At 40.7% G+C, this 1,153,433-nt stretch overlaps 1 protein-coding gene and 2 long non-coding RNA genes across 17 annotated transcripts; all 3 read right to left on the bottom strand.

Annotated features, from left to right (window-relative positions):
* Positions 1–210,862: 210,862 nt before the first annotated feature.
* LOC120502768 lies at positions 210,863–237,323 on the bottom strand. 2 transcript variants are annotated; one of them, XR_005627589.1, is made up of 4 exons: positions 237,128–237,323; positions 227,748–227,817; positions 217,877–218,022; positions 210,863–212,827 (listed from the first exon to the last, which is right to left on the bottom strand). It is a non-coding gene; the product is annotated as an uncharacterized LOC120502768 (long non-coding RNA). The 2 variants fall into 2 exon arrangements; XR_005627590.1 differs by lacking the exon at positions 210,863–212,827 and adding an exon at positions 216,723–217,180.
* Positions 237,324–245,828: 8,505 nt separating this feature from the next.
* Positions 245,829–247,460, bottom strand: LOC120502795. Its single transcript, XR_005627594.1, has 3 exons — positions 247,312–247,460; positions 246,914–247,121; positions 245,829–245,960 (listed from the first exon to the last, which is right to left on the bottom strand). It is a non-coding gene; the product is annotated as an uncharacterized LOC120502795 (long non-coding RNA).
* Positions 247,461–257,978: 10,518 nt separating this feature from the next.
* ADGRL3 (adhesion G protein-coupled receptor L3) lies at positions 257,979–748,170 on the bottom strand. 14 transcript variants are annotated; one of them, XM_039710495.1, is made up of 27 exons: positions 748,049–748,170; positions 660,560–660,626; positions 574,289–574,534; positions 521,893–521,913; positions 520,952–521,165; positions 467,664–467,773; positions 433,951–433,965; positions 431,378–432,178; positions 401,029–401,109; positions 362,876–363,181; positions 361,099–361,202; positions 352,045–352,230; positions 349,298–349,336; positions 336,536–336,719; positions 335,595–335,717; positions 333,250–333,458; positions 332,393–332,569; positions 322,789–322,998; positions 322,073–322,293; positions 315,233–315,299; positions 313,749–313,840; positions 300,859–300,885; positions 297,324–297,492; positions 294,465–294,590; positions 291,771–291,867; positions 276,091–276,219; positions 268,195–270,624 (listed from the first exon to the last, which is right to left on the bottom strand). In XM_039710495.1, the coding sequence occupies exons 3-27, from the start codon at positions 574,341–574,343 to the stop codon at positions 269,819–269,821; spliced, it is 4,569 nt and encodes a 1,522-aa protein (XP_039566429.1). In that variant the 5' UTR covers positions 574,344–574,534; positions 660,560–660,626; positions 748,049–748,170; the 3' UTR covers positions 268,195–269,818. The 14 variants fall into 14 exon arrangements, with proteins under 14 accessions (XP_039566442.1, XP_039566429.1, XP_039566431.1 ...); XM_039710497.1 differs by having other exon boundaries at positions 332,393–332,566; XM_039710496.1 differs by lacking the exon at positions 748,049–748,170 and adding an exon at positions 747,885–747,987.
* Positions 748,171–1,153,433: the final 405,263 nt, after the last annotated feature.

Genomic DNA, 1,153,433 nt, shown 5'->3' with positions numbered 1-1,153,433 from the left:
ATTTACATCTCCCAAGAGCTGAATCAGGCCTAGCTGCCACACATGACAGTGCAATTTACATCTGTGGAATGTTGTGTAATGCAAAATGAAATAAGATGGACATTGGGAAAATGCAGTGCTCAAAAGGAACCACAATAGCTGTGAATGTCATTGGAAAAAGGGGAACCTGCAAATAATCCCCTTTTTAGCATTTTAAGTCACTTAAACCCAAATGAGGTAGAGCTGAGCCAGATGGAAAATAATCACATTTTATATCTGTTTTGTCACACGTGTAGCCAAAGCACTAAAAGAAAAGATACCTACTAGGGAAACATTTACATTGGATTCACAGCAAGAGAGGGGACCAGAGTTAAAGTGACATCAACACCTGCAATTATTTAAATATAGACCAAAAGAAACCAAATTAAGCCACACAAGGTGGTACTCAATAGCTTTCACATAAATTTTCTTGTAGGGTACTTGAAAAGCTAAAGGATCAAAAGAGCAAGATAGGTCTTGTGAACTCTGACACATACAAAGACCTTATTCAGAAGGCTGCCTAGATGGAGGAGCTCTCAAAAGTCACTTAACTGCCTGTCTTTCCTTCCCTGTAAAAATCTAGCTAGACTTGGGGAACCTCAATGACAACAGGACAATCATGTTTTTCACTAGGAGACAATATAATCACTACTTACTTTTTTTGGTATAATTCAGAGGCCTTATGAATTGTGGGAAATGAACATAAGGATGTAAAAAAGCCACCCAAATATTTTTCCATATCATGTTTCCTCTGATTAATACAGGAGGGATTGAAATCAAGAGCAAAGCTCCTCTGATTAGCAGCAAGGACAGCATGCTCCTGTCAGCTCTGCTGTCACTTACCACATGTTCTGGTGCTGAGTGTGGAGAAAAGTCACTCCCCTTACAACAGCTGGCGTTGTTCTTGCTAGAAAGGGCTCCTTTAGGGACCAGCGTCTGAACATAGCCTTGGAGGCCAGGTGGCTTTTTGAGCCTCCTTTGGTGGGGCTGGTACACTTCAGAGAAAAAAACCAACCAACCAACCGAAGAAATAAACAAAACAAAAAACTAACCCCAAAACTAAACAAACCCCACCCTAAAACTGAAAAACCCAGAGCTGCCATAACTACTGGGTTAGTTAAAAGCAGCAGGAGTTAATGAGAGTTAATTTCATTCACTTTGTTCTGGATTCATTAACAACTGTGTAGAAGGATGGCAAAAAGCCAACAACTTTTCAAGCTGTGTACCTGTCTGTAAATTTTCTTCTCTCCAGGAGCAGGCCTCTCCTCCTAAAACAACTTTCTGTCCTTGTTCTCTATTAGAAGTGATTTGTTGGACAACAGGAGCTGTGGGGAGCCTTCTCCAGCCTGCTTTGCAGCCCCCTAGCTCTTCTGGAGATTACCACAACAGGGAGCCAATAGAGCCAGACAAGCAGATCTGTTGCTGACATCCCTTCTACCTGCTTTCTCAGACTAGAGAATCCCCTCACCACCATCTCTCCAGCCAACTTGATTTTAACTCTTCAAACTGTCTATTTAGGATCTATCTTGGGGTGTGGGAAGGGACAAAACACCACTGCTGTACTGCTGTCGTCCTTTAGTCCTGGTTTATGTCAGCTCCATCTTTCCTGCAAGCAACTGAATCCTGATTTAGGTGGGCATTCTTCTGCTGGAAGAAAATTCCAGTTGTCAGAACTTGCAAGTCTCAAGAAGCCAACAGTGCTAGTTAAAATGAGCAGGGGCCACAATCTGCATTATTTCTTTATCTGTGGAGTTTTTCCCTAGGTTTCTTCACCTGAAACTATGAGAGTTTGAAAGAATGTGCACATACATCGGGCCCAGTGAGTAACAGAGATCTTCTGTGCCTTTACCAAACCCTCGGCTCTACAGGAGTTGATGCACTTATGGAAAAGAGCCAACCTCTATGCAGAGATTACATTAAAAGATTCCAGGGGGAAAAAAGCAGCAGAGAAAGAGAGGAGGAAAAGCTGTTCCCTACCCAAGAGGAATGTATGCTTGCTTCCTCTTTCCTCCTGCCTGCAAAGGGAATGCAGGGGATCTTTAAGCTGCTTTCCTCCTTTCACCTATCTTTCCACTGACCTCCTCAGGACCAACGAGAGGGCACAGCAACCCTTCCATTATCCCTTAACACAGTGATTTTCTGAACCATTATTTCCCAGATGGGTTTCCTCATTTTGCAGCCTGATGCACATGGCAATGGTGTTTTACACTTTTCCATGCTGCTGGAGCAGTGGCATTTACTTCTCCTTTCCAATTACCTCTTTCTGCTAAGCAGCATTCTCCAAGCCTTAAATAGTATAACCTTCGCTGAAAAAAGAGCACTTTGAAGTCCAGCTCCTGATTCCTCCAAAACAACTAATGCTGCTACCTGAGTTCTAATATTGATCTTCTCCCTCTAGCTAAATTTGTAAATAAGAGACTGCAAATTCAAGATTTTAATATGTGGAAATAATTCCTCTGCATTTTGGTACTTGTTTTCCTATCTTTTCCCTCATCTAGCAAAGCATCTGACAGGGAATGTTTTTAAAGTATTTCTTGCTTCATCTCAGCATGTGGCAAACTTCGAAGAAACAGCTGAAGTTTCATGTGAGAAAATGTAAGCAATGTTTCAAACACATATTGTGTCAACACCTTCCTCTGTCTCCATAAACCTGGGCTAAGGCACTCAATGCAAATCATCTCTCAAGCTGCTGAAAGAACTTTAATATGTTGACTGCAGTGTAGGCTTCCTCAGATTTGTAAATACAGATTTGTTATGCTTTGTTTTACTGCGTGCTTCAGAGGGAGCGTGCCCACATGCCTGCCAAATAAATACTGCTGCTCCCTCTCATACAAACATTGAGAGATTAAAATTAATTTTGTTTCACCCCAAAGGATCACAGATGCCTGAAAGATTGATTAGCCTCTTCACATTCACTTTTTATATTCAAATAAAAATTAAATAAGTAGCTCTAAAACCTCACAGAAGCAGGATCTTTCACCTATGGGGAGATTTTTCTGCCCTATCTCTGCCCATCAGGTTGGAGATCATAAAGTTCCTGACTATATGTAGCTCTTTTGTTCTGAGAAGATAGCTTGACAAATCCAATCATATTCACAGGAATGTGTGTGACCCACAACACTCACAGGAAACAGTTCTCAGGTCAGAGACAGTGGAAAGCTAGCAAGCAGGCGAGGTTAGGAGAAAAAGACTCAGCTTTGCTGTGTGTTTTAAGGTTGAACTGGACTCAGCAAAGAGTTAAATTTGATTTCTAAACCCCATCCAGGCTTCCTTTACAGCGGACTGGAAGAATGTGCTGCATTATAAACAAACTTCGGCAGCAAGCCCTGAGCCCCCGCAGGCTGCCCTCCTAATAACAAGCAGTCTGTGAACTTCCCAGCCTGCTTTCCTGCAGCGTGCTCCCATCCAGATCCTCCAGTGCCTAATTAAAGTAGCTGGGCTCCTGCTGCCCTCTTCTCCACTGTGGAGACATCAATTTGGAAGTCATTCTCCTCCACCACATCACGAGCTCTCAGTTATGTTTCAGGAACATTTCATTTTCCAATCCCTGCCCTTCAGCTAACTTTGGTTCTAAGTGGCAAGCAAATTCAAACACTGCTGAGGGAGCAGGGAGTCAAACAGCCTATGCAGCCACATGAGCCCTGTATCTTTGGGAAGATGCTCCTAAGTGTGGCTCAGGGACCTGCTGCCCTTCAGAAGTGGGACTTGCCTTCCCTCATCCTGTCTGTACCCTCTGTCACCCTCTGATTTCACAGCAGCCTGTGGCCCTGCTGTGTGTCCAGCATTTCTCCAGGTTTGCTGAAAGGCAGGGAGCAGGCAGGCCCATGTCTGCCCGTGGCACCAGGCTCTGAATTAATCATTTTAGCAAGGATGGTACAGGCTTTAAGGAGCAGACAGACACACACTGCCATGTGGTCAGCAGCTGGTAAGGTACCATGGCTTGCTCCAAGAAACATTTATTTCTTTTTGCAACCAATCTGATCTGTTTTAGCACCTTTAGTCTGAGTAGGAGAGACCAGTCAGTGTCACCATGTGCATCCACCTCCTGGGTGACAGTACAGCTGGCCAGTTACTAAGGGCTGGATCTGACAGTACCAAAAAAATGCTACCAGTGCTTTTGGAAAATGGTGTGGCTGATAATTTTCAGAAGGAAATAGACCTTACTTGTCACCTGTAGCTTCCTGAATGAAACTGCATGTGCAGAAGTCATCTTAAGGCATTTTCAAACTAAAGAATTCATCATTTAGCAGCCTCTTTTTCATAGAAATGCTTCTTCTGGGCCCACAATTTACGGTCCATAATTTCCAAAAGAAAGCTTAAACAGTATTTTTCAAGTTTTTCCCTGTGTGGCAAATTCTCCTCTCCTCACTAAGCCTGAAAATTTACCTGCAGGTATCTGAATAATCAGAGGAATGAAACCTACTGCACATACTCAGGTTGAAATCTTACTCCAGACTGGATGGGGAAACACAGCTGCCGGCCTCAGAGTAGATTCCTCTGGCAGTTTCTGGATTAGAGTTATTAAATTATGACTTAGGGTCTCAACTTAATGAACTGTTGTGATATATTTAAAAGGGCATTTTGCAATGGCATAGCTTCAAATTCCAAAACATGCCAATAAACAGAAAACTGCTATGCCACAGCATAGAGTGACAGAAGATTATCAACTTGACTTGCTTTGTTCTTTTCCCCGGTGGGGGGGATTCCACATAGCCCCGTGTGGTTTCCATTTAATAAGTAAACAAACAGGAGTACAAAGGGGTTTGATTGAGCTACCTGTAATTGGAAGGATGTGCCTCTAAACCTGTGGTTCAGTGCTGTCTAGCTGCTTTAATTGCAGCCAGCAGAAAAACTCCCTTTGATTTTAATGGGAACTAGCATGACACTGATGCTGTACAAATCTCTTCCTAGATCTTGTAATATGGTGATTGCAAATCATATAAAATCTGTAGATGCAGTATGAGAGAAACTGTGCTGCATAAGGCAGCCTTTTATTACATATGTTTACAATACCAAAGTATTAGTATCATGTTTTCAGTCCAGGAGTTTCTGTTAACCTAAGTTACATGACACAAAATCATTATTTAGAAATCACACAGCAATTTGACATGGGTAGGAGGGGGCTCAGTGTCTGCCTAATGGTCTCAAACAGCATGAACAAGAATTGATGAATAGGAATCGTTAGCTTATTATTTACACAGCATTTCTCAACACACCAAGGAACTCTACCAACTAAATGAAGACAGCAAACTGTAACACAAAGAAAGGAAAAATAACGAGTTTTAAAAAGAAATTTAAATTATTCAGAGAAATCTCAATCCTGCTGCCTGCAGAGAACACCAATTACTACTGGTTTGCATGCACACAGCACATGAATTCTTGTCCTAAAACAAAACATGTCTCCCTCAAATTCTGCCATCTTCCTCAGCTAATGCCTCATTCTGAAACACCCCAGTATGTTCAAAATTATGGGCACACTGAATGGCATTACTGCATAGGAATTAAAGTTCCAAAAGAGAGATTTGCCTCATACAATGATCTCAATGCTCTGAAGAAAAAAACATTCAGAAGAAGCAAGGAGTGTCAATGATTTTAAGTAAATTTAAAAAAAAAACAAAAACAAAAAAACCCCCTTCTTTTAGCATAATACATCCCCTGCCCAATGAAACAGAGAAATCTGAAACCAAAAAGAGGCACAATATTATCTTCCTGGTTTGGACTACAGTGTAGTGTACAAGTTTATAACCCTGGATTGCAGGAAAACTGTTTTCAGCTGAATTCAGATTTTGCACTCTTGGTGTAAAACTGAAAAACAAAAAGAAAAAAAAAACCCAGTCTATGCACCAGGCTGGCAGGGACTGTCACAGCAGGGAGAAATGCCATTGTCCCAACTCCATTATAAGCAGCATAGGGGCATCCAACCCACCAGAGCTCAGCTGCCTGACTGGATCTCTGCTCTCAGCTACTTGCTACCCAGCCCTCCACAGGCAGAGAGGCAAGATCTATCTGGGTCACCTGCCCCAAAGCAGTGCAGTGGCACCTTGCAAGTAGGGGATGTAGGTGTCTTATCCTTGGATGCTTCATAGCAGGGGAGATGAATGCCCAACCTGAGTTTTATGTCAGAGGGAACAACGGGGAGAAGAAAGCCTGATAAGCAATTCAGCAGATGCAGAAGGATGATCTCCCTGCCAGAAAGAGGAGATACCCAGCAGTGCCTTCCACAACAGGTACCTGGCCCTGAGGTGGAAGCCCGAATCTGAGCAAGAGAAAGAAACAAGCAAAGCTGTGAAAGCTGCCCTCACCTCAACTAGTCTGCCTCCTAGCAAGGGCTCAGCTAGTAATTGATTTTTTGGTTGAATAACTGGACTGGAAACCTCTAAAAATGTTGGTATGTGAAAGCATGTGCAGAAAGATGCTGATCCTAAAAAAGCCCATTAGTTTTGCACTAAAAATATTTCTCCTCAAGAGTTAATCTAAAAAGTAAGAAAATATTGTACTTCATTCCCAACTTGCCTTGTTTACTTTTTAAATTAAAAACTAAACAAATGAAATCTTAAGCTGAAATCAAAATATTGTGAAACACAACAGCATAATCTTTTGTTCTGAAAATATTCATATCACATGGGGATTTTTCTTCCATTTTTCTTTGCATTTCTGTTCTTGATAGTCCACAAATGCCATGATTTTCAAAAATTAAACTGCCTAAAACACTCATTTAGTAGTTTTAGTTTACTTAATGCAGCATCATGTATAACAGGTAGGTTGTGTGAGACACCCCAAAGAGCCTGAAAGATGAAGGTGCATGATCAGAAACCCTCCAGGCTCCCTCATGCTGAGACACCTCTCCAGTGCCAAACTCCCAGTGCCTTCACTCATGCTGATTGCAGTAACTAAGGCAGCAATAGCAATGACAAAACAAATGGTCAGTACAGGGGAGAATTTTCATTTCAGGCAAAGCTTGCAGCATCTAAAGAGAGCTCAGCATGTGCTTTGTGTTTGCAGTCTTAGCACAACTGCCATTCTGATTTCTCATAAATAGTCTGAGTGCTTGCTTTCTCAGAAATGTATCAAAGGCTGTAAAAGAAGGTGCTAGAACACTTAACTGCTAGGGCCCAGGCAAACCAGTATCATTGCAGTGTATATAAAAGTCTCCTGGGGGATAGGTTGGACATAAAAATTCAGTTGGATCATTAGGAACCGATGATTTAACTGAGAAAGCAGTATAAGTCTCAAAGTTGGCAACAGAAAGGCATAAACTGAGTTGGAGGAATTATTTAATGACTAGTAGACCAATAAGGGAGATATTTCATTGCACTGTAAGATCCTCCACATCGTAAGAAAACTGCAATTTATAAAATATGAATTGTCAGGGTTTTTCTACCCTGCAGCTAATTCTGGTCACGTCAGTGGCCTAAAAATGTTAAGACAAACAAGCATGAGCTGAAGTCAGAGAAGGCCAAAAATTAAGTATTAAGCCTCTCTGGTACCAGTCAGAGAAGAAGACTTTGGGGCCTGTATAAGTTCTCTGTAATTTTGCACATATGGGAACTTCTTTGCACCCTGTACAACCTGAAGATGTAGAGGATACCAGTGTCAGGTGCCTGAAGGCTGCATTCAAGTCCCCAGAACCACTGGATGAAAAATTGTGCCTTGACTCACCCAGAGTCTTGTATCTCATTAATCTGCATCCCAGGACATCTGCTCCAATTTCTTGCCCAAGTTGTGCTGCATACACACCTCAGCAAGCTGGGCCCTGAATTGGTGCCATGCAGATGTGCAGCCTGGGCTGCCACACCTCTTGCCCGGGGCTTCAGGAGATAGCAAGTCCCTGAACTACTCTTCCTCAACTTCCCCATCCCTACGCACAGAGAAAACTGGCAATGCTGCAGAGCACGGAGGGGAAATGTGAATGAGGTACAGGCTATACCTAGTGCATCACACTCAGCACATTTAATTAAGACAAAATTATAAAAGCTGCCTTTTTCTTAGACAGCTGCACAAAATATACGCTCAGTCAGATCCCAGTGGCTTTCAATGGGAATATAAGCCCAAATGTCACTTTAAGCCTTTGAGAATGCCACCCCAGAAAAAAACCAAGTATGCAAACACACAAAAAGGCCAAATAAACAAACAAACACCAACCCCTCATTATTTTTTTCCCCCACCTATGTACCAAAGATTGGCAGGACATAGTAGCATTTTCAGATCCTGTCTTTTTCTCTCTGGTCCAGAGGAGCAAAGAAAAGGACAGTCCCTGTGACAAGAGCTCCTGGGTGCTGAGACAGTGAGAAATTCCCTTGCTGCTCACACCACAGAATAAAAGAAGGATGCCACAAGAATTGGGAGCTTTTGGTCATGAAAGCCAAGTAGCCCAATTTGGCTGCAAAATAATCACACTGGAGTCCTTGGTTTTGGAGCTCCATGGTGATTTCTTACTGTCTGTGATGCTGTTAGGTTTTCCATGGCCGTTTTTGAGCCAGGTCACTCTCTACTGTACATTCTTGACTCACAGCGATGGGAGGGACATTGAGGTAGCTAAATGTTATCCAATGGTGTGAGGGGGAAGTTTTAAAAATGACCAGCATTAGTGCACTGAGTCCTCTTGAAGTCACTCTGAATTTCAGAATCAACTTTTAATGGAGATGAGTGAATGCAAAATGGGAAATGGTACTCTGGGAAGAAACCTCGAACACAAGACTGCAAAGAAGAGCACAGTCTCTTCTGAGCTATTACATTTTTCCCCCTGTCCTCATCAGGGAGGATTCTTGGGAGAGAATAAATTGTTCCTACGAACCTTAATGGGAAAAACCCAAACAATTCTCTTTGCAAAACACCCTTGGTTCATACTCTTTCAGCCATGCAAACATTTAATGAGTTCTGTGAAGCCTTCATTCCTGGCATTTTGAGGCTACCAGATGCTGTCTTGGTAATTGAACCATGACTTAGATTCCCAGAAATCTATATTAAAATGGGAAACATGTGAGCACTAGAGAGACCAGTAATATGAATAATCATACAGAGCACAAAATTATCAAAGTACTACTAGCAATATGCATGTGACAAAAGAGATCTCGGAAGATTAGATAGGAATATCCCTATTGCTCATAGGAGTATTGACGATGACAAGTCTGAATGGAAAGGTTAATTTTCTACATGGTCCTTATTGCTAAAGGTGTGTGTTTTGCTATTTGGTCAGTAGTTGCTCTACCTAGAGCTAAACCTTTTGATTTGGGAACTTAAAACTTCATTAATGACTGTATGGATTTAATCCTCTGCAGACTGAGATGCTACTTGCCATCATTCAAAACACAAATGAGCTGACATCAGAAAAAAAATGATGGGCATTTGTTTTTACAAAAACAATGAAGATCTTGCCATGTGCTTACCTGAAAATATATGTTCTTCTGGGATGGGCTTCCTGCATGTTTACAGCTTCAAAGGTGAGCATGCTTCTGTCTAACATTGATTGAGAGGTGCATTCTTCCAGAGAACTTTCCCGTTTATTGCAATGGAAATTGTTATCAAAAGACTTCCTGTTAAAATAAAGTTTACAAAACATTTCCTTTTAATAGACTTAAAGAAGGATAGAAGAAAAAGAAAGTTATTAAAAAGAAAGTTTTCTGTAAAACATTTAGAAGTGCTCCTGTTAATTTAAAATACAGTCTAAACTGTAAAGATTATTTTAGAGTAAACAAATGCTTAAATTCATTGTTATGACTTTGTTTGCTGAAGTTGAAATGTCTTGTACTACACAGGAATAACTTATTAACATTTGGAACAATAATTCGTTGCCTTCCTTAAAAATCTCCAAAAAAAATCTTTAAAACAAACGTTAGGGTTTTTCAGTACATTCAATGACAGTAAGATTCCATCTTCTGCTGGAAAATATATTTAAGAAATTAAATGCACCTGTTGCTTTAGATTGTTATTTGATCTCCACTTGGAAAATTAAAATGCCACTGCTACCTCAGAAAGGCATGTATTACTATTATCACACATTAGGACTGAGTTAGTATCCCAAAACTCCCAGTCAGGACCAGACCATACTGTAGAAGATTGTGTTAAAACACAATATTGTACATAATTCGTATGTACAAATAACGTACAAATTTTATGGTGATTTACTGCCTTTTTTTTCCCTGTGCTATAATGTCCACAGGTTTCTTGTGTTTGTTAGGTTTGTGTGACCAAGGGAAAAACTAAATTAAGTCAGTACCTAACTGGAGTAAAAATCTCTCTACTCAGCAGTTGCTTCCTGTGTACCCGAGCTACTATATTGTATTGCAATCTTTTCTTAAAACAACATTAAAAAGGACTTGCTAGTTTTTTTTCTAAATAATCTAATAGAAATGGGTTCTGGTTCTGCCTGGGCTAGAGTTAATATTTTCACAGTAGTTGTTATGGGGCTGTGTTTGGGATTTGTGCTGGAAACGTTGTCAATAATTCTAGGGTATTTTAGTCACTGCTGAGCAGCTCTTGCTCAGCATCAAGGCCTCTTCTGCCTCTCACAATGCCCCACCAGTGGGGAGGCTGGGAGTGCACAAGGAGCTGGGAGGGGAACACAGCCAGGACAGCTGATCCCAGCTGACCCAAGGGACATTACATGTGGCATCTTGCTCAGCACATAAACTGGTAGGAAGAGGAAAGAACATTTGGAGTGATGGTGTTTTCCTTCCCAAATAACTGTGACACGTGATGGAACCGTACTTTCCTGGAGATGGCTGAACACCTCCCAGCCCATGGGAAGAGGTGAATGAATTCCTTGCTTTGTGTGTGCAGCTTTTGCTTTACCTATTAAACTGCCTTTATCTCAACCCACAGTTTTTCTCACTTTTGCTCTTCTGATTCTCTCCCTCATCCCACTGGAGTAGGAGGCAGTGTGCAAGCAGATGTGTGGAGTTTGGTTGCCAGCTAGGGTTAAGCCACAACACAAGGTCTTCAAAATCATATGAAAACTCACAACTAAGGGACACTTCGGTTGTTAGTTATTAAGATAACACTCCAGGATCTGAAACATCAGAGAAAGCAGCTAATGATTTAGTTTTTCCTTATCATGGTATGACTGTTCTTATGGTCTGGTTTCACAATTAATTTATGAATGTGTTTGAATGAAAGGAAAAGCACTTTCCCTTCTATGTCTGCTAGATGCAACCAACAAGCACCTGGATGTTCCAGATTTTGAAAGATTTTTTACCTTATAACAAAGGCATTGATTTAATTTGGGCTGGATTTTCACAAATATATATCTACAGCTAGATTGAGAGGTGCTTTGTATAAAACTCCTCCAGCTGCTCCAGACAGAGGACATTGCTGCCTGGGGAGGTTGTGGTACAAGAGTAAGCTCCATCACTCTGGTACCAAGAGACTGGTGTAATAGCTCTCTGGCTGGCCTAAGACAATTCATCCTCAAGACAGGATAGGTTTTGCTGCCTTCCTGCTTTTCTATGTTACATTTTTAACATGTTATACAGGGAAACTTTCAATTGGCTTTCACCATTCTTCTTTGGTGTTTGCCAGAGTTTCCTAATAAATAATCTTTTGTGTCTTTGTTTGCCCTAGACTTTTCTTTTCCTCTTTTTTAAAATTTTTTTCCATTGTGTAGTGAGGGGAGAGTGACGTGTGTGTGTTTGTAGTGCCTGGAATTCTCATTTTCTTCTGCTTCAGAAAAACTGAGCACAAAGAACAAAACATTATTACTGTAGTCAATTCCTTCAGTATAGCTATTAGAGCCATCAAATATTTGCAGTTCTGATAGCAAATTCATTGCTTTTGCTGCAAGGACAGATCAGGCCTTGCTGGAGTGAGATTGGTGTTGTTCCTGCTGCTACATACTGGTACAGTGTGATTTTTATTTAGTGATTTATATTAACAAGGAAGAAAAATGGACTTGGAACTTTCCAATGACCAGACTGAAAGGAGCACAAGCTGAAATACATTTCATTGTAATAGGATCGGCCTGGCTCAGTGTTGCTTGCCTACATTGTGTTAATATGCATGCAGCAGGTGAACTTGAAATGGAAGCACAAACATCTCCTCTTCCTGTTAAATTTTCATGCTTTCTAACACAGTTTTAACCCAGGACAACCACTTTGCAACCGAGGAAAAAAACAACCAAACAATGAACTCCACAAATAACCAACATATCCGCAAAACAAAAACTTAGGGTCTCTGTGTTCTCTGTCAACTCTTGCCGCACTCTCTGCCTTCCTCCACCAATGGCAGAGATCTCTGACCAGATACAACAGGATGCAAACCTTCCCTAGCTCCCTGCCACCTGTAAGGACTTCACCATTGCCTGTCTCAAACACTGGTAGGATCACAGAAGGGTTTTGCTGTGAGAGAAGCACAGAATGGAGGGCAGGGTGGCCTGGCTTGAGGCCTGGCTGGCACATCCCGGGCAATGCATCCAGGCAAGCATTCCCAATGTGGCAAACTGCATGCAGTTTGCACCCACTGCCCTTGCACACATCAGCAGTCTAACAAGGCACCCGAGTTAGGGGAGACATGGCATCGTGTACCAGCAGAAACCCCCATCTGCCTCCTCTGCATATGAGTGCTGCCCTAGGCCCGGGGGAAGAGGAATGAATCTCTGCAAAGAACCCACACGGAAAGGCACCCCAGCCACCTGCTGAGGTCAGCTCCAACAGGGTGGAAGGCATTCCAGCAGCGGAAGATTGCTCACAACCCACCAACTCAAAGAAACCTAGCGACTCAAAAGAACAGAAAGACCGAGCATGGCACTATTTATCATTAGAAGCAAGAGAATAATTTCAGCAATAAATTAAGAGAACCGTGTGTTGTTAACTCCCTTGTTTGCCAAGAGGTATAAATAGTGAAAAGTTCTTAGCAGCCTTGGGACCCCCACCACTGAGAAGCCCAGGGTGAAGAAGGACCAACAGGATGCCACTGGATCTGTGGGTGGTGAATACCTTCTGCTTTGTCTCTGTCTCTCTGTGTCTCTGCTTCTCTCTCCCCATCCTGTTTTCTATTTCTTTCTATTTCTCTCTCACACATTTTATTGTTAAATAAAATCTGTGCTGCTGACTTTGGCATATGTTCTCATTTGCACCTTTATTTGGGTAGAGACATCTCTCAATTCACTTTACTCTCAAGTCCATATATTCCTCTTTATATTCTTCAGAAATCATAATCCATTTGCCCCACTGAAATTTAAACACACAATGCTGGCAGAATTAAGACAAAAAAATACCTCAAGCTGTGTGACAGAAAGAATCATAACCACAGCTGATGTGCAAAGAGACTCTCTCATGTTCTCACGTTCAAATTTGCCACAAGTTACTCATGCCTGTCAATCTTGTTTTGATTAGAACAGCTTCCAGGGCAGTCCCTGAAGCATTTGTAAATGAATACTTCAAACAAACAAATATCTCACTGATGCCAGTAGTCCAGTTAAGTCCATTTCTCCTCTGTGGAAATCTCTCTAAGCTCTGAAACCACCAAAAGCCATGGCAACTCAGACAAGACACACATGAAATCTCTTCTTCAAGCTGTTTTGGGACTGAACAAAGGATCAGATGGATAATAACCTTTTAGAGAGTTAATCGAAAAACAGAATACGAAGTGCCTGATCAGGGAAGATTAATTGGGTTATATCCAGATTATGCAGCTGATGCTGGAGAGAAATGAATTGTGCTAACACGTGTGCTGGGAACATTCCTCCTGCCCCTCCTTGAGCAACCAGACATAGACAACTCTTAAAAATACTCCGGCAGGTTTCTACAGGATTGGATCTGCAGGTCTGAGTACAAGGACGGTGCTATAAAGAAAATGTAAAACTTCATGAAATTTTGTTCTGGAGCAGACAATAAAAGTAGAAACAGCGAGGGTGTGGTTCTTGACAGATTAGAGCTGATCACAACATATGAGAAGCAGAAGAATTGACACCTCACCTGGAACTATATCAAAGAACTTTGGCACCATGGAAAAGGACTCAGCACAATTACCTAATTCTGAAACTTAGTTTAAAATAAAATTAACTACTTGTCTGGGGTCTATTCCAGGAGATGACTCAAGTTGGTTGCCGCCAATCTGAGGCAAAACCCAAACCCTTTATTTGGCAGGTGAAACTGTGCTATTGCAGACTCTCAGAGTGGTCCCAGACAGCACAGGAAGGCACAGGATTAGGTTTATCACCCCAAGATAATTCCTTGTGCACCAGAACATCACATAAATAACAAAAAACATGCCACCAAGTTCCTTCTCTTCAGACAACTAGGAAGCTTTGCTCATGGTTCTGAAATCCATTCCAAATACCAGGCTGACTTTTAAGGCACTTATACCCCTCATTGGACATCGCTCCTGATGAATATTCAGGACTGATCTTGAAATACAAGCTAAAGCTTATACCAGATGTGAGCCTAGAGATTTGTACATTCAGACTGGAAGTTCTGAAACCTCAAGATGAACTGAACAAACTGTTCCATTGCAAAGTCTTCTACATATTCTATCTCTGGTACTAGACATTCCATAAATACATTAGAGATGAGAGCCGTATGCATGCAGCTTGTAAACTGTAGAGAAAAGAAAGTATTAGAGAAAGACACATCCTGGATCTCTGATCCACCATTCCCTGGGCTGTTTTTGTCCTTAAGTAACTTTGAAAACCCCAGCCTTGGTCTCTACCACAAGTTCCAAATTTCCAAGTAACCTGTAAATAGCACACAGAAAGAACAATGGGATATAAGCAGTGACAGGACATGAAAACCATGTGGCACACAAATCTAAGAAAGGATGGTCTAATGTTCTAATACATTAGCTTTGCCTGAAAAAACTAAATAGCAAATTGAGCATTTGTGCTAAGCAACTAAGAAACCGTGCCTTACCCTAAAAAAAGAGGCCAGCAACGTGGCAGAAATTTAGGCTGCCTAGGGAGGAATACATGGTACTTGTCATGTTTTAGAGGGTACAATTATCTTTCAGATTGGCTGAAAACTTACTTTGCTGGAGGCTGAGGAAACACATGTATGAAGTTATTCCCAAAATGCAGCATGTGCATGTTTATACAGTGTCTTGACTAGAATGGGTAAATGATAGAAAATTGTATACATCAGGTAGAAGAGAAAAGGCCTGTTTGATACAGAGAAATTCAGAACACCCTCGAGATTGCAACCCAAAGCATGCCATTGATGCAGACATAGCAAGCACATGAGAAGCAACAAAACAATCCGTGGGGACATTGTGAAAGAAATCTGAAAATACCAAGGTTTTTTTATTATTGTTACTATTCAGTTTCCTAAGCCTTCAAGTTACTGACAAAATTTAATCCCTTAATTAAATTAGATTAGGTGTTACAGCTAATTTGGAGAATGCAATCATATTAGTCTGTCAGAAGCATGGGGTTTACTGTTGGCCAGAGGACTCACAGTGAAGGAACCTTGCTTGCTGGAATTACACAGGGTCTGCAAAGTGCCAACAGAGACTATTTCAGACTTCAACACATCAGAGTAAAACACAGACCCAGCACCTTGTCCAGGGCAAGTCTCTCATCCCAGCATGGGATCTGCTAGTATAACTTCAACTGGTCAAAAATCATGGCTGCTGATTCTCTAGAAACTATTTTCCACAAAATACGGTTTCTATTTCATTGACTCAAACCTAAAACTCAAGAAAAGTTGAGTGAAGTAGAAGCTCCCTAGGAACTTGAAATTGATTAGCAAAATGGATTTTCCGGTTTCCTCTAATTCTAATCACAAAACAAACACCAGGATTTCTATTGAGAAACTAAAATAATATTGGACAGGGAGGAAGGTGTCCACAAATTCTTCCTGGTATTGATTATTGTTCGTCAAAGGCCCCAAATCCTTAATGAATTGTTTTTGATTCACCAACATTTCAGTGACTGCCGGACACTTCAAATTTAAGAAATCAACACTTTCCAGTAAAACTTCATTTTTCTGTGGAGATTCTGGCTCCCCAGAATTACAGATATTTTTGTGAGAAAACGTTATGAAATGGCTCTTTGATGCTGATCAAAGAAAATCGATTGGTGGATATTTCTTCCTGAGACCACTAACAGAAACACTATCAAAATCCATTCCAACAGCTTCAGACACAGCAGAGAGACCAAGAGCTAAATAAACAGGCCACGAGATTCCCCATTTTCCTTTTGCAGATTGCTGCGTGGCACAGCAGCTGTCCTGTCCTCGCTTGCACAGTCCACTTTGCCTCTGTTGTTTGTGTGAAAGCAGGGAGTGAACCTGCAGGTCTGTGGTTCCAGTTTTCTCTGTGAGGAGGAAATTGTTTGACAGTGCCATAGAGTCTGCAGTATTAATTTTATGTCTGCTATCTCTACTCCACTCCTCTCAGTTAAAACAATGACTGACCTTGATAACTAAAATAGGTTGGTGAAAGTAACATGGCTCAATCAATGACCTCAAACAGAGCCCTCCCTGGCAAGAGGTACTTCATATGCACAACAGACTAAAGGGGTAGAAAAAATAATGACATAAACCTCCAAGTTGCCCCTTTTAAGCTCCATTCCAAAATACCACATTGATGTGCCAAAGAGATGCAGTGATTAGATTATCACTAGAGAATATGGTATTAGTTTGGGGAATTGTGCAGACATTATTATTTCTTTTATGACAGCAGTTAAGGAGTTCAAATCATGCACTGTGAGACTTGAAATGGTGATTATACAGAAAGAAGGAAGAAGAAAAATCCCCACCCAGGGAGTTTACATTCTAAATGATTCTCAGATACACTAATTATTAGGTTGCCTGACATTTAATCAATCACTGAACAATTTAAATGCTTGACAGAAACGAAATATCTGTCTTTGATTTAGTATGAGCCGATTTCTAGCAGGAAAAACTTAAAACTGAATAAACCAATTATTATTCCCATTACCTCATCCTGAGTGACTCTCTGGGATGATAAAGCCATCTTATTGGACTTATAGCTGAGAAATAGACTTCTAAGGCATAAAGTTCTCCAGATGGATGCTTTTGGGGAATTAGTTGAATAAGGGAGATTTAATCCATCCAAAAGTCAGTATACTTAAATACATGATGAACATAAAAAACTCTCTGCTAATCCAAAGTGACAGGTACTAATAGGGTACTTAGTAGATTAATAGCTAGCAGGCTATGTTTGGGACCATGCTGTTTATTTCTATCGTATGCTTGAATGGATGCAGAAAATAAGCCCAGTCCCTGAGGCACATTTAATTCAAGTGGACAAAAATGCATGATTGTACATCTAAGCAGGCAATTGAACCTGTAAGTTTATCTTTAAGATGCCATATTCCTTCCAGCTCTTGGGAGAAAAAGTCATAAACCAACTCTGGAAGAACTTTCTAATCACTGAATGTGGGGGTTTGCTGGTTTTCATTGCACTGCCTTTTGTCAAAGGGAATTTTTCTGCTTTAGGGCACTGTCTTTTCAGGTCTTAATTAATACCATGCACAGGTGCCATGCAGGGTAATCACAGTAAATCACCCAAAGGGTTATGAGTCTCTGAAGGACTGTTATTAAAGACAGTCACATCACAAAGCAGTAGGCTAGAAAGATGAAACTGTCACACACTACCCATTTTGGTTGGTGCTTCTCATGTCTTCAATCTTTCCTTCTACAGAGGGAATCAAATTTATTTCACTAGGAGCCCAACCCTTCAAAAAAATGGGGAGATGGACAAAAATGCCTGAAAAGACTGTGTCTCATTAACACTCTTCTATGATGTACACTGCAAACAGTGCACTTGATGAACAGAAGATATTCCTCATACTCCTGCAGCATTTTTGCAATTGCAGTTTGGATGAAGATGGTGTTAGAGCCCAAACACCAGCCTCTGAAATCCCTCAGAAGTTACAGGGGACTGGTGAATAAAATTTTTCCTTTTCCTCCTTTTCTCTGACTGCACATTAGGGTTCCAAATCCACAAACCTTCACCAATTACAGTGCATGCTTTCATATGATCACACACTGCAGAAAATATTCAGTATAGCAATTTCTTAAAAACTGACAGTCTGCTCCCTGTTAGCACTGCAGCTTGACAGACTCCCCAAAAAAGACTGAGCCAGATATTGCAAGATCTTCCATGTTTAAAGAATTAAATCAGGCTTCCCCTGTTGTTGGAAGAAGAGTTAGTAGGAGGATGCTCAGTGCATCTCAGTGTGCTCTTGGGAAGCTGCAAGAATCAGTCTCTCTAGGCTGCTCTGCTCCCTGGCAGGCTGCTCTGAACAGCTCTACAAATCCTTGGGAAAAAAAGGCAATGAATATCTTTTATTTTCTCTAGGTACCATTTCGGGTTTTTTCTTCTCAAAGGATATTTTTCCTCCTGCTAAGAAACTTTGTCCTTGAAACTAACAGATTTTCCATGTAGTGGGAATTCCTGTTTCAGCACACTCTAAGCAGTACTAATGCAGTAACACCAGAGGATGCATAGAAGACCGAAACAAAGAAATACCAATGATGATAAAAACAACCACCAAAAAATTTCTCCCTCAAAATCTGTCATTGGAAGCAGAAGCAATATTTGTAACAACACACCAAAAGTTTAACTATCCCAATTTTCTGTGACCAGAAGTGATGAGCAGAAGATATATAAAAGGGAAACTGCATGAATTTGTAATTAATTTTAAATGTTTTAATTTGCTCTGAAGAAATGGGAACGGAAGTAGTAAAGACTTTATCTACATTTGGATTGCTTCCACTTCTATGGTTCTCTAACACGTGTGCAACCATTGCATGCTGCCAAGGGTACATTTTTAAGTCTTAGAATAATTTAAGTTTGAAAATACCTGTAAGATCACTGAGTCCAAATAAATATACCGAGGTGGAGATCACAAATTTACAAAAAACCTCTATGCAAGATGCTTCCTAAAAGTAGAAAAGGAAAAATTGGTTTGCCAAGGGTCATGCTGGACGTTTAGGACAGATTAAGGAAATAAGCATTTTTTTCTTAGGTACTATTATGCTGCATTGACTGCCAAATCATGTCTCCTTTTCAGCCATAATGGAAAAGTGAGGTGCAGAACCATTAACAAGAGCAGTGGAATGTGATCACTCTGTCATGAAAAGGAGCATGAGAATGAGAACCTCTTGACTTCTGAAACAACAGTAAACTAACAAGGAAGCAAGGAGGCATTAACAAGTCAGGTATGCCATGCTTTCCAGGGCTTGGGTTTTTCAGGTGTTTATAAACTAGACACTACATAAACCAAAAAAACAACAAAACAAAAGCAAAGAACAAACTCTGAATATCTGCCAGATTCATTATATGGAAACAAAGAATTCTCTTTGCTTATGCTGAGAAAATAGAGGAGCTAAGTAAATAGGCAGAAAAGGTTTTAAGACAGTGTCATCAGAGTTCAAGCATGAGCAAGGGGAAAGAAAGCTCAGTTCTTACATCAGAAAAGCAAAATTCTCACTGTACAGACCCACAGTGGCATAAAAGTATAACAAAACAAAACACAGCTGAGTTTTCATCAGATAGCATTAGCATACCAGAAAAGAAAAGCTAGTCAGGAAAGCTTTTCTATTTGCTGGCCATACAGCTGAAAGAAAGTCATAAGAATTGCTAGTTAAATGAAAAATGAACTCCCAACAAAACAAAACAAAAAATCTGTGACTGTGAGTGAAAGGTTTATGATTTCCTGTTTTCAGTAGATACCATATTTTAATCAGCTTGCAGGAGAAGACCAAATTTTGGAAATTTCTATACATAGTTCATGGAGCAGAAGTAAAAACACATATACTGTTAAGGAGATTTTTACAGAACTACACCCAGGTATTTATAATCAACAGACTTAAGACTCTGGAAGCAAACTCTGTCACTGAAGCAGAAGATGCAAAATTCCATCACTGCAATAGATTTCAGTCTCCATGTGTCTCAAATATTTCTCCCTACAATGGAGACCATGATCATTTAATCCAGTGCTCAGTGTCTAAAATCTAAGTTGTTGAAAGGCATCTTTTCTCAACTTGAATGGTTAGATTTTTTTTTGAGGAGGGTCTACGTATTCATCAGTGAACAGGAGCCCCCCCCCGCCCTCCCCAACCAAAAGTTTACTTATGGAATTACATAAGTAATTAACATGGAGTTTCCAGGTAAAACTAAACACAAGTTCCAAACACACCCTTTAAAATGTTTCATTTTCCGCTGCCCCATGTTCAAGTGCACACCAATAATCACACACAAAAACCTGCTTTTACAATGTCTGGCTAATAACCAGATTCTAGCAATCTGCTTCTTGTGCAGGTGGGCAAACAGGATGGGGTTGCAGAGATGCCCAGGACAGTCTGACAAACAAAGATTCTATAAACAGGTGTTTGCTGATTTTTCTTTTCATGATGCATAAAGGAGGGAAAATCTTGCCAAAATTAAGGCAGCTGGTTTTGTAAATCACACCTTCTAGAGTCCAAAGTGTGAACAGTCCTATTCCACATAGAGGTATGCATCACAAAAGGTTTGGAAGGAAAAATTCTGCAGTTGGGAGAGATATCTATATTTTCCAATCTAATCTTAGTGCAGCTGTTTTGCAAGACTTTTCCTACTTTTTATTCTTGCTTCCTAAACGATCTTGTAGAAGAAGAGACTTTCCTTTGCCTGCCTCATTGACACACCAGGTTTTATTTATCTAAACACATAGGAAACAAGCACACCACCTTTGCTAGAAGATCAGACTCATCCTCTTCCTTCCAAAAAGCTATTTGGTGAACGGACAAAGTACCAGTTGTACCATCACACCACTTTGAAGGAAGTCAGCAAGTACAGCTCCTCTTCAATGATAATCTACTCAACCAAAGACTACACACTAATTAGGAAGACTTAAGTATGTTCTAAAGAAACTTGGTTCAAACTGCCAATTAAATGCAACCTGAGCTTATTACAATTTTCACAAAACTAGGAAAAATTGGTTTCAATCAGCTTTATTCACCTTCACTGTCCTTTTTCTGTTTTGAGTTCTGCCCAGAGATGAGAAACAAAGCAGCAAAAATGCTATTAAAGGGGCAAAATGCTGTTCTTGCTAAATTTATAATACACAAAGGGTTCATTACCTCAATCACTCTCATTCTCAAAATGACCAGTCTCTACCAGGCCATACCAACCTTCTCTCTAATTATAATTTCTCTTAATTTAGGGAAAGCTTTGGTATAAATCATCAAGCTATAGCTCCAAGGCTCCCTCGAAGAGGTTTTAAATGTGGCAAGACAAAGAAGAAAATTGTTCTAGTACTTCCTGATTGCTTTTTAAAGCAATTTAAAAGCATTGAATGGTCTCTATTACCAATTCCCACAGAGAAGAGTAAAGCACTGGAGCTACAGCTCTACTTTCCTTTCTTTGGGTGAGACAGAAGTTAAGAGTGATTGGGCATCCCTCACCCTAAGGGCATTAGGCAATGGTAACACCTCTCCTATGGAAATTATGTAGCAGTAGCCTGCTTAGAAAGCTGAGAGATCAAACACATCTTTATGTTTAAAGTCTATAAAGATCAGGAACTCATAAGATCTGCTGCCCTGAGTAACAGAATTTCACTCACTGAACCAAGAAATGCTATTACAAAAGAAGAAAACAGAACCTGAGTAACAGAATTTCACTCACTGAACCAAGAAATGCTATTACAAAAGAACAGAACAAAACAACAACAACAAACAAACAAAAAAAAAAAACCAAAACAAAAAACAAATCTACACCTTGATCTGAGAGGACTTTCACATGAAGAATCTTTTCTTATACTTCCATAAATCCTGTTGAACATCCTCACTCTTCAAACTTGTTCCCTTTACCAACAGGGATTTCTCCAACATGAACTTCTAGTCTGTCCCTGGATAATGGCAGACTGATGCCTTGACAGAATTTTTCTGTTTCATCTCCACAGTACAATTCCAGCTGGCAAAGCTTTCAACTAGCCACAATCACAGCTCTGCCAGCTCAGCATGACACTGTTTTCTCCTCTGTCTGGAAAAGCTGGTAATGGACCAGAAAATGGGTTGATGCAAACTAGACCAAATCCCAGCATAAAGAAATAGCAAACATTAATTAGATCAGAACAGCTTAAATGTTCTTTTTACCAGACTGTAAGTTTGTTCATAATTTCTTACAGTTTGTTGAGGAAAAGTTCAATTGCTGTGTGTTCAATCAATCTTGGATGGTCAATTGTGATTATCTCATAGTTCCCTTCATTGTTGTCTATTACACTATTTGAATTGTCTTCAAAATTAAACGCATCTAATAAAATGTCTAAAGCCATCCAAACCCAAATACTATCAGAAAAATAAAACAAACAACCCAAACAGTTCCAGGTTAAAACAGCCTGGGAAACATAGCTGCATGAATCCCATAATGGGACCTGAGGTTTAAGAATTACAGGACACATGTTAGGGGACCTAGGTCCCCATCAGTTCACTTACATGACAGGATATAAGAATCATGAAGATCAGATTCTTATGCTAAATGCAGCCATCCCAGTTACTGAAAAGTTGAAGCGGTTGTAAGATCTCCATAGGCTTTCCTTAAAGAAATCCACTTGTTTAATTGTTTGCACTAAAATCTAGGACCACTTGTTTCTATCTTTAGATGTTTTTGTGCAGAAGAGATAAAAAGAACTTTCTTCCCCCCAAAAAAAAAAAAAACCAACCAAACAAACAAAAAAACCACAAAAAAACCCCCCACACCCCAAAAAAACCACCAAAAAATCTAACCAAAACAAAAAGGTGATATCATTCTATACATGTGGTAAATTATTGATTTGAGCTTTTGCCATTCTTCAGTGCTTAATTTGTGAGGATTTGTCAAAAAATGAAACACTTATAAATTTCTGATGAGTTCTGATTTTCCAGGGATGAACCTAGAAATGTCCCACTGGTTAAAACCCAGGATTTTTTTTTGTGTTTCACAAAACATTTTACATTCCTAGCACCAATCTTATGCAGACTCTCTGCAAGTCAAAAAGCAACACTGTGAATTTAAATAGCCCTGCAAGTGATTATTACTTTTTTTAATTGCTGTTCCACAGCTGGAAATCTTACCAAGGTCACCTCGGTAAAATTATACAAGTGACTGACAAGAAAAGCAGAAAGAGCTACCTACAATAACTCAAAAAAACCCCACCCTGAGTAATCTCAATTAAGTATCTCAATCTACTGGAGGTACTTAACATAGCAACAAGCTTCAGAAACTCAGAAGACAGAAAAACAACACAGTCTGAGGGGAGAGGCTCATCACAATAGAAACTGGCAGGTGATACCAGCTTCATTAGAGAAACAGCTAATTTGGATTCAAGTGTCATAGTAATGAAACTGTCCTCCAAAACCTCAGTCAGTAACTCCAGTAAGGTTTGTACAGAACTTTCTAACCTGGAAATCTTGCAGTTTGAATCATTCCAAAGCTCTGCATTGACTTTCTAATGATTTCCTTCTATAGGAGCATGCCACATAGAGACAAAAGCAGAAAAAAGATTAATTGCAAAATTTAAGTGAACTTTTTTACTGCACTGTAACTGCATTTCCTTGGAGTACTGGCAACATGATGCTTCCCAGTGCAAAAGGGACTTAAAAGTACTAGAGAAAATTAACTTGCTATACCCACACTGAAAGATAACTCACTTTTTCTCATGAACTGTATACAAAACAGCACTGTTCATTGAAAAGCAATTCCTTAAAAGCTGAAGGCTTGAAGGACACTGAGTGCAAACGTTACATGCCCTAAGCACAGCTATTAAATGGCAGGTCTGGATCTGCCAAACATACCATTTTTGTCACCATTTTTGTTTCAGTGAAGAGAGCCACACTTTGGGCTCTGGATAATCCTGAACCTCACAACAGGGTTGTTCTACACACACTGGATGCATATTGCTCTCCCCTTAAGCACCCCCTGAAGTCAGTGCAAGTCTTTGCTCTTACCTCAATGACACAGTGGCAAAGGCTGTGGGGCTCATCTCTGGTAACAAGGACAGAACTTGAAAGCTCATTGTGGATGGATAAAAGCATTTTAGGCATTTGATAGTACAAATGCTACCCTATAGTGCTATACTGTGTCTCTCCTTCCACTGGGGTTATCATATGGTGATTATTATCAGGAAAAAAAAGTCCCATCTCCAAAAGAGTATGGTGTCCAAACAGGCTGTTATGATGAGCCTTCCCCTGACAAAAGAATCAGGAAAAAGGTGAATAATTTCTTGGAACTCACATACTCTATATCAGACAGGAACATATGAAAAATACATGTATCATTGCTGTGAAGAACCCTTTGTTGTGTTCCATGCTTTAAAAAAGAGCTAGTTTCATCCAACCTAACTTCTTGCTTTTCCATTCAGTTTCATCGCTGACTTGAGCACAATTCAAGAAAGAGCCATGCTTATCTTTGAATTCAGAGCAAAGACTGCTCTGTCTGGAAGTCCTACTGCTCCAGCACAAGTATGCCTTGCTCACAGCACATATATTCAGTTCATGTATCTTATTTATTCATTTCTTATTCTCTGCTGTTTTGACCCTTATTGCTCTCTGGGGGCACCAAATGTACTTGCAAGAGAAAATAAGTTTCCACAAGACAGGTAGCAGCAGCTCTGGGTTTCTAGGTCCCTGACAGAGAATTTAAACCTACCTGAATCGGATGTCTAGTGAATTTTGTAAAAAATGGAGTGAAGCTGTTCATGTTCATTCCTACTGAAATACAGATCTAATTTAAAAATAGGACCAGCCTGGTCTTTGGATCATCAGGGCTGTTTAGAAGAAGCCTCCCTAGCACTTCTCACTGCAAATCAAGGATTGATTTCCTTCCTTTAATTTTTTTGTCTCCCTCTAAAAGTTACTTACAATCAAAACAATAAACAAGTAAAACTCCATTACTCTGGTCTCACTCAAAAAATCCGAGGGAAGAAAGGCAATGGGAAACCCAAGTCTTTGGTGAGACTGAAATTTCTCAACGATTTCCCAATTTCTCAACAGTAACTGACAGCTAAGGACAAGTATTCAGTGACATTTGGAAAATAACCTGATTCAACTTCACAAACCAACCAGCTTTGCAGCCTACCATTTAAAGCCAGTGGGATCTAGTTGGATTAGTGGAAGACATTTAAATCTCACATGAGATTAGCTTTGCTTTATTTTGCAGTTCCATAAACACTCAGGCAGCAACGTCTCTGATCCATGCAACAGGCATGCTTTATAAAAGGGTGTTGGTCTCTTTTCCCAATTAATAAGTACCAGAATGAGAGGAAATGGCCTCAAGCTGCACCAGGGAAAGTTTAGTTTAGCTATGGGGAATAATTTCTTCAGTCACCATCTCTGGTGGTATTTAAAAGATATGTAGATGTGACACTCGGGAGTGGTTTAGTGATGGACTTGGCACTGTTATGTTTATGGTTGGACTCAGGGACCTAAAGAGTCTTTTCCAGCTTGAATGAATCCATGGTAACAGATTGAGCCAATTGCCTGACACCCCTTTTACACTATTTTTCAAAGAGCTCTTTCACAGCCAGCATTCCCTTCTGAAGGGGCTCTTTTCACTGATGGGGAACACCCTGAGAATGACACAGCTCATCATGCTATCCACAGGCATGGCCAGCAGGCCATGTCAGGTTGATTTTGCTCTGTGAAGCTCAACTCCAGCCTCCTAAGACCTACTGAGGTGTGCTTGGCTTCAGGACTTGGCACTGTCTCACCTCTGGAAGCCAGGTCTCAGCAGCAGTATCTGTGCCACCAAAGGAAACACAGAGCCCTAGCACAGACACAGAGCCATCTACACAGTGCAGCTATTGGAATTGCTTAGGCATGGATTTGGCCAGGCCAGTCAGAATTGTGGCAGATATTTTCAGGACACAAGTAGGGCATTATCAGGACCTGTTGGTGGGTTTGATGAGGCCATCCAGTATGGTGAGAGGAAGATTTAGCAAACTGTGAACTGATCCATGGCCCTCAGCTCTACTTTTATGCCTGGGGAGTACACCCCAGACTAGTTTACTTAAAAACAGGCACAGAAAATGGACACAGTCAGCTGTTGCAAATTTTGACCCCAAGACTAGGTCTGAGCAAAAGTCCAATAAAGGGGTCTGAAGTCATCACTGCTACAGCTGCTGTTCATAAATCTGCACCAAAAGAGTGCAGAATCCCTTGCTGGGATGGACCTAGCCATCCACAAACGCTGCCATAAAAGTGGGGTTTGTGGCATTTCTCCATGGTCTGCTGCAGTCTGAGCTGACTGCAGTCACCCAGCTTCCTGATGCACTGGATCTTTGGGCAGCATCTGGGCAGCACCTGGGGGGAAATTGTGTTCTGCCCTCACTGCATGTGGTAGGGAGTAGCCAGCTGCAACACAGAAGCCTCCTAGGCCTGGTGGAACCAAGGTCTCAGGCATTTCCTAAGGCAACTGGGAGGTCCATGAAACACACAGACATTTTTCTGCCTCTGCCCACAGCCCTGAGCGCTGAGATCACAGCTCTGCAGCCAGCTCTAACTCATCTCTTCATCTTTACAGATCCTCCCAACCAGCACACTCTGCTGCAGCAATAGCAGGGCCCACGAGCATTCCTGACCAGCGTTCATTTTTCTTCAGAAAGATGCTGGAGCATAAACATCATTCAACATGAGCAGCCTTTTCTTTCCTTTCCACAAAGAGGCATTTAGCTAGGCTTGGCAGAGGGAGGTAAGCCTCCGGGAAGACATTATCCTGACAGCAAACACTGGTGACTGGCTTTGTGTGTATGTATGTGTGTGTTTGGCAGACTCTGGATGCTAAATAAATATGGGTTATTAATAAAGTGCTAGCTGGAGATGGAAAATAAGATTGAATGTTTCGTCTTCCAAGAGCTGTTTCAGGATCTTAGGGGGGAAATAAAGAACTAAGACAATGGAAAATGGAGAGCCACAGGGGAAGAAATGGGGTGGAGAAGGGAATTCAATAAAGAGGAAAATAGCAACAAGGAGGCAGTAAATTTGGTTGGTTGTAAAAGAGGCTCAAGCAAAAAAAAAAGGGGTAACAAAATAGCACTGGTATAAACAAAATGTCAACCACCTCTTGCCCTGCTGTCATTCAAAACACGATATGAAAACACACTACATTGGCCAAGAACACTTGTGAGAAACTGGACAAGGAGCAAGAGACAAGCAAATAATCTGAAATGGAAAAACGAAAATGCAAGAAATCCAGGCAAAATATGCCCAGAGTGAAACCAACTTTGAGGAATTTAGAAATTTTAGAGGAGCTAAGATTTTTAGTTAGAGATAAGCTTTATTTGAGTTAATTAAAATAAATAGGTAGGCCTTGATGAAGTTAAGAGTTAGTAGTTAACTAATAACTGATGGCTTGTCAACACAATGTTTGGTTAGCTAGGTTTATAATGAAGAATATAGAAACTGACAAATAGCTTTTAGTAACATAGGACAATTGTGGGCCTCCTCTGTTCTGAAACCAATTGAAGACAGGGAATGGGAGTTCTACCAAGGGTTCATTTGTCATATTTGCATTGAAAAAGTAGAAAGGTCAGAAGGAGGAAGAATTCATTTACTGCCTCATTTTGGGACCCCTCCCCATGAAAGGGACCGCTGACCCATTTCAAGGAAAAAACTGTACATTGAACTAATTAGCATATGAAGCGGGGAATGGGATGAACCAAAATTATGAATATGTATTTGTATTTTGGGTATTCAACACTTGTATAGATAAAAGGACTCCGTAATCACCTGTAAAGTGCGGTCTGTGTTTGGGAGCTGTCCCACACGCTGCCCGGCACTGCAATAAACACACACTTTCTAACTTTAAACTGTTAGAGTCTTTGTCCATCACAGTTGGATATCGGTACTAGATCAATATCCACATTTTTTAATAAATCAAGAGAAGGAGCCCCCATAACACAGAGGGACTTTAAAGTGCTGCAGGACTCCACAGAAATGACATGAGCCCCAGAAGGGCTCTGCTCCTCCCTTCACCCATTGACAGCCTACTCAGCACAACCATGGGTTTCACCTTCTCTTCTGTGCCCCGAGTCAATGCCTGTACTTGGGAGACAAGTGCCAGCAAGTTTTCCTTCTACTTTGCCATTTTTATGACCTAGTCCAACTCACGTACTGCACATACCTTGGAACCACATCATCTCCACATCATCCCTCCTAGGAGCTAACCACACTTCTTCTGTGGCAGCCCTGTACTGTCATACAGTCACACTACAATAACCTAACTTTGCAAATTTCTAATAAAAGCATTTTGTACTACAACAATCCTTAAACTCAGACTGCATGGATTTTGGCCTAACAAGTCTTTACATTTTATACTTCTTAATTAAGACCAGGGCTATTTTTCTGGATCATCACATGACAAACTGCTATATTTACCTTTTCTGGATCATCACATGACAAACTGCTATATTTATCTTGACATAGGTGTAATTTTTTTTTTTTTTTTGCCAATTAACAAAGTGACAAACTGCTATATTTACCTTGACATAGCTATAATTTTTTTTTTTTTTGCCAAGCAACAAAACACTTCATTAATTAGGTCTCTTGAGCCTAATTTTCTTCTACTTGTGCTACAATAATCCTAAAGCTGTCATACAATTAATAAAGACTACAGCTCAGAGTTACTGTCATATTTTTGACCACGACTATAGAGTGTTTCAAATTTGGCTGCTTAGACTTAATGGTCCCAGTGAGCAGTATTCATTTTAGAGACAGCATCTAAAACTCTCCTGGTTTAAGTGGCAGGTTTGCAGACATAGGCAACACAGAATCTGCATAATTTACATTCTTTTTATGTAGGAGTGGAGACCCTTACCTCCTAGGGCTCCTGAAGGCTAACCTGCAGCTATTTCTTTAATTCTCACCACCATAACTCACCAAAACCCCTTATTTGTTTTTTGAAAAGCATATCATATTAGGTGTCAACTCAACTCGTGCAGACTTTTATCTATCACCTTTGTTCTTCAACATGAGATAGAGACTGAGACAATCTTTCAAGACAATAGCATCAGAAAAAGACCACATTGTAAAATAAACCTATTAATTCCACACTGCTCAATGCACACGTTACATAGGTGGGCTCACTGACTCATTTTGCAGAAATCCATACATGCTTCTTCAAAGAACACTGATCCAATGGGACATGAAAAACTTATCAGCACATGCACGCAGGGGCCAGGACGTGTGGGATGCCATGTTCTGGCTTCATAAACCTAGGTCAGCTGTGTTTGTGTGTCAGGGAGATGCCACAAATCTATGTCAACCACCAGAATTCAAACTACTCACTGCTACCCAGCAAAGATAAAGGGTATAAAAACCTAAAAGGCAGGGCAGTAGGAAATCCTCCTACTGCCAGCCTTACTCTGGAGCACTTTTACCAGCAGGGGCTTAGTGAAAACCTGCTCACACTCCAACAAGTGCTGTTCAGAGAGAGAAAATATACTATTCCTTTGCCTTCCCCCTCACAGCAGGAATGCATGATAGCCCTGTAGAGACAACATGAAATGGGGCCCTTCTTAAGTGGCTTTCTGACTTAGATCTCATTTAAGCACTCACTCATTTCTACCCCCATTACTGGTGTTTTCCTCTTCTTAGGTATGAGACCCTGGCATGAAAACACTACGATTCAATTTTTCAAGCACTGTATAATGCAGTATGTACTTCATGCCTCTTAATTTAAAATATATTAGTGGGTGCTTATAGTAGGTTTGTGGAGAAATATGAGCTGATTTCACAGAATTACGTGAATTTGTACATATTTTGATAAATACATCAGCTGAAATAAAATATGTTAATAAGGCAAGCATTCATTATCCCACGCCAGCTAATGAGGTGGTCATTTGTATTTTCAACTAGTTGTGTCTATTTATGACTCAGAAATCAGTCTTATGCATAACAATTCTGTTTGAAATGACATCAAAAGCCTGAAATCAAGGCATTGCTGCACACAGTGTGAAGGCAACAATGACAATTCTGTTTTGTTTTATTATTCAAAGAAAGAATTTCCAAGAAAAATGCCACTGGAGGCTAAAACACTATTAGAGATGTCTAGCATACAAAAAGCTCAATTCTGTGAACACTAAACAAGGGGCTCTGCAAAAATAACTGTTACCTGCAGAACTGATTTCAATCTTTCAGGCAAAACACTTGAAATACCTTTTGCACAAAAAACCAAAACTCTCATTGACAAAGGATCTCTTCTGCAAGCTTTACTTACAGTTCTGTCCTTTGTCCAACACAAAGACAATTTCTCTCTTCAACAGACAAGGAAAGAATAGCTCAAAACCCATGAAACTGAAAAAGAAAATCTTCCCCTCTTCTAATTAAATATCAGGGTACTTCAGCATCACTACATATAAATATTTTTGAGCCCCTCTTATATGTAGCATGAAGGATTGCAGCTAGTCTTTGTGCAACAGCTTTCCCTTCCTTAGCCCCTTTTCCCTGGGGTCATCTGTATTTCCTGATGGGTGAAGGAAGCAACCATTGCAGTTTAGAAAGCCACATCAGCAGCCTACTCCCTCACCATGGTCCTGCAGCTGCTTTTCCTTGGTGGCCCCCTTTTGTTTTTTAGGGCAGAAGAAAGAGGACAATGTCTCCTGTTTTCCTCTACTTCTGCTGGTTTGCTCTTCAGGAAGGGAAAGAAGGCTTTTATGTGTATTTCTCCAACCCAGCATAGGCAGCAGAGCCCTGCTATCCTGCAAAGTCCAGGCCACAGCTGCCTGGGGCAACAAGGGTGAGCGTGGAGATCCCTAACCCGCCACCCTGCTGAGCACTCCCTACTTGCACTCCTGAGCAGAGCTAAGGGCAAACACTCCAGGTGAAGGGCCTGAGCCAGTCAGGCAGCCACTCCTGCTGGCAGGAGAAGTTCTGCTGCAGCAAAGGGATTGTGCCCATGAGTACAGACTGCTCCTGTGACACAGAGCTTGCAAAGGGAGGAGCTGTGTGAGACCACTCTGCACGTCACATGCAGCCATTCTCAACTACCCTCACACCTGAGGACATGCTGCTGCCATCACCAAAATCTGTTTTCACTTCAGGCATTTAATGTTACACTCTTCCTGCCAAACAGTTCCTGCAGCCAAGGGATGAAATCCACTTTCTTCTCTTCCCTTTTTTTTTTTGTTTTTGTGTTTTTGAAAATTAATCTGGTTACTGGCAAAGGCATGAATATCCCACAGAGTGACATGCAAGGAAAAACTTAAGAAGATTGCTGATGAACCCCAAGACACCCTTCTTCCAGGTATTCCACCTCAAATTTCATCAACTTTGGAGCAGATGCTGCCTGCAGTGGAGAGCAAATCTTCAGATGATTCATGGCTGGGGATTTCGAGCTGCCACTGCTTGTCACCACATTGCTCAGAGGAGCTTATAAGCTTGCTGAAGGCAATAAAAAGCTTCCTAAACCCTGCTCATTCATAGAATTTCTACTTTGGTACCATGAAAGAATCTACGGCCAACACAACACAAACAGAAGAAAATTTTCTCTACACTTTAGCAAAAGAGTTTTCGGTGTTGGAATTCAAAATGTATAACAAAGGTGAAAAGGCTTGGTAGTTGCTCAAAAGGATTCCCTCTCTGGGATAGGGTGGGATTTGTTTTTCGTATCCATGCTCCCTGACATGCTGTGGCCTAAAACTGTTCTTACCCAGCAGTGTTGTTTCCTTGTAATATGTCTTGACTTTAAAAATCTCTACCTGTGCCAGTGAAGGAAGCACAGCTTGATGGAGAAAAGCTGGTGACAAGCTCATTGAAGAGGAGTCCTACATGGCACAGAAGGCTCAGCGCTGATAAATGCTGTGTCCAGGCTCCCCAGAGCACACCTGTGCACAGGGTTTACTCATGGAGACAACACACAGGAGACCAGGAATCAAGGGCAGTGGCAGAAACACAGTCATGCTGAGTGATCCCCTTGGTGGACAGGAGACCCTGTGAGAAAGATCCTGTGAAAAAACCAAAAGCCCAAACCAGCTATCAAGCTTTGCATATCTCAGGGATCTGATCCAAAGCATCCAAAGTACTTAGTACCACTTAGTACTTAATGTTACTAAGTAAACTAGCTGCCTTTGAAATGAGGGATTATTTCAAATCTGTTGGGGAAAAATATGTACATCCCCTTAATACTGATCTCAGTAGGCAACTGCAAGTGTAACTGTTTCTGCCTATTCCTTCCCATTCCTACAGATATATTGAAGCTTTTATAAGCAAATAGGTTCTCTCTACTGATGGGAGTATTCATATTATGAAACATATCTCACAAAAGAAGGTTGAACATGAGAAGCAGAGGAATAGCAGCACCTCAAAATATTATTCCTGGGTAGAAGAGCATAGGCTGTATATAGGCTCTGCATGAAGCTGTACCTCAGAGTACAGAACATCTTGGGAGTACAAAGACCATCTGTTTGAACCCAGCCAGAAGTTAGAGCAGACACAAAGGCCAGACTTTCCTACCACTATAAAAACCTCAGTCTGTGCATGGGACTCTTTTAAATGCAAAATATTAGCTAAAACCCGATAGCAACATTGATCTTCTCTATACCTTCAATCAGCTAACAGAGCTTAATTCTTTTACCCTCAGTCTTCTCTGTACCAAAATGACAGCCTCCCTTCCCTAATCCTGCATACTGCTACACTTAAAAAAATCTCTGAGCCCATCACAAAGATCCCACAGCCACATTCTATCTCCATATTCTCCTCTCTGCTGCACTGCTGGATGACCTACAAGTTCCCAACCTCTCTGACCCTGGGCCACAGAAGCTTATCAGGAGTAATCCCATGTACTCCTAAACACAATGATGCAGTGTGCTGAAGTCTGTACCTGTGTGCCACCGATCCTTCTGCTCTGACTGAGGAATCAGCTTCTCTAAACCGCTGCCTGGGCTTCTGACAGCAAACATCTCACAAAACCAGGTCACTGGATCTCTGCCATAGCAGCTTCCCATGAGAACATGCACCAAAAATGTTGGATGCAAAGTGACAGCGTGTGACCTCTGAGGCAGTGCCTGCGCAGTGTTATCAGAGGGATGGCACCACTGCTCACTGTGCCAACAAATATGTCATTCAACAAAGACTCAGCAGAAGAGTCTGCCAAGTACACCCACTCCCAGAGCAACACCACCAGTGCTTTGTGCAAGAGATTAGATAAATTGAAAAGAGTGCTTTTACTTCATGTGCTTCCTATCTCAGTCTCTGGGCTTATATCTGCATTATCTGATTAAGTGACTGTTAAATAACCCAAGCTGCCAATACAGGCTCAGGAAAACTCTTTATCTTGATCTGGAAGTGTTGAAGTAATCTCCAAATATGAATTGCAACAATGAAGAGCATTATTCAAGGCATAAATGAAGCTCTGCACTAAATCAAATCTAGTTACATCTGATAAAGTAAAAAGGGAAAAATACTTCAAAGGAAGATGCAGCAACTCCCTTGCATATTGTCTCTTTGCAGTACTCAAAGCAAGTAACAAAACTCAGTCCAGTCCATGTTACCAATAAGGGAAAACATATTATTAGAAAAGGGAAAAGGTTTGTAGGCAGGAAAAGGAATTAGATCCCCTCAACCACCCCAAATCAGTTGTTTTCTTCACCTAGGGAGAGCAAGTCTCTAAATGTCACATCTTCCAATGCAGGCAGAAAGAGGAAAAATCCCCAAACTCTCCTTAAGAATATGAAAAAAGTCTTCAGAACATAAGTTAAAATATTCTTATTACCCATAAAAATGCAATTCCCTTTGAAAGAACATGAAATGATAAAACACTATTAAAATATTAATGGGGCACTAATCTGGAAAACAGTTTCATTAGGAGAAAACAGCATTCATGGGAAAAAAAGTGTTTCTTCTTATTGCTCATTCTGAAAGGAATTAAAAGCACAGCTGAACAACTGGTTTTGAAAACATTTGCTCCACACCTAGCCTTAAGTCTCCGCCAGCAAAGACACAGGAAAGCATTTGTTCTGTTTGTGAAAGCAGAGTGAGGCTTTTATCCACACAGTTTGGCAATGGTCTCTGGTTATATAATTATTTCCATATGCTTATCACATCTGAACAAGAGCAAAACAGCACGGTACCAACTGGTTCTGTTTACATTATCATTTAGCCTTACATTTGGGGTTTTTTGTGGGTTTGTTTGTCAGGGGCAAGTGAATGCTTTTCAAAGTACCTTCCACTTTCTAACACCAAAATCAAAGCCATTGCCAGTGAGAAAGTGAAAAATCTAGATTCATTAATAAAAAAAAAAGGTTAGAACAGCATGAACAGAATGCTGGATAATATAGAAGGAACTGGCAGTTACACCAATGTTTGCAGTGGTCTGACATAGCTCATGGTAAGGCTTTGTTTTCAGTTACTCACAGCATTGCCAAATTAACTAGTTGGCCAGCAATTTCCTTTACTAGGTGTCTACCCCAGGCTGGGAATTTCATGTTTTGTTTTTCTTGGGAAAATAAAAAAAAAAAAAGAAAGCTTGTTCAATTTGTTTCTGAAAGTTGGAAACATTTTATTGTAAATCCCGCATTTGCCTCTTTTGAAAATACACAAGCAAATCAGATTTGAACAACTTTCTGACTGAGCAGCAAGGTTGTAGAACTGGACTTCATAATTTTGTGGATGCAGTTCTGAAGACAAGTTTTAACTGATGTCACAGGAAATAAAGATCCTGTGAAGTAACATACTTGGTTGAGTCTTACAGAAATTCAGCAGCATCTTGTGCTTTTCACCCAGCATTCATCACTGCCCTGTGGGATTTTTGTATTTTATAGTGCTATAAATAATCATAATAAACAAAGCTAAGGAAATGACACATGAACATGCCTTTGAGTTAAGCACTCAAAATCTAAACAATGCAACTTTAAGCTTCTTAATGCAACCTTGATAAGGCCCTTTTGTGACACTGCCTTTGCTCTACAAGGTACTATTACAGCTAATTTCTGTTCTCTAGGACTTCTGAGAGCACCACAGGCAACATTTGCCACTGTGGCAAGCACTGAGGGCTGCGCTTAACCCATAAGACGGGCTTTAGGAAACGGCAGGAGCTTTAAGAACTACAGCTCAATGCCAACAATAGCTCAGGCCCAGAAACTTTTCAGACTACCCCAAAACAAATCCTTTCCTTTTGATTTTTTCCCCAAATAAAATGATAACCTAAAAGGCACTATCTCAGAAAGAAAAGACTTTGATTCTCAGCACAAATAAAGACAGAATTACGATTGTCCAGACACTGAAGAGCTGAATGCAAAAGTCAAAGCACACCCAGGAGCAGAGAAGTGCTCCTGAACTGTGTAGCTTGGATCTGGTTGGTGACCACAGAGGGAATGTTCAGGTAATTTGGCTGTGTCAAAGCAGGCAGAGGACAAAAAGCAGTGCCTCAATTACTACAAACATTGGGGTTGCCACTTCACTCAGAAGAGTCCTCAAAACATCTTTTTACATAAATCCAAATTGTACCACCCACCCACCACACTAGATTAACTTCAGATGCCCAACAAAAAAGATCACAATCCACAAAAATAATAATTTTTTTTTTTTTTTTTAATGCAAAGCTGGTGAAACTGAGCATGACAACCATTTCCTAGGGCAAGGCAACATCAGTAGACTTCTGACATGGAAATGCCCACTTGATCCTCTAATCAGCTCAGGCTGACAGAAGCTTCAAGGAACACTTAAAGCGCTGGATCAGCTCTAACATGTGGAGAAGTTCAAAGCACTGCCATGTTTTCTCCAATTCCCATCCAGATGGGACAGCCACAGCAGCAAGAGGTACTGTCCCTACACTGAGCACACCTGGATATGGAAATAAGTTGCAACAATCAGATACAGCCACAAATGAATTCCCTTCCTGTGCTCTGCTCTGTTAACAACACTAGCAAAATTTTTTGGAAAGGATTAGAAGTGTTTGCAAAATGTTTTACACCTAAAAGCAAGCATCTCCTGCAGCTGTCTTTATAGCAGGAAATAAACATGCAACCAAAATCTTCTTCACAGTCTCTCTGAGAAAGCATTTTTCCAGTCTGAAAGGGGAAGATCATGTTGTTGCTGGAGCACATTTTCTGTTTTCATGCAGTCCTAAGACAGTTCTTAGCACTGCACATAAAGGAACAGGCTGAATCCAGCATTGCTGGTGCTGTGAACTAAGCAAACATTTTGGGGATTTTCATTTCTACCAAGCAAAACCACTTAATTATGGCAGCAGAGGTAATGAAGAAAAGAAAGCCCATTATCAGAAGGCTGAAATTTACTCAACTGGAGTCCACACCTGCACTGGAAAAATTCCAATGATCTGCAAATTGAGAGGGTTGTAAAGTCAATACTAGAAAAAAGCACAGGTGTAGAAAAAAAGAGAGACAAGCCTCACAGAAGTTACTCACTAATGTGAGAGAACTGCCCTGCTCCAGAAAGCTCACCAGCCAAACAAACCTGGTGATAGAGGGAAGAAGGGCTTTGCTAAAGGTATGAGCTCCAGCCAGTGGCAGAAGAGTGACCCTGGGGCTTTTAGTTCCCAGATCAGTGATGCTGATTTGATCCCATCAATTCATATCCAGAGAAGAGGACTAGAGCAATAGTTTACACACTGCCTGCTTGTATAATCTACTGGAAAAGGTCTTGTATATTGTACATGATTGAAATGCATCCATATACAGTAAGTGTTGTATGAGAGGCCCATCAGCATCCATTTGCACACCAAATGCACTCCTAGGAGTTGTGCTGCTTACTGGGGGTCATATCAGGGAGGTCACCAAGAAATTGGAGGCTTACAGAGGGGACTCTGGATTGCAGAGGGGCCTTTTTTATCAATCCTCCCAATCAGAGGGAAGGGGCTTGAGAGGACCAGTAACAAAGGGAAGTAGGACAGATGCCACAGCTGGAGTTCAGCCATGGGACTTGCTAGGAGAAAGCTGGCCTGTTAGGGACTGATGAGGCCCCACCTGTCAGAGAAGGGAAAGAGCATCTTCATTCATAAGCTTGCCCATATGGTGAGGATGCTGAGGTTTTAAACTACAGTTTCTCAGGAAGCTGAACTTCATCCCATCCCACTCTTACAAGTGTGACACCACACACCACTACAACACCTGTGACAGTGAAAGATGCCTAGAGCGTGGAGAGGATCACAGGTCAGCAGGAGAGCCCCTGCAGAACAGCACATTGGAATCTCAGCAGCTCCAGCCACTGAGTCAGCCTCATCCAAGTCCCAGCTTACATGCCTCCATGCAAACACATTTAGCATGAGGAATAAACACGAGGGGTTAGAGATGTGTGCACACCTGCAGGACCATGGCATCATGCAGACATGGTGGGATGCCTCCTGTGGCTGGAGTGTTGGAATAAAAAAGTAATTGGCTCTTTAGGAAGGACAGGCAGAGGAGACAAGGAGGGTGTGTTGTCCTCTGTGTCAACGACCAGCTGAAGTGCATGGAATGTCACCTGGGCATGGATTAGGGGCTGACCAAGATCTTGTGGGTCAGGACTAAAGGGAGGGCAGGGACAGGTGACATTGTAGTGAGGAGCTGCTTCAGGCCACCTACTCAGGAAGACTGAGCAGATGAATCATTTGCAGAGAGCAGCAACCTCATGTCCACCAGCCCTGGTCCTCCTGGGGTTCCTTCAGCCACCTGGATATCTGCTGGAGGGACAAGCAGCAGGGAATAAGCAATCCATGAGATTCCTGGATGCATTGAGGATAAATTCCCTGTCCAAGTGACAGAGAAACTAACAAGGCGCAAAACCTGGGAATAATCATTATCACAAGTATACAGTGTTTAAATAAGAGCCAAAGCAGCATGAGCAAACATGGATGGAAGGAATTCAGTGAGAGCTGTGTCCTGTTTGACAATGAATTCCATACATATGAATACACATGGAAAAAACTTAAGTTTTGGAAGAAATCTGCAACAGAGAGAGGAAGAAATTCAAAAAGTAGTGACACTCAAGTTCAGAACTTTCCTTCCTGACCTTGGTACCATAAGCCAAGGTAGATTTGGGAGCCAAGCAAGACAGAACAGAATCTCTCACAAAGGGTCTTATAATAGGATGAACTGATGCATCCTTAACATCTGAGAATGTTTAAAAGTCTGGCCCTTCAAATAAATACAACAAGAAACTGCATATGTCCTTATTAAAATTAAACACATGCTACACCTTAGGGAAATGAGGGTGCTGGAAGAGGTTAATACACTTCCTTCAGTAGTCAGAGTGTTGTGACTCCTTAGCTGCAAAGGCAGATGGCAGATACCTGCCTCTTGTACAGTCAGCCCAAAGTATGTTCAGTGCCCCTGAAAAGCCTCAAGTTCCAACACGATAAGTCAGGCACAGGTCAAGCCCAGCATGATTAGTGAAAAGAAGATCTGCAGCTTTTCCCTGACTGTTTGAACATCAGTCTTCAAAGCCCTGTAGTTTCTAAGACTTTGTTAGAGCCATAAAATAACCACAATTAGGCAGCGCAGATGCGAATGGCTAAATAACACCAATCCAGGTAAAAAGAAATGCAAAAAAAATGGTAAAAATCCACAGATTTGGTGGAAGAAGTAAAGCCTGAGTCACAGGTACTCAACAACTACTGCTGCACCTTACAAAGGAGTAAAACCAGCACCTTCCATTTTGTAGTAGGTGGCAGAGATAGACCTGAAATCCCAGAAGTTTACTGGGAACTGGAAGAAGCTTCATTCATGTTATGTATCCTGGAAAGGACAGGAGCTCTGGCAGGGATTTGTGCTTCTCAAGTCCCTTCTGAGGTGATGCTTTTGTTGACTGTACTTTAAACAATGTTTATTTAGACATTGGCTGACAATGGCAAGGGAAGGATCAGCTGGGCCTGCCTTGTTTTACACAGAGGAACACTGTGGTCTCTCGTGGAGATATTTGAGGGGCTTTCCAGTATTATTCCTTATTCAAAATGTGCCAGGCTCCTAAATTAAACCCTTTAAGGAGATTATGGAGACAGGAACTACATTCAGACCCTTGCCCTCTTTCAGAAACCTAATTAAATGGTTGAAACTTCCTTCCTTCTCATCTGTGATGGCAATGGCAGGGAATTTTACACTATTAGTTCAACATTTCAAAACCTTTTGAAACATTTTCCTTTTCTAATTTTTTTTTTCCCCCCAAAGCAGATATTATCGCAAAATCATACTCTAAAACATTACTGCATTTTTCTACTATGGTTTAAGAGAGGCAATTTTTAATGAAAACGTGCATTAAGAAAAAAAAGGCTCTGAGCTTTTCATATGAAGAAAAGTTCACATTAAGGGGGGAAAACTGAAACAGACTATTTCTGCCAGAGCATGGAAACAGTGTTAAGGCTTCCCTCCTTAACACTAGTGTCTGTGAAAACAAAACCAAAAATCAGAGCTTTTCTAACCTATTTGAACTACATAAATTTTTCCACTACTACTATTTTCTTATGGAAACAAGCTACTGCTCTCCCTGGGTGTTTGGAGAACTTACATTGAGGATTAATTATTAAATTGTTTTATGAACAATATTCAACATTTTTAGGGCTTCATGTAAGAAATAGTTCCAAGACTTAACATTCCACAGAGACTCCTCTACTTTGAAACTATCCATGACTTTTAGTTTCATATAATTAATGTTTCTTCATTTCAAGTCAGTTACTAATATGAAAGGTAATTTGTGAAATTGGGCACTCCATTAGAAGCACTGATTTTTCTTATCTCTCCCAGGATATCAATACTAAATTCACAGTCAAATGTTCTTTCCTTTGTACTTTTTTATAAAATACTCTATTCACCCTCATAGATTATTCTGGAAGAACTATGTAGTAGTAGTTCAGTTCAATGCTACTTTCTTCTCTAAATATACATTTCTCCTAAACAAACTTACAGAAATAAGTACTTACAGAAATAATTCAAACTTACATTAAAAAACCTCAGCAAAGCACGCAATAGAGGATCACTTAAATGTTACTTGAACAAAAACAATTACACCAAAAAAAATTCAGGTGTTTCCCACCACAGTATGGGTGTTTACCATACTGTGGTGGGAAAAACACCAAAAAAAATTCAGGTGTTTACCACAGTAAAAAATAAGTATTCTCCATAAAACATTCCTTTTGTTACTTGCAGTTTTCATTGGTGTGGAGTGTTTGAGTGACGAGGAGAATACTGCAGAGCTCCAGAGAAACAGATCAATAGTGCAGTCCCCAGCAGATACAGTTTCCATGTGCCTCAGGTAGGGATACTGAATTCTCCAAATTAGGACAGAGCTGCAATTTTCTGCAAGAGTTTCAAGGGCTTAAAGCACCAGGGCTCTCCATAGTGTTTCTGAAGCAGAACACTCTTGTATAAAAAGACAGGGTATTTCAAATTTCAGCTTCTTCCCAGTCAGGATAAATCTTTGCATAATGATTTCTGTTTTTCTGCTTTATATATGAAGTTGTGAACAGTATCTTAGCACACTGGAAAAAAATGCATTTTTCAAGTAAAGCATTTGACCTTCAGTTATTAATTTTCTTTCAGTAATTTTTAGTTTTATAGAATATAAACATTCTTTAAACTCATATAGGCATATTGAGAGAGGATATAAAGGCTGTATTCTGAACCCTACTCTCTGTGAAGTCGGCTGTTCCTGGAGGGACTTTAACTTTTTGGCATCTAATGTCACCAAAACCTGCTAGTTTTCTGTGTACTCCCTTATAAACTGACCAAACCGGGCACAAGGAAGAGCACTTGCTGACACATAATGACTAATTCTTACACTTGGTTATTTACAAGCACATTCTCCACTGAAGATTTGAGCAGATTGATGGTTGACTCTATTGGTTGCAATAAGGTGTATTATAAGAATTTCAACAAAATTGAATAAATAAGTTTGCATCCGATATTCATCTCCTTTTTTGTTTTGAAGTATTGCATATTGGATCAGCCCTGGCACTAATGGCAAAGCTACCTTTATAAAACCTGACAAGACACACAAATTATTCAGGAAAGTAGATTCCATTTTCCGGTATGACTTCAAATGACCTTCAAGGTAAATTTAAGTACAATGTAAGTAAACATCTAATAAGATGGGGGTTTTTTTCAAGGATGCAAGGAGTTAAAATATAGGAATTTTTTCAAGCTTTAGATGAATGTTTAGACAACCCCAAAATGCTCAAAAACAACCATTCAGAGTCCAGATTTCTCTACCAAAAACTGTTCTTGTCCTTCAGTGTTATTTTCCACCCAAGCTGTCAGATTATCAAGAAGACTTCCAGGAAGGTCTTCCTATTCCTGTATTATCCTGTGCTATGGCTGACAACCTAGGCAACCGAATACAAAGTACTTTTCTGAAATCCTGCAGAATTCAAAAGAAAATAATTGTCAGTAATAAAAGGTGACTCCCAACTAGCTCTAAATAAGTCATAATACAGATAAGGCAAATGCTACTCCAGGGGATGCAAAGAGAGAGTACCCAAATAGGTGGGAAGCTCCTGATCTCAGCAGCAGCAAGGCCACAGCAAAAACACTCAGCAGAGTTTAGAAAGGATATGGACACAGCAGGAGGAGGAGAACAATAAAAATTAGGTATGAAACAGGTAAGGAAAGTCTGCAAGGATACACATGTCTAGGCCACTGCTGGGAAGTTGCTAAATACGCAAAAGGTTGTTGCAAAGGAAATTACCTATTCACCACAACCATGGGAGAAAATTCAAGAAACCACTGCAGAGATGCATCAAGCCCTAGGGAAAATACAGCATCAATAAGTAAATTCAACTCTTCAACAGCCAGACTTTGAGCTGGGGGAGTTTAGAAGGCTGGTTCAAACATTCATATGTGCACAAAGGCAGAAGGAGTGTTGAAGAGACTGGGAACAGGAGAGAGAGCATGTGAGAAGAGAGACCCAAAGAGCCAGCACTGCAAGGATCCAGCAAATCAGGGCCAGACTCCTGTCTATAACATATTTTGCATGTAAAAGCACAGCTTAACCAAGAAGGTTTCACTGGATTGTGTAAGCAAATCCTCTCAAAACCAAACCATAAAAATATATGAAACTCCTTTTTTACATAGCACTGTCCCCACACTAATACAATTGAGATTTACAGTCCTACTGAGCATCCCTCATTATTACAAAGCGTTTTCCAGTTGTGACCACAGGCTCAGTTAATTCTGTTAAATATTTAACCTTTGACAATAATTAAACTGCCTTTTGTGCTTCTAAAGTTCAGAGTGAAACTGAATTGTTCTGGTAGAACACAAATAATCAGCTCAGGAGAAGATATCACAGAGAATGCACAGTCCTACTTACTATGCCTTCTTTGAATAGCCACCTGATTTGACAACATCAGATTTGGCATTTCCTAGTTATAAGTACTGTGCATACTGTCACATTCAACATTTCAGTACTGGTCACTCCATCACTGGGCATGGCCCTGTGACTTTCCTGCTTGCCTACTTTATTGCAGTTCTACTGTTCAGCAGTGCTGCTAGTTTTTTAAATCCATTATGTTAAGGACTTCCTAGTGAAATCCTGCTATTAACCAGTCATTTTCCACAACTTCTGTAAATAAAGTAGCAAACTGTCCATTAAATATGTCTGATATTGCTGTTCCCATCTTTTCTTTAGCAATTTTTCCACTTTCTGCTAACACCATGAGGCTATTTAGGAAATGAAGGTATGAGTTCCAATCTGTAGTCCCTCAGTTGAGGAACGCTGATTTGTGACAGTCAGCTCCTAACTGTGACTTGATAAATTCAAACCAAAGGACCTGCCTGTAAAAGATGGTGAAAGCAATCCATTGTCAAACACATATGAAACCAGTGCAATGTGGACCAAAAACTCCATGGATGCAGAAGCAGATATTTGGACTTTTCCAGGTGAAAAACTGCCTTGTAGTTTCAAGCAGTTTATCAAGACATAGCCTTGAATGGAAATAGTGCATCTGAAATATACACATAGAGAAACCAGAATTTATTTTGGACAATATAGTTCAAAGATCTCTGATGCTAATCAGCCAAAGCACTAAGATAGCCAAGTCCCTAAGTATATAAAACCCAAGTTAAAAACCAGCAGCTCATGCTCAGTGACCATAGTTCTCTTCCCTTTTCATTCCTGCATTCCCACTGGGGACAGCTTTCCCACAATGGTAACAAACATAAATCTTGCATGTCCTCTCAAACCATTTGGTATCATAAAGTTAAGGAAGAACTACCAGATGAGAGAATAATCACTTACGTCTTTTCAAGGAGTGCAGAATTGTAATATATTGGTGTACAGATGAGTAGTACAGGCATACAGAAAACATTTTGAATAATATAGGGCATAAATACTCGTAAGCTAATAAACACATGCTGTAACTTAGTTATGACACATTTTAGAATCTAGTTATGGACATTTTAGAATCTAGTTTTCAGCAATGGTAGTGCTAGTCACATTGATATAATGGATGCAATATTTTCCATATACTGAGAAATCCAGAAAGAGTAATGAGGAATTCAAGCAATGCTCTGAACCACGCCCAGGACAGATATGCAGATCACTTTCATTGTCTTCTCCCTAAGACAAAAACAAAACTTAGCTTACTGAGAGACATCCAAGCATAGGAAGGACATGGATGTGTTGGAGAGAGTCCAGGGTAGGCCACTAAAATTATAAGAGGGATGGAACATCTCTCCTGTAAGGAAAGGCTGAGACAACTGGGATTGTTCAGCTTAGAAAAGAGAAGGCTTCAGACTGACCTATCTGTAGTCTCCATTACCTGAAGGGAACCTGCAAGAAAGCTGAAGAGTGGCCACTTAAAAGGGTGTACAGTGACAGAACAAGGAGGAATGTCTTCAGACTGAAAGTATGGGTTTAGATCAGATATTAAATTCTTTACTGCAAGGATGATGAGGTAAAGGAACAATCTGCCCAGGAAAGTTGTGGATTCCCCCATCCCTGGATGCCTTCAAAGCTAGGTTGGATGGGGCTATGAGAAACCTGGTTTAGTGAAAGGTGTCCCTGTCCACAGCAGAGGAGTTGGAATTAGATAATCTTTAAGGTCTCTTCCAACCCAAACCATTCTATGATTCTGTGATTCACTTGCAATTCCAAAGTGGTCATATCACCCAAGTGCAGTGCCCAGATTTCAAGCCTTGGTGATGAGAAAGAGTGATGTAGTGAAAATTCAGGAGCTTCATGTAACATTGAGTATGATATTTAAAGATAACATTTCTTTACCTTGCTTGCTCTTAAAATAAGCCTTTCACTGAATTAAGAACTACAGCTACAAACCAGATGTATTTTCTTCATTAACATATTTTTTTTTCCATCGAGAGAAAAAACACAGGGCTTTACTTTCAACTGTTATTTTTTCCTTACACAAAATCATGCCTGGAGAAACAATTCAATCACTGCATCATTGTATAGGGGTGTTACTTTTATTAAGAGATTTCTCAGAAGTCTGGTAACATTTATTGTTTAAGGGTCATTCCTTTACATGCAAAGTGCATTAATCGCCTACTCCAACTTCATCATGCTCAGAAAAATCACAGCTGGGTAAAATCCTCAGCTGCTAAAGCTCTTTTATAACAAGATGTTAATTACTTTATTTTGTTGAGGGGTGAAAGCTTAATTATTATGGATTTGTAACCCCACATTTGGCACTTTGGAACAGAATTTGTAGTATTTCTTTCAATCATCAGGGAGTCAGGCTATGCCATACACTAGGGAGTAGCATAAAACAAAGGCAGAATCCTTTTGGAAGGCGTGTAGAAGTAAAAAACTCATACAGAAACAGAGTGGTCTCTGGTACTCCTTTCCTGCCTCTCACAAAACTCATGTAGACTGTGGATGCACATTTTGGATTACACTCTCCACAAACATAAGTAGCTTGTTTTTACTGACTTAAGAGAGTAGTGGCAATTTATATCCACTCCATGTCTGAGCCAAATAAGAATACTGAAATGCTACCTGTATTTACCCATTCTACAATGTTCTCCCTTCACCTATTTAAGCATCCTCCATGCAAACACAACAGGAAACTACCTTATTCCCAAAAATCCACTCCTTTACTTCTTTTCCGCTTCTCTTGACAGATCCATTAGTGATCAAGCTGACTTTACCCATTATTAACTGGAGGGTCTCAAGGGAATAGTGTTCTGTGTGATCATTCCATATATAAATCCTGACAAATGATCTCTGGATGATGCCATGGCTGCTTTCTTACTGGATTTACTATAATCCTTATGCTATCTTCTTCCTGTGTTTAGTGTAAAACTCACCTTCCAACATAAGGACATTAGAGATATAAGGAGGGGAAAAAAAACTTAAAAATGAGTACAGTGCATAATATTGCTGGTGGATTTCAAGTGAAGAATTTACACGCAAGTCACACATGTCTGAATAATAGTAATTAAAAAATCACTACTGGCCATACTGTTTGCATTTTTGCTTCATTTTTTTTTGCTGCATACCCTCAGCAATCTACTCCCCAGCTAACCACGAGACTTAAGGTTTGGCCAACAGAGTAAACCCTGCTGCTTCAGAGACCTGTGGAAGGTACAGTGTCACATCCAGCTAGCCTAGAAATGCAAAAAAAAACTTAGTATCACTTTATACACCTGTTAACTGTGTTTGCACAATCTGTAAACACTTTGTATTCTTCCATGCTAAACTGCCCACGTGTAATCTTACTGTTATTAGCTGTTTTGCTGCCTCCAAGGGGTTCTGTTCCTCCACGTGGGAAAGATATATTATACTTTCAAATGATGACCAGGGACAGAATACAGATGCCACCCCACGCAGATAGGGTAACATTATTTATTTCCTGTTATCTTCAGCTGTGCAATTTCAACCCTCAAAAAGTCCTTGGTATGAAGAGTAGGCAGGAGGCTTTTCCTTTACAAACTGAATTAAATTCAGCAAAGGGGGCAAATTATAAAAAATCAGGACTGACAGAATATCTTCCTCATTTTTAGCTGAAAGGATTTAACACAGGTTCCTACCATTCCCTAGAGAGACTAATGAACCTCATTGTTAGGAAATCTTACTTGACATTTTCTTTAATTCTCTTTCAGCCTATTTCTATGAGTTACTTCACCTCAGCACAGCCCAAAAAGCAATTCTTGACCTTTCCTCCACATTAAACTCTTTAATTTCATTTTAGAAACACTTTTTCAGAGGCAAGTTGACCTCTGGCAAACACACACACACAGAGAATCAAGCCTAAAAGCCAAACACAAATCATTTCATTTGAAAGCACAGTCTGTAGGTTCAGACCATCAAGCCTCCATCCTCACCAAAAGCACAGGTTCTTTGAGGAACCATGACTCTTTCTCACCTGGCAGCACTGTGGGGGGGGTTGTGGAGGGTGGATTTGCAGAAGAAAACAGGAGGGTGAATCACCTGCACAGCAACATCCATTTAATGGATGTATGAATTACTTGTTCAGGACTGCAATAATGATGCAAACACAAATCCTTTGAAAAACAAAACAGCTAACCCTACCAAATACATTTTGTTTGAGAAAGCAGTCAGATGGAAGAACTCCAAACTGCTATAATGAGCACCATATCTTGTAGCTCAGAACTACACATCTGTGTTACTTAGCTAAAAGGCAGCTGTGTGGAGTCACAAATGGACAGACCTGATCAGAATAGCTGTGTCATCCAACCAGCACAGAAAGAATTAACATCTGCAAAATGAGAATTGGTCCCTTGCTTTTTATGGGTTCCTTTTCCTCGAGTCTTTTGTCCTTTCCTTGCAAAAGACAATTTATCAGGTTTGTTTCATGCCAAATAGAGCATTATGAGCTATATCATGAGACAGCAAGTGCAGCATAACAACCACTTCTGAACATGACCTTTCTCATACAGGTACAATTTATAATATATACACAATTTAAGAAAGTTTTCTGGAACTCATACTTCAGAAAGCAAAGGTGAAAAGCGTCACCATGGATAGCAATTCTGCTATTTTTAAAGAATGTATTTTCTGTAATAGATCTATTCTACCTTAACTGAACCCTGTGCAAGCTCCAGTTTTACCAAGTCCATGTGTTCATTTAATTAAAAAACATTTTTATTTTAAAATATTCTTCTTTCCCTAACTCTCCCTTCAAATCATCAATATTTCAGGTGAAGACTGTATTTTTGTTGTAAATTTAGATATAGTGACTGCGAAAAGGCATCCTTGTCACACATCCCCTTTACAGTATAAAAAAACAAGCAGTGAAAACCTCACAGCTTTACATTTGGTGCTATTCTTCAGTCCTCTACCTAGACAAAGCACCTCTTTTGAGACATTATATAAAAACTCCTTTTTAATGAGTTTTCTCATTTCTATTTAAAAGCTAAACACTAGATTGGTGATTTATTTTTTCTTGTGTTAGTTTGCATGTGTACGTGGGGGGGTGGGAGTTTCTGTGGAAAAATAGCCACTGAATAATTCTGCCTCCAAATACTGGAAGTTTATCATTTTAAGTAGAGTCTGTGCTTTACTTGGGGCTACAGCAAGAATTTTCTCCCCTAACACTCAGCAGAGTATTTGCTTTCCATACTTATTAACCAAGACAAAAAAAATGCTGTCTTGCTATCATATCATTCCCTGTGTATTCCATGTAGATTCCCATTATCATGGCATTTCTTCCCCCACAGGCTCTTCAATCTGTGTATTTCACAGTAACTCTGACTAGCTGGTACAATGGCTTTGCAGGGTTTTCTTTCCATTCTCAGGAGAAATTTAATCCATAAAGATACTTCTTGATAGCTCGCTTCCTTCACCACAAGCTTTCCTTAACATGCAACTTCACTTCCAAAGAATTACCTGCTCTATCATTTCTATAGACCTCATACCTAAAGATAGCAGTGCCCCGTTTTTTAAAATATTCCGCCAACTTTTGAAAAGAGCCGTTATATCACTTCCTTTAATTATAACAGATATTTCCTAGTATTCTCAGGTAGGCCACATATATTTGAGGTCCTGATGGTTGTGTCTCCGTGTCCCAAAAAATTGAGACTCAACCTTTTTAAACTTTTTGTTATTCTTTCTCTTATTCTTACTAACTTGTGTCCTAGTTTTGTTCAGAAACTTTAACTTCTCCTTGAAAGTATGTTTCTCCCCTCAACAAGTCTACAATTCTTAGCGTTTCCTTGCCTTTGGTTTTAAAACCATCTTAGAATTTTTTTTTTTTCAATTTTCATTTCAAACACAGCCTGGCTGGCTCTGCATTGGCTCTCTCTCCCCATATGGCCTCTATCTATTCCAATTTTTCCTAGTTTTCTAATGGGTATGATATTCTTCCCCTGTATTATTTTAATTTGAGGCATGACCCGAGATTCCCCAGCTCCATCTGTCCCTGCACATGACACGTCAGAGAATGCCATCTCATAGACTCCTGTTTCAAATCTACTACCTAAAATCATACTATTACATGCAAAACTTCATCATTTCCTTCCATACAATGGGAAAACACAGGAAGCACAACTCGTAGCTCCACTACAACATGACCTAAAATTTGTGCCTGCTGTGTTCACACACATATCAAGGGAGTCCTTGCACAGCTCAAAATGGCATTAAACACCCTGGTGCCTGCATCCCTCATGGATTCCCAGTTCAATAATTTGTCTCCTTCCAACAGCTGAGATTTGTCCCTGGGTGTGTGTCCACATTACATGGTAATGTCATCCCAAGCTGTGGTTACTTGGGCAGTCTTGCTTCCTGCTCACCTGGCTGCCTTCTTTTCTGGAGAGTTTATTCATTGCCACCAGCACAGGACCTGAAAGCCATGTCATGTGAGGGTTAGATTGCTCCATGATGCCTTCAGGTCTCCTTCACTTGTTTCTCAAATTCTCTGAATTCCTCTTGTTCATCTCAGCTAAATCAGAAATACTCTGAAGGCCATGAGCTGCTGAGCACTGACTTAATGTAAAACCCATCTACCAACAAGGCAGGTTCCATTCAGGATTGCAGCAGTCACCCAACACCCTGAATGAAACAAACTCATCGGTATTTCTTCATAAAGTAGCTTTAATGCAACTAGGCAGATGGAAAAGCTCAATTCATCCACTTCATCTTTCATTAGATGACCTTGTGGTGCTTTAGGTTTTCGCTCTTATATTTTTCAGATTCTTTGCTGCTTTAGTGTGCAGTTCTGAACTTCATATTAAGGGATGGTAAGCTCTCTTCACAGAGTAGGTAGACAAAACAATTCCTTCTCTATCTGGGGACCAAGGACAAATGATCCAAATTTCAGGCCCAAGAGCATAAACAACAGTGGACCAAAGAAAGAAAAACAAGAGGGATGGGACTTCATGGGCTAAAGCTGTAATTGGACAATTAACTCCAATATGTTAATATAGCAGAACTTATAAAAGTGAGAGACCTCATGACTGGTTGTCCATTTTGTAACCATCTTGGGTGTAACTGTGGCTGGGCTCTTGTACTGCCCAAGGTGGATCCATTGAGGCCTTTTAATAAATACCTACTTTATTCTTTAACCCTCTTAAGCCTCTCTTTTAAGTCAGCCTTCTCAAGACATGGCTTGTCAGGTGTTACTTCTAATCTCCTAATGGAGAAGGTGTTGTTTCTCCATATGCCATCAGCCCTATTCCCTGCTCACAGGATTTTATTCTTTTAAGGGTGCAGCTGCCCTTTCTGAGACTGTCATTCTGAGGGGGTGTCACATGAACAGGAAATAAAAACAGAAATGAAGTGAAAATTTCTGAGATACGTATATTTGTGGTCTCCACAGCAACAGAGCAATCAAATCAGTGCCCCCTGTGTTATTTTGAAAGGACACAAATATTGCTTGAATAATATGTGGCTGTAGAAGCACCCACCACACATTTGTTTGGTTTGAAATCAATGCTCCCTTAGCCTCCTTTCTTCAAGATAATTAGTCTTGCTAATGATAATACCGAAAACTCAACCTCCTTCCTTTGCCTTTTTGGTTTAACTGCTCTATTCAGACTCTCAGGTATGAATGGAGTTCTTCTGTCAGTCATAACATACCCAAGTGATACAAGCCACTCGTAAATTGGTCAGAATTCTCCGAAGAAGAGAGAGTTTTGAGGTCTGGCTCATTTCTGCTAATATTTTCAAACACACAAAAACAGTAGCATTAGAAATTATATCAGAAATCACAGAATGAATAAGGCTAAATTAAAAAAGAAAGTTTTGAGGGAAATGTGGGCTGGGATTCTTATGACAGACAAATGTCAGTTTTCACCAGAGGGGTGTTTGATGAATTTTTTACGTTATCTGATAAAAGCATAAAATTAGCTGTTCTACAGCAGACTGAGCATAAAAAAATATACATGATTACTAAACCTGAGATATTAGCTAAAGTGATAGATGGAATTAAAACATAGGGATCTTAAAAAGGAACTGTTTTTTGCCATATTTTAACATATTTTAGATGGGTAGATGCAATCTAGAAGGGGAACTCAGCTTTCAGAAATTTGGAACTCTTGCCATTTTGGATTCTCAGGTTGCCCAATTAAAAAAAAAAAAACAAAAACAAACAAAACACAAAAATACAAAAACAAACAAAAAAACCCCCCAAAAACCAAAAAAAAACAAAAAAAAAACAAAAATACAAAAACAAACAAAAAAAACCCACCAAAAACCTAAACAAGACAAAAAAAAAAGGACTCAAAAATCAATAGTCTTTCTATCAATGCTGATCTTAAACACCAAAGCCATATAATACCAGGAGAGCAGGCACAGTGTGCAAGTAAGCTGGTATGTTTGCAAGTTAGTAGACACCAAAAGTCTTTGCATGCAAGGAGGAACACTTCTAAAATTACCCCTTTCAGTCATCAATATCACTGCTGCAGGGCTTTGCTAATCTCTCCTTTCCAAAATCACAGTCACCTACTGTAGATCACTGCAATTAGCACCAGATGTTCATTAACACCTTCAGAGATCCAGGTTAGTAAACTGAATGCTTCTGTGCTATGATAATGTAATTTTAACACCCTTAGCAGGCTTCTTGTTTCCTTCACCTCCCTATTTTAAAACCTGCTGGCAATTTTAATCCAAAAATATTACACCCAGAGCTCTAGAATAAACTTCAGTCTTCAGTGTTAATTGTTGGTGTCACCCAGGTTCCTTAAGGCAGGTGATCATCATCACAACACATCCTAGGTACCAAAAACATCTACTCACAGCTGACAAATATAAGACAGATCTGGGAGACCTGCCCTTTCTGGGTAGCAAAGCCTATTCAGATAAAACAAACTTTCTCTGTTACATATGTCAAACACTTCTCTGCAATCTTGCATAATCATAAGGCTGAATGATATTAATTTTTCAAGTTACAAGAAGCTGAAACCTCAGTACAATGGCAGGGGCAGATTTTTTTTGGCAGAAGACACGAGTGTTACAATTTCCAGATTTCCTACAGGCTGAGTCCTGGTGTGCTCCAGCACTTCTGAGCATTTTAGGATAAACTATTTCTTTCTGTAGGTTTCTAGGCTGAGTGTTTCCGACACCCTTCAGTGGAAACTGAGGATGTAGTCTCACACTGCCTCAGAAGGTGTTTTCATATAATTTGAGAAACCAATTAAGACACTTCTCAGTTGCTTTGTTGGGGATTTTTCAAGTTCAGTTTTTACCCTTCATTTTTTAAGTCTCTTCCAAAGCTCATTTCTCCTACCTCTTCAGATATTCTGTGACACAGAAAGCCCCCAGCTACTCAGAGCTGTCTGATGCGTTAACTCTGCAGAGGTTAATGCTGGGCAGTACAGAGTAGACACAAGACCCTTTTAGGTCCCTGTCAAGTCTAAGATTATTGACAAAACCTAAGGTCCTTTAGTGGGGGCCATGAGGAACAGTCCACAACACACATTTCTCAAATCAACATATGGAATGACAGGCATTTGATGAAAGCTTTAGGACATAAGAAGCAACCTTACTGATCTTACAAAATCAGCAACTTCAAGCTTCACATCACATTCCAAGTACCTCATATACAGAAGGGGACTTTCTAGAATTGTTTGCACACAGTCATGACAAGACTCCCTCATGCTTTGGATTGAGATGTGTGACTGGAGTGGACATTAAGATGAGCCTGAGAACATCTCAGTACACAGAACATTCACCTCCCTTTATTTGATTCAGACTGCCTCTGTAAGAATCAAAAGTGGGTTCACTCAGGCATGGATAATAAACAAAGCATTCTCAAAAAAATAAGCAAGCTGAAGGAGCTCTCTAAAGTGCCCCAAGATTTACCAGCCTGGGAAGTCAGTCACCAGATTACAGGTTTGTAGAACTGGGCACTTCTGCCTGAAAAAGGAGACAAAATATGCAAAAGGAGGAGAGGACTGATGATCCACAGCACACTTTCAAAGGGATGAAACCACATAGCTAAAGAGTAATGTGGAGGTTTTCACTGCAAATAATGGGTCATGTTACAGTAGTGAAAATGTAGGCTTAATATCAGTTGAAAACTAATGTTATACAATAATTTCATAAAGGAAACAAGAAACAGGTTTCCTGACTGGCACACCTAAAATTAGACCAGATTAAACTTTACAAAGGATCATCCCCTTAAAAAAGCTCAGCATCCAAGAGCTCCCAACGGGTCTTCTGGAAAGCCACAAAAGAAATGCTGGCACTGTTTAATTACTTTCAGCATGGAATGCATTGTGCAAGCTGGCCCCAAACAAAACTATCCAGCCCACATAAAACTCACTTCTCCAGCCAGTGTTTTACCCCTAAAATGAAAAACAAAACCCTCAGTGAATTGTGTGATGGTGCTGTTTCTTTTTCCCATCACAATGTTGACTAACTTTGATTAAAAAGAATCAAATTGTATGTGATGGAGAAAAAACTGCTATAGATTTAGACTGACTTTGCAATAACGTGTTCAGTTTGAAGATAACGATTAATTAGATAATTACATTGCATTGAAAGCATTATTATCACTGAAAATATCTTCTCTAGAGCAGCCAGCCCTGTGAGTATGAATACCTGTTTTTTCAAGGTTTAAACCAATGGTGAACACAAAGATGCACCTTCTCAATGAGTTGCTCAGATGCATCAGTCATTGCCTTTGTGGCCCTGCACACAGAGGCAAACTAACACAAGATAGAACATTATTGTAGCAAATTGTCTCAATATCTTTTTTTATAAAAATAGCAGGAAAGGGTTAAACCATGAGCACTGAGTCCCATGCCCAATCTTTAGCAGCAGCTAAGGCCTGGCTCCTCAGAAAAAAATGCAAGGAAATTTTTTGGGTGTACATATAGGATTCATCTTTCCCAGCTTTGAATGATACCTGTTGTAGTACTTTCCCTCTTCCAAAAGCCTTGCTTGCTTACTTTTTTCTCTTACCAGTACACAATATAGTTATCCCCACAAAATCCCAGTTTCTGTTAAAAATGTCACCTATCAGCTTTTTGACAAAATGAGTTTCATAAGGGAAATAAAAGAAATTGCTGCCTTTGTACAGGGTTCTGCCAGGTTTGTTACAATGGTTTCTTGTGTCAAAAATTCTGCTGGCCTATGCACAGCTTTATAGCAGAGAAGAAAAGTCTTTTCTGGAGGAGTTAAATCCTCTCTGGGGAGATCCTGGAGGCTTTTCAGCGGTCAGCTCTTAGGCTGCACATATCATCTTCCTGGCACAATGACAAGCCTATGACAAGAAGAAATCAGTCTGTGACACTCATTTTGGGGGCTTTCTAATCTTGGAAAGCAAAAGGCTCAGACTGAGCAGTTTCTGAATTCACTGGGCTTTTTTGAGGTAGTATTTCCAAAGATGGGAAAGCGAGGTGTGTTCATGCAGAACCAACCCTGTGATGCTGGACCACAGAAAGGTTGTAACAACCTGCTACTTTGCATTTATTAGGAGCACTTTTATCACACACACACTAATGAAAAAAGGCAGAAAGGCCAGGCACTCTTCAGATAAATAGCTAGTAATTTCAAATAACATACCAAATAAACAATTAAAAGGCTTTGGCAATAAAAGCTTAACAGATGATGCACCGACAAACCACTACAATTACAAAACGTATTTTCATCTAATATGGTTAGCATAATGTACTTTGCAAGCATTAATGTAATACCAAGGTGGCTGTAAATCACTTTATCAATTATTGAACCACAATAAAATATTTATAAATGGGCTCTTATTATCAAATGCAACTGTGATACTTCTAAACTGTGGCAAATGTAAGGGAATGTTCTTATCTTTTTCTTAAAAGAAACTTGTGGGGTGTTAATAAATGGCTTTGCTTTAAATCATGCTTTGCTTGCTTTGCATCTGCAGTAGTTCTGCATTAGTGGAATAATACAACTGAACGCTGACTCCATTTTTCCACAGTCTGTGCAATAAAACAGCCCATTTATTGATGTGAATTAGAGCCATCATGTATAAGAAGTCTAACTGGTTTAAGAGGTTTCTTCCATGAAGACAACCGGGACTGAGTACATTGCATAAAATTGTCGAATGGTCTTCTATGAACTCTTTTGTCATGTTACAGTAAGAACCGGCTTTAAAACATGCTTTTTAAATTTAATTTTAGGGCAATCATCAGAACAAAAAGAACATTTTTAATCAAATGTGTGTCTGAAACTAAATCCAGTTTCCAGAAAAGCCAAGGGTTTGGCAAATAGCACCCTGAAAAGCCTTAGGGGGTCCAGGGTGCTTCCCTCAGCCTGACTACTACCTGACAAAAAAATTCCCAAAGCAAGGATACAAAATACACAAGTTAAACCTGGACCTTCATTCCAAAAAGGAAACTTTGGCCAGAAGTCTGTCTCCCAAAAAGCCTTTTTAAAGGCTCTACTTAAGTTCCAATAAAAAACAAAATCATTTTTGAAGCCTTGAGGATCAGCACCACTGTCCAGCTACAGTAAAAATGATTATTAAGAGAAAATTATAATAGTAGCAGTTAAACAGGTGTCTCCTGAGTCCCTGAATGGAAATCACATACTTGCTTTTTAATGTTACAAGGTTAAAATTTTGAGGTTATTCTTTTATAGCATAAGATGAAGAAAGCAGACCGGCTGGTATTACATTGCCCTTATGCTGCCAATTGCAGAACAAAAGTGAACTCCATTACCAAGTTGTACTCTTCCAAGCAAAAATTACTGTGGGTTTTAGTAGGAATCTCCTGGTGTTTTCAGCACAGGGGGTGTGACAGGCCTGTACTTACCCTGCTCTTAGGCCAAGGAAACCATATTTTGGTTCATAAAGAGGGTATGCAAGGAAAGAGGGCTCAGATGCCCAGTGATACAGCAGGTAAGGAACCACTGTAGATATGCAGGTCTGACAAACACCTGAAGTCACTGACAGACTGCCAAGGCACACAGCCACACAAGTTCTTCCTGTGAGGGTGAGGCCTTCAGCCAAAGTTCAAATACTAATTGCAAGATGTCACCGTCAGAAAAGGTGTTGTTACCTTTGCTGCTGCCACTAGAGCCACAGAATTGCAGCTGTCAGAGCGCTTCTGAGCTGTAAGCCACCTAATCACATTCTGATTGCATAGTCCAAACATCATCTAGAAACGCTGAAGTGCTGCAGACAGCCTTGTTATACTTCACAGAACAAATTGCTAAATACAGGTCTACTTGATAGGGCCAAATCACTACATTAGAAAAGCCTGTGTTGCACTCCTCCTGCCCTCCCAAATGCCAGATGAAAAACACGTTCCTCTCACAGAGGCTCAGGAAGCTCTCTGAAACACAGGGCAGACATTGTCTCTAATTTATGCCCATTTGGCTTATCAAAAAAAAGAGAGTAGTAATTTTACTGAGTGCTGGTTGTTTTTTTCAACGTTTCCTTCAAAGCATCAAACCTTGGAAAACCACAGCTGATGTAAGAAGACATATCTGAGGTTGTCTGTTGCAGAGAAATGCTGCTTATGAGCTACTGCCAGCAAGGTTCCTACAACCCACTGCATCAGCAGCCACTTCTCAGCACCTGCCAGCTGAGCTCAGGGAGGGTCACAACAGGGGACAGAGCAGCTCCCTCTGGAAGAGAACAGGAGGCTGTCAGCAGTCTTTGAACCAGCCAACAGGAGGGGTTACAGATGTGCATTTGTCCTGCAGCTCCGCACTCAGCACAGGGACGACTGGGAGCTCTCCAGTACAGATCCATCAAGTAATTCCTTTCTGAAGGCCTTCCCTGGCTCCATGACCAACCCAAGCGAAAGCCTGGGGCAGGGGGAGGTGACAGCACTGTCACTGTAAGCTCTTCCCTGCAGGGAGAGCAGCAGCATATCACAAAGCCTGCAGGAGAAAAGCTCTTGGATGAAGGGAAGGTCTGCTCAAGCACAACCAGAGCAGCCTAGCCCTGGCAGATTCACCCAGCCCGTTTTGCCTGCCAGCTTCCGGAAGGGTGTCACATCTGCTGGGTACATCTCACATTCAGGAGTACCTTATGAGTAAAGTAAACCTCCTGTCATTTTGTCCCTTGGAAAGGCTTCCCTTAATGTCCTCCATTTCCATCTCCAGCCAAAGAATCACGTTTTTAAAGGGGATAAGCAAGGCAAGGACAGAAAATACATTATGGCCACTTCATCTGGTCTCTTAAACACTGGGGCTAACTCAATAATCCTTCATTTTTGTTGCTAGACAATATACTTTTCAGACCACCCCTCATCCTGACCAAATCATATCAGTAATAGTAAGCTAACCATGTTCCTAAGGTAAGTTTTTCCAACAGTTAGGAATCTTTGCATGTAAAATTTCTACATGTATTTAGCTTTTGTGTCCAGCCACTGAACTGTCATATTTAAGACAACACTTTCAAAACACAAAGTAATGAATTAACTTTGTTTCCACTGAAATTCACCCTGAGGCAGTATGACCACACATCTATATCAATTACTCCTTCTCCCATCTGTACTTACACCTGGGATTGCTCCAACCCAGGTACAGCACTGTGGAACTTCTTGAGACTCTTGTGGGCCCACTTCTTGAGGTCAGATCCCTCTGAACAGCGTCCCTTCCCTCTGTTGTGCCAGCAGCTATGGTAAAACAAATCAGTGTCCATTGCCCTTCATGCACTAAATGGTGAAATATAAACTTTTCAGGTAATTTCACAAAAGCTGCAGCTTCTCTGCAACGGCACAGCAACCTCAGGGTGGGAGGCATAATAGCCAGGGACAGCAAGACAAGTGTGATGCCTGTATATTACAAGGGCAGATGTGCCCTGCCACTCTGCATGACAACTTTCAGTCACACAACCTGACAGCCAGGCAGCCCCCAAAACAGTCCAAATCACCAATGTACAGTGCATGCCCAGTCACAATGAATGGGCTGAAGACATTGAAGCGCCAGTGTCACTCTGCACACAGAGGGTCTGCAGCTGGAACAGATGCTTCCGAGACGTGTTTTCACTTACTGCCATCTCCCTTGTCATTGTCTGCTCCTGCCAGCACAGGGTGTTTGGGAGAAGGGCTGATACCTGTCAGGGAACGTCATGCTGCTCATAAGCCCCAGTCAGAGATTAACCCAACCCATAATCTTTAGATAGCTAACTTGCTGATGCACTGTCTTCAGGCTTGTTGTGGGGAAAAAGCAAACAAACAAAAAACCAAAAACAAACAAACAAAAAACAACAAAAACAACAACAACAAAAAACCAACAAAAACAAACAAACAAAAAAAAAAAACAACAAACCAAAAAAAAAAAAAAAAAAACCAGAATGGGCAGAGAGCATACTGCCTACCACTACAAGGCCAACACCCACACAGCCTTTCAGTTGCATCAAGAATCAAGAAGGACATTCCCTTAGAAGCTGAAGACTTAAAAAATTACTATCCTTGCAGTTCCTCTCCTTTTTATTTGGGTTTGCTTGTTTGTTTTTTAATTAAACCTCTGGTCTGAAATCCTTTTTTTTCTTAATACAGTATTGTTGTTTCGCAAGCATCACAAAAATAACTGTCTGCAATTTCCTAAGTGGAACAAAGAGTCCTTTTATTTTCCTTTAACCACTTCTGCAACCTTTGTTAAAGAACTCATTACAGAAACAGCTCTGAATGAATGACAGGACCTAATAACATTCTTCATCTACCATCAATACATGAGTGGGACTAATATTACTTAATTCTTCTGCAATAGTAGAGAACCCCTGCCACAAAGTTATGCTAACTCAGCCTGGTCTCTTCTTCCCTAGTTATTACAGTGACACTTTAAATGCAGATCTTAAATAAACCTAACAATTATCTACTGTTTACCTAACAATGGCTGCATGATAGGCACATTATGCAGTAAAGACTTTGCATACTTTTCATTGCAGAAAAGTCTCTGCTTCACTAGACAATTATTAAGTTAGAAAAATAGTCTTGTGTACTTAATGAAAGTACAGGAGGAAAAAAACTGATCAAGCTTGGTATTAAAATGATCCCAGCCTAGCGGTTTTTCATTTTCTGCTTCTACTTTTACTTCTTTTTTTTCCCCTAGCAGCTAAAATCAGAATTTCTTTTCTTTGTTGGAAACATTTCTTTAAAGTTAAAGAGTTATTGCTTTGCCTCAAATGCCTGAAGTTTCGAGAAAAACACCAACAAAAAGCACAAGTTTAAAAATAAATCCTTTGATAACCACTGGTGCTTCAAACAAGCTTTAACTCACAGTCTGGGAAGGCAAGGCCTTGGTAACATTTCCTTTCCTCTAAGACCTATGTAAAAATGTTCTGGCATGGACAACTCCTGATGAGGGAGGCATGTGGAAGTGCAAGGGTTCTGATGCACCCAAACTGATTCTGCACAGTGATGTTTAAATACAATGCTTCAGCTAAAAAAAAACAACATGCCATTGAAAAGAAATCATCCCACTTCCTAAACAACATACATTTCTAGAGAGAAAAGATGTGTTATACTTCCTCTGCTTCAAATCACCCAGTAATGTTTTAAGTACATAAACAAAGCTTTTTAGGATGTCAGTATTGAAGGCACATTTTCCTTGTTCAGAGTAATCCCATTTCTTGTCTGCTCACTGTTGTGATAAGTCTCAACTGCTCCAAGTTAGGAACTCACTGTGCCATATTTCTAAGCCTTGGGTTGGAAAGTCTGTAACAACCCTTTGAGAAATAAATTCCGTAATACTTACAAGTCACTACATAATATGACAGAAGCTTTGATTTCCCATTTTTTCCCAGCCTTTCCCAGAATGCCATTTTCTCCTCATTAACAAGTTTTTATCCAATTCACCTCACCTTCTACCCTTGACACATTCCTCCTGTTTCATTAGGTATCTGTACCTTCATGTTTTATAAGATAAGGACACAAAACAAAACTTTAGAGATAGACAGAAAAAGTACTTCCATGAATAAAGAAACCACAATAACATCTGTAGCAGCCCAATGCCCCATACAAATAACAAGAGGCTGACCAGTTTGAATGGTCACCAAGAGAAATCTGTCCACCCCAACTGGCCTTTTTTCCCCTTTTTCACTCTCACTTATCTATAGGTAGGTATGACAGGATGCTCATTAAAAACACAGAAACACTGATATTCAGCTACAGATATGGCACAGTCATGGGGTAGATCAAGCATTCATATATTCAGAGTTTGTGACAGAACACTGTTAAGGAAACTTTGATGCATACATTAAAGACCACATTCAAAATATTCACAGTTTCTTGTGGATCGCAGTCATGGATGTTATCCATGTCCAAGCCCTCCTATTGTCACTAAGCTGACTGATCCTTAGACCCTTCCATTCCGGTCTCACTGAATCTCTGAAATGCCAAGCAAGTACTTTTATAAACCTGACTTTATTCCTTGAACTATCATCAGCACCTGGAAATCAGGAAAGCTATAACATAAGTAAATCTACACTAAAACTTTTATTATATTCAAATGCCTTATTCATAAAGCTTCACAGTGCATTCCAAAACCTTCAGATCACACAAAAAGACTGTTCAGAGTTCCTCAAGCTGTCCTTCTGCCATGTTGCCACTCTGAAGGGTTAGATGTGCTTCAAATATACAATGTGTAATTGTCAACAATCAAAACAGTTATTAAATCGGTTTATGAAGAAAGGAGCCTTGAGACCATGCAGCTTTGCTTTGGTGTTAAAACCAGGTCTGCATGAATACAAAATTCTTCATAGGAAACAGCACGTTACTGGAAAGGAAACAAACAGCTAACACACCATAAAGAATCATACTCCATTGTCCCTGCTTGCATTGTGCCTCACAGCTGGAGAGCAGTCTTGTGGAATAAAGATAATTGTCTACCAGCAAAGAAATAAGATGTATACAAGCAGCATCCACTAGCCCTAGATGTCTAACCATTGATTTCCCTTTCTCTCACCATGCAAAACCGGAATATAATTAATCAATTCACTTTTGTGTTCAAAAATGGTGACAGAGAAGAAGAGAAAGTGAGACTGTGTGGAAAGGGATGTACATATTAAGTGGGTATTAAGCTTTGAAAACTCAAGCTGCTTTTGTTTTTAAAAAGCTGTAAATTCTGAACACAAGTTACGGGAAGTAAAGCAGTGCCAGCTCAAGGAGGCATATCCACGCTGTGGTCGTTTCAGAGCCATTTTCTCACAACCTAAAACAAACATTCTGTTTCCACAGCTGTTAAACTACAGCCTGCCTGTTAAGGGAACCTTCCTGTCTAAAAATTCAGGATCTACTCTGTCAGTCACCTTCCCATCACCAGAGACTGTCATTACTGGGACTGAGGCCCCTTCACCATGGGAGGCTTCAGTGATGGGTGCTTGACTCCCTGCACCCCTCACACACACAGACAGCTTTCCTTACTCTTTGTTAATGGGTCAGTGACAAGTTTTGGCCCCTTGCCGTGGGATCCAGTCACTTCCCAACATCCTCAGGATGGAATGCATCTTGCATTCCAACACCGAGCTATCTGCACGAGGTGTATTCCACAGCAATGTCCCAGCCTAAGGAGCTATGCCACTCAGGAATGTAGAGCCCTGGACAGATGCAGGACAGCTTGGGACAGTTGGGACAGAGGATTCTGTGCATCTTAGGGCTGTGATGCTATTAGAGGTTACAAAAGGTGAGTCCAAGAAAAGGTGACCTACAAGAGAAAGCAGGAAAATATAGCATAAACAGGCACCCCCGAAGCAGAGAATGATTGGCATCTGACTCCATTGATTCAGAATGCTGAACAATCGCTTTATTAAACTATATTACGTTACATTATACTACACTATATTAAAGAGGTACTATACCACCAAGAATACTAAAGAATGGCAAAGAAAAACCCGTGACTGTCTTGAGACAGCTATGACACAGCTTTGACCTAATAGGCCAATTAATATAAACAGCCGTCACCAAAGTGCAATTAAAAACTCCCTTCAAGTAAACAGTCTTCCTAACACATTTTACATGTGCAAAACAACAGGAGCAGAGAATAGAGATAAGAATTGTTTTTTCTCACTCTGAGGTTCCTTGCTGCAATTCCCAAGAAATATTCTTAGGAAGTTGTGCCTGCCTGCTCTCTATGAAGAGAGCTGCAGTTACAATTAAACATGACATTTAAGAACAACAACAAAATCCTCTCTTGTAAAAGCCACATAGACTATATTTCAGTATTTCAGTAATTCCTCACAGCAATATGGGCCTTGTCACTGTCTTTGTTCTTAACATTTATCCTGTTCCAATCAGGAATATAAATATAGATAACTGAGAAGGAAGTTAAACATCTGATCTCCCTTTAAGACATTATCACTCAGGATGCATAGCAATTTCTAATGCAGCAAGACCTTTGTGATCTGAGCTTTGAAGTACTATTTAGCTTTTCTAGCCACATGCTTCTCATCACCAGAGAAGCCAAGCACTCTACAGCACTAAAGCAGATATAGTCCCAATATTATTTTGAAGCAGAGACTTCTAAATATCCTTCTAGAGTAACAGCCACGTCATACATTTCAGTGTGGCACGACCCTACTCAAGATTACCTTCAGAGAGTCTGCCTTGAATGAATGTACCCGTGTTTTACAAAATACCTCAGTGCTGCTATTCCCAGGCCTGTGTAAATCTCTAAGGTTTTTTTAGCCATATACCAGGGCCTGATGGCTCTAGATCTGTACTAGCTTCTTCCACCTTCCTTTCCAAGAAAGGTTTGAGATGGAAATGGAATGCAACCCTCCGTCCTACACCATGACCACTGCAGCAGTACCTCAGAATCACTTTTAAATCTATTTAGTGTAAAGGGCTGATGAAATGGTTTAATATCTCCTGGTTTATGGGGCGATGCAGCACAGAATACACACTTAAGAGACATGGAAAGCTCCCATGGAAAGAAATAAGCCCAGACAGTCATTGAATCTGCACCAAGGCACTCAGTGGAACACATTGCCTAAGTCTCCTGTCCAAAATCACATAGACAGATGCACTAGCCACAAGCACATCTCCAGACCTTCCAAGATGCCACTCCTATTCAGAGATGCTAAAGCATCTCATGGAAGCATTCCCTCCAGGAATCATCCTTCTCTATTGTGCAGCTTTCATCTCCCTGACAGTTGAGAGTGTCTCTGTAACACAGTTAAAAGTGACAAGGTCACCCAGGCCTTGATGTGAATCCTGTAATGAGGCACAGGGATGCCAGTATGTTTTCTTAAGGCTATTTCAGAAAAGGAGACCATAATCAATTATCGTCAGCTCTGGAAATGAGGCTGATAGAGAAGATGAAAGAAAACTGCTAAAGAAGCACGAAGATCCCCACTGCACTGTTTTTCAAAAGTCTTTTAAATAGTTTCATTAGAAGGTTTTTTTTCTTTTTTTTCACTCCTATAATAACACTGAAATTCCAAAGACTACTTCTTTAAAGACAAGATGTCAGCTTTGATAGGAGATTAGTTCAGACATTCAGAAGTAAGGATACTTAAAAACAACCAAAACCAACCCAGCCATTTTCCACAGCAGGAATAAAAGAAAAACATGAATAAAGAAAGGGCTGCAGGCAACTGGGCATTGCTAAGATGTAAAGAAAATTTATAGCCATGTTTTTAAGATATGCACCTTAGTAAAAAAAAAAAAAAAGGCAATGAAACAATCCCAAGAGAAATCTGCTTTAAATTCTTTTGACATGTATACAAAAAAAACCAAAAAAAATCTTAATCAAGGAAGGAAATATGCCAGGGGCTATTCCACCACTACTAAATCCCAGGTACTCATCCTCTTTCTTCTTGTGATGGGTAAGTAAAAATGGACGTGAATTGAAAGGGGGGGGGGGAAAAAGCTCTCCAGAGGTTTTGTTGATTTTCAAACTGGCCTGTGATTTCACAGTAGGTTTATTTTAATGCACGTTCAAAATGCAGAACTTGTGATGATGCAAAAGTATTAATTTCAGACTATTTTCCAATACTGCTTAGCAGTGAAAACAAATAAGAAACAAGACAAAAAGTCTATAGTTTGGCTACAATCCAAGTTCTTAAGATAAGCAGGCACTAACTTAGCATGGCAGTGGAGCTGAACCCATTTAAACTGTCTTAAACTCAGTTCCTCATACACACCTTAGCCAGTGCAATTGCAAGTGAATGTTTCAAAGTGGCACTGAAAAGGAAGCCCATTTCTGTGGTAAAGCCAGCCTGAACAAAGCAATAGAACTCCTGATTAATACTCCTTTGAAAGAGGTGCTGAGGATTCTTAGACCATATCCAGGACAGAAGGTAACATTTACAAATTAGGCCAACCCTTTCCCTGAAACAAACATTTCAGGACATCAAGGAACTCACAGCATTTGGGAATTTTAATGCACCAAAATTTACAGATGCCATCAAACAGAAAAATTTTCCCCATATAATTTCTTGTGCAAACACAGAAAACTGAGCATTTTGATCCATCAAATTTCCATGTTCAAGCTGAAATGGGGAAACTGTACCAGGACAATAGGTTGTGGGAAGCACAAGTTAAAATACAGTTTCATTCTGCTTGATAGTAAAGGCTTCAATTTGCTGTGGTCTAAGAACATAAGTGTCACAGCCCAATGAGTAGCCTGACTTTTTAGTTGTTGAGCCAATCAGCTGCAGCATGGGGCAAGTTTTTCCCAGAATATTTTGGCAAGCAGACTGAATGTAAGCAGCTCTGGTCCTCTGCTGTCAAACAAAGCCTCCTGTGATGCTCCTCTCAGAAATTACAGAGTCCATTTTGGAGACTAAACCAGTGCTTATTTTTATCTGCAGTGTCAACACATCTGTCTTGGACTGAGCAGTCCAAACTTAACACTCTGGACACTAAAGTCTCAGGGTGATCAATGAGGAGAAAGTCATTCCCATATTTAATGAAAAGGCAAACTGCAAACAAAACATTTTGGAAAATTCTTGATCACAGGTATCCTATTTTAACTACTCTCTCTGATGGCCCTCAGGCATTTGATTCCCTTAGGTTCCTTGAAAAATTCCAGCAGATGCTGCTTAAAACAGATCAATTGGCATATATCACCAGAATGCTGCAACTCTGCTGGAACCCTCATCCTACTCTTTTATTCCTTCAGAATGTGATAAACTCCATGACTGATTGCAGCTGGGCAAAACACAGACCTGCAGTAAGTGACAGCTCCTCCCTGCTAGCAGCACAACTGTGTGAACTGAAAGTTCCTCAACAAACTGCAAAACCTGTTGGGAGCTGAGGGTGAGTTTGTGTGTGTTAGCCCAGACTGATCCTGAGCTCTCATCCTTGCTTGGCTGATGAAACACAACTGGACCCTTCACAGCTACTTGAGCTGCACCAGGGTAGAGTGAATAAAACCCAGATAGTCACTGTTTTAATGCATAAGGTTTTGAGAACAAAACTATAAGCACAGCACAGAGCTCCCTTATTTTGGGGTGCCTTAACAAGCAAACAAAATTTCCTTTTATAAAGCCTTTGCAATGGAAAAAGAAAGTTACAATACATCAGTTAAAATGAGAAAGAAGCATTGCTTGTTTACTGTAAGAAGAAACAGGATTAATGTGTTCTAACTCATGATGTCAAAAGGGAAAATTCATAATTCATAAATTCTTATAAAAAATTATCATCCCATGATAGCTGTTAGCTTACAGATGACATGCCTTATTGCTCAAACCCTCCTAAAATAAGACATTAAGTTGATATTTAGATCCAAATCTGTCCTGTTTTGCATGCACTGTTTTATACATTAAATAAGTAATTTTGCTGCCAGTCTTCTCCCAAGGATGGTCTTTGCTGCTCACAGAATGTCACACCTTTCTTTTCATATAAATACCATGTAATTTTTATTTATTTTTGTTTTCACAGACATTCTTTTCTCTATTAGAGCTGCTATGCTACATATACTCAAGCCTTTCTTGTTAGATCAATCAATATTTTATTTACAAGAAAAATGCCTTATTTAAAGTGTGGGAGAAGCAAGATGATTGCTGAAACATTGGCACATAAATAAACTGCTGAAGAAGCCTCCTGAATAGGAAATTTTTCTCTATAGAATGCTGTTCCATGGGGAGTGCAACTGGTGTTGTAACCAAATTCACTGGATGAGCATGACTTCACAAAACTGCATCTGCCTTAGGGGCCTCCCAGCCTGTATCATAAGCAGTGAAAATCCATCTGCTCCAACTAAAACCTTGCAACAACCAGCATGCAGAGCTACCTTGGCATTTTCCCTACAGCTCTCCAGGAAATAGTCTCTCTACCCTATGACCCTCTTGAATTTAGATATCTTCTGTCCTGTATCTGAACAGCATGGATGGTTTTCAAAGGGTCTTCTTTGTTTGGAGAAAACTTGTTTTTGTGAGAAGGTGTTAATGATGTAGGGGTGGGGGGCAGGGGGAAGATCAGTATAGAAAAGAAGGAGGAGAAAATAAAAGAGTAAAATAAAAGGGTCAAGATGTATTTCCCAGACCAGCAGGTAGCTTAGCTGATGACACATTCCCTTTCATAAGGCAGTAGGAAAACTCCTATGAACTATGTGCTATGACAGCATGCAACTTTCCTTTCCATACCCCATACAATTACCCTACTTCTTTTGCCACTCCAGAAGACTCATTAGTTTGGGCTTGAACATACTTTGGAGCTTGAGAACTTCTCATCAAAGGAATTTTCAAAGACAGTACCTTCCAGGTATCAATTCAAAACCACCTCATCAGAAATTTTCCAGTCAGTTTTAATTCTGCTACCTTATAGTGCCAGGAAGATATGATGTAGACATTACTGAAATCAATTATGCAAGATTAAAGAGTCCACTTAGTGCCTAGTTTCTCCTTCCCATAAAGGTCCTTTGTTGGAAATTAGGTTACTTCCAACTCATTTTTGTAAGCTGGAAAGATGTAGTTCTTTAAAACTCTCACTTACCAGAACCTTTCTCTAACATTCGGTCCTTTTCTTTTTTTTTTTTTGTAGTTGTTTCCTACATCTTCTCCAATTTTTTGCTAATTTTCATGGTACATATTTGAGTACTCAAATGAGAACTTTAAAGGAATCTGTCATAAGGGAAATTTAACAAGGTTTATGTTTAGGTAATTGTAATTAGTGAAGAACCTTGCATTATGTGTAGCTTGACTTAAGCCTTCCAATGTACTGCACTGCAGTGCATTTCTCACCCTACAAGTATTTATGTTTATATATATACATTACACATAAATATATACATTTTCCAGTGTTTACTCACTGTGTTTTATCAGCTAGCACAGAAGCTCTTGACACCATTTTAGACCCAGCTTTGAATAATGTGAATAGTTTACATTGGAGGATCTACTTCCTCCAGATTTTAATGTATTTGGTTTTTAAGTCTTGTTCTACTTTTTTCAAATGTAGCATATCTTCATATCTGTGTTCAGACTAAGTACTGGGAGTCCTGTTTCAAGTATTTATCAGAAACTGTGACATAGAAAAAACTATGCTCTGTTTCTTAAACCAGTATCTGCCTATTCCATAGGTCTAGTTTTCACATCAGGACCAGACTTTCTAGAATACACACCGTTCCTAATTGTTGGATTCTGTTTGCAAGTGGCTAGATGAACAGGATTATGATGAAATATTTAAGGAACCATAAAAGTGCTGATGAATAGTGCCATTTCCCTCAATGAACTACTACAGACACACACAGTTTTTGATGCACAGGTTCTCCTGCTGGTTGGGGGTTGCAGCAGATCAGGAGAAGGAATAAAAATGCTTTTCCTATGCTTAGCATAACAGGAAAGCTCCCTGGATTCTCTGGTTGTTGCATGTAATAGCATAAAAATCCAACATGGCTTTACAATATCTCAGTCTCTCTTAGAAGGGAACAATTTAACAAGAAGTGATGTTACTGTCTCTTTCATAAAACATTTTCTGATATCAAGGGGCAAGACACAATTGAATAATGAACTGTGTTACATCAGATGTGGCACCTGTGGAATTCTGTAGCTTGGTCTCAAGAACTGAGCTCTCTTCTGTTTGAGAAAGTAGTAAAAAATGAACAAGCAGGAATGAGTGGAAGATGAGTTTATTATATTCTGCAGGAAATGGAGTTAGCAGCATCTGAAAGTACCCAACAGTGAATCCCACTGCCTCTGCTCCCCAGATTTTAGCCAGAACAGTAAGAGGAACTTGTAGAGGTAACCTCATTTCACTTGCTAAAATATTTGCAAAAATAAGGATCTGCAAAAATACCGCCTGAAATTTTCCAGGGCTTTAGGTTCCTACTTCTGTTTCTCTACTACAAGCAATATGTTTCCCTTCTTGGTGATTTGATAAAAGGCTCTAATCCTGGTGGGAGTTTCAAATTTGCCAATGGAATGGAATATTCACACATGGAGTTCTGTTATTCTTGTTGGCTGCCCTGTCTGCTATTCTGTGAAGACTTTGTGAGATCTTGGGAGCTAATCTAACAGCAGCTTGTCTTTGGAAGCAGCAATAATATAAAAAATTTTGATCATTAGGATGCCAAATGTTTTTTAGGCAATTTTGGATGCTCCTTGTGCCAACAGGTAAAAGGAGCACTGCTCAGTAGCACATGTATTCAGCTAGGAATACAAACCTGAGTGACAACAGAATGTCTAGGACTTGGCAGGGGGATGGGGCTCTGCAGGATGGTGAGCAGAGGGCCATCACAGTGCCAGCAACCTGTGTAGGTGTCACCTGAAAAGTGAGGACACTGGGACCTGGAGTTGTTCTAGAAAACATCAGGTGCTTAGTTAAAACCACTTAAATGAGAATCAATGCCAATAAAGAGTAAAAGTGGTGTGCTGAACCACCCTCTGAAATGGCCAGAAAGAAACAGGACACAGAAAGGAGTCCACTTTCCTCTATGCTAATAGAAGGATGAGCAGAGCAATGCAGAAGTGCTCCCACTGCTAGCTAAAGCACTCCCAGTTAGGAATGCAGCAATGGATGAGACAAGCCTCAGCTCACTGCCCAGTGCTCCAGGGACACCTTGGTGAGAGACAATGCCCTGCTGTAGCCCGGCTACCTCAAGGCATCAGCGTCATATTTACCACACAGGCACAGAGGACTTAAGCAGCAGGGTCTACATAGCTGAAAAGCAACAGCCTCAGAGGTCAGGGGAAAAATAAAGGATCAAGATATTCATGGAAAGACTTATATTCTTAGACTATCCTCAGTATATGATGGAGGTTCAATGTATTTTTCTTTTCCACAACTCAGGAACTGAGACTCTGGGAAGGATTCCATTAGACAATCCCTTCTCATTTCCTCCACTGCTGCAGTAAATGGCTGTGAGAAAATTAAGCTCAAATGGTAAGTTCCTCTTCAGGGCCTAACTCTGTGGAAGGCCATGTCTTCTTATGAAAAGGAAACCTCTCTGACATCCACAGCCAGAAGTGTTAGCATCTTTCTTCCCTAATTCACAAGATAAAGAGCCCTACAACCTCTAAATGCATTGCAAATGGACTTCACTGTTTATGCTTTATCTTTACCCTGGAGGAGAATGCAGGCCACAGCATCTTGGTGAAATGACCTTTAAAATCATCTTATGCTGCAGTGGAAAGAGACAAGATGCCCCAAAGCAAAGCTGAGAATTCTCTGGCTCAACCTCTAAAAGTTCACCGTGGCAGAGGGAATAGAAGGCAAGAAAGAGTGCAGAAATTTGCAGGGGAGCTGGGAGAAATCAACTGGTCTGTCAGGATGTTTGAGATGGGCTCCCTACTACAACATAAAATACAGTGGGGGATATTTTGAGTGGGCTTGGGTTGAGAGTATAACTTTCTTCAGAGAAGGTGAAGAAACTTCAGACAGAACTGTTTGTTCACCAAAGCACTTTTCAGGCAGCCAAATCCAGGAATTTAAATCCCCCTGAAACTGGAAAAGACTGACTATATCTCCCAGCAGCCTAGCAAGTGCTGTGCACATGAAACCCTGAGGGAAGCTAGGAAGGATCTAAGAGGACTAAGTGTGAAGTGAGGACAGTTTTTTGAACTGGGTCAGTCCTGGACATGAGAGTCACAGCTATAGTTCCCTGAAGTCCTTAGGGAAAAAGAAAGCCAATACTTAAAGAGGCAACAACTTCGGTGCTTGCATTCAGCCAGCAGCTTTTTGTAATGACGTTTTTGGGCTCTGATCCCTGAATTACTGTGAAGTTTTGCCTTCAGCACCTAAACATATTAAGAGGCTCTTTCTGTGACTCAAGGCAGCTCAAGGCTCCATGAAGGACATCGGGACTTCAGAGTGCTTGGTGCAGAGATCTCTTTTCAAAATAGGACAGAGACTTCTATAAATAGCCCTGGGCAATCAGAAAGCTTGGGCCATTACATATGTTCTCTACACTAAGTCCTCAGCAAAGGTTTCAATCAGCATAAACCAAGGTTCAATAAAGGGTTGAATCAAAGGCCTAGCCCTATAAACAGTCAATTTTGTGCCATGAAAGATGACATTTATTGAACTCCTATTTCTGTCCAAGCAATCCTATGGTGCTTGAATTTTAATCCATTCCTCAACGGATGATTGGAGCAAGCATAAAATAAAATGTCTGAATAAAACAGAAATATCAGTCATCAAATCTGCTGTCAAGGTTTCTTGCAGCCAGTGCAACAACAATAAAGCTGAGGGTTATGTCGAAGTACACTGGAAATTTGCTGCAACCAAGCCATTTGTAAGCAGTGTTCTCTAATAATGCCTCAGGTTTCTTTTTCACCTTACAGAGGACAGTTTCAGAGCATTATTGCAGTGGCATAGACTTTGTTCCCTTTGTCACTGCAAAGCTCCATTTGTAACAGGCAAGCTTAGAGTCTCTGAGACCATTTTCTACTGTGAGTTGTCTGGCATTTTCAATTTCCTATGGAGATGTGATCAAACCAACAGAAGTTGCCTATGGCATCTATTTCTCCAACTGGCTCTGAGAGGGCTGCAAAAAATATGTAATACATAGCAATCATGGCACAAAAAGATCAGTGACTGAAACATTTGCAGCTCTCAACAACCTGCATCATTCAACAATCTCTCAGCTACAGTGCATCTGCATTATCTGTTGTGCAGAAGCATTGCACACCCACTGCATATGTCCTTTACACTCTACCCAGCTTTGGGGTCAGTTCATGGGTTATTCATGCAGCCCCAACAAAAGCACAGACCTGTCAAGCTTTCAGAGGGACAGATTTCTAGAGATGTCTCTGCAGGGTCTGTGGAAAATCCTGCTCCAACTGCTGTGACTCTGTAGCTGCTAGGAATTAGCACTTGTGAGCAGGGGTCTGTTTGGAATGAAGGATTCCAAAAAGGAGGAGTCAAAAGATGAGCCCAAATACTTGCTTTTTCACCCTGGGCCAAACAAAGACTATCCGCAGGGTGCTCATTGCAGTCTACTGTAATGGTGCATACAAATAAAACTCAAGTAGCCTATCCCTCTCTCCTGAAACCTACTTCAGGCACACTGGTCACTGGAAAGCATGAGGGCATCTGCTGTGCCCAGCAGTGCCAGCTAAACCATGCCCTGGCACATCCTCAGGGAGAGCTGTCAGAGAAACTCTTTGCTACATCATTCTCATGGGTTATTTCAGGGCCCAACAAAGAGTCCTGGAGAGAGCAGTGCCTGCACAAAAGGCTCTGGTACAAAAAGGATGTCATAGGCCTTCTTCCCCTTCTCCCAAAACTGAAAGGAAACAGACCCAGCAGCAGCTACTGGGCTGGACAAGCCCAGCAGAAGTAGCTGCCTGAACAATATACAAAATGGCACCAACCAATCTTTTTCAGCTGTGCAGCAGGGTAAGAAGGTAATGATCCCATTTCAGGAATACCAACAGCAATTATGTGTTTGACATCAGTGACATATCAGACCCTTGTATTTAAAAGGCAGCACTGATTGCAGACCCCTTCCCTGTATCATTAACAACCTGGAAGTTATTAATCTACTTAATTGCAAGTGTAGCTTGGTGTCTGAGGACAGGACTTTGATCATTAATATTTGATAAGCACAGACTTGTTCATTATTTTGTTTTGGAGTTAAATTGAAGTGTTGAAAATTGATGGGCAACTCTTAAGCCACCTCTCATTGCCTAAGGGAGATATTTTTTTACCCTCCAATCTGAATGTCCTATCTCCCAGCTCTTATCCTGGAACAGCATTCCCGTAATAACCTAGTGGAAGAACAATATTCCAGCATTCATTCTCAGAAATATTCTTGCTTATCACCTGACCCTCCATGCCAGAAAAACCCCAAAATAACCAACCCTAAAAAGAAAAGCCCAAACCACTCACAACAAATTAAAAATGGTCAGTTGAACTCTGCTATCAAAAAATACACCAAGGATAAACAAAATTCAATTTTCAAACTCCAGCAGGTATGAAAATTCAGCATTGATATGAACTGAGATTAAGATTCAGTACCACATAAAATTGTATTAAGAATCATTTAACATGAAAACAGCAAAGCAATCAATTGTTAGTGTGTCCTTATGGGATCAGTCTTATATAAACCTTGTGGAAAAGGTTACAACAGACCAGCAATGAGTACTCTGTAGCCTGTGATGTTCATTCAGAAATCCAAAGCAGCAAAGAAGGACCACAGGCAAGGAAAATCTACAAGTGAACTTTTCAACTGTCCAAGTAGGCAGTGTTATCAGGGGAAGAACAAGTCAGGATTTGATTTTCTGGCAAACAACCAATTTTCATATGGGATTGAGAAATTTTTCATTTCAAACAAGAGAAACAAAATTGAGTTCTGAAGCTATATTGGAAATGTCAGAGATAGAACTAGGACCCAAATATTAAGACAGTATTAACAGAAGCCTTCCCTTTTTAAAAAACCATCAAAAGGTGGTACAAATATGATTTTTTATCTTCTTTCTTTTTAATGTAATGGCCACCTGACTTCCCAGTTGCTTGAAAGAACCATTACTTCCTGCATTTTTTATCCTTTTATTATTTTACTGCACCACATGGCTGCACACATAATTAAGGATTTAAATAATGAATAGATATTAGCATTATGTAAATCATCATTTTCCATTAATGGGAACTGGTGGTAACTGCCTGTGAATCACAAGCATTAGAAGCCACACAGACTTATACATTTTTAAATTTGAAACTATATGCCTATTATAAATTACAATCAAAGCAGATCTTTTGACTACCCTTAGATTGTTCCCAAGTCAATCTGTTGCACATCTGTTAGCTAAACTTTATGTCCAAGGCCCTTAAGAAAATATGGAATATATTAATACCTTGAATTAGGAGAGCACAGAGTGCTCAAACTGTGATTATCCTAACCAAAATTAAAACCTCCAAGTTAACATTATGTATGTCTATTCAAATTACACTTAGCTAAGGTCAGTTATGAAAAACAATTGCCTTCTCACCACTTACTGCTTTCATCTGTCTTTTTTAATAAACTCATTACTGAGCTATAATTGGAGCGGTTCACTTAGGCCAGGTCTGGACAGCATTGCTGTTCTTAACTCTTCTTGCTCTGCCTATTTCCACTGAGGCTTGGGGCTTAATGCACTGACACTCCAAATAATGAATTCAACAGCAAGGCAAGACATCAAAGTCTATTCTGAATGGTACACTGCACGCTTTTCTTGTTCTACATAAACACGTTTTAATACCAGTGTCAATAAAATACATAAATCAGCAGCCAAGGCTAATAGGACACCCTTGTACATCACCCTGGAGCAGTCAAGGGCCAGCAATGAGGTTCATTGTGCAACCATCCACACGACTGAGATATTAATGACGAATGTTCTTAAGCTACATTTCTTGCAACATAATTTCTCTTCACATTTTGTGCAAAGAGACCAGAAAATCCAGGGCTAAAAACATGGACTGCTGATGAAAAGAGGATTTGGAGGACACAGTCTACAACTGGAAGCCAGGCACCTCATCTGCTCCATCTCTTCAGCTTCTCCCAGCACAACAGTGCTCCTGTTCTGTAGGATGAGACTGGCTGTGGAGAAGTCTCTTGGAAGAAGTTCCATATTCCAGCTACACATGTTTACAGACCTTACAGTGGACACACTAATATTACTCTGCTTAGAGCTCCTTAATGTCTCTCAGAATATTTTGTCCTTGCTACACTTCCTCCCCATTATTCAGTCTATTTTTCAAACATCAAAAACCAAGATCTGAATATTTCCAAAAATACCCATTTCCTGAATATCAGACAAAGAAATTAACTTATATTTAAAAGAAAATATATCAGTCAACAAGCAGACAAGTAGCAAAAGACTTGCCTAACCTTTGTTTTTACTGAGAATCATAATGAGAAAGTAAATATTAGCTTTGGAGTGCTATGGCAAGGGTAACTTGGCTGTATTGTCCATGGCTGCAGACTGATATGAAAAGAGAATTGAGATAATATTCCCTGTTCAATGGCATATATGATACATGTCAGTTCCTCAAATCTTATCTCACATCTGCTTTGATAAAGCAGGACAGCATTCTGAAATCAGAGCCATGAGAACCATTAAGACAGTATTGAACTGTATTACTTGCTGAAACAAACTCCTTGCCCATCAACTCAGCAACCCAGTAGTACTACTGGTAGTACTACAGGTTGGCTTTACACCTGTGGCAGATGGACTTGTCTACATGACATCAGAAAAAGAAATAACACCCAGAGAAATTAACAGGTTGAGCTAAGGAAAAGCAGACATTAGATGCTGGCTCCTAATTTAGGCTGCTGCTTCTCCTGACAGAATTCCCATACCTGATACACAAAAAACACCAAAGGCAAGTTATGCAATCATGCTCCAAATGTTACACGGGGTTGACTGCCAATAATGTGCTAATTCTAATTGGGAATATCAAAACAAAGATTTGCAAAACGTCATTCAATGAACCAGTGTTCCATAAGCCCCTGCTGCTTGTTAGGATCTAGATAGTTCAGCCTTTCCAATTTAGTTTAGTTTGTCCTGCTCAGGTGAAATTGCCACGTTAGTGAGTTTGAGCAGAAAAGAAGAGCAGACAGATGGTGATTGATAACTTTAGCCTTTAAAAAAAAAGGCAAAAAACAAATGGAGAATGTAGTGGTTTATTCAAAACATAGGTAAGCCATTTGAATTATTAAAACCCAGAAGCTGTGACTGAATGACTGAAGGTCATTCTGTAGCATAGATTGTCACATTTCCTAATTCCACATAAACTGGCTTATCCCTTTTCTCCTTTTTGTAAACCTTTCAGGCTTTTGTCCATAAGGATGGTAAGACTGGGCTCTGTATGTTTAATGTTTCCTTTACCCAGAACATATATACTCAATACTGATGGGAGAATGTATCTGCCTTGTGTTGACAACCCATAAGGAACACTTACAATAAGTTCCAGAAGTCCTGAAAAAGACCCTGTAGGGATGGGACACCCCTGTTCATTTTATTTCAGAAATTGACTGTTTTTTTTCTGAACAGAAATTCTGCTAATAGAACAACTGCAGTTCTCACTTGTCTGCAAACTTGTAGAGTGAGAAAAAAAGGAGGTCTTTGGCTTCCACAAGATGCAAGTATCTTAAATGTCCTAGAATCCATGCCAGAACACAGCTCAAAGGTGGTCTTTGGCTGCAAGAGGAGCAAGATCAGTAAGTGGCCAGTCCTTTCAGAGCAGCCCTCTTGAGATTGGCCATTGCCCTTGGCACTGGTGCCAAATGAAAAAGAGAATCAGCCCTCTCCAAAACAAATCCAAAGGCTGCTTCAGCTCCAGAGAAAATCTCATTATCAGCATGGTCAGAAGCACAAAGGCAGTATGGAAAGTTCCACTTCTCCTGCAAAGAGCTAATGGATCTGCCCTGAAGGTCTCCTGAGGGAAGAGCTGTTATGAGAACTGGTAATAGTCACAGCCACATCACCTCATTCAGAGGGTTCCAGTACTTCTGTTTCTGGACCTGGAATTAACCCAGGACAGCAGCAATGGAAAAAGGAATGTTAATAAACCTGTCATCAATATGAGATGCATTACTGAGTCCAGGGAGGCCCACACCAGCAGCAAGGGCCATCCTCCCCAGCATCATACAACTAAATTGACCTTTCCACACATACAAGCTAGGCCTCAAAAACTACAGCACACAGCAGAAAGAGAGCAAAAGAGGTCAAAACTACCCACCAATGTTAAGAACTCTGAAATAGCAGGGGAGTTGTTAAATGAAAATGCTTGAGCAATCTTGGCAAGCAGACTCAGATACCACTTTACAGAGAAAAGAAAGCAAGTTTGGACTGGCATTCAGCTGAGACATTCCCAATATTGCATGGGACTAATAATTTTCTGTATGAATTTTTATTATTCCCTCAGAGTCATGGAAAGAATAAATATGAGGTTTCATTTCACTTTAATGATTTTCAGAACGAGGCTCTGAAGACAAAGTCAGAAAGCAAAAATTAGTGTTTAGTTATCTCTTGCAGTCTGCTTTGTGATGCTGCCTCTAATCCCCAGTCCTGGGTGAGGAGTTCTGTGAGCTAAGTCATCAGCTTGGAGATGGAAAGGGCCTGCCCCACGTGTAATCTGTTAGGTAGGCAATGGACAGACAACAAAACCCAAGGGAGCAAACTTGTCAGCAACATTTGGTGGATTGAGCACACCATGGGGGATACTTACATCACCTTAAAGTGTTTCATTAAGAGCCCTGGATAAGTAGAATGAGAAAGACAATAGTATTTAGGTGCCTTCAGTGCAATAAAATCAGGATATAGCTAAACCAGATTTTCCTTTACACTGCCCTGGTACTGCAAAACTACTGAAACCAGTTTAAGTCCAGATTGTAAACATAATATTAATGTAATGTTTTTAAATACACCTATCGTGACTTTTGATGAGATCAGAAAATGCTTAGTGATGGATGAATGCTTATCACTGCATCCCTGGACAGTACACAATCAGGCAAACAATTAGCTTCAGTCCTCCCTGTTGAATGTGTACCAGTGGTAAGTGAAGAATTTATAGAAACAAAGTGAAGTCCCTTAAAGCTGTGAGAAAAACCTCAGCTGGTGACAGAGAGCACCACTCAATGTCTTTTACATTTAGGCCAGCTCAAACCCAAGGCCTTTGAAGATGAACAAGTAGATTGAAAAAATTCGCTCATTTCACACAGAATTACTAAGATTATTCTCACACACAATTACTCAGATTATTTTTCCTCTAATGCCACCAAGTCCAAAGTCTGAGTCTCCATAGTCCAGAAATCTCTGGGACAATTTTCAGGCTCTGAAAGGTCACAGAATTGGAGGATATAGCAGACTAGAAAGGAGGTGAAAACAAGAATACCCCTCTCTTCCCATTTCTGTGCCTTCCCCTCCCTTGCCAGTCCCTCTGGCAGGAGCATGAAAACAATGAGTGTAGCACAAGTAGCACTCAAGGAAAGCTCCGTGCACTAATGGCTGCCTTTTCCACAAGCCAGACACATGGAATTTGATCTAAGGATGCAACATGCCAGTGGAGGGTTTGAGGGTTTTTTTTGACTGAGTTGACAGAAACAAATGAGCAGGTCATGTATTCAATCTCTCAGACAACATAGGAATGCTTCATTTGCTATAAAAGTCAAAAACAGTGACCTGGTTAAAGGCTAAGTGTTTTTCTAAAGGTGAAACACTGACAAAAGCAAAACATCATTTATTTTTAATTAACTACCAGAACGGTATTTGATTCTTCTTGAAACACAACACAAGCACACTGTACCTCCTTATCTCTAGCAAAAAGGTATCACTGCCTTCAAGTAATAATCTAGTGATCTGGAAAATGCTCTACAGGCAACACCAAGCAGAGTCACTGCTGATGGAGGAGCTCCTTGTCACCTTCCCAACCATCTCAATTCCCTGGGGTGAGCTAGGCACAAGAGTGGCAACAAAGAGCGTTCCATGTGCTTAACTAACAGCTTTTCCAGCTTTGCTCCAAGGCCATCTCTGTGGCAGCTGTACGAGAGATGGGGCCAAGTGGCAAAGAGGCCAGGTCCCATAATGGGGAGAGGGCTGCCAGGCTCTCACATCCCAGCTGGGTGGATGCTCTAGCACTAAACACAGAGGCAGGACCCATAAGCCAGCAATTTGCATTTGTCCAAGATTAATCAACTCTGACAAGAGATGCCAAAAGATTCACATTTAAAATAACCAGCTGCCCAAATCTGCAGGAGCACTTGCAGTATGGGTACATCCCACGCTCAGTCTCTTGTTAGGGCTGGTTCAGAGTTTGGGTCTCCCTAACCCCAAGCCAGTCCATCCTAGTGTCTGGTATTCAACATCTGGCTAAATTCTAACAGCCCTGAATTTCAGAAGCATTTATTCCTCAAAAACTTAGCCAAAGTAGATAAACTAATGAAACAAAATAATATTTTTGGCAAATCAATATTTTCTATTTCACTAAATATATCCCAGACAGCTCAAACTGTGAGACTGTCTTCAAATGCTGCTTGTATCTCCTTGGGAGAAATATCTTTTTGTATTCTTCTCATGAGGCACCAGATTGTGACTTAGACCTTGAAACTCTGCAGCAGGGCTGAAAAACACAAGTATTTAATATAGATGCATAGGCATATGCTCAAAGCTCTACCTGAAATTTAGACTCATCCAGGTGATGCTCAAAATTACTTTTTATAAGTTTAAGTATTAGAAAATATGAGAGGTAATTCACTGCACTATACTGCATATTGGCCACAATGCTGATAAGAATCACAATGCCTTTTAAAAAGGGCCATTTTCCTTCTGTTCTCAGCATTCTTACAAAGAAAATCTTATATGCAGATTTTGATCTACATCCCACCTAAAACCAGCTGCAGCTTGCTATCCCATCTTATAAAGAAAATACTGTTCTGAAACTTGGCATTCTTATGACAGAGTATAATTTTTTTGAGAAATGCAACATCTTGGAATCTCACAGAACCTTCCCATCCGTAAGCATGAAGGAGGGGACATTTCATGCCCCACGACGCCTGGAGGAACAATCTAATCTGAATAGCTACTCTTTCTGTGACAATTTGCTTGCATTCAGACAAGATTATTTCCCTGATCTTGTCAGGCCACATGAATACATGAAATAAGCAGAGACAGACAACAGCTCACATAAATATTGCAGCCACAACCTGTGATTAAAGGTGTCCCAGACACATCTTTGTCACTGCCTGCATTCAATTTTAAACATTTTTCCCCCAAACAAACCTTGTCTCTTCTTCTCTCTCCTTTTATTTAATTAAAGCTTGTCTTTTATATAATCTTCAGATACACCAAGGAGTACTCCTCTCTGGTATTTTATTGTCAAGCAATGAACTACTCTTGGTGGTTTCCCAGATCTCATGCCAATGTAACCATGGAGACCTTGCCAGCTGCTGCAACAACTTGAGGAATTTTGTCTCTCTTACTTAGCTTCCCCCATGGCAAAATCATTATCCAAAACTGACTGCAGGATTTTATTTATTTTTGAAGCACTCACTAGCTTACATGTTCATTATGCCAACAGCTGGATACGTTGCTCATTATTAAATAGCAGTATTTGCTATTTATGGAATAAGAGCATGTGGAGGAAATGTACAGATGTTTTCAGGGAAATGCCAATATTCTAAAGTATCTAAGGGCCAAGACTCCATTTCATAAGACACCCCAAGACACACCATTTTCATAAAATAGTAGCTAAAAATAAAAATGCCCAATTAGCTGAAACAAAATGCTGCCTACACCCACTTTTAGATGATGTCAGAGCACAGCCACTGAATGAGAACAACACGCTCTACTGAGTCAAAAGATACAGAAGCATTGCCAGACTTACACTTAACTGCTGCACCTACAACCAAAGAAACAGGTCCTGTTTACCTCTTTTCATCATTCTTCATTTGGTGAAGGTCAGAAGGAAAATTCAAGCAGGGTGACAAGAGGAAATAAAGTTGAGGAAAGGAGAAAGAGCACCATTCATTCTCTTAGACCTTAACTCTCATACTTTTCCTCTCCTTCTCTTACAGTTGTCTCACCAAGAGTCTGATCCCATTACAAGGCAAAGAAAGAGAAGAAATGAAGGGGAAGAGTGAAAGGACTAGACAAAGAGAAGAAGTTTCTTACTGCTCATTTACTATTCCACAGTAAGGGCATGGCCTCCCCAAACCAGATGGAATCTTTTGCAGAACTTCTATAAACCAATAGCTGAAAGTACAGCAAAGAGCAAAACTTTAAACACCCCAGCAGAACCTCGTCTGATCTTTGTTTGGATGATGGACAACAAGTTCTGTTCATTTCTCCAGTGCTGAAGTTGCCAGTTACAGCCAACACCAGGTGCAGAAACCAAATTTGCTTCTTTTGTTGCTGTTATCTTAGCCCCCTAAGAGGCATTTATTTGTAATTCCTTTCAAGAAACATGATCATACTTCAAGAACAAGAATTCCTGCAGTGTTATCTCATCTCACCTATTTTGTGTCCTTTTTCAATTTTTAATTTGAACAAAGGCTTCAAAAGTATCCTTCTTCTCAAACAGCCCTAAGAAAAAATAAAGCAAAAAAGCAATATTGACTGATTATGCCTTATTTGACCCTTTACATTTCAAGCTCTGCAATGATCTTTTTTTGGCTTTTCTTATTGCCCTTATCAACTAGAGGTAGCAACTATTTTTAACAGGCATTGAAAAAGAACAGAAAAAAAGCACCTTCCCCCAAAACCCATTATAAAACATCCTTACCTAAATCTAATAGCATCTCTCCACAGCTTGGCATATTTTCATATACGATCCAGGGGAACTAATCCCACTGGCCTGTGGTTTGAGAGCCAAGAGAATACAGATATCTTCAGATCCACTTAAAACACATCAGAGAGACAGTGACAGGTAAGGGACAGAGCATTCCAAACACTCTTAACGAGTTTGTGGTATATGGAAAACTTTTCTGGCATTGCTGTGCCCAGGGATATTGACAGAAAACAACGGAAGAGGATACTTGCATGGAGTGTAAGGAAAAGACCTGTCAATAAGTGTTGGTAGCCTGAAGAGACTGTCAGGATATCTTAGTCTTTGGAAAAGCTGAAGAAAATTCCACCTAAGTGAAATCAAAACCAACCAGTTTTCTGCCAGCATTTCTAGTCAGGTATGTCACAGAATCTGCTGGAATTACTAAACACTACTGCTAGTTCATGACACTCCAGATTTTACATATTGTTTCTTGCTAGATATTCTGCCATTCCCATGTGGTTTTAGGCAGACTATAAAGTGCACAGCTTCTGGGGCCTTTATAGCACTAACAGTGCTGTCCAGTGAATGGCACTGTCACTCAACAGCCCAAAAACATAGGGCTGGGTATCTTTTACAGGTAGTGGAACATTTTCTGGAGACCTAGTTTTACTTTCAGAGTACATGAAGATACCTAGTTACTGCCAGTTTTATGGGATAAGTTTAGAATCTCTTCTAATGCAAGATATAGTGTTCACACTGTACTAACATGCTGCAGTGATGTAGAGCTGTCCAACTTAAAGCAAGCCTTGTTCTACTTTGAAGCTCTCAAAAAAAGCTGAAGTACACCTGTTAAGTGCACAGCAGCTTGTTAAGCAAGGGCAATCTTTGCTGAAGTAGCTCTCTGCCTGCATCTTATAAAGATGTCCATGTCAGTCAAGAAGGAAGAAGGGGGACACTACACCTATTTTTAAGGCTCAGAAGGAGAATGTGCTAAATAACAACAGCTCAGAAAGTTCCACCTCTCTACCAGCCTAGCCTATTTCACTAATTTATTATTGCAAAACTTTGACAGTGATAGTGTGAACAGGCCCCTCATGCAGCATGATTAGTGGACTACAGCAGTAGCCTCAAATTTTGAGTTAGTTCCTCCTTCCCTCAAACCTTCCCCATTCCACCCTGTCATAGGATCTGTTCAGAAACAGGAGCCATGAATGATCCTCACCTACCATAAATATTATACCAAATGAAGTTGTTTAATTACTTTGATGAGAATCTCTAAGTTTAGGGTAGGGAAAAACCTTAATACACACAGCTTTACAAGTGGAAGAGAGCAGGCAAACACCTTTCAACAGTTCAGTCGTGTCCTGAATGTGTGCACATCAGGGCAACCAGGTCACCCTTCCAGGGAGAGGAAAATATAGTAAAAGAGAAGGGAGGGAGAAGTCAAAAGTGTATGCCGAGAAAGAATCAATAATCTGGAGCAAAGGATGAGAAATTGAACAAACCCCTCTGAGCATATTTTTCCTGCTCTAGCCAAGCATCTTTACTGAAGAGAGAAGACAGAGCATGCAGTAGGAGCAAGCTTCCTGCCTTGCATAGCCTGGCATAAAGTCCAAGTTTTCCAAGTGGACACAGAGAGAGCCAGAGGCTTACCACAAACACCTTTCAAATGTGATCTTGAAGTGAAGTAAGCATATTGTTTCTTCACTTTTGTAACTATGAACACTTTTTACACTGACTGTGCCCCCTTTGCATTTCATAAATATAGACACATTTCCTTTAGATTTTAACTTCGCCTGAACTAAAAGTTCTGTGAAGGCAAACACATTTGTCAGTGTTTCGTGACCATTCACAGCAGATATGCAAAGGAGAAGCAACTTATGGTGAGATGCATTAGCCATGAAAGGTCTCTGACAGAAGTGGGGTATCAGGTAGAACACCTAAAAACTCAGACTCCTAGGAGAGTTTAAACCCCTTAAAATCATTTGTGTTTTTAGCGTAAAGGGTAAAAGGCATACTCTTCCACTGCAAAAGCAAAGAAACACACATGAAAAAAGCAAACAAAACCAACAAACAACAGAAACCCAACAGGTCCTCTAAATACTCTCAGCCTGGGACAGTTAATTTTCTATTACAAGAGCTTATTTTTAGAAGGAGAATAAAACAAGACACAGTTTTCACATTTCAGTGAAGGTAAACGCTTCATTTTAACTCACCCTGCTAACTCATGAGAAGATTAAAAACTGCTCTGGCATTGCTGAGCTTTTTAGTGAAGTTCACAGCTCAAATTAAGAACAACCTGTCTTCTCCACAGCACCACCCACCTACCCCACACACACGTGTCAGCAATGGGAAGAAGCCATTCTACTTTGAGAACTGGTGTAAAGGGGCTCCTCACAGTGCTCATCTGCAGCCTGCCGGGGCTGCTAATCCCAACAACTCCAGTGAGCACAAAGCAGCACTAAACTCACTATTTTGTTGCCTTGTCCACACAAAACTATTCATTGTAATTAGCATAAACCAGCAACTTTCACACTGCCCATGTCTCCTAGGAGTAGGCCCCACCAGTCACTAATGTAGTACAACCTGGGAACTTTTTCTCATCAATGCATATAATCCACAGAGCACAACGTGAACTCTAATAATTAAACCAGAATTAAGTTAACATGTTAAATCTGGTGGGTTTCTTCATTGTGAAAATATCAACTGGGTAATGTCAAAATGTTTAGAAATGTGTTTGAGCAAAAGATGAAAAAAATCAGAAGAATTTAAGGGAACTTACATTTTCGATTACTTTTTGTTTCAAAATTTCTTTCATTTAATTTTTAAATTAAATAAATATAAAAAAATAAAAACATAAAAAAAAGTAATTTAATTTTAGGTTGTCTTAAGACAAAATGCAGTTTGTCCTGAAAACAATAGCCCCCTTCTATTCAATTCAGTTTTTTTTTAAATGGATGCAGATATGACAACAAAAGAAACTGTCTGGTTTTTCCCCACCCAGCATGAATAGGAAGAGAACATGTCAAGTATGCCAAGGCCATCTGAGCTTTCTTGAGTTAAAGGGTAGCTATGTAAAACATATTTCCAACATATAATATTTTTATTTGCAACAGATGATAAAGTGTTAATCAGACTTCAGGAAAAAAATGCAGAGCTGAGCTCCAGATCAAAACCTATCCTGAAAGAATTGGCACACTCTCCTTCAGCAAACTTCTGATTTTGCATCCCTTTGGAGCACGTATTCTCCAGGTGTTTATTGCTGAATTCACAGCAAATGAACCCCTCATCCGTTCTGTCCAACTTCCAATCTTATTTTCTACCTGTGAGCTTTCCCCAAGTGATCACTAGCTCTAAACACTGCGGCGCTTGAGTTTAATGGCACTCCAGCTTAACAAAACTCTTCATGGTCATTAAGACAAAATGAGTGAATTAATTCAGAAACTCAAGAGCATTCAGCTGAACTGATATTAAACCTCAAAAATACATGAGCCAAAGTCCATTTAGGAAAAAAGAAGGCAAAAATGAGTAATAAGAAATAGGCACAATTCAGTTTTAATCTAACTAAAGCAGCTTAAGAAGAAAACACTCTAATGAAGCACTTAATGACTAGTTAAAATTATTTTAACAATTGATGAGTTCAGAGAGAATTTAAAAGATAATTTCCCTATCAAAAGCCTTATGTAAAGTCCCACCTCTACCTATTAAGTCCAAGAGTTTGGGTTGAGTTTCTCTGCAAAACCACATCACAGAAAAGAGACAAGCAAGCAGTCTAGGGAAAGATAACATTCTGCATTTTATGCACACACAATATGCAAACAGAGTTAGTTTCATAGAGGCATAAAATTATCAGACCAAATATTAAGCCCAGTTCTTCTCAATCATCATCACAAGACTTACCAGGCTGAGCATGGCCCAGAGTAGAAATTAATTCCAGACTCTCCTTCCTTCCTATCCAAATCTCACAAGCCAGAAAATTTCTCTCAGCACGGTATATAAAAACTTTAAGTATATAAAAATTTTAAGTAGAATGTGACATAGAATTAAAAAGGATCAAGAATCACTAAAATCCTTGTAATATGACAGACTTTGTCAGAATGAAACACTAAAATATTTCTAGCAATGAACCAAGATTGACGTTACAGAGAAATCTTGCAACCAATTTCAATTTGAACTTATAGCACCCTGGGGCTTTTTGAGCATGTATAAGATAAACAAGGTGCCTACTCCCACCTCTTTTCCAGGTGATGCCAATATGCAAATCTTTCCAGGAAGGAGGTGGGGTGGGGGAACCCCTACTCTTTAATGATACTTCATCTATGTGGCTGCAGCATGCTCAAAATAATCAGTCAATTTCTACAAGTAAACTCACACTCTCAATTCCAATCTGAGCCCTGAGCAAAATATTGACTACCTCCTCCTGTACACATTTTCTTCTCTCCTGTTCCTCCAGTAGCTTAAAAAGTGAAATGAAGAGAGGTCAGAGGTCTACCCATACCTACTTGGTGCACTGGGTTAGTAAGTGCAATACCTGTTTCCATAGCAATGGATAAATCTGACCAGCACTACAGCTCATGCTTGGTGCCCTACCCCCAAATGCCTTGCTTCTCCTTCACAGCTGCAGATGGTTTGCAGCAGGAGGTGAGGTCACCCACCTGAGATTCTCAGCACGGGGCACTGACCCACCACAGCCACTGAGAATGCAAGTCCCACATGGTGGCTCCAGATTTATTCCATCAGCCTAAAAGGAGAAATTGTTCCTCAGGCCCAACATTTGCCTTTTTTGCATGTTGCATGGTAACCTATTCTCTTTTGTGTTTCTCCTAAAAGGCAGACAGTTCCTCCAATCCTCAAGCACAGCCCTGCTCCCTCTAACTCTAGTCATGTTATAAAGAGTTTAAGTCTTCTTCCTAATAACCACAGGGCTTGGAATTTTGCTGAATGTGGTTAGCTCAGCTCTGCTTAGGCAAGCATCCAAGAATATGGACTCTAGGTATCATAAAGTTGGCCCTGAGCTCATGTGTTTGCATTAGAAATATGTTCTGTTACTTCACAGTATGAGAAACGCTGCTCAGCAATTCAGCTTTTCATCTAAGCTGGCCGTACTAAAGCGGCAGCTCTGATACCTGATTCTCAGCAAGATAATTCCTTTACAGATGTTTTCATGGCCAACTGATTTCCCTCGTGTTTCACTCCAGTTACAGTCAGCATTGTTAATTTATTTTTCCTTCTACAAGGCAATAAACTGTTGCACATTTTCCCTGGAAGGGAGAGATATTACTGATTTATTTTGCATAACGGGAGACTATGATACCAACCCTTGATACAGATGAGCAAAACCACTGCAGAATCTTGAAGGAATCAACAGGGCAAATTGCAAAATATCACCAGCTTATCACATGACAATAGTATCCTCTGCCTTAACTTACTTCTTTGGTATCTTCAGAGCAATTTACTTGCACTACGTAAGTACTTTAACTGTATCTTTAGAGAAACCATGATGTTTAATGTTTCACGATTGCCACCTGTCTGGAATTCGGATTGAAAATATACAAGTTACAGTAGCTATTCATAGCATAGTTCCATAAAAAGTTGGATTTGCCATGGTTGCAACATACAGGTGCCAAGGGCATGTAAAGCACTAACACAGAAGAAATCCTCTCTGATGATAATGAAGAAAGCATCATTACAGAAAGTGAAGGCTTCCCAGGGTCTTGAAAGACAACAAGAAAAATTACTTTCCAAAGGACCTTTCAATTCACACAAGGCAAACTGCATTGAGGAAAAGCACTCTTCACTGACTGACCAGAAAAGCCTCTATTTAAAGCTCAGACATTTATGGTATCCCACAGAATAGTGAAACTCTGCATCCCCTTCAAAACGCCCATGTTTACTCCAGGTACTGAACAGATGAGGTAATAAGAGGGACTGGGGAGGAGGAACTGATTTAAATTGTGCTTGCTGCTAAGACAGGTTGCCTTCTCAACAGTAGTCAGGTCCTTTAATTATTTATAATTACATGGAATTGCTGTTCTAGAACAGCACACAGAACTAAAGAAGTGGGACCAGTCCATATGCTCTGTGGGAGGAAGTCACTTGAAATGTTTGTACTGTGATGACACAAGGTTAATTCTTTGGATTCACAGAGTCATCCTAGACCTGCTAGAAAGCAGCCAAGAAGCAAATACAACTGCTGCAGATGAAATATTTCCTGGCAAGCACATGGTAAAGGGCTTCTCTCCTCTGTGCCTGCACCCAGAGGACAGGCACACAGCACAGACACAGCCTGCTGTGCCCTGCTTTTCAGATAACAAAAAGCACAGTGGATAGGGAAGATTTCATAACTAGACCAGTTAAAAATGTCTAAAGTACTTCTTTGAAAATTCATCAGAAATAAGAGAGAGAGACAGAGAGGGAAGCTTCTACTGTTGGAGTATAATACAAGCAAGACTATTTCTTCCAGACTTTTCCCTTCTGATTATTTGCAATAAGAAAATAACAGCAAGAAAAGTGAGAGCAAAGGCAACAGATGACTGAATCCAAATCATTAATCTGACAATATTTACATTTTTGTCAAACTATTTTGTTCCAAAAATCTAAGAAAAACTTCCAATACCTCACAAATTTAATTTCCCAGAAAAATGATTTTTCAAATAGAGTATCTCACCACTAAACCAAAACATTGCATTCTGCAGAAGATGACAAAGATGAAATTACTGATCTGTTCAAACAGAGATTGTAGAGTTATAGTGTGGAATTCAGGGCCTGAAAACAGTAAGTTGTCTGAATTCATCAGGAAAACTCATGGCAAAGTCAGATGGTCTTTAGAGCACCTATTTGAAAAGTCATGTAGGCTTCATCTGGGCAATTCACCCAAGAGTTCTCACACTCAGTCTTGTTCACGTGATGCTGGAGTCACAGTCTCCCATGTATGTCCCCTGGATCATCAGCATAACCAAAAAATATTGTAAAATATATGCCTCTTGGAAATTCAAGTCACTAACACCAGCATGCCACATAAAAAAGTAGGCAAATAACAATTTGGCCTTTTTTCCTTCTCCGGTTTTATAAAGCAAATACTTCAAAAATGCATACCTTTTTGTAAAAGTACCAGCAAAGACACTGCCTTCTGTCCATACACAGTGAGCCAAAGAAGTTGATTGCTCCCATTATAATGTGTTATGTTCTTTCTCCATGCCCCAAGGGACAGAAAAGTTCCTACAATCACACTCTCTGTCCTAACCCTGAGTAAGTTCTCAGTCCATATTAAACAACACCTGAGAGAGGTTTCAGAGGGACAGATCTGCCGGAGGGCAGGAAGGCCCTGGAGAGGAATCTGCATAGACTGGATCAACGGGACAAGGCCAACTGTGCAAGGTTCAACAAGGTCAGGTGCTGGATCCTCCACTTGGGTCACAGTCTCATTCAATGCTAAAGGCTGGCACATGTGGCTGGAAAGCTGCCAAGAAAAAAAAGACCTGGAGGTGCTGTTTGACAGTCACTGAACATGGGCCAGTGTGTGCCCAGGTGGCCAAGAAGGCCAATGGAACCCTGGCCTGTATCAGCAATGGCGTGTCCAGCAGGACCAGTGATTGTCCCCCATGCTCAGCACTGGTGAGGCCACCCCTGAGATCCTGTGTTCAGCTCTGGGCCCCTGAATACAAGCAGGACATTGAGGTGCTCGAGAGAGTCCAGAGAAGGGCAACTGAGCTGGGGAAGGGTCTGAAGCACAAGATTTAAGAGAAGTGGCTGAGGGAGCTGGGGTTAGCCTGGAGAAAAGGAGGCTCAGGGGTGACCTTATCACTCTCTACAACTACCTGAGAGGAGAGTGTAGGGAAGTGGGGGTGGGTCACTTCGCCCAAAGTAACAAGTGACAGGACAAGAGGAAAGGGCCTCGAGTTGCTCATGGGAAGGTTGAAATTGGATATTGGGAAATATTTCTTCACTGAAAGGGTCATCAAGCACTGGAACAGGCTGCCCAGAAAAGTGGTTGATTCACCATCCCTTGAGGTATTTAAAAAGCTGTGTAGACTTAGGGACACCACTTAGTGGTGAACTGAGCAGTGCTAGGTTAATGATTGGACTTGATGATCTTAGAGGTCATTTTCAACATAATCAGTACTATGGTTCCATGATTATCGGGTTTGCAAGCTTGAATTATTTAAGCAATCTGCATGAACCTCTCAAATATGCAACCTCCAGCTTCCACTTAGGATACCTAGAAGACAGATGACATCCTTTGAAGCTGAGTTCTACCCCAAACCAAGGGCACTATGAACATAAAATTCTGTCCCACAGTGTCCCCAGACAGATTAAGGATTCTGTGCTATCAGCATTTTCCAAAACAGTACTGAAGGAGAGAAGTAACGTCTAGGTCTATAAATTTCCCTGGTTAAAGAGGAAAATGAGACTAGAAAATAACAAGGTGAAGTGAGCAAGCTCAGAGATTCAGCAGTGGAAGAGAGCAGAACTGCCTCAGAGATTTACCATGAAGAACATGGTGCATATCTTCATTTACCATGAAGAACTATGGAGCAGAGCCATCATCTCCATGAAAACTGTACCAGAAACAGCTTATCCTCAGAGAATCTTAGAGAAGTAACATTTTGTGCAAAAGAAGTAGACCAGGTGTTCCTGATGCCCAGGAGCTGCATCTAAGGTGACCTTTCACTGCAATTCCCAGGTAAATTCTTTGCACTGTGGGAATTATGATAACTCAGAGTTCAGTGAATTTTTATGATGCCGCAGCTGAATCATGAGAGGAAGACTTACAAGCAGTGGGAACACATTCAAGCAGTTATTAGCTGGCTGTGAGAAAACTTGATCAATAAGAAGATAAGACAATAAGAGGATTCCCTTTGCTCTGTTCCACTGCTCCTTGTTTACTTATCCACCACCATTTTGCATTGCTAATTCCCCAGCAGTGCTATTGCTACTTGTTCAATGTACTGTTTAAGCAACATGCAGTACTTCAACACATCTGACCATTTCACATATTTTCTAGGAATACACTGTAAAAGTAAACCAAAAACCAAGACTGCAATCCTTTGCTATCATGGGTCCTGATGAATTCAGAATCAGCTTTAATAAACTCTGCGAAAGACAATCAGCAGGCTCAATAACTCATAAGCAAATAAAATAAAAAGGACACTTTCCACCAAGTTTTTGCATTGTTTCCCTTCTAATAATATTTTTTCCTGTGAAAAGAGAAAGGGTGGGCAGGGAGTCTGAGAACATAGTGTACTTTCTTTTAATTCATGAATGCTTGTCAAACTGTGTGCTGTCCTAGTAAACCCTGCTGTGCTTTGTGTACCCAAGGCTTGTGGGATAATCTGGGATGGAACATTCACTATATGAAATATCAACATCATCTGCCTTGGAGACTGGGGTGTGACACAGCTGTCTGGAGCATTCTAGAAGAACCAAGTTTATTATTTCTATGTTAAACTCCTTGTGACCACCTCAAAGAGTGCAGCTCTTCCCTCTTCCTCTTAAAAGCTTTTTCTTATGAATTCGATCTGTATGAAACTTTAAAGGATTACTTCAGGTTTCTCCTAGAGCATTCCCACAAAATTCAGTGCAGCTTAGTCATCTCATAGCCTGGACAAAATGGCCTGTACTGATGAAGAAAACAAGGTCCATAGCAAGCTCTGAAGCCAAGAGCACCAAAAAGCCTCCTCCTCCTGCATTGCTGACTATAATACATTTCAAAAACAAACAAACACAAACCAACAGCAGCAGCAAAACCACACAAAAAGCCACAAAACAACGCCCCACACCACTGAACTCTTGTCTTGCACACATTCAGTTGCTCAACACCGTCCCTGAGGAGATGCTAATTCAATGGCTGGCTCGATACTGCCTTAAAAGCATGGCATGGAGCCAAAGAACATAAATTCAGCCTCCAGGTTTAGAGCTATGCTGACATGGTTGTACTGCCTTCAGACTTGGTGATAGGTCTGTCAAATCTAGCTCCTTATTTCTGCTTCACAACTTGCGCACGGTGAAGGTGTGTCCAGCATCTGCCAACACACGGTCATACAAGTTTGATTTTACTTCTGGTGAAATATTTCATTGTTCCATCAAGTGGGTGCAAAAAAGAAAGTGTGTGTCTAACTGCAGTTCACAAATCAGCTCAAGTACATGTCTTCCAAGCTGGAATGAGCCAATTTTGACCAAAATTCATGGGCAGACACTCTCCTCTGAGACATGACTACATTAAAGAGATATGTAGATCCCAGGACTCCTGCATCTCAGCTCTCTCCCCCATTCCTTTTGCTCCAGTGAGGTTATTATTTCCTGATGGCTTATAGCAGAAACAAATCTCCCCACTGGGTAACTAGAAAAGTACAGTCAGAGACCCCATTAATCTTCTTTTCCCACCCTATGCACTTTTCAACAGAGCCCTGCATAATCTGCACAGCTCGTGCAGAATCACAGAATCAACAAGGTTGGAAGAGACTCTCAAGATCATCTAGTCAAGCCATCATAATCACCCCTGAAACATATCCCTGAGTGCCACATCCAGGCACCTCCTGAACACTTCCAGAGACAGTGACTCCACCTGTCCCCTGGCAAATTTATTCAAGTGCCTAAACACTCTTCCAGTGATTTTTTTTTCTTTTTTTTTTTTTAATAAAATCTAATCCAAACCTCTCCTGGCAGAGTACAAATATGGAAGTGAGTTTCTTACCCTGTAACCCACTTCACAGTATAGCTCTGGCTGATGTGATGCACTTAACACCAAAGTTTATCAACACTTCTGTGAATCCTAAATAATAGAGCAAAGATCAGAAGGCAGCATATCCCCCTGGTACTACTGAACACAAAGAATCTCCTTGATTGCAGGGCAGAATATTTTGCTCTCATCTCAACTTTACATTCAGCTACATGCTGAAAGAAAGGGCTGAATGCTGGCTCTGCCCTGACTGTGCACCCACCCACATCACTGTGCATCACAACAGCTTCTTCAGCCAGCCATGCTTTTGAGTCTCACACAAAGCATAGGAAGGAGTGAGGATCTGTAGCTCTGCCACTCACATGACAGCCCATACCTGCATCTGCCTCACCGGTAATCTCAGCTACAGCTGCTCCCTGGGGCTGAGAGCCTCCCTGCCATACACAGGCACCATCTAACCTGCAGCAGTCCTCATCTCCACAACAACTTGGGGACACTGCAGATCAATTAACAGCTTGGGAAAGGCACTCCACAGAAACATGGGGAGTCTTGTGATCTTCAGTGTTCAGTTCCATGGGGATCCGAGCTTTTCCCAAAAAGGAAACTGCTAGTTTGCCTGTTTGCAGGGAAATCTTGAAGACATATTCTGAAGCTTGAAATGTCAGAGAAATTATAAATAAATAAATGGTTTGGAGGAGGATGAGTTTTCAGTGGGTTAGTATTTTGTGTCAGTCAACTACTTGGGATTCTGTAAGAGCAGAGAATAAATAAATAAGGTTTTTGATCAAATATTGGGAAGTTCTGACTAAACTGATATATTAGAAACAAGGAGTGCTTCCAGAAATGCAACATAAGGCCACATGCACCCTGTCACATCCTGTATGCTCCAGCAAAGCTCAGGAACTGGTCTGGGAGCATTGTCACTTAGGCACCATGTAACAGATGAGTGCTTTGTACCAGGGCTCCCAGAGGGCAAAGACAGTGAGGCTGGCTATTATTAGCACAAAGAAAAACAGCCTTCTTTGAAATATGTGCCTCTCCCCTACTCAGTAATCAAGGCATGGGTGTGGAGTGTGTTTGAGTTATTTGGTTTGGGTTTTTTTCATTTTGTTTGGGGATTTTTGGGCAGGGGGGTGCTTAGATATTTGCTTGCCTTTGGAGTTTTGGGGTTTTTTGTTTGGGTTTGGTTTGAGGTTTTTTTTAGAGAGATGGTGAACTGCAGTTCAAGATCCAATTACAGTTTTGCAAAATTCTGCATGCAATATTGCTACCTTCTCTACTTCAGTATTCCTTTAACTGTGGAAAATTATGTTGGCAACTCAGTGAGCTGGAGCTCATGATTTATTACCCATGCTTGGTAATTATGGGATCCATCCCCAGTTCAAGTGTTTCAGCTCATTTCTAGAGACAACAGGTGCAAGCAGCTGGAATTTCAGAGCCATTTGAGCCATGAGAGTCCATCCATATTTAGTCTAGCAGTTAAAAGTTCATTTTTCTGAGTTCATTCACCAAACTGATAAAAGCCATCTTGAATTTAAAAAAATACCTAGTTTATGAATTTCATGAAGCATGGATTATGCTGCTGAAAAAAATTCATTTTCCAGTCTGAAAAAGGTGGTTTCTCACCATTAGAACTTAAATATATATATCTCATTATTTTATTGGCCTAAGGTGATGATTTTTAAAGCACAGAAATTCAGGAAAACCAGAATTTTACTGAAAATTAATTCTGTCTCACTCAATTTTCCTTTTTAAGAAGTTCTGGGTTTTGGTGCAGAACTGACTTTTGACGTAAAACCTTCTCAAAAGAACATAGTGCTATATCATCTCCATTCTTCTGTGTCAAAGAAACTGAAAGTTATACTTGAAAAGGACAATGAAGACAATGAAGAGTTAAAAATATGCGCCATTTCCTGAGAAAAAGTGTAGAATTTCTGTAGAGAATAAAGTATAATTGCCAGGCATTGATAAATTGTGTAAGAAATGCTATTGATGATTCATACCAGTAGAACTTGCTGCTAAATAAACTCTGACCTTGATACTCAAGAGACCCACTTAGAACATCCTGCAAGACAATGATATATTTCTCCACACTAACCTTTGTTAGTAGTCTGCCTCTTCAGCTCCTTGAAACAAGCTAGTTCCAATTAAAGAGGAGAAGTGGAACTGTTTCATACATTTGTTTTAGTGACAGGACACATAGGGGTTATGATGTCATAGTGCCAAGAATATTGGGCAAGAAAACCTGGGTTTGGGTTTTCTTTAAGTTTCAGATATATATCATTGCAACACTGCAGAAAGTATTTCCTTCTTTATTTAAAAAAAAAAAAAAAAAAAGGTAGAGCAAAAACAGCATTAGAAGCTGAAGATTAGAGCTGAAAGGAGCCCAGTTGTGGCCACTATCCCAAACAATTCTCACCATGCCGAAACAGGGACATTATTCCACAGTTCAGTTTCTGAACTAAAATGTGGAGAGAATACAAAATTTCTCTGAATTCCAGTTTGTTAAGTCTTACCATGTGCATGGGGAATTCACATACAACTTAATTACGATCTATCCCACCCAAAGGGCAAGTCCCAGTAAAAGAAGAGCCACCAGAGAAGACCACCACGAGATGGCAGAGTCATCAAGGACAACTCAAAGAGAAAACAAGTCCCTCCTGCTGAAGGCAAGACAGACACTGGGGAAAATGAGAACAGAAAAAGATCAGCACATTTTGGATGCTGACCTGAACTCTGAAGTGGAGTGAATCAAGATTTTGAAGGAGCACCTACAGCAATTTTCTATAGGAGAAAAGACTCCACACAGCTCCTCATCTGGTTCTTCCTAGTGGCATTATTTTCCCACAGAATATTGAAGATTCATGTCCAAACAGCAGCAGCAGTACAAGTAGAAATCATTATTTACCAGTCTGGGAACTGAGGAGTGAACGATTTCATTGACTCATCCATGTCATTCTGTTGAAAACACTGTCCACCATAGAACACAAATCCAGCAAGTGCTTGAGAACCCCACTAAACACGTCACAGAACACTTGACAGCACCAAACCAAAGCAAAGATTTCCCAGCAGTCTTTGTACAGACCTTTAGTGCAAAACACCAAAAGCCACACCACTGACAATAGAACAGGAGAGGTGCAGGGTGGCACCTATAGCCTGTGTCACTTTTCCTTTGCAATTGGAAAATTAATCCATAAAATTCTTATTATATGTATTTAAGGTCCTCCATTCTTTGTTTGTTTCTGAGACAATCACAGAAGAGAGACAAAAGTTACAGTGGGGGGAAAAAGTGAAGACTTTTAGACACACTTCTTAATCCCTGGATAGCAGCAAGAAAGGTGGAAGTATTGAATCTGCACTCTGCCATGTAAACTTCATCTCTGATGAACAGAGACTTCATCCTTTGAGGAAGAAGTTCCTGAGGAAGCAAGCTGTGAAACACAGCCTTTTATCCTAGAGCTTCAGGCAATTTAGGATCAGGATGCAAAGAACAGCCAGGATGGACTCACTTAGTGTCGAGCAGGGAGCCCACACAGCAAGTAGAGGACACAGGCAATCCAATCATGGAAGTGAACAGCTAGGGAAGTATGGCATGGTGCAGTTTGCCAAAGGAGATGAAACACAGAGGGAGGCAGGAACAAGGGAAGAAGCAGCAGTGATGGAAGCAGATGGGATATAGGGGATGTTTCATAGGGTAGCATGAGAGACATTAACATGTTTGAAAGCAAAGAGAAAAGACAATGACTGGTGCAGAGAGGCACTGAAGGGATGTAGGAAACAGCATGGCTGGTGAGAAGAGGGAAAAAGCAGAGTCAAGGGAGTTGCTTTCATCCTCATATATGCTGAAAGGAAGTCTCAAAACATTTAGTTTTTCCTGTGAGGGAAACTTTGTTCTCCCATCACATCCAAAAGGGAAAGCAAGCCTGGTGAGGAGTCAGTTCTGAACTTCCCCAGTGTGCAAGGCAATCTGCTTCAGGCTGACTTCCCTTTGTTTTTAAAGCCTGAGCAGCATCCTGCTACGCCTATGACTATCAAATAATGATGACAGAATCAAATCACAAATGAAAGAACGAAAAAAATCCCTTGTGTTATGGCATTTCCTTTATGAGTAATTGGTGCCTGCAAATGAGGACTACTTGCTGTATTCCCAATACACACGCAGTCATTAGCATTTCTGGTTCTTGCCTCAGTTGCAGTCAAACTGAAGCAGGAAAAACTCAGCTATGGGAAGAAGTGATGAAGTTAACTGACAACTGTTCTCGTTACCTTGCAATTTATTTTTTAAGATCGGTCCTGCTTGCTATTAAAAATGAATTTCAGGTATTCAGGATGGATTCCACAGTAACTCCATTTGTTTAAGTGAAATAAATGAAACTCTCTTTCTCCTGCAAGCATTCAGTGATGAAAAAGGCCAAAAAACATTGATTGCTTGTTTTACATATAGAGCTGTAGTATGCATAAACAATATGAGCAGTAAATAAAAATTTCTTCCTGGCTGCATAGAAAAAGTAATTTTATCCAGTTGAATATAAATCTCTTTCCTTCACCTCACATGTTTTGCTTTTGTTAAGGACACTGCAGGAAATTTCATTATGAAATGAAGTTGGTAAATGAAACTTCAGTTAGTTTCTGTAGAAGAGAACCACTGACCTCTTTGAACCCAAAGGCTCTTATTACAGACACTAATTGTTGCTCTTTCCTACTTTCCAGTTCTGCTGTGCCATTATCAGAAATTAATTCACCTCATTTGTCACTAACCCTTCTCAGAACAGACTTTTATACATTGCTGATAGTTCAAAAGCTGCTGCAGTAGGTTTCCACAGTGACTTTTATGTCTTTAAAAGAAAAAGTGCACTTGAGGAGGAGTACATATAATGCACAGAAACCTACTATTAAGCACAGGCTTTTGGGTAATCTTCCACATATTTTAAGAGATTGTGCATTTTCCATTTCACTTTATCATAATCTTCAAATCTTACAAGCTTGTGGATTTTGCACTCATATGTATTAAAGGGAATAGACTTCCTTATGCTACAAGTCTAGAAACAAGACAAGGACTAAAGGCATCTCTAGCTCTTAGGAAACCACATCTTGTTGAAACTTCAGTTTAAGATGCAATATTACAAGATGCCCATTTTTCAATAGGGAATAAAATATGTTTCTATTTCCACAATATTGTTATTTCCAGTATATATCCTGTAATAAAACCAAAACATCTCACCAGTTGCATCATCGTGGTAGTGGTAAACACAAACACCACCACATGTATACAAATATAGTTCAAATAAACAGCAAGAAATAGTACATTTTGTTCTGAACTTCATCCTTAACTCCACCCTCAAATTAAAGAATTCTGTAGGCCAGAAACTGTGAGACACGGACTACATTAATATTTTTCAGAAAGGTGCCACAGTATTAGCATTAGCTACATCCAGACCAGCAAGTTCCAAAGCTTCCCAGGTACCTGCCTTATATCCCTAATGCAGTCTGCAGTGTCCTTGGCTAAAGTACAACATCCCTACAACAACTTTAACATATTCCCACAATATTCCATGTACCTCAGCTGCCTAATGTCAGAAATTAGTGTTAAATAAGGGTCAGAGATATTCATACCCTATAAACTGGGGAAAAGGTAATAATTTTAGTGTCAAAAAATGGAGACAAAACTATCTTTCATGTCATATACTTGAATGTACATAATGCAAGCAAGTTTGCTAACATAAACCCATCAGACTGCAGAAATGAAAACTATTTCAGATAATCAGTAAGATACAAAGAAACTTCTATTTTGACAGTAACATAATTACAGTATCCTGCCCAAATGGGTCTGCACAAAGCAGCAGATGCAGGTGCCATTGTGATCCCAAGGAAATACTTCGAAGGGGAGATTTTTCTCATATTAATTTATCACTTTGCAATAAAAATGCAACACCTTTGAGGCAGTGCATATCTTACTACCTTTTATTTTGGGGGAATAATAACAAAGTACTGGACCTCTTAGAGAGTTAATTTAATACAACATAAAAATTATTATTCTCACAACAAGAATAATCTATAGAGATGAAATAATGAGGCACAATGCAGTGAATTACAGACATTATATGAATAGTGTTGACATTATTTGTGATAATACTGTAACATGCATTTCACAACATCATGCCCTAGTTTATTACATCAGAGAAGTGAATCTAATAAAAGCAAATCAGCTCTCACTGGACCTGAAAATATTTTTCATTCCCCAAAGGAGTGCTTCAATCCTTCAAATCTTCTCTTTAAGGCTAGATCAAAATTGCTGTTAGGAAAGCTTGCCAAAACAGTGTTGACAGCTGAGGAAATGTTAGGGGCTGGAGTTGGAAAGTAGAGATACTTGGTGGGTTTCTATTTCCTTTTAAACTGGGTTTAAGCCTGAGTTGAACACAACCTTCTCCCTTACAGAAAAATAAGGTGCCCACATGAGCTCCAGTTTCATGCACAGACACAGGCAGGGCTAAGGATTTGTGTCCCCACTGTATCAGTTCTACAGAGGTCTGCCACCATCTCTCAAAGCTACTTGCCCTTCATCCAGGGACCCCAAAAGTCCTGGAAAAAACCTAACAGCTCAGAGAAGCAGTGTAATTTCTTTTCTACATCTACTTTCAGTCCAAGCCATAAAACACAGAGAAGGCAGCATGGCCAGTAACAACAAACAAGAACATTTGTCTGCCATCTCAGAGAGTTTTGAAGAGGCATTGTAGAAAAAGGTCAGCCCCTAGTGATACCAGTCTTACATCCATACTAACGAGGCCATATATATGAATTTGGTAATGTTTGTCCCGGAAGGACAAGCCAGACTCTCATGGGGACTAGGTTGCACTGCAGCTGGAGCTTTTACTTTCAGAGACAAGAGAGTACTCAAGTAGATAAATGTCCCTCTATTATAAATCTCTTTCCTTTATGGACACAGTCTCAAAAACTGTGACATGAAAGATTTAATCCATATGTAGCTATGGAAACAGTGGTATATTGTTTCTTTCCATAGCAAGAAACAGCACAAGGACAGAGAGGAAGACAATAACCTGGTCATGAGCAAACCTACATTTGGAGAGAAGGCAGGGTATGGTCCTCCCTGTTGCCCTGCTCCGCTGGAAATATGGTACAAGGTCAACACAACAGAGTGCAATGCATCTACTCCCCTTGCACCTCTAACAAGAACAGAAGTAAGGGGAGGGAGAGGAAAGAAGGGAAAAATACATATGGAAAAAGAAAATGAAGCAAGAAACAGATGCAGCATGGCCTGGTGGACTTCCTTTGTCAAGCATACTCACTTGTGCTTTCTGACTAAGCCAATTTATTTTTATGCATTACAGAAAGAACAGAGAAGACACCACAATTATTCACTAGATACAGACATGGAATAAATTGATCTTTCCACATCATATCACTTCAGACTTAAAACACAGAGAGACATGTGATTAAATCAATATTCTCAAAGGACACAACACTCTATAATAGCTGACTTTAATAATCATAATTTTGCAACCCACTGTGCTTTGAACATAGGAATGAATTGGCCACATCAGAGACAAGTACTCACAGGAAGAAGGTAAGCATTAGTCTAACATAGTCTTTTTTCAGCTGCGCAAATTGAGGCCAAGGGTTTACTGGCAGTATTTACAAAAAAAGGAGGCACTTAAATACCATGATGCCCCTAACTTTCAGTTTACTCTTACAAGAATAAATGTCTTCTGAAACCAAGGATTTCAGGAAACAAAGCCTAATAACACAATTTCTCTAAGGATGATGGAAATCACTCAAGATACAGAGAGTCATCTGAACAGAAATTACTTCTTTAGCTGTCTAGTACTGCCAGATACATTATTAACATCTGTTACCTTTAACAACACACCTGACTCTTGAGACCAGGTTACCCCATGCTTTAAAAACCATTACTTTTTCTCTGTCTCATTTGCAAGACACCTTGCTAGGCAGCCCTGGACACAGAGTTTAGATGTGTGGTGGCAGTTCCTGTTGGTGAGCCTCTCTAGTGTCAATGCAGAGATATGTACAGCCTGAAAGCTCAGTTCCTTTCTTCCACACAACTTCTTGCCCCTCAGTCTTGACTCTGAATGCATCTTAGGTGTGTAAACCAAACAGCTAAAGAAAAACATCTTTACACACCTAAGGGAAAAATCCAAGCTGTGTGTACATGCAAGGTCTGAGAAAGAAGGAAGCAAGGAAGATGTCATCCTGGAGGTTAAAGAGCAACTCAATATAACAGGGGACTGTAACTCTCAGGTGATGATCTCTACACCAGCACACCATGCTTCCCAAACATTTGCAGAGCAGGAATGACTGCATATTCCCTTCCTCTGACAGTGTCTTGGCCTGTAGTGCTCAGGGACCTTCATATTCTAACACTAATATCTACATGACACTCAAGCACTTCTTTTTCCCTAAATACTTTGTGAGGGAAACAAACACTGAGCAGCAACCAAATTCTGGGGGTCTGTCGTTGCCAAAGAGGAACATGCCAGAGATACCTGTCCTCACTGTGTCTAGGCATGATGTCATATTACTAAGCTCACGGCAGTTTGCTGAGAAAGGTCTTGCTATGCACCCTTCTTGATTAACCAACAAACTCCCTCCTAGAGGCATCTGAAGTAAGAGCACTGCCTGTGAACTGAAACTGGATTTATCTGGCTTTCATTTTTTTCCCTTATCTCCACTTGAATTATGCATTCCAGTCCGGAGCTGCACTCACGGAGGCTAATCTCCTACTGGTTCCTTTGCTAGGCAGCTCAGACCCTATCTCCAGTTTTAATAACTATCAGCATGTGACATTTGTGGATGAGGATGTAAATAGACTTAATGAAAGTGGCACCAGAGCAGGTAGATTTCAGAATAGAAACAGCATTACCAGAAAATTTATCTGAAACTTTCTATAAAGCTGACAAAAAGAACAATAAAAGTCAGAAAAGCTCAAAAAGATTCTAAACCAGAGCATCTTTACTACACACCACACTGTAAAAAACCTTCACTATCTTCCATAGGGAAATGTATTAGTAAGAAACAGTTACATCTAGGAAGATTTTAACTATAACACAAGAAAGCAAACATTTTTTGTTCTTGCTTTGTCCTTTAATCCTGAGCTCAGTGCTGCAATTTTTTTGCAATGCAGATTACTTGGGAGAATGTTGGGTTAGGATGCACAGGACCCCAGTTCTCTCCTTGCTCTGGGCCCAGTGTAATTCTTGCCTTGGTGTTAAATACTTCCTTTGTCTCTTGTTTCTCTAGTATGGCCTTCCTCTTTATCTTTTAACAAGCACCACGATAAAAGCTTTAAGAGTTTAAGAAAGAGTTTAAGACAGATTCTTTTGTAAATGCTGATATTAGGATGATCCTGCTGAGACATGCTGAAATTACAATGAGGAGGACATGGCAGCCAGCTCAGAATTCAGGCACAAATACCAGTGACAGTACAATGAGCTAATCATATAATTGTTTTTCAGTAGTTAACCCCAGCTTTCTGGTTTGAGAAATTCTTGGACAGGGTGCCTGTCTTCCCTAGATATGACCATCTGGAGAATTAGAAGGGAGGCAGATACCAGCTGTGACAAAAAGTGGGGGAGCCATGGGGAATATTTTCAGGGAACATCTGCCCTGTGCAATTGGCAACAAACAATTTATCTGGATGAGAAGAGGTTGGTGTCTGCAAGCAAGCAGTAGCAGACAAGAACAAGCAATAGAATCACATTTTCAAAATGAAATATTAATCATATAATATAATCTCCAAATTATCTATCTTTTAAGTACAATTTGATCCTGTATGTGTTCAATTTTTAATAGTGCAGATAAGTTTCCAACACATCCAAAATCTCTATGTGTATTCCCTGACTTTAGAGCTGAAATTGTTTGAGGTGTTCTGGCACCTGGTAGCAAATGAAAGCAGCAAATGTTCTGTAATCTCTGCAGCAGTGAAAGATCCCACTGAAGGAGCCTGCTGCTATGTCATGGACATTTGCAATAATCACATTTAGGAAGGGAATGTGACACCACTTGTTCAGAGTGATTGAGCTGTTGCAGAGGTTCGTGCTAGCTAATTAATCACCAGGACTGCTGAAGGGGAAGAATCTTTTCCAGACAGATTTCAAAGCATAGCTGGAACGAGCCTGAGAACTTTTTGTGCTTTGCCAGTGTGTGTGCAGAAAGCAGCAAATTGTGAGGCTGGCATTGGTCCTTGGTGATCAGCAGTGGGCTAACAGTGAGGTACTATTCTGCTGGAGCTGGAAACCCAACCCCAACACCGAATAAACAATACTGTGTTGTGAATTTCCTCTGCAAAAAGAAAAATCAAGACAGAAAAATAATAGTACATATTCAGCTCTGAAGTATAGTGACAGGTAATCTGTGCAGTATTTAAAATTTTTTTAAAGTCACTGTTTTTCTAAAGATCCTGGGGTTTTTTGTTCTCCTTAAGAAATACATGGATTGACAACTTCCTGTCATCAGTTTAGATAAGGTCTTGTTTTGTTATCATTAACAATTAGGTATGATGAGTACATTAAAAAAATTTTCCAAAACACTTTTCAGCTCTTAATGCCCTGATCCTACAAAGCTGTATTCACATGCATGATGGTAAGCTTACAAACAGTGCTTCTCTGTGCAGCAGAAACAGGAGTAATTCAGTTTTCAGTGCATTCCTGTAGGGTAAAAAATATTCTTCTTAGATGACTCAAATTCTACTTGGTAGGGGTTTTGAGCTGCAAAAACTGAGTGTGTTTTCATCAATGCAGTAATAGCAAAGCAGGGAAAACACCGTATCAAAGAGGAAAAGAGAAAAAATGCTTTCTAGAAAGGATAAACACCCAAGCAACAAGAGTCTGACACCAGCTCCTATCTTTGCTCAGCAAGCTGTGTACACACCTACAGCTCTCAAAAGGCTGGACTGCTTGGAACTCATTCCATCATCTTACAAATCCAGAAGGAAGTTCTCCTATTGAATTAAGTGACAGCAGATTAGATTTAGCACTTAGTAGACTACTTATTCCACATTCCATGAGACGCCTGCTACATTGAGCCACTAAATCAAAACAATTTGGCGAATCTAGTAAGTATCAATAGAGATACAAAAAAGTAGACCAATTGCCAAAGCTTTGGGACTCTGATGGAAATGTCTTTATTGTGATTCCAGGGAGACTTTCCTGATTAGTCCCAGTGTACACATGTGTTCTCAGCCTCTCACTCCTCCTTTCCCCTGGCTGTTACTGCATTTATGGACTTCCTCTGAATTTCCCTTCTGGCAGTTATACCTTAAGAACACTGAATTTTTGATTTTTTCTTCAATCAAAATTTCCTACAACATCCCAAAGTGGAACTTTTCTATCTCCAAATGACCACTGCTGCTTCAAAACAGACTGTACAAATTCTGATTATAGAAACAACATGTCTGATTTTTAAAAAAACCTGACAGTGTTTTCTCAAAGAGGTTGAACCTGTCTTGGGACACATCAATTGTAATTTTTTTATTAAACCACAGCAAAAATATCTCAGGGTTTCTATTTTCTTTTGGATTTAAAATACTCTAACAAATTGGAAATGGAAAGAAGGGGACGGGGAAGTCCATATTTTGTTGCTCTTTACTCTTCCTTCCCTCACTGTCCTGAGGTGAGGACAATTTGCCCTAAACCCGGACAAATACCTAACACCACTATTCTGTACCATTCTCCAGCTGAGGACCATGAATACCTGTTTGCTCCTGAGGCTCCAGGTAGAAATTAACATGCCAAAATATATATTTACCTGAAGGCTAATTCCAAGGAAGCATTCTGTCTCAGGGAAGCAGTAAAGAATTTGCCTGTTCCAAAGGGCATCATTACATGCTTCGGTAACTTTCTTACACTGAGGTTTGAAGGATATAAACTTTAAGAAATTCTCATGCCGATATCTAAGTCATTTTCCTAAATGACAAAAGATATTTGCTATTTCAGTATGTATTGCATTCCATAGAAGGTTAAACTGGATTCTTTCTGAAGAATTCTTTCTTTTCCCCGAAGAAGCACAGATTTCCTTTATCCAGGCACACTGATTTGGCCGCTGAAGTGGAAAGACACTATCCAAGTTATTGATCTAACTCAGATGAAGCAGGATCTCCTCATCCCACATGAATCAATCCCTTCATCAGCTACCAGCAATTGCAGGGAGGAGCACAGGAGACACTTCTTGATTTCATTCACAGACTCCTGTCTGGATACAAGGGGATTATGTTGCACCAGTCTTAGGTGCACTGGAAGATACCACATGGGATTCAACCCTCAAACCATCTGTATGAAAGAAGACAATGCATGGGAAGAGTTTCTATTCCGGCTCCTTAACCCTACCCCAGAAAAAGGCAATTATTTTAAGTGTAATCCACCTTTTGGGAGGAAGAGGAGAATTATCTGTGTTGCAAGGCACAGACAAGGTGACTGAGGTAATGGAACATTCTGTTTGGTTTCCACCAAAAAATCTGTAGCATAAGAAAGCACCTCTCCCCAAGAGAAATCTTTGAAGTGTATTTAAGATGCATTTGAGGATGGTTACAATCACATTTCTGAGCCTCCTACCAGTGGCAGCTATCAGGATGAAATAGTATCAGTGACACGAACAGCATGACAGCATTATGTAAGAAATTATGAAGCAGTTTCAAACCTGCTTTGATATGGCATTAACAATCAGTAGGAAAAACTTTGTTTAATATTTCAACAACATGTTTAAAAGTTAAACACTTTCATTCCTCTGATGGTGCAAAAGCCTGAGCAGTACAGAGACAGGAAAAGGAGACATTTCAAGTATTTTGCCTACAGTGTAGGACTATGACAGAAATCTTGTAAGAAAACATCCTTGCATCCCAACAAGATGGCCAGCATCAGCACGAGACCTGATTTGCACCCATTTCCAATGAATTTCCTTATGGGCACACACTGTTTTCCTATTCATTCTCATGACTTGAAAATAAAGTTTGAGTTTAGGCAAAGAGAAGCAATTTTATAGACCACAAATAGGGACAGGAAACCTGCCTCTAGGCTCCGATATCTTGTGGGACTGGGGCCCAACCATGGACATAATTTATTTCCTTGATAACCTGTAGCTCTCATATGAGAAGGACTTACTCTTCCACCTCAGCAAAATCTGAAAGACAGTAAGAGGGCAAGGCATCATATAAAATGCTGGGGAAGACGGGACAAGAAAATGTACCCCTTGAAACATATTGGAGACAAATCAGTCAGCTCCATGCTTAGAGACTGTGAAACCATAAATCAGTCTGGGTGAAAGTAGAGTACCATCACTCCTTTTAATGATTCCCTTTCTCCACAGACACACTGGCAATTCAGGGCAAATATTTAATCCCCTTACGATGTCAGAAATTCTTCCAAATATCCTCTGTATTTAACACAAGGCATGCTTCCTGTTCCAAACAGCTCCTTTTCTTTTCCAGCTGTTCCATGCTTTCAAAATGAAAGCACAGAAATACTCTGAAAACACAGACAGACTTTTAGAGGAGTAATGATGGAAGTAATGAGGCTTAGATGGAAGCTATGAGTCATGGCAGTGCTCCACATAATTTCCTACAAATGCCAGATATGATGAGAACCGTTAATTCTGGCCGTCATATCCGCAGCCTCATCCAATGTGTGAGAGATGAAGAGTATCCTCATGGTATCTTTCAATCAACAGGCTTTTTTTTGCCCCATCATCTCCTTGGACTGATCCCCTCATTCTAGATGATAAGTACATACTCTCTCAGTATTTTAACCATATGAAAGGCAGTATCTGTTTCAAAATGGTGTCAGACATTTTTAAGCAGCCCGATAAACTGTATGACATTCTGAAACCTTTAGACCTGACTTCCTACCCAGAATTTCATAACAAAATGAGAGTAACCTATAGATTAATACATGGAAATTTTCTGTTACTGTAAGTGAATAATAATAAACCAATGAGCCCACACCATCAGTAAAGTTTACTACTGTCAGGACATGTTATCATCTTGGGATTCAAAGGACCTTTCAGATCCTTTTCTCTTCAAAAATTTAGCATATCTGAAAAATTGTTTCTCTCCTTGGCATAAATCGAGCAAAGTAAATTCATGCTATTAACATGAAGTGGTCTGAATTTGTTTCATTACTGTTACCACTGGAATTGTGATTACTAGAACAGAGATCTACCTCCTGCAGAAAAGGTCACAGGTCTGAAGTCTAGATCCTGGTGGGGATTAAGGAACACCACTGCAAATATTTCCCTGTCATTTACTCATGGAAACACAGCCTCATCTTTTCAAATGTAGCTGTCATACTCTATTCTTGCACTCTATTAATCAAAATCATCAGTCACAAAACATGATCACATTGTTGTACAATTAACCAAGTTTAGATAATTTGGGTAATGACTGCTGCATTATTTGGGTATTGTTACTGCAAGGAGATATGTGAACAGTCAATTTCCTACTGAATGTTTAATACATTTCTAATAGGCTGTTTATGCAGTTTTTGATGGCACACTAAATCATCCAGTATTTAACTGTGGCACAAAGATTGATTCAGCTTTGCAGTGGGAGTAGAACAACTGAATCCAAGCAAGAGCTAAAAAATGTGTAAGTAAAGATAGAAGGCTAGCATGCTAGACCTCAAAAGAATATGGAATCTTTTCCAATAAACCGAAGATCTAAGATAATCAGTCATGGCCAGGATTCTTGATGTGCTCCTGTTTCCTTTCTTTCTCTCCCCTCCCAGTCTGTCCATTTTAGGATACCTTTTATTTTCCACAAACTGATCTTCTTTTGACAACATGCCAAGTAAGGCACAGGTAACTGTTAAAATATTATTAAAAAAAAAAAAAAAGTATTTTCTGTGTTATTTGGCACTTCCTAAAAGTCATGCCAGTGCCTTTGGCTACCTCAGTCTCAGCTGTGTAGTTGGAGGCAGCAAAGACAGCAGCAGGTCTGTACTCCTCCACCAGGACAATGCCTACGTGGCACGTCACAAAAAGGAAGCCCTCTCTGTGCAGAAAAGGCATCACTTGGATACAATCCCACCCTGCACCCTGCCCCAGCCTGGTTGGCATCAGATACACAGGGTATCCCAGCACAATGCTTTACCTAGGGCTCAGCACACAGTAATTACCATCACACAGGTTCTACTCAGCTCCAGGTAAAACTTGAGCAGAAATCAATTATGCCTTTCTCATGCCACATCAACAGGCAAAATGAGTGGTTTCAACCTCCCTCACTGCCTTGCTTGTCAAAATGATTTTGTTGCCTTCCACCACCTGTGTCTCTCTACACCTTGCCTTGATATCACATGGGAATATGCGATCCCAAGACAGGAGCATCAGCCCTGTCTCATCTAGAAGTCTCCCAACTTCTTCTATCTTTCTATCCTGATTATATTAGGAGCTCAATATCTCAATGATTTCCAAAAAAATGTTTTGTTTCCCCTACTTCACAAGAGCATGTAGGACAGGAAAAGGCTTAATGGCTTCAAACTGAAAGACAATATGTTTAGATTAGATATTCGGAGGAAATTCTTTACCGTAAGGGTGGTGAGGCACTGGAACAGGTTTCCCAGAGAAGTTGTTTGCTCCATCATTGAAAGTCTTCAAGGTTGGATAGAACTCTAAACAAGCTGGTCTAGTGAGAGTTGTCCCTGCCCATGAACCAGATGATCTTTAAGGTCCCTTCCAACCCAAACCTTTCCAGTATTCTATGATCTTAATGATGAAAGTGCAAGCCCTCAATGAGAATTAAGGAAATTCTGATGCAGCAGTGCTCTGTGCGTATCACAATCTTTATGTGCTGCAGTAAAACATCACAATTCACTTGTACAAGGGCCACATTCTGAGAGCTATTTAGATACCAAACTGTTGCCTATTTACCAAGTGCCTAAATATCTGGAAAAAGATACCTACCCTTAACTGTCAGAGCATAGATACTAAGCTGTACAGCTAGCATTCCTACTGATTTCACTAGGAGCTCTGTATAGTGAAGCCTTCCCTCCTCCACTGGCACATTTTGTATTTCTCTCCTAGGGAGCTGAATTGAAAATGTCAGTCATCCCCCACTACAGAAAAGCTTTGACACTCTAGGTTTAGAGAATGCACAGAGAGAGTCAGTAATTATTTATTCATTTATGTATCTTTTATTTTTCATCCTTTGATTTCTGAGAATCACCAGCTAGATTTCCTGGCACAATAATTATAAATACTTCATGATAGTGTATGGATGTAAAAATTCTATTTGAAGTTTTGATGAGAGTCTGTGATGAAATGTTGGCGCATTGTTTTACTCATCTAGGGACTTCGATGCTACAGTAATTTTCAGAGCATAAAACTTCTGCATTTATACATTACTTCCCACTTCCCTCATTACTTATCATTCACTTTTTCAGCTCAGAGTGTCATCTCCCAGCAGATAATTCCACCAATGTTTTTAATGTGGCACATACTCTTAAAAACTAGAAGGAATAGAGCCAGACGAGGAGACATATACTTGGCAAGAATGCACGCATATGAAAGCTTATTGCAGCACTAGAAACATCAAGCAAATGACAAGCTGAAAGTTACCTGTACCCCTGACAAGCAGAGAATGCTGTACAGCGCAGGAGGGAGATGTAGCCCACTCTGTACACCGCTCCACAGAGGAAAAGAAAAGCAATTTCCAAGACTAAACTGCTGTTTAGCCCTGAAAGTCACCACAAAGGTCTATACTTTTGTTTCCTACATTTCCCCCTCTAGTTTCTAGAGGCTGGATGACAGGGTTCTTAAATATGTGACACCAAAAATCCAAAATAAAGTACTTTTTTTTTTTTTTTAAGTTGCAGCTGCTGAAATAGAACTATAAAGTTATCAGCAATGCAAGGCTGGTTTTCAGTTCTGAAATTCAAGTTGGAGAAGCTCAGACTGTGGCTGGAACTAGAGTCTATCACCTCCCCTGCACAGCTCTTGCAAAAAAGCATTCAAGAATTTTGAGAAGAAAACTCACCCTAAGGAGCACCTTGGACTAGAAAATTACAGCAAAACAGTGGAAACCCAACAGCCTGGCAAATGCAATATGGAGCAAGCTACAGAAGAAGGAAAAGTATACACAGAATATAAACTCCTAATCTTTTGTCACTGAAAAATGCATGCAGCAATTTACTCTATGCTGAAAAACCTGCAATTCAAAGATAAAAAGACTCAGGTTTTAGTCATGAGTCCTCTGACACAGCTGAGAAATATATCAGAGACAAGACAGAGCAAGATAGTGCTTAGATGCAGCTCAGGAAGAAAGCAGCAGAGATCAGATGAGCAAGGAGAGCAGGGTCAGAAACTGAGGCAAATCTGGCCCTACTGCTCTGCAAGTACAGCTTCAGCTGAACCAGGATGAGAGGTGACTTCCTTGCAAAACAGGAAAATCATCTACTGGCTTGCACAGTCACCCATCTTGTTTCAGAATCAGACTTTTGAAGAGATGGTGCTAAAGCCGGAGGTGAAGTGAAAAGTTCAAAAGCAGCCCCTGTGTGCCTTGTCTTTCCCATTCCATACTTAACACCCATTCATCGGGAAAACTTTGCAGAACACACAAGCAAACAGCTTGAAGTAGGGATGCAGAACTATCAGGAACTCTCTGAAGAGTTATATCAAAAGCATTGGCAGCAATGAGCTACAGTAAAAGGAAATGTTACCTTAAACAAGGACAATGACAACATGGAATTCAGGAAAAGAAAAAAACCTCAGTTTTACATCATCCCTTTCAAAAATCACATCAGTTATTCTGAGGCAGAGACCAAAGTGTATGTGTAACTAACTTTATATCTCTTCCCACAGTCAGAGATTTTATTAAAATTGTCACCTAAACTTAGTACTTAATTTTTACGTTTTACTCAATATTTATGATTTGCTTACAATGGTGACACTTTCAAATCCACAGAAAGAGATAGTGTAAAACCAATACAGAAACTTTCAACAGAAAGGTAACTAAATTTGCCAGAGTTCAGGAAGAAAGGTGGCAAGAAACAGCTTTGCTCATTTCACAAATTATCTCTTTCTGCTTCTTCCCTGAACTGATCTACCTCAAATGTGCTTTTTAGGCTTGACTCAAGAAAACATTTCCATCACTTTTAACTTAAAATAATAAAAACAGTTCCTCCTTTGAAGTCTTCATTAGCATGCTTTATACCAATTTCCAGCACAGAAGTGACACTGACACTTTTAGATTTTTATTACGAATGTCAGACTCAGAAACTAAAAACCACAATGAGTTGACTCAATTTGAAAACACTCTTTAAAAATAACAGACAGAGAAATTCTGATGAGAATGGTGAAAAAACAACCAGATCTTGATGGGAGAAAATGTTATGCAGAATGAAAAGAGGGAAAGCTGTATTAAAAGACCTTTAAAATCATACAGTTGGTTGCAATTCAGTTGTTTTCTGTCTGAGTCTTGAAAAGTAAATGCTCAATATCATATACATCAAGAGTGGAAAAATCAGAGGCACTTTTTCTTATAAAGCACTTGATTCACTGGACCTTTACATAATTCACTGAAAATACAGAGGCTATCCAGAGAAGTGTCACTCAAGACATTTTCCATTGCCCCATTTGTAAAAAAGCCCTTACATGGGATTATGTAAATTATATTAATATGAACAGACTCTTATGTATGGACACAAACCTGTGCCATTTCTAAGGCTCACATACCCTCTCACATTTTTTATTTCATGAACACAAAATCACAACTGCCAAGTTTTCAAGTTATCAACACTACAAATGAGCTTTTTCCATTTGATCATTAATAAAAAAAATAGAAATGGCAATAAAAAATAGAAATGGTAATGGAGTATATGCTACTCTCAGCCCATTTAAAAATACCTTTTACTTGATGCATTATGTTTTTATATATACCAGTCAAATTAAGCAGAGGCTGGCAACTGCATATGGCAATCTGATTAATGCCACAATATGATTTATGTGCTTCATTTTAGTACATTGGGTCATTCTGATTTTTTAAACATATTCCTACAGATGTGAATGAGCACCACATTAAATTCTGTCTCAGACAAAAATCTCCCATTGAGATTGAAATGGCTGAACATTTTCATTTAACGGGGATTGCTTAAGGGACTTGAGTCAGATATTTTTTTTTAAGGCAGCCCAACTGCCATCTAAAAGAATTTTCAGAAAAGGCAATACTAGCAAATATCAGACATTTTAAAGACACTAAATAGCCACTAAACTGTGCGTGTAAGCACATGAAATCTGCAGAGGATCCAGATATTTTCAGCCTTGTCAGTGTTCTGGGGCTGCAGCGATTTGTACCAAAATCCACTGGCATTGGTTTATCCCAGATGAGAGACCCCAGTGCATTTTAACATTTGCATGAGCAACAGAGCCAAAGACCATGCATTCCAGACAAAGATGAGATTCAAAAACCCTCAGCACTGAGACCAGCTAGCAAAGGCATAGAGGTAGAACCTCATTGTATTTCTTCCCCCTTACAGCTTACTAATAGCACAAGATTAATCTAATGGATCAAACATCCCTCTTCATCCCTCAACCACTTTCAGCTACTGCTTGTACTAAACACATGCAGGAACCTGTCAAGATGGAATGGAATACCTCTTTATACCGCTGAGTTCTTAGAATGTTAAGAGAATTAATAACTCAGAGTAATTTTTTTTTTTTGGTATGAGATTCTGTCGAGAATATTTTCTTAAATTTGTTAATTATTACTATTGTTAACAAGTCCACAAAACTGAAGGAGAAGGAATAATTTTCTAGTCCTTGGAGACTTGGAGTTTTCAGCTGACTCTTTCTTCTCATGCTGAGTGTTAAACTGAATTAAGCCATTACTGAGAGCTTTGGAAATCCAGCTCCCTAGTAACTACTTGAATCATTCAAATACTTTCTTATTAAAATAGTATCAGAATTTACATGGGAAAGTGCACTAAAAAGAGATTAGGAATGGATAATCAAAACATTTGTTCGAATTCGGAAAATTTTCAACAAGCCTCTATAACCAGGGGATGGAGGGAGACAACAGACTAAAAATGCATCTAGACCATTCTGTTGACATTTTTTATTTTATAAATACAGGTTTTGTTTAATTCCAGATATTTCTGTTTTAAAGCACGAGCATGTCACATTATCTTTACACTATCCCTGCAAAAGCTTCCCATTTTATCTCTTCCTCTCATAGTTTTATAAATGTTTAGGCCTATCTGATATAAAGACAACTCAATTCATTAACCTTAATTATAAGGGATTGGAGTAGGGAATTAATTTATTGCTTAAGTGTACACAGTAATTATTACTGATGTTAAAAAGGATATTTAATCACTAAGAGGCTCCTATTGAATTATTGCTGGCAGCATTGGCACCAGATTACCAAAACTGTGTCTTCAAGGTTCATCAGGATCACACAGACATATGGGACTTTTTCATCTCTTATTTTTACATTTTTCACTTTCCCTTGTATTGTAAGCCAACAGAAATTTTGGCTCCTTGCTGCTGAGATGCCACTGCCAACCACCAGCAAAACCATCCCTCTCTCCTTTAACTGTGTAAATAGTATCTGGTTTCCCAATTCATTCCCTATCATTAATAAAATTCATTATTCCTATTTTGCTTTTCAATGCTTTCTCCTCGAAGAAACTCAACACAAAGTAGTCAAAGCAATACAATCTTCTCTCCAGTATATGTTATTTTGGACTGACTGGTAAAAGTTGTGATCTCTTGCTTATTAGACATATCTGAGTTAATTAAAGGATCAAGAGACTATTGTATCAGGAGACACAACAGAAAGTTATTACAGCTGCTGAAAGTAACATGTGCAATGTCTCAGCAAGACCAAAATTTTGGACTGTTGAGCAAGCAAGAGGTTACTCTGACACACTGCAGTGAGGATCATGCATGAGGAATCTACAGTTCACCCTTTTATTCCCTTTCCTCTGTCACAACAGGAAGTTATTATCGAAATAAGATAATTTCTTCCATGCCTTGGAACTTCCAAAGTGTTTATAATAAGACCATTATGATATTGCCTTTTTTTTTGTCTTATAAGAATGATGTAATATATATCCATTTCAAAAGGCATACATGAACAGAACTTCACATATCCCAGTCTATCTTGTCTAATTTTGTCTAGGAGCTTTCTATCCAATAGATACACAAAGCTGTTTAGGTTCTAGAAAGCAGAATTGTGTTTGCAAGGTCTTTCTCTAAGAAGAAGACTCAATCAACCCCGAAATCAGGATGCATGTTAATATTTTAATGCAAAACTAGAAAAGTGCATCCTTCTTATGCAGCGTAGAATTAAGGGTGAGGTTATTTAGGGAGTGTGTTCTTACAGCAGGAAATGCTCCACCTCACTACTCCTCTATTAAGTTACAGAAACAGTTAAAAACTGTTTTAAAACTTTTAAAAAAAGAATCAAGAATGATTCTTTTACTCACCTGTTCATCATAAACTTATTTAACTGGTAGCAAGCTGTCTAAAATACGTTATTACAAATAATGGTAAGCCACTTTACAGGCATAAGTATTATACAACATTTATAGATTGTTTTCCCCATGAAAAAGAGGTTGCTTATTTGTTTTATTTAAAAAAATATAAAAGGAAAGTAATTCTCAAAAAAAGAGTTTTTAATATTTATGAAAAATCAAACAAATAGTCTTTTTGATTTGCATATATAAGGAGACCAATGCTAAACTAAATCTTGCTTTTCTTATTATTCTTTAACTACTTCTAAAAGCTCTGTTGTATTGAGATAATTTTTAAATGAAAAAATATCCTGATTAATGCAAGCAACTAAGATATTTCTAAACTCCTTCATTTCATTTCTTTTAGCTTAGCTCTCTAGTCAGCTCAGAACATATCACTTCCCTTTTGGGGAAGTAGAAATGCTAGACTGTTGCATTCAGAAGCAGAAGATCTAGGAGAAAATCCCTAAAACCCATCCAGATTCTCCATCTCATTTCCCTTTCCCTGGAGACTGAGCACTTGTGTATTTTATCTGGTTTTCCTGCAGATACATGGCACAGTTTCTCAGGAGACCATGAAATTGCTTAAGCCATGCCTGTGCCAGCCACAGGAGGAGACTGGTCAGTTCTTATGGGAGTAAGACAAAATGGAAGCCCAGGCCAGCTATTCCTGCTTCTGGCATCGAAACATTGTTTGTAGAGGCTTTAACTTATCTCTTCTTCTGCTCAAAACCAGATCCAGTTTGCTTCCACTCCATCCCGGCTTTGTCACGTGCCACTAGCATGATTTTCCCAAAATTTAGAATAGGCAAGGAAGGCAGTGCAAAGGTTGTGGCAATTCTCCGGCCAGAGCCAGCCCTTCCTCCCTGCACTTTTGCTGAACTTGAACCAATATCAAGCTTAAGTGCCTGGCTATGAACATGATATGTCTTTGGCAGACAAGTTATTTTTCTTCAGTCTTCTGGAAATTAAGCAGGGCTTTTTTATTTAGCCTAATAAAGATATGCCAAATCAGAAACAAAAATATTACTCTGGGACAAATAAAAAACCCTAATTGCTCATAAAATGGCGTCTTACAAATAAATAAATAAATTTTTAAAAGTGAAAAAAGAAAAAATAATATTTTACCCAGTGGATTCCTTCTTTCTATGTTTTATGGGAAAGTAAGCAAGTCAGTAAATCTCAATAGGAAGCAGAAATCACACTTAGAAATCACAGGGAATAAGAAACTCTGCTGCAGGGAGTTTCTCACAAAGCCTTCCAAGCTTAGGAATCAGCATGTGTATGGTATTCCAGTATTTTCCAATATGCCTCAAAGTGTGCAGAGGCACATTACAAAATTGTGCTTCCCTATACCTGTGTTTTCTACCACAGCAAGTACTAATAAAAGAGAACTATTAATAGATCAAAAAAATGAGATCACCACCAGTCTACTATTATCCTACAATTCTTGTAACTGGTTGTTATCAAAGTGTGTATTTCCTACACACTACACAGCCAGCCTGTCATTTTTGAGAATGCTTTTTGGGAAAACACAGACTTGGCAAGGCAGGCCTACTAGATCTCCTCCCAGAGGTGACCTGTTCCTACCCATCTATGCTCACTCCTAGTCAGACTCAGTGTTTGCTATCTTACATCAGGAGGCAAACCTCTGACATTGCTTTGAGAACTCCTTTCATCAGATGTGAATTTCACCTGTAATAAAATTCAGGAGAACACAAAGACGCCTTAAAGTTTCAAAATGGCACACATGGAAAAGAGGAGTTGCCTCCATTAAGTATGGCTTGTGTCACTATGCATTCACAGGAGAGCCACATGACCTTCAAGTGCACGTTACCTATAAACACATAAAAATTCAGGAAATGAACAGGGTCTAAGATAAGGAAGCCACAAGAAAGTGATCACCATCTCCTTCATCTGATCTTTTTTCATTCCACCAACCATGGCCACCACCTCTCAAGTTCCAGACAAGCTCATGACATTTGTCAGATCCTTAGCAGCTACTTTATAAAAAGTTAAGAGACTTCATCCCCGTTACAGTTAAGTTCTGCTGGTGCTTAATTACATTCCCTGCCAAAGCAGTGTCTCCCTTATTCCTAGCTTCTGGCTAGTTTTTGTTCAGCAGAATCATGTAAACTTCAGATTTTTTTTTGTTGTTGTTGTTGTTATTGCCAAGCTTTTTTGTCTTCCATACGCGAATGAATAAAATGCATCCATTTAATTTGCAAAAAGGCTCCTATTGGAATAATAAAACGTCTGTAATTCCTGAAATTCCTGTGCTGAATTGCACATCCTGGATGAGGACAACACTCAAGCAGCCAAGTTGTGGGGAAGGAAAAAAAAAATTAACAAAGTGATTTGATAAAAGTTGCAAGTGATATAATTTTTGCACAGGTCCCAGTGACTTGGAAATAAGTTTGATTAATTATCTTCACTTGTCAATATTTTTAGAGAAAGTGTAAAATATGTGCATAAAGTGTGTAGATTTTATATAAATGCACATACTTGGCTATATAAATGCTGTCTTTGTCCCCCACTTAAGAATGAAGGCGATAGCATCATCCAATCAAAAGAAGAAGCAAGAGCAGTTCAAGGGGAGAATTATTTTTATTGTAAATTTCCAGAGGGAATTAACCAATTTTCTGTATTATGATAGAATCAGCATATTGTAGATTGAACCTGTAGATAATGTCAAAGCAGAAGAGACGCTTTCAGCTTTGTGTGCCTGCTGAATCTCAAACACAAAGGGCTGCCGTGCTTCTGTTTGCTCTGCAGTTTTCTCATCAATGTGCACATTATTGGACCTTACTGTGGTTGCAATGCACACTTCAGCCTGGCTGATGAAAGAAGTGAAAATACCCCTTGGATCTCATACGATTCAGAACTTGGCAATGACCGTCCCTCACTTCAGTGCATGTGTGATGGTGAAAGAACAGGAAGGAAATGAGATCATGGTCATATTCAAAGAATTTTTTGAGCATGGATATATGCCATGCTGTTTAAAATATTCAGAAAGTCTTTTTTTATTATTATTATTGCTATCCTACAATCTAATGCTGAATATGATTACTTCATACAGAAAAGAAGTTGGCAGGGAACTGACATGAAAATAAGGGAAATACTGAATATATAGGAAAAGCAAAAGAGAGCTCATAACCTTCAAATCTTGCTTCCCTACATTCAATTAGCATACACATTTTAATATGTCTCCTGCAATGCTCAGGAAAATGACACAGTGCCCTTCTGGATATATTTTATTGAAATTTGTGGCTTCAGTCCTAGATGTAATGAAATAGGCATTAGAGATGATATTTTACTCTTCGGGTTTGAATTAATTTTGAGAAAAGCAGGTGTGAATGGATAGGAAAGAGGATGGTATAGAACTACTCACATAGCATGCAGGTAAATTTGGTTTCACTGCAGAAAGGGGATGCCTCCCAGTTTCCTACCGGAGTTCCTCCTATTTCTACCTGTTATCCTGGTTTCTTAAACAAGCAGCTATGGCAGACCACCACAGCTGCTAGTCTTAGGGGCACTGAGATAGGTCCAGTTTTGTAGGGCTGGAAATAACATGATGCATTATGTATCCAGGAGGCTCAAAAAAAAGGGAAGAAAAATAAAATAAAGCAGCCCCAGCCTCAGGGACTACTTGTTAAGTACTGCCCCCAAGACTCCGGTATTACAGCTGTCTAGAACCAATTCTACTTTCTAGTTCAACTGTGGTACAACACACACTCTCAAAGCTTCCTTATTTAATCTGCAGTGTGGAGTGAATATGTAATTACTCTTGAATATTTCAGTCATTAATTATCTTGATCATTCAAAATGAAGCAGCGCTTTCAACTTTTCATTACTGTATGTTGTTGTTCCTTCGCTTGAAGGCTGGACACCTGTTACTGTATTTCTCAAACATTCAAAGACACATTACTAGACTGTGATCAGACTGATCCAGGTTTTCTTTGAGGAAATATAATTCATAACCAAGCATGTTTTTAAATAATAGCTTGGTTTTCAGGTCCTTAGTTATCTGCCCAGAGTTCTCAATTTTCTCACTGATTCTTGAGCTATCAACATGAAAATCAAAGACGCATTCCACTAGTGGTCCTGCAACAAAGGACAATATAAACCTTGTACCCCTGTGGTACAGTTGATCTTTATACACTTGGAATTCATGTAAGTATCTTGACTCATAAGCACTGTAGGGCATCCATCATTCAATGTCCCATTCATAAACCATCAGAGTCCCTAGCTACTCTCTGGAGATGTGATGTCCTAGGATAGAACCCCCACCCATGCATGTACAGGGAGCATTCTGTGCCTTTTCACAAAATTGTACTGGAATGTACAATGTTTGCAGATCTGGAATAAGCTGCATGCAGACTGTTATGATTTCCACTTATTTTTTATTTGCTATTCCTTTAGCCTTAATGTCATCTGTAGATGTTATCAGTAAGGATTTTAGCTTTGTTTGATGAAAATGTCATACAGGCACAGCCGAGGACTAACTCATCCAAGCCCCTACCCAACAATCTTAGATTTACACTTTCATTATAAGTTGTTTAATATCGACCATATTGATATTACTTATTTCTGCTTCTTAAGTAAAATGTCATGCAATACCATGTCTGTACTCTATCTTTTCTGCAAACTAGATATAGAAACACTTTTCTGCTTTTCAGAGATATGAGAGTCTGTACTGAAGCTCTTTGATACTGTGACATTAACAGGCAACAAAGAAATGCAGATATCTGCTTTTAAACCACGACCATTCAACTTTCTCACAGGAAAGTAAGTGTTGAAAAGCATTTACTGCCTTAGCACAAGACTTTCTTGGTGGGAAAACAGAGTGAAGATATCACTATTTCTGAACAGTCAGCCCTAAGAGTTTCTGTAAAGAAAGAGTCCTGAAATGAGAGAGACCAAGAACTGGTAATAAAGCAAATACCTTGTCATGTCAGAGTGCAAATACTGGGGGAGAAATATAAATATGTGGAAGGCTGGGGCTTAAAAATAGGTATGAATGCAGCAGGCCTGTACTAAGCAGCAGTGATAATTTTTCAGGCTGGAAACAAAACTGTTCTTCAGGTCCTGGATTCTTGGAGGCATACTTTCCAGTGTGCCCTAGTTTGCCCAACTGAGGAAAAATAAGCATCAATTCAAATCCCTTGGTGTTATTGCCTGCTGAAACCAAGTCTTTCTACTGTAACCTTCAGAGAGAATCCTTAACAAAATGCACAGTGTAAAACTGTATGGATGAAGTTTCAAAACTGCTCAGCACCTCAGAGCTCCCTTTGTTCTCCATGGGGGAGCTCTTCTCCCTTGTTCTGAGCGAGAGAAGCTATGAGCACTTCCAAAAGACTAGTCCATAATCTCAAAACCACTTCAATTTGCAGGATCAAAAATAACTTCTGCAGTGCATGTGAATTACAGTGAAATGGGTGTAATTCACACGAAAGCTGGGTAAATAATTTCCTAATTCAGTTATTTAGTGTAGCCTCTTAAGCAAAGTAACAAGGCAGTTTTAGTACCCAAAAATAAATTCCAATAAAAAAGTAATACAGTAGACACTACAATAACAGAAATAACTGAAAAAAATCTTAAAACTTTTTTTTCTGACATACAGTGCATAAGCTTGCAGAATTGCTTCAAGCATAGCAGTTGTTTACTGAAAGAAGTGATTACCATAAAAAGACAGGGGCATTTCTAACATCTGAGGGACTGTGCATTGTCCTGTCCCTGTAACAAAGACACAGGAGAAATTTCTTGCAGCCTCCCTGATCAGCAGCATCAAGAAGTCATGCATCATGCTAGCAATATAACTGGAAAGAAAACACAGGCCCTTGTATGCACCCATTAGTACTTTGTCCACTAATAAATCCATAATTCTGAGAGGGCATCATCTCCTTGAAGGCACAGAAAGGCAGAGACACAGGGCTACAAAGCACCTTAAAAGAATGCCTAGAGTCATCTTTATCCTCTGCAAAAGCATGTCCATGTTTTTCCTACAGCATCTCTGCTGCCTGAGACTCTGCATCATACCCAGGCAGCACAAGCCCTTACCAGTCTTATTGTTAGAGAGTTTCACCTAACATCTCATCTAAATCATCCCTTTTCAAGTTCAGCCTTATCACTGCTTGTCCAATCAGTGCAGCAGCCTTTCATAAACCTGCAAACAGTTACAAGCTCTCCTTGATTTTCCCTTCACAGGGAAACCCTTTCCCTTCGCCAGTGGCAGAATATTCCTTCTTCTGGAATATTCCTTATTCTGGCAGAATATTCCATCTCCACAGTGAAACAGAAGAACCTATGAAATGAAACAGCAGAAGATGCAGTAGGTAGGACAAGTGTCTTGCTCCTCTAGGTCCTGTGATGAACATGCTTTCTTTGTGTACAGAACCGAGTACTCAGGTACTAATACTCGGCTAGTGTTTCTAGATGTCATTTTAGCAAAAAAAACAACCCAAAGTGTAGGTTGGTGTTTCATCCTAGCTAGAGAATCGTGACTGGCCTCAAGTGGCTGAAAATCCTCTTTAGCTTGTGATACACGCAGGTCCCACTCCCACAGAGCACTTACAGAAAGTCAGGCAGAGCCAATATTTACTTAGGAAACTGATTTTGTTTCTACTTGGTTCCCTCCACAAATTCCAATATAGTCAGTTTCTATCTAAATTTTTCAAGCTAGAAACATTACACAACAATAAAATTGGGAGGTGAGGGATGTGGTGGGGGTGGAGAGGAGACAATTAGTTCAAGAATCCACTGTATAATATGCAAGGTATATGAATAAGCATGCTAATCCTTTCCTGGATTTCTTTTGCAAGAACTCAGCACCAGCCTATGCAAATGCACTGTAATTATTCTTGTAGTCTACAAAGAGCTCAGGTGTCAGTATCTGGTAGAAAACCCACAGAGCAGGTAGCTGTGATTTTTCTCTCTTGACATGTTCCTTTTTGCTAAGGATTTTTTTTTTAATTGGAAATTTCTCTGGTGCAGGAAAAATGTTTTAATCAGGCATCAATCTTCAACTTAAAGATATAAAGTAGAAAAAATGAATTCTGAAACTAAAGTACTTTGACATGATAAATTTCCAAATAGGACCATTCAGGGAGAATATATGAGCAAAGATTTATATATTTAACTACCTTTTTTAAAAATTAAATAATATGTCTTCTGAACATCTTGCTTTTCCTTCTCACCTAGCAAAATAATCTATGGCATATTGTCTGCACATTGTCTCTTATCTCACTATGTGGGTAAGGAGAGCTATGATTTTAAAGACAGTTTTAGGTGAATTTCCAAAAAAAAAAAAAAAGGAATAAAGAAGATATCAGTTACCCTCATAATCAGGTCTGTAAAAGACAGGTACATAGATTGCACTGTATTGCAGGAGACAATCTTGCTTTGGGCAAGAAATCATGCTTGACATTCACAGCTCTTCTTCTATATCCAGCCAGTTTTATAAAATCACTTTGCAAATGGGGTTTTCCAGTGTAATTTATGGCAAGCGGCTCACAGTCAATTCTGGGGGCTTTGGAAAATTCCTCCAGCACCACCCATATCTTCATCAATCATAAAGTAGCTTTCAGAATCTCCTGCTCTCCTTACTTGTTCTGCAGCATCTCTGCCACGGCTAACAAATTGAGGTTTTCCTGTGGCTGCCAAGATATAACTTCACCTTTCCCCACAGCAGTTGGGCTCAGGGAAATCCTTTCACCAATGTGTGTAAGGACAGGTGGCCATACAGAGGAAGAGGGAAAACCATGTGATTTTGTTTTCCACCTTAGATACAGCCCAAATGTTTGACACATGGAATGTCTAGAATATCAAATATGCTCCAACAGCATTTTGGATTCTGGGATGAAAGAATCTGATTACCATAAAAACAAATGGGCTGTGGAGCTCCTCAGGCTCTGATCCTGATAAGAGAGCTGCTGCTCTAAGGAAGCCAGACTACTCTCAAACTGGATTTCATCAATTCATCTTGCTTTGGAAACTAATTTGAGGGTTGTTTTTGTTTTTTTTTTTTTTTTCATAAAATAGGAGATCATGGGAGTGATCTGAAGCTGAACAACAATGATAAAAGTGTAGTCATTTATTGACCGAAGCTCAACGTGGCTGAGAAAAATTTAGCAGTGCCAAGTACCAGGGCTGCTATTCCCTTGTCATGCTGCTTTAGTGCCATTACACGTTTCCTACAACAGATGACAGAAGCTGGAGCTAATCCAAAGAAGCACCGCCCAGGCCAATGGACACGACCTTCACATCCCTGGATAAACTAAAATAAGGGAGTACAAAGACAATGAAACCGTAGGCAGGTTCTTCCAAGTGCTCCTGCCCCTGTGTCCCTACCTTTTATCCCTTTGGACCTCTCATTCAGCACCAAGCTCAACAAGCAGCCTAAGCACAGCTGAGGAGTGCGTGAGCACCACTGAGACACAAGGAATAACAGGAGCACAGAAAGCTACAGGGAGAAACTGAGGGCTGGCAGAAAGAAATGCACCTCAGGTGAAGAGCTCTACTGTTGCATATCAGAATGGCAGGAGCCAACCAGAGGTTGCATGCAGCTCAGGACTAACACAGGGAAGGCACAGTGATCTTCAGAAGGAAGTTATCAGTCTAGAAGACAACACAATGTTCTATTTGTATAGCTAATCCATTAATTTAAACAGTAAATCTGGAGATGAAGTACCAAAGGACACCTCTTTATCTCTGGAGTTCATTTCCACAGTCTCCTTTGAAGTTCTAGAGCCAGACTTCAAAGGTACACAAATGCAAAAATCATATTCCTACTTGGGCAATTTTTAGAATTTTACCTTGTGACAGTTAAATGCAATCTAGGTTTTGTGATTCTCTGGAGCCCCTTTTTAGAGGCAGTATTTCCAAAGCATTTAAGTAATTTAAGAACTTGGGTAACTTAAGGTAAATATATTTTGGAAGAACTAGGAGGCTTACAAAGCTTAGATTCCATTTGAAAAACCCACCATCTCCACACAGCAATCTGTTTTGATCACTATCAACAATTTTCTATTGTTAAATTGCCTTGTCAAAAGTAGCAAAGTAACTAGCTTTGCAGACAAGGCACTGCACATATCAATCATTTCAAATTGCTGTGCTAATGCTTCTGCTCAATCTGTGTAACTCATCTCAGCATAAAAGTCTCTCTGTTTGTAAGGACAGGGTAACCAGTGCCAGGAAATCATAAATGTTTGTGAAGAAAGATACGCAGATACCCAGGGGTTGAAGTTAATCCTGATGAGATTTGACACATTGACACAACAGAGAGCTGAGAATATTTTTCCTAACATTTGTCTATTTGTTCATAAGAAATACAGCAGCAGCTCTGTTTGCAGATGTGCTTAATTTATTTAGATTTCTTCACCTGTGATAGAGACTTACAGAAAGTTCTTATTTGGAAAAATGAGCAGATGAAATAAGTCAGCATGGAATAAAGCTGTAAATAGTGCTTAACTCAGATAACATGTAAATGCAAAAGGAGAGAGTGATCAAGTTGTTAAGAAGCTAAGCAAATACATTATTCAGTCATCTGTTATCTAATTCACCCTCAATTTTTCCTCACCTCTTCCCAGGAACTGCTGGAGCCAGCAGTTAATTTTGATACACATCCCCACCAGACAGAGGACTGTCTGATGCTGTCAGATGGAACTATCCTGTGTGGGACAAGTACAAGCTTCCCATTAGGAACCACGAATGTGCCACCAAAAAGGTAGCTAAGCTCATCCACATTGTATATGTATTGCACTAAGAGAAAACTCCCTCAGCCACAGAAAGAGCCCTGACTGTTGGCTTAGATGATGTGACCAGTACTGGGAGAGAAGAGTTTGACTCCTGGTGGCTGAATGTGCTCCCTGGTTCCTGCAGTATCAGCTGGGACCATCTGCTGCCACCATAGCAGAAAACTGATGGGTCAATTCCTACGGCAAGGAAGAAACTCTTCCTTGAGCATGGCTTTTCCTGTACTACAGCTCTTTTCCAGCTGTTCTTCAACATGCTTCAATTTTAGTCTGGAGTGTACACAGGGAGAAAATGACCTCTGCAGTGCTTCACTTATCCTGAAAATTGTTAAAACTCCCTACTGCTTTGACTGCATCTAAAATCAGTGTACCACCTGCACTAATAATAGGGGTTTTTGTGTGCTTTCACAGTAGAAGTATCACCTCACATCAAGAACAACACTTTCGTTCAGTCTTGTTACAGTGCCATTACCAACTTTCCAATGCATCAGAATATCATCAGCAAACCCAATGACTTAATCTTACTTGCAATCTAACACTAAACCATGCCACATTTCAGAAAACTCAGCTCTTCCACAGTAGTTTTTCCCTTTGCTACAAGCCCAGGTTGCATATCTGCAAGGCAGTAAAGGTGCATGGTTCTAACCACTCCATGCACCCTTCTCCTCCCATCCACTAACCAAACTAAGAGAACTTTGGCAGACCATCTCCTGGAAAATAAAGACACACTTCAATAAGTATGCTTGTGATGAATGAGGCCTTGGAGGATTCCCACATCTTATAAAAACTTCCGTGGCTTATAAGGAAAAAAATGTATAAAGGGAAAACACATATATGACACAAAATTATAGAAGCCATTCAGGCAGGTTTCCATATATCTGAGTTATTACTATATGTTAATGGTTTTTGGTATTATTGCCCATTTCAGGTTGTAACACAGTACTTGCATTGTAATCACTTGCCTGTAAAATATGCTATGGGACAAATCACCACATTTGACCAAGATCAGCTGTGCTGTGTTCAAGAGAACAACATGTAATTACAAAGAAGGGCATCAAGGACTCCAAACTTGTCAGGTTGATTTTACAATGGGCACAGGCAGCTGGCCATTTCAAAGATGCAGGCCTTATACACAAGGCAAAACAGATGGAACTGAGACACAAAAACATTCTTATCAAAACCTAATGGGAAAATTTTCTGGATCAAGTCAGATCTCCCAAAAATTGGAATGTGATAGCAGAATCAAAGCCTGATTTTAGTCCCTCCTTTGGTTGTTTTAAGGCAGATAATTCCTTGCAGTACATCATTAACTACTGTACACAGAGATATATGCTGACACCCTGGACATGACAGAAGGGCTGGAAAAGCTGGTTTCAAGGAAAAATGAGGTAATTGCATCAGCTTCAGCGGGACCAAGATTTTCATCCAATATTGAAGGGATTGCACTCAGAATTCAAGCCTTGTTACAACAACTTGTTACAAACACCTACTACTCTGGTTTGGTACTTCAGAAACACTCCACTCTACTCAGAATATCTAAAATTAGTAGGAATAAACACAGAATGACTATAAAGCTACTACATAGTGCAGTAATATAAAGCAGGCATGCTTAAGCAACAGTTTAGGAAGACTGGCTTGCTGCCCACTGTTTTTACAGTGAAAAACACATAACATGCTTCACCCATAAAGTGAGCCAACAAAACTCCAAATTTTGAACTACTCAAACAAAACCATCATGCAGAGAGCTGCAAGAAACATCTTCTCACTGACCCACAATGAAATTCACTCCATTTTGAGCCAAAGAAGAATTCAATTCTATCAAAACACCACATTCCAAGTAGTGCAGTCTCTTGTGTCTCCTGTGAAAGTCCTACTGGTAAGCCTAGAGCCTCAAAAGTTTCAACTTTTCTTTCTGACCTAGTAACATTTACCCAAAGCTTAGTGGTTTTTTTTTAATAGGAGAGTCAGCTGAGAAAGTCAAACAGCATAATCTTGATTTTCAAGAGGAATGAGAAACATCTTTAAGATAAACTACAGAGAAAAATATTTTTTATGTACCTAGAGACCTATGCCTTGCCAGTGCATCCTCCCTGCCAGTGGCACCAAGAGAAAGTGATGATGCTTGGGTGTGCCACAATGCAAAAATCACTATGAAGGGCTTTCAAAACATATTGAGGGAGAAGAACTGGAAATACTGAAGCAATTAAACATTAAGTACCTGCTGTTAAAATGACAGAGATTGGCAGCAGGACTTTTGGGCTCAATTGCCAGTCAGGAATCCACAAGTTCATTAGGAGTAAACTTGAAAGAAAAACTAATCTTTTCACCCTCTCTGCTGATATAAATGCTCCTTTTCACATTTGATTATGTACAGTTAGAAGTGGTTTTCTTTTCTAATTATCCTTGCAAAACACTTTTGCAGGGTGCTTTCTTTGGCATTGTTTGATATTTGAATAGCACTTTTCAGCTTTTCTTCATCTGTTTAGTCTATATTATTAGATTAGATAAGCATCTTTATGAAAGATTCTCCAAAGCTGTCTCTTCATCCCTGGCTTTTCTCAGCACTTTTAAGTACAATCTAGAACCAAGTTAAGGGAAATGGAGCTATTGATTATGGCACTGTAACCACCAATACCATCTCTGTAAAGAAAACATGTTAACAAACTGATCTAAGGTCAAAATTGACAGGAGGGGCTTTGCAGTGCAAAGTGTGCCCACACATGCAAGGGCTAGAGGGCCCACACTGTTCACCTGCAGATTTACCAGTTATGCTGCTATGGAAATCAACAGAAAATCCCAGGCAGCAGCCTAAGAAAGGAGAAAGAGAAAAAATTGAGGCAGAATGAATAAACTAAAATATCTGGAGTGTTGGTGCTAGGTACCCACACCATTTTGTTCTTTCCTTCTTGGATCCTGTTTCACAAAACTGAATGTGCACTGCCATTATCCACCTGAAAATATTCCTCCCTAAAACCTGAAGTACTATGTATATCTTGGGAGAAGCAGGAAGAAAGAAGTCCAGAATGAACACGCTGCTTTATTTTACTCCGCGGAGCACACAAGGTTATGCAACCCCTGATGCACCAAAAGCACTACTCCTTTCACATCAGCTGTAAAAACTGCTGACCACTCAGCACTATAATCCAGGCAAGGAGACACACTGAATTGACAAAAACCTGCTGGAAAACTGTACTTTACAGCTTTTTATTTACTGGGATGAATCCAAATGCATGCAAACCTTTGCAGCAAAATACTCTAAACCCAGCAGCGGTACATCAGCCAGCTGCTCCTTTTTATGAGACCAACAGTATTTTCAACTAATAAACGTGGAACTCTGGTACCAGACGAGGTGAGTGCTTGCACAGCAGGCAGCTCAGGGTGCAGAGGCTGTTTCTGTGTGAGGAGTGTGCTGACCTCCCCACTGGTGGAATTAACTCCGCAGCAAAGTCAGCGTGAGAACCTACCAAGAGGTGGCACTGGAAGGACACTTTATGGAAGGAGCCCGGCAAACTTCTGCTCCACGGAAGGATGGGAAGAATCAGCCGGCACACACAGAACCTCAGGAACAGCCCGCGGTTCATCTCTTTCAACAGGCAGCCTTTCTACCTCGTTCTACAACTTCATCACACTAAGCCTACTGGCAGAGAACAATACAGACACTCCTCCGCCCCCCAAAATATATCATCAGGACCGTTTTCCTGTTTTCATACACTGCTGAGAATGAATTGAAAATAATAAAGCCACTAGCAAAATGTTCACGCATTAATTCAAAGCTGGTACCAACTTTGACTCTCTGCAAATCTCTGACAATTCCAACAACCACCAGGAAGAGCAGGCTTGTTTTTAGAGAGTTTAAATCTACTACACATGGGGATCCACATTTCCCATGGAGAAATGCTAGCAATCTACAAATAACAGAAGAAAGAATAAAAAATTGCCAATCACGGTATTAGAGGAGTAATACTGTAATACTACATATGGTACAGCACTCATGTTTGTGGAGTGTACTTTCACACATATCTACGCACAAATCTATAAATGCATTATGTAAATTCAATTTTAGACACTTTCCCAGTGAAACACTTTAATACTACCCATAATAATATGCATAATAGTCCTGAAATAATATATTGGATATTTGTATTCTGTGGGAGGATTCAGAGTCAAGTTTTTCTTACCAGCAGGTAAAGGACAGCTCTCATTTTACTCTCTCCATCCTTCAGAATCTCCTCCAAAGGGAGGAAACAACAATTTCTGGTTAGCCTGGTTTTGTTTGTTTTTACCCATGCCAAAAAGCCAATTTATTACAACGTATTCAAGGTTGAGTGGATTTATGCACACTTTAGTTCATTATTAAGTAACAACCTGCTGCAGTCCATGTACTCATAAGTAAATCTAGGTGTGTATATTTACATGACTGGAGTCTAAAATTAGGTTACTCAAGGCAAAAATTTGGCTAGCTACAATCTAATTGCTTGTAATATCTTCTGCATATAAAGCATTGGAATTATTTTGGGTAGTTTATTTCTGAATAAAGGTCTTGTGTGCCGACTTGTGTGCAGTGGCCCAATCAGTCCCCAGACATATTATAAGACGGAAGTAAAAAGGACTTATTTTAACTGACATTTCACATAAACTTGGTTATTCTGTTTCATTGGAAAAAGCTGTAACAGTGTTTACAGAGGTTTACTGAATATTGTACAACTCTGGAGTCTTTAGGTGCCTGCAGAGGTTTACAGTTCATCACAGCCAAGAATTACTAGAGATCTTATTTGTAAATACTACCATAACATACTTGCAATGGCACAGTTTTGAACTGACACAAGCTCATTATAGTCTACATCTAAGTTGCTAACGTGCTTTTAATTCTGGTTTACTGTTATTGGGCAGCAACAGCTCTGTTGCTGGATTAATTAGCAGGGGAAATTGAGGTTTATTTGTTTTTTCTTCCATTAGACATCATAGTTTAAAGAAAAATTAAGACCCAGTGCAAAAAAATTAAAATCCTCATAAGTATCTGTATGTCAAGCAGCTGAAAACTCACATTTCCTTTGCCTTTATGAGAGCAAAAAAATACATCTGCGAAAAAAGTTGAACTCACCAATTTGTTCCAACAAAATGTTATCAGAGTCTGTCACATTTCAATTACCTGTGTAATCAAATCATAAATGAAAATCACACAGCATTCAAAATACCTCTAATGTTCCAAGTCAAAATATATTCTTTATAGAGAGAGGCAACTCACATCGTTATGCTTCAAATTGATTACCACAAACAGTACCTATAATTAGATATAACTAATGCAATTTAAGGAAGAGAAAACTAATATTTAAAGCTAAACACTGAAAGTAATCTTGTTGCCTTGAGTCAGTTACTATGCAGAAAATTCACTGTCTCACTAATTTATTATTATTAGAAACATCAGACTCTTAATCTATTCTAAGGACTTAGCAACATATTTAAGGTAGTATTTCCCAGCTGTATTTCTAAACAACAAGCTTGTTTGATTTTTGCTGAAATAAGAAGCACAGAACTCCTCCACTATTACTATAAATGGATGAACCAGAAGAGGTGGAGTAGGACCCAACTGAAGACCAATGCAGTATAACTAATCAACAGGATCTCGTTTTGGCTGTCTACATAGAAACAAGGAAAAAAAAAAAAAAGTATAGCCTTTGTGAAGTGACAGGCATTATAGAACCAAAGCAACATTTGGCATAATTTCAGCTAATGCATCTTAGGATCCCCAATTTATTGTTGCATCATGCAAATGACAGGACTCACAAATGTGCCCACAGTATTCCATGGCAATGCCCCCCTCCAAGTCTTTGGAATTCTGCTCTAGCATTCTCAGATGCTAATTTTACACAATTAGGCCTTTACCCACCCACAGTTTTCCTTCTTACAGCAGGCACTATAGGTCCTACTACCTTCTTGCTGGCCTCATTTTATGTTTTTATCCACTCAATAGGCTTCTACAGATAATGTCTCCACATGTTTATTGTGGAGACTCATACCACAGCCTCCTTCTCTCCAAATAACTCCAGGTGAGCACATGCTTTATGGTCCCCCTGGCTGAAATAGCAGGCAGAGATATTTCCCAGTAACTGCTCAAGTAGGAGGATGGGCAGAAGTTCCCCACCACTAGGACAACAGTAACAGCACCTACTAAGGGTGAAGGTTTCCTCCTCCTCTTAGCCACCTCCCAAACCCTGCAGAATTCTCTCCTTGCCCTCTCTCAGCCAGGCTAGGAATAATAGCAGAACATGGAATCACTCTGTTCTCCTCTGAGCAGCAGCTGCTGTTGCTACTCCCTGCTGCCTCCCAAGGGCTTTTCTATCTGGTAACAAAACACAACACATAACCCAAGGCAACGAGGCAAATAGAGCTACCTCAAACTGCAGTTCTCTGCAGCAGCAGTACATGAAATTTCAGCATAACCTCAAGAAGTGAGTGTGCTTGCCCCAACACAATTTAGTTTCAATCACACAGAAGAGCCTCACTGATGGCTTTGTACACATTTGCAATGTGGTATTTTTCTCATTTATTGCTAGATGATGGTAACAATATGTCCCTTCCCACACTCTAGGAATCATCATCCCTGTCGAGTTGCCCAGCGACAGAGAAAAGTCACATAAATATCATGTACCACTAGTTACCATGACAAAAGGAGCCTAAGAGGGAGGCAGATGGAGGTTGGTCCTGTACTTCAGACCTATCCTGGGAAACCTTAAGAAGAGCTAGAACTTAGTCAGACTGGATTCAGAAGACTGCAAAAACACAATGCTATGTTATCAATGCACAACAAGAGGGTCTGTTCATGCTGGCACCATAAGAGTTCTGTTCCTTAGAGCTAAGCTTCTCCAGCTCAGGGACATGGGAAGCCTCCCCTACAATCTCCCAGACTACTTGCTGTGCTGTTACACTCATTGCTGTCTGGTGGGCCTGAGGTACTGTGGTTTCCAAGGTGATTTGTGGGCTGAAGGCCTCGCACGTACAAGCAGAAATACCAGTCATTTAAGTTTGCCTTATTTGTCTCAACTTCCAAGTCCTGAAATTTCAAGCCCACGATGCAACTGCACTTCATACTGAGCATGAGTCACCCACCTGTAAGGAAATGGTCCAAGATCACTTCTACAGAGGCCATTAAACAGCATCTTCCAGGAATTAACTCACCAGCATGACTAATTGAAGCTTTTGACATCACACCTGATGCCTAGTTTTGTCACTGCTTATAATAGCAACAACATTCTGAATAGTATGTTCACAATCTTTATTTAATGACCAGCATGGCATGCAGAGCCCTCTTCCCACACAGTAGGAAGTGGAAGAGGAAATCTTATTACAAAGAGGACTGTCATATGAACAGTAGTGAGCTCTTGTAAAGATACAGAGTTCACTTTAAAAACCAGTTCTACACCACCAAGAGAAAAAAACTATGTTTTTCCACACAGAGCTTCACATTCTGTAAAATTTAACAGGAAAGAACACTACTGTGTGGATGTTTAATTTCTTCCCTTACGCAAAGTGCCCAAAAGAAGACTGTTTTGAGGAAACAATCTGGATTTGGCAGCAGGACAAATCATTCAGTTAGAAATCCTTCCTATTGCACCTTCATGGTCTGATCCAGCATCCAAACTAAGGTATTTTCTGGAGGTGCTTAGTGCTCCCTTTTTTACTCTGCAAGACTAAACACCTGACAATCCTAAAAGGAAAATAGCTGCAGTGGCAGCAGCAATTCTGCAACCTTTACTGTAATGTGAGCTTCAGCAATTTTCCTCAACTGACCCACAATTTCACATAGTGCCATCAGCAGCTCTGAGTAAACACCACTGCCTGCTGCCAGGCCCAAATCTAAAGCCTGCCAAGTCACAGAAGCATTTAGGTTGGAAAAGACTTCCAAGATCATCTAGTTCAACCTTTGACCGATCACCACCTTGTCACCAGACTATTGCACTGAGTGCTACATCCACCCATTTCATGAACACCTCCACCACCTCCCTGGGCAGCCTGTTCCAACGCTTAGCAGCCTTTCCATGAAGGAATTCTTTCTGAATTCAGCTGTGAGCCTGTGTCATTTTAAGAGCAGGGAAACTGCCAAACAAGAGCATGTGCATTCATGTTCACATGTGCATGCGTGCACATGTTTGAGAACCACAGATGTTGACATGTACAGATTCACTCTCTGTGCTGTAACTTCAGTGTCAGCCTTGGGCAAAGTGCATACAAAAGTCATGCATGTGAAAATCTGTTAGAAAGCTCTAAAAGATATCTTTAGTCCTCTCATTTTTTAAAGGCATCTAAAGGTTGTACATTTAATATAAGTTCTTGTTTCTACTAATGTATCAAAAACGTTCAGAAGAGGAGAATACAAGAGTGCCCTGCTTCCTGAAACTAGGCATGCATAAGGGCCAAGGTACACCATTCATCCTCTCAGTACCTCAGTTCCACTCTTTCCCTGTGGCAGGAGGTCACACAGATCTAAGCAGGTACTGAGGAAGTCAACTTAGCATCCATCAACAGCTTTTCTGCTCTATTGGATTCAATCCCATGGACAGCAAAGTAAGAAACACAAGAATACACTGGTACAGCCCCAAGCTGAAAATCCCATTTGTCTACCACCAAAGAAAAAACCAAAACATCACAAAACCACAAAGCAGCACTACGCAGGTACAGATCATTTAAGAGATGACCACAGAGATATGAAAAAAATTAGGCATCATGCACTGATATGAGGAATGTAACCAGAACTCTGTTGAATACGAAAATATAATTTTCTTTTATATAAATGGGGTGCAGAGGAACAGCCATGGAAATGTCCTCCAGGGGAAAAAAAAAAAACAAACCTGGCATGAAAGATGAAAAAAACTACTGAGGATTGTTACTGCTCCAATACTTAATTTGGTGGTGTTACCACTGAAGTTCTGAGGAACTGCAACTTGTCAAACTTTAATACACTTTGTCAATCTTGTGAACAAACAGACCTTAATCCAACTGAAGGTCACCACTCAAAAAACCAACCCCAAACCAGAGATTGCAATTAGGGACTACAGACAAAGAGGAAAAGCCAGATGTGGAGAAATTAGCGTTATGCTTTTATAGCTCCCATGTTGATACTCAACAGCTGATGTTGAGTTTTAGTGGACACACCATTGGTTTGTTAATAGCAGCAGTCATAAAAGCCCTAATGAAGCCCCATGAGCACCCTGACCACACAAAACCTTGTATTCTCGCATCAGCACCTTGGGAAAAAAAATCACATCTTTCCTCTGTGATCTGCCTTTTAATTATTATTTTGCTGTGGTGGTTGGGTTCTCATTCTGCATTCTTCCACCTGTCACTACCCTTCACTTCCAGTATTCTGACATCTTGAACTGCCAAGAGTCAATGTGTAAAAGCTCTCAGACTTGATTGTCAAAATACTGAAACAATTTTCTTGTGTTTATCTTCTTTGCTCTCTGAGTGTTTGCAATAAGCCTGCTTCCAGATTCAATGTTTGTGTTTAAGAGGCTGTAGTATTAGCTAGAAAGTTTCAGAGTGCAATCCTAGTGGTATTACAAACTATGAAGCAAGCACAAAAGAAATAACACAGCTTTCTATAGTCATTTTTTTGCCATGTAACTTAGGAACAAATACTTCTTTTTCTCTCACTCTCTCTCTGAGACAGTTCATTAAAAAAGCATCAGAAATTGCTTGCTTTTCTTGTGATGGATTTTGTGCTCACAAGAAGAGACAGATAATGCTGGTAGCTGCTGTTTAGTCTCTGGGATGTTAGTCTGCCCAAGAAGCCATCCCAATTCCCAGTCAAGCAGGCAGGTTTTAAACTGGACAGTGGCAATTCTTATTAAATGAAACAGTCTCAACACAGGACAGACTAGTTCACAGTCACGATGGCCAGGTAACATTCACACACTCTGATTTATGTTAATTGTAGCAAAGCCTCAGTGGTGCCAGGCCCTAAACCACAGCATGGGGTTGCAAAATGCACTTAAGATGTTCCTGCCTCCTGAAGAAATCTAATAATTAAATCAGTTCAGGTTTATATGATAGTGTGGAGGTAGAACAGTGCTTGCATTGACCTTCTCAGCTGGTTCATCAAATCCAGCTTTCTGCCATTGTAAACACAGTGGCATTAAGTGATTCAGCTCCATTTAGAAGTGGTTTAGCAAGCATGTTGTCCCCTTTATACAAACATACTCACTGGGAAGCTGTTTTAGAAGCTCATTCCCTCCCTCTGCTATATGAAAATTTCTACCAGTTTCCAGTCTAAGCTAAATTTTTAGGCATTTATGGGCTTTTCTCCCACTACCAGCTGCTGTCATAGGACTTGAGTGGTTCATTTCTTTCCCCAGCATTTAACTCCTGCTATTTAGATCTTTTTTTGTCTCCATGTCATAATATTGTTGGTTAGAAAGTCACTTTTTCTAGTTCCATAAAATGAGGACATTCTTTCCTTCCAGCCTCTTTGTCCTTGCTCTGGAATCCACCTTCCTTGATCAAGAGACCAGCCTAGTGCGGGTGCACACATTTCCCACATCACCCCTTTCTCCTGTGTTTCTTTTGTAATTACATCATCTATTGAAGGACAAAATGGCACACTGGTGGAAAAAAAATAGTCTTCAGTTGTGGAACACACTGTGAAATTCCTACTGACCACTGATAATTTTTCACTCCACCAGCCTTTCCCATACATAACTAGTGTAAAGAACCTTGGGCTTGCCTTTTTGGGACAAAATGTCTCAGTTAAAGCTTTTGGATTAGAAGTGAGGAAAGGGCTGGGAATGAATTCCTGAAAGAAAGCAAAAGAAGATTTGCACTTTTAAAAAGATAAAAAGCAGCATCTTGAACAAAACTCCTTGGAAACACCTGCACATGGAATCTCCTGCTCAATCTTGTTCCAGAGCTGTCTCTGCACAAAACAAGGCAGTGTACACATGGACTCAACAGTACAAATGTAGCTTTTCTTTGCATAGCAGAACTGAACTCAAGTAATGGACAAGCACAGATAGGCTGGGTTCAAACCACGGAGATAAATCAGAACATGGATATAATCTAAGTTGTCTAAATGACAATTTTTTTGTCATTTGTGATCACTTTATTAGAAAAGTATTGTTATCTGCAGTCAACTTCCCTGGAACCACAGCTCCCAGCACAGGATATAAATGTTAGCTACTTCAACCCATACCTGAGAAAACCACATAAGGTGGTCTGACTGCCGTTTTTTTTTCATCTATCAAAATTAAAGTGGATGTGTGAAATGTTCTTTTTTCTCCATATGAGCACTTTAACTTTAGAATGCAGGAATCCTTAAGGTACTTCTCATTTATCCACTGACACCACAGCAAAATTTTGAACTGGTGTCTCACAGAGACTAGAAACTGAGTACTATTTACACTGTACAGGCACAGGTTCACAAGCTCTGCACTTTGTCTTTAAAGGCAGCACTCCATTTATCCAGAGCTATGGAGTGTGCAGTTTCACACATCCATCAGTCAGAGTGCAGGCTGCAGTGAAGTGCTGCATTTTCTGAGATAGGAACATTTTGATGAACACTGTACGAGTGACTAGTGGGATCACCTATGTGTCCAAACAGGATGTATAGCACTCCAACTCACATCTCATCCAACTCACATCTCATCCTTAAGGGCAATCACAGAGCATGGAGGGAGCCCCACAAGTCACTGCTCCCACATCCTACATGGCAAACAGTACAAGTGCTTAATATGTTTGGTTACATTTTGTTGTGAAGGTGAATACAATATCTTTATTTTTACCTATTTTCAGAACTCTCCCTTGCATCTAATTTACCTTTTTAGAAAATAAAGGACACTTTCTTCCCTAAGGGTGATTGAGAATGCTCTGCAAGAAAGGATGATGAGAGACCAAATAATCAAGAAGAGAGGAAGTCTGTGGCATGCAGTACAATTTCATGTACATCCTGTAAGGATCTCACTGCACTATTCTGTCCTTAGCAAAACAAAGCCATAAGGACCAGAAGTCTTCACTTATTATGCCCTTTCTAAAAAAAAAGCCAATCAGAAGTTCAGGATATATCCATCCTAGACAGGATAAAATAGGGTGGGCTCAGTCCCTCCTTGTGCAGTGTACTCAACATGCCAGAGCATGTGGGCAACATACTTTCAGTGTTAAGGTGAAGAAGTTTTTCCTAATATCGCAAGTGCTTAATATGTTTGGTTACATTTTGTTGTGAAGGTGAATACAATATCTTTATTTTTACCTATTTTCAGAACTCTCCCTTGCATCTAATTTACCTTTTTAGAAAATAAAGGACACTTTCTTCCCTAAGGGTGATTGAGAATGCTCTGCAAGAAAGGATGAGGAGAGACGAAATAATCAAGAAGAGAGGAAGTCTGTGGCATGCAGTACAATTTCATGTACATCCTGTAAGGATCTCACTGCACTATTCTGTCCTTAGCAAAACAAAGCCATAAGGACCAGAAGTCTTCACTTATTATGCCCTTTCTAAAAAAAAAGCCAATCAGAAGTTCAGGATATATCCATCCTAGACAGGATAAAATAGGGTGGGCTCAGTCCCTCCTTGTGCAGTGTACTCAACTCTTTTGCCAGAGCATGTGGGCAACATATTTTCAGTGCTTAAGGTGAAGAAATTTTTCCTAATATCAAGCTAAAATCTCTATTGCTTCCAATTAGATTAATTACTTCTTCGCTTAACCTCAAAGAGAGGTTCATTTTTCATTGTTCATTGGCCTTCTCTTGTGAGTTTTTTTATGCATGGGAAGAGATTTTTTTTTTTTTAACTGAACAAGCAGTTTTGTCTTCTTAAAGGTAACATTTACAGCTTATAGTTCTTGGCAAAAATGATAAGGAGTCACCATGGGACTCTAAAGATGAATCTCCATGCTCTCAGGAATACTTAAGCCAGTAACACAAACACGTTCACACTATTGTCAAGTAGAGCAGAATAACTACAACTATCTCTTGCACCTGACATTAACCACTCCTGTTAACATTCCAGAATATCAACAACTGCATTTCCTGCAGTGGCATCATCTTGTTACCTCTAGTGTGTATGCAAATAAAACAAAGAGATGGTTCTCTCTCCTCACTCCATATCCCAAACAGTTTTGAGATTCCAAGGGATCACATGTGTCTGAATAGAAAACAAATGTCTAAATGCCTTTAAGTTCACACCCTCTCTGTGGCTTCAGGTAATTGTTTTGTACCACTCATCAATTTGCAAAGGCAAAAAGCAAAGCAAGAGCTTCTTTATACAAGGAAATCTAGAAAGAGCATGGCAAAAATTGATGGTGTAGCTCCACTTAAATGCAATTTTTAGCAAGGAGTGCTGTAACAATTCCTTCAAAATAACCCATAGCTGACCACTCCTTAATACTTGTCAGACAAGATTCAGAGCTAGCAGATAAGTTCACTTGGCCATTTTCTTACATTTATTATGTGTCCACAGAATGCATGCTAGCAGATGTCAGGAAAAATATCTTCACCAATAACTAAATGAGTTCTCTAAACCCAGTTCACTTACCTGTCTGAAATCAAAACAAGACTTCCCAACCTCCATGTTTGCAAACTAATGAGATCCCTGCAACTTCAGTCTCTTCTTCTATTGTTGCAATGATTTCTCTGTGGGCTCCATTTAGAGAGCATCAAGGTAGCTGTGTGAAATAGCCAGCAGTCATGCTAGAGAAAAGCTACATCCATTTATTCTGCTGTGAACAAGTAAATTGGCTGGGAAGGTGTCAAGTGTTGAAAAATAGTCCACAGGAGTTTCACCTTACTTTGAAGAATGCATTAGTCATTTGATCTAAGGTTTTAAAAACAATGAGATTTTTTTAAATATCAGAAATATACACATTCTTCATTTAGACACATGACATATAGTCCAAGTATTTGAATGAAATGAAATCAGTTCTCAGTGACAAACCAGATTCAATAATCTGAAAGGCTCTGTCCTGTCACCCTTTAGAGCTAGTTGAACAACCATGGAAAACAACCCTGGAAAACAGCCCTACCCCAATTACAGTCCAAACTTGAATTAAACCACTCACAATTTAGCAGCTGGGGTTGCCTCAGAGCAGAACCAGAGTGCTCTGAGTTTTACTGCAGTTCAAAAGGCAGGATGTTCTGGCAGCAGGAGCTGTTAGACACTAGAAGATGACCTTTTCCCAGTCATCACCTTTCCAACTTCCCACCTCAACAGCAGAACGCTACAGAAAGATGAAGCCCAACTATACAGCAAACTGTGGCCCTGGATTCTGAGGGGCTGAGCAACACCCACATCCAAGCCCACTCTTATTTGTTGTACCAGAGAAGAGACAACATTCAATCCCCACAAGTGACACCTTTTCAAGCTTCTGTCCTTGTGACACTTTTGTGAAACAGCTGAGAACTGCTACCCCTTTTTCATGTGGGGCAAATAACACAAAAAATAACTCAGCCACATTTTAGGATCAAGAAAATATAGAAACTTATAGGTACTTAAATGTATCAGTGCATGACTGGTACATTTAAAAGCCTATGTGGAACAAAAGAAGAAAAGGTTTTCATATGCTGTAGCTGTTCTGCAAGATAATGAACAGTTTTTCACTCCTTGGCTACTCACACATCACTCACTGGCAATTTCCCACACAAAATCCAAGTAAAGCACCTGCAATCCATAAGAAATCTGTGCCAAATCAAAGGCAAATGCCAATATCCCAAGGAAAGGCCATAAGTACCATGATATCTTTCTGTGCCACTCAAGTGTGTACCAACAGTACGTGGAAGGTTCCTAGCTTGGAAGTCTATTTGTAGACCAGTTCCAAGAGCAAGGCTCTCTCTTGACCAGAATAGTCTGTGTGCTGCTCCAGGCAGGTGAATATTGCTCATACGACAGCAGTTTCACCTTCTGAAGCCTCCTATTTTCACTGCAAATAAAATTCACAGATAAAAGGCTTGTAGTTACAGCTTGATTTATGAGGCTTGATTTATACTGATGGCACCAGAAAAATCACACTGCAGGTGTTATGCAAACTCCTCAAAAGGGAAAGGTAAATTGAGACTTAAATTTGAGGTGTTAGCTGTAGAGCAGATTTGGACACATTTCCCCTTTTTAACTGAAGATTGTTAATGTCAAAAGTTAAGCAGCTCATCATTAAAATCAGAATTTTAATCTGGCCTCCTAACCACTACTGATATAAAAAAGACAGGCAAGAAACTCTAAAATGTACTTTGACTCCTCATTATTATAATGCAGAGCATTTAAAGGCTAATTTCTCTCAAAGCACCACAAAGGTAGGACCCCATCATTGACACAGCAGAGGCCACTCAGGTGCAGAATCCATCTGATCTGTCTAGAGGATCAGGGAACACAGCAATAATATCCAATACTTTGGGAAAGTTTACTGTGGACTTCAGCCTGCTCATACTACCCCAAGCAGAAGGAAGACCATTTCTGTGTGGATTAGATATGTGAGATGAGCAAATGACAATCAAGTGCAACATATGGGCTCCATAGTCTGTAACTTGGCAATGAGTAGTGCTGCTAGAGGGGCTAGAGAACTGGATCTGAAGGACTAGACATGAGCCTCCTTGGCTCTGTTTCTAATCCGTTTATATGCTCACACTTTTTGTGAGGTGGTGCCTAAGCACCAAACAGGCTCCTGCAGGACATGCCAGTGTCAGATGCACTGCATGCAGATCTGTCTCCATGTGGGCCTGATATAATTTCCACTGTGGGATCTAAAAGGAGGCAAGTTGGTGTTTTCAATGCTGTCTCAGACCAGACATTGGAACAAGAGTCCAGTTAATTTTAGAGCCCTTATACCACTGAAAAGCATCTAGCTAAGAATGATTTCTTAGATGGCTTCAGCTGTGGCTTGGTTTTAACTAAATTAGGACTGTATTTCAAATACAGAAATTCACTGTCCAATGCCACTGCCAAGCACAAGAGAGACTTATCCAGGGAAAAGATAATTATCGTCACAGCCAATCCTACAGAAGACTTCCTGAGGCATTACCTCAGGGTAATAAGGTTATAATCACCAGCAGTGATAATTACACAGCTAACACAGGACTCCAAAATGCAAGCATGCCTTCATCTATCCAGCATCACCAGTCTCAGGTCATTGCTATTGACAGGACATGATAATCTGGAAGAATTAAGGCATTTCAACACTACTTCATCACAACATGCTTGAATTATTTAGATCAAAACAGTTGCAGCATGTAAATAATTTCTACCATAAGTCTTCTAACAGAAGGGATTTTATTATTGCTAGTTAATACATGTGGCAGTCTCCAAGGTAGGAGTGTAGCATGCAGCAAGTTGCATCTGTATCCAAGCTATTTCAGCCCTTGTTTAGCATGTTTTCTTCAAGATCTAAGTTTCCAGAGGTGTGATAACAGAAAGAAGCAGAATTTTCCAGTTCTCAGAGAAGGAACACTGAGGCATATGTAGGTGAGAGGCCCAGGGGAGGAGGGGTACATCCTACCTGTGGGGATGCAATTTTAAACATCACCAAGTCCTCAATCACAGTCATCTGTAACCCTTCATTCCTGATCACTGATTGCTCCTACGTTACATGGCATACAGAGCACTTGATAACAAATTATCCCCTTCATCTCCGTGCCAGAAGAAGAAAGACATCAGTACGTCAGTATACAGTACATTTACCATAGAAAACACATTTGGTCCCTAAAAAAATGAAGCCTCCTTATCCAAGTTTAGATAGGACCTGAAAAAAAAAATCTGCCATTCACCTAGCTCAGTTAAAAAAAAAATTAAAAAACTAAACAAAAAAAAAAAAAACACCAAAACAAAAAGAAAACCATTAAAACTTTGTTGACGTTTTGGCTATTGAAGATATATAATTAGATTCTAATATCTCATGCCTGAGGCATGGATTGAGTAGTATACACTCCCAAGGAATACATGTCAGAAAACATACCATATTAAAAAATTGACGAGATGAGAATGAAGAGACAAAACAAGCCTGTCATTCCCACTCCTGGTATTGGAATGCTCAGCATTTGATCTCAAGAACTGGGCAAGGACCAAAGAAAGACTTGCCTTTCATTCTAGTTCCATTGCCTTGGAAATCATTCTTTTGCTCCTCAGAACCAAGATCACCCTCTGGGTGAAGCAAGAGACTGACACTGAGCTATGGGAAATGAAAATTTTAGTCCTGTGCCAGGTGGGACTCGAGGACATATTCAGCCAGAGACCTCTAAGACAATCAGTGGGGACAGAGGATCTGCCAGCTCTTTGTAAATATCCCATTTAGTACTTCAGACTCGTTGATTTGGTCTGTCTGTTTACACACAAGAGGATCCAGAAAATCCAGAAGGAATGTATCAACTCCTAAAAAATATTGTGCTGCCTCATGACCCCACTGGAGGGGGGATATGCAAACTGTATTGAACATCTTTTTATTGCAGAAGAAAAGAGGTTGATACAAAAGAATACAAAAGGATAGGCAGAGGTTTTGAGGTCCAAAAGGCCTCCCCCACCTTGAGCTTGAATCAATGTGCTCTTTGTAGGCAGTAAGGGTCAATTAGAGGATGTTAACATTACGATGCTGGAGGATTCTGGTGAGTGAAGGAGGCTGGGGGAAAGTATCAATGCCTACCCAGCAGATCCTGTACTTCCAATAAAGCTGGGGAACAAAGCAATAGAGCTTTTAATAGACAGCAGGGCCTCACATTCAATAATAATGAGCAGTAAAGGCCTGTAAGTAGTGTCACAATACTGATGGTTGCAGCAACGGGAAAGAGAACTTCGCAGCCATTCTGGCAACCTACAAAATGTACAATGGAGACATTAAACTGCCTTATGAGTTTATATCTGTATATATATATATGTGCCAGTCCTTTTCATTGTCAGGATGCAAGTTTAAATGCTCAAAAAAATTTTTAAGAAGTCTGTACAAGTTATACCTCCCACAGGAAACAGCACAGAAGGCTTAAATCTGTTTGCTAATGGACCAGACCTTGGATGAACCTGAGACTGACATCCCAGATCCAGTAGTGAATGTGGTAATCCCTCTGGGGATGGGCTTCAGAGAAAGCAGGCAAAGCAGGGAACGTGAACTCCACTTCAAGTAGAGCTGAAGCCAGGAGCCCAAACAGTGAGGGTGGATCAATACCCTATTAGACTGGAAGCGTGTAAAGGATTGGAGCCCTTGATAAATACTGCCATGCAGTAGGGACTGCTTGGGGAGTATCAGCCTGAATTAAATACTCCTATTTTACCAGTAAAGAATCTTCGTTCTCAGGAATATGGACTAGCACAAAAGTTAAGAGTCATAAACCAAATAATTATCAACACACATACACAAATACCCCACCATACCATTTCTTACATTTTGATAGCCTCCATTCCAGAAACAAATGTTTATTTTACCAGTTTTGGATTTAAAAGGTAATTTTTATTTTTTTTAATCCCATTAGACAAAGAAAAACAGGTTTTGCCTTCAAATCAGAGAATCCCATAATGGGAAGAAAGGTGCAGCTGTGCTGTACTGTGCCACTTCATTAATTAAAAACAGCTCTACTCTGATGGATAACGCATTAGCAAAAGCACATTGCCACTGGAACAATGGCAAGGTTACAATAACAATGTAATTTTGTTGGAATATGTTGATGAAAGAAGAAAAATCAATCAGCAGAAATACCAAAATATTAGGGAAAAAAAATTAGAAGAATGGTGGAGAACTCCAAATCAACACATTCCCAGAACTGCTGAAATGATGAGATCCGTCTCAAGAAGCTACATGAATAAATTCATGTGGGAACAGATGTCCAAGGAGTATCAAATTTTCTGCAGTTTAATGGGATTTACATCTCTCTGTAGGCCCCAGCCTAGCATAAATGTAAAGAGGATGATTGAAAATGAAAACAACAAAATTTTTCAAACTTTTGCCTGGCAAGTCAGATCAAATGGGTAGATCTCTTGCTGACCACCTTGATGAGACTCACTTAACCAGTCAGTGAAAGAGCGAGTCCTTTTGAAGTACTGTAGTCATATCCAGCTAAAACATTGGGCATGTGAAGCAATCAAATGCATGTTAAAGGGGAAAGAATGAAAAAAGGCTATTTGCTGTCTGTTTTGCAGATTTTATGATCTTTACATAGGTACTTCAGCCAGCGAGCACCTTTGTCCCCAGCCCTGCCAGTACACAACTTGCAAGATGGAAACTTCATATTCACACTTGGAGAGATGAGCCACGGAAAGAAAAGGAAAACAATCTTACATTGCTCTGGTGGTTATATAGACAGCTGTAGGGCCCTTAAAGACTGTGTTGATGCACTGTGTTGATGCACTAAATCAAAAACTATGTTTATTATGTTCTTTCTGGTTACAGAATTAACTGTGTTTTTTTCCAAACACAGGGTGTGACTTCTAAGAAATATTCTGTGGCTATGCCTATAAGTCTCAAAGGGGAGAATTTGATGTCAGCTAAGGTTAAAAATTCACAGAGAAGTTCACAGTAACTCTGAGCTGGTTTTGAAACCATGACAACAGTGTACCAGAGCAATGGAAGAGTGAAGAGTCCCCAGGAAGAGAATATTATAAATCCTTATTTCACTGACAATTAATTGTTCAAATAGAATCAAGCAGAAACTGTAATTGAGTATATGATTAAATAATAACTTGGTGTTAGCTGATAGGATGAAAATATAACCTCAAGTTACCCCAGATTATTGTAATGCTAAAAAACACACGTTCATGGAAATTTATATATGAAAATGATAGCACAATGAACAAGACCAAGCCCACTACAAGTGCATAAAGAATTTTGTTATATAATTGTGAGTGACCAGACCCCTCTTTCTGTATCATTCATTCTTTATTCCCTTTTTGGATTAAAGGCTGCCTACTTCCTAGAAGGCCTGCTGGCAGCATTAGATGCCTGGCACCCTACTCTGCAGAATGGTAATTAAATCAAATATCTCAACTCCTTTTGTAGATTGGCTCTTGAACACTGGGTGAAAGAACCCTGCTTTAGAGACAGCAGTATTAACTGGTTGCCTGTTGCTCTATTCAGTGGCTCCATCAAAGCAAACATCACAGCTGGATACCTCACTTTGGTTCCAAATCAAAGAAATACACTGAGAAAAGCACCAGTGGCTAGATCAGGTTGGCCACATTAAAACAGGAGGTCAGAAATAGAGAGGTTTATTTTTCATAAAGCATTGTGTGATGTTCTTGTTCAACAGGAGCCAAAGATGCTATTTTTTGACTGCTACCAGGAGCACTGCATGGTTATTTCCTTTTCCAGAAAAATTTTGGAGGATGCACGTTTCCTGAGTCAAAGCCTGCTGTTCTGGGTACCCTACCAGCAACAACTGCTGCAAGAGCTCAGCATATGGACTGGAAAGACAAAGGTGTCAAGCTTAGCCCTAGTCCTCCTGTGGTCAGTTCACAATTAAAAAAACCAACCAAATACCAACAATTTTTTTTTGCTTTTGTTTTGCTTCTGGAAAAAAAAAAATCTGCTAAATCAAGAAACTACCTCTGATTCTGTTTTTATACTGAGCTGTTACAAATGCTAAATAGTTATCATGAAACTTTTGATTTTTCTTGACATATACAGACTCATATAATATACACTCTCATATAATTTCCAAATAGCATGTAATTCCTGAATCACTCTCCTCTCACCTATTTCAAAGTTTATTATGTTCTAGGCTTTATACCAAGGCCATCAGTTTGCACACAATGTAGATGTTGGGCTCTTTTATTGGCGTTTCTGAATGGAAACTTCTCTTGACTATTGATTTGCAAACTCTTGAAAAATCTATACTTTCTTTAGCAGCTAAGAAACTGAGACAATATGGTTGACACAAACACTTTATAGTGTCAGGTACACATAACTATTATTGTGGAGAACTGTGTTTCAGTGGCTTTCAGTCTGGACTTCATTCAGCACAAATCCTCGTCTCTATGTCTTTCATGTGTTCAGCATTTCCCCTGAAACCATTTACTTAAGTGTCTATAGAAATGTAAACAAAGCCATGAAAAACCTCAACAATTACTGTACCTGACCTTTAGAATGTTATTCTTCTAAACTAAAGTACACTTGAATGAGGACATCTTGTGACAAAACATCTAGTAGGGATTTAAAAATGTCCAGGATCAGCGATTTCACCAAAGTCTTTGGTAAATCATGCTGTGTCCCATTACCTGCAGTAGGGTTCTCCATTAAATGTCTCAGAGAATCCTACAAACAGCACCAGTGCTTGGCCTTTCCATTCCAGTTTGCTACAAGTCACACAGCTTGAAATGTGACTGCACTGGTGACCATGCTTCAGCAAAGGAGTGCTTGAAATAAAGGGGTGTTTGAAATGAGCTTATGAAACATGTGTTAAATTACTAACTCTCCACGGGAATCTCAGAGCAACTGAATGTTCAGCTCTCATACCTGGAGAGGACCAAAGATTACCAGGACATTCCTGAAAAATTGCATATTCACCAAGACAAGGAGACCCCTAAGTGAAACATGCCACTTCCCAAATGCGGCTGGCAATTCCAGAAGATAAGAGATGGTAATGGACTGCTGACCCAGGAGAACAGCCTGACTTACTACCTTCATTTCTTGAGAAAACTCCTCCTCCATCTTTTTCTACACTCCAGCTTTCCTTTGTCCTTTTATTTCCTTGCCTCCCTTGAAGAATTTACCTATCTACCCTGTAATCATATGTTTTGTGCAGACAACTTGTGCTTCATAATTTATTTTTCTCTGTGGAATATGCTACTAAGTAGCTAAGGATGGGGACAAGAGCAACAAATAAAAGCTCTGGGAAAAAAAATTTATCTCGCTGAGAGCAAGGTAGAAAACAACTCCCATTCTAGTCCAGAAATCTCTTCCACTAGAGCTGAAAGGGTAGATAAAGAAATAAATAATAATAAATAGTCCCATGCATTTGAATGAATGAAAACATAGGTGAATGCAATGCCACCTTTAACATCAATACCAAAATAAATATTTTAAAAGCAACCCTCCTAAGAAGTCAGGAAAACATAAGGATCCTTGTGAATAAGTGATCCTATGACACCCACAGACATAAGTAGAACAAATCCCTGGATCTAGCTGCAGGGTGCTTCATAGCTGAAGAACCTTTCCAAACAGAAAGGGATTCAGTTACCGCTGGGGTTCAGCTGTGAAACACCCATCTGTATCTACAAACTGTCAGAGGCTGCGAACTTCAGTCTCAGGAAACACCCTGATATTTTGGCTGATGCCAGCACTTCAACTAAACCAGCATGGTAAATAGCAAGGACTTATGCAAGGAGAAAGGAAAATGTATGTCTAAAAACAGCAAGAGAGCCTAGGGCCTGCAAGTCAATCAGCACAGCACCTCCACTGAAGCCTCCACACACGGAATGTTACAGATGGACCACCACTGCTCTGTGGTAGAGGGATGGATTTAAGCACATGCATTAAACATTTTGTTAAGCTTCAGCCTGACCTGCTGAGATGTATAAACAGACAGCTTCCACTCTGTTTAATCCATTTAAAACATGTCTGACACCTTCAATGCTGTTAACTTGTCTTCAGCTGCATCGCTCAGCTCCAGTGGCTGAGCCAGCACCCAGGGTCCTACACATATATAATTATCTCTGCTAAGAAAAAGTAAGCACAAGAAAGCCCAGCTGGCCTTGGGAGTGGAGCTGGGGGGGGAAGTCTGGTGGCCTAGAAACCAACCTTTTTTCCTATTGCTGTGTGCACACAATTCCACCACCACCCCTCTGATTACTACACAAAAAGCCTTCTATAATGGGTTTACTTTATATCCTTCTCTTTTCCCGAGAATTCTTGTTAAGGAATCTCAATGCTCTTGTAAAACCAGAGCACAATCTGGTTTCTGTCACAGAAATCACAGTGCAGAGATGGATTTGTTTTCTGTTTTGTCTATGTTACCTCTTAGACTATGCTTTGTATTCTTACAGATACTTTAATTTGGCTTATAATTAGACCCTGCCTCCCTACCTTTGTGCACCTTTTCCCTGCTTCCTTTTATGAGTGCGAGATCCTAACAATATTAACATTATCCTCTGGAACCTCTTGAGATCTTAGCAGTAATTTCATGCACCAATAATGTTTTACTGAAAATAAACAGACCTAAAACATTGGTAACCTGGGAATAATCAAGAAGTCACACGTGTCCTGATACAGAGGCAGGCTGCCTGGTGACCTCTGTAATTCTGTCACTCATTACCATACCCCCAGCCAGCCACTTTCCCTCTGGGTGATGGAGTGCATACCTGTCCAGCTAAGCAGACTGAAAGGGTGTGACTGACAAATCAATGAAACCTAATGGGATGGAACCCAGGTGCCACAAAGGTTTAGGCTCACTGGTTTTGTTGTAGGAGCTGATGATCAGATTCCAGGTGCTGTAGCAGGAAACTGATTTTTACTCTGGCTCAGCTCTAACGTTGTACATTTCAAAGGATTCAAGGCATCTCTTGCATTCCTACTAATCACAGGTCAACCTCAGTAACACCATTCTGGACACAGGCATGTGGGTCTCCACTACTGCCTAAAATAATGCAACTGTTCCCCTAAAAAGCACTGATGCTTCCATATCCAAATATCTATCCACAGGCAAAAAAAACCCCTTGGTCATGTGCCAAGGAATGTGCAAATGTCAAAATAATGTGTTTAAGACACAACCAAAATGAAACATCACACCTATACACACAATACACCATGCACCTGAATTTTAATCCTGAAAACACTGAGACAGATGAAGAATGAGACAGTCTTCTGTCTTGATACATACAGTAAATCTCTTTGCAATACCAAAACACTTCCAGGAATCCCTTACAGCATAGATGCCTGGTAGTTCTTCTACAAATTACAAAACTTGGCACAAGTGCACACAAAAAAAGCACAAGTTAGCTTTTTAGTTTCAAGACCATCTTCCTAATTGCAACTGGAAATACAATGTGCCAGAGACCCCTGAAATAGGGAAACAAATTATTCTGTGGTATTTGGAATCTTGGCTGCTGGCAGGTTTTTAAGAAGTTTTCAAACAAATGTGCACCAAAAAAACCCTCACAAATATATCCTCTCTCAGATAGGAGGAAATTAGTAACTAACCATTGATTCATCCGTGAACAATTTTTCTGGGACTCCATGCAATTACCAGAAAAAAAAAATATTAAAAACCTAGATGTGCAATATTTATTTTCCCAGAAATTATTCCTTGTTTTCCTAAAACTCAAATGTAACACATTTCAGTCTTAAGCATTCATGTCATGAGGATTAACTTTCTACTCTAAGGTGGTCTATAGAGTAGGAAAAGCTACACCAAAAGCTACAGTTCATTCATGGCCTTATAAGACACAGGTCGAATCATCCTCTGGGACTGATCTCTCCTGTTCACTGGCTTACACCAAAATCTAACTGCAAGCACAAAGGATCTCTGTTGGTCTGACTAAGTCAACAAGAAACTGGAAAAGGTTTGTAATGCTAAAAGGCAGAGAACGATACAGTGCTCTCCATCTTCAAGCAAATTACCTTATTCATAAAATATTTTAATTCAGTTCTCTTTCTTTGGTCTTAAACACAACAAAGTCACTTGTCTTGATTTCAGTGAGCAGATATATTTCTGAATTGGCTGTTAAACTAAAACAGAGAGTGAGTTTGTGGTTTTCAAAGTTGGGGTTTTTTCCCCCCTTGTTTTAATGGCTTGTTGAAATCCACAAAAGAACAATAGTTTGCTCTCATTATGTTTCAGTCTTCAATTATAACATGACAGAGGAGCAATCTTATTTCCAAATTACCTTTTTAATGGGAATAAGTCAATCTCATAATTTATTGAATTCTCAAACTTCAGTTACAATGGCAAACTCTGTACATAAGTTAAATCAAGATAACAAATTACAGTAAGCAATATAAAACCACAGAAATGTAATTAGACAGTTTCAACAGTTTTTCTTGTCAGGGCAATGGAAAGCATGCAGATGAATCTGAAAGTATACTGAATTTTGTTCAGCCTACAAACCACCTCATGTGATAGAGTCAGAGATCTCTAGTCTAAACCTTGGGATCAAGCTATGACAGACAACAAGCACTTCAGGAAAAGCTGTTAAATAGCCCTCACTTCCAAGCCTTCATAGATTCCTTCCCATTGGCACAAAATGGATTTTATTTCTCCTTCTCAGCTCTATTAAATACCACCATCTTGGGTATTAAAGACCAACCTCCAGTCTGTCATTTTGGCATTAAGAATTCCAAAAAGATGGCAACTCGGCTCTGCCAGAGACTTTGCTACAACCCTGAGCAAACTATTTTATCTTCTTTCTTCTCTCTTTATCACAGAAACTTAGATTGCAGCTTCTTTAGGAAAGAATTCCATCTTAGCAGACAAAGTAAGCGACCCTCAACCTAATTTGATCCTCTAGGCACCACTGTAATTACAAAACAACAATAATCAGGGGAAATGATCAAATAATTAATGTGAAAAAACCCCAGAGATGCATCTTCTAAATTATTCAAGTAGCTGCAGTTATTAATAACTTCCTAGATTATTGAAACCAAGCCAACAATAAAAATCAAATTTATTTTTGCTACCACTTCCTTCTGTTACCATCACCCTGTAAGACTGAAAACTACAATGGCACATTTAACCTAAGCGTGGCAGCCACTACTGCCAAGTGCTGCCTTTGCACAGAAAACCTTGCAGGGGAGCTTTTCCATCGCAACGATTTGCAAAGTCATAACAATATTTCTATGTCCATATTAAATTTTATAGAAGCCAATTTTTTATTACCAAATGTAAATTTGGGGCCTCTATTACCTGCCACGCTGTCTTAAAATAGTTCCAAGGTTATGCTGTCATCTCATAACTCTAGAAATTTGTAACCCTAATTCAAGGGTTGGAAATATAACACAGAATGTACAGCAAAAGAAACAATGTAGCACTGAGCACAATTTTCTACTACAATAAGCTGGGGAGTGTCTGAGCAGAAAATTCATCTTTCATATTGTACGCATCAGTAGCCAATAAGTGAAGATCTCACTTCTATCAAATGCTCGAGTGGTAATGGCTCTTTGTGGAGCCACTTCTGAAGTGTCAGAAAACAGCAATAGTTTTCTGAAGTCCAGAAGCTAATTGTTTGGCTATCTGGAAATAAATGTAACAGAGAAACCTGCTTCTGCTCCCATTCACTTGGTTCTCAGTGTACCCAGTCTTGGCTCCAGGTCCTCTACCCTCAGCTTCATGTGTGACATCAAAGACAAAGCAGCACTCCTAGAAGATGCAGCTCTCAATCCAGTACAGAATAATAGGAGAAAGCAGCAATAAAACTATACATTTCTCTAGTTGCCAGATATTAAGTAGAGCCGGGAACTTTGTTGGGCTTTGAGTACCAAAACTGCTAAAAGGTCAGGAGCTCCACAGAAAATACTCCACAGCCACATTGTCTGGCTGGCAGCTTGTTAAAGCTCAAGTTTTGCCAGAGCAGGACAGCCCTTGTACTCAGCATTTCACAGCCCCACAATTCAGGTTGCTGTACAACAGAGGGGACCAAGGACTCGAGACTTCTCTTGTACAGCAGCCACCACACACAGACGAAAAGTAGCGTTCACGAAGCATCATCACCTCTGTATCACAGGGAAATATAACTCCACTTGGTGGGGAGACAGCAAGGCACACCAGAGAACCTGCTGGCAAGCACGAGGCTCAGCCAATAATTCACAAGCAGGATAGCAATGGACTGCAAAGATCTAAATAGACTCCCATAAAGCAACAACCTTATTGAACACGTTGGCCTCTGGATGCTATCCATTTTTGCACAGTGAAACAGCGTGATCTGTGTCATGTTAAGAGCTCTGTGCACAGGTCTGAAAGAGATGGCCCATTTGTACACATTTCTCCAAGACTGAAACAATTGTAGAATACTAAAAAGGAAAACAGGTGAAAACATCTGATAACTCTGTTTTACAGAAATTACTGAGTCAAAATCTTTGGCTGCTCCACTATTCTTAGCAGTCTTGATTTCATAACTGTACATAAAACATGCTCAAAATGGACCTCAGAATAGCATCTCTGCCTCCATCCCAAGGCAGTAAAAGTGTTATTAGGTTGTTTTTCATTATCATGCAGGAACTCTAACTGCAGGAGTAGGAAGGCCAAACCCTGACCACCCACAAAAACACAGGGAAATCACAATAAACAGAACACAGGAAATGAAGCAAGGGAAAAAAGCTCTGCTCAACGAGACAGTTGAGCAGAACCTAGACACAGTAGTAAGAGAACTTACAGTCTTACATCAGAAAGGGCACTCTTTCATGAGTTACACATGAGGACAAGCCTCTGTTCTAACACTACTGTTTCCTACAGCCCCAAACACCTAAGAGAAGGTAGCTAACAATTAAAAAAATCCATGCCGTGAACTCTGGGCAGAGACTTGTTCGCAGGTCTAACATTAGATGTACTGAAAAATAGTAATACAATTGCATTCCCCATCTTTTGCTTCAGTCTGTGACTTTGCTTTAATTTGTTGGCTATGAACATACACCCATGAAATAGCACACATTGTGATATCACCCTTTTCCCTGGAGTTTCTTTTCAGGACTGGGAGGAAAATAAAATACAGTAGCATCCATATCATGGCTCTTTCATTTTTGTCCAGTAGGATCTTAGTGGCATGAAAGAGAGAGCATGAAGGCCATGACTTGGGACACTACATTTTTATATGCATTATCTTTGGCAACCATAAAGTTTTGCATGATTTTTAACAGTGTGAACTTCATTTTCTGAAGACCCAGGTTGAGCCACCTTGTCAAAGAACAGCAACTAACTCAATCTTCTGCGTTGCCTAGAGACTTCTGTTTGACACCACAGCAGAAAATAAGGATTTGCACAAGCAAATAACTGAATTGAAACAATAAATTTACATTTTTACTGATTTTAGCATATCTGTCTCTCTGACTGTGCCTCACGTGCAGAGTGAAGATGATAACAGTGAATTGCACTCACTGATAATTTAACTGGTTATTCAATATTACTGCAGGAAGCAACACTGGAAGTAACTTTTGGAAAATAAAGATGCCTTGTTTTTATAGCAATATACAGATGGAGTAAAGAATGTACAGGGACTGATTTTGAGCAAGAAGAACAACCAACAGTAGGCTACTACTAGTTCTGAAAGCATTGCTCAGGCTGAGATAGGGGTTTTACAGGGAAAACACTAAATCTGGATCGTTCAGCTAAAACTCCATGAGAAAATATACATAGAAAAGGACAAAAGATCAACATAAACCCATGCAGAATTGAGAGTTTTATAAGTAATTAGCATTTGATTTGGGAATTTATCTACCTTTCCTCTTTTTTTTTTTCCTTCTTAAATAGGTCCTCAGTTTATTAAACATATAGCTTATTCTCTGTATAGGGAGACAAAAATCACACATATCCAATGAGAAGCAGCAGCTGTCAGGAAGATAGTTCCATGTAATATGGACTTATCATGCACCCACAGGGATGGAAGGGACCTCTAGAAGTTACAGGGCAAACTTCCACTTCAAGGCAAGCTTGGTTTTGCCCGTGTCATTCCTGATCAATGTCTCTGCCTGAGTGGCAATTAAAGAGCAGCCACAGAGACTTCAGATCCTGAGCAGAAAGTCTAATACCCTGTCCTTTTCTGATGGAATGCTTTTTCTTAATATTTTCTTCCAAAAATGTAAACAAATTCCCATGTTATCCACTACAAACCTGGGGTACAGTGAATGAGTTTCCTCCTTTCTTTAAAAGGAAGATTATTTCAGATATATTGATATTCTGATAATCATCACTACCCTTAAGGTGGAGAAATATACCTGGGAATTGTAATACCTCTTCCCAGAATCCCAGTTAAGATTAAGAAGGCAATGAAATAATAATTTCTGGGGAATGTCCACTCTATTTAAAACTATATTTTCACTATTGTTAAAAAATAAGTTTGTACATCAGGGTTTTGACTCCTATGATTAATGCCACTTATTTTCTGGGCAGCATAAGATCTGTTATGAAATCTATTTCTACAAGACAAGATATATTTATACTAAGAATAAAACAGAGCCATTTCATGCTAGAAACATAATGCAGCCAGAAGATTTTGTTCTGCTTTTAGCAGCAAATGCCCCAAAAAGACTAAACATCTTTAGCTATTTAAACAGATCTTTACATCTTGGAAGATAAATTTTCATTGGAAACAAGCAGGACTAGCCAACTTTCTCATCTGAAGGAATAAAAAAACAATAATGAAAAATCCTGAAGAGAAGCAGATCATAAATAATGCTCCTGCTTGCTTTGCTTTCACTGCATGTCTCCAGGGGGTTCAACCAAACCTCCAAGGCTCTCTGCAAATTCTGTGTGAGCCTTGGGGTCCCTACCATGTGTCCACCTGTCACAGCAGAGGCTGAATTCTGCATTTCCTCCCTGCATCCTGCAGACCCTCTGGTGACCTTCCCTCTTCTCTGCAGCCTGAAGCCTTCTAGCTTTCTTTCCAAGGAAGATGAGTGTCAATTCTTTTTACGGGACTAATTCATGCATGCAAGAGAAGGTAAATTTCTATATGCATTTGTATAAGCAAGTTCTGGGTAAGGGAAATGGAGAGGGGGATTTGCTGGGAGGCTTACTGCAGATCTGAACAGAAACAGAGTTAAGCCAGTGATCTCTACATCACAAAATCCACCAGTGTTAATTGTAAAACATAGCACCAGTAAAGCCAAGAAAGCTCAGTGAAGATTAAAGGAAACCATTTTTTAAGAAAAGCTATCCACGCTGTCAGTTCTCCAAAGGATCTAATAAACCTCAAGGCAAACAAGCAGTCCAAATTCTGTCCCTCTGGAAAAGTTAGAGCAGCAGATTCTGGGAATTTTGTCACATATGTTGTAAAAAGACTAGCAACATGTCTCAGACTTGACTTACGTCTACACAGAAATGGCAACAGGCCTTGTTAGGCAGAGTTTTTCTTCTTGAATCATCATCAAAACTCTCCAGGTCCAACTGAGTGGTCTAGAGCCAGGAGTATTCATTGCTTAGATGAGGTCTTTCCCCTCAAAAGCATATGCCTGGCTTATTTAGCCAGACCCATTCCTCTGGGGGATGGAACAAAAGCATCCTTGTACAAAAGCAAGAAAGAAAGACAAGCATTTCCATCTTGAAGTAACTGCTCAGAAATACATTTGCGTGTGAGGATGAGCTACACACAGCACATGTATAATTATCCTCAAGAAGCAAGAATTCAAGAAGCCTGCTTTTACGAAACAAATGTGGAATGGCACAATCCAGCATCAAAGACAGCTGTGCTACAGCTGGCCCAGGGCCACAAGGGATGGACACCCAGCTCTCCACCTTCACCACCCCAGTGGTCTAAGTCCAGGCGCACATTGCATCCACTGCATCTGTAGTAAATCTCACTGGGACAAGAGAACTCCTCACTGAGACAATTCAGGCCTTTAACAGCTTTAGTAACAATATTTCAGCATTCTGAATGACAGAGAAACATTCCAACAGTGCTCAGCATGAAAACTGTGAGCTCTTGTAAATTTCTGCATTGGGAGCAATGGCAATATCAGCTGGTCCCCAAAGAGCCAGACCCAGTCAGCCACCAGGGAGGGGAGCGTTACCACAAGAAAAAGCTTTCCCATTCAGAAGGCAGTGCACTAACAATTTACTGACATAAGAAATGCAATACTTAAGTCAAGGGTACTTATTTATAGACTATTTGATTTGGAGATCATAGAAAAGAGAAAATAGTGTTTCTTTCCAAATATGACCCTTGACCAATCTCCCAACTGCATTTTAAATTTGATAGAACCCTTTTTTCAAAATGAGGTTGTAGTGATTCAAGATTATCTTACATTAAGTAGAAACTCCAGATTAGCTTTCAGTCAAAAATACCGTGGGACTGTGGTTCACAGTTCTACACTCAGCTTGCAAACATACTCTGGAAATATAAGACCCTAAACAACAGATGATATGGCAAAGCTAGTGGTTGCCACATGGCGAGACACACAGCCGTCAAGGAAAGAAGATGTCTCTTAAGAATTTTTTTTGAAATGCAGTACCAAAAATTGACTATATTTATTTCATACTCCATAGGATTTGGTTCCATTCCCAAATGTTGCTATTCCAATAAATCCTCCTTTCCCAGGAAGCTGCAGCAACACAAAGGATAGAGGAAATGACACATAAACAATCTGTGTGTTGACAAGAAGGCAATTTTGTAATATGTTGTTATTTATGGCCAACACTTCAGCAGATGGAAGATGCATCAAAATGAGAGTTTCATTTAGAACATGCAGGCCAGGGAGAAGTCTCTGCAGGAGATGTGCACCATGGGAAAACATGATGCACTTCAAGCTAGAACTGCCTTTACAATCTTTGTGGTGACATGCTGCAAACTAGGTAAAGATGCAACAGAGAGTCTCTCAAATAGGTGGCAAAAGGAGAAGTAAGAAGTGAAACCTTATTCAGAAGCACGCATACCCTGAGCAGCCCTCTTGCTTCCTGAAGGAAGTGGCATATCCCATGACCTGTCCTGCTGGAAGTCTGCCCTTTTGCTATTCCTTCCCCCAGGACTGGTGACATCCCTCACTTTTATGGGCTGAGGTGCTGAACCATGATGATGAAAAGCAGCTGCACAACTTGGCCCTTGCTCTTTCTGCTGACCAGATTTGCATTTGTCACCCCACCACATTCATTACACTTCCCAGAGGCCTTCTGCCTGGGGCACTGCTGTGAGCACATGGTGATACAGTGCAGGACAGGAATGGACTGGCCACTGAGTTATTTCCAGCCATAACTCACAGCACAGCACGCAGCTCCCAACAAATGCACTTATTTTAGCTGCATCACTTTCCATCGCATTAGCTCATGCACAAAAGGGGAAAATAAGTTAACAAGGGAAAAATATTTATGCCTCCTCCTCTCACTCCCCACTATTTCATTTCATTCTAAATCAATTTGGAAGCCCTGCTGGCATCAGGGCCCTGCAGTGCTGACAGCCTCAGGGAGCTTTCACTATCTGAGAGTCCAACTCTCTGTTTTCCTCTTGACTGGCAAGGCCCCTTGGTCATACCATGGGACACAAGATGGAGCAAAGCAGTTTTAGAACAGCAGTCTTTCTCTAATAACTGATTTAACTTCCCAATTAAAGCTGAAGTTTAGGAGTTTCCCCACACACTGAGGCATCCCCATGCATCTTAGGATAATAAACCCCTCACCTCCCTCCCACACCCGCTGGCAATTCAACTCCTCATGCCACATGACTGTTCTCTCCAAGGATTAGTTTTGTGGTTTGGCTTCCAAAGCAGTTAAATGCTCTGTATGTGCCTTTTTGCCTCCCTCTGCTGACTCTGAGCTCATTAGCCAATTTCCGTTGCCTTTGGCAGAGAGGAAGCACCCTCAGAAACATTCGTGTTTTTTGCAGGAATTAGCAGGAGAGCAAGTGAAAATACTGCTTAAGACCCTGGCTGGGAGAAGACTGCACCATGAATGCTCCCACTGACCAAGCCCCAGCAAACCTATGTGGAGCTGCTCCTCAAAATACAAACACATAGGAAATTAGGGTTCGTTATCTCTGCTTCCCTCTGAGCTATTCAATTTTTTTTTTAGGCTTCCTACAGCTTCATCCAAACTCCATGAAGCTCACCACAAATTCTGCCTGCAATTTTTATCAATATTCTCTCTTCCTGGCCAAGTACCAAGGTACCATCCCTTCCCAGCACCTCACTGCCTGAAGAATGTGGATATAAGCACTGTGTTCCTGCAAAGATGTACATAACAGGGAAGACATTCAGCACAAGGGATCACATGAGCAAAACAAGGGGCAACAGGTAGAGGTTGCACCAAGAGAGGTTCCATCTTGATGCAAGAAATTTCTTACAGTGAAACAATCAGCCAGTCACTGGAACAACCTCCCCAGGGCTGTGGTGGTGTGTCCATCACTGGAGCTTTTCAAGGTACAGTCTGACAACATGATGGGTAGTCTCATCTAGGTTCCCCCTTTCCTCAAGGGGTTGGACCAAATGACCATTTAACTTTTGTAATTCTCTAATGACAAAAGAAAGGGTCAGTCCCTTGCATCAATACCCAATCCCTCACACATCCCCAAACACAACTCATGCTGGGACAGAAACACTATAAAGATATCAGGGAAAAACTCAGGACTAGGGAAGGGTTTCTTTGCTTCTGGTGATGCAGGTGGCTCAAATGCACAGCAAATTTCAGTTTCAGAGGTTATTTCTGGAGGTCATACCTCAGCTCTGTTATACTAATAGTTGCTAGACAACAGTCTTCATATGAATATAAAAATCAACTACCAAGCAAAAGAAGTCTAAAATATTGTTCTGGTTTATCTAGTAATATCTGAAAATTCAAACAAAATTAACTAACAAGTATGTGCAGGTAAAAGTAGAAATGAAAACATTCAAACAAACCCCTTTCAAAATTAAAGCGTTCGGATATTTCTTTCCAAAATGTTTCTCTCTCCTCTGAGAAGTATTTTCTAGTTGGTTTTGGTAAAGTGCACAATTTTCTCCTTCCTTCCACTGACTGAAACAATATTTCACCTAATACTTTTTCCATATTTTGATTGGCAAAAAGGCTGCACTTCCTGCTGCACAAAAAAATGCAAGAATAAAAATTTCTCCACTCAGATCAATGAGTGTCTTAGGCATTTTTTTTTAAGAGAAAAGAAATCTGCAATTCTGTGAGAGTTTCTGCTTCTTTCCATACAGCTCTTCACAACTTTGCATAGTTAAACTGCAAATTAGGCTTGGAAAACTTATGACTTCTGCTTTGTAAAAATGCAAGCAGGACATTTTTAGGTCTGAAGCTTCAGCAGGCTTAGCTTCACTTTAACTGGAGCTAGGTCACTCTCAGTGTTGAGACTGCAAGGATACAAGCACAGCCAAAAGCATGAGCTACAATAATCAAGCTGAAATGAAAAACTTACAATGTTATGATAACAGCTAGAGTGGAAAATACAGACATCACAGCTTATTAAAAAGATTCATTAAAAAGGTTATTTAGAAAGCTTGCCGGAGTTGTTTTGGCAGTGAACACACTGATAAGAACCCTCAAGGTGAATTACAGCAATGCTGCTGATGTCAGACAGACATTTTGCAGAGAGCACTGCCTGATGGCAGAGCAAGGCACCCCACCTGGGCTACTTAGACAGCAGCCTAAAATGTGCCTAAGAAGTTAGCATAGAATAGATGGAGCAAAACTAAGGTAGTTTTTTGTTGACTTCTTTTTATTACAAGTCCCTTTTTCCCTGGGGATGATTATCAAAAGCCTTATTTTGCTAATTATAAAGGTTAACCTGATTTTAAACCCATGTTAATTAATCAGGATTAAATTTTGTAAGCTACCTTGTCTTATTATCCTACACATCTTGCTAGCCCTGACTGCTTTGGCTTTTGCAAGACTCAGGAACCCAGTCACCACCATGACAGTGCCCTAGTTTCAGCCAGCCCACACAACCCATCTCTTTCTTGGTTTTCCTGCAACAGCTCCAGAGGCACCTGCTTGGAGGAAACCATGTGGTGCCTGCCCCTTTTTTGAGGAGCAGTGCCACCCTCAGTCTCTGTCAGAAAGTGGGCTGGTGGCCCACTCAGCCAGGGTCCCCAAGGTGCTAGGTGCACACAGCAGAGCAGCCATGGGGGCCTCAGGAAGTTTTCCCAAGTGACAGGAGTCAGAAAGTCTCATTCTCACCCCCTCAAAATTGAGTAAATAAACAACCAAAACCTTGCACACATCCCCCCTAAAAATATTGTTTTTACACAACTTCTCACCAACTCTCTACAACCACCTCCATGATTTTTCATAGTTGCACTTCCCTATCCTGGAAATCTTAAGCACTGAGATGTGGACAGGGAAAACCACAACAACCAAAAAAGGCTCTAGATCATGGCTGAAGCCAAACCAATGAGTTGCTCACTTTGAACCTTCAGGCATTGCAGCAGCTTCCATGTGTGTAAAACAGCACAAGGGGAGATTCATCTACATGTTGAATAGAAATGAAAATACTTCTGCCAACGAAACAGCCACAGAAGCAGACGAACCAACATATTTTAATACAAACAGGAATTTAGCTGTTTTAGTTATTTTCACCTCAAGGATTTATAGCATGCCCTGTCCCCCAAGTGTGTTTCCTTCTGCAATATAACTACTAGCCAGAATACTATGAAAAGGTTTACCTAAGGTTTTCAGATGAAAAAAATCAGAGAAGAGAGAAGGTCACGCTCTGCCCATGCACCCAGCATCTCACATCAGGCAGCAAGCGGGGTTGCTTCCTCCCCATCCCCTCTCTTTTGTTCATCACGCCTGCTGTCCCAATTTTTCACATTTAAAATGCACAAGGCAATTTTTGGAGGATTAAACCAAGGGCCAGGATGTAGGGAGAGCAAGCTGGTGTAAATCCAGAGGTGTCATGGAGCCGTGGTGATTTACACAAGCTGTGCCCAAGGCTCGCTTTGCCTCCTCCGAAGCGCAGCACTACTCGTGTGACCATAAAACAATAAATAACAATAATAAAAACGCCCTCCACACATTCTGACTTGAATAATTGCTTTCTGTCTCTTTCCATTCCCCTCAAAGTGGCAGCAGGACACAGCTACTCCCATTACTTGCTTTGCTAACCCAAAGAAAACCAAGCTCTTAAAGTCAGACATCCCGAGAAACATTAGGAATGTGTTTACACAACAAAGCAGAGGCACCTTGGCAGCAAATTCCAACATCTTTGTGCTGCCTTGAAAGATCCAACAGGGACACAATAGCAGCAAATTAGGTTTTGGCACATTAGCAAAGTACTAATTTCTGATGGAAACCCGAAAGGCTTTCAGCACTTGCTCTAAATCTTCACCTCTTTCTTCTCCACTTCCAGTGCAGAACCAGCATGTTGACCCAGACACCTGTAAGTGCCTTGCTGGCTGGTCACACCAGACTAGCCTCCTTAGGCACCAAAACATATATCCAGCTCACTGGAAGCATTTGTACCTTGGCTGTGGGCATCTTGCTGGTACACCCTCAGTGGCTGCCTTACCCATGTCAATGCAGTACCTAACCATTTGCTTGGGTTTGCTGTGATCACACTTACTTTGCTAGGAAGAGCCAAAACAAAATTGTCTAAAAGGTCCAGACAGAGAAACCACTGGCAACCCTGTCCTACAACAAGCGCCTCATTACGTGATGACAAATGGTGACAGTGGAGTCTGCTGGTTCGCTGACCTCCAGCTGTTGCTCCAGCCTGACCAGGATCAGGAGGACAGAATTGGTATCTCAGCTCTAGAGGTCTAACTTTGGCCTAGGACATTCACAGTTCCTCTAATCCTTTCCCTTCTTTTGACTCAGCTTCCTGACCAAAAATCTACTATAAGGGCAGACATGAACACAATGAAAGGAAGAAATCAGTGAAGACCCCTGGGAAGCAGAAGAGGAAAGACAGTTTAAGGGCCAGAGATTCATGGATGTAAACATTGCAGAGAAAAAGGAGATGGGTAACAAATGGTGCTAGGAGGGGCAAAAAATCCTTAAAATCCATGCAGATTTATACTGGACTGCAGCTGGGAGAAGCAAGGCAGGCTGTCAGACTGGTCTGGCCCTTCTATTTATCTCTGTGATAGTGCTCTTACCAATACCAACCCTTAGGTTAGTGGTAAAGAGCTTAGGAGCTCCTCGCAGGGAATGTGCCACATAGATTAAAATGAGAGTGCAGAAGTGGAGGAAGAGAGGCTGGAGAAAAGATAAGAGGAAGAACAGAATCCTGCTGCTCCAACAGGCATGTGTCCCTGTGTGATTTTACCTGCTCAGTGACATGCTGTTAAATTTCCTCTCTATCTTCCAGAATGGGAAAGTCCATACCTATGCAACCATGACAACAGCACACAAACACAATTATCTGCACAGTAAAACATGAGCCTTAAGAGACTGATGAAGTCTGATAAAATACTCTACAAGGTTTGCAGCATGAGTCTCTTCAGCCACTGGATCAACCAGTATGAAGTCAACCACTACTTTATGTTTAGAAAAATTGTAGAGGCTCATTCATTATAGTTGGGAACAGCTGAACTTTTTTGGTACGTCTAAAAGAAGCAAGTAAACAGAAAAAACATCCAGTAATACTATGCTATCACTTTTCTCCAAACTTGGAAATATATTGCCATTTTTGGTATTGTTATTATAGCTTCACACTGGTATAAGTCTCAACATCTGGAATAACTGCATTTATCCATACACCATCACCTGCTGCCAGAAAAAGTTATAAAAAATACACTAATGGCACTTAGCTTCGTTTGAATACTGTAGGAAAAACAAAAGCCACCTTCCCCAAGGTGAGAAACACCACAACAATTCAAAGAGTGCAGTTTTCCCTCTGGCTACAGGACATCTGGCAGTCGTGGTTTTAAGGACCTAAGCTGATTTACTGATGGCTCAAGCCTGCCAGAAACTGGTGTGAAAGTACAGCTCTGCATTAGGCAGAAGTATGTGGAGCCAGTCAAATACACCTCAGAGACGACCCTTCTAGGACTCTTTGTGGGAATAGCTTTGCTAGGCTGTCTGTAATGAGTTATTCTTGCTAACCTTTATATTGCTTTAGCAATCTAGAAGCTCTGAGCAAGATCAGGGCCCCACTAAATTTTTGCACAATATTTTCAGGCAGAATCCCTGCTGCAAGCCTCTGGCTGGAAGCCTGGCACATTTCAGTAGAGCCAAGACACAATTCTGACCCAAGCAGAGAGTAGAAAGCCACACAACACTGTAAGTCTCTAGAGGAGCTTGACATAGCGTACAGGACTCCAGATTCTGCACCCTGCTGCACTGCCTGGCAGACCACCTTCCTTCACAAGGCCCACATGCTGGGTCAATAGGGTGACCCCTGTAATAGCAGCTTTGCAGAAGGGCAGCACTGGGCAATACAGGTAATTCTCATGAGCACAGAGACCTGAAGTCAGGCACCAAACACCATCTGTCCCTGACAACTTCCACATGATAAGTGCTTCCCAGCAGGGCAGCTCCTATGCCAACACACACCTTTTGCATTATCTCACCACAGGGTGCTTTACATTTTAGTGTCTCTGTGCAATATGAGTTACCATGGCTTCCAAGATACTATATTGCTGTTTTAAATATCACCATGTCAACTAAAACTCGAGAAGGGGCTGCTGTGTTTCTCAAGGGGATTAGAAGTCCATGCCTTATGACAATAATTATGAGTTTTTTCCTGCCATTGGTATACAGTGAAATGCAAATCAGAAATGGCACCATGCACAAAATTGCACTTTTGGGTTTTCAAGTCACCATAATTATTTTTCATGCCTTGTCATCCTTCCAGATAAACCATGTCACATCCTCCTCTGTAAAATTTAGCTACCATATACTGATAATTTTATATTACACAAAGGAAAGGATGTTGTTCCTATGACAATAGAGTGAAAAAACTAAAGGGTGACTTCCAAGTCTGTGTAAACCCTTCTCATTCATCCTCATATCACTTCATATTTAAGGCACAAGGTTACTAAGAAGGTGCACTTCTTTTAAAGCCAGAGAGGGGCTGAAGGAATGTACAGGCATTACTTGCAGGACCAGGACATTAAAACTTGGGAACTCAAGGAGGGATTTTCAAAACAGCTCAGCTCAGCTTTGGAACTGCTCTGCTTTTAACACAGCAGTGATAAGACTCCCGTTGTCTACAAAGTAGGAAGTGCTACTATTTCACTTGGAGAAAGAGGATCAGCAGCATGTGATTTAAAAATGCCCAGCAGTTTTGAAGTTCTTGGTACCAGGAAAACACATTTTACCACTTCTTATGCAGCCAGCAGGTTGGGAAATGTGGATTTGGGATGGCTACCTTGTTTTAAACATGAAAGCTCAGAGCCTCACTGAAACACCTGCCATAAGAAGATGGAATACTGAGCTGACCTTCAACTACTGAGACATCATAAAATCCAGAAAGTCAGCAACCATAACAGGGGACTGTGATGGTTCATAGAGGCTTGTTCTCTTCTTTTCCTCAGTCTTCTTTAAGCTAATTCCCATTGCTATGCTCCAGGAATAAAAAAAAATTAAAAAAAAAAAAAAAAAACAAACAAAAAAACCCCAACAACTCTATATGAGAACATTGTGACATTATATTTTGTCCTCTACCTTATCTTTGGTAGAGGCAAACAAAATGAAAATAATGGAAACAAAAGTCCTTAGCCTCCATGTCTTTATGGGATAAAGTCTTTTCTCTACTTTTCTAACCCAACAGCTTCTTGGGCTGAACCAACTCTATCCATTGCTGAGTGAAAAAAAACCCCAAAAAAACAAACAAAACCTTGCAGAAAAATTGAGAAAGAGCAGCCGAGCACTGTTAGCAGCAAGTGATTTTATACTGTAGCCAACTGCAGGGGTGGGGAAAATCTTTCAATGGCAATGTGGTGAAGAGAAGATCAAACAGAAACTGGTAGGAACAATCTTCTTCTATTCCCAGCTCTGTGTCCTATTACACAAAGATGGCAAACCTTGATCAGCATAAAAAGATGTAATAAATGGAGGAGCTTCTGCTCCTGGAAAAGCTCCAGGTTAGCTGACTTGGGGGAAAGGTAGTAAAAGAAGCCTATTTGTTTTGATATGTTAATCCATCTATGCAGTTTCTGTCGAAGATCAAAGACAGAATTCTGGTCCAAAAAGATTAGTGGACAAGAAGGCTTATCAGAGCACAGAAACTGTCAGACAGAAACAATTCTTTTAAACCGCAACCTAGGGGAGTGTGGTCAGGAGGGTGCACATCAAAACATGAGACCAATTTGCATCTGGTGAAGGTGCAATTTTGCTCACTACCACAAGCTACCCAGCTGCACCTTCTGCAGTTACTGTCTGGATGGCAGGCACATGGGAAGCAGAAGCACAGGAAGATGGCAAGGGATCACAGAGGTCCCCCCCAAGGGGGCCACCAGATGCACGTTCTTCCATCTGAGCTCAAAAATGCCTGAGAGACTTAATCCACTGGTTTAGCACTAGTGATGGGAGATCACTTCACAGCAACAATGAGGGATGTTCTGGCAAATGAGCTTTAGTTATCCTTCCTTCTCCAGAAGGGATGAACATAGGCACACAGTAAAACCACACCTGCAAACAGCCCTAACAAATGCAACAGAGATTCTTTACAGGCAACCAGCTCCACCCACAGCAATAAATTTCAGAGAGCAGGGCCTGAGCAGACAGCTCTGGATACCATGCTCTGCACCCTCAGAAACACAGAGGCTGAAATTAATAGGGCAGGAGAACTTACTCCTTTTTTAATGCCTTTATTAAAAATCAGCTTGAGTGAGGAAAACTGACAGATCACGCTCACACTGGGCTGCACTCACGCCATCGCTGCTCCAGGAGTGGCACAGAGGATGAGGATGAGTGCAGCTGTGTCTGCTAGTGTAGGGGGAGCTTCTGTCCTCAAGAGAGCACCAGGAAATTCCTGGTTTTCAGTTTGACATGCTAGGCCCTCTTTCTAGCCAACATCCTTAGGTTAGGGTGAAAGTTAAAAGGATCTTAGCAGACACTGGATTCAGTGCCTCACCTCTAGACTTAGATTTCTTAATCATGTAATCATCTAAATCACTTAGATTTCTTAATTCCATGGTGGCTCGTTGGTTTAGGGTTTTTTCTTGCTAGATTTGGCAAGGTGCCTCCTCATTTGCATACCAGCCTCAATGTCACCTGCCCCTCACAGTCCCAGGTGTCATTTTCCAGGAAGCAGCAGGGGGATACCAAACGGAGAGGGATTTCTAACCATCAACAACAGGTAATTAAAGAAAAACTATTAACAACAGGTGATTACAACATGAAGTTATTAACAACAAATAGTTAAAACTCCAACTTAGCAGCAATTGGTTTAACTTGTTAACTCTGCAACTTAAAAAAAATGGACAACTCTTCCACTCATAACAAGGCTACCACAGAGCACGGTCCATAACTTGGGTCAAATGATATCCATGTCCTGTTGTGGCCATAGTGGTGGCTTCTGGGTACCTCAAATTCCTGAATAGAAGTTTTGTTTCTTTCTTGTTGTTTTCCCCTGCCATATCCTTACAGTTTTTGCTTTGTTTGCTTAAAAGAAATGAGCCTAAGGCTGTGCTTGGTTTCTGCATATTTTATTTGATCTTACTGTACTTCAAGTATTACATGCCTTCAGTGACATCAGGCCTCAGCAGCTCTGCTGGAACTCTCTCACACAGAGACGACAGATTCACTGCCTCCTGTATTTTCAAAGGAATTTTTCCTCTCCTTTCACTGAGAATTATGCAGGAAGCTCAGCAGAACCCTCATATATTCTGCAGAGACCTTTAATTATAAGTTTCTAGTAGGTTTCCAGCTACTACATTGTATCACCCAATGACAAAGTAAGAGAACTTGGTGTCCCTTTGCCCTCCCGCTTATACAAAATCACTTTGCGTAGTTGAATTAACACTGCATGTCTGCCCTTAAAGGAGTGCTCCATCTTTAACCTTGAGGTATGTGCATTCCCAGTCTTGTCTGGGCAAGCCTCTCGTTCTCACCCTAAATGCAGCCCTGCTTAGCTTTATCCAGTAAATTAACTAGGCATTTTGCACATGTGATACGGGATTTTTTAGCTTGTCCCCAGTGCCAAGAAAGAGAAGCCTACTCTACCTCATGTTATGTGGATTTAAGACTAAATATATGCTTTGATCCATTACCATACGAAGTCATGGAATTAGAGACTAAAGTTTTGCCTTGATCCATTACCTTTGGAGATCAAGAGCATTGCAGAACAAGGTCACTGTGAATTCATTCCTAAGGTTAAATTTTGATCTTGCCTTCCCCCCCTTTTTTTTTCTTGTCAGACCAGATTTATTTAGATATCCCACATATGGCAGATAAAATATTTAATTTTGAATTTACTTGTTTAAATATAGTTGGTATCACATGGCATTTCTGATTTAGTGGAGTAATAGAAAATACAAATACAATACAATAAAATATAAATGTAGGTTACACTTAGCAAACTATTGCAATACCCAGTCCAGTCACAATTCCAACACGACTCCCCCTGTTGATCTCTGTAATATGCCAGCTGGCATGACAACAGACATCCCTGATCACCAGGAAGGAGAACGTGAGTTAAAGCCATCTCAAACCCATTGCACTCCTCAAAACTCTTTTTCTAGTTGTCAAGTTGTATTTTTTTTTTAGTTTATGTTGGGCTGAACTATAGATTTGCTCCTCCCCCCACCCCTCCAGGTGATAGTTCCCTGCAGAGAGAAAATCTCTTTTAATGAGGTCAGGGAGAAATTCTAGAAAAATGGACACACAATACCTGTAGCTTTCAAACAACCTGATAGGAAGCTCAAAATACAGTGAAAATAAGCAAAGCCACGAAGAACAACTTTGGAGAAGACAGAGGTCTAAGGACAAAGGAAAACAAACACAAAACCTGTCTCTTATCTTTTCCAATTTCCAGCTGCAGCAAGAAGCTGCCTCTACCTTGAAGGCAGAAACAGCCACTCTAACAGCAGACAGCAGAGTGATTAATACTAAAGAACTCCAAGCTAAAGCAAACTTTCAGGTGCTCTTTGCAAGAGCATGCAACTACAATTGCACCATGGCACACATACATTAATTTGAGATCTTCAAATCATTTATGTAGGCCAAAGAGACAAGTTTAAGGGACACCAAAGAATAAGAAATTATAGTAGAGATCTAAAAATTCCCACTGCAGGATGCAAAAGTTACATTAAAATCCAAAGTATTACTAGTGGCAATCAAAACTAACAGCTAAGAGCACTGGTACCTAACTGGCTTTTAAAGCAAACTTGATTCATATGCTAAAGTCAGATTTAGACATTAAAATCCAAAGTATTACTAGTGGCAATCAAAACTAACAGCTAAGAAAACTGGTACCTAACTGGCTTTTAGAGAAAACTTGATTCATATCTAAATTCAGATTTATTGAGTCAATTCAGACACATCCTCCTTTGCATAAAATAGAAATCTATACCAACACTTCACCTTACCTGGTGGTGCCAGACAAGGAGCAAAGATTAGTCCAATCCCTGAGAGTCCACAGGAAACACAAAGCTGGTTGGGAAGCAGAATTACACATTCCAGAGACTGAGGAACTTTTGCTTTATGAGACCTTTGCTCTCAACATCAGTACTGACCTCACACAGTCACACACTCAAGTGAGAGCTGGACAGGGTTTTCTTTTGCCCCTGGGACCACCAGCTGATCACAATCAAATTCAGGTGAAAACAATCTGCAGAAGTAATGCCCTTGCTGAATCCTAACCCTTGTTGGGATCACCACCTGATCACAATCAAGTTCAGGTGAAAGCAATCTGCAGGAGCAATGCCCTTGATGAATCCTAACGCTTGAGAGGTCTGGAAGGAACCTAGTTTAACTTATTTATAATGCAGGGCAGCCTGAGATGAGGTTAAAAAATTATAGGAAATAAGATTTCATCAGTTCTGCTTATCACAAGTTACACATCCACAAATAAGAATTTCACTGGAAGATCTGATGCGCCTTGTTATCTAGATAACTCTAGGCAAAAGAGCTCTGCTAGAAGTAACCAAATCCTTAAGGGCTCCTCTTGTCTGTTTTTGAGTTGAAATGACCTGAAATTGATTTCCTTTTTACATTATTGAAAAACTTAATTCTGTATTCAAAGTGGAAACACTGCTGGTTTGGGAATATCTTCCAGGCATAACAACAGGATGAGCTGTAGCCTTTGGGAACTAAGCACACCTGGAAAAGCAGAATTCCCAGCCTCCCCATGCCCATTCCAAACCACTTTTGCTTGCAGCTCCATGGGGAAGTTCCATACATGCTCAAAAACTCAGATAAGAGGTGGTTTACTCCCACCTTCCATTTCTATCAGATTAAGTTCATTTGACTAATTTTGTTTCATTTTGTTTAGTCATTTCATTCCTACTACTCCTCATTGGGTGATTTGCTTCCAAAAGTTATGCATTAGAAGAGTTTCTTCAGGAAAAGGAAATTTAATCTGTGATCCATAGACTCTACTGGTCAATACCAAGCACCAGTATTTTTCCTAACAAAAACACTGCTCACTTGAAAAACTGGCAGTTCCATTACAAAAAAATTAACACATGATTTTGGTATAACTAGAACAGAACTGTAACTAAAAAGCTTATCTGTATAAAGAGTGGTAATATTATGGAATTATATTGTTGCTACCACAGAGTTGAATTTCACAGTATGTTGGCTGCTGCATTCAGAGATTAACTATTTTCTCATTTTGTGTATTTTGCAGAGACTCAAGCCACACCTCATAGCTGTAGGTTTTGCAAGGAAATAGAGGGAATTTTTATTTCCAGCTTATTAGGAAATATGAAAAAGTCTAGTTTTAACAATAAATGCTAGTAGAAATAATATCAGTTACTGAGAGCAACTAAAACTGGACTAAAATTCTTAATCAAGAACTAGAACTGAAATTCTTGATACCTGAACTAGGCCTAAATTGCAGGATGTGAGAAGAGCAGGTAAAACCATGTGGAAGAAAGAACAGTGAGAATGACCATGAGATGAAAGGGAGGATAAAAATGGCATCCTAGTAGCATACAATACATAACCCTCTTTTTTCCTTCAAGCTGTCCCAATAATACACACGAATATTACTACAACAGAAACTCAGGATTAGAAACCTATATACCACTGCCTTTGTCACTTTGAACACTGCGGTATACAGAGAGCACAACAGAAATGTTTTCTCCTGCCCTCTTGTTACAGAGCCTGCATTGAAGTGTGTTCTGTGGGCTCGGCACTCAGTGCTGCTGCATCAATCCCTGCATTAACCCTGAGGGTTAATGTGCAGAAACTCCCAGGTTAAGCCCTCCCTGTCTCAGTCCCTGATGTCAATATACGACAGAGCCATCTCATGGCATCTAAACTTGAATTGCTCCACGGGTGGATGAACAGCATAAAGCCCTGTGCCGGGTCTGAACTCAGCCTCACACTTTTGAAATTCTTTGGGGCTTCCAAAACTCTCTGATGGATTTAGATCACCAGCTTTCCTGAATGGTTTCAATAATAGCCATCCAGAGACTGCAGTCAAACTCTAAGGCAGCCTCTGTTACGCAAGGGCAAATATTTTGGGTAGATTTTAGATTTTAACACCAAAAATTTGCGTCACACCTACATGCATTTGCCAGTTCTACTTAAGTGTACGTGTCTCAGAGATGATGTGTTAAAACAGCATCAAGGAGGGGGGTGAATAATTATTACTTATCTTTTAAGATTGAATGGTTTTGACTTCAGGGAGAAAAATACAGCCACCATAGCAAATCTGTCTCCAAATGCTGCAATGTGATTACAATCTGTGAGGTCAAGTTGGCCCTTCCTAAAATAATTAAATTCTACTCTCATCTGGAGGGAAAAGTTAGTGACCTATGGCACAAGATAAAGAGGGCTCTAGCATATATGTTATTTTATATTGTGAGCACTTAGCCAACCTATATGGCAACTTTGTGTTTAGCATTGTAACTATCTCTGTACAGCCATGCAAAATAACACAATTTTCTTCGGAGGTAAAGGCAAACTGTCAGCTACATCAGGGGAGTTGCTATTAATTTTTGTGATTAAAAAAAAAACAAACACTTCTCTCCACCAACATATTTGATTTTAAAATTCAAATTGGAAATTCCTCTTTGGAAACCACTGCTGTCAGTAATCCTTTTAATTAATAGTATCCAGAATAAAAGAACTTCTATATTCCGTACCTTAAATCAACTGAACCCTTACATACTGCATTTCTTTCGCAACATATTGACTTTCTGGTCAGGTGCTCCAAAAGAATTTAAAGATGAGGAGCACTACCCTAAGAAAAGCAACAGATAATGCTTTAAAGTCAATCTTCAAGACACAGTGTGGAATGAATTTGGCATCTACTGGATGTCAATGGAGGTCTGCATTTTATCTGTATGCAGGAGATGGATGTGTGTTATTTTAAAACTAGATCTCATTACTGATTTTATTAGGATAATTTTGCAGGTTTTTAGAGGGGATGGCTCTTTTCCCAGTATTATTATTCAGTGCCTTCTGGTAGCTGATAGAGGGAGCTGTTATCATAAAATGTCAAATGCCAGTAATGCAGAGACAATGTCCATTATCTCTCTCACTTCCACTACAGGACAGATTCAACAAGTTTGGTGCTCAGTCAGGACTGGGAGGTGCAGGAAATAGTGAAGGTAGTTGCAGGGATGGCAACAGTGAGACCAGCATGATGAGAGAGAGGTTTTGCAGTGAAGTGGAACATGCCAAACTGACGCTTGGAAACCAAGAGAAGTATCATATTTAATTAGTGTGGCTGTGCAAATGATGTAATGAGGCATTTGAGAATGAATTTGAATAGCAGTTGGATAAAAAATTAGTAATCAGGATGTCTGCCGTCCGTCAGAGTCCCAAGAGAGGGGTGCACAAGACACATTGTCACACGCATCAGAAATGTCAAGATATGGAAATACACACTGACACAGGGTGCTGCAAAGAGATGGTGAAATAGTGGTGGAATAGCCAGTTGTAAGGAAAATCTGGGCAGCTGCAAAGTGGAAAACTGAGAATGGGGCAGGACCCCATAGCACCTAGAAATCCAGTAGTCCTTGATACACCAGTAGTTACCAGTGTGACAGAGCCCAGCTGTGGACAGCAGCTTATCATGGCAGAATTCAAGATTTCAGAGTGTCTTATAGAAAACGCTATACTTCAAGGAATTGAGGGATAAAGGATGAGATTTGCACAGAGGCAGCTCAGTGAGGAAATTGCAAATTGCTGCTCTGCAGAAATTTCAAAGTGGTAAAGGTTTCATGATTCATTCACTAGCCAAAAGCAATGGCCAAAATCTGGCAGACAGCACCATCCCATTGCTCTGCAAGGTCTGCAAGTCAAAACAGATAGTGAGTTATTTGGTGAGGGAGGGAATGTCTTTATTAATATTAAATAAATTACACCACACCTCTGTTAGAATTCAGCCGATGGGCAATGACCAGACCGAGCAACAGTGATTAAAAGACCTCATTCATATCTAATGATCACACAGAGTAATAATCTCATTGTAAAAGGCAATCAGACACTTGTTCACTCTTCTTATCTCTGCTCCACATTTGTAGTTACTAAGAAAGGATCTGCCTTTGATCATCTTTTCCTGTGCTGCTCTTTAAGCCATTTCATTAAAGGGCCAGTTTCCTGGATTAATGGCCATTTGTCATTTCCCCAAATCAATCTTGCCTTGAGTCTGTTGAGACCTTACAAACATTTCCTGAAATGTTTTTTCAGAATTACAGTAGTTACTAATGCTGTGCTCAGATGAGGAGGTTTTATTTAAAAAGACAAAAAAACCAAAAACAAATAAAAAAAAACAAAACAAAAACCCTGCCAGAGCAGCTTCTATTTTTTATTTGAAGGTATGGAAATCTTGACCAAACTTTTATTTTAAAAATAAATAAATATATTGATTGACTCCAGTTTTGTCTGCAAATGTAAGAAGTCTTAATTCTTTCAACTTTTCAATCTGATTATATTTTGTAGTTGCCTCCAGAGCCTGGGCTCAGCCCATCTGTCACTGTTGAGCTCTTTACTATTTCTATTTCATTTATATCCACCACATCTGCTTTTTAGGCTCTAGTAAACTGGTAAACTTTTTTTTAAAGAGCCAAATATTTTAATAAAATCAGTGCCATGTTAAAACCTCTTTTTTTTTGGAAAGGAGAAAACTGCCACCTCCCCTGTCTCAGGGAAGCATAGCCATTTGGTTGTTCATAAAGGAAATTCAGTTGTCCATACCAGTGGATGGCTGAAGTTCAGTACCAGAGTTTTTCAGCCTTTAGATTTACCTGGGAGCTGATACTACTGCCATTCTAGGCTGAGGGGGAATTTTAGTATTTAGCAGGGATATGAATTTTGATTTGGGGTTGTGGCTTTTTCTTCTACAGGCAGAAACAACTTTTGCAGTTTTTCAGTGGCACAAGACCATGAAGTGCCATTGGTCATCCCCATCCTTTGCCAAGATTGCTTCCCATGCAACTCCAGCACGCTTGCTAAGAGGCATGACAAATTTAATACAAACCACACAGAGACCTCTCACCCTTTGCAATCAATCCATGCGCTCTTATTCAGCAGGTATAATTTACTCCACTTTCACTGCGGTGGTCTAGAGATGACAAGACACTAAACATTCAGTAATTGTGTCTCAGCTCTTGGATACTAACACAAAACAGTGCTCTTTAGGCAATTCCTTTGCACATGGATTTTCAGAGCTGTTAATGTGTTAGTCATTAGGGTGACACCAGAGACCTAAGTGAGGCTCTCAAAATGGTAATTCCAATGTTAGGCTATGACTGGTATCAGCTAAGACTATTAACAGGCCTTTTTCTTAAGCAATGAGATCCGGGCAGAAACATGCTGGGCCGTTCACATTCAGCTGAAGCTCCTTCAAGTGACAGGTATTTCTCACCTCTCCAGATCAAGTGGATGTGTAATTGCTGCACAGTTTGGACAGGGGGGTGCCAAAGGCGTAGCCTTGGTTTGAGGTTTTAGGTCACCACCCAATATTCCTGTCCCTAACTGGGTAAAAGCACACATGCTGCTCCTAGCAAGCAGTAGTGGACTTGACAATTTGACTTGCTCCTGGCACCCCTCTTTGGTGAGCTTGTGCCTCAGAGGAACCCACACACTCATCCCATTCAATGTGGGTTGGCCCTGTTGAAAAGTGGGTCTGTCAGAATTTGCTCCTGCTCCACCTCAGCCCTGTGCAAGCCACAACACCACATTCTGGTTGTCTAATTAAATACCTCCATCAAATACAGCAACAGTCTGTAAATGTGATTGCGTTGCTTTGATTTTTACTCTTTTAATAGTAATTCACCTAAGTGACTCCCGCTCAATGGAGAGGTGTACACGGGTCACGCTTCATTCAGCTGGGGCGGCTCGGTTCGATCAGCATTCAATTCTCACAATGAAACCTTCCACAATTAGGCTGGCCAGGACCTGCAAGGTGAATTTGTCATAACAAATGGCATTCTTTTTGAAAGAGGCCTGAAATGCCTGACTGGCAAGACAGAAGGCAGCAGAGAGCTGAGGAATCAAACCTCACAACAGCCCTTGTTAAACCCACAGTGTTTCAATAAGATGCATGGTAGTTACATCAATAAAAGCTGTTTTATATGGATCCAAAAAAACCAGGGGGTTCAAGGAAATGTTTCTCACAGCTGAGTGGGTATTTCCCAGGACTTGTTGGTTTTATTACCTCATCTGTGTCCTTAGCTATGAGCAAAGTAGTGCTGAAAGCTCCCCATTTAAAGCAGGCCATAGCAAACAGAGATTTACCATCTCTCTAAAGCTTGTATAAATTTACTGTGGGCACAAGCTCAACAAAAGCTTACAAAAGAGGTACCTGTGGCTCCCAAATTAAGCCCATTTTCTCTAATTAGCCTCCTTCTTCAGAATTTTCCTTTTTCCTCCACTCTTAAAACAGGGGGGGAAAGCAATAGCAATACTGTGAAGGCCATAAAAGCCATGTGCTTACACTGAGCAGGGACTTGACATGTTGGAGTTTTGCTGGAAGAGAAGTAAAAATTTCAACTGCAAAATGGAGAAGGGAAATTGAGCGTTCTGGTTGACTTGGACGTGGTTGTGAGAAATCTTATCCATTTGCCTAACATTAATTTCCTCCTGGTTATATTCTGAGGGAGTTTGTCCTCTCCTTGGAAGTTAATTCCCAGCATAACTGTTCATTGTTTACATGCCAGTTTCTTTTAACTCCTCCTGCTGACAGAGCAAACCCTCGTTTGATCCTTTAATCTGATGAAAGTCTTACTGAAAGCAACTAGCACAGAAATAGTTTGTGGCAAATGCTGTCCTTGCTAGGTTATCATTGCAAAGAGCAGGGACGGGTAATTTGTTTGTTAATGTTAAGCAACTGCAAATAAAATATTTCTTCTAGGACCGTTCTGTAACAGAGGAGCTCTAAGCTAATAATTTTAACAAGTAGACTAAGAAGAGTGAATGGCTCTAGTAATTAGAAATTATTACAGAGCAAAGAATGTGGTCCACCTACCCTGTGCTGGGCTCAGAATTAAATCTTGACTCTCCACAAGCTCAGTTCATCTAGCCCTGCTTTAAACCCTCTCTACAGCATTGGGACAGGGTGTACAGAGAGTGCAAGGTGAAAATCCTCAGTTATCTTTGGCTCCCTGTTTGAATTCTTCAGGACTAAGTGCATCTCATCTTTCCCAGCCCTGTCACACAGGCAAAGGATACCTGCTTCCACTTCCCTAGGGAGCATGAAGCATAAATTGGGCAACCCACAACCTGTACCAAGCAGCAGAACTATCCTATCCTTTATTTTCAGCAACTTAAAATTTCAACCAATTCTCCTGGAATCCTGGAAGACAGTGATATTCAGGGATCAGAGAGATGTGGGTGGGGGGGGAAGAAATTCCATCTAAGACATGGACATTCAAGGAGTTTGTAGTTTCTAAATCCAGATTAAAGGGCCTAATAAAAAGTTCTTCAGATCTGAACAATGGCCCAAGCACTGCACTAGGAATTATTCCTGTGTTTTATTTAGCTGAGTGAGAGGCACGTTTCTCTGGAGAAGTATGCCAGTGCCTTAGACAGATCCTGCTCCTAAGTAAGGATCTCAGAGAGAAAATTTCTCTTCATCCTCTTGCTTGGCAGATTTATGTACACTTATATGAAAACTTCCTTTGTGTTGTGCATGCACTGCTGTTTGCCTCAAAAGAAGGGTGAGCACGGCCATGGCACCTGGACTTGTTAGCACATCAGTTCTTGGCAGCAGTTCTGCTGTCTGGAGAGGTCAGAGCCCTTCACCTCCCCTCCTTCTCCCCACTGGGGCAGTGCTGCAGCTAAGCACAGTGTGAGCAGCCACCCTTTGCTGCCCATGCTGCTCTTGGCTGAGGCAGGGTGGAAGGTACAGTGATGTCCAGGTGGGAGAGGATTAGCCAGGGCAGGCTGGCATCTCTGAGTGCAGCACCTGCAGCCCCAGGGGCTGACACAAACACACTCCCAGGCAGCCAACAGGCATTTGTCTCCACAAAGCAGTGAAAAAGCATCGTGCTTTCAAACAGTCCCCTGTCCTGACTTAATTGCAAGAGGGGAAAAAGAAGTTTTACCAGAAGGACAGGTAGCTGAATCACTCACAACTTACAGCCTGCAGGGATGAGCCTGGATAACCAGGGACACTCTTTCTGCTTCTAAATACTCATTGATCTATTCACTGCATGCTGAAAAACTTCAAGCTTTTGTTCTATACCAGCAAACCGTGCTGTCATTTAGGTTGCAGCAGATATTTATCTCTTTCCTGCCTCTCCTCAGAGACATAGTTAGTGTTATGAATGCAAAGAAAATATCTGTGAAAAATAAAAGATCTCACAATCAGTGAAGCCCAAGCTGAACTAAACTTAACAGAGCAGGCCAGGAAAATCTTCAGTTGTCCATAAAGACATCATATAGAGGCAACACACATATAACACAATACTTGATGGCTTGTTTGTTTTACCAAAAAGAATTATTATCAAATTACTCTGAAATGTTTACACTGCATGTAAGATTTTTCTCTATTTATTTGTTGTGTGCAAAATATGGTCATCTTTTATCTTCACACAGAGATCTTGATTTTTATCTTTATCCAAAGTTAACAAGGCTAACCCAAAAATTAATTCAGTGAAGGTGCTTAATAGGACAATAGCAATAAATTTCTTCATAATAGCTGGAGAAAATAAGGACTATTAAGACATGGAAATGATGGCTCAGATAGGGTTTAAGTGATCATCTAGTAGTTGCTAAGCCTAATTTAAATACAAGAAGAATATCACGTTTCATCAGCTTCCATCTTCAGACTTAAGAGTTTCTCAAGTCCTCATTTATACCTGAAGTGTCACTGGCACATACATTAAAGCTGACAAAATCCATTTACTGCAGCAAGCTGTTCAACTCCTTATTTTCTCCAATCATGTTAATTTTCCTTTAGTGTTCTTTGTTTATAAAAAGAGAAACAAACAAGCACTTTGTGTTTATTAGTCTGAAGTTCTTCCACAAACATTTACATGCATTTAGAAGCTGCACTTGTGAGCGTTGCTGGCATTCAGTCCAATTGTTCTTTAAAATTGCCAACTGTCTGATCCTCTGGACATGGCTGCTCCTCATCTCACAAAAAACCCAATCCACCAGCCTTATAAAACAACCTGCTCCAAATAAACACCTTTCCTTAAAGGATGCTCAAAGTCTTATGAAGCCTGTGGCCATCGATGCATAAACAGAAAATTAAATGAGACCTTTATCTGAGGCTCGTAGGCATTACTGTTCAAGGAATGTCATGCATAATTTCTCACCCTCCCTTAGCCATGGGAAGAAACTCTGGAGAAGAAAACCCACACCTTTTCCAGGACCCTCATTATAATCCTATTTTTTTTCCCTAAGAATAGTAGAACTTTTTCTGCTCCTGTCTGGGAAGCAGAGACAGCAGAAACTTTATTACTTGATTCTTTGGTATCTAGCAAAGCACATGCTTCAAAGAAAGCTCAGCACTTGTTTCCTGTCCCTGCTTGGGCCCTAGATGCCATGAAGCCAATATCCTAACACATCTGCCACCTCACTTACATGTGTGTGAGTCTGACCAGCTTGGAAATATGGTCTTGGGGAAGGACAGGAGGGAGTCAGACATAGAAAAAAATGTCATAGCAGCCTCATTTCCTCAACACACAGACTTAAAAAAAAAAACAACTTTTTTTTTTAGAGAATTAGTCAGAGTGGTCAGACTAGTCCATCCCAACACACATATGAAGAAAAACAAGGAAACTTTTTAAATAGTGTGAATTCATCACTGCATCTTAACCTCATTGCTAGATAAAGCTGAGCACCTTAGGACAGCTGAAATACTGGGCTGTGTCCCTCACTGTTGTTAATTAGCTGCCCTCTGGTGATTTATGCTGGCTGTCGTTGCTCCATCCAGCCGTATTTTCAGTGCTGTTAAGAACACACTCCTGGTAAAAAGCTTCAGAAATTCCCTGTGTAACAAGACCATTTCTCATCCAGGTATTCTATCTGCAGGTATAAATCCCACTGTCTCTGCACCAGCACCCCACAGCCATCTCTGGAACCCCAGTATCCCCCAGTACCTTTGCAAGACTCTGTTTTCTTTCTTTTGTTCCTTTTACCCTGTAGTCTCACCTCTCAGTCTACCTTTGCCCAAACTCACTTGTCTATTGAAGGGAGCCCTGCTCATCTCTCCTCATTCTTTGGCCCTTCTTCCTTAGGAACTCAGCAATCAGGTGAACTTGAAAATGGTTCGTTGCTGGATTTTTTTCACCCTCAAAGACCTGTAAAGTATGTTAAATCTTTTTCTTTTCATTTACCTCCTGGTGGTTGTACTTCTGCGTGAATGAAAGCCTACAAGGGACCTGAACAGTGGGCATCTCTACCAGCCATACCATGCGTTGCTTTGAGCAGAGACCTAACTCTAAAACCTAATACTACATCCTAGGTCTTATTATTTGTGCCTGTGGCCACGGCTTAAAGCAGTGGTGCATTCCTGCCTTCTCTATCACCTCTCTGCTGTGCTTCCTCCATAAAAATCTTGGCTCTCCAAAATGTTCATTTCTCTCAAGCCTGAGCTTGCCCCTTCCTCTCACACCACAAGCCTTGCTGGGGTCTCTCTCACTGTCAGACCACACATGTGAGAACACAGTTTGCTTGCAAAAATGATGTTACTAGGGAACAGTTCCTCTCACTTACAAGGGGATAGAAAAATGAAACAAAATCTAAACAAAACCCACCAAACAAAGGGATCTTTTGCCCCTTAACTTTTTTCTGTATTTTCCTAAAAATTTCCTTTTTCCTTTACTTTTTTTTCCCCCTCTGTATTTATTCAGGGCTCTTCTCTTCCTGCTGTCTTCAAAACTGTTATGCTCAGATCACATGTAGATCTATCTACATGTCTGAAGATAAGCACCAACAGAAGTGCTCATAAAATCAGCACCCTGACGAGATGAGATCATTTCACACATGCTGTTTGTTTCCTGTTATACTCAGGAATTTACAGTGGCTGCTGGCCACTATAAATACTGAACCATCAAGACAGCTTTTTCATATATTTCACTGCAATCGTCATTGCTGCATTTTTGTCCTAAGAGTAATTTGATTTGTTGTAATCGATTTGGGTGGGTTTTCATTCCTAATTAACTGCTGTTATGATGCAATGATGCAATCCTTGTTCACAAACCAGAGGCTAGAAATGAAATTCAGAACAGAGTAATAGAAAGAGGATGGAGGAGAGCCTTACCTGCCAGGAAGGTGAAGCAGTGAACTGAGGAGCCAATTAGCCACGCTGTTGATTGGTGTGCTCTCATTAATGGCGTGAAGGGGCAAGCTCAATCTTCTCAAGCTTGTGGCCAGCATCCTGCAAAATTAATTTCTTTGTAAGTCTTCGTAAAAAGGACATATATCAGTAAGAGTTCCCTAGTGCTGTTTTGGCAGACTCTGCCTTTTGCTGCAGGCTGGGCAAATCTGCTCATCCCTTGGGTCATGTAATGGAAAGCTGAGGCCATGGAACTTTGCGAACACACATCCACTGCCACCTCTGCAAAATCCTCACCTGCAGTCAGAGCCCCCAGCTGCTCATGGACACATGCAGGGCAGAAACATCTCCCACCATCAATCTGTCAGTCAGGCCAATGCACTTACCTTTGTTACCCAGAATTTATGCTGTTATATCTCTGCTCTTTTTTGGTATTTGTTTGTTTGTTTTCCTAAGACTATTAAGGCTGCTTAAAATTTCTTAGCTGGAACCCTTTTCAGTTGCCAATCTTGATTTTGGGCGTGGACTGAAATCAGGAGTCACACAAATTCTTCCAGCATACATTAATCGTGAGTGTTATCTCAGAGATGCCATTTGGAAAGATTGTTGTACAAGTCAGAAGGTTCTGTAAGCTCAGACTTGAGATGAAAAGACTTTATTGGCAGCACTCTAAAATTCTCCACTTCTTCTGCAATGCTGTTGCAGCTGCTGCTGTATTGACACAAGGCGTGTTCTGTTAGTCTTTTCCTGGTATTTCTGCTTCAATCAGATAGCAGTAAATGCAAAAACACCTGTGTATACCACTTGAGGAACTAAACTGGGTATTATTGATCACAAACAGCACCTAGTTCCCCTTTCTTTCTCCGCCCCCCCTCCCACCACCACCACGGAGAAACCAGTCTGTGAAAACTAGGTGTTTTAATCAAACCAGAAAAAGGTGTGCATTTGGAAATGATTTTTTGTATAGGTTTTGATACCCTATGGATCAAATGCAGTAGGTTGTCATTCTTTTCTGCAGAAAAAGCTCTAAGCTAGTTTTTATGAGGCACCATAAGGTCAGGATGTTCATGATGCCACTGACCTCCCTCCCTGCTCAGGAGTCAAGAGTGGCTACACAGATCAAGCCAGGTAATATGTGTATCTGATCTTTCCTGTTTAGTCCAGAATTGCAGTTTCCATGAAGTAAAAGAGAAGTATTTATAAATATATTTCTTTGCGGATTTAAGCCACAATATTTCTGTTTCCCACTAGAATATTCTAATACACATTTTCCACAGGCTAGGAAAATAATCTTGCTGAAAAAAACCCCACAATAATTTTATAATCAGTCCTAATAAATAGCTCTGGGCACAATCTTCCTTTGCCTAGAATGTATAATGTCATAGAAGTTTTTTTCCTCCAGTTTCAAGAAGATAAGCTGAGCTAAGATAATGGTAACTTTTCCAAAAATCACAGCCTCCAGGACATTAGCCATTTTTTATCTTTTATGGGGCTGTCCAGGTGAGGAGTAGACAGTTGTCCTCATCTGAAATATTAATGGACTTACAAGGAAGAAGTAGTAACATTAACAAATGACTCAAGCCATGTGTTGTAAGGAGCATAAACCATGCTTTGCTCTTGGAAAAGTGTCTGTTTTGATCCTGGGTTTCAAAATGCGGCATGTTTGTGAAGGAGGCACAGAATAAATAAATGCAGACACTCTTGCTCTGTTTCAGACCTGAAAAAATGCTGCTTAATTAAGAGCAGCATCTCTCTTGCATCTCCAATGAGAAGCTGATCCTCTCTTATTTTCTTTTGCCTCACCAATTCCTTAATAGCAGATGGCCTCTTGCATCTCCAATGAGAAGCTGATCCTCTCTTCTCATTTTCTTTTGCCTCTCCAATTCCTTAATAACAGATGGACACAGAGGTGTTAATAATATTCCCAGCATGCCATGGCAATACTGAAGAGATCTATATGCTGCTATTTACATTAATTGGCAACATTGCCCCGATGGACAAGCTATTATCTCCCTAAGCTTTAGTTGTCTCTGTCTGAATACTTATCTTTATCCAACCAGTAAAGTCAAGGTCCCACTCTATTGTTTTCTCCCACAGAGGGTGATTTATTTGATAATGTGGTTTCAAACACAATCTCTTCCTAAATTATCCTATCCATTCCATTATTTCTTTTCTATTATCCTGAAAGTCCAAAAGACTAGGTAAAAAATTAGGTGCCAAATTCACTGTAAGTTTAGGAACTCAGACTGACATCTCTAAATCCTTTTGATGAGATTTTGTGATGTCATTCTGTCTTTCCAATTAACTTGGAGTGGTGTACTGGCGATAAAAAGATTTGGTCAGTATTTGTCTTCCAGATATAGAGTAAATACAAGTCTCTTTACTTCATCTACACTTTGTTGCAGAAGCAATGAATATTTTTTTTTATTTGATAAAGGTCATACTTACTTTCTTTCCATGCCACAAGAACACATTCTGTATGTGTGGAAAGTGTCATAACTGAAAAAAAATAAAATAGTCTGGAAAAAGACTAGTCAAGAATGCTCTTGGGGAAAGCAGTTACATTTATACTATCAGGACAGGCAAGTCTTTTAATGCTGTGATACTGTCATAGCAATTAAAAGCTAAGCCACTTTATAAATATTAAATTCCTAAGGAAATAGAAATTCATGGTGTACTAGTTTCAGAACGTTACTTCCACCTGTCACTTAGATGCTGAATGTACGGTCTCTGAACAGCAAAGGACTTTTCCAATATTAAGATGTAGGTGTCAGGTATTTCCTTGTAGCTATGTATAAGAACTTCATTTTTTTTTTGTTGCTCTGCTTTTCTCCTGAAGGATATGTAAACTGCTTTCCTCTCAGCATCATCCTCTGCTCACAAGAAGTGATCTGGGGCCCTGTTCTGTTGTTGCATATCTCAATTAGCATCTAACATCCAAGAATTAGCAGAAATTAATAAAAACTCTCCTGGCTATTCAAGGAACGGCTATTTGAGGCCAACACTCTTTGTTGACCAGTGCTCAAGGCTAAAAATCAAACCCATTTTGTCTGGCTAGCATCACAGTGAGCAGGCTGAAGTCTGTGGATCCTGCAACATTGCACCTTTGGCCCTGTTCACTAAACTGTGCTCAAGACAACCCATTGCAGAACAGGCAGAAGGGCTGGCAAAATTGCATCTTGAGATCTCTGCAAAAATACTTGCGCTACCATCCCAGAAACAGAGTCTTACAGAAATGTCCTTTTGTTGTCATATGTGTAGAGTTACTCGTAAGGGGACCTCTGACTTGCCTGACCAGCATGTGAGCACCTGCCTGAAGAACAGCTCTTAGAAGCCTCATACAACTCGTGTCTTTTACTAACACAGTCCCCAGGTGCACTTAGTTTGTCCCTTTCACATAGTCACCCTGAAGGACTTAGTCTATTTATCTATGTAGTGCTGAGTGAAACTCTTTGTTACTGCCTCAAAAGCTGTGAAATAATGCCTTACTACTTCTTGTCTGGGGTAAGAGCCTTTCTCAACTTCCAGGCAACACTTTGCAGACAGCCAAGGAGAGATCTGTGTGCTCAACATCTTGTAATAACTTGAATTCTTTGCCTCGAACCCACAGCTTTCTCAAGAGCAGGGTCACTGTACTGAAACAGAAGAGAGCAAAGCCCCAAGCTATCAAGCAGAGTACAAGCAGATTAGGAAGAAATGAAATTCATCAATACAGTGCCCTCTTGGTCAAAAGTTCACTAAGAGAGAAGGGAGCTGTACAATGCACCCATCTCCTTTTAATTGGCTTGAAGCTGCTTCCTACCACGCTCAAGCAGATGTGGTGTCAATGGAAGCCATGCTAAGGCAGAAACTTTTAATTATTTTAAAATAGTCTACTTCATCTTTAGGAGCTGTGGTTAGTACTTGACAGGGAGAAAGAAAGAGAAAAAAGAAAAGAGAATGGGCTAATATTTTCGGGAGTAAATCTGAATTTACTTCTAAAACTCTTGTGTCCAGTGTTTATTAGTGCAAAGCTAAGTTGTTCAGCAGCAAGGAGGAAGAAATAAAAATGCTGTGAACATTTTTGAAACCACACATATTTGTGGCTAACTCTTGTGTCATTATATGGGATTTATTTATCTCCTTAAAAAAATTGCATCTGTCAAGAGGAAAGAAAACAGGCAACACAGAGCTTATAACAAACCACAAAACAACTGGCTGTGGATTGGATATTTGAACCATTAGTTATAAGGCAGAAGTTAGACTGAAATACTATCACATATATATGACAACTATTATTCTTGAGCAGACAATGTCTCCTAGATAACTGATGGACAAAAACAAATGGTAGCTAAGGCAATTAAACCTGTTGCTCACCATGAGTAGGTCTGCAGTGGATAACATGGGTTAAAATTATTTTCATTACTTTCAATCTCCCAAAGTATTGTGTGGGGAAGCAGAGAGGGACGTACACTTTTGCTGAGGTACAATTGCTGTTCTCTGAGCCTCTCCTTCTCTCTGAAAAGGGCTGTTCATGATCAGTGAGGGGTTGCTACCACAGGGCAAAGATGTATTGGCACTCTAAGTCCTGGATGGCAGGGAGAGTCCAGAAGGCACTAAAGTAACTGAAAGAAAAAAAATGTTTGAAGACACAGAAAATAACTTTGTAGTTCTTTTTACAACCAAGAGGCAACAAAAAACTGCTGGCCAGAAAGAAAACCCTCTGCAACAACATCCTATACAGGGCAGAAATGTTTGTATAAACTTTGTTTATTGAATTTTCTCTTTTAAAGTACAACAGTCGTAGATCCACATCTAACAAAGACTAAAAGCTGAAAATAAAAGCCACAGGACGTGCCTGGGATCTGTTCCTTTAAACCTACAGTTCTGGAAGACCCATCTTAGAGATGATACCCTTGTGGAATGGATCACAGGCCCATGATATGTTCACATGGCAAGTTTTTAACTTTGCTACAGATACCCCATGTAGTGATGAACATCATGTAGGACTTAGCATGGTCTATAATGTGTGACAAATGTAGAGTTAATAAACGTTAAAAGGCAAAACCAATTTCCACTTTACTATGCTGTTACAAGTTATTTCACATGCTGATTTGGCAATTCTCTCTAATATTTTATTGACCCAACCTTCTTGGCATGGTGAAATTAAGCCACAACTGATACCCTCTGGTAAAATGCAGCTCCATGTCCTACATTGTTCTGGTACCTATAAGCAATAGACTGTAAAAATAAAGTGTTTACTGTTGGCATAACTCACCTTGCACTGGTGCTACAGGGCTTTATATCCTTGAGTTCAAAAAGAGATTGAGACTAGCCCAGGGAACTTTGACAGATCCCAACCTACCTTTGTTTTCAGTCTTATGAAGCAAGAGTGAGATCAGAGGAAATACTTATTGCTAATCAAATATTGATGTATTACAATAAAAAGAAATCTGGCCAATTATGATGGCCTGTTTGTCATGTTTTTGCAGGGCTCCTCTTGGTACCTGTGCCCACTGGGATTTAATTTAGCACATCAAAGTGTCTGTCAGGATCAGCATTTCTTCATAGTGCTAACAGGATCAGTTGAACACTAATTCCCCTTCAGTGCACACGTGTGGAGCTCCTAGAAAAACATTTCTCATTTAAAAAAAAGTCAAATTTGTGCTGCAAGGAGAAATAAGATAGAAAAAATAGGAAAAATCCCTGATTGCTAGGACCTAACTGACCTGACAGAATTAATGACCACTTGCTACAAAGTCCCCATAGATTCTCTCACATGACAAATACCCTCTTTTTAAAGCTCAAAAGTTACCTCTAACATTCTGCTTTTTGGCAGCACCATGTAGCCCTGTACCATCTCAGACAAGTCTCATATCTGCAAACATCCTCACAGCAGACACCTTCTGGCAAATCCTTCTGCTCTCTGCAGACCATCTTGACTATCCAGATGGAGGAGAAGGTGCTCTCCTCCTCATGGGCTCGCCATTCTGACACCACAGGAAGTTGCCAGCTGTGCTGAGCCACCCAGATGGGTCTTGGATGGTCTCTAGGTGCATCCAGTGGTGCCTGAGCTCAGACTCATAGCTCACACATCTGAGCACAAATGTCCTTTCAAAGACAGCCCTGGTGGCATGGGAGAGACATGGGCTAAGAGCAGCCCTAATATCTCAAGTGCAGGACATCCTTAAGCACTCAGAATTAGGGCACTGCTTGAACTAAATGCTCATTATCATCCTGAAAGCTGAACTGCTCAATGCTATAAATAACTGGTTTCCCTTTTCCCCTGTGGCTGTTGCTGCATTTCTTCAAGCTTCTCAGTTTAAAGTAAGCACAGACAAAAACAATGTGCTCAAAGGTGCCAAACTGTACATAAGGGAAAGGCATGTGCAAGAGAGCAAGCTATTCCTCAAAGCCTGACAGACTCATGCAATGTTTCCCTCAGTTTAATAATAAATAATCATAACACTCAAAGCTCACGTATTACATTAACAAGCTCTGGATGACACAAAAAAAACATGCTCATTTTTTTTGGTTGCTGAGACTTAGTTACACAAACTACTTGCCAGAACTGACAGCTAGAAATAATATGAGATACATCTTCCTGGATCTTGGGAGCCTTTAATGTAATTTCCAACTACTGCGGGTGCCTCTTATTTCACTACACTCTTCTTTTGACCCATTTAAGTTCATGTGGCTTCTGGAGTTATGTGATGAGGATCACTAGGGTAGATGGAGAGATTGCAGCTGAGTGACGACCTTCTAACCCAGAAGAAAATCCAATAACTCAACCAAGGTGCAGCTAAGGCCAGAAGTCTGAGCAATAAGGATGGTCTGAGGGTACCCAGTGGTCAGGAATGGTCAGGGATCTTCAAAATCATCAAGGAAGGAGCAAGGCAAACACACACTCTTGGTAAAGGGAAACCACGGAGAACACAACATAACAGAGTAAAATAACACAGATAAACCAGGTATGAGGAAGAACAAGCCTTCAGCAGCAGAACGCAAGAATAAAGACAAATAAAGACTAATCTACAGAAATGCAGCTACAACCAAATAGTGGATTGAGCAGCCCAGAGAAATTGCGATTTCAGGGGAAGTTTTGTCAGACTTCTAAAGGACAACAGAGGCAACATTTTACGCTCCCAGGTTCTTTGTTCTCTCAAGTTGTGGAGCTTTGTAGATCAGGACATAAGCAGATGGCTTCTGGCCCCTTTGGACACAACATCTGTTATCCATGACAGCAAAAGTATTGACCTGTCTGTGACGAGGCTGTGTCACTGGTTGAATTTCAATCCACAGAATTGTGTTGCTGCTACTTTGAGTATTCACTGAAGACAAACACATCATAATGCACTCTTGTTCTTGTCCCACATCTTCTAACATTCTTTATGGTGTCAGAGATCCTGGCAGCATCCAGTAGTTGCTGCTCCCAATTCCCCTTCCTTTCCTTTTCCTTCTGGGTTTTCTTCCAGCTCTGGAAATCAGTGCGGCCATTTTTTTTTGCTCCACACATATGGCTTTGCATTTTGTTAGGCAGAAAACCATGCTGGCATTAATGCTGAGTTTGTTTTATTCAGCTGTTTTCCACTCCCATATGTACAAAAAGCTGCTTTTAATTCTCACCTTTCATTTTGATGTTTATATATGCCTCTGCTTTTCTGAGTTATACTTGCTTTATGACCTTCTGCTCAGTCAGAAAGTTGGCAGGTATTTGCTGCATTCCTATGAGGAATATTTCTCTTATCTTCAGCAAAACTGCCCTGGAGATTTTTATCTGGGTTGCAGGAGATTTTTATCTGGATTATACCTATGAACAAGTTGTCCCTGTGAAAGAAATGGGAGAAAACTCACTAGTGCTGGACTGCTTTCTGGGTCTGGATTTCTCAGTCAGTTTCAGAAGCTAATGAATAATGAAGACTTGCCTCAAACAACAGAGACCAACAGGTGTGGAGGAGAACACTTCAGAGAGGGAGTGAGGGAAGCAGGAATACTTTTGCCTTCAGAAATGAATGCTGAGAGTAATATCATGCCCTGACACTTTACTGGCCGCAGCTGGAAAACATTCTGCTGCTTTTTAAATATGAAAGTCATTGTATAGTTATATTTCATAATCATGTACACCTTACATTTTTAACATTGCCGGGAAGACTGTTTAAATGTCTCAGCACAGAGGGAGTGTTTGCCATAATAATGTCTCCTGAAGAGACATAGCCCACAAAGCTCAGGATGGTCTTTGCTGCCAACTGTCCTTTTAGCAAATGAATTCCCATCTGTGTGGGGTGAGGGCTGTGCTGAAGAATTTCATAGAAGGATCAGAAGATATTTCTCCACCAGCTTTACAGTTCAATAAAATTTGGTGTAAACTTAGTGTGTCCAACTTAAACACCAGCTCCTCAGTTTTGCTAACTAGTTTGTCATAGTTATCATACACACACGGTGCTTTGTATAATTTCTTTTAACCTTTTCAATTACTGAGAACAAAAATAGTACATTGAACTTCAGATTTTGCAATCAGAGCTGCTAACAGTAATGCTTCCCTACTGATTTCATACCATTTATGCTCAGTTGTACCTTCCATGCTTTTATGTAAGAAAGCATGAGCACTATTGTACACTAGATTTAGATAATGCTTTGAATATAAACCAGACTAGACAGGAAGCTTGTACACATTTCATGGTAGGTCTGAAGGTCTTGAGCCATAGTGTGGAGCATGACCACATTACCCACCAGGTAACTTTTGTAAAAATGGAATCCCATCGTTTTGGGTTCCCTCACCTTCACACTAAACAAAATTTAAGCTGTTCCTGCATGCAGCCTTATGGCTACAGCATTCATCTAAGTCTTCTTTCTATTCTTTAGTCTGAATCAGGGCAATTTTTTCTCTTTGGATGACTGCAACTTGGAGGGCAAAGGTATGAACCTGATTCTTTCTTTTCATCCAAAGCTGGTGTGCTAAACCCCATGAGCATAAGAAAACAAATATGTGGAAACATCTCTAAAAGCAATACAGAGCTCAAAAAACTTATGATGTGGCATACATCATATTCTCACAGCAACTAACTCGATCAGAAATGCTCCTACTGGTCCCTATATAGTTTGTCTGAGGGCACCTCCTGTAAGCATCAAAGGTGGTTATTGAATTGCAGACCACGAAACAATTCCTTTGGTACAGAACAGTAAATCAGGACATCTCCATGCAATTTTACCAGTTGTATATCTAACCCAAGGTTTTTCCCCCTTTTTCTGTTACTTATTAAGCCAGAGGGTGAAACACAGATATTTTGAGGGTGAAGTGTATACTGTATTAAGTATGAGTAGCCCACAAATGCTTGCTTGCATCCCTTGGGTATTCACCCAGTGGCAGATTTGTAGTTTCCATTTGGAGCTGACCCAACTCTGAGAAATTTGCCTGGCCGTGACTCTCAGCTGGGTTCCCCATTTCAGTCAAAAGCAGCTACACTCCCAAAGCCATCCAAGTTTGTTGGGAAAAAGACTCCACATTCTGCTTAAAATAAGTTACACAGACAGAAAAATACAGCCCAGGTCTTTCATCATTTGTTCACATCATACAGACAGGAGTCCTTAGCATGCTGGAGCAGAGCTTGGAGTACCACGGTTTTACAAAGTCAGAGTAAATTAGAAATAAAATGGATAAAATCCCCTCATAGTTCACTGTTAAAGAATAATCATACAGCATCTGCCTTCATGTCTATAGCTGCATTACAATGAAGGACACAATCAGTCTCTCAAACATACATTGCTAGCTTAGCTTATCATCTCCTACCTCTCAAACTGATCCTTCTGCCTCTATTAAGTAGTTTTCCATTGACATTTTCTGTTCTTTTTCAATACACCAGGAGCTTTTGATGACATTGGCTGTTAGAGGACTTTCAAAACTCCATCTTTTTTCATATGAGGAAAATCTGACTTTCTGGTATCTTTTCTTCTGCATTTATCCTTACATGGTGCAGGTTTTTTGAAAGGACTGAATTTCTCTTAATGGATTTCTCTGGAGTTTCAGTCTGCTTCTGTAAAGCTCAGAATGCACAGGTTGGGAGGAGGAGGAAGGTAATGCTGAATATGAGCCTTTTTTGAAATTCACCCTCTTAGGTTGGGGAAGTGAGGTGAGCTGATATTGCTGAAATATTTTTAAAACCTCAGGGATACAAAACTTTGCATTTAATGACATGTTTTAATGGGGCCTTCTGCCTATGAAGCGTCCATAACCTCTCCTTCTACTTTAACCCTCTTTTTACCTCATGTATTTATTTATTTATTTTATCTAGCCGGTTTCTCTTTAACATCACCTATTATGAGGAAGGCTATTAACGTGTTATAGATCAGCTGAGTAATTTTGCCCCCCCCCATCTGCTCTTAATAATATTGCAAGTCTTAAATTGATAGTAAGTAAGTAAGTCATTCTAGACTTCTTTTCCCAGGTATTTTCTTCTGTCATGATGCTGTTTACAAAACTGCCTGGCTGTTTTCAAGCAGTCAAGATTTACATGCTGGGTTACAAAAAACAAAAGGCAGAGTTTCCATAAGAACGCCACCCCATTCCTCTTTAGGCTCACAATGACACTAAAAGGAAAATACACAGAGATTTTCCAAGGCTGTAGGTCTTCATCTCCATGTGCAGTGCTCACAAGAACAGAGTCCCTTACTCTTGTTGAGCTTGGGTGTTTTTAGGAGCAAGGGGTCAGCTAGCACTCGGGAAGGACGAGCGTGGCCTGCAGCTTGGATGCTGTGCTCCTCTGAAGGGCTGTGGCACTAAAACCCCCAGCTCATGGCATTTGCTGCAATCTAAAATGCAGTTCCCCACATGCTGCTTAAGGTCACAATCAGCAGACAGCAAGAATCACAACTCCTTTAGTGATGATTCCCTCTCCATGCCCTAGCTATCTTGGTAATAAGCCTCTGTCCTGGATTGTGGTGTGTATCTGTGATTCAAGGCTGCTGTTTACTTCTTCGTTAATTGTCAGCATCTTGTATTTGTGCAGCATTACCAACATCTATTTGGATGGTGTTACAGAATAGGGTGCAGCGTGGCCGGTAACACTTCAAAGCCTATTTTCTCTTAGCCATCACAAAAACACTGGTAGATTGAGAACTGCCTTAACAGCGTATCTCAGGGCTGTGATCAGTGGCACAGGGTCCACTTGGAGGCCTGTCACTAGTGGTGTCCCACTGGGGTCATTACTGGGCCCAGTTTTGTTTAACTTGTTCGCCCATGACTGGATGAAGGGGCAGAGACCTCCTCAGGAAGTTCACTCATGACACAAAGCTGGGAGGAGGGGCTGATTCCTCAGAGAGATGTGTAGCCCTTCAGCAGGAGCTCAACCGGGCAGAAAGGAATAGTCTGAAAATCAGCAAAGGCAAGTGCAGGGTCCTGCTCCTGGTAAAGAACAACCCCAGGCACCAGCACAGGCTGGGGGCTGGCCTGCTGGAAGACAGCTCTGTGTAAAAGGACCTCGGGGTCCTGGTGGACAACAAGCCATCCACGAGCCAGCTGTGCCTTGGTGGCCAAGAAGGCCAATGGTATCCTGGGGTGAATTAGGAAAAGCATTGCCAGAAGGTGGAAGTGATCCTGCCACTATGCTCATCCCTTGTGAAGTGCATCTGGAGTGCTGTGTCCAATTCTGGGCTCCTCAGGGCAAGAGAGACATGGAGCTCCTGGAGTGAGTCCAGTAGACAGTGACAAGGATGATGAGGGGACTGGAAAACCTCTCTTAAGAGAAAAGACTGATGCAGCTGAGCCAGTTTAGCCTGGATTGAGAGGGACCTTATCAATGTATGTGATTAACTGAAAGGACCATATCAAAAGGATGGAACCAGACTCTTCTCAGTGCTGCCAAGCAATAAGACAAGAGGCAATGGGCACAGGAAGTTTCACCTGACTATAAGTGGGTTACAGAGCACTGGAGCAGGCTGCTCAGAGAGGTTCTTGAGCCTCCCTCATTGGAGATATTCAAGAACAATCTGGACATAATCCAGAGCACAGTGCTCTAGGGAAACCTGCTTAAGCAGGGAGGTTGGACCTGATGACCTCCAGTGGCCCTTCCAACCTTAAATCACAGCATCTCAGAATCAGTAAAGTGTTGACATGTAGGAATCAAAAGACTTTGACTCAGAAATGTGGGACAACCAGTAAGGACATGCCTAAATACAGGCATATGTTTAAATACCCCCCCGAAGCTGAGCCCAAACATTTGCAGTTAGAATCTGAGCTGATTAGTACCCACAACCGTATAAGATTTCTACTGAGCCCATAATAAACTCCTCCTTAATGCTGTGGCAAGGGACTAACATACATTCACTTCTTATTCAAACACTTTGGAAATTATTTTGATTCCAGAACTAATTAACTGGACTATATCTTAATCATTCCTACTAGTATCATACAGACATAAGCAAACTATCCTATGATTCCCCACCAGCCTGATATATTTTCAATTTCAATGTAACTAAATAATTGCAGTACCAATTAGTTAAAATGTAAGTAGGAAAAAACATTGGATGGAGACATCTTAATTTAAATATAATCCATTAAGTAAAAACTGCTATTCTAATTAGTGATAATGTAGCACAATTAGGAAATAAAATTTGATTGGTACATTGGAATTTAAACTTAATTAGTGACTGCTATCCTAATTAGTAAATGCAATACGGTTCGAGCAGCGTTTTGTTGGGGGAGAAGTGCATGTACAGTAGAGAGGATGGTGAGGAAAGGCGTATTGAGAGAGCTGAGGTGGGGGCTGTGGAGCACAGGAGTTGAGCCAGTGTCAAGCCCAAAGTCCTGCTTCTGAACCAGCACTGACGTCAGAACAGAGGAGCTCGATCTCACTCAAAAAAGTTGATGTGAGGGATGGTTTGCTGTCACCTTTGGGCAATCTCTCCCTGCAGTTAATTACTTCCACTGCCCAGATGGAGTGTCTCACTTTGACATCTACAATTTGCTGTGTCCAGATCTGGACTGGAAAATTTTCATAAACTAAGGAAAGTAGATGTGGAAGTCAATTAAATTGAAGAGCTCAGCATTTTGAATTAGGAAAATGCAGAGTTGTCTGCATAGTGCCCTTTATGTAGACATAAAGGCACTACAATACCATGGGTCTGCACTCTTGTAACACGGAGGATATTGGAGAAAGGAGGTTGAGACCTAGCAGGATCCATAGCTTTCTTATAAAAATATTGTAACATTTCTTTCAGTGGGAGAGGGGAGGTGAAAAAAAAGTTTTGGCTGTTGTTTTCATTGAACTCACTGTAATTTCAACCTCTTTTTCCTGGAAAAATATTTCACCTAAGCCCCTTATTATGTGCACATACTTAGCACCATTCTCCATTGTATTACTTTACATTTATTGACACTGGATTCTGTCTGCTGTTTTATCAGCCAGTCACTTAATGTCTTCAACATTTCAATAGCAAGTTTAGATTTGTGTCTCTGGACTAGCATGAAAATACCAGGAAATTTCATTGCTTCCTAATCACTACTTTTGCAATCACCTGTGACTATGCAGACCATACCAGGTTCATGGTTTAGGAGCATTGTATAGACTGCCATTACCTCTTCATTTTGTTACTTATCTTTTAGGATAAAAAATGTGTTTGGAATAAACTAATTGCAAACAATTAATACATAGGAACAAGACACACTAACCTTTTTTCTCATCCCCTGATAGTTTTAAAAGACTGGTCAGAGAATCTCTGTCAAAAGTTTTTAAAAATCTGGTATTTTGTATTTATTGGATTCTTGTTATTAATACACACATTGCAGACAGCTTCATTAGATTTGTACAAATAGATTTGTATATTTTTTATAAAAACTGCACAGTTGTGTTTTTTCCTTACTGGATTAATTTATCCAAATGCCTACTCATTCAATTCTTAATTACAGTTTACACCAGATGCTCCAAGACTTTACTTCAAAAATATTTGTTATATTTACCACTTTCCATCCCTGTGGTACCAAGAGCTATTTAAAGAGTACATGAAAAGAACAGAGCTGGTAGGTCAACACTTTCTTACTTGCATTCCTTGACACCTCTTGTGTGAATATTAATTAGCTTTTGCAATTGGTTATTGTTCTTCCTTCTAATTTACTTGGAAACATTTTCTATCAGTAATTTAATTAGAGTTAGATTGTCAGAAAAGCACCCCAGAAAAAGATGTTGCAATATGAGAAAGCTCCCTCACTTTACTCAAAATGAATTTTTTTAATGCCTTTTTATTACATAGTCTGATCCTCTCTGGATGCCCCTGACTGTGCCTCAATCATTTATTATCCCTACAGTACTGACAACAACATCCCTTTTTCTGATGTATGTAGGAGGTGGAAAGTGCATTTAGCAGGCTGAGCATCACGCCCAACCCCCTCTCCCCATTTTTTTTTCCCCATGGCTCTTCTTCTTAGCGTTTAGCATTTAACTTTCCAGAATTTGGGCATATCTTTTTGTGCGTGTTGAGCCTTGAAGCATAATTTCTAGCTTTCCTTAGTGGGGTTTTTTACTGCACTGTTTGACTGTAATCCGTTTAATTTTTTTTTTCTCATGGGTAACACACAGTTACTCTGAGCATCTACTTAAAGCATTTCTGCTGTAATCCAACAATTCGACCCTTTTGACTGTTCCTTTTATGTATTTATTCCTGTCTGGTTTGCCTAGATGGCTAGAGAGTAAGCTTTTTCATTCTTCCACATTCTCTTTTAATTCTCCCCTTTGAAGTTAAAAATGAAGCAGTACATTCTCTTTTCCTGAATGCAAAGGTGGAGAAGCAAAACACTAGCACACATCTGCCAAGTACAGTGTGGATGTTTTCTCTGTTCAATGTCTTCATAAATGGGTTACACAAATATCAATCAGGAATTTTATCAGGATTACTAGATTGGCTTTGAAGTGAGGATAAGGACTACTTAACCATGAATGTTTCCCTGCAATGCTGGTTTTCTGTAATTTTACAAAATATATGAGGGCAATAAACACCAGGGGAGAAGGAAAAGCCTCTCGTGCTGAGGGTAAAGGCTGGTACAATTGCAAATACATTCACCTAAGTCATGAATAAATTAAGACTGGCAATTCAGAAGATGGTTCATGTCTGTGAATAACAGATTTCCAATCAGAAGAATAGGTTAGGAAAATGCTAACTAGTTTTTATAGGGGATTTCTTAAATCCTTGGGTAAAATCACAAGACTCCCTTTCTGTAGCAGCAAGGGCTTAATTTGCTAACTGAAAAAGGTGAAAACTTCCCTAGGTGGTTCAGGACATTTTTGTGCCCTTTTCTCTTAGAGGATCCTCCCCTCTGAAAACTTTAGTTTTTGCTCCCCAGCTTGAAAGACAGTTCAAGACCTGACTCCAATTTGGCAGTGACTTTGGCAACACAGATTACCACTGTCAGAAAAAAAAAAATTCAAAGGTTTCTTTTGCTTGTATCAAGTCTGCTACTCTATAATCTTACTTGATGTTCTGGACTCCTGAGTTATAAGACCAACCAACTTCCCCCTCTCCACCAAACTACTTCTATAATTTTCCCATGTATCTTCCTCCCAGACACCTTTTTTTTCCCCCCCACACCAAGCAGCCTTGGACCATTTAATCACCTCTTAGAGGAAACTGCTCCATACTACTGATAATCCTTCTTGCCTTGTTTTGGAGGTTACCCAGATCTGCTAGATCATTTTTGAGCTAGACAAACAAATTTCATGCAGCACTCAAGATGTAAAAACACCATGTATTTAAACAGCAGCCTGAGGGGATTTTCTATTCACTTTTCCTAATAATTTTAAGCATAACTACTAACGAGGACCGAGCAGATGTTGAAGCTCTAAAACCTCTTTTCTCACTGGCAGCAGTGACTTTAGAGCCCATAACCACATGTGTAAATCTTTGAAGGTTTTTTTTTTATCCCATGCTGTTGTTTCCAATGTGTTTTTCACATCCTGCAGAAAAAAGGCTTTGAGTCACCCTAACTGGCAAACTGTCATCTGCAGCACATCAGTCCCTCCCTAATACACACCAGAAGCCATTCACAGACAGACAGCTGCACCCACCCAGTGCTCCAGAGAGCTTATCAACCCAGATTTGGGATGTTTTCCTACTGCAGTACCCTCTCAGATTTCCATTCAAGAAAGTCATGCAAGCATCTGTTTAATACCACTTTAGTTAGCTAAATATTTAAGCACAAAGCAACTATTACACACCTAACAGATCCTTTTCTCTTCAACAGGATTTCTGCATTTGTTTGAATTTAAGTATAAACTTTGGCATTTTTCTGAGTGGAGATGCCTTCTTGAGCAAAGCTTTTATTGAATGAATTAACCAAATAAACCAAGGAGATTTCCTAAATCCTGGGCTTTCACCTACTGGAAATGGGTTGTGTGCAATGCTTAAGAAATAAACAGATGTGGGAGTTGTCCATCAGAATTATTTTCTGCCAGCAAACATAAACACTGCTTTATTTTTCCTATGTGTGAATTGAATTTTATTATTTGTGCTTCACCTGAGTCAAGCTTCACTGAGCAAGAGATGCAGACCAAGGGGAGGTCTGGAAGAGAGAGGCAGTAGCAGCAGCCCACCAAGCACACACATTGCCATTACCAAATTTGAATTGAGATAAAACATCAGCATTTCTCCTGAGAATGCCTGTCTGACCTTGGCTTACTGCCACAGGAGTCCCTCGAGGTGCATGCACATCCTATGAATTGCACTTATAGTTTTTTAAAAATGTAATTATTGAGCTTTAGATTTCCTCTGATAAGTCAGTAATAAAGCCTGAATGCTGCCCTGCAGTTCTGCCTGCCCTTTGGCTGAGAGAAGCAAGAGCCATTTAATCTGCCAGCTTGTGTTTTAACAGGGAAGTGTTTCCTTCTGGTCTTATTGTACTGCCCAGGACATGGAAAACTACACTCTGCTTTGGGACCTGCTGTAGCCTGGAGCAGAGACAGAGGTCTTCCTGCAGGATTTCTGAGTGCTGACACCATGGTACAGCTGCAGCCAGCACAGAAAACACAAAAGTCTTACCAAAGGGGAAGGTGTTGCTGTGACTGGCAGCTGGAAGCCCGCTTGGATTACATACGTGTATCTTTGAACAAGCATCAATAGTTTTACCAGTACTGTATAGAAGTACTGTTATTTACAAAATCCTTTTTCATTGTGCATTTTTATAGCCTCTAGTGCAACAGGGTTTGAGCCCCTGACCTCAGCTCTTAGGTAAAAATCCTGATTCAAAGACCTAATGGGCAGCGAACAGGTCCTGCCAAACTGGCAATGCTTTTCTGCAGACTGCCAGGGACAGCAGGGGCACAGCTAAGTGGGAGTAGGGGGCTCGCTCAGAGTCACATCATGAACTAATTCTCAAGGGAAGAACATTATCTGCTGTTCTGGGCTGTACAAATTGCATTTCTGCTACATCTGCATGAGCAGAAATTAGAGTTTGCTTCATACAATGGACCTGAAATAAGCAGAGTGTTCACAGTGAAGGGCTTTTACCATTAGGCCCTAGTGGGTGAGTAGTATTTGTTCCTAGAAAATGATGGTCATGCCCTCTAAACACCCTTTACTATAATACATTTTGATGAAGCATTCTGATAAATCCCCTGATGAAGAGGCAGCCTGCCCTCATGCCACACTACACACTGTGGAACAGCTCAGCTAATTTCAGCTGTCAAAAAATTAACTACTTAGACACAGCAGTCACTGGGGTAGGCTGTGCTCAGGAGAGATTCAGGGCTCGGGCAGGCTTCATTTCCCTCAGAGCTACTGCCTCACCACAGGAGAGGGTGATTCATCCTATCCTAAAATAGGTATGTAAACCTGGGATTTGCATCACGCTCTGGTAATGCTTTTCTCTCCCTCTCAGCTCCTGATGACTCTCCTGGGAACCCAGATATTCAGCACTGACCAGCCCTGGGGCCAGTAGGCTGATTTAAGATAAGTGCCAAGCAATAAGCTTTCCCACCCCAAGTAGCCAGCCATCTAAATTAACGAGTAGATTTTCGGAAGAGAGGTTTGTGGCTGTCAGGTCTGTTCCTCTGTGCAAGACAAGTGCCAGCCTTCCTTACAGGCAGGGCTCTGAATTGCATTTCAGACAAGATTTTCTATCCTCGTCTCTGCCGAGCCACAGGGGGATGTTCTCATTTAAACATACAATGGAGTGTGGCTTTGGCATGTTCTGTGCAGAGTGTATTTGACATTTTAATTGATGCCATTTGTTAATTAAGAAGGATAAATGATGACAGGGAGAGAGGAGGAGATCTTATAAAGAATGAATAATAACCTTGTTCAAAAGCAGGTAATGAGACACTGGGTTAAAATTATGTAAGCACTTGCAAAAATGTCTAAATGTTTTTCAGAAATTAGGAGCTGCCCATCTTTTCCTTATCGCAGAAGTGTCAGGGAGTGAAATTCATCAGCTACTTACAACATGTGCTCTGTACTGAAGGATTTTCCAGCAGAAAAAGCTGTGCCTCCCCGAGTTAAGCAGCAGCTGGTCTCCTGCCACGGTGTGGACAGGAGCTCACCATTCCCTTTGTCTCCACTTGCCATTACCACAGCTACCAGCAAGCCAGAGGACAGGGTCACAGCACTGGCAGCCTCAGTCTGTTCAGACTGGGCTGACCCCCAGTTTTGCACAGCAAAATTCCAGGTTTGTTTTTTGTTTTTTTTTCCACAGCAAAATTCCAGGCAGCAGCAACTTCCCTCAGCAGTGAGGAAGAAAGCAGTGGAGTTGGTAGCATGATGCTCAACACCGATCCCCTTTTCAGATACACCAGCAGCTGTGTTTGGGGCTTGTTTTCCCTAAATGCTGTCTGTGTGTTGTGCAAAGCCCTTTAATAGAGGAGAACAGAGCAGAATCTGTTAGCCAGGAGAGCAGCTCTGCAGAAAAGCAGATCCAAAAAAGCCTTGGGTCTAGCTCCTTTCTGTGCAGATGCACATTTAAGCAGAGACAAAAGGAAAGACCAAGCAGAGGCTGGAGACACAGGAAAAGCAATTTTCATCATCTGATGTAGGGAGTAGAGAGAAAAGCCGTCAGATCCAAATTTCCAGTGTCAATCCCTGGAAACAGAAAACTCCCAAGCTTGGTGTTCTGGACTGAGAAGAGCTTTTGACATCTAGCAAGAGACAGAATTCATCTAGACTTTCCTGTCCAGTTTGAAGTGTCATTTCTGTCTCCTGCACCTCTGCCCAGCCCAGCAGAAGCACTGATATCAGCATCTGTGCAGGGCATACCATAAGTCCCTATATCTGATAGACACCAGGAAAACTGTACAGCTGTGGCAGCTATTTACTGCGGTCCATAACAAATGTATTGTGTGTGTCTCCTAGGATGGAAGGTGAGAGTTGACAGAGTTTCCATGTCCAGGAGCTCAGCAGCCAAGCTGCAATTTTGGAGGAGCCATCAGAGCACCCAAAAGAGCCCCTATTCTGACTCTCCTGCAGGATCCAGGTTACAACATGAGCATGTCTCCTGCATTCCCCAGCTCTCAGTTTGCTTCGGGGGGGTGAGAAGGCAGCAGTGAGCATTACAGCAGCCTTGTCTGGACTCTGAGATGAGCACCAGTTCTGGGGCAGTGGCAGGGATTTCCATACAAAGGTATGCTGCAAATTTGCTAGAAAAGTTAATTTTCAACTTCCATTAAAAAAAAAAAAAATCTGAAAATTTTGGGGTGGTGATTAATACTAGCTCCAGACTGGTGCAGGCTGATTGTTTGTAGTTTTTTCCTATTTGTTTTAGGTTGTTTACTCAACACACTCATTTGTTTACCTTGTTGTTTTGCACTCCTTGCATCTGTTCATTTGTTTAAGTATGAGCCTCTGTGTTTTCCACTTCTGTTTCCTCTCATTACAGTGGAGCATCTGCTTAGCACTTAAAAAAATAAATCAAAAATGATCTTATACCATAGAACAGAAAGTTTTTGTAAACTATGAGTGAAGAATGATTATTGTCTACATAATCCCTTTTATTATTACTATTCATTTAGACTTCATCTGACAATAATCTGCATGACCTTGACAAATATTTTTGGGGAAAAAAAGATAGAAATCACAGCCTAAGAGAACATCTGAGAGAATCAGCCCTCCCTGAAAATCAAAGAAATAAGACTATTGCCTTTCCCTCCCTCTGCCAGTCATTTAAAATCCAGTTTTGAGTTGGGGATAGCCTGAAAAGGTTTACATTTTTCCCTGCTAGCCAGAAATCCCAAGAGAAGATGAACATGGCTAGATGTGACCCGGGTGCAAAACCTCTGCCGAAAGCTCAGACTTTTGTGCAGTGTGTCACAAGAAATGCAGCATCGCTGTCATTTTCACCAGCCCCCCAAACCTGACTAAAACTCTCCTTTCTTCCTTTACCAGCAGCTGCTCAGAGTCCTGTGCACTCCTCTCTCCCTATAGGAGGGGAGCTGGGGAAAGCATCCCCATGCCCCTTTGCCTCCCTGCCTGCACTGACAACCTCAGCCCTCCCTCGTTCTTCACCATGGGGAATGTCATTTGACCAAGTGACATTTAAAGGAAATTGTCTTGCTGATTAAAGGTAACATGCAGTACCTGTGGAAAAGATATCAAGAGCACATGAGGGAGTGATGTGAGGCTGAGTGTCCTCTCGCTAGCAGCTGCAGGCAAGAGTTATTCATTAATGTAATCAAATCCCACAAAATTCCATGACAACGTTGGGGAGTTTTGCACAAGTGATTAAACCAAGCAGCAGGTAGATGAGCCTCTGTCAGGTTTTCCAGCAACTGCCTGAGTTGCCTCTAGGTTCAATTTTAGGTCTAAGAGGTGATTCTGTTACCAGCAATCCGTCACAAGTGACTCTGAGTTCCCTTTCCTCATCTCTCCCTGGTGTTACTGCCATCCAATAAATCTTAAAAAAAGCAAGCAAACAAATTAAAAACAACCCCAAAAAACCTCCCACAAAGCAACACCATTCAGACATGATCACACTAGGAAACCCCAGTGCCTATGATGAAAAATTCAGATAAAAAGCACCTGGTTTGAGTTGAGGGTGGACCAAAACCTTGTGAATCAAAATAAATTCTGTGTGTGCTCCTGCCTGTTTATGCAAACATTTCTTTCTCCCCTCGCCAGACACAAGAAAAGGAAGAGTTTCTACAAAACAAGATAATACTTGTTGCATAAAAGTACTGTTCTTCTAATTAGCAGAGATATTCATGGCAGTGAGTGGAAGAAAGCTTTTTTTCCCTTGCCCTATTCTGCTGTAAAGATGTGCTATCATTTAGAACATCACTTAATTAAATACTAGAAACGAGGACACTTTGGAATTGAATAATTCTTTTCTCCAACAACTTTTTCTAGTGTTCAAATATTGGTCAGAAAAAAAATCCTAGCCTTGTCACAGTCATCTGGTAGTTAATTGGTTTTTTATTTAGTTCAGTATTAAAGCATGAACTTTGAGGAAAAAATTAATTCATTGCTCTCCAGTGTGGACAACTGGCAATGAGTGATTATATGGAAAGAAAGAAAACAACTTCAAGCCTTCTTAAAACCCAAGATCTGATCTTGGTATCATTTCTCATCTTTTACAAAACTCTAGCTGACACGGGAAGTACATCTTTTCTCTGTTAGCATTAAAAAGTAAACTGAAAGTAGGATTTTTCAAAGGCACTTACTTCTTGCTGCTCTCTTGATTCCCATTGAAACCACCAGCTAAATTCTTTACTCCCTGCCTAGAGACCAGAGCATCTGCCAAGCAGATCTGAGCACCCCACATACACAAAAAATCAATAAATGCTGGTTTGTATCATCTAGAGTGCGTCAGGTCAATGATGTGGAGAGCCAAAGGTCACCTTGACCAGCCAAATCCACTGGGAGGGGACTCCTCCCTTCAAGTTGCCTCTTTAGCCCCACCCCACAGCTCTTCTCATGGTGCCATTTTTTGGGAGGCAGGAGAGATCCTGCTGGTGCTGTCTTTTCCTTTCAGCTTTGCTCCAATTCGGACAGTTGTGGAAGGGGATAACCAGGATTCCCCATGGCAGGAGAAGGGAGTGGTGGGATTACTTTGGCCTGTGATTGCACAGGGCAACATCAATCTCCATGCCAGGGCTGGGCAGAGATACTTGGGGCAAACTGGGAGTCAATTGTAGGAGCTGGCAGGGAATTTAGGGCTGACCCGAGGGGCCATCACTGCTTTTCTTTTAGACAGCAGGCATAGGCACAAGCCAGATCAGTTGGAAAGTGATAACAAGACTAATATTGACACAGGAAGAAAGGGTTTAACACAGGGGATAAAGGGCAAAGACCATCTCAGGCATCCAGGGAAGCTTGATTTTATAGAGCAGCTGTCGTCCCCATCCACCCCTTGCAACTGTCTCACACAGATGTGTCACAGAGATGCTGGTCCCCATCCCACTGATGCTCCTGCATCACTGGAGTCCTGCCAGGCAAGGGTGACTGAAGGCAAATCACATCTGTGAGACTCTATTAACTGGAAACAACCCTGACAGCACATGCCTCTACCAATGTGCGTTTAGGAAAAAGGCAGCTTGATAGGGGTTTTGGTCCAGTGCTAAAGCCAGTTTAGCAAAGACAAGGTGAGTCTCATGTTCTGGACACCTGTGGATCACTGTAATCATTAAAAGCTATTTTTTATTTGGCTGGTTATCATACAGTAGCTATCATGGACTGGGGACAGCACTAGTGAGAGGGAGTAAGGGAGGGAAACAGGGATCAAAAAGATGCTGCAGAATCAGTGGAGAGTTAACACACAAGGAGACTGCAGTCTCTTCATTAGCACCAAATAAGAGCAGTTTTGAAACACATGAAACGCTTTGCTGCACCATCTGTTTTGTCCAGCTAAATTCTCACATTAATCATCTTCATTCCTTGTGAGTAATTCCCTTATGGGAAATCTACTGAGCATGTTTAAATTTATTAAAACTATCACAGTTTATTAAGAGTCCATACCCAGTGTCTTCTGCCTTACACACCTGATGAAGGGGAAAGAAAAACAGCTGTAATCACAAAATGGTTTCTCTCATCTTTGCACCTCCCAATGTTATTCATGGCAGTAGTGGGTATTGGTTGCAGTGACATTTCTTGCATGCCCATTGCTGTTTGCCAAGCATCATGTTTCTCCAAAAACCATGTGCCAAAACTTTTAGAAGAGATGCAGATGTGGTTACATATGGTTTAAAGAGGAAAGCTCTCACCTGCTCTCCTCTAAGCTAAAGTACAGAAGCCTAACTTTTAACACAGACAGATTTACCAGCCAGTCTAGGTAGATATCAGCCACTTGATCAACTCTGGATCACATCTCCCAAGACAACAAAAAGACTTTTTACCTTCATTACTCTGTGCAGGTAACCAATGGGAGGCAAAGAACAAGGCTGGCATCATGAGGAACCAGGGAACATTTGATACATGGCAGGACCTGTATCTCTGGTATTCCAGAGGTCCTCAAGATGTTCATCTCTGGTAGCACAAGGAAATCCTGAAATGGTTTCCATTAATTTTGTGTTGCAGCTGCATCAAAAGACAGGGAGTTTTAACGACAGAACAGTGACTCATTTTTCTGGTGTGAATCATCACACTATCTCAGTTTCCTCACTTATATTAGGAATAACAAAACAATTTTTTTCTTATCAGTAATGGAAATTACTTAATGTGTATGAAGGTCTGTCAAGCCATGGCCGAAGACTGAGCAAGACTGCAAAATCCAAGCCCCTTCTCTTAAGCCCATCAAACCCACAAGTGCTGTCAGAGGAGGAGCTGTGCTACCCCATCAGCCTCACTGGCAACACAAATCCATCCCACAGGGACAATAACTGCTTCACCATACCCTTGGCTGGAGCAAGGGCACTGCAGGGGCATGGCTCTTTCTGCCCACTTTGCACCAAGGCAGGTAACCTCTGAGAGCTGCCACGTCCCAAGTCCCCAGCTTTTGTCCTCCCTAGACCACAGCCCAGAGCTGCTGGCCTCATGCACACTTTAGTAAAGCTGTCTCAGCTTGGTTTGCGTGGCACAGAGAAATAGGAAACTTGAGCACAGCCAGTTTTTTCCAGCCAAAAGCAAACACAGAGGCAATTATCCCTGCAAAACTCCCTTTGCAAGCTGAACACACTCCATCCAGGCAACCTCTTTAATCTCTACTGGCTAGTTACTCCCTGCTGAATAAGCTTACTTCTCCTTGAGGGGGTTGCCAGCCTAACTCAACTCATGTGCCTAAACTGGCAAAACCCACTGAAGTGTAAACAGTCCATCCAGGGTGTTCAGAGACCCATTCCTGGGTAATTGGCTTCCATAATGATGCATACACACACAAACAGGAAACACAGGAAAGCTTCCCCTCAGGTTTGCTCAGAGTACATACAGCTTTTCACCTATGATGAATAATAAAGAGCTTGTCCTTTTATTCCCCTGCCCATGAATTAATCAGGTAAGGAAAAAGGGGGATCTGGATGAGTGCCATGGGCTAAAGGATAAAAATCCCATGCACACACACACGGAGCAGGGACATGCAGAAGTGCCATATGGAGAGTAAACAAGCTGCAGTGACCTTCTCGGGCGTTATCAAGTATTCATGGGAAGCAGGCTCATGGGGATACAAAACTAATAATAATGAACCCACCAGCATCCTGGCATGTTCTGGTTCTCCCTCTGGCAGCGTTGCCTCCCCATTTGCATGCCAGATGCCTGTCAGCCCAGCCTGCCCGGTGGCCTTCAGCCCTGTGCTGTTACTTGGAGCTAAAGCAAAGGAGCGTGCAGCCATGTAGAGGATTTCTTTGTATCCAGGCCTTTTTAAATAGAAAAGGGCAGACAATGTCAGACCTTCAGGGAGACCTGGTAATCCGTGGACTCTGCTAATTTAAAAGGTGAAGACCAGCACCTTGCAACACCAGTGTCAAGTTTTATACTCTTGTGCCTTCAACAGAGACCGTGGGGTTTTTTTCCAGCCTCTGAGGAGCATGGTCATTAGGCACTTTCTGGAGATCAGGGACAGCATATGTTACCAAGTTAGTGACCTCAGACATGAAAGGAGTCATCTTATTAGAAGCTGGCCATTCAACCATAGCAAATTACATTTCTTGAAGGATTTCAGCCTTGAATTTTCATTTCACAATATATTTCAAAGGAAAAATAGGACCTCCTAAACAGATAGCTGGAAGAATGAACTATGCAAGATGGGATGATTTTTCTAAAGGACAATGATCTATTTAAAAGCAACACAAATACACTGAGTGGAAGCGATCCAAATTATGTTGATGTGACTACTTAAGAAAGCTAAATGCAGGCAAATCTTTGCATCATCAGTGCTTTCAGTTTTAATCTCTCAGAAGTATAGAGAAAAAATGGCAATGTTGTCATTTCTTGAAAGGCAGTGGCAGTATCTTGATTTTGGTATTCTTTGCTTCCCTTTGAACTGTTTTTTTTTCTCTCCTACATACTTCAGATCTAAAAAGGTTATTTTAAAATAACAGATGTAATTGCCCAGAGGTGAGATAGAAAGGAGACCTGTATAAAGACTGAGGGCAAGAATGGCTGGACAGCCTCTATAAAAACAACCTGGTCACCAATAAAAACAGAACTGAAAGTTTTTGAGGGCTTATATGATGCAGAAGGCAACGTAGGTCAGTTGCAGTAACTACCTGAAGGTGAAGATTACAGCCATTTCAAAGAGATTTGGTGAGCTCAGAAAATATTTACAGCTATGTAGGGGTAGAGCCAAAGCTTTCTGGAGCTGCCATGCCCCCAGCCTTGCCCCACTGGGCAGCAGGGGTTTTGCAGGGTGAACAAACCACTCTACCACAGAGCTGCTGCTTTGATTTCCTCCCTATACTTTCAAGTGACTCTTGTATCTCTCACTTTTTCAGGCTATGAAGTGTCCCTGTGAGAAGTTTAACAGTGGAGCTGTTTAACACGGATCTATAATTTGTGCTTGGGTGGCTGGGGGTAGGGTGAATGTGTGTCATGGGATAAACTGCATTTCTCCTGTACTTTTAACCACCTCCCTCATGCTCAGCCCATTAATCCAAATATATGAACAGACTTCTTATATTCTGGGCACCTGAACAGGTCCTGGCTGCTTATAAAAAACCCAAACAAAATAAAGAAACAGGGATAAAAGCAGATTTTTTTTTTCCCTTTGCCCTCATGCAAAACTTTTTCAAGAAAACCACATTCATTTGCGTTTTATTGGTGAATAAGTTGGTATTACGGTGCTGGGAAATGCTAGGTGAAGAAGGCCAAAAGGAGACAAAACAAACTCAGCCCTTCAACTACCTAAGGGAGCAAAGCTTGAGGAGAAAAGCAAAGAGCAGATGGCAGGAATGGATGGAGATCTGTGAGGTTCCAGGGCTGAATGGAAAGACAAGAGCAAGGAGGCAGCCGTACACTAGAGGCAGTGCAACAACACATTAGTGATTATGACACAATTTTAACCCTCAAGGTGTTTTGCTCTTACTCATTACACACAAGATTTTTTCCTCATGGGCAGGCACAGGCACTCAGGCACACATCTACATCCTAACTCAAAACCAGCATCCACCACCTTGCCAGAAGCAGTCTCTGCCTTTGGACTGGCACACCAGCACTTATGTTATAACAACATCATGCTACAATTCCTTATTTTGTCCAAACCAGCTCACCAGGGGCTCCTAAACACAGAGTTGTATCCCACCTGACTCACAGGAACAGGACATGCTTCGGTTTTAATTCAATCCAACCTTTCTGCTTGCTTTGGTGTTCTTTGCTCAATGTCACAGCAAGAGCAGCTTCCTGATTGCCTTGCTACATGTTTATAATTAATTTCTCTCAGGAGGATTACAGCCAATATTATTACCAAACGCATTTCCTAAGTATTGAAGCAGGATTGGTTCCAAAAAATACATGTGATTTATTTTCTCCCTAGGGAGCAGACATTTGTAAGTAGCAGATTACTGACATGCCACAACCAGAAAGCAAAACATAATAGCAATTAATACAGCATTGTGAAGGAAAGCCTGCCTGCTGCAGAGACCTCTCAACAGCAGCAAGCTGACAGCACCCGTGTCACAAAATCTGTTGTGGGACTCAAAATACCAAGAAAGATTAAGAATAAGAGTGTGGGATTTAAACTCCTTGCAGTAGAGACTACTATCCTTTTATTCTGCTTTTGAGCAGCACTGGGCAGGCAGAGGTCCTGCCTTACAATAGGTGCCACGAGCATCAGCACAAGGAATGAGGGCTAATGCACACCCATATTAAAGCACTGTGGGTATTTCAGAGGAACCAAGGCCTTTTGATGGGATAAGTTTCAGAATAAATTTCAATTTTCTCCTTTTTTTTAAACCTTCTTTTTTTTTTCAAAGAGGAAAATAAGATAGATTTTTTTTCTTAAAAATTCATGAAGTGCCCCCTCTTCCCCTGCTTTCCATACTCTTTTTCTTAAAATTCCCTCAAATATGTGACACAGTAACTTCAGCTGAGATTGTCCTTAGGCAAAAGTAGCTTATCCTAGCAAAATTGGCTTCTGGAGAATATACCTTTGACCAGCCCTGAAGGAATAAAACAAGTGGCCATGGCATGATTTTAAATCACTACTCTCTTAACACAAATCATAGGAAAATGTGTCATGGTCCTACACAGTTCAATGTTGATTTTAAATCACTACTCTCTTAACACAAATCATAGGTCATGGTCCTACACAGTTCAACGGCCATTTAGCTCTATGCTTCCTTGATTAGCCACTCCATGAAAGGAGTAGAGGGGTCTTGTTTAACCAAAAAAACACTGCCTTGCCAGCCCAACCTAAGAGGTGCTCGCCAGAGGCACCTCTGCACACACAGAGAGAACCACAGCATTAAAGCAAAGCTTCAGCTCACCTGGCCTCCCAGCCAGGTGTCCCCTTCAGCACAGCTCCAGATCACATCCCAGGCTCTTCAGTGAGGGTCGTCCAGGAACCAGTTTGTGCACAGCTCATCTTCTCCCCCAGGGCTGCCTTAATGCCCTGCAAAGGGCACTGCAAGGTGCCTGTGGCTGACTTGTGGACCTGAGCCCTGCAACTCTCCAGCCTCTCTCCCTCATTAGCTCCAAAGACAACACAAGGACGGGGAGGAGCATGGGGCAAGCCAGCCACCCTGAAACCCAGAGCTGCAAAAAGCCATGTTAACGAGGGCTGGCAAGCCCCTGCTTGTGGGAGATTTGAAAATCAATTCCTAATTGCCCCTGCAGGTATGACCTCAATTGTTTCCCAGACAAAAAACTTGAGATCTTGTGCAAGACAACTGTTTTCACTGAAAAATTACCAGCAAAGATTTTCAGCTCTTCCCAGCAACACATGGCCAGCAGGGTTGAAAAGGAATAAAGAGGATCTGCCAGAGGATGGGGAGATCCCTCCCCCTCTAATTTATTCACCCACTTGTATAAACAGCACTTAAAACTTTACTGTGTGAAGAGGATAGTCTGCAAATGTTGGTAAAACATTTTTCAGGGCTCAGACAGGAGACTGAATCAAATTTTTTAAAGTGTGATTTTCCCTATTCCATTGTAGCTTTTACAATTGTTTCTATGGACAAGCATGGGGCAGATGATAATTGGGGCTGTGCTTGTAGAAATTCTGGACATTGTTGAGACCTTTTCACAGATATCCCAGTTATTGCAGCATGAAAACTTTCACTTAAAGAAGGCGTTTCTGCCTGTGAAAATAACTTTCTGAATCTTGAAACAACCATGATAATAGATATAGAAACTTTCCACCTATGCTTTCCAGCATAATGACCTACAAGGTTTTTAGAACCTAATTAATAATGTTAAAGTGTCAACAGCCTTAACCTTTTCAGTGCCTGATGCAGAATATCCCACCTGGTGCTGGCAGCCTGTGGTTGCCACACGTGTCTCTGATGAGCCATGCATTTGAAAGGATGGCATGCTACAATTAACTCTGTGGGCCTGAACTATGAAAAGAAGTGCTGGGATGGCAGGAAAAAGTGAACTCTTCACCTCCAAATTATACTAGCAGAACTGATTATGGTAATGCCAATTTAATAATACAACAGTAAGCTTGTTCTTCCCCTTTCCTGACTCAAAAGTCCACTTTGTTTCACAGTGTCTTTATTTTGATAGCAATGAACTTGGAGCCTGGCTCTCAGCCAGGTTTGTGAGCTTTTCCTAGCTTTTATTTTTTTTTCAAGTAAACTTTACTCAGTAATGAAAGTAAATCCTTGTTACAATCATGACAACAACCCAGCTTTCTTATATAGCACTGGCTACCTTCAAATTATGGCTATTTAACTGAAGAACTTCTTTGGTCTTAACTCTTGGAGTACTAGCTGGGAAGATACCACTGTGTTCAAGTCTGGTTCTCCATCTTCTTCTCCCATTTCCTTTTCAATTGGGACAGTGGGTCAGGTGGACCTATTTTCTCACCCTGTAGGACAGTTCTTCCAGTTTTCAAGACAGGACAAAAGTCACTGGACTTTTGTTTTGGCTTTAAAAATTTTTCCAAATGCCTCATAGTTTGCCTTATCCTTTCCTTAGTTTAACTAACAGAAGATTTTCCAGTTTGTGATGTCTTGGGTTATGGCACAGGCGTGGATTCTTTTTGTACTACACAGCAGTGGCTACAGCTTATCAGAAGTGTACAAGTGCAAATGCTTCCCTGTGTAACCTATAAAGTAGGGGAAACTTGAAGTCCTTAAGGACAATTTAAAAAGAAACAGATTTGTTAATAACTCAACTGCTTGCCTGAAAGCCTTAGAAAAATGAATTTCTGTGTTGTTTATTAAGGCACGGCAAGAAGTGCTTGCTTCCTCAGCACTGTAACCCTGAATGTCTCCCAGCAGCAACAGAACAGTTTTATATTGAAATTTGAAGTCATGAATAGCTCATGTTTAAAACAACAAGTTGGTCCTCCCAGAATCAGAAAAACAGGGCATGATTTCAAAAATAACACATTTTGGGTTGTCTGAATCAGTCAAGACATCAATATTTTGGAACCACATATTTGAGTTTCCTTCCTACAGTGTAAAAGCAGACCCCTGGCTAGCAGAACCCCTAAACTTTGGGTCTTCCTACCTCCTGTCTGCACTTGTAGCATTTCTAAAAGGCTAGAGACATGTAGGAATCCTTAAGGGTGAGGTGGGTTTTTAAGGGGTGCCTCTGGTGGATATGACTGCCAGTCTCCACTCTCCAAGTGGTAAAGCTATTTTTGCACTGTGTTTCTCTGACTTAGGTTCATAATTCCTGTGGGGTTTTTTTGTTTGTGGGTTTTGAGGGTTTTTTGTTTTTTTTTTACCCTCTGGCAAATAGTTACCAGGACAGAAGAATGAGGCATGTTCTGTGAGTATCTCTGAGAGACACCTGCACTCTTTTTATCATATGCTGACCTGATTAATGCTTGTTACACCCAGTTTATTCCCTCATTTATAAGTGAAGGCCCACTTCCCTACCTATTCTCTAGAGAGCAATACTATTTTATTAATTTCTAGCTGATTTTATGTACTGATACATAAAACTTATTCTAATTAGTCCCAGCTTTAATAAGAAAATGAGTCAAAATTCAGCATGTTAAGACAAATGAAGCTGGATCAGTTGTAATCTATGTCAAGCATGTACATTACCCCATATAGACCCATCTCATAACCATAACTGGCTAATCTGATTGCTTGAGTCCAATTATTTTAAATACTCCTGGCAATCAATAGAAATTCATCCTTATAAACCTATTTGACCCCTTTCCTCAGCGAGACATGATTACACACATAACAGTCCTCTATTAACCTTTGACAGAGGCAGGAATTAGTGATCAAGTCTGACATACAAGTGGTGGAAAGTTGCCAAGCAGTCCCAAAAACATCCATCTTCAGAATGAACCCAACATTGTGGCCTTCTAAGAGAATAGAAATTCACCTCACAAGGTGGATACTAAAAGATAAGAGAGGCTTCATTGATCTTTCATTTCTCCCTACTGCACCATTTTTAATTGCAAATGATAAGAAGAAGAGCATTCTACATAAGCAAAGCTTTTCAATATTAACCTCAATAAGTGAATTAAGAAGCAATACCTCACATAAAATTAGAGATCACTAATGGGTCAAGAAATGCAATTCATTCTCGCTCTGGGCAATCAGAACTCTGTGATGACAGACCTCTGCAACTTACAAGGAGCCTGGTAATTGCTGCCCATTACTGCAATAATCAGAGTCTGACCTCAGGGATGAGCCATACCAAACTCTTGGGACGAGCCACACCAAAATCCTACTGGATTTCAGTGGCATCAGGGCAGCAGACTCCACCAGCAGTTCCATCCTTTGAAACATCCCAGTCAACAATTCATCCTGTGCTCTTGAATAACACTAAGTCATTTAAACTGCTTCCAGAAGAGCAAGGGGTTAAATCCATCCCGAGGCTATCCTGTTGAAATAATGATAAATCTGGAGCAGTGTTAATTAACAACTGTGAGAGATTCTTTTCCTATTAGCAGTAAAAAACCCATGACTATTCAGAGGCAGCTGTATTTCAGCAGTAAAGGTATAATTGATATTGAAAATTTCCAGTTAGCTTCTGAATCTCTTAGGCATTGCAGAGCACAAGGGAGAGAGTAATTCTCTTTCTACAGGGGAAGGCATCAAGAGCAGCTGTGCAGAGGTCAATGAAATAAAGCTAGTGGAGAAAGAGACACAAAGCCTAGAGTAGTAAATATAATCTTATTCCCTGTCCCAGTGCAACTTGGTTTTGCATCATGGAGAATTTGTCATACCTGATTCAAAGGTCCAGTGACGCCAATAAAACAGCCTTAACAGAAGCCAATGTATCATGCTTTGAAAAAAATAGAAACACCCAGAACCTGTGAAAGTACTCAAAAACCCCCACCAACCTCTGCTTCCTGAGAAAAAGAGAAAGAACATACTTACAAAAGTATATTGCAAAGTAGGAAAATTCCATCACAGCCTCTCTCACGTTGACTGTGCTGGACACTGGCTCACACAGTCTCTGAAGGCTGCTGCAGAGCCCTGGGTGCAGTGTGAAGAAATGGGTGAGTGCCCGGCCTCATCAGGAGGGAAGATCTAATCGATGGGTATTGAAAACAGCTGGAGCTACAGAAGCACTGCTTGTAGCAGCTGAAGGCTTCTGCTGGTGCCTCTTCTTTATATGGCCCTGAAGGAGGCAAAGGAAGACTGGAAGATTTTTCTAATTAGATTGATGGTGCCACCTGTAGAAGGACTTCAGTGACACACATGGAGCAATGATTTTGTGCTTGGTTTGGCTGTCAGAGGTGCAAAGCAGCTGCAATGTTCATGAGTTTTGCATTGTGATGGTACCTGTAAACTCGCATGTTATGGCACTGAGCCAGTAAGGTCAGTTCTGTGAAGAGAAGCCATAGGAGAAATGTTAACCTCTAAGGTAAAAAAAAAAAAATTAACAGAATCTTCCTCACATTTGAGTACATACTTTAATATTTGGGCTGAGCTCTGAACAGCAGATGAGCAGTAACTTGATCCAAATTATTTTCCTCATCTTGCACAGATTAGATCCTTACAGTTCTGCCCCAAAATCAGCTTGATAGCTCACATATTGTTGATGTGCAGTGAGCTTGCTGTCCTTTCCAGTGCCCTAACCAAGTCTGACAGTTTTGATATTTATCCTCACATCACCCCGTAATGTAAATCACTCCTTCCTTGCACAGGTGAGAAATCCATACAAAAAAAAGGACCAAGCACAAAAAAAAAGAAACAAAAGTGTAGGCTATCAGGTATATTTAAACTGATGGGAGCTAGACACTTAAACAGCTGGGTGAATTTGGACATTAAAGAGTCATCTACCATCCAGAAGTAATTCTTACTAATTTACAGATTTGAAGGGCTTCCTCTCCACTTGCTCTATTTTATTTTTTTTATCCTGCCATCTTGGATTTGGACACAAACAGTGGGACACAAAGAGTGTGCTGCTGTGTTTTAATGACATTGAAATCCTGGAGCAATTATCTGGGACCATGCGAGTTCTGGGATAACCTGGAATAGTTCCTGCTATTTCCAAGCCATCCAGGATAAGAAACCATACTAAAACTCTGCAAACTAGGGAAATGCTGGACTTTTTGTCTATGCAAAAACAAGGGATTTAGAGGGGCTCCATCTCACTTTTTAATTCTACAGATATTTTGCGTCCTCAATGCTGCTGTTTAAAACATGCAACACTGTGCTTTCAGTATGAACACTCATGTTGTGCTTGCAGACTCATGCAATAAAACTGATGGTGCCCTCAAAAAAACATCATCTAAAAGTTTATTTCCAGCAGTACTTTATAAAGAAGATAGCAGGGTAACAATTCTAGAATTCTACTGTGAAATAATTACATGTTTCATACCTTTTATCTTCCTCTGACATTGACCTCGTGGGCTTCAACATAGTGGGGTTCTCTACAGTTGAGTGGCATGAATATACAAGCATAATTTCTCTCCAGCTTTCTAGATCTTATAACCTGCAGTGGCCACTTACATTTGGGATGGTCACAGAAGTATCCTTGCTGATGTTCAGAGAACATGTTGTTCACCACAGCAAGCTCTGCAGGAAATCAAAGAGCTGTTTTACATCCACCTGTCTAGTGCTGTTTTGTGTATATGACTAAATCCCCTATTAACTTCCTATCTCCAGTGTCCCAGTTTCATCTCCCCCTATTAAATTGTCTCCCTGCAGTCAGTTATGATTTCAGAAAAGTATTTCAAAATGGGATTTTTTTCTTTGGAAATCAATTCTCTCACAACGGATCAAGTGGGGAAAGCAGGCGCAGGATGGTGGGAAGTCTCAAGGGAAAAAGAACTGAAAGAACATGTTTAAAAGAAGTTGCTTATGAAATTCATTCATTTCATACCTGACTGCTTCTCTTCCAATAAATAATCGCAGTATGCCAGAGACAGGAATAGGTCTCATTAGATCTCTTGGCTCTTCAAAACATAAAACCTGCATAGCACAGACATGATTCATAAAGGGCTGTAAGGAAACACAAACACCTTGGCACAACAGGAGACTCAGCAACATGGTTGGAAGCACATGTAGAAATCATGACAAAAGCACATAATGAAAGCTTCCCAGAGCTGTGTGTATCCCCACCTCCAAAGTGGATAATAAATCCCTTCTGCAAGATGTGTGTTCCTCCCTCCCTGTTTGCACTCTCTGCCCCATTGCCTCTCTTGGAAAGGACAGCAATTCATTGTGTGTGGGCAAGACCAAAGGTGCCTCAGGAAACTGTTCTTTCACACACACTTGTGGTGTTTTATCTCTCCCAGTCCTGCACATTTGATTGCATTTTACAGCTTTCAAGAACTTCAGAGAGAAAGGCTCAATACCTCATCCCTCTAAGTAATGCAGCTTCCAAACTGCTTTGCTTTTTCCTTATGTGATGCTCCTCATCCTATCACCAAACTGGTAAATTCTTTTCCCTCTCATACATGTAGACAGATTCAAGTACTGGGCAGCAATGTCCTAGGAAGTCCCAGGATATACACTCATTATTCCATGTTTTTTGCAGCCTGTGGCACTGTACAACTCCAAATAGGGTGACCCAAGTTGTCTAGGGCATTTCACACACAATTAATCTCCCCATCCATTTTTAAGGACATTCCTCCTCTTAGCCTTTATGTGTGTGCCTATACATGGGCAATCACTGATAGGGGTCATTCCTGAATTGCATTGGGAAAATTACATTCCTGAATTGAAAGGGAAAAGAAAATCAGGCTCAAAATCCAGTAGGTGCTTTGGGCTCTTCTGACAGGTACTAAGTGCACAGCCATTTTATTAGTGAGTCACACACCTCTAACCAGCTTTCCACTAAGTGGTTGTTTTAGTATGTTTTGACCCACAAACAAATGTCATATAATTAGGAAAATTATCAACTGAAGTGCAGGAACAGGTGTCTCTGCTTGGTATTCCCCCATGCTGCATGATATTTAGATGGGAAACAGCAGATGTGTGTGTGGTGCAGCCTGTAACAGCCCCAGCATCATTGTGGAGGAAAATACTCTTCTCAGGAACAACATACAGAGGTGGGTTGGTCCCACTCTCTGCAGACCCTTTTCTTCTCTCTTAGGGATCCAAAGCCCCAAGGCAGGCACCTTCACTTCTCTCCCTGTGTTTCACTTTGGAGATCAATCAGACCAGACTAATCTTCCCTGCCCATTGAAAAGCAGTGTCTTGGGTCCTTTCTAGCACATGCCCATGCCATTTCAGGGATTGCAGAAGGGCAATGGCCCTGTGGCATTCTGACATCACCCTGCCCATGCTGAAATCCATCCTGCAGTTACACTGTGACTGCTGCCTTGGCCCACCTCACTTGGGAATAACTGATCACAGGACTGGAGAAATGCTTCTGGAGCTCCTCCTGCACCCAGAAGGGTGGGTTTTCAGAGCTGGGAGCAATACTGCATGATAACTAGTGAAACAAAAAACCAAGCTAATTTTAATCAAACTGTATTAACTACACTAGGGAGCTGCTTGAAGCATATGACTTCTGGCCCACAAAGTCTCACCAGTCCATTCCTGCTTCCTTCTCAATTTCTTACACCACAAAATTAATTTCTTTGGAAAGAGGAGAGAATTGCCCTTTATACTGTGTTTTAAAGATGACTCTGTGATTAAAAAGCAAATCTTATTTACTTTCAGATCCCAGCAGGATAGAAAGCTATACAGTTTCCTGTGCCTTGTCCCTGTTTAAGTACCCAAAGAGATTCTATTTAATCTTGTAAAGTACTAAATAATGGGTGAAGGATGTAAGGTGATGTCACTTTTCAAACCTGCTGCTAAAAGGGAAAATGAAGGTACAAAAGCAAGATTCAGCAGCAACTCCAGGCTGTCCCTGACATGGCCAGTGCAACTTCTCCCAGTCCTTCTTTTTAAGGATTCTCCATTCAGGTCAGGATGAGAGCAGCACTCCCAAGTAGCCCTTCTCTGAGGAGAAGGCATTTATTTCAGAGCTGCTTTTGTCTCCTGCTTGCACAGAGTAGAGGGGCAGTGGTCTGTTAGAGGCCACTAAATACAAAGAGAAGGGATGGCTGCAGCTTGAACAAAAGACACAAACCAGGAGGTGGCAGATGCACCAGCCTTCCTTCCTGGACTGTGTCCTTCTAACTGTGGCATCTGTTGTCAGCAGGCATCATCAGAAGCTGAGAAGTAACATGGAAGAGACTTAATTTCTACCCACTGTCAGCTATTTGAAAGGAAAATTGGGTCTGTTTCTCTCATCTCCACTGCCAGCAGGATTTCTGTTGAGCTAGCTACAAATTTCAGACTGCTTTTTTGACATGTTCCTTGCCAGGATCTAGGAGTCCCTTGGTTTCTCCTTTAGCTTCAGCTTCTACTTAGCTCTTTAAAAAAGAAAAAAAATCAATCATTCAGATGCACAGTTCCTACTTTGGACCTACCCTACTTGGTTGATGTCCTGGGGCCATAAAGGGCGACACAGTGATCAGACAACAGCAAAGCTGATCAGGTATGAGATACATCTTCAGCCATACAAATGATCCCACAAATGTTCTCCCCAGAGGCATCTTTTTTCTGCAGAGCACTTCCAAGATGCTTCACCAGCTTCCCTAGAGCCTGCAGTGCTTAGCTCCTTTGGGGAATTGTTCTCTGTCAGTGACATTACTCCTCACTTATTCATTCCTATTCAGAAGCCAGTTAAAAGGGCAGAAAGATTGAATTTAGGAACAGGGAGCTGGAAGATCTGGCTTCCTGGTCTCAAGTCCTGCGGTGTCTGGACATCAAAGGAAGGGCAGGTCAAGCTTTGTACTTGTCTCCTGAGCAGCAGCAGCTCCCACGCACTCTCCTTCAATTTACCTCACTCACCAGCCTTGATTTCTCCATGACTTCTTTCCAAATCTGTCTTCACATCAATGTGTCACTCACTGAGCCACTTTAAATGAGCAATTGAGCAGCTTATACCTGCAGAAATCTATAAAAAAAAACAACTTTGATCCAAATTGATAGGTCATTTTATTTGTACAAATGCAGAAAACTTTCAAAGTAACACCTGAAATCTTCAGTAATGGTGTATGAGATTTCTAGTAAGCACTACATTGGATCCACACGGTTCACTACAGTTCAAAACACCTCTGTGAAAAAGATGACAATCTCAGAAACAAGTTGTTGAATGGACTTCAGAGAGAACACTTGTTCAGGAAAGAATAGATCAAACCTTTAAAACCCAGACCCTGATGCTTCCTGTTGGAAATGCAAATGTGACTGTAATTGGAAGCTGTCAGCTCCCAGGTAATAGTGGCAAATCAGGGTGACGAACCAAGGTAAGAAAGTGAGGTTATAAATGGAGACACACTTTGCTGTCGGCAGGCTGACACAGTCATATGTGAAGGCTGCATTGCAGAGCACTATTTATAACAACACTCATTTGGAATAGCGCTTAACACTATGCCAGGTAGATTTAGGTTTAAGAAAAAAAGAAAGAAAAAGAAAATGGTAGAGGGTGTATTTTTTCATTGAGTTTCCTTCAAGTCTCATTTTCTCCCTTCCACCCCCACAGTGGAATTTTTCCTGTGCCTCTGCTGTGTCTTGTTCCATGATGTTGGACAGGTGCCTTCATGCCCGATTTCAGTCTTTGCCCTCCATCCCTTGTTTATGCAGTGCATAACACCGGTCCCACATTTTTTCTTTGCAGAAAAAAATGGAAAAAATGAAAATGGAATAATGGCTCATTTTCCTCCAAAAATCTGTTTTAAATACATATTCACACTTTAGGGGCTTGTGGTTTAAGCTAGAGCATATCTTAGCAAGATCCTGGTTTTCTGAAGGAGGATCAGAGGGTTTTCATGAGGCACATATCTGTAGAAAAATAATACGACTACCTTCTCATTCTCCTTTAAGCATTTTTTCTCAATATTTGGCCCAAAATGAGTCTGTCCATTGCATGAAAACTACTATGGATAGACAACCTCTGAATGCTGTTGAAGATAAAGAACATGTCAGCAAACAAGAAAAGACAGACTTGAATGGGCCAGTCACAGTAACACTGTGGGCAACACAGTTTGGTGGTGTTACCACCCAAACAAACCATCTCTGTCCAGGCCCAAATTGTGCCCCTGTGGACACACACCATACCTTTGGCTGTACAACAATTGCTCTTAGAGGTGCCTTGAACTTTGCATCAATCACGTGGTGACCCTAAAGGCCCATGGGGTAGAGTACTATTAGATGGCTCATATTAGGTTAGATGGTTCCAGTGTTTTGGCCAGGCCCAAGGTCTCCTGAATTTCAATAAAGTATTTTCTCTGGCAGTTTGGGCTCACACGCCATTAATGTGGTGCAGTCCTACCAGTTTAGTACCAACTTGGCATTGCAGCATTTATGTGAGGAATGAAGCACTGGAGATGGGTTTCATTAGGGGAATTTATTGTGGGGGACAGAACCCTCCTCCTTCTAGGATGGGACCACTGTCATGTTCAGCCTCCTTGTTTATGGCTGGAAAACATCTCAACATGGCAAGGCTATAATACTTACAGAGAAAAGCTACACAAAAATTTATTAACACAGTAAAGTACCAATTTCAGGGTACATTTTATTTGCAATAATAATTACTAATCAGTTAACTTGCTATTTTGTATTACAAGACCTGCATTTACCATCCACTGTCATCTGCTCCCTAAGGCTGACATAGGTCAGCAGTGCAACTCTTGCTTTAGATGGTGGTGCACATTTCTCCAAATTTCCATTGATTATGACTAATTAAGAGTTTATATCATAGAAAGACCAGATAAAATACACTTTAAAAAAGCCATTCTAAAGCTTATGACAGCAGTAAAATATTTTAAATTAAAACTGAAGACTATTTCCTGCAATATATTACTGGTTATGTTTTTGGGCTTCCCTGCTTTAAAGAAATTTATTAAGCTGGAAAATGTCCAACTTTGAGTCAGTTTTATCCCAGATTAGTTATGTGTAGATAATTATATAGGCAGAAGGGCTTGCAGATGCACGTTCCCATGGAGTGGCTAAGTCTCTTTAGAGGGTGACACAGCAGTAGCAAGCTTTATGGAAGGGAGAAAACTCCCAGAAAAAAAGAGAGAAGTTTTTGTCTTGCCCTGCAAGTTTGTGCAACTTCTACACCTCAGCTGGCCACAATAAACTGGTCAACACTGGGATTTCACCTTAGGAGCCAGCAGGAGACCTGGTGTGCATTTCTATCCCCTGCACACTTTATTTCATTCCCTTCTGCTCTGTGCTAATACCTCAGCCAAAGATTTAAATGAGCTGGGGCTGAGAATGCCCCACCAATCTCTGTGAAAGGAATAACACAGCTGTGGTTTCAGGGGATTTAGCAGGCAGGTGCTCTGGGGAGCTCTCTCGTCTGGCATGGAGAGGAGCGCGTTTCACCGCTGCTTTGATTTTAGCACTGGGCTTTTTCTGGTGGAGGTGACGGCCCTGGGGCTGTGGCTTTGGCTCTCTCAGCACTTTTACATCTCAGCCTCAGGCTATCATTCTCTTCCGGTGAGACCTGAGCTACTTAAATCCTTCAATGGTTTCTAAAAACCATAAGAAATACTCAACACCAAGGTCTCCACAAACTCTGTTAGGTTGAAGATCAGACTACAGATGGTGTATGAAGGTCTCTTACAGCCCTAAATACTCCTATTGTGCTTATATTCTTCCCTTACTTAAAGATAATGACAGAGTACATCTCAAGTCCATATTGTTCATCCTTGCCTCTTTTCTAATTTCATGTCTCTTTCTCTCAGGGCTAAGCACATGGCATGAAGGTTTCAACAAAAAATTTTGCTCACATGTTGCATTTACAGAGCCCCACAGGCTGAAGGGATCTCATCATAAACATCTTCACTCACTTTGTTGTCACTATATGCCAATTTCCTGTTTAATTTTAAATATCTCTTCCTTCCATATTGCATAAAACTGCAATAACCTCTACCATTCCTGTTTTGCACATCAAAAGTTGCGTCAATTTCTGACAGCTTTCCTTGGTTTACTGACAATATTTAAACAGTGCATATTCCACAGCACTTGCGGTTACTGAGCTGAGTTTCAAAGTGTTCAGCCCCCCACATTTGCCTTCTTGAACACAGTGCTAGAGGAGAGCACAGCCCACAGGATCTTGGGTCGTGGTCACATTTTCCACACAGATCTCAGCAGGTTTATGATCCATCATACAGCCAAGGGTAAGCATAGCTTGATTTATTTTTTAACCTATCTCTGATCAGGGTCACTCAGAGTGGTTCCACTTTTTTTTGTTTGTTTTCTTTTTGTTTTCTTTTTTGTGTTGTTTTGTTTTGGGGGTTTTTTTGTGGTTTTTTTTGTTTGTTTTTTGTTGTTGTTGTTGGGCTGACACAAAGCAGAAGGATGTACTTACTTGCTTTACCCATTGCACTAGGTTATGCACTTTTTTGTCCCAGGCAAAAAAGCAAAGTATGGCATCTTCCTATAGTTCTCACCCCATGAATATTCTGCACTCAGGAGCTCTGTTGTGCAGGTTTTGTGAATGGATATAACTTATGTTATTTTTCCTTTAGAATTTTTGTTTGTATTTCTGCTGAGGAGATTTTTCTAAGCATCTTTTTCTTAAAAGCCTAAAAATATGTTCAGGCTATATGTACTGGGGCGTGTTTGTGCATAGACTGGGAATGCTGCCACAGGACCATCCAGGAAACACTTCATGATCATATTCTTTCCAGTTCCTCCAAATGTACAGTCCATAACATCAGAAAATGCATCACCAGCAGCTTCCACAAAAGAGACATTTTGTGCCTTGCACTGCCATTGTGATACTGAAAACTACAGCCCTATGGCACAGTCCTGAAGGATATTTATCTAACAGACTCCATAAAATTACTAGTTAGAATTTCTAATTGTTATCATGTGGAAGACACTTAGAAGCCATGGATGGCAGTATGATACCAAAAAATCAAAATTAAAATTCAAGCTCAAAATGGGTACTGCAGAGCTCAAACTCATTCATTTTCTGGTGCATTGCAAAACAACTTGTTCTCCTTCAGAAAGACTTCCTCCCCAGGAGACTGCTGCCAATACTATAGCAGAGGAGGTCAGACTGGAAGGAAGCATGAAGCAGGCAGGAAAAGGTGCAAGAATCCATGCCCATCTCTATTCACAATGAAAAAGAAGCAGATTTTTCTGAACATAGTTACAACACGTGCTGGAGCCTGGGCATCCTGATGTGGGTGAATGTACCTTTGCAAAAGCAGCCGAGAGCCTTGCCAGCTATCGGGCCTTTCTCACAGCAAAAAATGATTGCTCTGGCCCTCCAGTGTCACCTCCTTGGAGCATCCTGCTGGGAAATATCATTAATGCAGCAGCCCCACTGAGAGAAAAACCAGTGTGGATTCACCACACAGGGCCAGTGCCTCGGTGCCAGGCACTTCTATCATTGGCTGCAAACATCCCCTTCCAGTCTGATTTTTCCCTGAAAGGAATCATTATGGTATCTCACTGTGCATACCCTTGCCTGTCTACCCAAGGGTTTTTAACCTCTCTGGTAATTTTTAGCTACACACAGCAAATGGATCTCTCACACACTTTTAGCTACTAGACATGTGTGACAGAGCTGGGTTGCAGGTAGGGAAAAATTCCTCTCTCCTTAGCCCCTGGGAAAATGGCTAATGAGTTTTATTAAGCATCAGCATATCTGCACAGGAAAAAGGCAATGAAAAGCAGGCTTTATAACTTACAGCATGTGCAAAGAAGTCTGGTTTAATGTACCTATTTGCAATGGTCTGTCTGTGCAGCCCAATCCTGGAGTGTCAGTGGATTAACTGTGCAGCATGGATTATATAACTGTGGATTATAAAGATGTCTAGCCTCAGTGGATGGAGATCCTTAACTTCTGCACACCTCCTCTGGTTTTTCAACACACAGCTGTGAGGCTGGGCTTTGCAGTATGATCACAACTAAGATGATGCTAACAAATCCCCTAATGTAATGCACAACTTGTGTTTATTTTGCCCGATCTAGCAAAAGGCTTTACCTGGATAAAACGCTGATTGGTTCTGATGAACTCTCTGCACATATCTAAATAGAAGCAGGGGTCCAAGGTTGTAGTTCTGAACACAAGAAGTTTCTGTGCACTTTAGAAACCCTCATGGTGCTTGTAGCAGCAACATGTCTGTGACTCTGGAAAAAAAAGACAGCTAGTTATACACAAAATATCCAAATAGTAGAATATGAAGATGATGGGAATGTAAGACAGGGTTTATCAAAAGTCTATTGCAGACAGATGCTGTGCAGTTTTCAGCAAATACTTTGCATTTTGGTTCTCTTCAAATGCAGCTCTGTAAACAGTGAATAGTCCCACTGTTAATGACTGGCTTGCTGTATTTATAGAAAGCCAGATGTTATTTAGCTATGGTGGGATTTAACAAGCAGCCTAATAACTGGGGGCTTTTTTTTTTTTTAATTCCCAGCAACTAAATCAGTAAAGCTTTGTTGCACCAACAATCTCAAATGAGAGGGCATCTACTCAAAGTTCAGCAATACCAGCATGACACAAGACAAGGAGCTGATGCTTTTTCTAGAATAAGTTTTGCAATTTGGAGAAAGAAGACCCAAGTGTAAATAGAAACAAATGTTCTAATCCTGCAGTGATTCATTGTAAGATAATTAATCCCCTCTCTGACTCTTTCCTGCTTTCTCTGAATAGAGGCAGTGTTCCCACAACAGATACACAGGAGTATCAGGCACATTGGGGCTCTACTATTGACAGCATCATTTGACATGTCTAAGACACTGATAATAATAATTTTCCTCTTTTCACCAATCCTGCTGGGTGTGGTTTCTCCTCATTTATTTGCTGAGAAAAGGATTTGAGGCCCCAGCAGCTCTGGGCAGCTGTTGTCCATTTCATGCACTCTTATTCCAAACAGGTAGTGCCAAGACTCACAACAGAGGCAAGGAGCAGACTAGAGGGTAGGAAAGAGTAAACAAGTGAACAGCAGAGGAGAAGAGGTCCTTCTGTTTAATTTACCCCACACTACAAGAGAGAAGAGGAGCAAACAAAAACAAAGGTCTGCTGGCTCTGGTGTAGACTGGTTAGGTATTACTTTGATAAATGTTGATGGCAAACTGAAGAATATAAACTATTAATGCTCTAAATCTGAACCCTACAGTGCCATCCTTAGGAGAGGTGGCAGCTTCCGTGCTGCAGGAGCTGCAGCTGCCCATGGCACCCAAGCAGCATTTTCTTCATGACCTTCCTGTCTTCCTAACACAGCGCCACTGAACTATAATGCTCTCCGGAGGCCAGGGCCAACTCAGGCATCTTTCTAAAATGCCATTTCAGCCTGTTACAATTACATGGGAGGCAGCATTACTTCTTTTAATAGTGGGAAGAACATTAGCTCTTGCCATCCTTCTCCCACCCACAGGGAGCAATAGGTTAGGGTACAGTCACTTTTACTTTTGAGAATGCACTGACAGGCACTTCCTCTACCTCCTTCAAGGCCACAGTAAATTTGCCTTTTCAGATGCACACCTCAGCCTTTTGTTAATCATAATGAGCAGTCCTGCTCTGGTTGAGAAGGGGGTTTTATTTTCAAAGAACTAAACTTTTTAAGGAAAGGCTCTATCTCCATTTACTGGCATTTGCAAGGCTCTTTATACCAGCTTGAGCTCCTTCATTTGGTGTGTTTTCTTTTGTCTCCTCTAGAAAGTCCTGCACAAATATATTCATGGCATTTTGTCCCTGCTCTGAGCCTTGCACACTGGAAATATTGCTTCTTTTTCTCAGTCAGCTTCTGGCTGGGTATATGAAGAAATTGAGCTCCCTCTTTCACAACCTGAAGCTGATTCCTTTCCTTTGCACAAGAAATACCCCAGCAGATATTAGCACAAGGCTGACAAGGCTGCCTTTCTTTCTGGGTTTACTTTGAACAAAGCAGAAATCCATACCTCAAATCTGTGATATATGTGGCTCACACTATCAGTATGTTAGCCTGGATTTAAAGGAAATACTTGATCACAGCTCCCCGGGGATCATGAAGCACAAGCTAGGAATGATAGGCCATCTGTCCCAAGATCAGGGTGAAACCTGATGACAGGAGCTGTGTTTGCCCTGCTACCTTCAATGTCTCATTTTGCATCCTGTCTTTCATTACACTCTTTTCCTCTGTTCCTTCAGACTCCAGCACTCAGGCTTTTTGTTCACTCCTGTGGCAGGTAGGGTACACTGGTGCCCCTTAGCACACTACCCCTACCCATGGGAGAAGGATGTCAAACAGCAGCCAGTCTCTCTGGGTTCTGAAGGTGCTAAATATTTAATCTATTTTTAAATAAATTATGTGCTCAGTCTGCAGGGCAAGGCACTGAAAAACAGTTTAGAAACTAAAAGGAAGCAAAGCAAGAAAATGTAGATGTGGAGTTGAAGAGCCTGCTGCCCTGTTCCACAGAACAGTACTTTCCTTGTTGGGCAGCAAGTCATCTTTGGACAGCTTCATAACAGCAGCTATTATTAGCTGGATTGTGCTCCTTATTCTCAGCCTTCTCCCTCTTTAAGCTCAGCTGATTTTGCTACTCACTGCAGAGGAGTCACAGGCAGATGAACCTGTTGTTGTTAAGAGCCCGGTTTCCAATCTTGAAACCCTCTGTTCATGCACCTACATCTGCACTTAGACCTAAAATTGGCACTTGACACCCACTGTAAGAGGTAAGTGCTGACAGGCTTTCTGAATAATCAGTGTGCAGGTGTTTAATTGCTGAATTAAAAACCTGATTTTGAAAATTGAGCTCTAAGTATCTGTATTTCTGTAACCAACTCTACTATCAACTTCAGACATGCATCTTGGGAAAATAGTCTGGCTATGAGGGCCAATTCCAACACTTTTGAGTGCTCAGCCTCATTTTTGTGCCTCTCCCATCCCATTTTCCTCAGGTGCCCTCCCCTTTCTGCCTGCTCAGATGCAGGGTTGAAAATGGCAAAGGGAATAACCAAAAGCAACTTAAAACTCTCATCACTTCTGCTTCTGAAAGTCTTCCCATGGATTCCTGTCCTTCCCAGCCTATGTGAAAACTTGGGGGAAGCAGGTTGAACTGGGGTTCACATCTCAGTTACCATTTCAGTGCTGCTTTTCAGCTGCTCTGAATGGCCTCTTTTTGTTGAAAGACTGCAGATGGCATTTGAGCAACCAAATTATTTTTTTCTTATTTCAAAGACAAAGCCTTAAGAACACTCCTGATTAAAATCAAAGCTGGAGGAGGTCAGCTAAGAGTGGAGTACAAGATTTCTAATGGCAAGAACCAGTAAGCAGCAGACATTCCCAGACAACACTGTGACTTCTCTTTTTGAATTCATTTAGTCAGGACTATTGATCTTCATGGAAATTATGTTTTAGGTAAAGAAGCTTTGCCAGGTTCACTGGCAGGAGGAGCAGAGTGTTTTCTCTCCTATGTTTTGAAGGGGGGTCAGCAGATGATACTGGCTCTATTCTGGCTCATTTTAGCACTCCACTGTAAAGAAAAAATTGTTCTGACCCAAAAAGTACTTAAAAGAAACAAAGCCCACTTCACCATTAAACAGAAGAAGATTTCCAACACTTATCTGGAAGAAAACTTTATGATCTGCCTATGAATGTTGTTTTGCCCAAAGATAAACTGTCTGGAGACACTTATTATTAAGAGAAAATCTTGAGATTCAGGTTACCCAAAAGCTAATATAAATAAAGCAGGGGAAAGGAAGGAATATTTTAGAAAGGAAGCTAGTGATATGGGTAAGAGTGTGCTACAACAAAACCAAAACCATCTGTACAGCTGAACGTGATCTCAGTACAGAGAAAAAGCCTTTTTGTTTAAATATCTTTTTCAAGGAAAGGAACCAAAACAGTTTTGCTGGCATTGAGTAGGCACATTTGGGAAAAACTAAACTCCAAGTGCTAGAGATGTGAGTACATAAATTCCTGAGCATCTTTGCTCAGAACATTCCTACATCAGACTCATATTTTGGATGCTGACAGGTATCATAAGTCTGGTTTTGAAGTTGTGTAGCTGTGAGTGTTTTGGAATTTTTTTTAAACTAAGTACTGGCATATTATTGGCCATGGCTGGCCAATCAGCTGCTGAAAAATGATATTCTCCTGTTTCAGAGTTTGCCCTTCCTCCTACGCACACGCACCTAAGTTTAACAGCAACCATGGCAGTATTGCCAAGACTTCAAAGGATGTAGACAATAAACATTCTTGGATTCATTAAACACTGAAAACAAAAGGCTTAATTTACATACTTAGCTTTACACATGCACTTAAACATACCTGAGTGGAGTAGACCTCAGGTTTCATATTGCAAGGCCCCTGCAGATGGTTTAAGTTTAGGGCAGTACTAGCCAGCTGCCAGGAATATTTCCTCTTGTTGCCATAGAAAACTGTCTCTCCTTGTCCCATCCACAATGCAGAGCACCTCCTGCCTCTTCACAAAGCCTTCATACCTGGCCACACAGCACATCTTAAAGACAAGATGAGAGCAAAACATGGGTCCAAACTCTGGCCTCAGTCACCTCCTGAAGCAGCATAACTATTACCTAACACAGGCACTACGTCTCACAGTGGAGAGTCTTCCTCCATCAGACCATTGTGTGAGAGTGACCACATTTGACTCTGTATTTTATATTATTCTCTTCTGACCTTTCTTTTCAAACAAGGAATTTTTTCTACCTTTTTAAGAAATGCCCTTCCAGTGCCACTGTATCATGCTTTACTATTTTACACAATTGCCTTTGTAAGGAACAGTCAATAAAACCCACTCTGCTGCTACAGATATTTCTTCCCATCCTGCATAGCTCCTACTCAAGGTCCCAAAGGATTTCCTCATCCCCACATCTTGACTAGTCCTTTCAACAAATCACAGCTCCCTCCTTTATGCTTTTCTTCCTGTTTTGAGCCTGAGCTTCATCTCTGAAATTACTCCCCACAGTCTCCCAAATGGAAAAATTCTGAATTTTCTCACCAGGAAGTGGCAGATGTGTTTGAAGGAGAAACCAAAAAAAAAAAAATAAAATAAATGCATGGCACAGGTCCAAAGACTTGTACTAGTCTTCCTTGACTTCTGAACAACCCTTGGGGACAGAATCCTAATTCCAACTGCCAGCCCCAAGATTTTGCACCTGCTCCCACAAAATAGATTAGATGTAGTTATATAGACATCATGGCATCTGACACCAGAGGACGTGCAGGGAGTTGCCCCAGAAAGTGACAGCAAAGCCCTGCCCAACCTACTGGTCATTGTCACTGTTGTAATGCAATGGCATGGGACAAAATCCAGCTCATTTATCTCTGATTTAGACTGCTCACTGAGGTGTGAGGGACACATACAGCCTCTTAAAAACAAAAAACTCTCAGCCTTGGAGATGAGGTACAGCTCTTCTACCTGGACAACGAGATCAAGGCAGTCTTGCACACAAAGTCTTTTGAGCCCTAAAGACTAAATTCACAGTCTTTTTTATCTTTTTCCCCCCTCTTTCTAAACAAACTGTTACCCTCTTTCTCCCAAGCACCGCCTTCAGTTTTCCTCACTACTGCATGCTCCTGGCAGTGTCTTAACTTCCTGAGACAGACTTGAAGAGTTTGTCCCTTAGCCCTGAGAAGGTAACTAATAATTGCAATAAGCAGTGAGAGTACAGTGTGGTTTTTTACAGTGTCTTGTTGCTCCTTCCTCCATTTCTAAAGCTATTTTAATACAAATAGCAAACATATTTCTTTTAGTAACACAATGCAACCTATTTTGATGAAATATGTACTAAAATTATTCCAATTATTCGTTGCTATTTATTTTCTAGTAATTTTTTCTATAAGGAATACAAGCACGCTTTATTGTATATGGCTCACTCTGCATAGTAGTTCCTGTTTAAATTTAGCTTAGTCTTACCTTATACCCATTTAACTTTTCTGAAAGTTTCAGACCAGAGATATCACTTATTCCCTTTGTTGCTTACACAGATACATGTCTGTAAGAGCAGCAGTGAAGCTCAGACAGTGGCTAATTCAATCTTCTGGGTCCTCTGGAGCTTTGATGTGTTGTCAGAGCAATTGGAAAGCCATGGCTAATCTGAATTTGGTAAGGGATTTAATATCAAGCTTAGATGAAATAAATCAGATGGAAAAAATATGGCATCAAACACACATGGTGGGGTGATCATGGGGGTTAATTGGCAACCTTTCCCTTTGATCATGATCCAAGCATCATTGAGCCTAAAAAACCAGATGTTTGGTTTGCTACCTTAGGAAGAGGCATGGGGTATGTGTAGTCATAAAAAAGAAGTCATGATTTTTTAAATACTAACTACAATGCAAGAACTTTTAAAACTTTCTTTGTACAAGTCTTGTCAAAGACCTTTGAAATCAAGCAGGCCATAGATGAGGTGAATTTAATTGATGGTTTGGGTTGTGTGCAACTTTTCTACATCAAAGTTCTCTTTGGATAATAAAACATTGACTACTTTCATTCCCTTTGGTTCATATTTTTTTAATTTTGAAACTTCACTATTCTTGTCAGTAAGAAACTTTTTCAGGTACACGTGTGGAATCACACGCCTAATTGTATTCTGAGGACAGAAATGCAGGAAGAAATTCTGCATTGTGGTCCACCAGCAGCTCTTCTGTCCCAGAATCCACACACTGTGGTGGAATTTCCTTTCAATGACTCTCATGCTGCTCAGTTTTATTTTTCATGCCTTCCTACAGCCAACAGTTCAGTCATTAACACAGTGACTTGCATTGCTCTATAGGAAGAATAGATATTTATGATGGTAAGATGGGACCAAAAAATACTGCTGCACACACCAAAACCTGGCAGAATAGTTTGAGTTGAAAGGAACCTTAAAGATAATCTAGTTTCAATGCAGGGGAAACTACTAGCAGCTTCTCAGACAAGCCACCCCTGCAGCCTCTTTGCTACCAAAACCTTGTCATACAAACTTAATCCAGCAGGTTTCTCTGATTCATCCAACAAGGCAAGATCAGTAACTGTTATTCCAGAAAATACATAGACTAATTCTGTCTCCAGAAACAGGGGAATCTAAATGCTGCTTTAGATGGCAAATTCTACCTGTACTCTCACAGCCAACCTCCTCCCCTTTATTTATGCCTGTTCTGGAGACCATGCTTATAAGAATTCATTCACTGTCTTTAAAATGCACAAATTGAGACTTATAACCTATTGTAAGAAGACCCATGCAGTGTATCTCTAAAACAGAGCAATTGTAAGACTTCTCATGAGATATTTACAAAAGAGGTCATAACAGATACAAAAGAAATGCTCAGTCTGCATAAAATGTCTCCTAGAACATTTTAGAGGTCTGAACACATGACACACAGGGTGGAAGCCCCAGCCTTTTTCTGGCATGCAGCAAAACACTGGTTATAAGATCCCCTTAGACAACTCCTAGGCAATCTGATAACAATCTGAGCTTCTGGTGCTCATCTGAACTGAGGCACCCCAACCCTTTGATGTTTTCTCATCATTAATTAATTCAGCATCAATGTTAATTGCCTACACAACACACAGAATTGACAGTACATCGAGGACTCAGCCTGCCTGTTTCGTAGCTGGCTAACTGGGGATGCAAATGCTTTGCTGCTCTCATTACTATTCTTGTCAGGCCAGACATGAAATAAAAGCAGTGACACTCTTCCCCCACCAAACACAGTCTGTTGTGGGTGCAAGTCAGATCTGATAGCTACCAACAAGAGAAAATGGACTCAACTGGCATCACGACAGAAATCCACAGACTATTTTTTCCCTTTTAATTATTAGCTTCAAAAGATAAACACTGACATTAAGGCAGGCTTAGAAGATGCAGCACAAAACCTTTGTACAGACTCTCACTGCGGGGACTAATTTGCAAAAATTAATACAAACTGGAGACAAAATAATAATATTTGACAGATGTAAAGCAAAACCATCCTGAAACGAAGAAGAAAAGACAAAAGACTTCTGCCTTCACTGCAAAGAAAGTGCATCATTAACACCATGAATCACACCAAAGTTAGTCCAGGCTCAAACAGCTCCAGCAGCCAGCACAGTGACCCAGTGTGCCATACACCTTGAATTACAGCTCCCACACGGTCCAGATGTGCAACTCCCTGTGCTCTGCCCAGCGAGGTGATGGCATTCTGACCCACAACGTGCACATCTCACAGCTCATGGCTTCCTGTGTGTCTTCCCCGTGCTGAATTGCTGGAAAGTGTGACTCCACAGTAGTTCCCCATTCCAAACTCCTCTCTGGCAGCTCAGACTGATGGAGGCTCTGCTCCTGTGCAGACCTGGCTGATGTTGGGTAAGGTAACCCCACAGTCAGCTTAGCCTCAAGCTCCTTTGCTTTTTCCAGCAGTCTCAAATCATCATCCCCCAAACCATTTTAGGGCTGGGCCATCAGAGACTGACCAGGTAAACAGGTTTATCTTGATCTGTATATTTTACTAAGCCTGACTGGGTGCGATTACACCGTGGTTGGTGGTTGCCTTGGCTGCATGAAAAGAATGAATGCCTGGCAGCAAGAGGTGAAGAGAGGGGAGGGAGCCCAGGATGGGGGAGTGAATGGCTTCATCCATACAGCTGCAGCTGGAGCAGGATGTGTGAGCACAGCCTGGATCCTGTTCTGCAAGCCCTGTGCTCAGCCATTCCTAACTCAGCATGGCAGATGAATAAAGCAAGCAATACTGAAGCTATTTCCTTCTGCAGAGATTGCAAAAGGTTGGCAGCCTGATTCTCTTCAAATAACCAAGTCAATCTTTTGCCCTGGGAAGCAAGGTTTCAATCTTTCTGGAATCTAGGAGTCTAAAATCCCACTAATGTTTGTGTGCCTGGTGGCAGGGGAATGCAAGCTTCAGAGGAGATTTTGACATCTTTTATCTATTCCTTTTAGACTCCAAGGAGAATGGCAGAGATACTTTATGGTATAATCAACTTTCCCCTGCTGTGAGAAAGGCATGGTGGGGCAGGTCCAAGATGCCCAGAGATCATCAGAAAAGCTGGTTTCAACAGCTAGACAAGCCAGCACACTGTACTTGAGGACTCTGCTTGAATATGCTCTAAATGCCACAGCAGCTAGCACAGGAACTACTCAAAGCCCTCATTTTCCTGCAGAAAGGCAGTGTTTCACTCAATCACCTGGTAAGCCAGCAACATTTCTCCCTACTCCAGAGACTTTGAAGACAGGTTTTCTGCTTTCACTCACAGTACAGAGCAGATCTATTCAACTACCTCTGTGTCAGTCCTGTCCCTGTTTGGCTTTGGAGTTTTCTAAGGCTAAAATTGCAGAATCTCTCTGTTTCTGCCCTCATGGCATCCTTAATGCACAACTAAGAAGCAAACACACACTCATTGCCATGCTACCTTCTTCCAACACCACATTTTTGTGAGCCAAATGTGGCTCTTTGCAGGACCATCCCTCTTACCATGCCAAATGCGTGGGGAAGTGTCTGAGAAGACACAAGAATTTCACTAGGCATGGCTCAAACACTTTGACACAATCTTGTTACAGATTAAATCCCTGTAAAACTGGGCTGACTGCTGTAAGCTTCGGGTTTGTGACACTTTTCTCTACTCCTTTCCTGCTGTTACTAAATCAAGTTTCCAGATCATTGTGTCAGTTTCTGTTTAGATGCTTAGAAGGCCTTGAGGTTTTATATACTTTAATCCATCCCAGATTTTGGGGGGGGGTTCATCTCATGTATTCTGGCTCAATAGCAAGCCAGCAAACATTGCAGCCCTGAGGCCGGAGTTACTTTGAAATCCCACTTGTGGTGCCTGTGAGTGTTCAGCAAGTAGTCAATAACTAACTGCATTCATTTTCCCCAGCCTAGGAGAAATCCCAGTTTCAGCTTGACAGAAATTATTAGCAGAGGTTTTAGGCATACCTTTTTTCTTGCTTTGGTTTCAGGCTTTTATCATCACAATGCCACTTTGGTCAACTTTGTATCTCCTGTGCTGCAAACAAAGAAGGTGATAATTTGCAATGTTTGCACTTAATTCATCACCTATAATTGTTTGTGTCACCTGAAACCTGTGGCACAGCATGGCATCAGTTTCTCCACTCTTGGCAAATACGAACCACACATACACTGAAAGAAATACCTGTGAGCATTTCATTTGGTGGCACAGTGTAATTTCCTAAGTGTACTCTGAGCAGGAGAGAAGAGTCCTTAACCTTCTCTTGCAGCAGCTGCAAAGCCGACATGTGCCAAAGCAGATGAGAGAACTCTGCCCCAAACAACACAACAGCCCAGGCAGATATCGAGTGTTGAGATAAAGTTTGAGCACTCTCTTCCCCTTTTTCCAACATGTGAGCATCCAGTGAGGAGTCACTGCATTCTTCCAAGTCCCTTGTCCCCCATTCCTACACATCTAAACCAGCCATGGACGGATCAGCAGTCAAGCTTCCTGGGCAAGGGATGAGAAATTAGAGCTACAGTACTAGGCTGCAAGCCCTCAGAGTTTCAGCTCTAGAAATGAAGCTGTATCCATAGGCAGGATGGACAACCTGCACGTTTGGACATAGAGAGAGGCCCTGGCTTGAGGACGAGGGGACAGAAAACCATTCTGGCAGGCAGGGACTCTGGAAGCTTGCCTCAAAGCAGAGTGGGTACAAAAAGGAGGACTCCAGTAAGCTCAGAATAAAGTCACATATAAAATACACACTTTTTGAATCTTAAGCAAGCAGAGATCCTGTTCACCCACTTACTCTGTTTAGGAGCAGAAAATCCGTATCAGAGTCTGTTCTGGGAAATACCTGTGTGCCAAACCTGTAGCTCCACAAGAAGGAAAACTTTTATTTATGACTCAGTCAAAAATGGCACTAAGCCCAAAGTCATTATCAGCCTACTTACTGGTCCATGCCCACAGAACCAAAACAACCTTCCCCCAAGAAAACCTACAAATCCACAGAGGTTAGCTCCAAACCAAGGGACTATTTGCTGGATCAGGTGCTGTCTGTCCTCCTAAAATGAACATATCGTGCTCCCCAACTGATTTAAGGGAACTCTAACCTCATGTATGGCAAGGAGATCCTACAGCACTCAGGTTTGGTACAAATGAGTGAAGTCACCACCATACTTACCTGCCAAGGCTTGCTGTAGTCACAGAAATGGATGATTTGGATTTCCAGGAGGATGCACCTGCTTCCCTTTTTTGATTAAAAATTTCGTATATTACATGCCTGAATTCTGTGCGCCATGATTATCCCCTTTTGGGAGGTACAGTCCCTTACAAATAGGTATCACCATTTGAAAAAAAAACCAAAAAAAACAACTTGAAAAGCCAAGGTTAAGTGGCACAGAAAGGTAAAATGCCCTCTCCAAAAGCATCCAAGGAACCAGTAACTGTGCCAAGTTATTGCCTGTCTTCTCTTCTGCCTCATGCTGCCTTGCAGCATGAATTAGCCATCTGGCCTTCCCTTTTCCTTGTGCTTTGCTGTGCCAGCAGAGCTCGGCTCCACCATGTGTGCAGAGTTATATTTAGAGAGAAATTACTTCAGCCCTGTCCGGCCAAACAGGCAGGAGCAGGGGTTTTTGATGCCTTGCTCCTACACAATTAGACAGGGACAGCAGAGCTGGCCCTAACACTGGGCATGCTCCACTTCCAGCCCTGCCAGTGCCTGGGCAGTCATGAGATGGAAAACAGTGTGCTAGCTGATGTAAAAGTAGATAAAAAATGGGGGAGGAATGGCAAGAAAGGGCAGTGGCTGTCGTGTGCTTTTCCAGAGAGCTCTGGGGAGGAGGCAGCCTCTTGTTGCAGCCCTCAAACCATTTCACCTTCTCTCTGCACCTCCACACACTCAAAGTCTCTCTGAACAGTAGCTACCTGCTTGGACTGTCTCATGGTGTCACTACACATCTCCCCCTGCCCTGGGAGGGTTTTTCCTTTCCCTTAAATCCTGCTCTTGTGCCCTGCCACTCTCCATCTCCCTCTTAACCTTTGCAGTATGAGCACTTATGCCTGCAGCCTCTCTCAGCTTGTTTTCCTTCCCCTGTCCAAAGCTCTGCACCCCTTGCACTTCACTCCTAACGGGGTTTGCAGCTTTGCTTTGGAGCAGGAGGGATAACAGAGTAGGTTCCTGCCAAGCCAAGCACAATGCACACAAAAGAAGGCATAGAGATGGCAGAGTGCATTTGCAAGCCTGAGAGACTTCACAATAAAATGCCTTTTCTTCTTTCTTGTTTTGTTTTGTTACAGGGAAATAGCAACTGGAAAGGATTCTCCTGCAACTTTTGTGTGCTATGTTTGCTGACAGACAGATGATGTCTTGATTTTGAAACCCAAAGACCACAAACAGCATCTGAAAGGCCTTTTTCTCCCATTTTATGCAGCAATCTCCTGACTCTGAAAAACACATGCAATCAGAGAGGCAGTTGTCAGCAAGCACCAGTTCAGGTGCTGAATTACAGCCAGTGGCCCATATCCCTGCAAGCACCTGCCCTTCCTGCTGGTGGAGGGAACATGCAGGACATGACCTTGGCACACCCCTGGGACCCTGGCAGGACCTTGAGTGTGCCTGCAGAGGGTTAAGGGTGCTAGACTTGCAACAAGGGAATTTCATGCTCAGGGAAGGACCAGTGTGATATTAAAGACATGCATATGGGGCCAGGAGTGACTTCTACTGGGATTCTGCTCCCCGTATGCTGCCTCTTCTTCACTTTTCCTCCTGTCCCTGAAATGGATTGTGAATGTTCTGGCGATGGGTATTCTCTGCATTCTCTGCCCAGAGATGTTGATAGAGAGCCATTTAAATGCAAGATGTGCACCTCAGTGCAAGCAGCACCTGGCCCCTTCCTGGCAGCAAGCAGGAAATACCATGCTTCAACATAAGTAACAAAAGAATTTTAAAAAGTTATCCCTGGTTTTCGCTTTTTGTGCACTCTTACCATCACACTATATTAATGTAAAGTGTGTGAGCTTTGAAAGTCACAGCAGCCCAGGCTATGCAGATGGGTCTCACTGCACTAATTCAGGCTCATCTCACATCTGCCAAAGATTTGTCAAGTCCCCTTTTCCTTAATGCTTTAAAAACCTCCAAAATTAAGGAAGTAAAATGCAAAACCACAGCAAAGTAATGAGTACAAAGAAGGATTTATCCTTTTCTTAAGCATATGCACCATCCTTTTCTCTTTCCTTTTAATCTCTCAAGCTCATCTGACTGCAAAACTCAAAAGGCTACATTAGCCTAACTTGTTCTGTTGTTTCCCTTTCTCTACTCAATCAGCAGACATAACTTTCCTCTGGAGCAGTGAAGCTTTACAAGCTTTTGCAAACTAATTCCTAATAAGGATAAATGAGCAGGCTGCCTTCTCTTTCTCCTCAGGCATCTCCCAGGGTATTTTCAGAGGCACTTCTGTGGGTTTGAATGGAACACAACACCACACCCTCTGCAATAACCTCTCTCTCAGGAGCCTGGCACAGCCCAAGGGTGAGCAGAAAGCACATGAGATCCCAAGGCCTCACATGTCACCACTAACCCATAAGGACCCAAAGCCATCAGTGCCCCCAAACCTTGCTTCATGGGTTTACCTCCTGTAAACAGGCATTTGGCTCCTGGGGACTTCTCTCCCAAAACTCTTGCCTGTGAACAGGCAATATCAATTTTGTTTTCATATCTTTTTCCAAAGCTGATGGTTTTGTTCTAAAAGCTCAGAGAACCTTCTTAATTAATTTAAGTATATGCACCAACATTCAGCACTTAAAAGACACCCTCTAGCTAATTTGGGTTTTTTCCTTTGAGGTTGCCAGGCAATATAAGCACAAATTTCTCTTGAAAACCCAGGTGAAGATGAGTTTAATGTGAATGCACTCCAGAAGGCACTAAGCCCTTTGCCAGCTGAAGGCTGGGCTGGCTCTAAAGCCTCTTCTCCACCATCCCTTGCAGTTTCTGCTTGGGGGGTAGCTCACAAACCATTGCTCAGATGTGTTCTTGCTCTCAAATGAGAGTGTGAGGATCATCACATCACTGATATTAACCAGATGTTCAAAGCACGATGCAGGTACCCTGGCTCCCCTCTGCTTCCTCAGAGACCAACACAGTTCATCTGAGGAGATGGGCAGCAAATCCTGAGTAACCAACAGGCAAGGGAGACATGAAACAACCTTCCTGAAGATGCCTGAGACTGCAAGCTGACAGAGCATTAATTTCACTTTTTAATCAAAATGAAAGTAGCTTATAGGATTTTTTTTTTCATACTCAATTATGCAAGCACGGTCATTTTTAAAGAAGGGTATTAGGTTACTAGTGGGTTTTTATTTTAAAAACATATCTACCTGATATCACAGAACATCACTGCAGAAAGCATATCTGCAGGGTCAAATGGCATTTGAAATCTGAGTAAAAAAAGCCCACTTCGACAGTTGTTTTCACTGAGCTGCAAATTGATTGACAAATTATTCATTGCACACTCAGACATGTCTATCTTTCAGAAAAGAGAAGCAAGTTCTCTGTTCTCTGCTGATTTTTATCCCCAAACTATTTTCTCCCCAAAAGCATCTTGCATTCAAAGAACTCCGTGAACAGAAAAGTAATAAAATACCACTTCTGCTGACTTGTATTAAAAAAACCCTTTTAAAAGGTTCAAATTGTGATTGTAGAACTGAAATATTGCTAGCCCACAAGCAGTTGGGAAAAATACATATAAATTGCAGTTTGGTGTTTTACAACAATTATATTTTAGCTCTTAAACTGACTTGCAATCCCGACAGATTTACTGCACATTCAAATTAACATACCATAGCTGAATCTTACTATTGCCATAACTTTTATTCAAACAGTCATATTTCTAATGGCAGGAACTATGCTTTTACTGTTGGATAATTTTTGCTAAGTAAAATAAATACCCTGTTAGACTCAGGCTTTTCCCCATAACTCAGCTGGTAACAGTGCCACTCAGCACCAAAAGCTAAATTGCTCTTACAAAGAAGTTGTGGCATCATGTGTTTTTACTCTTTGGGGGATGGAGGCAGTAGAAATTTAAGAGTGGAAAGGGGTCTGGGAGTTAAAACCAATACACTGTTCTGGCTTGGGGGCCATTGTCTACTAACATAAAAATGAGTGATGCTTCTGGAGCACCTCAGTGAGACCCCACAGGTTTTTGATCAGCTCAGCACAGTGCCACCAGTTTTCCTTTTTGGTCAAATTTTGGGTGTAAGGACAATCTTGAATGCATTTCGGTTATGGCAATACACCTTGTTACCATCAACCAGATCCAACCCTAAAACCAGCCATGCCCACCAAGATGCACTTAACCCCAGTGGTAAAGGGAAAATGCAGGGTATTGTGCCTGGGAATGGGCAAAAGCACAAGTGTGGAGAGTGACTTCTCTCACAGACTATGCATTGCTGTGAATTTATCACATTTAAACATGTGCCCATTTAGTTTTCCTCTGAGCTTTTACACAGCTGATGTAAGCTCTGATCCCTGTTAACCTTTTGCTCTGTCCCTGCTCCTCACAAGCAACTTTGGTTTAAGGATTTGGCTGCTCTCAGTCTACAGACCAATAATTGTAGTTTGAGGTAATTCCCACTATAAAGACTTCAAAAGTATTGAGGTGCAGTTTCACAATAATGCCAATTTATTTTTAAAAGAAAAAAAAAAAGCCCACAAAACTTTGAAAAGTATGTCATACCTATGACAAGCTGAAACCTTCTAAGGCCTCTAGAGAGGCTACCTGGAACAGAGGCTGGACAGAGTTAAAGGAATAAAGTAGGTATTTATTAAAAGGCCTTCAAAGGATACACCTTGGGCAGTGCAAGAGCCCAGCTGTGCCCATCCCACCCAAGATGGATGACTAGTCACAAGTTTTCACACTTTTATAAGTTTTGGACCATTTATATATTGGAGTTAATGGTCCAATTCCAGCTTCAGGTTATGAAGTCCCATCCTCCCAGATTGCTTTCCTCAATTTGCTGTTGTTTGTACTTTTTGGACCTGAAGCTGCAACGGTGTCCTTGGTTCTCAGGCTGGAAAAGGATTTTTTTGTCTAAATAAACTGTGGAGAGAACTTGCTAACACTTTATATGAAGTTCAGAGCTACACAATAAGGCAGTACAGAATCTGAAAAGTATGAAAGCAAAAACTTCAGACATCATCTCAACCGCAGGGTTAAAAACTAATATTTACAGTTCACCTGGCCAGAGCTACAACACAGTGATACACATCCCACAAAGATTAGTGATTTGACATTTCACATCGAAGTCATGGCTCACAAGGCAAAGTCTGCTCTCTTCTCCACGAACCAGCTCAGCCACACCTTGTAGCACTTACACTTGAACTAGTGAAAATCAAGGCCAGTATCTGAAAGGATGTATAAAGATCTCATTTGTCCCAACGCAATGCACAGACTTGAAGTTAGCAAATCTAAAATGCAGGTGACTTTCAAATCTCACTGTTTAGGCACTCAAGAACTAAAATACTCAGTATCATCAGTTGTTTAACATGATTGATGTGTTCCAAATGAAAAGAGATAGCTTTGGGGTTTTGGGTCAGGTACAAATGCATCCAGCTTCGCTATAAGAATAAAATAGTACTACAATGATTTGACAGACACTATTGCCATACCCGCAATCAAAATGGGCACTTCCTCTAGCTACAAAGACTTTCTTTGTCTTCACTGCTAAGAAACATCACTTCATTACCTTGGGCCAATGCTGAGAAAGGGGAATTTATTATTAAATTCAAAAGATGACTTCATTATAACCTTGCTGGTCTGTTGATAGTTCATACATAAGCTACCATACACATACATCAGCCAATTTTTACCATTTGTCAATTTGGATGTCCCATATATCAGTACAGATGGGAGAAAAAAGTTATTATGTCCAATGTCCCTTGCTTACACAAAAGTTCATACTGAATTTGATGTTTCAAATCACACACTTGACAATTTTATTGTTGTCAGTGATAAAGGCAAAAGCTCAAATGAAACCAGTGTCCTTTGCTGTCAAACACAAGGGTATCTCATGTCTTGAATGCCATCACAGGCAGGAAATTGCCTGCCCTGGTTTCAAAGAGAGATTTCTGGAAGAAGAAGGGAATGACTTCTTGACAAACCGCACTCTTTTTGAAAATTGTCTGTCAATCAAGGAAACCAAATCTCTGATTAGATGTTAACTCTTTCAAGTTGTCCTAATGTTGTCCACACAGCATATTTAGGTGCTTTCTTTGGGACAAGGATATTTGTCAGACAGAAGCTTAGTCTCAAAAATGTTACCAAAGTTTTTCAGCCAATGACTTGAATTTACTAAAAAATTCCTTGTCTGCTTTAGCCACCATTTATTTATCATCTCCTGTGCCAAATGTGTTAATTCCCTCAATGCTCAAATAACCCTTTGATTTGACTCATAAACCTGTGAAGAGGCCACAACAGTATTCACAGCTCACACCACACTTATGGAAACATGGGATACAGGAGCCAGCTGGCAAAGGCAAAACTCAGTAACACAAGCCTGGACAACAGGAATGCTCAGCAGGGAGGCTGTGCAATAGCATCTTAGCTTTAAAAAAACCCAAACCACACAAAGAAAGAGGATCCCAGCACAGGGAAATCAGATCATGTGTGTTTGCTTTGTGATTGCAAGAGCACACGTCTCCCATAGGCAGCAGCTGGATCAGTTTTGGCAAAGCCCCTCTCTGAAAACCTGCCCCTTCTGTTTAGGAACCCCACAGCTCCTGTTCCCAAAGATGTGATGTTTGTTATTTGTGTTTGTACAGTACCTAGAGGAACAACACTAAGACTTTCACCAGCAACATCTCTAGGCATGACTTCAAAATAAATTTCAGCACTGAATCTAGAAACTGTGGAGTTACAGAAGAGAAAACAGGGAAGTTCACAGCAGCCCTTCCCTCTTCTCTCTCTGGGACATCAATTAGGACTGACCAAATTGTGCTCCAGGGAAGGTAGAAGGGAGATTTTTTTTTTTCAAAATCACACAAGATATTATTGAAGAAATTGTAAACTTGAAGGCAGTGCTAAAATGAGCAGCATGTCATACAGCAAAAAGAGTTAGGATGTTGTCTACAGTAAGATGTTTAAAAAGTCAAAACAAAATCAGGGATCAGACACTTGCGCTGCACTTCAAAGCTGCAACAACAAATACTAACAGGGTTATATAACCTTCTGCTTCAGGATTTAAAGTAATCTCTATGATAAAATTAATACAAAGGTCAGATTAACCAGTTTCTGCCCACTCCACTGTCTCCCAAGGCAACTGGGTAAAGTATTCAGAAGACTCTCAGACTGCTGGGAGGTAACTTTTCACAGCATGCTCTGGGTCTGATTGGAAGTGGGATTTCAGCCCATGCATCATTTAGCTGCTTTTGCAATTTTTATCTGAGTTGCTCTCCACTCTGAGACCACATCTGGCAATATCTACAAACTCTCTCTACTCATGAAAATGTGATGAATACCAGGGTTTGCCAAGGAGATTCATATTAAATCTAACAGCTTTATAATAGTCAATAACCTACCTGTCAGGTCCAAGTATTTTATTAAAGACCATACTAATGGCTTTTCTCTAATATTACAATATTGAATTCCGTAGGTGGGCTGCACCATGAAAAGAGAGAATGTCACCTTTTCTATTTTTGTAGCTAAATAAATACATATATGCGCAGGGGAAATCTACATTAGTTCACTGCACACTTTTGAAACACCACATCTCTCCTGACACACAGAGTGGCATTTATACTCCTCCACATACTCTGATTTCTGGGCTGCCTCTCTACACGTTCCTCTCTGCTGAATCTGGTCTGGGACAGTCTCCTACTGAAATTGCTCTGTTTCACTCACTGTCAAAAATATTTTCCTCCACTTCCTTTCCAATATGGTAGCATTACTCTTGGCTAACACCAGCGGCTGACTGCATGCTTTTTTGAAGCATCCTGAAGTGGTGATAGTCAGTGAGACAAGCATGGGATGGGCACAGCTGGAATCTGGAAGTGCCGTAATTTAGGCAGCAGCACCTTGCTGTATCTCGTAGCCTAGTCTCTCATCACAGCACCTAATCTCACACTACTGCCCAACACAGTTAACTCCTCCCATCTCTGACCCTTTCTGGTGAAAAAACATCTTGTCCTCCCTTGAGGTTGCATTGCAGACTTCAGCTTCCCCAAAGGGCTCAGATTTCTCCCCAACAGGCATCCCAGAGAAGAAGGAAGCACTTGCAAATGATTCTTGAGTCACAAACACCACAAAACATCACATCATGCTCATAAACAGAACAACTGCACCCTACAAACCCAGGACAAAGAAGTGCCTACCTTAATCTCTGCTTGTGTGGCAGGCAGCAGACCAAAGGCTCAGCCACTGGACTGTAGCATTGACTTGCACTCTCACACCACCACAAGCAAGAGGAAATGCAGCTGCTCTTGAACTCCCCTCCCTGACATTAAAGGCTCACTCAACCTACATAATTCCTGGAGGAGACAAGTACATACTCCTACAGACTCATTGCTCCATAAGTCATTCCTCAGCACCTTCAGCCATGGCTAGGGCCAGGACTTAAGCGGGTGATATGGGTGGATACCACAGGCGGAGACCCAGGTGAAGCTGGAATAGGCAATTAGGTGCCCATTAATTAATGCCATGGTGCCCTGATAACTTTCTACACATGGTGCACAAGCCTGGTACAGCTTGGACATTTTATTTTAAAGCCTAAATATAACAGGAGATGCTGCAGAAGCCAAAGTTTCAGGCTGGAGCAGAAAAACAGTGGCTGAGATCTAGGAGGCCACCTTTGCTGTGGTGGTGGGTGGGTCCTTCCATTGCCCCAAAGCAAATTCCTTGCTACAGTCTGGCACCAAGGGCAATATGTGTGGCTCCATCTGTCAAAACCATGTTTTGCATGTAATATAATCATTACATCAGTTTTTTTGCTGATAGCCAGAAAGTTCTTGCTCATTTCCACCAGACACAGATAGCATGTAAGGATGAGCAACAGCAGCTAGAGAAATTAGTCATACATGGAATAGGAATAATAAAAGGAAAATAAAATAATAAATGTCAAGGGTAATTTTTTTGATGCTACAAAAGTGTGAGTCCTGCCAGCCCCTTCTTCTTTACTCCCTGTGGAGTCAAATTCTTCACATGCTTTGCAGAAATAGTGTGTTTTGAGGGGCATAAGAAGGAAGAAAGAGATGCTTTTCATTGCAAGTTGCAGCTGAGTTCTGCTAAATACTGCATGCAGTGGTCCCAGATTGTCTCCCTGACTGACCCTGACATGAATAGCTTGCCTGATATAGGGCTCATTTGGAAATGCAGGTGTTGAAACCAGGCAGCAACACTAAAGACTATGGTCCCTGAGGCAGCAACAGAAAGTGCCACATGACACAGCCCCTCAGGATGCTACCCAAAAGCTGGCAGAAGGAAGCCTGCATGTTTTCCTGTGGGTACAAGTGCATGCATGTAGGTGAGTGTATGCACGTGTGTGAGTCTGCACACACACAATCCTCCTGTGTTGCTGTGAACAGCATGAGAAACACCAAGCCTTTGAGACATCAGTCCCAAGGAACAGAGCAGCCCACCCTGCAAAGGCTTAGGGGAGGGACACATCCCTGTCCATTTCCTAAGGTGCCCTCTCCAATAAACAGCAAAATGGAGACCCCCCTATAGGGCTGTTGAGTTGCAGGGGTCCCCAGGACCTGTTGATGCACGTGTGTGAGTCTGCACACACACAATCCTCTTGTGTTACTGTGAACAGCATGAGAAACACCAAGCAGGTGTTTCTGTCCCAAGGAACAGAGCTGCCCACCCTGAAAAGCCTTAGGGAGGGACACATCCCTGTCCATCTCCTAAGATGCCCTCTCCAGTCAACAGCAAAATGGAGACCCCTTCATAGGGATGTTGAGTTGCAGGGGTCCCCAGTACGAGTTGATGAGAGATGAGTGAATCTGACTCTGTGTTCTTAGAAGGCTAACTTATTATATTATGATATTGAATTAAAGAATGCTATACTAAAACTATACTAAAGATAGAGAAAGGATACAGACAGAAGGCTTACCACGAATGATAATGAAAACTCGTGACTCTCCAGAGTCCTGACACAGCTGGACCATGATTGGTCATTAAGTAAAAACAATGCACATGAAACCAATGAAACAATCGGCTACCACATTCAAAAGCAGCAAAACAGGAGAAGCAAATCAGATCATTGTTATTTACATTTTTCTCTGAGGCCTCTCAGCTTCTCAGGAGAAGAATCCTGGGCAAAGAGATTTTTCCAGAAAATATTATGATGACACAGGGAGGCTTCAAACAGAAGCAGAGAATAGAGACTAAATGCAGGCCAACACTCCTTTTCCGCTCCTCTTCCTAAATGCAACAACAGAAGGTTTCACTGAGGGCAAGCCTCCTCCTTGTGATGCAGTCCTGACCCCAGAAGCAGCTGTGTCTGGATGAAAGGCAGATGTTTGCTCCAGCCAGCTGGGGTCAGTGATTCAAAACAGCTGCCCACTGCCAGCAGAGCCCATGGGAGTGAGCGGGGCAAACCTCCACAACAAAAAAACTAGTAAAAATATCCAATGAGTAGACTTCCCAAGGCTCCCAGCAAGCCTTGTTGCTGTGCTGGGCCTGCTCTGCTGCTTTTGGTGGAGCAGCAGTGGGTCCTGCTTCCACCATTAAGAGGGAGAAGTGGTTGGAGTTGATTTTCTCATTTGTATTCACACTCAGAAGCAAAAAGCTGATCTGTTCTTCTGCATTCACATCAGGTATCCAGCCAAACCACTGTGTGCCCTTTAGATGGATTAATCTACCTGCTCCCAGCATTGCTCTGCAATTCCCTCTCTGCCTGAGCTATGTGGTATTCCTCATCATGCCACAGGAGTTGTGTTCTCACTTCTTCTCCTGTCTGAACACTCCCATTGGACTGCAGGACACAAGACAACAAAAGCAAAGAGCTGTGCTGGTGCTGGAGGCCTTTTTCCCAATGTAGCCAGCAAGATTTGTTGGCAGCACGCTCCCAGGCCACCCAGCCCTGAGCTGATCAGCACGGCATGCTCTTTCCTTCTCCACTTCCCAAAGCTAATGCCAAATGAGCCATCAAAACTCACAGGAAAATTTTGAATTCATTTTGCAGCAACTAAATCTTTCCTTGTTAAAATGCTATATAGAGAGAATAATTATTTCTGAAAGGCCTTTTCATACTCCATGGAGTATTAAATAGGCAACACTGGATTTCCCTTAGCTGAAATTGCTTCCTCTGTGAAGGTAAGCCCTATGCTCAGCCCCCCTCAATCTCATCTTAATTTTGCTGGCTTTAGCAGGCTGCTTCTCCCTAAATGAAAGTGTCCACTGTAACTAAATCAATCATCCATCTAGAGGTGGATACCTGCATTTGTTTGTCTGGATCAGGAATGCTGTAGATAATGGGTCATTAAAAATTACACTTCTCAAGCCACAGGTATCATGAGCCTGACTGGCAAAGATTGAGCTTTTAGATAAGAAAGGAGGTTTAGGAGGGTCAATTAGGTTAAATTGGCTTGGATCATCATCCTCTGATACACAAGCTTTATTAAAGCCTGTAGTTGGAGACAATAGCTTATCTTCACTTCAGCACAATTATTTTTAAAATGTGGCTGCACAATTTGGGGATTGCCAACACACGATATCCACTACCAACAAATCTGAGATTATCAAACATTTGAGCCCATCAGATTACAAAGGCAAAGGTCATTTTGTAGAAAATATAGTGAGGACAAAAGCACTGTTCTTCTGTCAAGCTATGCTCAAGCCTCTGCAGAGCATGGCTGGCTCGTGAAATAAAACACTGCAGGTCTGAAAGGAGCCAGTGAGCCATGAGTTACCTGAGCCCTGCAGCTGAGCCCTTCCCCTCAGCACTCAGATGGGGTTTCCCTAGCCTGAAAATGTTTCAGTGGCTCCAGCAATACCACAATGCAATCTCCTGTTATGAGCATTTGCTCTGGGGAAGGAGAGACAAACCCCTCTTAAGTCTTTCTCAAACACATTTTCTCATCTGTCTTTCTAGACATCTGTTTCTAAGTAAAAGGGAAAAATATGCTTGCAATGAAACTGGCCATTGAGCCCAAAGCCAACGAGCTGCTCATATGGTTCTCTGTTCCCCAGGGCAGTCCCACAGCCCTTTCTTTGACAAGACCTGCAGAAGAAGGGTTCCTCCTTGTTTTCCTACTGTCCATCATCTGGTTTTGCTGGAAGGTGCCTCACTGCCCCTCCTCTTCCCTGCTGAGCCCTGCATCCTTGCTCTGTGGGATCTGGCAAGTGCATTGCAGATGATTTGCTGTACCTCTCGCTTTCCAAACACCTGAGGCCCACCCTTAGGTATTTCAGACAAGAGGGAAGCCAGATTGCTCGAAGGGAAGCATCCAGAATACCATCAGAATGAGTACACAGCACCTGGTGATCATCAGCAGCATTTTTCTTGTTGTGCTGTTGCTCTCACACCTCATCTTTGTGTGACAGGATTTGTAAGAAAAGCATGGGAAGTGGGAGCTCTTGAATCCCAACCTCATTTCTGCCTCCCTGCTTGCCATTTGTCTTGGAGCAAGATATCCATAACCTTACACATCCACTTCTGAAGGCATCACGAGGACTCATCAGACATCCATGTTTATAAATAATGGCTTCTACACACGGAATTGTGTGGTTTGCAGTCAGCACAACAGTGAGCTTGGAAAGGGCAACACAGCCCTTCTGATAATCCAAGGAATCCTGAGGACCATCACAAATAAATCCTGTCCTTGGAAAGAGACTCTAGGATGGGCTTAGAGAGTTTCCTGTGGTTTTGTTTTATTCATTACATTCCCTCCTCCGCCCCATTTCTCACATGCTCTTTTAATATTGGGGGTGAAAACGATTGCAAAGATCTATCATTTTTTTTGTCACTAGAAAGGGCAAAAAATTGTTGAGGTCTACTCCCTATTTAATTAATCCTAAAAATACATGCATGATATAAAGATCAGAGCATGAAAAAAAAGTCTCTTCTTTATAGAGAAAGCATGCAGTCATAGAACAAATTTTCTGTTATAAATATCTGCCTTTTTGCCATATATTTTAATAATCAGTCAGATACATCTTACATGTATGTGCAATAGGCACACATTTAAAAAGAGAGAAAATGCATGCATTTTTAACCCACATTTAGCCTGAAGTGGCTTCATTATTTATTACTTCAGTTTGCTGCTGCTGTGATTGAGAAGTGGAGAAAGGGAAGCCTCCAAGCAGGGATCATGGGAATATAAAGGGAATTGGCACTCACAAGTTGCTGAGAAAGTCTTGGGCTTGTGGCCTCATTTTGACTCCTATCAATGCCAAGTGTAAAATAATAGTCCGATTCAGAGCTAAATACCATCTAGATTTCCCACTGAGTCCATTAATTCTCTTCTTTTATTGTGGCAGAAACATTAAATACCTCAGATTAGAATCAGGGTTTCATGCAGGATCTGTATTCCAATTACACAGCATCCTTTCCCAATGCAAGACATTGTATTGATTTGTTTGGGGGTAGGGGGGATTTTTTTTTCTGCCAACTTAAAAGAGCAATTTATTCTTTCTTTCTTTCTTTTTAGATCAAATTGCAGATGTTTTTGTCAAGCTGCTTCCTCTCAGAACTGGTGCGTGAGCAAGGAGAGCTGCTGCTCATGAAGGAATATGTGAGTAATGGATCTATTTTGTCTGGACAAATCACCTCTCTGCAATCTTTGAGGATTATCATCACCAAAGAGTTCCAAAGTGACACCTGCTAGGCACTGTCTAGCTAATTATTTGAAGCTCTTCTGTTTCTGCTGAAGTTTTGGCAGCCAGCCTGTAAAGTATGACTCTGAGCTGTGTTTCTACAATATAATGCTTCTAGGAATGAGACAAACTGCTTTTTCTAGCCAGTGCAAGAGACATTTGCCTCTCTACCACCACAAAAAAACAATATTAAGCAGCTGCTCAGTGCTGCTTTCTGAAGGCATTTCTGTCACTGATCAGCAGAATTTAATAACATCCAGATTTAATCCCTCAGACTCAAACTGAGCTCCCAGCAGAGGCACAGGGTGTATCAAGGGGGTATTTTGAAATTCAAGTTCTCTCACAGGCAAGTGAGCAGCTGGAGCTATTCTGGGTTGAAATATTTAGCCAGGGCCAGATGAACAGATTTGACAGGACAGTGGCAATTTCTGCTTTAAAGTTTACTTTTTTTCACTTGGTGCTTCACTCTTGTAAGAAGCCCAGAAAAGAGTTCCCTCATCAATCTTTTTTTTTTTTCTCCTTTCATTTGGCAAACTCAGGGTCTCATTTGAGAAATGCAAGGAAAAGGACTAGTTTGGCTAGAAAAATGAGCTGTCTAGATGATGCTCAGCTTGTCAAGAAAAAGCATCTTTGGGGTGAACATCACCAGTTTCTGTGAGGGGGCATCATTCTGTAGCATCAATGAATTTCCCAGCAGATGGGAAGTTGCTCTGAGTTGTGTAAAACAGCAGAGTCACCCTTCCAGACTTTGTGGTCCTTGCTAGGAGGTGAACACCTCTGAGGATGGTCAAGGCACTCAGTGCTGTCCCAGGCTCCTAAGCTGGGTGCTTCCAGTGATGGTGAGAACCATCCATGTCTCCTGTTCCACCTCATCCTTCTCTGCCCAGCTACTAAATAAATAAATAAAGTCATACTGACACCAAAGTAATTCAAAAAGACGAATGGCCATTAGCTACTCTTCATAAAATTGTTTCTGACTTGTGGTGGAGGCTGTTTCCTAAGGTGGGTGGGAAGAAATATATGGTTATGCTGAATTATTCATAGAGATTTGCATAAAGCCCAATACATATGTTACCAAAAGATGGTCCTATAGGACACATGGTATCCCTTTTCCTGCTTTATTTTTTGTCACTTTGACCCACAGCATCCTCTCTCCAGCCCTCACTTTGCAGTCTGTGCTCTACTCACTGCTTCCACAGTTATGTTTGCTCTCTCTCCAGCCCTTCCAAATACTGACCAGCCCTCAGTAGTTGTTGTCAGCTCCCAGCTGAACCTCTTCACCCAAATCTCTGTTTCTCCAGCCTTTCAGGTGACCTGTTTTGGGTCATGGTCTTGTTCTTACAGCCATCTTATTGCTCAATACACCTCGACTCCTCCCACCTAAAACCAGGAGTGTTTGCCAGGTTGGACAGGACTGCACCTCACCTGCACCCTACTGTGAAGGGAATCCTGGAGAAACATCTCTCTTCACCTCAATGAACATATAAAAAAACCTCAAGAGCGATGCTTTTTCAAAGTTTATTTTAACAGTGAAATAGTTTGCAAAACTGATACTCTCAGCCAAGCAAGGGTTGTTCCTTTTCATTCCTTACCCTGTAATAAATGCCCTGCTGGCAGGAACGCTCAGTCTCGGGTACAGTGCAGGGTTTTGTACCCTTCTCCCCCTTAGCTGAAGCTCCTTGGCACAGCAGAGCTGAGCCAGATGTCCTTTTTGGCTTGAAAACAGGCTTCCTGGGGGATATGGTCCAGTCCACAGGCTATTTTTATAGGAAGGAGATGTGGAACTAGAGAAGAATAAGACATGAAACACCTCCAAGGAGCCACCTGAGGAAGATGTATTTTAACCTGAAAAAATTATCTGGTTTTTTTTTTTTTTTTTTTTTACCCCACTATTTTGGTACTTTTTCCTTATTTTTGGGAATCTTAAAGCCTACCTTAGACACCTGTTCCTTTGCTCTCAGTGGTTTGGTAAAGTCATGCCACAATTTTGACATCCTTTGAACGCAAACTAAAGATGCCAAGTACCTACCTCAGCTGTCCTTCACTAGCCATATTACTTAATAATTATTCTTAGAAGAGTGAAGTGACTTCTCATCACTCAGAAATAAGCAAGGCTGTAGGTTTGGTTGGCAAAAGTAATTTATCCTTGTTTCCAAAACAAATAAGCAAATCTGCATACCTTTTTCTTAACAGTACAGAGAGAGAAGTTCAGCTAACAGCAGCTGGTATAACTCCATGGTTTTCACTGGAGCTGAGACAATTCCCACTGCTTGAGTAATGAATTGTCATGAGTGAATGAGGAGTGATCAAAGAAACATTTGGTTTCAGTAACATAAGATTACAAGTGACAGATCCTCGTTTGGGAATTTGTTTTTCCTCTTTCAGTCTCAGCCCTCAGAGATTTGAGTCAGAGATTTCTGGGCTTTTGCAACCATTTATTTTTTCCCTATGAGCTTGTGTTCCACCTGCAGATAATGGTCCCTGAAAATTCTCCCCCAAAGAAATAATAAATTCAGCATTCGAACATCTCTCAGCAGTAGATGGCACTGCAGGGACTGAAACCTGAAAGGGAAAAGCCAAGACTCAAATTTTGCTCTCAGAAAGGACTGTCAGGATTATAATTGCTATAAAATATCCCATACATGCAGGTTACCCTAATAAGCATGTATTGATTATAAATTGTTTCCATAATTGCAATTTTAATGTGTGGAGTTTTTAAGGGCTTTGCACATGCTCTGTTGTGGAAGAAATAGGTTGCATGACTGCAAGCAGATGGGAAACCTACTAGCAATTAAATTTTGATTTGTGTATTATTTATCACAATACATACCTTATAGTTAAGCTTTTTTGGAGCATTTATCTGGCTTAAAAGGTAATGAAGGAGCTTGCTATTGTGGGAAGCAATTGATTTATAGCCTGCAAAATATTCTTGCTCTTACATAACAGGATTACACTGAGTTCTTTTCTCGGTATAATCTCTATTAGGTATTGTTATAAAATGCTGTTATACTTTCTTTAAGGCATGAACATGTGTAAAAGTCAGATGGACAGAAGCTGTTAACTCAATGTGCTGTATCTCTTTGAGAAAAGCTGAGAGAAAAAAGGGTTCCCATGATCTAATCCCACAGAAAACAAGGTGGCTTCCCATCATAAATGTGGGCTTGTCCCCACACTCACAAGAGACCTCCATTTTATTTCAGATTCAAGTGATTCCCCATCACCTGGTATTTTAAAGCAAGCCTTTCTCACAGCTCAGCTGCAAACCTGCAAGGTCCATTTCCATCAGTGTGGGTAATTTTGGGGTGATCCCAGCCATACTGATGTGCTAGCAAAGCAGCTTCTCTATCCCACGAGAGCATTTCCTGCTTGGATACTTCAGCAGTGCACCTAGAAACCAGGGGCCAGAATGTACATCAGGGAGGGGCTGTGCTGGCTGCCACCGAGTCTCTGAAGGGCAGAGCCAGGTTTGGAGCCTGGTGCTGGAGTGACAGAGACATCACAGCTGAGGGCTCACTCCGTGTGAGTGCAGCTCCTCTGTCAGGAGCAAAGGCTAAAAGGTTTGTGCTGGGGCCACATCCACATCCCAGATCAGCACCTTTGTCTCCTGCATCTTCCATTTCAGTGCTTTCCAGGGGGAGATTTCAAACCACAATGGTCAAACCTGTGAAGAACCCAGAGCTGAACTGGCAGATGTTTGGAGCTGAGGAAACTTGGAACCTGCAGCTGCCATTAAGGCAATTGCTCTTACACACCTCATTACAAGGATTCTCTTCCATTAGTTTGATTTCCCCAGGATTTTAGGCTTTGGGGCAGGCAACTAACACCTCTATTTGGACCTAAAAACCTCAAGTCCAAGGAGAAGCATATGCCTCCTTTGCAAAACCATACACGAAAGCAGAAGAAAGAATTAATGTACTTCTCTGTGTCACAATTGTCTATGCAAGTATCAGGCTGTGCTAGTACTTGGTAAGCAAGCATTTGCTTAGAAGAGGTGGGGTAAAAGGTTAAAAAGCTGGAAGTACTTCCTCATATCTAAAAATAATAAAAAAAAAATATTGAGCAAGACATTTTTTCAGCAGCACAACCCTGCCTGCATTTGCAGCTGCAACATGTGCAAAAACAAAAAGCACCACTTAGGGCAAACTTTTCCAAAATAAGATAATTTTATAAAATATGCACTGAAACAAAAGGAAATTAAACCAGTGTGCTCGCTAATGATCTGTGTGCCAGCAGCTCACTCTCCTAGGTGCTGCTTGCAGAAGTCACTGGAATATAAACAGAAAGCAGGGATCAATCCTGCACTGCTCAGGGGTTTAGCTGGGCATCCCACATGCACTCACCAGCAGCACTAGGCTGAACACCAACTTTGGGGTTGCTCATCTTATGCCTGTACCAACATTATCCATCCCTTTGCTGCTCATCCTCGTTTCTGAGGAGCTGGAAGGGCTGCTCAAGGGGGTGGGACATTTTGTACCAGCTAGGACATCCAAAGTGGGTATTTTATTATTTCTTCTTCTATTTTTCCTTTGCTTTTCAGTCTGTGAGATCCTGAAATTGTGAAAGAGACATTTTTGTGTTACAAACATAGCTGTTATTTAACAAAAAAAAAACCCCAACAAACAAACAAGGCAAAACAAATCACCAAACATCATTCTGAGCACACACTGGTAACTTTTGTCACCATGCCAGCACACTATTAAAAACAACGCAACAGAAATTACCTTTGAAAATAACTTACCATTTCCTCTTCAATCTTTTCATCTCCTTTCACTTTGTTTTGGTTGAAAAGCAACAATAGAATGTCAGAGGTGGGAGGAAAGGCATTTTTGTAACAGAATTGTGGAATATGCAGCGGGTTGGGGAAAAACGCTTCTTGCCAGTCTCATTTCTATTCAATAACTCAGTAGGCTTTCCTCTTTTTATGTACACATATACATGTACAAATGTGCAGGTGGTGCCAGGATAATTTCCTGAGAGCATTTCCTACTTTGCCTTTGTCATCCTTGTTTATAAAGAATAATCACTATCCCAATTTTTCATTTGAGAAGCAGGTCATACCAGGAATGTAAAGATGATGGCAACTCGTTACCTGTGATCTTAAAATAAAAACTGAAATGTTCTGCCCTTGAATTGTGTTGCAAGAAGAAAAAGAGTGTAGTGTCGTTGCCTTGTTTGAGGTCTGGATTTCCCCTGCTTCCAAAGGAATAAAGGGACTGAAGCATTAAAGGCAGCTGGGTAGCATGCATTACTGTTGTTGTTCTCAAAGAACAAAGCCTTTCTTTTAAAAGATTTTAATGTGTTTTACCTGCTTCCATCCATCTCCCACTCTCTTGTTCCTCTGTCTGCCCTAAAATTTCACAGCAATATCTTATGCAGAGGGAGCTTTACTAAATGTCATTTCAGAGTGGATAAATTCAGCCAAGATCTGAAGCAACACATGAGGTTTTCAGGTGTGGAGATTCAATCACATCTCTTGCACCCATTTATCAGACCAAAACCAAACCAGGGCACTCAACTGGCTGCCAAAACATGAACTTGGAAGTCTTCATATATATATGTATACATATATATACACACATATGTAAACATATATTATAGGCATATTTTCATACTATATGTAATATAATACAATATTTGCTATATACATTACAGATTTTATTTTATAATACTGAGCACAATTTTAAGGTTAGTTGCAATCTAAATCAAAAAGTTTTAATTTCATGGGGAACTGGACAGAAGAAAATGAGTGAGAAACCTTTCCTTTTTTCATTTACAAAATTCTACCCTGGAGAGCTCTTTTTGATTTTAGTGGGGTTATTCCTCACTAAAATTTACAGGAGGAGAGGGAAGTAGTGGAATGTCCATGGTGGGTGTCCCTGGTAGGACAAGGTTTTCCTTGCTGTCCATGGCACATCCTCCCTACGGAGCAATGGGGAGATGGAAGGGAGCTATTGGCTGTGTGGGGAAATAAATGTAGCTAATGACTTTGAATTTGTTGGCAGATATTTTGGTGATCTCGCTTCTGGCGATGTCCTTTACACAACTTTATCCGTGCCTGTTCACACGCATCCGCTGCTTCCCATTGGTAATTGTGATTCAAGGTGACTTCAGCACAAATCCAATCCACTTCCAGCAGCACGGTCTGGCGAGTTTAGCAGTGATGGGCCAGATGTTGGGGTAGGTATGACACTAACAGCTGTGAGATCCCCAAATCTACCACAACACCTGGAAAAAGTACAGCAATCTCAGCATGGGTGCTGGCAAACACAGAATGAGAGATATTCTCCTAACTCACCACTACTCTGTCCCCATGACTCCTCTTGCTCCCCCATTGGTGGGAACTGTTTGAGAGGAGCCAAGACAAATGAAGAGGATCTAATTCCTCGAGAAAAAAACTATAGTAATGTGCTAAGCAGTGCTTAAACACTTAAAAATACTTTTCCAGATCCAGATGTGGGCAGCTATGGAACAAGCTAGAGTTCAGCCCAGCCATAGGTGCAGTACTGAAAAAGCTCAAACATGGGGAAGAGCAGACTCAAGAGGAATTGCACATGGCACCGGAGCTCACAGCCTCACACACACTGGGCATCCCTGTGCTGCCAAGTCCAGTTATGGTGCAGACAGAGTGTAATCCTCACACTGATAAGGAGCTAGATACCAGCTGAAACAGTCCACCCCAGATCTGGAAAGCTTTCTGAGTGCCTCAGAAAGCTTAACTTGAAAAGTAACGTCTTCACTATATTTTATCCACAGAAATATATATCTAATAATAAAAAATATGATAAATGTATTAGTTTAGGAATCAGCAACAATTCCAGGTGAAGGCACAAGCAGAGCAGGTAGTCAGATTTCACAGTGCCCAACGAATGGTCCTGTCCCACAGACTCACCTATAAGAGCAGATGGGACTTCTTCTGCCTTGAATGACTTCAGCTTTGGCTGACAGCGAGTGGGGATTTTACCCCTGATAGCAAACAGGAATACAGCTACATCAGTGTACAACAGTTTTTACTAATCTTGCTCATGCTGGACGCAAGTGCAAGTCCTCTCCATCTTGTTTCTACAAGCATTGAAAGGTACTTAATAGACCCAGAAGGTCAGGGCTCTCTTAGCACTGACCAGCCATTAGAGCCCCTAACCACCTTACTCACAGAGGACTGCAGATCCAGTTTTACATAAGATGAATAGCAAAATGCTGAGCCTTTGGCTTGTCAATTTGCCTCGTTTCCTCATGTCCCTGCATCTGTAACAAAGCAGGGGATAATACACCTTTCCTGCATCCATCACCTGCTGGCTCTCATGGCTCTTGCCCAGCCCATCTAACAATCCTGGCACCCAGCCTCCCCTTCGCTGCAGTGGCCTCTTTTGTCACTTGTCAACTAATTAGACCTCGCAGGCACATTACCAGCGTGGGCAGAGAAGGCCTAGAACAACTACAGGTTTTTTTATTTTTTAAAAAAAAGCTACCAGATGTTTACTGAGTCTTATCCAAAGGGATTTAATGGCAGCCTCAGCATGTTCCCAACAGAACAGCATCTGCAAGTCTCCAAACAGTGTGATTTCATTAATTCCTCAACAGGCTCAGGTTTCTACCTGGGGTCCAGATTTTTCTTGTTTTCCTCCAAACATTGTGACAGATATAAACAGAGTGGGATTGCCACTCATGCCACTTTGAAGCTAGAACATTTTTGCAAAGTTTTAGTGCATCACTTCTCTCCAGCATCAGAACCCTAGTGAAGAATGCCATTGAATTTTGGGACTGGCAGGATATTGAGTTTTTTTATGAGCGTTGAATTGCACCTGCCGGATGAGAGACTAATTGGAATCATCCATTAAAAACAAAAAAGGCTAGAAACTAATATGAAAAAGATTACAATCACTAAAGGATGTGGTGGTGAAGGAGGGAAAGGGCACAAGACATATGGCAAGGTTATGGTCGGTACAAATCCTCCAGTCCAGTTCATTAGCAAGGCAGTTCATCTCACTAACAGTGCATTATCACCCATTAGCATGGAGCAAGATTAGTCAGCAAGTGAGCAAAAAGAAAGAAAAAAAAAGGCACCTGTCTGTAAAGTATTACCTCTGTACACCAGTCATATGCCAAAGCTGTGATCCCAGGTCTCCTGACCATTCCCAGCCTCCAGCAGCTCAACATCCTCCATGTCTGGACTGTGAGCTTGGACTGCTCCGTGCTTGGACTGCCCGGTGGTGGCTACTGCAACACAGCTCCGATGATTTATCAGGTTAAACTGGCTCAGGAAGCCCCTGTTTGTCCACAGCAATATTCACACCTCTGTTTCAGGCCAGGGAGACTGAGACCAGGCAATATCTGCTACGGCAGGGCCCAGAAAGCCAATACTGCTCATAAATCACTGCATCGAGGGAGAGGCCTTTATCAAGGCAACCCCTTTGTCTCCTCTGTATCTGATAGCCATGATTCTGCAATAAAGGCAGAAATACCGTTGCCTTCCACAGTAATTTACTACAGGGAAAAATCAGGGGCTAGGTTCAATACAAACTTGACAGTTATAACTAGTACTCAGCTGTGTGCTGAGGAAGCTTGACCTTCTTACCCCACAGGAAGGGAAGACAGGGCTGCTTATGGTGTTTGCCTCCTATTCCTCATCTGTCACTGCCCTCCTCATTGTCTCCCATGTTCTCTTAGATTTTACATATATAGCTTTTGGCACTTCTCTTTTCTCCAGACTTTTGTCCAAGAGAAGGAAGAAAAAAACACCTCCCAAAGGAAGGATTGCCAGACAGCTTGCCAGAGACAGAGATCTGTGATTTCTGAGACTGGCACAAGAGAAAAAGAGTGGTGGCATCCTTAATGTGAAATGTGCATGCAGAACAGGAATCCAGGGGGCCAAGAGGACACAGCTAAGTTCAGGTATACCTTCCCGGTGGAGGACTACTGAATACTTTATTGAGATTTTAATTAACTTATTACAAGCTCATGGTGATTAAAAAAAAATCCTATTCTGTGGCTGAAGCAAAATTTAAGCTTACCTGCACATGTCTTTTACCTGATAACTGGTGGGATATCTACCTCATCTGTCACTGCCCTCCTCATTGTCTCCCATGTTCTCTTAGATTTTACATATATAGCTTTTGGCACTTCTCTTTTCTCCAGACTTTTGTCCAAGAGAAGGAAGAAAAAAACACCTCCCAAAGGAAGGATTGCCAGACAGCTTGCCAGAGACAGAGATCTGTGATTTCTGAGACTGGCACAAGAGAAAAAGAGTGGTGGCATCCTTAATGTGAAATGTGCGTGCAGAACAGGAATCCAGGGGGCCAAGAGGACACAGCTAAGTTCAGGTATGTCTTCCCAGTGGAGACTGCTGAATACTTTATTGAGATTTTAATTAACTTATTACAAGCTCATGGTGATTAAAAAAAAATCCTATTCTGTGGCTGAAGCAAAATTTAAGCTTACCTGCACATGTCTTTTACCTGATAACTGGTGGGATATCTATGGTAAAGATAAATGTTTTCCTCTCCCTTGATAGTCCCCCATAATTTCCTTCATCTCAGCACCTTCTCTCTGCTTGCCTCTGCTCCCGTAAAGCTTTCTCCATGCAGAGCCTCTGGCTGCACAGAAAAACTAGAAAAGTAATATCTATATCTAGAATGCATTTCATACCCTGCTGGCTGCTGTGTGGAATGTTTTTCCACCACATCTGTAAGACACAGTTTGCAGTATTAAAAAGAGGGAGGTCCTCTACAGTCAGAACATCATGATGGAAATTACACATTTTGATCCACAGGTGTTCCACAGACTTATGCGTCTCCATGCAGGTTTTCTGGGGAAAAAAAAGACAGGCAAAAGCTAATAAATCATGGGATGCTTTTGGGCAGACTGAATGAATCACTTGTCTTACAAGATGATTCAGTGGTAAACACGGATGGAGGGAGGGTCAGCAGAGCAGTTGGGTCTTGACATGGTGCATTTGATGCTTTGTATGCCAGAGGAGGAGGGAGTTGATCCCATGGGTTCCTGAAGTGCTGTATTTCACAATGTAAAGCAGGCCCACACTGTGAAAAAGCCAAAACTGTGCCCACCCTGTGCCAGGGACCAACCTTAGTGCATTACGAAAAGTGATGACCCAGCTGTGCTTGGCTTCCAGCACAGGACCCTGGATAGCCTTTGGCCTGGCAAAAAAGCATTACAGGAGGCTCAAGCAGTACCAGTCTTTTCCTCCTGTAAATTCTTAGCAGTTGTTTGGGGACCAGCTTCTGATATCCCATTTCATTTAGAAGTGAAGACACACTGAAGCACTGCAGGCTCAAGCTCTCTTCTTCAGAAGAGGTTGTGATGGGAACAGCAGCTTTTAGCCTCTGAAACTGTCTAGGAAAGGAAATACAAAGTCATACTTTTCCTCAATCTGTGGTTTGGCATCTTTCCTTTTCCTTTCTTTTCTTCAGAGGCTGAACCCAGGCCTCATTTGCCGCACTTGAAAAGAAGGGATCTTCAGAAGATGATCCCAACCCCTACAACTCTCTCCTTGGCTCCCAGTGTGATTTCTTCAGCTGATGGATTCAGGGCAAACAGCATTGCAATGGCTGGTAACTCTGCTCCTACCTCCTTGAAGACGCTGAGGTGCTTAAGGAGCACCTCTTCATCTCTTCCACTACTAAAAAGTGCTTGTGTGACAGCTTTGCAAGGAGAGCAGAATGCAAGAAACCAGCAGGCTGGCACTAGCAGTTCATCACATAAGCTTTACAATGAGAAGTTAACGGAGGGGAAGCAGGGAACTGAAAAAACCTAAACATTTTCAAGACCTAAATCCCTCTCAGCTCATCACTGGCAAATATCTATCTCTGAATTATGACAAAGAACCATCCATCCTCCTCTTCCTCATGCACACCAGAACAACAGAGGGTGGAGGCATTGCAGCTGATCTGCTTTCAGATATCTAAGAGCATAGCTAAAAAGTGCTTGTGTGACAGCTTTGCAAGGAGAGCAGAATGCAAGAAACCAGCAGGCTGGCACTAGCAGTTCATCACATAAGCTTTACAATGAGAAGTTAATGGAGGGGAAGCAGAGAACTGAAAAAACCTAAACATTTCAAGACCTAAATCCCTCTCATCTCATCACTGGCAAATATCTATCTCTGAATTATGACAAAGAACCATCCATCCTCCTCTTCCTCATGCACACCAGAACAACAGAGGGTGGAAGCATTAGAGCTGATCTGTTTTCAGATATCTAAGAGCACAGGTGCCCAAGGATCTACAATCAGTGCAGAGAGGGGGCATGTTCAGGGGAAATCGAGCCCAGCTGGCTTTGGACCCATCTCAGGACAGCACTGTGACCCTCAGGAGGGCCTGGTCTCACCACTGGGTATCAGAGTTGGGACACGGTAGTCTCCTCATGTGCTCCCTACCACAATAGGGGCTGTGAGGATCTGCAGCTCTTGTAAGGTCTCGACACTTCATCCACCTGCCAAAGCAAGCAGGCTAAGAGCCTTGCTCTTCAGGTTAAATCAAGAAAAAATGAATGTAAAATTGACAGCAATAGCAATTTCAGTGGAATGGTGTATTACTAGCAGTGTTATTGCTTCCACTGCCTTTATTAGAGTGTATACACAGTGTGCAATAATGTAATTAGATTTCACAATGTGTAATAATGATTTTTATGCAATGCAACAACAGTGCATTAGAGAGGGGAATTGGTTCCCATTACAGAGCCAGCACGAATCTTGGGCCAATACTTCATACCTGACAGTGCATCTGTTGGGTCTCAGGTCTGGGCTGTAATCCAGTAAAAGCTGGAGAACAGCCTAGTGCAGGGTTTTTTTCCACTGTGACTCCAGAAAAGCCTCTGTGCTTCCTCCTGCCCCATACCTTCCTGTACGGGCAGCATCACCAGAACCCAAGAGAACCCAGAGCCCCGCTCCTTCATGACTGGAATGCTCACAGGAGAAGACAGCCTCTTTTTGTAGAGTAGGGAACATCTTCATCTACATTGGAGAAAACTATTTGCAAGCTAAGGTGTAGCCACAACACATGAGCCTACCCAGGTGGGAAGAAAATCAGCAGCACAGCCTGAGATGAATGAAGGAAGAAGAACCAGCATGAGACTGGGCAGTACAAAGGGCCCATTACAGAGATAATGAGACAAAAGGTAGAGGGATATTAAAGTGCTCCTGACCCACAGATATTCACTGCACCCAAGTGCAGCTGCTGATGTGTGAATGGGCTGACACAGAGCCTGGCACAATTTACCCCTTAGCACAGGTGGGGCCAAGTAATTTCCAGCATCAGCTCTCCCACTTTAGCCCCTGGTGACTGGGCTAGAACACCTGTGGCATGTGCTAGAAAGGGCACAGCAGTGGGCACTCAACATGTCCTGCAGTGCAGTGGAGAGCAGCAGCAGAAATGCAGCCCTCGGCTCCAGCACATCCAGAGCTTGGCTTAGCCCTGCCTGGACAACAGCACCCAAAGCATCGTGACTTGCTCTTGAAATCCAATTGTGACAACAAACATTTGATGCCTTCAGAATAAATGATTTTCACTTTCCCTCTGAGTGGACTTGTTTTAAATGCCACTTACTCTGTCTTTGCCATTAATGAGCACAAGTTGACCCACTTATTCTCTGCTGCATTTTCCACAGCAAATCATGACTTTACCGCAAAAGTGCAGAATATTAGAGACACAATTTCATTGGCAAGATTTTTTCACTTATGAACCTGTTAGTATTTTCCCTGAACATTTTTTCCTCCCTCATCTTGCTAGAATAGAGAATTGCTCTTTTGCAGGTCTATTCTCACTGCTATTCCCTTGGCTTGAGTGAAATATATATGAGATGACTCAGAGTTTGAACTCTCAGTGTATGTTTCTAATACAAAGTCTCTGTGTGTCTGGGGACTTAAAACAGATATTTAATTTTAGATAAGAAATGCTGGTGACATCATGCCTTTGATTTCTTTGCTGGATATCTGTGCAGCCTGCACATGGTGAAGCTGTTCAGCCATAACAGCCCCATTGCTTTTAGGAAGCTGCTTAATATTCAGCAGAGGTGCAGAGCAGCAGGCAGCCACTGGTCCTCACAGGTGGGGCTTAGGGGGAGCATACCATACAATAATACATATGTAAGGGTAAATAAAGGATATTGCAAAGAAAACCAGAGTCTCCAAGTCTCATTTTTGTGCTGCTGCTGTGCCCCCAACACAACAAAGCTCTGAGCAGGGCACATTAGCTTGAGGGTCAGCTACTCTTACCCCAAAGCCACCTTGCAGATGTTGGTTTATGCCCCCTCAATACACACATTGGAGAGGTTTAATTTAGCCTCACCATTAGTGACTTCAGCTTCCCACAGCAGCAGATGCTGGCAAGTGCATCCAAGCAGAAGGAAGCATGCACGTAACAGCTTCATTTTTAGCTTTACAGATGAAAAAAAAAAAAAAAAGGCATGTCTTCATCTTATTTTGAAACATGACTAAAAGCTCATATGCATGGAGGGAAGCTTGAGGAAAAAAAATCAGACTCCTGCAGCAACACCTTTTAGTCGAGACCATTTTGATGACATTACGGTGACAAATATTCAGCTCTCCCTACAATTTTATACCTTCCTACACAGCAGGTGCTATCCAAGAAGATCTAGGAGAGCTATTAGCATGGATAAACAGGGTGTAAGACAGGAAATAAAATTTAATTGTTGAGACACGAGTCAAACTACCATACTAGCACATCAACAGAAACACTTAGCATGTGGGGTGTCTTACCAAGGGGTCCAACAGAGTGATCATTCTTCAGAAGTACAGTCACTCTTGAAACATCTTCCTCAAGTTTAATCTCCAGTTCAGCCAGGAGTTGTAAAACTGCTGCAAACAGTATCAGCTTCATCACTTTGGCCTGCACAAAGAGACTGCTCCTCAGCACACACCCTCGATCTTGTTAAGGGGGCACTAAGAAACATCCACAGGTGTTGCTATTACTTCTCCAATGAAGGACCAGAGTTACATCCAGGTGGGCACAGAGCTGATTAAAGCAGCTCCTAGCCTTCATACCACATACTTATATTGTGTTTATTCTTTCCCTCCCTAGCCTTTGTCAGGTGCTTCTCCTGATTGCTCTAAAAGAATAATGAACAAACCATCAGAGTGAGAGAATTTGGTTTATTTGGTCTGTAAAAGGGAAAATTTAGGAGTAATGTAATAGCAGCTTTCTTGTACCTGAGGGAGCCAAAAAGAAACATGGAGAAGGACTATTTGCTGCCACCAGTTCTGCAGCGATGGGTTCAATGGTTGTGAGGCACAGTAACCCCACAGCATCACTCTCTTATGATCCCATAGTCTGGAAAGCACAGCCCAGGGTGCTGACATGAAAGTTCACTCCCCTTTTCACACTGCCAGCTGGCAAGTAATTTTCCAGGCCTACCTAATACTATTGTAATTTTTTATGTTAATAAAATATGGTTGGGGGAAAAAAAAAATCACAAGTGTGAAGTATGGCTGAAGACTCAGCAGGGGTGTTTCTGCAGTTCCTCAGGGAGCCAGCAATTCCTTCTGACCCTGAAACAGGAGACTGTAGGTGACAGCCTTCTCTTTCTTTTACTTTTTTTCCCCCCCTTTCATTCTTTAATCTGTGAAACAGCATAATATCTTACTAAAGCTCATTGTATATCACTTCACTGGTGTATTGGGTCAGGGAGTCCGTGGGCTAATCCTGTGATGGGTAATGAAACATTACTTATAACTACATTTAAAACTTCACCTCTTCATTGCTCCACATAGTGCCACTTGCTGTATAACCTATGGTGAATTGCAGCACTCAATTCACCTTCTCTGGACACTACTCATTATTTTATAGGTCTCTAACATGTCACTTCTTCTGTGCCTTTGCACTAAAAATATTTCTAAATGGCTCCTAACAGGAAAGTCTCTGCTTTCATTTAATAAATCCTTTATGTCTCCTTATTCCTTGGTCCCCAGGACAAGCAGCGTGGTCCAAAGAAAACACATGCAATCGATTGGGAACCTGGGATTAAGCCTCCTTGGAATGTTATACCCTTAAACACTCGTGATAGCCCAGCCACCTTCCCAGCTGCAATGCACAGTGAGCAGATGTTTTCCTTGCCCTCTTTGACCAGGCTTTCCTCAAGCAGGGGACATGACCCACGTGACTGAGACACAATTTACCTGGCACTGGGATTTTCTTGTAAGATAAGGCAGCAGAAATCACCACACATGTCCACGAGCCTTTGCACTGGCAGGCTGTTGTTTCGTTAAACCTTCAGCATTTGTAAGCATTGGGATATTTATGTTGACTTTGACACACTACCACTCACATCTCCCGTATTAGGGTTGCATTGTTTTTATGTGAAATATTGCAGCAGCTAATTGCAATTACCAGAAAGCATATACAAGAGAGCTTGTTGATTGCCAATAGACAAAGACACTTTGGAAATCTTGGATTTTGCTATAGATGAAAGCCTATAAATTTTAAAATAGAAACCACGTTATCGTTTACAATTTCCGTTTGCGAACAAATTCTGCTAAACAAAATTGGCGGCTGATTAAGTAAACATTTATACATAAATAAAACAGTGAAGATCTCTTCAGTTGTTGAGATGCAGCCAGTTCAGTCTCTTGTAAATAATACAGTGATGAATTCTGGCGTTACAGTGCATGATAAAGCTACCTAGCCTCAAAGTCTTAGGCAAACTAATCCATACGCATGAATCAATCAGTTCATTTTAGTCATACCAGCGTTATATAAATGTCACCAAAATCAATGCCTGAAAGATAGAACAGATTAATAAGTCCTCATGCGGTACGTCTAACTGGGATGCAAACCTACAGCAGATAACTTCACGCTGAACACAGCTATACAAGTAGTTTGAATAAGTCATTTTAATAGAAAACTCAAGGGCAGGCCTGTAATGAGCAGGCGTGGATGAGAAAAATCTGGTGCATTATTAATTTCAGACAATGCCGAGTTCTTTTTCATAATGTACATTTTATTAATGCTTTTTGTGATAGCTTTTCATACCAGTTCACCACCAGGAGTACAGTAATTACAATGTATTAAGATTCATTCCATGCCTGAGGAGTAAGGAAGTCCAGTTATGATATGGAAAGCAAGTGAAATGTCAATCAGTATTGACTCAGGGCTGGATTAAATCAAAACTCTGCCAGGTGGGTTTGGTAACAGCACCTCCCACACACAATTTTCAGTGATTATCTGCCTCCCCCTCCTCACTGCTCATCTCCACGTGTGACCTGTGTGCCATCAATATGGATGCAGTGGATTGGATTCATCATTTTTATTAGGACTTGGGGTTGGTCTGGCTCATCTTCACAACTGTCAGTTGTGGGGTGACAGCCTCTTTTAGGGTTGGAGAGAGAGAGAAACTTTGAAGGTTGTTGTAAACACCTCCAAGAATAACTTCTAGACATAAAGGAAAGGGTTTAAAATACAGGATGATGGGATTGTCTGGGAAGAGGAACTAATAGTGAGTGCTCCAATGAAAAAAATCCACCACTCAACCCAACTAGGGGAGTTCTGCTTTCCTGCAATCTAATAAAACCAGGGAATATTTTCTTTCCTGTAATTGCTGCCCCTAAGTTTTCCCCATGCTGCACCTCAAACCTCCCCAGGGTCAGGAAGCCTTGGGTTCAGGATTTAGCATTGCCCTTTGGGGCCCTAGAAACCACAAGAATGGTCCCCTCATATCTGTGAAAGATCGTGAACTTTCAAACATTTTGGAGTTACTTATTTTGCTTAATACACTGGCTGACTTTCAGCACATTTCTAGCACAAAGTCAGCGTGTGTTGTTCATATCTTTCACTATTTTTCTCCCTGGAAGAAAGGCTAACAGCCTTCACTGGGGAGGAAACCACATCCCCAAGATGATGGTCACCTTGCCTGGGAACACTATACAAGGCTGGAGAAGTGGGCAAAGGAAGAGGTGTCCACATGTGGCAGATGAAAGCACAGTGCCTCCCATGCACTGGTTTGATAAATTAAAAAATGTCCTGATAAATATATAAATCACTTGGCACTGGCAGTTTTTAGGTGTTAATGGTAACACACACAGCTGGATGACAGGAGGTATTCAAGTATTCAAGTGGAAAAAACTCCCTGCAGCTCACCTTGGACCACTGCAAGCAAATTACTACTCTACATGCCTACACCCCTCAGGAATTTGAGGCAGCTTCCAATTTCTGTTGATTGCCCACTGCCCATTCCTTGCAAAGGTAAAGGGGCTTTGGCCCCAGTGCTGTGCTAAATAGTGCAACAGTTGTTTCATGCTATCTGGCTTTTTCATGGGGAAGACACTTCACCTTGGCATTGCTTTCCTGCAAAATGCTAAGCTGAAGAGAGACTTCTATGTCCAGAGAAAGTTATTGGGGGTAGTTTTCAAATTTATCTGTTTTCTTCTCATGTATGGGCTTTTTCTTAATTTCAGTTTCTAATTTCATTCTCTTTTCCTAATTTCCCTGCACTGCATGAAGCCGAACAGCTAGACTCAAGAGTAAATAAGGCATAAGTAAGCTTTGGGTGGTGAATGATGAAAGGGAAGTCCCAAAGCTCCTGTCCAGCTTCCAGGAGGTACCGTCCTGCCAGCGCCCGAGCTGGAGTGCAGCCCTGTTCTGCTGGCGGTGTTTGCAGACGAGCACTGCTGTGCCACAGCAGGGGACAGGGGATGACAACTCAATGCAGAGCAGAGATTTATCAGCTCTCACTCAGCTAACACCACCCCCCTGCCTGCCAAGCCTCATTCCCTGGAGAGGTGTGGACACTACTCCGCACTCCTGCTACTAAAGCTGGACCTAGCAGCGTTACTTACAACTCCTCAAATGTGTTTGGGTGGATAAAGGGCAGTAGAACACACACATCCATCTTCTCTGCTCTCTCATGGACACAGCTACACAGACACAGGGACCTGCACTGGCTGGCAGCCCCCCAGACCAGACACAGCCTTGCACACGCGTTTGCACAGATAGAGAACTGCACAGACAGGCACTGGCTGACATGAACACAGAACATGTCTAGGCATGCCTCCATTTACCCAGCCGAACAGTTGGCCCAAAGCCATTAATAAGCTTTCAGGGTTTGTTTTTTTTTTCTTTTTTCCTTTTTTTTTTTTTTTTAAAACTAATGCTAAAAGCCTGGGGATCACCACGCTGATGGGGTTTGCATCCCTCTCATGATTCCTGCCCATCCCACCCTCCCTCCTCCCACAACTGCACCAAGCAGTCCAAGTCCTCTGTGGGCTATAGCTGATTATTTACATCAGCGGAGACCATGGGACCGATGAGTTCACCCTGTTGACAGGGACTAGGGAGAAATGTCTGCTGAATCCTCTGCTGGACAGGTCCATCCTCCTTCAGGTGTCTCCTGCACCTGCGGCGATGGCAGAGCTTGGCTGCGGGAGCCCACGCCAGCCTCCAGCAGGCAGATCCCGTGGTTCCCATATTTCCATCCCCAGCTGAGCTGATTGAGAAACGCTATCTTCAAGATACTAAGGCTCATTTTTTTTTTTTCTCAAAAAAATACTTCTATTTACACAAGACAATAAAATCTGAGCAGCTTTCCCCCGAGAAGCTTTGGCCAAGTGGAGCTGCTGCTGGACACATGCGCCTGTCCCTATTTACAAGCAACAGCTTCTCTTGACAGTACTCTGCTGGCACGTTCAGCTTCTTCTGGTGTAAGGACTACTTCTCTGTCCCTCTGGTCCTTCCCTTGTTGGCTCTTCGCACTGACAGGTCTGTATTTACAACAGCAACCTGGATCCAGCAGGTTCCCCTTTACACAGCCCAGCCTGAGAGCATGGAGAGAGGCTCAGGATGGTGGATTAAGCACACTCAGCCATTTTTTAAATGTTATCAAGTTGCAAAGTCAATGTTCGCAGCAGGTGAAACTGATTTCTTATTACAAAAGACAATTTTCACCTGTTCTGCTCATCTTCGAAAAAGAGACGAGCGGCCAAACACCGAGGGCACATCCCAGGGGCTGCCATGCACGGGGCAGTGGGAATCTCAGCTGGGCTGTTCTCTCCTTGGGGATGCAATGGTTTGCTGAGGGTTTGGTCGAGGCCAGCTTCTCCGGCCTCTCCTGTAGCGCGATCCCAAGTGAGGGACGGGTGGGCTGAGGCACAGAGGAGTGAGGGTGCACTGGCACGGGCTGGCCGGGGCAGGCTCACGGCGTCCCCAGGCGCTAGATGACACTGTCCTCCATGGTGACTCGCCTGAAGACCGGCTCCTGCTTGGGCGTCCTTACGCCTTCTGTGAAAAACAAGGGGAGAGCAGGTAAATCACTGGAGCAGGACGCCGCAACCAATACCAGCTGTTTTCAAGGTCATTTCCATCCCCAGACAAAGCAGAGGATGCCTTGCTTGCCTTGAAAAGGAAGGCTTGCTCAGGGAAAGTGAGTGTACTTATGGGTGAGCATCCCATTGCAAACCTCCTCCCACCCTTTTTGCTGAATTTGGTGCTACAGTTTTGCCTGGCTTTGGCCCCACATGAGCCAGTAGTTTGTTGTACAGCAGCATCAGTGCTGCTGCCCACTGCTCTGCAGAAGAAGAGTGACACTGAGGTGCCTCTTTGCTCCTGTGTTTAGCGCATCACTGAGCTGCAGTCGCCAGCTTGTGTCAACACAACAGGGCAACCTGCATTTTCTGTTGTGTCCCCCTCACCCCTTAATAATAAATATTCAGTATAAATGACTGCAGAGTAAACAGATTTGTTTTGATATCAGACATTATCTGAAGGGCACTTTACACCCTGAGTGCTCTGCTTTACAGCTGCCTTTATAATCACTGCAGCCCAAGGGGGCAAAGCGCCTCCTTTCACAGGCTCATGTTGGGAGGACACAGCCACACGCACTTTGGGGTGAACTCATGCAGGCTTTTGTATAAATAATATTTCAGGGAGATCTTAAGATAGGCTAATCACATTCAAGAAGAATCAAGAGTTATTCTGGAGACATTTTCTAAGCATAAATAATTTTACTCTGTTTCTCACCCTCCCAAATATATGTTGCTCTCTATGGCATCAAAGGCAAAGTGTGGGGGCAGAACCAGGAACTTTTCAGGCATCTCCCAGCTTGGCCATTTTGGCTGATCTTTTGGGGTTTTTCTGAGGAGGAGGGACTTTCATCCTTTCCTTGTTGCTCATCTATTTTTCTTCTTTTTTTCCTAAGTAGTGGGATGCATTTTCTCCTTTTGTTTCCACTGCTGTTAGTTCAGTGGCCTGCTTTGCACTGCAGTACAAGCTGCTGGCACTGGAAAATGCCTGGGTGCACAGTGTGTAAAGAATAAAGAAAATCAAAAGTCCCACCTATTTAATATGTAGCACTCTTCCTGGCTGATATCAACAGCAGCTTAAGCATTGAGGCCCTTTTATCTCTAAGTTTGAATAAGCAAGCAAGGAAGTGGGTGAGGGGAAGGTGACCAAAGGGCAGAGCTGAGGTGTTTGCACTGAAAAAATAATCCTCTTCTATTTATTAGGAAGGAACCCTCTTAAAAAACCAAACCAAACCAAACCAACAAAAAACAAACAAACAAAAAAACCCCCCAAAACAAAACAAAAACAAACAAGCAAAAAACCAAACCAAACCAAAAAAAAAAACAACCAAAAAACCCCAAACCCAATCCAAAAGGCTGCTTTGTGGCAAACCATTTAAACTTTTTTTTTTTTTTAAGGTGAGGAAACCAGAGACTGGCCAGAACAGGCACTCAATAGCCACAGCAAAACTTCAGCTTGCCTCAAATATGCCTTCAATCACACACGGTTCTAATTCCCCATGACCTTGCACTTCTCTCCAGCTGCCTACAGAAAGCACCTGATAAACTCTTTGTGGCATATTCCAGCCAGAGGACAAAGCCTTGACAGAAATTAGGGACCCTTTCTTTTAGTACCCCCCAACTCAAATCCATTTTCCCATACCCCCTTTTCAGCTTTTGTGCAACCAAATCCTCAGAGATGCTTGGTGCTTCTGCTTCCCAAGTGTAATACCCAATTCTCCACCCAGTTTGCTGACTGCTTGGTTTTCAACATTCATCCTCCAAAGCCATTTTTCAGTGGATATTGCCAGACTTGTTCCCACTGAAAGGCAAAGCCTTTGCTGTTGGTGGGACACAAAGGCTGCAGGGCTGTTGTCTGGAGTGAGGTTTTCTGCCACAGGGACCCAAATTTAACTCTGCCTGAGATGCCTCCAGCAGAAGTGGGAGAAGATAGGCTGAAAACAGTTTTATTATTGCCATAATTTACCCACCAAGCACCCTTCTGCTGGAAATAACCTTTCCAAAGCTGTAACACAAGATGCAGTCCATTGTAAGTGGCAGTCTGAGATATTTGGTCATCTGTACAAATATTGCCATCACACCAGCTGAGAAGGTTGTGCAGCAGCTATGTTTGTGTTTTCAAAGTTGCTGTTTGGGGTTTTAGGCAGCAGTGCTAAAATACCAAGCATTTGCTTCCAACACATAATAATTGCTCTGTATACCAATATTTTTTGTTTATTTATTGAGGTTTTAGCTTGGGTTTTTACATGTGTACAGTGTACTTAAGGATTAGAAATATAAGAAAAGAAAATATGTGGAAGGTAAAGAAATGAAAAGACAGAAAATACTTAGGATGATTTTTTTTTGTTCTTGGCATTTTCCTGAAGAAGACTATCACCATCTGTCTGGCGTACCGAATACAATAAACAGTAAGCACCTGTAAAAAGCTATTTTGATGTGAAAAAGGAAGATTTCCAAGCTATCCTGGCAAGCCTTGATATTTCAGCTTTAAACAGACTGCCTCTTCTGAACTGGGATGATAAATGATCTGTTGTATGACCCATTCATCCCCAGGGCTTGCCAAAGCCTTTGGAAGAGCAGAAGTGGCCCTAAGCCAGCTACCTGTGCCGAACGAAATGTCCCTCAGTCGGGAAAGGGGAGTGCTGCTGCCTCTCAGGGGAACTGCAGTGCCCTCCCCGGACTGCACTGCTAATGCCCCCACCCAGGACAGTCACTGAACAACCCATGGCTGCCTTCCCTGGAGCACTAATCACAGATTTCATCTGGCTTCAGCTTCACACTGCAGCATGTCCTCCACGCCGTTACCAGAGAGCCTGCAACAACATGACATTTATATAATGTTCATGAGCCCAGACTATTTAAACCCTAAATATTCATTAAATAAAATTTGCATAGAGTGTAGCTGAATGCAGCAGATAGCTAAAAATAAAGTACTTTTCTTTCTAAAGGTAAGGAGGAGGTCAGGGTGTGACAGATGACCAAACTTGTGCTCTTAGGCTTTCCTGAGACAGGTTTTTAATAACATGAGCTGTCTTTCTATCCCTCTTGACTAGGCAATTCTGCAGGGTATTAAATTCTTCATAACCCAGTGAGATCACGGGCACGCAGGGGTGTGACAGAGAGGCCAGCTGGTCAGGGAAGGGGGGATGTAGGCAACAGGGACACACAGACACAAAAGGACCCCCAGGAGCTTAGTGCCTATCACCACTATTTGCCCTGGCCCTCTGAAGTATCCACTCCTTATTACCTGGGGCAAGGGAGGAAAGAAAAAGATTGGTAAACAACTAGAGATGTCGAGGAATTAAAAGCAATCAACAGGCAGAAATGAACAGGACCATGGTAAGCACTATTGCCTACAGAGTGCCTCCAAAGCTGTGATGAATACCCCCCATTCCCACATGATCTTTCTTGGCATGTCTTTAGCCTTGTATTTCTCCTTCACGTTTCAGGGAGATCTTACAGTCTCTTCTGGCTCTTGCCAGAAAATGGGTGGGAATTTCCTGCTGTAGTCAAGGTATCCTTAAGCAGTAAACTGATGTGTCAGCTCTCTATGGGGTAGTCTGCAATGGGATTACACAGGAAAAATAACCCAGTCCTGCACAAATTAGCAGTGAGTGAAAAAAGGGATTCATAACTTGTAAAGCATCCTAAGATGATTTTCAGGAAAATGCAAAGCATGGAGCCTTGCACTTCTCCACCCCACTCTCCCCACCTGCAAGAAAGGCTTTCTGAGGGGGCAACTGCATCAATGGATCAACATTAACAATCCTCACTCCAAACATGCCTGGCAGATCAAGCTTCTCAAAGGTGGCCCTCTGTTTCAGGAAACGCTCTGTGTATCAGCTGATGTTCTCATCAGATCAAGCACTACCTATTTGCCTCTATTTTGTCTGTTTTCAGCTGAAAGTGGGATGCTTGTTGCACTTGAATGATGAAGCTTTAATCTTCTCCCTATAAGGCAAATCTGGTTTGGTTTTCTTTCTTTTGTTTTGTTAAATGGAGCCCTAGAAAAGATCCCTTGAGTACAGGGCTGATTATCCCCTTCAACCCAGCCTACACAGTAATGTGCCCCAAGCATGAGTATGGATTTAACATCATAATCACTACTGCATTTTCATCAAGCTTTTTTCTCACATTCTTGCCTTGGCTCAGCATTAAGAAATGCCTTAGAAGTTTTGCAGCTCTCCCTCATACCCCAGGAGAATTGTAGGCACTGAGGACTTAACAGTGAGTTGATTTTCACATGCTGCAGTCTCCACAGAAGACGCTGTTGCCAGTCACATAAGAACTGTATGTAGTGAGCTACTTATCAACAACCTTCACCATGCCCATAATCAACTATCTGACAACAAAATCTGTTCTCAAGGGGAAGAAAATGCCAAAAATAATCTGTTTCCTGCTCCCCTTCATAAAACATCACCACTATATTACAGTCTTAAACCATTTTTGGCTTAATAAAATTAATAATATGTGTTTTCCCTCTGTTTTGTGATCCAGCTGTTTCCTGAGCCATAAGAAGCACCAGCAGTGAATCTTGTGATGTCAGAGCAGATTATATCTGGGAACAGAAATTATCTGGGAACAGAACCAGCTTGAAAATAAACAGCATTTTTTTTGTAATCAAAGTGCTAATAGGCATGGGTAGGCTGGCAAAGAGAAGGGATGGAGAAGAGGGGAAAACCAGCCTGCACACTGACAACCCTAAAATACACAAAAGGGCTGGGGAAGAATGACCATTTGTAGTAAAAGAAGGTAAAGATTTTTCAGTAGGACAAAACCATCCCATAGCAAATCCACCACTGGTTTGTTCCTGCAGAGTTTCAGAAACACTGGTAAATGCTGTGTTCATCACCTGCCTCCCACTTTACCATGATATTTGCTACGGTGTATCTCACCCTCTGCATGAACTCACTTCCACCATACCCCTGAAAAATGTTTTTGAGTCTAATACAATAAAAGAGTTTTTACTTTCCCCAAAATAAGAGGTACCTGTTATTTAAAGCCTCAGCAGCCTCTCTTGGGCTGCTACATGAATTGCTGTAACCACACGGGTGTGAATAACCTGCTGTACCTGCAAGAGTGGATCCACCATGCACTATGCACTTCCATTGCTGCTGGTATGGAAAATAAAATGAAACAGGGAGGCAGCATCAAGAGCAAGAGCGTAACCTGGCTGGCCAGTGGCTACTCTGCTATGAAGCTGGGTGATTCCCCGATATTCCAACAGGAAATGCTCCCTTGCTGAAACCTAGGCGCAGCAAGAAGCACTGCTGTGATCAGTGCTTCATCCCACATGGAGTTTCTTCCCCAAGATGTTTTGGCCAGAGTGCTGCAGGAAGGACTCAGGTGTCTTGAACCAGAAGGCCATGAATATCACCAAATATCACCACCCCTGGTTCTCCTGCCCAAGGAGACTGCTGAGAAGCACCAAGCAGCACTGCCCCAGGGCGAGGACAGCCCCGGGATGGGGCGGAACTGCTCCACTGATCTGCTGCTGCTGCATTCATCCTCCAGCACTGGGAATATCATGTTCAACAGGTGCCTCACCCACCTGCTCCAAGCCTTTTGGCTTTCACCCAGCATGATAAGACTTGGATAGGCACAGTTTAGTTGGAGGCAGCACCAAGCTCCTAAGCCCAGGCCATGGGAGGGCTTTGAGAAAAATCACTGAAAATTCATTACCAATCATATCCAGAGGTGGTTATTTCCCATGTCAACCTTTCCAGTCTATTCTGTAACTTTCTGTATTCCTGATTGCACTCAAGGGATTTGATGGGGAAGGCTGGAGGAGAGCAGCAAAGTGCCAGTGGGCCATTGGCAGAGGTGGGGTGGGAAGCACGGTGTGGCCAAGGATGCTGAGGGCGTTTGGCATCGGCCCGGAGCAAGAAAATAAAGAGACAGCAAACAACGACCAAGAAGGCCTAACGGGGACTTGTTTTACTCTTTGACATGCTACCAGCAGTTTTTAATCTCAGAAAACCCAAATTAAAAAAAAAAGAAAATAAGAAAATTAATAAAAGAAAAAAATTACAATGATTAAAAGATATGACATGTGAAACACTATACTCAAATCATCCGTGTGTCATCGGCTACTTTATACAGTAGGCACAAAACAGACCTAGCATCACCTGCAACAAATGTCAACCAGTGTTGTTCTTGCCCCTAAACAAGTACCACCAGCCTGATTTTTCTAGTCAGCCACAGCTGCATAACCTTTGTGCTTAAATTTCTCAGCTTAGGCCTCCTTTCTTCGGCATTGCTCACCCATGCTGTAAAGGAGTGGAGACTCATACTGAAGACATTAATGGAGAGAGGAACAACAACGACAAAAAAAAGAGAGATTAATTGTACAGTACATACATACAGTATCTTCTAAATTGTGATCAGTTGTTTATTGGTTGGCAAACAAGCTTCACTTTTACAACAAATATTAGTAATGAGGTCATTCAACTGCTGAGACCGTACAAAATGGATCATAAATTAAAAAAAAAAAAAAAAAAAGAGAAAAAGAAGAAGAATTCATACTCCGTGCTGCTAATTTACCTCCAGAAAGCCTATGTTACTTAAAAATCTGGTCCAATAAATAAATTTCCTGTTAGGAAAAATAATGAACGGAGGACTTTTTTCTTTTTTCTTTTTAATTAAAAATCACCGCAAAGTACTTTTTAGTTCACTACGTGTCAATCTATTTTCTTCTTAACCACTGCAGTACAAGTGCTTAAACCGGGGACCAGACTGAGCCGAGAAGGCCCTTTGCTCCTCCAGGGAAATGGCCGTCTCCTGTAGAACCCCCACTACAACTACAGAACCTCCTCCCAGCCCCTGGATGTGACCCGCGGGCCTGGCTGAGGGGCTGTTGGCCAGAGATGCTTCACAGGATTATCGTCACGATGGGTTGTGCACTGACAATGAGGAAGTTTGCCCTGCTCTAGTCTGCCAAAAGGACTGCTGGCAACATGCCGGCTGAAAAAGGTTATACAGCGAGGAAATTAAAAGGCTGCCTTGGCTGAAAAGAAATGGGGATGGTGTTACTAAAAATGGTCCTTAGAAAGTGATGTTCGGGGATTTTTTTTTGCCCAGTGAGTTTTTTTACTGGGATGGAAGGGGACAGAGAGAAGGAGCAGTGGACAAGGCAAAATAAAATTTAAAATTAAAAAAAAAAAAGGAAAGAGTTATGATAAACCTTGCTCCTACTGGTAGACAAACTTACAAGACCAGCACAACAGAAAAAAGTTCTTATTTTTTTTTCCACTACATTAACAGGGACGCAAGTTCTGGAGGAACAGAAAGCAGACTATATGTGCAATGCTAGTATCTGTACATTACATAGAAATTGTTCGCTTCTCTTTTTCTGCCATTAGTTTTTATCATCCGTTAATACAGCAAAATGTAAAATATGCCTTTAGCACAGGATTCTAGGATTCCCTTCCGTCTCATTAAATTTGTTTACGTTTTGTTTGCTCCTGCAGCAAAGGGCGCTGCAGTGAAACCAAGTTGTGAGTGACCATAACCCATGGTGTGACCTGGATTGGTAAGAAAGAGTTTTGCTAGCTTGTTTTACGCAGCGCTCCCACCTAGATGCGTCATCGCTACTAGCTTCAAATGCACATTTTTGGCCTTTTATTATTTTTTTTTCCCTCTTAAATCAGGTCCTTGGTATTTAGAGCAACACAGCATCAGGGATTGTTTAAACAAACACGGCATAACTTGAGAAGGCCACGAAGTGTGCCGTTATCTATCTCTTTCATTAACATAATGAAGTCTGTCTGGAGGGAAGAAGGATGGGAAGATAAGGGGGGCACAGCAGTTACTGTCCTCTCCGGGCCGGCCTAAAAATTCCAGTAAAAAAAGTCTGAGAATTTCCTTTTGAACAGCATGAAGATTTAGGAGTACACACAATATTACCACTGTTTGGATTAACTCAGAACAGTAAACCGAGTGTTACGGAGAGGCTTTTAGTTGTCTCTTTGCTTAATTTTTGCTGAATCTTCTATAGACTAGTGACCAAGTGAGCGGGTCCTTTTGCATTGCCGTCCGGAGAGGTTCCCTCTTTGTTTGGCGGGACTATAAAACCGTCGCTGCTGCCTCGACCTAGCTGGTAGTAAGTGTGTAGCTGATGGACGTGGTTCCTGGAGCCAAGATTGGGCATGCTTTTGTAGTAAACGTCGTCAGCATCGCCACCGCCGCTTTTCGCTGGTGGAGGATCGGTCTGGGTGCTGGCGGTGACGCTTTCCGTCATGGGCATGCCAGCCAGTGCGGGCATACTGGTGTAGAGAGAATCCCTGTTGGGCGACTGCAGGTCGTCCGTGTGCTCGTTGGTCAGCAAAGGGAAAAAGCTCTCGCTGTTGTCTTGCGGGATGCGACGCCGACTGTAGAGGTGGGGCTGGTGGTTGTCCGCCGAGTACACCCGGGGAGGCAGCAGCGGGGCGTCCGACTCCTCGTGGATGAGCTCCAGACCCAGGCTCTCCTCATGGGTGAAGGAGGTGGCATCATCCAGCACGATGGCATCGTCCTCGCTCCCGCCGCCCACACTGTTGACGAGTTTGTTCATCAAGTTGCGGCTCTGCTCGCTGGAGCGCTCATGGTTGTTCAGGTAGGAAGGGATGTAGTTGGAGGTGAGTTCCTTCAGGATCTTTTTCTCGAGGGCGTTCTCCGTGTGGTTGTACCCACGGTCAAGGATTTGCACGCAGTTGCTGAGGTACTCGCCGCTGGCGATGCTGTAGCTGTTGCCGTGATTACCATTCAGTGGTAGAGTATCCGTGACACTTGTATCCCTGGCATTGTTCAGAAGCCCCTCTGAAAAACATTACACAAGAGAGGGTGACTTGTACAAACAGGACACTCATGCGGGATGTGCACACTCAAACCCCCTTCCTAGGCTGCCGCAGCTGCTGGGGCTGGGCAGCAAGGAGAGCATCGCAGCCAAAATGGGAGGGCGCAGCTCCATCTAACCAGCTGGTGGTCAAGGGCTTCCCACCAAAAAAAATGGAAAGCACTGTCAAGTGTGTGACTTGATGTAGAAACATCCAGCTGGAAGGATAACCTCTCCTGGCCAGCATTCTCCTACAGCTCTTGCGCTCTATGTATTCCTGGGGGAGCTGAAAAATTCATGACCCTGGGCTGCTCCCAGCTGCCCTGGCTCTAGGAACTTTGGAGGAAGGGGGCAATTCCTCCCAGCTGAGGCAAAAGTATTTGCAGCCCCGGCTAATCACTACCAAAACTTTGGGAGTGTATCCTTCCTAGAGGAAAAAAAGTCTGCTCTCCTCTTTCACTGGGCAGGCTGTCAGGATAAAGACACAAGGACTGAAGGGCAAGATTCAGGGAGTAGCAAGGGGGAGGCACAAAGTGCTTCCTGGCCCAGGATTTTCTAAATGCCCTACCTCTTCTGGCTTAAGGGCACAACCAAAATTATTTACTCCACACTGGCCAGGTGGGGATTTTCTAATACAATTGATGTTGGAGGCAGCTGTTCTGGGGTCTTGTGAAGCCTTTAAAAACAGCTCCTATTCCACCTGCAAAGTTAAAGCAGTGGGTTCAGCGGAGGGTACAGCAAGTACCATCACTGCCATGCTATGGTGGGCTCATGGAAACCTGAGAGGAGCAGCAGGGTCTTGGAATGTTCCCCCTCTAACTGCCTATTGCATCTCCATAGGTGTCTCAATGCTGACAACGTGAGGCTGGAGCTCATCTCTTTCCCAAAGCTCTATGGGAGATGGCCGGGAAGAGCTTTGAGAGCAATGCCAGCATGGGTGGGCAAGGAAGAAGAAAATCAAGCCCAGCAGTTAAGCCACCATGCTTTCATTTTTGGGATCGCTGGTCTCCTTGGAAGGAGAGCAGGCATGGGGATGCATGAAAAAACTTATTGACCTCTCAGCTAAGGGCTTCAGGCATTGCCAAAAACTGGCAAGCAACTCCCAGCAAGGCACAGTGGATCAGAGAAGCCATTAAACTGACAATTTCAGATGAACAGTTGCTCATACCATGCTTAGTACATGGCATGTGTACCTTCTGAAAATACAGGATTCAGTCTATATCTGCGATGGAGTAGTTGCTGTATGTCAAGGGCTGGAAAGCGCTACTGAAGGCTTCTTCTTGCTTTTGAATGAAATGCCCCAAATGTGCCGGTCACCTTTTGGGTTTCTGAAGCTTAGAGGGTGCTGCTGTATCCTGGGTTCCCCAGAAAACGAGGGAGCTATGCCAAAAAATCAACTAGCCATCACAGACATAGAGCAAAGCCGTTGATTTTCACGGTGAAAGCTCTCCAACCGAGTCACGATGCTTGGGGAGAAATGAAAAGTGAGCATTTTTGGGGGAGGGCTGTATGTAATGGGTGACAGGCACAACAGCATCTGTTTGATGATTACGTTGAGTAACGTATGCATTGGGGCAGGGAGCACTGCGCTCCTGCTGCCAATGCATGGATCTGGGGTTTGGTGCAGAAATAAAATGGGAGGCATTGCAGGGGAGAACAGAGTGGGGGCTGCAATGAAACACACCGCATAAAAATGCCATGACCTCGCAAATAAAAACATGAAGTGGGGGAAAAAAAAAAAAAGCATACACAACTAAACGAGAAACTATGCTGGGTAAACGATACCACAAAAATGAGAAATAAACAAAGGAAGCATCCTCTAATCTCATCTATATATATATATGTACACATACATATATATATACATACATCCATCCACACGCATACACATATATATACATGTCTATTCATAGTCTTTTGATTTCAAAACTGTGAGATTAATTTCCTTTATTAACTACATCATCTATATGTGATGCAATAAAAGTGAACTAAAAAAAATTACATTTGATATGCAATGTTTAGCTTTACTCCCATACTTGTCTCTCTGTAGGGCTCTAAACGACAGCATGAAGAAAAGGAAAGAAAAAACAACAAGTAAGCTTACAGCGACAGTAGGAGAAACATGAGTAAAAAGCAAATTGATGATATGCAGAAAAGAGAGTTAACGGAAATAATTTCCACTGCCCAGAATACATGAATTTGTTACAAGGTTTATTTCAGGTTAAAAATATTGACATTTTAGACAGAAAAAAAAATATTTTTCGCGCAATATTCAATAATCTACATTTTTATTTAAAAAAATTATCACATTTAAACTGTTTTCCAATGCCATTATAAAATGTTCAGCGTGCAACACAAATGAAGAAATAATGCCAGGAAATTTAAGAAAAGTCTAAAGCTGGTAACAGTCATGCTTGAAAAGACAGGCACTGTCATTGTCACTTCCAAAGTTTTAAAATGAATGGCTTTACTTACTGTTAGGTATAATAACCCCTGGTAGCTGAAACTGAAATCTGTTTCCTTGCTAAAAATGTTTTGCCGTCCATCTTTTGCAACAGTGCTTTGTAAGAGTATGACTTTGCTCATCATGGGGCTGCTGGCATTTTACAAACTTTGGTAAGTCTGATTTTTGCTTTAACCAAACATATGGCAAGCTACACGGACTTGGCAAAAAAAGAAACAAACAAAAAAAAAGAGGAATAGTAGTTTGAATAATGGCATTGCTAAATGAAACTATTAAGAAAGGCTTAAAACAAGAAAAGTCAGAGAATAAGATGAAGAGGCAGTGATAATGCTCAGTTTACCACTCTTCAGTGGTCTGCTGGATTTTAAGTAGAGCTTGATAATGGTCATTAATGCTTGTGAACACCTTCTCCCAAAATTAATTCTGACAAAATGTGTTGGGTGTTTTCCTGCTTTGGAGAGACTGAGCCAGTCTATGTCCCTGAGCTTCCAATGACAGTGAGCACTCGGCCCCTACCTACCACCTCCTCCTTCCCTTACACTTTGTGTCCTGTCAAGGAATCACTTATGCCACTGGAACATAGGATTTTGGCCTTTTAGGGTCTGATTCCTCACCTCTTTCCAAAGGTAATTTTTAGGACTTCCTGCCCCTGGTAATTACCTGCCCCTGATGTGACAGCTTTGGCTTAAGCAGAGACAGTATTTTAAAATATGTGACTGGGGAGGGAAAAAGAAACAGGTGGACCAGATCAGTCCCTGGTTCCTTAGGCTGCCCCACCCATGGCCAGCACCAGAAGTGATAAATGTATGAGCAAAAATAAAAAATCACAGCCTTAGTGATGTGGAATGAGTTAGTTGGATGGTGTTAGCTAACAATGCCTCACTGCACGCCAGCCACAGCCAAGGCACACCCAGAGATGATGACAGCATCTACTTTTACAATGCACTCTCCTGGCTTTATAATTCCTGCTGCTGCAGCATCCCCAAAGGGCCACTAAGACCACTAGGCCTGGTTGATTTTGCCACCCTTCATTTCTGCCATGAGATCTCCTAATATTCACAGTTTGCAATTGTCCAGGGACCTAACCAGTTTGAAAACTAATAGCTATACCAGTTCTATGGTCATTAATTAACTTGCAGCCTCCTGAAAAGAACGGGTTGGGTTCTGCTCCCTCTGAAGTCAATGGCAAAGCTCCAGGAGCTTAAATGGGACCAGGGTGGTCCCATGCTCTTTCTTCACCTCCCATGGACGAAGCCTGGATAGGTTTCTCTGTTACTTATCTGTGTTGAACAGAATAGGACTTGCAAAAAATTGTTATTTTTATGGAATAACATTCTGTTAGCTCAGGTAACTGTATCAGATTCTAGTACGAAAAATTTGAAGAACAGAAAATTATTAAAATACATGTAACACACATTTCTGCCCAAATCGCCTGTGTTCAGTTGATGCACCCAAACCTGAACATCAGGACTCTTCTTAAGGCAAATGCTGACCCAGCATTACCTGTTGCCATTTGATTTAAAAGACTCCCATACATCAAAGTTATCATGCAAGAAACTAGTCAGAACACCAAAGCTCATTTCCACATTTGCAGTATGCTGAAATTCTTAAAATTCAGAGCATTTCATGTTTAACAGTAGCCCCTTTTCAAAAAAGCATTCTTATAAACAAATTTATTGCACAAAGTTAGCATAGTTTAGGAAATTAATAAACAGCAAAAAGGTCAAACACATGTGCTTTCCTTGTGCTTTGAATGCAAATATCCTACTGATGCAGTTCAACATCTATTTCTGTCATAAACAACATGCTGCCATAGAGTACAAAGGGGGCTCTCCTGCTTGCATTATAACCATCATTATTTTCCCTCTCTTGGATATCCTTTGCTGGGAAGTGATGCCTTCACTGAGAGCTGACAGAGTGCTGGCACACTTGCACTGGAATGCAGTGCTACTCTGCAGTGATTCAGCCACCTCACAAGTAAGACCAAAAAAAACAACACAAAAAACATGGAAAGGGCAGAGCAGGGTGGAGCCACCAAGAGACTGGAGCTGTCAGAGCTCCACACTCCCCATCTCTTCCTCAGGCCCTACTTAAACACATCTGCCTCTCCCTCACAGAAGCACCAGAACATCAGCTTACAAACATTGTCCCTTCCCACAGAAGCCAGAGCAGAGACAAACATGTAGGTGACAAGAGAGCGATTTCCATAGCAGAAACCTCCATTAGGTACAACTGACTCTACCTCTTTTTTGTTGCCAAAAGGAGGATATCAATTATTATCTAGTTTCACTACACCTTCTTTTGATTATTTTTTCCCCTAGCAACACAGATAAAACGTATAAATGCAAACGGCAAAACATTTCTCATCTCAGCTCTGCTCTTTGGAGCTGGCCTACACTTCTTTCTTCAACTGTTATTTTTCTTAGAGATCAAGGGCATTTTTGTTTTATTTTGCATTTTACTCCCTGTGCAAACCAGTGCACTGCTGGCCACATTCCTGTAGGCCATTTCAAATGAGAGCAGCTTTGGTGGCAAAGGCCAGTTTAGCTTCACTTACCTTCAGCGGTGTTCCTGTTTCTGAAATGAATGGTTTAACAAGGAAATGCGCTGACAACAAAGAGAGGAATGGATGTGTCCGACAAAACACACACACACACACACAACTACAAAACAATGCAAAAGCAAGGAGACTGAAAAAAAAATCGAAATCAAAATACTATGAATGCTTTGAGTAAAACTGACAAGAGTCTTTCAAAGTGAATTGGATTGCTCATGGAAAAATAGCATCTGGAAGATGGAAAGATGCATTGAAATGAAAGGGAGGGGAGAGGATCTTTTTTTTGTGCCCGGTTCAAAAAAAATAAAAAAGGTGTGTGTGCGTGGGGAGAGAAAAAGTAAAAGGAAGAAAAAAAGAAAGAAATGGGCCAAAATAAGCCACAGAAAATGGAATTCTCACTAGAAAAATTAGAGAGAAACTCCAGCACACCTTGTGCGTTGTACATGCTGACAGAAGGGTTGTTATAGACCGCCGATTCCCCGAGCAATGTATTATAAGGGTTGTTAGTGCCATGAGGACGAAGCAGAGCATTGGTTATAAGATGATTAGCCATGGCTCCTGGAGCAGCCCGATAGAAAGACAGAGAAAAAAAACAACAAAAAAGGTCAATCAGGCAAATGTGGTATTAAAAAAAAGGGAAAAAGAACATTCAGAATGACAACAGTTGAAATAGTCCTGATTACAAGCAGCCAGCTAATTAGACTCGGAAAACTGTATGCCACTAAAGCAGAACAGATGTTACTGACGATGCACAAATCCAAACCAACGCAAAAGAAAATGTATCAGAAAGCGGATAAGCTACATTTATGGTGGTTCCCCAGTTGCTCGGAGTGTAAGCAAGGCTGCGCCCACATGCTTGCTACAAAGAAAGAAAGGAAGATGGCAGCCTACACAATGTGGGGGGAAAATCTCTCCAGAAAGTGCCAAATGAATAAAAAAATATATATATAATGACTAACAGACAACAGCACATTGAACTCCCACTATGTGCTAGGATCTCTTTTACCAGTCCTTCACAACACATCTAGATTAAAAAGGCAGAATTAAAGAGAAAGGATGGAGAATGCAGCCTCTCCAAAGGCTCTCAGCATTTCTCAAACAGCAGCTGTTTCTCATGTCTAAGAGGGCAAGTTTCACTTCAGCTACTTCTCTGATATCACCATCAAGAACATCCACAACCACCTGAATCCATCCTGGAAGGTGAGAGCACTACAGCTCTGCCACGCATTTCTATCAGGAATGAGAGTGGCCAGGAAGTGCATGTCTCAAGGCTTTCTGTGTGCCCCACAAACACCCTGCTTCACCACTCCAGCACCTCTTTGCTGCTGTTTCCAAGCACTCAGCCAACAGTTGTCCTTTAATCTTTTGTTTATCCCTTGGAGACGCAGCCTCTGGACATGTGCTTTTTGGGATCATCATGGCTTGGCAGGTGGCTGCCAAGACCCACCTCAATTCCTACTGCAGGCATCAACGTAGGAAGGAAAGTCTCCCCCTACCTTTTAGCTGACCTACAGGATGAAAAACCCTTAAACCCTTGCTATGGACCTCTTCTAATCTCCAGAGAAGTACCAAATAAAAAAACCCTTGCCCTTCAGGGCCATTCCTACTGAGTTCTAGAGCAGGAAGGATGACGATGGTTTTTAACCTCCAGGACTAAACTGTAAAGACAAAACCTTTTCACCAGGAAAGTAAGTCATTGGTGGGGCAACTAGAGCTAGTTAGGACAGGACTGTCACAGAACTCAGATGACCTGGCTGCCACCAACATCCGATAGCCTCAACCCAAAGAAGTAACTGAAGAGCCAATCCTCAAAACCAGTAACCCTTTCAGGAATGCTTTCACCAGTGTCTGAGGCATGGAGACCCCATTTGCCTCTTTTAGGTGTGGAGGTGGCCCCGTGCCGAAGTGAAGGCATTTAGGGCACTGGGTACAATCTCTTTGGATGGAGTTGCTGAGGATATAGAAGCCCTGAGGACCTCTGGCTAGTACAAATCCCCTTAGCAGGGAGTTCTCTGAAAGCCCACACCTACTAATTATTTACAGAAAGGCAAAAACTGGCCAAACCTCAGGCTAGGTGGAGGCTGCCTCCTGCCCTGCTTGTATGCAGGCCTGGGATGACATTTCCCCGTGGTGTCTTTGCAGGTAGAGGAGGGAGCAGACAGTTTCTTGCCTCTCCCCCACCATTCCCCAGCACTTCCCAGCCCCAGGCGTATGGCATTAGCAGATCACTTAATCGGTCTTTTGAGCACAGGACAAAGTAGAAGGCAGTGTTGTATGGGGGCTGCATGCCAGGGAGGCTCCTCGACACATGCAGCTGGAAAAAAAAGACTTGTTTTCTCTCACCTGATATTTTTGTCTATGCTGATGGAAAGCAAGATGAGCTGCTGTGTTTGAAAATAAGGAAACAAAGCTGTCTCCTGTAAGAAAACATTATATGAACGCTTAACTAAGTAACCTTCAATGTAACTATTAGGTAAATGAGTCAATTCTTTCTTTCGGGTAATGTGTTTTCTCTCAGTCTCACATTCATCTGGGATGAGGGACTGCAGGAACAATTTCTCTTCTTGCGCTAGTTTTATACCAGTGAGCACTAAGGCCATTAAAATTGTTTCTGCTTTCATCCCATTTTTAATCAAGCCAGGCCATAAAAGATTCAAAAAGGGGCTCACTTTTATACAAGTAATGAGAAAGTCCAGAGTTAATGCCAGCCATAAACTCAAAAGTGATATAATCCTCCCATTTGAGATTTAACCCCATCTCCAACTCAGTCCCTATGAGAATTGATATCAAAAATATACCCACGGTGGGCTTTAGCTTGAGGTGTCTTTAAATGCCAGCTGCTACAAAGAACATCTCACCCTATATATCCATGGCCTGATCTTGTCTAGTGAACCCCAGCAGGCAGGAACAAGATGATCCCACCATGGCTGGGCAGGAGAAGTTGTTTTACTCTCAGACTGTGACAAGAAAGAAGGGATCAACCTGTGTAAGCACGTAAATAGAGGTTTTGCTTGCCTTCATTTACCAGCATGGTGGGCTCTCAAATGAACTGAATTCACACACATAAGGCTCTTTCAGCCAACTTTTAATACATATCCATGATTCTGACTACAAACTTGACAAAAAAAAAAGTTGAAAATACAGAATAAGTAAGTAATTTTTGCTCTCAGGTATGTAAAAGATAGGGCTTGGTACTATAGCCACCCATTCCTGTATGCAGCAACTGAGCAAAAAAATTCCATCTTCTGCCTTCCTCTCCCTTGATTTCATTAACATTTTTTAATTTACTGTTCAAAATGCCACTTTCAGCGGCAGTGCCGAGTAAGTCTGGTGCAAATCCAAAACAAACCCTCTGCTAAACATGTTCAGAGATCTTTCATTACTTTCAGAGACCAAACCGGGGCCCAAAGCACTCTGAAGCTTAGGTTCCTATCATGGTGAACTGGCAAAATTCTTACCCTGTGCACAACACAATAAATGTAACTTTGGCATCTTAAATTCACAATTACATGTACCCTGTATTCATAAATTTGTGTTCTTGTTTCTTACTACCTACTCTTGAGTTGCAAAATTCCCTGAGAGGATTGCATCCATGGTCCAAAAACCCCATCGTTAAAGCTTTTGAGAAAACAGTAATACACAAAAAAAACCCCAAAACCCAAAAAAACCAACCAAAAAAAAAACCCCAACAAAAAAACCACCACCTCTCATTATTTGGTTTCTCTTTCCCAGGAGAAAGAAAGAAAAAATGTAATACCAGACATACATTTAAGTATCATCCTGGCTTTTTCATACCACTTTATCATTGCTATAGCAACCAACAGGACTATTAGGAAGAAGAGATTAGGACTGCAGATGAGGCAGGAGCAGAAGGAGCAGGTAGACTATGGAACTGTAACCTCATTTGCATGAAAATGGCCTTGGTAATAGAAAGCCAACAAAACCCCAATAAAGTAAGCACAGGATCATAGCAGCATGCTCTCCCAAAACACCATGGGGGGCACCAAAGAGGTTGATTCTGCAGTCCTGTCTGTGGGTGTGAATCACTGGGGCTGCAATTACAAAGGTCAGTGCATGTCCAGGGGCCCAAAAACCAGAAAGATCAGAGCTGCAAGTGCCTGTTGACCAGCTGGAATCTCCTCCCTGTCAGAGCACTCTTGGGATGAGATCCCTGGCAGCTGGTGTTGGCAATGTGCCTAATATCTTCAGCAGGCAGCAGTTACCATCACTTACTTTTATTTGATCACTTACTGCTGGATCCTTGGCTCTCAGCATCTGCAGTGCAACACAGACCTCTCCCAGCACACCCCACAGCTCTGTGCCATCCTTGCTTTCCTACATTCCAGCAATAGCAGCCCCTATACAAACCCCTCCTTTGCCATCTGCTGCACCACCTAAGCCCAGCACACAGCCACCACTCTTTATTTAATTAGGGGAACTGCCTTCCATCCAGCTGTGCTGAATCACCTCCAGTTCTGCTAGTGAAAGGCACCCTACTGAAAGCAAATGCATTCTGTCTCCAAACCCCTGTCATGTTGTATCCGTGTGGGGGCATGGAAAAAAGACGAGTTCAAACCCACAGGTTCACCTTTTACAGCATGATTATATCATCACAACCAGCAAACATTTAACAGCAGAACTTGCACCTCTACAAAAACATTCTCTGCAACCACACTGGTACAACTACAGTCCCAAGTTCTCCCTGTTTCCACTGGTATTCAACCAAAGTTCAGAGCAAAACACAGCTACCAGGTCAACTCTAATATCCAAAATTGCATTCAAATTTGGGTTTCTGGAAAGGCCAGTGCTCAGATCAAGGCTTCCTGATGCTAGATTTCCTCAAGTGAAGGATTTGCAGGCTGTGATCACAAGGAGAAAGAAATTATGGTCTTTCAGAAGGCAAGTATTTTCTCCTTCCCCTCTCACAGCATCGATGATCCTCAAGATTCAAGCACCACAGATCCAGCCATGCTGGATTTAAAAGGCCAGGAGAAGCCATGGCTTGTTCTCAGGGTGCAGGGGGAGATCTGGAGGGTTGCACTTTTGATTTGCAAACTGAGAAAAACTATTAGGAAAACCAACCAGGACAAAGAAGATGAAAATCCCACAATTTTTAACATCACTGTAACCAGACACAAAGGATTCAGATAGCTACACTTAGCTACTTTCTGTGGCTATGAAAGCAGGTATTATTTTAATGACACTATGGAACCAAATGGAACCTTTTTCTTTCCTTTCTAAGGTAGAAATTGATGTCTTTGATGCAGCACAACATTGAATGTAGAGATAATTTTTTGAAAGAGATTTGTGTAATGACTGTATGGGAAAACTGCACCTTGTTAAACACAAGTGTGGTTTATTCACTCACTGAAAGCAAAGGATGAAAATTATGATGACAAGCACATGTTGCCAGACTCTACACTGTATCACCCAGGAATAAAATTTTAAAAAATTTCTTGTGGGCAGCTAGCTGACAAAGCTATACAGGTTACCTTGAATCATCTGCCTGGTCTGCCCAGCTGGAAGAGAAATGGATTCAACTGCTCCTCCAGATTTTCTGAATAATACTGTTACTCACCATGGCTCTGCCTGTCTGGAAGGGTTTGAGCAGCACTGCTTTAACTGGGATAATCTGTCTGCAAAGGCAACACCATCACCATGTATCTTCCTTGACCTCTGCTCTTTTCAATTGCATACCAAAATAATTTTCGTATGTGCATTTTGACAGGGGATTGGAGAGATTCCCCCACTGTAGAGAATATGTGACAGAAGAGCAGTTTTGCTGAGAAAGGAGAATGGAGCAGCTTACAAATTTAATTTGATGAACAATTCAATGCTTTAAAAATGTCCATACAAAATCAGTATTTTCCAAATTAAATGTTTTCACTTTTTGTTCCAGAAGAGTGGCTGGTATAAAAGCTGACTTTGACTTCTTGTATTATTTCAACTTTTTATTAGAGTAGAAACAGAAATAGTTTAGAAAAAGCACATCTGAGTCATAACAAAATGTTTCATTGCCTCTGACCCAGCAATTCCAAAATTTACATTTTCTTGGGCTTTTTTTGCTTGTTTCAGGAGGAATTACATGCCCTGCTGTGTTTTCAATCCATCTTAGTCCTGTTTCCTCCCTATTTTGCCAGCAATGTGGCTCCCTTTCCACAAGGTAAGCGCACAGTGCTGTACTCCTGCCTGCTCTGACTCCTGGAACACCCATCTTATCTTGTGGTTCACATCCATCATGAACCAGGTCCCTCAGCTTCTTGCACGTCATGTCCTTGACTTCAGACTGCTCTGCAGGGACAAGTGACAGCCACGAAGGACATGGACCATTCCCTGAAGGTAGAACAGCTCCTGAGCTATCAGGAGACATGGTTTAGCTTGGACACCAATGATGTGGTAAGACCTCAGTCTTCCTCTAAGTGTCCACTAAAACAACCCCATAACACACGCTGCCTCACCCAAAATGCAGTGAATAGCTCAGACTTAAATGTCACTGGAACGGCCTCTCTGCAGTGATTTCAGTTTGTAAATTCTGTCTGTTTTCATTCAGTATTAACTTTTTCCATTTTGCTCCCAGGGAAACAAAAGTAGGTTTGTAGGAGTCAAAGCTCTAGTTTTCTTTGAGACTTTCCTCACCAGCATTCCACTGTGTCCTTTTCTCTGCAGGTAGAGCTTTCAAGTATTTAATGAATCCTGGTCTTCCATGTGTTCAAAATTTGTTCTAACAATAAATGCAATTATGATGAGCAAATTCACAGATATTTGCTGGAGGACAACAGGTATTTTCAGTATTTTTCCAAGTTCCTTCCAACAAATGCTCTGACATTTAGATTTATCAAGCTCTGTTCTTATAATAGCCAACAGGATTCAGTTAATAAACTTCAATAAACTTCCCTATTAAATTTCTCTCAAATAGGTTTGTTGTCACTTGCAGCATCTAATCTATTCATTGTGAAGCTATTAATACTGACTGCAGTGAAATGGAGTTTCAGCAAATGAGGTTGTTAAGCTCTGGGCCATCTTCTGCTACATGAAACATCCTGTGCTTTTATGCAAAGACAGAGGAGCGAAAGTATTTCTTTGTCCCTTTTTCCCCCCTTCCTTTCTTTGGCGATGATTTCAGATGACAGACCTCTGCTGGATTATAATCTGCAGGCCATGTTCAAAACACACAGCTAGTGTACATCCATTTATAAGTATTTGCTCACTCATTAGTTACTTCTTCACTGTCTGGAGCAGAAACATTGTCCCAGGATGGGACATTTCTTTACACCACCACTACCCCTTACATGAGTTTACACCACATTGTATCTTGACTATATGAACATGCATTATCCCCAACTGCTCCTGTTCATGATTACTTCTCACTAAACATGAGGCCTCACCCAAAATGTGCAGAGAGCCCTGCCTGTGATGAAAATTGGACCATGCTTCCAGGAATCTATAAAAGCAGCCATGCTTTCTTCCTTCCTCCTTCACAGTCACCATATTAAGCCTGCTCTGCAGCAGTACTCTGCCAGATCTAATACTCCCAAAAGCCTGCTCTGATTTCAGAAATTGCCTTGCCCTTACTTTTCCTCTTTAAAGCTGATCCACCTAATGACTGAACTTCCAATTATATGGCTGTCAATCCTAAAATCAAAGCCAGTTCATAATATCTCCCAGAGGAAGAATGTCATGTCACTCACTGAAATCACTGCAACAAATCTCAGCTAACTCAGTTCCAGGCAGCAGAGAGGCAAAATAAACCAGGAGAATATCAACAATGGGATTAATTTTGCACATAGGCAGAAATAAGAGTTAAACTCTCTAAGTTTTGATCCTTGATGCAGAAAATCATATTTTTTCTAGCATAAAATGTACAGCTGATTGAGAAGGGGGTGGGGAGGGGAGAGATAAAAAACCACCAGAAGCAATTTGCTAGTCCAAAATGCTGATGACTTTCCCTTAGAAAGAGAAAATATTCCTCTGCTGTCACCTACCTGCAACTTCTCTTTACTTCATATATGATTATCAGGGTGGGTCATTTTGAGGCCAGTTGCTGACATTTAGCCAAGCCAACAGTTGCTTAACAGGGTTGCAGAAATCTTTTGGCTTACAGACAGCAATCCCTTGTGACAGAACTGGTGCAATGGCATGCGGATTACTCCCTCCAAATACACCCTCCATCTGGGCAATGGGTCCCAGGAAGGGGAATCCATGGGGTCAGGGGAGGGTAAGTATGTCTGTAAGAGTTACAAGAGGGAACCAAAGAAGCAGAAGGGCAGGGGGGATGAAACCAAAGAGCTTCATTAGGAAATTGCCTAATGGTGGTGGGGAGATGGGGAGGTAAAGGAACAGCCTCCTGCAGTGGGTAAACTGGAAGTTTTGAAGTCCTGATATAAACTGACTATGCTATTTCTTTTGCAGGCTGTTCCTGGAGGTGTGAGCACTAATACAAGCATGCAGGGTGCTGGGACAGTGAGCACCCTTGAACACCAATCTGCCCAGTGAAGAGTAGGAGCTGCAGCATTTGAGCGGCTGTGGATGGATGAGATGCTGAAACACAGGCCACAGGCTGCCTTTGGATTAGCAGGGAAGTGCTGTCAGGGATCCTACCCTGCTTATTACCTATTGATTTCCACCAAATAACCAGCACCTCCAAAAACCCCCTTCTCAAGTAGCAGCCTTGAAAAAAAATAGAAAGTGAACATCTAATCATATTCCAGAGGGAGAAGAGACCAGCACTGCTGCTGCTGATCGTGGCTAAACCAGAGGCCTCCAGGCTCCAGGACTGATGGACCCCTTGAAACACAGACTAAATTTCCCAGGACCAAGGGCTTTTCAATATGAAGGATGATGCTCAAGGGCAAGGACTGCTGCATTCCTCAGGTTCATACAGCAGGTTGCCCCTGCCAACTCAACAACATTAGGCACTGACACATCTCAGCACTCTGCACAAAGGGACAGGCTGGGGGGAGAGTGCCTTGTTTTAGATTTGAAGCAATGACAATGAAGAAGTGAGATTTGCACATTGACAGATGATGGTCTCTGAATGGTCACTGAGGCTGCTGTCCCTGCCAAAGGCCACTCCAGGTTCAGCTTTGATAATTCCTCTGCATTTACATCCATCAAACTCTGAGCATGACTGAAAACAGAGCTCAAAGCTTTGAAAGCATCTCCAGGGGGTGTTCAGTTTTAAACAGACGTGGCTCTTGCTCGGCACCACATAGCCAGCTGTGCAGTGATGGTACTCACAAGACCAAGGTGTCTGCAGAAGACAGACACTTTTCTTTAGCCCAACCGTCTTTGAGCTGTTAAGTGCTCAGAAGCCAAGAATAATGTGTATTTTTATATCCATGAATATTTTGGTGAGTTCCCTTTAGGTATCTACAAATGCATTCATGAACAAGGAGAGCAACTTCAGGCACCTTGGACATCCTCTGCACTGAACCTGCTTATCCCAGAACCACAACTGGAACAAGAAATAATGGGGAAAAAAGTGACCATTAACACTGCTGCCAACATGCATGTTCATATAGCCACAACTCATTAATTTAAAATTAGTAAGTCCCCACAACCTAAAATGATCTCTGAAAGAAATTATATGAGAGCTGACTGACTTAACAGGAGAAACTGGGGCACTGTTTGCTGCCAACTGTAAAAAATTACAACAAATGGAAAGAAACGGAGGAAGTATTTATTCTCTGATGTCTTCAAGCCACAACAAAAGCCATAGGTGTTACTCAGAGTAGGTAAGAAGTGTGTAGACAGACTGTGATAGATGATTTTGTGGTGTCCTTTGAATATTCTATCAAGATGAGCAGAGGCACTTCCACCTCTCCTAGAACCTGGCTGCTTGCTATTTGTTTTATATGCAACATAAATTTAGCAGAAATCTCTGTCATGCTGGTCGCATTAATACATCAAGGAGCAAACAAGCATCTTGTGAAAGGCTGATGCATGACAACAGTAGCACTTCCACTGTCCAAATTTCCACCTTCTCTCTGCTTCATCTAGGCACCAAAGGGTCAGCACTGGCAAATGGGTTATAATGAGCAGCAATTGCACTTTGAAGTGTACCAGGGATGGGGTTTGAGATCCCTGGGGAATCCAAATTCTGCTCCTTTCTTTTCTTTTCTTTTTTTCTTTTTGCCTCCTCCCCTGCTTGCCTGTGCTTTTTACCACACCATTTTCCACCCTGTTTTCATTGCTGTATTGGCGAGTTATGTCCACACCATAGCACCCACCACCCCTGCAGACAGCTAAACTGAAACTTCTTGATCTCACAGCACTGAGACACATCCAGCAGCCCTCATCTTAGCAGAAAGGGCAGATTTGGTGACCAAACCCTGACTCACCGCACTGCCTCAGTTCTAACCTACACCTCCTATCTTCCAGAGTGACAGTCTCCTACCAAAGAAAGAATTTAACCTTCTACTGGTGTTTTCTAAACAACTGCTTCTGAAAAATGCAGGAAAGTAAATCCACCTGAAAACAATTCTGCAATACACACAGTTGTCCCTGCTGAATTCACAGTGCAGATATGATTTCAGCCTGGAAGTCACAGCTTAATTATATTTTTGGGTGGGTGGAAGGAATTTGATGGGAGATTTCATTTAGGAAACAATCAGGTCTCGGTTGGGTTAGAAATCAGGATATTAATGTTCTTCATTTTAATTTTCCTCTCTGACTCAGATTCCCACTGTTTGAATTTGAGCTCAATTTGTTCTGTTCATTATGAAGAAATCCACATGAATTTGACATTAAACTGCTTACCTCTGAAAACAGTAGCAATAATTTCCCTTTTTCCTCTGTGTGTTTCAGATTAAGTCTTTGTGGTTGACATAAAAACACAGAGGAGAAATAATAAAGCAAAGGGAAATAAAGTATTTATTCTGGAACACTACCCAGAAGAGGAAACATGCAACAGCACTTATGCATTCAGGAAGAAAAAGCAAAGGGGAGGGACAAACAACACCCTCATTTCCATTTCCCATTTCAGCCCATTTGCATGGAAGCAAACAGGGAGTGAATATGGCTTTCCTAGCCAGGGATAATATCTGTTGTGCAAATACTGGGGATCCGAGGGCTTTGTGGTGACCCTGATGGGGTTTGCTGGCAAGGGCCTTCTCCCTCATGAATGGACCCTTAGGGCCACATGGATGAATTTGTATTTAAGACATACCATCCTTCAGGAAGAGCTGCCAGGGGTCCTGGGCTCCAATGTGGAACAGCTTTTGAGGTCCTTAGGACCCCTGCAGGCCTTGGTGATCTCGATGAGACCCGCCAGGAAGCCACAGCCCTGCTCGGCTCTGGGCACCCAGTCCTTGCCTTGTGTCTGCCCCCTGGCTGGATCCTGGACCTGTCTTGTAGCTTGTTTTCCAGCCCTGTCTCTGCCAGTATCTCCTGGTGGTCTGGACCAGGTTCATCCCCTCACCTTGTCCAGGGCTCCTGGCTCAATCCCCTGTGGCACAATGAACCATCACTGGGGGTTTGGATTGGGCTTGACTCTCCCTCAGCTCCCAGGTGTTCTCCCTCAAGAAACAGCTCTGCTCTTACAGCTCCCTGCTGTTTCTTTTCTTTCACAGTACTGGAGCAGCAGCAATGCAGACCACCAAGAAGTGCCTCCAGGAGACCTCCATGGATGAGGGCGGTGGGGATGGTGATCAGTACTTTGCCCATGGATGGACATAAAGCATATATATATATATATATATATATATACACATATATACAAAAGATGCTCCTGTTTCTGTTATAGCAGAGCTGCTATTGGGATAAACTATCAAATTTGCTGTCTAGTTTATAAACTAAGAGTCAGTGCATTACAGCAGGAGAACAGCACTTGACCCAACACAACACACTTCTGGAGCAGTTTCTAATATCTATGAAATCTGGTGGCTTTACCTCTGGCCCAGTTATTTTCCTCAAGAGGGAAAAACTACTATGTGCTAACTTGAATTGATATACACAACTCTATCTGAGCATTTTCCTTTTACAAAACACTGCCTTGCACCAGTGACACAGTCCTTTGTCTCTGCTGCTCTTGAGCCTCAAGGCTCAAACAAAACAAGGAACAGGCCCTTCTTTAACAGATAACTTCCACTTTTCCTCCCCCCTTCCCCCAGCTTGAAAACCTGCAGGGTAACAAAGTACCACATAGTTCATAAAGATTTTTTTTTCTCACCCAGTTTTCTCATATCTAAAGAGAGACACTAATTACTGTATTGCCTCTCACCTAAGACATGGATAAAAATAGGCTGGTGTCACATTGCTGTTTCATGCTATGACTGCTTGTGTGCAAGGCTGGCTGAGCTATCCCAGAGCTTTCTGACATTAACACTCCAAAGGTGCAAACAGACACATCTCTCACAATCCTGAGGTGCCCAACTGGATGTACCCGAAGCTCAGGCAGGCTCTGTTGCTCTACCTTCATACATTCCACTTTTGAGCCTGCAAAGCACTAAACTCCAGCAAACAGTCCATCTTACATGCATTCCTTTTGTACTACTTTTTCAGCACTGCATCCAAGTGCCTGCATTAAGATCACACACCAAACACCCTGCAGGCAAAGGGAAACTCCTTTTTCCTACTTATGAGGTAATCAGCTTGGTTCAGCTTTTACACCTCTGAAGTTTTCAGCACTAGGAAAATAAATGTGGAGCACAGGTTGGAAGTGAAATACACAGAAGAAGTATGCAGCCAGACCCAGGGTGTGAAAAATTGGACAGAGTTGCACAGTGGAAATGCAAGGAGCAGGATTCCCCCTGGACCCTGAAACTGAGACCATGGTCATGGGCTGGACAGGTACACTCTTCATTTGACAGTAAAAAAGAAAATCCACAGCCAGTTTCTCTTCCCTTCCTCCTGATTTCAGTGGTATAACAACCCCAAATCCACATCACTACGAAGCCATAATGAGCAGCAAGTGAAAACAAAGCCAGACATACTTTTTATTAATCAATAATTAGATGCTACCTTCAGGAAATATCTGAAATAGTCTTTCTTATATGCCTTAGGAGAGAGTAAAGCTTTCATTACTGAACACATCACATCAGGTATATGCCTGAAATTCCTGGTGTGATAAATTTGAATAAGTAACATTATGGTCAATTACCTTGGCAGGGAGAGGGGGGAATAGAAGATAAAAAAGAATATGAAGCTGAAAAGAGCCATGAGCAGTATGTTACCTGCTAAATCAGAAAAGGACATAGCTGTATGTCTAAAGGAGGGATGCACTAACACAGACACCATATTCCAGACTGATGCCCAGGAGGCTCATAAGGAAGAAGGGATGAGATGTCATACAGAAATGCAGGTCATCATACAGGAAATATGAGTCTTGCCTGGGATGTTACCATGTGGCAGGAGGCTGTGAATATGATGAATAGTATCAGGGTAAAAAAAAGGTTTCAATGAGATAGTACCCCAGTTAGTGGGTGTCTCACTGCTTTCTGCTCCCCCAGCAGAAAGGTGAAAACTCAGTGCTGGCCCAGGACATGGAGAAATGGAGTTAAGCTCCAAGACCTGGATGCTAAGACAATTCTGGGGACAAAGGATAATTTTCTTCCTGTTTTAAAACACAAACAGCCTGATAAGTGTTTTAGTGTTAAAACACAGGCTGCTCTCTAAAGCTCTGGGGAAAATGCCAGCACGCATAGAATATTTAACTTGGGCTGATACAGATAGTTTTGTGCAAAAGGTGTCTAGGCTGAGAGGGCTAGAGTGGAAGTTTTGAACAGGAATGGGACCCTGTTGTATCAACCTCAGGCTGATCATACAGTTCAAGGTTCACATTTGAATCCTCTGAGTCTTAATAGCATGCTTGTAAATAAAACATTAATGAAACAGCTCCTTTAAAAATGAATATATATGTAAATATTAAAAGTAAGACAAGAACTGTGAAAAACATTGCCCCACTGCTCTGTTCAGGCTGCAGTTCTCTGGAGAGTTTTCTCTATGGAAAACCTTAAGACCATGAATGTTGCTTTTCAGCTGAAATAAACAGGATAAAGGGACAAATACCTGGAGTCCCGTGCAGCTGGGATTACTGTTGATGTCAGGTGTTTTTCCATGTGGAACTGACCACCTGCTGCTTTGGAGATGCCATCGCCCATAGAAATATTTTTAACCTCCACTTTGCAAATACTTCTGTTTACCAAACAAAATCCCTCAAAACCCAACAAAAACCAATATTCTGCCCGCCTGTGTGAAAAAAAGGGATGATGACTATAGAATTGTAAAACTTACTCAAGTCACTTCAGTGCTCCACCTAAAAGGCTTCCCTTCTAAAACACTTATCAGGCTGCTTGTGTAGCCAATAGAGAGATTCAGGCCCTTCAGGTGATTCACCGTATCCAGTGTCACACAAGATAAACAGCTGGAGGAAACCTGCATTGAAGATGCTTCCCCTGCCAGTTCATTTCCCAACTGACCTTTAAATAACAGGCACATGTTTTAACATGCTCTCACCACACTGGGTTGAAGATTGTCCACTTGAAACCTCTACACTTGTCCCAACTGACAGTCATACTTCCCTCTTGGCACAGAAAAAAGTGCACAACCAAAAAAGGAGAGATACCTTTCTTTTGCTAACAAGCCCAGAAGATCCCGTTTGCTAAAACACACCCCTTGATAATCTCAGCGGCATCGGAGAGCAAGTTCAACTTCTGTGCTAACTAAAGGAGCAAACATTTAATGCATAACACGTTTTGGTTTGCCACTGAGATGGAGCAGTGGGATGGATGGCTGAGGGAAACAGTGGCTCTTGCTGGAACCTTTGTGTGACAACCAATTCCCCCCTCCATTAGACCCAGACTGCTGCTCTGCAGTCTTTAATGCGGAGACAGAGAGAGATGTGAGGGCAATGTATGTGGATAAATCAGGCATTTGCAGTAATGGAATCTTATAGTCAACTTTATTAATGAATCTTCAGTGCAAATGGAAAATATCCTGACACACAAAAGACCAGTGAGTTAGAGAACAGTACAGCTCCATGTTGTGCCTTCCCCCTTTGCACTAATTTTGGCAGTTTGTATAATGCTCAGAGAACAGAATCATATACCCCTAGTTCCCCCAGCACACAGCACTCAATACTACTCAGCACCAGTCAAAATCCTTCAAGGCTATCCTCAAGCAAAACTCACCCTAAAATCAGTGGGAATTCTGTGAGAATAAAGAGTGAATAGGAACCAAAGTCCCAACTCAATTCTCAGTTGAGCTTTGCAGACTAACCACCAGGACTGGAAATATGTTTCATTTTCATTATCATGAGAACAGCTAGGCCAGTAATCCCAATTCTACCCTCTCTTAATTACAGCATCAACTGGAGAGATAACACAAAACAGAGTTTGGCATCTGATTGCTCAAGGTTAATTCATAAAGCAGCTGTATGGAAGAGAAAGGAGACAACCTCTGAGGCTCTTTTTCTGGTATTTTGTTACCGCCGCTTTCCTACAACTCCCTGAAAAACACTTGGTTTAAAAAAGCTGTTCATATTTCCCCTTGTGCCAGACACCACATTTTGTTTGGCATATACATTTCTGATAGCCTTTCCTCCACAGATGTCTATAAAGTTCACATCAGTCACTTCTTCAAACTACGTATATTAACACCAACACAGACAATTTTGTTCCAAGCACAGTTTTTCCTTACGTCTATGTTCTGCTGTTCACTTTTGCTTCTGTAAAGATGACAGTATTGCTACATATGCAGGACAATCGGGGCTCCTGTGATGCTTAACACAGGCTGTACAGTGCTGTAATGGCCCATTTTCACTGTCAGCAATGAGGCCTGACACGTCAGCAGCTTCTGGCACTAGCAGCTTTCTGAGGGAAAGGGGAGATTTCAACTTAATTTCATTTCTCTCTTTCACTTTTTCTAACTTCCTTCCAGAAATGACAATTCTTGAAAATGCACGTGTAGAAATAAAGAAAGAAAAGAAAAAGAAGGCAACAACCACCATAAAATCTCCTCCCATTTATCACTGTAACATTTCTTGGGTGGTAGAACAGGGTCCAGTGACATTTGGAGTGAGGAGGAAAAGGCAGGGGGCAAAGAGGCAACATATTTCAGACTCCTTAAAGCCATCAGAAGAGTTACAGATATGAAAAGCCGTTTATAATTACCTCTGTTGAGTGAAGCTGAACTGTTTATATCTCCAGTAATAAAGGAAGACTCGGACTGCTTTCGAACTGTGTCATTCCACATCCTACGAATCCGGCTCTGAAGGGGGATTGAAGCACAGCAGGCAATGAATTTTTAGCAGCTGTAGAGAGGTTTCTTTCTGCCTCACTAAGGATTGCTATTGGCATGTCTAGCTCAGGATGAGACTTGCTTCTAGCCAGCTGTAAGCAAGCAGTTTGTTTTGTTGCAACCTGCCTCATGCATGCCAGACCCTGCCAGACTTACTTCGTAACACAAATGCCTACCTCAAAGAAAAAGTGTATAACTGAATTGCTTGCATCTTAATTAAAAAAAAAAAATCATGCATGAGAGAAATCCAGACCCCATGCCAGCTGCAGGTTTACCAATATAGCACCAATAATGGAAAAATAACCTACACACGTGTGCTTCTCATACTCAGACAACTTGTTTCTTATTTTTTGTGAACTGTAACAGAAGACTTGATTTGTATCTTGGTGTCCCTGAATGAACAGAAGTTTTCTATAGCTATTTTCCATCTTGAGGATTTCAGGGGGGCAAAAAAATCCCCACAAATGAATGGCTTCTGTTCCCATGCTGAAAAATCTGTGATGGTTTTGCCATCTGTGGTATAGCTTCTGCTACTGGCAAAAGTGTCCTGAATATGTTGGCCTTCTGTTTTGTTCCTCAAATATGCTGTGAAGTATCTGCCTCTGTGGCATTTACATTGCTGTCTCACTTCTCCCCAGCTATACCTTGCAAAATATCAAAAAATCAGCCAAAATGCATCTTGTGAGCAGTTTGGTCCCAATCCCAGCATGAAGGTGACTGGAGAACCCAGGTGTCCCAGGGAAACTCTGCCTCACCTCATGTCTGTGATTCTGATGGACCTTTTCCCTGGCTGTGTCAAAGTGATAGTAGGTGGTCTGGGGGACTGAGAAGACTTTTTTCCATTATGACAGACCACACTTTCTTAAGTGCCAAAAATCCAGTGGTTTCCATAGTGAGATTTTAGCCATGAGAGATTTCCCAAGGCCTAATCATATGGTCCCAGACTGAAAAGTCCTGAATTACTCATTAACTATGGAATAACAGCATCTCCTAATAATGCATTAGCCCTCTATAAATGGAAGTGCCATGTGACATGAACCTCATGATCTTTTTACAGTAATTATTTTTCACCTGGACATTTAATTAATTGTATTTCTCTGACATGATCCAGTGTAGATTAATTATTCTGTTTTCTATGTGCTTCTCAGAGAATAAAGGGATCTTAGTAGCTTTCCTCCTCATGGTCTTCTCTAGTTAAAGTTTTCAACAACTCAAGAGTTATCTCCAAATACTCTCCATCACCTATGTGAGGTTTCTCCTGGCTACAACAGGCCTTTGGAACTTCCATCCTTTCAAGGACAGGATTCTGCAGGCAAAATAATCTTCCTTGGTGCCTCAGACCTCACCTGACACAAGGGGACTGCTGCCACAAGACTCAGTTCACCCTCAAAAGGGCTTGTTCTCTTGTGCTGGGACTGGTGAGAGGGGGGGACCATGAAATCAACTCTTCTTGGAGAGGAGGGCACCAGCACAGCAGCTAAGTTTTGTAACACCAGAGGCTTTCAAATGAGCCACCTAAATGCTGCTGGATATTTTGAGTTTTGGACATTACTGGGATTTGATGGCCTGCTGGAGAGAGGGTCTATATTCTATTGGTTTTATTTGGTCTGCATATCTACCAGACCTTTGAAAACACCGAAGCAGAACTTTTGGATGACATCTTGGAAATCACTGCAAATAAATAATGATTTGCTCCAAGACATAAATTGCAAATTAGGTTTTCCTGGAAAGTTATAAGCTGTTACTCACTGCACGTCTTTTATAATTTAATAGTGGAACTGTCATGTATAATTACTTCCATTACTAATACTGAATAAATTTGTGTTTGGTTTCTATTGATTAAGAAATAAGCTTCTTCATTTTATATGAACTCTTCATCCATAAATCTGCATCTCTACACACAAGTTAGCTTCAAAACTGCTAAATGCACAAACTACACAAAACCTGAATTTTCAGGTGATCAAAGGCAACAAATCTAGTAGCTTAGTGAGATAGTCTGAACCCAGTGGCTTGCCCTAAGAGGTCTATAAGCTAAGATAAATTGTGTGAACAGACCAAACCACTGAATGTCAGAAAGCCAGCTCTTTCCCTGGGAAGTCTGCTACAAGACACTTGTAGCCTTTAAATATTTTTTACAAGAAAAACACTCGGGGCTTATAGCAACATTCCTGTACATGTTAATAGTTAATAGTGACAACCTTCATCTCATGATTAAAGGATGTACTGGAATGTAGCACAGCTGACAAAAAGCTCCCACCTCCTGCTTCCCATGGAAAGCAGGCAGGACACTTCAGGTGATAACTACCCACCTGCCTCTGCAAGGCAAGTCTGCACTTTTTACTCCCAACAGAGCTATTCAGAAGGTTCTTGGAGAGGCATTTAATTGCCATCATATCTCAGGGGAAACCACTGTGTTGAGTGCAGGTCTGGAAGTGAGGGAAATCTCTGCAGGTGCACTAGGGAGCGGCCTAAGGCAGCTCCTTTGGTGCCAAGATGAGCTTTCTTCCCAGAATAGCTCAGAAGGGTCTTGGCATGGCATTGGGACACAAACAAAAAGCATGGGTTACCTGTGAGCCTGTGGAATATCTTCCAGGTGTCCTTGACCCCGAGGTTTTTCCTGAGCCAATGGAACTCTCTGTACTTTTCCCACTACAGCAATGCGTGCGCAGGCATTTTCCATACTCTTTCCGTACCTGGCCAAGGAAAGAGCGGTGGTGGTTAGCAGGCAGCTCCTCCTCCAGCCCACTGCCTTCTGATTTTCAACACAGCCCTGATTTTTCCTCAGTGTTAAGTTGGAGCAAAACCTGCTGCAGTGTGTGGGAAAGCAGTCTCGTACCCCTTGCAGCTGAGCTCATGGCTGAGGATGCCACAAGAGACTGCTCCCATGCAGCAAAGCTGCTTGTGGGCACCAGCTGCTTACAGCATCCTCTGAGGCACATCAAAGGAGCACGGGAGATTTTGCTATAGGTACACTATTTGTGGCTGAAAATTAATATTGTTGTAGATTTGATATAAACTAGCATATTGGCTCATCAAGGTACTAAAAGTTATTGCTTCTGGCAGGGGACTAAGAAAGAATTCCAAGAGAAACATATGAAAGCTATTGATTTTTTTATTAAAAAAAAAGTTTCTTGCAGTCAAATTGAAATTTGAGGAAACAGCAGAACCAGCAGCATCAGAGATTATATTCCCAATGCTCAGGGATGACTGGAACCTGCTTTTCCACAGCACTGTGCAAGCCAGTCATGTTTTAAATGGGCACTGCAGTCAAACCCTTGCCACCTCCTTTGTTCAGAGGAACTACGCTGACTTGTTCCAGAACAGGATCTAACCTTCCACCAAGCTTCAGGTGTGACTTTCTATGGGCAGCAATACCCACAAAGCAGATGGGACAGGGCTGAAGGTGAGCAGACTGTACTGAAGAGCCAAAAAAAAAGCCCCCAAACCATCATGCATGTCCAAAACACCAGTTGGAATTCCCTGAAGCACATGGTTAGCTGTACAATTTTGCCGAACTCTCCATGAGCATTTCACAACTCTGTGCAACAACTGTTTAAATAGCAAATTACAGCTTTTTCATTAGGCTCTTCCTTAAGCGCTTGAGACAAACACATACCACAAGTGCCCAATATGCTCGAGTGCCTAATCAATCCTTTGCTGAGAGAAAATAATTCAATTGCTTTAATTAGCCACCCACTGCTTGCCTCTCTGCAGCGCTTTGCCGATTTTCTAGGCCATGATAGATAGGAAAGGAAAGACTTTTTTTTTCTCCCTTTAAATAATACCTCCCTCAGCTCTTAGGTCAGAGAGGTGCATCCACTCCACATCAAGGTACCAGCTGCATTCTCCTTCCCTCTGTGCAGCCGTAAATCAGGAACAATTCCACAGTCATCAGTGGTGATTTAAGGGCGTAAATTGGCTTAAGACAGAGAAGAGAATGGTTCTGTCATGCTGATTGAGAACCCCATGAGCCAAGGAGGCCGTGGAGCAGTACAGGGCTGCTGGGTTAGGAACTGACCCTTTGCAGGGTGCATTGGAGGTGAGGGGATGTACCAGTCAGAAGGGTGCAGAAATTCAAACGTCTCACAGAGAAGCACCTGCTAGTTTAATAAGCAATGGTGATGCTTCCTACACTCTTTTTATCATCTTGCCTGGAAATTCTCTAGCTGAAAGGTTTGGGATCATCAGCAGGAAGTTGCATCTAGATAAAGCTTTAAAGCTTCTTAAGACAGATAAATTTGAGATGCAACAATAAAAGTCTTCCTTTGGTTTCAAGAATGACATTTGCACACAGTTCTGTAGATCCTTAAAAAGGTATCACTTGCAGTGCTCACTTTTTGTAATTTTGATTATGTTTTCATGGGTCAGATCTCCCTTGCCTGCATAGGAAAATGTGAGTAACAGAGGAGCAAGCCTATGGCTCTCAGACGGAGGACAGATCTGAACATGGACCTGAATTTACTCAATAAGCCATTTCACCAAAAGATACTGGCTACCCTGAGAAACTGGCACCAGTGTATCCACATAAAGTCTTCCCTACTGGTTCAGTAAACTGCCCTTTGAAACTAAAATGTACATAGCAAATTATCAGCAGACATGCACAGAATTGGAGAGATCTGTATAACAAAATTTAAGCAGAGAATAAAAAGGTTCTTAAAAATACTTATTACTGATTGTCAGAGGCTGTAAATTTGATCTATGTAAACACAGAATTTTTATTCTGTTGAGTTTATTTTTTCCCCCTGGAGTTTATCTAAGTTCCTCCACTGTTATCTTGCAAATGTTAATTGGGGCATACTTCAATTTCCACCAAGAAGCACTTGCTGTGCTTGCTTTGAGGAAGATTTCCAAAACACTGCATCAGACCCAAGCAATACAAAGGCTAATGAACTGCTGCAGAACACAGGTCCTTCACTTCTTCAAAAAGAATAGGGAGAATAGGGGAAGCAGCTCCTATTACATCCCATCAACCCACACATGCTGCCATGGAAAGGGGCAATTTCCTGCAGGGACTGCAAATGAGGATGTAAAGCTCCACTTTGCTGTGAGCACTCCGCCACGTGAGCACTTTCTGGATCCTAGTGGATTCTCCCTCCTCTCACACTGGCACACAAGGAAGGAAAATCTGGCTGACAGCAGGAAAAGCCCTGACAGCAGGACCCTGCAAACTGACAGCTGCCTTTTCCCCTGTCTCTGACACATCTGCCAGGGCCCTTGCTGCTGAAATGCCACTGCCACATGTCCTTGTCAGAACCTCATTCCCCAGCATCTTGCTGGTTTCCAGTCTAAATACCACCCTTATTAGGTGCACAGAGATAAATCTGTGTGATATGAATTCAGGGCACACAGACGATGCTATGCTGTGGTTGTTAGGCAACAAAACACCTCGTTACCACCTCTCTTGCTGCTGGGAACCATCATCTTACCTTTTTCTGGAGGACACAATGGAAAATGAATATAAACATTCCCTGCAGAGAATTGAATATGGTGAAGAGATACGCCATGATGACTGTGCTTTCATTAATATACATGAGTCCGAATGCCCAGGTCAGTCCTAATAGGCAGAGTAGGGCTATTGCACCTATAACCCAGGACCTGTCAGGAGAAACAAAAAAAAAAAAAAAAAGAAAAAAAGAATGGGATTGGTTTTTCATCTACATAAAAGAAGGCATGTGCCTATAGGCAGGAAGATTTTGCCCCTGGTTTTAGCAAGAAGAAAACAGCATATCAAAATAAATCATAGGGTGCTTTTGTCTTCAAGCTGAATGCAGTTTACAAATCTTCAAGCTTGAGGAAATACAAGGAAATGGAAGTGTTATGAGCATAGAAATTTATCATAACCAAAGCACATTTGTAACCACAATGTCTCTTTTATAAATATGTAAAAGCAGTGTGGATGTAAATGACATGTAGATGTTATTTCTGCAAATGGAGGGAAAGAAAATAAACCAAATGAAATGACAACTCTGATTGTCACTTTTTTTAGTGTCCACTGGTTTCACAGGACTGCCAGCTGGATTAGCTTCTTTATTTACACTTAACACCAAGACACATGTATTGCTGCATTTTAGCTAGTCTCCCATATGCCTGTAAGCCAGATAAACAGCTACAGGCAGGTGGGCAAGCCTTCCCTGCTTGCCAGACCCACTCCACACAAGGATGTTCTTTGCAATGCTGCTTCACACTTCTTCCACCCTGCGATGAGGGGAAGCGTGTGTACTTGTACAGGCACTCACACACCGCATTTGCCAGCGTGGGAGCTGCTGCCACACTTCTGCCTGGAGAAAGGAGGGGCAATCCTTCTTCACATGGGCTGTAAAACTAAGATTATCACTTGCTCCATCTCAGGAGGGCAGTGGGAGTAGAGGTGTAGCCACTGCTTGGCCCCAGGTGTTGTTCCAACAAACAGGGGAAGCAGGAGGTTTTTGCCTGCTTTCTCCGACTGATTTTCTACCTGGACAAAGGTAGCTGGGGACATGGATGACTGCTGCATGTCAGGTTTTTTGGGTGGTTTCAGGAAAGCTGGAAGCTCTGCTGGGATGGCAGGAGGAGTATTCCATGTTACCCTGCTAAATAACATTTTGTCATCTCCTAAATTACCTTCTCAAAGACCGATCTTCAAATACCAGGACAAGAGAAGAAGTGCGAGAAGCGGTATATGAACTCCGTCCTTCTCCTAGCCTAGTTTTCACATGACGTATTACCTACAACTTTAAAGGAATTGCTGCTGCACAAGAGAGGGAGTCAACTTCTAGCTGGGAAGCAAGCAGCACCTTGAATATCTGTTTGCCCTTTACCTGAAGGCTTTGGTCTTCTTCTGCCATCCCCTGTTATCATTAGGCATAACATCATGCAAATGAATGCATTGATATCCAATTTTTGCACTTCTTCCTCCCTGTTTAGCCCTTGTATATACCAAATCAGACAGACTGCAGTGAGCCAGCACCTCTGCCTCCTTGTCTGCCCCAAGGCCCCCTGAGGTGCTGCAAAAGGGCTAGCAGGGACAAAGACCTGCCTCTGCTTCCAAGCCCCTTCAGCCTTGAGGGAATGTGGCCTGGGTTTGGGCATGTTTGGGTTTCCATCTGCTAAGCAGAGCATGGGGCAAAGGGGGAGAAAGATGAAGCAGCAGCAGCTTGGGGGGACAAAGCAGTCCTGCGGAGGTCAGACAGACAATCTCCGCTACGGAGATGCCATGGCAGCTCACAGCCTTGAATCCTCTTCCTTTTAGCAGGGCTTGTCACAAACAAAAGCATACCAATGTTGTATTCAAGTCTTTTGTTGTTTGGTTTTTTTGGGGTTGGTTTTTTTTTGTTGTTTTTTTTTTTTTTTTTTGTTTTTTTCCTTTAGGTATTAGAATGAAAAGGCAGCATGAAGTCTTCCACTGAAGTTTATAAAATATGTATTATTTAACCACATGACCAGAAGAGCTCCCTAAGGTAACTGCTTATTAAGACAGTTCTTTAAAAATCACTATTATGGACCTAGCAGACCAGAACAGCTCCTTTGAAGCATTTCCAGTCAATCCCACTAATAAATATTTAGCGTGATGCAAATTGAAAATACATTCTCACAATCCTTCAGAAAGGTAGTCACTAGATAAACTTTACAGCTTTAGTCGCTTGGGATATTTTTCTCCCCAAGATTCTGCCACCAGTGAGAGCATGTTATTGTCCTAGCTGCATACCAATTAATAAAATACAAATAATTTTCTTTTTCACCAAAAAAAAGAAGAACAAATTAAGTGGAAAACCCCCCTTTTTTCCCCTCTTTCCTCTTTTCTCATCCCCAGATAAAAGCTTCCTGTATTTCCAGAGTCTTTCAAAAATTATTCCCTGGAAATCAGAAAAGTATTCTGCTCTAAAGCACAGCCCATTTTTGAATGTGATAAAGAGCCTTTGGCTGCAGAGGTGTGCAGGAATGAAACAATTATTTAGTGAAGATATGCTACCTTCAGTGATGGAAAGGAATCTGTGGGTTAGAAGACCCCCGACAGTGCAAACTGCACGCATTAACAGTGTTGTGCCTCAGAAAACAAGACCCAGCAATAAGAGGACATGGAGATTACTGTGAATAGCTCCATCCCACATCCACAGAAAAAACCAGAGCCAAGCGATGAAAGAGAACATGGGAATGGTGCTGAAAGAACGAATACAAAGGACTCTTCACCAGAAGAACAAACTGAAAGTCTACTGCAAAGCTCATTTGCTTCTATTTTGTGCTACTGCACATTAATTTTTTGGTTGCAGGAGAAAGAGTGTGGATGCCCTAAGGCATATAGTTTCTAGGCATTTTTCGCTTTTTTCACAGGTTTGGGGTTTGGTTTTGGTTTTGGTGCAGCTTGAGGTTTTTATCTTGCTTTTTGTACAGACTTGCTGCCGCTTTTCCATGGCTTTTCTTTCTTGTAGTGGAATTTTATTGCAATAAAGAAAAAAAGTATCTGTTTTTTTGGTGCATTTGAAAATCAGTGGTTTACAATTAGGGAAAATTAGGAGGTAGTCCAATGAGTAAGGAGCCACCAACACACACAGATTTGCTTGCACTATTCCCATTAACTAGAAAGGGAATCATGGGGAATAGCAGCCATGCACCTTTTTGAAAATTTGCTTCTGTATTTATACTACCATAAAGCAATCCCAGTGACAGAGCACAGTGGACCAGAGGCTGCTATTGGTAGAACAAGTCTGTACTACGCAGGATTAAATTGGGAGCTTTCACCTCGAATTTAAGTAACATCCAATTAAAAAATATAAAGCAAATAAGGTGACAACTGGTTGGCAATACACATGCAGCACATTTACTCTGCACCTTAGCTGTATGCCTGACCATTTTCCTGCACAGTTTGCTCTTCTGCCTCAAAAGCGAATGACAGAAGCTTCAATGATTTTTCAATATTGATCTGACAGCTGGTTCATGAGACCACACTGATAAATGAAATTTATCAGCCATTCAGGTCATTCTTACTTGATGAAGGGTCTGTTATCCTCATAGCTAAAGAATGCATAGACATAAAGACAAGAACACCAACATTAGAAATATAATGACATAGAGAATAGAGTTTACTGCTTGTTCCCCTCCCTTCTCCCACCAGACATCACCAAAACCAAAGGGGGACTGGCACCAGGTGTGCCTGAAACACACCAGCCAGCCTGGCTTGCTGCCCCAGAAAATTGAAACTTGACTGGGAATGCTGGCTAAATGCACAGAAGTAGGCATTGCTAGCTGTGTGCTGAAGCTACCCCTCCTGGCCACCATCCCACAGCTATCAATAGACTTTGAAATAGCTCTCAAATGTCACGGCTGTCCCTGGAGAAGACAAGTTTTGAAACCCCAGCATAGCCACCATGGTCAGCTTTCACATGTTCAAGTGGCAAAACTTCACCACGCCTCCAGCCTGTGGGGCTGGAGTGTGTTACAGGATTATCTTCACTGCCATTTGCTTTTCCAAAGTGGAACTTCCAAGTTGCCACATTATGAGTCAGACTGCAGCATTCTTGAGGTAATGGGATCAGGAACTTCTAAAGCCCTGAGTGACACAGCATGAACTTACTTACTACCATGTCATGGGGAAGAGCAAAGGCCTCTGCCAGGCAGGGGTGAAAAGCAGCTCACTGCAGTGGTGAAGAAACCAGGCTGGATCACTCAGCTCCTGTCACTGCGGGGACACAAGATTAGCTGCAGCCATGTTCCATGGGGAGTCTCCCTGACCTTCTGGGACAGGCAGTGTGCCTAACCCTGCCTGTGTGGCAGGTGAAGTGCAGCAACTCCCAGGCCTGCTCTCCCCACTGACTCGGAGCTTTTGAACCTTGCAGAAACCCCCATGGGTGCCAGAGATGGAGGATGGCTCAGTATGTTCATCTCATTACCCCTAGCAACACAGCCAGGGCCAGTCCATCCTGCTGAGACCTCCCTTGGTCAATACTGGCAACCTGCAGCTCCCCTACAATGCAATTAAATGAAATGAAGATATGAGACAATCTGGAGCTGTTAGCCCAGTAACGTGGGCAGGAGCAGCGCCTGGATTTCTGTTACTGTGTTTACAAGCATGCAGGTTGTATGGTAAAGACTTTATACTGAAAAGCAACCAGCACTAGATTATAAAAGTACAGAAGAATTAGAATGCTTTTTTATATTGTTATTACTATCCAGACAAAGTTTTTCAGCAACCCATAACAGCATTTCTTCAAGGCAGCTGAAAGTTCCATTTCATCTTTGTATAGACAAAATGCAAAACTGGTAAATTCAGATTCCCTTTGAGCTTGAGGCTAACACTTCAAAGCAGCTCAGGAGAAAGCCACCAGAAAGACCTTAGCAGTTTTTCCCCTATTTCTAACATGGATGTGTCTAGGACCCACTGCTCAAAGCAAACAGGTGCCTAAAGAAGTGAGATTTTAAAAGATGCCTCACTCCCAGTTTAATTCTCTACACACAGGGGCCATAGAATTTAGTGTCTGGTAGCTTTCATGAAATACAATCCTTTTCCTTTTACCAACTAAAGTGTTGTAAAAAGCTTAACTCTGTGTTAGCAACAATTTCTGACAAAAATTACTTCAGAATGTTTTGGTTTTTTTTACCCCTGGTGAAGTCTGTGAAACCTATCAGTGCTGCAGTAATACTGTGTCATTATCTGCAATACATAAAACCCATCACTTAGACAAAAGAAAAGCCTTGGAAGAGCCTCAGTTCCCAACAAAATGGAGGTGCTGACTGGACAACTGAGATTATATTCACTAGTAGTAAAAGGAAATAATAGTTGAAGCAGAAACTGTTGGAAAATCCAGCCTAGCACAGCCTGAGATGCTGCATCTGAAGTGCTATCTCCAGATTTGGTTAAATTCATCCAATGGCTGGCAGTAAGGGATATAGCCCATTGCATTTAAATTATGTGACTCTGCTCCCCGCCCCCCCCAGCCCAGCCCAGTTAATGTCAGACTAGTACCCCCAAAGAGAAATCTATCCCTTAAAAGAACAGGTATTTAAGGTAGGCGGGGCTTCACCATTCCCTGAAGAAATGCATTTCTCTACTGACTGCAGAGGAAACCTGAATGATGGCTTAGGTGGAGGCTTCACTTTCAAATACCTGAAGGTAAAAAGCTGATCTTTAGTGGCTGCATTATTCATTGAACCTGTGAAATCTTACCTCACCTCCCTTGTGTTCCTTTGCAGCCCAGATGATGGATAGTGGATGGTCTACCAAGCTGTATAAATACCTAATTCATTTTCTAATCTTAAAAAAGCCCTGACTTTACCTTGGGGCAAAGACTTCTTAAGGTTAATTACACATCATGTAAAACTCTTTCAAAATCTTATTTAAGTTAGATGTCTTTCAATTTCCCAGAGTACCTTCTCCTTCAGTGATGAGAAAGGATAGTTCAGATTACCTTCTATATTCCTATACTTGGTCTACATTTCCTGACCAATACTTTTTTAAAAAAGTTGTTAAAGTTAGCTACTTATACCCTTGTTTAGATGCTTAAGGAATTTCAAAATCAATTCATCCTAAGCTTAGGAACCCCTTTTGCACTACCTATCTTTTTAAAACCCCAAGAAATAAGTTTTTGTCACCAGAAGACTGAATTGCTGGTATACACATGGACAGCCCAAAACAGTTACAGCCCATCTGCAACTTATATTACATGAAGCAAATGACTTTCATGTACCTAGATTAACAATATCATGAAATGCTAAAGCTTTCACTTTTTCTGAAGCAGGAAAAGTAAGTCAGGAATTTACCTTCACATGAAGATTGGTTCTAAAATGCTGCTGAGCAGAGAAAGTCTGTTTTCAGAAAGCAGCTATTCAGCTTTCATTTAAAAAGAATAATGGCTGGTCTTCTTATGCTTTGAAAGAGCTTTTTTTTTGTTTGTTTTTAAATTTAACAAACTGTAGTTTTGAGCCACATTTAGAGTAAACCTCAGCCTTTAATAAAACCCTACATAACTAATTGACTTTACATATTATATTTTTTTACAACCCTTTACAGTTTAACTTTACTTAACTTGAATTTATCACTCTTTTGACAATTCCAAGTATTTCCCCATGTCTATGATAGCAGGAAAAGGCTCAGTAAGCACATGGACTGATGCCTTGGGCCCCAGAATAACTGTTTGGATAGCAAGGAAAAACACCGAAGTGAATATACAGGACCTTTAGTAGCTGTTAGGGGTGATGAAACCCAAATAAAAACAGATGGATGATGTGCCCCCACAAAAGCATTCAGAAAGACCCATGGAATTAATTTTAAGATGGTGCAAATAAAGCAGAGAGGCAGATGTTTCCTGCAGGCAAGCATGAGGGAAACACAAAATAAAGTGTGCTATTGTGTCTCCCCACTGCATGCCAATATGAAGTAGTAGGGATGTTTTGCTTTTTCTTTTTTTCAAATTTCAAGGATTAGAAAAGATTGATTTATTGAAGGAGTTGGAAAGTCCAGCACTCCCCTCATAAAGCAAACGGGTTCATCGTTAATTAGTGAAGGAGCATCTTCATGGCGAGAAAAATCAATACCAAGCAATAAAAGAGTGCTTAAAGGATTTTGCCTTTGCATTTCGTGACAAAGTTACCACCTTGATGGCATGAAGCCAAATGACTTCCTAATCTCCTTCCTTAGGCTGCTGGTGTTCATCACGCAGCCTTCCAAGTCATCATTTACCAGTCTCATTTCTGGCTCCTGCACTGTCTTTGACAGTAGGTAGCCAGTCCCCTCAAGATATCTGTAACCATCTCAGGGGTCAGTGAGCCTGCCACAGCCTCATTTGCAGGAGAAACTCCTGCCTTTACCTGCCTTGAAGATCTGTAAAGGTTGGGGCTTTATCACCTGGTACAAGGGTAGTTTTATATATATTGAAAGCCATAGCCACTTTTGATTTCCACCAATAGATCTGCAAATATTATTCAGACAAACGAGCCCAAATCTTCCTTGGCCCTATGTGATGCCTGAGCTTATGATTTGGGGCAACCAGTGCCTAGACTTTTCTGCCAAAGGCAAAGCATCATCCCTTTCCGCTCAACTCACCCAGGGAAGTCATGTCCTGCTTCCTCAGACTGGTCCTTAATTATTGCAATTGGAAAGAGCAATTCTGTTAAGTTCATCTCATTTTCTGTAAGTAATTAATTACCCTCAGAATTGCTTACCCTGTTTATTTCCTTCCTCCTCACTTTGCAAAGGCATGGCACAATTATTCAAGTCACACTGATGTGTAGCCACATATCTAATTGTTTCCACACTATATGGATTCAGCAAAGCCTTTAGACACATTTGTATTATCCAAATAGCACCAGCAGGGCTTGCTGACAAAGTGCTTAAAATGCATGGCCTTTTAGAACAATAATCATGATTTATGGGTTCACAGAAAGATTGTAGGTATTAAATATCTTCCAGGACACACTCTCAAATCAATAACCACTGATTGATTTTTTTTTTTTTCTTTTAGCAAAAAGGACAACACTTGTCAGTGGGAAGATTAGTGCTTTACAATCACCATTCAACATTAATACAACCATCACAAAAACACAGGTAAACAACCAAACCCCCAAACCAAAACAATCAGATATCAACCAAACCCTCCTGTGAAAAACTCAAACAGCAGCAGATTGCAACAAATGAAATCAGATGCTGCCATCAACATCTCTGTGGGAAAAAGGCACGCAGACAAAAGTGCAGTCTCAGATGTTTTTCCAGCACTGGCAGGGTTTCTGCCTCTGAGGTGCTCATAAACTCGGCCCTTGGGCAAAATATAAATGTGCCATACCTTTTCTTGGTAGGAAGCTTGTACATAATTTGTTTTGTGCCAACTCCCAGTGGTTTTTCTGGGTTTGCTTTAGGCTGCCTATTCAACTTTGCTCATGCAGAGATGCAGATGAAGGTTACATAGGAGCAGCACTGAGTTAAGCAGGAGACTAAAAGGCAGGGTGCTTTCTTACACAGGATCCAGGGAGATCTGGGACAACTTTTGGCTTCTTCAGCCTGATAAGGAGAAGGCTGAGGTGAGACCTCACAACTGTAGTTGCAGCTTCCTTGATAGAGGAAGAGGACACTGATCTCTTCTCTGTGGTGACCAGTGACAGAACCCAAGGGAATGGCCAGAAGTTGTGTCAGGGGAGGTTTAGACTGGATATCAGAAAAAGGTTCTTCATCCATAGGGTGGTTGGGCACTGGAACAGCCTGCCCCAGGGAAGTGGGAGATGCACCACCAGCATCAACCCTGAGAGAGCACAAGAAGCCTTTGGAAAATGCCTTTTGGGTGATCTTCTGTGCAGAACCAGGGACTGGGTTTCAATGATCCTCAAGATATTCTGTAAATCTATGATTCATTGACCATCTGTCTGTGAAGACATGGTACTCTCTCTAAAGGCCATATGAAACACAGAGATCATGGCCTGAACTCTGGGACAATGAAAATGAGGGAAGATGTTTCTAATGCCCAGCTCAGTACTCCATGGCTAATATCTGAACTTTGAAGAGGTTTTCCAAAGGAGGAAAGAGCTATTCCCCATCTTCCAAAGGGCCCAGATCATTTGGTTATCCTTGCAAAACACTCTGCTTAAGATTTTTGGTAACAGAGAATGTGATGTCTGCATGTCCCAAGCACTCTTTAAACACACTTGCTCCTCATCCAAATTTATCCATACTCAAACACTGGCTCAGGAGTTCTTTTGGTTCCCTAGGATCAGATTGTCCTCTCCATGGATGATTCCTTTCCAGAAGCCATCCCTGGAGCTGCTGTGCTCTGAGTCTGCTGTCCTCAAAAGTAGGAGGAGTCCAAAAATGCTGCTTATAGCCCAGCTGGGCAGGAAGGTGAGATTTTTCAAAGCCCTCTTCCTGAACAGCCCACTCAGTTAATATTTCTATTTTGTTAGTAGGGCTGTATGAAAATCTTTAAAGACAGCTCACTCTGTACAAGCACTGTTGTTTTATTTAAGTTATAGGTGATGTCCAGTCAGGACATGGAAGCATGAAAATTTCCTCTCTATGCCTGTGCTCCTAACAGGGAGTGTTCATGTTGCCAGACTCTCAGCCCTTATTCCACAAATCTGAGAAATCTGAAGAGAAAGGAATGGACCTTTTGCACCTAGATATTATGCTGGGCAAGCTCCCAAGAACTGGACCCACTCATTGTACCGTGTCCTCTCTGCACTCCCAAGCAACCACAAACCCAGAGGTAATGAAGGATTAAAGCGTTGTTGTTCTGCAAGTCCAGTCCCTTGGGTGAACATAATGCAGTATTCAGTTCCAGACCCTTTGTCATCACAAACTATTTCCAAATTGAAGCATTTTATGATTAGACAAGGAAGACCTGGAAACCAATAGAGGATCTTAAACCTCCATAGAAAAAGCTGGAATAACCCTTATTGTCTCCTACTTTGTTTTGTTTCTGAAAGGCTAGAACAAAGCACAAATTAATCTTCCATTAGTAAAAGCATACCTGCTACAAATTATTGTTCTTCATTGGCAATGTAAGCTCTTCATATCAAAGGAGAAAAAAAATATCTTGCATTTTCAAAAGTCTAACTCATTCCCCACTGCACCAAACCCAGGATGTTTACTTTTTTCTGCATTTCAATCAGTTGAGTAAATAAAACTAGACTGGTAAACTTCTGTTCCTGCCAGCACAATACCGCTGTGTTGAATCAAGGATTTAATTTAAACATTTCTGCAGATGATTTTTGGAAGTTCTATTTAACCTTTGTTTTCAATTTTCTACCTAACTCAGGATTTTTTTTATGGCTTAAGCAAACCCACAGCACTGAAACAACAAGCTAATCTGGGGGCTGGGATTAGTCATGTCTCTTTAAATAAAATACATATGCTGAAGCACGAAAATGAGCAGATAATCACTTACACCCATACAACATATGGGGAGAGCGGGCTATGGCAACAGTTTTAAAAGAGGCATATCTTCAAAAGGGGCTTCTCAGTTTTGTGCCTGGTGCTCCCCATCCTTCACCTCCCACAACCTGGGCCAGACTCCCTGAAAGAGCCCAGACTGAGATTTGCAAGGTTTTATATAGTAATAATCAAGGTTAAATCTTTATGTTTGGCTCCTACTTTTGGCTGTTAAGTTGTGCATTCTTAGATTTATTTCTTGCAAACCTTTGAGCAAGACTTCTATGGAAAGAAAAACCCCACAAAATAGAGGAGTACGGTGTGAGTTTTGTTTCCACTTAGAAACTTGAGAGAACACATACAATTTTGTTTAGTCTTTAATTCAGGGCTGTGTGCCTTTACCCGTGGCCATTTGAAACTTCCATGGCAGCCAGCAAGCTGAGGAGGGCTCATTTTGGTCATCTGAGGATTGATTTCTGAAGGCTGCAATGCAGGACATTTCTGCTTTGTCCCTATTAGTGGGATCTGAGCATGTATTCTTGTGAATCTGATACAATGCCTAAAAACAGTATCTCCTGTGTGCTCAGAATAAATACATGTTTTTCTCCAGAATTTCATGTTTTTCGTCTTCAATTTCATTTAATTTTTAATCTTCCATTGTGGAAGATGGGATGGGAGCAGTTTTCCACAAGAGGAAGAAAACTGCAGCACAACTACAGTGATTAATGCCAGGATTAAACTATCTCAAGGTCCTTAATTAATAGTGCCTCTTCAGCAACAAAAGGCACTCCCAGCTAAGACCCTGGGCCTCCCTGTCTGAAGGAAAGAAAATTAAATTTCCAGGATGACTTTCAGGTGAGATTCTACAGCATTAAATGAGTTTTTCCAATAAACCCAGGACTACAGCATCACACACTCCTCTTTGAAGGGGTCCCCACATCTTGTGCTTTCTAAAGAGCATGCAGGTGGCCTATGGCACAACCCAAGCTATACCCTGACTGAAACAATAGCACAATAAAATGAGACAAAAAAGAGAAACAAACTGGCAAAGCCCTTTGCCTCTTGCCTTCTTTCTTGTGGGTGTGCAACTGCTCTTGGCAGCTACAGCTGATGTGTTGCTCTTCCAAAGTAAACAAAATAAAATCTCGTTGCCACATACTACAGCATAGAAGAATGTCAGGAAGTCTGGTCTGGCCTGGGGAAACACTAACAGACTCAACCACAGCCAGGCAGCACCAGGGAGAGAAGGGAGGGATGCCTGTGGGAACTTCAAAGGTTATGTCTGTAAGGAAGAGAAAATGATGGCTTCTGGTCTCTGCTGAGAGACATCCTCTCCCCTCCAGCCATTTGGAAAAGTCCACTATAACTTCAGGTGCAGCAGCTGCTCGAGCCCCATTGATGAACCTTCTTAATCTGCTTGTAGGACTTGCCTTTTGTTAGCTGAATGACTTCTCTCCCCTCCCAATTTTCCAGCAGTTTCCCATGTCATTAACTAATGAGCCCCACACAGTGCACAATGAGAGCTTGCAGCAAAGACAAGAGCTCAGATTCCACTAGATATCCTCAAGAGTGTATCAGTGTAGCTCTTCTTTTTTTCCCTTCACTATAACCACGATAATTTGGATGAGCAGTATTTAAATGGCTGCAGAACAAGCACTGCACTGCCACGCGATGCAAAGGCTTTGCCTGAAACCCTCTTTTGCACACAGAATGGTGGTTAAGCATCTGGAAATGGGGATGGTTTGTTGAGCTGCGGCATCTGGCATGGGCTGGATGGGAACCTGGTGTGCAAGCTGCCACAGTGCACACCTGACTACCTGGAAAGGAGTTGATGGACGGAAAACAAGAATTGTGCTGGACTATTCACCTGCAATGTATTTTCCGTTGTCTCACAAGGTTTCCTACAGGAATGTGAATATGGAAAAGATTCAGTGTAGTCTTGTCTGTGACAATCTGAGACATTTTGCACATCCAGCATCTTCCCAGCACAATGGAAAAGCACGAAGGAGAGCCTCTGAGCTGCTTGGCTCCACACAGCAGCAACCTCCGGTAAAACAGCCTCACAGCTGCTCCAAAGAATTCCAGCTGCTAACACATCCTCATGAGGAGCCATCTGCTAGCAAGAGTGCATCAATACTGTGCTGATATGCCTACAGTCTCCACCTCACAGGCTACAGGTGCAAGCAGCACAGCAGGCCTTCGCCATCCAAAAAGTTTATGTAGTCCCTGGCTTGAAAGATGTGCCTTCCCTGCAAGCTTTTAAAGGCTGGGGGAATCAATCTTCCAAAACAACGCCTTCCTGGGTACATTTGTTGACAGTAAATTAGTTTGTGCTCAAGAGCCTTTTTGTGCACCCTTTGCATGCCACTTTTAGCCTCAGATGGGTCAGGAGTGAGATACGTGTGACACGGGCAGAGCTGCCAAGGACTAAACAACGCTCCTCTCTGCCCATCTCTGCTCACCTGTGTTTGCCAGCAAGCCACACACAGATGAAAGAGCAATGGCCACAGTGGACTTCAAGCACCCAGAAAAAGCCATTGTAAAAGGCTGGGAAGGAAAATCCCCTCCCAGTCTGTGTTTGGAGAGGCATGGTGAGAAGCTACACACACCACCCAAGAGGCAGCTGTTTGGGCATTCTTGTCTGTGTCAGTTCATACTAAAGAGATCATTAAAGGGCAGAAGAGAACCCCATTCTGGATGAATCCTTAAAAATTCAGTGTAAATATACTGAAGGAAGACATCAAACAGAACTTTTTCATAAGGGCCTATGTAAAAGCATGCTACTTTTGGGGATGGCACCTCTTATGAAATGGAAGCCAATATCTTCCTGGCATCAGTGGCAGGCACGGAAAACTCTTGCAACTCTGAACAACATATCCCACATACACAGTCTAACATCTTTTCCTGGCTACATGCCTCAAAAGCAGGACTAGAGCACAAATCTTGCTGTCTCAGTGGGCACAACCCACTGAATTGGCTCAGTAACAACCTGTCATATAGGGAGGATGCCACTGGCACAGGGTGAAGGACCCACATATGTGGTTACCCTACTTCTCTTTTGAAATGCTGGGCTAAGCCAGAAAAGTTGACAAGGACAAAAGTAAACCAGCTCTGTACATATCAAATCTCTTGCTGGGTAACCCCTGGGTAACCAGTGCCCCATTGCAGGAATGTCACAATCTCCCATGCTGGCACAATAATCCAGGGACTGTTCCTGAAGGTTAGGGAAGTTTATTTTTACAACTTTGCACAGTGCCTACAAATCTATCAGCCACACAACATCTGGTTCAGGCACTGCCCTTTGAATGGTTTTTCTGTTGGTGCAGTAATTAAAGGTATCCCAGGTGACACCTGATCCCTTATCAAGTTCATTAATTTAAGTGGAGTTATTTGGCTCTTTATTTTCTATACTTCATAATGTATTTCTAACCTTTAAAGTGACATAGGCAAGGACCAGATTGCAGGGGCTCTTATTAACAGCCTATTAAAATATTTTATGGCCTTTATTTTTACGTTGCCATAGGGAATCAAGTATTTTGCTGTTGTTAAACTGGCTCAGGATTTATGTTGCGAGAGCTTCACCACAGCCTAACACAGACTAATGCTAGGAAATGAGCTGGGAGAACAAGCTCTCATTCAGCTCTCCATGTGCTGTAAAGCTGTCACATGCAGATGGCAGCAAGGGGCCCTCCAATGCAGGCCCTTGGTTTGGTTTATTAAATATAAACTGATACAACAAGACACAAGGCTCTTGGACCTGGGTGCCTTTTTACTAACCCTATAGACCCATGGAGGGTAGCTCAGAGAGGATCTTTGTGGTCTCCTGTGAAATAAATATTCTGTGGCTTTTTATTCGAGAGCTGCTGTAGCACATCCATGTTTTGCAACTGACTTGAAGGCAATGACTGTGCAGGAAGAGCATGCATGATCTTACCTGCAACAAGACTTTGATTGTATCTAGAAGACAACTGTGATCTTACTGAAAACTTTTCTCAAGATTGCAAGCCCCTTCTTCCCTAGGAAACCTCCCTCCAAGGTGAATTCCCCTCTCTGTTACAAATTTGCACCTCCTCCTGACTCAAGCACATCCAACACTGAGACAACACATGTCTTGAATTTAGAGAGTTAATGATGTCCTGCTTAGTTTTTCAGAAATTACAATCAAGTCTGTTCTGAAATGCTTGGTTTGATAAACTTCCTGGGGTGAGCCTGGGGTCTTCCCGAGTTTATATTATGTTGCTCTTATTTTCTCAAGCATAAAAAGTAATTTGTAATGAAGCAATGCATTTGGAAGAGTATCAGCAACATACTTGAAAGTATTTTAATTGCTTGTGTTTTCAAAATGTTTTAATGAAGTCAAATCAGGAATAGACACTCATCTGCCAAAGAACCTATAAAATATTTTACAATGACATTATAATTGATGCAACTGGTTGTATAAATTCCTGGCATTTTAAACAAAGATACTAGAGATTAGCTTAAGAAGATTATTCAATAGGCATTCATTATTTCTGCTTTAATTATAAGGGTTTTGTTGTTTTTCTTCTTCCCAGTTTTTAATTTAAATGTCATACTGTAAGATGATGTTGTGTGGGTAACCTTAGAGAGACTGTTCTCAGCAAGCAATCCTATAGCACTAATGCATGACAAGCAGCTATATTAATAAATGTTATTAAATGCACCATGCCTTTAATGCCTCATCCAAGACCAAATGACAGACTATCTTTCTGGGATCAATCCTGGACATCCAGGAGGGATTGCTCCTCTAATTTCATTTTATAGCAGAGCAATGGCAGGAGAAATTGAGGCTCCCTGCAGAGCAGACTCCCTACAACCTGGTTGAATGAGGGCTCTGAGGGCTTCTGAGCTCACTGGGGTCTCCTGCATTTGTGCAGACTCCAATTCCCTTTCCTCCCAACCCTTGAAGGAGAAGCTGCACCTAAGAAACTAAAATTTCACCCAGTGGACCATGCCAGGTCATGACACACCAATGGCACTGCAAGCCTTGCCTGCTGAGGAAGTTTTTTGGGGGCCCTGAGCTGGTTTAAATTAAAGCTGCAATTATCTGCAAGAGCAGCTCAGCAACAAGAACAACAGCCTTGCTGAGAGCTGCCTTGCAAGTGTGCAATTCAGACATCTTCTAACGAGCTCCCCTTACGCCTCTTCTCCCTCTCCTACCAGGAATGAGAGAGCAGAACCCACTTCAAGCCGCGTTGCACCACGCTCTCCTTTCCTGGGTGAGCAGTAAAGCGCTGACTCCCAACAATTTCCTCCTCCTGAAGCTCATTAGATGGTTTTATTAATTAGCAGGCTCCCAATCTTATCATGCGCTGCACCTGAAATCTGGCTGGTGTTTTTGAAGAGAGTAATTAAAGCCAGTGGTAGTTGAATAAACAGGCACTGACAGAGACAAATACTCTATCAATATAATGAAGCAGTTGCTAGACAGTAAGATGCCCAGGCTCAGTTGTTAACCCAGTGCAAGGGCAAAACATGCTTTGGCTGCCAAGCACATCCACCTGCTGATGTGGGCACCCCCAGGAAAATCCTCCATAACTTTGCTGAAAGCAATATCAGACTCCGGGGGAGAATTTAGGTCATGGAATCTGTCAGGGGCCAAAACAAACAGAAAGCAAGTAAGGCAGACGCCCTCAGAGAACACAGAAGGAGTAATAATCGACAGTTTCAACACCTTCCCTGTAGAGACTGCAATAATTATCTGGTAATTATGGGGCAAAATTTCCTTTACGTAGACTAGAAGGTTACCTGCTTCAAGGACAGAAAACATAGCTTTTCCTCCTTCATGCAGAACTGAACAGAAAATGCCAACAATTGCAGCCAAATCCTGGTATAGTGCTTCATTATCAGCCACTTGATATCTTATGGAAACCACTCTGCAGTGCCATAGCCCAAGGTATCACCCCTGGTCAGCACTGCTGCTGGCAGAGCTGGTTCCCCTGTTTCACACCTCAGAGGATAGAGGGAATAAACAGCAAAAGACAGAAACAGGCAGAGAAAAACCACTTACTTGATATTGTCAAGACATCCAGATTCAGGTTTCAGTATGGCAGTATGATGAAACATTTTATAGAGAGCAATCCCAAGGAAGATGACATTAAGCTGTAATGGAGGGAGAAGGAAAGAAAAAAGGATTATGTGACACAGCACAACATGATGGAGAGAAAGTCACCTCCTTCTCTGTAACAGATAAGTGACTGTAGGAAATTAGCTCACGGTACAGGTTTATAGTGACAAAATCACAGAAAATTTCTAAGCATTTTATAAGGTGACCTGGCCAGTAGATTACAGGACTGGTGATGTCATAGCCTTACCACAGCTGTGGCAGTGCTGATACAATGCTGGTTCTAACCTCAAGTGCTTCAAAGAGCATTATGGAAAATTAAAAATACTTGCTGTAAGGGCTTCTCTGTGTCTGAGACATGTACAGTTGTGAAAAGTCACTCCCAGCATCTTACTTAGCCAGCCCCATTGTAATGAAGCATAAAAGCATCTTTTTTTCTGTGAATACACCTTTTAAACACATGGTAACGGGGCAGGTGGGCAGGGAAATCACAACTGATGCTTAGCACAATGCAAAGTTGAAAAACAAAAATAAAAAAGGGTTTGATTTGTTCTGTAAAAGATGGGATGGTGTTTCCATGCCTCAGTGTTCACAAGGCAGCCAATTCCTGGAAAGGAGTTTCCCAAAATACCCAGTCCAGGATTTGAGACATAATCAAAAAGGGAAGATATCTTTTTATGAATGAATTGCTTAAGGGAAAAAAAACCCCAGGAGTTGTAGTTGGTGGCATGGCCCCCTTCCTGATGTGGAAAGCTGCTCCCAGGTTGCAGGAGAAGCAGAAGAAGGAGAGACAATGTCTGCATTGAAGTGAGAGTGCCTGGTTTTCTGTGCTAGCCAAACTGTAGCCTAGTCAAAACAAAGGATGGTTTATTTAAGCCATATTGTAGCAATTAAAGTATAAGAAAACTCCAGCTGTCTCTAAAGTTGGGTTCTCTACCTTGTTGCTGTGTTAGCTGATATGCTGGCAATGTGCTAAACATGAAGTCACACAAGTTTCAACTTCTGCTGGTTAGGAAAAACCCTCATCAAACTTCTTTTCCAGTTTTGGACTTTTCTTCATCCCGCCTCCCCCGCTTCCAGATTTTCCCTTTTTTTTTGGTTTTTGCATTATTAATGCAAACTTCACTCTGGAATTCAAAAAGGGTGTGAGCAGTGAGTGGCATCAAAAGAGTCTGGCACTTCTAAATGTCCAGTGGTAGAAACCAAATTCTGCAAGTGCCCATTCTGAAGCTCTCTGGTCCGTTTTGATCAAGTATTTTGCAATGCCAAGAGTCTCTCATAATGAGGGTCTAATTGCTATGCCAGGTAGGGTCAAAGAAGAACATGCCTGCCTCAAATTAATCTGTGTAAATTAAAGATAAAGAGAAAAGGGACAGCAAAAGTTTTATTTCTTGACCTGAGAGATGGAGTAGTTAATTAGGAGTTCTTACCATAATTATCAAGGTCGCCGGTCCTATAAAGCTCCAAATGAAGTAGGTGTCAAGTCGGAGCCAACATCTGTAATGAAACACAGGGGAAAGAAGGCATTCAAGGACTGCACCCAGGACATACATCAAGAGTGAGCGAGTGACAGAGAAGAATGTGAGCTGCAAAACACGCCGGTGGGAGACAGGAAATATTACATTGCTTGTTCATTTAAATGCTGAATTATGTGCCCAATTTCTGACAGCGCTATTGATGGAGTAAGATAATTACCTCTAGAGGAAGCAGGGAGAAAATGGCACAAGGCCTATTTGCTAAGGCTTTCTGCATCTGTTGGAAAAACTCCTTAAACCATGGGTTTTTTTAAGGAAGGGTTCTGATGAACATCGACAGAGCTTCTTCTTTGCTTTGTGCTCCTCTTTGCTCTCCAGCTCTGATGCAATGCAAGCTGTCTGTCAGCTGTCAAGTGAGATGACATTTCTCTAGCAAGTACATCAGAGAAACTTTGGTGCAAATAGGAAGCATGAATTGGATAACAGAAGGCTGAGGTTTAATTAGGTTCAGCAACTTCCCCTTTAAAGTGTTTTATTTCCCTGAACCTCCTGAGTATTTTGTTTCCACTAATGTTTCCAGGGTTGCATATGGTCTGTGCTATCACAAGAAGTTGATTCATGGCCTAAAACTAAATTATTAATCGCTTAATTTCAACCGCATTTAATACTCCCCACATTTTTTAAAGCCCCTGGGAAATTACATTTCCATTCCTAGTTCATTCCAGGCGACAGGAAGATAAAATGGAAGTGACTTGTTACAAGACAGACAAATGTAAATTCCAAGAAAGTTTCACATGATGTTTAAAATAATAATATCTTGTCGTCTTTGCAATGCTGCAAATCACAGTTCCGTTTATACACAAAGGACTGAAAAGGCATAAAACCACTCTTATACTAAACATCCGACAGAATTTCATGATTAGGCAAGTGACAGGAACTGTATATATGAATTTATCACGGTGGTGGAGATAGCAGCTCTCACAAATGACAGCTCTAGTGTATGTGCCTAATGCTTTTTCCCTTCCAATGGACTTTGCAACAGGCAGAAAGGTCTGTGCCAGCAGCCCCGTGGGAGATGATCAGCAGGAGATGCCTGACGAGAGAATAAAGCATACCCTGATCCTCTGTGCCTGGGAGAAGCCAAAATATTAATAAATTCAAATATGCAGAGAAAACTTCTCACTTCCCTTCCTGACCATATAAATTTCAGGTCTCATCAGCGTTGGAGATGCATAGATATATTTACACACACTCATAAGGCTATTTGTCACAAATTAAAATACTGTCACTTCCGTAACTGTCATTCCTGAACTGCCTCTGCAGTTGCTCATCCAGAATCTTCACGTGATAGCAGCAAAACCTTAATGCAAGAGGCAAACAGAGGCTTTCAAAGCAATTGCTGGGAAATCTTGTTTCTTCCGTGGCTGCTGAAGTTCAAGGTGATTTAGATGCAGCTGGTAATGGAACAGCATAAGTGACTCGAAACTACTTGAGTCTGATTCCCTATAGGAAAAGGTTTATGCGATCATGACATCTGTGTATCACCCATAACAACATCTGAAATGTCACCCAATTGCAACTAGATTTGACAAAGGAATAGAGTTTTCAAGGATAATGAAGTCCCTGTAAAAAGTGCCCCCCCGTTCCTAAACAAGGATGTCTGCATAGCAGCAGCTCACATATTTACACGGTGTTTCAGATTTTATACCTACCCCATCCCCCTCAGGAAAAATGAGTAACTGGTGCTTATGCCTCAGCTGCTGCATATAAATCACAGAATATACAGCCCCATCATTTTTTTCTACTGATAATGAGTGCTGGTGTGTGGGAGAGGACTCAGAGGGTTGTGGGGGTTTTATTTTTTTTTAATGAAAATATTTTGAACTTTTTTTTGACATTTTAACATTCAAAACAACCTCCACGCCCTGCTGCCCAGAAGTTGGGAACACTGCATTTTAGTCACCATCAACTTGGTTTTCCTTCAGCATAAAGAGTGACCTGGATCTTGGAAAGTCTAGGGAAGAGGAAAAACATAAACCCTCTCTTTACTTCTTGAAGCACGATGATCACCCTTCAGTCACATCTGGTGCTGCTGGTTTTGAATGCATATGGATTGGGACATGGGCAAAACCAGGGAAAAGCTGACATACAGAATGAGCAAAAAGCTGTGCCCGGCTCAGCAAAGAAGAGCAAAGCCACTGGTATCTTTTCCAGACAGCAAAAATAATGAAATTTTCCACCCCACTTCCCTAAAATATCTGTCTCTTCATTTGTGGAAAACAACTGAGGATGCTGTGGATGAGAAACAGCAGAGGAACCAGGTCCTGCCATCAGGGTAAGTGGGACCCAGGCATGGAGCAAAAGGAACCCTAGAAGAGATGGCTTCACCCAGGCTGGAGCACAGCTTGTGAAAAACAGAGAAGGCTTTTTTTAGGCCTCTCTGCACACTTCAAAGAATGCAATGTCATTTTTTTATTTGTTTGAATAGAAAATTTGCCTTTCTATGAAACCGTGTATCATACTCAGTCTTGCGGGACTTAAAAAAAAAGCTGGGGTTTTTGGGGGTCATCAGGAAGAGATGAAACTCTGGACCTGTTTAAGTCATACCTCATTAAAAATGCAAATTAAGACCAAAACATCAAAACACAGGCATCCCGCCAATTGCGTTGTGGAGCTGTAAATTGCTAATCAGACAAGAACCCACTGAGCTTTTCTTGCCTTAGAAGACAAAAACCCACATGCACAATGAGCTGCATAAATGAGCTCCTCCAAACAAGGAAGCAATCAGACAACTCACTTCCCAGAGTTGCTAATCTTGGGCTGCTGAGTTACTTGTGACCCTCCACACGCAGCTGCGCTGTGAGCACGGACTTGCCACGTTATGAGTTTAGGCTGTGTTGCCATTAAGCAAACAAGCTCCTTCAGGGCTCAGTGCAAGGCAAAAGATTCTCAGGAAATGTGTGTATGTAGGGAATACTGCTCAAAACCCCATTGCTTCTTCCAGGAGCCACCCCAGTGCATTCAGTTCTTGTGACAAGCTCTGTGGCACCACTCTCCTTTACTTTTTAATTTCCTCCTTTTCCACAGTGGCAACTCACAATATTCACCTAAAGCTTTGCCCAAGTAATAAAGACTACAAAGAGTTTACTCTATTTTCTGCATGAAGAGAAATCAAATACTAAACTATCCCCAGTGTGCATTAAATATAACCAATAAACAATCATTAGCTGCCATTGGACCATAAAATTTGAAGAGCCCTAAACATATCATGTTGTTCATGGGAGCTCAGTGGTTTGTTTCATGTGGCCGTACAGCCTCCTTGTCAGGGTGCAGTAATGGGATATGTATGCACCAGACATGCCTTTCAAGGGTGCAATATAGGTTCTGCTTAATGGAGTTCAGCATCCACATAGCTCACGCTTCCTCCTCCAAATACTGGCAGCAGCACTGCAAATAAAACAAGTTCAGTGGAGCCACCCAAGACAGACCACATTGTTAGATGCTATTTTCTGAGCAGCATTTACATGCATGAAATGTCGGCGCCTGGCTGATGGACTCAGAGGCTGTGTACATACACAGGGCTTTCATTTTGCTTTCTGACAGCTGGATTGCTTACCATGTATATCCTGCTTTATAGCATTCCAAAAAGGGGGGAGGAAGGGGGGAGAAACAAAAGAGAGATCCCTGCCATGATGAATTTGATCACCAGTGAATGAATATACCTACAAGTTTCTAAAATATATTGAACCACTCAAAGCCTAGCTGCTTTCCTCTGCAATTTGTGAGAGGCTTTGATATGAAACCTAGGGAAGTACGGAAATATGAAACAGCTTCTTGTTGCTGATTTGGGATGGCCTGCTTCTAGCATGAGTCTTCTCAAAGGCTGCTAAACCCATAATTGAACTTTTACTGAATTTTAGATGCAAGTTATTTTCAAACACTAACTACAAATGCAAATACTATTTTCTATACTATTTTCTCTGCATTTTGCAGCATTGCCCACCATGACCCTTGACACCATATCCATTGAGCAGATGGATGGACTTGGTTAACACATGGGATAAGGCAAATGATCTACCTTTTAATTTCTTTTTAAGTACAATTCCAGTATCTTCCTTTTTGCAGCCACACTTGAGCTGTGGCCATTTAAGACCCAGCAGCTGAAGATATGGCCTGTAAGAAATGGTGACTTGGAAGTTCATGAGAGCGCTGCCAGAATCTCTGGCAATGTGGGGAACTACACTGTCTGCAGTGGGGTTTCCTGCTTTTCACCTTCACTTGAGAGGTTAGAATCACAATGAGGTGAGATGCAACATTTCTGATTTATCTGGGGGCAAAGGACCAAACACAGTTGTGCTAGCCTGAATGGGATGATCTTTTAAGGGAATCACTATGCTGCTGCTTAGTCACAAAAGCAAATTAATCTCCTAATATAAGGGGTTTGAACTGTTCTAAAACCAAGAAAAAAAAAAGTAGGAAAAGGATCAATCCCTATCCTTGAATTAATTAAGTATATAAGAGTATCTTTAAGGAACAGCTACTCCAAAATGCCAATATGAATAATAGGACATGGGACGCTTCAGGAAAATCACAAGCACCAAGTGATGAGTAAAGCAACAGAGGGAGGAACAAATGCCTGTTCCTGGCTATGTAATCTGGGCATGTGTTATAGGAGGGTTGGATTTAGAAAGGAAAATGAAATCAAGAAAACCCTACACTGCGTGTTTAAGCAAATCATTCTGAGATGTATGAATGGTGGCACCAAATGCCAGGCAAAAAACAAATATCACTAACAGCTCCATAAGTCCTGCTTAAACAAATGCAGTAAATAATGGAGGGAGGCAAGTAATATATTCCAGAGGATGTTTTACAAAACCTGGCAAAACCAAGCAACTTCTTGCAATCAAATTATGTATGCCTGGCATATAGTTCACTACAAATTCTAATCAGTTCTACCCTTCTAATAACATTATACTGAAAAATACATCATCATCCATCAACCAGATGGAGCATGATAGTTATACAAAACATATTGTATGGTTTTTATTTTCCTCTGTGAGAACGTGATAAAATTGTACATTCTGGAATTAAAAATTATAAATAAATATTTTAGATTTGCAAATCTCTGTAAATATTTATTTGCAAAATATTATATATACATGTTTAATCATTTAAAATACCACTTCGTGCTGTGGTGAGGGAGACATATTTTATTGGCACACACACAGGACTGCTGCCTCTTCAATGCCAAGAGCGAAGTGTTCGCCTTCAGTGAATTTCAGCCAAACTTTCTGCCTGTACCTTCCATGCCATGGAAACATTTTGGCAACCAAGGTCTATTTGCAAAAGCCAAACAGGGTGAACAGTGTGGAAAGGAGCCACAAAATACTATACTGTAAACTGGGCAGGTTAGGACAGTGCTCCAGAAATGGCAGATGTGCTGTCCTTTCCAGACTGCTGGAATATTTGAGGGTCAATGTGCCCAATGTAGGCCACTGTGAAAAGCTCTGTCGTCCACAGGAACACCACAGTTAAGAATAAATTTGTCTAAAGGGACAAGGCAAACTGTTTCCATACCTGATTTAATAGGTGCTTATATAATGCTCAAGAGGGGGAGTGAATAGAAGAGCTTGTTGGGGCAGGAAGCAGGTGGCAACCGATGGAAAATCTTCCTCAAAAATGGCAATCAGCTGTTGTGTTACCTATTCTTTACCCTCTAGGCCTGTAAAAGTCAGTTAAACTACTTTGGATAAATTGGTAGAGATCCTTAAAACTTACACCCTCCTACCCTTATCTGTGTGGGCCATTTCCTTTCCTTTCCATAAAGTGTGACATTTACACAAATTCAGGTCGCTGCTCTCCTACTCATGGGAGGAACACAACACAAATACCCATCTGGGATCCAAGCCTGCCTGCTGGCATGGTAATGGATCATGAGCAGTTCCACTGCTCTACCAATCTGCTTTTTCAAAAAATAAAGGTTCATATATGTAATAAGGTTTCAGGCAAAAAATCTGCAGTTGAACCTAACAGAAAATCAAATGCTGCCATGGCCTAACCTGATCTATGCCAACGAAGAGCTTCAGAACCACCAATGGCTCTTTACTATATATGCCTTCATATTGAGCCCTTAACTCAGTTAAAGTGAGATTGGAAAGGCAGACTAGGACAAGGGAAGAAGAAAAAAGGTCAATAAAATCACATTGTTAATCCTATTGCAGCAAAGACAGCAAAGAGAATCAAAGGCTCAATTTTCCCCTTGTTTTCCATTTGATGGTGTTGCATGATAATCTAACTTGTGCTTTCATACCAGCTTCAGCAATGTTGAAAACACTTAAGAATATTCATAATGATAAATGATATAACTGTTCTGATTTGCAAAGAGCCTAATGCACTCCACAGTCACCACCTATTTTGCCTGCAGGCTCTGTTAATTTGACAGAACAGTTTTAAAAAAAGAGGAAGAAAGCAGTATCTTCATCCAAATAAGAAATACTCTTTGATTAGATAAGGAGGATCTTACTGATATAGTACCAAAGTGAGACTAGGGACAGTCACCTCTGCTGATGTTATGCAATGATGTGAAAAAAATTTTCCTCAAATGACTTCCCTAGAAAATACCTTTGCAAATCATTTCATAGTGGGGAATTTGTCCTGCAAGAAACACAGAGATAAGGCAAGGCATGCCTCCTGGCTGAGCTCTGCCTGAACAATTCCTCTGGGCTCCTCATGTCCATTTGTTGCCCCCATTCCCATCTCTCCTGAGCAGGTCCAAGCAATGCCAAGGTCACTCACACTTTGTCCGTGCCGTAGCTCCGGTAGTCCACTGCTGCCGACACGGCCACAATCAGCGCAGGCATGCCGTAGCCCACCAAATAGAAATACTTCCTCCGGGAGTGCTCGCTCTCAAAAACCTCCACCAGCATGATGTACAGCTGCACCCCCTCCAGGAACATCCAGGTGAAAGCTGCCAGGAAGAAGAAGTGCAGGAGGGCAGCAAAGACGGCACAGGCAATCTGCATGAGGATTGAAAAGAGCAAGGGAAGGTGTTTGTATCATGATTAATTAATGCAGCAGTCAGGAGTACTCTTACTTGGAGGCTTAATAAAAGTAAGGGTGTTCTTATCTTCCCTCTCCAAAGGAAGAATTTTTTCACTTGGGAAATGTGTGAATGATTTTAAAATAGTATAAGCATATATAAGTGATACTGAAAGATACAAAGGTAGGCATGTACACAATCGTGCAAATAAACACATGAAGATGTACATGGCATAAGCTCATTTTTACAACCTGCTTATTACACATATACACACATTGACAAACAACACACATACAGCCCCTGAAATCACAGCAGGCATCAACATTTGTGTCTCAGTTATCTGAGACGCCCAGCCCTGTGAGGACTCATGCATGGAATGAAGACAGTGCTGGAATGTCTCTCACTGGTCAAACACAGCAGATGCACTGGGACAAGAGCCTGTGACAGAAGCAGAAAGTGCTTTGTCTCTTACCGGCTGGTCAGTCCGGTTGATGCCGATGAGGAAGAGGAGCTCTGCCACAAAGAGGCTGATGCACAAGTTCTTGTGAATGGTGTTGCGGTCGCTCTGCAGCCCACGGAAGAAGCAGAAGGTGAAGATGCAGATCAGGAGGCAGACCAGTGAAAGCAGGATGCCAACCCACGTGATGAAGTCCAGGAGCAGGTCATGGACCGCATCGCTGTGCTGAAGGTAAAACAAAAAGATCTCATCAGGTGCATGACACGTGACTGCTAATGCATCCCAGACACAGAGTAAGGGTGTCTGTGGCACAAGCCACCAGTAGCAAAAAGATTAAATGCAACTAAACTTCAACCCTGCAGCAAGAAAGCTGCAGCCTGAAACAGACTCCAAAGCATCTTGCAGGTGCCCTGAACAAACTCAGACCCCAAAACCTTGCAGAAGCATAATGCTGTTGATGAAAATACTGAGACATCAGGGCTAGTCTTGCGTGCGGCTCAATCTTGCACAAGCATGGTGAAGGAGTGCCTGGACACACAGTATACAGAACCATTGAACAGAGTGATTCAAGTGTAAAAAGGCATTTCATGCTAACAACATCATGTCCAACAACTGCAAGTCCATTACAACCATTTGCCAACAGTGAAAAAAGACTCTCTTTAAGTGTTCAGAGATGTATGAGCTTGGAGGCTTTGGAAAGAAAGAGATTGCTTAATTTTTTTTTCTTTTTCCACAGGGGAAGGAGAAAGAAAGCTTGATTTTTCTTTTTCAAACCCTGGAGTTATATTTTAGAACTCCTGGGAAGTCAGATTGATCCTGAGAACATTACCCAGAAAAAAAGACAGACCTTTTAACATGAATTTGCTTTTAAACTGTAACAGAACAGTGATTTTAAGACAGCCTGCAAAGTGACTGATTCCCTGTGATGAACTTTTAACGTGGATGTACTTCAAAACCATGCAAACAAAGCCAGTGCAAAACTAGGCAAGAAAGTTGCCTGAGAGTCAGGATAGGTGAGACTTGGCTCTGCTGACAAAACACTCCTGCATTGCTCCTGAGCTTACACTGCATGTCCCTCATGGAAAGAGGAGGCACATGATGAGACCCTCCTGGTGAGAGAATCCCACTGCCTTCCCTATTCAGGCTGTAAAACTCATCTGTAATTCCCCAAGCTTCCACCAGATGTGGTGAAATTATAGACATCATTACTTAATAAAATGTAAATAAAACACAAGAAACACAGGGTAAGCCATGAGATGACTGCTTGGGTATAAGTCTTTAGAGTCAATGAGCTGGGGAAAAGACTGGCTGAAAATCTCTGGGGGCATTTCACAAAGACCAGAGCAGCTCGAAGCCCAGCTCTGTGGTCCACCATGTTGTGTTATAAATGGTAATCACATTCTCCACCATTTCTGGCATTTCGATGACTTGGGCATTATGTAGGCTGGCAAATACAAAAGTGTCACACTTCAAAAAGCCAGAGCAAAGTGGAAACATTTTTCTCTCCATGGGATAAAAGCTTATGAGAGATGGAGGGAAAAGGTGATTCATTCATCCATTTTCTTTGCCTCCTTGCCAATGATAAAGCCACATCAAATGTCAGGCCTTTCCCGATATACACTCTGCTGTGTCGGAACCCACAAGAAACACCTCAAACCTTTCAGCTCTTGGGCTTTACCAGCATGAGTGATAGGCATCATAATGAAAGATGGGGAGTGATTCTCTGCTCCATCCCTTCCATACTGGAAGTTTTGTCTCCAGGAAGACTTGGAGGTGGAGAGATGGAGGCCTCCTTTGACCAAACCCCCTTGCATCTCTTTCCAACTATTTCCAATACCTAAGGAACTAGAGGTCACAAGTCCAATGCGGAGACAAGAAATCATTGTGTGCTTTCTGTGGCTCATGACAGAAATGCCTATTCCAGCCAGCTCATCCAGCAGCGCCCAGAAACCTGACAAGATGAAGCACATCATTTCCCTGGCAGCTGCGCATTGCTTTATCTCAGTGTCGTTCCAGATCATCCATCCCTCTTAACTCTGCGGAAAAATGTTAATGCAAACCTTGCACCTTGCAAATCATTCATTCTTTTCTCAGAGGCTGCAGGGGAATGGCAGGAGAGCGTCTCCCTGAACAAGCCCTCATCTGATTTGATTGGCCTGCCAGGCTGAATGGACCAAGAGCTCTTGGGCTGGGCAACACCTAATGCAGGTGGATGCAGGAAAAAAGAAACCAGGCAGACTTTGGCCAGATGTACACACCCCAACCAGATGTGGCCAAATTCATCCATCTCAAGACAAATTTAGCATGGTGCAGGAAAATTCTCCAAAGGCTTCTTCTCTCATGGGTCCCAGCTCCTCCACCTCCTATCACAGTAGCACAACTTTGCTAAATTTAAGACATGATGCAGGAATTACAGGTGGTTTTTCTCTTGGAGAGGGATCCTACAATCTAGGTTCTTTGCTTTCTTCAGGGAAGGGCTGCTTGCCCAAGAAGCTCACCATGCTGAGCAGTAAATACGCTTCATTGCTGTATCATTATTACTACTATTATCACTCTTACTGCTTTTCCTTTTAATATTAATCGTAAAGATAATACTGATTTTATGTACGTAACACTCATCCCTGGAGTGCTGGGAAACAACCATAAAAACAACTTCTCCATAATTACAAACTCCCTCCCCAAACTCAACAAACTCAAGGAAGAACAAACAGAAAGGAACAATAACAATGAACTGGGAACAAGAGCAATTTAAAAACACCTCAGGGGAAAAAAAATATGAATTTGTAGCTTTTCTACTAAAGTCCAAGAGAAGAAGTGAGCTGAATTTTAAATGCTGGGTACACTCCAGCCTGTTTGGGATGCCCAGTTTCAGGTGCTACTGCAGAGCAAATGGATCAGGGAAGACTTGATAAGCACTGGCATCCTTCCCATGGCAGTGCCAACTGCTCCGTCAGGGCAGGCACATCCAGAGCTTGTACACCAGCAAGTACAACAAAAGGCAACTTGCCTTTGCTGGAGACTGAAACCTGTAAATTACTGCACTGTTACAGAAATCAGAATAATATGGGAAAAGGAACAACAGGTAAACCTCTCCCAATGCCATGAGGTTTTCCTTGCCATCACCTGATCGCTGTGTGACAAACAAGGAGCAGCATATCCTGGCTTACACAGTTGGTATATGGAGTTCCAGGGTTAAACATGATATAAGGCACACCGAGATTTTGTATGTAGGTCTCAGCCTTCAAGCCTGGTCTCTTAACCACAGAAAAATGCAAGAAGAGCAAATTTCCTCTTTACCTGTCCAGCATTGTTCAAAACTCCCTGACTGAGGATAAAACAGCTCAGATGTGCATGCTAACCACTGAGACACAGCATGGTGAAGGGGGAAGGGACCACCAGTGGGGTCATCCAGTCCAACCTCCCTGCTCAGGTCCAATTGGACTCTGTGCCACTGATCATGACCCTCTGGGATCTGCCATTCCAAGAAAATCCCTAGGAATATCTTGCCAGCACAATGAAAGCCCTAGGGTCTCTAAAGCGTGCAACATACATCTGAGACCACCAGTGTATTGACAACAGTCACCTCTTGCTTTTCAATGATCTTCCCAAATACCTGGGCAACCAGAAGAGCTGATGAGAAATACCACGTATCCATCCAAGAGACAATTTCTGACAGCATCAACCAAACAACTCCTTGCCCTAATGCACCATGGCTCTACAGACTGGTGCTACATGGCATAGCATGCAAGACACTTAGGTTTGTTATGACTGAGCTACGCTCGCTTCGCAGAATAAGCTGACACACAAATTATTTTTAGCACAGGAACAACTTACTAAATTGTTCCTTACAAAAAACAATACACTTCAGTGACAGGGTTTCTATAGTAAGTATGTTTTATATTTATGATTTTGTAAATGCAAAGCCCAGTGAAAAGAGATGTCTCTGGCTTTGGGATAAAGACCTGGATTTTTTCCAGCGGGGCCAAGAGCAGTAGGAGGAGAGTGCTGACAGGGATTTGTGCAGGAGGAGTTACAGGAACACTAGTAGCAACCACAGCAGGGTGAGCAGGCAGCCCCAATATTATCCAGGCTGGGAAAATCAATGAGCAGCTCTGGCAGTGCCTGTACACCACAGCTGAGCTAATAAAAACAAATCCCAGGGAATGTCAGCTTATGACAGAATGGCTCTCCCTGAGATGAACAGCCATTTCCTCCCTTATTAAAAACATCAGCAGAAGAAAACAGCAGCCAAACCAAGCTGCCAGCAGCAAAGGACATCCCTTTGCCTAATCTGTCCTACCAGGAATGGAAGAAGTAATATCTTTGGGGGTGGAAGAATAAGCAAGCAGTAAATAAAAACACAATGTCATCAAACTAGCTCAAATATGACTGCCCTGTGCCTGGTGGGAGCTGGCAGAGTGCTGGGCTGGGCAGAAACCCAAGTGGGACAGGTTTGAACTTCTGTGCATTGCTGATGCTGCTTCTTGGATTTGCAGGTCTTTGGAACCATGCGGGGCCTCTCTGCCCTTTCCCCCCCCCATCTTTGGTGGTGAGAGGATTTACTGCTATGAACTGGCTGTAATGCTTTGTTGGCTATGTGCAAAGGGTTACTGAAGAGGCAGATGGTTTTGTAGATGTGTCAAAAGCACCAGATGGGGTACACGGACTGGGAGGAAACCCCAAGGATTCCTGAAGTGCATCCAAGCTGGCTAAAGGCATCACCTGCTGTGGCTATGAAAGCATGAGAGGCTTTAAGGGAGATTTTCCCCTTCTGTGGCCAAGAGGAATATGAGCTGGGGGATCCCTTTGCTTTAGCACCCATTCTCTCCATCTTCTCCAAGGATGCACCCAGGAAGGTAGGCAGCTGTGCTCCACAGTGAGTACAGCACCCATTGACCTGGTACACATTTCCTGTGGGTTCTGCAAAGGTAATGTGATCATTGGCACCATCAGGTCCTAACCCAGGAATAAAGAGAGCAAAAATTCCCACCTGAAGCCCCTGTGCAACATTAGTGTCTTCTGACTTTGGCCATTCACAACAAGGCTTAGATCCCTGAGTATTCCTACAAGGTGGGTTAGTCTCTTTTCTCTCTTTGCCTTAGTCCATGAAGCTGCCTTTGCATGTTCTGCATGAGCAACACAAATGAGCTTCCTCCTTTTCTACCTTCTTCAGCAAGATGAAGCCCTCCTAGCAGAACTCTCTCCCACAAACTTCTCCCCAAAAGTGCAACAGCCTTCCAGCAACTGCCAGAAGCAGCAGCCATTCTAAGTCCTAGAAACCCCCGTGGCCAGGACAAAGCTGTATGGGGACAGGTGTGCATAGAGAAATGGCTATAGACCTCACCTCACCATGTGCCACAGACACCACTGCAGATGCAACACGTGGCAAGAGCCCACTATTTTCACTGTAGTAGCAAACCCCTCTGCAACTGAGAGGCAGCTAAGGTCAGATTCAGCCATGGAGAGGAGGTGAAGCTTAGGAATAATAATTGCATCCATCATGCTGCTCTCCATGGCTGGATTTAGGCAGCTCTGATTACTCACATGGCATCTCCAACCCAAGAAATGAGCTACAGAAGTTGTGCCAAACATGGTGTAGACATCCACCCAGCCAAACTGCCAGAAATGTGAGTTTCTGGAAAAAGCCTGGTCATCAGCTTCTGCTGTCACAGCAATGGTTCTACTCAGCCCAGTGCTGAGAGACAGCTGGAACACGGTTCCACCACAGCACAGCCACTACCTTTGCTTTGGTCCTCACATTCACCCTGCTCTTGGCCAGAAAGGAAGGGTGCAACAAGACAGATCAAGGCTTAGCACTTGCCAGTGTGAGCTATATGAAGTTTGGAACACAGGCTCAGCCTGCAATAACTCCAGACTGCTCCTCTACTGCTTTAGGCAATGGACTGCTATATTCCACTTAGACTTCATATATTTTTATTCCTTTCTCTCCTTAGCTTGCCTTATGCTTCCACTCCCCAAATAATTAGCACAGTGTAATCTGTTTGTGGTAAAGAAAAACACCTGAAACTTTCCTATTAATTGTAACAGTAAAACACCTTTCTTTTTTTACTCCTTTCTATTTGTATTTAAAAAAGAAGAGTAAGATCTGGCACTCACTACATACTGATAAGCAACATTTATCTACCCTGGGGGTACCTTTGCTTATTCTGGTTTGGGTGTTTTTTTTAATTGCATTTTCCCACCATCTCTGAACTTGTTTTCTGGCTGCATAATTTTCCCATGATACATTTAAGATGCATCTGCTATAATTAGTATGATGCAAAGCACAAGCTTATGAAAAACAACTTGTAAATTTTGAATAATTCTACAGCAATTACATAGGTAGGATAGCTTATTTAACGATGGGATTTGTTCCACAGCAAGGGAGCCACCACATTTTTTTTTTCAGTGGCTGGAGGGGGACCTACAGCTGAGGGTCCACTGCTGTTCCCCGCAGTTATGCATCCTGCTTGTGTACACAGCCAGCTCTTGGTCTTGGGCACTGTTATTTTACCCCAGTGGGTGAATAAGAAACTCTGAGCCCAACTTATTTTAACAGGCAGAAAGCATCTTCAAATTAAATTCTCCTCTTAATCAGGTACTGTCCTAGTCAAGCCAGAATTGATTCCAGCAACTTCTACTCTTCAAGCACACCAATAAATCCCTGCTGCCATGGTCAGCTGGTGGCATTTTCTGTCCCTCTGTACAAAGACATATTGCTTTTCCACACTGGAGAGCCAGATGGCCATCAATCACCTCTCCTCAGCAACACTACCTGCCAGCTCCACCCTGCCACACGCACTCTGCTAATAATTAAACAACGGCCCAGAACTCACAGAGCAGCCACCGAGACCCCCTCTGGAGGACACGCTCTTGTGCCATGTTACCAGGCAGGGAGATCATTCATGAGCAGATGTGACACTTGTCAAAGTGGTACTGGTTTTTGATTAGCAGGACTATGATGTCTGCTCCCCATGAAGCCCACTTTTCAGTCTCATTAGGCAGGGTGCTGTGGATACTCTTTAAGGCAAAGGATGTTCCCTATGGATCCAAAAATTCAAACAACTGAAGTCAGGAAAATACAAATCTCAGTCATGGGAGAAAATTGTTTCAGTTGCAAAACTCCCAGAATATTATTAATTATTATGGGTATAACAGCTCTTTTTAGAGATCTTGGTCATTGCCAGAACACTGGTCTAAGAGGTCTTGCAGAAACACACTACATCATTTCCCCAAGGATCATTTCACCTCCAAAAACACTAACAGGTCATGGAATGACTGAGGAATGCCTTTTTGAACCAGCCACAAGATAAAAAAGTGGCTGAAAAGCATATCTATGAGCAGTGAGCATGAGTCAATGAATGACAACAACCCCCATTTGTTTTTAAACCTCCACTTCTCCAAACCAGCAGGTACTGTGCTGCCAAGACTTTAAAATCAGCTCATTACAATGGCATAAGAAATGTCACATAAGCCACCTTCTATGCCAAGAGCCACATGGTCACCTCCACCATGGAGTGAGACAGTGCCACCAGGAAGAGCAAGGTGACAAGCAGCTGGCAGGACAAGTTGCAAATGTCTGCATATTTATATCTGAAATATGTGCCTGTGTTCTGTGGGAGGAAACCCTGCCCTGCCTTTGCCCTCAGGCCAGGATGATCACTGAAGTGGACATGCCAGGAACCTGTCCGGTTGTATCGGAGTCAACAAAGTGGAGCCAATTTGGCTCTTACAGCAATGGTACTTTGGCTGCAGCCAAATGATAAAACGTGACCTGAAAGTCTTGAGGGCAGTTGTTAACACCCAGAAACAGCAACTAGCTAATAGCACACTGGCTTTGCACTCTGGAAGCTTCCAGCTGCAGCTCTTTCCAACCTGCTGGATGAACATGGGCAACGAAGGGTCTTACATACTTCTCCTGCAAGCTGAGATAACAGCAGCTCTACTTGTCTCACGAGGTTTGGATGGAAAGTGCAGACAAGGCTGACCCATTTGCAGCCTGAGAAGAGGCTTGTTGAGCACTGGGCTGTATCTGCACCATGCAGTAGGCATTGCCCCCATTCACACCAGTGGAGCAGATCACTGTCAGCACTTCCCAGCTGCAACCTCTGACTTCAGTGACTCAGGCATATCTGCTAATTCCAGGTGGGTGACAATGAGCCAAACACACAATTCTTATGAAAATTCAAGCAGTTGTAGGAAACTGGCAAAAGCAGACCTGGACTGCAGAATGCCATTAACCTGTAAATGTGTGCTCTGAATAGGCCTTTTCTTCAGGCATCTCCCAGGACAATGGCACAAACATTTAATGGCATGTTTCCTGGACTAGGACTGACTCCAGCAGAATGAAGTGGTTACCATAACTTGCAGGAGCAACAGACATATCCTGCCCCTCTCAGCTGGACCCAGCTGCTGTGTGAAATGTGCCCCCAGGCTCCCATTTCTTGTTTTACAGAACTTTTGTCATACATGATGCTTATTGAATATATATTTTATTGCAGCTCTTCACATTCCTCTTCAGATTATTAAGTGGAACAGAAACACACCAAGCAGTGACACTGGAAGACTACTTGAGAAAATACCATAATAGCTTTTGTGGTTATGGTAGTCATGGAAGTGAATCTGAAAAGTTCTGCCTGCATGGAAGATGCCAGTTCCATATCTAGCTCAGAGCTGAGGATTTTGCTGCTGTGCCAGGCACATGAAATGGAGACACCATAATGAAGAAAATTACTAGGCCAAAATCTATTGGGCAGCAGGGCCTTCTCTTCTTTCTCCAGCAGTTTAGATTGTTCTCAACCAAAGATGGCCAAGGCAGCTCAGGAAATGGAGAAACATCTCAACCATTCTCCTGTTCGTGTGTAAAATCCCAAATGTGTGCTTCACTCCCAAAACCACTGCTACCATGGAACATCTACCTTCGGGATTAACTTATTTAGCTCCTGTGGGGTTAGTCATGTGAAAAGCCAGATTTTTACCATGGACATAAATGCAGGCAAGAGAATCAGCTGGTCATGTACTGGCCTCAAGTAGATGCCCAGATTATACAGAATGGTATCAGAAGCTTCCCTCTCATGTGTCACACTCTGCATCTCTCTGTCACACAGTGAGATGCAGACAATGTATTTTCCCCTTAGCTGGAAGGAGGAAAACACTGTTGGCTCCGCACACAAACCTCACACAAACACGTGTGGCAGTGTGTCTGCAGCTGCTGCCAGCAGGACACCCAACCTTGCACCCCACGAGAGGGACTGCACACTTCTATCCCCCCATCTTGCTACTCCCTGGTGACAGAGGGAGGACCCGATGAGAAAGAACCCAGCCAGGGGATGTTCTGTACTAATTAGCAAAGGACAGCAACAGCTAAACCAGCTCACTCACTATCCCCAGCTCAGAGCTGCCCGTGCTAAGAGCCCAAGACAGGCTTTACATTGGTGTGAGTGTTTCCTGTTTCACTGCAGAGCAGAAGGAAGACTGACACCAGATGGTTTCTACTTTCAGAGTTACTGTCACACAGCAACTTCTCAGCTCAGCTCCAACAGTAGTAACAAAATGGTGCCACACATTGCCCACTTTTCCTGCCCAGTGCATTGGCAGCTTGGGAATCTGCAATGCCTACCTTAACTTCCACATGTGCCATCAGGACTGCAAAGTTGGTGAGGTGGTTGCAGGAGCACGTGGTGTGTGTCTTGTTAGTTGTCAGGAGACGACAGCCCTGGGTGGACCAATACCCTGTCATCGTACGCTTCGTGTAGCTCCAGAATGAACAGTTTGGGTTAAAATTTTCTTCTGACTGCTGCAAGGAAGAAATGAATAAATGCAGTAACAATGATAGGCTCTCAGAGATTTCTAAATGCACTATTGAGGCTCTTTGTAACTCTCACCCTTTAATTTTAGATAAACAATTAGCAGTGGTTTATACATCAAGTATTACTTGCCAATACCAGAGAAAGTTAGATTGTTGCAGCACTCTTTGCTAATGCAAACTTAGTTCTTTGTTCTTGATTAATTTCAGACATTGACTAAATCCAGCTCTTCAAAACCAGACTGCTTCATTTGCATTGCAGAGCAGAGAAATTAATTGCTTTAAGCAATCAACTTTTGCAACAACCGAGCTTGGCTAGCAGGAAAACTAGCTGTCCTTTTTCACTGTAATTCCACTTCCCTCTAACATCCCCTGCCACCATGATAAAATAACATTATGGTCTATTCTAATTTATTGGTAGTTTTTAATTACAGAATGATGCGTGTCAGCAACCGAGCAATGGGCATCAGCTCAAAGGAGACACTTTCTTTACTTCTATTAATGCAGTGTAAAAGACACCTTCTCCATAAATAACACAAAGTGCAAAGGAACAAAAGTATAATTCAAAATCTAATCAAGGACTGCTGGGGGCCTCACAGCAGCCAACTTTTGCATCATTTCATTTCAGAAACCGAAAAAAAAAAAGAGAAGTGCTTTTTGAACTCACACACCTTGATGTGCTTGACAGTAAACACCACAGGATCAGCCAGGTAAACCTTATTGCTGAACTCTTTATTTATTGCTGCCGTGATGACAGGGGAGTTGACAATGACGGAGTGATTGGTCGACATCGCTTCTGTTCCCAACTTCATGCTGGCATTCTCCGTGGAGAGATAGGTGCCCAGGTTGTTGTACAGCACAAAAGCGACCCTGATCTCACCTAGAAGAGAGGTAACAGGTTAGATAGCCAGGTTGAGTCACTGGGGTGGCTTTTTGGTTTTTTTTACATTGCAAATCTTTTCTCTTAACCAAATTCAAAACTGCTCTGAGAAAATGTGAAAGGACCAGGATGTGGCACATGAAAACCCACCTCTTGCCAATTTCGGTGAGCACCAAGAGGTGCAACAAGCAGTCCTTGGATAAGAAGGGCAGAGCTCCTTCTTCCAAAAGAAACTTTTATAAGCAAACAGATGAGCAGAAGACAGACAGGAAAGGTGGGCTTATTTTTGGCATCAGAAGGTGTAACTGGCTTCAGAAAAAAAGAGGCCAGGTGGTCAATTTCCCACCTGACATCACTTTATTCTCCTGGATATACCTGGGAAACATGTTTCAAGCTGACATGTTGCACAGATGCAGTATAAAACTATAATTTAGTCTGGTAATAAATTAAGACTATCTCAGGATAGGGGCGAATCTTGGAGAAGAAATCAAAACCTTTCCAACAGAACTCCAAGCTCACGTGACAGGTAAACCAAAATTTTAGAAATTTCATTTAAAAATACATTTATTCTCTTAATTTGCCAATCAGATAATCAGAAAAACACCATTAGAGAGCCTTCAGAAATCTGAGTCTACCAGCCAAGTGTTTTTAACTGAAACCATCCAGTTTGCCTTCTGTTTTGCACACTATTTCACAGCCTATAAATAAGAATGGAATGCGATTAGTTCGCCTTCATATGTATTAGTTGTGGAGAGGTATGTTTTTATTTCTATATGAATCACCACAGCATCTGAGAGGCACTGATGACTCCAAAGGTTCCTCTCAGCCTAAATCCTTTTATGATAATTCCATTTGTAGCTCTTTGGTGACTCTGGGCATGTGTCAAGCTGGTGAAAATTGATGGTGTTCTGCTTTGAACACTACTCCAGTGATACTGTGTTTCGAAATACAAAACCTTCCTTTCATTGCTGCCAACAGAGAGCAGAGTAAAAGTCTTGCCCTGTCAGAGTTTTGCTACACATCTTGAGTTTTAAACTGTCTCTAAAAGCGATACTTCTCCTCAAATCCTATGTGCAAACAAGAAAATGGCAAGACTTTCCTTCTGAACCACCAGACCAAACTTTGTCTAAAATTTTTAGAAATTTTAACAGATCTGGTCTGGCTGTAATGCTGCCCTATCATTCAATTTATTTTTTTTTTTTCTTTACAGAGAGGAGGGTGAAGCACTGGCACAGGTTGCCCAGAGAGGCTGACAATGCCCCATCCCTGGTAGTGTTCAAGGCCAGGTTGGATGGGGCTTGAACAATTTAATCTATTGGAAAGTGTCTCTGCTCCTGGCAAGGGGGGTGTAAGCAGATGACCTTAAAGGCCCAAAGCCTCTATGATTCTGTGTTTTGCCTGCAGTGACCAAAGCCTGTATATGAATGTTGTCCCCTGCACACAGATTAATTTTTATAGAAACTCAGAAACAGGACCATGTTGGGTCCACCAATAGAAGCCTATGAGTTTAAAGCTGGTCTACATTGAGGCTGTAGAGTTCAACAAATGTGTCTGTTCAAACTCCTGATCTGGAAATAAATGGCTTGGCAGGATGAAGACTGTTCACATATAACATCATCTAAAATTTATGCTGTATCAGGAGGTTCATAAGATACAGAAAGGCACTAAAGATTTAGACTCATAACAATTAATCAACCTTTTCTGCCATGTTGGCTCATTATTAATATTTCTACCATTGTTTCTTCCCTGTACTTTTTCAGATATTTGTATGGTACCCTGCTGTGAAGTAGTTTACTCAAATGAGCCTCTTATCCCATCTGAAGCCTCCTACTGCAGAAATCAACAGTTAAAAGCACTTCTCTGGATTCAGCACTGTGCCCCAGAAGCCCCATAATTTAAGGATCTGATGCATTTTTACCATCACAAAATACTTTTGAAGGCTGTGAATCACTTAGCAATATAATACATTCCCAGTCAGCCAACATAGCTCACAGTCAAGGGCATGAGCAAATGATACCACTGTTAATTAAATATTAACATAGCAATTAATACTTTACTTATAATGGTTAAACACAAAACAATGCCTAAGGCATGGCTGCCTCGTGAGGCTGGCGTGGCCTGAGGTGCCAGACCTACCATTTCGACCATTTTGTTTCAAGGTATTTGCTGACAGCTGAATGGCGCTTCCATGGCCCATGTTCTGGGGAAACTTCAGATCTTCCAGATTCCCATCTGTGCTTAGTCTCGCAACTTCCAGCTCTGTGTGCAAGAGAGACAGACACTAAGAAAAAAATCTCCGCTGAAATAATCTTCAGGATGGTATTTCAAAGCTACAAAATGGTGTTCCAGACCAGCTGAGAGGAGGGGAATTAACTTACAATGCTGCATGCTAGAATGTGTTTGGGCTCCTATTTCTTTTTAAATCTTTGCCCTGAAGAAGTTTTAAATTTAATTAAAAAAAAAAGTGCACAAATAAATTCTACTCTCTGTGGAAGACAAAAGACAACCAGTTCTTGTAAACAAGAACCTCAGGATATTAAGGACAACGGTTAAAATGAAAATCTGAGAATACTAGTTCTTTGCCACTGGCGATTGGTACTTTCTGTAAATGTTATCAGTGCTCAGGATCTGTATTCATGGAAATAGAAAGAAGAGTTGTTCTCATTTTACATATGCACAGTGGGAGTGCTGGTGCTTTCCATCATGCTTGTTTTTTAATTAAAATCAACAATCAGCTGAATAAAGACACAAATTTGTATGAAATGAAATACAATTGCCTTACGATGAACAATCCCCCTGTGAAGCTCTGCTCTCGTTGCTCTAGCACAGATTATACCCTCAAAGCCGGGAGTAATAAAAGCAGGTCAGGCGCTCATTTTCCATGGGATTTCAAGGGTAGAGAGCTGCCTTACTCCTCTAGGCTCTTTTGGAAAGACTTTGAAGTCCTTCAGACAAAGGCCCAAGACCTATCTAACAAATCGCTCTCCAATTAATCTAAGGACCAAGACCAAAGCTGGGCTTCACAGCCTTTACTCTTCCACGGGCTGCTCTCGGTACTGATGGGATTTGCCCCTTACGGATGTTGTCAGTGTTCTCCCGGACGATGTCTGTCTTCAGCAGGTTGTCAGCCAGCACGAAGGCACTGTCCTCCACTGTGTCCAGCAGCTTGGTGGCCGCGCGCTGCTGCTCGCTCGCGTTCAGGTCCCTCCAGGCGTTCAGAGCCTGAGGCTGCAGGAGGTTGTTCACCGTCTCCACCATGGCCTGCAAGGCGGAGGGATGGAGTGAGAAAAGGCTCCAGCAAACCTAAAGCACCACACTGACATATGCTTAGTCACATCCTCCACACACATCACTTTACAGGGGGACGACAGCATCTCCTTCCCCCACCCATTAGGGCAGCCTGCAATGGAGCAGAACAACTTTTATATCATCAGATATAGGGACAGGGAGGAAATACTGATAGTATAATAAATGTAGGCTGGGAATGGTGCTTTTCCATAATCATCAGCTCTGGGCTTGGAAAAAGGAGGAATTAGGGCAGGTGGAGAAGGAAGGGTAGGAGGAAGGTGACGGTTAAGGAAACATGCAGGAAAAACCCATCTGCAGCACCAGAACTGAAGAGTAGGGCTGGGACACTCAAGGAAGGTGTTTGGTATCTGCAAAGGATATGCTCCCTAAAATATTTCCCACCACATAACCTCTGGCAGGCAGCCATGAAGACACAGAGATAGCTGAGTTATACCACTTCATCCAGAGCAGCAGCAGCAGGTGCCCGTAGATATTTAGGTAAGACGCTACATTTCAAATCACTGCATTCAGGAAGGAGTGAGCCCTGCGGAAACTGCTTCAGTCCCTCCTACAGTGCACCTTCTGCCCTGGGCTGCCACACACAAAGAGCTCTCCCATGGATAACTTCCCACAGGTTAATCTGGATGCACATACAGGATCACACAAAACTGCACTGGTCTCATGACTGCAAAATTACTGCAGTAGAATTTACCCAGACTGAAGGCTTTTCTCAAGCTAAGTCCTCCACTTCCTTACTAACCAGAGCTGACTCAACCACTTTTCAGCGAACATTTTTTAATGAGACCAGCTGTACCAGTTGATAGAAGTGATTGTGCAGAGGAAAAGGATGAAAAAATAAGCCACTTTCATCATGCTTTCTTCAGCTGGTTAGGGTCTAGTCACCAGGCAGGCCTACCCCAGAGAGAAACACCTCCACTGCCAGCTAAGGCTGACTGCAGAAACCAATCTCCCATTCAAGATGAAATTGCTGTTCATAATAATTTTCTGCATGCTGAGCACAGAGGCATCAAACCCACACCGCTGCTCTGCAAGCTGATGACAGTCCCATGGGACTTCAATATTTTCCAAGCCTAAAGTGTGCCCCATGGGCTAACTGTCCTGGGAATACTTCAGTATTTATTCCTGATACTGTTTCTAAACCCATGGGTGGAAAGAAGCTGTGGCACAGCCCGTTCTCCAGCAGAGCCCTCAGGAGGAGTGCTACAATGGCAACACGCAGCACAGAGAATCCTGACTCACTCACCAGTCATGGTCAGGTGCAAATGAGCAACGGGAGGATATGATCACATCAAACTGGAATTTATTGCTATATCCACATGACCTTAACAGGCATTTCAATTACAGCAAGGTTCGAGGAGAAGAAAGGCAGCAGAACTGCCACTGTTGGTGCTTTTAATCCCAACAAAGATACCTTCCTTAGTATAGAAGGTTTCTCACACCATCAGGTTTCCTGTTGGGAGACTGCACCATAATTGGGCTCCTCTGACAGCACAAAGCTCCTACTTTCACAGTTACATTTATTCATGGTCAATTAACTCATTTGTTCTTATGCCAAAGCTCTCCTATACCATAAACAGAATGCCTTGCTCATTTGGTCTTAAGTGGAACTTGATAAGTATAAAGCAATTTTTTAAACTGATTATTAAACTGATTTTCCTGAATAGTCTAAAAATTATCTTAACACATTTGCTATGCACTTGCAACAAGCTGGTTAAAATTAGTAGTCAAGAAGAAACAGAAAAATCCATAGCATTTAAATCTAATATTTTTCTGTGGTTTAGAATTTGGAAGCATGATCTCTGCAGCTCTTAATAAAATTCTGTAGTATACTTTGGTAGCTTATCTCTTCACAGCCAAAAAAATAGGTGGTGCTCTTTTCCAGTGACCAAAAAGCTTAATTAGTTTGTGGTGCAGCTTCTACACAACATGGTGTAAAGACCTTTTATGCCTGGAAAGCAGAAAATGAGGATTTTTCTCCCCTTTCAATGTTATCACACAATTTGCCTTACCTCCATTTAGCTCAGCTCCTACCGGTGTCTTAAATTCTCTGCTAAAACAACATCCTGCATACTTTTATCAAATATCTGAATGGTGGAAATGTCTTTGCAGCAGATCCAGCTCCTGGCTCTGGACAGAAAGGTAATGTCTGTTCATCAGAATATGAAACAGATGCTGAAATATTTGCATTACAGTGAAACATCTGCTGCAAAGACTTTACCCCAGAAAAAATACTTTATCTAATGCATTACATTTTTTTGTTTGTTGTAGATGTGCACATACATGTGCATGCAAGTTTGAGAGAAAACACCAAATAAGCCTAATGTACTGCTTACTGCATCATGTGCACTCCCAATGCTGAGCATCCGCCCTCTTGAAGTGACTAACCTGAAACCAGCCACTTCACATCACTTTGGGTCTGGGGTCAAACACAAAAGCTCCAGGAAGATTTCCAAGGACTTTGGGTCACATCCTTACCACGTATCTCAGCAGAGCTGGTAGACTGTCTTTGTTGGCATTACATCCGAGATTAATTTAGTCCCCAGCTTTTCCCAGAGGGTCATTCCCCTCACCTGTCTCAGTGCATTAATCAAGTGCTCCCCACATTATATTTCTGAGTGCAGCACTTCATTATGGCCGAGTGCTGTGGGCTGAAGCCAAGGAGATGAGGTGCTAATGAAATGTTTGCATTTTGGACAGGAGCTGAGGTAGGTGTTTAAATGAAACAAAACAGCTGTTATAGCAACAGTGCCTTGTGAGACAGAGATGCCAACTGGGAAAAGTTGGGCAGGGGAGTTGGAGTTGTGGGAAAGCAGGCACACATGACAAGGATAGGCCCGTGTCTTTACATTTAAGCTGAGCCTTTGTGATTTACGTGGGTTTGGCACCTGGTCCAATGACTTTGTAGTCTGATTTAGCTCCAGCACAGAAGAAACAGCTGTGCCAAACCTCCAGGAAAACCTCTCAGTGACCAGCTGGAGGAGGTTTAGCCCTGAGAGAGAACCTTCAAAATGCAGAAGGCATGGGATAGGTGTGCTTGGGAGCTGATGGCTCAATAGGTTTTGCCTGAGATCCCTGGGTATCCTGGTAAAGGTGGGGACTTTCAGAGATAGGAAAGCTCTGACTTAGTTTCATCCCACCCTACTTCTAGAATTTAACATGCAGCCAAGTAGGGAGCCCAGATACTCTCCAGTTTCTCTCTCCCCACAAAAAGTAGAAGAAACTACCCCAAGGATTATCCCCATTTTACCCAAAACCACATGAGATTAAAGCCATCCATAAAGAACCAAACATCTGTTACAGAATGCTGCATGACCTCTATTGAAGACCCTGTCCTTGCTTCCCAAGCTAAAGAACTACATATCTCCTGTGGTTTTCTTTTCTTCCTCTGCCTGATCCGCCTTGCAAATGCAACTCAGCTGAGCTTCCTGCAAAATAAAAATGTGGGGCATGGAGCTCAAACATACCTCAACACCATGCACAGCACAGCACTAAACCAATGCTGTGTCTACTTAAAGAGTAGACAGCACAAGCACACAGATGCACCAGGAGAAGGACAAAAGTAACTCAAATTAGATCAAGAGAAAGCTTTCATAAAGCACAGCTCGCTTGTTTGTAGGCTAAGATCAAATGAGGGAAGAAGAGCATGGCAGAAGAGAGCCAAGAGGGCAGACTTTCTATTTTTCTGTGCTGAGACACACAGCACAGCTTTATGCTCTCTGTGATGTCAGGGTATCTATATATGCCAAGCCAAACCATCTGATTACCAGCCTGTAAAGAGCAACCATCCTGGGTCACAGAATTTTAGACACAGTGGACCTTTCATGTCCCCAGCAGTGACTGCAACTGGACATCGAGAGAAGAGCAAGACCCTGCTGAGCACAAAAGACAAATCCCATGATGGTGATGCCTTTCATTATATGGTTATACAGAACCACAGCTTGTATGTCCAACACAAATAAATGTTAATAAATTGTAGACAGAGGTTTTCCCCAAGTGCATGTGCTCATGGTTTCTTGGTTCTATCCTGAGGTTACAAAGAAGAATCAAAATGTAAACCTTCCTTCTTAGACACTTACAAATTGGTATTAAAAGATGCATTGTAAAAAGGAAATTAATTAGAAGCCTTACAGTAATTATGCATTACTAAAAGGCCAGTTGTATGTATCCCATTGATTTCTTTTGTGACAGCTGCTACATTTCATTAAACTGAATTTTGCTTGTTCATTTATTCTTCTCTTCTCTTCTCTTCTCTTCTCTTCTCTTCTCTTCTCTTCTCTTCTCCTCTCTTCTCTTCTCTCTCCCCTCCTCTCCTCTCCCCCTTTCCCTTCTCCTTCTCTTCTCCTTCCCCTTTCTCCTCCCCTTCTCCTTCTCCTTCTCTTCCTCTAGAAACGTCTGGTGAAAGCACCTGGCTATGTGGCACACAGCTAAAACCTAGGAGGTTTAAACTCTGTATATATGCAATGGTACCATATCTATTTAATTTTCTCTCACTGTACCAACATCCAAGACTTTGATTAAAAATAATTTTGATTAAAAATAATTTTGCAATGTAAAATCTTTCTTTAACTGGGACTCAACACTGGAAATCACGAGATGTTAGAGGTACTCAGCTCACTGTCAAATTTGGCACCAGACTGCAATGTGTCACGGTGCTTAAGCATAGCAGCCCTAACCTTAGAAAAAAAGCAGCTTTCCTAGAGTTAGGATCTCTTTAAACCTTTATTGTTCATTTTGGTCTCTTGCTGAGTAGCTGATGGAAGATCAAAAATCTCAACAAACCTATAGCTGGAGAAAATACTGCTTTATGGCAAGTGAATACCAGCAGGTCCTACAGGCAATATTGGTTGAATCCTTCTGTTGAGTAATTTTCAAATATGCAATTTGTCCTTCCTTACAAAGGAGCATCTCCTAAAGAAGAGACTGAACACACTGTACACTTTATTTAGCAAGAAACTTACATCAAACACTTACCTCCTATAACAGCTTTGCAAGAATAAGGACAGTGGCACAGGGCAATAAAGTACCACTTTTGCAATGACATCTCTAATTAAAACATCTGAATTTTATGACTTGTAAAGCCCTGTCTCATACACTGCTGATGCTTCCTTGATCTCACAGGAATATCTCATGCAGTGCACTTTCAAGAGTTAGGATATAAGGAGCTACAGCCATATGGCTTTGCATAGGTAGGCTAAAATCATGGCTGGTGCATGAAGCAAGCAGCGCTTTGGTACCCCTGTGCCAAAGGTGTTTGCCAGCACAGACTCATATAAAGAGATTTGTTCCCCTTCCTGAGAACAGCAGTGCTCAGCCTGCAGAGTGCAATCACACAGGCACAGCCTCAGGCCACGCTTAAGGCCTGAGTTTCTGGTCCTGCCTGAGGTCTCCCCACAGAGCTCCAAAACAAATGCGTTGTCTTTATCTGAAAAATGCAAACATATAACTCACCCACTTTTTATAACAGCTTGAGGTTTTATGGCAAAATCATCAGAGAAAAAGAGCACAAAACTCCTTTCAGGCCCACACTTCACAGCACAAATGAAAAACCCATCAAAGAGCAGATGCACTGAAATGTTGATATGGTACAATGATCACAATGCTATGCACTTTTTTCCTTTTTTCTGACTGGAAAGCAGTGGTACTTGAAAAAAGCTTAGTTGTCTCCCTGCTCAAGAATAGCTGGTTTTGCTCTGTATTCATATTAAACACCCAGAGCTAAAACAAACCCTTTCCTCAAGCTATCAATATTTGCAAGCCTCCAAACTAATTGAGTTAAAGGCACAATCAATGCCATTGACGACAAATTCTGCTGGCAAGTTCTGCTGGAAGTTGTTTGATTCTTGCCTCTGGCCAGAAGAACTACCAGTACAAGAGAAACTCCCATTAACTCTGAATGTACCTGGTACAGTAGGAGGAGAAGACCAGCATGAAAGTATGGATGTGGGAACACAAATACTTCTGGAAAGGTTATTGCATTGAAAGGGACCAGATGACGAAATGTCTTTTTGGAGTGGCAAATGAATAGCACCTCAACCCCACTGCACAGGCGTCATCAATCAAATGATTACACTAACTGCTGTGTGGGACTTCAGGACAAAAAGAGATGCACATGTCATTTCTTCAGCTGCCTAAACAAGGAAAATGTCATTTGGCTACATGATGGCTTTAAATCCTACTTCTTTGCTGAAAAGTGCCTTCAAATCTGTCTGACAAGGCTCTTCACTCTTGGATGATTTCTTGCCTTGCCATTTATTCTTTTAATTCAATATCAAAATTTGTCTCTTGTCAAAGCATCAGTAAGTACAATGGAGACAATTTCTTACAGGGAAGCCACTGTCTAATGTTTTTTAAAAAGCAACACGGTCATCACAAAACTGTTGTAATATTCAGTGGAATGTACAAACATATTTAGACTGAAAGGAGCTCAGCCACAATGAATGCTTAAAAATAAATAAATCCTTAGAATATCTACTACTAATCTTTGCTTCTGTCTTCAAAACTAAGCCAGAAGCACTAGCCTACATTTGGTACCAGAGTGGTGATTGGCAACAGATGGTATCAGTTTTGGTGAACTGAGACAAAGCCTAGTACTCATGGCAAAGGCAGGAAGAGAACTTCCCATGACCATGCAGAGAAATTTCTAAAATTGCTCCCCAGATTGAGAGCAAAGGCTCCCAAGAGAGAGTGTGCAACTCTCTCTCTTCAACTATACAGAAAGTGTTTATGCTGTGGCTACAGGAACTGTACTGACTCAGAAATGGCCTGAATTCCAGCAGTGCTGAGAACTCACTGTAGTGAGAAGAAAGGCACTGACCTTTATTGAAATTAGGCCATCTACGAAATGCTTAACTATGGAATTAATGGTCTTTTACTAGGTATGCAAGGTTTGCAATCTTGGCCTTGAACTACCAATAATCTCCTAATGGGAGCATGCAAAAAATAATAGGCGATATGAGAAAGAGAACAAGGTTACAAATTACAGGTTATGGTTTTGCTTTAGTTACTATACGAGGAAGAATATTTTAAGGTCAGAAGGCATCTGTAGAACTGACATAAAAGGAATTGATTGGGAAGAAGGAAATAACATACGATCTATTTCATCTAATGAGATCTTCCCTGCAGAATAAGCTGAGAACTGCATTTATGAATCATCAGTATTTGCTGCCCTACTGTTTGGGATTTGAAACCATACAGGCAACTGCTAGAGTAATTACACTAGGGAAGCAAGCAAGGCTGTAGCAAGAAAGGAAAATGCCTCTGACAGGATATCCACAGCCTTCAAGAAAACTCCTGGGGAGTCTGTGAGACTCATCCTTTCCCTCCAGTGCCTCAAATCAAAGGGACATCTCCCGCTGCTCCCTATGGCAATTTACATTCAGACTTTTTACCAGTGACACCAGATACCACGAGTGACTCAGACTCAAGCAGAGAGTAAGCACAGAACAACACAGAAAACACGGGATTTTTTTTCTCGGTTTTGCCATGTGAAAACCTAACCGTAGGTGTAGCTGGGTTGTAGGTGGATGCACATGGGGTCACCTTCCTTTTTAACATTTATGCGATGAATTTTAGAGTCTGGTCGCAAACCCAAGGCTGCTGCTTTGATCCTCCTCTCCCTTAACAACAGGCTCACTGCAGCAGAAACATGCAGGGTGAGGATTTCTAGTTTCACTCTTGCTGACACAAATCAAGTGCAGGTTTCTCAAGCTGTGAAGTATATTAGGTTCACAGAGTTTTAACAAAGGACTACCAAACCACTGAACCTCACTGCGAGTCACACTTCTTTCAGATGTCCTTTTAATTATATTAAATGAAAGTTTTAGGCACTTTGATGCTGATGGGCAAACATCTCGATCTCTTGAAAAAGTAGCTAAAAGTACTCCCTGTAGCTATAGTTAATATACAACATTGTATGCTCACTGCTAGCCAATTTATTCCAGCCACTTTAACAACGATACCTCGCCTGACAGGCTGTGCAGAATAGCATCAGGAGTCAAGCAATGCACAAATCATCAGAGAACTCTCAGAGTTGTTTGACACACACTGCAGAGCTCTTTGTCATACAGCCAATTAAGTGACCAAACAAGGAACTTGAAAACCTTCATTAATTTGCCTCTTTTTTTATATAAATGGAGGTTAGAGTCTTTCTTGTCACAGGGGCAACAAGAACACAAGCAAACACAGCATAATTCAATTTGTGCTCCTTCTCAGAGCTGCAAGTTTCTTTCGTTTAGTCTTCATGGAAGCTGTGACCAATCATGCAAGCAAGAGAGAAGTAGGACAAACAGAATTAATCCACTTTAAATAGTACTGGCTAAGTCCCAGATGCACCTTTTATCTGATGAGAACTACTAGGTTAGCAAAGTAAAAAAAAAAGTCTCTTCTGCTCAGGTCTAAATGCCTTGAATCCTCTGAGGAAAGCCTTTCCATTTTTGCTTACTGCAGCAATTCAAACAGCCCATGTTTCAAATAAGAAATGTTCAGAAAACTTCCAGGAGAACCAGAAGGACAACTCTGCAACCTCTTGCCACTGCTACCAGGAGCCTGCTATCCTCTCAGCGCTGGCTTCCTGTGTGGCTCTGATGACACCTGCACCCAGAAGCTCTTGTAATTATCAAGGGGCAGGTGGCATCTCCATCATCTTTGCCATTTGCTATCCAGACCAGTGCAGACCTACAAAAGAAGGCAAGCTGACTTACAGGGCAGCTCAGAGGATGGCAGGAACAGAGAGCAGCAAACTCCATTAGATGAGGAAGATGCTGCAAAAGCAACCCTCGCCTGCCTCCCTCCACCCTTTCCACAAAGCTGCCATTCACACTATCCGTTGTATTCACCAGCCTCTGGCTTTAAAACAACTCATACTGACTTTATAAAATAAACCAAAAGAATGGGAACCCTGTGAAGATTTTGTCTTCCAAGATCCTCATCCCAAAAGCAGCACGCAATTTCACATGGGAAGAGGCCTCTGGTTTGGCGCTGAAGGGAAATTTATTGGCCTCCTGATGCCCCAGAGCTGTAGCCCACAAATCCAAGTGAAGCAAGCAGGTGAGCTCAGACTTTGCAATCAGATGCATGAACATGATGAAGAGACTGCAAGCATGGGTGTGGTATGAGCCTTTAATAAACCCTGTGTTTCCAGCTACTAAATCAGCAAAATTCTCTAATTTTTTCCCCATGTTTAAGTTTTCTGTTTTAATACAGCCTGACTTAGTACATTATGTGAGTACTTAGAATTTTTTCTTTCTTTTTTTTTTTTTCTTTTACTACCCCATCTCTGCTCTTAGAGGACAGGAGAACTGCATCCATGGCATTTTATGTTGGGGAGCTGAAAAATACCAAGCACATGACAGTTGCTGAGGGGCACATGGAAGAAATCTGTGACACCAAACCCAGTTTCACAATCCCCAAAAGGCAAATGATTTCTGTTTTCTACAACTCCAGTGCTTCAGATTAAGGACAACAACTTTTGGAAAATGAACAAACATAAATACTGAAAAAAACTGAAGAAAATTCATAACAGCTTATATCACAGCCACCAAACCAAGCTATGCTAATCAAATGCATCACCCATTGTGACTCATTCTCCCACATGATGACTTTTCCATCCCCTTCCCAAAACAGAGTGCAATAACTTCAGAAAGGTGGGCAGAGGAGATGTAGATCTCTGCTCTCTAGAAGGCCATCCTCTTTGCCAACAGAGCATCTTGCTGAGGCCACTCTGCTACCTTTTTATACACCCTGGTCAGCTCAGTCTCAGCTGACTATTAATTAGTATCACAAATTAAAACCCACTTAGCAGTTTCTTAGCTATCACCATGACTGAAAAATCTTCCAGCAACTGTCCAGTCATTGTATTAATATATATTCATCATGCCACCTCATGGGTTGGTTCTTACTGGATTTTTGAGAAAAAGAAAAGATCATTTACTACATGTGAAACTAAAGAAGCAGCATTTGTAACCTCTATCTCCAGTCAATAAAATCCCTGAGCTTTTAACTCAACAAATTCTGTGAAAATGAACAAATTAAATCCATGTTTGTTTTAAAGGTACCCGAAGAGATGAGGTGATAATCTGATAATGCATTCCCAGTTTTACGTTTGAATAACTTGCAAAATTTCTCCATCCACTTTGCATATTTATTTATAGTAATTTATTCTGGGCTTAAGAGGACTTTACACACCAATTGCTACAGGGACTCTGTCCTGGCTACTTAAATTGGTTAGCCTAAAGAAAACGGTAAGACTGATTTTAGCAATTATTATCTTCTCAGGTCACCCTCCTCCTTCCAAAAAAGCACCTTTCCTCAATGGCACTTTTGATATTCACAGTTTCTGGACATCTCTTGCATAAACTTCATACTGCACCTTCCTTTGTCTAGGGAGCACAGAATTGAAGGTACACTTCCAGCCCTCTGAGCCAAATTCAGCCAGGGATGCTCTTGACAATAATGGGATCAGCATGAGGAGATCATATCAGCAAAGTTGACTACTCTATTTCTCTGCCATCAATGCCATATGTCCCAGTGACTTCCCATGTTCCATTGACTTTACAAAGCCCAGGGGGCCATCACCTAAGATTTGTTGAAAAATCTCTACTAAATTCCCTCAGCCAGCCCAGACATTTCCTGGTAAAGGATGAGTAGCCTGTAACAGAACTATCTGCAGTCACATCTAATTGCTATTACAGACAACCTCTCCCTCACCAGATTTTTTGATGACTTTAGCCACACAATTTTCCACATGGAAGCATACTGTATGAAAATATGTCGAGATACGCTACTTTACCCCCATATAGTACAAAGCAGAGCTGGAAAGGTTCAATTAGGTAATCTAATTCATTTTTCAAGCCCTCTTACAGGACTGTCCTCTTCAATACATATACCAGATTTGTCCATACCCATACTTAACAGCTCAAGAAATGAGCTTTCATCAGTTTTTATCTACTGAAGAAGTAGATGCATGATTAATGCTTAGACATGCAAGCAACCTTTCCAAGTGAAAGGAAAGGAGTCCTTGAAATTAAGGGTAAGCTGAAGTTTTTGCAGAGAATTCAGGCTTTATTCTATCAAGGCCAAGCTTTCTGTAGAGTGTGTTAAACTCACCAATCACTACTGTTTGAAAAAAGACAGAAGAGCAGAAAAGTGCATTGGCTCTGTGGAGAATGCCTCTGCAGCCAGGGGGAAGGACAGCTATGGATCATGTAGCACCCAATGTCCCCAACAGGACTCTGCAGCCCAGAGTCAAAGCAGTCTCACCACATTTCCAGTGGCACCAGTACACAAGGCAGCTAGCTTGGGAGTGAGCACTGCACTGCAAACTTTCCTAAATTCCTTCAAATGCCTGCTAGTTGCTTTCTCTGGGATCCCAGGCAAGGGATATGTAACTCTGTAACTCATCTTTATCCATTAATGTATATAGAAGGGAACATGTGACTTTATCTCATGACATTTTCCAAAGGGAAGACAGCCTACCAGCACAGAGGGGTACCGTTTCATTTCTAATAACCTAGAAATCCAGACCATCTAATCCCATTTGCTAAATTAAATTTGTGCTCACAAAATAAAGTCAGTACAGACTGTAGGAAGTGAAATTTTGCAAGAAAATGCAGGTATAGACAGCCCCCTCCAGAAATAAATTCATTTACGCACATTTCACATATGCATATAAATAATGATCAACCACCCATAAGAACAATATCAACATTCACAAGCACAAGACAGAGATTAGAAAGTAAAATATTCACATTTCTTAGAACAGCTTTAACTGACCTACAGTACACAAACAGATTTATATAAAAAACCACTGGAGCAAATGCTATAAGGCAAGGTGACAGGATTAATAAGATAGCCTGAGGTCCCACTCCTGAAAAGCCCACAAGTGTGATCTTTCCAGAATGCTGAGGCTTGACTTTGTTCACATCAAACACAACATAAGCCTATGAAAGTCAGGCCAGACCTGGGTGAACTTCATGGGATGTTATGTTCATCACCCTGTGCATTGTTTGCAGCACTCTCCTCCTTCCAACATCTCTCTGTGAGACACTCTGCATTTCATTCCAATCCTGCCTCCTCCCTCATGCTGAGTGCTGCCACTTTGAACTTTTCTGAGTTTAGAAGTGTAATAGTGGAAGAAGGAAAACTAAGGAAATGCGGGTGGCAGCAGCATGAATGACATGCTGTAAGCAAAATCCAGCTGGTCTGGAGACATCTCTGTGAGCAGCAGTTTTGCATTCTTTACTTGCACATCTCCATATTGTCCTGCTCATTCAGATGGCCAGATGAAACTTGTCAGATCTCTCTTGTGTTTTTTTCCACTTTCTGGTTCAGAGACTTTGTCCCAAATTTCAGTCAAGTCTGAGAGAAATGAGACAGGTCGGTGAGGTAAAAACCTACATTATTATCCTGTAACCTTAACCTTAGAACTTGCTGCCACAAAGGTGGTAATAATCAGATCATTCACAGAGACAAGACCCACTTCACAATCATTCAGTCAAACAACTGGACACGTGTATTAAAAACACAAGAAATACCTGTACATAGGCCCTGCAAGAGCGCTCCCTTTTCTGAAGCTGAGTCCATAAAGAGAGCAGATTAAAGACAGAATAGAAAAAACAAGTTAGTGACAGAACAAGGGAAAAAAAAGAAGAAAATGCCTGTGAAAAACCCCTCATTTCTCTCTTAAACAGCTCCTGAAAAACCAACAAAACTAAAGGAGTAAGCATGAGTTAGTCAGCAGTGGAAAACTGGAAGGGCTGGCTCCAGAAATGTGGGTTAGTCCTTTTTCAGTAAAGTGCAGCACAGACTGGCAACTTTGCAAGAGCAGCTGTTAGATGGTAGAAGACTCTGAAGTCTAGTAGAGATACTCAAGACGTGATGTTTTCCTTAGAGCTTGGAGATCACATGTGACATTTCCATGTCAAACAAGGTTGAAAAGAATGAGGCTGATGATTATTTGCCTAAGAGGAGTGCGGGTTCTGCAGTCAGACAGTGCTGACACCACAGTGAAATATAACCAAGCTTCAGATGAGCAGGACCAACCCCAGGGAGCAAGACTTTTGCAGGACTGCATCCTGATACAGCCTGGATCTGTATGGACCCATCCTGACAGACCTGGGGCTTGGCAGGCAGTCTGCAGCAGTGAGCTGGAATTGGTGAGATCTGCATCACTGCAACGAAAGCTCAGAAAACCAGGCTGTTCAGAGCCACTGGCTTGGCTGGGTTTGTTTTTGCTGATGTGCCTGGTTGGAAATTGCACATCAACAGAGATTCAGGACAACTTGTGCTCTCAACACACAGCAGTGCCATCCCATTAGCGCAGCTGAGAGCCAAATTTGTCCTCGAGAGTTTTGAGGCTCTGAAATAAACAAAATACACCCAGGTATCATGCAATGCCTAATTTCAATTTCTAATTCATCAATTTGGAACATTAGAAATCTTCCTCTGGGTAAATCTGGCCAGTATGAAAACTTTACAGAAACAAATGGAGATCAAAGAAAGCCTTGCTGAAAATTACAGAGCTATCCACTTGGGGGTCTTCCCAGTCTGAAATGGAACAATTATCACCTTAATTAAGCCTGATCCAGTGGAAAGCATAAAGCTTTTAGTGACAGAAAAGTGGTTCCTGAAAGATGACAGCTTTTAAAAATTCTGATTATGCCAGTTTATTTCAATTTGTTGTACATCAGCTTGTAAAAAACCCACCAGCACAAAAGAGCACAGGTGATTACTTTCAGATCCCCAGCACATTTCCTTTAATGATTAAAAGGATATTTAATAGCTAGTGCTTACTTTATTTCTTCTTTCTGACTAAACAGCACTAAACCAAATTCTTTGCAAATTACTTTTTTCCTATTTTTTTTTAAATACTCTTGATCAGTGAAGAGGAAAATGGAGCAGTAACTCTGCTGCCTTTTGTTTGCCCAATACTACTTCCAAGTTGAATTCATGCATTCTTAAATGAACACAGAGCAGTTGCTCTTCTAAAGAATTAAGTGGGGAATGAGAGCAAGTAAATTACTGAGCCTGTCATTTGGATCACTGAGTCGCATCGCTGTTTTGCAGGACTTCACGTGGTCCAGAATTTTAATGTGGAATGCAATTGATTTGTATGTGTTGCTTGTGCAAAGCTGATGGCAGGGGGAAGAAACCTGCAGCGGGGACCCCAGAAGTGACAGCTGAGCCGAGGAGCTCTGCCTTGCCCAGTCTTCCCCTCCCCTCAGAAATTCATTCCTGCCCCCATGATACAGCCCCATTTCACGTAACTGAAACAAATATCCTAAGATGAGATAAAAACAAAGATGAAAAATATGTGCTTGCAAAGCTGAATTGACAAAATGTTGGGTGTGGCTGGGATGCACCCAGAAGAACAAGCAGACTACAACCATGAAACCTGTTAGTAAGTGACATTAATTGCTGGATTTACCTAATATTGTCAGACACCACCATCATTTCAACAAAGAACCAGGGTATGATTATAACAAACAATGTTATGCTGATGTAACAGTTAATACAATTATCACCTATGTTGTTATAAAATGGCTGGAAGCAGCACTAATTAAAAGCATCAGGATAACCCAATTCACAGCACATGCAAAGCACACGAGATGCAGGAGTTCAGCTCCCATGCAACTGAAATCTCAAACAATCCTGAAGCCCTTTGCATTTAAAACAGCATCAGTCTGCGGTAACAACTTACAAGAAAAAATACCACATTACATCTCTGAAAAGCATTTTTCTTCATAAAACACCTAGGAAATTTCAGGTTTAGTTGGGATTACTTATTCCTCATATAATCTTGGGACCAAGTTCTGTTCATGCTTACATGAAAGCCAGAACTGTCAGAGTCTGATATGCAGCTGAAAACAAAATTCTGTGTCTTTTTTTAATTGGGTGGCCAATATAACCATGTGCTCATAGACACCAGGGTCCAGCTGCTCTTTGTCCTGACAACCAGGCCCACACAATTCACCGTCATAATCCTAGGTAAATCCCATCCCATGTGTTTACATGAGATTCAGTGATGAAGAGGGCTTTTCACTAAGGAAACCCTCAGCTTTAAGTGCGTTCTTACAGAGTCCACAGCTCATGTTTCCTCCCACAACTGGAAACTCCTAGCACCTTTAGTGCTATGAAGCAATTCCACTTACTTCTGGAAATTACAAAAGGACTAATAACTCTTCTTAAACCGTGGGCACAGAAACCACACTGCTGCAATGCAGTTAAGGTGCTTCTGGGGCTAAGAGACAGGCTGTGACTAAAAAGCCCCCGTCGCTCCCACCTTATTCAAGCTGCGCGCAGCGCTGTCCTTCCCGCCGGGAGTCAGGTTGCGGAGCTGCACGTCCAGCAGGTTGACGAGCTGGACCATAGCGGACACGGAGTAGGCGATGTCCCCGGCGTACAGGTGGTTCCTGGTGTGCTCCGCCAGCTCCCGCGCGATGTTGGCAGCCATCTCCCCCGACCTCATCTGCGGGGCAGAAAGCAGAGGGAAAGGTTGTCCCCGGCTGCCGGTGACATGTCACTCCAGTGCCTTCCAACCCCACATCGTTAACCAGCTCAACTCCCCTCAAGAAGAAGAAGAAAAGAGAAGAAGGAGGAGGAGGGACGAATAGAAGCATTTCCCAAGAAGTCAACTACAACAAGAGTCTTTGTGGTTTGATCACGAATAGTTTTTTGAGTATGGCTTTTCCAGTCAACTAGAGTGGCTTCAACAATTTCTTCTCACTGGGCACTGTTTTCCATGGGTTTTCCGTGCTAAGGAAGGCTTCAATTAGCTTGTCCCATTGGCTTACTGTGCCACTTAAAAAAAACCCAATGTAAGTAGCTTCTCCTATCAAGAAAAAGCAGTTTCTGATTCCAGAATTTTATGAGGTGATTTTTGTTACAGCTTCTGCACAGAAGTGTTCCTTGTAAAAGGAGCAAAAATAATTATGTAACCCAGAGACAGCTGAGCAAAAAGTTCACTATTTCCATCTTATTTATTTAATGATCAGAAGCTAATTTATCACTTGGCATCACTTGCCACACTAGCCACTAATAATGAGGCTAGTGACTCTCAGCACATGTGAAAGCATCCTAACTCTAGAGCAAACAGCTCAAGCAGAGATCCACTAGAAGGGAAAAGCCAGCAGGTGGGTTGGCTGAATCTTCTACTGAAAGACTTGTATCATCTAGTTGAGCCACAAGACTCACAAATAACCTGCAGGGAAATTAACCGTGTAATTATTTGGGAAACTCCTACTTTTTCTCTGTGGTTTTCCCCCTTTCTTGCTCTGCTTTGCTCTCCTTATCTGGTACCCCTTTCCTCCTCTGTGACATGGGTATTTGGGGCAAGGCAGCTTGCCCCATCTCCTTTCCATGAGCAGCCCACTACAAAAATACCAGGTTTCCGGTCTTTTATTCATTATCTACCAGTCTGTGATCTGGAATGCAAATCCATGTGGAATATGCCTGGGACAAGAAGAAATTATACAGGATGACACATAAATGAATTTCCCATTTCTCTGTCAGACTCAATGGCAAACTCTGCTGTGCTTTTCATATGAATTTTCAATTGTCTTATCTACTAACAGCTAGAAATCAGATATTTCTCTTGTTCCCTCACTTTCGGGTGCTTATTATAAAAGCAAGATTCTAGGGAAAGATTATAGGCTGAGCTTCTACCTCTCTGTAAATCAATTAGCTGAGTTATAAATGAATAACTTACTTCCATCAATTTGACAGCAAAAGCCAATCTGATTTAATGAAATCTAACTCAAGATGTTCATATGCTCATCTTCAGGGAATTAACGCATATGATGATACAGAGAAGATAAATAAAGGAGATAATGTGTTGTTCTTCCCATTAGAGCAATGATAAGATATATTCAAAAACTGAATTATTTCTTTCTTGTTACACAGAAGACTAATGCCATAGAAACCAGATCCTATTCTTACAGCTGCCTGCTCTCCTAAGCAGCTGAAGGAAGCCACACATCAGCACAGAGGCTGAATTTTGACCTCTGCTGTTGGCTCTCAGAACATCAAAGAATGACTGCATCAAATCCCTTTACATAAAGAAATCAATTTCAACATTTTCCTGCAGTTCACTGCTGAAGCTTAGCATGTATCATGACACATTGTGTTTGTGTAAGCTCTGCAGAAAACTGAGGGAATTCAAGATATTTTTTATAGATACAGTAAAACCAAAAACCCCACTACCCAGTATTTGATGTTCACATTTTCCCTTGGACCATACACCTCTGCAAACTGGCACACTCAGAGAAAATGCAGCTCAGCTACTGCAAAGGCAAACACAAGGATTTTCTTTCCCTGCAGGCTGCTGCTGCTCCTATCTGCCTGCAAAAGCGATAAAGGCTGGTCACTAATTAACCCTTTTCTTTTTCTCTTGGACTGACCCTAAAAACTGTAAATCTGAGGCCAAATAAACAACATAAAAAATAGGCAGCAATGGAAGCAACGCCCGAGAAAAAGGCAGACTAAAGCTCAGAGTTTTTGAACTCCTGGGACACAGAAATATTTACCCAAAGTTATCTTACACACCCAGGTTTCCTGAAAACACATATGGGCCATTCTTCTGGGAAAATGTTTTTGGCTGGCAGGTAATGAAACTACATCCTAGGGCTGACAATTCCACACCTACATATGGTCACACATAACATGCAGCTACAAATCACTACAGCAGCACTGAGACACTCTTTCCACTCTGGCATGAGAGGGATGTCTAGAATGATGGCTGTGTGACACATTAATCCTGATTTCCCCAATTCTTTTGAATTTTTTTCACTGAAATTGAAGTGTCTCCTATGCAGTGTTGTCAAACCCAACTTCTCTTATGAGTTCCACACGCTGGCTGAATATTCCAGGGCTAAGATAAGTATCTGGTCTCTTATAACAACAGGACTGCATCCTTTTACTTTTTTTTTTTTTTGGTTAATTCTATATAATGCTCACCTAAGCTTACTGCTACCCAAGAGGATGCATTACTAACTTACTTCCTTTCTATAAATTACTTCTCCACATCTTTCTCTTCCTTATTGCTGCATGAAAGATGAGCTCTTTATGTTATTTCTTCCAAAACATGTAATACTCTTCAACCCAATTACTGACATAGTTACAGATGAATACAGGAACAACCCCTGGAGGTTCTCCATGGCTCAAGTCAATAGTGAGAGGCAAGGAAGAAGTAGGGAAAAAATGTGTATCTGACCCTTCTACTGTGAGGCTTGAGAACAATAAAGGGAATTTAAAATAATACATCTCTCCCTGATATGAGACTACTTTTTAACATTTTCTACCCTGATTAGGAAAAAAATAAATTTAAAATCTAAATAGGATTCTGGGATAAAAGAAAACATTCTGTTCAAACCAAATTTGAAAGCAGATTTTTGGTTTCTGCGGTTTTTTGGCCTATTTTTTCTTACCTTTTATAAAGAGATTAAAACCAGTCTCAGAATGCTAATTTAAAGGAGTGAAAGCATGTTTCTTGCCAATAATGCCAACATACAAAACACAGTTTTATAGGCCTGCCAAAAAAAATTGCTCCCCTCTTCCATTTGGGAAGACAGGATTCAGGCCAGATTCACAAATGATCATTGGCACACCTGAAATCCCTCTGTGGAACACTCTGCTAGCATTTTCCAAGTTTGTGCCACTATCTTGCACCTTTTTATGAGGGAAAGGAGCGTGAAATAATAGTCTTTGGAGAGGACATATTCTCCTGCCTGTTTCATATAGGCCAACAAACAGAAGCAGGGAGTCTTGTCTGGAAAGACAAAGACTTTCTTGCAGCAGTGCTTGCTGTTTCAGCCTTACCTTTCTCAGAAGAAACCCTACTGCTAAAGAGGACAGTAGAATAAAAATGAAAGAAATTGCAAAAAGATAAGTATTTAGGGAGGAAAATTCAGAAGAAATAAGAAATATGCTGAGAAGTGAGCAAATGAACTAAAACACCAGTAGTCATAAAGGCAAAAGTATTTTCCTGCAGCCTCTGAAGAGGCAAACTGATATAAAAAATAAAAAGATGGCATGAAAGACTGAACTAGGATTTTTAAAAACAGTAACGTACAGATGGACTGGTCAGCTGGAAAGACCACGAAGTTGATGCTGTTTTCTGGAGGAACAAACATCTGACAGGTTTCACAAGGCACCATTAGCTCCCAGCAGTCAGGTAGCAAGCCTGTAAGAGGGGCTGTGGGCTAACTTCTGACACTGTAAAGCTTTCATGGCATTTTTCCTTCCCTAGCAGAATTTCAATATATGTGTGTGCATTCACAGATAAGAGTCAGAGCATATCTACCATCCTTTCCTTTTTTATTTCTGAATCACAGAATCATTTAGGTTGGCAAAAAACCTCTAAAATTACCAAGTCCAACCTATGACAAACACCAAAATGTCAGCCAGACCATGGCATTGAGTACCACATCCAGCCTTTCCTCAAACACCTCCAGACACAGTGACTCCACCACCTCCCTGGGCAGCCCAATCCAAATCACCCTTTCTATGCAGAAATGCCTCCTGATACAAAAACCTAAACCTCCCCTGGCACAGCTTGCATCCTCTTGTTCTTTTGCCAGCTGCCTGGGAGAAGAGACAATGCTCTCCAGAGAGTACAGCAGACCCAGAGAACACTGAAAAACTGGCTTTGAAACTATGGTACTCAACCAACTCAAACTGCATTTAATGACCCTTTAATAAGCCACTCTCTGTGGCATCTTCTCCATCCAATTGATGATGGTGCTCTGAAAGCAAACTGCCAAAAGCAGCCTGGATGGAGGATTTCACCGTTCTGCCATCAGGACTGCAACTGCACCCTCAAGACCTGGGACACAACGATGTGGGGATGTCCTCCACAAAACCTCACTCTCCTTTTAACACAGACCAAAGCAGATTTACAAGATCTCAGGGAGGTGCTACGAATCCTAAGGTTCACCTGCTCTTTGGGAGTGCATGATCCAGCCGACTCAGGAGGGCATGGGGGGCAGGTGCGTTAGATTTACAGATTGAGGCTTTCTGTGCATTTGTGAAGAGCACACATTTTTCTGTTCCACTACAAAGGAGGCCTCCTCTCTTCCAGAGGTTTGAAGCTGAGCATTGCAGTGCCTGTCCTCCCAGGCAGCACCCACAGCTGAAAGCTGCAGCAAGGGAGAGAGGTCTTCAGGCAAGTCACATGCTGAGCTAAGGATGGCACTGATGAAAGCAAGAGGCAAAACAAACAGGCAGAGACTGAACGTGTGACCTCATGATCAGGATGATGCAATGTTTCCAAAGCTGACCTTTTTGCTTCCTGTTACTGCTTGACTCTAGAAATAACCCGGGTAGTAGTGCATAATTCAATCGCACTGGCAAGTTCATTCTCCCGCTCCGTTACGAGGGCATGGTAGGCACCAACAATAAAGTTAAAGTAAATGTCAGGAGGCCAATGAATTGCTGAGGAGAACATTTGTTCTGATCTTCCATCAAGCACAATAACTCTAATGGAAGCTAGGAAACGGCTGTAAAACCTAATACCATGATGCAAGCAGGCAAACACCCAATCTACAGTCTGAGCACAGCAGGAGAAAGAGAAGAAGTAATCATTCTTACTTCACGACACAGATATGAAAGCAAGCACAGCATTTCCCTACCATCCTTTCTGGCTTGGCTGAAATCCCTCCAGGGGACCCATCACCGTTCTTCCTGAGCAGTTTGGATCCTGCAGATGTCAGATTTTTGGGAGACAAAGCAGACTAGGAATGAAGACATGCTGAGCAGGTATGAACCCTGGCTGACAAAGAAGTATTTTTACCCATTTTGTCAGCTGTGCTGCAGATGCAGCTGCAGTGGGCTGAGTGACCAGGAGAGCTGGGGATGCAGGGGAGCTGAGCTGCAGGGTGTAATCAGCCCTGTCCTCACAGCACAGCTGGCTTGCTGCTCCCCCTAGCTGTCCCCACAGCAGAAGCAAGAGAAGCTGGCTTGACTTAGAGGTGGAAGGCTCCTTTTTCATCTTCAGAGAGACACTGGAGCAAATCTGCAAGCTTTGGGAAGCATCCCATTCACAGCAGGGATGTTAGAAACCATGTGATTTATTTATGGATAAATCAGTTCTCCATCTTTAAGTGCAGTGATGATTTTCAAGCCTCGTGCTTGGGCAGGGAAACCAAATGGTTATTTCATATGTAATTTAAAACTGTATTTAGTGTAAGGATCCTACTGAATCTTTAAGGCAGGACATACCCATGTGGCAAAAGATGAGCTGGTGGGGAATAAGACTGTCCTGGCTGAACAGAGAGCTTTGGCTAGAATGAGAAAAAAAATAAATAAGGAGAGCTTATGGCCTCTGGGAAAGGACAGGTAACAGAGGACTACAAGCATGTTGTGAGGTTATACAGGAAGAAAATTAGCAGGGCTAAAGCACAACTAGAACTTTGCCTGCTGCAATTTCATTGTCTGCTGCAATCAAAGACAATAAAAAATGGATATGAGGGAAATATAGTGACAAAGAATGAGGAAACAGTTGAGGTGGTAGTTAATGCCATCTTTGGCTCAGTCTTTAACAGCAAGACCAAGGTACCCAGGTTGTCCTCAGGGTACCCAGCACCCAGAGCTGGAAGATAGGGATGTGGCACAGAAGAAAACACCCACAATCCAGGGAAAAAAGGTCAGTGACCTGATACACCATTTACACATCCACAGGTCTATGGGGCTGGATGAGATCCACCCAAGGGTATTGAGGGAACTGCCAAAAGAGCTTACTGAGCCACTTCCCATCATTTATCAGCAGCCCTGGCTAACTGGGGGTGTCCTAGTGGACTGGAAGTTGACAATGTGCTGTAATATCATGGAGCAGATCATGCGGAGTGCCCTCATGTGCAGGATCTGGACAGGCTGGATCAATAGGCCAAGGCCAATGCTATGAGGTTCAACAAGGCCAAGTGCAGGTCCTGCCCTTGGGTCACAACAACCCCTGTAACACTACAGGCTGGGGAAGGGTAACTGGAAAGCGGCCCAGCAGAAAAGGAGAGCCAGCTGTGTGCCCAGGTGGCCAAGAAGGCCAATGGCATCCTGGCCTGTTTCAGAAACAGTGTGGCCAGCAGGTTCAGGGCAGGGATTGTCCCCCTGTACTGGGCACTGGTGAGGCTACACCTCAAGTGCTGTGTCCACTTCCACTGGGCCCCTCACTACAAGCAGGACATTAAGGTGCTGGAGGAAGTCCAGAGAAGGGCAACAGAGCTGGGGAAAGGTGTGGAGCACAAGGCCTCTGAGGAGCTGCTCAGCCACCTTAGGCTGTTTAGCCTGGAGAAAAGGAGGCTCAGGGGAACCTTATCTCTCTTTACAAGTACTTGAAAAGAGGTTGTAGCAAGGTGGGTGTCAGTCTTCTCTTGGTAAGAAATGACAGGACAAGAAGAAACCACCTGATGTTGCACCGGGGAAGGTTTATTTTGGATGTTAAGAAAAGTTTCTTCACAGAGAGTAGTCAAGCATTGGAACAGACTGCCCAGGGAAGTGGTTGAGTCACTATTCCTGGAGTGATTTAAAAGACATGTAGACATGGCACTTAGGAACATGGATTAGTGGTGGATGTGGTGGTGCTGGGTGCATAGTTGGACCCAATGATCTCAGAGGTATTTTCCAATATAAATGTTTCAATGACTGCAACCCCCAACACAAACCCCTAAGCAAGCCTTGCAAGGCTTTCCCCTCAAAAGTCACTCCTGAAAAGTCTTGATGTTTTGTAACAGCTGTCATTGAGGTTGGGTCACATATCTCAAGATCCCAATGAATTCCCACTCACACAAAAAACTTAGATCCAGGGTCATCTCATAGATTCCCCTAGTCCTTTCTACCAACTGGTAGAAGGTATTCAATGCTGAACATAATTAAATTCCTTAAAAAAAAAAATCTAGTCCCAGTTGTAACCTGCTGGGCATTTCTGAAAACTTGCCTGTTCCATTTTAGCCTGCTTTGAAAGCACGTAACAAATTAAATGGGCCCATTTGTTAAGCAAATGATAGCTAGGGTTTCAAATAAAATAAGCCTAACCTTGATGGAGATTTCATCAGTGCAGGCTATTATTTCCCTCTGCTAATGGCTAACGGCCTAGTCATCTTCACCAAGCAGCAAGAGGTCTCCCAGCTGCCTGGGTGAATTATGGCTGGAGTAAGTAATATTAACCCCTCCAGGGTAAGTACGTAGGTCATAAAACAAGGGCTGCACACAGCTGCTAATGCCAGCAAAGGCAGCCTGTGTTCATCAGCTTGCTGGGTGTATGGCAGGAGAGGGACAGAAGGACCACGGGCTTTGTAGTGGCTGTGCCATATCACAGCAGTCCCACATTAATTGATGTTTTTCTTTGTGGAGGGCTGAGTACAAGCACAGACAAAGCAAGACAGGGATGACCAGTGCTAACAATTCACAGATTATTAGGCCTCAGTTTAGATGGGGGGCAAAGTGGAGAATGTTCAAGAGTCTTGTCTTTTGGGTGATCCCATCCCACTGACCAGAGGTTCTTTGGGAGTTCCGTGTCACTATTGTGCAGCAGCACAGCTCACTTGCAACGCCAGGACTTGCTCACTCTGGCTAAAGGAGTGAATAAATCCCCACAAATTGCTATAATAAAGATTCAGCCCACAGACTCCGTGGCGTAAACACACATCTGGTCTCTGTTTGTAATGAAATCAGCTGAAAGCACCATTGTGCATTAATAACAAAAATGCTCAACATACTGCTACCAAATAAGCTCTGCTTGTCTTGAACTTCTATTGTCACATGTTAATGCACTTTTAACACTGATAAATGATGAAGTGCTAGAAAACATTCATCATGGGACTTAAGAGTCAAAAGATAAGCATTACTGCAGCATTGTTTTCTATTCCACCAGTTCTTTTATAATTTGGGCAGAAGTTAAAAACAGAAAGTCAGAGGCACAAACCAAACATTTCACATTGAGCCTGCCTTTCTTTGGTAAAGATTTCTTAACTATGGAGTTTATCCTGTGCTTGCGTGACATGAAAAAATCCTTGAGGATGCATGAAAGGGCGTTTCCGTTTTCAACAACTCAGTACTTTCCATATGTCCACCCACCTCCTCCTCCCTCTTCTTGCCACGAACAAGAAATGTCATTCACTCTAGTTTAATTCCACTCTTTAGTCCTTCTCCTTTGCCTTCCCTTACCCTCTCTGCTTTAATTTCCATGAGACACTTGCTTTCTCCTTGAAATTCTTGGCTACTATACATGTATGGTTCATGTTTTATGTGGGACTGTTGATCCTTTTGGGTTCCTTGTGTAAGAAAACCAGGGAGCTGAACAAGCTCACTGTGCAGACTCAGAGTAGTCAACACATGGGAAGAGTTTTACCTTTTGAGTGATGTGGTTGATCCAGGGTGAAGAGCAGTTGCTAAGATCAGGTCCTTGGGGTTCCCAGATACCGTCAGGTGCAAGACACCGGAAAGTTGCAACACCTGTAATAGGAAAGTTGCTGTGTTCAGTGGAACTGGTTGCATTTTGCCCCTAGCACCCCGTGTCAAAGGCTTCTGGAAGCTTATTAGTCCTCAGATCTTGAGTAGCACATTTCTGAGTCATCTCAGTGTCCTAGTCTCCCATCATCTTGGTCCTTTAAGGGCCCTAAGACATAGAAGAACCATGATGTTTTGCAGGAATATTATTCCAATTTGGCAAACAGCAATTACAGACAGAGGACTTGCAGGAAACTGCCAGCTACTAAGAAATCAGAAGTAGATCTCAAACACTGAGCCAGCACCTTGAGTGCTCTGCCCCACCATTAGTGATTTGGGATCAGACCCTGTACCTCATCTTCCTTGCTGCTTTATGAAGATTTTATGGCTCTGAATCATCATTACAACATTTGGGTGGAAACACACAAAAGTTTGAACTCTACAAACGCCAAGATATAATGCTGGGGCTTACTGTCAGCCCCCAGCTGTCAAAAGGAACTTCAGAGGAGAGTTTTGTTTGAGAAGAGCTGCCCAATCCCTGCTGGAAAAGACAGCAAAATGCTTCAGACCCTTTCAGACAAAGAGAAGTGCATCACTGCTAATGTATCACAGCTTTTAACACGTTGCGTGAATCACTGAAATTGGAGATGGGAAAGGCTTATTGGCCATCCCCTATCCATAAGTTGGGCCATTATCTTTTCCTTAGTTATTTTCATCCGGTCCTTAGCTCTTGTGCTTAGGAAAGGACTCCCTGCATCCAGCCTTCATTTTCCATCTTCTTTTCCTTTTTACAGCTTTGGTTCAGAATATCTTTTCCCCTCTCTGGGAATCACATCATACTTTTTGCATTAATTTTACCAAGCAGGCCTGGGAAAGACAGCAAAAATGTTCTTTACCTATTCTCACCCCTGATGCCTTTCCATGCTCCTCATACTTTAACATATATTTTATCAGTCTTTCCTCACCAAATTCCACACTGAGTCAGAACTCATATACACAGGTGTGAATGGCTCCGCAGGAGTGGAGAATTAACACAGAGTCTCCCCTCTGCAATCCAGATCCCTTCAGCCCTCATTTTCAGGCAATTTCCTCCACTTTTAAGATTTCTCCTTTGAAAGAGAACTTTTGGGGCTGGATACCAAGACTAGCATGAAAAATAATTATTTTTAGAAAACTGCATTTGTTAAAACACAGCAAACTGAACCGTATGCCAAAACCCATTCTTAATGTGATTAATGTTTCAAATTGAACAGAAAATTTCCAAAAGCAACATTTTTCAAGAAAACAATTGTGGGAAGAGCTGAAGAAAAGGAGAAAAAACCAATAAGTAATAAACCATTTTGAAAGATTTGGCTTTGTTTCTCCCCCCACTTTCCCAGCTGGTCATACTGGATGCTGGCTGCAGTTTAAAAAAATCACTCACACTGGATCAGGAGCTTCAAAGTACAAGTTTTGTTGCTTTCCTCCCCTGTCTCCTCTCTTCCAAAAACAAGCAAAGAATTAGCCACCAACACATCAGTCAGCGAGCCCAGGGGCTACAAATACAGGCAAAACCAGGTAAGGCGCGTCATACACAACTTCTGGAAGCAGAGGCTCTTCCAGCACGTTCCGAAAAGGTTGTTAGCACTGGCTGCACCCTGAGAAGGTGTCACAGGAAGTGAAGCCACCCCTTGACTCACCTATGGAACCCAAGGGACACGGCTGCTTCGCCAGCTGGCCCTGCCGAGTCCGGGACCACATAATGTCGCGCGCTTCCGTGGGGTCGCAGCTCTCGGCCCCGGCCGGCGGCAGCTGGGAGGAGGCGGGCGGCAGGTGCGTGGTCATTTCCTCGGGGACGTCGGCCATGGGGGACGGCGTGCTGGTGCTCCTGTTCCTCCTGCCCGAGGCCGACGTGGTGGTGCTGCGGCCCGTGGTGCTGGTGGCCGCCCGCGGCGTGGTGCTGGCAGGGGTGCTCCCCGGGCCCAGAGCCCCCGACGTTGATACTCCTGAAAGCAAGGCAGGGCTGGTTAGAAAGAGGAAGGGAACAGGACTCAAGCCTAGGTCCGGAGGATGTCTCCTCTGATGATTCCAGGGCCCTGTAGGGTGTAACTCGAGCTGCGACTAAGGAAAGGCTTTCTGTTCAGACAGAAGCTGGAGCAAACAGTGAGAGAAGCACACAGGGGGGTAATGATCACTGGAGCACAACTGATTTTCCAAAAGCACTAGCATCTGATGAAAATAAAGCAGCACTTTATGCCATCACCATTTTTCTTCCTGGCATTTTAACGTAAAAATCTTATTTCCCATATTTTAGGGAACACCTAGCAGAGAAGTGCTTTTAATTGTTCAGTGTTGCTGAAGACCCAGCTGGTTTGGACAGAAAAATGTTTTCCATGATGTAATAAAAAAAAGAAAGCAACAAAAACCAGCAAAACCCAAAACCAAACCACAAATCTATTCCCAAAATCAAAAGTGCACAGAGGGATGAACACAAGGCTGCACTCTGGAGCAAGCCATCAATTTTCTCTGAGGTTTGTGCTTTGCTGCACCATCCCAAGAGCAACGCCTGGCCCCTTGATCTGGAGGCCACGTGACACAAGCAAAAAAGCACGCCAGCCCAGCCAGATCCTCAAGATTTAATGCTCAGTGGGCTGACTCATTGAAAACCAGCAATGAGCAGTCAAGCAGCAAGAGGTGGGGAACATGCTTTAGAAGTGCATTAACCCACTGTACATCCTGCAATAGCTGCACCAGGTAATGAGTGTGTGGGGAATATTGAGGGATACCCATCTCACAATTACCTTATTTAACCTCCTATTTAGACCAAGGGGCTTGCAAAGACTGGAGTTTCACAGGGATCTATGGCTTGGCCTGAAATATCAGGTGGGGAAACTGAAGTAGGCTGCTCCCAGCTGCTCCCCCATCACCCCTGGCATGCCATGTCACACACAGCTCATGGAAGAGCTTGCTTCTCCCATCTCCTTTACCTCTCTCAAAGACAAGCACCGTGCAGTTTCTCTCAGCATAAAACTTTTACTCCAGTTCAACGCCAGATATTCACAACTGCCCCCTCAATCCCTGCCTGAGAAAATGTTGGGGCTGACTGTGAAATGCAGGTAAGGAAGCAATACAAAAAGGCTTGTCTTGATCCATTCTCACTCTAATTTCCATGCTGTAACACCTCACTATCATCCCACCTCTTCCAGCATCCAAAAAGCCTTTAGTCACTGCTGCCCCATGTCCAGCAACAGGAAATGGACTACACTAATTCACATGAGCACCAGGATACCAATCTGAAAATAGGTCTCCAACACTCAGTGATCAGATTTTTCCAGCCTTCTCCTGCCACCTCTCTTTCACCATACCCTGAGTTTAAATGAACTCTGAAAAATACAATGCAAAAAACATGCAGATCCTGCATTTTTCTGCAGGATTTTTTATTTCAATTTCTTCCAGTTTCTGCTCAAAGCTGCACTAGGTCACCAAGCAATGATTTCCCCCTGATGTTACAGGGAGGACTAAAATTTGTAGAGAACTTCAGCAAATATTACACTTTTACTGCAGCAGGACAATGCAAGTATGTTTTATTTCTTCATAATATAGATTAGCCTGGTAGATAGCAACCTGTAAAATTTTTCCCATTTACTTTTATAATAACAAGTCATTTTCCTTCTGCAAAATTACCTATGCCACACACAAAGGAACTGAGTAGATACGGTGGATGCAGTTTCAAAGTCAAAGCTAGCAAACCCTGCTTAAAATAATTCTCACAGTCATGTGTGAGCATATAGAAACATATACTGAGCACCCTGGAGCTCCCCTTGATCCACACACAGGAGATCTGCATTTTTAAGCCTAGTTTTCATTGAAAATCATTGAATATCCCACGGCATGCTGTTTTTTGAATAGCTCTGGCAAGTTTACTGTAGCAGATAGGCACAAGGGATTTAATGGCATTTTCCTTCAGCCATAAAAAAAAAGAGCTGTTTTATCTTTCATAAACCCCCTGGTACCAGTGTCAAAATCTCTTTGAAGGCTTGTTCTTCCAATTTTTTTTCTTGTTCCACTGGGCTTTCTTGCTGCTTTTGAAAATAAACACATCCACCATTTCCATAGGACAAGTTGTAAGACGACATGAAAGAGCTGCCTCCAAGTTGCCTAACGGAGGGAGACGGATGGGATACCACTGAACTGAGTTCAAAGGTTTGATTATTCAGAGAGTCAATTTGGTAATGAGCTCCAGCAATCATGATCACCATGCTAACACCACCCAGTTTTTCACTAGGAAGCACCACTTGCCAATTTTGCTCACACAACTGTGTGCTTAAAAAACCAAGTTAATTGGGAAGTAGGAAAAGAACAGGGGATCAGGATCATTTACGTATAAATTATTTTCAAATCCAAGCAAAACCATGAAGAGACCGCAACTGTGTAAAAGCACCAAAATCCCACAGCACAGACCAGAGAGCAAACCTCCAGATTAACTCAGGCTGCCAATAAACTGTGAATTTTTAACTTGGGGGAAAGCAGCACTGCAGCACTGCTTCAGCAGAGGGATTCTTCAGACTACGTTTCACAATCTTTGTTCCAAGACAAGCACCTTTAAAAAACACTGACACTACTACAACTAGAAATGTATAAATTTAATTATTTTATTTTACTGTTTGCTTTTACCATGCATTGCCATATCAAGACCTAAAGTTCTTGGATAAGACTCAGTTTTTATTCCTTACGGATCCAAGACTGCTGACTTTGATTCCATGAAGCACAGCACTGGGATAGGAATTTTCAGTGCTCCCAAGAAAGCAATTTATGGCTGTGGAAACATTTCTTCCCCAGAAACACCCCAAAGTGATATTTCACTTTTTTCTTCCCTGCTCTATCTAGAGTGCTGGCAGTAATAGCAGAAGACTAAGTTTTGCCATCATTCAGATTAAAGCTGCAGTCATAAAAAAAAAAAAAACAAACCCCAAAACATTTCCAGCATCCACAAGGGAGCAATTGCAACTCCCAGAGGAGCCTCTCTCTACAGAGGGCGCATTTGACTAGCAAGAAAACAGAAATTTTAGGTTTTTCCCTTCCCTCTTTTATTTCCTAACCTCCACATAGAACTCAGGCTTGTGGAGGCACATTTTTGCTTGGTGGAAAGAAAATCATGATAGGGATTTGCTCACAGGGAAAAAATCTCACATAAATAATGGACTGTCTTTTCCTCAATTTCTCTCTGTTCCCCTTTCCTGAAGTAGTGACATGATAAGTGACCAGCACTTTGTATTTGCCATGAAGAAAATCCACCACATGCCATATAACCACAATGTGGTTAGATGCTCTGCTCCCCTCTTCCTGGTGCTCCCAGACATAGGAGACTGCTTTCCCAAATAAGTCTGATTAGTGTTTTCTTATCATAAAAGCAGCTTTGATTGCAAAAAAGGCTATTTGCTATATTTTCTCTCATTCTTCTTAAATTTTGGCACCTAAGTCATCAACCAATGACCTGGTGTACTCAATAATACTTAATAAGAGACATCATGCACTTTCTGTCCCATGAATGAAGATAACTAGGTGCCCCTCGAGCAGAAATTGCTGAGAGGATTTCCTGGGTGAGGCTCACTCATTTGGCAGGGTAAGGGATGACAGGAGACATCCATCAAGCTGTCCCCCTGGGGTCACAATCCAAAGGTTCAGCCTGCTGGCTGCGTGCTACGAGCCAGCACTTGCTCACGTAATTGGAAGGAGAGGCTGCACTCCAAGTTCCACGCTCAAGGTCCAAGCAAACCATGATGACTTCACTGTCTGGCGAGTGCTGCATTCCTGAGCCTGCTGCTCAAGGAGATGGGATGGGGTACTGCCAGCCAGGAGGCCCTGCCTGCTCCCCCTAAAGCAGGGCTGGACCAACTGAGGTACAACTAATCCAGCAGCTCAACAGCAGCAATGCCAGTGCTCTCTTGAGCACGTCCGGACTCCATTATTTACACGTTGCTGCTGCACGAAGGCAAATGAAGCACTGAAGGAGTCAGGAAGGCTGCAAGAAGCACAAAACCTGGAGGTCCCTCCCTTTCCTCCCTCCCTGTAGTTTTGCCCTTTTCATATTGGGCAACCATATCCTTTGCTTGCAGCATCCCTTTTATCATTCTTCTACTGAAAGACGGTGCAAGTTGTATTTACATAGCAAATAAGAAGGTTTAGGCATGCCTTGAAAGAAGCAGCACAAACCCCCACAAACCTAATACAATTGGAGGATTCTATCACAGCTGTTTTTCTCTTCCCTGTCACATAAATGCATCTCATGGGAATTTATTTTCTATAGGCATTTTCAAAAACATTTAAGAACATCTTCTGAAACTCCCTAGAAAAACAGTAATATTTGAAAGTAAATATATTCCCACTTTCTTTTGCCTTTTCTGTTTTCATACGGTTTTTTCAAAAAACGCCACGTGAGGTGACAGAAAAGGATGATGAAAAGAAGCACCTACACAGACAGCACCAACTCATTAACACACTGTTGGATTGCAAAGTTACGCTGAGTCTATCTTAAAGACATCACCCTGCAAAACCTTCTCATGGTAAATGTCTGCTGGAAGACCAAAAGCCACATGCTGGTGCCACTCAAGAGCCGTGGGCCAGGAAATTGACAAGGTGAGATTAGCCCCTAAATTATGTACAGCTCCTTCCACGTGTTTGAGAGCACCTATGATTTATTTTTACTGCAGGCGAAGGCCAAGTCGGCCTCACATCAAACATCTGAACAGTTCTCCCCTCTGCTCACACATGCCATTATTTTGGGAAGCTGAGCCAGAATCCTGCGTGTGAACATAAGTTCACAGGCTGCTTTTGGGGAAGTTGGGATTGTGGAGCTTTATTTACTGACACTGACAAAAGGCTTGCAAAACCCATTGATGGAAAGATTACATATGTAGTGGCCCCAGAGTGCTCAACATGGCACACTGTCTTCAATAACACAACTGCACACAGCCCTGTGCTGTGAAAAAGGCACATGAAGTATGATACACAGCTCTTCCTTTTCCTCCCTCTTAACTAACACAAGGGAATGAGGAAAAGCAGAGGAGGAGGATGCTGCATCTGAGAGAAGGAGGATCCATTCCCTTGTGGACAGCCGACAAATGGAAAATCACTTTCTGGATTTTCTTTTTCTCCTACGTCTCCTAGCAGGGGATCAGTTTTTGTGCCCAAGGCTACTCTGCCCACATATGCCTGCTCTGCTGGGCTTGTGCAGATGCTGCAATGGATATGGGCCATATGTTGAGTTCCTGTGCTAAGAGGAAACCTACAGCAGCAGTCCAAGACATGGTGCAGACTCAGTTGTTTCAAGGCACTTCAACCTGGAATCACTTAACATGCTGGGACCTTCCTCTGAGTCTCAGTCTCAGCATTTAACATAAACAACTGAGAATGAGAGCCAAAGTGGGAGAAATCAGCACAACAGGCTCAAGCCCACTCAAACTGCCCCAGCTCATCCTTTTCACTGCAGCACCACTCTCAGCAAGACAGTTAATACACTCAAAGAGCCACTGAATGCATTCATTTTCTACAGGCAAAAGGTATGCAGCCCTTTTGACTCAAAACTCTGCATTTCTGACAACGATCAACAGCTCATTCCACATGCTGGAATGCTACAGATTGCTACAGAAAGGCTGTTCTGTCAAAAACATTCTCAGCATTATTGCAAATTTCTACGTTTTGCCTGAAAAAAATAAGAACCCAAACAGCAGCCTGACTGCATTTTCATGAAATATCAACTTTGATGCTTCTGTGGGACTTTTGTGGGGGTGTGCATGTGTCAGCACTTAATACTTTTTCTGTCTCCAAACAGCTCTTAGTGTCAGGTCCCCAATTTAGCTGTCATTTGAATAAAAGAAGATACGTCTTTATTTTCTTCTTTTTTATTTTCTCTCTGACCCATTCTTCTCCAAGAAACTGCTAGATCCTGCTAAAAATATGCAACTTCTGAGACATCACACTAAATTTTAACTGTTATTTTACAGCACATATCTAGCAGCACCAGGAGATGAATGGGTACAGCACAGGAGCATCACCCGATGTCTTCACCATGGCCCTCTTCTACCAGAAGACAGTTCCTAAAGTTTTATCTCCGGTTTCCTGCCCAGGACCTCTGCCAAATCCAAATTTTTTGAACCATTTGTACCCTTTGGCAACTATCCAGTGAGGGTTTTAAAGCCTTTTTGCTTGTTCCAGACTTTGCAACCGATTCTGAATGCAGAATGCAGAAATTTACCTGGACCATTTTGCACAAGACGCAAAAAAATTGAGCATTTCTTTCAAAATCATGATGTAATGCTTTTAGAAATGCACACGAACTATGCCCATAGGAGAAGATTACAGAAGAGATGATCTAATAGACAGTAGATCAGGATTTATTATAAATTGACAAATCTAATAGTTTTTTAGAGTTCAGTTCAAGGGCTATTTTTAGGCACTCTAGCTTCAATTCACTCTAGTTCTCAAAAATACTGTCAGATGTGGTTGCAGTCACTTTGAATTTCTGGATTTGAATGTATAAAATCTGATTTTCTTTTTTTTTTTCCCCAATCCACATGTTGTTTCACACGGGGGAAAAAAAGAAGCATACAATCTTTTTTTTTAAGGACATACCAGCTGTGTATTATTACTGGATGTATGGAATGAACTTCTAACCTCCCAAACAGACACTGTCCCTTGGCATGATTCACATCTATCAGAGCCAGTGGTGCAGATCTTATGCACTGTCTTCCAAGCTGAATCCTTCAAACTCTATTAAAGAGAAGCCTGGAAGGAATTCCCCAGTATCCCATTGTTAGAGAAACCACTTTTGATTTGAGTAACAGGTGCTGTCAGTTTTTCATTCAGACCACATTAGTGTGCAGACACGTGAGCACTGCATATTCACAGCTTTAAGAGATTTACTGGAGGTCAGATTGCCAGCTTTTTGGGGTTTGGGGGTTTTAAAATCTTTTAATTAATTAAACCATGTATGCTCTGTCCACGCAGGCTGAAACATACCTTTTAGTTTCTAGGCAGAATAAGCAAATGTGTAGCTGGTAAGAGGGAAACCTGATTTTTTCCATCTGTATAGCAACGGATGTAGCTTCATCTAATGTGCGTTTCCCACTTTTTGCCTGCACTTCTGCATCCTTAATCGAACAACTTCTGTGCACTGTGCAGAGGCAGTGCCAGATGGAGCCAGTCTCTCTCCAGCAGTTCTCCACCTCTGCATTTGCAAAGAATGGAATCGAGTGCAGGAATCATAAAGTGACTGTTCACGCCCCAGCATTTTCTCATCTACCCAATCAATGTGACGAGTCCTTTGCACAGCCACAGGCAGCCAGCTTATACCACTGTCCAAAACATTTCTTCAGTTGCAAGCTACAAACACAACTTAATAAGGGAAAACCATCATCTTCAAATAGTCTCTGTTCAACTGTGTGTGTAATATCTCCAATCTCGATGTTAGTCAGCAAGATGGCCAATTGCATTCAGACAAATGCCCTGGACTTTCTTAAACATATCATAATCTGCCTGTGAAATGGCTGGTTAGTTGCTTTCCAATTTGTGAAATGGTTCAAATGCTGTAAATAAAAAAGAAATTGGACAGCTTTCAAAAAGGACAGATTAGACTTTTCAATTCTCACTATTCTGTGCTTCCAAGCTACACTCCTGTGATCTCTGTATTAATATTCAGAACCTGACTGTGTTATGGTGCTATCTTGAGGAAGAGGCCGCAGTACAATTGAGCCCAAGGAGACAATCCGCTGCAACTACAGAAATCAGCTCCCTGGCCCCACAGCACACATGTGTGCAAGGGGTGTCAGGGAGAGATGGATGAAAATTTGCCTTGTCCCACTTTCTCCTGTCCAGCTTGGCAGATTAAAAGCAAAAAGGCTGCTTTTTGCATTACAATTAACCCCCCTTTGCACCACTATCCCTTGACCCCAGCTTCTCTGCGGCTCAGGATTTGAGGTGCCTCTCGCATTCCTGTACTGGGCTTCCAAATCAGCCCCAATGCCCAGTGTTTTAAGTGTAAACACACTCTGAGGGTGAGCTGGTCAGCTGAAATCAAAGAGAGGAAAAGGAATCAACCATAAAATATCAAAGGTGGAGTTACAGTTCCTCACAGTCTTCTTCCTCTAAGCCGTGTCAGGATTGACTTCATTAGCATGCAGATCATATTGCTTTCCCAGACATGAACTGGAGACCTGACAGCAGGCCCTGCTGACTGTACAGTACATGTTACATCCATAATCAGAAATTATAAACCTGCCAGCACAACCTCACCTTTTGCCTTTCACCAAACCCATCTATTTTCTCCTCTTGCTACCCACTAGCTATTTCAAACATGTTTTTAAATTCAAAATTCTTCTCTCCAAAGCTACCAAAGGTGCTTCCTCTCTACAGGGCATTTGCTCTGCTCAGGATCTGACCTGCATTGGCTTCTATTTTATTTATTTTTCCATTTACTCTTGTTCCTGTGAGGAAACCAGCCTGAACTGTGAAGAGTACTGACCACTGAAACTACCAGAAACACAGATATGGTGAGAAAGGCTGCTCTTTCTCATTCTTTGAGCATGTCCAGGTGCACCTGGGTATGCATGTGCTGTCAAGACCCCTCCTGAAAATCAGAGGGCAGGAATGGCTTCAGCCTCTTGGCCACATCTTGGTTTGGAGCTCGGGTTAGTTCACTCCTCTCCCCAAACTTACCAGTGGCTTGCTTTCTACCCCTAGAGACAGAGATGGAAAGGAGCAAGAGAAGAAAGAAGCCTATGCTAAAAAAAAAAAAGCTTAACGTAAACCAATCCTAGGAAGCTGACAAAACTGCCTTGTAAGAATATCAATATTCAGCTACTTTCAGAAATAAAGCAGTTTCCCTGAAAAAACATAAAATGCTGCTCAGCTCTCTTTCTAAACTCTTTATTGCTTATGTAGAAATGTCAATATATTGTAAAGCTCAATTCTAATAGCTGTATTCATCCTGGCTCAGGGACCTGCCTAAACAATACTTAACTACAGCACTGGTGTCTAAATTTGTTTTATAGATATCTGACTTATGCAGAGGGCTCCAACAACGAGAACGCCATTAATATTATGAAAAACACATTTACTTCAGCAAAGCAGATTTATAACAAATAAACAAACTGTGCAATAGACAGGGTGTTTTAAGGTGAAATGAACTGGGTAGCACTTTCAGGGATCTCCAGTTTTCCTAACAGACTTGAGTACTGGACACAGCATGGACTTGATAGCGCACCAAGCTGCCTAATATCCTAAAAAGCCTGGCATGCAACCAGCTCTCACCCATGTCCTAGAGGCTAATTTTTCATTTGAGGGAGGCCACTGGGGTGCTGGTAGCAGTGGTGAATATTCATTCATATGCTCAGCGTTTCAGATTTCCACCCTGAAGGCTCCAGGGCTAGAGGCATTGCCATGGCCAGTCATCTTAGTTGAAAAGTCACAGCAGAAACCAGAGAGGCAGGGAGGAACAGCCTCCAAAACATCAGAAAAGGAGGTTTTACCTAATAATTTTTCTCTGAAACATTAAGGGCTACCACCTCTCATGAAGTCAGCTTTGGCCAAGCTGTAGTTTCAGACTCTTAGCCGAGGGATTGATGACAAGATGACAATACATAATCCCAGGATGGAAAAACTTTCAACATTGATTTGTAGCTTTACATCTGTCACCTGTTCTTGTTAATGGATAGCTCAGACCAGCACATTGCAAGGTGAGCATGTTTTCTTGTGTGAAGCCAAAGAATATACCCACTGACCTTGTAAGACTCAGAATTGGGTCCACAAAACAGAAGAGACATTAAAAACTTACAAGAAAGTGAATAGGAGTACTGGAAAGCAAGTATTTTAGGTCAAAGTTGTATGCCTGCTTCCCCAGGTTTGGCATGTGGTTTTTACACGCAGTCAGGTGCTAAAATCCACATGCCCAGGGGAATTACTGGTACAAACCAGACACCCCAAATGAACAAAAGAATATCCAGGTGCTGCTGTGCCAGACTAGGGATTTTCCATAATGTACTCTTGGCCTGGAAGCCTAAACTGCACCTGATCCTCTTGGGCTACCAACAAAAGCATTGCACACCCTCACAAGCAACTGTAGAATCTCAGGAAGCTGGGAACTGGTAGGAAAAAAAATCATATAGGATGACACAGAAATAAAAAAATCAAATTGTATCCTTTAGAGATTTTTAAGCTGTGTAATCTCCTTGCCTTTTTATAATATATACATCCATAAAATGAAGTACCTGATGTCAATGCAAAGCATAAATTTCATACTTTGAACAAAAGAATGATGTCTCTCATAAGGAGAAAGAAAAAATACACATATTCAACATGTGAAAAAAGAGGAGAGAGAGGAAAGAAAAGAAAATCTGACCTGGTCCAATGCACATGTCTTAAAAACATAACTGCTAAATAGCTACATTTGTTTTATAGACAAACACAGACATACAGACTTAACTAAATGTGAATGCATCTCCATAGGACAGCAAAATTCAAAAGCATAACAGAAAAACAGGAAGGGAAAAAATAGTCAAGCAGTAGGTATTCAATTCTGAAATACAGCAGAATGCATATATACTCACAGATGTTTTCTTACTTTCAGTCTAGGATAAAACTACTGCTACAGTGCACGGCCAAAGAGCTGCTCTATGCTTCTAGCACACAGCCTAAACCTCATTTTACAGCTCTCACAGGTAACATAAAATAAATGCACCAGTCTACAGTGATTATTAGCTTTCCCTCTCTTTGGTATCAAATATGTTCAAATGTTTTTGTTTTGTAAATTTTTTACAGCAGACCACACTTAGTACATGTGTTGAGACCTGTAATGTTATTAGCTCTGAGCCTTTCAAATTCCATGCATACATCAAGAAGCTTCATGAATTTGCAGGGAAGAAGTATATTAGTTTTTCTAGTCATTGCAGTGCTTCACAGGTACTAAAAACTCAAAAGCCCTAATATTTTACATTATCCAGCCAGAACTCTCATTTTGTAATAATACCAACCAAAAATCTAGCTCACTTATGTCATCAAAAGCAACTCTTCTTCCATTATCTTAAATATAAATGAGAAAAACCATGCAGCTGAAGCAGACAGAATAATTTATAATGAGAGGAGATCTGTCATGCCAGTAATACTAAAAAAATACAGCATAAGCTTGAAGTCATTTGGAATTGAAGGAAAAAACCAGACTTTCTAGCGTGGTGGTCAGGCTCAAGATGAACAAGGAGGAAGAGGGTAACTTGTGATAGACCTTCAGGGTGAGCACTGAGCAAGTCAAGAAATGCTTAAACCCTCAGATAAATACTAGACACATTTTGTTGCTTTGTCTTCTTTAGAGGCTAGAGCCTAGCTGACCACAGATCAGAGACATGGCATTCATTGGCATAGCATTTAACTTGGAGATGGCTCAGCAAAACACAAATTCCAAGTGCAGGTACTGCAGTGGCAAGCAGCTCATCCACTATGTTTAGCTCCCACAGAGATTGTTCCAAGGCAGAGAAAAATGTGGTTTCTCTTGAAGAAAAAGGGAGAGATTTGATTTAGGAAGCTGAGGCAGCCAGTTTAAAGACAATAAAAGGTAGCATCAAAAGCCATTCAATTTGTCCAAAGACCCCAGGTGCTCTTTGTAGGTGCAGGAGCCTACAGGTTGGTGCAATGCCTCTGCCTTCACTGTATCAACATCTCCACGCCTGAGCCTCGGCTGAAAACTGTGCCATCCATCAGCAAGCAACCTGGGACCTTGTAACCCTGAAAACCTCAGTGTCTGTTACAGCAAATCTCCAGGCCACAAAAGAAACTGCAAACATCTCAACTATTTGCTTGCCTGTCCTTGGGGTGTTTAGTTGGTGCTGGGGGAGGCTTAAGCCTTTGCATGGATAACCAGAAAATCCGGAACTACGGCACAGATGCTAAGAACAGAGTAATGGGAGGAGGCAGGGGAAAACTCCACCTCAAACAGCCAACCTGATGTCCTTATTTCCTTCTCCTCCTGCAGAGGACATTATTCATCACAGTCCACAACACACTCCTGGGAAGTGCTGAGATGTGCCAAGGATTACAGTAAAAGAAGAGGTGGACAGGGAAGGCTTTGATCCTCCCGTGTTGTTGCATGAGGAAATTATTTGCTAATGCAGAAGAATAAGCCCTTCTTTCGATCCAGGTTATTCCATGAGGAATCTCATTCTGCAAAGCCTGAAGCTCAGACAAGGTATTGGGCTTCAGGGACCAGTCTTCACATCTTCTGTGCCAAGCTCAGCATGTCCACGGTACACTTCTGAGCTCAACATGCAACTCCCTAATCCTCTTGGCAGCAGTCACTCCTACAAGGTCAGTCCCCCTTGCCTATGAGATGCCTTTCCAAATTAATCTGTTATTTTCCCTTATTAAACATCAGATTTGAGCTAAAACAGCATCACTGATTCAGTTAAACCCTTACTGTCTGCAGCTCTTGTTCGGAGCAGAGTGCACAGAAATCTCATAGAGACCGAGATGCCTGGTCAAACAGACTCCAGTGAGTTGTAACTAAGGGAGATGCAACTTTATTTTAGCAACATGAATCATTCCAGGTCCAGGGACAGCAATGTGAATTGTGCTTCCTGGCTGAGCTTTTGTCTTCAGTAATAGCAGTTTGCATGCTGCACTGAAGACTCAAGAGCATCTCCAAGAGTGGCCAATAGACATTGCTACCTACCAGGGCACCCTGACCTGACATTATTTGCCACAGATGGCTTTCAACCACTGGCTGATTTATGTGAGGATAGGGATGTTTAGCTCAAAGAGGAGATACTATCCACTGCCATTTGCTACCTGAGGGAAATGGGTAGAAATTAGGAGGACAGTCAGCTCTAGATCCAGCCAGCTTTTAAACAAGACCAAGCAGTCATTTGATTTAAAATCTTCTAAGCAACACAGGGTGAGTATGTTCTAACAGAAAGGAAATGTTAAGTGTGTGTAAAGAAAACCAAATAAAATGCATAAGAAAGGGACTGAATTTAAAAGCAGATATTAGATTTCTTTTCTCTCTTGCATGCAAAGCAAAGACTGTTCAAGGATGCTTAGCAATCTGTTTGGCACCTGAGGGGTGCAGGACTCCACTAGCAACATAACAGAATATTATCTGTCCATTTCTGTCAAGCTGAGGCAAGCTCACCTTGTGGTGTCTGCCTAAATGAAAACCAAAACCACGATGGAACTGACCCAGGCCAGCCTGAGAGTATGCTGGATGGGATGGGGCAGAGATGAAGAAAAAGGGAAAGCAGATGCAAAGGGTGTAAAATGAGAAAGAAGCCAAATGCAGGGACCAAGCAGACTTGAAAATTCCTTCCTCCTGCAATCAATGGTTGGGCCTTTCTAGGTTGCTTTTTCCTTTTTGATAGTATCTAAATCTTAAAACCAGCCTGACTGGATGAAAGCAGTATGAGTCAAGTCAGCGTTGCTGAACATTTTTCCTTTGGAGACAATTTCTTCACAAGGATCCTCCAAGTGGTGAATGCAGTGTTATATTTTCTTCATCAGCCAACAGAAACATTGCAGTGGTGAGGCCAAGCCCTTGCAGGTGAGAGGATCCCTGCTGGAAATTCAAGCTAACATTCAGAAAACTCCAGTTTCCCTCTTATCCAGATTTCTCTCCCTGCATATCGAATAAAATCTCATTCATGTGTAACCTTCATTACAGCTCTCTGGGCACAGTGCTGGCTCACCTCCACTAAAAGGGACCTTAAATCTCTATTTTTAGCTCTTTTCCTCATCCCAGGTCAGTTCCAAAACTAACCCCTGCCTGTCTCACTTGTCATTGCCTACAAACCACTTCTACATCTGCTCCTTGGGTAATGACCTGCTCCTTCCAGTTTTATTTCTCCATTGTCTTCCGTTTGCTTTCCTTTCCCGGAAAAGAAAAGCGAACACATCCTCACATGGAGCTTTCCTCAGCCTCATGCCCGCTTCTCAGTTCTCTGTTCCCTTAACTCCAAAATAAAGGAGTCTCAAGGTAAACGATTATCTCCTTTACTTGACATCTGATGCTACCCCATGACCCCTCTAAAAGTCCAGTGGGCATGACTTGCAGTGTGGGGTGGCATCTTTCCAGCTGATGCGCCACATCCCAGTAGTAATATTTGCTGAATTGCCACTTTCTCCACCTCTGGAGAACCATAACCAACAGGGAAGTGTTAAAGTCTGGTTGCAGGGTGGAAACTTCATTCATTTCCCCACACCCAGAACTGCCAGATGAACTACATGTGTTTGTGTGGATGTGTTAGTATGTATTCTTCTTCCTCCTCCACAAAACAAATTACAATTAAAGTTAGCTGCATCTGATCAAAAAGCACATAAAAAAGATGTCATAATAGGTTTGCACTCAAAACACCTATCTCATTATAACTGGCATTCTTTTAAAGGGTTTTTTTTTAAATAGACAAATTAGACCAAAATTGATACCCATAAAAACATTTGTGATTTGACCTTCTACAAGTTATCTGTGCTCAATCAGAACTGCAGGCAAAAACCTGTTTTTTCCAATGATAAGCAAGCATTCTAGAAAAAAAAAAAAAAGCAATATCTTATGAGACACTCAGTTCTCTAATAACCCAACTTGAAGTCAAGGGCATCCTTCCTAGGCCAGACTACATTTTATTGAACAAAACTTTCAAATTAATTGCTGACAATATAACAGCTGTGTCAGCAAAATTTTCCACACTGCCTGTCTCTCCTTGCCACTCTGCCATGCAGCAAGATGGGAACACAACAAAGCCCTGATTAAACCTTCCTTGTTGCAGGGCATCCTCAGTTTTCTCAGTGAAATATGTGTTCAGTCCCCACCGTCCTTGGTGGCTGAGGTTAGGCCATCTGCAGCAGGCGTGCAGCTGGCACGTGGAAATGGCATGAATGATGATAGGTAATGATTTAGCCAATATGACCCATCATTTGGGCAGTCAGAGACACAGATAATGATCAGTCTTACTGCATTCATGCACAGCAGCTTTAGGATGCAGCAGGAGCAGCTAGATATTTATTGAAGGCCTACAGTGTTTGAGGTAGCATGAGGTGCTGCGGAAGAAAACATCACCACATACCTGGCAATACCACAGCATCCTCCAGGAGCTCTGAGGTAAAGAAAGGCTCATTTTATTACCAGGCTTGTAGGCCAAGGATGGAAAGAGCCATGGAGAACTAAAAAAGTATTTGGGTATAAGCTACCCAAATGGTGTCCTTGAGAACATCAATAGGTTGAGACAGAGATTGTGCCAATGGAGAGAAAGTCAAGTGTGTGCTCCCTGTGGAGCTCCTGCTCCATGGGTTAGTGAAGGAGCTGGTGAAACAGACACAAGTTGAGTTACTTTTGTTGTTTGCAATTAGTCCCTTTGAAGTGTTACAGTCCTAACCAAATAAAGAAACTTGCCTGGGCACTGAATATTTAGGAAACCACTGTCCCACTGAGAGCAAAACAGCAGGAGGGATGCAGGGGGAATGGGCTGAGCTCAGTACAGATTGAGTCCTGTGCAGCCTGTGCCATTACAAGTGGGTCAGGCAGGACTTTGCAGACTTCCCTTTCTCTTCATTTTTGCACTTCATTATTTTCCCCATAGGAAAAACACAATGCAAACACAGTGGGTAAGACATTTAGGTCAAGACTTTCATAAACAGGATCCCAATGTTGGTCTCTGAACAAGTGACCTGATTTTTAAAAACACTAAGAAAGCAGTATCTCCCACTGCCTTAAACAAACATTGGCCTTTTCAGTATCAGGTTATTTAGGGGCCCCAGCCTTACTTTCAAATCAGGCATCATCTTCTGATATCATAGGCTCCGTACTGACTCAAGAGTCCAATCTAATGAAGCTGCACATGGGAGATCAGATCTAACATGAATCCTAAAAAAATAAGACTCCCAATTCACTCAAGCCAGCTGGGAAATCCTGACTGCACATTAGCAAGCAGTGACTGATGTATTTACATCACACCTCAAATACCTATAATATCCAGTTAACCACAAACATCCTCTTCATACACCTACAGGAATGCTCGATTTTGCAAGGTGCTTTCCCTAATCTCTGTCTGAAGGTGTTCCTCTTCCTTGGTGGCAGAGGGAGCACATGGGATGGTTTAGCCCATCAAATTTTAAATAGCTCAAGATGGCTTAAATCCCTCCCATGGCTTGCTACCCCTGTACACGTCTCTTTGTATTTGCTGGACAGAATCAGAAGCAGGGATAGCCTTTATTACGGTCAAGTTAGATTAGTGCTCGTGGTTAGAACAGTGTCTCAGGGCTAAGGAACATCTGCTCCAGATTTGCTCTGAAACACCCAAAGAGAGCCTGTGCTGCCCTATTTCTCCCCACTCTCTGGCACAGAGCCCTGCCCCAGCCTACGTGTACCTTCTGCCTCCCACGTCACTGTTCGAGTTCCAAACTGACTGTCTTTGGTGCTTGGGGAAAAAAAAATCATCTCCTTTCTTATCAGCTTTTGAACAAGTTTCACTGCTGGAAAAAGAATCTCTATCCATGTATTTCTGAAAATAGAGAATGTACCCTATAAATCTTTAAAAAATATTATGTGAAATGGAGCCTTAATGGGTTTTGCATCTGAACTGAGAGTGACTGACACTGAAGCATTTTGCTTTGCCTTTTTACAATAAAAACAGTATCAATTATTAGCAATAATACAACACATAACTTAGGAACATGGAGTATCATGTACCAAACTTGTTAACCTGGTAGTACATAGTCCCCAGTTCAGTATGGCTTTTATATCTAGACTTAATAACTTAGGAACATGGAGTATCATGTACCAAACTTGTTAACCTGGTAGTGCACTGAATGACAGTACATAGTCCCCAGTTCAGTATAGCTTTTATATCTAGACTTAGACTTAAAAGCCTAGCATGGATTTAACTCATTTCACAGCCAGAGACACAAACTTTTAAATCCTCATTTGCTCAACTTCCCAGGAGACAGAAGGAAAAAAAGCCACATGAACACCAAAAGATGAGGCAGGACTAGCAGAGGGATCCAGCATTTCTCCCAAGCAGTGCTTACCTAACAACAAAGATCTGCCAACCTCAGGCCACATTACAGAGGATGAGAGCATGTGAAATGCATTTTGCTATACACTAGAGAGCAAATGAAATAGTATATAAGGGATCAAATGCTGCAATAGCACAAGACTGATCCTGGTCTATCTCTGTGCCCCATCAGCTCAGCTCCAACAAGGGCTGAATCTGAGTTAATCTTTCACACTAACACCGCCAAACATTGTTTCAATTGAAAAAGGCTTAAGGTGAGATTTCCTTTTTCCCATAGAAGTTCCTGCCACAACCACTGTCAAGACTCTTGCATGCACTAAAAGATGACTGATACTAAATCATGAAGAGTGTTATATTTCTTTTCAAACACAACTAACTAGTTGCTTTGAAAAAGACTTGCATAATTCTAAATTTTATTTCAGCTTGTTTGTCTAAAACAGGCATCTTGTTCCTCTGCCACTGTGCTGTAGTTGCTGAGGTTTTCCTAATACTACACACAGACAAGTCGATATTTTTATATACTTACAAAAAAACAGAACAAGCTTTCTCAAACCCTGTTAGTGTTTGTCCCCTCCTTGCATCAGGAGCACATCCTGGCAACAAAACTAAGCAGAGCTGAAGGTACAATGCTGCAGACAATGAGCAGTAGGAAAGAAATATGTAACAGAAATAAATTAGTCTCTTAATGAAAAAGGACCCTATTTCTGAATAAATGTCCTCAAGAGGAAAGAAAATCTGCAATGAAAACATAAGTTTTATAAAACATAGCTAATTTGCTAAATTGCCTCAGAACAGACTGGTATTTTTTTCATGAAGATTTCCATGGTGATACCAGAGTTCCTCACATAAAGCACTCCAAAAGCCAATAATATAATATCTGCTGCTTTTACACCTCACTGAGACACCTGGCAGACAGCACTTCATGACCTATGCTTGTCTTCCAGGTGCTGGAGGTGATGATCCAGCTTTTTGGCTGTTTGATGAGAAGAGATCCGTGTCCAGTTCTTGCTATTTCCAGTTTTGTGATTTTTCTTTCAGCTGCCAACAAATTTTCAAACATATGATATGCCACAGATCTTGTGGTTTGGACTTCCTCCAACACTTCGCTAACATCTGCCAAATTCCTGTTAAATCCAACACTGGTTGATGAGCACTTTCGAATGGTGTGAAACTTAATGCAAGTAACTAGTGGAAGCTTGGGAGCAATTAAATTTTAATCAGAGGTAAGTTCAGTTTTCAGCATTGTGAGTTATCTCTAGTGTCTAAATAGCTAATATCTATAATAACCCTTTTCTCCTCTTGTGATCAGCAGCACAGAGCCAGAGAAAAGGAGAAAAATAACAGTTTAAGAAGTGCCCTCCCCAAGAAAGCCACTCACCATATTAATAACCTATGCAGTCTTTCTCTCTGACATGCCATCTGTATCCCAGATTACTCAGTTGTGTTTTCCAGACAGGTCCAAGCATCTGCCCCTCTCCTGGCTGCCTCTCCTCAGCCTCCTGCTCAAGATGGGCTCCCATGCCCAGCTCTGTTAGCAGGCTTTTTGTCTCTCTGCTCTTCAATGTGTGTCAGGCCAAAGGAGCAGGGCTAATATTTCCTTTTGAAATCCCAGACAGCTTCCTTTCACCCTGCTTCAGCACACACCAGGTCCTTGATTGCGAGGAAACCTGGCTTTTACCTGGTTTCTTGGCCTCTCCCTCCAGCTGTGCCTGGAGCAGTGGGACACCCCCAATCCGAATCCCTTCTCCCTGCGGACTGTGAATTTACAGATCTGCTGCCAAAGTGTGCCTAATCCACAGCCTTCCCCATGCTTGTAAACATGCAGGACAGCACGATGCCTTCTCTTGAAAGAAATGAAGCCTTGCTACTGCTTGGTAAGTGACACATGCAAGTTACAGTCCTTTTACTGTACTGCCACAGTAGGTTCAAAGCTTTCCCACTGTTCTTCCAAGTTCAAAAATCCCCTGTGGCCAACCTAGAGCTATTTCTTTATGCACTCCAGCAGGACCAACATAGCAAGCAGAGCTCAGCACCTCCCAGGCTGTTCTTAATGGAAAACGTACGCCCCAAAACAGAGTTTGGTGGCTGAGGTCTGGGAAGCATTCAGAGAAGTAGAAGGATCCCTGCAAAAAGGTATGAAATCTTTGTTAGAAGGTGGCCACACCATCAGAGCCAAGCTTCAGGGAAGCACAAAACACAGCAGTGGGCTCCCTGGCCTCAGATGGCTCCATAGAAAGCAGAAGAGATAACAGAAGCTGGTGATTTTTTTTTATTTCTTTGTAAGTGAAAATATCCTAAACACCCTCAGCATGTGCAGCCTGGGGAAGTTAGATGAACAGCTGCCTGGAACTGAGCACTAATTCATCCATTTTGCTCTCTGTTAATGAATACAGACAATGGAAAATCAGTAGATGCAAAAACCCCACAATTTTTATGGATTTACTGACTGATTTTCTGTACCTCATCTAGTCATTTTTATGCCTGTGCAAAGTGATGGCACAGTTGGTGTAAGTACTACCAAATTATCATAGGGATATTTTTACCCTCCATTTCCACTGGTACGGCAAATGGCTACAGGTGTCAGAGGCAATAGAAAATGTGGCTTTTAGCAGAGAAAAGGAATATTCAGAACAAAAAAATGAAATTAATTTGCTATTCCCACTGCTGTCTCCAGATCACATGTGTGGATATGTACTGCTTTGTCTATAGAAAACTCTATTTACCTCTCTACCACTGCCTCAAATGTTTCACATTTAAAGTAGTGTGCGACCTGTTTAGAGAAAATCAGGAGGAGCATCAGTCCCAGCTGCAATCCTGTGTTGGAACAGCCTCTTTCACATTTCTTACCTGGTAGGACAAACACTCTGCTGTGCATTTCTCTTCCTACATTACAGCCTGCAGCACAAATCCAGCTGGATTAGTGACAAACTGCACTGGGTTCAAGGGGGGATTGAGCACAGAGTGAACAAACCATGCTCTGACTCACACAGCCTCTCCTGGATTCTGGTTATAAATTTTTTAACCAAAAAACCACTGTGTAGGGTAAGAGAAACATCTTCATGAAGTGTGTGTGCAGTTACGAGACAATTTTCTTTTTTCAGTTAACGGCAAATTTTAAGGCCACGGTTATTATGACAAGACAAATATTCCCATGTGCAAACGCAAAATCCCTTTGAAGCTGAATATATACACCAAATCCCAAGTACTGCTAGGAAGAGGGAAGGGGAAATGTCATTTCCTGCCAGCCAGCAAGGATAATGTAGCCCAGCACAAAGCTATTACAGTATGCACAGTTGAATAAACTATCCCTCTTCGAAAAATATACACAGAAACTCCTTGCACTGCTTCGCAGACTTTTAAAGCAAGAAGGCACCGGGAATCATCTGCTCTGACCTCTGTGGGAACCAACTGGTACTGTTTCAGCCCCTGTGCCAAAAACTCAGGCTCTGGGGCTTGCATCACTGTCAGATTGGTCCAACTGCTGAATCTGTCTGCTGAGAAAGCAGTGACTCTCAGCCAAAAATTGGCTTGCCACCCTTTATCTTCGACACGGGCACTCAGTGCACTGAGTTACTACACACCTACGCCAGCCAAACCTCAGCATTATTAAGCAGAGCCCAACAGACTCACTATTGATCTTATCCGGCGACATTTCTGCACACACACACACAAAATCCATGGACAAACAAGCAGCCCCACAGAAACTGTAGGTCAAGAACAAAGAGACAAAATCTTCCCTTTTGAAAGAACAGAAAATCCCACCACTCTTCCAGGTGAAATTAGCTGTGTCTATATTCGAAATCTGGAATGCAGTGAATACCACTGTCTCCAAAAACCATGGCAACCTGAAAAACTGAGCAATTTTTTTTTCTTTTTCTTTTTTTTTTTTTTTTTTTTTTAATAGTTCTTCACACTGCTGAAATTCCTGCCTTGTTTTTTAAGATAACAGTGTGGTGCCTTGGAGGCGCCAACGTGGAACGTGGCTGCTGGATGAGCCATTAATAATTTCAAGGCTTTGGGAGATTTTGCACCATGTTTCTTTGGTTTTTTTCACTCAACTGCATTTAATCAAAGACTGCAGCTATTCCTCACTCACAGCCAGTATATCCATCTGTGTGCATTCACCTTTGGAAGGTTTTGTATCTAAGAAATAGTCACATCCAGCACTGTGAGGTGTTTGGACAGCCTTTTTTTGGTTTTTTTTTTCCCTAGTGCTATATAACTTTCTTTTCCCAATAATTTTTCTTCTTTTACCTTTGTCCACTCAAAGGTGAAATACCATCAAACAAAAGCCAAGCAACAACCTGCATTAGGGCAAGAGCCAAGAGAAAGTAGCAATTTACAGCTCTCTGCCTGAAGCAAGGGTAGAGATTACTGCCATTTAAACCCACTTCCACCTTGCAATTTCCACCATTTCCTGCTACTTTGCAGCCTGGTGTATTAAAAACCAAGACACCAGAGCCGACGTCTGACTTGAAGAGAAGCCCATCTTGTTCTGCTTGGGAATTACATCATATTTCAAGTCAACGTACTCTTGCTGTGGACAAAATTAAGTCCAATAAAACCAATTTCCGCTCTGACATTATTTAAACATGGCCACAATCAAATAGAGTAGAAAGCCAAATGAAAAACCCAAACACTAAAGTGATTTCATAGATGAAGGCTGAAAAGCTCCACTGATTTGAACCCCTCCTGCTAAAGACGGATGCCCTGCAGTATATTACGGTCTGTGCACTGTAAAATTCTGTGGATTTTTAGCTACACTCTTAATTTTAAGTGGATCATGTACTCCACACTCCCTTCTGCAACAGCTCAAATCCTGCCATCCGATTATCTTTTCCTGTAATACCACACTTTTCAGAATAGCAGCACACCAGCTCTGTGAATAAACCCCAACAAAAGAAATTTAAGGACAAAAGAAGCATTGAGGGATGCAGCCTCAATAACTACGCAGTGGTTCATTCTTGCTTGCGGCTGCTGCTGGAACTGTGTGAAGTTCCTTTGCCTTTTTGAAAAGTGCTGCATGAAAAACTCTCAGTTATCCAGTCAGTAATAGCAGCTTCTTTATAGATTTCTGATAAACTGCATTGGTCTTTAATTGGACACAGAAGGAAAAAAAAAAAAATCTTAGTTTCTTTGGATCTAGTAAAAGTTGCCTGTACATTTGTTTCTTTATTCTTCACCCACCTAGCTGCCCACAGAAGCTGCTCATCCCCTGAGGCTGCAATAGTGGCAGAAGAAATTTTTGCTAAATCCTTTCTGATCTCACAGTGATTTGCAGTCCCCAACTCCAAACCCTCTCATCTAGCTCAGTCTCAAACCCGCCCCCTTCGCTACTCATCCCGGCGACCCTGACAGAGCTTAAGGAAACAAAGCTCACGAGCAGATGCATCCGTGTCATTTAAACACAGGGATGTAGGTACAACAAACCTCTGAACAGCAAACTAAACGTCAGGATGTGCTTCCTCCTCCCTGCCAGCCGGGCAAGGCAGTGCATGGGGAAGCAGTAGCTGCACTACCACCCTGAGGACACAAAGAGCAGAGCCAAGGCTGCATCTCAGCCTTGCCTGCAGATTGCAGGGAGTGTGTTCAATCCTTTTTTGTTGTCCTATTCCTTTTTTCCTTTTTTTGTTTTTCCCTTCTATTTGGTCCTCCCTCCTTTTTTTTTTTTTTTTTTTTTTTTTGAGGGGGGTGTGTATGAACAAATGATAGCTCTGTGAAAAAAAGAGAACAAAGGGAAGATCAAAGAAGCAGGTAGCTAGATCATTATGTATCCCAGCTGGGACAAGAGTTTAAGCCTCCGGAGCTTACTTGCCAAGTTATTTTAGAGTTATGCCAAGAGAGCTGTGCCCTCTGAAGCTTTCTGGCATAGGAAGTGTTGTGAGGCAAAGCAATGAGGTTTCCAGTGCTGCAGGAGGGATGTCAGGCTGCAGGAGCCATCAACTACACAGGCATCTAGTTAATTCAAGTGCAATTACGGTCAATAAAAGTTGCTGTTACTTACATTTCTTTGGCATCTGAGTCCAAGAGATGCAGGTTTATGTACTGAGGCCCTCTGGGCACATGGTGGGGATTTTGGGGCAGAAACTGGGTTTGCCAAAGATTCAACTAACAGCTCTGAGGTGCTCACAGAGCACTCGCTATGCTGCACCACTCCAGGGACAATCAGTGCCTCTGGGAAGAGGCTGTAAGTGGACAATATGTTGGAGATGAGGCTGGAAATGGGGATCAAAAAAACACCCTATAAATACTACCACACTCCTGATGGGATCTGGCTATGGCAAAACCCCAGGACTGTAAGTGCAGCTTGGGTTTGTCACTAGGAGCCCCTTCTGCTCTGCTTTTTCTACCTCTGTTTGGAATTGCTCAAAGGCACTATTTTGATGGATAGAAGAACCTGGAGGATGGAGTTCCCCCATTCTCACTGCTCATACACTGTGCTCTCTATTTTCCCAGCACCTCTTGCACAACTGAATTCAACAGCCTCTTGTTTTGTCCTGTGTTGCTTTTCCACCCACATTTTTCTTCCTTTCCTCTTCTATTAATTTTTTTTAAGGCTTGTAGCTTTGAGCCACCTACAAATGAGGGTAAAACGCTCTGTGCTAAGATATTTTCCCTCCTTCTCATGCCAGTGTTCTCTTAAACCCAAACCCACGCCTCTGGGAACATGTTTTCTGAATCTAATTTATAATTGTCTGCACAAAGAGAACAGAAGGAAGATGTTAATTTCACTAGCTACTGATTGCAAAAGTCAATACTCCTTGAGCCATTTGTGCCATTTCTCATCTTGACAATTCTTCTGAAAAAAAATAAATGTCAAAAAGTGCAAAATATTTTACCTGTGTGTGCAGATTATCAACAATGGTGCCTAGAGAGCGCAACAAACAAAAAACATTTTGAAGTATAAATCCATTTCTTTTCTGCATGAAAAGGACAGGACATGTATTTCTGTCATTAGCTGCTACTTTTGGAAATATTTGTACATTAATTACACTGTGCCAGCAATAATTGCCCAGCTCTGCAATTGCCTTTTCTCTTTCCCTTCAAACCTAGAGGTTCTACAGAAACAAAACACCATTTCCCATTACTCAGAATAGTACATGAGAAAAACAGCCACAAGGTTAGGGGGTGCCACAGTTAAAAAAAATCACTTTTTACAGAAACTAGATATATGTGTGAGTGCATGACATGACTAATCCCACAATCAGCAACAAGGAAATGTAAAAATAAAATCTGGTCTCCCAACAGCAGGCAGTGGCTCCTAGGCCTTGCCTAGCTTTCCCCACTGTTTGGAAGGAGCAGCCCTTTATTAAAACCATGCCACAGGAAGGTTGAGGACTGTGTGGGCAGAGCAATGCCTGGAGATGGGACTGGTCACATTGCTCCTACCAGGACTGCCCAAGTAAGAGGGATCCTGCTTTAACTATTGGGGCATTCTGTCATTGCTTTAGGAATCACAGAATGCCTCTAAAAGCTGTTTTAGCTCTTCTCTTGTGTTCACTCCCATGTGCCTGGGCAAGCACAAGAAGCAAGAGAGACTGACAGCCCTGTGGCAGGCTGGTCCCTACTCCATCACTGTTGCCTGCTCCCCAGCACCTCAGCTCAGCAGCAAAATTTAGCATCACTCCCCCAATTTCCTGCAAGATAAACATGTTTATATGATTAATGTGTGCTCTACAAACACTACACCAAGACCAGAGACTTCAAGTACTCTGACCACTGTGATGCCAGCAAGCAGGAGAGCCTATCCTGAGCAATGAGGACAGCAATGTGTGTGCAGGAACTCACTGCTCCACGGGGACTCAAGAAGATGGCACTGGATCTCATTAAATATTTAGGATCTTAATTTTTTAGTGATTTCCATGGGCAGGTAAGCATCAAAAAGAAACCAGTCATCATTATGTATAAGTCAGGTAAGAGTTTGAGGGTCTGCCTCAGCAGAGAGGTCTCTAATTAAGTGCATTAAGTGAGCAGCCAGGACAGCACAGCCCTGGTGCTACAGCAGAACCTTCAGCTGCCCCCAGGAACCATTTCACTGGAAGCAGCAAGTGGAGGAGAATTGACAGAGGAGTACTGCAGATGAAAGCAAGGCCCTGAGATTTCACTGTGAGAAAAAAAAAAAAAAATCTCTTCCCATTTCCCTGCCACTCTCCTGTCTCCAGCCTTTGTTCACTCCCGTAATGAACACCTTTGTACAAATAGCTGTAGATTAGAAAAGGAATTAACCTCCAAACAAAGGAGAAGCTTAATTAAGCATTGCACTAAAAGAAAACAGAGAGGAAGTACAGGTTTAAAAAAAAAAAAAAAGACAAGACAGCTGCACAGACTTAATTCCATTTTCCATTTTTTCCTCTTGTAGGTCATTTTATTCAATCCAATTTCCTTTCTGTATTTGCACGATTTTCTTGCTGAGGCACTGCCCATCAACACAAGGGTTTTTCTTGCTTTCCATTCACTTGTACCTTTTTTAATGCTGTGCATTACAAGCCCTCCATGAAAAAAAAAAATAAGCAAAACAGATTTAAATTAGACTTTGGGAGTATGCCATTTCATATCCTTCTCCCCAGAGAGCTTCAGCTAATTAAACAAATGATTGCAAAATACTCACAATGTCAACCCTGTCAGCTTATACGCAAAATATCTACACCAAGGCGTGGTTATTTAACCAAACACAATGTGAGGAGCAATGTCCTGTGAAGATAAGCACAAACCTTAGGCTGTAAGGGGACACTTTTTAAAACCATGGGTGGATTATGGGGAGAAGACAGACTTTTAATATCCCAGGCCATGGCCTCAGGAGCCAGCAGGCACAGCCACACCAATCTGAAAGGGACAGGAGCTGAAGATTTGGGTGGCCAGGATAAGGAGACTTCAACCCATTCCAAAAATGGATGAGCATACTAAGCTGCTCTTGACATTTAGGCTGAGTTCTATATTACTGCTAGGAGGACAGTAGTTAATGATAATGAAGGAAATATCTGGATTTTTGCTGTTAAATTGCAGCAGCTCAGAGCAAAAGCTGGAAAGAAGCAAGCAGATAGAAATAGGTGCCTGGAGTAGGAAAGCAGGAATATAAATGTTATGGTGATTAGTCTGTGCATAGTTGCTGGAGGCAGTGAAAGTCTCAATTGTCTAAAGCTAAAGGATTTTAAATTTCTCTATACATAAAATTTTCTTAAAATCCCCCCCCCCCCAATTTTTTCTATGCCATCTTGCCTTCCTCTACTCTAAACCATGCAGCTTGCTCAATAAGCTCTCCATGTCCATCCTCTGTGCACAGACGCTGCTACCTGTTTCTAACCCCTGCTACTCTTTATTCCTCCAGTTTTTTTTCTTTGCAACACACACCTCCAGCATGAAGCACACACTCACTCTCAGGTCTGACTATTCCATTTCCTCTCACTCCTCCACCCTGCACATGTCTCAGACTGTGTTTAATTTGCCCAAGAGACAGGCACCTTAGCTTCCAGAAGGATTTTATGACCAAGTGCATGCAACAAGGTCTAACACAAATTATTGCAGCCTTAGCTAGGAAAAGGTAATATTAACTTTCCTAAAGCCTTGTTTAGGGTTACAAAATCACACTGCACAAGGTGTAAGCAAAAAGGACAGTGAGGATAAAGGTAGGAAAGGCTGCTGTGCTCATCATAGCAGGGTCAGAGGCTGAAGCTGATGTTCAAAAGCACTAACAGAATTGGGATGCTGGCAAGCCTCCAGTGGGTTTCCCTGCCTTACTTGAGGATCATTGCTTGCTGTAGCTCTGGCAAACAGGAGTGATCTCAGCTGGGTGGACCTGTGTGCTCAGCACCCCTGGATTTAGGAGATGAGATTAGCAGGGGATAAGCCTCACCCACCTGATCCAGGTGCAAACCCAGCTCTGTTGTACCGAATGTTTGCAAATGTGAGGCAACTATTATCTATTTTCAGGTGCCATGACCATGATAACCCTGAGAATGGTCCTGAGGATACTGTCCTGGCTGAATCAGGTGCAAGGCACAGCAGAATTGAGGCGAGCTCCTACCCACTCCTCTGTGGTTGCTTCATGCCTTGGCAGCAGTATTAATGAGAAAACAGTTTTGAAAGGGGAGACTCAGTTCAGAACGTTCCTTTAGGAGAAATGCCAAAATCCTTCCTTGTTTATTTTACTTGTTGTGTAAACATTTTCATAATGCTTATCAATACAGTCTGTAGAGTGTATTTGCTAAAATAACCAGCATGGACATCGGTATCTTGCCCAGGACTCTGGCCTTTTCTCTAACTCCATGCACTGGAGCTAATCCATCATTTACCATTTTACTTGGTGTATGGTGTTGGCCACACTGCAGGCTCTTAGTGAATCAAGCTAAATGAATGAGAAAGTAGCAAAATCACATAATAGACACCAGCACTGGAAATGGTCAGGAAATAGGAATTAAGGAGAATTCTCTGTTTACATGATCCAAACACATTAAGGCGTGAGGAAGCTGTGAAATTCTTCACTGTACGTGTTTGGTAAAAGCATTCAGCTTGCTTCTGCCAGATTCCCTCTTAGCAGTACTGGTTCCAGATTCCAACTGCTGAGCAATTTTAAAGTTCAGTGAACAAATTGTTTCAATTGTTTGGTTTTCTCCCATTTTCTGTGTGAATTATTCTCAAATTCAAGCTTAGTTTTTGCTTCTAAATGTGAGCAACAATCTGAGGAGGCTCTAATCAAAATGGTGCATTAACTTCTCCCCTCACACCAACTTCTTCAATGTACATAACCCAGCCTGCATAGTTATGGTCACAAAATATTAACATAATGTACCTCTTCCTTAGCAACAGCTATAATGTCAGGGGAATGTAGCCCATAATAATACAGCTTGATCTAGAAGCACAATAAAATATAAATAAGCTTGTTCCACTTCAGTGGCACACAGGATTCCACTGTGAAGGGCCTTCATGAATTTAGAAACCTCATCTTCTTTTTACTCTCCAACACAGATTATTTAGAAGAAGATTTATGGGCACACATTCCCTTTTATTCCTGAAAATGAAATGTAATTGTTTACTCAGTAACAGTGTTATTTTGCTGCATGTCTGCTAGTAAATTTGTAGGCATAATACAGTCACACACACACTCATCTGTGGAAAGCAGTGCTCATAATAAGATAAACACGAAACCAGGACTTTGAGAAAATCTAAAGGGGAGACTGCCATGAGAACATCCACAGTTGTGGTCATTTTATAAAGAAGAAAGCCCAAGCAATTTTCTGAAAAAAAAGCCTAACAAAACAAACAGCTGCAGTGAATTACCACTAATTAGAATGATTAATCTCTAAGCCTTTCCCTGTACCTATCTGCAAAAACCCCAGTATCCCTGGCTGGGTAAGAGCAAAGTCTTCTTCCTGCCCCAAGTCCAGCTGTTTTTCTCCATCCCTGAAAGCATCTTGGCCAACAGCCCCACGGCTGCTGCACCCTCATGCATGCTGGCCCTCTAGCCCTTATAATTACAGCTAATCAACCTCAGTGTCTGCTCTTACAAGCAGTAAGATCTTTCAGATACTGCTTCTTGTGAGCTTTCATGGAGAACAAACTACATCAAGCCAATTTGAAGGCAGCAACAAACCATTTGGAACTAGAGGATAGCAGTCCTTCTCTTCTGAGCAAACACTGTGGTTTTCAAGCCAAATTTACTTGGCTGAAAATCATAAAATATGAGGACTCTTATGAGGGAGCCAAGTTACAATCTTAGCATGGTGTTCCATAATCAGTAAATCAGTATTTAGTAAGCATTTATTAAGGCTGGGATTTCCAAAAGCACTTTTTAAAAGTGAGGTATACAAATCACAGGTATAACTTTCCCTCTGAATGGATTATATCACCTCCCTAGGATTCCCTGCAACAAACTAGGATTCCCTCAACAATCTACTTTGAGGAAATCCAGGGGCCAAAAAAGGCTTGAAATCCAGATATTTTATAAAACATCAGATCACTGTCTCTGGTGGAAATCTCTCATTTCCAATAATACCTTATTCGGCCAAAGATGATACAAGAGCCAAGTGCCGTAAAAAAAAAACAAAAAAAAAACCCACAACAACAACAAAAACCTGCTTACCTACAGAAAATTCCACTGCACAGCTGAAGAGCCATCAAATAAACACAAAACTCTTTGACTCAATGCTGTCAAGAGTAGTATGTCTGAGCCTAACATGATTTGCTTGTATGGGAAATCATTTGCCTGCCTTTCTACAGCAGTTCATCTGCTGATGAACTTCTACAAGAACATGATAAACTGTATTTCTGCATTTTACTGCAAGACAGACAAACTACACCACTGGATAGCCTAGGTCTTTAGAAGTTGTTGCTCCTAACTTGTCATTAACTTGTCATTTTTTACATTTTTAACATTTCTTCTGTAAAGGTGATTTGTTTTCTGTGAATGTATCATCCACATAGTATAAAATAACAGCAACAGAAATCAGACTCATAGAATAGTTTGGGCTGGAAGGGACCATAAGGACCATTGGGTTCCAACCCTTCTGCCATGGGCAGGGACACCTTCCACTAGACCAGGCTGCTCAGAGCCCCATCCAACCTGGCCTTGAGCAGTTCCAGGGATGGTGCATTCAGAGCTTCTCTGAGCAGCCTGTGCCAGTGCCTCACCACACCCGCAAGAAAGAATTTGTTTCTCATCTCTCTTTCAGTTTAAAGCCATTATCCCTTGTCCTACTGCAACAAGCTATGATAAAATGTTTGTTCCCATCTTTCTTGTAGGCCCTCTGAAGGTGCTGGAAGGTCTCCTGGGGGCCTTCCCTTCTCCATGCTGAACAAACAACGCCTGCTTTCATAGGAGAGCTGCTTCAGACCCCTGATCATTATACACTATAATACATTATAACAGTATCACATATTAGAACAACAATAATAAAAAGGTATAGAAGGCAATTTTGCCAACCTGGTCCTTTGAATTTGTACCTATTTGTGAATATACACAAGCCCTCCACTGAACAACTGGGATACTAGGTCCCACTCCAACACACCCATACGTTTCCAGAAGAATCCTCTAGAAAAACAGGGTTTTCATATCCTCCACCCTTCCAGGTGATGATGACACACTTCAGTTACGTCATGGAGCCCTTCTCTAGATAAGCCCTACATGACACAGACCAAGAGACGATACAAAACACAGCAAAGGATGCCAGCAGCACGGCTGCAGTGGCAAATCCTGGCTTTCCAGGGGCTAAGCTCCTTGTGGCAGAGGGCTCCCACAGGAAGTGCTACCTCATACTGTGCGCCTTTTCAACATCTCTGGATGTGTAAAATGAAGGCCAGTTATGCCTCTCAATCAAAGACCAAACTGCAGACCAATCCTAGTCTCTTTCACACAGGCATGTGGTTTAGGAAATCAGTGAACCTGAAATTTGATCTCTCGTATGATTTATTTGCCATCTTCTCCCATTACACAAATATAAATATAACAGGCATTTTTCTGCAGACCTGAAATGATTCAGAATTAATACCAGATGACAAAATGGACCATGTACCAGGAGGGGAAAAGTTACAGTAAAAGTTCCTTCCCATTAATGGGACCATTCATTCATATGCCCACTATTCCACAGGGGAGCTGGATATAAATTATGTATTTGACATCTAGTTATAGACGATTATATCTGACATAATGAAGTTATAATGGAAGGAGTTTGCACATTGTTTGGTTATTAAGTGCCCATTTCTTGTCCCTGCACCAGGTGCAATGGTGATAGGCCATACAAATCATCCAGAAGAAATGCCAAAATGGGCTCCCTTACTGATAAAGCACCACACATGTTTATTAATTTAACAGCTTGTCTTATGTCTCCCCCATCTGCTCATTTAAAACAGTTATTTGCCCTATAAATATTTCAGGAAGAGAAGTGTAGCCAAAAATTAGTCTGCCAGAAAAGGAAAAAAAAAAGTTTGAGAAAGGGTCTGATGCTGTATGCAGCACTACACTCGTCTTTTCACATTGAACTGGTTCAACAGCTTTTTTTCAAGCTGGTAATAGGACATTCACTTTAGATTAGTGATGCTTGAGGGTGCACCACCATAGCTGACTCTACTTTCCAGCTGTTGCCACTGTCAGGTGGGTTAAAACCTCCACCACTGATGGCAAGTGGCAAAACCCAGTGCAGCGGAAAACGAAAGCCACTGCCAAAAGAATCTCCTGGGTGCATGTCCACGTCCATTGTCATAAATGACAATATAGTACTGGCTTTTGCATTTATGTATTAGCTTTTGCATATCATTATTAATCACAAAGATTTTGGTATGGTACAATTTATATTTCCTTTTAACTGCTTTTTGGTACAGTATAATCTGTCAGTTTATGTATGCACCATATAGTGTACATGAATAGTATTTTGATAAATATATCTTAGGTGGTAGCATAATATTAAAATAGAGACTATGTGATGTTAAAATGCTTTTATTCATGTAACTAACTGAGACAATAGTGTAAGATCATTAGGTGGTTCCTCACATTTGTGGACTATCTTATGATAAGATACCAGTGACAAAAACCAGAACACCACGAGAAGAATTTACTGACTCTTCAGGGAGTGTAAAAACAAGAGGATGGAGCCACGAGAAGAAATAAAATACATTGATTTCATCTGAAGGATGGCATGCAGACAAGTCAAAGGTTAAAACCAAGCAAAATAATTAATGGAACCCCTAAACTCACAGGAATATCTGATTATATATATGATTATATATATCTGATTATACTTATGAATATGCATGTACCCCCTGTAAGGTAACAGTGTCTAGAGAACATTGTTTTAAGCTAACGGTGTGTTTTTTTGCCCATGACCAAAAACACCCCAATGCTGGTATTTGTCCCTTTTTATCCCCTATTAAACTTAAAAAAAAAATCTCAAAGAGTGAGCACTGTTTCTCACATCCATTTTGAGCTTATCAGGTCATACAGTGGCTTCAAACGGCCTACAAGGAGTAACATCTCAAGGCATCCTTAAATCACAGTTCAGGCTGATCTCCATAGCAAAACTCCTTTACAAGGCCTTAACTAGCTGGTAAAAAGAAGCTTCTTAAAAAGTGCCCTTTTAAATTTTTTTTTTTTCAAGTGACTAAGAATAATGGAAAAGGTGTTCACTATCACTCAAGACTGTTCTTTCCCCATTCCCCAAAATCCTTAAATAGTGTCAATACTTTGAACAGTTTCCACCAGCACACAGGAGTTCACACTCCTCTTTGAGAGACTTTGTTAGCTCCAGCTTTCTGCTAGAGCAAATGCTGTTATCTTATCTTATAAATAAACAGCAATGCCCCAAGGTGCTCCTGTGCAGTGAAAACACACATTCCAGAGAAATCAGAGCAACAGTTCAGCACCACAGTGAAAACCCAAACGGGTGAGTGGTGTGCAATTAACTCTGACTGTGGAGAGCTGCAGGATGCAAGGTGGGACCTCACTGATGGCAACACGCAAACAGGAGAAGTACAGGCTGGCTGCAAGATTTCCAGGAGTTCTGGTTGTGATACTTGTTAGCCCCACACATGATACCTAATGACAAATTAATAAATATAGAGCCTGGCTCACGTCAAAGCAGCTGTCTGCCTTAGGAATATCAGTGTAATCCAGAAAGGTGGACATCACAGTACAGACCTGAGCCACAATGGGAGACTTTCTGAGAGCTCTACATAAAACTGAGAAAAGAACTGTATCAGAGCTTATCCATCCTGTCATCACTTTCAGGACCCAAAAAAGATCCATATCTGGCAGTAGATTCCTGTATCCTCCTGCATCCACATCTACCACCCTGCACAAAACCCACCACATTGCAATGCTGATCTGTTTGAAGATGGATATCCAGCCTTGAATGAAGCTGCCTATCACAAGGAGAAAAAAAAAAAAAACAAACCCAAAAACCAGAATTCAAACGAGAAGCAAACAAACAGCAAAGGAACACCACAAACAAATCTCTGCAGACAGACTCAAAACCAGACTTTGAAACAAGGCAGCTGCAAATTCACAGTACACATGAGGCTTGTAGTAATTGCAAAACCTTTCCACTGATGGTGCAGGTGTGGTGACAGTCACCTCCCTTCCACCTGAGGGGTGCAACACCAGTTACCTGCATGCCTCTTACACACTGCTTTCCTAAAAGCCACATGGGATAACAGGGTGGTGCACTCACACCCCATAATGGAATGAGGGGGATGCTCTAGTGGGCTCAGGGCAGTCACAAAGGGGAAGCCCTGAGAGATGTTATCCTTGAAATAAAGCTGAGCAAAACCAAAGTACATGACCAAGAAAGAGCAGGACACAATACGGCACCACAGAATTGCACAGGGAAAAAGTAATGAGGGTCCTGAGCACAGGAGACCCCAAACAGCATTCCCTGCATGATCTTTTCTTGGCTTAAACACATCACATTAGCCTCTCCCCTGGACTCTTCCACCTGAATGATGTGAGGAAAATAATATTGCCTTAAGAAGCTGGAAACATAGCTAACTCAGAAGGAGCAGGATGAGTAAAGCAGAGGGACACTGCAAAAGGACTCCTGAGCTGAGAGAATGCCTTCCCCAGGGGAACTCCATCAGAAAATGAAAAAGCCTGGAAACAGAAGGTGCCTGGCCAGCAGTGGCTCACAGCAGGGCGTCCTGGACAGCACTCCTCTGAGCGCTGGACCAGGGGAGGGAGAGGCAGGCAAGCTGGTGTCTCGGGGCCTGGTGAGCACGGGATCCGTGACCCCGCGTGTCAGCTCGAATTAAGGCAAGGAGCGCCACTGGGCCCCGCTGCCCCGCGCCCCCCTTCCTCTGGACCTGGCAAGGAGGACTGGGGCTGTGCAATAAGCCCAGCTGTCAGATCCTCCTACATCATCTGCAAAGCCATCGACCCTCTCGGGACCTTTGGGAGGGAAGAAAAAACAATAAATAAGACCCAGAATGCATACTTACAAAAAGCCTACTCTATTTTTGGTTATAGGAGTTCATTGTGCTTCTGCTGGTCAGGAAAGGTTCTCCCTCAGAGACTGCAAATGCAAAGCGGGGAAATAATGGCAGAATGGATCTGGGTTTTGAAGAAAGAAAGCACAAAGGGACATCTTCCACTAAGATGGAAAAGAAAGGTGCAAACCCAGCAAAACCTCTGGCTTCCTGACGTGCTGTCTAAGGACTAGGGCCAGATTCTGTGTTTATGGAATATGAAGCTGATAACTGAGGTTTACAGGAAAACCTCCCACAGTGCCTTAACATGGTGCCATAACAACCTCCCTGGCTAGAGAAATCTGCACAGAAGGGTAAGAACTTCCTGTGCCTCCTTTATTTGCTATTTATTTCCAGAACTGGGGACCAGTCCAGAGTTTTGCTTATCAGTTAGTGTTTAGGAAATGTTCTGACTTCAAGCATATCAATCTTCAAGATAACTACTACTCTCTGGACTTCAGCTTAGAAGGAAAGCTTTATAAAACATCAGCTCAACAGGGCAGGTCAGCTTCTCAGGCTGCCTACCTTTAAATGCCAGACATGCATTTCAAGTTCAATATGATTCTACATATAGGTTAAAATCTGATTCCACACAGCTTTATAAATTATTTTAGTGCACATATTTGGTGTTTTTAATTCACTGCTTTACTGTGTTTTAGTGCCTGGCAGAATTTGAGTATAAACTTTTAACTTAATTTATTGCCATATATGATAATTCTATAAAATCCCTTTCTAAGCCAGGGTATCAGTGTGACTCTCATCTATGAAACTCCTTGCTATTGTCAGTAACCATTTTTAAACACAGGTGTAATCTTCAGTCTGTAATATCACAACCTAAAGTCTCAGCTATGCCTGGAATTATTCTGTAAGAGAAGTTGTAAACACTTGCATAAAAATAATGTAGTCACATCCAAATTGTTGGATTGAAAGGAGGTGTAAAAATGGTAGTTAACAATGCTTCATACACAGAACTAATTTTACAACAGCCTCAAATTAAAAAGCGGGTGGGGACTAAGAGGTGTCTTGATGAAAAATGCTGATTCAAAGCTTCATTTCTATTCAGTGATGTACAGTGTCATTACTGGGTGGCTGCACAGAGCAGTGGCTCAGAGTAATTACCCTGTAATGCACAGTGACACTAATGTACTAGTAAACTACTGCAGTTTATACTCTATTCACCACCAGCGTCAGGACTCTGAAAGGCAGGTAAAAATCCCCTGCATGCATAAACAATGTGTGTAAATGTCACCAGTGATAAAATTTTTAAAAAGGAGAAGGAAGAGGCAGTTACAAATAAATTTGTCAGCTGAGAATTGCAACTGCATAAACCCACAGGAGTACTAAAGCTGTATCTTTTTTTGATAATACAGGAAGGAAAGATGCTTCTCTTAAAGCATCCTACCCAGGTTCTATTTCCATTTATTACAATTAAAACTGTAGGGTGGCTGCTTCTTTTTGCCACTCTGAGTGCAAAGTTGGCCTGAACCTGGTGCTCAGCTTAGTGCAAGGGTATGCACAGAGGCAAAATGAAGAGTGTCAAAGGAGTAGCCAGAAGCATTAATGGTTTATGCTAACTGTCATAATGCTGCTCAGATTTTAGAGATATAGCTACAGGAAATGTGGAGGAATTCAAGCTTAAGGACAGGTGTTTTTGACTCCTTTGTTTAAAACAGCTCTTCTGGATGAAGCCTGGAACGTGACCCAAGCATGTCCTAAGGTGTCAGAAAAAGCAGACAAACAAAAGGAATTATAAGCCTAATATACTTAGGGGGGAAAAAAAAAATCACAATACTCTAATGGATTTTGGATGCTGAAACTAGATATGAGGCAGCAGAGCTACACATCCCACATCCCAGGGCCAGAGGAAAGCCTTGCTGCTCCCGCAGGAGCCAGTGCCAATTACTATGTTTTTAACAGCCCCTAGTCACCAGCTAATGGATTGATGCCTCCAGAGCTGGCTTTCTCTCTGGCCCTCTCCTGTCAAGTTACACAAGAGTATTCAAGTCCTTTTACCAGAACACAGCAGCAGTAATACCAGTCCTTCCACCATGAGCAGTGCCTTCTTTAAGATCTCTCAACCAGGGCAGTGGAGGCCCTGTGAAAGCTGTCAGTGCAGCAGTTTATGTTGGATAAACTCTATTTTACCCTCTCTGAAAGCACTGCAACTGTTCTGCCTGACCCACGTTGCCCTGCTCCTGGTGGCACTGCCATTTATCTTGTGGAGGTAGCTCTGCCCTCATGAACAGCAGATCACTGAAGAGTTTTGTTAGTCTTTAGCTCTTGCAGCTTGGAGAAAGCAAGACACTGATTCTCTGTCCTGCTGCTGCTCCAGCATCCTTCAATTTCCTATAGCCTGTTCAGATGCCAAGGCAAGGATTTACATTGTCCTATTCTAAGTAAGCTCTGATTCATCGCCTCAATGACAGACTAGAGCAAGAAGGTCCTGCAAGTCATAACTGTCTCTGCCTCACTAGAGTACTCTGCCGTAAAAGCAAGGCAGTAAATTTTACCACAGAACTGGAGGTTTTCAAATGACTTAGAAGAAGTTGACGATCTCAAATGCACATGTTAAATCCCAGGGTATTTCACTTAAAGCTGCATGGAGGTTGTGGACTGCCAGAAGATTGTGCACGACCAGCCTGACTCATGGCAAGACCAGATTTGGAGAGAGAACTGTGAATCTGGCATCCTCACACCACCCAGCACATGGCTCCACCTCCCATTTTTCAATTAAGACCAGTTAGAGAAACGTGCACACACAAACACACATCAACAGCCTTCAAGTGCTGTGGCAGAATGATGACAATCACCACACAGGTCAATTTGGTACTCTTTCTGCCACTGTAGCACCCTTTCAAGAGTGGGAAAAAGGGAAAAAACCCAAACCTAAGGTATAGAATATCTCCAAGCTATTGCACTTTGGCTGTCCTCTTCCTCCCCTTCTTTTTTTCCACAACATTCCCTGGGTTTAATGTTAATATTCAGTTGCAGAGTTGACCCAGAAATCCCTTCATAATCCTGTATGATTTTTGCTTTGCTATCATCTGTTCCAAGAAGAACAAGCTATTTACTTCAATATCATACCTGAATATTGGCCAACCTAACCAAAAGGAGCAAAGGGAGGTGTAAGAAGTCTGCACCACCACATATGCTTGCTTTGGGGACAACCTCATTTCCCCAGGCCTCAGGGGCAAACACTGGGGGCTCAGCATTAGGGAATAATGCTCCAAATGGGGCAGAGAAATCAAGGGCTCGCATTCATATTGCTTTATGTGCACCAGTCAAGCCAGGTACCTGTCTTAGAAGGCTATTCTGGACTTACTCTGTACATATTGGCTACTAGCATCACTCCCAGGGGCAATCAGCCCAACTAAAATTTAATTCATCCTCTGTAATGAACATCTCACCAAGTCTAGGAAAAAAAAACCCTCAAGCAACAGCAATGAGGACTGAATATGGGCTTGAACCACTGTAAAACCCATCTGTACCCTTTACTCACCTGAAAGGCAGCTGAAATCTGCCCTTTTGCACTCTGCCAGCAACTCCCTGCACCTTTGCACCACCATCAGGAAGGAAAGGTGCAAGACAGAGGGCAGGACCTAAGGTGTACCTGTCCCTGCAGGAGTAAACTGTGGGGAGAGCAAACCACCCTGTGAAGTGATGGGATGTTCAAAGCTATGTAATGGGACACATGGGACACGGTCATCCTACATACATCTCTCCTGCAGGAATTAATTTGCTCCCCAGAGTGTCCTTGGATGGAGGGTGACAGCTTGGCCACGGAGGCTCAGTGAAGAAGTGAGTGAAATCCACCCATGCCTGTGGCTGGTTTGGAATGCAAGTGAATGGAGACTGTCCCACTGACTCACCCTTGGATGATGGTCTCTCCAGATCCGAATCCAGGTGGATCGGTGGGGCAATGTAGGAAACTTGCCCGTGGTGAGCCTGCCCTGTGGACAAATAAGTGGTTTAGTTCTGCTGTTTCCTACACAGATCTATCAGGGCTACAGTCAAATACACAGCATTTGGATTAAAAACAGCTTCACAAGTATTTTGTTCTGTGTTTTTCACAATGAACTTCCATTTGTGGAGGCACCCGGTGACAAGCTGAAACCACTTCCATCTCTCACTTCTTCCTTGCAGACACAGGTACGCTGGTGAACTTTAGTTCCACCTGCTTTACCACTACTACATACACTTTACACCACGTTCTCTTGATATGTGTTCTCTCTCTCTCTCTGTCTGTATATATATATATATATGCCATGGAAGAGAACCCAATTTCACACAAGCCCATTCAATCTGTTAATCTCACTTCAGGAGAGAAACAAGTGTTCCTATGTCACAGGCATTTCTGAAGGAAGCATGGTATGAGGCACAATCCCACCTGTTTGTCCCACCTGCAGGAGACACAAATATAATTTTTCAGAGCTCAGCATTGCTTTCAAATGAGTGGAAGATTTTTTTGGTTCCTAACACCATCATGCAGTTTCTCAGCTGCTAAAAACTCAATCCTTCTCCAGCAATTTGGAGGTAACTATATGGAGAAACTTCTATTTATAACAAAAACATTTTTTTTATAATTCATCTATTTACTGTACCAATTTACAGGGTTGTTAATCTCTTCTTCTAAACATGGAAAGTTAATGATACATAGATTATGATAACAGTTAGAGTAACCTTCCCATTTCAAGTAATATTCGTTCTGCAATAAAAGCAGTTGATTCCTCTTAAGAGACACATTCCAAATAATTAATACAGCTCCCTGTTGACACTTGCTGTTGTTGCTCCAAGCAATTTCCAAGCTAGCGTCACAGGCAGAGGAGCAGCAGTACAGTCTTCAGGCTTCTTTGTAATGACATCCAGGAATACCACAAGCACAGTATGCTGGTGCACATAATATGTTGAAAACATCTCTTCAGGGAGATAAAATATTAATGAGAAAGGGGAGAGAAAGAAAAAAAAAAGAAGTGTGTCTGAATGTGCAAGTTATATTTACTGCTTTACACTGAGGATGACTCAGATAATTTGCATTATTAGCCATTACAACAACTGGACGTAATTCAGGTTTAAAACCTACCGACACATCATAAATTCTGTATTTGCTTTTAAGTGCTTTAACATGGGAGATTTGCTTCAGGCGAACCCATAGCAAACAACAAGTCACTCTGCTTTCCTCTTCTCGTTTACATGTTAAAAACCCATTTGATGTCATTAGTGAGCAAAAGTCATCATTTAATAGCTGCTCGGTTCTGCAGCAGAAACAAGCAGACGGTCTTCTCTCACCCCGAGCTGCTCAGTGTGCAGGATGATCAGTGCCCTTATAACCACAGAACAGTCTCCTCATTTGCTGCATCAAAGATACCACTGAAATGTAAAACAGCTGAGCTTGGCAGGAAACTCTGGAAATCACCTAGCCCAGCTCAAGGGCAGCAAGAGCCCACAGCAAGTGTCCAATCTGATTTCCAATATCTCTAAGGATGGAGACTCCACAATCTCTCTGGGCAATCTGTACCAGTGCCTTGCCACCCTCATAGGAAAAGAAAAAAACCAGAAAAGCTTTTCCACTATCTGCCTGTAAGAAGAGCCTGGCTCCATCTTCTTTATTCCCTGTCATCATGTACTTATACACATCAGTAAGATCCCTTGGATGACCTGGTCCAGGCTGGATACTCACAGCTTTTCAGCCCATCCCCACAAAGAGGTGCTTCAATCCCTTTATCATCATTATGGCCCTTTGCTGGACTTGCTCTGGGCACACTGCTGACACATGGTTTTTGGGGGTGGTTTTTTTTTTTTGGTTGGTTGTTTTTTTTGGTTTTTTTTTTTTTTGTTGGTAGTTTTTGTTGGTTTTTTTTAACCACCTGATCTTCCTGGGGGAAAACAAAAAAAAAAAAAAAAAACAAAAAAAAACAAAAAAAAAAACAACAAACAAACAAAAAACACCAACAACAAAAAAGAATGATTCTGGAGGCTTAAAGGGCTAGGCTGGAGAAAATAAGACACACCCACATTATATGAAAGACTAAAAAAACATCTGTGAGTTTGTTTAGACACTCATTACAATTGAGTAATAACTATAGAAGCTTATTATTGCTTTATTAAGGCTTTTACTTTATATGGAGGAAGCAGTAGCGTCAAATGCTCTCTAGTGATAAATGAAACAAGTTGCAGAAAGCTTTTATCTATCTGCTGATGCAAAACAGTACTTCCAAAAAAAAATCAGACTTCTGTTACTACTACTACTACTATGTACTACTAAAAAAATTCCCAGACTTCTGTTAAGACTGCACACTTCGCACAATGCTAATAAATCAAACTTTGGGTTATAATATTCCTTCTCCAAAAAAAGCAATGCAAACAATTGCTGTGATTCTTTTTCTGGCCATGAATGCCAGCTCACTTGTTCTTCAGACTCATCAGAGTGTTCAAACTGGAGAAACAAAGGGTCTCCACTGTTACCTTATGAATACCTTTAATCAACATAATCAACATTTTTGGTTTTACCATTACTGCCAGTGGTGACCTTTGAGACAGTTGAGGGAAGGGAGGCAAGGGGAGGCATCTGAAGCAAGACCTGGCAGTGGGGCTGGTACACAAGCACATGGTCTTCTTGGCTTTAATGACATTAAAAGTGCTGCCTCTCACTCAGTTACAAAACAAAATTTTACCCAATGGACCAGTGAAAGGTTTTGAGACTGATATCACTGGTACAGCTCAGGTTGATCTCAAAGGCTGACAGAACGAGCTTTCCCAAGTGAGGCTGACTGACTCCCAGTCCTTGTGCAGTGAGTTTTGCAGTTTCAGATGCTGACTGCAAGCCTCAGCCCTAGGAATGAGGGACTCCCTCTCTTCAGTTCCAGCTGCTGTAGAAAAGCACAGATGTGAGAGCCTTAAAAAATAAATAAATAAAAGGCAGAAACACTCCAACACTCCATACCTATCCCTCCAGTCTTTCAGCTGTTTTCTCTGCACATTGAGTCTGAGCTGACAGTGGTGCAGGAAAAAGAAAGATGACTTCTGACAAAATACCAAAGGTCAAGCTGTCTCTGTTGCTGATGAGAAGTTGAGCATGCCTCGTATCAGAACAGCTTGCATGGCCTTCTCCCAGTCCCACCCTGCCTATAACCATCTGCTCTTTCTGCAGCCGGCTCCCAGGTAAACAGCAATCAAATGTAATCATCAAAGTATTGTTTGATGAAGTTGCCAATTTTGCACCGACCAGCTCAGTTTGTGTTCTATTTCCTTCATCCCTCTTGCCTGGAGAGGCCTGTGCCCATGGCTCCCTGTGAGGGCTAATGCTGGAAGACAGCTGTGGATCATCCCTGACCCGCTTTTCTTGCACCACAACACAGGGATGCAGGTCTGGCCAACACTGCCTAAATACCAACACCATCTCAGGTGAGACAGGGCAAACCGCAGGTGTAGCACAGGGAGCCACAAACCAGCAGTCTTCATAGCAGACAGGCCACCTGCATGTGCTATGACAATGAGAAAAAAACCCCCATGTTTGGTAGAAACAATTTTGGGAGCAACAGTACGGATATGACCTTGAAAGTATATCTGGTGACATGCCTTCCTCAGGTAGAGGAAATGAGAAAGATGTTTGTGAATTAGAAAAAGTGCTTGACTGGCCATTATTTTCGGGTCTGACACATGAGAGATACAACAGATTTTAAAAAGCCAATAACTTAGAAGAACAAAGATAATGTTTTGTGAAGACTGAAGGAAACATAATAGCTTGGCCTAAAGGGTTTTTTTTTTTACTGTTTTTTAAAAAAGGGGATCTGAATGCTCATAGACAGAAAATAAACATCCACACATCTTCAAAATTCTGCCCTTAAGTGATTTAGTCATCTACAGATGAAATGATATAAAACCACAGAAAAAAAATCTGCAAATGCATGGGCTAACCAAGAAAAGCAACAAAGAAGTCTCATGCGTGTATCTATTAAAACCACTTGCTCCTGAACCGTTTTGGAAGCATACCCACTGTTTGTAGCACCTGAGAGGGGAGGCCTTCCTCCTGATCCTGGGCCGAATTTCCAGTGCTGGTGACATTTAATTTTTCTAGAGTGCAGTGCCTGTTGTCATGTGTGCACATGGGAAACTGCACATTTTCTACCTGAGATTTTCCAGTGCACTATCAAAGAGAAAGCCTGAATAGAAAACATAAGACTGAATGATTCAAACCCCCAGAAGCAAAGGGAAAAAACCACCAACATTTACCAGGCTAAAAGGCTTTTTAAAACATTTGGTGACTTGTCTCCTAAAGCCCTGGTGATGCCATGAAGACAACCACAGTCACCTGAAGGAATGGCTCTCCCTTTTCCCTGCTGCTCCTTTGCTCAGTGCCCTTGGTGGGTATGGGCAGTTGCACACCTGCATTGCAGTTCTGCCCCACACCTGGCAAATCCAGCAGCAGCAGTGAGAACCCACCAAGAGATATATTTTTTTTTAAACAAACATCCTTCAGACTCTTTGTTCTCAAGGGAAGAAAGTCCCTTTTCTTTGCTGTCCTTATCCAGAGGCAATCACTGCAACACATTTTTTTGCTGTCATGTCAGATTACTCAGATTTCCACCCATTTTCCAGCCTACTTTAGCATTCTTTTGTCTTCCACAGGTTCACCACTTCCCAAGATCCTTTTTAGACAACCTAGTCAGCATTTCATGCAGAGGATTTAATTTAATTTCGTGCTGGTATCTCTGATAACCCGTGTTCCCAGGTACTGCCTCTCCTACACCCCCTCTTGTCTGCACCACTGAATGCAGGCACCTCCATGGATTTAATCCCTCATCTCTTACTCCATTTGCTTGGATCATTAATTAGATAATACCCATGAAACCACACATCCATTCCTGAGCCTTTGATTTCAGTTCTCCACATATTTTTACTTTTTAAAAAAATAACAATAGGATGGACACATGCAGGTATGCAAAATACATATTCTGAGGAAAATGCTTTGAAAACATAATGACAATTTTACTAATATCTCTACAGATAAAATATTCTTTAAATGCTTGTGGCTTTTTTTTTTCCCCGTGTAACTGAAAATAATAATTTTTAAAAGCAGTCTAGTTTGTCTGTGATGATCTGATCTATAAAACACAACATTACTTTTTGGGAACATTTATGTAATTCCGTAAATGTTAACATGATTTTTTTAAAAATCCAATTTATTATCTAGCAAAAGACTACATACACTTTGTTGGGAGTGCAGCTTCTAGGATCATCACTCTTATCCTCTTTCACTTTCAAAACTAGTTAATTTTTTTCTTGTCCTTTTTTCTCCCCTCTTTTTGAATCCCATAATATGTAGGCATATATAAAAACATATGAAAAGAGAAATTAAAAAGCTGGTGGGCCTGTTAACAAACTCTTTTGACGTGCCATTAAACAAATTTAATTCAGACCTATTACTCTGCATATATTCAGACTTCTCCTGGCAGCCTTTTTGTCTGCCTTTCATTTACAAAACACCATTCCCTCACTGCTCACCCTTTTCCATTTTGCATTAAAAGCCTTCTTTTTAAATAAAGCTTTTATAAAGCCATTCTCTTCCTCAGACATGTCAGAGTTATCACAGATTCTGTCCACTGCTTCATTTATTCATGGCCTTTTATGGAGTCTCTCTCTTTCATCTGTACATCTCTCTTTCATCTCTCAATGCCCTTTTAACTCCTTAGGGTAGCAGCAACTCACGTTCTCCCTCTTCTTCCCTCGCTCCCACGGTCATTTCCCTGTGCTTCCCTCTAAGCCATTGGATGCTTCTGAGTACAAGAAAACCCTCTTTTCCAGGAGGAACTCTCTGACTACATTATCTCTGCTCCCTGGCCACTTTTCCTCTTGTATTTCATACCAGGAGCTATTGCAAGCTTAAAGGCACTGCAGCAGGTGTGGCTTCCACGAGGGATGGCTGGCTCCTGTCACGTCTGCCTGCTGAAAACAGAGGGCACCAGCACCAGCAGCCTCACTGGGCTATGGCCGAGTTTCCCAGTACCAAAGCAAACCCCACGCTCAGTCAAGGCAGCTGGCAAATGCAAAGAAGACCTTGGGTGTGAGGAAGAAAGTTCAAAGAGGAATGTGGGGAAAGGGATAAACTGGGGAGATGTCTGGCTAAGTCCCTGTCACACATGCATCTCATGCTTTAGAGTAAATGCAAATCCAAAAGCAGCATCTGGCAGCACGTCTGCATCAGCAGAGGTTGGCATGGACTTTTCTGAGGTAGCACTATTCCTGTTTTTAATTTGTCACAACAAAGAGCTCTAATCATAAGAGGAAGGACATCAAAGTGATCCTTTTTGATGACCAATCTGTCTCTCATGTGACAGCCATTACTTGAGAGCATCAAGGCTAGGTTTGAGCTACAAGAAAAAATAAGGACAAAAATAATGCCAAAGGAATGGGCTAAACCTGGGTATTATAGCACATAAAACAACTGGAAGCTTTTCACTAGCAGCAGATGTGTATATTCCAAGGAGTATTTAGGACTCAGAAACTCACGTTCCAGCAGAAGTCAGAGGTAAATGAGCTTCTTAAAGTCACACCAAGATTCCTCGTTTTGCTGCACGATCATAATTTGTGTTTTTAGATAAACCTCATCCTTCTGTTAAGGACTTCAAAACATTTGATTTAGCAGTACCTTGGCTCCAGTGATGCTCTGCATCCTGCACTGCATACCCCAAAATCTACGCTGTGGTACAGGAGCCTGGTATAAAGGCTGGGAAGGAAGAAGATCTAAAAAACCTGGGAAATATTTCACACATGCCATGATAATTAAACTGTGTTAAAGATCTCCTGTCTTCCCTGTCCCCCCACCATATGGCAGCACATGCAGGAAGGCTGCATCCAGTCCTGGCTTTCCCCAGTGCCCAAAGCAGGGACCTGACCTCCAGGGCTGCACATTTTTTGAGCTTGTCTCCCTACAGGCTTGCCCAGCAGGCTAAAGAAACATGACACGTTGAATTTTTCCTCCCCTCCCAGATGTGCTCACTGTGCTATGAAATACGATTTATCAGCCACCTGTACTGAAAAACATGGGAGAGGAGGAGAGGGTTTTGGTGCAGAGGAAACAGAGGGATTTGGAGCAATGCAGTCCTCAGAGCCCTGGAGCAGATGACAAATATTGGTCACAAACCACCCAGAGCAGGTTTAGCAATGGCAAATACAGCAAAACCCAACGAGATTTTTTTAGCCACCTCTTAGATATTGAATCTGATATGAAGAGGTCTGTACCAGCTCCTGCTGTCCTTAATCTGTTCTTGCCCCAAAAGTCAAACAGGACATTTCCAACCTCCCACCCTCCTTAGTGGGCCAAGCCCAGCCTGTTCTGCCTCAAGTGTGCCTGAAACAACTTGGGATGGAGAGGTTTAGGGGAAACCCATCCAAAGCCATTCAGTCTATCTCCTGCAGAGGCAAAATCATTCCTTATACTGCTTTGAAAGGTATCTCCTTGGGGCTGTGCACCTCACACTACCAGATGCTGAACAGCAAATCTCATACTCAGAAGATTTTGCTTTAGTTTTTCCTTTCTTTGGGAGGAAGGAATATTGCTGACTATTTGGTTTTTACCCCATCTCTTTTAGCTGGGTGCAACTCTTAATAAAGGCTGCAGCCTCGTGTTAGAGTGAACCATTTCACAGCACTCCCCTGTGACATGGCCAGGCATTTCCATCTCCTCTCTTGGAGCAGATCTGGCAATTAAGGCAAGCACAGAGTGAGGTAGAGCTGATCTGATGGGAAATGCCCCACTGAAAACAATAATTACAAGTTTTCCACTGGCTCAATGAGCAGAACCAATTCAGGCTGCTGTGGCAGCAGTGCCAGATCTGAAGCAAAGGAAAGGGCAATAATAAAAGAGCCAGGGGTGGGATGGGGACAGCTATCAGTTTAACCATAACATAAAGCCACACCTGGGAACAGTAGTGGCATTGTATCTGGACGACCCCTCCACTCCCACACCAGAGTCTCTCCTTACCCCAGAGAGACTCCCACCAACTGCAACCTTCCTTCACTGCCTTTCAGACAGCTTTAAATTCACCTGCCAGCATAATTTAAAGAGCAACCCCAGGTCAAGGGGTTTAATGAAAGCCAAATGCGTTACAGCACACAGTTCCTCACAGGCTGAGCTTGGGACACAGCCCTGTCACCCTCTTACTTATGCCACTCTTGCTCATGCAGAAAGGGGAGCAGTGGGGGAGAAGAAGAAATCAGGCAGCAGCTCTTGCCATGCTGAGCTTAAATTTCAGTGGCAAAGCATCCAGGGGGTTTGTCAGAGAAATCAGCTGAGATGCTGGATTATGAGGTAGGAGACATGTCCAGAGCAGGCAGGTAGATCTGTGAGTCACCAGCCTGGAGACAGTAATTGAAGTGTCTCGTGGTTTCAGATACTGTGTGATGTGGTCCAAGAATTTGTCACTCTCCCCTGCCTCCATTTGTGATAGCCTACAGCAGATGTCCCCTCCAATTTTGTCTTTATTTTCCAACCTTTATATCTCTCCATTTCCACGCTGCACCTTCCCAGTACTGCCTGTGCTTCTGCTGTGAGCCCACATTTCACCACAGCCTGATTCCCTGCCTCTCAGCCTGCATCCTCCTGTCCAGCTTCATCAGCTCCATCTTCCATTGCTATGTGGGCAATACACCATGCAAACCTTAACTCTTACCTCCCATGGGTTTCTGTGACTATTTCTGACTGCGACTGCAGCCCAGAAAGGGCTGTCAGACAATAAAGCATAAAAGCATCTTCTTCATTACAGGTATTTTTAATCAAGTGCTCTCATTAAGGAAGTGCAAAGTTGACTAATCTGCTTTCCCTGTGGGTCAGTGCACCCTAACTGCATTAATCACTTCTTCTGATCTGCATCAGGAGCCCTGAGACAGGCAGTGCTGCCTGCCTGGCTCTGCATTCCTGCCTGCTGCCAAGCCTCAGCAGTGGTGCAGCAGGACACTGCAAGAGGGGACAGATTCCATCTCAAAGGGAGTGATCAAGCAGCAAACGAGATTAACACGACATGATTTGATGAAAAAATGAAACAAGAGTATTATGCTCCGTGACCTAAAAGAACAGGAATGTAAGCCATCTTGTCTTTCCTTTTTTTTTTCTTTTCTTCTTTCTTATCTTTCAAGATAATATAAGGTATTTCTCAGCATGAAGGACATGACTGCCTGTAGAGAGATTTTGACAACTCCCCTCTGAGTGCTAAAATGCTGTCAGCTGAAAAACTGAGCTGTTTGGGCAAATTGATCCAGCTCTGACAGACTTCCTCTCTGTTTTCATGTTTTCTCTCTCAATCAAAAGCCTCCTAAAGAATCCATGTTTTTAGTTCAATGTCAGGGAAAGGGGGGAGAAGAGGGGAGATCGTCTGCTTTTGCTGCACTGCTCATCATTAACCTAACTGGATGGAGAAGCCTGTGAGAGGAAGAGGAAGGTCTCAAAAGTCTCTTGCACCTTCCCACTGCACACAGACACAGGGTCTGAACACAACAGTTTCCCTAATTCACATATATAGTAACTGCATATGGACTTTCTGAGTGCCACTGGGGACAGAGTCAATACAGTTTGGGTGCAGACATGAGCAGCACAGGAAGCTGAGCTTGTAGGCCTGAGTTTATTTCCAATGCCAATAACAGGCAAACTGCTGGATCAGCCATCCAAACAAAACAAAGCCTTACTGGATTTTTATTTTTTTTTTTAATAATCATTAGGAATCATTTTCCCCTTCTCCAGCCTAAAGAAAATGAAATCAAAGCATTTTTAAACCTTGTCCCTAGCTGTGAATATATCTGTAACCTTTCTGCATCAGTGACAATTCTGAATGCAATTTTTGATGGCCAAATCCTGGGAGCACTCTTACCACTTTATAGCAAAGATTAAGCATGCTCCTGTCACAGTCAGTAAAAGAGCATCTCTTTCTATCGCCTCGGTTGGGAACTCCAGAAATCCCCAGTCCCCCAAAGTGAAGCAATGCCAAGCAGCTCCAAGTTCTTAGCAAAGACAATTTGGTGCTTTGTTGTTTTTGCACTCTTTTCACCTTTGCATATAACACAGTTTTATGACTGTTGTACTTATAGGGTCTTTCTCCAGTTTTTTGAGCTAAGTATCAAAACATTGTGATGTTCATTTTTCCTCTTTACCCATCAGAGGAAACCAAATTTTATATATTTTTAAAAGACTTGTGAAGCAGAATTACTGCTTTATAGATTCAGAGAGATTTGAGGTCTGTAGCTTATGAATTTTACTTCTGGTAAAGTCAACTATGGACTTTATAAACTTCATTGTGTCCCTTTTCATTGCTTCACAAAGTCAGGAATGACACACAAGATTTTATTGTCTTTCCCCTTCATGCTGCCATTGTACCCTTATTTATTTCCTTATGTCCAGGGAATAAGAAGTTTGCAATGGGTAGAGAAACAGCATTAGCTCACAGACTTCTGAGTAACTATGTTCATACAGCCAACATCTACAGACCAGATGTTTCATACAAGGTCAGATATAATTTTTTAGCATCAGATATTCTGCATTTGGGACCTGCATTCCTTAAGGCCCTTCAAGCATGTCTCGGGATTATTCTTATCCTAGTTCCCATGATGTTACTGTAGGCCTTGGGATGACAGTTTTGATTATAAGTTTGCACACTGCCTAGAACAATAAGCTCCTGATTGGTACTCCTTGAACAATACAAATTAATTCTCGCCTGAGCCTCCCTCGCCCTGTATGAATCATGCTGGATGTCTGCCTTCTGCAAGGGCAGCAGACAGGTCTGCTGGGGCACTGCTCTGTCTGCCAGCACTGGGGCAAGGGTCCCGAGGCACTGCCAAATTTCCTGATCCCAAGGATCTAGCTACATATGTGCAGGGGAAGAGGCTGTTACACCACATCATTTCTGATGTGCCTATCAGACCCCCCAAAAGACTACAGGAAACATACAGCATGACTGAAAATGAGACCACAGAGTCTAAAAAGTACACAGAAAAGGTTGTGTGTTTCAGCCCAGCTGAAAACTCTTTCAGCTTGTTCTGCTTCAGGCTCCTGTTCTTTGCAGTAAAATATTCTAGTATAAACTTAATAGACAGCTTTAGTTTAGAGTCTTTTCCTTTAGAACAGGCAGCATTCAAATTGTCCTTAGTCATACATTCCATCACGTCTGAAACACAATCACCCAATATCTCAATGCTAGAGAAATATTTTCTTCCCTTTAGGCTACAATCCTTTAGTTGATTTAATGAATGTACAGATTTACATATTCATATATACCAGCCCTGACCACCACTTCAAGCTAAACTTCCTCTAGCAGGCTAACCCTCAACTCTGCATTTTGGTTCCTTAAATAATCTCTTGACGAAAGAATTAACAAATCCAAGCTTCAATTATGTGGACAACCTGTCCTCTTATCAGGGACATGAAGCTCTTTCTTCACCCTCTTGCAATCTAAGCAAGAAAGGAAGAACACCTGTATTTCTGATTGGGTATCTGACCTATGTGGGATTCTAACTTTTATAGAATTAGCTTCACACTGAGCCCCAGTAATGACCACCTCATTGTTTAGGAGCCCAGGATGCATACATGCTTTTTTTACCTGGATCAGAGGAAGGACAGAGCAGTGCTGTTTAATCCTTCTTTTGTAGCGTTACATCTAACAGCACTCAGTGGCACCAGGGACACTCAGAGGGAGGTATGATTTCTGGTTTGGCACCTTGTGAGATTGAATGCAGTCCCAGTAATGTCAGCCATTCCAGCTCTGATTGACATGAATAGTTTCAGGTAACATTGGTCAAATGGCTCGGTGACTGCTACAGCAAGAACTGAGTGTACACAAACGTCTGATAAAAGAATATTTTGCTTTCAGTAATTGCATTACAAACTAACCCACTTGCTGCAGAGGGATTCTTATGCAGCATAATCTGCTTAAAGAAAAGAAATAGAAGAAATGAAGACAGAAAACTTCCAGCACGGAAGTACTTGTGACCCCACCATGGCAGTGACACCTTCAGAACAGTATCAATTCAACTTTCTAAATCTAGCTGTAAGTCCTCAAACAAGCCAGCTGAATACTGGGCAAGTCTCAGCCAAAGGTTCACCACACTTCCACAGCCCCTGTGGATGGAGGGGAATGCCACTGATGAAGGTGGCTGTGCTGCTCCCTATGCCAGTCTGTCCTTTCAAAGCGTGTTAAAGCTCCTTGGCAGAGGTGACTTCTTTGTGCAGGAGTTCAAGCTTTCATTGTGCTTTCCCTCCAGGGATGCCCTAATTAGAGATGGGGTTTCCTTCTCAAGTTACTGAATTTGAGGAATCACGCTGTTGTTATTTCCAGGCAAATTAAACAGGAGCAAAGATGGACAGAGGGGAGGAATAGAAAGGAGAAAAATGTCCTGGAGTGGGGGGACAAGAAAGGGACCCATACCCTGATGCATCCCCAAAAAGGACACCTTCACAGCAGGCTGGAGTCCTCGGCATCCAATCCTGTACCCCTGTGGTCAGGAAGCAAGTCCTCTGAAAGCTTTTCCTTTGCAAGACGCCAGACAAAAATCTCCAATTAGTTTCATAAAGATGAGAAGCCAGATTGAAAGCTGCCTGTTATTTGACACAAAGGTGGCTTTCTGCTCAGGATAAGCAGAGGTTTACAAAACACAGAAAGATTTTCATTGAGGTGCGGGAACAAAAGAAGAAAGAAAAAGTGGAGGGCAACAAAGTATCTGTGCAGTGGATTGAGGGCAAATACCTACACTATCTGCTTCACAAGATGGATGAGCAGGGCTGCAGGTTATCCCCAGGTACCCAGTGAAGCTGATTACAAAGGTTACAAATGACTGGAACAAGCTTAGAGCACCCAGGACAGCTAAGAAAAAAACTCCTGTGAAAAAGCCTCATTTTTCAGATGTTTGAAATGACATTTCTCAAAAGTCAGTGCTGGGAAGACATTTCACGTTCAATCTCAGGCATGCGCCAGTCAGGAGCGGCAGCCCTAAATTCTGCAATTACATCCTAGGACTTTTAAACCAAATGAAAATAAAACCCACAATAAATAATAAATATTACAGATTTAGGCTTTTCTTTGCTGTGCTTCAGGGTCTTCAGGACCCATATTGTATGGGTCTTCTCTTTCCACTTAAAAATGCAAGATGACTTTTATACTTTTCAACGGAACTGAAAATCCTGTAATCACAGAGAGTCTGGATAAACCATACCTGAGCTCAACAATGTTGTCACTAGCACTGACAGCCCTGAAGTTACACTTCAGAAGGCAAATTGTAGAGCTGTCTTTGTGAAAATTTGTATATTCTGGAGGGCATTTAGAAAATGAAAACAACACAGTTCCAGAAGCCCAAACTCCCGGTGGCGATCTGGTAACAAAGCCAGGCTGTTGGATTTGGCACTGGAGCAGATGAGCTGTGTCCTACCAGCTATGCTGGGATATCCTCTCAAGGAGGTTAGGGATGAGCTGGGCGTGGCAACATCACTGCACAGCCACAGCACCTGGGCAGCTGCAGTGTGCTCAGATTCATGGCACCCTGAACCAGAGCCAGACGTTTAAACAGCTCGTGGTGTGCACAGGACACACACACACAGAGCTGCTGAGACAGCTTGAGGTGTTCAGCAGGAGAAATCATATTTGAAACAGCGAGTCAGGTTTTGATTAAACTGGCAATTAAGCAAGCAAGGAGCAGCATGCCCTGAGGCTGCAGAGATGACAAGACAAAAGACCAATTCCTTTGGCAGAGCAAATGGCTGCAACTTTGCTGCCTTCAGCAGGGCTGCACTTTTCCATGTGAGCTATGGAGCCAGCCCTCTCCAGCCTCAGACAGGACCATGACATAAATAGTACTGAACTGCATTCAGCTGGGAAGAAGCCATGGTGCAGGGAGGCAAAAACTGACACTCTACAGGTATTTGCAGCACAGCAATGGGCCAGCAGCAGCACCCATCTTCTATGCTGGCTTCCTCTCTCAAGCTGTTGGTGGACTCTTTCACTAGGGGCAGCTGGGCAAAAAGGTAGCCAGGCACATACCTGGTGCTACCCTCTGCCCACTAGAAGCTGGCAAGGGTCTTCAAAAGCCTGTTTATAAAGTTTAGCCCATTTGTGACCAGAAGCTTTTCTGAACTAATATAACACTTTTCAGTGAACTGGTGCATCTTACATTTTCAATGGGCACAGGACAAAGGAGAACTTCACAATTCTGTTATAATTTCCCCAAGGTGTTGATCATTTACCAAAATTTCATTGAATAGGAGGTCTCCAAGATGAAGAACTTAGGATCATTTTAGGTCAGCAGTCCTCATACTCAAATTTTAGCTAAGAAAATTGTCAGAGACAAATTAATGCATTGGAAACATCAGAAATTATCAGTATGTTTAACCAAAGGATAAGCTGAAGACAGTGACTGTGTAGACAAACTTTGATATCAGCAAAACCTTTGTGCCCTGGTCCACATCCAGTTTCAGACCAAAGGTCCAGAATTCAATTTAAAATATCATGAATGCAGCACTAACATGAACTGAGAAAAGCAGGCAATAACCCTACTGTGGAGTGCAATGAAAAAAGAAAATATCATGACTGTCTGAAGATGGCTTAGATCACTGGATAACAGCAAGCATCCAAGCATTCTGGTGAGACTCTGGTTGGAGGAGGAGGACCCCACAATATGAAGTGGAAAAGCAAGATCTTAGAATGGCAGAAAATTCAGAAAAAATCAGCCTAGCTCGAGAAGATGCAGGGCCTGGATCCATTCCTGCCTCTTATTCAGAGAGATACCCTGGAAAGGCACCAAGGGTGATTTTTAACTGAAATCCTCTGTGCTTAGCTCTCACAAAAAAGCCATACTGACTGTTAACTCCACTGGCCATCTCTTCTCTGTCAGCCCTCCACGCCTGGCATGTGACATTTTCCTGCGTGTTTCAGCTCCCTTCGCTGGTTTGTTCTTAGCTCGATGCACCCGACCATCAGAAAACCTGGCACATGATGCACTCCCTGCTAAATGCCAACCCCTCCATTCCAGCCAGGAGCTGAATCTCAGCCCATGCATCCAGCAACACAGATGAAACACAGAGCTTCATCTCAGCAGATAAATAAACACCAGGCAATCCTAGTTAACTCCGGATATCAAATGCAGCCAGGGTGAAGCACAGAGATCTGCTCCCTGTGCACAGCTAAGGCACTGATTTTTATATAGACAAATATATCACCACTGGGCACAGTTACAAAACGTATCCTAACATGAGATTTAGGAAGATAAAGACTCCCTTCCAGAATTTCAAATAAGTAAATCACCCAGTAATTTGCTTGGCATGCTTGCTCCTTTTTCTCCCAAGGCAAAATGCAGGATGTGTGATTCATCTTATTACCCAGTGGTCAGCAAACCTAAGACTCCTTGGGCAGTTCAGCAAGCACTGCCCAGTCTTTCCAAAATTTCCCACTTGCAGATGAAAGTTATGAGCTATGAGAAAGGGCAGAGTATGAAACAGACATGATATAACCATAGGGATATCTAGAAAAGCAGAGAATATTCCTTGTTACATGCCCTCTAGGTAGATAATCTACAGTTTCCCTGCTCTGTCTAAAAATGCAATCAGTTGAGGATACAAGGTTCAAATCAAGCACATTCTTCTGGAAAGGCTAATGTTAGTCCATACCAGAAAAAGAACTGGTCAGAAAAACCTGCTCACTAGAGGAAATTATGATGTGCAAGGATCTATTTTTATTATAACCTAGAAGAAAAGACTGAAATTTATGAAGGATTGTGACTTTCACACAATATTGACTCAAGGGACATCAACCCTTTCATTTCCATAGAACTGCGCTTTTTTTTTTTCCCCTTTGGGCAGTACTAAAATGTTCTATGTTTAAATGTACAGTTTTCTACATCTAATCCCCAGGGTGCTACAAAAAACCTTCAACTTTGATAGAGAAGGAGGAGGTTGAGAGCAGCAATGCCCCAGCTATTGCCAGCCAACCGACTCCTCTCCAACCTGCAAAAATCTGTCTGAATTTCCATCAGGCTGTTGCTCTTTCCTCTTCAAAGCCATGCCTGTACTTGGGAACATCAGAGGCTGCAAACTACTGCCCAACAAATCCAGAGAGTCTAACCCTGTCAGAGTTAGAGCTGAGTCTTTGCTTCACTAAAAACTATAGGAATTTTTGCCCAAATCTGGAACCTCTCCATTCCCTCACAATCTTGCTCCCCCTCTCTGGTCTGGTCTAGGCTTTTTTCCTCTCCTAAGCTTGGTATTGGCCAGCTGATGCTGTCTGACAGAGCCAAGGAACTTCACTGCTCTGCCAAAGCCCAAGCAGTCTTGCCTAGAAAAGAGGATCCCATCAGACAGAAAATAGATAAAGGGATAGAAATATATCAATTCCCTATATTGCATTTGGAGTGATGTGCAAAATCAAATTAATTAGGTCTGCATAATATCTTGATGTCTTGAGTCAGGGAAACCTATCAAACATTGATATCTATGAGAATTACTTGGGACAGCTTCATCCAAGGAGAAAAAACCCTTCTCTGTCCCTGTCTTCCATGAGAACAAATGTGTATTTAGCATGAAAATCCTACTTTTTCAAATATATCTCATCAACACAGAAGTATCTATCCATCTATACATCTAAAGTGTGCACAGCACTTCTGTCAATAGTGCTCCCTGCAGCAGTAGCTTCAGACAAGTCTGCACTCAATGTTTGATTTCAGATACAAGAAGATGAACAGCAAAGAGGCCTAAATAAACATCTCAGAGATGCAGCCATGGCTTTTTCCACGTCAGCAGCCACCTCACAGGCCCTCCAGATGCCCGAGAACCTCCCCATAAAGGTGAGGCAACATTTTTCCACAGAAGAGTTGCTTCCTGAGGACATGGCCACTGACTTCAAGCTGGGCTTTAAATCTGCTAAAATTTAAACAGGGTAACAGGGCTAACCTTGACCTGGAAGCCCATGCAAAAGGCATTAGTGTTTTTCAATAGGTAATGAAACCAGGTATATAAAAATCCAGGTAGACAGGACCAACTTTTTCTTTAATGCTCTGCAATTGCCTCAAATATTTCCTTTTTTAATAATGGGATCCAGTTTTCAGGCATTCAGTACAACAAATTTTATGTTGTTAATAAACACATTTGTCTAATGAATATCTCTTGGTAAGCTTGCCTGTAATTCAGGAAACCCAAGTGTAGCCAAGATAAAAATATGCACATACTAAAAGCTCAAATTGAAGAGAGAGAAAAAAAATCAATTCAAAGTTAAATTACCCATCTTAAATTTCAGTATAAAGGCTACTAGAAATACTGAGCTCTTGAACTTCAATTAATCTCTAGCAATTAAGCCAGAAGGGAAAAAGATTCTTCAGAGTATCAGGAAGAGGGAAAAAAAAAAAAAAGAAAAAAAAGGCTTCAAAGAGCTCATATCAGCTTTGGTAGGGACGTCACCATTGCTCAAACTTCCATTCATGGCTCTGTTGGGCTGATTAACTCGTGCTTGTCTTAGACTCCTCCGGGTTTCTTTTTTCCAGGCATCCATGTGTGACTGCCTGCTTGCGTGTGGCATACATTTTCCAGCTTCACTTCTCAGGGATTAATCGGCAGAAGTGCTTGTCATGGTTAAATAGTTTTATTTAATTTGCACTGTGTGAAGATATTTGGGCAAAAGGGAAAAATAATCAAAATTTAATTACTTTCCCCCCCTTTATAATGAGAAACAGTTGCATTCCTAGGAGACTCAGCTGGGAATAGAACATTACTTAGTTTTATTGTTAAATATGCAATAATAAGAAAAAAATAATAATTGAAAAAATCAATAATCAATCTCTTGCAGTAGGAGAGTGACAAGCCCAGCAGATGTAAAACAGATTTCTATTATCAACAACTGAAGTTTATAGATACTGAGGGGACAAAAAAAATATTGACACCATGTCAGGAAACATCCAAATGACTTTGTTAACAGGTTTCTAAACAAACAAAAACTTTTACTAAATGCCTCAAAGATGTCACTCCAATCAGTCATGCCAGCTATGGGAAGTATCACCTTTAGTGGCTGGCCAGAGTCTGTGCCTTGCAAGTTAAAGGATTTCCTAAAACTTGACCACCTCTCCTTTCTTCTAACTTCAGGCAAAAATATTAATTTGTTTTCTGTGGATTCCAAGTGGAAAGATAGAAAGACTTCCTTAGACCTCCTCTTCCCTTGATATCATTGTTCCTTACACATTACCTATCAGAAAAGGGCCCAAAGGTTTCCAGGGAAGATGAATTAGAGAAATGCACTGATGCATGTAATATTTTTTATGATTATACCTTTGGCATATTAAAATCAGCTTTCAAACTGGAGCAGGGAGAGGACAGCCAGGTCACTGTAACAAGAGCTTCATCTGGAGAGGACCAGCTGTAGGTTTACTCACTGAAGGAAAGACATTCCTCACTGCAAAGTGTTAACCAACTGTAGAAGGAAACTTCACACCACTTCCCCCTACCCTAGAAGACATCACAAGGAGGAGATTTAATGAAACACATAGGGGCCATGGTTCAGCAAGGCGATGCTTGCCACGTTCAAGGTACAAATCAGATTGTTTGGAAACCCACAGCCCAAAACTCCCGCTGGCACCGCCTTATACCAGCTAGCCCCAGCGACATTTTGCAGTAATTTTGGCTAATTCCAATAATTTTTCTTTGGTTGCAGCTGATGTTCACTCTGCCAAGAACATTGTGGCAATGACTTCCAAACATGCACAGGACCATTTTGGTCACAAATTCTCCTGTAAAGGGGAAGAGAGGACTTCCCTAGCCTTCCTTGATACATCTCCATTTAAAGACTTCCTCTCTCCAATGAAAAGAGGGGCATACATGCCTACCCTCACACTGCTCAATCTAACGTAGCCACAGCCTTGATAAAGCCTCTCTCAGCTGGTTACTAACCACAAAGAAATGCCTGAAGGTGAAGTTTATCCAAAGTATTGCAAAACATGGTGTTTGAAGGAAAAATCATATTTCAATTTGAATTAAGGCACTGATGAGTGCAGGAAATTTATGTCTGCGTATTAAGAAAATCACAACCACTTTCCACAAGAATTCACCAGTATATTTTACCATGAAAAAACGAGTGTTAACAAGACTCTTAACACAATTAATTAATTACCCAATTACTTCTTGTATCCTCTACAGTTCATTTCTTTCCATGACCAACATATTTTTTTTTCCCCAGGACACTCCATTTAAAAGAGTATGGAGAACAAAAGCAAGGAAAAAAGGACAAGCCAACAATCAGAACACTCATTTGGAATTAAATCATTCAATACCTTATGCAAAAACTGCTGGAACAAGTTTTTGCCCTTTCCCATGGACAGATGTTCTCATCAAGAAGAAAATTAGAACTTGATGACAAACTCCAAGGTTTAAATGTCACTCCCTAGCACTCTGATTCAAACAAAAATGGAAGTGGCATTAAGAGAGCAGTATGCAAGCTCTGCAGACTGGTCATTTCTTTTACTTAGCAGGGTTTACACACATTTAGTGGCACTCATCATAAAGTACACATCTGAAAGTAAAGGCTTTCTTGATTTTAGAGCCCAGAAAGCTATTTTCTCATTGCTAGTGAATTATTCGCTATTTTGGTCTATTCAGGAATTTCCCACTGCAGTAACAAGTTTCAAAATATTAAAAAAAATAAAATAAAAAATCAGACCTACCATTAACTCCCACAGAAGGCAATCTCCAGAGCACTGTCTGAGCAAGGTCCAAAGAGTACAACTCAAGAAACACATTTTTACCTTTTTATGGATAATGCAAATAGGCACAATCAAAACATTTATAATGCGAATGTTATTTTGCCTCTTAACTGAGGGAGAGAATATCCAACCAAGAAAAGCACTCAGTGAAGTGAGGCACTGATTATCTGGGTGCCTTTCTGGAAGGTACACTTCAGTTAAAGTCAAGTCATTAGGCTCAGCAGAAGAGGAAGCGGATGAAATCCAATCGAATGCATTACAGAGGTCAGACTAAATGAGCTAATGGTCCCTTCTGGTCTTAAAAAATCTATTAATCTAATTTAATTCTCTGTTCTACTCCTCATACCAGAGTCAATTTGAACTCATTTATATGAAAAAAACACATTACAGCAGTCTTACTCAACACTGTGTTCTGACCATGCAGTTTTAGGCTACCCAAAAGCTTCATTTACTCCCCACGGAGCTCAGGAGGAGGCCTGATCTACCCATGAAGAGAACTTACATTTACAAGCAAGGCACCAGCCAAAGCACCTCTCCCAGCAGAATGTTGGATGAATGCTCACCTTAAACTGTACAAATCAACCAGAAACTTGCCAGAGCACTCTCCACCTTGGCTTTGGTTTTTGGGTGATGGCATCCTTCACTCAGCCTGATACTTGCCACAGAGAAGAGCACAACGCTTTCATCAAGAAAATCTGTTCCAGTCACTCCAAGGATATTTCTCGTGACTAACTTGTAACACACTCAATATTGCATCACGAAAATACTTGGCAGTTACTGTCCAGTGAGAAAAGCAAGCACTTACGAGGAGAAGGCCAGAAATATTCACTGCTGTTAATGCTACCAAGTTATTCAATATGCTCCTATCAAGCAAATATATTTTATTATTCCTCCTCCTCAAAAAAAAAAAAAAAAAAAGAAAAATTAATTTCCCTTTCCCTTTTTTGCTTCTTCTTCATCCAGTTTTCCCTCAGTATTTCCCTTCTCCTGGAGCCTCTGTGTTCACATTAACATCACCAGTCATTTGCTTAATTTGGCAGTACAAGAGTGCAAAGCATCACATGAATCCAGGCTGATGGACCTTAGTGAGCCACAGCATCCTCCAAGCACACCTTGGATAGAGGGAATAATTTAACACAGAGGAGCAACTGAAGGCCAGTACATGGGAGCTCACAAAAGCTTTTCTTCACATGGTAGGTTGGAAAGATCTTAGGAGTGGGGTAGTGATTTAATCTCTGCTGGCACATCTATACTTGATGTTGCCTTTACTTTTTCTCTCTGCCTGCAGCTTAGACAGCCCTTCCCCTGTCTCTGTCCCAAACATCAACAGATGAAAAAGAACTGCACAGCTGCCTAAGGCCTCATCTCTCCAGTGGTTGTATTAATTTATTCGAGCTATTTGAGGGAAGCATGAATGGCACCCCAGTAAGCCAGCTCAAACTGGTATAAAGGCAGTTGATTTTCCCATCTTCTGTCATGACCAGTGTATAACTTCTATACTTTTTAGCTCTGATGTTTCTTTGGGTTTTTTTCCCCCCCTCCCTTTTGAGTCTCAAGCAGGTGGTACTTTGTGAAAATAGACCCGAGGAGCTACGTAACATAAAACAGCCAGTTTGCCTCTTCAGTGCCAGTCTCTTCAAACTGAATCCCGTATTTCAGTGAAACTTCCCTTAAGTCCTGTTTCTTCTCAGCACATTTTAATCAAGCAAAAATCCTATTTACAGTGAAGAAATCCAGTTACTGTGAACAATCATGGCATTGTTTTCTTGGACACATCTGGTTCACCTAAGTCTTTATTGTCTCTTTTGCCCTCCAATCATGAGCACAACTTTAAAAAATAACCTTTTCAACATAAAAATGTAAGGCAGATATTGCAACTTGAATTCATATGGATATTCACCATTTATTCCAGCTTACAATTTATATATTCTTTTTGGTTGCTTCAGAAACAAATCAGATGTCAAAGGGTCTCTCACTGGCAAAATGCAATTCCTTCCAGAGCAAACAGCAGTCCACTGTAGACTCACTCCTGAAGCGTCTAGCCCAAACTCCCACCAGCTTCAGAGGATTTATCTGAATAAGAGCTGAGCTGAAACTCTTCTGGGATTTTGTCCCAGAAAGTTATTCATTATATCAGCCTTTACTTTTGCAAACCTGGTGGACTCCCCTGAAAGAAATCAACACTTCTGTTCTTTATTTTTTTACAACTTGACACTGTTGCTTTAGCACAGTTATTAATAAACAAATGAACTTTGAGAAGGAGTGCTTTGAAGCGCTTACTACTTATTTCTTTCCTTAATCTGTGTTCCCCTCTCAGGGGCATTTCACAGCCCTTCATGGCTGGTCCCATTTCTCCCTGAATACGGAGATGTCCAAACTAGCTACCAAGATTCTTTTTGCTCCTTCAACCTAAATTCCTTTCCTATCAGTAATTGATCCAATCCAACCCTACCATGAGAGTTCAGCTGGATTTATGAGGATAATGCTGACCCTTCCATTTCTCATGCATGCCTTGGGGTACTTCTTATCAGCACTGATATACCTCTGGAAAGTTGACTTGCTGCTGGATCTGAAGGATGGGGACCTGCCAAGGACAGCACCGCAACTTCCTGAAGTCAAGGGAAGGCTCTTTAAAGCCTTCCCTTAAAGGTTCAGTGATTTGGTTGGAGCTGACTCCTCTAGAGCTTCTTACTCTTCTTTAACCCAAGTATGAAGGCAGAAAGAAGGGCATCCAATGCGTCCCCCTGCTCGCTTTGACTCTAAAGCAGAATATGGCAGGGCATCCATACCTGCTTTCTCAGTTAAAAAAAAAAAATAAAAAAAAAAAAGAAACACCAAAAGAAGAGAAAAAGAAAGAAAACCTGGCATAGCAGCACTGCACTGCAGAGTGCTGGTGGCATCTAAGAAGTTAATTAGCAACATTGAACTAGACTTTAGGAGACGAGTCGTAATAAGTGCTGCTAAAAATACTACACTAGTCATTTCCAGAACAAACACAATCAGTGGCAGACGAGGGAGGAGAGCAATCCAGACCCGTGGTGGAGGTATTTTCAGTGGGGAACAGGAATAAAGGCTGCTCATTTCAAAAATGCAGTAGCAAAAATACCAATCCGGGATAACATGTCCCAAGGCAGGCTAGTGGCTCTGCAGCCAGGCCACACCAGAACCACAAGGAGCAGAAGGTGTTTGCACCACACAGGGCCTCAAGGCACACAAATATAACCTACATGGAGAGGGTAATGCCTTGAGAAAAAGCCTGGCACATTATAATCTCAGTTTGGGCTGGGAGGAAAGGAGCTGGCAGAGGCGACAGCTCAAAAATGGAACATCCAGGGGTCTCTTTTTGGGCTAAAGCCCCAATCCCATGCAGACCTCCATCAATGCTCACAAGCCAGCTGAATCTGCTGCCAAAGGATAAATGATGGACTAATCACTAAAATAATGTTTAAAAACTCAACACTCAAAGGCTGTCCCTAGTACACAATGCAGCCCCTTTCTCCTGCAGAAAGCAGCCTTGGACATTTGCTATGTGTCACCTCTTGCTCCCCACTGCTGGCAAACAGCTCTAACCCAAAGTGCTGGCACATTCACAGCTGGGTTTGGTGCTAAGTGGACTGATAAGCTATGGTTGATGTCAGCATGACTCAGTGGTCTCGAACTCAATGAAATAACAATTAATCACTACTCGGGCTGATTCCTCACGTTGAGAAGCTTGCTGCAGAAGAGGAAAAGCCAGTATCCTTCACTGGCAGTTAATGCTTTTTTCCCTATGCAATCACCCCCCTATCTGCATCCCATGCTTGCTGCCAGAAACAGCTGTCTCAGCTTTTCAGACACGTTCTTGGCAAGGTCCTTTCCCCCTCACGGTGTTTGACAGGATTATGAAGTGCCGAAGCCTCAGGCCTCCTTTTGTTTTGAAGCTTGAATGTGAAGCTTTAGCTTAATCATTTTGCCTCTTCCTGCCCCTCCCCTACTTCAACCATCCTGGTTGCCCACCAGCCCCATCCCTAAGCACTCCCATGGGAACAGGACCCCAGCCCGTGGATTTAGGCAATGGCAACAACTGACCTCCTAGGAGGATACAGCAGTACCCCCACTTAGCTCATGGATGGCTTAGGTCTGCTCTACCATTGTCTCAGGGTGGTTTAAACAGGTGCAGTGAACTGAGGAAGAGGAAGGCTGCTCCAGCTCTGGTAAAAAAGTTATCTGCTGTTCCATTTTAGTTTTATTTAGGAAAGAGGAGCAACCACATATTCATTCGTACTGAAGAGACACTGAAGTTCATCCCACTGTGCCAACCAAACACTATTAATATTTATGACATACTCGGCAAAGGGAGAATTTTGAAGCTGAGGAATATTGCACTTCTTTAAAGAGTTTTTTTGTGAAAAGACAGACAAAAGAGCTCAAACTTCAGCTTTCCAGACAGAAAGCAGACACCTCTAATTTCAGAAGTCTAGTGTGGTATGATGCTTTTTTATCATTTTCTATTCAAACACTGCTTTAAAAAGAGGGCAAATTTAAAACAGGATAAAAACTAAGAGACAGACCAGGCCTCAAAATGGAGTAAGAATGCAATACTGTCCTCCTGTCCCTTTGAACTTAAGGTACTGTCTGCCCAACAAATGTAGGCTGAAAGGCCTGCTTTGTTGTAAAAGATGTTCTGCTTTTTTCACCTCCAAACTCAGACATCCCTTTTTGCCCAAGACAGCAAAAAGGACTGAAATATTCATGGACTAAATAGAACATGAATATGTGGGCAGATATTGGTGGATAAAAGTCAGGGCTCCAGTCACAGTACACATTTAGCAGAAGCTCCTGAAAGCAAGAGCTTATCTCTCTGAAAGCCTCCAGCAACGCTGTGCAACCAGCAGCTGTCACTGTAAGCAATGAGCAGGAACAGGAGTGAGAGAGTCAGGGATGCTCCTAGGTGGGAGGAAAGCAACTGGAAAGTAAAAACACAGGAGAAGCAGCAATTAAACACTCAGCAGCTCCCTAAAAAATGGCCTTTGTCCACCAGGAGAACTGCTCATCAGAAAGGCTCAGCTGGTCTTTTAAAATGCAGCCGGATTCAGCTTCAGATAGCAAACGTGGCTTATCACAACGGGTTCTTGAAGCAACAGCAGTTCATATCCAGTGCACAAGTGGGATTTAAGACCCTGTAGCCCTTTTGATGCGTTCCTGGGCAAGGAAGTTGGGCATCAGAGGCGAGCAGTGCAGGAAGCAGCTCCCTACAACATATGAGCACGTGACAGATTTGAAATGTTCAAGTTCCTCTGCCCACTACCCACATTACTCAGCTGTCAAAGGAAAGGCCTCAGATTTATGATGTGAAAATTACATTTTAACGAGGTGTCATATGTGTTTAAAGTCCTTATTCATCACCATACTGCCACATCTTTTACCCAAGACACAAATGCACTTAATTAGCATATTATAAGGACAGACGGTTCACCTTATCTGCTTTGTGAAACTGCTTCAGGAAGAAAAAACACAAAACAACCCAAACATTCTGACTGAATAAAATACTTGCAATCACACGTCAAGAGAGCATCCCACAATACTTGACAAAATGTGGAAGATAAAAGTCTGACATGCACCCTCTGGGATTCTTAAAATATCAGAGATATCCATGTAATTTCTGTATCACATTTGATTACCAGAATGGCAGTCCACAGTGTTAATATGAAATGTGCAGAAGCCACTTAAGCACATGTAGGCTTTATTGGAAGTCCTACAGATCATATCAGCATCCTCCTTATGTACTGGGCATATTTATTTATCAACTTCATGCATCCACGGAACAGCCCATATGGTAATGCCTGGGTCTTCTGGGCATAATTTAAAATATCTTCTTGAAAATAGGAGGTCTGTGTGTCCCATGTCACTGGGAATGGCTTCTGGGACATCTACGGTTGCATTTGAGGGTCTCAGGATGAGGAAAGAGATGAGAATCTTGACTCTATGTTTCAGAAGGCTGATTTATTATATTATGATATTATATTAAAATGTTATACTAAAATTATACAAAAAGGAATAGAGAGAAAGAATCCTTTAGAAAACTGAAAAAGAAAAGCAAAAGAGTGATAATAAAAGCTTGTGACTCTCAGAGAGTCCACACAGCTAGACTATGATTGGTCATTAAGTAAAAACATCTTACATGGACCAATCAAAGATACACCTGTTGCTAAACAATGTCTAAACCACATTCTACAACCATCAAATAGTTATTGTTTACATTTCTTTTCTGAAGCTTCTCAGCTAGAATAAAAGAAAAAGCCTAGCAAAGGATTTTTATAAAAATATCATAACAACAGACATCCAGGGCCAAAATATGCACATAGGGATCTTTAACTTGGTGCAATCTCTTCCCTGGACTTCTCTATTGTGGGGCATGCTCCAGTCCCCACCTAAGCACCCAAATGCTCAGCCAGCACATCCTGAGCCCTGGCAAGGGCTGCCAGCACTGGGGCACCTAATGAATTTAAAAAGACAGACCTTGTGGTCTCTGTGATGCCCAGGAACCCCTGGCTGGGGTCCAGGCAGGAGCTGAGCCTGGTCAGGGAGGTGCTGAGGCACAGAACCAGGAGATGTGTGCTTGCATGCAGCACAGCACTGGGAAGCAGGAGGGGAGCACTTCCCCTTTTCATAGAAAGTTTGTTGATATTTTCTTGAGTTTATTTGTACAGAATGTATCATAAGTGAGTGATGATTAAAAAAGGTAACTCTGGTGAGTATCAACTCATTAGGCTGCAGAAAATTTTCATCCTGTCACTACAGCCTTCTGTTGTCCTCTCTGCATATGTCTACTAGGACACATTAAAAAAATAACCTGAATACTGTTCTGAGTTTAACTTCTTGAAGAATGAGAAGAGATGCAGAGCTATCCTTACTAACACTTCAAATTCACAAAGTCAATAGAAGCTACAAAGAAATAACCCAAAACCTCAGGAGCATTTATGAAGAAGCATCCTCCAAAAAGCTCATTTTAAGGCCAAACAGCTCAAAGAAAATACACTTCAAAGGCTTTTGGTATCTTCAAGTTCACTTCTTGAGGGCACACATTAATGATAGGTTTCTTGGGACTTGCAGGCACTGAGGAGCGTTTGCTTTCAAAACCACTTTTGGGATAAATGTAAACAACCCCAGACAAAAGAGGGGGGGAAAAAAAGAATGGGGTAAAACCTTAAAACGCAGCTTTTCTCATTTCTGAGAAAAACAAATAGTTGGGTTTAATTCCATCAAGAGCCTTGAATTGCTTCTAGATCAGCTAAACTCAGCTTTTAGCACTTCAAAGTATTTTGTTTTCTCCAGTAACTTCAGCTGCTGCAAAAGTTCAGCACAGAAACTCCAGGATTTGACATTCACTCTCTCCAAGGAGTAAAAGCCCTTTTTTTTTTTTAAACAGTAGGTGAGAGCGGCTCTGCAAGAGGGAAGATCTCAAGTATGTTCCAAACCTACATGCACAGATCTTTAATTAAAAATCACAGAAAATGCTTAGACACTGTGAACAGCAAGAGGATGTGAGCCCTGCCTTTCCTACGAATTAAGCAACTCCTGCCAAATCCCAGTTTCTCTGAACAGTTTGGGAAAAGACTGAAAATGCTTGATTCTAGGTGAACTCCACTCCCTAGAACCCATACTTTATTTTAGATATCCCTGAAATGTATGATGCAAGTGATTTCTAACAGGTTACTGACTATTTAAGTAGTTAAATATTTCACTTTTCTTGTTATGATCAATTTTTGGTTTTAAGACCTCTTCTCAAACTTCACCCTTAATTGTTTTTTAACAACCCATATGTTCAACCCATCAATTTTACAATCCTTCTTTTATTTTCTAATTAAGCTGATATTGTTTACAAATTTTGCTACTCAAATTGTAACACCATGGAAAATGCCTGCATAGAACATGGCTCTAATACAAAGAAAGTGGTGATTTTTGAAGAGAAGAGAGAGACATATCCACAGCCCACTCCATTAAAAAAAAAATCTAAAAAAACCCAGTTGTATTGCTGTATCAGCTTCAGTTCTTGCTCTTTGGTGGAGGAGCCCACTCCATTAAAAAAAAAAAAAATCTAAAAAAACCCAGTTGTATTGCTCTATCAGCTTCAGTTCTTGCTCTTTGGTGGGTTTATACCAACCAGATATTTAGTGTTATATGTAAAGTAATGCAGCATGAAAGTTGGTGCTAACCCAAAAATGGGTTGCACTGAACTTGGAAGAGAAAGCATCATGCAGACCTGGTCTCCTTGCTCCTCTCTGCAAAAAAGTCTGATGTCAAGCAACTATTTGCTCACCTGTTCAATTCAAAATCAGTGCTTCTGTCTCACTGATTCACCAAAAATTGTTGCTGCTAATCAGGCTATGTGGGTAATGGAGCAGTAAACTCCCTTAGTGAAGTTTTTTCTCTTCTCTTTGAAATGTCTTGGCCCATTCAAGTTTTCTTATTAAAAAATTCAGTTGCTGTCATAGCAGACCTCTCAGAAGTCCTCTGAACTTGTAAAATAGTGAGGAAATGGGATCCTTATGCCGTTTTGCCAGAAAGGAAATCCTGATAATTCTCAGAGAAGAAAACCACAGGTAAAATTCAGGTTTTTATCCATATTGCAAAGCTTTCTACAAAATTTGCACACAGGGAATGTCAGACAAAGCTCACCAGATTCCCTGACACCAGATTAACTCTCTCATGCACACCATTCAAAGCTAAGAACTGCTTTAGCTTCCTATCTGAGGCAGTGGGGGATTCTAAATTCTCATCCAAAGCAGAATGAGGGGCTCCAAACCAGATAAACCAGACTAACACAAAGATAAACCTACTCTCCCATTTCACCATCTTACACTGTGAAAAGAGGGAGAGCAATTTCCTTTTTTAATAGGATTTTTTCCCTATTTTAGGTTTTTCACTGATTAAAGCTTTTTTTTTTTTTGTATTAAAGATGTTATTACTGACAATGGTCACCACATGAAAAAGCACCAGCAAAGAGTCCATTATAATACCTGGAAATAATTCACTGAAAAGGAGAGAAACTCTGGGAAATGGAAGGGATGCAATTGATTTCCACTCCTTGGGAACAACCAATAGCTCACAAATTGCTCTGCTTCACTCCACCACCCAGCAAGTACATGCTTGTCATTAAGTCAGGAGAAGGAGAATTATTACTTTATTTTTCACTCATTTGAGATCTTGCAGAGGTCAACATCATTGAAAATATCTCCACTCCCTAACACTTACTCAGTTCTTGTTCATCTGCTTCTTCAAGATTTTCTTCTCCCCTTCCTTACATATTTTGTAAAAAAATCACAATTACAGTGCCAGTTTACTATTTTTATTCCAGGCCTCCCCAGATTTTCATACCCACGATTTTTTCAGCATCTCTTGATCCACTTTCATTTTATATCGGTAACAGGCTGCACACAGGACAAGAAAATCTCATCAGCAGAAACCTCTTCACTTCTCTTCTGCAATCTAAAGCCCTGAATCCACTCACCCACTTACATGTTTCTTACTTACAAAAGGAAATGTTTCAGAAAAAGCCATGTTATGGGTTGAATACTTTACTGTCCAAATTATATTAATTCTGCCTTTTTAAAAACTTTTTTAGCCTTTCAAATTACATAGTCCACCACAAGGACTCCTTGATACTATGACTACATCAGTACAGTAACAACCACTTAAAACCGCTGAGCAAATCCTGTTGGGGAATTCTTGCAACATCATACAAACTTGACCACAGTGCAGGCTAAGTCTTGTTATTAGTAAAGTGGCAACTTTATGATTGCAAAACTATTATGGATTTCCCTTATATATAAGGGAATATACCTAGAGTAACTACCTGCACAATTTCTAACAGGAAAAAAGGTGGAAAAGCTGGAAAACCTCTGGGGGCCCAATGATCATCTAAGATAAAGTATAGTAAGTCATAGTAAGTCATGAAATGCTTTAAAAAAGAAAGAGAAACTTTACAGAAAATAAAGCAAGAATTTAGAGGATTTTGTTGATTCTCCTCCTGATTCCAGACACACACTTATGGGTGCCTGCTCACATATTCAATTAGTCTCAGCTTCTCTAAAAAGACAAAACTCCCCCAGCTTAATGAAACAAAGTAATTTAAACTGGCAGGCAGTTTTCCTCCAGCTGTTTGCAACAACAACATCTTCCACACTGTGTTCTGTCGAAATTCCTGAAGAAGGGAAAATTATCTGATCATGTACAAAAGAAATTCGATTCAGGAGAAAAGACTGCTACCCCTGTGAATAAAAGCGCGGCCATTTTGAACTGTTTCAGGCTACTTATGTGTAGATACTGCTTCATCCACTTCATTTCAACTAAGACAAAAAAAAACCAAAAAACGCACATATTAATGTCTTAATAACCATTCTAGGTCTGTGGTGGGGCTTTATTTGCAGAAATCCAGCCAGATCAGTAAGACAGGAGTGTACTTCAATTTCACACAAAAATAAATATTTAAGAAAAGAAACAGAAAGATTTTTGGTTTGGTATTAAACCCCTTACCTGCTCTGCTGTCCAGCGGGCCAAAATCCAAGGAGTATTTTACAACATGATAGTTGTTCCATACATACAGGAGGTTGTCCCGGGGATTATAATCCACAGCAGCAATGTACTGGTAGGAGTTTGGAAAGGGCACATCCACCATGCTATCCTTGCTTTGGTCAGTGTTATATATGTAGTCTATTTTATTCCCTGTGGCTTCGTTGTCGTCATCTTCGTACACAGACTTCACCACATATAAAATCCCACAGATCATGAAGGCATTAGAAGCTGACCTCTTGTCATAGGCAGTATCCCACGTCCCTTCGATCCTTAACGTGTAAGGGTTCAACTGGCTAATGACTATTTTGCCATTATTTTGTTCTGTTGCATAGATTACCCAGAGCCCGTTCTCATCCACGGCCAGGTCGATGTCGGACTTGCCTCCCCAGCGGTAGGGAGAGGTGTCGTGGTAGTTGGCGTTGGCTATGATTGCCTCCCCACTCTTTATCCTGGTCCGCAGGTCAAACTTGACGATGTTCCTGGTGCGCTCCTTGTTGAAGAACAGAGCCCCGTCATACACCACGAAGCCCGTGCCGTCCACCCGGTGCGGGAGCTTGTAGGTGGTGGTCGGCCTCCCGGCAATGAAGTCATCCTTGGAGGAGTATTCCGTCAGTGTGTCTGTCCGGTACGGCGTCCAGGGCATGTAGTAGATCTTGTCAGAGGCCTGCAGAGGGTCCTTGCACCAGGCGCCCGACTGGTGGTCAGACTCGAATAAGTGTTCGCTCTGGTAAACTCCTTTCAGCAGTCCAGGGCAAAGAAAAACTGTCGTGGGGGAAAAGAATTTAAAAGAAAAACAGAAGTTAATGACAGTTCAGGGGTGGCTGGCCCAAGCATCTCAACAGCTTCTAGTCCCGGAGCAGAGGACACTCATGATGAGAGGAAACCCAAGAGCAATGCCTTGTAGCTGGAGACTATCCTTCCTGCCCACCATATCTCTGGCACAAGATCTGCTCCATCAAACTGGGTTTTTCCCCCCCTGCTTTTTCTATCAGCTGTGGCTCGTTTTCTTATTGCTTTTCAAATCTATTTTTACAGGTATACTTACTTGGACCACTCGCTTTTGTAAACTCTGAAATGAATATGTGCCCCCAAAGGATTTCTGGGTTTGTATTTCCAAATTATATTCTGCAGTGAATCTGTACCTACTAGGTGAAGGGCTAAACTCCGAGGGAATTGATCCACATATTTATTTGAACAGCCCACAGAAGAGTGGCCTAGAAATGGAAATAAGAGAAAGAAATTCCCATCCTTACAGCCCAAGTGACATTAAATATTTAAAGGATACCAATAGCAAAGCAGAGGTGAATCCCTTAGCAACTCGGAAGAGCATTTAAAGCAAAGGGAGTGGGTGAGGGGGGGAACACCCATCTGGAGTATAACTAGGAATGAGACTTTCCAAGCTGCTACAGGACACATGAAACATGCAGTCCACACAATTAAAAACGAATGACATATGGATGCTGAAAGGAAAAGACAAGGAAGAAAGGAAGAAAGGAAAGAAGGAAGGAAAAGAATAAAGTTTGCTGGAGAGGAACCCAATGTCTAGATTTTAATCAGTTAAAAAATGTCCTGTTAAATATAGTAGTAATTCAAACTTAAAAACATATACCTTCTATTGTTACATGAGAGGAGCACAGAGGAGCAGTTTGACTAACTGGGATGCTTTGCTGCTCAGACTTCGGGGGGGGCTGTCAGGGGCCAGGGCACACCCAAGACCTGGGAAGAGGCTCAGCCACTGCCCGGCTGACCTCGGCCCCACGGGAACACCACCACCCAGGGGCCAGCCGGCTGGATGGGGAGGCAAGAGGAGGGATGCTGTGGAGCAAATCCGGCCCTCGCCATCCCCATCAGCACCCTCCTGGCCTGGAGGCGCTGCACACGCTTCAGGGGGAGAATATTGGTTGGTTATTTGGAACGCTGATCTCCGCGATCCACGAGAGGCACGGTGACCGTGACGATGGGGCGGGCGGCAGGGAGGCATGAAGAAGTATCCCACCGCGCGCTTCCGGCAGCACGGGGCTGGCAAGATGGGATCCCACATTCACACTTCCTGCTCGGAGCATAATTGATTATTTTTTGTAAATGCAGAAATTGGTAATGTTGTCTGGAGAGCAAGACAGGAGGAAAATCAGATTTAATAACCAGTATAAAATTATATAGATCCATTGGAGTCTAAGTAACCACGCGGAGTTGCTGAAAAAGGGGTGCCATTTCCAAGAGGCTTTCATGCCATAATTAGATATACTGATGCACATACATATGTATGCACACCTTCCAAATTCTTTGGGGCAGGAAAATGAGAGTTATCTAAGCCTCTGAATATAAATTTAATGAAAAAAAAAAGGTGGCACTGGTAAAAACTTTTCAGCAAAGGTGAGTTATCTGGTGAAGTTGAGCAGCAGAGATACTAAATAAACTTTAACAAAAAGGTAGTGAGAATTAATGACAAAGTATTTCAACTAAAACGTTAAACTGTTAAATAACTTAGCCTATACATAAGTAATATATATATAATTTGAAAGGTATTTAATTACCTTTTTGTTCCACTTCTATTGTAGAGAGAGAGGTAAAGAGAGAAAGGAGAAAAGAGAATAGATTAATGGTACTGTATTGGCCAGGTACTTTTCTTTACCTCTTTCATAAGAAAAGGAAGATTTATTAATTTACTTTGGTATGTGAACATTTTTATATATATATATATAAACCTTTCCTCTGATATATACACTGGATAATATGCAGACAAGCTGAACAAAATACAGATAAATTTTAACTTGAGAAAAATCTGGCAGAAGAAAAAAAAAGCCCAACACTTGGGATGTAATGAGCCCCCTGGACTCTACCTTGTCAGCAGCAACCTTGGACTAGTTTCATAGAGCAAAATGAAATATCCATTAAGTGAAATATGACTGATACAGCTTTAGGTATAAAATAAAAATTCCAGGGAGAAACTTTATATAATACACATCTTCATACGTTTTGCCAAAATCCTGTAAAACAGAGATCCCTACCTAAAATAGGAGAATATTAACTTATGACATGAAAAAAAACAACTCAGGAGAGTCAAATGAAGCATGTCCGTGGATGTTCGTAGAGTCCTGTCCTTTGTCTTGGAGAAACACGCTTTAGTAAGAGTTGGAAAAAACCACTGGAAATATTGCAGCACTTATAAATAAGATCCCAAAGATTCACAGTGTTAATGAGACAAAAATATGTAAGCACTATTTTCAAAGCCCAACCCCAAAACTTGCTGGATACTTTAGTGTGAATTATCCACCATCCATCATAATGCTGCTGAAGAGACTGCGTCCCTTTGGACAAAGCCCCTTTCAGGTGGAATAAATAAATGAAGTGCACTTATTAATTCCTGAATACTCAGTACTAGTTTCTATACCTAACAACCTCCTGCAATAAAGTTTGGGGGTCCTCATCCAAAAGCCTCCTCCTGCAGTTGTGGCACAGGCCCTGACTTCTTCCAGCTTGCTGGGGATCCAGCAGCCTCCGCACCCCCGGCCCTGCGGTTTGCTGGTTCCACGGGGCCTCTTCCCTGAAGGCGTAAGAGAAGACAGGCCCCGTAAAATAACATAAGGAGAACTGAGAACTTGCCAGCAAACCAGGATGGCTTTGACAGCTGAGAGGTCTCTGTTTGGAGAAGCGAGACAGGAATGCAAAGGTGTGCACGCGTGCTTTGGTTCTGCTGCCCAGAGTTCACTCTAGCCCCTTCCAGGCCGAGACACTTGCCAAGTGTCCTCTGGTGCTGCCATTGCAGAACTCTTTGCATTCAAAAGTCTCATTCATTTGGATGGGAAATTTCAGGCTTGGAGGAAGAACAATTTCAGGGCAGGGCTGCAAATGCTCTGGCTAGACATGTGGATCTACATGTCTCTGTCCAGAGAGGCATACAGCTGGAGCCAACTTCAGCTCCCATAACGAGTGTTTCCAAACTACAACAGCCTTTTTTACCTGGGCTTTGATTCAGGCTCCTTTCTATCTCATATCAGGTTAAGGTTAAAGGCAAATGTTTTCAACATGTGGCTGTCAGGGCTCTAGGGACCAGAGACAATGCATTTGAGTGTAATCTGGTTTTGCAAGGGAATGAGCCAGCAAGATTAAAGGGCTCCAGACACAGCAGAGAAACCCACACACCACTTGTTCTCCCCACCCTGGGCTGTGGCTGGTCACAGTTAAGTAAAGTATTCAGAAAAGCATTAAATGTCCCTGGCAAAAGCAAGAAGGCAATGTGACAGATCCCCAAATATATGGCTTCACACTGATTCCACTGGCTGATGGTATACACAGCACCTCTGGCAGCATAGAAGGCAGTACTTTATGTTTCCAAATTCACAAAAGCTTTTGTAATGCATTCAAACAGCATGATATTGTAAAGGAGGGAGAGAGAAGCTTCTAGAGGAGATAATATATTTGTGACCAGCTGATCTAAGTGACCTGAAGTGCTGATTACCCTTATGCTGAATAGCTCATATGTGTTATTAACACTCAGTGCTGTATCCAGCTCTCTTGTAATTCCAAACACAGATGTGTTTTGGTGACCTTCTGAACGGTGCTTCCATTGTATGTGTCACAAACACCTATTTTCCCTCTGCTAATTTAAGACTTAATGCTTTTGAATTTCCATAATTACTCAGCTTACACTGGGGTGCCATATTCTTCAGAGAAGTTCCATGAGAAGCTCGGAGGATTTAGATCATTGAACAATATTAAAAAGAAAGGGTCTAATTAGAGTCTGATTATCCCTTCAGTTACACAACAAACCACTGCAAAACTATCTTCATAAAGCACTGGTAGAATTTTTTTTTAAATTTTGCTCAGTTACAGACAATTTTACATCTCTGTAATGCCTGTAGCACTCTACAGAATTAAGTACTGATGACAGCACAGGGTGCACCTTACCTACCTACCCTGATCTACAGAAAAAAACCCCAGGCATACACAACTTGTATTCTTACAGTGATGCCTTCCATTCCTGCTGTCACTGCATGGATGGGTATTTCACCTTGATTCCCTACAGTGGTTGCCAGTGCCATTGACTTCAGCAGTGTCAGGGGCCAAGAGAAAATTGAGGACCACTTGCTATGCCTGAGGGGAGTTACTAACAAGACTTTCTGCATACACTGATTTTCTCATAATTCTTCAGACCTAAGGAAAACTGAGGACAACATACAATCATGGCCCACTACAGCCTGTCCCCAAGCAGACTCCTGCCACCCGTTCAAAGAAATCGCACAAAAGCATTAATTAACTGTTCTTAGTATTGCTGAGTTGAGGCACTGAAAACACACTCTGGCACAATTAACACTTGAACAACATTAACTGCTCATTTTTTTACCACCGAACTGAATTGCACTCAACTATTTAAGGCACAAGCACACAGTGGCAGAGACATATAGAGAGCTGTCTCCCTGGCACTGCTTCAAACCCACACAACAGCAGCATAAAACTCCTGGAAAAAAATATGTGAGTAGAGGAATGTTAAAAGGCAATTGCAAAAGTAGTACAAAAACGGGTGCCCTGTACTTTGCTAGTTGTTTAATTTTTCTTTTTTCAAGGCAGATGTTTAATACTGGAATAAGTGACATCCACTCTGTGCCCCTGTCCTTCACAGATCTGATTGATTTATTATACTCAGACTAATAATTAATACACTCAGCACTAAACACATAGTTAATAGCAAAACAGGACTAAAAACCTCAGGTTTTTGTGGCTGACCTTAGTAGCACAAGCTGCAGCTTCTCAGCCATGCTGAGAGTGTTCTTCATACCAGACATGGTTGCTGCATCTCAAACTCACAACCAACTTGACCACGTGCACAGGCAGATAAAGCTGAAAAGCAATTTATGTGTTTCTCCATAATACACAGCCCCATCTGTGGGTCCTGTGTTGAACAGGGATATGTTTGAGAAGCTGCAAATCTACCAAGTCACCCCAAAGCAAGCCCATGTAGAGCCTGCTCACACATGAAAGTATTCTTCTTTTTTGAAGGCATGGTTGAGTCCTGGAGTCGCAGTAAAAAAAACAAGAGACATGTTCAAAATTTCAGCAGACCTGAAATAAATATACCTAAACCCAGGGAATGAAAATCACAGAATCACAAAATGGTTTTGGTTGGAAGGGACTTTAAAGATCATCCAGTTCCAACCACCCAGCCACGGGCAGGAACACATTTGGCTATGCCAGGTTGCTCAAAGCCTCATTAAAACATGAAAATACTTTAAAAAAAAGAAAGCATTTCAAACCAACTCAACCCCCATATAAGGTTTACCAGAGGAAAAGCTAAGAGAGCTAGCTTGGCATTTATATGACATGCTCTGGCAACCTGAAATTCAATGTGCTGCAGAAGTACCCATCTCTGCTGCTTTTTCTTCTCCCCACCCATAATTAAAGTGACAAAGGAGACCACACAGCCAAGTTCAGCGCTCATTCAGCGCAGCACAGACACAAAACAAAATACATGGCACCATTTCTCTCATCCACCCACTACTTCTAGGAAAGCCTGGGGTCCCATTGCAGTGCAGGTGGGCGATCAACAGATCCCAAGCGCCTTGATAATGGGAACACAGCCACATCCACTGCAGCAAGCTCCACCAGCAGAAAGTCAGAAGATATTTTGTCTCTAGGCAAAGGAAACCAAACAGCAATACAATGGTCTTTGGGTTCACTCCCGCCAATGCAACTATCCTTTCTAGAGAAGACACAATGATCAGACTTTGTCCCCAACCTCCACATCAAGCTGTCCCCAAGTCACAACTACACTCCAGTCCTGTCAGTCCCAGTGAAACACTTGTTTTCTGAGCTTTTAATCTGAAAAGTTTGAACTTGTAACAGGGTAAAACCTCTTGAGTCTTGGCTCAGGGAACAAGCATAAAGAATGGAAGAATTAGGTTTTCTAAGACTATTTTACAAATACATACAAGTAATGCTATTTTTCCATTTTTTCTGCCAAGTCTTCCTTTTCTTTGATTTTTCTTTTTTTCCTCAACTTGACGGGTTTTCTAGAACACATTTGAATGGAGAACAGACGCCATTAACATTACTGGAATTTTCAGTCCAAGAGCAACCTGACACTTGAATGTAAAGCACTCAGACTTTCATTCTCCAGCCAGAGGAATGAAGAAATTATTCTTATCAAGTACATCACCATGAATTATCTTCCCTGTGGCTGACAATTTCTCTTATGAAAAAACATTCAACCTCAAGCCTCTCCGATGGAGTTCTCCACCAGACAAAAACTATTCTACAAGCTAAGCTTTAAAGTTAGCTTAGGTTTAAGCTATCAAAGTGGTGGGAGAAACTTAATTTGTAACATTATTTTAAGGTCTCAGTAAACAGAGTACTTCCTTCTTCTTGGCTATGTAACTATGTGAAACATTAGACTCCCTCCTGTAAAACTGGTGGAAAAAATGGATTTATTGCACAGGAGACATGCCTGCATCTTACAGCAAATGAAGAGTTAATCATTTATTTAATAAAAGGGAGAAATAATCTCACTTGCTTAACTTCCAGATTACATTTTTCATATAATATCCAAGCACCAGTAAACAAAGGTGCTCTACAAGTACTTTGAGCTACAATGGCTTCATGTAACACATTCCCGAAATTATCACCTCCTAATTAATTCTGCTGTGAAGAACAGATTGGAAATGTCAATAATCTATGCTTTCATGAACCACAACCTAAATTAGATCCTTAAATATGGTATCTATAGATCTGCAGAAATCAAAGCTGTCATTTCTCATAAGTGGATTTTTTTTCCTCCTTAGATTTCCATTCATCTGATAAATTTGTGAAACCTTTCAAACCATTAATTTGGGCTTCCTTAAAATGTCAGTGCTTTCAGTCTGCTTTTTAATACATAATAACTAAGTTTAATAGATGTTCACTAAAATAAAACTAAGGATTATTAATGTTAAAACACCTGTCAGTGTAACTTAAAGTCATCAGGACCCAGGAAACCACTAATATACATTAAGTCTTGTCCACTAGAGGTTTCTGTGAGATGAAAAAAGTTATGGCTTCCTACAAAATTGCCTTGTGTATTATAGATCAAACTTCAGGCTATTTTGGGAGAAAGCCATCATTTTGTTAAGACATTCGTATAATGGATGACAGGCATCAGAGACTCAAGCTCTCACATGGACTCTCCCACAAAACCCAAGTAATAACAAATGCTTTTCCATGGCACTGTCCCCTTGAGGCAAATTTTCTACAAGCTTAAATGTTATTACCTATTTTCCTAATTTTAGGTACCAAAGCACACAAAAAATTAAGCCTTTAAATATTTTGTAAAGGAAGAACCAGAAATCTCTCCAGCAGAAAGCAAATGAACTCGGGGATTCTGAGTTTTGGGATTAAACAGATCCATGCTGTGTGCCTGGCCCTGCAAGAGGAGCAAACAGCAAGCTGGTTCTCGACGATTTTGCAAACATTTGGATTTCCTGAAATTCTTTGAATAATTTCTATTCTTCCTTTGCCTCTCTCCTCTCATTATTATTCCAGGTGGCAGTCACAGTGACTGGCTTCTCTGAAGAAGCAGACATTTAATCAGCTTCAGCAGATACTGAATGTGATTGTGCTGCACTTCTAAATGTATTATTCCAAGAGATAAATATTTTTTTCTCAAGTAAAGATAATTCACTTAAGATATAATGAGTCCTGAAATATACTGCACTGGAAAGAAAAGCAGCAGCAGGAATTGTTATATTCAAAGTTCATCTTCAGAAGGAATATCTGATTTTTTTAATGTGTATAAATCTCGTTTGTAGATACGATTTTATGTTTAGAGCACCATTTCAAAGATAAAGCGACCTAAAAAACAAATTCATCCCTGAATTTGGAAAACAAAAAAGTTGTTTATGCTATTCAAAGTGTTTGTTGGAGCACTGGCCACCATTCACTACCCTCACAAATAGAAAAAGTTGCTCTCAACTTGTTATGCACCAGAATTTTCCTTTGAAATTCACCAATTAAAAAAGAAGCAGCAAGATGAGCCAGCACGAGAGGGGGAAAAAAATGGATACAGTACAAGTACTGTGCAAAATTCAATTACGGCTATGGGTCATTCAGCCAAACTTTCCCTGGCAGTTGGCCTCATATTGTTTCCAGCACAACAGCAGATGAGTGAGCCACCATTAAATTACAGCAGAATCAGCCACCTGGACATCATTCTCCCATAACAAAAAAGAAAAAAAAAAAAAATAAAAAAAGAAAAAGAACAGCTCCAGAAAGGAAGGTAAGCACTGCAGGGCTGACACTCTGCAGCACTCATTCTGCGGCTGGCTCCTGCTGCCAAATGAAGAGCCTGATGTTGAGCACCCATCAGCCTTTTGCAGAGAGGGACAAAGGAGATGCAGAGATCCAGTCTCTCCAACAGAGACATGAATTAGACCTCATCCAGGCTCTAAGCTTCTTTATAAAATGGGAGAGAGGCATGTGCATCTGTGCATTACTTACAGCTCCAAGCCCTAAACTAGTAAAAATAAAGAAGATAGCTGAGCTTCTCCACAGAACATTTATTTAACAGTACCCTTCTGAAAAGGTCTGGGGGCAAACTGAGTATCGAGATGCTGCTCCCCTCCATCAAGAAAGGCTTCTGTGCACACAGAGGTGGACCAAGAGGTGCTAGCAGCAGGGTTTGATGCTCCAGGGATGCTAAGTGTGGTTATTCAGGGCAGGAATGCACATCTAAATCCCAGTGCTGCCAGCTCAGCCCAGGAGTGCTCAGAGACAGGGTATGGGGAGACAAACTGAGAGAATGGTTAAAGACCCACAACAAAACAGCTGTTTGGGAAACAAATAAACTTGTCTGGTATAATCTAACCCCAGAGAGCTCCTGTAATCAAGTTTAAGTCTAGGTCTTACTCCCTTTGCTCATTCAGCCTTTGTAAGTGGGTCAGGTAAATAGACCTGGATAACCACCCACTTGTTCCTCCTTTTGGTATTTCAAATGCACAAGAACATCACATGGCAAATGTAGCTAACTAGAAATAGTTATTATTTGCACGGGTTTTTAAAATATATTTCTTGCCTCCTTACCTGACTTTAAAATGAAAGAAATCCTGAATTCTCTTAAAGATTTGTCCTCATCCAGGAAAGAGCTAAATCTGGGATGTCAAAAGCCTGACAGAGCCATCAAGGCAAACATTAGATGTTTTGCCTTAAGCAATAGGTGGGAAAGGAAAAATATCTTAGGTGGGGGAGCACTGAATTAAAGCCCCGTGTCTTTCAGTCCGATCTCTCTCCAAAGAGGAATAAACTGTTTGTCACCCTGCCAGCTATGAGACTAGCTATAAAATAATAGATTCCACAGGCCCAAATGAGGCTAATCATGATTGCCAAGGCATGTCTGAGCTGTGAGAAGTGAGTGAAATCTGATGCTCTTCAGAGAAAACATTTATTGAAAAGCTCTTTGCTCTGCAATAAGCCTTGGCAGTTCTCTCATGTCTTGGAGTATCTACCATATTTCTCATTTGATTGCAAGGCATATTGCTGACAGCAGCTGCTATGGCTGAGTTTCCTTTAATAACGCTTTGGTAGGTAAAACACCACTTCTTTTTAGCTATTGAGAGAATGGTCAGGAAGGATTTTGTATCAATTGCCTCTGTCAATAGTACTTATTCTTAAGTGTCTCCAACTGGATACTGTAGTAAAATGCCCATCAAAATCAGAAAAGGATTTCCACAAAGACAAACAAAGTGACACATTTGTTTTCCCCTCTACAAACTGGCGAAACACCTACAAAGTAACTGGAGAGGTGGGATTCCACTGCAACCACTTTGGACAGCAAGTAAAGAGCAGGGGGGAAGGAGATGTTAAGACTTCAGACCAGTCCTTTGGAACAGATTTTACAATCTGGTGTAAATTTTAACAACATCTGCTATTTAAAAAGAGAAGATGAAAAAAGGAACCAAGGCGTTCCTTCTAGCATTTTTAGGCTGAAGTAATTAACACAAGTGTGCTGAAAGTGTGTGTGTGAGCACATATGTGCACATATGCAGAGGAGTGGCTTCCAACATTTTAGGATTTAAATAATTAACCCAAGCGTGTGTCACACGCACATACGCTCACATGTGCAATGCAAAGATACTGGCACAGCTCACACTTCAAGGCACATTCCTAAAACACCCTTGGAGAAATTATTCTGACACATCCCATCAACAGACTGCTAAAGCAAGTATTGCAGAAAACTGCTTGGGAGCCTTCACTTCATCTTCCCTTTTGCTCCAGCCCTCAATAGTCAGAGTCAACCAAACCTCATCTGAGAGGCAGATGTTTCTCAGAGGATATCATGTGCTGATGAATTGTGAAAGGCTCCCGTGCCTTTTCCCCAGCTCATGTTCCAGATGTGCTGCGGGATGGGACAGAATGTATACAGAGCAGAAGGTGACACTGAATGTCGGGGTGTCCCCCCTCAACACCCCTCTGTGCTGTGCACCAGCATTCTCCTCCTCAGCGGCTTCCCCCAAGCACTCATTAATGCCTGCCTGCCCTCCTGTATTTGGGGAGCTGACCGAGCAGCAGAAACCATGCCGGCAGTCCCTGCAGTGCTCTGGGGACAGCTGCGACAAGCCAGCAGCTGGGGCTGCCCCAGGACAGCCTGGCACTGGGTATTTACTCAGCTAAGCACGCAGGTAAACCCATTAAGGGAGTACCTTGCAGCTAATGTGTGCTCTGCGCCCAAGTGTGAATAGAGAACCCTTTATGGGTTTCAGGATTTGGCTCCCCACTGCTTGAATATAGAGCTAAGAAGGATGACATTGTGTTTTATGCTTATTTTTAATGAATAAAGTACTGATATAAAGCAGGAACATAGCTGGAATGAACTGTCACTTTAAAGGAATACATCTGAGACCTTTAACTTGCACAGGTATATTCAGTGAAGTAAAAATATTATTTTACTTGGGAGAACCACAAATTACAGCAATAAAATATATGCAGTGAATATGTAGGAATTTCATACTATTTGCAATGAACTGAATATTAGGCACTGCTAAGACCTACCATTTCACAAAAAAAAGAGACTACTTTATTTCTAATTTAAAGCATAAGAATTTATGAAGGTTGAGGAAAGTCTTTTGTGTGCTTTTGCAACAGCTTAACTTCTAATGCATTATATATTCAAAAATTAGGATCCTTGAGGCTCTTGCACATTATTTACTGTGCATATGATTGGAGTGGTCAATGTGTGGTGCCCTCTCTACTTCATAGCCAATGCAGCTATTTCCCCATGGTGTCAATAGATATAAAAAGAAGTTTAAAAAATCTTGCTAAATAAAAAAAAAAAGTGAAATGAAACACACTCATTTTGGTATGAGATAATTCAATAAATCTGTCTACTTTGCTAAGGCTTAGTTTTTATGTAAAACAACACTTACTTATCTTGCTAGATTCAAAATGGCAAAAGAATTAAGGGTGAGGTTCAGTTTTCAGTCCAGCTTTTAGTAATCTGAAAATAGGAAACAGTGATAAAATGAATGCTTAAGAGATCTAGGGGGCAGAGCCAGATGCCAAGGCTATGCTTCACATAAAAATGCCCTTTCTCTCTTGAAATCTCTTTTGGATAATTTAGATGACGCAAAACCTCAAAAATCAAATTATCACATTGCCAGAAGTTCCCAGAGGGGCATCAATGGGGCCATGCTTATATAGTGACACAGAGAACTTGGCTCTTTCCTTTCACTGCATCCTGTTCTCTTCTGCATTCGGGAGGACAGATCTGATGGGATTGTGCCATGGGTGCCATGACCTGAAACCACACAGGCACAGCTTACAGCATCTCCTGGGAGAGGAGATTCAGCTTCCCACCAAATTCCTAAATAACTTTGGGGGTGAGAGGGAAGGGCTTTTGAGAAGAGTTGGACCAAGCAGATATTCAACAAGGCTGGTGAAATGGGCTAAAATTTGAAGTGAAACAGCTTAAGGAGCATTAAGACCAGTATGGAAACACAACCTAGAGAGCATTTGTTGACACACGTCTCAACCATCAGCCACCACAGTTCATTGCTAACCTGGTCTGCTTTTTCCATGTTCACCTCCCAGACAGAGGACACCAGCAGGATAACAACCCATGTGTTCCTGGCAGTGACAGCATGTCACAAATTCAGATCATACTCAGGCACAACCCAACAAAGGTTTAGTCCAACTGTTTGGCCTCAGCAGGGTTAGGTTGTAAAAGCCTGGGATGTTGTGCATCTCCCTCACAACCTGAGGGCAAGAGCAGCACCTTTGGTGAGGAGCTCTGTGTAGCCTACCCCATTGCCAGGAGCTTGCGTGGAGTCTTTCACAAATGCATGCTTCTATAAAAATTTAAACAACTTTCAGTGCATTACTATGTTCTCTTAGAGCTAATGCACAAAATAGAAGAAATAAGAAGGTCCCCATGATGGCTCTACCTGGGTTGACTGAGGTAGAAGACCTCGTCTTTAGCTCCACAGATGTCAGTCTAAATTAGCAGAAGACCAACCCATTTTTAAAAAGGGTTCTCTGATTTAAAGAAGCAGGTACTCAAACAGCATTTTCACAGAAATTGTGGCCCATACCTCAGTTCAACACCGATGTTTGTGATAATAGCAGATTGTGTGTGACCTGAGACAGAGTCAGGATGGAAGTGCAGGTATTACTTTGTCTGAGAGACTGCCCTTCTCTGAAAGCTCAAGGGAGTGTTGCTAGGGGCTCTTGGCTGCTGATGCTGTCTCTTCTGGTGCCACGCAAATAGAAAAAGGAAAAAAAAAAGATGGATGGGACAGCTCTAGTGCTGTGTGTGTTATCAAACCATGGGGGACCTTCTGGGAAAGGCTATGGTGTTGGTCTTGTTGTGGCCAACAGGCAAGAAATGCAAGCAGGAAGCAGCCACCTTTGCTGGCCTCTGGAACTTTTAGTAGACTTGCCAGTTTGAAAAATACACCTTTGACTGATGGCTTCTGGACTCCCTGTTCAATGCAAAGAGTAGTTGTTACACAGCTCCTCCCTTCAAACTCTAGCAAGTAGTATTTCCATTTTACAGATAACCTTGAAACTCTGACAGAGCAAGGAGCAGTGGCCTGGGACAGCTGGCCAGGAGTCTAATTCACTGTCCCTTAGCTTACAGCGATTCTTAGTTCATAAACTCTCTAGGAATATTATCACTCAAGGATGACAAAAGGGGGGAAAAACAGGGATTTTTGCAGTTTTTCCCAAGTCATGCCACAAAGGCAGAGGAAAATGGGACCAGGTACATGTGGCACAATTTGTAGTGAATTAAGCAAAACTAAACTGTGTTTGACAAATGCACAGCTGCGTGTGAACACAAGGACAGGAAAAATACGTTCAATGAAAAACTAAGATGACAAGTCTGGTACTTCAGAGCTCTTCAGAGATCTGCTGTCCCACAACACACGTCCATTTGCTAAACATGTCTCATTTCTTCCTGAAGCACGAGTCAGAAGAAAACATCCACAGTATTAACAGCATGGGCACATATAAATCTTTCTATTCTCTCTATGTTTTGGGGGGAGTGCAAAGGCAGCAGTGAAAAAACTAAGTGTAAGAAGAAGAAAAAAAAAAGATAAAAAACTCAGAAAACCCACTAAAATCATAAAACTCTACCTAAACAGGTGTTTTAAAATCATCCATGATTTCCATCCAAAGCCACATGCCCCTTTGGAACACAATTGTAATTCTGTCTCAGAAAACTTATCTCACTGCTTACAATTCTGGTCATCTCTGAATGCATCACAACCAAATATAGAGGGAAAATAACAGCCAAAAGGAACAGGCCTCATTTTCCTAAAGAAAGGCATGAAACAATCACTTCATTACTTACACTCACAGGAAAAAAACTGCTAATTTAAAAACTCCATACATATTCTCAACTTGTCATGTGGATCCCCTTAAGCAAAAGCCTCGAGAAATAAAAAGCATTTTGTTCATACTTGCCTGAAGTTAGAAAATTAATGAAAACACTATATGTAATGTAAAAAAATTCTAAAGCATTGAGGAAGAAAGCTGGCTTTTTCGTGGATACACCTTGTGTTTTGTTCCTCTTAATCCTATTTTAAACATAAGTAACACAGACGTTGCCAAACTGCATATCTGAATGTTCCTGGTTTGCATGCTGGGATTCATAATTTGGTCAAAATCGTGAATCAACAAGCCAGTGAAACTATTTCCGCTGTGGGTGATACTGCCACGACGGTAAATATACCAGATGAGGAAATGTCCTGTTCTTTTTGATGGTACTTATCCAGTAGCAATATCCCAGGGCCAGAGCAGAAAAAGACAACAGTCCACTACTAAGTGAGCAAAGACTGTTCTCCCAATAGCTTGCAAGCTAAACAAACAACATAGTCAAGGTTAATTAAAGATTGATTAATATTTCCATTTGGGAACAGTGGCAGGAAAATATCACCCACTTTGAGCAAGAAAGCTGTGGCAGAGCTGGGAAATGGTGCCAAAACTGGCTTCCTGTGCTTTAACCATAGTCCAACATCAAGTGTGAAAACCTGCAAGCATAAGGAGCAAGCACAGATGCTTTCCTCAAGGGATGATCTCTGCAAATGCAGCTGTCAGCATCCTTCCAGTGTGCTGGCAAGGTCACCTTGGAAAGGTCTCTTTAAGGATGGTTGGCAGAATACAGCATGGTGGCCTCCCTTCAGACAGACAGCAAACAGGTATAAGAGAGAATCTTTCCTTTCCTCTAGTCTCACAGGTTCAGTGTTGTGAACTCCCATGGATCACATTTACTCAGGAGAGGATGCAGGCTTTGAACGCTGATGTCTTGTCAATGAACTCTGAGCTATCGTCTCAGGCGTGCCACCCATCAGGGTGCCTGTCTGCCATCAGCAGAGTCTGCTGGAGAATGTCTGGCCACAGGGAGATCTGCTCTCAGGAACTGAGGTGGTTTGTTACTTTACAGAATTGTTTTCAGGTGTTGGCTTGCAAACTGGCCAAGCCCTTCCTGGTGACAGCCTCCCCATGGATCTGACTCTACACTCGAACTCATCAAGCAGCAGGAGGGAGTTAAGTGTGTAAGAAATGCTCCTCTGTGTCCCTCAGAGGAAGCAACATCAAAAGCTGTTTCTCTTCCTTTGAGAGCTGTGCCTGGCCTCAGTCTTTCCAACGTTAAACTCCCAGAACAGGCTGCGCTTTCAATTGGTGCACAACACAGCTGCTCCTCTTTTACACAAGTCAGGTCCCAAGAGGAAGGTCTACAGCACAGACCATGGCCTAAGGGCCCATTGCCTTCTGGTCACATTTCAAGCCCCCATGATGCTGGCAAAGGCTCAGAAGCTGCTCACCCCAGCACCCTGTGGTCAGGGCAGCTGTCTTTGCATGAACAGGCTGGTGGTGCCCATCCCACGAGCAGGGATAGCCAAGGAGGTGACAGCTTCATCTCCACCAGCATTGCTACCACCAGTGAATCATTGTCAATGAGGTCTGAGGCAGCTGGGGATGGGAACAGGGACACTGCTCAATGGGCACCAAATACAAGCAAACAGCAGGGGCTGGGAGCCACAGCTCCCCTACAAATGGTGTCATGGCTGTCACCATCCTTTCTGTCTCTAACAACAGAGCATCAGGGTATTTGGTCTTACCGATGATCTTTCTCACCCATTTCTGACATCTGCACAGCAGAAGGCTCGTAAGATGCAAGGTAAAACAAACCTGGAAGCAGATTTGCACATACACACTTGCTCTAGAGCTACACCAGACTGGCAGATGCCACACTGGGAGAGGAAACATGCCTCATATCCACTAGCAGAGCTGCACCAGCTTGCAGTGGCTCTGAATAAAGGCTTGTTTCCTTTCCTAGCAATGCCAGCAGAGACCAAGGATCTCAAAGATGCCACCTTTAAAAATACACAGACCAGAACCACAAGAAAGTGGAAAACACATCAGCAAGAGCTGGAGTTCATGATACTGAGAGACCACACTAGGGTGGCATTCACTGAGGGGAAGAGCAAAATGAGATGTTCAGGTGCTTAAGAAAAATAAATGCCAGGATAGACAGGCACCAGTGGGGCACAGCCAGTTAGGCCCTGTGTTATGTTCTCAGCTTTCCCTGACCACTGCAAGGGCAGCCCAATGCGGTGAGGCGTGTGACATGCACACAATGGCTTCAGAGTCACAAGACCCTCCATGCCAAATTTTTCTACTTATAACAGCAGGATTCTACCCATTAGATTATACAAAAAGTCATGTAGTGTAAGCATGCTGTGGGGACTGAGATAAAAATTAACACCAAACTGCCTCCTCATCCTCCTCGCTTCCCCTGCTTCTCCCAAGAGACAGTGAGATGCAGTTCCTTCCAGGAAAGGATTAAGCAGCTTTGCAAAGCACATCTTGCCTCCCCTGCTTGTATCTGGCGTGCAGAGAGGACTCCAGCTCTCAGCAGTGCAGTCCTTGGGGAGGAGCCCCAGGTGTGGTTCCACACTCCAGTTTTTGTTGCTTTCTTTGTTAATAAATCTAAAGGGGACTTGGTGTTTTGTATGCAACATGGGCTTTACAGAGCAGGTCAGGGAAAGCTCCTGCTCACAAAGTTGATAGTGGAAAATGGCACTGCTGTACACAGTATCATCACACCTGGGACCTGAGTGTGGAGAATGCTGAGCTTGTTGACTGTAATCGCAATTTTGCTTTGTTTTCCAGCCTTTAGCCACAAAACAGCTAGGTTTCACAAAAGGAAAACTGAGATGGAAAAGAGAGGCCACCAGCTTAGGGCATAAGGGGGCTCCCTCCTGGACCATCAGGATTCATCCAGGTCACAGCCAGTCAACACAGACTTTGCAATCATGACCTTCTCTGGAAATTACAGCTTTGCTTCCCTGCTAAAATGTTTTATCCAGCAATGATTTTGCAGCTCCATGAAGCATTCCTGATTAGATTTTCAACACTGTTACACATGAGGTCTCTTGCACAGAACAGTATCCACACAGAAAATGTGAGGATCACCATTCAGCAGTTTTCACTGCGCATTTCAAAGGAAAATAGAAAGAGAAAAATACTAATTATATATAAAAATAATTTTGAAGTGCTTAGAAACTCTTTAAAAACAAGGTTTTTCTTTTTTTCACAAGTGCACTTAAGCAAACACATGTACAAATGAAGCTTTTTTAAGAGCAAAAATATCTCCTAGCACCACATACACTCAGTAACTATAAGCCACAATTGAAATCATCTTTACCACCATCATAGGGCATTGCCCTGCAGTTTTAGGGCAAACAAAGAAGGAACAGAAAGTTTTCAACTAGTCCAAGATTAGACTTGGAGATGGGAAAGAAGCAACACAAAAATTAGTTCATGTCAGGTAAAGTCCTCTACTGGACATTTTAAAGACAGCAGGGGAAGACAGGAGGAAAGACCTCCATTATGACCAAACTAATCTAAACAGGAATAATGTGGAGTCTATTTATTAGGTTTTCTGAAAGTAATATCCAGCAGATAGAGGAATGTAAAGTGAGATCTCATATCCAGGGCATAGAAATGCAGTCTGGAGCACCAACATCACACTGTAAAGCAAAGACAGTGTTTCCTTCCAGAATCCAAGACAAGGGAGTCAGGTCATCAGCAGTAAGCAAACAGGACTGATGAACAGCCCTGCAGGTCTTGCCTTTCCCTCCCTACACCTTATATTGCAACACTCCCACACTAAGAAAGAAACATCTGCATGTAGCTGGTCCATATGACCCACAGAATCACAGGGAGCTTGCCCTTCCTTAGAATGATATATGGCAAGTAACAACATCCCTTCAAGTATTCCTCATCGGTAACGAGTTCCATTTTTTACAGGGAGGATTAGGATCAAGGATTATCTCTTCTGGATAAAAAGAGATAGTGTGTTCAAAAATTCTAAATAATTACAACTGAACCTTAAACTGGTTTGGTTTTTTCGTTGGTTTTTTTTTTTTTTGGGTTTTTTTGATTTTTATTTTTATTAGTTCCCTTGCAAGGCTTACATGCCAAGCTTGCTATTTTTCTCACTCATCTTTTTGCAATTATGCAGTTGCCTGAGCAGCCAGGAATAGTGCAGGCAGCAGGCAGTGTCCACTGCAAAGCACCTCTAGCTGGATAAGCATCAGACATGGCTGCATTAATCAACTCCTGCAGAAGCCTTGCAGAGAGACATGACCAGGTTTTCAAAAACACTTAACTCCTCTGTGTGCCCAGCCCCAAATATTCCCAGCTTTCGGATAATTGCATGTTGCAGAGACACACAACAGAGTTATGTGGATTTCCAGCTATTCTTTGGTATCAATTTTTAAGTCCAGGTCAATTATGTTTGGGGTCTGGCAGACCATGATGTTGGAAAAGCTCTGCCATTAGGCACTGGGCTGCTAAGAAAACTTCATCTCTGAACAATCTGATTGGGCAACTCCCTGAGAAACGAAACCAAATTTTGTTTGGATTTCAACTCCCCGAGAAACGAAACCAAATTTTGTTTGGATTTAAGTTAAAAGTACGGCTACAAGCAGTGCTGAAATTCTGTTTTCTGCTCCATCCCCACTTCAAAAACCTGCCCAAATGGCCCAGTGGGGGCATCCACTGGTCCAAAATTCAGGACCACATAATGGATTCTTTCTCAACTAGAAAGATAAGTGAGTGAAGCCAAGTTTCTCTGTGTGATGTCCAGAGCATCATCCAGTTTGCCATCCTGTTTTAGAGCTGCCACACATCACCACAGAACCATCTCCACTGCAGCACTGGGTGAAGAGAGACAAGCTGCTGCTACATTTTAATTAATTCATGAAAGAATTTATGTTTTTTTCAAACAAAGTATGTTTAGAGCAAGAGATAGTTGCATTTTTCATTTCTTTAAATGGAACTAAAAAGGCACATACATAATAAAACCTAAAATCAAAGGGAGAGAAAAAAAAAACAACCCTGCAACATTCATTTTTTCTTAGGCACCTTCAATTCAACATTATTGTGGGCACACTGTCTTTGGAGCTTTAATGCCTACACTTTTATAGACCAAACCCAATCACTGTTATTTTGCTTGAAAGAAAACCTGCAGTCTGTGAAAAGAAGGCTCTAATTGACTTATTTTGTTTTATGAAAAACTATGCCCCCAAATTCTTTACGCAGAAAATAGAATTTTCAAACTGATGTTTATCATATGTGCAATTGTTTCCACAAATGAATTTTTAAACAATGATACTGGACAGACCACGCAGGCAGAGAGCTTGCTTGATGTTTTTAAAACTAATGGTTGCTATAAAAATGTCAGTCTGAAAAGGAAGTAACAATTTTGTCTTCCTCTGCTAATTACATAGGTTGGAAAATTGTGTTAGGACATTCATTTATGGCCAGCGTTAATCAGGAGTCATACAGCTGCAGGTCAGAGCAATTATGTGCATTTAAAAGCAAGTCCATCATTTTTGCATATGATTTTTCTTTGTTAGTTAAGAATAGTTTTGCAGTGAATATATACTGTTAGTCTCCAATAAAAGCATATTTCTCCTTAGTTTTAGATCCATTACACACACACACACAATTCATTCTGGGAATGTCTGAAATTCAGCGCGGCAGGCTGTATTTAGAAACAGAAGTTGTTCTCAGTTAGATGCTTTCTTACTGATCATTAACTACCACACAGCTGGCAATGAAATCAAGCCCCCAGTTGTCTTTTAAATGCAATAAACATATAACTGGGCCAAATTATTCCTGTGAATCATCTTTAGCCACTATTGCATCATGTAATTTAATAGGCATTTGTAGAAGAGCTGACACTACCACTCTCTTCTCATTCAATATTGGAAAATTTAATTGGCTACCTATTTGACTTCAGGCAAACACTGACATAAACCAGACAAACTCTCGCCTCTTGACCCTATTGATTCACCAAAGACAAACACACCAGTGGTACCACAAAAGCCATGTGAGCACTAAGTTAGCCTAATTCTACATTCCTGAGAGGGGTCACATTTTGGGACTCTCTACTGGTGTGATTAGAAAAAGGTGGTTTAAAAAAAAAAAAGTTAAAGTTGACTGATTAATTGTAAATCCAATGCTCTACAAGCCAATATCCTCCTGCATGTTCCAGGAGAGCCTCTGCTCCTGAAATGTGAGGTCACCTGCAAAGAACAGCATTTGGGTTTAAGAGGCTGAAGCTTGTAAAGCTACAGTCACAGCTGTGCAGGTATATTTATGATAGAGTAAGCGGGAATGTGAGAAATGAAGTGGAAAGAATAAAAGGGGAGATGAGAGGTGAATTTTCAATAAAAACCTCCCTGAATTCAGGCAGAGGGAAGGGGAAGTGATAAATAATCTCTCTGGAGATAGCACTCATCTTGACACTACTTAATGGTATCCATACACCTAATTTCCATGGACTGTGATATCATGAGAAAGACTGCAAACCTTGAGTACCTGGGGCTCCTTCCCACACATCGTGAGTTCCAATGAGACTGTCATCCTGCTCAGATTTATGCAGCCCACAAACTGCATGTCAAAGAGAGCCAATGCCACATTAAATGCAGTAACTCAGTGCTGGGCCAAAAGAATCACAGGAAGGATGATCACAAGTTGGAGTGAAGAAGAAGAAGGGTGCATCTCCTGTGCATCTTCAAGCAGCACGATTTGGGTAGCAGGAGGTGCAACTCTTGGCAAGGTGGCCATCAGTACCTAAGTCTGCCTTTTCTTATCCTGAGCTCTAGAGCAAAAAAAAAAAATCCCTTGCATAACTGTCACCACACTCCCACACAGGACCCACAAGGCATCAAATCCTACTTTAAAAAAGGCTGTTAGATTGGAAAATTTTTACATACAGATCTGGGCACAATACAAGGAGTTTGTCCCACTGTCAGCACAGAGCACTGCAGAATTCCTCTAGTTTAGTCTGATAAAGTTGATTTCTTCCTATTAAAATAAATATCAAGAGTACTGCCTAAAAAAACTTTTTGGTTAACTTTTGAGCTTTGTTTTGATTTATTTATTTTCTTTGCCTGAAGAGAAGGTTGTGCAAATGCTGCACTGTTAAGGGAAAGAAGTCCAAACTTTACATAAGGGCTTTTTGCCCAGTGTCTCTTGGCATGCTTCCTTGAGTTTGAGATTGCTTTGTATGGTGAAGTATTACAGAATAAGATAACACAGTGTTATCAAGGCACTAAGGAAGGGCTTTGCACTAAAGAAATTCAGCCAAAATTCCTTTTCAAGGAGAGCAGAGAGTGCATTTGAATAAGCACTAAATTCAGCAGGGGAATAACTAATATGATTGGTTTTAAAGACACAGAAATGACTATTTTGCTGTGTTATGAATGTTAAGTGAGAATTTTAAAACACCAGAGGAAGAAAATACACACTTTCTACCCGCAGTTTCAGCCAAGATGATGTAGCAATTTTATAAATCAGAAAATAAACAAATTATTGTGATTCTATTTTTGAATGGCTACTATCACAAAATACCTCTGGCTCATTTGTTCTGGCAATGTGTCTAGATTCTGCATAAACAGCAAACGTTTTTGTAGCAAATTGTGTAAGAGCAATGAAGATTTTTAAATGGACTTGTCTCCACCAAATTAGGCACCAATCTTGCAGATGCTTACACAGTTTATTTGTTTCCAGATAAGGCATGTACATAGAATTTTATATCTATAGCAAGAATAAGCACAAGCTAAAGGGAATATAGTTTCCAAGACTTCTGGCCCAATTTCTGAGGACTGCTACAGTTCATCTGGATTGCTCTTCAAGAACAAGGCTTTTAGCCCCAGAAGCCTTTCACCTGCTGTATTTAGAGAAATTAATTCAGTTTTTAAAATAAGGCAATGCAACAAATGGGAATTAAAAGAAGAACTGAAGGAATACATAGTATTTTCTGCAAAGCCAGGTATCTGACAAAGCACTCATCATCATCATCATGATATACCTTGATCTCAGGCTACAGCCGTTCTTTGCAGCAATACTGCACACACTTCTTGAAAATTCAAGTAAGAAGTTTTGCAGAAATTCCCTGTCCAAAGAACCCTTGGGAAAGGCTGATCGATAGTTGTGCTGCAAACACAAATTTCACCCTTGCCCAGACAGGTGCAGCTCCCAGCAAGCTGAGAAAGAGTAGGATCCTCTTACACCGGAATTGGTGTTTGCACACAGTTTTTCATCGTGCAATATTTCATGGTCTTCGTTTTTTGGTTATTAAAATAGGATGTTATCCAACAAGTAGAGGGGAAGACAAGGTCAGGGATTTGGTTCCCATCTCAGAAGTGGCAGCTAAAGCTGCTGAGCAGCATGTGTTTCTTGTTTGAAACGTATCACTTATTCTTATAAACAATAATATATACCATCTGTTGCAGCCATTCATAATTGATAAGATTTGGGCTGTGTCTGACTGCAAAAACCTATTTCCACATGAGTGTAGATGTTCAGATGAAAAAGTGTTGCAACGCAATTTGTTTGAGCTTTCTTGCCACACATTACACCAACAATGTCCAACTGTCTCCAGGCACTCACACGGGGCTCTAGAAACCCCATTTATCATTTCACTGGGAAGCATCAGCATCTCCCCATGGCAAAAATGGTTTATCTTCAGTTGGAATGACCATCTAGAGTCCAACTGTTCAGCCACTTCAGGATTGACCAAAAACCAAAGCATAATATTAAGGGCATTGCCCAAATGCATCCTAAACATTGACAGGCTTGGGGTATCAAATACCCCACCAGGAAGCCTCCTCCACTGCCGGACCTTCTCAGTAAAGCAATGCTTCCTAATGCCAAGACAAAACTTCCTCAGGCACAGTCTGAATCATTCCAATGTGTCCTATACCTGGATCCCAGGGAGCAGAGCTCAGCACCTCCCTCTAACACATTCTTTCCTCAGGAATCTGTAGAGGGTAACGAGGCTGTCACTTGAACTCCTTTTCTCCACACTTGACAAATCCAAAATTCTCAACTGCTTCTCACAGGAGCAGTCTTCCATCCCTTTCACTGGCTTTGCTGCCTCCTTTGGATGTATTAGAGCACCTTAACATTGTTTTTATATTATGAGGTCCAGAACTGCACACAGGACTCAAGGTGGAGGCTGCATCAAGGCTTAGTACAGCAGGACAATCACCTTTTTTTGTTCAGCTAGTTATGTTCTGTTTTATGCACCCCGGCATGGGGATTGTCCTCTGGGCTGCCAGGGCACTCTGCTGGCTCACACTGAGCTGTTGTCAACCATCATCCCCAGACCCCCTTCTACAGAACTGCCACTCCCCCACACCAGGCAAAGAATCCAGCAATTGTTCTTGTAGAATTTTGTCCCATTCTTCATTGCCTGATGCTCCAATCTATCTGTACTCCCTCTGCAATGCCTCTCATTGCTCAAGAGAGTTAAAAGCAACTCCCAGTCTGGGATCATCAGCAAACTTGCTAATAGTGCATTCCTATCCTGTATCCAGATCTCTGGTCCACTAGGCAAATGACCTTGTTAGAGAAGAATACCTAAGTATTTAAACAGGGATCTGCCTACGTGAACCCAGGCTGACTGTGCCTGGCAACTAGATTATTCTTTAAATGCCTGTCAATAGTACCCCACTATGATCTACTTCATAATTTTCCAGAAACTGGGGTTTGACCAACAGTCTTTCTTATAAATTGGAATAACATTAGCTACCTTCAAGTCAGCAGGGAACGCCCCACAGTCCCAAGATACCTGGTAAATGATCAATAGGGGTCTTGCCATAACATCTGCTAGTTCTATCAGCACTCTGGGATGATTTCCACCAGGACTGTAGACTTGTCAACATTCGGCTGACGCAGCTGGTCCCTTAGAGTTTCACAGAAGGAGAGCCACTGCTCCCAACCACTTATGGTCCTCCAACTGAAAGGACCAGGCAGCCCAAGGTCTACCAGGATTATTAAAGAATTAGGGAACAAAAACCAAATAACATTGAATGCCTCCACTTTATCTCTATTAGAGGGGTGATCACCTTAAACAAGTATCACTCCCAGTGCTTTCTTTAGACTGTCGCTTGATATTAAAGTACTTTAAAAAACGTTTTGTGTTATCTGCCACAACACTGGCTAGTTTCAACTCGATTGAAAATTGGCCTTTCCTGTCTCCTCCCTGCATGCCCAAACCATAGCTCTGTGACCTTCCTTTTACCAAGGCAAAATGTGAATGATTGTTGTTGTGTACTCTAGAACTGGTTTGAGACTTTGTTAGCCACTTAATTTTGTTTCTGAGACAAGATGGCAGAATGGACCCCTTTTTCTGAGAAAGAAACGCTTTTCCTTTTCTCTGGAAATCTCTCCATATTATCATCACTGCACCACAAATTTCTCCCAAATGTGAAGGCTCAGACTCATGCTGTTTAATAAGCAAGGCTGCACTGATTTAAATACTGTCCAATTTCATTCTCTGTATCCAAATTCCCTCCAACTCAACAAGAAAACTCCCAAGTGTTTTGGTGGGCTCTCATCAAAGGCATGTGCTGAAAGACAACTACTATACCTCTATTAAGACTGTTCAAAAGAAAAATCAGAAAATACCATCCAAAACTTAAGACATTATTTTAACTTAAACATGACAATTGAATCAGGTCATATTTTTAATGGATTCTATTAGAAACACTGACTTTTTGTTTTCAAAGTACCAGCCACAGAATGTAGATTTGTCACTTTCTGGTAATTACTAATATCCTCCCCCACCAGAGTCATCTGGAACATATTTAATTATTGACTTCATTGGAAATCTACATGGCACATGCTCACTCTTCTGAGTAAGTCTTTAAATGGACAAAAGCCTATTTGTTTCTCCTCTGAAACCCCAGCCTGAGCACATAAAGGACCCCCCCAAATTAGGCTTCTGTTAGTTGCATACACCATATATAAGATGCAAACACACAAGCTGACATCCATCAAACCTTTAAGCACATGCCTGGCTGGGAGTGTCCCAGTGGTGCCAATGGGAAAGGCCGAGTGACACCAGGGGTACAACTGTGCCTTGTGCAAACACCCACGTGGCAAATTTATCCCTGCTTTACAGCTTGTCCTCTGCATCTCATGCCATGGTCCGCATCAGAGCTGGCTCAGGTGTGCCTGTGGGATAGGAGCATCTTTTCTCTGCTGCGTTTTAGTAGCTGCTGCCTCCACACCTTCAGCTCCACGCTGATTACTTACTGAAACAATCTTTCCTTTTTCAGGAACTGCCAAACCTGAGTGCAAATACCCAGCAGCAGCAGGATACAAATGTGATTATATCGAAGCAGGACTAATTTCAGCCTGTGATAAGGAAAAGACCACCAGTAGAGATACAGTGTAATTTCATACCGAAGAGAGTCACTAGACACTCCATTCTGCTTTCCCACATGAGGCTAGACTATGAAACTCATTTATTTTACAATTTCAATGTTTTCAGCCACGTCTTACTAATAAAAAAATATCTCCAACACCATCTATACAGTGTTTCCTGACTTTTCAAAGTCAAATACTCAAGCTCAAGTCTGCATTTGCTCCATGGACTTTACATTCCTTCCACCCCTTCAGTTTTGCTGCAGAAATGTGGAACCATCTTTTAGGGCTGCATTCAGAATAGCACTTAAATGCACAATTTGCTGCTTTAAATAGTAACATAGGTGGAATGACGCCAGAGTGTTTCCTATACAGACATTAAAGGTAGATTTCCAGGGAAGCTCAGCTTTCATTAGGGCACCTAAATATAATAGACTCATTTTCAAAATCCCAAGAGCACAATAGTTCCTGCTCTGTTTAGTAGAACCATTATTTTGCAGATCTGAACATCTGAGGTTTTGGAAGCTTTCAGGTGGGTGAGTGTGCATCTGTGTGGTCCTGCAAACCATTGTAAGGGATGAAATGGAAAAATGTGAGATTATTAATTTTTAAAGAAATAAAAAGGACAAGGCCCCAACGCTGCCTCTCCTGGGATAAAAAGAAAGGACTCAGCTGGATTACATGGTGACATGCCAGCTCCAGCTGCACCAGCATGTGCACTCCAGCAAAGGACAAGACAATAGTTCCACTCACAGACACTGTTCAACACACACAAGAAAGGAGAGAAAAAAAAAACCCAAAAACCAAAAAACAAACCAGAGTTAATGAGGTGCAGCTGAATAATACCTTCAATAAAAGCAGAGAGAGAAACCAGGTAGACGTCATCTGCAAGGTAAATTAAAATTATACATCTCTGAGGATTATCAGTGAAAATTGAGATCTGGAAGGGAATTTGCTTTTGATATTGGAAGGGATAAATACCCACTGTAAATCTTTTTATGTGGGCTTGTAGAGCGGAACAGAGAAATTAAAGATAAATGAGATTAAGGCATTTTTTAAAACTACATTAGACATTTTTAAGTTACCCATGGAGTGAAAAAGGACTTTGGAGGAGGAGATTAGTTTAGACCCTCAGCAATACATTCATCTGTGAAATCAACTGGAATAAATATTTTCTAATCTGAATTGGTCATAATTCCACTCCCCACCCCTTTACCCCAACTCCCCAACCCAAAAAAAGACACACCTCGAAAAGCCCTTTAGAACATTTCTCCAGAGTCTGGCAATCAGCCCAGGTAAATGACATGCCATGACTATTTTTAGATAAGAAACCTCCAGAAATAAGTTGCAGGATTTTGTTGGGTGTTTTGTTTTTCAAAAGGATACCCTCGGGAAGGCCCTTTTGCCTTAGTCTTCCACAATTCCTCCATTTTACTCCTCTTGGAAACAGAAGCTAACAAAAATCAAATACTATGCGGTCCACGTTGTCTCCTTTGCCAGAGTTGAGGTGCATACAACCACTGTGGTTTCATGCAGGCCGATATTGTTAAAAGTTGACTGGAAATGTTGTTAGGAAGAAAAGTGGAGGAAATGAGGGAAAGAAGTAATACATTCAGATGCATTTGGCTCTCTTCCTGGGAGCCCTTTTAATATAAAGAAACTCAACAAAGTTGTATTTTTAGATCTGGAAAGATGCGTTTTCGTCTTTCATACACTAAAGGGATTTGCCTTAATATACTCAAATTTCCCCCCTCCCTCCTCCTCCCTCATGTGCTAGAAGAAATGAACTTCAATCCTCAACTTAGCCACTGGATACACATATTCTGTTCTCCCTATTGGCCAGAATAAAACCCAATAAATGTATTTCATTTCTTTTGTGGATTTATAATAGCACCTGGCAAGGATGGTCTTAATCTCCTTACACTGCTTGCACCAATGAAAGAAACCTTTGCAATACTTATTGTAAGAGAAATTAAAGGAAAATAGGAATAAAACCTGGAAATATAAATATTTTTTCCATGAAGATCTGTTATAAAACATATGAAATCCATATCAATGTCTCCAGAGGGTGCTTGGCATAATAGCACAATTTAGGCAATAGTTTATTAAAAATGGGAAGAAATATGTCTTTCCCTTAATGATGACATAATTATTCAGAGATAGTTGGGAAGTGGGGGGTCATGCTTAGACAGCAAATTGGTGGCAAATATCTACATGCGTCATGTCAGAAAGAGTTGAAAAACACAGCTTGGTGCAGATGACCTAAAGCCAGTGGGGTTCTTCCCATTGGTGCTCCAGAAAAGGTTTTGCAGGGGTCAGGCTGCTAGGTTTTGTCAGCGTCTTTATTAAGGTAGCACAAATCTATTTCAGATACTGGAAAGATGTTTCATTATTTAGATATGGAACCATCAGCTGAAAAGATGGGAGGACTGCAGGCTATTACTTTATTGAAGAATATCCCATATTTTCATTCTTCTTTCTGTGCATTATTGCCTACAATTCCCTTTTTGGCTGACACAGTATCAGTTCTTTACTATGCTAGAAATGGGTGTGACAAAGTTGAGTTTCTGCAAAAACTAACAAATTCAGACAACCTCAGGTCCATCAGGAACCTGACCCCAAGTTTGCTAACACTGAAAGAAAGTTTCCCTGCAATTTAATGACCTCTGATTCAGACTCAAAGGCCAAAGGCAGTTGGGCAACAGACTGAAAGATTTTAAGCACCTTTCAGTTTAAATGAGTAGAATTAAACCAAACCCATACACTTTTTCACTAAAAATTCAGCTGTTACGGGTCAGAATTGGGAAGGAATAAATAGTGCATGGAAATCACACAAGGAACTAAGTTACCCCCTTATATTCATAATCTTCATAAAATAACTTACACTACGCATCACAGTTTTCCACCTTCAACTTCCATAATAAACCAATTATAGAGGCCCTCAGGAGAACTGACAGGGCTCTATATCAAGAAAAACAGCCTATGTGAGAAACACATAACAGACCTACACTAAATTCTTTGACTTACTTAAAGTCTGGGTCTCCACACTGCAAATTTTCTGAGAGTGAGGTGATGGTGGGGAGAGATGTGAATTTTGCCTCTTGTGCTCTACCACAGAAACCTTTTTATATTCTTTAAAAAAAAATAAAAATAAAGAAACAATTTCTCCCAGCTGTACAAGCTTAAAAATATAATAAAAATATCAACAAATGTGCAATCAAGCATCCCATGATCATCTGAGAAGTTCATAGGTTGCCCAGGCTGTAACACACTCCAGCTCTTATCCACTGCAGCATCTGAGACCTAAAGGAGTTAAACACAGCACTGTGGTGACTTTTCTGATAAAGAGAGCTTGTGCAACTCCAAGACATATGGGAGCAAAACCTGTTGTTCATGGAGCTTTCCAGAACCAATGCATGTTTTAAAGACAGAATGCATCAGTGCATGGAGGCATTTCAACACTTAAAGCCTGGGACTAGTTTAGCTGGTTCAGGAGGTAATCCGCTAAACACTCAGGAGAGAGCAAGAGAAAAAAATTACTTTTCATAAAAAGGCTCATGCTGGCACGGGTGGAAGACATGAAGAAGTGTCACAATAGCTAGAGGAAAGGACAGAGATGACAGGAGCCAGCAGGAGCTGGCTTTTCATAGAAACATGCTGGAACTCAGAGATGCACCAGGTGGTGATGGCCTTCCTACCATGGAGATTGCCTAACCTGTATCCAGCTTCTCCCCACAAGGAAATCCACGATGTTCCTGCTGACAGCAGACCTTCAAACCAGTATGCATTACAGACACACTGGAAACCACCTAACTTCCTTATTTTAAGCCAAACTCATATTCAAAAATTAACCATGTTGCCATTTCTTTCAGCGTGCCTTACAAAAATGTTCATTTCCCTCTGTATCAGGCTACTTTGAGTTTTCAAATAACTTTATTTCCCTAGCTCTTAGCTTTCCTTCCTTCTTGAACATTATGCATAAAACTATTCAGAGAGGTCAGCCTGCAGGTTTGCAAAGGCCCATAACATCAGGTTATTTTAACTTAAGAGTGCTTTGCAATGAGCTGTTGTGTAGGTGCACTCTCCCCAAAAACAAACAGGAAAAGCAGACTGATAAGGGAAGCAATATATTCTTTATTTCTGCCTCTCTGGATTAAAAAAAAAATAAATCCAAAAAACAACAAACTAGCAAGCAAAGCTGGGAATTTCAGTGAGTACAAAAAAGCATAGGGTTTTTGGACTGCAATGCCAGGAAATTGTAAGCATTGGAGAAAGGCAATTTGTCAGCAGAAGACAAAGATTCTCTGCTCAGAAATAATCATAATGGATAGTTATGTCTGCTATTGGGTTTTTGGTTTGGGGGTTTTCTTGTTTGTTTTTTCTTTGGTTTTACTTATTCTTCCCAACCCATGCACAAAAATAATATATTTAACAAATATAACAAAGGAGGCCTGGCTTCAGGAGGGAATTCACTTATTACTGGCCAAAATGCCAACAGTCAGGCTTAATCCCTTGGGAACATTTGCCATTTTCCCTGCTGGGCCTTGAGGGACCAAATTCTCTTGGGAGAAAACAAAAACAAAGCAAACACAAAAACCCAGGGCAAAAGAAAACAGAGAAGCTGCAAGTCCATTTGTTTAACAAAACACAGCACTGCTCTCAGTGGGCAAACACTGCTTCTCTGCCGCTGGAGAAGGCAGCAAGAAAACACAGAGGGAAAGCCTCGAGGCCACATAATGGCCTTACAGCACTCCAGAAATAATTAAGAACTGTATTCTTGGGAAAAGTGGTCTCATTAAACTGTTTTCAGATTGCAATTTTGTCCCATCTTCCCCCTTCTCTCTCCCTTTCTACCAGCAGTCTTAGAGCTATGAAAATATCAGTTTGCTTTCTAGTGCTTGTATTCTCTTAAAAATGTCATTATTCAATTATCTGTCTATTCACTGGCCCTAAGGTCCAGCAGAGCAGATATTGTGCACCTTCATTTAATGTTTTTAAATGCACTTCAGTCCACTTGTGATACAATAAAACTTTATTGAATTCTGTTCCCACATCACACTTACCATCCCTCACTTTTATTGATACGTGAGCCCATCTACTCTTCTATCAGCAATAAAAGGAATATTTCTAGCAAGGCTATGACCTTTTCTTCCATCACTACAGCAACTGGGAAATGTGATTTCAGGTTCCATGTTTAAAAAGAAAAAAAGGATAAAATATGCTCATGTGCTGGGTTGGTTTTTTTTTCCTCCCTTCCTCTTGTTAGTATTAAAGAAGGAGAAAATTCTCTGTAAGCACCAGAGATGTGTGGTGCCTTCACATTAGCCCACACAGAAAGAAACAGAATGGAAAGAAAGAACAATTCATCCTTCCCTGGAAGCCATAAGCATTTTTCCCTTGCAAGAAACATCCCTTTGAACAATCTCCCCAATATTAAAAGCTGATGGAAGGCTGGTGGCCTGGGTGTGAGGCAGGTTATCATCACAGTGGGATATGCCATGCCTGAGGCACCCTCCTGCTGCTGCCATCCTTTCCATCAATGCAGCAATGGGCTTGTCCTCACTGAGTCACCACCTTTTTGGCACTTTACCTTATCCCATAGTTTAAATTTTCCAATTCCCTGTTAAAAAAAAAACAACAAAAAAACCAAAAAACAGACTGCTTCTGAAGGACAACAGTGCACAAGTTATTTTGACCTCCAAAATCTAGAGCCCAAGGGAACTGGGAGCTCAGGATAAACTGAAGGTAAATCTGACTGAGATACACCTAAATCCTCTTTTCAACACTGTGCTGGATCCTCAGGAGCCTGTAAGGTTGTCTCTTCAGGGAAATGAACAGAAGAAAGCATTTGAAAATACCTCTGGTGCTTTCAGCTCATACCACTTTCAAAACCCAAAAAAAAAGCAGACACAGACAATCCCCAAATTTCAGTCTGAGCCAGTGGTGATAGCTGCTCACATGCTGGAATTTCCCCCTCTTCTGATCTGGAGTGCCACCCATGAAGGGCAGTGCCACTGCCATGTCCTGCGGAGCACACGTGCTTGAGAGAGAAAAGGGAGCCTCAACTGGGTTGTTCACTCCATTCCTCCTTCTCCAAAACATCTGCAGAACTACTAAAACATGGATGGCTTGAGCTGCCAAGTGTCACGTACACACAGAGGCAGTATTAGCAAAAACCAAAGGGTGGGTTTGGGTTTCCCATGTTGTTGATAGAAAATGTGTCTGATGAGAGGGGCAGCTCTCCCAACACCGCTGCTCCTGCAAAACTGGGCTCTCTTGCTGGCCACTGGTCTCATGTATACAGCTTTGGATAAAACACTCATCTGCTTTCTGCGCTGGCTCATGAGTAAAACAGGAAGGCCTTTAGCACATTAAAAAGGTGAAATAAGAAAAATTCACTCCTAGATGTACTGGCACCATGACAACAGGATTGTACAAGCACCAGAAGATGATAGTGAAGTGTTTCTGTAATGAGAGTGTTGACCCAGCTTTACAAAACCACCTCCACCACTGCTGTTTCCATTACCCATTTAACTCTGCTCTGTAAAGGGAGAAGGGCAGAGGGAAGGAATGCAGTAGGAAACAACAGTGTACTGGATCAACCACCACTGAACATCACCACGTCAGGTTTCTCATATTCACACACAGCACAAAACAGCTCAGTCACCTCTCCACAATGAAACATGTCCACAGCTCTGGCAATGGCAGACTGCAGGCTTGCAGTAGTACATATCCAGTTGAAAACCACGGAAAAGCTCTCTTGGTCAGTAATTATTAAAAGCAAATTCAATTTAAGGAAACTGGAGTAGTAAATTAAATATTTCAGAAGAAATGGGGCAGTACCTAAAGCAAGTGTTAAGAGCAACACATGCCACATGCTAAGGCCTGGTTTGAGAAAGACAAAATTATTTGGATGATTTTTTCTGATACCAGAAAGATAGGACAACTGATGGCACTGAAGCCTGACAAAATAGGTCTGCTATCTTTTTACCTGCTGATATCACCTACTTTTCACTGTCAGAGGGCAACCTAAGAAACCCAGCTGTCCTGGAATGACTGTCCATTCTAGTAGAAGGCTTTAGCTACCCAATAAAGCAACTACAGGGAGAGGACTGGGCTATCTGCATAATCATCACTCATCTTGTTTGCGTGGTGAGAGTAACTGCAGCCTCATAAAACTCTCCTTGTCAGGGGTATCTAGTGAACACACAGGAATGCAGTGTGTGGCGTAATGTAAAGGACATTTTAAAATATATGAACTGCACTCACAGAGGACACTTGGATTTCCCCCATCTGAGAGGAAAGGGAGAAAATTTCCTCTAGAAAATGATATGGTGGAAGAGTTAATAAATAATAAAATCTCAAGAGAAGCAAATTAACAAATGCAGTTTTAAATCTTCCATATTTTTTCTTTGGGGGAGCATATACACTAGCACTATACTGAGCACAAGTGCCTAAGGTCAGTCCTAACAACATTTGTTAGAGATGACTCCCAAACCCTCTCCTCTCGAGATGCACACCCTCCCTTCTGCTGCTCAGCCAACACTTGGGTAAACCCACTCTCTGTCCATAAAGAATAATTTGAAACTGTGAGGAGTAACCCATCCAACCAGACAAAGGCAAGCTGGAATTGCCCACAGTGCAAGTGCCTGCTGAACTATTAATTCCTTTATTATGCAACCGAGGTGTTCCTTTAGCAGATGGCCATATGGCAGACCCCACCACTCACCAAAGGCTGGCTGCACAGGGGCTGAGGCATGTGGGCTCAGTGACAAGAACTGACCTCTGACAACAACAGGGCAGAAATGAAGGAACAGATTTCATCCACCAGGAGTGGCTTTGGTCCAGACATGCCTTTGCTGACCTACTTGCCCAGAGCTGAAACCTTCCCCATTGATTGGATGGCTTTCACTTATGGGACACTCGTGGGGCCCAGGTGGGGAACATCTACAAAGTTCATCTGACAATTCTGAGGGAAGAAATAGAGCCAGCAACAAAGCCAGGCAGAGACTGAGGCAGGAGAATAATAAAATGGAGCTCTAGGTTTCCCACTCCATGTCAGCATACCAAGGGACACAGTTTACCTAAACACAACCTAGTTCACTGGTGCTACACTAAATAACAACACATGAGGATTTGACCCAAAATTTCCTAAGTAACACACAACAACAACCTCAGAAGACCGCACCCTATTTTATCATGTGCTTGCCCTTTGTCTTCCCTCCCTAACTCTGCTTACAGAGGCCCTATATTTGATTCATAAAGAACTGAAGGAAACAGCCATCAAAGCTCCTACCTTAATTGCAAAAGCAGCATGTCAGTTGTCATCCTTCTCCTCCCTACATTCAGATCATTAAAAACACTCAATCCCTACTGTACATTTATTATTGAGCAACCTCTCACAAGAGTTATTCTACTTCTTGTACACAGGGCCCATTAACACTTTGGGGTGTAATACTGACATATTGCCTTTCTCACAAGGCACCACTATTCCTCTTTGTTTTATGTGCAACAAAGGCTGTGGAGGGGTACCAGGTAATGACTACTGCTTTACCAGCCCAGTCTCTGGAGAGAACAGCATACCCTCATGCAAATCATAAATCACAGGGAAATACAACCTGCTGTGATAAGTTGAAACCAATCTTCCCTAACCCTTTCCATGCACAGTGTTGCTTCTGAAATGAAAAGCCTCATTTAGAGTGGAATAACTCTAAAATATAATTTGGAGTATATTCTGCTTCACAGGGTAGATCCTAAGCCCTGATGTCAATCTTTCCATGAGTTTAATAGCTCACCTCATAAAAAAGCATTCCATCACTGCATTTAGAAGCTTCACAGTTTTGTTTAGAAAAATCAAATATGGACACACTGAGACTGCTGCCAGCAGAGTATCCCAGTTCCTCAACAGAGAGGTGCCCTTTACTCAGAGAGGTGGTCTTGGAGTTTCACAGAAACCAAACACCACACAGTCTTTCCAGGCTGTGGCAGCAGGCAGGTGGCCACCTCCTGCCTGGGGGATGGGGACCACCCCAGGGGCTGTAAACTCTTGTTTCCCCTCTGGACAGGGTGCCTGCCATTGCTCAGCCACGTCTGCTCTCCTGCAGCCCACGCTTGAGGCAACAAAGATGGTCTTAGTCCTCGAGCCAAACTCTGGGTTTCAGCAGATTGATGCCTCCTGCTGCGCTCTCAGTACAACACCGTGGGTTGAAAGCTCACATTCCCATACCTGCTTTATTATTTTAAGAGGTGTGCTACAATAAGCTTTGCCCTGCTCAAACCGAAAACCTGGAAATGGTGCTGTTATTCACCACTCAGGTCTCTACAACTGTTAATAAAAAAGTGCACTTCTCCTGTTATCATTGCTATTTCCTTTTTCAGGTACGCCCTTTTTGGCAGTAGGGCCTTAACTGCATGTAACAAATTTGGTTTCTACAGAAAGCAAATACACAACATTTTGTAGCTCTGAATTTCCCGCTTGGCACATATTGCTGTCATCTCAGGTGACTGGCTTTCTACCCTCAAAAATTCAGTCTGAATGGTTTGCCTGTAATTTGCCTTCGTAACGTCGGAAGCTTATAAATTAGTATTTTTCTACCATCAAAAATCAAATTGCCCAAAACAATAGCTTGCTACCTCCTTGGTGATACAATATTTAAGGCACTTATCAAATGCCACCGATTACACAGATATAGCTCAGTCAAAGCACACTGCTGTATGATTATAAGCATAAACCTCTGTAAAGAGAAGCTGTAAGCCAGCAACAGTGCTTCACTCCTCTGGTCTGCTTTCTCTAATGGGGTTTCCCAAGTGCTTTCCAAAAGATGTCTCACTGTTATGCTGTACAACACGGGAGACATTATTAGGATATTTTTAACCTAAGCACAAACCTGACACAGAGAACCATTTTTCATATCTTATCAGCTCAGTCTCATATGATGCACATGGTCTGCTTTACTCGCCCTTGAGCAACAAGAGACAAGCTCAAGGCCGTCCCAATCTCCACAATAAATCTCTACTGAAATAACAAGTGCAAATATATCAGGATACATACTGTAAGGGACACACTCATACTGCACTTCCAGGTACTTGTACGTCCCGGGGCACGGGTCTGGGAACACATCAGGGCCGGCAACAACCGCACACTGGGTCCGATTACTGCATCTGGAAAGCAACAAGGATGAGAGTCAGAAAACAGGCCAGACAGAAGGACAGGTCAAGAAGCTGAGGGGCCCCTGAAGTGTCAATAAGATGCAGGAGCCAGGACTTCAGCATCACCTAGGGAAGCTCAGCAGTGAGCACACAGAGGCTGATGGCAAACACCGACATCTTAATCAGCTTATTACCAAAATAGAAGAGGCATGGTGGCACAATCCTTCCCCTCCAGGAGGTATTTCTTTAATACCAGCATCCTCACAAACAAAATACAAGGACTAAACCAACAATGATGACAAAAAAAATAATCATTGCATGTTTTATAGCAGACATAACAATGTTTCGCAACATTTTTATCAAGCGTTCCCACAAAACCAGTTATCTTGTATAATACTCCTTAAGTCAAAGCAAAAACTAGAAACAGCAACACTTGAGTGGGAGGAAAAAAAAATCACCAAATAAGCTGTCTAAAAACCAAAATAATGTTTTCATACAAGGCCTGTTAGAGAAACTTCCCAGTCTGATCATTCACAAGATAACACCCTTACATTAGGCACACATGGCTAAGCTTTATTCCATCATTCTGCCCAGCATGGATGCATCTCCTGAAATGAGGTACTTTTTCCAAAAAGCTTATTCTCCATGAAGAAGACACAGAAGGAACTGACCCTGCCTGCTGCAGTAAGCATCTTTCATGTTAAGAGCACACACAGAGGTTGGGTTCTGCAAGCTTCTCTTCCTGAGGCATATACAGGTCCATGGGTGACTGACTTGTGCATGTGTAGAAACCCAAATTTGCCTCTGATTTAATGGGACAAACACCTTTAATGTACAATTGGTGATGCAAAAATATTCAGCAAACAGTGATTCTATAGGGAAAAATCTTCTGCTTCTTTGTTTGTTTAAAGAAAAAAAAAACAAACAAACAAACAAACAAAAAACCAAAAAAAACCCCCAAACCAAGAGAGAAATATTATTAGTCTTTGATTTTTCTGCTTTTGCATGCCAGAAAGAGACCTCCTAAGGGCTAGAACACTGCATCTATTTTCTTGAGGATTCTGCATCCTCTGACATGAAATGGGACCCCTGACCCTCCTGCTCTTCTGGCAGAAGCTGAGACATCCAGCACAGAATTCATTTAGGTCTGCAGTGGAAATGCTTCATGTTTACCTGAAGCTACAGTTTGTCAGCCTTAATGCGGATTTTATTTGAGCCTGTAAATTAAAATTGATTCATTAGCAACAGCCTTAAGCTCCATAATTTCTTTAATTTTATGGAAAGAATAATAAGAGCAGATACGCTTACTCATCAGGCTGAATACAAGATAATCCAGAGGGCTGGGACATTCTCATGTTTTCTAGCTGAAAGACAACAGTTATCACAGCAAGTGACTAGTTTTGTTATACAGACAGAAAAATAATTTTCTTAACAATAAGATAACTGTCCTCACCCATGCTGGGATATCACAGGTAGCTCGGACCATGCAAGTGGGCAGTTTTCCAGGAGAGGCTTTGAATATCATCCAAAATTTCACTTTCAACAAAAATCCTTTACTGGGCTCAATGTGCCTTTCAAAAACCAATTTCACTGGTCTAATCAATAGTCTTCCTGGCTGGAGGGACAGCACTGGCCACATTACACAGAATAACAGCAATGGATCAAAGACACCTTTCAAAATCACGAGTAAAGATCCAGAATTATGAGGAATTGGAGGTGGGAGAGGAACAAACACATTCAGGGTTCATCTGTGTTGTTTTTTATTTCTGTTTGCAAGGAAGCATTTGCTTTGAATGGTCAAGCATTTCTTTGTGGGTCTTTCTTTTTAATGCAAGAATCTGGACACATAGAACAGAAGTGAAAACACAGCCTGGAAAGTTGTCTGTTAACAGCACAATTTTAACCTCCTTAAATGCATACTACCTTCTGCAATATCACCAAAGAGACTAAAAGCTTCATGACACAAGGGCTTGAATGGGGAATGCAGGATGCTCAGAAATGCAAAAGTTTTTCCCCCCACTCTAGGACATCCTGAAGCCCCTCTACACTTTCCTGGAATGGGGGATAGCAAAGCCTACCAAGCACAGGAACTTTCAAAGAAAGTGAGATTAAATTATCAGTGCCACCTTGGGGAGGAAACACAGAAAACCAAATTAAAAACTTTCAAATAAAATCATAAATACTACATGGTGTCAGAACCTTGCTAAATTAACTAAAAAGGGGTTCATATTAAAAAAACAAAACAACAACAACAAAAATGAAAATCAGTGGAATTCCTCTCTTTTTCACACTCCTTTCCTATGGGCAGCAAAACTGAATCTGGCACTTGACATTTTGAGCTTCCTTTTATCATCCCAGGGTGAAACACACACGTTTCTCATTCCAGCACACTTAAGGGATGATGGCAATTTACACTAAAAAACATAGGAAAAAACCTAATGCCTCTTCAATGAACTATTACTGTCAGACATCAGGCTATGGAAATTTTAACGGGAGAAAGAGGTAAAAATCACTCATCATTAAAGCTCTGGTTGCTCTGCTTTTGCTCATGCATTTTATCCCTTTTACAACAGCTTCTTGGTCCCTTCAGCTTTGTCATATTTCTTTCCAGACAGATTAAAGGCCCAGGTGACACTAAGTGACATGCAAAAAGTGACACAAGAAAGGAGATGTGTAAAAGATGATGAATCCGTAGCCTTGAAAATGACAGGGAGAAAAACCATAATGTACTCATGCTATACTCCATTTCCAGCAAACCAGGCCATGTGCTCTTCCTTGTAAATCACAGGATTTTACACGGAATCTTGGAATTTCTTGGCACCTGGGTCTTGGCAATACTTGCTCCAAACTCCTGCAAGTTGTGAGGCTTAGTGCTGGGTACTGTCTGCCACTGCCCACCCCACTCCATTCCCCCTCCCTTCTTTTTTTATTTTTTCTCTTTTTTCTTGAAGGAAGATCTTTGCCAGCTACTGGAGGTACAGTTTGCAATGAGAACCAGCACTGCAGCAGCTGGTGTGAAGCTGGTAAGTAAGAATCTGTCTCCTCTACTGGGCAATCACAGAAGGACCTCCCTTTGCTATACAGTAGCTCTGCATCATGCTGGATTTATCCCCAATATTGCAGGAATGGATTGCATTGCTGGCTTTAGCATAACTTTAGCATAAATCCAAAAAACTGCAGCCACCTTTTTCACACTCATCTGTATCTCTTATTACTGCATTTACACAAGCACCTTTTATTTCTAGCACTGATTCATCAACTCCTTCAAAGAAAACCAGTTTTCTTTCCCATCACTGTCCTCATGCTACAACTTTTCCACACAATCCTTGGCCTCTTGGGGTATTTCCTGATTCTCTGTATGTTCTGATGCCAAGCAAACAAGAGAACTGTGAGAGGACTCTGTGAATTTAGGGGACCAGATAGACAATTTTATGCTATTAAAAAACCAGCTTCCATTTTATTAGTTGGTCCAGAATTTTAAAGGCAAATGTTCTAGAGACACAGCAGAATTGAAGTAGCCCCTCAAGTGGTTTTAGTTCACCTTGTTGTTTATTATGAAATCTGACAAGAAATGTACAGCCATATTTTTGTGTGTGTGTTGGCTTGTTTTATGCCATCAGTCCCCTTTCCCTCCTATGCCCTGAAGTGCAAGGTGGGCACATGAGTAAAGACACTGCTTCTCAAAGACCCTCTCCATGTCTTGGGCCACCTCCATAATCGCTGCTGGGATTTGTGGACACTTTCCCTGAACCAAGAGTGTCCACTCAGCTCAGCAAGATCAACCAAGAGACCAGAAACCAAAGCAAAACCCAAGATCAGCATTTTCAGCCCAACTTGAGACACCAATTCCTGTCTGTTCCTGTATGTTCAGGAAAAGAGAATGCTCCAAACACTGCCAGAAGTCAGTCCAAGGTACTTGGCAGCCTTTAAGCATCCATCATCTCATAAACATAAGTTCGTGTTATTCACATCTATGTTTTGGAGAGGAAAAACCACCCTACTAGGAAAGGTGTAAATTGTTGCAGTTGCAAGATTATTTAAAAAACCCAAAAACAACAACAACAAAATAAAATAAAAAACCCCACCCAAACAAAAAACAAGAACAGTTCGTGTTATTCACATCTATGTTTTGGAGAGGAAAAACCACCCTACTAGGAAAAGTGTAAATTGTTGCAGTTGCAAGATTATTAAAAAAACCCCAAAAACAACAACAACAACAACAAATAAAATAAAAAACCCCACGCAAACAAAAAACAACAACAACAAGAAAAACCCACCCCCCAAAAAAAAACCCAAAGAAAAAAAAAGGGGGGGTTCCCTATGCATTCTTTCCAGCTGCTTATTCCTACTTGTTAAGACCCCCATTTTGTGTTTCTATCTGGATATGTGGAAAAGTATTTAATCTAAAGCAAGGTGTCAATCCAATGTAACAAATACACTGTAACAGAAAACATGGATTATTTTTGCAGAACTTCTCCCAGTTCCAGTGGAAAATGACTTTCAGGAGTTTTAATGTGAAACAGGAATAGTATTTCATATGTCATTTGTTTTGCATTTATAGGAGTGGGACTGAAGGAAACATTTGTGCTCAGGACCAGCTGCAGGGCTCAACTCTGCTTACAACTCTCTGTTCAGACTTAAACTAAAAACAACACCAAAACTTCATTCCCCTTCAGCAAACTTCCATTTCTTCTCCCTGGAAATATTTTTATGATTTGTAAGTGACAAGGTCATCTTGTAATAACGAAACAGAATCACTTTAGATGTAAACATCTGCTTATTCCTGCTGTGATATCTTTAATTTTTTTTTCAATGCTGACATTGTTAATATATTTATCAAGAGACAAAGAAAAGAAAAAAAAATAGTTTGGCAGTTTATTTTCAGGCTTTCCAGAAACTTTTAAAGTATAGACAGGTCAACAACATCAGACTAGACATGTCTGGGGCAATATGTTTGCCAGAACAAAAATGCAAAGGCAGCATAAAATAAAGATCAATCCCAAACAAGAGTCTTTCAGCATTAATCATCACAGGTGCAATACCAGCAAGTCCTCCAACTCTCCACCTAGGAGGGGACCAGACAATAAAAGCCCTAAACCACGGAGGCAGGCACCTGTTGTCCTAGGGACATCAGGAGAAGAGCAACAAGAATCCATGCACAGCTCCAGAACAAGCCTAGAGGCTCAAACACTCATTTCACCCCAACACACCCTCCATGTCCTTATCCTCCAGAGACAAGCCCTTCAGAGATGAAGCAACAATTTCCGCAACACACAAGCTCCTGTGAACACGGCACAGTGGAAGCTACTCCATGGGGAAGGCACCTGCTCCCTCTGAATCCACAGATGGTCAGAGTCCAAGCTGGGTGTTAAACATCCTGAGGGTGGAAAACTTCACATCCACAAACTTAGATTTTGTAGGGCAGTACTGAGCTGCCACACCCAGCCCATGCTCTGCTAAACACCTCATAGGTGCTCATAGCTGGTGCTACCATCCACCTATAGCAGCTTCCAACAAGGAAGCCGAATGCCCACGTGTGCCAACCAAACCACTCACCGGCATGGCAGCACTGGCTGCCAAAAAAACAAGGCAGTCTTTCTCTCTGCCCTCAGGTGAAACACCAACTTTACACAGACTTTATTTCTTTCTGCAAAGACAAGGCAGCCATCATGTGCCCAGGCACGCTAATATAGCCAAGGCATCAATATCTAAGCCTCTTCCTCAAGGTCTATTATGCTTTTCTAATGGTTTTACAGTAACAGACAGACTTAATTCATTATCCTTCATGGCAATGCTGTAAGACATTCTTTTTCTTCCCTGGAACACAAAAATCTCCTCTCTGGATGAGTGCTTTAAGAAAGAGGCTGTCACAGCAAATAAGAGTGTGTCCTCCCCTGTCAATATATGATATTTCCAAATCAGCCCTTTAGGAAGAGCCAAGAGGAAAAAAAAAAAATTAAAAAAATAATTCCTGGAGAAAATAAACAGGAAGCAAAGCTTCTGAAGTATCACTAAAAAGTAGAGCTCACATGATGGGTTAAAAATAAGGAGTAAAGAAAAAACAAAAAAAGACAGCAGAAAAGGGAGGCAGTGGAGAGTGGAGAGCAGAACTGTAAGACCCTCAAAAAGACTTGGGTCCAGCACATTTGCTTTCAGTAATGTGCTGCACAAAAGCAAAGCTAAATCCCCCACCTGTTTAGCTTCCAGAAACAAAGAATTCCTCAACAGAATCTTTTTCTGCCTCTGCAAAACCTTAAAAGCAAAGCATCTAATGACAGGGAGATGAAAATCCAGTTTCTCTAGCATTTTTTTCATTATGAATGGGCCTTTTTATTGATCTTTCAGAGCACTGAGAGGCTGGCTTTCCAACCTCTGCTGCAATATAATTATCTGTGGTGTTTAATGCTAGCACAGACGAGTCCCACTACACAGTGCATTTTGTTGTTTTATTGACAGGTTTTAATTATCCAGGTGCTAGAGCTGTCAGATAGGCTGCTTCTTATGTGATCAAACTAATACAGGATGAGGCAGAGCACTCTCATTGCAGCCTCACTGAGTGCCTCTGTGCACAAATGCCAACAAGATAGATTTAAACTGCTATGATTATTGTAAAATCTTATAAAGCTTGATGGGAAAAAGCGTTTTCTTTCTATAGCTCCAACCTATTTAATTCCCCTTGTTATTACTGTATATTGAGCAAAGGAAAATGGAAGGAAAACAAGCCTCCAAAACCACCCCAAAACCCTAGCCAGCAAAACACCAGAAAAATCTTGCAGAGCCAAACCAAATATGAGCTGCAAAGGTCACCAAAGGGACTACCTTGATATGTTATAGAGAGCCTGGGAGCAAGAAGGAAAACAGGTCCTGGAAACAAATTAAATACCAGTTTTACAGACTAAAAACCAAAAAAGTAATTGCAGTGTTTCAACTCATTGATAAGGCCCTTAAAATTTAACAACAGGCATTTAATAGCAAATTCACAAGATTTAAGAGTTTTTAATAAAAATTTGGGGTACCCCTGAACACGGTTTATCTGCTGGGCTGCCAGCGACCCCCCAGGCCAGCAATCTGAGGCCTGGGGCAGGACCTGCCAGTGGGGATGATGTGATTCATCAACCTCCAAAGGACAGTTCCCCCAAGCAACAAAAGCTTTTTCCTCTGTCCTTTTTGGGGTACCCCTGAACACGGTTTATCTGCTGGGCTGCCAGCGACCCCCCAGGCCAGCAATCTGAGGCCTGGGGCAGGACCTGCCAGTGGGGATGATGTGATTCATCATCAACCTCCAAAGGACAGTTCCCCAAGCAACAAAAGCTTTTTCCTCTGTGCTTTGTCATGTAATGTCTCTTACATTTCATAGTTTCCTTGGATTTCCTTTGCCCCATTTTCTTGCAATTAGCACAGTGAGGAGAGGAGGTGGAATCCCCAAAGGCAATGAATGTGCAGGGCAACAGGGGAGCCTGCCAAGTGCCGTGCCCATGGGCCAGGATGCAGCACCCTGCAGATACAGGAAACAAGCCTGGTGAAAGAGACTCTCATCCTTAAAGCAAGGACAGCTGAACAACAATGTGCCCCAGCACAATGGGTGTATTTGGAGAAAGTTTGGGTCAGCATGGAAAACAGATCTGCACTGAGCACATCTCAAGCAGTCACGGTGCTGCTCCAGCTGCAGGGAGATGAGGACACAAGCAAGGCCAGGTTTGCAACACAGGCTAACATTACTGGATGGTCCTCAGGGCTAATCACCACACCAGCCAGGCCTTAACACTGTAAAGCTCATCTTTTAAAGAACTACATCTGCCCTTTTACAGGTACTCTAGTTTTTCCAACTCCCATAAACTTCTGTAGCAGCCTAATAAAAAACCACTTTACAAAACACTGTTGGGGTATCTGGACAGAAGAGCTAACACCTAAAACAAACCAACCAATAAAAGGTTCATCAGTTTAGCCAGACTTAACACTAGTTAAAATAACTGTGAACAGAAAACAATCTGGTTTTTAATTTGGGCTAGGAGGTCAAATTAAAGGCTAAGGGAGATCTGGGCTGAATTTCAGCTGGCACTCCACATTACTTTGTCTTCATTGCCATTTTAACACAAGTCAATGCGAGTTAAAGCCCATTTTTTTCTTCTTTAGTGCAGCTACCCAGAGGTGGGATGCCAGAGCAAGCTGAAATAGGTTACTTTCTCTACAACAGCTCTAAAGTGTGTTCAGACCCTCAGTCTACCATTGCCTGCCTGTCCACTGAGCCTGCAGCCCAGGGAGCAAAGATCTGCCTGACACCAAGGGGCTGCAACGCTGCAGCACTGTGAGGTACAAACCTGCTGCTCAGCACTGGCTGAGCAGGAAGCAACTTTGAACATGAACACTTAGAAGCATTTTTAATGCACTAAGAAAAAAAAAATCATAAATAAACATTCCATCTATTTTCAAAGGAAAATCCGGTATTACTTTCACCGTATCCCTCTTTGCTCATTGTCACGTTACTGGTGCCATTTACTGTCACCACCCAGTGCCCCCATCCCAGCCACTCAAGAGCTGCTGCAAAAGACAAAACTGAAATCAGAGAATATTGTCTCTAAAGGGGCTGAAGTAATCAGTATGCATGGGCTGGTAGGTTTAACGTATTAGCCTTTCACCTCTGCAAATAGGGTTAAAGAAAGGTTTGGGGCCAAAATAATTTGTACTGCACTCCATCTCAAATTTGACATAATAACTGAATGAAACAAAAATGAACATGTCCAAACAGCACAGAAGGTCAAGGCTGGGCAACTCCCTGATGAACTGAAGAGTGAACCAAAGGCACACAGGCAGTTCTGCCTCTATAACCCAGAGCAACATCTCTCCTCATTGCTCTTGCCAATAGCATGGTACTGAGGTGATTTTTAAGAAAAGGTCGATAGATTTTAGTTTAGGTGGCAATTGGCCCTCAGCCTCTTGGTGGTGGGGGGAGGGAAGCAGCAGAGTACAGAAAGCTTCCTGACCAAATGAAACACAGGATCAACATGTGACAGGTTGTGACTTTAGCACCACGGCTAAAGCAGTTCAGACAAAAAGATAATATTAGTGTGTAAAGAAACAGTCTCCAACAGCCTGCCACATCGTGTGCTATTAATACAGCATCTGTTCATGGTCCCTGATTTTGTACAGCACGTCGTGCAAAGGAGACTTGGCCATCTCTGTGCTTCAGGCATTAAAGCAAGACAAATAATAATCAGAAACAAAATGAATTTTTTCAAAAAATAATCCTGAAATGAACTAAGCATGTTATTCAATATTCAAAAGTGATTTCTTTTTTTATTTTATTCCAACACAACCAATGCTGCCTCTTTGATCTTCAGCCCAAAGCTTGAATAAAGGAAGTCTGCACTTTGATTTTAAGCTCCAGAGAAATCACAGTGTCACAAAACCTTCATACGCTTCCCAGCTCTGCATTGCCCAACCAAAGCATATTCAGAAGCAAAAGCTAAGGGAGGAAAAAAAAAGCCAAATATCAAATGTATTGAAACCGCAGTTGTGAAGTTGCTCAAAATGTCTAAACATAGCACTGAACACTTTGTGGCTGCATGCAGCAACATAGGAAGGGATAGAAAGAAGCATTTTTAAAAACATATGTCCAGCAGCTCCAGAGAGGGTTTCTTACACTGTGCTCAGCACTAGGCTGACTGAAGTCTGATCACACACCTCTACCTTCTCACAGCCCCATTCCTTCCACACTTGTTCTTCCCAGGACAGTTTTCAGCACATCCATCCATCCATCGCTACATATGCCCACCAGCTCTTCTCCTTCCTCACCCTCTGGTCACCATCCCGACAGGGACACGACTTGTTCATTACACACCTCATCTGACTTTAAAACACATGTTTAAAAAACCAGAGATTTGGCTAAAAAAACTCCTTTGAGAAAAAGTCTGATAGGAAAAGGGCCTCTGAACATCTGCAGGACAACAGCTGGTAGGAACAGAGGAACAGGGCTTCTGCACAACCTCAAGTCTTCTTTGTGATGATGTGGAAAATACTTTGTTAGCAGAGGATTCACTATTTCATAATACAGAGCCCGCCTGAGAATTAAGAATTAAACTCGCTGTACGTAAGACAGCTTCCTTTGAGGAAGCTAAACACAAAGGCCAAGTTTTCCAGAAAGCCTCTGCCTCCCACCAGGGCTGGATTCTTCCAAAGAGCTCGGTTCTTCCTAGAGGAGTTATAAAAAGGACCAGCTGTTCAAGCACGGCCTGGGACTCCTCAATTCTCATGAGGAGCAGTTGATACTGACAGCTATTAAGCATTTTTCAGGCAGCAGGCTGTGTCACAGAGTGCCTACTTTGGTAATCTAACCCACAGAGTTCCATAGAGGGGAAAAAAAAAAAAAAAATTAGGCCTGCACAGGATTGTATGGGACTCTTAGGTGGGGCAAAAACTGGGAAATCCACATTCCAGACCACGGAGCATGTCTCTGGCAAGTCAGCTTTAAAATATGTGACTGATGCTGCTCAGACACACTAGCTGAAGTCCAGGGAGATGGATGAAAGGGTAAAGATGCAGGATAAATTCATCAGATGTCTCCATAAATCATTTCTATAGTTAACATTTGTTCTCTGCTTTTCATTACTTACATTTCTAAAGCCACTGGGTGCCTTGCTGCAGTGGATCTAATAAAAAGGAAGATAAATTTTAACATCCCTTTTTGAAACATGTTAAAATGATCTAGCTTTCTTTTGAATGTTAATGGCAAGCATTACAAGAAATACAATGTCTCAAAACAATTCACTTGGGCTGGAAGAGAAAGCAGAGTCTCACTGTAGCCTGGAAATTCACAGCCCTGGCCACCACCCCAGCTGGTTTAAAAGATTTTATTTCTGACCCTAACGTTTTGGGCAGTTTTGTCACCAAAACCTGCCATTGCTTTGCACAGACTGTCTGACTCAAGGGCGAAATTCCATAATTGAGAAGAGAAGGAAATATTTTTGGAGACTGGCAGTTTGGAAAAGAATCTGAGCTGCCTGACAGCTGTTCAGAGACATGGGATGCCAGAGGGATCCCAGTGGAGCATACAGGATTACACCCATGCACACACACAAAAAAATCATTAAAGTTTCTGTCTCTAAAGTTTCACACTTAATGAAAGAAAGCGAGGGACATATCTGGAGAATTATTGGGTTATATTGACAGCTAATGATCCTCCTTCTGCCAAGAGCACACCCTAGGAAACTCACTGGCACTGATGGGGGGACCCACAAAAAATCCAGGGTGTCCAGGCAGTGGGGAGAGGGGGAGCAGGGAGTGATGTCCCTCCAGTTCTCTCCCCTGCTCCATCCCCAGGGGAGGCAGGAATCAAGCAGAGAGCCTGCTGTTGGATGGCTGGAGTTGTTCTACAACAGAAGCAAGGACCTTTATAACCGAGTTTAATCCCTTGCAGGTTAAACAAAACAAATGACTGCACGAGTGAGCAATTAAAGAGCATTCCACAGCCAGCCCTGGAAGAGCCTCGCCATTGATTAATTAGGTTCAAAGGGCCAAGGCTAACCTCACAGTCCCCTGAGAAAGAGACCACTTAGCCCCTTCTAAAAAAAAAATAATAAAAAAAAAATCAGCATCAGCGTTCTTATTTAACACTGGAGCATTAGTTAAACAGCTGCTAAAGCAGTGAAACAATTACTTGGGACTGATCTACATTCAGCTGTATTGTTTTATTACATTCAGGAGAAACTTAATTAAGCTTCTGTTACTTAATAAAAGCACTGTTTCTGCCACGCAAAGCCCTCAAATTTGTCAGTGGGGTTTCCCAAGAGAGCAGAGCTCCCACTATCACATTCCTCCTGCCTGCATTTGAAGGCTAAGAAGAGGGAAGATATTTTTATGCATTAATGCTCCTTGGGGTACTCTAGCTCTCTATGCCAGCTGTCACCAGGGTGGAGAGGACCACAGCCACTGATACCTGCCCTGCTGTCTTAGGAGACCTACTGGACATCTGAGCAACATGGTCTGTTCCCAACCACATCATGGGCTAGGTCGTGAGTGCTTCAGTATTGCCAGGAGGAAGGTATCAACTATCCACTTTGCTGAAAAAGCAACCTGCTCCTGGAAAAAAAAACAAACAAACCCAAACATGCTGCTGGCCTTATAGCTACCCACAGGCATGATCCACGTCCTTGGAAATTCAGAGGGTGAACAGTTCTTGACAGGCACCACATACCATTAACAGGGTCTGAGCTGGGTAGCAGGAGTGCACAATCAAGGGTACTCCTGTACTAAGAAAATATGTGAAGAGTTTCACCAGCTCATGCCACCAGAAGGACTTCCCCAAATCATCCACCCAAGTCTGTCTGGAATATTAAGGTTTTAAAAGATTGAAAACCATTTGTTGAAAGGACCACGCCATACATGTGACCCACACTCACTGACTAACTCTGCCCAACTTCTCTACAGGATTACCAGCCACAGGCTACACCCTAACCACCCTCTCCCTAAAATAGTTGTATTGCTCTCCTCCTGCCCTCACAGAAACAGCTCCTCTGCTCTGACTTACCAAAAGATCAGTTTTGAGGAGAAAAATCTGTCCCCAGTTCTGTAAAAGTAATGAAAGCAAGCACTTGAACTGCAAAGAGCCAGACAAAAACACTAACCAGCTGCTCAGACTCTCTGGACTTTCACTGAACTGACTGTGGATGCTCAGACAAACTTTGGTGAGGTAATGGGAAAATTTCTCCCTGGTGAGGGAGAAAACCCAAAAAGTGTCACTTGCTGAGCAGAGGCCATGGCTCAAGCAGCTTTTCAGCACTGGCACCATGACCAGAAAATGAACTTCTGAACACACCGACTCACGCCGTGTTTCCCAGCCAAGAGTAACTTGCCAATTGGCTTTTGGCCCTACTGAACTCTGTTCTGGGTTCTTGTGACCCTGAAGTTACTCCTGGATGTTCTAACACATCCAATTCCACATGTGCCCTATTGACATTTATATTTATAAAGCTCCCTTTTCTTTCCAGGAGACAGGCATGGGTACAGAGGTGACAACCACACACCAAGAAGCAATGACACTGGGGCCCCTGCATCAGCTCAGCAAGTAGCTATTAATAATGCCATGACACCTCCCAGACTTAAAATCACAGGAAGCTCTGAAGTCTGCACTGTCAGGACCATTAGTGCCAAGCACATTGGTCTGATGATGCTTGCAGCTACTTTGTCTCAGCTCTCTGAAGTAATTCACTGCCACAGATTCCGTTCTGCGGATCTGAAAGAACAGGATTTAATTCCACAGACAGTTGTAAAGACCTGGTTTCCAACCTGTAGCAGAGCACCCTTATGCTGGTGAAGTCCAAACCTTTTCTCCTTGCAAGGGGCTCTGCTTTTTCTGAATGCTGACTTAAAATCCTACCATACTTACGTAGTCCATATTGCAGTTTAGGTGTAGTAAGAGGCAAGTGGGGAACAGATCTCAGGTGCTGAAGAACATGCAGTCAAAAGGTGAGGACATCTCAACTCACCTTTGGGGTCAACAGAACTACATATATTCGCTACTGCTAACCCGGATTGCAGTAAAATAATAGGTGACTACATTTTATTCTCTTTGTTAGCATAAACAAGAATTGCTTGTTAAGACACAGGTGGCATCCAAATTCTTCCTTCTTTTTCCCAGTGCATCTATCAAAAGTTAATTCTCTTCCAAATTTTGAGAAGATGAGGCTTTCCCTCATCTGTGCTTTTGGCAGACCTCACCTTACTCCAGGCTTTTTGAAGTGTCATGTATAAATAGCCAATGCCCCTCCTTGTACTGAATTAGCCCGTGCAGACATATGGACAGGGCTAAGAAAGTTCAGTGTGAACAGACTGACAGAAAAACCCTAAAACATTGACCAAATAGGAAATTTCCTCTGTGCCAGCCAGTCTCGTCCTATGTGTCACTCCCTGTAAACATGCAGCCTGGGAGAAAAAAGATGCTTTGGTTTTCCATCTAATGGCTACCCACCTGCTACTGCCATGGGCTGGGGCTTGATCCTGCAGCCTCTGTCTTTACAAATGCTCTGACAACTCTCTCAAAACACCAGCAAGCCTCACCTCACTCACTCCGACACAACTGAGCAAATAAATAATGCTATTTATGCACTGCACACCATTTGTCAACCCATTTGTCATTTCTGATCTTTCATTGCTCATGCAGTAAAACTATGTGGGATTTTATTCAAACCTCCCTTGCAGGTGTGATGAATGCTTTATTTATACAGCAGCATTTCATCTCGTGGAACTGTTACTATGCATATACAAGCCTCTAAGTCCCTGTGTGGTGTAAGCAGAAGGTGTAAAGACAGATGACAACTAGAGGCAGCGCCGTAATTAAAGCCACAGGGGGAACCATGGATGGCTCAGCTAAAACTGGGACATGCTTGCCAGAGAAAACACACCACTTCAGATGAAGCATTCACTCTCCATCATCAGGGAAGGGGAAAAACATGAATCAGTTCCCAAAGACCTTCTTAAAGGTCAGCATGACAATGTCTATCCGTGCCCAGCTTATCAGAGCACCCATGACATCAGCAACTGCTCTGCCTAGGGAGCACATTATCTCCAAGCAAATCATCACCCATTGACTCACCCTGCCAGAATTCTGGTCCAGGACCAAAAAACTTAAAAGGAGCCACTCCTACAAATAACCACTTATCAGCCATGAACAAATTCCCTTGGGTGGTGTCTTCCAGTGGCCAAAAGCCTAGACAGGAAGTGGTGAAGGAGCCCCTACTGAGATTTCTGTTGTGAGGCACAGTGACTTTATGGGGGACATTTTTGCTCTTCCACACCACTGGAAGCATGGCACTGACCTCCTTGCTTTTATATATATTTTTACATACACACAGAGACACCTATATATATGTATATACATACATATATATATATATATACACACACACACACACAACTTGTATAACTATTTACTGGCCTGGGAAATCTGCTGCCCAAACCTGCTGAGATCTACAGGGTCTCTTCTGGAAGCAAAGCTCCATTACAATGAAGGATGTGAGAACCTCTGTCTGGTTTCTACTCTGCATCACAGCCACCATACTAAGGCTTGACTTGAGCTCACTCGTGCCATGGAGTACACCAAATGTGTCCCTGGCCCTTCATAACTATTTGACACAAGTAGCGCTGCAGTAAAAAAGATCAGCCCTGAACTGAGCCCTTTGTTTTCTGGGAGGAACTTCCTTGGTGGTTTTTACTATGTGAGCAGAATCCAATCAGCTCCAGAACGATCTTCCTGGCAGCTCCTGGCTGCTGCAGATAAATCTGCAAGATCTATTATCAATTCTCATATTTTTGTGGGTGTGGGGTAAAGCAAAGGTGAGAAAAACAACTATGGACCAATTTCAGGTACCTTGATATCAAACTACTCCTTCCTCCACTTTCTTTTTAAATTTCAAGGGGCGGGGGATTCATACAGAACTGTGTAAATAGGCATCAGACTCATGTTTATTGCCTAAGCAATAGAAGATTAGAATTGACAAATGGAGAGGTTTTTGGAGACACAGATGCTACAATCATTTTAATATAATTTGGATTTCCAAATCAGTAATTACTCTATCACATATTTATAATTTTGTAGATGCTACTAGAAATGCTGATGTCTTTTTCTATGCATAGTAATGAGCAACAACAAGGGCTGTTAATATAAAGCCTGTAATGTTTGTATTCATATGTAAATAGGTTATGTAAACGTTTTAGACATTTCTCACTAAAACACTGAGTTCTAATCTAAGTGGCTCCATTCCTAAACTAGAAAATCGCACTCTGCATAGAAATTGTTTACTAGTCTGTCAGCAAAGCCGCCAAAGCAGTGAGCTGAATTTATAGGGGGATTTTCATGTCCCCATTAGACACAACATCAGAGTAACTGACAAGGTATAAATGCCCAGACAGATATGCAGGTTGTTATTCAGAAATTTGCTTGCATGTGATGTCATACATATTCAGCACACGTGCACCCTCGGCGTTACACATGCACAAGCACAAACACTGTTTTTGAGCACTGAGGAATGCAGTACTGTTTGATTTAATTAAACTAATTTAGTTAAGCTGATACAAACCCTGGTTAAGAGCGACAGAATCAGTTTAGTTTCTACCTGCTCCTAATTGACTTATGATCAAACTGAGTAAGGTACATTAAAACACCAACATGTGTCTCCAAGCAAGAGTAAATTACACAAATTTAAACCCACAACTTCAGTTAATTCCAAGTGATGCTAGGGATAGAGGAGGGAAAAAACAATAAAGGAAGTGGACTAAAACACTCCTTCATGTGGCAATCATAGGATGGTTTTCACCACAAGATGTTGCCATTTTTCTCCCCTCTCCTTCCCCTCAAGCTGCAGTCCGCGTTTGTCCCAGCTGGTCTATGGGGAGCTTGGAGGAGCGGCCCTTGGGGCTTACACAGGCCATTTGTAACTCAGCTGGAGCATGGATACACCACCACAGCACTGTCCTTCAGAGTACCTGCTGTGCCTAGCAAAGCAAACCCCTGGGCCTCTCTCCTCTTTGAGCACCACACTATAACTTGCATTAACTTCAGTGCTACCTGCTCTCAACTCCATAATGCAGAGGGCATCGCATCTTGAGCCTTTTTCCTTGGTGTCTCTAACAAACCATATTCCAGCCTCATCCTTTTCTCTTCTTGATTGCATATATTTGCAAAGATGATTTAGTGCCAGTAAAGGCTTTGGAAAGACAGTTCAGAGACTCCCAAGGCTCCAGTACAGCACACGAGTAACTCCTATTTGTAGAGGAGACAATAGATGTCTTCTCTTCATCAGCAAAAATAAAATGGAAATGACACCAAAGATGCAAACATCCTGCTGTTGCTGCAGCAATTCCCAGCATCTTCTACCATCTAGGGACAGCATTTTCAAGATCAGTTTAGTCCTTTGCTTTTGATGAGGCTGTCAAACACTGCCAGGGGCAGCTAGTGGTGTTTTGACCTTGCTCTCTTCTGCCTTCCCTGCTCCTCCTTCATGCCCACTTTCCCTTTGTTCCACTTTGAAGCACTCTTACACCACTCATGGAATGGCATTAACAATGAGCTAGCCAAAGTATATTTACATCTCGTGCAATCACAGCTTTGCTCATCCTGCCCTCTTAACTACTGCCTTCAAGCAAGGCAAAGTAACATCAGTCATGCCACGAAACAACAGGGAGAGAAAAGCTCGACATCCACATCCAAGCACTTGAATTATTGTCATTTCCCTGGTGAACCACAGTGATGTGGGATGACCTGTGACAAACAAGGCAGTTTCCAGTGGAAATTGGGGGCAGGGGAAGGCAGATAGCTCTACAGGAAAAGCATAATAATTTCTGCAGGCCACAAGCATAGACTCTATTACGCCATTACGCCCCTGCCAAGAACAGTTACTCACATGAGTAAAATTAAGAGCACTACAGACTAGGTGAGTAAATCCATGCCCACTTTGTTTCCAAGGACAGAATTTCATCCTGGTAAGGCTCTGTTTGTACAGTGGAATAGCAATATCGATTTCAGCAGTTACTGCAGTCCCCCAGTGCAGGAACACTGAAGTGAATCAAACCCCCTGTGGTTTTGCCCCTGTGATCACCTTTGTGCTAAGGGGTATTGGGATGCCCAGAGCTAAGAAACTGGGTCATAGGCTGCTTTAGATTTTTATCCCCATTCCTCTTGGATGCAATAAATGGTAAGCACTTTCTAGTAATGATGTAAGCACTAAAACATGGTTGCAACTAACAAAAACATGGGAGCAAAAGTCATTTTCCTGCTCACCTGGAGCTTGTTGCATCAAGTGTAATTTGCAGAGAAACAGAGGAAAATGAAAGTTCCTTGCTCCTGTTGGGGAACCTTCATCTATAAATTTTAGGAAGTAAAAAATGGGCCACGTGGCACATTTGCTCAGCAGCACTGGTGGTCTGACATCACTGTGTCAAATATAGCTGTACACTGATCAAATCTGATCAGATTTCTCATTACATAACCTGTTCCAACAAGGACAATTATTTTCACTAAATCAGTCCAGTGATCTCACCGGGGGACCAAACTTTCCTCTTGGTTTTCAAACCTGACCTGATGAGTTTGCTGTCTAGCTGGCAGACTCTGCAATAGCCTTGATGCTCAAAATGATGCTCTGAAATCAGGGAAGCATCCAGGATCTTTGTGCCATCTAAGAGTGAGAACTTTGTCTGAAGAAGTCAGCCTCTGTCCAAGGTCTGCACAGGGAACGAAGCCAGAAAATCACTTTAACTGTCTCTGTTAGAAGTACCACAAATGATGATGAATCTGGTTTAGTATTTGTGTTTAATAAAAACAATTCTTGCTTCATCAAAACCTCTTTTTGGCATAGCCATAATCAAACTAAACCTATGCAACAACTCCATGAAGTAAATGAGGCTGGTAAGAGAGGGCTTGTTCCTGGCAGGGGTTTCTTCATCCTCTCTGTAAAGTCCAGGCAAAATTTACTGACAGGTCTGTGCTGCAATTAGGAGTCCTAGTGGTATGGCACAACTTCTTCCTATGCTGTTAACCAACTGCATTGGCAAAGCACCCTGTCCAGAGCAGCCTGCAGAGCCGTGTCCACTGGTGTTTTCTAAAGATTCTGCCTCATGTCAGGAAAATCCTATTCAGATTTAGATTCCTGTGGTGCCAATATATCCTTAAACATCTGCTCCTAAGACTATCCCTCCACATTACTTCACAGCATAATTACAAAGGCACAAAGCTGGACTATCCCTCACCACCCACTCCAAATCCTCTCTCACACTGCCTGCCTCTTCCAATATTTCACTCCATTTCAGGCAAATCCTGATTACAGCAACACAAAGGGAATCGGACCGCTTTGTTCAGACGCAGCCTGAACAGACTGAACGTTTGTATTCATCAAGACCTCTGCTTGACTTTTTAATTTTTTTTAATGTTAAATAAGGAACTAGGAAATTTGTACCATTTCACCAATTAAAACAAATAAATTACAGTGCACAAGGTACTAAGAAACTCCATTCTCTCCCTTTTACAGATATTGCTGCTACACTTTCTTACATAAGTGGTTCTCCTCCAATATATGTTTAGGTTCCTACTGAGTGATCCTAAATCCACCTGGCTGTGGGTGGAAGAGAAAATGCAAACAAAAACTGAACAAAGGAAAAGGTTCCTAATTTCATACTATAATTCAGACTGCTGCAAGGAACATTTGTCTTGTCAACTCATCTGTTTAATCAAAGAACTTTAATCAAACTGCAGTTCCAGAAACCACAGGTTAATGTGGACAAACAAGAAGAATAATTAAAGCACTCAAATAATCTGTAGCTTGTCTGTCATCAGCTCCTATGTACGCTGGAGGTTTGAGATGCTTTTATCTTGCATATTTAGTGAGTCAGATCCTTAGCAGGACTCAGTAAATAAAGATCCCATGGAAATATTACCGATCCCTGATGAATGCAGAGCTATTACCTCCAAAGGCTGAGCTGTTCCAGTCTCCATGTTTCTTCAGACACACATGCATCCACAGGAACAACCACTGCATTGTTTCTTATCAATGCAGTTAAATACAAAGAGTTGTCACAGCCAAATATTTCCGAGGCACTGTTTTCCCTTGGAAAATGATGAATTGTTGAATCAAAACACTGTGTGGGAATATGTTGATTCACATTGTCATTTAGGGAAAAAACTTTCCAGTTTAAAATTTGTTTTATGTGCTCTTATTAAAATTAATTACATAGCTTTGAAAAGCAAAATATTCTGATTCAACAAACATTTCTTTCAGCAGAAAGTCAGTCTTCTGGACAATTTACAAATGTTTGATCTTGTGTTGATTCAGAATTGTTTTACACTGTCACTGCAATGGCAGAAATTCCTGTAGCAGTTGAGAGTATTCTCAGCAAAAGCCAAGTAATACAGCCCTCTTTCACCATCTTCCAGGCTATCTCAAATTGATGTGAGATCACTATGTGGCTCCTCAGAATACACGTCTGCGTATTTTTGAGAGCTACTACACAGCCACTGATCCTCACCAACTCACTGGCAAGCCAGAGCCCTTCCTGGGTCTTCAATTCTGGACACTTAAAGAATTTCAGAAAACTGGCTGAGTAGATTCACGGGCATTCAAATGCATAAACAAACACACATGAGACACTGATTCAACTGCAGCCTAGGAAGAAAAAAGCCAGAGACAATCCAAGCCTTTTGCAGGCTGTGTGCTTATGAGAAAAGAAAAATATTTCAGGCTGGTCCAACTGCATGGTAATGCCTTCTAAGATCAGCAGTTTGAACAGAGTTTGTGAGGCATACCCTGCTCCTGCTGGCTGCTTTTTGAGGGAAGCCCCATGATTAAGACACAGCACTTGAATTCCACAGGACTAAGGGGAATTAAATATTCGTCTGACAGGGGAGGGGGAAGAAAAAAAAAAAAATTGAGCCAAAGGGGCTCCTTCCTACTCTGCAAAGAACTTGAACTCACACATGCTTACCAGGATGAGGGAGGATAGAGAGGTTCAAGTTTCAGGGCATTGTTTATGGTGTAAGAGAGGCCCCTTGTGAAGGAACCTGCAGGAAAATCTATGAGGAAGGGTAAAACAGAGTTGCTGAGCACGAAATCCTAGATGATGTTACTACTAACAAAATGAAAGTCTAAGTGTTGTTACCCAAGAGGTATTTCCCAAGATGTCAAACAAGATTTGGAAAATGGAGAAGTGGCCACTGGAAAGGTGAGAAAATTATCAAGGCCATTTTTTCTTAAAGTGATAAAAGCAAGAATTGTACTGGCAGAGGATTAAAGTCTACATCCCCCAGTGACTCAGGAGATCCAGAGGGACCAAAAAACCAAATCAATGAGACGCCCCCTTTGGGATGCTGGAGGGCTGCAGCAGGCACAAGAAGACAAGGAAATCATTATTAATTTGTCCAAAACTGTACTCAATCAGTAGGACAAACATTTTACCTTATGCCTCTAAACAACAAAATTATGAATTGGTGATGAAACCAAAGCATAAGTATAGACAGACTGCAAACTTTTTAAGAATAACGGTTACAACTGTTTGGTTACAAAGGTAGCAATTTTACATTTTTCTCTGAAGTTTATCCTTCAGTCATTCTTGTGAAATGGAAATGTGCTGCCAGGACCAATTTATTATCTAACACGTTGCAACAGCTACTGCTGTTCATTAGGAAATGCTACAGCAGTGTTTACTCAAACATTCAATAAGAGCAATTTCACTTCCCACCTTAGATTGTTTGTTCAGGTACACACTGATATTGATGCTAGCAGGCATCAAGTTAAAAATCACACATTAGAAACATAAGCTTCCACCTGTTTTACCCTTGTGTTTTATCACTGCAGATCAGATAAATCAAAGGAGTTATTTTTTTCCCCTTTCTTTTGCTTTTAAGCATATTCTACTGTATGTTGTTTTTACTTAGGTCAGGAGATGGCTATATAATACATTAGACATTTGCTTTTGCAGACTTGGGAAGGAATTTAATCAGTACATGAATGAGGCTTAAAGAAACAGAAAGCTTCCTAATGCAAATGCAGCTGTGACTGATAAGAAGGACAATGGACAGAAATCCTTGACTTGATTAACTTAGTGACCTAGAAAGAGGGATGTGTCTCATTCCAGCAGGGCAGAACAGAGAAACACTCATTAACTGTTCCTTTTGGCTGAAAGGATCTGCAGCACTCACTTCCGCACCCAAAGGAGCCATTCACCAGAAACTTGGACACACTAGGGAAGCCTTTCTTTTAGTTTCTGGCTGTACAAAGTCGAACAGAGGTACAGACTTCACATAAATAAGTGCCTTTCTCTCTCCCCCTCACCCTCTCTCGCTCCCTGCTTTGGCTTTTCAGATGGTTCAGCTGGTCCTAAACCACATACAGTAAGAAAGATTATTTCAAAAGGACCTGATTCACTTTGATGTGTTGTTTTGTTTTAATGGGATGACTTTTCAAAAGACATGCAAAAACTCTTAACTATTTCATATCTGCACACGCACTGAGTACATCTGCCTGGTAATTGTACAGGAAAGAGCAGAACTCAGCAAGGCTAATCTTAGTGAGACCTTTAATAACACTCCAGATATATCTTACACCTTTCAAAACCCTGTGGACAGCAGCTAATTAAATCTCTCAACACTGTTCTGGTACAGATGGGTTAAGAGTAGTTATCTCTGTTTTGCAGGTGGAAGGAGAGAAACAACATGACGTGCTGCAGAATTTACAAGCTACAGTCATTTCTTCCTCCAGCTCATAGCTCTAAGTGCACACCCCAAAACCCCACAGAGCAGCCCAGCTGCGTGAGAAAAAGGGGTCACAGACTGCCCTGGGGGAGTTTAGGCACTGAGAGAGAGAGAAGACACGAACCCAAAAGCTGCCTCCTGACCCCAAGGACTCCTGCCACAGAGCAACAATGCTGAACAGCACTGACATTTTTCCACAGTAAAGAAATGGAGCACAAAGGTCTCATAAAGAATCAATTAGATACTGCAAGAGAATGCAAAATAAAGGTGGGGGAACACATAGAGAATATCAAATGGAGAGCAGAAAGGCAGGAGCATGTTGTCCTAGGGCTGGCTCATGTGCCCAGTCCAGCTATCACTGGACTGATTGGCATGCAGGAGGATAGGAATCCAGAAGTGTAACAGAGCTGGAAAGGAAGCCAGGTCTTCCTTATCTTGCCACGGTGGTCCCATTTCTCCAAATAACAGAGGTTTGGGAAATTAATTAACATGCTGAAAGAAAGTCTGACCACAAGAGCAGATTTCTAATTAGCTACTGATAGTGCTGGCAGGCTGCTTCAGAGTCAAGGCTGACTCTACTGGCCCCACATAGGGTATGGGCCATGACTGAGTAAAAAGCAAAGAAACCTGGACACCACTTACTCCAGTGATTCACGGGTAAGAGGGCAAAAAGAGCACATTAACACTGGCTGGTGACATGGTGGACTTGCAGCATATCACCAAGGATCCAAACAGTGCTTCCTAATGAAAACATTTTATGTCTTACTGCCTGTATCAGCTACATGTCTTTCCTTCACCCATCTCCAAACAACAATTTAAAAATAGCACACAGTCAGAGAGCTCACCTAAGCCTCAGCCCTGCTTGGATAACATCAGCAAGCAGAGCTCACACTTGCCTAAGGATTGAAGGCAGATGTATTGGGGAAGGCAGGGGCAATGCCAGGACTCTTCAATGGATGGAGCTCTTCCACAATCCTGGACTGGCAGTATGAGAGTTAAACATTCCTGATGATCAAAAGGGCGACAGAGATCTTCAGGAGTATCACTGCTGTGTCTGATCCCAGAGAGCCAGCTCACATTTCCACAGCACCCTGAACCCCACCGCTTCCAGCAGCACTACCAACCTCTCCCCTCCAAATGTTTCTCCTCATAATGGAAGTCTTTTGGGAAGCCCAAACTCAGGGGGGTCCCCTGAAGTTTAAACATATTTTTCCAACCATATCTGAATCAGAACAGGATTGGTAGGAACTGAGGGCACAGCAGGAAGGGCCAGGCCCTGAGCAGCAGAGAAGCTGCAGGCCACCTAAGCTCAGTGCAGGGCAGAAACATCTCAGCTGCGGGGCACAGCCGCGCACCCAGCGCAGAACAAGGTGTGCGAGGGAGCAGGGCCAGCTCGGCAGGGCACAAAGCACACAGAAAAAGCCGTGAGTCCTTCCGGCAGGGATAAAGGAATGGCCAAAAGGGGGATCCCCGGCCGCAGGGGGGAAGCGGGAGGTGCCAGCTGCTCCTGCCAGACTCTGAAGCTGGCACACGGTGATTGATGGGGGACATGCGAGAGGCACAAAGGAAAGGAACTGCGAGGAGAAGGAAGAACCAGCTAATTTAGCCACCAGAGACTAACACAGCCAAAACTGTGCTAGGGTCAGGAGACAGGCAAAAATTAGGAGCTTTGACTTGACAGGAAGATGCTTGGCAAAGAGAAAAGACAACCCAGTTTCTTCACAAAACGTTAGTGGAAGTAGAGGCTGCTAGGAAGAACAAAAGGAGCATTTTTTAGGGGGGAAAAAAAAATCCAATCCACCACAAGGTGCAAGGAGAAAGGAGGCAATGAAGGAAATCTGATCTAGAAAGGGAACAGGGAGTAGAGTGCCTGACATGAAGCTGGAAGGGTGAGGAAGTTGGTGGTAAAGGAAAGAGCCAAGAGAGATTTATGAGTTTGGAACAAATCACTTAATTACAGATGGAACAAATAAAGCTTTCACCTAAAATCTACTTCTTAATGCACTTCCCAGATAGTTGGGTGTGTGCCCTGCTGATAAGGAGATAGTTTAAAATAAAAGAAGAACACAAATCTCTGAGTACCTAAAACCAGCAGTTTGTGGGTCTTATCCTGCTGGGAAGACTCGTGTGACTACAACCAGCCACATCCAAGCCACTGGTGCTTAGGAGAGGCAGATCAGACCCTGGCAAGAGCAAAGCTCTAATTCCAGGGAAGCAGCTGGCAAGGGCACAAGGAGGCAAACACCCAAACACTACCAGAAATAGAACCTACAGAAAGCAGCCTCTGCATAGTCACAACTAGGGGCACAGGCCAGGCCTGATTAGAGAGAAAGGCGGGGGGGGGGAGGAAAGCCTACAAACACAGCCTGAAACTAAGGGCAGGAAGGGAGAAGCATTAGTGCCCCAAGGAAAACTCAAATTATGTTTAATTCAAAGCAAATGACTGCAAAATTGCAGGAACCTCTCTAATCCCATCACTGACACCTTATTTTTCAGCCACTTTATCTATTTTTTTTAATTTCTTTTTTAGCAGGATGAGAAAAAGAATTATTAATTGAATTAATAAAATCCCTTGTTGACTCCAGTCCATCCTGGGTGATAACAAATCCTTTCCAGATGGATTGTAATTTCCATTTAATCTTTTATTCCTCTGCCGACCAGCAACCCACAGGGCATGAGAACTCATTTCTAGGCATCCCTGGCTTGGTGCTATAGCACCAGGGGTAATTGCAACAGCCCTTTAAGTGGCTTTACTCCGTTTTGAGACCACATTCAATGTCAGCTTCCTTTACATACATTCACACATAAACAGTGAATCGTGCGCAACAGCCCTTTAAGTGGCTTTACTCCGTTTTGAGACCACATTCAACGTCAGCTTCCTTTAGTATCCACACATAAACAGTGAATCGTGCCCAGCCTTCAGTCCCATTTCTTAAAACCTCTCTTTCCAAAACTTCTCCAAAGATGTGAAGAATCTGCTTATATTGTCTGATTCAAGAGCTTAAATCTTAGATTTGGAGAAGCACTGTGTATTGCACTGTGTTGTATTTACAAAAATAAATCATGCTTTTGGGGATGCTCAATGTAGTAATGAATGTATGTCTGCATGGCTAAACCACTGACTGTGGCTGCTTTGTTACATATTTTAGAAAACTGTATTAATATCATGATCCAAACTTGTAGGAAGTGAGTGAGAAGTGCCATCCTTATAATTTTATTTTTTTTTTTAATGGACTGGACAATCAAGAGCAGAAAATCCCATTTTAGTGCAGATTATTAACTAACCTCTTTGTACATCACAGGATTCCCAGCCTTCAACTGCGCCATTAGCCAGGCTCCAAAGTGATGACAGCAGCTCTCTTCCCTCTTTTTTCTCTCTCTTCCCCTGCCCCACACAAGGCAGCCACAATGAAGACCTCCATGGTCAAAGACTGAGTGAAGGCTCCTCCTAAGCCCATCATGGATAAGGAAGGTGGAAAGAGTAATACAGACAGCAGCTTTTCTCAGCTGTTTTAAACAATATATCCTTTTATCACCACTAATGCTGTCCTGCATCAACTTGAAAGAACGAACTCCTTCTCTGCTCAATGATAGTTAAGGGATTAGAAGAGAATTCCATCGCTGTAAGCGACAGCCACACACAATACAAATTCCTCAACCTGAAGTAAACCCAAAGAAAACATTTGGATGGGAGGTGGAGACGCTGAAAATCTCTGTCAAAAAGGAATGTTAAAGCCATTCAGCTGTTGAAAACAAAGTAATAACAGTTTATTAATTTGCAGGAGAGAACATGCATTTAAACTTCAGCCTATTTTTCCAGGAGCTGTGAAGGGTCTTGGGAGTCCTAATGGCATAGCCTGGAGAGATGACCCCACGTCAGCGCAAGGGCTTGCTCAGGCTGCCCATTTTGGGCTCCCCAGCACCCTCAAAGGGAAATATTCAGCAAAATAACAGCAAGGGGGCTTTCAAAGGCTGGTGTAAATAGTGAGGAGAGAGGCATGAAGGCTGTCTTAGCCTTTCATTTTGCACAAGCTGGCACTTTATCAGTCCTTGTGCAGCTGGGTCGGTACGTCTCAGGGGGCTGCAGAATGGAAAGGAACGTCCTGAACCACAAGCCCACATTAAGGCACACTTCATTAGGTCTAGGTTTCCATTCAAAAAGAGAAAAAAAAAAAACTTCTGTTCAGGCAAGTCCAGAAAAGAAGCCATCTCTCTCCACTTGGCATAACCATTCCAAAGCAACTCCAGTTCCATTAATTTGCCTATGTTTAACTGCTGTGTGCACGTAAAAGCAAGTAACAGCAGCACTGAAAGCCACAATGAACTGCTATGTTAAATGACTTTTGACTCCTCTCTTTAGTGGTCACCCAACCTTGCAGTGAGCCAATTAAAATACGTTTATCTTAAGGACTAATAAAGAACAGCCTTGATAAAATAAATGAGGTTTATATTCCCTAATTATTTTTGTCTTTCTTCAGATGACTTACCTGTGCTTATTAAAATACCATTGCTGAGTACCTACACATAGGCAGCTAATGATTTTAGCAGAAAAAATATTTCAACCACTATTGTTCAAATGTTGACCACATCTGTATAAAATCACATTCCTAATGATAGAATTTAATTTTACTGAGCAATATGTACAGGGATATGCTAACACTAAGTTCCTAGTTTCAAGAATAACTTCACTTATCATATAGGCTTATGTATATAAATTCAGATATCTTTTTCAAAAAAACACTTAAAAATACAGACACATAAAACGACATGGATAATACAGAAACACACAGGTGAAACTGCACAGTACAGGCACAAAGGATCCATTAATTTACACAAATGTTGGGTTTAAGGTGCAGGCAATGAGGCAACCCCTTCGACAGATCATCCAGCTGCTTTTCTGAGCAGAAAGAAATGAGCAGACAGTCATGGACATGAAGCTGGAAACTCCCTGCACTCTAACTGAAACGCTGCTTCAAAGATGTCTTGGACAGAAATACCTTAGTATTCAAGGCAAGGAAATTGTCAGTACTACACAGACTGACATTTGTCTTCTTTTTTATTCAACCACAAAAATAGCTCTTTGGTTAAAAGGTGAAAATAAAATTCAATACACCATCCACTTTTAAAAAAGTTTTTAAAAGAATCAACGGCTATACTAAATTAAATTAGAATCAAACACAATACTAGGACATTTCTGATACCACGCATCTGAAGAGAGTGCACCCCAACCAAAACCTCACATAGATTTCGTAAGTGTGGAAAAAGTCAGCTAAAAAAACTTTGACACACCCCTCATACTTTGCAAAGTAGCTCTCAATTCCCTCTCCTCTTTTGGCTGTCAAAATGAAGAAATGGGAAGCATTTACCCAAAGATTGGCAGAATCTGTCAAAGATTTAGTGGTGTAATTGATAGGAAATCTAGTGTGTTTAGACAGCAGTGACTGACATCAGCCTCTACAACACAGCATGCCAAAATTCTTATGCCATGTCCAAAAAAAAAAAAAAAAAAAGTCCAAGTTCTGGCAGCTTATAATGGCAGCTTGCTTGAATACGACCAAAAGTAGCTTCATCCAAAATATACAGAACATGGATCTACTCTGTGACATATTAAAAATGAGTGTGTGGCCAGTAATATGTGAAAGACACTGAAACAGAGACTGGGAAACAGTGGAACTATACTGGGACAGTGGCATCCCTGTCACAAAAGGAAGTCGAGAATATCATGTTCTTCAGATGGAAAAAAACCCCGAGGATTTAATAATAGTATTAAATCCTACAAAGCTTTTCCAGTGAGTGCCAGATCATTAGTATTCTTGACTCAGACTGATAGTGAAGAAAAAAACTGGAAGCTGTGAGCAGAGCAACAAGAAATAGAATGAGATCAGGCTCAAACCACAAGGTGAATTTCAATATGCAGTCCTCGCCCAATGGGAGCTTAGTCAAGGAACACAAAATACAGCTGAAATATTTAACAAAGTATAGCTCTCCACAAAGGCATCTGCACACTGCTGCCTTGCACAATATGTTGACAATTAGAATCACTCAAAATCTGGTTACCAACTCTCCTGACAAGCCCTCAGTGTTTAGCAGCTCAAACTTACCAGATAAAGCAGTTTTCTAACAAATAGGAATTAATACCATCATCAAATGGTTGGAAGGCTTCAAAATAAAGACTGAATTCACTAATACTGGTGTGTGCAATATACCAAATGTAGTATCAAAAAATGCTTACAATTTAACTGTCTAAAAGTTTTTAGATTTAACTTCCATCAAGACTCATTTCCTGTGATAAATATATATACAGGTCTAGCATGAATGTTCAGCTTTTGTATGCAAAGCTATGTTGCATTTTTGCTGGTTATTTGCTGTATGATTTTTTCAAGCTGTCTCTAGGCAGACAAAAGGTTTACAACTCCAAGCTCCCCAGAAGGCATCTGAGAATATCTATTGGGAGACAGGTTTTCAAAGATCAAAGAAAAGAAACTTCCTATCCCACAACCCAAAAATATTAATGCTCAACTGAATTCTCTCTCTTGGTTTTTGGCTGACATACTTAAAAACTGCAGTTATTTCTCTCCAGCTCTGTCAAGTTGTCACCCAGAAATTCAGTAATGCCAATGCAAGTTTGTAGCAGCAATGATATAATACACTTTAATGGTGTAAAGGATGTATACGAATTCAGGCAAAGTCCTTTACTACATTTCTTGAGTAACTTTTTGATATAACTTTTCAACAGGCTGAGAGAGGTGGGGCTGTTCATCCTGGAGAAGGCTCTGGGAAAACCACCCAACAACCTTCCAGAACCTAAAGGGGCTGCAAGGTTGACCTGAAGAGGGACTTTATACAATGGCATGTACAGATAGGAAAACAGAGAATTGCTTTAGAACTAAGATTATTAGATTTAGATTAGATATTAGGAAAAAAATATTTTGTGTCAAAGCGCTGAGGCAGTGGCACAGTTTGCTCAGAGAAGCTGTGAATACCCCATGCCTGGATGAGTCTTATACATAAGAGCATACACCTAAGATTAGTACTACGATGATAAAGAAGCTCAAATTAATTATCAGTGAAAATAAGAAATAATTTTTTCCAGTATCTGTCATACCTTAACGGAGGATTTTACAAAAAAAAAACAAAAAAGAAAAAACAAACAAACAAACAAAAAAACCTTCTGCATTGTAAAATGCAGTGTTAAAATATTATTATAAAAATCAAAATGGTCATATATTAAATACTTTAATCAGCTAGAGACAGCTAGAGATTAAAGAGAAGAAAATGGCTAGTTTGATAAAGGTGGAAACAAAATCACCAACTGGAAACCTTAGAAAGCAGCTCCAGGGTTCCTCTCCTCTCTGCAAAATTAGGATATCATTAAAGCTGGTACAGACCAGCTGCCCTCGCAGAAGCAAATGATGGCCCTGATCCTGCAAATAGCTTGCGAGTGCTTCCAGGACTAGAGTGGATGAATTGAAATAACTTACTTTTTTTTCTGGCTTGTGACTGCAGGATCATCTATATTCTGCACAGAAGACAATCCATTGCAGGCAGGCAAACAAATTAGATACTCTTGGGCTTTGCAAGCTGAGGCTGTTATTTATCAGTAACAACTGCAGTAATTACGCTGCAAATGGCCACCTGTTTAAATTACTCAGGTATTTGTGTTACAGGCAGACTACTGGGAAATCTGGGCACATGGAGTTTTAAGGAAGGAAGTCCATAGTTCAATAATTGAGTTTGATCTTATTAAATAGAGAGAAATCCTTGGGAAGAAAACAAACACATGCAGATTGTGGGAGAACCAAGCACATGAACTGCTTACAAGGAGTGGGCACATCCTATGTACGCCTCTGTGAAGCAACAACTCGACTAAATGGTTTAACTGCTGATCTCTCTTCTGCCCCCCATCCCTGTTTGCTCCTCTCTGTGCCCAGCACTTCTGCCTTCACTCAGAGCTGCTCCTTGCTGTGTTCTGGCTTCCTGGCCTAAATTTAAGTGATACCATTTTGTTCCACATTTCCTTGTCGCAATGCATTCAGGATTTACTGTCCCGCTACTGCTCCCAAAAAGACACTGTCAGATTTTGTGCAGAAGAAATCTGCACACAACTTATTTAGACCACATCTCAGATCTGCCCTGAGAACAGCCTTTTGGGAAGGGATTCTAGGATAAACTTCTAGGAAGTGATTTAAAAGGATTTCAATGCATGCTTGTTGAGTAGCTGCTTCAGAAACATTGGATACAGAAATTAAGTTAGTAACTTATGCTACAGGACACATTTACCATCTTAGCAGTGCATGCCTTCCTCCAAAGGGTGAAGCAAGGGGATTCCTGGCACAGTGACAGGTGATAATGGAAACACATTGCATTTTCCCTTGGGTTTGAGGGCTGGTGGATTTTTCAGGATCAGTGTAGCTTGATGATTATACTTGGTATGTTATCATCAAAATACTGAGGAGATTTCAAAGGCTTCCTGTGCTAGTCCATTTGACAGTGTTGGCAGTCTGCAAAGTTGTGGTCGTTAAATGAACTACGTCACATTTACCACATAGCTCAGGAAAATAGGAAAACAAACTAACTTACAAAAAGAGGGACATGGAGAGGTTTTTTTTTCTCAAATGGTAGCCTGATAGGATACAATTTCAGGATGGTGCCTTAAATAGTTAAGAATACCAAATAAGATGTGACGACCTCCTTACTGTATTAACAACTTCCATTTTCTTAAGGCATTGCTGTGATGTGCCCCAAGAAGTTCTTGGATATGGAAGTGCTAAGCCTTCACTCTTACTATTACTAGCTAGTTTTCTTAGACAAAAGCTTCAGGGCAAACTACTTTCTACTATGGTACCCACACTTTACTCAAAAGGTTAGTGATCATGTATTTGTTGCCAACTCTCTGTCAATTTACTTTCCAACTAATTTAATACATCTTGACTCTGAGGTGTTTTTTATTTTCTCCCCTGCTGATATCACAATGTCAGAGATCAAAAGCTCACTCCCATCTTCCAGCTTGCGCTACATTCAAGTAAATTACCAGATATATTACAGAAAATTTGCAGCACTCATCCAAACACTGTGACAAGCAACCCAACAAAGCTCTGAACACTTAGCAGAGTCGGGGGCAATGACAAGCCAGGGCTGGAAAGCCAAGCTAACAAACCATGAAAATGTGTCTCCTGTACCTAGCAGGCAGTTACAGATGTGTGGGCTGGAAAGAAAAACCAAAATCCTATGGGGTAAGGGGGAGGAGGGCTGGGGGAGGGAGGGTGGTGTTAAGGGAATAAAAGGGAAAAAAAGATACAGAGGTTTTCTTTTAGCTTGGTTTAATAAAGCTAGTAAAGAGATTTGTAAAGCTTTGGCAGGTCTACATGGTTTTTAACCTGTTCTTGCCCACACGTGTGAAGAAGGCCTTTCAAAATGCTCAAAAGAAAATAATGAGCAAATGTCTAGCAAAGACTAGGTCAAGCATTTCTGGCTCACCTCTCTAACCCTTTCAGCACAAGCTAATCCTCCTTTGGCACTGAAATAAAGAAATACAAACAGAAATCCCTTCTGCGCTGGCTGCCTGCCTAAACTATAGTGTCTGTAAACTTTCATTGAAAACCCTGTTGGAGTGAAAATTAATTCACTGAAGACAATTCATTGCTCCAACAAGTGACTCTCTCATAACAAGACATACCTGACAGCTCAGCTTGATGACCTACGTCAGAGGAAAAGACACATGTATATACAACACATGGAAACACACACACAAAATGGGGCATGCTGGGTCCTGACTTGAGTTTGTGAGAATACTTCAAAGTATGAGACCCATGATAGGGGTGATATTGTCCAGGGAAAATGTTACAGGAGAGAATCTATTTCAATTCCATCTTAAGTGCTTTCTAGTGCACACCAGAACCACCCCTCTCTCCAGCATTCCAGCACTATTATGTCCATGCCTCTGGGTAATTAGCTCTGATATTTTGAAAACAGTGAGAGAAAATAGCTGTGTGAAGGGATTAAAAGCCAGCACCATGGCTGGATCAGACTCTGGATCCCAGGATATTGTGAAGAGAGCACTACCAGCTAAACAACAGTTAGCAAGAAATACCTACAAACTCTGACACAAAGAAAGAAACTTTAATGCAGAATGTACATGCTGCCTGTTATGATCATCAGAAAACAAAACAGGGTGTAAGCAGTATCTGAAAAAGTATCAATACCTGTTTATTTTAATTTAAAACATTACAGAAATGAAAAGGTTGCTAGTTTAAATTGCTGTCATATTAAGACATCTGGAAGACTATTCGAGATATCTAGGCTTACCTGTCCCACAGCTTGAATCCAATTGGTATCTCGGAACAATTTCAGAAATACTTTTGAATAAATCAAAACTCACTAACAAGAAGGAAACCAAAGGCTACAAAACCACCAAGGCAAACCCAAATGGACTAAAGCAAAAAATTCCAGCTGGCAAACCACCAACTGCAATTTCTGACCATTTCCCAATAATTTCCATGTCATACATCCATCTTCAAGCTACTCAACTATACTATCTATCAGATGAAATATCTGGATGGGTGGGAAATGATTAGTGTCAGAGGAGTTCCTGTCTAGGAGCTGAACTACCCAGTGCACTTAAGAGAGGGGGGGGGAAAAAAAGTGGACAAAAATAGGAGTCAATCAAATAGAGTGATGGATAATTTATTACAAGGAGTTTCTCCTGCTTTTCTAGGGGGGGCTGTAGTGTCAAGCACCCAGGATGAGAGAAACAACTCAAGGGACAGATCTTGGGATTACAAAGACATCAGCTTCCACAGAGTGAGAGCTGTCAGCTTACAGTAGCAAAGCAAAGTATAACCAAAGGTATTTAAATCAGACGGTGAAAAACTTATTTTTCCTTTCATCCTTCTTACTTTTCCCCTCGTTTACTACCACAACTGTGCTGCCATCAGTTACCATCTCACTGTTTCCCACTGTGCCCTACAGTGGCCACACAGCAGGCAGACCTGCCAGTTGCACTGAAACTGAAACGGTGACCAACAGACTGACACTTTCCATTAAGTTTATATGCTTTTTTCCCCCCAGTCCTCTTCCCAATAAACACTAATTTCGTGCATATTTCTTGTGTAAATCCGAAATATCCAGCGCCAGGTTATAAAGAATGACTGTTGCGTTTCCTGGGCCAAATTTCACAAAGGGCTCAGCTCCTGTTCAGAGCTGTTAGGTGAACCAACCCATCTTTAAAGGGTCTGGCAAAATCAAGTCTCACTGCTATTCCCCAACAAAGCTACTTTTGAAAATTATATGCCACCTTCTCTTCAGTTGTCAAAGCACAACTCAAACCAATGCTACCATTCTTCATTCATCTAGAGTGAAGGTTGTACAAACTGTAATTGCCAAATCCCTCAAAACAATGGAGAGTCACATGTTTTGTCACTACAAACACAGCAAAAAAAGGTTGGGTTTAGTTTGATTATTCATCTATCAGCCTCATTAAGAAAAAACAACATCAAAAAAGCCTTAGAGTCACTTACTTATTGAACACACATAAAATTATGTGTGGGTCCATTCCACAGCTAACAGTATCCTTAACTACTCCTGTGTTTTCCTAAATCTGCTGAACCCATTTCTGAGTCTCCATAAACAGGGGACTAATACCAGGTGTATTATGCAACAGAAAAGAGTCAGAATTAATCTTGAAAGCATTAACAAAATGTGCTAAGTAGTAGTGGTGAGAGCAGCCTGACCACAAAGAGCCAGACAACTCAGGCTACAAAATCCACCTGAGATTCTGCCCTCTGTAAAGCAGGAGGTTATTTGAACTCATGTTGATGCAGCCTGACCAGTTTTAATTGCCTGTTTTCTTTCATCTACCAACTCCCTTGATATTCCTTATTCTTTTAAATCCACACACAGTCCTTCTACATCTCCCAGGTCAGGTATTTCAAAGCCTCCTCCCTGAGCAGTTTAGCACACGCCGGAGCTGAGGCCGTGTGTTTCAGCAGTGAACACTGATGCAATGAGAAAGGTTATTTTACCCACGGCTCCTTGAGCATGTGAGGGAGCTTTCTTTTACTGGGAATGCTCTGTTGTCACCTTGGCTGCAATCCTCCATTAACGTGACATAGGAGACAGTGATAAGCTACAGCTCCCACTTCTCTTTAGCTTTTCTTCAGAGAATTAGGAGCTCCGCATCTTGATAAAATGACACAGAATATGTTGCTCGAGAATGAAAGCGATTTTCTAGCCTTTGATTGCTGAAAGCATGCTTGATAAATTGAATGGGAAAGCATAAAAAAAATGGGGAGGTAGCTGAGAACAAGAGATGTTAACAATGAAGCTCTTATGTGAGGAGGATTCAGGTCATCAATTTTCCTTCAGTATGAATCAAATACTGTTAGCAACATGGAATCGCCTCCACGATAAGACGCACAGACACGCTTGAGAAATTTAAAGCTTTGCCCCTCGTTGCAGAATTTACAGCATTTAATCGACCAAATGGAAAGGCAGAGGCTCTTATCAACTGGAAAGCAGGAGGCGTGACAGGAGAGCAGGCTGGGATAACGAATGCTCAGTGAAGTCATAGGGATGCTTGCGAAACCACTCCAGTGTCTCGGCGAAGCTGAGGTTCTCGGAGTTAATTAAATTACATCTCCCTCATGGGCACAATCTAATTTGGGATGTGATGGAAGTAAGGGTCAGCTTCCATTTTCTTCCATGCCCCAGAGGACACAGAGGATCACTGAGCTGGATGCCTGATGATCCACATCAAGGTTTGCATCCTTACCAGTGAGCATTTCTGCCTTCACCCACAAGGTCTCCTCCTCTTATACAGATCACCTCTCCAAGCTCCTTTCTAAAATACTTTCCTAGAAATCTCTCTCAGCCATGCCATGGCCTTCCATCCTTGCTATCTCCCCCACTTTTATAGTGAGCAAACCTGTCTGCTTCCAAGCAGTGCTTGCTACTTGGCTTGGATCTCTCATTGCTCTCAAAATTCAGTTTTCTAGTACACAAGACATGTACTGCAGGTAGCACCTGCAGCAATTCCCTCACCTCCAAAAACACCTTCCAAAACAACAAAACCAAACCATGCATCACTGTATGAGATGATCCAGTTGTTCATCAGGCTTTCATGCACCTTTCTTCTCTTTCAAAGGTGTTTACAGTATCTTTTTTGAACCAAAATTTCTCTAAGAGGCAAAAGTACTTGTCAGACCAAAGAGCTATGTAACACAGATGCAAGGCTTTATGTGCAGAACAATCACAACAATTAATTAAAATTAAGACTCTGTTAATATAGACAGTCATTCTTCCCTATTACCTTTTAAATGTTGGTAAAAAGGATACCTCGTGAACTTTACAGATTATCCAATATGTTTCTTTGGCATCTATTGATGTAACCATGCATTTTAATACACAAGAATGTCACAAACATCCAATTTTCTAGTATTTCTTCAGAAACAATTTTATTTACTGTTCACAAGTAGCCTATCCCATATAAATTAATGCTAAAATAAATCTATAGCACCCATTGCCACATCAAGCAGCATCTAAGCAGAAAATAAAGCAGAAAAAGAAGTTATTGGCAGTAATAGTTTCAAACAGCTATCCAGGGGACTTCTCCCTACTCACAACACTGATTCACAAAAGGCATCTTCAGTAATCTGAACAGAACCTGCTAGTACTTTTTTGTTTTTTGTTTTTTTTTTTTTTAATTATGTTCATTGAGTCACAGTGTCTTTTGGCTTCTGGAGAGCCAGGGGGCAAATTTATTCCTCTAGTATCTATGGTGTCAGTCCTCCCAGCACATTCTTCCCAGAATTTCTGCACCGACAAGCATTTCATTGTTTTATTGATCCAAAGCACACATTAAAATGGTTTGCAGAGGAGGAATTGCCCTGTCCTTACTTTATTCAATACCTGCCATATCATAAGGGCAAAAGCCTTGTGTCTGGAAATGTTAGAGGAAAGGGACAAGCTACAGCTTCACGCACAATGCAGCAGATTCCTGTCACTCCCAGATTCCCTGCCCAGTTTGGGCTCAGTAACCCTCCTTCCATGAGGATGCCCAAACTCTCCTGCTACCTTGATGAAGCCACTGGGCCCAGCCAAGGATCTCCAGTGCAAGGGGGAGGATCTCCCTTGTCCTGTGCTACTCGGGAGCAGCTGCTGTCAGTGCCACTGATGCCACACTTTGTGATCACTTCTAACAAAGTCATCATCTCTGGCATGGGAAGGATCCATGATTCTCCCAAATGAACTCAATGACTTGTGGAAAAAGGGCACTGGGGGAAAAATCTCTGGAAACAGTCTCTGCATTTCAAGACTAGAAACCCAGTCTTCCCTTGAGCCCCGTGGGAATTGGCCACAGGGCTGTGATCTCAAGGTGGCATTTATCTCCTGACAAGCTGAAAGAACAGTTTTCATCAAAGAATAACATAATCAGGAAAACAATTATTAAAGAATAATTCTCACGCTGTATTCGCATGTCAATCAATCCTCTAAAGCAAGGTATAGATCCAGACACACAAAGAGGTAATCAACTTTTTAATCATAGGAACGACTTTTTGAATGGCATTGCTTCTTATTTCAGAAAACAGAATCTACTGCACTCCTCAGCTGAGAGAAAATCTGGTTTTTTCAGGTTTTTTTTCTGAGAAAGCACACAAGAAAAATTTGTAGGAACATAAGAAATGCCAGAGGCTTTGACCATACAACTCTGCTCCTGCTGCCCGGCTGAATTTCTCATTTGTTCTGTCACCCAGTGCTGGCAACTGAGGTACACAGGTACATAACAATGAATTACCCTTACTGCAACTTAATTCTTGACCTGAGTAGGTCTCTAGTTTTCATTTTAGGGCAACAAAGAATGAGAATTGTTCAGTGACCCACACATGGATGTTTCTGGGTGGAACTGGGACGAGGAGTGGAGGGTGTGGGAAGCTGCCCTCCATACTCTGTTGAATTTGCAAATCCACGTTTACATGGGAGAGGGAATCAGATATTTTGGCCATGCCACTATCCCTCAGAACTGCTGCCTGTGTGCCTCCCAAACTTCAAACTAGCTCCACCTGACCATGCAAGAGAGCAATTTTGGGAGTCTATACAACAAATAGAAAAGAAAGAGGCTCAATTTTGAGTTCTCCCTAAGTGCCACAAACCTGTGAGCAAACTGCACATTGCATGACTTTTCAAGACCAAAGTGACAAATTCCTGACCATATTACTGGGGGAGTCATAGAGGCAATTAAATAATCATCCAGAGATACAGATTATCAGAGAATCCTACTGTCAGCAACAATGAAAGGCATCAAATACATCTGCAACAAATGGGAGCAGCAGAAGCAGAAAGATCAGTGACATCAATTGATTCCAAACAACCTACAGGAAAAGCAAATGCCATGGAGAGGCAGGAAGAGAACTCTTTCTACACATAACAGATATATAAACCTTAAAAACCCCAGGTGGTGTTCACATTGAGAAAAGCAAATGCACAGAGCTGGCAAGGCTGCTGGTTAGGAGAAAAGAAATCTCTGCTACTTTCCCCAAGCTCTAAGACAATATCAGGATGCCAAAACAAAACAAAAAAAAAACAAACCAACCTCAAAAAAACTCAAACCAAACCAAATTTTAAAAATTATACAAGCATGCATAATTTTATATATGGTGAAACGGACAGAAGTAATCAGAGGAGAGGAGGCAAGAATTTCCTCTGAAGGCAAGTTTTACTATCATTGCCTGCTTCAGGATTACTGAGTCCTAAGCACTCCTTCAGCTTAATCTCCATAAAATAAGTATGGCCTGCTGAACACTCAATTTTGAAAAAAAAAGGCCTCAACAAAAATTAAAATTTATAGTAATAGCATATATTTGCACATAGCATAAGTGGAAAAGTCAAGAGCAAATAGCAAATGAGTACCTATGTGACCTGGTCTAACAAATCCAGAAGAAACAATTCCTCCCATCCCTCTATAAATCCTTGGTCACTGTTGCTGGACACATCAATAAATCATTATGCCACCCTAACCAGAGGATCAGTTCTACCCCAGCCAACCATCTGAAAGCTTTTCTGGGGGGGAAACAGCCTTTTCCCCCTACCCTTATGTCCACACACACTCACACCCCCAATTAGAACACAATTAAGTTTTTCATTGTAGGTGTTCCAACTTCACAGTTCTAAAGTTCCTGCAGCTTAGAGCAGAAAGCCTTCCCACACCTACAGCTTCTGCCTTCTTACAGGTATGAGTAACAAAACACAATCTGAGAAACAGCTATTCAGGATAAATTCTTACTTGGAAAAAAAGAAAAATTCATTCTCTCCCCAGGGCCAAGCTGAAGCAGTCAGGAGTATTCATGTCTTTTTGCTATCAACTCAATTAAGCACGCAGTAAGGATTGCAGGGTAAAATGCAGCATGTATTTGCATGCATGTAAAATGCAAACTCAGAGTCTTAAAATGCCCTTATAAATACAGCAAAAATAGACCAATAAAATATTTTGTAATGACTATTTATGTTTGTATAACAACTCATTATTTCAATTCTCCGCATCAGGGATTTCTTGTTTCTTTCCTCTATCCCTTAAATAAATCTAAATAAATTATACATTTAAAAACAGGCTATGCATCTATAACAACAGAAACAAATTTCATTTAACATCCAGCTGTCAAAGCCAGCCCTTCTGTCACTCTTTATTCAAGTCTGTTCTACATAATTCATGTCATCTTAATTATTTCCTTCTCTTTCTGGGTAGGATGGCACTTAAGGACGAGCCACTTACAGCACAGTCATTTCCTTTGGAGATGATATGACTGCATACCATGATCACCCACAAAAAAAACCACACAACCCTACACTGATATTTTAAGGTCTCCAGGTGGGGAATGATGGATATGCAGATGCTATCATGATGGGACCTCACCTAATCCGCATACTGCAATAAAAACAGCAGTATATATACACAATACTGAGTTTTAACACAGACACACCGTGCTATTAATAGCCTCCCTTTTTTCTCCTTTAACTTCTGTATGAACAGATGTTGACAGACTTCATGAGAAGCAGAAGAAGAGAGCATTAGCTTAAACCAGACTGATATCTTTTTTCTACTTTTTTTAAAAATTAAATCCCCAAAATTAAAAATTATTAAGTCTCAGCCAAGACCCTTGCTTTCCTCCACCACTCTGTGCCAATAGTCAATTAGCAGGATTTACAAACAGACCTTTAATCACAACTACACTAAAACACATCTAAAGCAGTACAGGCATCACTCTAGAAATATCCTATCCCATTTGCACAGGATAAATAATTAAATTGTTTTAAGCAGTCTAATCTGTTAATGCCTGAGAGGTCTTAATTTTGGCTACTAAATTTCAAGAAGCTCCTTTTGTCAATTCAATATAGTTAATAGCCATAAATCAACTTCCTCACTCTACATGACTAATGAATTTACTACATGATGGAGAAAGCCAATTCCTTGAATTAAGGTTTCACTGTATAATGCTCCTCATCCTCCCTACAGCCCAGCACATTTCTCTGCCCTTTCTGTGGCCTCCTGAAAGCTGCAGCAGGGGACTTGCAAAAGTGATAGCCTGGATCCTGCTAACACTTGCTTGCAAGGATGACCACCATGATTCAGGAAATATTCTCAGCTCTGAGCTACTAAATCTCAACAGAACTTTGCACTACCCCAGACCCTCCAGAATCAGGTTCTCCATGCTCCTAAAACACTGTTAGAAACATCATTGGTCACACCCAGGCTCCAAACAAATCTGGGGTGGCTTCCAGTGCACTCAGTTCTGTGCTTTTCACCCTGCTCTGCTGCTCACATTGCCTTGCACACCATCTCAGGTTACTAAGAGCCTCAGCAAAGCATGACCATTTGCTCAAAGCTGAGCTGAAATGGCAGCAAAAGTCTCCACACTCAGGGCTGTTGTCATCTCAGAGCACAGCTCAAGGCCAGGAATACAAACATGGATTGCTCTGCTAGCTCTGGCAGAGCCACATGCACACACCAGCAAAAGTCAGGGGACTCACCTCATTAGGAGCTGGGAAGATGGAAGGGGCTGGACACAGTCACAGAACAAAGGCACTGTAAAATATTAACTTAATTCCATACCAGCTGACCGTGCATCATCAAAGAAATCCCAGCTGTATGATGCTCCCCAGCAAAATACAGATTTCCTCTTCAGTGCCAAAAGAGGACAAGCAAAGAAGATTTTACCTACCCACCTGCTTCCCCACATAATGCTGGCAGTAGGAAGACACTGCAAACAGGAACTGCTCTCCCTGGGGGTGCTGTCCCCATGGGAGGCATTTGCTGGTGCAGCCACACAAAGGCTGTTTGGAGAACAGCAGATCCTGAGCACCTCCAAATCAGGGCACTCTGACTTCACTCCACGGCAGTACAGGACCTACACCTCCACACAGCCTAATAATAGTCCCTGTAACCATATTTTTAAAAAAAGTCATAAGGATTACTTAGAAATAAGCAACAGTAGCACAGTTTTCACAGAGAAAACACAGTGATCGCCTGGGAGCAAAAGTATGCTGAGAAGTGCCTAGGAAGAAAGAAGTCCAGCCGAAAGTAAAGTCAGGAGAAAATGGAAAGTATTAAAGCAACAGTTACAGCTATCTCTGATGCCAAATAACAAGATTATAATGAGATTATAATCAAATGAAAAGCTTGGGCAAGAAAGAAAAATTTAAGCAGCTGGAAGTCAAAAGCTAAATTCTTGGGCATGTTGCAAAGCCAGCTCCCTTGGACCCCATTTGCCCACTATGGTCTTACACACAGTGGGCAGAAGTGGGATGCACAGTCACAGTGTGAGTTCATTGATCAGCAGTCATAAAAGTTTGGAGGTGCCAAGCTGGAAGTCATGACACCTGTGTGGGATATTAAGACTGCAATTTTTCAGCACAATATGTGGCATAGAAACATGGGCTTAACAGATATCCAGGGCAGCACAACTTTCTTGGTTTCTTTGCAGTGTTGAAGAAACCCAAATGACCAACACCTACATCATAATACAATCTGGATTTGCTAGTCTGCTGCAATACCTTTGGGGTCTTGTGGGTGTTACCAGCTCCTGGTATCAGCTCTGAGGAGACTGTGTGTTGCTTCTGCTTCCTTCTCGATATCAAATCAGTTCTGTTTTTTGTGCAAGTGCAAGGCAAGAATTGTGCTGTTTTCTCTTTAAAAAAGTCTGTCGTTTGCTATTTTTCTGTGCACATGTTGCTGTACTTTCTCATATGCACATCCTCCTCTACATATATGCAGTCACTCTAGATGTATATACAAACATGCCAAATGTTGCACATTAAAGAAATGCATACGCTTAAAACATCATACTGTATCCTGTCTATTTTGCCAATAGCCATCTGGGAGAGGGAAGGAAGCACGGAGAAACACTTCATGTAACCAAACTAGACTTTGTACACTTCTCCAGGAAGAAAACATTCCGGCTACTCTTTCTTTTGCAAGTTAACCATTACTGCCATAGCTTTAGCCAGATAAAGACAACCAACCTGTGCCATATGGCAACCAACTCCAGCAGGCCACCACCTTTGTTTTCAGTGTATTTCTAAATGCCACAGAAGACAAGCACGTTTCCATATCCCTTACAAAAGACATACCCCTGCAAATGTCAGTGTCTCAATTGTTTTTATTTTCCTGTGTGGTCAACACATTTTTGTACGATTTGGTTCTAGTTAAGCCCTCCTATGGACCACCAACAATTGATGATGGCTCCTCTCACAGCACAGGGATTTCAGAATTACCCAGTGTTTAGTTCAGGGCCTCATACTCACAGCTAAAGCCCTTCAGCCATTCCTGTAGCCAATGCTAAACAAAACATCAAATTAGCACCACAGGCACTGCAGCTTTGTTTCTCTTCTTGCTGAGCAACACTGGACTGTGACCAATCTGTCCTACAGATTTCTTCCTTCCTGGTAAGGCCCCTAATAAAATTTGTGATATTCAAAAAGTGGTATGCTCTTGATTTCACATTCCTCTTTCACAGCTGCATTATTCCTGCTGAAACAGTGGAATGAAATTATGCATGGAAACTCTGCTGAGAGTTTTCCTCTTCATGAAAGAAGAAAAAATGTTCAACATGTTCAGAATTCAAATCAGAACCAGAAGGGCCCCGATTCCATATACATGTTATCAACATGGTGCACATTTAGAAACCACACAGTATTTAACAAACTTGAGGGTGTCCCCCTGGGAGGAAGGAGATTAATATGTAACCTTGGGTTAAAAGAGGTTATGCAATCAGGACTCCCCATACCAACACTGAGGAAAGTAAATTCTTGGTGGAGATAGTCTGCTGCTGAAATGCAAGCAAACACTGGAAGAAACTAACATGATTAAAATACATGAATTAATTATTTTATGCAGAAGAGCCCCAAAACACAGATTTGGCAGGCATACTCTTCAAACTCACTTATTTATTCATTAATTTTAGTGGCCCTGCTGTACTTTGTGAATTATTCTCCATAATTCAAGCAGACGTGTAAGAGAGTTCCCACATATTTTAATACATATTCTGGAGTCTCAAAAACAAAATAAAAAATTGAACTATGTATCCATTTCTATGGGTGCATATTTGTGTACATCTCCAAAGATGACAGCTGAAAAAGGGAATATTGGGTTTTAATCTCTTAATTATGCTTTTTTCCCCCCTCCCCTCTTAGTGCATTAATTTGGCAGTAAAGGTTTCTGCTCTCAGCAGAAAGTCTGAAACAACAAAGCCTCTCGGAGCCCTGATTTTTGGCACCACCTCACTCCTACTTTATGCTTGAGGCTACTTCCCCTCTGACTGATTCTTAATTTGAATAAGCTTTCACTGAAGACTGTATCAGAACTGCAGCAAGTTAATCTTATTAAACCATATGAGTTTAAAAACTCATAGCTTGATGTCAGGCAGGCTGTTTCCAAATTGGTATACTTAAGATCCAAATTAGATCATGAGCAAAATATTAAAAGGCTCTAGAGCCATTTAAGAGTGAACTTCCATTTTGAAAAGAAATTTCTGGACATTGAGACCTCAGGACTCATGCCAGTTCAGTGTTCAGTGGGAGTCAGGCTCCTGGCTGCAATGGGTGCTTTTAAGTGCTTTTAAACCTTTAAAATTTAAACTATGGAGAAAGGAATAAAGGAATTTATTTCATCTATTGTCAGCACAAGCACAAAATGCCTGGGTCATTCTGAAGGATACTTTATCTATAGAAGGATTCTACACCAAACCAAAGTTTCCTGATAAAAAACATCTTTGGGGCACACTGTCAGCTGGCATTGAATCTGTTAGCTGCTGCAACAAAGTGCCTTTTAAGCACTATACAACAAAACCTCCATCCTCTTTCTCTCCCTTTGCTCTATTTTATGGACTACTTTTGGTTTTTAAGTGTTTACAACTCCAGTATCCCTTCGGCATAGAAGGCTTCCCCCCCACAATCAATAGACACGGGGAAGCAGTGATGATGGTGCTTGGCACACCAACCCGTGTGGTCTGCAGCAAAGTAGGAGGTGGATGAGATGCCTTTGACTTCCAGTGATTTGGTGAGGTGAACCACTTGGGTGCTTTTACCACCTGGATGCCATCCAGGCCACAAAAATGAAGAGAGACCTCTCTCACTCTGTGCAGAGATTTCCTGGAAGGCTTCTACCTCCATGCTGACTTCAGACAGCTCTTGCCACATGCACGGCTACACAGGCACCAAATTGTTCTCTGGACTGCAGCCCACCACGACAGACACCACCCTGCACTGTTTGGTGCCTGGCCTTAACTCTTTCCATCTAGCTACAAGTGCAGCTAATCAAACAAAATTGATTTTCCAGAGCTCTGACTAATCCACTGCATTGAAGGTGACCTATATTCTTTGTGTGTATGCATCATTAAGGGGTTCGGGGTCTTTTTAAGGTGTCTTGGATATTAGATACCTGTCTTCAGCTCTCAGCAACCTTGCCAATAATTAAAAAGGGTGTTGAGGTACATTTCTGACACTGGCAGGCTTGGGTTTTTTTAAAGATGTCTTCTTTTCTCCCTGAAATATCAATGATGACAATGACTCATCTGCATTTGTACGTGAAATTTTCCATGACCCATGAGAAAATCATCTGAGATACCAACCTGAGCACACTTCCAGTCCACCAACATCTGTGACAAGGTTATAGTGCTCCACTGTGTGTGACTAAGACCCTGGATGTCTGTAACAAGTACTATCCTTTTGCCAGAACTAGCCCTGCTCCCTCCAACCTAATGAACACTGATATTTTACTCCACTCATTTGCTAGTATCAAGAACCAGACCTTCCCTATCAGTACTAGCTGGCACCACTGTAATCATTTAAGTGGAACAATCTGTTCCAGGCAACCAAGAGAGCTAATAATTTATTAGGTGCAGAGCAGGCCTTTTGGGGAAGGATGCAATTGTATTTGTGTGGGTGTAATACTCGAGTCAAAAGGGACATTGTGTAATTCAAAGCCACTTGGGAAAAGGAAGAGCAGAAGCAGGCTTTATAGAGAGAAATGACCTCAAACTCTCAAATTTATCACAATTTTTTTCTCCCTCTTCTGTCCTTTTGGGCTTGCTTAAAAATGAAAGGTATTCAGGGAGAACAACAAGAACCTTCACACACTTGTAACAAAAATCCATACCAACTCCCACAAGAAGAAATATTTGAAAGATCATCACGTTCTCCCTTGGCGAACAGAAAGGTTAAAAGCCATGTGACAAATGAATACAAGCTAAGGAACAGAAATGGCAAAGGTAGCTTGGATGCCTCTGTCTCCAAGGATGGCTTGGATGCCTCTTCCTCCAATGAGAAAGGTTGGAAAAGAAATTAAGACCTAACATTAATTTTTGACACAGGAAGCTATTATCCTGCTGGACTTAGAGCTCCTGTAAGTCACCATGACCAGGGACTTCACGAGACTCAGAAAGGATTTGACCATTTACACAGACAGCAAAAACACACAATTACAATTATGGCTGAAAATCTAGAAATGATACTAAAAAATCTTGGGCGTTGGGGTGAAAGGCAATCTCTGAGGGATCAAAAACAAAAAAAAAAGGCATGGGAGTGGCAGAAATAGTCCCTGCCCACTGTGGTATACCACATCCTGCCCTGAGGGAGACAGGACAGCAGGCACAGGGGCAAACCAGTGACTGCGTGGGGAAACTATTCCCATTCTGGCATCCTTCCTTTTGGCCAGCTCAAAATCCTCCCTCCTTCTCTTGCATTAGTTTTATAGTTCTCTATTGTTGCCTTGCCCATAACTCAGTCTTCCATTTCTCACAGTGTCTCTGTGATAAAGTTTTTCCCTTCCTTGTCACCAGCCCTACTCTGGGTAAAAGCATGTAATATACTGCCTGCTACCAGCTGCAACTCTCGGTAACAGACTGGATGCTGAGGCCATAATTCAGTCTGGAGACTCCACTACTGCCCATAAACCACTCCCTGTCTCCCAGTTTACGATGTCAGCAGGGCTCAAGCTGAATTAAGGCTTCTACTCAATATAACTGACACCAATGTATTATCTTATACATAATGCATAGAAGATGGCTCTAATCAAATTCCATATCCTGCCCTTTCTTTACATCACAAATGTGGCCTGGCATTTCTTATGCACTCCACTTACTGATACATAAAATCCTTCTCCTGAATTACAATGGGCAGCAAAACCTGTTCTTGGGTCACAGCTTCCAGTAACTGTAATTCCTTCCCTCTTTTTCCCAAAGAGGTTGAAATAAACTTTCAGTTTATCCCTGTAACAAAACCACACCTAAATTTAAGGACCACACTGAACTGATCATCCAGGAACATTGCCTGCATAAGCCCCTATTTTTGATGCTGGCAAGTAAATTGTTTGTGTCTAATGGACATCTTTTGGCTGTTTGCATTTGGTATCAGCAGAGAGATCACATAAAATGCACAGCCACGCTGTGGATGCCAAATTGCAAGCCTGCAAAGGTGAGGGAGGTCTGCAGGGAGCACTTCCAGCCCTGCAGAGAGGCACAGAAATCCCAGGCACACACGCAGAGGGTGTGGTATAAGCCAGTGCTGGTTTTACACGTCTTGGAATGGAATATGGAGTTCAAGCTCCAAAGATTCCACAAACGATGCAGTCAAAAGTGTGCTGAATGAAAGCTTTGAAATGTCCTAGAGAATAGACAATCCCCTGTGTATAAACCCAATTTCGACCTCAGGCACAGACTAACTGAGCTCTTTTTGTACATGAAGAAAGAAAGAAGCAAAAGAAAGTGATATAGATGCATTACTTCAAAGCCATCTTACCTCACAGCCCTTCAGACATTATTCCTAACCAGAAAACCAACCAGAGAAGAAGTGTGCACATATCTTTCTAATCAAAAGAAACTTTTGCTTTGTTATCTTAAGATAGTATAAGTCCACTTAGCCTGAACAAACCTTACAGACGATATTGCAATGCTTTGTATAGATTTAAGCCTCGTGACAAGAAGACCAAGCATGTGAAGGCCAATTCCTGTGACAGCCTCACACGTCTGCCACATTTGGGTGAATGGAAGATGCAGGAAGACAGAGCAAAAGCATCTTTGATGTTTATCACTTCAGCAACTTAGGTAATGGACAGGAGGTGCCACAGGAAGCATGCAGATGCCTGGCTTTAAACTTTGCTCTTTGGGCACTTCAGATTACGCTTACAAAACCCGTTTCAGCCAAAGCAGAGAACAACACCCAAGAGCCTAAAGCTGCATCTTCCTTGAGCACCCTTCTTGTGGATTCAGGACTGTGCTGCCAGCAACACATCCACCCTTGCTCAACCCCTCCTCCCACGTCAACAATTGAGCTGCTGCTCTCAACAAGCCTCAAACACTCAGAAGAAAAACAGATGACAGGAGTATGTTCCACGTAGGTCTTCTCCCACTGGCAAAAGCTACACGTGAAAGGCTGCCAAGGGCTGGCTGGCTCCTTCCCTCTGACAGGCTGGAGGTGGCCACTTTCACACTAGTTAAGTAATGGATGCAGTAATAAACCTGGATTTTCAGCACATCATGTGTTCAGAGATTCTGAGGCCACCTCAAGATATGATTTACCCAAGAGATTATACTGTGTCTTCTCTTTGTCAGTTAAGGCCAGGGAAAAACTGGAAAGAAAAAAAAGTGAAATAGCTGGAAAAACTGAAACTTACAGAACAGCAAAGATTCATTTCTCCAGCATGCCCATATCAAGGAGGCCTTTCCCTTTGGCCACAGGAGCTGCTGGTTGCACATTGCTTTCTCAAGTCTGGGTTTTCCGTGTGCTGGAGTCACATGCTAAAAGCAACCAAAACCCAACAGCCACAGCACAATACAACCATCTACTCATTTATTTATTGTAAGCGTGGTGTTTTATAGCTGGCCACTGCTACCAATTGGTACCCAGGGAGGCCTAAAGCACTATTTCTGATCTACAGAGCCTTCCATGGTTTGGAACCTAATTACTTTCAGAAGCTACTGCCTCCTCCTCATCTGTTACCATGGCAGCTGCAATCATCTGAGAGGTTTCAGCTGGCAAACCCTGATTTCCTAGGGTACCAGAGCAATTCCAAGGGGCTGTCACTTTAAGAATTTACTCCAACATCATTTTCAGGAAAAGAAGAGGTAGGATAAATTAAGACTATGTAGGCTGGGAAGTAGCAACCTATTTTAGAGTGATTCAACAGCCCAGTTCACAAAACCCCACTAGGACTTACTGCTGTTGTTTGGTTATTTTTGATTTTTTTCCCTGCCTTAGTAATATGGTATGGACCCTTGTCCCAGGGTCAACTTTCAGGTGAGATTAACAGAATTCCCTTCATTTTAAATTTTTTCCACATGGTGAGAAAATAGATGGTTTAACTAAGTGGTGAGGCTTGCTTTCTAACCTTTAAAATCAGAATCCAGGGAACATGAGTTTCACTATTTCCCACTGATTTCTGTTGGTTATAAAAAGTATCTAACTGAAACATTAGTATTTTTCCATATTGATGCTTTTCACGTGGAGATCTCAAAGCGCCAGACTTAGGCTTCCCAGAAAGCCTAGCTTCCCATTGCAGCATCTCAGTCCGTCAGAAATGTACTTCTCATGCCATCTGTGTGGTAACAAATTTAGAAAAATGAGTAGTATCTTGGCAGTCCTAGCAAAATGCGCTCAGGATGCAGAGGAGGGTAGTGGGGGGTTCCTCCCAAATAGGGCATTCAGTATCTGAGTCAGAGGTGATGACAGCACCTAAGCAGGGGGCTGTTTTCTAAGAAATATGCCTTTAATTGTGTAGAGCCTGACACAGTTCAGCTGAAGCCATGCTCTCGAGTTCTGCTGATAGCCTTGTCAGTACAGAGCCTCCAGGCTGCAGCTCTCCTGTCCTCTGCACCTTGCCACAAGCACTGCAAGAAGCTACTTAATATACATGACTCTACAAGAACATCCCAAACTAGTCTGTTCAAAACCAGCAGCCATTTTATGAATGACCAACGTGAATGATCCTATCTGTAAAATACAGGTAATCCTACCTCTTTATTTCGCAATGCAAGTGCAGATCACTGACATTTGAGAAGTGTCTTGAAAATCACAGGAGATGATAACATCAATAATAGCACGCCATGAGATGCAATATTATTACAATAATAATGGCACTCATTTCAGACTCCTGCATTTTTCAGGTCATCAACCAAAAACATTAGCAAAATAGCCCTTCAGGAGATGAAAAATCTTTGCAGTGTAATGCAAGCTGCTTCATTCAATTTATTTATTCTCCCCTACGCTGTGCAAAGTGCCTGCTACCATCCCTCCAACTATCAAGAGAATTGTGAGTGCCCTTCTCACATAAAAAGATTAGACCTTCTGATGAAACTAAAGGGAAATCTAAGAGCAGCTGACCACAGTCATACATTCCTGCAGTCTTGCACTTTTTCTATTTTTTTTTTTCCTTTTAAGTCTTGACCTGCAATCTTCATCAGTGATGTCAACACCGAAACCACAGGGACAAGCCATGCAGATCAGACTGAAACCTAAAGGAAATGAGCTCAGCTAAGCTACTGCAGGCCCAGCAGGACATCTAGTACCTCCCAGCTGTGCCTCCCTTCAGGGGAAAAGCGAGGAGATAGCTGAGCAGCTTTCAGCAGCCCTCATCCCCAAGCCAGAAGTGGTAAAGAGCAGCATACAAGAGCTCTGCATGGCTCTGCTGTGGCGAAAGGCAAACACTGCCTACTTTGCAAATTAAGTTCCCTGGTTGTTGAGCGAGATGAGAGTTCCCCAGCAAGAGCCTTCCACATCTTCTAGGGCAGAAAGAATTTTGCTTTGATCTTGAGAAAAGCTGCTGAGACCTGTGAACATTTCTCCTGTCTCTTCTGCTCTGCCTGCTGGTTTTGTCATCTTGCCTCATTATTCCATCCTTCCTTCCCTTCCTCCAGATTAAGAGTGGCAGACAATGGTTGGGGTAGACAAGGATCCAAAAAGCAAAAGGAAAGCTTTGCTCTTGCCTTTAGGGCAAAAAATCAAAGAGCTTTGTGTATGTGTACCTACATGCCACGTACTTCCTACTGCTCCTACCTGGACTTCCCTCTCCCCCGCCCTTTTCAACATTAGAGGTTCAAGTCTATGGAAAAGAATGTTCCAAACTTCAAAGTTAAATGCAAAGGTGGTACTGACAGCACAAAATTCTGTGAACACACATGCAAAAACCTGATCCTCTCTTCTTCCGTCCCTTGCTTTCAACCCAGGATGCTTCCTTGGTGAGAACCATCAACAGAAAATTCAAGAGAGCACACCAAAAGATATTTTTTTCCCTTTTTCCTTTAGGATGCTTCTAATATACTAAACTGTGTTAACACTAAAAAAACAAAGGTAACTCTTACAAGAATAGGAGGCCACTTTCCCCTATTGCTCACAGAGAACCCTGGCTATTGGAACGGATGATATGTAAATTTTGTGACTCAAGAGAGGGCATAGGAAGTCTCCCATGGTACAGTGCACACAATTTACAATGGGCATGGTTAAAATTTAATTAATTGTTACAGGCCTTGCAAAAATGTTTCTCCAAAGCAAATGTGCTACAAAATACAGTTTTTTCCTAATCACATCAGAAAAAGTCCAGTTCATAAAACACATTTTCTGAGCTGTTACGACAACAGCTGCTTGGATGTTTGAAGGAGGAGCTGGCAAAATTTTAAAAAATAAAAAAGAAAAACCTAAAATAGGCCTCAGAGATTTAACATCCTATAAAATAGCTCCCTACAAGCTCTTTAAATGTCCTTTACTTCAAGCAATACTCCCAAGATTGTAGATAGTTTCAGGGCAATACTTGCAGCACGGACTCCTTGTGTTCCCTCTGCTTAGGGGGCTCCACAAACACACTGTAAGATTTATGTCTTTCCCTTTCAAAATAACCTCATGTAGTCTGCAAAAATTAATTTATATAAGTGTACAGAAGAAAGGAACATGTTAGCTCAGGCTGTTGGGATTTTGTTGGTGTTTTTTTCAGGTTTTCTTTGGTGGGGGTGGGCTGGGGGAGCAGTCACTAATATCTACCATAAATCTGCTCAGTCACAGCCTCAGCTCACACACTAACACCACCTCTGTCTCACACACACTTTCCTTCCCATCTTTCCCTCTCTCCCTCCCCACAGCTACGCTGCAATGAGTTTTGAGTTGGCTGTGCAGTTGCTGATTAAAATTTGCCAGTAGTGAGACAACTTACTCCAGTAAGTGCTCATACCACTTTTCTTTCCACGCACAGACAGCTTCAATCACCATGCAGGTTTCACTGTCACGACAATCTTCAGTTCCCAGCAGCTGCTCCCCCACCCTGAAGCATTTGCAAAGACAAGCTCACTGTGTTAGAGCCTGCATTCATCTGCAAACCCACCCAAATACTGCTAGATTGATTAATTCTGAAGGTAGAGGTTTTCAGAAGAAAATGCCATAGTTAGTGCCACAACTACTAGGCTGTCACAATTTTCCTTTTAAACTACTTTTTTCAGAGGCTCAGCTGTAAAGTGTACTCAGAGCTGTGAACTGACAGACTGGTTTGCATCTTAAGAACATATTTCATTTTAATGGCTTTATTTTTAAATTGTTTCAACTCTTTGAATTAATGGAGACAAAAAAAGAAATGAGACTGACAAAAATGCAAAGTAGAATATTTTCTCCTTTTTTACCTGTCTTTTAACATCAGGCTATATTTATTTTCAAGAAGCTCAATAGTAACCAATAATAGGACTGCAGATCTTTTCCTCCCTTCAATGTCCATCCTCTTCAGCACCACTTTCTGCTGCCCAAATGGAAGAACACAGATATTTTGCTACAGAAATGAGCTTCCCTGCTAACTCTGCTAAGCCATTCGAGCCTGCACTGATGATACCTGGAGGTGAGTAATCACCAGACATTTTCATTGCAGTGCCAGGGGTACAGAAGACAATTGTGTGCCCTCCCTGACCCAAGGGCCAATGTTTATTGCAGACTTGCTACATGCAGGGACTGACCAGAAGGTTGCAAAGCTCTGCATTTGGCTCAGGAGCTGTGGCCTAGAGGACACCAATAAATATATATATATATATAAAAATAAAAATATTAATACTTTGTACTCTGTAACAGGCCACAAAGGGGATGACACGGCTTTATTCTGCCAATATGCAGAGGATTAAGGGTTTCTGCTTGAAGCCACTAACAACCTGAACAGGAGAATTACAGTAATTCCACTAAAACCGCATGGAATCCAAGGGACTGGCTGATGGCATGTTGTTACCCTTCCCACTTCTCTCGAAAATGTAACTGGCACAACCCTATAAACAAGAACTCGACCAGCTACCCAAGGAGGTCCCACTTAAAGAATGGTCTTAGAGGAACCACATGCAGCAGTGGGCACATTTGTCATGAGACTCCTCAACATTTTGAGACCTAAATACTCGACATGGAGCAGTTTCCAAAGGGAAGTCAAAAATAGCAGTTAGCATGTGAAACACAGCTGAAACTCATGCTGCTCACACCAGTCCATTTTAGTGAAAAGCATTTCACAGCAAACAACAGCAAGATGCTCCATTAAAACCCTGCACTGCTTTAAGCCATGAGGTCACTGTTAGGACCCAAACACATGTTGTCATGACATCAATTAGCAACACTTTGCCTATGCCAATGCCACTATTAATACCTTGAAATACTAATCTCTATTACTAATTAACAGTCAAATGCACTAAGTAATTTTTCATGCATTAGGAATGTATTACTGAATTCAATTACATGTCAAGAGCTGTGACTTATGAATCCTTCCCACAACACCATTTGTGCCAGAAAATATCCTCAAAAATTCAGCAACATTTAAAAGGCTTTTCACAACCAAGACACCTCTGTGTTGGAATAAACTGTTAGGCCCTGGCTCTGCAAGCAAGACAGGAGTCTGACTACATGTCTGACTGCATCTCAGTTACCATTACCAAATGCACCAGCCACACTTAACCGCTACAGTTATTATACAGAAATTCAGCAATTCATCAATGAGAATACCAATGCTTGACAAGAAATGCAGATCTCCCCTAAAACGAAGCCTGGCAACACAAGGAAGGATGCAGATCCCTCTTTGTGTTTTGAAAACTGTAAATGTTATTCTGAACACAAAATATTGATTGTTTCAAGGAGATTACTGTTTGAACACAGCACAAGAACTAGTGAATATGCATTTTGAGAAAGATTGCACTTTTACATTCATTTAGAGCCTTGATATTTAGGTATTTCAGAGGGAAAACTGGGACGCAGTGAGAATCAAGATGACTGATGAGCAGTACTTACAGGAAATGTTATTTATATTGTGTGATGCTAAACCAACTCTGTTAAACCCACAGTTTAGCAATGATAGCTGTAATTCTGCGTGCACACATCCAGACTAAGCACCTGCATTTCCTCATGCAAACACACACACAAACTGGTGTGTACACTCCGGATTAAAAAACCGACAGTCAGCAAACAAAGAATATTAAGCACTATACCTTTGAGTCATAATCTTATAGGCATCTGGCAGATAACAGCGGATATTCTCCATCTGAGCAGGATCAGAGTCACAGATTTTATCATCAGTCCTGCCGTAGTTGGCACTTTCGATCATGATAACATCTGTTCCCGGGCAGCGCAGCTCGATGGGGTAACTCTCGCAGGACAGCTCCCTTCGGACCACAGCCATGGGCACTGGGGCACGGCTGAAAGCTGCAAGGATTAACACAGAAACACAGTCAACACTGGCTTTCCACACCGAGGCTAAAATTAAAAGCGGAATCACGTTCAGCAGAAGGCTTTACCCATATGCTGTGCTGAGATAGTTTCAGAACCATTCAGATAAGATCTGCAGAAACGGGGTCTGGTCGCTGGCTTGCTGGCTGCCCAGAAAAATCACTTCTCCACTCAGTGACTTGATTTTCTCATTTTAAAAATAAGCTATAGATCCCTTTTATATAGGGCTTTAGAAACCCCTTATTGAAACATAGCAACTATGGCATTGTTATTATTTCTACTTACCAGGTGAAAAACTAGTTTGCTTTGATATATAAAATTATAGTCCTGTGTTGTACTTGAACAGCAAAGAAAATTTTATGACAACAAGCAATCCAAGAACCAGGATCCCACCTGCTCAGCAAGATTGCACCTGTCCTACAGCAGATGTAATAACATCTGTATTGCTCCTGGTCCTTTTCTTACACCTTGGAAAAAGTGATCCTAATGGCTTTTGTTGCATGCCTGCAGCATGCCAGGGGATGGCCTGCAGGTTCTGGCAACCATCCCAAAGTTTGGGCCCTGCAGTGATACTTTCCATGGAAAGGCCAATTTATGGGACACCAGATGATTTAAGTTCAATCTTAGCTTTGCATTGGATCTGCCTAGATGGTCAAATAGCTGGCAAATGCTTGTGAAATTAAAGAGCTCTCAGAAGTCTTACCTGTTTTAAAAGAAATCCAGGCTACAGTTTGCAAAAGAAAAAAAAAAAAGAAACACACTTTGAGATGCCTTGAAAACAAAGCCCTAAAGTATTAGTAAACAATGCCACTTGACAACAAGCAATTGTATTTCCCATCTTTACAGGCTCTTTGATCCAAAGATCTTAAACAGCTTGACGAACGTGAATATATTAATCCCCAAATATCCACATGAAGTAGCTACACATTGTCTTTCTCAACTCAGCCACAGAAGGGTTTTGCAGCTTCCAGAAGATCTCATGGGAAATCCATGGTGATGCTAGGAACTAAATACTTGTTTCCCAGCCTAGAACACCAGTCACAACCTGAAATAAAAGCTAACTCCTTTCCTCCTTTATTCCACAAGAATGAAAGGAACCATAAAGGTTTCCAGATACAGGGATGATGTGTCCTCCAAGCTACATTTGTACACTTCCAACCACAAAACTCAGACAACCCAAGCCTGTCTCTATGTGATGGTGAGAGGTTTAAGCCTCCAGTATATCCGTGGCCCATCTGATACCAGGGATCTTTTCAGCAACTCCCTTTCCTCCAGGCCCCATTATAAAAGCACCAAAATACCCTCCCCCTAAACCAAAAATCTCACCCAGTGTTCTGCTCTTTTATGGAAGTTTGTTCCATAAAACTTCCCCATGGTACATGCACACCAAGTTTGCTTATGGAAAATTCTCAGAATACCATTTGACTATATCAAGGCTTCCCTGTCTGTCAGGCAGCAGTCCAACACACTGACTTCCATGAATCCTTCCATTATTGTCAGTTGTCTCATTTATTTATCACTGGACAGATTCTCAGATTCCAATTTCTGCAAATCTGCAGGGATTACTTTGATATCAGACCCTCCCTGGTGTGCCAGAGTTGCGGACTAATTGCCAAACTCCCAAGACAGACGTGTGCTCATTCTTGAATAATAGCTTGCACAATTAGCACAGCTTTAGGGTTTGGATCACTTGAGATGTCTTCCTTCCCTGAGACTGGAGAAACGGTTTTGCCCTGGGCTCATATTGCACCATACATTTGTGCAATGCAATAAATTCTCACTGCCACCAGCTTCTTCTCTTACAAGAGGAGGAAAATAAGGAGGAGAAGCGTGAACCTCTAAGGTGCACTGCCTCATTCTTACCCTTTGCTTGATACCACTAGTCAGGTGGAGCAGAGTGGAGGAAGGATGGGACAATGTTAGAGACATTTGACAGAAGAGATAAGCCAGCCAGAAAGGCAGAGTCAGCACAGCTCAGCAATTTTAGCCTGCCCTAAATACAACTTCAAGAGGTATTAAGTTTGCTTACAGTGGTCTACAGAAGCCTGCAGCAGGCTCTGCTCTGTCAAACACTGGACTATGGCAGAAGGCCAGTGCTGACCAAAAAACTTCTGATGCCAGGATTCTGATTTTGGAAAAGAGCTGTGGTGAGCTCTCCTCTCAAGCCTGTTCTGTGCTAAACCTGAGCAGATTGGTGACATGGGAGGCAGAAGGTTTCTAGCAGCTTTTGGCAGAATGCTGAGGCCAAGGGCCCTCCCTCCTCCTGCCATGTGCTTAGATGACTCCTGTTAACTGCCAAAAAAATGACAAAATGAGGTTTTATAGGCAATATTAGCTGTTTGGAGCTATGGTTTTGCCCAGTCCTTGGGCAATTCGGATTTTTTCCTCTGGAAGGTTAACACGGGCTATACAAAGGGCAAAGAGAGTTGGTAATACTACTTTACTTTTTACAGTTCCCACTACAGAATACAAAACCTCTGAGCCACACGATTCAGAAAGTATATTTTTGCTCTTAATTCCTATGTTTTGGGGTGTTTTTTAGCAGCTCGTCTGTATCAATTGAACACGCGAGGGCTGAGGAAAACCCTGCTTAAAATCACAAAAAATTAAATGTGTGAGAATTCACTCATACAACCTGGTGTATCTGTCAAACAGCAATACTGTACAAATGCAGGTAACCTTAACTCTTATGTTATGCTGGAAATAAGACACTAAGAATTACTAACAGCAATTTACAAAGCCATTCAAGATATTTCTCTACCTCAAATGAGAACACATTTCTAGTATTATGGGTCTGTCTGCTGTACGTGAGACTTTACAGCATTGATCTACTAAAACTGGATGCATATCAGTTCCAAGGATGCCCCCTAAGCAGCCCAAACCAAAGCTGAACACCCCTTCCCCAAAATAACAGCTCATGTTCTACTCTGCAATAAAGATGCAAACATTTCTAGATTCAGCTTTAAACTTCCTAGAATTCAGCTTTTTGCCTTTCACATAATCGACTGCTTGCTCTAAGAAGGACAGCTTTCACTTACAGACTTACCCTGTGGTATCATGGAGTCAACATTTACATTTATTTTCTGGATAAAAAGCATAAAAAATTTAACACCCTGGAAAGACTAGAAGCAGCTGAGTATTGTAATACAGCATGATCTCTTATCATGCTTTCTCCTAAAGCAATAGGCACATGTTTTCCATCCTGCCATTGACCACCAAATCATTTGCTTTCCATGGCTTTTTTTTCTACTTCAGTATCTGCAATAAATACTCCAAAGGGAGATTAGAGCCTGGCTGTTTATCTCCTTGTAAACACATTTTTTTTGTTGTTATGCCCCTATACGATAATCTTACTTAATAATTTTTACTGGTTTTCCTGTAAGGAGCAAAGATGTTTTGCTTTTTGCTGTGAAACAAGATACATCAAAGCCCATCTGTGAAATACACAGCACGATTGTATTAATTCATTAATACACTTCTCTCTTCTTTGAGCAGCTCCCTATCTTCACAGTCTCTCATTGAGTTCCTTATTTAATCTCCCAAATAAGTGACCTAATTGCTGGCTTGAAGTCAAGGGGAGCTGATGGCTGCTCACTACTTTGAAAAACAGGTGTCTTTTTCCAGGATCCTATGTGCAGACAGCCATCTAAATAGAGAACTTTAAAAGAGTGTTTTTCAAATTCTTCAACGTTTAAGTGTGTGCCAACTCGAGTTTTTTAAGTGCAGCCATTTGGTGGAAAATATTCCTCCTGAGCTTCTGCAGGGCAAAGTGAGAGCAGAGGGTGAAAAGGCAACAGATAATGACAGGATTTTATCTGGGCGATTTAGAACTCCTTTGTCTCTGCTAATTTCAGAAGCTGGAAAATTAAGTAAGTCATCAAAATCTTGTGCTTTTTCTCCCCCTCGCTTTTGACCTCAGAACATAATTGCCTCTTGTCATGCCTGCAGGGCACGGGCTTGTAGTTATCACTGTGTGCTTAATCAAATGCCGAAATAGCCTTTAAATTATGTGTTTCCTTGGCTGCTAGAGACTTGTTGAGCTCTGTTACATTTAGAGGCACGATGGTAGTAGATGTACTTTTAAGAGAAAAGTGTGGGTTGATGCTTTTAATTAGGTTTTATATGCAATTTTCCCAGCAAAATCATGCTCTGGCTCAGAATTTTCAGAGTGAAAATGCAGTGCATATTTAAGGGCCATGAAACAAAAGCTGGAATTGTAGAGATAATTATTTTCACAAGCTCTGTATATGATTTGGTCTGCCCAGCTAAGTATCTGACTTACTGTTCCCAAGTGCAAACAGAGCATGCTGGGGGAAGAGGTTTCCTAGTAATTTGGAAGAATGCTTCTGTGTTTGTAATTTTGCAGTATTTAATACTCCCACAGTTCACCTTGTCTCTGTGGGGGAAAAAAAAAAAGTAATAATAAAAAAGTCCCCCTCCTCTTATTCTCAAGCCTACTCAGGTGTGGGTGGGAGAGGAAATCCCTTTCAGTCAAGGAGTCAATGGGCTTTGTAGGGCTCACTCCACATTTTCTAAACCAGGGCCCTACTTTTCCCTATTAGGATATAAAGTCTCCTTAGTGCATAAACTGTTTGCATCCAGACATTGCTCAGTATTTCTTCTCTGTCTCTCTTTTCCTTAATCCAAATTATACCTGGCCTCTGATCTGAAGAGCAGTATTAGTAGAAAGCAAAACCTTGAGTTAAAGATGGTGACAACAAACATTGCTCAAGCAACCAGTACCCCCACCTCCCAGTATTTTCACAAATATCAACAAAGTTCTGACAAGCTTAAAATACATTGGTTGGTCCAAAGTTCTCTGAAATCTTATGATTAATATACAAATATGGAAATATTATTCCTTCTCCCCCACTTTCTCCACAGCTGCTGACAATTAAAAAAGAATAAAAAAAAAGAAAAAAAACCCCACAGTGTCTTTTATAGAGAGAGACAGGGTGGAAAAGCCTTTCTTCTACTCTCAGCCTGCAGTGGGGTTAAAGAAAGGTGCATCCTACAGACAAAAGCTAGTGCCAAGACATTGCAGCAAATGCCTGCCACATCCATATCCAGCTCCCCCGGGGAAGAATTGAAGACTGAAGGCAGCAGCCAGTGTGGCCAAAGAGCTGAAGCCATCAGCATGCAAGGCTGGACAGTCCTGGTCCCCACTCCCAGATCACCCCTATGTGGCTCAGCTGAATGCCGTCTCATCTATCAAAATGGGAACAGGATCTTATCTCCCCCATTAAGCACTCTAAAATCTGCCATGGAAAGAAAGAAGAGAATTAGATGCATCCTCAGAAAGTGAAGCATGTGGCTCCAGCTTTGTTTTCCCCACATGAATCAAATACCCACATCCTCCTAGATCGTCTCAGGCTTTCTTATTTTATAGATGATATCAAAAGCAATTTGCAACTTTCATTTGGTCACCTTCACCTTGATCCCCCTTAGCCAGCAAACAGCCAGCTATGAACAGACTTCACAAAGTGAAAGAGCATCTTTTTACATGTTGGGACTGAGTATACAAAAAAAAAAAACAAAAAACCAGAAGAGAAACAGAAGGCTGGGCAACACCCCAGCCAAAGCAACCAAAGAAAAGCTAAAAACCAGAAAATCCTCATAAACTTCCCTGTGCTGTTTATGTGGAGGTTGAGGTCAACTATCTTATGGTTCCATAAATTGCTTACTCTATCTCCATTATAACACACAAGGGGCACCTGCTAGGGATCTGCTCCCAGCTTCTCTGAGTAAAAGTAGAAGAGATGCTCATCTCTAAGTTTATATCTGATGCCCTCCCCCACAATTAAAAGAATTCACAGAAGGTTGTAGCAAACAGAGAGATTAATTTCTGTAGGGACAGCCAAAATTCACACACAATCAGTTACTTTTCCAAGGTGACATAACTATGGATACAAACAGGGGCACAAAAAACTCCAAAACCTAGCCAAGTCCTAAACTGAACACCTCCATGCTTAAGCCTCATGGAAAGCACCTTTTATTTCCATGGCAGATCTCTTTCTGCATTTCTAGGCATACAAGATCCCAAAGCAGTGACGGACGAACAACTAGCTCTTTCCACCACCCTCTAGATGCCCAAAAAGCCCAGGGACAGCAGCCAGAGGATTAAGCACTAGACAGCTACATCCTGGGGTAACTCCACTGCTCACTCTTCATAGCACCAATACTCCTTATCTCTTTGCCACACTCACCTGATAAATATCCTTATTCTCTCAACCCTTACATTCCCAAACCCTTACTCAAAGTATGGAGAAGCTTTCCTCATGAGTAAGAAGCATTAGATTACCTTAGAATCTCTCAGTATCTTCCTAGAGAAGAAAAAAGAAACTCACAGGCAGAGGGCAAAGAGTACTGAGGAAGATTACCATAAAAAGACAACAACAGTGAAGTGGATGCATTTGCACCCAGGGATGAGTGTTCACAAGGGAAATCAGTCACTGCAAAGCCCTGGGAGAGAAGAAAATGAAGTGATAAAAGAACAAAATCAAGATGTAGCTCTGAGTGGAGGAATTTGACAGGAGGAGGTGACTGAGGCACTGTGTGAAGCCAGCCTGAGCCAGGGAGACCCAAACCAGGCCTGTGGAGGAAGCAGCGCACCAGCATCACTGCACTTCTTTCTCCTTCTCCATTCCCACCTTCTGGGACTCTGAGGCTGCTGCCTCATTAGTCAGTGATGGGGAACTCTGAAACTGCAACAAACTTGCCTTTCAAGAAGGTGAATACCCCTGAAGCTGATCTCTACACTGGAACAAGGTGTCACCAAGGGTCACCACCTCCAAGCTGCTGAAGAGGCAGCGCTCCGGGGTAATGTACCTGCCAGGAGAGTGTTGTTGGAAGGAAAAGGGAACCTGCTTCCTCCCCAAGACAAACCCTCTACCTCCAGCCATGGCTCTGCTGCTGGATGTGCCTCCAGCTCTGTGCTTGCTGCACCCCTTCATGAGGCAGGACAAGGCAATAATCCACCAAGAAACTAAACCAGCGGGGGGAAGAAGGCAAGGGGGGGAATTCTGCTGGCTGACAGAGTTGAATCAGCTCAGAAAATGTTAGCTCAGGTCATAGGAAGAAAGCATAAGAGTTTTAGAAGGAAGGGCGGCTGAATTTAGAGTGATTTTCAAAAAAACATGATGACCTACCTTCAAATCAGAGGTCAGAAGCACAGTCCCAGCCTGAGCTAAATGTCACTTTAATGAATTTAATTAAAGCACAAGCAACAAGTTGAGAACAACAGATAAATAAAATGTGGCCTCCAAGGGGATGCTGAATGCAAGTGCATTAATATTTAGGCCCCATCACAGGAAAAAAATCTATTCCCAAGTATCTTAGCAGTGGTTCATCTAATTTGTGATGAAAGGCACACATTAGATACAAATGTTCTTTAAATTTACAGGCTTCTTTCATATGAATTACCTTTCAAGTGTAGGAAAGCTGTGCACAGACAGGGAAAGTGTCAGAGTTTAAAGCCTTGCACTGTGCTATGTAATTTCTATAATCAACCCTTACAGAAAACTTGCCCTCCAGCCTAACAGTGACATTATTAAAATATCTGGCTTTTATATCATGGTCCATAACATTGAGACATTTGTATTCTCAATAAAAGAAACATTAGGTTCTGAGCCACGGGGACTTTTTACAAATCCATACACCACAAATTTCACTGGCGTCCTTAGTATGGAAAAAAGCATGCTACTTAGTTCTTACCCAACTCAAAGTTACTGTTGTTAAAATAGGCCTTCAACAAAAAACCCCAAAAACCTCAAAATCAGAGAAGCATTGACTTTGACATTGCTGAACAACCTTGGTATCTCAAATTTAATGCAGCACAAATTAATGTGGTGAAGCGAGATTTGAGTAATAACATAATTTGCCCCATTTCAAATTACTCCAGTGTAGGTTTTAATTGTAGCCATTAGTAAGGTTAATCTTTAATCTCATATAAAAACTTTTATAAACCACCATAACAGGTATAATCATAGAGGCAGTTAGATAAATGAGCATCAAGGGTTTAGCCTAAGAACATTAAGTAAAAAGAATCTGTTAATAATTTTCAGATTTCATATTATATAATAAGTTCATTTAAAATTACAGCTTGTTTTTGTTCCCATTTAAAACATTAGCTTAAATTCCTACCTAAAATAACAAAGCTAGAATAGCTTTCCTGTTACCAGCAGAGCTATTTTAGGTTTGCCATTAGAATGGGATTCAGCAGGACTTAGTGGTGGCCTAGGTGGATATTTCCCAAGTGCTCTTCTGCATCTTGTACCACTGTGAACTGGGAGGTGGCAGCCCTGGGCTACAGGAAGCAGGACAAGGATAACTGGAGGAGGCCAAGAGACAAATGCATTCTCAAAAGTTGGAGACCATCTGCCACTGAAGATGAAACAGAGCCCAAATTTGACTTTAATCTCACCACAGGAGAAAAAAATGGGAGGGAGAGAAAAAGAGAAGGGGGGAAACCCCGAACATAAAACCACACCAAAGCAACTAACAGACCCCCAAAAAACAAAGAAGTTAATGAGAGACCGGTGAACTCAGCAGGTTCAGCAATTCTTTTAAGGCTGTTGAAAATTCGACAGGTTGGATGTATTTGGAGCTTTGCTGAAGAGCTGCAAATAATAGATTCCTACCAAGAAATACCTTCGCAAAGTTAAAGTTTAATTTTGATTTACAGCTCCCTGAAAAGCCTCTGAAGGGGAACATTAAAGCTCTTGTAGAAATATCTGCATTATTACAGAAATGATGAACAGCAGAGTGGAGATTACTTTGTGCTGTTTACAGACTTGTTTATCAGAGCAGTAAATCTATTTTTGAGTTTGTACTGCCTGGAAAGGAGAACCATGTGAAACATAGAGAACTGTCCAGAGAAAAAGACAGGCAGGCAAAAAAGAATTTCCAACTAAGTATTAGAGCCTGTCACTCAAATATCTTTAGAAAAGTCTGGGGCCCCAAATATTTACCATTTAAACCAACTGCTTTACATCAAAGGCCAAAAATTACACCTTTAGCATTCATTTTACAAGAAGTTTCCCAGACCTCAAAGACTCAAGGAAGTAATATGGCTAAATCATAGATCATTAATAACTGATTTTTCTTTGTGTGTTAGCCATCACAGCTCCTTTGAGTCTCTGCCATAAATAGCAACAGGGAATTTGTTCTTTCCACTAGCCATAACTGTGCAAGTTTTATAAAGAAGTCTGAGACTATCTTAAGATCCTGACTTCTCAGAATTGCATTCCATTTTTTTTAAATATATATGCACCTCTTAAACTTTTAGAAAGGCATGGTACATACGAAAGAGACAAAATGACAAGCGTAGTTTTCTACGTGGCAAAATGACATTTGCAGTCCCCTACTGAATTTTTAGAAACCGATGGGTGCTTCTTACTGTAGATGACCTGTGAGTAATTTATCGAGATAACCCAGTCCCCAGCTGCTGGATGAGGTTTTCCACAGCAGGCCATATATGAGCTCCATGCCAGGAACACCAGCATGAGATCCAAGATCCATTTTTTGCTGATACACTAACAAGAATTGCAAGTAGGCTGTGCCAAGCCATTCTTTGCAGTCCTCTGAATCATGACTCCCCAAACTCTATGACGTTTACTCCCCCTCCTCCTTTGACCTCAAAATATCAAGGATTTCACCTTGAAGTTACTAGCAGCTTCAAAGAGCTTTTCAGAAGCATTTACATTCATCTGAATAGTGGCCAACTTTATTTACTTCCCCTCAATCTTAAAAATAAAGAACAGTAGGAGAATTAAATTTGGGGAATGAACTGAAACATGCACACTTGCTCCAGATAGAAATATACCTGAAATAAAAGCAGATTTTCAAGGAATTCATATATTTTGTCCATATGTCCTATTTTTGTCTCAGTAGAAAGTAGCAAAACGTTAAAACTAATGAATTACCTCCAGAAAATGGTTCACCTTCTAGGAAACACAACTATAATCTTGAGTGATGAAGTTTCCTATTGTGCCCACCTGCTCACAGCAAGCACTGTGCCTAATTATTTTCCCACCTAATAGAACCTGTGCAAATATTGCTCCAGAAAGACTACATAGATAGATATGGGTTTGTGCTGATATAATACTTACATGCACACAATACTGATGCCATCTGAAACAATGCTCAGCTGTAGGCTCACAGAAATGCCCTGGACATATCAACTTTTCTGAGAAAAGTCATATGGACAGCTGAGAGCTTCTGGGCTTTGTAGTAGGGAGGGGATGCTACCCTGTGGTACCACTAGGACTCCCATTGCAGATTGGAGCTGCCAGGGCACAGCAGCGTGGCCAAATTCACCTCACTGCATTTTTATCTGCAATAAAACACCCTGAATCCTGCCCTCCCACACTCCACCAGCTGTGGAGGTGACCCAGGATACAAGTTTCTAATAATTTTCCATTCCAGCCCTCAGAGTGTTTAACAACAGCCTAACAAGCATTTTTAAAAGCACCAATAACAAGTGTGAGTAGTCACAGAGACACTGTGATCAGTTAAAAAAACCCCTAAAAATATAATAATAATTAAAAAAACAAAACAACAACAACAAAACAAGAACAAAACACCAACCTCGTACTGGTTGAAAGCCAGCCCTGCTTTATGGAAGTCCCTAAAGCACTGGGTATCATGATTCATTACCTGTTCTATGGGAAACTGTAGGGCTCCTTTGCAGACACCCACGTGCACCTGAACACCCACGTGTACGTGACTGAACAAAATGAGGGTCTGTGCCCCAAAGGACATGTTAAGGAGAAGAAGAAATGTGTGCAGGTTAGGAACAGCAGCTACTGTGACACACAAAAGGATAGTCATGCAGCATGAGTAACAAACAGATGCAGATGCTACACTTGAGGGCACAATGCTCACCAGTTCAATGAAAATATGGCTGAAAAAAAATTATCTAAGTTGCTTCAGGAGAAAACCACTGCAAACAACTGTGATGGATGGAAGACTCTTTCTTTTTTAGCCCTTTTTTTTTTAAAACACAATCACTAGACTTGTTTCAAATTGTCCTCCTTCAAGAGGTAGATGAAAGAAGTAAATCTTTTGCTGATCTCTCTGGCAGCAAAAACCAGGATATATTTGCCCAGTCTAATCAGAGAGAGATAGTGGGCCCAAAGGCAAAGGAATATTTTTGACAATATAACCTGATGAAAGAGTCCATTCCTCCTTCCCTTATAAATAAGGTGTCAGAGGGAGCAGGACTTTTTTCAAGCCCCAGCTCTGCTGTGACACCAGAGGATGCTCATTGGAAGGGTGCAGAAAGGGGTCTTGGAAAACCAAGTACTTGCTTAGCACTTGGTAAATCCCCTGTGCTGTTTGCCCCTAAAGGGTTTTGAAGGATTCTTTCAAGTTGAAAGAGAAAAGGGGAAAAAAAAAAAAACAGAAAAAAAAACCCCAAAAAAACACACACACAAAAAAACCAACAAAAAAAAAATTTAAAAAAAACCCACCAAAACAAAACAAAAAAAACCCCACACAAAAAAAACCAACAAAAAAAATTTTAAAAAAAACCCACCAAAACAAAACAAAACCACACCACAGAAAGGTTTCCAGAAAACTTTCTGGGAGATTATTAATTAAATTTCTAATGTAATTATGTTGCAGTACATTTAAGTGCACTTTCAAAATAGAAACTGACTTATATCTAAAAAAGGATCGATTTCAAGCACTTTTTCTTCTATCTATAATATCCTTTTCTTTTTGTACCTGTTTCAAGTATTGTTCTTCTGGAGTTATTTATATTTCACTTTTAGAATTTTCTGCTTTTTCTAAGAATAAAATTGTTACATATTTCCATCATCTTGTGCTCCCTTTTCATATATGAGGAAGAATTCTGCTGCCACTGTCCCTCCAAGGGAATTTTTGGAGCACAAGGAAAAACCTTCATAAAATAAATCAGATTTTTCTACCTACTGTTCTTCTAATGTTCCCCATTATTCTGTAATAAAGCTCCTTAAACTGTGTAGGGTAAAAAAAAAAACTCAAAAACAAAAATCCCTCAGTTTTTCAAGGGGTAAAAACCTGGGCAAAATACAAAAGGTCACTGAACAAGTTTATTGTTGAGCTAATCTTTTTGATGCACTGTAATATTAGCCCTTATTGATTGTGTTCATCACAGACAACAAAAAAACAACACACCCAACCAAAACCACAAACAAACAAAAAACGACTCCCCAAAAACCGACAACAAATAAAACCAAAACCACCAGCATCAACAAACACACAGATGTCTGTGAGCAAATAACCACAAACCAGTTTTACTTGGTAAGAAAAAAAGATCACAGTCCTGACTGGTAACACAAACATTTAAGGGTTTTATCCAGGATAGCTCCTCATAGGTTAAAATATTTGACACAAAATTAAACAGAAAGGAAGATTTAAGATTACAAATGCAGACAGTAAACTGAGAAGTCTGTTTCAACATGACAAAATCCCCAACTCTGCAATCATGAGAAATGGCTTCTTTTGTTAAATAGTCTACTCTCACTTACAAAGAATAAATTAAAAAAAAAAACACCACACAGTGTAGTTAACAAGTACAAATTACAGTTTGGAAACACAAACACGCAGCGCTAAAAGCTCAAAATACAAACGAAATAACTGTAGATCATCAAACTAAAAAAAATATTTGCAGAATTTTTAAAGAAGCGTCAGTATTTCTAAACTAGTAAGGTTTGTGGGTCAAAGACAGCCAGCTATCAAGCACAAGCTGAATTCCCTACAAATATTCAGTAACTCTCTCCAGTCTGCATTTAGAAAGAGGCAAACAGAATTATTCATCATTCACAGTGATAAAGAGATACTTTATGTTCTAGCATATATTTGGAAAGATACTAATAGCAAAACACCCAATATATTCAATCTCAAGAATGGGAGTTTGTAAGAAACCCACAACCCTCTTAGGAATCCCCCTGCTGTTTTTAGCTTGATTTTGGGCACTTTGCTACTAACAAGCTTAAAAAAAAAAAAAAAAAAAGGTACAAAAACAGAATGTAAGTCCACTTGCATACAGGAAAAATGCATTAGCTGCTGCTGCTCAAAAACTAATAAATGTGGAACTGTCATCTCAACCGAAGCATTTCTGAAGTTCAGCAAGAACCTCATCAGTCCAAAATCATTCAACATACTTCTTGATGATCTGAGAGAGAACAAACTCAGAGCTTGCCAAATTTGTAGTCAGTGCAAAAACTGATGAAATGTTAAATAATGACACGGACCTTGTCAGTTTTGCAGATTGATCTACACACTACCTGAGCAGACCACGCTTGAACACAGACAAATACAAGTCCATGTAAGAATACAAGAAGTGCTCATTATGTGAGAGCACAGACTTGCAAGCAGCCACTCTGAAACAAGACTGTTTCCGTATCTGATAACAATTTGAACAACACGCAGCAGCTCAAAGGGCAAACACGATCTCTGCAAGTATGAGGAGGTGAATAATAAGTAGAAGTGGGAAGAAATTGCCCTGCATATGAGGGCAATAATGAGACCTCTTAATGAGACCATTCATTCTTGGAATATGTACACATTGTGGTACCCTACACTTCAGAGGGTTTGTCAGAAACTTTGAAAGACTTTGCAAAAGAAATTTAAAAAGTATTTTAAAAAATCAAGTAGCGCCTGGAAAGCCAGCCTAACAAGTGAGCCACCAGTACGTTTAATGGGTCTAAAAGACTATTCTATTTTGCACGTAGGTACCAAGGGAAGATATCTGTCTTTAATCTAGTAGAAAAAGGCAAGCAAGATCCAAGATCTGGAAGCTGAAGTCTGATACATGGAGACAGGAAAAAGGTAGTATTTTTAACATGTGAGCAATTTACCATGGAACAGTTTACTTATATATATAAATGACTTGTTCCTTATCAGCTGAAGTACCTAAAAAATGAGTATTTTTGTGGAACACACCAATGCCTGATTCACAAATTACGGGGTGGGATCTCTACTGTGCAAACAGTCTGGCTTGTTGATCATAGGAGTTTCCTCATATTTAAGGATCTATGTAGATTTGGGAGAAAGAGAACAGAAGGAGGAAGGGGGCATTTAGCTGCATAGAACTCACTGACTTTATTAAGAGTAAAAAAAAAAAAAAAAAGAAAAGAAAACCCAAAAAAGACCCCACGCTAAAAAATTCAACGACAAATCCCCAAAAAAAAAAAAAACCAAAAAACAAATAAACAACACAAAACCTCCAGTAAGCTCTTATACAGAGCTGCCGAGCTTCCACAAAAAGAAGGTTTGTATACTGCCTTTAGTGGTTGTAAATAGAAAAAAAAAAGTTTCAGGACAGCTTCTTTGAATGCCCAGGAATAAAAAATGGCAAGGAGGAGGAAGGGAATTGCTTAATGCAAACCAACAGATGGGATTTTCAGTCAGAGGCTTGCTTTGTTTTCATAATGAACCATAATCTGTGAAATCTAAAACATTTTTTATTTGCTGCAGTGAGACAAAGACTGCAGTTATGGCATGTGAATTGCTTTCTCCACCCTTTGTCCTTACAGAAGGTAACAATGCAGATGCACTGGATCTGGAAAAATCAGCCACATTTAGAAGAATGGATGAAAGTGCAGGTATGGCACTATGTGTTTAGTAGGTTTGTCTGTCTTGGGGTTTTATGGTTTTGTTTTTGGGGGTTTATGGGTTTGTTTGTTTTTTGTTTTGTTTTGTTTTTTGGTTTGTTTTTTTTTTTTTTCTTTAATTCAGCCTTCCATTATGGCTATCCAGTAAATTAGTGTAATTCTGTAAAGCTATTAACTGGCCTCCCTCTCAGTGTTATTAGCTAGTGTACACCCTACAATATTACATCAACATCAGAGACATGTAGGGGCCTGGTGTGATGTTTAGCAGGATGGGTTGGGGGCATTATTCCCTAAATCCTACTTCCCAGTTGTGGTGCTGCAGGTGCTCACAACCCTGGCATTGTCCCGTGAGCCGTCTGTGGCTGTGCAGCCCCTGGTGCCAGCTGTGGGAGCTGCAGAGAGCCAGCAGCACTGCAGAGAAGCAAGGCCTGTGTTCTGCTGGCAGTTCTGCACCTCAGATCTGTCCCAGACAGTCAGGCAAATCAGCATATTAGATACATATATATATATATATAGACACACACACAAACATCATTCCTATATTACATCCGGTCACATTATACACTCTACCACAAAATGGACAGGTAAGCAATTCAATGTTAAGGCACCAAGCCAAGAAAAACTTCAGCTACCTGGAAGCCTGGAGCTGCAAATAGTGGCTGCCACATATATTGCTTATTGTTTTGCTGAAATCCAAGATTTAGGTTTCAGAAACATCAGGCATCTACTTGTGGCTTCTCAGCACACTCATATTCCCATAACATTTTGCAATATAAAATAGTGACTTCTATTCATACGTATTTCCCCATGTTATCAAGTGCATCTTCATATTAAAAATAAATGAATTTAAAATGTAAGCAGCTACATATATAAGCACTCTGCTTCAAAGCCATACTTCATCTTTAAATAGCAGCAATCAATACATACACTATATAACCTAAACAAATTTCTATTATGAATTCCTAATGGATGCATGCTTTGGTCATTTTTATTACTAATATATTATTGATTTACAGAATACATTACCACCTTAGGCATTGGGATTTGCTGAAGTCCTTACATTGTGTTTGTAGTTTTAGTCAAAATACGAGCCAGAAGTCAATACCCCATTTACCACCAGCACAGCCCCACTACAGAGTTAGATATTTAATTATGGTCTGACTCTCACAGTGGAATCATAGGTCTTACACTGGCAGATATAAGTCATAGTTATTAATGTAAAATTATCCATGAGGCCTGCCTGCTTGTCTTTCAGTCTATTGCCAAAACACTATGGGAGTCACAATTTGGACAAAATTTGGGAAAACACTGGCAGTCTAACCTTGCAGATCCCTTGCAGGGCAGAGTTTCTCTGAAATCAAAGCACCCACTTGGGCTCTTTTGCTGTGAATCAATGAACAGTTTCTCTTTGTTGCCATTCACATCAGGGAGCAGTGATTGACTCCTGCAGTTGCCCAGGAGAAAGGGAACCAAACAGCTTTCTTTGATATGAATACTAATAGCAGCAGACAGGGAGAAGACAGCATGCCAATCAGCCCCACCACTGCCTCCGTACATAGGCTGCAGATAACACGTCAGCTGCTACTGCGTCCGTGAGGCATCAGAAGAAGCCTGTAATAAGATGGGCACATCATAATATTGTTACAGAAATCAAATCCAAAGTGTTTGTTTACTGCTACACGCAGAAATGAGGAGGGAAAAGAGGATTTTGGGTTATGGTTACTTTGGTGAAACCATGCCACATTGCTGGCTTGCAGATCTACGTCACACAGGTGCAACAACACACGTGTGTCTTGCCAGAATATTGTCACACCTTGGGCAAGTCAGGCTTTCTGTCAAAAGCCAAGCACAGAAATGGCAGAGATGCAGTATCACAAGCACCGCTGTTTTTTCAGCTGCTCAATGACACAACTCTCCTGTAATCTCTAAATAAGTTACTTCCAGGGAAAATCCAAAGTAACATATTGCTTTTCTGGTTTTAATATCTTTTAAAAGATGGATGAGAATCCATCCCTTGAGAAGAACAGTCTACAAGGAGGGAACCCTGCTTCTCTCTGTTTCCTCTTTGTCTTTTTGTTTTGAAACTGATGCATGTGAGGACAAAGGAATAAAATACATACGGAGTATGCTTTGCACCCTTTTTGCAGAAGAACAAACAACTGCAACAGAGACAACAGTAATCAAAAAGACGCCTGAGAAAACAACAGCCGCAGAAAGCAAAAGTCATATCAATTGCTTAGGCCTCTCTGCACACAGAAGTTAAGTGAGGTGAAGCGAAAAAGTTTAATTCACTGAGCTGACTAGAATTAAACAAATGAGCCATCTAAAAAGTGGAAGATCAGCCCCTAAAAACCTGCCTATAATGCACCTTGTCACACCAACTTTAAACTGTTTTTTCACCCACTATCCCATTCCTTGCCTAAAGGCAAGGTGCTCACCCCTCCTCTTTCATTTCTTTCTCACACAGGGATTCCAGCACATGCCTTGCAGGGGACACCTGACAGGAGCCAAATTTAGAAACCAGCTCAATCTTGGTCTATGCTCAAAAACCAAAAGGGACAGGAAAGCTTCAGCAGTGTGTTGAGAGGTCCCTGGACGCAACACATCCACGAGGGGAAAACATCACATCAGTCTTCCCTGCCTTGTCACCACCCAGCCATATCTCTCTCCACCGTGATAACTTGGAAGAGCAGCCACAGAACCATGCAAGAAACCGTCCTAGCAGACACAAAGCCTGACAGATTCAGAACACACCCAGCAGAGGCTCTTCCAGACTAGGGTAGGACTCTTGAGAGACAGGACATTTTTCCAAAAAACGCCCCATCTTTAGAGCAGTACAGGAAAAAGCTTCCGAAGGCTCTGCTGCCAGACACGATACATTTTATGAGCAGCCTTTTCTGCTTCCATCCTTATTCACCAGTGGCAACAAGAAAACACAATCAAATATAAAATTATTCTGATGCCTGTTGATGAATCTGTCACACATGGAGACAGTTCTGGAAATTATCCTTGCTTCACCTCCCCCTAGCATGGCTTGTGTCCAGGACCCCTAGGTTATAGAGCAATTCCCATTTTTGTGAATGTTTAGTGCATCAGCACCCCTTTCAACACATGCATGCAAAGCATGGTGAAGCTGGTAAATACTGAGAATTTGTTTTATTTCTAAGTATCTTGTGCCAGGCAAGGACATGACAAAACGTCATGTTTCTAAAATTAAACCATATTTATTAGCAGAATTAAACAAAGAGTTGCTGCAATTTTACTTAACTTCAAAGCCACAGGCAGGCATTTGTGGCAGTTGTTTCAGTCAAATGTGTTATTTATCCAGATTCACACTGAACAAAGCAGTATGTAAAGCACACCAGAACTAGAAAGCAACATTTAAGCAGTATCTCCCCTTCTCATTTTTAAACACACAGCCAACACTGTCTCCATTGAAATATCTTCCAAACAAAACAAATTCCTTACAGAGATTTTTTTTTTTTCAAATTTCTTTAAACGCAATTTAAAACAGCTATGTAAAATAAATAAACAAAGAGAACCTACAGGAAACCTTTCATTCCAGTACAGCAAAAAAGCTTAGTTGAATCCCACAGAGTGGTTTGGGAGGGTTTTTGGGTTTTATTCTATTTCCTTTCCCTCTGCCTCCTCTAATTGTTTCAGGAAGGGTACCAGAGCAGAGAGAGAGGAGGCAGGAAATGAGGAGGCTGGAGGCTATCAGTAGTGGAGAGTTTGGCTCTTTTGGGTAAGCCTGCCCTTACTCTGCATCATCCCACCTCTAGAAATGCACAGACCTTGGTACTGCCCTTCCCAGTGATGCTTTTTGGCAGCATCTGTGTGCTCCTGCTGCATGAATGCCATCACCTGAAAGCCTTTAAACCATAGATGAGGACATTCAGATACACCACAATACTCCTGAAGCTGAGGGACTCATCCAGATCAGCCTGGCATAACCCAGAGCCATGGCTGGTTTTGTCACAAGTTAAGCAGCTGTATTTTCAACTTGGCAACAATAACAGCTCCTTTTCTGCATCTTCCTTAATGGTCTTGGACTGGATTAACTCTGCAGTTTGTTGAAAGGCTCTCTTGATGCTGTCAGCCAGACACCAAAGATGAGGCAGTTTCAAAGGATGTGATGATTTCTCCACCAGCAGTACTTTATCCTTCAAAAACCACACAGAAGAATGGATGGAGGGAGTAGGAGACAAGGCTGAGACAAGAGGTTTCTTTTTATTTTTATCCTTGCATTGCCCTGTAGACACTCAAATCCTTCAGTTGCATTCTCACATTACATTCAAATACTGGACAGGGCCCAGATATCTGCTCTGCCCCCGTGCTCCAGGGCTGTCCTAGGATTACACCCATGCCCTGCCACAAGTGGTATTGCTGTGTGTCAGCTGCATGAACCTCCAGGCAAAAACCTCTCCACTTGCATGGGCTTGGTATCACAACACACTTGCATTTGCCTGCAAGGCACAGAATGATTGCACTGTATCTCACCAAGGCTTGGTCAGATTTCCCTAGGCTTGTATTTTCCACTTATCAGCGTGGCTGAGATTATACAGCAGCTGGCCTGGCAATCCAGAGCAAAGTGAACAGGCTGTTGACTCACAGCATAGCTGTAAAATACGGCACTGAAATGTTTGGCAACCTCCTCTAGCACCGTACACACAGGGAAAGTAGGTCCCTGCCTCCTGTGTTCTGGGTTTCTGCAGTCCAGGTCTGCTTCTGCATGAGGTTTTCAGCCCTTCACTGGGTGTTTGAGTCAGCCTTCTCTCCATCCTCCCTCCGGCTAACCTGCATGCATTATGTGGATGCAGTGCTAGGGAGCCTTTAATGTCCCCAGAAATTATGTGCTGGAGTCAGAATTGTCACCTCTCTAAACAAGACAACGCAGCCTTCTCACAAACTCTGGTGCTGGGCAACAGGAGCAGGGCTGCCCTGCCCTGGCCAAGGACACTCCCAAACCCCAGGCAGCCTTGGGCACTGTTTCCAGCAACAGCTTCCCAGTCCTGCCTTCAGTGTCACTGTTCTCCCAAAAGCTGGGAGGGAAATTTTACACTTGTTTTCTTATCTTTATCCCCCAGGTTGGTCTGTGAACAAACTCACATCTGCCTTTCTCTACCACCCTCCTCTTGCAAGGGAATTTTGTTCAAAATTAAAGGGTTTTTTTACTTTTGAGATCTTGCATACAGCTCTTTAATCTAGTTTGATGGTGAGAGTGGTGTTCTCCTTTTTATCACATTTTCACTTGATGTACAACAATTCTGCTTTGAGCAGGAAGTTGGACTAGAGATTCCAGAGGTCTCTTCAAACATGCACGGATGTAGTTCTTGCCCCTTTTGGAGCTCCCTGGCACCACCACATCTTATGCTTCTTTTTCTCAATCACAGCCCAAACCAAACAGTTACTTCAGGAACAGAATTAGTAAAGGTAAAGCTACAACTCTGTCACACACCCAGGCTATTTTCACAGGCTGCCTCTCTCTTGCTTCTCTTAGCCTGGCTTCTTTCCTCCTCCTACCAGGGAGGTTGCTATGGAGATTTCTTGAGAAACTAAGAGAAAAAGGGATACAAGAAACACAAAGCATGGAGAAGGGCATGAAAGAGAAAACAAACGTATCTTTCATGTTAATAAATCCATTTCCCCCAAATCTTTACCTGGAAAGCCACTGATGAAGAGACCAGACCCTAAAACATTCCTGCTCTGCAGCACATCCCCAATCACATGGCATAGGGACTTTGCAGTGGTGGCAGCCCTTGTCAATGGCACCCCAGCAACACAGGATGCTGAAGCAGTTACACTCATGTGTGTCACAATACAAAGCAGTTACAACAGCCAGTCAGAAAGGACCTTAAAACCTTCTTCCTCCCTTTTAGAGCTGTTGAGAATTCTTTAAGCGATCAGTACAAGCTTTCAACACTTTCTCCAAGATGCCCACTTGGCTCTCAAACCAAAAGAGATGGGTGGCAAAACAGAGGAAAGCAGACAAGTCAAGGAAAGTGAAGAAAGAAAAAAATTCTGAAAATACAGTGGCAAATAACATCAGCTCCATTGAAAGCAGTACTCAGGGTTGTTCAATGATCCTGCCATCATTTATCACCAACATGCTAAGAGGATGAAGAGAAGCAAGGTCTAAAGAGATTAGAAAATAGCTATTTGTAACTATACCTATTGATTCAGCTTTTCCAGATTATGTCTTTCTTTAATTTCCTCAAAACAAATGCCAGAGCATAGTTGTTGTTTGGTGTTTTCTGAATAGGCTGGTTCAGAAATTCTGAATTTCTCTGGTTATTGACCTTATTATCTCATTTCCATCATATATGCTCTTAGGGCTATGTAAGGATCTGAACTAGAGCCTGAAGATAAATGCAGTTCCCAGTCAAGGCTATTTTACACACTTATGCAGGCTCAGTTCCCACAGTGTCGGGGCACATCTCAGGTTGTTCTGCCTGCCATGCATGGAAGACAGCTGAGTGCTCCTGTCCTTGTCCTTTAAACCATGGCCTGGAGGGATTATGGGCCAGGTCCACAAGGAGCAGTCAGAAGAACCAGCATGACCTTTGTTCAAGGACTGCCATGGGACTTCAGCCAAAAGCCAATACTCACTCTGGCTCTGCATCTTCCCTGCAAGCCTCACTTCAGCAATGCTGTCAGCACCTCTGGTTGCTTCAGTGCTGCTACAGCAGCGTGCAAGCACCTTGTTCCCACTCATCTTCCATCTCAGGGGGCTTCTTGACACACAGAAATGAGCCCAAGCATTTCATCAGTGGTTATATGGCAAGTCAGTGCAAAAGCAGGATCCCCAGCTTAGCTGTTTTCCCCAGCTGAGAGAGCTGGAAATGTTCGGTCTCGCCCCTTGCCTCCATGACAGCCCTCAGGACTGGGAAAGACATCAGAGAGTGAGAGAGAGAGCTTTGGCATGCCTACCCATAGGTAATAGCATGAGGAAGGTCGGCAGGTAACAGGAAATATTCAGTACTCCTCCAAATACCACAAACGAGGAAAGTCAATTAACTACTTGCAATACAAGGGTCAAAAATGAGCACAGTGATGTATTTTTGCACACAACTTAGAGTGTCTTTGGGAACTCACTGTAGGATGGTGTAGAAGCCAGAGACATTCAAAAAGAACTAGAAAAATTCCCATAGCACAAGGTAGCTTCAACCTGACAGTCCAGGTGTTATCACCAGATTAGAAAGTCTTTACATCAGAAGATCACAAATGTGATATTGTTCTCATTCTACTTTCCCTTCACCACATCTGTTGCTAATTACTGCTAGAGACAAGACAATGGGTCAGCAAGTCTTCTGCCTGACCCAGTAATAATTTCCCTAAGGATGTTCTCACTGCTTGGAGCAGAAGAAAGAGTAAGGTGCCTCCCATCATCTCCTGAACAAAAATGAATGATTGTGAGAAATAAGGGGAAATTAGAGCTAATTAACCTAAGCTGACTTTTACCCAGCTACTGTGCAGGAAAAAAAATGGTGAAGTACAGGAGCTGTTGTTTTCTCCCCTGCACCCTATTGTTTTATTAAGATATCATTACACCAGTGTAAAAAGTTATTTCCTAAAAAAAAAAAAAAAAAAAAAAAATAGATTTGCAAAGATTCCACTGGTCTACCACACTTTGCTTGAACTCTGTACTAAAACTCCTGTTGAGCTCAATGGTAGCCCTAAAAGGAGGTAATAATGACAGCAGAGGAGAACACATCCCACATGCCAATCCCCCAACTAAAGGGGGAAAATCACTAAGGGAAATATTCAACAGGAACCCTACATACTCTATCTGCCTCCATAACTAATACCTAATGATTCAACCAGAACAAAGAGCTCTTCAATACCAACACACCAAAGCCAAGTCCAATCACAGGAGCACAGCCTGGCTCGTCATCCACCCAAAATCACTGGGAACAGGGGCAGGCTGAAGACCTCAACTCCAGGATATCCTTAGACTCTGCTGTGGCATACCTAGTCTTGTTATATATAGGAGTGTGACTTGTATAATATTGTTACATACAGGGTTGTATTTCTTCATCCCACCAAGTCACTGCCCTTCAAGTCAACGAAAAGAGACTGTACTAATAATTAATTTCCTAACTGTTTAGTAAGAACAGTAACAGAGCAAAAGAAAGAAACCCTATCAGTACAGAAAAAGCTGCAGTTTCAGCTCAGCCACTAGACACCACAGGAATCCAGCATACTCAATTACACTTTGCTAAGCGACCATCTTCCAGCTCCCACTGGTGGGTGCACATGGCAATGGGCAATGCCCACTTAATCCAAAGTCTGTATTCAGATCTCAGGATATCAAACCACAAAAGAAGAAGAGCCAATCCCTATGAAATCAGGCTCTTGCTCTGCTTCCCAGTAACCAAAATATCTTTCCCAGTCCACACCCTGCTTCCAACCCTGCAGTAACCAACAGCCTCTAAATCTCTTCCTCCCTCCTGTATGTGGACCAGTACCATAGGGGTTAATTATAAAATAAATATTGATAAAATCCCATCTATCCCACACCCAGGCAGATGGTGCAGCTGTCAAGCACCTTTGTCACAGCATAAGAAGAATTAATTGTGCTACAGGCCCTACCGTAAGCTCTCAGCAAAGTTACACTGTAACAGTCAAATTAATTTCCAGTCTTCATTTTCTTCTTGCCATTTCAAATTACCATTAAAAAAAAAGACACAATATTTCTGGAATATAATAAAATACTTTCCCATGATCTTTAGCACAGTTCTATTAATACACATCACTTAGCTTTTACAGCTTCTCCTAGCAAGGCTCATGTGAGAGCCACACAATGATTCAGGAAAGGTTTGCCCTCACTTCCTCACACGTACCATAGGCCCTTTGCCACCACATTTTAATCAAATCTGCACGTTGCATAAAACTAACAAGATGTTACTTGCCATTAAAGATTTGTCTTTACAAATGCCATTCAAGATTTGTCTACTAAAATAGGGGAAAGAAGCTTACAGAGTGGCCCAGATGTGTAATGTCATTTTATGTGTTTCAAATATTTATAAATATATATACACACAACGAAACTAAAGACCTGCCGTGAAACACAAGGGCAGCCTAGCCAGTCACAATAATAATCAATTTCAGAAAGTAGCTAAAAAAAGTCCTCAAATAACAAAGTCAATTCAGAACCATCAGAGGAAGAAAATCACTGAAACAATTATTTTCACTCACAATAAACAATTCAGCCAAAGAAACCTCAGAAAAGCCACTTAGCCTAGCAGAAGTTCCTGAAATCAAGTGATGTACATCAGCATCCAGTTGAAAATAATATTTAGGCCTAAATAACTGGTTACTTCATTAATCTTTCCTCCTATATCCTACCATAAGGAAAATGGGAATTGTAGCTTTCAGGCTCTTTGAAGTTGCTGCATTCTTGTATTTTGGGGCACTGAAAAATATGTGCTTTCTAAAAAATATCTAATATTATCTTAGAAATTTAGTGCAGGGAGTGGAAACACAGATACTAAAAAATTACAAAAGATAAAAACAAAAAGCAAGAGAACTGCTACCTTCCAGCCTGGTCCAGGACAGCATTACCTAGTCCAGGCATCCCAAATTATCAAACCACTCCTGCCCATATCTCCTTTCAGGCAATGAAGTTTAGATGAAGAACACCTCACTGCTCATCTATAGGACAAGCATTTAGAAGCTGGGTGAGGACAAAGTGTCTCACCCAGGGGCTAAAATTTTATCCAAGAAGAAGCCAACTGAAGCTTTAGCAGCTATCCCACAGATGTTTCAGGCCAGTGAACTGCTGATCCACTGCTGAAACCAACAAGATTTGGAGGGTGCCAAGGACCTTGCGGAACAAAACTGCACAAATTTACAGGACAGGGTAATTATGTGCCGAGGCAAAGAGAAGTAACAAGTGTTTTAAAAAAACAGAGGTTTCTTCCTCCTGTCACTGTATGCTCACCATTTTACAGTGAGACTTGAAAGATGTAGAAACGCTGATAAAAGCCTGTCCCATTTCTGCTGACGTGAGAAGTGAACATCTAGATGCGTGCTGCTGCTCCCCAGGCCCAGCGGCACAACAGGGCAGCCCCAAGGCTGACAAGAAGTCACAGGCAGCTGTCAGAGACCACCTTGAACAGCTGGAGAGCCCAGCATCAGCTGAAAGCCCCATCAGCAGCAGGAGCAACACTTTGTTTGGGATAGCCACTGCTGCCTGGCTTTGAAGGCCCCATCCAGAAGAGGACCCAGAGACCAAGGGCTGGAGGAAATCAGACTTCCATTATATTTTTACCTGCAAATGAGAGACCTTGGCTGAGGCCAAGCTCTGGTTCCAGCTGCCACGCTCTGACCTATGGGTTACTGCAACTGGATGTATTTCTGCTATGCTCACCTGAAAGAGCTGTAGACTCACCTAACAAGTGGTGTCTTCTTTGTAATGTGTTATACACATCTCTGGATGGGAGAAAAAGAAGGTAGAAAAAAACCCCAGCTTGCTCTGAAAGAAGCATGTGTGCGTATCCTCCAAGGTCTGCCATGCACACAAATGCTTCCCCCACAAAATAATTTGTTAGTTATGCATATAGCATGTGCCTTCCATGCCAGACAAGACAATACACTAACAAAAAACAAGTGTGCTACCATTTAACCAGATTTCACAATTTGTCTCACTCCAAAAAAAGCACAAAAAATTACCTGCTTTACATTTAGTTCAAACCCAAAGCTCTGCAGTTTAAGTCACACTGTTACTTAGCAATACCAAAAAATTATAAAACCCCCATAGAATCTACAATTTTATTCTAGCATAACATGCACCTGTTTTTATGCTTTACTTGACACACAGGTGGATTAAGAAATTATGCCTGTCAGGTTGGTGTTGTTCACTATGTACAGCTCCCAGAAGCACTGGCTGAGAATGTTCTGAAAAATCTTGTTCTTTCATCAGAAAATGGTGATCTGTCAAAACTAAATCTGTTCATGAGAAGAAAGGAAATTCTGAGAAGTCTTTTGGAAAAAGGAAAATGCATGCAAAACAAAAACTTCAAATTGTCAGAATGCCCGATTTAAAGATCTTTTCAATAAAGAGATTAAACTAATCCTAAATGCTTTTACATTTTCAAGTGCTTATTTTTTTATCAACTTTCAAAAAAGTTTGAATTAAAATATAGTGCTTCCAAATGCTGGAAATCCAGTATTTTCACTGAGGAGTTCTCATGCCCTTTTCCCCCACTCCCAAATTATACAGTGATTATATTGGAGACACTAACATTCCAGTCAGGATGGGAAAATTTTCCTCTGTTTTTCCCTCAAAATTATTTTGGCATGATCAAAAAAGCCTCTGGCTTTTCTTAGCAGATAGGGAATCTGTACTGTCACAGTGATGCACACAGCCGCACTCCACTGAGTTCCTTTAGGATTAGGATTTTATGGAACAAACCATCTCTAATTAATGTTAAAGATGAGAAATAGGAGATGGTGTAAGAAAAACAGCCATGTTTGTCATAAATTTCAATTTCTTGGAGAACATCAGGGAAAAAAAAATCCCACTGCCTATGGCAAAATCTTGCCACAAATCATACATTTTAGAACTCAGCTGAGGCATGGGAGGACAGAATCCAATTTCTGTTTCTGGTGAGTGTAACCTCTGACAGCAACTGCAACAGAACAAAAACCTGGTCTCAGGTGAAGCCATTACAGCTACAAAACCATCAAAACCTTTTTCCTCTGAGCTAAAATTACCATTGCCATTTTTACCCCATGCTCCTGACGTTCAAGACATCTGAAAAAAAACCAACTTCCTTTCCAGCTCCTGTCAAACACTGACTCAACAGGGAAAATCTGAAATGCAAGCATCTACCTGATGGTTCTCCATCAGAACCATATGGAGAAAAGACAGCATTACCAGGGGCTCTTGCAGAACTTTATTCTCTTACCTGAATGTTTGGAGTTTTTTTCCATGTCAAATAGTTTAAATATTATTTTGGGGCCTCGCCTAGTTGGAGAGTTGTGAGATAGGGTACAACATAAAAATCACCATTCAAAAGGCTGCCAAACTGGGGAGCACAAGTTATCAGAACCATGGTGATCATTACACGCTTTAAAGCCTGGCAACAACTAGATTTATGACAGCCACAGTAACAACTCACTGTTATTTTTAAAATAAGAAGGTGAGACATGGCAAAAGCAGAGCTGATGGGGAGTACCTGAAGCCCTGCTTCTGCAGGTGACCTTTGGGGTCACAGTGGGTTGTGACATGGGAGCTGGCCCCTGAGAGTGACAGCAGTGGGCAACTCCAGCAGGTCACAGCTGCTGAGCACCCAACTGTGCCTTGAAAACCTGAGTCCTGGGTTATTATTGTTACTGCTGATAAATAATGGCCCCCACAGCCATTATTGCTTTTAGAAGATACAGTCAGTGCTATTCATGTGATGAGCATCACGTTAAAGATGTTTTTAATAAATGCATGGCTTGATATTCCTGCTGGTTACCTCCCTTTCGGCTCAGCCATGTCCCCTCCAGCTCTGAGACTAGTGTGAATCTCTAATGCCAGCTGTGCTAAAGCATTCAGTTTGAGCTGACTCCCCTGCAGAGTCTCCCACATTCCACAGGGAGAAATTTTCAATCTCATCTGGGAAATGATATCACCCACTACTGCAAGCTTTGCCTCACATTTTTGCAATGCCCTCACTGCTTTGCACTTGGCCTGGGGCTAAGTCCAGACTATCAGCTGAGCACAGGGCAGAAAACTGAAAACTCCTGTTTTTATTAACAGCAACCTGGTAACTAATCAACACCATGAAATAAAAAAGCAAAGGGATTTCCAACTTTATTCAAGACCCACCTGGCATGTAAAATTACCTGAAGCACAAATGTCAGTTAACATAGGTATATCGTGGCTGCCACTTGTGGAGAGGTAGATTAACCATAAAGGTCCTCTTAAGGTCATTATCCCCAAAACCTGCATGTCTCCAGAGCCAGCTGCAATTTCAATTCTTTAACCCACATCATGCAATGGCTGCAGCAAAAGCCTGCAAGTGTGCTTCAACTTTGTCAAGCAGCTTGGGTTTGTTTGTTTAAAAAAAATGAAGTAAAGAAAAAGAAAAGGCATGTCAGGGCCCCAATTTTATTGTCTCTGTAATTTCCTTATTAAATGTGCATGGCATATATACACAAAGACTACAGGTTTCCAGGGGTCTTTCACAAAATGAAAACAGAAAACTATGCCTCACTGCCAGTCCCCTGAAAAAAATGAGCCTGTAATGTGAAAATCAGCACAGGATACTTTTTTTTTTTTGCATGTTACTGTAAGTAATAGTTCTTCGGGCATATAAAGCACAGTTGTTGCTGCACAATTTAATGGCATTTACTTGAGCTGCATAAGTGTAACTATCCACATACAAAAAATTTAATAAGCCATGTTTTCTCCAAAAGAGAAGATAAATAACCACCTTTCCTCATTCTCATTTAATAACAGGAATTTTTGAGGTATAAATATAGCAATAATTTTGTTACCAGAAAGGTAATGTTACAGCAGGTAAACCATCAAAACGAGCATTTCTGTTCCACAGATTCCTGAGCAACCAAATTCTGCAGTCTGTTTAAAGCTGGGCAATGGATGCAAAGGATGCATTTTCTTCCTTGCTACCTCTGGAGGCAGAGCCCACCACCTCTGTCACTGACTGACTGCTGAGCTTGAAGAAAACATTTGCATGTACCTCTGCTACAACACCGGCATCACAGCAAAACCCAAACCCACGCACAGTTTAGAGACAGTATTTCTTAAAGTTTATACTCTGTTGAACAACAAACATAGATATCCACAAAACGACCAAAGTTCTAACGTGTTACTTCCTCTCTTCCCACAGATTTCAGTGTCAGCTGAAGTGCCTAATTACTTTTCTGGATCTAGCTGTAGCTCCCTAAAAACGCCCGCCTGGGCAGGAGCTGTGTGTCTGATCAGTAGGCAGCGCGTATTGCCTGCGTACAGCTCCCCTTGTGCTCAGGGACTGCAGCTGAGAAAACCTGATCTATGCAGAGAGTCTACCTCCTTCCAGGCGATGTGCCCAGCATCCCTAAACGCCCTCTCCAGCAGTGCAAGCTCCAGACGGAGCAATGCTGGCACTCACATTAACATACCCAGCAGTAAATATGCAAGCCCAGTAACTTTTCAACACGCTACCCCCTTCTGTTGCCCCAAGCACACCTATAAAATGTTACATTCCCAAGTTGAGCCCAAATGCCTACCCAATTAATGGAGCTGTCATTTATCTCAATGCTTTTGACATCAGTATGGCACTTCAGCATCCTGCCAATGATATAATGCCAATAGGATCAGATCTTGTTAGGCAGGGATGCAAGGAACACCATTTCATGAATTTTTTTAATGACCTTCAGTACTTCCCCATATCCTGGCTGTTTCATCAAAACTATAAAAAAGACAAAGTTTCAGCAAAGGCAGAGCTGTTCTTTTCACATTGCTATCACTACAGCTGCATTGCCATAAACATCCATGGCACCCTTCCCAAGCAAATAGAGGTGACACAGATGGATGTCCCAGAGAACTTAATTCCTGACATATCTTGAGACAAAGAGCCACAGTTCAAGCATTCGAGGGCAAGGGGTCACCCTGGAGACAAGGAAAGAAACCGACAGAAAAGGTAGAAAGAAAAAAAGCTATGCAGGTTTGGTTTTGGTTTTTGTTTGTTTTTTTTTTTTTGCAGAAAGGCAGCTGGAAAAAGGATGGGAATAGGTAAGGAAGAAGAAATAAATGTTACAGCAACATATAAAGCAGGAGGAAATAAGAATCTCTACCAAAATGCAGAACGAAAGAGAAAGCTAGAGAGAAGACTGATGAGAAGAAGCAACTGTTGTGGAGAGCATCCTCATGTGTCTTGCTCAAAATGTCAACACAATCTCAGTGCATCCACGGCACATTTAACTCCTGGCACAGAGGGTTTGCAGCGACCTTGAGTGGGAAGATCTGCTTAAAGGACCATCAGCTTCTAACATTCAGAAAAGTCTTTTGGAAACAATACAGACCAAGTCCACTGCATTCCCCTTCTGGTTGTTAACTCCAAGCCTCATTCCTGCAGCTTCTTGCTTTACCAAATTATTTACTAAGTGCATTAACATAAATGGAACGGGAAGATTTATTTTTAATTTTAAAAAGAGGGAAAGAGACCTAAGCACACTGTTAATATTGCCAATGCTTTTCATGACTCCATTAAAAAATAAATTTTAAGATTCACCTTTAGTAGCTATTGTAATAGAGCTATTTTTCATTGACTCAGTGAAATTCCTTTCACATTCTTTTACTAGGAAAATTAAATGTAAAAGCACATCCGATTTTTACTAAACTACTTGCTCCCATAAGGAAGCAAAACAACTAAATTATTTATCTGCCATGTATAGGAAGAGTGAAAAGAAAATTAAATCATTACCTTTCTTCAAAACAGGAAAAGAAAGAAATCTCTCATGCAATAGCTGCTTCTTCAATTACGAACGTTGCACCAATTCTAGTCCAAAGTACACAGCAAGTTTTTAGGAGAATAGGAGGCATTTTCTGCACTTTCAGAATTGAACTTCTCTGTCTCCCAGGTCTTCTTGCCCTGCCTAAGACATCCCAACAACTAACATCTCTCCAACTCTTGGAGAGCATCAAACCTCCAGGATCCCTAGTCCTCAGGAATGAGGTCAGAGCCAACCTACTGGTGAGTTGCCTCCAGGGATCTGACCTAGGTATTCAAGTCAAACTCCCATTATCTCCCTTCATTCCTTGTGACAGTCAAGAGAGGAGCAGGCAAGGCTGGTGCACCTCAAAGCTAAAATAAACTGCAAGTTTCTGAAGCTGCTTCCCAGTAATCCAAGCTTCCCAACACTCACCATGCATATAAACTGCTACTTACACCTATTCGGAGTGCCTCCATGTCCCAAAGTACCAAACAATGGAGCCTAGGCTTTGAGCTAATCCAACACTTGCTGTACAAAGGAGTACTAAACTGTAAGCAACTGCAAAAACCTAGGCAGAATAAACACCTATTTTCCCCCTGAAGGAAGACTTGAGTAGCAGAAACAAAAGGCTATTACACTTTCAGATAAATGTACAAGGGATTACATTTCTCTTATAAATATAAAACAGAGTGAAAACATAATTTGTTTCAAGGACAATAATTCAAATAAGCAAATTCAGAAATTCTGTTTCATTTGATACCCACGCCTATATTTCATTGCAACCTATTAAACACAGAAGGCTAAAACATTCTATTTTTCAAGGAAGTGAAGTGTGAAAACATTCAGGTTATATCTCTCAAAAAAAACCACTCTCACATTAGTGCCTTCATTCATTTGGTGGTATCACCTACTCTGTCCTCCTCACAGAACAGCACCAGCAATTCAAACAGTGATCCAAGACCTCTGAAGAGCCCATTAGCAGGTGTGCCAGCACAGAAGGCAGCAGGAGCTGTGCCCCAGGGACAGAGAGAGGATTCTGCTGGCAAACCCAGAGGGTGACAGGTCCCCCCCTCGTCAGAGAGAGTCCCTTGCTTGGAGGGCCGCCAGCCGCGCCCAAGAGACGTGACCCAGGCAACCAGTTGCTCTCCAGATCATCTTTCCTGACCTCCTTTGGGGGTTTGGTTCAGTGCCACTCGATGTAGTGTCAATTGTCACACGAGGTCTCAGAACAGCTGTCAATCAACAGCTGCAGGGCACAGCTCACCCAGGCAGAGCACAGCACAGCAGGGCTGCTCTGGATACCACTGGTCACACACCAGCGTGTGCATGGAGTAAAACCCAAGGATCTCCAGCCCTGACATTACAGGTCTGCCAGTAAACTGAACGAGGCCAGGACATTGCCACAAAGACTAGCACATGATCATCCACGTACAAACTCATATCCTCACATGGGCTTCAGCAACTTCCTGCCAATATCTAGGTGAGGCAAAGGGCTTCAGACAAAGCAAGGACCGTATCCTGTAAGCTAACTGGGGACAGCCAGCCTGTTCTTCCTAAGAGCAGCCTGGCCACACCACCTGAGAGCTAGAGAAAGTACTAGTACAATCAAACAGGAGCAAGGGCTCCTGTCACCACAGCTCATTTCCAGTTCATTCCAGTCATCTGACTCCCATTACAGTCCCTGAAACATTGCCAAGCCTTTGGACACTACCATGGCAAAGGCAATGTAAGACCCTGAAGTACACAGAATTTTGCTGTTCTCAAAATAGGGGTGAACTGATCACTCCTGCCCAAGAATGAAAAAGTAAGCAATTTCTACAAGTAAAGGATATAAGAAGCCAAAGACCATTCTCAGAGCAGGCAGACAAGCTATAGCAGCCTTAAAGACCAGACCAGCCATGCACTCAGAGCATTTATATTCTGTTTATACAAGGGAACTATTTTCAGCAGGACTCATTATTTAAAATCCTTCACACACCCCCATGCAATGCAGCAAGAAAGGTTAAGGTTTCATTCCCCTGGCGAATTCTCAACGTAATTTGACAAGGGTAAAGCACTGTTCTTGTTCATCAGGTTAAATACAGACCCTGTCACATCACTGGAGGTGCTGTGGACATCAGGCTCTCCTACAGTCCACCACACGTTTTTGACATTATGTCTCTGTGTGCTCATGTTTCTTGCAAGTGATGGTTTGCAACAGCTTTTATAAAATGGCAACAGAGCTGATATTTGTCTCTGCTTCCCCAAGCACAAACTATACCCACTTCCCTCATCACATGTAGATAATGCGACCCAGAGCAATACCTTGAAAATTTGGAATAATGGCTGTAATCCTCAGAGTTTGAGGAGGACTGTGAGATTTGAGCTGCCCAGAGCTCCCATAAAAGTAATCTAGCAATGAAACTACTCTGCTTCTGGCAAAGGATGCTTTATAGCACCTCAAAGGGCTGAGGTGTACAAGGTTTCTTGTATCCATAAGTCATATGATCTGTCTTGTCTAAATCAGTAAGCAAAATCAAATCAGACCAAATCATGCACTGTAAGAGCCAAACAGAGCCCTTCATCTCACATAATGCAACAGCAGTGCATAAAAAGCAGCAGTGCTAGTGCAGCATTTTAAAATACATTTTCACCCTGTACAGAAGCCACAGGTTGGGAACACATCGCCAAAGGCTAATTTCACCAGATTTCTGCAGCATGCCATGTTACCAACAAGGAAGAAAAAGCATGTATGATGGTCTGCTTGCTTCCTGCCACCCTAATCACATAGCTCCATGGGTGCCACGCATGTGGTAAGCCTCCTGTGCAGCCCCAAGAAGTGCTGGAAAAAATGCCATCAAGGAGATCAAAGATCAGCACACAGTAGATCCCTTCACCCCAAAATTTCAGCTTCTTCTGCCTGCCCTTTGCTCTTCTGAGTAGCATGGTTATACATGAAAGCCCTTGTGATTGTGCAGAAGAGGAGGTGAGCCCTGCTCACACAGGGTGAACCCCTCTGTACTTGAAGTGGGAGCAGCAAAAACAATAAAAAGACACAAACAAGGCTGCATCTACATACCAGCAGCAAATTTGAAATTTCCATAATGAGAGGCGGAAAAAAAAATTCTCATCAAGAATACATCAAGACCCAAATAAGCTTGTAAGGGCAGCTTCAGCCTGGCAATTACCCTGGAAGAGCACAATGTCCAGTCACCAAAACCACAAGATGTCACATCAGCTGTCTGCTGTCACAGTTCCTTTGTTCCCATCACAGACCCAACAGAGATAAAGCTCACTTGGGCCCTTCTCCACACACACAGTGACTGCACCTCCCCAAAACTGCAGGCACACAATCAAGTCTAATGAGGTCCTGGAAAAACACAGAGTGAGACAAGGGCTGCCACGCTGTTACTTGGTATTGGGAGATGCAGGCCATCTGTGTTTTTTCATTCACATGGGATCTCAGTAACTGTGTATGACTTTCCACAATAATAACCACAATCAGTGGTGGTGTTGATGTTAATTACTTAAGTTTAAATACAAAACATAATGAGATTATGTGATTCTATTTTCAGACAGTTTTACCCTGAACATTAAACATTATTCAGCTTATTTAAAAAAAAAAATCAGTTTAGCACAGTCATCTTAAGGGACTTGCGTGTTTTAATCATCAGTTTTAATTAGGCTAAAAGTAAAGTATAAATCAAGGTCCTTTTTGAGGCATTCTCAAAAGGCACCAAAAAGGTTCCATTCTTTATTTGACTGAAGTGCACATTATGTTAAAGTGTTAATGAGAACAAACAAGAGTAACTGAAATCAGTCTCCTGCTAATTTTCATAATTTGTAGTAGAACACTTTTCTAATTAATAATAGACTTCTAGAGACATCTATGTTGACAAATACACACAGGCTGCACTCCTTTACCTTTCTGACATCTTTCCTTTGATGCTGATGTGCAAGGTGTTTCCACACCTTTTTTTCCTACAAGCTGGTTAGCATTAAAAACCTGCATTTTTCCATGAATCTTCTAACAGCATCAGACTATCCCACTGTTTGTGAGCTACAGATGTTTCAAGACAGAGGAGGTTAGTAACACCAACACAATTCTACATTCAGATGCATGCTGAAACAAATGCACTTTGCAGCCATCTGTACAATAGAATTTGGGGGAAATAATACATTAAAAGAAAAAGGCTATTGTTATTCAGATTTGAATTTTCTTTCTGTCTCTTAAGTCTACAGCTTAGATGTACTGCTTACACTCCAGGGGCTGTTGCTTGACACAACAGTTCCAGTCACTCACAGCTACATCTCGTTTACCATGTGGTAGAATGCATTTGGTGCCCAGGGACAGTGGAGAATATTGAACACTCACTGCAGACCATGAAAGCCTTTAGAGCCTTCTCCTGTACTCTTCTGGCCAAGTCACTCTGGCCAAGCTTCTCTTACAATAGGTGTAGAAGAACATTCAGAAGTGAAATCTGGGCAAATCACCTCATAAAATGTGAAACCCACAAAGATGAGGGGTCTGCATGCTTGCTGCAAGATTGTAAGATGCATGCTGTTCTTGTGCTTGTAAAACCTGTCCTGCTGTACACACCAGCCTAAGCAGTGAAGACTACTTAGTCAAGACAAGAAAAATAATCTTCCTAGTAAGCAACAACAAAAAAAAACCCAAACAAAAAAAAAGCAAACAAACAAAAAAATTTGTCCTCAGGTATATTTGATTCTAGCTACTGCCCAGTTATCATCTATTTATTGTCTTGTAGTGTATAACTAGAGCTGATGAAAGAGTTGCCCTACAATCACTACAATCCCATGCTCTGCTTGCCTTTGCTCTAGCTCCCCAAAACCTGCTGTACACTGACAACAACAAATGGCATCAAACACTAGTAGGTGGAGGTGTTCATTTACTGAACTTCCCCATGATGTCAAATCAACTGAATGTATTTGAGTATTCCTTTAATTTCTTTCAAAATCTTGTAATCTCCTTCAAAGCTCATCACTTCTCCTGGCTGTTTCAGCCTGTTGAACCCACTCATGTTTCTGCCAGCAGCCCCTCAAGGAGCGGCAGAGTGACAAGCCAGCAAGAGGGAAAGGGGCTCACTGAAGAAGAGTAAGCAGACAGCAATGCAGGAGAAGGCAAGGAGCATGAAAAGTGACTGAAGGCTTAAGAATTTTGCACACAACAGCCCAGTCAAACCAGCTCTGTAAGGAAGAATTTCCTACTACTTAACTGCATGCACTATCAACCTCACTTGTCCTTTACAGCCTAAATCATTACTCAACATAACCCAGGTTAAAAAAGATTCAGGCACTGCGTCAAGGAAGTCTTTCTCTCCATGGACAACAACCCTTCCCAGTAACCTTCACTGTTATCAGTTAATGAGTAGCGTGAACCTCACAAGAAGCAAACAGGAAAACAAAACAACTGTGAGAGACAACTTCATAGAACACACATGTTTGTAGTCATCAAAGTCAAACTCTTATTTGTTTTAGAGAGGCAGTAACTTTAAATCACATTATCAGAAGGCTCCCTGCACTAAACTTGAGGGCAATACAGATTTTTTTTTTATTTTTAAACACAAGTTGACAGTGTAAGTTAATCACTTATTTCTACAAAGTTAGTCTTTTAAGAAATACTCTACATATCACAAGGCATGCCAAAAAAAATCTCAAGATATAACTCAGTGATGCTAAATTCAGTGATGCAGGAGATGATTTTTTTTCTGCCTTACACAGTAATTTATTGTTCCTTTTTTTTCTCATTTAAATACTTTAGTCACCTAAAAGCAGTCCTGAAGTCATTGAGTACCTTCTGGAAGCTTATTTTGAAACAATACAGAAAAAATTAAGCGAAAATATTTAAAAAAAAATAATTAAAAACACACACACACACAAAAAAAAACCCCACAAACAAAAACCAAACAAACCCAAAAACCACAAAACCCACAAACAAAAAAAAAATTTAAAAAAATGAAAACGCAAAAATTAAATATTTCATTTCATTTGGACTCACAATGAAATACAGTTTAATCCAAGCCAGTTTTAGTCAAGAGTTTTCCTCTGGTTAGAAAGGTCCCTTTAGTTAGAAAATTGATCTCCCATCCCAAAATGACTGAGAAGAAATGACATTTTCTTCTTATATTGCTCAAAATCTGGCCTGGCCATCAAACACTAAAACTCCATTTTTCATGTGCATTTTCTTTTTTCCATCCACTGAGGGCAAATGAAAGGTAAGAGGTTTCCAGGAGCCCTCACAATGACAAAGAGTTTTCTTAACAAGCACATATTGAATGTCTCCTCCAAAACTCAGACAACAGCTGGCTCTGATGGGAAAAATCATGCTGCAGTAGAAAAAATGTCAAACCTCAAAACAGAGGGGGGTTTTAATTTGTTTTTTTCTTTTTATTAAAATAATGAGTAAAGTGAATTATTCCTCGTGTGGACGGTTCCAGTGTTTTCACAGTATCTCTAATATCAAGAGTTGCAGTAACTATTTGCATCTTAACAGGGATATGTGAGTGCACACTGCTGCTGACAGCAACCCTGCCTACTATTAAATTAGCTGATCCAAAACTAGGGAAACACTTAAGAAAAGCCTTTAAGAGAAGGATTTCCTTAAATATTTTTCCTGGATCATTTTTGTGGCTAAACCCAAATTACATTCTCCATGGAGGTGGAAAAAGAGCGAGGAGTAGCTTAGACCTTAGCAAGCACAAGGATGCTGTGAGCAAGGTCATGTTTAGCAGATTTGATCTCAGTTCCTTGGGAAAGGGTATCTCCTGTACCATATGCCTCTCCAATCTCTAGTGATGCACACAGAGACCAGCTGTTGCTCCTATTTAGACACCGCTCTATTCACCAGGCAAAAAAAGCATCACCTAGAGCAAGGAATGATGCCAGTAGAATGTTATTTTGAAAATGACTGCCTCCTCAATTTATCATCATCCAAGACCAGCCAGAACAAGTAGGCAGTCCATTCTGAAAATAAATGGATTAATCAACGAAAAAAATAAATCATCTGAGGCCAGGTGAGAAGGGAAAGAAATTGCCAGGCCTTCAGAGTTTTACACTTGCTGTTCTTTGCCTTCTCCACTACCTGGAGACTGACACAGGAGAAACACCTGGTGACCAAGAAGGGTCCTGCATGAAGCACACCCTGATGTGTTCAGAAATCAATCCTCACCCAGAGGACAGGGTAGTGCCCATTCCTGCTGATGCTACGTAGCATCCCCAGGGGTAGATTTACAGCATCAGATTGACAGCATTCTTTGTTTCCCTCCTGCAGCCAAGTAACCTTTGGGAGGCACTGTAGCTGTAACCACAGTTCTGAAAGTTGATCATACAAAGCAAATGGAATGGCAACACCTGACTGATAGGCACAGACACTGGCACTAGGAAGATTAAATGAAATGAAAAATGAAACATACTAGAAACTACCCAGCCTGCCAAGACATTGTGCTAGATATTCCACAACTATCCAGCAAGCTGTCCCTGGCTCTTAAGCCTTTAGAGTACAACTGTGATAAAGTTAGAGCACCTCAGCAGTGTGGGATATCTAGTCAGATTCACCATGCCAAAGACACTTTGGCAAGACAATTTCCCTCTTTTTTTCATTACAGCCTTTGTAGATTTAGCCTTGTACCAGCAGCAGAATTAAAGGTCAAAAAAAAAAAAATAGCACAGGATACAAACACTCATAATACCTAGCATATCCATAAGGTACTCAGCAGACCACATGTCTGCAGTGCAATTCAGCATTGATACATTCTACACATGTGAAATTTAAGGCACTCAAGTTATGATCCAAAAGAACACAAAGGCAGTCTCAAAGAACACACAAGAACTAAAGTATCGGCTTACTGCTAATTCACTGCGCTGCAAACTCCTGCCTAAATGCAAATAAATGCTGTGTCCTTTAGGTCAAGTAGATGAAAAGTCTTCTACCAATAAAAGGCATCTGTCAAATTTGCAGTATAGAGATTAAAAGCATTTGAAAGGTAAATCTGAAACCCCAGACTGAAACAACACTGTGCTTTCATTTAAACACGTTACTCTGCATGGTTACTATAAAGCTTTTCACTCACAGTGTAATTTAAGGACCATTTGGATATTCTGTTTGGAATAAAGGTGTCAAATTAAGGAAAGCGGTGTCGAGTCCAGAAACTTTGTGAAAATGAAGCCCCATCTGTAATAGCACCCTACAGGGTTTTATTTCAACAGCATTATTATGTAATTGTACTGGTGCCATAGCATTTGCCTCAGAGACCCCCACCTCTATGAAAACACTCCCCCAGCATCCCTGTTCCTGTCAGCCACAAATGCTGGTGACAGACTACAGGCAATCAGCAGCTAAGACTGTGACACAGCCCAGGCTGTGATGCTCACGCGAAGCACACGGCTGTACCAGTCCCCAGACAGAGCCCTGTTTGCAGGGACAGCCCGCACTTCCCTCACTGCTGACTTCTGACATTCAGGGCTGTGGCTGTTGAGGACAGCTCTCCTCAACCTTGCTAATGCAGAGAAGTTGGGCCAGCAGATGCCCTCCACACAAGGAAGCAGCAGGCAGTGACAAACCAACTGCGTACCAGAAGGGATGATTTTTGGTTTTGTTTTGTTCTCCAAGGATATCGGACCTAATATGAGATCATGTAGATCCATCTTGTAGATTGTGTCTCCTGTACAGTATCCCCCTAACCACTTTTAGCCTGTTGCTCCATTTGGAATTCCACCTGGCAAAAAAGGACAGAGAGCACAAACAATTCAATTTATGCAAGTTTCATAAAAGTGAGGAGCCTGCCAGTGGAGGAGGCACCCTACGTTACCATCTACAATGAAGGAAAGAATCCAAAATACAAATCTGTCTCTTACTTCTTTTGCCCATGAAACAAGCTGTCTTTTCAGAATTATGAAGTTTATTTGACTAGTAACTTACTCAAAGGCCACAACAGAAATCTCTACTATTTTCTGCAAGTACAGGGACTGATAAATTTATTGACTTATCAGGTCTTTCTGCCTTAGACGCAGGTATGCAGACATCCTGACATCGATGTGTGATGTGCACTGAAGTTGCAGGAAAAGAGTTAAGATTTTTTCTAACGTCCCTTTCTTCCCGCTAAAGGGATAGATTGAAAGTGCCACACCAATGATCCCAGCCATCACATACCGTCCAAGTCAAGTAGTAAATTATTTACTACAGTCCCCTATTTGAAAGGGAGTCAATTAGTTAAATTCCCATCAACTAATACTCAGCAAGGAACAATACCAAGAGAGGGACTGGTCTGAACAGCACAGCTCCTGAAACAAAGAGTGCTTTTAAACCAGATACCTCTGTGTTCAAGCCACTGTCTTGCTTCACTGAACATCTATTTCAATACATAAGTGGCTACATTTGCTAGCAAGACATCCTGTTGACACCTATTCAGTCCTGCCCTACTTTGGCACGACAGTCCTGTGCGTTCTGCAGGGTTCAAGCCAGTGCTCAGATACATTCAAAGGATTATAATGCAATGTATTTGGGGGCATGAGGCAAAAGCTTTGTTTCCCAGAACATCTGAAGGGCAGCATCCCCTCAAGGGAGGACGCTGCAAACTAAGTTACCCTGGAGACAGTCTCTGAGGAACAGTGACAAGTCTCCCCAGACAAGATGATCTGTTGGGTTGGTATTTTAAGTTGGGGGATGGGGTGGTGAGTTCTCCACTCCTTGTTTGGGAAGATGAAAGGGAAACAAAGGTGGGGGAATGAAAAATAATGTTAGGAACTTATCCCAGGTTCTTTACAATAAGAAAAGCCCATCACTCCCTCCACTATACAACAGCATCATTTTACTGTCAGGACATAAATAGCTGTCTCAGTTTCTTGGCATGATTTTCTCTTAGACTTTGCTTTCAGCCCTGCAATCCAATAAAAGCAGAGCTCGGTCAACCTCACTGCTCAAGAACTGAGCACCCTACTTCATTTTGCCAAGCCTTCAGACAAGGAGCCTTCAGACACCTCTGGTCTTCTGACAAGGAGCCCAACCAGGAGAAAGCACCACACACATGAAGCCATAGGAGCTCACCCAAGGCATCACAGCAAACGGTGTCAAAATAGATTTTTTTTTTTTATATTTTCAAAGCCATGTACATTCAGCTTTATGAACAAACATTCACACAGGCTTCCCCAGGAAAAATACCTTTTGTTACTATTATTTTTCAGCTCTACTTATTGTTTCCCACAGCTTCAGCTGCTATTTCTATTGCTTTCTACGTGGTATAGCTATGGTTACTAACCATTTCACATGTGTATTTGGCTTCACATATAATGCTCTAGAGGTGTAAGCATTATTACTACATAACGACCAATGAAGGTCTCTATCTCTAAAAACTAAGGAACATTTGACAGTTCTGCAGCTACCACTTCCACAAGATACTCAGATTGCCATATCCCACTGCAAACTACCAAAAAAAACCAAACCTATAAATAAGTAAAACAAAACAAAAAAATCACACACTGCAGTGAAACATTAAAATGGACTTGGCCCCTAAAATGGTTGTGAGTTTAACTCTCAGAGAGGTTCACACCACACAGCTCCTTTTGACTTCTGAGTCTATCCTTTTTAACTCAATGCATTTTCATGAGTGCTAGAGAGACTGATCTCACCTCCTTCTATCAACTTTTCTGTGCCCTAAGCTTCTCACTATAATAGCGTTCCAGAGTGATATTGGATACACCAGCCCTCCTCAAAAGTTATTCTTGATTGCATTTTGCCAACTGGCCAACAAGGGATAATGAAATTCAACATGTAAGCACTCCCCCAAGAGCTGGAGAATTTCACATCTGTCATATATTTACTATCCAAAAAAGAAAGGCACTGTATTTGTGCAAGGGCTAGGGCTCTGAGAAACAGGGCTGTCACCAGATGTTCCACAGCTGAGAGTCTGTGTAGCCTCAAGATGTGAGGCTAATCAGTGCAGGCCCTAAATAATTAAGTTACTATGCTTTGCAAGAACTGCTGGCTGTTTAGAAGAGAAAGACCACAATTCAACATCCTAGTGAGAGAAAGGCAGAAAGAGCTCATATGTTATATAGGTGAATGGGGGACAGCCAGCATTACCAGGACAAAGTGGGAATCCACATCAAGCCAGACATCAAAATTGAGTAGTCCCACCTTCTGGGGCCGGCTAGGAAGATTTTGGCACCAGTGCCACAAATCAGAGCAGAGAGCAAATAGTCTAAGCCATTTGGGTTTCTACTAAACAGCATTCCCAATCCTGTTTTCAATTAAGATCCTCAAGGACACTGCACAGAGACTATAGGTTCATCCATTTTGTGCCTCATCTCCTCCATCTTATTGTCTTCCAGCTCTTTAATCTTAGGCTCCTGTGAATTCAGGTATGCAATCTGAAACAAGGACTGTAGCTGTCAGGATGCAAGGACGTGCTTGCAGTGCCTCACAGTAACTGCTCTGTGTCTGGAGGGGTGGCAGTGCTAAACACACACCAAAACAGCTTCTTACGAATAAGAGCTCTCAAAATTTAGAACTTTTTTTTTTAAAAAAAAGGTAAGCAAGTTGGAGGTTTTTTTGAAGTTATTTTTCTTATGGCTGCCTGATACTGTAACACATGACTTCCAAGCACCTTCATGACCAGGGCTCACAAACGCTAAGGTGTCTGCTGGTGATAGAAATTCATTATGTATTTGGCACTTGGCCATTCCCCCCCCCCCATCAAATTAAGGAAAGCAACTAAACATTATTAGATTTAAGCAAGTTGGAGGTTTTTTTGAAGTTATTTTTCTTATGGCTGCCTGATACTGTAACACATGACTTCCAAGCACCTTCATGACCAGGGCTCACAAACGCTAAGGTGTCTGCTGGTGATAGAAATTCATTATGTATTTGGCACTTGGCCATTCCCCCCACCCCCCACCCCCCCCATCAAATTAAGGAAAACAACTAAACATTATTAGATTCTTTAGTCCTCAGAATTCCCCCAGAGCAATATCTAATGGTAAGATTCTTAATTGCACATGCCTATAAGATTACAAATTGTGATGACGGGTTGGATTTCAAGTCACGACAAAGACATGAATGCATGTCAAATGTTCCTAGCATTATTCCAGGTTTAGAGAGACCAGCTCACTGTGAGTTTATTTATATATACAGTATGAAAATAACATATAAAAGACATATACATCCTCATATGTACATAAACACATACAAAAAATTAAAATCAACTGATCTGGATTTTCCTACAACTCTTACAAGTAAGCACTCTTCCCTGAAAACATATTACCAATTTCAAGTACACAGAACTGAGCAGCATTGATGCTGGCAAAATACAGTCTGAGGTGATAAACAGGACTTGGCCACAAGTCTGTCTTTCAGAATGGAGGAATAAAGGGGATACCTGCTCCCAGGAACAGCTGCCAGCCCCAGTGCTGACTGCCCTGCCCCAGCAGAGGATCAGACACATTAGAGGGAGGAAGAGGATGCCTCTGGAGAAACACTCAGCATGCAGCACTTGGCAGGGTTAGCACCAGCCCCTGGCTTTGTGGAGCACCACTGTGGTTCTCCCTGCCTGCAGAGACTCTGCCACATGGATTTGCTCACCCACACCCTTGCTGGAAGGGCACAAAGCTCCCAGCTCCACTCCAACCTGACCAAGAGTAGTACAGCCAGCCACACTGCCTTGCTCATAAGCCAACAGGCACATCTCCCCCCACTGCAGAGAGAAGTGCTGCACGAGACTGACATACCAAAGCCAGTTTCCTTTTTGTCATCTACTCCCCTGATACTAAATCAGCCCCTACTGCAGCCTCCAGCATTTCAGTAATAGAAACAAGATGCTGTGAATTAAAAGTTGGAGACAGATCTTCAGCAACAGGAGCTGCGGGGGGGAACCTAAAATTCTCATTTAAATCAGCAGCACTGATGGACTTCTAATTGTTCCTAGAAAAGTATGAAGGGGATCAGCCTACCCAGAGAATAAGGACCAAGCACAATAGTGTAACTCTCAGGGCAGGGGAGCAGTCACAATCTAGTGAACTCACTGCAAGCACTAAGGTTTGAGAGATTAGCCCATGGTACCTTCTCCTCCATGTTACATTCCAGCTTTCTCCTAACTAATCCTTCTGGGCTGAGCAAACTGGATTCAGAGTGCATTTACATGGAATCACTGACTTGCCATGGGATTTGGATCAGACCCCAAAAATATTTAGGGCATGGGTTGGACTTCAGGACATGGGCTGGACTCAATGATCTTGAAAGTCTCTTCCAACCCATTGATTCTGTGATTAAATGAACTCAGTAATAAAATGCTATATTTATTTATGGCTTCACATTCTGGAGTCTTAAGAACAGGTGACAATTTGACTGAGCTTTTAAAATCTATCAGGTATCTCAGTTTCCATAGATATGGAAAGTAATGGAGGGAGTGACAGTAACAAAATTACACATTCCTAGTCCTTACCTCTTCCTCTGCCTATTCTAATGCACAGACTGTCTTTTTTAGCACCTGTGAGTCTTACAGGAAACAAACCTACACCTCAGGATGTGTAACAAGGCACCCACCACTACCAAGCACTACAGAAAGCAGCCCAACAAAGCAAAGCACAAGGGAATATACAGAAGTATATGCTGCTGTGATTATAATTCCTTGAGTTTATGGGATGCATTCAGTACTGCACTGTAACTAAAAACCCACCAGCCTAGGCCCACGCTTGCTACACCAGGCAGATTGCAGCACCTCTGTGGTGTTGGCTAAAAACCCCATTGCACATCCCACAGCTTGGAGCAGAACCATGACAGAACAGGGATCATCCTGCCAGGCCCTGGGAGGAATATTCCAGGGAGGCTGGCCAGCACAAAACTGTTTGATGAAATCAGGGAAATTCCAAGTGAGGAAAATCTACTGAAGTCTCTGACATGCTTCTAATTTTTCCCACACCACAGCATCTTTCCCAGATGAGTCGCTCATTGAGCGGCAGGAAATGTCTTCCAAATTAAAAAAAAAACCCACATCACCAAACATATCCAAGTCAAAAAAATCATGATCAATAAAGGAAACAACTGAACAACAGTGAATATGCCATGGGGTAATAAAGATCAGATGGCTCTAAGATTCATTTAACATGGTGGAGTTGATAAAATGGATGTTAGAAATATCTTCTGGGGAATCAGCAGTTTCATTTGCAATAAAGAGCTGCTTCTTGATGGTTTTTGCTGGGCAAAGGGTGCTCTCCCTAACAGGAAAACAGCAGGCATGCCCAGAATTCGTGGGAGCAGGTCAGCAACAGCTGAGGAGTTGCAAGAATGCAGGTGGCTGCCATAATTCATTCCTTCTCTGCCATTCTTCTTCTCATTTTAGCTTAGAGTACTTCAACAGGCTCAGCTTCTATGTATCAGAGAACCAGGGCCTGTCTATTCCCAGAAGTTTTTTTTTTTTGTTTTTTTTTCTATCCAGCTCCAACGGTTTAAGCTTAGCTGACATTATTAGGAAAAGAGAAATAACAACCCATTAGTGGGCAATCCCACAAATTTTCAAATCCAGAAAAGAGGTGTTCCAGCTGCATGGAAAGGATAGGCACAGCAAACTTTTGCACTTACAAAACCTGACCATGGCCTGGCCACCTGCACTGCTGGAAAGGATGCCTCTGCCCTAGCATTAGGCAGCTGTTTTGTCTGTAAAGATGTCCTTTGGTCCTGCACTTCTCTATTCAGCCCAGAAAGTGAGGATCTCTCCAACCCCTGGCAGCTTCCTGTTGTTCTCAGGAAAAAGAACTTTATCTGGAAGCTTAGCATTTACAAAATAGACAGGAATCAGCCATTAGCCAAATTAACGATGCAATAGGTGAAAACAAAGAAGCAATGGGTGGGCAGTTATCTCCCCTGTTCATGAGGATAAAGAAAGGGAAGGTGCCCACTTCTGCTACCCTTTCTTTACTCCACCAGCCTCATTCGACCTCTGCTTGTCCAAAAAAACAGTCCTTTTGGAGTATCTGGCATGCCTAGGAAGACCCAGGACAAAGTGAATTCTCACGTGTAGAAAGCTGCAGATGTGAAAATATTCCTGGTGCTCCATTGCATCTCTGGGTATTGGCTAAGGGGTGCCTGCACCCATATTAGTCAGCTTTGAAACATTACATTTTTCAGTCTTGGTTCCTTAAGGACTATTAACTCCAAAAGAATGTATAGAGAGATCATTCTCATTAATAATTGGAAAAGTCAGGCAAGCTCTTTTGCTTGGTTGTTGATTTTTTTTGTTTTGTTTGGTTTTTTGGTTTCATTTGGTTTTTTTCAAGCATTTGCATCTAATGCCAAACCACAGTAATTGCATCACTTACATGGAAAACCACTGTGGTTTTTCATCGGGATGCTAATCTTAATACCCATATCCATCAGAAGTGAAACAGCTTTGGCCCCATCAATATCCTGATGAGTTGTAAGCTGCTGAGAACATAAGTAAAATTTATTTAGAGAGTAGCTGCCTTGAAAATGCCCATCTTTAATAGCAATCCCATATTTATTTTGTGCTTAGCTATGGCATGGACTAGTGAGGAATAAGGCTATCTAACAGTACTTGCTAGCCAGGAACTACTACAAAAGAGACAGACCTAGATCAGCATGGTTGGATAATTTCAACATCCTGAATTCCAAGAGCAGGCCAGTCAATACCCCAGAGGTCCTGTCATTTCAAGCACGTGGCTTCTCTTAATTCTTTCAAAATAATTCATTGAGAAGAAGGTTTTAGGCTGGTAACCTTTAAGCCCCCTTAACTGCATGAGCTTTGACTTTTCTCTTCAATCAAAAAAAAAAAAAAAAGAATGCTGAAGGTTTGTAGAAAGACAAAGGAAATGGAAAATTAAGGAAGGCTTTAAGGCATCCATTGCCCTTTTGTTTTTCCTCTCCAGTACCACCCAAGCTGTTTTCAGATCGGCTTATTTTTTCCCCAACATATCAGCCTGATCCACTCTGATGCTCCTCCAAACTGCTGCCATCAAACCACCTTGTCTATTTGCTCAGCACTTGCTCAAAACGACCAAAACCCAAATGCACCAGACATTATATTTGCATAGCCTGAACTGGGAGAAGATTGGAAGGCTCAAGAGACTGGCTGCAAGCTAAGGTTTCCAGATCAAATCAAGACCTGGTCAGAAACAAAGAATCCTAATCATTCTACTTAGCAACTGCCTGGCAGCTGATACAAAATGAATACTTAGAGTTAGGTCAGCTTTTTTAGGCAGCAGATGTCTGCACCATGACACCTCTTCATTACCTAGAGTTATTAACTACACAACTATAATTTTTTTGTATAATTAACAAAACTCGTTACTGCATAAAGCTATTTACACCTCTTTTTGAGAAGCTCAGCATTGCATTTTTATATTCTGTTTTTTAAAAACTGACTTTTCTTAAAGAAGTTCACTAATAAAAACATTTTTACAATCACAGTAAAATATAATAGGAATTAAATTATGGTGCAATAATTCACACTTGACTGCACAGAGGCCATTTGGCCTTCATCTTTGTGTCTGAATGTGCTGGGTGGGAATTACTGCACTGTAATTCACATGCTGTCACATCTTATGGCTTGGCTAACACTTGAAAAAATCAGAGCTCAGAGTCGGTCACCAGAGAACAGAAATCAGTCTTGTCAGGAAATTGTTACAAATGGCCAAAGCATCAGATATTTCAGGTCTGAAAGGTAACACAGCTTACCCCCTCCTGCTGATGTGAGAGCAAGCACATCTTCTGTTGCTGCAGTTCAGAAAGAAACCCACAGGCACTGCTGCCATACACCATACATGTTAGAAACCATCAAACATTTAGGATGGGAAGGGACTAAATATCATCCAGTTCCAGCCCAGGACAGGGACATCTCCCACTACACCAGGTTGCTCAGAGTCCCACCCAACCTGGTTTTGAACACTTCCAAGGATGGGATATACAGCTTCTCTGGGCAACCTGCGCCAGAGCTTCACCCTCACAGTGGAACTCTTTGGCTTTGTGGAACAACCTTCCCGTGGCCCCTTCTCCTGGGTTTGTTCAGATCCCTCTGGATGGAATGAAAAGGCATTTCATCCTTCAGGCACGTCAATGCATCACACAGCTTGGTGTCAACAAAAACCTTGCTGAGGATGCAGTGAGTTGATCCCTTTGTCCGTGTCTCTGATGAAGACATTAAATAGCCCTAGTCCTGATGTGGAATCCTGGAAGGAAAAGGTTTCCTCCCTATAGAAGGAAGATTCCTTGAACAGACATACTTGCCAAAAACTGAAGAAAAACCCCCACATTATGAGGAAACACTTAAAATTTCCCTCCTGATTTAGTGTGAAATTTAGACATGAAAGAAGTGGGTCTGCACACAGACCTCTGCACTACATAATGGCTTAAACAAGAATTAAATAGTAGACAGTCTTAAAAAGGTTGAATTTCACCCTCTATCAGTTTATAGATTGATCTGTCATCAGATGGGGAACTTAATACTCCCAATTTTAGTGTAATGCTGCTAATGAAAGCATGCTAATGCTGTAGTTTATAGAGAGAACAGCCACCTCCCTTTTATCAGGAATAGCCTTCCTCAATCACTTGTTCCACTATGGAAAAGGTGGCACGGCTGCAGGTAATACAAATTGCCAAGAATAGCAAACATTATAAATATTTCAAGGATGATTAATCTTTAAAACACTGAAGTTAGGCAGAAGCCTGGAAGTCAACTTGGCTATTTCACAACTAATAAAACATGTATCTTGTATTTCATTGTGACTGTATAAAGAGTATCGTAGTAAAAGGCAATTATCCACCATTCACTAGCTAACATAACACTTGTACAAGTATAAAAGAAACACAGTATGTATTTTAAGCAGTGACAGTATTTTCACCGTATTAAAATAGTAGTGAGGCGAATGTTCAGCTCACATTAAACAGCACTCTGTCACCAAAGACCAGCCTGCTAGCATCATATATTCCCCCAAGATAGATAATGCTGCTTGCTTTAACAGAATCATTGTCACCAGGCAACTACCAGTGCTGTTCAGTAATAAATATTTCCACTGTTCCCACAGAAACTGGCTAGGCATCTGGACCTGCTAATGCCTGGAGAGATCAGCCTGACCTTGGAGTGCCATCTTTTCACAGGGATGCAGCCCTCGCCACGGCTGTCTCCCAGAAGCATTGCAAAGATGGAGCGGGAGCTCAGAGGGCAGAAACAGGACAGCAGACTCTTCCTTGCAGCTGCAATGACTTGAAAGGACTTCAAATTTCATTTCCTACTTTGAGAATGATAAATTAGCTCAGCCCCATCTCGAACTAATTCTCATATGGAGAGACAAAATGGCATCTGTCCCTAAATGCAGGAAGGTTACTTTACAGCTATGCCGCAAGACTGCATAAATGAATTTTTAGATGCAACCAGGTTTTTTTAAGTTTAGAACTGGGCCAGCAGCATCTGTAGTTCTGCCAGTTTTGTGCTGTCAAGTATCAGTATTAGGCCTAAAGCTTCATAACAATGCCAGGCTCCAGGACTTGACCAGCTTTGTCTGAACTACAACCTATTTTAGCTTAAACTTAGCTCTAATCTCCAAAGTTATTTGAGAAACTTTGCTGCCCTTGCAACTTCCCTTGGGATCAGACAACTTTTGTCTAGTCTGTCCTAGCTGCAATGTCAGATTGCCATGGTTTTTGGCTGGGACAGAGTTCATTTTTTTTTTTTTTAGTAGTTGGTACAGTGCTGTGTTTTGGATTCAGTGTGAAAATAGAGAACCACATTCATATACAAGGCTGGAGAGAAGTAGGCAAGCATCTGTGTGGTGCTTAGTTGCTAGCTGGACTTAAACCATGATGCAGATATCTATTGTTTGTCCTTTAATTTCAGCCAGGTTTTAGTTACATTATTGTTTAATTTGTTCTGACATCAGTTTTGCTTTAGTGTGTGGTTCTAACCCAAAAAATCACATTGCATATCAAGGAAAACATTAAGGAATTTAAGCAATCACAGCAATGACTAACCCACCCCATGGATCATCAGGAAAGAACAGTGTGCAACCCATTAATAAATACAGGGTTAAAATATATACAAAACAATCCCAAGCAGCTGCAAGACCAGGAGGAACCAAACCCCAGAATTCTGCCCCAGCAGGATCCAGGATGCTGACAGCTCACTCTCATGTCACAAGCACAAGGCAAGAGCTTAGCAGCAGAAGGAACAGGTAAGTAGTCACACCTGTTGCTTTTATTGCATTTATAACAATCTCCAACAGAAACTGGGCAAATTGGATTATTACTTAATTGGAAAAAGAGGTGGTTGTCCCTTTTTGGATTATTAAAAGAAGCAGAGTAACAACAATTGACTCATTCTTTGTCGCCCATCATAATTAGACACACAGTACAATCCTTAAAAAGTAATTTGCAAATAAATAATAATAAACCAATCTGATAGAATGATAAAGATCTTTCTATACAACAGGCCTTCAGCTCTCTTCCAGAGCCTAAAACAAGCTACTTCTTTGGAGACGTGCAAAATTTCACCCCACAGTGATCACTGTGGTATCCTTCCTATCCTGCTCCTAACAGCATGCAGCTCTGAATCCCTTTATTTCTATTATTATTTTTGTCCAGCAGTCTGGAAGTCTTAAATCTCAGCTCTGAGCCACACACGAGCACGACAGCAATGTGACAGAGCAGGTGTACATCTCTCCAGGCTTGCAAACTGAGCTGCTGCCTGTCATGTCCATCTCATTTCAAGTGAACTTTTGACAGCGTTCATTTGTGGGTGAAGAGAGCAACCTGCTCTGTTTGGGGTCAAGGGGAGGAAGGCTGAGGAAGAGAACAGCTGCTCATTCCAGAAAATGCCTCTTGGAAATCCACCTGCCGCAGGGAAAGAGGATCCGTTTGCTCAGGTGTACGTGGGGGGAAACACAAACCAAGGAGCACTTTTCCCAGGGTCCAGACCTTCAGATGCTTTGGGAAAAGCTTCCAAAGAGGGGCAAAAAGAAGGCAGGGGAGCAAAAGTCCCGTCTCCTTACCAGAGCCCTTGCAAAGGATGAAAAAGGCTTTGCTTTTATTGTTATTGCTGATGGCTTTATTTTATTCCTTGGTATTATTTCAGTCTATCTTGTGTAATTCCCTGATTTTATGTAACAGGTTTAGATTTAGGCAACAAATGGATTTACAGGCGTTGCTGTAGCTTAGGAGTGGGGGTAGCTTTTGGGGGGGCTTCTACACTGCTCCAGGTTGTGGCATAAGTTGTAAGCTATTTTCCATTCAAGCCAAGGGTAACAGTAAAGAAAGCAGCCACTACACAAATCTATTATTATCCTAAGTATTTCACATGGTTCAGTTTTTTTGGAGAGCTACGATTCAAAGCAGTCTGAGCAAAACTAGACAGTGCTGTGCCTGTGCATTTTGGATGCAGCAGATTAACATCATCACTGAGGAAATGCAAGGACTCATGACCTTTTCCCCTTTTATGATTTCTACAGCTTATCAACAAGATGACATTGTACCAGGGCACTATTCTGGAAGATTACTTTTCATCTTGCAGATCACTGAAGTATACACCCTTTGACTCCATACCTGTCATCACAGCCCAAGACACACAATCTACTCCAAGAAATGATACAGCTAAAGAAAAAAAACAAAAACCAAAAAGCCCAAGCCCCCTCAAAAAAACCCCAAAATATCAAAACACCACCAGCGCTCCAATTTACGAGATCACTGGTCTAAGAAATCTGTCTGTAATGCAGCTACCACTATGGATGAAGAGGCTGCGCCAGGGAACTCAAAAAGGGAATGAGATGCAGCAAGGTCAGTCTGAAGAAGTAGTTCATATCATCTCCAGCAGTCACTACAGTACAGGAGTCATTCCAGATCATGAAAGAGGAACTCAAATGCTTGATTCCTTTTAAGTGTAAATTCTGAATGCTTTCTGCATGTAGCAAAAAGGGATTACTAAAAGAGAAAAATTTAAAAAAAAAAAGCAAAAAAAAAAAAAGCAGGGCTTAACTAGGCTATTTTTATAAGGAAGGTGAGGTTGTGGCATGTGTTTAAACAGCATGCCACAGTGCTGAGATGGAAGCTGCATCCTGGCCACTCAGAGATCAGAACAGGGAAAGCCAAATGATGTTCTCTGGCTCAGACCAAGGGTGTTCTCCCTCCCTTGTTCAAAGATAGCTGTCACACTTCCACTAGCAGCTGATCAGATAATGTAGGTGTTGCGTAGATGGGCAATAGTCAAATTTACCACCACAGCAAACACCCTGTACATTTGGTCTGGAGAGGAGCATAAAGGGTAGAAATATTTCCAGACATAGTTCCTGCACCTCTGGCATTTGCTCATCGGTAGTATAATATCACTCCAAGGATACTTGTGACATTTTCATTTACTGGGACTATCGGACAGGACTCTCCAGCTACAGTGGCACTGAGAATCCTGAACAAAACTGCCAGAGGCATATTTAAACTAATAATTGCTTTCACTGTTAATACTACTTAATTATAAAGATTTACAAAACATTCAGCATTTAACTTTCCTGGAAAGGATGGGAGAGCACCTTTCTGAACAGCTCTTTCATTCCACCCTAATTGGCCAACTCAGTTTAAACACTCATTCTAATTTTCAAATCAGTGAGGAGAAATCTTGCTTAAAGAACAATACTGCAGATAGCCTTTGTCCCCAAAGGTTATGTAAGATAGGTTGTGCTCTATAGACATGTTCAGTCAATCACATTTTTTTCATCACCTTCTTTCCTGTAAAATTTTCCTCCAGTGTTTTAGCACATACACAAAGGATCAGCTGGTAAAGCTCAAAAAGCCTGATGAATATTTTAAAAGCAGGGGCTCACAGCTTACATACAGGGAGTCATGTCATTTACAGACATGCCTCCACTGGCCTTTAATTAAAATGAGATCCTTGGTAGAGCTCACCTTCCATTTAAGCATCAGAAAAAATCAGGCAGACAGATTTTCCAAAGTTCTGCCCTGAGCATTTAGTAACCATCACTGCTAATAGGAGCTCCTGAACCCTTCAGCACTTGAGAAACCTGGCAGCTTACTTCTAGAGCATACACTTGGGTTTCTCATATCAAAAGAACTCAACAGGCCTCAAAACCTTGTTTCAAAGAATTACATGTTCCACATTTCACTTAAGAGTTTCCTGGCTAATAAAAGAGATCAAATTTTTCTGCTACAGCCCTGTACTAGATTTGCATGGCCAGGTTTTGGGGAGGGAGGGGCTGGTTACAGGGGTGGCTTCTGTGAGAAGCTGCTTGCAGCTTTCCCTACGTGTGACAGAGCCAATGCCACCTGGCTCCAGGACAGACCCATCACTGGCCAAGGCTGAGTCCATCAGGGACTGTGGTAGAGCTTCTGGGATAACACATCCAACAAAAGGGGACAAAGTTGCTGCTTTGTGAGAGAAACAGCTCTGGAGACAGGGTCAGTGTAGGAAGGGGGCAGGAGGTGCTCCACATGCCAGAGCTGGGATTTCCCTGCAGCCCTTGGAGGTGAAGCAGCTGTGCCCTGCAGCCTTGCTGTGGCTCTGTGCAGAGGGAAGCCCACACTGGAGCTGGTTTGCTGGCAGGACGAGTGACCCCATGGGAGGAGACCACGCTGGAGCAGGGGAAGAATGTGAGGGCTCCTCCCTCTGAGGAGGAAGGAGCAGTAGAGATAAGATGTGATGAATTGAACACAGCTCCCATTCCCTGTGCCCCTGTACTGCTGCAGGGCAGGAGGTAGAGACAAATGGGAGTAAGTTCACTTCAGGAAGAAGGCAGGTGGGGGGGGACAGTGTTTTTACTATCTGCCTTTATTTCTCATTACCCTACTCTAATTTGATTGGTAATAAATCCATTTTTTCCCCAAGAAAAGGGAATAAAAAGTCTGCCTAATGTAGCAGCTAAACTCGGGGAAAAAAACCTTTATGTGTCACCAGAGTTCTTTGTTTCAGTAGTAAAGTCATAATGTAACCTGGGAATCTCAAGACATGAGGTGCAAGCAGGGAGAGAAATCAACATCCTGTAAAAAACCCACACCATTAGGAAAAGACAGACAAAAACCTTGCTATTTTCTCTTCCCTTCCCACAGGCACATTTAGACCATCTCTCACTCACCATGGGCAAACGGTGTTAAGAGCATTGTGAAGAACAGCAGCTGTGATGACCACATGACTGTGAAGGAGAGCTTGAAAGTATCCCAGCAAACAAGGGTTCAAATAAAAAGGTGAGTGTCCTCCTGCACTTGCTTCCAACACTTCAACTGTTGTTGGCCTTCAATTCACATCCAAAAAGGGGGAAAAAACCCAATCAAAAACAATAATAATAAAAAAAATCCCACAGGAAGTATCCAGAGTCTGAGACCTAAAACAAGAAAAAAAGCTGCAGTTAGTAAAACAGTAAGGTAGATGTTTTCAATCAAGTCTTGCTGCATTTCTTTGCTGTAAAGGCAAATGTGTCTTCCCCACTCCCTGGCCCTTCAGATACATGCACATAAAACAGGAATTAAAACTTATGCCTGTGCAGAGAACCAGTTACTAGTCGGTGGATAACCAGTGCTCTGCCTTCTCTCTCAAAAGAGGGCCCCAAACAGCAGTTTTGAACAAAAAAGCTGAGACTTTTCCCTCCCTTTTGCATTTCTGTCATGCCTCTGATGTGAATGCTAACGGCAAGATACCAGGCCAGGCAGTGGGATTAGTAACACAGCTTGTGAGTATTTAAACTGATGATATGCCAGAAAGCCTCTCTTTGTTTGAGGCAACCTGTATGGCTTTTAATCACTGCACATGGACCAGGCTTTGAACCCAAACAGAGCCCAAAGTCACCCTTATCCTGTAACCAGCTACTTTCTACTCACTGCTAGTTGAGTTCTGCAGTTATTTATTGTGGAATTTAAAATAATGGTCTTGTCCATCCCACGCGCTCAGAGGAAAGCGCGGGGAAATCTGAATCCGTGCTTGAATAGAAACATTCGCTCATTTCACCGGAGAACGTATTCCAGCTCTCCATCATCGTAATCTCTCCAGAAGGGGCTCGATGGCCACGGTGACTCAAACTTGGCAGGAAAAAAACAACTACACAGAGTTAAACTGCAGCAGCAGTTTGAAACTTAGCTCCCCACTGACTTTGAAATGATGAGGAAATATGAGGAATTGAAAAGTACTTTACATATCTGTTTTGAACTCCTTAAACTCTGCAGTCTTCACAGTGCTGGTCTAATTAAAAATCTCTCCAAAAATCTCTGATCAACAGAAGTTATTCTTCTCTGAGCACAGAAGCTGTTTTTGCCAACTTTTGTTCTTACCCAAAACCAAGTCTGAGCCAAAAAGCTGTATGAAAAAACTGTGCTGCATGCCATTGTGATGTGGGTATATTTCTGAAAGTCTGGCATGACAAAGTGGCCTTTGTTTTGCTTCCTGTCTTTACTGATCAACTAAATAAAACCCCATATTGTTCAGAACCAAAGTCTACAAAGAAGCTACATTTTTTTTAATAAATATATCTTGCACTGCCAAGATTTTATTTTCTCACTTGACTCTCTTCCCCAGTCTGTCCCTGCAATTTGTTCACTCAAATGTAGCATTTAGTTTCCATAGCTTTTTTCTCATCTCTCTCTGTGTGGGGTTACTAAAAAATCCAAGGTCAATCTGCAGTCAAGTGGCTTCTTTATGGACATCCTTGAAACTAAAACTTTGTTTGAGCTGGGACTAATCAAAATGGTCATTGATAATATTAAAAGTCTGTTTTTCAAATAGGGAAGAGCCTCATGAATATTTTAATTTGTACATTCTAAACAGTGATCAAGTTTTCCATTTTTATTTTAGTAGGCTACCAGTACACATCAAACTACAGCACTGTCATTATTTATGCACGCTTTTTCTAGAGTATCCTCTGTAAAATTTTAAAAGTGAGAAGCTTTTTGTGCTACAAAATTTAAAAAGGCATACAGAGATGGGTGAAAGCTATCCAAGCACAGGTACACTTCCCTGAAGCAAAAGCTCAGTCAGGCAGTCAGGAGCAAAGGTTTGTTTTCAATTTTTATTTGTTTAAACTGAATCAGTTCTGAATAATCTAAGCCTGTTAGAAAGAGATAACATTATGGTGCAGTAAAAGGGTTTTGGGTATAACTGAAGAAGCCACAAATTAATTAGACTCTCTATCCCAGAAAAGGGATAATTGTCAGCAAAATACTTACACAGAGCCCTTTAATTTTTTTTTTTTTAATCTGTCTATACATTCCTGCATGATAGAATTCTAGGAAATTTTTTTCCTATCATCTCACAGGCTGAGGCTGAATGAGCAAAGCATTCACACACCCTCAGCAAAGTCCAAACACTAATTTTTGAGAACTAATGTCTTGGAACCACCAGAGCCACAAATAAACATTTTATCCTCCTGGCAAGTACATTGTTGAGTCACAAAGCTCCTGTGCGAAAGGGACAACAGGACTGCATCATTATGCACCATTTACTCCAGTTTTAAATTCTGACCAAATATTCTCTGCCCTACCATCCTTCCTGCCAGAGGAGAACACACCAGAGACATGACCTGTCAGGAGGTGCCTGCACACCCTGGCTGGGACAACCTTGCCCTTAAACTTGCTTCTGCAAAGCCTCCAACTCAAGCTCACACAAAAGTATTACCAAATACACAATGCGTCTGGAGACATGCCAACAATGGAGACTCTTAACACAGGGCACCTCTAGATTAACCAAGTACAATGCGTCTGGAGACATGCCAACAATGGAGACACTTAACAACACAGGGCACCTCTAGATTAACCAAGCACATTGGAATGCTGCAAAATTCTGGGTGGGTTTGTATTTCATGCAATCAAATAATCACAGTGTGTTTGAGAACTGGGTATCTGCAGGGAAACAGCTACATAGGAAATGAGCAGAACAAGCCTTTTCTTAATGGTCACTCAACTCCCACAAGCAGCAGAAAGAGGCCTGCAAAACAAAATTCACTTCATCGTTGGATTACCTCCAGGTAAAGCACAGCCAAGGAGAGAAACTGGAGAGAACAGTTCACTATCTGTGAACTGTAATGCAGAGTGTTACATTTATTGATGCAAGAAAGGGATACACTATCACAGTAAAAAATTTAAGGGCTTGACTTAAGGGGTTTGGACTTTAACCACAAAGATGATGCAGCCTGCATTGATTTATGAGAAAGTTCTTCTGCTCACTGACCTTTATGCCCAAAGGGCTGCCCCTGACACCTTCACAGTCTGATCTGCTGCATCACCCAAACCAGAACTGCATGCTGGCAGTTCCCAAAAATCCAGCTCAAAGTACTACTGACGGAATAGGAGAAAGCTAAATAAAGGAAACTAAGGCCTCATAGAGCAGAGATGAGCAGTGAAGTATTCATGAAGGCGCTGCTCATAAAAGAGCATTATAGATACACTGACAATCTCAACATCTACCCAAGTCTGTTCTTCAGCAGCTGATGTCAAGCAGCACATGGAGCATTTTCTGAGCTCATCTGTCGACAGTCTACAGGGAGGGTGAAAAAGAAAAGGAAACCAGTTCATGTGGTGAGTGAACAGATAGGCTGAATTCAAAGCAGAATTCACAGCAGCGCAAGCCAAACCTGTCAGAAATCCATTTAATTACTGCCTTCTTCCAAACAAGTATTTGCACCTGCACAAAGCTGTTCCCTACCCTTCTCACCTGGCAAAAGCTGCTTCAGGTATCCAGTATTTTCTAGGCAGCCAGGGGAGGGGAGAGAGTCTCTTACAAAGTGGCCCATCAGCAAAAGCCAGATAAGAATGCTGGGGTTTTCTTATCCGGTTTTGCTTGCAGCAATTTCCTCCCCACCCCTGAAAATGTGCAGAGCAAAATCAGCTTAAACAAATCAAGGATACAAGGATTGCTTTATACTTCTTTATAGAAAAGGTTCCAGCACTTATTCTCCTCCTCTAGCTGAAGTCACCTACAAAGTAGGAAATGAGTGTGATGTTTCAAACAAATATCGTCTAAATTCACTATTTACGAGGGGAAAATTTTGGAAGTAATTAAACTCCTTGAGGCTGATGGTCCAAGCTGGAACCATGGGTGTAATTCCCCATTCTCAGCATCTGGTACTTGAGATTATTTCAGGCAACACATTCAGAATTTTGTTAAGAGAGGGAAGAGAAATAACCCAGCAAGAAAAAAATAAAACATGCAAGATCTGCAAAATTAAATTAACTGAAATTTAATGTTAGAAAATTTCTTTAAGTAAGAGAACGAGCTGTATTTCCACTCCCGTTATGAATGGCTAAACAAAAGAATTTCTGCAATACATTTGGCCACAAGTTGTTTGCAAAACACTTTTTTTTTATTTTCTGCAACATTGCTAAAAAGGAAAGGTTCTCCTCCTCCAGTCTCTTTCCACCTTTATCCTGTTTCAATTCATTTTCCCTGTCAGGTACTCAGGATGTGGCTCCCTGGTCACTTTGTGGAGGCAGCCACACAGCCTGCCCTGTAAAAGGTCACACAGGCATTACTAACTGTACAACACAGGGGGAGCAGGGCAGGAGCAAGCTGCACTCCTGGCATTTCCACATGCACTTTCACTCATAGCCACCCACTGAAGTTACTGCTACATGGTCACTGATGGACAGATTTTTCTATGTACATTTCTAGGAAGTCAGGAACATGCTGACACAAACTGAATCGTCTGTAAACTTTTATCTCTGTCTGCATTCAGCCCAGGAGAATGTTCATCCTATACCACAAACACTTAGGAAGTCAGAGTCCTCACCAAGTTCAGAAAAAACCACTTTTGTTTCTCAAAATGAGAGCTGTCCACTGCTTTTAGCTCTTGATTTCAAGTTTTAAATTTGCCACATGTGAGAAAGCACTGTGAGAGAGCCAGGGAGCCGTCTCAGACAGGACACACCAGCTTGTGGTTCAAACTGCTCACAGCTACATGTTCTCTTTCTGTACTGCAGACCCTGCTTCTGCTCTCACACCTCTGCTGGGGTTGTAGACCCTGAAGGAAATGACTCAAACCTCTCACCCAGAATGTGCAAAATGACACAGTATTTCTAAGTCACTTCTTCCAAGAAAGATTTAAAATGAGCACTTGCACCTCTATTGCACTGAACTGCCATTCCTGTACATTAATATTAATTTCATCCATCTTGTTTGAGAACAAGACCGTTCTGCTTGTTATTTCCTCCCTTATACCTGATGTAGCACTCTGGAAAGTAATTTTAAAAACCTTAAAAACACACAAAAATGACAACAAGGTCTAATAAGTTTGTGTTTATCCTGGATTCTCGGCTATCACTGCAGTGCTACTTACGCTTCCCCGAGGAGAGAGGCCAGGGCAGCAAGGAGCCACTCTCAGCTCAAACCAGGCTCATCAACCACCTGTTTAGGCTATAATTCAAAGTGACAAAGAGCTCTTTAGATGTTCTGCGGGATTTGCTGCAAAATAACTCTCAAGTGTTAACTGAGTTAATTCATTTCAGATTAATCAAGCCTTTGATGAAAGCACACCCGAACAGAGACCAGCTGAATATAGTAGCTCTTGGGTTTTTTTTCCTGTGTAGGTGAAATAGAGGCTTTTGTGCTGTTCCAGAGGTCAAAAGGGGAACTTGAGCTATCAGCTGCTTTTTGGTTTTACCATTCAATCCAGATTCAAAGCAATTTCAGCAGAAAATTATAATTATACTAACAGTGGAGCCATTCACACATCTTGTGACTACACATGGAAGGATGGGGGGAAGTAACAGAGAGAGAAAAGTTAAGTCTTGAAAATATGGTCTAGAAGCTTAGAAAGAATGTACTGAATTGTACATCTGAATATCACAGCTACTGAATGTTCCAGACTTTCTTTAAGTGCCTGCTGGTTATCCTTGGCAATATAATTCATCACAGATTTAAGAGGAAAGTACACCATTCACAAGGTCCCTGCGTGTGTGCAAATATATGATAACACATGCAAAATTTCAAAAGGTGCAGAGTATCATGTGAGGATGTGGTAAAATATGCAAATGTTTGTATTGCATTTCCACCCCAGATCAACGGGCTTTCTGAAAACTGATTACAAAAAACTTGGTACTCTCACTGGTTAAGCACCACCTGCTAAAGCAGATCACAGCTGGCAAGAAGCATGTCAGTCCCTCCACTCCAAACCCATCAGGGCAAAAAAAAACAACCTCTGTAGGTATTGGGAAAAGCTATGCAGGTCTTCACACAAGCTGCACAGCACCATGAACTTCTGACCACCTGGAACAGTCATATGTCATCATCTTATACAGCAATCATTGCAGCAATCTTCTGAAAAAATTTCAGGGAGGTGTTCAGATCTTTCTCCAAAAATTTATTATACTACATAATACACCCATCTTCCTCAAATGTTTTAGTTGATAGCACATCTTTATAGAGAGAAAATAATGCATAAGCAAGCACTCTTCACAGTATTGCCAACAGTTATGATTTCATTGCAAAACTCAATATGTGGCAGCTCCTTGCAATAATAAAAATTTCAGCTTTCTTCTCAAGTAAATTTCTCCTTGCAGAGAGAAGCTTAAAAATAGGACCCAAATACAGCTCAGAGGCTCAGTAAACCGGTGGTAAATAAACATAATTCAACATATTTGATTTGAAATTCACATTACTTTTAATCAATTCACGATTTTTTGGGTGGGTTTTTTTTTCCTGCGAATGTTACAGGATGTTGGAAGTCTGGGTCTGACAATACTCTCACAATGCTTATTTGCATTCCACAGAGCCTTCGGCAATTCTTCTGTGACAAATAAAACACGTGTGGTGCGTGCACTGAAAATGCAAACTTATCACCAGGGTCAGCATAATTTTAATTTCCCTTTGCTACCATAAACTCAGCTTATGTTTTGAGGCATCACCTCTCCCACACATCCTGGCCCCATTTCTCCAAGAGCCTTGCCACGACTGTAATTGTGATGGCACAGATCCTGCACCGGGTCTTGCTTTACTGTGAGGAAGTGACAGCCTCCAAGGAGAAAATTAGCCAACGGAAGCGACAGAAAATTCCATGAGGGTTCAACGAGGGGAAGCGAAGTCTGATACTGGGACCAGAGAAGGATTACTCCTAAATGCCTCTGGATGCAGCCTTTAAAATACTTTTCAATATTCATTTATCCTTCCTATCTCTCCCTTCCTGCTGTCTCCTTCATACCACCTTTAATTTTCTTCCTTTCCTCTTCCTGGCAGGAAAGAACCTCAACTTGCATTGCTCCAGACTGACTAGCAGCTGCAGATATACATAGAGAAAGTTTAGTGACATTTACCTTCACTACAAGGATGGGATTTCTTGCTGAGGTGTGCAGGGGAATGCAGGGAGAAGCCATTTCTCTTTTGCCTGAATCCATCAGGAGGCAACCCAGAGCTTATATTAGCAGCCTCCTTCTCTCTATGCATCAGCCAGGAACAAAATTTTGTTTGCTCCCCAAAGGCAGCATTATGTCTGGAAAGTTTCTTACTTACAAAGACAACAGTGGACCACTTTTTGTGAGCCCTGCAATTCAGAAAAGGAGGAACGGGCTACTTGTGCCCACCCTGGGGCACTCTCCTTCACAGCCCAGCTGGCCCCACAGTTCTTTGGCTAGCAAGGTTAAAGAGCACAGTTAAAGATATCAACAGCTACAGAGAATTGAGCAATGCTGAGCTGATGCTCAAAGCCTTGCCCATCCCCTTTGATGGCTTGTTTTGTGGGACCTGACAGATAGCAACACATGAACCAAAAATATCAGGCTCACGACTGCATTTCTTGTAGGAAGCAATACTTTCAACAGTGCTGGGTTTCCTCAGCCTTTGACTTGCTCCAGCTTCACTCACAACTTGTAAATAGCACTATATGCAAGAATAACACAGGGAAAAGGTACCACTTGATTGAGGAATTGTAATGAAAACAGCCAGAAAACCGTAATCTATTTCCTATGTGTAAAATGTGCATCCACCACACTTTTCATCCTGCTCTTGCTTAGCATTCTCTTCTCAAATGGATGGTAGCAGATATGACTTGTTTTATTCTAAGAAACTGTACATTTCCTTCACTTTTAGTGCTGATTAGGAAGTTATCAGGCAGTATAAGGTCTTGTTTATGCTGTTTCCCCTTGGACAAGGACACGAGGCTTGACTCAATTTTCATCAGAAGGTTGATTTATTATGTTATATATTATATTAAAATACTACATTACAACTATACTAAAAGAACAGAGAGAAGAAAATCAGAAGGCTACAAAGACAAGAATAGAACAGGAATCAATAACAAAAATCTTGTGACTGCTCACAGCCTTGGCACAGGTAGCTGTGATTGGTCACTGATGGAAAACAATCCACATGGACCAATGGAAGATACACCTGTGGCCTTCCACAGCAGCAGATAGTTATTGTTTACATTTCTTTCTTGAGGCTCTCAGCTCCTCAGGAAAGGAAAAATCCTAGCAGAGGCTTTTTCACTAAAATATCATAACAACAATAAGGAGGGGTAATAACTTTTCCCATTGAAAATGCAAAGCGCTCTTGAAAGACAACAAGAAACCACCTCACACACAACTCTACGTATACATGCACAATATCAAGAGGAACAAAAATCACTAGTAAATGAGATTAATGGCAAAAGCCAAGTGAATAACACATTTTTAAAGGAGAGTTATCTATGAAAAAGATAAGTTTAATTGTCTTTCAGATCTGTTATGATGTAATAAATGTCTATTAATGTTTAGCAGCAAATTGGCTTTTAATGATCATTGCTATTTTTAGCTGGTGGGTGACACGTAGTTGAAATATAAACCAGATTTATGTTTTGCACACCAGGATGACTTTCTCAGATGACTCTCCTTGATTTAACCTCTTTACACCCCACAAGACATTTAATATAATTTTATTTCTAATAGACTGTGAGCCAATAGGATTGTATTTGCTACTACTGATGTTTTCAATGAGAAATAAAATCAATGAGGTTTATGCTGAAGATAAGTGTAAGTGATTAGTTAAGTGTAAGTGGCTTGGAAAATATTAGGAGGGCTACATTATTCAAGCAAATAATGCAAATTTAAAAAGACTCTGGATTGAAGTAAAATCTATGAAAAACTCTTGACCTTGCTGTGTTGGAAAAAATCTTAGCTAGAATTTGTTCTTTTGGGACTACCTCAAAAATGAACAATAGTAGGTGAGAAATTTTGTCGCATTTTTCAACACAAAGCAGTCAACCTTAAACATTCATACCTACAAAGAAAAAAAAAGAAAAAAAAATCTTCTTTTTAGACCTAGGGACAAAGAGCAGCCCAGTAGGTTGCTAGGAGAAAAATAAACAGCACTTGATGTCGTATAAAAAGAGCGGGCAAGCGAAGCAAAGCCCTGCACACACTGCCTGGGAAAGCAAGACAGGAACACAGAAGCAGCATTCTGCACCACTTAAAAAAAAAAAAAGATATGCATATAGAAGAATAAAGGTTGTATCTGAATTTCTAGGTGTGGTATTCTCAAGTGAGTTGCATACACTGAAACAATAGCAAAAGCAATAGGGCAAATTACTGAACAAAAAGTATTGATAGTTCCCTAAAGCAAACGTCTGTGTAGTAATAACCAATAGCCTGTTTTTCCACATTTTACTATGTTAATGAATTCTGTTGCTCATTAATCAAGAGTCAAACCTCTTTGATCTTTGGAGGGGAAATAAAGTGAAAGAGATTTAATTACTGCACTCATTTTCTGCACAGATACTTTTGTTATTACTTATAGTCTACTAACAGAAGTCACCATCTCAGCCATAGGCTAGTTATGGAAGATACTGGGCATTCTCACAGTAAAAAACAGCTTTCTTCCTCCTTAACCCTTCCCCCCTCATATAATCCAAACAACAAAGAATGGCATGAAAACACTCTTTTGCAGAGAAAAGCTGTAGAGAGAGAGGGGCTGGGGATTTCGATGTGTGCCCTTCAACTCTGAAATTGAGCTTCAGCCGGTTAGTGGACCATTTCCAGCCAACGTTGATAACCAGTCATATACACTCAACATCTCTTTAACCCCTGCAGAAGAAGTCCTCCAGAACTGCACCCAGTCCAAACCCTTAGGGAAATGCCCCTCAAACACGAGCTGAAAGACTGCAATATTTTTTTGATCTCCTTCCTAATGAGGAGCATCACATCACTACACACAACAGTGACTTCAAAACTGAAAGGGCCACTGTGTTACAGCTGAGAGTCAACACTTTTCTTGGTACTACAAAGAAAACATTTTCTATGAGAAGCTCTGCATGGATAAAATATTTATATAATACAGATCACACACACAGTCTTCCCTTTAGAAGCGAAACAAAGGCCACATGTTTCCAGCTGAAACTACAAGAGGGATTTTAACAAAACAGAACATTTAAACCTGGATGGAATTTCACCAGGAGCTTCCAGCTGAAGCCTCCGCTGTCACATCTCAACTTGGCATCATCACAATATATATATGGTAACCAGCTCTTCTCCAAAGTGACTAGCACCTTAACTCTTGCAAAAAGTATTTTTAAAAGCCAAATACTTGCTTTTTGCAAAAGAAAAGGAAGTTTTGCAGAAGAAAATCTTACTCCAGTAAGCATTTGTGCTTTTTTAATGGGTACTATCAACTTTTTAAACAGTAAAATACTTGGATGAGTGAAAGGCTAAAATTAATTAATTCCTTGAGTGCTTTCTAGCAGAAATTAATTGTGAGGACAATCAGGACAAACGTGCTTTTTAAGAGAATTGTCTTGGGCGCTGAGTAAGGACTATGAGACACTTGTCCTCTTTTCACGCCTCATAGCTGAGGATCAGTAGCAACCACCTAAAGAGAAAATGCACCTGTTGTGAAATTTGCCAGCATAACACGTGCCTGCCTCTGCAAGCCTCAAACACATTTCTTAATGACATATTACATAGTAACAACTACTGAGAGGTCCATCAGGAAACTGAAAGCAGGGAAGTTATCATAAATCCCAGAAAATGATGCAGCATCATGTAAAGAATGGGAAGGGAAAAATCCCAAATTAAATGCAGAAAATACTTCAATATCTTTTCCCCCCAGTTAAACCTGGGAGTTCTACTTGACTCCCTCTGAAATTATGGGATTGCAATTTATCTTTTAGCTAAAGTACTGCAGGACGAGAGTGACTGCATTCAAGAACACTGCTCTCTTTTGTAGCTTGTCCAACTGGAGCAACAATCTTCCATAACATTTTACATTTTAAATTATGCATTGAATTTAAAATAATCAAGAAAGGATTCTAAACACTTAACTCAGTCACAGCTATCTGACAAAATCAAATACAATCTAATATAGTCAGACTGGCTGTACCACTAGAAACTCTGCAATGAACTTAATTATTCAGCTTCCATTATTTATAAGGAAACAGCAAATAACCTCATTTCCGTATATCTGAGTATAACAGCCGTAAAATTTGCAGTAACACCTTTATTTGTGATATGCAAGTTCACTTCTGATTTTGCTCTTAATGCCTTGCTTCCACCTAGATAAAAAGTGAGATGTCTCAGTAGTCGAGGAGTAACATTTAATTGCAGGAGTCATATTCAATTCCAAAGAAGAAATTAAGCACCTCTGGCAACTAGGAGGCAAGATAATTAATCTGCTGTATGGGCCTGTCTCTTGTGATATTTTATAAGCACCAAAATGCAGCTATGTTTGATAGACAACATGAATTTGAGGGAGGGAAGAGGGAGACTTGGTAACTCCTACAATGCTCCCTGTGAAAGAAAGATCCCATTTCTCATTCCTCTGCAGGAGGAGGATTCAAAAATACTGCTGCTCTAAAGCTAGCTCATCAGAGGTCACTGGCAAAATCCTGCTGATTGTTGAAGGAAGATGAACAATCAAGAGAGCTTTTGAAAACATCACCCTAAGCCTAGTAAGCAGCAAGTAAAACCTTTGTTATTTAAGGTCATAGCTGGAAGTGAAACTGCAATAAAGTACTTCACTTGATTATCTGAAAGGCAATTCACTGTAAACAACAAACAACAACTCTTTACTACATCTTTGCTTTGACTTATTTTACTGAAAGTGGACTAAGCACTGCAGTTTATAAAACAAGGGGATAAATGACAGAGACACATCAACCCTAAATATTTTGCTAAAGAAATCACTCTTCTGTTCATTTTGTTCTCCCTATAAGGGAGATTCACAAGGCTAAAGCAGAAACACTGGGCTTCAAAAGTAACCAAAATTGGCAAATTGTGCAGAAAGATAGATAGTGTCATTGTTTAGTACTTGGCATCAGTGCGGATCTGAGCAAGCAAGAACACAGATTGCCTGTGATGGGAAAATCTATCAAATGTAAAAGAGCCAACTGATGGCTAAAATGCTAACATTAAGGTCCTTTCATTCATTGCTTACCTTCCATTTACATCAGTTTCATTTGCAAAGCAAAGGGACCCCAAAGAGGTAGTGCCCAAATTGAAAGAGAACTGTATTTCAGCCAAGAGCAAGATCAAGACCTTCTTACCAAGATCCAAACCTAACACCAAGGAAAAAGCTCAATATCTGAAGTTTATTTTCCCCAAAATAACATTCTTCCATTTGAGTTTTGCCTATATTGGTTACAGAAATATGGAGAGAAGACTTAAATTTGTTTTCTGAGAGCAAGAAGGGGTAGATTGCTCTCTGGCATAGGTGTCCCTTCTGACCACACAGTCCAACACTGCCTTTGCCCAAAGCTCACTTGCAGTGCAAACACAGCCAGTACAGCTCATACACAAGCCCACAGACCGAGGTCCCAGCCAGGGCTGTCTCATTATGGAAGAAAACAGAAATAGCATTCCTAAATTGGATGTGATCACCAGGAACAATTTAGCATCAAATGCTTCAAAATCTGCATGTGAAAAGCCAAAGCACTGCATGCCAGATTTCAGGCTGGAGATAGCCTTAGGGTGAGAGAGCAGGCAAGTCCAAACGGGACAGTTTGCTAGCAGAAATTTATCAGAGTTCATGCATTATTTCTTCCTCCTGCATTAGGAATTAAACCCACTGATGTGGGGCTCAGATTGGCAGAGTGAAGGGGGAAACAGATGACCCAAACAAGCACCTTGTCACAGCTAAAGGGGGAAAACAATATTTGGCAAAGAGCTCCACTAAAGTCAGAGGTTGACATCCTCTTCATCCATGAGGGGCTTGTTGAGTGCCACAGTCACATACTGACAGCAGGAAACAAAAATGCCTTTTCATGTTAATCAGGTTGGGAAACTTCCAAGAGTTTTTTCCCTGCTTCTACAACTGCCCTTGCTTTTAAAAAAAAAAGTCCAGTATTGAGACTAACACAGTCCACTCCAAACACAAGAAAATCAGGTGGTTTTACAAGCCTGAGTCTTTACAAGACCCATCACCTGAAGAGGAAGGAGTTCATCAACTCAGAGACAAGGAAATCATGCTGGGTTATCCAGCAGCCGAACTGAATTTCCCTCTGAGGCACCAGAAGTCTCTGGCTGACATGACTGGGTATGCCAGGACTTCTCAACCAACCTGCATATATCAGGGAAATCCTGACAAAGTTACCTTTATCTCCTTGTAGAGAATTAAAATTATGTAAGCTCTGCCTTCAGAACACAAAAGATAGAGATTTGCTCTTACCCAAGTATTTCTGATCCAAATGGCTTTTTCTGAATTTTACATTTTCCTGAAAATAATTATCAATTTCAATATTTTATAAAAATTAGGTTTTCCTATTACCAGGTTAGAAATTACTTTTTCTGATAATATTTCAATCCATGGCACTTCATTTTAAGAAACTAAGGTGCTAAGATTAACAGAAGATTTCAGTTGTGTTGAAACATTCTGGCTGATACATGATTTTGATTAAAAAAGCCAATTTGCTGGAGAAAATAGTATCCCTGGATTTTTAACCCCTCCTCAAAACCTCCAATAACTTAAAGCAATTTTCCCTCTACTCGGAGAAGATACGTGCAATGTGATGACTCAGATCACTGTTGCATAAAATGGTCAGACTACTGGACAGCCTTCTACAAGCTGAGAGAAGAACCAGGAGGAACCACCATGCTGCTGAAAATGAGGGCTGCTGCTGGAAACCTCTCCATGTCCCCGATTCCCCCACCATTTCTGCTGTGCTTCCCTCAGAAAGAGGGCAAGTTCCTTCTCCCCCATCCTCCTCCAGTGCAAAACTCACATTTTTTTCAGATCATCTTTTTCTTGCTACCAAATGTACTTCAGCCTGCATATACTCTACCTTTTAAACACCTAGAGCCTCCACCCCACAGGGCTGAGCCCCAAACCCACTGAGTTTTCCATCAGAAGCACTGCTCTGAGTTCAAGCCTTTCATTACTGTAAGGCAAGAGTGAGAGAAACTAAAAGATGGAGAACAGCTGAGGACACAGAGCTCCCTACAATTCCCTTTATAAATAATTAGAAGTTAGCCACAATTAAACCAGAACAGCTAAGTCAGACAGTGGGGCTGCTCCCCAGTGGCAAATATCCTTTTTGGTCTTCCCCACCAACTTCAGCTTTCCTCATGCAAAAAGGCACCAGGGAAGAGCACCAAGGGAGTGGAGCATGTTCCAGCATTGCCATCCTCCAGTACCACACAATTAGCTCAAGCACTGTTCTCTGCAAGACTCTCTTGTGTTTCAGCTCCCCCTACATACTTCAGTTTCCTACCTGCCAGGAAACACGTTCACCAGCATTTCGCTTTCAGACAAGTGAGGTGCCAGACTGGAGTGTTCTTTCACTGATCTTTCTCTGACCTAATCTGGGCCTTGCTATTCTTATCCACAAATGACTGGAACTAGAGAGGCAGAGTCAGAGTCTTCCCTAGCACGCATGGCACCACTGGCCAAGCAAACACTATAGCTACAAAGCTCACGTCAGGAATAATGGGGAGTAAAGCTCAGGGATGTCTTTCAAAAAAAAAAAAAAAAAAGTGAATCCTGAAATGGTTAGCATAGTACTTTGGATCCACAGGACTTCCTTGTGCCTCCCCTCTCCCACAGCATTTATGCTACCTTTCCTTGCAAAAACAGCCAGCACCTTTGATTCATTTTTTAGACTACTAATCTTCCAGTCAGCAGCAGGCTTTTATCCAGTTTAAGTGAAAATGTCAGTCAGGCTGGTTCACCCTACCTAATGAACTCATTGTCAGGTACACAGTTTCAGAGAATACCTGCAGACCACGCTTAAGACTAAACCAGGACTTAGCAGTCCTCATAGTCCTTCAGGGGCTCTACATTTTCTCACTATAATTTAAATCAGCAAAGTTCTTGTGAAATGGAGCAAGCTCCAACCCTTAAAACACATTCCTTTATCTTCTTAACCACTGAGTGTCTGAAAAGCTTTTCCCCATATTAAGGAAAGGGACACAGAGGAATGCTCAGGAACACCACCACATGGTTATCCGAGGCAGGACAGAAACAACTGTAGGGATAAGCAGCAAAACCAGAGCTCATCTTCACAAAGCCAGTAATTGTGTCCGTAAGGCCAGCAATTTCAAAGGCAGCCGGCATGAAAATCACTATGAAATGAAAACATCAAACTCGTGCCTCTGTGGTGTAAAGCAAAGCTATGCTGCATCCACAGTGAGAAAATTAAATCAATACTGTTCAGTGGCAATATTGGGAAGCCACTAACCAAACGAGCAGCAATGTGAACCTATTGATTCTGTACAGCTATACTTCCATGCTTCTTTCTTCACCTTCTCAAACATTTCCATCAGCTTGCATTATGTAAAACTGTAACTCCTAATTAATATTCCCCAAAAACCTGAAGTCAAAATCTGACAATTAAAAGGACCCTCAGTAGCATTAAATGTTTGTCAAAACACACTGAGAAAAATTATTTTAAAATTATTCTGCTTTCTTTAAATTATCAGGCTGAACACTTAGAACAACCTCAGGCATCTCAGTAAGGCTACCTGGATGGGTTTGTGACATGCACTGCCTGCCTGAGAGCTGCTCCTGCTGATCACACAGGAATGCAGACAAAGCACACTGCTACATGGGGACAAAACCAGGCAAAATTAATGCCTGGGCTTATTGTATTGTGCATCCAGAGATGGATAAGGCTTGTCAGCCACTGGAGACTTGCATGTCCCTGTCTTCCTTCTCAGCCAGGTGAAAGGCTTCTGGGAACACACCTTCCTCTCCCTCCCCCCACTGCTCCCCTGGTCTCAGGGTGAAAACCAGGGCAGGATTAGAAAAGAACTGGAGGATAAACACATCGGTAAAACAATAAATACCAGCTAGACAGCTTGGAGGGTCAGGAGATGTTTAGGAAGATTACAAGTTCAAAGACCACAGCAGCAGCAAGTACTGACAGATAAAATGCACTGCCCTTTCTGAAAAGTATATGCAAGTTGCACACATCTATGTTGGGCATAGATACAGTTTTTCATACAAAAAATTAAATTTTAACCATTTTTCATTATGTTTTGAAAAGTCCTGGAACACAAAAACACCTCCCTACTGCTTTCCTATGGCAGAGTACATCCCCACAGAGCGCTGACAAGGAGACCTGGTGTCAGAGGCCTTCAAAGGGATTTCCTTAGCAAGTCAGAGATTATGGGGTTTTGGCCAGAAGCAGTGGGGGTAGCAAGGGAACCCCCCCAGCTTCCCAGCAGCATCTCAGGGGAAGCCCTGCTTGGTCACTGTGGTCACTGCCTGGTCTTGCTCCCTCCCTTCCTGGCGCAGAGCAGCAGCACCTCTGGACACCGGGACCTTCTCTCTGGGGCTGCACACCATTCCCAGTGGTGTGAGACCCTCCACCACCAGGAGGAGGCACCTCCCTTGCTCTTGCAGCCACTCCCGACCCCAAGGCTTTCCTCTGATGACCCTCAATTCTCCTCCCCCCACACACTGTGCTCAGCCCCCATGGTGACCCTGGTGCTGAGGCTCCCACAGACCCAGCAGAGCAGACCCATATCCCTCACGTTGCTTTCAGACCCCAGTCCAGGGCTTAGTACCTCAACCAAGAGGCCATTACATTGCCAACACAGCTTTTCGGCCAGGCAGACAGGAATAGTGGTTTGCAAAAGATTCTTTATCTGAGACTGAATGCCTTGAAGCCATCACAGAGCCCCAAAGTGCCCCAGCAGGACAAAAAGTGTGGGGAGAACAGAGCTGCTGATCCTCCAGCAAGTGAAGGGGACAGACTGCACTTAAATAGTCAAGCAGCATCTACAGAAGTACTCTAAAAACAACATAGCCTTAGCAAAAGCTGGCCCAAGGTCTACAAGGCTTCCCCCTCTCCTCCAGAATAATCAGATTTTAAACATACCCTTCAGAGAAATGGTCCAGTCATTAACAGTAACTGTTTCTTATGTGCATCAGTAAAAGATGTAGTGCTACAGAGACTAAATGGGACGTACAGAAAAGAAGCCATAAATCTTTGTCAGCCTCTCAGAAATGAACACTTAATACAACTAGCTTGGAGTACTTCACTTCTCACTCAGCTGAGGTACCAATTATGGCACCACTATGATATATTTTAATCACTGTTGTGTTAATGGCTCCCACGATTTATTTTATCCCCTCTCTGCACTAATGACCTGTGCTCAAAGTCTCATGATTCAAATACTTCCCCCTTCCAGCTGAATAAAGCAATCTCTTGGATTTCGACCTATGATACTGCTGACCTATTCAAAGACAGGACTCCAGACACTGACAGGACCTACATAAAATTTGGGTCAAAATACAGTTACAACGCAGGCAGCGTTGTTTCCCTTTTCTTGCCCCTGTTCAAATCCTGTCTTCCCTTGCTTTTCCTCCATCTCAGCACCCAGACCTTTCATTTCCTTATCAGCGTTTCAAGCCTTTCTTTTCATGTTGTAAAAGTCAGTGTAAACCAACACACTGCTGAGGGCCACAAATAGAGAGCTGCCCACTAAGTCTCCTTCAGCACCCCTTAAGTTACTAGTTGGGATTAATTTAACTAGCAGTTTTACAACCTCAAAGGGGGACACTCATTCCATGATAGCAAGAAGCCTCCTCACTTCTACAAAACTTGGCTCACCAAAACCAGACCAACTAGAGATATCATGGATCCCTACATCCTGCATGTCACAGAAACACATCACTTGGATAATTCTCGTAAAGCAAGGGGATCAGTCACAGTGTGCAAAGTGATTTGGCTACCCTGGGCTCCTCCACATGGGATCAAGGGTCACCCAGCAGTGTTAAAAAGCAGTAAATCAAAACATCTTGAAGAAATTTCCCCTGTCCTACCTAAGCCAGGGAACTTGCTGCCACAAGAGGGTGATGAGCCAATTCACAAAAGCAGCAGATGTTTATATCCCAGTCCCTAATCCTCAGAGGCTCACAAAATCCCTCTGACCAGGTTCTCCTGGAACTATTTATCAGGGAATCTGGCAATCTCTTTGCTGCTCAGGATCTAAGGAAATGAGAGAAGAAAGTCACACACACGAGAACTCTCACATTTGTTGCAATAGCAAGTTGGCAATATAGAAGCAAATGGATTCTAACTAGTTTTGCCATCACTCCCTGAGAAACTTATGACAGAAGTCATCCAAGCAAAAGCACATAAGAGATGATGTCTATGTTAACAATTAAAAATACACAAACAAGCTTTTATTTATCTCTTCTTCCTAAATTTCCATCCCATCATCTACTTAAGATTCTTTCTTAATTTTTTTTTAAACATCCTTCCTGCTATATCTAGCAAAAGTGACTTTCAAAACCTTTTTTGTTTACGAAGATGCACTGGGTTCAAGGCATAGCACATCCCGTATCAGTCTTTGGAACATCAGGCTAAACTCAAAAGCCTCAAGGAAAATTCCTCAGTAAGCATCCTCAGTGTCCCCTCTGCATGAGAGCAGGTGTCTTCTAGTGTCATGGTTTTATATCCCAGACAACAACCGAGCCCCACATAGCTGCTCATTCACTTTCTCCCAGGTAGGAAGGGGGAGAGAATTGGAAGGGTAAAAGTGAGAAAACCCATGAGTTGAGATAAAGACAGTCTAATAGGCAAAACAAAATCTGTGCACATAAGCAAAGCAAAACAATGAATTCGTTCCCAGCTTCCCATGGGCAGACAGCTGTTCAGCCATACCCAAGTCACCATGACGCCATCATGCACAGTGGTTACCTGGGAAGAGAAACACTCTCACTCTAAAAATGTCTCCCCCCTCCTTCTCCCCCCAGCTCTATATGCTGGACAAGACGCCATATGGGATGAAATATCCCTTGGGTCACTTGGGGTCAGTTGTGCTGGCTGTGTCCCCTCTCAGCTCCTTGTGCACCGCCAGCCTCCTCACTGGCAGGGTGGGGTGAGAGGCAGAAGAGGCCTTGGTGCTGTGCAAGAGCTGCTCAGCAGTGACCAAAATATCCCTGAATTATCCACACTGTCTCCAGCCCAAATACATACCAGCTACTGTGAAGAAAACTAACTCCACCCAGCACACAAACCCAAAATACCCTGTCCTCCACAAGTTGCAAAATCTCCCCCAGAACTGGTTTTATCTTTGGCAAACCATTGAACACTGCTGTGACAGCAGGTACCTCCTGGACTCTGAAGGCCTGCAGTGCTTTGTTTATGAAGCACCACCATATTCTACATGAACAGGGGCCAGTTTCATGGCAGTGGCTGAGTAGGGAATGGTCCCATGAAACACAGCAACACATTTCATGGGGAATTGCCTTTTTACTCTCTGCCTACAAACTCTGCGCCATATGGAGAGCTGGCAAAAGGGAGCGGACAGATGTCTGCAGACATTATAGTTACTATGTTAACTGCCTGTGAGTTTATTCATCAGAAGGTGATCACCCTTTGTTCTGGTAAGAATTTAACTTTCTTTGCAGCTTTGAGAGGTTGACAGCAAATCACTATTACACAGTTCTCAAAAAGTACCAGGTGATTTGCAGCCTTGATTAAAAGGCATGGATCTTGACCTCAAATACCAAACATCAGGCAAAACCTATAAAAGCAGAAGAACTAAGACATTACAGCAGCAGAAAAGGAGATGAACTGAAGGCCCTCTCATCAGCCACGCAGGCTCTGTGCATGCTTGCACACTCAGGTAGAACAGCTGGATGTTACAGTGGTGCACAGCTGTATGAGCAAAAAAGTGCTGCTACACCAAGAGAAGCTTCACTTTCTGCATTCAAACAAAGGGGAAGTTTGGAGCACTGAGACACCACAAAACCACTCCCTCTCTTTTTAAAACAGGGATTTGGATGCCCATTTCATAGTAAGAAGAAAAAAACCCACAAGAGAAACTATTTACTTTTCATCAGTGTTTCACAGAGACTGAGCTCCCATGAGATGTCCTTTCAGTCAACCTGGAGTTCATTTCCTGTGGACTACGAAGAGCATTAAATGCCATGTGGTTCTTGGAAGGAAGAGAACAAAATAATTTAGAAAATCCTTTCCAACATTAAATCTGCTTCTGGAGTTTGCATCCTGTAGACAACACTTCCTGTGAAGGAGTAGCCATAGGCAGTACAAATCTGCAGTCTCACAAGCTGAAGATGGAAGTTCAAGTGAGAATTCAGCTTATAGATGGGCACAAAGCCCAAAACTTATCACACTGTTTGGAGGCACATACAGAGAAAAAAATAAAGTCACCTTCACCCAACATGAAGCTGAGGGGAAGCTACCCCAGCATCATCTTCACCCGAGCACTGGATGGACTGCAATAGTGAAATCAGACATTTAGTCTATGGGAGAAGGGAGAAATCAACTATTCCTTTTCCCTGGAAGGCAGGTTCCAGACAAAACTTTGCAACAGCACTTAACAACAGAGAAACCTCAGAAAATATATGATAGAGTAGGGTGGCAAAAGGGGAGGGAGCTGGTAGCATTTCCCTCAGATTGGCTACCAGCATACCCACAATTTAGACAAGCTGAATTGATGGGACAAGGCCAGCTGTATGCTGTTCAACAAGAGAAAGTGCCAGGTACTGCACTTGAGTCACAACAACCCACTGCAGCACTACTGGCTGGGGGAGGGAGGCTGGAAAGCTGCCCATGGAAAAGGAACCACGGGATACTGGTCAACAGCAGCTGAACATGAGCCAGCTGTGCCTGGGTGGCCAAGAAGGCCAGTGGCATCCTGGCCTGGACCAGCAACAGTGAAGCCAGCAGGACCAGGGCAGTGATTGTCCTTCTGTACTGGGCACTGGTGAGGCCACATTTCAAATCCTGTGTTCAATTCTGGGCCCCTCAGTACAAGAAACATATTGAGGTGCTGGAGCAAGTCCAGAGAAAGGCAGTGGAGCTGATGAGGGGTCTAGAGGGTAAAGTCCTATGAGAAGCAGCTGAGGTTGCTTAGCCTAGGGAAAAGGAGGCTGAGGAGAGACCCGACTACTCTCTACACCTCCCTGAAAGGAGGTTGTAGGCAGGTGGGCTCTTCTCTCCTCCCAGGTAAGGAAATGAGAGGAAATAGCCTCAAGTTGCATCAGGGTAGTTCTGGAAAAATTTCTTCACTAAAATTGTTATTGAGCACTAGAACGGGCTGCCCAGGGAAGCGAAGGATTGCTTGAGGTGTTTAAAAAGACACATAGGTGTCTTCAGGACATAGTTTAGTGGTGGACTTGGAAGTGCTAGGCTTATGGCTGGACTTCATCTTATATCGTATTTTCCAACCTGATTCCACGACTCTATGCAAAGAGGCCTCTCTTCAGCACAGGACACCTACCCACTACTTTTCCCCAGCTGCTTGTAAAGAGTTATCAACTTCTACCCAGTCCATGGCTGTAGAAGACAGTGCAACCAAAAGACTGCCTCTATAGAAACAGCCTGAAGTCAGACAGGTAGGAGGATGCCAAAAAAAGATATGTCAGACAGGTAGGAAGACACACACAAAAAAAAAAAAAGAAAAAAAAGATGAAACAATCATTCTTTATGTAAGTACCAATGTGTCCTGGTACTTAGTACAATGTAGAAATGATTTCTCCCCTCCTTGGAAGGGTTTATCATTTACAGTGGAAGGGGAAAACAACTTTAAACCACATTCAGGGAAATGAGAGCTGTACAGTTTAAAAGATAAAAAAAGCCCAAAACATCATTTGCCAGTCTATCATCTATTTCTTCAGACAGCTGATGAAATCTCACCTGCCTGCCTGTTTTGTTTGGGCTTTTCTACCAAAATTCAGGTCACTCACTGCCCTTTATTCACAGTCCCACAGCCATTCTAAACACACACATCAAAGCATCACCTGAAAAAGTGAGCTGTCAGACACCCCAGCAACACGGGTCAGGCACACAAATGTTTTTCTTCTTTTTTTTTTGCCTGTGTAAAAGGCCATTCTTATTCCCCCCGAAAATTCCTGCGAGGTGGCAGAGAGAGCAGGCAACCGAAAGGTGCCATCCCATGGTGTCACCAGCGCTGTTCCCAACAGAGAAGTGGGGAACAACAGGTCACCTTCTGCAGGAACTCCCTTCAACAGGTGGCAGGCATGGCCAACAGCAGTGGCACACGCCGCCTGTCCTCTCCTCCCCAACTGCCAGCTCACACAGCCCAAAACACATCTTCCCAAGGCCCTTCACAAGAGGTTTGTTAAATAGGTGATTCTCTGAAGGAAAGAGCCCGGGAGCAAAGCAGAGACTATGATAATGAACTAAGTGTTCACAAGGGCTTTATCTCTGCAGGGGAGGGATTTGTTGGTTTTAAATTCTCAGCCAGTAGATGATGAAACACCTCTCCCTGGGGTTTGCTGACCCACAGTAAACAGCGTGCATGTACGCCTGCATATTTTTTTTTTAACTTCCTCTTACTTTTTTACAGTTTTAAAGGAAGCCAACACAGACTGCCCTTAATGCAGAAACACCAAAGTAACAAATGCAAGGCTGAACTTAATGACTTATCCTGCTTGCTGCAATGCCTCCACTCACCTGCTTATAATATATGCACAGAGAAGCATGAATATGGGACAGGAACACGGGACAGGAACACGAACACGAACAAAATCTGCAGTGTCAGAAAACAGGTTCTAAGAGCCTGGAACCTCCATGCTCCACATTGAACCAAGATAAAAAAATTTAAAAAATAAAAGTAGGGCAAATGCTGCCTATGTTACCTTGATTCTCTGTGCTTTCTCCACAGTGCTGTCATCCCCTAATGCACTGGAATTGCTTGTTTTACATGCCATTGCTCTCTAATATTACTGTTGTTTGCCTGAAAAATTGGGATTTATATATATATTTTAGGGAGAAAAAATACACACACACACCCCTTAAGGATTGACTGGATTATTTTTTTTTATCCTTTAGGTTTTTCAAGTGTGGAGAAGGGAAGATGCCTCCTCTTACCAGAATGCTGATTATTTTTTTTTTCCCCTTCATTAAGCTGTGCTTAAGGCCAAAACAGTCAGTGCACCCAAGTACCACAAAACTTCCTTACACAGACAAGGATTTAGCCTTAGCAGACATTCTTTCATAATTTTCAAGTGCTGTGTTATGGTCTCATCCAAACTGCACTCAGCCACAACAGAGAAGTACTCATGGATATTAATAAATGAGGAACTGAGCTGCAAACACAAAACATTATCTTGGACATCATAGGCTCCCTTAATTAGAATAATAAATTTTAACATAAAAAGCCCTATTTGCAGAGACCAAATTGCTTCTACTGTGATTGAAGGAGTAGAAAACTATGGAAATCAGACCAAAACAGCAAAGGCCTGCAAGCAGAAGAGCAATTGCTGCTTGTGATAGCAACTTGCTCATAAACCCAGCATTAGAACTTCACCTGTCCCAAATATCCTGTTATGAAACAAGTCATCATATTCCTTGGTGAATGTGTACACACACTTAATTCCATGGTCAGCAGGACCTCATTTGTCCCCTTGTGAGATCTGTCTCAACCTGCTCCTTCCTGCAGGACAACAGCAAACGCGTGCCACAAACCACAGCGTACCAGCACAGGTCCTCACAGCAGCCTGCCCATGAATGAGGCATCTACCTAGCTGCAGGTACAGCCTTGGAGGGAAAGCACACTTCAAATTTCTGCATCAAGAACTGCAACCAGCAAGGGTGGTGCAAAATCCTAAACCAGTCCCCTTCCCTAGCTGATTTTAGTTATCGAAAAGAAAAGCAGACAGCTCTTGCTTATCTGGCCATTAGTCAGTTTCAGTCTATGTATATTACTGCTAACAGAAGTCCTTTGTAAAAATATTATCATTTCACAAACTTAAAAAGCCCCACAGATCTAAATAACAACCATACAACTTTATTCTAACAGTATAATAGCACATTTCAAAGTCATTTGGGAGAGATGAGGGGAGGAAAAAAAAACAAACCCAAAGAAACAGGCAGCCAACCAACAAACCTCCAGAAAATACAAGAATATCTGTAGGAAGTACAAGGATAAGAGCCAGAGAAGCAAGACCCAGCACTGCCCATCCTCAGACATGCTCCAGGCACAGGGACTACTGTAAGCCTAATGATAATGGGAGAAGAAGGAAAGGATTCCTTGGCAGGGTTGTGTCCAAATATATGTAAGAGTTATAACAACATATTCTTGAGTACAAAAAAGGGTAGGAATAACAGCAATGCTCACAGACTGCCTAAAACCCAGGCTACAGGAATCCAGAGAGAAGCAGCTTGGAAAAAATAAAAGAATTGTGATGTGCTAGAAGCTAAACAAAAAAAAACTAGTCTCTACTAGCTGTAAAAACCAGTAATAGCTAAATCCAAAGTGCCAGGCAAATAATTCTCCGTTAATTACATTTTATAAAACAAGGTACCAAGGCACAAAATGGTTTTAAAGGTGGAAACACAGAAAAAGTTAAGGGACTGGTGGCAGACAACAGAAGAATTCACTGGCTATCAATTAATCCACTAGATTACAGCTCCTCTTACTCCACAGACATCTTGCTTTGAGTTTATTCCTTGCTCAGATTACTTTCCAATATTTCTGCTCCATTTTTAAGCCCCTCACAACACACACACTGCCAAGAGCCTATCGATTTCAGCAAAATGGTATGTAGAGCAAGAGGGAAGGTCAATGCTGCCAGAGCCTCAGCTTTGGGAACCTTCCAGGTGGAAGCACAACTATACCAAATTTCTTCCTGCTTGTGCTGGTCAGGTTGTTAAAAGCACTGTGTTTGTACCATGTCATAAGGCCCCTCTGAAAGGGGGAAAGACAGGTCAACAGGATTGTTTAATGTGGACTCAATAGCTACAGAAGAGAGCAACCCTGCTGGAAATGGGCCATTGCTGGGAGCTGAGTTACAGCCACCATTATTTCAGTCCTCAGAGAGCTCAGCAGGCCAGAATACAAATTAAAAGATTATAAAAAGCACCAAGCAAGGGGTTTTGTTACCATGTCTGAGGCAGCACTCCGCTGACCTGCATTTAGGTTTCACCACAAATCCAAAATTCAGCTCAAGCCCCCAAGAAAAGTTCAGGGAAGTGTCAGCACCACCCTAATAATGGTCATGACTTGGGATAATCTGCTTGCTTTTCTCTCACGGTGCCAGCAGAGTATTTATAACTTCAGTTTGAAGCCAGATGTAAATGGGTGATTTTGAACAGTCTTAACTCAAGCCCTGATGTTCACAAAAAGCATTCAGAGCAGCAAATCAGAGCTCTCCAAGGGAAAAGGGAGGGCCCAAAATCTCAAATCCATAAGCATGTTCAAACTCTCTAAATTAAGCATCACATCCAATTTAAGTGCTTGACATATCCCACCAAAAGTAGAGCTTTCCTCCTACCCTGCTTGGTGATGAGAAGTTCCATGGAATGGGAGGAGCAAGGAAAGGAGCAGGCATTTGGGAGCCTCTGTCCTGTTTATGCCTCTGCAACTCATCTGTGATATGTCCTTGTCCACCCTCCCTGAAGAACTTGTGCTAAAGCTCTTGTTTAATGTCACATTTCCAAAGAAGAAATGTTCTAGTTTACTTGTAAGCCTCAAAATCCTGAACTTTCAGAAAAGTACTTAGGAACATCAAGAGAGACCTTGTTGACTGTGACTCAAAGAATTTACTTTTATTTTCAGGTTTTCCAGTAGCAAACCAAAATGTTCTCCCTGGAATAATTTTAGCTGAATGAAGATTTCAATCCTGGCTCTACGCCCCACTGCCCTAGGTGGTGTAACATCAAGTAACCAGAATCTTCAACCCCAATGAGCTCACCATTTCCATATAAAACAGCTGATGGCAGGACACCAAATAAACTCCAGTGACTAATCCTGCCTTCACACAAGCACAGGTCATCAGAAGAATGGATCATTTTCATGACTGGGCTCTTCACAGTCCTGACTCATTTCAAGTATGACAAGCATCAGTATAGCAGCTTTGAATTCGTGGCCATGAACCCACCAGTTTCCAGCAAGAGCAAGATGTCTAAAGCCTTATCAGTTTTAAGGTAAGACAAATGCTAAAAACAGACCTCTCAATGCAGTGCTTTCCAGATCAGAGTGGAAAGTTTCTGCTTTTGATATTCGCCTCCAGAGTTTTTTCAGAGGATCTGTGAAAAGTGACTGGTCTGAACAAAAGAATCCTTCACAATTATCTAGAAGCCTTTAGAAACGGCTGATGTTAAATGTCACATTTTATGCTGCTATCTCACAGGCCTGAAGGAAGAACAGAGCTTATGTCAGAATCGGTATTTGTTTTTCCTTCTGCAGAGATGCACACTTCAGTGGGAAAGCTTCTCCCAGAAAGATACATTTCCTAGGCAAGATAGCAACATGAAAAGCAGGATGCTTTGAAGATCCCTCTCCCCTTTTTAATTACGGAGTTTCAATATTTCTCTTGGGGTAATAAAACCAGACTATTCCACCAATATTCAAGCTGATCTGGGTTTAGCACTCAATAGGTCTCCTCAAAACCGACAGGATTCAGAAAATCAAGCTGCTGAATGCAAGCAAAGGCTGCAGAATCTGGCTCAAAGGGAATCAGTAGAAACAGCAGCCTCTCACCTCTACAGAATTCATTTGATAACACCACCATCACCACTGCTGTCTTGCTCAAAATGTCCTGCTTAATGACACTGATGCTCTGGGAGACACCTCTACTGAGCAAGGATTCAAAATTTCCCAGTTCTCTGCTGCTGCCACCTCTCCTTCCCCACCACCTCAGTGGAATCTGTGTTACTCCACACACCTGGCTCTGAACCTGCCCTCTCTGACTGCTGCCTTTCCACCTGGGCTGCTGACGTCTGTCTAACCTTGCTGACGGGATGTGTGACTAATCTACTGGTTTGCAAACACAACCAGACTTGCAGCTCTTCCCACAGGCATTTACCAGCGTATTTTGGGAAATGGTTTGCACAGATGGCAGCAGGTTGCTGGAAAACCATTTAATCCTCCTCCATGTGCTTTGGAGACGGCATTATTCTTAGAGCTGGCAGCACTGCCTTGATCTGTTGTACCAAACTACAGATGTATCAGCCTTGGTATTATTAGACAGTGGCAATTTGCTCCAAGGGGGAAAAAAATAAAAACCCCAAAGCAAAAACCCTACAATAAGCCAGTGCCAAGGCATTTTTACTAAGCATTGGTCAGTACCAGCAGGAATGCCAGAAAAGTCCTGGGATGAGCAGATTTCACCACAATGAGAAGGGTTGGTCTGCACTGATTCCTTCCAGACACATTTCCACAGACAGCAAGAACAGAAATGGTGCTCAAGGAACAGTGGTCATATGGCTGCAGCCCAAACTGTTACCGCTCATCTAGGGATAAACCCTCTTCTGCCATCAACCCCAGTTGGCTTAGGGACAAGGTAAGCCTCCTCTGCTCCCCAAATCACCCAAAATCCATATGAAGGCCGTCAGCTGGACATCCTTGAGGGCCTGGTCCCCACCCTGCAGCACACACACATTTCCAAGGCCCAATTATTTTCTTTGGCTCAGACAACAGGTCACAACATGGCTTGTGATATTTTTCCTCCCTAGGGATGTGTCTCAGCATTCCAAAGCAGCAGGAGCTAATAGCAAAGTGCTGATGCCCATTCAAAACTATACTGCAGCTCTTTCTCCCCTGGGGATTCACTACCATTGTCCAAATCTACAAAATGTCCCACAACCACATAAAAAAACAATAAATCTCCTCGCAAGGAGGACATTCACCTGTAAAGCCTCCTTCAACATCCTGAATTCAGAGACACAGAGAAAGTGTTGGAGAGACTTCAAATTCCCTTAACCCACTTTCAAGAAGTACAGCCTGTTCATCACTGCAAAAAACACTTCTTTCAAGAGGATCCTCAAGTCATCTGTCTGAGACTCTACACCTGGGCCAAGCCACCTGCAGCAGTGTGCCATGAAAAGATGAGAGCATCAGAAAGCAACAGCATAAGGAAGCAGTTATGACAGAACAAAAAGTCATGGCACAAACGCTGGACATGGAAACAGCAATTTTTTTTTATTTTTTAAATGTAACCATACAGCCTTCCCACCCTAAAAGGCAGAGGGCCCAGCCTAGACAAAGGCATGCACTGGGCACTCAGATGACTCACACCCTTATAGCTAGAGAAGTACCTGTGTATGACAGCACATCTGGCTTCTGGCTGAGCCTCTTTCTTATGAATTGCAGCCACAAAAATGTTGCAAATTTCAATGAAATTACAGGGGGAAAAAAAGCGCCGATAAAGAGAATGGGGGGGGGGGAAATGGAGCAAAGGCTATATTGAAAGCATCATATTGGCAGACAAGCTTTTTGTCTCCAGTCAGACCTGTCCTATTCACTCCTCATGTCTGGTGGAGCATGCAGAGATGGCAGAGGATTTAGAATAGTGCCTATATATTGGAGTGATTTTGTCAGCTTTTAAAGTGAAAAAAAATGCACATAACTTGTTTCAATTTCTAGGCTTTAAATAAGACAAACCCCATACTTTCAAAAATGCAGGAGCCTCAAGGCACAGACATATTTCTGTCAGAGGTGCAGCTAACATATCTGCATACCTGCAGGATGCTTAATCAACCTGACTCAAGTGCCAGAAATTGTGACAAGGGAGTCTTGTCCCGCCACAGCTTCACTGCTATTGCTGCCATGATAGACTTGATGAAAAGTAGGTCTCACACTACAATTATAATTACCATTCACAGTACTAGCATGTTTGTACTTCACAGACATTCAATATACTTTAAACTGATACAGAATAAATGTTCCTAATTAATCCCACCTTTAAAGGTGTTTAAGTGATGGAGAAACCTCATTTTCAACTACTTTTAGTGGAGCTACCAGTCCTGACAGGTATGCAGCCACAAACTGAAGGTGTGAGGGGTTTTGTCTGCTCTGAAGGCAAAGACATCAGATTGTCTCCTGAAGTGCCTGCAGCCACTGCCATTTTCTGCTCAGAGCTCACCTTCATGTGTTGGTCCGAGAGCTACAATGCCCCTAGGACTGGCTTGCTGGCAGAGCTGGCAACCCCAGCCAGTGCCACCAAAGAGATAAAAAGAGAGGAGATCACCTCTAAAACCCACACAGCATAAGCCCACAAAAATTCATGCTAAAAAAAGAGAAAAAATAAAAAAAAACCTTAAACTGTTTCCTAGATTATGTAGGCAACATCCAGCAAGCTGCTTCAGGTACCTTAGTGATACATCATTGGGAGCTAATTATCTTCTGCAATTTCCTGCCTTCTTAGCATCAAAAAGCATTCCCCTTTGGGCTAAAAATGTGACATTGCACTGTGGATGTCAATCTCCTTCCTGTATAGTTAGTGGTGACAAATCTTACAGTACCACCTCATACCCCTGCTCTCACACAGTACCTCAGGCTCATTTCTTCTGCTGCACTACCTATTTTTTACAGAAGATTCTTGCATATTTCTGTTGTCAGTATCTGATGCACAGCCAGATCACAAAGATTTATCTGATAATTTGATTTTCATGATTAATTATCACCTGATAAGCAGCTTTTTCCTCCACCTTTCATGAGAGCAGTTATTGCCCAGCCCTGCCCTTAACTCATCACATCAAATTTGATCTCTTTTGTCAAACTCTGACAAGTTGAGAGTGAAGTCAGAAATTAGCATTGTCTTGCTGCACATCAACTAATCTTAGGGACTGCAGAGATGGAGAACTGACAGTCTGTCTTGAAATCAGCTCCACAGCCAGCCCATGGCCAGAGGAAGACCTCTTGTGCTACAAGGAGAGAAGTTCACATTAGCTTGTTCTCCTGAGCTCCTTCCCATGGCACTGGTGAAAGGGTGATGAGAAGAAACAAACACAACCACCTGCTCTCTAAGAAGAGAAACTCTTTTCTCTTCCCACCTCCCTGCTCCAGAGCCTAAAGGGATGCTGCTTCCACTACCACCTTGCTGTGCCATGCCTTCAAAGTGCCACTGAACCCTCGCTCCAGTGACAAAAGAAGAAATTGCCAGCAGGGATTATAACGCAGACAGCAGTGGCCACAAACAACCTAATTTTCCCCAGAGGCAGGCTGTGTATGCTTTTTGTTGTTCAGAGCCATCTGCAAGAAACTGGATATTTGCAAATAAAAGGAGATTAGGGCAAGACATTAATCCAGCATCTGCTGCTCATTCATGCTGTCCCCTGAAAGAGAGCCCAGATAAAACATTTAAGTCACAACACGGAGTTCTGAGCGGCTGGTAAATGAAAAATAAAAAATATTAAAAAAAAGGTGATAGAAATTAATAGGCACACAAAGTTGTGGTATTACTTTTTATACCATCTGAGTGCTAGGAGGGCAGAAACATGTGGAGCTGTTAAGAAAACAAAGTGAGATTCCTTTTGGGGAAGGACAGAGTTCCCTTGGCTGTGCCCACCCGTGCACCAAGCCCGAGCAGAGAAGACACAATTGTCCAGAAACAGGGTGGAAGCAGAAACGGCAACAGCTTGTCCAAAAACCCCTGTTCTGAGAAAGGCCTCATTTCTTGAAGCCTACCCAAACAGCACAGCAGGGCTATTGTTCCCAGAGTTGGATGGCAAAGACTCCTGCTACCCTTGGGAATTGTTTCCGCTGTTGGATGGAAGGGTGCAGCAGAAAATCATCCATAGCCTTTACAAAAAGATCTGCTCTGTGCACCACTACACAAGAGAGCAAGGGCATCAACCCAGCAAGCTCACTTCTACTTTTTATTTGTTTTCTTCATATTCACAGTAACTATGTGGCTGTCAGTGCTGCTTTTCTGAGAAAAAGAAAAAAAAAGTATTTAAGCTTGGGGGAAAACATCCAGTTCAGAAACAGAGATGAAAAGCATTTCATCTCTGCATATTGTCTGTTTTTCTACCAGCAGCCACTTTTCACAGAGGATTTTGCCTGACAGAGCTGATAACCACTCACCGCTGCTCAGATTTTGGGTTTGATACCTTTCAGATATAGCTGGCACATTTGGTGTTCAAAGGCATCGCACACGTGGCACCACCTGCATCTTATGCCTTGGGAATCCAGAGCACTTTTCACATTACAAACACTGACTGTCTACCACTGCCATCTGATGCTTTCTATTCAGCTTTTTTTTCAGCTTAATTTCATTTACTTTAAGATGGAAAAGAGATGGTTCATTAGAGGCACTTCCCACAGCCTACTTAAAAGCACTGATGAGCTGACACACATTTTCATAGGTTCAGGTTTCATCGCTTTACCTCAGCTTGCAGCTTTTTAGCAGACAGCAACAAGCCAGCCAAGTAAGAGCTGCTTTACAATGCCTATCCCCATCACCCTATCCCTCCCACAGCACCTCTGTAACCTGGAGAATTTCTACATTACGAGTCATGGGGCACCCTGTGCTCAGCAAGCCAAACCTTCCTGCCACCAGCATTCATTTCAGCTACAAATGGAAAAAAAAAATTAAAAAGTTTTTATTCAAGAGAAAAATTTGGGTCACATTTCAGACAAGAGACCTGGACAATTAAGACACTGAGGCAGTAACCTCAGAGGAAACACTCCTTAGTAATTTCTGGAAAATACTTGAAGGGGTTTTAAGAACTTAAGTTTCAAATACATGGAAGAGCTGAGAGCAGGCATTAGTCAGTCCCACCACTGCACACCAAATAGGGGAAGGGCACAGTGACACAGCCTAGTGGGATGGCCAGCTGGTGGCACACAGTGGGGAGACATGCAGGATAGCCATGGGAGCAGCTTGGCAACAGGAGGTAGCTTACTCCAGCCTCACACTGCCACCTCCGAGATGACCACTAAGTGAGTGGCAATTCCTGGAAGAACTGCCCTCCACAACACACCATCATTTCCCACGTCCCTCTTCCAGCTCTGTACAAGCAGCCTAAACATCACTCCCCACCCAAGCAACCTTTTGGCATCCAAGTGACATTAAAGCCACCCTTGCGTTGCCATGCCATTAGTTTAAATCAGTGTTACAGCCAGTTCCCCGATCAATGAAATGCAGAAACATGACTGCAGGAAGGAATTAGCAGCTGTAATCCCATGATTACATAAATCCCTTTGGTCAATCAGTTATTAATGGCTGTTATATTTATTGGGGTTTATAGCAGACCTACAAACCTGAGCCATTAGAAGTAGACACCAAAAAGGACACTGTAAAAAAGCTGTTTGGTTACTGACTCCTCACAGCAAGTGCTGACAGAATACAAATTTGGCTTGCTCTCCGTCCTGTTAGTGAGCCTGCTAATGAGCTTGCCAATTAAGAGCCAATCTGAAGACCTTGTAGGGGAAGCTGTCAAGAACATGAACTCCCATGCCTCCAAGGAGCAGCTGCAGGACTTGTATTAGGGCCACCTTCAGCACTTCTTGCTGATGCCTTTATCTCCCACAACTCATCCCCCTCACCCAGGAAATGCAAACACTTGTCACACACACATATTATGGCTTCTAAGGCAGGGACATTGAAAACAAACACGTGCTAAAGAGTAAAAAAAAATCCTTCCTTGCTCCCAATCATTACAGAGGTTTTACTAGGTCAAATGCTAGAACTACTGTGAAAGTACAGAAGTACAAAACATTATTATTTAAAATAGTAATAGCCACTAATCACACATCATAATGTCTATCTAATTATATTGGAATGCATTTTGTATTTTTGCACATGTGTATTTCTATGTAAGTAATCAAGGACAGCTTGAGCAAGAGTATTTGGGCTCTTAGCTCCATTTGGATATTTCTGTGCACGTTCCTCCCCTCATAAGCAATTAACTTAATACAGTTAACAAAAGGAAAGGCAAAAGCATAAATCCTACACCAGTCCAAAATCTCTGGAAACAAAACTTTAGGAATTTCAGTGGCAGGAACACATAGGATCCAGTTCAGTCACAGCAACACAACACAGCAACACAGGGTGCAAGCATGAGAGGGCTGCAAGCATCCTACACGTGAGTTAAATCCTTATTTCCAGTAGACTCATTTGACTATCCTGGTTTACCATTTAAGCAGACAATCTCATTTCAGAACCACTCAATGCTGCATTTCTTTCTCTTTTCTTCCTGCCCAGTCCTTGAGTGGGTAACTAACAGTGGCACTTCCAACAGAGAGCTGTGACCAACACACTTTTCCCCTGAAGTAATCCCCGGTGACTGCTCGTACCCTTTTACTCGTAAAAGGGTAAATTTTATTGCAATGTCCATGTTCAAGAGACTGTCAGGAAGCAAACAGGAGCAGGACTCCTGGCCCAGGTTTTCTTCTGGATTTTTCCATCCCCCATTTAATTCCTCACACCACATGATGAGTAACCCTCTGGAAATAACCTTTAGCAGAAAGCTCTGTTACCTATATAAAGAAATGCCATAGTTTCTCTGAAACTATATCATTCCGCTCAAACTAATTATGAGAAAGCTGGTGCTTAATGAAAGTTTGCTTTAATATGACTTATACTATTCATAAGTTTGCTTTGGACAGCATCCAGGTTTTTTAAATTAAATATTAGCAGTCTGTTAGCCTATCAAACAAACCCAAGCATGTCAAGTTAGTATTTTAATAGTGTTTTTTTCTTCTCCTCCCAGCCTAGGTTTGGCTTCCTAATTGACTTGCTGCTTTAAGTCAGTAAACTCAAAAGTCTGAGAAGAAGATGTCACACTTTAATGGTTTAGGAGTGCACGCTTTGTCTGGGTGATTGATGGATCAAATGAGTGCTGAGGAATGCCACAATGTTTCTTTCATCATTTCTGCTTCTCATGAGGCTGAAAACTGGACTCACTGAACTTCTTTGCTGCTAGAACAACAACAACAACAAAATCCTCATTCATTATAAATGTAAAATCCACCTTGGCATCCTGAAGGGCTTTTACTGAGCTGACTGTGTGAGCACCGACCAAGGTGTATGTGAGAATTTATCACTTAGGATGCGGCTGAATCCAGGCACCAGGCATGCTGGGCTCTCTCTGGCTCATTACACTCCTTTCCCGGTTATTGCCAGCCCCAGCCCGTTTGGTGAATGAGATATGGAAGAGCTGCAGAGACATGGCAGCAAAAGGTCCTTCAGAAGCACAGGCGAAAAATGGGGTAACATTCACAAGTGACTGGTAAAGAAAGACCGAGGCCTTAATCGAGGGCTGCACATCTGACAAAAGGCACAAATGTAGATGGAGAGCCCTTATTAAAGCAATATTAAGTAATTTTCAGAGTGCTTTTCAACTGCAATCATTTACTTTCAGTCCTGCCTCATCAAGTAAAGGACTGCAACATTTCTGATCTCAAGATGAGGGCTGAAAGGTAGAGGAGGCTTCCAAATAATGTGTGTGCTCTCCAAAGTGACTAATACAGACTACACATATATCTGCACACCTCTATTAAGTTTCCCAGTGCAAGAACAAGTTATTTCTGACTGCAGGCCCTGCCAGTGGGACGTGAAAGTCAGGCAGGTTCTCTAAAGCACTGACATCACACTTATTAAACGTTTTACACGTAAAGCTCAGTTAACAAATCTGCTGACGACGCACAAGCTGGAATAAAAGCCTGCTCCTTCTCCAGAGCAGGGCGGCTCTCCCAGATTAAAGGAGAGCATAAACTTATTGAAACTCACTGAGGTTCAGTAAGGGGGCTGATACAAATGTGGGTACCATCAGAACAAATCTGCCCAGAGTGTCCCAGAAAGAGAGGACTGCAAGAAATCTCTTGGAATGCAGAGTCCAAGGCACTCAAGCATAAGCAGTCAGAGGAAGAATGGGGCAGGAGGGATCAAGAGCACTGCCAATACCCTCCAGCCCTGAAATAACAGAGGATTTGTTAAATCCCAGAGAGCAGCCCTGGCTGTATTTGGCAAAGGAGGATAAAGCAAAGCCCTGGCAGTGCTGGCAAGTCTGGAGAGGGTTGTAGTCCCCTTCCTCTCCCCACATGTGGGGAACACAATTCAAGATGACAAGCAGGGCTGAGCAGTCAGGTACCCCAACATTTTTGTGCTCTCTCAAGGAGCTACCGGTCTACCCCCAGCTGAGGCACCAGGGGTTTCAGCAGCACCCAACTTGCACTTCAGTTCAAAGTCCCTTGCAAACTTAAATGGGGTTGCTGCACACTTCATCCAATAAAATCCTTTGTGTCCTGTCTCAAATTAACCTGTTTCATTGCAGTAGCTGTATCTTTTTCCTTTTTTTTTTTCTTCTTTCTCCCCATACTATCCATGAAAAAAGTGCTGTGTTTTATCCAGTCTTGTGCTGACTGCATTACATAGCAGCAATGAGGTGGACTCACAGGCAGCAGCTGTGATTTCTCCTCTGCTCTCCACACTTCTAACTTGCACTAACACTCTTGTCTATCTTTGCATTTTAGGCATACCTCTGAGACTGCTCATTTATCTAGAAATCATCCTCACCATAATGACAAGCCAGGAATGCCATTTTTCCTCCCTTGCTCTATAGAGAGGCAGAGAAAATGAGGCACTGAATAGGCAGGGACATGCCCCAGCTTGGCCTTAGAAAGACTCAAGCCTGGGGCCACCCAAAAGCACAGTCCCCCTCTCCTTTGGGGGCTGGGGAGATCAATCCCACCTGTGTCCACACTGCAGTGCTGATGATATTTTACTTAGCAACCTGCAAGTACAGCAGGGATTTAGCCACATCCAGGCAGAGCTTTGCTGCCTGGCCACGCTCGGGGCCATTTGCTGGACAGTTGTGCTTTCTTTTGTTCCCCATCTCTGTTCTTCAAACCTTCCTGGAGTTGCCTTGCTTCCCCCTCCCATGCTCTGGCAGGGATGCTGAATGCTGATGAGACAATACTTGATACATCTTCAAGCACTTATTTTCGGGCAATTAACTTGGCATCATAGAAGCACTTAAGAAACCTGGCTTTCCGGAGTGGGAGACAACTGACTAAAAAGCTAAGCAAAGTAGTAAATTATTGTCAAATGACTTCAAATTACTAAAAAAGAATGGGGGGCAGGGGGAGGGGGAAGGAACCAACACTTTGATAGAAAATGCTTGCTGCTGTCAGGCCAAATCTGAGATCTGACAAAAAAAGCCAATCTAACAGTTTCAGCAACCATTAGGGTGAGTCCAATACTAGCCACTATCAATCGTGTCTAAAACAATTGAGTTTTGCCATTCAAGGCTGGATGCTTTCTTTTCTGACATCTCCTGATTGAATGTCATCAATGCATCCTTGGAAAAATTAGCCCAGGCAAAGCATCTATCTATTTAGGTGGAGCACATTATTCTAATGTTCCAAAGGCTTACCAGTCACCATGTTGTCTTTATCACTAACTGTGCCTGCTACAATAATGCTTTTCTACATTCAGAATCCATTATCAACATTTTACTTATTTACCTGGTCTTGAATTAAATTCGGGGGGGAAGGACCACAAATCATTAATTTAATTTTCCATAAACCAGAAATTTCGAAGTTTTCCTTTGTGGTGTTATTTCCCTGTTCCAAAAATGACACTTCAAAGATGCATTTGCCTTTCATCCCCTTAGATGCCAAAATTAGGAATGGGGCATGAAAAAAGCCAGTCTGGCACTGCCTGAGCATTCCCTCTGCTGGGCACCTGAATGTTCTCTCACATTCTCTACCTGGCTTTGGGAACAGTGGGGATTTTTGTAGATCAGAAGCATGTTGATTTTGCAGACACAGCTTCAGGTTTAAAGTGAATAAATAAATATCAGTCTTCCCGTGCATAGTTTACAGCTACCTTCTAACATTTTAAAAACTTCTTCCACTTTGTAGTTTGTCCTACTGGCTATTCCAGCTACCTCCCCCCCTCCCCATATGTGTAGTGCTGCTGGTAGTGAGCAGCATCCTGGAGCTGGAACTCCAGTGGAACACACTGCTCCTGCAGGCACAAGGGTTGGGGCTGCTTTCAGGAACTAAGGGGAAGAACGTAGGGACAGGCAAATAGGACAGTAAATTCCTATTCCCCATGCTTTCAAAACCAAAATTAAAAATGGGGGTTTTTTTTTGCCTCACTGAATTGACATAATGATGTAAAACAGCAGCATATGAAAATCCACAAGGTGCATACAGAATAACCTGACCTGCCACCCTATCTGCCAACTCACACAAAGAAGCAGAGATCTCAGACACCCAGACTTACTCCCATTAAATATTCAGTGTTATAAATCAAGCCCTCCCACCTTATATAAACACATCACAGCTCTTGCACAATAACATCCTGCTTGCATACATTTACATTATTCCCTCAAATGAAAAAAAATATTCCATGAAACATTATCTGCACAATCCTCTTAGAAGAGTTTAAAGGAAACAGAACCTCAAATAAAGGCAGACAATATCCTTAAGAGAAAATATCTTTAAGACAGATAGTTCAGGTAGGACATACAGCACTTCCAGGGCTCAGGGGCAAACATGAAGTAACAACCCTCTACATAACATACAACAAACCCAAAGTCAGGACACGCAAGAAATGCAGACCAAGCCAAACAGCTCTTTCCCAACCTGGTTGTTTCTTTCTACAAATAAATGCTCTACTACCACCTGGTATTATCTGGTGTCATTGCAGAAACACCACAGGGGAAGGAAAAAAAAAAGCACCTGTCTTGCTGTTTTCAGTAAGAAATTAATTTTATGGGTAAACATGAACACTTAGATCAAGGCTGAATTATCAGCTGCACACTAAGCAGATGAACAGCATTCAGGAGGCGCTGTTACACCCTTCATGTTGCTCTTGCAGCTCCAGCCCTATCACATACACCTGGGGGCACTGGGCTCCAAGAGCACCAAACCATGACATGGACCATTGCAGTCCTGCTTCCCAGGGTATCTAACACACCAATTCTGCTGCTGTGAAACACTTTGTAACTACAACAGGTTGGTCAGGTTTATCCATGAGTTTTAAACGCTGCAAAACACAAATTACTCACTCTCCTGGACTTCCCTCACACTTGTGGGCATGTTATTATCTTTTTGTTTAACTGGGAACACCACACATTTCAGCCCCAAGAGCATCAAGGGGAAACCACAAGCTACTTTTAGGCATCTGTGATTCACATAGCCATCCTAGGCTTGACATGCCATTGTCTTTAAGCACCACCCACAGTGGATGCCCAACCCAGAGTGCCAGGATGGGACAACCATTTAGCCATAGCCCTCCACATGCTTTCCCACACTCAAGCAATCCAGGGACTATGAAATTAAGCAACGCAGAGTTCTGCATGGAGGTCTTTCCAAAACTGTCTTCATTAGCACCAATCCAGCTGCAAAAATATTAGTCAGGGCTGCATTAATGCCAAATAGACCCTGCAAGCACACAGCTTTTGTCAAGAGAACCAGAGATACTTGAAAGGTAGGGTGGGCTTTTCCCTCTGCTGTTCTGGTTTTCTTGGCCTTTCCATCCTCCCCTCTAAGTTCAAAAGCTGGCAGCAATTTGGAACAAATTACTGCGTAGAAGGTATGCACATACATATGTGTGTGTGCACGCACATAAGCCAGACAACTCAGTAAGTCTCTCTTAGGAAAAGAAGCCCCCTGCAAGGGGCCGGACTCAGACCTTGATGGTCAAAATGGGGCATTTGCTAATTACACTCTTAGGCAAAAGATTACAATCAGGCAGATGTTTCCCCAGAAAGAACACAGGAACCATTATATTCCAAAAGAGAATCAAGTTTGGAGATGCTCTGATCTCCCTGTCCGGGCAGCCCAGGTAGCACCAGCCTACAGACCAGAGCCTTTCTGTGTAAAAAGAAGCTACCTTGACATTGCCCCAGGCGGGGGAAGAGGGGTCTTAGGCCTGGTCTTTAGCACTTCAGGACTTTGAAACAAGCACCCTTCAGGAAAGGCAGGCAAGAGAGTTTCTCTTTTGGTATTTACATCACTCAGGTATGTAATCACCCTACAAACTGCCCTGCCTACATGTGCCAAATAGGACAGCTGCTCTCAACTTTTCATCACAGGTCTGCCACAGGACTAAGCAAGCAAATATTTTATTCTTTCTTCAAGACAATACTGAGCCACACATTTTTCTCTTCTCTGCTCACATGTATGTCATGAAGCTGGATGAAGCAGCAGCATGTGCTGACATACATGATGCTCAAACTTGTTACACAAGTAAGACACACTCCATCTCATTAATTCAGGGTTTTTACCTGCTCACAGAGATGCATTTGTCAAAACCCAAGCTTAAATCACTCAATCTGCAGCACAAAAGACTATTGAGAATAAAAAACTCTTTGCTGGCAAAACCAAACAAAATGGAGCAGAGAAGGACATAAATCCACAGAGCCTCAGAGCAGGATTAAAAACACCACTTGCCATCCCCACAGGCTTTGTAACCCTCATGAGCCCAAGAGGGGTGGATTTCAGCATGTTAAGATCCTAAGAGAATACTGCAAGAAATGGCATGCTGTGGGTGGTTATATGATCTTCTGGTTTACCAGAGAATTTTGTGAACTCTCCCAAGCCTTTCATGGAAGATCACTAAAAATTATTATGGACATCCACACTTTGCTGGGGATTTTCAAGTCTCTCAACCAGCAAAGACAAGTTCATGGGCTTTACAAGTACTGCTGACTGGCCTGTCCACCTGTTATATTTCATGAACCTTGAAATGAACAAGTAACTCATGGAGAACATAAAACATAATTTTGTTAGAGCGGTTTGTCAGCTCAGAAAACTCAGAACACAACAGGCTCAAGGTGTATTTTAATTTCCACCGGAAGTGTCACCCATGGGCTTTACAAGGTTCATCAACCAACTCAGACCCCCACACATTTTGTAGTACCCCATTTGCTCACATTAGGAAAACCCCACCATAATCAGAACAGAGTCTCCAACCTGCAAAAACTTACATCAGCAACAGGGAAAAAAAAAGGAAAACTATTCCATATATTCCTTCTGTAATGCCAGGAAACCTCAAGCTCACTGAAGTACATACTGAGGGAATCCAGAGTCAAAAGAGAAGGCCTTCAACTACTTAGATGCTGATGCAAAAAGGGAAAAATTCTAAGTGCCAGCACTTTGCAAACTGGCACCCAACTCTGAAAGAAGTCTCCATGTACTCCTGCTCAATGAGGAAAACAGGCACAGATTGATGCACACTTAAACAGGGCCTTTGTGAATATTAAAAGTCCTTTAAAATAGCTACAAGTCTTTTCTGAAAATGCTTCAAGCCCTTCATGAGCACAGCATTCTCCTTTTCCCAAACTATTTCTCAGTCAAGAGAGAAATGGGTCATACCCCCAAAGGAAAAAAAGGCCTCTAATCCCCACCTCCTTCCTCCAGGAATTGGTCGAGAGGAAAACAAAATTTAAAAAATATAAAATTTATATTCCAATTGCTTCATGGTTTTCCGGCGAAGTTTTAATAACTTCCTCCATCTTGCCCACTCAGTATATCTTATTCAGAGTATCCAAATGAAATTTCAAAAAATTCAGCAGGACTTCTAATTGCATTTAAAAAGGTTCCCTATCAAGGGCTCATGCCAAAAGCAGGTTAGAGACTTTCAGATCAAGGATAGTCCATGGGTAGATAGAGAATTAGACACAAAAAGCCAAAGCAAGAGAGCGCACAGAACTTTCATACACTGTGGCTACTCTACTAAATAAACACTTGGGTGCAATACAGCACGTAGTTTTTAATATCCTCACTGTCTTGCTTCTCACAAGTGTTCAAAACATTGCTCATTATACATCTTTGTGGAGCAGGCAGGCTGGGGTTCTTCACATCTTTGTGAACACGCAAATTTCAACAGACCACGAGTCTGCACAGCACAGAGGTGTCAAACGAAGAAAGAAATAGACTGCCTCCCAATGAAGTTCAAATAAGGAAAGCATTTAATTATGCATACTTCTCCAATGCTTTGGAAACTGCTTTTAAAGGAGAGAAAGTGTCATAACTCAAAGGTATTTACTCTAATGAAAACCTACGATTGTTCAGGCTGTTTCCAATATATTCAAATAAAAGAAGATGGGTTGAGATTTTTCTTTCCCCCCTTCAAGAAGAACACTCAGAAAATTACATCCCATCCAACCCTTCCCCCTCATCTTTTTGTCAGCAAATCCTATAAACCCACAAAATGCCCGGAATTAAACGCTAAGGTTGGCAATCTGTCATTGACATATGTTCCTGCCTTTTTTTTCCCCACCAAGTCATGAGATAAGGCTGCAGCTTCAGCTTTAGCATGGAATTTCTTAGCACCAGTTAGTATTTGGTGGCTTCAGTTCTCCTCCTTCCTTTTTCCCCTTTCCCTCTTCCACCAGTGTGATTTACTTTGCTATCCCACAAGCCAATTTCTCAAGAGTCACAACCCAGCTTGCAGATACTTGGATGCACTCTGCACAAGAAGCAGCCTGCTCCAAAGCAACACCATCAGCTTCCAAGCATGACACTGGGCAGCCCCACGATACACTGCCACGACAAAATAACTCCTTCCCTTTGGGAAGCCCTCAGCACAAGCTGTCCAAATTTTATTTACGATTTCAAGTGTTGCCTTATTTATGGCTGAAATTCTCCCTGCTCAGAAAAGAGCCTGAGTAACTTACTAGGAATGTTCCTAGGGAATGGGGGAAAGGGGAAATGAGATCAGTCATAACTCCAGAAACATTTTCAGCTTTTATGCAAAATTTAAAATTGGAGCATTATCCAAAAAAAGAAAAAAAAAAAACTAACCCAACCCAAACAACCTTAATCTGGTCGTTTGCCAAGCTACAGGTGGGTTTTGTAAGGAGGCAGAGCATTCCAGCTTTCTTGTTTGGAGAAGAAAGGCAAGCATAACTTCTGGGAAGATTAAATACTTGAAGTGGATATATTTACACAATATGTGGGAAGTGTGAACAGATGCTACATAGGAGGCCTTTCTCATGACAGCATCTCCAGAACACAAGACAGTTTCTCATTTGGATTCTGTTTGTGTGGTATGGATTTCTTTGCAAGACACAAAAATAATTTTTTACAGAATGTTTTGCAATTGAAAATACTGGCTTTTCAAATAAATCTATTAATAGCGTTTTTGGTAGTTAACAGAAATAATTATTGTTGTCTTCCTACCTGTAGATTCTATTACAGACTGACTGTGTGAATATTGAACTTAAAACCCACATGTGTCATTTTCAGCAGTGGTAAATACAAATGTTCCTACTGACATCTCTCATGGTTACAGATGCTCCATACAGCTGCAAACTCAGCCCACACCCTCACGTTCCCAAAACTCTGGCTCACAATTTTGCTTGCAGGAGAGGTTTTTAAATCAATGGCACAGAGATTGTTTCTGGCCAAGTTGCCTTGGAAGAGGAAAGGAATAAAAAAGCTCACCTGAGACCAGATGGGGAAAGAAATCAATGGGCAAATTAGGAAGAGCAAACAGGACACACACCACCAGAACTTTTTGTGTTTAGTTGGTGTTTATAGCAGGACCCGCATCAGTAATGACAAAAGAATGATATCATGATTTGTTTGGGTACAGCTACAGACAGCAGCACTTTGTGAAGAGCTGGCAGCTCCCAAATAGCCAACTTCCAGAGAGTTCAGTTAAATATAACCCTGCTGCCCGAGCCACAAATAAAATCTATTCCATTTAATGTGATTTCAGCTAAATCTGAAGAGTTAACAGCCAAAGAGCTACATATTGATTATGCCACTTCCATTCTGATGAAAACGACTTTGAAACAGCACCCAGAATCCAATATTTTCCTTAATTCCATTAAGTTCTGCTACCAAAGGCTTTCTATTTATTTTCACTATAAAGTACCCTATTCACAGCTATTCCTTCAAGCTCCAGGTAAACCCAGGCATTTACTGGCCCATACAAAAAATACACACGGACAAACATATCCCCATGCACACAAACACTTATTCTTCCACAGACACTCCCCTTTCAATATCTTTAGGGGAGATATGAAAAAAACATAGAGGAGAAAAATATAAAGGAGAAAATATATATAGAAAAAATATAAAGGAGACCAAATTTGTTTCAGCGGCTCAAACCTGCAAGGAAATTGTGCCTGCTACGTTTTCAGGCTGTCACATAGACAAGAGTTAATAAAGGCTGCTGATGGGAGCATGGTCATTCATGCTGCTTTATAAGAAAATAGAGAAATTAAAAATAAAAAAGTGATATGCACATGCATTAATACCATTTACACCAGAGAAAATGCCTAGCTAGATAACCTCTTCTAATGCTTCACAGTGATTTAGCTCTCTACCCTGAGGATTCATGGGTAGATAGGCAGGCAGTTTTAACACTCTCCCCTAGCTCATTAAAAATATCAGTCAGGGGGGTCTCTCTTCTGAAGCTGACTGGAACATGATCAACAGTTAAGAAATCAAAACTACTTCCCACTGAAGTCCACGTGGTGCCTGTCCTTGTGCACAGTTGTAACTAACTCTTAAAATTGGAAAGATATTTTCTTCCATCTGTCACTGCAGAAAAGCTGAGAAGGGGAGGGGATATCCCAAGATGGTCATAAATCAGACTGTGTTATTTGCTGTACTTATATATTTAATCTTATTTTTTTAAAAAAAAGTTTGTAATAAGATGCTATTCTTCTGTTTACCATAAACTGACTATGGGCATCATAGTCATATGCATATAAGGTTGAGCTATGGAAAGGGTAAAAAAGAGAAACACTGAAGAAAACCACACACCAAATTGACAACTGAGGTGCATGGTTTAACTTCTCAGCTGTAGTAGCAGATTTTGATAAAGTGATTTTTTTCTTGTACTGGATGGGGCTCCTTAGCATAACAAGCAGCAAAAATGAAAAAAATCAAAGGAACTTTTTATTATGCTCATGAAAACAGCTAAGGGGTAATGGCTCATAAATAGAGTCCTGCCCACTTCTTTCATGAAACTGCTGGCCAGGAGATGCCCTGAATGTTTGCTCATTGTTTGCCCTGTCAGTGGATTTCAGCTCCACCAAATTCAGACTGAGAACCACACTCATGACAGATTATAGCTGCAAGAAAAAACAATCCAGCAACTCCCTTTAGGTATGAGACAGCACCTAGACAGCTGCATAGGAGAAAGCCAATGATCCCGCCTCCGTACAAAGAGGAACAACCTTCTCCCTGGAGAAGGCTTGAGCCCAAGAGACAGCTAAAACCTCCTTTAGTTCTGATGCTGCCCTCTACACTGCCTCATCATCTTCCAAAGACAAAAGGAGAAAGCAAGTGTGGTAACATTTATTACCTTTTTTTATCCAGTTTCAGTATCAAGAGAAATCGAACTGCAATGTAATGCTTCACAATCACCTTTGCCAGGAGAGCACTACTTCACTTCTTGTAAGGAGATGCAGTACTTCTCATGGCAACTTTAGTAGCATATTCTAAATTCTTCAGATTTCCTCCTATAGAAAGCTCCTTGCTCCAGTAACAATATGAAGCCAATTTGCATTTTCTGTTCACTTGGCTGTATTTTCCAGTCCTCCTACCACATTTGGAGAATGGGCATATGTGGAAGGGAGAAGCTGTGCAGTGGCATCATTTCTGACTGGTTCATCAGCCTGACTGCAAGTTGCACAAGTAGAGTTGCCTAAAATGGTGGCATCTAGTTGAAAAATAAGTCATAATTTAGTGCCAAATTAGTATGCGAGCAGCTAAGCATGACTAACACCAGGCTCAAGCATAATACTCCTGTCTTCACAAACCCACGAGCTGCCTTAACCTTTCTATACAAAGAACTGTCAGGAGAGACACTATCAACACAAACCAAGTGTGTAAATCCTGCAAATCACACAAGAGCAGAAAAATGAGCTGCAAGAAAAACAACGTATAGACATATCATATGTTAACCATTCAAAGGAGGAACAAAACCCCAGTAATTACGTGTTAGCTAGAAAGGCTGATCTCAAGATGGACCTAATCACCAGCAAGAGCCAGATGTCCCAGAACTATGCCTGCCCCCACCATTCTCTCTCTTCCTTTGCATAGAAGGCAAGCTGAGGTCTTGAAAATATAAAAATAAAAGCACACCCCTCTTCCACTCCCAGTGTCTTCCTCCTCTGCTCCACATGGAAAGCCTTCCTCTTCCATGCTCTACCACCTATCAGTCAAAAAAAAAAATTCAAAACTATTTTTCCTTCATTTCCTAATGTTTCTCCGTACAAGCTACAGACATGGAACAGCACCTACCTGTAGCTGAGAACCAAAATGCTTTAAGCAACATTCAAAGCTACCCCAGACAGAGTCCCAAGCAAAACTTTGAGAAAGCCAGAGGGAACAACTGCCATGAGAAAATTCCCTCCTCCCTCTAAGTCTGATGCAACAAAGCAGAGCAGCACTACTTCCTCCAGAAATATCCCTCAATTCAGCACTTCAAGACATCAATATTCTGGCCAAATTTTCATCTCTCTGCTGTGCATACCACGCTCCCTATAATGCAAGGCCTCAGGTGTATGGCGTAAGTCAAAACTGAGAGTACAAATGGCTGGGCAAGAGCAACAAGCAATCAATCACTGAATGCAGCTTATTCTTAACAAGGGTCTTCTTAAAGAAAGAAAGTCCTGAAACCCGCATAGCTTTTAACTTTGGTTTGGCACACAGACAGCAGCTTAGTTTCTGGTCACTTAAGCAACGTGTTCCTAAGATCCAGGCTCGCTCCCAACATCACGTTGTCTCCGTTTCTCAGTTCACACGACTTCAACTCAATAAGCAGCTCCAACCCTCAGCAAACAGATGCCACAGGCTGAGGATTGATCTCAGCTTGCATCCAACCCCAGGGTCCTCTTTGGGGAGATGCCACAAGGAAAGCTGAGTGGGTGTGAGGGAATGGCATACCTGAGTTACCAGGATCAACATCTGGCTCATAATTCTGCGCCACACTTTTGCTTCTTAATGCTTTGATTGAAAAAGTGCCTACTTAGGGGTTCTTAAAGATTTTAAAGCATGGGAGGAGGGGAGGGATGGGATGAAACAATACTTGTAGCATTTTAAGCACTAGCATGTTTCCTCCATAATCATTCTCTCAACTTCATGGGGACCAGGCTTTAAAGATAAACACAGGTCCCTTATAATTCACTGGGAAAGCCCCTAAGAGAAACAATATTAAAGATACACATTAACCTAGAAATAAAGCATTAACCTGTTGTACGTGGGCAGACCAGACACAAACTGCAGGAGACGGTCCAGCAAGAAGATGGCACCTTCAGTTCAGTAAAGATAAATGGAGGTAAGGTAAGGAACAGCATAAGCTATACAGAACTGTACACAGCATCACCAAAAGGACAAAATGTCTGTCCTGTGTTGCATTAAGCTTCCCCTGGCCTTTAAAACAACTGATCATTCATTTCGTGAATTAACATTACCACTGTTAGAGCTCCTGCCCATGGTGATAAACCAGATTTTGTCTGACCTCAGCAACTGAGCCAGCCTAGGTTTGGTTCCTGCTTGGGTGGAAGAATAGATTGGGATGCTGGCATCAAAGGCAGAAATTGTTGTTGGTCAAGTGATGCGTGTTCAACTGTGAAAAGGGTGAGCAGGATCAAACAAATAGCTTTTAGCAGTGGACAAAGACTGGATGAAAAATAGTATTGCAAACACCATTAGTCTCCAGGTCTTTATTAGAGTAGTGTCACTCCTTAAGTGCCTGATGTCATTAGAGTTATGCCAGCACCAAACCACCATAAAAAGAAAAGACAGAGGCACATAAACTTTGAGTTTCATCTGTGAATTTCTGAGTTTTAGAACTTCTGAGTTTGCCTCACCATGAAGCTGGCAGTTGAGAGAGATAATGCCACAGTGCATGAATGCTGGGCACCAGCTCAACTCCAAGCATGACTTCAGAGTCCCTAAGCTGGTCTCTTGTTAAATAAATCACACACAGACTCATGCTGAGTTGCCTCCCTGCTTCAGAGTCTAAAACAAGATATCAATTTGCTTAATGTGCAAAAATTAAGCCACTCTGAAATTAATTATAAACATTTGCATCACTTAGCCAAAATTTATTGACGCAGCAATTTCAGGAGTCAGATTAAAACTCCAGTCTGTCCACCTAAATTTCTCTGACTTAAGAAGTTAATACCTTGTCATCTTACAGGTGACATGCTTGCCTCATTCCACTTTGCATAGCATTAACTACTGATTTTCTTCAGTGCTTTGGTTGGAAATAAAATGACCTACATACATGTTTGGTATGAACAGTACCATGCAGAAACCAAACCCAAACAGCCTCATATGTAAGAGATGTGATAAGACTTCTCTTATTTTAATATATATGTGTGTGTGCATGAATATATACACACATACAGAGTAGTTTGCTGGCAGAATGTCTCGTTTTTTCTTTTTTTTGAAATACTTGGCCTGGCCTCTTATGTACCAGGAACATAAGCTAAAAAATGTTCTTGGACCCCTCCCTTATAGAAATAAGATAAGTTTCACTTCAGTATTCCACTACGTTTCTCCAAAACAGGGATTGGGATTACACTGTAGACTTGTAAGTCTACAAAACTAGGGATCTTTGTTTTCTCCTTCTGCCTCAGTCGACCTGTCAAATTAAGATAATTATTTTCTCCCACCTTTTGTCCATCTTGCCTACCTACAGCTGTATATTTTTCAAGATGGAAACTGTTTATAACCAAGAGGTTCCCACCTTCAACCTCATACCTAAATAAGCCCTGCTTCCATTTTAAACTACAAAAAAAAAAAAAAAAAAAAAAAACTTTATAGGAAAATTTACAAAAAAATTTAAATATTCCACTAAAGGCAGAATATTGCATGATGGGTTTGGGGAAAGGAATGGGGGAGCTCATTGAGGGCTCATCTATACTGGAAAATAAGATTGTGTTAAAACATGATGTTTAATGACTGCCATTAACAGCTGGTGTCATCTGGCACTGTTCCTATAATTTTTTTCCAATAATACTTGCACAGATTTGCGCCAGTCACAGGCCTCCTTCTCAGTCTATAAGGGAACAGCTGGCTGAAATCACAAATGGCCTCTGAGGGTAAAATACTTTAGGACAGCTTAAACAGAACTGACCTAAACATGTTCCCTCAGGGGAGGAAGAAAAAAAAGCCAAAAAAAACCCCCAGTGAAATCTTTCAAAAATGCTTTTCAGACCCAAAGTTTAGCCAACCTAAAGCAGCAGCAAGCTAGGAAGAACCTATCCTCTGCCTGCAGAAGCACTGGATTTTCAAAAGAAAAGCACTACAGAAAAAAAGCATCAAGGCAACACAGGGTTTACACTCAGCAACTTGCACATACAGAGTGTATATATAAGGTGGCAGCACCTGAAGAGTGACCCATTCTGCCATGTGCTGGCTTTGTATATAGGATTTCTGTCTGTTTGCAACCCATAACCATGTATATCTCACCTTACCTCCTTCCCAACACATCTCCAGTTCAAGACAGAGCAAGTGTGGGGAGAAGGGCAAAGCACAGTCACCACCTTTGCAACTCTTGTAACATTAAACAAAATGTTGTTCCCATGCTATTCTGTGAGAAGTTGTTGAAGATGAATGAAAATAGCACAATGTTTCTTGGTACGGTTGCCCCCGCCCCTCCCCAATTTTGTCTCTAATAAATTAGATAAGGAGCTTGAATGCAAGCAGTTTTGTTGGAGAAAAAGAAAAAAGTCAGTATTCTTACTTTCAAGAACATGTTTATCCACTCCTAGCAAGTGGTGCAGACAGGTCATGACATAAAACTTCAGCTTGGGGCCCAAAAAAAAAGGTCAGGGAAGGTCTGATACGTGCTGTTCACAAGTACAAGAGCTACAGGATTTCCCTCCTCCTCCACTGAAACCCTGCCTACATTTTCCCATACCTTGTGAGTCAAAATCACTTTCTCCACATAACAGAAAAAAAATTCTCCCTGAGCAAGGAAAGCCCTGCTACGTGCAGAAGAACAACCACTGTGGATATTTAGGTTACTTAAGACAGGCATGTTTTTCTTTTCCCTGTGGCAAAATTGTTTAAATGCGTATGAAACAGTAGATTGATTGTCGTAGGTAAAAAATGACTGCTCCTTTTTCTTTCTTTGCACTAACTTACAAGTCATAAAAAATAATAAATTCAGACTTATGTCCTGATAAACAAAACCGCAGCAGAGCATGGCATAATTTCTCCTCTTTTGCTGCTGCCTAACTCAGCTTTCTTAATTCAGGCCATATTTAATCTGCGTGTAGGAAATCCACATTTGTTTCTAATAAGAGAGGAAAGTAATGAGATGTCAAGGAACAGTTTCCTTAGGCCAGAGAGACTTCAAAGGTGAGTCTGGCAGCTTGTCCTGCATTTATTGTTTGCGTCAAGCTTAAGATTTTCTAAAGAGCAACTGCCCATTTAAAATAATTATAAGCTGCAACTTAAACCCGAACAGCACATGAACGTATGATAAAACACTTACACCATCATCCAAATTTCGACATCAGCCCTATATCAGAGAACACATAGCTCCAGATGCTGGATTAAAACAATAAGTACAAGCTGAAAATGAGCATATAATTCTTTCAGCTAATGCAGAAGGGTCATGCTGCTCAATGCAAAAGCAACATCAAATGAAACTATGGACTACATTGCCTCAACATATGAGCTGCAAGCACAGACACTTCTGGTGTGCCTTTCAGGTGTGTCTGTCCTGCAGCAAGAGGCAGAGCCCCCACTAAAAAAAGTATGTCCACAGAGGGATTTTTCTCTTTCTTCCTCCTAATCATTATCTTTGCCAAACTTCTGAGTTACAGTAGAGCTGAGAAAAAACAGGAACATACATAAAAAAAGAAAAAAAGACACTCTGCTTATTGTTTATGCCACAGAACCATACTGCACATTCACGCCAAGTCTTGCTGCTCCCAAAGCCAGGGCAGAAGCTTGTCCAGGAAGGGGAAACCCTTAAAATGAGGGCTGCAGCAGCACCGAATAAGCATTAGAATACAAGTTTAATACTAAAAATCGAAATTAAAAGGGCTTACCTCTGCACCAACAAATGCAAAACAACAAAAAAGAAACCCTGCAAGTTCCACAATACACAAGCATTGAGGCAGACAAAATTATAAAACAGGCAGCCAATCTGTGTATCACAGGCAGCACTGCTAAAGACAAAGCACACCTTCTAATTGATTCCATTTTCTAATGTGTGTCTGTGTGCATGTATTTATGAACACATACACACTTTATTGTTTATCATCTCTCAGCACACACTCTGAGTCAGCAGATAGAAGGAAATATGTTTGAGCGGTGTTTAAAGTGACACCCTTTACAAATGAAACCATCTAAATCCGGTGTTAGAGAATTAATGAGCTTCTCATGTAAATCACACATAATTTACAGTGGAATTTGTTCTTGTGCCAACAGCCACTAGCGCTGCATAATAATGAAGGCAGGGCTTCAGAGACACACGGAGCTCCCTGCAGCCTGTTTGTGTCCTGCCTCTGCTTTTCCCTGAGCAGCCAGAACACCATCAACCCGTTCAAAGTGCAATAATATGAGGCTTCAAATAACACTGGCTTCATCTTTCACTTCTCCTTTTCACTTCTGGCTGAGAAATGTTGCCACCACCAGGAACACTCCTTTTAAGAGCTATTAATCCACATTTAAAATCATTTTAAGTTTGAGCTTAATGGCCTCATTTTTGATTCAATATCTGAAACAAACACTAAGCCTTTATAACACTCTGTAAGGCATTAGCTGTGTTTTGAGCAAAAGGAGGAGCAGTAACAGCATCAAGGAGTGGAGAGGATCAGAGAGAACCACTGCACACCACTCAAGAGATACAGCCAGTGGTCATGGACACAAGTGCCCTATTGCAAACACGTCAACTTAATTTGACCTAAATTCCATTTCTGTTGATCGAGAAAGCTTCAAAAACCTCACAAAACTAGCCCTGAAAAAGTCAATCCTCTTTTTGCTGATAAGAATTATTAATCACTAAACCCCTGACTCACTTACCATCACCTCCAGCAGCCTCCTCTCGCTGTGACCATGCAGGAGCACTCCAACAAGCTGCTGCAAAACAGGATCCCCTCCAGCACCCAAAATGAGAGGCACCTGAGAGGAGAAGAGCTATATACCTCCTCCCCAGGCACAGCTGATTCCACAGCTGAGAGCCATAATGCCTCATTCCCGACTAACAAGGCAGGGCTGGGAGCCCAAATTCAGCACTGATGAGTAGTGAAACTTCCCCACTGTTTCCCTTAAGCCGTGGCACCAAAGCAAAGCAACTTTTTGGTCACTGTCATTTTCTTTGGTTTTTTGAGGACTTATGTACTCTGTGTGTGTGTTCGAGGGGTGCTCGGGCACCCAGCAAGGCTCCCAGGATGCAGGAATGAAAGCAGCACTGAGGGGCATGCATGGAAACACCTAATTGCCCTTCCCTCCCAAAGCCACAGATATAAACCTGCATCTGCACCACCTCCACAGCCTCTTCTAAATGTATTTACAAGGGCTCCCCTGTCTGTCTCTTTCTGTTATTACAAACCATTCGTATTGGATGCCTGAGCAATACAAAAGGACATTTCCCTAGTTTTTCCTACCCCTATGCCCAGCAGCCACACAGAAGCGCTCATTAATAACACCACTCTCCCCCTAAGCCCTGGCAAAGGGAGCCCATATTATAAAACCTGGAAGGATCACACTGTCACATTGTGTGACACTGTGCAGGATGAAGCAAAAAAAGCAGGATTTTCTTTTATTTTTTTTCAAACCAAAGGACACATTCTGCTTGAGGATGCTGGAGGCTCCCAGTGGCAGCAACCACTGCTGTCAACAGAAGTAAAACAGCCGCAGGTTGGGAAATATGCCTGGTAGTGCAACTTCTGTATCTGTGGTATCAACAGTCCAGTCCCAGCAGCCAGAAGAGCATGCTCAGGTACTGCATATTCCCCCTGACTTGTGTTTTTGCTGCTGAAGGTCCCACCCACAAGTGCTGGCTGGGACATTTCTTATGACTGGACACTGATTTTAGTGGCATCCTAAGTGGAGTTCTCCACCCTTCTGCCCTCACTGCTAATGGCATTTCCTCTCCAATCCCATCCAGTTGTCTTCATTCCTTTGAGATTTCTCTGCCTCCTTTGCTCATTCCAAGCCTTCTCTGCCATTCTGATTGGTCAATAACTTTTATTAATACCAGTCATTAAACATTCAGCTTTGAGACAAGGTCAGCTGCCCAGTGAAACCAATAAAACTCAATGCAGGGAGTACAAAGTATGTCTTAGACACTTAAATGATGAAGTACCCCCACCTTCAAGTGGAGCCAAGATTTTACCTTAAGTCCCTGCTTCTCAGCTTAATTATTGAAATAAATGAGCATTTCTTATTTCACTACTGGTTAATAGATTTGATGTCCAACAGACATGAGGGTACACCTCTTTTGTCACCAGCTAGTCTATTTCTTTGTTTTTCTCACTGAATTGGCCCAGCAAAACCCCTGGAGGTTTACAGGGGTGAACTCCACTCTGTCGGAGTTCATACATGGTGTTCCGTGGCTCATTTTGCACAGCAAATTTGGCACAAGTACACTTGAAATTTCACTTCCATTGACCTGAAGTGCATCAACATCAAAGCTTGTGCCAAGTCCTCCTGGAAATCCTACAAGCTTATCCCAGCTGAGCAGCAACTGAACAAACTTCTTCCAGCCACTACACAGCCCTGACTTCTCATTTGCTTATCTCAGTGGTCATTAATTGGTCATTACTGGTGGAGACAGAGACCCCTCATGCATCCCGAAATGCAACATCGGCAGCACATTTCCACATTGTCCTACCCTTAGGAGGGATTCATGGCAGACAATAAAAGTGTAATCTCATGCACATATATTCACAGAGATCCCCCCCCATAAAATAAAAACAAATAGGAAGTTAATCCCTGTGAAATGGCACTTCATGAACAGAGCTGCTAAAGGAGGAACAAGCATCCCATTCCCTCCTGCTCTTTGCAGCCTTTCCTCAGGTCCCATCCACTCTTCATTACACATAAGTAAAATTAATTCCTGCTCTTGTATTCCTACTAATGAAGCATCTCGTAGCAGCCCAGAATTACAAACATTTACATAATGGCCTAATTTTTAGAATCAATTAGGAATTTTTAAGGAGTCTTTCCACCGCCAAAGCTCTGCACCAAGTCAGGTGCTTTGCATGCCTCCCTCACAACTGCAAGTGAACTTCCTTTGACTTGCAGAAGACAGGCAGCACTCCTTTGGCTTTAAAATCCATCAAATCACAAATATAATGACTGCATAAGCAAATTCATTGCCTTGAAAGTTCAGCAGACATTTCACCAGATTTAAATCAAATTCGGGGGGGAGAAAAAAGCAACCACCCCAAAAGAAAACTCACAAAAACCAGCCCACCCCACAGCACCAGTGAAGTTTGTTTAAAATAAAAAACATTTTTTCTCTAGCTCCCCCAGATTTTGGAGTGCAACTTTTTTTTGCGTGTTTCCTAAGGAAGCAAGAGCAACGCAACCACTCTTTTTTAGGTCTCTTTTAATTGCCTTCACTCCCTCTCTTGTACCTCTGAATGCAGGGGCTCTTTTCAATCATATTTGAAAGAAGGGCAGAAAGATAAATTGGATTTTTTTATGATTTGTAGACACTGGCAGCTGGACAGAAAAGAAGGTGCCAATCAAACTGCTGCCTAGGGAAAGCCACATAAAATTCAGTTGTTGGACACAACTTGAAAGCGGATGGGTGACTAATTAGTAGAAGCAAGTAAAAAAATTAAAAGCTAATGTTTACCAGAAAATGAAAACAACAGGATTAAACAGAACAGGAACTATGACACACTGCACATGAAGTCTCATGTTAAAATCAGCTTGAGTGCCATAACCCAACTCATAAAACCAGGCTCCCTGCAGCTCCAAGTGATGCTGTTCTGTGCTGGGAAGCCTGGCCATGCAGCTCTCCCTCTTTCCAGGAAGGTTTTATTACAGAAACATTTATCAGGATGCAAGAAGCAGGCGAGATGACATTTTCTTCCTCTCCTTGCTTCTTCCTGCTCCCATTTCATCTTTCCCTGCCTCCTTTCACTCCCCAGGGACACTGCTGGCCTCCTCCCTGTGGTCCTGCTTACATTCTGCTGTAATTCTGCTTTGAGCATGGTCCCAGCAGGTTATTTAAGCTCACCAAAAGCCAGGGTGCACCTGGATTCCTAAGGCTGTGCTTTACACACACTCGTTTTCCTTGCTGTACCCAAGAAGGAGCTTGATATGGAGCTCACAGCTCCACAGAATGTTTTATCCCTTCCTTTCCAAGCACTCACATTTTGGTAACTGCAACATCCTCTCCTGTGGCCTTGCAGAAAATCATCCTGACTCATTTGTTTTCTTTCAAAATGCTGCCATGAAGATCCTTTCTGCACCTTGTTGCTCTGACCACATCCCACTTCCGTGTTTTTCTTTTGTGGTTACCTCTGTTTCACACATCCAGAATAAATGCTGTGCTTTTAGCTCCAGTGTTTTTTCATGGCTTACCTCCAACTTGAACATCACCTCTACTGCTACCAAGATGTACTTCTACTCTGCTATGGCACCTTTTCCCCTGAACTTATATACTTGAAAACCAAACAGGTTTTCCCTTACACCAGCATGCAGAGAAGAGACACTCGTTGCTGGAAAACTCTCTCTGGTCCTTCACTAAACCATTCCTCTTGCTGCAATGCCAAAGATAGACCCCACATCTGTTTTTACAGGGTCAAAAAAAACCTCCTGGCCTTGTGAGTGTCACTAAAATCAAGACATGCATTCCCACTTGCATTTATTTGGTGGATTTTTAAACAGACCCTGCCTTCTGGCACGCTGAGGCTGACAGGTAGATCACTGATGTGGATCCCTGGCCCACAGCCTCCCTACACCCCATAGGTGATGCCTGACAATGAGGGGGCTCTGGGGCAGGTGTCCCTCTCTGCTCTGCAGCCACAAAGCACAGAGCACATCTGGCTCTGATCCATGTCTGGGCTTCCCAGATGTTACAGGAACCGGATAATATTTGAATAATAACAATAACATGCCCTGCTGTTTGTTTTACGGCACCTTTGAGGTCGTCAGCATGCCTTACATGTTACTTCAATTTGCTCCTTGCTATCTCTACATAGCAGTCTTGCAAGAGTCCTAGAAAGCCTGATTTCCCTTAAAATCATTGAGAATCCAGGGGAAAAACTTGAGGAGAGCTGGTTGGCATTCCTAGCAGCTCTCCTCCAACACAGTTTTATATCCTTGCTCTCTCCCAGCTGGCTCACCTCCTGCCCTGTTTATTTTCAGCAGAAGGCAGGAGGAGCCCAGATTAATAGAAAACAGGGACGTTTCTGGGTTTCATCAGAATTCACAGAGTTCTGACCAGCATGGACAGAAGAAACCACTTGACAAGGGGTTTGCAAGACAGCAAAGCAAAGTCACAGGGATGTTTGCAGGAGACCAAAGGGCTGCTTCAGCAAGGGCAGCATCCCTGCATCCTCAGGGAGCAAGCATCCCAGGGAAAGAAAAACTGGCTTTATGTACTTCTGAGTTCCTCAGGCTCCTTTGAAAGCAAGGTAAGGATGTAATTTTGAGAAAGAAAAAAAAAAGGCAAAAAAAACCCCCCACAGACAGTTAGACATTAAAATTATTTTCTCTCTGCACACTGTATATCTTGATGAGCTATTTGGCATTCCAAGCCTCGTGTCTGCAAAGAGAATAAAGGAAGACAAAATGTTCTGCAAATGCAAATATACAACTCTACATTAAGCTGAGTATCTCCTGATATCTCTATATAAAATGAAAGCAGTGCTTAAATTCTAGTTGTGGAGTACCTGAACTACAGAGAGGAAAAGCAGTTCTTAAAAAGATCTATTATTGAGCATTCTGCAGGATGACACATCTGCTTATTAATATACAGAAGGCTGGGAAGGCTGTGGCTGTGAGTGATGGATTCTGAAGCACTGCCTATGTACATCAAATCAGATCGCTTTTTGTCAAAGGAAAAACACAGGTCTGGCAAACTGAGAGCAGGAGAGAGAAGTTTTCACAACAAAAATATAAGAGTAATAATTATTAGCTTCCACTGTTTCTGCAGACAAAAGGGCAATCACTTTAATTCTTCTGCATCTTGGCAAGCCTCTTATTTCTTAACTCTAACAATTAGCGTGCTGAATTAATGTGAACCAGGATGCAATTACTGAAGAGCCAGGGGATGGGGGCAGGGGGAGAGACAGGGCAGAATGACTGCATGCTCAAATTATGTCACTGTAAGGAACATCACAGTGAAACCAGCTCAGGCACACTATTAACGGAAGTAAAACACCATGGAATAAGAGATGTGAATCTAGGCCCCCCACTCCCTCTCCTGTATGTGCTTGCTTTGTATGAAAGAGAACTATTCCTACATCCCTACCACAGATTTTATGTTTGCCACTGCACTGTTGATAGGATCCAATAAAAAACCCAAATGTTTCTTCTTTGTTTCCAGCTGATGTCCATTTAAGACATACATATATCTCATGTCACCAGCATCTTCAAATCTTAACTGTAGGTTTCCACAGCTTTTCTTTTTTAAATCAAGTATTAGACATGTGTGAGTTCTACATTATCTTGCAGTTGCATAAGCTTCCAGCCATGAGAAAACTACCATTTTTACTGAAATAAGTAAGCTCTGCTAGCAGGTTAATATTCCTGTAATTTTAAAAATGTTTCACAGGAGGGAAAATAAAATCTAAAATCAATTTTCAGAAATTAAGATGAAATCCATATACTTAGTGGTTTTGTTTCCAACTACCTTTTCCCCATATTAAAGTTTCTCCTACAAATTCTTACAAATGGACCCTGTTAGCCTCTGAAGTGGAGGGATGGTGGCAGGGCATTCACAGCAGCACAAGGCAGTCAGAAACAAGAGGACAGCCTGGAAGGAGGGAGGACTTCAGGATGAATACATTCAGGACTCTATATACACACAGGTAGCACCTGTGTATAAAAACCACATGGTGATTTTTAATCTTTTTCAGACTGAAAAAAATTTTTTAAAATGTTCCAGTCAAGCTCTATATGTACTTTGGTGTTACTGAAGGGGTCCTCAATGTCCTTAGGGCCACAGAGCTCACCCAGGTCAGAGTGGTGGGGTGTGTAAATTTGCAGTTGGGTCAGGTTTGCTCACAGAGGGGCCAGGGGTTTATTGGCAGCTGCTCAGGGTGGACAAACCTTTGGCCAGGGTGTAACGGTAATTTTGCACTTCCCTTTTCCAGCATAGCCCATACATATACATTACTCACATAAGCATGTGCATGGTTATGTAAACCTTCATAACCAAAACACTCCACTCCACATCCGTCTTTCCCTGGGGAGCAGATGAAAGAGCATGTACAGATGTGCACCGCTGGAAGCTATTTGGAAACCGCAGCAATAAGGGTGATACCAAGAAACAACTGAGGAGAGAAAAACAAAACCACACGAAACCAAGGCCAAGCAGTGCATCCACCTGAACCAGTCAGATTGATCAAACAGATTTGCTTTGAGTTAAAAATGACCTTAACTGGGGTGCTATCAGTCCATATATGGGGACACACAATACGCATTTTTTATAGTGAAAACACGTTAAGGAAGAAAAACCATGAGAGAGTTCCTCCAGAAACCCTAACTGTGAACTTCCCAGCACAGCAGCAGCTAAACCCTTGCCTTAATCATGCATGTGTTTTGCATTATTTTTTATTGACTTTTCAAACTCATAAAATGAGAAAATAAAAGAAAATCTCAGTGACTAGCCACACAACCAATCTTTCTGGTCCTATAATCCCACAGACCTCTACAACACAGTTTTATTTTAAACACCTGGGTAATCCTGTTGAAGTCAGGGAGATTACTCATGGATGTGGAGTCAAAGACATGACTCACCGGGTGTCCCTACTGACAGACAAGGAACGATTCCCACGGAGACCCTCTTGAAACACACAGCCATAATGACAAATTTTTTTCCACATTTTTTTAAGGGAAAAGCTAAAATAGAAAGCAATGCAAGCATGAGACACATCGGCTGCTCATCTCAAGTCTGTGGAAAATCAGAAATATCTCAAAGGCAACTGGGGGAGCCGGGGATGGGATGAAATGTTAATGCAACCCTTGTCTGACCCACGGTCACACTGTAGCAGCTAAAGCCACAGTGGGTTCTAGCAAAAATGAATATATCCTGCAGTATCTTTACAGAGACTCTGCAAAATGCAGGAAGGTCACTGACTAAGTAAACATCAAACGAAGGATTATCTTAATTTATAAAGAAGCGGGACCAGAAGGAAACCAGGCCAGGCAGTTTCCATCTCCACTGAGGTAGGATCATATCTACCTGTTTGAGCTGAAGAGAATTGACTCCTTCAATAATAATTCCACTTAAGTTCAGTAACTACCAGTCTGATGCGCTGGAAGACACATATTTCACAGATACCTTTTTTTTTTTTTCTTATTGCTGATCTACAATTCAAGTGTGGACTTCTTCCAGCCATGATTGTTGTTTAAAGTCACACGAACCCAGGTCTAATACTTCAAGCATCCAGGTTTGGGTTCTTTAATTGCAACTTTCTGTGACTTCATGATTTATTCATCTCAGGATGCACTCGAAAGTCTAGCGTATCGCTGACATCCCCACGCAGCATACTGTTAGCTTTAAAATTTCATAAACCACCATGTACTTGACAAGTTGAAAAGTTAAAAAGGGTTATAAGGCAAGGGAAAAAAAAAAAAAAAAACCATGCTGAGCTCTGATCAGCTCAGCCCCCAGAAATCTAGGTTTTTCAGAAGTGCAGCACACAGTCCAGTATTAAAAAGGGAGATTTTATTACAATATTGTCTTTATGGCCCACATTTCCCCATTCCTCAGCTGAGCTAAAATACATGTCTCCTCTTTAATGAAAGCCATACTTACTTCATACACACTGGCTGTAAACTATCAAATAGGGTCTCTGTCTAATACATAAATTAAGTCTTGCTCACAGATTTTTTTAAAGACCTTGGAAAAGAAAATGGCTTGTGAGGCCACTCACTCCTGCATGGCCACATGAGCAGCTAGGAGACACCAAAACCTGCCCTTCACCCCCACACAAATCAGTGGCCACCTACACAATGGGTTCAGAGTGCTCTGGGGAAAGAGAGGAGAAACCCTGCACATCTGGAAATGAGAGGTCTCATTCCAAATGACTATGCAAGATGCCTTCTTTAAAAGAAGCCCCTTTGCAGAAAAGAAGTGCCAGAAAGTTCTTCCTGAGAAAGTTTTTATGAGGGTAAATTATAGTTCTCAGCCCACAGTCAGCAGAAAAACATTACAGGCAGTCACAGACAATGTCAGATAGAACACAAAGAAATGCATAAATATGACATACCTTAATATATAATACCTTACCAACATCATAGGCATCGAGTTGTGCCCTATAAGGACCAAGAGACTTTTTTTTTCAGGTCTACTGAATTATCCCACCAGCTTGTGTCTGTTCCCCCTGATGCCTGGAACTTTTGCTATTCACAAAGCAGGTCTGCTCTGACAAGCAGGCAGCAAAATGACAAATACAAAGTAAATGTCTTTTCATCTCACCAGTGATGGTGCAGCTCTCTCACACTTGCGCAGGCTCAGCATCAGCTACCACAGGTCTCCCTCGGAGATGAAGGGGCTTTGGCCATACACATGGACCACCATGCGAAGGTTTAGAGGATGACAAAACTGCCTTTCAACTGGTTTTCAAGTCTATAAACAGCACTTTCAGAGCTGCTTACATTTCTGTTGTGCTGTGAATGGATTTCTTCAATGGGAAAGCAACAACAGTCATTCACTTTCATCCTAAACAAAACAAAAGGACCACAGCTGAACCAGAAACCGTTTGTGTACGGCACCAGAATATTTGATTACCACTTCTGAAAATATACCTGCATAGCATGAAAAATCTCCCAGTGGACCACGCTGCGCTGTGTTTTTATTTTACAAATGCAAATTGAATTTAAGCAGCTTTTGCAAAGCCTGTTTTGTTAAGAAAATCAGCCAGCAATGTGATGTAGCCCTGCCTCTGTTTTGCCTACATTAGCAAGGACAGGCTCCAATCTGCAGGATGGGGCAGGGGGCAACAAACAGGCAGGCTGTGATTTGGTTTCTGCACCAAATTCAGAAATTAGGCAGGCCAGGGAGAAATTTCAAGCTCAGTTAGTGAACACTAAGCTTATAAGAAAACACATATTATTACAAAATGGGCTGCAGTGGGCTCTCCCTGAAACGCGATGCTGCAAACTCAAACAGAAGTATGATTTAATAAAATGCAGTGAGATTCAAGCAAATAATAAAACCTGCTGTGATGAGAAGACTAAATGAAATCGCTTCTTCTTGTCCATTATACCTTTATTTTTGATTAGGGAAACAAAAGCTGGGAATCAAAATGTCAGGCTTTTTCATCCCCAATGGGTTCCTATGGATACTGAAAAGGGAGAAAGCGCCTTGATCCTGGCAAAGATAATTAGCATAACTTCAGTGTGAAAAACAGGTAGCTGCAGTCACACAGCTCACACATGGATGCAGACTTCTGCAAAGACCCTTTAACAAAAAGGCAAATATTATCCCTAACTTGATTTCTAAAATGAGTACATAAAAACACATTCATTTCATGCACTTTCCATGACACTTCATTACCTCCCAGAAAATTATATGCACTGGCTGTCTTTTCTTCCATGCTAAAATATACGCTGCACCCCACACTGGCTCTTGTTTCTTACGCACTGCATTTTGAAATATGGAGTGGAAACCTCCTCAGGCAGAGAGGGTAAAGGAAATGTATGATTCAATAAAGCTAACAGGCATTACATGCAAAACTCTCCTTGCGCTACGCTCCCCAAACTCTTACCCCCTCTTTCTGCTGAGGCCATTAAAGCTGCTAAGCTGGGTTTCTGGTAATTTCTGTCCCCATGCTTCTCAACCAGGAAAGAAAAGGCTGATTGAAAATCTCTGATCCTTCCTGAAACAATACTCACTTGCATCTGCCCAACTGTTCCAGCAGCAAGCCTGCTGTCATGAGCACTTTCTCCATAAATCTGTCATCCCTGGTCCACTCCCTCCAAGCGCCACTTGCATGGAGAAACAAAGCCACGTCACTGGATTACTCTTTTAATTACTCTTATTTGGATGTCAGTGACACCCAGAAGGCCAACTCCAGCTTTGTCAAGTATTTCTTCAGTCATCTCCATGTGAAGTTCACTGAAGTAGAGAGCCTGTTTTCTCCTCTTTCATGCCAAAGGGTGGCTGCGTTGGTGGTGGTGGTGTTTAAGGACAAAATACGCCATTAGATCACTCTCTAAACTGTCAATACAACTGTCTTTCATTAGGACTACCACAGCCTGCATAGATAAAATGATTAATCACTTCAATTCTACCAGCCATTATTTCTAATTAAAAAACAACCTATAAATACCTATTTTATCGCAAAGTCTCTAGGGTAAATAAATTCAAGTGGTCAGTAAAACACTCACAAAGGAAATTTCATTTAAAAAATGACTTTTCATTTCCAAATGTATCTTCCTAATTAAAATGGCTGTTTCCCATACATATCCCAGCAGCACAGTGTGCAATAATTTAAAGAGTCTTTGAAAGCACAATTCTCAATAAACCCATTAAAGTAACTTCTTATCATCATCTGTTCAATGGAAACTAGAGCATTTTAATATTATACCACACTTCTCAATGTTGACACTTCACTGCTTCGCTGTCTCCCAGCCAGGCGGTGAAGAATTAAAGCACGAGCAAAAGGATAAACATACAAAATGTGCAACTTCCTAAACAGGCAACTTCATACATTCAGATTAATTACCCTCCAGTGCTGATGACAGACGCAAATCTGTACGGGTAATTATATCAAACCTTCTTTCCAGGAACATCTCAAACCTAAGGGGTTCTTGGGGCACCTTGCGGCTTTGCTGGTAAGGAAGAAAAACCTTTTTTTCACAAGTGCAAAGAAGCTGCTTAGAAGGAACCCCCCAGGGTGGGACTGCCAGGCCAAGACACAGTGTGTGGTCGGCATGAAAATGCAGATGTTAATACCCTCCTAATCATCATTTCACATCTAGCACAGTCATAACTTATTCTATATACACAGAGCTGTTACACAAACTCCTCTGCCTTAGGAGCCTCAAAAGGACCCACTCCACAGAAAGCAGAGCAAAGTCCTCAATTCCTAATGGAGCATGTGACAAAGAAATGAAGCCCTGCTCCTTGGTACAGCTCCAGTGACAAGGGCAGAAAATGGGACCCAGAATCCAAGGGGTGCTTTTCACGTTTGAACTTCCAAAGGAAGAAGCAGAAGAACCGTGCTGGGCACAGGCAATGTTTACATTGCAAAGGAAGGAAGGAAGAACAGTTCAACTGAGACATGAAAAAAGGCAAATGCTGCAAGCAAAGCACAAGCTGAACTGCCATCTATAAATATTTGAATTATTCTATGCAATATTTCAGAACATAACAAACAGCACTGGGATTTATATTAAAATGATCCCTCTGTGTTGTTCCTGTATGTGTATATGAATCATACATATTCTTCTTTAGTTGCACTGCGTATAAAATTATAGATCATATAAAAAGCTAAGGACCAGAGTTTCAGAAGCACTCAGCACACATTTAGATACTTACTGTCAGCAGAGACTGCTGGAGAAATCACCTGACTTTTTTTGAGGACAGCAAGGATGACAGAAACCACCATCACACTTTTGAATTTTGCTGATACACAGCCTGGATGTGAAGACTCTTCCAAAACAAGGCCACCATACTTATGCTCTTAAATGTGTGCTAAATGCACTTGAGAAAATCTGACCCTAAATGGCCAATTTTACCAATGCTGATTCTGCTAAAAACCACAACAAAGCCATAACTTAACATCGAGCCCAACTACAGCACACTTGAAACACTCATAATGTGCCATATGTATTACTAGTTATTTATTCTTTAATAAAAACACTTAAAAAATTAATTACACGCTCTGTCAGAGCTGTCTAATACATAGGTAATCTCAACTATAAAACACTGCTGTGCTCTTTTCTGTAATCACCCCCACCTTTTGAAATTACCTTCAGATGTTTGTTAAGGGACATTAATGCCTCTGAAATCTTGCAAGAGGTAAAATGTTGCACTCAGCTCAGTGCCATGTATATAATTCCTGCATCATTAACTGGCAGCCACTAATTTTATCCTTAAACGACAACACAATTTTATGGGACTTTTCCAGAGACCAATTATTGTAACTCTTACTACTTTGAGAGGACACAAAAAACCCTCAACTGCATCAAACCGGTCTATCCTGAACTGCAGTGCTTCAGCCCACATGGTTTTATAAGGCTTTAAGTGTGCTGCTGTGGGGGTTTACAGCATGACTCTCAAACTGCCTGGACAGGCACACAGCGAGAACAACTCTGGCAAAGTTGCCTTCAGCACCACTTCCACTGAGATGCAAAGATCTCCTTGGGAATAACAAACAGCCAAATGCTGGAGAGTGCTGCACAAAGCTGCACTGGACAACAGGGCACGGAAAAGCTGGTTTGGATATATAGTTATGTGCACTGATAAAGGAAGATACAAATGTGATTTTAAGTAAAACTTAACAGATGACCTTTCTAGCTTGGGATCTGTTGAAAATTATCTCTACACCTTGGAAATTATGCAGGAGGAAATGAAGACAATGAATTTAGCGAGAGGTGTTTTCCCTATTTCATTAACTGCAGGGTGATTACCAATCAGTTGTGAAAGTTATTAAAGCAATTTGTAACTTTAGGCATCTAATGGCATTTATGCAGGAGGGAACTGGCAATCAGCACTACCTAATTCAGCTTGAGGTGTTTCTGGTTTTTAATATGTCATAAGCGAATTATGGCTGTGACTCTAACAATATGCCAAATTTGAATCTGGCTCTTAGTTTGCACTGTTAATTTCCACATTTTAATTTGCACTGACAACCAAGGATGGCGTAAGACTGTTTCTCACCCTCCCTGCCTCCCCTTTTTAACATATAGTCAAGAAACTGCTCAACACCCTGTTTTTCTCTAGAATAAATAAAATTCCTCTTGAATATGTAAAACTCCTTCTAAATAAATAGAGACCTGTTAACTAAAATACTTTGTTCCTACTCAAGTGGGACTCCTTAATTCCCTCACTTGGAAAAAGATGCAGTAAAAACAATCTGGATCAAAGCTAGGTGAGGAACTGCTGTAACAAACACATGTGCTTTATTCCACAATGAAGTCAAGGAGACTTCATCACCCAGATCTTCCTCCACCTACTTTTTACCCTGTGCAGACAGACTTTTCCCTAATCAACCTGATGAGTTATGGAAGTTCATTGAAAATTAATGCACAACCAGCCAAACCGTCATCCTTTACAAAATCCCAATAAATAATCGTACCAAACACAAAATGTTTATGGCAATCAGTGAGCCATTAATGGGTATTCTTGCTGTTGTTTCTGAAACGTGGAATAATTCTAAAAAAACCCAAATAAAATAGACAGCACATAGCTCTGCCTATTTGGTTCATAATTGTCCATTACAGGCTATTTTCACCTGCAAGACTATGGGCTGGTATGTTTTCAGTTGGCACTCTTTTGCCAAGAAATAACTGAAATCTCAACTGTCTGACATTTAAATATAATATTGACTTTTGAATTGCTATTTTAATGGCATGTCTGAGCAGCATGAATAAAAATGTGCTGTGCAGAAATAGATATATTTCCACCACTGAAAAAAATCTCAAAGAACTCAACAAAAACCCCCACTCCATAGGACTATTTTGACTGCAGTAATCCTATAATTGTCTTCTCCACTTTCTAAGATTTTTTTTTCCCTTCCAGGTGCGACAGTAAATCTGTCTTTCTCTCATCATTTTTACAGACCCCAGCCTATGGGCATTTGCTGAGGTATGTGTCTTCATTTCTGATACCAAGTACTGCTGCATTTTTGAGGAAGGTTTTGGGAACGAGTCAAGCAATTCCACATGTTTCTGTATCCTCACAGACATGGTACACGTACTCAAATCAAAATTTAAACATCATAAAAGTTTTTTGTTTGTTTTATTGACTTTCCACCAAGTAACTCTTGGTACAAACAGGGAGATGTGCTGGCTTCTGATACCTCTGCAAAAAGGTATACCCCCTTTGAAGAATGGTTTCTATGATTTAAAACCTGAGACCTTTAACTCTTCTCTTTTTATGGTCAGCAGGTTTAGGTGTCCAATCTAAAAGGAAGGTCCAATTAGTGCCTGCAAGATGTTGGTTAGGGATGGAATTTACAGGAACATTTCTCCACACAGGAGAGACTGAAAAATCATCCTTGTGCTCTGGCATTTTCCAGGCTCTGTCACCTACCTCTCCATGCTGAGGAAGGATGAGCACAATTTTTCCCTTTAAGGGTTTTCATTCTACATTCACCAAAAAAATGCAGTGTTACTTCAGGAGAGGAAGGTATGGTGGGGCAGATACTAAGCTGATTTGAAAATGACTGAGAAAGGCTTTTTCTCCCTTCTTATAACTCTCCCTACTTTAAACTTACTGAAGTTTAAAATTTGAAATGTTCAGGTTGGCTAATCCCCTCTGGAGCTTTGCATTACTAGTTAAAGTTATGACAGCAAAAAGACCTGGATTAGAAGCGGTTACAAACTTCAGCTTTCTGGGAGATAAAATGGATGGGACAGCACACAAGGGAAAGAAGTTTCAGAAAAATTCCAGTTTTAATACCGTGACACAGGTAATACTGCAAATCCACTGTGCTGTTTTGACTTCTTTTTTGGGGAGTTGTATCTGCACTTTAATGAGCAGTGAATGAGTATCTGCATAGGCAAAAAATACCCACAGGGTAGCTCAGTCCTGTGGGTGGGCACAGAAAAGAGTTATATTGGAATTTTAAAGAAAATCAGTGGCTGTCTCTGTTGCAGACATGAGAGAACACTGCACTGCAGGAGAGAGAATAAGGGAAGCATCCTTCCAGCTGTAACTCCAATGAATCAGGACATGACTGAAGGGGGGACAAAACAAATGTTTAGGGGTTTTTCAGCTGTTGTGACACACAGCAATCCTGATCTGTAACCCAGCAATCCACACAGCCTCTCTCCTCCCTGCAATTGCATCACATCACCACTGAACCAAGTTCACAACCTAACATGGGCAGTTCCAGTTATCTAGCAAGCCTGTCCTCAGGGAGGGAAGAAAAGGAAAAAAAAAAAAGGAGAGAAAAGCCAAACAAAACCAAGAGAGACAGAAAAAATACTGGGGAAAAACCCAAGAAATAATTTGTCTGTTTTCCAATAGTTATGCATATAGCATTTATGTATGTATTCCAGGGGGGAAAAAAAGAGGCACAAGTTGCAGGGCATTCATTTTGGGCATTTTCTAAAGCGCCTCTTACTGCCTTATACAGAAGTAGTTTTATTTGTACATTGTGTTGATTTACAGCCCTCCCTTCTAAAAACAACAACAAAAAAATACCCTGCCTATTCTCTGCAAGAAGGTTTAAGTGTTTAAACCTGTCACTTCTTCAGAAGAATTATAAATTAGTCTATGAAGCCAGCAAGAAGTAAAAAGGGGGAAAAAAAAAAGAAGTCTTAAATGGATAAGTCGTTTCAGCAAGCTCTCTACTATCTCTTTTTTACATTACATGGGAAATCTAATTAAATGCTTCAAGGGGGAAAGGCAAAGTAGTTCTCAGGCTGACTATATTTGACCTTTCTTCCTTCAAGGTGACAAACAAACAAACAGGATGCTAATTATTGTCTCAGCTTGAATTTGCACTTCGAAAAAAAGAAATCAAGTTTTGCTTAGCTAAGACTATAGGGAAAGCTGTAAACTCTCAGGAACTTTATAGTTCATCTTGACTTTTTTATGGCTTTTTATGTCCAAAAAAAGCATTCACTCGGGACACCTTCCCCAAGCTTGTACCTGGAGCAGAGCTGAGCACAAGCATCCGACTCCTGCCAGCTCTACTCTGACCCGCACAACTGGAATCCACTTGGTGCAAAACTCAGTATGATCAGCACTGGGTATGTATTAAAGGACAGCACTGCCAAACATGCCTCTGATCAGAGGGTGAACCACTGGACTTGTCTCATCACCAAGGGAATGGAATAATTCAGCCTGGGTAGTGGAAGAGGCCATCAGAAGACATGCCTTTTGGTTTGGCAATGTGCCCACCACACAGCCCGTGATGCAAACCACAGACTGTGGTCACCTAAGTGACTGCTTACACCACACCAACCCTCAGAGAGGGTTAGAAACCCTCTCTGAGGCTGAGCCAGCCATGTCTCCTGCACCTTTCTATGCAGCCATGTAGGCAGCAGAAATTAGAGTTTAAGGCTGCTTTTGTGTAAGTAAAAGGGCATTTTCTTTCCCTCTCTTGAACTCTCTCACAGCACACATCCCCTTTAATCCTCTTCAGGGAAATCCTCAGACTGTTGAAGATGATGGCAAACCTCCCATCATCAGCTTGAGAGTGGGCCAAGAGAGTACCCTTAAAACTTTCAGAAAATTAAAGCCACCACAGGGAACTCTGAAAACCTGTGGGAATGAGAAGCCCTGGTCCCAGGCTCTTCTCTTGTATGTGCTTCAACACTTCGTGTAGTCAATCCAAAAGATACATTAATCAATTAAATGGTATTAATAGTATATTAATGGTATTGGGAGTTGCTAAGATGTTCTACTTACAAAGCTCTTGGATGGTGACTATCCTGATTTCCACACAAAAGCCAGCTCCCTATCACACATACAGGTGAGTTTTTTGGTGCAAAGTAGCACAAATACTTGCTGTGACAGGAAACTCAAAGCAAAGAAAGGAAAAAGCTCCCTCAACAGCTCTTGATGTCTACATGGTATTTGTAGACACATCTGTAGACAAATACCACAGAAGTATTTGGTCACTGTCATGAAAATTTTCTAATCTGAGCTGCAACACCAGGAGGAGAATTGTTTAATACAAACACCATGGATGTATCTACCTGTTCATCCTTCCAATGAGATGGATACGGAGCTTCTAGGAGCCATGTCATGGGTTTTGAAGAAGAATATCTCACTGGAAAGAGTGAAGAAGTCCTGCTCAGGAAAACACTTGCACAACATGACCCAAGCCTGGGCTACTTGAGTATTGAGTGAATAATGAATCAAAAGCAACAGGTCAAGGCACAGTGAGAAACATGTGGAAGGAAATACAAACAAAAAGCCTGTAAAAGAAATCAATGCCACAAACAGAGGAGAAATTACCAATGGTTCTCCTAGTGCCACTGGTTTTTTGCTCACCTTACAAAAACTCATGAGCAGTATTTTGCCCAGGAAGGCAGAGTTCAGCAGTGAGTTTAAAAAAAGTCAAGTCGAGGGTCAGGAAATAGCTCCTCAAAATATAATCTGTTAGATGCAGCACAGAAAGTGCTTTTAGAGACATAAAAAAGAGTTATGAAGCAGACTCTTTACAACATGTTGGGAAAGAACTTTTGTTTAGTGAGACTGCACCAAGTACTTCTTTTCCTCCTTGTTCTGTGCACTGGCACTTAAGCTGCAATGAAAAACAATCCCATGCACCTTTAAATATTTCATTGTTTGAATCAAAATGGCTCTACTATGCCTAAAATGGACAGAGGTTGGTTTTTACCAGGAGATACTGCAGCAAATCTTTTGGAAATCTTTTATCAGTGTTCCGCTTTGCAACATCCCCGCTGTAAATTTTACCATGAGGAATTCATTACATAATTGGATGTGGCTCTATCCAATTTATTTTTGCTTCCTGAGAATCCAAACATAATTCATGATTCATGTATAAATTATATCAGGAGCAAGTGATCTGAGTGCAAACTGCATATTGCATTAAAGAAGACTGAGTTGCTAACTTCAGGGTGTAATATTTTTATTTAAAATGTAGAACAAGTATGGGAAAGACTTTTGAGCTTCCCTCAATATGTCAGAGAGTGAAACACAGCAAGCCCAGAGGGTGAAGCCTCTGTCAGGCCAAGACAATGGAAAATAAAAATGTACATTAGTAAGCATGCAATTTAAATGCAAACTTCAGTTATACCAATCCAGAAAACATTAATCAAGACAACCAGCCAGCAGGAGCTGGCACTGCAGAGAGTTATACACTGGGGTGTTGACGAAGATATTCTCTAATTTCTTTTTCCCTCTCTCTCAGCAGGTGAGTGTATTACCCAAGATAGCAAGAATAACAGGAGTTTCTGAATGCTAAACTCTTATGAAAAGGTTTTACAACACCTTTAAATCTCACTAGAAATTATGCTTCCCATTTTCAAAAAAGCAGGATGAAGCTTCCGACTTTGCTTTTCTCTCTACCTTGGTTTTTTTTTCCAGAAGGGCAAAACTGAGCTAGCTGGAAAAGATCCACGTGTTTTGACATTTAATCAAAACTCCAAGAAGATAAAGCATTACGCAAGAACAAAATTCCCCTCAGGAAACCTACGTTATTTCAGAGACTGTGAAAACAAGTCAAAGCTATCTTGGAAACAGTTTTCCATCAGTTGGTCCACTACAGTCCTTCTAAAAGGGTTGAAATGTTCCATTTTCTCCTCTAGTCCATTTTCCCTTGATAGAAAACCTCTTTGCTCATCTACCAGTGGAAGTCACATGGCGGGAAAGCACCCAGAGGAAGCAGTCAGGAAGGGAGCTCAGCCGGCTGTGGAAAAGTCACGCAGCAATTGGGAAGGACCACCCAGCTCAGGATGAGTGAGACAAACTTGCAGATTTTAACAGTGTTAGACTCTTCTGCATGATCTGCACTAGAAGAGGTCTTCCTTTTTTGATTTTTCCCATTCTCCACTGAAAAATGTTGATATTTTCTGCAGCAGCCAAATCCTCTTTCCTTTCTACCTTTCCACTGCTGGAAAGCATGCTCAGCTTACATGCCTTACAGCAACCCCAACATGACAGGGCTGGAGCTGTGGTTGAAATGTGCATCTCCCACCAGAAATATCACAGCCCATCACCAGGGAGCACCTCCCTTTCTGGGGACAGAAAATTCTCCCATTGGAACACAGGGCCTACAGGCTCCTTGGGATGGCACAGCATCCTCAGGCATGGCTGAAATGGACTCAGACTAGAAAAAGAAAGAGAAGACAGAAGAAGATTGTAATGACTGCATATTTGCTGAATCACTGAAAAACACCTAAGAGGGTTTTAAAAGAGGCAAGCAATAATCAGCAACACTTTTACTCAAACTGAACCTTCATTTTTTCACAGAGATGTCATCACTTACACCTGGGACCTAGGAGATTTGAAGAGAAGGAAACTATGGATGGGAGATGAGAAGAGAGGCAATAGAGACCCAAATACTGAAGCTGATGGAAAGCAACAGACTGGGAATACAGGCAAGTCTCACTACAGGGAAACCCACAGAGGATACAAAGAATTAATGCTCTATCCACCTGCAGATGATGAAAAATAGCTTTAAGTATTTTAGGAATTCACTCCTAGGCCTTCTTTGAGGGCCTGATTCAGCATCCACTGCACTCGATTTAGCCATGTAAGTGCAAAACCACACACTAGAAAAGAAGTTACTTATGGCTTCCATAAGACTGAAAGAAAGCACCACACTTCTTTTGCCTACAGGAAGTTCAACCTAGCCTTATTGGAGAAACCCACCTGCAAAAATACTGACCAATCTTTCCAGCAGAAGAACAGACATTTTATGCACTTACAATCCTGGCTTATTCAGCTCCCAGCATTCAGCACTAAAATACACCAAGGTTTTGACAGTCAGAAATCCACCTAATGCTATTAGGCATCTCTTCACAGCAAATTATTTCCAACATGGATGTGAAAAGATCTTTGTCATGTTGTTCTCTAGACTCATCTGGAGCAGAACTGAGCTTCCAGAGTCATTAAAATGCTAAAATGCCACCACAGCTAGCAGGGACATAACTTACTGTTATTTTCAAGTCACTACAGAAGTGCTTTGAGAAAGCAGCTGGAGGCTACTGAAATACCAAAGTCCAGTAATGGGAAAAAAACATCCACAGAATCATGGCCATGGGCTGACTATGAGGTCCTCTGCTTGCTGCAAACTAAATCAGAAATGTGCTGCAATAAAGGAGAAGAATGGAGCTCATCTTGTGTTCCAGAGTGACTTTTGGAAAGCAATGGCTGTTGCTCTGAGCCACGCCTGCCTACATCACGAGTGGAAAATTATCCACACTTACACACACACGCACACATAAGAAATATTCCAGTTTCTTATTAACAAACAGTGGAAATAATTTCTATTCTAAATTAGACCTTTGTAAATCAATGTAGAATTACAGAGGCCTGCTAGGAACACCAGTGAACAGCTTGACTTACAGTGTTTCAAATAAACCAAATCATGGCACTCAGATCATATGAAAGCAATTTTTCTGTGGAAAATTGGTTTTGCAATTCTCAAGCTCTGCTGTAATAAAACTCCCTATAGTGTATTTGTGTGTCCACTGATTCCAGGGACTGATTTGTGCTATATGTTTGCAATTATTTGGTAAGGATATACCAATGACATAACTCTTATGACTACACAGGCTAAGCTCACCTCTTAAAGAACAATGCTTGGAAGTAGGTTTTTTTTTCATATTAATCCTCCACGCACTTTAAGTAATTTATGGTTACTTAAAGTTTTACAATTCTAAAAATTCTTTGTAGACTAAACCAGATGTTAATCTTAATTTCTAAAAAGCGTTCTTGAACCCAACAGAGAGATAGCACCATTGATTAATAACCAAATTTTCTGTCATGTCATCTTTGAAGGATAGTTAAGGAAAACTCCCTTGTGAAATTTACTTTTGAAACATTACTGATGTCTGGATTTCTTTGATTTTCCCCGCTCTCCTTTCACTGCTTTCACTCCATAAAAGCTTCTTTGCATCCTTCAGAAATTGTCTTATTAAAAATAAAAAATTTTAAAAAATAAAAACTCAGTTCCTAAATAAGTATGGCCCTTTGACTAAAATTACAATTAACAAGCTATGGGACTGAAATCTGTCCCCAAGGCAGATGCACAAACCCAGCAAAGTAAACTGGAATAGCTACTGTTGACCTCAAAAGCACCAGAGTTTGGCCCACTGCAAACTTTACAAGAATTATTTAAGAAGTAAGTCACATCCAGAAATCAAGCAAGCTATACAAGGTTTACTCTTGCTATATCTTTTAGGTAATATGAGAACCAACATTAGCTATCATTAGATAGGGAATTTTTATGGCCTCAATAGTATTACCTAATATAAAGCAAAACACGTGATGGCCAGCTATTAATGATAGAGCATTAAATATTTAGACAGCCTTGCTGGCTTGTAATATAAGCCAAAATTAGTGCCTCACAGCATTCCACTCCAGCAGGATATTATTTTAAAGGTGGCTATAAGCAGCAGCAACCTCTGCAGCTGGGACACAGGCAAGTATTCTGTTTGGTGGAAGACCTAGGAGTGTTGGCCACTGACAAACAAATTTACGTTCTGGAATCTGACACCCTCTCAAGTCACTCAACTGTTTACCCTCCTCTTTGTCATCTTCCCTAAATCCTGGCAGACACAAAGCATCTGCCAGGAGGTCATGCTGAAATCAGCAGGCAGGTAGCATGGAAGAGCTGCTCTGGTCTATGGTGGCTCCAACCACACAATGGAGCTGGCACCTTCCTTGGCTTGCTTGGTGCTTGTCAGCCAAACGGGAAAATGCAGTCTGATTAGAGGCTGCTTTTTCAGCGAGTGCCAAAATAAAACTTTCGCCTTCCAGAGGGACACAGATTATTTATTAGCAATTATTTCTCTCGAAAACCCTCTTTTCCAGGAAATCGTCTTTTCTCTCTTCACTTCAGAAAGTTTACACACAGCTTTCCAGGATGTCACTAAAGTGCGAGCAAACTATTTACATTCCTGCCATATGTCTATTGATACCCCGCAGCTGTCTATCTAATTTACAATTAGATACCAAACTCCTGCTTGCATAACCATTTGCATGCTTCCCCATTACATGTTTTTAACACAGCTAAGCAGATGTCATTTTTTATTTTTTAAATCTAGCTTACTTTTTCTTACCTTAAATTTGTTCATGTCTACACATTTCCCCCAGTAAAAGAGGAGACTGATTAAAAAATAAGCATTCAATGCTCTGGGTATTGGCAGGTCCTAAGAGAGACAGCACTACCTCTAGCATTGTAGGTTTTTAAGATAACAGCTGTACAAAGTCACCATCAAGCTGGTCTCATGCAGACAATTGTCCTGCCCTGAATGGGAGACAGTAACTCCACAGATCCCATCCCATGAGTTCTCCTGTAACTCCCAGATCCTGCCCTACTGGTACAGGGAAGGAAACAGCACACCCTGCGTCTTTCTGAACTAAGAGGCAAGAGCCAAGCCACGCACTGAGAAACACAGCCCACCTCCCTAAGAGACTTGTGCTTTCAGAGCTCTACAGACACTATAGGAATTAAAACTCAAATTATTCTGTGTGCATCCATATGCCTGCTTTTAAATTCAAGCATGTGTTGTGACTGGCTTCATGAGCTGAGGAACTGAATGAAACAGCAGCACTCCTTGGAGCCAGGCTGCAGCACCAGGCAAGAAGTAACCCACCCCAGGGGAACAGAGCCTGCACTTCCACTGCCTCCACGGTATTCCTTGCGTGTACATTCAGTATTCAACCTCCAAATGCACCCCAAAAATACCTCTTGCAGCTCAAAGGGAAGATACAACTGAGACAATACGTAAGCTCCATGTGCAGGCTGAAAGCTGGAGCATAGAAAAACCTTTTGGGAAACCATGGATGAGCACTGGTCTCGTGTGTCTGTTGTGCATGGCTTCTAGAAAGGATAAGCAAGTTTGGTATCCTCACTCATTTGGTATCCCCGAGCATCCCTTCATAATTGTCATGCAAAGGAGGATGCAACCTCAGCAAGGCCTGGGGAAAACCTCAGCATATTTGTCTCTGCAATGAAAGGCTGACAGGTATTTTTCTAGGGCTCCAGGGGGAAGCAGGGAAAAAATTAATTTCCTAATCCAAATAAAAGACTTGGAGATTTTAATTCTTTGTTCCATACCTGAACTAGTATTAAAATTATATACACATATCAGAAAAAAGCTAATCAAGTTTCCTTTTCTGGTGAAACAGCATTCTAGACAGAAAGTTATTTTAGATTAATTAAAATAAGTCACATTTGATGAAAAGAAAAAGTCTAACTTTCCTGTTTTCCTATTAAAACTGAGTAAGAGTCACAACTCTAAATGCAAGACATTGAACACAAAAAAATATTATCAATTCTGTAAATATCAAGAAGACATCCTGACATCTTCCAAATTATTTTTGTCTTACTTCTGCTCAAAAGAAAATCCCATTAAAATTAACGAGCTTTAACAAGCAATTTTGTTTTGAAGAAACAGCTTTTTCTAAGAGCAAATTGTTTCAATGGATTTTTTTTTTCCTGTTTTGATCACTAACTAATTATTCGAAGACACTGGAGTTCTCTGATCCTGGACATATGACATGGATTATAGTGAAACCAGCTGGAGATTAAATTTCTAACTCACATATGGAGCTCATGACCCTCTTTATGAATCATCACACCGTTTGTTTAATATTTAATGCAACTCTTAGTTACTCTGAAGAAAACGTTGAACAACAGGGGCCCATAAAATTAAAATCACACAGCAAAATCACAGCTACTTGCAAGCCCTCTCTCTTCTTTGGGACTTCATCACAAATCTGTCTGATCTAGGTTCATTAAGTTTATTTTTTCACTCCCAAGATGGTAAGATATGATGGAACACTAAGATTTCATATAAACATCTTTGATTATAGCTTTCAAGCCTCAAGACATCCAGTCTTGCCTTTCATGCAAACCTAGGCATGGTAATATCTTGAGATTAAAAAGAAATATTTCTGAGCATGCTAATCTATCGAAATCTTAGGAAGAGCGGGAAATTAAAACTGTGCAGTTCTAGATATAATTTTACTATCTTAAATGCAGAGACCATGCACACTGGAAAAGCAACTGTCTCAATCATGGTGATCTCTATTTCCTTAACTTACCAACATGAACAATGAATTCAGAAAACTATCAGCAGGATCTCAGAGAATGCAAATCTGTCATCAGGAACATTTTATCTACCTATTTTGGCAAAGCTAAAAGAAATACACTTTTCCTAAATATATCTGCACAGATTCCAGAAATTGCCACGGCGACAAGTGCTATTAAATGGGTTGTGTGAGAAGTTTAAAGCTTGACTACCACCTGTTCACCTGAGCAAGGTCAGCAAAGCAAGCCAAAACCCAGCTCCCCACCTATTAACCTGAATCTCTCTGTTGCCCAAAGACCTGTTTCCACTCAATATGAAGACACCTCTTGCCTTCAGCTTTCAGACCAAGCCCACATTCACATCCAGTGAACAAAATCTCTCTCCAGCCATGTTATTTTCTGGCATCAAGCATCCCTCTGCCTTCCCTTGTTCCATCAGTGCTCCCACTCTGACTTACCCCCATCATAGCAAAAAATTACACACATTCTCACACCTAGATGCCTGTTGGATTGATACAGCATGAATCAAGTCATATAAGACTCATGTGGTTCTCTGCTAATAACTTAGCATCAGTAGGCACGATCTTTTAAAAGCTGCTTTTAATGTAATGCCTGGTTGAGTGGATTCGGCGTCTGGAGTTCTGCTTTTCCTCAGAAGCAGTGCTCCAGGCAAGTCTCAGGGCCCGGGCAGCGCTGATTGCCTCGTGCCAGAGCGTGTTAGGTGTGCAGCTGGGAGATGCTGCTGATTGTGCCAGCTGCAAAGGCTGCTGCTGCTCCGTAGCTGCTGCTGCTCTGCCCGTGCAGAGCCAGTGGCAGGGGATGGGTGAGTTCTCCTCATCCTCTCCAGGGCTGGTCACTGCAGCCCATGCCAAAGGCTGCTGATGCTGCCCTTAAGGGAAGGCTTTCCCACAGCTGTTTCTGCAGCTCTCATGAGCTTCTTCCCTCCCACCCAAGACGACATCCACATGGGCAAAATGGTTTTTCGCATGCAAAGAGCTGCCAGTATAGAGCAGAGCACTGTGCACCTCCAAATCTGCATGTGCTGCAAGTGGTTTATTCATTTTCCAATTGAAAAGCATGCAGCTGCAGCCCTGACTTCTGCACAGCCTCCGTGCCTCAGCACTGAGCATCCACGCAGCATCTGCCTGGCTGCTCAGTTACTGTCCCTGCAAGCTTGAACCCATCTGCAGGGTAGACGTGGAAACAGAAATCCCAGGCTGCCCAAGGAGGGCAGCAGCAACATTCTTCCACTGAAAACACCAGGCACCCACTCAATGTAAAAAACAGGTAACTAAAAGAGATTTTTCTGCCATGAAAGCACCTGTTGTGCTGTGCTCTGCTGAATTATGTATGTAAGCACAGACCTCCCAAGCCCAGCAACACTGTCCTTGCCATCTCTTGTGGCTCTGCAGTTTGCATAACTATTCCAGCAGCACCTTCTTGTATGCTCCCCAGCAGAATTAATTAATGTTTGCACAGTACTTTGAAGATGAAAGTACTAAGTGACTGCTAAATATCAGGCCAGATTCTCAGCTGGTTTAAAAAATAGCATTTGCAGTGCAGCATCTGGGCCAACAACCACCCTGGCTCATTAGAGAGACTCTGTAGCAAATGTGGAGGAAAAAAAAAGAATTAAAAAAAAAAGAAAGCAAAAAAAAGAATATATGCAGAAACACAGCACTGAAGTAATAACCTTCATGCCTTTCACAGAATTCCTTTTTCTGCAGAAGAGTACAAATCTGCAGAGCCACGACACTGTTCTCCTTCAAACCTCCTTAAAACTCACCTCTGCTGAGATGCCTACAAATCATTCAGCACTGATTAGCCAGCTGATGTACTGTGACTTCTGCACATTACGCTTACCATAACCATCCTGCTCTTAATGTTGGCCCACCCCATCTGTTTACTCAACCTGCTGCTTCTTTCCTATCCTCTGCCTTGAGCATCTGCAGGTTTTTCTTTCTTTTATTTGGCATCAGCCCTAGCCCAGGGATACACTGACAAAACGTCTTTCCAGTCTTTTGCAGGCTCCATGTAATAAGGACATGCAAAAGTCATTCTCAAAGGATTAGCCTCAACATGTTTAGACCCACTTACTCAGTGTGTTCCTGTATAAAATGGTAGATAATGGAAAGCAGCAACCCATTATATTTAAGTAGCATACACAAGTTATACATAAGCAGCTGTTACAATGCTTTTACAAAAGGCATTGTATTGCTGCAGTTCAAAGGCTAAACTTCCTGCTTATGCTATGTTTGTTTCTTTTTTTTTTAAGAGCAGAAATTCCTCTTAAAATTGTAGATATGTGGTCCAAGCAAAATGAGGAAAAGAGGCACCTGCAGACTGCACTCATCTGATGTCAGGACACCATGGCTGATGGGAGAAGCACTTCCATCAGCTGGACACCTGCAGGATGGAGCACTAGCAATGAGTAATCTCTGAGGATGAGGTACACAGTGAGTCATCTCATCGATCACAAAGGGACCGATACTGCGTGACTTGGACCTGGTCAAACCTCTCATCATACCCACGTGATCTAGGGGCCAAATCAGGCTCACTTCAGAAAACACAGCTCCACTCATTTCAGTGGGAAGCCATGCACACAAAGGGTGTAGGTGCTCCTTCAGTGGCCTCAGTAGACCTTATATTTTTGACTTGTTCATTAAATCAGTCACATGCACCATTCACAGAGATACAAGAGAAGAGCTCTCAAGCTTTTTCCCACATGCAACAGCGAGACTCACTCAAATGCCTAAAAGAGCACTTAACTTTTAGATATTTAAATTAAAATGTTACACCAAAAATAAGCTTCCATGCTGTGAGATTCCAGCAAGTGCTACAAATCCCAAGGACACTACCTTTGTAAGAATGTAGGTTTTTCTAAAAAAAAGGTAAAACCAAAGAGAAAACTGGGGCCAGCAGCCTCAAGCTTTTCTTCTTTTCCCTTGGTGCAGTAGTACTGATCAAAAGGTGAGAGGAGAGGATGCCCCTACCCACCCAAAACCAGGGAGGCTGCCCACATACACACTTTGCCAGTAGCAGAGACACAAAGATGAATCTATGTGAGTTAACTTCCAAGCCTTGTGCCCTGGGCAAAGCTGGATATTATTCCATCTGGTTACAGATCTTTCTTTCCCGAGTCTGCTTCATGCTTCTGCTGTCTAAATGAAGCTTCTCTCCATTGAGAAACATTCCTTCTTGCCTCTTCAGCATGACTTAGGCTGAGGCTCTGCATTCATAGCCCTAATCTCCAGAGAGCTGGGATGATATTTTCAAAAGCACTTAGTGTTGACCTACCTCTGCTCCAAATCAGTCTGATCACATTAGGTTAACTATATTTAAGTTTGGCCATGTATATTTTGTAATAATAAACTTACCCCAAAGAAATGCTGCTGCTTTAATACAAGATTATGAAACCTGCAACTATATTTATGCATCTCAATAAGGAATCTGATTTTCCAGTTTCAGGTCTGTAGAATTATTTTGGAGCACGTTGAATATTTAGCACTGGCAGAACAGAGGTCAATGCAATTATGTCCCATCTAAATTGAGTGCTAAAGAAGTACTGCACTGGAGACCTTAAGGCTCAAAACTCCAAAACTAATGTTTAAAATTTATAAAGATCTCAAGTCAGCCAGAATGCACTTTTTTTTTTTTTTTGTATACATGAGAGGCTCTGAACACTGAAGATCTAAATACCACTACAGGACTTTATCTTTCACCTCCTCCTTTTTTTTTTTTTTTTCCCAAAAGAATTGCCAGGCAGTGAGTGTTTCTAAATGGTACAAGAAGTGACTGTCAGCTGTCACCAGCTTTCTTCCAACACACAAACAGTGGAGAGCCATTTCTCAACTTAGTCCATATGGCACCTTCAGAAAGACCAGAGTAATAGTTGAGGAGTTTTGGCCATGAAGCTTATACAGTGCAGGACTAAATGTACTCTTACAGATGAGATGGTTTTGAGGTTTTTTTTAATTAGTATGTTGAACTATCTTCTGCTGCATTTTCTCTTTTGATATATATATTTTTTAACCGAATCCATAATTGGTCTATCTAAATGATTGACAGCAAAGGTGAAGGAACAGTCTGTTAGTCTTGACTGCAAGAGTAATGAATAGAGAAACTGACATGTTAAATTTCTTCACCTTCAACTGGAATTATAAATTATAGACTTCTTTTACATTATCATAATACCAAGTTCATCTTAAAAATAGAATGATTCCTTGGGGGTGTATTTATAGTGAAAAAATACATATCTAATGCTGTACTTAGCATATCGTCATATTTTAATAAAATTGGATTGATTGTTCCAATTTTGTTCTTATTTTTGGAAATTAAAAAGCAGAATCAGATCATCTTACATTTTTTTACAAGATCCATCGTTTTGCTCCTGCAGGACATTCTAAAATTTTCAAAAGCTCTCTTTAATTTAACATATCCTTCTGCTCTCCCTACAGCTACTTGGCACATTGCATCTTCCTAGTTTGGCCAAGAGCCACTTTATCTGAGTCTGTACAAACTTTGCAGGGAGTGGAACTGAGATCTGAAGAAGTCTGTGGAAATAAAGTTTCTACCCCATAAAACCCCCTTAATTCAGCCTTCATTCCTAAGCAAACAACTTGTGCGAAACAAATCATGTTGTCCAAATGAATCAGTTTGTGTGAAAGCAAACACAGCCCATCAATAAAAGCAAAGCAATAAACCACAGGGAAATGTCTCCAAGCCAGACACAGCACATGTAGACTCTCTAGTGTACTTTGCATGAGAGGGAGGGGAGAGAGCTCTTTAAACTTCTGTCTAAATTACACTTAAGTTCAAATCATGCTGGTACAAAATCTCAATGCCCAGCTCTTAATGCTTTAACTGCCTGCAGAATGCAGAGATGATCTGCATTGTGGGATGTCAAGAGGAAGGGGTTTCTGGGGAGGGGGGAGATGCAGTCACTCAGGTCCTAAGTCCTGTCCTCCACCCCACAGGAGGCCCAGGCAATAAAACTCTTGATCTGCCCCAGATTCTTCTGCTCTGTGGCAGAGCTAAAGTCACATCAGAGCAGGGGCAGAGGGAGACACCTTGGCCACAGTTCTTTCTGTTCACCTGAGTTTTCTATACCTTTATTTAAGTTTTCTATACATTCAATAGTATACAACCCTGTTGGTAATGCTGCTTCCTACTGGCATTTCTTCCTTCCACAGGAAAAAATCAGCCTCAAGTCATCTGCATGATGAATTCCCCTTCAGCTCTCATAAGTGCTGCCTGCCTTCAATTATATTGGTGTGCCTTGAACTTATAAAATATTTGCAATTTGCAGAACAGTTTTGACATGGAGAGAGAGGAAGGGACAGTGAAGAACAATATGCTTCAAATAAAATTTGGCACCATTCAGGACTTCTTCCACCTCAGAAAAAAATCCTCTAAGACACAAATAAATGTATCTTATTAAGTTAGCAGGATATCTTCTCCTAATAGTGCAATTAGCTTTCATAGGAGATAGGCCCATGTACTGTCTTGAGAATAGACTCTCAGGCACATATAACCATGTACTATCAGGCACACTTCTCTCAAATTAAGGGAAGCATTTGTCATTTCCAGTGCTGACACTGAAAAAGCAGTGTCTTAAATGCTGTATTAGCACAGACTCCCAAGGGACCTCCTGAGCAGTGCCTTTCAAGGAGCAAAGCCCAGCACTGACTCCTGCAATTCCCTTTTTGTTGGCTGAAGGAGAAGCACTGCTGGGGAGCATCCGTTGCACAGGAGGAGGCATCAAGACCCACAACACTGCAATGAGCTTGTTAACAAGCCATGGCTAAGACATCTGAAAGACTTTGAGACTTTACCTCTTGCAACCCTGTCAGGAGCCTCACAGCAATCATATCCCATCCTGAACTCCCACAGACATCCAGAGCTCATCCCCTTGCTCTGTTGCTGTGCTCAGTACAACATGCACGGACATACCTGTGCATCACCTTCCACTCTGTACATTACGCAAAAGTAACTTTGTTTTACTTAAATTACTGCAGGCTTGGTAAATTGTAGACCTTATCCATCAACAGGATAGCCTTCATTAGTCTGTTCCCCATCATTTAACATGACTATGAGCCATCTCCAAACAGATTACACTGACTATTGTATTAATATCCTCTATCTAGCAAGTGGGGAAGAAAAACTACTATTTTGGTAACTGTTCCATGTTTGCCACTAGATATATGATGGAAATGTGTCCAGGAAATACTCACTTGCCCAGTATCACCCGTGGGTAAGTGCAGACACTCTTCAGTTGCCAAGAAGCCACCAGAAAAAACTGCAACGAAATCAAAGCCACCCCATAGACTTAAAAAAAAACCCCAAACAAATACTGCCACACCATATCCAAGCATGCAGTGAGCACGCTTACAATTAGTATGAAGCTGTTTTGTTGGTATCAGCACAGGCTCAAAATGTCTGTTCCTTCCCACTCCACAAATGCTACACAGTGACGAAATCTGCTCTTATAGCTGGATGGCAGCAGTTATATTTCCCATTGGCCATTTCTGTAACCCAAAGAGAAGCAGCATTTCCAGAGGATGATTTGCATCGCAGATGGACAAAATCACTTTCTGAGGGTGTACATGTTTGTCAACCAACCAGGACAAGGCTCTCCACGCAGTTATCCTGGCAGAGATGCATCCTCACCCAGCTGGAATCCATCGGTGGTTCCCCTGGGCTAGGCTCCAGGTGGGGGACAGGAGGACAGCAGTAACAGCACTCAAAGCCGCTTTCCAGCTTCTCTTCAGCTGACACTGTTTAATAACTGGAACATCTAATAATTGTTATTAATTGCACTTAACGGCAAACTGTAAAATAAATGTGAGGAATGCACAGATAAACTCTGGCACACCTGCAGCTTAGCCCCTGCTCTTCACTTGGTTTCAGCTTTACCATGCAAAGTTTGATACATCTGTTACAGATGTACTACAACCAAGCTTTGCAAAATACGTCAGCCTTGGTAACAAAACCAGCCCAAGAGATGTAAGCAGCAATCTGAGAAGATACTCCCCAGGAATTAGATTTTGTAAACAAACATTTCAGCTAATTGCTTTCTTGTTCTCAGTGCAATGAAGGCCCCATTTAACTAAAGCATTTGTCTACAGAGCTTAGTTTCTTCCATCTAATGAACGTTGATCTTGTCTTAGCTTTGGCTGGTATATCATCAGAATCAACATGAAATGCTAATGGAGAGAGATGCTTAATATCATTTCAAGTGTTTAAGTTACAACTGCAGCTATTAAGGCAAATCCATTTTACCTGTTCCTCCTCAGGCTCCCCAGTGAGACAGATTTAAAAGTTTCCACAGGGAGAAGTGATTCATAATGGCTACACAGATGAGAGAAAAAGCCTTTCACCATTAATTACAGCCAGCATTTTCCAAACCCAAGCTGGTCATTTCACCGGCACAACACATAATTAGCAAGGCTCATTTTATTTCGTTGCCTTCACAAATTAGTTCACTTTTTAAAAAGCAAGGTGGCTGCCTCCAGCAGCAGGGATAACCATGCCGAGCAGACAGAAAAATAAGGCTTTGTCATCCACTTGTAGTCCATGGCAGAAAAATCCCATTGGTCCTCTGGTTTTCCCTCCCCTTACTGATTCAATGCAGGAATCAGTGTTGCTCCCTGTGGCATCCCAAACATGAGACTTTGAGGTGCACCCATTTAAGACAATCACGGCCAGTCCTGTAAATGTAGTTCTTGGCAGTGAGAGAAGCTTCCTCTATTTCAACTTTCCAACTGCTCAAAGTGCAGGACCTGCAACAGCCAGAGCAGTGAGGAAAAGGATGCTTCCTGCTCCTTCACCTGTAAAGGAATGGCACTGGGTCCAGCCCCAGTGGCATCCAAGGCATCTTGACAGAGTGCTGTGGAGACGTCACAGCAATAGAAGCAGGGGATGATGATGTGTAAGAGATGCTGGACTCACTTGCCCACAGAGAGAACATTCTCAGACAACACCTGCATTTTAAAGCAGGACCATTTCTTTGCATGACTCAGGCTGCCCCTCAACCTCTTTGAGGAGCAACTTCTCCACAGCAGAGGGTTCTGGAGGATGCACCTGCCAAGATCCGAGTTTTGAACAAGGCACCCAAAATAGTGGATGGAGCCCCTGGTGCCCGCCAGACAGAGCACACTGCTGGAAGCTATTGTTGAAAATACTACAGTTATCCTCATGCAGATTTTAAAAGGCCACTATTTATGCATGTAAATTCTGAAGGGCATTAGCAGCATCACTGACACATGATGACAGCCAGCCCAGCTTTGGGAAGGGAATAAGCAGCAGCAACTGCCTGAATAATTGATGTGCTTTTACTCTGCCCCATGGCCCAGTTATTACATTGCTCACTCTCTTCAACTGCCTGTGGTTTCTAAATTAATTAGAAATCTTAATGTCATGGCCAGCCAGTTTAAAAAAAAAAAAAAGAAAAGACACAGAGAACAAAAGAAGAGAGCACTTCTCATGCCCTTGAGCCTTGGGATTTTTTCTTTTGGTCTGGCCATGCAGGAAGCAAAAGCACAGTCTCAATTTCTGCAGCTTTGGACCCCGCTCACTGATGCAAACAGCAGCACAGCATTAAGTCCACTCCATCTGCAAAAAGCCCCTGCTGCATGGGGGTAAATATCCCCATCAAGGTCACTGCCTCCCTAAGATGGGGCAAAGCCTTTCCTAGGGGCTGACTCACGCACAGAGCAGCTCCCGTGTCTTCTGCAATGAAATACATCTGATACATCCCTAGCCCAGACATTGCAACCAAGTGCCACGCAGCACCAAATAGAAACACACCGCTGCAGTCTGCAGGAATAAAAGAGCTCATGGCTGTTCTGCTCACACAGCTGACAGAGCTAAATGACTCTGTGGGATCCTGTTCAAGGGATGAAAAAAAATTTGTATGTGACTACCTGACCTTACAAAAGAGGAGATCAAATATAACAGTGTGAGTGGCCATTTTTCTGCTGCATATGTGCCCTTACCTACTTATAGTGTTGCTTATGTGAAACTCTAAAACAACACCTGTAGCTTCAAGAAACTCAGTGGGAATAATTCCCATATTTCAGCCACATTGCAATAGCATGGGTAGTTGTGTTTCAAGGCCTCAGAAAGCACATAGCCATGATGAATGTGGGCATGTTTTTAATCTCTTCCTTGCAAAAAAGAAACACTGCTTTTTTCAAAAATATCTTTTTCAACTGTCCTACAATTATTGAACTTGTAGAGATAATTTTAGACTAATATTTCACCTTCTTTTAAAAGAGCAGTGAAATACCAGTGAGATTCGACAGTATGGCAACAACCTCTTTGCCAACACATTGAGGAATACTATAATCTGCACCACCTTTCCATTATTCCCCTTGCAAGACTCATTATTTTTAAGCAATCCAATTTTTCAACCTTTCTTTTTGACATGGATAAACAGACTTATACTCAGAGCATTGAACTGTCTGACTCCCAGCAAAGTTATCCTACATCTCCTATAAATGTCAAGCACCCAAAGAGGACAGTCCCACAGAAGAGAAATGAGCTGGTGATGGTGACAGAAAGCATTACAGAGGTTTAAATGACACTACAAATCCAAATAGAAGTATCCAACAAAATTAATCTCATTTGTTAGCATGTGGAAGGTAGCTCTAAACAATCTGACCTCAAATACAAGACAATGTGGTTCTCCAAATGCACTTTGACCAAGCATTTATTTGCTCTAAGAGCTTCTTCTTCTGTCTGCTCTTTTTCATCTGCTGTCATAATTTTGCACTAAATTGATGCATGCAGAGACCAGCACAAGAAAAACACAAAAGGTTCCACACAAGTTGCAAATTTAGACCCTTGAAGTGTTTTTCAACATGCTTCTTGAGATGACACTTCCATTTGTAGGGTGGAAAGATGGACTTTCAGAAAATGGTAACGCTGATACATGGAGAAAGCAGAATTGTTCCACCCTATGATCTGTCTATGTTTGTCATCTTGGCTTCATTCTGCCTCTGAAATGCACGTGCTAATTATCAGCAGTATGGCACTGCAGATGTAGTGAACACAAGATGTCACTCACATGCATTTTTCAAACCCAAGTAATGAAATGAAGTGTCTCATTTCATAGAGTGTAAAAACACGTCACGTGTTCATACAGCAAGTTTCCTGATCCCAGCAACATCTGTGTCCCTCTCTCCATATCCACGTTTTTAAGTCTCACTAGCCTTGCTTTGCTATACTCAGATTTACAGACCTTCACATTATATATTCATTTTGTTCTTCACACTGATACCTACCGACACATATTCTTACTTTAAAGACATTATATTCATTACTACAAAACCTTACTGAAAGGTTCAGCTCATGTAGATTCCTCAGCTTAACCCCAGTAAGAATCATGCCCGACACAGACTTTAAGGCAGAGTGCTGGTCCCTCTCTGGATCACCACAGAGCTGAAGGAATGTACCAGCTGAACCAGGAGCACCACTCTTCCACATGGCCATGCCTGGCTTGTCCAAGTTTTCCTCCAAGGAGGAAAGAGTGCAAAACCCTTCAAGGCCCTGTAGGGGTGCTTACCTCTCAGCCTTGGAAAGAAGATAGAAGAAAATACAGGAGATGGCAGCAGCACGGAGCAACTCAGCTCTGCTCACTGCTTTTTGGAGCCTACTCTTTCAAGATGCAGCCCCTGGCAAAGTGTCTCATGAAAGTTTGATGAACAGCATTTTGTTTAACACCAGCAACTGAGCCACAGCCCTGCCGAGCTGCGTTGCACCAACAAAATGTCACGACCCAGGAGGATCGAGAAGCTCGATTGCAAGAGGCAGGCTTGCAGGCAGCAGAGGAGCTCACAGCCTCTGGAGCAGGGTGCACCACCCCACAAGCTACTCGGTCACTGAAACCTGAGGAGGCTGCTGTAACTATCATCATCACGGAGCCTCCTCTGACACTTGCCCAGCAGGCTGCAAGGCTCCATCAGGCAGTCCTGCAAACACAGCCAAGTCTGCAGCCCTTTTCCCATTGGCACATATAAGCCTCAATATCTTCTCCCCCCTTTTACCCTTTTCACTTCTGTATGTACTGAAAATATTCACAGTAAGCTCTTCCCTACCATTTGCTTCAGCATTTTCATGCTCTGCTGCTTTTGTTCCCCTGTTCCCTTTACGTAAAGGAATATTCTCATGAAACAACTGTGCCTGCATAACTGAAAATACACAAAACCCATATGCAGACACAGTGCTGGAGGCTCATGCAACGTGATCAGGTCTAAATATTTTAGCACAGCAAACAAATGAGGCTCAACTGTATGGTCCAATAACTACCTTTTCTTGTTCTTCAGGTTCGAGAAATCCACACGTTATTTTTTGCAGAGTACTGAATTCAACATTTCTGGAAACAAAGAGAAAAAGAAAACAATTAAAAAACACTTATACTGGCCTCTGAGGACATATCAGGCACTCATGAACTTTCTGCTATGCATTTACCAGAGCAACAAACAACTGATTTTTGAAAAGTAAGAATTTTTAATGTCTATGAAGTAGATCTCTGCATCGGAAAACAGTAGTAACATATACAAAACAATGGTTAGAGAAAAAAATCAGTGGGCAATACCATTGCCAATAATTAAAAAAACTTAGAGATTCAAGTAGATATCAAACACACATGCAGGTACGTGACTATCTCTTCCCACAACAGGCTCCAATGTGATCTGGAGAAACTACTGTTAAACTAGACAATTTATCAGAGGTTTTTAGAGGTCACTGCACCAGAATAAAAACCATGTAGTTTCAAAAGAAGTTAAAATACATTATGATTGCAAGGACAGTAATTCCTTTTCCTTAGCAGCTACAACTTAAAATTTCTCTGTCCCTTTACATCTTCAGTATTTTCTTCTAATTACAGTGTTAGATGCTAAATATAACATTAATTGAAAAAACAATGAAATTGATGGATCCAGGTCAGCCTCCTGCAAGTGTTGGTTTTATTAGGATTAATTACACATGAAAAATTGCTCCTCACAGTTGGGATTGCTACAAATGAAACTTCAGTGAGAATCAGTCTTGTCAGAGTCAAGCTGGATGGCACAGGACCCCAGGACCTTATCCCAAACCAGTGAAACAATTAGAAAATATAATTAAAAACCCATGCAAGGGAAACAGCAATGAGTCCTGCCTGAATTTTGCTTCCAACATCAACTACAAACCCAGCTCATTTTCTGCAACCTGTAGGGGAGAACGCAGGTCAGGTTATTTGAAAGTGTATTGAAACTAAAAAAAACCTTTAAAGGCTGATTAAAAAAGGATCCAGTGTTAAATTGGGGCCAATTGTTCCAGTCACAGCAGTGAGTCCCCAAGCCTTTCCCAACCCAGCAGAGCTTTCACTCTGCTGCCATGGTTCCACACCCTGGACCACCCTACACCTTCAAAAATTTCAGACCAAAACAAATGGTCCTGAGGCTCCAGTTTCACATCTGAGCTAATCCAGAACGGTCTTGCTTTAATTTTCAATGACAGAAAAAGAAAGTTGCACCACAGATCTAAGCACTCCTCAGCAGATCCTCCCCTGAGAGCATGAGAAGAACGAGGCCGAGGCATTGGTCCCTAACGCATAATTCATCTTATTTATGTACTGAAGGAGCAATTGCTTGCATTCAGTAACCTTGGAAGTCAGACAAGTAAATTAAAACTTAAAACAAGGCTTGAGAATCCAGCATGCATGCTGCTTTTTGAGTGATTTCTCTATAATAGGCAAGTAGGGATGGTCTGGAAGAAAGAGAGACCTATTCCAGCTTGACTGTCAGTAAAATTGCCTCTGTAAGCAATAAACAGGCTTTGGATCATCTAAGAAATTTACAGGCAAACTCGGGGTAAGGCCAGTTATTATTCCTCAACGTACAAATGAAAAAGTCTCTAGTTGTACAGACTATACCCATTTTCAGCCTTGGATTTTGACCAAATATATACAGTTTCAGTAGTGTAGAGCAGACCAGGCAGCACCTCATAAGGACATCCATATACTTCATTTCCAGAAAAAAGGCAATTTGTTTAGACTACTCTACTTGTGCTTTATAGCAAAACCTTTACCTGGTTCCAAGAGGCTTTTGGAGAATAATTCTCATTTGATGCCAGCAGTACAGAGCAGACAAATTTGCCTGGTTTGAAGAAGTTAATGTTTGTTACCCCACTGCCTTGCAATGGCTTTTAAAATAAAATTAAAACAAGATCTTTGTTTCATTTATGATACCCCACATTTCACTTCTGCTTGAAGCATAAAGGACTAGAGATAGCACAACATACTGTGGTTTATGGCTCTTCTGTGTCATTTTAGCATTCAGCACATGCTCTTCTCCCAGCTCACCTTTATTTTATCATAATGTGAGTGTACTGACTGGCAAATTTTTCTTGCCTTCCCTTCCCAAATGCCAAATGTGTAACCTTGAGCTGGCCTCTGCCACATGCATATTTCTATGCAGATTTCAAATGCAGACTGGGGAATTCTTGTTCATATTAAAATAGGGAGGGAACCATACAGGGATTCCTGCAAGAGCAAAGATCTTGCAAAATACTTGTTAGAGAGCTGATGCTCACTGGCAGTGGTGCACTGCAGGAGCTACAGGGATTTGGCATTAGCCCTAAACCAGAGAATAAACACACTAAAGAAAGAGGCATTGCTTTACCTCTGACTCCTACTAATACCCAGAGCAATGGAGCTCCTGCCCTTTATGCAAGGAAACCTTGTTTTGATCCTCTTTTACTGCTCTCCACATCACTTGACTAACCTGCCTGCCCTCAAACCTACAGTGCTTCTCAGAAAGCATTTGCTGCTTCTTCCCCAGTTCTCCCCTGATCACACTCTGCCTGGACAATTTGGAAAGTGGTCTCTCTCAGGCTGCTAAGGAGAGGGGAAATCACCTCTCTCCCTTGCTTCATCCCCTATTACCCTGGATCTCTACCTGCCAAGTTTACTGCTAAATGAATAATGAGATACTGCAACATAGCCCACTTTTACTAACTTGATGCTGTTGTTGATGTGGCTAAATATTTCTAAACCCTCTGCTATGGTGAATAATGCATCCACCCAAAGAGGACAAGGGCACATTGCTCTGCATCACCAGGTGCCACAAGAAGGGTAATTAATCTGCAAACTGGCATGCTGCTGCACCTCCATCCCAAACCAGAAGCTGCTAATAAGGAAAGCAATGATAAACATTTTATTTTGGCAACAACAAAAGCTAGGAGGAGAATCCATCAAGATGGGATGGCTTACTCTCAAGGATCTGTCTTCACTGCAAAAAGCCAAGCAGCCCAATTTCTGTTGTAAAAGCTCCCAACAGAGGAACCCACAAAAAAGAACATGATGTTTTAGGCAATCAGTAGGAGGCTTCTGAAAAAGCCTTGTTTGCTAAAATGTACCAAGCACCTCATTTCTGGCTCTACAGAAGCAGAGGAATGAGCACCCAGGGTCAGCGTCATGCTTTTGGGGATGAAAACCCGCATGGAGCAGCACTGCCTTGCTCCCGGGCATCAGCATCTCTGCATCAGCCCAAGGAAACCCAATCAGCAACTTTCACCCACGGTGACTTAATTAACAGGCACCCTACAGATTTCTCCAAATCCTCCACACTGACACCCTCCATTACCAAGCTCTTTTGATGAAAGTGATTAAAGCTAACAATTATAATTTCTTTTAGACATGCCTGTAGAGGCTTTGGCGAGGCTCAGACTTCATTGTTCACAGAATACAGTGCAAAGAAATCTCTCTCCTGAAGAGCTCATCCTCCACAAAGACAAGGCAATCAAGAAAGAAAGGCAAGGAGACAAAAAATTTTTGCTCAAGGTCAAAAAGCAGGCCCCTGACAGTGCTAGAACAAAACCCACCTCCTCTGGAGTACTCATGAGGCCATGCTGACTCTCCAACACTAAGCTGATCAACTAATACTCTTTATTTATCAAATGTCAAGAGCAGGTGAAGTAGTTCACTGTTACTTGCTGTTCTGGTTTTGATCATGTCGTTTTGTGGTGGCTCCCCAAGCAAAGCTAACCACGACAGTGAAAGGGTTACCTCCCCTTCACGTTCCAAAGAAATGCTTCCGATACTTTTTCATGCAGATTACTGACAAATCAATCCCCCTCAAATTTTTTATTCTTCCATCAATGCTCTCAACAAAGAGTGATTGCTCAAGCACCCTTCTCAACCTTGCACTTCCAATTTTTTTAAAGAATGGTCAATCTCAATATGCATAATTATAATTGCAAATGGATCATTTCATCTTGCACTCTTCTGTTTTAATGGGATTATATACCATCAAATCTCTACAGTAACATTTAAAGTAAAAATGTCCTACGTCATTCATGTGTGGTTTAGATATTTAGAACATTAATATGCAACGTGTGATATTACAAAAGGTTAGATTTCTAACTACCTGGCTCAGTTATGACACCATAAATCTGATGTAATCTTCACTGATTACCAGAAAAATCTTTCCAATGCAGTATAACTGTAATTTGATAGAACTTCTTGACATACAATTAATCAGCAAGAGAGTGGTTCTGTTGTGCTTTGTACAGGGACAGAACAAAGCACAAGTGTGCAAAGTGAGTGAAGCTTTTAGTCTTTGCAAACAACTTCAGCGTATAAAATATTAAAAGCAATGCTAAACTAATCTCTGGCAAGAAGTGCAGGCAATTCACTACAACTGGTATTACAAATGCCTTTGGTTTACCATTTAAAAAACATTAGAGTCTACGATTATGGTTGTGTATCATAGTGCTGTACATTAACCTCTGTAATTTTCCAACATGGTATACTGCAGTAACACAAATTAGGCTATCTGGCAAAAAAAAGCTTAAAAAGACGCAATATTTAAAGAGAGCAGACAGGAAAGCTCCTTGCTCCTTCCTGCCAAAGACAGCAGGAGAAAGTCCAGTCCTCTTTTCCTCAAAGCAAATGGTAAAATCCCATTTATTTCCCCTGGAACCGACAGATCCGCAGCATCTGGGAAAGGATTCAGTCTAAATACATTGCAGACATAACAGATGAATGATTTGGGGGAAAGGGGTCGCCTGCTCTCATTTTAACACTTCTGTGTAACAGGAACAGAGCAGGTCATTTCTGTAAGCTTGAAAATGCTTTGTGAGCTTTCAGTAGGATTTTCCCTTCAGCGTTTTTTGCCTTCTGTCTCCATTTTCTTCTTGTTCATACACTTAACAGCTTTAAAATCTGTCGCGTGTACAAGATGTTTAAAGCCTACACTTGGTTTTTACTGTTGTAGGACCCACATGGATGAAATATTGTTCTCCTACAATTAATAGGAAAACATTTACATGTCATGTATTTTGGAACAATTATGTCTTCTCCACTAAAGAAACAAACTGGAAGCTAAATTTTCACTTTCACATAATATGGAAGTTTTCATAGCAAGATATCTATTTCAGGTACTGAAAAATAATCATAATAAACTGTTCCTCATGTTTGCAAATTATTCTGATTTCCATTATGAAATTCATCCACTCAGAAAAACATCTAATAACTAAACCAGAAATATTTCATTTGGTTTTGTTACCATTTTCAAAGATTCTTTTTTTTTTCTTTGTGGGATAACATACTTCTAAAAATATGAAAAAAAAAGAAGAAGAAGAAAGAGAACACAGCCCAACATCAAGACAGCAACACTACCCAGGGCGTGTTGTAGTCCTGCTTCTTCTGCAGGATGCAGAACACACACAAACCTTGCTGCTTCCCCTTCGAGGCCATTGACTTGCTGCTCTCCATCCTATAGAACTACCTGGCTCCTTTCCCTCACTCTCCAATTCTAATGTATCTGAAGCTCCATCCAAACCCAAATGCTTCTGTTAAATATATTGAGTTTGAGGAGAGAAAGGTCAGCTTCATTTTGTCTCAGCTGGCTCTAGCTCCCAGCTGTCAAGACCAATGGGTGCTGGGGTTAAGTGAGAATTTTTGAGCCTGTCTTTGAAGCTGAGAGTAGCCATTATTTCAAGATGGTATCCCAGAGATATTTTTTCCAAGAAATATACTGGTTCCAAGTGGTTTTTGAAACAAGCAACCGGGCAGCTATGTGAAACTCAGGACTTGGTATTGCAAGATCCAGATAGCTCCCTGCAACAGCAAGGCATTTAATGAGAGAGGAGAGGGGAGCCTGGAGCCCTGCCAAATCTAATCCTGGTTATACGTGCCACAGCTGGATTTCTTCAAGTAGGGGCTATTACACTGGCACACCGCTGACCAAAATCTTCTGTTTCGTGTAAATTCTCTGCAAAGACCTTAGGAGATAAAACTGATTAATCCTAATTAAAATGAAAATCAAGGAAATGACACAGTCTGTTGAATCTACTTGATGAATCAAAAGCTTCCCTCATTTCTATGTTAATTGTCTTTTTACAAATGTGCAGCCCTCTCATACGCACAGAATAATGTTTTCATATTTTTCTTCACTTGGAACATTGCGGGACAGATGTTACAAAGCAACCAGAGAGCCCTTCTGCATTATCAGGCCCCTGCAGAAGTGCCTAGCTGGGTGCTAACTCCTTTCTCAGACTTCTCACGGCTTTAATTAAAAAAAAAACAAAACACAGCCTGCAGCAGTGCAGCAGCCCAGACACGGAAGGTAGGAAAGGACCAGCACCAGGCAGGACACAGCACCTTCCAGGATGCTGAAAGGTGTGCGAGACGCCCCATTAGCACTGAGCAGGGAATGTACCATGAGTTAAATTCAACCAACACAAACACACAAAATCCCTGCTCTCCATTTGCATGAGTCCGATAACAGTTCCATGAAATGTCGCCACTGGAGTTTTTATCAAAAGCCTACTTGCACATAACACCGTATCACAGAGAGGACATTTGGGAAAGCAATCAACCTGCAAAGACATTCCTGAAGTGCAGAAATGCAGAACAGACCCTTTCAAGGACAGTTCAACTTAGGATGGCAGTGATTTAAAGAGGAATGAACCGGCACACTGCTAACCCCAGCCAATTAAGAGGTGGAATGCATAGAAAGGTCTCTATAGATATGTATGTAACACACTAAAGAGATCCACATTCCTTTTCATCCAGTCAAAATCACATCTTGCCTAAACTTGTGGGGGGCAAAACTAACCTAAGTGGTAAAGGCACACTGGACAAAATCCAGAATCTGCTGCATTACTTGCTTAGACACCATTTATTGTGGTTACATTTTATTATACAGTAGTAAAAAATTACAAGGCAACATCCTGTGTTATTTCCCGCTGGGATAAATGATACAGATGTACTATTAAACCTCAAAACCAGCACCAGTCTGCCAGGCTACATTCCATTTGTGTCTTTATAATGTGTCAATAGGCTGACATTTATGCCTGCTGATGGTAAAGCGAATTATGTTATAGACATTTAAATATGCCATAAAATGCCTAGCACTGCACAAACTTATAACTCTTCCAATCTTTACCAAAAAAACACACACAAATCAAAAATCTCACCAGACACCAGCATCTAAACTTAGGACATATTGGTTTCCTTTTTTTCCATGCTAAATTGATTTTTGTATTGCTGTCAACCCCAGCTGACACTGGGAAGGCACTCATGAAGTCTGCCACAATTTGCAGCCCAAGGGCACCTAAACCATGGAAATGCACCAGAAAGGGATGGTCCTATAGAGATTTCACTGCAGGTCACATACTTTATGTCAACTAAAATATTATCTAAGCATGGTCAGTGGTGCTGAGGGTTTGAGGGACATCAATTAAATTTCCAATTTAAAATAAGCTCTCTTCTTAGCCACCACCAGGTCCTTTGAAAAAGCCAGCCTGATGAGAAATCAAGACAAAAAACTCATAGATTGGCTATTAAATGTCCTGCTTGTGAGAACTGTCAAGATAAAAACATGGACACTAGCATGCAATGGATATTTTAGGCCCATCATATTCTTGCATTAATGCCATTCACCCAAGATTATTAACTTGAAATGAGGGCCTAAGATATGCAGGTGGCAAAACCAGACTGGCAAAACCAGGAGAACAAAGAAATTCATCCTTGGGGCTAGATGGTCAAAATTTAAAAGCCCATTCATGGCCGAATTATAGGGGCTGTCTCGGCTAGAAGTAAATTGGAGTAACTGCAAGTGGTGAATGGGGATGCATAAACAGCAAAACACGATGAGTTTGGTCTAAAACCAAAGAAGCCCCAAGGCTGTGGATGAAGCTTTTTCTGCACACATCAAATTCCTCAGTAATATAAAAGATAAGCAGGCAAAAGCAAAAAAGGAGTTCAGAAATATGCAGCCTAGAAAGGCATGCTGGAAGGAGGGCTGCACGCTCCAGTTACTATCCCTCCAGCAACTGGCATGTGAGGCTATGGAAAAGCTGCAAACATACCAACTCCATAGTATTCTGCAAGGGATCACATCTTGAAATGATTGTAATTGGAATAAGGGGTACTGATGCTTCAGGGGCTTGTTTGAAAAAACATTCTTAAAAGAAAATTATCATAGAAAACAAGTCTGGGGTATTTTGCCTCTGAGAACATTTAGAGCTTAATGCATCAGAAATGCAGCTGCATCAGATACTGCACTAGGATTGTCCATGATCAAGCTGCAGGCAGGAAAATGCCAGGCTGAGCCACTTCATTACAGTGCTTACTATCAAAATGAGACAGAAAGTGGCTGCTTCTCCACTCTGACAAGTTTTTAATTGCATCTGGAAATTACCTTCTACTTTAAATTTCATTTCGAAATTGTGTCTAATAGAGGCTGCTCAAGATGAGTTTGTCATACTTCTAAATAATTATTATTAATGTGACACCAACGTCTTTCCCTGGAATTTACAGCACCTCTAGTGTCATTGAAAAAAATGTCCTTATCATTAAACTTAGCACCAAATGTGACTAAAATGCAGAATTATTCTGACCTTTGTTAATTCCAAGTGGCTTAGCAGTCACAGTCCCCCCCCCCAAAAGGAAGCCCACCACCTTTTTTGTTTTGGTGACATTAGTGAACTTCTTTTGAAGGACAGAAGAATACCTTCCCATGTCAGAGCACCATGAGCACACAGGCACAAGCTCAGATGACACTCATAACCAAGACTAAAATATATTAACAGGCTGCACTGTCTCAAGACAACACAGTCAGGTGCAAAAGTCCCAATATGACCAGATTTTCAAGAGCACCTTCTACAAGCTCATTCTATGAGCTTTGCATCCTGTCAGGGAAAACACCACATGTGAACAAAACGGGGAAGATCGCCAGCTTTGCAGGATTGACAACGAACGAGCCTTGGAAATTCTGCACCACCAGAACCTGAAGCCACCAGAAAAGCACAGGGTCTCTATGCAGACACTCTCATGAAATCAACTATCCAACAGTCTGCTACATTCAATGAGAAACCTTCTAGCTCATGATAAAGGTTTTAAAAAAGAAGGAAAGAAAGGCTCCTGCTACTTCTAAAGCAGAAAATAAAATTTTCCCAAAAAGAGAGGCTCCAAGAAAACTACACAGTCACACCCCGAAAAAGCTTTCTTGTGATTTTCTACAGGGCAAACCATCCCACAAGTTTTAAAGACGTGTAAATGCAGCTAATTCGGACATTAAAGAATCTCTGTAAATATAAATAAAAGAAAAGTAGCATGAAGAAATCCATGAGAGGAAAAATCTTAACCACACACTTATTATGCAATATTAGGACTCGATCACCTTTTTGCTGAGACATGAAAGATATATAAAGACTGGCATATAAAGACATCTCTGGCTACAGTTGCTTTGGAACTGACTTCAACCATCTTTGTTTTATTACCTCAGATAGCATGATGTCATCAGAAGCCTTTTAATGTCTTTTAAGACCTTCACCAGTTTTCTTAAATTATTAGGTGCGAATATGTGCATGTGTGTGGCATTTCTTTATTCCTGCAACCATGTGATAAACTGCAGTGCCACAAGATAAATTGCATTCAGTTTACAAATGTGACCTCCTCACTTGAACTCTGCCTGCTAATCCATTTCAGCTGGGACTATTTCTAATATGCCATACTTCCTTGTGTTTCAAAATGGATTTCACATGAGAAGTGTTTTCTTCTTTGCACCAGAAAGTGGAACAGATGACAAACAGACAGACCCTGGCTCCTGGCAGCTCCAGGATCGAGTGTCAGACACATCCCAAGCCAAAGGGGAGTAAGAGCTGCTGTAGGTGTACAGGAAACTTTCTTGGCATGGGGTGCTCATACCTTGAATGGTGTGCCTCCAACAATATGTGCCACACACCTGCAATCCCATTAAAATCCTCAGGAGTTATCCTCCTGCATCACCCTGCAACAGCTTTAATGAAGGTTTAGACACTCAAGCCTGGCTTTCACATATGTCACCCCATGTCACGCAGGTGAAGCATCATCCTACCATACAGGGCTCTCAACCAACCCAGGTGCTGTGCCACTGCCTGCTCAACTCCAGGCAAGCAATTTGGGTAATCCTCCATTTCCACAAAAACTTCTGCAATTCAGAACAAATGTCTCAAGTTGTGATACAGAAGGGGTAACTAATAATCAAACCAATTTTGGGTTTCCCTTTGGAATAGATGAATGTATTTTAATTGTTGTTAGTTTTCCAGAGGTAGCACAGAACCAGCTCTCATGAACACACATTTTCTCTGTATGTTTGAGAAGCTCACTGCTTTTCAACTGCTTAATTTATTCATCTTTTTTTACTTTCTAAATTTTCTTTCTTGGTTCCATCCTAATTTTTTTAAAGGTAAACAATAAAGTTTTGTTTGCAGTTAGCCAGCATAAACAAATAATCTCTCAACTGCTCACCACAATTTTTCACAGAAAGGACAAGAATAAGTTTTTTAATAACCTGCTTAAATATCCATGACAGAAGAGTCCTACTGCTGCCAAGCAGCCACTTGTGCGTGCCATGCCTGACCAAACAGCCAAAGCGCCACTTTTCCTGGCCTCTCCTTGAGTCTCAGACAAGATGGATGCACAGAGTGCCATTTCTCATTCAGCTGAAGGGTGCATTTACTGACCAAAGGAACCAACTGCACAGTTTAAGTATGTGCTTAACTCTACATATGCTGTTGAGATACCAGGACCCACAAGCTCATGCTGCTACAACATCCCTAATACAGGGTGTAAACATCAGCATTACTCCTGCATGAGGAAAACAAGCCAGCCCCCTTTTCTGAGCTTCAAACAACTGAGAAGTCCTAGCAGCTTCCATAAAACTTGTATGGATGAAAATTAAGGATGTGGTTAAGGGTCCTTGCCAGACTGGGGGTCTTGCTGTATTTTTCCAAAAGAAGTTTGATGGCATCAGATATACAAACATGACTGGCTTAAGCAATTAGACCTGCATTTGCTATAAACTCTGCAATCAAATATTCATTTCATTTTGCAATGTCATCAGTAGTCTGACACGAGCAAAAGCAAATTAAAAATGCAGGAAAGTATTCCAGGTAATCATATGCTTTTTTAAGGAGCTAAATTACTTATTTAAATTACAGAGACACACTGAATGGGACGACTGTGAAAAAAAACCTATTGCAGGAACTGGCAGAGACACCGGTTTCGAGTAAATCAAAACTTCTGTGTGATGATACCTGATAACAAAAGCAGCAATTAACAGGGTGGGGCTTTTTACCCATTCCAATTTCACATTATAAATACTTTCTACTTCTAGAAAACTGCACTCAGTTGAAGCCAATAGTAAAAACTTAGCTACCTTCTAGGTATGTTGGTTTTGGCTGATATGTTTTCCACAAGCCACATAAATTATTAATCCTTTTTCAAATTAAAAAAAATAAAGACATTAAGAAAAAGTGCACTTCTCTTGGATGATCCTTTAAGTGTATTCTGCACATGGAGGTCTCAAAGGAGAGCACAGTTTTATTCACAGTTGGTTTGTGTTTAGATATATGAAAGGAATAATCAACTCTTAATATGATGAGCAGCACTGCTCAGGATTTCCTTAACATGGAAGAGAAGATCTTACTAATGGTTTGACCCAAAATGAAGAAGGCAGACCTCTAGTAATCAGAACAAAGAAATGCTTCAAGTTTCCCTTCTTTCGGCATAAACCATTAGAGGTCATTTGGTTAAACAGCCTCAGCAGCTGAATGCCACAGAGAAATGCATCTTCTGAATCTGCTCTCTGCTGCACCTCACAGAGAAACCCCATTCCTGCTGGTGCTTCTTCATTGATATGGACAAGTATAAACAGAGACACAGTATCCAAAGCATTTCACCAGAGCAAGAATATTGGTTGAAAAAGCATAAGTGAATGACAGCAGGAGACTAGAATTGTTTAAACAGTATGAGGAACCATAAAAAGTGCTAGTCAGTTAGCAGAATATTTAGAGGCAGCATGCTTTCATCTAGTATTAGATTTATCAGTAAAAACCCTGAACAGAAAAATTAAAAAACATTTGGTAGAGTTAGGATTGAGAACCACTCTCTTGATTGACTGGAAGTGCTGGTGAGACACTAATGAGCTAAAAGGAAAGAAGGATGGACAAAGCCATGGCAGGTCCCAGATGTCAGTGGCTGCTTCACACCAGACTGCTGGGGGGAACTGTGAAAGCTGAGGGGAGAACCACCCTGAAAGGCAGTCTGTACACACCCCTGACCAGCATCACAACTCACGTTCAACATCCTCAAATTCATTTGCTAGTTTATTAGCTTATCGGACACATTCACACCTATTCCTACATCTGGAACAAGTGACTCCACTAAAGCACATCACATTAGGATGATAAAAATGATAGCATCTGGTCTGAACTGGGATACCAGCAACCCCTGATGGCTGATGTACATTTTTCATGTTCATTCTGAAATGCTCTGAGAGGTCCCAGCACCCACAGTGCCAAGCAAACCCTGAGCAGTGGATGGTCCCTCAGGATAAATGTGAGAAGCTGCTTGCAGAAGCCCATCTCAAACCCTTGCCTAGTGCCTCCAGCACCAAGGAGTTCTTTGTAAGACCCATCTTCACAACTTCAGGACTGTACTTCAGTCATCCACATGGCACCAGCAGAGAGAACACAGCAAAAAATCTGGGCTTGCAGCATTGAACAAAATGTAGTATATAAAAGAAGCTGACAGGAAGGTGCATTTTTGCTGAGCAGTATCCGATAAATAAATTATAAAGAACTGTAACTGCTAACTATTAAGAGACAGATTTATATGATAGCTAAAGCTTTCATAGTTGAGGAAGGAATGTCTAATAAAACAGCACAGCTGTGATTTAGTATGGTGTTTAAATTCATCGTTACATATATTTTGTATTTCCGACTGGTCTTTGCTACCAAGTCATATATTGGCTTTGCCTGATATACGTATCCTTTTTTGCATATGTAATGATCTTATCAGCTTCCAGTAGAAAAGGCAATTTTAGAGCTATCTTCTCCCAAGGTTTGCACTTAAATATGCCAGATGACTCATCTGCTGTACTAATAGACACAGTGAATCCAACAAGGTGAAAAATGTTAAAGGCTGAGATTCTGCACAGCACAGCAGGAGGATGAAGAGCACAAAGACATTAAACTGAGAGGGACTGTCTTACCAGCAAGGCTTACTGGGAGTGGGGAAAAAAATCCCAACAAACCTCCTCATACATTTTTATCATTTGCTAAGACTTTATAGGTCCTTGCATGTCAGGCCCTGATCATCCCAGAAATACAGGCTGAGGTTCCACAAACTGATCCTAAAGCCTTCAGTCACCTGGATAAAAAGGGGACAAGACTCCCAAGACAGCTTTGAACATTCACAGAAGCCACTGGCATTTTAGCATGTCTAAGATTCGCAAGGCTGTGTTTTAAAGTCTAGCTTTGGGCAGGGTTCCCCAGAATCCTGGCCCAGCTTCTCCCATTTCCAGGCTGGAAGGGCTTTATGGCTCAGCTACTCTGGATTTCTGTGCAACACCAGCCAAAGGATTTCAGCTCAGTGCTCCAGCCACAGTGAGTGCATTCATTGCTGGTCAGTCTGTGCCCGGCTCCAGAAAGAGGGAAATTAGTGGTATCGCCTGTTGCAAAATTTGAAGGGTCAGGGGAGAGCAGTATCTGACTGTGATTGTGCTCCTCAGTGTCATCACATGCATTTTACCCTAGCCACAGAAGCAAAGCAATCTGCAGGATTGGGTGCTGCAGTTACACCACAGAACTACATAAGAAGACATCTCAATTGAATACTGCAAGATCTCTTTCTCAATGAAATCTTTTCCCCACACTTTTCATAAATATTTAAATAAACAAAACCATAAAACCACTATGAAAACTCTTTGTCCAGTTGCAATGTTTTCAAAATAATACCCAAACCATTTTTTTATTGGATTTAGTCCATGCTGAAGCCCAAGTGAACATTTAGGCAGCATTTATCATCTTCAGAGCACTGTGCAAATGCAAGTTAATGCATGATTTGTGGTCCTGCTCAGCAGGTCTGCAGCCCTCTAATTCCTGAGTATCTACATCCTTCAGCCTAACTTGGGTCCTGCACCCTGGTGGGCCACAGTCACCCACCACCCAAGCACTGGCAAGCTGCAAGTGCTTCACATCAGCAGCAGCTCTGGACACTATGAAATAAAATCCTGATGCTGTTCATCTCTGTTTCATAGCAGACCCTACTTGGTGTCACATCTCATCTAAGATTTAGTTAACACAGCTCATAAAATACTATTATATTCACCTAAATAGCAAAGAAAAGGGGGGGATAAAGCCAAATAATAAAACATTTTACAGAAAAGATCTTCTGGAGCATTTTAGCAGCTCCCCTTTTTTTTTCTCCTAAATAACAGAGGACTTATGCTTACAAGTTACCTTTCCCTTTTAATCACAGCTCTTTGGAGGGTACATAATCATAATTGTCTTGCACATTGCTGACTACACCAAGAGGAATACAGCAAGGGATATGGCCCAGAAAAGAGCTGGTACATCCCACATCATCAGGAATGAGTAAAACAGAAGCTACATTAAAAGGAAAGGCAGAGAATTTAGCATCACTGCAACATGGGAAACACAGTTTCTGACATCTGCTAAATATTTATCTTTCCTATATTGTAGCATATAAACCTATGTCCAAGTGGGGTCCCAATCCAGGGTGTTAAGAGAGGAGGCTGGATGACAAATCAAGCACTTGTTATCATAGAAAAGACAACTGTATTCCCTTGAACTGTGACAAGCCAAGGACACTCCTGCTTTTCTGAAAGCACCAAAGCTGCTGGTATTTCCCATGGGACTTGAACTGGATGGAAAGCAGGCGAGGCACAGGCCCCCATTTCCAGAAAAGGGGCAAAATTAATCAAAGACTTAGAGAAACCATTTGATAGTCTTGTAATGCAACCAGAGCCATATTGCTCTGAAGTTGTCTTTGGGATATTTGTTACACAGAATTTCCTTCAACAGCAGGGAAGTCTTAAATTGCTTCAAGGCTTCCAGGTCTTTGAGGGCAACCAAGAGGTTTGGCATTTTTGACAGCAGGCAGGAAACCTCCCAAGTAATGCCCTGCGTTCATTAGAGTTGTCATGGTAGGATGTTGCATGCTTCCTGCAAATACAACCCTCAGCAAGGAGTAGCAGCACAGACAGCTTTCCAGGAACTCCAGAGGTACCAACAGGCAATTGTGAGGCACAAGGGACAATGCTGCTGGGTGCACCTAGTGCTCCTCCCACAGCTATGTTCCTTATGGCCAGCACAGTGGTTTCACCTTTATATTTTGTTGGGAACAGCAGCTGAAGGCAGGCAATTTGGCTGAACCCCCAAAAGGGAAAACAGAATTGATTTGCAGATATTACACGGGAATGCCCCTTTTTCTCCTATTTCCTCTCCTGACCTGCACCATACCTATGCATTCACACCTAGTAATGTTGCTCAGGACCCTCTGCAGTCAAGAGCAAAGATCCTCACATGAAAGCCAAGTCTAGGATGGGGATCTGTATCTATCAGTCAGCACTTTTCCTGCTATCAAAACTAAAGAAAACCCAGAAACTATGCACACATAAGCAGTGAGAAGAAAAATGCCATCTCTCACCACTACAAGAAATGGACATTTAACATTTTGCTTCACAAGGACATGTGGAGGCAGGACTCTAGATTGATAATTTCCCCTGCAGAGTAACTTCCTAGGATGTTGCAGTGCCTTGAAAAGAAGCAGCTGGCACAGGGCACGGAATAATGGAAGGTGAGGTGTCTGCAGAAGGTTCATACCCACAGCAGCAGGGATTGCTGGCCCCACTCTGGCACTTCCAACACAAGGATAACTAGCTTCAGCTTATCATCTGTTCCCCTTGCTTAAGGCCAAAAATATGCTACACTGCTTGGTAAGCCCAAGGGGGAGGCTTTTATAACTACATTATGCCTTAGCCTGGAAATGAGACAACACCAGGAACACATACTTAAGAGAGAGAAGTCAGCAGACTTTCCAATTCCTTCACAACTAAAAAAATCTCCATAAATACCAGTAAGGCATAAAAGAGAGAAAGCAATGGGACCCCAAAACACAGGCTTGCTTCCAGAGTCCACATGAAGTTTTTATGCCTTTTAGCCATTTCATTTCCCAGGGAGGAAGAACTGGCACAGGGAAGAAGGAGCACTGCACTCCTCTGCAGGGAAATTGGACTCACATAACTTCTCAACTCGACTGGGAGGCAGCAACAGAGCCCCAGCAAGCTGTGTGGAGCCAGTTTGCATCTGGAAGCAAAGATGCCTTCCCTCCCCAAGAGAGTCACCATGGCAAGGTCAGCAGGCACTGCTCAGCCAGGCTTCCCTTCCTTCCTCTGCTGTGGATGGAAGTCAGCCAAAGACAGCTTAAGGTTTTGGAGAAATCAAGAACCTCAAGTGCCAGTTACTTTTTTTTCACAGGTAAATAAGAGCAAAGTGCCCAGAGAAGATGCTTGGCCACTGAAGTGTGCGGAGTCATGGCACAGGGCTGCTCTGTTTACTCCAGCCAGGGAGTCCCTGCAGAAGGTTGGATGCTATTTTTGAATCCTGCAGGCTGATGAACGAATTCCTGAGGCAGGGAGCCTCACAAGGGACTCCACTGCAGGAAAATGAACGCAGCTGTGCAAGGAAAAAGCATATTCAGCAGAATATGGCAGGGCTGGGAGCCACTCAGAGCCCAGCAGGCAGAGCTGGCAGCACCCAGCAAGATGAGAGCAGGCAAGTGCTGGGAGGCACAGGACACTCAGCAGCACTTCAAAGAATCACAGCATCTTGGAATATCCTGAGTAGGAAGGGACCCACAAGGATCATCAAAGTCCAACTCCTGGCCCTGCACAGGACTACTGAAGTGGAAACCTACCAATTTCTCTGCTGCAGTCCCTGTAAAGGGAACTGATCCATGACTCTGGCCTTCCTAAACTGGATGCTCCCGTACGAATGATGCTGGCTATTTCTCAGATGCCTTTTCTCCTTCCTCGTGAATGGCAGCCTGCATTGCTGCTTTCTACTCAATGCACATATTGCCAAGAGCTCTCTGTGAAGACCTGAGTTGTCTTGAGGAAGAAGGTGCTCAAAGCCTTCATTCCATCCCAGTCACCAGCAACATCTTTTTCTCTTTTGGGCACCCTGCATCCAATAGGAGTAAATCTGAGAAGCTGAAGTAAGAGCTGAACTTCCAGAAAGATAAAAGAAAGCTGAAGTGAGAACTGAGGATTGCCACTGCAAAAGTTTAGTGCACATAAACCCACAACTGAAATTGGGGAGCTTGTGCTTCAAATAAACAGAGCACAGCACACACTCTCTATGAGCGTAAGTCTGACCCCAAAGCTGAAGCCAGTAGGTAGAGTTCTCCAACCTTGACTTCCCCATCTGCAGTCACCCAAGCAAATACACAGATAGATAGACAGACAGATATTTTGCTATAGTCAGGAGAAAATAAACTTATCACTGCTTCTGGAGCACAGCAATACATCTGAAACAAACAGCACAAAGGAGTCAAAATCACATTAACTGCATCTTCAGCATTTCAACACTTTGCAGGTCTTAAATATAAGGCCAACAGCCAAGGGAATACAAAATACTCTGAAGGGGCTAACTTTATATCCGTTTTCCCTTCTTACACCAGTGGGACAGGGTACAGGATGTGAAGTTACAAGCAGTGTGGAATTACTAGGGGACACGGTTGAGGTCCCCACAGCACAATGATTTCAGGCTTTCTTCAAGTACTTGAGCACTTGGCTCTCAGGAAGTGTTTCCGAAAGGATTTACCCTCTGCTACCGAGCAGGTTAGCCTTGCTGAGAGGGAAATGATTCCAGGGAAGAGGAGACATGATTACTTACCCGATTTACTTAAATTTCCTACTGAATACACATATATACACACACACATTTAGATGCATATATATATATATATGTGTGTGTGTATGCATGTATATTCAGAACAACAGACACACCGTGATCTTAGGACTAGGAAACGTAAAGCTTTCTAAAAAGATGCACTCTTGACTTGACAGGTACCATTCTAAAAAATTCAATCAGAAAATATTTTAAATATTCTACTGCCAAGTCTGCAATTTGATGCTCAGGTTCTCATATCCCTGATAAAACTATTTTGTTTGGGGGTTTTTCTTTGCTTGCAGGAGGAAAACACAAAGCCACAAACAGCAAATCTTTGAAGCACAGAGGGGAAACACACAGCCAGCAATGTAAAACAGATACCAACCCTTCCAGTCCATATTTAGGTGGTATTCGCAACTGCAGCTGGTTGGGGAAAAAATAATAATTAGGCAATCAGGTCACTTTAAGGATAAAGCATGGCCCTTTGACTACACACAGATCCTTCTTGCCAGACACTTAACCTATCTTTGAAGGCTGCAGAGAGCTGACTAAAGAGAAACACAGCATTTCACCATTCACTCCAAATTACGCTTGTTTGCTTGTTTACTGGATTATTTTCAAGGGCTGCAATAAAGGCACAGACTGCCTAAAGGTTTACACTGAATTTCTTTGCCATCTTGCTACATTTAAGGCCAGAACAAAATGAAGAGGGTTTTTTTTTTCCTTTCTTTTTCATGTTTGTTACAACTCCACTCCAACAATCCGACAGCATGTTGTATTGCCTTGGGCAAGGATACACTTTAGTAGGTTAGGAGAAATAAACTGCACAGTAACATCTTATAACCATCTAAGTTGGTTTTTGCATTCAGATCTTAATAAAAAGAAGTTCCAGTAAGCACTGAGATCAGGACAGTGATGTTCATCTGCTACAGCAGGAGATCCCAGGCAATTTTCCACCAAGGCAGAAATTGCACCCTTTTTCTACAGGATTTCTAACAGATCTGGAAGGGGTCTGGTTACCTCATGTCCTTGGGCAAGAAGGGACACCATGAAATGATCAGCACCTTGCTAGAAGCCTCCTCGATGCAGTGGTGGGATGCACTGCCACAAGGAAGTGCTTCAGCCAGCACTCAGGAATGCGAGGGAGCAGAGGAGCTGCTGAGAGTGGCACAGCATGGAACATACAGCATGGCAACACACAGGTTCTTCATGTTCCAGGAATAACAGGACAGCCAAAGGGAGGAGTACCAGCAAGGATGCACCAAGAACGCTGTTTTTTGGTGTGGAGCTATGTCCAGTGCCTTTGCCTGCCACAGCACACACCCTGCACGGGCACACAGCATCCTGGCTGATTTGTCCTGTGCTTACAGAACCCTCTCTGCTCCTGCCCTTTGAAGGCTACACTTGCTTCCTACAGCCAGAAAATGAAGTGACATTAGAATCAGTAAATTTGAGCCTCCAAAATTCTGACACATGGGTATTAGAGTAAGATTCAAAACATTAAAATCATTGTTGAAGGATAATTTGACCTGCATAACCACACATTTTCTCAAACATTTATAATCGTTTCCATGGGGCAGGGTGAAAAGAAGAAAGAAAGCATGAATTGGAACCATTTTAAAAATTCAGGTGATTTTTTTCTTATTGGAATTACCTTGATCATTAATGACAAAGACATTGTTAATTCCAGGAGAAGGCAGAATAGAAATATCTACTTTAAAAATAAAATTAAACAAAGGTATGTGGCAAAGTACCACTTGAAGTATGAAACACGAAGATTTTAAGCTTAAGCTCACAGGATCTTATGGTTACACTTATCCTTCACAGGCACACAACATGGATTTTCAAATGATTTGCAAGGAGTTAAAGCAAAATTTGTGATTCAAAATAAGGAGTGGGGGGAGACACCAATTTTCTTGATGTTTGGAGAGGTTCATGTGTTTACTACCCTGCTTTCCACCCACAACAAACACACGTTTTAGCAACCAACAGTTGGAGAAGCAGAAGCTGCCAGTGAAAGTCAAATATGACATGCAGAAGGCATTTCATTTTTTTTTTCCTTTTATGCTAATTCAGAAAAGAAAAGCTTCATTCTTTAGACCCTGGGATTAAATGGATATCTCTGAGTCCCTCGTTATCAGATAAGCTGTCACCCAGGGAAGCCACAAAGATAAGGATACAATTTTTGCCTTTCTCTTGAAAGGGACCATGACCCTTCCTCCTGTCCTGAGTGGAAGGTCCCCGATGCCCCAGGCAATACCCAGCCATTCCCTGCTCTTGCCTCACCACCAAAGTCATGAAGAGAAGAGCTGAGGAGGTTGCCAAAGTGACAAGAAAGGGCAATGTGCTACCTCCTCAATGCACAGCAGCACCTCTGGCCACTGGAAACATGCACATCCCTTTTATTGCCAACTTCCCACAACGTGTGTACTTTAGTTATACCAGATGATGAAACTCTGTTTATTAATATCCAATCACTTTTACAAATGATACATTCTTGAGAGTCACTGGAGCCCTGTTGGTCATGGGAACCGGCAATTTTAGAGAAAGCAAAGAACCAGATGAATTTGCTTTTAAGAAGATTGTTTAAGAGCCACTCAGTCTAATATGTTCTATAACCATTCCCCAGCAAGTCTAATTGCAGACTTTCAAGCAAACATTTTGACATTTTGTTCCAGTGTATCTGCTCAAGCCAGAATGAAACTAAGTTTGTGGAAGCTTCAACAATGGCTCTTGATAGTAGAATAATACCTGGAACTTCTCAAGGGTATGCCAGATTAGGTTTTTTGCTACTCCATTAAATTTTTAACACAGCTTCAGCAAATAATGAGTTTGCAGACTGGGACTGTTCCCAAATCCAGGCACCCGCAGACAGTAATGAAGTAAAAATGCAAAATGCCCATTGGTGGAGTAAGTTACACATTATCCATCAATCGTTGCACAGACTGACAGTCACAGGAGACCATTTCAAAGCCAATATAGGAACTGTATAGGCAGGAAAGGGTCAGGATGGCAATAGTGATAAAGTGGGAGGAAAGCAGCACGCGAGCTATCATTCATTATTTTACTACTTCCAGAGTACCCAAAAATCCCAGTAGAGTCCTAAGCTGCAGCCCGCTAAGTACTGCACACACGTAAAGTAAAACCCCTTCTGCCCTGAACAATATATATTCAGTATATCTGAGGACAAAGACCATGAAAGAGGCAGTGGCGCTGTCCCTGTGGTGCAGATGGCCAACCAGGGCAGGAGGAGGTTATGCCCCTTTTGGAAGGTCAGATGAAAAATCAATGGTGCGCATCAGGTCACCTGAATTGCAGTCTGGAGTCCACTGCAAAGCCAGCCCCCACCACTCTGATGTCTGGGCCAGCACTAGTAAACTCTGTGCTTAGGTATTTCGTGCATCCTCCTGGAATGCTACCATGAGTTGGGAATGCAGGAGGGAAATCCTTTGGAACACCCTGTGAAAAACTGACTCTTTGAGAGCTGTGCTCTGAGCCTCTCTCAGGATCTTCAGACCCAACTGATGCAAGACGTAGTGAAACAGACACCAAGTGTGGAGGAATACATGTCCCTTGAGGGATGCAAAATCTTCTGACAACTAATCAAGATCTCTCCAGTTACAAAACTCAGTGCCACACTTGGGACTCGCTCATTTGTAGCAAAATTACATAAAGGTAGGAAGGGCTCCATTTGCAGAGAAAACAGTGGCACAAGCCACTAAAACCACAGTGATCCACAACAGAAGGTGAAAGAAACTCAACATTGCAGTGCTCCCTGGAAAAGCTCATCCTGGCTCAGCAGGATGGCTCACTAGGGGAGGAGCAAAATGAAGCCCAGCAGCATTGTTACCCCTGGCCCCTAAATGCAAGAGCATGTTATGTTCTCTAGTCCCATTAACTTGGCACAACTGTTAATATCCCCTTCCCCTCTGGAACAGTGGAGGATGGTGAGTCCTGATATTTCAGGGATTTGAAAACTGACCCAAAAATCAGTAAAGTTAAAGCCTTACCTGCTGCAAACACGCTTTACTGTAAATGGTAGGATTTGAGTGGCATCTCTGTAGCAGTTTCCCACAGTAACTGTAGATCAACTGGGTGTTATATACACTTTGGTGAAAGGATTTTTCCTTGTTTCTTAGGATCATCATAGCTAAGAGAATATACCTCATCATTTTCCTTCTGTCAATCCCAGCTATTTATCACAGAGGCTAAGAGTTGACCCATTAATGGGATAAGGATTCCTAATCTATCAAGAATATATGCCAACAACTAATCATTAGATCCTCTGTAAGCCTATACATTATTTACTTTTGACATATCATACAGCTTTTTCTTTTACTCAAAAATCATTTCTAGACTCACGCTGCTCTTGAATGGAAGAAGAGGGCTACGGAGGGAAAGCTGTTTAACACCAGAGGAACCAGAGAGCCTGTATCAGCTCCTCAGACAACTTAAATCAACATCGGCAGTGACCTGATTTCGGTGGCACTAAGCTAATTTGCATCAGCTGAACACCAAGCCCATTATCGATAGATTTGGAAACGAGCAAGCAGATGCAAAAAACTCATTTGGCATTGAAAGAGTGGATGTAAGAGGCCCTTACAAAGGTTTCTTAATGAAGGTTTGCTTTCTTTGGCCCCACTAATGAGTACCTAGCTTCCCCACAGACTCTGTGTATCAAGTGCTTGTGGATTTCGGTGGCACAGGGCTCTTCTTCATGGCTACTACTATGGAAAGGGTGTGTCACATAGACAATTTTCATGCACATCCCAAGGAACCAAGCTGCTTGGGAGAAAGACAGAAAGGGCTTAAGCAATGATGTACTTTTCCCCCTTCACTCACGTTACCCATTCTCCACCCTAGCACCCATCCTGAAGAGTTTCAGCTCAAAAAGGAGCTTGGTCATCCAGACTTGTTTGTTTTTATAGTTCTGGAGGAGATGATAATCCAGACTCAAATAAGAAGATAACTTCCTTATTTAAACAGCTACATATATTCTCAGCCCATTTCAGGAGCACAGGGAAGATAACACACAGCTCCACTTTCCAGGCTTACCATGCTAAGAGGATAAAAAGAGAACTCTTGTTAATACTTATGCCTAGACAGTAGAGCATTATGGCTTGGATTCACAAAGGGATTTAGAACTCTAAGTCCCACTGAAATCAGGAAATGAATGGGACTTAGGGTCCTAAGGGCCTTTGAGAGTCCCAGTCTAAGTGCCTCCTCCTTTTGAAGCCAATGGGAACAATGCCATGGCATTAAACAAGGGCAGAGCCTGCCCACGAAGCTTTAACTCTATTAAAAGACACAGGGTTATCTGGTGACAAACAGGCACAATGCCCCTGGTGGAGACACTTTGGCCCGAATGCTTTTAAAGCTTCCACTGCGCTCCATCAAATGGAGCTGAAGCAAAGTCCATACACGTCAATGAGAGCTTTGCAGTGAGATTAAGATTTCAGTCCAGGTCCTCGAGTCAGAGGCAGAGGAGTTGTCACTGGGAAGACAAACTGTGCTATTAGCAAGCCTGGACCACGCACTGTTACTGCATAAAGCTCTTTGAGTAGACAGAGAACAGTGCACAGCGGTGTAGTTTCACCCTTTGGTTTTCCATGATTAAAGCTTGGCATGCCCTAATCCACACTAGCTTTAAAAACACTCTGTGAAGTAAATGCAGCCATGGTATTTGCACTTCATTCATTATTGCTATTTTGAATACATTTTTAATAAAGATCAGTGGCATGTGCTCCTGTAGAATGAAATGGGGTTTCCCAATACAGGTCACACCAGCACTACTGACATTTTCTAACTATGAAGGGGAGAAAAAAATCCAACTCACCTTCTGTATTCTTGAACACAACATAGGAGAAATACACAGCATTCTCTAAGCAAGTACCAAATGTTTAAATATTATTAGCTGCTACGAAACTCGTTGTGCTGGTATAGTACATCCCTTTTGCTGACACAGTACCAGAAAGCTTCATCATGTAAGACAAAGGTACACCACGAAAGAACCTAAAGGAAATCATTGGCATGGCGAATACGTTTAACCAGGCACTTACTTGAAGGCTGCAGTTCCTCTTTCCTGTTCCAGTAGATCAAGAACTTCTGTATTGAGGCTGATAGACAAACTGCTAAGTGCTCAGCCTCATCTGTGGCAATTTTTTGTTCTACTTGGTCCACAGCATATACCCAAGAGGACCACGAGGCTCTTTTACACGCATTTTTGACAAAAGGTCTTTCCTTAAAAAGCATCCCTGGAATCTTCCAGTGTGTGCTGTAGACAATTTGACATGGGGTCAAAAAAGATACATAATCACTGCAGCAATGCTATCTCAACACCTAGAACATGTAGCTAAAGCTGCCTCTGCTCTACCTAGTCAGGAGGAGTGAAAGAAAAAAGTGGTGGTTTTTTTTTGTTGTTGTTTTTTTTTTTAGAAAAGGAAATCAATAAACACCAGCTCTTCATCTCTGCTCAATTTAGCCCTTTCTGGAAGCACAGATAACTCCTGATGGCAGTTGTCCAAAGTGTCCTGATTCAGACAGTCTGATAGCCCTTTCAGTAGGGTTAGTCTTGGTGGAAACAATAATCAGGCCTCCCACGACGAATTTCATTCAACGAGCGGTGCTGATTACGGGAGTGGCTCGAATCATCACACAGTATTGACCAGAGATCAATTTTCAGCTTGAGGTATTGTGGAGAACATATAGTACACAGCTAAGCTAAAGGCAGGGAGTAAGGATTCAATAGCCTAACCAACCATGTCAAATAAAAGCCTGAACAGATAGATGCTACAATCTCTGCCCCCTGAAGCCCATGGTTTTAAAGATACAGGCTATGATGAAATGGAGCCTGAGGAACTATGTTTCATCATTAACTTTTTGCTGCATCATTAAAATTACCATTTGGTTTCTCCATCCCAAATTTATTTCAGTCAATGTGATTCCACATTAAAAAAACAAAAGACAACTTGCTCAAGCAGCTCTTCCTTTGATCCCTTCTTTCCTTTAATCAAAATTCTCTGAGCCAGATAATGACAACCCTTTCTGCTGCAGGTGCCTCAGCCCCCAGCAGTACAATGTTTCCCACCTCCACCCACAGAAGGAGTAACCACAGTGCCAGGCTCCTGTGCCAGGAGCCACAACTTTCAGCTCTGACCCCACACCACCACGATCCTTGCAAACAGGGAACACCTAGTGAAGCTACATTCCCTGAAAACCCCCATGCTGCCAAGCATTGCTGGGCACTTCTGGCCCTTCACACCTTAAAGAAAAAGAAATAACCAAGGAGGTAAGGAAATACAATACATCCTAAAAATAGTCAAAGAAAGAAAAAGGCGCTTGAGAAGGGATTCCTTTCCCAGTTATGCTCACTGTCACGTATATTACAAGATCACCAGTTCTGTAGAGCATTCAAAGAGGAACCAGCTCTTGATCCAGCAAAGAAAAGAAGGTCAGAGCCCATTTTAGGACGTACAGCTGCATAGGCCTCTCTGCCAAGTACCAGCCCTCAGGAAAACAGCTTTCACTTAGGGAAAACCTGCACCAAAAGTAGTTTTCTCCCTTGCTTCTCCAGGCCCCAGTGCCTGGTTGCATTCCTCTGGGATTCAGCATCACTGACACTGGGAAGGGAGAGAGGCAGTGGGACAAAAACAGACGTGGAGCCTTGCACAGGTACTCCCAAACCTCCACAGGCACCTTCTGGATGGGAGAATTTGCAATGTCTGTGCAAATGCAGAATCTGACAAGGCAGTTTGGAAGCAGGGAGCTTTGAGGTGGACAAAATATGTGTTTTACTTGCAGATAGAGAAACTGAGAATCAGGAACAAGTGTAGGATTTGGTCTGTTTGCACTGAAAAGTTACAGGTGGTTTTTTTCAAGAGTGCAAGGATAGAGAGCTTAATCTTGTAGAGATCAGGAATTCTTGACTTTTCTTAACAAAGATTTTTTTTTACTTATCTATTATTTATGGAACCTATTTTAATATTTCCACAGGGCTCAAAGAACAATAATAAAGTGTGTCTTTTAAAAGGGAAGAAAAATTTGAAAATGGTTAATCTAAAAATCACACCAAATCACAGGAAAAGTGAATTTAGCAACCACAAAACTGCTTATTAAGTCATTGTTACACTGTGTTGTAACAACCTGTGGTATAGCAAGGAAGGACCAATTTCCAAACTTCTCCACCAGTCTATACTCAAGTCTTGCACAGAAAATAAAAAGCCAAGAGAAATTCACAGCTAGAGCAGGTTAAATTCCAATCCTTCACAAGTCAGCAGCTCTACTGGGTTGACTTCCCACATCCACACACGAAAAGCAGGAGCTTATGCACATGGAGCATTTCAATGTTCTGCCTAAGATCCAACTGTTTCTCTTTACTCTCTCATTTTATGTTTTCTTATGTTCTTTAAGCCAATTAAGTCCTCCTATTTGCAAAACTTTTTTTTAACCTTTTTGTGGTTTCTACAGTCTTATTCCCCTAAGTCTTAATATGTTAAACATAAAATCAAACCTAATTTGGTCATGAATGGGTAAAGCAATATAACAGTGGTCCAGGAAAACTGTATTAAATGACCCCATGCAAACCTAGCTATAAGACAAGAACTACCAACAAGAATTGAAAACAGGGATATATCAGAGCATGGTTTGGGGTCTTTTTTCCTTTTGCCTATTCTTCAATCTGTCGAAAAGCAAATGTAAGTCAAGGACCAAAATGAAATAACTAGGGTAAAAAATAGTGCTGAATGTTTGAAACAAGACAGTGAGTTCAGTTTTAAGAGACTCAGCTCACAGATCCCTCATCTACATAAGCCCTCAAACAATGATGTGTTCTAACAGGGTGAAGTGCTAAAATGCATCTGAGCTGCAAACAGGGGATTGGTATCCTGCAGTGACAGAAAATTACTGCTGGATGACAGGGCCTGCAAAGTTAAATTGTATTGCCTTAAAGGAGAAGATAAGAGTACTGCTAGGAAATGCAGGCTGCTATACAGTAGAGTATAATGTGCACACTCCAGCATCAGAGGTCTCTCTTATTATTCTGCTGCTGTAGTCACCAAGGCATGCCAAATGAATTAAGGAATTTCACAGTGACTTAGAAGAAAAAATAATTTTGATTTAATAAATATATATATACATACATATATATAAACATGGCCTAGGGCTTTACAAATCACAGAATTCATTAAAATATTAAATGAGAAATTTACCTGCTATTTTTACAAGTTGCCCTCTGCCCTCACAAATAACAGAGGATGTGTTTGTACTTTTCTAACCTCAGCCAACTACACCAGCTTTTTCAGAAGATATTCTTGTGCCTTTATTTTCAACTCCTCCATTCCCCAGTGCTTTGTGTTACAGTATAGCACTCTTCCCAGGGCTTCCCCTTGTATTGTAATGGACCAAATACTTGGATTTTTCTACTACAACAAGCATCTTTAGTCACCTACTTGCTTGTTTCAAAAACAACGGCTTTCAGCGCATACAACAATTTGCCATCAGAATTTTTTTTAATGCTGCACACTTGCCATTTAAAATAAAATCTTATATTAAAAAAAAGTAAATTGGACATCTAACAAGTGTGACACATAAGATCTCCAGTCTGCTGGAAAATCACAGCCATGCCACTCAACTTTAATTGTTTCTTATCTCCTGAAAAGTTTGTCCACAGTTGGCCATTTTAGCTATCCAGCAATACATTTTAAAAATAAGAATTTTCATTTATGTAACATGAAAGTCTCTGTTAACTGAACAAATTCAATCAACAATCCTACAGACTGGCCAAAGCTTGCATGAAAATAAAAAGGACTGAGATAAGACAAACAATCCAACACAACTCCTGTTCCTACGTGAAGAATTTACTGCCAGTCAAAATGTCAGCACTCGGGGGCACACGGATATTGCACAAAAGCTGTGATTGCTCCACACACACAATTTAAGCAGATTCTTCTTCTGGCTGTTACCTCTGCACCTTCCCCATGACGTGATTTACAGCTAGCCTGATGAAGCTCAGCCAGCTAGGGCTGAGATACAGAAACAATCTGGTCCATTGCTGAGGAGCACCGAGCACCTCCAAAACCTGTTCTGCGTTAACCTCTGTGCCTACTGATGGATTTCAGTGCCCCGGGCTCCAACTGATCAAGGGTCTGTCAATACTTCCCTGGAAAGAGGCTCCCGTCCTGCAGCACAAGGGTTCATTTGAAAGACCTCGTGTTGATTGCTAACATGTGTCCTCACTTACAATATTTTATTTCACAGTGAAGTTCAGATGCAGTTATGATTTTAAAACACTGTAGCGGTGGATTTGAATGGATAAGCAGACTAAGCATAGTTAAAAGTCCCACTGGGAAGTCTTAAAAAGACTAATTTTTGAATATGCAAACACTTTCATGTCACTCAATCCTGATAAACTCCAGTTGCAGGAGCCCACAAGATGAAGGCAATCTGATACTAAACAAAGCCACTAACTGCAAGAATAGTAACTTAGAAAGGATTTATACTGAGGAATTTATCCTGTGCAGGTTTCCTTTCAAACACATTGCTGCTTGGGCTCTCCTTCTTTTCCAAAGACCTTGTTTATTGTTCTTTTGTGACGACTTTACTCCTCTATAGTAGTTTTTGACATCTGCATTAAACTAACCTACGTATTCCCATCTTTTTTGCACTAAGTGGCATAAGTAGAAGAAAAGGAAACTATTTCTCCTGACATACACAAAGTCACACAAATAAAAATACTGTTACAGCTGAAAGGAAGAATTTGCTGCTTGCTTTGTTTGCATTTAGAAAGCTTATCACAACTGAAAATACACCTTGCCTGGCAATACTAAAGACGTGTTAGTGGCAATGCACAGGATTTGCAAAATTATTTCACTCTAGCTTAATGCTGCAATCAGAAGTAAAAGGACTCTGAGTAGCTTGAAAGGGTAGAGGGTGATTCCAGGCATAGCCTTGACTAGGAATGCAGGCCAACAGGGAGCATTTGGAGCAACCACCCCTCAGAGAGATTTATTATTAAAGCCAGGACACAAAACCAGTTTGGTTATTGACAGCCAGGGTGTGTGTCCTACATACTGCTGTGCACAGTGGGGGTCACACCCTGACCCAGCTGCACACTCGGATTGAGCGGCTCCTCCAGCGCTCTCATCCTTGCCCTTGCTGTCACATTATGCTAAGTATTATGGATGATAAACCAGGGGCTGCTAAGCTCTGACTGAGCCTTCCACCAGCATTAAACTGACTTCACTGAGATCAGGGAAGAAATAAATCAGGCCTACACCACCAGGCAATGTGGCAAGAGGCAGGGGATGGCACAGATATGGCAAAACATGGCAGCTTCTCCTCGGTGTGAGATGCCAGAAAACCCCACAACTCAAGAGAGGGGATGTGCCTCCAGCATCTCTTCAGGGCAGGAGACAGGACTGATTGCAAAGCTTAAGATCACAGAGTCCCTGCCAGTCCCTGGATGTCAGCAGATTAAATAAATACGGCCACAAAGGTCTGCAGGTTAAATGGAAAGATGTTAAGTGCCCTGGACTGCAAGAGTGGGGTGGGTTTGCTCCTTTGAAATCTATATGTTTAAATTTTACTTCCCCTCTCCTTCCCCTGATTTGAGACCACCACTACAGTGCTATTTTCTCATTTGGCCAAATGAACACAGACCATTTTCAGGAATGGTTTCTGTCCTTGAGAACAGACACACAGCATATGTTCATGGTACCTGCAGCTCACAGAGATCACACACAGCTTTAGAGGCAACTCAAACCAACAGGTTAGAGCAGTCTGAGGAGCCAGATCTCAGCAAAGGGTCATCCAGCACTGACTGAGGACATTCTGAGCTCACTGGTGACCATCAACAAATCAGCAGGAATGTAGTCAAACCAAGAGTACTGACAAAACTAAAATCTCCATTATTGCGTTCTGTTGAGGAAAATTGAGAGAGAAAGTTCAACTAAAATGCCTTCCTGGTGATTTATGGCCAAAGCTTATACACCCTGGTCAAAGAAAAGAAGTCTGCTCAAGGTTTTAGCTGTTTTGTCCTTTGCTTAAAAAAATAAACAAGTGCTTGAATGCCAATAGTTGACAGTGAAAAAAGAAGGTTGATCTCTTCAGGCTCTCAAACTTGCACAGGAGTCCAACAGAGCTACAGAATGCAAAAAAGGCAAACTTGGTTTTTCAGTGTTTAAAATATAATAACCCAAATAATGACTCATTTACTCCTTGATTACTGAAAGGTGATTATGCACATTAAATTATTTTGTCAATCTGAAACAATAAAAGACTATGATGACATTTTAGAAAAAGTGAAACAATTATCCTCCCCCCAGATTTCTTATTTAAAAAAAAGGATTTTTTTCTCCAGAAAATTACTTCCTCTGGGGAAAAAAAAAATAATAATTAAAAAAAAAATAATCTATTACCTGGAAAGATAACCCTGTGGTCAGCAGAAGGATGTGTGAAGGATAGTGGAGTGAGGAACAGTACCTGTAAAAAAACTGAAAAAAAGAGTGAGCTCAGGTACTTGAATGTGAACATAGCAAAGGTGCAGGCCCCACAAAAGTAAGGGGTTGCCACTGAAAGCACTACTCCTGCCAGGCAGTTTCCAGATCATAGTACAGAAGGTGGTGTTTCAAAACAGTGCTCAGTCAAAAGAAAATTATATCCAAGATGCCTGATTAGCAAAGACACTAACAGAGGTGTGCCTTTCCTTCCCAAATGAAACAAGCTAGCAAAGACCAGCAGCTGAGCTGCAGAAAAAGGATTTCCTAAGAGCAAAGAAGCAGAAATACGGGAAAGCTCAATCCACACCTACACTACGGTGAAGTTTCTCAGCTGTGGCTGAGACATGGAAGGCACATATAAATCCAGTGTAAAAGCAGATGGAGGAAAGCAAAAAGAGGATCAAAGTTCATATCAACAAATTACAAAAGTCAAAAAGTGAAACTGGTACTTCTTAATTCTGCTGGTATCTAGACGCAAGGCAGGTAACAGGAAAAACAAGTGATTTGGGCAAGTAAAGTGCAAAATACAAGACTGAAAGGAATTTTCACTGAATAACATGAAAACTCACAGACTAAAATAATCAAAATGCATCAGATACAGAAGATCTAGAGATGTCAGAGTTTGAGTTTGGAGGGGCTGTTCAAAGGAGGATAGCTGGTTTCATGGGTCACCAAGCACACTACAGACAAATTAATCAGCATACACTGCAGACAGGCTTCCAAAAACAGAAGCAAGGCCTTCAGCTCTTACCTCTTGAAAAGGAGAAGAAAGTAGAAATGCCTCCCTGACATGCAAGAAGTACTCTGAGAGCTGGAGGAGGCAAGCACCATATGAGGAGATATCAGTGAGAGTCAGGGCTGGGGGAAATCATAGAGGAAAATAACCATTTAAGAGCAGCTGTTCCTAAGACAGAGTGGCAGCTCTTCCTCTCCTGAAGGACTTCGCCACATCTGTGTACAGCAGCAACAGCTGCTGCCTTTGTCAGGGAAAAGGGATGCCAGAGTGCAGGAAACCCACAGAATGCACCGCCAACAGCTCCTTGCCACCCTGCCCCATGTTCAACCATTTCTCCAGCAGCTCCCAGCTTGCTGGAATTGCTGTTGCATCACACTTGTAACTGAGCAGATATGGATTTTTACACAGTCTTCTTTATATATCTTTAAAGAGTGTATTTTTGGAATGCTTATGGCATATCCATTCTAGTAATGAGACTGGAAGATAAGCTATTTGCTCCCACACTCACAGTAAGTTTAATTCATGGGAAAGTTGTTGCAACTTGATACTTTGCCAGTCTGACACAATACATCTTTGAAGCCCCAGACCCCCTCAAGGACCAAGAGCAGACCCTTACAGGGTGAATGGAGAATCCTACTTAACTGATCTGCAGGCACAGCCCTGATGAGCAGGTAGGTTTGCCCAAGGGAAACCAAATTTTGGGGTACAGGCTTCAGGAGGAGCTTCCCACTGGGCACAGTTAAATGCTTGGAGAGAAGGGAGGGGCTGCAGCCCCCATGCCTACCTGCCTGTCCCCCTCCTGGGGTGGCACCACTGCAGGGGTTCCCAGCATCCAGACCATCATTTCCCAGCAGTTTCCAGGCTAGTGAGTCTTAAACAAAAGATTCAGCTGCCCAAAAGGCTGGTGGCTAAAATGGAGCCATCAGCAGCCTAAATACTCACCAGGCTCCTTTTATAGTCAGCAGAGATTGAGTAAATAGAGTCAGGGGAATTCAGGGAGTGATTCATCTTGACCCAGACAGAAGTGTCCAAAAGCATGTACAAAAAGCAAAGTGCTTGCCAAGAGGGCAGGCCAGCAGAAATGATGCTTGTCCTCACAGCCTCTGCATAACTTGTGTAGCTATTGCATAAAGATGTAATTACGTTTCTTCTCAGACTTCTGTTTAATTTTGCAAAGAGGGCTCCAGCAGCTAAACTGAGTAAAACAGATGAAGGGGATCAGGCCTCACCCTTCACATCCAGACTGCATTCCCGACTTTGAAAAGGGAGATGGAACACACCTTAGCACTGCAGACCCTGCAGACAGTGTACACACAAGGCTCTGCCCTGCTGACAGAGCTCTGAAACTGCACCGGGTGCTGGGTAAGGTCTAGGAAGCTATGGCACAGACAGGCATCACTTCAGTTTTTTAGGAAGCTCATAGTAACCTAGGAAAAAAAAGAGTGGGAAATCATAGAATCATTAAGGATGGAAAAGCTCTCTAAAATGCATAGAGTCCAATCATTAACCTAGAACCACCACTAAACCATGTCCCTCAGTGCCACATAAACATAGTTTTTAAACTCTTTACAGTGATGTAGATGCCACTGCTTCCCTGGGCAGTCCTTTCCAATGAATCACCACCCTCTCAGCGAACAAATTTTTCCTGATGTGCAATCTAAACCTCCGCCGGCCATTTCCTCTTGTCCTGTCACATGTTACCTGGGAGAAAAGACAGACCCCTACCTTTATACAACCTCCTTTCAGGTAATTTTAGAGAGCAATAAGATCCCCCTTGGTCTCCTCCAGACTAAACACTCCCAGCTCCCTCAGCTGCTCCTCATTAGACTCATGCTCCAGACCCTTTCCCAGTTCCGTCACCCTTCTCTGGACACACTCCAGCACCTCAGTGTCTTTCTTGTAGGGAAGGCCCCAGAGCTGGATGCAGCACTCGAGGTGCAGCCTCACCATTGCCAAGCCCAGGGGGACAATCCCTGTCCTGGTCCTGCTGGCCACACTGCTGCTGACCCAGGCCAGGATGCCCATGGCCTTCTTGGCCACCTGGGCACGACTGGCTCATGTTCAGCTGCTGTCTCCCAGCATCCCAGGTTCTTTTCTCCCAGGCAGCTTTCCAGCCACTCAAATTCTGCAAGAGAACTTTCCCCATCAGAATCTATTGCCTTTGTTTGTTTGGTTTTTTTTTAATGTCTTTCTTTATTGAGCATATTTAGCTCTAGTTCAAGACACATTTAGATTTGGCCATGAAGACTGCAGCCCGTCTCACTTCAAAATGTGCCTTGGGTATTCTAGGGAAGATAGGAGGGGATTTTTTTATACAGGTTCACAAATACTGCCTGAAAGGGCTGCTAGAAGAGCCCTTTGCCTCTCTCCACTGGTGAAGCCCAGCACTGACTTCACCCAAGAAGAGACATCACTCACACCACCTGACTCTCCTCCTGGCAAGCATCAGAGGAGAAAATAAGGGCATTTCCAACCTCTCTGTAGGAACACAAAGAAAGTAGATAAACATTCTAAAAGTTAAGATCGGGAAGAGAAATGAGTAAGAGGTGGAGCAGCCAGGGAGTGACTAAGAGCTACTTTACAAATAATCAGGCTGAAGCTGCTGGACATGGAGGCTGGGGCCCAAGCCACCTGAAAGTCAGCAAAAACCGTGCCCTTTTGAGATTCTTCAGCTATGTGAAAGCGTAGGCTGAGCATCCTCTGCAGAGACTGAAGTGAGCAGGGAGGTGTAGAAATAGAAGGAATAAGGCTGGGAGCCAAATAGGGCATAGTGGGTGTGGAAGGAGGGAGGATAAGGCACTTTGCTACATGTCAAGTTAGGAATGTGGCTCACAAGGCCTGTTGTTTGGGTTTAGAGTTGCACAAGAGGTTAGAAAGCTCAGATCAACACCACCTCCAAAAAAAGGCCAACAAAACATGTAATATGTAAATAACTGCCAGTCGTGTTGCCACAGAACACCCAGCTAAGAGGGGGTTCACTTGAGCTACCAGCTCTTCAAGGAGAAAAGAAAATAGTCTCTTCACCAAAGGTGCAACAGTTGAGGACATTTTCCATTACTTAAAAGGAAAAAAAAAAAACAAAAAACCCAAACCAAAAACCTCCAAAGAAACAGGAAAAAATAGAAGAAACGGAAATAGACAAAAAAGTGCTTAACCATAAATATGGAGTGACCACAGCACGGTTGAGGTGAGCAACAGTGGAGACTGCACAGATCAAAGCTCAGCTCCAAGCTGGAAAAGCAACATCCCCATCTCGAAGGCACAGAGGAGGTGGCAAGGTACAAGGAGCTCCTGTTGCTGGACTAATATTTGAAAACAAATTATGTCATTTGGAAATACAAGCTCTGTATCCTTCACCAAGAAGAACAACAGCTACAAATACAATTTAAATGCTTTTTGTCTCCCTTTCTATTTTTTGTTGCCCAGTGTATGTAGGAAAAGGAGTGAGGCCAGCTGGACAGGACAAAAAACCTGTGTCCAGACAGTGTTTTCATGCTCACAGAGAAAATCTTCACCAAACCTTTCCAGACCCTGTTTTACAATTGGCTAACACCAGTCTTTGGGAACATTTGTTCATTTCCACAGTTCTCACGCCTCACGCTCACTCAGAAAAAATAAAAAAAAGTAATAAAAATGAACTAGTTCATTTTTTTTCTACCTATCTCCCATAAACATCCAAATTGCTTCCTCTAACAGACAGAACTGCTTCCACACAATCAATAGTGGGTTTCAGTTGCATGTGGTACTATCTCTGTAGGCGGGAAGAGTTCAGCAAAAGGTGGCAACATCATGCACAGCCTGTCTGATGTATGGAAAGCTATATATCCCTGAAAAGCCATAAGGCGGCTTCCCTTTGCTCAGCTGTATCAGCATGCAAATTTCACTTAGATGAATGAGGCAACGGCACAGGCAGGGTGTATCACTTCAGATTTCGGGACAGAATGGCATCTGGATAAAGCCATCCTGGATTAGTCTGCTACCAGGCAGATTGCAGCACAGATACCTTGCACGATGGGATGCTGATATTTGCATACTGCACGGGAAGCCAGCTAGTGCCCTGTTTGCACAGGAGATGGAAGGAATAATCCTGCCTCACTCTGAAAATTACATTCCTTATCCTAACTAAAGAGAAAGAATGAAGCCTCACACTAATATTATTATTAGGTTCTTGGATGCACTCACTTGAAAAAACAAAACAGTTGCACTAAAAGATACACATTCGCTCTGCTGGTCACTCATTTGCAATCCTGCTTCCACACCACAAATAACCACTTTGTGCTTGCTGGGCTGTGTTATCTCCACAGCTATACACATATACGCCAATACACCTGCAAAGGCATGGCAGGTGAGCATCTCAAATCCTCCTGTCAAATGAATGGAATACAGAAGAGGTAAGTGAGAAACAAAACACATTTAAAAAGCACCACAAATTGGGCAGAACTGAGGTGTTTGGTTGCATCAAAACACAATTTCCCAAATGGCCAGGTTGATTCCAAAACAGACACTGAGCAAGACCAATCACTGACTTCAACACAGCGACATGTCAAAAGCAGAAGACAGTAACATTGTTCTTCACATGCAAGAACCTCTATTTATTATTTTATTATTATTTTAATGCAGAAGCAGTTGTCCCAGTGCTTATTATTTGGCTGAATGAGCTGAAGTGAGACTCCCCGGGCAGCTGCTGACATAATGAATGATTGTGTGGTGAAGCCCAGAATGTGAATGATGAAGAATTTTGAAAGGCTCTGGAATTTGTGAATAACAAAAGTAGCTACAGTCCCCAAAATCTCACCATTTGTTCTCAGCAACAAAGGAGGACTCAAAGGCCTTTGTTTAACAAAATGATTCAAAAACAGGATAGGAAAGGAATTAGGGGTTATCTCTACTGGCATAATACAGCAAGCAAATTGTGTCCCCAAGTAGGAAGAGTTATGAATGCATTCTGTGAACATATTGTTAACTGAATTACTACGGTACTGTTTCTTTTATCCCTTTCCCAGTACTGCTACCATGTTTCCTGTGTCAGTAATTCTCAAGGTCTTAGGGCCTTTCAACCCAGACTCTGCAAAAGGGGAGCTGCTTATTCCACAGGAGACTTTGGTCCTCCAGTGGGCAAAGGGGAAGCATCTGACCATACAAACCTGTTCCTCTCAGGGTGTCCAGCATGATGGCTTGGCATATGTCTTCAGCAGTATTAAAAATACTGTACTTCTTAACCAGTATTAAAAATAAGTGCAGTTAAAATTACCTTAAATAAATATTCAATCTAAAATAAAAAAAATAAACCAACCAAACAAACAAAAAACAAAACCAAGCATGATAACCTTATTAAAGGCCTCCAGTATGGGGCAAGAGCTTGATAATGCAATGCACTGGATGGGCAGTGGAAAAAGACAGCCATGCTCCAAAGCAGCTTCCTTCCCCCTCAAGGGGGAAGAAACATTCCAGTTTTGGAGCACTTACTGTGGGGATTACATAGGAGCTCAGTGAGAGACAATTGAACCTGATGAAGATTCATGCCACACTGACAAGTGCTATCCAAACAAATATAAATTCAATTAAAAGACTCTGTTGTGTGAGCAATAAACTGAGAAGTGTTCTGGATCAAGGAGTGGAAAGCCAGCTCACCCATGAAGGTTGTCAGGCATGAGAAATTAAGACAGCAGACACAAGCAATGCTGATGCTGAAACCAAAGGCAGGCACCATAAATCAGAAGGATGGCACTCCTGGGCAAGAGGAGGAGGGACCAACACCCACTGAGGAACTCACCCAGCTCTGCTCCCTCCACCTCATGCTTGGGACCATCAGCCGAGGGGCTGGCAAGGGTCTGACCTCCTGCAGGCTCCACTGCCCGCTGGATGAGCTCCACCAAAACCCTGGCCATGACACACACTTATAGGGATAAGAGCAAGGACTCCTGCACAGGATGATTACACTGGTTATCTTTCCTTGCATTTAGGCATTCATTTTATTAAAGCATTCACTTCCTACTGCAGCAGCCAAAGTCAATAGTACCTGTGGTGTCTCTTTTGCCAAACACTATAATGCTGTAGCTGCAAGCAGTGCAATAAAACCTGCTTGTGCTACACAGACTGCCTCCAGTCGATGTGAACTTGGCAATCCTTTCAAAGGAACCAGGCTTTCACCTTGGGATGCTACTCAGACCTGGAAGAAAAAGTCGCCCTGACATTAATTTTTACAGGTGCCTCATCAGCTCATCCTGTCTCTCCAAGGAAACACTGATTAGACAACAATAAAAATGCAGCAGGAACCTATGGCTAAAGAGCATTTTCAGCTCCTGGCCTCCTTCAGTCCCCTGGGCAGTACTCAGAGAACAAGAGGGATTCATCAGCATGTCTTTCTAAAGAATTCAGTGCACCTTTGCTGTCACTGGGTACTAAATATAATTGCTGAAAATTATTTTTTTTAATGAATGGTGAAATCAGTACTAAATATTCCAATGCTAGGAGCTGCACCAGAATTAAAAAAAAAAAAATTAAACCACGTGATTCATGGTAAAAAAGATAACAAGATATGACAGCCACATTGAGAAGTTGCCTAGAGAACATAAGGTGAAGAAAATCTGCTATCAAATTGTCATGCCCAACATGAAATAAAGCCCCTACAAAACAATGCAGGGCTGAAGAGGCTGGAGATGTATGTTTTCTGAGTAGTGACATCTCCTGAAATACTGTTTAACACCTGTTATTAATCCTGCTGCCTTGGCACACTTACACCATTACTTCTTCTGTCTCAGCTACAAATTCAAAGGCTCACACCTGAGCCTGGCATTAACCCATGGAGGCAGCACAGTCAGAGTTAACCCTTTGAGTAAGCTCAAAGGGAAGCCTGCTATCTAATTCCATTCTTGTGAAGACTGACTGACATGGACTCCTTTTATGCCAGCAAAGCAAAGCCAGTTTATTACACAGTTTACCAGTACTCACAGGTCACTACATTCATACAAAATTTTTCACTCTGACCCCTTTGTCCCAGTCCCCTTTAGAAACACAATCCTCTGGTTATTCTTCTTACACTAGTAATGTCTTTTGTTATCTCTTTTTGCCTGTAAAGTCCTTGTTCCATCTTCCTTCATCAGAGCAGTCAGCGTCAGAGGGTCAGAGTGACCAGACATGGTGTCTTCACTTCTGTTCTTGCCTTCAGTTTATCTCTCCTTTGGCTTTCATTGTACCAGGGCCAAAAGGTCTGAAGTGCTACCCAGCTCAGCTTCTGTAGCTGTCTGTTCTCTGATATATTCTGTTTAAGAAAACTCCTAAATCCAGTCCCAGACCTGTCATCCTTCCCTGTCCACCCCACTTTTGCCTTTTGCCTTCACCAATGGTAATTTATGGACAAAGATATATGGCGTGACAGTGACTGTATTTAGGTGCTCGTTTCCACTCTCTTAATATATTAGGCCCTCAAAAAGGCAGTGGAGAAACAAAGTTTTTACTATTCGCTTTCTAAAATTGCCAGAATGGTAAACAAGCACACCAGAAGTACTGAAAATACAGGACCTTACAGAAAGTAAAACACTAAAACATGGGAGAAGATGCACCCAAACAGAGCTGGTCCTCCCAGCTCAAAATTCTCCATTTCTCCATTTATTACTGATTTTTTGCACTGGGCATCACTTGCTACACACTATCCTTTTAAGCTCTTGCCATTTACCAAATTTCAGCAAAGATTTTGTCATGCTGAAGCAAAAATATCTCTCCACTTGGTTCTGCCACATCAAAAACATTGACAGGTCATTCAACAAGAGTGGCACAACCTTCAAACCATGACTGCCTTCAAAGCCCTAACATTCTCCAAAGAAATGCTGCATAGAAAGAAAGCAATGGAGCCACACGCTCTTGGGAAGTGGGTCTGCCCTTACCATGTCAGCACCTTCAGCATCCCATCTGCACAGGGACACCAACAAGAAGCTTGAGTGCCTGTCCCAAAGAGCATCCCACCAACGAGACACAGAGGGAGGCAACAGAGCCAGCAGCAGCTTGGGGAAAAATCACGCAGAGCTGGGTGCTGGTGACAGCAGTGCATCCTTGGGCAGGAATGCTCATGCGCCTCTTTTCCCAGCATCACCCTGACAACATACAAAAACTGGGTTTAGTCCCCAAATTTTTCAGCTGCTTCTGATCTCAGTGAACATTAATGTGTGAACAATAGGCTTAGCCCCTGTGTCCCCACTGCTGTGCCCTGTGCATGACCTTTAATTGGCAAAGGACACAATGGGAGACAAGGACCAATTCAGAGCTGCTCCTGCCGACCATGTCACTTCTTATTTACTCTTGCCAAAGCACAAGCACCACTTGTCTGGGGACAAAAAAAAAATAAATAAAAGGAAAAAAAACAAACCTCAAAAAACATATGAATTTTTTTTGTTGGAGCTCCATAGGATGATGTGAAAGATTTGGACAAAATGAAGCTCCAGCTGATCTTGGTACTGCAGTGCACAAGCAGTACCCAGAGGGCAGAGGGGGAAAGAGATGCTCAGCATGAAGGAATACTCTGGCATATATTTATTTCTCCAAGATATCTAAGGATGGTATTTTTACCTTATGCAATAGGAGTCTATTACATTTTGTGCTGTAAATTTGAACTCTCCCAGTAGTCTTCAGGAGTACTGGAAAAGGAATATCTCACCAGTTTTCCACTCTCTCTTCTCAAATTTTACAGCAAAATAAAAAACAACAACAAAATGAGCTCTGCTCCCTGATGAAAACAGTAGATTCTACTGCACTTCTTTGTGTTGGGAGTCCTATTCCCCAAGCCTCCTCGTCCTTTCTAGCTCTATTCCCCTGGCATATCTAGACACTTTCCCTCTCCTCCCTCCATATTTCATGTAGAAGATATTCCATTCAATTTAATAAAGATGGAGAGTCCCCTAAGTGGGGGCTGTGCATAATTCAACTTCAGTACTCGGTGACTGCATCTCCTTTAGAACAGCCATAGGCTAAATGAGTAAGAAGGAGCAATTTTCCCTCTGGGAGACACAGCACCTTTCCTATGGGCCAATCACCATTTTATTATGCTGGCTGCAAATTTTGAGGTTTGCAGCACTCTCTGAAAAACTGCAACGTTTGTTCACTTATAAATAAAACTTTCCCAGAAATAACGCAATACTAAACGAGCTATCACTTCTTCAAGTAGGTTGTTTTTCTTTTCTGCTGATGATTTTTATGCTCGTGGTGCACATTAAAGGTAGCCTCACCAGACAGGTATAGTGCATTAGAATGGAAATGTCAATATGGTGAAACAGTATGTGTCACGTTAAACAACATTATTATGTGTATTTATACTCCAGGAGGCAATGACCACAAGATGCAACTTTATCTGCCCATTAATAAAAACTTGTACTTCTAGCAAGTCAGGTGTCACAGCAATGCACTGCATAAGACCTATTACTGGCAACAAGAATGGTCATTTATAAAAATGTTATATTTAGAACTATGTGTTATAGTTACACAGCAGGTCAAGAAGATAAATTCTGGAAATAATTTTGCCTTAAAAAGTGAATGTTTAAAGTTGCTCATCTCATACAAATACATTGCTTAGTGCTTCTTGAATTTTCAAGATTCTTATCATAATGATGCCTCAGCTATGCACACTTCAAAATGATCAAGTCAACATTCCTTCCCTGCATGTCATCTCAAGCACCCACCAAAGAGGTCAGCCTGGAGCCCAGAGGGGTATCAGTCCATAAACAGCTCCAAAGTAAAAAGATGTTAAATAAATTTCCCAACACAGCACAGTCATTATTTCACTTGTATCTCACCTAAATACCTGCATTTCTAGACTATTTTCCTTCTGGATACAAATTATTCCTGTTTAAGATATTGAAAAACAGACTTCTATAACTCACCTTAGTTATCTGAGCTTAAAATTTAGGCAATTACAATTATGTTCAGCAGACAAAATCTCCCTTCAAACCACAGGCTAGAGTAATCGAGTTAAATGAGAAATGCCACGAACCCTTCTCATCTCCAAAGCAGGAAAGGGTTTATTTAAGCCACTACCAGTACCCACTAGCTCTGCCCTAGTAGGATGGGAAAACAATACAGTGCTATTTCCCAGGTGGCCCTGACAACAGACGTCCTTGCTCAGTGCCAAGGCTGTTGCTTGGAGCTGGTACAGCAGCAATGACCTTAAAATCTTGTTCCTTTGATCCTCCTTTACCAAGATTGCTCACCCACACAGCACCCTGTGCCAGCTATTAAGCTGACTGGCCCAGGGAACAAGCTTTCTCTCCCTACCCTCACCTCCTCCCTATCCTCCTGGATCATGGGATAGAGTTTTGTGCATACCCTAAATATCAGCAAAGCTGTTTTCCCAGCAAAGGGAGGAGGTTATCAACAAGCTTCGCTGGGAGGTTCTGCTCAACAGTTCAGCATGATTCAGATCATAGCATCTCCCTCCAATATCTCCATAATTTCCTCCTTTTCTCAGGGACTGTGAGGGCTGCTGAAATCTTAATGACCTACGCATCTTATCCACATGTGGGAACAAAAATATCTAAAGGAAAACATAAAATTGTTTTACTGCGAGGCTGTGTAAAGAGATACAAATAGGACCTCTATTCTACAAGGAGACTTGAGTCCTGCTTAAGTGGCTTCTCGCTTACGTTCATGAGCAATGCAAACAAAAAAACATTATGCTACTAGGAAACCCTGTCTTACATTTTTTTTAGTATTAGTAAACAAATTAAATTTAAAAAAAAATTAAAATCATCAGATCCACCAAGTAGAGCATTTAACTGGGAGATAAAATTCTCCAAGAACTTTTGCACACACAAACTGTGACTAGATGTGTTGAAGGGGAGAGGCTCAGGGATATGAGCATCACTTTCTGGTACCAGCAAAAAGTTTCCTACAAAGCCAAGGGGACTGAGCCAGTGACAAGAAGGTGGCAGCTTTTTTGAGTGTTTTATTAGCCCTTGTGGAAGGGCAGACCAAGAGATTCTTTTACCTTCATGTTTTTTCTCATGATACCTCAAGTCTTGGGAGGGGAATGAGCCTCAATTTCTGCTCACCCAGCTCAAGTAATTATCCTAAAAATTGTGGAGGGCTCTTGTACCACTTAGCAAGCATGCTTTCCATCATCAGCACCACATTACACTAATGTTACAACCACAGACACAATTTCCATGGCTCAGGGGGAGCACAGCCAAATGGCAAGGGAGCCAGGGCACCTACATGACTCAACATATCACTGTATCTCTGCTCCACACCTGTAAGACAACAGAATGGGAAGAATTCCATGTCAAAAATTCATGAAGTGATCAGCTGTGACAGCAAAGAGGGTTAAAATATAGAAGCAGACAATAAAAGGCTCCACCAGGGACACTCAAATTTCTGTTTCAGAGTAACAGTACTTCCTCGTCAGATGCAAGTTATTCTGTTGACACTTCATGAGCAATGTTAGGCCATTTAGAAACATGAATTAAACACTGATGTAGAATTAATAAATTATTATTATAAATTATAAATAATCAGACATTTTGACAGCTATCATACAACTGCTACTAAATGAGAACCCATCCCTAAAAATTAGCCAAGATGCAGTTAAGCAATGAGCAGCTGTTCATGTTTCCATTTCGAGCAAAGAACAAGTTTTAACAGGGTTTGTCTGACAGAACCATCATCATTTACTTTGTGAAAGTGAAGCAGCTTCAAACCTGATACATGCCAAAATTCAGATGTCCAGCTCTCATCACAGTAAACTAGATAGTAATAAGAACAGAACCAACTGGTCCTCAAATTACTCACAAAAGAGGACTGTATTTAAAATGAAGAGCTGTATTACTTCTTAGTAAGGAAAACTCCAAGTTGAATTGCATCACTTATGCACCAAGATAGCTGGATAAATGCAAAATATATTAAAATATTGCACTTCATTTGATAGTGGAGACAAATAAGAAATGCTTACCTGCACAGCAAGCATTTTTTACAGATTGCTTTAGCACCATCTGATGATGTATCACACATAAGTTTAGAAAACTACAGACCTAAGCAAAGATTTACTGTATCAGCAGTTGGCGAGTAGAGAGCCACCAAAGTTGAACAGAAAAAAATGAAAAGCCACCTTGGTGCACGCATCTCTGTCTCCAAATGGAGCAGGAAGCACAGCTGGGGATCTGCCAAGGCGGCCAACTCCCCCGTTCACCCAGACAGACTAATGACAACCAGAAGAATCCTTGGAAAGGTCAAAAGCAACCTCACCCAGTAAAGCTCTTGCTGCTACAGGCAAGGCACTTCAAAACTAACAGATTGATTCAAAACTCTCCCTGCTGTAGAAAGCTGGCCAATACTTTCAGAGACAAGACACTGAACTCAGCTAAAAACACACCTGTCCCAAGTCAGGACAGATCTTGGGTCCATGCTCAGATGGAGAGCTTTACAGTAGGAAAATGAGAATCTAAGCCAGCTCCCAAGGGACACATTATCCTTGGCTCCCAGGGCAAAAGAGATGACATGAACTCATCACCCACCTTAGCAATAAGCGCAATAACCACCCTCAGGAATTCACACCAGCTTGGGATCAATTCACACTCTGTTTTCTAAATCCAGCATGTAATTTAGCCTCTGCCAATATGGCTTCATTTTCATATTAAACTCAACAGCATTTTGCTACTTAAAAACACATTTATACTATCAATTGATATGTCACAGAAAATCAAGATTGACACCGCCAGACAGTCTGGAATATAAACCAGAAGTGCTACAAAAATCACACATCAAACAATTACTTGAGACTTAGGAATAGTTAGGAGAGAAATCAGGAATCTTAGTGCAGCAGCAAACATCTTTGCAGAGATGTTTCAGCATCCCACAGCGAAACATCAAGCCAGCAAATCCTTCCTGAACTAATCATGGTTGTTTCCAACTTCAGAGCCCCCTTCTTTGGGGCTGGCAAGACTCCTTTCCCCAACTTCAAAGCTGCAAGACCTCAAAGATGCTTTATTGGGTTTACACTGGCCCGCAGACCTGATGTATGGGGTTGATACTGGCCAGCAGCCCACAGATTCTCACACCTGGCCAACAGACTCCTGCAAAAGCTAGGCTTTGCTCCAGAAGCTGCAATCTTTACAACCGTTTCAAAGTAAGTATTTAAGTCTCTGAAAGTTTTCCCCTTTGAAGAAACCTCGTACTGGGGCTAGGAGAGGTCTGGAGGATCTCTGTAAATAAAGCTGGCGAGAGGGGGGATAAGTGTGTATGTTTGTTTAGGAGGGTTATGTTACATCTTCTACACCACCCTGTATTTTAAGGCAGGAAAATCTGCTCAGAAATGCTTTCAGAAAGAAGCAAAAACAAGACTTTTGAGTGCAGAAGGGCTAAATTTAGCAGGTGAATCCCTCAGCTTTTCTATAGCATCCCAAAGCATGCTAGCTGGCAGCAGTATTCAGAAAACAAACCCTTAATTCCAATATTTAAGGTCTAAGGATTGTTAAATACTCCTTGAACCAAAACAGGCTCCCTAGGTTGCATTTTTTTTCACTTTTTATTTCAGCTTGTTCCAGCATTTATTATTATAGATTACTTTTAATCGCAGACCACTAGGAAATTTCAGACCCCCTCTGGATACAACACATGATGCCAAGGGCAGTATCTCATACATACACCTCTATCCCAGGAAAGCAATGCTTCAGAAATATTTTTACAGGCACTCAGAACCTTCTAGTAAGTTTAAAATTGTTGCCACACTGAGGCTGTGATTCCAGGTAAGAATCCAGGGTAGGAACATGTCTAGCTTTAACCCTGGCTTAAGATAGACCAATGAACTCCAATGGAAGATTAATGGAAATGGAAAATAGTAGTCATGCTCTGTACTACTACTTACTTACATCAAGTATTCAGCTGTATTTTTTGACTGCTCTAACATCAGAGGCAGATTTTCAAAAAACCCATCTCCCATCCAGCCTATCTTTAATGGTTTTTCTGGCTGGACCCCATCAACAGCAATGGAAGCTGGCAGAAAGCAGACAGCAAAGGATAGATGAGGATTGTTTTAGGCAAGAGTTATTTTCACCCAATGTAACTCTTCAGCAGACAACATTCCTGCTATGAGGCACTGTCCTGCCTTTTGAAAGTTCATCCAGCATTTCTCCAAGGAAACCCTTTCTAAAATTCACTGCTATGAGATTTACTGCTGCTCCTGCCCCAAATGTATGGGTTTGTGTAAACAAAACACTTTAAAAAAATAAAAAAACTCCAAACAAACAACCAAAAAAACCCAACCAAACAAAAAACCAAAACCACATGACAAACCAAAAATATTTTTAAAAAGAGATGGAAAAAATGCATGCCAAGATCACAGCTTCACCTGAAACTGAAATCAGATTTTTCTGCATGCAAAGTATTACAGACGTGTACCTTGACAGGGTGAGCAGTGGCCAGGCTGGAGGTGGGTTTAGCCCTTCCCAGCAAGCAGGATGCAACCAGCCCTGCAGAAGAGCCTTGGATCCTTCCCAGTGTGAATTTATTTTGATAGTCAGATAAGAATTGATCTGCCTGCTTGCCTACGGAGTGATAATACATACTGTATTAACTGCAGAATGCTTTTCTTCTCCTCAGTCTTTGTAATTAAGATTTCTATACCACTTCAGGGGGGCACACCTTCTTGTGGGTTGCTTTAGTTTCAGAAAAATGAAGGGCCTCCATGGTTTCTACTATGAAACAGAAAAGGCATCAGAAAATTATCCTGGGCCAAACGAAGTGAACTTTAAGTTGTACATAGGAAACCTGCAATCATTTCAGATTATCAGCAGCACCTAAGCAACTTAGAAAACAAATTCCCACAGCTTCTACTGGTGGGTCTGCCTCTAAAACTACTAAATATGATTTCTCTAAGTACTTCATGACATAAGCACACAAATCCCACTGACTTATAAAGTGCCCTAAGTGCTACCAGAAAGAATTTTAAAAGTTGTTTAGGTTCCTATTTCATCCTGAAATCAACAAGAATTAGCCACAGACCTTCAAGAATACTCCCCAAGGGCAAAGAACAATTAAACTTTCATGTTATTTAAAGGATATTTTTTAAACTTCATGAATTACTGATCATTTCAGTTCCTAGCCTCTAACGGATGAGAAAGGGGGGAAAAAAGGATGGAAAAAATAGTAACAAAAAAAAATCCTGGAAAAACCCACATTTTCTATTTTCTAGCAATGCTTTTCTTTGCATTACTGATTTTCAGAAACATAATGGAAGTGCAAAACTCAGAAGCAGAAAGTAAATCAGTAGAAAGGTTTAAAAGGCTCGCTAAGACACTAAGCAAAATATCTAAATTGGTAATTTCTGCTAAGTTTTTCAGTGACATATTTCCAGGGTTTCTTCACTCGGTCTCATCAACACAGAAACTAGCAACTAAAGTACTCCCATTGAAACATCTTCTATCATAGAAGGAAAGGAAACACTGACTTCAGTAGAGGCTGAGGGTTTTTTTTGAGATAAAAAGAAAGATACCGATGCAAGAATTCGCCATAACAGGTAGTGTTTAAATGGGGGATATTGTCTTTGACTAAGAGGATTTAAATACCTGGCTGGGCAGCACAACCTACAGGGCTCAGTCTGGGATTCTCCAGGGAGGGCTGGAAATCAGCATATGGCATCTACCGAGTGTTTCCCAACCTTCAGGACTGTCTGCAAACCCTGCCTAACAACTGGCTGCAGCAACAAATAAATACCTCAATAACTCCCAAGATAAAGTCTTTCAGCTCCTGGAGAACTGGTTGGGTGATTGTGATGCAAACCATCACTGCTGGCAGTAAATGCGGAGGGGAAGGGGTAGGCGGTGGAGGGCTTTGTCCATCTCTAAAACGGGACATTTAGCATTCCTGGCTAAATGCTTGCCCTGTGGATATGCAGGGAGATGAATGCAGGGAGATGAATAAAGTCAACAGCCCAGAAAAGCTCAGCTGGCTCCGAGCAGCACCCAGGAGCATCACCCTTGAGTAAACTTGGGAATGGCAGAGCCGGATTTGTGCTCCTCCTCCTTAGGCTTAGAGCAATGGGGAAGATAGAAAACTACCTCCTCCAAGGACTGACTACGAATTTTAAAATCTAACATTTAAAAATGCAGTGATATCACTAGCGAAAGCATGAAATAATTTACTGAACCAGTTATAAACTTTTCTCCACAGAAAGCATAAAATAGGAAGATTTTCCATAAATATTCTGTGTAAAAAACAACAACCAAAGCTATTTTGGAGAAAATGAAAACTGTGTTTTACTGCCAACATTTCTGATTAAACAATTTACTCAAAAAGCCTATTTTATGATAAAACAAAACTTAAAAACACTGACATTATTGCAAAACATATGTCTTCTGCAAAGATATTAAAAGCTAGGTAGTAAACTTGTGCTCCATTTTATTCCTTTTAAGGTTAAACAACCTTTTTCTTTTAAGAGTACATTCAGACTCAAAGTCCAAAATTACTGCTTTTAGAATGCAAGAGTAAAGTAGTTTCAGATCACAGTCCCTGTACCAATTTGTTCAGAATATTTTCTTTGATTCTAAACATACTGTTTTCTAAACTACCAACACAGAATATTTTTATGTATTTATGCTCTCTACTCAGCAAGATCAGGGCTCATGCAGGACAACCAATTTGGGAAGAGGGAAAGGGAGCATGGCTGTGTTAAAGTGAAAAGGAAGAGGAGACTTTGCCTCAGTCAGGATTTGTTGCAAGGGCCCTGCTCCCAGTTAGCAAGGGATATTGCTTTATTTCTTGTTTCCCTTCCACTACATGAAACCGATTCTTAAAAGGGTATGTATTGATAGGCTAAGGGGGAATGGCTTCAGGCTGAAAGAAGGCAGATTTAGGTTAGATATTAGCAAAAAATTATTTACAGAGAGTAGAGTGAGGTACTGGCACAGGTTGCCCAGAGAAGAGGTAGATGCCCATCCCTGGAAGTGTTCAAGGCCAGGCTGGATGGGGCTGTGATCAACCTGGTCTACTGGAAGGTGTCCCTGCCCATGGCAGGGGAAGTGCAACTAAATGATCTTTATTGTCCTTTCTAAACTAAACCATTCTGTGATATCCAACTTTTCTTGTTTTTTGTGTGCACACACCTTTGGTATATTTTTTTTCTTTATAAAGACAAGTGACTTTCTCTCCATTCTTCTCTGCTTTAAGACATTTTTCTGAATGTAACAGCAAACTTCAAACATCTGGACCACCACCCAAGAACACACAAATGCTACTCAGAACAAGACCCTGTGGATTAATTAGAAGATGGCAACCAAGCCATCCATTTGCCAACACTTACATGCAAAACACCTAACTGCAAGGTGAACAAAATGTTTGGACCAAGAGCTCCACATCAGTTCCTCTGCAGGCTCACGCAAAGCACTGCTGGGGTACAGAAGGCAATGATTTTCCACCATGCAACAGGTGAGCCTCTGGGCCAGTAAACATGGCTAGCCCAGGTGGCTTAAATGGTTAATGCCTGACTTTCACCCAGGGGAATTTAAATGCAGGGAAAGCACTGAGCTGTGCCTGTCAGCTGGGAACAGGAAGGATGAGTAAATTTTCGGCAGGGCAAGTAGGGATCAGACCCACAGCTACTCGAGGAGGTCTCTGAGGCATTGCCCCTACCACAGGCCAGTGAAAGCACATCTAGAGAGCCAACGCCCTACTAAAGCCACCTGCAGTGCCAGCCTGAGTGGCAGACACCAGGAATTCCTCCCTTTGGAGGAACTCTCCATCTGTGCATCCCTGCTCCTGTGCACACTCTGGAAAAGCAACCCCAGCTCGTGGGCACCAGCAAGCAGCAAGCAGGCAACTCAGCAGCATTCACCTCTCAAAACAAAGAAATCTGATCATCCTCGGTAATTTCCTTAGGATAGATTGCAGCAGAAGCCTAGAGCAAAATTAACTGGATGTTCTGTCAAAGCCATTAGACCAGGACTGAACTCAAAGAAAATTATGTTCACTGATGCCTTCATATTTACTTTAGAATGCAGTCATTTTGACGGGTTCATGAGGTAGAAGATCTCATTTTATGAAGGTCTTAAGGGACAAAAAGAGCAGAAATATAACATGCTGCTGTCTCAGTCAGCAAAATGATCACAAAATTACTTTACAACTGACTTTCAAAACTACAAATCCAGTTATTCTGAGTAATTTCAGCCTTTTAAAAAAGATACATGGTGCGTCAGGTTGACCAAAAAAGCAACAAACTCAATAAATATGATTGGGACAATTTTACTTCCTTGTAAAATGATGTTTCTGCACATAAGCACCTTCATCACTTTCAGTTCAAGAGCAACTTAAGGAACACAGCCTACCAATCGCACAACAAAGAACAGACTTCATTTGCAATTGAGCCACCAGTTACCCCAAAACCTTGTCAAGATTCACTGGGTACCAACCTAGGGTCTCCTTCACCTCTTTATTAATAATTTCTATCCAGAATTAGCGAAACACCTGAATTTCCAAAACCAGCCTCTCTTTCAGGGCAACACCAGCACTAGCGAGCAGCGTAAGTGATTTTCTGTGCTCTTTTGTCAAAGAACCTGGCCAGTAATGCCAGGATGGAGCTTTGGAAAGGCTCCTCCTCCCTGTGGCACCAATTCTACCCCTAAAGGTGACCAAACACACAAACAGGGGTTTACAGAAAGCTCGTAGGAGGAACTGCCTTGGATATAATCCCTCCTCTGCAAATTCAGTACAATACAATTAGAAAATCATTTCCTGGCTGCAATTACTTCGTTCCCCAGCCCTGAAATTACCACAGAGCTGTAAGTCTTGTTTGTATGCAGGAGGTGTGCTGGGGAACAACAAAAACAGTGCTGTCCCGTGTTCAGACTTTCCACACTGCAGAAAAACTTGCTGTGAGCACAGCTGGGTGCATCCAGCAGCAATGGTAAAAAGGAGAGAGTTGGAGGTTTCTTTTAAAACTTTTTGCCTATTTCCACTTGCAGTACTTAAAAGGTGATGCCCTTAAAACAATAACAATTAAAAAAATATAAGTCCACTTTTTTCCTTAATTTAAATTTATTATTTTTTTAATTTCTGCCTCATCACATTTTAATTTCATTTTCTACCCTTTGCTTTTTGTGCAGCCACTTTAAATAAAACCCTTTGCTCTAATTTAAAATAAAAATAATAAATACTAAATAAATAAATATAAACAACAGCAAAGCCCCAAGAATTTAAGGAAACTGAAATTGAGGAATTTAATTAATTTTAACCCCACTGTGCTTGCTAGATGAAAAAACCCAACTAAATGCAATAAAAGCAGCATGGCTTGACTGCTGACTGCAGTTAATGCATTACATCTCTAAGAAGAGCCGCTTTTTTGGTCTGTCCACAATATTTTCCCTTTCTCAAGCCCTTTCAAGGGAAATCCTCCAGCATTACAAGCTGAAGATTCACCTCAGGAGCACAGGAAGGGGGCTGGAGCAGCATTGCCTGGGGTCACCCATGGCTTTCAGGGAAAGCCAGAGCCACCACCCAACCAAGGCCAGGAAGATCTGAGGTGGAGCAGAAGCCAAGGACCCCTGACCTGGCTGAGGCACAGACAGCAGAGATGCTGCTGGTTGATGTCTGAGGCAAGGAGGAGCTATTTCTGCAAGCCCCAGCAAGACCAGGAATTTAAATCCCTTCCCAGGAATCTATGTCACATGTGCCTGGCGCTGCCCTGACGTCAAGGACAACCTGAATTAAACAGGGATGAAATAATTAAGCAAAACGCATCTTGTAAAATTATCAAAGTACATCTGATATCTGAAGCTCACACCGTTACAATAACTGCAACATCTGCATAACCTGTCAGAAGCAATAGAAATAAATGAACGTTGCTGTTATTAGTGCTGAAGTTGTCTTTAAACCCATTAAAATCACCATAGCCTCCGACCCAGGAAGGAGAAAGGTGCTTTATGACATCTGTGGTGATTACATGAGGAATCTGATCAAGCTGGTAGATATAGCCTTTCAAGCAGGCAGAGGGCTCTGCAAAAGCTACTATTTCTGGACAAAAAGAAGGGGGAGGAAGGAAAGGAAGGAAAGGCAGGAAAGGAAGAGAAAAAATTATTAATTCTGCATTTCCACCTTGAGCCAAATTAAATCCCTCTCCCTGAGAAAAAAAAAATTGGAAATCAGATTTAAAAAAAAAAATTAATAAGTATTAATATGGCTCACTGGCAAAAAATGAATAATAAAAAGGAAACTCAAAGCAAATCTTGTGGTCAGATCAGAATACTTAGCTCTGTTGTAATTAAGATTGATTTTAATGGATAAATGTTGGTTTTGGCATCCTGTCTCCCGCCCAGAAGCATACACTTCAAATTTCTGACTAATATTTGCATTTCAAATTGCGCAGAAAGTGATATCATCTTAAGTTAGCACTCTGGGACCTACAAAGCAAATAGGTAAACCTGGGGCTCCTAGAGGAGGGACAGAAATCCCTGGATAAGAGAAAAGTGTCCTGCTCTTGTTAGTTTTGCAAACATGTATAGGCAATGCACATACCCAGGTGTGTAAAGAGCAATTTTATCACTCCAAGCTGAGGAAATGGAAGGTATAGATACTCCTGAGTATATGAGTGTATAAATGTATGTATGTGTACATATGAGTACAGGAGTACACACGAGTAGATAATACTCATATATATATATATTTAATTTTTTTTAAATGCATCAAGTATAGGCACTAAGGTGTCAAGTCAAGGTCCACCCCCACACCCAGCCTGACCTAGCCCAAGCATCCCCCCATGCAGAGCCAGAGTGGGACACTGCTGCTCTTCCCCGTTTGTGTGAGCACTGAAAGAGGCTCCTGCAGAGCACAGCAAATCCGTTCTCCAAGCACCTTTTGATGAATGCCGAACAACAGGAGGAAAAATGTGGCCAGCCAGGAGCACAGGGAGGCAGAGGATGATTTCCATAGCCCCCCATCTCCTGCCTTGAAGCCAAACACCAGCCCCACACTGGGATCTGAGCTGACTCTCCAGTGCAGCAAAGCATTAAAAGCTGCTAATCACGAAACTTCCCCCTCTAGCAGAGGAGTCAAACACAGGCAATTCGTCTCACCAGTAAAATCACCCAAAAATAAATTAGGACTGGCTGCAGCCCCGTGAGACTGCAAGAGCTGCACCTGTCTGTAAAGCAGACACACCTAGAGCTCCATATAGGATACACCTAAAGCTCTATATAGGACATACCTAAAGCTGAGCTCCTGCGTGGCTGTTTATAAAACTGTGAAGGGCAAAAAAAGCCCAGCAGACCAGGTGTGAACCAAGCAGTGTGCTTTCATTACTGTGAATCTTCTCTCCTCCACAGGCAGGAGTCTTGTTTGAGAGAAAATAAAATAGGGAGGGAGAGGATGGGGCAAAAGAAGCTCTGCAGCGCCAAAAGCAACCCAAGTAATACAAGTAACCCAGATAATGCAAGTAACCTAGCTTTGACTTGTAAAAATGTAATTTTTTTCAGGGTTCTACTCTTTGCAGTGAATCACAGCACTGCTCCTTTCACAGCCAGCAGCAGGCAGCTTGCTCACCAGCTCTCTGAAGCAAATTGGTTTGCTCCTAGGGGCAAAAGCAAGATCTCTTCTGAAGAAATCCCCAGGACTCAGCTTTTAAGGATTATTTTCTGTACTGGAACTGTTTATTATCTAAATAAATTTCAGGTGGCTACACATGCATCCCTCCCTCTGATGACCTAACTATATTTCCACCTGCGGCTAGGACAGTTTGGGGTGCACGTGTGGCACACAAGCTTGACAAAAACAAGTCATCATCCAGCACTTTACAGTTAGAACTCCTGAATGTAGCTTGTGCCATTGCCAAGCTCTTCCTTTTAATAATGTATCTACTGTTTGATGCTGCGAAGATCTTCCAGCCTGTAATTAAGTCCAGGGAAGTCCTGCAAGCAGCAGTAAGATGAAACTGATACAGTGCTATGTAAAGTCTAGCATGTAGGTTATACAGTTGGTGGGTATATATAAATATATATATGCATGCAATATCTTCATTCCTTTACACACCCATGCCTTCTCAACATATTATTAATAGCAGCAGAGCTTGGAGTGCTGCATACGTAGGAATACTGTTGATGTAACATTTTGCATGTTTATTCTCAATGGATATTTGTGATTAACTCTGCAGGGCATTTCTTTTGTATCTCTGTTGAGAAAATATTATTAAATGGTAATGGCCCCCCTTCTTGCAGGTGGCCTGCAGATTTTGTGTGCTGTTAAAAGATTAGTTACAAATCAAACTGGAAAACAGGGTAAGGACAAGGTTCAGTAATTTAATGAGAGCACTGATACAGCACAGTCCTCCTTTTGAAGTTCTTCTCTTTTCTAAGGAACCTGGTGACATCGGAGGCCAGAGACTGCAAAATCACTCATAAAAATCTTGCTGAATTCTTCTGTGAGGTCAGTCACTCATCTATAACCTGGGTGGCAAAAGTATTTGATTCCTGTCAATTGCAGCCATGACCCTGGATTCACATGAATGATTCTCTGTATAACTCTTGAAAGAATTCTTGAGAAATTAGTTCACTTTGTCAAAATTTTATGTTCATAATTTCATGTTACAAAGAATAAAATCATAATTTCATGTTACAAAGAATAAAAATCGCAATCCTCATTACCACTCAATGAGGCCAGTGAAGTTAATTTACTAATGTTTATAGAAAGTTGAGCACTAGCTTCTGATAAAGCTAAAATGATAAGAAATGAGATGAAATGTCAGCCACCATCCCACAGCTCATCTACAGCATCACAGAACAGAATTTTAAAATGGGATATAAAGAAATATCTGCCTGCACACAGCATGAATATGGAAGGCATTCAGATACCAAATCTGTGTTCTCAGCCCTTCCTCCAAAATGCTGTAGCTTTTTCATTAGCAAGTAAATAAATGTGTGCTCCAGCAATGAATAAATGACCCACAGCAACCCAGATATACAAATCTGCATGCACATCTTTTCCTCCCTCCCTGAGACAGTTATTATACGCTCTTTCACTGATTCAATGAGAATAAATTCAAATTTCCACAACTTATTGAAGGTAAACCATCACAGGGCTAGAAATGCCACTTTCTGGCTGCGTGTCGTGATCCAGAGTGCCCAGCCCTGCCCACTGGGGCACCTGCACCTAGCACAGCAGCCCCTCTTTTCTTCCCTACTGCTTAGCCAAGACAAGACAAGACAAGACAAAGTCACGTTCCTTCCCAAGACAGCAAACCAGTCTCAGAGGTTCTAAAAAGCACTTGTAATGGAGGTCAGAACTTTTCAGCCAAAATCTGTTTCTCATGCATTTTTATTTATTCTTGGTATTCACCATTTCCTGGAAGTTTAATGGTCCCAGTACTGGGCTGCATTTGCTTCTCCTCTAAAAGCAATGGCAGCACATTTAATGATTTACTGTAATTTGAACTAAGCATGGCTCACAAACCATGCTGTAAATTTAATCCCTATTTCACCTAAGAGACAAAATAAAGTTTGAAAGAAACTGCTCAGAAAAAGGCAGACCTTTAAGCAGCTCTGCAGTTCACTGAATTTGGTTACTAAAAGAAGATTAAAGTGAGAACCAAGGGGATAAATAACTAAGTTAATCCCTATGAGCTTTCTGTGCAGTCAGTCCTGACTTCCTGCCACCCCAATGGCATTTCAGGTGTTCAGTGCTTGAAAGTCACGAAGCAGCCCCCCGGGAAGACTAGGTGAGTGATTCACAAAGTAATAAATGCCTAAACACAAGAAGTTTGGGAGTTTTTTCATTTCTATTTGGATGCCATAATTTTTTAAGATCCATAATTACAAGTTTCCCAGTTACAAGGTGAAGCAGCCAATGTGCTGAGATTCCCCTGGTACCACACAAATCTAAGTGACAGGGCTGATGAAAAAGAGTGTACACTGGAAGATACATGATAAAAATGATGATAAATTGGAAAGAAGAGGGTTTTCACGTGGTGCAACAGCATAGTACAAAATTTGCAATTTCCTTCATTCAAGATCTATCCCAGAACAGCACGTGATCAAAGTATAAAGAGAGGGTGTAAAACAGGTTTCCTCAGTGTTCCAGAGACCTCCTTTCTTATGGAAAGAATCAACATTAATAGGGTCCCTATTGGAGTTCAGATTCTGTGAATTAATATGCTATCAATAAATAATAAAAGTCAGCACGAGAGAAGGAGAAATTTATGGCTTTGTCACTGCATGGAAGGAAGCAAAAAAATAACAATTAAGAGAAAACTGGATACTGCTTGCAGTACTATCTCTAAGAATAAAAACACTCCTGCTGATACAGCTGAGATCTGCTGGCTGTCAGACCAAGATGGGGACATTCACTCTTTTATTTGTATCATTGCTCCTTGCAGCAAAGGTACTTTGGAGTGGGCTCAGAGCAGGGTTTTGGTCAGCACCATAACACATCCTAAATGAACACGGAGTGCAATAAATCTCTAACCACGGCACCCTGGCACCATCAGCACTTGGGCTGGATGGCCAGACCTCAGCTATGCTGCACCACACATTGGCAAGCCCTGGCTGCTCAGACAGGCAGTGCACAACACTCACTGCTGTCTTCAACCAACCCAGCTCCCAGTGAAGCAAGCCTGTGACTCAGAGCCCAGTGTTGCCAAACTGGGACACCTCCTGTGAAACTGCTGCTTCCCGTACATTATTTTTAGCTTTCTAATTATACAGTTACCAAACATACCAGGAAGGCTGAGTGGGTCCCTCCTTAAGTGGGGAGAAAAAAAAAAAGTGGCAGCAATATGAACTAATTGAGATGGTTTCAATAAAGGAAAAAAAAAAGTGACTACCAGCATAGGAGGTGATAACACACCGAAACCCACGAGTCTGACAGAACAAAGAGATCTGCAAGAGCACTGTTCAGGTAACACACTAAAAACACAAGCTGGATGCAAGACTCCCAGGGCCAATTCTGTGCTACTCTCCACCCACAGAAAGCATGGACGACCTGAAAATTAAACCATAACCTCTCCATATATCCCGGGGCAGGGCCTGACATTTCCAAGCACCTGGTGAGCTGTCAGCAGCCAGAAGGAATTGGTATAATAGACTGTCTATCAGCAGTTAAGTTGTATCATAAGCTAGTAGTAATATCCTATGATGGTGCCTTTTAATTTATTTTCAGTGCTGTAACACCCAACAGCGCAGGAAGAATACATTTCCAAATGGGTCTGCTGGCTCGCAACCTCGTCGCATTTCTTCTCTAAAAGGGTTATAGGCTGCTGGCTTCAGGGTAAGGAGGACTGAATATTTACAGCATGGCAATTGCTGGGGATAGCCTGAGCCTCTAATCACTCCGACAGTGGATCCACCCTTTGTCATCACATGAAGCCTGATTGCTCTTTTCTTGCAAAGTTCAGACGCAAATATTAAAAATATGGATTTAATGCAGTTCAGATGCCTCATGTAAAGTCAAATTTAAGAGAAAGGTCCTGTCTGATTTTCAGATTTCCACTGCAATGACTCATTTCAACTTCTACATGGCAAGGCATGCCTCCACGAAGCCTAACAAACCAAATGCTACGATTATTCGACAGTTTGCAACATATTCCTTCCTCCACTACTGCATGAGTTCACAGACCATGACAGCCTCGAGGTCACACTTCATAAAGTTATCTTTATTTCATTCAAAATCACAGAAAATCATTAAGTGCCATCCAGCTTTTTCCTCAAAGCTCTATCATATGAGTGAATTAAAAACTCACACACAATGCTGCTATCCTCTCCCTCAGGAGGCTCCTTCCAAAAATATGTGATTTTTATTGAAAACAAAACCAGATTTCAAAAAAAGGCAGTGCAGGCTGCCTCTGCTCTGAGCTCCCTCCTCTCCCCAACAAAGCCCAATAGACTCTCTTCTCACCTGGCTGTGGTGTCCAAGCAACTTCTTTCTATAAGCTTTAAGACAGCTGGATTCACACATACCTACATCCTACCCAGGGTTCTGTCAACAGGAAAGAATTAAAAAATAAAAAAATAAAGAAGCAGTTGTAGGAGGACTTGTCTTTGGAGTACAGGGCTGGAATGCACAGCACATCACAGCATCCAGACAACACAGCAGTTCCTCCACATGTGCTCTCATCTTGCTCACCTGAAGCTCTTACTTCTTTTCTTTCTTTTTTTCCCCTCTCAACTTGAAGGTTACTATTTCTGCAGGCCATTGATGTGCAGTCAGAAAAAAGGACTTTACAACACCAAAAGAGAAAGCCAGAGCTGGAAAAAGGTCACACTATTACATGTCAGGAAACTTGCTTGGTCCAGTTAGGTCCTTTTCTACTGCAGGTGGTAATTTTACCTTTCCAGACAGCAGTTTACCTTAAAATAAAATAAAATGTAGCAGATGTCACCAGAAATTGCAAACTGTCAGAGTTCCCATTCACACAGCCTCTGAAAGTAAAGACTTATCACACCACATGGCCGCCTGAATTTCTTGATGCAATGACATCACTGGCAGCATCCCTAACTGAAATGCCAGCTTGCATTCATCCCACTGTCACACTGAAGTTATGGGCCATCTATTTCCAATGGCCAATTCAATGAAATAAGAACAATCTCTACAGTAAACATGCATTTTCTTTCCAAATCTAACCACGTTTAGTACTAGCTGGCTTCAAACGGGATGAAAAAGAAGCGGTTGCCATTCCAAAAAGCCATAAACCAGTTGGACTGGGGCCACTGGGAAGCTGGTAGGATTTGATCCTTCTACCTACTTTGCTGAACCAACTTTGAAGGCACTGGTACACACTAACAACCTAATGTTTTGTGGGAGCCCTTCTCTTTCAGCACAAGTATTAGAACTGTAATAGGAACAAAGAATCACCAGACTGCATCTCCATCCACATCTTCTATGGGTCCATGTCTTCTCCAAGGAGTCAATGCTCAGGCAAAGACAGCACCAGTCAGTGCTTGGCCCCCATCACCACCATCTGGGCAAAGGAGGCCAAAACACTATTAAAAGGTTAGCAGAGATAAGCAGGATAGGAAAGCTGACAGGAACTCTCAAGGAAAACACAGAAATACTGAATGCACTTTAACGGCAGTAAGAAGCATCTCAAGAGGACTGGCACAGGAAATCTGCTAAGCTTCTCTGTAGAGAGATTTCATCTTATTTCTCGAGCAGTCTATTTTAAGACAATTTCAGTGACCTTACTTAACAGAGATTATGCTGTGTTTCAATTAATTTTTACAGCATTATAATTAATATTTTGGTGTCTGCTGGAAAGCACGCTGAGCTGTGTAAAATCCACATGTGCAGCGAGATGACAAGTGCTGTTATCGAGGCGGAAGGAAGGAGATAAGAGCCCTCCAGCCTTGCCTGGCAGGGCAGAGCAGCAGCACCCCTCCAGCTGACTGCTCCTGCGAGGGCCCAGTGCACGGAAACACAGCAAAGGTCAGAGCTCCTCCTCAAATAACCCAGCCAGTACCGCTAGGGTGGGGATATTTTCCCAAGCTAATGAATTTCCACACGCACCCACACCACAAGCAGAGATTCTCCTCGCCACCTGCTCAAATAACTGAGCCCCAGAAGGTGAAAGCAGCCAAATCAGCACAGCTTATACACATGCAGTTTATGTAATCAGCCTTTTTTTTCCACTCAGAGAGCCAGACCTTAGCTCATCTGGTCAGATACATTAATTCCTCTGTATGCTGATCACCTCTCAAGTAAACCATTCTCACACCACTACACAGGCTTCTTCTTGCAGGGCTCATTTCTGCTTCTGTTTCATCCTTGGGTTTGCAGGAGGACAGAAGACTTTGCATGATACCACTCCTCCAGATCTCTGCTCCTGACACACTGCATCTCCAAACCAACTTCACCACCCTCATTCACTCAAGGAAATTTGACTTCTATACACCCACATTAATAAACAAGACTAAACTGATGGGACACTGAAATAACTGGAAGTTTCTGGGCGGGCTGTTACTTCAGGAGCAGTTTCCCCTCAATGCAACCCCGAATGCTCCATTTGGATTTCTGCTGTTACTGTTTCAATGAGTCCCAGCTGTTGATGCTTTTAGCAACCAGAGCCATGGCACAAACCATGAAAAAAGATTCACAAGCACATCAGCTCCACTTTTTAAAATCTCAAACTCAAAACAAAAAATCTTCCTAAAACTCAGAACAATGTGACAACAACTGAACTGTACTTCATGAAATTCAGCAACTTTGCAACATTTGAGCACAGCTGTGAACATACATCTAAATCTTTGTAAGAGATTTTGGCAGGATGCTGCATGGGTGAAGTATCACCAGCAAGGTTGCTAGAGGCTGTTCAAAATGTTCTTCCTGAATTTGCAACAAATCAGGAGTGAAGACACACAGGGAAAAATTCTAATTGTGACAACTCAGCAGTGTGATTTGTGACTGAGAAATGATCTGGCACAGAGGGCAGAAGTCCAACCACAGGAAGGGGTTAAACTCTTTGGAAGGAGGAGTGCCAGGGACAGAAGGACTTCTTACAAGGGCCAGAAGTTTCCCTGGGTGGTAAGAGACAGTCTCAGCCATCCTGGAACTGAAGCCTCAGGGCTGAGCTCAGGGACACCTTTGGGCAGCAGAGCTGGGCTGGGGGTGGCCTATGCAAATACTCTTGGGATTGCTGCTGGAGGCAGTTTTGGCATTTGCTTGTGATGCATCCTGGAAGACTCCCTGTGGAACCAGGTATTTCAGTAGGACTCTGTACATATACTGAAACACAAATGTGTGCTTAATTTGTCTCAACAAGCACCACAAAAATTTCCTACTAATTTTTTTTAACAGTACTCAAATGAAAAAAAAATATAACAACTTCTAATATCACGTATCAAATTGGAAAATCTTAGCAAAAATACTATTACACAACAACCTCAAGCTTACACTCCTAACTGTAGGTTACCTGTATTTGTGGCCAGATGAGTTATGAATATTGACTCTGGGCTTGAACCTCTTCAAATCACCCACCAAGATCCATTTCCAGGACAACCATTTATCTCATTGTTGGAGTTCTTCTCGCCCAAACCACTTCCAGCACTACCTGACCTATAGAGAGCAAAGGAGGTGAGGCAGCAGCTGTGTGGGTGCAGGTAGGGAACCATCAACCCAAGCAATGACAGGTGAAAGAAAATTAGGTGTAGCTTAATGAACAACCCGAGCAAGTGCAGACACTGTCCATTTCTGTTTACACACACAACCTTCCTTTTAATTGGAATGGTGTAAAAACTGGAAGTATTCAGGACATTGCAAGCAGGAGTAACATTCACTGTGACCTCCAGCTTTACTTTTTTCCTCACTCTGAAATAAATTAGATGTGCTGCTGATAGAAGAAACTGGTTTGCATCTCTATGAACATGCCAAACAGGAAAAGTTAAGTTTAGTGAAATGCAAGGACTCCAGCTAAAATATTCTAAAGGTTTTGTCACATGCTTTCAGCTATCAATGACTTCCCTGCCATCACATTTAAAAGCAGCATGAAATATGCCTCACATCTCAGAGTGACAAGGTGGTCTCAGACAAAGCAAGGACCTGAGGACAGCTCAGAAGGTTGCACACAGCTGGCTTGCTCCTACCATACAAGATTTTGCAAAACACTTGCCACAAACCAGGGAGATGTGTGAAAGCACAGAATGAGTATTGTAGTTTGAGCAAGTAGGCACAAAAGGAGCACATGCAAGTCAATATATTTTGGCATAAGTTACATATAAAATGGAAAGATTTGAACACAGCTCTTAAAAGCCAGGGGTGAGAAAGAACAATATAGATTTTTTTTGTAAGACTCTCCTGCTGCCATAGGAAAAGAAGGGATAGCACACAGTTGATAGCTATTCTGACCATAAAGCCAGAGATAACTAACAAACCAGTACACTCACAGCAAGATCTAAATTCTCAAAGTATTAACCATTCTAAGGCCCTCTTAAAAGTGGATTTGAAATAGGAAGGAACAGAACAAGAGAACAGGAAGGAAAAAGAAGAGCAATGCTGGCCTTAAGATTGAAGTACTGATCCTGTCACAAGCAAGAAGCAAATGCCAATCCTATAAATTTTCATCTCCCCTCCTGTGAAATCATCTATGCTCTTGCATCCTTATATTTCAGTAACCTCTTAGAACCACAGAATTATTTAGGTTGGAAAAGATCTCTGAGATCAAATTCAATCCAGCACTGCTGAGTCCACTACCAAACCATGTTCCTAAGCACAACTACACATCTTTTAAATATTTCCAGGAATGGTGACTCCACTACTTCTCAGGGCAGCATATTCCAGTGCTTTACAATCCTTTTGATGAAGATTTTTTTTCCCCTAATATCCAATCTAAACCTCCACTGCTGCAAATTGAGGCCATTTCCTTGTCCTATCACTTGTTACTTGTGAGAGAAGACCCAAACCCCACCTGGCTACACCCTCCTGTCAGGTAGCTGTAGAGAGTGATAAGGTCTCCTTTGAGCCTCCTTTTGTCCACACTGAACAACCCCAGCTCCCTCAGACACTCCTGTGCTCCAGACCCTTCCCCAGCTCCATTGCTCCTCTTTGGAAACAGCAGAAAGATCCATGAAGAAACAGCCATGAGAAGCAGCATCTGCAAAAGGCTTTCCTGCTACACCACTTAAAAAAGGGTGACATTGCTTTACAATTCACTAAACAACATATTTACTCACAGGCTGACTACATATGTTGTACTTAGATGTCACAGCAGATTACTCACTAATTATACTAGGAAAAACCCAAGTAATTACTGCAGACTCTTTCCTCTGGTGCAGAAGAGGTCGGAGACATTCATTTACATGACAAATGATCACGCCTACCACTAGCAGTGGCTGCTTCCAGCACAGAAGGACCCCTCCTCCGAAAAAGTGCCATTAAATAATATTTTATTTTTTTTTATCACACTAAAAGCTGAGCATGTATCAGAAATGCAGTGACTGAAAAAAAAATTAGGAGCTCTCGCTGTTAAGGAGTCAGCTTGTTTAGGCCAATGGTGCAAAAATCAAATTGTTTCTTAATATTTTATGTGATATTTCAGGCTGATAAAAACTTCTGCTACTGAATGAAGGAAATCACATTACCAGGGCTGATATTCATCAGAAATATTTTGAACTGAATATGTGAACTGCTTTTAACTGAGTTTAAATCGATAACACCACTACTGTGGTTAGTTTTATTGAATTGTACATTGGAATAATATAATTTGCATTATGTTATGATGACAGTATTACCCTCCACTCTGAGCTGTATTTATTCAGCAGGAAGGTGAGATGTGCCACCTCTTCATTTGACAAATCAGACACACCACTGCTCTCAGTGCTATTTTATGGAATGATCATTGCAGGTTTACACTGCTATGTACACACCAGGCTCTACCCTCAAGAAGCCAACACCTGAAGGTTGAAAAACCTTCATTTTTTATGGCATTTCTTTTTCCTTTCAGAAATAAAGCACTGGAGGGAAGTTCAAATGCAACCATACAAATCAACACAAACCAGCATACGTTAAGTGCCTAGGATCATTCATGGCTGTTTCCAGAGACCCAAGCAGGGGCTTGGAAGCAAGAGGAGAAGGTTTGTTTGCAGGGGGCGGTTACGCTTATAAGCATTATTTATACATGCAAGATGACAGCTAAATCCTTCTTGCTTCTCCCTGGTGGAAATGCAAGAGGGGAGCAGCCTGTCATCTGCTTTAAGCATTCGAAGTTTTTGTTACCTGTAAATATTCAGCTGTAAAGTGGAAGAGAAGAAAATATGAACTCAAGGCTCATTTCTATGTTTCCTCTCAAAGATTTTCATTTTTAAAGCATCATTTCATAGTTTAACTTGCATAACATTTGTCTTTCTTTGTCTTTTTAAACTCCAGTAGAGTTTAAAACCGCAAGGAAGTGGCAAGCAGAAATAGCTCATCATCCTAAAACAGCACTTGTCAGAGGTGAATTTCAGAGCACCTTGACAAAGGTCGTCAGAATCATTAACTGCACTTTACTGGCGTTTAGATGCAATAAGGAGACCAAAACCAGGAAGAGTGACGCAGGCACACAGGGCAGGAATAGAATCCTGCTCTCCTATCCAGCCACGGGAGCACTGCAAACTCATTGTGTATCATAACATTATGACCATTACCACAGATGTGCTTTATAGAAGGCTCCCTTTTTCCACCCAAGCACCACTGACCAGCAAACTCTCAACCTCCATTCCTGTAACACCTACATTCACATACAACTCCTCCAACATAACCCTCACTTCTGCAAATGGGCATAAAGGCAATGCACCTTTGTTCTTTAAATTAAGCTGAAGTCGGACTCTAAAGAGCCCCAAATGGCACCTGCTTCACTTAGGTCTCTACTCCAAATACCATTCCCAGAGACATCCATGTCCACGCACACTGCTGCCGCTGCAGTCCAGCCAAGAAACTATTAGCATTTTGAAACCTTCAATTTAAGAGCATCAGTGTGTGACAATTAGATATATTACATTCTGTTAGGCCAACAAAACTTATGATTTAGCTAACAGAACGATACCAATAATTTATAAGTTGTTTTTTTTTCATCAGTGATTAATCCGCTAGACTTCATGCTTTGATCATGATACTTGTGGGTTTCAGTTTTCCAAAAAAGCCCATTACAGATATGCATGCAAGTGCCAAGTTACACCACTACCTATAATTTCATTCTCCTTGCTGCCAAACTGAGCCTGGGTCTTTTACTATGCGTACAAATGCTAATTACAGCTCAACACTAATGCTAATCCTGACATCTGCTAATTAAAAGATCACATCTTCTGCAGAGTCAGCAGTGCTATTCAAATGAAAACATTAATCAGTTTAAAATTAAAAAAAAAAATCAATCAACAAAGCAGAAATTTTAGTCCTTGGTTCAATTAATATCAAAGTGCAAACTGGGAGTACTCAAGAGCAAGTGTCAGTACATTCTTTGGGAAGATCTAATGTTCGGTGAAAAGGAAAACTTTCAGCACAGTGAGATTTTTCTGTTCTCAGTAACTGTCCACTCTCTTGCACCTTCTTTAATTCTTCCTTCTCAGCAACCAGAACACATCAGAAACCCAAGACCAGCCCATACCAACATCCCACAGTTAAACCAAGGCAAGCACAAATATCTACATGTGTACATTCAAATACCTAAGAAGTCCCACTTAAGCTTCATGGGACCACTTTCCTCTACAGCTAACACATGGACCTACAGGATCACTAACACATTCACTAACAATCCTGGACCTTGTCTTGGACAAGACAGTCCAAATTTGCTTCCCATTTCAGCACACACAGTAGGCAGGGAAAAAGGATAAAAAGCAGGATGCATCCATCCCATGAAATAAACACCGAGATCATAAAATCCCACCAAAAAGTCTACACAGAGCTCCTCGATTCACCCATTCCTACCTCAAACCCTGCTGCTTTACATGTTGCTCCCAGTCCATGTTTTTCCTGTAAGGACTGTCCATCCATTGTTCCTGGAAGAGCCCTCCTGCACGGTATCTTCACTCTCTCCATGAACTGAGCTGTTGCTTTCCAGATCCTGCTCGCTAGTTGCTTCTTTGATTAATTTCTTTAGTGCTTAGAAACTATGGTACAGGTGCTCCACAGACAAAGCAGCTCTGCTCAGGGTTCAGATTATGGGGACATTAGAACCAGGAAGACTACCCTAATTTCCAAGGAAATCAGAAGAAAATGGAAGTTTTGAAGAGATGAAGAGATGGTGCAACCTAACGGGATCCCAACAACAGCAGTCTCCTACAGAGCAATCTTTTAATGTTTACTAAGTGCCAAAAGGATGCCTATTGGTAAAGAGGAATGTGAAGTCACTTCAAAACAAACAAAAATAAACTACCTTGTCTTAGTGGGACAATAGTACCGCAACTCTCCAAAAGACAGAAAAAATTCCAGTAAAGGAAAAAGCCCACAGAGCAACAGCAGCTCGCAAGACAGCACTGGGCAAGAAGAAAAATAAGGTTTTTCACTCATTTAGCATGCTGCTGCTCAAAATTCATTTAAAATAGGCTGCATTTATTTTGCTGGTGCTCAATAGGAAAAAAAAAAAAAGCTCTTTAAATTTTTTATACAAGTTAATATTTGTATTTATAAGGAAACCAGACAGAAATAAGATTTACTGCCTTTTTAACAATGTCAATATGAAAATGCTCTTTTGTAAGATGCCAAGGTTTCCTCCCTTCTCAGCTACATGCCCTGCAATTGCCATCTTATCTGCACTTTAAAATTTCCACTCTGGTGAAGTCTTACACTGTAATATATCTTTAGCTAATAATACACTGCAGCCAGTTATAAATTAATCACATTGATAAAAGGTCTAACAAAGTTACCAATATCACTCTGTAATGCACATGCAATATTACCAAGTCTTATTTGAATAGAATAGGCAATTCAATCAAGAAAAAATGTGACAGAGACTTCCGACTGCAAAAGAATCTTAAATCATTAATGAAACTAAGAATTTAATGTATGCAAATTAAATTATATATGCATATTTCAATGGGCTAAAAGTTTATATGCATACTTTACTCAGGAATCTGCCTTGTGATACGATTAGAAAGAAATGGTGACAATTCAGATTTTTTATTACTTTGGACGGTAAAGTGTTCATAAAATGATTTATGTTCACCTAAAAAGGTACAAAACCCCATCAATTAAAGCCAGGCTGCAGATGGTATAAATAGACTGCAGCCCCACTGAAGGTGCTATAAGCACTGTCTCAATACATCATTTGAGGTTCAGGTCTCACTAGTCTCCACTTGCAAAAAGCAAACAAAATCTGAGGTTATGAAAAACCTGGCACCAGCCTGCACAGAATTCAAAGAAAATAATTTCAGACCTCTCCTCCTCTGGTAATCAAATTCAGTAGCAGGTTCAAAAGTTACCAGGGCATGGCATAGAGGACACTGACCTGTACAACCATTAAATAAGCTTTCTCTCCTGGCAAATCACTTTTTAAAGGCAGGAAGGGAATATGTGATAAAATATTAATCTTATTGATTGTGCTCTAAGGAAAAAAAAAAGGTTAGAATCTGATTGCAGAGGATATGACAGCTTGTGGCTACTAAACATCTCTTCAAAATTCCTATGTTGGATTTTTCCCCTTTTTAGTAAAGCAGGCCCAAAAAACATTCCCCTAATTAAATGTCAAATATTTTTGACTCCTGAAATCAACCCAGTATTTCCTGCTATAAGCCATGTACTGGGAAGACAAAAGTCCAGGCAGGCAATGAGCCCTTCAGGAAACATTTTTACCCCCAAGCACAAAAAATTATATTGATAAAAATACACACATTTATGTTGCCACGGTGAATAGCATCCACTGGAGCTCTAGGCAGCAAACCAGAAACAAGATGTCATTTTCCATTTTGAGGTAAATGTATTAATTCAGTACTGACTCCTTTTTTTATTTTGCCTTTTCTTTTTTTTTCTCCCAACAGATTAACAACACTCCCAAAGAAGAAATCACAGCAGAGGGGAAGTTCTGAGGCAGATATTCCCAATGTGTGGCAGCACATCCAGCTAACACAGAAATGGTACCCACAGAGCCAAGACTGAGCAACTTCACCAGGGGCACAGCACCAGCAACTTCTGCCAAGATGCTGAGCCCTCCCCATCTGAGGTGAAAATCTAGTTTTAGGCTCAAACCAGGAAAGCCAATGCTCAGCTACAAGGGAGGATTTAAGCCCTATTACTGCATCTGTATAAATGCTTTGTTGAATTAAGGATCTGCCCATTTACACCTCTTCCTGTTATCATTTCTCCCTGGGCTATCACTAAATCACATAGGATCTAATGACCTAATTAAAACACTTCTTAACACTCACAGCATTTTTGATGCCAGCTTTCAACACAACTAATGGCAAATGAAGGTTAATAACTGGTAATTATCATACCCCTTTTAAAGATTTTGTTTTTAAACAAAGGAGTGAAAATATAAAAATAAATTACTCCAAGGAAAGAGCAAACACACATGCAATTCGTGAACACTGCTAAAAACCATTCACAAGAACAGCAGTTGTGGCTATAAAACCCAAATATTAAAAAACATTCAATGCACTCAAGCAGGATGAATCTTAAGACACTGCACATTCCCAGAATTTCAGCTTTAAAAAAGCCACCTGTATAAAATGCTATCTAAATACTAGTTTACTGATATAGAAATCAAAACTGATATCTTGCCAAGACACAGCCATTGAAGTGCAGATGCAGCTGCTGAAGTGCTTCCTGTAACTTTTCATTGTTCTGTAAACAAGCTGCTTCTTTGCTACACTGCCTTTCATATACATTATGCCAACCAATCCCCATGGCCCATTTTTACTCATAGAGATTCAAACTTACATGCTTTAAAAAAACAAACAAACAAAAGACAATCTTTAAAGACGTAATAACAAAAACCTCCCACCTAACATGACACTACAGAAGCCTGAGCATCTCCATGTACAGTTTATATTAACAGCTGCTGTAAAACCAGTGGGAACACAAGCCTACGTTACAATAATATTTGAGAGTTTCACAACAAGGAATAAGCAGACTTGCAAAATACAAAATAGTGTTCAGAAAGGAGCCGGTGCTTGGACTTGTCTATTCAAGTGTGTCCTTCAGCAGGAAAGGCTGCTCACAATGCAACACCTCAATGCCATTCAGGCTCAATCAGCTCTTACAGAGGCACATGCTAAGCTGTACTGAGCAGAGCCTCTAGCGTATGACAAGCTCTAACCAGAAATACAGCTTTCTCCAGTAAAAAGATTTGTACAGAGTTCAAATTCACAAATATTAGGAAAATCACTGAAAATAAGATTCAGCTGAGATAAAATTATGTGTCATGTTTAAATCCTTTGAACCCTGGCTCTGTCAGCAAGTGTTGCCTAGGAGGGTAACAGAGATTTTGAACTCACACTTAGGAGCTTTACAGATCTATAGCCTTCAAACTGCTCCAAGTTATTTTTTAATGCTAATTAATTTTATTCAATATGAACACACATGTCTTTGTGACCCCTCAAGAAAATGTTGGGAAGAGGTCTGTGCAAAAGCACTTTGCTTGGCCACTGGAGTTAGGGGACAATGCTGACTTGAAAGTAAGTACAGGTGTTTGATGCACTGATAAACCCCCAGCAAATGGAGCAAAGTAACAGGACAATGCTGTAAACAGACCAAAAAATAATAAAAAGCTGTTATGAAACACATATCATTTCAGAAGACTATGAAAGGCATGAATATACTTCATAATCAGTGACTTGAGACAAAAGGACCAAGATTAAGGGCTACCAAGTAACCCTGAACAGAACATTCTCAATCCCCTAAATCAGAATTGCTCATTTCCAGCTAAAGTGGCTAAAACTTTCAAGCAATTTTTTTTGTGGTAACAAGTCATACAAAATCATTCACTGGATCTAACTCCATATTGCTTTCCTCCAATTTTTTAATTAGATCTGACAATTATTACCATAAAGCACAAATTATTTTTAAGCTACACTGAAGTAAACACTCAGCAACATCTGCTTTGCTTTCATTGTTTATTAAAACTTATTCGGAACAGAAGTTTTCAATGTTCCACCACTAGTTGTTATTCTGTGTTTAAATACTTTGATCAGCTCTCCTCAGAAAAAGCAGCATACACCACTTTCCATCAAAAGAACAAAGAAATCTTCCCTTGGTCCTCTAATGAGGGCACAATCATCCAGTGGCACCACAGAACTTTATCAGCTATCAGCTGCTGAGAAAAATAGAAAAAACTCAGTCACCAGTGTGAGACTGCTACTGTACGCTCCTAAAATCCCCATCTCCATCAAGTTCAAAAGTCAGAAATGCTCAAGGATCCCGTCACCTGCTTAAAAAATTAAAACCAACAGTGTGGAGAAGAAACCAGCACCAAGTAATTAGTAACGGGGGAGTGAATTTAGTGCTATGTATCTGCAATATTGATGGATTCAGGCATGTGCTGTGCATATATAGCTCTGCTTTGGAGATGCAACATGCAGTTTGCTCTCTCACCTCTCTTTCTCCAAAGTTCTGTACAAGTTGCAAAATGAATTTGCATGATGATGAGGTTCGATTCTGTTAGTTTTCACTGGACTGTATTAGCAACAGCAGGAAGAAAGAGAATAGAACACACCTTGCTAAGCAAGTTACCATACACATACACACATCTAGAGAATCACAGAATCATCAAGGTTGGAAGAGACCTTTAAGATCATCAAGTCCAACCCTCCACCCAGCACTGCCACTGTAACCCCTAAACCCCCTAAATCATCACCCAGCAGCAGATCCAGACACCTCCTGAACAGTGGATCCCACCAGGGCCCACAGACTTGCGAGTGCCTAATTGGCAGAGCAGTCCACTAATCATTTCCTCATGGATTATGGGCACTTCACTCATTTCCCCATCACCAATTTCCAGCTCTGTGAGCTGGGTATCCTGAGGACAACTGGCCCTGACACTGAAGACTGGGGCAGAGAAGGCATTAAGTCCACACGCGTGTGTATGCATGTACACATTGCTGCTCACACATACTCCTGTGTAACACACATATATGCCATGCTCAGTGTTCCCTAGGGCAGGAGACTCAACCAACACACTGGGGACCAACCTTCAGATCCTAAAACTGGGAACAGGAAGGGTGACAGAGATTCTAACACCGCAGAGCAAACATCACACACACTTTGAGCAGCTCTGCCCTGTCCCACAGCTTGTGCTACTTCTACACAGCCACACAAAAGGTTAGCTGTAAACCAGCCAGGAAGCTGATCCCAGGTGAAAACAACCTAGCAGGATTACAAATTCAACAGAGATTTTAAAATTAGGGCTTCATTTCCCAGCTTGGTTGCCCATACAGCCACAGAAACAGATGGGAAATGAAGAGGGTTGATTTGGAGGTGGAGGGGAAGCAGTCAAAACTTACACTGGAACATCTGTCCAAACTGCAGTTCTCAGGGAATCAAAAAAGGAAGGTAGACTTTTTTTTTTTCCTGAGTTTTTGAAGAGACTAGAAGGACCTACATATACCTTATTCATAAGATATAGCTTTGTTAGATAAATCATTAATATGCCAGAAATCAGGAGCTTAGGGCTGCATTCTGGGAAGTTCCTCTCCCACCCACTGGCTCAGCATCCCAGGGCACCTACCCAAGGGATGCTTTCCCACACAAGTCAAGACAGACACATCTCCCAGCATCTGCCTTTTCAGACTTTTATGTTTCTAGTCCTTGAAAGAAAAAGGGAGAGCAGAGGTATAATTGCTCAGGTTTGCAGGTTACTCCATGTTCTTGAGGAAAAAAGCCATGGAGGTACAAAAGCCCGTGCTGGGAGTCCCACTCATAACATACAGGACAGGAATTATCAGGAGGAATCACTCATGTGTCACCACACCTGCATTTATTTCTGTGATATTTAAGGTACATATCTTACACCAGCTGAAGTAAGAGCTCCTCCTGGGCACAAGCTCCGTGAAGATCAGGGACCATTTCAATTCCTCTCCATGCACTTCCTGATGGATCAGCTTTGCTGTGCCAGGCACCAGCTTATCACACAGATTCACATTTGAATTGGAGATGCACTGCAAGCCAAGGAGAGTAATTTCCTGGGGTGGGATTCACCTTCTCCATCTTAAGGTATCTGCAATGTAAATGTCTCTATCTGAGTTTGGCACCTTAGGCTCTCCCTTTACAGTCTGTGAAGAGAAAATCTTTTTAGGATGCGATTCATCTGACATATTTTAAAGGTCTACATGAAAAGAAAAGGAATCATGTCTCAAAAGTGCCTGCCTCTTTCCATTAGACAGAAGGTCAGTTTAAATGATTAGCTTTCATACAGACATCTCAGACCAGATAAACAAAACCTACTTTATCTTTCTGCTTTTAAAAACAAAAGAAAAACAACAAAAAATTCATAAAAAACAAATCACAAACAAACAAACAAACAAACTCACACAAAAGCCCATCCCAAAAAAACCCAAAATCAACACAAAAGACCACAAAAGCCAGACACACTGATCTCATGGCAAAAGCGGGATGCAGAATAAAAGAATAAAGTTATAAAAATACCAATTAGCTATTCAAACAAGGCAGAACAATGCCCTCTTCCTGTCCACCACACTTCAGCCCTGCAATAAAAGCTCACTAATGAGCCAGTTAACCACACCAGACTTATTCACTGCCTACAGCAGTGACCAGCTGATCAACCACCAAACGTGTCCCAGTGGATGCTCCCCAGCTGCAGCTCAGCCCAACTCAGTGTCTGGGCAGACACCACGAGAGCAAGGCAGGCTGCTCACTGGGACCTTTTTCTAGACACTTGACCAGCTCAAATAATTTTGTTCAGGAAGAGAAAAAAGCAAAGTTGCAAGAGTGCCATACTCTTCAAAAAGCAGCCAGTAGAAGCTCAAGAAATTTGGAGCCAAGGTTCATTGTAAGGAAAAGCTAAGCATTTGTCACTAGAAAAATATACACAGGCAGGATCCAAGCACCAACCACTATTTCTGAATAAAGCAATAAAAAAAAGTTTTAAATCTTTATTCCTTTCATACTTAACTGTAACAGGTATTATTTCTGGAACACCAACAACTTCTAAAACATCTCCAAAATTCACAGGCTTTGGCACATCATGATTTTAGTGAAGTTGCTGTATACTTGCAACTTCCCACTGGAGTGTTCAAATATCATTTTAAATCAGTGGCATACTTAGAGCTGTCCAAAGTGAAAAGACATGAAACTATAAAGGTCAGCACATGGACTGAAGGGAGTGCAGCAGATGAATCATGGGGCACAAGGGGATTATACCCTGTCACACTTGTACTACTGAACTCAATTCATCTGCTACCTGGTCCTGCAGGCAACAGCCCTGTTAATCATAGCATTATAATATACATATAATACATAAGAGGTGCATAATAACCTCTAAGTTACCAAGTACCAGTAAAATAAAGTGACTAGACATTGTAGTTCTAAATAAAACTTTAATTTCCCCCATATTTTAGCAATACTACGAGTCACCACTAGATTACTTTTCAAATGTGTCTCCACATTGAATGAAGCAGATATTTGCAAGCTTCTTCAAGCTGATTCACCCTTCACTTTTTCAGGCAACCTCTTACATGACTAATGTGCAGGAAAATTCAAGTCTACAACATTCAGCTCTCAATTAGAGGCTATTTTTAATTAGTTACAAAGACTCTATCAGAAGCAACTGGCCTGAATCAACACAGAGTTTCTGAGGAAAACAAACAAAGCAAGCCCACACAAGAAAACCTCATCTGGCCTTCATCCAAGCATGCAAACTAAGGGACATTTCCATATCACTCTGAAGATTTCAGTGCACTGGCCAAAGCCAAATTAATAAGGGAAAGACAACGTCTTAGTTTAACGACAGAAACTGTTTCTTTACCATACCCTTACCTGACAAGAACAGTATAGAGATAGGCACAACAAAATCAAACCAATATGAAAAAACAGGAAACACATTTTTCATATTAATCCTAAAATGTAAATAAGATCAGAACTGATCAGCAAGGTGGTGGGAAAACTCAAAAGGGAAGGAGAAAAAAAAGGTCCCATCCATCCCTTCATAATCTCTTCACTACACCCAGAAAATGGAGGCAACCACAACGCTGTCTGCTCATCCACCTCCATCGGCACATGCTGATAATCATTTTTGCCATGATATGACACCAGCACCTAGAACTGAACACTAAAGGGCAAACATTGCAAGGCTACATCAAGATTTCACATCGTGATTTATCTGTGGCTCCCAGCAGGTCTTCCCAGATGATGAAGTGTCTTGCCAGCAGCTGAAATCTTGATACTGAGACCACAGACCTGCACTGAACAAAGCCTTGCTCCTGCTATTATTTTATCTCATCCTGCTCATGAACAATGTCCTCTTGATTAATTTAAATAATTGCTCCTTGTTACAATAGCAACAGTAGATACATATTGATCATCTTTACATACCCTGGATGCCGGACATAATGAGTCTGGAAATGAAAGTGGAGAAACTAAAGAAAATGGAGTTGGCATGCAGCTGGGAAAAAGCTGGAGTAGCCAGGAATCAGCCCCTGCTTTGCTGGAAGGGAAGACACTTTGCCAGGACACAAAAGGATCCTCCTTTCTCCCTCAATCAACAGAAAATTAGCAAGGAGGCTGGAAACTTAACATAATTACACAGCAACCTCTGAACCTTATTATTGCACACACACAGGTTTAACTGTATGGCTGTCATTAGTCCCTTACTCCCTAACACAAATTAGCCGTGTTAGGCAAAAATTCAACAGGAGTAAAAAGCAAGAAATGCCACCAATTGCAATAATTAGTATGCACTGCAACTGGACACCTTGTTCTGCCTCCAACATGGGCACTATCCCCCCCTCCTAAGTTTTGTAACTCTGGCAAAGGGAGTTCCCTTGAGCACTAAGGAGGAACTTTCCCTTCCTTGTGGGATTTGCCTAGCATTGGGTTTTGCCATTGAGAGTGCTGGCAAATCTGGGATCTTCAGTCTCATAGCCCACACAACTGTACAAAGTCCTCAAGTTCTGCACAGGTAACTTCCAGACAGAAAAAAGGGACTATAAAATACTTCCTGCTCCCATCTACCTTTGCTAGGGGCCACCATATCCCTCAGGATGGAAGCATCACTGGTGTTTTCACAATATGCACCAACACAACCAGCAAACCCAGCACACGTGGACAGCAATTTTTATTTTCATTTTAAAAAATACCTCAGCTTTAGGAGGAACAAAATGCTAGTAAAGAATGCCACCTCCCTTTTTTAAAAAGCCACCCAAGAAATGTATTGGTGGTGGATTTTTTGGCTCATTTTAGAGTCCCACTGAAAGTTCAAAATTAGGGGAAATGCTATAGCTCTGCAGCACTTACATAAAAAAGAACAAAAAAATTAAATATCACAACAAGATGTCATTCCTAATTCAGAAACAAATTATCAGACTCAGCTCAGGAACAGATACACATGGAGTTACTTGGACCAAGTTAGCTCTATAGAAGAGCAGATGTCAAGTAGACTTCAGTCCAGTGAATTTTCCATCTTCCCTTTCCTGTCTGACTTCTAGCTTAAGGAAAACATAATGGGACCTTACTTTTGCAGCAGGCTGTGCTTTCATATGTAAATTTCATCTCCATAAAGGACCATTATAGAATGTTTGTGATTTTTTTAAGGCTGGATTATAACCTAGCTTCCACACAGGGACCCAGATGAAACAAGGCCTGTCTGAGCACCTCACTGAGCTCCAACCAGAGCCAAGAACATCGTCGTGCAACCAGTAAAATGGTTACAAACCTGGCTCTCCTTGCTCTTACCCTTGCTCTTTGTCTGCCACCATCCCAGGACAATAATTTCATGGCAGGCAGTTTCACTACCCTCAGCACCAAGCCAGCCCTGGGGACACCATCTAGGATGCTCAAAAAGGATCAAGTTTGCTGGTCTTTGACCAATGGCTCTGGACTTGCAGTCTCTGCTAAAAAGACAACTCATATCCAGCTGCAGATGTATGGAAGAGCCCCTTAAAATATGATGGTCAGCTACATGCTTACAGGCCAGATTCCTCCTCAGTGTACCATATACACAAATCACCTCGCAAGGAGAAACTATCCCTGAAGCTCAGGCAAACATCATGGCAAAATATGCAGGGCTCACAGACACATGAATTCCTGTACTTCACACCCAGCCTCACAAATCTGCATTTGGCATCTGGTGGGATTAGCTGTGCACTAGGGCAGAAAAAATATATGCATAATTCTAAGTTATTAGAAAGTACTGAGAGCTGTCCAGCTCCTAGGAAAAACAATCCCCTCAACCAAAGACCAGGCAAGGTAAGCAGCTGGAGCACCAAACACTGGAGGCCTCCTAAGTTGGCACCTCAAGATACCATAAAGGCATGGAGGTCATATCTTCTCTAAACTCCTGTAAAGAGTTCTGGGCTTTGGGTTTACCGCAAGAAGGAGGAATCACTTAATCACCATCTAACCTGATGTAAAGACAGCTGGTCTACAATGCAGGGAAGCAGTGGGGCAGACCGGGATTGATCAAAACCCAGTTTTGCAGCAGAGGCACTCTGGGACTCTTCCTTTAAATGTGGAATTCCTCCTTCTTTTGCAGGGAAAGGCTAAGTCACTCAGAAAACTCACACATCCAACCTTCAAAGATCACCACAGGCTGAAAAAGAAAGTTGAAAATTATATACTTCCAGGTACTCATGCTCTCAGCCTCATATTGGGAAAAGCAAGTCATGTAGCTGTGTGTCAGCACCTGAAAAACCTGTGCAGTTCACACATTCAATGAATTTTTATCCCAGTGAGTTGTATGGAAAACAACAATGAAGTCGACTGTTTTGTTGGAAAAACAGATATATACCACTCTATGTTCGATAATGTTTCAAAATTGAAAGCTCCTGTGGAATATTTTTTCCCCTGGAGAAGGGTTCCCACAGTAGCTGTGCCCAATAAAAAAGCATTGTGCTCTCAATTGTCATGGTTTAAGCCCAGCTGGCAACCAAGCCCTACACAGCTGCTCACTTGCTCCCCACAACCAAATGGTTCACACTAAAAGTGAGAACACCCCTGGGCTGAGATAAGGGCAGTTTAATAGGTAAAGGAAAAGCTGTGCAGGCAAGCAGAGCAAAACAAGGAATTTATCCACCACTTTCCATACCCCAGGTAAGCAGCGCTCCATTGCACACAGTGGTTACTTGGGAAGACAAATTGTCACCACTACAAATGTCTTCCACTTCTTCATCTTCCCCCAGCTCTAAATGCTGAGCATGATGCCATATGGGATGAAATATCCCTTGGGTCAGCTGGGATCAGCTGTCCTGGCTGTGTTCCCCTCCCAGCTCCTTGTGCACTCCCAGCCTCCCCACTGGTGGGGCATTGTGAGAGGCAGAAGAGGCCTTGATGCTGAGCAAGAGCTGCTCAGCAGTGACCAAAATACCCTGGAATTATTGACAAGGTTTCCAGCACAAATCCCAAACACAGCCCCATAACAACTACTGTGAAAATATTAACTCTAGCCCAGCCAAAACCAGCACACTGATGATAAAAACAAGACAAGAATATTTCACATCTTCTCCTTGTTGGACACAATACAAGAGGTTAAACATCCTGTGGCGAAGTCTCCCTTCATCTCACTGATTTGCAATTATCATAAAACATAGGACTGCTTAAGGGCATCAACACTGATGACAGGAGTCAGCTACCATCAACTACATCAGCACTGACCACAGGAGTTAAATCCCTGTTTGGGGATTTGTGTGTTTTGATTTTTTACTTCTACAAAATTTAAGCATCTAAAAGCTCTAGCTAAAGGATAAGATTACTGATACAGAGCTAGATATATATATGTGTATCACTTGATATGCCAAACCATATGCCAACAGGGAAGTCCTGAAGTGTGTAAATCTTGATATGAAAATAATTCTCAGCAGAACTAGGGCCTGAATCCGCAACATATGATAATTTCCCTGCATCCTATTCTCACACCTGTGCTCTTGTGCTATCTTCTCCCCCCAATCACATTGCAAAACCCTACACAAAAAAAAAAAGTCCAACCCCAGAATACGTTGCACAGCTGTCTCACTGTTACATCTATTATTCAAGAAAGGTCTCATTGAATAAATGTCTGTTCAGAGGCTCTAAACAAATTTCATTTCTGAACACCACTGTCTGCAGCCCAGCAAGCCATTTCACCAAGATAAGATCACACATTTAATCAAACGCTTCAAAAAAGAAATACACACCGAGTTTGCTTAATAACATCAAATAATAAAAGTGCAGCACTGGCAGCATACTAATTTTTAGTGCTCTTTCTTCTTTGAGGGTTGTCTCAATAGTCAAGGTCAACCGTACATGGGATTTCTTCTAATTAGGGCTTCTGGTAATGGAAAACCTGCTTACTCTCACCACTTAGCCATGGTTTTGCCTACAATGAAGACATCTCTCTTTCATTTTAAATTAAATCACTGCAGCATCCCACCCAAGTACAACAGACAAAACTGCATAACTCTGCTAATTCAATAGAGGACGCAAATGAAAGAAACAAAAACCACATCTTTGTGGTCAACAAGCAATCATCCACACAAATGTCTATGACATTAAAAGTAATTTATAGGAGAAAAAAAAATTGTGATTATCTGCTTGATGTTTAGCTATAGCTTCTACTGCAGTACAGCACAGACCTATTTTGAGTTAGAAACTGAGTGGACTTGGCATCCCTAGGCCAAAATACACTTTGCCCTTCATTTTATTGTAGTTGTGAGAGGAACCAGCTCAAAAATCCACTATGTTGTTACTACTACTGCAAAATACATCTGTATTACTACAGACCAGACTTAAACGGTATTCTTCACTAGCTTGTCTGTTACTCTGTTTATTACTAATTACTTCTTTACGCAATTAAGAAATCAGCTTTACCACAATGACGACTGCTGAAACAGGCTTTGCCCCAAAATTACATGAACTTGGGATAACTGTGGACTCTTGCTGTGCTCAAGCCTGCAGCTTGAAAAGGGTCAAACAAAAGCTGGCATCCTCACCCTTACAGCCTGGCTCATAGGTTATGCTGGGCTGCCCTTTGCTTCCTCGGGATGAGGGAGCAACCAAGCATAAAGGCATTGGAGAAGACAACCCCCCATCTGCTGCTGCTGCCAAATCTTAAGACAGTGAGGCAGCTCTGAGATATATTCCACACCATATCACATTTTCTGTCAAAAACATCCCTGCAGACACTGTGGAGGTCCAGATTCTCCCCTTGAACAGGAAAATTGCAGCTTAGCTTAGGCTGGCATAAACAACTGCTTGAGTCTATTGGCAAACATCTTTCTTCATGTTTCAAACATCTTGAGTTTCACCCAAGGTCTCAGCTCCACTGCAAACACAGGGCTGCTCAGTTGGGAATATCCTCATGTGCTCAGTGATGTGTGCCTGTATTTCTCACCAAAATAAGGTTGCTAACATAGGAATCATTCCCTTGTTGCAGTGGATATTGTCTTCCTTGACTTCAGCAAGGCTTTAGACACTATCTCCCACAACATCCTCACAGGCAAGTTCAGCAAGTCTGGAAAGGATGAGGGTACAGTGAGGTGGATTGAGAAGTGGCTGAACAGCAGGTCCCAGAAGGACAGAGTCACTGCACAGGGTTCATCTGGAGGCCTGTCACTGGTGCTGTCCCCCACGGTTCAATACCGGGCCCGGTTAATCAGTGACTTGGACAAAGATGCAGATGGCCCCTCAGCAAGTTCAGTGATGACACAAAGCAGGGAGGAGTGGCTGATTCCCCAGAGAGATGTGCAGCCCTTCAGCAGAAATCACCTGAAAACCAGCAAAGGGAAATGCAGGGTCCTACACCTGAGGTGGCATAGCCCACACACCAGCACAGGGGCTGACCTGCCAGGAAGCGCTCCATGAAGAAGGACCTGGAGGTCCTGGTGGACAACAAGCTGTCCATGAGCCAGCCAGTTGTCCATGTCTTGTGGCCAAGCAGGCCCATGGTACCCTGGGGTTCACTAGGAAGAGCAGGTCAAGGGAGGTGATTCCACCCCCCTACTCAGCCTTTGTAAGGCCTCACCTGGAACGCTGTGTCCAGTGCTGGGCTCCTCTGACAAAAAGTATGGACCTCCTGGAGGGAGTCCAGTGGAGGCCAAGAAAGATGATGAGGAGCCTAGAGCATTAAGGGACTGGAGCATTTATGGAAGAAATTCTTTCCTGTGAGGGTGGTGAGACACAGGCACAGGTTTGCCCAGAGAGGTTGTAGATGCCCAGGCAATGAGTGTTCAAGGCCAGGCTGGATGAGGCATTGATCAACGTGGTCCAGTTGGAAGGTATCCCTGCATGGAAGGGGTTTGGAACGAGATGATCATTAAGGTCCCTTCCAACCCAAACTCTTCTATGATTCCATGACTCTGCTTCTCATACTGAGATATAAGTAACAGGCTAAGAAAGCTGGGCCTGTTCAGTCCTAAAGAGATGACTGAGAAGGGATCTCATCAATACCTTTGAGTATCTGAAGGGAGGTGTCAAGAGGACGGAGCTCGGCTCTTCTTGGTGATGTCAAGCAAAAGGACAAGAGGCACACAACAGGCAGAAACTGAGGCACAGGAAGTTCCACCTGACCATGAGGAAGAACTTTTTTTACTGTGTAGGTGACCGAAGACTGGAACAGATTGCCCAAAAAAGATTCTGAGCCTCCCTGACTGAAGATATTCAAGGACAGTCTGGATGCAAACCTATGCAATGCACTCTAGGATTGATCCTGCATCAGTAGGGAGGTTAGAGCAGATGACCTAGTGTGGTCACTTCCAACCTCATCCATCCTGTGATTCAGTGTTTTCAGCCTCCCTTTTGAATATCAGTGATGCTGTACAGAACAAGGCTCCCCACTCCTGCAACTGAAAGGCCTTGCACAGACTTTAGAAAGACTCATTGCAAACTGGTGACCTACTTAAGGAGATCTATAAAGTGCATTATGATTGTAATTGTGGATCCCTTGTCAGAAGGTCACAAGTTATCCCTCTATGCAGCATAATTGCTATATTTCAAATACCTATCAGGAAGAATTTTACTCAAAGAGGTATATGTCATTTTGGAGTTGTACCAAATAAAGCAGCAATTGTAACATTACATTCTTCTAAAAAAAAAAAAAAGACACACAGACATTCCACACACCTGCATCCATTAAAGATAATCCAAAATGACATTTTCTTGAAGAAGTCTGTGCTGTGGGAATTGCAAGTGCAGTAGTCACATCATAATTTCCCTCGGAAGGAAGTGGGATAGATACATCAAATTTCCCAACTATTACAGCCTGTGATTGCAATATCCAAAATCCAAAGGAATGACATTTTAGATTACACACAGAGTTCGAACAAGCTTTAGCTGAGAAACAATGTCCAATACAGAAATCTGTGGTCTGCTGGAAAGAGGAACGGCTGTTCTCTGGATACTCCAGATAAGCCATCTACTACAGGATTACAGATCAGCACTGTGTACCTCCAGATAGACTTCACATTAAAAAATCATTCAGGATAGAATCCCAAAATCCTTTGTAAATGCAGGGGAAAAAAAGGAGGGAGACAAAAAACCAACCAAACAAACAAACCCAAACCCCCCCAAAAAAAACCAAACCAAAAATGCAAAAGAACGCAGCAACAGAAGTGGTAAATAAGGATTCACATTACACAGCACATATGGGTAAAAAACTCCACAACATACATCTTGCTGAAATAAAAACACCCAAACAACAAAAACCTGTACCCTTTGAAGCGAGTGGTGGGAATTTGCACAAGTTTGAAATCACAATGTTTCAGTCAATAACGCACACATGCAAGGGAAAAGCAAAAGAAAAGGAGTTAACATGATCCCTGAAATTCTCAACTGTCTCCATCAGTGAGATGTATTCAAAAAGACAGCTACAAAGGGTGCTTTTTTTCCTTTCCTTCAGGAGTCTTTGGAACAGAATAAATAAAATAAATAAATAAACAAATAAAATAAAACTATGGGGGAAAAGGAAGGGAGAAAAAAGAGAAAAAAAAATCCAGAGAGCTCCTGAAAATGTCCTTACAGGGTTAGCTGTCACAGGAATGCATTTGAGTATTCAAGGTACCCACCCATGCAGAACATCAAAAACTGGGCTTGGGTCCCTCCCCAATTCTCACGGGTTTAAGTCAAGGCTGGTTTGCGACACTGAAGAGCAAGGCAGGGCAGTGCCTCTGCAGGGCTCCTAAACAGAGACCCACAGATCAAACAGAACAGGAGCACTGCTTCTGCTTAGGGCCTCCCTCGTCTCCCGGTGTCCTCCAACACAACACACCGGCTTTAGCACTGAAAAAAAAGTTAACAGCTCAGAAGCTCCCAGTGCTGGGCTCTTCTGAGCTAAACTCCCCATCTAACCTAGGCCTGCCCAAAGCTAGGCAGCACACTTGTAGCTAACATGCCTCTTACTTTTTGCTTGAAGGAAAATGTTGACTTTCCCAAGTATGCTGCAAACAGCACTCCTGCAACACACTGAAGATTCTCTTCCTCACTCTGAGGGCAATGAAAAAAAAATCTCATTAAGGCAGGTTTGGGATCAGCAACTTCAGAATGGAAAAAGCCTGCTACAACAAATACACAAGGACCAGAACTGACTCTGATAAAACATGTGGTTGCTCAACACCTCTGAAAATGTGGTTGTTCTATTTTGGTGGTGGACTATTAACCAAGCAACTCAGTTAAATTTTTACAACCGCAGGCCCATGCACAAGTTATTGTCCATTACTGTACCTACCAAAAAACAACTAGAAAATAAATAAGGAGAGTCCTTACAGCAAGACAATTTAAAAAAACCCAAACAAACAACTCTATGCATCAGCACCATTGTTTCCCAAACAAAACCTGTGTATGCACACACACGGACATACACATGTGGTACATATGTTTTGGGTATAGGTGCAATTCTCAGATTTCACCTAAAGCCAAAATTCTGTTTCATTTCCCAAAGTTTGACAAGAACATTCAGAACTGGGTCTGTTCCCCAAATCATGGTATTTATATGTCTATCTATGTGTCTGCCCATGATAAACAGATGTTCTAAAACTGCATTAGTCAGAAGGTTCCTATTCCCCGAACTTTAAACAGTGTTCATTGATGCAGTGGCCTCACCTCTGTAAGCAGATTCTTGGTTTCTAGGGAGTGGCAAAGGGACTTACTGTAAAAACTCATATATATTGTGTGCAGTGACTCTCACAAACTAATTACTTGCCCTTGGTATGAAACCACTAAGAGTCTTACCCAAAGGGGCCAGGTTTAGACTAGACCTCCCTTCAAAACAACACTGCAGTGCTGGCACCTTCGAGCAGGACTTTGCAGCAGGGCAATTCATGACTAAATTTTAAGTAACACTTCTACAGAAGCACAGGGAGTCCTATTTAATTTAATTTTAACTTTGCATTGCTGTAAGAAAACACTCGTGTTGGTCCTTTGTATTTATGACACTTTGTTCTAAGTTTCAGAAACGCATAGCTCCATTCCAAAGTTCAAAATCAATGACTTTACCTGATATAAATCAATGCAACTGCAATCAAATCAGTAAAGCTCTTACAATTAATAGTAGCAAAGCTATAATCTAAACTACTCAAAACACTGTGCATAATATTTCAAAGCTGTTTCCTGACAGGTACCCACTGTAATGAATTGGAGTTGTGCTACAGGCTTCTGAAGCATTAGGTTTGTAGCCACTGAAATAATTCCTGTGTAATTACTCACATGTTGACCAACGTGCTTTAAAAAATAATTTTCAGAAATCCTGGCAGAGTGAGCACCAATGGATGCTCTGTAAAGGTTTATTGCTCTTAGGCATTTAAACAAAATCTACAATTTCATATTGCCTAACTGGGACAGCTGCCAAACTCCTCTTTGCTTTCTTCAGAATGGTGTCTATTTCATGACCCTTGAAACTGAAAGCTGTCAAGCCTCAAACAAAAGTGTCTTGATTTTAATTCTGGACTGTTTTCACAAACACATTTTAGAAATGTACACAAATTTCTACTCTTCCTCTGTGTTCATTGCTTTGTTTGGCCTGAAATGCCACCTCTGGCAAAGATGTTACAAAACAATTACTAGAAACTTGATGCTGAAGCAGTGGAATGTTTTTGAAAAGATATCTCATCTGAGATTCTGGAGCTTCTCTTCAGATGATACCACATGTGAGATTCTTGAGCATCTTCCCTTCACAGGGAAGCCAAGAGAAGTGCTCCACTGACTACAGTGGGAGTTCCCATCACAGATGCAGCAGTACCTCCCTCAGACGGGAGTAGGCCTGAAGAAGTAGAGATGAAAAGTTCAAAAAGGGAAGGGAAAAAAAAAGACTCAGACAGAGGAAAACCGAAGTTTCAGGCAGGCTGGAAAAATCCCGCACTCAGCACCACTTAGTAAGTAAAACTGTGATCCACAACACTATTAAAATGATGTTTCCACTGCCTGAAAAGACTAGTTACCTTGCTATAGTTACAGATACTTGGTGCAATGACTGCTAAAAGCATCTGCCTTAGAGGCAAAATCAGAAGGCTCTCTGAGAAGATTGCTGAAGTAGAAGCTGCAGTGCCAAGGTGTCTTTAGAGAAGTTGTCTTAAAAATGAACACTTAGCTTGCAGACAAGAATTTCAGAGTGCACTGTAGAGATTATCTAGTGAGGAACGTAAAGCAAGCATTACACTGCAAACCTGGAGGCCAAAAACAGGCAATGAGATAACGTCCTAGATAGAATCACATCACAGATTTGAGTAGGAGGTGGTTTCCTTGCCATTAAAGTAGGCAAGAATTAGAAGTAGATGCTTAAAAGCAAAGTTCTGCTTCTACTTCACCAGCCTGCTCTGGGAGCTTCCAATGCCACTAAGCACAAGGACGAGATCAGGGAGTGCTGGAGCATCTCAACACCTACAGGAACAGGACATACTCACATGCATCCCAAGCAGGGATTAAAGAGCCTCACATTAAATGCTGGTGAGTATCGTGACAAATATTTGGCAAGGCAGGCATGACCCCAGGAGATGAGGCAGCCAGAGGCTAGCACATCACACCCCCTTACTGGGACAGTTACATTCCTACAAATACACCAGTGCATACTGAACTCCTGCAAATGACCATTTCTAGCTCTCCATCCTGCAACTGACAGCACTGCCTGAAGACATAGCAGAGACTGAAGTGTGGACATACACTCATAATTTGGCATAATGGTGCATTTTTCATGTTCCCATCCCAGCAGGAGGGCATCTACTGAATGAGAAAAGGACCAGCAGGGAAGAAACAGGCGTCCATAAACATCTCTCCAGCATGTCGATGCTCACGAGTACATCCTACCCCAATAAGCAGCCCATCAGAAGGGGCAGACAAAACCTTCTTTATTTTGCAAGGCTGTCTTGATGTTTCAGTACTGTCCTCAGCAACCCATCAATATTGTGATGTCTATCTCTCAGATGATCACCAGTCCAAAAAAAATTAATTTTTGAGTTGTTCTTACAAACCTCTTGTGATATGCAGAAGTCTCTAGGGAATAAAAATCTTTATCAAAATCACTCCAATTGCAGCATTCAGCTGTTTCCACAATCACCAAGTAATATAATTACAACAGGAAAAAATAAAAGGAACTTATTTAAAGCATAGAAATCCTTATGCCTGTCCTCCATGCTTTAGCTTTTCCTTGATCCATTCTTGGTCCCTGAATTCCATCTCTTTCATCAATCTTTAACACATCCTTTATACTGTGTCACGCATTAAATTGCCTCCTAGTCAATCTACACCAGTCCCAACACTATTAGTATTAAAATTATTAATAAATCACCCATTCCTAGGATTTCTTCATTTACAAAGACTTCCCTCCCCCGTGTGCATGAATAAATGTGTTGATGATGCATCCACTCATGCTCTGAATGTGAAAACCCTGATGGCAGCATCAGCCCCTCCAGCTGAGTGCTGCCCAAAGCTAAAGGTCATGCATATTCCTATTCAGTCCTGGCTGATAATTTGCTCTACCTGCCTCTAAATATCTATTTATTTATTTTTCCAACAGCTCTGCAACGCTGGGCTGAGACACCCGGCTCATCAGTCAGCTGGCTGGATGTGCATGCCTGCATTTTCACCTACAAACCTGCTCACACTTCCCTCCCAGCCAGCAAGGAGCACCAGCTCCATGTTTGCACCAGCAGACACTGGGCAATTTGCTTTCTGTTTCAGGAGGAAAAAAGATTTTCCTGCAATCAGTGCTTGGACAGGCAAGCTGAGCACCTCTGAGCACATCACCCCCGACTGGGAGGAAGGATGTGGTCCCCATGGCATCCCAACCTGGGGGATACACAGCCAAGCAAACAAAGGAGGGGGGTGGAGGGATGGACCCAGCAGGGCACAGGGACAAATTCAAATATCCTAGGCTAAGACATAAAGTACTTCATGTCCGGAGGGCACCAAGAAACTGAAACACCAGCTCCCACTCTTGTCACAAAAAACATCTCCATGAGGACTCAGCAGCCTCAACTTAATAAATACCATTACAATCTCACTGCCCTGCAAAACAGCACTCAATGTTTTCACTATCATCAATCTACACTGTCATTTATCTTGTTCTGGAATTCAATGGAAAACTAAACATACCTTCTCCTAACTACCCCAAGAAAAAAAGGGAAAATACATATTTATTCAATAACAGAAATTATACAGAACTCAAAGGTGAAGAGTAGTTTTATAGAAACTTCAGTCCTTTTGGAAATAAACGCACTAGAGATTTGTATCCACTTTATTTTTGCCAGTAGGTAACAAGACAGCAGTCACTTTATAGTAAATCAAGCCTAAATAAGGAAAAAGTACTCTTGAAGTACTCTTAAAGAGCAGGAACAGGAGCAGCCTCGACTACAACAATGGAGACTGACTCCTGTTCTCTCAGAGCAGTTTAATCTTTAGGGAAAAAATACAGCTTTACCACGGAGCCCTAACCTGAACTTTGTCACCCAGCATTGGCATGGATCAAAAGTGACGACTGCAGACTTTTTGACAGCAGCCTATTTTAACCTGTAACACCTGGTTTACTCCCATGAAAAGCTCCATGGAAGAATTCTTCCTAATGAATGCACAGTAGAAGCCTGTTCGTATTGCAAACCCCTGGAAATGATGATAAATGAGCTCCACAAAGCACATGCTACTACTCAATACCAAGCAAGCAGCATTGACTGTGCTCTTAAGAGGCAGCATTCCACAATGAAAATGGAATTTATTTCTTTTCAACTCCAGGGAAGATTTCTTTTTGGTCAGCTTCGAAAATTTTGATCCTACGCTCTGGAATAAGGAGTGCTATAATACAGAGAGGAATTGCAGCCGGCAGACTACCTCTCTGCCTTGTATCAAGAAACAGATGGCATTTTCGCCTTTTCCCTAGCATCTCAGCCTCCCTCTAAGCAGCTGGCTGCCTGGAACCAGAACTGCGAGAGTGGAAATGGCAATAACTCCTAAGGAGTGATCTAAACAGGAAAGTAAATACAATAGACATGGGTTGTTTTGGCTAAAACGATAATGAACTCCACAGTTGACAAGCAGAAACAATACATTGCTGTTGGCCAAAATACGAGTTGTTTTAACTACCGCAGAGAAGAATCTCATGCCTATCAGGAAAGGGAGAGAAAGAGAGGCTCCTTTCCTACTTTGCCACCCCTCAAGCAAAACTACACATCTGCTTGTCTATAGGGGAAAGGGTAAGGAAAAAAGCCCAACTAAATGTATTGGAGGTCAGCGTTACTTCCCTGGACAACTCCGGATGCAAGTCTGCTGATCAAACTCAGTCCTTGAAGACAATCCCCCAAATACCCAGGGCACATCTCTGGGGTAGTGTAGCTACATCTTCATTAGCACTAACGGGCACTGGAAGTAGGCTCCTTAAACTGGGAAACAGGGTTGCTGCTCTCCTGCTGATGGTTTCTCCCCGCCATCAGCGTTACAAGCGGCACCTCCAAGTTACGCGGTGAAAAGATGATTGCACGGGGAACACAAATAAATAATTAAGGGATCAAATAAACAAAGGGTTAAATGAAAGAGGCGTTAAAAATGCAATTCCGGCTATAGATATCGGCCCTTGCTCAAAACAAACGCCAGTCCGGTACTGCTAAGAGGCAGCAAACGCAGCCTCACGGGCAGGAGGTGGGGAGCTCCGCACATCCCTGCCTACAGCGAACGCTTCGCTCCCCGGCTGCACGGCAAGCCGAAGCTCCCCGTGTCTACCTGTAACCCGGGGCTGCCGGATTCAGACCTCGACCCTAGCCCCTCACATCCATGCACAGGCAGCCTCCAACACACACCCCCAATTCGGCAACATCCCCCCAACTCATGCCCCCTGATATCCAAGAAAGCAAGCGCTTCTCGAGGCACCCTTCAGCGACTATACAGCAACGCAGATCCACGAAGGAGCGGGCATGAAGACGGGGGAAGGGGGGAGATTGAGGAAACATAATGAAACTGACGAATTCCTCAGTGTAACACCAGCAAACCCCCCGGTCCAACGTGGTGCCTTTCACAGAAAAAAAAAAAAAAAAAAAAATCCAAGAGAGAGCAAGAACAAAACCTACCGGGTCCCCTCCATCTCCTCGCTGCCTTTGCCACCCTAGCTGCCCACAGCCAAACCCGGAGCCTACAAGGCATTTCCAAACAAGACGCACACCCCTAGTCTCCACTGTCTCCCAGCACACAGACCCAGAGAGATGCTCCCCGTTACCTGGAGGATCCAGCCCCTGTGAAGACAAACTACCCTTATCAGAGCATAATTCAATCCAAGCGTGCGCCCAGGGCGGCCGGCACCCTTCAGCCCAACGCAAGCGGGCAAGGGAGCCACTGAGGGCCGGGCAAGGGCTGCTGAGCATCCATCCGCTGGTTAGTTACCTTTAGTCACCTCCGGCTCCTGAGATGCGAGTCCCCATCAGATCCTCAACAACCTGCAGCAGGGAGCTGCTGCCACAATCCAGCCATTAAAACCAGGGGTGGGAGTAGGAAGCAGACCTGGCCACAGTACCAAAGCCCCCAGCCAGGAGGAAAAGGGGCCGGACGAGAAGCACGGACGTCCCTCAAGCGAGGAAAAATTAAAAAAAAAAAATAAAAAAATAGAAAGAAGTAAAAGTCTTTCCTTTTTTGCCGTGTTCTTCTGCTACACAAGCTTCCTCCCGGAGGACGAGAGTGTGTGGGTATGGGGGAGGCGATCGCTCCCGCCTCTTCCCCGCCGTCGCCGACCCCTCTGGACGAAAGCCCCGCTCCGATTTACCTCCTCCAGGTGGGCAACTTCAGAGCAAGGTGATGTCTCCAGAGCCGGCGACACCGGCCAGGCGATTCGGATGCGGCAGAGTCATTGCCTGTGCTGCTGCTGCCGCTGCTGCCGCCGCTGCTGCTGCTGCTGCTGGGGAAGAACAGCCGCTGCCGAAGAGACCACCAAAAAAAAAAATAAAAAAGGAGAGAAATCTTCCACCATCCCCCTTTCTCTCTCTCCCCTCCAGCACCAGCCGCTCTTCGCATCCGCTCCCCTGCCCGCGGCCCCTTGCTCCGCCGGGGCTGGGGGACACAAAGGCGCCCGCGCAGAGGGAGGCGGGTGGTCCTCAGCCCCCCGCGCTCCGCAGACACCCTGGATCCTTCCTCCTCTTCCTCCTCCTCCCGCTGCGGAGACCGCCAGCCCCGGCGCGGCGCGGCTGCCGCACGGAGCCGGGCGGGCGGCGAGCCGAGGGGCGGGGGAGCGCCGAGGGCCCGGATCTGGGTTGCGCGGACGCGGGCTCCACCTAGCAGCCGGCCGGCACCGCACCGCACCGCACCGCACTGCCCCGCAGCCGCCCCTTGGCCCGCACCCTCTGCGATCCCAGCCCCCCGGCCGCCTCCACCTGTCCCGCAGCCCTCTCCCGAAGGATCCCGCACCGCCCGGTTGGACACTCTGCCCGTGGCTCCCCTGCCAGGTAGCCAATCGCAGCCTCCATACAGGGCAGGATCCCGCTGCACACTGGATCTCCCACGTCCCGATTGGCCGCTTGGAATTTTGTCCCCGGCCAAGCGGCCAATTGCAGCCTGCCTTTGCGGCACCGATCCATCACCTGTGTGGTTCCCTCAGCCCCGACTGGGTGCTCTGCCCGCTGCTGCCCTCCCAGAAAGCCAATTGCAGCTTGAGTTTCCAGCACAGACTCATTCCCTACTAGATTCCCCAGCTCACGGTTGGCCTCTCAGCCTGTGGTCCGCAACCAAGCAGCCCATCAGATCCTGCCTGCTGGTCAAGGATGGCCTCCCTGCTGCCCAGCACAGGGAGGGGGCTCAGGGCAGCCTGGCATCAGTTGGGGCAGCAAGACACACTCTGTCCTTGCCCTGGCACCCCCAGCAGGTGGGAAACATGAACCCTCGCATCTCCTGAGAGTCAGGAACCTCCAGGAAAGAGGACAAGAAGCCTGCAATCTTAAATGATTACATGGGACCTCTTGGCCGGAACATGCTGAACACTTCCCTCACAAACCAAATTGGTTGGTTGGTTTTGGGTTTTGAGGGAAGGACCTAAACAAATGAAGCTCCTTTAACAACAAAACAAACAAAATGTGGATTTCAGAAAATCAAAGTTTTCTAATTGCCTGAGTGCAACACACCACACTTTATCCCAGTGACCAGACCTGTCTGGGGAGTTGCTGCTGCACTCCCAGCTTCGACGGTAGCCAAGAGTGCTGGAAGGGCCCAAATGAGGCCTCCTGGTCCAGCCCAATGGAAGATCCACTCAGTTAATTATCCTGCTCAGCTTTTTCCTTAACAGGCTCCTAAGTATATCCTTGATGATGGAGACCTTGCAAGGCCATTCTTTTAAATGGGATAAGGGAATTAAGTTACCTTGTTTGTTAACTCAGACCATGAGTCAGGAAGATGCTCACACATGTTCCTAGCTGGATTGCTAGTTAGGCAGGCACAGAAATGTGTATTTAAGGTTAAGAACTGCTATTCTGTATGCATTGGTGTGCAGTGGAAAATTAGTACCAATAAACATAAGTGCTGTTTTCCCAATAATAAAATCAGGGCCCATTCACTGACACTGCAAAAATAAAGAAAGAATATCGACTGTGGTCAAGGAAGGGAAATCTACAATTTTTAACAGGTCGGTCTCAACCATTTCCATTTCCAATTGATCTCTGCAAAGTGATGTTAGAGAACACCTGTCCTTTTTCTACATGGCTGCAGAATAGCCCCACGTATCCGAGTGAATTGTGCTCAGTCTTCTACAATCATTTGATTTAAGAATAAGTAGATTTCAAAGCAATTAAAAAGCTGTTGTTCTTTGGACCTTGCATTTGACTCACCAAAATTATTATTCCCAGTGGAAAAAGCCCTTGGAGAATCTACTGCTTCATCTTTGGGAAAGTCCTTTTTGTAACAGCCTTTCTTCCTGTGTCTGCATGGAGCGGAAAAACAAAATATGAAACAAACAAGCAAAACAACAACCAAAAATCTTCACAACACCAAACAAACAAACAATCCCACCCCCCAAAAAAACCCAAATCAAACTAGCAAAACCCCAAAATCTTTAATACTGCTTCTGCTGGGATACTCAAAGATATGAGATATGAGATTCTTCAAGATACAATTACCTCTCTGATGATATTCACCATTCACCACACATGCTCTGGGAATGAAACAAAGCCCAACAAGTTGAAATTAGATTTCCTCTATATCTTTAAGCTCTGTTTTAATGCAGAGATGAAAATGAAATCAATGTTCAGTGTACAGTGAGTAACAAAAAGACAAAAAACCACTAAGCTAAACTGTGGTGGTGTGGTTTTTTATCCCCCTCTCACAGCATTGCATATAATGAAGATGGAAAAAACCCGATAAATTGTGGGGGGAGGCAAGGAAGAGCTTCAAAATGCCACCAGCCTGTTGCGCTGTTGGTGCTTTTTAAAATCATGTCTCAGACTTAATGCTGTGAGTCAGCCCAGAAAAACTTAAGACACAGAATAGTTGCAGTAGGTTGTGCAGTTGTCTCCAGAGGCAACAGCAAGATTATTCCCCAAAGGATATTTTCCCAGTACTTTGTCCAGCAAAACTTGAAATGTGTCCAGGGATAAGGTTTCCACCAATTCCCTTGAGTGATTACTCCCCAGTCTCATATATCTCACCATTTGGAAGATTTTCCTGCTGTTCAGCCTACATTTTTGCATTTCTTAATTCCGTACTATTACTTGTGGTTATGGCCCAAATTAATCAAAGTACTTCAATGCATGCTTAAATTTAGGTATGTGCTGAAGCTCCACTGAAATCATGGACACTGGTGTTTTGCAGGGCTGATGGATCTGCACGTGTTTTAGCACTGTGCTGAATTGGGACCATGCATCATGCAAAATAATTCTCTTTCTCTTACATATTTTTAAGCCATTATCCTTCCCTTGCTTAATTATTGATTAGATAAGCTATATATTTAAGCTACTTAATCTCTCCTTGTGTATCACTCCTTCCAAGAGTCTGAACATTTTTCTTTTTCAGATCTGAATTCCCTGAAACTCTTCCGTGTTTTTTGAGGATGGGTAATGAGGTATTGCAATTTAATGACATATCCCAGGTGTGATTACATAAAGAGCAGTTATTCTGTGCAGTCTGAGGATATAACTTACCTTCACCAGCAACCCCAAAGCTCATTGATTTGTTGTGCTGCTCTATCATTTTGTAAGACTCTATAATCTACTCCTCTTCTTTTCCATATCCATCACTCCAGCATTCAGATATTTTTTTTTACTTGCATAGGCAGACAGCCTTGAGGCCTTAAAATTCAGTGTGGTGTTTTACACTGGGAAACCTGCAACAGAACCAAATTGCAACCTTAGAGAGATTTCCAGAACACTTTCTTCCAAAAAAAAATTTAAAAAATTTCTCTGTTTCAAGTTGTATTATTTGAATCTGTTCACCCAGGATGTTGAGTTCCCAATCAATTTACTTCAGGAGGATTTGTCACACATACCACCCTGGCGCCATGGTGTCTTCATCATCTGTTGCTCATTATTCCATTATCCCCCAGGTAGATGTGAAGCTTTAATGATAATTTCATTATTTTGTGATGGTTTAAAAGTGGGTTTATTGAATTCTAATTGACTGTGATTCTGATCCTTCTCTCTTTTTTTTTTCTTTTTTCTGAAGAGATGTCCTATTTGCTTTCTCTCTTTCTCTCATATTTCCATTAACTTCCATAAACAACTGTCACTGAGACATTACATTCTGTAATTAATTACCTTATTCTCAAAGATGTATGTCATCTGGACCAATTCATGGATACACATTTCTGTTTTCAGGACTGTTATCAGTTGTCCTACACAAAACACACAATATTTTCTTTTCTTTATTTCACAATCAAGTGTTATGGTTGATTTTCACTTTTTTTTCCCAATCTGATGTATTATCATGACAAAACTACATGAATTTTTAAAAACAAATGTTGTGGAGTGATATAAATAAACATCACTGACTTCCTGCCATAGATCCAGCAAAACTCAGCTTATCTCTGATAAACCCACATTTCCATCAGAAAATCACAACAATTCAAGCAGATAGATAGATAGATAGATAGTAAAATAGATTATAACACTGAATTAGACCTTGACAGACTCCACATTGTGTGTTTTCTTCTCCCCCATCATCATCTCCTCTGCAGTCCTGGTTTAGGAAAGCACTGTAAGATCCCTCCCTGCAAGGGAAGCACCTCATGTTTTTGCATGCTGAATTTTCCCACACTCATTTTAAGGCACAAACTTCAGTGGGATTGCTTGCACTAGACTCAAGCAAAATTCCAAAGAAAGGAGCAATTCAAAAGCAGAAATCAGCAAAAACACTCACACTTAGTATGACTTTTTTAGTCTCTTCCTCCTAATATTTACCTTCATTTTGATACCATTTTTCTAGCTGCAAGAATGACCTCAAAAGATAACAAAATACCCCCTCCCATATTACACAGAAAATGCAACTAATAATGATTTCATTTTGCAAACATGGGCTGTCCAAAAAATGCTTTCCACTTAAGAGATACCTTAAGCCATAGCACACTGGCCAGCCATAATAGGTTTGCAGTACCATGGCACCAACAGAAAAGCCTAAAGGAGAGAAGGTGCCATGGGATGTCTGGTCCCTAACTTTTAGCTAACCTATTTCCTTGCAGCCTGTTCATGTCCAATGCCTTGTGCATCAGAAGATGCGTTCTCAGTCTCTCAATAACAGTGTGCTGGTTTCAGCTAGGGTAGAGTTAATTTTGTGCACAGAGGCTATTATTGGGCTGTGTTTTGGATTTGTGCTGAACACAGCGATGATAATCTAAAGATGTTTTTGTTATTGCTGAGCAGGGCTTGCACAGAGCCAAGGCCTCTTCTATTGTTTGTACTGCCACGCTGGCAGGGAGGCTGGGGATACCAGGAGGGTGGGAGAAGACACAGCCAGGCCAGGTGACCCAGCCTGACCAAAGGGATATTGCAGACCATGTGGCATCGTGATCAGTGTATAAAGTGGGGACAAGAAGGAGGAAGGGAGGACATTTGGAGTGATGGTGTTTTTCTTCCCAAGTTAGGTGTGCTGGGGTCCTGCTCACTTGGAGATGGCTGAACACATTCCTGCCTATGGGAAGCACTGAATTAATTCCTTGTTTTGCTTTGCCTGAGTGTGCTGCTTTTGCTTTTCCTATTAAACTGTCTTTATCTCAACCCACGGGTTTTCTAGTTTTTGCTGTTCCAATTCTCTCACCAGTCTTACTGGTGGGGGAGTGAGTGAGCTTTTGCATGGGGCTTTGTTGATGGCTGAGGTAAATGATGACAAACAGAAATATGCTTGATTTTCTTTTGGTAGGTGTCAGTACTGTTTCAGTGTTTCCTGAAGCGGAGGCAATAGGGACATGAAAAGACTTCCTGGCACAGATAGGGTGTTGCCATGAAAAGTGTAGTATTTAGTCCAGCTGAGAAGGCTGTGCAAACCCACTGTGGAACACTGGAGGTGACTTGTAGACTGGTGGCTTAGACATGGATTGCAACATGGCCATGAACTGTTGACTTGAATCTGTCTGTAGTCAAGGTAATAAGGCAATTAGACACAAAAATCATTAATAATTTAGCTTAATTGAAGCCTAACAATGCAGACTTCCTCTGCAATTCCAAGTTATTTCAACTGTTTGGAAAGCATGACCTGTTTCTGTTGTTCTAGTACATATGTAATGTGGGAGAAAATAAAAATTGTTACTAGAATTTCACTTTAAAGAACTTGTGTTGCTTTTTTTTTTCATTAATTTGAACTCATGAATTCTCAGAGCTAGCTCTGATTCTATTTTCAAATAAAGGCTCTTTTTGTGTGTGGATAAATTAGGCTGTAAGATGTAACTGGCTGTTGTAGAGCGGGGGTGGGACTTTGATGTAGAAGTCATACTAAAGCAGATGGGTGTGCTGAGCATGCTTCAGCCAGGCTAAATGGGAAGAGCAATTAAATGCTCTTCCACACAGTTATTGCTGAAACAACAGGAAGCAGAAATAGCAGAGTAAATAAGCTGTGCCATCAGAGAGGCTTCCCTGGAACTGACAGCAAATTTGGAAGCAAAGGGGTTTGTTGGTTGCAGCTGCTGGTGAAAGTCATAAAAGTTCAGGGAAACCAGGAAAAACCCCAATGAACAGCAAAAGCAATGGCTTGGTTCAGAAGGAAAAGAAGCAGACTGATTTTTAGGACCAAAAATGTGGACAATAATTTCTGGGCTGCTTGTTGATTTACTCTTGTAGTATGCAGGAAAAATCAGATATTCTTTGAAACAAACAACCCAACAGCACATAGATATTTGTGCCCATACTCCTTAAGAAACCAATGGACTGACCTTAATCGATCTATAGGCCACTTGAAAACATTCACTGCATGCTGCAGCTTAGCATAACTCCACCATCCAGGATCATGGAGCCTTGAGACACTGCAAGAAACCAACATGTTCCAGCCATGAGAAAGAGTGCCAAGCCCACCACTGGCACCCCTCACAGTGGTACCATGAAGGATGAATTATACTGATGTCCAGGAGGTAAGGTGCCAGTTCACGTTGCTTGCTGGGCTGGAGGGAAATTTGAGCTACTGGGAGAACTGTTGTGTTGGCCCTGGGGACTGCTGGGTACGGTGTTTTTTGCAGTACTATTAACTATCTATTCTGTAATGCTGATATCATCTGTAAACACTTATCATACCTATCTCCTGGCAAGCAGGATGAGAGAGAAAAGAAACAAGGGAAAATACCACTCTTTTTGCAACTCTGTGGGAGGATTTAAAGCCATTTGGGAACCAAAAGTAGGAAATTATCACAGCTGAGAAGTTGGTGTTTTAAAGGTACTCTCAGAGGACTTTGACTGCCATAGTATAAATTTAGTATTCATGGTATTAATGGAAAAATTCTAAACTGAACAGGAAATTAACTTTCTTACTTGAGGTTATGCTGCACTGGTAAAGTGATCCTAATTATTTTTAAGACTAAATGCTATTGCTAAGGGTAAATCAGGTTTCAAAAAGAAAGAAATCAATAATACAAAGACAGATTTTGAAGATTTCAAATATTAAAACTAGGTAGAATGGTTTGTATCAAATACAGCAGAAAATCCCTTCAGTGCAACATGCATAAGGTTAAGTCTTGAGTGGATACCTCATGCATACAATTTAATGAATAAAAAACATATTAAATAAGACTGGGTCAAAACATAGACAAAGGGATTATATGGAAAATCAGAGCTTTAAGAAATGGGTGGTTGTGCAGAGACATGCAATTGATCTTTTTGGTCTTGTACATGACCTTTTTGCCTCCTGGACTCCGTTTCAGAAATCAGTAGAACGATTTTTTATTAAGTTCAGTTTTCTTTTAACGCATAGCAGCAGTCACTGAAATAATAGCTTTTTTTACCCCCTACTGTACAGTTGATTGGCACATCCTTGTTTCACACATTCATTTTATAAATCTTTTAATGCTTCCTCTGATTGAGTCACAGAAAAATGATCCAAGACAAATGGGCAATCTGATCTTCAGATAGTTAACACAGTGCCTGGCAGCTGAAGATAAAGCAAACAAAACACCAAAATGTACCAGCAGAGGCACCCAACAGGAAGAGATGACTGAAATGCAGAAAGGGCCAGTGGACTCCCGCCTGAGGGCTGTGTGAAATGCTGACTAGTCCATTACCAAGGTACTGATACCATAACAGTGCAAAAAGGGTGACAGTGCCAGGTAGTCTTGAATGTTCCTAAGCATGGCTGCAGATGTACCCTGTTAGTTTTGTGCTCATTAGGGCTGTAGAAGAAAGGTCTTGCTGGGACAAGTGCTGAAAGGGAAAGAGGAGCAAGCAAGATGTACCTAATGTCTTTCATGAAGGATAACAGGATGGACTATCAAATGTTATCAACCAGCACACAAGAAAAGGGGGTCAGGGACCTCACCTATTCAGCCAAATGGAAATCAGACAGCAATCAATATCTGGAGCAGATTTCAAAAGAGGTTTTTAGGTGCATAATCTCAGCAGAGACCAGCGGGAATTGTGTTCTAAAATCCCTTACACAATAACCCCTACTTTTGCATGGCTGTAAAGAAAAATAACAAACATATTGTGATGACTGTAGGTAGCCTGGCACTAGCATGTGTGAAATGTGTAGTAGGGGCATCTCTTAAAGCTTGAACTCGTCATTTGGTAGCTTGGGCTGAGCAGGAGTCTATTATTCACAACTCTAAAGTCCACTCCATCTCATTTCATCGTCCAAGCCATACAATCAATAATTCGAGTATGAATTTTAAGATTTTCAAATTAAGCCAGACACCCTAATGTATAGGACATACCACATCAATTAGTATACACAACAGCTTCTCAGTGAGCCAAGATGAGAGCAGCATAGTGATTTGGAAAATATGAATATCATTATGCTGAAGAGATGCTTAGAGCAGTAGGTAGGGAATAAGGTTCAAGCATTGGAATTGCTTTTCAGATGTGACCCTCAATATATTTTGGAGATTTGTATCTAATGCCAGGCCACTGTAAATTGACTGGCAAATGGATGTATCCTGGTTCACCAGGCTCTTTCATGGAACAGAGCTAAACCCCTAAATACCATTAACATTATTAGAACATGAGAGCTGCCAGTTACCTGTGTTATCCAGTACATCCTTTTCCTCAGGTACTTTTTACTCTGTTTCAGCTTGTTCAAGTGATCTGTGTAAGGAGGGAAGTGCAGTACAACTGTTTTTTGCAGTGCTGCTCACCTGGTGCCACTTGCTTGTTTGTGACATTTTCTGGGCACTAGATGGCCTGGGTGTGGCAGTGGAGAACATCATCAAATATAATGCAAACAGTAAAATTCTTGCTTCGTGGTGGTCAATCCAGGATGCCTATCATAAATTTAAATCTAGGTTATAATAGGTAATGCTTTTTGGAGCATTGAAACAGAATAGCCTTTTTTAACAGAGCCCATAAAACTCCTAGTAGTTTACATGTACTTACATGTTGAAGAGTGCAAGCTTTTGTGTGCAGAGAATTGAGGAGCAATCTTTCCCTGTGAAATTTGTGGTCAGTCTAAGGGCAGTTTAACATCACTGGCCCCACATTGCTCTCTTTCAAGGCAAAATACAGCAGCACTGTCATATATTCATTTTTTGTTGTTTTGTTTTTATTAATGGTGGATTTTTTTGGTTGTTGATTTTTCATTATTTTATTTTGTCGGTTTTATTGTTTGGTTTTGTTTGGGTTCACCCTGGTTGGTTTTTTTTCTCTTTTATTTATATAGTTTTATTTACTTTTAATTAATTCCACTCATTGCCTTGTTGGCTTTGTTAAATAATAGCTGTCCACACTCATGATTTTTGTATTTCAGGTCTTGGACTAAGGATTCCTGCTAGGACCACTGACCTTATCGATGAGCTAGTTGAGGTGTTATTTTTTTTTTTTCTTTAATGTGGCTGTCCTCTAGCTTGGAGGGTTCGAGACATTGGGGTTGCATGCTCCTTGGTGTCCCTCCAAGGACTGACATACAGGTGGAGATTCTGTTGCTTGGCTCTGTGACCAAACACCTGCAGACTGCTGGCTTTTCTTTTGCTGACCTTGAGCATCCCCCTCTTACAAATTCCTGGCTGTCTTTTACACCTTTGAAGACAAGGATATTTACTTTAGCACATGTGTTGAAAGGGAAGTGTCATCCCTAAAGAAATAAAGCTGTTGTTTTATTCAGGAAGATACAGCCCTTCCAGTGGGGATCCACATTTTCCTCTTTGGCTGTGTACCCCAGCCCCTGGGCTAAACAGAGACTGAAGCAGAATAGTCCATTCAGGCTGCAAAGCTAATTCTGCACATAAAAGCTGAAGGGAATAGAATGGCCAAGGTATAAACCTGTGTTTCACCTCTCCAGGCCATGCCTGTACCTAGTTCACCTTCATGCACACTTTTCCTGTACAAAGAATATTGGGCAAGGAGAGACCACCCACTTCATCAAGCTGGATCTCATTGTGTGGCACACACCGACACCAAAATGTTCATCAAAACCAGCCAGGTTTTTATCTGCAGTATTTAAATGCTAATTAGGAGTACATATTTCTATAGATGTGTTAGCAATATCTAGAGAGCACTGCAAGTGCTGCTGTTGTCTCTGTTTTTCTGTCATACCATCCAGGTTTTCAGGGCATCCAATTCAAATCCAGCTATCAGTGAGTATTGGATGCTATTATTGTATTTTATAAAACCAAATTATTTTGGGAAGGTGCATGGTTTATGTTTGTGGTGCGCACAGCATTGGTTTATATTTGGGTTATATTTATTTATTTATATTATATTTATATTTGTTTTCCCAATAATTTTAAAGTAATTGTAATTATGCTTTCTGTGTCATTGCTAGTCATGTGTGTTTGTATTATGCTACGTTCAAGAAGTGGACAAGCAGTGTCCAAGATGATACAGTCTCCAACCTTCCTTCCTTCCTTCCTTTCTAAGCCCATCATGCTGGATCTCCTAACATATGCCTTATGGCCATTAGCAGCCAAAAACAAAAAATAGTCTCAAGGGGATTTTTATGCATCAGTATTTCTTACTTGGACTAAGATTGCAACAAATCCTCTATTACTCTCCTGTTGTGATGAAGTCACTTGTATTTTGTGGCTCAGAATGCCTGGTGCCTAATTTGACAGCATTTTAAGTTGCACCTTTTAAAAATCTCTAACTGTATTGTTATGATCATAACCTGAACTGCTAATAGTCTCCAAAAGCTGACTGCAATTCTTATGCTCTGTACTTCCTTCCCTCTATCTTTATTTTATCATCACTGGTACAATGAGCCCATTCCTTTGCAGCCGTAATTAAGCTCTCAGTTTCTCTTTCCAGTCCTTTTCTGACAGCAATTATCATGTCTTATTTTTTGTAGTTGCTGAAGCTGTCAATCCACAATGCTTCCCAAGAGCCATGTTCAGGTTCACAGAAGCAGGAAGCAGGCACGGAAGAAAGTCCCAGAAGTCGGTCATCATTTTAAAGATAAGGTCTGATCAGGGAGACATGGCTGCTTAGTTGGGGAAGATTTAAAAGCAGCATATGGTTCATGTTCAGGATATAAACAGCTTTCACACACACCCTGCCACCATACACGTGCTCCAGCTGTCCCCCTAAGCACACATTGCAACAACAGCACAAGCACTTGTGGTGTTTTTCCCCAAGTAGTCTTTCACTCATTTTAATTTCAGGAACTTTCTTCATTACATGTGGATGTTGTTTTGTTTTGGTTTTTTTTTTCTCCATGGTTAGTAATGCTTTCTGGATTTCTGCTGCACAGTCTGATGCTGTTTCTCCCTTGAGGCTGTTTAGATGTTGAACACCCATAAAAACAGCCCTAGTAAAGCCAGGTGAAGCTGGAGCCCACCACTCCATGGGTTACTTCTGTGTCTGGCTCTGTCTAGTACTGTGACTCTGACTCCCAAAAGCTACCATCTCCTCTCAAGTCAAGCCTGTCCATAACAAGAGTCATAAACTACTTGCTCATTTATCAAGGGGAAGCTGCTCCATAGCTTTAATCACCTTTGTTATGTTCCTCTGATTTTTCATCATATTTTGTTTGCAGGTGAAGGAGTCAGGCTTCAAAATGGGGATGAACTTTGTGGTTGTACTGGGGTTTAACAGTATTTTCTGTTCTGTATCTGCTCTGCAAAACTTCCTATGATTTTACTCAGCATTTTCCAGAATTAAGCTGGTGTTTTCATGGTCTTGCTCCTGGAAGTTACAGTCAGCTTAGAGCTCATGCTGTTCACTCGAGTCTTGGATTGCTTTTTCCAAGGTGCATCACCTTAAATCTGTTTCCAGTGGGTTTCACCTGTCATTTTATTACCTAGCCTTTCCACCTTCAAAAATAACTTGGTAAATCTTCAATTAGCCTTCATGAAAATCTTCATTTTCACTAGATTGACCAACTCTTTTGTTGATTGGGATCTTTTCATTTTAACAGTTGGTCCTTCTTTAGACTGTTTATAAACATAGGGAACAACACAGCTCCTAACACACAGTTTTTAGGGACTCCATCAGTGAGCTCCATCCACATCAAGAACAGCCATTAACTCCTACAGCTTGCATTCTGTCTACAACTACTAACATATCCAGGCACCTCCCCTTACTGGAGCAAGTTTTTCCAGCTAAATTGATCCATCATTCCCATTTCTCCCCAGTTTACTTTTAAAGAATCAGAGCAGGTTTTTTTCTCTCTATGCTAGCCCTAATAGGACATGTAAGGCACCAAAAGGTAGAAATACCAAAACCAAGAGTGTGATATGAATTTTGTATTCAAAATAAACACAACACATTGTCACATAAATGATTGCCCTGCTATCAAGAAATATCCCCCTATTCTCTAAGAACAATTAACTACACAAGGTTTACAGTACTGGAAGGCATTCACTTACAGACAATGTAGAATAATTTGCAGACAAGGTTGATTGCACTGGCAGGGTTTAACTGAAAAATAAAACAGAGATACACATTGATTGAAGCTATCTAAATAAAACATGAATGGCTTCTAATGAAAACAGCAGGCAAAATGGTACTTTGAGGCCTCAGCAACAACATTTTTCTCAGTACGGGTTGTGAGCAAATAAGGTTCCTTGAATCATTTACTAATTTATCACCTTAAGACACATATTTTCAGTTTATGGATTTATGAAATTACCTTTGGTATTATTCATCCCCCTCACCTCTAAACATTTAGAGTAACAATTTTACAGATTTAAAAAAAAATACTGATAGTATAATCAATGGAGTGCTGTAGGTTATGTCAGAAGAGCTGCTGTCTCTCTGTAACACAAAAAATGCACCTCACCATGCAGCACCAAAAATCACCTTTTGGTCTCCCTGCCACTCTCCCTAAGAAGCAGCTCATCAGCTGGGGAAAACAGGTCCATGCTGCCTTCAATCTTCACTGCTGTTGTGTTGACTTCTGTGGAACTACTCTGATTGTCTGGCTACCAGTGCCTGCTGATGGATGGAAAACTAATCTGAGACATGCCTGTGGTTCTTCTCAAGTATGAATGGAATATTTTAATTCATTTGATGTAGTGGGTTTTTATTTGACACCCAGACATTTCACTTCTTCTGTAGTATTCCACTTTCTTTGACACTGGCATGCAGTTTCTCCCAGCCACCAACAGATTTCATTATGTTTCTGTTTACTTACGCTTTAGTATCATTAATGAGGATGTTGGCTAAGTCAAGACCTGCCAGTAATCTGTGTTATGCTACCTGACAGTGCCTTTCTGTTTTATGTGCAGTTATTTAGCATTACCCTGAGCCATGGACATCTTGCCAGCTCTCAGTACACTTGAGAGCAAAGCTGGTGAATAATTTATTAACTAATTTGTGTCTTGTGTTCCTGCATGAAATACCTATCAACAAGCTGATTGTTACTGATTCGTTTCTTACATGAAAAAATTCAAGAAACATTTAGTGCAAACATGTTTTAGTGTGTGGGTTGTTGGCAAAATTCATTAATACAATCAAGACTAACACTTTCTCTGATGTGATTCTGTGTATATATATATATATATATATATATATATATATATATATATATATAAAATGTCCATGGAGATTTATTCTTTATGAGATATGCCAGAGGTGCCACATTTCTTTTACCTTTATGTGTTCAGAGATAACTGTTGGCTCTTTCATTTTTTTTAAGGATTTATTCCTGTGTGAAGCAGTCCTGTCTCTTACTTTGGTTTTCCTTCTGAAAATGAATCCCGTATGAATCCTATATTCACCTTTCAGTAATATATTGATCAGTCCCTGGTTGGTTTTCAGTTTTCAGTAGTAATTGCTATAGTAGAAAATCAGGCTGAATTTTTTCTTGAAAAACCTCTCGTTGGGAAATTGATTTTGTATTACAATTTTTTTAAGAAACTATCTATTTAGTCATTAACTGTTTTGTCCTTGTTAGAAAGCTGATTTTAGTTCATCAAACAAAATGTATTTTTCAAGGATTCTTCAGAAAAAATTACAACATTAGCTGGTTTTTCCCCTCTCGTATTACTTGGGTGGGAAGGTGGGAAGCAAATCATCATAATATCTTGAGATATCCAGAACCAGTGATTTGCATATGTATGTATATTGCTCTAATATTAATACATGCATTTTTTTGTTCCCAGGACTCTTCCTTAAAATGTTTTTTCTCCTTCGTGTTCTTTTCTGTAAATTCATGCCCTACCATAAAAAGCAAAAATTTGCTGAAGCCTCTATAATATAAACTGATACAATGCACACAGGGAAAAATACATCTCAGTTTGAACTCTGTTGCGCTCAGCCCATTTGGACTTGCCCTGCACTTTCAGGTTGATGCAATATTTTTATTTTATCACCTTAGAGTCACAAGCTCCTAGGAAGTGGGTCTGTCATGGCACAGAAAGAGCTGCCTCTCACAGGCAGGTGGAACAATTCCTGTACATCAGCCAGCAACCACAGCCCAGCCTTCTGCTGAGAAAAGGACATTTTATTTCAAGTGCCTAAGAGCAGCAATGTCGGTGAAAAAGGTTGCTATAAAGTGACAGATGCTTCACCAATAGATCGTTCAAACAGGATGAAAGACAGCAGAGGGAAAAAAAAACAAAAAAAAACACACAAAAAAATATCCCAACAACAGCGAACCTGAAATCCAAACAAAACCCAGATTTGAAGCGCAATGTTGCACTACTTCAGTGTATGTTCTATTTTCAGAAGGTGCTAAAGAAGCTGAAGCACAATAGGCAATGATTTTTACATTATTCACAACAAAAAGTATTTGTAGAATAATGCAAATAGACAGTGGCAGCCTGCAGGCTGTTGTTGAAGGGTAAATGTTTACAGGAATGCTGGGTGTGAGGCTGTATTGGATTTACGTGGCACAGTTCCATAACAGAGGGGGTACAGGGGTGGCTTCTCTGAGAAGCTGCCAGAAATTTCCTCTTTATCTTGTAGGAGGGAGTGATGTGTGGGGGGGAGGTATTTTTAAGATTTCACAGAAAGATAGAATAATAGAACAACCTAAGTTGGAAGGGACCTATGAGGATCACCAAAGTCCACCTCCTGGCCCTGCACAGCACACCCCAAGGGTCACACCATGTGCCTGAGAATGTTTAAATATTTTTTGAACTCTGTCAGGCTTGGTGCTGCGACCAGTTCCCTGGGGTGCCTGTTCCAGTGTCCAACCATGCTCTGTCTGAAGAACCTTTTCCTAGTATCAAACCTAAACGTCCCTTGACATGTCATTCCCTTGGGTCTTGTCACCAGAGAATAGATCAGTGCCTGCCCCTCCACTTCCCCTGTGAGGAATTTGTTTTATTTCTCATTATCCTCTTCTGATTTTGGTTGGTGAATGCCAAATTATTGGTATTTGATCAGTCACTTGAAGAAACTGGGAGGCAGCTGTGCTTTGAGAAACATGGGATGTAGGAACAGAAAATCCAGGAGACCCCACTTTTTCATGACTAGGGAAAAAATTTCCAAGACAATCCTATTTTCCATTGATAACTTACTTGCTTAAACATGGAATTCAAACCTGACACTTAGAAAAACCAGCTAAAGCAGCTGTAGTGGTGCAAAAAGACCAAAAATAAACACCTACCTTTGTAGGGGTTCCTACTCCAGTCACCAGTCATCCACACAGGAGCCTTAGGAAAGGCTAGTGGAAAGGGGCATGTGCTAATGTACATAAGCTTGTTTCCAACCTCACTGCCATACCCAACTGGTAACAGCTTGTCAGACCACTAATCTTGCTATTGCTCCAATATGTTAAATTATTTATTAAAATTTAAACAGTGTTTAAAGTACATGTATTATGATCTATCCATATATTTAAACTGTAATGAAGTTAAAAATATTAAAAAGTGATGTGATTTTGTTTATTTGATAGTCTTTTAACTGCCAAACTCCTCCTTTCCACCCCACAACAGCATGGGATAGTCAACTTTCCCACTTACTGAAAGCAGTAATTTTTATTTTTTTTTTCTTTGAGCTTTTTGCAAGCTAAGGCAAAGCTGCTTTTCCTGGCATGGGGTAGAGGTCCAGGAAAAGAGAGGCTCTCTCACATTTGCTTTCAGGCTCTTGGAGAACTTATAAATACTTTGTGACTGCTCTTAGAAAAATATGAATTTAGCAACCACCTTCTTTGGGAATGGATCCTTGGCTTGTGCAAACTGTCAGAGCTGAGTTGAAATCAGTTATGCAGTGTGGCATTTTGCTTCAGCTCCATGCTGTAAGTCATTAAATCCCAAACTGAGAATGGCTGTGTCAAAACCCTTGAACCACCTGCTCAGCTAGAAAAGCAGCAAAGTCTAAGGATTTAGCTATACTAGATGCACACATGAAGATAATTCTGGGAAATCAAAATCCTGCTTGGGTGAACTTGTGCATTTTGATTCTGGGAGGAAAAGAGAGCATATAAGTGATTTGTGTGCAAGACCCACTGCTTTTCAGTTCAGCTGGGATCACCACATATCATCCTTAGCCATGAAAATCCTCCCAGCTGCCATAAACTGCTCTGTGTGTGCAGACCTTATAGTGTAACTGCAAGAAACAAAAAGCATCCTAGCAAGGGTCACATTTTTATTTTTCTGGTTTGCTTTTGGACCATAAAGTCACCAGAAGGCATGGACAGAAGGAAGAGGGATTGATGTTCCCTGTCTTTTCCAATCTGAAAACTAGAAGGCATTAAATAGAACTAGGCAAGGCTAGTTTTGAAACAGAGAAAGGAAATCCTTTTTCACAGCACTTGGCATTAGAATGGAGGACTCAAGGCCATGGAACAGTGGAGCTGCTGGTCACTCATGCACATGTGAAAAAGCAATGGGGCACATTTGAAGACAAGAACTACTTTAAGAGTTGTTAAATGCCAAGCCTCCCACACCAGGTGTAGCAATGCACCCTGCAGCATCTGTGAGAGCCCTCTGGTGAAGCACCACTGTGCTTGCCCTACCCATATTTCAGTGGAGAGGATACTGGAGTGATCAGCTGATGCACTACCCATTTTCTTCTATTCTGGTTGTTCTATGCTGTAGTTCTGCAGTATGACTATTACACTGTTGCCTGCTGGCAAATTGTTTGTATGGTGGATGGACAGAACTACTGGATTTTCTGAAGAACTGAACTACTACTTAGCTTGTTCTTTAGCTTGCTTGAGTTTTGCCTCTGCATTCAGTTGTCTCTGTTCATAGAATTTACCCAGACTCATGAGTAGCCTTGTGTTAATGGAAGCTTCAGTTTTCTGTGGATAAATTACTTAGAGGGAGGAGGAATGGAAGACTGTTCTATATTGAGGACTAGGACTTTTAAAAATAAATAAAAAGAAAAATAAGACAAGAGTTAGCCTGGCAACAAAAGATTACTTCATCAAAATAAACATACCTAAAGGAACAAAACATTGTGGAAGCATCCATAAGCACACCTACATTAGCAACCTTGAGTCAATACATTTCTGTGGGAGGCTAATGTAAAGAAGTATGTTTCCCTTGTGAAAAAAACTGTGATAATATCTGCTTGTTTTACCATTTTTCAACCAATCACTTTTAAAAATGTGTCATTCCCTATCTATATGGTTTATTCAGGCTGAAGTGAATATGTAGTCCTAATTGTTGTTCCATTCCCATGGCAGTCAAAAAATCACTATCTGATTATATCCTAAGTTGGGAATTCAGGTTTCAACTTGTTTTGTTGTTTGAGGGATTACTTTTGTTTTTCTTCTTTTTTTTTTTTTTTTTTTTTTTTCTCCTTTGGAGAGATCTTGTTGCCACAGCCATGCAACAGAGATGATTCATTCTGGATGGGAGAAATCAGCTTTGTCATGATGGGAAGGGGAAGAGCTTAGGTTAGTACAGGAATTTTATCTTGCAGGATATATATAGATATATATTTATATTTTATATTTTATATTTCTGTGTTTTTATGTTTGTATATTATATTTGTATATACTTTTATTCTATCCTATCCTATCCTACGTAAATGTATTATGTATTTATGTAATCCAGCAGGATTTAGATGAGTCTAATTTTGCTGCTGGTTACTGGATGGTTATCTGGATCTCTCCAGATATTACAGAGCAGAACTTCACCTGGTTTGGGAAGCCATTGCATAGGTGGTAGCAGAGACTTTGACAGGTTCTGGCTCAGCCTCAAAGAATTGAAGACTCTCTGGCTTGTTTTATGCAGTACAACTTCTGCATTACAACAGTTTTCCGTAGTGCAAATAGATTTTTATCCTCAGGTAGTCCTTTAAATTTTCCTATTCCTCTGAACTTGCCCAAAAGTGGCACAGCATTTAGAAGAAGCCACAATTTCTCAGTAAGGGAAATTAATTATCCATGCCACCCATTCCTGAGCTTTCCAAAAAGAAAGATATTAAAGTACAGTTGATTTCTGCAACATTAATACCTGCACTCTAAGAATTAGAGGGATTGCAAGTTATTTGACTTAGCCCACCAATGGTAATGATGTTTGGTTACCACAGAGAAAATTCATTATGCTTTTAGTAATTCATAGTCCTGATTGTAAAAACCTATTCCTTTGCATTGTGGTGAACTAACATGCGAGTCATAAAATGGGCCTGGCAAGAAAAAGTATGTGGCCAAGTGGGGTCAAGTCCTATTTAGTTTGTTCTCTTCAAATGAAGCAAGCATTTACCTGGTAGGAGTGATCAGGTTGACATGCAGTAGACTATAAGAATGCTGAATAGAAAAATTAATGAGAGATTATCACTGTGACCTTGGATTTCTAAGAATTATAAGGGGCCACCTGTGTAACACCAACTTTTGGCCTGTTTCCCTTCCTGAAGGCAGGCTGAACTGGCTTAAATGGGAATTGATAAAATCCAACTATGAGTACTTTTCAAAAATCTGAAGAGCAATACACACAAGCACAATTTCATGTGTACAGCTAAAACCATACATTTCATCATGCCAAGCTTGTCTCTTGAGGCAACCTTTGGAAAGTGATTGCACCCACCAGATTAAAATCTCAAGGATACAAGGGAACTAGATTGGAACTATATGTTCATTATGGTCCCTTCCAACCCAAAACATTCTATGATTCCACAAGGTTTGCAACCTGTCTGAAGCCTGTGATCTTCCTTGCTCTTCAGGCTGTTCCTTGAAATGAACATCAAAGGATTTTTGAGGTCTTGCCACTGGGATTCAGAGCCCCATGTGTCCCACAGCCTGTCTTAGCCCTTTCTTTCAAATTCTATCATAACATGGTTTTTTTAACACCTACATCATATACTATACAAGAATAGGGGGTTTTGCCTAATTTCCTGGATTTTATAATACCTCTCTGCTCAACTGGCCAAAAGACACATATTTTATTTAGAGTGAAAGTTTTCCTGTTCCTGTTCTTGCCTTCAACTAATACTTAGACTAACACCACTTCGCAGTGACCATGGTGAGCCTGTATTATGGTCCATGTATTTTTTAAGAGGCTGACAAGGAACATCTGTCCAGGCAGGAAAAAAGCTGTGGAAAAAGTTACGGGGATTAAGTTTTCTGCATTTTACATTATAATGACATTTCCAATCACTTGAGAGCCGCATGATTGCCTTTCATAGCTCCTGGGAATCTTGACTCAGTGAGTGAGAAATGTACTCTTAAATAATGGCACTCGTTCTAGATTTTCTCCTTAAGAATGCATCGGACCTTAATGAATCAGCTTTTTCATGCAATCCCAATCACTGTGTAAGTCTGCCCTCTGACACTGCCTGCATGCAAATCCTTCATGCATAATTCTCAGCACGCTGAATTCTTTTGGTGAAAAGTCTGCAGGTTGCTGTCATTGTCAGTAGCTCTCCTGGTCTGCAACTTCACTGCCATTTTGGCTGGGCTTTTTATTTGGTTTATTTTTCCTGTTGGTCCTGGGTTTTTGACTTTCTGATACTATATAATTCGTAACCAACAGCAACCATATTCCTCCCAATATGGAGAAAAACAGCTCTTGAAACTGGAGCGAGGAGAGGAAACATGGCACTGGTCATTCAATCAGTCTTTCGTCTTGTACTTTAAAAACATTAACTTACATTGACATATGGAATTCCACAGGCAGCTCTGAGCCTTATCAGCCTTATGAATCTTATGATTGACCATCGCTCCCACTAGAGCTTGGTCTATGAAACTGAAACCCAAAGGTGAGCCTGACTTTTTTAGGATACCTGGAACAAAAGGACTCCTTCTTCCTTTCCTTCCCTTCCCTTCCTGTTGGGGGAAGCTGTCAGGAATAAGCTGCTTTGAAAATGTCATTGTCTAGAGGCTGAACTAGGGAGATAGCATTTTTTGGATAATCTAACTCCAGTTATTATATCATGCTGCTACAAGAGGGGAGCTAAAAGCTAGCAACGAGCTAGCATTTAAACCAGCTATAAAATCACAGAAATGCAAGGTATAGTCTTTGAAGTTTAACAATGAAAAACATCCGATTCCTGCTTTTATTTCCTGTTTTTATACAGAAGACTTAAATTTTATATGAGATTGTTTTCCCATTGCACATTACTGCTCCTGCACATTTCCCATCTCCCCAAGCAGTACTGGTGCCTCTGCACTGCTAAACCCATCAGACTACTGAGAACATGGGTCTGGAACAAAGAATGATCTACTCTAATTACTTTTAGAAGCAATTGTACTTAAGAAGCACATGTATTTATTATGAATTGTTATGTTTTCCTTTATCCATACATAATGAATTTATTACAGTTGGGCAATTTAGTATACCCTTGTTTTCAATTTAATTGGATTCCTTTTAATGCCCACATTTAACCTTCAAGCTGAAAGGTTTGATATTCTTTTGAGAGTTGTATTTTCCTTTTTTCATGTTACACATTTGTATCTGTCTCTGTTGTGAAAGTCTTGTATGGTCCAGGTGTTTGTGAGGCTAAAAACCGACTAATTTATGCATGCAATAAGATAACGTCTTATAAAAGCTTGTCAAAAACATAGAACTAGAGTCAATGTATTTTTGAACTTTGAAAGCTACTTTCATGTGGAAAAGTGTTTTTAAATTTTTAGCTGAATACAAAATAATTTTTTTAAAAAAGTCAGTTTTAAAGATGTGACATTCTAATAATTATTTTTTCTGTTTTCTACTTTCTAAAGACAAGACGACAGCAGTTTGAGATAAAGCCAGAAATGTTTAGACAAAAAAACTGAGGGGAAGCAGAATTCCTAACAGTATAATTAACTAATTTTTTTCAAAACAATTACAATCAGATATCAAATCATGATTATATATGATTAAAATGACTATTTTTTCTTTCAGCTAAATATTTTTAAATCTCTTGAAATTTAGAATTGCTAGATTTAAAGCACACTGAATGGAACAATAAATTATTCCATTGTTTCAATGCCTCCACAGAGGTCAGAATATGTGTCCATACTGACAGTTCCAGGAACCACATCCTTGACCAACTTTGTTGTTGCTGCTGAAGTCATTGGGAGCTGGTTACCAAAGTGCCTTGGCAAATGTGCTTCTTGGTGCTTCTGTAATGCAAGACTACTTTGGATATTTCTGACATCTTCCTTCAGATTTGTACGTAATTTGGTTGATGCATTAAAAAAAATCACAAACACTAAAAACATCTGGGATAAAGATTATGTTCATCTCATCTCTGTGGTGATTCTGTCATACATCTTTCTATAGTTATGTTTCAATATTAATATTAAATCATTTGGCTTTATTTAAGTTTTATTAGCCTCTAGATACAAGGGGCATGATATATTAAGACAATGGTTATAAAACTGCATGAAAAGATTCATGAGATCTTGTTGATGCTGGGTTTCTTCTCTTTTCATGATCAAGACTAGAGCATTTCAGTCAGGCAATCTACCAGCTGTTGTTCATATTTTCAACAAGAGGTTTTCACAGAGCTGAAACTTTTAAGAGTTTAGGAGGTGGCAGGCCTATTCAGCTTCACTGATATGTCATTAAATGCAAATGTCTACATTAGTACAGCTTTAAAGTTCAAAATTCAAACACATAATTCATGAAAACTGAAAGCTAAAGTTCCCACACTGATGTTAAATCAATCGTACTGCTCAGATTATGCACATTCAATTGTACATTGAATTGCAGAAACCAGGCAGTTGAATTAATTTCTGCACACTCTGGCCAACTTCGGCACAGAGCCTTAGCAGCTGAATTAACCAGCCCTAACTCTTTGAAAAGTGAGCCTGGGCCAAGGCAAAGAGACACATGCACCCATGAAGATAATTCTGAGAAATTTAAATCCTGCTTGGGTGAATTTGTGGGAATAAGAATGCACAGATGTGTGAGACTACAGTTCACATCTGACTTTGGGGTTCTACCTGCTCTGAAAACTCAAACAAATGTTCCTAATACATTTCTCCACGTCTTTGCCGAAAGGTTTTGTCCTCCCTTCTGCTTAGATGCAAAGCAGTTCAGACAAACAAACAAACAAGTTTGTAGCAGCAAAATGCCTGAGATATGCGTTTTGAGACAGGAATTTTATTTCTTTGGTCTTGAGCCGGCAACCTGAGCCTGTCTGAGCATTTCAATACATGGCCTGTACTAGGGCCTGAGGGCACTGGCCATGCTCCTTGAATGTAAAGGACAAAATGACTTCTGCTGCTAATTTAAATCACAACAGAAAGCAGCTAAAGAGTTAGGGAGGGTCCTGTCACATAGGGAGTCATGCTATTTTGATTACCCCAATTTTATCCCACCCTTTCATGTCTATTTATTATTGCTGCTTTCTCTGTCCTCCAGTCCTGCAGCCTACTCCAAAATTCACATACAATGAGTTCTAGATATAAACAGTAGTTTATTTCCTTACCAGAAACTGGCACTTTTGGTGGGAAGACTAATAAAGCTTCAGTCAACTGTGAACCAGAAGACTCAGTCTATTGCTTAAATACTGTGCAATAGTCTTGTAGGCTTTTGATTTGCACCAAGGATTTATTAGTGGGTGTATTACACACCACACACACTCGCCCTTCCCCACCTACTTATAGCTTCAAAGAATTGAGTGCCACATCAACAAGGGTATTCACAAAGCATTTAGTACTTGCAGAACTTGAGCTGCATAGGATAAGGAGAAAAAAAAAAAAACAACAACCCAACCAAAACCAACAAAAACCCAAACCAGACAAACCTGTAGTGTAATATTACCCAAGGGATGGTGATGTCAGCCTGTTAAGCTTCTTGCACAATTTTATAAGTGAACATTTTTGTTCTTGTAAAACTGAGCAAATTGTTTTCTGGATTGCATACGGCCCATTCATTTTTTATAAAGCCAGCATTTCATTTTTTTGTGTCTGATTTCTGATTATTCAGGCTTTGCTTTAAGCTGCATAAATCCAAGTATCGTTCTGGTTTGACAAACTCCTATTTTGCTTCACCTTCACTGGAATGGAGCCTTTCTGCAAAAGTATTTTACATTATAGAACATTAAACAAGCGTAAAAGTGATAATTTATTCACATATTACCAAAAAGAAATATCAATTTCTTATACACCACAATAGCTGTAAGTTTGGTTTTGCAAAGTATTTCTTATTTTTAGGTGAAATCCCTCCCCCCAAATTCAAAATGGTATAAATTCCTGCAGAAAAGACATGTAGTAAATCTATGCTTTTCAACTGACTGACTTACAATAGATTAAAACAGTGAATTGTGTGAATAAGGCTGCTGGTTGGCAATTTAAATTTAAACACAATGTATTTAACTTGCAATTTTCTACTGAAGTTTAGGAATTTTCTGTTTGGTTACTCAAGCAAATTTAAGTATGGTACACTACAGCTATCAAAATTGTGGCCAGTGTTCATATTTCCAGTGTCAAATGAGGCCCAGTGTAGGCTGTTTTGGTTTTGTTTTTTTTTTAAACTTAAAACAAATTTGTTCTTCTTTTGGCCTATTTAGAGTTTGTTTTTCAATATTTCAAAGCCTCTTGGAGAAGCACATACATTTGCATGGGTATAAATATAATTTTGCACTTTCACATGCATTTTCCAAAGCAAATATCTGGGTATTTGCCCCAGGACTGCATTAATACTCTCTGTAATTTGGCTGCTAATCTATGATGAGGACAATCCTTCCAGTCCTGAGTGTCCAGGGGGAGCTGCAAGAGGTGTGACATACTCAGAGTAGCTGGAGGCTGGTGAGGGCAGCAACACAAAAAATGGCCACAATCCCATCAGAAGAAACAGGAATGTTCACTAATGTCATAAAACCATAATCACAAGGAGGAGAAAAATTATAAAGCAATTATAATGGTCTGTGCAGCTTGGTTTGAACTCTGCAGGATGTCTTGTTACTCTATCCTCACCACTTTCTTCTTCAAGCCATAGGAAAGTTGAAATGTTTAATTTTATAGAGGAGTGCACTCCTTCCTACCTCCAGTTCAAGCTCCAAAGAGTTTCAAAGAGTTAGAAAAACAGGTAAATCAAACTGCTTAAAAGATATCACATGTTTGTTGAGGGGCCATCCTATACAATCTGTTTACAATCCCCCAGCAAGAAGAGGCTGAGATTGTTACAGAGGATGGCAAACAAGAAAACCCCCAAAAAACAAACAAAAAAATTAACAAAAACAAAAAAACCCCAAAAACCCACAAACAAAACACTAAAAAAGCCCAACTAACCAACCAACTAAACAAAAAAAAACCCACCAAGACAAACCCAGAGCTCAGAATTTGAAAAATACTTGAAAGCTTTCTGCCTGAGGGCATGAATCTGTGCCTAATTAATGAGGAAAATTTTCCTAGGTACAAATTATGCTCTAACACTTTTGCTCTGCATTTTCTTCTATTGTCATCATTTGCATACTATTCTGGATGCCCCATGGGCATACAGGACCAGCAATCAATCTAATCTAAAATGGTAGATTACGACATTATTTCTGCTAAAATCCTTTCCTTTGTTAGTTTCCTAAATAATCTGTGTGTTTATCTGTGTCTTGGTGCATCCAAGATGGCAATTTTCATGCACAGGTTTCTGTATATTCCTGTCTCATGGAGGCCCATACAACCTCAGTGTTCTCAGGGTTATATAAAAATAGCAGCCTCATACAGACGTGGGGTATACCTTTCAGGAGGTCACTTTTTGAAGACAGACAGTGAATGTTGAATGAGGAATAAACAAACGCTTGACCAAAGAAGCACACTGAGGACTTCACAAAAATACGGACAGTAAAAGCCCCTAAGCTCCTCCAGGAGGTATTTATAGACAATTTAGGCAGGAACGCTCTTCTGGTTTGCATTCAAGTTCAACAGCAGCATTCCATAAATAGGCTATACAGACAAAGGAAAAGCATAGCTGAAGCCTAAAGATAGAAAGCTGTTCTTTCAGAGTTGCAGATTTTTTATCATTATCTCAGTTACAGTAAACCTTATTTGGGTGACTTGCAGTGGCAGAGTCAATGGCAAACTCCTTGATGTTCAGTGTCTTCAGAGCACTCATATAGGTAACACACTTTAATTCTCCACTTTCTGCCTTGTTTATTGGATTCTTTTAAAACTAGATGCTGTTAAAGATAAAATTACATATTTTGCTAGGAAATATCATAAAAACAAGTGCTCTGCATTAATTCACAAATCAGCCCCACTTTAAGACACAAATCACACCAGCTCAACAGGGCACATCCTCCCTTCAGTTCTAGCAGCATTAATGTGGCATACAAGAGTTAATTCAATTAACTTCATCTTTGCAAAGCAAAGAGCATGTGTTGGCCCAGATACCCACAGAACCTCTGTGGAGTAATGTCAGTGCTCTCATCAAGGCAGGTTGCAATGAAAATTGTATTATGGTGGGTTGACCTTGGGTGGCTGCCAGGTGTCCACCAAGCTGCTCTATAACTCAGCTTCCTCAGTTAGACAGAGGGGACAAAATACGACAAAAATCTTGTGTGTTCTGTTAAGGATGGGGAGAGCACTTGGCAATCACTGTTATCGGCACAGATTCTGGCAAAATTAATTTCTCCAAGCTCACTGATGAGGTCTGCTTTGGCCAGCTTTGGGGTCTTCTTGGAAGTATCTGCAATTTTCCGACACAGGGACAGCTCCTGATATTTTCTCATATAAACCACCCCTGCAGCTCCCCTGCTACCAAAATCTTGCCATGTAAACCTAATAAATACATGAAAATCCAGCAGGTCCCAGTTGAAAAAAAATCTCCAATCCTGCATCAGAAATAATAATCTGAATTTCTTATGCTAACTGGCTAAATGGCTAGTATGTTTAGTGAGGAGCATAGGGGGACCCCAGGCACTGAGTTGTGCTTTTTCCATAAGATGTCCTGGACTCAGGCTGTTTAAGTGTCAGGCAAGGCCTGGACAATTGAACAGCAGCAAATTGAACTGTCAGGTGGGTCAGGTGCTGGAGGTAGTTCTCTGGTGTGTGAAGGACTTGGAGTAAAGTCCTTAATCTTCTACAAGCAGTGCAGTGTGACCTTAGCAGGCCTGAATTGCCCATCTGGAATACAGGATGCATAACACTTCTCTGCTTGATGATGGTGCACTGAGAATTGCTGCATTAAAGGTCAGGCACGTGACACTAAGGTAAAAGGAAACCTAACCACACAAGGCTGAAAATACTAAAGGTAAGAAAGAGTTTGCCTGTCCTATATTTCCTCACTAATTCAACAGTTAGAACAAGATTTGATCAAAGATCTATTCTAGAAGATAGTACATAGACATGACGAGGATTTGCGTTGCAAAGGTGATGCAGCAGATGGTGGCATTAGACAAAAAGGTATTATTATCTCAGTGATTTTTCTTCAGATTCATACTCTTTTAAAAAAGCTTTGTCTGTGCATATATCAGAGTGTTAGAAAAGAAATACGAAAGAATGGAAAATACTGCAAAACAAATGCGTTTAACCAAATGTTACCAAATAGTTAACAGATCATAGGATAACCATATGCATGTTTTATTAAAGTAGATTTCTTGCTGAAAAGTAGCCTTTGTTAATAAGATATTGTCAAAAGGTCAATAAAATAGCTCCCACCTGAGAATCCTGAGTGTGCACATTGAAACCAGTGTACCTTTGTACAAAAATCAGTGCTGAAAAACACATTAAAATCTGAGACATGTGGAAAAGTGGGAGACAAAGTGCCTAAACTTTACTCCCTGATATTTCTTAGAGCACCTAGGTCCATTTCTCTCCATCATGGTCTATAGAGCTGTAAAACAGCTGCAGTGCATGTCTCTCACAAGAAAAGTTGAGACTCCAAGTCAAATAGCCATGGACTTTTGGGGAAAGACACTTTGTTCATACCAGAATACATTTTCTTCTAGAGCCCTCCTAATTAAGAGCTTCTACTTTTTTTTTTTTTTCTTTTCTGGAAGGTGAAAGCTTGCCTTTCTTTGAGTCAATGGAAGTTTTGGCATGAATTTTACCAACACCAGGATTGTGCCTTCCATGTACCTGCACTATTATTCTTCTCTGCTCTTTCAGATACCACTGAGCCCAAAACTTTGGTATTGTAAACTTCAGAAATGGAAATCAAATTTAAAAAACCCAGCAGATATTGTAACCAATCCAGTCATATGGATCAGCCACTGGCCCTCAGATGGGACACAGTACCTGACGGGAAAACCAGATGCAAGTATCAGCAGTTACCCCTGAGCTGCCCTTACTTAGGTGGGCTGGAAGAACACTGAGCTGCAAACATCCTGACTCTTACCCACAGCTGCCTTCAATCCTGATACTCCCCCTTCTGCTGCAGTCTTGATCTAATTAAACTGTCATCACACTGTTAAAGTAATGCTTCCTGGGCATTTTATGGAGCTTGGATGAAGTAGAAAAGGGGGAAATGAAGGATTCATTGAGTCCATGACACAAGGAATCAACACAAGGCGTGTTGGTATCTAATCCCACCATAAAGTTAGAATAGATTTAGAAGAGATAAGGGAGGGAGGGAAAAAAAGGAATGTTTTTCATGATGAGTTAATTGCCTGACCTGTTTTCATAGGGGGTCATGGTCAAGCTTGAAATCATGGCTTTGAACGTTTTTCTGCTTAACAAGGAAGAATTGTATCAGCTCACAGAGAGAGGAGCTGTGAGCTCTGGTCCCAGCAGTTCCGCAGGGGCTGTTTACCTTGTGGGGCACCAGGACTGGGAGGTTTTCCCTGGGAGAGATGAGTGCACAGAGGAGCCATGACAGTGCTCACTTCCCTGGCTCTCCCGTACCTCTGCCACTACAAAGGATATACACTAAGACAGCCTGCTTCCATGATTCCAGAAGGAATCCATGAGGAAACTGAGATTTTACATCTTTTCCCCTTGACTGCATTGCTTTCCCCCCTACTACCTATAATTTCCTTATTTGTTCCTGGCTTTGTGCAAAGACTTTGTGTGCAAACACCTCAGAGTCAGCCAAAACCTAAACTACATGATTTGATTTTTTCCTAACCCAGTGGCTTCTTTTACATTTTTAGGGTTTTTGTTTGCTTGTTTGTTTTTTGGTTTGTTCTGTGTGTGTGTGGGCGGCAGGTTTTTTGGTTTGGGTTTTTTTTTTTAAGATTTCAAACTGTTTTCAGTGCTTAGTATGTAGGTTCCAAGAGCCAGTTCTCAGCACTTGATACCTCCACATCTTTTATTTTCAATTGTGGCCTCCAGTTCATTTCAGCACACCACACATATTTGTACTATGTGTAAGTATTGTAGGAAGGACCCAGCAGTCAAATGGCAAAAAGAAGCAAGGCTTGGAACTGCATTTTCACAAAGCTGTTTTCCAGATCCCCAGGGTTTTCTAATTGTGCAGGTAGCAAATATCTGCCATTACTCTCCGTGCAGCAGTGCTTATTTCTGCTTAAGGCCCAACATCTCCTGAAGGAAGTGTGGAGCCTGATGGTGCCTAATTAGACCCCTAGCTTGTGTTCTGCATGTAGCAAAACTCCCTGTGGCAAAACTGGCTTTCCTCTGCTGCATCTATGGTACCAGACACAAGTGGAACCCCAAAACACAAGCAGCACAGGAGAAATGGCCAGCTCCTGTGAATGATAATGATAGGGCTCCACTGTGCGTGTAATGTGAAATGCCCTGAATAATGCCTTGTGCATATGCCATGGATGAGGAGAGGTTTCTGAAGGATCATCACACATCTTCAGACCCTGGGTTGAGCTAATGGCTGTTGCTTTGTTTACTGTAATGATATTTGGAGTTTTTTACATCTCAGAGTATTATTAATAGCTGTTTATTTTCTAAGTGGTAGCTCTGTGGAGGTTTTAAACATGCAAAACACCATAGCTGAAGGATGCTCACATGAGTGCCTCACCCAATATCACACTTGCGACAACAGCTTGAAATGGCTGCAAATAAAAGCACCGGGAGAGGAGGAAAGCGGAAAAGCAGACCCACTGCCATAGATGGGAACAAAGGTATTTTCTGCCAGATCCTTCTGTAAGAGCCGAAGCGATCCCTTGGGGATCAAACAGAGCGCGTCTTTAGGGAATGCTAAATGCACTCGTGTACTCGCTTTCAGCCGCGGCGCGATGGTGGCGGCCGAGCCGTCACAATAAGCTACCCGTTGTTAGCCTGCACTCAATCATCAGAGCCACCTGAGGTGCCTGTGTGTAGCCTTTTAGCTCTCACTGCTGCGATGTCTTGTTACTTAAAAGAAAGCCACTGAAGGGAATATGACTGCCAGAAGAATAGCACGCTCTTGCTTCTATTCCAATTACCACAGCGCACACACACAAAAAATAACATTGTATTAAGAAAAGCAAGAATTAAAAACCTAATGACATGAAGAACAAGCTGGAACATATCCAACAGAACGTTTCTCTGTCAGAAGATAAGGCTTAGCTAAAATCAGAATACACTTTGGAAACGTGTCAATCCTGATAACATTTTTCTCAGAGGCCAGTTAGCTCTCTGGTAATTGTTGGAATTGAAATAGCATGGATTTTTTTCTATGCTCTGTTTCTATTGATTTTGAAAGTTGATTCAGCCTGTTTAACTTGTTTTATAAGCATGCCTCTCATATGAAATGCTACTGGATTACTGCTGTAGCACACAAATACAAACATAGCCTAGCTTCCCTATAAGCCCTTCCATTAATTATTATGGTCCACTGCTTTGCACCTTGTATACGTATTTAGGCTGAAATAAAACAAATTAGTAACAAACAGATCACTCTGAAATTATAGAGGAGCAAATCAGAGCCTGCTCTTTGGAAACTGATCCAAAGATACCTTAACCCAATAGGAAGTTTTAAACTTTTGTCCTATATTTGTTATGGGTGTGATTTTTAATTGCACTTTTTCTCTTTTTCTGTCACTCAGATAAAAATGGGATATTTGAAAAACGTAAAAAAATATTCCTTCCTTCCTTCAAATAAATGAAAGTCTATTAAACTTGTGGCATGAATGTTCTTTATAGTATTTTTAAAAATTAAAGCCATGAAAATGATGCAGAGACAAAATATATTTCACTCATTGAATGCCTTTGAATAAGATGTAGTATAGTTTTTCAGTTCACCATGATGTGCAAACCTTATGGAGAAATATGGTCTTTATTTAGTCTCAAAAAAAAAATTGGTTTTTTTTTTGTTTCTCAAAAATTGTTGTTTTTTTTGTTTCTGAAAAAAAAGTCAGGTTGAAGTCAGACATTTACCTAAATACAAGACCACTAATGTTTTTGGTATTACTGTAACAGAGGGGGACTTGTGTTGATGCAGCCAGAATGCTCTACAGGAAAATCTGATCCTATCTTTAATGTTCCTATTTAGTAAACACATCAAGTAATATTCTGAATATTCATCTAATGGCTTTTATAACCTTTTACAAGCTAATTAGAAAATAAGCACTACCTGGAATTAGGCAGTCATAACTAAGCTGGGGAAATGCAGGTATGAACTAGGTCCAACCAGAAAATTGATGTGTTGAGAGTGGAAATGGTCCTTAGCAGCAGAATTAAGCATGTTCTAGCTGCTCAAGAAGCCTTGCACACTGCTTGCTATTGAGGGAAAATTGGATGCCATCCATGGGAATCACCCCCAAATTTGTCAAAGGGTAATTATTACTAAATCCTATTTATATTAATGATTATATTAATAATTACATAGTATTAATTGCTACACGCTAATTGCCTGATAATTAATCGAAATAATAGATGTGAATTGTTCTGTATTATTTAAATAAATTATTATATTGAATTTAAAGAAGCAAGTGTCGAGAAAATGTTTTAAAAGCCTGGACACCAGCAGCTGATGCCCTGTCTGGCCTCCTTGGCAGGACCTGGTTATCCAAAGGCCTTTTTCTTCCTGGGGGGTGCTTGTGCATGGCTCAGTGGCTCACTGATCCATCGGGGGACTGGGGAGAGGCACTCAAGGACTGCCTGTGCTGGGGAAGCCTTTCTGCAGCCTCTGCAAGTGTGGTGTCCACAGTGCTCCCTTTGCTCCCTCTACTGGACAATGCCTTGGAGCGTCTGGGAATCATCAGAGTCCAAGCTTGGCCTCACTGCCAAGGCTGAAAGCGCCCGTTTGAAACACCTTCCTGTAAATTCAAAGGGAAGTCTGCCGAAACGTTTTTGGTAAGGAGAGAGAAAATTGCCTGCTACCAGCAGACACACGGGTAAAGGAAAACTCTTCTGGAGTTTTCAACTAGCAGGAAAAGGAGAGCCTCCAGGAACAGCTGCTGCTCAGATTCTGTTTCCACGGCTCTGGGGGTAGCTTTAAGTATTTCTGCTATCCTCATTAGCAGGAGTATGTAACACACCGCCTACTCTTTCTTTGCAGGGGATGTAATAGAATTTAGGCAGAAAAACTACCTGGGAAACTTGGGAAAAAAAGGATGGATGGGGAAGTGGAGAGGGGTCCCTCTCTTCCCTGTCAAATTCCTTCCCAAGTTGTAGCTGACAATGGGACTCAGAAATTTGCTTTTGTAAAGTACAGTTGGGACCTACTTGATAACATTAGGGACAAGGGAAGATGATAAATGTGATCTACCTTAAGAGTGAATGCAAGCATAAGATAGGGAGCCACTTTAGCTCTTCCCAGGTTGTTATGATATAAACAGTGCTACTTTGAATAAAAATAAAGCTTTAAATTCTCTCATAATTTGGTGTTTAATTAATCTTTGCAGCATCCCTGCTAGATAGGAGGCTACCAGTCCAGGTCTACAGAAGAGAAGAGTGAGGCAGGAATATTGAGAAGCTGGTGCTGTGATTTGTGATTTCAGACATCCTCATCTGCTGTGACCTTTCAATAAAACCAGGTGATGGCTCATTGTGTCTCTATTTATGAGGGCTGCAGTGTTTTCCAAAGTGCTAAGACCACATGGTAGTGAGTGCCCTTTGTCCAGCAGTTTAGGACATGGCATTATTACAAAGACTCACTGCCCTTTAAAACAAGACAGCTAAGAGGTAGCACTAAAACAATGCCAACAGTTTTAAGAGGAAGTCAGTGTCTCACAGGCTCCCTGTAACCCATGTCCCTGCTCAAGCATTGCAACCCATCTGTTCCATCAACCACATGTTAATGGGAGACGTACTGTGCCTGGGAAAATCAGGACACATTAAGGACAAGTTGACATTTCCAATTCAGAGTTTTCTCTCTGATCCTTAAGATGTCTTTGGTGCCCTGGTAATTTTGAAATTAGACAGAGACTATCACAAATACTTTCCTCATTTTCCAATCCAACTTAACCACAAATATTGCAGTGTTTCATTTTGGGCAAGCTGTGGTGTGTACAAAACTTAAACTGAGTGGTTTTTTGAGTCAAAAGCTTATCCTCACAAATAGTTTCTGTGGCACAGCTGACCAGAAGACTCACAGTAATCTGCATATTCAAGCCTCACTTTCAAAGGAAGGGACACAGAAGAACCAAGAGCTCACTGGGGGCCAGTGGCACTTCCATAAGACCCAGTTCTGGCCCTGCAGCTGTGTCCCTGCACACCCACCTTGCTCTCTTTATAAAGTCAGAGTCAGTCCCAGATCCTACTTTAATAATTATAGACAGAAGCTACACAGAGGCTATCAGAAGCTATTATTAGCTCTCCTGCTGTGGAGGCTCAAATGATGCAATCCAAACTACTGCCTAAAGTGAAATGGACACACTGCAGAGGAGAACCAGCGTAGGGGCAGGAGGGTGGGTAGAAATAGGAACAGCAAAAAAAATGCTTTGAGCCTCCACAGCAAAATGAGAGAATCACTGAGGCGGGAGGAGCAGAGATGGCTGATAGTTGCAAGGGGATGGAGAGAGGTGCGTTCTCCTGAAGCGTCCCACCCAGGCATATTCCCCATCCCGCTGTAGGGAGCAGCCACTCCCCCTCCCAGAGCCACCATCAGATTTGTCCCTTGTCACCTGGTGGTTGTGTCTAGTCTGTCTGGTGGGTTTTGTAGTCTTGCTGCAGGCTTTTTTGCAGGACAAAATCTGCTTCTAAAGCAGGATGCACTCCTAAGCTGCCCAGAAGGGGGGTGGGAGGCAGATACCCACTCTCCCTTGAGTCCTCAGGGGCACAGGGAGGCTTCCTCTAAAGGCCTCTCCCTGGAACTGATCATGATATAGAACTGTGCTCCTTCATCGCTCTTCTCCCATTTAACGGAACTTCCCTAATCTCGCCACACAAGGGAAAAAAAAGTAATCTCTTTAATCATTGTGATGGTTGTGGCACAGTGTGATTATAAGGCAGGATATGGATGTCACAGATATTGTAGGAGACTTACATATATCTTGCGGACAAGATGACACCAATAAAATTTATAAGCATGAAAATCCTGTCTCTGAAAGCCTCACTCTCACCTTCCAATAATTCAGTGGAACTCCAGGCTGTGTGTGTAGTAGCGATTATGGAGTAAAGGCTTTGTACTGCAGGAGTGGATGAAGACAGAAGCTGTACAGACATTTAAATGTGTCTGGACAATCTCCTTGAGAGATGCAGTTTGCGATTTACTTGATTTACAGGAAACTGGAGACAGCCCATGGTAGTGATTTACAAGATTTTTAAAAGATTGATAAAGCTACAGTATTCTGGGCTATTGAACATAGGAGCAGTTTTTGTCTCAGACAGAGGATTACAAGTAGGTTTTAATGAATTGTTTAAACGTTTCTGTATTTTATTCTTTTATGCACATAATTAAATGACGAAATAAAAGACAAATACAAAGTGATCTTAAAAATAAAGAAACAATATGAAAGGGAAAGGAAATTATAGAGAAAGAAATTATACAGCAAAAAATAATGGCTAGAACAAAGTGATTCCCATACACAGATAAATTATCTGGTGTATTTCATCTCTTTGTACTTGCAGACTGTCTGTGAGTAGATCATGACTTCTTCAGAGCTAATAACACTTAGAGCTCCACTAATGAATTACTGATCACTTTCTAAGCTTCATAACTTGACCTTTTTTTCTTTTTCCTTTTTTTTTTTTTTCTCTCTGTGCATGGAAAGTATTTTCTCTTTCAACTGTAACCCAAAAGAGCCCCCAAACTCACTGCAACACAATTTCCTGCATCCTGAAGGATCTGCTGTAATGTCTATGGGCATGAAGTTGCCAAAGCCTTGTTTAATGCTTCTGCATCTGAGAGCACTCTGGCTTTGATACCCGAGAAAACACAAGTTGTAACTGGGGCTTTTCACACATCCAGGTTGTTTTTGGTGGCTCGCTCCTGTGCCGTGGCTGTGACTGACAAAGTGCCAGCTCATCCCCAAATCACCTTTACTAAGACATTTCCAGGGAGACCAGTTACCTCCTTCCACAAGCCCTGTTGAAAATTAAAATTCTGCCGCCTGTCAGATTTGCTAAAGAGTGGTCAAAAAGGTCCAGAAATTTTGGAGAGAAGGAGAACACAGAAAAGCTGCATGACCGCCTAGCCTTTCGTTCTACAGGAAAGTATAATCATAAAGAAATTATCAAATTATCATCATCATTAACCACTTGCAAAGGAATACTTAAAAGGAAGAGGCTGAGACACAGGCATTGCATGAAAATGTTCTCTATCTGGCATGATAATCAAATAAAACTTCCCATAACTTCAGTGGAAGCGAGTTGGCAAGGCAGGCTGAATGTGTCCCTTGGTGCAGCATGAGATGCAATTACAGCATGCTGTAAAACTGGTAGAGATGAAAACCAAATATTTTCCTCACCCCAATATTAACTTGAGTACAAAAAGCTGTGGTGTATTTCTGTTCTCCAGATATAATAATTTAAGAAACTACTGCAAAACATTGTCAAAAAGACATTTTTTCCCCCAGCTGATTCACTACAATATTGTAGAACTCTTATTTGGTGCCTTTCTACAAAGCCATGTGGATTTGTTTTCAGTGATTTATCTCTGTTACCTAAGAAGACAGTGCTTTAGCTCCCACTATCATAACAGTCTTGAGCTGTCTTTTTGCCTAATTGGCCACTGATCTTATAACCATTCTTGCTGCCTATCGTGCTCTGCACTCCATTGATTTCAGTACAGCTTTGCCAGGGTACAGAAGTATGGGTTAATAGCCCCAGCTGCAGGATTAGAGTTTATAGGGCTCTCATATGGAGGCAGTTGAAAAACACCAATTATTTTTCATAGGAAAGTTTTTCATCTTAAAAAATGCCATTGAAAACAGCCTTTTTTGTTACCAATGAAAAATGAAACTGAAAACAGAAAAGACTGACCAAAGCAATAAAAAAGTGCATTTTCCCCTACCTTGTTGTTCTGTAAGATCTGTTTCCAAAAAACAGGGAAACAAGAATGATGCCTTTCCAGTGAAAGCCCATTTCACACAGAAAGTCTTGTTTTGAGTGAAAAGTTACCAGATAGCTTCTCTAAATAAGGCCACAGGACAGCTGTAGGGCACAAAGGATCTGGACCAGAGTCACATTCAGCAGTGCAACCAGTAATCCCTTTAGCTCTGCTCTTACTAAACCACACTGCAGTGCTACAACCATGGAAAGCCCTTGAGGAAAGCAATAGCTTCTAAAATACCTCTCTCATGTAATGTGAGTCTTTTTTTGGCAGCCTCTCATTAAGACCTGCCCAGGTCCTTTCTTGCTTGGGTTGCAGGTTTGGGAGAGATCATAGTCAATACTTGCTGCAATTTGATTGGAAGACTATCAGGCTCAAAGTAATTCTTTCAGTGACACTCTCAAACCTTTGAGATCAAAGGTGCTGACTGAAGTTGGTTTTCACATCGAGATTACAGCATTATTTGATTTCATAGCAGTGTAGTCCCCAGAGAAGACATGAGTTGATTATGCAGTAGTTCCAGGAGTGCCTCAAATCTCCCAGGGAGAGACGAATTCCATAAAACCAATTTTAAAGAAAGGACAATTGACCCTAGTAGCATTTTTTTTTTTTGTTGGTGGTGTGTTGTTTTTTGTTATTTTTTTTTTTTTCAGGAAAACTGCAAGTCCTATTAAGATGCTGTGCAAATAATTGAGCCTGACAGCCCGTGGCTTCAATAAGCTCTCTGCTGGGGGTGGGGGGAAGTCTAGAAGCCAGCTGAGGGCAAGGCAGTGGATCACAGACCCCACACTCTCATTTGAAAGGTACACTGCTAAAACAGAGGCAGCTTATGAGACTCCAGGGAACACCCTACAGAATTTTGCTGCAAGTCTACAGACAAGTTCATGTCCCTTCATACGGTGTGGGATAGAGGTGCAAGTGTATGAATGGAGACAGCAAAGAGTGGGATTGGAGCTGTTTAATAACCACATCACAACTTAGAAAGCCATGTACAGACAGTGTTAGGTCAAGTTAAAGACCAGTAAAGGATACAGTCTAGCAATGAAGGCTTCCCACTGCTGTATGGCAAAAATTACAGATACATACTACCTACTTCAAAATTTTCCTTACCAGATGGATGAAAATAACATTTCCCCAACCTATTGTTGTGCCATCCCGTGGGCACAACTTTCTCTGCAGAAAAGGTGGGTAAGACAGAAAGAACACCTAGCCCACACTAGCTCTTGTTTATGGGTCTGTAGATCTCCTCTTGGGCAGGCAGTCATGGAACAATACTTCACATTAGCAGAGGCATTGCTGTTTAGAAATCTTTATTCTAGGTTCTATTTCTAAATTTCATTTAAAAATCCGTGTTTACAACAAGTAATAAATTTCTGCATTATTTCTGAAATTGCTTTGATCATATATTGTTTTCAGAACATAAAGACAGAAAGACATCTGGCCTGGGGGAGTAAAATGGCACAAACAACTTCTTGAAGTTAAAAAAGGCACAGTAAAATGTCTAAGGGGAAAAAATACCAAATACATTGGCCATTGTTATTCAAAGGTTAAATGTTGTGTAACTATTAAAAGTAATTGATGTTAAAAAAAAAAAAAGGAACAAACTCTAAATCTTTCTTAGATGTTGGGTCTAAAATTGAGCCATCACCAGAGATTGCATGGCAGAATCCCAGGTCACTTGGGCTGTGTGTGCAAAGAAATGACCAACTTTCCTATACCAGCTCATAAAGAGGAAAGAGATCTGTTTTCTCAAAGGATGGCCACCAAAATGCTCCTTTCCCTAAGCAACATATGAGAAACCTAACATCTGAATTAGTAGAGATGCTAACTGAATGCTCCTCAGCACATATCCAACATCTCAGGCTTTTGTAGAAATAATTACAAAATGTGAATTTGTGAATCGCACAAATTACACATTATACTATCTTCAAATTCTTTTTGAGAAACAAATGCTTTGAAAGAAAGGAAGTGAAGCCTCTGAAGGATTATAAAAAGCATCAGGTGCTTTTGCATTTTAATCTGCTAAAAGCTTATCAAGTCTCTTTTTCAAAGAACAAGATCACTTGAAAGCTCACTGGCCAGTGAGCTATTAAAACCAAAAGGAGTTTGAGGAGCCCAGTGACCGAGGTGGCTTTGCTCTCAGCCAATATTCAGCTGGACTCAGACTCAGCCCTTCATTGTACCATCCAATTCTGCAGAATTAACTGTGCACATAAAAGCTGGAAAATAACATTTCCCCCCCACCTCCCCCACAAAGACAAAATGCAAAACAGATTTGAACTTTTTCTTTGGTAGCAGCTACCAGCAGGACAATCCTACATGTGAGACCCAAGGCGGGAGAAGATAGCAGGCAGCTTGGAAAACAAGACAGCAACGAAGCAGCAGAAGAAATAGAAAGAAATGTAAAGTATTTTCTTACTGTGTATTGCTGGGAAGCCTGTCTTTTGCACATAACGTTGGAAAATTTAAGAATTCTCTAATGAGATTGTACTTAAACTAGGTAAACCTACAGACATGTGAAATCACCACTAAAGACACTGCTCCCACCATGTCATCAAAAGAAAGATGTGGACTCCAACAAACCTTTTGTCTAAAGCAGCACTGGCTACACAACAGCTTGGAGAAGGCACTAAGTGATGAATCTGGGAGCACAGAGCTAAAACATAGTTGCATTTATAGCAGTCTCACAAATTGCTCTTTTCATAGCCAAAAGGGGTTTTTTGGGTCCATTTATTTGTTTTCAAAAACAATTGAGTCCTCTCCTGTTATCACCCAGCATGTGGCATGTGAAGCAATCATTAAACAGAGTATTTAAAAATAAGCATTTTGAACAATACATGTACTTTATCAAGCCAAAAATGGCACTCTGTAAATGTGTTGATTTTAAGCCAGCAATGGGCAGCACCAAAGTATTCAGGATGTGTCTTCAGAAGCAACTTGACCAAAATGAATAAAGGTTTCTAGTGGTTATTTTACCTCTGCCCCACAGCCTACCACTGCTTATATTTACTATCTTCAGTCTTTAGATGAATTCCCCTTTAGATGAATAATAAAGACCTGCCTCTCTCCTCAAAATAATTCAAAAGTGTGGACACATTATCTTCTTGGTAATTTTTTTGCGGTGCTGCAGAAATCTATTGGGGTGAATATTAATAAATTATTATTTCCTTTCAGAAAAAAAGGACAAAACTTGACCTTTTCTGCCTTATTAAACTGTACTCTGGTATCTCACCTCTTCCTAACCTTGTTTCTCCCTGGCTGCCCACCTTCATGTGGCTTTCCCTGGAGATGGTATTGTGGAACCAAAGCTCTGGATAGTTCACTACCTCAGAAATTTCTGCAGCCAAGTTTTGAGAAGCACTGGTTTGGTGACATATACAGTGGAATGAAAATCACGTATTACTGATGAGGATCTTTTTTTTTTACCTGGTGGCACCAGGAGATGTTTGCAGAGACTGACAGTGTCTGAATACTTATCTTGTACTGCAGGTATGCCTTGAAAAGTCTTGATTTTGTGTCAGCTTTGATTAAGCATGGCTTGTCTCTCTTACATGAGACTTTGTGACAGGTTTTCTGTCTTCCCAGCATGCTTGTTGTAGGTGTTCTCAAAAGTTGGTGGCTCTGATCATCTCTTCCTTTATTCTTACTGGTAACATGGATGAAAACATCCCTTTTTATTTTGTAAGGCACTAAGGAAAATGCTCATTTTCTGCTTAATGATTACAGGTAGAAACATCATATCCTACAGGGAAGAAATCTCAGTCCTTTGCTTCCAACTTGTTTTCTTGCTATATTCCTGTATCACCCTTTTCTCCTGTCCAGGAAAGAGAAATGCTCAGGGCAAGACATTCAATCAGCTTGTTTATACCAGTGCCCACAAAGTTAATGTGGGCATCATCAAAGCAATTTCCCAGAAAAGTGCTAACAAAACAGAACGATGACCTACGCGTGGGATCATGATAGCAACAGCCACAATTCAGTAGTTTACTGTGCATTAACGTTTTCATATTTGCCCTTCCCTTCAATAAAACTTTAGGAAAGAGAAAGAATAGAAGAAGCAATAAAAGTTTAGCCAGACTTTAGTTTAGTGTCAAAAAAGCTGTATAATTCTGATGAGCCTCTGTGACAATCTCAGCAAGGAGATGCAACCCTAAGGGGCATTTTGCCTGACAGCCTGGGGGAAGGCAATGTCATCTTGTCTCTTCAGTAATACCTTCCTGAAGAGCAGCTTTTCCCAGCTCCACAACACCGGAGCATGGATTGAACAAATGTGCCCCTCTTGGAGCTCATGCCTTCACTCTGGCTTGCCCACACATCATGAAGAATGCTTGCATGGGTGATTTCTTGGCTGCCTACAAGGCTGCCAGGGTCTGCACGAGCTGCAGATGTCCTGTGCTCAGACACCCAGGAGGGCAATCCTTGCTGGAGCTGCACACACAGTGAGCAAGAACATTGCTCCAGCAGCTGGTCAGCTTCAGATGGCACCCTCGTTTCTCCCCATTTTTGGCAGACAGTTTCCCTGCTTTCCATACTGGGAAGTACTGGGAGGATGGTAAGCAGCCCACCCTCCAAGAATTCAAATAGCTGCCAGAACTGGTCCCCAGTGATGCCTTAGAGATGTGAGTTGAGCAAGGATGCAAGGCCAAGAACCCCAGCCCTTCCCTCCTATATTTCAGCTTCAGGTTTTGCACAGTTTAAGGAGTAGGCATCAGCAATCTGCATCGCTTTACTGACTGCACTGGAGCTCAGGTACAGACTCAGGATTTAGCCCTGGCTTTTCCATCACTGTATCAGCTGACTCAGAATATTGACTTTAGTAGCTGAATAACAGATTTATACATGTCTGTCTCCATACTACAAATCAAAAGAGCAAACTGGTTTTGCACCCTGCAAAAACACAGCCTTCTCCTGCTGAAGCCAATTCACAGAAAACACTGCATCAAATACATTAAGGAGGCTGACAAAAACTATTTTGTACAGATGAAAGGTGGGTCTAGCAGTCTGTCTTTGATTTTGACTCAAAGCATGCATTTAAACTGAAAAAAAAAAATCACATTTTCCTTTGAGCTTACACTCTAATATTTCCTGCCTTACAAAAAAAATGAATGGAATTAATAAACACGGCAATATGGGGAATTCAGATTTTGATGCTTCTCTCTGCAACAAATATAGACATGTGACAAAGCACAAATAGAGGCACAAGTTAAACCTTGGAGAGGTGATACCAGCCTGCTTCCTGCTCCTGATAGCTGGGATGCAGGAAGGAACTGCTTCCTTAGACTGGTTGCACTTTTCAGGAACTTTCACCCTGGACCCTGGGTGCTTGCTGGGAATAGATTTGCCAGCATTTTGCATTGCTTTGTAGTGGCTCTGGACTGATGACTTTCAGGACACGATGCAAAATGCGGTTGCTATTTCCTCAGGCTACTAGAGATCAGGAAAGATAGAGTGATGACTGTTGGATGTGATTAGACATCTCCTGTTTATTTTTCTGGCTACTTTTTTTCTGATTATGAAGATAGCAGAAAATTTGTTAATTTAATGTGCATCTGGAGCAGCTAGAGGCACGGGCTTTCCCCAGCGGGGTGTCAATACAGGTAAAGAAATGAAAAATATCAGGACTATGATGCATCACACAAAAATAAAAACTCTTTGATGTCCTGCAGGTCTGCATTCAATCCAGACTTTCAGCTTTACCTACAGACACCTTTGTTTGTCTGTTTAAGTCACCATTCCAGAAATTAAATGGGCGAGAGGGTTGGTAATTGACTTTAACTCTCTTCCTCCATGAGCTGCCTAGAGTGGCCTGGTAGCCAAATTGCTTATAAGCTTGTGTAGTTGTGAGAGCTGTCCCAGTAGGTTGCAAAACCTTAATTTAATCTCAGTCCGGGCCAGATAGCTAATGGGAGGTGATCAACCAGTTAAAGATGTTTAATCATATGGAATACACTGAAGTTATTTACAACTACGTGGCACTGAGCTTCCTACCCTGGCACTTAGCTCTCCAAACATGTTCGCTGTCCAAATCACCCAACTGCAGCAGATGGGTAAAACTGCCCAGTGCCCACCAATGACTCTGAAAAGAAACCTAGTCAAAGCCATCTGCTTTTGATCATTTTGGTTAGGGCTGGGTTTCTTAATTTCTCTTGCTACATTGCCCAGTTTCAGAGTTATGTGAGGCAGAATATATGTGTGGTGGCACTTACTCCATAATAAAAAACATTCTGCTCTAGCCCTCAAAACAGCTCCAGGGGTGCAAGCAAGTGTACATGCGTATAAAAATACATTATATGGAACTGCTCTGCAAGAGATCCATGGTCAGCTGCATCTTCCTCTTTCCACTGCTCCCATTTTGGTAGATATTTACCTGCTGACCATTAGCTTGAGACTTTGCTTCTGAAATAGAAACACCTTCCCTTTAATACTGCTGTTCCAGTCCACATCCTGCATGAAACAATGCAGATACAGCAGTTCCTTAAAATGTTACCCCCTACCTCCCTAAAAGATGAACAGAAGGCTTATTTTGTTCAGAGAGACACTACTAATATTTTCTTGTATCATGCAGCACAAGCCCTACGCCAAGTCTGCACAATGGTGGACACAATTTTAAAGCATCTCTCTGTTTTTTTTTACCTGCTGTCAGTCAGCTGTTCAGCAGCACAGAGATTTGCACCAGGCTCAGAGGTGTTAGCTCTCCCCAGTCTAATTGTGGTGACTTGGCACCCTTTTCTGCTTTCTCCAAATCAATTCTTCAGAAAACACACGGATGACTCAATGAGAACACCAAACCACATCCTGAGACTATTTGACCTGGTAATTAGCAAGCACCTCTGTGAGGAGTGATGGAAATACTTGTTTTCAAGAGTAAGGGATAAACCTCCATGCTAGTTAGTGAATAAAAAGGAAGTTGACAAATAAGATGCTATTAAGAAAAGGTTAAGGTAAGGTCTTCCTATGGAGAATTGAACTAGGAGCAAGCTTGAAATTTGAAGAAAAAGTGATGTGGGAAAAGAGAAAGTAATCTACAGAGAAGATTTATTTTAGATTTAGTATTTTAAATTCCTTCCATGCATGGAAAAAGGTGGAGACATCTTCACAAGGAAAAAAAGGCTACACCAGGAACAATCAATGAAGAACAACAGAAAAATGCTTAAGGAGTTATCAGTATATAAAAGGCCAAGTCAAAAGGCAAAAACAAACTTAGCATGTGAGGTCCTTATCAATTTTAAAATACAAGATTGCAGAAAACATGTCATTGCAACTTAGGGAATCTTATCTTCATCTTCAAATGCCCTCCTTTCCCATCCACAAATTTCACAAAGTACATGCCTGCATTTTTTGCTAAACCCTTTAAAAATGTACAGCACAGCCTTTCCAAGTCCCACAGAAAAATTCCAAATGTTGTACAGCAGCTGAATGCAGAACTTCCATTTAACTCTGCATTGTGAACTCCTCATCCCCCATGGGAAGTTTAATATATGGTTTCAATTCCAAACCAGCATCACTTTAGGGACATCTTCTGCCTTTATTAAGGCAGCCCAAGAGATGATACCCCTATCTATTGAAAGAAGCTTTAATAAAATAGAGAGTCTTTTCAATAAAACTAAACAATTAATTGGACACTTTTGAAAACAGGTATATTGTATCCTCATCATAGGGTGTTAGCTCCTTGATTTTGAAACTGATAAATAGGGTGTCCTTGTATTCTTTAACCATCCTCCAGGGAAAGCAGTTTGTAAAGTGTAAAATTGCTCAGGCACAAATATTTATCACTGATCCAATAAGATTTTATGTGCCTTGTAACTACAATATTACATGTTTTATGCTCCTTCAATCTTTGCTTTAGACTACATCCAGTTTATTCAGTAGAGATAATTTCACAACCAGTGGAGATCTGTAAACAATATTTTGTTACAGCCCCATGAATACTAGCTGCCATTATTTCTCCCGTAGCTTCAGTGAATCCTGAACACACATTGCTCATGTTCAAAAAATGCCTGATACAAAAGGCATAATTATCTTCATTTTATGGGATTTGTCATGTTTACACAGTTTTCAGTCCATTAGAGGCTAGTCACCATTATAATTTTAAGTACCTGGCTAGTTCATATCATTCAGTAGGTGCTGCTTGTAGAACAGAACATCTTGTCCTTCTTTAAAAATATAGCAGTGTCACAAACCCAAGGTATGCATAAAGATAGGCTCCATCCTGCCCTTTTGATATAAAGGCAGCTAATGGACGTATTAAATATTGCAGCTTTATGTGTACAGCTGATTTACTCCATGCAAATCAGTGCAAATCACTCATTGTCTGGGAAGCATGGCTTGAGTACTTCTGTAGCTGTTGGAGTTAGGATTCCCAGATCCAGGCTCCAGTTCTGGCTGGGGCAGAGGAGTTTTACATTTGCCACACTGAGGCTGTGGGTATCTGAAAAGAGCACTGTGACACTGTGACTAAGCAACCACTACTGGACCATTCCTTTCTCTCTCTGCTGTGCCAGCATGAAGAAGGAGCTGGCAATGGGAATTAATTTGACTGCAAAATTAAGCCAGTGCAGTCAGGGCAGTGGGGAAGGGGATGAGACACGTGCTGAAGTAGCCATGCTCCTGGCTGTTCAGCACAGGTTAACACGGACACATTCACCACCCCGACAGGGAAACTGCCACATGCCTTCCAGCACAGGTGGGCAGGGAAATGCTTGTCTGTATTGCTGCATGAGAGAAGGCTGATGCTTGACATTGCCCAATTGCCGTTTTCTACTGTGCTTTTGCCTTGGAGTTTTATGCCTTTGTCAAGGCTGTATTTCTCCTTTTAAATCCATGGACCTGCTATCTCTTTCTCTCATCTTACATATCATGTAGCTCATGGACTTCATCATATCTTAATGGCAATTAGTGAAATCAGGCAAGGTCACACAGCTGCGCTGCTCCACATGGAGCCTTGGATAAGCCAGCTGAAACCTAGACCGAGGGTTGGAGAGGCTGCTTGTTTTATCCATGCAGACTCAGTCAACATCATCTGTGCTCTGGCAATAGCTGTGTTAGCTTCCAGCTTCTGCTCCCTTCCCCACTCTCATGGCTCCTGTGCTGCTTCAGCAGCCAGCTAGACAGAGCTCTCCCCCGCTCTGGTTAGGAACAGAGGTATTTTCAGTTCAAACGACCTTTGTTTTATAACAAGGCAATAGCAAGTAGCATTTGCTTAGGTGAAGGTATCTTAACTGCCTCTGACAGGCTGTGCTGAGCAGATCATAAATAGGCCTGCCACAGCCTGTAGGCAAAGGCACCATCTCTGTCTGACAGAGAGGCAGGGCACAAACCAAGCCAAGGCTGAGGCAGGCGAGGTATTACCCTGCTGCTGCTGGAAGCAAAGCACGAGCAGGACCTTGATGTGTGTACAGAGCTTGCTACAGAGCTGCAGAGCATCCTTGCTCTGGTAATGCACATGGCAGCTTCAGGGTCCTGCTCCCAGCCCCATAGCAAGAGATTTTTCCTTAATGTGTGTTTGACTTTCTGAGGAGCAAGTGTGGCTTTGGAACAGTGGTCAGCATGTCTGGGTAGCAGGGTGCCCTGACACAGCAGTTTAAACACCCTACAGAGACATTCTGCATTATTATTTATAAAGATGGCATATTCAGGGTATTTCTAAAATAATTTGGAGACATTAATTCCCTTGCAAAGCATCCATTAACCGCAGGCTATTATAATAAATAAGTGGCGTAATTATCGGACTAATTGTCCAAAAAGCTAAAACAGTAATTTTAATGAATATTTCTGCTGCTGTCTTAGCCATCCCACTCTGTCTGGAAACCCAGCACCATCACAGCTCCCTGGCAGAGGAGATCCCCCCACAGTTCCTTTTGCTTTGGGCTTTTTTCCCCAGGCCTACCTTCTGAGCACACCTTTCCCCTTTCCACATGTCTGTCCTACATGTTTTGACAGTGCTTGTCCACCGTCAGTAACTCAGCAGCAGCATCAGTGAGTGCATTTTTTCCTGTGGCCTTCTGCTGCTTCCCACATGCCACAGTCTGTTCTCCCTGGCTCTGCCTTCCTCAGCAGAGGGAAGAGGAGGCATTTCAAGCCAAAGAAAACTCATGGTGTGGCTGTCCTGTAATGTGAGATGGGTAGAAAGAACAAGCAATATTTCTCACCCTCCTTTTATGGCCATAGTCACCAGGCTCTTCAGTTGCTATCTTGGTGTATGTTACTCAAAGAAGAGGTACTGAATGACTTGGGGGATAATGATTTTTTTTGTCAAGTGATCCAGCACTACAACAAACAAAGCACTTCCATCTTCCGTGGAATTTGATAATTGGCTTCTTCCAAATGTGCCCAACAGGGCCATATTAACTTGTAGAGAAAAGATGGTTAGACTTTCAAATTTACAGGGAGTTGGACAACTCAGTGGGAGGGGAAAGGAACAGAGGGAAAAACAAAATGTAGAAGTGTTCTGCTGAAAGGCTTGGCAACCTGCCATAGCCACAGGAAAGTAGAGGAGATGAGGAAGAGGAACAGGTTTTAAATTGGAAGGGTCACAAAGCTGCAGATAGCCTGGATTTTTCATAAGATGCTGTCACTTGGTAAAGAAGATTGATGCTCCTAAGGTTCTTAGACAAATGTTGTTTGAGAAGAAAGTGAGTGAGAGGTTAGAGTGAATAACCTCGAGGTGCCTTCCACTCAGCACTTCTGTGGTTTAGAGAGTGGATCACAAAGGAGTAAAAGACCTTTAGTCATACACAGGTATGTGAGAGAAGGATGAGGACAGATGTGGTGCAGGATGAGGAACAAACAAGAAAGCGATGGATAGTTTTTCCAGGCAAAAAAACTGAAAAGTAAAAACAGAGCAGCCATGGTAACTTTTTGTAACTTTCCTCTTTCCTCATGTTTTCAGAGGCAAGTCTACAGGCGACCTTTTATGTTATTTATTTAAAGATAGCAAAATACTCTTGAATTGACATCAGATGAGCAATTGTGGAGGTATTCAGCTTCCTGTTTGATTTCAGGTGGCAAGGATTGCTCACCTTCTTCCTCTCTACTAAAATTAGTCATGAAGCTTCTGGTGACTTCACTGAAAAGTAGTCTCAACTTTCAAACACCTGAAAATCTCCATCCTTCACTGGTAAACTTAAGGTATAAGGAGGCTAAAAAACTACAGGAAGGAACTTTTTGGGTTTAGAAAGCATGAGGTGTTTTTCAAAGAAAATACAACCAAAAGAAAGATTATTTCTTTCCTGTTGGGAAAAAAATTTTTAAAACTCTGTCTGTCCACTGCTTTTTCTTGTCTTAAAAGCAGCATTCCCTACCATCCACACACACATAGAATGAGCACTTTGTATGAATATTGGCACAGCATCCAACTGATAAATTCACACAAAAATAGCCGTTTTCTCTTGGATCTGTTCTGTGGGAAATTTCGGTATTTTCCAAACACTTTAGAGAGGCAGGAAGAAACCACCAAAACACTGTCCCAGCAGCCTTCATCCATGCCATCTAGTCCATCTATTCCAGCTGCAGAGGTGACTCCATAGTTGACAGGTCAGGGACATTTTAGCTCACTGAGGCTTCTAATGGGGCTAAAGCAAACGGGATTGAAAACCAGATGAGATTACTGATCCATCAAATTCAATTCCCTGCAAATCTGAGGAGCTGAGGCTTGATAGCTCCTGTGTATGACGCCTTCTTCAGACCTGAAGCAGGCTAGACACATCCTACACACACTGACTGGCATGACAGCGAATGGGGATCATATTATGGCATATTATGGTTTTGAAGGGTAGGAAAAATGCAATGCTGATTTCCATTTCTCTTCATCTCTGATGTTCCAGAACATACACATTCATATAGCCAAGTCCTCCAGTGTATCACTGGGCAAAAAACCAAGACTGAGAGGTTTTGCAAAGCCTGTTTTCACAATTATGTTCCTCCCTCAACATAGACATGAAGATAGCCAAATCGAAACTGAAGGCTTCAGAGGTATTGCCAGATCTAAAGAGTTGAATATATATATTAAAACAAATACCCAATATATATATATATACCCAATAAAGAGTATTATTCAAATATGTCTCCTCAAAGAAAAAAAAAACAAAAACAAAAACTCAAATCGTATTAACCCTTAAAATAATTTGTTTCTGTTACTCAGAGAGAAGGAACACATTTTTACATTTTTTACTAAAAAAAAAGAGCTTGCTAAAATGCAATATAAAACTTTAGATAACACATTCACTGTTGCCACTTGTGGTATCTGCAGCTTGGCATAAAAATCTTCACTCTGTAGTATCTCAACTGAAGTTTCTTAACATTTCCCAGTATAATAACTGGGTTTGTTTTTGAACATGTTCTTCTCTCCAGGATTGGATTCTGTTTATATTTTTGAAGAAAAACATATTTTCAATGAGATAAAGGGTTTCAGCAGTGTCTCAGCAGCAACAGAGGCACTGAACTAGCGGGCAAGATCACTGCCCGCCCTGCTTGTATTTTTAGCAGGTTAGATTTGGTCTGACAGCACATAATGTTGTTGTTCCCACCTCCTTGGCTGATTACTTGACCTGGTTTCTAACCCAAGTAACCTTCCTGTGTCTCCCTCAAGCTGAACAGCAAGGACAGTATGCTCTGTGCCATCTATGCCCACCAGGTGATCCATTTTGTCAGGCTAATAAATAAATATTTAGGGCAGAGATTTAACAAGGGACTGTTCATATTTTTTCCATATTGACCAGTCTCAAGACTACTTACTCAGAGATGTTATGAATACCACATCCATAATTTTTGTGCCATTGGGGATAAACTATCTGCTGTCACTTTTGCTAGAGGCTTGTGATACTGGTGGATTACACTGGTGATTCATCAAGTGGTATTTGGCTGCATTTGCCTTCCATTTTGCATTGAATTTTTCATCATCTTTGTTCTTCAGAGGCAGAGACTTAAATCAATGTTCTTCCTGGGCTGGACACGTGAGCATCTTTGAACGAGCACAGCCTGTACATAAGACCCTAAGCAACCTCCTGTCTCTGCATGTTGGGAGCACAGGGAACTCTATTATTTTCCCCAAGTTTTGGGGATTTTTTTAGGCTGGTTTTGTTTGTTTTTTTTTCTTTCCTTTTTCCCTTCCCCCATTTTGCTGGAAGTCAGAATATTATGGGAAAGGCTGGGGATGGAGACTGAAGCCAAGAGGACAAATTGTCAGTGAATTGGGGTAGATGAGAGGAGTGACTGGCAAGGCAGAGGGTTGCTTTATCTTTTGTAGATAAGGCAAATAGAAGCAGCATCAAAACTGTTAAGCTGCATATTATTCATTTTTGTATGCTGCTAGTAGTTAGATTGAGCCCTTCTCATCCCCTTTTTAATACCTTCTGGTAATGTGATAGTTCCTGATCACTTCCTTAACCTCTGCAGACCAGAAAAAAACCAATATTCAGAATATGAAAACATTGCACAGTTTTCAATAGGTGCTTACAAAAACCAAATTAAGTTGTTCCTGTCATTTCTTCCAAAGAAAGCAGAATTCTTTGAACAGGAGGAGGAATTTCCATTTTACAAAAGCTCTGAGCCTGCAAGAACTTCACTGCAACATTAGATACTGTAAGCTCACATCTCTCAGCCTAAACAAATAAATGGCAATATTGAATAGACAGTCAAAGAATCATAGCTCTCAGGGAAACATCCAGTGTCTCAGATAATAAATCACAGGGAAAATATTAAAAATAAATAAGGACAATATTGAACTTTTACTCTTCTGCTTCCTTGCTATCCCAAGAAAACCAGGAAGAAGTTATCCCTCATGCAGTTCTGAAAACTAATTTAAGGTATGAGGCAGCAATGGCACCCATAGTTTAATCAGCCATGTGCTCCACGGAGCATTGCAGAAGTGGATGCTACAAACCCCAAGTTTTTGCTGAGATGATTCACTGCTGCATTACTGCATTTTTATCCTGTGTATCCAACTGATTTCAGCATGAAACTGGAATACTTCAAGTATGACTCAGACCCACTACTTTAGTTTCAGTGGAGATGGCATGGAGACATCTAGGAAAGAAAATTCACAATTTAAACTCCTCCTGTCCGTGGAGCAAAACATTGATTAAAAAATAAGGCTCTTTCTGAAGAGTTCTGTTCAGAAAGTAGAGGTTAATGGCTAAAAAACATACCTTTAGAAAGCAGATTAAATGCAGCCTTTGGAAGGAAGTGTGCCATCTCCTCCAGACATGATGGCAGGGTAAAAACACAGCAGGATGATGGCAGAAACCTGACATTTTAAGTGTCGAAAGAGGGGTGGTTTTGAAGCTGAAGTCGGCATTAAGAGGCTCTGGAGTTTCAGCATTTTATGATCTCCAGGAAGTTGATGAAAAGGGATTTGAGAATGTGTTTCACTTCACTCTTGCCCTTCATTACATAGCATTAAATCATTCCACTAGTCATTTTCAGAACTACCAAGAGAAAGATATTTTCTATTTTGTGCGTAGAAAATAATTCTTCCCTGAGAACAGCTCAGAAAAGCCCATTTCGTACCCCTGCCCCTCTCTAGAGCTCTGTTTACACTAGTTCACAGGGCAGCAGAGCAACTTCTCTTAATTCCTGCCATCTGATGAACTCGAAGAACTAATGATCTCTCTTATCTTGTCTCGTCAGAATTGTTTTGAACAGAATTAAGCCTGAGCAACTAAAGGTCTTCTATTTCTTAGAGGGTTTTGCCCTGTGTGGAATGAGCTATTGCAGACAGCCTGAAACAAACATTAATGTATAAACCCTAAAACCACAGGCATCAAACGGCATGAAAGCACAGGCAGCAAGAAACTGCTTTGAAGCTCCAGCAGCTTGACAGCAGAAAAAGACTTTTTTGAAGTGACATTCCTGTTGCCTGGTGTGGCTTGCAGAGGAGAGCCATTGAAGAATTCTTGGCAGAATTCTTCAATGCAGAGGAGAGCCATTGAAGAATTCTTGGCATTAGCACCACCTGTGTGGTCTTACTGATAGGAAGAGTTTTATCCTGATTTGGGGAAGGAAGAATTAGAATAGAGCTGCACCCAGCAGGAGTAGGTGCCTTCCAGTCTTGGCTGAAAAGTCAGCATAGATGTTTCAGCAGAATCGTTACCTTCCTGAACACCATTTTGCCATGTTTGGCGAAAATATATCATCTTGTCAACAGGGCATAAAAAGGGGAAGAGGAGGAAGAAACTATAGTAGGAGTCATAGCAGAGCTGACTCATGGTATCTTCGTAAACTGCATTGTCTGTGTCGTGTGGCTGAGCCCCAGCACTGCAAGTGAGCTCTGCTGGGAAGCCACACACCTCTGCAAGAGCACAGTGAGATGAAGTAGGATGGGTATGCCCATGGAATCACTTGAGGCTTGTTGCCTCAAAACCAGTTTATTGTCCTGACTATTCCCAGCCAGTTTCTCCCTGGAGAAGAAGAACTTAAGGAGCGTATTTTATGCATCAGAGCCATTTTATGCATCAGAGCCATTACAACGTTGCAAGAGATGCAGGATACCATCCATAAAAATCCTGGACAGTTTGTCAAAAGCCTGAACTGGGGAGCCAGCCTCTATTTCTTGAAGTAGGACAAAGCAGCCTTTTGCTCCCACAGTTACCAAAGTAACACAATCAAAACCCTAGAGCTGCAATGAACCCTCATTTGTCAGTGACCTAAGAGACCAGGTACCATAAACAACTCGGATCCCTGAGATAATTGTTTCTCAACAGCAAGCAACAAGTGATGAGAAACTGGTAATAAATGCACACATTTCCACTTCTACTTGGAAAATAGCTCAGCAGAGAAAGACCAACACCAACTGCCTATGTGAAACCTGTGCTCTGAACATGTCAGGAGCCCATGAAGGTGGAGGATGACTGGAAAAGGAATAAGTGGCAGAGAATGTCCTGTCCATCACTGTATCTCCTCATCAGACCTGCTGGGATAATTCAGGGGTCTGTCTGACTTGCTGTAGGGGCTTCATGGCAGACTTCTCTGAGCTGACAGCTTAGTCTATGCATAGGCAGTGCTGAAGGAAATCAATGACAGGGCTAATGATTATTGGCAAGAACAAATATGAGCTAATGTCTTATCTGTGTGGGCTGCTGATTCATTACTAGCTCATACACCAAATATTTTAGGCCCAGGGAAAAGGTTGATAGAAACATTTTGCTGCATGCAGTGGCCTCCATGCTGGACATGGTCATTTGGAAAGGTTAAGACATCCCATAGTCAGGATTTAACATACAATGTATACACAGCTCTAGGACGCCCTGATCAGAGAGAGCAAACACAGGGCACTGCACACCTGCTCTTTAAAGTAATTGATGCCTTTATACTGTAACTCAATATGTGTGGCTCTGTCCTCTGGTGATTGACCAGCTTGAGACTTTCCCTCCGGAGGTAAACAGCCTGAGGGCTTTGCAAAGGTCTTATAGTCCCAAGATGTGGTCCAAAACAAGGCAGAAAATGTTTCAGCCAGCTACCAACATAACCAATGTAAAATAGAGGTTGCTTTAGGGTAGCAAAAATCAACCTTTAGTCTTTAACTATCCATCAGCACAATTCCTTGCCCTCTTTTCCTGTAGCTCAGAAACAAATGCTATTTAATTTCATTAATACTGCAATGATGGACATTTACTGCATTTACACCTACCTCCACTGCAAACAAAGGAAGACAGATTTAAAAGCATTCCTGTCAGATCAGTTGCAGGGTCTCTTGTCCCTGTTGCAACTCATAAATTTTAAAAGGGACAGTTCTCATCGCAGAAAGCCCCGCAGTTAAAAAATAGAAAAAGAAAAATCTCCAGTACTCTGAAGACACAATTAAGAATGCAGCAACACAATTGTGTTATGTAGTTAATGCTCCAAAGTGTACACTGCTTCGATTTTGACCTTTTAAAACTCCATTAAGCTATGTAAATACAGTATCAAGGAATGTGCACTGTTCACAAGCAGTTTGTAGCATGGCTTGGATGCCATACTGCCAGTGGGCTGACACTGATGAAGCCTCTTTATTGATCTGCACAGAACAGACCCACCGTGGAAATTGTGTTATGGCCCCCCTCCCCCTGCATTGTAATATCTCTTTGGCTTCATCCTGTGGGTCAGCCACACAACAGTGCAAAACCTCTTCCCAAACAGCTAACTTAGAAACTGAATTAACACATTTGCTATTAAGGCTTGGCTTGTTCCCACAGCCAGGAGAAGGACAAAGGAACAAAGGGATGCTTATGTACATCTCCCATGACATCGCAGCTTTTCCATGTTTAAATTATCTGCCTTCTGCTCTACTGTAGCAGCTCTTTATTTTGTTTCTTCACATACACATTTATCTGATGCATTAGGAAGAATGAATAATTTGGCAATCAAAGGACCAGATGTAGAAGTGGTCTTACGAAGCAGCTGAGTTATTTCCTGCAGATAAATCACCTGGGCCATGACCTTTTCTACCCTCATTCACCCACCTAACTTCTATTGAAAATGCTCACTGTTCCCAAATATTTTCCAGATAATTGATGGCAAGGAAATAAACCCACACTTCTCCCGGATTACCATCCTACCCTTGATGTAACACAACACTCTCAGAGTGACCAATTTATGTGTGCAGATTTTTAAAAGGGGAACAAAAAATTATCTTCAAACTTAGCTATACAAAAAACACTATCAGGAAGCCAAAGGGCCGAGGCTACACAGATTTCTTCACTCATCATATGCTACAATTGGTTTCTTCTCAGGTCTTTTTGGTGGTATTTTAAGTTTCACCATCCTTCCTGGGACAATAAACAATCTAAGTAATCTAAGTAATCTAATTACTAATCTGAGTAATCTAAGCATCAAATAGAAAAAAATTGATTTCCAGACCAATAGTTCTATGGCAAAATTGGACCCACAGGACTAAAATGTGAATCTTTAAGGAAAAAAATGTAAACCAAAACTAACCCTCTCTGAAAGTCTCCTCACAAACAAAGGGAGGTTGACAAGATTTTTTTTTAACAAAAATTTTTAAGCAACTTTTTTTTGCTTTAGGCAAAAATGCTTTGATGAAGCCAGAGGGGATATGAATCATATTTGGGCAGACCCACGTAGAAGTACACTTAGTGTGCAATGAATGCACAACTGGACAAACTAAAGCTCCAAGAAGAACATGCTTGCATGTAGGGTGAACTCAGCCTTTTTTCAAGTCTTCTCTGAGAATCCAGAACCAAGAAGTGTGATATCTGAACTGCTTTCTGTGGCCTTACATTCAGCTCAGAGCTGGCAGCACAGGTGAAGCATAAACGATGCTGAATAGATGCTATCAGATCCCATCTGGCTGGGAGGAAACTGGTAAGGATACAATCTGCATTCATCCAGGTCTACATATTAAGTGTGATTTTGGCTGATCTCTTCAGGATAGCAAGTGTGGTATGCAGCCTTTGCACCCGTAGCAGACCCAAGAGTGCCCCAGCACAACAACCACCCCCTCACCCCCGTTCTCTCTCTCAGAGGTAGGAGAACATTGGCAGTGTCATCCTAAAAGGGACCTCTGTTGGAGCAGTAAGGGAGTGGAAGAAATAAAAGCCAATTACACACAGAAAGCAGTGGCCAAAACAAGGTGGCATCAACAAGTTGTTCCTGTCAGGAATAGCACAACCTGCCTGCAGTGAACACAGCTGGGAGGACACGTGAGTGGAAGGAGAGGGAAGCATTTCCAGTTTGGATGTGCTCCCAAGATTTTGAGTCATGACACATGCAGCTTGCCAAAAGTGCTCCTGCAAAGACTAAAGAAGGGGAAGGTGAATAATTTTAGACATTTTCTCACATTATTTAAGCTCACAGCTGAATTTGGTTCAAGCTCCTGTGACTGAGGGGTAGAAGCCCCACTGCTGCTGCTGTAACCATAAAAATCACAGAGTCCACTAAAGGTCCATCCAAACCCAGCTCAGTCATGAGGGGGCATTTACACAAGGCTTTGCTTTCCAACACTGCCAAAATACAGTCCAAGCTACACCAGAGAAACAAGAGTTGAGAAATGCTTTATACAACCTTTTCTCACCTCCACCACTCAACTCTGTTAAAGCACTTCCACCAGCATTAGACCCCTGTGCTAGGGGCTTTGCAGAGCTCTTTGCTAACCACAAATGCCAGTGTAGTCTTAGGCACATCTTTAACATGTTTCATAGTCACCCTATACCAACAGAAGCACTTTAACCAGTCCATACAAAGCACCTATAGCAAAGAGCTGGCAGCTCTTCCTCACCCTCCCACTCAGACTGAGATGCAGCACACTCCTTTACTACCACAGAGCAGATACCACCTAATTTTTCTAGGCATCCTTCTAGCTGCATAATCCTGTGAGCTCACACCAGAAGCTGTCCTTGATTTAAGGGTTGCATTTCTTCATCCTGCTAAAACCACTGCTTCACCTGTGTTAATGCCCTGCTGCACCTCCCTAGTAATCCTTTTGGGCAAGTTTCTTCACTGATGCAAACCAGTGGAGCCACATTGATTTCAACAGGGCTCTGCTGGTTTTGTCAACTGAAGACATATTTCCTCTGGCTGCACTTTGCTCAGTGGCTTTCCCCTTTCATACTGGCGAGTTACAAAGCACTGTTTGCAATTATGCATTTCTATCACAATGTGCAGATAGGATATTAGTCTTCTGAGGCTTTCCCTCAGTCCCCCCGCACTCCCTGCTCAGTCCTTGAAAAGGCCATTTGAGCATGCAATATTAATCATCTGCTGTGCAATAATCTTGGAAAAATGTAATATATTCTGGCAAATCGCAGGGCCTCCAGAGGAGCTGCCTGTCTCTGAACAAGCAGCTCCCATCCATTATCAGGCAGTGACAAACGCAGCTCCCCACTTATTTGCCCCATCAACATGCAAGCAGCGACTCAATTCAATTGTGAGAAATGGGAGGAAATGATCTGTATTAATAAATGGTGAGAGCATGAGATCATTCGATTTCAGAAAATAAGATCAAAACCACTGAACTCCCTGCGTTGTCTCATTTGATACCTTCCCCTTGCTGTTAATGCAGCACTGGGAGTAATTAAGCTTGTGACGAAGTCTCATAATGAAGTCACATCACTCAAAACAATTAAGACAAGAATTTTGTGCACACTGTCATCTGCCTTCACTAGTGTTTAAAGGTCAAAGAAACATTTCATTAGGAAAAAAAGAGAAGGGAAAAAAATAGATAAACTGCAGTACACTCTGTGGGCACGCCTGGGAACAATAAGTGCAAAGAAAAAGCATTCAAGCAAATAAATACACAGAATCCCACCCACCTGGATGGCAAATGCTGTGGAAATGAGCTACCATGTTTTGACTGTGTCTAGAAACCTTTATCAGAGGGTAGAACCTTCATATCCTACCTGCTACATGGCTGTAAGGAGATGTGCTGCCCTGGTCCCACACTGCTTACAGTCTGATCACACCTGTAGACAATAAAAAGAGTGGTCAAAGAAGACTTCAGGAGTAGTAACCAGGTGAGGATTAGCAAGAAATAAACCCAAATAGTCCCTCATGTAAATCACTGTTACTGAAATGAAAAAGCTCTTTGAATAGGAAAAAAGTCACCAAAATGTAAATTCAATTGCACAAAAAAACACACCTAAAATTCTGCCAACCTCTCTGGTCCTGCCTCTCATAGCATTTCTTGCTGGGAAGAGTGGTAAAAATACTATAATGTGAAACTTGTTCTTACCAGATTTTGTTTATGTGGTGACAGGTTTCAGCAAGAATAAAAGAACCAGTGGTGGAATCCAGCTTCAAAACAATTCCTCATCTGTTTTTATCAGCACACTTTAAAGAATGTAATTAGACTTCAGCAATAATACCCTCTTAATTATAGCTACAAGCCCCCTCAGATGGGGAGGAAAGCACATTCATCTTTACTGTTCCTGAAGTGCACTAAGTGATGGGAAATAAGTGAATTTATGGAGCTCTTACAAATAGCTGTCAGATGCACTCCTACTGATTTTTATTCAGTTGAATTTGTTTCTCTGGATGAATTTGGGAGAAATTTACTCTCAGGAGGAACAAAGTAGCTTTTTCTCCCAGACAGTCAGCCTGGATGTTTGATTAGATATAGCTATCACCTGGTGTTAATGAGCCAAGGGGAGGGGGAAATCAGGCTGGTATAGGACCCAGCTGGGGAAGATTATTTTCAGGTGTGTAGCAGGCTGAACAAGCATCACATAAAAACATACATGTCCTCATCACTTTTTCTTAGGGTGCAAGGTGCTTTTGAGTCAAGGAAGCAGAAAATGACCTTTCCATGACTTGGAAGTGGTATGTTTTGGAGTGGATGTGGTTCTGCCCACTAGTGCCAGGTGGTTTCTGAGCAGTTAAAATCCTGTCACCTGCATTATAGTTATTGTAATTTACTGTTGCTTTGTGCTGAGACCCCTTCTGGGGCTGTTTGCAAAGGGCCTGCTGGGTGCACAGCCACACCAGTCCAGAGGTACCATTTTAAGGGTCACCTGTCACAAGGACATTGCTGCCATCTCAGCCTGTGCCTCCAAACTGGAGAGGTGAGGAGAGGCTGGGAACAAGTCACTGCCATCAGGGCTGACCTCCATTTTCAAAGACACTGTAATCATTGTTCCATTGCTTGTATCAGCAGTGAGAGTAGGCAGACATTTTTTTGCAGAACACTTTTCCCTCAGCAGAGAATAACAGTTTTTAAAATAAAAGCATTTCATGGAACGATGTCAATTTTAGGAGTTTTTTTTTTTCTTTGTGTTTTTTTTTTTTTTTTGACAGGAAAATGTTTAAATGAGCCATTTCTATTTTCTTGTTTGGTTTTGAAAAGGCATGAATGTTTCATTTCAATAATGCGAATGCATTTTGTTTCTACTTTTCCCATTCTGTTTGTTTCAGCTTGCATGGCATCATAAAATATGAATGATAATATTGAATTTACACACCTCCTTCATTACATGTATCCAGCATATAATTTTGCTAATGAATTATACAATTCAGTCATTATCAAAATGAAATATTTTTTTATTACTGAATGAGATATTTCCATACTGCTTGAGGGAACAGAGTAGTGAAGAATTTCTGAAAGTTCAGAATACATTTTTACCAGCATTTTTGGTTTATGACATTTCTGTGAAAGCCACTACTTTTGCCAGTGGAAGGTGGGCTGCCTCTCACAGGCCAGTTTGAACCCAATGGAATGTAGCACTGCCTGGATTTTTCCCGTCATGGATTGATTTCTAGGACTCCCTCAGCAGAGGATATGCCTTCTCCTCCTCAGTGTGCACATATGATCTATGAGATGCCAGCTGAAATTTAGGGTACACGAGCACAAATACAGGAAAGGGGTTGAACAAGGACCCGTCCAGTATGTTGCTGCTCCTCCTGCTGTGTCCCTGAAAATCAGAGCTGCTCTGATTGAGGTACCTATTAAGTGGATTTGTAACATGGGAAAACTTCCAATTTGGAGGCATTAATTATTCAAAATTAATAAAGTGAAGACAAATACATTCATCAGCTGACTGTTCAGTACAAAATGCGATGAAACACAATTTCTCTCCTCCCTAATAAAATGAAATCAGAAAAATACTTAAGATAGTAACATGGAATTCCACAGTTATATCAGCAGAAATATACACTGAAGGGGAAGAGGTACACAGCTCCTGGTAGTTTGAAAAAATTCTCTGAACTTTGCTAACTTCAAATTGAGGGAATATAGTTGCCCATTCTTTGGAAATGCTGCTTAGTTTTACTGTTTTCAGTCTTGTTCACTAACTACTGTGAAAATAAAAGACAACTTCTCAGTAATATCCTGACCTTTTTCTTTATGACTGCATTTTGATTATGCACAATATTGTCCTGTAAAACTACACTTCCTAATCAATAAGAACCACTAAAATAATTTCAAAGGATCATTTAAATCCAGCCCTAATTTGATTTAACCCAGCATCTGCTTAAGCATGCCACTTAGCGTGCAATTTCATTCCAAAAATTTGATCTGTCAAAACAGCATTCTGGAGGACTATTTTTACTGACTGTACCTCAGTAATCCTGCGTCACGAGTGCTCCCTTTACAAGTGAAAGGATTCCTTTCCCTCAGCTGCTTCCCTTGGTAGCAGTCTGGTCCTGGTGAATAATTTGTTTGTTCCTTTTCACACATCAAACTGAGTAATGAATTTCCACCAAGTCTCACTGACTGCTTCTAATTGCCTCGTGAATGCAATCACTGGCATGTTCTAGGATGTCGGTTTCCTCCACATAAGATCAGGAATACTCTCTGTTTTCCTCCACAATCCTGCTTTTAACTTCCTTGATCTGACTTCCAGAGCTGGAAAGAGAGACTATTGCCATCCACATCTCCCTAGGGATGGGAGCAGCTGGTCCCATGGTTAAAGTCTGGCTTCAGGAAGTTAATGTCATTGTCACCTCTGCTGAGGTACCAGCCATGAATTTAACAAATCTGCTGGTGATGTGTGATTCCTGGTGTGCTGGTTGATAGGAGAGGATCAGGAGCCTCCATAGTCAAAATCAGAAGTGCTTCAGTGTCACCATGATATTTTCTGAAAAATTCTGTTTGTCCAGGTTTCTTCTCTTGGGAAGATAAGCCTCAGAGGAGAAGAAAAGTGATATTATCTGATCAATTCTTCCTGTGTTTTGCTGCTTTGGAGTGTGGTCTGGACATTGCTTACCAACAGGTGCATCTTTCATTGGTTCCATGTGAATTGTGTTGACTTAATGACCAATCCCAGCCCAGCTGTGTCAGGACTCTGGTCAGTCACGGGTTTTTATTATTGATTCCTTTCTAGCCTTCTGTCTGTAACTTTTCTCTATAGTTTAGTACAGTTCTAATATACTATTTATTTTAATATAATATCATAATATAATAAATCAGCCTTCTAAGAATATGGAGTCAGATTCATTTCTTCCCTTGTCCTAGGACCCTCACAACCATGACACTTCAGCTGTTTTGCAGTGTGCTCAATCAGTAAGTAATGTATACACCAGAACCAGCCATTGCACTCTCCCACTGCTTTGTTCATGCTCTGGAGCTAATAGGAGCAGCAAAATGTATGTCAAGGTCTGAAAAAAGCCTCTGGCTTTAAATTATTTTGCACCAAGGACAGATAACCTGACCCAGCTTCTCTTTCCTTGGTGTTTCAGGGGAAACTAATGATTCTGAGCACCTCAATTTTTGGACATCAGACTTGATGTCATTCTCAAAGGGAATGGAAAAGAGAAAGAGCAGAGCACACGTCTCCAAACATTAGACCTCTTTGAGGCACTTTGTTTTCTGTTTCAACAACCACTTCTCACTTTCAAAAGACTCAGCTATGTTTTTTGACAAAGTCATTTTTCAGTGTAGCACTGCATTAAAAAAGCAAAAGAAAAATATGAACATCTAGGATGTTCAGAAATCTTTTATCATGTCTAATAATAAACCAAGGATTAGTTTTCTTGTCATTCAGCTAAATATTTTGAATTGCAAAAGTTTCTAGCTGAGTATGTTTTCATGTAGCTTTAAAAACACAACCCAGATACTTCTTTGGAATGCACAGGTGAGCATCTGACATTTTCTAACCTGATTGCAATTATTTTGGAACACATTTTGTACTGTAATTAATTATAGCATGGGTCAAAACCAGAGAGACTCTAGAGAACCATCACCTCTCTAAATTCTCCACTATGCAAATGTAATTTATTTTGCATTTCACTTTTTTTTCTGGTTGGTTTGGTTTGGTTTGGTTACTCTCTTCCTGCATTAAGCAACTTGGAAGAAGGGCTGAATGCAAAAAAAAAGCTTTTAAAAGGGATATATTCTTTCCAAATCTACAGAAAACCCTGTGCAGGTGTGATGTACATTTGGGTATGTAACAGTAATCTCATTAAAGAGGATTAGGAGTTAAAAAGCCCTCTCTTACTGTCCCATGTAGGTGTAGCATCAGTGTGGGTGCTCCTCATTTGTTTATGTGCAAAGTAAAACAGGTTAGCTTTTTTTAGCTTTGCTGCTGCGATACCTCTTCCTGAGGTGTCCCGTTTCCAAAATGGATCTTTACATGACCTGGCTTTTGGTGTTGCAATTCTTGACCCTGCTTCCCCTCACCCACTGCATCAGCTTGCTCTGGGAATTCATCAGCAGTCACATCCAAAAGTCATCTCCACAACTTTGTGTATGGGTTATTGCTGCTAGTCTTTGACAGAGGGGGTTAAAATCAATCAACCACAAACTCACACTCACCAGGAATCCTGCACCATCCTAGGGCTGTGTTCCTTGACTCATGATGGCATAACCTTCTTTCTCTGGGCAACACAGTCCAGTGCTTCACTATCCTTTGATTAGTACCTTTCCTCTTGAAAAGCCTGCAGAAGTTGGATACAATTTTCCCCTGTTTGGTCAGTCTTTTTTTGATCCATTTGGTCTCCTGCACTGCTTCTTAACCATTTGGTTCATAATCTTTCAGTGTCATGGTGAAAATACAACAAAAATCAATGCTCTTCTGCCCCGACCAGATATATTTTTTAAAAAAGTCTACTTTTGCACAGCTGGAAAATGTGAGCTTTGGGCAGAATTGGTTAGTCTGACCTAGATGGGATAAAGGTGAGCCTAGAAGAATATGAGTAGCACCTTTCTTCATGGGAAAATTTACAATCATAACCCCCCTAATGCTGTGCAAATAAACTCACTTCACACATGCTTGCTGAGAGGGAAAAAACTCCTTATAATTGTGAATTTTATAATGTTAATGTTGTCAAAGACACATGTCAGTTTTCATTCTGAAAAGCATTTCATGTGGCATTCTATAATATTGTCTTTATTTTTAATAATATTGGTGAAGCAGACACAATTTCAACTATTTTGTTATTTTCTTTCTTTGTTTTTGTCCCTTTTCCTGAGCTCAGACAAGCCTTTTCAGCATTTTCTCTCATGGAGAATGTTCAAATAGTCAGCTTTAGGTCTTAACTAAAAAAAAGGTGGATGTCAATAATCTCGGAATCCTGTCCTCCTCAAGGAGGAGCTCACTAGAGCAGTACATCACATTAGATGATTATTTGGTCTCCCTTGCCTTTAAAAGGTATTACTCTATTAATTTTAGGTCAGCTCATCATTTCTCCTTTAGACTTTAGCTTCAGTTTAATTTATCTTCCTTTTTTCTTGTTGTTTCGGTCATCTCTCTAAAATGGACTAAAGCTACATCTATTTACTTTCATCTTCATTCTTTGCAAATATTTTTCCTCTTAATTTCTTTCTGTGACAGCACTCCATCCACTTTGAGCATTAGTTGCTTTTCGGGAGAAACCAGGGGCTACCCTGTATTTTTCTTGTTGGACATTTATTTCAGGCAGACTTCAGGCTAGCCCTTCTTTGCACTGTTAGCTGCACCTTGTAGCACTGCCATGATCATCCTTGCAGACAGTTGTTTGTTACCTTTACTGCATAACTAGGAGATTAGGGAAGGTAGGATGGAGAAGGCTCACAAGGCAGCTATTGTAGATGTTTCTCCTAGAGCAGTCCTCTGAAATTATCAGAATATTGGTCAAAAGGTTATTCATATTTTCTTTGTCTCCTTTGCCCAGTGTTTTATGCTCACTTAAGTCATGAACAGCCTCAGTTTGCATTCACAAGAACCAGGTCTCAGTGCTGCACCAAAGCCAGCTGCAAGGGAGCTCATATCACAGCCATAAGCATAGTGTTACTGTTGATAGCTCCTCACAACTTCTAGTGCTGTCACTAAGTCAGGCAAAAAAAAGTCCATTCAAGATCTGAAAATATTTCATTGCACTTGTTGGTAGCATTGCATGTCTGCAGCTCTCATCTGTCTGATACTGCAAGCCTGTCATCCCACAGCAAAGTATTGGTCATGAGCACTTTAAAACTTTGTGCAAGCCAGCTGGTTTGCATATGGGAAGTCATGTTATTATTCAGCAACACTGCGATTTTACAGTGCCTGGGAGGACAGCAGTGTGCTCAAACATTTCTGGTTGCACTGGTGGAGTTTCAGATCACTTAACTGTTGGTATAATCTTTACATAGCTTCACATAATCTGTTAGAACTAAATTATGCCGTGTTTTCCTGCTCATATTATTTTACTTCTAGTAATAAGAATCCCATGCATTTAGAATCTCTAGAGTTTGCAGCTGAGAGTTCTAATTAGGTGTGTCTACAACTCTGGAAAATAGGTCTTCCATCTTATTTTCTTGTTTGGATTCAATTTACTATGTTGAAACAACTGCTTGGCTCTGGGATCTATCAATGTTTTCTCTTTCAGGGTAAGAGTGGAACTTGGATCAGTCACAAAAAGTAAATGACTGTGAGCATCTTGCATGAAACCTACAGTTTGCTTGGTGATTCTCATGTTTGTTCAATGCACAGGAACTCACACAGAGCAATGCCATCACATATCTTTTAGGGCCTATTTTTATACATGGTTTTGCTAAGGATGTGGAGTATGTTGTACGGGAATTTAAGAGCTCCTGCAGCACACACTCTGTAATTTCAAGGCCACCTAGGATTTCTTTTTTGTCTCTCTTTTTGGCACAATGCACACCAATGTTTAAATATCATCCTGCCTGTGCTAATATGAACTAGTAACATTAAGAATTTAACTTGGTTGGTGTTTTGTTGGTTTTGGTTGGTGTTTTTTGGGGTTTTTTTTTTTTTTTTTTTCTTGGAAAAACAATAAAGTGCTTTTTGCAGACACTAGGTTAATTTCCTTTTTCCTTTCCCTGCCCTCTCCTCATCGTGTTTGGACAGATGAAAGCAGAAGTGAGCCTGAGGCAGCTCAAGGTTTAGAGCTTGAAAAACCATCCCCAGCTGTGCTGAGCAAGACAGGCTGATGTTTCCTTGCACCCCAAAGTATCTTTAAATGTGGCAGTTCGGTTAATTTTTTTCTTTTTTTTTTTCCTTTTTTTTTTTTTTTTTTTTTTCCCTGTACTATCTGTGATCAGTGTCAGGGAGAGATGTTTGTTATGGGGGTGTCCAATTGAAGGATGACTCCTGCCAGGCCTTTGACAGAGGGAAAAAAGCCTAATTTCCTGGCTAACCAAGAAAGACAGAAGTTCTGAATACATTTATTGTTAAAACATGCTGTTACTTGGGTTTTGAGCTCATTTGTGCATGAACTGGCATTTAGTTTTGTAACTGGGCAGTGACTACGGAACTGACCTAAGAATGGGTTTTCATTGAAGGTGATACAATATGAAAACAAACTGTAATAACAGCCACCAATGCTGTTGGACTGAACATTTAGTCTCTGAGTGCCACAGAATTACACCCTTAGCCAAATGGATATAATGCTTGAACATTTATGGAGAGTTCTTGGAAATGTATGAAAGTCTGTTTCCACAAGCAGCTTACTTGGTCAGGAAGTGTGTGAAAAGCCTGGAGTAATTTATGAAAATAACCTCCAAATATCCTGAGTCTCCATCCCTTTCTAAGCCCTTGCACTGCCAGGTGTTTTCACATGCTGGAAGGAAGATGGGATCAGTTCCTTTGTCTTTCTGGCCTTCTCTGCTACAAGAAAAGGATGCAGCATAATTATAAAAACATCAATATACCTAATCAGGGTTGCTGGGGCCCAGAGCATGATGAGGAACAACAAAATCCCAAGAGCCTAAAGTCGCCACACACAGAGCATTCAGCACCTATAGCAACCTCCTTCCTAGAGCACCTCCCATGGGAAGCATCCCTCCTTTCCTATTTCCCCACACAGATGTCATCTGCAGCTTGGACATTGGAAACAATCAGCTGCAAAAAACTATCTTGAACACATCAAACTGGGCCCCAAAATAGAAGTACCACTTTTTTTTTGGTTGCCTTCAACTGATAAAAAATAGGTGCATGTGTTGGGAATCTGGCTGCTGAACTCTGATGTGAGAATCTCTACTGAGCACCTGCTTTTCCTTAAGTAGTACATCTTGACAAATTACATAATCAAGAGCATCACGATCCAGAATGAATCTCACAAAGATAAAGTCATGTTCTAGTACATCCAGCACAGAAGTAGGGAAAAAAGAATGTCTTTTAAGCACAAAGACTATGGCAAGCTGAAGTCCTGCACACTTGGCAATCTCAGTAATCCACAAGAAGTTAAATAATGACAGGGCACATGCTTGAATCCTGCAGTCTGTGATCTTGAGGCCACATGTTGGGCATTCCTGGTATTCTCTGCTGTTAAAGAGGATGAAGATTCTCACCTCCTGCTGCCTTATTGTCGGGTGTCTGCAGGCCTGCACTTAGCAGATCCGGAGAGAAAACAGCAGGGTCTTCTGAGATCTCTGGGTCTGTAACAACCTCGAAATCATCACAATGCTCTCCCAAACTTGCCTAACCAGATTTTTCAGTCGTTGCAGGAGTCCAAGTGGAGCACTTTATGTGCATTTTTTAAAGCAGGGAATAAAGGAAGAATATGGCTCACTCACTATGTACCTCAGAAGGTGTGAATGCTTGGCCTGCCTGCCAGTTAGCTGCTTGTGCATGCAGAGAGCAGCTTATATTCACTCTGAATGCTTTTGTTAGATAATAAGAAAAAACATTGCCACATGTATGCAAAATGCTGTTCTCAAAGACTCCTCACTTGGCCAAATCTGAGCTCATTTTCACCAGGATCCCCACAGGGCTTTCTCAGCTAGGTTGCCTCCCGTGCCAAGCTGGTTCTGCTGGCAACCAGCTCTTGCGAACTTCCTATAAAACCTCTTACAAACTGAACACTAGTCTAAACACCAGGAGAAGTGCACTCTTTCCCCCTCTAACACAGAATGTATTCACGTTTGCAATATGAATTATATTTGCTCTATGTTTGCTCCAGCTCTGCAGAAAAGTTCCAATTCAGGAGGAAATAACAAAAGTGCAAATACGAAATGTATCATTGAAACACACTGGTGATCTTCACTCTGGGTGCCTGTAGCATTTAAACTGTGATAAATACAGTTGCATCTTTCTCTATCCATTGGATAAAATTGTTAAGGCAAGTGATCCAGCTGATTTGCAGTGATTAATGCATCTTTCAAGCATGTTTTCCTGTCCTGAGTCACAAGGATAGTACAAAATCATACTGCTAGTGCTGCATACCTTTTACAATGACAGCTTAATTCCCCACCTTCTGTGGGCCTAGGACACTGGGATGCAGATATCCCTCCACCATCCCAAACTTCTTCCATGGCCTGCCCTCAGCTGGGACCACAATTCTGCTCCAGGGAGCCAGCCAGATTCCAGGAGAGAACATTTCAGCTCACCAGCTTCATGGTAAAGATGACACATAGTCAGGTAAGCACTCACATGCTTTCTTTGTCCAGGTTTTAGATGAGCCGTTTCCATGGAAATAGGTTGTTTCTGCTTATTGATGCCTGTATTCTGCTGGAAACCCTTGTTTCAACATCTTTTTTTTTTTTTTTTTTTTTTGCTGGGAATGACTGCAGTACACATCTTGAGGGCTCCTTGTCCTTAACTTTTACTTTTCCTCCTAATTTATATACAAAAAGTTTAGAAGATCAACCACTGATCAACAGAAATGATTTGCAATGCATGTATGGGTTTAATGAAAAATAGCACACAGCATTAGAAACACGTGCTGCTGATTTTAATAGTAGCACATTAACGAAGCAGGTTAAACATTTTTGTCTGCTTCTTCAATTTATCTGTTTCTTTTAAGAGTCCTCTTCAGAAAAAATCTTTTTTAAGAAAAAAAATCAAGTTAATAGGAAAAAAGTGCTTTGTCTGAAATTATTCAGAAATGTCTTAATATCCTTTCAAAGAGCTAACCATTTCTATTGAAAAAAAAAAAAAGAATGGAAAAGAAAAAGGGAAGGATTTGCTTTTTCTTTCTTATTTTCCCCACTGGGAACAATAGCAATCTTTAGCAAGTTGCTATAAGAGAGAGGGAGGAAATTCCATTGAAAAATATGGCAAGAAACAAGGTATTTTCAGCCACATCTCTTCACTAGTAATGTAACATGTCACAAGACTGCAACAGCAGGTGTGGTGCTTCACCGAGGCAGGACGAGTTACAGAACATATATCAAAGAAAAGATACCAAAGAAAACTATATGGCTTCTTCCTTACTTTTTTTGCTGTCTTAAGACTGCATGTAATGTCTTGATAGTGGTGAAGAAATAATAGTAATAATGGTAATAATAATAATAACAACAAGAATAAATTTTTTCTACTATAATCTGGGGAATCTCTTAAAGGAAACTAGTGAGCTGGGTCTAATGATGCCTTTGGGAAGAAGACTGGTATTGTTTTCATTTTACACATGATGAAAATGATAGATGAAGTGTTTAAATGATGCAAAGGGAAAAATCAGATTCCCTCTTCACTGAGGAGGTTTGGCATCAAATATCTCAAATAAGATAGTTTTGTTATACATGAGGAGGCTGCATTTGGGAAAGAAGTATTACATCCTTTCAGGACAGCCCCCATAGTTCTCTCTGGACCAGTTAAGTTAACAAACTAACTAAATTCATGAGTTTGGCTGCGCAGAGGCACAGATATGAAATGGATCCCAGGACAAGCACTGTGCTACAACCACAGGTATCCAAAACTGCAGCTCCTTGACAGGGGAGATACCCTGCAGGTTTTGTCATGAAACAAAGGGATTTGGGGATCTAAGTGCTTCTATTCAAATAAATGTATTTGTTCCAGAGGAACAGAGGTGGTGTGATGATACATTGTAGCAAAAAAGTACATTGCAATTACATTGTGATGCTCCCGTCATAGTCATTAAGTACTCAGATTAGCTTCACTGTCTCTCTCAATTGCATCAATTAGAGCTCTACATTCAATTTTCTGGGGTAATTTTGTTGGTGTGGCATGATGAAATGGTGCTTTTACCTTCCATATGCTAATTTTCTTACTTGTGTTTGTACTGTTCCCTTTTATTATCTATAGTCATCCTCATTACTGTTGTCCAGACCTTGTCCATATTGTAGCCATATTCATTTGCTTCCTTCCACTGTGCAATGAACAAGCCTTTGGTATCTGATGCAGCTGAAAAATCAAGCACAATTCAGCTATGATTTCTCTTCAATCTGTACTTCCTGGCCCCGTCTCCTCTTTCACTTTGTGGAGATTTCTTCAGCCACATCTGAGCATCGCCAGAATAAAAGTAGAAATGTTTTGCTGAAAGCAGCTTTTGAATACATGCTGTGAATTTATCAGCTCTTCTGTGCCAAACCTCTTGAGGTAAAACTGATCCTGCATGTGCAGGATAAACATTCCCTGTTGACATGTTAAGTGAGCAAGCCTGCTGAGTTATCCTGGGTTATTATCTTCCCCAGCACTGGAGATGGAGATTTGAGGTAGATGCATAGCTCCACATCATTAGCCTTCACAAATTTGCCATTGGTCTGTGAAATATTCTGTTATTAAAACATGAAAAGCCAAAGGTAAAATACCCCAGAAAATCTATGTGGACAACTGTGTTTTGGAGAACAGAGGATGTGAAGTTTTGCATTTTCCTGTGGTAAGCAGACAAATAGTTTTCTACCTTTATAAATCATAACAGCAATATTTGTAGCATCTGCTTGGCTGTTTTAGCCATCATTATAACAAATGACCATTCAATCAATACTAAAGAGCAAGAACTGTTAGCTTGGCTGCAGAACCTCTTTCTATACCACAGATTTAAATTATTTGCTTTTCAATGACTCCTTTGTACTGAAGTTTTGAGCTCTGCTAGGGAAGCTCTTTTGGAGTGTGGTGTTGCTGCAGAGCAGATGCTGGGAAGCTGAGCCCAGCTCTGCTTTTAATTACATGGGGACAGGCTTTGGAGGTTAAGGAGCTCCTCCTGTCTCAGGTTGCTGCAGCTTGGCAGAGTCCTGGAGCTGAATACAGGACCTGTCCTTGCCACTGCTGAAATGGAGCAGCCGTCTGATGTCGTGTGGCATCTCTTTATGGAAACCTGAGTCCAGTGCAGGTATGAAAACTCAGCATAGACTCCCTGTGCTTAACCCAGCTGGCCACTGGATCCAGAAGGAAGGCGGACACGTTCTGAGGACACATTCAGCCTTTTAAAATGCTGCCATTTGCAGAATTTTGACTGTCCTTGCTGCATTTTTTGTTTGTGCTCTGATGAACTCCAAGCATGTTGAAGACAGAAAAGCATGTAGCAAGCTGGCTTTGTTATAGGTGGCACTGATTTCCCTGTGGGAAGCTGTCTGGAGATCATTACTTGAAGTTCTTGTTATGTACCTGAATTGAAACTTGTACTTCCAAAGCTTAGTGAAAACACACTGCCTTCTTTCTAAAATCTGTTTCTATTTTATTCGTTCATTAATATTCCAAACAACTTTTAAAGTTAGAATATAAAAGGAAAAAATGAAAAGGTTCTTCAACCTTTTTTTGGTATTTTTTTTCTATTGTGATATTCAGATTTAGTCAACAATAAAAGATTAAAGGTGTGAATGCTGTGAAAGAACAATTTTATGAAGCTGCCTGACAGGATTTGTAAAGCAAGAGCCCTTTTTTGCCTTTCTCTGCTCTCTGATTTATCTTCAGCACTGATGTATCAAAGTTGCCCAAGTCACTTTTTTTTATTTTTTTTTTTTGTAGACTGAGAGAAGGCTGTGTACATTTTATTCTCTTTCTTAGGTTAAAACCAAAGACCTGCTAAGTCTTCATGGTAGTTAAGGACCATCTTGCCATTGGTTTCAGTTAATTAATGCTATCACTGTTAGTTAATCCTGCTCCTAGATGTCAGTGAAGAGATATAGGGGGGATCAGCCACTGGTCTGGTTTTTTCCCTCCATGGGCCTGTCCAACTTGTGAAGAGAAAAACAGGGTTATCTTGAACAGAGAGACCTGCTTAGCCTTTGCAGTGCTGGCTCAGGCTCTTGCCAGCACCCAATATCCCATTTGCAAGTATTCTGTTAGCTTTCCTACGTGTGGCCCAGGACAAAGCAGAGTTTGAGTCTGATGCTTGAGATGACTTACTGTGGGCTTCTCAGCAATCTGAGCAAACTGAAAATGGACCATGTAAAATGTTGCTCTTAGCAGATATTATTTACAGCCGGTCTGACAAGATGAATCCAAAGTATAAATCAAACTTTGGAGCACAAATCTCGTTAGTTGCCATGTTAGTAAATCAGCTCACCTAAATAATCTTGAGCTTTTGACAATGATGCAGCCTTCTGGATTGAAAATTCAGCTCCTGCTTGTGCAGTGAACTTGATCTGCTGACATTTCAAAGGATTGAGATCCTATTTCTGATGGTTCAGTTTATTCTCAACTATAAACTATTTTGAGCAGCAGTGAGCTGAATACAAACAGTTGATGTTCAGGTCTGTCTCCTCTGACTAAGCAGAGTAGGTTAAGGAAACTGTAATTTGTAGATGTTTTCCAGGAAAAAAGCAAGAAGCAAACATAGTAATGTGGGGAGTCAAATAACACAGCGCACATAAAGAATGTTCCAGGGAACTGCCTTTATGTTTGTTTTAACTTTTCCATTTGAAAAAAAAATCTGATGTTTTCAATCCATACCTCCAAGCTTATTCCCAGAATGAAAAGCCTGTGCTGGAGAGAAGTGATTTCTGCTTTTCACTGAAGATCTGGTATTGTTTGACAATAAATTGTGTTCTATACAGCTTCAATTACTAACCCACTCTGATCTGACAGCCCTTAATTATCTGAGACATGATCTACTAAAATCTACATCTGGAAACCATGTCAATTTTTGCTTTTGGCATTGGAAAGTCTGACTTAATGTTAAACACATACTCTTAAATGCAAAGCTTTGGGAGAAATTAGTACAGCTGAATACCCTTCTGCAGATTAAATGTTAAAATAGATTGCACAGGCCTTTTATTTAATAGTTACAATGTTTCACCACATTTCCATGTGCTGTATTCTCTCCATATATCTATTGGTTGATTTTGCATCTCCCCTAGATCTGACGCCTGTTCTTCTGGGATCCTGTCAGCACAGCTGTAATGGAGAAATGCTCCCCAGGACTCAGAGCCTGGCTGTTTTGTCACTTCTGACTAGGCAGACTCGAGTTTCTGATAGATTTACCTCTTCTCCAAAGCTTGTCAAGTTGCTTAGTCTTCAAGTAGCCATGGAGGAAAAAAATATGTACTTTATGCATATAGCTAGGGATGTTGAAAAATTAGTACCCATTTGAGTTAGTGAATTAGGACTTGACCTCAGCACATCCAAGGTACTAGCTAAACCATCAATTAATAGATTTTCTCATCAATACATTGAAATATCTCAAAGGTGGGTGCCAAGAGATGGTACCAAACTCTATCCAGTGCTGCCCAGTGATAGAACAAGGAGTAATGGCCATAAACTAGAACACAAGTTCCACCTCAACATGAGGAAGAATTGCTTTACATTGGGGGTGGCAGAGCACTGGAATGGCAGCCCAGGGAGGTCATGGATTCTTCTTCTCTGAAGGCATTTAAAACCCACCTGGATGCCTTCCTGTGTCATCTACATTAGGTTACTCCCCTCTTGGCAAGGGGGTACAAGTAGATGATCTCCAGAGGTCCCTTCCAAACCTAATGATTCTGTGATTTGAGGGCTACTGGTGAAAAGCAACAAAAAAGCCCCAAACTTTCAGAAAAGCACATGGAATAAAGTTTTCCAGTCTGTGTGCATTCTGAGTATTTTTTTTTTTTTCTGTAATAAGATGCTAAAATACATTCCTGGACTATTCACCAATAGCCTGGTTGGCAAAATTGACAACTGTAGAATGTGCCTTCAGATTGAGGGGGTTTAACCGCATACTTAAACTGGTAAAGGATTCTAATAATTTCAGAAAATATTTTTTTTTTCTCAGCTTAATTAGACTAACATTTTTAGTGGCTTCTCAGGTTATGTTGATAATTTTAATAATGATAACCACAATGATGATGATGATGATGATGGTGGTGATGATATCATTATAATAATTGTAATAACAACAGAAACAATAATGATAATAACTTGTTGCTTTGTAACAGATATGCCTGCCATGCTGATTAGACCATTTACTGATAAGTTCAAACCCAAGTGGCCAATAGTACCTGGCAGTGCAGATACTACTGCCGTGGGGAGAACAGCTATCATACAAATGAAAACCATCAAAGCTTGGAACTGGATGCTCTGTCCAGCCTGTTGAAACCCAGTGAGCTTTACTGCTGAAATCCTTGCAAGACTGGTTAGAAAACAATGCAGAACAGGGAAAGGACAGGGCTCTGTGTGTGGCATAGTTACAGCAAACAACTTTTTTCTTGCTCACCACATTCTTACTGAAACTCCTAAAAGCCTTTAAATATTTAAACAGAAGCAGAAGAGTTGAGAAACTATTTTTCTCATGGACCTACTGATGGCAACAAGGTGTTTCTGAAGGTAAATCTATACAGTCTCTTCCATCATTATGAAGAGGTTGAAGAATACCCTGGGAGTGGTAGGAACATCAGTATTGAAAATTGAACATTCACAGTGTCTTTCTAGCTCCACAACGAATTCACTATGAAACAATGATTTGTTTCACTCCAATATTCCTTAAAGTTTTCAGGGAAAGTTCTTCAACCTGCCCCAGTTCCTGGCAAAAGTTTTGGTGGGATGTAGCTCTACACCACCCTGTTTCTGACCATTCTGTGGTCCATCAGAGCAGACATTGCACTGCTTACTGCCCCAAATGTCTGCCCAAGTGCTTTTTTCCTTCTTTTGGATTTCTACATCAGGTTTTACACATCACATCAACTCACCAAGGTTAGGGAAGTCACACAGAAGGGCAGAACCAGGCCACAAGTTTTTGTGCAGCAATTAAAGCAACTTTATTGAAAAACGTCAGTTGCTATCTTTGGTGACTGAAAGAACACAAAGCCATGCTATTTTTAATGTTCAAATTCTATTTTGCATTAATTCATACAGGCAGTTTTGCTAGCAGCAAACAAAAAAGACAGAAGTCAGTCCCAGTGAAAACATGATTTAACTAAAAGGCAAGTGAAGTATTAAAAAAAAAAATTAAAGATTGTGATTATCCTTATTTTCCATCAGGGTGTGCTTAGTTCACATTTTCAAACTGGTCCTCATAGATTCATTTTAAGTGAAATATGTGATATTAATATAAAGCCATATGTTGGCAGGAACTAAATTTTAAGGTAAAATCTCACATATTGCAATGTAAGTGCAAAAAAATGTCATCAGTGTGTCAGAGAAAACTAAGATCCAACATGCAAAGCACATTTCTTTTGTAGCACTCAAGCACAAGTTTGATGGTATTTATGTTCCCCCACAAAAAGACAATCCAGGGCTGTGTCATGTTTCATGGCAGTTAATGCATTTTAGTGGGGCCTCAAGATTAAAATATCCAAGTGTCTTGAATTAACAATGTCAATGTTATCTTCCACTGTTGCATATATTTGTTTATGAAGGACATGATTTCAAGTAAGATTTGGCACTCCCACAGACTTTCTTGCCCTCTTCTGAATCTTGGAAAATTGCTGATATTGAATCTGTGTCATGGCTTTTATTTTTGTAGCAACAATTTGATGTCCTTATTGTGGATTTGTGACTTCATTGCAATCTCCAGATGAATGGAGGGTTGGTTGTAAAAGAAGAGATTTCTGAATCAACAGCAGGCAAACAGTTGCGGGAAAAAGACCTGAACTTCATTTGGACACAAAATCTCTATTTTTCCAAAGTTTATTTTGATGAGATATAATTATTTACTTATTAAAGAAAGAAAATAAGTAATTTATCTCTCATTAATAAAAAGAAAAATCAGCTGATTTCACTTGAATCTATCTGTGAACCTTTTTGTAGAGGGCTGTATTTTCATGGTTCCTCCCTTGTAAATATCTTAAAACAGGAGAGGTCAGATTAATTTCTTTTTAGTGTCTAGATAACATCAATAAAAATATTGAAAATGTCCTATTTTTTTCAAGTCCAGAAGCTATCTGGAGTTTTTTTGACAAATATAATTCCCTTCTGAGTCTTCCAGTACCTTCCTCACTTGCTAGTTATTTTTCTCCTCCCCCTGTTTACATGCAGCAAAATTATTCCTGCTTCCTCCCATCTCCCTGGTGAGCATAGATGTAAGGAAGTCATTGAGATTTCTGGTTCTGTATGCTTGCCCTGTCTTTCAAAGCCTACAGTGTTCACTCAGCAAGATTACTGCTTTCTATGACTGCAGAAGCTTTTATTTGTCTTCACAGCTTGTGCTGGCCTGGTTTCATTTTGACTGCTGGTTGGCTAAGGCTGTACCTTGTATTCCCTGACTGACACGAGGTTAGTGTTCCATCTACAAGGTTATTGTCTTCATATGCACTTCTTTTTCTATCAATCCCTGCATCTCTGATCACCTGTGTTTGTTGTTTACTACTGATAGTAAAAGCTTTTCCCTAATGTTTTTTTTTTTGCTGTGCTGGACACCTGAAAAGCTGCTTCTGAGGGCTCAGCTCTCCTTTCCTCTGCCTTATTCCTCTTTTCTCTAGCAGCTGGTTTTTACCAGTACAAACTTTTCTGCTTCTCTGCCAGATTTTAATGGTTGAACTGGACACTGGCTTTCTATTTTGGAGATTATCCTGCTCTTTGTTTCTGGCAAACACAGACTGACATGTGAGAACCTCACAGAGTTATGTAAGGTTCAGTTCTACTGTTGCCTGATCTGTAAAATATGATTCTGATTCCCTATTGCTCTTAGCTGTGTATCCATATTGAATTAGGTGGTTTCTGTAGACAAAAGGGAACAAAATATGGTGATGATTAAATAGAGAAGGCAGAGTACTGTTTCCTGTCCTCCTGCCAGCTCTTTCCTCCCAGCCAATGGCACTCCGTGCTCAAAAGTGCCAGAGGCATTGCTCAGTCCGGCAAACATCCTGGGGTTAATCACCACAGTGAGTGGACAGGATTTTCCCTGTGTGTTTTGATACAGTTCAGCTTGAACCATGTGAGATGATCGACAGGGTGCCCTGGCTGTTCCACACATGCACTAAGGAAAGCTTGGCTGGAACTATTCAGCATAGATCAGGAATGCTTATACCATCTAATACCAAACACTGTAGAGAGGGGATTGACAGGAAAACTCTTTTTTATCAAAGGTAGAAAGAAGGAAAACAATCTCATGCTCAGGGTAAGATACTGGCCTCAGCCTTTTTCCTTCAAAAGCTGGACATTTAGTTCATCATTTCTGTAAAAGTGTAGAGGTTAGAGCTGTTGACAAAGATAGGCAGCAGAGAGTGGAGAAGGAGAGCTGAAAGTTTTCCCTTTGGAAACTTAACAATTGGCAAGAAGCTGTTTGAGCTGGAGTAGCTGAGCTGCTGAAAATTTTCTTCTAGCAGAAGGGAATTCAAGTCCCAGGGACTGGCTGTAGCAGGAGAGGAAGCAGAGAGGGTGGCACAGCAGGCAGAGCACTCAGGTGGCAAAGGTTTAAGTATTGTCTTTCCTCATGGAAATAATTCTAAGTTTTATATGAAAGAATTTATGAAACAAACCCAGGACACTGTTTCCAAAAATAGATTCATAGCAGCAAAGTTGTAAATGTTTTCTTCTGCTTTCAGATTACATCTGTCTTCCTGCACTATTTAGGCAACCTAAGTATAGCTGCCTGGGTCCCCAAGTTCTTCCTGGGGTAAAAAGGGAAAGCCATCAGAAAACAAGATCCACCTTTGCATCTCCTGGATTTCATTCTTGCACAAGAAGGGTGAAAGATGATTGAATACTTGTGATCAGCTTAGAAGTTAAAGGACTCTTTATTGCCGATTGTCCTTTTTTTTCCCCCAAGAAAATAAAGCAATATTTCCAGCATCTTCATCTGTAAAAAACAACAAGAAAAAAATCAGCCATAGTGACTTGTAAAAAATCAGCCATAGTGACTTGTAACTTGGGAGTACAGCAAATGTCCACATTCAGCTTACTCCGTATGTGATGGCTCATTTCCACAGCTTTGCCAAGTACCCACTTTTGGCTGGAAAGAATGTTTAAAATGTTGACTCTAATCTGTAGCTGTAGGTATAAGCAAGCCATACACTAACTCTGTGTGAATAATCTGACCTAGCAACTGGAATATTTTTTAAATTAGATGGACTCAATGTTTAGCTTCTGGGCAGTTCATTTTTGATTTACTCTGAATCCACAAATTGATCTGTGAACAGCCATTGCTTTCACAGAGGGATTTGATTTGTGGAATTATGGACTAGATTCATCATACTGATGACAGATAGATTTTCATACTTTGGATTTTATTAATGGCATGTTCTTTGCTTGTTAACATTCAAAGGAGATCAATCACAAGGCATTCTGGTGCTATTGAGTTTCTATGGAAAAAGGACACCATATGTTGAGGCAGGAGTAGAGGTCAGTGTGTATCAGTCTCAGAGAAATACAATACCTTACTAACAGGAAATAATTGGAAATGGCTCCAAATTTCAGCCAATTCAAGAACATCACTCTTAGAAAAATCTATGTGGACTGAAATGCATTACTCTCAATGCTTTTTTGTTCACAATACCTTTGTTATCTTCACCCCCATCTAAGAGATAAAATGTAAAATTTGTGCAAATATACCTTTACCAAGCACTCCTGTGCTTAGGTTACTAACCCCCTGTGCTTTTCTCCAGTTATGGACTTACACAAGTGAACTCTCCAGTCTCAAAAGCCTAGTATCCTACTTATTCTCTGGAAAAATCAGCTGCCACTTCTTCAAGCATGTATCATTTAACTCATTGAACCTCTGCCACAGTAATCAGTACTATATGGGGAAATGGTATTACATTTCAGTAATGTACACAGCCCATGATATGCATTTTCATTATTTCTGGAATTCAATACTGTGGCTTAAAAAGTTACATTCTCTATAAAAATAGGTGATTGAATGAACTACATGGAGTTCTGTCCAGCTACAGATGAGCAAAGAACACTGAAGTTCAGCAGGACTTTTTAGTGTAAGATCCCTGAAATAACGACAGAGTATTTTTTCAACACTGTTCAATTTGAGTGAACTCGCTATTACAAGAAGCCAAAGCTTCTCTTCACTGACCTAGACAACCCTGTTTTTTGGAGCTTGTGATGAGGTGAAATGTTTACTTTGCTGTTAGCAAACTCTTCAGAGCATGGAATCAGTTTATTAACTTCAACCTCCGGCCAGTTCACAAGAGCACAGGAGGCACAGGACCCTGGGAGGTTGCCTTAACGAAGGCAGGAGGCTGATTAATACATTGTCCTGGCTTTAATGTTAGCAAGTTTCTTAGCAACAGAACTGCTTCAGAAGATCACATCCCTCATTTGGGAAGACTGGAGTATTTAGTTGTCCAAGGGACACTCAAAATAGATTATGGGGTTTTTTTTTCTGGAGGGTGGGGGAGAACAAGATGGCAAAAAATAAGTTGTCAAAGACTGGTCTAGTTCCTCTGCACAGTGTTCTTTTAACTGTGCCATTGATTTCCCTTTTGGCCTTTTTGAGAAACAGAGCCATCATTTTTTCCCATCAGACCTTTTGCTCCGATTGAGACTGATGTCTTTTCCTTGTTCATTGATTCCCATTGAGCCGACAGATTTCTGTCACATTATTTGGGAATTGCATGCATAATTTTGAAGGGAAATCTGGAAGCGAAGAATAGCCTGGCACACAGAGAAAGTGGAAATACATAATAGGTATTTTGTGCTTGATCAGAGGCAAAGGAACAGATTTTATTCCTCACAAGTTTTTCTGTACCTCAAAATTTATACTGTAATAAATCTTATTGGACATTATATTCTTATACAGAGAACTACCTTAGCAAGTGCTGTGAAAAAACGATGGAATCTTTGTTTTCAAAGACGTTAGGCTGTCAATCTGAAGGCATTAGTTATGGAAAATAGAAGTGCATTGGGCCCTGTTTGAGAGTCACCTTCCCTGGAATCAGGAAAAAGCCTTAAGCTCCTTGAGCAAGGACCCTGAAAAGCTGGCTTGATGGGATTTATCTGTGCAGACACATGCAAATGAGTGTTTGACTTTGTAAGCCTGACCATCTATCAACTGAAAGCCCAGACAAATAGAAATTTGAAATATTATTTAATTTAGACATATGGTATTTTAGAAAGTTTCTTTCCCATTTTGGAAAATGCAAGTCAGGCTTTTCTAATGGTAAATTCCCGATCATTTGACAAAGGCTATGAAACAACATGTAGAACATAAAATATAGGTAATTATTTTGTAAAGGCATGATTGCAAACAGCAGAACAGTGTTTTCTAAACCCTCCACTGCAGAGGCAGCTCTGATTCTTTCCAGAAATCTGATGTAAGAATTCTGTTTGCCTCAGCAGGATCAGACCAGACCCTTGCTGGCTGTTTTCAAAATCTTAGCCTGGGAAGTCTCTATTTCCTTTTCTCTATGGGAAAGAAAACATAAAGATGCAACAAGAGCCAATCACACTTTCCACAGAAAACACAATTTTTCATGGATATATAGTAACTGTAAAGAATGCACCTTCCAGGGGTCAGGGGTTAAATTTGAGTGCTGCAACATTTCAGGCTCAGTGAACTTCCCTAAACTACCATTTATAGGGTGGCATCCATAATTTCTCCAACCTTTTCTGTGCTAAACAATACCTTTACTGTTCATAGTTTTCCTTAGAGATGTACATTTTTATTAAAATATGAACCTCATTTTACATATGGTTTCAATAGAAGGTGCTATGTGTATTATTCTTATCTTCTACTACTGACACAAAATAAATTTACACTAGCAAAGACTTCCTTTGATTGGAGCCATGTGACTGCAGCCTCAGGAGTGCATCAGGTGGCAATGAAAATGCAGATCATCACAATTCAGACTGAGGCCATCTCCCAGGCTCATATCAGCCTCTGCAACCTGTAGTTCTGTGGGTGTATTGCAGGATTTGGGATGTGCTGAACATGACACGTACCTTACCTCATAAGTTCTCATTTGGCTTTTGGCCAAATGATACTGTAAGTGGAAAACACTCAATTAGATGAAGATACATCTTAATGAACTGCCTGCTGCACATCACCACTTGGAAAAATCTTATGCTAGACACTTGTTAAAAAATACAGCTTCACATATGGCAACTTAAAAGACGGTCTTTTTGCTCTGTAGTGAGGAAGGGCTGGGTTCTTGCAGGCACTTGCTTCCTTGAGGATTAGTCACATTGCAGAGGACACATGTAAACAACCTGAGGATGGGATGAAGCCTCTGCAGTTTCCCAGGCTAACCCTTGCCCTCCCTGTTGGTGCAGGTCAGGAAAAGTGCACACTGGGCTGTGGCACACATATTCTTTGCTCCCAACTGCAAGAGGTTCAAAGGAGGGGAGAGTCTCATGATGCTCCCAACCCCTTCAAAGTTCCTGAGCACTTCCTGGAATCTGCAGAGGTGGATTGCATCACCCACCTCTCTGTAAATAGCAGTGCCTCTGTCAGTGTAGTCTGCAAGCACAGTGGGGTAAACAAATGTTTTATCTTTTTATCAAGTGTCCTCTAAGTTCAAATTACGTCAGCATGTGATTCATACAAAAGCAGACAGAAGAGAGAAATCCAGTAATAGAAATCCATCCCTCCTCCTCTGCTAAGGCACAGTGACCTTTATGAATATCATGTTTTACTACCTTTATTATGTGGGAGAAAGCTGCAGTCTTCTTTCATATCTTATTTTGGAAATTCTTAAAGAAAGGGAAGATTAAGGATAAGCAACGACCTCTAGAATTTACAGATCACAGGTCAGCTGTCTTCTTCCCTCTCAACAGAGATCATGAGGACTATTGTTTTCATTTCTTGAGTAGATTTGCATTCTTATTTGTTCCCTTCATTTCAAGGGTTTCATTTTCCCACTGCTACCTTGGACCTTCTGCATAAAGCTTCTTGTTATAGTTCAGGGCCTTGCCTGTTCCTGATCTCAATGATCCCTCTCTGGAGGGAAGGGCAGGTCTGATTCTCCTAGAAATAAGAGGAGGAAGATGAGTGAGGAAGAGGAAGGACACTGAAGTTTACAACTGAGACTACCAAAAGGTCTTCCAGTGTTTTTGACACTGCTTAACTCTAGCAGTAGTTGAGTCACAGCAGAGCCTGTGTCAGGTCTGCCAGGGCAGCATATTCCTGATTTGTAACAGCTGAAAATCTCAGTGATCTTCATCTCCTTCATCTTTAAGTGCTATTCTCCCATCCATGTTTAAAAAAAAAATATATATAGACTTTGTGGGTGTTTGGGTTGTTTCTTCCTTCAGCAGACTGAGTGGTATGTATGTTTGTTAGGTTAATTGGTATAGGCCATCAATTCTCTTCCCTAAAAGGAGGCATTAGAGTGGAGAGCATTAAATAAGAGAGTTACAGTGATGGTCTCACTGAGCTCCTTTAAATGCTGTAGGTGGTTGCTCTCATACACTTCTGAGCACATTTAAATTCCAGTTTCTACCAGTAGACTGAAAAATTCTTGCTTGAAACCTGAAGGGATCTTGGATTTGTCCTTAGGACTTGCAACTAAGACACAGGCTCCTTTTATTTTCACTGTTTATTGTGTTTTCTTGATAAGTTTTTGCAGTGGTGGGGCAGGGTTACAGGGATAGGTTCTCTGGGAAGCTGCCAGCAGCTTTCCCCCAAGTCCAACAGATCTCCTTTTCCTGACCCATGAGCTTTTTTAAAAATTTCTCTTCCCCCATCTATGTGAAGAGGGAAAGAGCAACTTTGATGGGCACCTGGCATCCAGTTAGGGTCAAACCACCCCGCAGTTCTAAAAGTGACAAGTGAGATTAAACTTGTTTGTTCAACTTTACATAGCTTGAGCGTCTCAGCTCTTGATTTTGTGCCTTGGTCTGACTGCCCAGATCCACAGAAGTCTTCATGCCAACCCATTTCATCTGGGGACAGAAGACTCCACAGTAGCAATGGATTAACAATGCTCTTATGTTGTACAGTTACAACCCATAGCAAAGCTTCCCTTCAGCGTTGCCAAACTTCTGCAGACATGAGCAGAAAATGCAAGCACACATGGGAATATGTAGGTATAATATTAAGTGTCTGAATTGTAGATTATTCAAATAATTAACTCAACCAGCTACTTGGTGATCTACCTTGAATTATTAAATCTCTGGAGATGCATGCAGAATCAAATTTAAAATGACAGGTATGCCTAATTACAATAATTGCCAGGAGAGCATTTTATTACAGACTTTTGTGGTCTATTAAATTACTGGTTTAAGTGATAAACTAGTTAATCAGCAGAAGAAGCCTTTGGTGAAGTTGTGTAAAGGACACTAGACTGAAAATGTTTTATGGTTTAAAGTCTGTGGCTTTGCCATTGGGATTTTCTGAGGGTATTGATGAAATTTACTCTATAAAGTGTCAAAGGAAATTGAAAGCAAGAAGGCAGAAAGGGGTTCTCTATGTATACATGGACCATTGGTTGCAGTGATATTCGGAGTTTCTGATACCTGGTATCTCTGAACATCTGCACAAGTGAGTTTTTGCTTATAAAGTTGTTTTCCAAATAGGATGCATACAAGAATCAGCCTGCTGTGACCATGTGGCTGTTGAGACTGTTCGTGTGATGAAGTAGAGAAGATGTGGTCAATTTGGGGCTTAGGAATTTCCAGAATCACTTACAGTTGTGGTAGAACCTCTGAGGATCTTCTGCAAAGTGCCTCACTGAAACCCCTTTCTATGGTCTGGGTGTGCAATAGATGCTCCTGGAAATCAGTGTCATGTCAGACTATGAAAGCATTGAAGTGTGCCACTGGATAAGTACCGCAACACAAATATCAATTAATTACAGAAAAAAAAGGTATGCCAGTGATAGGAGAAAGAAATACATTTTCATCAGGAACATGAGTACTTTCCATGGCATTGCTTCCTATGCAGCACATAGATCCTGCACAAATCCTTTAATGAGAAAATCTCATTAAAACACAAATTAGGAGAGTTGTATGAAAGGCCTGATAGACCTGGGAAGAGATACTAGTGTTTCTTATTGTTTAGCACATCTCCCCTTTATCCATATGCAGTTTATTTGGTAGGATTTAATAAGCTCAGTACATTTTGGTTCTGAGATTTAAATAATAGAAATAAATATACCCTGGAACACAACAGAGATTGTAAGGGATTTCACACCCTTAACCTTGTAATCCTTGATTATTATAATGTGGATAATAAATTGACTAATTTTGGCTACAATACGGTTTGTCAACACCTGCAAGAGTAATACATTTTGAATTAGAATATTCCAATTAATGCACTCTTCATTTCTTTTTATTCTCTTTTTCTTTTTTGCAGAGTCCTAAAATGTATTTATTTAAAGATAATTTTAATTACTTCATTAAGCTCTCAAACACCCTCATCTGATTTTTTTTCCTATTTGAAAGGGGAAAAAAGAGGTGTTTCCTACATCAGAGGTACAATGATAGGTCAAAGAGAATTCTCCTACAAAACAAAATCAATGACATGCAGAACTAGTAAATAATATGAGATAAATAATGTAGATTTTGAAGGTCAACAGCATGCCTGTGGGAGAGAAAAATGTGTGCAAGGATTACCGTTCAAGTACCATCCCAGTTCTGGAAGGTCTGCTTATGGATGTTATTCTCCAGTGAATTCCCAGAACAGGGAGCAGTGATGAGTTGTGCCTCCCCAGATGACTCTAATGAATAACTCAGTTCTGGCTACAGAAGCGAGTCCAGTAGGTGGGCAGTGAGTGACAAATGTGGCCTCACAAGAACGCGGCCGCTGCAGCCAGACACGAGCTGTGATGTGAGCTGGGAGGAAGCTGGGGGAGGAAAGGGACAGAGAGGAAATCAGTGCAAGGAATGTCTCTAGCTTGCCTGTGCAAGAGAATATTGCTGAGTAAAATCTCCTAAAAAAACCTCATGGTCTAAGCTTGGCTAGGGATTGATCAGCGTTTTTTTCCTCCGTCAAAGAAATTGCTGCATTTTAATCCTGCCTGCAAATGTCTTAAAATTATTAATGTTAGCATTAGCATATTTGACTTTCATATGTGGCTTGATAGGCTTTGAAACTCTACTATGTCCTGGCTGCAATATGAAGACAGTGAAAATGAATGAAAAACAGAGAGTGAAATAATGTGGTGGCGGTGATGATGAAATAGAAAAGAAAGTGTTGGTTTGGGCAGATAGAAAACAAACTTTTATTAAACCAAAAATCCAAAAGGAAAGAGTGGAGTGTATTCATAACATATTGGCAAGCTTTAAAGTAAATGAGTTCTCCTAGGGCTTCAGATTGTTGATTTTTCCCCCTATTTTGAATTATGAACAGCACTCCCAAGTAAAAAGTGGAAAACTCTACTTAAGAAAACATAGAAGTACTTTGATGTTACAGCCTACAATTTTTTCCTCAAAACATTTTGTCAACTTCAGCCCAAAAATTCATGAAATCACATTTTTGCGCTTTTTATCTTCTGAAAAGAATTTGCCCAGCTGTATTTTCAGACTTCAGTGATGAAGAATACATCTACATCCTTCAAGTCTCAATGCACGTTTGCTGAATTGATATCCTAAACTTTATTAATGCACTGCAGTTGCAGCAAGTTTCAGGCATCCACCACTCTGTTGTATTCCAGAAAGCACTTGTGGTTATAATAGTTTCTAGGGATAGCAATTCTCAAAGAGGCCCATCCAGAATTAGCTTTCCTCTATCTCTGAGTTTCATTACGTCTAGATTTTCCAGTGGAGATTTGGGTCACTGGCATATGAATTTAGTTTACTGAAAACCAGCTTATTTTAAACTGCCTTCTGCAAGGATGACAAAGAGACCGTGGATTCCCCTATGGCTGCAGTACAGAGGACAACTGAGCTAAGCAGAACAAGTCTGTGTTCCACTTTGACCAGCAGGGCTAAGCTGCAATTGTATTTAAGCACAACACGTAGGAACTATAGGAATGGAGATATCACCTCTAGCATAAGGAGGAAAGATCAGTGTTTGTATTCCCATCTTTATCATGCCTGGTGAGTGTGACCATGCAATTGCAAGTTGCACACACTGTTGAGGTAGCAGCAAACACACAGCCACTTTGATGGACAAGGCTATTGAAGCCTGAGACCTCTCCTGAAGCTAGCTGGAGCAGATTTAGATGGAACCAGAAAAATACTGCAGAGAATCTCACCTACTGTGGTCCATCGCTGAAACAAGAGCAGAGTATCTCCATTTCAGACATCTTCATAGGAATTTGAGAAATCGAGTGGGTGCCAACACATTGTACTTCTGAACAGTTGCCTTGCTGTGATTTAAAGAAAAAACCCCCACCAAAATGCTCTTTGCTTTGCCTCCATCTTTGTGCTCTAAGATAACATTAGAGCCTGCCAATTTCTTCTAAACCTGTTCATACCCTTTCACTACCCTCAGAAATATCTTTATTTGCAAATTTTTAAAATGCATGAAATTATACACATTTGATTTCTGCTAATGCTCTATACCTGTATTTTATCTGCCAATTACAGCAAACAAAATCTAGACAAGCATGAATGCAATAAGATAATGTCTTTTAGCAGTAACTAATTAAACTATAAAACAAAACATGTTCTATTTAAGGGATAATGTTCGTGGCACTTGAACACATCAAGCAATAAGCTGCGTTTGTAGTTGATTAAATGTCAGAGTGAATCTGAAACATCTGATAATTGCAAAAATAATTTCATGCAATATACTAATAAGATGAAAAGATACAGTTTCACATTTTGTGAAGTACAGATGAGAACACCCTGGACTTACAAAAAGAAGGAAATATTTGCTCCAGAGGTCTGTTGGTGAGCTGTGTGGATGAGGGCAAGCATCAGCTGAGCAAGGGGTGTTATATACACCTGTGACAGCATTCTTCTGTTCCTGTACTGTGCCAGGGCTTTCACAGGGCAAGAAACCATACTAATTTCAGCATGGATGGCTTTGGTTTTGAGAAATAAGAGATTATATTAAACACTCCTGTCTGTTACTGAAGAAGGGGCATTATGACAGCGTATGGACAGGTCTAGCTAATAGCTCTCTGCATCTTAAATTTCTTCTCATGATTATAGTCTGATAAATTGGGCTTTGAGTCTTCCTCTGTCTCAGTCTCAAGTGCTGCTGAGAAGGTTCACCACAGAAAGCTGACTTTTAATCCCAACATAAAACAGAAAAGTCCTTATTGCATGACATTGGTTTACAAAGACTCGTAGGATATTCATTCTTAAGTATAATCATCGTCAAAGATCGTGCGTGGAAAGGAAACGTTTCATTTACTTTTCTGTTGCAGAACTATAAACAGCGTAGTGATTTATTATAAACTTGCTGTCCTTTCTTGAGTCACAGATCTCAAGTTTCCCTGTATAAATATTAATGGCAGCAATCTGTTTGGTGTAACGTGTAAGCTGTTGGATCACACAGGCCCATATTTTCTGGACCCGACCTCATTTGCTCACACTTGAGATTCCGCACCCTGTTGCATTGCCGATAATGTCAGACTCCTCATAGAGGGAATGTTGTGCACTCTGGGGCTCACGATTGGCTCTCATCCTTCTCCTGTCATCAAGCAACTCTACAGAGCGTCTTGAAATGGGAGAAATCTGGCTAACAACATCTCAATGCCAGATAATTATCAGATGGTAACTACCCACGCTGATTACCACTCAAATTAGAGAGGGAGTTTAAAGATGAATTTGTGTGTTTATGTGGGGGTTGAGCTTGGGGCTCATCTCTGCCCAGACTCCTCAGCAGTAGGAAGTGCAGGTATATTTCCTCTAGCAGGAATGCTAACTGAGAATTCCTAGCTAGAGCATGGAAAAAGAAAATGGGCCACAGGCCAAACTGTTTTAAGAGGAAGGAAAAAAAAACCCTAATGTGTTTCCTAACTTGGCTTTGGTTCATGTTTAACATCAAGGGAAGCTCTTGCTGCTGGAGGCTCTGTACTGAAAGTTGTATGCATGCAAGTTGCACTGTCCCCCTTCTGTTGCCTCTTGGCCAAGTGGTGTTTCATTTCTGGGCTTGTAGCAGTTCAATATACATTACTGGAGGGAAGGTCAGGTCACAGAACCCAGCCTGATGCTTTTTGTTCACTTAATGGGTAAATGCTCTGACTACAGACTGGAAAAAAGAAATGGGATATATGGTCAGTCAGGTAGGAAAAAACCCAGCCAAGTCACCATTTAGCCCTTTAAGGATTTCCAGCTGCTCAGTGCTTTACTTTATAGAAGAAACATCAAAGAACATTGACTGTCTTTGTAGCTGAACTCATCACAAGTATGGATGACTATATTTTTAAGTTATCCTTCTGATACAGGGCACAAACTTTTAACTGAGACTTCTACTGATGTTTTACCAAGCTGCTGCATCTACCAAAGCAAATCAGAATATTACTGACAAAGGTATTAATTCCACACCTCAGATTTTTAACTAGATAAACCTCTATTCAAGCTGGATTCTTCCAATCAAAGCAATGAGGGGATCTGTGGAGAGGTGCAGAAGATAAGTGCCACCACTCTACCTTGGCCCTATTACAAGGGAGTTATTTCACAGCTTCTACTATTACAAGAGCATCCAAGCATCGTTCCAAAACATACCTGCAGTAGATGTATCCATTTCCAGACCTCAGATGTGTTGTGGGTCCCAAGGTCATTGGAAACTTCACTATTTTTATATTAACAAACAGAGGAATTAATCCTCATTGATTACACAATTCTATTATTCTATTGTCTGAATGAATCCCTTTCTTCTAATGTTAGTTAATTCTTTGCTTAGTCTTTTTCTTCTTTTGTGTTGATGGGTTTCTTTTGTTGAGTCGATGAGTTGCACTCTCCTCCTGCTAGAATTAGCTGATTTCAGCACAGTTGCTGAGTTGTCTTTCCCTGAGGATTCCTTGTATCCATTATTAGTGTACCCTGGGTTTTGTTTACCTCCTCCTAGGTCTGAGATAACACTCAGACAATCGTGCACCTTTATCTTATCTCTTATCTCAAGCTCCCATCAGATGGCCAGTAAGAGTTCCAGGAATCCATGGAGGCATATTTGGGTCAGGGGAAAGAAGGGGGCGCAGGGGAAGCAGCTTTGGTGGTCTCAGATATCCTCCACATCTGTCCCATAACTCAGGGTGATCTTTCCTTGACACGCTTTTCCACAGTGGGAATTTGTGATCTTGAGAGTGTTTGAGACGGGCAATTGTGAACTCCTTACACTGGGGAGAGTAGAAAAAAGCACAAAATATAGTTTTGTGATGCCTCAAGATGACTGTCCAAATAATCACAATGCTGATGATCATTTTAGTTGAAAATTTGAGACGGGGGATCCATAGGTCCAATTTGCCTCAGTGCAGTTGAAACAGGGATGCAGTATATGCTACTGTTCTAGTGATTTCTGTATCAACATTAAAGAACCCTAGCTGACACTGTGCAATTAAATACCACATTGGCAAAACTGGATCAGGACCCTTTTTATTACCTTTACATGTGGTTATCTGCATGTTAAGATGGTTAAAGCCATCTCATTTCAAGGTGAACGACGGTCAAGACACAGGTCAGGTTTCTCAGCTGACTTAAGATGACATTCCCATCTCTGCTAATTATAAGCTTACAACATTTCCCCTTACATAGCAGTCAAAAACTTGCAGTATTCTTTCAGTTTATGAATTTAAGATTTTAAAAGTTAATTTATTAGGAACTTCTGCTGGCATAACTTAGTTTATAGCCCTATTAGCTTGGGTTGCTTAAGTGTTACACAAAATAACAGAAGCATTCAGACAGATTTTTGAGGTGCAGAGCCATAAATTTTGACAGCATTTTATTTGATGAAAGTAAATAGTGTCGTTTTCCACTTTATGAACTCCATTTGACATACACTCTGATCTTAAAAAATTTATTGCATTTGAGAATGGAGAAGATGGGCTGCTCAAATTCTCCATGACCAATAATTTATCAAATCTGTCTCCTGTTTTTTCTACACATACAAAAGCCTGTTCTGCTAATGTCCTCCAGTGTTTAAAGCTAATGGGCTATATTTGGGGTATTGTGTTATCTAAGATATGTGATAAATATTAAGAATTAAAGATGCCTTCTGAAAGGGCAACAGAATTTATTATTAATCAAAAGAATAAATCAGTTTTTCCTCTGCTATGTCAATCCATGTCTATTTAAAAAGTTTGCCTATGTTGCAGTTCTCTCATCTTGTTATTAATGGAGTTCCAGATGTTTCTGTTCCTGAGGGGTTTTAAAGAGTTTCAGCCCTTCTACATCTAGCTCTCTGGAAAAGGAGCAACTTCTTTCTCTGGTTCAGGGCTCAATGCTCCATGTTGATAACATAATAATGCTAACCTAGAACACAGCCTCATCTGCCATTCCCACTGTTCCAGCTACTAACTTTATCCTCTTAACATGATAATAGCATGCAGATTCTCTATACCCATGGCAAGCAGAGGCAGCCCTAATTCCACAGATTCAGTGTCTCCTGATGGGCAGAACACGAGACTCATTAGTTACATGAGGCTCATTGGTTAGGTGGGTCTTGCAAATCACACCAAAAAACTTTGGAGGAAGAATGATGTGGTTCATATAAATGTGACTGCTGGGAAACACTGCTGGATTTCCAGCTGGAAAGACTTAGTGCCTGTTGTTTCTGGAAAGCAAGTTGAAAATACAACTGCTCCACACAATGTGCTTCTCCCTAAGCATCCAGGTAGGGGATACAAGACCTTATGAACCTTTTAAAGTGGCAACACGTTTGTGAAGAAATGCTGTTTTGTGTTGATGATACTTTTGAAACTAAACGGCAGTGTTAGATGAGGGGCACAGCTGTGAAAGTCAAGTTTCTAATTGTTACTTAATTATTTTTTTTCCCTCCCAAAATATAACTGTGCTCAGTGCTCCCAGCTGGCTTTTCTCCCTCAGGGGAGAACACCCTCGCACTGCAACATGCTCCCCCAGCCAGGGTTGAGCTAAAATTCTCAAATAGGAGGAAAACAAATTTCTCTCTTTAACACTGGTCTGTTCACAGATCAGCACTCAAAGAGATATTGTCCCATAATCCACCTTCAACACCAAGCTGAAGGAGGTGCCTAATTTTTTGACACCTGAGATTCTCACTTGAGTAGATTTAGATATTCTGCTCTAGCTGAAGCCACTGATGTCATACAGAGATTTTAATCCTCATTGCTACCCATGGTTTGAAGTCTATTTACACCTGTAAACTAAACTAAAATATCACGAGGAAGGGTAGAAAATTAGAGGAAGAAAACAATGAAAAAATCTTAAATATAGCCTCAAGTCTGATGCAAAGACCTCATTGTGGAGATAAAACACTTTCGTTGTTTTGCTGTATATTTTAGGAGAGAATAATGTCTTAATTCTGGGCCTGTAAACATTTGCCTTTGAGATGTTTAGAAGCCTTGGTCTCTGCCACAACATAATTATACAGCACAGAATAATTATTTTACAGTCAATTAAGTAAGCTAAATGTGCATATTTAGGAAACCTGATTTAAACATCATCTGTACCATGCTGCATGTCGACCATACCACAATTCTTCCATCTGAACCAGAGACCAATTACTTTTCTCATTAAGCTCAGGGGTTCAGCCAACTTCTCAGGGAGTGCTTGAAACTTTTGTTTTGTCTTAGAAATTATGCCAGCCACCATAACAGGGCTTGGCTCTTGGTTTCTGCTGATTCCATAAAGCCAAAGAGGAAATTCTTCTGTAAAGTTCTCTTTTATTAGCACTACAGCTCAAGCTCCAAATAGGAACCCTGAACCCTAAAGTTTTCTTATGCAAAGAATTATATTTTTCAATAATGTAGTCTATCAGTCAATAAAATCCAACATTTTTTGCAGCAGACCAAATTAATGGCACGCACAGGTATTCAGTTTTTGATAATGGCTGAATGATGGTTTATGAAAGCTCTTATTAATAAAAATAACATATTCATTTAGAAGTCATCCAGTGTTATGGGAATTTCTCCAAATGTTATTACAATATTAGAAGGATGATTAATATTATGGCACATATAAAATCCTTTCATCTTTTCTGGGACACAAGTTCTTTTCAGTCTATGACTGACTGTGAAGAGGAGAAAGATATCACTGCAAGAAGGAAAGTGGGTTTTGCTGATTTCCCTCCAAGCATTTTGACTGCAGTGCTTACACAGAGAATGTGTGATTTGGCATTAGGCTAAGAAAGGGATACAACTGACTTCAAACCAAAGCAGAACAAGAACAAAGCAAAAGACTGAAATGCTGTTAGTACTATGACTACTAGTAGTAGTAAAAAAAAAAAAATTAAAAAATTAGGCTGAATATTTTAAATAATTGTCAGACATTACTTGAACCAAGTCCCAAACTGTCTTGTCGCATGGAGATCTAGTTCTTCAGCACTTCCTCTAAAAGTATTTCATTAAAAAAAATCTTTTAATGAAACACCTTTCCCCCTCCCTCCCACCCTTTACCTTATATGCTTAATATTTACTAGGTTTTTACCCTTATCACTTACAGTAGGCAAACACAGCCATGAGCAGTACAATACCAAAGGCCATCAACCACTTGGGGCTGTTATATTTAGCAAGGCAGATGCTCCCTTAGTAGCACTTGGCTCCACTTAACATTGAAAATACAGCTCTATTATGGGCAAGGAGAAGGAAAATTTGTAATATTACGAATCTCTTACCCTGTTCTGTGATCAGTCACAGTAAATCTCTCTCTGAAAATCTGTCACATTAGATGTTTGTGAAAGTATAGGTATCACTTTGTCAGGCATGTCAACAACAGATGACAAGGATGATCTTTTTTGATTTCACTGGGATGCTCTCAGCTTGCACAACCAAAGACTGGTGACTTCTTTCAGAGTGTCTGGAATGTTCCCTCACTTGTTAGCTCCTCAAACATCCTTTTCTTCATTCAAGTTGGAGAAACAAATGGATTTAAGACATTTTCCTGAAGCAACCTGGGCTGTCCCTGTTTTTCATCAGGAGTTTAGCAGCACAGTAGAATGAGTATTCAGTGTGATGAATTGGGTGTGGGGTGAAGGAAAAAGATGAATGAGCACAGACACTGTCAAGGCTTCTCTGGTAGAAAATGTTAACGATGTGCTTGGAGTTTCCTGATAAGTCTGTCAGATGGCCCATTACTGGAAAAAAAATCTTCCCTTCTGACACCATGCTGATGTGGTTGTGGAGGCAGAAATGCGAAGTAGTGGCACTTACGAAATACAAATTGCAGGTGGTTTTCCTGTCTGGGGTTCAGATAAGGCACTGAAACAAAAGTTTCTCTGCTTTCACTCTCAGAAATGCAGCCACTGTACCTAGGCATGAACAAGGTGGAAGGGATTGTGCAGTGAATGAGACTGATTTGCAGGAGTACAAAATCAGAGAGCTGTGCTCCTGCCTGTACAAATAGACCTTTATGAAGCTGCTGTATGAGGGAAATAAGATCACATGCCAACTCATTGGACTTGCTGAAAACACTTCATAATTACTTGCAAATTTTTTAATGTAAGTTAAATATTAAGAGAAGCTTTGAATCCAGTTGCTCAGAGCAAACATCTCCTAAAGCAGAGCAAAAAAATGTAGAAAGGGGCCAACCCCATTTGTTGATTTAGGTGTGAAATTATTTCTACATTCTTTTAATTTTAGGCAAAAGATTAGCAATATCTGTCACAGCTTGCTGAGGACTCTCCATTAACTCTAGAGGCCAAAGCACTTTTGCTTTGAGTGGATATGCTATTTCTGCTCTGTAACATTAATTCTCTACTCAAAAGCAATAAAATTCCTCTAGTTAACCTTGAAATAAAACCAGATTGATTATTTCTGACATGTGGTATTGAAATCAACACCCTGCTGTGGAAGAGGTGTTGAAGAAGGGCCTCTATCTTAAATGAAATACTGTTTCCCTTGTGTAAGGAAGAGATTAAAATCCCAGAAATGCAAACTCTGGCAATTTGATAATCAAGAAAAAGAGATAGCAGGGGCTTGACCTTTCAGCCAAGCACAACATCTTTTCTAGCAGTTGTATTTGTTGAAATGCTGCCAATTACTAAAGACTAGCCATTGCTTTCATCCAGCTGCCTGCCTGCCATCATTCAGCAGAGGCAGTGTAAATACTGCCTGGAGAGGGAGGAGCTGGAGTGAAGATGGATGAGCGCTCCAACCCCCAGTCACACTAGAGGAGAATTGTTCCTGGTGTGGAGGAGCCCTTTTGCCTTTGCATGGACAGAGCCCAGCTCCAGCTCTTGGGTGGAAGCAGTTTCCATGCAGGAATCCTACAACACTGACCTTACAGGATGAAAACAGGCGCTGTCCATTCAGATGAAGGAGCACAGCATTCCCATTCCAGCTCAAGAGCAAGTAGCAGCAAAAGGAAACCCCAAACACCTGCCTGTGTAAGTGCAGGAGCAGCTCTGGAGGGCTTAGTAACTCCACAGCATGGTATCATTTTCTCTCTCAAAGTTGTTTTGGTAGCATATGAAAACATTTCCAGCAGTGACTACATAAGACTTTGTCTAATAAAAGACTATAAAAGAGTAAAAAAGACTTTGTCCTGGGAAAGGAGTCAGAATAGCCCACATGTGACCTGCTCAGAGGGCATAGTTAAAGTTTAAGGCCTTAATGTCAGTGTACATTTTGTAGAGTCAATGCATCTTTTCAACTGCTAGAGCATGGTCCAAGCTGCATCAAAATTATGCTTTTTCTTATGGCCACGAGAAATAAACTCCGTCAAAGAAGGATTTTGTGTGTAAACATCCCAATTCCAAATCTGAACAGTTGATATTCACCCAGAAACTCATGGAATGAAACTTTGCAATGCAAGTGCACTATAGAAAATCAAAATCAAAACTGAAGTAAAACTTGGAGAGAATTTGGCAATTACAGTTTTACACAGACACAAAACATGCAAAAGATTGAGTTTTCAGAATCAAAAAAGGGAGCTGATAAAAAAAAGGAGCTGGTAAGCTGATAAACCTGATAAAAATGGAGCTAGAAACACAAGGATCTGTGGAATTTATTCTGCTCCCCAGTAAGTATGATTTTTAACAAAATAATTATATGCTGTGGTGTTTTTTTCCCCACAGGACACCAGACTCCTCCAAAGCACAGGAGGGATAATGTCTGTGGATGGATCAGGCTTGTGGAGTGAAGGAGTCTGTTGTTTGTGGGCTTGCCTTCTTCAATTTGATTAAAACCTTGCCAAAAAAAATGCTGGCATCTCTGTACTTTATAAAAATTGCTCCACCAGATGGTTATTATTCAGCTTGTGGGGGAGGCACTGGGGAAGTTGTTTAGGAATCCGGAACTTTTATGTGCACATGTCACCAAATTAATAGGGACTGCTTCTCTCAGAGACGAGCTGGACGGCTGCAGTGTAGGGGCTGGAAATAGCAGAGCAGCTCCGGTGTGTGCTGCAGTTACCTTGCTCTGGCTGTGCTCCAGCAGCAGTGTGGGATGTGCCACACGGGCATCTGGGAAGAGGCGAGGCTGTGGGACACAGAAACTGCGCTAAGGATGCATCCTTCAAACAAAAAAAGCTGCACTGGTGATTCAGCTAGGCCAGGATACCTGTAGGTGTTGACTGGGGGCTTTTGCAGGGATCCCCACTGCTGGACAATCCCCTGCTACCAGATGAAAGTGAAAATGGAAATATTTCCAAACTTGCTTTGACAAAAGGAGAGCTCAAACACGTTTCTGGAGTTGGGCCAAAGGTCCAACTGTTCCACAGAGCCCAATGAGGAGCATGAAAGTGCAAGTGTGTTGCCCTGCAGATGGGGGATATAACCAGGAACTGGCTTCTCTTAGCTCAGATCTACATAACCAACCTTTCTGCTGAGAAATTCCCCAGTGTCAGATCTTGTATTTCTTTCTTTTTCTTTTCTAACACACTCTAACACATTTTAGTATTTTTCTTTTTTAAATTGGAAGAGGGAAGAAATTAAAGATTAGAATTTTCATACTAAGGTTTGAAAAGACTGATCATCTCTGCACATAGGGGAGAATTTGCAGGTATTTTCTTGCTTTGAGACTGTTATTTAGGTGGAGTTTCTAGTGAATGAGTTTCTAATGAGCCAGACATTTCTTTAAGAAGTTCAAATACTGCATGGTCTGTATGTGATCTTTAATGAAGAAAATTTTCTTAGCTAATATAAAAAGAAAAATTAATCCAGATATAAAAGCATTCTAACATAAGTGGTCAATGGTATCTTGGGAATATGCAGACTATTATTTTCAATGGTTTGTGATGAGTGCAGAGTTGTTTCCTTGTATTCCTGTGACAAAGACATGAAATCATTCTGTTCCTCTGCACACAAAAAGTGACCAAAGATTCATACGGATACACTGCCACGTGCTTACATCTTTATTCATTTCCTCAGGTAGTTGCACCAGAGCCCTGTTTTAGCTTGGCTCAGTGAACAGGAGCCAGCAGGTGTTGAGTTTGACAGATTTGTTTCCAGCCAGGCTTTGTCTGTTTTGGAGTCACACACTGTCTTTATTCTGGGTCCAATTCTGAGCCATTGAAGCTAGGAGTTATATCTTTAATCATGGCTCAGGCAGAATCTGTAGGATATTTGTGTCAGAAAGGGATCTAGGTACTCCAGTCACAGGAAAAATTATTATTTAAGATAATTGATTTCTGTAGACAAGGACTATATTCTGTAAAGAGGCAGGTCCCAGTTGTGGGTGCTGAGTGCTTCTGCTATGTGCACCCTCAGTTTAACTTTGCATAATAAATTTGAATAAATGTGTGTGTGTATGGTGGGGCAGGGAGGGGAGTCTTTCAGAGTGCTCATCACTGTCATGAATCTGCTGGCACAGATGTCAGGAGCAGACTCCTTCTGGAATTCAGATAGCTGATACAGGCCAATGCTAAGTGCTTCTGAAAATCCCAGCCTTACAACCCATTTATTTGCATGAATCCATTTCCTTGGAAAACGGAAAACTAAACAGGAATTTTAGAGGCATAATGCCACTGTCATCACAAATCTTGCACACTCACCTAACATCTTTCAACCTAAAGAGTATAAATATGCTCAGGCTATACATGGAGTGCTTGGATATCCTGATTAACAAGTGAATGCATCAGGGCACTCTGCTTGGCAGAAATGTGTTGGCATCTCTGACATGCATCAGTTGCTGAGTTACTGGACAGTGTCTGCAGCTGAGCCTCTGAGCAAGGACATTAAGATGAATCTCCATTCTTCACTATTATCTCATGAGAAGTTTAATATTCACACAAAGAAACTAGGGTATCACTTTTTGAACTGGCAGATCCCAAAATCACTATTTACCTACTTTTGCAGAATAAAGGCACAAAGTGACCCTGCCAGGACAGGTAGGATAGGTAGTTATGGATTTTAGGGACTGGGGAGCATTCATCCCCAAACCTCACAGGGAGCACATTTTCCTCTCTGAACAGTGGAAGAAAATTGAGATTTTATATGCATGGAAGGATAGAGAATTGTTATCATTATGCCCTCATAAACTTTTATTTTATAGCAGAAGACAAATGACCAACATAGACAGGAATGAAAGCACACACTAAAGGATCAAGAACCACAGTAGCACCATCTCTGTAAAAACATGTGATTCCTCCATATTATGTGTCACAGACATTGCCCTATTACAGTACATTGCATAGGATCCTCAGCTCAAGCAGTACCTGAGAATAAAAGGCTGGCAAAGTAAGAGTTCTCCACCTGAGGAAAGGGAGGGAAGGTTGCCAGTGGATAGCTGCAGGTGTTTGTCTAACACTGGAGGAGAAGTAGGAGGAAAAAGTCAGGAAATGAAAGGAGAGAGATTCATATGCTGTGACCTACCAGAGTGGAGAGGCAAGCAAAAAGTTACCTAAAATGTGGAAAAGGGAAATGCATTTGGTGAGTGGAAAATAGCTGCCAGCTGCAGACTTTCAGAGTGAGTTTTAAATATTGCTGAGAGTACATTGCTCAGAAGTTAACTGAATCTTCTGGGCATAAAATTTCATTTAGCACATTGCATTAAAGTGCTGCAGCTTTCTGCAAGAGTGGCAAAGTTTCTTACACAGGCTTGTCTGTTCCATGTCTTGTGATTTTTGGCAAATTTGTGCATAAAGGAATCTGACATGCATCTCCCAGGTTATTCCCCCTTCCAGTGAGGCAACCACATGTACAAAATCAATGGCTAAAATTAATATTCTCTTGTTTTTTATTTCTTTTGTACTTTCCTTATTAGATCAGGAGCAAATTTAGCAATAGCAAGGAAGGAATGTTTTTCCTCTGCAAAAGTCTCAACAAAAAGCAGTTTATTTTGTTTTCATAGTCAATTGCAACTGATATATATGAGTATTTTGCCATAAACCTGATGTGCTTTGATTAAAAATATAATTAGTGTAAGTTTCCATTTAATTTAAAAACTATTTTAAATAGGAAAGATTTTTCTCACACAATTTCTTAACCAAATTAAAGAAAAATTAGGTTCTTGTAGTAATACAGATTTGCCACAGCACTTGCCACCCTGATGGACTTCAGACTTGGAAGTGAGACCTTACTGGGAAGTAGCTTGGGAAATATTTAACAGCATACCAAAGGCAGTGGATGGGTTCAGGTCAGAAGTATGATTTTTCAAGTGATATAAAAGAAGACATTTAAATATAAAGATATGACTTTAGTTGGAACCTCAACCTTGGCCCAGGCTCATATCTTACCTGAAGGTGGTTTCTAATTGTTTAACATGCCACAATTCTTTATCTGAGTAGTCAGCAAGTAGGTACAAAAACAAGCATTATACGAGGGCTGTTTCCCTTTCATTCAGAAATGTCCCAAGTCTTGTTACCTTTCCCTTTAAATGTGTATCAAAGAGTTAAATATCAATGAAATGCCTTTCAGAAAGTCAGAATGGACAAAAAAATCCAAGACCTGTTTGGATCTGAATTTCAAGTGCATGATAAATCACTGATGGATGTTTTATTAGGGTTTTGGAGATGTTTTTACCTTTTTTTTTTAACTGAGAAAATCTGACAAGAATTTTATCTGGGAAGTTTTCAGAGGCCTGTTAATTTACTGCTCTGTTTATCCGTGCCTTCTGTGTGCAGCTGCAGAGCCTTATTGTGTCAAATGTATTAAAATGAGGCACTGATTTAGTTAGAGAAACTCTGCAGGAGCTGATGAAAGCAATCTCTTGAAAAACCAGGGAAATATGCTTCTCCAGAGCTCTTAAAAGGGACATTTTGACAATGCATCAAACAATTTGGAAACAGAAATGAAAACCCCCAAAGCTGCTGGTTGGTACTGCCTAGGTCGTTATCCCTCTGTAATGTCATAACATCATCACTCAATACTCTCATCTCATTCAGAATCCATTCACTTGTGTTTAACCTGAGGTCTGAGTTTAGGCCTTGCTGATTTCACTGGGAGTTAAATCCACACCTAAGTTCGCAGCAATATGAGAAATGCAAACATTAATTTGAGATGCATCAGATGTGGAAGAGGGTGTGTGCTGTGCGTATGCCTGTTGGGCTTGACAATATTATCTTTGCACTGCAGGGAACCTGGCACCTTTGATCCTAACAATTTCACTGGGAATTAGGCATTTAAATAACTCTTGAGAAGCAAAACAACACAGTGCTAAGGTGTTTAGGCAGCTAATGGTGCAACCCACACTGCCTGGTAGGATTTCTAAGCTTGGTAATGTACTTAGTTTCAGCTGGTTTAAAAAAATACCCAAACACTGCAATTCAATAAGTCACATACCTTCTAGCAGCAATAATGTTGTTTCCTTATAAATGCTTCCTTGTTAAAATGTCCCATTCCCATAAACATTATATGATTTGTGTAACAACATTTTGCACTTCTGTTCATTGCAGCTCCATTTGGATAAAAGGAATGTGAGACACCGTGCAATACTTGCATTATCTTTTCTCATTGTTTTCTGGTCTGAAAAAGCTGCAAAACATTTGAAAAGAAGATAATCTAGGTGTCATCTTCACAGTGTGTAGCAGAGCACTGTAGCAGTGCTTTAGCTGAGCACACATGGTCACTGCTTGAGAAAAGAGCAGGGAGGGACTGCACTACAGTGAGCTGCTGTCCCTCTTCTACCAGCAAGCACCCCATGTCCAGTGCATTTTGGTGCATGTGTATTAAATATTGCTGGAAGTTTGGTGTATCAGGAAGAACTCACATGGATCTAACATGTTATCCTGACCACAGTCAAAATCTGAACAAATGCCAGAGTGCCCTCTTCTCTCCTCTTACTTCCTCACCAAATACTATAAATGTGAAGGTTGCTCTGACAGGCACTCTGCTATCTCTGAAGTTCCAAGGAAAGAGAATTATCCTTGGATTTTTGCATCCTGATGCTTCTCTGCAAGCCCCTACCCACAGCTTCCTACTGTCTGAAGGGTTAAAGTCACTTACACTCTTGACTTAACTTCATGTAAGCACACGAAAGCACATGTAAAAGTTTTACTTGTCAATACAAATAACTCCTTTAAAATCCTGTTAAATTCTTTTCCTCAACAATTTCCTGTGACATTGAATTCCATGGACTGATAATGTGCTACTTTAAAACACTTTCCCTTCTGTTCATTTCACATTTTCTGCCTGTCAATGTAATCAACTTGTCTCTTGTAATTTTGTTACGGGGCTGGGACTGGCTGTGGAGGAATACCTGATCTTCTTCCCCTAAACTATTCATTATTTTGGGTGGTCATTTTTATACTCTTCCTTCCTAAACTAAATAGCCTTGGTTGTTTTAATTGTTCTCAAAATTTAATCTCTCTTCCACTCTATTATCCCTTGTCCACGCAAAACGTCACCATCTGTGGCACACAGGAGTTTGGATTTGAGAGAGACTACCCTGTGCACAGTATTAAGGGGGGAAAAAGTATCACCAAATCATAATATCCTAGTCTGTTCTAATACTTCTTTCAGCAATTCTTGCAATTTTTATAATTTTGCCCAATCACTTCCTTGTTCTGAAATCTCAGCAGTAGTCCAGCTTGCAAATGATAAGTGCTAGATCTGCTCCTGAAATACTCTAGGTAATTTAGATCTCTAGGTAATTTAGATCCCAGCAGTGTGTGAAAATTAATTAGGCTTTTTCTCGCACTCCATATCACTTCACATTTATCTAATTTAAATTGTACTTGCTACCCAACCTCATTGCTGATAGGTTTATTCAGTCCTGTTTTGAGTGTAGATGCCAGCTATCCTAGTTGCTCATGTTTTGTTAAAAGAGCTTTTCTTTAGTCCCCAGAGGCAGAGCTGAAGGGATGATTGGGTTAATTCCAGACACTAAAGGTGAGGTGTTAGGCAATTATTTTACCTGTAACTTGCCTCATATAGAACATCTGGGGTATGTGCAATCCTTGCTTGTCACACAGGTGTTACTATCAGTGTACCTAGGGAAATGTGTGAAGTTTTATTATTTGGTTGTTTGTTTGGGTTTTAACTTTTCCAATTTATTTATTATTTTTTGCTAGTAAAACAGTGACAGGACAGTTCTTAGGTCTCTGTGAGCTGTTTGACCTAATCTTGGAATTGTGTCTTCTTTCACACTCATCAAAACTTCTGGTGAGGTTTCTTTCATGCTATGAAAGAGTTGTGTTTGGGTTAGAGGAAAAGGGGATGAGAGTGACTAAGAGATAATGCACAGACTGGCAGTGCATGCATCATTTATGTATTAACTGAGTGAAACATGGATGTTTTAACTTAGTTTTTTTTCAGATTTTGAATTAATTGGCGCTTTAACCTAAAACATCCACAGGTAAGTGCATATGAATTTAAAGTAATGGTCAAATCAAGTAAAGTGTTGTAAAACTACCTCAGTGTTTTTCACGTGGTCTGTTACCATAGCATCTAAACAATTATGGCATAGCAGCACTGGCAGCTGGTGCTAGCTTTGAGAATACTTCTAAATTCTTTAATAAGAAACTTCTGGATTTTATATTAACAGGCTTTCAAGCCATTCTTATTAGCACCCACCTACCTTTTTCGCTTGTGTTCAGCAGATTTTTGCACAGACCTGACAGGATTCTGTAGTCAAAAAAAAAAATAAAATAAAAGAGAAGCACCAAAGATATAGCTGATTTTCAATCTGGGATCATTGGCACTTCTGTATGGACTGCATGAAATACATATTCACCAGGCTGTCCAAAGTGCAGCAAGTACCCTAATACAATGCTGTGCTTGGTTTAATTGCCTCAGGTACTTGTTAGGATCATATTCACCATTAATGAACTGAAGTGCCTTGCTATGTTAGCAGTTTGATCACTGATAGTGAGACAAACTGGTAAAATTTGTTTGTGGTTAGCAGTATTTAGTAAGAATTTGATGCAGATTAGGTTGAATGAAGTTACTTTGGCATTGTTACCTTCAGAGCATCTCAGGTTTTTAAAGAGATGGTCATTGGAAAGAAATGATGATCTGGTGAGATGGATTGATATAAACTGTAGGTCCTTCAGAAGCCTTGCAGTTCCCAAGGTTACATGTCTTCAATTCACCTTCCCTTGAAAGCAAAACAGTCAGGTTTTTGTCTAATTTTTTCCAGAAAATCTAAACCATGTAATTTAGGTATTAGACAGTAGTCTGAACCTGCAGAAAGCCTGAAATGGCCAGAATGGGCTGCTGGGCAATGCTTCAGTCAGTCAGATTGTACAGACAGGACAACAGGGCAGAGCTAGACAGCGTGTGGTGCCAGTATTTTGTAGGAATAAGACTGCCATAATCTGTCATGGATAACAGTGTGGGGATTGAGCTGCTTGTGCTTAGCTCTCACTCTGTCCCAAGAGACCATCAGAAGAGGAAGCTCTTGGCTGGGAAGCTGCTGAAACAGGAATAGTTGAGCCAAGGCTGCAAGAACAGAAATAGAGAGCCTGGATGTAAAAATGAGCAGGAAACTTTTATTGTCCTATTTTGACTGTAGCTGCTGTAAACTAAGAGAAATTCAACAGTCCTGGTCCAGTGATTAAAGCAAGACCATCTGGATAGAAACTGACTCCCAAACACCAGTGCCAACTCACACATCTTTAGTAAATATTTGTGGATGGATTGCCCAATTCATCCAAGATCTCTATTGGAAACATTCACTCCTCTGGAACTATAGGAACTGCTAGCTCAAAGAATTTACTTCGGCATTTTCCTTTTTTTATGTCAATATTTTCCTCAGTCCTCTTTCTAGTGGACTTTTGAGAGTTGAGAGCTTTTTTTTTTTTTAATTATCAGAAATTATTGAAGAATTGCCTTTTCTTGTAAAATTCCTTGGAGTTTGTAGCAAAACCACCATTAAACATTAATTAATTTTTAGGTTGGAAAAAGAAACCTGTAAATCTCACCCTGTCAAGGAACAACAGTTCATTTATTTTGTGAAAAAACTGACTGGAAAGGGAACGTTTGGTAAAAAAACCAAGTCCTTGTATTAACTACAGGCAGCTAAGGGGAGTACCATGGATATCTTCAAATGGTACATCCCACCTGCCTTACACAAAATGGCATGGTCTGCCTCTGCAGGGAAATGTCTCCAGAGTCTAAAGAAGGAGCCTCGTTGACAAGTTTAGCCAAAATCCCATGTGGGGCTGCTAGAATAAGTATTTAGGATAAGAATCACCATTTAAATATTCAGCATAAAAATATGGTATCACAGTGTTTTTCTGAAAATCACCCTTAGCAGTGCTTAAAACACAGTCCTTACATTGTGATTAGGCTAACAGTCAAAGATTTAGAATGTCTTCATCCACAAAGACTACATTGAACAGGGTGATGAAACTTGAAGGAGATGCCTGCAGGACAAAGACTTCCTTTGTAAACCACACAACCTAAGCCAGCTTCACCAGGACCACCCTGGTTTTGAGATGTGTTACCTGTTCACATACCAACACCACACATCATGGAAGCCTCCAAGACTACCCTGAGTGAGCACAACACAGAGAGTAATCCTCAGAAATCCAAACCAGTCAACTCCTTTTCATTTTCACACATAACTTCACGTTCTGTATCTGACAGTGAGGGCACAGCTGCCTCATGCTGAGGATTTTGCAGTGTGTTAGTCTTGCAATGAGCACCTTGAAAAAGATATTTTAATGTCCATTCCATCATGCTCCTGCTTACACTTAGGCTGCATGTCAGATTATATAAATGACACCTTAATCATCTGGAGTCTTTCCCTGAAGTCGGCCACAAATGCAGTATGAATCCCTATCTCCTCCAAAGCCCTCCAGCCCTCAGTGTGGGTCTTTACTGAACACTACAGCAGCACTCTGATGGACAAACTCATCTAAACAGATTCATAACATATGAACATCACCTGTAGGCACTGCCCACACAGCTCCACTCTTGCAATGCCTTGTCCTCCCCTGGATCATTACAAAACATGGAGCTTTCATATCCCACGTGTAATATACTTTAGCAGGCACATGGAACATCCACAAGGAGATTGTGTGTGTGAAACCAACCAATCAACAAGCACCAGAATTAATGGAAAATTGATGGAAAACAGACAGGCTCAAAGATATGAGAAAGAATATTTCTTACAAACCCTTAGTTTATTTTTTTCCTGTTCAGTTCTTATCTTGAAGGGAAGCCTGAGAAATGCTTCAAAATAAATACCTGGAAACTGAAACTCATAATACCATTGGAAATAAAGAATTGGTTAGAGAAATACTACTCTTATAGCACATTTTTTAGCACTTCTTGTTTCCATGACTGCTAATTCTCTCAAGTTCAATTGACGATCAATCACCCCTCTCCTTTTCTCACAGGAGATACAGGAGATATCTTATAATCTGTTGTGTTGCAGATGTTTCTGAGGTACCTGCTGCATTTTCTGTCAAATGATCTAACTGATTAACAAAGTGGTTGTTCTCAGCCTCCATGAAACTCCAAAGACCTCTGCTTTTCTTTCAAGCTTGAGGAAGAGCCTGTGTACTTGAAAGCTTGTCTGTTTTGGCTATACCAGTAATTAAAAAAAACCTCCAAAACACAAACGTCCTTCTAGTTAAAATGTTGCCTGGTGTAGGAATGCTCTTTTAGATGTTATATCAGTTATATAAGATGCAATTTAACACATGCAAGTCACAGGATCACAGATTAGTTAAGGTTGGAAGGGACCTCTGAAGATCATCTAATCCAAATGCCAACCTTTTAAACACTCAAATGTATGTAAAAAATACTGTGTAAATGTTACACAGTGTTTATTCATCACACCATTCAAACTGATTTTAATCACCAGAAATTAGACTTCTTTCCTTTGCAAATATTTCTGAACATGAAAACTATTTGTTAAATTGGCTAAAGCTGCCTGTGGCCTATGCTTTTAAATAGAAGGAAAATATGCATTTTTTTCCCCAATGGTTGCACTCATTTGCCTGATTGTGATCCATCTTACTCTTTCTTCTCTTCTCTTACTCTTTCAACCGAGAAAAAGCCCAATATGGTCAACTTGATGTTGTTGTAATGGGTTGGATAAAAAGTATTTTGATTTTTTGTGTATTTTGTGGCTGGCAGATGTGTTCAAAATTTATCTGAAGCATCTGTGAGTACAAAGGTGGGTCTATCTCTTAGTTACTGTACACTTGAGGATATTGGTGATGGCCTTGTTGGTACCACTGGTTCTGGGCTTTGAGATTTGTGGCTTGGCAGACAAGTGTCTTCTTGTTTCTGGGGAATAGAGAAACTGTGGGGATAGGCTCCATAGTGGGAATGCCCTGTCTTGTGCCTCCATAAAAATGCTTTTCCTGCCTGTGTTTCCCTCTGTAGAGCTATTTGTTTGGATGATTTGTTGGTACTTAAAGAGCAGGCCAGTGTATAATGCTGTCTAATGTCATCAATTTTCTACATTTCAAACACACTTGGATAAACCTTTCAGGGAATAAATATAACACCAAAGCCCAGCAGTTGCAGCTTAAATCACTTGTACACAATGTGGTCTATTTTTTTCTTAATGTATCTGCACTTGCTGTGAGGGAATTGGGCTAAATTTGCAACAGAGAAAGTACATTGCATTACATTTACAGGTTTCACAGCCTTGGGCATAGGAGAATTGGAATTGAAATACTTACTCCCCTTCCCATCTCCTGCATTTACTGGTTGTCTGAAAGAAGAAAGAATATCATTAATTCAGACAGTGATGAGTGTTGTTAGTTGGCACAACCAAGTCCAGAATATCAAAAAGATGAGCAACATATAATTCCTCCTGCCCTTAAATATGGAAAAACTTAAAACATCCCTGAACTGTGCACTGTACCAGCTGATGGCTGGGATGAATCAAAGCAACCATATGGCAGGGAGGGAGTGAATGATGAAGCATGAAGCTTAATTTTCTAAGCTTAAGAAGGAATGTCAAATAGTCACTAAAATAAATAAATAAATAAGTAGATAAATTGATATTGGAAATTGTCTGAGTTCAAGAGAACAGTGCTTTGAGTTGGCTACATGCACAGGCATATCACACAAACACACCCAGTGTTTTTGAATGCTGTGCTCATCTGCTCTTTTGAGCAGCCTGTCGAACACATTGGGTATATAAATATCCTGCTCAGTGAAACAGTCTGTCTGCTGCTTATGATTCCAGCAACGACAACATGAGCTGGTTTGTTGTGGCAGGGTCACCTCAGGTGCAGTTGTTAAGCAAGGGGATTTCGTGGCACATTTGGGATTTTTGTGCATAGGGAGGAATCACTCATGTTATTTCATTGAGACACCAGAGTAGAATATTACTGTGTCCCTTAATTTAGATACAGCCTTTGTTAGTTTAAGATTACAGTGTCCCTTTCAGAGCACTTTACTGATGCAGCAATTTCTGGGCTGCTCTGTGGCCAGCTATCTATTAAAAACCTTAGGTAAGGCCTGTGACATTTTGTTGGCAAATAAGAGACAGACATTTCCAGCACGTGAGAGTAAGCAGGAAGAAGAGATTAGTCTTTTGATGGTTTAGAGCTACCTGATTTGAACTTTAAAAGAGTCCTGTCTGTTCAATATCTCTTTAAAGAAATAGCACTGGATTTATCTGTAATTTCATGAGGATCTATAGTCATTCCTATTAGCTATTTCACTTTATAGAAAAATCCTAGATGTACCTCTTTGCAGTTTCTCCGAGTCCCTTTAATATACCTTGTGCAACACTGAATCAATCACACCAATGTTGCTGAAGTGGAGTGGGGTGGCTTATTTTGCTTATTTCCACAATCAGGGAACATACTCCCTGAGCCTGCAGAGCATCTCCAAAAGCATTCCTCTTCCTGCCAGTCTCACAAGTCATGATGAGGAAAAAACACACTTCCCACTTTCTCCCTGAAACTAAGAAGAGCATGTGGTGTGATGTAAAAATATTTCCAGACATCCATAACATTGTACTCTCAGATCATTACTTCTTTTCTCAAACCAAAAGCAAAATCCTAATGTTTGGGTTTTTTTCCCCAAAGCTGTTGTATCAGCCAAAAATTCTGTATTAGAAGAAGTATACTCGAAGAAAACTCGATTTCTGATATGTTTTAATTGTCAAAATGTCCCCTGTTAATGTGGGCTTATGTATACTATGGACCTCTTGAGCTGCAGGAAACAATATATTGGAATTAATTTGGGGGTTTTGTGGCATTTGGAGGAACTCTTGCGATCCATAGACTCATCTTTTAATTTCTGCACAGCATGTGCATGGAGTTTGCTACCATAAAGAGGTCAAATGAAGTCAGTGACTGTGTGGGGGAGACTTGCTGACAGCAGCAGTCACGAAACAACTTCCCCTGCTCTTGGTCGGTTGCCCTGGCAGAACAAACCCGTACAAAGAAGAGGCAGACTGGTTTGTTCTTCTCTCAGAGAGCCATTGAACATGAAACGAGCTCCTAGTGCCATGCAAAAGTCACAGACAGCACAACTGTTATTAGGGGACAATGGGGGTTTTGTAGTCAGCTCTGGGCTCGGCGCTGTTTCTGCTGACGGGAGCCCCGCAGTGTAAGGCGCGGTAAGCCTACAGCACTGTCCATAGCCCCCAAACAGAGGGGTGAACCTGTGACCCTCCCTCCCTTCCCTGCTGCAGAAAAACCACCTTTCTCATGCAAATGTGCCTCTTTTGTTTCCTGGTCTTAGCAGCGATGATGTCATATATTCAACCATCTCTTATTTTCCAGAGTGTATAAAGCGCTCATGGATGAAAGATACGCAGGGGTTTGAAAAGAAAATCAGGACAGCCGGCCAGAATTAGAGCCCAGCATTATTAAATATCGTGTGTCTTGCCCACACTCAATGTGTGAAGGTAGAAAAATTGTCACCTCCAGAGCACTGGCATCTCTAAAATGATTTTTCTTTAATTTTTAATTTTTTGGGTGTGCGATTCAATATTAACTAAATTTTCTCAACCAAGATATAATGTACTGCTTGTCAATTCCAGTTAAAATCATGTGGTTTCAATAGGAGAGACTCATTGCAAGTGTTTTCTTTTGGCACCCAGCTGTACTTTTTGATTTATTGAGACAGGATTCCTTGCCAGTTGCCACTGTAAGACCACATCCAAAAAAAAAAAATAAAAAAATTGCAAGAACCTGGAAAGCAAAACCTGTGGTGTTCAATTAAATAACTTTCTTTTAAAGGAAAAATTAATCCAGGAAATTCAGGAAATATACAAAAGTATTTTGAAAAGAAATTTAATTTTAAATTGAAGCTGAATGGCTAATTAACCACTGGTTAAAATTCTGCTGTGGTAGGTAGACTTTGTTGTCTTGCTCTTCAAGAGGGAATAAGAATCTGAAAGTTGAGCAAGTAGAAAAAAATTGCAAAATTTCTGTAACATTTCTGTAATACAACAGGGGATTTTACAAAGCATTCCCTTGTTCTATATGCCAGGATCCAGCCAGAATTAGCATGTTCTAAAAATAATAAGAAAATCTGTTAATTATTTATGTCTGCTTACTTGACTATTCATTAGGATGTGTTTGTTGTCACTGCAAAGACAAAACTCGAAAAATCGCTGCTACCAAACCTGTTCCGGTATTTTAGTTTGTTACAGCAAAAAATGGACCAGAGCAGGCACAAGCTGTAGGGGAACATCTTTTTCAGCATGCAGGGGAGAGTATGGAAAACAAATAGAGGGCAGCCAAAGATGTAATAAACAGAATTTATGAACCAATACATGTACATCAGTTGTATTTGTTAGGGCTCTGAGCCTTCAAAGATTTATGTCAGGGGACTACTTGGAGTACATAAAGCCTTTTAGTATCACTGCCTGTGTTATCTCTGGGTGTTGAATTTGGATGTTTAGGTGTCAGTTGCAGAAATGAAAGAACTTATCAGTAAACAGATAGGTAACAAACAATATTATTATTTTTTTGTCAAAAGAGTGCCTTCTGTCAACTTACACTTCTTAAAGTTAGGTCAGGTCCTCAGCTGGCACAAAGCAGTACAGCTCAGCTGAGGTAAATGAGTCTTTCTGTGCATGCAGAATGAGCTTTTACTCCTCAACGAGGGCCTTCAAGGCAATAGACAATTCAGCAAATGAAATTCCTGTGCCAGGAAATACCAATCACTATGGAGAAAAAAAAAGAAAAAAGAAAAAAAGAAACCCAGGACTCTGGAGAGGACTAAATCAGAAGGGGATAATAATATGAGGAAAGTGAAGATGGATTTGTTTGAATAGGGCACCTATCTCGTCACAACTGAACCTGGTCATGAAATCAGGACTCATCTGCGTGAGTTCCCCAAAGATTCGCATGGGGAAGTATTCCAGGTAGACCCCTAAAACATGAGAGAATCAGATGCCTGTGAAGTGTGTACAGGATGCCATAGGGTGCAGAAGATGCACATGAATATTAAACTTTTATTGCCCAACAGAGCTGCATACCCATCAGGCTGTCTGCTTTTCAGAAAGGTGCTGCTCTACATTAAAGGATATTTTTCATTCCTTTTTTTTTTTTCTTTGGGTGTGTTTTGGGGGTTTTTTTCACTTTATGCAGCAAAGCCTGTAAGATTCTTTTGACCAGATAAAAGAAACTGAAATCAGATATGACTTTCTCTTGTAGTGATTTGGGCAGTTGTCCTGGGTAGCTAATGCTGAGTGATGTACAGCAGCTGGGGAATGGGTGCAGGCTTTCTAAGTGAGGATGTTCTCTTTTTTACATTAAACAATCACTGCATAATACCATGAAAGTGAAATTTTAAGAGCTTATGAAGTGCACTAGCTTGCATGATTTCGTGTAATGATTCATTCAGGAAGTGGAGCAGTTTGTAAAGTGTAATGTTTAATCTGTTGATTACTAGAAAGTATTCAGTTAGATTACAGAAAATATTAATGAATTAATGCTTTTTAAAATCTTGCTTAATGCTTACTATTCAAGCAGTGACACTTTGAATGTTTTACATGATGCTGAGCTTTAGACTTTGGGTTGTGTTGTTCAATTGCATTTTTTTATCCACTCCAGTGGACCCACTTGGAGAATATGGTCTTAATGAAGGGCAAGTTACAGCAGTTTGAGATCTAAGTTCAATTTAAATTAATCTGGTTGTTGAAAATAACAATTAAAAAAATGAAAAACAAAGTAAATCCCAACTCATGTAACATGCCTTTTCCTTCCAATTCATTTGTCACCATTTCTAATGATTGGTATTAAAAACACCATGGTAGAAAACATTCAAAAGACACCCTTGCAAATGCTGAATACCCACCTGAAATACTCTGCTCCATTTATCCAGTCATGATCACTGGTAACAAAAGAAATGGTGTCCTCTTAGAACTTAACTTTCTGATAAAGATATGTTCTGGGGATGTCTATGCATGATGATAAGGTGTTTGCCACTGGAAGGAATGAATTCAAAAACTTCTGGTATCTTCTGAGCAAATAGACAATGCCTGTGATTTATTGTGACTGTGATTTGTTTATGTCAGAAGCCCTTTAATTATCATGTTCAGTGTAAAACAAAAGGCTGAGTGACAACTACAGCTCAGAAACCAGAGGGTGGAAACCAGAGTAGATGGAGGAGAGGCTGTCAGCAGGACCTCTAAAATTCTAAGTTCTATGAACTGAATGCTGCAAAGCCTCCTGTCTATAAGGCTAGACCTACAAAGTTAATCTCAGTAAGGTCCAGTACCAAAACAAGCGAACAGCATCTGCCCTTTGTCTTGTAGTTCACTAGAATATATTTTCCCTCATTTTTGTGTTGTAATTTTAATTTAATTGTATGTAGTTGTTTCAAAACCCTGTATATTTTGTTATATATCCTCTGTTATCTAAAGCTATAGTGCAGGGGAAACAAAGGGAAAATAAATGACACCTAATATCTTCCCAAGAAAACAGTCAATGTTTTTACTAGAAGGAAAGGGAAGACAGAGACATAAAACAGAAAACAAAGATTTTTATGATGGGCTTTAAAATAAGAATCATAAAAGTGATGATGGGAGCAAAGAAGTCAAAAAAGTTGAACCTGAAAGAGAAAACAATATTTAGGAATGACAACAGAGAAGAAACTATGCCAAGGTCATATGAAAAGGATAAACAGAGAAAGACAAGGAGACAGGAAGGTTTTGTTTGAGCACAGCAATTTCTATCACAATTCAGGCAGATATGCAAAGAATAAGAAAGAAATGCAAGAACAAAACAAATAAATACAGTAACTAGAAAAGCACAGATGTGCACAGTTGTTTTATCTCTGCTGAAACTACAAAGCAAAAAGAGGGCTTTGAAGAAGAGCTTTTTTAAAAAAGAACAACAGAAACCTGCCTGGCAATTCATCTGACTTGCAGAAAGTTTAGAAAGGATAGTAAAATAAACTGTGAGTGTGTTTGTGACCAATCTTGATCTATGGCGAGAATGTATGCCTGCTTTTGCTTGAAACTGTTGCCTGGTTAAATCCTTATGCAGTAATAATTTTCTGTACATAAGCATAGAAGACTGAAAATCCTGATATACAAATGGAAGCTTGGTATTGTTTATCAGTTGCTCTAGCAAACCAGACATATTTCATGCTATACTCAGTTCAAGCAAGGATGCTACATAAATCTCTATACACTTCCAGAGTAAAGGAATTAGGTTCCAAAACATCAAGGATACACTGCCATGTATTTGGAGCTTGTGATCACATTATAAGGATGCAATTTCCAGGCTACTTCTTATATTATGACACAAAGAGCAAGCTTTTCCCTTTTCTTTAAGAGTGCAGTTTATGACAATCCCCCAAATAACTTTGGACAATTGCCTTTGAATAATCTCTAATGTAATGCCTGGCACAATGCTGATTTTACATCTATTGGAATAACACAAGGAATACATAATAGACTATCTGTGAAACTATGAACGATAGCTTCAGTTATCTGGAAATTGTTGTAAGGCTTATATTTGCACTTCTGATTTTCCTAAAGTATTCCTATCAAGTATTCAGTCCAAAACTTCACAGTACAAGAATAACCTATGTACCTTGCTTGTCTGTGTGATGTGTCCAGAAACTTATACTTTTTTTTTGTTTGGTTTGGATTAGTTTTGAGGTTTTTTTCCCAAAGGGAAAACATTTTGAGTCCTGTAGCAGCAACAAGCATACTAAATAATCTGTCTCTGCTACTGCACAGCCCATCTCTTTAGCACTTCACATGAAGTTTCATCCAAGTCCCTGGGTGCTGTGTCATATCCTGAAACATCACTCAGCAGCCACTGCCTCTACCTGAACAATTCCCCAGACTCGTTGCAGTAAAGACTTTATTTCCATGTATTGAGTTCCCATTTAAACAATGCACGATGCTTATTTCTGTTTCAGAAAGATCATTTCACTTTGAGCAAAAACCTGGCCATATGCATGAACCCTAAATTATTAATTATCTTCTGTCCAAGCAGTACTGATCTTCCCTTTCCCAAAACTATTGGTGAGATTATTGTTTACTCCTGAACAGTCTAATGTCCAGTGAAGACAGGCCACTCCTCTAGGAAGTAGAAGACAGGTATGAGAGGGTCCCATCCCAGGCAGGAGTAGAAAACAGCAGTCATTTCCTGGGTAGAGCCATGATGGTTGTGTTAATTGAACAAAGCCACTCTGTGGTTGAGAACTTTTCAAAATTCCAAAATTTTGTTTACAATGTCTCATTGTTTCAGCTTAGTGGTAAAGTTCACACTGATGTTTCTTCTGTTGGGCAGTTGTCCCTTGAGAATGCTTCTGGAATGCTGAACTTTTGACTATCTGCTTCAGTCTTCAGTTGACCTGAATAATTCACCCACACCTGCTTTGAACAAAGGTTATTTTGTAAAGGATGGGTAGGCAATGGCAACCTAGCCTCCGACATGGAATCCACATGCTGCTGTCATCAGCACAGTTGTTTGTTCCCCTTTGAACACACCTCCCTGGAAATCAGATGTAGATCACATTTGCGGGGCTACACTGTACGGTATCGAATCTGAATTTCCTGTACCCTTTGTCTTTGAATCAGCAACCCTAACAATGAAGTTACCCAGAGCACCCGAGGGGACAGGCAGGGATGAGAGAAAAAGTCTCATTGAGAAGGAGCTATCAATTAGCAGACACACATTTACTATTCAAGCTGCATTATAAAGTAATTAAATGTAAACGGTCCTTCATTCAAAGCTTCAGGGGCAAGTAAATAAACTTAGTGGAAGCCACAGCTATTAAATGAAGACATGTAATGGGCAGTCAACATCAGCAAAAGACTTAGAGAAAATAAACTCTTTCATATTGGGCTTGGGGAGGGGGCATTGCAGTGGACTCTGAGCACAGAAACTTTGCTCTGGACTTTGGAGGCTCTTGCTCACAGCATCGTGCAGTTGAGTTTTGTTCTTAACAAAGGGCTGGGGTTGTAAAACCACAGTGAAACCTCTGCAAGCTGACAAGACTTATTCTCTGGGCACAGGGCGAATTTTTCAAGGCATTACAAGTAAATTATTAGTTTATGTGTTCCAATGAATTAAACTAGACTACTTAAAAGACAGGGAAGTTTCATGGTGTGGGCATGCACAATTAGAGCAGCCAAGCAAGATAATTTCTCTTTGCTGATGCCAGTGGAAGACAGGGAAATAAACCGTGTTGTCTTTACCAAAGTGATTTGGTTTAATATGGGCCAAAGGTATTCAAGTGCTCTTGTTGAAATGACAGTGGTATTGCATGATATTCCAAAGGGACAAGTTAAAATTTCATTTGTGCCAAGAGGATGCACTGCCAAGTCTTGGTGTGTTTGAGCTTTCTCAGGTTTAACACTGAATTTGCTGGGTTTGTTCATTGTGGATGATAACTAAGGAGATTCAAGTGTTGCTTCATTTATTCCAGAGCACATAAAATACATTTGAGCTCTAATACCTACTGGCTCAAATCAAAATCTTTTAAGCCCTTAATGGGGGAGTTATTTTACATTTACCCCCTGCGGTGAAAGCTAATACAGAAATATTTTTCATGCAATAATCACTCGTGGGTACATCTGGAGAAACTTGTGGGGTTCAGTCCCATACTATTCTGGTCAGCAACCTCTGCCAATGCTGTTTGTTACTTTGGCTCCCTACATGAGATTTAAACCTTCAAAACTCTTCACGGGATTGATCCCATGTTATTTTACTCATTTTCATATCATATGCACAACCTAAGATGTCCTCTAGGTTCCCTTTGCTGTCAAGGAAGTTTGGTAGATGCCTCTCTCCAGAGATGGATTTATTCTTTTCCCTGGGACTGGCTGTGAATGAATCCATTTTGTTTCAGCCTGGACAACTTATTTTTTGGGCAAGCAGAGACTGGTCTAGAGGAAACACACCCTTGCTCTCCATCTCCCTTGTGCACTGTATTGGAAGAAGCTGAAGGCATTTCTCTTTCTTCCTGAAGTCTTTCCCTTCTTCTGAGTGCTGCTTCTACAAAGAAGGCAAATCTCCAGGAGAAGCAGCTGTATTCACACTCAGGTGTCACTCCAGCTGCTGGGAAAACCTTGCAGGATCCTTACACAACATACACACATCCGACAATATTGGGTCATGGGTCCTATATTCTCTTCAGCACAGTTATATGTACATAATCTTATTGTATTCTTTACTCTCCCTTTTCTCCTGATTCCAAAACTTTATTCATGCTGAAAATATTTATTTTAGGACTTTTCCCTATGGCATTTGCATATATGCTGGAAAATCGCCATATCTTTATTATTTTCAGATTTACAATTAGTTTAGTTTTTGTCTGATTTTGATTTAATATGGATTCCTGGCCTTCTACAGTACATTTTATCTCGATGAAGCCTGATTTTAGGCGTATTTTCACCTTCCTCCATATTCTACAGAAGCAACAACCTTTGCGCTTTTTTAAAGATGTGTTTGCAGTTCTGTCTCAAGATTGGATGCTACTTTTCTTTGTGATCAGTGTAGGAAGCAAAAAAAAATCTCTCATGCTTTTTACTCTAGTCGAGTATTGGCTGAATTTTTAAGGTCTCTCCTGCCCTCTCAGTTTTGCTTTCGCTGTGTGATTTGTGATCTGGTAATCTAGTCCACTGAGCACTGAGCTTTGTTTCCAACATGTTGAGACTGACCTATCTCTTTTCTGCAGACTGACACCACTTTTTTTCTTCTAAGCTTCAGTCAATGACATCTAGTAATATTTTCTGTATGCCTCCTCAAAAGACCCTGGGCAACTAATGTTAAATTATGAGTGCTGCAAACTCTCCATCTTTATAGTAACATGTCTTGTGTAAATGTAAAGTTCCTGTACTTTTGTAAAGGCTTTGGTTTCATGTGCAAAACTTGTCTCTCAAAGCTGGTATTTGTTATGGTCCTGCAGGAAATTTTGGGACCCACATCTGATAAACAGAATTTTTCTTTCTCACCAGAGCTAGGCTGTTAAACAAATCCAGTAAAACTGCCTTAATAATGCTAAATTTAACAAATCCTCTTTTCTTTCAAACATCAATTAATTTTCATACCGAAACTAGTGGATTTCTACAGCTGCACTGGAGCTTCTCCTCACCTCCTTCTCCCTGCTGGTTCTCTTTCTTGTGATTAGGCAGTGTCTTTATGGCAAGATTTAGGGTTTCATCACACAATAAAAATGAGTCTTCATCAGAGCAGCAGATTCACTAATACAAAAACCAACCAAAAAAATGTAAAGGGTAAGAATGTGGCTTTGTCTCCTAGTTACTCTAATTAAAACCGGTGCTGTTGTTAGTGGATTCTGGGAATAAATTTCCTGGCAAAAAGAAAGAGGAAGATATTGTGGGAGTTTTCTGGCCAATCCATGTAACTTACTGGCACACCACAAGGCCTTTGACCTTCATACTTCCACATGGATTTGGGTTAAAAACCTCTAGGTGGTTCAGCTTTTCAGAGCCCCATTGCACAGCAGCCCCCAGCACTGAGTGTGTTCAGCAGCCACAGAGCATCACAACACAATCAGGGAGCCCACAAAAGTAAAGCAAAGAAAATCCTACTTCACTATCACTTTGTAGAGGTGATTGCCAGAAGTTACTGATACCTTTTGGCTCAACCCTGCTGCTGTCATCAATGTCCATAGGAAAAAAAATAGTGAAAAAACCCCCAAAGCATAAAATATTACGTCTGGAATTTCAAAACAGTGCTACTAAAAAGCTGATGGCAATTACAATCTTAATATTACAGCTACAACTGTGCACATCCCTCCACCTTAAACAGAAATCACAGGCACTATGAAAGCTCAGGTATAAATATCAAATTCCCTGTGGTTTTTTATAACATTTTTTTTTTTAGGATTCAAACAATTGTTTCTTTTTATCTGAAATCCTCCAGGTCTGTGATGCCTTAAAATGCTTAACATATTTGACATGACACATTATTCTATGTCACTCTCTATTGCACAGGTTGCCTCTTCAACAGGTACGACAAATTGTCACAGGGGGAGAGGCATCAAGAGGAAAGGAAATATGCATTTTAATTTCAGCAGGGTAGTCAGGATGTGAAGCAAAGGCAGGTGCATTGTATGTGTGGCAATCTGCAAAAGTAAAATCTTTTTACTAGATAGGGAAATGGAAAATTTTGGGGTGGTTTTTCCACAGTCTGGGACATCTGGGGCTTAACTGTACAGGATCAGAATATCTAAAATTAATATTCTCCCCAATAAGGTCCAAATTTTTAGGTGTGCTTAGTGCAGATAAGTGGAAAATTTTAAGAGGCAAACTGCCTGAAAATGCAGGCATGCAGAGTGCCTTTGAAAGTTGAGCATTTTTTTTCTTTTTTCTTTTCAAATGCATGCACAGTAGGGCAAGGCAGGTAGATGGGGTGACAGGGGTGCCTTGTAATGAAGTATAAATCAGGAGTCCAGTGCACCTGGATGGGCTGTGGTATCTCTTTCACGAAATCACTGGCAACAGGGTGGCATATAGGGAGTAAGAAACAGGAAATCATCAGCAGGTTTTGTTCTGTGATTTGCCTCAGCGATACCATGACAATATTGGCTGCACTCCCACAGGGCACAAATAAAGCAGCAGTTCAGGAAGCCTGACGTTAGTTCACAGAAATCTGATGATACCCACCGAATTTCCCACTGCTGTGATAATGCAGCTCCAGCCAGCTGCTAAATTTCCTTCTTGTAAATCCTTTCCAAAGTATAAGGGAAAAATATCCACAGCAAGCAGAGTCCAAATCAGACCAGTTTCTTCCATTCTTCAACCTGTAACCTATCCAGTTGGGCTTTGGAGGTGGGATTGAAGAAATTATGGTTTGTCCAAAGTTTAGTATTCTTTTGCTAACCACTTTTAAATACCTTTGGTGCCTTTATGCTTCCAGTAGCTTTCAGAGGCAGGTATAGCAAGGGTGTTGCTGCCTCTGTTAGAGAGGGCATTGGATAAGCTCTGCCATATCAGCCAGCAGTATTCCTCATATCCCTTGCCAGGAGTTTTGGGGAAACTTAGGAAGAAATCAGACAGTTATTTGCTGCCTAAGTACCTCTAGCCCCACGCTTTGACTGTGTGTATTCATAGGCACTGTGAACATATGATCATGACCCACAGCTGAGGGGGTTAAGCTTGAGATCTGAATGTGATAAAGATGAAAAGGAGCACTCTTTTGTAGTCTGAATGGAGCTGGATTCATCTTTTTGGTCTCAGGACTAGTTTTTCTCTCTTTTTTTTTCATCTAGTTACATCTGCTTGGTTTATTCCTTCATTTTACCATATATATTTTCATTACTTGACGCAAAGTTTTCAAGAATTATGGTGACTTAGAAGAAGAGTTGTTAAATAATACAAACTCATGAATTTTGGATATGGAACATTCAGATATTTCTAAATGACATAGCTAGGTTTTATTTCCAGCTGAAATTTTTGGCCATTTGGAAGGAGAAATGCCAGTGTAGGCACTCTGGCTGGCATTGCTGGCATCCCATCAACTTGCCAGATCAGCAGAGCTCTGGCTTGACTCTGGTCATGCAGAAATGCCAGTCAAACGGTAACTGCATTATAATCCATAAATCTGACTTTTGGGATTTCCTGTGAAGGCAGTGTTCTCACACAGCAAATCAGATATTTCACAAAGCACTGAACTAGAAAGGGAAAAACACAAGAACATATTTCTAGCCAAAAAAATACTGGAAGAATATATGTGTCTGCTCTACAGCTTCACTGAACTCTAAGATCACTATCAGCATGCACTGGATATGCAGCAATTCTATTACCTTTGGAAATACACAGGACTATTCCAGGCAAGTCACTGAAAGAGAAGGATTATGAAATTGTTGTGCTTTTTAGCAGGTCTGAGTGCAGGACTGTGTTTGCAGATGGCAGGATCACTGTTCAGAATGAACTGTTACCAACCATATGTCTAAAAATAGCCCTAAATCCCTTATCAGGCCTTAGATTATTCACTAATTTTGCCCTAAAATTTACATTTTCTCTTTGTGAAAAGAACATACTCAGTACATGCACATTTGCTACCTTTTCTCACTGGTATAGCAAACTAATATCAAGCTTTGTAAAAATAATGATTTATGAAAGGTAATGAATGCTATTTCAGCTTTAAAGTAAAATTATTGCAGCAAGAATTATATTTTTTTCAAGTTGGCTCTTAAATCTGGGATAAAACTCCCTATTCTCACTTGAAATGGGCATGCAAAATTCCCAGGCAAAATGAAAACAATCAAGTAAAAAAAACCAAACTTTTCATTTTTGAATGACGGAACTAAAAACAGAACAAAGGTGCCAGTGTCAGGCTTCATTGTGAAAAACTGAAAATACAATTTGACAAGGGAGTGGCCCATCATATTGCTTTATTAGTTGGTTTTGGTTGAAGTTATTTTTCTTTTTTAATTTGGAAAGTTAGCTTTCCATTTGTAACATTCAGAAAGCTGTTTCTGAGAGAGCACAGTAATGTCATAAAGATTGTTTTGCAGGTCTACTCTTACCAAAATGTATAGCCAGAAAGCACTACTTCATACTGCTGGTTCAAACACTGTTTGCAAAATTCTCTCCATCTGTCAAATGAAAACAGCTCAGAATGAAATAGATTAGAAAGTAAATAGTTTTAAATATGCACATGCATACATTCTTCCATACTCTGTAACTCTGCTGATTATCCAGAGGAAATCTCCTTGTGTTGTAAAGTGTTGATTTTTTTATCAGCTTAATATCTCATGTTTTCCAGGTGGGACACTGTGAGATGGACTTTGAATTAATCATGGAATGACAGATGTGAAGAAGACAGGCCCTAAATTAGATGTGGAGACCAGGAGTTGATTGTGTTTCAAATCAATTTAGATTGTCACGTGACAGTAGTGTACCCTGTGTCTTGACAAACTTAAAAAAAAGCTGGGCATCATACATACAGCTGGACATTCTACCCCCAAAATCAACTCCCTCAAAAGACCCCAAACTAATCCAATTCAACTCCTTAATTAATTTAAATATAAATTGCATTCTGAATTCTGCATTCTGAATACAGAATTCATCCCAAGGTGATGGTACGGAAAATGTGAGGTAACTGAAGTTAAAATGTGAAGTAACAGATGGTTAAAATCCAGGCAAAAGTTATTACCATAAATCCAGAATAATCCTAACTATCCTTTCTCAGACTTTGCAGAAGTGTCCTTACTCATTTTCAGCATGATTGGTACAATTTCCAGTCTAAGATTTTCCAATACAAATGGAAGAAAATTAGTAGATACAGTTAAAATAGGCTTTAATGACCATGAAAGCAGCCTACAACTACACTGTAGAAGAACAATTTGCTATTTCTTCAAAATACATACCAGTCTGTCTATCTGTCAACGCCCTTAACATAGAGTATATATAAATTTGTGTATCAGAAAGAAGTACCTAAGAGTTTGCTTCTGACAGGTGCTGAATGCCTGACAGAAGAAGCTCAGAAACTGTCAGGATCCTACTCAAAATAGATGATTTTCACAGACAGCAGAATAACTGTGAAAGAACATTCCTAACCTCAAATAAATACCAGTTTACCAACTTCACTTTCTGATCTGAATTGAAACAACACAATATTGTTTATACATAAGAGATGTCCTATAGTTTTGCTATTTTTTTGTATTTCATCTTTGAATTGATAGACAAAAAATTGTTAAAGGCTAAGTAAAATTGCTGTTTGTTTGTTTGTTTGTTTGTTTGTTTGTTTTTATGTGTAGTTTCCCTTAACTGAAACTGAAAATTTCTCATGAAATGCTTATTAATTTGCATCCTGTCCCAGAGTTAGGATTTGACTGAGATGCAATGAGAACATTTCTTTTGACACCAAAGTGGTTCAGAGGAGGTCTCTGCCTAAACCAGACACATTGGGAAGTGTCTCCAAATTTCTGCTGACCCTTTGTAGTCTGAACTAGAATCAGATATTCAGTTATTAAACTGATATTAAGATATTAAACAATACAGATACCTATACAGAGCCCTGAAGTACAGCCTTCATTACTGATCCCCCTCTGGACACTGAGGTGTTGACTGCTGTCCAGATGCAAACATCTATCCAATTCCTTATCTATCAAAACCATTTATCTACAATTTAGAGAGGAGGATGTCATGCAGGACAGTATCAAAGAAGTCCAGAGGGATGGCATCCATAATTTTTCCCTTGCCCAATGATGGAGTCACTCCATCCCAGAAGGCCACAGGGTAGGTCAGACAGGGCTTGCCCTTGGTGAAGCCATGATGACTGTCTGAAATCACCTCCCCACCCTCCATGTGCCTTAGCACAGCTTTCAGGAGGATCTGTTCTATTTAACTGCTTTAAAGTTGCCTTTGCAGTCATTTTACATGTTTACCAAGTCAATTCTGAAATTCAAAATAGTTTTGTGTGTGCATGTATACTTGTTTTTTGTTTGACTATTTTTGCAAAGTGTTGGAAATAAACTTCAGATTGCACTGACATATCATGCAATTTATGCAGAAGAAAGTATTCAAACATTGTTTCTTTTCTTCAGATGAGATAGTGTTTATTACAAAACATTGAACTCTCTGTGTGTGAGACAAGGTAAAAAGGAAAATTCATGTAGCTTAACACATCCTCCATCAGATCTTACTGCTTAATTTTATGGAGATTAGCATATAAACACAGATAAATGTAACAAGACACATCATTGCTGAAGGCTACTAACATTTCTGCATACATGAGAAAATAAACTAGCACCACAATAACTTTGTTGGGGAGCTATGCCCAAGGAACTCCCTGCATATTTTATTCTGAAATAAAAGTGACTTTATTCTAGAATGATTATTCCCTCCTGGAAGCAGAGTAATTATTCTGGAGTAAAATTGCTTTTATTCTGGAGCTGAATGTCTGCACTGGGGAGGTATTCCAGAATAGTTAAATTATACCAAAATAGCAATAATAGAAGTTATTACAGAACAGCTCTGCTGGTTAATTTCCCCCGTGTAGAGCAGACCAAAGGTTGAGTTACACCAGAATGTATCATACATAATTATGTGAGTGATTGCTGTAGAGTAAGACAGATTTTAAAGGGAATAAGATAACTCCTCATACTCCTCCTTCATCTCCCTCTTCCCTCCTGCCCCAAATAAAATCCCAGTTAATTAAACCCTGCAGCTAAGAAAGTTGAAAATAATAAAAAAAAAAAAAGGAGTAAGTTCCAGGGCAGGACAACAAATTATTGTAGCCAATCCCATCCAAACTAGAAGAAGCATCCACAGTTGGCACTATGCTGTTTACTGTCTCATACATGTGTCATTCACACTGGGTTGTCCTCCTTTCCATTCACAGTGACAGCTATCATCACCCAGAAACAAAACCCTCTTGTGTTTGTTCTTCCTAAGCTGTGGCTGTTTCAATGGACTTCACTTTGTGTCCTGGAAAGTGCCAAACCCCAGAGTACACAGTGTGAATCTGCCTTTCTGAAGCAAGTCTTGCACTTGGTGCCTCATTCTTAGCCAATGAGAAATGAGGGAGGGAGGAAAGAGGGGACTTCTAGCACTTAAAACCATGTACTTCAAGGTCATATAGTGAAATAAACTAAAGGTCTGTAGATATTATAAATCTCAGCTTTGTAGGAAGGAAACATGATAATGATAAATTTGTGGGTTTTGTCAAGCCTCTACCTCTTGTCAAGTTTTCTTTGCTTTTCATTCCTGTGACTGGATAGTTGGGTGAAATCCAGGATTTGGACTTTGTTAAAACTAAGACTGTTCCACATAATTAGGGCTGTGCACCAGTTCTTGAAGTAAGAAACACCCACTTGCCCTCTGTTCTGCTGTGGTATACACTGGACGTAGATCAGGCCCCACTGACTCCTCAGGGGTGTTAAATGAGCAGCACTGTCAGGGGCACAGTCCAGCTCTGCAGAGGTCTGGCATGGCTCTGGAAGCCTCTGAAAGATTTATATCATCTACACAGAAAACAAGGTCAGAGTAAAGGTCTGTGAGGGGAGATGTGAAGGGGAGCTTGGTGGTGTGTGTGCATATCACAGTGTGGAAAGAATCTAAGTGTCTTCCCTGCTTGTATTCTGACATGGAAGCCCCACTTCACATGCCAAGCAGTCAAATGCTTGCAGACTGTCCAGCCTTACGCCCTTATTTTATGTGCTGGCAACCTGCTTGCAGTATGTTAATGTTTTGTTGATGCTGAGTCTTTGCCGGCCCTCATTAGTTTTGGTAGGATGAAATCTCACTTATGAGAGATAGACAGTGCATAACCACAAACATGATGCAGGTTTTATTTTAGAAGTCACATTCTCATCTGCTCCCAGCTGTTTTTCAGGTAATTGGATTAATCCTGCAAGACCTGACTCCAGAACTTTCATGACATCCCCAGTCTGCTGTACATTTAAAAAATGGACCCTGAAAGGTGCTTTGTGGCTTGGGGGCCTCTGATTTTCAGTGGTGAATTGAGTGCCCCTTGTGCTGCATTCTAAAACTTCAGAACAGCTAAGAAACAGAGGAGAAAAAGCTAGTTATGTTTGAGAACTATAGTTATGTATGAGGAATACAGTTCTTTTTTGCCCTGTAAAGAGGTTATATGACTTTGTAGCTTACAGACACCTGACTTCAACTCTGTAGCCTGTCAGCCTGTGAAAACAAGACTAGGGTGATCGTGCTGTCAGTTCATAGCTATTTGTCTGTTGTCCTCTGATAGCTTTTGTACATGTTGATTGATGTCAATGAAGGGTGACTGAGGAAGCCAAAGTTTTACAAATGCACAGCAGCACCCAGGATGTCAATTTATGGTGCCATTAAAAAAAAAAAAAGCAAGCTAAGTCTTACTTGGTGTATTCAGGAAATTTTCAAAGGCTTGCGATCAAATGAATCAAGTGAGACCTTCAAGAAAGGAAGCACATTATCTGACCCAAAGGGAAGTAGTTCATTTATTCTAAATGAGAGGGCCATTGATCCCTTTGGAAGTCCTGCCCATTTATAAGCCTGATAAATGCACAAATCTGCTCCATAGTTTATGCTGAATTTCACTTCAAGTTTTGTCCTCTTTATATTTGTCTCACCAGCTCTCTGAGTTTAAAAGGTTGTGTGTGCATATTCCTTTCCCAATTCCTCCTCCCAGAAAGTTAGGCAAATTGCACATGGATGTTACCAGCAATGTTCAAACATAATATTTATCAAAAATAGATGACCTGTGTTACAACTTTGTCCATTATTTCTCACATAATTGTTCATCGGTGTGATGGTAACAGAGGGTGCTACTGTAGAAACTGCTCACTGTTTGGCTCTCCCAGTAATCTGGGCTCAGGAAATTTCATAGTACCTTTATGTTCTGAGCAAAGACTATTTCATCATCAGAATACTGCTTCTTCATTTTAAGACTTTGACACAATTGCATTCAAGTTTACAATTCTAGTCTTGTCTTAAGAGGTTGTAAATTTAAGGTGGTAACAACTACTTCAGTTTATTAAGTGTCCTTGCTATATAGACATAATACTTTTGGATGGTGAGGCAGAGATAACAGGTAGGAACTCATACATTAATACACTGCAATCATACATTAAGTGATCACCAGATTAAAAGCTGACACAACAGCAAGTCATAACAGAGTAACCAGTCAGATGAAGTAAGTGACCCCCAGCTCATGACCTTGCCTTAGCCTTCGCAAGAGAAAGGGAACTCTCACAGTGGTTCTCCAGCCTCTACTCCTCATTGCCCTAGTGGTGTCAGACATGTTTTCTACTGCATTTTTTGCTTTTAAATTACAAACCTTTTAATGCTTAAGAAACACTGTTTTATGAAATAATTATTAAAATTTAAATCAATTAAATAATAGCTATACTGTCTACATTTAAACTCCTTGTCATGGAAAAGCCCAGGTGAATATTTTCTCTTTCATTTATAGTGTCTCTTCTGGGAAACTCCAAGTCTGTGGTGCCCTATCCTTTTTTGACAAAACGTAATGTATGCCTTTGTTTAACATGGTGTTACATCTCTAGTTTTATCTTTTTATATTCTCAGTAATTGAGGATCTGAGCAGACACTTTTCTGTACTGGCACAGAAGGGTTAACAAAGAGAAAATGCTGAATGTGGTCTGCTGGTTTAAGCTAAGTGATGGCTATGTACACAGTATGGTGCTACTGATGATAGAGTCAGGATGAAAAAAAATCAGTCTTTCACTACCTGGCACCTAGTTTTGGGCTTCTTTAAACTCTGGGGTAACACTGAAGTTTCTTTACCCTTTTATACTTATGTGACACGCTGATGCCAAATCAAGATAACTTGAGTTATCATTGCACACCTAAACCTCCCATTGACAAGAGACCAGCAGTTCTCATAAATTCAAAGACTTAGATTACTATTTTTACTATTGTCCTGAGGTGACTTTATGATGCTTGTATCCCCATTCATCTGTATAGCCCAGAAATAAGTTTGGCACCTTTAAGACTGGGTCCAAGAACAAAAGTGGGGAGAGGAGAAGCACAGAGTTAATTATCAGAAATTGCACTGGCTCCCCCACATCCTTCTCCTGGACTATGTTGTCTGCAGCACAGACAGTGACAGAGAGCTCTCCTTTACTTTTAGCTACTTTTTAGCTAGCTGAGGCAGAGAAGTTCCCTAGACTGTATTTTTTCTTTTTCTTAGAACTATTTGAAACTGCTCTAAACTCAAAGCCCAGAAGAGCACCAGGAATTGCACCTGTGGCCCACCAAGGCCTAGCCTGGACCATGGCATTTCCAGCACCGGAGAGACTGATAACAGACTGAGTGAGCTGAGCTACAGCCCATGAAAAAAAACTTCTGAATTAGTCATCTCTTCAGAGCAGAGAGAGGTTTTAGTGTTTAATATTGTTTATTTTTTGTGCTGGTGAATGCTTTGCCTGTTAAATAAACATGTTTTCCCCACTTTTCTCCGAGAAAATCTTTTCCCAAACCAGTTGAAAGAAGGGACACTTAGATTTACTTTCTTGAAGAACCCCTTTAGAAGTTTTCTCCCAAATTTACTCTACACCAAGACAACTATGACCTCCAGTCATAGTCAAACCATATTGTTCATACTTTTACTCACTGGACTATGCCTTTGCAAAGACCAAGCAACAGCCAGGAAAGCAAGGCAAGAAGCTTCCTTCTAGGCATTCTTCTCCAACTATTACCCTTCCATCCATAAGCCACAGATCTGAGGACTTGTGGGTTCTGCCCTTTAATAGCTTCTCAGTTAGCAAAACCAGATTTAAGTAGGACAGCTCTCTTCCCAGGACAGATTTTGACGGATACTTGCATATTAGATGTCAAACAGAAGAGAAATTTTCTTGCTGGGGTCATTTGATATTGTACTGTATTGCGCAGTGCAACTGCTTATCTCGGGTTGCAGAGGTTATTTGCTGCAGGGAAGGCTGAGAATGTCATTAGAGCACCGTGCCCTGAGATAACCTGCAGCATATCATTAAACCATCTAACGACTCTATGGCCCATTGACCTCCATCACTCATTTGCTAACAATGTTTGTTATTTACAGGCACTAGGGAAATTACTGTTGAGTTATTACTCAACCTTCCCTTGCTGCTGCCATCACAATATCTGGCGATATCCAACAGGAAAAGTGTAGAAAGTCAGTAAATTTACTTTAAAGATATGATCTGGTGTGCATATGAATGAAGTCTGTAGATGGATTTATTGAGTTCCCCCTGTTGTCACCACTCCCACCCCACCAAATCTAGTATCTCAGTCTGGTCACTGAAATAATATTTTCACTAAACCATGCCTTGCGAACTAGCTTTAGGTTCCACTGGATGACATTTTCTCTTAAAAGCATGTTATGCAACAATCTGGAATGGAGATAAATCCAGTGATGGAAGAATACATAGAAACTGAATACATAGATAATTGGTACTTGTACTGAAAATGTCACTTAGCCCCCAGATTCTTAAAGAAAAGCAATTGGGACTCTTGAATTATTATCTTTTTCTGCAGATGTGAAGTATTTGTAACCCCTCATATTACATTTATTCCATTAAATGGGGTATTTTCAAAGGCACTTAAGGCTATTAAACAGCTAAACCTTACTGGAACTGAAAGGTACTGGCTTGGATTTTTGTTTAGTTGTGAGATTTTGGAAGATAAGTGAATATAAGACAGTTGTTTATTTAAACTATTTTGCAGTTAATATGCAATAAACAAAACTGGTGGTGTTTTCAGAAAAGATCAAGCTTTCCTAGTGGTAAAAAGTCTATTCAGCAAGTTAAATTAACCTGCTGTTTTTCCCAAGTATGAGCAATTGAACTTTCTTTTGCAGTAAATGAGGGCTAATGAAGAACGTGAAATACAGATGGAATAATATTCCAATCACGTGCTTGCTTGCAACCTCACAGAGAGGGGTATAGCTTTCACTGCCTTCAGTGAATTATGACAGTACAGAACAAGGCATTGTGTACTGCTAGAATTAATTAGCATTACTGGCTCCATTTGAGGGTGACCAGATGTCCACAGCCAAAGCAGGACACCTATCTCTTTGTTGCCAGGATTTCAAAAGGACAGCAATGTGCAAATCAAGCCAAATTATGTTTGTACTGCAAAAATTACTTCAGCTTTTGGGATTTTCCTTTGCAAAAGGGACTAATAACATAAACAAGTAGTGTTTGTTCTTGAGAGAGTCTGATTTTGTTGCCATACCTACTGCAGTTTTCCTTTTTAAAGCAGGAGTGAGTTTGCAGGGTTCCTCAAAGTCTCACTTATTATTGCTTCTTCAATTTCTCTTCTTCACCATCTGTAAAATAGGGTTAATAAGTAATAATATTGTAAGTGTAACAGTGAGAAATACAGAGGAATATGTTTGGGGTACAGAAGAAGCAAGAATAAATAATCAGACCAGCTAAGGACATTCAGGGCATCAGCTCAAATCAGTCTATACAGTACCACAGCTTAAGGATAGTATTAACAAGGCATGGTATTAAGTGACCAAATAGCATCTTACAAAGCTGAATAAAGGTGCAACCAAACAGAAGGTCGGTTTTTGCCATCTAATACAAAACTGATCATAATCCAGGGTACACCAGCAGCCGGGAAAAGCTTAGTGTGATGATAGACAAATGAATTACCGCAGCTTAATGGCATCAGCAGAGCTACAGGAACTGACTGGAGCAGCGTCCTTTGCCACCAGCAAATGCTATCTAAAATGCATTAAACTAATGCGTTAATCTAAACCACAATGATCTTACTACACTGCAGTAATTCCATTCCATTTTGTGTCACAACCCCTCCAACTTCTCGCTAGGTTTTATTTAAGCCAATGCAGGTTTAGTCACTGACTTCAAAACTCCAGATGCCCAACACTGGGATTCAGTGGAGACACTCAATTCAATGTTGCCTTCATCCGATTCCAAAATGAATACCCTCACATTCAAATCCATCTTGAAGAAATACTGGCTTAAAATGAGTCCCTTCACTCTCGCTCTAGTCAGTCATTTAATAGGAAAGCTCTCTATAGGTGTCTCTATTTTACTGTTGATCTTCAAGATGTACCATGATATGCAAGAACCAAGTTCCTCTGAAATGTTTTTTGCAGCGAAACTGCCACCATACCCCTCATAAAGTAAAGGTACTGGTTTTAAGCTAGGAAATATTCTGATAATCAGTCCCTCCTACTTCTGAGTACAAGTTTGAGAATAGGACCCAACAGAGATATTTTATTTGCAAGTTTATAATGAAGATTTCAAAAGGCACAGAATCATGGTCCCTGCTAAGTCACTTAAAGGGTTAAGTTTTCTTTCTGTATAAAGTGTTCCTTTTAATCTGGGATAGTCTTGCTTCATCTCTCAGCCATAGGAGCTCATTAAGACTCCTCCTGGTCTGTTAATAAGCCACCTATTCAGATCTCTTTATGCTTCCAAGTGTGAAACTGCAAACTCATTTTGAATGGAACACTGGCTACTTTCTCTGTTATCTTTTACGTCTGCGGTCAGTGAAATCTTATCAAGAGTGGACATGTAATTAACATGAAGAATAATGGAGTAAGTGACTTTCATCCAAGCAGAAGCCCTGTGAAGTAGTAAGATGGTAACAGCACAGACCTTCCCAGCAAGGGACCAGCACAAGGATTTCTTTGTAAACAGGTGCTGCTTGGTGTAGCACCTTAAAATAAAATGGCAAAGCTGGGATAAGAGATCATCTTCTGGCAAGGAAAGTGAGTTAGACCCATTTGTTGCAAATGGGTCTAACTCAGCTAATGAGCATGACAGGAAGTGGGCTTCTTGGGAAAGAAAGCTCAGATGGTGCCAAGGAGGAGCTATGTCAAAGTGAATGATCCTGTGTTCCTTCTGTTTTCAGAAAGTGCACAGGCATGATGAAGAAACAGCACTAGGGAAATAGGACAGCACACTATATATGTTATAAATGGATTTCAGATCAACCAGGTTGATCCGAACCACTTCTGTGGGCTCTGTGCCTGTTTTTAACTATCAGATATCCTTTGAGGGTCAATTTATAAATCTGGAGAACCTGCAAAATCTGGGAAGTGAGAAAAGTAAAAAGATGTGCTTAAATTACTAGACTATGAGGGTGCGATAGCCCTAGACTTTACTTGTGGGTCAATATTGCAGTATAATCTTGTGTCTACAAGGAAATAATCAGGTGGAGTGATCGTAAAGGATGTTGAAGGGAAAGATGTCACTCTGGCGTTCTCAAATCAAAGCAAGGCATGGGACTGGCTCCCTGGAATTCAAACACATCAGTCAGGTAAGCTTGTGAGTAGGAAAGGCTTACCAAAAACTGCATGTCAGAAATATTCTATTTAATAATTACCTGCAGACTGTGACAAAACTGCTTCTTGTCTTTGTCTCAGCTTAACCTAGGAGTCAACAAGTGTGAGGCTGACCAGTCAGGAGCCCAGTGAGGGGTCCAAATCCAAACCAAAACAACATGACAAGAAATGATCATCTTTTAGCTGGGATTTTATCTGATCTGTTTTGGATGTTAGCTCCTCTGGATCACATCATTAAATGCACAACAATCTGCTTTTCAGCAGTACACTTAATAATTGGAGTGTGCTGATGCTAACTGTGCTGACTAGCGAACTTCTCTTTGGTATCTTCAGTACTTTACTGTTTCCTTGGTAGTCCACAGAGGTGATAATTGTGTGTAGAGTGGGTTTTCTGAGGGTTTTATTTTTAAAAATCTTAGTAGTTATTGTCTATTTCTGTCACAGCTTTTACGGTGTTTCAGTGATGGCTTGACAATTTTTATTTTCAAATTGACAGTTCCGATAATGATGTACTACTCAGGAAATCTGTAAATCTTCTGGTGAATAAATCCTCTGTATATTTTTGTTTAATGTATTTGGCAGCATTTTAATGGATTTAAAATTACATTTATTGTTCGTGATACTGTGTGACAAGGGATGGATTCCAACCACTCCTTTCCCAGGAAACATAGCCTTATTACTTGATGCAGAAATACTGCTTTTACATATAGGCTACTTATCACAATTTAAACTTGCCCTCTGACAGTGATTCACATAAACCTTGTGTGCTCTGTGGCCAAACTGGGAAGCTCAGCAAGCATTGAGTATTATCAGATTCTCATGTTTCAAAGGAAAATATATGGATTATGATTAAATTAAAGCTGCTGTTCCTGTTTCCTGCTGTATCACCTTAATATTGCCCAGTCCAAGAGCATCTCCCACTGTGACCCACATGGAGCCTCTCTGTCTGACCATATCTACTTTTCACATGCATCTGGCTGCAGCAGGGGAGGAGGGAAGTAGGAGGAGAAGGACAGGACACCCAGCATCTCTCTGCTCTTAGGCATGCCAAGGCAAGATTTTTTTTTATGAGTTCTAATTGTTCTGATTTGTTATTCAGATCTGGTTTTGTGTCTGAAAGACTATCCTAACCTGCTCAAGCAGACTCACCAAGCAAGCCAACATCACAGGCATGTGTCATGGGAAAGGCAACGATATTGCCAACCACAGGACTGCACAGGAGCCCATTCCATCAAATTCTCATTCAGGTCCCTTAAAAATCATTCTCCATCTTTATGTAATACCCTTCATCATACTGAGAGACTGCTGTGAGAGGCTTTGAAGACAGTAGGGGTCCGGGGGTTGCCCACAGGATTTTTGATTAGCTCCCATAAGTTAATCATGAATCATGATTGCTTCTACCCACACTTACCTATTCCTGTCAGAGCTACTCTTAGCAGCAGTTTTGTGCTTTTCTAGCTTCCCACAGAACTGAACTGTCATCAGGGAGACACACAGTCCTTAACAGACCCTCTTATCAAACGAGTGACCCTAATTTTGGTACCACAGCAAATGCATTCACTGCACAGATTCTTTGTAAGCCGTGTTCCATCGGAATGCTTGCCTGTTGGGTAATTAGCCAGCATGGACCAGTCAGCATCTATTAAATGGGCTTCCATGCTTTTCTCTCTCCTCTCCCTCCTCACTGACTGTACATCCAAGGGGCACTGCCTGTGTATAACCATGGATGCTACTAACGTGTGGTGGCACGTTAAACTCAGGGCACAACTTCCTCTCTCCTCTCTATCTGTGGTTGCCCTATCACCCCCACTGGTCTGGGGCCACCAAGGGAGGAATGCTCCCTCCAGATTCCTGACACGTTTGTTCACCACAAAAAAAAACCAACAAAAAAACCCCAAATAAAAACATAAAACCCCAACAAAACCCCAGAAGAAGTGAATGAAACATTTTCATTCCAAAGTGTTCCAGAAAGGGCATGAGAAGTGGCAATATTGCAATTCAGTCAGAAGATTTTATTTTACATTTGATGCTTTTCTCTTGTGATTTAGAACTGTCTGTCCTCAGTATTCCTTTATTTAGTGTGTGGGTCCAAGGACAAGAACCCAGATGAAATCCATTTTTCTCAGCTTCTTTTATTCCTCTTGGTGAACTTGCAGAACCATTTTTGGTTTGTTTCTTTTTTCAGAAAGAGAAAAATAACAAAAGTGGCAAGAAAAGCCCTTCACCCTCTAATTTGAGAAAAACAGGTGTTGCCCTGTTTTTACTCCAGTGAGGTAAAGTGTTGTTACTGCTGAACAGAGTGACTTTTTCTGTAAAATAGAACTCTCTGATGTGGATATTATACCAGCATAACTAAAATAGAATCAGATTTGTTTTCTTGTCATTCACAGTAGCTACAAACTTTTCTGTGCAAACAAGCCATCCCAGTGTCATACCTGGATAGTGGTTTTGCAGAACCCTTTGAGACAGCTGTCCTTACCCATTAATTTCAAAGCATTTCTGTGGCTGCCTAGACAAACATACAGTGGGGTGGCAAATGTAGTCTAATCTGGCTGTAGTGCCCCACTGCCACTAAAGACAGGAAGTTACACAGTATGGAAAACCTCTGGCTGGCAAATGCTCTACAAGAGACTCTAGTGAATGTGAAGCCATAGGGTTAATTTCAATTTACTACAGAAATTTCTGTTTAGAATGCCCTCAGAAAAGCTGATGGTAGTATCAGCCTGGATGTTCCCATTTTTATCTGTTCTTTCTCTTTCAGAGTATTATTTGCTCTCTTTTCTAGGTCAGATGATAATAACTTATGAGCTGTTAATGTGGAAGAAGGTATTATACCATAGAATCATAAAATCATCATAGAATCATCATAGAACCATCATAGAATCATCATAGAACAATCATAGAATCATCATAGATTCATAGAATGGCTTAGGTTGGAAGAGGCCTTAAATATCAATTAGTTTCAACCCCCCTGCTGTGGCAGGAACACCTTTCACTAGACCATTTCACTGTATCACATTTTCACTAGATATATATCCTCATTGTGCATTTTCCAAGGACTGGGGCTCATCATGAAATGCCTAGTTTCAGTGTGTTTTTGGTCTTTTTTTTTTGTCTAAAGCTCAAAAAAAATTTTTTCTTTTTTTTTTGTTGTTTTTTTTTTTTTTGTTTTAAACAATCTGTTAATATTTCATGATTCACACGATCAATCCCATTTTCCTGGACAGAAGTTAGCAGAGGATATGGTATAAACCATATCAAAACTCAAATAGAAGCATCATGCATGTTAAAATTTGCTAGAATACAATCATCATTAAATCATCCATGAAGTGATATTGAAATTATTTAAGAAATTATAACTTTGATGTTATTAATTTCGACTTGAGAGAGACTAATTAGAACTTGTTTTCTTTGTCACTATGACTGATACTCTATTGTCTTGGCTGAAAATCTTCTATTGGAAACATTACAAAATATTTTGAAGAAATAATAAGAAGAAGTGAAATAGGGGGTGAGTAATATCAACTATGCTAAGTTTAGTGATATAATTTCTCTCTCCCATCAACAGCTACTCATACCAGTCATGTCTAAGGAGGTCACAGTCATGTGATCTGTTCCACTGAACACAAATCCTTGATTTTCTGCTGCTATCCATAAATTCCTTCGCCCTGTATTTAGAATAGTGCTGTGAGCACTTCTCTCCTAGAACAGATTGTGAGGGCTGAAGAGGTTCATATTTCTTGCAAACAGCCACCCATTGTTGGAGGTTAGTTTCCTTCCTTGTATCCTGGTATGGGTGGAAAGAGAAGTTTATTCTTGGCAGGACTCTCCACATGGTCAATTTTTTCCACTTTTCCAATAAAGGCTTTTGTCTCTGTGTCTAGAAATGAGAATAGTCTCAAAATTGAGACAGGCCATTATGTAATGAGATCTGAAGGAAACTCTTTCCCCTCTGCTTGTAAGCTTCAATTCTGTCTCTCACTAGTTATTTTTAAGGTGTGTATCCTCATGACCCAAGGCAATCCATAAATTGTACATTACTAAAAGCCTTGAAATGGCTTGAGATAACAGACTTTCCTGTAACAAGAACAGACTGAAAAATGATTTCCAAGAACTTTTATAAGTTCCTGTATTATTATTTAATTATTCCATTTCATCTATAATGGCACAACCATAAGACAGGAGTTCAATTGTAACTGTTTGGCACCTTCAAGCAGGCCTTTCTCTCTGTATGGAGAACTGGGCTCTTTTTGCTTAACATGATTTTTCTGTGTTAATGTTAATGTTAGACATCTTATCCAAACTATTCCTTTCTGCTGTTCGTTTTATGGTCTGTGGACAAAGTAACCCACCATGCCTCAGCAGGCTGAATTACCTCTGTAATATTCAAAATTCCTTGGAGAAGTGAGTGTCTAGCTGAGGCAAAACATGAGTTTTCAGATGAAAAAACTTGGATAGACAACATGAGTCCTATCATAAAGGAACACAAATTGCATTAAGAATCTTCCAAAGTATTTTTAAACTCTTATTATTAAATGGTGATATTTACTTTTATGAAGTAAACTTATCAGAGTTTTGTATGAGGATTTATATGAAGAGTGTCTTCAAACATATGAGGTATTTTTCTAAAACTGGTGGGATCATTGAAAAAGCTCTTGTTTGCTTTCCTAATTCTTCCTTTGCTGCCATTTAAGAGTGGTGAAAAATGTGCTCACTCTAGCTTGGACAGAGATAGTCCAAACTAATTCTATGCTTTCTTTCCAAGTAGTCTGATCCAAAAATCCATTGAGGTCATTGATGTTTAAATTGGTTTTGGCCTCCAATGGAAACATATAAGAGCTCATTTTGTAGCTTCAGGCCTTGTGCTAGTACCAGGCATAAGTGCTATTTATCCTTTCCATGCATAGAAATCCAGCTAAAAGAAGCAGCCAATTATTTTGGTCCAATTTTTCACGGTCTTCATGGAAATGAAAGAAGGGAACAAAATCCACTTATTAAAACTGGCGCATCTCCATTTTATTCAAATGGGTCACAGTTCATTTCATACATTCCTAAAAAAATATACTTCTGTTGGGAGTATAAGCAGGAATAAGATTTATCATTATCTACAATGACGTACTTGTGGATGGACACCAGTTTTCAATGTACTTTTAGAATATTTTTCTCCTAAAATATTAATAAGTATGTTAAAATGGAACTTTTTCTGTTTTATCCTCTTCCTTGACTACCACAGCATATTCAAGATGACTAAACCATTCCTAATTCAGTTCTGCGTGATTCAATCAAACACATCCAATTAGAATATTAGATGACAAAACATAAAATAAGTTAAAAGATTTAAAAATCACACTTCCTCCTCTAAGATTAGCCATTTGAGAAAAAGCTTATTAAATAAAACCCAATTGGTGACACAGTAAAACATTCCAGATAAAATCCCTAACTGTTACCAAGTTGAATGTTCAGACCTTGCTACTGATGAGTAGACATACTGCTCTTGCATGGGTTTCAAAATGTCAATAGATGTCAATCAGGGAGTCTTTATGTTTTAATACTTAAATTTTTCACTGTCTCTTTTCCTCCCTCTCTGTTTATTTTTTTAATCTTCAGTGATCTTATTAAGTAACAGGTTTAAGTTTTTGGACCCATCACTGATCATAATGGCCTCTGTTTATCATCCAGACCTCTTGCAACCTCTACCTGGATCTGGAAGAAGAAACTGTTCCTTCCTTACACTGCTTTTTCTATATTTCTTGCATGGCTGAGTGTCTTGACTACCTTTATTTTTTTCCCTAAACCCTCCATTTCTTTATTATAGTGAGAGCTGTGTGTTTTTTCTTTCATAGAATAAATATTCAGAGGTCTGAAATCCAAAACTTTATAAAACATTACATGAAAACCATGGCCTTGTAAGTGCATTTGTAAATGCACAGTGTGTGTGCTGTCATACCTTTGAGACAAATTCTTTTCTTTCTTGGACTTGATTTTAATCTGAATTTGTTTTACAAGAAAAGCTGGCCAGAAAATAAGAGCTACATTTTTTGTGTTACTGCTGGGGGTTTTCCAGTGCAACGTGCTGCAGCTGGGTCAGGGCAACCCCTGGTTTCAACACAGGCTGGGGGATGAGCAGATGGAGACAGACCTGCCCAGAAGGACTCGGGGGGCTGGTGGATGAGAGGCTGAGCATGACCCGGCCATGGGCACTCACAGCCCAGAGAGGCAAACACATCCAGAGTGCCAGGGAGGGGATTCTGCCCCTCTGCTCTGCTCTGCTCTGCTCTGCTCTGGTGAGACCACACAGGAAGGACAAGGACCTGTTGGAGTGGGTCCAGAGGAAACCACCAAGATGACCAGAGGGATGGAACACCTCTCGCATGAGGAAAGGCTAAGAAGAACTGGGATTGCTCAGGATGGAAAAGAAATGACTTCTGGGTGATGCAATTATGGCCTTCCAGCACCTGAAGGGAGCCTACATGAAAGATGCAGAGTGACTCTTGAGGGCATGCAGTGACAGAACAAGGGGAAATGGCTTTAAAATTAAAGAGAGTAGGTGTAGATTAGATGTTGGGAAGTTGGGAAGAAATTCTTTTCCAGGCACAGAAACAGATTGCCCAGATGAATTGTGGATATCCCATCCCTGGAAGTGTTCCAGGCCAAGTTGGATGAGGCTCTGAGCAATCTGGACTGCTGAGAGGTGTCCCTGCCTATGGCAGGGCTGTTGGAACTACATGATCTTTAAGGTCCCTTCCAAGCCAAGTCCTTTCCATGCCATGATTCTATGAAATTTGTCCTTGTTCTTCATTAGAACAAACAGTTAAAGAGAGAGTCCAAAGTGTGTGGGAATGAGGAAATTCACCAATCTACACTCCAAGAGCCCATACTCTGAATATAGGATGAAATAATTTCTATCAAGAGAAAGAAGAGGGATATATCTGAAGGTATCAAAACAGTTGGAGCAAAACTTTCCCTGAAGTATTATCTTAGCATTTTTCTTCAAATCGTCAAGATTTATATGTGACAGCTGGAACTGTGACTTTTATAAAGCTTTGAAAAGTGCTTGAAGTATTCTTTTATGAGTCTTTTTGTTTATTTTTAATTTCACTGCATAAATAGACAACATTTTCTGGCATTGTCAAAAAGCCATTTAGGCAGGATATTATTTTAGTGCTCTGTTTCTAAACTCAGCTATATGTCAGAGACTGTTCAGACCTTCTTAATGCTGACTGTAGTTGCCATGATGAAATTTGTGGCTATGTCCTTTGAAATAGGATGGCTTCCAAAAGAGGAGCAATGATTCCCTCCTGACATAGGAAACCACAAGCAAATATTGCCATGATATACACCCATTATTGCTGACTATTTGTGTCAGTGTTCTCTCCCTCCATGGCACTGCTACCTGTACAATACATTTCTCTCCTTTAGGTCAAAAAAATATGCTCTGGTGAAATGTTACAGCTGGATATTTGTCTAGAATTGTCAGAGATTACGTCTGGTTAGATTTAAGTTAACATGGTTAGAGCCACAACAGCAACCTTAAAATAGATATCATATTTGGGCTGCATTTTTGTTACTCTTGGACACAGCTGCAAGGATCTTGGTGAAGGGCTACAACTAGGTTGGGTTGTTCAGGGGCCTTCAGCCCCCTGCTCATCTGTCAGTAGAGGGATAGAAAACTGATCAACTGGTAAACATGTCCACAGCATTAAGGAAATGAAGATTCTTTCGTACAAGTTCTCATTCCACCTTTGAATTGAAGTGAAACCATTCAATGCTTTCAATCTAACCCCCAGTAAAAGAGACATGTTCTCTTCTCTCTTCTCAGGGACTAGAAGATAAGATCCACTCTTTCTTTTTTCTTCTGACAGGAACTATCTGGTTTTGCCTCTCAGTTCTGTCCTCCATGTAAGATGGATTTGGGATATTTTGGGTTGTTTTTTGTCAAAATGAAAACAGGTTTTCCAGAAATTGTTGTTAGGTTTGTTTTGGTTTTAGTTGTTTTTTTGTTTTTTTGTTTTTTTTTTTTTAAATTTTTTTTATTATACATATGTGTGATTAATCCTAGTTTTGATGAGCCACGGAGGCAGGCAGCCTTCTCTTGCCTTAGGTGCTAATACACAGCCTACTTTTCTTCTTTTCTTGTGTTCTCTCCACACACAAATACCAACAGAGCTAAGCCATTGTAAACAAGAGTGTAGGAGCAAGAGCCTTGAATAACCGCTGAAGAGGAAAGATTTACTGCTGAATAGATGTGCTGGCTGCCAGCACTGAGACTCATTTTTCAGCTGTTCTCCAGGCTGTTAAATTATCAACAGGTGTTCCTAATAGGGAAAGTGGTAAGTTGTTGATGCCACAGTGCTGATTCATTCTCACCCTGAGTGCACCAACACACCTTCAGAGGGAGGTGCTGTGGTAACGAGGTTGTGGCAGGCAACCTGCAATGTCTCTTCTTCCAGACACTGTAGTTCTGCTCTCTGAATTTGCTTCTCCCAGAGGTCCCACTTTTACAGTTCTATTGGCATCAAAATAAGGTACTGGTAGAAGCTCATCACTGAGAGGGTGGTTATTTGTCTTGGAGTTAGTCTAAAAATTTCAGAGAATCCATGCTTGGAGGCCAGCTTCTTGAGGATTAGAATGCAGATTAGCATAACTCTGAGTTTAAGTTAAGAAATCTTATATCACTTAAAGCAGGGAACTGAACGTAAGTGTCCAGTTTTACAGACAAGTGTCTATTCTTATGTTCATTTAAGTTTCTTTCACATATAACGTTGAAGGCTCTATTAAATTTCTCTTCACAAACAATCTTCAAATATGGATGTTGTAGAATCATAGAACGAGAGCAGAGCAGAGGGGCAGAATTCCTTCCCTTGCCCTGCTGACTATGGCATTCTGGATGTGTTTGTCTTGGCAGTGTGTGCCCATTTGTTTGAAAGGAACCTTAAAAATCATCCAGTTCCAGTACCCCTGATGTGGGCAGGGACACCTCCCCCTAGACCAGGTTGCTTAATGCCCCATCCCCTTGAACATTGCCAGGGATAAGGCATCCACAGCTTCTCTGGACAGCCTGTTCCAGCATCTCACCACTCCCACAGTAAAGAATTTCTTCCATATGTCTAACCTGTATTTTCCCTCTTTCAATTTGAAATATACTTTGTAAAGCAAGATTATTACTTTCAGGATAGCTTTGGGCCATACAGAATATCAAAGAAAAAGAAACTGTCCAAATGTACTTGTAACTAACATGAGCCAGTATCCAAATATGCCAAACTCTTCTGTGAATATGTGAAACAGTTATCTGAACCAAAAAAGGCAACTGGACTGCAAAACAGGCTCCTACTGATGCTATCTACCTGTGTAATAAATCAAGTAACACTAAATGTAGTGAGAGATCTAATGGTCTCTCCTTTTATAAGGAACAGATCTGTGATTGTGACGCACTTTAGGGAAACCATGGCATCACTCCATTACACTTGTGCTTTGGATGACAGGTGATTACAAATCTGCTGCCTGCATGTCCAAAATCCAAGATATCAGTATGAGAAATTAGTCTTATATGTAAGGTATATGTGAGTATGTGAATGGTGAGAAGGTTACTGTGCTTCAAAATATGTTTTTTAAGAAAGGCCACTGGTGGCAGGGAAGCAGGGGCAGTGTGGGCACTGTCTTGTAGAGATGAATCTGATTATTTGTCCATTCAGGCCTGTATTTGCCCTCAACAGCAGCTTTTACTTTTTTTACAGCAAATTTTACTTTTACTTTCTATTTCACAGGGAGATGGGGATAATGAACAGATAGGCAGAACTATTTCACTTCTAAAACACTTTGCTGTTGATATGGTTTAAAACCCTGAGCATTTTCCCTATCCATATCTTTGAATGCTTCTGAACTACTGATTCTAACAACACTTTGTAGCAAAGAGTTTCATAAGGGAATGTGTAGGATGGGAAAGCTTTTCTCATGATCAGCTTTCAATTTTCCATATTTAGATTTCAAGACTTGTTTGTGAAGATTTTCTTCTCTTTACAGCACATTTGGACACTGTGGGTACCTTTTTCATAGCAGAGTCTGCATTTTTATTTTCTAAAATTAATAACATGAATGTTTGACTCTCCTTAAAGAGACATTTCTTTACACTTAGTTAATTCCCAGAGGCAATTTCTATCTTTGGGATATAGTTCTTTGTGAAGAACTACCTCTGAAGTAGCATTTTTAGTGTAGGGTTTCTTAATTATCTTTAAATTACTGTATCTGTGCTTATCTTGGGTTGGGGCAACAATCTAGCTAATCTAGCTGCTTTTTTTTTTTTTTTTAAGTATTAAGTAGCAAATTTAAAGCCTAGTAAAAATACAAATTATTCCTACTGCATATGTTACTTTGTCAACACTGAATTTCTCTTCCCATTGCAGTTCCCAGTTTTTTAGTTTGCTTATGTGTCTTGGAAAATTTGATAAAGTCTGATATAGACAAGTGAAGGTGAACCTTTTTTCATGTGATAGTTTATTGACTTTTTCAAATTTTACAAAAGTTTTGGTTCTTCTTAAGGTGAGATGAGTTTGTGTGGTTAAGAGTAATTTGGTCCCTTCACTAATGAAGAAGATTATATCTTGCTTCTTTGGAATTACAGCAAAGACTGGGCAAAGAATGAATTTTACATTAAATTCTAAAGAAATACATGAACGTGTTTATCTGATGAAGCTAATTTAAAATTGGATGCAGCATTCTAGATGTAGCATTAAGGATCAGTAACTTTTTAGCCAGAAAAAAAAAATATATTTATGCATCTTCTTCGATTGTTCTTTGTATTCAACTCCATTGAAAGCTCTAGTGTCAAAATGGGGCAAAATTATAATTTTATTTTAACCTAATGTATCATTTACAGTAACTGTATTGAGATCTCAGAAGTCACAGTATCTATTCTACATTAATCATCACCTCATTGCTATGGCATGGTTTCAGTAAAAGCAATCAGTTTCTATGCTGTTGGTGAGGGCATTTCCACAGCTCAGCTTACTTATTTTAAATTAAAAATTGCTTATTAATTTCCCAGATTTATAATGCCTAAGTTTAAATAATTACAGTAAATCTCTGATGTTTGGTTGGTCTTTTCCGCAAGTTGTTTCAACACGGTTTAAACCTTCCTGTCAATTTCAGGAATTTTAGCTGTTAAAAATGCATTTTCAGGGGTCAGATTTCTACTTCAGTGGGATTTCAAATGTTTTCAAGGTGGCTGCGTGGCTGATATCAGGAAGATTGTCACTTTCTGGAAATTTTTAAACAGCCTTCCACTTTCAATAACATATTTGCTCCATGGGAACTGTTGTTAAGAGATTTCAGGACTGGAAAGGCTTCAGGCCTCCTAAAACTGAGATTGTGGTCGGCATGGAGCAAACAGTTCTTTAAAATGTCTGTAATGTGCAGAACACTGTATGGCAGTGGTGCCATATACAGAGACAATAAGTACAGCTGCCAATACTCAGCTCTGTGCAACTTTGCCACATTTTAAGGCCTCCAGCCAACACTTTTGACAGCAGTTTGTCTCAACCTGATGTTTTTATTACATTTGCCTTATATTTAAGTCACAGCTAAAATGATTAATTAAATTAGGGAGGAATTAATTCTGAGGCCTTTTTTTTTCTTTTACTTTTCTTTTTTTCTGTAAAGTCTTAGCTGTTCCCAGAAAAACTGCACTTTGTGCCTCTGAAGGGAATTTACAGCATGGCTGGCTGGTGTCAGAGAGATGTGTTTCAGGCAAATTTTGTGTCCAAGTTTAAAGTGTCTGACAAATCTGCCTTGGAGTGAGCTTAATAGAGGTTTCCTTATGAGCTGCACTGCAAACCCCTGAGGACTCTCCTTGTTCTGGGCACTCACAGGGACAGTGCCCCAGGAACAGCCAAAGGAGGGGTGGGCATATGAATTCTGCATCTGCCCTCCAAGTGGCCCAAAAGAGGCACTTTGACATGCAGGGTTGAGCAAAGCTTTCCCAGCTACTCCTCCACAGGGCTGCCAGAGAATCTCTGGCAACTGACACGGAAAGCAGAGAGACTTTAATCCTTATTTTCCTCATTTGATTGTGGGGAGGGACAAGTGGAGATGCAGAACTAGAGGAGTGGGTTGTACCCCTCTCTGTTAATGGCTGCAGTGATGAGCTGCAAGGCTAAATGAAGAATTGCATAACTGCATTTAACATTTCTAATTAAAATCTACCCAGACTATTTCTCTCACGGTGACTTCAACTGCAGTTTCTTTCTAATCCCTTTTCTCTCCCTCCAAAGCTCACTGAGGCCCAGGACAGGCAAAATCTGCTCCTTGCCTAGTAACAGAACAAAAGTCCAAAATCCTAAAGCAGGGATATCAGACAGGTGGTGGAAGTGCATGCCACACACTGCTACACTGTATATGATTTTGACCCTGTCAGCATCAAAAATATTGGTTTGGTATGTTCACACCATTACTTATTAGGCAGATGTCAAAAAGTCAGAGATGTCTAAAACATGTTGGACAGATATTTTTGCCTGGCTGCAGTATCTGAACTGATACTGAGAAAGGCACTTGATGATTAGACAGAGGGACACATAATAGCTATACTTGCTTGAATTTCTTTAAAATAGATGAACTGTAAAAAGATGGCATATGCAGAACTCATAATGAGACTTATGTAGAATAAGGAATCTGCGTGCATGTGTTTGGAATGTTATGGCCACTTTGCTGGTGTCTGCCACGTGGGAGTAGCATATGAATTCAAGATTTTCTATCACACCACTTCATCACATATTTTCTCTGTGAGTTTCTATGTGTAAGTACATTTATGCATCTGTATCTCTCCCTGTGTAACTCTGTCTGCAATGGACATCTGAAGAAAAGAAGCATTCCTATTTTTCTTGGTTTTGAGGGAATTGTCCCAGCTATCCTGCTTATCAAGAAAGAATGAAATTATAATATACACAACAATGCCTGGATCAGCTTTATTCTATTTAGATTCTATGCATAAAATCCATCCACATCCCCCCTCTCCCCTCTCTACCTGGATATCAGTTAGCTGATGACTAGTTAAATATTTGTCACCTTGGATAGTTGAATTTAGAAATAATTTCCCTTTAAACCTCACACAACATCTATGATTCCAACCCCAACGATTCCTGTATTCTGTCACTACCAATCAAGCTCACTGAAAAATCATATTTTTATTGCTTCCAAAGCTGACAGTAAGATCTATGTTCACCAAAGAGAAAGGTTAAACACTTTTTTGTCTTTTTATTCTTTTCAGATACAATGAAGCAGCATGAAAACCCTAGCAGTCTTCAATGCTGTCATGCTAAATTAACATATATATTTTTTAAGTAAAGGCAGAATATATTTGAGTAATACCTAACACAGTATATTCATTTTGTCCTTAATTGTAAGAGACAGTTGCTACTTCCTGTTTCACTTTTCAAGGATATTGTGTTTGGTTTGGGGATGCACTGGAAGTACAATGTTACCAGGTCTGGAAAAGAAAAGAAGTGAAAAACCTTTCAGTCTGGGAATTCACCTGTCCAGTTAGAAACATTTCTTTCAAATCTCTTGCATGAAATGGGTAGAGGATATCAAAATAAATGGAAGTTTGTTTCAGCTATTGGTATGAGAAAGTAGGCATGAACAGCATTTAGATAGTGTACAAAAATACTTTATTTAGATATAATGATTACTCATAGATGTTTAATACCTTGGCTTATGTTCTAAGAAGTCAATAGGTTGCTTATAATTGTGTGTAACATTTCCCACTGACATTTTCATGAACACATATTACGTAATGCTTCTCCTATTGGTAGCATACCCTAAAATATCTGCTAACCAACTATTAACCCTTCAAAAGCATATATGATTCTCTTTGCAACACATAGTGAAAGCAAAGAGAGCACAGCTGCCATGTGAAAATATATATGAACTAAGAATTCCAGTGACCTGTGGGGGTAGGTATTTAGTGTCAGTTCTTTCATCCATTTTGAACATGTTCTTTTGTCTCTGTTTTCAGAACCAAAGAGTCTAAAGGCAACCTGTGCCAAGTAACATCCTGCTTAAAGATACAAAGGAGGGCATTTTATGAGAACAGTACTGTTTTTTCTGTAACATGAAAGTTATTAACTTATTCATTATTGTAAAAGAGAATCACTGAATGATTGTGGCTGAAAGAAACCACTGGAGGTCATCTTGGTCCAGCCCGCCTGCCTCAGTAGGTGACTCAGGATCTTTTCTAGACACGAATATCAGGAATATCTCTGAAGAGGGACACTCCAGAGGGCTTCTCTGGGATACCTGTACCACTGCTGTCACAATTACAGTAAAAAGAGTTTTCTTGTTTGCAGAGGGTAAAAAAACCTCCCTGCTTCAGTTTGTGTCTACTGCCTCTGGTCCTATCACTGAATACCACTGAAAAGAGCCTAGCTCCATCTAACTTGCACAGTTCCTTCAGATATTTGTGCATATTGACATTGATTAGGTCCCCATGAAAATAAAATACAGTATTTTGGCTTTTTAATGGTGATTTCATCTTGAAACAGATAAATTTTAAAAGATGCCTATCAATGGCCTTTGTCAGTAACATGGCCTTCAGCAATGACATCTGAATGCCAAGCCTGACTTAATTTTTACAGAGAGTTTATTTATCTCTTTATACCTTCTATTTTCTTTTATTTTGGCTACTGCCATTTGTTACTTCTGTAGAAGCTGACCTGTAGCTTTTATCTCTCTTTCTGCCCTCAGCAGTACAGGGGCCTGGTAGCACACTGGATGTTTTTTTCTTTGAACCCTTCCCCTGTTATTCTCATTTTGGTCTAACCTATCCTACACTTGGCTGTGTTTCTCACAACGTCCTGATTTTCTTGCCCACTGAAGTTTGCAGGATGCAATCTGGGGCTCTGTCTGAGCTTCTTAGGGAGCAGCAGTCAGCACTCAGCTAAAACAAGACACAAGTTTGTTCTAGATTTTGTTTCAGCCTTTTAGAGAATCAGTCCATGCTATACTAAACATTTCTGGTCTCTTCACAGGCTGAGCCCGTGTCCTCGTTATGGTTGGCTGAGCCTGTGAAGGGTGAAAGAGTTTCACCCTGGCAGCACCAGTGATGAATTTTACAAGGAAAAATCACCTGTTCTGCTGTTTCTACTTCCTCTCCTTTCCATTAAAAGGTTTAATCTCTTTTGTCCTTGTTTCTGAAGCTTCTGCTTCAGTTTGTCCTGTCCTCTGAATTGCTTCTCTCATTTAACTATAATTTGTGGGGCAGACTCACAGATGCCACAAATCCACTCCATACCTTTGTTTCTATTTCTGTGCTATTTTGGTAAGGACAGAGTACTGAAAAAGAATAAGAACAAGGTTTAAAACTCACTAACATTCCAATTATTCTTCCATAATTTTTTTAAACTTTTCCTATTCCATCCATCAATGGCTTGTTATTCTAGGGTGTTCCCTTTGTGGTTTTGCTGCATTATATGGAGCCCCAAGCTAAGGATCTCTAAAACTTATGTGGAACTTGTGAGTTCTATTATAATATGTAAATATTTAAACATTAAGATATTTTGCATAGCTCTGAGAAAATATTTTAATAAGCAACATGTCCTAATTTTTGCAAAGTAAGAAAAGTATATCTTGTTGCTTTTTTAGATGTACATTCCTTAGTGGGTGTAAAGGACCTCAGAAAAAGGCAGATGTATAAGCCAGTGCTTTATTTCTTTTAGGCCCTGGGTAGACAGAAGAGTGCAGACTGTGTGGAAGGTGATGGATGATGGAAAAGGAGTGCTGATTCATAGGAAGGGTGGGAAACCATAGCAATTCAACTAAAGCCAAATGATGTTGGGAAAAACAGTTTTCTAATCGGATCTGGACATGCTTATTGTAAAGAGGCATTTCTGAGTGGAAAAACAGCCCTCTGCTTTTAATACAGGAAGTGGAGAAAAGAAAAAATGAAAAGAAAGAAGATTTTCATTTTATTTCACCCTGTAACATATTTGTCTTTGGTCCATTCATTACTTGTTTGTTTTGGTTTTTTTTTTACAGTTTATAACATGATTTTCATTCTTTCTTCTCATATTTATTCCACTCAGCCCAACAGAGTTAATGGAGATTCTTAGTATTTCCAGTTTCATTTCAATGGCTAGGCTCAGTGGAACAAAGGATTATTCAAAATAATCAGGATGGACAGATACTGCCCTGGCACTTTTCAAAGGATTCTTTCTTAGGGTTAAAGAAAGAGAAATATTTTGGCTGACTGTCTTCTTTAACTTCTGCCTACTTTGTATTTGATATTTGGGAATTATCCCAAATGCTGTCCAGTTCTCTAAGGGGCTGCCTGAATAGTAAATGTCTTCTACATAAAGCAGTGTGGCTTTAGGGGAAAAATTGCTGCTTGGTGTCTTGATGTGCTTTCTGCTGATGTAGTGGGGTTCAGTACTTTATTACTGTCACTTTGAAATTTTTCTGTGGACTACTAATAAAAATGGGGATTAGGGAATACTGCTGATCCCACTCCAAAACAAATATTCCTACAGAGAGAACTAGCATGCAGTTTGTTTGTATCTGCTTGGAATTTAAAGAAGGTGCACTGCAAATAAAATGGCAGTGGATTTACTACTAGAGGTTTTTTTTCACTTCTGTTTTGCCTGAGCCCTACAGGTATGGTACAAGATTTGCAGTTGTTCCAAATCTTTCACATGCTGATGCTAACTAGACTGACCTCCTTGACATGCTGTGAGAATGTTTTTCATCACACAAGCAAGAGTAATTTCCATTTCTGCATTTTAATTTTTCCCTTTTTGCTTTGAAATTCTCTCTCTTCCTTCTATCAGAAGTAAATATTAGTTCTATAGGGTTAAGATAGTCAAATACATGCATATAAATGGGTTTGTTTCTTTGAGATTTTACGAATATCTTCCAGTTCTGTACATTTTGTTTAAAAATACTGATAAAATTAGGCTCAGAGTTTACTGGCAGTCATTGCTTCTGTAGCCAAAGATGTGGAAGAGTTAAATTGCAAGCACAATTTCTTTATCCAAGATAAAGTGGATAAGACCTGTAGGTGCATGCCAGCCTCAAAAATTAGGATTTGCTATTGACTTTCCAAATGAAATAACTGTCCAACATCTCAGACACAAACATTTAGACCTGGGTTTCAAAAGGGTTTCAATGGTATTTCAGATTAGCCCAGTAAATTAAGATTGGAATTTCTTGGACTGCTGTATGTTTTTTAAAATCTATCTGCCACATAGCTTTTGCAGAAGCATTAGGTTTATTCTCCTTTTTCTCTTTCCTCCCATACATAGTAACATACTTGCTGTTATATATTAACATATTTGCTGTTGCTCCCAAGCCAGAGAAGGTTTGTTGTGTGTTGTTTTTAAAAAATATTGTTGCTTTGAGATTTATAATATGACTTTCAATCTGGCTTACTTGTTGTACTTCCAAGTAAGAAAGAGTTCTTTTTATACCCTTGGGGAACTGTTTAATTGGGATGTATTAGAAAATGTATTGTGTAATAATAAGAACTGTTTATATAATATGAAATACAGGGATTAACCAAACCTACCACAGTCCCAGTATAAATAATATCAAATATCTTCAGTTCAAGGACACATGTCAGGCCAGGGGTTTTTGGTTTGGGTTTTTTTTTTATAGTGAGGATGTACTTCTTTTGTTGTAGTGGTTTGGGTTTTTTTTCTTCTTTTTGAAAGAATCTTCCTTTCTACTGTATAAAATGGCAGATAGGCAGATACTGTACATAAATTATTCTTTCAGGTGGCTGTTACAACATCAAGGCTGTGTAGGAAATTGCAGTGTCATCTGAAATCTTCACCAAGTAATGGGCAGCCATTTTCTCAGAGAAAAAGGTCATAAAGAGATGAACTAATGATAATTAATAACAATTACTCTGTCAGGCCTCTCTTGAGATTTTTAACATTATGATCAAGGGCTAAAAGGAGCTGCTTGGAAGGAAAGATTTGTGACTGAAGTCCGTAAACCCTGCAGGTATTGCTTCCAAGAAGGTAGATTTCATCCCCTTCTGAGGCACAAAGCACTTGACATTGTTTTAATTTGTCAATAATGAAATATTTGCCATCTATTTAGACACCCATTGTGCAAAGCTGTTTTCTGATTTAGACAACTCCCTTCAGTCTTCCTTGGTCAAATGCACCAAACATGGAAAACAGTGGCTTTCCAACACAGAGCTTTTGAAACATAGGCATTTAAATACCATCTCTGCTGGCCTTGTCAGTGAGCTTTCATTTTAAGGACAGGGATTTCCATGTGCATCCTTGTGAGTTCCATTTGCTCTTCCTAGAAAGCTGGAAACAAGCCTACAGAGTTCTGCTGGTCAGCACAGAGGGAAAGGGATCTGGGCAGTGCAGAGATGTTGGGGAGAGAGGGGAAGGAAAGGTGCCCTGGAAGAGGAAGAAGCATGGATGCATGTGGTCAGTGCTTCCTGGCACCTGGTACCTGCACAAACTGATGCCACAGCTGCAGAGGAGGAGTGGAAGCGTGGGCAGCTGGGACAGAGCAGACAGCAGGGTCAGGGGACAACTGTGGTGGAAATCTTGCTGCATTCTGTTCCCACCCTGTCTGATAATGAATGCCAAGCATGTGTGTTAACATTGCTGAGCTAATTATCTCTTGGCACTATGATAGCAACAGTTTCCAACCTCATGCTGAACTGTGTGGGTTTGCCACAGCCATGAAATTGTATCAGACAAAGAGAAATTCAAATTTCCAGGAAAATCAAGTGTGCATACAAAAGTAAATCCCAGCAGGGCTGAGCAAAGCACTGAGCTTCTCTAAAGCTAGCCAGGGGTACAAAACTGTGTACATCACTTTGATTTATTCAGATCAAAAATGAACCAACAGAAAGCCAGACAATATTGGAAGTTATACTTGAAGAATATCCATGCCTGGAGAAGCCAAATAAATTGAATATTCTGTCTGGTTTTCCTCTCCAAAGTACTCAAGTGACATGAGACAAGAATTCACATTCATGGAAAACTGTGAGATGGGAGAAAGCCCTTGTGTTGAGCTGTAGTATCTCTCAAGCTCTTGGTGAAGAAGACTTCCTTATCTTTTCAGAAAACAGCATTCTTCTTACCGTCCCTTGAGAAAGCACTGGTTGGACTTAAATTTTGAAAATTTCTTGACCTTAACACAGCTATTTCCTGAAAGAGGAAAGAACTAAAGAAGCAAAATTCTGTCTTTCTAGCAGCATGTTCGTTCAGCAAATCTTTGGAAGCGTGCGGTAAACATGGAGAACCTTTCACTTATAAGAGCTTCCCACTGGGTATTATGGATTTCAGTCTAAAGCTAACAGCTTTTGAAGATCCTCCTCCTACACTCTGTTCTTGTTTGGCAGCCTCTACTCTAGTCATATGGAACAAGGGATGGTATTTCAAAATGTTGTGGTTAGCTTGTACAACTCTATTGTCCATCTTCTGCACGAATGTTGCAGCAACATTACATATGGCTGCTGTCTAGGGGGCTTTTAGGAATTCAGAGTCAAAAAGATTCTGCCTTAGGCTATGAGGTAAAGCTAGAAGAATGAAATCTTGAAACAATTTAACCAAAGAATTTTTGGCATATCCATACAGTCTTTTGTTTGATCTGCAGCTTTGGTACGAAAAGGCAAAAAAATAGGAGGTTGAAGGAGGATAAATAATAATATAGAAGTGCCATTATTTTTTTATATTAGTAGCTCTACTTTACTTTAAAAGTTGTGTTCAGTTCTAGGTACTTAATCATAAGAAGGATAATGCAGAATTAATTGAGGTTGAACAAGAAGAGGGGTATGGGAAAATGCTAGTAAAAAGGGTGGTTGAATAAATTTAAACTTAGAGAGAAGGTGTGTGACTGCCGCAATTCATAATAATTCTGAAACTGCCATTGATCTTAATTGAACAAAATTAATGGCCAAACCAATCAAATGTGACACAATAAAATCATAGAAAATAAGAAAATGTTATCATAAAGGGGGAGCCTGCAACTGCTCTGCAGAGGAGCAACTAGAACCTCTAGACAGGAGCAAGTAAGCTGAAAGCAAGAACCCTCTGATGAAATGAATGTTTCTACATAACCTGCACATTAGATTATGTATCTCACCACCATCAGAAGCTTGAAGGCCTTCAGCCTTTTCAGGGACTAGGAGATGAATGGCCTCCTTATTAAAAAGCCAAGAACCTGAGCTGCAGTGGCACTTCTAAAGCAGCATCAGATCGTAAAGGCTTCAGGCCTCTTCCAAACACTCAGACCTTGAGGCATTTGACATCTTCTTCCTGGCAGATGAGGATAAACATTATTAAGGTTCAAATTGTATCTCTTTCTTGGTGGCTTCTTACATGTAATGTGACAGTCCCTCTCAGAGGAACAGGAGTTTGTGCTGGATGTTTTGGATCTGCCAGGAACTCTTGAGTTTCTACAGCCTGGTGGAGGAAAACTCCCCTGTCCCATCCTGTAGCTCTTTCTTTGCAGGGCTGATTGGTGTTTTCACTCTTTGTGCAGCCCATGGTACCATTCTCAAAAGCTCCCTGTTAAAGCCAAACAACACAAGCTCCCATTTGTGTTTCCAATTACACATGTGCTTTAAATCACCGCTGGCAGTCACAGAGCTGACCCCTGTCTGCACCTTTCAGACACGGGTGAGGCATTGTTTGATGTCAGCTTTGCAGGCTCCTGCTCAGTAATGCACAGGGGCTCTCTCTGCCCACAGCCATGATTGGAGACAAATGCCTATTTCCTATCCAGTGATCCTGTGACAACCTACAGTAGCAGGTATGCTTTAACAAGATTGTTTTCCAGGGGTTTTGTGCTTTTTGACTCTTGTCTTAACACTCTTTCTGTCTTTGGTAACCATTTTTTCCACTTCACAAATGTGGTTTTTAATTGTGAAATTTTTGCCTTTAACAAGTGTGACATAGAAAAGGAGGCAGAAACAGTAAAAATTAGGATGAAGTTAAAAATAGGGTAAAGATGATTGTTTTGAAAGCATTATCTGGAAGAAAAGGAACTGTGAGGAATAAAAAATATGGCTCAATCTGTATAACATTGTGTCCCATGTCAGGCTGGGCAGCTTCCAGAAATCTGTTCCAAACCAGCTTTTTAGTTGATGCTGTGTTTCATCATGTCATAGAGTTGTTGCATGGGCTTTATGGCAGCACGGATAGTACCCTGACAAGAGGACACTTTTGCACAGCGTCTTTATATTCCACTCAATTTAACAAATTCAATTCTTTTTTCAGCTTAATCTTACTCATGAATTCTGTGAGTCTTTGCAGAATTACATGAGCAATATCATTTCACTGATGTGAAGGAGCTCCAGTTTCATGTTGAATGTCTATTATCCCATTTTCAGCATTTCTGAAAATAAATTATATCAATAAATTTTGAGGAGCTAAGACTTGGTATCAAATGTGGTAAGTTATAATCACTCAGTATATTTTGATCATAATGAGAAAATTCAGTGCTCCTCCTGTCACTCTTGCAAGAGATCAATTGTTCTGACAGATGTACACACTTAGGAAGTAGGAGGAATGAAAATGTTACTAACATTAATTAGTGATGACTGCATTTCACCATAGGTGGATCTAAAACAAGCAGATTCCTGAGTTGCTTATGCTGGACTGTCTTTTGCCTTAAAAAAAGAAAAGTTCTTTTTTAGCCCCATGAAACACAGGATGATGCATTTGATTTATTATAGCAGAGCCTTAAGTTTGTCACTGCTACTTGTAACCAGAAACATTGTTTTGCTTTGGTATTCTTTAAAAATAATATTCTGTGTTAGAATCAGGTGATTGATGTGATTCCAGCTTAGTTTAACTTGTCAGATTGTGTAATGTAACCATAGGATAAGTGTAGGAGATGCATGACTGGCTCTGGCTGACTCAAAGCTGATTGTGCCAAGGGAATTTTATAATTGTCTACTAGAAGAAAGTGAATTTTCAAAAACATTACCTAAATTTTAGCTTGGCTCTTAAGCAAACACATTTTACCTCTAAGCCAGTTGCAAGAACACACTCATTCCACATCTACTATAATTGTTTAGGAGACATCCACAAATATATACCAAATCTGTTTTGCTGTTATTTCGCGCTAAAAATACCAAGTCTTCTGACAGAGAATCCCAAGGGTTAGGAAAGAATTTTATAGTATTTCTTCCAGCATTTCCTACCCCAAGTCTGGGATATGTGAGCAATAAGGCCTCTTGATTTTATCATTTATAGATTTGGCTCAGTCTTTTATGTAACTTCCGAGTTCATCTCTAAATTAAACAGTTGCAGTCTTTTCCTTCACAATGATCTATTGAGCATCTCTCACTTTGTCGATGGTTTTCTTTTTTTTTTTTTTTTTTCCCTACGCTGTGGCAGGATGTGTCCCGTTTCTTTCCCCCAGTGCAGTCTGCTTTATCTGCAGTCAGTGGAGTGAAGTGTAGGGTTTTTCTGCCACCATTAGGGTGGGAGGCGTACCTGCAGCTGCTCAGAAACAAGGCTGGAGGGGGACTTAAAAGGCAGAAGGATAGGGACTGAAGAAGAGTAGTCTTTTGTCTGAATAGCTTTCAGAATTTTGGAGCCAAAATAGAAGAGGCTACAGCCCTTTGCTCTTGCCCTGCAGTGCAGGATCAGGGCAAAAAGGCAGGTAAAATAGCAGTGGGTAGGGTGAGTGAAAACTAAGATACCCACTTAAAATGAGTGAAAAAAATTACTAAGAGCACTGTGTTTGCTCCTTTTTGAAAGCAGAAAGTAGCACAAGGGCAGATTATTAGCTGAGATTCCTGATAAAGAAAACCCTTTGCTGGTACTATTTAGGAAGCACTGTATAGCTAATGTGAGTGTAATATCATATCTAAACCCTGAACACAAGCTGAGTTTCCCATCCTTGTAAATTACCTGCCAAAAATTGCTCTCAGACCTCTGAGTTTGTGGTTATTCCTAATATATCAGTAAGGCTTGCTGATATGTTAGAAATAAACCAAGTGACTCCTTTTTGTCACCCAAAATCTGTGACATAATGAAACCATGAGATGTATTTCCAGGATCCTATCTTCCCCACAGACCAAATCAGCACTTTTCAGAGTAAACCCATGCCTTCACAACTAGTCTTTTTTTTACTATTTTGAGATGATTTTTAAAAATTACCTTTTCTTTTATACAGATTACAACCAAACACAGGGAGAAATGTCACTTTGTTGGAACTGATTTTTGTTAAGTCTGTTTTATATTTGTTTTCATCTCAATGAGGAATCTGTTTTGATTTTTTTCCCCTCAGGCTTTAAATGCTGCTAGCATTTTCCCAGAAATCAGTATAGATGAGTTTCCAGATTCGAAGATTTGTGATTATTAAAATGTGAAGGAGTCAAACACTGTTAAATTTAACTTTAAAGAAGGTACGTCTAAGACTGCAGCCCAAGAGATGGTGGATGAGATCAAGTGTCCGCTCTGCCCTGTGTCCTGTTTTTTTCCAGGAGTAAGAAGAAATATTCAGTGAAAGAACATTGAGGTACAGAATTAGTATTAGGGTTGAGTCATATATCAGGCATATTTCTCCCACTGCTACTCTTGAAGAGGACTCGTAACTCCCCTAAAATCTTCCTCCGTGGCAGTAGAAGGATCAGGCAGAAAAACCTGTGTCTTACTCAGCTGCTTATTGATTCTTGACAAGTCACCTAACATTGCTCTGCCTTAGTTTGCCCACCTGAAAAAATGGCAGTGATGATGTTTTGCCTTTGAAAAAATATTCTGGGGTCTGCAGTTGAAGGAAAAAGCTATGGATACTTATGGGTGGAGCATTCTCCTTTGTTTCTTTGTCTCTTTGGCCACCTCTAAGAGTCTTGTGTCTGTATATTTTACTTATATTGCCCAGAAGTGCTAATATTTTATGACGGGAAAAATTTTGGAAAGTGTAACTGTCCCTTTGTAAGAGTTGTTTCCTTGCCCAAATTTAGCAATAATTGGCCATTTCTTGCAACCACTGTGATGAGAACCCTTCTTAGACAATATATAGTGAAACTAGGCCTACATGAAAACATAATGATTACAGAAAATGTCTTTAAGGGCTTATCTTTCTTAGGTACTGGCAGGAAGTTGATGCCAGTGAGAAATTTCTATAGTACTGCTTTATTCACTGAAATGAATCAAAATTCTCAGAGTTCTGCCTCTTTCAACAGAAAACAAAATAGCAGACACGATCAATTCCCTGTGTGTTTTGGTTTGGTTTTGATTGATTTTGTGCATTTGTTTGGGGTTTGGTGTTTTTTTTTGTGTGTGGTTTGGTTTTGTTTTGTTTTGTTTTGTTTTGTTTTGTTTTGTTTTTGTTTGGTTGGTGTTTGGGTTTTTTTGTAATTTTGTTTGTTTGTTTTTGTTTGTTTGTTTTTCTTTTTCATTTTTAGTACTGAATTGTAAGGACATTATGGGAATACAGGCAAATCCTTATCATATCCAGTAGTGTTGCACCTGCCAGCTAAACTGTACAGCCCCTTCCAACCCAAACCATTCTTTGGTTGCCAAATTTGGCACTGAAGCAATGTATGTGAAGAGGACATGGATCCTCAGGAGGCCTGGCTGTTTGGGAGGTTTCTCAGAGTGCAGAAAGGAAGTTGTGCAAGTTGACGTGTAAAGATTTGTCATTGATTCAGAAGGCAACTCTTCCTTTTTTTCAATGGGATGAAAGTCAAGGCTGCCTTGAGGTATGTAGAATTATTGGACTAGAAGTGGCTTAAAACTGCACAGTGAAAATATTTTCTTGAAACAGTTATGAATTTGTTTTGTTCTTGTTCTGATGCTGAGGTTCTATGAGATTTTTATAATGTTTCAGTGAAATTACAATTAGTATTAATATGGAAGTGAGATGAACAGGCAAGAACTAATATTCCTCCATGCAATAAATACTCCTATATATGTGTATATAGTGGTACACATATAACAATATAGTGTTTTAATTTAGTATGAAGCTGAAAAGGTACCAGAAAGTGTCTCTGAGGGGATATAACCGTTTTCAAAAGTGATACCTTTAAAATGTGTGTATATTCTCTGCCAAGGACAGGATGCTGTGAAAAAGAAGGGATAACAAGCTGTTAGACCAGCTTTGTGAAACTGGTCTTTGATCCCAGTAATAAAGGACAGCAATTTTACCTCTTCATCCTCTTCATGTCGTCCTTTGATTTGATTGAATAATTTTAATAGGGCTAGTCAGAAACATTTAAGAAAAGAATCCTTGTGAATGGGGCCCTTCCAAAGAAGATGGTTAACATCTTGTGTTATGGGCTGCCTGTCTCCCACACTGGTCAGGAGAGATGGTTTGTTTTTGTAGCTCTCTCTTATGCCTATTTCTGTTGTGTACATAACAGGTGCAGCTGTGCCAACAAGGAGAACCTTATATAGTGGTCAGAACCCTGAAGTAGAAGATTTAATGAATTTAAGATTTTAAGAAACTGTTTTCCTCTAGAAAGATAATTTTCATTGAACACCTTATTCTAGCTCTATCCACCAGCTAAGTACCATAACAGAGAGAAGCTGTTCTTGTCAAGGAAAAAAAAAGAAAGATGAAAGCTCCTAGCTGTCTCATCATAATTACTTCCCCAGAAAATAGTAATAGAATACAGTATATAGTCTGCTTTCAATTTTTTTTTTAGAGATACATATATTTTGCTGTAGTAGCTATCCAGTTTTTAGGAATTGTTTCAATAAAAGGGAAGCATTGAGTTTGGGGAAGAATTTACCTTGTATGACATTTATCTTAGGACTTTCTGTGTTGCAGCTGTATTAAAAAATTGCTTAGAGTATGTATGAGTATCAGGATTAGAAAAATGCCAACAAAATATTTATTCTCGTGACTAAATGAAAAAAAAAAATTAAGATTGGTTTGTAACTGAAGGAGAAACTCCACAATAAATGTGGGGTGGAGCTTCAGTTTAAGAACAGAAATTTGAGATATTTCAAAATAAAATCTGATTTCTCTGATTCAGAGGAAACCATCCAATCAAAAACTCATTTACTTTAGCTCATGTGTACTAGATGACTCCAGATAGATTTCTGTCCTCTTGAGCTAGCAATGTCAGTAGCACGTCTCAATCAACTTTAGGGTCACACTGTCACAACTTCAAATTTTGCACAAAGCAATATGGAGTGAAAAAGCAAATGAAAAAGTAAGAAAATGGGAATGCTTGTTTTTTATTTAACATCCTCATGGATTTGTACAGATTTGAGCAACTATTCTAAAATCATCAGGCAAAATCATTAGCATTGCTTTGCCTCTCAAGTAACTGCAAAGTCTATCAAGCACATATGCAGAGTTTAGGCTGAATATAGTGAATAACATAACCTTATGTAATTTCTGATTCTGTAAACACTCACTGCATGGAGGGACTTGTCTAGCTTCTTGGGTTTAATGGGAGATAGCCTACCAAACTACATAGATCATACTCTCCAGACCACATTCAAAATGTCATTCATAAACTGCAGCCATCTATCTGAAAGAATAATGAATTCCTAGGGGCCAAATTCAATACTGCAGAAATTCTGGGGTAGTAATGGCATTACATCAAGGTGAATTTTTTCCCATTTATCTAAATATAGCTAATTGAAAAAGTTGTGAAATATGCATGAAACACATGCATATTTAAATTTAAGAAAGCTTGCAAACAATTTCTGTTTACAACTTACTGCCTTTTCACTCTTCAACAGAAAATAAAAATCCATGGGCAAATTCAGGAGACTGAATGCTGATTCTCGTGGCTCTGTGTGCCTTTTTCCACCTTCTCCTGGAAACTACAATGAAGAAAGATAGAGAAAGATTTCCAGGAGTCCATAGATAAGAAAGTAGAAACAATCAAACTTGCAGAGAGCAACCTGCCAGATTCCAATATCCTCGGAAAAAACCCTTTTTTCCAGCACAACTGCAGTGAGAACATTTTAGGCTTGTGAGATGAAAACTTTTAATTTTGAACTGCACATGCAGAAACATCAGAGGGATTGGAATATCTGTCCTCCACAACCAGGGGAATTTAAGAAAAAAACTCATCCCAAGACAAAACAGAAAAAAAACTTATACCAAAAAACCCCCAAAAAACCAAATCCCCCCCCCAAAAACCCACAAAAACCAAAACAAAAAAACCCCAACCCAACCTGAACAAAGTCCCCCCAGACAAAAACCCCGAGTACTAAAGAGAATTTTGCTTCCCTAAATGTTCTTCCCACACTCTTGCAGCCACATTCCCCATGTGTAAGGCATCATTTCTCATTGCAAGTTCAAAATTGTTCAAGGAGAAGAATCCAAGGAGGTAGGGGAAGAGAAGAGAAGTAACTGCCTGTATTCTCCTTGCCTTGTAAATATACAAACTCACAGTATTGCTTAACAATAGCTGTCTCCATATGAGGCCTAATTCCACCCTCTTAAAGGCCATGTGAATTGTGGAAGATGCAGCTTTTGCAGTGTTACTTTTGCTTTGGCACTGGTGGCAAGGCTTTTTTTCCTAAGTAATTGCATGTCAAGAAGTCTCACAGAATAAAAAATATATAAGAGATTTTAATGGAGGATTTTTTTTTTGAGGAATGTCTATTTTGCAGAACCAGTTTCAGAGATGATGAATCTATTCTGTACAAACCACTAAATAATGGAGCAGAAGACTTGCCTTTTGTAAAGAAATTAGAGAGGGAGCCTAAAGGTGAGATAGCAGGAAGCTCAATATATTGTGTTTCATTTTCTGGCTGTTCTGTTTCAAATTTCCATTGAAGTAGGTGCAGCTGAAGTGGAAAACTAAGTTAGAAGAAAAGAAGAGAAAATAAATGTCATCCATTTTGAGGAGATGCATCCTAAACTCCAGGAGAAAAATGGAAATAACTAAAAGCAAGTACTTGAGTATGTTCACAATAGAGAGATGATTTTTTTATATAGAGTGTATGATAAAAATCAGCAATGCTTTAAACCATGAGAAAACAATCATGCTCTTCTCAGTATAACTAGTTTATCTACCATAAATCTCGAAAAAATAACACTTGATTGAATAAATATGGAAAATATTGAGATAGGAACTATTCAGAGCAGAAGAATAGACAAAAATTGGAAAAGGACTTTCCAATGGTTGCTACTTAGGTAAAGAAGTTTGCTTTTTTCAAAGCCACACATTTCCTTCTAATTGCAGTGAGCAATGCAGGTGACTTGCTGGGATCATGCTTGCCAGCCTTCTACAGGAGATATTCCTACTGAACTCCTATTTGAACTCTTAATTTGAAGTGGGTAGAAAAGGGAAAGACAAGTGACCATAGCTGCTAATGAAGCACCTTTCAAGATTCCCAAACTCTCTGTGGGGATGAAACACTATTGAATTTATATACTTCTGTAGTCAGTGATGCCAGGCAAGAAATTTTAACTATTTGTGCCACCTGAGATTAAGTCACCATGATGCCTTCAAAGGCTTTTTGTAACCTGACTTTTGTTGGCCAGAGGTAAACTTTGTAGAACAATAGATGAGCAGAGACAATGTTTGGTTCCCTATTTTTATCATCTCATTATTTGCTCTTAAGGCATACATTTATTGTCCTAAAGGGTTCTGTACAGCACTATGTAGATAACAATTAGGAGTATTTTTCCATACTGAAAAAATGTTGGATGAACTGTATGACATCTGGAACACAGAATGGATTAACCTGTGTTCAAAAGAGTGGTAAGTATAAGCTATCATCTCAGCCCTTCTTGCAATCAACAGAGAAAGCACTAAAAGCAGTGGTTGATTCATTCCTTTTCAACAGAGATGGGATGAATCACCATCTGGAGGGTTAATGTATTACTCTGTCTAAAGTTCTAAAGTCTACAGTAAAGGTTCAGGGAGGTAAATCCCAGCCTATTCAGATTATTTTAAATTGCATAATAAATCTATTTTATTTGTCCCTCAGAACATAGAGTGAAATGACCTTGCACACTGTGGTAGAAAGTTAACATTAATGTTTTGGTGAGCACTCTTTTGTAACTTCCACAGTCCGTGCAGGAGAGCTTTCCCAACACATGTACATAAATTGCCTCCACAGGAGTTTCACATGTTAAGTTTGGAATGACTGTAGGTGCCAATGGTCTCAGTCTGCTGATGATTCAGAGCCTTTTTGGCAACAATCTCCCAGCCACAGCTTGTTAGACAGAGCATCTTTGCTCAATGACTTGCATGCCACGTGTGGTACGTGCTAGAGTCTGCAGCAGCCTTTGCAAGGTGGAAGCTGCTCAGAGCCAAGCTCCTCATCCTTGCTTGCAGAATTGATAATGTCATTCAGTGACACCAGCTGGCGTTCTGGAATGGGATTACAGAATGCAAGTGAATTCCTACAAGGTGGGAAAGAGTTCCTGTAAGAGTTGCCATTCTTTTCCCAGTTTGGTCTAGATCTTTTAAGTGTGATTTCTTTTCATGAGTTCTAGAGGTGCCACCTGTCTCTTGTCTTCAAAGCTGGCATTTTGTATCCCAAAAAGTTATGGCAGTCATACAGCATGCATATTCTATACATTTATCCCAAAGAAAGGAGCTACTAATGAATTTTAGTGAACATTTTCCAGGTACTACAATCATGTTGGGAAAATACAATCCAGCTAAAGCTGTAACAGAAACAGGGGTGGTTGTGCCTTCTGCAGTGATTTATGACTTTTCTATGGCCATTATAGAAGGTAAACCCAGTGAAATGTCTTTTTCATGAGATAATTTGGGAAGATAACTTTCCTCACAGTGGTCTTGATAAAATGTCAGTCAGGGAATTTGAATGTGGTCAAATGCCATCTTATCATCATTTATTCTTTGGACTAGACTCATTAATCAATAATACAGAACATGTGTCTTGATATGGTCTTATCTAAGTTTCCATCTTTATCTAAAGTTTCAGTGTTTGGGTTTTCTTATAACACTTTATCTGATGTCACCATACAGTTTGAATATGGCTGTGGAGTTTGGTGGTTCTTCTCTGGTCTCCAACTTCCCACTTCAAGCAATAGTTAGTATGCTTCTAAGTACCTTCTTATCTTCCATGAAAACTAATTGTTTGATATTATATTTTCAAAATCTTCCTTTCTGTATGTATCTGAGGGGAAAAAAAAGAAGATAAAAAAGCATTTCCATTTAGTCATCTGAACATGAAATTTTCAGTGAAGAGTCTAACTCTCAGAACCATAATATGTAAACACTGTACATATACTTGCCCTTCTATTGTCTGTACTCTGAAGTATATAAATAGTAATAACTGATTGATCCAGCTGCCCACCTATTGTACAGTATTTCCAATAAAGCTGCAGTGTCTCAGTCTTAACATTAAGAATCTTCATGACTTTAAGTCGTATGGCTGCCTTGTATTGCTCTTGTCTCAGAGGAGTGCTCTGTTACTCAAGTTAGATGGCTCCTCACAATTCCGTGTTTGAAATGCTTCCAAAGGAGCTTGGAGACTCAAGGGGGAAATGATTTCCAAGCTGCTCTAAGAAAACTCTTAATATATGACGTTATGATTGGGTTATAATGACAACGCACTGCACAGTTGCATTTTGATTGCAAAGCTGAGATGCACTCAGAGGCATATTCTATACATTCATATCCCAAGTTTACAGTAGATTTGACTTAGATTATTTCAAAGTTGCATGATTTTTTATTTTTGAGGTTGCTTATTTGGCAGAGTGCTTCTTGGCTTTTCTCCTGCTGCTTAATTCCAGGGATGGTATGCTTAGGCTTCAAACTCTCAAGGAGAATTGCAGATGTTGTGAGTATCACAGAACTTTCACAGAATTGTGCATGTAGGAACAGAAATTCTCCTAGTACTCCATTACTGAATTTTTACCTTGATAAGCCTCTTGGAACAACTCCTGCAGTGGAAGGCTTTTGACTATAAAAGAAAACCAACAACTTAAAGATTATTTGGACCTGATTCAAATCTTGACTCAGATGACAGTCTGCTGTCTTTTCTCACAGGCAAATGAGTGCTCATCGAGTTCAATGTAGACACAATTGCAAATGTTAAAAGAATGAAATAATCTGAGACTCTTGGTTTCATTTCTTTATATATAATTTTTCTTCTCTAAATATGTGAGTCTGCCTAGAGGTTAGTCACCTTTAGGATTACTGTTTTTGCTTTAGAACCATAGTTGAGATCATTCACCCCAAAATTTTCATGATCCCCTGTGTTTTAATTTATCCTGGCTGGTTTCTCTCAAGATCCAATAATGAGACACAAATACCATCTTATGCTTGTAGACAGGAAAAAACCCACTTAGATGAAACATAGTGGTTTGGTTTTGGAAATGCCTTGTAGTGAATGTGTGCATGACATTGCAAGTCATCACCTACCTTCATCAAAGAAAGAATTTGCTTGGACAAATTTACTAAGTTGATCAGTAACTACAATTGATCTTCCTGTGTGTGTGTGACTTCATTAACTCTTACAACTGTATTTCCTTTCATTAATTTTGTAAATTAATATTATTATTTATTTTGTACTAATATGACTTGATGTAAGCACTATGTCAATGTGATCGTCTACCTTTAAGGCACCCCATGATTATAAATGCAATTTTAACAGTGCAGTACCAGGACACAGGATCTACTGGAACAGCATAGTTTTAATTGGAATGCTCGAAAATTACAAAATCAGCTTTCTCTCCATGGAATCCATGGAATTTTTACCATTTTTGTCTTCTTGGCACTGCTAATATCCTTTTAGTTAATGGAGTGTTCACCTCTGTTCTGTTTGAGTAAGTAATTAGCAAACTGTGCATTCCTTAAGGCAAATAGGCTTTCTCATCTTCAGCACAGGCTGGCTTGAAGATAAATGCAGATAAAATGCTTTACCATTGATAGGAGCAAGCCAGGCAAGTTCCCAGTATGTAAGATGTTAGTGGGCCAAGTGCCTCAAAACCCAGGATCCCCCAGCATTTTCTATGCTTTATTTGTCTAATATTTTGGAAGCAGACTCTGTGGAGCAGCACACCTTTAGCGGATCTGGATTCTGCATCTTAGACTGCCTGTCCTGTTATTTTTGCAAAAGTTTCTCTTGCTCAGGGGGAAATGATTCAATGTTCCATTCATTTCTGCTGATACCCTGAGGATTTTAGCAAAGCAGGAGTGGAAAAAACCTTTGAGTTGCAAAACAATGTGAAAAATGGCAGAGAAACCAATGTTTCTAGGCAATCCATTCCAGGAACATACAAAGCAGTTTGTCTAGTGTCCTAGATAGATGTTGTATCTTTAAATAATTAATAAAGAAGAACTTAAGTCCCAGCTTCCATAGTGAATAGAAAACTTTCCTTGATAATTCCTTGCATTCCTTGATAAAGATGATTTTGAGGAAATGGCAACTGAAAAGACAGTTCAGAAAACCAATGACCCTGCAGAGAAGAACAACCTGTAGAGACTCTTCTTAACTTTTTACTTATTTATTTCTTTTCCTTTACCGTTTTAAAGAATGTCAAAGAGTAGATCTTAAAATGCCCAGAAGATGGGATCAGTGCTTTACAACCTGCCACAAGCACTTAAAAAGGGCTGAGTGTTTTAGAAATCCACTTGCTCAGGACACAGGGTTATAGAGGTTTCAGCACTATTCCCATTTTTGTGCTGGGAAGAATTAGCAGTTGAGTGACTATAGACATTTTGTCACTTTTCAGTGCACCCACAATTAATACTAATGGGAATCTCTCCATATGCATAAAATGGAGGGTCTTCTCTATATGTTCAAATAAGCAATTCCTTGGTCATTCATTATTCTGTTTCCACTGAAACAGGAAATTTCTATGCAGTAAATGCTTACCTCAGTGATAGTTTTGAAAGGATTTATTTGATAACTGGAAGAGGTGAGGTGAAGGGAAAAAAAAAAAGGGAGAAAGAAATATTGGCAAAGAAGGAAAGGGGCAAATGAAACCAGGATGCAGGTTTGGGGGTTTTTTAGCAAACTATTCCCTATGATCCACTGTTCTTACCATTTTCCACTAAAGTCAGAAAGTTTTCAATAATCTCCTCACCACAGTTTTATCAAAAAGAGAAAGCATGCTTCCAGCTATAATGTCTGATGGACAACAGCATCCCTCAAATAGCTCAGCTTTACTCTTTGTGGGGAAAGAAGAAAAGGAAGACAAGGAGTAAAATGGAAATTTCATTTCACAGCAGTATTTGCTTGCCCAAATCCATACAGCTATAGTTTATGCACTCAGTAAAACACCTCTTAAAATATAAATGCATTTACAATAATGGTATGAAATTTACTCCTGCTGGAAATGTTCAATTTATGGTCAATATTTTTCCCTAAATCTGGAAAGTGGTAGCATAATTTAGATGAATCTGGGGAAAACCTCAGCAGCAGAAGGATCCACTTACTCAGCAAATTTGTGGGATTTTGCCTCTACATACCTAAGGCCCACATTTTCTCTTTGCCAGGACTTGGTGTGCTTTAGAGCCCAATGACTGGGCTAGGTGGAAACAGCCTTTTCAAGAACAGACCTGTCCATCTCTTTAGAGCCTGATGTGACCAGTCTTCCTTTGCATCTCATGCCCTTTCTGGGGCAGATAATTTCATAGAACTACCACTCAGTGCTGTCTGTGGTAACACCAGTCTGGCCACGTAAGGTTGGGACTCTGTGAGGCTGTTTCTGGTTCCCTGTGACTAGTATTTATTTGTGTTTAAATACATGCCATTGTTCCTTAGTGGTACTTCATCAGTGCTTTGCACGAGGACATATCACAAATGCAAGTTGTGAGACTAAGGAAATCCATAGGTCCTGCCTGTTTAACAGATCCCTTGTTTTCGCATGGGAAGACTCAGGGGGAATTTGAAAATGTGGTCTTTGAGTAATATTTCTGAACAGCTGGTGGTCATAGAACCACAGTAAATGATTTGTGGAAGGTGTTACCTGTTGGATATCGTGGAAGAAATGCCAGGACCCAAAGTAATGGTGCTTGACTTGCTCCTCCTCTCCCCAAAAACCTGTGTATTGCTCGGGAAAAGGGCTTTCTTCTTCACCATGTTGTCAGATATTACCTTCTCCTCCTTGTCACCACAGTGGGGAGGCAAGAGTGACCATCTTCATCCTCCATTGTGCTGAATAATAGCAGTGGAGACAAGGCTCAGTTCCTAGAAATTAAAAATGTCTTGTAAGAAAAAGAGGATAGCAACTTGAGCAGGTGGAATAGGATGTTTCTATATCTCGGACTCCTGTCTCTCCAAATGCTGAGTGTTTGGATAATAATAAGAAGAGGGGCCTGAGAGACCTCATTAGATGACACCAAACCAAAACATCCCATGGGGAATTTTTTCATACCATGCTCCTCAGAAGGATGTGATGGGCTGTGGATTAAGGCCAGGGAGGGAATGGCAGAGCCACCTGAAAACTCAGAGGGCACAAATCTCCCCGGAGGTGTTGAGCTGCTGGACTGCTGTAAGATGAGTTTTTTCTGTCTCCCTGTTGCAGCTGTGCCCTATTTTATAAGTAATTAATAATAATTTAGACAAGAAGAGGCACAGTGATTAGAATGCCTGGTACATTCATCTGGGGTGAAGGACAGTGTCAGCTTTTACCTCTGCCTTATTCATTACAGGGATCTCAGTATGGATTTCCTACATTCCAAGGTAGTTGTTTCTCTGCTAATTTGGCTTGATAGTTTTGAGCAAATGTAACAGGTTTGTTCCTTGGTATAAAATCTGGAAGTCTTGCCTTCCAGACAGATATCATGCTCATGAAAAAAAATTGAGAAGATGACATTAAGTAGTAATACTCAAAATCCAGTGTAAAATATCTATAGAAATACAAACTTTCTCGTACAATGTGTGAGCTTACAAGTTTAAAGGGGATTTTTAACTTCATTTTTATCTGCTTGCACATAACTTGAAAGCCAAACATTACAAATGAAAAGTTGTATCACATTAAATTGGATGGTCAAATTAAACAGGAGAAAGTTTTCTCAAAAAATGAGTTCTGGTCCAGGAGAAAGTAGTGGAAAAAGTAGGTAAACACCAAGAACGGTGATCCAAACCCTCTGAAACAAAAATGAAAGATGGTGGGTATAAATGTTTTATGGAAAGGTCTGAGTGTGTGTGTTCTCAAAGATGATCTGTTCCTTGGAGTAGTAGCAGTGCTTGGTAAAATGCTTGTGGAGTTGGAATCTGAGCAGTTCCTCAACAATCCTGCTGCAGAGGACATCTTTATCTATACTTATGTGTGACTCAAGGGACACTGGCAGTGCTCTACTCTTTTGTGATGTTTATGAGCATTTTATTAATATTTTAGTTGCAGTTAATGGATGTTCCACCAATTTTCCTCACATGTTAATAAGCATTTGCTAAATTTTTAATTTCCATGGCTGCAAACTGATAAATTGTTTCTAATAAAACCCTTCAAAACCATCCCTTTTTATCTTTCACAAGCTTCAAATATATTTTTAGACACAGTAGGGGAAAAGAAGTTTGCAAAATTTCTGTATTTTTTCCAGTGGAAATTTTCAAGTTGTTCATCTTTTACAACTCTCCTTTTAGGGGTGAAGTAATAATTTTTGTTTATAGAACTCACACAGGAATTTTTTCATTGGCTTAGACTGATGGTCCATGTAGCCCAGAGATGCTCTTTAAAGTGGACTCCTGAGCCTGGCTGCTACTGTTGTGGGCACAACTAAGTTCACTCTCACAGATGAGGTTTTCTGGAGACATTTCATCTTTCAGACTCACCACTTTTGAATTCTCCTGGTCTGATTCTCTCTGCTGTACCAGATGCTCCACTGGTGGCTGCACACCCCCATGTATTTGTTAATTTTATGTTGTAAACTCTGTAAATTGAAAGAAAAGTAGGAAGGATCATGCTGTCATCCAATCTAGAGACCTCAAAAATGTTTTCTGGAAGTCTCCTCAGAACACCTTAATGGGTACTGACCAGGAAATTCAGTCTTGGGAAGGTAGATGCCTTTGTAGTCTAAAACACGTTGTAGTCTAAAACACATGATAAACTTTCTGCTGATTGAAGTAAATTCACTTTGGGAGTGAAAACTTTTATGTTCTTTGCAAGAACAAATCCAGGAGAAAATGTCCACAATGTTCTGTGAAGGGCTGACAAAGAAGCAAAAACAGTGGAACATTTGCTATTCAAAGAAAATAATTTTTTATCATATTGCACTGAGATGAGGTGAATAAAGGTCAGTGTACAGTTGACTTTAATTTTGCTCTTGACTTAGTCCAGAAAAGACTCTGTGAGGTGTTAGAAGAAAAAACTCTAAGGCTAATACACTGCTGAAAGACACTGCTGTTCTTACTGGTCTGATGTGTTTCAAATTAATTTTGTTTCAATGTATTGGTGCTTGTATGTTTAATACTACATAAAAATATCTATGCTTTGTCTGTGCCAGACAAAGTAGACTTTTTCTCTTCATACTGAATTTAAACACCACAATGTAAAATTGATGGTGATTACTCACATATGGGACCTCAGCAGAAAATCTATGGTAGAAATTGTTTTAACCTTAACATATCTGCCTTGATAAAATTTATGATGAAAAAAACTATCTGAGAATTAAATTATATCAAATAATTTCACTGTGGTTATTTGTACCCTTCTCTCTCCATTTTCAATGCTAATGTTCCATTCACAAACAGACTGAAGATAACCTAAAAGAAGAATCCTGCTACTGTACCACCTTTGCAGTTTACTGTGGGCTTACTGTCTCCATGGCAAAGACCTCTTCCACACAACTGTATAGAATCCAGCAATTCTGAAGAGATTTGTAAAACACTTGCTGTGATTTTAAAAGTTTTAATGCCTGAAGGGGCTTTGTTCTGCTTTGGCTATATACTACTACTTAAGGAAGGAAAAGAGCCCAAACCACACAGGGTAATCTTGTCCTCCAGGAATTTAAACTCTGTGCTAACAGTAGCTTCTCAGCCTTGAGTCTTAACTAGTCAGAGCCTGAAGAAAAATCCACTGATGGTGTTGCTTCGCTCTTCTGAAAGTTCTGTCTGAGCTCAAAAATGCAATGTAGCAAGTCTGCTGAAAAATCAAAACCTGTCTGCATGCCACGAATTGGAATCAAGAAATGTTTTTGTAATACTTTCTGCTGGTAGCTCCTGTAGCAATCACAATTGAAAATCTCCCATATAAATAAAGTCATTTCAATATATGCAGTAGTGCTAACCGGCCAGATAAGCTGTGTTTGAAATGTGTGGGACAAATGTGCCTCAAATGTGTGGGCATACGCACAAACAGTTAATAAGTTTTCTTTTCTTTCCTGGAACAAAGCTCTTTCAGCACATTGAGTTCCTGTGTCAAAGTGAATTTTCAAGTACTAGTGGTTTAGATAGCACTGACCATATCAAATAGTGTTGTTTGATCCTGTCCATTCTGAAATCTTTAACATCTAACACCAAAGGCAGCTTTCTTTCTTCCTGTGTGTATCCTCCATGTGTGTCCATCCTTGTAATGAACTTCTTTGGCTGAGCTTCAGCACTTCAAGTTTAAGAAAAGAAAGAAAAAAAAAAAGCATCCAAAGACAGGCAACAAATCTGGTGAAGGATCTAGAGAACAATTTTTTGAGGAGCAGAAAAGGGAACTGGGATTGTTTAGCCTGGAAGAAAGGAGGCTCAGAGGAGACCTTATCACTCTCTATGACTACCTGAAAGGAAGTTGTAGCAACATCAGGACTGGTCTCTTCTCCCAGGTAACAAACAATAGGACAAGAGGAAAAGGCCTCAAGTTGTACCACGGGAGAATTAAACTGGATATTAAGAAAAATTTCTTCACCAAAAATGTTAGGAAGCATTAGAAGGGCTGTCCAGAAAAGTGGTTGAGTCACCACCCCTGAATATGTGTAGGTGTGGCACTTAGGGACACGGTTTAGTGGTGAACTTGGCAGTGTTAGGTTGGACCCTGTCATCTGGAAAGTGTTTTCCAACCTAAATGATTCTATGATGTTGTGATTCTTTTCAAATCAGTCACATTTCCTGAGTAAAGAGACAAAGCTACATCAGATCTGAGCTACAGCAGATTCAATTCCTCACCTTTACAGGTTACATCAAGCTGCCTTTGCCTTTCTCCCATTTTCCCTTGTCTTGCAGGCATGGCAGAAGACATTAATTTTGCTCCTGTAGCAACCAGCAATTATAAACCCTTACTTCTGCTGAGACTCTTGGGTTTGGCCCAGTTGAGTTGAGGGCACTCAAACTGGTAAGTTTGCAACAGAGATTGTTTGGAATCATGTTAATGGAACTGTTATCATAACTCAGAGGTTTTTACAGGAAAAATAGAGCATTTTGGTGGAATACTTTCATGATCTCCATGGCATTTTTCCTCAGGAACTGCAGTGGGTGGTTTCTAATATTGCTGTGGATGAAGGCATACACTACACATAATTGAAGGTAATGCTTTTCCATGGTGAATCTCCCTTACATCCCCCACAGACCTTCAAGCTGTTCTTTGGAAGAACTAGGCTATGTATCATATTTGTTGCTGCTCTTGCTCATGATCCCCACTATGGCATAAGTACCACTATGGAGGCCAAAATGGTCAGGTACTCCACGTGCATAAGCTCAGCTTCCCACAAGGATGGCCGCTGATCACTGCTAGTGAACAAAATCAGGTGACTAAAAATCATGTGCCAGATTAAAATCGTTTTGTTCATTGAACACAAAGACACACCAAATGAAAATTGTTTAGCTCATGGAACACAAGGACGCCCAGGGCATGCACTGCTAGTTCCTGTGGCCCTTTGGTCATGACAAAAGTACATTAATAATTCACTCAAATTTTAATGGGACCAAGGCTTACTTAGAGCAGCATCTGGTAGATTCCTATTTTCTCTATTTTTCTATCTGTTCAACCTGCTGCAATTTCAATTAGGTGGTTAAGCATGCGACAAAAATGGATTCCTTTCCCCATGAAGGCATACTTCTTTAGATATGCTAGTAGTTTATAGTAACTTCCACATACTAGAGATATTTATTAATTTGTTTCATTTGGACTCCTTTCTCTGTTCCTGCTTCCTTCTTACCCATGGGAAAAGTGACTGCCTTCTTGTCACTTCTGTAATATTCATGTCTGCATTACTGAAGAAAAAAAATTAATGTTTTCCTGATCTTTCTTCTCTGTTGGAAATAAAAAAAGAAAAATCTTATTTCTTTTTATTTTGTCCCTTATATTTATTTCCATGGCATATTTCAAGAACATTTTTTTTTACTCTAGAAATTGATGTGTTTGAAATGCAACTTTGTCATAGTTGATTCTGCTATCACTTTAAAATCTATGAACACTAATGTGTAAAAGTCAAGCTCCTTTCATAGGAATCCTAATTTGCATCCTAACACATTCTGTGATACATTAATAGCTTAGATTGTACTTGCCAGGTAACAGAATTTCTTTTAGTGAAATCTTAATTTCATTACATATATGAAAAAATATATTATTCTGTATTTATATTAAATTTCTTATGCAGTTAAAATTCTTTCCCAAAAGATTTATTTAATCTGTAGGCTATATTCTGCCTTTCAGTCATGGACCCTGCAGAATGATAAATAGTATTTAAGATTCAGGCAGAATCTTATGAGTGGAAGAATAAAATGTTCATATTGAAACATATGGGCAAACAGGATCTCCTTGAGTGTGCAGCAGCAACAGTTTGGATTTCTGGTACCTCAATGCCCATGCTGGGAGACAAATTCTGTTGTCTGAGCTATCTCTGTTATGGATCTTTTTTTCCTGCTTTTGACCTGAGGAAGGACATTTGGGAACCTGATAAAAAAAATAAAAGGAAAAGTGAAATGAAGTTCTAAATTGTAAGGAAAAAATGTGCAATTTTGTGTGATGGGGTTTGGTTTTATTCTGGATTTGCTCTACCAAAAGGACTGCAAACATCAAGGGATTTTCTCCCTGCAAGTGAATACAACTCAAATTGTCACAAAAGGTTTCAATTGGTGTCCACATAAGGATCTGGTCCAACATAAAATCTGAATTTTCAGCTAGTAAAGATTGAGAGCAGCCAGCTTCTGTATACCTCTCTACAATGACCTGTATCTTAAGAGGAGTGTGGGGTAAATATGAGCAAATTGTGATAATGCTTTGCTTTCTTCTGAGCACTGTATGGTCTGCTCAGTGTGCTGCTTGTGCACCTTGTGAAGATTAGTCTGTGACTTTCTGCTAAGCTCTGAAAGTACACAACAGGCCTTAAATCTAGGGTGAACTACACAGGCCTCCTCTCTCCCCTCTGACACACACAGGCTATGAGAGAACATTTAACAATCTAGTTTCACCAGAGCTAATCACTTCTCTCTGCAGGGAAAGTCAGGCAAGTTTCTGTAGCTGTAAGTCAGCGTCGACACCAGCCATCTGGCTCCTCAATCTTTTCTCCTTTAATGGCACTTGCCTTCCATTAATTGTTCCAAGGCCATTTCTATTTTCCATTAGCCCCTGCTCTTAAGCAGATGGTTTGAAACAAATATGTTCAACAGTATGAGTAAATTTACAGGCAAGCAAGAGCTGTAGGGATGGCTGAAGCTACCAAGGAAAATGGTTGCCTTCACTCTGATGTGGACATTAATATTTCTGTTCCCTTGGACAGGACAGTTTTTCTTGATCTCTTTAGGCTCCTTGTGGCTGTGCTATACCTCCCTGTCATGAGGTCTCTACTTGTGTGCTAGTCTGAATTCTGCCCTTGTTTTTGAATATTGTATTTTGAATATTATCAGAAGCAAACAAATTCCTTACTCAGTGTCTGAACTTGCTTAATTTTTACAGACCTCAAGCACCCCTTTCTAAGTAATGATGTCTATATAAGTAGAGATAGTAGGAAGTGTTCACCTTTAAATGTATTGTCACTTTCAGAGAGCAGAAAACAGGGAAATGTTTTCATTTGCATTTTTTTTCCTGCTACAATTATCACTGTTTTACCAGCTTTATAAACCACTAGTGCTTTTGCTGCAATTGTTCCTTCATAAACCAAAATGCAGATCAGCTGAAAACATGACATGGTTAAGCTGAAGGTAACAAAATTCTTGATGCAGTAGCAGATGGCTAATCAGGCAATATCACTGCAGGAGCAAATTATGTGCCACTGGCATCAGCACCTGTAGCTTTGTACCCAGGCTTTGAATAAGAAATGCCAAGCAGTGTGGCTTTAAGTTTATGTTGTGACTGTAATCACAAGACAGGCATCTGCGATTACAGGTTCTGCTTTGAAAATGCAATTCAGCACTCAGGTAAAAAGGTTCGGGTGCAAATTTTACCAGTATAGGTGTGATTTCTTTTTTCTTTTATTTTGAGAAACAGAAGTTGGACTGTAGGACTGGTATGGGGAAGGGAGCAGAAAGATTTGTGAATATGTCTGTTTTGGTAGTTCATGATTCAAAGAGAATGGAACTTTTTTGCAATGGCTCTGAGAGTATTCATATGGCCATGACTCTGCACCTAAGGATGAACATGGTCTTGCTAAATATGAGAGTGGCTCACAGTAGAAGGCCCATCCAGGCCAGTATTCTCCTCTTCATCCTGGGTGCTACTGATCAGCAGCAGATACTTACATAGGAATATGAAAAGTGAGAGGAAAGGAGATATTCTTGCAGGGATCAGATGAAAAGCTACACCACTTCTGTTGTTTACTTGCACTGCACTGTCCCATGTTGCATGAATATAATAATTATTTTTGCTCAATACTATTTCCGTTTTTCTGTCTTCCAAGTTTTGCTTGTATTGTATTTAACACAACAGGGAAATACACATCAGGATCTGATAGAAATATAATTCTGATGAAAATATAATTTTGGAAGAGTTCTGTATCCTGTTTCTTCATCTAGGTGTGCTGTTGCTTCTTCCTCCTCTGTGGCTAGTCCAGATGGGATACAGGAATATGCATTGAGTTATTTTCAACAGAGAAGAGACAAATTAATTTTATGCTACAGAAATCAAAATTATTGATGCAGAAAAGTAATTTAAATACTGTCCCCACCTCAGCTGTGGAGGAGGATTGGTTACTGCAAACACAAATATGCCACTTTTACTCTCCTCATTAAAAATCCTGGTCTTTAGAATACATGTGGGTAAACAGAAGGTAGGAGTTTTCCCAAAGGAAATAAATCAAAACATGGGCCAGATCAAATTTGTGCATCTAAAATCATAGAATGGTTTGTAATGGAAGAGACACTGAAATATCACCTATTTCTGAACCCCTGCAATGGCCAGGAACACATTCCACTACCCCAGCTTGCTCATAGCCCCATCCAGTCTGGCCTTGCAGTTGTTGAACTTCATGAGGTTCACACAGGCCCAACTCAAGCTTTTTAAAGTCCCTCTGAATTCCCCTTCTCTGTATGGAATCAACTCCACCACACAGCTTGTTGTCACCTGCAAGCTTGCAAGGATGTCCTCAGTCTCATTACCTGTGTTGGTGATGAGCATATCAAAGAGCACTGGTCCCAGTTTGGACCCTTGAGGGACTCTGTCTGTATCTGCTTTCCACCATTACATTGAGCAGCTGACTTTAACTCTTGGATGAAGCCTTCCAGCTAAGTCCTTATCCATCTAACAGTCCATCCATCTCACCACATCTCTCCAGTTTAGAGGTAAGATTGCTGTGGATTGCCATGTCAAAGGCCTTACAGAAGTCCAGGTAGATGACATTCACAGCTCCTCCTCCCCTGCCCACTGATGCTGCCATTGCATTGTCAGGCACCATGTGCTCTTTGTGAAGCCCTGTTGGCTTTTTCTTATCACCTTCCTGTCTTCAGTGTTTCTGTTCCATGGTCTCACAGAGGAGAGGCTGACAGGCTGCTAGTTTTTTCTCACTTTTTCTAGAAAATGAATGAGGGGGTTTTTTGTTTCTCCATTCACAAGGATTTTGCCTGACTGCTGTGACTTTTCAAATACGGGGGAGAGTGTTTTGGCAACTATATAATCCTATTCCCTCAGGGTCCTGGCCCTCAGGATCCCATGAACTTCAGGTTCCTCAGGTGGTCTCAAATTGATATTCTCCTACGATGGGAGAAATGGGATCAACCTTTCCTCTTCACAGCCAGGGTGAAAGAGAAAAACTGTATTACTTGGACAAGCAGTATTACATTTTGACACTCTCTGCAATGTTCTTTTCTGCTCATTTCATGCAAATCAGAGCATTCCTTCTTTATCCTGTTCCTGGGAAACTCACTGTCTGTGTGTCTTGCAAGATTGTACTATAAAAACTGCAATGCATGATGATACAAGGACACAATCATGATGGCATTAAAAAGGACCTGAAGAGGCAAATTTGTGGGTCAGAGAGAAAGGTGAAGTTATTTTCAATGGGACACTGAAAACTGTTCTTGGAGTCACTTTCATGCTTACTGAGGGGACACTTGTGTTATAGCTGTTGCTCCCCCATTTATCCAAAACTGGGCTAGAAAACACCCTCAAGTTAGATGGGTCTGAGAATTAAAAAAAAAAAAAAAGTAAAAAGGTATTTATATATTCTCCATGTACGTATGTACCCAACCACAGACAAGGTTGTTCTATATGCAGGTGGTCTCATCTTCTTGTGTCATTGCAGAAGGGCTTGAAGTTTCATCATCAGAATCTTAGAAAACCACCAACCAAACAAGGCAGTGCCCACTCCAGCTCTGATCTCTTTTAACCACTGATATCCACAATGACTTTTTGCACTTACTTGGAGACTTATGTGTGACATAGTTTGTGTTGCTGAGCACTCTGCTGCTGATTTGCCTAGTTTACCTAGGGATTGGTGAACTGGGCTTATAATGAACATATTTCTTCCTTCAGGAAGGATGAAGTCATCTGTGATGGTTAACCTGTATTTCTGCACTGACTGAGATGCATCTCATTATAACATTCTGAGGGATGAGAGATTGCTCATCTTAAAAATAAGTGATTCATGGTGCTTTAGAAGCAACTTCTACTTGAATTCCATGCATTTTCAGAAAACTGTCACCCTCCTCATCATGTAGAGGTGTGAAAGTATGGGTGTATGCTGATATCATAGCTCTTCCATGAACCAGAGCAACAGGTGATTGCTCATCTTTTTTGAGGGCTCTCCATCTTTGTTCTATTAGCAGGACACATCTGGTGCTCCCACTAAGGGTTTTCATATGGAGAGTATTCTCAATAAATCTTCCATGCTTCTTGGTAGCACCAAGGTCCCAGTTTAAATGCTGTTCTAGTTTTGGGCTTTGTTGTTCAAAAAAGGGACAGGAGGTCCCTGAATAAGAGACCCAAATAAGGTGTGACCAGTGTATAAATAGCTGATGGAGGAGGCTAAGGAAGATGGAGCAAGAGACTTCTTAGAGGTATCCTGTGGCAGGACAAGAGGCAATGGGCACAAACTGAAATATAGAAAATTCTCTATAAAGAGCAAAGTCTGTTATCCTAAGGTTGATTGAACATGAGGACAAGCTGTGTAGAGAGATAGTGCAGTCTCCATCCTTGGAGAGCTTAAAAAAAGTTATGGATGGAGTCTTAGGCAACTTTCTTTAGCTGACTCTGCTTTGTGTAGGGGAGGTTTACTACATCACCTCAGAAGTCCCTTCCCACCTCAGTTATCCTTTGATTCTGCAAATGATTTGGGCACTCTTTTTTTGCAAATGCAGGAGTTAGGCCTGCATTTAATTCTCTCTGTCCGTCCTATATATATTTCTCTTTTTATTAGATTTGTGTGGCCATATTGTAGATGGATATGTCTCTCCTGGTGAATTTTACAACTCTTTGTACCCACAAGTTACTTTTGATGGTCCTTTGTTGTGACAATAATAGAGTCATTTAAGGTCCTGAAATACCTAACATGAGTGCTTTTAGTTGCCTGTTTCACCACAAGGCCATTGTAAAGTAGGAACAAACATCTTGTGTTTGGCAAATTACAAATTCTTAAAAGGGTGAGCATGGTGGCCATGCCCTGAGTTTGCTCTCTCTTTGTGAGTAATACTTATTGAAAGGGATAAGTGGCATATGCAGCTGGAGGAAACTCTTTGTGAATAATGACATTTGTCTCCTCCATGAATCAGTGTGCACTGGTGCTCAGTAGGAACAAATATCAGGCTCCACAGTCTCAAATGCAATTCCAGGTTGGCTGCTTGTAAAAATTCCCCTCCAGATGACAGCCTATAGGACAGAGAATAACATCAATACATTGAAGAACTGAAACTTTTTTATCTTCAAATCCTTCAAAGGCATTGCATCAGTTGGTGTCAGTCCAGCTAGATCACCAGAGTGGTGTGTCTGCTCGTCAGAGACGGTTTCCAGCTTCATCCAGTGCTACAGGAGCAGTTTGGAAACAGTGTTTGTTTGTCATTTGCATTTCAAGTTAAGGAGGCACCATGCTAGCTGGAAGCCAGCATGCTTGTGAGGTTCTAGGGGCATGAGAAAGGAGGGCTCGAGTTAATTCCAGGATGCAGCTGCAGCACGTGGGGTTGTTGAGTCCTTGAATATCCATATTTCCACTCCTCTGCTTTGCTCTATTTAAGGAGTTTGCTGGGCTCAGCATTATTTTGCAAGTACTGTGAAGGGTGCCTTTTATCTGACATTGCTTCTAGCATGGGAGTGGAGGTAAACTGAGGTCCTTGTGCCATTTGATCTGCACCACACTGCTCACTACCAGAGACAACTGCCTTCCAGAGAGGGTCTGTGAAGTACTTACATCTCTTTCTTGACTTTCATCTTGTGTTATAAATGCCTTGCAGTCGTGGTTTCACTATAAATGATATATAAATCTTTCAAGAAATGCAAACTGAAATTGTTAGCTCACAGTTCCCCCATTGGAGAAATTAATCTATAGTATCAGATTGACAGTAAGTAAAACTGGTTTGTTGGATGTGTAAATTCAGACCAAAAGTTCATTATGATAAATTGAAAGATTTCTATGGATTTCAGTATACTTTGGTTCACACCCTTTAAACTGTAGCACACTGATCTAAACATCAGTGCATTCAGGTGTCTATCTAGTGAAAGTAAAAGAAAACAAACCACATAGTGTCATTATACACCACACAGTTATTTGTTGCTGTCTTAAAAGAACTGATCTGCATTTGCCCAAGATTTTGTATGTAAAAGAGAAAATACATGCCCCAGAAGCTGCTGGCCTGAAAAATGCTAATGAAAAATTATATCCTCTAATGAATGAAAAATAATGAAAATGTTATGAAGATTACATGTATACAGCATGGTAAACAACCTCCTCCAAATTATTTTGGAAGGCCTAGCTACATTATAAAAGGAAGTTGGATGTTCTTGCTAACACCCACATCTTACTGCATGAAAGACAAAAGGGATATGTTGGAAGAATGTGGAAAAGACAAAAGGGGGCTGTACATCCAAAATATCTCTAACAAAGGTGGAGTCACTGTGAAATATAAAATTTATAAAATTCAGTCATGATACACAGGAGTTTGAGCAAGTCTTTTGAAATAAAGATATTTCAAAATCTTTATCATAGGCACAAGATTAATAGGGGTAATGATTTCTATGAATTGCAAAAGTTTGTTTTCCTCTGAAATTATCAGCAGTTGGATTTTTATGGCTAAGCATTATATTTGACACCCATTGAAAACTCATTAATAGAAGTGTGGTTTAAGGAAGATAAACCTATTCACAAATCCAAGTGAAACCTGCAGGAAAAAGAGCCTAAAATACTGAGTAAATATTTTACTGAAATTTAAAATATTTTAGTCTTCACAAACTTAATTTTTTATTTCCAAAATATTTGCATTTTACACTCTTGAAGCACAACTTTCAATATTTTGCTTTTAAAATGTTATTCTTCATTAAAAATTATCCTTGTAGAAAATGAAAGAATGTCCAGATAATAAGTTACCCAAAAACATTGAAAATAACACCCAGGGTGAGGGTGAAGTGGAGATTGGAGACACAGATTTTGCCATATCAGATATTATAAAGTACAAAATCCCTGCAAAGAAAATACTCTTGGCCTAATAGAAAGTCCTTTGAAGTCAGTGGGAGTCTTTTCATTTACTTCAAAGGGCTTTAGATCATGCCTTATTACAACAGTATAAATAATGCAGTATGAGCACAGAGAATTGGGACTTGGCACATGGGTGTTATGAAATCTGGAGTATTGACTCGTTCTACATAAAATTGGTCATAATAACAATGGTTTGGAAAAAGAAATCTCAGACACAATTAATCTAAGTAACAAAATTATTAAAGTTGTTAACTTTAGAGTTAATAATCTTGATTGGGCTGTTAACTTTGGTGGTAGCAGTTTAGCAGACAAAGAAAATATTTCATTTTTGACTGCCCATAGTTTCCATTCTGCTGCACATATTCTTAGGGGGAGAAAACCTGTATTTTAAAAAATGGTAATTTAGTCCAGGTTTTTAAATGTCTATTTTTCTCTTGCATTCTACTTGTAGATTAGTTTAGCTCTGATTTTCAGATTATTTAATGGGAGGTTTGTGGACAAAGTTGATCTTTTACATGAGAATGAATTGTGGTGTCATACCATAGAACTGAGGACTTTGTCTATTCTTTTACATTGTTTTTTTTTATGAAATCTTTCAAATATCTGTGTTTTCAATCATTACTTCATATTTCTCTTCTGTGCTTCTCCTACTTTTAATAGTAACTTCATTTATTTTAGCTTTGTTTTCACTATTACATTTCAGTGCTGTGCTATTTTGCCTTCGTATCAACACAAATTCCATCAGCTCATAAAGAAGCTGTGATTAAATAATAACTGAGAGTCTCATGAAGTATTCATTAGTTCTCTGTATGCCAGAGTCACACTGTGGTACTCCCACAGACGATAATTTGAGAGGCATGGAAGGGGTATAACCTGCACATCACTATCAAATTTAGCAAGTGCAGAGAGAGCAGAATTACAGTTCCTTGATACCTAAACTGGGCCCTGATTCAGCAAAGCATTTTAACCCATGTTTAATCTTGTATGTACACCTTGATTCTATGGAATCACTGAATAATGCAGATTTAAATTCTCTGATGAGTATGGAATAAATAAATACTTTAAAACAAAACATTTATTAACTCAGTTTTCCATGGTGAGCTATCTCCTGGAAAAGCCTTTCTTCAATTTTCTTTTTAGAAGCCCTTTTTTATGTGTTGCTTTTTTTTTGTGTGTGTGTGTTGCATTTTTTGGGTGTTGGGGGGATTTTGTTTGTTTGTTTGTTTTTATATTTAACCTTCTTACTTTTAATATTAGAATATAAATTAGAATAGAGATAAATGCTGTCTAGTTCATTTGTACATGTCTCAAGGGTTTTGTAAAGAAAGTGCGACCTTTATTCTAATTTATGCACGGAGAATGTCTCAGCTTAGACTGCAATAAAGTTTTCAACCCCTTATGACTCTTTTTATTACCTTTCAGACTCCTTTAGGAATCAAGTCCATGTGCTTCACAAACCCGTCCTCACTCCAGTTGCCTCACTGGAAATCAGTTTGGCTTTCTGCTGAGGATGTTTTTGACCACTGTCCCTCAGTGTATCCCACTTTGTCTGTGCGGACTTTGATTTCCCATGAATCTACACATTTCCCAGGGGGAGCACATCCTTCCTTGCAGTGAACTTCAGCACATGTCTGTGGCCACTGGCCTGAGACAGATGGCGAGAATCCACAGCCACACTTGCCAGTGGTACTTCATGAGCCAGTGCTGACTTGCTAGAGAGAGGGCACAAAGTAACACATATTTTATATCCCAGCTGACAATTCTGATGCTGCTCTTTCAAATAAGTAACTGGATCCACATTTATCAGTGGGTAATTTAATATCACTGGGCACATTACTGCTTAAAATCCCGGAGCTGTGTTGAATTGCTTGAAAGATGGAAGCACCTGGATAGAAACAGCCCTAATTTAGAGCCCCACTGAACACATGCATGTGAATTTGTCTTAGATTTGTTTTGTGAGTTTGCAATTAAGGATAATTAATGTATCTTTACCTTTTTGCTCTGAGAAAGACCAAGCTTATGTGAAGCTTAATTTTATTATGAAATAGATGTGATAAAACAACTTGAGTACTCCTACTTTAAAAAATACTCACATGGCTTCTACTCCCTTAGAGAAAAAAGTCCACTACCCTCCTCCAAATGAAACCAGAAAACTCCTCATTTCCCACTGTAAGTAACTGATAATTTCTGTCAACTCTGATCAATTGGAAAATTTAAAAAATAATGCTCATGTAAACTCCTCTTCTGTTTTTCTGTTTATCTTCTCCTCATTCTCTTGTTTTTCTTCATCTGTTTGTTTACGTTATTTTCCCTCTGGTCATTTCTTGTATCATTTTGAACAAACACTCTCGGTCTTGTCCTTCCTTCTCTTTTCCCACTTATCCCCTCCTTTTTTTAACTTCCCTGATTTTATTGCTCTTCCCTTCCACCTCATCTCCTCTGACTCCACAATCTCATTTCAGTAATGGCTGGCATTGCTGCTTTCACTCTCTGCCCACGTATCACAGTGGAATCAATTCATCAGGTTTCCTGATTGAAGACTCTTCCATCTCTACAAAAACTTTGGCTTGAAAGTGATACTATGCTGTATCAGCTGTAGTTGTCAAATCCTGGCACCATGACAACTGGTGGCACACAGGTTTTATTCTAAATTTCTGTTCACAGAATAGAATCTTCATTGCAAATACGGTGTGTAGGTTTCAGGGGAAAAAAAATCTCTGTAATTGTTCCTGCAAAACCCTTAAGTGCAGCTTCATTCATGTGATATGTTTAGGAAATAATAGATTAAGTACTTCAATATGTAAGAATATATAAGTATGGGGGACATTTTACAGAAGACGGCTCCCATGCTCCCTGTTTTTAGATAGTAGTGCCTAGGAATTCAATTGTCTCTCTATGCTAATTTTCAAAGTATACGGGTTTTTTTTATTGGCAGCAGGTTTGTTGGGTTTTTTGTTGTTGTTTTTTGTTTTTTGTTTTTTTTTTTTAATCTTTTCACCAGATTACAAAACAAATGCTATTGATAACAAAAAAGAAAAAAAAATCTTCAGCTAATCACATGAATCCAGGAGCTCAGGGTAAATAGTCAAGGATGAACACCTTGATAAAATGAGGAGTTATCATGGCTATTAGTTTTTTTCCCAGAATGAATTCTGAAGCTGTGAGTGGCAAATTAAAAAATAACAAAGAAAACTATAAAGCAACACATTAAAAGATTCCACACATTTGTCAGTAGAGCTTAACAGCATTAACACTTATGTCAGCAAAGATCTCTGTCCTACAGCCATTTAATGACAACTGTCACAATGAAAACCTCATCTGGTGTTCGTGTTCCACGTGTGACTTCTGTGTTCCATGAGATGATTTCATAGATCACTCAAACTTCCCATAAAAACCAAGATCCTGCTACTCCTTCCAGCTGCTTTGCTGCTCCTTTTCTGTTCATCAGAGGATGAACAGAACACATATTTATTAGGTCTCATTACCATTAACCTCTATAGCCCCTTTACACCTGGTAACCACTACCCTTTGGAAGAGGGGGAGTTTTCTGTTCAACACATGGTTTAAAGCTCTTTCTGTCCATGTGTTTTTTTGCCTGCTATTTCCTGCTTCAATGGGAGTAACTCAGTTTTGAGCAAGGAACCTGTGTCTGACAGTACTGGCACAGGTGCTATTTTAAACTCTCTTTATTCTTCAAAACATGTAGAGGTTAATTAGCCTTTACAGCTGATTAAAACTGGATATGTTAGGAGAGGGCCATGATCAAAAAGCATGTGAAGGAATTTATGACTGGCAGGACAACCTTCTATGACAATATTTATTCTCACACATCTAGTTACCCTCCTGACACTGTGTTTAGAACTCAGGTTAAGCACTGCATATCTCATTAGGAACTGGATGCTGGGCATGTTCTGCAAGAACATGGAACTTTAGGAGCTAATAGCATCCATGTACTCCACTTCCCCTCGCTTTTACATCAACAAAAACTTCTCCCATTGTGTTCTTGCACCAACTCAAGCTTCTAAATCTGGAAAAGCTGCACTGCTATAGAGTTCTACTAATTGTGTTTTGTTAGCCTTGCAAAATGTGACAGAAATGGGTCTCTGAAAAGTGCCTGAGGTAAAATCTGAGCACACTTGATAATAATAATAGTAGTAATAACTGATTAATATTACATATTTTTTATTTGCCCTATCCTCTAGTGAGAAAAAAAAAGTATTGTTTTGTATCTCCTCAAACAGGATTATTCCCCCACTCTACTTCAGTGGAAGGGAATAATCTCTAATGAGCAAAGTGCTTAGGGGATCAACATCATAAATAAAAATAATGTATTTATTTTGTCCAGGGTATTAGGGAGTTAACACATGTTTAGGAGGTCTTAGGACACAGGAATCTCCTTGCTGTGGCACTCTTTATGAGAGAGGTAAGCAAGAACACTGTGGCAAAACAGCTTAAATTGAAACCTGGGAAAGATTATTGCCTGTAGCTTTTTTGAGGGAGGTGCTCTTTGAGCTCTCCAAAATTATGGAGCGTCACCATATGGACAGAACACATATGGACAGAGATATGGAACATGGAAAGCATTGATGAACACAGCTGTGCTAGTTCTGCTCCCAGGTCCAATCTAGTGCCATTTTCTGTCACCAGCAAAGCATATATGACACTCCCTCCTTTTGGACCACATGCAGAACAGGGCTTTTCCTGGCATATTTTGTCTGCCTGTTTAGAAAGGTCTTCATGGTTCTTTCTCCCAAGCCTTTCATTCCATTTATCCTTAAAATCCTGACAATCTCCTTCAGAAACAAGGTCCTTTGGAAGGATGTTGAGCAGGTGATTCTACCACACATTGCCTGAAGAACCACCACCTTTAATTTGTGGCTTTGCTGTTTTCATTTGATACTCTTGATGCTTATACTGGAAGAGAAAATAATCAACCCCTCTCTATACTCTGTACATTATTCACAGTTTTTTATCCAACATATCTTCAGTTGTCTCTTGCCCAGGGTGGAGAAATTCAGTCTACTCAGTCATTCCTTACTTGACACTGCTACAGAGTTTCAATATCCCTTTCTACCTTCGTTAGGCTTTGTCCAATTTCCAAATTTTATTAAAAGGCTGTGAGAACTGCAGATACATATGGTGACATAATTATCTTTCCTGGTTCAGTAAACAATGGTCAAGAGGATTATCATAATTTTAATATTTCTGAAAATTAGCAGAATTTTCACTTCCAAACAAACTCCCAATTCCTTCACAAAGAATATCAGATGTCTGGCATTGTGGCTATTGTGACCCAGTTGTATGAAAGTTACAATCAGAGCTCCATCCTCGGAAGAAGTGTGGGAGATGTGTAGTGGTGACAATGAAAAATGGAATGATAAATATCCTCAGAGAAGAGACTCCATTTTAGATGCTCCTGCATAATAAAACACAGTCTTCATGTGAAGGTGATCTTTTGGTCCTCAAAGTTGCATAACAATGCATTAGACTAACACAAATATCAAGTTCTTGTCGGAAACTGACAGTGATGGATGTCAAATGGGTCTGGTGGTTGACTTGAAGTACTTGTAGCTCACTCTCAAAGTATTTCTTTAATATCTGTATGACTTGAACCTGTTCGGAGTAGCCAGGTAGTCCCTGAGTGACTTCCAGTTCCATTTTTCATCTTTTTTCTTCAGATTTCCAAAGCAGATGTATTAATTAATTACTTCCAGGAAATAAACTAGAGACTACAATGTCCATGAACATTACTAACCTGGCGATATCTTTTCAGTGGCAGCTGATTGTGGAACAAATTTTTATCCATATCCTAACAGAAGAGGATTTTGTAGGCTATTAATATTTCACTCTCTCACCAATTATCTTTCCAATACACCTTTCCCTAGAGCATAAATTTTTGCCAGGTCATTGATACTGTTCTGCAGAAAGTAGTACAGAAAAAAGATTGTACTTTGTATGCTGGTAATTGGTTAGCACAAGAATTTACGGTGATTTGTGTCATAATCTTTCTAATTTACACCTCCTACCTGCCTCTGATTGCTTGTAAAATCTCCAGTCATATTTTTCAGCCACTTTAAATAACTTTAATATCAGCCTGCAGACACAAAGGTGGCATATCTATAATAGAAGTTCCAGACTTATAATGAAAATGCTTTTTGACATAAAGACAATGTGTGATTTTGAGTAAGTAGCAGGCATATGAAGATCAAAAATTTTGGTAGGGTCAGAAATGCACAAAGCATATATGTGTAATGTAATTTTTCCTAACTTAGACTTCAATCAGATTATTTGTGTGTTAAGTGCCTTGAAGATGAAACACCTTTGGACTTTGATTTGCCCCTGGGTTGAAAGATGCAATCACACTTTGTTACCATGTAGAAACTCATTATATGGTGGAAGATACTAAAAAAACCAGAAAAATGAGAAAGTTGATATGGAAGACAAGCTTATTTTTTTCTTATTTTTTAATAAGTAGAAATGCTACTTTTAGATTAAAGATTTAAATTTCTTCATAGTAGCTTGTGTGGGGCTATGTTTGGGATTTGCGCTGAAAATTGAGCCCTGGTCTCTTAGGGATGGCTGAGCACTTGGGAAATACTGAAGGAATTTGTTATATATTGCTTTCTTGCACAGATTTTGCTTTACCTATTAAAGTATCTTTATCTCAATCCACAAGTTTTCTCAGTTTTGCCCATCTGATCCCTTCCCCCACCACATGTGATGGGGAATGAAGTAGCAGCTTCGTGGTGATTAGTTGCCAGGGGACACCTTCTTATTCCTTACCTTTTAGAAGAGGGAAAGGAGCTAGAGCTTTCTTTACATTTTGATTCTTATTAGGAGTATTTTATTAATCCATCTATTTTTAGCCAGAGTCCAACAAAGTATGATGCAGTCATTAGCCAGTGATAGGAATTTTCTACATTTTTTCTGCACTTCAGCAGTGAAGTGAACTTGACACAAACGTTCCTTCCCTTAATGCTTGATTTTCCTCATAAGAGAACTGGAAGATGATCCTTGTGACCTTTTTGAACAGAAGAAACATTAAATAACATCAAGTGGCTATTTGCAGTCTGACAATTTTATTAACTTCATCCTCTCTGTCTCCTGCAATCTTCAAATCAAATTGGCCTCTATGGGGCACTGCTAGAATTTCTATTTGAAATCAGAGGATTGGAAGAGGTCAGGCAGACATCTACCAAGAAGTAAAACAGAGAGAAAGATAGAACCAAGTAACCTAAAGCAATTCACATTATTGAAATGGTTTGACTTTTGGTCACATCTGAATAGTTCTGTTGGCAAGGAAAAAGAATTGTTCCCATTAAACATTTTTGATCTGAGAGGAAATAACTGCTTATTTTATTTTGATGAAGCAATGTTTTTCAAGAAAATCATGGGACTGTGACTTGTGACTAAAGGCTTGGGCTTGGCCCTACCCTCAGCCTTTAACTGGCCCTAAATAAGTTCGGCCTCTGAAGCTGTTTTTCCCCAGTGGAATTAATTTCTTACCTTCAAATGCATCTTAAGGATTGGTGTCCTCATGTGCAAAATATTGTTGGGTCCTCTGTAACAGTGACTGTATATTCAACTGTCCCTTCTGCTAGCCTTGACAATTCCAAAGCAAAAAGGATTCCAAAATCCTCTGCAGTTCTGGTGAGCTGGAACTCAGTGACCTGGAGAAAAATTTCCCTATTATGCAAGAGTACAAGGATGTCTTTACAGTGTCCTCCTCAGAAACTCATCCTGAGATAAATCCAATTGTTTACTCATGAGGAAAAATATCGTGCTCTCTTCCTTTCATATGGGGTCCTACAAAAACATTTCATCTGAGAGGCTGGACAGTAACATTTAAATGACTGGGAAGCAATAGAATGTGGTGAGAGAGAGAAAAGTTGAGTTTGGAAAACCTCCTCTCCATACAGCACAGCTGTCCAAGGAAGCCGGCTGGGCTGACTCCAGAGCTGAAAATGGAGTGACTCAAAACCTCCCTGACAAAATTTGCTCTGCAGTGGCGTAGGCCAATATGGAGCAGCCTGGAGCCACTGGACCTGGTGTGGGTGCTGGTGGATGTGTTTTTCCTCTCCCAAGCTGTCATGGGGATGAAGAGACATAAAACTCCAGACAGATGCTCTAAGCTACTGAAACAGATGAGAGGAGGATGAAGGAGAAAAGTTTCATCTGTATGAGTTGCTTAGGCTTATCTTTAACAGCCTGAATTACTTTTACTGTCATTGTATGGAACGGCTATACAAACCAAGAAATGGTTATCATGTTTTTCTAGTGTCATGGGTCATTACAATATTGCAAAAAACCCCAAGAAATGTACTTACATGTGTTATTAGTTTCCTGTCATGATAGCACATTACAATTACCTGGAATGTGATAGTTTCCCAAATATAGAGCAATGTCACTCAATAAAATAATTAAGTTGCAACTTATGAATGCAGTTGTGCTGGTAATTGCTGACTTAACTACTCAAATTTGCCTAAGTATACAATGGTTTGCAAGAAATTCCTTAATAATGTAATTAAATTTTGGGAAATTGATAAAAGTGAGCTTTATAATCTGGGGATATTTGTTTGTTGAAAACTATTTCGCTGTTGCTTCTCTTATCTTTGACCATTTCTTCCCAACATGAATAATATCAAGGTGAAATCTGCCATACATTGTGTACCTGATTTTGATTTTTTTTTGCTATCAATTCATCTGCAGTTCACTTAGCAGAAATGACAGGTCCTTTCCTGGTATTAAACTGTCTCTGATTCAGGAATAAGTTTAGCCTAGCAGTTATCCATATTCGGTGTTGTGCCAAGGAAATAAATGAGAAGGGAGAGCTGGTGACAACTAATATGTAGAAGACTCAAGTTCTTTGCCCCAGTGTTAGCTGACAGTCAGGACATCTCTGAGTCCCTGAGCTCCTAGGTGGGGCTTGGGGGACACAAGTCCCTCCTGCTGTAAGCAAAGAGCAGGTTTGAGACCACCTGATGAGCCTGAGTAGCCACAAGTCTATGGGGTCTGATGGACACACTTGACAACTGGGCCAGCAAGAACCTAGTGAAATTCAACAACTCCAAATGCAAAGTACAACACCTGGGCTTTTATCTTCTAACTGGGATCTTCTTGGAATTTTTTTTCAATCTTTTTCTCCCCTAGATGAGCTTCTATTACCCTGGACAATTGCCCTGTAAAAGGCCAAGCAGTATGTATTTAACTTGCTTTCTTGGTTTAATTCACAGAAACTCCAAACCTGTGATAACCCAGCAGACAAGAATCTGTATCTTTATTTCAGACTGTGGAGTTCTGCTGGAGATACATGCCTTGAAACCTTTGCAATAAAGAAGTACACAGTCAGAAAGGGCTGCCACACTTTGCTGAATAAAGATGATTTCTTGAATATATGTCACAGTGGTTAGAAAGCATGAGGAGCTCTAAAGAAATTCTTTTGATAGCTCAATCAGCAAGAGTCACATTTTGTGCCTAGGGAAGCTGAGAAGCAGTAATCATGACTCCAAATTTTATGAGGAGTAATCCTGAGACACATTACTCAGGGAATCCTGGAAGTGAAAGAGAGCCAGTATTGACATTAGTATTTACTTATCAACCAACATCTCTTACCCATCCTTTAGTGGTACTGACACTGTAGCTGGATTTTAGGAGAGCCTTTTCTAGGCACAGGTTCAGGTACAGTTGCTTCCCTGCAGATTTGTGTGTCTGGAGATGGTTTGAGAAGTAAAACAATAGGAAGCTTATAACTGACAGAAGGCGTACCGACACAAAATCATCTTGGAAGCTCAGTAGCTTCTTTCATTAGGCAAATGTCCTCCAAAAACTAGTATGACCTTAATAAACTCTACATCCATTTAGCACCTTTTTTTAAGGAGCTTAAACAATTTTTAGTCTCTAAAAGAGGTGCTTTTCTCCTAATGATTCTTCTGACAGTCACACAGAACTATTGTTTGGACAATATTCTGTGCTACAGAATATTCTATTTGCTTTTCTATTCCTACTTCTTTTCCATTTCCAGTGAAGTCTCCTTGTGTGTAAATTACATTTAAAACAGCTTACAGCACACCTGCTCTGTGGAGTTATTCCCACCCCTTGCTGAGAAGGGCATTGAGATGCCTGAAGCCAGAGCACAGTCCATGCGCTCAGCAAAGACAGAGAAAAAGAGAAGAAAGGACAAATTGTAGCCAGTCACTAATACTTCTCTCCCTCTGCCCTTGCATTTTACCCATTACCTACCAGGAGCTCTGGTTTCTCCTAATTTGTTTTCTACATGTAGTTCTCTCAGTTCATCTGCCTGGTTCACTTTTGCTGAGGTAGCATCCACAAAATCTCACGCTGCAGTTTGCTTCTTCCTTGCACTCGTTCTGTTTTTTCTAAATGCCTTTGGCAGACTTCTGCTACCATTACAAAATATCTATTTGGTTTTCCTTTAATGTTTATGGGCCTATCTGCTGTGTTAGGTGGTTGGTTTGCTTCTGTTTTGAACGGGCCATCTCTTGCCTTTTGCTGTCAACACAGAGCTGACCACAGCAGTGAGACAAATGACAAGGTGCCCTGGACAGTCAGGGGTCAGGGCTGCGTGTCAGCTCTGGCAGACTTACACAGGCTGGGTGTGAAAGACTGAAACTGAAGTTTATGAATGGGCAGCACCAAGGCTATTTGTTGTGTTTTCAGCATTCTCACCTCCCTTAACAGGATCTAGGCCACCACTGCATGGCACACACGTAGAAGGGTTTGGGGGAGAAATCCCTGGAAACCCAGATCAGCTGCCAGGCTGCAATCAAGAACTCAACGAGACTTGAATTAATGCATTTGCTTGTCTGTACTGTTTAACTTAAATAGATAAGAGATGAAGAGCTTTGGAGGAAAAAAAGGACAACTATTTCCTTTGGTTTTCATTAAAAAGAGGCAGGGACATTATTTTTTATCTTTTCTTTTATTTTCTTTTTTCTTTTTTTTTTCCTCTTTCAGAAGGGATATAACATTTCAGGAAATTCAGTCATAAAAGACTAAAATGAACTCACAGAAGAGCTATGTCTGGAATTTGTAAAGTACAAAGGAAAAGGCAATTAGCTACCCAAATCCTATTGAAAGTCAATAGCCCCAAGCCACTTTGAAAATCCCTGCACGTAAAACTCACTAAAAGCAAACTCTGCAGTAAATGTGAGCGAAGTAGGGGAGCAAAGAAAGGAGCAGAGAACAGGAGATATCTGTTAGGCAAAAACAGGTGTGGAAGTACATGCTGTTGATACAGTTGATACAGCTATGATGGAAGTTGTACATCCACTCAGGTTTTTCTTCACTGTCTCATAACACATGTATTGCTCCCTTTGCAACCAAAATTTATCACTCTTCCTTTCTTTCTTCTGTAAGTTGCCTGTAAGTCTACTCCAATCACTAGGGGTGTGTGTCTGTGGGCAGTTTGCAAACTACTCAAATGATTGTTATTGGAAACACTGGCAAAAAGCTTTTTTATATAAAGAAACAGCACTCCTGAAAGGGAGTGCTGTGTGGCACAGAAATTTGTGTACTTGATGGTTCTTCCCAGAAATATGCATGTTCCAGCACCTGGATGGGGGTTTTGGGTTTTGTTGTCTTTTTTAGTGGGGTCCATCCCTGCCTGTGCTTTAAAACGTGGCAGTGTATGCCACTGCTTTTATCCATATATGATGCCAGAAGAGTTTCCTTGTTCCCTCAGTTGAAAATTGTGGACTTTGCTGTGGTAGACAGCAGCTGATATGGTTCTGAGGAATGCAGGTTTTGACAGTAGAGCCTAAATCCCCCATAATCCCTACTGGAAGCACATACGACTTTGGGTGGAGCTGAGCACACAGGCTTTATTGCTGAATGATGTGTTACCCTCTATTAATTAAATAAGCAAACGTCCACAATCACTTGCCAACACATCATATTATCACGAGGGGTGTAGGATGTCACTTTTGTGCAGACCATCTGGAAATGTGAGCCACTGCTTCAGCAGTTATCAAAATCTTTTCTCATGAATTTTAATTTCACTAATAAGTGTTACCGAGTAATCGCTAAGAAAGGTTTTGGTGTGATTTGTCGGCTGATTCCTTCAGAGTAGGACACAAACATTTCCTAATAGGATGCCTTTCCAATAAATAAATAGCAATTCAGTCATAAATCAGCAGAATGGCAGTGCAGAAAATGCTTGAGTTAGGATACAGTAATAAAACCAAATCCCAGTATAAAAATGAGTGGTTGTTTCAGACTTTAAAGAGCTACATTCACTTGATATTTGACGGGAGGGGAGTTTTATTATGGGTCACAGCAAAAAGGGTGCACCTAAATCTTTTCTGCATTGACTTAGGTGATTTCCTTCCATGGCTATTCAGTGAAGACACATTGCATTCAACTAATCTGCTTTCTATTAGACTAGGTAGATATGATTTTGTAATTAACCAGAACGTAATAAAATCTGGCTTATCATTCATCATGATTAGCTTAATATTCTATTAAATGAACTTTAAAATGCTGCCAGAAAGGAGAATACACATCTAATGAATGGTAGAGATGCCTGTGAAACCCAGTCAGTAATATCTGGAATAACAACTTTGCCTTGTGTTGATGGTCCATTTTGGATGCTATTATACTCCACATGTGGCATCCAGGAACCACTTCTCTGATGTTAGCACTTGTTCTTTATTCATGCACCCTGTCTCAGCACTGCAGCAATGGCTGTTTCCTTCCTTAATCTTAATGGAAGGCCTGATCCAAGACTTGCTGAGGCCAATGAAAAGCCTCTCATTTATATTCCTGCGTTTTGGACCAGGTCCACAACTTACAGCCGGCAAGATAACAAGCATTCCTAGATCCCTGAACCATCATTTTGACAATTATGATAACGTTTTTGTTTTTTTCAAAGCAAGAGACTTTCATGAATTATGACAGTGATTACAGTATTCAGCTCCTAGCTGGGAAATTCTTCTTGCAAAGGAAAAATGTTACAGCATATCTGATAAGCAACAAAAGAGCATCCTGATACACAGGCAGTTTGTTTTTCACAAATCTGTTGAGGAGCTTTGTCACCTGTAGGAGTGTTTAAAGATGTGGTGCTAATTCTTAACAGTGGTAAACACCTGCAGGATGTGGTGCTTTCCCCACCACTAAGGAATCCACTGAGCTGTGCAATCTAATTGAATCATAGGATGGTTAGGATTGGAAGGGACTTTAAAGATCATCTCTTTCCAATCCATTATGGAGGACAGAGACATGAATAATAATAATGGATCACAAAAAGAGGAGCCTTGGTGTGGAAACAAAGCATGACTGCCAACTGCTTGATACCAGTGTTACCATGTTTTGCAAACAACAATACCATGTTTATTCATCATTTTTGCAGGAAGAAAAAGAAATATGAGACTGCGTCCTGACAAGACACAAGCCTTACTGTTTCACCACACATTATTTTTCTCAATTCATATTACCATCCCATGGGATTCTGAAGGACTAGTAGTCCATTCCTCAACTTTGGGCTCCCAGATACCTTAAAGACCAAGGTATTATCACAGTGTAGAAGAAAGTTTCATAGTAAAACAGGTTTGGGGACTTTAGGCATTTATCCCATGGATAGTGATGAAGCTTTGTTTTTTGAATATGATCTGAAACATTTTAAGTCATTAGGAAGTAACATTTTGTAGCTTTAATTGATTTTCTCAGTGGAATTATGAAGCATTTCCATTTTATTATTTTTGACACTTGAGATAGCTTTATACTGTACATCTAATAATAATATAAATTATGATAAAATATGTCAGTAATAAATTAATTCATGCATTTGTACTGTAGTAATTAATGGCATCCTGTTGTACTAAATGCTGGACAGTTATCATTAAGAAGATTGGTTTTCTCCTGAGGTCTCCCCTCTAGATAAACTAGTTGATGTCAGAACCTCAGCAATTCTGTGTAGTCCTTATCAGAAAGGACACTAAGGTTTGCTTGTTTCTCTAAACCTTATATTTTCTGAATTTATAAAAATTAATTCCCAGTCAGCTATATTGGTATTTCATTCAAAATGTTAACTTGGCAAGAATTGTTTTTCCTGGAATATTTGGCAATATATTGTGATGTTCTTCTGGCTTAACACATCCTGAGATATGAATATAATTTGTTGGAAAGATGAAAACTGATATTTAAAAAATGGTGTTTGGGTTTGATTTTATGGCTGTGGGGCAGAGATTTGTTTCTGTATTTTCCCATAGCTAGGTTTCATGACATCAAAGGTCATGTTAGAGAAATAGTGTCTAGAAATAGATGGGCAGTAATGGTTCAAATGTTTAAGGAGAGAAATGGATGTTGACAATGAATGCTGCATGTAAAATATGAAGGACACAAGTTCATAGGAGTCAAAGTGAGAAGGAGTATAAGAATTAATTTTCAAAATTTTATTAAGCTTAGCTTGCTCAAATTCCATTTTATGAAGAAAAATTTTTCCTGCAGTGGCTTTGTGTTTTCAAAATGGCTTATTTTTAGCTGAAGCAATCAACACTTGCGGCTCTGCTGACACATTTTGTGGTGAGGAACAGAGGTTTGTTGAACAGAGGGAAATCTTGCAGCACGGTCATGTCTGCAAACTCCGAGAACATGGAGATTTCTGGAATGAGAGAGTCAGACAGGGCCATCTTGGAGCTGCAGGTTGTGGAGCATGTGGAGCTTCCTACGGAGGAAGCCATCCGGTCTCCTGCTTAGCTGTTCGCTCACAAGGATTGTCACCCAACATTCCCAGCTGCAAGCTCTGTCTCACAGATGGTGCCACCCCCACATTACAGAGAGGCCCAGGAGTGTGACAATAACTCTGCTATATTGGCTGCTGTGGATTAGTGGTGCTGCCACTTTGTTCAGTACCTTCCATATGGTGCTATGGAATAATCCCTTACCTAACAAATCCCCCCAAGTCCAGCCTGAACTGACCAGAATAAGATCTACCTGGGTCACATTCACACAAGCTACTGTTACACAATTTTTCATGCACCACTTATCCTTCAAATTTTCTCATGGAACACGCAGAATCACATGATGGAGGTCAGGGTAAAGGTGAAGCCGTACCTGTTGAACACCTCTCAAAACTTCCAGCCTGAATGGACCCATTTTACCAGCCCCTTGTTTTGGCTAGCTCTACAATAGCCACAGTTTCCAACATTCCCACTGTCTGGTCACTTGAAGCTCTGCACTTAACAGAGAAGTAAACAGGGCGGTGTTTGCTCAGAATTACGGGAACAACTGTATTGTCGATAGACTAAATTATAATGGCAGCTGTGCTGGGAGACTGTGCCATTAGTATCTTGTCAGTCAAAGTAAAACACCTTTTTATCAGGCTTCACAGACTGAAAGAGATTTGTGGCCTCACCTCTCCCAACTGGCAAACATAAAACTGAAGCAGCCTTGGCATGTTACATATGTGGGAGATTGAACCATGATAAAGGAGGAGGACAGTTTCCAGCTTGGCAGGCCCCGGAGGCATGCATCTGTTCTCAGCCTGAGCCATCCAGTACCATCTCAAGCTCTGAATACTCCTTCTCCCCTGGCACCACAGGAGAAGCTCATTATGCAGTACTATCCCTTTCCTCAACATGTCCCCCAAGGTATGGAATGAAATGGCCAAGTTACTTTCATTGCAGAGGTAATTATCTGCATTTCATCCAGCAATGAGGCTTTAGCAGAAATACAAATGGAGCAGATTTGGTCTATTGAGCAGAAAAGGGAAAATGATGAAATGTAACAGCTCAATTTTGTTTGATACCCTGCTGCTGTTCCTCCATCTCAGTTTAATTCCAGCCTCAGTATTCCAATATAAACAGCTCTGTGGCTTTTGCTACAAACCGAGCCCTTACTGGGGTACTCAGCAGCCTGGAGCTAAGGGGTCTGAGGCTTTTCTAAGACCCTACAGCTGATGTAGGGCACAGCTTAAGGGTTTTTATGTAACTCCACAAGAGCTGACCCTCATTAACACAATTGTTATTGCACTCAAGACAGCAGCAAAGGCATAATTAGAGTCTAGATTTTAGGCATGGATTCATAACTGTTGTTGATGATTGCTCTGTGTGCATATTCCACCTCTTGTGCTCTGCCTTCTCCATGCATCACTCTTCAGTGGGAAATGTTTCCAGTTACATGAGCAGCTGACATTCAGGCACAGCCACATCTCATCCTGGGGATAATTTTAAGTCTGTTGTAAAGACCAGACTTAATCTCTGTGCAAACTGTGGCTCTCCAGGTGTAGATGGCAGGTGGAATTGGAAATATATTCTTTCATTTTGCGCCTTGGTTTAGCACTGGTCAGGCCCAGAGAGGCCTCCATGTGCAGGCTGGGAGAACACCAAGTGGACCGGGCTTTTGGAACCTGCCAACCACAGTAGACACACTACAGACAGAGTTTCCTTCACAACAGCTGTGTGCCAAGAACATGCTGACAACCCTCTTCTATTTTCCATCCATAGAGTCGTGCTTCTAAAGTAGAAAAGTTAAAAGATTGTAGAACTTTTATGCCCTGTATTTATTTTAAACTACCTTCTTTTGCAGAGCAGGTGAAAAAATGCCAGTTCAGATAGCTGTCTTTGTAGTCATGAATCGTTCCTTTGAGTATTTTTAAGGAAAGATGTGCTTATCAAAGTTAAAATAAAAGTTTAGTAGCAAGTAACATGTAACTTTAAAACTGCATTTTATAATTAAATTTTATTTTGGCTCTGCTGCATGCCAGAAAGCATGAAGGAGTGCTTGTTATGCTCTCAGCTGAACTTCCCTGAGGATGATTGTCCTGTGCTGGTGGGAATAAGGGTGAGAGAGAGACAAACAGTGCAATCACAAACAGGCTGGGCAATGGGTGATTGACAGTAGCCCTGTGGAGAAAGACTTTGGGATATTGGCGGCTAAAAAAACCACTAAGATGAGCTGGCACTGTGCATTCACAGAGCCAAAAGCCAAGTGTTTTCTGTGGCCATCAGGTTGACAGAGGTGATTCCCTCCTTTGACACTCCTCTCCTGGGACCCCAGCTGGAGTACTGTGAACAGCTCAGGGGTTCCAGCACAGGAAAGTCATGGACCTGTTAGAGCAGGTCCCAAGGAGGACCATGATCATGATCAGGGGCCTGCAGCACCTTCCTCATGAGGACACTCTGAGGGTTGGGATTGTTTAGCCTGGAGAAGGCCCTGTGAAGCCTTACATGAACATTTCTGTACCTAGTGAGGGGTCTACAAGAAAGGTGGGGAGGATTTCCTAGAGATTGTAGCAATAGGATGAGGGCTAATGCTTTAAACCAAAATAGCATAGGTCAAAACCTTAGACTTAGGGAAGAAATTCCTCACTATGAAACTAGTGAGACACTGGAACACACCTTCTCCACAGCAGAATAGTTGTAGAAGACCCATTCCTGGCAGTGTTCATGGTCTTGTTGGATGGGGCTTTGAGAAAGCCTCTCTAATATCCCTGTCCATGACCATGGGTGTATGAACTAGGTGGTCTTTGAAGGTGTCTTCTAACTCAAACCTCTCGCTGTGATGGTTTGATGATGATGATAATAATTCTTCCTGGATCTCAGTTAGAAAGGTCCAACAGTAGCTGGTTTAATAAAAAAGTTGTTTTAATAAAATAGATTGGATGAATGAATGAAAGATAGATAGATAGATAGATAGATAGATAGATAGATAATAGATAGATAGATGAGCATATATAGCAAGAAAACTTAACATCTTTTCAGATGGTGGGAACTCTGCTTTTGTGCACCTGAATGGATTTTCCCATAGTGAAATTGCAGAGCAATTGGTTCATCTTTTTGGTTCATGGAGAGGGGGTTTTTCTTTTTTGTTCATCAACCAATTGTATAAAATTGCTTACAAGAAAACAATTTTATTTCTAAAGGATGTTCAAAGGAGAGCTTCTTGCTAGTCTGTGAAATAAAGCCCCAGTTTCAACCACTCATATTAGGAGGATTAGTAGCAAGTGTATAACTCCCTCAAAGAACGAGAAACATAGCACTGAAGTAGTTTTCCTGATGGAGTCATCTCTTTTCCTGAGTCTTAACACTTTAGTATTGAGCTACAGCACTGAAGTTTTGCTCAACTGCAGTACTTCTTTATGTCCTGTTTTCCTGACTGCTTTGCAGTGTGGATTAATGTTTCATTGAATAAAGAATGTCATTGAAATACACTCCTCAAATCGTTATCCAAGCAGGCTACCCAGTGTCAGATATGCACATAACTACATGCATAAATTATGGCCTTAAAGCTGATCTGTGCTGATATCTTTGCATATATGTTGTCCTGAATAGGGACACAAAGGACAAATCCAGCTCTAAGTGGTGATGCTGGACAATTTTCAGTGACCAGCAAGAGTGGGCAACAAGAGCCATTGGTCAAACCAAGAGAATAAGTAAGTCCAAGAAAATAAAACAAAATATTATAGCAAAGTTTAAAACAACTTCTGAGGGAGAAAAAGGATAAACACCAAGTCCCCCATAAGTAATAATTATTTACTGAAATTTGAACACTTTAACAGAGTCCCTGTAGGTAAAATAGTTAATGAATTTTAAATGCATTTTACACTGAGGAAAGTTTTAATTTGATCTATTGTTCTTATTTCTACTCCTTTTTCCTACATAGTATTTTACAAGCAAAATTCACTCTTTGTCTTTCAAACTGAGTATATTTCTCCTTTTGGTGAAAAAGAAAGAGAAAAAGTCAGGTCAGAAGGCTTGGTACCCCAGCTACTAGAGTGCAACTTTTTTTTTTCTTTTCAGAGATGTGGGAAACCACACACACAAACAACAGGAGGAGAAAAAGATTAAATAGTGCTCTTCACATGCAAGCCTTATTTGCAAAATCATACTGAGCTCTTTGACAGACACATACAAAATCTAATGGATGGTGGTGTTAATAAGGCACTAAATAAAAAATTATTTTATCTGCACACCTTTTCTAATATATCTTTCTGAATAGCTGCTTTCAGAATTTATAATCACAGCTGTGAAGACAGAAAGTGCTAAAGAAAATGCAACTCTCACTGACGCATGTCACAGGGCAGGCTGTGGTAGTTTTAAATCACAACAGTGTAGGATGTAGTCACGGAAAAAAAATACAAATCTGATTAGATGCATGCAACAGCTTTGTCTACTTAATATCCAGACTGAGAAATTAGTGTTCATTCAGCAAACTGGTTTTATTCCAGCAGTGGGAGTTTTCAATTACTAGAGCTAGATCAGATCCAGGGATAATTTAGTATCAGCACATTTCTGATTGAAGGCTTTGTGCCACAAAGCATCTGACGAGGCTAAGAGGTTCTTTTCTTATGCTGTTTCCTCACAATTGATTTCTGTCCCTGCTTTGCATTTTCATAAAATTAATATTTTATCTTTGCTAATTTAATGCCATTCTTACTTCTGCTTATGTGTAATTTCTTTCCTCATGGCAAAAAAAAAAGTCCTCAGTGGTACAATTCACATACAAGAAGACTGATATTGAAAAGGAGGATGGCAGAAAGAGTGGATCTTTTCTCACAATTTGTGATTCTTCTCAAACCGCTCACATTTCAATAACATCTATTTTGAGTCTCACCAATCTTCCTAATCCTCTCACTGTAGTTAAAATCTTCATGGGTTCAAAGACAAAAACCAAGTATCTAAACCAGCAAAAGGGAGGCATTCAGAGCTAAGACCCATTAATATTTCTTATGTTTCCACTGCTCTGTCAGAGTGTGGAGCTGTAATTACAGAGCTTTATTGGCAGCACAGACTGAGTGAAAGTGATGTGCCCCTTAACAGGAGGTGCACCACAACTGAGCCTCCATACCCATAGTTTGGTCTCTGATAGTTGCTCCAAGAACTGTGATCCTTTTAAAAGTCTTGTGCAGTTAGCTTAGCTCCCAGTCCTACTGCCTGACAAGAAGACATCCTGCCCAAACTTGCCAAGTGCATTTACTGAAGAAGCAAAAATAATGGCAAGAGAAGCAAGGAATGTGCCAATCAATCACCAACCCGATTTGGTAGCTGCCTGTTTTCATGCTGTTAGATTAGGGCAGCATTTAGCAAGGGGCTTATGCATAGGAGATGTGCAAATGCAGACGTGCCCTGCACTCTGAGCTGCTCCCCATTAGCCTGCATAGCCATTGTAAGGACAAGTTGGACAGTGGTGGGGACCTGTGCCTGCCCAGCTTTGACCATGCTTGATTTTCCAGCTGCTCTCCTGGCAGCACGGCCCAATCTGCTGTGGAGCTCTGCAGCAGGAACAACTATCAAACAGTCTTTGAAAACAGCAGCATTTTACTATGCTACAAACCTCTACCAGGGTTGTAGCTCTGTCACAGAGAGATAGGGGAGGTTAACAGCTAATTGCAGATAATTTTTAATATAAATACGTGTATACGTGTGCATGCATATGTGTACACACATATTTTCTGGCAGTTTTCTAGCTGCTGTTTTCTATTTTCACTTAACCCCTTCCATACAGAAATTGCCATAAGGAAGAGGGGCTGAGGGCTAGGTGTTTAACCTTGGGAACACCTGAGAGGAAGGAGGTGAATGCTGAAGGGAAGAATGTAATGGGGAATGCACAGAGGGAAGTAAAATACTTAGGCAAGCAAATGATTGAATCAGTGACTGGAACAACCAGGTCTCTGCTGGAGATTAATATGAATGAGATGCTATGCTTCATTGACTGTTTACCTAATTTCTTTAAACATCAGTATTGCTTTTATGTTGCACTTGCCTAACTTAGCTGCAACTTGGTATTTAATCTATAAAGTCATTATTAGCTGAATGGTGATTGAAAAGCAGCAGGAAGATACTCTGTTTCTGCCTTAATTATTGCCCTGCACCTGATCTTCACAGAGAACATGTATAGTCCCACCCTCCCCTGTTGCTCTCAGCATCTCGTATCTGAGTCATAACTAATGTTATTGCATGTGTCTAAGAAAAGAACTAAATGTGTTTCCACTGATTTCCAGAATAAGCCTGTAAGCCTACAAAGCTTTGTTTGCCTTCCCCTCCTTTCTGGTCCTAGGCATCAAAAGGAGATATTTGGTTAATGGCTAATTAAACACTTCTATTGAGTAAGCCAGAGCTTTGTAAATCCACATCTTCCTCCCTGCATACTGTTTGGAATCAGCTGAAAATGTTGAATTTGCATTTTGCCAAGTTGCCAAGTTTGCATTGACACAACTGGAAAGTTTGAAGTAAACTGAGATAAAACAATCCAGCAAGTTCTTAAACCAAGGGATATAAAGAAGAAAAAAATCCTCAACTGTCCCTTCAGGTAGAGACTTGAAGATACATCCTTGATAATGTGGTGCCATGCTGGTTTATTAGACCAGGTATCATTTAAAATGTAAATCCTAATGAAGGCACAAAGAGCTATAGAAAGTAGGAGTCAGTGGTTTTTTATTACATGAATATGCCATCTGCCTTTCTTGCCTCCCAATGAATTTAACATTACCATCTTTGTAATTAGCACTGACAAATAGCACAATCCCAGGAAACCAGACAGCAAGACATAGTGGATTAGTTTTGCACCCCTTGCTGAGTTAGCGTGGGGCCCAACTTGGGCCATGTGGCTTTCTGGCAGGGTTATTTTTAACCAATATCAGTTCCTACCCATGAAAACACACAAATATGGAGATCACAGCCATAGAATCATATAATCGTTAAGGCTGAAAAAGATTTCTAAGATCACCAGGTCCAACTATTAAGCCAACACGCCCACGCTGTCCTGCTTTGGCCAGGGTAGAGTTAATTTCTTCTCAGGAGCTGTTCCAGAGCTCCTGTTTCGGATTTGGAATGAGAATGGTGTTGATAACACTGAAGTTTTGGATTTTTGCTAAGTCGTGTTTATCCTAAGTCAAGGACTTTTATTCCCCCTTGCCTCTCTTCTGTCTGTGAGGAGATTTGCAAAAGAAACTGGGAGGGAGCACAGCTGAGACTGATGACCCAAACTGACCAAAGGGAAATTCCACATGGTGGGAGTTCATGTCCAGTACAGAAATTGGAGGAGTTACTCAGAAGAGTGGCTGATCTAAGCTGGGGAGGGTGGTCTGGCATCAGCCAGTGGGTGGTGAGAAATTGTATTGTGGATCTCTTGTTTTTCCCTTTTATTATTATCATTGTTTACCATTATCACTGTCTTTTGCTTTATTTTCAACTATTTAATTGTTCTTATCTCAACCTACAAGTTGTACTTTGATTTTCCTCTCACTAGAGTAGGGTAGAAAGAGTGAGTTTCTGTGTGGTGCTTAATTTTCCAGCTGAGCTTAAACACAGCACGTGTCCACTGCTCATGTCTCCAAGTGCCCCATTTATGTGTCTTTTAAACACTTCCAGGTATGGTGACTCAGCCATTTCCCTAAACAGCCTATTTCAGTGCTTGATAACCTTTTTCTGTGAAGAAATTTTTCATAGTATCCAGTCTAAACCTCCCTTGCTGCCACCTGGGACCATTTCTTCCAATCTTATCACTTGTTTCCAAGGAAAAGAGAATGACATCCAGCTCTTCACAACCTCCTTTTGGATAGCTGTAGAGAGTGATAAGGTCTCCCCTGAGCCCTCTTCCCTTTACACTCGTTCACCCCAGTTCTTTCATCTGCTTCTCTTAATACTTGTGCTCCACCTGCTTTGTTGCTCTTCTTTGAACCTGCTTCACCTGAACTGTTGCTCTGAATTCCTGCTTTGAATTCCTTCACCTGCTTTGTTGTTGTTCTTTGAACACGCTCCACTCTTCAATGTCTTTTTTGTAATAAGTGTCACCCATGTGTATGCACATTACCACAAAAGCCTAGGAAAATCTTCCTCAGCCTGTGGTTACACCACACTCATGCCAACACTTAAATCCCTGGAAGGGAAATCCATGTCTGTATAGGAAGGGACACCCTTTCCAGCTCCTTTATTTCTTTCCTACACTCTCAGCAAGGAGCACAACAGATGCAGAGTAAATGCCCCTTTCATGAGACCCTCATAAAATGTAATAATGCCTCATAAATAGTCCTGATATCCTTGTAAAAATTCATCAGTGGGAAATATTTGGTCTGAAAATTGAAAGGGGGAAATAGTTGTCTTTCAAAAGACAAGCTTGTCTACTTTGTTGAGAGTCCTCATCAACTCCTTCTTTGCAAAGGAAATTGCTGGAAGATGAATTGTCAGTTTCACCTCCTTCTACAGAGAGCCATTAAAGAAGCACTGATATGTTAAAAGTAGACAATTTTTAGTGTTTGCAGACTGGAACAAATGGAATTAGCAATGTACCCCTGCTTCTTAAGAAGAGAGGAAATGACAAGTTATTTCTCTACATTACAGAGAACTTCACCTCACTGCAGTTTTGCTGATCTGCACAGGAGGGAGAAACAATTTACCACTCGAGGCAGTCACCAAAGCTTCCCTTGTTGCTTACATTCCTAGGAGATACCAGTTGGGCTACTTGCAAATATTTAGAAATTCTGTGGTAGAAAAGGAAAACAACCCACAAGGCTGCCCAGAAAATTGCAAAATACATAAATACATGTGTTTTATATATATATATATATATGTGTGTGTGTGTGTATATATATATATATATATATATATATATATATATATGTATGTATGTATATCTCTGTGTGTGTGTGTATAAAATTTAAAAAGAAATAATTTTGATTTGGTAACTTCATTCCTGCATCTCCATACAGATTTCAAACTATTTCATCTGATGTCAGGTTCACATTAAAATTTGGAGGACAGTCAGGCTTTCTGAAAATACTGAAAACATAATTTTTTCCTTATTTAACTTATAAGAAAGGAGAAAGATATTGATATGTATTCACTGAATTTAAAAAAAAAGTTTAAAATGGTAATTAAATTTTATATAGAAAATTAATAGTTCAAACATGATTTGCAGTTTTAGAAGTTTTAATTTAAAAATAGTTTTTTAAATATGACTCACTTTGTTTTAATGGGCAAGACCTACTCCTTTTTTAAATACCTTTCCATTGCTAGGCTGTCTTTCTCCAAGAAAAGGAATGAAACACTGAGATAAAATGAGCCATTCTGATTTAATTTTTAAGCATAAACATTCATAAAGGGCAGAATATGATTTTTGAAATTATTTCATTTTGAATGCTGTGATGAATCAGTGGCATTCAAAGGAACATTAGTTCTTTTGCAATAAAGGTAATTGGAAGAAATTTTTGGAAGAAATGTAATTGCCACAGGCCTCTTTCTGATCAAAATTCCTTAAAAACCTCCAAACCACGCAAATTTCCACCTGCTCTACCAAGATATTTTTCAACTTTTTTCAAGGGTCAGTGTTCTGTCGTAGTGACAGAATAAGATGGACACAGTTTTATCTGTCAGCTTAGTCTCTTGTGTGACCCAAATGATCAGTTTACAGGATTACTTGGCAACCACGTTTTTTTTTTTTTTGGCACAGATAAACAGATAATTAGGTCAGTAGGGGAATCTTATCTGGAGAGCTCTGTGCTGGCTTGAAAGGGACAGGCAAGGTTTTACTTGTAATCATTTTGTGTTCCCTGCTATGGAAAGGAGCCAAAATGTTTTTGCCTTCTTAAAGCCTGGACCCTCAGAGTCCAAGGAGAAAACATAATTTTCTGCTCTGCCTGACTAGGTGTTACTGTACAAGCATGGCTTTCTTCTCTCTCAAAAATACAGCTCTGTTTAAGTACAGTTGTTTTTCTCAAAGTTCACTGCTTTCTTTGTCTCTCACCAATGAAATGAAGAATCACAGAATCACAGAATCACACAGAATCACTAGGTTGAAAGAGACCTTTGAGATCATCGGGTCCATCTCACCCTTAACACCTCAACTAAACCATGGCATCAAGTGCCACATTCAATCTTTTTTTAAACACATCTAGGGATGGGGACTCCACCAGATCCCCTGGCAGAACATTCCAGTCCTCTGGAACCTCACCACTGAGCCAGGACTGTTGGTAAATGATGGAGAGCAGCTTCACAAGCTCATCTGCCAGCTCTCTCATCACCCTGGGGTGGATCCCATGTGCTGCCATGGATTTATGAGCATCCAAGCTGCTCAGCAGTTCTCTGACTGCCTCCTCCTGGATAGCAGGGGAACCATTCTGTTCCCTGGTGCCGTCTACCAGCCCAGGAGGACAGCTGTCCTGAGGACAAGCCAACTTCCCACTAAAGACTGAGGCAAAGAAAGCGTTAAGCACTTTCACCTTCTGCTCATCTGCAGTTACTGAGTTCCCCCTGACATCCAGTAGAGAACAAAGGTTGGTCTTACCCTTCCTTTTGCCCTTAATATATTTGTAAAAACATTTTTTATTATTCTTTACAAAAGTTGTCAAATTAACATCAAACTGAGCTTTAGCCTCCCTATATTTTTTCTACATGCCCTAGCAACCCCCTTAAATACTTCCTGAGAGACCTGACCCTCCTCCCAAAGATGATACATCCTCTTTTTATTCCTGAGTTCCTTCATTGTCCATCCAGGCTGGACGTTGACTCAGCTTTCAGCACAGAGGGACAGTCTGTTCCTGGGCCCTCAAGATCTCTGTTTTGAAGCTCACCCACCTTTCCTGAACTCATTTGTTTTTAAGGGCTACTTCCCATGAAGCTCTCTGATTAAGTCTCCTAAACAGGCCAAAGTCTGCCCTCTGGAAGTCCAGTGTACAAATCTTAAGGATGTTCCTCCGGATTTCACCAAATAACAAGAACTCTATAATTTCAGGGTCACTGTGCCCCACCTGCCCTCCAACCACCACATCTCCCACCAGCCCATCTCTGTTTGCAAGCAACAGGTCTAACACAGTCCCTCCCCTGGTGGGCTCGCTCACCAGCTGTGACAAAAAGTTGTCTTTCACACACTCTGAGAGCTTCCTGGACTGCCTCTTTTCCACTGTGTTCAGTTCCCAGCAGATGTCTGGTGGGTTCAACAAGAACAAGGGCTGGTGATCCTGAAACATTCTCCAGCTGTTTATAGAATAAATTCCTGGAACCCACACCTTTAATAACGTGCCAGATCATTTCATTTTGGGGAAAAACAATGAAGTACCCTTTCTTAGAGGTATTGAGGTTTCTTAGAAGTCTAAGGAAGCCCTGATTTATCCAAAGCTGGAGGAGGAATCAATGCATTCTCCTGACCCTTTCCTCACTGTCTGTCACAACAAGAGATCCAGCTTGCTCTGCACCCATCAGCTGAAAGCTAGGAACCATCTCACAGATGACACTCCAAGAAAGTGGGACTTCCAGTGGTTTCATTGGACATTATTTTGGCTTGCAAATGAGTTTATCTGCAACAAAATTTGATGTTTCAGAATTGTAAATGCTCTAGAATATTCATCAGATGAATACAGAGTATTTCATAGTTTGCTTCAAAAATCCTCAGTATTCGACAAATTTTATCCACACAAAGGAACATGTCTTATGATAGGAACATCCAGCCAAAATTGCTCTATTTTCTGAAATCTGTGGTTTGCAAGAAAGCGTTTATGAATATATTAAAGACTAAGGCTTATTTGCAGATATTACTCAGTGAATAATTTTGAGTACCTTTGAGAAAATTGTCTTCACGTTGTGAACACTTCACTAATGGAAAACAGCCAACATTTATAAATTAATTATAAATTATTTACTCAGCTTCAGTCACAGTCTTCTTGTGGAGGAAGAGGAAAGTACTCTTTGAAGTACTGTTTGATTTCTCATCTTTTGTAGTATTAGTGTTTTACTGCAGAGGTGGTTGTGTAATGATCATGGGACTGCTCAGATATATTTATTTGGAGGATACTTTTAGAAAATCTTTGGGCAAATCAGTTAGGGTAAGCCCCACGCAAGACCTCCTACCAAATTGTTAGCTGGCTGTACAAACCCCATTCTTTTCCCAACATTGAATTAGGGCCTCTAAATTGAGGGCCTAAGATCCCTGCTGCATTCACCACATGAAGCTGCCTTGTGTGGTTAGGCAGGATACTCTTTTGAGATTTTTGGCCTCCACAAAGACAAATGACAAAGTACATCCTGAAAAGAATATCTCCTCTGCTCTAAATTTTGAAATTGTGCTATTTACTGTTTATTATTTACTGTTGTCCAAATGAGGGCAATAGCGCTGTCCTTGGACTGTGCTCAGAGACCTGTACCCCATGAAAATGGGCAGAAATGGCTCCTGTGGGACTTAGAAGGGCACTTTGCAGCACTGCTTCCACTGCTTGCACCACTTCCACTGCTTCCACTGCTCGGATCATGAGTTTCATGTCTTTCCCACTGATCCCTTGCAAAGGCAGCACATGCTACATGGTCATGACCCACGGCATTGCCATGGCAGGCACTATCAGAATATAGAATAAAAGAAATGCACCAATGGCAGGATGGTTTGAGTTTTACAGCCAAGCGGTACCAAAGACGTGTTCGATAAATAAAATTATGAAGAAAATGAGGGATTTCCTGAAGGGTGCTTCATTATTAAAGCAGACATATGTGCTGAGAAAAAAACAACAGCAAAACTAATTGGCCTGTTTTGGGGCAGGATAGGAATGCTCATATTTATGCAGGGAACATAACTGTGTACATGTCTACCTACTCATTAGAGGATGTGAAACTTTCATTGACAGAAAAATTGTAATTACAGTATAACCACCTTTGGTCTGGAAACAATTATCTGCTAGGGGCCGGGAAGCAGCTTACTGGTTTTTTGCATTCTTCCGGGATGCAATTTGAAGCATTAAAAAAAAAAATCAGAAAGAAGTTTTGGAAAGATGTGCCTTAGTGTTTGCATATGCTAAGCAGGAAGAAGACATTCCATTTTTTCCTCTACCTACATGTCATGTTACAGCTATACAAAAGCGATGAAAAAGTGTCTGATCCCTCAGCCACAGTAACAAACCACCAGCCACAGGAGTGAAGCTACAGTCTCAGGGGCTCTGGATTAGTGTCACAATTTACCTGGTAAAAAGTGAGTCTCCTGAAGAGTACAGAAAAGGGTGAGTTTCCAGCAGGTTTTCCCGTCAGCTGAAGGCAGAATTTTTCTGCCTTGACTCTCTGCTCTGTAGAGCATCCTGCCTAATACCTTCCAAGCTGTGTGCCAACTCTCTGGCCTTTTGATTCAATGTCAGTCCCAAGGGGTGCAAGTGCTTTTGTAAAGAGCCTTTCAACTCACAGGAAGCTGAGCGGATGATGTGAGCTTTTGAAAAAGTCTGGAGGCCTGGCCATGCATACTTATGTCTGTCTCATTTAGGGAACTCAGTGCACCAGATTTTGTAGGTTAGCTGAATTTTTTCTTGTCTAGAAACAGGTGCTTGGTTAGAACAAAACCACTGACATAAAATGATTAATTTTTTAGTACTGTGAGCAATGTGACAACACCACTTGCCTGAGTGTTACTAATAGAGGTTGAAAATCAATAGGAATAAAATCCTAAACTCAACTAAATCTAGATGTGATGCTTTGAAACATTAGAGGAGAATGTGAACTTCTCTGCTCTTATTCTTAAACTTTAAATACAAATGAGAATGTTTTAAGCTTATTTTTTACCCCCAATGTATATTTACATATATATAAGTGTTTCCACACTCTTTTATAGCACAACATTCTGCAACACTAATTTCCACTGTAGCATTACTAAACAGAGAAGGGCTGATTAACCATATATATGGATACAAACACTCACACACACATACATACATATATATATGTAAAGACACAAAAGTATTACAGAACCCAAAGATTTAGAGTGTCATGCACAGATATTTACTTAAGTAACTGAAATTACCACAGAAAACCAGGTAGCAGGAAGTTGGTCTGCCCCAGAGGAGCTCAAAACTGCTTCTCTGTCCTTGAGAGCTTGGAACTTGCCATTTTCAGTGTTGCTGTTGGGTATATTTTGTGGCATGTCATGCAAGGCCAATATGCCAGCCAGAACAAGGGGGACAATTCCCTGTGCCCCTATCCATTTCCTAATCTCCCTAGTCCCAAGCACCACTTGCTAATTCCTGGGCAACTGTGAGGAAAGCTGATAGCCCTGTTACACCCTGTATCCAACAAGAAATTCAGAAAGGTGAGGTTTAGGTAGAGTGGTTCTAGGTCATGTCCTCAGCTCACCCACATGGTGTTGGGATGTGTTTTTATGAGCACAGAGAAGAAAGAATAACCAGGAAAAAGGGAGTTACCATTTAGGGCAATGAAAATCACTGATGCCTGTGCCTTATTCTAGTGAAAGATCATAGAGCAATGTTCTACTAGCAAACACACAGTATTTAAATATCTCTTATGTTTAATTTTGCATCTTCTGGGGTGAAGGGCACACTAATCTGCATGGAGCATTCTTCACCTGATTAATTTCATAGATTGCGTTAGGTAAATGTAGATTTATTTTCCGATTTATATGTAAATTGTAAAGAAAGTTGTGCTGTTTATGAGCTTGGAGACATGGGGTACCATTTTGTCAGTATCTGTAAGTCACTGCCTTGTTTTTCATACTTCAGTAAAGCATTCTGGCACAGCTTCTACATTGTGTTCCCTTGCAACTGAACAGAGAAATGTTTAAAGAAAAATAGAATGCTAGTAAACTCCATGCAAAAAAAAGCAAAAATTTCAGATTTGCTTATTTCTGAGAGAAAACATATCTCATTTTTACATTTTGGTTTTGACATGTAAGACAATATAAAAGCCTTTGGAAACTCAGAGTTCAAAGGGAAAGTAAAAAATGAAACAAAAGCAAAATGTTTTTAGCAGTTACTTAAAGACTTTCCTGGCACTATTCTCCACATGTTTGCGAAAGATAAATAACTGAAAAACAGCTTTATAGTAGTGACCTGCACTGTTACTTAGGGGCTACTGAGTGGAAGAAACTTGTCTTTTTCTCTCATATTACAGGTATTAGATGCTACAAAGCACTGAAAATGATACCAAGCTCTACAGATAGCAAAAGAAGAATGCAAAGATCCTGCATTGTTTTTTCCTCAGAACTATAAATGAATTATTCTTTTTACTAGACCTACCAAGTCTAAAATCACATCTTTGCTACTTTCTATCAACTGCTGTTTACATACAAAATGTAGAGCAAGATATCCCATTGTTCATAAAACCAAAGATTTGTCCTGCTCCCACACTATCCTTTGGCAATTTGCACATTAAAAATGCTTTGTGGGAGGTTCACAATGCTGTATGATATATGTTTATATGTTTAACTCTTTTTGTCTAAGCTGCTCATCTCTAAAATTGCCTTGTTGTTGTCCCTCTTCTCCTTTTGTTTTTATAGCATTTTTTTAAATATTTTTTTTACCCTCTCCCTCAGTTAGGCTTGAATGGTATGATAGATTTCATTATTATTGCGTTTAAACTCAAAAAGTTAATAAATGTACACAGGGACAAAGCTGACTAAGAAAAATGTAGTTACTATGGGAACATACATTACAATTTAATCTGCTGTAACATCTAAAGAACCTCTAGGAAATGCAAGGAGACATCCTTTAATGTCAGAATTGCTTCAGCTGCTCTTTACTTCTCTTTTTTGGGGTCGGATTCTGAATCAGTAAATCCTTCTCCCAATTTCACCAAGAATACTCAATGAGGAATATTGGTAAAATCTGTCACAAAGGGTTTCGTTTGGGTGGGGGTGTGGTTTTTTTTCCTGATCCACATCATCTCATGTTCTTTGCAAATCAGAAGTTAAGTGAAGGACTTTTTAGGTTTGGATTTGAACTGGATTAATTCCTGCATTCTTTCTCTGGTTAGAAATTCAGAAGTAACTAAAAAGAAATTTCAGAAGCTCACTGAAAAATCAAAGTCATTAAGAATCAGTGCAATTCAAGAAAAATACCTCACTAGAAGACTAGTGCATGATAAAAACTCTCCACACAGGAAGACAGAGATCTGCAAAATACATTAAAGCAGCCAGTAAGCAGGACTCCCCAATTCACCAGAGGGGGAATGCAGTCTCTGGGTGTGGGTTTTTCTGTTTCTTTGGTTGGGTTTTTTCCTGAACTGCTTAACTACTTCTGATTGATCTCTCTCTCAGATTCAACTTGAAAGTTCACTGTCACCTAAACTTATGAGCTAAAGTTTCTCTTTTCACCCCTTATGCCTGAAAGAGGCCATGAAACAATAAAGAGGGATTATAATTTAGGAGAAGGGGATTATTTTACACAGAGCTAGGCTGTGAACCAATGCTCACTAAGGTGCAATTTTAACAAAGGGTGGATACATTCAAAAGCCACCAAGACTTTGAAATATGAATACTCATCAGTGTTACAAAAAGAACCATAAGTATAACTACTTTTAAAGGGACTTCTCTTTGCTAAAAAATACAAAGAGAAAACAACCTACACTCCTCACGTATCTTGTATTGCTGAGGTTTTTCAATCTTTCACAGAGAAATGAAGACACTTAAGAGTTTTTGAAATTACTTAACCAACATTTCTTCAGATTGCTTTCTTCACAAAAAGAAAAAAAATCTTTCCAATTTTGGATAAAAATTAGAGATTAATTATGAGAAGAATTAATTATTAGGATTTGCAAATTGAACTTGTCAGAATATTTGAAATATCTAAACTTCAATTCTACATTTCATATCTAAATTTCCATCCCATTTTAGGGGTAAGGATGATTCTACTTTACAGAAGATTTGATTCATTGTGGCTTTTAATTCTTTTTCGTTTGTACCATGAAAACAATGACCATTTAAGAATAAAAAAATAGTAACATGAAATCCTTACTCTGTAATTGTAATCATTGGAAGAAATATTTGACCTTCCAAGATTACTAGGAGAGCTGCATTCTCAAGATTTTGAAAATTGATTTAATTACTAAATAATACATGTCTACTTTTTCTTACAGTCTTGGTTTCCCCAAGTAAATATAGTCATAGTTTTGCTGATGGAACCAGTGTTAGCTACTTTCAAAAGAAATTAGTGACCATGAAGATTTTCCTTTATTTCACTCATTTCAGAGTCCTTTGCCAGTAAGGTGTTCTGTATGTACATGGTTGTGGTCTTTATATAGGTAAATCTTGATATGCCAGCAAAAGATAAATATGTGCAGGTCCTCTTGCAGTCTGAAGGGAAGTATTCAAAATCCCACCACTAGGGTGTATCCCAGATGGTCTTTTTCTCTCTTCAGAGCTCAGTCCTAGCTAAACTAAACGCAATTCCAGCTGCCTTCAGTCTGCTGAAACCCCACTTCAGGGATTTAATTTTTTTTTTTATTTTGTCAACCCAAAATTTCGTGCCCAACTGAGGTTTTCTTCTGCTTACATTTCCTAAAGGCTTCACAAGGTGCTTGTTCTTAAAGAGCAAGGAAACACAGTTTTGAGAGAAAATCAACAAGGGAAAGGCTGCTTCCAGCACTGACTGCTCATCAGAAGAGGTTTGCTTTTCCCAGCAGCCGGGTCCTGCCACAAGGAGAAAAGTCTCCAATGTGCTTGGACTTACATAATAGGGAAAACAGCTCCAAGTTCTTTCCCCCTCCATCCTCCCAGCAAAAGGGGTATAACAGATCCATTGTCTCTACCACCTCTCTGAGCACTGGCTCAGGCTCCCAGCGGTGTTTTCAGGTGCAGACTGCATCCATTCTCTGTTACTCCTTGGTTCAGAAACACACATTCACTTACAGACTGCAGACAGGGTGAATATCAATGTGTATGTGAGGGGCAATTTCCATCTGCAGGATACTTAGAGCATTCCCAGTCTCCCCTAGCAGGAAGATGACCTGCCTTTCCTCTCTGATTACCAGATTAACACATACAATAATAAAAAGAAAAAAAAAAAAGCCCTGAGAAGGTGCTCTTAACTATTTTTCTAAGGATGTCACTAGCAACTGATGGAAGTTTTTGTATAGCTGTATAGTTACACAATACCTGATCAGAGTAACACAAACCCCACTGTTTCAGGCAAAATACTATGAAATTTCAGGACAAGAAAGAATATATTCCCCATTTTTTTATTATTGCCTCTCTCTATTTCAGTTGCAATATATACAGTCTAAAAAAGCTATAATCTATTGACCTAAGGAAAATATATGCATGTCTTGCATCATCTTTTGGATCAAATCACACTTTTCTTCTCCTACTCCTCCAGGCCTGCATTTTTAGAAGGACTGAAGGACAAAGAGGCTAAGATAACATCTCCACTCCTGTGATGTTACTTGTCCCTAACCTTGACTGTGCAGCAGTGAAGGCAAGATAAAAACTTCATAAGATGAAAGAAGTAAGTAGAAATCTGCTACCCCTTTGCACAGACTGAAACACAAAAATTCAGCTGTGGTGTAGACAGGCTGAGTGTGCTATATCCAGGAAAAATAACAGTAGACCACCACGTATTTCCTGAATCCTGTAAAGCTGTGTAGCTGCAAAGTTATGGGAAGCAAGGTTTCTTAATCCCTTTAGCAGGAGTTGATGGAACATGCATGTAACCTGGATTGTGACTGTCATAGCCCAGACTGGTCTCAAACCCACCTGCAAGGTCTGCGCAGCATTCCTGGCTTTCACGCACACCAGACAGCAGATATGTAGCCATGGAATTTAATATGGATAACCTTAGCTGCTTCTGTGTTATTCCCAATCTTCCCCTGGATATATCAGACTGGTTGTCTAACCTTCCCATAAAAAATATGTAATTAATATCTTCCTATCATATTCTCCTTGCACTGATTTAATCAAATGAGGCATGGAATATCCTTGAAAGATAAACCAGAATGAGACAATGTGCAAAAGACCACTTGCACAACGGAAAGACCCAAGCCCCAACCTCTGCTCATCTCTCTCATCACCCCATTTAGAACATGGACTTTCCTGGGCTTGTGACAGTCCTTCAAAGCAATTGCCTGGGGTTTTTTTCAGAAGAAAACATATTGTCCCAACAGTGGCCTGAGACCTGAAATTATCACTGAACAGCCATGGATAAGTCATCTCATTTTCACTTTCCTCAGCTTCCTCATTTTGAAAAGGCTTTGAAAAAAGACACTGGTGTCACAAAGTATTTAGGTGTATAAAGTGACATGTTATCCTACATTAACATAAAAGTAGGTTGTGTATTTTTATCTCCATTTAATTTAATACATGGTGTTATTTTCTGCACACAATACTAATTCACTCTCTCGTGGAAGTTCTGTGTAGCTCACAAAAAGTTGGATTCTGTGCCTTGTGAAGGTGGTATTGATGACTCCTGACAATCCTTTGATATTATTTCAGCCTAACTATATAGCATGTGAGTTATTTCAGTCTTCTCATTCTCTATCAGCATAAAGAGAATTTTTATTCACTATCTGGGCTTCTTTCCCTCACACACCTATGAAACAATCCTTACTCAATGCGTCATTAAGATCTCCCTCCTACCCCAAACCGACAACCATTTCTAATGTTTTTCTCAACAATCTTTCACTGGTACATTTTTATGGAAGGGTGTAGAATGTTTATTCTTATCAAAAATGTAAGAGCTGCTATCTGTTTATGTCGGGAGAAGCATTTTTTCTGGGCCTGTGCCAAGCTATCTTCAACAGCAGTGAAAAATATTACCATCACAATTGCATGATTGTGGTCCATTGTAATGGAATTAACATAAGCCATGTAGAGAAGCATTTCAAAGCACTACATTTTAAAGTACAGTAATCTGATTTGGAGCTATCACTAGCTGAGGAAAGACTACATGAGGATTTACATGATAGCCTCTGTTAAGACACACTCTCATGGTCTGACTGGGAACAGTCAGATAAATGCATTTGTCTCAACCAATTCCTACAGATCTGAGGGAAGCCAAGAAAGCAAGGCTGAGCTCAGGGGAACACGGTGCTTTGTGACTGAAGTCTCAAAAGTCAACCTGTTATCATTTATCTGATGACAATTTCTTCTGAAATAGTATAGAACAATTTTTTCAAGATTAAATAATCTTCAAAATAATTTTTTGAAGATGAGATGTTTTAAGGAGCCATGTTTTTTGCAAGCTTTCAGCCTTCTCTCATGCTAGATTTGGATTTCACAGCCTTTTAGAATGTAAAATATTATGTTCCCTGTCTTCTTCAACTCCTTTATGTACCACATCTAGAGTGTATAAAGGCAATTTGATACAGAGTCAACAAACCTCAGGCTCAGCACAACAACTAACAACTTCAGAGCATTCAGAAAGCCAGGGCACAACATGGTCTAACTACCTGTAACAGCACAGAGACACTTTCTACAGCAAGTATGCCCAAGAATCACAGCCCAGGAAAATCAAAATAATTGGAAGATAGTAAGAATGTCAGGATTGTAAAAACCAGGAACAACATTTCTACAACTACTGATTTGTTTGCCTCTAGTACTTAGTCCCTACGTACATGCATCACCTAGTGACCAGCAGCAAATTCCAGACTTCTCTGCAGCTGTCAGTAGCTGTCCCCTCACACACCTTGTGCTCAGTCCTGTTGGGCTCTGTCTAAATGCAGAATTTAGGCCTCTCCCAGGGTGATGCTACACTAGAGAATATTATCTAGACCAGACCTGGAGACATACTAAAAGAGAAATTAAAGAAAGAAGGATCTTTCCTGTTCTGCATTTGATTCAAAGTCTTTTATTTAAATTACAAATAAAATTTTTGTGGGACAAGGACTGAATATAAGCTTCATCCCCCCTAGGCTGACATCCTAACCTTGTGATGCTGCATGCTTGATCTTTCCTCATCTGTTCATCAAAATTATAGCCATGCAGGACAAATATTTCTCAAAAATAAAAATGGTATGTGAGCCATTGTGGTTAATAGATACTTTGAAGACAAGGAACTTCCCTCCAAAAACTTTTCGTGGCCCCAGAAAACTGTCATATGGTAAAACTACAGAACTGGAATCCCTTCACTGATGTATCATGGTGCAAGACCATTTTCAAACAGACACTCCATGAAGAAGAGAGCAGCACCAGGAGTTAGAGCCACTTGAAGTGACAGACTTCAGCTTCAACACGCTCCTGATTTAATGCAAACAGGTTCCCTGCTCCTGGCTGTCACCAATGCTTGTGGGAACAGGCTGGCATTATAGACACAGCACATAAAGTCACGTGAGATGCCACAGTGACTAGGAAGATAACACATCATCAGCATATCAGAGAAATTCATCAACACACAGGATTGGAGGAGCTTTATTTACATTCAGGGTAACTCAGCACTGAGTCACCCTGAGCGTGGTGAATGAGGGTGAAGATGAGCAGCACCAGGAGTTGATGGATTTGCCTCAACAGGCAAAATATCTGTTGCACAGTGACAAAGAGGAGAAATGAGATAATGAGCAGAGATGCAATTTAAATTGAAAATAAATATTTTATCAAGCCTAAGAAGTCTTGGTAAGGTTGTTACTCATGATTTCAAAATAGCAAATGGTTAATTTAGTGTTCTTTTGCTGTGTACAAGTAGCTCTGATACTGGCTGAGTGGTTAGTTCTTTCTTTTAGGGCTGAAGGAGAGATCTTCAAAAGAATACTTTTACATGTGCCTTAGAAAACAGCCAGATGTAAAAAAGTTTTTGTCAGATACACTTGGAAGAAACTGCTTTAAAGGAAATTGACCTGTGATATTTTTCAGGAATTTTCAATATCCTGCCAGATGATAAGGTGACATGCTCTTATATATAATCATGGAAAAAAAAAATCTGCAAAAATGTCATTTTGGGGCAGTCTCAGAGCTAGACGGGCTTGCCTTCTTCCTTGTTTGGGGACAACTACCTCCTGATGCTCCATGCAGCATATTCTACTAGACTTTTTCCTCTTATTCTGTCAGGTAAAATTCTCCTAAACACAAAAATAAGCATATTACACCTAAAAATGACAGAACAGATATTGGTTAAAAAGTTTTTGCTACTTTAATTTTGCAGGAACAATTCAGAAAACCTGAGAAAATTTTTGGAAATTTTTCCGTATTGCCAGATAGATCTTTGGATTTAAAAAAAAAACTAATTTTAAAAAATACTACAAACTTCAGCTGCAAAACCAAATGCAGACCTAGTGTTTAAGTTCTCTGCTGAATGGAAGTCAAGAAGGTGTAATGCTGAAAATCACACACAAAGGAGCAATACTGTAGCTAAGTGAGGAACCAGATACCTCCTGGTTGTCTGAATGCATGGACTTGCCTAAAACACACTCTTTTGTCAAGTGTCCCAACAGTGAGAGGGACAGTCAGGCTACACTGTGGTTGCATAGAAAGCCTGGACACAGCAGCCATCAAGATGGCAAGAAGCCAGACAACAGCAAGGATGCCCACAGCAAAGGAAGGGAGGCAAGAAACAGCAGTCATATTCTTTTGCAGTTTTTACCGTGAGCTCTTGACAGAAATTCCTGCTTCAGAGCTTAATTGCTGTCAGGACATTGGGATTAGGGATAGGAGTACCTGGGGAAGCATGGAGCACATAGCAGTGGTTCTCCAGGGTGCAGCTGGTAGCTTGTGCTCCAGGGGCCATGTGCTGCTCTGTGAGGAAAGGTTTGAGGCTGGCTGCACACCAGGAGAAAATGTAGCCACACACACCCACATATAGAAACCTGGATGTGTTTTCACCAGTCTGGCCAATTAGGCAACAAGGTGAACTCTCTGGGTATCAAGGATGAGCCAGGTGATGTCCCACAGTTTGATATATTCAGAATACTTTAAGCTTTGTAAGTTGAACCAGATATAGCTCTTCTCATTGTAGTGCTCTGCTCCAGTTGCTGTTTTTATCAGCTGTGCATCAACTACCTTTGCAGCTTTATTATATGCTAGCATCTCTATTCAGATAGCCTTCCAAATTGGGTGTCTAATGTAGACCAGATGGGAGGTAGGGCTAGAGGAAATGTGGTTTATTGGAGTCTCCCAGAGTTGCCATGGTGGTGCAGAGGGTACCAACCCTCCTTGGTGCTGGCTCACCCCTGTGACAGTGGCTCCCATTTCCCCAGGAGCTGTCACTACTAGAGTTGGAGCTAAGGTTTAGGAGTTATCACACAAAATGTGGAGCCAGTCTGCTTGTGACAGAAACTGGGGGAGAAACCAAAGAAGGCAACTCTTGTATTTGCAGGGTACCCAGACGAAGGAAGGAATGATGCATCTGACTCCATGTTCTTAGAAAGCTAATTTATTATTTTATGATCGATATTATATTAAAAAATACCAAGCTAAACTACACTACAGAATATTAAAGAATACAGAAAGGACACTTACAGAAAGCTAGAAAGATACTAATGAAAACTCATGACTCTTTCCAGAGCCCTGACACAGCTTGGCAGTAATTGGCCAATAAGTCAAAATAATTCACAGCAGAAACCAATGAAACAATCACCTGTTGGATAAAAAAATCTCCATCCACATTCCAAAGTAGCAAAACACAGGAGAAGCAAATGAGATAATATTGTTTTCCTTTTTCTCTGAGGCTTCCCAGCTTCCCATGAGAGAAATCTTGGTGAAGGAATTTTTCCAGAAAATATGATTGTGACTGGCAACCATGTAGAACTCATACAAAACTGATGAGAATTACTGATTTTTTCAGGTGTACATAGTGGCTACAGCTATGCTGAAAAGAAGTTGATGGCTTGCAAGGCAAACATCCCTAGTGTCCATGTTATCTTTCTAAGCAGTATTGAGTCAGTTCAAGCTCAGGGTGTTCTTCTGGCAAGTCATACTTGGGTCTCTCCAGGGGTTCCCAGCTGCTCAAATGTTAGGATATGCCGTTATCGCTGGACTAAACACAGAGGCCCACTATTAAGCAAAAAGGAGAGAAATGTGGTTTTGAGAACACACATGGCTTTCCCTTCAGTAGCACCCACCAACTCCATTTTTGGACAGGGTGTTTGAATCCTGACCTGTGAAGTACAGGGATTAGATCTCCAGAGAAGTTAGTTCTGATCCAGGCTCTCATCCTGACTTCAAAGCAGCTCTACTGCTCTCTGCTATCAGGCATGTCCACTTGAATGAGCAGATTTTCAGATTCAAGAACCTGTCTGCATGGTTCAGGCCGTGACCATTTCATCCAGGCACACAGTTTTGGTAGGAATCTGACCATTCAGCTGGTCGAGTGAGCAAGAGGATGGACTGCTGTAAGAGAGGAAAAAAAAAAAAGAGAAAAAAAAGGAGGAAAGTTTGCTCAGAGTAAAACACAGGTGGAAATATGTCTGGGAATTTGATGTTTTTGCCTCCTCTCTGGATAAGGCTACCATTCTCTCCTGGAGCACACACTGATTTTTGTTGTCAAACAGCCTTCAGCAAGTGATATCCAGGAGCTGGTAAATTCTATTAAGAAGTCTCACATTTTTATTTCCAAAAACTACTGACAGTTTCTTTCAGGAGCCAGAGTACATCAAATCCCATCCCTAAGATCATTAGCTTACACTGGCAGGACTGAGAGATTGGCATAAAGTAGGATTTGCAATTATGTTAAAGATTTTTGGCATGCCATTCCTTCACATTCCACTTGCAATTAATTATGTCCAAGCCTACCCAATGCAATGTTGAGGCCACATTAGAAGGGTAGCATCAGCTTTTCTCTTGACATATTTGCATTAAATATAAGGACTTTCCTTTTTAAAACAGGAAAAGAGAGGATTGTTTGGGCCAAGAATGATGCAAATAGTCTTTTTCAAAATGTGATACTCCCAAGTGTGTAGTCAAACACAGAACAGTTACCATAGTAACACAGTTCAGCTTCTGTTTCCCCAACTGGATGATGCAATACTGATTAGTTATGCTCATGTTGGGATGGTTTATTTAATGGATTTAATTTAAAAAGCAGCTTTTAATGGACACTTGCATAGATTTGGTCTATGACTAAATAGATCAAAAGGCATGTGAATAAGGTCAGAGCAAAGTTTTGTTCTCAGTTTTTGAAAATACTCCCAGTATTTTTCTTCATTAATTCACCAGTAGCAATTGATTCCAAAATAGAAGCTTCAAGTGAGATTCTTAAAATTATATCCTACCATTACTCAGCATCTTACAGTTTATTGTAAAACCTTTTTTTTTTTTTTTACTTCAGTCAGATTTGGGCCATTCCTAAAAACATTTCAGAATGATCCTAGGAAACATCTCTGTAGGAGGTGAAAGTTTGCTGTGGATTCATCCTTAAAACCACTTCTAGTTGTGTCTCATGTTGGAGAACCAAAGTCAGCAATCTTGAGTTTACTTCTACACTTCAAGTTATGCTTTACCATTACCTCAATCTAAGAGCAAGGTAGATTCCAGCAGTCCCCAAATGAATAATGAGTCCAAATGCATTTAAAGACATTTGAAAGACCCAGAGGCAGAGGGGCCCCTTGGCATGAATCCCAACAAAGGACATCCAAATACTTTAGAAATTCCCACCTGGCACATACTGCACAGTTTCAGGAGCCCAGAGTCTTCACAAAGGGGATAATTTCAGATATCTTATGCTCTTCTCAATGATGAAGCCTATGGCCATCAATCCACCACCTTCCCAGACTTTACTCACTCCTACTGCATTATCTTTCATTCCTTCACTTGGTTCTGTTTTACTTGCTTGATGTTAACATCTCAATCACCAAATAACTCACTCTGAAAAGGGCTCTCTGGAGGCCTTGGGTTCAAGTTTTTTCAAAGCACAGCTCCATCAAATGAGATTTTGCAGTCTTGTCTTCTCTGGCAGAGATTAGTTACAAAATTATCCAGGGGTGGAGACTCCACAGCTTGCTCCAATTCTCAGCTGCTCCCACTGCAAGGACCCTTTTTTGTTACATCTCTTAAGTATTAGCCTGTGCTGCAGTCTGTAAAGTGTTGTTATCCTTGTGCTGCATACCTCCGAAAAGTGTTTGGCTTCAAATTCTGTATAAAGTGAAAACTGAGTGTTCATCTGACCAGATTTTTCCTCCCACATGTCTTCACTATGATGCTTTCACAGACATTTTGAAAATTAAGGTGATTACATGGTATTTTTAACATTCAATCTAGTAGTGATATTGCAGAAAGACAGTTTTCTGCATTAGCAGCAAATCTAAACACATGGGAGTTTTACCACTTTTATCACATGGAGAACTTTTATTTCTTCATGGGATCACAATTTACTGAAAAGAACTTCTTGAAGTTTTCTGTTCCACAGTGAATATATTTTTAAATGTAAATATATGCATAATATAAGCATTCATGCTGACACAAGTGGGTTTTTCAAGGTATCCCATTAAATCTAAGCATATGCTTAACTTTTATCTAACTAGAAGCAGCCTCCTAAATTTCGATTTTTTTTCCCTGCCTAATTACTACTTGCAGTTCAGTTCATAACTACCAAATGGAAATCTTTCAGAAGTGTCCTGATTTTGCTTAGGTGGAATATCCTGCACCACACACTGCCTTTTTGCCTTTCTGAAAAACTTGTGTCATGAATGTGTATGAACAAGCAAGAACAGCTAAGGCTTGTGGCCTCATTCTTCATGTTTTCATGCTTTTCTTTTTCCTAATGTTTAAAGCAATTAAAAAATAATCTTCAATATGATCTGGGTGGGATCCAGCAGTGCTGGGAAGGGAGAATAGTTGTATGAGTTCAAGAGTAAAGCTTTTATCAAATCCCCTCAGTAAAACTGTTCATTTGACATGTGCTTATGATGAGAAAATTGGGGTGTTTTTTTCACTCCTTATGTTTTCTAGGAAGCTGTTTCCATACTGAATGTGCAGTGAGGTCAGGCATGGCAGCTGCGGATGACAAACTTTAGAAGTGCAGCACCAAATGTGTCAAGGCAAAGGTGGGTGTTCTTGGGATCAGCCTGTGCTTTGAAAATCCCACTGGCAAACAGCTGAACTTCACATCCTGAGAGGGCTCCTACTTTATTCCCCTTTGCTAACAGAGTGGCCATGTGGAGAGATTACATGTAAAGCCTACTGGAAAAAGAGTCTTTCACACTATTTTTTCATCTACTATAGGAGACTGAATGAAAAGGTACTACAGAAATGGCTCTTTCAATTTACATGTAGGAAAAATAATCTGACTGACATGAAAGTGGCTATCAATATGAATTTTATGGACCATATTTATATTGAATCAGTCTGTGTTTCCATTAACACAATTTAATAATAGATGAGTCTCTCTACAGGGATTGCATAGGGTTGTACTAGACCTGAACTTCATCTGGAATGAACTGGGAAAACCAGACCAAAGGACATGTGATGTGCAGACAACTGCAAGTCTGGCCTCTTCTGCACAGATGTAAGGAAAGATATATCCTCTTTCCAAATAGGAAACCCAGCAAAGTAAGGTGTAACCACCAGGCTGACTAAAATATTATGTCTTGGAAAAATACAACAAATTTGCAGCCCCAAATCCAGCAAAAAGTTTTTCTCTGTTTTAAAACAAAATTTCCCTTTAAAAAAGTTTTCCCTTAGTGTACAAAAAAGCTTCCCTTTGTTTCCTAGTGGGGTGGTATTGAAGATTTTAAGTTAAAACATTTTCAATCCTGACCTCTAATGCCACCCAGGCTCCTTTGGGGAGTGCTTGTCTCTTCTTTTAGAGTCTATATACTGTTCTTAAACAAAAAACTTGTGGATACAGTCACAGTGTTGTCTGGTTCAATTTGGTTCTCAGTTTTTCTGTGTAGAAGCTCCAATAAAACAAGGCAAGGTCCCTGTCCTGCATGGGCACTGTCATTTTCCCCCAGTGTGTTCTGGATTGGATTAGAAAACTTTTTATGGACATCACATTTGTGCAGGATCTGTACGCTGAGAATGGTCCCAGAAACTGCAACAATTGCTCCTCTTTTCTCCTAAGTGCCAGTGGCAGCACTGATTTGTCAGTGCTTTATCTGAAGTGCTGTGATCAAGGCATCAATTCATGTAATCACTTAGAGCTACAACACCATTACCTTATCTTTGGAAGATGCATATTCCCATGAGAATCTCTTGTTTTGTACTGTTAATTATTGTTACAGTGATCTTCAGATGACTCTCCCCTTATACAATTTCTTTCTTTGTATTCCTTTTTTTGGAAGCTGCCAGAAGCATTTGGTTTAGGATTGATACATGCTCCAATACTGATCAAACACAGCTTTGATTTTCCTTTGTTTCCTTCTTCTCTCTATCACTGGTTCAGTTACATTTCAGGAATGATGAAAAAGGCTGGCTGGGAACTAATTATGAAAAAGCAAGTTGGAAGAAATACGATTTGTACCATTGTCCTTTATCTTTCAAGCAGCTAAAATGATCACTAATATTTCATAAATGAAAGGGAAAAATTAAGATGCAACTGTTAGAATTGGGCTGTATTATAAATAATGGTTACTAGGGAGATTTCAAGAGAGCTTAATTTGGGAGCATAAGAGTCTTTGAGAGGAACTGAGATGTGTACTTCTAAATCCCCCCCCCCCCATAATTCTTGAAAAATATTCCCTTAATCCATTAGATCACTTTAAAAAGTACAAAGGTCAGTATCTTGCTAAACCACAGGTCTGACCTGGTACCTAAATGACCAGGGCTTGTGGTCTTTCCATTCCAGCACAATGCAACAGGCTACAGACTCATCTGCATCTTCTCTTACACAGGTACTTTTGCTGGTTATATTCTTTTTCTGAACAAGCACATTTCTGTAGACCTTTCTGTTTCTCTGTAAATTTCTAGGCAGTTGATCCTCTTGCTTTCTTATCTTCCATCCCAGATCCTGCCACTGTTTCCTATCTTTCCTTCATCCATCCATGGTTCCCTTAGTGCCCTCCTCACATTCTGCTTTGGTCCTGCCTCTTGTTCCAGCTGTACCAGCAGGTAGTCCTACATAAGAGGACTACCTGCATAAGAGGTACAGCAAAATTAATTCATTTGAGACTTGCTTTGAGGTCTTTTCCTCCAGTGCTGGAGTGGTTCAAATGGTGAGCCACTATTTCAGCTAAAACTAGCACCATTACAAAACAGAGTTGCTACAGATTTTGGCTCTTATGATGCATCATTATTGATTTCTCTGTTGCTTCATGTTGATTCAGCTCAACTGAAATGTGGATTTTTGATATAAAGTAATCCACTGATGTCTCCATTTTAGATCTGTAATTTGAGAAAATGGCCTGAAGAAATGAAAGGCACTTTTGGAAACCAAGGCTGCTTTCAGTCTAAGCAAGTTTGGAGATTATTTCTTTGTCACATGGCAGTCACTGTCAGTTCATCAGAAGAAAATCTTTCTTCCCCCGGATGATAGCAAAGGTATACCACAGTCCATATCTCCAACATCCCACCCCTTGTCTCTAGTCTGTGCTAGTGCTGACCAAAGACCTCTGAGTCCTGAGAGTGGCCAGAAGGGATATTCTAAGGAGGAATATCAGAAGTCAAACACACAGCAACATTTCTGTAGTGTGCTTCCCAGCCTCCATCTGCCTGAGAAGGATGTTGTTTTTACATCTAACAAAGCTCCACAGTGCAGTTCTCTTCATTAACTTTTCCTGTCTCCACTTGAATCCCCTAAACTATTTGCAGCCAAACTTTGGTCAGGAGTGCCACACACAAGAACTACCTCTTGTTTTTAATCCATCTCCTGCTATTTTCACCTGACAGTTCTCATTTCTCTCATAAGAGGCATAATGAGCAGTCATTTCCCTCTCCACTCACACCAGGAACACTTAAGGAACATCCAGGAGCACAAAGCACAAACATTTTAAAGACTCATATATATTAAGAAAAGTTAGAATCCTTTCAAACAAGAAAACAAAGTTTTCTCACAGTTCCACACGTATTTTAGATGAAGAGTGGTGATGATGAAAGAACAGTCTCTTGAGCTGAAGAGGAGTCATAATCCTGCACATCTAGGAGATGGCTGCACTTAGCTTTGAATGAGGCTCTCTGGAAGGATCTATGGATGGTGAACATTAACAAAGCCCCTGCACACTGTTTGTGAGTTTTCATGTACATTAAAAAGTGATAAGCTGGCCACCTACTGTTCATATTTTCGTATCAGATGGTTTTGTCTCACATCAAGAGAAACTAAATGATTTTAGCTTAAAACAGATGGCAAACTGTTGGCAGGAGCTTTCAGAGGCATCAACAATTGTAAAGTAAAGTAGGACTCATAGGACAGATGAGAAATTAAATACCCAGTGCTAGAAAGTGACCTGAAATTAAATCCAAGGTATAGGCCATCACACAGCAGGATGTTGAAAACTTTCCTACAGATCTGCATTCTGCATCTAGCTCCTGTCTCTTTCAAGGACAGAGCAAAAGCCCCAGTTTGAAAGAAGATTGCCTTTTTGAGAAATGAAAATTCACATCCAAGTCTGGACAAGGATATTTGCATGTTTGTCACAGACTGTTTGAAACAGAGCTCCCGTTGCTCCTGAGCCAGGTGAGAAAAACTTCCTGGTATGAAACAAAACACCATAAAAGCAATTTGTAGTAATAAAAGACAGTCTGCCAGCCTACCAAACAGGAGTGTATCAAAGGTATATCTGAAAAACACACACATCTAGGTCATGACCTGCAGGTCACCCACCTGAAATCTTGAGTTAACACCTGGCTTAGGAAACTCTGCTGCTGGAATGCACTGGCAGGTCAATAGGCACAAACATGCTGAGGGGTTACCACAACTGGTGAGATTGAAAGTCTTGCATTTCACCTTGCCTCAGTGCAGTGTCCTGAGCATGGGGGCTGCTCTCCCTCTGCTGCAGGAGCTGAAGGAAGAGCACTCCCCCAGGACAGTGAGCCTGCCTACAGGCCATCCCTGCTGCAAGGGATGAGTCTGGAAACTGCCACACAAATATTCGTGCTGCTTAGAAATGGAAGCACAGGCCAAGGGCTGTTTAATTCAGCCTTGAGAAAGCCAGTCAGCCAGACATGCAGAGTGACAGCTGTTATGTGGCTCTCAGTTGAGGCTGGCCCCACAAGTTTTTGTCACAGCACAGAACACTCTTTCCATGTGCCAGCTAAGACATCCCCTACCATTATTTTCACTGCCAGTAAACCACCATTCCTAAACACACTTGTAGCATCCCTTTTCATCCCTTCATGACACCCTGAACTTTTCATCATGCTGACCTTTGGCTCTTATCCTTTTGAGAGTTCTGAATAACTGCAGGAATATACTAATTTTGAGATTTTCACTGCCAGTAAACCACCATTCCTAAACACACTTGTAGCATCCCTTTTCATCCCTTCATGACACCCTGAACTTTTGATCATCCTGACGTTGGTTCTCATCCTTTTGAGAGTTCTGAATAACTGCAAAAAATATTAATTTTGATGAAATCCAAAATAAGTGCTCGGGCTTTATTCCTTCCATAGGCACTGACAAGTTAAAAATTGCTTTGTGCTACATTAAGTTGTTTAACACTTTCAAGAATTTCCAGGACTTCAAGACTTCTCTTATTCAGGGAGATAGAAGTTTTCTTCTGCATAGATGTATTTTAATTATCCCCAAGCTAGTAAGAGAGAGGAGAAAGACAGTCCTTCCTGAAAAGGGTAGATGTGCATTCAGTTTCTCAGAGGATCAGTCAGACCCTTTTCCTCATAACTCTCTAAAGAGCCAAAAGTCCTCTGCAGATGAGCTTAAGCTGAACCAAATGCTTTTCAACCAGGCAAGTTTTTCTTAAGCTGTTTGTCTCTCCACACACAGCTCTATTCACACTTCTGCTGGACTTCTTTTACAGTATCCAGATCTTCCAGTTTCTCCAAAGAAGAGACATGGTTAGGTGGAATCAGCAGCTGTGTTGCCATTTTCATGTGAATTATTATGTGCCACTGGTTTAACTGATTTGGCTATTTTTTTCCTGCATCATTGGGATGAAATTCTATTCCAATGCAAAAAAGTTGTACTTAAAACAATGTTGACGTAATATTTTGATTTTTCACATTCTTCTGTGCACCCTCAGAGAGTTTGTTGACAATATCAAACAGAGAGGTAAAGATGACACATTTCAAGGGAGGGATGCCATTGTCATTTTCTTTTTTTTTATGTCTGAGCTGATGACATATGGTATGAAGTATTCCTTTTTTTTCAGTTTGTGTCATCTGTCCTAGTCCTAAAACTTAGTGCCTTTATGTTCTTGCTCTCCCTTTTCCTCATGCAGTCACGCCCAAAATACAACACTGCTTATATTTGCATCTCCAGTGTCCTACTGCTGGAAGCAATTTCATGTAGTAAAAAATAATCTTTTTTATTCCTTGAACAGAAATGTTGATCACAGTGCACACACAACAAAGCATCTTGATCTGGCCTGGGCTATGAATGTACGTCAAACAGTTCCCAAACTCTCTTGGAACAGCAAAACTGAAAGCAAACCCTCTAACCCAACATCAGGCTGATGCTCCACAAGGATGTGGATCTTGTTCTGTTTCCAAACCAACATAGCTTAAACCCAGGATTCCTTAAAGTACTTTGTAACTTCAGTGATTTTGATCTGAGCCCCCAAGATACAAAAGAAACTGAAGACTGTTGCTATAGGACACAAAATAAAATGACACGGACATGCAACTCTCCAAGGTAAAAAAGAGGGCAGTTTAATTTCTGACTCCAACATTTATAGATTTCCAAATGTACTAGTGGATTGGAGGGTGTAAGTGCCAGCTCTCCAGTGACACTGGACAAACCAACAGTCCATCAAATTTCTCCTCTCCATAAAAGAATGCAAAACAATAAGTTATTTACATAGAGTGTGTGAGGAAGTTTGTTACAAGAATGAAAACTTCTGAAGGCTTATAAAATCTTAAAAAAACTGGGCGACAGAGGACAAATCCAGTTTGCAGGATGACTTTTGATGTGATGATGACTTTGCCAAATTCTGCTTGTCACATTCACGGGGCAACCTGGGCTGCAAAGCCTTTCCTTGGGTGTCTGACCTGTGGACAAAGCCAGCTTAGGATAAACTACAGTGAAATGGAAGAGAGGATTTTGGAGGAGAGGGATACCGGTAGGATTAGTACAGTGTCCCTGCAATGAAAAGCAGCCATCCTCTTCCAGAATACACGACCAGCTTGTCTGGGCACTAGCTCAACCTTCAGAAGGAGCACTGACATCAGCATGTACCAGGTCCATACAGCAGGCACCTGATTCAGAGGGGTGTAAGCAGTGCTAAAACCTCATAAAAAGTCAGAAAAAGATCAATTTTCTTTCTAAAATTACATGGCACTCCCATCACAACACCCTCAAATACACTGCAAGTACACAGCAAAAACCACCTTCTTAACTACCATCAAGTCTTTCCTTTTACTTTTGATTTTTTTTATCTGTGAGATTCTCGTATATGCATTGCCTCTACACAAGTGAGTTTGGATTTAACTGAATTTTCTGTTTTTCCCTAAGTACCTGGAGGCAACTTGGCACACACACACCCTGTGGTATGAATTAATATCTATTACCTCTATCACTCTATTTAATTCAGCTAGCAGAACATCTAAGCAAAGAGGCTTCTTTGGAGCTTTGAGCCTGTCTAAATGCCTCAGGTGTTTTCAAATTTTTTTATTCTCCATGAAAAATGCATCCCCAAATGATAAATCATTGTGAAAAGTGAACAAACAGCATATCCAGCTTTGTTCATTAACAAACAATGTTGCCTGTGAACACAGGATATGTCAGGCTGCATTTATCTAGCTCATCCCTTCTTTTTAAGAGCAGCCAACATCAGATCCTTCAGACAGAGGTGGGAAGAACCAGTTCAGGATAATTTGCTCACCCATCTGCCCTGATCCCACAGATCCTCTATGGTGCCCCATGGTGTGGGGTTTGAGCACCATACCCTGGCCTATGGGGTGGGAACAATAGGATGGGAAGCATGGCACAAAGGCAAGTATCAGAGACTCAGAGAATCATTAAGATTGGAAAAGATCTCCAAGCATCATTGAAACCAGCCTTCGACCAAACCCCCCCATATCAACTAAACCACAGCACTAAGTGCCTCATCAAATAATTTCTTGAATAATTCCAGGGATTGTGACTCCACCACTTCCCTGAGCAGCCCTTCCCAATGCTTGATACTGTTTTTGGTGAAGAAATTGTTCCTGATGTCTAACCTGACCCTCCACTGGTGCAGCTGGAGGCTGTGTCCTCTTGTCCTGGGAGAAGAGGCCAAACCCCACTTGGCTACAATCTCCTTTCAGGAAGTTGTAGAGAGGGAAAAGGTCTCCCTGGAGCAGTCCCAGGCAGGAGGACAAGACAGGCCGTGAGGGAAGAGGGAACACAGCACATTAAGTCTGCAAGCCAATCTGCCAGAGATCTGCCAAAGAGCTGCCATAGAGTGTGGTGGTGAGACTTCAGACACACAAGTGGAACCACAGGAACTTTCTGCTGCAGGGTGATTTAGACAGTTCCTTGACTGAAGGAACTGTTCTGCTCCTGAGCCAGGGTGAGCTGAGCACCATCTTGTAAAGTGCACCGTTTCTGCTGCAACAAGAGAGACAAAAGGACCGTGTGTCTTCCTTGCTGGCAGAGAGAGCAGGAATGATTTGCACTGATCCATTTCGGATCTTGGTGATTAGTACTGAAGCTTATGTGTCCATCACATATTAAATTAGTAGTTCCACACAGGAATAATTACAACAATATGAACATTACTGGATGGAAGAGACAGAGATCAAAAGCCAAGCGATCACAAATCCCCAGGCTGCTGAGAAATTAGGCCATTTTGAATTAAGAAAAAAAATTAAAAGGACAAAATAATCTCCCCAGGATCTTGATTTATTTCATGATTTTTGAGGTTCAGGTTGTCAAGTTACTTGGAATCATACTTAAACATTACAGCTTTCCAAGCTACCTCTTTATCCAGCAATTCAAACATAAGACAGAAAGGCTTTGAGCATCACACTTCTGGAAAAAAAAAGTGCAGAGCAAAAAATAATTTCTCTTTGATGAGAGAAAATATTCTGAAAATTAGTTCATTGCAACACTGAGTTTTCAATCTGAAGAAGTCTCTCATTTGAATTCCTTGCCATCTTTGAGATGCTTGCTTCACTGTATGTTTTACTACAGTAAAAGAGTAAAGAAAGATGCAATGAAGAGCAACATGAGGAGATACTCTTTCCTCTGTGTGGTTCACACTTTGCTGGAGAAGAGAACACATCTCATGTCAGAAAAGGGTGTGCAATCAGCTCCAACAGCACTTAAGAAGCCAGGGCACAGAAATAGCTGGGAAGTCTAACATTCTGTAGGCCCCGTCAGCATTTATTATCCATAGAGGAGATGTGATCATAGAAGAGGCTGCACTGTGCAAACCACCTATATTTACTTGATTATAGTATTTGCTAAAATACTTGGTTAGAAAGAAGAGCAATGGAAGCTGAGCTGGGACTCTGAAAAGATTATTCAGCCCTCTAATTTTTTGTAGAAACAAAATTTAAAGAAAAGTGATAAGACACAGAAAACTGTAATTTATCTCAATCTCATCAACTGAACAACAATTGCTTAAGAGGCACATTACAAATACTATCATAAGTGGGAGTATAATACTGGAACATGAACTTTACTGCAAAAAAAATTGTTTATCTCTATGATGTGCCAGAGAAACAATATTAACCAAGTGCTCAAGACTGCAGGTTTCACTTGATTACACAGTCAGAGAAAATTCACATAAATCCCCTGTGGTGAAAAAGTGTAGTAATGGGAAATTGTCAGCAACTGTTATTTACCTGGGAATTGGTCTTGAGCTTTCTATGGTGTGTATGAGCTCACCTTCCCCATTCAGCTGTTCTCACAGGGCAATGCCCTCAAGACCTGATGATTAGGTAAAGCCAAGGATGTGAAAAAAGCAGGTGATCTAAAGCAAAACCTTTTCATGGCTGGGAAAAATCGCTTTTGAATGGTTTCAGAAAAATCAGAATGCAATAAATATGAGCAGAAACATTCTACATATGACCTGAATTTTTTTTCTCTTTTACTTTTTTAAAAAATTATTTCTGCACTTATTTTACATTTACAATAATGTCTGAACCATGCAACCAGCAGCAGATTTGGAACCACAGCCTTATTCCTGACACAAAGTCCTCGGAATAAGGGCAGGGTCTTGCTGGGTCATGCAGCAGCAGCACACTGCTTCCCCTCAGCTGATGGGACCTGATCTGACATTACAGCTGTGCTCCCAGGGCCAAACTATTGGAACTAGATTAGTGCATTTTTGTCATGTATCTGCTGTATTTCTGGCTCTATTTTCTGGCCTGCACTTTAGTCCTTAGCTAAACCTTTCACAAGCTTTCCTTCAGACTCAAGGAAGTATCCTGTTCAGAAGGCACAGCTGAAGCTGAAACATCATGTTTGCCCACAGCAATAAGCCTTGGCAAAACATGAACATAAGGGATAAGATCATCAGCTACTGTGGACAAGCTGTTGAGGATCTCCTCCCGTCTTCCCAGAGAGCTGGGAGCCAGGCAGTCCCTTGTGGACACTTCAGCTGCTTAACACAGCACTGCTGCACCAATTAAATTCCCTGTCACAGATGCTAAAACCACCAGAGTTGCTTAAAAACTCTAATCAGCACCATAGTAGTGATATCAAAATGGTAATGGTGGTGTGTGTGTCTGACAGAATGAGTCCCTCGAGAGCCGGAGTCGCTTCTGCTCTCTGAGACCCAAAAAGTTCTGTGTGTAATAGGGGGTGGTTTCCTTCCCTTTGCTGAGTGGATTGAAAGGACAGAATCCGCAAAAGCCTTGGCAGAGCAAATGTTGTAGGATGTAATATTCTCAGAGCACTTCAGCAACTGCTCAGTAGTTGTGCCAGTGGCTGATGGTACATTAGCTGAGTGCATTGGAGGAGAGGTGTACTACACCTCTGAGTGGTGTGAAAGTAGGAAAATGTTTTGCAGGACTGGATGTGCCAAGTACAGAGTAAACCAAAATTGGTGTGTCCCCCACTGAAACTGCAGGCCTTTTTTTAGTGACACCAAGTGAAAAAGACAGTCATTCAACACTGGAAATTCTTGGATTTTGAGCGATTGGTGTCTGTGTAGATTTTGACAAAAATATTCTCAAGGGAGTACATCTGGTCTCTGCCATAGTTTGGGACTGAAAATAAGTCCACTTTGCCAGAAAATGGTTCAAAAATTTTTGAATCCAGTAACAATTCTTGAAAAAATGTACAGCCTTTTAATAATAAACAACCTTTTAATATGACTATGAGATATTTCAAAGCAGCAAAAATCTGTCTAAAAGCAAGCTGAGTAAAGCATTACAAATCTGGAAATTTGCTATTAAGTAATTTAGATAACTGGCATTGCCAGCTATGTTATTTTTCTGTTAGTTTGTTCATACACTAAACATTAGTCTTTAGGACCCCGTTTCCAGAACATAGGTGCCAATTTTGCTCTCTCTGTTTGGGTATTTCTGGGTCACTCATAAGCCTATTTTCAAGTGAAAACTCCTGGGTCAGATCTTGATGCTCTGGGCTTGCTCTCCACACGCCTAAACTGGTCAGCTTTCATGTGGCATCCAACTCAAGCCCACCAGATTAAGGACAACAAAAAAAGGATTTGCATCCACCTGGCTAAAATAAAGCTGCAAAGGCACTACCCAATCTATCTTGGGAATCCCTGGGAACCACAGCCGAGAGCCTAAATTTCAGATGAACATGGTGTTCTTCACTTCCTGTCCTGGCAATGTGGCTTTATGTGCCGCTAAATTAATCCCATCTCATTTTATAGAACTGTTGTGGAGCTGAACATACCTTCCCAAAGCTGAGCATACCTTCCCATATATTTGTTCATGACCCATTTCAAAATCAAAATGTGTTTTAAATACTTTATATACCCATTACTTTTTATTATGAACTGCTGCTCATACAGACAGCACTAAGTTTTATGACCACACATCATTTGATGGAAACACTCCTTTGCTGCAATATCACCCCCTTGGATAAGAGCTTCTCTGCTGCACTACACAACACCACTCCACTGCAAACACAGTTTTGCACCCACAGTTAAATTTTTGGCAAGAAGATCAGGCTTTCTACTATGGTCTTCTCAATCACTGAAAAAATACCCCTGTTATGCTCACTTAAAAATCATACTCCCCTTTTTCATTTATTTTCTTCAATTAACAGATTTTTTTTTATTTTTACACAGAAGACAAGAAATGCAAATCGACAGAAAGTATCAAGAATGAATAACAGATAAATATGAAAGCAGAAAATACTCAGCAAAATTACTTTGACACAAATTCTAATTATTTGGTCTTTATAAGACAAGGTTGGACATGGGAGTATTCCTATGAGAGAGAACAGTCAGAAAAGCTGGTTCAGAGAAGAGGAGAAGATGGCAGTAGTAGCAATGCAGCTCATTTGAAATGCTGAAGCAGAACTGTCCTTTCTAGGTTAGTACCAACCAGCAGGAAAGCTAACTCTGTCATTGCCAAAACACCACTTCCAGTATTCTAACATCTGCTATCCCTGTCTCTTAACAAGCCCTGAGCACTTGTTCACAGAACACAAATGCTGTTATTCCAGTCAGCCCCTGCCTCTGCCTTCTCTGATGCTTTCACTGTAAGGACACATATTTTCTGATTCAACATTTAAGTGCAAGAATACTTTACAAGCTCCTTTTGTTTTCCTGCCTATGCAAACACACAGGCAGCAATGCTGTGACATTTCTCAACAGTTTAATTATCTTTTTTCCATCATGTTGGGCTAAGACAGGAAGGCTTAATCTTACTGAATGTTTCTATTAGTGTAGAGATTTTGAAAAATATTTCTACAATTTTGATTAATTTCTTCTGTTTTTCAAGGATGAGGCGAATTCTATTGCCCTATGTTCACTTTCTTGTGTTTTTTCACAGAAAAAAAATTGCACCAAATGAAAAAAAAGGGATTTCATCTGGTACATTTTTTCAAGCATAAACCACACATTCTTCACATATACGAAACATATACACAAATAATTAACATATTTTTGAGCCAGCATTACTGAACACAAAAGTTTTAGCATTCCAGTGCACAGTTATACAAAGAGAAAACAGTAAGAGAACAAAATTTGCAATGTCCCATTGAAATTTTTCCATATTTATTTATCTCAGTAGAGCAGTTGGATTTTTCAGACAAACATATTACACAGCAGTGAAGGTACAACACCCAAAGAGCACTTTAGGACACAGAATAGGTGTCAGTCACATTTCATGTGACTGACATGAAATGTCACTTCTCCACTGGAGTGTTATATTTCTTCTGTGGGGGGGGTTTGTTACAACTAACAAATTTTTCTCTGTTCAGCTCTTTATTCAGTAGAAGAAATAAGGTTCCATGATCAACGTGATCTGATTCTTTCTGTGAGGTATTCACAACTTCAAGCAGAGAAAATAACAATTCTAAACACATTACCTGTAGAAAATTAATTCTCATTTATTCAGACTGATAAATGGACCACACAATGTGAGCTTCTCCCCTGCCAGTAACAACTGAACACAGAACAAAAAAACTTACTGGATTAAGTGATTGTAGGAAGCTGAATATCTTTTAAAAGTGCAAAAAATTCCAAACTAGTAGAAAGAAAATTGGCTAGGAAAGGTTCAACAAGATGCCTTCAAGAAAAAGCAGATAAAGAAGAAGCACTACTGTGTAAGACCTGTGGGAAAGCAATTAAGATATTTGTGTTGATAGCCACAATGCCCAGATGCCTGCAAATTATCTAAATCTGCAGTCTACTTTAGAGAAATTGTACTTGTACCTCATTGTGTTTATCTTGCTTTCTTACTCTGTCATTGCTTTATTGCCAATCTTTCTTTCTTATTTTTTCTTTTCTTTTTTTTTTTTTTTTTTGGAGATCTGGGTAGTGTAACTTTAGACTCCGATCACAAACACTAATATAGATGCTGTAATTAACTCTGTTTCTCCCAACATTTTTTTTTCCCCCTCCCTCTCTTAATCCCTGTGAAAGTATGTTTCCTCTTAATTTAAATTCCCTCCACGTTATATTCCTGGCTGACAGCAGTCTAAAAAGAAACCCCCACAAACAATAGAACAATACTATTTTTGAAGTAAAAACTCTTATCACATCAAGTTTCGATTAAGTTGGCCTGAAATCAGAGTTTGATAACAGCAGCAGAAATATTAAATCTGTAGACATTTAGAATTTAATTTCTCATAAAACTCTTCAGTTTATTTACCAGCTGCCAAGAAGGTAAACACCCATAAAAGCCTTTCTGGCCAGAGACAGCTAGAAGCTTAGAAAATTTGCTTTTGTTTTGGCCATAAAACATGTTTTCATTCAACATTTCTCTCCCTCTCCCCCAAGAAAGGGATCATGCTTTGCACAAGATTTTTGCAGAAGCTGTTTTTACTTGGGGGGAATACCTAAATATCTCAGGGGAAAGATTTCAGGTCTATTTCAAATGAATTTAAATCCTGCTGGCTGCTGATACTGGTAAGCCTCAGCTCTGAGATGTCCCAGGGAGATGAAGAGCATAGCACCACTGTGCTGTGGTTGTTAACCCTCTGGCACATTCAGAACTTCTCATATACTGGGACCAGGCTTGGGTCTGGGCTGCAGATCTTGACCACAGCCTCTAAGCTTTTAAACTTGGTAGATATTTCCCCACTGAAGGGTTTGCAACAATCTCTCAGGACGCTGGTAATCCCTACCCTGACAACCACACTCCACTTTCCTCTTGCTGCAGCTTGTTTACGCACATGCTTCCAGCATGTTTTCATCCAAAGTACCAATGATAAAGAAAATGGTATCAAAACAGGAAACTTCCACTGCTCTTCTTCAGAAAACATTGTCTCCCAAGCTACTAAAAGCACTGTAGATAGCCAGCCTCCATCTTGATGTTCTCTTTTCATTCTCCTTCTTACCTTAGGAAATTTTCTCTGTTTTCTATCCTTAAGGATGCTTCTGTTTTAAAATTAGTATTGCTGCTTCAGATCAGCATCACAGAAGAAAAAGAACGAAAGAAAATGTCAGGTATTCTGGGATGTTACTATCTTACAGCCTCTAACTGCCATTAGATAACTAAAACCCTGTTTTATAAATTCTTCAATGTCAATTTGATACCTTGTTTTTTGTGAGGTGCTCAATTTTTGTAAACTTAGTTTAAGTCCCCTCTGCATATTTTGTTGGGATATTGGACTAACTGGGAACAGAGGTTGTTGGGGAGTCTGCCTATGCTCAGTGCTGCTGCTCTCTTTTTGATAACTACTTGCAAATCAAGGATGACAGCAACTCCTTGAACTGTTATGTAGAATGTGACCAAGAAAGGAAAAAAAATGGTGAAAGTGAGGTCAAGTGTTAGAAAAAAACCCCTGAACATGCAAGGCATTAAAGCCATAATGAATCAGAGGATAAGCCCTTTCCCAGCTTTTAGAGGCTACAATGAAACATTAATGACTGGCCATGCCAAAATGCTAGATTTGTTGGGCTCGGGAGATGACCCGTGAAAACCACACTGACACTCGAGTCAAGCAAAGTGTTTGGCTAGCCTTGATGGATTTTTATGTATCAAATCCCCTATAAGCTTTATGTATTTTACTGGACCTGAAAAAAGCTATTTTAAAATTATTAAAAGTTTTAAATACCGTTTTACTTCTGACTTAATTACAGTTCAGCAGGGGCAGGTAAATCAAGTGCTGGAAAATGTCAAAAGGATTGATAATAACAGTGTCAGAGTTGTGAGGGGACCTGGACTGATTTTGAAGTAAGATATTTCTGTCTAATAAATTTCAAGTGAAAAATAAAATTTGCATCTCTGTTCTATGTATAATGGAACTTCCCTCTGGCAATGGATCGATGGGCATATGCTGTGCTCAACTGTGCTAGATCAGGTATGTCTGGATTAAATTGGGCTGGGCACAGATTGTCTCCAGAGACAGAGAATTAATGACCCTGGCAAGGTCAGTGTCAGAACTCCCCATGGTGTCAGTGGGCCCTAAAAAAAGTTACTAGCAACTTATTTTTAGAAAACTCTGGTCCATGTTTCAGTATTTTTTTCATCTTCTTCTTCCCTGGTAGTCTTAGATAGGATTACTTTGAGGCGCATTAAAGCCTACAGACAACAACAATGACTTTCAAGACAAAAGGAGTTTAGTATGTGAAAGTTGTGTTCCTTCGTGTGATATGTGTAAAAGTTAGATATCTATGGTTTTGATCTAGGTATATTAGTTGTCAGTGAGGAAGAACATTCACTTTTAGCCGTTCATTCATCTATTTGAAATGCCCTGTTTCTATTGAGTTTATATAATGGGCTTGCTGGCTTAGCCAGTGGCAAAGCCCCACAGCCACTCTCTCCCTGCCCTGACCCCAGCAGGAAGGGGGAGATAATTGGAAAAGTGGGAAGACTCATGGGTTGAAATAAAGGCAGTTTAATGGCATGGAATAGGGAAAAATTATACTACAGTTAATAACAGCGATGAAAGAAGTATAATATGCAAAACAAATGAAGAACCATGCAATTGCTCACTGCTCATTGACCAATGCCCAAGCAGTTCCCAAGCAGTGTTCCCCAGCCACTTTCCCCCATGTTTGTGTACTGAGAGGGATGTCATACAGCATGCAATATCCCTTTGGCCAGTCTGGGTCAGCTGTCCTGGCTGTGTCCCCTCCCCACTTCTTGTGCCCCTCACTGGCAGGGCGTGAGAAGCTGAGAAGTCCTTGACTCTGGCTGAAACACAGCTTAGCAATAATGAAGAACTTCAATGTGTTATCAGCATTATTCTCATACTAGATCCAAACCATGCTATTTTATAGTCTACTAGGAAGAAAATTAACAATATTCCAGCCAGAACCAGCATAGCAGGAGAAGTGCCTTTCTCCAGTTCAAAGTCTGGGTAATCAGCTCATACACACAAATCTCCGTCTGGTCAAATGAGACAAAAAACCCCTAGGACAGAGGTCCTATCAGAGAGTGTTACTCCTTCAAATTAATATCCATAGTACCTTCTGACAATATGCCCTTCTCTAGTGTCCTTACAAGATGGCAGGAGAGAAGGGATGGATACAGAGAAGTTTGGGGAGAAAGTTGTCTTTATCTCAGTTTCCTTCTCTCAAAGCTCTTAACCAGCACAGAGGCTGCTACTAGACTTAATTATTGATTGTCAAGGATCCCTGAGACCTTCCTAGGGAAGCCTCATGATGAGTACAAGCTACTGTTCATCATTATTGTCACTGAAATATTTACAAGATGAACATCGTCTATCATCTTCTATATGCATCAATTACTAACCCAGCTCTTGCACTTAGAGCTTTGAACCAAATTTAACATCTCCAAAAAATAGTAACACTCCTACTGGTGTTGTTTATCAGTTAAGTCTGAAACTTGCATCTCACAGCTCAGAAAGGAAAAATATTTACTTCAACTATCTAATTTTATACTGTTCATCACCAGCCCCAATGGCTTAGAATTATATTTTTGCCCTAACTTATTGCGGTTTGCATTACTGTGAAGCCACTTGGTGTAGTAGAACCACCCTTCCAGAACCAACTTCATGCATAAAACTGACCCTGAGTTAAATATCTATCTGCATTTAGAAAATTTTCCCTCGTTATATATTGATATTTCTTTTGCCAACTAGAGATTGTGACATGCAGACTGCTGAACCAGAAAACCACAGATCCAGACAAGAGAAAGAGATGCTGTTTCATTGGTAAGGCTCAGGTCTGCAATAATGGGAAAAGGCAGTTGTCATCTACTTTTTTCTTTTTTCTTTTTTTTTTTCCTGCAGGAGTTATTAGTTTCTGTTGCATTTTCTGAGAAATTTTTAAGTAAGCTTCTGGGTCTCCTATCCAAAGCAGTGATCAGGGATGTTTTTCAGTCAAAAGCATGGCTAAAATATAGATACAAACATCTCTAGATTACTTGAAGACACCAAATTGAACACTGGCTGTTGCTGTTAACTGGCTGTGATTCTTTGTTGGCATACAGCACATTTAGTTTTGCAGTGCATACACCCTGATTTCTATATAATCAAATGTTTACACTCCAGCATTAACAGGAAGTTTTATGTCCTGTTATGAAGAATCACAGAACCCTTTTCTGCCTCTACATGTAATAATGTAGTTTGGGCAACCAGACTGATTTATTCCAGATGAGAAAACAGCCTGATACATGTGAAAACCCCTACACATGACTAAGAAAGATATCTCCCAAGTTTTTGTTAGGAATATCCTATATAAGTTACAAAGGATAGGAAAGATGAACTGTCTGTTTCTAACACCAGAATTTATTTTGCCTTCATGTTGTTTTTGCAATATTGATAATGGAGGGTGTTTAGGGTCTGCTGGCTTTTTTTATCAGATTTAGTTGTGTAAAACCAGAACTGAGTCTATTTAGCTTTGTACCAAACTGTGAGGTCTCAGGGCAAGAGAAATGTGAGTTCAACTGTACTGACAGCCTTGTGGGCAAGCCCCCTGGCTTTTTGCTTTGTTCTTCTAAACCAAAGTTGTTTTTACCATCTTCCTGAGGTAGATTTAGATCAAGACATCTAGCTCTAAACTCTGAACTGATTCACATTCAAGGGTTAGATGGTGGGCTTTCATAGCATGGCCTTTTTATGGCAAAAAAATGCCATGTATCAGATGGAACAGGCACCAAGGAAATTTGATATCATACCACCAAAAGTGAAAAAACTCAACCAGTGTTGTTAACTATTGCAGTTCAGTTGCAGGCCTAGCAATATTTATAATTTTTCTGAACACTCTAAAAGGCTCTCAGACAGCCTTTCAGATTTCTTTCTTTGTCAGGCTTCTTTATTTATTTCAAATGTATACTTTTAACCTTCTTGCAAATAGGAATCATTAGTGTTAACACAGAAGACATAAAAATACAACACAATGCCCAAATATCTTTCACTGGCTAAAAGTGTTGCTTTTTATCCAATGTCATAAGTTCAAATGTGTCACTGTTTTTGGATCAAGGATATAGCATGAAATTATATGGTTCTAGGGAAACAGCCTGTCAGAAGTTTTTCATAGGATTCATTAGAAATTGTTTTTGCTCACTGAAAAGTAATTCAGAATTTGGGGAGATAGGACAGCATCAACCAAGATCAATTTCAGAGTACTTTTCATTAAAGCTGAAGTTCCTAATTTTGGAATTAATTTTATATATCACTTTCAACTAGCTTGTTTCTTCACCATTTTAGTATGGGCACTTATTTCTTAAACTAAACTATTTTAATGGTTTGAAATAAATGGAAACTCTAGAAAATTCCTTCCTTAGCACTGAATATGCATAAGGAAGCTGCAAGCTGACAGCATACTTGTAGTTTTTAAGCTATCAATTACAGCCTTCTTCAAGTCTGTGCTCACAGGTGTGACAGAAATCTAGATAAGACACTGTATGATATACTCGATGCAACCATCCATCCTACATTTAGTCTCAAGTGAATTTCTCCACTAATCTGTTATTTCTCTGTATATGTCTTGTCAGCACACCACAGATTGACTCCCTAAATTCAGAATCTGTCACCTTTTGTCTGGAGATAGATTACTTTGCTTTATGTTGTCCCATTGAAAGCCACAAGTGACAGTACGCCTCAGTTTAAGGACAAATTAGAGTCCTTCCCCCGTGCACTGCCCCTGCAGTGTTAGCCACAAACAGGTGTTCAGAACTATGTATAACAAAATAAGGGAATGCATGGTTCCTCTACCTATGCTAACAGTGCAGGGCAGCCTGCTCCAAGGGGTGGTGAGGAAATAGCAAAAGTAGAGTCAGAATTGGGTTGTATTTCGCTGGTGCTGTCTCAATCTGCCTCAGGGGACCTTCAACCCTTGAGATCTGCAGGTATGAGCAGAGAGGAATTGTGGTGTGAGGTGGTGAACACCTGAGCACCCCATACAGTCAGTGACACTTTAGTGCTTCCTATACATTCTGAATATAGCAGTTTCTATTACCCTGGTCTTTGTGTTCTCCTTTTCCTCTCATGGTGAGCTTCTCTCACTTTCTTTAGAGAGATCTGAGGCAAAATTTCTTGGTCTGCATGGCATAATTAAACTACCCTTAATCTTTGTCCCACCCTCACAGAATAGCCACTCCACTTGTTACCATTGTTATATGTTATTGGAAAAAAGAGCACTTTCTGACTTGGGACAAGTCTTCCCTTAGCCCGAAACCTTCTGATGCAAAGTTTTCTTCTCAAAGTGAAAAGTTCAGCTCTACTGTAAATCTCCCAAATGTGTTATTTTCAGTGGCAGAGTGTTTTGGTGTAAGGACACAAATTATCTCCATTTTCAGTGGTATGTCATTCAGTATTCCATCCTCATGGGCACAATGATCCATGAAAGCTTGGGAGATGCTTTGCACAGTGGCTTCCTAAGTACTCCCCTGCAATAAGGATAATGCATCTAACAGTCAGAGAGGCTGTATTTGACATTTTGTGACACAAAACAAAGCTACAAGGTGGTGTTGGTCTTGTAAAACATGTCTGTGCTGAGAACATGGGCCTTGGCTTTTATTCACCTTTAACAGGGAGGTGAGCCATGCCACTGGAGCATTTCAAGTATGTGAAATGTAAAACACCCCAAATTTCAAATTTGTCTTTGAGGCCACCTTCTCTTGACCCAGCTGAATCCGGTATTGCGGGTAAGAAGAGAATGATGCAATATTGCAAATATCAGTATTCAGTCAGTACTCAGAACTGCAGCAGAAACTTCTGTGCATCAGTCATGCCAACAAACTTAACTTCCTAATCTCAAAGAAAATTTGTGTATTTAATAGCCCCCATGTCCTGACAAAATGTTTCTGTGGTGTTGGAGTAAGTAAGAGAGCAGCAGCTCCTGCTTGCCCTCAGCCTGTACCTCCTAGATGGTAAAAGGCTCCTTACTCATTCCAGCTTTTCAATGGGAACAGCCAGACCCATCCTAGTCCTCTGCTTGCAAAGCACACAGCAGCAAACATGCTCTGTTTTGTCTGGGGCAGGTCCTCCATGGTTACCCTTGAAAGATCACCCTCATTTCAGCATGAGAGGCTGAAAAGTTCTGGCTTGCACCGTGTGCCAGGAGGCCAAATGGACTCAGCCTCCTGAGGGGTTTGGCTGTGTGACAGTCACATGCTTTAAGGCACAGAACCTTGAGTGCAAGCTCAGTGTCAGGTTCTGAAAGCTTTATGCAGCAAATCCAGGGTTGTAGGGCAGGACGAGGGAGAACTCTCAGCACACTGAGTGTGGATCCTGTCATAGAAGCAACCTACCCAAGCTTATGCTTACAAAGAAGCAGAATATTTGTTGTTAAGGTACTTGAAATAAATCCAGCCCATGTTTCCTTCTAGCAGAACGTGGGACTTTGCATCCCAGAGCTGTTTAGGGGAAGAAATGACAGGAGGGAGTATTATGCAGATGAGTCCACCTTTACTCCAAACCCCAAAATAAGTACTGCAGTAATTTCTGGGAGAGAGAGAGAAAGGACCTGGAACAAATCCAACTAGATGATGCACTTCAAATTCCCCTGCAGTGCCAATTACCACACAAATAAAGCTAAGATAGTTTTAAGGATGAGACTAACTTAAGGGTAAAAAATAAAACATTACTGAGACATTATGTATGTCCTAAAACCCATCATTACACAGTCAAGAAATTATCATCAATAATTTCACTTAATTGCAAGCTAGTTTCCTCCTTAAATATAACTTCCACACACACTTTCAATTATTTTTAATGGTGTGAATAGCTTGAAGAAATTTGGTTACTCTCTAGGAGAACTAAGTACATTCAGGACAAAAACCCAGTAGCACAGATGCTAAATTTCTCAAAAGACATAACTTAAAATCAATTTTCAGTCCTAAACTAATTAATGGCTTACTTGTAAATTCTAAAAGAAGTTAATTCCACCCAGAGAAGGGCTGTAAATTGAAGAGGATGCATGTTGTTCCAGTGTGATGTGAAAAGCTGAGCTTAATTTTAAATGTAACATAAAATTCAGACTGTCCTAAATGGAGGGGGGAGCAGGGGGAAGTGATATTTCTTAATAGGGAAAATCTGTATTATTTAAGCTGTAGCTTAATGTTTGAGATGTGGGTTTGAATTTTTGCCCTTTCTCCCTGCTGTCACCCTGCTTTAATCTTAGGTAAATTGCTCAGCCTGTTTCTTCCAAATTGTACAGCAACTAATTATCACAGTCCAGCTTCATAAATATTAAGAAAATAATTTAGATATGCCTGGAGTCAAGGCCCAAGGCCATACAGAAGTATGCAGAACAAAGTTCCCTATTAAGTGCAGCAACCATTGACATTTAACAGCACTTATAGCTACATCTAACAGAGCTTTCTTTTGTTTGGTTGTTTTTGTTTCTTTGTGAACTACACTGTGTGACAGAGTTTAGTGGCTTTAGGCAGGGCAGGCACCTTCATTCAGACTTATAGCTTCTTGCAGTGAACCAGATTCTTCAGGGCCCAAAAAGTTGTTTTCCTGTTTCATGCCATGATGTGTGGTCTACCAGAGCCTAGAGCTCTCAGTGGGCACATTTCTAGCTCCTGCAATTCACCTTTAACCTATCTATTGGAATACTTTCACATATACCACAGAAGAGTACCTGGACAGATGTCAGCCGGAAAATCAGGAGAGAAAGAACCTGCCCACAAAACTTGGGTCTTCATGATAACATAGGAAATGGATTCTATTTAATCACACAATACAGAATCGTGAAGCACGAGCAAAGGCATGGCAAAGTCAAGGTGCATGTGATGATCATGCCCATGTAGCATGAAAAATAAAAAATAGTCATTGAATTCTAAATATGAAATCATGAACAGCAGCAGAGGTCCCACCTCATCTATTCAGGCTCCATGGTTAAGTTTCAAGAAGAGTTTAGACATCTGCTGATGGACAATACATTCGAATGCCAGAACGCCTCCTTTATTACCTTCACCAATAAAAGGGTTTCTACAAGAGAAAATGGAATATAAAATTGTAATTTTCTGTTGAATACATTTATTGGGTAGAGGGTACCCCTAGTGTTCCTTCCCACATTTTGCACCTGAAAATCCCTAACTCCTCTCTACTTCATATCTCTCGTATATTATAATTGTATGGCTTTATAGCTTTAGGAAAGAATAGGTTGCATTGATTTAGTCACACAGACAGTAATAGTTACTTGTATGATAGTCATTGTTATCCCATTCTATCCCTATGGTTACAATAAACTATTAGTTTACATTAAATAATGTAACTAGATTCGCTGTCACTCTAAGAATTAAATTATAGGTCTACCTAGATTAATTTCCAGCAGTTAAAATGATTTCCCCAATGAAATTATTCATTTCAGCATCCATCTAAATTGATTTCTTTGGGGAAAGAAGATAGGAAGAAATATGCATCTGCTAAAACCTTCCTTGGCATAAAGTGATACAGTCAGTTGGATATTGTCTATAGGCTAGTAGAATATATGATAGCACTTCTTATATGAAAACTCTGTACAGCCTGTCTCCTTCAGTGAATGTTCATATCTGAATGTACAACCCTTATAGCAATGCAAAAAAGTTCTACATCATGTAAAGATATTTTCTGTTATCTTTATGTTAATGCAAAGCTCTTCCACAGTCAGAACCATGTTTACAGATCCGAGGACAGGTGGCACATCCTAAGCAATCTGTAAAGCTACAAATTTGGTGGCATCTTTATGACTCAGAGGATTCTCTACAACATTATGTGTAAGGCAGGAAATAAGTTGTCAACTTACACATATAATTCTTGTGGCTCTTTTTTCTGTTGTTGTTTGTTTGGTACAGCAGTGGAGAGCTGCCTGCACTGCCTTTGTGCTCACATCTCAGCTGCAAGATTTGAAGGGAATCTTCGTGATATCATTTCTCCATTTTAAAGACAGTGGCCAAAGTACAGAAAAATTATACAAATGTCCATGTTCAGGATGAGAAAGCATAAGAATACTTCTGATTGTTGAAATCAAAGATTAGTCCAAGCCAGTGTTCTGTCTTTAAGATTAAGCATATCTGATCCTTCTTCACTTGTGCTATCTCATGTCCTAAAACCAGCTTATATTGTCATCCTGGGACAAAGACTCAGGTCATCCTGCTCATGGACACTGGATATGGCCTACATCTCTCTGAACTGATTTATTCTTAAACTGTTTTTTAAAAGTTCTACAGGTTAACTGTATTGTGCACAGAAAGCTGTTCCCTTCCCTACATCTTAAACTTACTGTATGTAGCAATTTCATAGAAGACGTTTAGCCTTTCCCCTTTTTTTCAAAGAATGAACAACTTCTCCCAGTCTTCTGTCTCCCCATCATAAAATCATGGAATGACTTGGGTTGGAAGGGACCTTTGACACCATTTAAGTCCAACCTCTTTTTCATCAATTTCCCTTGCAGTACTGGAAAACCACAAAGAGGTCCCTCAGAGCCTTCTCTTCTCTGTGCTGAACCCCAACTCTCTCACCTGTCTTTGTAGGAGGCATGCTCCAGGATTCTGATCACCTCCATGGCCTCTTCTGGACCTGCTCTAACCCCATCTTTCTCAGGCTGGAGGCTCCAGAGCTGGGTGCAGTACTCCAGGTGGGATGTCTCGAGGGCAGAGTGAGAGGGGGAGAATCACCTCCCTCAGTCTGCTGGCCACAGCCCCTGTGGCCTCACATCAGCTGTCATGTCACACAGTAGCATTAGATCACCTCTTCTGAAAGGAAAATAAACACCAAAAGGGTGTATAGAAATGTTAATGCTTATCATAGTCATGTCATATCACAGAAACAGATGGGAGCAGTATATTCAGATTAGTCATCAGAAAAAGTTGTGATGAATTCTAGAAGCAGCTGGCAAAATTAGGTGGAGGTGGGATGAACTGGCAGAACAGTTCAATAAAGGACAGTTGAAGGGAGAAGAGACCAGAAGGAATAAACACAGTGAGGGCATATTTTTCAAAATACATTCTCACTCTTTATCCCAACACTGTGAAACAGAAATGGTACAGAAAATTACAGTGAAATTATTTAATAGATTGAGATAATATGAAGATTGTCTTCTCAGAGGGAATCCCATTCAATGCTGGTTATCTACAGGGAAAAAAAAAAGAAAAGAAGAAAGAAGATGCAGAGATGGAAGAGGTTCTGAAATGAGGGATTAAATGAGCTGGAGAACCACTGAAGAAGGTCATATAGGGACTCTTTCACATGAAAGAACTAAAGTAACAAGAGAAGAGAGGTAGAAGCATGAAAAAGGGGTTGTTGCCCATGAATGTTTTAGGGAAAGTGAGTTGTACTTCTCTTAGCTCTTTATTTAAAGAACATATTCATTGAACTAGAAATGTAGCAAACAGTGAAGGAGCAGATTACAAGATTTTTTTTTTAAAATAAACCTATGTACTACGAACACACAAAATTATCATTAATGCATTGTTTTATGATTGCTGGTAGAAGTCTTTTCATGTGCCAAGAAAAGGCCATCCTCACCAAACACTAACTGCTCCTGGAAGAACTAATCCTGATAGAAAACTTTTCACTTGGGTAAGGCTGGTAGTGGCAAGTTGTTCCAGTATTTGTGTGACAGTGATTCCAGATTGTTTTGTTCAATAAACAACAGTCTCAATTAACTCAGTCAACTACAACTGAAGATCAGTTTTCAGTCCTGCCCTGGATGACTCAATGACTCTATCTAAAATCTCAAGTGCAACTTATTTCTTCTTCAGTTAAGTAGATATTAAAAAAAAAACCAAACAAACAAAAAAAAAACACCCAAAAACAAACAAACCCCAAACAAACAAAAAAAAAACCCACCCCACCAAACAAAAAACCAACAATAACAACAACAAAAAAAAAAAAAACCAACCCAACAACCAAAAGAAACCCAACAAAAATCCCACCAAAAAAATGGAGCTCACTTTTGTAAATTTACTTACACAAGAGCAGATTAAAAATTCTAGTCTGTCTGTATAAAGAACAATTTGTTTGGTATTTCATCTGGCTTGATTTCAGACTATGAATTTATTCAACCTTTCAGTAGGGAGGCTTTCTCAAGTCATAATGTTGTACTTCTCTGCAGAAACACAAACCACTTGTGACCACTTGAATTCCAAATATTTCTCCAGATCAAATTATACAGTAACAGAGTGTTTTGACTACACATTATCTGTATGGCAATTTGCTTTACTTGCTATTGGTGTTTGTTTATATATATATATTTCCAGGCAAGAAATACACATGGGGGATCTAGAGACTAACCTGGAAAACGGGCGCTTTTTATTTCTAACCCCAAGTCCTAATAACAATAACTATTAGGATTTCTTTCCAGCTGTGGTGTGAGGATTTCATTGAAATTGCTGTGTGCTGTGCCCCATTGTATTATAGTCATGCACACTTCTGAACAAGCACAATTTAAGTTCTTCCCTGTTTATATTGGTGCACAATGAGATAAACTTTGGAATACAAAGCGAAAGTATTCTATTTTTTGCAAATGGACAAAACTTTCCCATTCAGGTAGTACTTCGCGAGACTTAAAAGTTCCTAAACTGAAATTTTTGACTGTAGGAAAAAAAAAGCTGCTACATAAATTCTGTCTCAGGGGGGATACTGTCCCTTATATTCAAGAGGCACATGCAAAATAGTGGAAAAATCAGCTATACCTTTCCCATGAGCTGAAAATGTGACATCTAGAATATAGAAAATGAAGTGGATCAGGTAGGAAAATGGTAGAAACATGGGCAATTATGTGCAGCTGTACATAGTTTAATGTTTTGGACTTCTGTTGGAAAGTCTGTAGAAATGATCTCAGCATCACGATTTTGCAACTGAACTAGTTGATATCTGGGAGTAGGTGGACACAAAATTATACTGAGATTGCCTCATGGCCCACCACTAATTAGGATTTCTGAGCATGGTATTGCCTTATGACAGTGGGAGGAAAACACTTTCTCCTAAAGAACATCTAGTGTCTATAAAGAACTCATGTATCAGTTTTAGTTATTCAGTGACTTTTTCTTTCCAAGCATCATTCACATCAGAAAATTAAAATTAAATGTCCCTGTTTCTTTGTAGTAGTCTAAATTCTGTTTGTGGTTTTTTATCCATGTACTGGATGCTTTCATTGAAATGTGAGATGTGCACTGGGTTTTGTGAGTGTTGCTTTAATTAGTTCTGTTTCCATAAGACCCTAAGTATTATGAGATGCAGTCAATGGACAAGGAAAATATTCATAAAACAAGTGAGGTTACTTCTGTAAATGTTTGCACAGCTTTTCCAATATAGGAGCTGACACTGTCAGATGGTCTATGCTGAAGATGTGTTGGCTCAAACCCTTTCAAGAAAAAAAGTATAACCCTCTTCCTTTCACTTCTTCCAGGTGGTAATTCACTGGGGCTGGAAGGAGAAAATTTTATGGAGAACTATAAAGGTATTCTTATCTTTGTTCTTCCATATGCCAGAAGGAAAAGCAGGTCTGTGGTCTTGCACCAAAATAAACACCAAAACAGCCAAGTACAGTCATGGTAAGGGTAAAGCATCCTGGGGCCTGGTGAGGTATGAGCTGCTTCTTCATCAGGTTAAAATAACTTATAAAATGCTAAGTGGCAGAGGGAAATAAAAGGCTTATTAAATGTATCCCCTCACCACGGCGTTCCCTGCCATCAGGCAGGAGAACTGCAGAGATTGCAGGTGGCCAAAAGGCAGGGGGAGTGATGAGTTTTTACAAACCCACTTTAGCACAGCAGTCCTTGAGGGGAGTAGGAGGATGTGTAGGCAAGCAGTATAAGGGCCACACATGCACAAACCAACCAAATGTCACATGAAGGTACAAAAATATAAGCTGAACTCATTACCACCTGATCTTAGATAAATTAAACTGTCTTAATAGAGGTGGCTCAAAAATGATAATGTTTCAGTGGAGTTTTGTTTATTGACACCATCTGATATCCTATGATATTGCTATGGTAACTGGAAAAAATACCCTGCTACTGGCATTTTGTGTTAAATGACTGCAGTTAATGAGGAGCCTGTGTTAAAGGTCACATTCTCAGGGAAAAAAAAAAAAAAAAGAAGCCTTTGAAAAATGCCTGCTAACACTCTCACTTAGAGATAAATCTGGTTCAGCCAGACTGCCACAAACTGTTATGGACATCTTCTGAAAGGAGAAAAAAAAAAAAAGGGTGGAGGGGGAGTGTCTCACAGTAAGAGCTAATGGGTTCTCTAAGAATTATAGCTGTCACAATCCAAATGACTTGTACAGCTTTCATGCCACTAAAACCATTTGGAAAAAATAATAATTGCTTCTCCATGTACAGAACAGAAATTTCTTCTTTCCAGTGACAGTTTGAACCCCCAATTAGTTTGAAAATGGAAGCAGTCATTTCAGAAAGCTGCCACATGGCATCTGATGAACCAAGATGGCTTGAGTGTCATTTGCTTTTGACTTTTGCAGGCAGAATTCCAGTCATAGCAACAGGACATTTGCATCACAGACAGGCACAGAAAAATTGATCTCATGAAGAGCTCTGAAAAAAATATGGGGAACATAGAACTATAGCTCCCAGGAAACATATGACATTTGAGTGAAATACTTATTTTCTTGGACAGCCAATGTAAGTATACTGTAAAACATACACAAAACCTCCCAAAATTAAAATTAATCTCAGAAATAATTTTTAAAAGTGCAAAAAATTTTGGCTTACAATTCCCCCTCTCCCCCTTCAGTATTTCAAATGAAAACTGTTTTTCAGAATGTGTAAACTTTTCAGAAAAACATGATCTAGTGCCTTGACCAGCTAAAGGACACATATTTGATAGCAGTTGTTTGTCCTCTTCTTTCGTATGTCTTCTGTCCACATAAATATTCCCCACCAAGCTGCATTACCCTTCCTGTATATTGGATCTTCCAAGGATGCTGAGAAAAAAGGACACTTGGATATCATAGGAATGTTCACCAGACAAAAGTCTAAATGAATACTAGAAAAAAAGTAAAGAAAAAGTAAAGAAAAAGTTTAAAAAAGTAAAGAAAGAGTAAAGAAAAAATCTAACTGCAGCCTGAGCTGTTGAGAATTATGTAAATAATCCATGAGGAAACTGTTATATCTTGAGCCATTGGCAGTGCTTTCAGTGTATTTTTGATGGCATCTCCTGTTGTCATCCAAGGAACTTTTCACCACAGATGGGCAGTGAGTGAGTTGACAGTGAAGTAAATTTTCTGGAGGGGCTGTGGAGCTGCACAGTGTGGGAATATTAATCCCAGGAACACTCTGAACAGGAAGACACTGTGAGGTTTCAAGGGCCCCAGAGGCAGGTTTTCAAAATGTGGGTGCTACACTCTGTGTAGCTCTCAGGTTGGAGGCCAGAAGTGGAGACACAAAGTCAGCCACATGACAAACCCCAGCAGAGACTCCTCCTAAGCCGACTTGTGCTTACTTCAACCTTTTGCAGTTCACAGGATTTCTCCAATGGAGATGTAAATCACTGCAGGGCATAGTCTGCCAGTAGTGGGCTTGCTTTACTGAATTATCTTTCAAATACACCTGTGCAGCTGTGCTCAGGCCCCCAGCACTTTCCGGATCAAAACTGACACAGCTTGTTATGGTACAGCAATGCCCATCCACGTTCACCACTTGTATCTTCATTATTGTATGATTTGAAGCACTGACAGACACACTTATCTTCTAACAGAGCTCCTTTCTGACAGACAAGCTGTACATGCCACCTTGTCTCACTATTTTTTGGCTTTTTTAAAATAAAGTCCCATCTCAGATGAGTTTAAATGCTATAGTTGCTTTGTTATCCACCTCTAGTGCAACCAAGAGACTCAGTAAAACCTGAGCTGAGTGTACCTGATGTGAAGCCATCATTCAGCACACCTCAAACGTGTTTAAATCTGCCCCTGCAGGACATCACCTCTCTAGAGAAAACACACACAGCTCACTAGAGATGAAAGAGGCAGCCTTTCACCCTAGGGCAGTTTGTGCACAGCACCACCACACCAGGAGATCAAGGCCACTGTCCCCTCCCAGCATCACCAGGAGGGTGAATGGACATTTCCCTCCCCCTGCCCTGGCTCTGCAGGTGGGAAGCACATTAACAAGCACTGCAGGTACTTACCAAAAGCCTAACACAGAAAGAAAAACCTGATCTTCCCAGCCTCCCAGGGCACTCTGTATATCTTCATGGGCCAGATGGTAAATGCCTTTTACTATTCCCAGTGGAGCCACATTTCCAGCAGCACTCAATACCTGTTAAGATCTGTGAAAAAGAAACCTATTTTTTATCTGCTTTGTACCCAGGCACCCAGTTATTTTATCACTATGCACTTAAACATCTGGCTTTAAAATATTAATATCCAGCTTTAATCAAATTTTAGATTAATTGTCAAAGTTTTCAGACACACAAGCTGCAATTTATCACTTTCTCTGAAACAGGAGTCCGTATAACTATATTATTGGATTAGCAGTAGTAAGACAACATCACTTTGTGGAAGGTTTTCCTTCAAATTTTGTGACAGATATCTACTATGGTACACTAGGAAAAAAAAATTAGTTTTAGGCTTTGATTTAGTTATGCCAGGTTACAGCCATTTGGGAGAGGCAGGGGTCTTTGCAGATGAGATCTTTAATTCCTGATTCAAAAGTATAAGAATTTTCGTTCTTAACCAAAAGGAAAACAGAGGAAAATTAGATAAAATACCTGTTTTCTTTAGTAATGCCAAATAAAATCTTTCTGCAATATCGAGACAATAAATAAAGTTGCTGCTATGCTTGGAAAAATCATCACCAAATGCATTTGCAGGCCCTTTATGAGGGTGTTTGGACACTTCCACAGAAAGCCCTGGATCTGGGCCCTTGACAAAGCAGTGACTGTATTAGCAGTCAGCTGTAAAATACATTCTGAAGAGACCCAGAGCTCAGCCTGAAAGGTTTGGCAGTAGCAATATCCAGTAGACTAGTAGTCATTAGTTCCAGATGATCTACTCTTCTGGACACAGCAGAGGTTCATTTCAAACTATTTTAATTCAAGAGGTCTCCTCGTAATGAAAATGAAAAGCCTGAGGTGAGAGCCATAGATTTTATGACTTAATTCTCCAGTTTTTATGGTGTCACAGCCATGTCAGCATCACAACTCTGTTAATGTTTTTATGTTTCATTGAAGAATTATTATGGAGGACCCTTCTAGGCTGCAAGTGGCTGCCACCTATAGACTCTTTGCCATATCTTCCATTCACAGAAGTGGGGGGGAAAAAAAGTCACCTCAGCACGCTCAGAGGATACACAGAACTCTAGTGCACAAGCCTTTGGATTTGTCTAAACAAACAGAAAACAAAGAGCATGCTTCAGAGCACTGTTGAAGGCCTAACACTGCCTGAATGGAAATTAAGTAACTTGTTAAAATTACCAAATTTTTTATATTCTAGAATACAACAGTTAGAATAATGCAGCACTTTTCCTGAATGCCAGAAGGACAATTGTTACTTTGCCACTGGCATTATATAACATAAGCAGAATGCATTTGAGTCCCTCTAAATTCTTATAACTTTACATTACATTTTCTTTAATTTAGAAAGTGCTTTTCAGTCTCCAAGGATCTAAATTCAGGCCCAGCAAATAGACTCAGTTTTTCCAGTTAACAACTTCATGTTGTTACCTCAATTTTCATCCCTATCAGCTTCACAAAAAGTGAAAATGTACTCTGCTAACTCTGCAAATCCTGCCATGCTGGACCCCAAGTTCTGTAAACAAGAAACACAGCTGAATACTAATAACACAGGAGAGTTAATTAATAAGTAGGTGTTTTTGAAAACATCTTACATTGCCTTTCTCCAACCAACATGGCATATTGGTGCACAATCTCTTATTTGAAGGTGTTTGTTAGAGAGACAACATATGTTAATGAAACCATTTAAAGAATTAGAAGATAAATACAAATTCCCAAGCAGCTCTTTGTTTAATTTAAAATAATACTTTATACAGTAAAATACAAGCATCACCTGAAATAACCAACTACACTGAAGGATAGTGTAAATTTAGACATGAACTAATCCTGTAATTGTCTAAAAAGTTGGTATACAGAGAAACTATATATTGTACAATCCCTGCACAATGCCAAGCTATTTTTGCATCACCTGACAACTAGGAGACAAAATGAACTGTGTTATTATTCTCCAGAAATCACAATGTTGTTAACCTTCTTGAAACTATGAACATAGGTCTGTTTCAAATAAAAGCATGTGTGACAAGTTTGCTTAGTAAAAAATTGGTTCAACTGGGCAAATTGGTTCGAAGAAACAAGATTTTTAGTGTAGACTCTGTTTTTCTGCTGCAAAGTGAATTGAGTTAAAATAGAAGCACCTGCTACACAGCTGTAAGTCCAGGTATCTAAAAAATCCTAATTTCTCTTAGCACACAAGAACATGTACCTGTTTCCTAACCTACATGTTATTCTGACTGCCATTAAAGACCATATTTAAGAACTAACTCTGAAAATCAAGGAGGCCAAAAGAGGTTTCAGATAGTCTGACTCGAAAAGAACGTTGCTCTTTTCCAAAACCTTTTTTTCATTCTACATGCTGCAGGAAAGGAGGAGGATTTTGGTGATACTAGACTCCTTGGTTTTATTCAAAGTATTTTATTGGTATCCTCCTCTAACAATTCCACTATAAATATTTTAGTATGTGAACCACTGAAAAATAAGCATCCCCTCCATTAATACATGAAAATGGAATGTGACTCTTTCCCCCCTCTTAGCCAATATGGAAAGATCCTCAATCTCATTTAGAGTCTGATTGATGACAGGAACAGAACAATAAGGTTTTCCATTTTCCTTTCCCTCAGAAGACCCTTCCAGCCACAAAGTGAGGACTAAGTGAAGAATAAAAACTCCTACTTAATGAATTCAAGAGAATCCACCAAAATCTTAAAATGCCTTTAGGAATTAAGCTCAAAATATTCCAGAAAACAATGTAGCATCTTTATATATAAGTGGGAATAAGTTAGTGCTGAATTATTTTAAAATGTTTTTAGCTTCCCTTGTTTCATCAACAAATGTTATTAAATTTTAATGAGTAAAAATGATGCAATAAAACTAATGAAGTCAGTTTTACCAGGAAAATGCAATGAAGCGGGTACCACTTATTTTAAAATAAATATTTGTTCAGTACAGTTTGTTTTATAATTTAATAAAAGGAAGATTTTTGGTTTTCTTAGTTTTGACAAAAGCTTCCAGTTTAAAGTGAGGTCTAGAACAATAAAAGGACAACAGTTAAAGAAAAGGATGTTTCTGGGGACTCTGTCAAAGAGTTTACAGCAGTCCAAATAAAAGACATCTGTAGCCCCTCCCTTGTCCATGGCTGGAATCACTCATCCCAGAGGAACCCTGGTTGGCCAGGCAGGACTTGTATCACTGCCCTCTCCTCCATGTGCCTTGGGAGGATCTGTTCCATGATATTCCCAGGCACAGAGGTGAGGCTGACAGGCTGGTAGTTCCCAGGGTCCTGCTTTCTGCCCTGTTTGAAGGTGGCTACAAAGCTTCCCTTTTTCCAGTCATCTGGGACTTCACCTGACTGCCATGGCTTTTCAAATATCATGGAACATGTCTTGGCAACTGCATCAGCCAATTCCCTCAGCACTCTGGCTTGACTCATGCACATTCAGGTTCCTCAGGTGGTCATGAACCTGATCTTTGCTTATTGTAGGAATCACCTTGTTACCCAATCCTGCCATCCATCAGGTCACAGAAAGAAAACAAACCACAAACCACAAATCAATGACAAAATAGCTGGCAGGAGAGAGCCACCTGTGGTGTAGAAATGGACTGTCGTCCTCTAAATTATGGCAACCTTAGAATCAGAGTGAGTGATAATCTGCAGCAAACCTTCATAACTATGGGACTTGACATCAAATGGCACCATGGCCCTATAGACCATCCTGGTATCCCCTTGGTCACTGTTGTATAAAGGAAGCAGAAATGTTATGTTAATTTTCTGGCAGCCCTCCTAGACTGTTTTGTTTTATCTTAGAAGGATCCTGTAGAATAATGTCATTAGACATTCCAGAAGCATTCCTGTGCAGGGATGTTTTTGTCACCTTTGGACCAAGTTCTTCCAAAGCTGCTCTCATTAGCTACCTCAGGCTGTCAGCATAGAGCTGCCAGCTACCTGCACTGCCCTGGGCTGGCCCTCTCATCCACTCCTTGGCTTGCTTTGGCCAAACTCAGAGCAGGGATTCTTGTTCAGACTTCACTTACCCTTTGCAAAAGGATGTCACTGAATGTTTTGACACCTTCTATAGAACAGCTGACAAAAGCTGCTTATGCACAGGGGTTGTACTAAACTCATCTGTGCTCTCATCAGTGCTAGGAAGCAGCTGCCTTTTAAAGTTATGAATGGGACATGAAATGCAAGACATGACCAAATTATTTTCTCTTCAGACAGCGATGTTTAAGTTATGTGCTTAAAATGTTAGAGCTTAAATGGTTCATGCTGAAATCCAGCAGTGGTTCTTCTTTTCCCCTGTCAGAGGGTTATACTCTGCACCTAAAGGTCAAGCTGCTCAAAGCAAGCACTGCTACAGAAAAAGCTGAATCAGCCCTTGGGTGTAGTGGCAATTATCTTAGTCAGTGAGTGAGATTATTCTAAAACTCCATTTATTAAACTAAGCAGAATGTGTGGATCTGGGTATGTGTGCATTCATAGACATATATGTGAAAATGCACTACATATGAATGCAAAAGTATGCTACAAACCTCTGGTTTTTAAGTTAGTTTATCTTTAGAGAGGTAAATCAAATTCTACTATGCACAGGAATGTCATCTGTAACTATGCAGTTACAGATGACATTCCAGTAAAACCAGCAGGATAAGAGAAGTACAGCACAGACCATAATTTGATTCTGGAAACCAATATATAATAAAAATCTCTTGTTTTCTGTCATTTTCCTTCCTCCAAATCTTGAAAATAAGCACAATTTGAAGATGGACAGTGGATTTTCCTTCCCTTAGAAATTCTTCCTGAAACATTTCATGTTTTAGAGGCAATTGTTTAAAACTGAATGCATCAATATTTTTAAGGGCAAATGTACATTAATATAGAAATACTACCATTGTTATGCCCAGCTCCGCTTGTCAGGTGAGGGGAAGGTTGTTTAATTTACTCTGGGCAGTGTCCAGAAGAAACAACAAAATTCTCAGGAGCTTTGATAAACTTTTGCTTGCACACTTTAGAACATTAAGGTCAAATAAGGCACTTGGCAAATTTGAAAATGTTGCCATTTTGGTTAGGAATGAGACAGCATAAAAGCATTAAAAAAAAAAAAAAACAAACTAAGAAGAAGTATAAGGGAAAAGAAAGAAAGAGAAACATAAGATTAGAAAGGTATGCAGTGACCACCTGACAAGACTTGTTTGTTTCAATTTTGATGTCTATTGGTCAAAGTGATGGTCACAGTCTTGATTCCTCAGGGATGAGGGAAATCCACAAAACACTGAGTTCAATGAGTTAATATACTCCCAGGTTTGGGTGGCAGTGTCCAGGTACCTCCCCTCGGGCAGGGAGTTTTACACTGTATGAAAATTCCCTTAATCTCTCTACAAACTCCCTCAAGCACCCAACAGATTTTCCTCCAGTTCCTGACTGGAATTTGGAAGTTTTGCTCATGTAAATGCAAAGAGATTATCAACACAGAACACATAATACACATACACATATACATAAACACTATGACTCATCTAGACAGTGAAATTTCACAGAAACATATTCATTAAACTCATATCTATCACATCTACTGAAAGATAAAATACCAGTTCCATATGTGTAATACATATTTAATTACAGAATTCTAATTATCTTCCTTTTAACACACAATAGCCAGTAATTCTGCAGTAATTCTATAGATTAGTTATAAGCCAGCTTCTTATCCATCTGTGCATTTACCCAATAAACTCTTCACATTTTTCTTCTCTACCCCCACTCCCTCCCCTGCACCCTTTTAGTCTCAGACCACAATCATCCTCCTGAGACTATGACAACAAATGGCCTTGTCAAGACTCCCACAGTTTACCAGTTTTGTCCTGCTTTGCCAGAATTACTGACTCTCTCTCTCTCTCTCTCAACTGGAGGTTTGCACGAACACAGTAATCAAGTGTTCACACAACTGTGAAAAAGCTGAAAATGTACCCAAAGGATTTGGAGCAACTCAGGCTGCAACAGTATTGGAACAGCTCTACAGCCACAGAGCTGTGCACACCACTGCTTTTCTCCTCCCTCTGCAAAAACCTTCAGTGTTTAAATTGCATGTGTAAGTGATGTTGCACTGTATCAGCAATTAATTTTGCTATTATTCAGTTTTGTTGTTAGCTAAAGAGCACTGCACAATTGGATAAAAGTACAAGAAGCACCCAAGAGCAGCCCTGGCTGTAAAGGTCAGTTTACTATCACCCCAGATGCAGCCTGGCTGCTTTTGTGAAAGAAAAAATTCAAAGACAAAGCAAATGGAGGCAACAGGAGGAGCAAAACCAGGACTGCAACAGTGGCCTGAATATTACAGCTACACTGCTCCCAGCATACAGACAGAAACTTGTCCAGGCATTTGGCCCTCATGCATGCTTCTCTTCTGTATCCTATCATCCACTTCTGTACTTTCCACCTCCAGTAACACCATCTTCATATCTTAATAGTCCTCATTTTGCTGCTGATACCTAATCTGATCATTCCTTCTCTTGTCTTATGAGTGTATATCCAAATGCTACTTTTGTATATGCCATGCTATAGCCACTTCCTCAAGAGAAGGAAAAATGTCTTTGGTGGGGCCAAAAGTGAATGACTGGAAAAGCTTAAGAACAAGGAAAGTCTGTAGGAATACTTTCTCAAGGTACACCACCCACTCTGAGAAATTTGCAAAGAGATTTCCTAGCCTTTCCCTCTTCTCCTCACCTCATATCTGTTCAGCCTTCATTTCTCTTACACCATGACCTCTTTTCACCAGATGCTGAAAGAGTCATTTGCTATGCAGACCTTTCACAGCATCCTCATGCATAATTCCCTCCTTGCAAATGGGTCTTCAGGCCCCATCACCTTTCCATGTCAGGGTCCTGATCTGATTTTCTTCCCTTTTACTTTATTGGGCTCTCTCTGTGCCCTCTCAGCTCTTTTTTTTCTTATCATTCCTTGCCTATTTTGGATGTGCTGATACAATTTTGGGATTAAGTCTTTCACGTTTCCCTTCAAGACACATAACAAAAGATGCTGTCCAAATTCAGCATGGGCACTGTCAGCAGGGATGGATGTGTGCTCTCAAGAGGTGCTCATCTACCTGAGGGTATCTTCATGTGGCACTTCAGAGAACATCTCAAACTGTGTCTTGTGGTAGAGTGAGTCTCATGGGATGGTTGTCCTTGAGAGAGCTCCATAAAACATGTGGAGTTAGGAAGTTTGGGACCAAACAGAATGTAGCCTGAATAAATCTCACAGAATATGTGTAATGGGGATCTGAAAAGCTTCAGGGGTGTTTTTTCTCAGTTCTTGAGGATCTGGCCCTGAGATCACACCTGTGACAGGTTAGTACAGGAAGCTACTCTGGTCCTACTCCCTGTTCCCCACCCCACAGCAGTCATTCACTATGGCACAAATAGAACAGAGAACCAATTCAACTACAGAAGGAGAAGCAAAAAGCTTGCACTCAGAGAGCCAAGAATAGGGTTACTGAAAATCAAAAAGTCTGAGTGAAGCTATGTGGGATTTCCTTTTGATAATCTTCCTGGTACTGTCTGAAAAGTCTTCACGCAGTAAAGAAAAATGTCAGGGAGACATGTCAGATGTGTCCCCCTGTCCCACAGCATGTCACAGGCCCGATGTGCCCTGTGGCAGAAGCAGCATTTCTTTTCTCCTGGCCTCTTTGCAGAAAGAGAAATTCAACTTTTTTTGGCAAAATAAGCTTTGTTACTGGGGCTATTGGAAGTGGCGTCAGCCTGACCAGTTTTACAAGAATGAGATCCAGAAGTTACCAGAGGGATATAGAGTAAGGCCAGAGCAGGGGTCTGAGCTGCAAATAGCAGGGCAAGGAGGTAAGGCACTGAATGTCCCCACAGAAACCTTGTGGGTGAACCCATATGGGACTATGAGAATACAAAAACACAGAGCACTCTGAACTTTCTTTTGCCAAATATCCTTCCAACTCCTTCTGTGAATGACACACAAAGACCCCCAAGAAAATATCTTGGTTCAAAGCAATTTTATGTATTTTATTCCCCCTCAAGGCCAAGAATCTTGGTTCAGAAGCATTTTCCTGCTCCACTTTTCCATTGGTTTGTATGTAGCAAGCTGTCTTGGAAAGAAGGTTATATATTTAGGAACTTAGCTTCATGCCAGTGAGTATGAGATGCACCCTAGTCTTTTCTCCACTCTGTGAACAGAACCATCTATGAATAGATAATCTCACAGCCTACAGTGTTGGTGTCCCTCTCATCACACCCCAGTTCCAGCAGACTGTATCTCAGCTGGAGATATCTGGAAAAGAGATAGGTGGAATTGGAAAGCACAACTCACAAGAAATACTCACGCTGTGTTTATATTCTCTCAGCTCTGCTTCTCTATAAATGGCAGTATGAGACACTTAAATCTTTGTGCAGCAAACAAATCACCTTAATTGAACACGGTGTTCATTTCAAAACAAGCTGTAGAGCTTAAGGCTGAAGTCCCCTAGAGAAAATGGCCCTCTGATTTATATCAGTGCTGCAAGAACTGGAAGCTATTTACAAGGTTGCACATGGATAATGCATGGTGAGAGCAGCACAGTTGGAAGTCATTGAAAGAAAGTAAATGAAGTCCCCTTAACAATGGTACATATACAGGAAAGTGTCTTAATTTGTAACCAGTACTGGTAACACTGCAGAACCACCTCAAATCAGCAAGTACTTCAAGTCCTAGGACAGCTTTGATACCACCAATTCCATAAAAAACCTGCCTCTCCCAAAAGGTGTTAAAACCTATGAATATGCAAGGCAACATGGTAGCACATGGAATGGTGTTTAAACTCTGTGCCATGCAGTGTGAAGTTTACTGAGCTGTATCTGAGACACAAAGTCTAATCCAGTTCAAAGGACACCAGCAGGTATTGTCTTATGGGAACCTACTTAAAAACCCAGTCAAACAGCAACAAAGCCAGGGAAAATTCCCTGTAGCACTACAAAAGGACTCCTGTTTCAAGCATTAGTGTGTTGAACTACATTTTTCAATACACAATAAATTTACCCTGAGAAAAACCTCAAGTGTCAGATACTTCAGCTGTAACCATGAACACTAAGGCAAAATTAATTGTGTGGGCTATATAGACCTGTGAACTGTAATAAACTAGGAAGGCTTTCATCTTTGGATGCTGAAATTAGATAGGGTTATTAGTGACAGGAAGATTTAAAAAGTGAACCAAGCCCTTCAGACCTAGCTGGATTGTATAGACAGGTAACTCAACACAGGTGAAGAATTTTATTTGTGGGATCCTCCAACAAAGGAAGGAATGATGACTCTGACTCCATGTTCTCAGAAGGCTAATTTATTATTTTATGATACTATATTATATTAAAGAATACTATACTATACTAAAGACTACAGAAAGGATACTTACAGTAGGCTAAAAAGATATTAATGAAAAGTCTGACTCTTTCCAGAGTCCCTACAGAGCTTGGCCAATGAGACAAAACAATTCACACCAGAAACCTATAAGAAAATCACCTGTGGGTAAGCAATCTCCAAACACATTCCACATGTGAGCATAACACAAGAGAAACAAATGAGATAAGAACCGTTTTCCTTTTTCTCTGAGGCTTCTCAGGTTCCCAGGAGAAAAATCCTGGGCGAAGGGATTTTTCAGAGAACGTGAATGCCACAGCTGAAGGATCCCATCCCCAGTCTTTTCATCCACCTCCAGGCAGACAGTTCATTCCACACAAGACAAGGGTGGATGGTGCATCCATTCCTGAGAAGAGATCTGCACAAGAAATATCCCAAATGCTGAGAAGGTGTCTCACTCCTCAGGCAGATCAGCCAGGGGAGCGCAGTGCAGGTCTGTGGCTGCTCCCCCTTGCATCAGCATCAGTGCTGGTACAAGGAATAACTTCTAACAGTGGGAGAAACCAAAAGCAAGCGAGACCTTGCTGAAGCATTCCATGTCAAAGAACCTGCTTGTCATGGTTCAGCCACCCCAGGAGGCAGCTAAGCCCCACAGAGCTGCTTGCTCCCTTTCTGCATGTGCCAGGATATGGATTTGACTCTAGGCCATGCTTCCCCGTGGGACGTGCAAGAGCAGCAAATTTTCGAAATGATTAATTGATCTAAAAGCCACTGACTGCCCCCTGCAATGATGCAAAAATCATGGACAGTTCCTTCTGAGGCGTCTGACTACTGCTACACTGAGATTCAACTTGGAAGCATTCATTTTTTCAAAACAAAAAATCACAAGTTAACATTCAAAACTGATTTCAGACCACTTACACAGCAGAGTTGCTTCACTTCAATGACATCTTTTTATAACCTAATAGAATGAATATAATTCTGTATTTACTGAGTACAAAACTGTGATCATTTACTCTTTCCAGAGCAGTTAGACTGGAAAGTCTGATACAACTTATTTTGTTTGTTCTTTGACAAACTGGAGGAGCTCATTTCTTGTGTTCCTTTCAAAAAAACTCCAAAACTCCAAAAACCCCCAAAGCTCATTATAAAGCCCAGCTTTTATTACCTAGAATAAGAGCTCTGAGTCATCATTGTTTTGTTCACATTTTACAGCTATGTAACTTACATTAAATTAGTGGTGCTGTGTCACTCTTCAGCCAAAGTGACTGAATATCAGCTCAGACCTAGGAAATCTAGTAAAAACATATTATCAGTCCTCCCAGTAAATCCACTGGGAGGATTTTGCCTGTCCTGTCCCTTGCAGAGCAATGTGAACACAGTGTATTCACATTATTACCTAGCTGATTATCTATAACTTCCTCCTCAAGTCATTTAGAAGGAGTTATTGGGAAAAAAATTGTTGGGTTTTTTTTGTTTGGTTTATTTTGTGTGTGTGTGTTGTGTCGTTTAATCCACAAAGCTGAGGGGTACTTTTTGGAAAGTCAGTCACAATTAAGTTTATGTAAAATCAAAACACTTTTGTAGAGTTATGCTGGTGCCTATAGTACAAGATTCAATACTTTTTTTTCCTTTAGGGAAAGGATTAGGCTTGAATAAAATTACATTTGTACTCTTTATACATTTCATACCTTTTGTCCAACCATTCTACATGAGCACTGAGCCAGTCATAGCACTTACACACATCTACCTTATACAGGGTCTCCAAATTGCAAATCTTGCTTCTCAAGAGGTTCCAGGAGTGAGGACAAACCACCAAGCTTGCCAATTGCTCCATCTGTGCAGGAAACTATTTAGCAGGGCTGTTGACATGGTAAGCAAAATATTCGCTGTCTCTGAGTGGCAGGGAAGGTATTTCTTGCTCAGCTATAGGTTTTTGTCATGGATCAGAGAAGGTGACCACAGAAATCAAACATCTTTCTTCAAGCAAACAAGTTAGGTCACTTAAGCAGTCTTATGAACCAGTATCATTTGATATTACATTAAAAGGCCAGATACAGCCTGGTCTGATGATTACAGAGAAGGAGAGCAGTGAAAGTGACATCAATACACAGATGTTGCTTTAGCACAAAAATGTGTTCTTGGGAGAGGCACAAAACACTTTTGCTCTCCTTTTCTCCCAACAGGAACATGTCTGACAAGTAAACTGTGGAGAACGAGATTATTCTCACCATCCTCAAACACAGTTACATATATTTAAAGAACTGATCACTGCTTTTGCCAGAACTGGGAATTCCATGCAGTCATTCTAGTGAAAGGAGAGAGGCCATTCTACTTCTCAGCATGGAATAAATATATAAGCAGGGTAGCTGGGGTGCAACAGTGCTCTTATTCCATCCCAGATTACCAGACATAGCAAACTGGGGCATTTTTCTTCCAATTTTCATCAGCTGAAGATGTATTAGAAAGTGTCTGGGTCTTTTTTTTTAATTCTTAGTGTCAACATACAGAAAGGAATGCCATGCACCTCCCACAATGCCTTTTCATGCAATTGTCTATTGAAATCTGCTTAGAGAAATAGAAGGTTGTAGTTTGTGCAGTCAACTCCAGACGGATGAGTGGAGTGTGGGAAAGAGGAGATCACAGCAAGAAAAACAGCAGAGAATCCCCAAAAAGTTCTAGGTTTTTTTTTTCTTTCTGCATGTATTGTTTTATTGTCTAATTGTGGTCCAGTGAGACAGCCCAGTCAATTCCATACCCCACTGATCATTTGCACATTATATATTTTAACAGGAGGTACTCCCTGCATCTGGAACTACTCAAGCAGTCTGAACATTTGCTTGAACCTGTCATGCAGCAGTCAGAGTTAAATCCAAATTTGTGTGTTGTCCTGCTTGGGGAGACTGCAGGAGTGCAGGCAGGGTAGATAGCAAAGGGAACAGGAAAAATCACAGTCTCCAGAAGAATTAGTTACTGTTTGTTGGCAAGAAGAAGAGAATGGCAAATGTGAGTCCTCCTCAGTGAAAAGCTTCCAGTTTGCACTGGAAACAGCAAGCATTAAAATACATGTGCCTAGAAAGCTAAAGGGAAACAATAGCTAATTTTGATCCTGTGCCATTTGGATGAAGAGTGAATGAAGACTGACTTCAGATTGTCCCAAGCCTGTTAAGTCCTCAAACACTTTGGAATATCCGGCTCTCAAAGACAGCACTGAGGCCACAGAGGAAGTTTGGGTCAAACCTAGAAAGTCAGACTGATTTCCCAGACTCCTCCCTCAGTACTGCAGCCACTGGATGCAGTTTGCAGGGGTTGTTTGAAACACAGAAACACGCCTGGTCATTAGTACTGCAGAGCTGCTCTGCCTCCGAGGTACGGCCACAAGTACCAGCCCACTTGGGATTCCCCCTCTCAGGACCATTAATTGTTCCTGCAGCTAAGAGGTGCAGCAAACTCTCACATCAGGGTGGTGACATGGTTGTCTTAATGCCCTGCCTCTTCTACACCAACCGCAGGAGGATACAGCCAATTCCCCATATCTCAGCCCAAGAGACGGACCCCTGGAGCAGATGCTGGAGTGGAGTGAAACCTATGGGTTCAGCTGATGTGATGGTAACACTTAAACATGAAAATGTCATGTGGTGACAAACAGGAAGAATGGACCCGGAAACATATTTTGTGCCCATGTTTTCTTGCATATGCAGAGAACTTTTTTCTCTGTAGCATTGTTCAGCAGCTGCTTTCATGCACCTTTTGTTTTGCTCTCTTCTGCAGGTTGACAGCTCGCAAAGCAGCACACATCTTACTGAAGTTAAGTCCCATCTCCAACCCCTTTAATGGTCCACGTGCTAGGTGCAGCTGGTTTACAGGTCACTTAGTATCAGAGAATCCTCCAAATACTATTGCTTCATCATCAGAAAACTGCTTTGAATAACACTAGTGGTGATGGACAGCTGTTCCATTAAAAAATTGTGCATCAAAGCTAATTATCACTTACACATTGCATAGTATTCTGGAAAAAATATGCAAAAAATTTCCCATTTGAATGACACAATTATGGTCATTTCCTATGTGCCAGTTGAGCAATAAAGACTCCAAATCACTTTCACATCAATTGCTGTTCTATGTTGCCTTAAAACAACAGACTTTGAAGCAGGCAGGGAATGTAAAGAGACAAAATCAAAGTCAGTGTATTATGATAACGCAGCCAGGTAACAGTAACTGGTTGTTGAATATGTAATAGCTGCACTTTCAAAGACTCCATACCCAGAAATGTGATCTCCAAACAGAATTTCTCATACTAAGTGGGATTTCTTTTGGCAAGATATAGTTGACTACAGGCCGACTTCTAAAACCATTATCCACAAGCACAGTTCAGTTAATAGGTTAGGAAGTGGAGGGGAGGGAAATTAAACCCTGATTAGCTGGAATGACACAGCCTCTCTAATGATTATGCCTTCTGAGACTTTTCTCTAGGTTTCCTTAAAGACCTATCTGAGTTTGCCTGCAGCTATGCTAATTAGCAAAGACGACAAATTTGGAAATGAAAATTCATTTTACTTCATACTCAGATCTCTTATATGCTAGGTTAGGTACAGTCTGCATGTGCCCAAGAGTACCCAAATGCATGTGTTCCTAAGGGCTGGAGTCAGCTGTAGATTAAAGTAAAACCTTCTTTAATTGATCCCTTAGAGCAGCAATGAAAGGAGCAAGCATTGGATTTAACCCCAAACACAAGAGTGGTCCTAGACTGTCAATATGGCTCATTTAACAGTGCAGGTAGGCAGAGCTGAGAATCCAGCCCTTAAAAATGTGGAGAATTCAGTGACAAAGTTGCAAGTATCAAGAAGTGTTTTCTAAAGAGATAACAGCAATAAGTAAAGCAATTTTAATACCCATTAGAAAACTGTTTGATATGGGAAGGTATCTAAATTCCTTCCCTAATTCCTCCCAGGAACAGTGTGAGATGACATTATCCACCCTGCTGAGAAGAGCTTTCCAGAGTGGCCAGGGCTCATTTTGACTTAGAGAAGCCTAGGTGGATTTTATTCAAGTTGTTTTTTCAGAAGCAATCTGCCAAACCTACAGCCTGAGCTTCAGAACTCATTCAAACACAATATAGGGACAAAGCAGAAACCAGACCAAATCTGCAACTTATTGTATGTTTTTACTCTCAAAGTTAACTTTAACCCCAAGTTATTCAGCAAGACAGCATTTGATTGTAGAAAACCATGGTATCAGCCTAACATTATACAATTCAGTCAGCAATATTCCTAGAAACAACTCAATGACAAAAGAAATCCTTCAGGACTATACTTGGACGTAGTAATGAAAAATATTTATCATGTTGTCTCCAGGCAGTTCAGAAACAACATAAGTTAAGACTGTAAAACACAGCAGTGAAGTTAAGCTTTTAAATCTGTACACAGTAGAGTAACTTCAAAACCTTTCTGTCAAAAATAAGGTGCATGAAACCTGGCCTTGAACATTTCCAGGAATGGGCATCTGGGCAAGATGTTGCAGTGTCTCATGACCCACACAGTAAAGAATTTCTTCCTAATATCCAAATTAAATCTCTATTCTCAGTTTAAAGCCATGACCCTTTGTCCTATCACTGCATGCCCTTGTACAAAGTCCCCATCCTGCTTTCCTGTAGGCCCCGTTTAGGTACAGAACATTGCTATAGGGTGTCCCCAGAGCCTTCTCATCTCCAGCCTCAACAGACCCAAATCTCTCAGCCTGCCTTCATAGGAGAAGTGCTCCAGCCCTCTGATCATCTTTGTGGTCCTCCTCTCGACTCATTCTAACAGATTCACAGCCTTCTCATATTGGGAACAGCAGGATTTTGCACAAAAATCAGTCCAGACTCATTTAGGACTTGCAGACAGTTAAATGACTTATCCTTATTTGCTCAATGAATGTACAATAACAGTAGAGGTGAGGCCTTACCATGACCCAACCATCAACAAGTACAGGCATTTCCTAGGGGAAATAAAACCTTAAATTCCAGAATTAAGGCTTTTTGCAAGCACCACTTTCCAAGTAAATCAACATAAATCTACATGTGCTGAGAGAGTCACGGTTAAACACAGCAAACTTTTTCCTTTCTTAGTTAATGCCAGAATCATAGCCAAAAAACCCCACAAAAATTACTGAAAAACTCTATTCTCTTAACACTTGCAAAGCAGGTAAACCCTAGTGTTGATTTGGCACCTAGCTATTTCACGGACCACAATCTATTATTTCACACCACTATTTATCATACAGCAGAGCTCTGGAGGCTGACTCTCCTCCCTGTACTGCAGCAATTAGCAGCTGCTGGAGCATTTAAACCTAACAACCCTCAGGCTCACAAGAGCAAGGCCTGACTGAGAGATACTTCAATGAGACAGTTCTCACTTTGGGATCTTGCTGCTCTCCCAAAGAAAATATCCTTCAGACCTGACCTCACAATAGGTCTAAAAGTTAGTGTCTTATTTATTCTGGAGTTTGTCTGAAAAGGATGAGGGGGTAAGAACCAGTGCTGTAATGCTTGACTGTACAAGTTCTAGTATGAGTATCCCTGTTTGTGAGGCTCTTTCAAGATGATAATTTTGCTGCTATACCATATAATGGAAGTATATTTGCTACTCCAGTTGTCAGCTGGCTTATATTTTAACCTCTAAATGGTAAGATGTACTAAACATCTTTGCCAACCACTGTACATGACAGACTGTGGTTAAATCACTGACTGCAGAAGTTCTCATCTCACTGATAGGAGTATAACTCTTTGATTACTGTATGTGTTCCAAAGGCATTTTATACCTGTCTCAGCTCTTTGAATGGTTCATACAAATGCCTATGTTCACCATAAAAAAAATCTAAACATGCACATTGTTAAAATCCCTATAGAAATAACATTATCACTGGGAAAAAAAAATAACCCGAATCAGAATGTAAAGCTTAATGAAATCTTCACCTGCACATCAACACAAGTGTAGTAGAGATGATCACTTCATTCACACATGGCCCTTGCCTACGGGTGGGAGCACAGGGCATCCTTCCTTCTTCACTCTAAGCAGCCTTTGCACATCAGCATCCCAAGTTGCTGCTCTCAGTATTTTCATCCAGGCTGTCACTTCCCAGTCTCTCACCTTCACCTTCCATGAGTCCTCCTTCCTCAAACTCTCAGTATTTTCATCCAGGCTGTCACTTCCCAGTCTCTCACCCTTCCATGAGTCCTCCTTCCTCAAACACCATACAGAAGCTACAACTGTTACATGAGGTAAAAGATGGTTGTTTACTTTACCATCTTCCTTATACAGTCATTCCATTAATCTTTCTACCTTCCCATGAACCTCTGGCAATCATTTTGCAGCTATTTCTAATAAAACTTATTCACCCTATTTGCCTAGGCAAAAGCTCCACAAGCATGGGTTAAGTTTCTTACAGTGGTTTTTTTTTCTTTTTTCTTCTCCCTTTTCTTCTCCCTTTTCTTATTTTCATTTTTTTTCTTCTTTTAAGAGTCAAAAGCATAGCAATATTTGTTTTCAGCAGGCCCAAGGGAGCAGTCTTGTGCCTTAGATGAAGTTAAAATTACACTGCTGGGAAAAATTATGCCTTAGTAATATAGATCCTACTAAATTGCCTTTAACATAGTTATCAAAGTTATTTGGGAAAAACTTCAGTGGTGGTTTGTGATGATAAAAAGAGCTACAAGGAAAAGAAGATCCAAAACCCCTGTATGCAAGATCCACATATCTCTTGACAAAGACATTTAAAGAAATCAATTCTAATTTCTTTCTGAAGCCCATACTTTAGCAAAGGAGCACAAAGCCACAGATTTGGTTTTATTCTTTTTATTAGAGTATCGTGTATACTGTCCCTGATGCACTTGTTTATTTTGGTTTGAAGAGAGGACAGAGGATAGAATAGATTCTGATAGCCCGAGACAAACGTTTCCCAGGGATATACACATGCACAGTTCCTACTGAAATCTTCTGAACTGCTGCTCATTCATTGAAGTCACCAATAGGCATCAAATACCAGCATAGGTTGGCATCCAATCCATAAGCCTTGGTATGCAGACAACTGCTCTGAGAGCACACATGGACATGCACCCTGAAATCTTCATCTTTCACTACACAGCACCATGCAAAAATAATATTTTATATGATTGTAAGGTACTGCTGAACTTGGAAAAACAATCCCCAATGACACACATATGTAAACTCCCACAGCAGCAAAAATCTTACTCCCCCTATATTTAGGTACACTCAAATTTTTACCTGTATTTTATTAGAACTTGGTCTTCACCTTTCTTTCCCTGCCAGAGGGGGAAACTATAAAAGACAAGACTTGTCCAGTTTGGTGTTGCTGTCTGTTGGAGACAGAACCAAAGTAAGGGGACAGGGTAGGATTTTTATCCTTCAAACCATAGAGATCCCTTGAATTCTCTTCTGTTGCAAGACTTTCAGGTTAGTATGGAACAAACTCCAGAGTAACAATTGACACAAGAGGGGGATTGCACTACAGTCAGGTAAAGAAGGAAGTGCCAAGCAAAGAGATAAGTGTGGGTACTGCAAACACCTTTGGGAATGTCTGCTGTAGTCCTCTAGAATCCCTTCTGCTCAGCAGAGATAAACTGGTACTGCCCGAGCTAGAGTCAGATAATTTATTTTAGATGGACACCCCAGCATGAGGTGCTTCTGCTTGCTCACTCAGTGGTCTGTGCAGTGGCTCCATTTGAGCATCTTTTTTTTCCTTTAGTAGGGAATTTTATGCCACAGAAACAACCCAAGAGTTTCTGCTTTGGATTCATATGAAGGCGCAGCTTCAGATTCACCTGCATGCAGCACACAATGTTGGGAAGAAGCTTTAATTCTAGAGCTAAAGAAAAGAAAGAAGCTGCCTCTGGCAGCTTTCTTGATGGGATAACTGAAGCACAGAATGAAGATGTGGTACACAGGAACTCAGGTGGACAGTAGTATGGCCACAAATTTATCATAATTCTCCTGAAATCCAGTGGTCCTTCTATTAGTTTTCATGACTAATAGAAGTTTCAGGCATGAAACTATGCAGTTACTCTAGTCTTGAGCTCAAAACAAACCACTGAGCTCTCATACCAATACACAGGGGAATTTAAGTACACAGAACCAGATGGTATTCCCATGATTACCAGAAACACCTGGTCACCAAGTAAACACTTCAAAACAAACATAAAGGATATTTCCACACTCTTGGCAAGATCTGTGCTTACTTTCAGTGTCTTCCACCTGCTTACCAAAGAAACTCCCTCCACCAAACAAATTACACTGTACCACAAGGTCTTTCATTCTAATTAAGTTGTGCAACTACAACTGATTTAGCAGTCCAGAAAATATGTGCCTTCAGCTACCTACAGCCAGTGAATAGTCCTGGGAGCTTCAGCAGCAAATATCATGAGTTGGGGCATTTTGCACACTGTCCTCCCACAAATCAACTAAGCCCAAGTAATCACCCATTATTACCTCTTGCTTTCCCTCATACCATGAAGAATCAAGTTGCAGATAAATTGATCTTTAGGACAAAAAAAAAATTAGATTAAAAAAACTCCACTGAGTAGAAAAAGTCTTTCTTTGTCTTTCTGTTCTTCAGAAGTTCCCAGCCTTTCTAAAACCTATGAGATCATTATCTCCAAAAGGACTCTCTCAACTAGTTATAAGCTAGAAAAATATTAGACATGGTATTTTAATACCTAGCCTCTTTGAGATAATCTGCCATTTGAAAACATCTCTTCATTCATTCATTCAATGCAGTCTTTTCTACTCTTTGTATCCATCCTTAATTTGGCTTCCTAGATTGGCTTAGAGAGACCATGATGTGTTATCAGGCCTTTCACAGGCAACTCATGATCTGTCATATCCATGTTTTCTTGGATGCAGCACTCATCTAAATATTCTCATTGAGCACTCTGAAATCATCTAAACTCTTTTTTTCCAGATATGTTATGTTATATTTATTTTAGTATAGTATATTAATAACATTTATTATATAATACTTTTAAAGTGTTAACACACTGCAGGACTGATAAATACCTGTAGCATGGATTCTTCTGTTAATTTTCTGAGTGTACCTATCTATGGAGATGTTTCTACAAATATCCATCCATAGGCACACAGATATGCAGCATTTCCTATCTTCCAGGTTATATGTTGCAAAATAAAACTTACTTCATGCATCTGAATCACATATGGCAATCTATACAAAAATTGCCCCTGGCAATGCCCACACCATGTTATTCTCACTCACGAGATCTGCTGATTCCTGGTGAGTCTTTCATTCAGTCCAAAATCCATGCAGTTGTGATGTCTTTGCAGAGAAATCTGGGTTAGTTAAAATAATCAGATGACTTATAGTGGACAGATATGCAGAAGGGGTATGAAGTTTTAAAAATAATCTGACACATGAACTTGGAGGTCCTGTCATAAAGGAGAATATCCCAGGTTCTGTCCACACTAAGGCATCAGGCATGGCCACAGGCATGACATCTTGCCAATTGTACCCCGAAGAAACCTCAGGTTCTAGAGAAAAAAACACTGAGCAACACTTAAAATTGCAATAAACTTTCCTGAAAGCCAGACGGACAGATGCATATCTCCTACAAAATTTGCAAAGTACACTCCTCTGGCTTCTGAGAAAATCCAAGGCCTCGTCTGTGTGTGAATCTGCACCCTTTTACTGTGCTTTTACAGGATGGACAAGAAATGAATTTGCTATAAATTAATTAAAACCATCAATTCTACGTTATTGCGTGGGAGAGAGCCAAGTGAAAGGGAGATAGCTAACCGCTTGCACACTGGCCTCTCTAACCCATCCCACAATAACTGTATAAATCTGGAGAGAAGTACATGCACAGAAATACAGCCTTCAAGCAAAGCCCAGACTGATCTGTGCCAGAGGTGCACTCCAGGACCTAAAGCTGTGCCTTCCATGGAGAAAGACATGCCATTGTCCAGAAATGTGCCACTGGAGAGAAGTACATGCACAGAAATACAGCCTTCAAGCAAAGCCCAGACTGAGCTGTGCCAGAGGTGCACTACCTTCCATGGAGAAAGACATGCCATTGTCTAGAAATGTGCCATTAGGAAAGGAGGAATGATTCATCTTAGTGAAGCAGTAGGAAAGTTATTTGAATTCTGGCCCATTCAGTGACAGAAATGTGCTGGGGAACATGCATGATACACTATTCTTAAAGTTTACATTTCAATTAAGAACAATGTTAAATGTGCTCCAGATTACTGAGGGATAAGATAGTTTATTGTATTTTGGTGTTTGTGAGGGATTTTGTACAGAAAGAAGACTAAATCAATCTATCCACTTTTTATTAAAAAAACCCCAATACTTTGAGGGGAAAACCATTAATCAATTTTCTATTCTTCAGTAGATATTTGAATAATTTACATGTGATGTTCATCACATAAATTTTCCAAGTAATGTGTTAATGAAAAATTGCAGGAAAACATAAGATGAGTGCCTTAGAATTACAGAGTTACCACTATCTATATTTTCATGATGCATACAATGTTATTCAGGTACAAGATTATTCAATTATTCCTTTGTAATATTATTTCTGCAATATTAGGGACTTTCTTCATGCTGTGAAGTTTAGAAGTATTTAATTGTTATTCAGGTACAAGATTATTCAATTATTCCTTTGTAATATTATTTTCTGCAAGGAAAAACAAAAAAAAAATTACATTAGGGACTTTCTTCATGCTGTGAAGTTCAGAAGTATTTAACTGGTGTGCAGTTTTGGAGCAAAAGTAGCATCACCCTCCTCAACACCTCAGAAGTTGCACATTTTTTATCAGTACTTTAGTTGAACTTGGAAAAAGTGCTTACAAGAAGGTGTCTGTTATTAGAAATTTGCAATTATCAGTCACCATTAATGTTGATCTGTTTGCCCTAAGAACTTTCCTCCTTCAAAAGCCTGCCAACAGTACAATACAAGTGAAGGTAAATATCAAGCCAGCCTCTGTAGGAAAGGACTGAAACAACCAGATGAGTAGGGACAGAAGCATTCACCATTCCTCAGTTTTCAACATAATGTGAAGGATTTCCTCCCAGACGGGTAAATCCACCAAGCTGGAGTCAGTGAGCACATGCCTGGCCTAGGATTTGTTTTTTTCTGTGTGTACAGTTTCCTGCTGGACACAGAATTGGATTACTCCGTGAAAGGATTTAGGTGTCACATCTGTCTCTATTTGCTGATACCTAATAAACAGAGACTCAAACTCCAGGCTTGGCACCTCTTCCAAACTGCTCTGCTTTTAGCTGTGACAATTCATGATGTGTACAGAAAGATCCAGTTCCCTTCTCAACTACCAGATCTTATGCTAATGAATGAATGTCATCCAATTTACTCGCTTCCAAGAAGGACAAACTAGCAGCCAAATTCCACATTCAGATCACTAAACTTGTCCTCACATAGATAATCCCATCTGCCAGGGATCAACATACTTGTCTCTCCTTCAAGCACACCTAGGTTGAAAGGACAGGTGGGAGGAAAGCCCTCTAATCATACTCAACCTCATGCACATGAGGGAATTAGTTCCCTACCCCTCACCAAAATGGTGAAAGATACACAGGTGGTATGGTTTTCATCTTCATTTTCAGTGTGAAAATGCACCACACAGGCTATTATTGCCTGTTGCCCTTTGGTTTTGAATCCCATGCACAACACTCTTTTTTTCTAGAGCTTTTTGCTGCTGGCTATCATCAGCTACAAGGAAAGGAGCTGGCTACAGTGCACAGCGTGCTGCTGCACACCAGGTGCTCCTTTTAGCTCTGCTATATCCAGCTCCTCCTAGGGAAGGATCTCAGCCACTTCCTGAGAATAGCACAGGGTGAGTTAAGCATAAAGCAACACACATCATTCAAACCTTGTTGTGGTGGCTATTCCCTTTAGTGGGGTGCATAGCACAACACACGAGACTGCATAAAACACATAGCCAGACCTTGGATGTGGAATAGTCATTACTTACATTAGAAATAGAAATATGTGAAAGTCCTTCAGCCTTTACCTGTGTCTCCACAGCTAAGTCCTTGCCTCAGCCACTTATTTTTCAGCAGTAAAGGTATGAAGCACAGAAAAGCCTTAGAAGAAAAAACATATTAATTTGTAATCATCATCTCTTTTATCACTTCATTTCTCTCCTCCACAATTTCCCTCCCATTCTTTAGATTCACAGGAAAAATTACCTTGTTTGCCTTAATGCCATATATACATGATTACTTGAAAATTTCCAAATTTCTAAAAACAGGCTTTCCAAAATATGAATTATTTCTTTCAGCTCTCAAAAAACCTCAGTCTCTTAGCTGTCCATTATTCTGTTTCTAACATTAGAAACTTTTAGACATCCTCTTGTTTAAAACCTTAGTGCGTTTTCAAAATAAATTTTCCCTCTTCCACTGTGCAGAAGTGTGTTACAGGGTATGTCTTCTGTCTGCTTTGTTGATTTAAACCTAACTGCTAATCCAGGTTGGATTACAAAAATTAGCTAGTTCTTATTCATTCTCTTTAGCTAAGCACAGTCTTTGAAGCCTTCTGGATGCTTTTTTGGTCTTGGATTTCTGAAGCGACTAAAAGGAAATAAAACAGCCAGATACATTAATTACACTGTTTTAACCTCTTTTCTTGGGACTGTTTGGAAAGCAGATATTTCAAAGTAATATATTTTCTCCCATGGGATATTATGCTAGTCCTTAGTACTAGCACCAAAACCTTGGCACAACTGAGCCATGTTGGCTGAGGATGTGTAAAGCAGAGAATGGGGATTAGAAACACAGATGTTCACATCTCTTTATATGAAGCAATTCCTGCTGACTGGTGGTATAAAATCAGTTCTAATTAATAGCAAATATGTGTATAGTGCCATGATTGATGTTTGACCACAGTGGAGCATTTCCCGGGTATGCAAAACATCCTCCTCAATTTTTATCTGCTGTTGCCACACCAGGAGCACTAACTCAGGAGTTTTCCCAAAAAGTTCTCCCATTTTTCTGAGACAGCCAGCTCACCTTCACTAAGCGCAAATACTGCCTGACCAATCTGGTGGCCTTCTAGAATGGAGTGATGATAACCAGTGACAAGGAAAGAGCAACACATCATACATTTAGACTTCTGCAGGGCCTTCAACAAAACCATCTTGTCACTCTACATCCTTCTCTGGAGAGACACGGAACTGAAGGGCAGGCTGTTCACAGGATAAGGATGGAGGGATGTGCTCAGTGGCTCAATGTCCAGCTGGAGGTCAGTCATGAGTGGTGTCCCTCAGGGCTGTGTTGTGTGACCAGTTCTCTTTAATGTCTTCATCGAGGACAAAGAGAGATCCAGTGCACCCTCAGCAAGTTTGCTGATGACACGGGAATGAGCAGTGGTGTTGACACAACAGAAGGATGGGATACCATCCAGAGGGACCTGGACAAACTTGGGTAGTGAGCCCATGAGAACTGAATAAAGTTCAAGAAGGAAAAGTACAAGATGCTGTACCCATGCACAAAAAGAAGAGACTAAATAGTTCCCAAGTATCTTAATCCTTCTTTCATGCTGCAGAAACTTATAACAAGAGACATGGATACTGTACATTTTCTCATACAGAGAAAATTCTCGGGTAGGTAAGAAAACAAATAGGAGAAAATAGAGTGTGCGTGAAGGGGGCAGAGAACAAAACAGACGTAAAATATTGCTGTTCAGAAGAAATAAATTGATTAAATAGAGGTACATGACAAATAGGCATAACATTCCTCAATATGTACTGTCCGTGATTTGTTGGAGATCTCTATCATGAGCTCTCATGTATAAATAATTCAGAGCAGATTAAAGTGAGGTTCAGCAGTGGAATTAAATACTTACTGACCAGATGAGCTCATAACAGCATAAGCTTCTTTACCTGCTTGCTAGTAATGCAGATTTCTACACTAGTAGGGTAGAAGGCAGTCCTGAGGAAGTTCATATCTGATTGAGGTACCTCTCATAGAAGGATCCTGTGGGGTCAAAGAACAAGGCTAGCACCAGATTAAAACAAACAAGCAAAAAAATCTCCTGCTGAACCCCACCAATGTATTGCAAGACAAGAAAGAATTTATGAAGAGGGCATCAGTGAAACCATAGGCCCCATGGAGTTGGATGGGGAAGAGCTTCTCCTTAGTTTGGTGAATGCTGTGAAGTTTCACATTCAAACCTATGCTGCTGCAGCTCTGCTCATCTTCTACATGGGCAGAGGCAGATCTCCATATTTAAACCCCCATCATAAAGGAATGGAGCCCAACCTGTAACAGGAAGCACCTTGGTTTTCAAAACTCCTTAATTTACGCCTTGAAGAAAAGTTATCAGCAATGCAAAATTATATATAGTGGTGATTCTATAAATATGTTTTTGAACAATCAATTACCTAAAAATATGTTTTTGAACAATCAATTACCTTGCATGGAAAGGCCTGAGTACTGAGTACTTTGTTTTATATTTTTTTCAATAGTCTGGATGAGGGGATTGAATGCACTCTCAGTGATTTTGCAAATGACACCAAGCTGGGTTGGTATGTTGGTCTGCTGAGGGGTAGGAAGGTTCTGCAGAGGGAACTGGACAGGCGAAGCTGATGGGTCAAGATCAATTGTATGAGGTATGACCAACCTCAGTAAGGTTGTAAAGCAGTAATTGTTTTAGTTGCTGTTTTCATGGAAAACAGATTAGTTTCCATATTTACTAATCTTGGTAAAAGTTCACAGAGAATCTCTGCCCCACCATTTACAGTGGTATATGTTTTTGAACAATCAATTACCTAAAAATATGTTTTTGAACAATCAATTACCTAAAAATATGTTTTTGAACAATCAATTACCTTGCATGGAAAGGCCTGAGTACTGAGTACTTTGTTTTATATTTTTTTCAATAGTCTGGATGAGGGGATTGAATGCACTCTCAGTGATTTTGCAAATGACACCAAGCTGGGTTGGTATGTTGGTCTGCTGATGGGTAGGAAGGTTCTGCAGAGGGAACTGGACAGGCCAGACTGATGGGCCAAGATCAATTGTATAAGGCATGACCAACTTCAGTAAGGTTGTAAAGCAGTAATTGGTTTAGTAGCTGTTTTCATGGAGAAGAGATTAGTTTCCATATTTACTAATCTCTGTAAAAATTCACAGAGAATCTATGCCCCACCATTTACGGTGGCCACACAACAGCCAATTTGAAATTCAGTGCAACTCTGGGAACATAAACCTCAGTGGAAGATTAGAGAGATTAATACCTTGGCTTTTGGCAAGTCAGTTACAATGTGCACTCATGAAGCACAATTAGCAGGCCCAGATGGCAACATAGCATGTTAAAGGGAAGCAGACTGCAGATGAAGCATGTGGAAATGGATAATTCAGCTCTCATGCCTCCCTGTCTTTGAAGCTGCATCTACTGTAGCCTTGAGTATCTTTAATGGGAAGTTTTGCATCTGGTGAAGATTTATGCACAAGGCAGTTTTCCTAGAGCTACTTAAATGTGTCTGTATTTCTTCCGCAGAATGCTTACTGGAGATTTCAGTTATGCCTTTCAATCTGAGCTGGATGCTTGGAAGCTGGGATATTTGATGGTAAAAAAACCCCAGAATTACTGTTTTTCACGAGTCTGAATGAAACTACAATGAAATAATACAGATGAAAATTGGCAGAAAAGTAATGTCTGCAGATGATCCTGTTGTCCCTAAAAGTGGGATTCATCAACTGTGTGCAGTCAACCAATCACACAGAGACAACTGATACAACTCTTTAGATGTTCTTCTATTAAAAGTGAAGGGGAAAATTAAGACCCACCAGCTTTGAGAAAAAAAGGTAGCAACCTAGTCTGCTTTTACAGGACAGCCTCTTGTACAACACAAAGTGAAGAGGGGCCATTAGCAATTCAGCTCATCATCCAAATGTTTATCTGAAAGCTGCAACATGTGCACATCCTCACCCCTGTTCTTTAGTGTTGCAAAACTGAGACCTTGACCCTGCAAAACACCTCTTGGCCAGGTCTTGGCTGCTTGGGAGTACCTGGGTACCTGCACGGAGGAGGAAATGCTTCACAGAAGTGCAGCAAAAAACTCACCTCTTCATCCTTACTGCCTTGCCACATTCCACTGTTTGCTCAGCCCATAATCCAGGTGCAATATGAGTCTGGTTGGCAAGATGAAGGTGAATGTCCCTAAATTTAAAGGCCGTTGGAATGCCTGACTTCAAGCAGAGTACAAGTTAATCTTACCCTTAACTGTTACTGAGAAACAACATCCATCAAAAAAATGAGATTTCTCCCCAATGTCTTCACTAGTTCACTTGTGCCTTAAATTAAAAACTTAGAGAGATTTAATAAAGGATGGATACTATCAGTGGTAGCTGGTTTTTATTTGTTTTGACATGTTAACTCTAGAGATTTTAGGATTTGCTTTATGCTAGTTTATATGAAAATATATTCTACACAATCCACAGTCCCTTTAAAACTTATGGCACTTATTCAATTTAAAGCCAAAATATTTTTATGAAAAATGCACATTGTATCCCTTTATGAATGAAAGACTCATTTAAACCACAAGTATGCAGGTCTGGCAAAGTGTCTGCACCTTAATCCCATTTTCCTCCATTCCAAGAGCTCAGTTTTTGTTATGCTGAATTCTCTCCAGTCATGAAAACCATATCAGAGCTTCCCCTGTCATTTCACTTCCAGTTCAAGCTGGGAAGCACAGAGCATTTGAGATTCTAACATCATTTGTGTACCAGCTCACCAACCACTTAATTTCTATTCATAACTCCTTGTAATAAAGTGAAAGAAGAGACTTTAGCCTAAATTTAAGCCTACAAACACCATTTCAGTAAAGGAATAAAACAAATATGCAAACACACACTAACATAGAAACAGTCCCAAAACCCTGCCTTGAAACCATGGGGTAAATTTATGCAAAGGTCAAGATATCCCTGCTATATGAATTGTCCAAACAGTTATTAGATTTTTTTTTCTTCACCATCCTTTTATTTTCCTCGTCATCATAGATTTACTATATTAACTATGCTGTTGAGCTACAACAGCAGAAATTCAATGTTTTCCTACTTCCTTTCAAGAAGCACAGAAAGAGCATTTGACCCGTTTGGGAGTGGGGAGGATTGCTGTGCTGAGAGAAACTCAGTGCACCTTCTTGGGAGGCAGAAGAGGTCACAGCACATTCACAGAGCTTTGCACCTACGCTGGGCTCCACAGTAGCTCACAGGACCAGCCAGAATCCAGAAGGAAGAAAGCCTCACTGCAGCAGCTGGGCACAGGGCTTGCTGCCTGCGAATTCTCCTGACTGCTGCTCATGCTGTGGCAGTCCCTTGGTGAGGGCTAAAGCAAGGCAAGAGGCACCAAGCAGATGCTTCAAAGCTTCCTTCAAGATGGAGCTCCAAATAAGGGGAGGGGAGGAAAAGAAAAGTTCAGTCTTCACCCTGCAGAGAGGAAACATTATTATGTGAGCCTTAGGAGAGAAGTAATTTCTATGCTTATATTTGCCAAAGGAAACCTGACTTTACCAGATTTGCCCATCTGTATCTTTGCTAGGATTAGACACTGTTTTGCTCTGGTGTTCAACAGATCATTAGAAGGAAGATGATTTCCAGAGCCCCCCCCCCCCCTTTTTTTTTAATTATTTTGCACCTTTTTCTAAAGTTCCTTCTGCTTCCCATTGCATTGGCAACCAAACTGCCAGAGGTGCTCAGCATACATCAAAATGGAGAAAAAATAAAGCTGGGCTTTAACTCTGGCATTCAGGAAAAAGGACAAGGAGCAGCATGATGGAAAAAACGCTGTTCAAAATCTCCATAAGGGCACACCTTTCCAGGGGCAAAAATGTCCTCAATTGTGGATATGAGCAGTGCTCTACCATTTGCTCTTTCCCCCTGTTGTGCACTCAACCTTCAAAATTCAGCTGCCAGTTGGTGCTTTTAATTTAAAGCATGTTCATAAGTAAAGAAGTCTCCCTCCAGGTTCATTAGAGTCACAGGGTATTTGGCAAGCCTTGCAGCAAGAATGAAATGACAAATATGCCTTTGCATCTGAACTCTCAAGCCACAAATAAATCAAACTAAACAGGCTTCTAGAATTCAAAAATCACCTCAAGTAAATACTGAGCTTTTAACAGTGATGAGAAAGTAAAAAGTGCTTTCTTTTCATGTACATGGTAGCTGCAGGTTACTTAGCTTGCTTTTAAATGGTCTTTTCATTTCCTAGCAGCTGTATCAGCTGCCATTACCTCCTGATAGTGAGGGACAGAAGGAAGCTAAAATCACCCCCATACACTTTGTGTAAATGACTGCATTTTTGTACATCACCTTTACTGACACTAAAATATATCTGGCCACTTGTCAGGTTTTAAGCTAATAATAATAATAATCCTCAATGCTTTAGAGGGAAAATGCATTTAACAAACCATTTATAGCTGAGGGAATATGACATCTTCAACTTTCAGTTAATCAATCAATATTTAAGACTTCTAGGTTTTTGTTCTTTCAGCTGGCAAAACTGCTCTCAGTCACTTGCACATTTTGCAGAGACTGCTGAATTTACTCAAAGTAGGGTCATTAAAAATAAACAAACAAACCAACCCCACAAACAGCACACCCCCCACCCACTCAGATGTTTTCCTCACACCATTTCACTGAGATCAATTTGCTGGGTCTAGTTTTTCATACAGGTGCACAAACAGCTGTGCTGGTACATCAAGAAAACACAGAATAAAGTGTTAAACAGTGAGGGGGCTGGGATGGAGCAGAAGAAGATCTCCTGGCTTCAGTGCAGCACACAGTAATTCAGGAATATGCAGGCAATTGTGCATGTTTATTCTAATTTCCTTCACCAACCTGCAGATCAGCAAGTTCTGGAGCTTAGTACTCCGGAAATGTTATGAAACAAAAACTACTTCACCCAGCCTGAGGCAGTCCCTTGACAGAATGGGACTAATTCAAGGACTTCTGAGTTGTGCATTTAGTAACTCCCCTAGGGCCTGGCATAAACCCATCATCAGACATCTCTGAGTCATTTCATCACCTGCTTATTTGATTTCAAAAAGGATTGATATTGCCAACGAGCAATTTTATCCTTTCCATTCCTAGGCTGTCCCTTTGTAATTGTGACCCAACAGGTCACACCATCAACAGGTGCATTTCCACCACCAACAGGTGCATTTCCAATATGTATTTGATTGAGGTCTGACATATACAACACAAGGGTGACATTAGCTAGCCAAACTAGTAATTCAAAGTTTACGTAAAGTTTACTCTAGCTGAAAGATAAGACAGAATCCAATTCTGGATAAGTAAGGTTGTGTGGAAAGGCAATATTGTATTTGACTTAATACAGCAACAGCAAATTAACCTTTTACCATTTTCAGAGTAGTAAGTTTATCAAAGGCCAGTGATGGGCATTTTTGTCAAAGTTCTGGGAGTCTTAACTCCGATTCAGCATGACCCCAGTTTTCCCCAGAATGGTGATTTTGCCAAGGGTTATTCCCTTGCCTCTACCTCAATCTTTAGTATTGATAAGGAAATAAATAGAGAGAAAAACAATCACTGTATCAGCACAGCTCTTATGTCAAGAACAGTGTGCCTAATACTGGAGAGGAACTTTTCCAAAAGTTTCCAATTTTGATAATCTTATTTAGGATGTTATTGAAAGAAACACATGCACGCATTTTAAGGTTTTTTTCTGTATTGCGGAAAACCAGATGTCTCAAAATATATGTTACATTTCAGGAGAGAACGAAAACTCTATTTTTTTTCTCATTATTATAGATTTTCACACATATAATACTTGAATATTTTCATGGAGAATATATTTGATGGAGGTCTGCTCTACAATTCTCTGTCTCATTGGGCAATTAGAGGCTTCAGCAACTGGAGCTGGAAAAAAATAACCCCGCTTGCATATTCTGAACCACGTAAACACTCATATGGGCACTATCTTTTTTAAGCAATTTGAAATCAAATTACTTATGCAAGTAAGTAGAAGTCAGCTGAAAACCTGGGGCTGCAAATGGCCATCTTGGTGTCTGTTATTTTAAGGAAGTGGTCTCTTTCCTATGATATTTCCTGACAGCAAGACGAAACCATGACAGACGTTAAGCACGCCATAGTGAGGGAGTAGCAGTAAAGTGCCAAAAAGAGTTCATTTAAAAAATAAATTGCTTATTTGTAAGCAAACAAGGCAAAGTCACAGTTTAAGCAACTGCTTTGGAATACAAACTAAAGCAAACTCATAAAGTTGTCAGCACTCTGTAAAATAGAGCTCCATAACACTGTTGGGCTGTGAGGATAAACCACGTAGGAGCTTCAGCCCTGGAATGCATTACACATGCATATTAGTATCTGCCTCAAGGTAAAGCAGGAGTTTAGCACAAGGTTGGGTAGACAGCTGTATATATATTTTGTTTTTTTGGAGAAAAAGCACATAAGGTCAAAATGTAACATAACTGGAGTTGGGATGAGAGGAGAATGGGGAAGTCAGAAGACAGTCTGAGAATGTGAGGATCATGGTACCTGAATGTAGATGACTTGATGGTTTATGAACCCCAAATTATATATTTTTAAACTCTAAACGTGTAAATCTGCCTCTGTTGGAAGGAGACCCACTGGGCAGTAAGGTCAGTAGTAATTCAGGAGCACAAAGGATTTCAGACATGATAGCCAGTTTCTATTATGATCATGATCTCCTGCCTTCCTAGTCCTGGGACAGAAATAAGGAAACAGGTTTGCTTTGCATTATTGCCATCCTTCCATTCATTTGTTTAAGGGGAAGAAGGGAAAAGACAAATTCAAGGTTTCACATCAAACATTGGTTTCTAACTTGATCTAGAAATCTGCAAGATTGGCATTTAGTGGTGTTGAACAGTTTAATCTCCTTTCAGAAAAAAAAAAATAAAATTAGGAGGTCTAAAGGAGGACTCCTTTCCTTTAGGGTAGTATGAAGTATCTGGCCTGCCACAACAAGGGGTAAACAATCAAGTATAAACACAAGAATTTAAGACCATAAATCTTTTTGGTACACAACAAACACTTGTGTTCATAGTAGGAATAGCATCCCTTACCTGGTTTTCTGCATCACTTTCTGAAAGAATACTTCAGAAACAAATTCTACTTCGAGATCAATGTGATGTAATGCAGAAAAGACTTTATCTGAAGCCATGTTGCACTTGAGAGCAGTGTTAGAGACAAGTCTGAACTGTGCACTAATCACCATCAAAACCAATTCCTGAGAGGGGACCTTCAGATTTTCTGCCTGCAGAATTAGTAAGGCAAAGGTAGAGACTGACAAGGTTTCCTGGAACTTAAGTCTTGGCTCCTAACAGCCAATATCTGTGGAGACCCTATCTCACTCATGCCATTACTCCCACTTATCTCATTCCCTGGTGCTATTCTTAGGCTTTCCCTCCCATCCCAAAACACAAAAAATGGAGACACCCTACATGATCATACAGTCTCATTGTTTGAAACAGTCTTCATGAGGTCATCCAGTCAGTCTCCTGAAGAAAACAGTTCCAATCAGAGCAGATAGATCAAAAATTGTCCAGCTTTGACATCTTGAAGGATTCCCCCAGAGATTCCTCTTCAGATTAAATGGAAAGTCTGACTTTGAAACTAAACCCTTCAAAATACCACCATTCTGAAACTCATCATGGTGACAACTGAAGGACTATGATACATTTCCCAAAGGCCAGAGCCCACACATTTTCTTAAACAGGTCATTAGTGTTTGTAATTAGGCTCTTAATCCGTACTACTGAAATTAAAGCAGTTAAAGTTCCTTCAAAAGGAGAACTGAAGCCAATATGGCAAAACTTGAAACTTTCCTGTTTTCAAAGGCAAGCCACTGGATCTTCAGTTCAATGGGTGCTGAGAGCAACCATCCCCTCCTCCTCTAACTGCTCATCCAGATGCCTCTGAAGTAACAAAAATCTCCTGACTGTTCCTGTTCCTAACACATTTAAGAAAGTTTAATACAATCTGGTGCCTTGTTCTTCATATTTTTCTTTGCCCTTTCTGCTTCCATTCTGAATTGTTATTATATTAGATGCCCTGAGAGGTCTTTACCACAGGACAAGGTAAGATAAAACACTGGGCATTAAAGCAAATATCAGCTGTTTCTTAAAGCAACCTGGATGATTTATTTTTTGCTTTTCAATGAACTTTTAAATTTTTTTTACAAAAGCTCTACTCCTCAGACTGTAGGGGAGTTTTCCTCAGGTCTACTCTCTTAAAGGGTCTTTCTACACCAGACAGCACCAAAACCAAGGAAACACTAACCTAATATTTGGACAGTGAGAGAATTGTCAAGATGAGATTTATTGTGCTGTCTTCTAATGAAGAAGTAGAAAAAGAAATAGCTACAACTTTGACAGTGAGAGAATTGTCAAGATGAGATTTGTTGTGCTGTCTTCTCATTCACCATGTCTTCTGACTATCACAGACCAGGGGCATGGCATGTTTCACTGCCAACTTATGGATTGCAATGACCTCAAAAATAACACTCCTTTGCACAATATCTGAACAAGTTCATTACTTGCAGATGGAAGACTTTCTCATTTGAGGCCTTGTTGTTTTCTCCATGAATGGATTCCCTAACAAAAACTGAATTCTATTGTTTAAAAAATATCTTCATCCAGGACAGACAAATAGGAGCCCTACTGATGCTTTTTGGAAAAAATAATTACCCTGATATACGTTTTCCATTACTCACCAACTTTTTTAATAAAGAAAGCTATTTCCATTTCTTGCCGGCATTAAAATTCTTACCCAGGACTTCACAAGTAGCAGAGTCAATTAAATGTCTTGCATTCCCTAATTACACAGAAATCTTTCAATGTAAATTATTCCAAATATTGCACTGGAGCCACAACTGTGCAGCATCCCATCACCATCTACTAGGTGCTATCATATTTGTTGGGAACAGCTCCAAGTTTTCTACCACAACTCTTCCTCCAGAAGCCACCAACCCCACAAGCAAATAACCTGCATTGGATGTTTTGTAGCAAGAATATAAATTAAGATATTTTCTGATATTTGCTTTGGAAGGCTAGGTACTGGTGGTATTCTTTTAGCTATTCTGGTATTCTGCTAGTCCTTAATTTCACACAAATTCAAGAGTTATTCCAAGACCATGTATTTTCCATGAAGCATGGGACAAACTTGTAGTGCTATATCAGAGGAGACAGCACAAAAAGAAAAATATCAGCCCCACACTGACTCTCTCATCATTCCTGACAGGACACCTATCACACCAGGAGAAGGTTCATATACAGACATCACCAGTAAATAGATGGTAGTTTGTGGCATTTGATTGGGGATGACATGCACAGGAAGAAAAAAATTCAGGGTGGCACACATATCACTGCTCAAGCATGTGGGAAAAGCAGGTGTCAAGGAAAGACAAGTGGGATGAAGAATGCTTCAAGTTTTGTGTAACCAAAGAAGCGGATGTTCATGCAGGGTGTGATTTAGCATCCCATAAGCATCCTCAGTGGTGTTCTCACAGTTCTCTGCAGTTCAACAGACCTTTCTTTCCATCCTGGGCTGCACAATTACTGTCACATAAAACACATCCTCAGCATACATGTAGGTATCCATGCTCACAAAAGGGAGGATATAATAGTCTACGTTCAGTCTGCATTTATCTCAAAAACAGTGATGTCATTAGGGCTAACACTATTTTTCCATAGAACTGGAGCTAAGTCAGAATAATCACACAGCTGGTTACCAAGGTTTAGTCACGGACAGCACTTTTAAAGTCACCATAACTCAATTATGTTCACTTGAGAACTCATAGCCATACTTTCAGGAAAGAAGTTGTAAAGGAGATGAAAAAGAATGTTTGTAAGGAATAAGCCAACCTTCCCAGCCAGAGATCAAAGCTAGCAGTGAATCAGCATTCATTTCATCAGGCCCCTGAAGCAGATTTCTCTCTGCTCTGCTTACAGCATGTCAGAATCCCTACAGCTTGCCATGAAAGCTGGAGCCATTTTGTCTTGCACCAACTTGATTAATAATCCAGACAGGAATTAAAATAAACTGGATTTTATTTAGTGTGGAGGGAATTTCAAGGATTATTTGGATATAGGAAAAATTTAATTCAACCTCCGAACAATGATTACTTGGGGCATTACAGAAAACACTGAAATGAGAAAATTTCAATAGTGTACAAATGACAATGACAACTAAAAAATGTAATGCATCTTCAGGTGTAAATTTTCACAACTGAAGTAGAAGACCAGCAGCATTCTCATATGAATGCTACAGCTGTGGACATTCCCTTTTTCCATGATTTGAACAATAAATTAATCTGTTAAAACCAAAAGGCTGCTGGCTCCTATCAAAACCTGTCACTAAAACACACAGCTGGTGTTCGACAGGTTGGTTTCCAAAAGTTAATACCATATATTGAGTTCAGAATTAAATCTGAGCATAATTCACTCATATGCTCCTAAATAGTCACTTCAGTTTAGAAATTAAGGACATTAATTGAGCCTGCTCTTCAAGTTTATTGCTTCTTAGACTGTGATCACTGAAATGATAATTCTTTTGAGGAGAAAGGTACTCCTGGCACAAAAGCCAACTTCAGAGATTTATATTATAGTACACACACAGACCCCTTAGCTTTAACTGCCTTTCAAATGGCTTCTCATCACAGATGTGCTGTGGTTTAACAAGTAATATGAAGCCCATTGCAAAGTATGGGAAGATATTTTCTTGCCATCTCCAAATGGGATTAAGAACTCCCTTTTTCTTTTTTTTAAAGATGGAGACTAGATGGTCACATGTAATTAGGTGAAAAGGCAGTCAATAAGTACTCTTCAGCAAAGTGTAAGTGTTGTAATATTGATCTCCACTCCCTCTACTTCTACAGAAATTAAGCACGACCGAGTATAATATGATAAGCAAAAAAAAAAAAAGATTAAATAAATGAGCTTCTGTTCCACAAAAAAAAAAAATAAAAAAAATCATCTACACAAGTATACGATCACAAGTTTTGTACAAGAGCTGCACTTCTAAGGTATCAGTTTGTTTCTGCTCATATGGAGACTGTAGTTCAGAAGTCTTATGTTTCCAGTCTTTGCTCCCTCTTCTCTCTTGGGAAGAATTCCAAAAAGGAATCCAAACTTTGGGGGGAGATATATGCACCCTGAGACACAAGGATGATCTCAGACCTCAGACTCCAGAGGAAGAAATGTCACCTTCAACTTTATTTTCTGGAATTACAGACACAGAAGAGCAAAAGGAAAGCCAAAGCTGGCACAAATATGCCTCTGGCAGAGGCACGGGGGGTATCAAACAATGGTAGGAATACTGATTGTCTAACGTGAAGGAAAAGGGAGGACAAAGGGAGAAGGCAAAAATAAGGAGGACAAAAGAACAAGATGGAATAGGAGAGAGATGACAAATTATGCAGCAGATGCATGTGCATTAACCTTGGCAGATGCAGGGCAGAACTCAGTGGGTCCAATTCTTGCATTTACTTTCCTTCACCCCAACAGAGCAGCACAAGAATCAAGCACAGGACATCCTTAGCCAAAATACTTAAAAACAAACCAGATAAAAATGCTGTCAAATATCAGAGATCTGTAACCCTGTTGGCTGATGCTCCACTGTTGTTTTCTTTTCCTCAATATTTTAATTATTTGCTAATTCCTCCTGGGAAATTTGTGTCCTAGTTTTCTCAGGAAACACAAGGCTTCATAATTACATAAACCCCTGACTACTTCACAGTTAAAGGAGCGAAAATCACAAAAAGCTCTGTGAAATTTAAAATGTTAAACACGTATAAACGAACGGCATAAGGATTTAAAGGAAGCATTTACTATGCAGAGCATCAATAAAAATGAACACAAAATAGAATGTAAAATCCTTTATATCAATTTAGGTCCACTATAGGTTCTGTTGATTTAGAAGGATGATTTACTATTCAAATTGAGAGATGAAGCACTTCTCCACATGTACTATTGTGCATTTTCATTTAAGTTACATCACACTTTATATACTTTTCTCTATGAGCAGGGTTTTTATAAGGAAAACAAAAGTGAAGCAAAAGCGTGTAAACTGCTTCAAAATACAGACATCTGATATTCATCACACATTGTTTCTTTTCAATTGGCCAGAGCAAGGTCAAGGTAACATCATGACACATGGCAGCCTGCTCCCTTGCTGAACAAACACTCTAATCTGGCCTCTTTTTTCCTCTTAGCTTCAGCAAGGGCAAATAGAGGGAGGACCACATGAGTTATGTCCCTGTTTCACTCCCACATTTATTTTATTTTGTGGGCATTCTTCAGCCGCCATTCACTTCAGGTTTGCTCCACATTTCTTTCTGTTACGCAACACCTGTAGTTTCAGTACAGAAAAGAAGGATCTTCAATTTTGATAGCACTTTGAAGTGGCTGACTGTTGGTGAGACTTCAGTTTTCTGATAAACATTTATAAATATTAGAACCCAATAGTCACAAACGTGATTAAAAAATTGTCTATTTCCTAAGCAAGACAGAAGTGCTCCCTCAGAGATCAGACACAGCTCTTCTGAAATATGAGATGTTTTCCTGAGGTGTCATTCACTTTGCAAGCAAGAACTACTCATGTAGTTCAACTCTTAATTAAAACTTTAAAGTTAGTTAGTTAGTTAGTTAGTTAGTTAGTTAGTTAGTTAGTTAGTTTATTTGTTTGCTTGTTTGTTTGTTTGTTTTGTTTGGGGTTTTGGTTTGGTTTGGGTTTGGGCTTGGGCTTTTTTGGCATTGCAAAATAGACATTTCCTACCTCGCACTGTAAAGTGGACACCTCAGAAGAGACAGGACAGAAACTGTCCCAACTGTACTTGCAGGGAAAAATCAGAGGAAGCCTTGTTAGATGTTGATCCAATGTAGTTAAATTAAGCCATTATCTAATAAAAGTCTTTCAAGAGAGTCATTCAAGAGGCTGCAGCCAAGCTCTCAACGAAACCATTCTCAATATTAGGTAAGAGACACCCTCTATGATAGCTATAATGGGAGTTTCCAACTGAGCCAGGGTGATAACTCTGCCACCTCTTATGGCCACTTGGACACCACAGGGACTATCAGGTGCATTCAAGGTCCAGTTCTGGCCTCCCAGAAGCTCAGGAAGGGACACAGATCTCTTGCTCTCCTTCCTCTGCTGACCAGGTGGCACTTCACTCTTTCTAACTTAGCCTTCCTCAGATACTCCTAAACTCTTCCAGCCCCTAAATAAGAAATTTAGGGAAATAAGAAACACCAGCCTATGGTGGTCCCAAAACCTCAGGGAGGGATACAGATCTCTTGCTCTCCTTCCTCTGCTGACCAGGTGTCACTTCACTCTTTCTAACTTAGCCTTTCTCAGATGCTCCTAAACTCTTCCTACCCCTAAATAAAAAACACCAGCCTATGGTGAGAGGAAACATATAAGGATGGACAAGACTAAAGTCCAGCAACATTCAAGGTAGATCTCTCTGACTGTTGGAAAGATTAAACCTGTCACATCACTGCAAATGGCTTGTTCCTGTGCCAGTTCATGACAACAGAATCTGTCTTTTCCCCATTAATGGATGAAAGCTTCTCCCTTGTCAAGTCTTGACCTTTGGGTTTCCATGACAGGCTGGCATGTAATATATGTCTATATTCTGCCTAGCAGTGTGTGTGGGTGAGTGTGTGGACAGATGAAAATTCAGGTTTGAGAGGGATTCTGCTTTATTTTTTGTTTGTGTACTAATTGGAATTTACTGCTCAATATATTGGTCATTAAGGAAAAAAATTATCCTTTCTGTCTGAAATGATGTTATTCCATCCAATCTCTCCCCTTGATCCAGGAGAGTCCACAAGAGGCCGGTACACGAACAAGAAATTGTGACTAATGAAGAATATTTTCAGTCTTATGTAATGAAACACACTTCAGGGTTCATTCTAGAGAAAATAATCTTAAACCCACTAAGTTATCATACATCTAGGGACTTTTAGAGCAAGCAATGCTAATTTGGAGTTTGTAAATCGTATGTTTATGCTCTGGTACAGTCATGGGTTAACAAAGAGGCAAGGAGCTTAAATTTTCAATCTTACAGGACAGGAACACAAAATTCAGAGTATATTACTGACCATTGACCCCAAGGCCAGGATTGCCAGTCTGTATGAACAAAATCCCCTTTCTCTTCTCCCTCAACCCCTGAATTCCTTAGCCCTTTCATGGCAACTTTGAAGAGCAGGCAGTTTTTAAGCCAGCATGTACACAACAACCTCTAGTGATCAAAGAGGTAACTACAGATAATACAGGCAGCAGGAACTTTTCTTTGTTTCCAGAGAGCAAGACCTCTTTCTCAGAGTGAAAAGTACCAGGATCACAACATTTGTGACAAACGTCCTGAGCATTTTAGGAAGGATAAAAAGTGGTGACAGCACCCACAATAAAAGTCTTGTAATCACAGAGATTTAATAAAAAATGTTTTATATATATATAAGTATTTATTCCATAAAAGAGCCCTGTGGACCTAACTAAAACTCTCTGTGCACATTGAGGAGAGATTTCTTTTTTTTTCCAGTAGGGTGAGACAGAAGAGACAGAAAAGCTGTAGGTCAGCTAGCACTTTATTACTTCTTACGGAGCAGAAGATGATGAGAATATTTCTAAAGAAATCTTTTCTGGGTGCAGAGAATGAGCAGCAATCACTTCATTCAAGTGCTTTGGTGGGAAGTACACTTTCCAGAGAGCGTGGCCCCAAACATCCCATCAAAGATGATGCCAAAAATTTGTGACAGGACTGGAAATAAGAGCTTGATTGTCAATTTAATAGAAAGATTTTATTCACTATAACACAGCTTTTGTAAAAATTGCTTCTAGGCTCTCTGCATATGTAGACTGGTAGAAAAATACAAAGCACAAATGTTTAAAAGTGCTTTTAGCTTTATAGATACGAAAGGAACTTTTAAGTGAAAAGCATGCTCCTAAGCAGCTTTTTCATCCACTCTCCCGCTTCACAAATGTGCTCTCCAAGTTAGTGGCATAAGCTTCCTATCCCTGAACCTCTGCTTTTAGTCTTCCTCAATTTACTAAAAAGCAAGTTTCTTTGCATGGTTAGAAGGAATTGCACTCTGGACAGAACTTGTTCTAATTTGTCAGCTGCAGAGGGAGTCTAAGACAGCCAAACCTCAGGTAGAGTGAAATTCAGCTAAGGGGGTAAGAGAGTCCCATCTCTGTCTTAGATTTAGCTTACACTCTGGCCAGGCACTTTATATCCTTTTTAACAGAACTCCATGGGCTTACAAAGATCTGACCCCACTGTTATCAGTTTAACCAAAGCCTTTCACAGTCCTCTCAACCATAGTACCATTCACACCACTTCACTAAAACTACATTTTCATTCATTTATACATAGGAAGCCAGAAGAGAGAAAAGTACTGATTAAAAAACCCACAGCAAAGAAGCAGAAATCTTGGCAAATTTATAAATAGCTAGAAGTCACCAAATAAAAGCAGTGTCTCAATCCTACTACTTAATTTGCAACCCTTGCATACTTGAAAAAGAGAAACCCGTAAATTTCCCAAGAGCATACACATCATTCTAGAGCAAAGCACTCATTTCACAGAAGCATTAACACAGACTCAAAATAAACCTTTCACATCCACGAGTAATTTTAAAATACAAAGGTGTGGGGGAATAGTTTGGCTATGTGTTCAAAAAAGCTTTTGGAAATCCCTACAGATGCTTCTGGGCCCAGCAGACATCTTTACCTGATGCCCTAATGCAAAAGGCAGCACTTTTGCCAAATTTTTTCTCCTTGGGAGGAAGGAACAGACCACAACACCCCACTCAGCTGGCCATAACCACCTGGTGAAATGGATGTGTGATCCTTCCTACCAAGGAGGATGTTACCACAGCATCCTCCTGCAGCCCCAGACAAAAGGAGAGACAGAGGATCCTCCAGAAAACAATGGAAGAACTCATTTCCACTCTCATTCCTTGAGGCTGGCTTCCCTAAACAGGCCATAACTACCTGGTGAAAGGAATGCGTAATCCTTGCTACCAAGGAGGATGTTACCACAGCATCCTTCTGCAGCCCCAGACAAAAGGAGGGACAGAGGCTCCTCCAGAAGACATTTCCACATTTCCACTCTCATTCCTTAAGGCTGGTTTCCCTAAGTGCCCCAACACCCACTGCATGGGTGCCACCTGCAGATGTGCAATTTTGTCCTAAACAGCTAAGTGCAAGCTCCAGGGAAATAAATCTTCCATCTGTTATTTTAGACACAGCTCATATCTAATGCAAACATCATGGAATAAGATCTTTCCTTACTCCCTCCCCATGGGTGCACAATGAACACTGGGCTCTTTAAGCAGCTTCCCTCCCCCCTTACTGATGTCTGAGGAAATTTTTCCAAGTTTTGATAACTGCCTTTTGGCTGGACATTGAAGAACCGATCATTTGACTTCTTTTGTTTCAGAAAATGGGTCTTTATTGGCAAATCTTTGCTCCACTTGTGACAGCTTATATGAAAGTATATTATTACAACTATAATAGTTTCCCATTTTGGGGTATAAATCAGATGCATTCCCATTGTAGAGATCACTTTTTGCAACCTCTTTTCATTAATGCTTGAATATTATTAGAAAGCAAGGAAAGCCTGTGTGTGGCTTTTAGTAAATATTAATGTATTGTGCTTTAACATGTAAACTTGTCAAGGTGCTGCAATGGTAAAGTGATTTATAAAATGAAAAATCACTATGAATAAACTCCAGTGAATACACACCATGGATTTCTCTCTAGCAAGTGGCAATGAGGGACCACCTATTTGCTGTATCCTACAGCTACAGAATATAGTTCTTCTAATAGAAAAACCTGTTTTCCATTACAGCCCATCTAATGCCACTGAAATCTGGCATCCCATCAACTCAGAGAATTAAACAAAGCCCTTATTTGCAAATTCATTTCTGCTGTGATTTCACTACAATCAGTACTACTGCAGAATAAACATCATGCTGACAAATTGTATTGGGTCATTTAACACTCAAATGTAGGTGTTAATTCTCTGAAAGACAGACTTCAATTAGATGGCATATTTATATGTTTTTTCTTTCAAAATCACCTTCAAGGTTAATATATACACTGAAAAATGGAAGGCTCATCTACTAGAAGAATATTCAGGGACTAAATGTCCACAGTAGAGAGGAAGTGGCTGGATCTGTGATTTGGCTTTGAGTCTGCTTCTGGTTAGAATGCCATTGCTCTGAAATAGTAGGAAAATAACTGACCTCCAATAAAAGCAACCAGTCCTGGATAATACATTTCAAAGAGCACAAGGACAGAAATTAATGATGCAAAAAAGATAATCCCCCCTAAATCAACCAAACTGTCAAACAAGCCAACCAAAGTCAAACAAGAAGAGAAAAAACCCCCACTTTTTAAATTTCTAAGAACGGTCTTATAAATATTCAATTTAAAAAAATTAATTTCATCTCTCTTTTCTGTCTCTGCACTTTACCTCATTGTGCTAGAAAAAAACCCTGAAAATTCCTAGAATGGAGGATACGCTACCATGTCTGCTCTTAATTTTAGCTTTTGTCAACATAAACAATCTGCATTATGACTGAATTTATAACAAGGTAGAAAAGTAGCCTCGGGACTGTTACTATAAAAGCTCAGCTGAATCACTTGCGTCTTTAACAGGAACACAGCTAATGAAACTCTGTCAGAGCCTGAACTATGTATCTCTAGATTCACCTTATTTCATAGTGGCTTAATCCTGTTTAGTGACAAAACCCATTTCTTTCAGCACCCTAACTGTTGCAGGCTCCTATTCTTTATTTCAAGCCATGCAGCTTTTTTTGTTTTTCAAATATGAAACTGAAGTAGTATTGTGAGCAGAGAGAATCAATGCGGGAGATGAAGAAAATAATCTTTGCCATAATCTTTGATTAATTCATAGAAAAATCTTAGCACATGATTTGCAGAGTGCCCTTTACAACCGTCCAAACAAAAATTAAGCAAATTGGAAATACAAATATGCTACAATAATAAGAACAACAAACCTTTCTAACCCACAATCCTTAAGCAGAGCAAGATAACCTCTCCTCATCTACCAGAAAAAATGACTCCTGAAAGTTAGAAGGGCTGACAGACACTCAGGAAACTGTTTTCAGAGGTCTCCAAAGAAAACACTAAATTTTCATTGGTGTTTCTGGTAGAATAGGAGTTATTGGTGTATTTCACAGTTGTTCCAAGTAGCTGCAGGAGATTATGACATGGATTTGATATAGCAGAACCGGCTGGTCACCAACTTCAACAATACTCCAATGTACCCCATGTATCACCAACAAGCTCTAATCCCAATTGAGACATGTAGATGCTCTTCTAACATAAATAAACAGCCTATATAAGCAACATCAAAGGCAGTGGCAAATCCAAAATTCAATCCATAACCCAGGAAATTATTAATTTCTGTGCCCTGCTCATTCTTCACTCTGACAGCCAGGACTGTCTTTTCACTTGCCTGCATTCAGGTCTGATTCCCTTGACAGTGGAGATCCCATACCAGGCAATTCAATCACGTAGGCTGAAGAGCAAGGGATCCCTACAACTGGACGTTTAGCAAGCAGGAAAATCCCAGGGAAGTAGTTTCAACACTATCATGTCACGAGCTCTGGTTTCCACAACTGACTGCACTGCACAGGGATAGCTGCTGGAGTTGGAGCCCTCATGAAGCAGAGCTTTTTAGCAGAGTGTAAAAAGCTACCCAGTGAGTGATGCACCCTGCGCCCCAGCAAAGTGACAATATTCACTTTTTTTCCTTATTCTCAATTTTTTTTTCCCTTATTCTCAATTTTTTTCCTTATTCTCTATATTTAGAAATATTTGGAAGTGATATAAATGTTCCAACCTTACCTGTTTGGTGATTCTGTGAATACTCTGGCTGTTTTACACTAACCTACCCTAATGAATTGGGGAAATTCATTAGGTTAGATTAGTCTAAAGTGACAAGAATACTTGTCATTGTTGTTTTTTGGTTGCTTTCTAAGAATACTTGTTATTAAGACCAACAAACCAACTTGTTTGGTTGGTTTCTAAGAATACTTGTTACTAAGCCAAATAAAATTCAAAGCATAAGCCTTTTTTGAGCCCAGGTATGCTTCCACTCATGCTGAGAAGGAGGTATCCTTGTCTTTCCAGGCAGTAGATAGTCTGAGATGATTAGTTTTATAGTAGCTGCACTTCCCTGACAAAGTACTGTTCTGAATGAATTAGTGGTGTAATGAACAAATGAGTCATTTTCTGACACACTAAATTAAAACAAGGACTGGATTTATGAGCTGTGCAGTGGCACTCAGGGTGACATGCTTCTTTAAAAACAATTTCTGTTTCTTTTTAACGGGAAATTGCAAAACTGACATAAGCTACCAAGGCCTGAGAATTTAATATCTATTTATTTGATATGCTATGACTTAAAAGGACGTAATGGAATTGCAACTAACTACCTTATGTTGATTTGAAAGCATTAAGAGGGAAACATTTTACTGAAAAGAACAAGGGAATTGAATGAAGGCAAATAAACATGTATTTATTACCTTTCTACTCTGATTTCAGAGCAGGTAATAAATTCCATTTACATACTGTGAGCTGAGGAAAGCAAAAGTTCCCAATAAATATGATTTTGGATAAATTTTGTTTTTCAATATTTTATCCATTAATTATCATCATAATATTCAAAGATGTTTGAATATATTTGGAGCTTGGATTGTAAACCAGTTTTTGAAATTATTCAGGTACTTAATCATTTCCAAATAGTCAGTTGATTAATCACTTTTGCTATGGGATTTCAGATGAAATTCGTTAATTATGTGGCTTATGTGAGTAATGAGCATGATATAAGTGAAAATTTCACGAACCTGACTTCAAAAAATACTTTTGTTGGTGAAAATTTAATCATAGCAACATTAACTTTTTGATATCTACCAACACTGTATTTAAGTCAGCAAAATTTCACACTTGCATATTTACAGAACACGATCAACAAGAAACCTTTCGTTATTGATATAATTAAGAATTTGTGGACAAATGCATGCCCTATTAAATTATATCCTTGCATGCTTCTCATTTATAAGAACTGTAGAAATGACAGAAGATTTAATGTTGTGATAAATATGTATTCTCTTGAAGAAAAAATAATGGAAAGGCAAGGAGTGTACATCTATAAGAAGAGAGAATCAGGAGAGTCACTTTTTTTCTGTTTTATATACAAAGTTGCTTTGTTTCCTAACACTTTTTATACAGAAATCTATGCAATTATGACCCAGGTCAACTTCCCAAGTTTATTGTCTTCAAAGCACTCAATTCAGTTCAGAATAGGACTCATATATAAACACACTTGCACAAGATGCCTTGGAGCATTTATGTGATGACCAGAGACATTCTATGGGAAAGAGATTAAAATATGAAGTCTTTATACCTTAAGGTTAGAAAGGATAAGCCACCTATTTTTACCTGAAATTGAAAGAGAAGGGGAAAATGGAACAATTATTTATCTAGAACCAAAACGCTTGCAAAGTTGAAAAGGTAACAAATGTTAGAATTTAAGGCACTCTGAAGTGCTGGAATTCTGCTATCCTGTACTTTCATTTTTCTGAATATGCTTACTTTTAGACACACTTTTGTCTAAACCTTTTTATACAGGTTTTGGCTATTGTATAATAACTGTAATTTCTCTTCACAGAGTCAAGATGAATGTCTGCAACAAAAGGACCTTTCAACCACTCCCTCTGAAAGAAATAAAGTGTTAGAGGTGAAACTTCCATGCTTCTCAGGATAGCACAAGCAAAAATATCTGTGGGGCCCAGTGATGCCATTTCCATTTCCATTATTTCCATTTCCATTTCCATTATGTCCATTTCTATTTCTTTTTCTTTGGGTCTGTCTCTAACTTGAGGCCCCCCTATAATGTCAGCTCTGAAGAATGTGCTGCTATTAGTGAGTTGTGTTACAATACTAATATTTTTCTTACAAAATCTGCTATCTTCAGACACTGTATAACCTAGAAGGTCAAAAAACCCCACAGTTTAAGGAGAGGATGGAGCACATCCCTTTTCCTGCTGTCTCCTGGAAAATGAAACCTAAGCAAATATAAAACTGCTGGAACTTCATCAACCAGGCCATGCAGGTGTGTCCTCAATGAACCTTTGCAGTGATGCAATTTGTTTTCCTTCTTTTATAGCCATTGATGAGAATGAAGGCACATGTCCCAGTGTCCTAGAAAATGTATTTTCCTCACTCATCCTCACTCTTAATATTGGGTGCTGTGGTCGTCTCAAGTATTACAATAACATTTGGAAGAATGGCTTGATGCTTGGTCCTCATATGGAGTTATAAAAAGCAAAACTTCCTTTGCAGTCTCAACAGCTGGAAAATAGAGGTACTTGGAAAAATAGAGTTTTTCTTGTATTTGAAAACAAAAGACAAGAAAATAAAAAATCCCAATGGAAACATTAAAATCCCATCAGAATATGGGTTTTTTTGGAAAATAAGAAAATGTAATCCTTATCAAGAAATGGGTTTGTGGTTCTCAAATGGACTAAAAATGCCTTTTAAAAATACTGACAAAATTTCAATTGCATCTGAATCGCCTTCTCAGAAAATTGAGTGGCCTCCTCTACAGCTCAGGGCAGGTCACCACCTGAATGAGAAACAAAGAATAAGTTCTCTGAGACTAGACTTATGTGCTAGACTGTGCAACCCTCATTCATTCTGGTGTTCCTGAGACTGAAATCTACCCAGACGATGTCAATGGCACAATTTATTTATAAAAATGTCACTTCAGCTTCCTGGAAATCCCTAATAAAAATGCTGTGAACACTGAGATTTCATGTTTTTTGCTGCCTGGATCAATCCAAGCATTCATTATGCAACTTCTGTGTTGCAGGTGACAAAATGATGGACAGATTTAAAATTGTTTCGTGTTGATTTTGTGGCACTGAAGAGGTTAAGGACAAAGATGAGCTTCCCATTATGATAAGAGTAGCTGAGCTTGGCAAAAAAAAGTGACTCCTAAGCACATGTACCACCTGGTGAAATGGCTCTACGATCTAACAGTGTTTTTCCCCTGCTGGACACAGGCACATAGAACTCTAAACATATCTGATGTGGCTCTGACATTTCATTTCATCACACTGCTGTGTTGTGCTGTGCAATGCACTGCAGCAGAAGGATGCACTGGCATGACAAGCTGCCAGCTCTAATAAAAGTGTACAGAAATAGATGTGCTTTCAGCTGAGGAGGCAAACTCCTCGCTCACCCAGAGGTGTGCAAGCAGAAGACAGGGCTGCAAATAAATGGCAGGCAAACCTGCTTTGTCCTCCCTCTCCTGATCTGGTTTTCTTCCACTTCACCCCAAATCAGTCACTTGGCTCATGGTTGCCGCAACACCATGTGCTCAGATTGCTGTTGTTTTCAGTGTGCCCCTAGGTAAAACCAGCTTCTCTCCTGTTGGTTCTAACATGCTAAAAACTTGCCTTCATTGAAAATGGGCTGTGTTTTATCTCAGGCTGTATTAGTTCAGCAAAGACGCTCAGGAAAGACTAGCAGAAAAGAGATGCAGCAGGGAGATAGATACACTACAGGAGGTGAAAAGAGAAGGATACAAGGCACAGGAAATAGTAAAGCAGTTCAGATATTGAAGTTTCAGAGAATAATAAGTTTAGATGGCAGAGCAAATAGCAACTGGACTGGGGTGGTCAAAACCTGAGTGTGTAAAGAAAATTTGCAGGTTCTTTACCTTTTCATGTAGCCCCGAAAGATATATATATTAAGGAAGACAAGGAGAGTTAAAGGTTATTTTCAAACAAACAGTAAGCCTACAGCATCTGTAGCTTCTCTGAGAGCTGGCAATATATTTTGGAGGATTTAATAAGAAATAGCCTCATGTCCCCCACTGCCAAGGACAGTGGTAGTAAACTGAGTCATATTAAGTTAAAGTTTTGAGCCGTGATTGCCCTTTTCAGAATCCCTTTTCAATGAATACCATTTTTCAATGAAACTCAGCTAGGAGAATGATGCATAAAATGGCATTTTTAATATTTTCCCCTTTGGTAAATGGCCTGTTGTTGTGCTGAATGTTGTTCTTGCTCATAATTTTAAAATACCAGTGGACTTTTCTCAAGTGAGTGATGGCTCAGGAACTCAAGTACTCAGTACCTTCTTTGCCTGCATAGTCACCACCTGGATTCTTTCCAAATGCAACAGTCAGATTTAAAACTGAATGCTTGACATTCTGCAAATAGCCCCAGACATCTTCTTTGATTTCAGAATGATGACAGCTCATGAAAAGTTCACGAAAGATTACTGAATATACCACCTAAGGTGCTGTCCAACAGCTATCCTTTTCCTTTGTTGAATGTCTGATCACAGGAATTTCTCCACATGGGTCTGAAAAATGTTGCCAAACAGTCAACCAGGCAGATAAATTTTTGAGGGTGTGTTACAAAAATTAATTATCTCTGCATTAACTAATTTCTCAGACATAGTAATTTTAAAAAATTCAAGCTTTTAAATTTATCTCTCAGGCAGCACCTATTGAAATAATACTAACCATACCTTTGTTTTCCAAGTGAAACATTTGTACTGTTGGAGGCTGTACTGCTTGGGAGTTTCTAGCTTGAAGAGGCTGCTGAAAAGTCCAGAAATTCTGGAACACAAAAGGTAGAAATTCCACTGGATTAGCTGCATTTTGGTGACTGCAGTTCACTGAAAACTGGAGATGGAGAACTGGCCCCTTTAGACCTTTCCAGAAGCTATAAATGATCTCTTTGGTTTTGGTTTTTTTAATTCCTTTGTATGATTTAGTTATGATGTCCCATACACAATATTTTGCAGAACCTAGCTGGAGGAAAGCCAAATAGAAACATTTATTTTTAAGCTTGAGAGACTGGGTTAAAAAAAAAAAGCTTGATTTTATTTTTTTTAAATTTTTTAATGGGATTTCAGTATCTAATTCCCTCAGGTGTTTTTCATTGTCCCACCCAAATGTGTCTGTTCTTTATGATAAGTGAAATTTCAAATTCCACTAACCTTTCAGTTAAAAAAGGGGGTATTCTTGGAACCAGACACTATATTTAAAGATTTGCCAGTGATGTTATTCTTGTCTCTTTTTTTCTCCTTTGAGCTTTCTGACAGTTATTATACTTCACCTGGAGCTCCCCCTTCCTTCAAAGCATAAAAGCAAAATCAAGTGATTATCAAAGTACCTAATAGCCACAACAAATAACAAGTTAAACCCAAGTTGTTAAACTCATAGGAAGGTGAGCAAGATTATTTGAGCTAGGAAAAATATATAAAGCCATGACAGAATTTTCTCTGGCATGCTGAAGTGCAATACTAATTTCACTTTTCAAACCTCTTTGTTTTAATGATTATATGGTCCTTTGAGGATAGCTCACTTGAAAATCCTATACAGAATTAGCATGCTGTCCCTTGTTTAGCTTGTTAAAATGCTGATGTTTGCATTTTAAAGTGTTCCTGATTTGTATATGGAGTACAGACTGCTTGTTGCTATAGAATTATTGATACTAAAAATAAACAAGCAATTACAGAGGAGAAAAGACATGTTCAGAGACAGAGATTATTAAATAACCAGAGTTTCCTTTCCAACCTAGTTTAGAATATTTGAAATAAAAACTTGTGTCCACTGACCTTCATTTTTTCTGCAGCTTAGAGGATGGCGAGGTGTGATTAACCAGAGCCTCCAACAGAAAGCTGAGGTTTGTTGTACAAACTCAATGCCAAAGCAAAGACAGCAAACAGAACTTGTGACAATTTTTGTCAGAGAAGTGTCCTTTGCAGCTTCCACTGCTTCAGATATGGAGAGTGTTTGTGTGGCCCTATGACAAGGACCTACCTCAGCTGGCTCGGGTAGCTGGGCAGTGGTCTTAGGCTGCCTCTCGGGTGAATGAAGAGAGAAGTCTTACCTGAAATGCAATTCCAATTCACCCCCAAAAAAAAAAAAAATTTCCTCAATCCTGCCACTTCCTGAGATTATTCTGTCTCTGCAGGAACTGGAGAGGCTTTCTGAGGGAAAGCAGTCAGATGAAGCTGGGCATTGTCATTATCCTCCAGTACATAATGGGGATAAAATGAGTTCTGATGTTTTCACCTTGTAACAGCCTGATATTGCAAGCTTAATATTATTTAAGAACTTTTTTTTTAATGTTATTTGTTGAATCGTTTGATGCAATGCTAAATAGAAAGGGTAGTAACTATGTAAGACTTTTTGCATTCTAAATAGACATTACAACCAGAGAGAGCACATATTAAATTAAAATTATAGTAATCTTTAGCTTTCAGGAAGAAGTAAAATCCTGCCCAGGGAATCCTTAATGGATGCCATTACAAAAGACATAATGTGAGCATCAGTTTAACTTCAAATTTCCTGCTGAATGCTTGCTAGAACTCTGTCAACATATCTTTCATGTTTTCTTGCTTATTTGTTCTGCTCCTTCTTTTAATAACATCTCAGGAACTTGAAAATGAAATATGGTTTATTATTGAAATAGATTTCGCCTCAGCTTTTTTTCAGCACACATTTTCTTGCTGTTGCAAGAGTGCCGAGCATCTGGCTACAATTTGGCTAGGAGTTTTCAGGGGGCAAGGGAAGTTATGAAAAATACGTTGGAAAAAACATAAGGAAATACAGCATAAGTATTTCAATGCCTACATCAGCCTTAAGACATAAAATAAGAGGGTGCTACTCTGACAAGGTTACAGAGTGGAACCCTAAACCTTTGACAGATTTTATCAAAGTTGAATTTAGTTCTGCAGCTGAGATGACTTTGAGAAAAATGAACAAAGTAAATATCTGCACACAAAATCCATATTTATTGTCAGCTCCCTTCAGGTACTGGAAGGCTGCAATCATGTCAGGTCTCTTTTCCAGGCTGAACAACCCCAATTCTCTCAGCATGGGAGAGGTGCTCCATCCCTCTGATCATCTTGGACTCCTCTGGACTCATTCCATCAGGTCCTTGTCCTTCCTGTGCTGGGACCCCAGAGCTGGATGCAGAGTTCCAGGTGGGGTCTCACCAGAGCAGAGCAGAGCAGAGCAGAGGGGCAGGATTCCCTCCCTGGCCCTGCTGGCCACGTTTGGTTTTCTGGGCTGTGGACACACATTGGTGACTCTTGTCCAGCCTCTGATTTCTGATGCTGAGTCTGGAATACTCAGTCTGTGCCTTGTCAGGAGAAAATGAGAGGATGCATCACCTGACAGAGTTCACACAATATTATAATATATAGAGACTTCACAGTGCACTGCAGATGAAAGGGCATTAAGGTGGTGATAGATGCCCTGGAACTTGATATTTAGCACTTAGCAATCACTTGAATGTGCCTCTTCCTGGACACTATAGCCAGATTTTTGACTTTATGCCCCAGAAAAACAGAACATATCTCTGACTGAGAACTCACAAAATATTTCCTTTATTTGTTTGGAAAAAGATACCACCTCACCTGAGCAGCTTCTGTGAGACAAGACATTCTATTTAACTCTTATCAGCAAACAGTGAGATGGGGTACTCTGGGAATTTATCCTGATATTCCAGTTGAAGATGCCTATATATTTTTTGGGGAAAACCCTCCTAAAATACTGGTCCCATACAAAAATCCTTTCCCAAGAGAGAGACTATTTTGCAAGGCCTTTCCCTGTGGTAGTGGCCAGAGTAGGGGCAAGTTGAAGGAGCTCTTCTGGTTGTCAGGTGATTTTTTATGTTATATCTGAAATGAGCCGTCTCCACTGTGACCCAGAGCAAGATCCAGGTGATGAGTACAAAGGCTGTCATTAGCAACAATGAGCCAGGGAGGGAAAGGGAACCGCTCCAACCATCACCAAGGGACTGCAGAGTTGCAAGATATATAGGAGATTCATCCAACAGCTCATACAACACAACAGAGCACAAATTAAGGTCTCCTCACTCCCAGTCAATAGGTCTGGGCCTGTTGCATGGTGCTGTGCATCTTCCCACCAGTAAATTGTTCCTGCTTGGTTTGCTTCTCTCTGTCATGGCACATTGTGCAATTTATGTACTACAAATGATTTTCAGAGTAATGATAATTTACCAGCCTTGCTCAGGCAAAAAGATTGTTTCAAGATACAAGCTTCCAAGCACTCCATAAATACACATTCCTCAGAGACATTTCCTTCCATATACTTGGAAGACTTGCTGTCTTTCCCAGGACAGCAAAGCAGGGGGTTGTGTGCTAACAGGTTTGGGAATCTAGAAAGTGTATCCTGTGAGTTGTAACCATTGTGTGTGCTGCTGTGATGTAATTAAATATCCCAGATCCCCAGGGCTTTGGTACTCAAGTGTGTGAATAAAACATAACTCTTAGCAAAGTAATGCCTTTGTGAAATGGAGAGAGTATAAAGATAAATTGTGGTCCCAGGCCAATTACTTCATTCATATTATTTCGCTCAATTGTGAAGCCCATTGCGTTTTCCAAATTAATTGAATATTTGCATCCTTAATTAGAGTCACTATAAGGGAGATTAAATGGCTCTGTTTTTCACAAAGGACAATAGCATTGTAAACCTGCCTTTGAAACTACCTCTTCTTCTTGACCTTGGGGAAAAAGACAAACACATATACCATTCACACACTGCAGCTGACCCACAGCCCGTGCAAGACAGGATGCTGTGGTAAATGTATTGGGGCCATGAAGGGAACCTGGACGTTCAGAAATGCAGAAGCAAGCTCAGTGAACAGTGGCTTTTTCTTTTTTTTTTCCTGAATTTTCTTTCTTGTTTGGTGGCCAAATTAAAAAACAAAACAAAACAAAACAAAAAAAAGAAACAAGCAAACTGTGCTTTGCAGTTTAAATTTCTGTGTTTGTGGATAGCCTTTTGCAATTGAGAGAATCTCTTCCTTTCCTGACCTAGTGATGCAACTTAAGGGGTTTTGGCAATTTGTGTTTCAAGCAAAAAGGTTATTTCTCCCTGCCACACCACCTTAAAGTCCAAAGCCTGGATATCAGGTGATTTCTTGCAAATTATATTTATTTTTATTTGGTTTTTAAATCAAGCATAATTTAAATTTTGTTGTGAGAAAAAAGCTTTTAAAGCTTAGTGCAAATGCACCCTGAATTCAAAAAAACTCTGAAAGAAATTATAAAGAAAAACTTTTAATTTTTTTTTAATGTGAAGACAACTAGGTGATTTGCTAACATATTTTGTAGAGTATGTGGATGCTAGAAAGTCAAGACGTGGAGAATATAAGAGCTTTTTTTTTGTTCTGGATGTTCATTAGAGGAAGCATAAATTGAAGGGAATTATAGGGAATTACCCTTGGGAATGTTTATCTATACCATTATTCAGATGTTCTTTTTAGCTGCCCATTCAGTTACAAAACTGAAGCAGTGCAATCTGCTGTGAAGTGATGATTAGTAAAGTCAGGCTAGTTCTGCCATAACTTCACAGTGAACACTGGGACCTAATACAAACTCCTAGAGAAACTTACCTGGAAATAAAGTTTCTTTGCTGGAAAATATTTTCATCTTATTTTCCATGGAGCATGCTGTATTTTCTACAAATGACATTAGCTCAGGAAGAGGGGATAAGGGAAAATGCCCCAAAGCACTGCTACTCACAAGAACATGGTATCATGGAAATGCTTTTCTTTCTCTGTGGCTTAGCTGCAAATCAAACAAAATTAACCCTCTCAGAAGTGATTGCTTCTGCAGTTTGCTGCCACAGGTCAGGTTAAGTTGGAAAACAGGAATTTCAATTTACTTCGTACTTAGCTGTATTCTTTGAGGAATAAAGCATACTTTCAGGTGTTACATGATCCACTGATGAGTATAGAGTTGGGGTCAAAATCAAATGTCTGGAAATTTACTGAATGACCTGAAGGAGAGAAGGAGGGAAGAAGATGACTGGAATATACCTTTGCAAGGAGTGTATTTCGAAGCACTGCTACTGATAAAGAGATGGGGCACCACAAATCTCATCACCACGCAGAAATTCAGTGGCTAAATTGTTTGGTTTTGAAAAATTATCAATACCAAAAGTATAGTTTCCTTCAACTGTGTCAGTCAAGCCAGAAAAGGTGGCTCTGAAATGCCAAAGAATTTGAGATAATCATTGGAAGTACATTCCCCATGTCAGCACATCCAGGAGACCTGAATATCCTCACTCCCTGCTGTGCTCTTTGTCTCTTTCTTTCTCCCAAGTAAATTTGGACATCAGTCATGCAGATTCCAGCAATAAAAGTTTGGCATGGGTCAGTTTTGTTCTCCTGTCATCAAAAGCACAGGGCAGATTTACATGAGCGTAGAGGTTGGCTTGCAGAAGTTGTTCGCACCTCAAGTTAATGTCTTGAAAAAAGGATGTGCTTCATCTTCTCAAAAAAGTTATTTTTAAGGAACAAGATTTTTTTCTTTTGGCATGGATCTTAGGAAGGAGTGTGATAAAAAAAGTTCTCTTCACTGGGAAAAAAAGCAACACCTCTCTTGCAATTGTTAAAAGGCAAATGAATTTACAAAAATAGTTCCTTGGTTTTAAATAGAAACTCAAAAAGTGAAGAGAATCCCTCCTTTTAATCCAATTTAGACATTAAAAACTCAGAAATTATGTTTTCCTTCCCCTGTACAGTATGATTTGGAGAAGGGAATGCTTTGGAGGGGGTTTTATCAATGTGTGAAAAAACATGACAGTAGGGTGTAAACACTGTGAAGCTGGGCTTTTTTCAGTGATGGCCAGAAGCAATGGCACAAAATGAAACACAGGAGGTTTCTCCCGAGTGCCAGGGAACACCTTTTTACTGTGAGGGTGACCAAGAACTGGCACAGGTTGAGCAGAGAGGCTGTGAAATCTCCATCCTCTATGATATTCAAAAGCTGTCTGGACACAATCCTGGCCAACTGGCCCTACTTGAGCAGAGGTGTTGGACCAGATGTTCCTTTCATCCTGCATCATTCTGTGATTATATGGTCACAATTTTTGCCGTCCTGTATATTTCGCCATTTGTCAATTCCTTCTCTTAAAGCAGTAACAATCTAACACTATTAGATGAGGACTGAGACAGCAAAATAAGTGAATTTCTGTCTACTAATTATCCCAGATGTCACAAGGCCAGTGACACATGTTATATCTTAGGGATGTCAGGCTAATTAAATTTAACTGTGATTCACACATGTGAGGAGATACAATGTAATTATAGACAGTTCTGGATTTTGGAAGGCTGGGTTCAGTTAGGGATGGGACACAGGTTATATCCACCTGCCACAAAAATATATTCTTCAAATATTTCAGAAGGAAAAAAAAAATATGCTGAAAACTGCTTTCTTTCCCTTTAAAATAGTAACAGAGCATGAAAAAAAATAATCCTACCTGTGTGAAATCCAAAGAGGGAATCAGATCATCAGAGTGACACATTTCAACAAATATATTTAAATTTAGCTTAAAAATAACTTTAAGCACTTCTTTCAAAGGCAATTAGGCTTCCTTGTTTTTCAAAGTACTAAGTGTAGAAAAAGAAGCATAGCCATTTATTGCAATGGAAACACCTCCTGCCTCCCCACACACACCCCTTCTCCACCTGTTTTAGCTGCAATTAAATGTCAGGGATGGGGACATGTAGTGATTTACCAGGATAAAGAGAAAAAGGAGATGTACCCTTCTGGATAAAGAGCTCTTCTCTTAAAGTATCCCTTTTAGACACTAGGTGATGATTTATTTCAAAAGCTTCAAAGGTCAGAGTCTAAAATTATCCATATCTAAAGCAGAAGTCTTTTGGAGGGACTTTTGATGTACAGATTCATAAGCATCTGGTTGCTAGGGCAAAATTTGGATAGCAGTCATAGAAAGATAACAACTCTGGAAAATTAGGGAACAGCTAACAAGCTTTTCCTCCTCTCTAGTTCCTAAAGATAAGAAATCATCTTTCTCCAGTTCATAGACTTAAAACACAAGGAGTAGATGTGTTTAGCTAACAAAAATGCTGATAATGTTTTGGTTTTTGGTTTAAAGTTTGAGGGGTTTTTTTGTTACCATAAAGGGGATATCTTTCTTCTATTTATAAGTGCTGAAGAATAGAAGAGGAAAACAAAAATGAGTTTTATTTTACAGGTTTGCTATTCTGAAGTTCACCATAAAGAAGGATAACATTTAAGCCATAATAAAGCTTAGAATAATTGTCTTTGATAATTGGTACTTTTTAATGGATCCTAAAAGAGCTGAATGATTCAAAAAAACCACTTTTGGTTTTGTACAACTTGTAAGCTGAAGTAAGGCACCATATTGCATTTACAGGTCTTGTTTTAAATATTGAATAACTGTATGTGTACAAGGATTATTAATAGAAAGGATGATGATTAAGAAATATATTGCAAGCTTAAAGGGAAACTGCTACAATGTTTGTAATGTGCTGAGGCCCATTGATTTTCTATAAAAGAAATGTAGACAAGGAAAATTAATATAAGTTGCAGAGAAGAAACAAAAATATTTTTAAAATCTCTAAGTAAATCCAAAGATTTCTTTGGAAAATGCTTGATGTCTAGCTGTTCCCACCATAGTGGGTAGGTATGTAGATGTAGAAATCACTTTAATATTTATTTTTTAATATCTGTGGATAAACTTAGACGCAGGAAAGAAGGTGAAGACAACAGCTTTTCTCTGGTTCACTCATGCACAATACCATTCCTTGATATTCCTGATTGTTTTGCCTCTGGTCCAGGGTTTGCCATGGCCCAGTGCACAGCATCTCTTTTCATGCCAGCCACTGTGCCTCTGTCACCCAGGGGATGGCTGTGCCTTATAACCCCTTTTGAGTAAGGTGTGTTTTCCACACTCCTTGCACATGTCCCATGGTCACCTGACTCGGTTCCATCTTTAAGACAGGAAATTGAGCCCATTGCAATCTCACCTTTAAGTTTCTTTAGTGGAAAGAAAGTGGTCATGTTTTCCCATAACTCCTCTACTGACAGATCATGCACCAGCTAAATCTGATGCTGCCTTACAGAGCATCAGATTTAGCTAGTGCTAAATCTATAGGGCATCCCTTTCTCCTTTTCTGGTACCCAGAAAAGCTCAGCACTCTTATCTGTGAAAAAGAAAGTGTTTGAGTTTTCTTATATCCACACAATGCACCCAGAAAATGGGCACAAAAACCCTCAAAGTGTCTCTGTTTAGAGGAATCCTGTCTTACATCTTTGTCTGTCCTCCACAAATTGCTATCTGGAAATTAGAATTCAGATAGCAGGAGGAAATGAAACGTTCTCTCTACAGGAAGAGGCTCCTAAAGGTAGAAAATATGATCTGATAGGGGAGTGATAGCATGACAGTAAAGAGCAGGAATGAAATAGCTAGATATCCCTGATTTGGTCAGAACTGCCTTTCTATGTTATGGATAGGAATTGAGGTTACAGCATTAACCTCAATCCTAATCCTAATCCCAATCCTAATCCTATTTAACACACCAGCCACTGGATTTCTTTGGACTAGAATTTTATTCTGATTCTTTTCACAGTGGAAAATTTGACCTCATAAAGAGGGCCAATTTATGCAAGCTCTCTGACTTTTTCATGGCTAAAAGCATTTGTTGTTACCTTTGTTTCAGAGACGAACGTTTCATCCTAAATAAAAGACTGTGGTTATGAATTATATACTGAATTATGTACTCTATTGTCTGAGCCCTGCTACTCACTTCCATGATAACACAGACTCTCATTATTTTCCCTTTCCCTGAATTCCATAAGGTAAAACACATCAAAAATTTCTGAGATTAATTCCTACTTGTCTGCCCCAAAAAGCAAACTGTCCAGACTGATGAGAATTATTAAAAGTTAAGTCCTTAGTGAATATGAATGAGAATTGCATTATTCATTATATTTGAATGGCATTATTTCATAATTATACAAGAAATTAGAAATTTGTTCAATGTAAATTTGCCCAGAGCAATGTTTCACAAATTTCTGGCAAATATAGTTACTGTTAAATTTCTGTTACTATGACAATGTAAAACAGCTTTCTGCTCCTATGTTGTTTGGTTGGGTTTTTTAAATTATTTTTTTTTATCGTTTTCTGGTGTTTTCAGCTTGATTAAAAAAAAAAAAAGGTGCATTCCATTGTAGTGGAAACATTGTGAAGGACCAGTGACATGGCCACAGAAAGCATGACACAGACCAACATCTTGATATATATAGGCAGCTGTTGCTTGCTTTTTGTACTCCAGCAGACCATGAGCCTTTCTTTCTCCTTTCATTGTTTTTTTAAAGAATTCTTCTTCCTCATTTTTTAAGCTTCACATTGTTTTTGGAAAAATGAGCAAATTTTCATGCCAGTTCTGAACAGAACAACAATTTGGCAGACAGTGATTTCTGAATTCGCAGCTTTAGATGCTGTAGAGGAGGTTACTTGTTTACAACAGCTCTAAACACAAGACATCTTTGAATACACCAAGATACTAGTATTTGTTAGTTGTTATAGCATTTATTGTTGTTGTTGTATAACTCTTTGGTCTTCAGGTTTCCCACCCTCCACAGCACACCTTTCTCAAATGGAAATTACACACAAATATATATTTCCATTCAAGATGAAGACAGAGAATATTAGATGTCATCAGGGTTACAGGATTATGCTGAGAGTTTTGTGATTTTTGTCAGTGATGTCTTTCAAAAAACAGGATGATTCATTTCGGCAGAGGTGGTGTCCCATTCATGGATCCAAGAGAAGCTTTCCCATGTGCTTTTATCTTCATAGTTTGTACGAGACTGAAAAAATTGTGTCACAAAAGTTAAAGGAAGATTAACATTTTTAAAAAATAATACTACTAATAATATTATATATGTAAAAATTTGTTGGAACCTTCCTTGTTTCATTAACAGCTGAAGGAACTAGATTTCATTGCTCTGTGACAGCCACTCTGAAAGCACCTGTTGGGCACAGACTGTCAGTTCACAGAAGCAATCTAAGTGCTTAAAACTTTCTAGTTCCAAAAACTGACATGCTTATAGAAGATGGACAACTAATTGTGAGACACAAAATGAACTGCTTTGCACTGGTAAATTCATTATTAAATAGCCATCAGCTTTTAGCTTTAGAATGATGAAGCACTTGGTGAACTCTCCTGATGCTATAACATGTTTTTTGTCTATTCATTAAAACCATGTGGTGTCCATGTCTTCAGCTAAGTTTCCCAGTTTTGAAATGCCTTTTCTTCAGTAGCAGAATAAAAGTTTCTCATATAAATATTCTGTTAACTGAAGAGTCTATCAAGTACTTAGTGTTGAAAACTCAATATATTTAATTTCATTGTTTTAGGCTTTTCTTTATATTGTTTTATAAATATGAAGTCAAGAAACTACTGAAATTTGTTATTTCAAAATAGAAGATTAGAAAGTTTTGTTCCACAAAGATCAAAATAAAACGTTCTCACCTATCTAAACAGTTTTTTCAATTTTCATTTCAGGAAAACAATTTAAGAAAACATTTTACTTTTGATGAGCTGTCTTTTTTTTTTTAATAAAGTATATTGCAAGAAGAAAAATCTGACTAAATATATATGTATCAGTAGGAAGAAATACAATTTTCACTGTTGTCAACATAAGGACTGACACAAATGCTTAAAGGTTAGAAGAATTAATTCTAAAATCAAAGAAGGGAAACATGTGGAAGAACCATTATATATCTTAGAAATCACATGTATGGAGAGAGGGGCAGGCATGTGTGAGGAAAGAGAGGCCTTTCTATAGTGACCATCTGTATCAGAACTATAAATTTTAACTTTTGTTTGAGAAAACAAAACCCAACATACACTCACAAAACAGCAATAACAAACCCTCCCACATGCTTTTCTCTTTATAGTAATAATTTTGATAACACAGTCCAAATACAAGCTGACTAATGGTTGCAGAAACTTAAATTTAACAGCTCAGAAATGAGACAGACTTTGCCTCCTGGTACATTTTCAGACTGCCCAGAGCTAAGCACTTCTCAGCAAGACCAGCTGAAGGCTCAAAACATCCAATGCAACAGGACAAGAACTCCTCAATCCATTCTAGTTTAAAACTGGGCTCACCAGGACTACTATTTTAGAGTGCAAACACTGCTTTATGTCAAAACACTTTCAGGAGCAACAGTAACACCAGAACTTCTTGTATTTGTGGGGTTCCCAGCCAAAGAAAGAAAATGATGAATCTGATTCCATGTTCTTTGAAGGCTAATTTATTATCTATGTTTTATTATAGATAATAAATTATTATTTTATCTATTTTATTTATCTATATTATATTAATGAATAATAAACTATATTAAAGAATACAGAAAGGATACAGACAGAAGGCTAAAAGAATACTAAAGAAACTTGTGACTCTTTCTCCAGAGCTCTGACACACCTTGGTCCCAACTGGCCATTAAGTCAAAACAATTCACATGAAACCAATGAAACAATCACCTGTTGGATAAACAATCTCCAACTACATTCCAAAGCAGCAAAACACAGGGGAAGCAAATGAGATAATATTGATTTCCTTTTTCTCTGAAGCTTCTCAGCTTCCCAGAAGAATTCTGGCTGGCAAAGGGATTTTTCCAGAAAATATGATGGTGACAAGAACTTAATAAATTTCATAGACTATGTTCCTGCAAACAGAGCACTGATCTTTTTCCAGTTCTCTGTCACTGGGTTAGGATGTGTGAATAAGGTCATGTGTGGGGACAACCATGGTTTCTCTCACACACAAGGCATCAAAAGTGTTGATTCATTAGCTGAGCAGCTCAGTAACCAAAGCCTAGGGATCTGTGGAGCTAACAGCCAGCCTCCTGGGTTTCTGGTATCTGTGGAAGTAAGAAGGTTGTGAGTAATTTTGCATCATTCTCAAACTTCATTAACTTCACTAGATTCTGCCAGATTTTTCTTCTAGGTCCTTAATAAGACTTCAGTAAGTGTGGTGTATAACATTTTTCCTCTGTTTGCTAATCCAACAATTAATTTTCTTTATAGACACTGTTAAGGAACATATTTTTCTTTTTGCAATGTGCTCATGATATAGAAAGTCTCTGCTTATTAGTCTATAAATATTTATCAAACTTCATTAACTTCACTAGATTCTGCCAGATTTTTCTTCTAGGTCATTAATAAGACTTCAGAAAGTGTGGTGTATAACATTTTTCCGCTGTTTGCTAATCCAACAATTAATTTTATTTTCTTAATAGACACTGTTAAGGAACCTATATTTCTTTTTGTAATGTGCTTATGATACAGGAAGCCTTTGCTTATTTGTCTATAAATATTTATTGTGCTCATTAGTTTACTGATGCATACTTTATCTGGTTTTCCAGGGAATGTTTTTGGATTAGAAAATCCCATTCTGCCTTTTCCTAGAACGTCACAGAAGAGATTCTGCTGATGCTCTCTGCATGTCTTAGATTTCCAGACTATACACCAGGCTGGACTTAGGTAGGACACCAGTGAGATATTCAGGATCTGTGATCCTGGTATCTGCAGTGCTACAGGAGTCACCATGTCACAGAACCAATCTGACAGCCTGCCTTTGTCATCTCCACAGGGAAATGGGAAATGGGATGAGCTCCTGGCTGCTCTTGTTGTCAGTGGCTTGGCAGATTTCTGCCCTTGGCTGGAGACAGGCAGTAAGAACATGCTAAAAACCAGACTTCCTCATGTGTCTAATGTGGCCAGTTCTGAGGTCCAGCTGCCAAAAGATGTCTGGCTGCTTTCTGCTCCTCTCTCCTGCCTCCCTACAGTGTGGCTGGCTTGGAATATGCAACTTCAAGCTGTTTCCAGAGGCTGGTATAAAACTGGTGAGTACTGTGTGCTGAGACATCTGTAGAAATATTTGGGCTCATATAAGAATCTGAAACAACATGGTTTTATTTAGAAAAAAAAAAATTAAAAAATTCAAAAGAAACCCACAATACCAAAACCCCAAACCTGATGACTTATAAGACCCACTGACCACCTAAAATAAAATTGAGCCTACTTGTACTGGCATGATTAATGGCATGAAATTTAGCAAGTCCAGGTGCCAGGTTCTGCAAACAGGACAAAGCAAGGCCAGGCAGAAGTGTAAATGGGGAGAGGAGTGGCTGGAGAGGAGCCTGCAGGAGGCAGTCTGGGAATATTGATTGGCAGCAGCTCAGTGAGCCAGCAGTGAACCAGCAATCAGAAAGGCAAACCCCATCCTAGGGTGCATCAAACACAGCACAAGCAGCCCATCAAAAGGGTGATTATCCCAGTGATGAGAGAGCCTCACCCTGGGTGCATTTCTAGGCCCCACCATTTAAGAAGAGAGTGAAGGTCCCTGAATGCATCCAGAGGACAGCAAGGCTGGTGAGAGGGCTAGAAAGCAGAGTAATAAAGAGAAAAATATCAAGTGTTTCACCAGATCTGCTCTTTGCCTTCTGCCTTTATACATCCTTATGTATGTACAGACATGTATTTTTAATGAATTGTAGCTGAATAATAAAAAACGGTGTGTGGACAATTTATAATAGTAAAACGAAGACAAAAAAAGCTGGTTAGAAGCAATTCTCTGAAGAAGAAGAAAGTCTTCCTGGGTTCAGTTTCCTGTCTGCAAGCCAGCATACCTTGGATTAAGTGTCTTGCTCAAGTAGAGCATCTGATTTCTGCCTTTGGCTCAGTATAAAACAACAAACATATTTCTGACAGTGTAAGTATTCTGAGATGCTACTTTGACCTTGTCACAGTCAGATCAGAGCCCACAAGTCTTCCCATTAGAGTGATCCTTAGACAGGCATCTTCATTAGTACTTTTAGGTTAATTCCTTGAATTGCTATTCATTAGGTTTCTTTCCTAAAGCATAAATCTTTGGTTTTGGATGTCTTCATGTTGCTACAGGTCTTGGTTATGAAAGGAACGTGTGTTCATCTAAACAAATTTTCTTTGTAAAGACACAGGACTGAGAAAGGAATACACTTGGGGAAGACAAGCACAGATGAATGTCAACTATTTTTTTCCATTGACAGGAATTATTTTATTGAGAGCTTCAAATAAATCCACATGTTCTGAGGATGCCTGTAATCCCAGAGGAAATTATCATAATTATATCTAGACACTGTTGCTTGAATCAGCACAGGGAATATTATTCCTTGTGGAAATGTAGCAAATTATGAAAATTCATGCAAAAATTTCCATCATTTTTCAGGCAACCAGAGGCAGAAAATGACAATAGCTTGTTTTCCACCAGGACCCCTAGGTTCTTCTCCAGAGAGTTGCTTTCCAGTAAGTCAGTTCCAGCCTGTGCTGGTGCCTGGGGTTGTTCTTCCCCAGGAACAGGACCCTGCACTTACCTTTGCTGAGTTTTAGACAGTTCTCTGTGCTGGTGCCTGGGGTTGTTCTTCCCCAGGAACAGCACCCTGCACTTTGCTGAGTTTTAGACAGTTCTCTCTTCACCTCTCCATCCTGTTGAGATCCTCCTGAAGGGCTGCACATCCCTCTTGGGAATCAGCCCCTCCTCCAGTTTTGCATCATCATGAGCTTGTTGAGGAGGAATTTTGCCCTTTATCCAAGTATTTTATTTCTTTGCTCAACAACACTGTATTCGTATTGAGCCCTGGGGGATAGCACTACTGACAGACCTCCAACTAGATATTTTTAAAGTAAAAATGTAATTTGAAAGTTGGTCTTAAAAAATAATTAGGTGAGGAAAGTCATTGTTGTGACAAAAAATTCACCACAGACACACCCATCTATTGCAATTTGCAATTTGAGATAACAAGGAGCAAAGAAACATGAGAATGAAAACTAAGCTGGAAATGGATGACTGTAGCAAACTCCTAAAGGCAGCTCTAATTCAGAGTTCTAATCCTCAAGTTACATCTAATCCTGAGGTCCAGAGTAATGTGTTGGAATATCTACTCCGCATTTTCCCGAACTTAACCCGTATTCTCTCCACAAATTCAGTGCTTATGAAAGGTCACAAAAAAAGGAGTAGAAGAAATGAAAGGCAAAAGAAGATCTGCTCAGATCACTCAGTGTCCAGATCCTCCTAGGGACCATCCTATCCAAAACTATAAGAAGCAAAACAATTCAGCTGCACTTGTAAACCTGACACAGATGAAAGCTCCCGACTCCATCTAGAGGTACACAGCCTGTACTTAAGGAAGGCATGCTGCAACCAACATCTATTTCTGATAAGTACAGCCAGCGACCTGTAAATCAAATTATATACTGAGGAGTGAATGAGTGGGGGAATGACACTGAGTGTCAGGGCACTGAAATTGCAGATAGCATTCAGTGTAAGGTGAAACAAGAAAAAACAATCCTGGTGTAAGTGTACAAAGGCAGCTTCTGAGCTGACTGGTACCCCTTAGGAAGGAGTCATAAGGTAAAAACAGTTAACTGCATGAAAATATAAGTCCAGTGTTCAGCGACACTCAGAAGGCAAAAAAGAAGTTCAGAATTGTTAGGAAAGGAGCAAAAAGCAGATTATGGCATTGAATGTGTGCAGCATCTGAATCTGCAGCACTGCACAGAGTTCTAATCTTTTCTAAAAGACACGAGCAACGCAAAGAGGGGTCAAGATGGTCACAAGATGAGCAAAGGCTTTAGCAGCAGGAACAGCTTAAGAATTAGATTCATCAGCCTGGAAAAGGAGTGCAGCAACCCACACAAGCAACTTCTTTAGAGGCCTTTCAATTCTTCTGCGCCATCAATGAGAATACATATGAAAAAGAAGAAAGGATACTGTTGTTTCAGACTTAGAAATTTGGAGAATAACAATAGCTTGGATCTTAGAGGTAGGATGTGGAAATTTTGGGTTCTAAGGCTCTTTGAAGATACAGCAGTCTTTGAGGCTTAAATTCTATATTCTGGATCAGATCACAAGTAGTGTGAATGCAACCATATTTCTATATTGAAAAATTGAAGACTTATAGCGTGCAAATTAATTTTCAAAGTTTTCTTCATAAAAACTTAACTTTTCGTGTGCTTAAGCATCATGCCTGCTTACTCTGCTATATCAATATCTAAAAATAGTGCTTACAGTTAGCCAGTTACGTTTTTATTTTTTTACTATGCATGCAATCCTTTCAGGCCCTCAAGTTTCAAATCCTTGTAAATGTTTTGATAGGATACTCGGGGTTTTTAAAATATGCTTTTCCAATTTTTTTACTTTCAAAGAGCATCTGTAGCAAAATCCAAACTCCTGTCTGGGAAGAACAGATAGTCTCTAAATATAGGCAGGAAGGTTGGACATTCATAACACTGCCAAGCCCTGAAATCCTTTCCTTCCCAGAGAGGCTGGGGGTGTGGTATGCTCAACTGTATTCCTCTGACTGGGGGTATTTCTTTGGCTTGGAGTTTCTCAGAGCTTATTTTGCTGTGCTTACATGGAAAACCATCAGGCTTGGGGGAAAAGAAGGGGGACAGGAAGTTCTGCTACAAAAGTCAGCAGCACTAAAAGCTTTGTTAGGAAGAAGACCAAAATCTTCAACTTACAGTGAAAGGCTTTGTCGAGATTACATACTGATACCAAATGTTCTGCCTGAGATATTTTCTTTTTTTTTTTTCCATAGGAATTATTTTAAAAAATACTGATTACAGTCACTTAAAAAAATTAATCAAAATTTAAATATTTATAAATTGCAAAATTACAACTATATTGTAGCAAGTAAAGCAAAAAATCTGTCATCACTTCTTATCAGGCACAATATGTATGAAAGATGGTTACCAATTAAGTTACTGTGAATTGAATCTATGTGTTACATAATCATTCTCATTTCTTTGAAGCAATGGTTGCATTTAAATGGTTGGAAAAATATGCTAAGTGATCATTTAGCACAAGCTTTTTGAAACTTTGAGTTCCATTTCTCCATGCTTTATGATACAGGCATTAGTGCAAATAAACAAATAATATTTAGTTGTGTGAAGCCTTTCTCTCTTCCTAGACCACAGGGCACATTTTATTCACAGCTCTCTGTGGCTGGGATACAATGTCTATACAGGAAACTTGTCTGGTTTTCTTCTTTTTTCCCATCTTCAACTCCTGACAGTGACATCACAGAAGGTGTCACCACCAATGAATATTCAGAATTATGAGCAGCTAGAGAAGACACTGGATGTTAAAATCTGAACTTTTCAAATAAGCTACATAAAGTGTGGTGTTTCCAGGCTTAAAGAACAGACTGGAATATGCCATCAGGTAGTGTCTTTATGTAATTTATTTGCCAACATCAGATTCTTTTAGGAGTCTGTTTACCACAAGGGCAATACATGGTGGGAAGTTCATAAACAGGGGAGCCGTAAAGCTGATTTGTAGGAGAGACCTTTCATGCCTCCTGTTTAAATCACCATGAATCTTCACACTGACTTGCTCAGGGCTGGGTGGCAGAAGTCGTTTTAAGGAAGGGTCCCATCTAAAAGGACTGCTCAGCCTCCAGGAGAGCAGCCCCAGGACAGCAGAGCAGCTTTTGCTCCATAATTCTGAAATGTATTGACCAAGATTTTCCATGGTGGCTGGATTTAATTGCAGTCTTGGTGGTAATGCCTCAGTTGACATTGAGACAAGTGCATTTCAAGAAATACATTGTAACTGTGAATCAGCATGCACAGTAAATTCAGAGTGTGTAGCTGCAGCCCCAGCCTGTCCTTCACATATCTTTTGGGTTATTTTAATAAAGAATAATCATAATAAGGACATATCCTAATCTCAGAGCTCATATTTAAAGACTAGAAGCCATTGGAAAGTATATTTAAATATAATAAAGAGTTTAAAAGAAAAAAATAGAAGGGAAAAAGAGGAAAATAGGAACAAAATTCATAAAAATTTCAGATTTTAAATACAATTTTAAACCAAACTCTTTATTGGACTCTGCTTATCACCAAATAGCTCCTACTGTACACAGAAAAGATCTAAAATTTCTTTTTGTACTTGCTGTGTAAATGATCATGCAATCTACTTCCTGGCTGGCTCCGAGGAGCTTATGAACAATGCAGGATATACAGTGAATAAATCCCAAAGCCCATGGGCAAATTTTAAAGTAACCTCGAACAGTAGTCAGGCAAATTACAATCTTGGTATCACATTTGCATCTATGCCTCTTTTTGAAATCCTACTGAGATCAAGACACACATTTGAAGGGTGTTTACAAGCCACATCCACAGCCTCTCATGTGAATGAAACAAAATTAGGCAAAGGATACTGCTGGGAGTTGAGGCATGAAAGATTTCAGGGCGTCTGTGTGAAATAGAAGCTAATCTGTACATTAATGTATAAAAACAAGGCTCACATTTGCAGAGCAGAGGAAGGAGAGGAAGGAACCACAATATCTATACTGCATCAGCACTGAAATATTTGAGCTAAGTAATGAAATCCTGATGTTTTTCATGGGTAAGGAGTTTTAAGTATTAGTCAAAGAGCTGTCTCTGTCTGATAACAAGACAAGACACAATTAAACTAGCTCTTCATGATTCACATACTTAATGATATTTTTTAGCTATTTATAAATTTGCAGCAGTTATAATTAGTAATGCTATGAGTGATACCTCATCATAGCATTAGCCATAGTGCTTTTACTCCACAGAAATTACAACATTAACTTTGGTAATAAATCTGTTTTTCTTGTCATCCTGTAAACTTAATATGGAATGCTTCTCAGTGAGAAAAACAGATTGATTAAAAAGGTGTCCTGCACTGACACAGAGCTGGTAGTCAGGTTCAGTGGAAGTGTTGAGTTAAATATTCAGCTTCCTCAAAGGGCAGAAGCAGAAGATCACCTTGACAGGTTTGAGCATTTCAAAATCCAGCAGCATGAGGCACAGAGGGGGCTGGGACTGGGCAGGCTGGGACTGTGAGGATGGAACAGATCCTGTGCCCCTGCACCCATCACTAGCAGTACCTAAGTAATTCCCAGTAGCTCCAAATCTCTTCAAAACCTTAACCAGCCAAGACACTTTAGTGAAACTTTCTTTTCCTTGGCTTATTTTCATGACACTTCCCCTAAGTTGTTAACAGAGCTGTCTGGGCCTCAACTAAATACAGAATAATCCATTGACAAGACACCTCCTTTCATTTCAGAGTTTATCTAAGGAAATAATGCTAAGATGTAGAAAGAAGAAGCTTGGTTTCCTTTATATATCCATCACTCTACAGCCTCTAGCACACTGTAGTCTGTAGCATTTATAGACTAGAGAAAAATATAGACCAGGAAACATTAAGCTACTTTAAATGACAGTACATAAATTCACATGTATGCACTCATACATTCATACACATGTATATAAGGTATATTATCATACATCCACAGTCCTATCAGATCTTTTCATCTAAAATCCATTGCTTTGCTGAAGAAGGCAATGTTTCCAAAGAATAAAAGATGGAGAGGGACAGATACAAAAAATTCTCTTCATAAGGCTTTTATAAGGCTTGTGACAGAAAAAGGCAGGCATCTCGCTTCATGTTGTGGCAACATGCCATGCCATGTTATCATGCTAAGAGAATAATGAGGGGGACCTGGTCTGACCTTCTGCAACTAAAAACTTCACATTCTGGGTCTCACTGAAGTGAACTGAGAAGGCTGGAGGCTATGGCAGAGCCATATTTTTATTTTTAGTCTCAGGTATCTTCACTTGCATCAGAGAAAATCCAACAAATGCAACGAGACTCTATGACATTGCCAGTCAGCATATTGTGTCAATCAGGGCTGGGCTTGGCATTTGACTCTGTGACTGCTCCCAAAGACTCAAAGATATCAAAGTAGCACTTCAATCCGTGATTTACTGTGATTACTTTGCCTTAGTTGTACAGAAATGTGAAAAACTGCAATGAGGACCAACTAGGTATTTTTCTTTCCCCACAGCAGTGAATATTTTTAAACGTGCTCTTCTAGACAGAAAACTAAAAGCTGATGCAACTGATGCCCAACTTTTATTCCACTCAAATTCAGATGGCAGCTCAAACAACTACTTTTGTGACCCCCTGTTCATTTTATTTCTGGAGGTATAAAACAAAATGTAACAAAACTTCAAACCACCATTTTGCAGTGACATCATCCATTTGGTTTCCTGCAGTATTCATTTTCCATACAGTGTTGCCAACAACAAAAGAGCTGCTGGAATGAGGGCATGGCCCCTTATTTTCTTATCAGTCCACAGAGAATAGAAAAAAATATTGGGGTTTTTTTTTCCTCTAATGCTTTTAGCTGTCTTTGTAGTAATTACTAGGTTAAAAACTTCTCCTCAGTTGAAGGTAGGATATGTATTCGAAGAAGCATCATTTCAAGAATTCTAGAACCTACACCTTCAAAAGTAAATCCAAAACTCTTCAGGTTTCAGACTTCCAAAGTTGCATTTGGTCATCTAATATCACTGAGACCACTGACAAAATAACCATTCAGATATTTAAGCCCAGGAGCATGGTAAGGCATGTTGCTAAACTATTTTACTCATTTATCTCAGTGTGGGATATTGGTGATTCTATGATGCTATAAATAAAAAAAGAAGAAAATAAGTGTATATAGATTTAACTGAACCTGATTATATTAATATTTTTCATAAATACATCCAACATTTTCTTCCTGTCTCTCCTAACTGTAATTCCAACAGTGATCCCCAGTCCTTCTCCATTCTGACCCAAAGGTAGGTTATCACAAAATCTCAGTGATTAATGTTGCAACAGACCTCTGGAGGTCCTCTGGTCCAACCCCCCTGCTCAAGCATGGCCACACAGAGTCACAAAAATTCAGGACTCGCTGAGGACTATGTCCAGATGGCTGTAGACTCTATCCAAGGATGCAGACTCCACAGCCATTTGCTGTGGCAATTCTAGTTCTTTTTGCACTCCTAGGCATGAGAAGGTTTGCTTCTTCACAGCTCCCTAACAGAAGGAGTTAAGTTCTGATATCAAGTGGTGGCAGATGCTTTCACAACCGCAGTACTAAGGAGTTTCACTTGATGAAAGCAGCAGTTGCCTCTCTGCAGGATATGCACTAACTGAAATAATTGCACAAGCATTGATATAAAGGTGGGGCAAAGGGGGAAAACTGGAGAAAAGATAAAAAGGAAAAAAAAATAATTCCTGTTACATATCTAATGCCCCAGCTGCTTCACGGCATTGACTGAGCAAAACAGAGAACTGAAATGAAAAACTGAAGCAAATATAAAAAGTCCCAGCTGTGGAAATTATTATACAAATACTCCTCCATATTGTGTAGGTCCTGAGCAAATCTATATACCAAGTTTATGCGCATCCTGGAAAATAACTTCAAGACAACAGACAATCAACATCCAGAGCCATTCTACAGAGAAGTATAATGTGTTTTCATCAAAAAGTCTTAAAATGTGAAACTTCTTGTGCAAATGAAGTGTACAGTTGCTATTCTCACTGATGAAAGAAATGAGTCAACAGACCCTTTCAGAGAAAGTTGTTTTGCTCACAGATATATGGATACTCCCACAGCAGTAAGCACTGGCTTGTAAAATAGGCTTTGAACCCTGTTTTCTCTCCCTTTTTAATGAATAGACACAGTGGGCAGCACACAGCACAAACAACAATCTGAGCCAAACAGAATCGAGTATCAAGTTTACTTAGCTTTATTTGTTAACTGACTTTTTACTAATGAAGAAGTCTGTAAACCTTTCTGTTACAACCCATCAACAGGGACTATTATCAGGGTCTCATAATGTCAGCTAGATTTATTGTTGTCTGCCAGGCATTCAACCAAATGAATAGCTCTGTGCACAATGCCATTGTAGCTATAATTTTGTATATAAGTCATATGCTGCATAAACATTTCTCAAGGAAAAAGGTCAGGTTATGCTCTGAAGGACAGTCTCTGTAACAACTTGCAAAACTCATGAGAAAGCCGTAACATTTTTTTCCCATGCCAAGGATCAGATTCTGATTTCAGCTGTTTTAATATCACATCCCTTGATTTAGACCAACATAAATGAGACGGATACAGGTTGTTTTTCAAAGTGATTTTGGGAATGTGGAGTTCAGACAGTCCTAAAGTAAATGTCTTTATTTCTTGCACAAATTATCATATATCATCTGTAAGAAAAAAAAAATGTACCTGGGTCTGCAAGAGATTGAGGGGACATGGCAACCCAGGCTCAGGAGAAGTTCCAATGCCCATATTGCTTTCAGTGCTTAATATGACACTTTTGCTATGCGACAGTCAAACAGAAATTCAGACATGAATAATGAATTAAAATCTCATTGCAACTCCACCCAAAGTTTGAACTCCAACCCAAACCCCTGATACCTGACATAATTGATAACTAATGCCACAATTTCTAATAAAAACAAATTTAAATCCTCTAAGCAGCTGCCATAAGGGAAACAACATAGGCAGTAATTATGTGAAGCTCAGGCAAGCAAACACTTCATCTTTTATTAATTCTACACATTTAACAATTGAGCAGAGGGCTTCAGTTTCCATTCCTTCCATGTATTGTGTGAAGATTTTTACCTTTGAAAAAGAAGGATGCTTTAGATCTTCCTCTTGGAGAAAAGAAAAACAACAAACTACAAAGCAAGCAACCTAAATATTGAACAATGAATTGCTGAACAATTCAGAAACAAAGTGAATATAGAAGGGTTCAATCTTGAAGCATTATTTGTTAATTTTGGAGCAAATGATTAACCACCAGAGTAAGATTTGCAAGTTTCTGATAAGGTTGATGATTCTGTGATAGATTGTATTATTTTGCTGTGACCTTTTTCAATGTCCTTCCTTCTTCAGAAGTGTAATGTACTTGAGAATTCAATAAGCTACTTCAAAGGATTGTTCATTCTTTGTGGAGACGCATCTCTTTGAAGTAGGAAGGAAGAGAGAGCAAAAACTATCTCTAAATTGTAGCTGAATCTCACATGCAAATTCTAGGACAAACTCAGGCATGAGGTCATTATGTCTACTGTGTACATCTAGAAATGCGTGGTACTATTTACCTGCAATGTAACTGTGTCAGTACACACAGCCTGAGTTGCCAGCATGGCTCCAAAGCCTGCAGTGAAGGAAGTCCTGAATCAGGGAAGTGGAAGTAAGTGGATGCCACCACACTCGTGCTATGATATGTGATGTAAAAAAGGAAGAGATAGCAAACAACAGAAAACAGGCCCAAATAATAAAAGTGAAATAAGATTTGGGGTTCTCTTCACTCTGATTGTAGACACAAAAAGTATGGTCTAAACTCATTAATGCACAATGCTTGTCTTTTAGTTCTTTATGTGGAAAACCTTTTTCCTGATAGCCAACCTAAACCTCCCCCAGCTCAGCTTCATGCCATTTACACAGTACTTCTCTGTTGTGGTAGTTGACATTCTCCCACTTGGGATGTGCTAGACACTGCAGGGCAGCTGGTTGCAAGGAAGAGGTGAATTTGATCATCCCTCACTGAGTTTTATTTTACATGTTGGATTTGATTAGGCATGAATATAGGAAATGCCTCTCATAGATGGTATCTGCGGGGTGTTAATAAAATCATACATGGCTGTTGTTTTCCATGTTTAAGAAGCAGACAACTGAAAGTGAAATGGCCTGAGATTCTTTTTGATCTTGAACGTTTGGTGAGGCCATTTCACAGTAAAGGGAGGGTGTGAGAGGGAATCTGTATTGCATTACATTTTACTAACAGAGTGCTATTATACTGTGCATAAGTATCTGCAAATACAATTTCATGCTCTCTAACAAGACATGACAAAGATCATAATTTCCAGATTCAGAGAGAAGAATGGCATTAGATCAGAGGACTTTTAGCTGACATGAAACCATAATGGTATGCATAGCTTTATCCCTGTAATACAAACCACTGTGGAAGTATAAACCTTTCCAATACTGCTGGGACAGTCCTTTCAGATGTCCTGCTCTGAAAGTCATCCCAGATGAAAGTAGACAAACCCAAGGGCAAAGAAAGGGATGAAATCCATCTCCAGAAGGCCAGTGGGTTTGCATTTCCATGGTCAGTATCAGTAGCCAGAGCCTTGTTTCTTCCTCTGTGCCTTTTGCAGTTACTTTACATGGCAGCAATGGTACCTCTTATAAAGAAACCTCTTTTCAAAAGTTTGCATCATCTCAGTGACACTTACTGTACTGGGGATCCTTGCTGCATTTACCAGTATTTTGAGTCCTCTCAGTATCTCTGAGATTCAAATTCTAAGTCCTAAACTAGTATCCAGTGAATTGAACAACCTGAAACCATGTGGATTTCTAGTTTTGCATGTCTGCACACTTCCTAAAGCAGTTAGGCAGATCTATGTTGAGTCCTTTGATAGCAGAAGCTCTATCATTCTTTTCTCAATTATTTAATCCTCTAAGATCAAATTTGTGATTAAAATACCTCAGATTTTAAGGCCAGACATCAATTACCCTCTCTGCCTGGTGGTCATGGCTGCATTATACCATCAGGAAGATCAGCATGGCCATATCCTCCCTCACTGACCCTGTCAGTGGGCTCTTGATTCACTCAACATCATGTTTGAACAAGCAGGTTTATATCCCAGTTGCTGATGTGAGTTCTTTAGTAAATGTAGTTTAAAATAAATCCCCTCCCCAAAGCTATTAGTTCACTTAAACAGGACAGAACTATGAATGGATTCAAAAGGAGGAAAAGAGGAGATAAGGTGTCTTGGTGTTTCATCCCTTGAAAAAACAAAACAAACAAATAAACAAAAAAAAAAAGAAGGGAAAAAAGGAAAAACTGAGGTTTGAAATCTAGCTTCTGCCATCTCTGGTCTTTTTCTGTCTGACAGGCCTGTCAAAACATGGTTTGAAATCAAGTCTCCTGCAAGGCAAGTGGGTAACCATGCTAATCCCTGAGTTTCTGGCACTCCAGGGAGAGATCTTCCACAGTGTTTTGGCAGTTGCTGGTTCCCTCCAGCAGACACTCACTCCAGGTGGGAAAGCCATTTCCTATCTCACTTCACTCAAGGTTTAATCAAATCCTCTTCCTCACATTATTTACAATAAAACCCTTAAGTTTCAGTGTAATATTGACTTTAGAATCTGAAATAATATTCTGTAAAATCACTGCTCACAATAAATTTATATAGACTAATAAGGAGTTTGTATTATATTGTAGGCTAGTTTTTTCCAATAACACACACTAAATTTATTGATTGCCTCAATATGCCTTTCCACCATTTGTAGTAATGTGACATTTAATTGAAAATTTTGATAACATTTCTTTCAGGAAACTGTGATACTTCTGCAGAGGGGTAAAAAGTTTCATTTCCATTTTATCAGAATGGGAAAACAGGTCTTATATCACCACTGTCTGTGAAGAATCAGCTCTTGAAAGAATTGGATGACTATTCTGCAGGGTATCTACAATGGATATTTACTGCAATTAAACCATACCTTGTTTAAATGCTTCAAATTAGTCAGTTTAACATTCTCTGCCACACTGTACCTGGCCATTCCCAGAAAAACAACAGAGTATCTTGAAATACGTGGAGTATTTGCTGCCAGCCCTTACGAACACAACAGTATCTGTGGGTTAATAAATCCCTAATCACCTGCAAGCAAAATATATCAGCTGTCTCTGCCTTCAGTCCCACAAGTGCACCTCCAACCAGATTTTGTTATCTGGTACCCAAATTTTTTGCTATCCCAAGGTGAATCTCAAATCTCCTCATCCCTGCCAGGAGGCAATAACCAATACATGTTATCCCTTCACTGCATTAAGGATTCAGACTAGCAATTAATAAACAGACAGTAGGAAGACTTTTCCTTGAAAACTAGCCTCATAGTTTGTCTTTATTTTGAAGCTCAGTGATGGTCTGAGGAGGCAAGAAATGTGGAAAGCAATATTTACAGGACTTTCACTATGACCACCCATCTCAAGCATTGATTGCTTTAGGCATGGATGAGAATCATTGCAAGCTACTTCCTATGGGAAAATGGGAAAATCTGCCATCCAAGGGTTCTGATCTCAGCCTCAACAAAGCAGATCATGGAAACAGAAAAACCATCTGCCATGACAGCTTTTTTTATAGGATGTAACCCTCTTAGTTATATATCAGGACAATAACTAACCATTCTCACAACTGAGGTTCTGTATTGAGATCATGTAAAAAAAGTTTGCTTAAGTGATTTGTTCAAGTTGCCTTTGAAAGTGGCAATACCACAGAACACAACAAACCTGGGAAAAATGAGATTTTGGTCTCATTTGCTTTATTCCTAGAACTTGCAAAAAACTTTCTGGTGCTTCTCAGGGTGTTTTTGCTGCTAGCTTTCAAGTATACATCATCATTTTAACAGAGGTCATTAGCATTCTGTGATAGTTGGTGTGTCTCACAAAAGGACTTCATGCAACTGCTTAAATAACAGCTTGTAAGTACAGCCAAAGCTGTCCTCTGAAGACAGTGACTGGAAGTATGTTATTACATTTTCAGAGAGATTTTAATTAAGTAAGATTCAGGATATGATTGCCACCAGCCAATAATGCAAATAATTTATCTATTCTAGATTGCAGAAGCTAATGAGGAACCTGGACAGTTACTCAAATACCATCCAAATTGGCAGTGGTTTTTTGGCTTTCTTAAGTAAAAGACACCCAGAAACTATTTCTTTTTATGGATTTCATTATAAAGGGGACCTCCAAGGCTTTGGGCAGCAGAGCATTGGACAAGTACTCTCTAGAATTTAAGTGTTTTTTGCCCTCTAGCTTAAAAGCAGCTGTTAATTACCAACTTTTGCCACCCACCCCAATCACCCTTTTTTATCATTACCCCAATCATCCTTTTTTATCACATTATTAATGACTAACAGCATTCAAAGCCTTTCTCTGTTGTCTTCTTCAGAAGAGGATGGACACCCCAGTAAATCCATTTTCCCTGAGCAGTCAGACATCTTGTAATCCTGTTTCTCTCAAAAATGAGCTATTTCCTTGAATGCCAAGTAGCTTCAGCCAGTAAGTCTGTTTTTGTTAGACCACTGTATCTCTTTCCACCTCCAGTTCTTTTGTGAGACACAGTAAAGAATGACACTAGCACAGATGAATTCCAAATAACGTGGCTAATTAAATACAGCTGGTCATGCTGTTCCTACCAATGCCTCTCAGCATTTCACAGGACACATTAACCAGCATTACCTGGTTTAAACTATTTAAAAGAATACTACCTTATGCCTGCACATTTCCATCTACTGTTGAGAGATATCAGTTGCTCAACCTAAATAAGTATGTTTTAAACAGAATGAGTTGCACAGAGTTATAACACCATGGGATTTAATATGCTATTTGCTTTACTTTAATTGATTACCACAACTAGCTGGACTGCTGAAGCCTCAGGCTGAAAGCTGGGAACTTTCACCTAGACACCTTTTCAGCCAGAATGGAGTTGGTTTTCTTAGTACAGTAGTTTGTCTTTGCTACGAGAAAAATACAGATAACACACTGGTGCTTGGATTGTTGTTAAGTAATGTTTATTCTGAGTCTAGGGCTTTTTTAGTTTGCTGTGCTGGGCTGTCAAGCAGGTGCACCAGGAGCTCAAACCAGGAGGAGAAAACAACTGTCAGCAGAAGCTGCAGCTTGACAAGAGGAGGACAGTGAATGGCCTGCCTGCATGGACACAGAGGAAGTTTCCACACAGTAGAGGAAGACTGGGAGATGAGGTAATGCCCAATAACAAAGACAGTAAATCCAGTGCAAGTCACAGGAGTTGGCTGAAAGATAAGCTCAACTCAAATCCTGGCACATCAAATATGTGTTTGTCAGACCAGAGGATCAGTGCATCAAAAATCAGCATATGAGAGTGCTGTTTATCTGGGACAGTTGCAAAAGTTGCAGATGATGTACTTATTCTCATAGTCCAATAGCCTGAAAATTCATTATGATGGGAGCACAGGTTAGAGTTTTGTAAACTCTGAAGCATATATTTTATTTCATTAACTTCTTGCACTCCAGGTGCACTGGAGTTGCAACTGTACTTACAGGTGATCTTCTCCATGAATAAGGACTTCTTTTATTACCATTTGAGAGGCACTGAGAATATAGAGAGAGTTTATCTTGTCACTGAGTTTGATCTATGTTGTTTATACAGCAACAAAAATCTTCAACAGATAAGCAAATCACTTACACACAAGCAATGAAAATGCTCACATTTTTATTTCATCTCATATTTAACATTTGGTCCTCTGTGCAATAAATGACTTTTATTGCATGCAGTAATGAATTTCTATTAACAGATATTTATGTATGAAATTAAATATTTCATATATTCATTAATTTTATAATTTTAGAAGCTAGCCACCCTGAGGTGCACTAATCAGATTTTCCATTTTGTGTGAAACATAATTTTTTAATAGGCAGAAATAATTTTCCTTGCCTAATAAGTCACAAAAGGTGCTCTATATCCTGATCTCTTTAAATATAAAGCCGTCTTCATCAACTTCATCAATATTGTCTTGCATATTCACTGAAATTGATCAGTCCCCTTCAACATCTTCCCCTTACTTCAATTTTTACCTAGATTAATCAGACCCTAAAATGTTCTTGTCCTAAAAAGTTTCTTGCTTTTACAACAAAGTGCATTTGTTCATCCCCACGGCAGAGGCAAGTGTCTGAGCAGGAGCTGTAGGTACCTCTCTGTCACGGCAAGAACAGTGTTGTATCCTGAAGTGTGAGACATCCAGTCAGGAGATTATGAGGGTAAAAGTAATTACACCCTTATTCCTATCCACCTACAAACTTGTGTTCAGAAATTCTGTATATTTTACTCTTCCAGCTGTAAAACACAGAACAGAATAATACATCTTTTCTTTCAAACTTTATCAGTCAAACTTTCTGAAATAGAATTATTAAAAATTAGGGTTTTCTTCTGTCCTCTAACACAAGCTAGGCTGTTGTGCTACAGAAATATATAGAAAATATATTTTTGTGACTTTCCAATATTTAGCAATCCTGATCTTTGTTCAGTCAAACTTTCTGAAATAGAATTATTAAAAATTAGGGTTTTCTTCTGTCCTATAACACAAGCTAGGCTGTTGTACTACAGAAATATATAGAAAAAAATATTAGACTTAGCACTTGAATGAGAGTTACATAGGCCCCAAATGGAAGAGCTGCATTTGTGTAAAGCTAAAAAAAAAAAGAAACAAACAAACAAAAACCCAAGGCAAAACATTAGACTTAGCACTTGAGTGAGAGATACATAGGCCCCAAATGGAAGAGCTGCATTTGTGTAAAGCTAAAAAAAAAAATCTGGTGATTCTGGCTCTACCATGGCTAATTACATTGCTTCCTCAATCACACAGCATCATATTTATCAAACAGCAAAAGTGTCAGAAAGGAGAGATCACTCACTCAAATAAATTAAAAGTGGCTGTCATAGAGGGAAATGTATTCCAGATAACCACAGTCTGCTTGGCAGAAGGTTAAATAAATAAATAATTAAAATATGACACTGCTATGTCCTTCACCATCAACAGTAAATTAAGGGCAAGATAAGGCACCTGAAGAAAGCTCAAAGGAGATTTTTTTATGAAACTGTGAAGGAATTTTATAGCTATTTGCCCTCTCACTACAAGAAAGCATCAGTCTTTAAGATGTTTAAGTACATAAGCCATTGGAAGGCCACAGTCATAGGTATGTAGACAGCTTGGGACATCTCTCCTCCCCTAGAGCAGTAGCAGGAGAGGAAAGTGGCTTAACCCAGTCCCAGCACCCTGGTCTCCTGGCCTTCTGAATTTCAGGTTTTAAGAGTTGATGTGATGTGCCTTGAAATCATCCCCCACCTCCTGGCAAACTCAAGGAGCATAGCAATATTGCTGTAGTGTCAAAGGTGGTGTGTGAGACAGTGCCTCTATCTTGTGAGATAGTTCCCTCTGCTTCATCAAAGTCAGGAAACTTCATTAATCATGTACCTTCCCATTTTCCCATTGTAGTTCTTGGCGGCTGGAGTTTCTTTTGCTGACTCATCAATAAACAATACACCAAATCCTACTTTGATGGAATTTGCTCTGCAACATAAAACAACACTTTAAAATCTCCAGCCTTCAATGTGCCTGAGTTTGGCTCCCCAGTTTGAATGTGGGTGTTTCTCATAACCTGGAAAACATAAAAAAGCCTGATCCAACTTTCAATGTTATGCAGTTCTCAAAGGCTTCATCTACTTATTGGTGTTTCTTGTGTGAAAATTGGTGAATAAAACTATTTCTCAATAATTAATAAAACATTACAGCTTGAGAGAGAAAAGTGTCTTTTTTACAAACAGATACATTTGTATTTTTAGTTTTAAATACTGCTTGGAAGTTCTGCCTGGGAGGAAGGCCTCCAAAAGAACTGCCACATCTTTTGGGAGCCTAGATAATAGAAATGTCATCTTCTAGGGAAAAGAACTAGTATTGCCTCCAAGACACTGACTTCAAAGATTTCTGTTGCCATTCTGCACTCTGACTGCCTTTCATCTCATTAGCAGGAAAAATAGCCCAAATGACAGATGCCAGTTATAATTCTTCATTTCTCAATTGCTTTAAAAGCCCTGTTCAGATCTGGGTCCAAGGTCCACTCTTCTGATCGCATCATTGCACTAAATATACCAAGTAAGCCCAGCAGTGTATGTTTAGCTTGTGCACTACACTGGCAAGCATGTATAATGCAGTGATCTCAGAGAACTTCCACAACTCTGGAAATCTAATGGTGAAGTGAAGAGTTCATTGTGGTTCTTGGACTGTTCTCACTGCTCATTCAAGACCAGTATCCAGCATGAGTAGGTTGCTCCACCAGGACCCAGTTGTTATGTAGGTGAGTTTCCATTTCAGCAAGCCTCTCTAACCACAGGTTCACTCAATGGAGCTTAGTAGATATAAAAAAAAATAAAAATCTGTGTATATATGTGTATACACACACACATATGTATGGGACAGACCACAGATCTTTTTGTGGGCTCTTGGAAACTGCACACCTTGAAGTGTCATGGTTAGCCCAAGTTCTGACTGATTGTGAGTCCTTAGGCAAGATTCATTAGCAGGTGGCAACTCCCATGGAAAACAGAAAACACTGCAAATATAATTTGTTTTTGAAACCTGAACAACCTAACACAGACATTGAATAGGAAGGCACAAACAACCATAAAAATTGCAAACTCTCTTTTCACCCAGGGAAGCAGTGTGGGCTGAAAAAATCTGTTGCCTTACACTACCTATAAAGCTGTAAGGAACAGATGAACCTTTTCTAACAAAACAAACAAACAAGCCAATCTGGACATAAATATGATTCCCAAATGAAGCTTCTATGTCTAGAGGAAATTGATCATCAGGATAATTGCTCATGAGAGCAAGTTTGCTTCCATTATCTACGTCCAAAGACATTTTTTTTACCATGTACTCTCCACATGGATTGCTCAGGCTGTTTGTAATTTACTTCCAGTCACAATGTGCAATCAACTTGGGTGCTCCAAGTTTCTTCCTTAAATGCAGGCAACTAACAGGAGACTTAAACAGGAAAAACATTCCTCTTGCAAAGTTTGACTTGTTCTCTGAATTGAGCTGAATTTTTATTTCATATCATAAGGAAGATATGGCTCAGATCTTCTATTCCAAAAGTGAAATATATATGTCAGAATGAGGCATATAAGGAAGGTCCTTCCTCAACCTGACATGCCCTTCCTACTTCCATTCAGTTTCCTTCATCATCCTCTGCATCCTTTCCCCCTTTTTTTGGCTTTCCTAACATTCAGGTTTTCTACCTTCTGCATTCAGACTCAAAGGCAATGAGGAACTTTATCCTATTTTGTTTTTATAATAAAAATTCAGTCAAAATAGGTTTATTACCAAGAAGAAATTGCTTTTCATAAAGCATCTCAATTTTCTACGGAAAACTCTAGTTTTCATAGAAAAGTATTTTTGAGCTTTTTTGGCTATGAGTGATGACTTGTTTATCAAATAAAGTGAATGCTTCTAACCAAAACTTAAGTGACAGTTTACTTATCTCCAAAAATAAACATATTGCTATGAGACTGAGTCATCTCAATCTGGTTCTTTTGGCCCTGCATCTCTTTGCTGAATTTTCTGGTAAGCTTTCCCTGTATTTAAAATATTCATTGCATCTCTGCCTGACTTAAATCCAATAGCATCTATAAAAAATGAGTGCACATTGCAATGTCTCCATCACAGCACTAATAGCATATTTCCTCTTTTTCAGTCAATGGGACCTTCATGAGCCTGACATGTCTTCTCAAATATGATGGATACTGGCTTAGCCACTTCCTTGGCCAGTTGTCTCAGGAGGTCCCGTGGACTTCTGCACTTTCAGGTTCCCTCAATGGTCTTCAGCCATGAGGGACTGTCTCCTGTGTGAGGGATCTCACTCTGAAGCAGAGGAACAGCATGGAGAGAAAGGAACAACAGAGATGAAGTGTTGTGAGAAGACCACAACACCCATTCCTCATCCTGCTGTGCTGCCTGCTGGGTCAGGACAGAGGTTGAGCCTGGCAAGAAGAGGGAGTGGTGGAAATGCATGGTGGAAGTGGTGTTTTATGCATGCTGGAGTGGTGGAAACTTTGGTTTTATTTCTTGTTATTCTACTGCGTTGTTACTGATTGGCAGTAAATTAAATTTATTTTCCCAAATAGTTCTTTGTGCCACTTATTTTCCTCCAGAGTACTAAGAAACCCAGTATAAGGTCTTCCATCTTCTCTGCAGTTTCTTTTCAGTACTACATGTCAGGAAGTTCACCCTGAACATCCCACAGGATCAATATATCTGGGAATGCAGAGTTCAAACATGACTTATAATCTCAATTTCCTAAGTGAGAGACTTTGAGCTAACATCTCTGTTTAGTTATTTGCAAAGGCAAATCCACAAGAGCTTGATGAAGAGGTCAGACCCCTCCCCTGTACTCAAGTCCCGGGAGATGAGTTGACAATACCTGAAGCATGTGAGGTGACAGAGAGCAGCTGTGTAGACAGCTACTTTTATGCCTGCTGGTTTCCATTATTACCCTAAGAAAATCCAACCAAATCCATGAACACATGCTCTCAAGAGAAAATGAGAAACATCTTCACAACACACAGATTGGCACACCTGTGCTCTGCCTCACTTGCTCTCTTAGAATCTGGGAAACAGCAAGCAGCCCACTAGAAACCCCGATGAGCTACAAAGTATGGAAGCACCTTCAGAAACAGCAGAAGAATAGGAAAATTTTGGGGTTTTTCAGTTCATCCATGATAATTTTTTTCAACTGTAGCCACAAAATACCAAGATTATCTTTCTTCTCCAGCTTCTAAGTGACTAAGGAAAGGCTAATGCAGTAAACAGCCATGTGATTCACAGCACCATTTCCAATGCTTGTGCTATGTACATATATGCCTCAGCAGCAAATTCATAGCAAATTTTGGTCAAGAGTCAGAAAGTTTATGTATAAAACTCCATAACCCAAGTCTGTTTCGGCATCACTAGTTTAAATGACGCTTCACACTGGCAAGTATATGAGCCAAAAGAAAATATAATAATTACTTAGGCATGCCTAAAGCAGTGCAACAGCCAAAATTATCTAAATTAGCTATGTCAGAGCATTTACAGCCATTGGCATGTCCACATTAATTGACCTGCATCCTGCCCGAACTGTATCACCCACATAAACGAAGAGTTTAAATTGCTGTTGTTGAAGTTAAGCATTAAATTAATTAGTTGCTGAGTTTACTGGAGTCTGACTGCTAATAAACAGATTGTCTGGACACTATTTGTAAATTAAATGTGCTTAATAGTGTTTGTGACAAGTTTGAGAGCTGCTTTATTCAAAACTTGAGAAGAAAAACAGAGCAACAAGTCAGAAATCACATAGGAGAGAGCCTAGTGCACTTTCTCCTTGAGATTATGGATGAAGCAATAAAACTAAAGGTACACTTGGCCCACGCACTTCTAATAGAGGTTTGCTGCTGGAAGTGCTTCAACTGCTGACATAAATATCTTCCCTTGGGATATCCCACATCAGTTTTTCAAGAATTTCAAGCCATGGCTTACACCTGCTGTCGCCTGATGGTGATCTGTGCTGTTACGATGTGTTACAGACAAAAGCAGCAGTAACAGAGGTGTGACAGGATGGAAAGCACATAGATCTGGTATCCTGTCAGTCCACACAGTAGGTAGCACCAGTGTGCTACCTGGTGTATGCTAGCCAGTCAAAGAAAAGGTTTAAGTTTGAATTTCTATATTCTGAAGAATTTTTGCTCTTAAAAACAGCGGTGTTTCTGTTTCTTGATGGTTAAGAAATGGTAGCATTTTTAACTGTTGCAGAGACCTAGAAACAGGACCCAGGGAAAACTGCTGCACAGGCCTGTCCTCTCATGCACTTGCCCACTGAGAACTGGAGATGGGTATCATTTGCATTTTCATGTTTCAGCAGAGCCAAACTTCATTCCACTTGGAGATAAACCAGCATGAGGTTTAGGAATGAGCCACTCAGGGATTTGCTCCCCAGTGGACAAGCATCTACATTGCATATACATTGTAGCTTGGGCACCATCCTCAGAATCCCATGCTTTTCAGGAAAGAGATGATTATGCAGAGAGTAAAGGAATGTTCTTGATTCACTAGAAGGGCCATGAGATGTAAGTGGGCTGTGTTTCTCCATTCCTTTTGTTTGAAATGACTTCTGAGTAAGAAACTTCTGCCAAAACAGCTTTGCCAATTAGTTGTTCTTGGCTAACAGGGGGAAATATGAGCATGCTGCACGGTCATGTATAACATTTTAACACCTCTCTCCTGTCATCTACATGAAAGTGCATCCCATTACAACAAAAACAGACTCCAGGAAAGGAAAACAGTGTTCAGCCTGTGTATCAGCAGAGCGGATGAACAGCTTAGTCTGACAGCAAAAACAATTTTGGCTGTTCTGCTAAAAACCAATAAATTAAAGCTCATTCTTCCTTCTTTGCTGTGTACTTGTGTTTTGAGTACAGAGCTCTGAGACACAATCAGGATGGTATTTAGATTATTTATCCTTAGAACTGTTCAGTGCTTAAGATGGAAGTATCTCTTACATCCAAATGCATAATAGCAAAAGAATTCAACATTATTAATGTTTTTGCAATCAATACCAAATGAAGTGCAGGTAATTTGCCACTTGTTTTAAAGCATTTAGATTATCCCTCAGTGATATTTTGATCACAGATATATACTCCGTTACTTTCTGCAACATCAGCATAAGTGGAATGATAAAATCCAAGGGGCAAGAATGAACAAAAACAGGCAGACATGCCAAACAGAACTACTGGGGGCACCCTTCCTTTTTTCAAGAAGTAAATTCATAAGAGTTGATTTTTCCAGTAATTTTCTTAATATCTTTTATTAATAAGTCTAAATGAGCACCGGATAGCAAACCATGACCACCATACTGTCTACACATGCTTGACTGGCATCTTTTACTCAACTTTTATACCCAAACATTCCTTCATCTGAGCTGGACAAGGATTTATAAGCAAACTTCTTTATTGACTTGCTCACAGGATATGCTGTTACACAGAAATTCCACAGCCCTTGCTACCCAGAATAAGAACACTCTTACTGCCTACAGCATGAGCTGACCCCAATACCTGTAGCAACCTGAATTTAAAGCAAATTACAATTTTTGCTGTTAAGGGAAAGGAAGCCAAAATCCTAACTCTAAATCCTAACTCAACAGTAACCCTGACCATAACCATAACTCAAACCCAGACCCAGAACCTAACCCAGATTCTGATCCTAACATTGATCCTGACCTTGAGCCTAACCCTAAACTTCAACTAACCCTAACCCCTAACTCCCAATCCTAACACTAACTCAACCCTAATTCTAAATCTAATCCCTAATCCAAATATTTATGCTAACACTAACTAATCCTGGCCCTACCCCCTACCACAAAACCCTAGCCCTAATCCTAGGAAAGGAAATTCAGGATACAACATGTCCAGATTCCCCAGGATATTAGTGTCACACATGACCCCTAAGCTGCTGTTCCATTTAAAACAAGTTCTGCTTCAGTGCTGTATAAAGGTCCTGAAAAGTGGCTGAATTTCGGGGGTTTTTTTTTTCAGTCCATACAGAAGGTACACAAGAAGAAACATGTCAGAATCAGAAGTGCGAGAAATACGACTTTTGAGTCAAAGCAATAAACTGATGTTCAAAGTACAAAGTATATCTCTTAATTTAGGAGTCTTTTGGGGGAGGAGAACACAGACAGGCAAAGTCTTCAAAGCTAAAGCCAAGACAGACAAGTAGTGAATGCAGAAAGAAGAAAAAAACTAAAAGAAGATAGGAGATCACTGGCCTATCAGACTTAGTTCTGATTTTTAGAAATGAGAGATGGCAATGAGCTTGTGACATTTAAAGTAGCATTGTCAAGAAGCAGCAAGAATCCAGCAGGACCCCTTAATCCACCACCCTCAATTTTGAGACATCTATCTATGTAAGATTATAAAGATTATGGAAAGGTTTTATCTTCACATTCTTGTGGAATGAACCACTATTCTGATAGCTTGTTGCAAGGAGGACAAGTTCAAATATTACAGCATCCAAGAACAGTATTAAGGACTATAGCAGAGGAAAACATCCTTTCTGGAACAAACCAGATAAAAATCTTTGTTCAATTATTCAAAGGATTTGTTAAGATGACTAGTATAGGAAATGGAGAAAAGGAAATGAGTGAAATAATGTGGGACTATTTGGAGAAAAAAATCAGCCTAATTAACAGTCAAAGCCAGTTAGAGTTGTTGCAGCTGTACAAACCAAACTCTTCAGAAACTCATCAGTGTTTTTGTATCTTCACTACAAGACTAAAAAATGTTTTAAGGGGAGCTGATTGCTGCCAGCACAAACACTGTTATCTTGTCCAGCTGTATGGCCTGGCTCACTTTATAACACAGCCTTGCAATTCCTTATCCTGCCTTTCTGCACAGCAGGGAGCAGATTCCTGAAAAGGCACATCTCCCAGGTGGGAAGCCAAAAGGAAGCAGCCAAACAGCATCACCAAATGCTTCCATCAGTCTTAAGAAGATGGATTCTGACACCTTCCAATGCTTTACCAGGAATTTGAGCTTTGGTAAGTTTCTTTCAGCCTTGGCCACAAAAGCATCTCGCCAGTGGCGCTCGGAGCCCTGGTTATGGGCTGCAAGGAGCAATTCAATCACACTGCCAAACCCTGAAGAGACCAAACAGATGGCTGAGTAACCAAGTTGCAGTGAATACATATTTTAGACTTTCAAGTAGAGAAAGTGACAGTCTTGAGATATTTCCATGGTATTAATATGAGATTTTAATCATCTGAATGTACTTCAATGCCACAGAATCCATTATATACACCAAAGGCAATATCATTGCTCATCATTTGGCTCACCATTGCTGTCAAAAAGACAATTTAAATGAGGAACTACATATGAAAAATACTATTTAGAGACAAGTAATATATTAATTATTTTTTTATAATTATCTTTTCCATGATTCCCATAAAAAAGTGCAGGCATGTGCATGTGGATAATCACCTTGTGGCTTTACAGTGTGATTTTTCCAAGTCCTGATCAGTGTAAGTCTCAGAGGTCACCAATTAACTACCTGCTATCACACAATTCCCTACTGTGAGGTTTTGGGAACTGAGCTCTGAATCCACTGCTACCAGGCACTGCCAGGCAGAGAGGCAGAGAAGGTTTGGCACTTTCTGGGCTCCCAGTAGTCACACAGATACACAACATGGATTCTTCAAGGATGGTGAAGCAATTCCATGCTTCCCTGCAATCACAATGAATAACTATTTCAGTCATTTTATTCATAATGATTTGTTAACCCTTCAGCACAGGTGCATTTTGCACGATCACCAATAAAATTGCAATGATTTCAGAACCCATGAGCAATACATTTCAAGCAGTTATATTCAATGTTAAATCTTTCTGTAAACAAAAATATTTTTTAAAATCCTTGTCACTGGCAAAATATTTAAAAAGGAAACCAAGTTGTGTTTTCATCTACTTATTAAAATTAACTTTGATTTATTTGTTAAAAAACCAATTAATATATTATTCAGAACTTTATACACAGAATTAAGTAGGATGTAAAACAAAGGTTATTTATTGAAAGGAAAGTAATAGATATGAAAAACTGCTGTCATTCAAGAATAGCAACAAAGTGAACTTCATATAGCCCTGGTCTTGGAGGGAAGCCAGCTTTCCTGTTGTTTCATGTTCCCTTTGCTAAAGACTTGACTAGCAAAAGAAAATCCTAGCTCCCACACATTGAAAAACACTGATTTATGTACAGGAAATTGTTTACTTGTTTAAATCCTTACAAGAGTCACATGCCATAGAGCTACTACTCTTTTTTCTTACATGAGAGAAGACTCACAGACAGCACCAAGGAGGGAGGATTCTCACAGTCCATGGGGCACAGGGTGGACCAGTCTCTCAAGTCTTCAGAACCCATCTGAATGGAATCATCAAATCAAAACCTTCTTGGAAAAACAGCCAAATTCAACCTCAATGTTTCCTGAGTTTCTTACTTTCCACCTCTCACACTTCAGAGCTTCCCCAGAACCTCTCATCTAACATGATGATGCTTGTGCTGGGCTTTGGGATCAAGTTCCTGATCTCTCTGTCTATGTGTTGATGGGGAAATATGTTCCTTCTTGCTCAGTGCCCAGGTTTTCTGGAGAACCACCCTTATGAAATGAGCCAGGTCATAAGCCAAAAATGTGGGAGTCTGGATCAATCATTCAAGTTCAATGGCTAAATTGCACATTTTAACAGATATAGATTTAGTCTCCTTCATGTCAAGGTAGGTTCTCCATTCAGAAAATGACACTCAGGATTATCCTCTGTACTTGTACAATTATTTATTCCAGTGAACACTGCTTGAATGAAAAGAACCTGTGGCTTGGATATAGGCTTATGAAAACATTTCATAGTCCCAAAGAAATTTATGTGATTGAAACTAATACGTTTGTCAATTTGCCTCAGATTTGCCTGAGTGGACTTGGTGGAGTTTGCTCTGCTCAGGAAGCTGCTGTGCTGGCCTTGAACTGTGTTTCTGTAAGGAACTTTGGACTGGTTTTTTTATCTCACACTGCACATCTGAATTTTCCCTATTTCTTATCCAATAAGATAATTTTAGGAATTTAAAGTCCTTTCCATGCACTCTCTTTATGGAACAGGTGCATATTATCCAGCCAGTTCTGGGTCCCAGGACAGATGGCATCTGTTTTCCATATCCTGGGTCATGCCCTCCTTTGTTTTAACCTCTTAAATTTCCAGTTTTCTAAATCCCATTTAGCCATTCTCCTCCTCTGTAAAGAAGAGTAAAGACTTGTTTTCTTCCACATCTAAGCAGCTCCCCTGGTATCTCATCTGTTAGTAGGACTGAAATCAGTACAGTGGACATCTGTCTGTCCTCTCTCAACTCAGGACCTTATTATCAAGTTGTAGGTCTTCCTTTGCAAAGGTACCTTCAAAAAAGGAAGGAATTTTATGCTACCAACAACTTGACAATCAGGTACAGCAAGATGCAGTGTGTGGATTCTGCTTGAACAGAGGCCATGCACCTCCTCCTTGGGAAGAGAAAGAGGGGGAACAGGATTTGCTGGACCCCAAAAAGGGGTCATGAGAGGATGACACAGGATTTGGGAGGAAAACACGGGAACTGTCATAATCCCACTACCTGTGCAGATGTGAGACTCACTGGCCAAAGGCTGTCACTGCACAAGAGGCAGTTTTCCAGCCTGACACCCTTGCCTAGGCAGGCTGCAGAGCAGGTGTCATTCGTAAATGACAGCAAAGAGAAGTGCTGAACCACAAGCAGCACACAGTGGCAGTGGCACAGAAAGGACAGAATACAACTTTCACCTGGACCTCTTTGGCTCCTGACTATGTCATTTATCCTCCTTTACTTCAGCAAAACAAACAGTCTTTGCTTCCCTACTTTCCTTTCGCTGCCCCTTCATCTCATGTCTTTGTTCTCCTCAGGCTACAGACGTGGCTCAGAAACCTAATGAGGGATGGGAAGACTCTTCCCTGGGCAGAGAGATCTAAGTAATTAGATTGGTTGCTCCACAACTCCCTTTTATTTGCTGGGCACTGAGTATATCATGTTTTCTGTAGGTATTTGCTAGTTACTGAGATCTAATAGGTATTAAATTAATGATCTAGTGTAAAGTATCTCTTGTCCTATTTTGAAAATAAATTATCAGTCTAAATAGGTGAGGTGAAGGAAGTTAGAATAAGTAGTGTCTATTTCTTAGAAAAATTATTTGTGTTTCTGAGGACTGAGGAAGTCTAGGGCATAGCAATAATTTTATTTATTGGTTACCATAATTTTAATTATACTGATCTATAATAAGTCCTTTAAAGGTTAATGCTGAAATGCCACTTGAATTTCTTCTTGCTCTCTTTTGAAAGATTAATTTTACCTCTAAGCAGATCCAAACTTTCTTGCTGTCAATTGACCACAAAATCAATTGTCATGATCACAGAGCTGGCTTGAATTATGAGAAAACAAGTACTTTGCTCCTACTATAACCATTTCTCACACCTTTTGTCTATCCAAACATATTACAGCTAGGAAAAAGGAAAACGGAAGTTTGCAACTATAGCTAATGTAGCAGAGTACCCTGAAAACTGAGATGATTTTTCAAGCCCTGTGGTGAACATGTTCCTGCCAGGTGACAAAAACCAGTATAGCAATACCTCCAGGGGAGGTTTAGATCAGATACTAGGAAAAATATCTTCACTGAAGGCATGGTCTGGCCTTGGAGCAGACTGCCCATAGGAGCAGTGGAATCACCAGCCCTGGAACCATTCAAAACCCTAGTGTGTCTTGGGATATGATTCAGTGGTGAACAAGGTGGAGCTAGCTTAATTCAATGACCTTAGAGGTCTTTTCCAACCTTAATGATGCTATGATTCTAGGAAAACTAAGAACTGTACTGCCAGGTTCTCTAGGCAACTTCACACAGACAACAAATTGAGTCTTTTAGGCAAGAGGCAGGAAAGGAGGTAAAAACAGAGATAAACAGAGCTGCTTTGCATCAGCTTCCACAGCAATCAGGGGCAAAAGGCCTAGCAGAAATTTGCATAAAATAAAAAATATAAATAAAATTAAAAATAGAGGGAAAATATAAGTATCTGCCTATTCTTAACCCATGCTGACTGCCCCTGCTTCCCTGGTTATCCCTTCTGCATGATGACACTCCAGATGATCTGCTCTATAACCTTCCCTGGCACCAAGGTCAGGCTGACAGGCTGCAATTCCCAAGATCCTCCTTCCAATCCTTCTTGTAGGTGGGCATTACATTTGCTAACTTCCAGCCTACTGGGACATCTCCAGTTAACCAGGACTGCTGGTAGACAGGAAATCAGGATGTAAACCTTGTGCATCTAAACCTGGTTTTGAAAGGTCTAGCCTGTTAATTCACACAACATGCCTCATCTTCCAATTTTTGCCAAGTTGTACAGATTTATAGAACTTACTGACCCCAACTAAAATTTGGATACAAAGTCTTGGGAAAAATACCAGTAAAAACAAAAGAAAATTAATTTCACAATTTTTTTAAGCAGCCCTGAAGGTCTTCACTGTTCTGCATTGGTGCACTGATTAGGTTATATCCAGAAATTTCATGACAAGTTTATAAAACTGCCCAACCATTCCACAGCTCTGGTTGGTTAGGCTTGCTTTTCTGTCTAGCCATAGGAAGCCAAAGGAAATGCCAAGAGATATGTTCCAACAGTCTGTGCTTAGACACTGAAAAAACTGGTCCAACTTGAAAATTACATTAATTCTCCAGCAGCTCTTGGGGCAAGCCTTTTTCTTTTTTTCTTTTTTTCTTTTTTTTTTTTTTTTTTTCCTCCACTGGAGAAGAAGAGGTACAAGATTCTCCCGGGAAGTTTTTGAAAAGGTTTTAATCCCATTTGCTGTGACTTACTCACAGTATGGCTGAATGGGAGTTTTGCTTTGTTTAATTTGAAAGTTGCTCATTCTTTTCTCCATTACACAATTCAAAGGGCATCAGAAAATAGTGGAGCTATTCAAGGCCATAAATAGTGGGGAATAATAAGAAAGAATATTGCTGTTCATTAATTAAGTCCTGTCTCCTTTGTGATCTTAGCATTACAGCTCAGTCAAGCTGGGAGAAGTTTCCTTTCAGTCTCAACAACAAACTTCCTTTGCTTCCCTTTCCTTCCAACTGAAAAATAACTAGCATTGCCATAACCATGCCATTCTTCTCATCTCCACACTGGTCCCCCCAACACCCTCATCCTCAACAATGAAATGGAAAATGTAGATACTATTCAGTTCTGAAACTAGTTTGAGCACACCCATCAAGAGGTCTATTTAACATTTAATCCAATGGTGCAACACATCCACATATATTAATCTCCATCATCTATGGCTAGCAAATATTTGTACAAGAAGAAAATACTACATAGCTAAGGAAAGCATAAGCTAACCACCTCTGAATATATTTTAAATGCAAATATTTTTGCCCTATGTCCAGTCCTGCTGGCAGGTCATTTGCAAATCAGGTTTTAGTGATAGGGTTTTTTGCTAGATTATAGAAAGTTACTGACCCTGAGTAATGAATATTCTCTATATATTCATGAATACATCTTAATATAAATACATATTCTGCTGTGTAACTGTACCTGAGCTGACTCTGAAATGCTGTTATGGTACCTCCTGCCTGCTATAGTTCAACCACTAATGGTCCCTGAACTGTATGTCTCATAAGGTCCTAGTTGCCAGGTCTTTGCTGGGATATATGGTGGGTGTCTAATATATGGATAGAGAGATTAAATATATCTTAGCAGCAGAAGGAAGCAATAGCATATTTTGTATCACAGGTCCAGTTATATTAATACTTGAGACTTTATGGGTAAAGGGATCCAAGGCATTATGCATTTTCCTTCAAAGAGGAAACTACTTCTGACTTTGATAAAAGGTCTAAATTAATGAGAATAGGCTGTAGGAGGCTAAAGATATCCTAGCACAACACTAAATCTTGGTCTTCCTCCAGATTGCTCTAGGAATCAGTGGAATATTTCTGATTTAAACAAACCTGGAGACACTGAATTATGGAATGGTTTGGGTTGGAAGGGACCTTAAAGACCATCCAGATCAAGCCCCTGGATATGGGCAGGGACACCTCCTACTAGACCAGGTTTCTCAGCCCGGTCCAACACGACCTAAAAACACACCCAGAGACAGGGTATCATAACTTCTCCGGGCAGCCTGTTTTAGTGCCACACCACTCTGATGTGAAAAATATCTAAATTAAACCTACATCCTTCAAGTTTAAAGCCATTACCCCGTGTTGTATCCCTACATGCCCTCATACAAATGAGCTTTCTTGTAGGTGCCCTTAGGTACTGAAAATCTGCTAAAAAGACTACCCAGAAGTTTCCCTTCTCCATGAAAAACACCAACTTTCTCAGCCATTTCTCACAGCAGATGCTCCATCACTCTGATCTTCTTTATAGCCTTCCTTTGAATTCATTCCACCAGATCCATGAGCTCCTTAGTTTGGGTGCCTCAGAGCTGAACTCCAAGTGGGGTCTTACGAGAACAGAGTAGAGAAACTTAATTATCTCTCCCAAATTGTTGGTCATACATCTTTTGATGCAGTCCAGGTGCCCTGGTTTCAGCCAGGGTAGAGTTAATTTCTTCTCAGGAGCTGTTGCAGTGTGGTGTTTCGGATTGGAATGAGAATGGTGTTGATGACACACTGATGGTTTGGGTTTTTGCTAAATCACATTTATCCTAAGTTAAGGTTTTTTTCCTCTCTTGTCCCATGCTCTGCCAATGAAAAGGTTTGCAAAAGAAACTGGGAGGGACCACAGCTGGGACAGGTGACCCCAACTGACCACAATTCCCTTTGGAATGTGCAAAGGGATATTCCACACCACAGAATATGTCCAGTACATAAACTGGGGGAGCTATCCAGAAAGAGGGGCTGATGTGTGTTCAAGAAGGGGAGTCTGGCATTGGTCAGTGGGTGGTAAGCAATTGCATTTTGCATCACTTATTTTACCCTTTTTATCATCATTATTATTATTATCATTATTTACCATTATTACTGTATTTTACATAATTTTCAACCATTAAATTGCTTTTATCTAAGCCTATAAGTTTTACTTTGATTCTCCTCCCCTTTCCACTGGGGTGGAGGGGGCAAGTGTCTGAGTGCTGCTTAATTTCCATCTGGGCTTAAACCACAACACCAGGACACAGCTGGATTTGTGGACTGTAAGAAGGCAGTCCTGGCTCATGTTGAGTTTCTCAACTCAGTAAGGAGTATTACTGCAAAAAAAGAGAGTAACTTCAAAATGCTTAAATGTAGAGAACACTTGCAGTTCACCTGAAGTAGGGGGAAAGTTAAAGGTAGAAGTATTTTATTCCAGTCAACGTTTGTGATTACAAGTATACATGAAAAGTGCTGACTTTTTCATGTTTGCTCATTTGGTTTTTTCATTTTGTTTGCAAGTATTTTGCAACCTTTCCAAATAACACGAGGGGGGAAAACTCTTTGCTGTTTCACTAGTGGACAGGGAACAGACCCTATTTCTTTTTACTTTCTCACCAGCTGTATTTTCCAGCTGTGCAGATTTCAGACTGGCCTTAATTCAAGGTCGAGGAATAGAAATGTATTTGAATTCCACCCGTCTCTAATCAGTGCTGAAAAACATAATTCTGAAGCCTTTCAACTTTCATTTCACTTTGAGCACTATTTTATAGTAAGAAAATCGGAAATGTGTCCTGATCAACACAGGGGAAAAAAATAGTAATAACCATACAGGTAATACCATACAGTAATACCATACAGGCAATGAATACAGTCATCAGATTGATGCAATACAAATCCAGATATGGAACACGTGTTGAAGAGGTTTCTTTCACCTTCATCCTTGATAGACAAACTAGTTCCTGATTTTTAAGACGGTTTTCAACATATTTCCAATTTGAGGCAGTAGGAATGATTTCATGAAAACCCCAACCTCAGTTGGGAATGTTTTTGTAGTAAATTCTTGCTTTTCTGGTATACTCAGAATGCTACATTATTTAAGACAACAATTTATTATTTTCTCTGCATCCAGAAAATTATTTCTACTAATTGTTATTATTAATAGCAAGGAAATATGACAAAAAGGACCAAAAATGTATGACAACTAAGTATGTGATCATCAGAGGTCCTTTTTAGTTACCTAATTTTTAAGATGGTGTATGATTGTTAATCAGAATATCACAGTTGCAACAAAATCCCTGTCATACATTTTAAAAAGCACACATTTTGCATAATTTTGACAGTTTTCCTGCACTTTCTCTGTGCAAGAATGCCCAAATGCCCAACACACTGATGTGCTTCTGTTTGAAGTTGGGCTTAGTTTCTGAAGGCACATTTCTGAGAAAGAAGTCTTACTGGTAGCAAGGACTCTGAGCAGCCAGGCTGTGTTCAAACCAAAATGCCTGCTGACTGAGGCACGCAGTTAAGAACTGGAAACTGTAGAAGTGGGAACACACGGGAAATTAAAAAAGTTGAGCAGAAGAGATATTTCCTCACAGAAGAGAAAAACAAGTCAGTAAACCCTAAAAATTCATACTCACAAAGAAATCATCCACATTCACTTTTTTTATTTTTTAAGTAATGGTTTCTAGAGAACTTTGGAGAGTCTGGAGAACCACTCTGCTTAAAATTATTTGCATGTTCCATATTCTGCAAATCTTCCACTGTGAGATTTGTGATATGACAATGTCAGTATTTGCATGCAAGCAGTATATTTTTGAGTTGCAATTTTGTCTGCCCCTGCTGTTCATTCCTCACCTGGAGCCATAATGTACTCTCCTTAACATCATAATCACACAGCAACCCATGTTGGTGCCACAAAAAAGGGGCTATGACTTCAGCTGAGTGATTGGTAGGAACAGAAGGGTTTACATAAAGAGAGATGCTGTCTGCATGCAAATGTGTCCATTTAAGAGGGGGAAAAAAAGAGAAGTGAGAGCCATTAATTACAAAGCTGTATGTTAGCTGAATTGCACTCTCATGGAATATTTTTCAGACTCTATGAAGCATTCAGCACATCTTAAAAGAAATAAAAAAGTACAAGCTGGCTCCAAATCTCTGTTGTTGTCATCTGGCACAGATCACTGGATTCTGGCCCACCTGCAATCTTTTGCTCACTCTGTGAGGATGCTGTTGATTCACTGTATCTGTTTTCATCATCCAGTCCCAGTTTCAGTTCTTTTCTTTATAGGAAACTCTCTGTGCTCAAAGGCTGAGTATACCAAAGAAGTGCCCCAGAGTCTGGCATCAGCTGTTATCAAATAAAATAGTTGAACAGCAGATGGACATTAGAGACCTTGGTTGCTCACACAGCAGGTGCCAGCTGAACCTTAATACCACTAAACAAGCAAGAAATGTGCAGTGAAGTTGGCAGTCAGGCTGTTATCCTTACTGCTTTCTCCCAAAGGCAGGAAGCATGAATGCCTATCTACACACCAAGGCATGTAACCCTGCTTCCTCAGCCTAGAGAGCTTCTTGCCTTTTCTCCTTGCTCTCAGGTTATGCTTTAAGGCTGCTTGGACAGTCTTAACACAAATATGTGGAAGCCATATTTAATAACAACGCTCAGATAAGGAGTGGACTGTTTTAAACCTTTCTCAACGCTCTCCAGCCTAGCAAATGGATTGGACTCTGCCTGGAAGCTGTTGACAGGAGAATCTTCACCTAACCTCAAAGAGAAAGGGCAGTAAGTCACCCACCAGCTTGTTTACTGAAACCTTGCCCCAGCAAAAACCAGAGGCTGATAACAGAAGCAAGTAAAAGTAATAGGAATTGGGCATTCACATAAAGGGTCTCTAGAAAAATCTGCTCCAAGACCGAGGAGGTGCCCAAGGACTAGACATATCTGACATAGGCTTAGGCAGCTGATAAAAAATACCTGTCCTCAGCTCCCTACAAACTGAGTTGAGAGAATCTGGCATGTACAGAGGGAAAATGAAAATGTAAATCTCTTTGCACTGACAGAATCAGCCTCAAATGACTGGTCCTCTGCTTTCAATCATTCAACTTGGTGCATAAACTGGTGGATGAATTCAAGCCTAATACTACCTGCAATTTTGTGCAGTTAAAGTGGGGCTTTTTTGCCTTAATAATTATGTAGAAATCTCACAATTTATTGTCCTTTAAAGTGAACTGAAACTAACACTCTGTTTTGTGTAGACATTCCAAAATAATTGGTTTAGAGTGTGATATAAGTTTGTTATATAAACTTTTCTGTTCTTATCCTTAAAATTACATTTCATATAGATAGTTTTTACCCTCATTTTCTCTTCTGAAACTGTACTGAAATATACAGTTCTTCAAAACTGAAAAATTGCAGTATTAAAGACTACTTTAAGCCCTACTTGAGGAATGAGAACAATTCACTATAAATTTTTTTGATTTTGCTATGAACATGTTACTGAAAATTATAATGTAGAGAAAACTTCAATAGAAATGCACTAAGATCTGAGTTTGAATAACTATATTTTTCTTAGTATTAGATACATGCTGATTAATTGACAAATTATCTTCCTTGCTGCATAACTTTTGACAGCTTAATTAGAGTCTACATTATGGTTTCAGATCTTTTGATCCTGATCTCAGAGATTATTTGAAAAAGTTTGCCAGCTGATGAGCTGCTGAGAATCTGGTAAACCCAAAATGAAGACAGCTTAGATTGACAAGATTTTTATGTCTTTCCATTTAGAAGAAACTCTCAATCTTATTAATCATGGTGCTAAAAACATTAGTGCTGACAGGCAATGGAGCTGGTCATAAAACTTTCCAACAGAAAACTTTCCAAGGAAAAGATGAGATTACTCCAAAACCTCAGTCTTATTGAGAAACCAAAGGAAATAATTAAAGGCGTTAATATTTCTCCCTGTTCCATTACAGAAGACAATTAAAAATGAGTTTAGATGGATTCCATTGCTGCCACTACAGCCTCTGGAAAAATTTTGGGAGCTGTAATGGCAACAGAAATTTTCTTCTTCTGCTAACAAATACATAGCAGGACATATCTTCCAGTTTTATACCAAAACTTATACACAACAGACCAAGCCAACACACAGTCCTTTAGCGAAAGCAATATTTGAACACAAGATGTCTTTTCTCCTTGTCACCTAAGGTCTTACTTACCTTCTAACTTACATGGAACAGCAGAGCTGTGCTGGGCATAATGTTCTCAGGATTCTCCTATACTACGATATTAACCCTGCACTTTCTGCTCCTTTAGACAAAGTGAGGGATGAAATACTTCCTCAAAATTATTACATATATATATATATATATAACAAAATTGACAGTTCTTAACTCACTCTGTTCTTTGCTAGTAGGAAATATGTGTAGTACAACTTTCAGTAATGAATTCACTCTGCAGATACATCACTCTAGACTGTTTTCATGTATTCCAGTCCTCACATTAATACTATGTCTTTAGTCAGGTAGGACTGTAGTTTGGTTTTTTTTTAAATCTGAAATATGCTTTTTTTTGGCATCCACACTAGCAGCTGGGAGAAAAGTTGTTTCTCTGTAGAAAATGCTTTGGCTTTAAATTTTCACTGTTGCAACCAAAATATAGGAATACCCTGAGATACCTTGTGTCAAAGAACACACTTTGTTTTGAGCCATTCAGAAGAGATTTAGCAGCAGAACAAGATGTACTACCCCAGGGTCAGAGAATGTGATGGAGCAGAAAAACAACACAGCTTTGTGGAATGAGGGAGTTCCCATTTCTGGAAAAGTCTACCAGTTCTAGGCATATTGCTTCAAACCAGACAGAAGCATTTGTATATCAAAGTATCCACACAGACAGTTATTTCATAGAATTCCATGCCCATGATGGCTGAGTGGCCAGCTGTATCTGTACTACTGTCTCTGGTTTGTGCCATTTGTTGTTTAAAATTATGTAAATACAAACAAATCATTACTTTCCTTACGTAAATATTAACTCTTTGGTCCCTCTTTCAGCCAACCAGATCAGCGGATTACAAATATAAAGACAGCAGCATGTGGTGAGAGGGAACATCAACCCACACACAGGAAGGTTTTTGTGCTGCAATTCACTTTTTCAGCTTCTTTACATTAGGATTGTATGTTCTTTTGCTTTCAGGTCCTGAAAACTATTTCTAGCACAGTGCAACAGGCCTGACATTTCACCATTTCATCACAGGTTGCATTTATTTGTGTTTTCACCTATCCTTTCAATAAATTCTTTTGAAAACTGACTTAGAGTTCTGGAAAAAATGTTTTAGAAAAAGCAGGATGTTACAACTGTAAGAAAGCTTTTTTCTAAAAAAAAAAAGAAAAAAGATGCATAGATGAGCAAAGGCCAAACAGCAGTATTTAATAGTAAGACAGTGGAGAGAAAAAGGGAGATGCACTATAAAGCTGTAGTCTAAATGAAACACATTAAGAGGGATAGTAAACACTGATCTATGTAATGGACACCACAAATTCACAGCCCATAAAAGTAAGTAATAAGGAAATGCTGCGTGAAGGGAAGAAAGTTGAAACACAAGGGATACTGTTAAAAATTTTATGTATCTCAGGGCTGTTATAGAGCATGCAAGGGATATGCCTTGGAGGGCATAAAGGGTTTCCCCTGTGGTATATTATCTGCAAACCATTTGTAAAGTAGAAGCACATTATTCAAACCACCACAGGAGAACAGTTTTTTCAGGGCGCGTATTTTCATACTTTCTAGAAGCAATAAAGAAGCTGTCACTGTGGGTGATTTTCAGTCTCTTTAAAAGGCATTGCTTAAAGAGGAAGGAGGTCTTGTCATGGCATGCACCAAGGCAAGAGTTCTGGAGAGCTGAGACACTGGTGTCATTCCTCAGAAGAGAGAGGCAATGGAAAACTTCTGAAGGACTTCAGTGCTAGCTGTCTCCACTCAGACTGGCTACACAGAGCATTTTAGTCGGTACTCAGCTCACTGAAAATGTTGCACTTGAGATAAACAAATGGAAACAGAATTTTCCAACTAAAAACCACTTCAAGAATGTGAATTGGTTTAAAATGTATTAGTGGCTGCCTGGCCAATTTTTATTAATGAGCAAAGCAATGTGATAACAGTCCAACTTTTGTCCTATTTTTTGATTTCGCATTCATCATTCTATGAAATTCCTCAGAAAATGCAGGAAGTAAAGGCTAAAATGCACTGTTCAAGACGGCAGTCCATATCCACTGTGCTTTCATTAATTAAGAGGAGTGTAAGATGATAGCTTTGAGGACAAATTATATTTCCTCTCAACAACTGAAAAAAAAATTGCAAGGCAAAAATATTTTCTGGAAAAATTATATTAATGGGGTGTTGATGGAGGGAAGAAACATAGTTTGCCATTATGAAGAAGATGAAACTAAAGTAAAATAGCAACCAAATAACTCTGAGAGTATGTGTGATAAATAACACCTAGATACATAAATTGAAGCACAGAGTTAAGCCGGGGGTCTGAGTGAAGCAGCACACAAGCATTGGTCAGTAAGCACCTCAGCTTCCTCAACAATTATGGTGCCTCTGGGGGCCACAACAACCAGGAATCATAGAATGGATTATGGAATGAACCTTAGAATGAATTGGGTTGGGACAAACCTTAAAGATCACCTAGTTCAATCCCCTTTCCCTAGACAGGGACACCTTCCACTAGACCAGGTTGCCTTAAGCCTCATCCATCCTGGTCTTGAATGCTTCTAGGGATGGGTCAGCCACAATTTCTCGGGGCAACGCATTCCTCCCTAACATCTAGTTTGAAATTATTCTCTTCCAGTTTGAAGCCATTTCCCCTTCTCCTGACACTACATCCTCTGGTAAATAGTATTCATCTTGTAAACAGTAGTGATCTCCAGCATAAGGTAGGGAAAGACTTTAGCTTTGGCTGACATGGCATTTCTTCATGTTGTGCTTGTGTCACTAAATTGACTGTCCTGATGGATGCATTACAGTAAATTACACCAAATAGAAAAAAAAAATCCCAGAAAGTTAATTAATCACTTTTCAGTAGGTAAATATTTAAGTGCTTGCAGAAGCACTTTTCTTTTTTCCAGAAAGATCTAGCAACTCGTTCCCCAAGGTATTCAGTGGAGCTCAGGAATTATGCAAATTAAATGTTTCAAGAGGCCTGTGCCTTAATTTTTAAATGCCTAATTTTACCACAAGATTTCTGGCTGCAGGAAGAGTAAAGTCCAGTTTCTAGTGAAGTCTCATGTCTCCAGGGGGACTCCTCTCTGGAGTATTCTCTCTAAGTATCTCAGAAAAGAAAGGGTACTGCTGCGTTTCCATCCTGCAGGTTGTTTTAGGAGGCTCTTTCTTGAGTGCCTAAGTCCATAATTTCATGGAAGCTGACAAATAAAACATTTTTACATCATCTATTCTGTCAATTTTGATGGAACCATTATGGTTTGAAAGTGGGTTTGGGACACAGAAATGTAAACACACACAGCTACACTCCATGATTTTATTCACTGTGATTTTTAAATGAGACAAAAATCTGTTCAGTGGGCACTGAGACACAGATTTTCAGAGGTCCGTACTCTTAGAGCTTGCAAGGGATTTAATTGGCTGCATCGAAATTTTAGGACTCTGACACATGTTTAAAGTAAACATTTTGTTGAATAATTTCTGTTGTTTTTAAGAGGATTTTCTACTTCAGTAATAGAGAGGCTTTGTGTGGAAGAGAAGCCCAGACAATACTGAAACAAAGCAGAACTGAGGCTTAATTCTCACTTAATTAATACTCAAAAACCCCAGTGAGCCACAGTCCCCCAGACCTTCAGCAAGACTTGGTTTCCAGATTTTGGAGTTTCTGGCTCAAGATGAAACTGAACCTTTAAGAAACCTTTAAGTTTCTTTCTGAGTCAGCTCACATATGGAAGCAGTATTTCTCTTGCATCATTTTAGGAGTGGGAATCAGACATTCCCTTTTTGTGTCACCTGTCTATGCTAAATAGCAATTTCAAGAGTAACAATGTGAGGTGTTTCTTCATGACTTGCACACAAGAGATTTTCCAGAGGCTTTTAGGAGAGAGGTGGGAAGAAAAACTCTCCGCAGTTCTTCACCTGACATAAGCTGATGGAAACATGGTGAAGACAGGGAATCTTGTGAATTTACATGAGCCTCCAGACTTTATGTTAATGAAGAAGTGCCATTAAGCAGCTACATGTGCTCTCACCTGTATGAGCATTATTGCAAATGAAGGCAGGAAAGCTCATCTATAAAAGCCAGAGTGGATGGCAAATCAAGTTAAGTGAAGACTAGGATCATCAGACATGCAGGAGAATGACAGCACAAACATGACTGATTTAATGGGAGGAGATACATTTAATTCAAAGTGACAGTGAGACAGGAAACCAAGCCAGGGGGCTGAATACAGAGACATATGGACAAAAAGACCAAGGGAACAAAATTACCCTAGCCAGATCAGATTACCTGAAAGATGAATAAGTTTAGACACTTACAGCTTTCCAAAGACAAGTTGTCAGTGTCTTGAGACCTCAAATGCTATCAACTCATTACCTTGGATAGAGACACACTGGAGCATTATGGAGCAGCTCAGGATGCAGAGGTGGCCAGTTAGCACTAGGAATGATCTCAGCAGTGAACCAGCTGATATACAGACAACAGTACCTTCTGTGTGATTTTCCAATGCCTTCTTTTTAATCCATGAATAGCTTAATGGTTTTCTGCTCCTGTAATTCACCAGAAAGAAAGGGATTCCTGCAGGTTAGCTGCAATAGGAAAGTCAAGTCTAGCTCTGGCATGAAATGCATCCCATTTGTCTAAAAATGTCTGAGAGCATGAGGTGCCTCAGAGGCACAGAGAGGTGAAATGACATGCCTAAGTCTCTTCCAGCATTTCAGAAAAGAGTCTATTGCATTAAATACATCTAAACAGCCTAATTTCAGATTCATCCCCACAGGCAACCAAGAATATTCTTCAAGCATATGTGGATGATAATAAGATGCATGTCTTTACTACCACCACTCCTCCCATGTGGCTACACTTATCCTAGGAAGAGGAAGCAGGCAGGATGGAATTACCTCAATACAGATTCAGAATTCAGCTTTGAAGGCTACAGTGCCTTTGGATTCATTTAGTCTCAGGGGAGGAAACAATTCCTGTTTATTGGGAGTTGGAGGTCTCACACTGATGTACTGTTTCAGCTTTCTAAAAGCAAGCTAACTGAAAGTAAAGACAGCAAAGAGAGCATTAATACTCTGAAACAAACTTCAGAAGACAAATGTGACACCCATCAAATCCACTTGATCCTAGGTTTAGCAGTTCAGCAAGATTAATCCAGTAAGTGGTAAAACCATGCTTCTAAATGAACAAGACTATGCTTGATTCTTAGGCCCTTGAACACCCTCAGGCACAAAATTCCATCTGATTCCTCGTGACCTTGAGACATCTGGGTGACAGGCAGACAGAAACAGAGCAAACGAGTGGCAAAACTCAACATTGTGCCCAAGGGCACTCAGCATGGGAGCCCAAGGCACTTCAGTGTCCAGAACCACCTTTCTCCTCCACTGGTTTCTGTGCATGCTGTGAAGCTGGTTCCAGTTCTTCCCCAGTAGACTGAGGACTCTCCACCTCCAAAATCTTTGAGGCAAAAAAGGGAGTCACATATAGAAAACCATCACAGTGGGGAAAAGGAATGTTTTCTCACCACATGTTAACATTTGCCTAAAAAACCCCAAAGCTAATACAGAAATATAAAAGGCAGAGGAGCATAAATCTGCTAGGTAGAAGTAAGCAATGGAAGCATGCCATGAAAGTACAGAATCATACTAGGTACTATTACTTACCTCATTGAAAATGTGTAATTGGTACTCCAGACCTTCATCAAGAAATGGCAATTGAGTCAAAACCAGAATGTGAGATCAGTGACTTTCTATGAAGGGAAAATTTTCATTTCTTTCTTACAGCTGACATTTCAGGTATGACTTGATTGTGTTGGGTAATCTGAGCATTCTTGTTAACAAGCAGAAAGCACCATATAGCAAAATATTTTATATTTTATCAGAACACACTTAGTATAAGAGGAGATTATTTACCTGAAGTTTTCCCCATAACTATCTCAATGTATCTTTATTTAAATTTTCTTTTCACACACCTGCACTGTCTATTCATTATCTCCAATTACTATGCCGAGGAGGGCTGACCTCATGAGCTTTTGATATCCTGAGAAAAGCAGAAAAAACTGCAGCACTCTTATTCTCCTCCCCATGTATCTTCCAAATCTTTGAACAGAATTAAAATATAATAGGAAGGTTGCAGAGCTCTCAGGCTTGCATCATCAAAGTTTCAGGATAAACCAAGTATCTTTATGCCAGACAATGCTGAGCCATGTTTTAAATCAATATTTCAGCTTTAACTGCAGGCAGGAACTTGCTCCTTGAGTTGGTTTTAAATATACAAAAGAGTTATTGTTTGTTTAGAGATGTGGGAAAAGGGAGATTCTTCTAATGGGCTGAACAACTTCATCTCAGGGGCAATAGGGAAAGATCTTATTAAGCCATCTGCAGAATCAGTCATCACAAAACAGCTGGAGTTGTAAGGGGTCTCTGGACTTCATCCGGCACAACCTCCCTGCTAAAGCCAGCTCACCTAGAGAAGTTTGCACAGGATTACATCCAGGCAGGTTTTGGATAACTTGAGAGAAGGAGACTCCAGAACCTCTGTGGGTGACCTGTTCCAATGCTCAGTTACCCTTGACACTGTTCTTCATTCTTTGTGTGCAAGGGTTGAGGAAGAGCTTGTGGTCTGGGAAGTCTAAGACCTCTCTTCCTTTAAGGAACAGCAGAAAGCTGCTCTATCCAGGATCTCCCAGCTGTGTAACCAGTTGTTCAAAACAGGAAAAGGCTCTACGTGAACCCCAGATGCTGAGGAGGGAATTGCACAGCTTTGAGAAATACATCTGGGAGAAGGAGCAACAACAAGACAAAGCATGAACACATTTCAAGAGGATGCCTAATAAGAAGCTTAAGGTTGTGGACAAAGGAATTATCTTCCAGGACTTGAATTCTCCCATCCTCAAGGAAACAGAAGCACAATATTACATTTGAAAACAACTTCCTTTCTGATGCTAACAGATAAAGATGTTAAGAGCCAAACTTTGTCTCATGATCTGGGTGAAATAAGAGTTTGCTTTATTTAGCACCTGCAATTTTTAGTTGGTAAGTTGTATGATGCCTATGTTCTTGCAGACCTGGATTCAGGTGTTTTAAATACTGGGCTCACATTGTCCACAAAATAGAAATATTAGAGAACTCTTACACTGGACACCCAGCATCACCTAAGAAGGGCTTTCAGTTAAGATTTTCAGCACTGCAGGCTTGAGAGAACCAAACCCAAGGAACTTGGATTTCTTGACCACTATCTCATAGATGTATTTCTTCCCAGAAAAAAAAAAAGTAAGTGTAGGAAGAGCATGTACATGTCTACTCTGCCAGAGGAGATAATAAAGTGTGGTTCGAGAGCACACAAGCCCTTTGCAGGCAGAAAATTCAGCTTATTTACACTGGAGGTTGTATTCATTCCTAGGCCAGATTTCAAATGTTCCTTATGGAAAGTATTTCTTTATTAATCCAAAGTAATAATTTAAAAATCTTTACACAAGCACCTGTAATTACCTTTGTCATGTATTTTTTTATAATATCAGATGACACATTACTGTAGGCAGTTCAAACTTTTAGCTGTAAAAAGGTCACAGTGAATCTGGGTTTCATACACCTGGCACCTGGTATATTTTAGAGGATAATCTTCACATTCCTTACATATTGTAGATGTTGTGGATGACTGTCTCAGAATTATCTTTTTAGTAGGTGGTAGATTGTTTCATATGTGTTCCATATTCAAATATGGGAAATAAAATGACTGAGGTAAAATAAACTGCTGTTTATCTGTTCCAGATTAGTAGGACTGTGAGCATTTGACCAGAGAAATGGACACAAATATTACAGCAATTAAAGGGTGGCATTCTTATCCACCTGAATTCCCTACACCTATCCACCAATATGAATATTTTTTAAAGGCCTATCTAACAGAAGAACTGACATAAATTTTTGGCAGGTTGGACACATTTTGTTTAGAGTTCAGAACAAGATAAGACTGATGGGTTTTTTTTTAATAAGATGGGGTGCTGATATTTTGATAGAACCACTTCTGCATAGCAGCTATGGCATGACTATGGACATAGCTTAAAGGAAGGGAGACACTTGATAAATCATGCTCTGAAGATCTGGGATAAGAAAATATTTTTTTTCTTTAACAGAGGGCTAAAGAATTGGTCTGGGTGAGATGAAAAGCAGATAGGGGATCTATAATTCTGGCTACTTAGGACTGCCTTGGTCAAGCAGGGATTTACACGTGCACTTTAAATGATCTCACAAAGAGCTTATTGAGTTGGGCTGGAGTTAAGGCACAGTAGCTCAAAGCCTGCTCATATTTCTGGTTCTGGTTCCAATCAGAATATTTTTGAACACTTCCAACTCTTTAAGCCCTTAATGTGCTCACATTTTGGTCTAATGCAGAGGAGAAAAATACCATACATCATGCTGGAAAAAGCACACGTATTGCATGTGTATTTGTATTCATTTTTCAAACTATATTTCCTTTCATCCTGTGAAGGTCTAATGGTTTCTGGATGAATACTTGTCCATTCATATGTAGATGTAGGATGCAGATAAAATATGACAGAAATTTCCACAAAGAAGAGATTGTCTTTTATGCTGTGACATTTCTATTCTTTTCTTCCCTGAATGTTAGATGCTTTTTAAGCACAGAATAGATACATGTAATATGGAAGCTTTTGTTTCAGAGGGGAAAGGTGGCTGGTTTTCTAAAGTGATGGGAAAATATTACAATAACAAAGAAAACAAATAAGAATTGTTAGCATTTATAAACTGGCTTTTCTCCAAGTGTCTCAAAAGCATATTACAAACAGTAGCTAGGATTGAATCTCTACCCGAAAATAAAAGGGAACCTTTTTTTTTTCTCTAAAAACCAAACTCTGAAAGTAAACATGAAAGAGGTGGAAGGGCACAGTAATGACCCAAGTTATATAATTACAAAATGTCTCTCCGTTTTCTGCATTTATCCTTAAAAACGTCTGATGGATAACACTTGTCTGGAAATTAAAGTTGGTATATTTCCCAGCTCGCTTGTAGTTATATGCCCTTATTATGAGTAGGTATGGAATTGTAATGTTCCTAATTACAGCTTCATTACTGAGACAAAATATGTTTTATCCTATTGTCTTTCTGAACACTTAGTATTTTATGAGTTAGCTACCAGATTATTCCCACTTGGCAAAGGGTTCAATTAGCAGGTCATTGACAATAGAGCTAATGAATGACAGTGCAAACCTACCTATTCTAACACCGAGCAGGGGAGTTCCATGCTAGAGAGCAGAACTTCAGTTGATTTGGTTTATTAGGGCAATAGTTCTCTGCAGGTTTGATGAGATTAAGTTCCATTAGAACAAGCTTTACTTAATTTTAGGGAACAATGTAATGAGCTTTCAATCCGTCACACACATGTTTTGTTACTGGCCATACGCTGGGGTAATTATTGACATCCTATTCTGTTGCTGACCTATGCAATGGTGTAGAAGGAACTGTGGATGTCTAAAAATCCAGGATAACTTTAAACTGTGCCCAAATGCATCATTCTAGATAGCCACAAAGTAAGAATGCTGGTTAAACAAGCCTAGTAAATGGCTGACATCAGTAAATATTGATGTCATGTTGCTTGGAAAATAATATGACATTTAAGTCTTGTGCATCCACAAGAAAATAAAGTGAAATGGAGTAGTCACACTGAAAATCAACTTTGAGAACTGAACTCATCTGCTCAGAAAGACATATTTTCTGAGTACCCACTGCAAAACAACTTTGTTTCCAGCTATTGAATATTCACCAGGAACTGCTTGGGGATCACCTATTGTAGAAGTCTGAATTACTGCTAGCACAGTCCAGGGTAAGGAAGCAAAACACATCCTTCCACATCATGGAAGAGGAATATTGAGCCAAGATGGTAGCAAGACTCTTACAGCTTCTTTTGTTTCCTTTTAATCCCAAGAAGAGATCATGATGTAAATGCTAAAATCTTCTGTGTCCATTTTTTTAAGTTCATTTGCCTAACAACTCATGTTTACACAAAATGCGTGTTGTTGCATAATATCCACAGATGTTTTATTCAGCCACACAGTGAGATGATCAGGTCCCAGACACAGGCACCCAGAGGGTCTAAACTTTCTCTCTCCAGGGGCCCAGGAGCTGACCCTGGTCTCAGGGCAGTACAAAGATGAGGGCCAGTCAGGGAATAGGGAATGAGTAGCTCAGGGACATAGGAAGAGACATAGGAACAGGGGAAGGAGCCAGTGGGGTCTAACAGCTTTTTGAGATAAGCTTCTTGTGTCTCCCTAGACCAGGGAATGTCCCCCTAGGGTATTCACAACCTATAATAAAGCCAGAATTATCCACAAAAGACGTTTAATGAATTATGCTTCATACCTAATGCAACTAAGAGAACTGCAGCTTGGTTGTTGACAATAAAAAGCTAAATTTTTGGTGATGATGAATTGCTCCATTCATTCCAATAATTAATTGTAGTTCTCAGTCCAGCTAGGCCAGGATGGACTGCCCATGGAATTCACAACTTCCAACAACAACTAAATCTAAAGAGAGCTGGATCACCCCAAAGACCTTGCAAATAAGAAGGAACATTGTGAGGGGAGGGTCATAGTTTGAAATTCATCTCACTAAACATTTCTCATTAACCTCTTCTGGAGTAAGAAGGTAGATAATTTTAGCCACACAACACCCAACTGTTGGAAAAAGTATCCAACCCCCTGTATCTACCAGCCAGTGGCAACCCTACAGTGTATGAGGGACTGAGAAGTTTGACTGATAGTCCTGATTTGGGATATGAAAGCCCAAGGATTTATACCCTGTCTCCTGAACTAACAACCCAGAAGCATCTGTCCTTGTGCTTTGGATGTGAAAGCTCAACCCCTTTTCAAATGGGCTGCTAATACCCCAAGTGTGTGTCAGTTGGGGTGACATGACAGAGACAAAGCTTTAATAAATGTACACTGGTTTTACACCTAGGCTTACAAAGCCCAAGATTTCTGACACATCCTTCCACATCATGGAAGAGGAATATTGAGCCAAGATGGTAGCAAGACTCTTACAGCTTCTTTTGTTTCCTTTTAATCCCAAGAAGAGATCATGATGTAAATGCTAAAATCTTCTGTGTCCATTTTTTTAAGTTCATTTGCCTAACAACTCATGTTTACACAAAATGCGTGTTGGATGCCCTGGAGAGTTTTCTGACCTACTTACTAAAAGCAGTACTGAGTATTTGTTTTCCTTAAATGAAACTAGACAAGTTCTCAGGTTTAATGTTGTTTGTTTTGTCTTACAGATAAATAGACGAGGCAGAAAGTAGACTATAATGACAAGCTTTGGTTTTCATTTATTTTCTTTTAAGGCATGACCATTCACAAATGGTCAGCAAGAGAAAATCCTCTTCCCACAAATGTTTAGGCAGCCTCACTCCCTTGGGGTACCATATTGACAAGAGATGTGTGCATTGTTCTCCCTTATCACAGTCTCTCTGTGTCAGGATATACTTGTATGAAGTTGACAGCAGTGACAGCACTGTCCAAATGTCTGGAATGTGTTCTCAAAATCTAGAACTCTTCTGAGGAGTTGGAGTCTCTTTTCTTTACCTCTTTCATGTTCTTTTCTAGAAATCAATTTTAGTTACACCATGAAATTAATCTGAACCAACACTAAGTCAAAGGTCTCAGCAGAATGAGGCCATGTTCCACTCTCAAAACAATGTAAAAGTACTCTAGTTCCATTCTATCTAATTGTCATGAGTAACCAAAGTAAAAAGCCCTGAGAAGTATATGCTGCTAGTTACAGAGGTGGGAATTTACATGAAAACCAAGTCACAGATAGCAAATCCTCTTTGATGCTCTTCTGCATTGACTTCAATGGAATAATGCTGAGAACATTGTTCAACTGTCTAACAGGCTTTGAACTTTCTTTTAAACTATTTTTTAAGAATATTGTAAGAAGACCTGCATTTGATATTGAATTAATTATCAGGCTTGTGATAAATAAATCAAGTCCAAAGTTCACAAACTCTCCCTTTCCCATACAACAAGCTAGAATTTACTTTAATTATGTCCCATTACTTGGCAAGAAATCAAACAAATAAACAATAACTCTAGGCCATGCAGAGACATTTTTCCCATAAATTACCTTTTTTGAAATGTGGGGGAATTTGCTTAGGACTTGCTTCAGACCCTGCACACAAACATTTCTGCCTAGATCTGTCTAGATTAGTCTAGTTATCCAAGGAATAAAATAAACAGTTTAAATTAGCTTGGTAATATATTTATGCCCGGAGTTATAGTGCCATCTGTAATTTAAGCAATAATACTCTGATAAAATAAAAATATATAAATGTATAATAAATAAATATTATACATTAATAATACAATATAGAAAAATATTAATAATACAATATACAAAATTTAGTAGGCATAAAGGGGTATGAGTGCCTCTGAAAATATATTATAATTTAGAATCAATTAAAACAGTGAAATGTACTGTTGTTTCATTTTCTTCTCATGGTGGGGGGAAATGACATATCCATAAGTCAGACTCTACCAGGCATAAGATTATTTCCCCGGACTACCATTCATGCCTCAAAAAAATATGTCATTATTAACTTAATAATTGTGTTAGTTTTTAATTTGATTACCATAAAATCTTAAACAAAATATTTGAACATTTGTTTCTTCTAGGCTTTAACTCCTTTAAACTGTTTTTAAACCTCTTGGGGTTTTTCTCAGCTGTTTATTCAGATTCATCTTTAGCGTTCAATACTGACCAGTTTCTGTTAGTTATTTAACAGGTGGAGGGTGTAATGTTCAATACCAAATTAGCTTATTTAAAGACTATATTGCATAAAACAATATTATTGTAAGTTACACTGACAAAAACACACAGTAATCACAATATAGAGTTTAATCACAATATCACTGTGATTCCCACTGTCCATCTTCTTGATGCTGTGCATATGTGGCTTGAAGCCATTGCTCTGTTACAAATTTTTTTGGTCTGATTTTATGCTCTGTGTTGTGTGGCACCACAGAATGAGTCGTGCTTGTGGGTTGGCTAAGTCAGGGCAGTCACATTGTTTCAGTGAACTGAGTTTCACAGGCACATCTCCCTTGGCCATCTCTTCTGAACCTTCTTCACAGCCAAGAACAAGAGCACATTGCTTTCAGTGTCTGGATGAAACTGAAAGTGCCACTAAACACAGGGGTGTCAGAACAGGACTTGAAAAGATTCAAACATTCAGCAAACATTTGAACGTTCCAAGAAATATTCATGCAAACTTTGTAAAAAGCACAAAATCTAGAGAAGGCAGGAGCTGATAAAATTGTGAAAGACCACGCAGAAAGCAAAATCAGACACAGTAACAAAGAAATAGATAACTGCAATAATTTAAAATGCACTCTTACACTCCAGGGGATTTTTATCTTTAATAATGGCTTCCAAAATAGCCCTTATGCTGAAGGTTTGAGCTGTAAGATGAGTGGAGCTGATGAAAATCAATAAGAAATACAGTTTCTTTCAGCAGTTGAATATTTCAAAGAAGGGAAAGCATTCTGTCTTGTCCTCTTTGAAGTCTCTGCTCAGAAAGGGTGTGCTCATTTCTGAAATGGCAGTGATCTCCCCTGCTCTCTTTAAGGCTTGGTAGATGTCAAGGATGCTCCCTCCACACATGGCAGAACTGTTCAACTCTACATGGAGCTGAGCTTTGAAGGAGTAAAACAAGCTTTAAATCTCCTCCTTCTGAAGCCAGAGATGTCTTTATTTCTTTTTTATGCTCTTTCAGAGTTGCTTTAAGCAGTGCATTCAGCAGAAAGGTTGCTCTTATGGTGGGTAATTTAATTTTTAGCTGAATCTGTCCAATCCAGCACAGCTTCAAAGAGGTCATCATTCCGTTCCAAGAGGGATTTTGCATTTTTAAATATACTTCAAAATCAAATGTTTCATTAGAAATAGTGTACTTTTCACACCTCTTTTAACACTGCAACTCAGCTTTTCCTTAGGGACAGGAAGTTTTTGAGGAAGGGAACAGTGAGCAAGGGAATCATATATGTGTTAAACTGGAAAAACATCTCAAGTGTGTTATTTCATTTGCACAGTTAGGAAGAAGTAATGATTATACTGGACTTTTTTATGAAAAAAAAAGAAACCCCAAACAAACAACACACCAAATATTTAAATAAAATTTCAGAGTTCTGTTTCCCTGGATGATCAGCAACTTCTCTGCAGTGATGAACTTCCTGTCCTATAAACTCAAACACAAACATGGCTTGATGCTAAACATTTATGAAATAGTGTGTATTAATTCCATATGGTTTTTGAAAGGATAAGGAGTCTTTTGTGAAAAGGTCTCATGATCTAGTATGATTTTAATTAGGCAGATCCTGTTTCATTAGTGAAAAAAAATCCAAATATTTTCTAATAATTTTATGTTTCAGAGAGCATGTACTGGCAGCTGGTGCTGAATCCTGAAGAGGGACCATTTAATACCAAATGACTGGCAAGTCTTCATGGGGTTCTGTGGTTACAGAATTCCTGAAAGCAGTTCCTGAAGGCTAAATGGAAGTGCCTCAAAATGCTACAAATACGGATCCCCGTTTCCTGCTTGTACCTATCTCTTCTGGAAAGCTCCACTTGTAATTATCCCTATTCTGCCACAGAGCTGCTTGATCTTTGGGAAGTCACTTAAACCTGCCTGCACTGCCAGGAGCTGTGATCCCATTGGAGATTGTTCTTTCCTGCATCACAGAGCTGAATATGAAAGGCTGGGAGATGTGCAGATGTCACAAGAGTATCAATGTAAAACCAGTTGAATGGCTGACTGATAACCTCTGGATAGCAATATTCAAAAGTATGGCAGTGGGGGACCAGACACAAACCTGCTCAGACTCAGAACTGGTTTATGCCTCCAGAAACTGAGCACCCCTGCCTGCTCCTCTTATGTCATATGAAGAGATACTCAGTTTTGAGGCAATAGCAATTTTATGGAGCAGTGAATTTTCTCCTTCCCACATTCAGATTTCAGAGACTCATAGGCCCTCCATGGAATAAATGTCATGCAGAAATTTTGGATCCAAGCTAGCTGACTAAACTAAACACGTGTCTATAAATTACTGATGTGTACATCTTCCCTCTTGTCTAGTTTCCAGTGATCCATTCTTTCCTTCCTACATCCCTTAAGTCAGAGTTCCCAAGATGGCATAGTTTCAAAGAACAAAGTATAAATGTTTCAAGCTGGCTTAGCAGAATTTTGTTTTCCAGCTTCTGCTTTCTTCTTCTTTGAACACAAGCAAGAAGAAAATGCATTTTCACTTTAAACAGTAAGGTTTTTTATTCTGTCCATGTTCCTCTGGGCATGAAGGTTTGTGCTTGGTGTGGTACAAGTAGGGTAGAAAAGATGTTCTAAAGATATAACAAAGAAAACATCTGAAAGGATATCCTACTTGAGATAAATTATGGAAAATAAAGTTTAAGGTAAAATTTAAGATAAAATTTAAAGACTTTTCCTGAAAGATGATCTGTGTTTGTGGATGCATCAATTGGTCTAACAAATAAAACCACAGCTCCTTACAGCCTTCACCTCGTTTACACAAGGAATCATGCACAGCCTGGGTAAACTGTGACAGCCAAAACAACAATGACTGAACTGGGAATTTCCAGACAGGATGAATGGTATTTAACTCCATAAACAAAAGAATTAGGGTTTCAATATCGTGGCCCTTACACGCTCTCATACTGTGCAACCCAGGGAAAGGAAAATATTAATGCCTATTCACCAGTGGAATATAATAGAATACCACTCTCCCTAGTAAAAGTGTACATACAGATAACACATTACAATGTGCAACACAATGTATCTTAAATCCATCTTCTAAGGATGGTAAAACATAAAATAATTTTAGATGATAAAACCACTGTGTTGGAGCCTTTCCTCCTTTCTGTGGAGACAGCAGTCAAAAAATTGACACTAACAAGCAGTTTCTTTTTACCCTTCTGCCCCTTGTTTAAATGCCTTTATTACCTTCAAAGTCATCCAACTCTATGCATATTAATTTATTTTCACAAAGAGGGAATATGGGGTTTCTGTGCACCAGAATTGTGTCAAGAAATGCTGAACATCAATGGACAAGGGAAGTAAAGATAAAAAAAGAGAAAAGATGTAGCAGAGGGGAGCCAAAGGCTGAGAAGAGAAGTGCAAAGGACAGGAAAATTGTGGTGCTTTCACACAGCAAAGATTAAAGAGTGCTGTCTGAACATGGGAGCCACACTGTATGATGAGAAGGGGAGCCTAAGCTGTAAGGAGGCTTCCAGGTGCTGCAGAAGCTTGTACCTAGGAAAGAAAAGAAGTGAGCTAGCTGAAACATGCTTGGACATGGCCATCGATGACTGAGCTGCTAACAAGAAAACTGTTCTTTCTGTCACCAAGCTTTAGAGGAAAACACTGGGGAAAGGCACTGAGGGGAGGTGAAGCTCTTGCTGCAGGTTGAAGATTGGCAGGAGTACAAAGGCAAAGCTAAAGAAATGGCTCCCTTGTTAGCTGGGAGAGGCAAAGCTCTAAAGACCATGTCTAAAAGAACATGTCCTCTAAGTAGAGAAACTTCATTATCTAAGAGCGTGTTGTGGTATGCAAATAAAAAGAAACAAAATTGTTTCTGTGAAAGGCAGATGTCTGGACAATCCTGGCAATTATGTTGCACATGCTTTTGCTAATATTTTGGTCAAACCATGTCAGCAGCTGTCTGTCTCTAGAGAGAAAAAAGAATAAGCACAGAGCTGAAGTTTCCTGTTGTATCTTCAGGTTCTGTGTCTGTCATTAAGACAGGATTTCTGCCCTTAAAAGTGTGCAATTACACTTGCTTTTTTTTTTTTTTTTTTATACAAAGCTTGTTTAGTTCAGTCCTGAACTGTTTCATCAACCTATTTCCCATGAAGCTTGAAGCAAGTTTCAAAACTTGACAAACACTTTCAGCTTTTTTTTTTCTAGTTACATAAATACATACATTTTTCTAGTTACATAAATACATACTGTGATGGACTGCTGTTACAGAATGTGGAAAACAGTCACTGCTATCAGTTCGTGTTCTGTAAACATGCAAGAAAATCTTTAACAATGGAGAGGCCTGCTGATCTCAGTGTTATTCCATCAGTGTGTTCACAATATTGCCTGCTTACAGAGAAAACTGTATGCATTTATCATCTTTATTCTCCCACTTCCTGTGGTATTCAGCAGGCTGTTGATAACAACTGATATCAAATTGAGGATGGAAAAGGATATGTGCAGACTTAATATAGATCCTTGGAATAATATCATTATAGGGCTGTTATTGATTTTCCTCCTGCTTTGAATGCTTCAGTGTTTTGTACACTGTTGCAGAGAGATAATGGATTTTAAGGGGTGGATGTCAAAATTGCACTCATATGCTTGGCCAAATTATAGCTCTGAGACAATGAAGCAGACAACAGTTATTAGGCAGACTCTGAGAAGATTAAAAATCCTGTAAACTCCAGTGATGACAGCTGTGTCATGGTTCTTTATTTTTTAGCCTGAGATCTGGGGCTCACAGCTTACATGCTTTGCCGGGATTGAACTGAGACTTAAATTGTAGAGGCTGAACAACAAGGGAAGTGCTAACATGGGAGATGAAACATGCAAATGTCTTCACCCTCACCTCTGATTTTAAGGAATCTGTATAATATTGTTTTAATTTTATTAAGAAGTTAAGACAGCAAAACAAAAATCTTGACACATTTTAGTCCAGAACAATTGACAGACATCAAGTTTTGATTAAGGTTCTAAAGACTTCTGATTTTTTGAGTCTTTTTGCAAAAAGCACCAATTGTGTTTTTGCTAGCACCAAACTGCCTTGACTGCCTTGAACAGAAGAATATGCCTTCCCTCTTTTCAGCCTTCTAGAACTCTTAGAAACTAACCAAAGCATCATAATACAAAATAGGCTTGTTTAAAGCCAGGCTGTGGTAAGCTTCAAAAGAGCTTTGTCTGAAAACTTTTCTCCTACCTGACCACAGTTCTGTGGACACCAGTAAGGATCTTTGTTTAAGAACCTTTTTTGTAACCATATAGTTACAATATGGGATGTTTTGAAGGGTAATTCCCATCCAACAGTGCCACAAAGGAAAAAATGTCTGTGATGGAGGGGAATTTTTGTATTTCCCTTGCAGAATCAGTTTGCATAAGTGGGTGTTCATGCATGGACCTACAGGAAATGTGAACCCAGGCCTTTGTGTGAGAATTATGTAGTGCAGAAGTATCGATGCAAGGAGATCCCCTCTAGGGAATAATGTGCTCTGACTCCATGATTCAGAAGGCTGAACAAATGCTTTATTAAGCTATACTATATTATATTACATACTATACTATACTAACACTAAACTATACTAAAGAAAATCCCACAACCCTTTCATTCAATCATGACACAGCTTTTACCTAAGTGGTCAATCAGTCCAAACAACCATCAGCAGAGTCCAATTAACAAATCACTCTTGGTAAACCATCTCCATAACACATTCCACATGTGCCAAACAACAGGAGCAGCAAGTAGAGATAAAAATTATTTTCTCTTCTTCTCTGAGCTTCTCACTGCCTTCCCCAGGAGAAATCCTGGGAGAGAGAATTATGTCTCTCTGTGTTCAGAGAATGTGAATACCACACAGAAGTCTTCTGCTTTCCCTGTTGTACAGATGACTTGTCTCTATAATACTTTTCACCAGGTCCTTGAGAAAGCTATTAGGAGATCCACAGGCTATATAAAAAAACCCAGTTAGTTATGAGTTATAGCATATCCAAAACCTTCTTTTCTCATCAACATGGCTATACAGTCAGACCCCCAGAAAGAAGAGCTCAGCTAAATTTGGGTTGTGCACTGGAAAAGGAAATAGGGAGACAAAAATCTTGGAAATGTCTTAAAATGTGTGGTATGAGTGACTGCTGAGTTGGTGTTTGGAAGTGCATCTGGTGCAGTGCGAGTTTAGAGCCCACTAAGCCTGGCTTGCTCAGTGGCCTAAAGGCTGTCATATCAGGTCAGGTTCTGGCAGGATGGCATTGCCCCCCCAGAGCAGCCGCTGTGTATGAATGAGTAAATTTTACAGTGTTTCACCTTCATTTTCAAGAAATTATACATTCATTTTCTCTAGGAACCTTAAACAGTCCTGCACTATAGGCTTAGGGCGGAGTACCTTCTGTTCTTTGTGCTGCTTTTATTGAACAAGTGTACCAGAAAAGCAAAAAGAGCTTGTGTTGGTAATTAGTTTAAAATGCAGAAATTTTTAGAACGTGGAAACAATTAGTTATTAGGTTCATTGCATTTAAATGTTAGATTCTAGTACCTGAGAACATTCTCTGGCTTAACCATGTGTGCAAATGAAATTTTAATTTAATTTGTTTAATTTCATTCTGTACATAGATGGTGTTTACTAAATTTATTAGGATTCTTTTTATACTTTGTACTCTTTGCTAAAGAAGTGACAGATTAGTTAGTCATTCTGAATAAGCAATTTGTTAAGCCTGTAAGCCATATAAAACTAAGTGCATATATAATTTATTGCCTACTCTAGTAGTAGGAATAATGTACATTTGGCAAATTCTAATTAAAATAATCAAGGGATTAATCATTTGATAGAAATTTATTAATCAGAATTCATTCTCTTTAAAATGTGTTTTAAACTCAGAGTACTATTAACCTGCAACTTAGTAAATTAGATTTTTTTCTTTTTTAATCAGCAATTTAATACTAAATGTGGCAAAACAGTAACATATATATAAAATGTATTTTATAATACTTCTTGATGTTATATATGAAGAATCACTAAGAGTAATTTTCTCAGCTGAAGTTATCAGAGCAATTTCTTATATTATATATTGGATTTAATGTAAGGTACATTTCATGAATGTTTTTCTTGGTAAGTATTTTCATATGGAAAATATCTGCAGCATAACTTTCATTCCAGACTACTTTTCATCATATAGAATTCATCTTGTTTGTCATAGCCTAATCTGCATGCATGTACAAATGCAGACAGAAAATAAGTTTATTTGGAGGCTAATAGACACCAAATATTGTGAACTTTACAATACACAGGTTGAGAAGTTTTCTATCCAGTTATAGTATTTATCATTAAAAATACATAACTCAAAGAATGAGTAATATTTAACTTTAAATTTGGATTACCCAAATTGTCAGGACTGCAGGAAAACAGGACCTGAAGGTTACATTTGCAGCAGTTAATGAAGTAGTTGGATTGTGCATTGCAGGAAGGAATCACTGTTTCAAGTTACTCATAAACCCTTCCTTTTAGAAAGCTGCTACATGACACGGATCTGAACATGCCACGAGTTTTGGGTTCAAGTTGTGTTCTAAGGGAAGCCGGTATTTTGACTAAAACTAGAAAGGTTTTGATCTCATGAGAACATTATCATACAAAAAACTGAACTTCTTTTAGACTGCCTTAACTGATTATTGATTGCAAGATCCTTATGATTTTGAATTAAGTATACTAGAGAATCTCAAATACTCTAAATTTAGAAATGTTTTGTGACAATACATGTCTCTGCGACACAAGCAACATGTGTAACATGTTGCTACGTCATAAAAAGAACAATCTCTTTACAACTGCTCTCTCCTCACTTCCTTTATCAGTAAATACACAATTAAATTGATCTAGGAAAACTTAGTGACATTTGGGTTTTCTTTATCCAGAGCTGGAAGAGGCAAAGAAATTTTTTTCCTTTAAGGCAGCTGCTAAAGAAGTTACAAGCATATCAAATACGGTGCCTGAAGAAATATTGCTGCAAGAAATTACAGAATGGAATTTCAACAGACATTACACAGATATTTGCAGATGCTGCTGTGGAAATAAACAATTTTCAAGTGCACAGGTTTTCCATTTAAGGACAGGTGAAAAAAAATTTGCAAGTAAATTAAACTATATCTAGAGTATTTTTAATAAACCAAATGTTGAAATAGAAATCACTGAGACACCCGCAACTGCTTGCCAAGTTTGAAACTTGGGGGAAACAACCTTTGAACACTAAGAGCTTTTTTTAAAAAATAAAGATGCATACACTGTTTTCCAAAATTCTTACATGGGATCTGAGTCCCATATCAAATGTAAATGAAAGCATCAACTGGAAGAATTCAATGTGACATTAATTTTGAACATGCTCAGCCAAGACAATGTTTAAACAAAGATTTCTACAGTATTAATTATGATCCTTGCAAATGAGTGCTAAACTCTGCATTCTGATTGCTGCAGGGAGATGCACCAGCCATTCTCAGGGCAAGGCTGGCTAAGCACCTGCCTATCTGAATAGACAGGTATCTAAACCTCCTGGGAATGCAAAACCAAACAAAAAAAAAATCTTCTCCTTTTTCCTGTGCAGCCAAAAGTACCCTGAGAGGTGTCGCTGCCTCTGCTTCTAATAGGGCACAGTGCCTAGAGAAGTAATCCTGTAAAAGCTGACTGTGATTTACCAAAAGCAGAAAGAAAGCTTGTGTGGAAGCTGGAAACCTGTCTCCTGTGGACAACACAGATCTGTACTTAGACACAACACTTTGAAATTAAATGTAGAATCTCTCTCCTATGTAATGTTTTATTGAATATTAAGAAAATCAGTGTATATCTTGATGAATCCCTGTCTAGCTAAGTGGGTTTTTTTATTGTTGAAAAATTGATTTTATCTGGAGTAATATATTTTTGTTGATTCTTACTATCCTTTCAGCTCTTCCAGCAAGAAAACTCCATCAATAAGAGATTATTTTACATCTCATGCATTGTGATCTTTCTTGAAATATTTGGACTATTTTAATCCTTAATAGCCTAAATATGCTACAAGTTAACATATTAACATTTGAAATTCAATTAATTCAGTGTGATTTTTCACCTAGAGGCCTGAATTGACTTTGTCTCTGAAGCAATTTCATAAGTACTACAAAATACCTTCATGCATGGGGGTTTTTATATTTTTAACTGCATCATACATTTGGATATGATTGAGGACAATTGCACTTTCTTTTTTTTCAGGAGATTTTTTTCATTAAGGTTTTATACTGAAAATAAATGTGCAAAATATTGAGATTTATAGAGGTGGTGAATCTTCTATTGGTCTCATATCAAAGGCTTTATTTAGTAGCTGTGAGGGATGAAATAAAGATGCTTCAACTTAGGTGCCAAAGCACAGATTTCTCTTGGTGACAACCTCAGGCACACAAGTGGGAACATTTTGGCCCAAGTTTCAAACACTTTTTTTTTCCCCTTTTCACCTAAGATGTGATGTCATGTAATCAGAATCTGTCATTCCCATCACCTCATGGTAGTTCTGCAGTCAGGCTGTCACAGATTTAGTCTCTGTATGAATTATATTAAGCAGCTTAAGGAAACTTAAGTAATTAAACTGGTTATTTCACCAGTAATGAATACATGATCTTTTGGGGACTTGAATGTTTGTTTTTCTTGTATATTTCTGTTTTCTCTGTCAAAATAGTCTACCATTCATATTCTGTTTCTTAGCACTTTTTGCCGTTGAATTGAATACAAAATATTCAACTCCACTGGCCTTTTTTATTTTTTCACAAACTCTATAGGGCTAATAGCAACTGGCATGCTTCAGTGAGCTGTTTGTCAAACTTCAGGGCTAATATTTGAGAAAATATATCTATATGATCTATATCTATACACTACTTTTTTTTCCCCACAAACGTCCTGAGGTTCTATTGCCTTCTGTGTTCATTGCCTTTAAGCTTTTAAGTGCCTACACCTGGCGGTGAATTCATAATTTTCCTCTCTTTAAATGTAGTCCCTGACCTCTTGCAAGTTCTTCTTACAAACTGTGAAATATTTCTGTGCTTTTTGAAAATGTAGTTCAAGTACAAAGGTGATTGTAACTCATAGGAGTCTGCTCTATTGTGACCACCTTCTTTTTATTCAGGTAACTAATTGCCAGTAAGCTGGTCCACTGAAAACCTGACTTTAATCAGCTTTGTATCTGCACACCAGGAGTGCCTTCCTATGTTTTGGACGATGAATTAAAAGATATTATCACTTGCATACAGAAAAACCTGGAGTATCAAGTGTGGCTTGTTTCTCCACCCACCTTTGGTGCATGTTGTGTGTGCTCGAGCGAGGACTTGTTTGTGTGTAACAAGGAAATAGGGTGTCCATAAATAGTCCATAAACTGGGGCTGTATTTTCAGATATTTTTATGATATGCAAATTGGGCACACGCTGAAATCTGATAAAACTCATCATTGTCAGATTTTATATAAATACTGGATGGATATGAATAGTCCCTTTATCATGCTGTGCAGTGTTTTGTCCTCCACTATAATAAAGGTAACAATGCTTGCCTTAAAAAGGTCCATTGATTTATTATTTTTTGCAGCTCCTTGGATGGAAATCAGTGTTATTTGTAATTTTACGCAGTCTAAATAATGAAAGTTATGGGTTACTGGGAGACTTGCCCTTTTATTTAGAATAATACTTTTGTGTTGAATTTATTGCTTATGCTTCATTTTGTTCCCTGTCTCTAGATTAATTTTACTTAAAAAAAAGCCACACAATGACTTTCTTCTGTACTCTGGCTGTTAATTTTTTACATTAGTCTTTAAAGTAAAAGTGCCCATGTGGGGTTTTTTTAATACTATTTTTACACATAAACACCTTCATAAACTTTCCCAGTACATTTTTCTCAGGTAGAGTTTCTGATATTTCTGTGTTAGCCAAACTCAGGTTCAATATTTATTTTTCCCAAACAATTACTGTCAAAACCATTGGTCTGAACATCTGCTCCAGCTGAAAGGTCCCCATGAGAGCTTAAGCAAAACAAACCAAGTCAGATGTCAAAACCAGGTTTGTTATCCATAGTTTTTAGGTGAAAGTTATATTCAATCTCTCTCTTTTTTGAGGTTTTTTTTTTTGTTTGTTTGTTTTTTGGTTTTTGGTTTTTTTTACATCTATTCCTGATCCACACATTCACATGACCACATTTTCATTGCAGATGCTTGGAAGAATTTTTTTTTTAAGCTATCCATCTTGCTGGTCAGGAAAGTTCTAGCAAATTAATTGCTCAGAAGATAATCTGTTGAAAACAGGCACTGTAGTTAAAATCTAACACCCAGATGTCATGGATGAAGCTGTGCCTTCTCTGGTGACAGAGAAGTAGCAATATATTTATTGATATAAAACAGTGATTTAACAAAGTTTGGTCGTTCATGTGGCAGGGGTTTAACAAAATCCAGTGGCAAGGCACACTTGATGATTTACTGTAGAGAGTAAAACTGCAAGGGACACACCCCACTGAGTCATGAGTTTCAGAAAGGACTCCCTTGCTTTTTAAACTCCCTTCTGAGGGGAATTTGGGTGCAGCTGGATCCAGAATTAGTGTGTAACTTGGTCAAAAGTTTGTGCCTAAAGGATTACATGTCTACAATCCACCCTTTATATCACTTACCTGAAATTTCATAGTTTAACATGCTGTTGTTCAAACCTGTTGCAAAGGAATTGTGCTGCCTCAAGGAGTAATTCTGAGAGGCTTCCCCAGCCAAGGGAACATCCTGGTGTGCATGGAGAGTTCTCCTGCCATGCTGGAGAGCTCACCAGGCTGTCCCCTACTTGTGGAGTAAGATGACTGACTTTTAGACGTATTTGGATACAAGCTGTACATTGGCTTCTTGCATGTTTAAGCTCAAGAGACTTGGAGAGGTCTCTGGGGAGACCTTGTGACCTTTCCAGGCTCAAAGGGATCCTATAAGAAGGATGAGGACAAACATGTTAAAACGAATAAAATTGCCCATAATAGCTGCCAATAAAGCAGGGAAAATACAAGGAGAAAGCCAGCTTTGACCAATCATGATGAAAATACATTCCTGAAATACATGACAGGGACATCATATTTTTCAAAGCACTTCTTTCTATGCAAGTTCAGCAATAAACAGTGTGCTGGATCTGTAGCTGAGGTGCATTGAGTTATTTCTATTGAAGTCAATGATTTACAGAGCTGAGGATATAAGCCAGTATTCTTATAGTACAGCTATTTGAGACTTGGCACGTTAACAAGATACCATCTTAAATGAGGTGTGTCTATAGGAGAGTTAATATTTAAAATATGGAACCATTTGCTTGTTGTCTCACATTTGGCTACAGGGGAAATTGTTCTCCTATTTATAAAATGGTGATTACTTAAGTAATGTTTTAATTTGGCAGATCCCAGACTCCAATCCTGAGGACTGCAGCTTCAGAGGGCAGCTTGGGATAGCTTGACTTAGGGATGGTTGGCTGCCTTGCATTTCCTCCATAACAAAACGGGATTGCTTGTTGAGCTACTTCATCTTAAGAATAATGAAATTGTCTGTGTTCTGGCTAGAGCAGGTCAGCAGAGGGTGTCCCTCCTTCTTTCTCATATGTTGATTAAACCTTATGTGCCATTGGCAGACAGGAATTCTGGGCTGCCTTGAGGGGGTATCTGTGGTGTGCTCCTTTTACCAAACCCATTCTGGTTAGAGATCAAAACCCTGCCTGCTCCAGCAGACAAATATGCAGGTTTTTAATTTCAGCCTGTGTCTCCAGCCTCCAAACTGCTGCAGAACAGGCACCAGGAAGCCAAGGACAAGGAGAGGCACAGCGCTGCCATGTGCTGCAGCATCTTTCCTCAAAGGGACTTCTCAGGATGTGTGGGAGAACACTACTGAAGATGTGGAGTCTTCTGCTGCCAGTGCTGGAGTGTTCTGCTGCTCCAGGCTGGACACTGGCATGCTGTTGCTGAGTAGTACTCTTCAAAGAATGATTAATTCATATGAACCAGTCATCTTGCTTAATCAAAGAACTTTAAAAATTAATTTAAAGCAGTAATTTCATTTAATTGAATTTTTTTCCCCCCTTCTGTTGCACCCTGGGGATCTAAGTCTGCTCAGGGTTGTTTTGATTTAAAAACTTCCTCTGGAAATAAAATCTGGGATTTTCTTCCTTTGCACAGCTATGGGCTTGCCATAGTCTAATTGAGAGTACAATGTTGAGAGAGACTGGTATCATAAATCTCCAGGGTAGCCTGCTGAAGCTGATACTGAAAATGCAATAACTGTATAAATCATAGAATACCTCAAGTTGGAAGTGACCAGTAAGAATCTTTCAGTTCATGTCCCAGATAAAACTTGTATTTCCTGGGCAGCCTTCTACTGGAAGACCTTCTGTGAAAGGACTAGCTGAGAAAACAGTGCCAGACTGTCTTTGAATCTGCTTTATCCCCTTAGTCTGGTCTCAGGAATTCATAAGTTGATACAGATGCAGTACTTTCCTGTTTCCTAAAAATTTATTGCTTTGTCTTTGTTTAACACAAAATATATGTCATTGCCTGCTTGCTATTTGTATATAAAATGTGGCATTTTATGTCATGCCTCAGTTCTCTCTCCTCTGTTGTGTATCCATTCTAAAGAGTTGAAACAAATCTATATTTCTTAATTTGCCTACTTCTGCTACTTAGAAAAGAATAACCCAAACAAAAGTAACGCATTTAACGTGCTTTTTAAAGCCATGTTTTGAAATGTGAGTATTCTGATTCATAACAGATTAATTATTGTTTTCTGAGTTTAAAAAAAAAGACAATCCTTTTCTGGGTAGATGTGTCTCCTATTTTATATAGGAATGTTACAGTGTATTCACAAGGAAAAATTAATAAATTTCACATGTTTTAACTGACAATGCACAGAGGAGTAGATGAAAGGGCGCAGAGGTGAAGGGACAGACTAATGGATCTTAAAAATTTTAGCTGCCAGACATTCTCCTGATCTAAAAATCCTGATTATGTAAGTTCAGGGTGGTATAAGAATTTACTCAGGGAAGCTTTTCATTCTTTTTATCACACAGGCTCCAACACTTTTTGAAGCTGTCGAGTCTCTCTTTAGTTGGACATCCCCAATGTTAAAGTACTGGATTGAAGGTTTTGTAAAGACTTTGCCTTTTTGTGATGTTTTACTTGTTCTCTGCCAAAGGTGATGGATCAGATAGAAATAATATGCAAAAGTGCTGATGGAGGAGCTTCATATGAGGAACTGAGAGAAATGCACAAGAATTAGAATACCTGTAGACTGAAATAGAATGGATTGAAGATTTTCAATGGCACTGGACGTTCATTCTTTTTCTAGTTGGGGGAAACGTAGGTTAAAAAAATAATAATAGTAGAAATTTGTTTCATAGTGTAAAGCACCAATAATACTGTAAATAAAGAGAAACTGCTATCAAAACTCACATTTTTGAACTCAACATTTTCCACTAAAATGACAATCACAAACATTACTAATAACTTTTTTTTGGTCAAATTTTTTTGATATTCAGTAGATTTAATTACATAAAAGTTCTATTTCTTTTAAGTCGATTCTCTCTCATACTTTGAGCTTTTACACTTCTTTTAGATGCAAATATTTGCTTTGGAGGAAGTTTTTTGATGTGTTTTTTCAAAAATTTTTTTGCTTTGTTTGTTCTTGGTTACTGCTGCAACTTCATAATAACTGGTGAAATTTTGCAATGTCTGAGAATGCATGCTGGTAGAAGTAGCAAGTAGTTTTTTAATTAATCCCAAAGTATTTTCACACAGTATGTAGTCACTGCAGTTCCATCTCTCCAGATATTTTTTTTAATTTGACATATTTTTGACATGAAATTTTCTCAGGAAACAAAGTTTCTTCCACCATTATGAATTATTCTGCAAATCAACAACCAGAAAAGAAGGTATCTCCTTCACTATGCTATGCCATTGGATACCAACTTTTAAGTTAATTATGAAATAAACTCCAAAGATGTAGCTCTGAAAAGTACTGATTTAGGCTGGGAAAATTCTAGGTAGGGTTTTCTTCTGTCTTAGGATGTAAAGATTATTTGTTTACGTCTTTTGTTCTTATCTGTTATATCTTTATAGACCTCAAAAAGCATTGAAAAAAGCTCAGAAGCAAATAACATTCAGAAACTTAGAATCAATGTTTTATTCTGCTCTGTGAACCTGGGGCTATTTCTGTATTTTACAGTAAATGATTGATCAGTGAAAAGAGTCCCTGAGCAAGGACTCTGAATGTGACTCAATTTTCCCCAGCTTCCTGGGTGTCTAGCTACTAAATTCAATGTTTGGTCTCCAATAAACTAATTTCTTTAACCTTTTTTAATTCTTTCTATGGTTAAGTTGCTTTGATATCCTTGCCATAAAAACAAAAAAACCCACCCAAAACTATCTCCTTTTGATTAGCATGAACTCTGAAAAAACATTTCTCTTTCTTATTGCAACAAAGAGAATTTACTGCTCTTTGTTTGACAACCTAGAGAAGTGTCTTGACTAGAGAGAGGATTTGCCAGAGAAACAGAAACATACAGAAGTTATTTGCATAGTTATGCTTTGGGAGCATGGCTCATGAGATAGCACTGTTTGATTTAAGCCCCACTAGGTGTGAAACCTCTGTTGCTAAACTGCTTGTTATTCCTCTGCAGCAAACACCACCATTCAGCATCTCAGTCTCCTCATCTGTAAAATAGAGTACTGGTATTTATAAAGTAATTTGAGTACTCTCAGTGAAAAAATGCAAATGCACTTAAGCAGCAAATAGTATAAGAATACCTTCCTGTAATTTCATGCTTCATTGGGTTCAGCTTTATGCCAACATCCAACTAGAATATTCATTTCAAAATGAAAGATTAAATCTAATGGCTCTGATTATGAAAATATCTTGCTTCCATAAAGCAGTGTCTTTCTGTATACATTTGCTTCCAGAAATGTTTCCATCAGTGTGTTGTGAGATTTTACTTCTCTGTTGTTCTGTTACCCAGTCAATGATCAGTGTGTCCTAATGTTATTTTGAATGAAATTTTTCTCCATAACAGGAGCCTTGTGTCATGAGAAAGGGAGCATTTCCTCAAACCCTTTGTGTTTGACGCTCTATCAGTGCCTCAGGAAAGCTGAGACCCTGTTCCTCACCAGTCTGTCAGGATCCCCTCATGGGGACTCTGCACAGGGCAGCCCAGAGGTGTAAAATTCTCTCCCTTGGTTCTCAGATGTGCAGTCAGTAAAATAAAGATCACATGCCCACTGAGGGTATCTTTGGGATGCAGGTGTGAGTTAGTTATGACAATGAGATTATAATGAGCAAAGTTCACCTGAGGAGAGTGGTTTCACCACAGCTGCTGTTTCAGCACCAGGACATCTCCTCTCTCCCTTGGTTAGCAGCTGCTATATGGTTTATCATCTGCCTGGGAACATCAAGTTTCCATTCCTGCAGGGATTGAAACAGAACCTGGCCATGGTGTCTTCATTCTGCTCCACCCTTTGTTTAATCTCCCTTAGCATGTATTGTGTGGGGAGAGTCACAGAGGTTTAGGGAATTGCATTTAGCCACTGCATTTCACCCTAGAACTCCCTTACTATTATAACTTCTGGAATGTGCATATAACTTCCCAGTTTTCTCTAATTTTAACCCCTGTCATTTTCCCACACCCTCCTTGTTCCTGCTTGCTTATAGATTTAAACAACACAAACCTTACTCAGTATAATAAAAATAGATTTTATTTGTTGTCATATAAGTTACTGCAAGACAGGAGTGTTCATAATTTTTTAGCTTTTTTTTTCCCAGAGAGTAATGAAAGAAGCAATTATTTTATAAAGCCAATCACTGAAGGTAGATGGTAACAGCTCCCTACTGAGCAGTTCTGTCTTTATATTTGCCAGGTGAGTTCCTACAAATTTCAACTGAAGTACTGGAATGAAGCACTTTTCTGAAGCAATTTTATAACAGGAAGGCTCAGAGCTACTCACTGTGATTTTTGGTACCTATTTGAACATGTAGTGAACATATCTACCACATATGTCATCGCTGTGTCTTCTGCTAAAGGCAAAAAAGGAGCAGCCTTCAATAGCAGCTACATGGCAGGGTTAAAGGGCCAACTTCTGTGGATTCATTGTTCTTTTTGCAGTGTTCCTCACAGGAATGAAAAAGATCCCACTATTCTTTGCAAAAAGGATAACTCCCCCTTAGGATGTTAAGTAATTTTATGCAGCCCAGTGAAATTTTTACTGTCGAATATTCAGTAAGTTATTTACAACCAATGGGACGCTTCAAACATGGGATTTTTTCCAGAATAAATTCCTTTAAATGTCACCTGGTGGCTATGTCCATGAATGTTTTTCTTAAACAGAGATTGGTTTTATGCTGGACAAAGTGCATATTACAGTTCTGCTGGGAGTTAAAAGGACAAGTCCCATGTATGATTTAGTTTTGCCTAAGCAGAATTTGTTAGAAGAAAAACAAACAAACAGGCATAAAATATGTGTCAGTTGTGCTGATGCAAAATGTTGGCAGATAGGGCATCAGGAGTGTAATAATATTCATATCCTTATAGTTCTATTTTATTCTGGTTCATTGCATGGGCTTTATTGTAATGGTGTGCTGTTGGCATTACAGCATGTTTTCTTTTTATTTCTTCCATGTGATCTGAATATAGTAAAGAAGTGAAAATTGGTCTGCTTTTTCCCAAGTACTTTGTATATAATGTGGGAGGGTGTAGACAAGCCCAAAACTGAGATTTATTCTTTTATATCAAAACTTTCAGAAAATTATGTTGATTTCTTCCCTTATAAATCTTTGCATCCAAATTCCTTAAATCAAGTGGATTGGAAATTACCCTAGCATTTTAGTATGTTTAGTCTAAGCCAAAGTCATTGCTACTGGTCCTTGCTTTGTAGGCAAAATCAAAGGGAAAGCAAGACAAAAGAAAAGTATGTTGAATTTTAACACGGTGGCTTGGAATAATTTTCCATCCTGCCTAAGATGTGCTGTCTGTAATTGGCCCAGATGGCACTGTCTCTATTAAGCAGCTTTTCATAAACTGATAACACAGTGGGCAACAAATTCCAGCTGTGCTGCTTTGATTGTGTTTACTGAACTGCTGGGGCCTGGTGCTACCGATATATTGCATATATATAGATGCACACAAGAACTGTTCTCTCATACTATATCCTGGTTTTCCAGTCTTGTTTCTCCCCATATGTAAACAAGGTATTTGCCACTGTAAGGGGTATGTTTCATGTATTCTTTCTCTCTATAAGGATCTGGACCCTGCATAATTTTTATAATTTTCTTCTATATTTTTTGGCAGCTATTAAACTGAAGAAAAGTCTCTTTGACACCCTATAGCTTTAATGCAATAATATTTGGTCAGTAATATGGTGACTTTGTTATAATGGCTGCACTCAGTGTCTCCCCTTTTCCATCTTCTGTGAGCTGCTGCTCCTATTTCAGAACCCCCTTGCTTCATGTTTCTCTGAGCCCCTTTGCATTGTGTTGGCTGAGCAAATCAGTTCTCTGAAAGGCAGGCTGCTTGTGTGAAAATATGCTGCTCCTAGTTGTGATCTTTCTGTTACAGCAGCATGGTTTTGCTAGGCTGGATGCATTTCCATTGCTGCAACGATCCCTTATCCTTGTGTGACTTTGTGTCAGCTTGTGTGAGCATCTTCCTGCTCCTGTAGCCACACGTAGGTGTGGACTGGGCTGCAGAATCCTGACAGTCCTGCTGTAGTCAAGCCAGCACAATTTGTGTTGGCAGGAAAGCTCTGGGGGAGTTTAATACTCGCTTAAATGCAAATCTTTTCAGAGCTGATAGTGTTGCTCTGTGGTAGCTGTGTTCATCTGCTCTGTCAGTGCTGAAGTGTAAACATTCTTTCCTGCCTTGTGCTTTCGTGTGCTGAAGTAATTGCTGCTCTGCCTCAGTGTTTTTACCTTTTCCACATCCCTTTAACAGCAGAGCATGGGGGAACAGCCAATCTGACTTGCTGCACGCACCTTTCCTCATTCTCAGGCAGTTCATTATTTGTGGGTGGCAGATGCCATGCAGCTACTTTAGGGAATGACATGCATGGTAAGCAGAGCCACTGTGGAATTTTTTAATGAGGAGGTCTTATGAGCTCTAATTCAGTATGAATCACTTCTGCTTTGGATCCTGCACTGTGCTTTTGTGTGCCTGACACCTACCATGGAGCCCCAGCGGCATCCAGGAGCTCCAGCTGACTTCAAAGCTCTCTGCAGGGAGACCTGGAAATGCACATAAGTCACTGCACTCAGGAAATTAAAATCTTAGTTGACAAGACAGAGGAATGAAGGATGTTTGTTTCAATTTATGTACTGGGGACTGATGTGTAAAGAGAAAATTATATCCAAAAATGACACTTAGGAGCACACGTTTTCTTCAGCACAAGTTGACTTCCAAAGTGGAGCTGGTCAGAAAAGGTCTATTGGAATAAACTGACCTAACATGGTACAAAAATTGTGAGTTCACTTTTATCTGGGTTAAACTGAAAATTTTTTATATCTGGATGTGGCTAGCACAGAAGAGGAGGGCAAAGGAAGGCAGGAAGTATTCCTATTTCATCTGCTTTTACATGTTTTTGGATTTTGAAAAGTAGCTTATGAAAAGATTATAGAATGAAACTGAAAAATTAATCTGCTTTCTAAAATAAGCTAAATTTGACGAGTTAAGATTCTGTTTTACATGTACAGTTAGCATTCTATTCAGTAAAAGGTATTCAGTTTTTATTTTGAAGTGGAATAATGTTTTCCTTTGGAGAATTCATATCAAGTACAGACATTTCTTATCTCTGATGCAGATCCCTAGAGCATAATTTCTGAATTTTTGCTATACTTTCATTTTGGCTTAGCTGCAGCGTCTTGAAGTTATGCCAATCAATGAACTTTGATAGTCGGATGTGCTCCTGTGGATATTGGGCACTCTGGGATATATTGCTTGCAATTTGTTATTAATATTAGCATGTTCCATCAAGTCTTCAAAAATGATGTTTCAAGTGATGACTTGTTCTAGTAGACAAGCTTATAACTCTTATAATCAATGCCTTCATTGCAGACTATATTAATTAAGAACATAGTGGTTATTTATGTTAAAGCTTTTTATATTTACAATGAAGTAGAGAATTAGAAAGTTGTAAGGAGGTGCTGACTGTGCCACCTTGAAATAAAGTTTCTCTTGATCCCTAATTTATATAACGCTCATATATGTGCACTGTGTGTGCTCATTTTGTACTTTTGTGATAGGTGTACTCTGTTACACTGGGCAGTGTTTCTGTCACTGTTCTTATTAAGTATAAAGTTTCTTAAGGATACCTTGAAAATGGAATCAGACCTCAGTAGTGTCACATCATATCTAATACTTCAGTATTTATTGCTCAGTTTGCAAATGCCTAAAACCAGGTTATAAATGTACTACAAGCAAGGTGGTTCTTACTCAGGGAGGAAGGTGGTCTTGTCTAATGTAAGGAAAGCTCTGTGTACTGTTTACTGGTGTTCAAAGCCCAGTCCTCTTTATTGCTGCTGTGAAAACCAACAGAATGTTTAGTGAGAATTAGCCAAGGTTTAATGATTTCTCTGTGTGTATACACTATATATGCTCTGTGAAGTATAAACCCTGGATACTTCATAGCCATTTGGAATCTGTACTTTTTGGTACCATTTTTTGACAGTCTTTGCATAGCAAGCTGTTTTTAGGAGCTGAAGTTCACAGTCAGGTTCTTTGTAAAACTGGCGTAAGTATCAAATGTGTCATAATTCCTGAGCCTGGAGCATGTATAGCATTCTAGGGTTTTAGTTCCAGCAGTTGGCCTGCAAGAAGACAGAGGAAAGAAAATATTTTTAGAAGCAGAGTGGTCCTGTTCCCACATATTGTCATTTGCAGTTATGTTACTTCATATTTGTAAAATATTTTTGATAGTATCTGCACTAATTCATTTTATAATCTAGATGGTTCAGGGGGAAAAATCAAGTTCAGGATAGTTAGGTTGTTGCAGTTGTTATGATATGGGAATGTAAGCAAGATCAAGCTCTGTTGGAAGAGTGGTATTTGATATGATTACAGGGAAAGCAGACAAGCTTTTGAGCACACAAATCCTTTCAGACAAGGAAGAAAAAAGCAAAAGTTCAAGAAAATTATTATGGGAACCATTGCTCTGATTTTACAGTCCAGTTTTTCCTGGCCTTTGTTTGGTAAGCAGTGTTTAGGTTCGCTTCCTTTTTTTGGGTAACCAAATGATTTGGCATTTTTTCTTGTATTTCAATCATAGCGTTTGGTAGCATCCATTCTTTTGCCCATGAGGATTTTGGTCTTTCAATAATCTGTCTGCACTAAAGCTAAGTGTTAGGTGTCTTATTCCAGAACTGAGAGTTTAAAATAGCAGTGTTATCATTTCACTAAATCCCCAATAGTCTAAAGATATAAATAAGGAAAACTGAGGAGACATGGTATAAAATATTTTAAAAAGCCAATTTTAGAATATGAATTCATAACAAAGATACTAAAACTGTGAACAAGACAGAGATATTGGTTTTATTGCTCACAAAATTTTCGTGCTGGCTCCCTTCTTTTGCACAGATGCCAACAGATTCCCCTCCTCTCTACTGACAGAGGTTAACTACCTCTCCCTCTCTTGTGGTCCAATTGATTTATGCAATTAGATCGCATTAAGAGTTGTAATCATTAACCTGCAGTTAAGCTGTATTGTTCTATCCTTTCTATACATTTATGAGAGAACACTAATTGCAAAATTTTGTCTGGTTTTAGTTGCTGTATCAGCTGGCCTAACACAAGATAATTACATTTGAGTTTTGCCTGTACATTTGAGTTTTGCCTGTTCTAAAAATCAATAGCACATTATGAAGTATTTTCAATATTTTATGATCAGTTTTCTAGGTAAAAAAATGCTCTCAGATTGAAGTAGTATGGTATAGAACATGATTATATATTAATATATAAAGCTTTATTTTATCCATATTAGATTATTTTTTTTAAGTTTACTGTTTACAGAGTCATAGAATCATTATGTTTCAAAGGCACCTCTGGATATCATCTCATCCAATGTCTTGCCAAGGCAGTCACCTGATGTAGGTGACACAGGAACAACTACACATAATAAGGAAGTTATGGTTTTGTTTTCCATTATCTTAAGTTTTTGCTTTTTCTATGTGCCTGGAAAAGATTTAGAAGTTTATGTCTGTTGAAATCAATATTATCCAGGTCTTCCTCATCTATGACTTGTGTAGTGCATAATATACAGTGCATGCTTAAAAATAGGTGTGAATATTCAGATGAAAACTCTCAGTGTGAACAAAACAAGAAATTCATTCCTATAAATGTATGATTACATTTAGTTCCAGTTCTACTTAATCATTCAAGAAAATCTCCATAGCATTTCTTATCCTTACAAATAATGCAGTGTCACGATCAAGGGAGATGAGTAAATTCTATAGGGCAATCTCACGTATACAGTTATGTCATGCTGTACAGGTAAACGTGTGGGGCTGTGATTCTGAAGCATTGGTAAAGGTTTTGATGGGTTGCAGAGGATCTAAGCTTAGGATTTAGGTGCAAGGTATTGTTGATCTGCTTTGCTGTTGTTACGGCACGCTTTGTTTGTCATGCTGCAGTGCTGTGGTCTTGGACTGAAGTTTTTAAGTGCCTGACATCCACAGCTATTCCTCATCCCAAAAGGGCAAGGTGGAGGAAGGGAATAGCTGCTGCGAGTCATCACAGGGGCAGGAATCCATGGAAGAAGGAGCAGCATAGGAAGCATGAAATAGTGTTTTAGCAGTCACTTTGCCCAAACCAGTTTCCTTTGCATTTGAAACTGCTCTGACCTGGCAATAACAAACGTAAACATAATGACAGTTTTGAAGTACATAAAACACACTGTCATTCTAAAAATCTTCATTTCTTTTTCTGCTTTTTTGTTTTGACCCATGTCACTGTGAAAATGTCACTCAAATGTAGAGTGAAATTATCCCTGTCCTCCTCTCAAATCTGATAACTTCTTTCTTTTTCTGTGCTACATGAGTGCATATACAACGCATGCTCATGAGAAAGAGAGATTTCTCTGAACAACTCCTGGAACTTGTGCTCTTAATCATGAACAATGCCACAGATGATGGGAAACCTCTGTTGTGGGTAGGTGCCACTCTGTGTTTGTTGCTGTACAGGCATAAGAGTAAAATGTCTGACTGACCAGGTCAAAAATCTGCAAGCATCACTTGGAATTTGTTTTAACTGATAAATCTGCAATTTAATTCATGGTGACAACTTCCCAAGGCTCCACTATCATCTGTACATACTTGCTTCTTACACAGTCTTGTTATGACAATTAGAGTCAGTGGATATGCAAAGGTTGCAGATGGGAGTACTTCTATTGATGGGAATCAGCTCTAGAATTCCAATCTAGACTCATCACTTATAGCTCTGGAATCCCTTTGACGGATTTCCTACTGGTTTATATCTTATTCTTCTATTTTATCACATAGAAACTGGATAGAACAGAAACCATGCTTTCCTCAGCTTTTAAACCAGTTTTTGAAATTCTTGCTTTTGGGTAATTTATATATGATCCCTTAAGATTTCGCAGAACCCTTCAGACAGAGGAAGTTTTTAAAATGGGAGTGTGGTAGATAAATAATTTAAAGGAAAGCTTTATAGGTTTTAACTACTTTGAGGCAAGGCAAATGTTTTCTTTGAGATTTATAGAAAAGTTCAGGGGAGAAGAAAAAGAAAGGGATTTACATGTGGAATATAATATTACCTTGCAGAACCCTTGGTGATTCTGAAGCATTTTCATTTGATTTGAGACAGTAATGCCCAAATGGAATTTTAATATAAAACATGTTGCAGCAAACATGAAAAGAGCAAGCCTACTATAGTTGGAGCTTTTAATGTTGCTTGTGGCTTCAGTGTCATCTTCAAACCAACTGAAGTGTACCACAGCAAAACAAAATCCTAGCTCAAGAGGGATCAAAAAAAAAGACATAAAGGGCTAGACTAAATTATGAATTGAATGAAATAATTAATTTATTCACTTACAGAAGCTGACAATCATAGTGAATGAGAGACGTGATGAATTTTTCAGTCTTTATCATCACTGAAGCATCGGGAAGCCCTGGACATGTATTTTTAATTTTGTTGCACTGGGATAAAAAGGTTGTGTCAAAACTAAGGCCACTGCCAGGAATGCATGATGTATTCTTTCCGAAAAAAAAAATAAAAATCAACAAAACAAACAAACACAAACCAGAAAAAGCACAAAGTTAATAATTTTTATCTGACTTAAATGATGACACCTGACAGAGAGTGCATGCAGAGGATGAAACTGAACTTCCTCCTCTGGGCCCTACACACACACACCATACCCTCTCTCTCACACCCCCTTTCTTCTAAAAAACAATCTTTAACTTCACATGTTTGCCACAGCTCCTCTGTTTCCTTGGTTCTGTACATGCAGTTCCCAGTTATCATGGATCCATGTCTGTGAGCACTTCAGCATTCCACAGCTGAGCGCTGCTTTGGCAGTTCCAAGCTGCTGGAACCGAGTCCCATTTCTGCTGGAATTCCTTTCATTCCTGTCCTCCCTCACTCTCTATGCAGTGAAGCCTCTAAGTTTTTGAAGTATTTTTCTAAGTTAAATGCATTTCAGTATTACTTGACTGTAAAGGAGCCATAGCTCAAACCAAGTTGCTTTTTATTTCAACTGAGATTACAACTATTGTGCTCTTCCAGAAATGTCTTCAGATAACCCAAGTAATGGGAACTGGTTTTTCTCTTCTGCCATGAGTTTTGTAGCCTGCACTGAAAGTAATAGAGCTAATCCACTTATTTTTAAATACATTTCAGGTTCTTCTGAACTCCTTCAGGAGGCCATTTAGGCATCTTCTCACTCTGGACATATTATTAGAGCTAATGGAGTGAGTTTTTTTGCTGATCAGCCTTTAAAATCTTGTCAGGCTGAGGTGATTTGTAAATTTGATGCCTGCATTTCATCTACATTTTTATTATCTGCCAAGATGTAAACTACATTCCAGTGTCCTGGAATGCCATGTTCTGACCTCCTAGATAAATCAGCATCCTTTCACTCATTATGGTAATATTGCTAATAAGTCTGCAGCACAGTGGTTTGACTTTGGTCAGATCAGTGGGATTTGGGCCTTGGAAATTAGTGATTGACTAACCAAGGCTTTCAGTCCCACTTACTGCAGTGTGAAGAGAAAAGAGGAAATGAAATATTTTTGATTTCCATGTCTTATAAAGACTTGCTAATATTGGTGTGAAACTGAGCAAATGGCTCTAACACAGATGTGAATTTGAGTAGTGGGATGTTGAAAGAGAAGGCTGACTGAAAATGGATGAGAGAAAACAATATCTGATGTTCACTGAGTGAAGAATAACAGACTTGAAAAATTGATATGAGAAATGTATTTTGCAGCTAAGGAAAAGACTGAGAAGGATGATAGCAATTGCATCCCAGAGCCATTTTTTATTTGTTATTTTATTTTCTTTTCCTTAATTTTTTTTCTATTAAATTATGTTAATTTTGTTGGGTTTTTTCTTTTAATTTCAATCTTTTATTTTCTTTTCCTTAATTTTTTTTCTATTAAATTATGTTAATTTTGTGAGATTTTATAAAAAAATAAAATTAAAATAAAATAAAATAAGAATAATTTAGGTTAAATAACTTAAAAAGCAATTAAATAAAACTGAACAAAACTAAATAAAAATTAAAATATAACTAAATTGAAATTGAAATAAAAATTAAATAAAATTGAATAAATTAAAAATTAAATGCAATTAAAAATAAAATAAAATTTAAAAAAAATAAAATTAAAAGAAAAATTTTAGTTTGGTCAGCTTGTCTCTGTTTGCCCTTTTTATTTGCATCTTTCTAAGCAGAATCAAAATCATTTTAGGACAAACTCTAGAATTCAACATAAGCTCAGAAGTGACTAGACTCACTGGACTTCCAGAAATATGAGAAGGCCTCTTAAGAGAATTTTCAGTTTGTATATTTACTGGGATTAAAATGCATTTTCCATTCCAAAGTGTCTATCTTGAATATTTCTTGCAGAATATTGAATTTATTCCCTTTGTGTACAGCCCCTTTTGTAGAATGAACTACTGCTAATGAATGAGTTTTGCTAAAACTTTTTTGAACAATTTTTTATTCAATTTTGTGTTTATAAATTACTGAAACACAGCTGAAGAGCTACTGTACAAACCTGCTCTGTTTTATAAGTCTGAAATGTGCAGGAATTTCAGTGCCTATCTGAAGGTAGGAAAAAATGTCACCACTGGTGGTGACAAACCACCCTGTGGTTTCCAGTGCTACTTCCTTGTTCAGTTTATGGCTTAGCCCCTGATAGTGTGTACATTCATTTTCAGTGCTGTGTTTTATTTCAGATTTTGGGGTTTTGCATATTTGTTTGTGACACTGCTCATTAATCTGCTCCTTCTGCAGCTCCGTGGACTGTTGCAGAAACTGAGATTTAAATTAGCATCAAGTCTAATGATTGCAAATGCAGTTCTAACCTTGCAATGCATAAACAGTTAAGATAAGATGAGCAGCTGTTGGCAGTAGGTGTTCATGTGTTTAAGTAGAGATGCACCAAAGGTCAGAAATTAGTTTCACATTAAATGGTTCTGTGGTACTGGAGGTTAAAAAGGAGGGGGACAACTCTCCACTTAGATACCTGTATGAACTCACATACATATTTCCCCCTTCTCTCAGTGATGCAAAACACAAGGGGCAAGGTCTCCTAAATAATCACAGAAATACCTCCTACAAAGCAAATCAGGGTGTTTGTCATGCTGGCAGAGGAATACAGGCATTGCTACCATTCCTCATGGAACAGAAAGCTCAGGATCTGTCACTGTTCCACATAAAGAAGTGAAGGAGACCCTTTGCAGAAAAACAGATTTTTATTTGAATGGGAGAATGAGGAAAAAGTCATTCCTATGGTTATTGAAGTAGCAATTGTAACTGTATTAATGGCCACCAAAAAACCCCCATTGCTTTACATAAGTTTCCAGCAGGGCAAAGGAATAGATGCCAATCTTGAGTTAGACAATAAGACTTGGATGTGCTGCTTTTCAACTAATTTTACCACTTTTGATCACTGACCTGAAAAAAGAATAGCATTAGAGTGTGTTTGAAATCTAATTGTGCAAGAACACTTGCTGCTAGAACACTTGCTGCCGACTTGATGGCAAGAAACTCATACAGCAAATATTGATCTGTGCAATTCCCAAAGGAAAAGGAATCAGCTCTTTATCAGGTATGGAATTTGATGCTAACCAAAAGAATGAGGTGAATTTCACAAGAAAACTCTTCTCTGAGTATTTTTTAGAGTGGATATGCAGGTGTTACTGCCATTTAATAACTTGAACCAGGGAAGAAATTGGGTACTTCATAAATCTACCTTATTGAGGAAAGCACTTAAGCACAAACTTAGTCTTTAAACTTGAATAAAAAATTTCTTTTCTGGAAAGGGTGGGAAATGTTTTATGACTTCTAAGGCAATCTTACCCCAGGAAGACCAGGCAAACCTCACATCTCTAACAGGATTTTTAACACTTTACTATTTCTAGATGTTAAATTGTTGTCAAGAAATAGGGGAAGTAATTAAAGTGAACGGAGGGAGGAAGGGGAATGAGAGTAAGGTCGTGGGCCACAGATGCTTTCATAAAAATAATTCCTGTCCTTTATGCAAGATTGTGATATATGGTTTGGAAGGGTAAAAATTTGCCTCCTTTTTTTTCCCCCTTTTTTATCTGTACAGGGAGTGCTAACAACAAACCCCCTCCCCAACATTTGTCACACAGTGATACCATGGTCTGACCCAGAATGGCAGATCTTGAGTGACTGAGACCAGGACATGAAGCAAACTGTGAAGGGATTTACAGTGTGAAAAGATTTACAACGTGAAATGTCTGGGATGTGAAGGAAAAATTTATTCTCTATGATATAAACAGTGTCACAGCTCCTATTATAATTATGCACTGAAGCAGACTGAGATGAAGATTTTACTAACACATCTAAACTGTCCTTTCTTTGTTGATTTAGACCAGCAACAAAAATCATTCACAGCTTTATGTCCTTGTGCTAAGCAGCACTAAGTTAAAAGAGAAAATAAGAGGAAAAAAAATACCAAAACCCAGTGAAGTATAGGATTGTCTTTGCTTTACATGAAGGTTTTATTCTTCTGTCCATGGTGCTGATAAATAAAACCAATAAATATGTGTTCTGCTTCTGGACAATTTACTGTTTAGTCAATTCTCAGCAGAAAATCTGCTTTTCCTTTTTTCCTGGTTCCTGATCCATGAGGTTCTTCTTGGTGGTCTTACAGGGAGTTCAAATCAAAACGTTCATAGCAAGAGAACAAATTCCAAAACTGCTAAAATGGCTCAGCACTAAGCTTTCTAGAAAAACAAACTTTTCCAAAGGCCCATAACAAGTGCTTTAGAGGGAAATACTAGAGCAGAATCTGTACCCCCTATGACAGTGAGTCCTGGTTTTTCATGTGTGATGAGCTTTACCCTTCCAGCATAAGATTTAATTTATATCCCCAATATATAAAGTTCATAGCTCTGACAGACAGACCAGGGAACGGCTCTGTGGTGTTTCCTGCTTCATCCAGGTCTGTGTGTAATGACCAGGTCACTGCTGTTTGGTCTCAGTAATGAGTGTTTTCTGCTTGGAGCAGGTCAATCCCATAACCAGTGCCAGAACTGTGCCCTCTTGGAACCAGGGGCCAGCAGACTGAGCTGGGAAAGGAGGGGAGGACAGCAACTTCATGTCCTAGGACAGTTCATCTACAGTGTCTTTACTATGGTTGAGAGACTGAGTTGCAACTGGTACTGCCTTCTGTGGCATTCATGGGCTCGAAGTATTCCCAAGAGAAAGCTTTCACTTATACCTTCATTGTTTTATTAAGGTTTGGGGTTTCATGGTGATTTCCTGGAGCAAAGTTTTGTCAGCTGGATGTGATGCTCAACTGCTGACTGGGATTCAGGCCAAATGGAAAACTAGCAGCAAGATGACCTGCTCACAATAAGTAGAGCAAAGAACTCTTGATCCTCGTGTGAATGGCTTAATCTGTTTTATACTGCAGTTTTCCATCAGTAAAACAGGGATAATTGCACTCTACTGCCCTCAGGGGTGCTGTGAGGGTAAACACATTACAGGTTACAGAGTGCTCAGATGCATTGGCTGAGAGAACTCTAAAAATATTGGGAAAGAGAACAATTTGCACAACAAATAGGCAAGTCTGAAGCAGAGACAGGAATGTGCTGGGTAGAGGCTTTGAAAATCACTTCTCACTCCGCACTCAAATTGAGACTACAATTAACAGTAAGGCAAATGTAGTGCAAAATCAGGGTGTGCTGGTTCTGAACTGGCTCTGTATTGGCTGCCAGTGATATTACTGACTTTCCTGCCATCAAAGCCATTACAATTCTGCAGCAGCAGGAAGGGTACCCCCAGCTGGGCTCCCCTGCTAACACTATTCCCTATCAGTGCCTTGAAGCTGCAAACAGGCTACAAGGCATAAATTATCCTATGCTTTGTGGGGTTGGAGGGCCTCCTTGGCCATGCTGGCCTAGCTGGAGGACACAGTGTGGGTTCCTTGAAGTCTTTTTTTCCAGGAGAGAATGCCAGATGATGAATGGATATTGAGATACTGCAATGATATAGAAGCATTCGCGGGTTTGGTTTTCTCACAATGCAACAGACAATTTTAAAGTTCTAGGGCAAAGAGGTTTCCACGGTTGCAGGGACTTTGAGGGAAGCTCACAAAATGTAACAGATCTTCTATGAATAGATTTCAGCTGACTGGAAGGATACATTTCAGGATACAGGAAGAAGCCTTTCCATTGATTTCAGGGAATTTTATTGCAGGATGCAAGTGAAGGAAGAACATAGCCAGATTTGTGCAGAAAGTGCTAAGTGCCTTTTGGATAGAATTTGCAACTGCTAATGTTTTCTCACCTCTAAACCTTGCTGTAATGGTAGGCTTGCTGGGGAATGCTGCTCACACTGGGTCAAGGTGAAACAAAAATAAGAAATCTTTGCTGTCCCTACTGTGAGAGGTACAACTTGCTACTATTTTTCCTTCTGGCAGGACTTTGGAACCAACTGTATCCAACAAATGCAAATTGCGATGCTAATTTAATTAAGCAAGCCATATGAAATCAGAAAAAATTACAGTCCATGGTCAAGAGCAGTTTTTTATTTATTGGCAGTACATCAATAGCTAATTGAAAAAGATTACATAATTGCTTTTGATTGTGATTTAACCCCAGCAGGCAGTTTGGCCTCATATAGACAGTAGTTCAGCCTTTCCGCCACAGGAGAGGATCAGAATGGTAAAAGTGTAAAAAATGGTTTGAGGTGCAGTTTAATAGATAAAGCAAAAACTGTACACACAAGCAAAGCAAAAAAATTCAACACATGTCCCCTTAAAAGGTACTATGAAGAAAATTAACTCTATCCCTATCAAAAAAAGGTGCAACAGAAGACAGAATATGATGCCTGCAAATCTAGTTTTATCTTTATTATGGTAGAATCTGAGTATTTAATGACCTTTCATATGCTTATCTTAGAGCATACTAGTGACACAGGACATTTTAAATCTGAAGGACAGTAAGGACAAGGGTCAGAACTTTGCCATTTTAATCACAGGTAAACAGGTTGCCGCAAGCTGACTGCAGTTCAAGTTAGGACCAGAATACAAGGTTTTTGCACTTTTGTTAAGCAAGCCAATGTAAGGGTCAATGGAAAAAGTTAAATCTGTGAAGTGTTGTGATAAAGTGGTAAGTGACTTTGGACTTGAGATTCTGAAAGTGAGGTTTGTGATTTCTGCACTTCAGTTTTATCTCTTCTCTCTTTATTTCCTGACTTCCAATGGCCTGTCTTTGTGCTTCCCTCCTTCCTCTTTTCTTGGCCAACAACAAACCTGTGAATGGCAAAGAGAGGATCAGAATACCAGGGATGCTGTTTTCCTCTCTTCAGGACTAACTTTTGCTGGTTTATGCTACATTTGTGTCAGTTTTCAATGCCTGATAACTAATTGCCTTCCTTTCTTCTACCTTTAATATAACTGTCAGGATTCACATCAATCTGTCAAATATCACAAGCCAGAGCTTAATGCATATTTACTCGGGAACTGAGATTTGGGGACAGGGCTGGGGGGGGGGATTTCTGAGCAACCTCGGGCTGGATTTATGATTCAAATATCTCAGGACTTCAGAGAGCTGCTATTTCCACAGAAAGAGTATAGAAAAGAGCTTGTGGTACACTGTAAGCTGCTGTTTGCTTGGTCACCACCCCCAGAGTGAAAAAGTGTTTCTTGATGTTCAGGAGTAACCTCCTGTCTTTCTGTTTGTGTCCACCACTTCTGATCCTGTCACTGAGAATTACTGAAAAGAGCCTGGCTATGTTATCTTTATACCTTGCCTTCAGGTATTATCTAGATTTAATTAGATTAATCAGTTAATAAGGTTAGTAAGATTTAATGAGATTTTATAAGATTAATTAGATCAATCATTAATAATAATCCCCCAAAAGTTTCCTTCCCCACAGTCCTATTTCAGCCTTTTTTCATAGGAGAGATAATCTAATAATTTTTTTTTTGTATATTCTGTTCAGTAAATCCATGTCTTTCTCAGAGCTGCTCCTGTCCTAAAGCTTCATGCTACAATTCGTACCACTTTCTCTTGCAAGACTTTAGGAACTGGAGATTTGAGAAAAAAGTAACAGAAACTGCTGCCAGAATTTCTGCTCAAGCAATTGTGAGACATGAGAGTTGGGGCTGTAATAGTGTGGAATGGAGTAACCACAGCACTACTTTTCGGCAGGACTGGAAAAAGTAGAGTGGGAATAAAGGATCCAACTGTGACCTGACATGGACACTATTCTTGTCTGTCTGGGCTGACTTCAGTGGCATAAGCCAGAGCTGGTGAGTTTGGAATAACACATGAGATAAATAAAGGAATGAGGTAAAAAGAAATTCCATTTAATATTAAAAACCTGTTTTAAATTGTTGTTTTCAGTGTTCCATGAATATGTGAACTGATTCAGGACTGAAACAGCTTATATTTAGAGGGGGTTTTGGTTGCTGGCTTGTTTCCCTGTTTGGAGATTTTTTTTTGTTTACTTCTTTGGTATTATTTTTAAGACTGAGTTAATAATTGCTGTAGTGCCATGCTGAAGGGACAAGAGAACCTGTCCATAGTACTGCAGCTTGATGACACTTATTTTGAAGTTTTTATCATATTAGGAGATTTTGCAGGTAGATTTTTTTTTGTGTGTGTTTGTTTTCAAGCATGATTTTCATACAAAAAAAATATTTTATTTACTCTATGGTAGAAATCCACACATTAGTTAGTAGACTAAGACTTTACCATGGCACATTCCAATTTACTCACAATGCATTTAAGTATTCAAATCCTTAAATAAGTATTCAAATACTTAAATAAGACGGTATCAGAAACACAGAAAACATTAAGCTCCTGGAGATATGAAGATACAGGGGATTTCCTGGAATAATGGAAGAGAAATTAAATTTAGCACTTAAAATTAAATACACAAACAGTGCATATGATTCAGAATTTCAGCTGTGCTTTCAAAACTGCTTAAGGGAAATGAAAAAAAAATAAAAGGAAAATGATAAGGGAATGAAAGAAATAATTAAAACAACAAAGAAAATAAAAACCCCAACAAACCAACCTGCACGTACAGCTAGAACTTTTGAAAGAAGAAAAATGTTTGCCAGCCCTGTATACACTGCCATTTTATCTAAATAAAACTCAGTCATGTCCATCTGTTGGGAAATAGTGTGCTTCACATGACAGTGTTCCAGACATATGGTTCAGTAACTTGTGTATGTGCACATTTAGAAGATTAAAGATAGGCACTTAAAGCCTTTACGTGGTTGAAACTTTAGCTTAAGTTTAACATCAGTCCTGCTTTTTCATGAATCAGTGCACTGTGCTTTCCAGTGCAGCATCCTGACTTCCTCAGGGATCACATTGTCTGCTACTTAAAATATTCTCACAATTCAGAGTTAACACCCCTGTGCAAACAGAGGGGAGCTTTCAGCTCTGGGCTGCTTTCTCCTTACTCTTCCTGCTGTTCAACATTTCTGCCTTGGCTTTCTGTGCTTTCCTGTGAAGTCCTGTGGCATCCTTTCAGAACAGACCTGTTGAAGTCATCTTTTCAAGTTTATGAAAAGTTCTCCATGAAACCGTTGCCATAGACTGAAGAAAGGCTTTCCTTTCATATATCAACAAGTGTTCCCCTTTCAGTGGTTTTATTTATCTATACCACTTCCACCTATTTTCTTTTTCAAACCTTCATCAATACTTCCATTCCTTGACAAAATACCTTCTCAGCCCCCTTATTTTAAATTAGAACAATGCACCTTTGTCCCCTGTCCTTATATAAGTTTGCGCAGCATGTCTTTCCTTTATTTTATATGCATGCTCCTGTTTCTGAAACCATGCTTTATTACCTTCACCTCAATGCTTCAGAGGTGGTCATGTTACCAACGAAAGCACATATTATCACTGCTTTCTTAATTCCCCAAGGATTGATATAGGGTTAAAGTGAGAGCAGCATCCCCAGGAACTCAAAGATATTTTCCCCTGTATTATTTACGGTTAGATATAAATAATATTAGCTATACTGATGATTCTGTGGAAAAGACATTCTTCCTTCTTTGAATTAATTAGCTAATGCAGAGCTGAAGGTTGTCCAGCAGACACAAAAAGGAGGTGCACCATCCTTCTTGAAATTAAAGAGCTGTGGGGGGAGGTAAACTGAAATTTGTTTACAATAAGTGATCATTCTTATTTTAATGCATCAAGCTGTCAGCTTCTTTTGAAAATAGATGAGGTAATTTCAAAGTTAGCAATTAATTTTGGTTTTATTAATTGATGAGCTGGCGACTATGGATCGCTAACCAAATAGCTTTTTTATTATTCCTTTCCAACCTTTCTGTTCAAACTTATTAAAACTCTCTATTGCAAGCTCTGGGAAGCCTGTGGTACCTGTTTGCATGCTTACCCCAAAAGGCCAGCTGTTAAATGGCCATGTGAGCATACCTGAGCAGTGAGAAAGCTGTACTGACAGTCACACTGGATATTGCTGCTGATCCAAGGCACTTGTGCTCTTGATCCATCCACTTCTGATGGATTATGAGGCTGAATTGCTTACCCAATTTGTAGTAGAAGCCTTAGAAGATCCAGTTGTGGGTCCAGGTGTCCTGCTTACAAAGACAGTAAGGCAGAGCTTTTGGTTTAAAGGTACTGAGATTAATTTTCATGCAGTCCATGTCTTGTGGTTCTGTTGGGGCTTGTTGTCACCAGTAGCTTTCCCACTCATGAATGGCATGAGAAATGCCTAAACTTTCTCAAAGGATGTTAAAAGACTCTGTGTAATAATTGAGAGCTTTGGATCAGAGCCTGAGAGTCTCTAGAACTGATCCATGTCTTTGACCTTTCCTGACAGGACTCCTGGTAGTCCCTGCCAGGAGCACAATGGTGGTTTTGAAGTCCTAGGAAACTGCAGGATGTTCCCATCTTTCTGAAGCAGAGAAATCAATGAGGGAGTGAAGAACATGAGGAGGTTTGTTAACATCACTTAGGAGGAGGGAATGAAAAAGCAAGGGTAATTTAGAAGTTTCTCTGTCAATAGCTGCTTTATGGTGAAAAGCGAGGGGGAGGACTGGAAAGCCTATAGTTCTTTAGGTCAACAGATAGCGTTCATGATATTTTTTCACAAAATGTAAGACTTTTTAGTACAGTTTAGGTAAGAAAGGAGAGATGAACCTGAAGATGTCTGAAAAACAGTGGAGATCACTGCTCTAGCTACAAAGAGACAGCTCCCTCCTTCCTTTAAAATAAACATTCTTAAAGGCACAAACCTACTCTTGCAGGCCATACCCTCGTGCTCGTATTCACATAGCGTGTGACACTTCAATCCTCAAAAAATTCACTGAAGTACATGAAATTAGAAGCATCTAACTCTCCTGTATATCTTTGTCCTACCAACAGACAGAAACCAGTGGGAAACAATGTACAAAATGTCTCTAATGCATTTTTCTCCCTTAAAAAATAGATAGGACAGGCAATACACTGCAGACCTTGCTGGATTTACAGACAGAACATAGCGCTAAGATGGTGCTGCTGTGCTGGGCAATAGATAAAGCTCCAAATCAGAAACACAGGCAAATTAATGTGGCAGAAGTGGTCCATTAAGAGTATGCTGTTTAATGATCAGCTTCCTACCATCATCATCATCATCATCATCTCATCTAATGGCTCACCAGCAGTCTTGCCTAAAGGTCTTTATACTGGGTTTTGTGGTAATGTGCATGTCAGAATGCCAGCAATGAATTTTTGTAGCTAATTTAGAACATTGCAGGACTTTTAGATATTCAGTTTCTGCAGGTCCTTTATAGGGAAAGCTCACTAGTTGTTCACTGCTTAAAGAAAAACAAAAATCAGTAAATACTATGAGGCCTTTGCAGAATAAAACCTTAGAGAAAATAAAAAGTAACAAAATAAAGTAAACAGGCACTGAACCCTCATTTATCTGCAAATGGGGTTGTCAGGAATTAAGCAATTGTTCGGAGTCTTGGCACTGAGGCTTTATTGAAGAACAGACCACTATGGATTTAAATTTTTTTTCATTTTCTTCTTGCCTACAGTTTAGTTTAGCTTTCATTGCGAAATGAATATGCCTTATGTTTTTATTTCAGATATCTTACAAGCCAGATTGAAAAATCAATAACACATAAAAATAAATTGATCAAGAAAAAATGTTTAAATAAACCACCTGTCAACAAAGACAAATGCTCACTCATTGTTAATATGATAAAGGTAAAACTCTCTTTCTCTTTTGATAGTACTTTCCATATCAGTTTCTGTCATGCTGTTGATCAAACTCTGAATTTACCACAAGCCTTTTGTGAGTTCAAAAATAATATCAAAAATAGGGATACATATATTTTTTCTTCCTATGTCTTGCAAATTTTAATAAATTGTCAGGATTTTCATCTCCCTATGCACTATCTCAGAAGAACAGGGGATGTAAGTATATGGTGAGAATGACTACATTTAATGAGATCTTGAAGTTACTTCTGAAAGAAAATACTTTGCTAGTGTAATGCACCACAATTTACCCACTGTCCCAAGGAGTCTTCAGACTGGATAACAAAACAAACATTCATTTAGGCATTTAAATAAACAGTTAGGTTTTCAGAAGTTCTGACTATTTCCTATGGAACTCATCCCTGTGCCGAAATAGATGGGTTTTTAAGAACCCAGTGCCTGCAGCCATATGAAGAACGAAATAAAATTACCACTTTTTTCATCAGAACATTTTTAAAACTTTTGTCCTTTATTTTGTTGACTAAAAGTCAACTTTAGTAAGTTGGAGTTGAGCTCCTTTGGAAATGTGTCCCATTGAACATGTGACTACTGCGCACTCTGGAAAAACTGTCTCTGTTCAAAGTTCTATATAATTTATGTGAGTCTTGATCAATGTTTCTTTGCTCTGTTTGTCAAATTTAAGACATAATTCTCAAGCATATGTGGATGTTTTCTGTGTTGGTGTTTAGTGAGGGAGTTGTGGCACAAAAAAATTGTGAGGGCCCTTGTTATACACATTATTATTTAAACCATTGTCATCAAAGTGACACTATTCTCAAATTTGCATGCAAATCCCTGTTATCAATCATTGCAGAGTTTGTGTGAAACACTGAGCAGTTGCATTTCCAAATAAAAGAGGCTGGCTGCAGCCATGCTGGATGGTTTTTGATGGTGAGGTATGAAAGTCTGGTAATGGTGACTGCCATCTCAGGAATAAAAAATGCCCTCCAGGAGGATTTGAGGTTTCATTTTCCAGGGTAAATATTCTCCTCTGCAGAGTGAGTATTTTGCCATGGCAAGACACCTACACGTTCCAGTAAGCGGATTTTCCAAATGATGTCTTTACTTCGTGCCTATTGCATTAGCACAGTCACCTTGTCATTCAAATCCCTGTAATGATCACTTCTGAAACATTTACACCCCGTGTTTGGCTGGCTGGTTGCTGCTTACTCAGTAGGAAGATTATTGATTGCGGGCGCTTATTAAGAAAGTACGGAGCAATAAGCTGTGAGAGCTGTTGATAATTCAAAAGGTGAAGCTGGCAATTATATAGGGATCAGGGGGATTATTATATACAGGGCCTAGGAAAATATGACTGATGGATGTGGCACTGCTGTTATGACTGCTCGAAATAAAATGTATCATTATTGATTTCTTTTGTTGGTCATTTTTATTGCATTTTAAATCTACATATTTTTCATGCAAACAGTCTATTCTACACTAGAGCTAGAATATGCTACTGTAGCTTACTGATTTATGAATATATCCCTCTTTTATAGTATTTTCACCTCCTGCTACAGATTTTTTTCCAGTTTTTCACTCCATGGTAACTATTTGATCAGGACAGAAATCAAGTGCCTGATTTTGAAATTTGCCACTTCCTCTGTTGCTGCTGTTATATCACTTTTAATGATTTTTCTTCTAATGATGAGAAAATGAAGAGTGAAAAAAATTTTAAAAGCTTCATATTTTGGGCATCAAATGTATTTTTTAATTATTAACTCTTGCTTTCACCTCTCATGTCAGGTGGCATGTTCAACATTTTTCCTTGTTTTAATTACTTTTTAGCTAGTTTCCTTAGTTTTGCATTAATGTTCCTCCTGCTTATTTCTTATGCCATTTCCAGGTCTTAAATGACTATATTAAGTAATGACTATATAATAACCAGAGATTATTAACATTATTAACATGGTAATATTCCTAGTGCAAAACATAGAAAAGCCCTGCTCTCTTGAGAAAAGCCCATTGCCACAGCTTGGTTTGTACCTTCATGAATACCCACTCTATTGGAAATCATCTCAATTCCCAGAGTTTGTAAACCAATGTCAAATCTAGTTCTAGAAGTGGATTTTCTTTCTGCTCTGCAAAACCACAAACAACCTGAAGCCTTTTTTTAAAGCAGAATACCAGATAATCAGGTGTTCTCTCTGTCTGCGAAAATGTCATATACTTTCATTCAGATGATTTTTTTTTTCTGGTAGTTTCCACTCTTAGCATTTGTCTAATAAACAAGGCTTTTACCTCCAGTGTGGTTTGTGTTAATGGTGGAAAGAGGTGGGGAAAACGGCATGAAAATTTTATGCAGTTGCATGCCTTATTATTCTGCATAAAACTAATATTCTGGGAGACTGTCAGCTACATAAAGCATTACAGCCACCCCACTCTCTTCTCTATTACTTTTGCATGCAGGATTTGGTCCTCTTATCACAGCAAAAAATCTATTCAGTCATTATTTAGGTAAAGTTGACTTTTAGCCAAATCCAGAACGAGCCCCTCAAGCCAGAGGCCTAATCAATACCACACTAACTGCTCCATTAATCCTCTTTTGCTGCTATTTCCCTCTCATCTTTCCAGGAGACTGTTGTTACCTCAGAGCAGATAATTGATTTTTTTTTTCCAGGTAATAAATGCAGCGGCTTTTCAGTGATACTTTCCACACACCCCTGTACTGCAGGTCCCTATCATGATGTGACTGAGCAGAGCTGCTTCCTGATTATTCCAGAGCTGGATGGGCACCTAATGCAAAAATCTTCTGCTGATGTGACTATTTAATAAGCCCAACTAGCTCATACCTGGGCATTTCCACCTCAGATACTGCAGTAAGACAAGTAAATTTGACTCTTCTCATATATTTTGCATGATTCATCTCTTACATAAAGGGCCTAATAATAGCAAAGGACTAGATAAATAAAGTTGGGGCTGAAGGAGTTCTTGGGCTTAAGGTTTTTAATTCAAGAGATGATTAGTGCACTGTGCACAGAGTCCTGAAGTGTTTGGCCTGAAAATTCTGGTACAAGTACAAAAGCTGAGCAGAAAAATTTAAGGCCAAAAAGATGTGGGGTTTTTCCTCAAAAATGAGACTATGTTCCTGGAAAAGTAACGTAACACTAAGCACTTCCATTACTATTAGGAACAGTGCTGACTTGCTTCAGTTTTGGACCTCATTTAAGCCTCTTCTAAATTTTTATTTCTTTACTATAGGAAGTGTCTGTTTTATTTAAACAAACAAAAAAAAAATCTCAGTTTCTCTCTCTTTCCTGTAATTTCTAGGTACTTGCAGCTAGGATGTGGAAGACACCTCCAGCAGAAAGTAACAGGATTCTTCTACTGGTGATTTTCTCACAAATCAGGGAAAAAATAGCTTGTGCTTATTTGTTATGTTTACTATTTTTCTCCAAAAGATCTGTTGGTGTTACTGGCCTTTAATATTAGGAAGACTTTTTTTCAAAGAGGTGACTAGATATTGGAATGGGCTTCCCAGGGAGGTGGTAGAGTCAGAGCGCTGGAAGTAGGACTTTTTGATGTAGCTGGGTGCATTATTGACCTTAAAATACACTTGTGGCCAGGGGGAAGCATGAAATACTGACCTGATCTGACTTAAATAAACAAAAGAAGCTGAAAACAATGAAGACATTAGAAATTCACTTAAAATATTCCCACACTGCCCCTTGGAGAATCTGTAAAGTAACGCAACTTCTGAGGACATGACCATTCTATGTTCAAAACAATCTCTTAAAAACAATAATTCTTGTCTTACCATCCTACTTACATTAAAAAAATTAAAAAGGAAAAGTAATTAATTTAATTCATAGAACACTGGGCACTGGATCAAATGACAGAGTTATGCTACTGTTTATATTTTGGGACAATATCACCAAGCCACAATTCTGCCCAATGGACAAATAAATAAATAAATATATAAGTAGATGAGACTGAACTTGAGATCAAGTATTAATCTACATTCAAAAGATAGGAAAAAAAAGGGGTAAATGAGCACTATGATTGAAACAAACTTTTGATATATTTTTTTTTCTGTGCAGTTATTGCTTTTCTCCCTGTGCATTTCTCCCCAGCAAATAAAATTAATTACCAAAATGTCTTTAACTCTTCTTGCTTAAATCAGAAGACAGATGATGGTCAGATCATGACAGAGCAGATCCTAGCGAGAAAGACTCAACAGAACCTGAACTTCATGCTTCTCACTGGGACTTGTCAGAATTTTTGTGTTTATAGAGGGATTTGGGGAAGTTTGCAAGTGTCAGGTGTGTGTGGTGCAGCACAGCTCAACAACAATGTAACTCCATATCTCCTTTTTCCATCTGATGCTAATGTCACTCAAGAGAAGAAATTGTTTAGTTCTTCAAAAAAACCCCAAAACTGTATTACTAAATTATTCTATGTATTGTAAGTACTTTTCCTCATGTAGAAAAAGATATAATACTTGCTACAAACACTGTTAATTCAAGTCAGAATATCCATAATGAGTATTAAAAGCTCTTGTAACTTTCAACAACAGTTTTTGCCCCTCACCAGATTTCTATATCCTGAGAAGGCTCATAGTGCCACAACAACATTAAAAGAAGAAAATGCAAGTAGCTTCTTTAACTTCATTAAAGTAAGGTCACAAGAGGTCTTTTATTAACTGATAACAGCAAGTTGGGATTGATCAACACTCACTGTCTGCAGAGCCATCAATTAGTCCATGTGAAATAGAGATTTCAGATGCACCACACTGTTAACAGACCGCTGTTGCTGTTCAGTTTTTAAAATAGCCCAGCTTTTGTACAACAGAGGGGCTGGATACAAAATACTCAGCTGAAGAAAAGACACATGTCATGTTTTTGCTGTCAGTTTTAGCATTTGTCCTGCTGCCTCTTCCTCAGTAGTGGAGCATCTTCCATGTTGCAGTCAATGCAATAATGAGATTTGTTTGTAGTCAACAGCTCTTGTCAGATGGCCCTCAGAATAATAATTGCCTTTGTCTAGAAACTCAACAAGCATAGCAGGCCTTTGGAAACAGATCCTCCTCGGTGTCTTATGACCTTAGAAATTATCCTCATGACACCAAACAAGTGGAATAAAAATTCAAATGTTTCCTTCTCTCACTTTGAATAATTACTGGAGCAAGTGGACATAAGTAGATATGGTGCAAGGAAATGTTAAATTCATGTCATTTTTAGCTGAGAATATATTGAAGATAAATGCAAAATAAAGACGGCAAATTAATTTGAAAGTATTCTAAAAGGAAAAGTAAGGCTAGTTGTCAGATAGAAGAAATTAAATTAAAACCAAAAAAATAAAAATAAAAATTTAAAAAACCAAAATGCAATAAAATACAATTAAATTAAAATTACATACAAATAAATAATATTAAAATTATATTTTATTCATGTTTTATTTTCGTTTTTCTTTATTTTGTTTAAATTTATTTTATTTTATTTTTATTTTTACTTATTTTATTTTAATGTACTTTATTTTTATTTTTATTTAATTTGGTTTTATTGTATTTTCATTTATTTTATTTTATTTTAATTATTTATTTTATTTTGTTTTATTTTATTTTATTTCTTTTTAGTTTATTTCATTTTATTTTATTTTATTTTATTTTATTTTATTGTAGTTTAGTTTAGTTTAGTTTATTTCTTTTTAGTTTAGTTTAGTTGACCTGCCACTGGTTAAATCTGCTTTTCTTTTGAGTCAAAACCAGAAAGCACAATGCTCTTAAATGCAAGAATGAGACCAGCACTGAGCATTTCTGAACAGATAATTCTCATTGCTCACCTTCATTCCATCTTCTTGGTATTTTTTCCATGTTTCCATGCAGTAGCACTGAGAACAGACATTTTTACGACATAAAAGAAAACTGGGTGATATTAGAATGAAATACCACAGAGATTTCTTTATGCATACCACACACACACCCCCTCCCACCCCCCCACTGGTTTGGTTCACATTTGGAGCTTGTAAGCAGCAAGATCAAAGTTATCAATCTGGTAAGAAGAAAATTTATAGCTTGATCATAAAATATAGGGGAGAGCTCAAGGCAGCCAATGCTGTAATAAGGCTTATGATAGTCTGTTTTGGAAGTTCTTTAATTTCTTCTAGAATAAAGTATTGAGAACTTTTAACCTTTTAAGGAGAATTTCTGCTAAGCATAAATTTACTCTTGTTTCACAAAACAACTTCTACCAATAAAATACATTCAAATTTTGGCATGCTAAATACATTGAATGTTCTTTATTCTGCTTTTTCTTCAGTAAATGCACTTTATATCCTTACATTAGTTTCAGAAAGTTTTTGGGGTGTTTTCACTATGGACAAATAGCAAAAAACCCCAAAATGCACTGCCATGAAAAGTTAAATCTGGGTTTAATGGGTTTAACAGAAGAAACTGACCTTTGGATTACTTGGTATTATGCTGGCCAACAGAAAGCTTTTTCTGCAGGAGAGAAGTCTGAGGTTTAAAAGTAAAGTATGAGAAAAAAACTTTATTAATTTTGCTTCAGGAAGTCAATGATTTGAGTTTCAATCTTTTTTAGGTGCATCTTTATCCTTTATCCCCCTGTCTGGCCTCAGAAATTAACTCCCCATATACTTTGTCATATGATTTACAGGTTGCTGGTTTGACACACAAGGACAGTAAGTCAATAGTCTCTCTCTGAAAATCCTACTGAGAGTTAGAGCTGTCTGATACTAGATGTGCAATCAGAGCCAATCTGCTGTTGAGGAGTTGTACCCTCTACTTTGGACAGAAGTACCAAATGGAATAATTTCCCCAGAGTGTGCTGAAGGCTTATCACTGAGAGGTGTAAGGAAATTTGGATGGAGTTCTGCAAAGTTCTGGATGACTTCATCAAAAGCCTAAGAGCATGACCTTGGTAAATCTTCATTTTTAGTTTCATTACAGAGGCTGGTTGAGTTCTTCTTAAAAAGAGCATTAAAAAAACGCCATAACATTCTTTTATGCTCAGTGTTTGTATGACAATATCTACTGTAATTACTTATTTAAAAAAAAAACACTGTTCCAGTTAAGAACAGAATTTTAATACTGACTTCATGATTAAGGTTTTGGTCTTGCTCTACTTCCACTTAGTTAACTATGTTGTTACCTATGGCAAATTCTTTTACAAGTAAAACCCTATTAAGCACTACCTGTGCTTTATCTTTTATTTCTTGCCAAAGAGAGTGAATATTTTTACGATATTTCCTATTCCAGTAGAAAATTATCAGTGACAAAGACTAACCATGCAAGTTGCTGATGTGAGAGAAGTGTTGTGTATGTCAGATGAAAAATGCATCTTGGTGCACAGAATATATTGCAAGGCCCTTCAGCTAAGAGCTACTTCAGTGATTGACTACATCTCACAACAACTGAATCATGATAAACAAAGATTGAAAAGCACTTTGTATTCCCAAAAGCATTTAAAACATTTATGGAATTAGTAGGGTTCTTGGAGGGGTTTTAGTAAAACTGCAGTGGTCATGGATGTGTCCAGGCTGTTCTCTGAGTCTCATCACTGGATCTGCCAAAGGTACACCTAACCTTCATAGATCAAAAGCAGTGATGGGTCCTGCAACAGTCTTCTCTGAATTGCAGTCCATGATTAATCTCTCTGCTTTGATATTAGTGAGCTAGCAAAGATTTTGATCCCTCATAATCAATGATTCTTTGGCAGCTGTTGAAGTGAGTTGTGCTGGCTTTGTTTCCTGAGCCAAATGGGAATTCATGCTGTCATTTATTTGCTGTTTGCTGAAAGAAACACTTTAATCAATGACCTCATCACATTTTTGATATTTCATTGTCTCAAGATGATTGCTTTATTTCTGGATTTAAAATTATTTATTTGCTTTAACTGGTGTGCAATTTAAATGAATAAATAAAGTTTGAGTAATTTAAGTGGTATGAAAGTGAGACAACAAAAGAACAGAGAAGTTTTACCTCTTGATTTTCAAAAAAGAGCACTTTTAGTCAGAGTCAAGGTTCAGGTTTGGTTAGATGCAAGGAAAGAGACAATTCTGAGTGTTACATGCAGAACTGGGACTGAGATTGATACAACTAAACTAAGCTCTGGAAAAGCACACTTGAGGAGTTTGTCCATGACTCTTTGGCCTTCCAACCTTGTCAACCTAGCCAGAACTGATAGCTCCTGGTAAAGCTGAGCCTCAGTGAAAATCTTACCAGAACTCATGGTTCAGGTGGGCTACAGAGAATTAATCTCCCTGTTCCATGTCCAGTGTCTTGTGGGGACAAACCTCCTCTTGTTCCTACTGCTGACCTTTGAGCTGTGAGTGAAGCCAAAAGGGAAGATCTGTCCGGGAAAGTCAGTTTGTCCATATCTCCAGAAACGTCTCACCTGACAGAGTCAATTGCATTGTCATAACACACTGGCCACACAGATTGTGCTTCCAGATGAGAAGTCTCCTCTCTAGTTTGTGATACCCTCTGATGTTATATTTTAACAGAATAAATGCTTAATTTATGACTCCTTTGCAGCTTTGCCTTTTAAATTAATTGCCCTGTGGAATTCTCTACATATTAATGCTGAGTAGAGCTTCTTGTCTTATGAATTATCAAAACACTGATCTGAAGGAAATGAATGATATGAAGCATAGAACAGTACTTAACAAATTGTCTTCGCTGCACGTTGAAATCTTGCTCTTTGTGCTTCATTTCAATCTGTTCATTGCTTTGGGACCTTTAGCCCCCACTGGGGAGAAGCACATGTAACCTTCCTGAGCTCTTCACTTTGCATTTGGAACTCCAGTTTTGCTGGAAGATGTGTCAAAAGCCTGGCAAACACACAGCTGATAACACTGGAAAGCTGATTCTATTCAAGGAAGTGTTGGCATTTATTTGTGCTTGCAGCCTTGCCCCTGGATGCAGCTTTTTGTGATGTAGCAGCTTCTTTTAGGTTTCTGCCCATGGAGATTTGACTTGCATTTCTTGAAAACATACCTTCTACATAAAGGGAATTTTTCAAGCATTTACAGTGGAAGAGGAAATCCAAACAGCTCCTGGGTATCTTTATTAACAAATTATTTCATTCAGTTTAATCAGAACAGGTGACTTTGATTCTGGATATGTTTAAAACAAAGTAAATGTGCTGTGTTTTGGTTTGTTTTGGGTTTTTTTCAGTCCCTTTTCTTGCATTTCTCATCCTGGATAAAAGTGGATATACAGATTTCCATTTGTAGATTGCTTGAGAATAGCCAGTGGCACTAGGAACAGTTTCCGCTTAACTCATATCCTCCTTTCTTCTCTCTTTCCATGTCTCACCACCTTTTCCAAAGCAGAGAAACTTAAATTTTCTACTCCTAATCTGTTTTCAGATTTCTGGGACTTCTTCCCCAACCCTCAGGAAAAAAACTCAAAAAACGCCCCATCACCACTATGCATCAACTCAAAATATGAATGGAAGTAAATTAAGGGACCAAAGAATATAGTTTTTATATGACATTAGGAAAGAAATGACAAAGGAAAGAAATCTGTAACGCCTTTTCTTCACTGTGAATGGGAATAAGGACTGTTACCTGTTGCACACATAGGGAACTTCAAACTTTGGATAATTTTATAAGCAATATATGTGCTATGTATGTTTGCTGATGCTTTAGCTAAGCCTGTGCTTGAGGTTTGGAGCAGTTTTACATCTATGATCCACATGTTTTGTTTGTGCTTCAGCACCTGGGGTAGAGGAAGACATCACACAGACTCTAGAGATAACAGCTTGGTGTACTTGGACCATACTTAGTGAAAACAGCTGTTTCTACCAGGCTCTTCCTTCCTGACAGATCATGGAGCAGTTTTCCTTTTGCTTTCTAACAAAAGCTTTCTAGCAGCTCTACTTAGAAAAGCTTAACTTTTCTACCATTTGTGAAAATTTCAGCATGCTGAATCCTCTCATCTGTCACATCCAAACTGCTCCATTATACTGTCCATTATATATTGTGGAGAGAGATTTTCTTGGAAATACAATAGAAACTGGTCTGTTTACATGTCTCTTACTTTTGGAATCACATTGTATTTTAAGGCACCAAAAACATTCATTATACCTGTGTGAAGATTCACATTACCTGGTTGGCTCCGTGTTTGAAGGAAATTAGAGAGGGATATTTACATTCTGTAATGGAAATAGCATCATGGTCTCTGTCTTACTCTGTCTTTTTTTGGTCAAGGGGTTTTCTGGGTCTGATTTAATTGCATGGAGTTGCTGTAGCACTGACATGAGACTGCAGCAGTAATAGCTGAATGGTATTTTAGAGTGTGAATATGCTTTGGAGCCTTCCACTACAGTTTGTTCTTTGTTCTTTGATTTACAAAGGTGAAATAGTGATTGCACAGATCACAAGTTGACTTATTTTCAATAAGGAGCCGGCTTAGTCAATCAATAGGCTACCACCTTTTACACTGCAAAAGCATTTTGAAAAGACTTTTTCCATTTCCAAATCCCTATTTGAGAACAGCTAAAAAACATATCATAGTACTTCATTTTCTGTAATTTAATAAATATTTAGACATATTTCTACTCTGGAACAGGTTAGATTAAATCTCCAGATATAAAGGCCGTTTGTACTAACTGGCTTTCTCACAGTTGTCCACAAAATCCTGCAACTTAATGCATGACAATACACACTGGAGTACAAGCTGCAACCATAAACCAGTCTCAGAATACTCCCCTCCCTTCAAGTCTTATTCTAAGCAAAGCGTTCTTGTCCTCTGTTCCTGGTTTTGCAACTAAACAAAATAATCCTCAGGTCATACAATGTCATCTTTCATTCATGCATTTGGAATAAAACCATATGACTTCAGAAAAAGAGTAATTCCCATTTTAAAATGAAAGTTTTAGGGATGGGTAAGAGTCCGAATTAAATAAGGTAAAATATTTTCCTGAACTAAGATAAAAATTCAGGGTATGAAAATATAGGAAGCTTTTTATTTTCCTCTTTATCCCTCTTTTATTCTACTACATAAGCTTACCATTTTTACAGCAATTCATACTGAGAATGAAACAATTTTTTTTACATATTTTTAGGTCATGAATACGGGTTCCCAGCTTTCTGACTTTGATCAAAAAGCTGGATCAAACCCAAAAAATAGTGTTTCATAGCATAAAAAATCATAGTCAAGATTATGATTTCATTGTGTTTAGCATGGCATAAATAAATATCAAACCCAAACCTATTATATACTATTTTTTTTTTTTTGGAAGCCCAGTAATTTGCTTTTAAGATCAGACTTTGGGTACTGTTCATGGCAGGCACTTACATCCTTAATTTTGCCTTTGTGGAAATGCCACCAAATCATGGCCATAACTGGGAAATGGGGAAGAAACCCACCTTACTGGCAAATTCAGTGGATTATAATGGACTACACAGGGAGTGAGGTATTTTAAAGGAGAACTGAGACCTTCAGTGTAATTTTAACCTGTGTTTTTGCTGCACAGCTTTGAAATTTCAGACTCTGGACTGCATTTTACAACTGACAAAATTCAGTTCCCTAATTCTCCAAGGTGCTCTTTGAAAATTATCTAGAGGGTTAGGGCTCCCTTCAAACCTGTAGTTTTCTAAAGACCTCTTTCTGAGGGAGGTACTTTATCAAACACTGCCCAGCAGGGCTGTACAGAATGCTGGACTGACAGGCAGGCTGCTGGGAAACAAGGATCCTAGGTGCTGAGGAAAGAGGGATGCCAGGTGCTAGGTGGAAAAATAGGAGACCTGACTTTTCTTCAGGTCATGGGGACAGTTCCTCCCTCTTTTTGCCTGGGAAAGCCCTGGCTGGTCATGATTTCATTGGATTCCATCTCCATCTGAAACGTTTGGTCTAGTAGTTGATTTTGCATTGACATGCCTTTAAAATGAGTTGTTTGAATATTGGCTGACAAGTAGGCTATCTGATAATGTAGAGTTAGAATTAATTTCTGACTATTGCTAGTGCATTTATTTTTTTAAAAGTTTTTTAAACTCAATGAGACTAACAGCAGTGAATGCAGTACTTACCTCAACATTTGGTATATGTCTTTCTTTTTCTACAGAATACCATTTCAATCAGTTACTTAAAAGGTCATGTTTAATGTCACATCAAAACTCCTACAGAGAGATTTACTTTTGTTCTCATGCTGGTAATGTTAAGCAAATACCCAAGGTTCTGGTTACTTCTTGAGTTCATTCTCTGTTTAAACATTGCACTATGATATCTCAATGGTCTTTGACAGTTTTATGTTTTAAGGGATGGTTCCAGTTATCACTGAAAAACCCACCACAATGATGTAAAGGTACTTCTGACATGTGGGTGAAGTGTGCATGGCTCAGTAGTAGCGCAGTAGCTGTGACAAAGACTGAGGAGAGATGGCAAGATTTCCAGGCATGGTGTTAAATCCATCATTCAGTTATTTATGGCCTTCAGAGTGATTTATTAATTATATCTTTGAATCTCTCTCAAAATTCTAGCTGTACATGATTTTGCCTAGCTATCCCTCCCTTGCTAAAGAGTTAGCTTTTTTCAAATCTTTCGGTATTGGCTTTTTCATGTAACACTGCTCTTGTCTTTATTTCTCCATTGCTGCAAAAGACAAATAAAAGGCAGTAACTGATATTGTAACATCTCTAATCACTGAAATCCTGAAGAATAACATTTGCTCTTTTCCTGAATGTAGGTAAGAAATCTTGTGTAAATGAATAATCAAAGGAAATTAAAGCAGAGAAGAAAAAGCAGTGTATTGTAACACTGTTCTCCTAAGCGGCGAAACTGGACTAACAAAGCAAGTTTTTAAACATAGAAAATGTATGTTAAAAAGCAAACTAGGGTAAAAAAGATGGAAGCAAGATAATTTCTGCACAAGACTTCATTTTAAATAAACTGGAGAAGAGCATGAATTTTCTCAAGTTAAATGCAAGCAGGTCCTGACAGGTGGCATAAAACAGATTGGGTGAACTATGGAGTAGACAAGGTTAAGGACAGCAAAATTATGTTGCCTCACTTTTGAAACACGTGGTGTAAAGTTTTTCTAATTTTCCCTGCACAGACTGAGGGACAAGCAGACAAGTGAAAGCACTCCTATTTACTGCTAATCCAAATATTTAAATAGGCTCTGCTCATTTACCAAAAACCCTGTTCGCCATCCTTTTCAGAGGGAGCAGCAGGACCAACGCTCGTCATTATTGTTTCTAATGTGCAAAATAAAAGAGGCCTTTTGAGATTCAAGACCCAGTCTGCAGTGTAACATAAAACCTGAGCTTTTAATTAATCCTTTGCCATTGGTTTGGGGTTGTTTTGTTTGTTTGTTTTCTTTTCTTTTGCTTTTATTTAGCACTAAATGATAACACGGAATTCTCAGAATGGTAAGTATATAATTCTTACCTTGAGATTTTCCAGTTTACCAAGAAATTCTGTTTGGTAATCTTTGCCTTTGGGACGACATAACTGACATATTTGGCAAGGTGTCAATTCAAATTCCTTCTAATTAGTTTGCAAATAAATAGAGCTAGAAAGCTTCCTGTTGGCTGTTATTTACAGCAACATCTATTGCTAAGCTGGCCTGACATTTTTCTTTTTGGGGCCCAGCTTTCACTCACTTAATCCTGGAAAAGGTTTTAACTCTGTGGTCTGAAATTTCCCTTCCTGGGTATCTGCCTGAAGCTTAGATACTTTGATTACTGGGAATACTGTTGATACAAGATACATTATATTGCTCACGTTAAACAGCATATAAGCATACCAGCATATAAGCAAGTTTGCAGACTTGTCAGTGTGAAAACGTACTTAACAAAAAGCCAGTTTGCAAATATTATATTTTCACAGAATTATTCCCATAATGTTTCTTCACGTAGCCATCATGCTATAAGAAAACACACAATAAAAATTATGCCATTATATCACTGATGTTGGAGACAGGAACGTGACAAACACAAGGAGGGTCATGCGACAACAGCCAACCTCTACTGCGTGCTCATCTCCTTATATGGCATTGAAGGGCCACATGGTTCATCCTGATTGGCTGAACTAGTTGCCACCTGGCCAACCAGCCAATAGCTATCCAGCCAGCCAGCCAATAGCTGCCTGTGGCCTAGAGGCCCAGGCCTGCTCCTCAATGGCCCAGACTAGCCAAGTTATACAACCATGGTAATTATATAATTAGTTATTTAATCGGTTAGGTTTCAGTTATAAAATTATAGTTGGGAGTTCTTATAACTGTGAGGCCTTCAAGCCTCTGTTAGCCACCACATAATTAGAGATGCATAAGAGACTTGAAGCAAAATTACCTGGACTTCTCTATTTTGCCTTTTCCTACCCGTGAAGTTACTCAGCCACACTAATTTCAAAAAAATGAGGACTTTCAAAAAATGTGCACTTCTTTTTAAAAAAATGAGGTCTTACAAAAAATCACTTCTGTGCAAAGGTGAAAAAAGTGGTCTGTCCTGGGCTTTTTGTTCAAAATACAGAGCAGAAAGCCTGCAAGTGAAATACTAACTCTGTAGGCAGCTAATTTGCTTTGATCTGACCCCAGAGTCATTGCATCATTAAACTCAGTAGAATTTTCATCTTCTAAAATTGTTCTTTCTTTTTATGTAAAGTTAATAGGAAGGAATAGGAAGGCAGTGGCTGTCTTTTTTTTTTTTTTTTCAGCCAGAGGAATTGCATATTTAAGACCAGATTGTTCTGTTTTCATGTACCATAACATGATTTCACAGTTTGAGGATCAAACCCAAGCCCCAGATAAGACATGTTCAATAATTCAGTCTTCATGAAGTATTCCACCAACATGTTAGAATATATTTTTTTCAGTCAGGGTAGTAAAGTGTCTTGAGAAAACACATTGCAGCCCAGGTAAGTACTTTTTCAATTGAAAAGAAGCAAATATTTGTGATTGTCTCCAGGATTTCTGAGGCCGAAATACCAGGGTTATTTTAACAGCAAGTTGAT

The sequence above is a fragment of the Passer montanus genome, unplaced genomic scaffold (genome assembly GCF_014805655.1).
Source record: "Passer montanus isolate IOZ18808 unplaced genomic scaffold, ASM1480565v1 scaffold23, whole genome shotgun sequence".
NCBI classification, from domain to species: domain Eukaryota; kingdom Metazoa; phylum Chordata; class Aves; order Passeriformes; family Passeridae; genus Passer; species Passer montanus.
The sequence above is the reverse complement of the archived record's forward strand: the minus strand, read 5'-3'. Positions and strand labels throughout refer to the sequence as shown.

Bases quoted from the DNA above. Each gene is read 5' to 3' on its own strand.
- ADGRL3 (XM_039710495.1), bottom strand. From the start codon at position 574,343: ATGTGGTCATCACAGCTGCTGTTCTTCACAATGCTCTTAACACCGTTT. The intron at 521,166-521,892 runs GTAAGACTTCTG...TAATCCTTGCAG, and splicing joins CTGGATTTCTTTTAAAACAG to CTTTCAGCCGTGCCCCAGTG. The intron at 315,300-322,072 runs GTGAGTGACCTT...GTTTCATTACAG, and splicing joins AGCTACGGCACGGACAAAGT to ATGTTGGCTCCGACTTGACA.